Source organism: Manis javanica, chromosome 9 (genome assembly GCF_040802235.1).
Source record: "Manis javanica isolate MJ-LG chromosome 9, MJ_LKY, whole genome shotgun sequence".
NCBI lineage: Eukaryota > Metazoa > Chordata > Mammalia > Pholidota > Manidae > Manis > Manis javanica.
This window is the reverse complement of record NC_133164.1, coordinates 2690721-3844153: the sequence shown is the minus strand read 5'-3', so window position 1 is coordinate 3844153 and position 1153433 is coordinate 2690721. Positions and strand designations below refer to the sequence as shown.

The window sequence follows — 1153433 nt, the reverse complement described above, 5'->3', positions numbered from 1 at the left end:
CCTCTCTGCTTTCTGGTCGCATCCTTGGCTGGCCCTGACTTTCTGTGCTACAGTTCCCATCCAGCCACACTTTTGGCAATACCACCTCATCCCTTTATCCCTCCAGCCCAACAATAGCTGCTGCTTGTTGCTCAACAGGCTGGCTCATCTCGCCCCACACCTACGTCACTAGTTTCCTGCGCTGAGGGACTTCGCGTGGACCGTTTCACTCTCAGGACCCCAACAGGCTGTGTGCATACACCACCTATCAGTACCCCAAGCGGCCTAAGACAGGACCACTGAATCAGAGCAGAGAACGCAGGGAACACCACCAGGGAGGAAGAGCGGGAGAGTGATGGGTCTTGTGATCCGTTGTTACGCGTTAGTGGATGATGATAATGAAAATGGGAATCTGAAAAACTATGTAGAGCTTCTTAAACTAAAAGATGTATGATAAGGGTGGGTTAATGACATTCTGAAAATCAGTAATTTTAGACTCTCTTAGAGAAAAGACGAGATGGGGAAATTCCAAGCATTCTTGATTCCATCTTGGAGTAGAGAGGAGATGGCAGGTAAATGCATGGGAGGACACGCAGAAGTTACTGAGCATTGGTATGTTCTTATAAAACTGGAAGAGGCTTTGGGAAGCACCCTGGAACCTCCAACTTCATAGGAAAAAGAAAGAAAGTGATCAGATACGTGAAAATAAAGAAGACCGAAGAAGAGAAAATAGCATAAGATAATTATTAAGTATAAGTTCAACTTAAAAATGTAGAATACTTCAATCAAAATGTCAGTGACTTGAAGTGTTGTATCACATAGAGTGACTGTCAGATACTTTTAGAAACAAAAGCAGCTCTTTATTATTCACAAAACACCACGAAACAAGGTGACAGAAAGTCTTAAAGTAAGTGGGTGACTAGGGCACACGAAGCAAATGAAAATGAAAAGAAAGCCCCAGATCTAATGTTCACATCAATATGGAAGTCACTCAAGGCCGAACGCAGAGAGAGAATAGTGCAGAGAGACATGTGACTTAAAAATACAAAAACTTCAAAAATGTTCAGTTTTTAAAGAAAGCAAACTTTATGCACACAAAGGTGACAGCCAAGCAGAGATTTTATAGTGCTTTTGTTGCAGGCCTAACTGCTACAGCTGCTGACCAAGGAGACAGAGGGCAGAACCCGCAGCAGCGGCGCCCATAAAGGAGACTTTCTGAGCAGAGGATGAGTGTAATGCAGCAGAGTTCTCTCCGCCTCTTGTCTTGTGAACTTAAGCAGATATCGAATTTGCACCCTTACAAGGCTCCTGAGAGTCACTGCCTGGATGTGAGTACAAGCAGCATTCTGTATTCACACCTGGAGGCGGATCTTCAAGGTGTGTGTGTCCACCTGTGTTAGCGGCATCAGTCAGGGTCAGTGTAAGGCAAGAGCTGGCCTCTCCCTGCTAAGAGGAAGTTTGGGTGGTTTCTAGAGATTTGCTGTAAGTAACAGCTAACCCATGACAAAGTAGCCCAAAACACTGTTACCTGTTTGGAATTTCAAAGGTATTTTCCAGAAGATCAAACAAAAGTTGTGAAGTTTCCAGCCTAGGCTCTCAAATCACCCAAAGGAAAACATGCAAAATATGCTCATGCCCAAGTGATCCTGTCCCAAACCGTTCCTGGTGGTATTTCCCAGTGTGTCTTCTGACTTGCCAGTCAGTCCCTTCCGAGGATGATGCTCCCAGAGTTCTTCCTGATTCCTTCTCCACATCCGGAACAAGGGGGCAAAGAGCCAGAATATCAGTTGATTTAGTGGATATAAGAAGTAAAAGTGTAAGACGAATTCAAACGATTTTAAATTCTTAACTCTGAATGACTAAAAGAATGCCACAGCACAGGAACAGAAGTCAGGGCACTTGGCCTTGTGGACAATTAATATATTGCTCTTCAGTAGCCTGGTAGAAATGCTCATCCGCCTTCTGGACAAATGAGAATCATGCTCAGAGAACGGTCCAAGGAGGGCATTATGCTCAGGGAAATAAATGAGAGAAAGACAGATACATATTACTGCACTTATTTGTGGACCCTAAAAAACAAAACAAAATGAACAAAATATCAGTAGACTCATAGATACTGAGAAGTGACTGGTGGTTACCATGAGGGATGGGTGGAGGGTGGGTAAAAAACAGGTGAAGGGGATAAAGAGGCACAAAATCTCAATCATAATATAAAGTAGTCATGGGGATGAAAGTGCAGCCCAGAAAATATAGTCAATAGTTGTGTCACATTTTCTATGTTGACAAATACTATACTAGCTGGGTGAGCATTTAATAGTGTAAATAACTATTGAATCACTATGTTGTGTACTTGAAACCAGTATAATATCATATATCAGCTGTACTTAAATTTAAAAAAAAGGAAAATAGTCCAAGGTTTAGGATTTGGAAGTGGGAATAATTTGCATAAAGTTCTGGTTGGAATCTTGGGAATGTGTCATTTTGAGGAAAACTGGCAGCCCAGATTTGAGGACAACTTGGGAAGAAGTCAGGAGAGGGAACCAACTAAGCAATCAAATCCTACATGTTGAGTTTAAAGTGCACTAAAAAATACATTATAATCAGAAAGCTGCATGTTACCAAAACTCCCTGTCCTTAAACATAAAGCATCCACACATTTAGAAAAGAGTGGGGAAATACTTTCATTTGAAAAACTGAAAAGCTAAAAGCTCATAAAATACAGAGTGGATAGAATCGGTTTGTAAACATGCTCTAGATTCAAGTGAGAAATGTTGGCAAAGAAAAGAAGGCCACCCACCATGTGGTCTGTACAGGTATTATGTGAAAATAGTCTTATAAATCCACTCAAGCAAAGATCATTTTCTTCAAATTTCTAAGAATACATTATTTCTTTATCCCATTTCTTACTCCACATTCCTTCCTTCAGTCTCTCTGTCTCTCACACACACACACACATAAACACACACACGAGTATGAGCATAAAACACATCAAGTCCTGAATTTGTGTCTGCTTTGTTTGCTTGTTTTGATAGAAATCATCTCCCCTGAACCATAACTCCTTGAGAGGATAAATTATACCTGTTTCTTTTATCATGGTATCCCTATGTCTAGAGTAGTGCCTTGGACATCAAGGGTATATATGCACATACATATACTTGCATACATGCGTATAAAACATGTACATGTATATATAGCACATATACACCTATATGCATTTAATGTTCAGTAATACTGTGTCACTTATGCTTGAAAACATCAGATCACTAGTCCATCAAATTTTGAGCAAGTAAGCTGTGAAAATAAAGTGAAGAGCATTTTAGCATCAGTTGTGCAGGCATCGTGGTGCTGGACCACTGCGCATCATCTCCTCCGAGTGCACTGAGCATCATTGACTGGGAAGATAAACCTGTAAGAACCATGAAATTGTTCTGACGTCAAAGGGGAAGCCTGAAATGAGACCCTAACTCTTCCCCTTCTAGTTGTAGTGATTTCATATCTCTGGACTTAAGGTTTTTTGTATTATTTATTTAACTAAAAATGGGGATAAGAACCCAAAGATTACTTCTGAATCTAAATTATGTTTCTGTTGTTGAAAAGATGCATGGTAATTGAAACGGAGCTTTGCACAAAGTCATGATTGATAAACTGTTGGCTGAAGTAGATGCCAGAGTGGGACGCAGGATATTGAGCCCCATCCAGTGTTACAAACTCGAGATCCTCCTCAGGAAAATCCAGAGCGAAAGTTGGAGGTTTTGCTTGAAATCCTCACAAAGATCATTCACTTCAGTAGGTTTTCTAATCATTTACAAACACCTGATAAATACCTCAAACTAACCTACTGTGTAGCCCTAATGACAGGCAGATATCCATCTTACCTGGAATTCCTTGTGGCACGATCCAAAATATAATTTTTTTTAATCCCCTGCACTTAGTGAAGTAAAAGTGAAGCTTTCAATACTGCTCAATTATTTCTTTAAGTGAAATACATGGAATACAGAATTTATAGGGAATAGTTGTCAATACGTCATTAACCTTTATCATGATGGAATCAAAGATCTAGTCTTAAATATACTTTGAGAATTGGAAACTTCCAAGCACCTGCACTAATTAGGACTGGGTACCATAGTCCCTTCTGGGGTCTGGACCGCCCAGCATCCCTCAAGGAGCAGCAGCTCCTCTCTCTGTGCATGCAGTGAAGGGGAGCTCTGATCTCAGGAACCTGGGGTGCAGACATCGCCTGCGCCAAGGTGACCGGGTCCTCTCACTCGGGAATTAGGATCTTGCGGGAGGACATCCATAAGGGGTAAAGGCCCTCACGGACTTCTTATTCATTCTTTTTAAAATGCATGTATTCTGTTCCATCGTGCATTGTAATCACATGGGGAGCCCTCCTAAAATGAGAGAGAAAGAGGAGTCAGTGCTGAAATTCTGATGTAATTGTTCTGGGGTGGAGCACTGACGTTAGTTTTCATTTTATTTTATTTATTTTTATTTTTACATAACACCTAATTATCTTCTCTTACCCTATAGGAAACTATTCTGTTTAATGTATTCTTGAAACAATGTGTGTTTTTATTTGGTGTGCACGCATTTTAAATTCCCTTAATATTATTGTGCTAAACATGTTAGATTATTTCTTTTTTCACTAATCAAATGTTTATCAGATCCTTTCATATTGATGTATATGTTATATATACATATATGTGTATGTTACATACATGTGTGTATATATATTTAGACAACATTGACTCTAACTGCTGCTTCTAACTTCTACCCAAAATCCCTTGGTGTGTGTCTATCCAATCTAACTTTCCTTTCTCCAAGGGATGGGCAGCCAACTTGAAACCACTCACTGTAATGCAAATAATGCTGTGATGAATACTCTTGAACATGTTCCCTCAGGGGCCTAGGGGAGAATTTATTTGGGGTATAACAGCTAAGAACAGAATTCATGTGCTATACGTAATTTGGTTAAATGACAGACCACTCTTCCCAGTGCTGTTACGGGCCACGTTGCCAGTAGCAAGGCGTGAAGTTTTGTAGATGCTTGCATCCACCCTCACCCTTGGCAACAGGTCATTTGAAATATTACTTGATTGAATGACTAACTTGCCATATGATCTTGGAAAGGGGTCTACCCACCTGGGTCCACATTTTGCCTGAACAAGGGGATGAGAGTAAATGATATCTAAGCATGCTCCCAGTTCTGTGTCCAATTTTTGAAAAATTTCTGCCAGTGCTTAACACTTGTGAAGAATATAACAGTATATTCTCAGACTTTTATAATATACAGTTTCCTTGTAAATAAAAATTTCCTGATGTTTTGGTCATACAGTAACTTAAGTCTGTAACATCTGTTATAAATTCCTTACTCTTAACAGCCCAGTGCCCCTATAAAATCAAAATAAATTATAAAATAAATGAAGAAAAGCTAGAAAAATAAATTTATTTCAAACCAGTAGTATCTATTCAACCAAATTATTTTGTTGCAATTAAATTATAAGCAGTGGCTTTAGTAATAAAGAATATGTATTTAATAATAAAGAAGATTTTGTCCTAAGTCCACTTCTATTCTGATATTTTCTGCCATGGTGACTTAAATATATTAACATAGAAAAAGCCCATGTACCTTGGTATGTTCTCTAAAATACTATCAATTTTAAGACTTGAACTACTTGAGCTAATCAGACTTCTCAGTTTAATGAAACTCTGCTATAAAAACTTCTCAAATGCTGATTTTAATTAGGGTTCATTTGGTCTCCATGAATATAAAGTCTGCATAGCTATATCACCTAATTCCACATTTCAAGAGCATATATTGTAATCGCTGCCAGCGTTAGGAGCAGCAAAATTTTCCTTGACAGTGAACAATTCCAAATTGACAATCTTCCTCTCTGCTCACAACATGAAGGTGGTAAGTCTATGACTGCAGGGGTCATTTTAAACTTACCAGCCTCTGCCAGTGAGAGAGATGTCACGGCCCAATTCTCAAAGATCATTGCGAAACTCTCCTGCAGTGTGCGCGGGTGGGTATGCGTGCTCTTCACCTGGAGTGAACTTAAATACGAAGGTGATTATTGTAGCAAAAATAGTGTTTACTCAAGAATATACTTCCATTGACTGTTCAATTAAAGGTAAAGTCAAAACATTTAATGTGAAAATAGAGAAAGCCTGAAGGCCTCTAAAAATGTTTCTTGGGCTAGTAGAGGATTTGGGGTCAGTTTGAGGTACATATATGGATTCTGAGCATGACGGCTTATAAAAATAGTAATACCCTTTCAGAAGTGAACAATCAGAATGCATTTTTTTTAATTGAGAAATTTTAAACTAGGAAACTAAGGAAGAAGCAAACTACTTTATCAAGGTTCTAAACAGGCCCTATTATCTCTTGTTATGCACTGATTGTCCTACAGAGAATATAACCTGCAGAAGAAATAGCTAAATATTCAACTAGTGCTTTCTAAAATTGACGTAGATGAGAAATGGCAAAAATATGTAGAAACATGAGATACTCCCTCAGATTCTTGTTTTACTTACCTTATTTATCTGCTCAGCTGCTGTGAAGCAGGCAGGAGAAAAGGACCTCTCAGTTGCACCTTTCCTGGGTGTGTGCAATGTGATGCTGATGAGCGCAACACTTCCAAAGTGAGCAGAACACAGAGACAGAAACCCCAGGGCATGGAAGGGGCTCTAATTGGGTAACCTGCTCCCCTGGGAAGAGAAGAGATCTGCCCAGTGCACTAACAAATAGGAAGGCAAAGTGTTTTTTAGAGCTATGCTGGTATTTTGGAAAAGATCAATGTTCGTCAGTATGACACTTGTCATTACAATTTAAAAGGAAAATTGTAGGTGTATCATCCTTTCAATTACAAGTAGGTAAAAATGTTAATGGACAAATGAGCATGGTTCACCTAGCAGGCCATCCCTACCAGGGCAGTCTCCTCTTCTCTATGTGACAGCTACAAAGATCCATTTGATACCCGGGAGCTTTGAGATCAGTTCACTGTACTTTGTGGAGAAAAAAAGTAAGTAACCTTTTAAGAACACTGAATCCCCAATAGTTTAAATTTAGAGTTAGTTAATGATTGTTTTTTTAACACACTGACATCCATAATTGTACCTGGAATCAAATCAGATCGCTGATTATTGCAGCAGGAAGGAACCTTAGCCATGAGCTGTCCTTTCCTCCAGTCTCCACTCAGAGCTAAGCCTGCCACCCGGAGGAGAGCTTCCTTGCCAGGGGCTTGGGAGTCTTTCTCGGTGAAATATGGGTCAGGGGGTTAGTTTCATGGCCAGGGATAAAGTTACTAACTTCCCTAAGTCTTTTTCTTCTTACCCATAAAATCTGAATGAGAGCATCTATCATATGTGAGGTGGCCAGATAGAAACATAGTTCCCTGTGTATGACAAGTGCACAGTGCATGGCAGCTGTATTCAGTAAGGCTTGAAGTCACATGATTAATTACTACTCAGTCATGGTATATGCCATAGAAACCATCTATCAGCTGGCTGCTACCCTATATAACGTTACCATCAAAAACTATCACAGAGAGTGGGATTGACACGATACCTGTGTTCTTGACTTGGCTTTAATGTCCACTAAATGTGTGACTTGGGGCGTATTACTGTAACTTCTCTCCATCTCTGTTTCTCATAATTAAAACATAGGATGAGCCTGTACACCCTTGACATGCCTTTTAGAGATTAACTTTTATCTTCATCGACACTTGTCTGAGCTCCTTGTCTGTGAATGCTGGGTGTGCGAGGCAGGTGCAGACATCACTCCGGAGCTGACACAGTGCTAGAATGGTGACTGAATTGTGCCCTCGCCATTCCTTACACATTTTCTGTTGCAGAACCAATCAATTAAAAAGGATCGTTGAATGATAGTTTTGATGAGGTAAGCTGACGGGTCATGCGAGAGACCCAAATTTGAATGGCAAGCATGTGCATAAGAAGAAAATTAACTTCATTCAACCCTAAATATAGTTTACAGCAAATATCAGGTGCTAAGCTCATGCTGAGTATATGAATAGAAGAAAATGAGATTGAACAATTTTTACACTTAGTTTTCATTGCACTTCTTCTTTAGAAAAATATCTAAATTCCCTTTTCCTTTTAATTTAGTCATCCATTGTTAACTTGCAGTACAAATATATTCTCCACTATTAGAAGTACTACATTTTGGTGATCACCATTTGCACATAAGTATTTCCATTCAGTTATTCAACAAATGCTTATCAATTTATTACATGCAAAGTCATGCGCTAAGCACTTCAGACAGAAGGATCTTCTGCTCTCTGAGGGATTAAAGACTACCTAAAGGCACAGATATTTGAACAAATGCACTTGTGTAAAGGGACTATCAGTTTGATCCTTTGAATCTCCTTGTCTTTACTAGCTGCGAGACTTTGACAAAATACTTAATATCTATTTCCTTCAATTTCCTTATTAAGATTAAGGTCACAATGCTGTCTCCCTCACGGGGTCATATAAAGGACTCATTGAGTAATCCATCCATGTGCAGTGCCTGGCAAAAAGTAAATTGCAATAAATTTTACCTATGGATTAGGAGTCAATGTTTACAAGTAAACATAGGAATACAAATAAACAATATAAGAACTGTAAATGCAGGTATAAATGAATATGAGTAAATAGTCAAATAAATTTATTATGATTGCTCACAGCAGAGGAAGTTTAATGAAGGATGTTCTATAAGTGTTGGGGCTTGTAAGCTGAGGAAGCTTTTATATGCGGGAAATTCATGAGGAAGGGGATTCTCGGCTGGAAAAAGGGCAAGAATGACAAACAGGAATCTCAGTAAATTAGCCACAGCCTGGGCCATTGAACATGGACAGAAGACAGGATGAAACATCAAATGTACTGTGGTATTAGACTGAGAAATAGAAAAACATCTACATTTCATATTTGTACTTATTATGTTTATATTTATCCTGCAACTCAAGTATTAGCTTCTGAGAAATAAAGGTTTTTAGGTTTCTGTTAATGTGAGTTAAAACTGGCACATTCTTCAGTAATCTCTTATAATGCAAAGTGTTTGAGAAAACAAGAGTGATAGAGGTTGATCTCCATGGAGATCAACACCTGAAGTCATTAAACAGGTGATAAAATGTGCCACTCGCTGTGAGACAGACAGTACCAGTGTCACTGATGAGGGCTGGGAGACAGGGAAGGAGCAAGCACCACCACAGCTACCTTCATGGCAAGGCCACACACTCGCATAGCATTTGGCTCGAGTCATCACTACTTTTGATAGTGAAAGTGACAATACCATTCGAATCTCTCACAATATTGGGTGTTAAGATTTTATGTGTAATTCCATCAGGCCCATATTCAGAAACAGCTCAGAAATAGAAGCAATTTGTCCAAGATCCCACAGCTCGTAAGTGATGGAGATGGGAGTCCAGTTTTGATGTTTCTCCAGGACACAATGCCTGAGTGTGTGCACATGTGTGAAGCCATGATTAAGAAGGAGTTAATACAACAAGCAAAGCTCTGGGGTCAGTAACCCTCAGTGGTAAGGCACCAGCAGCCTCAATTCTTATGCCAGGAAATGAGGCAGGGGTTGTACTGATTCCCACTTCTTCCTCCATCCCACGCCCCCTCAACTTCAATTCCTTGTCGAAAACTGATTTTATTTTAGCTCAATGGTAGCCTGTAATACTTCCTGCAATAGCATTAGAAACACTTGAATTCTCTAAGTTTCTTCAAAATGTAACTCTGAAACAGAAAAAAAATTGCAGTGATGACCTAGAAAATCAGTTTATAATGCATCCAGCTTGATAAATAAATTTTATCAGCTTTATTGAGCTATCATTGACCTACAAGGAAAATGACTCATTTTCAATATACAATATGATGAATTTTCCAAAAGAATCATTTAACCACCACCATGACACTGAACATCTTCATCACCTCCAAAAGCTCCTTCGTGCCTCTTTGCAGCCAATCCTGGCCCTGAGCACTATTCTTTCTGCCACTACAGTTTTGTCTTTTCTGTATTGACATGTAAGTGGAATCATCAATCAATGACACTTGAATGTTGCTTAAATTTAGGATAGCCTTACTATCACCAACAAGCCATTCACCTAGATTATATCATTTTATGTGCACATTTTCAGTGTCCTATGTGAAATATAACCTGGCTTCAAAAAATAATTTTCCTTCATCTCTGCAAGTTTGAGAGATTAAGGAAAGCTAAGCACGACCAGAGCACATTGTTGGTTTTGGCAGAGTCTCATTTAAGCCTTAAAAGATCCTACAAACATCCATTATACATGTTAATACAAAGGAAACCAAAGGTTTACTTGGACATATAATGAAAACATTTTGCTCTTGTTGAAGAAATCACAGGAAAGAAAATTGCTTCATAAGTATTTATAAGACAGTCCCATTTCTCTTACATGCTGGTATGTTCTCAGTTCTTATTTAACATTTGTTTCTCTGTTTCACCAAGTATTTATTAATATTTGCTATGTTCCATCTGTGATTCTTTGTTCTTATTCATAATTGAACCAACATCTATTTTATTTTAATTTTTTTATTTTGATATCATTAATATACAATTACGTGAGCAACTGTGTAGTTAGTAGATTCCCCCATTATAAAATCTCCACCACATACCCCATTACAGTCACTGTCCATCAGCATAGTAAGATGCTACAGAATCACTACTTGTCTTCTCTGTGCTATACTGCCTGCCCCGTGCCCCCTCCACTTTATGTGTGCTAATCGTAATGCCCCTTATTCCCCTTATCCCTCCCTTCCCACCCATCCTCCCCAGTCCCTTTCCTTTTGGTAACTGTTAGTCCATTCTTGGGTTCTCTGAGTCTGCTGCTGTTTTGTTCCTTCAGTTTTTTCTTTGTTCTTATACTCCACAGATGAGTGAAATCATTTGGTACTTGTCTTTCTCTGTCTGGCTTCTTTCACTGAGCATAATACCCTCTGGCTCTATCCATGTTTTTGCAAATGGTAGGATTTGTTTTCTTCTTATGGCTGAATAATACTCCATTGTGTATATGTACCACATCTTCTTTATCCATTCATCTACTGATGTACACTTAGGTTGCTTCCATTTCTTGACTATTGTAAATAGTGCTGTGATAAATTTAGGGGTGCATATGTCTTTTTCAGACTGGGAAACTGCATTCTTAGGGTAAATTCCTAGGAGTGGAATTCGTGGGTCAAATAGTATTTGTATTTTTAGTTTTTTGAGGAACCTCCATATTGCTTTCCACAATGGATGAACTAATTTACATTCCCACTAGCAGTGTAGGAGGGTTCTCCTTTCTCCACATCCTCACCAACATTTGTTGTTGTTTGTCTTTTGGATGTTGGCCATCCTAACTGGTGTGAGGTGATATCTCATTGTGGTTTGAATTTGCATTTCGCTGATGATTAGTGATGTGGAGCATCTTTTCATGTGCCTGTTGGCCATCTGAACTTCTTCTTTGGAGAAGTGTCTGTTCAGATCCTCTGCCCATTTTTTAATTGAATTATTTGCTTTTTGTTTGTTGATGTGCATGAGTTCTTTGTATATTTTGGATGCCAACCCCTTATCAGATTTGTCATTTATGAATATATTCTCCCATACTGTAGGATGCCTTTTTGGTCTACTGATGGTGTCCTTTGCTGTACAGAAGCTTTTTAGTTTGATATAGTCCTACTTGTTCATTTTTGCTTTTGTTTTCCTTGTCCATGGAGATATGTTCATGAAGAAGTTGTTCATGTTTATATTCAAGAGACTTTTGCCTATGTTTTTTCCTAAGAGTTTTATGGTTTCTTCACTTACATTCAGGTCTTTGATCCACTTCGAGTTTACTTTTGTGTATGGAGTTTAGACAGTAATCCAGTTTCATTCTCTTACATGTAGCTGTCCAGTTTTGCCATCACCAGCTGTTAAAGAGGCTGTCATTTCCCCATTGTATATCCATGGCTCCTTTATTGTATATTAATTGACCATATATGCTTGGGTTAATATCTGGACTTTCAATTCTGTTCCACTGGTCTATGTGTCTATTCTTGTGCCAGTACCAAATTGTCTTAATTACTGTGGCTTTGTAATAGAGCTTGAAGTTGGGAAGTGAGATCCCCCTGCTTTATTCTTCCTTCTCAAGATTGCTTTGGCTATTCAGGGTCTTTTGTGGCTCCATGTGAATTTTAGAACTATTTGTTCTAGTTCATTGAAGAATGTTGTTGGTATTTTAATAGGGATTGCATTGAATCTGTAGACTGCTTTAGACAGAATGGCCATTTTGACAATATTAATTCTTTCTACCCAAGAGCATGGATGAATTTCCATTTATTAGTGTCCTCTTTAATTTCTCTTAAGAGTGTCTTGTAGTTTTCAGGGTATAGGTCTTTCACTTCCTTGGTTAGGTTTATTCCTAGGTATTTTATTCTTTTTGATGCAACTGTGAATGAAATTGTTTTCATGATTTTTCTTTGTGCTAGTTCATCATTAGTGTATAGGAATGCAACATATTTCTGTGTATTAAGTTTGTATCCTGCAACTTTGCTGAATTCAGATATTAGTTCTAGAAGTTTTGGAATGGAGTCTTTAGGGTTTTTTATGTACAATATCATGTCATCTGCAAACAGTGACAGTTTGACTTCTTCCTTACCAATCTGGATTCCTTGTATTTCTTTGTTTTGTCTGATTGCCATGGCTAGGACCCCCAGTACTATGTTGAATAAAAGCTGAGAGAGTGGGCATCCTTGTCTTGTTCCTCATCTTGGGAGAAAAGCTTTCAGCTTCTCACTACTAAGTATGATGTTGGCTGTGGGTTTGTCATATATGGCCTTTATTATGTTGAGGCATTTGCACTCTATAACAATTTTGTTGAGAGTTTTTATCGTGAATTGCTGTTGAATTTTGTTGAATGCTTTTTAGTATCTATGGAGATGATCATGTGGTTTTTGTCCTTCTTTTTGTTGATGTGATGGATGATGTTGATGGATTTTTGAATGTTGTACCATCCTTGCATCCCTGGGGTGAATCTCACTTGGTTATGGTGTATGATCCTCTTGATGTATTTCTGAATTTGGTTTGCTAATATTTTGTTGAGTATTTTTGCATCTCTGTTCATCAGGGATATTGGTCTGTAGTTTTCTTTTTTATGGTGTCTTTGCCTGGTTTTGGTATTAGAAAAATGCTGGCTTCATGAATAGTGAGTTCTATTTTTTGGAAAACTTTAACGAGGATGGATATTATGTCTTCTCTAAATGTCTGATAAAATTCAGCAGTGAGTCAATCTGATCCAGGGATTTTTTTCATGGGTAGTTTTTTGATTACCAATTTAATTTCATTTCTGGTAATTGGTCTGTTTAGATTTTCTGATTATTCCTGGGTCAGTCTTGGAAGGTTGTATTTTTCTAGAAAGTTGTCCATTTCTCCTAGGTTTTCCAGTTTGTTAGCACATAGATTTTCATAGTATTCTAATAATTCTTTGTATTTCTGTGGCTTCTGTTGTGATTTTTCCTTTCTCATTTCTGATTCTGTTTATGTGTGTAGATTCTCTTGTTTTCTTAATAAGTCTGGCTAGGGGTTTAACTATTTTGTTGATTTTCTCAAAGAACCAGCTCTTGATTTTATTAATTATTTCTATTGTTTTATTCTTCTCAATTTTCTTTATTTCTTCTCTGATCTTTATTGTGTCCCTTCTGCTGACTTTGGGCCTCATTTGTTCTTCTTTTTCCAGTTTCAGTAGTTATGAATTTAGAAAATTCATTTGGGATTGTTCTACCTTCTTTAAATAGGCCTGGATTGTTATATAATTTTCTCTTAGAACTGCCTTTGCTGAGTCTCCCAAAAGTTGGGGCATTGTGCTGTTGTTTTCATTTGTCTTCATATACTGCTTGATCTCTGTTTTAATTTGGTCATTGATCCATTCATTATTTAGGAGCATGTTGTGAAGCCTCCATGTGTTTGTGAGCCTTTTTGTTTTCTTTGTACAATTTATTCCTACTTTTATACCTTTGTGATCTGAGAAGTCGGTTGGTACAATTTCAATCTTTTCAAATTTACTGAGGATCTTTTTGTGGCCTAGTAAGTGGTTTATTCTGGGAAATTTTCCATGTGCACTTAAGAAGAATATGTATCCTGCTGCTTTTGGGTGGAATGTTCTATAGATATCTATCAGGTCCATGTATTCTACTGTGTTGTTCAGTGCCTCTGTGTCCTTACTTATTTTCTGTCTGGTGGATCTGTCCTTTGCAGTGAGTGGTGTGTTGAAGAGTCCTAAAATGAATGCATTGCATTCTATTTCCTCCTTTAATTCTGTCAGTATTTGTTTCACATATATAGGTGCTCTTGTGTTGGGTGCATAGATATTTATAATGGCTATATCTTCTTGTTGAACTGACCCCTTTATCATTATGTAATGTCCTTCTTTGTGTCTTGTAACTTCCTTTGTTTTGAAGTCTCTTTTGTCTGATACAAGTACTTCAACACCTGCTTTTTTCTCCCTACTGTTTGCATGAAATATCTTTTTTCATCCCTTCACTTTTAGTCTGTGAATGTCTTTGGGCTTGAGGTGAGTCTCTTGTAAGTGACATATAGATGGGTCTTGTTTTTTTATCCATTCCATTAGTCTGTGTCTTTTGATTGATGCATTCAGTCCATTTTACATTTAGGGTGATTATGGATAGATAAGTACTTATTGCCATTGCATGCTTTGGATTCTTGATTACCAAAGGTTCAAAGGCAGCTTCTTTACTCTCTAACCATCTAACTTAACTCACTTACTATGCTATTATAAACACAGTCTGATGATTCTTTATTTCTCTCCCTTCTTTTTCTTCCTCCCCCACTCTTAATATGTTAGGTGTTTTATTCTGTATGCTTTGTGTTTCCCTTGACTGATTTTGTGGATAGCTGATTTTATTTTGCATTTAATTAGTATTTGGTGGATCTACTTTCTTTGCTGTGGTTTTATTTTCTCTGGTGACAGCTATTTAGCCTTAGGCATACTTCCATCTAGAGCAGTACCTTTGAAATACATTGTAGAGATGGTTTGTGGGAGGTAATTTCCCTCAACTTTTGCTTATCTGGGAATTGTTTAATCCCTCCTTCAAATTTAAATGATAATCTTGCTGAATACAGTATTCTTGGTTCCAGGCCATTCTGTGTCATTGCACTGAATATATCATGCCATTCCCTTCTGGCTTGTAAGGTTTCTGCTGAGAAGTCTGATGATAACCTGATGACTTTTCCTTTGTAGGTGATCTTTTTTCTCTGTCTGGCTACTTTTAATATTCTGTCCTTGTTTTTTATCTTTGCCATTTTAATTATTATTTATCTTGGTGTTGTTCTCCTTGAGTCCCTTATATTTGGAGATCTGTGCACTTCCATGGTCTGAGAGACTATTTCCTTCCCCAGATTGAGGAAGTTTTCTGCAATTATTTCTTCAAAGACACTTTATATCCCTTTTTCTCTCTCTTCTTCTACTGGTACCCCTATAATGTGAATATTGTTCCATTTGGATTGGTCACAAAGTTCTCTTAATATTCTTTCACTCCTAGAGATCCTTTTATCTCTCTCTGCCTCAACTTCTCTGTATTCCCATTCTCATTCTCTGATTTCTATTCCATTAACAGTCTCTTCCACCTCATCCAGTCTTCTCTTATTTGTTTGTTGCATTTCTGTTATCTCCCTCCTGAATTCATCTCTTAGCTCTTGAATATTTCTCTGTAGCTCCATCAGCATGCTTATGACTCTTATTTTGAATTCTTTTTCAGGAAGATTTGTGATTTCAGTCTCACCAAGTCCTCTCTCTGGTGTTTGAGGGATTTTGGAGTGAGCAAGGGTCTTCTGCCTTTTCATGGCAATGGGAGTGGTTGCCAGTGAGTGGTACATGTGTCACCTGGAAGAAAAACGTCCCTTCCTGCTTGTCGGTTATCTTGCCTGTGTCTGCTGTCTGTGCCTGTTAACCGCACACAGAGAGCAGCCTTTGGATTAATCTCCTAAGCTGCTGTGGGCAGGGCAGTTCTCAGGATGGCCTAGGGCACTGGCAGGGATCACAGGCAAGTAGTGTGTATTCTGCCACAAGCACAAAGCCCCTTCATGCCTCCTGGACTCTGTGCCAGTCTCCTCTGTCTGTGCCAGTCAACCATGCACAGGGAGCAGCCTCTTGGTTAATCCCGTAAACTGTCGGGGGCCCTGTGGCCCGCAGGATGGCCTAGGACACTGGCAGAGGTTGCAGGCAAGTGGCGCATGTTCTGCCATGAGAACAGAGCCGCTTTGTACCTTCTGTACTCTGCTCCTGTCTCCACTGTCTGTGCTGGTCAACCATGTGCAGGGAGCAGCCTCTGGATCTGGACCGCTTAGCTGCTCAGAGGGAGAAGCCTCTGTGTTAAGCTGTGTGGTTGCTGTAGGCGGGTCTTCTCCCCAGCTGTTCTGCAGCAACAATGGGTCAGCTGGCTTGCTTGCAGTGCTGGCGGGGAGGAAGGAACGGCAGGCTGCTTTTCGTCATGAAGGGCCTCGGAGCTGCTCTGCCAACCAAGAGCTTAGGGTGCCTGAAGTTCCTTAAAGTTCCCAGCCTGCTGAGCTGAGTATGCCAGGATGATTTTGTCCACCTGTTAATCCCTTGCCCCTTTAAGACTTTCAAAGTGCCTGCTTTTCTTTTGTCCCAGGGCAGCTGGCTGTGGGAACCTGTTCGCAGTCTTAATCTTGGATTTTGCTTTTCTGCTCCTCTAATATCCTGAGCACCATGCACTGTGTGTCTGTCTCCCGGGGCAGATTCCTAGGGCTGGTTGTCTAGCAGTCCTGTGCTTCCACTCCCTCCCCACTCTGACTCTTTTCCTCCCGCCGGTGAGCTGGTGTGTAGGGGAGTGTTCAGGTCCCACCAGGTCACAGCTTTGTATTTTACCCTTTTCCATGTTGGGTTCTCGCAGATGTAGCCTGGCTAGTGTACTGTATCTTCTGGTCACTCTTTTAGAAACAGTTGTTTTTGCTGTATTTTCAAAATATATATGGTTTTGGGAGGAGATTATTGCTACCCTACTCACACCGCCGTCTTTTCCTCCTCCTCTCCCAACATCTGTTTTATGACATTCTGCCACAGGCTGTGACCCTAGACTTTAGGACAGTCCTGCTGGCAGAGAACAGAGGGACAGGGTCATCTGAGAAAGGGACAAGGGTAAACAGATTCAAGTTATGGGGGGTTTGCTCTGTGCCTGAACCCATTCCCCCCCCAATTGAGGATGACCCAGTATCTCTCTGCTCCCTGCCACCCAAGACCTGGGTTTCTGAGCCCACACTTAGGTTACCCGCCTCTCAGACCCAGGAAAAGGAGGCAGAAGGGTTTAAATCACAACCTTGGGATCTATCAGTCCAATCAGCAAACAACTAAGCCAGTAACATAAAACCAGTCCCCTGTGGCTCTGAGGGCAAGGTGTCTTCCGTGCTCAGGACCTTGAGTTCCTCACCTTCTGTGTGAGCTCTTAGTTTATTTATGTACCAGCTAGCCACTGGGAAGTCAAAATAACCCATCATTCCTACCCTCCTGGGCTCAGGGGAGGAGACACCTAAGTTACTAAGCCTAGTGTTACATCATAAGGACTGTAATAGACACACTACACAGGTATACATGTGTGAATCAGCAGGGGGGGGGGGGGGCACCTCATGTTCTCCAGGCAGATCACAGAATGATCCAGACAAAAAGTGACATTTGGACTAAGGCTAGAGGAAAGATGTTACAGGCAGAAGGGACAACTCACATGAGAACAGAAATACGAAAGTGTATCGGGTGTTTGGGGAGACTAATGAGTAATTCACGTCACTGTCATGATGTTACTGAAACATGAAGAAGTCAAATGTTTGCTGTATTTGCAAGCTAACAGAAATGGCAAGGTTAAAAATGACTCAATCCAAGCATCTGGAAAAAGAAATTCTTACTCTCTTTAATACTATTATTAATCCCTTAATAATCTTAAATTCTATAATTTACACTGACTTTCATTTCATGACACCAGAGGCTAAGTTAATCAGCACATCTCAGGGGGCTGCCAATCCAGTGCCTTCTTCTTCCTGTCAGCTTTTGTCCTGCTGAGGCCCTTGCTCATGTGCCCTTCTCTGAATGTTCCCTCCAGTGTCATTTTTGTGAGCTTTCTCATCCTGCACCCCAGTTTGCTGCTGACATCATTTCCTCTGCTTTTATTCTCTAACGAGGCCATGGCCTGTTCCATCTACCTAATGTTAGCATCCAGAGGAAGGCAGCATTCTGATAAATGACCACTCATGATTAGGTGAAACATTTCCTTTTTATTTTTTCCTATCTTTTTACCAAGTAATGGTAAAAAGCTGAACTATGCCCCTCTGCCTATAGCTCAGACCAGAAGATAAGTCCATGTGTGTCTCAATCTTAGTTTCAAGGAGAAGTTCTTGTTTAAAATAATCCAAAAGGAGGTCTAAGAAAAACAATTATACCACCTTAACTGATAAAGGAGTCAAGCAAGGTTCTTATGGACATAGCATCACCACCAGGAATGATGATTTGTGGACTGTTATTAGCAGCTGTGTGCTGTGGCGATCACGTGGATGTAACAAGGCTTTTGGATTTGAGGAAGTTACAACTAAGGTCAGAAACAGGACACTGAAACATGAACCCTAATCATGAAGTATGTAAACAGTAGATGTCAATAGCATGTGATTAGTTGCTTAATGAATTGTAAGGATTAAAAAATTGCAGTCGTTTGTAAAAAGAAAAGTCCCTTGAGGCTGACATGAAATGTACTAATTGCTATGCCCTTCCCTAAAACCCAGATTCTCAAATGCACAGCTTGCCTGTGATTGAAGTCATTGTCATTTTAGTTTGCCAGCTAATACGATGTCTTTTCTCCAACCATGATTGGGTAGGAGACAGGGAAACACCAACTGGGACCATCCCTTAAGTCTGGCTATGTGTTAATAGTAACCCAGACATCATTTTAAATTCAAGCTAAATTGACTTAAAACCATCTCAAATCCCTAAAGAATTCTACCTGCCATCCCACTGGAGTTAGATGAGGGTGGTCAGTTAGGAGAGGGTAACTTACAGCTTTACAAAGAAACCTTCACCTCAATCCTGTGCCACAGACATAGGAACTGGCCTCTCCTTCTGTCCTGTGTGGAGTTTAATCTGTGTGTCCTGGACAGTTGCTATCCCACAAGGACAAGTCTTGTTTGGAAAATCTATTTCTTCTCCAAGGTCCTGTATCCTGTGGCCATCCTTGGTGGCATAAACCAGGAATGGCAGTGTGATGTGCTGTATTCTGTAACAATGCTGGTGACTTGCGGCAGTATCTGGTGGGCTTCACCTGATCAAAAGTTAGTGTGTAGTGGGTAAGTGACCAATATTTGGAGGTCATGCCACATCAAAGCCTAGTTAAATTCAGTGAATGTGGGTAAGGAGATCCTCAGCTTTCCAGACTCATCTTCCAGCTTTTGGCTGTCCTTCTTTATCAAGCATATAGGGTCCTGCATTAGACATGCTAAGACATGCTACATGCAGCTTGCTCACATGGCCTTGATCCCCCGAAGTCTCCTGAACTTTCAGTGCCCACACAGACTCCTTCAAGATGCAGATATGGCCTCACTTGGTCAGTGATATCTTCCTGAACCAATGTTGAGTGCCATTTCATATCTCCTGAGCAGGTCACCAACTGGAGAAAAACTATGCAATATTAAAATGATCTGTTGGTGCATTTTTCTCCTCCATTATGTTATAAACTCTCCATCTTGTGTCAGATTTTTGCAGTATGTGATTGTAAAATCTCAGGGAGTATTCATTGGGCTGCTATGTATATGAATACATTAGAAACCCAAAGATTGTAACATTTTGTCTTTTGCTTCTAACTTGTGTCCCCAAAGCACCTTGCATAGTTCCAGTGGAAAATGGGTGCTTAATGTATTAGTAGATCTGACTTGAATAATGAGCTGTGTTATAATAGGGTTGGATTATATTAATAATTAAAGCTTTAGTCAAATCCTGTGATAAGGAATAAGGCTTAATTCACCCTAGAAAGGGCACAGAGCCCTTGATAATGACAAGATTAAAGGCCTATTAATATTTCAGGAAAAGTGTGATCATTAACAGTTGTCTATTATGCCCCCTATTTTTAATGCTATGTCACTTTAGGACTTAATCTGTTAGCCATAGGAAATCCAGTTTTCCACTTTTTGGATGCTTATTGCATACAGATAAGAGCAAATTTGGAGCTTTAGAAATACCGTTCCCTTCTCTAAAAGAGTATAATCATATGGAGAAGGGACAAGGATAAACCAGAGCCCCTGTAAGCAAATAAAATTTGTGTGGACTTGAGGGAGGAAACCTTCATTAAGGAATGACACTTAAAGTACATTTAGCAGAAGTAGTCAAGTAGGGAAAAAACTGTCTCTTAAAAAGAAATACCTAAAAAATGATGAAATGATGAATGAGACTACTAAAATGACAGAGGTTAGAAACAGGTTCTAACTAAGTCACCAAAGCAGATGACCTAGTGGCCAACCCATGTCTTTCTTGGGGTGGCTTTTTCACAACAGGTGCTCTCTGCCCTCCTAAGTGAATTAAATGTAATTCATAAAACTGAACATTCATTTGCAGAGAATCCACTGTGAGCATAGACTTTTATCAAGTGTAGAGTGATAATTAGATGACTAACCAGGCACAGGATTGTTCTTACTACCGGTATCTTTCACTCTATAATTTCTACCCACTTTGCTCTTCAAGGATGCATATTTTCTGAAACCTGCAGGTTGGCAGACCCCACACCCCAAAACACACTTCAATTAGGTTTCACATAAGCTTGTGGAGGGATATACTTACTGCTCAAAAGAAAATATACTATTAAGCATTTAATTTATTAAAATCTCAAATCAGTTTCATATCCCATTTACAAAGGCATTTATTAAATTGCAAGGCCAAAAATGTGTGGTGTTTTGGTTAGCCTTCTTCCAGCCTTGGTCCTCAAAAATGATTTTACGTTTTACTCCATGCATGCAGTGGAATCTTTATTTAATGCATAGCATTCTCGGACAGCCTGCATACATTCGTTATATACTTTGTATAGTAATTTGTCGCTCAGGAAAGCAAACATTCTCAAACATCTACAACACTTCATCAAGGTGGATTCCATGTGGACACTTGCACATATTGTGGTGAGCTGGTCTGAAATATTACCATAAGTGAGGGAAAGGAGTAGAGCCCAGCGTGCTGGCCAAAATTGCTCATTTAGTGAAAGATGTTATCATTATCGCTCAAAGACTTCTCTGTGTGTGGTAGAGCTGGGTACCATCTTCTCAGACAAACTCCCTTACATAACTTCAGTAATAACCCCACAGTAGGTCCCCATATGGTTAAAAGAATCAGCATTAAATGAGCCAAATTAGCCAGGCCAACACAGAACACCTTGTAGGAGATACATGGAGAAGGCATATGTGTGAATGAATTGGAACATTACCATAAAAACAATTCAGAGTGCATAGCGAATGAAATAATAACATTAAAATATGGAAGTATTTAAACTGTACACTATTTTAGATGCATTCTTACTAATTTAGTGTCACTCCAAAATTTCAATAAAGCAGGTACTCTGAAAACAACTACCCGATGGTGCTCTGTTGACCAGTTTTCACATACAACCCCAGTCTTCCTGTACACAGTGTATTATCAAAGCATTAGACTAATTCAAAAGGATTGTTCCTTGCTTTCCTGATAACTAATGAAGCTTTATTGTTCAGATAGGATGGTTGCAAAAGAGGGGAGTCATTAAGAGAACACAATTTGGAATCAAGTCTCAGGTGGGAGGCCACCCTCCGCACTGAACCCTGGAATATGTGTTCACATTCTCTAAGCCTCTTATTCCTCATCTGTTAAATGGGCCTAATAATAGTATTTATAGGGTTGTTGGAAAGACTAGATGAAATTACACATGTAAAAGTTCTCAGAACAGAAATGGCTATTGTTACTACGCAACATTTCTTAAATTGAACTTTAAGTAAAAAGCAATTGTATTATTAGTTTTATACCTTGATGAGGCTCTGAGCACTGTAGTCTCCTTTCAAGAGGAAAATAATTAAAAAAGAAAGAATGTAATGTTACATTATCTGTAATCAAATGAAATTGAAAGGGCACCGATCACTGTACCCTCACCACGGTGTCCTGGCTGTTCCCTTCCAGCGGGTGGTGGCTCTGCTCTCCACTTGCCCAACCAGAAATGTCTAGCTGTTAGCTTCCTTCTTCCTCACCACTGAACTAAAGCATCTCCCTTTTTCTGCATGTGCAATGAAATTTCTGATCCTACTAACTAAAGTCCTCTTCTTTACACAGAAGGTCTTGGGAGAGATACACTCTCCCCACGTGGGCCATGTGACATTCATGCCATTTTGCTCTTCCTTGAGGATGACCAGCAGGGATGGAGGTGGGAGCTGAAGAGCCCTTTGCAGAGCGGGGATGAAACCAACATTGAGTGAAGAGAGGGAAGAGTCAGGATGAGGTTGGCCCTGCCACGTCACTTCAGTTGTCACAGAAAGGCTCTCCTGATGCCAGACCGATAGCTAGAAACCCAGTAACAGCTTGAATTGGACTTTAAATAACTTGTAACACAAACTGTCCAAGTATGGAGTAAGTGGCAGAATTGCCAGAATTCCATTAGTCCATTTACATACAAGTAGGTGTTTACAACAACAGAGTCCCTGGTCAACCCGGGGCAAGGAGTGGAGAGAAAACAATTTTTTCTTCCCTTCTGCTCCTGGTACCTAATTGGTCTGGCACTCGCCAGTCCCCAAGGACCCTCCGATGGAGTGTTCCTGCTGGAGGGGGAGGGCAAAGGTGAGAGCGTGTGTGGGGGCCAGAGGAGATGGGTGGTTGGGAGCCTGGCTAGTGACTGTAAGAAATTAAAGCCTTTTTTCCAACCTGCCCTATTCCTTAACTTCACTGGATTCATGGGGGAGGTGGAGGGACTTGCCCCAGGCTGGGAATGCCCTTCCTCCCCAAAGCTACACCGAGTGATGGATATTTAAGTGAATATTTTCTCAAGGTGGTATTTTGGATTTCAAGGAGTATTTTTGAGTCATCCACAGACAGCCCCCCCCAAATATGAAAATCCACAATTATATAACAGGAAGTAATTCCTTGTCTTACAAATAATTCATAATAGGATTCTACTAAGTATAATCCACCCTAGAGCACTTATGATGGAAATTGACTTACAAACAATTTATATTCTACTAATGTGAAAGTAATAGTCTTCATCTCTTGGGGTTTCACAGTTTGCAAAGCTGTTTTATGTGTATTTTCTCATTCAGTTCAGGAAACCAAAAGAAGCTTACGATGACCGAGAACCCAGGTGTATGCTTTTAGAAGGAGTTGATGCCTGTCTGAATGCATCTGACATTGATATTGATTCACTTCTCAGTCCTCCATAATCATCCAAGTGCCATAGCATCAGAATCACTGTACCCTACCATTTACATCTCATCTCACCTCTCACAAAGCAAGCTCCATTTTCTGTTTGATGGCCATTGGTAACATAACCCCATTGCCAAATGGGACACTCTTAGGCTCATTGAGAAGCAGTGAGTTTGAAATTGCTCGCATTTACTAAATATAGTATCTGGAAAAGTTACTTAAACACTTTGAGCTCCAATGTATCATGTTGAAGTGGGAATAATAAACGCCCACATCACAGAGTTTTGACCATGAAGCAAAATAATTCCATTTTATGTTCTTCCACTCTTTGTGTCTTACCCTCTTCAATTCTTCTTTCATAAAAATATGCAAGCTTTCAGACTTTTTAAATCTGTACATTTGATCATTTCATTCCCATGCTTAAAATCTTTCAGCGATTACAGAAATGGAGCCTGACCCACACGTCAAGACTTTCAAGATTGTCCACGATGCAGCCCTGGACTTCTCACCCACTGTCACCTCACTTGCTCTTTACTGACATTGCTCCAGGATGCAGACCCAGCTTTAAATGGCCTGAATATTCCCTCAGCATGCCTGCACTTGAGTCAGGCTTCCAACTGCTCTAGGCCCTGACCTCTCTTTTCTTACAGCATTTACTTTAGAAAACTTATCAGTTCTTTCTCTGCCTCTTTGCGCTGTATGCAGATCTTTTGCAAGCCCTTTAAGCCTCTTGCAAGTTTTACATCCCAGGAATGTCTTTCTCAGGGGCCTGGGAGCCAGTTCTTTGAGTGTAAATGTCCAGGGGGATAGTGCCTCCACCTCACAGTTTCCGCTATGCCGAAGGAGCCGAACTTTGGTGGGCGATTTGCCGAAAGTTGGAAAACTTATCTCCTGTCACAAGGATACAAGAAAGTTTACTTATTCTTTGGATGCAGACAATCAGCTAACACAGAAGGCCTGTGTCCTCCTCCTCTACCAGTGCTTACCCCACTCCACCCACTTTGTTCCAGTTCACTCCTATTGCAGTGGCTTTGAGTGGAGTCTTCCTTACCTGTCTGCCTTTGTCTGATGCAGGGTTTGCTCTGACGGTCCCCAAATGCAGCCTATGGTATGTTCACGCCTTCCTTAGCCCAGGTTGTCTCGGCTTCGGATGCCTCTCCCTCTCTTACCTCTGGTTCTGTGTGCAAGCTTATGTCGCACAGTTTACCATGTGGTTCATTGTGCTTGTCTCAACCCCACTCCTCACTTGGACTAGGAGCTTCTTGAAGACAGAAACTGTTTTATTCAAATGTTTCTTCTTCTAAATTAGCATACTATTAGATGCTCAGCAATCCTTCAACAAATGTGTGGCATCTGTGAAGAAGAATAAGCAAGCTTTCATCTCATCAAACAGACTTTTAGCTTCTTATTTTATTGAACCTGAATGAGTAAGTGGGAGCCAAAAAGGAAATCGGAGGTCAGAAGGAAAAGACCCTTAAATAATCCAGGAAAAAAATGCTAATATCATTGATCAGCAAAGATGATAAGAAAACTAAAACCATACGCTCTTTCCTCCCAGGAAATAAACTACCCTGTGCAATGATGTGGTGGAAAAAAACAAAGACAGTTACTTCTGAACCTTCAGAAGTGTGTTTTCCTTTAAATAAAATGGAAATATCTCTTTGATGTTTCGTATAAGTTAAGACTGCAAGGCTTTTCCTAAGCATATTTTAAACATTAATAAAGCAGATGTTGAGACAAAGTAATTGCAAAAACAAAGCTAAAGGAAAAAAAGAATAAAGAAGAATACTGAACATACTGGATATTTATAAGTTTCTAAGCAATACGGCCATGAAGTGGGTATACGGACACAGGAAATAGGTCAGGAACCTGACAGCTCAACCCAGATTCAAACCTAGATGACACTTGGATGCCTGAGCTTAATAGATTCCGATGAAGAAATATGTTCACTTATGGATGGATTTAGAAACTGTAATCCATTGCTAGTTGCTAGACACCATATATTGCAATGAGCTTTATGGAAAATAATCACTGATTTTGCCTCCATGCTGCCCAAGATTTTGGGAAGAGGATTGTGTTAAACTCTTCCCCTCTTAGTTTTCTGACCTCAGCCTGAGGAACAGAGATGCTCAAAGAAAACCGAAAGCAGAGTATACATACATTAAGCCCAAGTTGCCAGCACTTCACTTTCAGTGCCCTAAAGTCTCTCAAAACTGAATAAATTTGGGTGGACTTTATTGTTTACACAAACCACTTGTAATTTTTAGCAAAAGGGTTTTCAGATCAGCCAGAACGTAATTTTTTCCCTCCAATTGAATGTAAATACATAGAATATTAACAAAGAAAGTCGTATTTCCTAAGAGAAGTGCAACTGTACTTGTATAGACTTCACCCCAGTTTGAGAATGATGAAATCCTCAGAAGAAATCACTGTGTTCCTGTAGGGTGCTCCGGCATGTCAAATTGCTTGGTGCCTTGATGTTAAATTACTGAGAGGTCCCATCGGTCACTGTTTGATTATGCACATTGAGCCAGCAAGGGAATTGGCAATTGAAAAATATTTTCTGAGCATAATAAAAGACACTCATTAGCAGCTTTAATAAGAAAACCCAGAAGAAGCTCGAGAAGAAAGCAGTTAAATTAACTTCGATTTTATTATTTTTTTCAATGGCAGACAGGAGAGCAGCTTAGATGGAAAATAAATTAATTTTATACTATTTTAGAGACTTCACATGGATATAGCCATGACCTTTAGAAGGTACATTCGTTCTATCTATTTTGGAAGGAGAGTAGCTAAGAAGTTATAAGCTAAAAGATAAATGGAACTACATCCAGTCACTTAATAATATTGACTTGAGGCATGTGCTTGTGAGTCTAAGATCATGTAACTAACCTCCTCCATGCTACCCGAGGGATTATTCTTCCTTTTCTAAGTAAAGAGTCAGTTTTCTTTTTTGTAAGTTATCCCCTAGTACTATACTTCTGGATAAATCTATTGAACTTTTTTCATGGCTCTCTTTCAGACTGTGTCTTAAAATAATGTTATCTTTGGCAAGGACCTTGTGCATCCCAGTCTATTGTGCGAAGCATCTGTGAAATTAAAGAGCAAATGTTTTGTGTTTATGTACTACTCTTCTCTGGAATTTGACACTATGCAATGTTCTTAAAATGCTGTCTTCCAAGTCTGAATGTATATATTTAAATGCTTACTCATCAAATCCAAATGTCTGTCCCCAGTCTGCTCAACCTCCTATACGACCACATTTTCTTCTCTTGCTCCTGTTTCTTTTTCCAGGTTGGGTCTGTAGTTGCTGTCTAAGACTGGAGTCATTGTCCATCTTTCAGAAAGACTTTAATTACATATGGGACCTTTTCGTCATATCTTATGTCTCTTATGCAGTTTCCTATATTTTAGATGATTTTTCTCTAGATATTTCTATGGCAGATGTTCCCTGCAGCTGAATATAATCTGCAAATAAAGCCATCTATTCCAGCTGCTGTATTTCTCAAATGAAGATTTTCCTTTAACTCTTCTTAATACACTCAAATTCTCTGGTGAAATTCTCCATGCTGTCATCAATTTCCTTGACCCTGTTAAACAATCACAGTTATTGTAAGGACTATGTCTAAGAAGTCTGGTATCTGGATCACTGTAGTTGTGCTTGTATTGTTTATTTTTTCTTTTCTGTTTCTTGACATACCTGGAAATTACTGATTAAACGTTAGCTATTTAGTATAAATAATTGCTGAGTATGTGTGTGAACACCTAACTTTTGAGCAGCAGTTGGAATAGAGAAAGATTCCTAGCCTGATCTGGATTTGAGTTCGGCAACATGCCCATCTATGTCTCCCACTGGGGAGGATTTTTTTTTTTCTCTTTAGTTTAGGCTGCCAGAGTAGACCTCCTGGTTTTGAGGTGGGTTTTGGGTTCTAGACTTTAAAAGTCATGGTCAATTTCTGGTTTACACTTCTCTTGGGATGCAGTCTGTCTGGAATTTTGGTGTGTAATTGAAGAGTCTAGAATGTTTTCCAGGGTGCCTGGTCCTTGGCAGGCCTAAATTCAAGTTTATTTCTTGAGTCTGGTGAGATTTATAAAAGCCCTGCTCTCTTCATAGCGCCTGAGGAATTGGCCTCCCAAATCCTAGCTGGTTTGGTAGGCTGACTCTGTTTAGTCTCCCAGTGATATGACGTGGCCAAAAGCTGGCTCAGCCACTGCTCTCTGCTCAGATTTCTCCTTGGCTTCCCAGGCCCTCATCCAGCTTATTTTAAACAGCAGCAAAGGCACAGGGAGATGCAGATGAGATGTCAGGCTCACCTCTGCCCTCGTCTCTTCCCCCAGGGCTCTTAGGCCCTCAGGCTGCCCTGGCTGCTGTCTGTTATCTCTGGACAGATTTTGGTGGGGGATAGAGGGGCAGGAGAGAAGGGCTGTTTCACGGGTTGCTTTTCTAATTGTGGAGGATCTAGAAAGTTTTATTTGCTGGAATCTAGTCCATCAGAGCTAGAAACACAAAGTCTCTGCTAGAATATTTTAAAGCAAATCTTATTACTGTATCATTTTGCCTGTAAATTCTTCAATATGTATTACTAGCCGATATATGTTTCCTTAATTTAACACAAGTCTGTTATCATAGAAATAACAATAATTACTTTACATACTCTAATATCAAGGCTATGTTCACATCTTCACAAATGCCTAAAGAAAGGCTCCTGAATTTGGATGCAAATGAGGTCCAAACACTGCATTTTTTTCATGCCTCCTTTAATCTTTAACAAACTCCCCACATTTTGTCGTTTCCAATTATAATTTAAAAGTAGTTATTTCTCACATAGAATTTCCCATATTCTTGATTTTGCTGATTGCCTTCCTGTCATTTAACTTGTTCCTCTCATCCCTGTGTATCCTATAGATTGGAAGTCAGAGATACAGGTTTGGTTATATTCAAGGTTTTGACAAAAATACTTCAGAGTGTTCACATAAGGTTTTGTCATCCTCCTCTTAGTGATAGTTTATATTGTTCAGTAGGCCCAGATGTTGTCAGCACAGAGTAGTTTTAAGTGAAAAAAGGTATTGTCAAGGACATACACTATATGGTCAATTTTGTAGCTCATAAATAAATAAGGTGGCTACCTTTCGGTGATGTCATCGACAGCTTCTATTTTCTTCATTTGGCTTAGTGTATTTTATTTTTTGTCATAATTGCATTTTCATTCAGTTTTGAAGAACATGTACATTCATCTTAGAATATTCATGTGCTGTTAGAGAAACAGTACCTGCCCTTAAAGGACTGTCCCCGGGCAGAGGAAAAAGTAAGATGACATTTAGCAAGGTCAGGTAAGAAATATCCACAGTTCTTCTCACCCTGACATAATAAAGCAGCGGTTCTTGGAGGGGTGGTCCTACCTTGGCAGGTGCTATGGGCTGCGTGTTTGCGCTGAGATCCTAACCCCTGCGTGATGCTGTCAAGAGGTGACATTAGTCAAGAGCTGGTCCCCCTGAGTCCTGCTCAGCTTCTGCCAGGCTCCTCCTGCCCCAGCTTCCTGCCCCCACCCCAGACAGAGGCTGTGCTGCGCATGCACCAGTCTCCCCCTCCAGGGGGTGCTTTCTTTTTCTTCCAGCTTGTGAGTGAAAGGGTGTGGCTCCTGATTTCAATGAGGGTCTGCAGAGCATTCTTGAGGGTGTTTTTGTTTTGTAAACTGTGACTTACACCAACTGGCTATTCTCTTCATGGTCATATTTTTCTAGCTGTTTTTCTCTCCCCCAAATTGGAAAAAGAATCTCTGCTGGATTTCCACTTGGCCAGCTTCCCTGCTTGCCCAAGGCTGCTAAGAAACCTGGGTAAGTGGTGTTGGGTCCCTCCGAGATCAACAAGGTGCCACATGAGCTGGACTTGGAGTGGCTCCACCCTCCCAACCAGTCACTGAATTCCTACTGGGCGCCAAGTGCTGTATGAGGGATTCGCAGATAAGTTGAGATATGCTCAAAGTTAAATAAAACGTGGCCTAACCCCTTCAGGGAATGTGCAGTCTAGCCGGAGAAATGACTGTCACCGGGGTCAGCAAGGCCAGGAGGGGGCTTCGTGTTGCACACACAGCTTTTACAGCACTGGCTACGATCTGTTCCGGACCCTCTGCCTCCCCAGGCCCGTACTTCCCCCCTGCCTCCTGCCTCTTCCGCGGTCAGTACTGACATCGTCCAATAGCTGTGATGGAAAAGGGGCCCCAGAGGGAGGCGCTCCCTCCAGGTTTTAGAAAACGAGATAAACAAGTATCAGAAGGACCAGAGGCAGAGAGAAAGGAAACCAGCAAGGGCTCTAGGTGAGGGGAAGCATTTAGGGAGAGAAGGCATTAGTCGGTGTGCAAGTCAACAGTTCAATCTGCTTATTCTCCCTGATGTTCGCACAAAGAAGGAGGTATGGACGCAAATATTTATAAGCTCTCTCCTGTCCCCAGTTGTGGAGCCGCATGATCCAGCCACAGCCTTGACTGAGCTGGGTGAAGAAATCACCTTGGAATTAGGTGGAGGCGGTGAAGTGTGGGACGCTGTGAGGACGGATGCCTTTAATAATGCCCCTGATTCAGCACCTTCTCCACGGCCCGCACACCGTGAAACTTCTGTGCCCATATGAACTCTTATTTCTCCTGCCCCATGGTAATGCCTCCCCTTGCCTGCATCGCCAGGCTTCTCCTATGTGTGCCCTTTAACTTCAGGACTTCTTGACATTCCTTTTTCTCTCCTTGAATGACTTCTAGTTTTATTCATTTATTCCTTTATTTTTTACTGGATAACACCTGAATGACCTCATAATGTCTCTCTGTAACATTTGTCTTTACTATTCAGTTTTCTTTTCTGAAAAGTCACTGTGTTTTTCCTAATACGTTTCATTTTAATCCCAGGATGAGGTGGTCAACAGACTGGCCATGGGGGCCACGCAGCCTGGTTGAAGGTCCCGCCTCCTCCGCTTCGTAGATTGCGGAAACCTGAGCAAAGTCCTTGCTTTGATCTGGTCAATTGTAAAACAAGCAGAATAATAATACCAACAGAGAGGCTGTTGTATTAGGTAGAGGATACTTAGTAAGTGCTTAGAACAGTGGGAAGAATGTCTTAGCCCTCTATAAATCTTAGGTATTTTTAATTATTATTGACCTTAGTATCATATGTTATCGCTGCACTGAGAAGGCATTTCATGAAATGGCTTTTCACATATAAATAGATACATATTTTCACATATAAACAGAGTTACTTTCATTTATGGGGGTGGGGAACTCAAGTCACCTTAAGAATGAGAATAGCTTGTCGATGCTTAGATTTTTGAGGCTGTTCCTGCTTTTGCGGTGTTCCATGCTGCCACCTGCTGGAACTCTCTGGAGCTGTTCCCGACTTTTGAGGTGATGGAACTTGCCAAGATGCTCGGTAACGATTTCACATACACACAAAAGAAAGAAAGTAAAACACAGTCAAAGCATGCTTTCAACTAATATTCATCTGAGCAATTGCTCTCCCTGGGTGGCTCTATGAATAACTGTGATCTTAAAATGCTCTGAAAGGCCATGTAGTTTGTGAAAGACCATGCAATGTGATTATGAACGTCATATTTATGGTAATGACTATAAAGTCTCCCTTAGTTATAAAATCCACGCTTCAGGGAATATTGTAATGAAAAGCAGAATGTGAGATACATGTGATATTTAGAGGATTGTATTTTTTAAATTAAAAGGAATTTAAATCATTGATCCATATAACAGTTTTCCTCTTTTATTTAGAAATACTTTTAGTATAAAATAAAAAACACGATTAAACAAATAGGAGACACTGAGAAAAAAATTAATAATCTCTGTTCACAATGCTAAAAAGTATATATAAAATATGTCCTTAAAATCCTTCCATTAGTTCCCGCCAGTTATGACACTTGTGATTCACAGAGACTAGGGTTCTGTGATGGGAGCCATATTTTTATTACATACTATGGCTAAGCTTTTAGGCACAGCAAGAGATAAATCCATAAGGAAACCCAGAAAATAGTGTGGCAGAATTTCATAAGTAAAGCTTAGAAAATGTATGATTTAAAATGACTTAACCCCAAGCAGAATCTGAGCATGTATGACATCTTTCATGAGTATTTAAAGACAATGAAGCACCTGTCTCCCAGGTGGCAAATCCCAAGCAGTGAGTCAGCACAAAACCCATAATAACCGCTAGGTCATTGCCCGAGTCTCTGCCTAGAAGGGGCATGGGTCGATACCGATAGCACCAGGCTAGGAAATGTGACAACCCCCTTCAAGCTTTCCTGTAAAAGAAGTTTGTGCATCTGGACACACGTCTGCCCCACTCAGGACCCTGACCTGTAGCCTGTGATGTTGTGCCACAGCGTGGTTTACATGCTGGGTGTTGAGGACCCGGCTGAAAGTCCCCCGAAAGCTGTGAAGCTCTGCCCGGGAAAGTCCCCATATCTTTCTCACCACACACACGCACTCACACACACGCACAACTGCCAGACCCCTGAGTCTCCTTCTTGGGTCTCCTAATGGTAAGGAATCCATAATAATGTCATATGTATGGAACATCCCAAAACTAAAATCCAAGGACTAAATTTAGTCTAATGTGTCACCGTGGGAGTGGGGCTTCGGAAGGGTTGATTTCATGGGTCAGCATGACTGGACCACGGGTCACATGTGATTCTGGGTGCGTCTGTGGAGGTGGGTGCTTCTGGATGAGATTAACATTTGAATCAGTGGACAGTAGATTGCCCTCCCTAATGCAGGTGAGCCTCATCCAACCCGTGGGAGGTCTGACTCAAACCAAGATGGGAAGAGGGGCTGTTGCTCTGCCTGCCTGTCTTTGAGGCGAGGCATTGGCCTTCAGCTGCCTTTGGACTCAGCCTTGGGCAGAGCTTCCATCATCAGCTCACCTGGGCCTACGACTGGCTCACTGCAGAACTTAGGACTTCTCAGACCCCATACTTGCATATATAATCTTTACAATAAAGCTCGTGTGTGTGTGTGTGTGTGTGTGTGTGTGTGTGTGTGTGTGTAATATATATATATTCTGGAGAACCCCAGCTAATCCAATCCAAGTGTGTTAAGGGGAGAGTCCACCATTTCCTGAAGCTGGGAAGCTGGAGGAATGACACCACTTTGACGGCTGTGCGTCACTGTGCCCCATTTCTTGGCTCTCCAGACGCCAGTCTGCAGTGCAGGCACTCACACTGGAGCACCTTTCCTTCTACCATTGATTTGTCCTTCTGTCAGACACTGTATCCTTGAGCTTACTTCACTTTTTCATACATAGTTTCAGAAACACTACTAAAACACCAAATAATGTTTTTTTTTCTAACTTGTTCATACTGATGTCCAATGTTCTTGGCAACTATGGTGTCGTACAGTTTCCAGGTTTACAATTCCTAAATAACTAATGCTTTTCATGACTTTATTGGAACAGGATTCGATGGCAAGAAGGTTGTCATTTCCTCGTGATCTTCCTCTGCATCCATCAGCCTCCCATTCCCCAGACGTAGGGCCACAGAATGTCAAGTGGACAGTCTTCTGTCTTTTCCCATCATGGCTACAAATCCAAACAGAACCATAAGCTCATGCATTGTATCTTTTCTGCCTCAGAAAACACAGTCTGTGAGATGACACCACTTTAAAATTCAAATTAATGAAGAATATTGTGAGATTCCCAAATGCCTCTGTGCTAACACGCTTGACATTGTCTTGTTCTGAGTGCAAGCTGTTAAAATTTTGATTATAAATAACGAGTTTCTACTTGTTAACAAACTCTTGCTATGAGTGTTAATAATGTCACTTTTCCAAGATAGAAGAGAGCAGGAAGCAAACTACGGATGGTTTTCTAGATCCTTCCTCAGTTAAGGGATGTTATGGAGGCGTCATACGGTCTACTTCAGGAAGAAAGGAAACAAATATTTAGTCTGTGCAAAAAGGTGGAAAAAATGTGATGAAAAACAAAACAGAACAAAAGCTTATTCTTTTAAGCTGCTGACAACTTATTCCCTAAATCCAGGAAGAACACTACTGAATAAGGGTCACATTTCACATTCTTCAGCCCCTTACTACTGACCAGGTGCATTTCTAAGCCCTTTCCTAGTCTTCTTTCTTCTCCCTCCCAGCAGCTCTCTGAGGCTGGAATCCTAATATTCCCATTCTATGGATGAGGAAGTTGAGTCAGAGAGAGGCTAAGCATGTCCCCCAAATTGACCAGTAGGACTTCCACCCCAGGTGTTCTGAGTCCAGGACCCCATATTTGAGTTACTTCTTTGTATTTCTTTTAGAAAACTCTTCCCTCATCCCCAAGACTGGATTGGATGTCTCCCCAAGGCTTCCCTTTCATCTTGGATCCATCCAGAGCCCTTTGACATCATGGCCTGATTTTGACTTTTTATTGAACAAAACGATGAACTCTTTGAGGTGAGCACAGTGTCCTCTTGTTGTATCACCTCTGCCTTTCCTATTATAGGCCTTTACTTTATATTTGCTGAATTATTGAAAGACAAACATAAGTCAATGAATATTAAAACAGGAAGTCAACAGAAGAAAATTCACTGTGGACCAAGAGGTGGCAACAGTGGAAAGGTGGGTGCCCAGGGACTGCTTTTGGGTGGGGTGCGCAGTTGAGCTATGAGCGTTGCTGCAGGAAGCCACCTTATTGTTTTAATAAATTTAGTTACTTTTCTCTAGATGCTGTGTACATGTGCTGTACCCTTTTCAAGCACCAGAAATCAGAACTGTTTTAATTATTCCAATTGCAATAATATTTTTGTTGGATATATTTTCCCACTAGCTTGACTTGTAAAATAATCATTTTCAAAAAGTCATAAAAGGAAAAACTCATATAAAAGAACTTTATGTATGTAACTCATCCTATTGAGCTTTAATTTAAATACATGTATGATACCTGCCCAGTTTGAAAGTATACTTTCCTATTCTTGAACATTTGTGGTGTCCAGAAATTCTGCCTATAACAACCCGACACTGGAGGCAAATAAAGTTATCTAAAACTAGGAAGAGGAAAAGGAACGTGAACAGTTTTCCCTTTAGGATTAAGCCCACGCCAAACATTCTAGAAGAAGGGACTCTCTGCCGTGAAAGTGAGAAAAAAAGCCGCTTCCGTATTTACTGGCACACACCCACGTGCCTTCTCATACGACTGTTCGGACTGGTGCTACCCAGCGTTTGCAGTGCATGCGAGTCACCAGGGCTTGTCACCATGCAGCCGCTGATGGCTTGGGCCAGTGATCCTGCATGTCTAACACGCTCCTCAAATCAGGCTCTTGGTGCTGGACCATGGATCACAATTTCAGCAGCAAGGATCTAGAAGGCAATTCTTCCCAGGGCTTTAAGGACAAGAATAACCTGAGACAGTATGCATTAATAGGTGCCTGGTGGCCTCTGGTTGGTACTTAAGGCCCAATGAGCATTTTTTAATTACATTCTGACTTAATATACCTAGTGGAGTTATTATGTTGATTATTTTTTTAAACCATCATTACTTGAAACTAATGTTATATCTTGTCCTAAATTAAAACAAAATATAATATTCTAGTTACCGATTATTGCATAACAAACTCTCTCAAAACTTAGTGGCTTCGCACAACTATTATTTCATTCCGTCTCACAGTGTTTGGGCCAGGGATTCATAAAGGTATTGCCTGAGGTCGCTCATGGTACTCAGCGGGTGGCTCGCCTGGCCTTGAGGATCCCAGGTCTCTGCCTTTATGCATTTGGTGTCACTGAGCGGTGACTGAAAAGCCAAGCTCATCCTGGCACATTTCCCGTCCCTCAGATTCAGGGCTTCTCTACATGATTTTTTCAGCCAGGCTTGGACATCCTGTGATCGTTCAGATTTCAAGATCAAGGCTGCAGCTGCCGGCCCTTGTACAAGCTAAGCGTGGCACCAGCATGGCATCATCCCTGCCATATTCCATCAGTCAAGACCATCGCGGGCCAGCCCAGTGTCCAAGGAAGGAGAAAGAGGGCCTTCCTCTTGACAGAAAGAGTGTCAGGGATGTGCTGTTACCCTGAACCCCCTCCCCCCCCCCACGTAGCTCACCTCAGACAGCAGGGGCCTGTCATGGAACAGCACATGTCTGTGTTTGTGGGAGGGTCAGGAGGCACTGTATTCTCATATTCTTCCTCTGTACAATGGGTCATACATCCAGATTGAATTTTTTGCTTCTCTGTTTCATTGGACTCTTGTATTCATAAGATGGAACATATTTAGGTTTGCAAATATGCTTATTAGTATTAAGAAAGATATACAACCTGTCTAGGCCTCAGTTTTCTTATTATTAAGAGCAAGAAATTACCTGATGGCTAAGCCTCCTTAGAACTCCATGATGCTAAAATATTAATCTGTTTTGTCATCAAATGTGTAATACACCTACAGCTTTTTTTTAACATTTAATGTCTCAAAAGTATATGATTCCATACAAAAAAGTATAAATATAATTTTATATATATATATATATATAATTACCTATTTATATTCTTAACTCTTTGCCTCATCTTTATTTCCAGCAAGTTCTTCAAGAGCTTCTGCATAATTTAACTACTGCTTATTTAAAGATTTACTACTTTAATTATAGACATCCTCTCTCTTTGAAAATCCTTTAGAAGTTTAGGGAAATCTTACAGCTCATTCAAGCCTATATAATTTATTTATATAGCATAATTTTAACGCTTAACTAAAACATTCCTCTGCTCATATTATTATTGACTATTTTAGATCCTTTGGCCTCTTTATATTTCCTATAAAACATTATTTTGCAGATATATAATTTCCAAAAAGTTAGAACATAAAAAATACCACAGCCTCTATTATCTCTAGCCCACTGTAAAGATGGGAGATTGTGAACCTTTGGACGGGCATTCCGACCTAGAATGGAGAAGAAAAAGAAGGTTTGCATTACGATAAAAAGATCATGGATTCTAGATGTTTCTTGAAAACTGCAGGTACATATTGACTTTTCAAAGGAAAATTTGTAAAAAAAAAGATGTTTGTAACTCAGGCCTCAAAAAGAACAGGGTTGGGATCAGGAGAAAATTGCACCTTCAGGTGAGAAGAAAATGCAAAACCCCAGAGGAGAGAGCAGGGGGGTGGGAAGGGGAGGACGCGGCGCCTCAGGCCCCGGGGAAAGCGCATGAACAGCAGGGCCTTGCGGCGCCAGCCTGCTCGTCTGCGAGGAGCGCCGGCCATCGCTTCTCAGATGAAACGGACACGTGCCTACGCACCCTTAAGTATACATGGTTTTAGCCCCGAATTTGAAAAGTACCTGTTACGGGCTGAACTGTGTCTCTCCAAAATTCATGTGCTCAAGCCCTAACCCCCAAGACCTCAGAACTGAAACAGAGCCTTTAGAAAGGTAATTCAGTTAAACGAGGCCCTTAGGGTGGGCCCTCATCCAACTGGACTGGAGTCCTTACAGGAACAGGCAGAGCCCCCAGGGATGTGCGCACACAGGACAGACGCAGCGGGAAGGTGGCCGCCTGCAAGCTGAGGGGGGCTCCTCAGAGGGAAACCCACCCTGCTGCCACCTTGTTGGTGGGCCGCTGGCTGCAGGAACAGCGGGAGGATGCACTTCTGCTGTCCGAGCCACCCGCCCGTGGTACTTCTATGGAGGCCCTAGAAAACTACCATGGCTCTTTTGTGTAATGCAAAGATCATGAGTCTCAAATCTCCATTTCACCACGTTCTCTAAAGCATATTTTTTTAAAGAAACAAGCTAAACTTTAGGATAGTTTTACAGAAAAGGCGAAAAGATAGTACAGAGAGTCCCCATAAACTCTGCACAGTTTCCCCTATTACTAACGTATGAGTATGGCACATTTGTCATGAGTAGTGACCCCATACTGACTGACTAAGCCCATACCTCATCGGTATTTCCTTAGTTGAACTTCATATGGAATTTCTGTTCCAGGGCCCCACCCAGGACACCGCACTGTATTCAGTCCATCCTGTGTCCTTAGGCTCCTTTGGCTGGACAGCTTCTTAGACTTTCCTTGTTTTTGGTGACTTTGACAGCTTTGAGGGCTACTGGTCAGATGCTTTGTAAAACGCCCCTCTGCTGGGATTTGGCTTGCTTTTTTCAGGGTTAGACCTAGGTTATGGGTTTTGGGGAGAAAGACCACACAAGTAAAGTACCATTCTCAACACATCATGTCAGGAGTACCTGCCATCAGCGTGGTGTGTCCTTGATGACCTTGACCTTGGGCACCTGGGTGGGGCAGTGTCTGCCAGATTTCTTCACCATAACATCACTCTTTGTCCCCGTTCACATAGTAAAGCAAGCTTTCTGCATCCCTGAACCTCAGTTTCTTTCTGTGTAAAATATGGAAAAACTAACTCAAATTGTTCTGGGGGCAGTTCTACGAAGTGTTTTTCTTCTCCTGCTGGAGCCGGGCTGCACCTACTGTCCTCTGCCTGCGCCCTGAGCAGGGCAGGGAGAACCGCACACTCGCTTATCTCCCCCAGTTCCAAAGCCACCGTGTGTCTTGGAAAGTTCTTTCCTCCAGTCCCTTCCACAGGGGTCTCCAGCCTCCAGTTTCAGAGCCCATCTCCACAGTAGTTCTCCTCATTGCTTTAGAAAATGAGTCATAATACCAACAACTTAACACAGTCTTCAATGACACAAGAATCTGCCATACTCTCCCCAGTAAATCTCATGGCTGCTTCTGTTTCAAGACTGGAAAATAAGAGGTAACAAGGAATTCTTTTATCACACTTGTTTTCCCATTTCACTTGCATAGTGTAGCCTGCCTGGCACATAGGGGGCTCCCTAGGGCAGACGGGTCCCTCGTTTCCTTTTTCGGATGCACCTGTCTGAGCCAGCTTTCTGTTGATGAACACAGGGGAGGAGATGCTTTCAAAGAAATCAAGAGGGTCGAGGATAAACCTGGAATGGAGGTGTTTTATTTAGGAGAGGTCTCTCATGAGCTGGGCTCTGTGCGTGGGATGGAGGGTGCCTTCCTCCTCTAGGTCAGTGGGAGGGAGCGCTTGGGACCTTCTCGGGTGGTTGCCAAGGACACTCACAGCCCTCAGGGCCGATGCGGCCTGTGAGACTCCCAGGAATATACAGACCTTTTCAAAGGCCCTGGTGGGCATTTCCTGCCCTTGCTGTTACTTTTCAGACTTTCGGTTAACTTGTAGCTTGTCCCAGCGTTACTCAAGCTCAGGCAGGTGCCCTAGTGAACCGTTGCCCCTGACTGTCTCCCATCAGTGTCCCCAGGGAAAAGCTGCTTGCCTGGGCCATCTCTGAGTCCAGTAAAATTAAAACTGGTCTTACAATGGGTTTTCCAGGGGGATTGCCAGATAGGCCAAATGATGACAGTTCACCAGGAATGGGGCTTCCAAGACCTGCAACCCTGCACGGACCCCCCAGTGGCTGCGGGATGCTGGTTTTCACTGTCACTGGGTTTTTAAGGCTCCTGTGGAATTAGGGAGACGGGAATGGGAACAGAGCAAGTTTTGCCACCTTGGAGCTCACCAGTATTACCAAATCCGGCTGTTTTTCTTGAATAATCATCCCCTGGATTTTTGTAAGCCTTTAGTTACTTACCAGAGTACTAAACGTGAGTTAATTTTGAGAACTTTGCCAGTTGCTATTTTTAAGGAGAGGATCTCTGAAGCCTTGTAAGTAGCCTGCCTCTCCCAGTGATATCACCTGATCGCAGATCTAATTTTGCATTTTTATTTTTATTAAATTTTCTTATAGAAGAGCCAGGAAATTGTATACGCTTTAGGCCCTCACAAAAATGTATCTGACCCTGGTGCCAAGTAATTATTTTAAGTCCTCTCCAGGCACTAACTTGTTAATCTTCACCACAGTCCCTTGAGGTAGGTCCTGTATGATGACAGTTTTACTAGAAGTGCACCTAAGCTCCGAGCTGCTAAGTTACTAGCCCAGAGTCATACCACCAGCAGCATTAGGCTCAGAGTCCAAGTCGGCACCTGCTACTCTCACACAACTGAAAGCTGGTAGCAGGTGCTTCCTGCCGAAACCAGGGCCCCCCAAGGTCACCCCAGATGCATACAAACCATCTCATTCCTGTAATTCATTTTTGGATATTTTTTCAAGTTAACTTCCCTTTCCTGATCTTTGTTAGCCCAGTTATTTTTTTTCTTTGAAATTAGACTCCATTGTCCCTACATGGAGTTTCTTTCTTTCTCCTACTAAATATCTACTAATTATTCATCAGCAAGCTTGTAGAATAATATTAACTTACTATCTCTTTGGCATGTTACTGTCTGGTTTCTATTGAAACACTGTGCAGATAAAAACACAAGTTTAAACATGAAATAGTCCATAATATACAATCAATTAACCCATAGATGTTCATAATACATACCTATAAATTGAAGTGGGAAAAAAATTCCCCAAAAACATAGGTAAAATTTTGGATTTTCATGAAAGAACCATTGAGACTACTATTAGTATAGCTAAAACAGAGTAATGAAATATTAAGTTATTTGGTTTATTCTAAAAACACAGCAGGAAAGATTGTAGGAGAGTGTGGGGCCAGAGGAGCAGGAATGGGCCGCGTAGAGCGGGACGGACGCTTCTGGGCGGAGAGGAGGGTGAGCATGAGCAAGGGTATAGACAGTAATCATGCATGCATCTTCCTTGTCTTTCCAGAAATGATTTCTGGTGGACATGGGCCAGTGGGAAGCCCATGATTAGAATAAAAGTTTCATGTTGAGAGACAGAAGCACACTTCGGGTGTTGAAGGGGAAGCCGGCAGTGGTGAATAGTGGTGGAGATGACTGGAGAGGGGAGGGCTCCCTTCCACGGCCAGGAAATGGCCTGCTGTGGTTTCGCAGTCCCAAGCTGGTTGTTTTTTCCAGCTGCCCTCTTTCTTCTGGTTTCTGTTTGATGTCTTTAATAGGCACGACCTGTGAGCCAGACAGTGCATGTACACAGAAATGCTGAACTTTGCCTGTCAGTAAGCTCATCCTAAAGATTCCCGGGAGAGGCTTTAGGCCAAGAAGCCATGACCCAGGTACCATGCAAGGAAACAAACAGGTCGCTGTATAGTCTATATGGTTCCTTCATTAACACGAAAGACACCTGGTGGAGTCGAACTTCTAATCTTGCTTTATTCTGATATATTGTACTACAAAATCAGTTCTTTGTTTAAAGAAAGTGTCTGTTAGGCTCATTCTCACCCTCTTCTATCCAGGAGTCTGCACTCAGCCATCATTTCCGCACTCAGTCTTGCAGCTGGCCGGAGTCAAGTGCAGGTCTCCAGTCGCTAGGCCATCCATGAATTAGAACGAGATTGGATCTAGCAGCTTCCCACTGGAAAAACACTTAACTCCTGTTTGTCCATCAGCAGAAACTTGTGAAATAAATGGAAGAATGATTCAAAAGAAATAGTTAACTAAAAAATTAATTTAGCCCAGAGAAAAAAATGAACATAATGAACATAACTTGTGAATTCCACTAGAAGAAAGTCAGATTTCTTATTTTAGAGTTCAATTTCAGTGTTGTTCATATAAATTTCATTTTACTGGACCTTTTTCTGTCCATACAAAATACTGAAAAACTCAGAAACTAACACAAAGCAAAGAAGGCACTCCTAATTACCATAATTACATTAACTGATGTTCATATATTTTGATGTATGATCTATAAGGTTATGTTTTTTCTATGCATTTGAAATATGTTTTTAAAAATTGCATACTGCATATATAATTTTGCATACCTCATTAAATCTTCTTTCTCAATAATAAATGGCTGTCTATATATCATTACATGAAGTGCCCTATTTTACTTAACCATTCAGATTGTTCCCAATTGCTTTCTATCGCAAATGCATTGTGGTGAGTATCCTTGTACATAAGACTTTGCATATATGTGGAATTTCATTTTACAGATTGGTGCCACCCAAGAACTAGAGCATGAAAAATGTAACTCTTCACTCTCACTATGTTGAAATGCATGAATATGATTAGAATCATGCATATCATCTCCACCTCTCCCATCAGGTGTTTGATGGTAACTGACAATTAGCAACCGCTCCTGCAGTGATCTCGTTTACACTAATTAACAAAATCAAATAAGGTTGAAATTTATTGTCCTGTTCAATGAATCATGAGTCTGGCAACTGCTACTATGAAGGCAGGCGTTTGTGCCTGGCTGTTAACAGATTGTCTGAGAAAGTACTGTGATGATTTTCTTCTAATGAAGAAATGCATGAATGGATTTCTTACTCTTAGGAGACGATATTATAAGAAATATATCACCAAATTTCTCTGCTGAATAAAGTTTAAATTGATTTTACCCTGTAGTTTTTTTTTACACAAGGGGAAACTCCTTCAATTAATAAATTTACTTTAAAGGAAAACCAGGATTCTCTGGAGAACAGCCCTTTTTAGATCCACTGGCGGAGGAAACAGCATCTTCTCCAAGCATTCGCTATGGTGACGTCGGTCAGAGAAGGAATGATGCTGAGAGTAAAATAAATCCACTTGGCAATGACTGCTCTCTTCAATTTTCCACCTCATCATTTAAAATCTGGAGTATCCATTTTGGGCAAGCCAGGTCTTCTTACCGTTTTATCTACATTTACAATAAGAGGACCAATATCCAAGTGTGTTCACTGTCAGGGCAAAAATGACCAGGAAATCAAGCACTGGGGCTCCCTTGGGGTGAGACAAGGCCCTTAGCGTCATCACCCACTCCTGCAAAACAAACACAAGGCATAGTTTGAATTTAGCTATAATTACAAAATACAATTTGTCTCTCATGCCAAACATAAATGCCAGGTAAATTTAATCATTATAAAAATATGCCAAGAAAATAGTCAAGGCTTCTTAATCTAGGCTGTTTCAATTAAATGATGTCCCTTAACTCCCACAAAGTGTCTATGTGATTGAAGTGGTGCTGTTCCTTTGCATTTTTTTCAACAAATAAAAGCACGTTTATTATTAAATATTTTATTTCTATATTTGGTATGTTTGGTACTGAATAACCAAATATATCATTTTTCAATACCACAGTCAAAATGAAAATAATGTTTGTTTTCCTTTCAGAAAGACATCACTGCACATCGCATGGCAAGGCGATACCATTTCACACATCCCTGAGCAGTGACGTGGCAGATGCACTGGAAATGCCAAGGACTGTGGTGATTATATTACTAGAGTGAACAGGTGTTTCAGTAACCAGGCCCTTCCTTGTTTTCTACGTAATACATAAACAGTACAAAATTTGGAAGATTCAAATGAGTGCCAAGAAAAAAGACGATCTCCTACCATGTCCCCTTGCACCCTCTGTCTCCTTCTCTGGAGGGGAAGCTCAGACAATTCCTGCGGAGTCTTGAAGAGATGCAGCAGCACGTACAGGTACCCCCACTTTCTGAGAATTTGTGTTATGCTGCTTTGCTTTCACTGGAGACCTATGTGAGTTCTTTTTTTTGGCAACAGAAGGAAATCTCAAGAAGATTTTCACTTTTAGGGAAAAAGGTGAAAAGCACAAAGAGCGTTCAGCATTGGTTTTGAAGTGCTCCATGACAGGGGCAGCCCGCTCCCCAAGGGAGAGCCCCCCAAGCTCCTTCCCCAAACCACACTCAGCCTCTCAGCCCCAAGTCACCGGAGCCCTGGACTCTGGGAGCATTTGAGCTTTATCTCCACTTATTCTGAGCATCGCTTAGTAAGACGTGTCCTGAAGAATCAGAAAAGCCTAAGAGAGGTGATTTTGGGGGTCTAGGAACACTTAACGACTGTTCCATGTAATTGAATGGTGATTGCTCTCTCCCTTTACACCGCTTGAGCTTGGGGAAGGTTTCATAGGAGCGCACTCCTTCCAGAGAGCGGGGGAACCTGTTTAGGCATAAATAATACATATCTCCTTTTAAAAAACACATGAATGGTTAAAGAATCTCCGCAGCGCCCTTCAGCTGTGTGTGCGTAATGTATCCCAAAGACACTCAGGACTGCCTTGTTCTTTAGTTTCAGGTTATCATGGGCTGATATACCACCTTTTCCTTAATCAAACTTATGCTAATTTATTTCTTCCCCTTCACTGTAGTGTAACTTTACAGTGACTGTCCTTAAATATATTTTTTTGTGTATACATGACAATATCTGTAAGATAAACCCCTGGAAACTGAATAACTTTCCCAGAGTATAAATGTATTTTAAATTTTGATAGCTTTCGGCACCTGCCCCCACAGAAAATCAATGTATACATGATATAAATATAAATATTTGCATCAAAAAAGCATGAGAATATCTATTTTCTCACATTCTATCAACACAAATAATTATCAAAGTTTTGCTTTGCAAATTTGGCAGTCAAAAGAAAAATACTACTTTAGTTTTTGTTATGGATGAGAAGGATCTTATAAGGATCTTTTTATAAATTCAATAGCTGTTTGTTTTCTTTGACCTATCATCATCTTTTTACATTTTTTAACTTTTTTTTAAACAGTTGTAATTGTTATTTGATACGAGTTGATAGGTTTCCTTACAGGAGCTCTTCATATAATAAAGAAAAAAGTCATTTTTCTTCTACTTCATTACAAATATTTTCCTATCATTTCATCTGCTTGGACTCATTTATGGTAGCCACTGCAGAATATTTTTCTAAATTTTGTAAATTAAATTTAGCAGTATCTTCTCTGGCTTTTATTTTTGTTTTATTTTTTATTTTAATACCCTATATACCCTTTTCCTTTAAATTTGTGGCATTTGTGTGACTTTGTTTTCTTTTAAATATCTGATTTATCTGATGTATCTTTGGTTTAAGCAGTGAGAAATAGTTCCAAATTGACTGATTATTTTCTAGATGACTACACAGTTGCCTTCAAACTGTTTATTAGGTAAACCATGTTTTCCCCCATTGACGTGAAGTATCTCCTTTATTATACGCTGAAGTTCACACACGCATTTCATCAGAATGTGGCAAAGCCCAGCCCCACAGCTTAGGTTTATGCCTCAACCAGGATAGCCAACCCAGATTTATCCCTGGATGTCAACAACAAATATTTCATTCAAGCTGCTGCTGAGTTAAAGGTGACATTTTATATAAATCTAGAGGTTAGACTCTTTGCCCTAACAGGAAACTGTCCCATAAGGTAAGATCAAGAGCTATATTGAAATGTAAAGATATTTAATGCTGTCAAGATATTAAATTATGTTTATGGGACATGATTTACACTTCAAACCTAGAGAAAAAAGCAGATTGCGTTACATCCAGTATCTTGGTTTTTTTAGGTTTTTGCAAATCATTTTACTGCCTTCATTTTATCAGACAGACTCCAAATTACACAGTGGCTCATGGGCCAGAGAAAATCAGCTTATAGATATAAATAATAGAATTGTTCCTATGAATTAGTTTTGTTTCTTCATAGTCATTAGAATTGTTGTATGGATTCTTGCTACCACCCTCCCTTGCTATATCTAGTGCTATGAAATTGGAAGAAATTTACTCCAATTTAGCAAACATATCCCAGAAGAAAACCTATAGCTTTTTTTGTCTTAATGAGCCAATTTATATACAGTAATATCCCAGCTATCTAAACTTGACTTAGGTCTCTGATCCCTCTCTCTCTCATTATAAACATTCTGATTCATCAAAGGTAATCCAGTATACCTCAGGTCTTTGAGGCTTGGCTGTGCTATGGAACAAGTAGGGTAACAGCTCCAGTTTTTCAGAATGGTAATTAATAATAAATAGCGTTTACATAGGACTTTACATCTAGAGAGGACTTTGCAAACACTAATTAACCCACATACTAACCCTTTTAAAGGAAGTAGCATTTTGTTCTATGAATGAAAAGCTGACTTGCAATAAAGCTAAGATATGCATGGTCTAAAGATATTAGTCACAAGTAGTATAAAGTTCTCTTACTACATTTTAGATGATTCTAGAACAAGTTTTTCCAACCTCAGCACTACTGATATTTGGTCTGGATAATTATTGCTGTGGGGAGCTCTCTGCTCATTGTGGGATATTTGATAGTCCTTGGCCTCTACCACAAGATGCCAGTCACTCTACCTCAGTTTTGACAACCAGAAAGTCTCCATATGTTGCCAAAACCTAAGGGGACAAAAAGCATCCCCATCTGTGAACTATCATGCAGAAAAACGGGGTAAAAAATTTGATAATGCCTGCTACCAGGTGTTCCCTACCAATGCACCTCTTTTCTCCAGCTCATCCTGTCATTACTGTGTGATTATCACAGAACCTCTTCATCTATTATTTTTCTTTATCACACTCTATACAGAAATGATGACTGATACAATGTTCTCAGCAGTGTTCTAATAAACAACCACATGTGTGGGCACATGCACACACACGTGCACACACACACACAGTCTTCAAAACAACCTCAAAAACTCGGTAGCATGATTCCCCTACCTAATACAAGCAGGAACATGGAACAGTTGAGTAACTTGCCCAGGTGGAGAAGTCTGGCTTCAACCTCCGGCACTTTGGTTCCCGGGCCTGTATTCTCAGTCCCAGAGCTGTACTTACAAGAATGTTTTTTCCATCGGAGATTCTAAGCAGCAGACACTGTTGATTTCATATGTGTCAGTATAAAATCTCTAAAAGCCAGCAGTGATACTCTGGGTAAGGAAAGAAGAAAGTCTCAAGAAAGAGAGCAGAGAGGCTACACAGCTGTGCTCCAGATGTGCTCCGGAGACATCCGGTAACACAGACACATCGACACATATGCAAGTCACACGTGGTTAGCATATCCTCACAGATCGGACCAAAAAGATAGGATCAGGTAATAGATTACGAGGAAGAAAATTATAGGGAACACACAATTTCTAAATTCCTGGGTGGTAGAAAGGATTTTCACCATGACTAGGGAACTAGAGCACAGTCTGTGATAAATATGGCATATAAACTGTGACTTTAAAGATGAATAGGATTGGAAATTTGAGGATTGTCACAGCAGGTGCTTGGAGAGGGCATTTGAGAAGAAACAAGATACTCATGGAAGTAGAAAGAGGCCAGTGTGGTAAGACAGTTTGCCTGGAATTGGCTTAACAAAGACAAATAAGACTGAAAAATTAGCTTGAAGTCAGGTTCTAAATGTATTCCAATCAGTCTGGACCTTTTCCTTGTCAGCCTTTACAGAGCGAATGAAGAACGTGAAGGAGGAACTATTTCTTTGGTGCCTCTTATGCTCTAAACACTGCTGAGCCTGTACGTGCATCACCTTATTTAATTACTAAAGGGTTTCAGAAAGATGAGAGCATGATGAAATGTGTATTAGTTTTCGATCGCTGAGCTTTCAACAGGAGGCTTAACTGGGCAGCTGCTTGCCTGCTCGCAGGCTGTTGGCAGCATTCAGTTTCTTACAGGTTAGGATCCATGACAGCTTCTGTGAATGTCAGCAAGGAGAGGGAGAGAGAGAGGCGGAGTGAGGGCACAGGGCAAGCTGCTAGTAAGATGGAGACTTAGACACGGGTATGTGATCATGGAATGCCATCCATCACCTTTGCCATATACGACTGATAAGGAGCAAATCACAGCACTGCCCACAATCAAATGGAGGCAGTTCTACAAAGACGTGAATTCCAGGAGGAAGGGACCATGGAACCACCTTACAATCCGCCCACCACAGTCCATCCTCTGACCCCCAATGATTCACCTCCTTCCTGGATGCAAAAGGCATCAGCCCCTCCCATGTTTCCCAAGAGTCTCATGCCATTAGGGTATCAGCAAGTACAAAACTCATCATCTAAATTAGGTCAGGTGCAGATGAGGTGCCTGGTGTAAACTGTTACATACAGCTCTCCGTCTATGGACTGGCAAATCTGAAGACACAAATTATCTGCTCCCAACACACCCAATAAGCAATGGATATTATCTCTTAACATGAGATAAGAGCTGACACATGAGATAAGACACCCCCCTTCAGCAGGGGGGAATGGATGGGAGAAATGTCCACAACAGCAGTTATGAAGGCCAAACAAGCATATACTGGGAGTTCCTGCATTCATTTTCAAGGCTTGGGAATAATTCTTCGTGGCCCTTGGCTCAGCTCTCTGGACTCGCGGGGCTACCCTCTGAGTCATCTTTCTGTTACATGAAAGAAGGTGGATATTTGAGCAGTCTTCTGAGACTGCTTCCTGCCAGTGAAAATGTGTTGGTTTTCTTTAGTTCTCTTCATTTCATGCTCATTCCTTTCAGTCCAAGCTGGCAGGGCTTCTGCTGAGATAATCCCCCAAGAACCTTGAATCTCCTGAGGATTTCAGTGGCGTTCACTCTTCTCAGCAAAAAGTCACACAACAGATCTCTGCAATTGAGCCCTTTTCTAGCCTCCTGCCCGGATGGCTCAGAGACAAACGGTGTTCCTCACCTTTCCACACGCCCTATTGTTTCTTTAAGACGCTCTCTTGAAACCACCCTTTATGAAGTTGAATAATCTGATCTTTAGGTATTTTTGAGATTAGAGCAAAAGTTTGCATAAGCAAACCTTTGGCTTTTCTGTGTATGGCAACTTTGAATTTCTTAATTTCAGCAGCTTTTGCTACCTGGAGAGACTGAGACTTTTCAAAATTATCAAACTGGTTTCTTAAACAGACAAAAATAGATTTTGTTTAGGTCCTTTTGCACTTTAAGCAGCAAAAAGCCAGGTGCATCACCAGGAGCTCCCTTGGGAATCTTAGCTACACGGCTGAGTTCATCACCTACAAACTCTTTTTTTCACATAATCCCAGAAAACAATCTCACCAAACTTCTGCCACTCCGTGACAGCAGTACCCTCCCTCGATTTCCAAGAGCGTGTTCGTCTCTTCCTGCTGATCCTTCGCCCGCAGTGCCCCTGACATCCGGGTTTCTACCAACAGTCAGCTTGGTGAATCAGACCATCTCTGTCGTGTCCCTCAGATTTAATCCGGATGCTGCCCACTACCCATCCTCAAAGCCACTTTTTAGGCACTCATTAAGTGGCACCTCACTTCTGCAACCAAATCAGTATTCATCTTCTATCGCCACTTTCCCATTTGGAGAGTAAACCACGGAGCCACCCACCTTCTGTGGCTGCTTCAGGCTTTCAGTTCCCCAGGGGATTCATAGACACTTCTTCAAAGCCAGCACGGTGGGTGCTTCGGGGGCTCAGTCTCCAGACATTGAGTCTGGTCTGAACACCTGAGCATAATTAAAGTCCCACCCTATTGCCAGTGTCATCATTCCCCAAATCACTGTGCCAGCTCAGCTTCTCGTCGTGAAAACAAAAGGCGCGCTCGTAGATGAACTCCAGGTGAGCAGGAAATGGCTCTGGCAGGTACCAGGATGTCTGTGTTGGAAAGGACCTGAGAGGTCATCACACTTCTGTTCTGAATGGCCCAGGAGCAAGAGGCTCTGTGGCCTCGAAAAGGGTCAGATATGGGACTAGGATGCAGATTCTACGGCCGAGTCAACAGGTCCCACTGTACCATGTGACGCCGTTTTTCTCTCTTCAGGTTTTCCACCCCTACTCAATTTTCCTTCTCTTTGCTTTCATTTCTTACTTTCTCAACCAACCACCTGTTGCTTGTGCCCTTTCTCTTTCTGACACTCAAATCTCCTGTGTCCCTGTTGAACTCCTTGGGTGTCGAAGAGTTTAACTGGTTCTTCCACACAGCTCCCTTGAGCATCATTAGCCTTGTCGCTGTGGAACACTGGACTCGGAGAACAGGCGGGAGTTACAGCAGTATTCCAGGCTATGAGAACCTGAGTCAGGCCAGTGGGAACAGCAGTCACACAGGTGGAGATGAAAGTAAGGATACACTCCTCATCAAATGACAGCCACTAACACTTACGGGCCTCCCATGTGGCAAGCTCTATTCCAAGTCCTTTGCTGAATCTTCTACGGATCGTCCTCCATTTTGCAAATGAAAAGAATGGGAGACCTTGCCCACTTACAGCGGGAATTCAAACCTGGCAGACCTGCCCCTGGATCTTGTTCTCAAATACCACGGTGCAAGCAGGATCTTCAGGGATGCCCTGGGTCACCGGAAGTCTATGCGTCTCCTAGTAGGCATTTGTGGTACTTCTCCACAAAGCTGGATGAGCAGGTGAATCACGCAGGCAGGAGACTATAGCATGGAAAAGACTGAGCGTGGAACATCATTTCGGACATAGAATGCTCTTTTAAAAGTAATTTAAAAAGGAACAAAAGAAGGAAAACCTGTGAGGAAGATGGTAGAAGGGGACGTGTGGGTGACAATCATCTCCAACACCCCTTTCTCCGTTGCTCGCCATGTCTGGCAGAAGTTGGGTACTTGACATGGTTAAAACCTATCAGTGGCCTCTTCCGTTAGCTCAGGTTTGCTGTGCTGAAGGATTTTGCTTTCCTTTTGTATCTAATTCCTTATTTAGTTACCTCATTTCTGAGTTTTCCTAACTCTGACATCTATTGTTCTTCATACCGTGTATCATTTTCTTAATGTCTTTTGTCTTTTCTTAAACTAAAGGTTACAATTCTTGTCTGTTTTTCAGACATTTCTACCTTTCATGCTTTGGCTCTCTGTGGTGATGCCATTCCAATTTTTCTCTGTTATATCACATCATATTTGTACATTTAGCCCAAATACTTCTGGGTTCCTCATTTTTAGGTGAGATCAACATCCCTGAACATTTAGAAGAAAATGTGGTTAATGGTGACTTTTTCATTATTTCCAATCTCCCATGTATTACGTCTCCAAATATGGTGGCTTGTTTGCTGAAAGTCTTGGTTCCACTTCCCTCCCCACCTTTATTGGGACCTCTGTGTCCTTTGTCTCATGTGCCTTTGTTGCTCACTTTTTATTCCACCTCCTGTAGTTTATCTCCTGTCCCGGAAAGGATTGGGGGTGGCTCAGTTTCGAGGATTCACAGGGTCTAGACTGCGTCTTGCCTGCAGGTGTGGCTGCTCTCGGGCCGGACAGCATCAGCGCCTATTTTGTCTGACTCACTGTGCTTGTCAATAAGTACCTGCTGACTCTTTCCATTTCCTTGGTCCCTCGGAGGCCCATGCTGCCCCTCCGCTATGTCCACACACATATCAATGCCGTGCAAGGATTGCAGCTCCCCTGCTCCCCTCACCTCCTGCATGTTTGGATTCAGAGGAAACCCTGGTCCTGGTGTGAATGTGATCTGTTGGGTTGGGGCTCACCACCTCAGTTCTGTCTGGTTTTCACTTGGGAATGTGTAGAGATTCAAAACCTGTGCTCCCAATGCCACCAACATCTCAAAAGTCCAAAAGCTACTGGCTTTTTTGAAGCATCATCACATTTCAGAAGCCTCCTGTTTTCTTTTCAATTCATTTTACATCTTCAAGGAAAAATGCTGTTGCGTTTCACATAGTGTTTTAGTGCTGCCTTTATTTAAAGAGTTATTACAGAAACTAATATATTCTAAGATATTGGGTCATCATCACATAAATGAAAATTGAACACCACTTGGAAATATCTTATTGCCCTTCTTGCAATACGTAATTAAGAAAATGTTTTTGGGGTATTTTGTCACTGTAACTATATACTCAATAGTTGTTTTGAATACTTATTTAAGTAATTTTATTACAATTTACATAGAGTAATCCATAAATGATAACATCAAGAGTTTTGACATATAATATCTGAGTGACCAGCACCTCAATCAAAATAAATATTTCTGTCAGTCCAGGAAGTTCCCTTTGCTCCTTTCCAGCCAGTCCCCTTCTCCAGGGGAAACTCTCTTCTGATCTCTATCATCTTAGATTAGTTTTGTCTGTTCCAGACTTTTGTGTAAATGGAATCATGTAATGTGTACTCACTGGCATCTGGCATCTTTCTCTGGACGATGGGGAATCAGGATGTATAACTGTGTGCACCAGTTGCTATACTTTGTGATTTTTGATGAGTAGAGTTCCATAGTATGAATATACCAGAATTTATTCATTCATTCTCCTGTTGACAGACTTAGGGGTTTTTTCTAGTTTGGCTATTACAGATTTTTGAACATCCTCCTATAAATCATTTTGTAAGCATAGCTTGTCCTTTCCTGTGGGCATATATCTCAGGGTGGATTTACTGAGTCATAGGGTAGGCATAGAACTTCATTTAAAAATTACTTATTTTTCAGAGTGGCAGCATTTTATGCTCCTACTAATAATGTGTGAAAGTTTTGGTTGTTCCAAATTCCGTGCCGATTTTGTTAGGTGTTAGTATCAAAGTTATGAAATCTTAAGAAATGATTTAGGAAGATTTTCATGTTCTTTATGCGCTCCAAAACGTTTCAAGTATCAAAGTAATTATCTGCTTCTTTACAGCTAATCCCCCATGACATGTCACTCAGGAATCACCAGGGTTTTATTTGGTAAACCTGGCTTATTAGGTGGATGTTCCCTTCTTCTTCAGTGTTCCAAGTACCTCTTTTCAGAAAATGATTATCTTTTCTTCTTGACGGAAGCTGTGTAAGTGTCTGTGCTTCCTTAATAGAATCTGCAACAAACTCTTAACATTTGCAGGCTGTTAAAGAGAGAGGTCAAAACCTGTATGAGAAAATTATACACATACTTTCATTATTTTACTTTTTATAAGAAAATTATACACATACTTTTATTTTTATTTTTTATTGAAGTACAGCTGACTTAACAGTGTATAAATTTCAGGTGTACAACATAGAGATTCAACATTTATAAGCATCATGCAGTGCTCACCATGCTAAGCATAGGTACCGTCTGTCACCATACAGGTCATTTCCAGTCTTACTCTGTTCCCTGTGCTGTGCCTTTCACTCCTGTGACTTACTTATTTTTAAACTGGAAGTTGGTACCTTTGGATCTCCTCACCTATTTCACCCATCTCCCCACTCCTGTCCCCCTGGCAACCACCAGTTTGTCCTCTGTACTTATATATGTGATTTTAAAACTGAAAAGCCAGGAAATTAGGAGTTTAGACAATTATTTAAAAGTGGTGTGTGAAAAAAACCCAGCAAGAGAATAGAGGGTTGTTTAAATGCTGACGGAGAAAGCGTCTAGAGGGAGAAGCAGGTGGCCAGGGAGAGAATCACTGACCACCCTCCCGTCCTCTCATCACTCACCTATCCGCTGAAGGAGGAAGGGCCCTTTGCCCATCCTGTTTGCCCAGGAACTGGAACAGTGTCTACTGCTTAGAAAACACTCATATTTGTGAACAAAGAAGAAAAGGCCAGGGGTGCGAGGGACTGAACGCCTGTGTCCCCCAGACCCCATATGGCAAAGCCCTACCCCTCAGTGTTGTGATACTCGGGGCGGGGTCTTCGGGAGGCCGGAGGGTTAGGTGAGTTAGTGAGGACGGAGCCCCCAGGCTGCAGCGGTACCTCCTGAGATGAAGACCCCAGAACCCCATGGCTCCGCCACAGCACGAAGGAGGCTGTCTGCAGACCCAGTGGAGGCCCACGCCAGGACCTGGCCTCGCTGACACCCTGATCTTGGACTTGCAGCTTCTAGAACTGTGAAAAATAAATGTTTGCTGTTTAAGCCACCCAGTCAATAGTTTTTGTATCAGCTTGAACTAAAGCAGGCGAATCAAGAAATTAGCCTTTGACAGGAGTTTTTGAAGTTTAAAGTTTTAAAACATCTTCAGATTCTTCAATACTTTCCTTGAGCACTAGATACAACCCATATATTCTGTAGTGTAACATTTAAGATCCTTCAAAATCTGTCCTATTTACTTATATCCCTCCTTCACATGTAAATCTGGTATTTTACAAATATCCTGCCATACTTTGATACTCCAAATGCCCTTACTCATAAATCTCCCCTCTGCCAGGAAAAGCGCTCGACAGTGCTAGGCCCGAAGAAATCTACTTAGCTTTCCAGAGCCTACTCTTTTTTAACCTCCGTTGGATTAATTAAGCTCTGCTGGAGGGCCCTGCCTTATGCTAGGTGTTAATTCTGTTCTCAAACATTCTGGGTAAGATCTGTGCTGTTTGTATCGCAAAGTTTAGAAACCAAGGTTCAAAGATGTTGTGATTTGCTCAAAATAGCACAGATAACTGGGGGAAGAACCGGAACTGAGCCCAGGCTGACCAGATTCAAGAGCTTGTATTCTTTTGCTACAGCACGTGGCTTTCCTGGGAATCCGGCATTCCTTTAACAAGGAGAGCACTTACCTTTTGTATCCCAGTTTTTTTTTTATCTTTCAGTCCTCTGTGAGTTCTTTGAGGGCAGAGACTGTCTTACCCATCTTCTTACCCAAATTAGCTAGCAGAGAGTTAAGAACTCACAATTCGTGTTTAAAGTGAATGGTAGCAGTTTACAGAATAGTTGTAGTGCTGCGAGAATTCCCTATTAGATAGACATTTAAAGCTATGTTCCACCTATTTCCCCAAAAGAGAGAATTCCAAGGGTCCAAAGCAGCCTTGTTAACTCCCATGCCAGGCAAAGCACAAATATGAAGCCACCTGACTCTCAGAGACAGTACTGTCACCCTGAAGAAGTGAGTAAAATCTTTCAAGACAGTTGTAAGTCATCATGGATGCAGAAAAGGTGAGGAATTCTTGAACAGTAAATATTTTGTCCTGCTTTCTAGCAAGAAACCATGGCCTTGGAAAAGAGCAAGTATGTCATTCATTCTGATTCAGAGGATTTATTCCATATTTATTGAGTGACCGATTACCACCGTGAACAAAATATACCATCAAATTTAAATAGAATGCCTGGATATAATAAAGCAGAGTAAAGGGACAGCAGGTGTTGGTGATCGGTGGGGGGGCCTGAATGGGGTTCAGAGGGGAAGTAAAGTAGGCCAGTGTGACAAGGTGGTAAGCAGGAGGGTGGTGGGGAACGAAGTCAGAGCTAACAGAAGCTGAGCCTCTGGCCCATGGTCAGTGGGCCGTGGTGACAACGCACAAGCTGAGTGAACGCTGAGGGGCTGAGGGAGGCTGCAGTGTTGACCAGGGGAGGAACATGATCTGACTTACATTTTCACAAGTGAAAACTGCATTCTGGAGAACAGAGAGTAGCAGAGCAAGGGTACCAGGAAGGCCAGCAGGGAGGCAACTGGGGTCCAGAGAGAGTACTGGGGGCAGAGATGTGGTTATTGTCACATTCCGAATGTGTCTAGGAACCTGAGCAAACAAGATTGCTACATAGTGGAGGCATGAGAACAGATGGAATCAGGGAGAACTCCACGGGTTTTGCATGAGCAGCTGGGTGAACATTCGCACAGAGCAAGCAGGGGACACTGCAGAAGAGCATCGAGTGTGTAGTGTGCAAGAACCTGGAATTCTATGCACAGTATTTGTAGGTGAAAACAATATGATCTATGGCTACTTCAGACAATCCAGAGGTCTGTAAATATAAAAAAAGATGGATCACTAACAATCATGGAGGCTGGATGATGCGCTCATGCAGGTCTATTATACATTCCCTTTTCCATTTAAACTTTTTTCTTCTAACACAAAAGTTGTAAATTAGTAGTAACAGACACATTAAGTATGAGCAGCTCATTAGATTTCATGTGGAGACATTATGCAGTTAGATATACAAACTAAAGTTCAGCTAAGAAACCAGGGCTAAAAATATGAGGGAGTTACCAGCAGGTAAAGCCACGGGACAGGATGAGAATAGCCAAAAAGTAGATAAAGACAGCATAGGTCCAGGAGGAAGGAACTGACCTCTCCAACATTTAGAGATAGAAAAGTATCTAGAAAGGCATTCTGCACTAAGTATCATGTCACTGAAAAATACGTAAGTTTGAATCAGGAGTTTCATTTGTAAAAATGTATAAAAACAAATAGGACTAGTAAAAGATTTATTACAATGGTTAGTAGGAAAAGAAGGGGGACAGTGGAATGAACTAATATAAAAGTTGAAATGTTATGGACTAGCCAGACATGTTACAGTACATTCAATGGAATATTGCACAGCAACTAAAAATGATGTATATTTTAGTGACCTATATTCTTACCTTATATTGAGAAAAGCTGAGCAAATAAAGCATTAGTTTGTTTTATACTTGTTATACTGTAAGTATGTATTTTACACTTTCCTTACCATCAATAGCCTAAAATAGAGAATGTTATTAACTTAGGTGGTAAAATTCTGTACTTTTTTTCTCCTACACTTACCAGTATTTGTTTTGTAATTTTTCTCAATAAATATTATAAAACCATACAAGTTTAAAAATTTTAGTAAAGTTTTCAGTAATATAGAATACAAAGGACCTTAAATAAGAACCTGATTTAAATAAAAAATTATATATTGATACTATAACATCTGAATTATGAACTACTTTAAAATAAATATGTCATAGAAAATTATTTTAAAAGTATTTATTTTATTTAAATTAAGATGCATAACAAAATTACATATATTTGTTCAACTGGACAAAATTTCAAATGACTTACAATTTACACAGTTTCTCAGGGACCAAATTCCAAGAATTTCAATGTCATGAAAACATTTTTTCAAATTCTACAGGTTGTATTCCAAAATTTGGTATATAAATCCAGATATAATATATATTATACACTTTATATACAATTTTAAGTAACCTAAGGATAAAAATTATTGTAAATAATCAAAGCAATTTACTTCTCTGTAATAAAAGTCACAACATACACGCCATCTGACACTTACTTAATGGACTATACCTAAGAAAATCACTCGATAATACTCCTACTGGTATACAGATTTACTTAAGAGTACTTTCTTTAAAGCATGGTCTATTTTAGAAAAACAAATGTGGGCCAAGCATTTTTAAAATTGCAAGGTTTTTCTTAATCAAACTGATCTAACTTAAGTTTTCAGAGCATTAAGTCTCGATTTCCCCTAGTTTAGCTAATGACATCATAACAAGGTTTTACTTATGAGCTTGACCTTAAATTTAATAATTAATTTGTTTATATTTCACACTTATAAGAGAAATTTTAGGCTTCAATTTAAAAGTATGTTTTTAAAGTCCAACTGTAACATTTTTTTTTTCTTGCAATGCTTTTTTATTGGGTAAAAAGTATTAACATTTTGATATGGTGTCAGAAAATCCTGTGGTCAATACTTTTGATGACTCTTGGAGCTTCTAAATGTATTTTATTACTATTGGAATAAAAATTCCAGAGTTATTTAAGGATGTCATATAAATATCTCTTCTTTAAGCTGTACTTTATCTCAATTACAAAAATCATGAAATATACAATGCTAAAAGAATTTTTTCTTTCTTGGCCTTGGGCCATTCAGTGTCTTTTCTATCTCAAAAGTTAAAATTTTTGTTGTCCTGTATGTAAAAACACTGCTTAAGCATACATTTTAAGAGAGAAAAATAAAACGTAGTTTTTTGTCATTACCATCTGTTGCAGTGAGTCAGCCTGATCAGAGGTGTTCCTCAGTAGAACAGGTGGCTTTAAACCAAATACTGACTTTCCTCCTGTAACTCACACTTATCTACTGAATCAGTTACCCAACCTTCTCGCAGGATTTTAAATTTTCTCCTCAGAGCTTTTCGAAAAGCTTTAATATCTGCAACACGAGTATGATCCTCTCCAAGGATTACATGAGACACTCCCTCAGCCAGACAAGAAACTACTTTTGCTCCACGAAATCGAAGCTCTAAAGCTGTAATAGCTAAGCTTGTTCCCTCAATTCTGGTACTCAAGTCATTAATAACAGTATACAAGTCCAAGTACACGGTGTGGTGTCGAAACATACTGAGAGGAGAATGGTCCCAAGAGTATCGATGTTCTAGGTCAGCAATCACAGAAGCCATTTCTTCAGGAGGCTGTTCACCAACATTTTTAATTCCTGAGAACACTTCCTTCAGCTGGCTCAAATCTGTATCGACAAAGTAACTGTCACCATAGCAGTCATATTTACTGGCAAAATGTTCTTTTGTTGATGGGCACATATGAATCATAAAGCGAGGCTGCCACGGGACACAGCTTTTGGTCCTAAAACACTCTAACAGCCACACAGGCTTGACAACATCATGTTCATTTAAAGAAATTATGTTCTTCACTCTGATGTTCTGAGACCCTGCAATCACACAGTAGGTGTCTGGGCCTGGGTTCTGCACTATGTAACCACCAAATTCTGCGATTCTGCTCTCCAGATCAGGCTTCGGATGGCTGTCCGTTCCACTCATGACGCAGAACTCCACATCTTCGAATATGTTAGACACTTTGTTTAAGTTAGACAGGTTAGGAGCTTTTAAGTGGTCGATAATTCCAATAGCTTTCTTAATCTTTGGGGCAGCTCTCCGCTTCTTTTCTTGGGGTTCATCGTCATCACCTACGCAAAGGTGTTTAGACGCCAGCTTCCCAGACGCTCTCCCGTGAAGCCGCTCCAACTCGTCTAGAGTCATGCACGCGTGCCACTCTTTGTCCTCCCTGATCTTTTCAATTCGTGGAAAACGCAATGTGCAGCCAGCTTTATACATTTCACTGGGGACAATCTCTGTTGCCTTAATCTGAACAATGACAGAATTACAAGGCTCAATGTACACTTCTGGCTTCTCTGTTCCACATAAAATGCTACTTGGTGGAGCTTTTTTATGAAAAGGCTTCCAATGGTTGGCTAACTTCAAACCCAGATCATACAGTTCTTTCATGGTGTAACCCGAGCCAACACGACAGAGGGTATGGAACACTGATGGCCTTTCACCAGAAGGGGGTTTCTCTGCAACGGCACACAGAAAATGAGACAACATCCCCCCTCTTAAACCTTTGCCCCAATAGCCCCCAACAATTAAGATGTCCAGTTCATCCATCAGTCCATCTACGTACTCGGGCTTAATTTTGAGCCATCCTTCACCTCTTTTGTCTGGCTTGTAAATGGACAGAGGGTATTTGATCATGATTCCCTCTTCTCTTTTATCTATTGCTTCATTCAAAGCATCAACTACTTCCTTCTTAGTATGAGCTTGTGTTTTCTGCACTATTTCTATTCTACCCGGTATTGGTGTAAAAATATTACTAAGAATTTCATACCTCTTTCTCAGGGTCTCCCGTCCTAGCTTTTTATTATTAACCATCAATACATCAAAAACACAGTAACAAGTCTGCAGATCAGAATCTTCTACCATTCTTTTAATATCAAACTTATTTCCCTTTTGCATAAAAGTTTGTGTATTAGGGTTGTAGGCCATCATCTCACCGTCAAGGATACAGATTTGTATATCTGTTTTGAATGCACTATGAATGAATGGTGTAAGAGAACCATTCTTTGGAGAATCACCAAACTGATCGGTATAGTTAAATCCATTTCGGGAGAAGTACTGGTATTCATCCCCATGTCTGTGCATTTGCATTCGCTCGCCATCTAGCTTGGTTTCAATGTAGAAACTCTGGTGTTTCATGTCCTTCTCAATTCGCTCAATATTTGCAATAGCAGCCAGCATAGGTTTAAAAGCAGAGAATAAAGTGATAGAAATATCAGTGAGTCCTACCGAAGGATCGTGCAGTTGCCTACAGACTTTTTCCAGATCTGTGGTGACATTGTATAACTCAACAGCGTCGTTATGAAAAACAGAAAATACAGTTTGCTCGCTAAAACCAAGTTTTAAGTCCTTTACAATCATCCGTATAAGCCACTTTTGTTCAAGTGCTGAACTCTGAGTTATAAGTTCAAGAAGACTCTTCTTTGTTAGGTCCTTTCTTTTGGCAGAATTACTGCTGGCAATGGAGTCTAAGATGTTATTTACTTGCTGTATGCTTAAATGTCCTTTCTGAATACACCTTGGCTTCAGCACAAAGTAGGCAGTCACTGCAAAGTCTCCAGCATCTCCCCGAGTTCCAGTAGGTTTCCGGTAATTTAAAAGTGCGTCTTTTCCTTCTTTTGGCAAATTAAGCAATTCAGTATAAAGCTTCGCAAGCATAGTTTCCTTAATTCCATAGGCCATTCTCTCTCTTTCTAGCTGAGGAAGAATAAGTCTCATTGCTGGATAAAAAGAGTCTGTGACATCTTTTTGGTTCTTATGAAGAGCATTATGAAATTGTCTCCAAGAATCTAAAAATTCCCTGAAGTGTCTTATTTTTTCTGTACGTACTTTACTTTTCTGTATGCGTTCTAAAGTTGAACATAAATGTGCAAAAGGAACAAGAGATGCAACAGTTTGTGAAGCTTGTGAGGCAGCCATAGAAGCGATGGTGAATTCTCTGGTTTAACTAATAAAACAAAAAGAGAGTAACTTTAAGTAAAAGATAAAACTCAACTAGATACTTAATATAAAGACCTTACAGAGAATACCTGGTTTCTAATAAATGTTTATTAATGTTTACTAAATGAAAATAGATCAATGCTATAAATGATGTTTTTTCAACCTCTACATTTAATGAAAATTGCCTATTTTACTTCAATCTACTTAGTATTTATTATCAAAAAGCATTACTAGTCTCATTCACTATATGTACAATACTGAAATTGATCATTTCCGTTATCTTTCTCCCTAAAATTCCAACTTCTATTGAATCAATTATTCTATTCCTTATCGACTTTGTGCATAATAAAGAGGACTACTGCTAATAAATAATAACAGAAAAACAAATGAGGCTCAATTTACTTCATTTCTGGGCTTCTGAAAAATTGTATTCCTCCTCTTTTTCTGTCAGAGACCACCAGATACAAAACTTCTTAAAACAGATGTTTGTTAACAAATGCTTGTTACTGAATTGAAATTTGTTTTTGTAGACATACATACATAGGACCCTTCACAGAAAAACAGGTATGCTCTTCTTCCAGCAAAGCCTACATCTGTGTTTACCCTTCCGTCCCTCCCTGCTAGCTATGAAATCACTCCGGCGTTCAAAACCCAACTCAAATACCCTCCCCCGAAACTCTGACTTCACCGACCTCTTTTAACTCTATTTTATCATAGTTCCTTCTAGTTTTATAATTTCAAATTCAATAGCAAAATTTTTTGTTCATATTCCCAGCCATTCATGACTATGTATGAGCCAGGCACCAAGCTACAGGCCAACACAGTATGCTTCTGTCCTAACAGAGCAGACACTGTGTAAAGAAAAAGGGATAATGGGAACTAACTGTAAGATGCTAAGTGCTTCAACAAAAATAAAACAAAAAAGTAAAATGTCAAGAGACAGGGCTTTTCACTGAACTATCTTCTAAAGCCAGAAAGAGAATAAGCACCTTGCTGGGCCAAAGTCTAGACTATTTCCTCAAGTGGGCACCATAAGTAGGAAATTCTTTAAGGTTTTATATATTCACACCGTGTTCTATTTGAATCTGTAGGATATCAGAGCTATTTTAATATGCCTTAAACTTTGTACATTAAAATAACTTTTCCAGGAAAGACTTCAAGTAAAAACGTGTGCCCCAGAAACATCAAGCAGCATTCACATGTGGTGTCAGCTCCTGGGACACCCCCGTGCAGCAGGGGTGGGAGGGGGGCAGAGCGGCTGCAGGGGGGCTGGGGCGATCCACTGCAGTGCAGAGACTATGAAATGCTCCACCCCAGCAAACAACAATCAATCACATACACTGTCAGCACAAGGCTGTACTATTCATATCCAGGACAAGAAAGCAAACAGCTAATTTACTAAACTGTCCGTCTCTGGAGGTTGGAAACTGTGTTGCAATTTATGCCAACTGCGCCTGGCACACAGTAGTTTCGTTTCTGAATTACTGTGCCTAGAGTTGAGTTCCTTGAAAAGGACATTAGGGAAGGACAGGGGCTGGACACCCACACATATACATGCACCCCAATACACCTGGTGGGATTCAGTTTGGTTTAAACGAGCTATGACTGCACTAGGAAAGTTTCACAACAACCATTTTGGTGGCCTTTAAGGAAAAACGCTGCACGTCTCAAATTCTTGACAAAGGAAACCCAATTCTACCGAGTTAGTTAGACGAAGAGATAAACCCATGGGAGACTTCGTTCTGAGACTTTTATCTTTTAATGCAGTAACTGCTTCCTCTTGTTGTCTTGTTTGCATAACTGTACCACCTGCACATGTGTGTCCCCTGTTCTACCTCTCAAAACATGCTCCCTCAAGCTGGCGCATTAGGGCAATGTAATGTTACATTGACAATTTACATACAATATATATATATAAACTGAAGAATGTTATGAAGTATTTCTTTGAATGTTCAAGATTAGTATACAGTTTATGCTCTATCTGTAGATTCTATGTGGTCTTAAAGTCAACTTCCCTCAAGTCCCAAGCAAAGAATTTCCATCAAATTCTTATATATGGAAATCTAGGTAATAGTGGGGATACACATGTATCCTAAAACTGCTATAGTGTTAAGAAGGACTCCAAAATTAGTATAAAACAGGTAGGCATAAATTAGGAAATGTTAGGATTTCCACTGCTTTTTACATCTTCTCTAAATACATTTTCTGTATTCTGAGGTTTTTAGCTTATGTTTGTGATTTGTAAAAAAAAACCCCAAAGTTTGTGCTTAGGGCTCAGGGCTCTGGATTCCAATCAATCTGAGTTTAACTGTGCAGTGTGTGATTGGGGGACAATGATAGAATTTCTTTAACATTCTGCTTAAGTGAAAAATGGGGTTGGTTACTACAGAAATTAAGATGACATCAGATAATTTATATAAGGTTCTTAACACAGTAGTACCTGGCGTTTAGTCATTCCTTTTTAGTACTAAATAGTGTTTGTTGATCCAAGCAACATTTAAAATATAAATATTACAATATATTAAGCAAACAAGAGGAGAGGGGCACACTTCATTCACTTTGTGACAACCACCGAAGCTTTCATGAAAATGAGAACGAGCGATTAGCACACAGCCATGGCTCATCGACCACTCGGCTGCGCCTACGCGGTCCCGCCGGGACACAGCGCCCCCCGGCAAGGCTGTGCTCGGGGAATAGGGTGGTTCAAGGCTCTCAGAGAGAAAGTGGCCGGTGCAATCGAAGGTTCTCCCGTGCAACCCCGGACCAGACGGTGTGTCTCCCTGAGAGGCAATCGGTTCACACCGTCTACGTCCCACGGCCCTTGGGGACAGCTGGGGAGGGCCTCGCAGAAACGAGCGAGTGGTAAGAAAAAGCCAGAGGTCAATGAGAGACAAGGCGTAAGAAGAGACATAAGGCGATTCCGCTAAAACTACGGCCGCTTCGTGCGCCTCCCCCCGACCGCGGCCGCAGGCTGCCCGGACGGCGCCCACTCCCCCGTCCGCACCGCGGCCCCAGGCGGGATCTGCACGCACGCGATCCGAGCAGCCGAGGCGTCCCCGGGGGCCAGCGCCGCCAACGCGAGCGCCCCGCCCGGCCCCCGGGGAGGGCCCAGACCGAGCGCCCGAGCCAGAGACCCGCTCCCCGCGCCGCCCGGCCGCCGGGGGGCCGTGCGCCTCACCTGCGAACTGAAGGGCTTTCTGTCCGAAAATAAAACTGAACTTCTAAGGTCATAAGCGTTTGCTGGACTGGGAAGACGCTGGGGCCCGGCCCGTGCTGCGGCCACGCCTGCCCAGCTCCGCCTGCCCACGCTTCACACCGGCTCGCGACGGACTCCCGGGAGCGCCCGGCCCGCCGCGGCGCAGCACTCCCCGCACAGCCGGCGCGTCTCCCAAGCCGGAAGCGCGAGGCCGAGAAGCCGGTTCCGCCAGCTGCTCCTGGCGCAGGCCCAGTTGCTCCTGCGAGCGCCGGGGGCCGTGACGCAATGGGGATGAGCGGTGCAGGCGCACCTATTATCAGGCCCTGAGGCCCACACAGGGGCGGTCTGCGCAGGCGCGGTGACGCTCGGTTGGCCGCTGAGAGGAGAACCCAGTAGCGAGACTGCCCGGGACCCGAGGGAACCTCGGTAATGCGACTGCAAGCACGGCTTCCGTAAGCCTCCCAAAGGGGCCGGTGCCCTTTGCAAGCGGTGCCTGACCCGTGACCCGTGAGATCAAAAATGAAGCTTTTATCAAGAGCCTGGCTTTCATTGATGAGCGAGGCCCAGGAACACTGTGCACTGGCTCCTTACTTGGACCGTGAGCCTAAGTCCTCTCTTACTGACCTGCTCATTAGCAAGTGACTGCCTTACAGAGTTCTGTTTCCTGTGTGTCAAACAGTGGGATCCTTTCTCATCTCGCTGGTTAGTTGCGGAAGTGAACAAGGTTGAGGAGTGCATTTTCTCTCCCCAAACTTCTGCTGTTTCATTTAATGGAAAAATAGGCTTTTGCAAGTCTCTAAAGCTGCCCTTTCCTATTTGTTTTTCATGATGGTGCACCTTTGATGTGAGTTCTTGTCTTGTAATACAGAAGTAATACATAATCCATAGTAATGCCTAATAAATAATTCATCATACAGACATAAACAGGTTCATGCCCAGAAATCAACTATGCATTCTTTTAGTATCTGTTCAAGGATTCAAAATAAAGTTATTGGCAAACCTTTACTGAGCACCTACTATGATACAGTAATTGTGCTAGGTATGCAGGATTGAGGTATGAAAACAAATCCAGACCTTATGTCGCAAGAGCTGTTGATTTCTACTAATATTTTTTTATGGTTTGTCTTTTTTCCACATTGGGGAATTGAGAAATTATCCATAAGGATGGAAAAACAACTTTTAGAATTATTTCCTCTTATTACATTGTTGCTTTAAGATGAAAGAGGTTTTGCTGCAACAGATGCTGAGAAAACATTTTATAGCTGTTAAGTGCCCTTGGGAGTTGTCTCGTACAAAAACCTCATTTTACAAAACTGACACTTAATTTGCAGTGCTAGCTAAGGGTAGAGCTAGATGGTTCCTTTTAGCCGAACAACATTCAATTTCCTTCTATGTCTAATTCACCTAAATTATCTGAACATTTTTCTGAAATCAATTATGGATTTGTGAAGTCACAAGACACTTTTGTGACTTGGGTAATTTCTTTATCCACTATTGAACTTAATTATCAATTTCCTTTGGAGGAACACCCAACAGTGTTGTTAGAAGACCCCTATAATTGCCCATCTTATGAGTGGGCACTTGTCTGCACGTTTGTATCTTGTTCCACATATACTGAGCTCCTACAATGCAAGCCATTGCACTGTGTATTAGTGATGTAAGAGGAATCATGAATTACGAAACCTGACAAACCAAGTTGATTCAAATCCTAGTCTCCAATGTTATTTTAGCTTTTCTAATGCTTGGTTCAAAGAGAATCAGGGGTGTTTCATTAATTCTCTCATAGAGTTGCTATGACTATTACTTATTTATGTAAGTAGTCTACCTTAGTGCCTGGCACATTTTAGGGATCAAAAATGAAGCTTTTATCAAGAGCCTGGCTTTGACTTCAAGCTCTTGATCTGTTTGCAGGATACATTTGTTTTTGAATTTATGAAATATCCTCTGTATAAGTAAAGCAGGGATTAGAAAATGACCAAGAGAGGGGAGACAGGCATCTGTGAATAAACCCTGCAGTACAACTTGGTGCCCAGGGGTACTGGCGGAAGCTAATGAAGCTCCAGCTTTAGGAACCCATTTGTGTGGCCACTTCCAAGGCCCTAGGAAGGGCCCTAGCAATGTCCCCATGGTTTGTGCTTTTGTAAAATTTGCAAAAATAATACAATTTTGCTTTCATTTTCTTTAAAATGGCCCTCTAAATTTTTCAAGATCGTCTCACAAAACCCGCACCTGACGGTCCACCTGATCAAGGTAGGAAGAGCGGGGCTGGGAAAAGAGTTAAACACGTAAGGACGCGCTCTAAGCGCGTACTGGAACTCACTCCCGTACCCCTACCAGCCCTACCAGGCGGACACACGTTCTTCGGTAGGGACTGCTTCCCCTAGAGCCATCTGGGGTGATCCGAGCTCTCACCCGGGAGGTCTCCGGGTACCGCGTGGGCAGACAGGCCCTGAGTAGCACCCCGGAACACGCCGGCGCAGCGGCCGGACGCTGAGGGTTTTTGTCCGTCCGCGCCACCGTCGCGGGGACGACCCTGGCCGCGGTGTCTGCGCATGCCTGAGAGGGCGGGCCGGTTCCCACGTCGGGGAGGAAGGCGGAGAGCCGGGGTGGGCGCCGGCGGGGGCATTTGCCGGCGACACCGAGCGTGGGCCGGAAGTGGGGGAGCGGAGCGCTGCGCCGCAGGAGCTGCGGGCCAGACCGTGGCGAAGGCGGCGGCCCCTCGGCTGGAGGGTGAGGATGAGGAGCGACGGGAGCGGCGCGGGAAGACGCTGCTGCGCGGCGCCGGGTTCCGAGTTCGCGGCCGACTGCGCAGCCTGCGAGCAGCTCTGAGTAAGCGCGGGGCGGGCCGCGGAGGGCGGCCGGGGGGCCTCGCAGGCGGCCGGGACCCTGTCCTTGCAGCGCGGGACCCGTTTCGGAGCCTCCGGGCGGGGACAGCCCCGGAGAAGCGCCTGTTGTGGACCCAGGCGCGCTGCTGGGACCGGGACCGGGACCGGCCGCGGTGCCCCAGTGACGTGCCCGAACCCTGCCGGGACTCAGCCCCCGCCGCCCGCAGGGGAGGGAAGCATCCAGCCGCTCGGTCCCGGGGCCCGGTAGCCCTGGTCCGGCCACGCCGCCCACAGGTTTACACCTGCGAGCGCCACGGCGGCAAGTTTGCGGTGTTTGAGGAGCAGCACGAGCACCCCATGCAATTGGAGTCAGCTTTGTGTAGGTTTTTGTTAACGTTTATTTTCTGCCAAATGCCTTGCTAGTGTCGTTACCTAGGGTGTCATAACCCAAAGTAAGTCTTAACGTCAAAAGCCCTTCTACCTGAGAGGGTCTGGGCTTTAAGTTTTGATGTTTGATTTTCATTGATCCTCTCCTGGTTTTTTTTTTTTTGGCGTGGATTTATGTGTGTGTGTATGGTGCGATTAATCACATATCTTTTACTAAAAGGTTAAGTTTTATTCTAATAAATAAATAAGCGTTAGGTCGTGGTTGTCTTACCTGAGGCATAGACTGCTCGATTCGGTCGCTGTTAATAGAGACTGTGTGCCAGGCACGCTGTCTGCTGAAAACACGGAGTTGAATAAGATGAAGTCACCGTCATCAAGCAACTCAGTCTTCGTAAAGTAGATGAATTACAGGACAGGAGTAAGTGCCCCCCCACCCCCACACACGTTTGCACAGAATAGGGAATGGTTGGCAGTGGCGAGCGGAGGTCCAGGGAAGGCTTCCTGCAGGGGCTGCTACCTGCCTGCGTTCTGACGGAAAGACCCGGCGCTGCCCTAATTAGTTCCCGTGCGTGAGTGCGCAGGTGTTCTCCAGCGAGTCTCCTCCTTTGTTTAATCCAAGCCTAGCAGGACTTCTGGTTGTACTTACTTTCACTTACTTTGCTCTGGGAGGTAATAAAATACCTCGTTTCGTCTTTTAGAAGTAGCTGCATTTATTAACTGCATTTATTAACTGCATATTAAGCTGCATTTATTAACAGTATGGGCTGTATTTGACCTCGGCAGTTTCTCAATACGTTGCGTCTCTCGTTACATATGAGGAAGCATGCATTAGTGAGGCCGCGTTGGAAAAGCCCCTAGCTGCTAAGAGACCGAGCCCGCCGCTCCCCCGCCACTGCACCTCACCGCCTCTCCCTGATAGTGAATTTGGAATGAAGAAAGTAAGGCAGCGTGGGAGTGTCTGTACAGGCAGGTCTTGGTACGTCGCCTGCCTTCTCAGGCGCACTTTAAGCCCCTTGCCTCGTGAAGGAGAAGATTTACTAACCAAGTTGTCCTGGATTAACAATATAATTTAGTGGTGGGTCCAGGAAACTGTCCAACCTAACATTTTTCTGTGATCTCTGCTCTAGTCGCTTATCTCAGGGGAATCAATTTCTATTCCTCTGTTCATTAATTTAGAACTCAGTTATTACTCAGAGACTCTACAATCTTTCTAATTCTTGTTTAGTCACCTCAGGAATGCCTGAGGCCCTTATATGCCCTTTTTAGAATAGGTCTGAAAGACTAGCAGTTCTAATAACTAAGAGTTTTTCCCCCTCAAATGATAGCCTCTTTAATAAATGACTGCATTTTATGTTATTGTTTCATGTATGTGTTAACTCCTATGGGCAGTACATTCAGCTGGGATTGCAATGGTATAGAATTTTCAGGTTATGGGCTATGCATTTATGAACTAGCTTGAGAATCACTTCTGTAACATCAATTTTATAAGAAAATAAATTCGAAGTTTCATCTATCTGGTTTATAGTAAACTGTTTAGAATGTTACCCTGTTCTAAGCTGGAAACTGCCTGAATTTTATTATCAATCTTAATTGTAATACACTATTTGCATATTTAGTTTTGTGGATCCTTTTTTTTAAACCATTTTCTTTATTACAGATATTTTTAATCTCAGAACAAACTGTGATTGGCTTCCATAGTGACAGTAATCTGTCATCTTTGTTCCGTCAGAGTTGTCTGTTTGCCAGGTCTTCCACGCTCCGAGCGAAGGGAAAAGCACAAAAATGGTGCTGTGTTGCTGCCTAGTGTAATGTTTGAGATATGCGCAGGCAGATTTAAATTCCAATTTAAGATGCTCTTTGAGCTATTAAATTACTATCCAGCATCTCGATAGGCAGTTATCATTCATTTGTCCCATAGGACTATTAATATACACTTTTTCATCATTGATGACATGTGGGTAACCATCAGGGAAATAGATAATTCATTCTGTGGTGCCTCCAACACACTGAGAGCGGCTATTTGTGTTTCCGTTTCAGCTTTGCAGCTGGCATGGTTCCTTAACTTTACAGTGCTTAGCAGGAAAGGAGATAGATTGATGCAGGAGGGCTGAATCTGAGTTTTATAGTTTTTGGAATGTGATTGGAAGCTGTAAATTCCACCAGAGTCTGAGCAACGGGATACTCATTCTTCCCCTATGATGTAGATGTTAGCAATGACACAGGAGTTTGCTTTCCGCTTTCTATAGTCTTTACTTGAACCTACACATTGTTCCGTCACCTGTAGGTATGTTTTTTAACGTATAAGCGGTTTTTATTTTTAAACAAGCTGTTGGAAAATTATGCATTTGAGAGGGGGTTAAGGCCCTTAAAAGTAATAGTATACTTACAACTTAGGAATTTTAGAATTGTATTTATAATTGCTTTAGTCATATTGTTTTTGGGGGATTCATATTTAATTCAGGTATAGGTAAACCTCTTCTGTAGTTTTCAAAGAACTTTTACTGTTGGCTGAATCAGTAAATCAGTACACTGTGCAATACAGTATAAATTTTTGCAATTGAAAAATAACTAGAAAAATTAGCATTTGCTTTTCATTGTCAGTCCTAACCTTCATTAAAATATAATTTCATCTGTGATTGAAAGACGAATGTATTTATCTGCTTTACTCCTAGTTATTCAGACAATTAAAATGTATCCATTTCCATAGTCTGAGTTTTAATTCTTGATATATTTGTTATTCTTTGTTTTCAATATTTGGACAAAATATTGCTGGATAGAGAATGTATCTGGATAGATTATCAACCTCAGAGGGAGAGTAATACTCTTTGGTAAGGAGAAGCATGAGGATGGTTGTTATCATAGACTTGGAATTAATCTTTAATCTGTTTTTCATCATTTACATTACTTTTTATTGGAGAGATTACCCTGAGTTCCATTAGCAAAGTTAAGAAACGAAACAAAGCACAAACCCTTCAGAGTTCATGGAAACTCATGTTAGTTCCTTGTATATTTATTTCCTGGCTTTTCTTTCTCCCCTCCCATAACTACACATTCCTAAAACACACACTGTTCTGTGTAAAGCTGTTTAGCCAGACTTATTTTCTTCAGTTTAACTGTGTGTTCTTTAAAAATATGTTACTTTGACAATAGTGGTCTGGGAAGGAGACTGAAAATGTATGATGAATAAAATATTTTACAAACCACAACTGCAAAATGAAATCACTACATCTGTGCATATCTGAGAATTCTAGAGACCCACTTTTAATTCTGGGTGCATACTTACCTCTCTCACTAACTTCAGTTACTGTTAAAAGTCACATAACTTTCTGCTATACTAGTTAGTAAAGACAATGCTTTTTATTACGTAATACCTGCTCTATCTTTAATTTTTATGTGTGACCTTAAGGATTATTCATGTCACCACTTGCTTTTACAAATGTAGAAACTTAGATCCAAAGTAAAAAAGTGATACCCATTCATAATGTGATTTAGATGTGGACTTGGCTTGTGATGGAGAATGTGTGAAGCAGCAATCACTGAGTAAAAGCCTCACTCGGGGCCACGCAGAGCCCTAGGCCAGGCTGAAAGGTCATCTCTCCAAAGCTTGTCATCTGTCTTATATTTATGACCTTTGGGGACCTGAAGAATATTAGGTGTTTTTATTAAAGATGCTTCTCTTCGGTGTCTAGCAAACATTAGTAACCAGTATATATTATAATGTTTAAAAGATTTAAATTAATGTATTAGATCACTCTTAATTTGAAGGATACAAGTCTCGGGGTGGCGGGAAGGCAATATGGTTATATAGTTAGGTGGTACAGAACAGTGGTTCTCAAACTTTTTGGTCGTAGAACCCCTTTACATTTTTAAAAATTATTGAGGATGCCAAAGAATTTTTGTAAATATGGACTACATTTAGAGATATTTATTGTGTCATAAAGTTGGGAGTTTGTAAAATATATAACTGTAATTTAAAAAATGACAGTAAAAAATCCAGTACATATTAACATCCTAATATTTTTATGCAAAACAGCTGTCTTTTCAAAAAAATTAGGAAGCATTATGACATTGTATTACACTTTTGTAAATGTCGTTAATGTCTGTGTACTAGAAGGCAGGCTGGTTATCATGTTTCTGCATCCATTCTCAGGGTAGGTTGTTTTAGGTGACATGTGAAGAAAATCAGACCCATACAGATCTGTTTTTGTAAAGGGAACAGTATTCTCGATAGGTGGTCACTTCTTAAAAGTCTGTTACATTGTAGAACCTGAAACCTGTGTCAACGATCTTTTTGTCTCTGTCACATTAAAATCCTTTGGTTTACCTTGTAATGAATTTTTTACTCATGTTTGGTTTTGCGATACCACTCTTTGGTCATTTGGAAAAGACTAGTGTGCTCTCTTGGGCAGAATCTTTCAAATCTTAACACATTTAATAGGTCATCAGAAATCACAGTTGTCAATGTCATCACCAGGATGCCATCAGCGATCTTTGAGTTGAGGAAAGCCATCCGCAACTTCATCCATTTTCCAGAAAATGTCTGCCAAATGCCTAAGTCTGAATAAGCATAGTTGGGCAATTGTCTTTTTGAGTAAAAGTGATGCCATCTAAAAAAACACCTAATTCAGCTCAAAATTCAAGCATATTTCAGTTCACATGACTTTGTGTGTCCTCCCCACTTTCTCACACATCTGTCACACAGAATGCTAAAAAGATGTGAATTCATGGGTTGAAATATAACTAAATGAATAATTGTTACTGCTTCTTCAGTGGCGTTGCTAAGTAGAGCTGACCCTTCCCCTCCCCCTTCCCTCAAGTGAATGGTGGCAACGAACACAGTGGCTCCTGAATGGCGGTGTCACTGCCTTGATTCTTGCTAAGTCAACAGCAGAGTTTACTCATCATTGGTTTTGCACCATTATTGCAAGTGTCAGAAACAGTGAAAGGCAAAGAGCAGCTAGTGTCATTATAGTATTGATCTTGACCCCTTGAAAGGATCTCGGAGGCCCTCAGGAGTCTGCAGCCAGATTTGGAGACCCACTGGCATAGAGAGATCTCAGGTTTAATAGAGACCCTAAAGTTCGCCCAGTTCAACTGCTCTAATTTTCTTTACAGTAGCCTTGCCAAGTATCTATTTAGATTACACTTGAATACTTCCAGTTCCTGTGAATAATTGTGCTAAGTTAATAAAAGTAAGTGGCATAGACAGCTGTTTGATGGAAAGTAAGAGAAATTCTTAACCCTGGAATTATACTTTGTCCTGTTTTTGAAAAGTATGCATAAATTCCCACTTAGTTACTGGAAGTAATCAAGTGTGATGTAATCCAGAGATTACTAAAATTATGTTGTGTAGAGTACATGTTAAGGTTTTTTTTTCTTTTGTTATATTTAAGGACAATTGTGATCTTTATTTGGTCTTTATTTCCTCTATAATTAATGAGCTTATGTTAGAAATATACGGTTACTTGTGTCCATATCTGTTTCCTAAGTAGATCATGAGCTACTTAAGAACAAGGACTAGATTTATAACTTTTGAACAGTCTGTAGTGCCTAAGCACCATGATTCATGTAGCCGGGGTCAGCACATACTTGGGGCCTTGTCGTTAACCTTCAAGAGTATGCTGAGATGCATCGGGTCTGAAGAGGCTGGGAAAGCAGCCATGGGGTCGCTTCAGGGTCCCCTCTGGTGTGAGAGCTCCCTGGGGGTTCATATGTGTGGTCTGAGGCCTCGTGTCTTCGAGGGTGCCCACAACTTTGGTACTGATCTCTATTTGTTTAAGCATCAGCTTATAAAATAGTTATTTAAATGTTTTTCCTTAGAAATGGAACCATTTGCAATCCTCCAAGCACATACGTAAGGGAGCACATGGGATATTACTGGAGGTCAAATGAGTGTGCCCATTACTCTCTCAGCTGACTTATCACCAGGCGAACATTGTCACCAGTGTGGTGGTTCTGACAGTGTCACAGCTTTAAATTGTTTTTATTTTTACTCTTAAATTGATTATTGTGTACTACCTCACCCTGGGCTGATATTTCAAGACAGAGCATATGTAGCATTAAACCTGAACCAAATAATGAGGACCATAAAGTCCTCAAGTCCATAACCAGATCTATAAATTGGATTCATATGATGAAGTGCTTATATAGTATATCAAAATGTTGCTAATACTTCAAAACTGTTCTTTTAAAAGGAAAACAGTTGTAATTATATTTACTTTGTCTATAAATTATAGTAAAGTTAGTCATGCTTTTAATAATTTTTTGATAAGTGCTAATTAATATCGGTATGACACCTCTAATCACTTCATCTAAATAAAAAACAAAAATTATTTTTAAGGGTGACTTTTTTCATTCAAATACAAGACCTGTACATATTATAATAATGTACCTATTTTTGATACCATAACACATAATTATATTTTAGTTTGCATGCCATTATATATTGAGCCGCAGAAGCAAATCTGTGTTCTTAAACAATATGTTGATACCTTGTGCGTGTTTGTTTACTATTAACATAAAGCATGTCAAACATCAGGTGAGGAGGAGGAGGATGTGCTTAGTTTTGGATGAGTTTGAGATGTCAGTGAAGCATCAGGTACTTGAAGAACAGATACACTAGGATCGTAGATGTAACTCTTACAGAAGTTTGGTCATTGGATCATAAGAATGAAAGAAGAAAGTGGAGAGACTTTGGAAAATACCTACATTTAGGGATTGGTCGGAGAGAGAAGCCCGAATTGGAGTGTACTGGAACCTGAGAAGGGTCAGTGCATGGGGCCACTTAAGGGTGTGGTGTTGCACTGAGGACTGAGAAAAGTCCATTGGACTTATGAGCAAGTGACGTTTGCTTTTTATGAGCCATCATTATGAGAGATACACATCAGATTCTCAGATAATAGGTAGTTAAGGAGTTACTGAGGGTGGTTAAAGCTACAGATAAGACAGGTTTTAGAGATATTGACATGTGAGAGCCAGTGTGATAACATGGCAAAGGCAGAATTGAGAAATGGGAGTAAGTCAGGTATTTAACATGTAGGCAGGCATAAGGTTAAAAACGTAACAATGTAGAAGAAATCTGGAAGATGAGAGAACATTGGTCGGCTAAGTTTTTATGCTCTGCAGGTCTGATGTTCTTTCCCTACAAACCACCTTTCAAATTAGTATAATCTTAGGTTTAACTTGGAATATATTAAATTTCTCTTGTTTGTTTATGATACTAAAGTGTCAGTAAATGCATTTCAACCTGCAAAAGAACCTGGCAAATAAGCTATCCCTTTTGGCTACGCATTTCATGAATGTTTTGCCCCCTGGGAACATACTATAAGGGGTAAATAATTGCGTTCCTTATTCTGCACGACCAGCAGCAGTGGCCTGGACTTCAGCTGGACATTTGCACTTAAAAGACCTAATAGACCATACCTGTCTCCAGCGTTTCTTTGCTTTGTTGAAAGATACAGGCTAGAAAACCCATCCTGTCCACATCAGGTGTATTGTTGCTAAGTGACAGCTCAGGCTAGTGGAAAGAAGACACATGAGTGGGAGCAGGTGCCTCCCTGACTTAGCTGCTTCCTGCTGTACAGAAAACAGTATCTTTTAGAACAGCACATGGGCATAGAGGCCAGGACTAACAGAGGACATGCCAGTTTCATATCCCACTTAGAAGCCGCTCTTCAGACTCCCCACACGGCCTGTGTGGCTCTGTTCACTGTTTGCTCAGTCCAGATTTAGTGCACCAATAGGGGTCAAATTTACCACACAAAATGTTGCTTAGAAACATAGCTAATATCTCACTTTTATGAGGTTTCCAAGGAAACAGTGCTAGGGGGTTAACCAGAGGTCTTTTTTTTTCATGAAGGAGAAAAGGGCTTGTTAACCCTTTACTTTCACTAATGTATTGACGAAATAAATGGAAAGCATGTGTATTGCTGGCTGCGGGGTCTGTGTGGGGAACCGTGTCAGAGGCAGTACTTGTTTTCTTTGACTGTCATAACATCTAGGTCGGTGTGAAGTTGTACATCTCAGCACATGTCTTTAGTGATCATATGTTGCTGATAGTTTCAGCAAATTTAGTAAATACAAAATCTTTCCTGTGTTAAGTTTGCTTGTTTCAATTCCTCTAAGAGGATAGAGGAGGGTATTATAGAGACTAGGGAGCAGAAACAACTGGCAAATTGTTAGGTAAAAATGAGACAGTCTGTGAGTGGACTGTGAGTTCTTTCTAAACACTAATAAACCATAGTGTTAAAGACATGCACACTCCAGAGTAGTTTTTATTAACCTGTACTTAAAATTGACTTCCATTTGCTATTCCTCAAAATAAATTGACTTTTATTCTGACTTCTACAATTTAATAACCCATTGTAAGATTACACTTACACAAAGTCAGCTAGTTGAGGTGACTTTTCAAGAAATGTTTTGTCTCAAACTGCAAGCTTAACCCCTATTATTCCTAATGTGGAATATTAGGAAATAATGGACTCAAATATGCCCTTTTTCCTGATGTTAAGTCTTAAACATGCCAAGTGCTCAGCTTAGTTATGTTTTCTTAAAGTCTGATAATTTAGGTATATTGCTGGATTCTTCATTTAAAAACATTTTAGTCTTGAGTATTTGGAAAATGGCATCAAATGCCCAGTAGGGGTATAGTAGTGAAAAGGAGAAACACAAGTTTCTGGCCTTATAGATTTAAATCGAATATTGTATGTTGAAACTTGAAATTAAAGAGGCTACTTTAAGAAAAAAAATTTTTTAAAGTTTGAATAATTGAAAATTTTAACTCTATGGGTTTAATCTATGCAGATATGTGTGTATATACATATGGTTTGAATTTCTAAGTATGCCTTGTCTATGTATTAGGAGCTTTATATTTTGGCTGGTATTGTAATAGTTTTTTATAAGAACTCTGTGTGACTTGGAACCCAAGTCAGTTCACTCTCATTATCCAGGTTAGAAGGAGTGCTGTGCCATGCCCTTAAAATTTCTAGGTTTTTTTCTGGTCTTACATATGCTTGCTAAATTCTGAGGTTGGTATTAATTTGAGCAGAACATGGTTAGGAATGTAGTAGTACAGCCAGAATACTGGTCACCAAAGCAGATAAAGTTAATAAATCTATATAACATTTAGAAATGCTTCTTTTATTAATTTCATTTGATAATGCTGAACATCCTTGTATATAGGCATTTTAAAAATTCTCATTCTACTGAAAAGGAAATTCAGACTGGAAATAAGTGATAAACCCAGGGATATTTAGCAAATGTATGGTAGAGCAGACTTGAAAGGTGGTGGAATTGTAGTGTGTTTTTTCCTACTATATCGCCAACTGGTGTTCAGTTATTCATCACTCATACCTCTGTCATAAATGATTGGCTTGATGTTAAAAGAGAGCAGTAACATTTTTCACTAAGGAAATGTCTTGACTGATATCTTATCTTCCAAATCGCGCAGTTCTGTAATATATTTGTATTTTATAGTGTGAACCTTGTAAACCTAATCATTACACAAAAATTATTTTGATTTGTTGTATGCAGTTAATGCCAGTGTGTTTTCCAATTTCCCCAGTGCAATTTCTGGGTACAAATGAATCATTCAGATACCATTTTTACCTAAGAAAGTTAAGTTAAATATTAAGTGACCAGGTATGTTGGTGAGACTTGTGCACCACAATGAAGGAATGTAGCGCAACCCCGTGTCACGTAAGCTGTTGGTAAATAGTGGCCAGAGAGTTATATGTAAGAGCCACTGATGATTGACCTTGGACACATTTTTCCCTGTGCAGTGTTAATCGGCGTGTTTGGCCGCTGCCATGCAGGCTCTTCCTAACTGATTCTAACCAAGGCTGGCAACTGGGTCCTGAGGTATTGCTTCTGTAGTTTCTAAGCCTGTATTTTTGCTGCCGTAAATTTGCCCAACCCAATTTGCCGGTTGTTTCTGCTCCCTAGTCTCTATAATACCTCCCTCTATCCTCTTACAGGAATTGAAGACAAGCAAACTTAACATAGGAAGGATTTTGTATTTACTGAATTTGCCAAAACTATGAGCAACATACAGTTACTAAAGCCGTGTGCTGTGGGATGTACTCCACAGAGACCCAGTGTTAGGATAGTCAACTAAAACAAACCTCCGCATTCCTGCTGTCCTTTAGCTTAGTGTGAAGCTCATGTAGTACAACTTGCTACGACTAGGTGGCAGTGTTGATTTCAGAGAAATTTCAGAAAAATGCTGTGTTCTTGGTTTATGTTCAAAGTTATTTGAGCAAGAATTCATATTTGAAAGTTTATGTTTAGTGAAATAGAAAAATGTATGAGGTGAACTAAAGGTGAAAAATCAAATCAAATCATCTCACTTGTCTTTGTAGCCAATCTTACTCAACTTGGTTTTATGATTTTTTTGTGTTTAAATCTCATTCGATTGCCTAAAATGCCACATTTATTAGCTCAAGGCATATGATAATATTCTTTAAATCAGTCATTAGCAATTATTTATTAAATTTAAGAATAATTTCTTTATGGTAGTTTTGCTAGTGAGTAAAAGAATATTTTTTAAAACTTGGTAAATATATAAGTGGATGTCACTACTACATACAAAAATTGTAACATATCTCACCTCTTTTGCCTTTTTAAGATAACATGCATAAATTTATTTGATAACACAGTTGACTTTTGATAGCTTTTTAGTATTTACATCAGTTATATTTTCAGCAACCTTTAAAAATTTTTTTCTCCAGTGAATCAGTTTCTTCATTTATCACTGGTTCTCAAATAGAAATAGAATTTCTTTGTCTTTGTTTCATACTTATCCCAAAGTGTTTATGGCCTTATCAATAAATTATAGCTATCTTTGTGACTGACTAGTATAAAATTGTAATAAAGACTGTATGAAAGACTTTGCATTATTTCATGATACTTACAAACTGAAATTTCTTTTTAATTAGATGTGAAAGACAAATTTTTAAACTTTTTCTCAAAAAAAATACAGTATTAGAAACTAGTGGTTAGTTTAAATTACTTTTTAAGTTCAGTTGCAGAAAACTTCAGGTAGAGGGGAAAATACTTTATTTTTCTCCTAGTTTGTTTAATTTCAATTTTCCTGTAAAAAAATTAAATTGACAATAAATTATATTGGATTGGTCATGGTTGGTTAGAATCTATTAACTGCCTCTTCCCTAAAATTTGCCCTCAACCTACCTAGCTCAGTAAAGCTATAGACACAAAGTCAATATACAAAAATCTGTTGCATTTCTATATACTAATAATGAACTATCAGAAAGAGAAGTTTTAAAAACAATCCCATTTACAATTCTACCAAGAAAAAAACAAACCTAGGAATAAATTTAACCGAGGAGGTGGAAGACCTGTACACTGAAAATTATAAGACATTAACAGAAGAAATTGAAAAAGACAAATAAATGGAAAGATACTCAGTGCTCATGGATTGGAAAAATTAATATTGTTAAAATGGCCATACTACCCAAAGCAGTCTCTAAATTCAGTACAATCCCTATCAAAATTTCAATGGCATTTTGCACAGAAATAGAACAAATAATTCTAAAATGTGTATGGAGCCACAAAAGGTGCCAAGTAGCCAGCGCAGTTTTGAGAAAGGAAGAGAAGGCTGGAGGCATCACATGCTCTGACCTCAGACTGTATGACAAAGGTCTGGTAAGCAAGACAGGCTGGAGGTGGCATTAAAACAGACACATAGATCAATGGACAGAATAGAGGGCCCAGAAATAAACCCATGCATGTATGCTCAGTTCACTTATGACAGAGGACCAAAGGTATACAGTGGGGAAAAGACAGTTTCTTCAATAAATTGTGTTAGGAAAACTGGACTGCCACATGCAAAAGAATTAAACTGGACCACTGTCCTATACCATACACAAACACTAAATCAAAATGGAATTAAAGACCTGAATGTAAGACTTAAAACCATAGATCTCCTAGGAGAAAACATAGGTGGTACGCTGCTTGACATTAGTTATGGTAATGCTTTTTTAGATCTGATACCAAAAGCAACGGCAAAAAAAGCAAAAATAAACAAGTGGGAAGACATCAAACTAAAAAGCTGCACAGCAGAGGAAACCATCAACAAAATAAAAGGCAGTCTGCTGAATGTAAGAAAATACTGCAAATCATGTATCTGCTAAGCGAGTAATATACAAATTATATGAAGAACTCATGTGACCCAAAAGCAAAAAGCAAGTGATTCAATTAAAAAATGGGCAGAAGGTCTGATTAAACATTGTTCCAAAGAAGACATATAACTGGCCAACAGGTCCATGGAAAGATGCTCCACATGACTAATCAGAGAAATGCATGTCACATTTGCAGTGAGATACCACCTCATACCTGTTAGAAGGGTAGTATCAAAAAGACAAAAAGTATCAGTTGGCAAGGATGTGGAGAAAAGAGAACCCTCATGCACTGTTGGCGGGAATATAAATTGGTGCCACTACTGAAAAGCAATATGGAAGTTCCTCAGTTAAAAATAGAACTACCATACGGTCTAGTAATTGCACTTCTGGGTATTTATCGAAAGAGAATGAAAACTCAAGAGTTGTATGCACTCCCATGTTGACTGCAGTATTATTTACAATAGCTGAGACACGGAAACAACCTAAGTGTCCTTTGATGGATGAGTGGGTTGAGAAAATGTGATACATAAATATGGTGCAATATTAACCTATAAAGAAGGAAATCTTGCCATTTCAACATGGATGTATCTTGAGGGTGAAGTGAAATAAGTCAGACAGAAAAAGACAAATAGTGTACAATCTCACTTATATGTGGACTCTAAAAAGAAAAGCAATCCCAGGCTCACAGCTACAGAAAACAGATTGCTGGTTGGCAGAGGCCGGGCTGCAGGGTGGTGGGTGAAATGAGTGAAGGGGGTCAAAAGATACAAACTTGCAGTTATAAAATAACTAAGTCCTCAAGATGTACTGGGACAGCATGTTGACTGTAGTTAATCCTACTGTATCATGTATTTGAAAGTTGCTAAGAGTAGATCTTCAAATTCTTGTTAAAAGAAAAAATAAATTTTGTAACGCTCTACAGTGATGGATGTTAACTAGGTTTGTTGTAGTGATCATTTTGCAATATATACAAATACCGAATCACTATGTTGTACACCTGAAACTAATGTAATATGTCAACCATACCTCATTAAAAAAACTGCTCTCAACCTACCTCACACACCGGTGGGTGGGCCAAGAGCTTCAGAGTCATGCTGACTGGTCTCTGAGCTCTTTGACCTGCAGAGTGGGGACCACAGCGGACTCACTTATGCCCCACACGTCCGTTCCCTTATACAAGAAATTGGGAACATGGCATCGGCTTATTTTTCTTTTAATGTCAAGAAGAATACATGGCTGAAAGTACCTGGCAGTAAATAAGCACTTTTGATGAACACTTGTGTTTCATAAATACAGCCGGTGGAAGAAAGGGGATGACTGAGGACAGAAAAGGCAAGGGGCATTAGAGCAGCTGGTTTTGTGGATAGATTGATGGACACTTCCAAGGATTCACCCAGTACCACGATTTATTGTATCATGGATCTAAGTTTTAAAGTAATCGATGTGTGTGGAATCACTGATTATTTTTCTCCCCCCCTCTCTCTCTTTAGGACACTCACAGAGAGCTACGATGGAAAAGTCCTGGATGCTGTGGAACTTTGTTGAAAGATGGCTGATAGCCTTGGCTTCGTGGTCTTGGGCTCTCTGCCGTATCTCTCTTTTACCTTTAATAGTGACTTTTCATCTCTATGGAGGCATTGTCTTACTTTTATTAATATTCATATCAATAGCAGGTATTCTATATAAATTCCAGGATGTATTGCTGTATTTTCCAGAACAGCCGTCTTCCTCACGCCTTTATGTCCCTATGCCCACTGGTATTCCGCATGAAAACATTTTCATCAGAACCAAAGATGGAGTGCGTCTAAATCTTATTTTGATAAGATACACTGGAGATAATTCACCCTATTCCCCAACTATAATTTATTTTCATGGGAATGCAGGCAACATAGGTCACAGGTTACCAAATGCATTGCTTATGTTGGTCAACCTCAAAGTTAATCTTTTGCTCGTTGATTATCGAGGATACGGAAAGAGTGAAGGAGAAGCGAGTGAGGAAGGACTTTACCTGGATTCCGAAGCCGTGCTAGACTACATGATGACGAGACCTGACCTGGACAAAACTAAAATTTTTCTTTTTGGTCGCTCCTTGGGAGGAGCAGTGGCTATTCATCTGGCTTCTGAAAATTCACATAGGATTTCAGCCATTATGGTGGAGAACACATTTTTAAGCATACCGCACATGGCCAGCACTTTATTTTCATTCTTTCCAATGCGTTACCTTCCTTTATGGTGCTACAAAAATAAATTTTTGTCCTACAGAAAAATCTCTCAGTGCAGAATGCCTTCTCTCTTCGTCTCTGGACTCTCTGACCAGTTAATCCCACCAGTAATGATGAAGCGACTTTACGAACTCTCCCCGTCTCGGACTAGGAGATTAGCCATTTTTCCTGATGGAACTCACAATGACACATGGCAGTGCCAGGGTTACTTCACTGCCCTCGAGCAATTCATCAAAGAAGTAATAAAGAGTCATTCTCCTGAAGAAATGGCAAAAACTTCGTCCAATGTAACAATCATATAATGTTTTTCTTGTTTGATTAATTCACTGTATTTTAATTTGGGCAGAATGATAAAGAATGTTCCTTTCTAGAAGTGTGTTCTGTCTGTGCTTGTCTGAAGAGTGACATTAAACTTTGAAAGGACTTCAGTGCTCCTTTAGGATAATCCAAATATTTTTTTTACATTTGAAGAACTGTAATTGTTGGGATTGTTTCACACATTTTTGTCAAACCTTTCAGTGTGGTTATGTATCCATTGTCTAGTTTAATATGCCAGTATAATAGTGTATTCAAAAGTTTCTTGTTGCTAAAATGGTATAATCTATGTGACACTTAGATTAATGGCTGGGTGTGGAAGTAGGCGGGAATGAGAAACCTTTGGGTATAACTCCTTTAGTAAATATCAGGACAATCATGATAGCCAACTTTCTGTAACTACATTTTTCACCATAAAGTTGAAATGCATGATGGTATTTTATTCTTTGAATTATGCAATGCAATGTTTTTATTGTAAATAGCACTTGCCATATACCAATGTATATGGTAACCTGGGTTACATCTATTTTTATGTAAACTCTATTTTGTTTTTGGCAAGAAGTGAAATTGAGGCCTGTGTGCAGGTTGCCATTGAATTTTGCTCTAGTGAATGCTGAGATCCAGCTTTTTCTTACAAATAAATGGGACCCCACTTTCCAATATAAATGTACCATGTTTTGTTGGGTACAGTCTGGATCATGGCATGTAAAAATAGAAATTTAGAATTTTACTGCAGCTTTGACGTGCATATTTGAACTTTTTAACATTTGTAATTTTGGTGGCAAGAGAATTTTAGCTTCTGTCAGTTTTGTAAGTCTACAGCTGAACCACTAGTAGCAGTCATAATGACGACTAAACCTTGTTTAAGAATTAACTTAGGAAGTCTTACCATTACATGATTGTACATACTGTTTTACAAAAGTTCCCACTTCAGATTTTTAAGTCCCAGTATCCAGGTATATTTAAACCACGAGAGCCAAGATAATCATATATCGGACTTTCTGAAAATAAAAGTTAAGCAAAAAAAAAACCCACTATGTCCTTTGGTTTAATGTTGCAATTAGTATGAAATAGAACTCCTGCATCAAAAGACAGCTTTAAAAAGTGTTATTTCTTTATGTTCCACATGTAGGAATGTGGGAATGAAGGAACTCTATAAAGCTTTTATCACAGAAATTATTGCCGCATTAAACAAGTAAATGGTTCTAAGTGGGCAGTAGTATTTAGACATATAGAAGAGAAAGAAAATTTTACTTATAAAAAGAGCCCCTTAAAACTTGCAGGATTTACTTTTTAAAAAATGTAAGCTATGAGGCATAATTGTGCAAAGTTGTTTCAAGCAGTCCTCGAAAATTAGGGGTGATTGGCTCTGTACATTGTATGTCAACTTTAACATATGATATTTTGAATATTTTAGATATATTTATTGACTTTGTGCAAGCAGCTAGAGTAGAAAAATAATGGGTCAGTAATCTTGACCCTAATTTAAAACTCTTCCCATGGACATAGGGCTAGAAATACTTTTGCCAAATAACATTCTTATTCACTGTATGTCAGTGTTTAGAAAAAATATATAGCAAGTATGATTTCTAAAACATGATAATGTTTTTCTATAAATTATTGTAAAAAAAAAGTCATGCTTTTTAAAAAAAAGTTGGTAATGCATTTCATGGAAGGTGTATTTTGTATGTATAAATTCACCACAATTAATGGCTATTTTTCATCTCGTCAATCATTGCTATGTAGAATGACTCTCCTAAATAGTAATGTATTAAAAAGAAAAAATACAACAGAATATAGTATATTTAGACATGAGCTTACATGCCTAAAGCTTAGACTTGTATCATTCTTTAACATTTACAAAGTACCTTCTTAAGTTTCCATGTAATCATTTAGTCCGCTACATTATGGCGGAACTTACCAGCTTCAGTTGTGAACATTGTGCTGATGAAGTATAAAAGCTTTTTCTTCGTCAGTGTTTTGTTTTATGCTGCTTTTTTTTGAATACTCTCAGTTTATAGACAATCTTTTCTTTTAAGCCATGACTTCCAAAGTTGTAGAGTGCTTGTTCCCATCCCTGTCTTTGTTTTCTTGAGGTGAAAGAACCTTCGTCTCTGCAGCTAAAGGAAGAGCTGTGTCTAGGGTTTAGTACGTCTTTTCTCTCCTCGCTTCCGTATTTGAGACCATTTCCTTAGATGAGCGGGGGCAGAAAACAAACTTATCAGGGGCCCATGATGCCCTTGTTATTTTTCAAAACATTTAATTTTGTGGCCAAAGCAATTGGTCTTAATAAAACATGAATTATTCATAAGTCATTCCTTGATTTTGGACTCATCTAAGTGGAAATAGAAGTGTGTCTGTCTTGTGCATTAATGTCTGGCTCATTTATGCAAGAGCAGTTATAGGAGTTTGAATGAATTTTAATTTATTTTAAATTTGGAAGTCCTAGAATGATTTTAAATATGGCCAGATACAGTTCATTTAGGTGAAAATCTGTATTTTAAAAGGGTTTTTTTTGGGGGGGAAATGGCAAAAAGGATATTGCAAAATATTGGAGGAAATAATTTGTAACAGAAGAATACTAAATGGATAGAAGCAGCTGGGGAGGAACTGTAGCGTAGTTCTTAAATGTAGATCAAGAAAACAACGAATGTGATTGGTGCAAAGGAAGCTAACAGTACAAAACCACCTTTGGATGAAGGCATTTCTAACAAGTAACTGGAGCACCTGACATTGCAACTGCCCTATGGGTTCGCAAACACTTTGACTATAAAATTTATATTTTGTTAAAATGGTATTCTGAATTTTGTCACAGGGCAACTTAAATTTCTTTTTTCATCACGAGCTGTAGACGCTTAATTACCCAAGTTCTAGTTTCAGAAATGTGCCACTGGATTAATTCCATCATAATACATCTTGTTGAGAATCCATGCCACCAGATGCTTTCATACTCATTTCTTAACCTTTGTAAGATTTGGTTGGAGGTGGCAATAGGTTTGTTTGTTGGAATTAAAGGCCATATTCAATTTTATAAAAGTTATCTTGCAGGCTCAGCTTAAGTGTAATTTTTATTGAGTCCCTTCTTTGAGGTTAGGAGTAAATGAGGTACACTTTTTTTTTTTTAAAGAGTGTCACAGAAATCACTTTAAATTAGTCCAGGATTGAGATATACTGAAATCCTCCCCTGACCTCTTTCCTCTCCATTTCTTCTATTATATTTGAACACAATTATGGAGGAAAAAACTGTGAAAGAAAGTCATAATGCTTTTGGATTCTCCACTTAAATTTGTGTATTTTCATATCACTCAGGTAAGGTTTGAAGTGACAGAGCACAGACATCTATTTTTTAAATCAATATGGTAGAGAGTGAAACTTTTGTTTATATTGCTATATATACACATCATTTTAGCTAGCCCAAACTAATATGTTCATTTGTATGGCAAAAACAAATTCATTCATCCTAATAATAACATTTTTGCCAAGCAGTGCAAATATACCTCCATTTACATTTTGTATCTTAAAAATGTAGTTTAAAAACAAGACTGTATAAGACACTTTTTTACAAAAAGTGCCATACATACATCTGTAACAGGGATGAGTGTGTGTTGTTTAATGTAATTTGTAACAATTTCTGTCAGTACAGCATATACTGAAAAGTTTTCAACATATTCAAGTACCTTCATGATGACCCAGTTTCATAATGTAAATCATATTTTTGTTATTTCCCATATTTTGTTTGACGCAGTAATAAAATTTTATAAAACTCAAATTTGAATGTTACCGTACCATTATGTGCTAACCATGGCAAGCAGACATTTACATTTGTTTCTTTACAATAAATTTCTTTTAAAATATGCTTTCTATTTGTGTACTGACATGCAATAAATTGATACACTAAAAATTTGGTTAATGGCAAGATAGTCTGTACTCATTTTTTAAAATTTTTATTAGTTTTCTATTAGCCTAAGTTACATGGTAGGACATTAATGTTTCCTTTAAGGTTAAATAAAATTCCTGAATACATACTGAAATTAATGAATTTTTACTACAGTAATGGTGTGGATAAAAAGTAGAAGTTAGGTTTATATTTTCTACATATGAACCAGTGGTGAATGAACAGGTTCCAGTGAATAGCTAAATGAATCCAGGAGCAAATGAATTTTAACCGTTCATAGTTATGTTGCCTTCAGACTGCATGAAGCACCTTTTCACAAAGTTCTGCATTAGTGTCGTTTTTTTGGGTCCCGTTAGTACTGAGTTGATGGTTTGAGATGACTGCAAAAGGCTGATACTCAGCCCTTACGGGTTTGTAGCTTGCTTTCCCGAACAAGCTTGCACGCTTGAATAGCGTCAGAGCCGGCTGGATGATAGGAGGTGTAGGACGGACCTTAAATGTCCCTGTTCGCATGGAGATGAGTCCACTTACTGTCATCCAGCTTCCCATGGGGTAGACTCAGTGGGAAGCAGGGTTTCTCATGTACTTCCCTGGGAGATTGCTGACCTGAATCTCAAGGGGAAGCAGGTTTTAGATCATTATTTCTTGTTTACCGAAGGTAATTTTTTTCACATTCCTATTTCACTGTTCAGCTCTTGCTTTGCATTCTGTTTACATCCTAAGATCATGAACAGTTGGATCTGGTTAAGGAAAATAACTCCTATCTTAATGAAAAGTGAGGGATAAGATATTTTCTGAATACACAAGTGTAATGCCAAGTATAAAATGTGTTGTCACTGAACCCCACAACGTTTGAGTAATTTGCAGTCCCATTTTATAATCAACAGGCTTGGATGGGGCTTAGCAATATACTCAGAATAACCCAAAATGGAGCCAGGATTTGAATTCAGTTGTAACTCTAGGGCAACTGCACATTGCTTTATTAATCAATGAAGCCATTTGCAAATTTTTATTCATTGTAATAGATTTAAGACATTGAAATGGAATTGAAAATGGACCAGTTCTTTGGGAACACTCAAGAATTGGCTACAAATGGAAACATAGGAATATTTTACAATAAACTACATTTTTTTCAAAATAGTTGAAATGTGTGTTCTGTTGGAAAATCTTACAGCCTGTAAGGTGGTAAGTTGTTATAGATAACCTTTTATAGATAACCAAAGCTCAAAAGATCTGGGAGTTGTCTTCCTCATAAAGTGAAACATAACTTTTTTAACTGATTCTGATGTTTCTTTTTCCAGTAAGATATATTTCCCTAACATTTTCACTACTGCCATATCGGTCTGTGAAATTACTTTATAACATCTAACATTTATATCAAACACTTGTTACATATCAACTCCTTTTTAATAATTTACTCATGGTAACTGAGGAGTCTGTGAGCTGGTTTCTGACTTCACTGATGTCACTCCTGGATCTGTGTCCTGTTCGAACTTCCAGAAAAGCTCCATGCCTTTCCCTTCCCAAGGGCCTTTAGTGCCCGCATTCTCATCAGATCAAAATCTGCCTTCTTGGTCCACAGGGTCCTTCCCAAAATAAACGTGACCGTGTCCTAAAAGATGGCTACTTTTTCTCTCATGAATCAGTCATTCCTCTTCTCTGCCTTGACTTACGTCCGGTGCTTTAACCTCAAGACCAAATGTCTTCAGCTTGCTGGGTTCCTGAGCTCATGACCCAAATTCATGGAAACTCTAGAAATAGTTTCTGCCCTTTCTCAAAACGTGTTACACTCACTACATTTTGTATTTTGATACTTGACTATCGTCAGGTCCGTTCTTTATTACACAGTCCTCCTTCCCTTTTTTATGTCTTGCTCCTGTGATAGTCCAGGTGGGGTGGGTGCCACGTGATCCTCGTCTATCTGACATGGCACCAAGCAAGCCCAGTGTCATGCACCTTCAGGTGCTGAGTGTATTTTCTGTGTGAATGTGCTCATTGATTATAAAGTTAGTTCCGACTTTTCCTTTAGGAGGGAAAAAGATGCACAGAGGCAATTACTGTATAACATTTAATATTTCTTGAAAGTTTAGATCAAGATGAGCAACAAACCTGTACGGGGAGTTAAACACAGGCGCACACACCAAACCAGTGAATGATTAAAGTAGGAACATGAGATGTTCACCAGGTGATTAAATCACTGTTCAGGGTGGGGGAAAAGGCAATGCTTATGCAGGACACATGCAACCTGTGGGGTCTACTTACCAGAGCAGAGAGAGATAAATGTGAAAATACACCTTTTAAAAAGACAAGCAATGAGCACAGAGGGTAGGTATGGAACAGATCAGGTGAGGTCAAGAGCAATAACTCATAGGACTGCTGTGGATAAGACAAGGGCCAGGAGGTGAGGAGGGCGTATCAGTGGGAAGGCCCTAGAACCCCTTGCCGTGGGACATCTACTCTGGGTGACAGTGATTCTGTCCAGGTTTGATTTCTTCCCTTGTGTTTTTCCTATGTACCTGTGGTTCCCTTTTAAAATACTTGCCATTATCCTTATTATCATTTTTTTAAGCCAATGCAATGTCTCAGGCACTTAAATTAATGTGACTATTGGAATTTGTCATGGCCTATATTCCCAGGACATATTGCTTGAGGTGTGAGTTAAAGTCTCCTCTATAGAGATCATGGAAGCACCTAAGACAGGACAGAAGACTGGATTAGGGCAGAGATCAAGGAGAAGCTCAAATTCTCTGGGGACAGCTGTTAAACAATTGTAATTCTCACTTAAAAGAGGACTTGGAGATTCTTAAGAACTGATGTAATATTGTTAAAGTCCCTACCAATCTATTACCATATTTCATCATTATCTGTTATGTGGGTATTTTGCATTTTAGTCATTAGCATCTTGAATTACAGACACACAGACACCAACTGTATAGTTTTACCCACTCGACTATGAACTTAGTGGAGGTGGACACACAGCTGGAATTCAATAAGAATTCTATGAGTGAAAAATATCCCTGGTATATGGCAGGTGCTCCACCATGTGATGATACCTTTGGAAAATGCATGTCAGTACCTCTGCATTCCAGAAACATCTGGAGGAGCAGAAAACCCTAAAACGTTCAGTTGTCCTTATTTGCATCACCGTATCACCCCAAAAGCTTGTGAAGGCTGCACCCTGTACTTCAAAGTTAATCTAGATATTGAAGTTAAGATGATTAAAAAACTCATAGCCCAGTATAAGTGATGTTTTTATGATGAAGCAATAAAAAAGGTTAGTTTAAGTGATATATTTTGTTTACTAGAATACTAGGTAGTTGGGGCAGGTGGTCAGTAATGTTTTTTTTAACCATTAAAAGAAAGAATAGAAGCTGCGTGGGGGTGGAGATACATAAACATTTTTATATGCTCTTTGAAGAATTGTAGGCTTTAGCACTCTGCCTGTGGGTCCTCATGCATAGAACTGTCCTGTGAAGATTAGCTTTTCTAAATGTGACTTCATTTGGTATTTGCATATTGTATACCTTAATTATTTGTTTTCTATTTTCTAAGTGGTAGCTAATCTAAAAGACAAACCATTTGTGTTCTCCTAGTATAATTTATTTCCCTTATTAGAATAATTGTTTCCTAGAGCCTAAAATTTAAGATTTTCCTTATTAGAATAATTGTTTCCTAGAGCCTGAAATTTAAGAAAATATATGTTAATGAGTAGTTTGTTGCCCTTTAATTCTTATTTATATGAGTAAAATTCAGAGAAGAGAGGAGAGGCTGAGGGCAAATGTAGCCGAGGAAGAGTACAGACCAAGGTCATCTCCGCAGAGCGCGCTCCGCTGCTGAGCTAGGGGAGAAGGGACGCGTGGCGTGGTGGCGGAACGTGAGAGAAGCACCTGCCTGTACCAGGAGGTGGCGCAGAAAGTAGCCTTCTTTTTTGACTTTCCTTTAGATTAAACAGTTTTGTGGCATTTTGTTGAATTTTCCCTCCTACTTGAACCTCTTACTTCTTCCTCTGGAGATGTTCCTAGTCTCTGAAGCCTGCCCCCCTTCCCTTTTCTTTTTTCTCGATCCACCCCTTTATTGTGTGTGTTTTTAACAATCACAAACTTAGAGGAAAGCTGGAGGTACAGTGAAAGAACTTTCAGAGATGCATTTCAAAGTAACGTCCCAAGCGAACCCACCGGCATCCCTGAATATTTCCGTGTGTATTTGCTAAACACATTCTCCTACATTCATACCCATAATGGGAACACAGCCATTAAAATGAAGAACTCAACACAGATACACTACTACATTTATTTCTCAGATCCTACTCACAGTTTTCCAAATATCCCAATAACATGATTTATAGCAGAAGGATCTCCTTATGAGTATAGGTGAAAAAATCCTTAATAAAATACTATCACACTGAATCCAGCAACCTGTAAAAGGACTATGTACTGTGACCAGGTGGCCTCCATCACAGGAATGTGAGGTTCATTTAAAATCTGAAGGTCAGTTAATGCAGCACATTCTATATATTAGTGTGCTTGGGCTGGCCTAAAAGTGCCGCAGACTGGTAGCACTTCAAATTAGCAATTTAAGTAGCAATTTAATTTCACTCTGTTCTGGAGGCTAGGAGTCCATGGTCAAGAAGCCTGCGAGTTTGGTTTCCCAGGAGAGTCTCTCGTGGACTTGTGCACGGCCGCCGTCATGATGTGTCCTCGCCTAGCCCTTCCTCTGTGAATGGCTGGGGACAGAGCTCTTCCACTTCTGTGAGGACGCCAGTTCTGTCAAGGCAGGGCACCCACCACCTTTGAGACCTTAATCTTTTCCCCTTAAAAGCCTTATCTCCTAGAACAGTCACATTTGGGCTTTAACCTGTGAATCTCTGGAAGACACAATTCAGTCCATAACACCATATAAATAGAAGAAAGCATTTGACAATATTCAACATACCTTCTTGATGAAAAACACCCAACAAATTTGGACTAGAAGGAAACTTAACCTCAAAATGAGCATTTGCAAAATGCTCACAGTTAACATCATACTCAATGTGAAAGACTGGAAGGCCTCCCCCTCGGATCAGGGACCAGGCAAGCCTGCTCTTGCGCTCCGTCTACTCCATGTTGTACTGGACGTTCTGTGTAGGGTGATTAGGCAAGAACAGGAAAAGCACCCAGATCACAAAGGAAGAGGTGGAACTGTCTGTTTACAAATGACGTGATCCTGTAAATAGAAAATCCGAAGGAATCCACTAAAAAATAGCAGAACTCATCAACAGGTTCAGCAGAGTTGCAGGATTCAAGATCAATATACAAAAGTCAATTTTACATGTATACATTATCAGTAGACAATCCGAATGAGATAGCAAGTGCTGTGGGTTGGACTGAGTACCCCCCAAAGACGTGTTGCGTCCTATCCCCTGGCACCGTTAATGTGACCTTATTTGGAAATAGGGTCATTGCCAGTCAGATTGAGATGTGCATTCAGGTGGCATAAGGTGGGCCCTTAATATAACGTGACTGGTGCTCTGAGAAAAGGCACAGGGGCAGACACACAGAGACAGCACCACATGCAGACACACACCCAGAGGGAAGATGGTCGCGGGACAGCAGGAGGCAGAGGCCGGAGCTTGGCAGCTGCAAACCATGGGACACCAAGGTTTGCTCCCGGCCGTCAGTGAGGAGAGTGCCGGCTGCTGATCCTCAGACTGCAGACATCCCTCATTCAGACCCAAAGCGGAAACAACCCAGATGTCCATGAAGTGATGATTGAATAAATAAAATGATACATCCATGCAATGTGACTTTATTCAACAATGAAAAGAAATGAAATACTGATAGATACTACAATGTGGATGAACATTGAGAACACCATGCAAAGTAAAAGAAGCCCATGGTATACAGAAGACTCTATAGTATACGATTCCATTCATTTACAGTGTCCAAAATGGGCAACTCTACTGAGAAAGAATGTAGACTAGCAATTGCCAAGATTTATGAGCACTGGGGAGAGATGGCACATGGCTGCTAATGGCTACAGGGCTTCTTCTTAGGTGGGCATGGGGGGGTGATGAAAATGTTCTAGAATAGATTGTTGTGATCAGTCTGTATCAGAGCTATGTGAACATACTGAAAATCAATGAATTGTACCTTTAAATGAGTAAATAGTGTTACATGTAAAGTATACCTTGACAAAGCTGTTCAAATGGGTTTAGGAATATTCTAAGTAAAATATCTTGGATTCAAGTAATAATAGTGGTTCTGGAGGGGAGTGTTTGGATTCAAGGTATCCTTGGGATGTAGCTGATGGGGAGGAGTGTGGGGCGCATTGAGTTCATGCTTTTCTGTCTCGACCCTTACTACCCTTACACTGAGAGGAACACAGTAAGGTTTTGGGAGAAAGGCGAGGAGTTCAAATTAAGTTCATAATGAGTTTGAAGAGCCTGTCAAACAAAGGAGTGGTTATTTCCCTTCTTTTCAGCTGCCCAGCACCTGCCCTGTGCTTTGGCCATTTCCTGAGTCAGAGCCAGTCTCTGACTATGAGCTGCTCCTCTCACTGCTAAGATGCACGTCCTGTCCGTGACGCAGACCAGGTCACCCCCACACACTCCAGCCCTCAGGTGGAGGCTGGTGGCGCGGAAGAGGAAGGCATTTACTGTCCACTCTAAATGCTGGCTGCAGAGTGACAGCAGCTGCAGCCAGATTTAGATCGCGGAGCCTGCACCACCTGAGGAGCCAGCAGAGGGTTCCCAGACATGTGATGCAGTGGGGGTGCAAGCTGAGGTATCTGTGCCCCATGGTAACAGCAGTCATATTTTTATTGACCCTGTTGTGCATCGTGATTGGAAAAGGCTTTATATAATGTATGTAGACTCTATGCAGGATTCTCTAATTCTTTCCAAAGATTCTGGGCCTTACCCCAAATCCTTTCAGCAAAAGCCTTTTCAGTGTCTTAGCTAGAGATGGCTTATGGTTTGTGCCTAAGAAAGGCTTGAATGATAAAATATCCAATAGGAGATGCTCAATAGAGCGTGAGGTTTTGGGAAAGAGGTCTGGGCTAAAGACAGACATCTGAGTGGCCATCAGTGATCCCACTCGAACGGATGGATGGTGCACAGCAATGTGAATGTGCTTAATGCACTGAGCTTCATGTTAAAAAACATAAAATGGTAAACTTTGTGTTATGTATATGTTACCAAAGTAAAAAAAAATAAAGAATGTTTTGGATAAAAGTCTAAAAGGAAAGGAGAACCTAGTGCCTAGCCTGGGGCACTGGAATGCATAAAGGACAGGAGAATGAGGGAAGGTGCCTCTGGGGGAGAAAGGGGGCGAGAGGGTTTGCTCACCTGTCTGCAGAGAACCCAAACTTAATAGTTTAGAGCGAGGTGTGTAGTCTTGTTCAAAATTTGAACTAATGAGCTTACTTAGGGAGCTCCTGAGGTGGTCGGATGCTAATTGCTTGTGTAAATACACGGGTTGTAAAGTTGGGTATATAGTGTCATGGTGAAAAGATTAGCAAATCAGCGTCCCAGCCAAGAACAGCTCCTTTTATGACAGTGCAGAGTCCACGGAAGTGAAAGGGGGAGAGGAGACACAGCGCAGGACTCGACTCTGCCCGAAAAGAGGCAAGGCACGGTTTTCTGAAACATTTTGCTGAATCTTAATTTATAACCATGTTTCTGATGTGGTCTTTCAGTCAATTGATTGTTTCTCTGTCAAGTAATATTTGTTCATGAGTCTGGGTGATTTTCAACAACCCTATTGCCCTTGGATCAGCACACCTTTACTCCTTAATGTCATCTCCCCTAGGACAGCAAAAAGAATGGTGGCAAAGTTAATTCTCATGTTCCTTTCTCCTTAGCTGGACACTTAAAGGGGCAGAAATGAATATATTCATGACAAAGATGGAGAGTAAGAAAGAGGGAGGCGATGAAATTTACTTTCAGACTCTCTGTTACTTTGTAATTTTTTATTTGGAATTATAACCACTCATTGACCAAGAGCAGAAGATTAAGGCTGTTTATTACACAGTTTTGCTTTCTCTGCCATTGTAGCAGCTGAGGGAGAGGAAGAAAGAGAGGGGAGAGAAACAGAGAGAAACTTCACTATTTCTGGTCTTTCATTCTGTTCCGTCCCTGTCTCTGTCTCTATTGCAGTACCACTGTCCTTGTTATTGAAGCTTTATAGAAAGTTTTGAAACCATTTAGTGCAAATCCTCAACATTTATTCTTTTTCAAGATTGACGATTCTAAATCATATGCATTTCCATACAAATACTAAAATCAACATGTTATTTTCTAAAAACAAAAAGCCCACAAATTGATGAACCTTATCAATTTGAGTCAATAGTATATTAAAACTATTTGTCGTGAGGCTTCAAGTTCTCTCAGCATTCTTTTTAAACTTGCAGTTTATCTTCAAATGATATTAAACCTCTTCACCTAAAATTTAGGAAGTCTTAAATGGTTTTCCTCTTGTGCGCTGTTTTTGTCATTTGTTTTGCTTCTACATATGTCACAAAGTGCGTGATTGTGTTTTTTTGTCATCAGTTTTCTTTTTCTATCGGGGTAAAAATCATGTGATATGAAATTCACCACCAGAGTCCCTTTGGGCGGGCAGGTCGGTAGTGATAGGTGCACGCACCTCGTGGTGCAAGGCCTCCAAACCTTTTTCTTCTTTCCAAACTGAGACTGAACCCTTTGATCAAGTCCCCTGCGCCGGCCCCAGACAAGCACATCTGCTTTCTGTCTCCATGAACTTGACCACGTGCCTCAAATAAGTGGCGTCCTGCAGTATTTGTCTTTCTCTGAGCAGTTCATTTCACTTAACATAGTGCCTCCCGGCTCGCGCATGTTGCAGCGCAAGCTGGGCTTGCCTTCCGTTTGGAGGCTGAACGAGTTCGGTGTACTTGGGACAGGTGTCCACAGCGGGCACTCTGGCCTTGGTACTAATCTTAGTGCTTGTTGCCATTGTTCACCATTGACTCTGACGTTAGCAGTGGGCTTCTATATGAGGCTTTTATTATGTGGAGGTAATTTCCTTTTGTTCCTAGTTTGTTGAGTGTTTCTATCATGCAAGAGTGTTGTATTTTGTGAAATGCGAACAGAAGCGGACCCTAACGCGACCACTTGCTCGGGGAAGCCATGGGTGAAGCCTCTCTGGCGCGCCCTACGGACACCGGGTCTCATCTCTCTGCTCTGTCTCAGCGGATCGGCTCCACCTGGTTCCACCCATACTGCTGCCATCAGACATGCCCTCCCCTGCATTGCTCAGTTACTGAGCTACCCCCTGGGGCAGCCTGTCCAGAAAGGGAGGTGGGCAAGGGGGAGGAGGGTACGATGAGCATCTTCAGTGCAAGAACACTTCTTCCAGAGCATCTGAGTTCTGTGGAGCTTTGTGAGTGATTGTATTTTAAAACCGTAAGAGTTTTTAGTAATATTTATGTAGAATAAGGACGGTTCATGCAGGAGACAGCTGGAGTAACAATTTGATCTGTGTCAGTCTGTGAACAGGCATTGTTTTGCCTTTCAAGGGTAACGGGAACAAAGTCTAAAAAGATCCAGCATTGGCAAGGGTGCAGGGAAATGTTGCTGGCAGGATTGTGAGTTGTTACAACATTTTGGAGGCCAAATCTCATATGCCCATTAAACCTCAAGATTTGTTTTATCACTTATAACCCAGCGTTTTCACTTTGGGGAGTCCATCCTAAATATATAATTAGATGAGGGCGTGTGTAAAGTTATATTTGAATCTAGCACTTTCAGTAGCAGCCATAATAAACAAGTAAATAAGCAAAAAACCTGGAAAGCAGCTTGAAATTCCATCAGTGGGAAATAATTTATAAATAGAATAAGTTATAGAAGGAGTTAAATCTATATTTTTTGATCTGGAAAAATACCCATGATATATTTGGTTGATGAAAATCTGTGGCATTGTGATGTGAACAGTATTAATCCATTAGAAAGCAAATATTTGATACATATATATACCTATGTGGGTATTTGCGTGTGTGTGTGTGTGTGTGTGTGTGTGTGTGTGATTGTGTGTACCAACCCTCTGCCTGGTGACAGCCAAACAGTCCTCTTGAGCTTGACAAATATTTTTTCTCAGTAAAGATTCAAAACCAAACACTCATACCCCCCCCACACACAGGTGTTGGTATAGAATCATTAGATATGATACACATAGTACATACATTAAACTTGATATTAGTTACTTTTCAAGGGAAGAGACTGTAGGGAGGAGATGGAAGGAAGAGGTCACTGTTGGCGCAGACCTCAAAACTGAATGAACCTAAAAGTGTAAGTGAGATAATTTTAATGGAAAGGAGCTTTGGACAAAAATGTGGATTTTGTTGTATTTAACATTGAAAAGATAAAGCACGGGAGGGATTTTGTCTGTGATTACTTTGATAATTTTCACCTTCCCTAGCTTACAGAAGAAATGTTTTCTAGTGATAATGGTATTAGGAGTTGGGGTGTTGTGGATCAGTTTGTAAATTCACCTGAAATAAAGAGAAGGTATTTTAAATATTTCAACTGTAAACTGTCATTCAAACAGTCATTATATATACACATACATATATACATATCTATAAAATATTCCACAAATCCATTTATCTGGCTCTCTATCCCCACCGACCTCCTGGAGAAATGGTAGCTTGCTATTCACAATGTTCTCCACCAGGCATTTGTCACTTAATATGTTTAGGGGTATTTAAAAAATGTAAGAGAAGTACTTTCGTATTTGTTGAGATTTTAAGTATCTAAAGTTAACTGGAACACACAAAAGCTTACAAAGCTTACACTGAACTTCAAATTTCAAGACCCTTTAACAGATCTGCGAAGTTTATTTGCTAGATCATCAGTGGTAGCAAATATCTGCTTATATTTTGGATCTATATTCTCTGTCACAGCCAGAAATCTGAGCCCCACGCCCTCCACCTGGCAACCAGATGAGACATGGTGATGACAGCAAGTGTCAGACTGAATTCCTCCAAGTGCACGAACTAGTTAGTGCAGACACGGGCACCTTGGGTAGAGGGGAGAAGTGCCTTTTTCTGCCTAACTATGCAGCCAGTACGTGTGTTAGTGGGTAACTCCATTGTCATAAATAATGTTTGGGAGACAGGATCACTATGCTTTGTGGATCAGCAATGCAGACAGCAGGATTTCCCTTGAAATGGAAAGATACAAGGTCAGCAGGTGCCATACTTACAGGGCGCCATGGGTGGCTGGGCTCGCCAGCATCCTATCCTTGTAAAACCAAAGGCAGGGGTCCTATTGTATGACTCCCCACCAACATACACCTTGAAGTCCACTGATTTTGCCAATTAAAGATTATTTCTGACAATATGCTTCTTACAAAACCTAAGATGTAATACAGGCAAAGTAACACTATACAGTAATTAACTAACCTTAATTAATTAATTCCAGTCAATTTGCATGCATCAAATTTTGCCATGCTGAAGTATAACATATACTTTTCCTTGGGATGGTTCACGAGCCATGTGATATAGAGGATTTGATACAATTGGAGGACTGCCTCTGGCTTTGAACATATTACGGTAACTGCTAAAATGCTTGCTACTTAAGCCTGTACTGGGTCCTTCTAATCCTGTTTGTTCTAAGGCAGCATTATTCCCTGCATTCTAGGCTTAGCCATAAGTTAATTTTTCGTGGTTTCTAAGGACACCATTTGTCTCTAGTACCCACACAGATACCCTGATTGGATGTCCAACCAAGTGTGGCAGATACAGTTTCTGCTACTTGGCGGAAGCCACCCCCTTGTCTTTCTGGTCTGTATTCTGAGTGACTTTATGTTGGAACTGACAGACACCCAGTGTGATTTTAAAATTTAGAATCAATCAGCATGTGTAATGAACATAGACTCTGATGGATAGGGATAGAAAGAAACTGACCTGCCTTCTGGAAGAAGGGGCAGACGCAAGAGAAAATGTCTAAAGCTGACACAGTTGTTTGGCTGGACCGAATTCACACCAAAAACTCAATTACAAATACAGTGCTATAAATAAGAAACAATGGCTAAATCAAAATGCTACTTTCTACACCAACTTTGTATCATCATGTTACTGTTTAGAAAAAGGATTGTTCTGTACGTGGACAGAAGGCTGAAGTGCCACCCTGAGCACTTACTTTCCATAGGGCTTGTCAGTAATGGAAGGTGACCGGCCTTTAGTTGCATTTTGGGGGGGCTGTAAAATTGCCATGAGTGCAGAGATGTTGAAACAATAGTGAATTGGATAACCAGTCACTTCTCACTTAGGTTCAGAATTTGCTTATGCTTTTTTCCATATTTGCTTCACCTGTCAATCTGTTATCTCCATCACATACCTATTCTTTTCTGTTGAGCTGTTAACTTCAAAATAAATGATGATACTTTACCCATAATATGTCCTCATGCATCACCTAAGAGTAAGGGTGTTCTCCTATGTAGGCACTATATCAATATTATATCTATGATAATTAATGATAATGTAGCCAATGTATATTCAACTCTTCTCAATTTCTCCACAAATGTCTTTGAAGCTATTTTTTTTTTAACCAGGATCTTCTGGTTTGTACATTGCATTAAGGTTTTATGTTTTATATTTCAGAACAAGCTATGACACATTAAGCATATGCAAAATCTACATTAAAAGTTAGAATGGTTCTTGGGACAAGACTAACAATCCAGAAGAAAAACATCTCAGGGAGGGAGGGGAGCAGTCAGGAATGGGGCCTAGGCCGTGGAGGTCAGGCTGGCGCTGAGCCCCCCCCGCCCCCAACCAGGGAGACGGTACCTGGAGTTTGTGGGGTCGGAGCACCCTTGGAGAGGGTTTATGGCTAGCACCCCCAGCTAGATCCCCGGCCAGCTGAGCAAGCTCGTGCTGCTCATTTCACCTCATCCGTGTGTTTGTACATGAATCAGCATATCTGAGACAGTTTCTCATCGATGAACAAGAACTGTCTATGTTTTATCTCACATGGCTAATAAGTTATCAACTGTGTCACTTTAAAAACTCATTTAGAAACTATGTATATGGGTCTCTGACCCTGGTTCCCGACACATGGGGGCACACATGCTCCTCATGGGGGCAGGTCACCAACGGACCAAGCCATGATTAGAAGCTTGGAATTTTCAGCTCCACCTCCCATTCTCAGAGAGGGCAGAGGGTTGGAAATGCAGTTAGTGGTCGATCATGCCTAATGAAGCTTTCATAAACATCCCAAAAGTATGGGGTTTGGAGAGCTTCCGGATTGATGAGTGACTGGAGGTGCTGGGAGAGTGGCCTTCCTGGAGACGGGATAAGATCTCCTCTGCCTTCCCACACCTCCCTCTCTAGGCGTCTCTTCCATCGGGATGTCCGTCTGTACCCTGTACCATAGCCTGTGATAACAAATTGGCAAATGGGAAGTCAACGTTTTTCCTGAGTCTGTGAGCTGCTCTGGCAAATTGTCTGAACCCTACGAGGGGAGTGTGGAGACCTGATTTGTAGCCATTTTATCAGAAGTACAGGTGACAACCTGAGCTTGTGACTGGCATCTGAAGTGGCTGGTAGAGGTAGTCTTGTGGGACTGAGCCCTTAACCTGTGGGATCTGACCCTGTATATCTGGAGATAGTGTCAGAATTGGTTTAAACTACAGAACACCTGGCTAGTTCACGGAATTGCTGACTGGAGGAAACCCCCCACATCTGCTGTCAGAATAGTTGTGAGTGTGGTAATGGTGTGAGGGCAATAGACATATACACGAGGAAGACTAGACTTTGTTTACAAGCATGTTGGAGAACATTTGCTGATCAGTGAACAAGAGCTGTATACCTGTAGCTTCATTTCACATTGTAAATATGTTAGCATTTGTGTTATTTTCTTAAAGTGATTTTTTTAAAGAGCTTTACAAAATGTCTGTAGTTGTTCACTCATCGGGGAAATGAATATAAAACCCACAGGGAGTGTTGGTGCATTTATGCAGAAACTGGAACCCTTGAGCACTGTCAGTGGAATTGTGAAATTTTGTAGCCACTGTGGATAACAGAGTGGAGGCTACTCAAAAAATTAAACATAAAACTGCCATAGGATTCAGCAGCTCCACTGCTGCCTATATATCCAAAAAATTGAAAGCAGGATGTGAAACGTTCATTTCACATGAATTTTGCACTGCATCATGACTGCTTCTGCTGCGTGTGGAAATCCAACAATGTTTGGGTTGTGTTTAATTTTTAAACTATTAGAAGCTCATTATTCAGTTTAAGATATGTAAACAGCTGTAGCTGTGAGATAACAGATTATGTTTTTGGTTAAAATTCTGGAAATCACCTTCTCTTTGTACTAGTGGTAGAACAAAGAGGCTTGTATTTAAGAGAAATAGACAAAAACATGGCAAATTCTTTTTAAGTGCAGTAAATTCAGACATAATGAACAGTAAGTATCATTCACTAATTCTTCCTAATATGTTAGACATGTTTTATGAATCTCCACAATTCCCTAATACAGCTTTTACACATTTTCATTCTGTTTCTGTTGAACAATCAGACTTGGTAATAGAACAATTTGAGAAGAGGGGCGCCTTTGGCTCTGTATTTTGAGTAGCAGGAAAACACAAGAGCAATCACTGTTTCCTAAAGAAAGACTACAGAGAATGCAATTTAATTTTATCTGAGACTATATATACCGATATTTATCTCCTTTTATCACTGTTTTCTACCCCATGAATAAATTCTCAGCAATAATATTACTGCGTTAAAGTGGGAATGTGTTTTCAGTATTTCTTGGTATTGCCAGATTGGTTTCCAAAACAACTTAATTATTTTGCATTTTCAAAAGAGCATCCTTTGTTCACATCCTGTCAATACACCATTGACAATTAATCATCAATGTTTGTTATCTTGATTAATTTTCATTTCCTGAAATGAAATATTTTGATTTATTCTACTCCATTTCTCATTTCTTCAGAAGAGCATTTGATTCATCTGAATATCCTTGTATGTTGCTGATAGCCGTGTTTTCAATGCTGTAATTTCATTAACAAGTACGGCGTTTGCTGTTTTAGCACAAGTTGTCTTCTTTCCCATCACTTTCTAGGTAGTTGCTGACTTCAGCTTCATGCACCTCTTTGGTTTGAACTTGATCTGTGAATGTATTTTTACATTTTCAAGTAAACAACTCTCTGATCAGCTTTTTGTAATGATTTGTAATCAGCAAATATGACATTTCAGTTGTCTATTGCTAAATAAGGAACCACCCTAATTTAGTGGCTTGTAACAGTGGTGATTTATTGTTTTTGTGACTCCGTGGGTTTTCCCGGAGGTTTTTCTCTTGGACCCACATCAGCTCACTCCTGGGGCTGCGGGTCCTTTGGCAGCCCCGCTGGGCTGGAGGGTCCAGACAGCCGCCCTCACGCATCTGGCAGTAGATGCTGGCTTGGCCGACACTGATGTCTTCCTGTGTCTTCCTGTCCCCAGGGGGCCAGGCTGACTGCCTTACACGGTGGTCTGGGACTGCGACTGGAGGACATCTGCCACATTCTGCTGGTCAAGGCCACTCTCAGAGTCGGCTCCGAGTCAGGGGGCGAGGCAGCGGGGAGCCTTTGAGCGATGGGCTACAAAGCTGCACTGCAGGGCCCTTCGCCAGGGGCTCATCCTCACACTGTCCTTCACGGAAGCCTGTAAAAAAACCTTTGCCTTTCTGCATTGTTAATGTTGATTAAATATTTTAAGTGTTCCCTGTGCATTTGAAAAAAAATTCTCTTTTTCTTAGACACGGGTCATTATCTTCCGCTCTTTTTTGAATATCTTTGCACTACATAATATAAGGGTAAATAGTATAGCATCAGTATTCACAAGGCTGGAACCGAAGCAGCAACCATGGGTCATACACATAAAAACATGTGTCGTAGGAGATTTGAATCCAGCTCCATTAGTTTGCAAAAGGTCATAGAAACAAAAAAAAATGAGGATATTGCAGACTATAATATTAAAGGTACTTCTGTTATATTCACAGAAATGACAATGTTGTTTATCTACCAAGAAAATTAAATGTTATAATTAGAAGGAAGATGCAATAAACTAGAAATTAATAAGAAAAATGGGGGAAAAATGCCTGGAAATAAAAAAATAGAAAATATCTCTAAAAGGAATTTGGAGTCACAGTGCAAATCAAAACCCAACTGTCAGGTTTTCTTGAAAATATTAATAATAAAAATACTGCATATCAAGTACAATTGAACTTGACTAAGAGATGCCCATTGGGAATTTAATAGCCTGTATGTTTATATCAAATGAGAAAGAAATGAATAATAAGCATTCGGCTGGAGAAGCTGCAGTAGAGAATAACCACAAAAACAAGTGGAATGAAGCAAATCACCAAGATTGTAAGTGATATGACTTCTGGTTACTTAGACAACAGTAACGAAACAAGTACGTTTACCTATGTTTTCATGAAATAAAAGGAGAAGTCACAAATAGATTATTTTTAAAAAGACAACCACAGATAGATAAAGAGAAGTAGAGAACCAAGTATGAAACTATTTTGCATAAATCTATCAAACACTATTTGAAATTGTTTGAAATGGATGATCTTACATGATCCAATGATAGGCTCCTCCACGCAACAGGACTTTTCACCCTTCCTTTCCTTTTTTCCTGTGTATGCACAGCATGAGGGGGTGAAAGGGGACTGTCCTTCGTGGGATAATTGCGTCCCTACCTTATTACTCCATTTTTCTTGAACACAAGAGAAATGTCCTATATGTCTACTTCCATTCCCTCTTACAGCATATATGTGTTTGCAATACCCTTTTGTTACATTTTGAGTGTCTGTATAGTTCTAGAAATGCCCCGTTTCTCACTTCTGTTACTGCAGGTTCATACTTTCTTTTTTTCTTTAGTTCGTGTTCCCCAAAATTATTCTTTTTTATTTGTTGTTTTCAAATAACCAAATTTCTTTGTCCTCTCTATGCAGATGTGTGTGTGGTTGCTTGCTATCTATTTTATTAATTCTCTTCTTTTTATATTTCTTTCATATTTAAGCTTAATTTGCTTTTACTTCTTTAATTGCATGGGGCTTTGTGAACTGGGTGCCAAGCTCATGGTTTTCCATTCTTCTTTTCTGAAATATGCAATCGAAGCTGCCGTTGTCCTCACAGCAATAGGTTTAAGTGCGTCTTGCAAGGTTTGATATGCTCTGTTTTCTACAAATCCCACAGATGTTGCTGTGTTCAGGAATCCCCTCGGGCTTGTGTGGGTCTGTTACTCTCAGAGCTTCCACTTCATGACCACTTAGTAAACACTGTGAAACTGCAGTTTCAGATCTTTCATGGCTGAAGAAAGGGTTTTTCATCCTACAGGTTTTAACTCATTGTCACTTTCAGCTACCCGCTTCCTTACGCAGCAGGTCTGTGGTGGGCTCCAAGGTTCTGTTTCCCCCCGAAGCTGGAGGCCAGAAAGTCAGAGCCCAGAAGTGACCTTCCTTGTGCTTTCACCTGTGAAACTGTGTAATTGGAAAATCATGGGAATGTTTTTTAGTTCCGTTATTTTAAAAATGTTTAATTTTTAGATTTCAGGTCGTCTGTGTCACCACTGTTGTGTGTTGTGCAGGGGGATGTCTGCATTCCCTCTCGCTCTGTGACCGCGTGGAAAGACCTTCCGTGACCTCTCCGGGGCATCGCAGCAGCTGGCGCACTTTCCTCCCAGCCGGTGGGAAGTCAGGTCATCCTTCACCGGCTGTGCTGGCCGGTCCCAGCAGGGACAGCTGCAGTCTGGAGGGGTGGGGCGGGGGGCAGGCTTTCCTCTCCTCTGGCTTCTTATGTGCTGCCAGCTCCAGGATCGGAGGTTCTCTGTGCACTTTGGGGGATGGAGGAAACCTGGCGCACTCGTGTGGGGCTAGGGGCAACCAGACTTTTGCCCCCAACTCATCACCAGACCTCTGGTCTCAGATCAATCCTGTCTCAGATACAATGCTGCAAATTCTTACTTTGGGGGAGAAACTGCCCATCAATTGTCTCTGTCTAGGACCCGTCAGACCCCGAGTTCTTCCTGGTATCCAGCTGCCACTAGGCTCCCCTGCAGTTTAGTTCAGAAAAGAGGGATCTTTTCTGAGAGGTGGACTCATGTTGCATTTATCTCAGAATGCCCGGGGCTTTCCTTGGATTTTCTTTCATTCAAGGAGATCCCTTCCTGACACAGAAACCCACAATTCTGTTTCCAGATTTTCCCTTCTGAGAGAGGTGGCTGAATGTATTCTGGTTCCACATAGAAAAGACAGGCCCATTACCTGCATCTCCATGTAGTGGCACTTTTAAAGTTGTTTTCTTACATTTCCTAACATTACTAAATAACTGAAGTTACCAGAGTACAGCTCCATGTAGAACTGGAAATAAGACGATTAATAAGTGAGTAAGTTTTTCTCTAGCTATGGATGCTGACCTTTTCTTTTCTCTTACTGTTTTTTAAATACAGACACTTGGAAAAGTTCTGAAAGAACATTCAGACCTGTTCTGTACACAGTCCCTTGATTGTAGGAGTGTACATATCCTCAAGCTGGCACGATTAGTTAGGGTGTTGTGGGGAGAACGGAGGCTCCTATGGCCAGGACCCTCACCTGACCCTAAACTACGTGATGATGTCACTGGCCTGCTGCTGGGCTACTGCTCCCACCCTCTAGGCAATGAGCTGTTGTTGACTGAGTCACTATATGAAGAGCTCTGCCCAGGGCTCTGGGTGGAGGCAGAGATGGAGGTGGGTTACAGACCCACGCAGGCTGCTGGGTGCAGACGTGATGCCACTGCTTCACCTTCCACCACGAGAACCGGGTATAAACCCTTTCACCCCAAGAATGTTCCAGTGTCATTTCTCAGTCTCATTGAATCCATAGTGAACTTGCCTGGGGCTGAAATGATCAGACAACACAAATGTCTTTAGGGACATATTAACATGTAATTGTTTCTCAAATTGGCTTAAAGAACAAGGAAAAAGCATTAATATAAGAAGTCTCCAAGCAAGGAACAGGAGGGGTTGATCAGTTCAGCAGCACAGTGATGCATGACAGTCCCAGGTCTCTCCCACGATCCCCTCCTGCCCTCAGCCCATCAGCCTGGGCATCTCAGCACTCGCTGTCCTACTGGCCCAGTGCCAGGCTGTCACGTGAAGACGGAGCAAGAGTATCTTGTGTTTCCCTTTCAAAATGATAGATTCTCCCTCATGACCCCCCCAAGAGAGCACGCCTCACCTCTGTAGGAACCCCTCCGCCCAGCCCACGCTCCGCGGCCACTGCATGCCAGCAGTTAGGATTTAAGCCTGCAACTGGTCAGCAGCCTACAAAGATGGCTATCGAAACAAAATCCGTTTTTAGATTTCGGGCGCGAGAGAGTCTGGTAAGATGGTGAAGTGAAATTATGCACACGGACATGCCTGCCGTCAGAGCCCGCTCCGCTGACCCCCGCCGCTTTACTTCTCACATCTATTAAGCAAACCTTCAAGTAAATCATTAGAAATGTTTGCAAGCTCTGCTTGATTAATTTTTAAAGGCAGAGAGTATTTCATAAGTAACATTTGCTGCATCGGTAGGTAGAATTGCCCTATCACCTCTCCCAACAGTGGGGATGTGGTCGAATCTGAGCAGGTATAATGTGAGTGTCCCTGTATGTCAGTGTGTATTCTGTGTGTCTATGTGTGTCAAACAGAAAAATTCATCCATGTGGATGGAATAGGTAGACGATCACATTGACTGACACATATCCACCTTCCTGTTCATTAAAATATTATTCTTGTAAGCATTACAGGTAAAGAATAATGAAATAAATTGCACTTTGAAAATAGTATTGAAACAGAAATTTCTTAAAAAACACATACATAAACACTGTTATTCAAGAGCATTACAACCAAAAGCTGCCACACAGCAAATTGAGGATTCACAAATGAAACTGAATTCTCACAAAGTGACAAACACTGTTTCCCCAACAGTGACAAAAAGTAAGCCCCAGTGAGCGCATACACAGCCCTCGTCTTGACGCAGCGACTGGGGAATGAAGATCAGCAGCGCCTGCAGCAATCACGAAACCACAGTGTCTTCTGTATGTGAAACTACCAGACTTGTTTATTTATCTTTTGTGTAGGAAACATCAGAGTTGTCTATTTTTAAAAGCACTTTGTTACCTCACAGTTAAGTCACAGATTAGCACTGAGCCTTCGAAATCAAGTTTCTCTGTGACAGCAATGATAGCAGCTGCCTGCCAATGTATTTCCATCAGAAAAGCAACATGATTTTTCCTGACACGTGGTAATTATTTGTATCCACTACTTTCCATATTCTGAGGACTTTAGGGAGTCACTCTCCCCTAGACCTATTTTTAGGTACATCTGAATATCTACAAGAGAGGTTTTCTCCATGCTTGAGTGACCCAAATCCATATGACACTTTTTTTCTCAAAGAAACGGACACCGGAGAGGTTTCCCACCCAAACATGCTAATTCTTCATAGTACTATTAAGGCAGAAGTTTATAATTAAGCTTTCTGAAAATTTTTGCGGTGGTTGATACTAAGTAGTCAAATCGAGCATCAAAGCAGTCAGAGAATCAATGTTTGCTTTATTCTGTGGTTCAAACTGGATGAAGTCCTTACTTAAATTTTTTTCAACTTTAACCCTCACCTGTTCCGACCTGCCCACTCCTGAGTAGGAGAGACAAGGAACATTATCTTACTTTGCTCATTGCATGTGGTGTAGCTCTACTGCAGGAGAGTGTTTTACCCTGCAGTGGAGATAAAGAAGTGGGTAAGAGGCAGCTGCATACAGACAGGGCGCACTCTGTGGCTTAGCTTTCCTCCCTGCATAAACTTGTGGTGAGGTGTGTTATTCAGTGAATACGGACGAACTATTTGCTTAGCAGACTTTCAGTTAAATTGTGTCAAACCATTTCCTCATCAGGAAACAGGTCCCCGATTTATGGAGTAATAACTTCCTTTTGTTCTCTAATAAGAAATCCGAGAGCATATGAAAAGGCACTTCGTCTGTACCTGTCTTCAGGGAAGTGCAGTCATGCGACTGCTGTGGAGGGCACGCAGGTCACCGTGACTGCTTGCCTCATGTCTGGGCAGGGGGAGCTGTCCTGCTGCCTTTCGGGAGAAGCGCTAGCCCCCTGTTTCCTCAGGGTTGCTCCCTGCGTGACCCCAGATGGGGTACTTGTTTTAAAGTGCATGTAGCTGGTCAGTGGCTCTCTTATAAGACGGCTGGGCATGAAGGTCTCTGCTCAGTACAGCAACTAAGGAAGTGGTAATTCCTGAAAGCAGTCAAATTATTCCCTCTCTCTTCAGAATCTTTGCAGCAGAATACGGAGAGGAGTGGCCCCGCAGACGCAGGAGAACGCAGACCTGCAGAAAGGAGCAGAGGCTGCGAGAGTCCTGAGTGAGGGAAGAGGGATTGGTTTCCAGCACCTCCTTGAATGCTTATGTTTCTCTGGTGTTTAGGTAACAGTAACACACACACACACACACCTGAGTAAGTTTCAGTTACTGTCAGAAAGCTTTAATACAGTCCTCAAGTTAATTCTTTATCTTTATTGGAACATTATCTAGTCATCTCCCTGACTGGCCTGGAAACAAGGACTGTGTGCAAACACTTGTATTAGCTGACGTCTGACACACACAAGCTGCACATTCACTTACAGAAGAAGACTTCCCCTGAGAGCTTAGAGAACCGCTAACCTGGGGGACCAAAGTAATCACTGAAAAATCTTTTAACATGTTTAAATGTTTTAAAAGTCAGTTAGACAGTTCTTGGAATTGCAGACACCTTGGAAAAAAATAACCCCAGTAGGTAAAAACAAGTCTGAGGACATCACACTTTGTGAGACAACGAGGAAACAGGAACTGAGGACAGTGACTCTGCGACACCTGGGAAAGGTGTTTGCTGGGAAAAGCCTTGCTCATGTTACCTGGACACGTGCACAGAGATGTCTATCGTGGCACTGTTTATAATGATGAAAAATATTCAATAGAACGAATTAACAAAATATATTTCATGTGATGAATGAATGTAAATAATGAAAGAAAAATGGAAGCACCTTGAATGTAGTTTGTTCCACATTCCTGTATGCCTCACTGGGTTCTCAGGGACAGTTGTCACCCCATGTAAAAGATGAGGAAAGTGAATCACAGCGAGGTCATGTATTTGGCCCAAGGAGAGTAAGGGGTGGAGCCAGGACCCACACCTGGCTCTGGAGCCCTACCTTTGCTTACATTGTTTCTGTAACTCCTTTCTGAAGACGGCCCAGAAGTGGGTGAGATCAAGCTGATGCTATGCAGCCTTAGTGCCCAGGGGAATCGTGCCTAGCCAGCTCTTGGTGAGTACTCAGTAATCTTTGCTGACATACGAGCTCTTTCCACGAGGTGCTGGGGCAGAGCAGCCCAAAGCCAGAGCACGTCCAGGAGGCAGCGTCACAACAAGGCAGGGCTGGGGCCGCACGAGGCCAGAACTCGGCGTCTCAGACTGCCCTCGCTCTGAGTTGAGTCCGGTTGTTCTGAACACACATTAGACTGGGGCAGATCAGCCTCATGTGCCTCAGTAGATAAGCTGCTTTAGGCAGCTAATGGGGGGACAGGCATTTAGAGCTGGAGTTCAGGCCCATTCCCCTCCAAACAGTGCAGGGCTGAGTGGGGGCTGGAAGCCATCAGAGTGGGGACAGTAGAGGTGGGGCCACTCCTCAGGACCCCAAGTCCTGAGGGTGACTGAGTCCCTGGCAGCGAGTCCCAGAGGACAAAGATTACGCAGGTTTCCCTACCAAATGCATTCCCTGCAAATAAAAAGCCCACCTCCATATGGAACCCAAATAGGTCCCCACATTGGGTTGCACCCTGTTGATCACATTGCCGAGATCCCACCAGAGAAGTTCCCAGCAGATTTCCGTGCTCCCCTGGGACACTTCATCTTATTTCCTGCTTAAGGGCTGTTCATAAATCACTCTCCAGCTGAGTACGTTCAGTGCTAAAGCACTTAGCTTATCTGACCTTCGCAGTCACTACTGTTCTTGCACCAGCAGGAACGCCCCTGTTCTTGCCCCTTCCCGGGGCAGCCACGTGGCCCCACGCCGGCCAGACGCGCGGGGAGAGCTGCTCCAGCCCAGCGCAGCCCGGACCCCGCCAGGGTGCTGGTCCCGACCCGGTCCCGGAGGCTCAGCAGATTAGGGCACCCGTCTGAGCAGGAGTGTTTGGAGATGCCATTAAAATTCTTACAAAAACTGAAAGTGAAATGAGGAAGGCCGGTTGAGCAATCGAGGAGAAGGGCGAATGCCAGGAAGACCTGCTGTGCAGTAGGGCCGCCATGCGGGAGGGACGCGCAGGAGCCCTCTCCTGAGGGCGACGGCCGCGCCGGGCCCTGTGGCCCATGTGGGTCGCCCCCGGGCACAGACAACAGGAAATGACCCAGTCCCTGTGGTCACTCACTGTGCAGGCCCGGACCTTCGAAGCTCCCGGAGGGAAATGGATGGCTGCGCAGGCCGGGAGCAGGCACGCCTGCCCTCTCGCCTCCAGGCAGGAGAAGAAATGAAACTGGAGCGCGTGTCCATCCTCCCGCGCAAGGAAGGGCCCCCGGTGCGGCTCCCCCAGCCCGGGAAGCTGCTGGCCGTGCCCCTGCTGCTGGCCCTGCTGTCCTGCGGCCTCACGGCGCTGTCCTTCTACCGCGTGGCCGCCCTGCAAGCTGAGCTGGGCAGCCTCCGGGCCGAGCTGCGTGAGCGCCGCGAGGAGCCGCGGCCATTGCGCGCGGCCTCCGCGGCCCCCAACGGGAGCTGGCGCGGCTGCAGCCCCGGGCGCACCGCTCGGCCGCAGGGGCCTCTGCAGCGGCGTGCGCCCTTCTCCTCGCAGGGCGTCTCTGCACCTCCAGCCCCCGGAGGCGGCCACCCCAGGCGAAGCCTCAGGAGCAAGCGTGCCACCCCGGGTCCGGAAGGGACAGGTAGGTCTCGGGAGCAGGTGTGGAGAGCACGCGGCCGGGGGCCCGAGCTGACATAACCTAGGGACTGTGACACACGTGGCTAGAGGGCAAAGCCGAGCACTGGCAGGATCAATAGCCTGCAGATGCGTTTGCCCTTCGAGGAGCAGAGACCTGGAGCCATGCCTTCAGCGGAGAGGAGGGAAAGGGGCATATACAGTTCCTCAAGTAGCTCATTCCTGTGTCAGACGCACTGTCCGTACCCCCAGAAAACAGCACCACATGCTACTGCAGAATTGGATAGAATTGGATTTTACTCCCTGAGTCAGAGGAGGTCAGCTAACGATGGCCATTTCCAGATGGTGCATTGCAGGCTTGATGCCAACTGAATGTCCGGTGTGGGGGGTGGGGGGGGCTCTTTGTCTCTGCTTTTAAATATAAGTGGGAGCAGGTGTGCATATGGGCTTTATTTTGTTTCTTGTTTTAAAAAGAGTTTATCTTACACACACACTGGTGTTAAAGCCTTTCTTCCAGGTATGCTCTCTTGGGAGAGCCACACATTCATCACCTTCTTGTAATAGTTCTTTAGTGATTTCTGTCTTTCTGCGTGTTCCACTTGTTCCACAGTTTTACAGATTCCTCAAACCTCAGATTTGGTGGGGCTTCCCAAAATGCTCAATTCCTCTTCCTGCACTTCAAAATTGAAAAGAGCATTTGCATTGCACTTATTAATATTACAATTTTGCAAATCCTTGATATTATTTCCCTGTTCTATTGAAAGCATGTTATTTATGCACCTGGACTATGCCAGGCAGGCATGTACTAGGCGAGGTATTGTCCCACCTACTGTTTCCTTTATCTTCACTGTGACAGGGAGGTAAACAGAACAGCCATAATTACTTACAAATATTTGCATTTCTGCAGGAAGTGTGGGACATACAGACTAGGTGTTTCTCTGTCAGACACATGCACACATACTACATACTCTGTAAAACTAGTTTTTACTAAATGCCTTACTCATAGAAATTTTATAAAACCATTATTTCTGTGTATCTGGTTATCATATATTTGAGCCAGTCATCAGAAAAAAAATACATTTAAACATTTTTAAATGAGGAAACACTCAAATTTTTACTATACTTTAACACACCAGTTATTTTCAAATTGAAAAAATAGAACTTACATACTCTGGTATTTTCTTGTGTCCACTTATCATTATAAAACAAGCATTTTCCCTGTTTCCAAATAATTCCTACCCATCTATATTAGTTTATTTGTTATCATACAAGTATTTAACATGATCACTTCCAATTTGTTTTTACTATTGTGAACATGCCAACATCTGTGTTCAGATCTCATTTGTTTCTGGGAATTATATGTTCAATATAAGTTCCATAGATGGACTATCTGAGCTAAAGACGATGAGCACCTCTATCACCCCTGCCCCCTATTGCCATGTTGTTTTCAAAATGAGTTATAAACATATGCAATCAGAAATGCCAGTGCAAATTCTTCACATTCTTAATAGCAGTTTGCTTTTAAAATTTATTTTGGCTAATTTAATATTTGTTAAACAGTATCTCAAGTTTAATTTGTTGCTTGCTTACAAATAAGAATTTCTGCATATTTGATAACTTCTAATTTTAACTTCTGCTAATTTTTAGTAACTTCCTTCATTTATACTATTTTTTTATAATTTTGAATAAATTCTGTATTAGACATATAATTGTTCATCCAAACTGTGATGTAAATATTTTCACAGTATCTTGTTACTTTAACTTGCACAGAGATTTTGATCTGCATATTTTAATGTGATAAACATTTCCTTTTGATTTTCTCTAATATATCAAAGTCAAAAATATATTTATTCATCATCTCTTAAATAGTCTCTGCTACTTTGACTTTTTTATGATCTAGTGTTTTAATTCGGTATTTAACTCATTAATCCTTCTGGTGTTTATTTTGGTAGATCATGTTATGCTTACTTTAACTTATCCTTTCTTCTTGTATTTTTTCCTTCAAAACTGCTGCTAAATAGCTCAACCAAATTTATTAGGTGATTCTTTTTAACTTGTTTGCATTGGATGTTTACTGTTTTATATTAAGTTCCTTATATATGCTTGAATCTATTTTGAGACACTTTTTTTCATTGATTTATTTTTCTATTCATCTGTATTAACATAAACATTTTAATTAACTTTGTAATAAAATGAGTTCAGTGTCTAGTAGGGTCAGTTTTATTCAACCTCTGCTAGTACCCTCCTGCATCTAAATATAGTTTTACAAGTAAATCTTAACTTTACTGTCCCATAGAGGGTAGAGGCTCATTGCAGCAGATTTAACTGAATGAGTCCCACTTCCCCGAACTATCTTCTAGTAATATTTTACAATTTCCTCCCATGTGCAAACTTTTACATATTTGTGTTTTTATGGCATCCAAAAATTGTATACATATGAAGCAAATTCCCCAAATCATTTGCAATTTTAGAAAGTTTGGAGAATAACAGAAAATTCTAACAAAGTGAATCAAAATTTACCGTTTCCACAGCCCAGAGGTAATCACTATTGTCAATACATGGTTTGTCTCAGATTTTTATAAATCTGGATATAGAGTATTATGTATATATCCAGATTTTTATGTATATATATATATATATATAGTACATAGTTCATATGTAATTCTGTATGTCTCACTCTATATATATGCTCATAACATTCACAGAGCCCATATGGGAGGTTTGAAGATAAAAACCATAGTTAGTGAAATTGTCTCCATTGTTGTTTTAGACACTATCCTTTTGTGCAGGAAAAATTGATCTTGTTTAGCACTAGTTCAAAACTAATGTATACATATCCAAGGAACATGCCTGCAACTCCATGATTTTTTTTTTCCTGTTTTGTCGGCCCTGTTTTTGGAGTTGAGAAAATTCTATGTATTTTAAATCTATGCATCTTTCTTTTTTTTTTGTTTCCATTCTAGTCATTCTGATTTTAAGTAAAACTCAAGAGCCTTAGATTTTCCCTTTTCCTTTCAAAGTGTGTATGTTCTTCATTATTAATGTTCTGTATATATACATGTTTTAGAACAATTGACTTTCTGCTGGAATTTTGAAAAGTGTAACTCTGAAGAAGAAAAGGAATTTTAACACTGTTAAATTTATGTATTCAAGAATGCTTAATATCTCTCTGTTGACTATCAAATTTTAAATTTCCCAATTACACATAATTTTCCTGATATAATTTTCACTATTCTTTCACAGTTAATTAAAAAGTTTTGTTGCTATTTTCAAATAGCTTGTTTTGAAATAGCATTTTCGAATAGCTTGTTAAACTGTAAGAAAATGTCATTTTCAATAAATGATACAACATTTGATATCATGCTTGTTTTTAAGACACACAGACATACCTAGTGGACTTATACTTAACAGAATTTAATATTATTTTAGATTTTTGTCTAGAATATACTCTGCTTTCTAAATACACTCCTCAGTATCAGTGTGCCGTCATTTTATCTCTGTCAGAAGGTTCGTAGCTAAATATTGCTGAATTATGCAGTGGGGCAGAATGTCACCCATTCTTATTTTTCTATGAACTCACCCAAATTTCACCAGGCACTTCAGTTTTGTTGTGTGTGTATTTAACCTGTAAATAAATTCCAGCATGTGGGCTGCAAAGCCCGCCCTCCAGCACACAGCAAGCCCCCGACCGCATCAGTGTTGGGTACCTATGTCACCCAGGAAGGCTGTTGTCTTTTCATTCGCATATGTCCTGTCTAGTTGTACAGAGACTTTTGTGGTCTGGGTCTTAACTTCTTTTGTACATTTACAAGGATATGTGCACACAGTAGGTATTCCTTTCATTGTTCTGGATCAATTTTGGGCTCAGGGGAAGCAAGATAGAATGATTTGGCATCACTTGCGACGGGGGTTCCCACATTTCTTCACTGACTTGTCAGGTCTTGATCAGAAGCCGTCTTATGAAATGATTTGATATTTAACACAACTGATTAACCAAAGACTGACCCTGAGCACCGGGCTAGAGTCATGGGGAGCTTGGGAGGCCCTTGCCTAGAACCCTCTTTGTTCACCAGGCAGAGGCACAATTTGGGCTTGTGAGTCATAAAGAAACTCCCATATTCAGGGATCTCTTAACTACGATTTCATGGATGTCTGGTTCTACTTAATGTTCCTCGTTCTAATTGGAGTATGATTTACATAAGGAAAAGGGCACATATCTTAAGGACACAGCTTGGTGAGTATTCACAGGCTGAGTGGCTGTAGTGAAGGGGCAGATGTCACCACCATCCGCGTGCCTGCTGGGCACCCCTTCCAGTCCCCCCAGGGGTGGACGCTGCTTTTACATATTTTAAAATTTGGCACTTTGGGTCCATTTTTGTTTTTCTTAATAAGGCTGTGCTTCACATAAGAGTCTCATTAAGTTTCATATGTTTCATAAGATAATTTCTGATTATAATATAACAAACAGAAATGTGGGGAAATCCAGGATCAAAGCATTGCCAAATGGCTCATATTAGCAAAAAATTCACTGTTAAGACCCTAAGTGTTTTTGGGGAAATTTCCAATGGAAAAGAAAACCTGAAAACTAAAATCATATAGCTTTGAAAATATCACACAAAAAATTTCTTCACAGATGGAATCGTGATGACCCATGTTTTGAACCCTCATGTAATTGTAAGTCTGTTCATTTAAAGAACCTAAACATAAGCATCTTCAGAATCCATCAAGAAAACTAATTATTTCAAATGGATTCCTACTGAAATAAAAGTTTATTAATAAAATCAGATGACCTTTGTACTGTCTCTTACTGTCTCTCTTGTTATTTAGTAGAAGTTTAAAAGTTTTCAGAAATCCATATATCTTAGGTTATTGAACGACAGAATTATTTTTTTATTAATAATATTTATTGTACTTGTCTCAATTATAATAGTAAAATAGTGATGAGAATATGAACAATTCAAAGAAATGTAAAAACAAGAGGGTAAAAGAATTACCCATATTTTGCCTTCTAAACATTGTTACAGTTTCACCAATCTAAGTTGTTTTTCTCCATTTTTACATACACTTTTTGGTTTGGAATTAAGAAAGGCTGCAAAGATAACGCAGAGTCACCATCTGCCCCTCATCCAGTTTCCTCTAGTGTTAATGTCTTACATTACCTGGCTGACTTTGTCATAAGTAAGAGCCCATCGTTAGGACTTAACTTATAACTGAGCTCCAGACTAGATCTGAATTCCAGCAGTTCTTCCACTAATGCTCCTCCTGTGATCCAGGGACCATCCAGGACACCACATTGCATTTAACATTTTCTAAACCCCAGAGCTTTGACTGTAATGCACATAAATTAACACCTAATGTTGTAACTTAAGTATTTCCCTGGGATAAACATATTTTAGTTGTTAAAAGTAAAAACATCAGTACTATTTTTGAGTCGTCTTCCTTGAAATCCATAGTCCATCTTCTTTGCAAGGAAAGGTGGGGTGTCTGAGGGGTCTGCAACATCCAGTCTTTGTTTCGCAGATATTTCTGGCTCAGTTGTATCTTGCAAGGCTGTTAAATGAGTGTTGAAAGCATGCAGTGTAGAATCCAACCACTCAGTTTGTACCAAAATTAGGCTGACGAGCCTCTTACCCAGTAAGGGTGTGTTCCTTCCTAGAACAGAAACAGCTGGCCGCTGTCATGGTGATCTTTGACCAGAATCTTCCCTGAGTGTTATTTTTCTTTCCATGGCTTCAATAGTGAGAGACTTTTTTTTACAGTGTTGCAAGAGCTGGCTTCTGTTCAATTTCCAAAAAAAATATCTAAAATGAAAATAGTGACCTCACAACTAAATCTTTGAACCCTGTTCTTGTCAAGTTTAAAGTTTCGGGAAACAGAAGACCCAGAAAACAAGTCAAGCAATGCAGACAACAGCGATCTGCATCCTCCACCGCCTCCACCGCCTGCGCGTTTCCGAGCACTGTTTTAGTCGTTGGGTGTTCATCAGAGAACAAAACAGATAAAAGTTTCCTACCCATAAGTTTCATTACAGTGAGGTACAAACACACAGAACATAATCAATAAACATAATTAACGAGAAAATCATAACACTAGAAAATGGCAAGTATGTTGAAAAAGTGAAATATTTAAGGCAGGGTTTAGAGAATCAGCAGTGTGTGACGGTGGAGAAGGGGAAGAGGATGTGTTCCTATTTTAATTGCGGATGCCAGGCCAAGTCTATCTTCTCCTTGAAGGTACAATAATTCTTAGCATTTTCAACTTTAAAAAGAAGTTGCAGATATGGGTAGATACCGAAAAACTAAATTCATAATGTTGAGGGATGTGTTGTTCTCATTAGTAATCCCATAGGAATGGATAAAATTAGTTTCATTGTTTAATTATTACTTTTATAGGTCAAGTTCTACCTAAAAGAACTTTGTTGGGTTGAGATTCTTTTAAAGGGTATTCCCATTTCCAGAGAGTTAAAGAAACAGGTTTTCCTCAAAATAGAGGAAACACCCAGTCTGCAAAGTGCTGAGAAAGGCCTACAGATTATGCAGAAAAGAGGAAAGAAGCGAAGTTGTGGGTGTGTTCCATGTGCAAGCTCTGTGTTAGGCCCTGTGGGTCCGTGGTACCATTTTTCCTCTCACTGACCCTGTGAGGTTGGCATTATTGTCTTCATTTTACAATAATTCAATTTCAACGCAATTCCCATAATTCAGTACAATTTCAATAATTCAATAGTTCAATACATCTCCTCTTCCCATCAAGCTAAATATTTAGTGGGGGAAAGTAAAGAAAATTGATGTAAATTTTTTAATAATCTAAAATAACGCTAAAATAAACAAACTGTTCAGCTCTCACAAATCATGTGTAAATTATGACTTCCACCAATTCTCATCGTATGAAGTAGATATTGTTATTCCCATTATACAGATAAGAAAAAATATTTCAAAATTCAGTGTCAATCTCATGATTACACAGCTAATTGGTTTGAGAACTAAGGTTTGAATTCATTATCTAGTGACTATAAATTCTGAGTTCTTTTTCATTATGCAAGCTGTATGTACTTACTGGTTAAGTGAGACACCAGATTTGAGAAAAATTAGTGGGTTCTAGAGAAGAGTAGAGTATTGTTAATATCAGTACCAACAAGAGCGTCTTCTTGTTATGGAATCATAGAATGGTAGTGGTAGAGATCAGACAGAGATTTTCTAGACCATGTGGAGAAGAGCCGCGCTGGGGTTTGAAGACTGAATCAATTTGGGTAAGAGGAAAGGGTCTCCCAAGTTATGGGAAGAGTAATAAAATAGTTAAAAAAAAATATTTTAGTGGCAGAAGAGGCACATCTCATGCCAACACCTTGACCTTATTATCCCTTTACTCACTGCATATTCGGATTTTTGCAAGTGTTTATTGACTGAAGTGTTTTTACAGGTTCCACCTTTCTTTTCCTCCTCTTTCTCCTACGTCTAGACTGTTTGTGGTAGACGAGAAGCTGGAAAGAACAACTTGGATAGCTTCTGATTCCAGCGGTGAAGCCCCACTTCAGGTCATCCTTTTTCACTTGTATCTGCTGCTCTGGAGCTGCTTCTGGGAATAGAGAGTAAGAAGTTTTAGGGAAATAGGACACAGCCATTTAACTTTTTAAGATATTACAGTATGCTACAGTGCAATGGTTGAAGATTTTAAAACTTAGCATTGAGGATTGTTACGGAAAATGTTTTCCTTATACCCATGGGCCCAAAGCTTTACTGTTATAGGGTCCAGATAACAAGGCAACAGGATTTTTTAAACAACATTAATCTCATTTGTGTTCGCATGTATCATAAAGTTGGACATGAGGATGATGTTTTTAAAAATTATTTGAAGAAGTTGGATGTTGCGATGACGTCTATTTTCTTTTCAAAATTGTTGCGCAGATTTATTTTTCAGTCAGCTAAAAACCATGCACTGTGCATATTTGTAAATGGTGGTGCTCACTACTGAGTGACTCAGTCTAGGGAGAGAGATGGTTCCAGAAACAATCAGTATGTGAGGTGTGATGTTATTTTAATAGGTGTATACAAAGTTTAGTAGGATCAACTATTTAGCTAAAAGAATCAGGGAAAGAGTTCATATTTGACCTGAGCCCTGAAGGAAGAATGGGGTTTCAGCAGATGAGAAGGTGATTCACAGTTAGGGAACCATAGATGACCCCATCATGGAAGCGTGGAGATGGCCTCCTGTTCTCAGGTGTGTTTAAGTAGAGGTCATGTGGCTGTGAAGCTAAGTTGGTGTTTGTGTGCAAGGGAAACCCACTCAAGGTATTACACACTTTAGGAGGACGAGGCAGAATTTTCATTTAGGAAGGTTATTCTGAAGGAAATGCAAATGACAGACAAGCAGAACAGAGAAGAGTCACAACTTAGTAGGCTGACGTGATTGTCAGGAACGGTGAGGGTAATGATCTGAGCCTAGGCTACCGTGCTCCCCATCTTTGTGTGTTCTCCTCTCTCTCTCTCTCTCTTTCTCTCTCTCTCTCTCTCTCTCTCTCTCTCTCTCTCTCTCTTCCTCTCCCTCTCCCTCTCCCTCTCTCCCTCTCTCTCTCCCTCTCCCTCTCCCTCTCCCTCTCCCTCTCCCTCTCTCTCTCTCTTTCTCTCTCTCTCTCTCTCTCCTCTTCCCTCAGCCATCCTTGTTCTGTTCTGCCAACATCAGCCTTTGTGTGGACTTAGGTCTGTTCATTTTGCCTGGAGTGTTCCTATCCCCTTCTTGCTTCTGATCTCTGTCTAAATGTCACCATTCAGAGAAGCCTTCCCGGTCGATCAGACATCTGTGTCTCTCTTACAGTTGCCGCTTTTGTTCTGTTTTTGGGAGATTGGTTCCCTCTTTTTTGCCATCCCTTGCACAGCACATGACATAAACTCAGTGCTCAGTTAAATTGTTGAATGAGATGAATGAGAGATGGAATCTAAATTAAGCAAAAGTTAAGAATTCAAACCAATAGTATTTGATTATTAGTTGGATTTCAAAATTGAGTAGGAAGGGATCAGCCATGTTTATAATATTTCTAGCTTGGGCAACTTGGAGGATAGTTACACACCCACTAAGAGAGAAAAATAGACAAGAAATAAGAGGCACGTGTCATGCGAGGAAGGTAAATGGCCTTGGGGTGTGTAGAATCTGCGATAGCAGCATGCAGATGAAAATGCCCCACGGGAGGCTGAAGATGTAACGATGAATTGTGTAATTTGTTGGTAGCTTTCTCCAGAGAAGCAGATGTATTTCTATTTTTGGTTTTATGTTCCTCAACTTCAGGCATGTTTTCGTATTGTGTTATGAAGCTAATATTCTTCACTGGTGAGTTACTGATAGCCAGTGCCTTCTGAGTATACATATTAATAAAAAGAAAATGTTCTAAAATAATGCAAAGAAGTTGTGGCAGAAGGAAAAAACATATCCTGTAGAAATGATGACTCAACTATAAAATGAGCAATTTAAAATATTTAATGATGAAACATTACATAAGAATGGGGTTTTTGTTTTTTGTTTTTATTCCTATGAGGCTATGCAAAGGGCTAGCACTTCACATCTACAGTATTTCAGGCGTGAAAGATAAAACATTATGAGTGGCACATGACAATATCCAATTACTGCTTAAGACTCTTTCTCCGCACATACACACACTACACAGAAAATCTTCAATTAAAATATTTTTCTTAACTCCTATTGGCTATTTCTATTTCTCTTTTATTTTGTCAACTCCTTTCTAAACCTCCCAAAAAACCAACACCCCTTTCTCACTTCCCCAGGGCATTTTAGTGCTACCACTTTTCCAAATGCCCCAGATTTGAAAACTTACTTTTACTATTAGATTTTAATTCTCCTATAAACACATCTACTTATTAGTCACAACCTTTTAAATTCTCCCTCACAGTTTACCTTGGGTGCTCCATTTACACGATTGTGTCTGAGCCCACACCACCCTCAGAATATATTCATTACCAGTCAACAGCTGTGCCCCTACCTTCCGGCTCCCCTCAGACACATTACACGTGGACACACGCGTGTTCCTCTTGGGCACAGCGTATGTCAGGCAGGCTCCTCCCAACATTAGGAATCCCTAGGTTTTTGGGGGGTTTTTTTCTAGTAGATCAAATACATATTTCTCAATCTAGCTCTCTAGAAATTCTTTTAATACTCTCTCGGCTCCTATAGCTTTTTTAAGTACTCACCCAAAGCAAACAGCTTATTACTCACCAAATCCAACATTATAATCCAGTTTTCCTAAATTCCAGTGGAAATGTTTATCCCCAAACCGTGCTGTCTTCAATTTCTTCATAACTCTATGCCCAGCATAGTTCAGTACTTAGGCCTTTATGGGATTTCTCCTAATTAGCCTGTTCCTGCCACTGATTATTCAAAACTAGTTCAAGAAAAAATTCCACTCCTATATTTCTCATGGCTTCCACATACTGGATGATAGGGTATACAGGGATGAAAGACGGATTCCCTTCAAACACGCCACATTCTTGAAAAATGTGTGTACAGGAAATAAGAGAAGAAGAAAGAGATAAAGGAAAAATGCAGGAAGGTCATCTCACCTGCCTGAGGAGCCCAGAAGAAGCTTCTTGACTGAGATGAATGTGGAACGCAGCAAGCTCGTGGGTGTGGGCCACGCGGGCAGGGCAGCTGGCACAGGAGGCTCTGTGAGGAGTGGTTTTCATGGAGCTGTGCATCATCTGTCAAAGTTGCATTATTAGTGGCAGTTTACATGAGATTTTGCTTTGTTGAAATAATGTATAATATACAGATCCAGTGTGAAGAAGCTAAGTACCAACACAGAAAACAATGTAACTGATGTTAACAACCCCATAAGCTTTCAAATCCCTTTTCCTAAGTAAATAGTATTTGAATATCACACTTAAAAAGGTGGCTTTCAGACTCAAAACATTTTCTGAATGGAAAATACTTAAACGCTACTCCAATTGTAAAGTTGGTTGGATTTCATTATATCAACTATTGAGCGATAGCAAAATATTTTTGGTTGGATTTCATTATATCAACTATTGAGTGATAGCAAAATATTTTTGTTCCAAAAGTTCTTGTTTTAGGAATTCTCTTTTGAACTATTTTTTGTCATCAATATAATACTATGTCTTGAAATAAACTTTTCATAGTTTATTCAAAATCAAATTTATAACTCTCCGTAGTCTATTTTCTTGGAAAAGTTAGAATCCTGCCATAATGTGCTGGAATAGCCCATTGTTTTCCAACATGTAGGTTGTGGCCAAGTTTGAGTTGGGTGGTAGAGATTAAAATTCAGCTGTTTTTCTACCTGTCAGGTAGTGTCCAGGCATTGCTCACTAGGGAAACCTCTGTCTGTCTAAACCGCGAGTGTAAGTCTTCAGTTTTGGGGTGGTAGGTGGGGAAGGGTTAACTGAACTGGAGAGGAATGTGTTCCACCATTTCTTTGTTCTCTATGGGCTTTATTTGGTCTTCTTGCTGTCGCAGTTCTCCCATTAGATTCCTCCTTTGTTTGATTCAGTGCTATTGAGAACAATAATGCCAGCACTCCTACTACTAGTAGCCAAGATCCATTTTGCAATTATTATGTTCCAGGTAGAGGACTAAATGTTTCATGTGCATTATCCCTTTTAGCCTTCACACTGTGCCTGTACATGTAACGGCCAAGGAAAGATGAAAAAGTGACTTAGACTTTTGTCAACGTCCTCTTCTTTTTCTGAGGAGGAAAGATCAGAGCTTCAAATGCTGATTGACTCTTACAGCCCCCTCAGAATATGGTGCCTTAGAGGTTTGTTAGAAAAGCATGTTTAAAATTGGGTTCATGCGGCTGCTCTTGATGTCGAGTTCCTCACAAGTTAGGAGAAGGATGCTCTGTCCCCATTTCTTTCAAGCCTGCCTTACAACTCCTCTGCCTGTTACGATGCCTTCCCAGGTTGTGCGCGACAGAGGTCTGCAGTGGGGTCTGCAGAGGGATATGGTAACTGAGCCCCATTTTCCCTGCTGCACACACAGGCCCGCCCCTGATTTACAGATCAATGACAGAGCACAGAGGAGGCCCAAACATCTGCTCCTGTCTGATCAGAGTAACATACAAATGTGTTAGAAAAGTGTCACTGCTTGAAAGGACAAGCAGTTTTTAGCTTTGTTTCCACCTTTAAATGTCAGGGAAAGTTTCCCTAACAGATCACCTGTGTGATCCCGCCCTTGTACAATATTTGTTTAAGGCCCCACGTTGGCAGACTCAGAGCACCTGCCAATCATTACACCTGTTATTCCACGTTGGAAACTGTCAAAAATTTCAAATCAATCAACTGAAGCAAGAATTCTCCACAGTGTCAGGCTCTTAAAATGTGTATTTTGAGGAGCAGGTTTTTAGCTATTACTTCAACTCTGAATAAAACACTTGCTAGATAATAAAAAGCCTAAACTGATGTTTTCTTAATTTAAAGCAGGCTCACAGGTGTATGCTGCATATTTTCATAGATATTTACAGGAAAGGATGTGAACTCCACAGTCCAAGCAGGTTTATTGCTGACCCTGAGAGGGACCCCTCTGTCCTGGCCAGCAGAACAAAGGAAAAGGGGCCCCTAACAGGTCGAGAGGCTTTTTATGGCCAGGGCTTTGGCGGGCTCTTTGAGGGGAGGGGAGGGCTCAGGGGAAAGGTGGGCTGGTGGCCTGTGACATGTCCGCTGGAGAATGCTTGTGGCCTAAGTAAGATGACACCCAAGTCTCTGAGACGGCAGGTAGGCTTATTCAAAAGGCGGTCCTCAGGTCCCGATTCTATCATTTACCGCCTTGCTTCCTTTCCCTGCAGAGCGTGCCTTTATCAGGCATTTGTCTTTATTTAACAGAATATTCATTCTCTTGAATATTCTTTGTAATAGTCTGCATGTAATATGTCATGTGAATTAACTGATGCTTCCCAGAAGCTTTGCTGAATGTAGTCTCAGGGAAATCTTCCATTTTACTTTTAAAAGATGTTCTGTCTCTGTTTTTCTTTCTGGTCCAAAAAATTTTACCAGAAGCCTGACTGGCTCCAGAGTGAGACAGACCTGGTTTAAATTCTGACCCAGTCACTTTCCACTTCAGGACCTAAACAACTTCTTTACACTTTCCAAGAATTAATTTCCAGTTCATAATTTGTAGGGTTTTTATGAGGTTGCCTGGATTTATATCAGCTCAATAAATATTAGCAATTATTTTTATTTTCGGTAATGGTAGTAGGGGTAATTGCAATACAAGGGAGTCATTATTTAATGTTAGATTTTTTTTTAAAACAAACAATTATTTTAGAATCGTCCAGTAGCTTAACTGGCTCATGTATTGACGTACTTGGACCCTAAATGGCGATGGTCAGGCTTGCTTTCCCTACAGGCATAACATTTTAGGGCACGTCAGGTCACACAATAAAGAAGGTATCTTTGCTGCATTTCAACGACATGGAGTGTTTCTAAAACATGAATTCCAAGTCTGGATTATATTTCAACTACAATTTATGTTAAAAATCTGTGGGCACATTTCATAAAGTAATTTTAAGAGCCGTCTGCCAGCTGTGTGGAGAGTGTGACCGACCGGAGTTAAGGGAGGATTGGCTCGTCGCTCTGCATTCTCAGCCCTCCTAGTTCCCGTCCTACTTCAATTCACGTAACTAAAAGGATGTATTTTTGCTTTTCAGTCACTCAAGACTGCTTGCAACTGATTGCAGACAGTGACACGCCTACTATACGAAAAGGTAATAAAGCAGCCCCCCTAGTTTTCAGACTTTGGAACTCAGACTCAAGTCCAGAGTGCTTTCAAACTTATCTCAAGTCAGCTCTCTGCCCCAAAACCTCTTAGAATCAGATGTAAAATAATACATTGAACTTTATTCAGAACTGTTGGGGAATAAATACATAGGCTAATGAAATGATCTAACAAACAGAATTACCTTAGAGGTCCTAATACTTAGAAGTTTTAAATAATCAGACTATGATAAAACAAAACAATACTAAACCAAATTCAACTTTTTTTAGAAATCATTTTGACTTCTGTAATGACTCAAAATCATCTTCACAAATAATTCTATTAGATTAGATTGTAGAGATCATAATAGGATGAAGATAAAACACCATATTATAAATGTTTTCTGTGAAATTATCAATATGTATAAAAGAGGAACAAATAAATATGATGTTTTATGATAAATCTCCAATGTGAAATTATTGCTTTATATCTTACATGTAATGGTTAAGCACATACAATACTCCAGTGACCATGTGGGCCTAAGACTTGGCAGTGAGTAGAATATGTATGGCTCCCCAGTTCCACAGAATTTACCATCTGATGAGGGGGAAACGGAAAGAAAAGGCAAATGAACAAGTAAAATGTAAAATGGTAAGATCAAATTATGTGGAGAAAAATAAAGCAGGCCGGGAACAAGGGAATGTTTGGGCTGTGACCCCCAAAAGGGAGTTCAGAGCTGTCAGAGGGCTAAGCTGGGGCCAGGAATGGGGAAATGAGAATGAAGGCAGCAACGTATTTGGACCGGCCTCTGCGCTGATTCCGGGAGAGCTGTCTTGCGTCTGTATTTTTCTATGTGGCTTTAATTATCGTAAAAGTAACATAAATACTAAACTCTTTGAAAATTCTGTTATTATTTATTGCTCTACATTTTCTAAAGTCATAAGTTTGCAACTTTTCATACGCAGCAGACTGTTTCCTGAGAACTAAAATCAAACCAGAAGACCCTAAGGACCAAAGATAAAATTTTAAAAATGTAACTCAGAAAACATTTGACCCAAAACAAAAATGCAGTAAGTCACACAAGGAGATGCAGCGGCTGCTCCGCTGTGAGTGTGAATTTGCACAGAGCGCTATGATCCCCCAGGCATGGGGGCTGCCCTCCACTGACCCCAGTGCTTACCTGGGCCCTTTACCCTCTGGACCCGTGGGTGGGCCCTGTGGTGCCCACAAGCCTAGAATGGTATGTGAGTGGTAGTGCGCATGGACATATTAGCAGACATCCTGCTTTACTGTGTCCGGTACATTCTGGCATGCTGTGTTTCCATCTTCATTTGTCTCCATAGTTTTTTAATTACCTTTTAATTTTTTTTTTGACTCACCGACTGCTCAGGAATCTGCTGTTTGATTTCCACATTTTTGTCAATCTTCCAAATTTCTTACTGTACCCACTTCTAGTTTTATACCACTGTACTTGGAAAAAGGTACTTGATATGATTTCAGTCTTCTCACATTGTTAAGACTTATTTTGTGCCCCAACATTTCATCGATCCTGGAGAATTTTCCCTGTGCACTTAATGAGAATGCATATTCTGCTACCGTAGGATGGAATATCCTGGGCATGTCTGTCACGTCCGTTTGGTCTGTAGTGGTGTTCAAGTATGCTTTCCCCCCCTGATTTCCTTTTGGATTATCTATCTATTGTTTAGAGTGGGTTTTGAATTCTCCCACCGTATTGTCATATTGTCTGTTTCTTACTTTGGATCTGTTAATAGTTGCCTTGTATTGGGGATCCAGTGCTGAGTGCATACATGTTCATATGTTATATCCTGTTTTTGATTCAATCCACTTATCATCATATAATGACCTTCCTTGTCCCTTGGGACAGTTTTTGACTGAAACTCTATTTTGTCTGATATAAGAATATAGCCACTTCTTTTCTCTTTTGTTTACCACTTGCATGGAATATTGGTTTCCAGCCCTTCACTTTCAGCCTATGTATGTCCTGAAAGGTACAGGTAGTCTCCTGTGTGCAGCATATGGTTGGATTTTTTTTTTCTTTAATCCACCCAACCACTCTGTGTATTTTGATTGGGGAATGTAATCCATTTACATTTAAAGCAAACATTGATGTGAGGACTTATTATTTCCTTTTGGTTCATAGTTTTCTGTTTTGTAGTTCCTTTCTTCCTTTCTTCCTCTCTTGATATTTTCCTTGATTATTTTTGGTAGTGGTCTGTTTTGATTCCTTTCTCTTGACTGTTTGTGTGGTATGTTTGATTCTTATCTCTTTATATTTTGTGTACTTACTACAGGTTATTTATTTATGTTTACCGTGAAGCTTATGTAAAACAACTTAATTAGAATAGTCTGTGTTATGCTAACGACTTCACTTTGCTTTTATACCAAAATTACTTACTTTTCCCTCCTCCACACTTTGTTACTTAAGTAATGATTTACCTCTTTTTGTATTGTATATGTATTAACGAATTATTGTAGCTATAGTTATTTTTAATACTTTTGTTCTTTAATGTTTATACTAGAGTTGAGAATAATTTACAGCTCATCATAGCCATTTCTTTCAGGTCATTCACTGGAGAATTTTTCTTCCCTTGATCGTGTTGTGTTTTTCTGATCCCTCATGTTCCTTACAGATTTGCTTTGTTGTCTCTGTACTTGAAGCAGCAGCCTCCTCTCCCAGTCTTCAGGGACTGATTTTGACTGGGTGGCATTTTCACTGGTCAATAGTGCTCAACATTAGCCACTCTGAGGCCGGGGTCGAAGGCCTCTTTGCTTTCTTCCTTCCCTGCTAGAGGAAAACCATCATTTCTCTACATTTTGTCAGTTATAAAAAATAATGCTTGCTCTAATGGGATACTCTCCTGTTTCCTTTGTTTCTACCTATGTCAGGGGGCCAATATGTAGTTGGCAGTTGTTCAGCACTCAGTATGAGGCAAGACAGAAACAAGCCCCATAGAAGGCGCTCTGAGAGGCCCCGAGGCCAAGTACACACTCCAATCCCACCATCCTTCCATGGGACAATCACGGGCTACGCAGTCTTCTCCGTGCCGGGCTAAGCTCGTGTGGGGAGGGACTGATAAAAGCATATTGAAACTGCTCTTCTTGCTCATATAAATGTTGTGCTTCTCTAGGGTGCTTCTATTTCTTAGCTGTATTCTGAATTTCTCTTCAAGGTATTTAGGTGCAAATATTATTTTCCAATCAGTGTTTCTGTGGAGGGATGATGTGTAGCGCTTCCTACGTCACCATCTTGCTGTCATAATCCTTCATTGGAACCTGAAGTATGCCGCCTCTTTGTCGTTTTCCTACATGGTTTGAAGCAGAAATCAGCAGTTGATATTTTGAGCATCCTTTGTACTTGAGGAATTGCTGCTTTCAAGATTCTCTTTTTTGTCTTTCATCAACTTAATTGTAGTGCATCTTGGTATAGATCCCTTTGAGTTGATCCTCTTGGGATTTGTGCAGCTTCATGGATGTATAGATACATTCTTTCTTCAAAGTTGGGAAGAGTTTGGCCATTTGAAGCCATTTCTTCATATATTCTTCCTACGCCTTTTTCCTTCTCCACCGGGATTCCCATAATGCATACATCAGTTTGATGGAAGATGTCCTACGAGTGCCTTATGCTCTGTTCACTTCCTTTCATTCCTTTTTTCTTTCTGGTTCTCAGACTGTATAATTCCAGGTACCTTCAAGTGGTCTCACTTTCAACTTTGCTGATTCTGTCTTCTGCCTTTTCAGTTTGCTGTGTCACCTCACCAGAGAAGTTTTTATTTCAGCTCTTTTGCTTCTTAGCTCTACCAGTTCTGTTTAGTTCTTTTTTAAAAAAATAATTTTTTTCTCTTTACTGATAGTGCTTATGTGTTCATACACAATTCTTCTGTTTTGTTTTGTGCATGGTTCTGATCACTCATATTTAAAAGATGTAAATCTTTGTCTAGTAAGTCCAGTGTCTGGGCTTCCTCAGGAATGGTTTCTGCCAGTTTCTTGTTTTTCCATCCTGTGAATGGTCCATAATTTTCTGTTTTTATGCTTTGTATTTTTGTTTGGTATTTTCTTTGGGCAATTTGCTATGATGTAGTAACTCTGAAATCACATTTTCTCCCATCACCAGGTTTTGCTGTTGTTTATTGTGTGGACTGTGATTGTCTATTTATTTATTGAATTTTCTGAAATACTTTTGCAAATATTGTATGCCTTATTCTGTATGGTCATTGAAGTCTTTTTCTGTTATCTCTGTAGTCAATCTGGTAGAGATTTATTTATTCTAACCCTAATTCTGGCATTTACTTAAATATCAGGAACCAAAAAGAAAAGAAAACAAAAAACAGGTAAACACACAATACCCCATCATTTTTTAGCTGATTGGCTCTGAGCTGGAGCAATCCTTCAACATTTAGTCAGACTGCCTACAACTATGCCTTAGACTTCCCCTCTTGTGTTTTAGAAATACCACTTGTGGCTACCAGGCTAAAAAAAGTATAAAACTGGAGGCAAGGAAACCAGCCAGGGTGTTCCCCTTCAGTTGTTTAATCCAGAACATCAGCTAGCACTTTTAGCTTAGGGTTCTTTCAAGTCTTTTCTGAGCATGCATCCAGCTTGGGCATGAACACTGCATTAATGGTTCCTGTGTGTGTGTGGTAGCACTTCAAAGCCTGTATCGCTTTAAGTGTCTTCCTCATCAGCCTCCTCCTTCTCAGGCTTTTTGTTAGTCCGCTTTCTATACCATCTGCTAGCTCTCGTGCCAGGGGGCTACAAGTTGTGTATATCTTTAAAATGTTTGATTAACACCAGGCTGGGTTGCTGCTCTCATCTGAAGAGAACCTCCAGACCGATCAGAATGCATAGCCACCATGTTTTGAGAACCAGGTAAGTATTGTGCTCACTGGCACCAGCAAGGTGACACCTGAGCTAAGGTCACCATTGCCACGGCTGCTCCCAGCCCAGAGAATGGGGACTGGTAAGTGAGTGAGTCAAAAGAATACAATACGTTCCTACTGAGACCTAACAGCCTTTTTTCCCTTAAGCACTCTTTTGGTTGCTGTATGCTTTTACTAAATTTCATACATACAGAAATGTTGATTCTCTACATTTTGGTGGCTTAACTGATGCTTCAGTCTTATTCTTTGAGCTCTCTAGTCACTCTGACAACCGTAACTATATATTTAGACAATATCTAGTGATTGTCTACTCTGGACAATGATAAAAACTAATAAAGTTCTTCTTTGTTCTCTCCTTCCTTCCTGTCCTCCCTATTTTGGGGGTACTATATATTTCTTAATGTGTATCTTGGTACTGTTAAAATGTTTATATTTTCATTACTTGATCTGCTGACTTTATCCATTGAGCCTCAGCTGTTACAAATAATTGATACATTTACTCTAAGTATTTTTCCTCCTCTACTTGTCTATATTTGTTAATTTTGTAATTTCTACATTGTCATGGCATAAAACTGTTTTGTTCTTTTCTGTCAAACTGTTCTCTTTATTTGATTTTGTTTTGGTTTTACAGATAAATACATTTAATTGCCATTATGAGCCTTTTTGCTCTGATTTCCTTTTTGCTGAATTTCATCCTATACTAGTTTACTCAAAACAGGTTCATAAGAACAATGCTAAGTTTTTGCATTGATCAAGCTGTTTCTTTGGAGTTTTTATATTTTAAGGACAGATGGCTGGGTATGAAATTCTCAGTTTATTCTTTCTTTCTTTGAGTATCTTGTAGGAATTTCTCCAACATCTTTTGACATCATCTGTACTTCCATATGACTTACAGGAGGTAAAAAGGGAAATATGTAATTTCCATAATCATGTTGATAGTGGAGGTCTCTTATTTATTTCTGCTTTCCAAGATAATTATTTCATATAATCCATGAGATTTACTTATAACCTCACAACAGAATTTGATGCTCAATGACTCCCTTCCTCTTGAGATACATGCTTTCCTTGGTTCCTTTCTCTAACCATTTCCTACCTTTTTGGCCACTGCTTTTTAAAGTGCTTTGCAAATTACCCTTAGTATTGATGTTCTTCATGTCTCTGACATAGTCCCATTCTCTTTTCATTGCTCTTTTTTCTTTGACATTTTAAAATGCTCCTAAATTGTCACTTAACAGCTACATGCTGATGGATTAAAGGCAGGTCTTCAGACCAAATCACATTCTTGACCTCCAACTCTATATTTACCTCTGTCCACTTAACATCTCTTCCTGAGCATCTTGGTGGTATTTCAGCCTGAACTCGAGAACGCTCCATGTCTGTTCATCCTCCAGTAAGTGCGATGACTCTGTCTGTGGTTGTTTCATCCAGAATGCTGGGTGTCATTCCTGACTGCTCCCTCTAACTCAGTACATTAGTTTAAAAGAATCTATCAACTAGTCCTCATAACTATAATTTGAATTAACCTATTTTTCTCCATTCCCATCTCACCACCGCAGTCCAAACCACCATCATCTCTCACCTTGGCTGTTCTCCTTGCCTCCAGTTGTGTACTTTTTTTTAGCGTGGTAGCCACAAAGTAGTATTTCTAAAACACAGATATAATCATTTCTCTCCACTGCTCATGGCCCTGCAGGCACCTGCCATTGCCCTTCAGAGAGCTCAGCTCCCGTGGCCCTGCCCGGCTGGCTTCTGTTTCGAGTTAATTTTCCTCACCTACCTCATCTACAGAGCCAAGCATATCAGTATTGTGGATTTCTACGCCAAACTATATTTGTTTTATACAAAAAATCCCACTGTTTCTTTAATTTATTTACTCAATCTGTGAAACATTATTATCAATATCTTCATCCTTAAAACTATTTCCAGTAGCTTTAAAATAGTGAAAGAGAAAATCAAAAGAAGTAACTGAGTACCATAGCTATGATTGATAGCTGCTCTCTGTAGCATTTATTTTCAGATGCTAAGGAAGGTAACACTGGGAGCATAAAAATTTGGGCAGAAATTCCCTATTCATAAAATAGAATAAAAAATACTAATGAAATATATCTGTTTATTTGTTAAAACTTTATCAACCTGAAATTTATCTATAACTCATATATGTCAGAACAGGAGAGATCTACTCTTTTAAGAGCAGAGATTTTCAGGAACACATGTAAATTATCTTCACATATTAATACTGGCATTATTTTCATTTAATTTCACATATTCAATGACATATTAATTTTGTTCAGTTTTCAAAAACATTTAAACACATCATGTATTTAAAGTTGGGTGGAGCTGGGAAGTTCCAGCTTATATCCCAAGACACATTTGTATTATAGTAGTTGACTAACAAAAATAAGCTTTGACACTTCCAAGTTCTCACATATCTACTGTAAAGCCTGATGCATGCTAGCTTAGAAAAGCATTCTACAGAAAAGGCATTTCATGAATATTTTCTTGTTAGCATTTATCTGTAGTCTAACTAGCATGTTAAAAATCTAAGTATGTTTTAAGAAGTAGAAACATGTTTCAGTATTTATACTGAAGTTTGTAATTACTATAGTTTTTGAATTTATTGCTTAGGCTGCTTTCTTAAGGATTTATAATTCATTCAGCAGCACATATTTATTGAGTGCATACTATGTGGTAGGCCCTGTTATTGGCATTTGGGTTTAATGTAGTATAATCTTGGCCTTATGGAGTATAATCTGTATGTATATTTATGTGATTGTGTGTGCAGTGGGGGAGAAATACAGACATTATATAAGAACTAGTAAGTATGTATTCTCTATATATAAGTTAATAAGAATCCCTGAAAAGTGTGATAAAATGCCCAAAGAAAATATCAAGAGAAAAATAAGAATATAAACCTAATAACTACTTATTTTTCTTTCTATTCTGACAATATAGCAGTGGAATTCAGTGAGAACTGGTGCATTAATTTATAGATAAAAGTATAGTGTAAAGAAATAGGAAACCAATTTAAGATATTGCAAAAATGATTTTTTTTTCAGTAAATAAATATCTCTAGCCAGACTGAAAACAAGTAGTTTTAGAAATATGTGTTTCACTTCAATTCAAAAGGACACTACATCTGTGATGGAGGGTGTATCTCCAGAAGGAAGGAGGTTCCCCACCTGGGGCAAGTTCCCAATAAATCTGATAAATCCGAAGGAGGACACTGGGAAGGGCATTTTGGGAGGAAGGATTTTTATTTCTCAAAGCTCACTCGGGTTTGCTGGGCAGATCCAGCAAGTCTGTCCCCTCCGGACGTTGCATGAGCTCTCCTTCCCCACCTGCCCCTCCCAGGGAAACTCCATGGGCAGGTCCCTAGTGACGGGCAAACACCAGACCAATTGATACCAGGAACAGAGGGGAGAAGAGAATGGCCGCTTTCTCTCCACCCCTTGCTCCAGACGGACCAGAGACCCTACAGTGGTAAACATCCATTGGTATGTACATGGACTAAGGCCAGATAGGAAATTCTAAATATTCTGGGTGAAAACTTGCATTTACCTGACACAGAGTATTTCATTTCCCAAAGCTTTAGTAAACAGGTGTAATATGCTTTTAAAAAATAATCAAATCCTTGAGAGTAATTGATAGTACACTCCATTTTGAATTATTTACAGTTGACTATGTTTGCAATGGAAATTAGCTCCTACAGTAAATACTTGCTGCACATTTGCTGTAGGCCAGTCATCATTTAGGTCCTGGGGAAATAGCAAGGACCAAACATAGGCAGTCCCTGATCTCAGAGAAATTGGAATCCAAGATGTGTATCATTGTGAAGGAAAAAAAATAGCCCTTTGGTTGGACAATCAAGTAAGTATCACTACAACCAGGAAAGCCATCGTCTTCAGAGTCATCAGGGTATGTTTTACAATAATAACAACCATGCTATTATATCCTCCTTGTATTTTCATCACTCTACATTTAAAAATGGGTATTTGGGCACATGAATGCATTAAACAAAATTTAAAACTACATCATTATTAATCTCTTCACTGAACTGATGTATACACGCAGGCGCTGATGAGTTGGCCTCTGCTGCTTGTTAACTGAGGTCTTTTCTTCGTGAACTGTCATCATTCAGCGCAACACCACGGCTGGCTTTCATTTAAGGAAAAGGATTCTTAGAGACCTTGTTTGGGATCTACAAATGGGGGGTCAGGCTGCCCTATCTGGGGGGATTCACTCCGTATGGAAACAGGACCATTTAGTGGGTAACCAGAGCCAGGGTTGAGGAATCTGTTATCTCTCCTCGTCCTCCTGTCTCGCTTCCCCCTTTGCCATGGTCTTGGAAACGTGGGGGGCTGCCTTCTGGAATTCTTCCATTTTAACTTGAATTCACAGTGTTTGAACAAGTCCAGTTCTTAATGCCTCAGAAATATTCAGAACACATGTGGCTCTTGTTTTATATTCTTCCCTCATGAGTCCTCTTTAGGAAAAGTTCAAATATGATGAGGGCACTGTGTGAATTGGGCGCAGGCACTTAGCAGTTGCATGCATGAATAGGAAACCTTCAGTCACCGTATAAAGCCCCAGGGAGACTTTCCTTTAAACTCAAATCTAGGACAAATTTTTCCTTACTTGAGTTTCTACCATGTTGTCTGTGGGCTCTGAATTTTATTCTTGACTTGTTTTCCCCTTTTGTTGTGACTAAGGTGAAGCTTGGGGACACACATGGTCCAACAATAGCAATTATTTAGGAACATTTTTTGTGTGATTTTAGACAGTTTCATTTAATCCTTCCCTCTTTATATTACCATTTCTCTAGTCTTCTTTTCACTTATTTTATCTATATCCCCTACATTTCCTAATCTAGCCTTAAGGTTCACCCTTTACTCCAATATTTACATAAGCTAAGGGTAAGAGATCTGGTGGATTTACAGGGGAATTCTAGGGGTGTTTACACTCCCAATGGTGCTGATGGCCAAGGGCACAGCCCCAGGCCTGCTCACTCCCCACAGTTGGCTTCCCTGTGTCCCCTCCTCCACCTCTGGGCCCAGTGGGTTCCCTGTCACTCCCCAAGTGAGCTTTGAGGGGTAGTGAGGGAGTCTCAGTGTATGGAACAGACACTACTTCCACCTGAATATTCCAGAACATCCTCACAAAGTGCCGTGACCTTGTTCGGATCATGTTGCTCTGACCTTTCTAGCTCCTAAGCCCTGTTGCGTTGCTGCCCTGGGGGGGCGGCTTGCTTCCTCCTGACACCCTTGGCTAAATTCTCTACATACTGACTCCCTCCTCTCTGAGAACTGAAGAAAATGGGAAAATCTTTATTATTGTGTTATTCAGAGACATTTCATCCTTTCTTTGCCTCAAACTCTCCCATCTAGACCAGTTTTTACTGTGAAAATTTCTGAAATACAGAAGAATAAAAAAACAACAACAGATATTTGGTATGAAGTATTTGCTCTCAAGTTCCTGTATCTGATAGTCACCTGGGTGAATATGTAAAGTGAGGGCTGACACACCAAAGGAGAACTTTCTTCTTTTCCTCTTTTTTTTAAAGATGAAATTCTCCTCTAAGTTTCAGACTTAGCTCAATAACTACGAGGAGGTGAAAAACTGCTCTTCTGTTTCTTTCCTTATGAATCATTCTCGCCATGTAGGAGCGTACACATTTGTCCCGTGGCTGCTCAGCTTTAAAAGAGGAAGAGCCCTAGAAGAAAAAGAAAATAAAATATTGGTCAAAGAAACCGGTTACTTCTTCATATATGGTCAGGTAGGTTCAGTGCGAATTCTGCTGTCACTGTCTACGCCTCCCATTTTGTGCACACTTCTGACAAAGTTCTGTGTTTGTTTCTCAGGTTTTATACACCGATAACACCTTTGCCATGGGGCACCTGATACAGCGTAAGAAAGTCCATGTCTTTGGGGACGAGCTGAGTCTGGTGACTTTGTTCCGATGTATTCAAAACATGCCTGAAACATTACCCAATAATTCCTGTTATTCAGCTGGTAAATAACTTTATATAAATACAAAGACAATTTCTCAATATGCTGTGTGGTTTGTATTATCTTGATGATAAGCTAGTCCATTTTAATTGAATCGGATAAAATGATTACCAAAGACTTGTTGTTTTATGTACATTTAGAAAGGGCAGTAAGTTCATAACAATGCACACGGAGAACAATTTTACGCTGTATTTTTGTCAACCTGAAATAACAATACAATATTAATAGAATAGAAGAATAATTGCCATGTGCCCGGCACCCTTGTTGGCCCTTGACCTGTGCGCTTTCATGTAAACCTCCGCGTTAAAGGGAGGTGGAATCTGAGACAGTGAGGAAACGCACCTGTCCGAGGTTGCACAGACCCTAAATTCCAGGACTTGGTTGGACCAGCCAGTCTGACCCCAGAGTGTGAGGCACCAAAGGTCTTTCAGAGAAGCTACGGAAGGAACGCACTTGGCTGGCACGAAACTCAGACCAAGTTGTACAGTGGCTTCTCCTGCTTTCCTAAAGGTGACATTTGCCACCCAGGAACACAGGTGACTTTGGGATTGAAATGTAGGAGCAAGTCTACCTCCCAACTCGGGGGCAGTTAACATGTGGGAAGAAAAGGGGAAGACGGGCTTTGTTCATTTCAGGTCTCTTGGGGTTGGGGCTTTTATCGCTACCGAGACCTTCATTCAGTGTTGGGGATGATTTCAGATCCAGAATTGCTGGTATTAGGAAAAAAAGGTATTTGTCTTAAATACATTTATTCCTCTTGGGTAATTTGGACTAATCTGTTCAGAACCCTGAGGAATGGCTTCAGCTCCAGACAGGCGAATGACAGTGTGGACTGAGGGGTTGTGAATTGACGGTGCAGTTGAAGTACTGTGTTTCATTTACTAACAAATGCACCATAAATCAGCTAAAAGGAAGGGAAAGAATTCACAATAATGGAGACGAATGTCATTCCGAATCTGCAGCCACAAATAGCTTTAACAGGGGATGAGGAAGTTTGCTAAATCAGAACTCCCTTATTTACATGAAGAAATGTTTCTCTGAGCCCTGTGGTGAGCAGTGTTTTGATGTTACAGAATATTTACAAACGGTGAGGCTACTCCAATCTGTTATTTATTTAAATTTATTAGCATTTAACAGTCTTACAACAAACTCTTTCTGAAATTTTTTAATCATCTGATCTAACGTTGACCTTCTGGCCAGATTTCCTAGGTGCTCTATTTTTAAGAAAAATTAATGTGACTCTTAAAGATATTTCTTAATACTGACAGTTTAGTTTTATATAGGAGAGCAGTTCTCTAGAAAATTTCAGGTTTGCAATTTTAATCTGCTGGAGAGTGAATTCGTTTCAAACCATTAAAAATGATAATTAGTGTATAAAGGCTCTTTCACAACAACCTGAAAACAATTAAATTGGTCCATTTGGGGAGCCTAGCGTAATACCAAGGCGCCTCTTTCATACACCAAACTCAGTGTTATCCATCATTTCAATAACAAACGGGAAGTGTTTCCTGTAGTAAAATTGGAGCTGATTGCTATAATCTGGAAGCACTGAAACAGCTAAAAACTCGGTGGTGGAATTTTAAATAAAACCTACTAAAAAAGTAGTCGGTTCACACTGACTTTATTTGGAGAGTTAATATTACTTAATTCTCTGTGATCTGCAGCCTCTCCCATAATGTTAGATTATCTTCAATCTCTGCTATAACTGATCTATTCCAATCTTCTCTTAACTATTTAATATAGTCATCAAGTGCTTTGCTAACCCTAGAAAATGTGCACCTACCCTGAACTACGTCTTAAGCTCTATTCTTTTGTTATTTGTTTTTGTCCATTACAAAAAACAAGATCTTTGGAGACAGAATCTCTTGTCATTCTGATCACTGCCCCACAAATGCCTAAAAGGTGTCTGGTGCATTGTAAGTGTGCAGTAAACAAACGTGGACTGGCTGTGGTCAGGGGAAGTCCGGGTGCTTGGGCTTCGTAACAGAATAGATGCTGACACACACGTGTTTGTGTAAATACATTTTCACTGTGTGCTCATGAAACATCTGCCACTGCTTTTTAAATTGTTAGTTCAAAGTATTTGACAATTCAGATACTATTTTGTTCGTTTATTTGTTTCGTCTCGTCCCCTGGCTTATCCTCTTTCTTTTCCTTCACAGTTTTCTTTTTAAATGGGGTCAGGAATTATTTGATCTACCGCGTGCAACTCTTGAAGTGTGTTTTGTATTCCTGAATCATGGAACACATCATTGTAAATTAGGCACATGCAGATTTATTGGTCAGTTTTGAGAAGCTAATCATTTTGTTGGTTTTGATTATAGAGTCGAATATGGTCATTTAAGGAAGCATAAAATATTAAGGGCTATAAATATTATTCTAAATGACTCCTAATCCCACCGTCTGCATTCTAGAGAAAAATTGTGTTAAAGATGTGTTTTGTTAATAGATGGAATTTTTTTACTTTCTAATAATTTACACATTTTTACATGCACATTTAAAAGTATATTTACTATGCATAGTATGTGTATGCTTTTTTGTATCTTTATGTTATAAACAAACTCCTTTGTCAAGAAAATAAAGCAAAATTTCTTTTAACCATATAATATTCTAACACAGGGTGTCCTATAATTTACTTCATTTTTTTTTTAAGTCAGGCATTTGGGCCTGTTTAGATTCTTCATTTTATAAACAGTAGATGATAAATATATTTGTATCTGTTGTAATTCCTTGCTCATTTAGCTTTTTTTGTTTTTAGGTTAGCAGAATAGTTAACTGTTTCAGAAGTCCACTAGTGTAATTTGAAGTGTGAATGCCTATGTCAACTAAGTAGCTTTAACATTCCTTTTTTTTTTCTTTCCCATCTAAAAACCACTTAATGTTCCCGTAAATCATTCTTTTCCAGGCATCGCAAAGCTGGAAGAAGGAGATGAACTCCAGCTTGCAATACCACGCGAGGATGCTAAAATATCACGGGATGGAGACGGCACATTTTTTGGTGCATTGAAACTTCTGTGACCTACGTCCACCTTGTTTGTGGCTATTTTCCTCCCTTTCGCTGTACCTCTTGAGGAGAAAACACTTAACTGGAAATAACAAAAGGAGAAAAAAGAAGTAGTTAACGTAGCCTTTTCTGTGAGGCATTTGTTTTGGTTTGATGGAACTAGACCCAAACAGGAAATTTAACAGACAAACCACAGCCAAAGGGTGTCATGTGAATTATGAGAAATAGAGCCCATTTAAGGAAAAATGGAATTAGACTTTTCACTATAATGCCATGTTGAACAACTTAGTCATAGCTTCTGGTCTTGGAGGAAGCAGAGGATTCAATGGCGCAGTAACATTTCTTCAAAAATGGCTTTCCATTGTTTATCATGGAACAAGTGCCCACATCTGTAGGATATGAAGACTCTTGGGAAATCTCAGGATTCATCCTTTATTTTTATATTAAATATGCCCCTCTTCTATTTTTCAGTTAGCATTTTGGAAAGTGGGGGAAAAAAAAGAAATCATGCATTTGATACATGAAAAAAGTAATTAACAGGTTTTAAATATATTAAACAATTGGACTCAAAAGACATAGGTACTATTTAAATCTTTTTGGTTATTTTAGGTTTGTGGTTTTTATCTCTAATATTACAGATTACCTGATGGAACACCCCCATTTTTCACAGGAGGGAAATAGTTCTCTCATGTGTCTATGCTTATGTGTATCTTTTATGGCTAATTTTAGTTACTTCAGAAGCTTTTAATGTAGGCTAATTCAATTTATAATCCACATAAGCATTAATTGAAAAAAAATAATTATAATTATTCCTCTGTAAAAATAAAATCTCCAGTAGAGTCAATGAATACTTTTATAATAATGTAATATAATTCCCTGTATTTCCTACCCTTGTGTTTTAAACTGCTGCTATTGTAGTAAACATATATTCCAGCCTTTATAAAATACTCGTTATTACCTTTACAGAAGTGGAAGTTTAATTAATGTTCTTGTTATCCTGAAGTATATTATATGCCATGTGCTTGTTATAAAGGTTCTGATATGCCAGAAGACATCATCCTAATTTTCATTTTATAAAGAATCATATTTGAGAATGCCATAATACTTATCTTTTATAACACCAGTTTCCCTTGTTTTGCTTGTCTTTTTATGAATGTCATAACTTTAAAGAGTTTACTTCATTAGTTTAAATTGTAGATAGAAGATGAGCCCCTGCTCTACACTAATTTTCCCCACTCCACATTAAGATATTTTTAAAGATATAGTGAACAAAGAAAATGATTTGTATTTTGTGTCTGAAATTAAGCTTTAAACATACGATTTCTGTAATTTTGGCTCTTTGGTTAAAGTAAAATATATTTTGCAATTTATTTTGTTTTATAATATTATAAATAGAGATGTGACAGGTGAAATAGGAGTTACCTTATGAGAAGGAGGTTAGTAATTTTCTTAGTATTGCTGCTAATTTCATTGCCACATAAAAACTTTCTGTGCTCACATCAGAGCAGCTTCTCCCAGGGTGGGTGAGATGTGGGACCCACAGCTGGCAGGGGCAGCTGGCCACGCCAAAGCCTGCAGACCCCGCCGAGCCACGGCCAGACCGTCTCGAGGTGAATGCATTTCTCTTGTAAGCGCCGTCTGAGGTTGTCTTTGATTTCCTTCTCTCGCCATCGCCACTGACATTATCCAAATTGACTGAGTCTTTTCTTATTTAAAAAATAAAAAAATAATGGAATGAAACTATGCTTAAGATCACTTTAAAAATAAAGATAATAAATGAAATTATAGAAGTGTATTAACAATAAAGTACGAGTGTAGATTTGTTGCTCATTTACATTTATTTTATAGTCTTATGCTAGAGTGGGCCTTACCGGGACTTAGTGATATAGTTAGAATGTCTGATACTTTCTGTTCACACTTAATTTTGCGCATGTGAAGAGGCAATAGGTGTCTGTTTCGTTTTGTTTTATCTTGTTTTTTTTAGGTTCTGTTTCAGTCATAGACTATTTAAAGCTAATCACAAAGATGGGAACAACGGCTGAGCTGCAGTGAGTCACTGTGTGAGGAAGAAACGTTTGATGCGGCGTTCTGATATTGAACTTTGAATTTAGATCGATCACCTAGGGGCTGATTAATTGCCTTTAAAGACCAAACAAATGACATCGGTGGTACAGAACGTGTTCTTCTTTGTTTAATCAGTTTAAACGCAGCCTGGGAGTAAACCCCCAGAGAGGACACGTGCTCACGTGTTGACATCCGTGTCCCCTGCAGGGAACCGGGACGTGGTCTGGGATCTTCCGAGACCCATCTGAGCACATTCCCTGGGGGAAATCTGGCACTTTTTAACCGCAGTATCTGAGTGCAGAATCACCAGAAGGTTATGTCCAGCCACTTGCAGGGTCTGGGAAGCTAAAGTAACTTCCATTTACGAAATTTAAGACTAGCTGGTGTTGCAGCTACTGCCGAGCGTTAGCTGGGAATGCGCACGTCCGCCTCCAGAAAGGTGGATCGCCTGCCCGTGCGCGTGCGCGTGCGGCCTAAGGGACCCTGAGTTTCCCAGCACTGCACCTGACGGTGAAAAAAATGGAAATTGTCACGTAACGAAGTCTAAAGAAACAAGAGGAAAAGATGAAAAACACCCCCCACAGTATCCCCACCCCAAGAAGTCAAGAAGAGATAGAGAGGAAGGAAGCAGGTAGGGACGGGCGGATGGATGGCGCATTTCCAGTATTTAGAGAAGGGCAGCATGCTAGAGGCTAAAATTAGTGGATAGAACTGCCAGATACTTTGTTTTTTAAACACCTTTATTAAGGTACAAATTACACAGAATAAACTTAATCCCTTTAAGATGTAAAATTCAATGATTTTAAAGATAAATTTGAAGCGTTGCCCAGAAAGTTTCAGAATTTAATTGAGGGCATTCGGACCTTGAAATTATATTCCCAGGAAAAAAGGGGAGGGGCTTTGAGAAGGATTTTAAAAAGGAAGAAAAAAACGTTTTTGAGTAAAGCATCTGACGAATCCTTTATATCTTAGACTAGGTTTACATTCACACACAAACACACACAGGCAGCCCAGAGAGTTCCGTGCAGCCCACGCCCACCTGCTGTCGGCACCGGGCGTCGCCAACAGGGTCCCCGCCTCCGCCCTCTCCTCCGGGCACCGCCCCTCCCCCGGGTCCCGCCCTCGCGCCTTACGCACTGAGCTGCCGCGTCTCCTTTATCTCCTTCCGCTCAGACCTCTAGTCCCCACGGCCCTGCACCCGGCAGGGTGTCTGCGGGGGTTTGCCTGACACTTTTCTCACGGTCAGAATGACGTTATGATGCCATTTGGTGAGGAACACCACAGAGCCCTCCGCACCACATCGAGTCAGAGACCACGGGCCAGGTAATGCTTGCCAAGTCCCAATAGATCACTTTTAAATTCATGTGTTTCTCTAGTCATGAAACTATTTAACTGTACATGATACATTGATTTAGAGAGAAACCCACGAAACGTCGTTTTGGTCAAGGCAGCCCCGTCCAGAGTTTGGCTTGTTGAGATGTTGTACTCGTATATCACCACTAGGGGGAGGCACTAGAACAGCTAAAGTGAATGGACAGCTTTATTCTTAAATGCGATTAAATGAATAGAGAAATATTAAAAAAATGATAAAACCAGGAACTGTAAGAACGTTAAAACACCAACCAGACTTTCAGTGTTTTCTCAAACCATATTCGACTCCTGATGAAAGTTTGTAATGTAACAATTCCTACTCTGTTTACATATAATGGAAATTGATTCCTGTTGAGTTGTGTAGGAATGGCCTGCAAACCTGGGATCTTTGGTATGTTTATGAGCCTCCAAAAGCTATAGGATAGTCTGATACCTAAACACAGTACATATCATCTACTTCTGTTTAATTTTTAAACTATTTCTGTATGTCACTGCACTAAACCAATTTGCATGAGTTATCTAATTTCAATTAAAAAATTGATAGACTGTATTTTAGAGCAGTGTTAGGTTTATAGATAAACTAAACAGAAAGTATAGCAGCTCCCATGTACCCCATCGCCACCGCTAGTTCCCCCTATTATGAACATATTACCGTGGTAAATTTACTACAGTTAATGAACTGATACTGATACATGGTTATTAACCAAGGTCCTCAGTTTATATTAGGGGTCACTCTTAGGGTTGTATAGTCTATAGGTTTTGACATATCACGTATCCACCATTACGTAGTCTCACACAGAATACTTTTGGTGCACTAAAAATCCTCTGTGCCCTCCCTCTCTACCCCAAAGCCCTGGCAAACATTGATCTTTTCACAATCTGCATAGTTTTGCCTTTTCCAGGATAGATGGGGTGTAGAGTCAGAACACACAATATGGAGCTCTTTCAGGTTACCTTCTTTCACCTTCCATATGATTTAAGGCTCCTCCATGTGTTCTTGTAGTTTGCTGGCTTGTTTCATTTTATTGCTGAATAATATTCTACCGTATAGGTGATCTACCGTTTACCTATTCACTTATGGAAGGACATCAGTGTTCCTTCCAATTTTGGCAATTATGAATAAAGCTGCTGTAAATATTTGTGTGGATTTTTATGTGGACATACATTTTCAACCCCCGTGGGTAAATACCCAGGAGTGTAGTTTCGAGAATATGTTGTATGAGTATGCTTAGCTTTGTAAGAAACCATCAAACTGTCTTCTGAAATGGCTGCACCATTTTGTGTTCCCACCAGCAGTGAATGAGAGTTCCTGTTGTTCTGTATTCTCATCAGCATTTGGTGTTGTCAGTGTTTTAGATTTTAGCCATTTAATAGCTGAGAAGAGTTATCTCATTGCTGTTTTAATTTGCAATTCCCTGAAAACATGGTATGTTGACCATCAATTCACACTTAGTTGCCATCTGTATACTTTCTTTGATGAGGTGTCTGTTCAGATCTTTTGCCCACTTTTTAATTGGAATATTTGTTTTCTTATTGTTGAGTCCTAAGAATTCTTTGTATATTTTTGATACAAGTCCTTTATCAGACATGTGTTTTGCAGAGATTTTCTTCCAGTCTGATTTATCTTTTTATTTCCTTAAATCGAATTTAATTTTGCAACCACTCTGCCATGCAGATGCTATTATTAGCTCTATTTTATAGATGAGGAAATGGGGTCACAGAGAAGGTACGCGTCTCATTCTAGAGCACAGTGGGTCTGGAATGTGTGCCCTGAGGAGTTCGGCCTGTTGAGCTGACCGCTTCTTCATGCTTGGGTCCAGTGCTCACTAGCTGGGCACCACTGGCCATTTGTGCTTAACTGAGGTCACTAATCATGATGAGACCTCAATATCGGTCCATTTACTATTTAAGTTACTCTAGATCCTAATACTAGACATGCAGTGAGCTAGCAATGGTGTTAAAAATAAATGTTTAAATACTGTAAAATCAGATCTAGCCTCAAAAGGTTGCATTCAGACCAACAGTGGGATTTTTGAGGACAGAGAATAATGGAATAGTTTCTCGAAAGATCAAATACATACATCTTCACTATAACTTAGACAAAGGGATTTTAGCCTTTGTGGAAATGAATGTGGAACATTGGAGTAAAGGATGGGGTCAGCTCTCCTTAGTTTTAATCACTTTGGCCTGCAGAGGTTCCAGAGAGCTGTAATAGTCACTGTAATATAATATGGATGTTCACTTGTAATACCCAATATTATAATAGTGTTGGATGACATATGATATTCAAAGACAGAGGGAAAGGCGGACGAGAAGCACTGTGAGTACATCATCAACTGCACCAAGTTTTCTAAAAACAAACAAACGAGGAGAGAAGACTTGGGAAGGGATGCAGGCGGGTGGAGGAGACAGGACAGTTACCTTCAGTTCTTTGACGTGCTGTCTTTAAGGACCAACACTGGTTTTTGTCCTGCACACCTAGGCTCAGTCTGAGGCAAGTTCTTTCCGCACAGGGAAGGTTTTGCAGGAAGTGCGGGGCCCCTGGCCATCGGTCCCAGTGTTCTGGTGCAATGGGCACTTTCACGCTCACATGTGGCCCAGCCCAGCTCTGACTCTCAGCATCCGTGCTGGCTGGGGACGGGGAGGCCGAAGGGGAGGCAGGCCCCCTGGGTGCCCAAAGAGGAGAGGCAGCCCCGGGTAGGGGAGCCACCTTCCAGGGGCTGAGCCACTGGTGGGAGCTGAAGGACTCAGGTCAGGCACGTTATCTCAAGCACCAAGGTGACAGAAGAGAATCTGGTTTTTCTAGCACTGATGATGGGAGGGAGGGTATGGAAGGAAGGGAGGTGTGGGCAGAGCTGCAGGGACACGCCCAGGGGCAAGCGCCAGCACAAGAGCTCAATTTAATTTGTAGAAGAGCTGGTGTGCTGAGAGAGGGAGCGGGGCAGTGGTGACCCCGGAGCGTGGCTGGGCCCAGCGGGAGACAGACGGGTGGGTGGCTTCAGGTAGCCCTCTACCTGAGGCAGCCTGGAACAATCTAAAGACAGGGGATGCAGCAGAGATGCAAGCAGAGAGAAGAAAACGGAACTTGATGCCCCGGGGACCGGATTTTCTTTGCTGGGAGATGAGGTTGCTGACTGCAGGGGGCTGGCTGGGTTCAGAGCTCCAGGCTCCTGCCCCTGGGCCCCTTGTCTTAAAACCTGTGCCCAGATCTACAGCCCAGCGGCCAGACTGCTTTGTGCCAGAGGGGCTCGCCTCTGCTCCCCTCTGACTTTCCTCCCTTTCTCACCCACAGGCAAGGGAGGGACCCCGATTCCTTTGCTTTTCTGTCAGCTCCTTGCTGCCAACAAATCAGTGTGAAAACTCAGCCCAGCAACATTCTTTGTCAGAGCGTTTAGTGGTTCCATCTTCAGACAGTGTAACAAAGGCAAATCCCTTCGGGTAAAGGTTTCGGTGACTGTGTCCTGCACTGCCCAGAGCCCGCTGCAGAGAGGGTGGGAAGGAGGCCGGTACTCCCCCCAGACTCCGCCCATGGCTCCTCACTCTGTCCCTGGGGACACCCAGCTGCTCACAGCCTCATTGTCTTCCCTTTGAATGGCCACAAAACATTTTTAATTTAAACACTTGCAGGTCCTACTGAAGTTCTTGATGAGCTCACTCAAGCTTAGAGGATCCTAACCTTCACCTTGTTTCCCCAGCCGCACTGCTGTAATTCATAGTAGAGTATGCCTCGAAGTCCCTCTTTCTTTTAATTTCTAATTAGCTTTTGATTTAATAATGAAATAAGTTGCATAGAGCCTGAGCTTAGAGGCAGCCTCATTGAATTTCACTTACTTTTGTTTGAACTGGACTAGCCACGCACCACTAGGAGTGAACGGGTTTCTCTGTATTGTGAATTGTATTAATAATATGCTATAAAATATGAGAATTTTAGTGATGGCATTACTAATGTCTAGAAACATAATTTTAATGATTCTGTTATCCACATTCACCTTGGAGTTACAAAGCATCAGGTTTCTTTCAAATGAATGCATCAGATCAAAACAATGTGCCAGTCCAAAGCGTGTTTGATATTTCAAGGACCATATATATTTTGCTTTTAAATAAGAAACCCATTTTCTGCATCTTCACTCACACACTCTTATTTGAGCTTACAAGCTATGAATTAATCATTGTATATGTATCTAAAGCGGCAGGTGAGGTGGAATCACTTCTATTTTGCTTTAAGTAGAATCTGGATACCTGTATGTCCATCTGTGTAGTAATTCACTTCCTTTCCGTGAAGATTTTGCATCTTTCTTCTTTTGGAGTTTGTTAAGCCATCTTCTGAAATGAAACAGAACTTCATTTTTACGTATTTGATGTGTCCTATTATATTACCTTGAAAAGCCGCGTAGTGTCGTGGCGGGAGCTTGGGGCCTGGAGTCTGACGGAACGGGCTTGAGTTCCGGTGGTGTTCGGTCATATAGTCATATAACCAATTCTCTGTCCTGTTAGGTACTTCAGTAAGTAGTTTGCATGAAAGGCTTGCTCATGTGCAAAATCAACAACGTTCAAAGTTAAGATATGCCAAAATTTTTTGAAGCTATTGGTCGCAGGATCAACCGGAGGATCAGCCATCACCATTTCAGAAGGTTAAGGTGCTCTCTCCAGGTTTTTATACGTGATCATGTAAGACTTGAGATGCCTAAAACTATTTTTAACAACCATGTGGTGTGAACCCCTCTCCTTTCTCCAATGAAATATTATTTGTAATATCTCTTATGCTAATTATTAATCCTCCAGCATAGATACAGGTGGTGTCACTGGGAGGGTTTGCCCAAGCCCTCCGGGGCCGGGCCTTCTGGCTAGGGTCTTTCAGTTGCCCACGCAGGGTTTATTCCTGCTGTTTCCATGGTGGACTCACTCCTCCACTACGAATCAAAGGCGACTTGAGCACACACACGGGCATCTCCCGTCTATACTGAAGGGTACCAAGGAAATAACAGACCACGTAACAGCATTATCAACTGAAATTATGTGAGAAGAGCTATTTTAAAGCACTTCAGATTTTGTGGCACGCTGGCAGCTTGGTTCCAGAGCAGCTGAGGAAGAAGAGGCAAGCCGGCCACAGGAGACGCGGGGCGGAGGCACAACCCAGAGCAGGCTGCCCGGGGAGGGGCCGCCCCGGCGGACCGGCAGGTGGCGAGGGTGATGCTGTGGAAGAGCAGGTGTGGGAGGGGGAGGACAGCCCTAGTCCCGGAGAGGCTGGATTCTGCCTGTTACAAATAAGGGAAGAGACACCCCCATTCCCCTTTCTTAGAGCATTTTCTTTAGAGAACTTGTCATTTCTTTCTCTGTCTTTTCCAAAGGTATGTAAATCCTTTCAAAAGCTAAACATCCCAATTTCCTAGCCCTGGACAGTCTTTCTCAAGGACCTGGGAGCCATCTCTAGGTGTAACATCAAGGTGAAAGCCAAGTAACTAACACGATGGTCAGTCACCCTGTGCTTCCTGGATTTAAGATGAACTTTGTGGGGCACATGGTGTGGCGGTGCAGTCTTGTTACTTGAGTCTAGTTACTGTTTATCCTGTGAGCGTGTGTGGAGCGGGTTGCCGTTCTTCCTGTCTGCAATCTCTTAGTGGATCACTGCGCCCCATTCCGGTGCATTGAATGCTTATTCAGTAATAAAACAGTTTGCTTTCTCTGCTGACTTTGTGGAGATGACTTCTGAGTTGGAAGAAGATTTGTTCTAAACTATATTCCCCACTGCAGGCGAAACTTTGGGGGGGATTCTTCATGATTTCTTTGTTCTCGGTTCTATAGTATGCGATGACAAGATGTGCTCTTCAAACGTTTTCTCTTTGTTTATAGGAATATAATTTCTTAGTGGGTGAATGTACTGACCCTCTCATCTGCGGTCAAATACAGTAACTTAGTTGCCCCTTCCAGTAACTGCCAACATCTCTGACTGCTCCGGTTGCCCCTCCTGGCTCAGCCCTGAGGCCTTTCAGTCCGCCTTATGTGCCCAGAGGTCATGTGATCAATAGTGTTTAGCCAAGTGTAAACTAAGCCCCAAGATAATTTAGTCACTATGTAGTATTAAAGATAATAATTCACACTCACATATTCTTTGAATAGCAATACTTTTGATGCATTGCTGGAGTTTTGCAACTCTTCTTTGAATATTTTCATCAAATTTTTGGCTTTTTAATATTTTCAATTAAAAAAAAGTGTTTCTAATCGATTTAGCTCTGTTTTTAATAGATTGAAGTAGAAGAATAAAATTGTTCCTCTCTCCAAAGAACATATCCCAGTATCAGTGACCCAGAGTAATCATTATAAAGACTTCACAGTTCTCCGTGTGGGCACGTGGACTTCTCCACATTTTGCTACTGTAAAAACAGCAAAGCAGTAATAAAGGAAATCAGGAAGGGGTGACAGGGAAATCCCTCCCTCCGCATTCTTAATAGCCCCTAGATATTTGAAGAAATCACTTTAAGAAGTATTGTACTTAAAGGACAAACACATTATTGAACGACTATTCATTTTCAGTTAGGCTTTTATGCTGAACATCTTGCTTTCAGTTCCATCAGTCAGCCACATTGCTCAGGCTAAATTGCTTTCAGCCTAATCATATGCCATTTCTTAACAGGGCTTTGTGTAGCTACTACCAATTAATTGGAGTGATCTTGGAGGACTCTTTTTCATTAGAGAGATTGTCTTTAGGGAGAAATCAATCACTGGAGCTTGGAGTTTGTAAGAAAAAAGTCAGGATTGAAAGACAATTTCCAAATTGCAAGTCATTCCCAATATCCTGTTGCCTGTTAAAAAGTGCAAGCCTTCAGCAACGCCTAAACAATGGGCCACTTAATACAAACGCTTGTATACTAAAAGGTTACAGACCGGAACCCTAACTTCTGCATTAGAGAATTCTGTTAAGGATACCTGCTTCTGAGAAGAGGAAAGGAGCACCATAAAAAGGAAGTGATGATTTATTTAAGGTAATTGTGAGCTATCATGGTCTTTGAAGATCATTTCTCATTTAAATATTTGAAGAAAGACTTTTCTTCATTAAGCATCAGTCTTAAATTTCACTGGTAATATCCTTATATCTTAAAAAATTAAAATACTCTCCCAGGTGGCTTAGTTTATAGCAGGGAACAGTTGTAGGCATGAGAAAACTTGGCTTCAATCCCATCGTGATCCTGTTGGAACACAGAAGAGTGCTTTCTGTCTCCATAGTGACCACCACTAGGTGGGGTCCAGCCACAGTGGTGCTTCTCCTTTGCTCCAGTGGCTAAGAATAGGAAGCTTTTCTTCTCAGAACTGTAAAAACTGTAAACTCAGATGCTCACACAAGCTACAAACTGTCTTCTGAAAATGAGAAATCCGTTGTTTAACCGCCAGTGAGTCTGGCCTCATGTCTCAGTGGTTCTCTTTTCGGATGGCCCCATGAACCATCCCGACTCCATCCCCTCCCTGCTGTCTCTGCACCTTCTAGTTCCTTCTGGGAAACAGCAGGAAATGCCTACGATGCTGAGCAGTGATGGCCGAGCAGCAGGTGACCCGTGAGTGCTGGCAATTTTGGAATCCCGACCAGGAGGACATGTAATTATGATACCCCGATGTTTTATCTAAGCACCAAAGAAGGGAGACCTGAGCCTTAAGATCCCTAAAGCAAAGGTGGGTTTTGCTCTGTTGTCCTTGCTGCCAAGGAAAGAAAGGGAAAAGTGGAAGCCCATTGGAAGGGACTCATGTTTTTGGTTGATGCTGAGGAAGCAGAAGCAGATGCATTGCCTTGCTTCTGAGATCCTGAGAATTTCAGGTGTCAGCAGAAATACTGTGAACCTTGGAATAAACCAAAAATAACAGATAACACTTCCAGGTTCTGGTACCCAAAATGATAAATACTGGCCTGACTGCTAGGCTTGGTCTCACCTCTCTCATGTCATTTTTGTTGAATTTTTGTGCTTTCCATTATGTAGTTCTGCTGAGGGCAGGATATCTGTGGGTCTATTTGCTCTTCTAGGAGATGTAGACAGTGTGCAAAGTGGCTGCATTTAGGTGGCGGCCAGTACCTCAGTTCCCCACCGATATTTCCTTTTAATATCTGTTTTTTTTTTGCTCTCAAAAAAGCCATAAAAAGGAAAAATAGCTTTGGCATGTCCAAAATGCCTACTTTGATTTGCCATGTCCTTTTTGTACAAGAATGAATAAGGCCTCTAATAGAGAAATCACAATGTACCCGACATGTTCAAAAAAACAATTATTATAAAGAGCATTACTTATGCACAGTCATTTCTCTCAATATTAATATGTGAATTTAAAGACATTTGCAATTAAAATTCCAACAGGATTTATCCAATTTGGAACTGGATGAAATGATCTTAAAATTCATGTGAAAATACAAATCTTTGGGAATAGCCAAGAAAACTCTTTTTTAAAACCTATTTGTCAGGTGTCAGCAAATACTCTAAAGCCAGTGGGATCAACTCAATATGGTGTTGGCCTAGGGTTAGATAAAAAGATTAGCTTAACCAAGTAGTAAACCAAATAATTTTAATGAAATAGTATCTAGAAATACAGCCCAATAGACATGAAATAAAATATTAGATGGGATATTAGTCCAGTGGGAAAGGGTGGCTGATTTAACAAAGATGCTGGTACAGTTGCTCATCCACATGGATTAAATGATTTGAGACTGCAGTGCCAGCTGCCTGTGCATTTGTGTGCATGTGGCTGGGAGGGAGTGACAGCTGGGAGGCAGTAGGTGAGGTGGCTTTTGGACTGTGGGAGTCTTTATGCATCACGTGAGGAGTCAAATTCAACCTTGTAGGAAAAGTAGGAATTCGTGTATTTTCTGTCAAACAGAAGAAAGACAAGCGTATGTATATTTTAGGACAAAACTGGCAGCAATGTGAAGGGTTTTGGTTTCAGGGGAGAAAATTAGAATGCGGAAGGTCGCTAGGACATGAGGCTTTGGGGACATGAGGCAAGAAGGAGAAATGCAGGGTTTCGAGGCTCGGCTGTAGAACCCTGAAAGCTGGGGAGGCAGACCCCTGGGTCACGCCCAGCCTGCATGACCACTGGCCCAGAGAGCCATTCCCTTCCCCGCCATATGCATTTCAGATACATTCTGGTTTCAAGTTCTTTTCTCTCCTGCTCAGAATTTGTGTTCAGCCACCAACAGTTTTTCTAAAATCCCAGTCCTGCTCTTCTTCAGTTCCTGGAACCAGTTTTCATGTCCCCGACCCCCTGTCCTTCGCTGTGAAGGAGGTCAGACGGCCAGGAGAGAACCTGCTCAAGGGACACAGAAGGTCTTGTGGTTCAAAACGCAACCCTGGGTGTTCTCAAGCCAAGGGGATGCTCAGCATCAAAATACTGCTTTCTGTCAACAAGTGGTGGCACCAACTGGTGGGGCTATGCTTCTAGTGCCACTCGTACTCAGCTGCTGTCTGAGCAGCAGGTGGAGCCCGGCTGGGATGCAGGAGCCCGACAGCTGTCTGATGAGGATGGCGGAGGTGTAGAGCTTTTAAACACACAGCCAAGGTTAGACTTGAAGACCAGTCAAACTGCATAATGCAAAAGATCTTTGTGAAAACACAGAACATACACAAATCTGAAACCAAGGATGAAAAAAGTGACTCCTTGTTGTCATGTCATGTAAGGATTTCTGTTTTAAGTTTTGCAAACTGTACAGTGACTGTAGCCTTGGAAGATGGCAGACACTGCCTTTTCTTTCTTTCAGGATTTCTATTATTATTATTATTATTGTATAAATTATTTTTATATTGCTTTATTCCGTAAATGCCAGGTATTCTAATAAGCTTAATTTTCATTCTGTTCTTCATTCTCAGATCCTTTTATTCTTAGATCAACACTTATTTTATCAGCAAGATTAATGTTTCCAAGTCACACATCTAGGAAGGGAAGAATTTGTCATTTAACTCAAGTGTATGCAACTCCCAAGCTCTTCCCACATTATATTTCTTCCAAATTAGGTCAAAGCAACTCGTTTCAATAGAGAAAAGTCAGAGTTGTTTTGATAATGCATTTGTCTTTAGGGCAAATTGCTTTTGTGCCTGTAATCTTCGTTTAATTGGTTAAATCAGCAGATCATTTTCATGTGAGCATCAGAGGGTGAGACTCTCAGCATTTTTCCTTGAGCCCTTACTGACCAGGTTCAGAATCTGCTAGTCATTAGATTATTACTGAGGAGAAGCTACTTACATTTGCTAAACCTCAGTTTACTCATCTATAAAATGGGTTCTTCTAGATGTTCCATAATAAGTGCAAATTGATATCTAGAGAAAAACATCCACTAAATGAGGAACAATTTCCTTCCTGCCTGTCACACTTCCTGCTCAGATGTATGTGCTCTTAGACCTGTGACAGTTTGTACTTCACAGTTTACACAGCGCTCCTGGGGTGAGGATGGCATTTTGCCCCCAAAATATATATATAACAGTGCGATTTTAGTACTATGGTAAGCAAAGAAGAAAATTAGTAACTTTAAGATCTTAGAACACTCTCAAATTTCAGCAAATTGGCACCTGTTTCTTTTCAAAGAACTGTGAAAGTCTAAGTTTTGACTGGTTGTGAATAAAGTGAAGGTTCCTGTGGCCAGGATTCTCACCTGGCCCTGGTTGGCTAGCTCACTGCACACCTGTGGGCAATACGTTGTTATTGACTCTGGAGTGGTGGCAGCGCCGAGGACAGAGGCCCAGAGAAAGGCTGTGTGGGCAGAGAGGCTCAGAGGCAGAGACCAGCTTGCTGCGTGCAGACTCACTCTGAGTGAAAAGGATTTTAGTGATTGACCGGCCACCATGGGAATAAATTTGGGTATAACTCTTTCACCCCAAGAGCGTTCTACTGTCAATTCTTTGGTCACACTGACTCCATAGTGAACTTTCCCGGCGCTGACACCCACTGGCCAGACACCGGTTCTCGCAGACAAAGTTAGACAATGTAAGAAGTGTGTGGAAGGGAAGGAACGTGCCAAGACCTGGTTAGAAGGTAAGACAAAATGTTTTAAAATGAAAACATACGAAAATTGGTAAGGTACTGGTGTAGAGAAAATGAAGGCTCCTACAGCCAGGATCCCCTGGCCCTGGGCCGCCCGCTCAGGGCACACCTGGGGGCACTGTTGCCGCTGACCCTATATACAGAGCTCTGCGCCGAGGTCTGGGCCGCAGGCTGCAGGAGAGCAGAGGCGGGAGTGGGGGCTGGGCCGAGGACGGGGACTGAGACGCCTGGGCGCGGAGGGGCCCTGAGGCAGAGCCCGGCCTGCTGCAGGCTGACTCGCTCCCAGTGGACGGGATTCTAGTGACGGGCCTGCCTCCGTGGGGATAAAGTTGGCATAACCCTTACACCCCAGGAACGTTCCACTCATTTTCCCTCCCCACTGAATCAAGAGGGAACTTCCCTGGGGCTGAAATCCATTGACAAGACAAACGTTGAAGAAATAATGAGAAGTAAGCCATTTTGATGGAAATCTTTGAATATCGATAGGGGTTTGTCTTGCCAATGAGTTTCAGCTCAGGGCAAGTTCGCTATGGATTCAGTGTGACCAAAGGAATCGACAGCAAAGCGTTCTTGGGGTGACAGGGGTTATTACCCGCTTGTTCTCTGTGGTCAGGTCCAGCACTAGCGTCTCTACCCCCTGCCCAGAACACCGGGCCGAGCTCTCTATATAGCACAATAATAGCTTATTGCCCACGGGTGTGGAAGCGGCAGCCCAGCAACAGGCCCGTTACATCACCAGGTGGTTTGAGCTCAGTGAGGATCCCGCCGTGGGAGCCCCAGCTTCCCCGCAGGTCAGTGTGGTCATTGTAGTCTATGAGGTCTTTGGGGTAACGGTCATCTTTGAATCGCTTTGGTCTGATGTAAACCCTTGAGCCGGTCTGGGCAGGCGAGGCCGGAGGGGGAGCGGGCGGCCTCCGGCCCCGGGTGCGGAGGCCAGGTGCCCTCCCCGCGGGTAGGCGGCTGCCTCCGGCCTCGGGCCCTGGGAGCGGCGGCGTGCGGGGCGCCTGTCCGCCCGGCCAGGCGGCGCGATGCCCCTCTGGTGCCCGCGCAGTTCTGGGGGACGCGGTGCGCCGCCCTCGGGGCACCCTTTCTCCTCCTGCCCTGGGAGACGGGCTTCCTCCTTTAAAGAGGCAAAGCCTCGCAGCGGGCATCCTCCGCTGCCGTGGGAGCGGGGAGGGCGCTGGGCCCCGGCGACTCAGAGGCCGAGTGCGGAGCTCAGAGTCTCCGTCCAGGGCGCCCCTGGACGGTCCTCCGGGAGCCCTGACGCAGAGTCCGTCCGCCCCGGGGGCGCGGGCCTCCCCTGCTGACTCGTGTCCGAAGTGGTGAACGCAGATGCTCAGACTACCCAACATCAAAGAAGACATTGTGGGAAGGCCTGCACGCAGTTTGAACTGGATGGGCAGGAAATCGGGTCATAAAAATGTCCTGTCGTTGAGTCCGGGTAATGGAAGAACCACTGAGCTGACGCCTGAACAGAAAGACGGACAGGAAGGTGAATCCCACTTCCTCTTCTCCGATACAATACCGGCAGGGCGACTGACCGAACAGTTCTGGGAGGAAAGATTTTAAGCGAAACTGACAGATACTCAGGTAAGGGCTGCCAGCTTTGCGCTACTGCATTCACCTCGGGGTCACATCGGTTTTTATTTAAGATACTAAATGAAAAGTCGGGATGAAAAAGTTTATTGTAAAACCTTTGTGTGTCTCATTCCATCTACAATCATTTGTGAGTTACATACATGCAAGATACACGTCAGACTCAGTATTCAAAATGGAAAACACATGGGCCCTTTTCCGAAATACTCGCTCACTCTTTGGGGTGCTGGGTCTGGCTCCACAGAATGGAACTTGGTAGGCGTTTGTTGAATTTTTATCTGGAGCCTCACTTGTGAGGACACCTGCTGTGTGACTTGATGAGCCTGCCCTCTGCACGTGCACACGCGCGCGCGCGCACACACACACACACACACATACTTGTATTAGATCTTACTCTCCTGCTGCAGGTCACGTAGAAGGGACAATTCATCCAAGGAGGGTCTGGTGACCTCCAGTGCCAGCAGCCAAGTGCTCAGTTAGTGGTTAGCACGGCTCCGGGGCCACGGGCTGTGAGATGCTCGCAGGGAGGTCACCACACTCTCTTCGGCCATCTGAGGGACGGTTACGGCTTAGGGCTCCTGGCAGTGAGGGACTCCAGTGTCCCTCTTTACTATAAGGATGCTGTGTTAGTCAGAAGAGCCATTGCTGTGCCTTCTATGTCCAGTCCCGCCTGAGGGAAGGTGGTGTTTTTGCTTCTCTGACCAACTAGTTTTTAAGAAACTCTGTCTGAGGAGAAAGTGATTCTGCAGCCCCTGGAGACAGACCCACGCGATGCTTTCCTGCAGGCAGATTGTCGTTTTTGCCCTGGTAAGAATGGGTAACATCTTAACACGTGTGTAACAAATGACTGTAAACCCAGCAGGCCCACAGAAACTCTACGTCATCGTGCATTACTGAAGCTTTGTGTCCATTAAACAGCGACACCTCGCTTCTCCCCTCCCCAGATCCTGGGAGCCGCCATTCCACTTGCCACTTACCAGAGGCGTCTAAAATAATCAGTCATGGACGCTCCAAATATTTTTGAAATGTAACATATGTGACATGAAAAGCAGTATATAGACTATAACTCCACAAGGAGTTAAGTGATCACATGTTTAGATTCAAATGTAAGTCAGCTTTGTTTCTTTGCTCATGTATTTGACTGAATGCACTCTTGGTTCGCTGCTTTGATGTTGCACATAGGAAACCACAGTCCCAGGCTTTGCTCAGATGAGCTCTTGGAGACTTACCCTTAATGCCACGTACGGGATTGTGAAATGGATTGTAGTTGGCCGCCTGTCATGTGTCAGCCCTTCTTTAGTTTGGGGAGATGTTTTAAAAAATGAGATAAAAAATCTCTGCTTGGGAAGCTTATATTCCAAATGGGGAGACAGACAAAAAGCAAGCTGAATAAAGAAAGCACACAGTATATATAATATATAAGCTTAGGAGAAAACCTAGAAGAGGGAGTGGTGTGGGCGTGGAGGATAGGGGTGAGATAGACATTTTAGATCCACACGCACAGAAAGCCCTGCAGAGAGTGACTTCTGAGTCCAAACTAATGACGGGAGGGAGCTGGTCATGTGGCTAATGGGAGGGGCACAGAGAGGGAGCAGCAGGTGGACAGGGGCTGGCGGAGGGCGTGTGGCCTGCGTGGGAAGCGGACACCTGGCGTGGAGAGGACAGTCAGATGGGCAGTGGACACCCGCTGGCGGAGGGCCCTGCAGGGATGCAGGGGACTGCCTCTTCCTCTGAGATGGGAATCTCCTGTGGAGTCACGCGCAGAGGAGTGACAAGATGTGATTCGCATTTCAGCAGGCTTCTACTGATGGGCTGTGTGGAGAAAATACTAGAGAGGAGCTTTGGCCGAGGCAGGCATAAAGGTAGAAAGTTAGAGCTGTAATTAAACCAAGGGTTAATGATGTCCTTGACCAGATGGGGGGCCAGAGAATGACAAACACAGACAACATGACTTACTGCAGAAGGGAGGGAGGGTGTGAGAGAGGCGAGGATTCGAGAATGAAGGTTTGTAGGAGGGAAGGGCCATTGCCCGAGGTTGTGAAGAGTTGTGGGATGACTTTGGAAATACAGAAAAATACTTTCAGACCGAAGCTTGGGTTACTGGTCTGATTCTAAATGGAGGGACCAGTAAACAGTGGACATACAGTTTCTGGAGTGTGGGGAAAGTCTGAACTGTAGGTATAAATTTGGGCCCCATCAAAAAACAGATAGTATTTGAAGCTATGAAATTAGATGATAACAACTAGAGTAAGATATTTTTAAAGCCTCCTCAGAACACACACAGGGACGGCAGCAGGGCTTGGCCGCCCTGGAATGTTCCCAGCAGGCCTGTGGTGGGTCCTGGAATGTCTGAGGAATCCCGGGCTGCCTTGGGAACAGCTTCTACTCAAGCCTCCCAGTGGGTCACCTGGCTTGCTTACGGGCTGACCTGGGTCTGAATATTACATACCTATCTGCTGTGCCTGGACGGGATGGGTTGAGGTGGCAGAGGTGAAAGATTCAGTCATTAGTGATCCTGCTGATGCAAATCTTCCGTCACAAATGCAAATAAATATGTTCATCCATAAATTTTTCCCCACAAAATTGAGCATTTTATTTTGTTCTTAATTGTTTTGTCATTACAACTAGATTACCGACTAGACAGTAAAGTGTTTGTTTTTTACAGAGAAGGGATCTTTTTGGCACAATTTGTAAGAATGTTAGACACCTAGTGAGCAATAAATGCTTTCTTGTTAAGAGGTAGTAACTTTACACTCATATTTTTTTTCTTTCACCAGAATTGACCATGGTCCTGATTTTAGACTCCTACTGAGATCCGAGTGGAGATGAGCCTCCCACAGGAACATGCACCAGCACGGTTCTCAGAAGTTCATCTTGGTGATCACCCACAGAACCTCCCAGAAAGGTACACTTTCCCATTATAGCAGGGTTTACTTACTTGCAGAAAACAAAAATTAGAAAAAGAAAGAAGAAGCCCAATTCCCTTCCGAGAATCTTCACAATGACATTATCTTTTAACTGTATTTTGACTGCTGCCTCCTATATTTAGAGAGAGAAATGCCAAAAATTCCATCTGGGACAGCGGCGCTGTAGATTCCAGAAGCTAGAGCTGTTCTGGGGCAAAACTGCTTGATCATGTCATCCAAGCCATGGTTACTGATATTGCCTTTGGCCATGGAATTAGGCCTTTTATGCAGCATGAAATACTTGTAAAAACCCTTGTACTATGATACTGTAATACAATGAAATAGATAAATGGTGTGTCTGAGTGGTGCACAGATTGAAGAACCAACAGGTAAAGCCTCAACATATGTAGTATGATTGCATGAACTATTAGTGAGGGGTACATCACCAGAAAGATGGGACACAAATCTTAAATGGATTTATAAATTGCATTTTCAAGAGGGTAAAATATAAATGGCATCCCAAGTGCTGACCATCCTAATTCAACCTGACTGAGCTGGACTGGCCCTCCCTGGGTGCTTTCAAATGACATTCAGTGGGCACCTGTGGTGGCCCAAGCATTTTTACCAGGTACTTAAACATCTAAGATCTCATTTAACCCTTGCAACAATCTTTGGAAGGTGCAATATCTTCCACTTTTACAGGTGTGGGGACCTATATTCACACAAGACAAAGTACTGGCCCCAAACAACCCATTAGGTCTTACAGATTCACAATATAAAAGTAAGAGTTACAATTTAAAAATGCAACTACAAGGAGCACAGGAAAAAGAGGTGAAGGCAATTCACATGGCGTGGTCTGCGAATCCAGCCACCCCGTGGGTTGACTCGTGGTCTGCGAATCCAGCCACCCCATGGGTTGACTCGTGGTCTGCGAATCCAGCCACACCGGGGGTTGACTCGTGGTGTATGAATCCAGCCACCCTGTGGGTTGACTCGTGGTGTGTGAATCCAGCCACCCTGTGGGTTGACTCGTGGTCTGTGAATCCAGCCACCCCGTGGGTTGACTCCCCAGCTCGCCCTCCCAACAGCAGGTCAGAGACGCCACCTGCACACGGAAGAGAGAGCATGTGAAAATGAAGAGGTTGTGATTTTAGAATCACAAGTGGCATTTTTACCTCTAAATGGAGGTGATAGTGACATCCTGCGTAGCACATTTAGGCAACTGTTTTTACAACTACAGATGTGTCTACTTAGAAGGCACATCAACAACAGCCCAAAGCAGGAATAACAATACTTTGTAGGGGGTCCAGATATTTGCTCTGGATTACTTTCTGCTAACAGTGTTTTGCTGAAATGTAACGTGTTGTGCTGAGGCAGAGGAGACACCGAACACCACGTGGGCAGGGACTGTCCCCGAGAGCGCCTGCCCCTCTTCTGTGCTGTGCCCGACCTTAATGGCCTTGGAGTTAATGATGACCAATGTGAGGAACATAAAAACAGAAACCACAGCAATGGCACTTAAAGTGAAAAATAAAGCTCACTCTTCATGGAGAAGAGATGGTGGACTTACGATTAAGGCTGGAGACACTGCCTCCCTCGCTGGCATTCTTCACATCTAGGGCCAGGTGTGCCATGGTGGCACATGGTGACCTTGAGCCCTACTAATGGACCCTTAGCCTTTGCGGTGGACCTTCAGCTACATAACCCAGAGCCTTCAGGGCCAGGTTCCCACCTTGCTAAAAAGAAGATAACGTGGTTTGTCCGGCAAACCTTTCCTCAAGGATACTGTGAACGTCAGAGGAGGGCATAGGCATGTGTGGCCCGACTCTGGTCTCTGAGGGTTGGTAGCATAAGAAGGGGTCCTTCCCACCGGCTGCACATTACCATTTCCAGAGGGGGATTTTACCTTTTCCAAAACCAGGGCCACACCACAGACCAATTCAGCCAGACACTTTGGGTGGTACCCGGCGTCAATGCATTCATACTTTTTAAAAGCAGCCTTGGAGATTCTCCTGTGCCACCTAGGGATTGGGGGGTGTTCAAAAGTACCCCTAATGCACAACGTGCTGCCTTCTACCTGACGCCTCCACAGTCCCTGGGAGCGGAGTGTTCACCCTGGAAGCCCACGGTTAAGACGTGTCATTACTCACACTCGAAACACAGCCCCGCTAATAGGTCGTCACGGATTAGAAAAAACATAGTCCAGTCTACAGCTTGGGACCTACAGTAATGAGCACAAAGGGGAAAAGCATGATGGTTTGGAGACAGACGCATGTTTGTACATTTTCTTTCCCAAGAACCAGTTCAATATGCAAATTATCTAAATAAATTAATGTTTCTGACTTACAGTAGACATAGCCATTTATTTAATTTGTATGCACATCCCAAAATTCTGTTTTTTAATTTTAATTTTTAATGGAGCTATAATTGACATCTATTACTTTTAGATATATAATGTAATGATTGAATACTTGTATATATTGTGAAATGTACATCAAAATAAGTCTAGTTAACATCATTGCATATGGAAGGTATTTTAAAAGGTTACCCCAAATTTGGGGATTGGAGATAGTCATGACATAAATGTAGAATTTTGAAGCAGATGTGAACTTGCTAATTATAATTTTACTCTTATTAAGTACATAAATAATTCTTTAGATGCATAGGGCAGGCTGTCTCCATGGCATTAGAAGTTTAAATGTTTTATTTCCTGAAAAAAAAAATGTATTCACTCAGTCCTTGAGGGGTCCCATCACCCAAGAGGGTTTTAAAAATATATTTGAAAGAAACCAATTCATTTTGTGGAGTCAGCCAGAAGTTACCTACTCATCGATGGAGCAATTAACAGCCTGCAGTCCCATTTTACAAGACGGGAGTCTCAACAATGCTATTTCACAGTTAATCTGAACCACTAGGAAAGCAATTTCAGCGAAGACTGCTTTTAGCCCTGCCATGGTTCATCAATTACGGCAGCAGTATTCATGGAAAATGCACACACAGCATAAATGTGACCAGAGGGTTGTCAATTTTAGGGTATAAATCTGGCTAGGGGTCTATCATTAATCTCTGAATTTTATTTTTGGGAAGAGTGAACCACACAGTCATCAAAGTAACCAGTTTCGAGTGCCTAAGACTTAGAACTGTTGACACGCATCCCGTAAGAAAGGCTGCCCAGGCTTACGAGCAATAACAAATCCATCTTAAATCCTTTACCTTCTCGTCATCCACACACCCGAAAATCCTTCTTTGCCCTGAACTAATGAGACAGCATATACTCAAAAATCATTTAAATAATCCAGATTCCCGTAATTGAGGAGGACTCTCTAAGTCTTGAGCTTTGTTACGTGTCATCGTGACGCTGAGTGGTCAGGCCCTGTCTTTGACAGCACTGATCTGATGACCCTTGTGGGACAGCAGGGAAAGGGGTGCCTTGGAAATCCTAGCTGGTCTGTGTTCCAGAGGCGCTCGAGGGATGGAGGATATTGGGATGTTCTAGTGGGAGGAAGAGTATAGAGGATTCTAGATTTCTGTTCTGAAAATATACACAGAGCTAATGTCATTTTTGTTCAGTAAAAAAGCGGACAGCCACGTTCTCAGGCAGAAAATCAGGCTGGAGAAATCTGAGACAGAGGGACGTGGATCCCAGGCGGGAGCAAAGCCAGCGACGACGCGCACGGCAGGTGGGAGGACAGCTGGGAACACATGCGGGGCAAGCGCTGAATGGGGGGGCAGGGCGCCAGTCGCGGGCTGCACATCTTGCACCTGCCAAGCCAAGGGCAGCGTGACCACACCAGATGCTGAGCGCCACGGGGAGGGGCCGGGCAGCGACGGAGGGCAGGTGGGACTGCTCCTGATGGGCTGTGGCAGACGAGCCAGCTGTCATTTGGATTGCCACGTGGCCTCTGGCACTTAGCACAGCAAGGCATCAGAATGATTTTGTTCTATTTGCTTTACTTCTGTATCCCCAATACTAAAATGTTTACATAGAATGGACGGATGTGTACACATCAGTGGATGTTTCAGGCTCTAGGCTGACACAGCACTGCAATCCCACAGAGGAACTCAGCAAATGTTGGAGGCCCAGCATCCCTGTATTGAGTTTCACAGCTTGGGTTTGAATCCCTGCACTGCCGCTTGCCATGTGGGACAATGACGTATGCTTTCTGTGCCTCCATTACTGCATGTGGACGATGGGGGTTGGGCCAAAATGCCATCAGAGGATTGTTGTGAGGAGTGGATGCACTTATTCCAAAGAAAAATGCTAAACCAGAAACTAGAGCAGCTATTAATTTTGCAAAAGCCTTTAAACCAAGTACACCAAGTGTATATCATTACAAAACCACTGATTCATTAAGGTGTCTCCACCCCAGCCACTCTGTGAATTATCACAGGGGCAGATGTATGGCTTTCAGAGGAAATGGCAATAAATGGATTGAATTCATCCCATTGAAAACTTGAAGAGCTTTGTGCATATATATGTATTTGTGAGAATGTCAAACAGGGTACACTTTTGTTTAGGAAAGCAAATAGCACAGGACACTTAAAAAGAAATTGTCTCCTGACCCATTGTTTCTCCCTCTCAGGCTTATTCCCAAAGCAATACATATTTTCTTAACTTAAAAACATACATGTACAGGAAGAGGCACAAATTCTCAGTGTACAGGGTGGATCTGTAGCCGTGAACACACCCTAGTAACAGCCCCCTAGATCAGACCATGTCTGGTGCAGTGGCCACAAGCCTTTGAGCTTTTCCAAAGCACCTACTTACAAAGCTGCTAATTGGTTCCATTATTGGGCAACAGTTCCGTACATTTGGAACAGCTTGAGTATGTAAATCAACTTTTCTATGTGTAAAATTTACAAAATCTAAGTATAGATCAAGAATGTCCATTAAAAAATTAGCATCTCAGTGGAGGAAGGCAATGGTAGTGAAGATACTGTTTCTATGTATCTATTTCTTCACCAGTATCAAATTTTCTTGACTACAGTGTCCGTTTAGTAAGTTAAAATTGAATCCTGTGAGTCTTTCAAGTTTATCCTTCTTTCTTCCAAATAGCTTTGACTGTTCAGTCCTCTTGCCTTTCTGGATACATTTCAGAATCAGCTCGTCTATACAACGTTCTGACTCCAGGACACAGGTGTCCGTTCTCTCTTTGATCTGCAGTAACTTTTCCTCAACACCAACTCTCGTTATCCTGAGACTCTAATTGGAGACTCAGCATCAGTTATATCTTATACTGAAAGTATCTAATATTTTTCTGGAAAGGTCTCAGTGACTCATCCAGCAAGTGCTGTCTGAGAAGGGAGACATTCTCCGAAACTCACTCTGACCCCGAGGTGTCTGAGCGCAGCCCTTCATCTTCACGTGGGCTTTGTCGCCTCAAAGTTTTGGAAAAAGGGTGGGCTCAAACTATCGGTGTAAATCAATCTTAAATTGACTGTGGATCTCAGTTACCCCAGCTAGGAATGTCTATGTTTTAGTAATTGTTAAAGAATAATTGCTTAATCAATTCATTAACTGGGAAAGATCAGTATGGAGGTGTTTTTATTATTTTTTTTTTAAAGCACCTGTTATAGACACACATTAAGTGTAGCAAATGGACATTTTGACCACAAATTCCATGCTTGTGGGTGCAGGAGACAGTGGATCAATATCCAATTGAATCTTTAAAGAACTGAGATTTGTTGTACAAGTTTAGTTTCAATTTTGGGATTTATGCTTTCATGGGAATTGGCCGTTATGGTTCTTCCAGTGAGTGAAGCCCTGCCTTGTTTCAGTTTTAGTTCCTACTCCACATCCTCACAGCACGTGCATTAAGGAAAAAAGTAGCAATTTGATCACTAGAGTCGGTACATACATCCTATGCACACAGTCCCCCCTCTAAAATTGGCTTGGGGACAGTTTGACCTCCATTTTCAGGTAAGCTGGCTGTTGCCCTGTGAGCTCAGCTCCAGGCGTTTCTGAGAAGCTCCACCTTCTGGAACATGCACGTGGATTATCCAGGTGTCCTGGTCTGCAAGCTTGGACACCCTGCCATGTTTGCTTCAGAAGAAGAAAAGCCAGCACAGGAGCCATGTAGGCAATCCACGCCTTTCCTCTGAAACCACTGCGCTCTGGAGGCCGCACCTCCCTGGCGGAGCAGCCGAGGCTAAGAACAAAAGTGCCCTTTCATCTTGCTCGACGGGATTGTTCCCACGGTAATTACTTCCATGAGAGGACAGTTTTGCTTCCTGGGAATGATGGTGGCTCAATAATATGAGTCAGTTGGATATAAAATGCATACAATTTTATTTCTCTATATCACAGCCTCTAAAATTTTCTCCCTCCAAACCTGTACTTTCTCATTTGTGAGGTGTATTCAGATGGTATCCCAAGTAAGTTATAGCCTTATAGACTGGAGAACTAGTTTACATTTTAAGAATCTGAGAGATCTGACATAGCTCCATTCAGATTTATAGTCTGGTTAGATCTGATTTTCTTCACCCTGGCAGAGCTGACGTTTAGGATTGGAGGGCCGTGTTGAGGGGGCTGTTCTGAGCACCTAGGACGTTCAGCAGTGTCCGCGCCTCACATTCCAGATGCCAGTGGCCCTGCTTCTCCCTCCCTGGCAGTGATGACCATCAGGAGTGTCCCCAAACACAGCTGCCCTTGAGGGCTGGGGAGCAGAATCATCCCCAAGTGAGGCTGAGTCGGATAACAGCAACAGAGTTGTAACCCAAGCTTTTGCAGAGTTTGTGACTTCAGTTTGTAAGCAAAGTTTATTAACCTAAAGACAAAAAAAAATCACATTTCAGAATATCATGTTAAAACCAGCACACTGAAGGTGAGCTACAAAATGCATTGGCGTTTGTATTAAATGACGTGTTGAAATATCCCAGTGCATATAATTCCCCAAATGCTCCAGCCTCTCTTTACAAGCCTGGATGACATAATGCTCACATATTGCCCATAAGTGTCAAATTTATTTATTTCTGTGACTTATGCTTGCTTTAAAATATTTCCTTTCCTGCACAGACACGCTTATTTTTCCAGCTGCTGGATATTTCTATGTTATGCTGAACTCAGTGGACTATTACAGAGCAGCTATTTGTGGACTCATGTGAAAATGTTCGAGTTATTTTATTTTAGAATCACACATTTTCATATTAACTGTCATTTTATACAATTCACTTATAAAATGATTCTATTCTTCCAGGTATTTTGAACTCATTCACATCTTTACACTCATGGGAGCTTTTTAGTAATTGTGGTGTGCTATTTTTTCCGTTTTACTTCGTTTTCCTACAAGAAACTGGTAACCACTCATCTAGTTCTATCTCCTTGCAGCTCTGTGGTGTTAGGTGAAGTCAGACTGATTTTTGTGAGATTTAAAGGGGAAAATAGAACCATTCACTTGAGATAGTAAAAGATAACCTTCTATTCTCATTAGTGCTACTCAAGATGCAAAGATGTGATCAAGACGCAACGGTATGATTTGTTTCATGTAACTTTTTGTTAGAAAGTCAAGCATTTAAACAATGCCATATAAATTATTTATCTTAATGACTTTCACTCTCAGGAAAACCTCAGGTAATTCAGCAGTCATGAGAAATGTTTCAAAATGAGAAATAATTTCAAAAAGTGTTCACCACTGAAGTGCAATTTAATATTTAAAAATATAAAATTTTAGTAGGTTCTTTTAACAGTTGCTTATTGAAATGGTTTGGGAGAACTGGCATTGAAACATTTATCATCCCAAAATTTCAGCTAAAGATGGTCACTTCTTTCTTTGAAATTCATTGTTAACAGAATCGTAAATAACCTGCTGACAGCCCTCACTAGCTTTGGTCACTAGAAGCATAATTCATCTTTCTCCTGTCTTGGCGAAGGTGACTTTCACCACTGTATTGAGACACTGACCTGCCCATCACTGCTGGCAATTGGACTTATTAATACCTCCAGATTTCTTAAAAATAAAACAACACAATCACATGCTTAAAAGCACTAATTCATTCCTTCTTTTGGTTACCAAGCTTCCACAGAGGCTGTTAGTGCTCAGGAAGGATGACATTCTGCAGAGTCTGCTGAACTTTGAAGCCAGTGGCCCAGAGGCGGCACCAAACCACAGGAAGGTCATGACGAGAATGGTTTGGGTGAAGCGGCACAGGCCCGTGGACACCGCTTACACTTGGAAATAGGAGGGATCAGAGATTTTCAGAGGCTTTGTGTATTTGGGACCATCTTTCAAATCCTACAATTTTTGGTGGAATGTCTCAGGGAATCGGCAGACTTAAACAAAATGAGACTTGCCCCCAGGACCGACAGTGCGCGCGTTTACGTCACACTGGTTCTCACTGTACCAGTAAAAGCGCCCACACACAGACCCTTCTCTTACTTGCCTTTCTGCTCCTGCTGGCCGTGTAGGTAGAACTGTTTCCCGCCCTTGCGTTGCTCTCTCATACACACTCACAGGGACATTCAGAGACGTCCTGGGAACAGGTGGCCTTTCTTGGCAGGCTGTTTGTGGCTGAGCACTGCTTCCTGCACACTTACTGGGCTACCAGCCAGTTGTTCCAGTCCACACTGTGTCCCGGGACTTACCTGGTGAAATGCTCTGCTGAGAATTTACATTTCAGTTATGTTTGGCACCACACAGGCGATGAGATGTGTTAGTGGACATGGTCAGTCATCCCTCTCCCACCCCTGGCACATGCAGACATTGCCAATCAATCACCCTACTAGTGAGGGGGGATCAGAGCCCCTTCTCAAACAGCCCCCAGGACAGCCAATCCATCGCTGATTTATCAAGTTGGGACTAGAGTGGAGACTTCTGCGTCATCCTTATTCTAATTCTCTCTCTGCCACTGCCAAGTGGTGTGACCTTAAGCTAAAGACGTCTCTTGGTCTTGACTTTTACATCTATAAAATAAAAGGGGGCTTGTTTTTCAATTCTGTCATTTGCCTGACTAGAAGGAGGAAGGTGAAATATAAAAAATGAAGGTTTGTTCCAATTCATAATTTTATCATGAAAAATATATTGGATTGCCTGTGAGAATTTGAATATTTCACTTGCTTATTATGACTTACATGTGAGAATATTACAGTAATCCAATATATTATAGCTCTTGAAAATATGTATAAAAATTCTGTTTTTAATGCAAACCCAGATTATTACCTAGAAATTATTTCCTCGCGGTGGTCAGGAGTTCTGCAGTTTAGGGGTAACAATAAAACGATGTCTTTTATTAAAGAGCCCAATTTTTCCAGCATTCCTTTCTAAACATTTTCAAGTCTTAGCAATCAACTCCAGCTTCCAATTACACTGTTTAGCATTCAGTATTCACATGAGAGCAACTTGACCAAAATTCATATAACATATGGAGCTGCAGCTGTTACAGAAAAATGAGCCACGTAAGGCTCTGACGTTTACCTCCTAAATCCAGGTATAGTGACTAAAGTGTGAAATTAAGGGTTGCAATCATTTTCCAGTTGTGCAGTACTGAGGGAGCTACTGCTACTAGTGATCTGACTATGTAATAGGCACTCTATTTAGAGATGGCTGGACTTTTGCAGGCATGAGGTCATGGTGCTCAGACTACCACCTCTTGTGGCAGCTGTCTTGGTGTAGGCACTTGTGTGACCTTGGAAAGTGAGCCAACATCTTTGTGCCTTGCTTCCACATGTGCAAAAAGGAGATTGCACCTATCACAGTATCCTTGTGTGGTTGACTTAAAACACTGTCAACCAGCAATGGTCCGACAAATGTTAACTATTATTATTAACAAAGAAAAGCGCTCCTGGTGGCTAGGTGTCCCCCACTGTGGACTGTTTCCCTGGCCCACAGCTATGGCACCATAGAAATGACTTTCATGGTTCTATGTGTCCCAGAGGTCGCCTATTCAGTTTTGGCATATGCATCGGTGGTATGGCGCTGTGCACACTTGTGGACTCATTTGTGGCTCATGAAGCAACTGCAGGGGTGGGAGTTTATGCCCATTGGATGGTATGATGCCCCTAGCTGGCCCAGATCCATCGAGAAGGCTGTGCAAGGCCCAGCAGAGGTGGCGTGCTGATGATTACGAGCCAAGGGATTCTGTCTTCCCAACATCTGCTCCTGCTGATTGCCTGGTTCTGTCAGGTGAGCCTGCCTCCCTTTCCCACCAATCAGGACTCTGCAAAATGCACCTACTCGATCTTTCCCCTGTATAACTGGAGCCCCTTCCTCAATTCAATTCACTCTCACTAGGGACAGTTTGTGAAGGTTCTGATAATATCTGGTCTCTGGGACACATCTTTAGCTGCCGTAGTTGTCATCAGGTCCCCAGGGCTTGCCCCCATTTCTGCATCTTCATGAAAAGGCAGGGGTCCTGGTTCATAAGCAGGGAACCAATCCTCAGCCACTCTCATGAACTGCACCCCAGACCAGAGCAGTTAAATCCAGAACCTTAGGCAATGAACTAGTGTGTTGGCAAATTGTGTCAGTAAGTTTTCCAAGTAAAGCAAAAAAATAAAGTCTAAAAATGTATAATTACTAAGCAGACACCTCATACTGCTTTTATGGAAACCTAATAAAATAGTTGAAGTGTTTTCTTAGAAATCAGGTTATTTCATTTTGATCTAATGCCAATTCTATGCATTTAAAAAACCAGTCTCCTGCACTGAAGGATTCCTGCTTAAATGAATTTATGTGCATTTATCTGCAGAGGTGGGATTCTTCCAACTTCTCTAGGTGTTGAAGCAGCCAAGGCTGAAAACCAGCCTTACTTGGTGTTTAGAACCTTGTTCCTCTAAGTGTGGTCCCAGCAGCCCTCAGCATGGGAGTTTGTGAAAAATGCACTCCGGCCACCCCAAGCCTACTGAGTCAGAATCTGAGTAGTTAGCAAGATTCCTTGATGATCTGTCTACAGATCAGGTCTGAGAAGCTCTTCTTCACAAACGGGCCTGTGATTTAGTAGTTCTCAGTCTGTCCTCACATCCAATCACCTAGACAACATTTGAAAGTCCATGTTTCTGTCCTTAGCCGTAGCCCATGGGGTCTCGTGGGCTTGGAGTGAGGTTCTGGCACACAGACTTCAAAATGCTCCTCTCAACATTGAGAACCACAGGCCACATCACTGCACTTTACATCATTACCGACTGTACCTTGTTATTGGCAAGACTGAATTCAGAAATCCAGTGGGTTCAGAAAGAAACTTTGACAACACAGAGACATCTTTCCCCTTCAATTTTAATCAAGTGCTTACCTCCAAGTCTTTCTGTTCTCTCTACTTAAAATTTTAAAAGACAACTGAACTAGTGTCTCACTCAATAAATTTATGCTAAATACTAATTAATGAGTTTTGACATCAGCCACAGTAAGCATTGTTATTAAAATACATAATATAGGTTTTTTTCCTAAGTAATGGGAGTGGTGGGTGCAGTGTGCAGCTCTCAAATAAATGTTTCGCTTGGCTGAAGTAAAAACAAATTCACTTAAGATTCTGTGTAGTTCAGTACAACAGATGAAGAGAAATTGCACCAGGCAGCGTAAACCAGGCCAGGAAGACGTTACTCCGGGCCCCGCAGTAGGGCGGGGGTGTTGAGCTGGTCGGCGGCGACAAAAGCTGGGGGGGTTTTCAGTAATGGGTGAGCTCTGGAAGGGGGCTGCAGGCCTTTCCAGGGAGGTCAGTCAAGGAGATGAGGCTGTCCGTGTTTGCTGATTGTCACTGATTGGAGATTGGGCTCCCGCCCCGTCCCGTAGACACTGCGCAGCCTCTTCTTTCCGGAAGCCTGGCTGGGAGGGAGCAAGGCGACCATTCTCCTCCACAGGCTCCTTCTAAGGGCGCTGACGATATTCTCCGATATATCCGATCGTCGTTATCAATCATTCTACTCCACCTGCAGGCGATGACACTCACCTGCTCCTGCCCCCTTGAGCTCTGTTCTGGGGATCTCACGTCTTCCAGGACAGCAACTTGGAAGTCTTCTGCATCCCTTTCTTCCCGTGCCTCTAGCATCCAGTCAGTTGTCCAGTCTTGTGACTTTTCATTACAAATGCCTTGCAAATCCATCCCCCCTTTCCACCTGCACTGGCACGACCCTCATTTTCTCTGTCCTCGGCCATGGCTGAGCGCCCCAGATGCTCCTTGACATATTCTGTGTCTCCTATCGATCCATCTCCACAACCCCACAGAATAATTCCCCAAATACAAAGATAGAATTGCAGGGTGTAACACTGGGGGACCTGGGTGCAGGGTGCAGGGTCTCTGGGCTTTCTCTGTGTTGTTTCTCACAACTGAACAGGAACACACAACCATCTCAAAGTCGAGTGGAAGTGCACAGCACCTCCTCTTATGCGACTCCAAAATATTTTCCAGAGCTTGCAAATCCCCTCAAGGATTGGCCTCACCACTTCTCGTCCAGCCTCACTTCCTACCACATTCTGTCAGCGTCCTTCTTTTCTCATCCAGCTGTATTAAACTGCTCAGAGATTCCAGAATCTTCCACATTCGTCTTGGTAGACAATGTTCCTTTGCCTTGGGGGTCCATTGCAATCTGTCAGTTTGGGAAGTTCCTTTTTATCCCTTCAATCTCTGCGGATCCTGAGCTTTGTGGAGCCTTTCTAGATGGTTCCAAACTGACCTAAAAGCTTCATATTTAAAACTATGCAGAAATTTGCATAGACAACATAAGCAAATACTATACTTTAAAGTAAGGGGTCTTTTCCCATACATTCCTACCTACTAGACTGTAGGTCCCCTGTGAACAGAAACTATACACACTTATCTCTATTTCTAGTAAGTGAGAGAAAACAAAGCTTAATAAATATTTGTTATACAAATGTGTGAATGTTCTTGTTTTGATTGACAGATTCAATGTAAGATACACTGATGTCCCCAAATGTCACTGAAATATTTATTATGATGATTCTTCTTCTCTACTCTGAAAATTATGTGTAAGTTTATGAAGATAAACAATATCTCATGCTTAATGAAACATTACAACTTAAAAAAATTGCAGATTAAAAAATTAGACAAAATACATTCAGAACGTAGTTGGTATTCTAAACTCTTATGTCATAGAAATCAGTAAGTAGCTGATTAGACCATTTCCACAGATTGTTTGTGTGAAAACATAAAACTGTATCTTCCTTAGTTCCCATTTTTATATTTAACTTGAAGGTTTTCTTATTGAGTAATGAGATATAAACCAACATATATGTAAACCACACAGGAATTGGTGACAAGAATATTGAGAATTAAGTGCAAAAATAAATTCTACCTCAAGAGTACCTATGCAACTTACTTTAAACAGTATTTAAAGTATTTAAAAGTATCAAGGTATTCAAGTATTTAAACCATTCACTGTGTATGAAAAAGGGTGTGGCTTGTGAACGTGACTATGGGGCTTGTGACACAGGTTGATTGTGCTGTCTATTACCAGAGTGCGGTGGCCAAAGCCACTGGTCACCAACTAGTGGCTCTTGATGGAATCTGGCTTCTATGATGTCCCACAATAGGGCAGGACTGTTAATTGGATATCATCCTGAAAGGTAAGCCAGCACCTTGCCTTGGAAACAGCACATACCAAGTATGCCCCAAGTGCATTTGTCCCTCTTGTTACTATGGGGCCTGAATTTACACCACCTGTGTGCTTTTAATTTTTTTACTTTTGTGGGAGTATAAATTGAGCTAACTTTCTGGGAGCTGACTTGGCAAAAGCAATCAAAATTAAAAGTGTATGTATATTTTGAGCCAGGAATTCCACTTCTACATTTATCTACTCATCCAGGTATACTCAAAAGAAATAACTATATGCCCATCAATAAGGGTAAGAAACTCTAAGTTAAAGAACAATCATTTTATACAATAATAAATAATGGGCAGCTAATAAATAAAACAATGATCTGGTAAACTTTCATGAAATACAGCCAGTGAGTGTTAACTAAAGGCGGTGTGAGAGCATTGAGAAGGAGTACATATTGCCATGCAAATACACCAACTAGAAGATACACACAGTTGTGAAGAACGTTCACCTCTTAAAAAGACTAGATGTCTAGCTGTCATTTTGTAACATGAGTGCAATTATTATTTTATCTGTTTAAAAAGTTTTATTTGATTTTTCTGCGTGAATGTTTGTGAATTCAGATTAATCAAGATCAGTATTGAAAATCCTGCGCTTCGCGTCCCTCATCCCGTTTCCTGTTATGTGAGGCAGTGGGCGGACAGAAACACTGAGTATTAAATCTATTTAAGAAGTGATACTGGGGGAAACATGTCTGTAGCTGCACAAAGTGGAAGTTAGGAGTAGAATAGTTTGTGCAGGGAGAATGTCAGGCACAAGATCCACAAAACTTGAACTTGTTATAAAGTAGCTGGTAAAACTCAGAGTCCACAGACTCGGCAGGTGTATATGTCAGCACATGTTCTTTCCCCAAGGCCAAGTGCTGGCTTACCTTTCAGGATGCTTGGTTTTGAAATATTGAAAATTGAGAACTTTATGTCTTTACCTGCAGCTTACCCATGCATTTAAGAAAATGTCTGAAAGTATTATCCAGCATCTTTTCCTGTATTTACAGTGAGAATGTTGTTTAGCTTTCCTGGTTGGCCATCTGGTCATATCTGGAAGCCTTGCTTTTTCATTTTGTTTCGGGTGTCACTTTCTGTACACAAGTTGTACGTTTTTATGCAGTCAAATTTGTCATATTTTAATTTGACAGTGAAGGTTACAACTGGTGGCCTTTTTATTGGCCAGTGTGATATTTTATAAGATTAGAATTAGACAGGAGTTAGGGGCCCTTGTCTTTATCATCTTTGGATTTATGTCATTGTTGCATTTACCTAAAATTACAGAATAATGTGCATGGCTCAACCTCAGAAAACAACTAAACACCCGTGTGTGTGTGCACGAGCACCTAACTTTCTAGTTGGAGTGAGACTTAAGGAACTGTAAATACAATGTACAGGCTTTTCCGACAGGCAGAGAGAAACACTTTGCCTTTGCTTACATCCCAGTGGGAGGGATTTACAAAGAACTGCAAACCCTAGCTACTTGCTGGAAAAGAGGAAAATGAGAAAATTACTGGAAGTACCAAGACAATGTACTATGTCAACAACTTAGCTTGGCCACAGAAAGAAAGCAGATTTAAGCAAGTGAAATTTGAACCACAGTGAAAACGGTAATGGCAAGAGAGCAACAGAGAAAACTAAGACTTATCTAACTGTCAATCAAATTTTGAGTAAAACCATGGCCTCAAGTTAAAAGATGAAGGCAAACAAGCTTTTGACGCCAAGAAAACAGACCTTGAGAATTTAATACCTGCGATTCAGCAGCATTCCTTCTCTATACACCAAGGTGCCCAGCCTGTGAGGCTGGCCTGCGGGTCTGGCAGGGCAGCAGGCAGGGGACACGGCACCAAGGAGGAGCTGGGGGAGGCCGCGCTCTGCGTGGTGGACCCTGCCTGCAATTGTTCCTGTCCCAGCAGAGATGCCCCGGCTCCTGGGGGGAGCCACTAAGCAACTGCGGTAAACAGACAGCTCCCCTTGGTTCAAGTTAATTTTCAAGAAGAGTGATCATGTTTATTCTCATATTTTCCCCACATTGTAAAATGTCAACTGGAATATTTTACATTTCACCACCCTGATTAAAAAATCTAAGTAAACAAATAAATCCAATTCATAAATGGATGATTGCAGAGAGGGAAATGTCTCCCGGAGTTCTGCTGTGAGGCGAACCAGAAAACGAAGAGGCAGGCAGATGGAGGTGGGAACGGGAGAAATAGAGGTTGTGTGTGTGTGTGTGTGTGTGTGTGTGTGTGTCTTTTTGCTTCACTAAGAGAATTAAAAGCACATGTGTAAGCAAGCACGACACCATAAAAGGAGAAAACGGATGATGCTGGAAAGGCCAGAGTGACCGGTGCGAAGCCTCTGCAGGTGGACAGGAAACAGTAGCTGAGACATGCGTGGCGGAGCGCAGGAGACCTGAGCCGGGACCGCGGTCGGGGGACCTCGGCTGGGATCAGGGCCAGTCCATCTTCAGGAGCAAGAGCGCACGGGGGTATATGCTGGGTGTGACGGATGGGTGACGTGGGCTTGAGGAAACCAGTTCCATGCGAAATGGGAAGCCAGAGCGTCAGATGCAAGAAAGAAGAGTGGGAGACCCCCAGCAGCTCTGCAGGTGCCATTACCCCCATTCCTGGGGGGGTCCTTGACCCCTAAATCCCCTCTTTCCCCTTTGTCCTTCACCCTTCCTCCCCTTGACTCCTCTTTTATGTAATGACACCATGAAGTTCGTCCTGCCTTAAACAACAGCAAAAACAATTCTCCAGATTGTAAGCACTCCAGCTACTGCTGAACTCTAAGCTAACAATTTGAATATTAGGGGAAATGATGATTATCTAGGAAAAATGAAACATCTAACGTTGTCCTCAGAAAATATTTAAAATCTGAAAAAGAAATTTCTGAAGAAAAATTTTAAGAAAATAGGCAAACAGCTTCCCCTTAGAGATAACTTAATAAATTATAGACTATTAATATATCAAAGGTTAATTAAGCAACATCTCGATTAAAGTCTAATTGATAAAATTCTACATCATTCCTGATAAAATGACTGCTGTAAGGTAAATCAGTTTATGATGCCTTTCTCTATAAATTAATCCAGCAAAGCTCTTGCTTTTAGATATTCTACAAACTCCTTCTGTTAGCATATACACACCCAACATTAATGACCAGCCCTTGCCTGCCTTTCTGTTCCTGTGTACATTTTATTATGCTTCAAGCATGCTGAGTAATTTGTATTTTTCTGACCATAACATTTTCTCTCCATTACACTGTCAGTGACTTCTTCTCTCTTGAAAGTCTTCACTTTCTGGTCTCCTTGCTAAATGCTAACTCATTCATGACTCCGGCCTGGCGCCAACAGGCTTACGGACTTAAATCCATCCTCATAATGCTTTGTGTACACCTCTGCTGGAAATTTTATGCTATCTTTAGGGGTAATCATCACCATTCACTAGATTGAGCTCCTTAAAACCAATGATTTCGTTTTCATTACCCTCGTATGCCCAGAGCAGAGTGCAATCCATGGAGCTTGAAAGATACGTACGTGTGGGGACAGAGTAAATCAGTCTTGGCCCTTGATGTCCCCACTCCTGCAGTGAGCGTTTTTCTAGGTATGCAGTGCTTCATCTGACACTGAGCAGCAAAACATCCATATACGTCGGTCTTGGGTAATTTATTTGTCTCTTAGAGACAGTACATTAATATCATAATAATTTTTAGAAACCCTGATTAAAATTCCATTGTAGCGTGCCCCTGGAATGACATTCTATGGTTGATAGAATCGCACACATAGGCCAAGCCGCTAGCTCGGGCCACCAGGCTCCCCTTGCCCACCAGAAGGTCCGCGTGCGGGGTGCAAAGGGGAAGCGAGGAGGAGCGGGCGGCTTGGGCAGAAGTGAGGACTCATTTGTTTCTGTTGGTTATTTTTATTTCTTTATATTTGATGGAGGCATTGCTTTTATTTTCTCTCTGTAGACATCAGTAAGTTCCAGGTTGAAGAGGGACCTTCCCCGACGGCGTGACCATCTCCCGATGAAGTGCTCTGGAAAAGTTCATTCCTCCCCCGTGGTGAGTGAAGATTTATGCCGCATTTCTTTTCATCAACAACATATTAAACCCTATTGCACATCCTGTGCCCACGAGTCCATCCTCAGGTAAACAGAATAAGCCCAACATTTTGTAGTAACTATTCTATTCTACTTAAGCATGGCCCAGTTCTTCCCTGTGCCCTTGAATGCCTTTGATGATTCTGGCCAGTGGATGGTGCGCTCATCCGCAGCCATTGCTTCAGGCCTGGCTGGGCACAGAGCCGAGAGCGGGCATCTGGTGGGACCCGGGGCCCGCAGGAACCCCTCCCGCCGCCCGGCAACCGCACCCCCGGAATCCCTGCAGAGTGCATCTGATCCGCTTCTCAACATTGCCCAACCAGGCTGATCTCTGAATCTTTTTGCCCCCAAGGAACATGAACTTGACATTTCCTGCGGCTCCTTTTAGGAAGTGCTGCCCCCGAGCCACCAACACTCCCCGACTTTCTGAGGATAAACGCTTTGTCCTGTTTTGAGAAACTGACTCATGTTTAGCCTTAATAAGTGCATAGTAGGAAATGACCACTGTGTCTCTGTTGAATTTTTTTTTTTGTTTAATTCAGAGAAATCTGTAAGCAGGACAAAAGTAAAACCATATTAAAATGAAGAGTATTCAAATATTGATTAACAACAGCATTTGGTATTAATGCACAAATAAGTAATCAATTCTTGATGAAAGAGGGAAATTGTATATGGTCAGATTTTTACTAAGAGGCTGTACTTGTGCATTTTAAGAATGTAGCTAAAATTAGTTTCCTCTCCATGTGGAATTTGAATACATTATAAAAATAAAAGAGTAATTGTCTTTTCACACAATAAATTGAATTTACATTTCTTATCTTTTCCTTTTAAATTTTTCCATCAGAGGTCAAAATGGATGCTAAATTCTGAATTCAGGTTTACAAAAAAACTAAATAGCTATAGCCAGTAGAGATTAGATAAACTCCCCATTTTTTCCTGCAGCTTATAAAAGAGTGCCAACTAAAATATATTTCACATAAGACAGCAAATACAGCTAACCGAGAAAAAGCTTTATCAGTCTCTGTATAAAAAGGAACTGATTATTTTGCACTAGCTAGACTTTGATGTGTGAATGTTTTATATACACTTTAAAATCTTTGTTTAAATTCAAGTGAACAGGAAACCAGAAATATCTTATCTAGTCGTAGGAACATGCTAATGTTTAAAGTGTTTCTTTTTTATCTTTTTTCAAAATGATTTTCTAATTAGTATTTCAAATGCCTGGCTTGTTTAGGGTCTCAAATATGGAATGTAACAATTATAGTACAATGCATTTTAAACAATTTATAATGAAGATATTTATTGATAACAGTCACAACAGGCTTATTGACTCTTGAATCTTACCTTCTTGGTCTCTGAGGACCACCGAGGTACTCACGCTGGGCTAGGTCTTGGCCACCTGTGCCCACCAACCTGCTGGACTTGCCAGTCACTGATCAGATTTTACCCGGTATTTGCCACACCTTTTCATAAATGGATTCAAAGAATAGTCTATAAGCACACAGAAATCTTTCTACAGAACGTTTTAAAGAAGAGATCTTTAAATCTAAGTGATGATTCAACAGAAGTTTATTGATTTGAGACATTCTGAAAAATAAGTGAGTGGCATCATTTGCTTGAAAAGTCTTTTCAGTGCATAAAAATTGCTTCCAGTATGTATGCACAATAAGAAAGTGAGATTTATACCAGAATTATCTGCCCAAATTATGTGACATTATAATGCTCACCATGGTGGTAAATCATGCAAAACAGCATAATAAAAAGAGGGTTCCGTGGAGATCCATATGTTGGTTTGAACTGTATTGATTTATTATTGCTAAGACTGAGGAAAGTCGTTGGCGAGCTGGGGCAGAGGCCCCACCCGAGTGGCCTTGCTTCCCTGGCAGTGGGTCCTGCACAAGCAGTGAGCGAAGCCTGGGGACCCCTGTCACTTCCAGGCTCAGGGCCCTCTTCCAAGACAATATAAGATTTCTGAGGGAAGATTCTGTCTGTCTTGTTCACCCGGCATCCTCTGTGCCTGCACAAGTGTTGGGAACATATTTGGAGCTCAAAATAATTAACAATATCAATTTTGGACAAGTTCAATTTTTTAAAAAGATTAAAATTATTTTTATGTTCTGTTATTTAAATGCATAAGATCGTTTGACAGAGAACTGCTGTGCACATTTCTGATGCTAGAACTGTGGACCAAAACTCTCCTTTCTTTCCGTGAGCTCTTTTTCATTGTCCGCCCAATGTCTCTCTGTGTGGTTTAAAGATCGCTGGGGCCCCGGTGAAAAACCCATTGCCTGCTGGCCCCCATTTTTCTTGAGTTTGGTATGTTACTGAAGATTATGTTGTTTTGAGATATTTTCAACCTATTCTTTTTAAAAGAACCTTTTTTTAAAGCCAGTTTTATTTGTGTCCATGGAAAATCATAGTAAATAAAAACATTTTTGGCCATTGTATCTTGCAACTTTTAGAACTATTAAATAAAATAATTTTCTATTCACTTAAAAAAATACATGGGGAGTCCTTTTAAAGGTAATTCTGGTTGCAGAAATGTATTATACCTGTACCTAGTTTCCTGGGATTTAATTCTGGTTACATTCAAATGGCCATCTTGTTTTTGGATATATGTGTGTATTAATCCCAATAATGCTAACTTTTAATATTTCCTAATTCAGGGTTAGTATAATCAAATAAATACATGTGGTTGGTAGATGCAAATTTGTATGAAGGACTTAGCTGCAAGGGATGCTACAAAATATGGTTTTAGCCTTCTAACCTTTCTGAATAGAAGCTTGGAATGGTGCTCCAGAGAGCCAGTCCTGGCTTCAGACACGTTTGCCAAGCGTTGATTCGGAAGAGGACTGCCTGCACCTCCAGCCATCACCTCTGCGCCCAAGGCAAGAGGAACCGGTAAGGCCCAGCCAAGCCCTGTCTGTCTGTTAGTCATAGAAATGAAGTATTTCCTAATATCACTCACCTCTTCCAGAAGCATGCTGTTCATGCCTCTTCGTTCAGGAAGGCCACGTCTAGCCACACGGATGGCAGAGGAAGCATTCCGGGGTGTCTGCCACCTGAGCTGAAGTGTCATGCAGGGTAAAAATAATGAAGGACACTTGCAGATATTCATGTTCTGAGGGACTGTGCACTCTTGAAAGAAAAGAGCTTGATAACGAAATCAAGTAGGGTAACAAAATTCATCCACGAGATGAAAGAAGTTGTGGGAGTTAAAGGATTAATGGTGAGCTCTGATCCATGTCAGTCCTGAATTAAAGGGACGGAGCAGGAAATAAATGGTATAAATAATATAACACCACATCAACCCAACCTGGAATTGGAAAGGGGAGAGAAGAAGTTTGTGTTCCAATATCCTTTCATTGTGAGGAATCGAAAGAAATTACCTAAATCTGGTAACTTAGTAGAAGTTCAGGAGCACAAAGAATTTCTTTAGAAAAACAAGTTTTATGGACATCATCAATTACGTTGGTGACAGAGGAAAGGTGAAGGGAACAGAGGGGGAAGGCTAATTTCTGATGCCTGGATTCCCTCTTTGGGAAATTAGAGGACAGTGGGGCAGACGTCGCAGAGTTTTTCACCGCCGCTCACCGGCATCCCCTGCCCGATGTTTTTGGAAAGTATCATTACAATTTTCAAAAGAATTTCAAAACAAAAATACCCCGGACTCTAATCCTTCTGAACGCGCAGAAGGAAGATACATTCACACACTAAATTAAAAGCAGAGACCATGGAGCAGAAGAGAAAAAAACTAGAATCATTCTAAAGGAAATGGAAAAGAAAATGTAAGAACGGTGGCAAAACAGACATCAAACTTTCCTGTCAGATCAATAAATGTAAAAGAGATAAGAATAATTAAAAGAAAATCTTTTTCAATAAAAAAGTAGAACCCCCGTCTGTGCACACGAAGCACAGCATTCTAGAATCTGCTGACAAAGGCACGTTGCTGATAAAGGAGAGGAAAGAACCAGTGAATATACACAGAAAGGACTCAGGGATCATGGTTCAGTTTAAATTCAAGGCAAAAACATTGAAAGACAAGAAAAGCTACTTGTGATAGTTACCGTTGAATACAGGACAAAGGTCTAATGCCGCCTTGAATCCCATGCCACCAGCAACCTGCGTGTCGCCCTTTGACTTCTAAGCAATGTCTCTTCTGAGGGCTGTGCCGCGGACTCTGACACATGGGTGGTTTTATTTTGATGGCTGCAGAGGGCGAGGGAGACGGAAGACAGGAGAGAGAGCAGGGCCACCCCAGGCCGGGATTCTAGTCCCCTGAATCGAGGCGACCGCAGAGGGTCTACACGTGTTCTGGGAGAGAAAACAAGAAATAAACCTGCACACCAAAGGGGGCAGGAAGGAGAGTCCCCCTGCCTGACACCAATGCTCAGTGACCGCATGATTTGTCTTCCAAACCGACACCTTTGAGGGGAAGGGACAACATTTATGATGACACTAGAACAACAGCCGGGGTATGTAGTCTCTCTGGGTGGGAGGGAAAGGAAGTCCTCTGGGGATTTGTAACCACAACCCCGTTCTTCAGCCAGGTGAGTTCACACGACCTGCAGGTCTGTACCAAACCCGGGCAAGTGGCTGCAGGAAAGCAGTCTCAGGACGGCGGTGCCCCCGGGGCCTGGCATGACAAACAGCATCCTCTTCGGGGAGTGCAGCCATAGGACAGGTCCCAGAAGATTTTCACAGTTAAAATGGAATATAAGCTTGGGGGCAAATAGAAAACACACAGAAAATAAAATACAAGGAGACTTATCCAAAAGACTAAACTAGTTCCACAAAAAACAAACAACAGAGGTAAGTATAAAAGCTTTAATTAATAACCAATCCAGAAATCCCATAACTACAAATTTAAAAATCAGTCATTTGTACAGAGCCATGAACAATTTGCTTAATCAGAAGAAAAGAGACAAAACAAAATAACAATAAGGAGATTCAAAAGAAATAGGGACAGTTAGATGTGATCACACTGCCTCGGGACACAGTCACGTTGGAACTCAGTTTGACGGTTTCTTACAAAACTAATCAGACTCTTAACATACCATCCAGCAATCACGCTCTTTGGTATTTACCCAAAGCAGCTGAAAAGTTGTGTCCACAAAAAAAAAAACAAGCCCCATACAAAAGGTTATAAAGGCTTTATTCGTAATTACCCAAACTTGGAAGCAACCAAGATGTGCTTCAGCAGGTAGGTGATGGGCAAGTGAACTGTGAAACTGTGATCTATCAGATGGCGGCATAGTATTCAGCACTAAAAAGAAATTAGCTATCTCGTGTAAATACACGGTGGAACCTTAAAAGCATGTCACTAAGTGAATGAAGCCAGTCTGAAAAGATGACACGTGGGATGGTTCCAACTGTATGACCATCTGGGGACGGCAGGACTGTGGGGATGGTGAAAGGTCAGTGGTCGCCAGAGGCTGCATGGGAGGGGAGGATGAACAAGGGGAGCACAGGATTTGTGGGGCAGTGAAACTATGTTGACACTATAACGGTGGATGTGTGTCATTAAGTGGGGGACGCTGTGCAGATCTGGGGGCCCGGGGTACATGGGAAATGTCTGCCCCTTCCATTCAATTTTGATGTGAATCTAAAAGTGCTCTAAAAAATGAAGTCTACTTAAAAAATTTCTATGACCACAAAGCAAGAAATTGCTCAAAACAAACACACAAACACACGCCGCTGAGATGTATGTAAAGCACACAGCCTGGCGGGGTTCTGCAGGCTGAGTCTAGGATGGGACCATTTACTGAAGGACAAACAACAGAGAACACAAAGATCCTACCGAGAACCGGACCGAGACAGCTGACGGATGTGGGTGCATGTGGGAGCTCAGATTGAATTGATGGATCAAGGCTAAATCTTCTGAATTTGTTACGTGTATTGTGGTTGCATAAGAGAAGAAAAGACTATCCTAATCTGAGGAAACGCACTTGGAAATATTAAAGGATCAAAGTGCATGATGTATCCATTCTATCCTCAAGGAACTCTGGAAAAAAAAAGTACAAATCGTGGCAATTGTTAAAAAATTGACGGATCTGGCTAAAGTACAAACCTATTTCAAAATAGAGCCAAGATAAAAATTAGAAAAAATATTCCCTTGTCTTCATTTCCTGTGTCATGAGCAGCAGAGAACAGAGTTTTCCCTGGTGGAATGGAGCTCAAAGCTCACAGTTCGCTGTGTCAGTGTCTGAGTTCCACCGACGTAACACGTGTGCTCGTGCACAGAGGTGAGGCCTCGGGGGAGGGTGGGGGCTGCAGGCAGGCGCCTGGCGTCTTCACGCTTCGTCTAACAACCCTGGTGCTGTTCTGCTGACGGACACAGCCCATCTTTCGTTCTTGCCCTGCAACTGAAATGGAACAGAAAGCCTTTAGTTTTTAGATGAAGCCAAGTAAATAAAATAATATAGAGCCTAGTGTACAGGGCATGTATGTTTGTTGCTATTTCTGTTATATTTCTGGGTTTACTCACACTAAATGCATGTCTAACCTGGTTAGATTTCACCTTAACCTGCTGGAAGTACCTGAGCTGGTGTTTACCTGATGGCACCCAGCCAAGGTGGAGTAGAACAATAAAAAATAACTGAAATGGTTTCTCTAAGGCCCCAGAGGCCAACCGTTTAGCTGTAGTAGATGCGTCACAGTCCAGCATTTCTTGGGGTCAGTAGCTCCCAGGGACTGGCTGATGCCTGCAGGGTTCTTCCTGAGGCCTGAACGGTCTGCTCAGCGCATCTAGGGGAGCGGTCTGTCTACACCCTTGGGGATTTCATGATCTCGATGCTTCTGAGGACGACACAGTTCTTAGCTGGGTAATCCTTCACCTGAGTTGGTATGATGCTCACTCATGATTTGACTCAGGTCGGGGGTCTTTGGCTCAAGAACCGCATAAGTGACACTCTCATTCCACGTCACATGGTACGTGATGATCTGTCCACACCGATGTTTCCCTTGATCGTAGATTGCAGTGGTGTCTTCTAGGATTCCCCACGCTAAGCTGTTCTTTGCTCCTTTATCATCAGTACATTTTCATGAGGATAGTGTTTGAAAATAAGCAAGACGTTCACTTTGTTGGTCCCTGTCCCTGCATACTGCCAGTCTCCTGTCCTCCCCTACGTGAATGCCCTCCTCCACCTGCTTGGGCTTCATCCCCCAGGGAGGCTGCCCCTCTGACGAGGTCTTCCCACCGCTGAGGCTCTGACACCCCTGGGCAGATGTCTCGCTGCCCTGTGTGTCCCACCACCATGCTCCGGCCCCGGGCCCCCTCTCTGGGCCCCCACGGCCGCCCCTTCTCCCCTGGTCTTGCTTCAGCCCGCACAGTGGCCTTGGGCTCGGCGTTCAGCACAGAAGGATAGGGAGGAGAAAGAAGAAGGCCTATTAAGCAGCTCTAAGTAGCAGAAGAAAAAAGAAACACAGGGCTTTCAATTCTGATTTGCTTGCCCTTCAAACGACTCCCTAGTATTTCTTCCCTTGAACCTAAAGGGTCTCAGTTGGTTTAATCTAGTGAAGCGTGAAATAGCCATATGCCTTAATGGGTTTTATGGCTGATTTCAGGAACATAGGACATAGGTTTTTCTTAAAGAGGTGTTCAGATTGAAGAGGCTCAGTCAAACATTAGTTACTTATTTCCAATTATTCTGTAATGAGTAATGCTTCCATGAATATAAGACGAATCTGATAATTTCCCTAGGATAAACTTCTAGAATTGAGATAAATTGCTGGTTCAGAGAATGAATATTTTTAAAGATATATATGTATATAGTCATTCTTTAAATATTATTTAGATATTATTTAACACTGCAAACTGTTCTATCACACAAATGTAATGCATTTAAAAATTAGCAATGTCTCCTGGGAAAACTGAAGGGCAGTTAATAAGATGTGTGGCAGGCCTAACAACACCACATTTCACATGTCACATGTGTTTCCTACCTCTGGATGAAATCTTGAGAGGCAGAGGTGAAAAAAATTTTGATCACTATGAAATAACCCTTAGAACAACAGAACTGGTTACTGCCTAAACCAGAAATACCCCCAAATCTTGTCCCAGCTCAACCTGCAGCTTTGGAGGAGATGCCACCCCATGGTTCCCTCCATGAGGAGCCCCCTAAGCCAGAAGTTATGGTGCTGTTTTTTAAGATATATAAGTTTCAAAATACCATTTTACTAATGTAAATGACAGAAATACAAGCATTATGTATATAGGAACATAAAACAGACCCTCAACCAGCAAACCCACAGCACAGGAGGGGAAATGAGGTTCAGAGGAGGCTGAGCACCCCTTGATGTGCGAATGAACCAGGTAAAAGGCCTGATACTGAAACGTACAGTCACACTTCTACCATCACCCAAACTGAAAAGCAGCCTCATTCAAAGGGGAACAGCTATGATACTTTTAAAAAAAATAAAAAGCAGGGCCTGTCACTTAAATCTTGTGTACTCGGACTCTCTGATTAAGTGGCTCGCAACACCTCTTTGGAAGACAGAGCCTGCTTCTGGAGCCATATTCCCATCTCAGCCGTATTCACCCATCCCCTCCTCAACCGCGGCGCTGTGTAGCTTCCCCAGACGAGGAATGTCCACATTTGACTTATCAGGAAAACTCATATGTTTCTATTTTGTTTTAATTTAAAATAGAACTAATGTGTGTAAGATGTAAGAATGCAATCAGAGGAAGCAAGTGGTAAATAACAGTGCCAACGGATCTGGTAAGAATGTAGAAAAGCTGAGAAGTAAGCATCGTGGAAAAAAACTAATAAGCACTTATCTCAAGCAGGCTATTTTGTGATTGGAAATGGGATATCACTCAACTTGAACTTCTGCCATTGGTAGAGAAGACTGGAATCTTTTGACATAAAATTAGATTGGCCTGGGTCTAAATTGTCACTGAATCAATCGCCTGTGACTGGACTCGGTTCTCATCCCCAGATGGAAGCTTCGACTGGACCCACTGATCTGTCAGCAGAGGGATGGCTGATCCTGTTTGACTTCAAGTTTCTCCATATTGCTTGGAAATGCTAGCTGCTCTATATTTTTGCCACGTTTCTGCACTTTTTTTTTGTAAATATAACTATGTTTTATTGTAGATGTAGTTATTAATTTCTGACTCTTTGGCATTCGATTCATGATGGTGGTAGAATCCACAGCACTAGGAAAAGGTATCTTTCAGCACAGACCAGCTCCTGGCTGGAATTTCTATTATCAACGAATGAGATTAAGCCCACATTGAACTTGTATTTAGATAACCTTGTCACTTTCCATTACCTAATTCTAAACACTAATGAATAAGTAAAAGTCCCCATTGTCCTGCATGACTATGCGAATGTCAGGAAAATAAACAATGTCTACACCAACTATGGCCATTATCACATTGCCTTCACCAGTAAATGGCTTCTATTTAAACAAGATTGATAAACTCTCCTCAGATTTTCCATGGAATCCAAAATTATCACCCATGCTTCTCTTTTGCCATATAGGTAGGTTCAGCTCCTCTTATTGATTTAGACTTTGCAAATTTGATATTTCCATTCTCACAGATGAAACTGCATTTCTCTTAACTCCACAGCACAGATGCCTGTGCAGAGTACAGCAGACTCCAGAAGCCAGGACGGCATGTCACAGACGTGCAGGCTGCGAGACAGAGGCTAATGGTCATACTGTAGTCACACCATTAAGCAGAATCACACCAGCCAGTCATGGCAGTCTCCGGTAAGCTCTGTGGGCATGTCTAGAAAAATCACCTTCCAACAGCCTATATAACAGATCATAATCATCTCTGAATATTGAGAATGGCCAGATCATATCCAAAAAATATTTTAAAATAATGCAGTAGGTTTTTTTTTTTTTAACATGCTCGATCAAGAGTCAGCAAACTAAAGCCTACAAACTAAATCCCAATTTTTGGTGCAGTCTATAAGCCACGAGTGGTTGGTGCATTTTTAAATGGTTGGAAAATATCCAAAGAAGAGGAATATTTCATGATACATGAAACTTCTACAAAATTCATGTCTAATGTCCATAGCTCAGGTTTCATGGGTACGCAGCACTGCTCATTTGCTTTCGTATTGTCGACGGCTGTGTTCAGGCTACAAACGCAGAGGGCTCCTACCGTAGCTGAATCAGCCTAGATAACACAGCAAACTCTCTGAGACTGTCCCCATCAAGGCTTTGCCAAAAGGCATGTGTGATCACCATTGTTTGTGTCTTTGTGACGACTTGAGTTACAGGCCGTGCCCCCTGGGCGGCTAACTAATTACAGGAGTTCCTTTGTATTCTGACAGCTTAGAAAGTATCACCAGGTGTTGCCACCTGCATGACCCACATATTCCCTCAGAGGGAAGGATATGGTCAGGGGAGGGTTAATAGTGGCTGCTTTCATCAGACACTGACTTAAACCTTTTTCTTATGACCAATCATCTTATTGTAATCAGATGAATAGTACATAAGGTCAAATCCATATTTGCCTCTTCGTTTTAGAGAATAGTTTCTTCTGACTCACTCATCTTCCTCAGAGCTGCAGACATGCGCATGTATCTCTAGGGGGTTTGCAGGGCACACAGGTACTGTGAGCCTGCCAGCACCCCCCTGTGCGGGGGTGCATTGCCAGCTCACCTAAAGCCACGTGCCTGTGAAAAGGGAGAGGAGCTGGGCAGAGAGAGGCACGTATCTGGGCTATGATGCACGGTCACGCTGTGGTTTATACTGAGAGATGTTTGGTCTTCAACCCCGTTTCTGGCACAGAGCTCCTAAAACTCCAGGCATTTCCTAGGCCAAGAGAGTGGTAAAGGTGTCCTTTTGTTACATTAATGAGGTAACTAAGGTGGGGCTGGTTGCCAGGGAAACCAACCAGAATAGAGGGTTGGAACTTTCAGTCCCACCCCCTGATTTTGGGGATGGCTGAGGGATTGGGACGTATCCCCTGGAATATGAATCCCTCACCAGTGGCCAATGATTGAATCAGCCATGCCTGTGTAATGATGCCTCCATAGCAACCCCACAGGACAGGGTACAGGGAATGTCCAGGTTGGTGAACCTGCGGAGATTCCGGGACAGTGGCTCTTTTGGAGAGGACATGGGGACTCTATCCTTTCTCCATCCCTTGCCCTCTGCATCTCGCAGTCTGGCAGTTCCTGAGTTATATATAGCCTTTCATACTAAATTGGTGATCTAGTAAGTAAAATGTTAGTCTCTGAGTTCTGTGAGCCACTCCAGCAAATTATTGGAACCCAAGGAAGGGGTTGTGGGAACCTCAGTTGATAGCTTGGTCAGGAAACAGCCTGGCCTGTGATTGGCAGCTGAAGTCGAGGGCAGTCTTGCGGGACCAAGCCCTTAACCTGTGGATATGATGCAGGCTCCAGGTAGACAGTGTCAGAATTGAGCTGAATCAAAGAACGTGGGACTGATGTTGCCGAGATTGCTGGGTGGGGTGGGGGAGACCCCCGGCCCGGCCACACACAAACATTAGTATTTGATGATAAGAGCTGCCTTTAATACATTCCAGTCCCTGGGAAACAGCTTCCGGGGGCTCCACGCTTGAGGTGCGGGTGCCAAGAGCTCAACATATAAGAATTTACGGGGACGATTCACAGTTGCGTGTCAGTTCTTTATCCTTCTGTTGATGACCAATTTTTCACTGCTCCTATTTTGATGGATTTCATATCTATTTACAATTTTATAAACTGCAGATGAGAAACAAAACAATAACAAATTATCCCAGGGATCACACCCCAACACACTTCTTACCAGCCCAGGGCAGGAGGAGCTGGGTGGGGCCCGCACAGCCTCTGTGCGCCTTTCCTGGGCGGGCGGTCAAGGCCCTCCCAGCCTCAGTCATTAGATCTCATCCCCACTTTTTTTTTGGAACCCTGCGTGTTTTCTCCTCCACCCTCTGCGATCACATGACCCAGCTTCCCCCACTTCGGCCCAGCAGCCATGGTGACGCCTGTAGGGCAGGGAGTATGTTCCTTCCAGCCATCAGTTCCTAGTTAAACGTCCCCTTTCCTCCAGCTTGTCCTCCTAAAGCCTCATGTACAGGCTCTTCTGCCACAAGCCACTCTCCTTTGGACACGTTGCAGCCTGGCGCGTTCGGTGGGGAGTAGCTCGGAACAGAAATCCCTCATATACTTTAGCGATACCATTGACCATTTGCCTAACTGCATATCTGCCTTCTCAGCACCTGAATTTTTGGTAAGATGTTAAAAATGAACACAAAGCCTGATCACACGGGTGCCTTTTTGGCATGAAGTTCCTCTGCTAAACTCTGTTAATTGACTGAGGATTCGTGATGTCCCCACCCACAGTCTGCGCTCACATCCGCTGCGCCGCGCCGATGTCTAACCAGCATTAATGAGTAGGGGTCAGCACTCATCACTGAATGCATGTAGTCGATGCATTATGTACAGACTTTGAACTCATTTTTTCACTATTGCACAAAAACATGGTGCAAAATACCAACCAGTGTAAGAACAAAATTATTTTCCAGCTACCTTGTCATGTGTCGCACATATCATATAAGTAAGACAATAGATTAAGGAACAGAATTAGTGCATGATTACTGAGTGTGGAAGAAGCAAACACTGACAAATTCAGTGCAAGTATGATGTGCTGATTTCGAGACGAGTCACTGTTGAAGGCCTCCAGGGATTAACTCTACTGAATTTACTATGCCGGTTTGTTTTTGGCTGGGAAAATGAGGACAAACAGCAACTGCTCTGTTATTTCTGAATGGATTCCAATTTGGAGAGTGTTTTAAGCACAAAGAAAGGAACCTAGTATTTAAAAGGGAACAAGATAAGTTAAAAATACACATGGGAAATAACAAGGTAATTTTAGCCTGGATGATTCAAGTGAATGGATCTAGGCACCAGCAGTCCACATCACAGCCAGTCAGCAGGGGAGATACTTAGAAAGCTGCGAGCGACAGTGCTAGACATGACCCACTGGACTGCAAAGTAGACAGGAGCTTGCGGCTGGGGAGGAGGCGCATGCAGTGTGACCTCCGCCCCGGCCAAGGAGGCGTCACGCTCTGAGGTGCATGTCATCCTCCCTCTGCCGGGGCAGCCGGAGGACACTAAGCAGACACAATGAACTCTGTGCCGTTCGGCGTGCCTCAGTGACAGAGATGTGCGATGAAATTTGAGGGATACAAGGATGTGAATATCAAAGGAAGAGAAAAATTCACTCAGAAAACACTTCAAAGGAACAGGGGCCATGTGAACACTCTGGCCCCATACATGGTAGAAAAGAAGTGAAAATATTTTTCAGAGTATGATTTTCCAAGAACACAGTAGTATTCTGTGAATCATTTCATTGCATGCAAACGGTGGATTCAGACTCAGAGCAGAAGTGATTTGCATTCCCACCTGTAGATGTGACGATTCCACCTGGAAATATTGGGAAGATATAAACAGGAAGGAGGGAAATGGGTTGATTCTGTGGATAGGCAGAGTCAGGGTTTGAAATTCAGAAATAGCATTATATAGGGAATGCTTGTGTTTCAAGTTAAGTGGTTTCAGTATCCTGCCTTATTTCAAATACATGGCAGCTTATTCCCATTTCCTCTGATACCACAAGGCGTGGGGTGTAATATCACTAGACAGATGGCCTCAATGGCCCCCGATGCCAATACTGGGAATTCCCTGCCCAACTGTAACGATAATGTCCTTCCGGATTTTAATAACACCTGCCACCCAGCGGACTCATGACCCTCCTTGAGCTTCATTACCTACATCTCCATTACATTGCTGGTCTGTTTTGTTATTCTCTGCAAAGGGAAGAATCATTTTAGGGGTGTGCAAATTGACTAATACTATAATTCAAATTAGTTAATTAAAAAAAATCTTGTATAACAATTGGGCTCACAATTCCCTACACATTGCTGCAGTGTATCTAATTACCATATTAATTTTTACTGAACCACACCTTGACAATTAATGTATTTAAGGAGGGTGAACTCTAAATGGACTTTACCCTTCACACATAAGCAAAAAGTGATGTCTTCCTGTGTATTCACAGTGGACGTGAAATGTTCCTCATGAGCTCTTTGTTCACGTACAGGGGAATTGATAAGGTCTATGAATGTACTCTCTCACTATTTCCCAGAAACCTGGTTCTCTCCATGGAAGGTCATCTTCTTGGAACCGAGTGCCCAGCGAATGGGGCTCCCTGGGATCCTCACCTGGTGGTATTTAATGGGATAGCAGAGCCATGGATTCATGGCACAAAAACATGACCACAGAGGATTCAGAGGGCAGTTCCACCTCCACACCCCCTCATGCCCTTGGGCAACTGCGCTTTTCCTTTGCCCAGACCTTCTACTGCCTGTATCACCCTTCCTCCAAAAACCCCGGGGCTTCATCCTTCTCACGTTCAGCATAGCCCATGATTGGATAGTGAGTATATTATTAATGTTTATATTTGTTTTGAACAGAACAAACACGTATCCATATTCCACTGAGATGACTAATGTTAGGTTCTCACAGCCTTAAATAGTACTGTGTGTGTGTATTACCTTTATCTAAAAGGTATATAACCAACTGGTCACATCCATTTCATTGAAAGGGTAAAAAGTGACCTTGAGTCTTTGGTTTTGTCTCTTTTACACATGCGACTTGGTGAGCTGAGGGTTGGTTGGGTGGCATTGCTGGCAGTCAGTAGATTTGTTTCCTTAATGGTTCCCCGTAACACAGCAAGACAATAAAAAGCAGTAGAAAGGGCAGCTAACACGTGCATGTCGTTCCCCATACCAGGCATAGTGACGGACACCTTGCCCCTATTAGGGGAACCCCAGGAAGTGGGGCCTGTGAGCGAGAGCCGGGTCTTTCTGAGTGCGTGGCCCTGGGCACCGTGTGGGTCTCACAGCCGGGAGCGAGCCTGCTCGTCCCCCGCTAGGAGTGGAAGGAGGCACCCTGCATTCGGTGATTCCACGAAGGCAAGCTTGGCCTCAGCCGCTCCCCACTTCGGTCGGCTGAGAAGAAAGGCTTTTGTGTTTCCCGAATCAAAAATATTTGACTAGTTTATACATTAAGATAAAATCTGGTCACATGGTGTGTTTCTATCGTGTATCCTATGCAACCCGGGAGCTGCCACACTTGACTCTTGCCCTGTGGGCGCACACATACACACGCACACACTTTCCTTGATACATTTTGCTAAATGAACCGGATGCTTCTTCCTTATGCAGATTTGTAACTTTCTAAGGATGACGGGGCTCATGAATTGCCCACGCTGGTAGATCGTTTATAGGAACTAACCAACCATTGGTTCACAGGCTTCCAACAGTTGATCTTTTTCAGAATCATTAGTGTCAGAGAACTCATGGTTTGATCATCATATTTAGTTCTAAATTTTCACAAATTAAGACACTTCAGATGTATTCTCTCCTCATTTTGTGTATCTTGAGAAATGCAATTTATAACTTTTCTCATGAAAAGTATTTTGCTTTTTTATATTGGTTAGTAGTGTTTGTGCTTGACACCCAGTTCATAGCTCTCATCCAGCCAGGAAGCTGAAAGTGACAATTGCTCCAGATTCTTCATTTCTGCTTCATTTCACAGAATCACAAATTCTCCATCTGTCTCCTTGAAACAGTATTTCAGGACACCTCCTACCGGTATCACCATAGCATTTATTACCAGGAATGAAAGTGGGGTACTAGAAATAATGAACATCACTTGCATTATTTTGCACTTAAATTTCCTTAATATCTTAATTTGTCTGCCAAATGTATTTAAATAATGCTTTATATCTTATCCTGCTAAAGTAAAAAAACATATGGAGTATTTTTAAATATTTTCTTCATCTGCTAATAGATTACTGAAAGCAAATTGTTCCCCATGTAGTCTTTTATTCCCCATACCTGAGTGAATCTGCTCATACAAATTTTTTTACACTTGATATTTTACTTAAAGAATTATTAAAGCAGCTGATTTTAGTTGATAAACTTCAGTTGAATGCAAATGCTCAACTTAGAATTAAATCCACAAAAGAAGTTATTTGAACAACAAACAGAACTCCCAAGTTATTTTAACCTTGAGTTATTTTTACACTTAAAAGGAATAGGTGTAAACTCATTTCACTGTGATAATATGACAAGCCATTTTCAATGTAATGGTGACAAACGCTAATATGTTTAAAAAGCAATAGCAAGTCCTTATTGGCTGTGGCGGTCAGCCTCTAAGCTGACCCTGTTGGGCACAGAATGCCCTCCTCTCTCTCTCTCCCTGTTTCTGTCTGTCTGTCTGTCCCTCTCTCTTCCTCTCTGTCTCCTCCTCCTGTCTCAGGCCATGCAACCCGGGGGAAGCCAGCTGCCATGTTGTGAGTACCCTCTGGCAGCCATGGTGGGACTTGCACAGCAAGAAACAGAGATCTCTGGCCAAAGCTGGTGAGGAACCAAGCCCCAGGAATGAGCTGAGCAGAAGATCCTCCAGCCTAGGTGAGACTTGAGAGGACTGTCCTGTCAGCTGCGACCTCACAAGAGACCCTGAGTTAAAACCACCTGCTTTGGCTGCTGCTGGGCACATGACGCTCAGAAACTATGTGGGATAATTAAGCTGCAAAGAAGCTGGAGTAATTGTTACACAGCTGTGGATAACCAGTATATGCCCAATATTATTGTGAACAGAAAATAAAAAGAATAGAATCATATCCAGATAAAACTATCACAAGGAACGGCTTTCTTTTATGCTCTTTATTTAGGGTTGTGCATTTTTATTATTAAGTAACAGTTAAAGCAAGAATAAACATTAATTATCTTTAATAACATTAAGGATATTTGATGTAGATAATCATATCTATGATTTAGACAGAATTTTCTTCATTATTCCAGAACTCATCTGCAAGTCTTTTAATCTGTCTTACCTGTTTAACTTTATTTCCTACCACTTCTCAGTAGAGTTTAGGGTCTAGCCAGACTTCATCCTGTCTCCCAAGATAATAAGTCTTCAGTAGCATGTCCTCACTTCTTCATCCCACCATATAAAACCCTAACTTGTCTTTAAAATACCGTTGAAACTCCACCCTGCTCGCCTTATGGAGAGCTCCCTTCTTGGACTAGATTACTCAAGTTGGCAATAGTTGCAAATCTCACTAGTTTATATGCCTTTCATTTAGTATGTGTCCATTCTGATTTCTCCTTAAGGAGATGAATTCATAAAATGCAAGGATTCCAAGAGCACTGAATGTACGTGATTCATATAATTAAATTCTGGTGGATCAAAATGATGACCACACAGTAAACACATACCTGGGGGGCTTCGTGGTTTACTAGCAACTTTCATAAATATCATCTCCTGGAGCCTCACAAACCATTCAGCTAAGACACTGTTAGAGGCTAAATTGTGTCCCGCTCAAAATTTGGATGTTGAACCCTAATGTGCAGGACCTCAGAATGGGACTGACCTTGGGAGAAGGCCTTCAAGGAGGTGATTAAGGCATGATGAGGTCATGCGGGGGCCCCCATCCAATCCGGTGCTCTTGTAAGAAGCGGAGACCGGACATGGACACACACACAGGGACACCTCTGTGAGGCCAAGGGGGAGAGCGGCCATCTGCTGGCCAAGGAGAGAGTCCTCCGGTGGGCACCCTGATCTCACACTCTCGTCCTCCAGAACTGTGAGAAAACACATCTGTCATTTAAGCCACCTGGTCTGCGGTGCTTTCTTACAGCCCCACAGAAGCCCAGCAAACAGACATTTCCACAGAGATGGGCTCAGGCCCCTGACGGAGGAGCGGGCTGACACTGAGTCCAGAGCCTCCGACTCCCGACAGCCCTCGGGCCACTTGAGCACTTCTGCCTTTATTTTACAGTCTTGACTTAATGTTAAAAGGGTCCACCATATATGTCCTTTCAAGAGAGTAGGTCAGGTCAGTTAGAGCCAAGCACTGTTCACAGTGAAATAAATTAAGATTTAAAGACAAGTAGATTCTCTAGGGCTGTGGTAATCTTTGAGGACAGTCGAGGTGAAAAATATCCACCGTGTGTGTGTTTTCATGTGGGAAAAGCATATTTAACATCACTGACCTATCTTCCACTCGGCTCCTTACTGCTGATTATTCTAATGCAGATTAATGAAAAGCAATCTATTTGGAACATTAAGAGAAGACAGCAAGTTTCTATGAGGTTCAGTGGCAAGATGGCTGGTGTTTGTGTGGGGAGGAGGATGAAATGAGATTGGAAAATCTATCGAACTGGATGATGAATACATGGGATTCATCTTACTATTGCGTACTTTTTTATGTGTGACATTTTCTCTAAATGTTAAAATACGGGAAAAAACTCTCCAGAAATTGGCCCTCAAGTTTCTGACTTTAATATTTGGTTAGCTGAATTACCAATTTCCTGACAGACACAAATACGAAGGGATGATACAGCGCCTGCTTGTTTACTGATCAAGAAGGGAGACTTGTGGCTTTTATCTCTTGCCTGGACCTGCTGGGCAGACTATTTCATGGCCTTTTTCTTCAGTGACAAACTGTTTTTCCTGGAAGAACCGAGTCCTTCTCAGAGACTTACCTTCTTCAATGTAGACCCGGACTGTGAAGTAGATTGAGCTGACTGGAAGCGAGACCGGGCCAACGAGAAAATAAATCACCTGCAAACGGAGTTAAGGACTAGGGTGGCTGACTGGGCCAGAGCACAGGACTCCAGGCAGAGGATTTGGGGGGCCTGGGCACCAGCATCTGGGCAGGGATGACTGTCTTTGCCCCTGCCCCTGGGGACAGTCGTTTCTGCAAACACGACAGTAATGGATGGGAAACCCGTCCGTGGATGACAAAGGCCAAGCCTGGAGACCAGGGAACAAATTCAGCTTCTCAGAAGGGAAGTAGGCTGAGGTGGGAAGCAGGACAGAACCACGGCACATGTCTGGGTGCCGAGGCTCGCCAGCCTGGTCCCTTTCCCGCCTCAGCCTGCCCTGTGCCTTCCAGACCTGATGCTCGTCCTGCCTGTGGCCACAATCCCACCCTGAACATACTGCGGTGTTAGCTGCCCACCGCCTCTCCGCCATGCTGCTCTCGGTACATCCTTCTCGATCCCGCTCCAGCGGGTTTGCTGGCATCACCAGTACCGCTGGGAGTGCTGCTTACCCTGAGAGCAGGACTAGTGAAAGTGGGACAAAAGGAAAGCAGGGCTGAGGTCAGCCAGCTAGAGACAATAATTGAATAGATGCCCCAATAAAAGGGCGGCTACAGAGGGACCCAGATTTAGGGACAGAAGCAGAGACACATATAGAGGGTCACAGGGCCACGCAGCCAGGGGCTTATGGTTAGACAGGAGAACAGCCTCAGGACCTGTTCTTGAGGCGGGACCAACCCCTGGCATTCACTTTCAAGGCACTCCTTAGTTGCTGCACCCAGTAAGGAAGGGCTTCCTCTGTTTAAAAGGCCAGGAATGAGGCAGACAGCTCTGCTCTACTTGACCACCTCGCATCGAAGGAGAAGGACGTCACTATTCTTCCAGCTTGGGAGCAGACATTTCTCTTTCTATTGCCAGCTTGCAAAGAAAGCTTCTCTCTCATTCATTTATAATTTCATGTGTTTCTCAAAAATATGTTAAACAGCTAGTGTGTGCCAGGCACTGAGGCTACAGCAGTGAGCTAGAGTCTATGTCTTCAAGGAGTTTCCCATCTAGTGAGATGCACAAGGAAATAAACAATTTCTGTGCAAAATAATTGGCTGAGAAATTTCACTGAACTTGAGATAAGGTGGTAAGAGGAAATACCTGTGCTAAGGTATTCCAAGTTATCGCTGTGCTCTGTGCCGTACCCTGAGTAATAAGCAGCTGAAAGTACTTAGCATGCGCTGAGGTCACGAGTTTAGCCTGGTCTCAGCTGGGCGTTTCTCCTTACCTGAGCTTGCCCTGCTCCCATCTGGAGGGAAGTGGCTGCGGCTGACCAGGGCGGCCCCAGCTGGATGGACATTTTTCCGCTCCACGTGTCTCTTGTCCTGCAGTGGGATGGCCTGGGCACGTGCTCATGGTGGTGGCAGGAGAAGAGAGCAAGGTCCAACCACTGAGCCTTTCATACCTCTGCTCGCATCGCCTTGCTAAACACCACGAGCCAACCAAGCCACGTGGCCGAGCAGGGTGCGAGAGGAGGCCATCCTAGAGCTGCAGGCACAGGCCCTGGAGCCATGTGGCTGCCACTGCCCTGGGGGCGGCAGATCTGCCGCCGTCTTGGTCTCGCATCAGCTCCTGGAATGGAGAAAGGTGTTCAGTTAAGAGGCCAATGAACAGGGTATTTGAAAGCACCCCAAGGAAGCAGATGCAGATCTAGGCAGCAGGGCGGCCGTACTTTACGGCTCAGGACAGCCTAGGATGTGTCACTTAAGCCGCAGTATCACCCGGGAGTTCCGATTCCCTCCTGACTGTGCTGACTGGCCCTTTGCCACACAGCCCTCCCCAGCGCTGGGCTTGGCTCCACGTCAGATCAGAGGAGCAAAGGGTCCCATGGTGCAGGTAGACTGGGTGGTGGGCAGAAAGGGCGGCTCACGGTCCCGAGGGTGCGTCCCGTCGCGTGCTCAGCGTGTGGTGTCTTCAGATCACGCAGGGGCCGTGCTGAGAATTATACAAATGACAACCCCTCCTCTGGTACTAAGAGACACTGCCACGGCAATACCAAACTAAACGGGTGTCCTGGAACGCAGGCAGCCCCGAATTGTCTGCAGACCCCATGATTAGCACCAAGGAGGCAGAAAACGAGAGGGCCTTGGCAAGGAGCCGTCAGAGGAGCAGACGGCCCTTTGCTCCTTAGAGAGACGCTCATCAGATCAGCGCCCTGCAGAGGGGGCGCAGGTCACTGCCCGAGGCCCCCCCAGTCGAAACCTCATCCCTGAGGGGAGGGCGGCATTTCAGAAGGTTACAGCCACTGGTCAGTGTACTCAGACATGTAAGCAGCTTACATATTTTCAGTCCTTGAAATAAATTTGGTTTATTTCAGACACTACTTGTCACATACATATAAAACAATTATACTTGTGTATTATATATATGAAACAGTAGTTGAAACATTTTTGTGTAATAGATATGTATATTTAACACATATACATATATATATACACACAAAAATATATTTTATATATATATGAAAATTCAAATTAACTCTTCAAAATATCTTTTAATATTTAGATAAAACAAACTAAACAGAACTATCCAAACATAGTTCTCTTTTTTATTTTTTTTAACAGGTAAGTGCATCAGGGAAAACTCCATTGCCAATATATAACTTCCATAAATATGTAGTGTCGTGGTTAAGATCACATTATTTCTTATCAGTTGTGAGCACTTTGGCAAGTCCCTGTATCTCTCTAATCTACGGAACGGTGATATCCAGTATGCTTATACACAAGGCTGCTGTGGGAATTGAGTTAACGCATGGAAAATGCCTGACATAGTTCCCGAAACACTGCACTGGAAAGTGCTATTGTAATCGAGAATCTGCCATTAACTTGGTGATTCTGAGACTGAGATTCCCAAAACTTAATTTAAGTAACGTTCATTAAGTGCCTGGGATTCTATGAGACTCTGGAAGGATGTAAAAAGGAAAGCAACACTCGCCCTTCCCCTTAGGAATTCACGGGCGGGGAGGTCGCGCTTACACACAGGAAAACCATGTAATGTAAGGAAATGATGTAAAAAGACACGGGCCTGCAGCCAGGAAGAAGTGTGATCACTGACGGCTAGAGAGATGAGGGGGCAGAGGCCGTGAGACATGGGGCTCCTTGCAGGGAAAGGAGGGACTTTGGGTAGTAGAGGGGGACAAAGAATTCCAGGCAAAGGAATAACTTGAGAGAATTTAGGGAAGTTGGGAAAATAAAAGTGCTTTTTATCTCTGTAACCTCACCAAAGTTGGAGAAATGAGCTCTATGACTTTATTATAATTTATATCATAGAGTTCACACATGGCGTATGTGAAATCACAGATGTGATTCACATGTAATTATACTTTGATGATGTGATTATTTACAGCCAACATGCTCCTATGACTGTGTATTGTCCTCCGTAACAGTGAGCACTCACTGTGGCGAACGAATGCAAGCACCATTCATACATTAATTCAGGGAGTATTCATGTTGCACTGCTAGGTGCCAGGCCGTGCAGGAGGGCCCGCAACACGAGGTGGTAAGGTGCACAGTTTGTTCTCAGGAAGTGTGCAGTGGCTGGAGGGAGAGACCGGTCAACAGGCCATCGGGAGACAGTGTGATGGTCCTGGGCCAGCAGGGGACCCTGCTCTCTGGCTGGGAGAGCTCCTAGGAGGGCAAGGAGTGCAGACGCAGGACAGGTAGCGAGGAGGAAGGAAGGGTTTCTGGAAGGAAGAAGTGGCGCATCAGCCCGTCCTGCAGGATACAGGTGAGGAACGGGCAGTCTTTCACAGCAGAGGTGGAATGTGCACAAGCGTGGAAAAGCGCAAACTGGAGGTAATACAAGTTGGGGGCTGCCTACTGCCACGCAGGAATAGAGGCTGGTAAGATTTAAGCTGAAGAGATGAGCAAGGGACACATGATTAAAGGCCTTACATGTTGTGCTAAGGAGTCAGAATTTCATCCTGAAGGAACAAGAAATGAAGAAAGGGTTTTCTGATAAGGCAGAATCAAATTTGCAATTAAAAAGACCACTTTGGCCACAGTGTGGAACTGGCTGGCAGGATGGGTTCTTAAGGAGGGGATAACGGGGGCCTCAGACAAGGGGAGATGATGGCCCGGCCTGGAAGGCAGGCTGCCCAGAGGATGAACACGTGGAGGACTCGGTAGCAACCAGATCTGGCTGGGGGAGTACCTATGGATGTCTCAAGTTTTTAGCCTGTTGCTTGTATTTGTCAGGGGATTTAACCAACGCTTCTGCAACAAATAAGTGTAATAATGCAGTGGCTTAACAGGGTACAATCTTATTTTATTTAGCACTCATTTAGCACACAGCTAATGCCCGCAAGGCAGCTCTGCCTCAAGCAGCGTCTCATCCTATAGCATGTCTGGAAGAATTCTTCACTGGGGCCGCGTGAGAGGTGTGTGAGATGACGGGCAAATCCTTAGGACTATTCTCGCAAGGAGCCTCAGACATTGACACCCAGGGTACGCCACGAGCTCAGTCACATGACCATCCCGTCCCCCAACCCCCAGGTGCAGACGGGCTGGGGACCATGGCTTTCCTTTGTATCAAGTTGGAAAACAAAACAATTTAACAGTTAACAATTTAACATGTCCTAACTTCTGAGACAGGAACCACAGGAGGAGGAGACAAATTTGGGGAAAAAAACAATGTTCGATTTTGAACTTGGTGCGATGGAATGACCCACAGGACATGCCAGGTCTAAGGTGGGAACATGAAAAACTAATTCTAGCGTCAGAAGCTCACATGATGATTCTACAGAGATGTTACCCGCGTAGGACTCAGCAGCTCACGTTTGGTAGAGAAAGCAGGTGGACACGCAGGGAGGCACCCAAGGGCAAAACCCTGGAGAAGAATGTACTTCTAAGGGCAGCGCAGACAAATAGGAGCTCACGAAAGAGAGGAAGAAAGAGTCTCCAGAGACAGTAACAACCCAGGAGCAGAAGCCTGGATTAAATGATTAAAGGAGTGGCAGAATTTACTTTTATTGCTGCAGAGAAGTCAAGAAATTAAAACCAAAAAGTCCGTTGGCTATGGCCACATCCGCATCCCCAAGAGCAGTGTCCGTCCAGTGTTGGGGGAAGTTGCTGGATCTCAGGAGCTGGGAGTGTGGAAGGTGGAGAGGTAGGTAGAACTAGCGAGACTGGATGAATCCTTCTGACTTATCTGCTGGGATGCAGGAGCGGTTTATATTTTGCAGTTTCCAGTTTCTTTTCTGCCTTTTTTTTTTTTTTTAAAGAAGGGAGAGAGCTGAGTAATTTTAAACATGATGAAAAAAATGTAGAGAGAAAGATGTTGAAAAGAAGGTCAGGATGGGATAATGGATGGACTGAGGACTTTGAAGACCCCAAAATGAGCATGATCCTGAAGGTGAAAGGCTAGCTTAGGTGGGAAAGGGCCATGGTCTTCTGCACCCTGGGCTGTGCTAAGTGGCCACACAGGCGCCGAGGTGCACACGTCGGGGGGTGGCTGTGACAGAGACCGCCAGAGCCAGCTGTTGCTGCAGGGTCTGGTTGTCAGCTTTCCAATGTGTCCATAGCCATTCTGCTTGGTTTTGCACAATGTAGCATAGAATTTAATGAAGAACTAGGATTCCAACACCTCTTTTTACAAAATGCATTATAAATTTTATGTCTTTTCATTCAATAATCACTCTTCTGATTTATCCTAAAGAGATGATTGCAGATATACAAACATCTTTTTATAAGAAGGATGTCAATCCCAGTTCTATTTACAAAATTTGGAAGCAGCAAAAATACCAAGCAATGGACAACCCATAAATAGAATTCGTGCCTCATATCGAATTTACTGTGTATCACAATTCTTCCAAGTGGTAAAGATACCTCAAGACAAATGCTGGGCATAGAAGCCACAGGGCATAAATATGCAAAGAAGTAAAAAACTAACCTTTTCAAACAATAAGGCTTCTCTCTCACTTACCAACTTTACATTTCCCTGTATGGCCCCGGAGGATGACTGGTTAGCCAGAGACGGGTAAGATTCCTCAAGGGAGGAACAACCTAAGACAGGCACAGTCGCAGGGGGCCCATCAGGTAAGAAATTGGGGATCAACAGAGGTGAGGCTTAGAACCTCACCCCCACTCTTTTGAGAGAAATCTTCTGCATCCGTGGATGTTTTATTGCCCTTGTCTAGCTTGGATTAACACATAGTCTACAGGCACACACCTGATCATCTACAATTGCTCTCTTACAGCACTAAACTATGTTTTCTACCTTTATCTTGCATCTACCTACCACTTCAGCATTTTATTAAAAATAATAATAATAAAGAGAGAAATGTGGTATCCACATATAAATCAAGTATAAAAATCAAACGAATATTCATATTTGAACTGACTGTTTATAGTTCATAATGCATGATCAAAACCAAAAGTTTCTGTGATGACTGCCCTTGCACTGTTCACCATGTAACTTAGTCACTATGTAAGAATTTGTTCACCATGTAAGAACTTGTTCGTTATGCTTCAAAAGATTGGAGACTGACGAAAATTTGGCTTGGGGTGGATTAATGATTGTGCATTGAGCATTGACCCACCTATACAGAATTTTATTGTTGTTAACAACCATTTGATCAAAAAAAATAGGAGAGATGCTCTCAAAAAAAAAAAAAAGTACATACTTCCAATTGTAAAATAAATAAGTAACCGGGATGTAATGTATAGCATAAGGAATATAGTCAAAATATTGTAACAACTTGGTATGGCTGGTACCTAGAATTATCATGTATATAAATGTTCAATCACTGTGTTGTACACCTGAAACTGAATGTAATACTGTGTGTCAACTACCCTTCAATAAAAAATAATTATCTAAAAAAATATATATCAAGCAATGGTACATTGATTAAATACAAGTTTTGGTACATTCATGCAATGGAATATTCTGCTGCTAAGTTTTTTTTACCTAAAAATATTTACTGAGCCATCAGAAGTTATCTTCTTGGAGAATATTTAAAGGTACAGGAAAATTTTCAAGATATATTTAAAAGTGAAAAAAGAAATTACATCCTGTAAGAGCAATATGTCTCCAATTTTGTAAGAGAACCATTTATAAAGCACATGCCAAAATATTTATAATAATTATTTATGGTTTTAGGGATATAGATAAATTATATTTCTAATCTTCTCAAATTCTCCACATCATTCATTGTTTTATAATAATTGAAAAAATAATAAACATTCTTTTCATAATTAATACCTGAGAAATAAATAGACCAAGGTTAGAAGCAGCGTGGAGCTATTTTTTGCCAGAGCATAAAATCTTTATATCTTCTGGATCTCCTGAAGTGATCAAATCTTTCATTTTCAGAATTATCCCTCTGCGTGCACATCTAATTAACTGGTGGGATATACCAAGTAAATAGACTGTAACTGATGTATATAAACTAAATAGCAGATATCTGGGCTCATGTTTCATTAGAGAGAAAGCAGATGCACATAATTTCAAACAGGAGGGAAAAAGCCGTTGCCTCCCGCTGCGGGCGGGGCATGTCTACAGCGCTCACAGGCTTATTCAGGGGCCCGAATGATTGACAGGCAAGGCTGAACTATGGGCCTAAGGTAGTTGCAAGAAGGTCTTCATCAGGTAAAGAACTGTGAAGCCCGTTTCAAGTTAACCGTCTTGAGTTTTTCAAAGCTCAGTCTTAAAAAATTGATTTTTATTGACCTCAAAGAAAAGAAGACTCCTTAATACTGAATCGAAGCTGTTCTTGTGAATACTACGTGCAGCACACGTACGAGAAGACGCAGGAAGTCAGTGCTGCTTAGGACATGACTGGGTGGGTGTGGTTTCTTTTAGATCTCTGGTGATGAACCATTCTGTAGAAAAAGTTAAAAAAACAGTGTGTGTGTGTGTGGTGACGTTACAGTGTGGTTTGATCCCGTTTTGGAGACTATTGGCAAACTATCGGTGTTTAAGCGGACCACGTAAATGACATTTATTTTTCTGATTGAGAAATAATCTCCATCCCAAATGCCGTCTTTTTTCTTTCCCAGTCCTTGACAAAACTTTTTTTCTTTTCCTTTCCCTTTCTTTCTTATTTCTCTCCCCAACTAAGATGTTCATTCCAAGAGGGGATCTTGTCTACTTCTTATAAGCACTTATGTATGCACTACATATATATTTAATGAAAGAGGAAATGAATGATTATTTTATGAAGTCAGCGATATGTAAAATCTGTTCAGGTAACCACATGCATAATCGGATTATTTTAATCCTTTCACTGGAAAAGTAATTTCAATAACCAGAAACTGGTTTTGAAGTACATTATTTGGACTGTATAAACTTTATTTTATTGTTGCCACAAAAACACTCAATCTAAGGCAAAAGACCTTGCGTTTATCTGCGAGTGGAATTCTAAATGGAGTCCTCGGGGAGAATTGTTTATGATCTAAAAACGAATCGCTTCTCTTAGACTGCTGAAAGTGCTACTGCTTTTTATAATATAATTCAGGAGTGATAATGGTGAAGACAGATGTGCAATTGGATCATTCTTACTTCGAAACATAACGTCTGCTCTAAACTCCTCTAAGAGTCATTTTTTTCTTTTTATGAAACAAATACTAAAGCGTGATGGTGAAACTGTTGCTTGTAGATAAGGCTAAATGCACTTTCAAACTATCTCATTCAGAAGGCTGAGCGATGAGTCCACAGAAGTATGGCATCGTGAGATGTTTTCCGTCAATGACTCTAGGGTTTATAAAAAACATTCCTGCTGCGTCTCTCAACGTCAAGTAATTACCGGGAGTCAGTTGGGGTACTATGTAAGGTCGTGGACTTGGAGTCTGACTACTCCAGTTTGAAGGTGTGTGGCTCAGCGAGTTACTCCCATGTCGACCCTAGAGCAACACGAGGATGAGCCACGGCGGCTGCCGGTGTGAAGATCAGAGGTGGGGCCCGTTTGTCGGCAGGTAGAGCCCTGTCAGTACATGGCGGCGGGGTTGCCGTTACGATTGTTGTCATTACTATTATTTGATTCTGTTGGATTCTGACCAGCTCTGATCTGAGCTACTTTTCTTGCCCTTCACTTTCAGGGTTTCCCATCTCATTTCTGGTTTCCCTTCTCTGGCCTCAGGAAGTCCCCCTCCTGCACCTGCTCACTCTACCCCCGACCAGTAGGGACTTGCTACTGAGCCAAGACTCAAAGCGAGGGAACTAAGTGGTCCTTTTCACCCAATGTGTTACTTCAAATAGGAAGAGCTAAGCAAAGTGCGACCATCCCAGGGAATGAAAACGTTTCCAGTAGTGGGTAAAGAGCAATGGAATTCAGCTTGAATTCAGGAAGGTTAAGACCATTTTGGAGAGTCCAGGAATCCTGCAGTAATCACGATTCTAGTTTACAGATGTACCTGGTACCGTGCATACTCTGGGGACTTTACACGAATTAATTCAGTTTCTCTCTTAACAAACTTAGAAGGCAGTTGCTATTGTTACACCCATTTCCAAGATGAGCACAGTGAAGCAGACTGTTTAAGTACTTGTACACGGACTCTGATTTTGAGTAGCAGCAGCGGGGAGCCGGGGAGCACGCCTACGACGAGCACCCCAGCACCCCGCAGCTCCGGGCACGCACTGACGCACACTGCCGTTCTACGTGTGAACCAGGATATTCACTGCTTGAACTGTCTCGGGGTGGGTGCCTGTCATTTACTGGACTCTTGCGTTACCTTACTTTTCTCCTGAAAGCATGTTGGAAATGTCAGGCTGTGCTTGCCTCCACCCCACAGTTTATTCTGGATGAACTGTGTCTGCCCCTTCGGTATATATCTCGAAAGCTTCATGAGTCATCGTGTAATTTTTTACTTCTCAATGTTTGAATTCATAGTGCTCTGAAATATTTCTCAGAGTGTCATGCCTACGGCGGGCATATCCAGACCCTTTGCTCTGAGGAGGGCAGGTCTGAAGACACAGCGAGGACAGAAATGCAGATGTAACCAGGTTGTATGCACATGGCAGGGAATGTAGGGTTAGGGCCGGGCCAGCTGCCTTCTCTCCCAGGAACCTCAGCGACAGCAGTTTGAAGGGGAGCAATGCCTGCAAGTCCCAGATTGTCCTGGACCCCAGGTTATGAAGCACTGTGGGGATTCCCCACTCCTGGTGGACTCCAGGCCCTACGTTGCCTCAGGTAAGAATCTGTGAGGAAGGATGGGGCCAAAGAAAGCTCACACCCAACACCCCGTATTCTGATCTCCAGGAACCTTTGCTCTGTGCATTAGCCAGTTTGGTCACAGTACAGAAAGGAACCATATAGCCAAGTGGACCCGCTCCGGATGTCAGTCCTTAACATGAAACCCGACTTTGTGGTGTGGTTACTTCTGCTTATTTCTGCTCGGTTTTCAGTGTAGCTAAGTGTTCTGAAACCAAAAATAGAAGACAGGTCTTTAATGTACCATATTGATGAGCTCTTTAAAATACCATTCTGCAGCATTCATTTTCATCTTCCTGTAAAACAAATTGCAAATTCCCCAAATGACTTCTGTATAGAAATGTAGAATGATGGGCTCTATCATTGTGAAATTCGAATCAGAGTTGAATCAAATCAAATGGGATCACCAAAGCTTTTAGCATTTTAATTAACTTAATTAAAATGAAATGCTCAGTAAGACTGAGTGGGCTATGGGTGCATGTGTCAGAGAAGAACCCCAGCTACTCCAGCAAGTTCACCATTATTTTAGAGAAGTCATTACATTTTGATTTGAAAAAATGGATACATTCAAACACATAATTGCCTGAATTCTTTCATGAAACTTACTTTTTGTGACTGAAATCGAAAGGCCACAGCCCCTCCTCATTCCTGACAAAAATCTCTGAATCGGTTAGTTGCAAGCTAAGTAAGTTTCTAAAGGAAAAAATTCACTGCAGGGTCCTCTCTGTAATCCAGCAACACCCACCAGCATGGCAGTCCATCCAAGATGGCTCAGAAATGGAAGCATTCATTTCTGGTTTTCTAGGGTCCATTTTCTTCACTGAACTACTAGCTGTGCAGGGTGCAGGGGCTGGGCACAGAGACTCTGCATCCCTCAGCTTTTGAGCAGTGACCCAGCCCAAGGCAGAGAGTTGGAGCATGAGGGGGGGCTCTGCTCTGCAGACCTGCCCGTCTTGATGCCACTGCTGGGTGTTGCCAGACACTATTATCTGTACTGATGGCATTAGCGACTTTCTGGTTCCCTTACTGAGGACCCAGTGTGTGGCCTGGACCCTGCAAAACTTGGCTTCAATGTGCTGCAAACATCACTGAGCTGGAAATTCATACTAGAACTAGAATTTGGAGGGATGTTTTGCACAAAATCATATGAGAGTCTAATAAATGCCTTGCTAAAATCAAGCCACACCATATGGTTTGAGTCTGCACTATCGGTGTAACAGCATTATTAGGAATGGAAATAACATTCCGTTGGGCAAACCTCAGCTTTAGAGAACTAGAGACAATCGCAGTGTAACAAAGCATCGTAGCAGAAAAGGCCAAGTATAATCAACAATAACAAGTAATTTCTAAGTGACTAGAAGGGAAAAAAATGCTGATTTTACAGTGAACAGTGGAGTCATGGCCTCGTAGAACTTTCGCTTTGGCATTTGGATTAAAAACCCTGTGAATCTGTTGGAAATATGGGTTCCAAGAAATAAAGAATGAAAAAAAATCCTACAAAAAACTAGGCTCTGAAAATGAGTGTTAACACTTTTGTAAATCTGCCAAGATTCTCAATACAACTGCCAAAGTTTTGATGTTCAGAAAAACACTGCGGAATCGCCAACATGCATGCTGCCTAAGTGACTATTCACCGAATGAATGCTGGAGCTTACATGGGACGGCTTTCCCTGGCTGACTAATATATCAAGCATGGTACTTGTTTTGTGCTCTGGAAAACTTGCTCTATTACCATAGTAACCTCTGCATGTTGGCGGAAGCTGATGTCATTCAAGGTATTATTCATTCCTAGTGAATTGATACTCAGGGGGCTAATCGTCTCAGGGAAATTAAAAGAACTAAGGATACTTACTGGTCAAACATTACTTAACCCTTTTACCTCACACAGTCCTCACATGCCCCTCAAAGTGTGAACTGCTACCTGCACACCCAGGACGAGCACAGAGTGGGGGGCGCTGTTACAGCACAAGCCCCTCTGCTCAGCGGGCTCGGAGCGCTGCATCAGCCTGTTCAGGCTGCCGTCACAAATACCACACACTGGGTGGCTTTAGCAACAGAAATCTATTTTTGCACAGTCCTGGATGCTAGAATCCAAGGTCAAGGCCCCGGGCATTTTGGTTTCTGGTGAGGGCCCTCTTCTTGTCTTGCAGAAGACTGCCTGCTGGCCGTGTCCTTTCATGGAGGAAAGAGAGAGTTTTGGTGTCTCTTCATCTTCTTTCAAAGACGTCAGTCCTGTTGGATTGCATTCCAGCTCTTGTGACCTCATTTATCCTTACTGACCTCCCTCAATGTCCTGTCTCCAAATAAGGTTGCGCTGGGGGTTGGGGCTTGAACATGTGAATTGTAGATGTTGGGGGACGGGGCGCAAATCTGCCTGTAACAGCCTACCTCTTTTACGTTCAAGGACAAAAACCTAGAGTACATTTCTTGGTGCATGGTTTTATTATTTCATTTGAACAGGAAGGTGCGACCAGGTTCATGTATCATAAAGGCCAAGATAATCTTGTATCTGAACCTGAACACAGGTTGGTATCATAGTAAAATACATTTCTGTAACTGTATGTTGTAACTGTGTGTGTACATAAGCTTATATTAGAAATATTAAATATTCATTGGAATTTAGGTTTAAGTGCAAAAGGAAAGAATAGCTACATTATGTATCTCTTGTCCCTTAATATAAATTGAGGCAGTCTTTTCCATGAGTTTCAACTTTAGTCTGACATTTGGATTTGTCTTCATGTTGGACACATGTACTGTGGTATTCATGGGACTGCAAGGACGTGGAAGCTGACTGGCACTCCATGGAGGCTGCCCAGACCCTGTCTCCACTGTAGTACAGGTCATGAAGACTTGACTTGTGTACACTGTGGGGACAGTGTGGAGCAATCGGCCACACAGGCAGTGGTGACTCCCAGCTTCACCGAGTCATTCAGTAGATGTTCATGCCTTTGGGAAGTGGGTGATAACTTTCTAGAAAGCTGAGAGTCAGGGTACCAAGGGGGTGGCGTTCATGTGGGATAAATCTGGAGAAGAGCAGAAGACATGGAGAGTTTTGGAGACATGCAGGGGGTCCCCACTAACTGTTCTCAAGAGCTCTGACAGTCACGGGGCATTTACTGCTGAGGGAGGGAGTTGCCAGGTGGAGGGAAGGGCTAACCCAAAGAGTTGGAGGAACACTACCTGAGGCCCACGCAGGGCTGGGAGGAGTGCCTGTTCCTATAAGCCAGACTAGAAAACCTTCACCTAACGAATCTTAAAAGTAAGACCTAAAAAGACCAAATTGATTCTAAGTAACAAAACCACATATCAGAGAAAATACCAAGAATATTTATAGGAATACAGCAACACCCAACAGCAGAAGGTAAAATTCACAACATCTGGTATTCCATCAAAAATCATTAAGCTTGCAAAGAAGCAGGAAAATTCTATCCACAGTGAGGAGAAAAATGAATCCATTGAAACCAGAACTGACATGGATATCAAAATTAGAAAGCACAGTCACTGAACAGTTACTACAACTGCATTCTGTGTATTCCAGAGTTGAGGGAAGACGAAATGTGTTAAGCAGAGACATGGACAGTCTAAAAATACCCAACTGGAACCCTGAAATTAAACTACAATGTCTGGCATGAAAATACACTGGGTGGCTTTAATAACAGACTATAACTACAGAAGAAAACATGATTGAATTTGTAGACACAGTAATGGAAACTATTCAAAACCAAAAACACAGATAGAGAAAAAAAAGCAGCCGTACACACCAAAAACATCAGTGGATTTTAGGATGTCTTCACATGGCCTAATACTCTAGTTATTAGGATCTCCATGAGACCTCTCCTCTCGTGAAATCTATTCAGTATTGTACTGCAGGTGCTAGCCAGTGCAATAAGGCAAGAAAGAGAAATATAAGGCATCTCGGTCGGAAAAGACATAAAACTGTTAATTTATAGGTGGCAGGATAGTGTATGTAGAGACTCCTTTGGGAATACACGATGAAGGCTTAAATATTATGTACCATTCACTGTACATCAATTACACTTCAGTAGAACTGTTAAACTTGTAATTTTAGGGGATATTTTTACCTCCAATAAGGCTTAGATTTTGAGCTTTACTCTTGTTCCTTCAAAAACCTGATTTTGTAAAAAGAATGGGTCTTTCCAATATCCCTCGGGGACAGAGTGGTGGGCCTAGTGTTAGAGTAAATACTTCTAAAGTTTTAGGCAAGGAGGGCAGGAGCCCTTAATTTTTAAGGAGAGGAGTTGCTTCATGACCATGGAGTAAGTGACTGGGAATGTCCGTGGGCTGCCAAGTCATCTGTTTAATCAAAATATAATTGATGGGCAGTAATGAGCACTGGTCCCAGGAGATTCGGGGAAGAACCAGAGGCCATGTTTCCACTTCTATGGAGCTTACTTCCTATTTCATGGGACAGACATCCAGCAGGTCAATAGGAAACAGGCTAGGCGAGGATTCCCACCGTAAAAGGAAGCAGGGAAGAGGAGGAGGATGGAGCATGGTGGCTGGTGAGGGGGCCTTTGCAAAGAGACCCCAGGAAAGCTGCAGAGGAGCCCCACAACTGTGGGGGAGGGGCAGCATAAGGACTTGGGCCATTTAGGACTTTGAAATGGATGGGAAGCCTTGAAAGGGTTCGAGCAAAGGAGAGCCAAGGCCCAAGGAGGGTCTTACCTACCACGTGGGAGTGGACTGTCATCAGTGCGAAGGCGGCAGGAATTCCAGATCAAGGCTGGTCCGCGGCCTGCGTCACGGGCCTGCTGGCTCAGACCGGGGCTCAGCCCTGGAAGTGAGGAAGCGTGAGTAGCCTCTGCCCGCAGCCAGCGGAGTTTGCTCATGGGCGCAGGTGTGCAGAGCAGAAGGCTCCGGGTGGGCCAGCAGGTGCTCCGTCCAGGCAGAGTCGCCCTGTGCTTTGGTGGATAGGAGCCCAGGAGGGGGAGGCGGCCTCCAACCAGTCGGTGAGGAGCAGGTTTCAACACTCACACGTCGCTGAACCAAGGTAGGCTTGTATGTATAATGGTGTTTTCATTCTTATGGGGAAAATACTGGTCCGCTTTGTTTACCCTCCTACCAGATTACCCAAGCGGCCCTTCCTTTACGGTGCTAGGAAACAGGCAACCCTGAGTGCGGCCAAGTCTTGAGGAATTCCCACTTTACAAGTTAGCCTTTAGTCTTTAAATTGGCGTTCACAGGGAAAATGTTCCAAAAGGAACATGGGTCAAACACGAAGGTGTATTCATTTTGTAAATTAAATCCTCTAACTTTGGAGGTCAATGGCCATGAAGGAATTAGTTTTAAAGGGAAAATGGGAATACTGTTTACATGCCTGAGATACCTAAATCTTAGTTTTCCCGCCTGCCCTATACCGCTCCTTTACTCCCTCCAGGGAAGAGCTCTAAGTCATCTGAACAGGACCCCTGTTTCAGGCAGTGCTTCTCGGGAGCCCGACCTAGGGCGCAGGCACGCAGGCAGCCTTCACGGGCTTGGACACCCGACTGCCTCAGAAAGAAAGCATTGCTTCTTCATGTACAAAACACAGGTGAACAAAGCAGATAAAAATCACTTTACCCCCATCACTCACAGAGAGCCACCATTAACATTTTAAATCTATTCCTTCTTTTCCATGTATAACAATGTGTACGTGATTTAATTACAACACTAGCCATACTATTCGGTACTTGTTTATTCACCAAACGATAAAGCCTAAACACCCTTCTCTGCCATTACACTTTCTCCTAAAGCTTCATTTATAAGGGCTGCATAGAATGCTATTATTTGGGCAATCGAAATAGCAATTGAGGTCACCCTACTTTCTAAGCTGTAGTCAAGATTGTAGATAAGATTGGCTCAAAATCCCCATATAATAGGGAACGGAAAGTCCAATGCCCACACCAGGATTTCTGTAAATTACTAGGGGAATTATTTTCTCACTGTCAGTCCTGACTCCACGTTCAGGCTTCCATTCAATTATTTCTCCCTTAGAATCGTCTCACTGTCTCACATAAGATCTCCTGGTCTGTACCGCATGGATGCAGATCTGAATTTCAGATATTCTCCATAATGAAAATACCACAGAAGGCATTCGTGTGTGTGAGTGACTGAGGTGTGGGGAGGTGGAGCGGGTCACCTTCTGCAGTGCCAACAGTCTAACCACTCACACTGGACACCGTGTTCCTTAAGACAGCTCTTGATTGAGGAATTCTCTTAAAGGCTCCAGCTCCATACTTTATTTCTCAGAAACTGACATAATATGTGTTTGTTGTTTAAAGCTAAACTTTGGAGTAATTTGTTACACAGCAATAGATAACTGAACAGTGGTCATCGTAAGAAATCCTTATTCAACATTACATAAAACTCACCTATAATTTATCCTCATTCTGTTATGATTTCATTTGAACAGTTAAATGTTTCACTCATTTGGAATGTGTTTTGCCCTAGAGAGATTACACTTAAAGACAAACATTTTCTTCTTTTCTGTAAAATTAGGATTAGGATAACATAGCTTTATCTCCACTGCAGAAGTTTTTATCAATCAAGTAAGAAATAATGTGTGAAAGCACTTTACAGTGTAATCTTCAACATCTTTTACTGTGGTTAGTATAATGAAAGTAGAGCCTTTTACATAAACGTTTTAACCTACTGTATATTGTATTGATCATGCCTTTTTATTTTCTGTGTTTTTGATGCTTCAGTATTTTGGGGTGTTTTGGGGAAGACCACCTCTCCCAGGATTTGCCAATTCCTGGCTATAGTGAAGGACTGGGGGCTGCTGGGAAATGCGCCTTTCATATGCAGACCAACCACTCCAGCGCCCACACCCCAACTCCCTACCTTATGGGGCTTGCCACAGGATTCTCCTGCCCTCGCCACCCCTGGCCAAGCCCCAGGCAGCTAGGGGCAGGCATACCCCAGAGTCCACTGGAATTATTCACACTAGCCAATCCTTACGTTGCTTGCCCTGCGCCATGCATTCCTCCTGCAGAAGCCACAATAAAGTCTACTTCCTGTGTTTCTCCCTCACTCCCCTGCCTTCCCACCGGCCCTGGTGCTTCCACATGGGGTCCTGTGGTATGGCAAGGGATGGCCCTACTTCCTAGGTTCTGGAGTATGACGATTCATCTTTTCAGTGAGTCATCTCCTGATCTATTGGTCACATAATACCTGAATAATAATAACACACATTTAGAACATGCATATGTGTGTAACTGTATGTATTTACGTTTATATAGTTGCTGTATTACATATATGTGCATGTATATGAAAATGCATGTATATATGTATATACATGTGCTCACACATGGATATGCAGTCACATATACACAATACATATATAAAATGCATCTGGTTGTTCTCGCTTTTAATGAAAGTACTCTTAAGGACTTTTTTTTTTTAGATAATTATTTTTTATTGAAGGGTAGTTGACATACAGTATTACATTAGTTTCAGGTGTACAACACAGTGATTGAACATTTATATACATGATAATTCTAGGTACCAGCTATTACCATACCAAGTTGTCACAATATTTTGACTATATTCCTTATGCTATACATTACATCCTGGTTACTTACTTATTTTACAATTGGAAGTGTGTACTTTATTTTATTTATTTATTATTTATTTATTTGTTTGTTTGTTTATTTATTTATTTATTTTTTGTGAGGGCATCTCTCCTATTTTTTTTGATCAAATGGTTGTTAACAACAATAAAATTCTGTATAGGGGACTCAATGCTCAGTGTATAATCATTAATCCACCGCCAGCCTAATTCTCGTCGGTCTCCAATCTTCGGAACTCTCAAGGACTTTCGGACAAGGCTGTTGCTATTCTTCCTTCGTATCTTCAGTGCCTGTTATGCTAAAGATTGGATGAATAGGAGAAAAAAGACAGCTTTGTAGCAGGCGGTACTCCCTTCTAAAGCTTCTTCGGTGATGACAGACCTACCTGTAAGCCTTATTTCTCTGATTACACCACTTATGGGTGTCACGAGGTACTCACCCGAGTCGAAGTGTGGGTGTCCAGGAGCCCCACCCCTCTGGACTGGGAGAGCGCCCCGCTCTCGTCGAATCGCCTCAGTGTTCTCTCTGGAGTCACTTGTGTTTCTCTTAGGGACAGCAGCCCGTCGCACCTTTCCAGCTCCCCGCGACATGATTATCGCAAGCATCATCACCGCCGTTCAGAATTTACCGACGTGCAGTGCGGGGATGGGACCCTGAGGGGCGCCTTTCGGCTGCCATCAATCAGCCAATGGAACACATTTCCCTGACGGGGAAGAAGGCAATTTCTAAGAAAATCACATAGGTGGTAAAACTTCAAAAAGAGATTACAGAACAAAAACAGTCAAAACCCTGAGATACTGTATTTTTCCCACAAGAAGAAAAAAGCCCCTAAGGATGTATTTCCCACTGCTTTGCTGATGGCATAGGAAGCTCCCCTCCTACATGGCTTTAATAGAGGAAAAGAAGACGAAATTAAGTTAGATAAGAGTAAGGCAGCACTGAGATTGTCATTAAATGGCAGTGAGGGAAGAAATGGAGTTGAATAAAAGTCAAATGAAGAGTGACAGAAGAGATGTGGGGCGGGCAGTGAGCAGCTGCCCAGCCATAAACTGAGAAGTGGGTTCTGAGCAGGTTGCATGGATTCAGCACAATTCTGACCCCCTTTCGGGGTTCTGGAGGGCAGCACGATCCAGATCACAGCCACTGCTGAGTGGCACTTCTGTAGGTCTGCCTTGAAAGGGGATGGAGGCACTGAGGTCTTCCCACCACGCTGCCAACTCCTGCATTCGCTGACACACAGTGTCCTGGAATAACAGCGCATGGGAAATTGTCACAGCACTTTCTCTGGGTGGTAGTGACATGCTGGAAAGAGCTTTGGAATCAGAAAGCCGGACCTTGGTGTGACTTTAGAATAGCCTCTCTAGCCATGGCTTCCAGCACTCACTGACCCCCTGGAAAGATTCACTTTTATTGGTAAAATGAGATTCAATAATAGCAATTGAATTGTTGCCCATTAAACAAGGTTGCTGTGGAATTCTCCAAGGAGATACTTTACAGTAAAATCTGTAAAAGGAAAAGAACTACACATGCAGCTAACAGGAGAGCTGCAGAGACCCAAGTGGCCTGACAGAAACTGGGGCGATGTCAGTCAGGCCCCGCCCCACCCTCCAGATCAGAGACGCAAGTCTGACAAGATTCCTAGGTGACTCACGTGCACATTAAAGATCGAGAAACAGCCTTTTAAGTCACCTTGGTAGATAGGACACACTCAACTTACTTATCTGTACTCGAGAATTTCCTGGATAAAGCTTATGTGCTCATGAAATTCTTCTCAATTTGAGATATACTGACCTTGATTAAAATTCAAAAGAAAAACTTTTCAATGTAAACTAAAAATGTAAAGGGAGATTTTAGACTAAAAGTATAACTTTATGCCTCAAATTCAGGAGAGAGAAAAGAAAAGATAACCCAGTTTGTAAACACGGGATCTGAATGTGAATCCTTCCTTTACCTAACTAAGGCATTAGCTGGCTCTGTGACCTCACACATAAAATGCGAGGGATGATAATCATGTTTTTCAGGAATGGGAAGATTAAAAGGTGATTTGTAAGCTACCTAATAATGCACGAATGGTAATTGTTTTTTCTGTTGTTTCTGCCTTGAAATGCTTGACATTCGCTACACTTGTGCATTTTAACAGGTGAAATTAGCTCCAATCATTCCTGAAACACTGCCTCTTAGACCACCTGGTTAGGAGAGTCTCTAAGTAAAATGTCCCATGGAAGGTATTTTTCCTAGACTAACGTAACAAGGAAAGAAAGTGTACCTTCTCTACCGCAAATAGTACGCACTTATCTTGTGAAAAATGCAAATGTTGAAATAGACTATATTTACATTCACTTTTACTGCTTTGCTTGAAACAGCCAGGATGTCCAATTTTAGTGGTCATTCAAGCTCACAATATTGTTAATCAATTATTCATTTTAGATGCCATTCCTTATGATTTTATAATACACAGTGTATGTATACTATGTGCCAATTCTGTCATTTTATGGTTTTGCTTCTCTTTGGTTTTGCCTTTATTTTAAATACTCATCTCTTTTCTCTTCATTATATTTGTGTGTACAAGAGACCTTATGTCCTCCTGGAAAGTGGAGAAGAATAAATAAAATAAATAGATATCTCAGAATACTGTTCATCGGCAAGTTATGTTTGAGATAAGTGTACTTTAAATATATATTTAACATATACACACATTATATATACACATTACACAGATTTTAAAATGCAATTTTATAATGGAGTCAAATAGAATCTTGGGTTAAGTAATAATCACACATCACAATTGGTATTGTTAAAAAGACAAGATATAATTGTTGAAAATTCAAGGTGAGCATTGTGTTTTCAAAAGTCAATGATATTTTTGCTATTCTTAGCAATTTTCTAATTAAATAGGAATAACATGAAAATCTAATGGCTTTAACAAACCCTTTGTCTCCAGAGATTTATTTGAAATGGGGCCTCATTTTCTCTGGCAAAACATATTGCCAAAAAGTACAAAGAAATTTCAAAAATACCCAGAGGTGATGGCGTTTATACAATTGATTTGAAACAAAGCAAAATGATTGATTATAGAGATTTCAACATCAAAACAAATGGTGTCCCTGTTGCAAACTGGCATTCACATTTAAGTTTTAAGCACAGTTAAGAGAGGCCTGACCTTGGTTGAGAATTAAGCTGGCCTCTGGCGCATCGGCCCTCAGGCAGGAGATGCTTTTCTGAGTCGCGTGGATGTGAAGTGCTTTCATGAGGAATATCTGTCCTAGTTTCTTGATCATGAAGGAACGGGAAGATTAGGGAATCAGAAAAACTGGCTTTGGGACTTTCCACTCTAGGTTCAGCTTCCATCTATCCTTCAGTGGTGTCATTTCTGTTCCACCTTCCCTTAAGGTTATCTCATGACTTTCTAACGAATGGCAAAAAGTTGTATCATCATTTACATTCACATTAAAAATGAGTTCCCTGTCGTATGTCAGCTCCAACTCAAACATTTTTGTTTAAATATTTTCTTTTTTAATTTTGGAAGAAAAGGATTTGTTGCTAAGAATACAGCTAATATGAAAGGATTTTTTTTAACTGGAAGAGGATGATATTCTTAAGACTGTACCATACGTAGAGCCAGCCAGACACTGAATCTGCTTGCTTACTTTCATGTCTCCCCAAGAAGGAGGAACCAGGATCCATCAAGTGAGCTGAGCCAGTCCTGCTGGTTTCCTCTTCTTTTCCCTCTGATGTTGCTTCCCTAAAATGCCTCTCCCATGCCACTCCAACAAGCCCCTGAGATGTTTCACTTCAGAACCAGTTTTCTGGGGGGACCTCTGCTCCACCAGGTGCCTCTGCTTCCCATTCGGGCCGCATAGCAAGTGTGCTCCCATCCCCGGCATACTGTTCCTGCCATCTCGACTTCCATGGTCTCTAGGGTACCTGACATGACTGGAGAGCGAATTAAGTGCCTGTCTGGAATGGGTTGGGGGGATCTGGAAGGGGATTGGATAGGCTGTCACGGGTGAGCTTCTAAGATCATCTAAGACTCCAAGATCATAGAGGAGAAGAGTAAGTACCTAAAGCCTTTGCTTTTATATTCTAGAAAGATTTTAATAAGATGGTAACAGTATTAAACAATGTATCTTACTGAACTCAGTTATACATGTTGGAAGATCTTTTTGTTTATGAAGTGACTCATATCTTAGTCTTAGACCCTTTGAGGTAACTGAAATAGCTCCAATGTAAACTCTGTTCTTCGTAATATCACTAAATATTCTTTTTGTAAGAGAATTGAGCAGAAATGCATGTTACCTTCTTTATCTCTGGGGTTTCAGGACCACGGCCACTGCCCTATAACTGACTGCCTGAAACCAGGAGTGAGAGGGCAAAAATAATGGGTAGTTGTAAATTAAAGGTTAAATGTATTTAAAACAAAAGAAAAACAATTATGCTCTAGAAAGTAAGATTATTTTAAAATTAAAATGTCTCCAGACCATTCTTATGTTTATAAAACTGTAAACATTTTCATGAACAACTCACAGATTTACTATAGATTTTACACCACATATGTGATCTCAACAACCATTACACAATGTCTGAAGTTTTCTAAAGCCTTATCTATTGTCAATAAGCTGTTCAGGTACAAATGACATTAGTGTCACCATAGTAGCCAGTGTTGGTTTACAACCTCAGGAGTTCCTTCTGGTGAAATCTGAATCTGGACCCTCACACAAGGAGGGCAAGGAGAGCCAGGAGAAAGAGGCAGGTCACTCTAGACTGGCAGGTGGCAGGTGTAATAAAAAGGGAGTTTACATATGAGGCTGTCTTGGTCAACTGCAAGATGAGATCTCTGCTCCCACTGGCCACATCTTAAGGATTTATATAGAGACCTTACCTGGGCTCAGTCCTGTGTCCCATCCACACGTCTACACGTTCTCAACAATGCATGGCTCTCTTAAGGCTGTGTCCTTGCAAACGTCTCCCACTGTGGGAATGATGGGCACGACCCACCTTCCAAAGACGGAGAGGGGCTCAGAGACTCCAGCTACCTGGGGACAGCTTGTGGGTCAGGGGGCGGTCATGTCTTCTTGATGAGTTCCTCCCCCAGCAGAATCACACTGTAAATATGAAGACAAGTGGTTTAAAGTAAAAACAACAAATGATACCATACTAACACAGATCAAAAGAATGCTGAAGTGGCTATATCTATATCAAAAATAGCAAATTTCATCCCAAGGAATACTGCTAGGGATAAAGATCCTTTCCAAGTGATAAAGGGATCAATTTATCAGGAATACAGAACATTCCTGAACATTATGCACTGATGCACTGTAAACAGGAGTTCTAAATACATGAAGTAAAACCTGACAAACCAGTAGGGAGAAATACATAAAGTCACAATTATAGGTGCAGATTTCAACACGCCTCCCTCAATAATCGTTAGAATGATGTCTTGGTTCAAGTTGCTGGGACACATTACCAGAGGCTTACCAACAGTCCCCAGGCCCCTCAGGGCTGGAAGTCGGGGGCAGGGTGCCTGCAAGGCCAGCACCTAATCTGGGAGGCCACAGGCTGTCTCATTACCTGTCACTTGGCAGAAAGCAGAGAGCAAGTAAGCAAGCCCACCGTCTCCTGACAGGGATGCCCATCCCTTTGGTGAGGGCTCTGTCCCTGTGACCTCATTGCCTCCCCAAGCCCCCTCCTCATAATTACCATGGCTTTGGGGCTTAGCATTCCAACATGTGAAATTTCCATAGCAAATAGAAAAACTAGATTTTCATACAAATTGTAAAGCAGGAATTATAACTGTGCAGTGATTTTTTTTTAATGATGCTGTGTTTCCCAATAATACCTATGAAATCTTCATTTGCTCACACATGCCAATACTTCTAGGGACATGATCTAAACCTAGATCTTTTGTTTTATGGGGAATGAACATCTCTTTTCCCCCAAACTGATAAGAATTAGCAAATGACTTTATCTCCATGTTAAAATTTCCAGTTTGTTAGAAAAAGATGTGTAAAAGGCACAGTAGAGTGTAATACAATACAAAAATCCACTACACACTTGTTGTGTATGAAGCCAATCATTTGTTCTGAAAAGTGACAAAAATGTTAATTCTGGATTTAAAAATAGCTGTGTTCTTTGGAGTTTCTGTTTGAGGCGATTTTCTTTTCCTAGCATGTACCTTATGGGGTTGGCAAAGTTGAGTGATGCCTGCTTCTCTGTTAGCAGAAGACCTCCTATTTCAGAATCCACTCTCTCCATGCACATACTAATGGCAAAGCAGCATTTATATCCCACTTGAAAGAGAAAAATTACCTTTGGGAACTGAATCCATATTGACATTTTTAATAATATATTGCCTATATGCTTGGATAGCAACATCATTTTTTAAAACCTTGTCAAAGTCAGTCGTGTATTTGAAGCCACTGTGATCAGCCCGATGTACAATGTGATGGGAATAGCTAGGATACAAATGTGATATTCTCTATGATTAATGGGGTTGTCTTTCCATTTCTTCTTTTAGTTTCTTCTTAGAACTATAAGCTGAATAATGTAGAAACTAAGAAATATGATAGATATAACGATATATCAAATATAAAACCTGCATTTTGGGAAATATAAACACTTGAGTGGAACAAAACTGACCTCTCCTGCAGAATCCACATTATTATTTGAATGGGCATCATTTGTTGGATGTCTGTGGTGTTTTAAGAGCTGGTTACTAGAGCTAACTTTCGTTAAGGTAAATTTGTGTAGGGCTCTTCTCCTACACAAATCTTACAATAGTGAGAGAGATGGAATGATTTCATATGTTACACAACACAATAAACATACAAACGTAATGTTCCTCACAACACATTCCTATTTCTTGGAGCCAGTGTATATTAACAAGTGCCAATTAGTAAATGCCAAGAAAAGGTGCTGAAATATTCCCTTTACTTTAAATTCATGGTCATTGTTACTAGTCTACATTATTCTTAGTGCTTCTGGTGAATTGCTATGGTAATTTCAGTGATTGTGTAAATTATTCTTACAGGAACTAAATCTGACTCGGGACTACACTCTTGCTGCATCATGTGTGAAAAGCATTTCCATATATCCTCATAGTGATTATTAGAAAAAAATTAATTCATTTAATTGCTCCTATCTTAAAATTCACAGAATATATCTCAAATCACAGAAAAATAGGACATTTAAATGAAAATTAAAACTATCGCAGAATCCTTACTCAATTCAATCCTGAACACGCAGTGGCATAATGTCATCTAAGTATGAAATTTACATTCCACGTGCAGAATTCTTAGTCTCCATTTTTTAATATACTCATGTATCACATGGTTTATTCGGATATATCCAATAATTTGACCCAAAACTAATCAGAATAAATGATTATTGAGTATGCATTATGGACAAGGCTCTCTGCTATTGCATATTATTATGTGTGTATATAACACAACCGCAGAATGTGGCGAAGTGGGGACTGTGGAACAGGTTTACAGAGACAACCAAGAACAAACATTGGTAGTGGGTGTGGGGCCTTCCATTTATTTTGTCATGAACAGGGCCCCGGAGAGCAGCACCCCGGCGGCCGTGCCGAGGTGCGGGCACGCGGCGGGCCCCAGCGGGACTTCGGAGGCTCGCGACGCCACAGGGCGAGGGGCTGCGACGGCCTCTGCGTCCCTAACAAGGACCCGCATCTCACCCGGGGACGACGGCCACCGTCCGCGCAGTGGGCCTTGTTCCGGCCGGACCGCTCGGGGGTGCCCGCTCCGGCCTCCGCCTCCCCCGGCTCTCTCGCTCCTGGCGGGAAGTGCGGACGGGAAAGTTCGCCGAGGGAGCCCCGCGCTCAGCTGCGCGCGGGGCGCGAGGCCGGGGGACCCCGAGGCGAGGGCCCGGCGGGCGGACGGCGCGGGAACGCGCGGGCTCCGCGCGAGCAGGTGCGCGGGAGGGAGAGCGGGCCCGAGGGCCGCCCCCGCGGGGAAGACGGCTGCGCGCACGGCAGGAGGTGGGCCCGAGGCCGCGGGCCGGGGGAAGCGCGCGGGGCGGCAGCCGCGGGCCGGGCGGGGCCGGCACGCTGCGGGCGGGGCGGGGCGGGGGCGGGCCCAGCGAGCCGGGGGCGGGGCGCGGCGAATCGGGGGCGGGCCCAGCGAGCCGGTCACCGCGGGGCGACCCGCGTCTGCAGCCCCGCCGGCCGGGCAGCGCGCACAGCCCTCCCCGGGGCGCACCACAGGTCGGGGCGCAGGGACCCCAGCGCCTCCGCAGCTCCTCCCGGGCGCGCCCGGAGCCGAGTCCCGACTGTGCCACCTGCGGCGCCCGGGGACCGCGGACCCTTCTCCGGCAGGTAGGGCGACGGCGGAGCGCCGAGCGCGGTCCCCAGCGCGGGGCACTTGGCCGAGCAGCCGCGCCTCGGGTCTGCAGGTCGGAGGGGCGCAGATGCCCCCTTGCCCCGCGGCGCTGGCCACTCGGTGGGCGTGCGGGAGGCTCCCCCCTGCGTCGCCGCGCCCCCAGCCCGCGTCCCGGCGGGGAGAAGAGGCTGGCGGTCCCCTCCCCTGGAAGGGACGCGGGGAGGTGTGTGCGCGCAGGCGGAGAGCAGAGCCTCTGGGCTCGGGACCCGCCGCGAAGCACGCGGACGCCTCTCGTTGCCACGGGAGATGGGAGGGGTGGCTGTCACCAGCACGGCCGCTCTGGGGGCGGGGGTGGGGTGGGGTTCGTCCTCTTTCCCTTTTTCTTTGGCAATGAAAAAGAACGACTACTTCATAGGACAAAGATGTGGGGCTGAAGGAGGGCGCCCCGGCTGGTGCCTCTCCCACTGATTCCGCTGACCCATAACCGCGACCCCCGCCGGACAGTGTCAGCTCCATTGTTTCGGAGGCTTCGCGACTGCAGGGTGGGCCAGGTCGGCGGCGCGGTACCCACCGGGCTCCCCCTGCAAGGCTCTTGCTCCGCAGCCCCCGCCCCATCTTCCTCGGCTGCGTAAAACTCACTGGGGGAGGCGGGGGGTGCAAGGGCTTGAGTTTAATTGGTGCCTCGTGGGCCCCCAAAGGTAATGGAGGTGATTCTCAAGTTTTGTCAGCACCTGTCACTTACTGAAAAGTTGTAGCTTCTCACTGGTGGCTCGGGGCTTTGGGGGAATTAGCCAGTACGTTAAAATTGTGTATTAATCGTATGCCACCTGGAAGAACTGTCTAGCCATTAGATAGCGAGGAGTTGACTTTTGCGTAGCTGGGCCAAGTGAAACTTAGCTGTTCTTAACTGGCCAGCGGAGGCAACACGCCGAGAGGCAGGCGTGGAAGGCGGTCTCTCCTCCCAACAGGCTCGGGTGATAAGCCGCTCCGCCTTGAGGAGGCTATCTTTGAAGATTTCATGAAATGTTTGGAATCTGTTTTCAGGGAACGTTAAAATTCTCACACGTTTGCCACCAGTTGTTGGTGCTGTTGATGAAGCGCCTGCAGTCTGTCCATGCATCTTCTAGTGACTTTCACTTAGAATCAAGAGTCAGAGCCAGGGATCTGGAGCTCCTCCCTGAGCTCTTGAAATCAGAGCCACAGGACCGCCCCACCTGGGCCCTTAAGCTTCCTCTTGATGGGATCGCTGCATAGCTGCCAGAATACATGAAATTTTCCTCTTTGTATTTGGAAAGGCTTTGAAGGTAACTTGTCATTCTTGGGTTAAGGGTCCCCCAAAACATGTCTATTTCTCTGCGTGATGTTGTTTAGTGTATTAAAATTATACAAGCATATGTGACATGTATTTTAACATCTATGGTCCCTTGTCACATGTGATCAATCTTTAAGCACATGAGGTTTATATTTGATGGACTTTTTGGAAATATGGCCCTACTTTGGAAATAGTATTAATATGCTCCAGGGATACATTACTTGCTATAAAAATGACCCTGAGTGTGGTGATATTTATTTACTAAAGGAAAAATAAGTTTAATCAATAAAATTTCATCCAGAGGGCATCATAATGTCATGGTTGAGTTTATCTGTGTTCTTTGAGAACTGAGGGAGTGAGATTTGCTCAGCACACACTAAATGAGCTGAAGTGTTGTGTTTTGCACGTGCAGTTAATACTTCAAAGATTATTTTCCCTCTTGTTTGAGAATGATTGAATGTACAACTCCAGTATCACTGTGGCAGGCCACAATGTGATCTGTGGCTGAGTTAGTACTCCTGCAGGTAAAGGGTGTCCACTGAATATGAGCCCTCTGCAGAACATGAATGCCCTGGGTGAGATTAAATAAAAGTAGAAAAATTTCCTCCTCCTTAAGAAACCAGAAAATCTGTTGAGCAAAACCAGAATACATATAATGCATATATGGTCCTAATATATATCTGTATATCTATATGTTTGCATATAACTTGGAGATCATTAAATGTGTTAAAACATCTGCATTAAGTGAGAAAAGATACTGCATTGGAACGGGGATATTTGAAATTTATCTTTCAACCTAAGCCTGCTGTTAGCTTAACCTCCAACGTGTATCTGCCCTTTGGGGATCTTATCACCGGAGCAAATCTGGGCCCGACAGCACATGTTCAGAGAATGAGAAAATGGGTGGAGAGGAGCTCGTAAAACGATCCGCTCAAACTCCCAGTCCTACAAATGAAGAGCGGGAGGCCCAGCTGATTTAGGTAATTTTTTCCGCAATCACAGAGCCAGATCTGGCAAGGATACGTGTTCCCTCCAGACCGAGTGGCAGGTGCTCAGCAAGGGAGGGAGTTTGATTAATTCCCCCTGAGAGGAAGGGCACAGGGAGAGCTTTTGTGGATGGTAAGTATCCCCATCAGTGATCTCTCTGCATCCCTTCCCCCCGTGTGGTTCTCCTTCTGCCGGCCCTTCTTCTGGCCAGTCCTTTGTTCTAGATTCTTCTCTGTGCTAGGATTAACACATTCTGTAAGAGTCCAGAGAACAGAGGGTGAGCATGTCAAGAGAACAGGAAACTTCTCAATGAAAATCGCTTACTTAGTTTGAAAGTGCATACAATTTACCTATATATGTGAAAAAAAATCCAGGCCATAAAAAGAGATGATGTTTCTCCTCAAGTGGGTGAGGTGATGAAGTAAAGCGTCTTCACCCTGAGAAAGGGGGCGCTCGCCGGGACGACACCTGACCTTTCCTACCTTGCCTTTCCATGATCTCCTCTCGTCTGATCCTTACAGCTGCCCCTGGGGGGGTGCAGGCGGGCATGGCCATTCATTCCCCAGTGCCCGCACACATGCGTGGTCCTTCCCCTACAGAGGGGTGGTGACCACCTTGTATGTTTACTTCCTCAGGTCTGTCTGCATCTTCCTGTACCCCAGCCATCCGCCCGGGACGTGGCCCTCAGTAAGCACTCAGGCTATGCTTTTAGAATATATGGAACTAATGAGTTAGTTTAAATCAATCGTTTATACTCACTGGCCTCTAAGCGTGGACTTTTTTGGGGAAATACACTAATGATTTTTAGTTGATATAAAGTGGTAAAGTTTTGAGCAGGCATTCAAATACAAAGTAACTTGACTTAGGAAGGGAAGACCCCACACACGGTCTTTCAGTAATTTACATGTGTTCGCCACCTACCTAGAAGCACTTCTCTTTGCTGCCTTATATAGGCATCTGCAGAGGTTTTCTTACTTGGCTATTCTTATGTTTGATTGTAGTAACTAGGAAAATTCGACAACAAACCAGGCTGTTCTAAAGTTTAGATTCACCTTATTTAACTGCAACTAAAATAGACACAGAAAAAATGTTGCTGTTTTTGAATAAATTGTAAACTTTAAGTGGCAGGATCATATCAACTGATTTATTTTACCTCCCATGCAGGATTACAATGCTTCATGTATAATTGTGTCAGAACTGTTTCTTAAATGACCAGTTTTATAATTTCCGCAGTGTGTTTATTTCTGTGGGTATGCAAGAAGCGGAGGTGGGGCTGTCTACATCCCCCTGCTGTGTCCGGGCTCGTTGCTCAGCCCAGGGTCATCCAGCTTCCGCTCATTATTTCATGCTGCAGAAGTTGGCTGCTCTCCTGTCCCCCTCCTGAGTGGCATTTGTCAGCTGACGTCTGGCCTTGTATGTCCCCTCCGCTGGTTTGGCTTCATTTGTCCATCTCCTCAAATTCTTCCGAGCTCTCCTGTTGCGCCAAGCTTCTACCCCACTGTCTGCACGCATGAGCTCAGCTCCACACGTGCGCCCACTCCTGACTGCTTTTGTACGTTTAGGTCTGAATCTGCCGGCAGGCACCCCCAACCTGGGTGTTCCATACCCTGTCCGGCTTCATGTATCCACGCTGGAGTTCCTGATCTCGGTTCGTCTCTCTGGTGGGTCCCTGTTATTCCTGTTTCTTGTTCCTACTCCAGGGTGGGAGCCCCACGGTGGGAGCCCCACGGTGGGAGCCCTAGGGTGGCCCTGTCCATCCACTGGCCCTTTTTCTTCCACGCCACTCTTTTCTATAAGCCATTTAGTCTTTACAATTTATCTTACAAGCATTGCTGAGATCAGTCTTCTCTTCCCGACCTTGGTGACGCCCGTTTGGTCATGCCTTCCTCATTGCCTGCCAGGGCCGCGGGATCAGTTCCCAGTTCACCTTCCTGCTCTGGCTGCCCCCTCAGAGCCGGTCTCACGGTTGCCAGAGGGATTTATCATAAACGCAGACTGGGCCACGAGACCTCCTGCTGAACGGGCCTCTGCGATTTCCTGTCGTCCGCGGCGTGCGCTCCCTGCACCGCCCCATGGCCCTTCCCTGCCCAGCCTGCCAGCCATCCAGCCTCCTCTGACCCCGTGCTCACGTTGCTACCCGGGACAGCCGAGTTGCTTCTGGTTGTCCATGCAGAACGTGGCCTGGCTCACGGTGTGGGCTGTGTGCGTTCCCCCTGCGCTGGGAATGTTATGCTTCTCCCTTTGTGCAGCTGGAGTCACATCTGGACCTTCTCCAGACACCCCCAGCGGCCCCTCTTGCGATTGCTCCTTAGGTGGGCACCTCGTGGGCTCACCCCCGCTGGCACCTGCTCCGTCTGCCTAGTGTCCGCCGGGCTGTGCCGACTGCTCCCTCGTTCACGTCTGCGTAAGTGTCTAGGCTTGGTGGGTGACGCAAGCGTAGCAAAGGCAAAAGGCGAGCTGCCCAGAGGCCCGTGGGTGCCCTTGGGCCCCCGGCCCCAGCTCCCTGTGCTCGGACCCCGTGGGGCCCCCGCCCCGCCTTTTGGAGGCTCTCTGTCCCCTCCCAGCTCGCCAGGTCCTGCCCTCTGGCCCCTGCCGGCCCTCTTATCTCCTCCCTGCCACGAACATCACCCGCTCGCTTTACAGATAAGGACAATCAAACCGGAGAGACGGAGTAATTTATTCAAAGCTACACTGCCAGCTTCGGGTAGATCAGCAGTTGGCAGGAAGGTCTGAGGATTAATCCTGGGTTCTTATCACTAAGCAAAGATCCAGGTTCTTTCTTTAAAAGAAAAAAAATTTTTTTTTGTTTCTTTAACTGGTGCCATATAGAAACCATCTCTAGCCGGTGGTAACAAACTATGGCCTGGAGGCCAGATGCGGCCCCGGGCCTGTTTACGGGCAGCCTACAGGCTGGACAGGTTGTTTACACGCTTTTAGGGCCCCAAAAACAAAAAGAAGAATGTGTGGCCGTTGAGACTGTGGCCTATCTTGCCCTTTATAGAAAATGTGGGCTGAGCCTGATCCAGAGAAACAGTGGCCCCCCAAGTTCACGTTCAGCTGACTTCGGTGCATGCCTGTAATATCAGAAACAGTGGACATGTAAAAAATAAGGTGAGGATTTACTGACTTTTAAGAGGAAGAAAATGAAGGCATAACCCATACTTCATTCACAGGGTTGATGTCTTGTTATCATTTCTTAAGGTTTTGTTGTTTTCCACTTATCCCCACATAATTACTAGGATAGACATTATCACCATTAAGTAGTATCAGTAAAATAAGTCAGTTGTGTCCTCATAAAAATCACTGTGTTAAAAAATATGATTGAAGGTGTGGATTGAAGGTGAGTTTGATGTTCAGAGTCTCATAAACTGAATTGAATAATACACAGGAATCGGCCTTTGGGTATTCTCTTTTTCTGTAACTAAAAGGTTGAATGCATTCTTTTCCCTTTTTTAAAATTTTGGTATCATTAATATAAAATCACATGAGCAACATTGTGGTTACTAGGTTCCCACATTATCAAGTCCCCACCACATACCCCATATCAGGTCACTGTCCATTCTTTATCATTTTTATTACTGGAATTAGTGTTTTAAAAATAAACTTGGGAGGTTAAAGCCTGTAGCATGTGGCACTGTATGCCTTTAATGAACACATTTGAAATAGTAAGTAATTCCTTAAAGAATGATAAAATCTTACTCAGCCTTACTCATTTTCTTTCTAATATAGATTCTTGGTTATAAGCTGTTCAGTAATATGTGGTTTGGAGTCCCTGGGTAGAAATCATTTCATGAGCTCCCAAATCTTCTTTTAAAAAGTCTATTAATATGCCTTTTATCTTTATGGTTTGGAACAGCGAGTCATTAACTTTACATTTATTTCAGTGATTTAAAACTAAATGCAAGAACAAGACAAAAGAACTTTGGATAAGAAATAAAGAAGTTCAGTTAAACAGAATACTGAGAAGATATTTTACATAGCTTTTAGCTTGCTATTTTCATTTTATAGTGTGTAGGAAGACATAAATAGCAGGTTTCTGGAGTGAACCTGAAAATATTATTTCTCAGGAAGGGGTATGCTGAAGTTATAAATACATGAGAATTCAAATAAGGATGATAAATAGAGTTTTCCTAAAATAGATAATAAAAGATACATTGAGGCAGGAAATTGCAATATAGTATAAATATGTACTACAGCTTAAACGTGCACTACAGCATAAATGTGAAAACAGCACAAATGTGCAACATTGTGTAAATGTGCACTACAACATAGATGTGCAATACAGTAGAAATGGTCAATGAGATGGTGAACTTGAGGTGGAGAAGCACAGATTGGATTTCCAAGTCCGCTGCTTACTTCTCTGTGATCATGAATACGTGAAAAAACCTTTCTAGGGCTCATCTGTAAATTGAAGTAAACAAGGTGCCTCCTTGTAGTGTTAAATGTGAAATTAGATGCGATAAAAATCTTTCTGTATCTGCTTAGTTCAGGGCTGCTCCCTGAGCAGGAGCTCTGTAAACCTCAGGTGGTGTTTTCCTGCCTTCAGGAAGACTTCAGTGTGTTCAGACTTACGCAAGTTTCAATCCGCAAAAGTCTGGGTTACATAAAGTTTGAGTCCCTTCTAAAAGCTTATTATTGTAAAATCAAAATAATGAGAGGAAGTGCTATCGTGGACTCGATTCTAATTAATAAGTAAGAACTTAGTGACATATATGTGATAAAATATTAGAAAAAATGATCCTGCTATCTTAGTTTGTATTATTTTGAAATAGTCTGGTGCATTGTTGTTCATAGGAGATGGATTTTGAAATGTTAGGAGGAAAGTTAGCCCAACGGACAGAAATTGTAAAATCAGATGTGGCATAAATGGAAAGGAAGACTCTAAAAAGCAAAATAATGGCTTTGTGGTCACAAATTATGATTATGATGGAACAAAAGAGCAGTTCACATAGAAATGTCATGTCACTCCCCAGGGTCCACCTGCAGGATGACATTTAGCTAGGAGGTGTGCACAAGGCAGAGGGGAGAGCAAGTGTCCCAGCAATGTGAACCTCTAAGAGGAATGCCATGACTAAATGTCAAGGGCAAGCTGGTCGTCGGCCTCTGCCTGGGACTGATGGTGTCAAAAGAAAAGATAAATGCAGATCTGTTCGTCATAATTTTGGTCCCCAGCCTCTTCATTGAAGAGGATGAACTTTAAAAGGAAATCAATTAGAATTTTGAATCAAAGCCCAAGAAAGGTGAGGAAATTAGAACAAAAATTCATGGAACTCTTTTAGGTGAACTCAGGTTAGGCCTAAATTAACCCCAGGCCAGGATACTGAATGAACTGGCAGTGTGATTTTGGGAGTATTCTTGGTAATCTTGCGATATGATAGTGAATCATAGAAATGCCAGAGAGCTGGGGTGGGTCAGAGGTCCTGAACTTCAGAAAACATCCTAGAAGCTATGAAATGGGAGGTAGCTTCCCATAAAAGAATAGTAAATTACACATATTATGTATATACACAATTACAGGCAATTTTAAATCTTTAGAAAAGCAAGAGGACCCAGGTAGTTCATATAAGTAAATTTTGCAAACTAACCTGATTACCTAGTTGAATAAAGCCAGTTAAAATTAATGCTACATTTTGCTTATTTATAAAATCAGATGAATTAATTTCTATGGTTCTTATGTTCTAAGAATTTATGGTAGAATTTAGTGTGATTAAAAAACATTTTTTGGCTTTACTTGGTGTCAGTATGTTATTTTTTTATTGTGGTAGAAACACACAACATAATATTTACCATCTTAACCATTTGTAAGTATAGTGCAGTAGTGTTAATTGTTGGGCAACAGATCTTTGGAACTTTTCCATGTTGCAAAATTGAAACTCTAGTGCACTGAATTACGGCTTCCCATTTCCCTCTTTCTCCCCTGCCCACAGTCCCTGGAAACCATGTTCTACTTTCTCTCTGGGAGCTTGACTACTTTAGATACCTCATATTAATGGAGTCAGGCAGTATCAGTCTTGATTGTGACGGCTTATTTCCTGTAGTGTAAGGTCTTCATGGTTCATCCATGCTGTAGACATGTAGACACATCCATGTGTCAGAATTTTCTTCCTTTTTAATGAATTATGTGCCATTGTAGGTATAGACCACATTTTGTTTATTCATCCATCCATCAATGGGCATTTAGGTTCCTCCCACTTTTTGGCAATTGTGCATAGTGCTGCAGTGAATGGGTGTGCAGATACCTCTTGAGATCCTTTCAACATTTTATTGACGTATATCTAGAAGTGGGCTTACTGAATCATGTAATTCTAGTTTTAATATTTTTCTAGCTTTATTGAGATACAACTGACAAAAGTTGTGTAAGTTTAAAGTGTAAAATGTAGTGATTTTAGGTATGTGTATATTGCAAAATGAGCACCACAATAATGCTAGTGAACGCATCATCACCTCACATAGTTACTATTTTTTGTGTGTTTGGTGGGAACTTTAAAGTCTACTCTCAGCAACTTTCAAATATATGATATAGTATTTATATTGTAGTCACATTCTGTGCAGTACATTCTCAGAACTTATTCACCTTATCACCCATTTCCCCCCCTCCCCGCCTCCCACCGTGGCAACCACCGATCTGTTCTCTCTTTCCATGAGGTTTTTTTTTTTTCAGATTCTACATATAAGTGAGGTCATACAATATTTGTCTGACTTATTTCATTGAGTGTAATGCCCTTAAAGTGTACATATATTTATAGTAGTTATATATTCCTGGTAATTTAGCCCTTTGTCATTATATAATGCCCTTTATCTCTTTTGACAATATTTGACTTAAAATCTGTTTTATCTGATATAAGTTTGGCTACTATTGTTCTCTTTTGCTTATATTTGGGTGGAACACCTTCCCTTATGTTTTCACTTTCAGCCTATGTGTGTCCTTATACCTCATGTGAGCCTCTTGTGGACAGTGCACAGTTGTATATTTTTTAAATCAGTTCAGCTAGTTGATGTCTTTCGTTTGGAGAGTTTAATGCATTTATATGTAAAGTAATTACTGATAGGGAAGGACTCACTGTTAATATTTTGCCAATTGTTTTCTTTATGTCTTAGAGTTACTTTATTCTTTTTCTTTTTTCTACCTTTTTGTGTTATTGGTCTTTTGTAATGATATACTTAGGATCCTTTCTTGTTTTCTTTTCCACACCTTTTATAGGAATTTTCTTTGTTTTCCGTGGGAATTATCTGAAACACCTTATAGTTCCAACAGTCTGTTTCAGGCTGATAATAAATCCACACACATGCATGATCTTTACTCCTCTGCATCTCTTCCCACCCCCACTTCATGTTCTTGATATCACAGTTTTATTTTTTATACTGTGTATCCACTAATATAATTTTATAGTTATTTTTTATGCTTTTGTCTTCTGAACTCTATACTACAATTAAAAGTCTTTCATGTATCACCAACACAGTATTACAAGATTCTCTGATCGAGGATATATATATATATATCTTTACCAGAAAGCTTTATATTTCATATGCCTTCATTTTTATCAGCATTTTTCATTTCAATTTGAAGGACCCCCTTTAGCATTTCTCATAAGGCACTTTTAGTGATAATGAAATCCCTCGGCTTTTGTTTTTCTGGGATAGTCTATTTCTCCTTCATATTTGTAAGATGCCTTTGTTGGATATAATGTTCTTGGTTGGCAATTTTTTTTTACATTAGTACTTTGAATGTATCATCCTACTCCCTTCAGACCTGTAAGCTTTCTGCTGACAAATCTGACATAACATTTAGCTAGGAGGTGTGTATGTGACGAGTCACTTTTCTCTTGCGGCTTTCAAGATTCTCTTTGTCTTTAATTTTTGACAGTTACGTGTTTCAGTGCAGGCCTTTTGGGTTCCTCCAGATTGGAATCCATTGAGTTTCTTGAATTCAGGTGTCCATTTCCTTTCATAGTTATGGAAAATTTTTAGCCATTTTTTCAAATATGCTCTGTCTCTTTGTTTTGATTCCTCTTGGGACTCCCAAAATGAGTATATTGATCCCATAATAATGTCTCATATGTTCCTTAGCTTTATTCAATTTTCTTCGTTATTTTTTCTTTCTGTTCCTTTGATGCAGTAATTTCAGCCTGTCTTTGAATTTGTTGATCCTTTCTTCTGGTTTATCAAGTCTGCTGCTGAACCTCTGTAGTGAATTTTTCAATTCAGTTATTATATTCTTCATTTCCAGAATTTGTTTCTAATTTTTAGTTTCTCTCTTTTTGCTGATATTCTCATTGTTTTATTCGCCATTTTTCTGGTTTGATTAAGTCGTCTCTTTCTCATTAATCTAATTGAGATTGTTTAATGTGGGTATTTGGAATTTTCTGTTGGATATTTCATTCCATTTCTTTAAAATCAGTTTCTGGGGCTTATTTTGTTCCTTTGATTGTGTCATGTTTCTCTGTTCCTTCGTATGCTTTGTACTTGTTTTTGCTGAGACATGGGCATTCGAAAAAAGCATCCGTCTCTCCCAGTCTTTGCGGCCCGGCCTTGTCCAGGGAGAATCCTTCACAAGTCAGCCCAGCTGGAGCCTCTGGGGCCTTTCCAGCCTTGGTGGGGATCCATCCCTTCTGCGGGATTTCCCAGCGAGAGACGGTTGTTTCCTCTTCAGGAGCTTGTAGGCCTGTGCCCCCTGGTGTCTGTGTGTGGAACTGCAGGTTCTCAGGTCCTGCCGCAGGCTGCTGAGCTCTGCGCTGTTCTCAGCGGCCCCGGGGGCCCAGGGCTGCCCGTTCTGTCGGTGCTCCCCGTCAGGACAGACAAAAATCAGCCCCTCGGACAGCCCCCAGAAGCTGGAGCGGCATTCATGTTTCTCTTTTCTTTTTTCCTCCTAAGGGAGAAGGTTTGAGTTGGGAATTTCCTCCCAGTCATAATGAGCTGTGCCAACTTGGGGGCAGGGCAACCATGGGCAGAGTGCGAAGGTTTTCTTACCCATTTCAGCGCAGCTGTTCTTGGCACTGTGCTTGTCTGGGTCACTGTAACTGCATAACCTGTTTCTGGAGCTCACACAAAGGCATTTCAGTCCACATATTTTTGTTAGGTCAAGTGTCTGTGTAGAAGGACAAGGGCTGATCTTCTTATCCCACCATCTTGCTGATGTCACTCCGTAGACTGAAGTCTAGTTTCATTTTAAGAGGGCATTCTGCAGACTTCCTTGGATTTGACAGAGGGCATCACTGCCTTGGTCTTCTATGACCTGTGGACAGGAGAACCTGGGTGAGGTGAGAGAGGATGAGCTGAGCCAGGTTGCCTTTAGAATAAAACATTTAAATGACTAGTATCAGTCTTAGACAATGAAGGATCAACGTTAATGAGACACAGTTGAAAGAACAGGTATGAAGATCTGGTAATTGTAGGAAGACATACAAGTAGAGGATTGATCAAGGTCAGTCATTAAGGAAGGACTCTGAAACGGAATCCCACATACACATCAAGACCAGTAGACGCAGGTGCCACCTGGAGAGCATTTCGTGAGTAGAAGTCTGTGATTGTTTCTGAAACATTGCAGGGTACCTGTAAAACAAAAGAAAAACATGGAAATAATTCATATTTCCACCACTTTACGGAAATGTGTTCTTTACACCTTGGCATATACCCCTCTGCAAAATTGTCTGTATGTGTGGGTGTGTGTATGTATGTGCGCATGTGAGTATATATGAATCACCATTCATTTCACTGTTTACCTCACTATGTAATATGTACATGGTTTGGGTAAAATTGACCCAAATCAAAATCTGGACATAGATGATGATTGGTTTAGGCTTATTAGCGTGACAGTATTCTGCTTGCTTTGGTGATTTTTCAAGGTTAAGAATGTGCTCCAATTGAGTGTGTCTCGGGACTTTTCTTCCACTATGGAAGTCCCTCCCTCCCTCCCTCCCTCTCTCCCTCCCTCCCTCTCTCCCTCCCTCCCTCTTCACATTGTCCTACAGCACCCATGCTGCTTTCATGACAGAAACTAGCCTATGAATAAAGCTACTAGTCTTATTGAAGAGACTGCCTTTTTTCCATTGTATATTCTTGCTTCCTTTCTCATATACTAACTGACCATATAGGCATAGGTCTGTTTCTGGGCTCTCCATTTTATTCCATTAATCTGTGTCCACTTCCATGCCAGTACCATGCTATTTTGATTACTATAGCTTTGTAGTATAGTTTGAAATCAAGGTGTGTGATACGTACAGCTTTGTTCATCTTTCAAGATTGCTTTGGCTGTGTGGGGTCTTTTGTGGTTCCATACGCATATTAGGATTCTTTGAAGACCTTGATAGGTTGATTTGAGTCCAAAAATAATGAGGGATTTATTAGGAAGATATGAAGCCTCCTTGGTGGATTCAAAATATCAATGGCATAAGTTCAGAATGTCAGACATGTCTTGACAACAGAATTTTTGGAATAAATATAGGAGTGTTGGTTGACTAATATTCAACATCATAAGTCCTGTGTCACCATCATACATGCAGATATGCCACTTAAATGGAAACATAGTGTCTAATATCCTAAGTAAATGAGTTCACATTTAGAGTAGTGTACTCATTGTGTGGAGTCATATATAATTAAGGGTTTGACAAACTGGAGTATACATAGAGGAAATACGCTAGAATGGTTAAAACCTAGAAAGAGCAATATGAAAAATTTATCCTATAAAGGTGTATCCTGAGAAAGGAAATGTTTTACTTTTCACATAGAAAAACTATTATACCTATTTTGTTGTTTCTGTATAGTTGACCATGGACCAATGGGTGGGGTGGGAGAAGATTGTATTAAGGCTGGCTTTCTCCCATTGCCATTGGTGTGGTACAAACTGTTTCTGGCCGCTGACCTGGAGCCATCTGCTACGCAAGATTGAGCAATTTTGGGCTCTTCTTATCCCACCATCTTGCTGATGTCACTCCGTAGACTGAAGTCTAGTTTCATTTTAAGAAGGCATTCTGCAGACTTCCTTGGATTTGACAGAGGGCATCACTGCCTTGGTCTTCTATGACCTGTGGACAGGAGAACCTGGGTGAGGTGAGAGAGGATGAACTGAGCCAGGTTGCCTTTAGAATAAAACATTTAAATGACTAGTATCAGTCTTAGACAATGAAGGATCAACGTTAATGAGACACAGTTGAAAGAACAGGTATGAAGATCTGTAAATGAAGATACTTCATTTACATCATAATTTATTATGAATTCAGGTTGTAATTCCAAAAAGGAAAGGATAATCTTAAAAATAAGGAGCTCACCATCAAAGAAGTGTCAAACAGAGATGGGAAGAGCATCTCTCTGAGGCCAAGATGCCCTGAGTTCAGAGGATCGCTTTTTAGTGATCTCAGTGCAGCTCCCTTGCAAGAGAGGCAGGAAAACTTCACAGTTCCAAACAGGAAAGTCCTGATAACCTTAAATATCCCACTCAAAGATTTCTCTACTTCTTGAACAAAGAAAGGTATTTCTTGTCCTAAATTACAGCCTGTAGTCACTATGCATAATGTGACTTACATAATTGCACGTATTTTCCATATGAATAATTGCTACTTGAAAAGGGATAAAGTCAAAACAAGGGAAAAAAATAATCCCTGAGGATATATATGTAAAAAAAAATGCAAAATCACATTTCACAGTGAATAACCCTTTATGGGGTCTTTAGTGTTCTAGCTTATTTAGTTCGGAACAATCTTGATTTATGGAAGTAGGTATTACAGTGGAGGAGGTTCTTATTTAGAAAAACTGTGTCAGCATTCCAGATGTTTTAGAAATTCAATTGTTATTTTACTTTCTAAAATGATTTAATAGAATAAAAACTCTATTCAGGCCAAAGGATGAGCATACATTTAGTAATGTGATTGCAAATTAATACACTTAAAAGAAGAAACACTATCCCTAAGAAGCTTGGAATAGATGCTGTTTTAAAGTGTTAAGTAAAATAGAAAAGAGAAATCCTGTTGCTTAGGTATTTTCACATTCTCAAGAGAGCAATAGCACAGTAAGTTTCTTAACTCTACACCAAGATCATCTTGCCAGAGGCAAGAAGTCCAGATTTCACACAGGTGAGCCCAAAATTGCTCAATCTTGCGTAGCAGATGGCTCCAGGTCAGCGGCCAGAAGCAGTTTGTACCACACCAATGGCAATGGGAGAAAGCCAGCCCTCTCCTTGGTGTGCGACCTGCTTCGTGACGGTGAAACAGGCTGGTGACTTTTTCTGTACACGGACATCTTTCCTCCTCCCTCACCCTCTTCCTTCCTTCTTTCTCTTTTTCTTTTAAGTTATGAATTTAACTGTACTTAGTTGTTCTCTTGTGTGTGTAAAAGTACTGCATATATAAGCAAATTGGATACTTAAATGGATATCATACACAAATTAGAACAGTGTAAATAAAAGTAAGATTTACTGACCCAAACAAGCAGTATGCAAAATACCACATATGTGAGTGTTCGTACGTAAGTGTATGTCAGGGGAAAAAATCCAGCTCTTAACCTGAGTTCAGATGTTGTGGGTTTACAAAAGCTGTCTCAGAAACAGAGGCCATGTGTACAACAGTGGGAGATCATCTGTGGGTCTCAGAGGAGATGTACTGAAGGGCGGGCCTCTTGCCCCCTCTTCCCCTGAAAAGCAGCTGAAGTTACAGGCATTACATTAATAAACTAAAGATTGAAGTCTTCACAAGTTAAGCACTTGTACTTTTTAATACCATATGTGTTTTATTAAAGAATTTGATTTAATAAGCCACCTATAGGAAGCCAGTCTTTTGTCCTTGAGACTGTTTGGGATTATCAGATTACAAAGTAGCAATTTAATAGAATTCTAAGTATATTGTCACTGAGGAAATAAGAAAGGTGAGGATAACATATCACTCAGATTCCTGTAACCCACTCATCTGCCCTGGCTTTACACGTCTCTTTGTTGCCCTCTCTCCCAGCCTCTATGTGACCTTTGACGAGGTGTTTAATTTCACCGTGTCCTAAATTACAAAGCACGTACCATAAGATCTGTCTGGTCTTCATTTTTAATGAGAATCAAATGAAATGATGCATGTGAAAGTCCATTTCAAGTTATAATATGCACGCTGTGCACATCTATAGCTATATATATATTACTATTATGTAGCTGGATAAGTAAAAATAAGCAATTACAATCACAATGAAACAAATAATTTTACCTGAAAAAAATCTGATTTGTGTATGTGAATAGAGATATAATCAGAGTATATCTGCTATTTGGATATTTGAATTTTCTATGTTGTATCTGCATTGCAAATTTCATTTCTTACATATGTTTTAAAACTTTGCAAATAAAGTTTTAAAAACTCCCTTATTCACTTGGGAGAGTGAATGACTTTGATACTTGGAATTAGTGAAGTATGATGCAGTGACCAAAATTGGTGATTGTCATGGAGAAAATTGGCTAGCAAAAAAAAAATCTATTGACAATGTGATTAAATTATAATTTACATTGAAATTCTCCCATCTCAGATGCATTCAGGTGAATCGACTTTTAATATATCCAATGTCAGGTGGCAAGTGGGGTGAACAATTAAAACTTTAAAAATGGATTCCAGCATATTTCAATTATGTACAAAGACAGGTTCCGATGCAGAGATCTGAGAGGAGGGAGGCACTCTCTCTGGTCCCTTCTGTCTCCAGCAGAACTGGCTGTAATCAGAACATACTAAGTGTCGGCACACCGCTCACTGCCCTCACCTCTGTGCAGCCGCCCGGTACACAGCTCCGTTCAGACTGATAACCGTCCTCTTTGTGGCTGATAATCTGCCTGTGAGCTGAGATGTGTGATTTTTAGTAGTTTTGCTTGTAAATGTAATTATAGTTAATGATCTGTGTTATCAATACAGTGGTTTTTCATTCCTGTGGGTAGTCAACTGAATCGGAATGTGGAAAAAATAATGTGGGCATTACACATCTCAGAGAATGTTCCTATTATTGTGTATGTTTTATAGTTTGTTGTAGATTTACATTAAGCACGATTTCATCATTATTAATCTCAAACAAGGTAACTAGGATGTGATTTATGTAAATGTTCCTTTGCAATCTTCCCAACCTTTCTCCTCAATAGAATATAACCAGCCTTGTGTATATAGGTTGCTAAGCAGTTATTGAGTATTTTCCAAAGGTAAAAGGAAAATTGAAGTCAGAAGGGGGAGAAGAGAGTGAACCCAAGCACGGAGACCAATGAGTTAGTAGAAAGAACAGTGTCTGCGGTGCTCCCAGGGGGCCGGATGGGGCCAGGGCTTGGGAGAGGCTCAAAGTCTTCCCTATTCAGGGAGTTGTAACTTGTATGAATTATGTGATCCGGGTAATGTGCTGAAAGCAAGCCTCTGGCAAGTGTATTCGTATTTGTTTACTGAATGAATGAACAAATGAATATATAAATAAATTACCTTTACTATCTGCTGCTACTACTTATGGATTTAAAATTGTATTTCTGGAGAGTCTAGTTCTTGAAATCCGTAACTTGTAAGAATAGATCAGTATCTAATTTTTCATGAATATGTCAGTTTGCTGGCCTGAGAAGCAGCACAGACTGGGGGGCTTCCACAAGACAAACTTACGTCCTGGAGCTGGAAGTTCACAGTTAAGGCGTCGCAGGGTTGGTTTGTCCTCAAGGTGGTACATGCCGCCCCGCGTCACCCCATAGCTCGCGAATCCATTTCAGAGCGGAGCACGATTGCCTCAGGATACCTTGCTTAATAAACACACTAGGAAGTCACCAAAGCGACAGCTGAATTATTCGGATCTGCCGACTTAGATAGTCATCAGATATGAGGCATTTTTCATTTATAATGGAAATAATTAAATCAATGAAATACTGAATACCATTTAACGAATCTTGTTAAGGTTGTGCTCTGCGCATAGGTCTTGGGCCTCAGGGGGATGTCATCCCATTCCATGATTTTGTTCGTGCGGCGGGAGGTGTGTTGTCCCGGTTCCGCAGTAGCATGTGTGTGTTGCGGGTTCCGTCAGCAGAGGCGGCTTTGTCGGGAAATGGGCTCTGGCCTCCCGGCCTCCCGGGCCGGCCTGGCCACCAGGTGGCTGCTGTGTAACTTTAGGCACACCCTCATCCCTCTGGTTCTGATTCTTTAGACGCATCATTAGAGAAATGAAAGTGGTGAAATCATTCGCGTCTAATACCTAGTCCAGGATTTCTGTCTGGGCACTCCTGACATCCCGGACCAGCTCTTTCTCTGATCAGGCGTCCTGTGCTGTGGGATGGTTAGCAGCGTCCCTGGCCTCTGGGTGCTAGAAGCACCCCCTCCCACCCACCGACCCCCAAGTTTTGACAACTGAAGATGTTTCCAGACATTGCCAGAATGCTTAGGGAGCAAAATCTCCCCCAGTTGAAAACCACTGATCTAGATATTAGCTCCCACTCCATATCTTATTTTTCATGTCAGTGAGGTGCCAATACTTAGCACTGGTGCTTACTCAATGAATCACCACGTGATTGCTTGGCATGCCAGTTAGGCTTATTATCTTATTAAAGGGGCTTTAACAAAAATCCAGGAACTGAATCCCATACACTTAGGATTCCTTCAATGAGTAGATTGCACACAACTTTACATGATGTAGAATAATTACTTTTCACTCATTTTTCACATTTTCTGTGTGTGTTGCTGAGCAACTGATGCCAATTTTTTTCTTCTTTTAAGTCTGGCAGCAGATTCTGCTCTGATTGTTTTGGGGACGATGGGGGAGCAGGAATGACACCAACTGTGAATGCAGAATTAATTACAGATGGTTTCCCTGAAAAATGACACACATGGATTACCAACCTCTAATGATTTTGGCAGTTGTTCCTGCTCTTTTAAGATTACCAGTAACTGGACAGATACTTTATTCTTTTTCTTGGAAGCATATGTTGCAATTTTTGGGGATTTGGACACTAGAAGTTTTGTTACAGATACCACAGCTGATCAAGATTTTAGACTCTAAGAGCTCCTGCCTCAGAAATCCATTATAAAATTTATTTCACTAACTTTTAGATAATACTTAAATTTATGTTAAATACAAATGTGTAAATAATTTCAAAAAATCTTGGCTTAGAACTAAAGCATGCAATCTTGAAAGTAAAAACTTTCAGATAGGTGAAGACTGATCTTTCTGTTTATATTGAATTTGAAAAAGAGTGATCTCAACAACAATTAAGTGATCCTTTAAATGTGTTATGTTCATGGCAATGATTCTGGGGGAGACATTTCCACTCCCCAAACCTTGATAACTTGATGGCTTATTTGCATTGTAATAGAGACTTTCAAAAAATTCAGATAGGCAAAACAAATAGGATTATTGCTGAACTAGTTTTTCTAGATTACTAAATCTTGTAAGCAAAATAATTTTAATTTAAATTATATAATTGAAAGGAAAGATCTTAGTCTCAAAAACACAATCTACATACCGTTTCTAATCTCTCACTTCCATTTACTAAATGTGAATTTAGGTCAAAGTGTTTCAATGACCAGTCCACTGGATATTCTGTTTTACATCTTCCTTTTCTAATTACTGGATTCTACTGTTTATTTTACTCTCTACGATATCTCTTCCTTTCCTGAACAAGCACAATAGTGCCAGAATTTAAAGTACAAACTTAGTGTCAGAAGGCCTGGATTCAAATCTCTGTTCTGTAATAGGCTGATCTTGGAAAAAGCCATTACAAAATGTCATCTCATTATCTCACTGACAATTAAGGTCATGTTGTTAAATTTGGATGAAGTTACAAAATACTGTGAGACCACAGATGGTGAGTTCATTTTCATGAGGTTGGTGGATAAAATCAACCTCCTGTGACAAAATGGCTCATAACTTTAGGTGAACAATGTGCCTTCAAAGACAAATTTCTGACAAATGTAGCTTCATACAAGAGGTGATCATAAATAGAGTCTTTGGAACTTTTAAATTATTTAAATATTTTTCAATATTTTTGAAAGTATCTTTCAATATTTTTAGGAAAAATTTTTTCCCCACTACAAACAGTCTCTCTAGAAATTTAAGTTTATGATGACAAATTACAGATTATGTGTTGATTCAGCTTGAGTTTGAGGATAACTAGTAAGTGAATTTTGACTAAGTTTTTCTTATTTTTTAAAAAGATATTAGATAAATGTGTGCTATAATTCATTCCAATTCCGTACATTAATAGTCTCTCAATTCTTGTCATATGTCCTTATTTAATAATTAAGGCTATAGCCTCTGGCTTCACTTACAGTTTGGAATAAAGGCTGAATCAGAAAATACAGGGTTTATGACTTTTCACTTCCATACACATTCAATAAAGAAATCGTATAGCACAGATTCCTGTAGGTGCTCAGAACTGTTTGGCAATTTGAATTATACTGTATGGGAGTCACTCTGTGAAGAGTGTCATTCTAGCATCTCTGCGGTAATAGTATATACCAATAAAACAAGTCTTTGAACGTGAGAGAGTAGTTTCACAGCATAGTCACTTCTTTTGTAAGGATTATAATAAGGGGATCTTTGATCAGTAATGCTTCTGTTTGTCTTGTCTACCTTATTTTTTTTTAGATGTTCATATTTTAGGTTGATTTTTCCAATGTCTCTGTGTTAACCAGTAACAAACATGAGATTTCTTTAAAGCTGAGGGTGCTGTTTTCCTACTTAGCCAGGGACCTTGCAAAGACTCTCCTTGTTTAGGACGCCCTCGTATTCCCTGTGGCTCTGGCGTAAACCCCTCACGGCATGACAGCCTACTTCCTGGAATGGGATCTCTTAAGTTTAACACATGGGAAGCTGGTAACCGTGGGATACCTGAGCGTCTACTGAGACACGAGGGAGTGAGATTCCAGTAAACAAGACAAGTAGAGAAGAAATGGCCAGCATATAAGGGTGTGAAACCTTAGGCAGTGAGGGGACTGATTCACCGTGGTGCCAAGTCTGCTTGTGTATTTACCATGTCTGACAACTTTCTGCTTATATGTTTTTATTTTATGTGGAAGCACGTGAATGAGATGCAGGGTGAGAGCCCATGAGACAGACCCTACAAATAGCCAGTTGCCTATTTATTAAGATCTGAGGATAGAATCTGGGACAAGAAACATTAGGTCTAGTGCCAAGAATAAGACAAGAAACTAACATAGTGAGGATACATGGATTTGTCCTGCTTGAATAAATACTGCATTATTTAAAGTGCAAATTCTTGTATTAGCTAGGAAATATTAGTTTCCTAAATTATCTTCTGTGGCTGGGAGGAGGAGAGACTGAGCAAGGGAACTGGGTAACAAAGAGATTGATTTATTAGATAGTATAGAGTCTGTCCTTTTTCTTTTCCTTTTCCTTTTCTTTTCTTTTTGATTTGATTTGATTTCCTTTTCCTTTCGCCTCCCTCCCTCCCTCCTTCCTTCCATCCATCCCTCTCTCTCTATCTCAGCTTTTGACTTTCTTCTAAGAAGATGTGGGATGAAAAGAAATGACAATATTCTAACCAAAGGAAGAGAAGGAAGATAAAAAGGGAAGAAGACAAAGTAAGGGTTTAAACCAGTCTAGGGTGCCAGGTCAAGAGAGAAGGTCAATAGCAAAGTCCAAGAACTCTCTCAGACCAAAAAGCAGGCCCAAAGCAGCAGAGAATGCCCGTGAACACCGGCCGCACCGGGAGCGCTGTGGTGGAACAGACGAAACCTTGGTCTCAGGAAGCCTCTCATCCCAGGCGCACACTGACCAGCTGTGCAAGGATGTACGTAACTACTCCGATTCTGTTTCCTTAATTTAAAAAACAAGGGGTTGGAGTTACTCCACACAAATGATTGTTTCTTTGCCCCCAAGGAGGCCACCACATTTTTAAAAATCTCACATTTCTTTCTACCTTTCCCTGATCGTTCAAACATGACTTAAATAATATTTCCTCCAGAAAGCCTTTCTTACTAATTCATCCCAATTTGAAATATATCTCCCGACTTCCAAAACCTCCGTCACCAATGACGCCTACAGTTTCACTGTTAAGTAATTATGTATTGCATTATATTTATTTCACGGTTCCCATGAACATTTTATTATATATTTTCTTCTGGTCTTTGAGTCCTATTCCCCCACCTGGACTGGGAGGGTTGTGGACTATTTGGGGCCCGGGGAGCTCTGCACTCCTGCGTCATTCCAGCGCCTGCCGTGGTCCTGGAAGAGCATGCATTCTTCATTAAATGCTTCTCCGTTGGTAAACTGTCACCTGAAAAATCTTATATATTCCCACATTATACCTACTTTTATAACTTAATAGAGTGCTCTCTTTGGGGAGCGAGCTCACAGATACTCCAGTGTGGAAGAAAAATTACCTCTATATTTAGGATATGTTTCCTCTATTAACCCCGCCCCCCAACCCCAGGGTCAGCCCTTGCCCTACCAGAGCTAGCAGTGTACTGCTGGGCGTGGGGGGAACCTGTTGGGTGACATCAGATGGATCCTCGGGAGCATCAGGACAGACTACAGACCCCAGTTTAGTCATCTTGAAGGCACTTTTCCCTCGAACCCGACAGATTATTTGTGGAGTTGCATTGCTGACTTGGCAGAGTAAGTTACAGCTGATTCTGAAAAAAAAATATGGCCCCATCTTGGACTAATGTTTACTGAATGAATGCTGATTTGATTACCACCAGGGGGTCTCATTTATCACTCTGTGGGAATACCAGACACTTTTATGGTGATCCCTGGTTCAGCAGGACCAGTCTGCTGTGGATTTTAGCTGAAGCGAGCGGCCTCGTGCCCACTCACGGTGCGGCCTGGGCTCCTGCAGGTCCCCTCCGCCACAGCACGGCCAGAGGGCAGTGACATTACTGAAGAGGATTCCTTTGCTTTCTCTCTCACCAGGATTTTCTGAATCCCCGTCTGCCTCCCACCACGTCTCTGCTGTCCCCACAGGAAGCCTCCCAGCTGATCACAGGGGCCCGTGTTTCCAAGTTCTTGTTGCTCCCAAAGTGAGCTTGGTCCTGGTGCAGTTCTGCACTTCCTGCTGCAAATGATTAGCTGATTTTAGTGCTCGGACTTTTTCTTTTCACATGAAGTTTAAACAGCTTTCCTCCACTCGTCCCCCACACCCCCAGACACACACTTTTTTGTACAGCTGTGGAAGCATATTTTATTTATGTTCATTCATCGAGGCTGGATATTCCTGAAAGTGTGAGAAGTCAAACTAACCACTATAATCATCGGGCAATAATTGAAGTACTGCTTGTTCTGACTTTAAGGGGCTGTTTTTGTGCATGTCAGTCCTGGCTTTATATCTCATGTATCTGCACCTTGTGTGTGTGTCTAATGAAGGTGGTTAATGCCTCACCAACACTAGTGGGACGTTCAGTAGACAGTCTTCAAACAAAAATACTATTCTAGTGGTATCTTTTAGGGCTGTAATCAGAAGCTCTTTATCTCCCTTAGGCTACTGTGTGTGCCTACTGTTACTAAAAATAGATGCTTTCATCTTGACTATTCTATAGCTTTTGGAGAAGGAGATCTATATTGTTGATATAATGCTCATCATCTCCAGAAATCCGGTGCCCGAGGGTTCCCACCCACTTGATTGCTCTTAGGGAGCTTTGGTATCTGGTGGTGATTTGTAATGGCAACAAGATGCAGCAAGAAAAGTGGGCCATGCTCTGCCATGTAGCGGACACCCAGTGCTGTCCTGAATGTTCACCTTCTGTGTAAGAACCACGGCCGCTTTGCCAGTTCCAGTCAGGACTGTGACGGTGGGAGGCGGCGGGAGACGGTGGAGAGGATTGTCTCTCTCCTGAGGGCTCACGAACCGCAGCCAGTGAGTCCCGAGGTGTAACATCACGTGGCAGTGCCTAACTTTCCATCATTTCTTAGCAAAGAAGGGACAGGAAGTGTGGGAAAAGAACCCTTGAGTTTTCTTCATTCATATTACTGAAGTATAAGCTTCAATAAAATGGGAAAAATATCCAAAATGACAGTGGCCTAAATAATAAAGTTATTTAGCTTTCTCTCTAATCTGTTAGCGTGTGCACCCTGGGGCTGGCATGGCGGCCTCACAATGGTCATGGACCAGGACCTTGTCTGGGGGCTTCCCACAGCCCCAGGTGGGAGCTGCAGCTCCAGGGATCTTTCCTGCACTCCAGCTGCCAAGGGGAAGGAGAGGAGAAGGAAGGTGCCACTTTCTTTCCAGGGACCTTCTGGAAAGTGCATTCATTGTTTTCTGTTACATTCTAATAGGTTGAATTTAATTTGTGGCTCCATCTAGCTGTTAAAGATGCTGGGACAGTCCTCGTTCTAAGTGGCCATATGCTGAGCCAGTGGGAATTGTTTCACTTCACCAGAGTTTAATTTGTCAAGGTTAGAGCCGTGCCTCATTCTTCTGTACAAGCTGCTCCTAACAGAACACTCAGCACCTTCCACAGTTTCCCTTAATACTGGATTAATCATTTGATTTGCTTCGATACCCTTCATCCAGAACATCTGCAATAGGAATCTTTTTAGAAAAGTGTCAAGCTGGGTACAAGAAAGCTTCACTTTCGTGGAACTCAACGTGTTTGCTTTGTGTGTGTGTGTGTGTATGTGTGTGTGTGTGTGTGTGCGTGTGCTTTTGTTGAGTATGAGAACCTGATAGGTTTGGCAGTGTACAAGACCTAAACGGCACCAGAATATGCAGTGTTGGTCAGGTGAGAGTGCTTATTCATTAACTGCCTCACCAGCTACTTCAGTTCTGCCACAACTGGGTCATTCTGAGCAGAGAGAAACACTTTCCGTGTAAACACAGCCCCTTAGGGATTAGCGATCACAAGATTACAACTTGTTGTAGCTCATGCTGGACTTTCAGAGCTGGAGGAGTCTGTGAAATTCTTGAAGCTAAGGAAGAAAAGAAATTTGAAAATAGCGTTCCAAGAGGCAGCAAACATCTTAGAATGTAAAGTGCATTGAGTTCTTTGGTTTCTTGAAGCTGCATCCCATGACCTGGGAAGTCGGGGGAGGGTGTGAACCTCGACAGTAGCCACAACAGACAGCCTCCTGGGGCAAGGCACACAGTGGCTCTGGAACTTGATTTTCTCACCCATGTGTGGGAAAATAAGTGTATTATCCAGAGACTCATAATAATGCCAATTTGGGGTTCAAATCAGGTAATTTAGCTACCTGGCAATAATTTTGGAAGAGGACCTGAAGGGAAATCTAAAACTTACAATATGAACTAGACTTTCTGATTTTCACTTTTTCTTTTAACAACAATTGAGTGTCTTAGTGAATAATTATAAAACCTTAAGGAAGTAAGAGTTTTCCAGACTGAAACCTTTCATTTTGCGGATAAGGAAACTGAGAGGGTGTGAGTGGCACAGGATCCCAAATAAGTTCTCCCCAAATCCATCATCACAAGTAGTGCTGACAGCCCTGAACCAAAGCCTGAGATTTGGGATTTAAATTTCACGCCCTTTCTTTCAAATAGCTCCGAAGAGCATTATATGTGGGAGATAATTTAGTCCATGAAAGCGGATAGATTAATATAGAAGGTGTCATAGAGAAAAGGACCAAGATAAGATCAGCAGAAATAACAATATTTAACAAGTGGAGAGAATTTAAAAAAAACTATTAAGGGAGATGAGAAGTAGTCAAAAATTTAAAAGGAGAACCAGGAAAATAGAGTGTGGGGGGGGAAAAAGCCATGGGAAGAGTGACAGATCATCCTGGGTAGAAGCGAGTGGGATCCTCTACCCAGCAATCAGCTAGCTGGTGGTTGTGCTTCCCTTGGTGGCAGGCGTGGGTGGGAAGGGGCGGTCAAAGCTCCCAACACCGTGGGTAGGAGCGCGCGTGTTGGGCAATGAAGTGGGGACAGCAGCGGGGGACTCCTGGTGGAAGCTCTGCTGAATGGGAGGGAGTGTCAGGAGCCAGAGGAGAGACAGGGTAACATTTTCTGGGCAGTCTAAGAACTGGAGCAGCCCTGTTAGTATCGGTGCCCACTGGTGGCCTTGCCCCGCTCCGGCTCCTGTCTTGAGGGCCAGGTGCCCCCTTTGATTTAGTCCTTTGTCCCTGGTGCTTAGCACAGTGGCTAGAACACTCAAAACGTATTTGTGGAACGAATAAAAGAGCCTCCCGTGGCTCTCAGAATAAAGCTGCTCTCTGTGCTATCCTGGTACCAGTCCCAACCTTGGAGCTGCTCCCAGGTGTCTGTAGGAGGCCTCCGTCTAAATTCCTAAAAGAATGGACATAAGTGTGACACTTCCATTTATTTTTTTTTAGTTTTCTCAGCTGGAAAGGCCACACCACGGAGTCACATCTCAGTGCTCCCGCCCACATCCTGTGCCAGCTGATCTCCACCCTGGTGCTTCTCAGCCAGGTTGCATCATCTGTGGCTTTTTTGTGTCACAATTAGATGAAAAGCTGTGCTAGGCTCAGATGTCAGTTATCAGAAAAGTTGTTTTCCAGTGTTTCATGTTCTGTACTTAAGAAAAATGGATTTGGTCAGTATTTGCCAAAGACTCTAAGAAAATATCCTTTTGATTGTTAATAATTTACACCATGCACAGACAAATAATGGTGAATATCTCCTTTGCAGAAGAGCACACTGTTGTAGGGGTCTAAGAGGTCCTCACCAGGGCACACTGCCAGGCAGAGCAGGCCTGCATTTCACTGGTATCGGTCAAGTGAATGTGCACGGGTCCCTCCCCTTTGGTTTTCAGTTCTTAGAGAGCTGGCATTTTGTCCTGGGAGCAAGTGAATGATGAATGACCAAAAACATATATTACACATCATGGTTTATCCAGGCAGTCAGGACAAGGGGCTGTGGATTGATGTATTTGACCTGTGGGTCAAATAGCTTATGATCTGTCAAAGAGTGAATGAAATGCTGTGGCCGAGAAGGAATATCCTGGTGGGCATGTGCAGGTGTTTCTTACATCGAAAAGTGGTTTTATTAATGGCGTGCTTATGAAGAAAGTTGTAGTCAAGGATTATGTTACCATATTCAATTAACGGGTCAGTCACTGAAGATCCATGAAGTTCAGATCGAGAAGTGAGTGAGAATCAATTTTTGGATTTGCTCTGTCTACAGCTAAGAAGAGAATGGTTGCAGACCTCAGAAAGCTCAGTCAAAGGAGTAGATCAACATTTCATTTTGTCCTTTGCCACTGGTAATCCAGTGGGAGGAAGTACATGCACGGCCTCCTTGCAGGCCTGCACCTGCCTGAATTTCATGGGGGTGCAGAGCTGGGAAGAGTTTTAGAGCATTTGTGTTACTGCAAGATGAAAGGCACCTGCCAGATGATGCAACCAGTGTTTATCACTAAAATTCGGGTGAGCAGCTCTGTAACTGGAGAAATACACACCATAAACAGAACTTCTTAAGGAGAAGATTCAAAATTTTAGGGACAACAATCAGGCTATTTTCTGTAATTACACGACTAGCTTCATCTTTTTTGTGATCCAACGTTTGAATTAGAGTCTCTGTAAAAACTAGACAGAATGAAGGACACAGGTGGGGAAAGAGTGGACATCATATTCATATATACATAGCCATGCAGTGGTCAACATAAAGGTAGGAATATCAAGGGGTATGCGACATGAATTCTAAACGCTTCATGGATTTTTACCTTGTGCTAAAACCAGTATTTTGTAGAAAAATTTAATCACAGTACTGCTTATGCAAAATGAGGATATTGGAGAAAATTTTTTTTGTCCTTTTGGAAAAAGCTTTTATTTTGTTAATGATGGCCCTGAGGGTATCATCAAAAAGTGGGCCTGAGTGAGCAGAATCCCCTGAGGGCCCCTGGCATAAGGTATAGCTGACATTATTCAGAACTTGTGTACTTCTCAGCTGTTAGGTTCAAAGGCTCAGTTCTGGTGAAGGTTGGAAAATTGGAGATTGTTTTGCCGCTCACAGGAAAGAGACCTTCAACAATTTCTGTGTTGCAAGATACAGAAGGTGGTTTAGTTGGACTGCGAGTGCAAAGCTCTGTGTTCTTCCAGAGGGTTATAGTGTCATTAAGCAAGAAAGAGAAGGTTCTGTCTCATTCACAAAGCTAGAGCAAAATTTTAATTTTCCATGTGTTAAAAATTATAAAGCTTAATTGCATTATTCAAAATGTATATGAATTGTGGAAATTTGAAGATCAGGAAAAATTTTAGGTGACATACATGCCGAGATTGAGTGGATGTTGTTTTCATTTGACACGGCCGGACACTTCCCTTTCTAAGAACACCACACTGTTTCCAGAGGAGAGCTGGCATTACTGAATGCTTGCCACGCAAAGTTTCCAGTGCCCTAGGATAACCCCTTACTGCTGGCTCTTTGCTACAATATTATTCAAATCAAAATTGGGAAACTGAAGTGAAAATTTACAAATGTCCTACAAGTGACTTTAAAAACTTGTGTTATGTATATCTGTTCATACATCTTTAGGTGATTTGTGTAAAGACTAAAATGAATATAGTTATATACACAGTATTGTACAAGGAATGTGTCTTTTGATGCACTGTAATATGCAGTGACATTTGAATTAAGTACTAGGCTATTTCATTCCACACTTTTTATTTTGTTTTAACGGTCATAGATTCAACATTTTCTTTCATTTTCCTTTTGGACATTTTACCATGAAAAAATTTCTAACATACTTCCAAAGAGAGAGAATAGTAGAGTAGGCCTTCAGATATTCTAGATTTAACAATATTTATTTCATAAAGAGTTATTGGGGATTTTGGTTCTGTGACTTTCTTCAGTGTCTCAAATTCTATAGTATTTCTTAAGATGGGTTGACTATGCACATTTATCCTTGGGAAAAGTCTTCATTTTGAAAACTTTTCTACACCTTCACAGGAAGTCGTAAACAGCAGAGTTTACATAAATGTTACTATTTTGAGTAGGTACTGGACACTCCTTAATAACAGTAAAAAGAAAACTGATTATTCCTATAATTTTTAATAATATTCTTGAGAAACAGATTTCTGTAATTGGCATAAAGGTGTGACCTGGGGAAAACAGGATGAAACCCATCTGTGTTTTGTGCTATTAATTTAAAGTAAGCCATTAATAATCACATTAAGATTATATTGGTATGTAGCTGATGTGACACTTTCTTCTCATCAGTGTCAACCTGAAGACAGATGTGAACTAACAAAACATTGTCTGTAGTCCACAGAAATCAGGTAATTGGTTTCATCCTAAACTGTCATGCTTGTTTTAATAAAAAGCATTTTTCATTATCAAAAATCACAAGCCTCTTTTAATTGAAAGTATCAAATGAATACTTGGGAAGGATAAGAAAATTTATTATCAAGTAAATACAATAAGTAATGATTCCTTAGGAAGATCTGTTTGAAGAAAGAAAAATTTTCAAGTGTTTAATTAAAGTTTAATTACAATAATCTTTGTTTATTGTGATTGTAAGATACACAATAATACCCAGTTATTTCAGCATATTTTAAGGTTGATATGCCTTTATGAATTAAGATCTTATTTTAGCAAAATAGAATCCCAGAGTCTCTTATTTGACCAAAGTAAGTGTAGCAGGCAAATTGGTCGCCTTCAGTTCATGCTTTTTATCAGATACTTTGTTAAAAGAGAAGGCCTTTCTTAGTTGTTTCATTTTTACCCTGTATTATACAATGTTGGATTTTAATGGTTTTAAACATGTGGGTAATATTCCAATTCACGATTGACTTCATCACAGAAAGAATGTGGAGACGGTCTTCACCCCACCGGTCTTCCCTTGATTGGGGGGCAAGTCTGTGCTTCCCACTCAGGTCGAGCCTCAGCTGTCCAGTGAGAGTGACTGCAGAAGGAGCCGTGGGCGTGGGCCGGGGCTAGTTCACCCCGCGGGGCAGCGCATGGCGGGACGGGGACCTGGACACGCTGAGTCGGAATTGAGTTTGGGCTCTGGTTTGTACTTGAACAACCTTCTTACCTCTGTGAAACGGAGATCGTCCATCTCAGTTTCAGAAAGGACCAAATGGGAAGATGTGTGGATGGCGTCTGCCATGAAATAGTTCTCTATATGCCCTTGAAGCTGGTGGTGAAGGTCGCCCGGGCACTGAGGTTGCCTTCCCCGGCCATGATGGCCCACTTTTCCCACTTCTCCATGTGAGCGGAGGCCCTGGCGGTTCCCGGCTACCCAGGCCTGCCTGTGTTTCTGACTGTTTGAAAGTGGGGAGCACAGACAAAAGGGAGGCCAGGCCTCCCCAGACGTGCCTACAGTGGTGGCCGCCGGATGACAGAGTTCTAGAGGCAGAAAGCCTCAGGGCTGCGTCCCCTGTCCTGGTTCCCTGCCCACCTTGCATTCTGGCCTTTTGTTATAAAAAAAAAACTGAAACTGCCTGCTGGGGGCTCTTGTGAAAATAGGCTTTTTCAGGGCAGTTTCAGTGTTGAAACAGTATCAAGGGACCACGAAGATGTGTCTAAGAAGCCGAAAGCGTGCGATGTGGCGGTGAAACGTCTAGAGAACAGGTTCTCTCGGAGGCCTCCCCCACCCCCGCCACACGCAGCTCTAAGTGTAGCTCAGCATAAAGCTTGGCTGGCGCGTCACCAGCGCTCCATGTTTATCTCCCTCATTTGCTCTCTGAATGTTTAGCAGAGAAGATACCCACCCCAGGGGTATCTGACTGGTACCTGAGTCCCAAGGAGCCCAAGAGCCCAGGATCCCCGTCCCTCCCATCACAGCACTGCCTACCTCTTCGTACCTCCTTTTTGTTTCTCAGCATAATCAAAACCATAGAACTTCCTATTTGCAGGGCACTTTTCAGAACTGATTTTCATAGCACCCAACAGAGAGCATCCCGTGAGGCTGGCAAGGGGTGACCGTTATCCCTCCTGCAGGATAAAGGCAGAGAACAGACAGCGGGGCTGGCTGAGGACCCCTTAGTGAGCCCTACCCCGGCGCAGCGCAAAGCCCAGGACCGTGGAACACTGAGCCCACCCCCGTCTGCAAGCAGTGGCATGCATGGTGTTTGACTGGTGGCTCTTTCTGGGGAGAGGGAACCCCCCTAGCAGCGTTTCCTAGTTTCTGAAGCCTGCATGCTCCCCCCGGGGCTGGTTTCAAGCTACTGATTTGATGTCACGGGGCAGAGCGCCGAGAAGAGCTGCGGGCTGCTGACTCCGGAGAGCCGGGGAAGGCGGCTGCCGCCCACCACGCTCCGCACCCAGTAAGCCGGCCTTTTGGGATATTCAGCTCGTCGTTGACAGATCTTTATTAGGTCATTTCCAGGAGCAGCACGGTGTCCACAGGTAACAGGGAAGTAGGATATATGGTATCTGTCATCCGAGCACTTACAATACAACTGGTGGATACGTGCACGCGCGGTGCTCCGCGGAGTGGTGGGCACTGGGCGACCACCCATCGCCACTCGCTGTGAGTGGCTCAGATCACGTGAGGCTGGGGGAGCAGGGTTTTGGACAGAATTTAAATAAATGGAAACCTCCAGTGTGCAGGCAGAGTCGTGAGGGGTGTTCCCAGCCTCCTTTCTGATTCGGCCCCTACTGCTGGCCTCGCCACCGCCCCTTCTAGGTCAGGTGCCACGGTTACACTTCCTCAGACGAGTGGCTTTAGGGGAGGGCGCTGAGTCGTCGGAAGGCCTTCAATGAAGAGCTGACTCGCTGCCTTCCAACAGAAGGTGTTGGGCCAGTCCTGGAAGGTCCCCACTTGTCCGAGCCCACGCTTTCTCCACATATGAATTGTGTTTTAATTCACAAGCTTGTTTTGAGGGAAAATGATGTAATCAAGTGATAAAAATCAGTTTTTCAATGCACTGGGCTGTAATGCTGCTGCGGCCCATGGTGGTGTTGATGTGGGTGTGGGTGACGATGAGGGTGGCGATGGGGGTGGCAGTGTGGGTGGTGATTATGTTGAAGGCGAGGTGGCAATGGTGTTGATAAAGGCAGCAGTGATGATGATGGGGCCTTAATAAACACTGCTACTTCAACTACTCAGCTCAACCTTTTGGGTACAAAAGTAGCAAATTTCGTTACTGTCAGTAGTTGTCTAGCCCCCATCAGTGAAGTGACACGGGTGGGTTGGCACAGCACATGTGTTCCTTGAGCTGTTTGCAGCCCTGCTGCCCCTTCCAGGGGTGGAGCTCTGATGGCATCAGGCCAACTGCAGTATAATTTCACACAGTTTGGAGATTTGCCCCCTTACTGTACCTGTCTCTCTCTTCCTGGCTGTACTTGGTGTGTTGTAATACTTGTAAAAGGTGAGAAAGAAAGAAAAGGAAAAGTCAGAGAGGAGAATCTATTCTATACAGGAAAATGCAGTTTTGCAGGGAGAAAAGATATCTATAATTTATATATAGCCTGATCCCTCCACCCCTACTGTGGTTCCATGCCTGGCACAGGAAATACCAGGTGAACAGAACCCGGGAGGGAGACCGAGGCGAGGGAGGATGCATTTCCATCTGCAGACAGTTATGCCCTTGGAGAGCTGCATGTGCAATTCTCACAAGGAAGAACCTTGTTTATACTTTCATTTATACTGTAATTATGCTTTATTTTCATCCTGTGTCAAAATCTCATTTAAAAATGTAACTACTATTTTGAAACTTTACCTTTTTTCATTTAAAAAACTTCAAAAAGACTAATTGTATCCTCGTTGCTTCCACAAGTGATACCAGGTTCTGGTGGAGATGCATCACTGTGATGTCAGTGCGTCTGTGTGCAGGTGCACGTGCTCACATGCGAACACTGTCCACAGCAATTCATTTCACTCCGGAGAAAGGGGTGAGGGGGACCATCCGTCAGGACACCGTCACCCTCTGACAGTGCATCTCCAGGCTGAGTAGCCCCCATAGAAATCAGGGCTTCAGACTGTGGGCTCTTACGAAGATTAAGTGATAAGGTTTGATGATTACTTATTGGTTCCAATTTATTTGCTGTCAACTGGTTTTTGTTTGGCCCGATTTTACATTCTCCTCACACAGGTTTCTAGCCTTACTGGTGAAGGCGGAGTGCAGTTGGAGACACTAATATTGCCAGTTGTCATTTTGGATTTGTGCTTCTGGGGTCATATTAACTAGGATTTCTGTAGCTGTTTACAAGAACAAGAACACTACACATTCAAATTGTGAATTTTAGCTCATCGACTTACATTAAAACTGTTCAGTGTACGGAAAAACATTTCTCTCGGCCTAGAAGACCTCAGCTTGAATGATTTCTTTCTATTTTGAGGCACTCTCTATATAACATAATATGATGAACTGTATTTTATATGAATTTTTAATATAATAATGTTATGTTATATGATTTATAGTGTATACATAAGCTTATATTTTTTATGCTTTTTAAAATGCTATTTTAATGCTTGGGGGGATTTATGACACTAAGCATCCCAGAACATGCTGTGTGCTACCGTCTGGTCAAGTTTACTGTCACGTCCCTTAGAAGCATGTTATAGTTTTCCCATTTAGATTTTGGAAGTTTATTGTTTTGTATAAGTCCATTTGTACCTTTGTGAAACACTTTCTTCTATAATATTGAAGCATAGTACATTTCTTTGTTTAGTGTCTGTTTCTCTGCACACATGCACAAAAATATGTTCTGAGGGGAGAATTTGTTTTGTTTAATGTTGAATCCCTGGTTCTTTTAATAGCTACATACTAAGTACTGAAAATAAACTAATTGAATAAATAAAAGTAGATATGGGTAAGCTTCTTCTGTCTCCCTAACCTTTCCCCTCTAAGCAATTTCTACTTTTAGATGAGGTCTTCGGTTCTTTCATGGTTGGCCTTTACCTATATTTAAGTAAAGTTGATCATAATTAACATTGAGAAGATAAAATCTAGAGCAGAAATTACAAACCGGCAGCTCCTGCCAAAGGTGGCAGATATCTTCGTTTCCTCCCTGAACAAGATTGACTAAACTTCTTGCTTAGTTCGGTAGTGCCCACGTGGGCCGCCTGGTGTTACCTGGCCTCCTGGGGCTGCTGGCAGGGCAGGAGGCCCCGCCTCTGTGGCCTGTGGGTGACACTGGTGGTGGGCACAGCAGGGCACTCCTGGCTCATCACAGCCATGGGCTCTGTGCTCCTGTGACCCTGCACCTGCAGTTTTGACCCATTGTTCATCCCTCCGGACCTTAGAAAGCATTTGTGTGTTCTGTCTGAATCCAGTGAGTTTGTTGTTTAAACAAAATGAAGAAAATCTGGCACAGTTTGAGAGCCCTCTGGGATCTGACAACTCTCTAGAATATCTGATTTAATTCTCACATCAACACAGTGAGTAGGCTTCTTCCCTCTGTTTCAGGTAAAGCAAAACACGGCAGAACAAACCCTGATCCACTTTCAGGGAGGATTTCCGTGATGCCCCTTGATGTTCAGGCATAGCTGTAGTTTAATCATTTACCTGAGGGCAGCGATTTCATTACTTAAGATGTGAGTAGGTCTCTTAGCTTCTGAAAATCTTGTGAATTAATTCTTAAATATCATTTGTTCATTCAAAAACACTTAGTTTGGTGCCCCTTTTTATTCTCAGTACCCAATACAGCTCTCTGTCATCCCGCGTTCAGTGAGGAGCTGTTGGCGCTAAGTCTGTGACAAGAGAGGCGGGTACGTGGCGCATCTTAATTCTGAGAAGGCAATTATGATAAATACGTGAATCACATGATTGGTTCTTCGTCTGCAATATGAACTTTTAAACAAGAGGTGTCGACGCAGGTGCAGCAGCAGCCTAGGTGGGAAGGCCCAGTTTGCATTTAACCTCAAACATATGAGGCTGGCAAATTTTTCATGAAACCAGAGTCTTGCCAAGCTGTCCAGGAAAGGGGTGTGGGGCACAAATGGATTGAACATTGTGGGAATGAAACTGTGGCTGCGGGAGTGGAGGTCCAGCCAGGCTCATGTGGGACACTTTCCCAGCGGGGGTGGGTGGGGAGCGCTCATGAAATAACTTTTAATCAGTGGCCAGGGTCTCTAACTCCCCATCACCGGCTCTGTCCTCACTGTAATGGACGTTAGGCTGACGTACATAGTGCAGAATGCCGTGAACGGGCCATACTGGAGTCAGTGTCACGTCTGGTATGTTCACTGTGTGGCAAAGATGTGTTTTCATGCATCTCTGTACTTTAGCCTGCTGTCCAGCTTCTGTGTCCAGCCGTCCCTTGCACCTACAAGTCAGCAACAGCTCCATGACTGGTTGTGCTGAATCTGGTTTCAAATCCATCCACCACTTTGACGTCATAGTAAGCTACTTGGCACTCGACGCATTCCCTGCTTACGACCTTCAACGACTCTCCACCCCTGAAAGTTAAATCCTGACTTCTTCCCTGTGCAATGAAAAGACACAGTATTCTGCCACTGCCAGCCGCACTCTGCTCCCCTCCCCACACTCCCTGTGTCATTGGAGATGTACGGCTCTAATTCCCCACAGACAGCCCAGCCTTCAGCTCCTCTTTGGCCCTACGCTTTGTGTAGGTGGTCATTGCTCATCCACTGAGAATCGGTTTGTTCACCCCATTATCCAGAAAGACCTGACCACCTGTCACCTCACTTTCCAATGTGAAGTATGTGCTTCGCTCTCATGAGTTAAAAAAAAAATCATGTATATGTAAGTGTTTATATATATATATAATTACAGTCGTATCTTCCAAGTGGATGGCAATGTTCTTGAGGGTAGGAATTTGAATGGTGTCTTACTGATTGCAAGACTCCCATGGATAGCAGCAGAATAATGCTCCCCGAAAGATGCCCATGTCCCGACCCCAGAACCTGGGGGTGTTATGTTGCCTGGCCAAAGGGGCTTTGCACATGTGATTTGATGAGGGGTCTGACGTGGGAAGGTGATCTTGGATTATCTGGATGGTCCCAGTATAATCCAAAGGTCCTTGCAAGAGGAAGGCAGGAGTGTCAGTGTGACGGGAAGATTAGAAGATGCTCCACGCTGGTGAGGAGGGGCCGGAAATCAAGACGCAGGTGGCTTTGGAAGGTGCAAATGGAGAGGGAACAGATTTTCCTCCGGGTTCCCCAAAACAAACATGGTACTATGATACTTAGATTTTTTTCCCCATTGAAACCCATTTTAGACTTCTGAACGCCACAACTATAAAGTAACAAATTAATGTTGGTTGAAGTTTCAGTTTGTGATAATTTGTTATAGTAGCAGTGGGAAACCTATACACAATACATACAGGAACAAGTTAGTAAATATTTGGCGTGTCAGTGAATGGATGAAGGAATGGAGCACATAAAGGGAGTGGTGGATTTTATATCAAATGCATGAGAGGAAGTCAGTTGTTCGGGATAGAAAGGAAGCCACGTTGGCGGGTGGGAGCCAGGAAAGGGGAGTGCTCAAGCCGGCCAGTGTCCGAGACTGAAAACTTGCAGAATATTGAATTAATGGAAGTCATATAAAGACTTCAAAAAGAAAAAAGAAAACCCAACACCATTCCCACTACACTATAAGACATTGGATAGGAATTAAAGGTTTAAAAAAAATCTTAGGATGTGGAGCCAAAGGCGCGCTCAGTCGCGGCCAGTGGGCGTGTAGGTCGTGCAGCCGCTTGGGAAGAGAGTTCCGTGGTTTCCTGCAACACTGAACATACTCTTACCATATGATCCAGCTGTCTTGCTTCTTGCTGTTTGCCCAGGGGAGGTAAAAAGTTATGTCTACACCATAACCTGCACATGGATGTTTATAGCAGCTTTATTTGTAATTGCCGAAACGTGGGAGCAACCAAGATGTCCTTCAGAAGGTGCGGGGAGCAGTAAACGTGGTCCAGCCAGACAGGGAAACATTACTCAGCTCCACAGAGAAGTGAGCTGTCAGCCATGAAAAGACATGGAGGATTCAATGCATATTAGTAAGTATAAGAAGCCATTCTGAAAAGGCCACCTACTGTGTGACTCCAGCTGCATACATTCTGGAAAAGGCAGAGGAAGGGGGTAGTAAAAAAGATCGGTGGTTGCTAAGGGCTGGCGGGGAGGAGGGATGGATGGGCAGATCCTGGAGGGTCTTTAAGGCAGTGAAAACACTGCGTGATGCTGTAATAGGGACACATCACATATTTGTCCCAACCCGTAGAATGGACAACATCAAGAGTGAACCACGTTGGAAACCGTGGACTTTTGGTGGTCATGGTGTGTCAGTGGAGGCTTGCGACTGTGAGAAATGTGCCACTCTGGTGAGAGATATCAGTAACGGGCAACCTATGCATTGTGGGGCCTGGGGGTACACGGGAAATCTCTATGCTTTGCCCTCCATTTTACTGTGGACCTAAAACTACTCTGAGAAAATAAATTCTTAATTTAAAAAAATCTTTAAAAATCTGACTTAAAGTAGAAGCTAATTTCCGTAATCACGCACAGTGGAAGGAGCAACCATGAGCCCGGATTTCCTGCCTGGCCTGGGTTGCTTACGCTCCGGCCCTCCCTGGGCGCGACCCTCAGGACTGTCTTCAGTGGGACACTGAGTCCGTCTCTGTGTCATGTTCCTGATGGCTCTGGTTGGCTGGCGGCACAGCACCTCCCTGTCTTTGTGTCCCATGGCCTGGACTGCTGATGGGCAGGGAGAAGAGGAGAGACAGCAGTCCTCGGGACAGTTACTACTGGTGACACCCTTCCTGTCCCTCTGCTGTGTGATGGCCCCGCCCTGGTGCTTCTTAGTGGCGTTGACCTTTTGGCAGCTGTGCACAGGGTTCTTGGAGAGAGCAGAAGTCTTCAGTTGGCTGGTAGGCCAGTCCCCTGTCCCCTCGAGCTTTTAACTCAAATGTCACTCGTGGGAAATGCACAGAGCATGTATGCTAAGGGGGTGTCAGAAAATTATCCCCCAGGTGATGCTTAGGATGCTTTCCTAAGACTTAGCACTTGGATCTGAATATGGAGTCTTTTGTTCTTTGAAGACAGGATAAAAATAGTTTTCCTCTCACCTGCTAGGATACAAACACAATTTAAAATAGAAAAGCAAGCTGGCCCTGTTCGGTCCGCTGTTTGCATTCTGTCGTGACTTTTAACTAAGGCAGATAATATTGAATTATTTATGGTCCTTTGAGATTTATTTAAGTTAGAATGTCTGTGGATCTGTAATCAAAATAAACTAAATTGAAAGAGGAAAGTAATGATCATCATTTGTCTTTATTATATTATATTTACCAGAGCTATCCCTCCCTTCTAAGTTTGCTTTTTCAATTAAAAAACATTTATTGAATCACTCCTAATGCTTTGAAAATGAATTACTCTGCCTTTCGGGAGAAAAGCATTGCATTATTTTTCTCTTTTCTTCTTTGCCAGCAATGCTAACTTGCTCTTTGAGAATGCATCTTAAAGAGAAATACTACTTCCGCAGGCCTAATGCATGATTAAAAATGCACCAAGCATTTTATGCCTTCAATAAACAAGAACGTCAGGAAGTCCGTGCTGTGTGGCACCTGGTGTCAGGACGGTGCTTTTCGTGACCCTTTGGCTTCCAGAGTACCAAAGTGACATTGTGCCCTTGGGGAGAGCAGTTGCCCCTTGCTTTCCTCCACACACTAATTTTTATCCACACTTTTCTTAAATATTGGGGTCTAAAAAGTCCCCCTGTTCCACCCTCATCTGTTTGCACTCTTCACATCCCCTGCGATTTCATCTGTTCCCTTGGCTTCATCTTGCAACCGTCCCTGATAACTTCCTTGTCTACACTTTCAGCCCCCGTCTTTCTCTCGCTTCAGTCTCATCTGCCCACCCAGCTGCCCAGTGGGCCTCCGCCTGTGGCTAGCTCCCTGGGTCTGAGGCAGAGCTCACTGCCTACCCGTGTGCCCCCGAATCACTCCCACTTCTTCATCCCGTGTGGGAAGGACCGGCCCCGTCCAGCTACAGCCCTGGGTTCTCATTCTCAGTTCTCCCACATGCCTTCTCTTGAATCTGTTTCCTTCTCATCCATGCTACAGGTAAGGCCCTCACTGAACCTTCTTTTTTCCAATTGGAGTTGTGCCGCCCATCTTGACTGTCCCTGTACCTCTAGTCCGGGTCCCCTCCAGTTCATTCTTCATGGCCATTCCAGAGTCACCGCACACATCACCATGTTTTTGATCTGTGAACTCTTCCCATGGTTTTGCATTGTCTGGTGGGTAAATGCTTCACCCTAAGCTGCACAGGAAGGGCCTTTTAGGATTTGATCTCTGTTTTTCTCAACTTACCTCTCATCACTCCACAACTAACAGCTAATATTCTAAGCACACGGAGTTCCTGTGGTTTCCTCCTGGTAACTGTTTGGGGGATGGTGCTGATGCAAGGGTAGCTTCCGATGCACTCCCAGCCGGGCTATCCCAGAGACTGCAGGACAGACACTACCTTAAAATGCCTAAATCGCTGTGTTTACTAAAGCTCAAACACAGCAAGAGCAAGGGGGAGAGATGAGCAAGTTAATGTGCACAGGGTGGAGTGCAGCCAGATTGCAGGAGCCCCAGGACACTGCTGCTGACGTGCAGCGAGGCCCCAGCTTGAGGTCTAAGCCACAGGCCAGGGACAGAAGGTGTCCTGGGCCAATACCACCTGCTTCCTGTGTTGGGGAGCAGAGTCACCTGGTCACGGCCGTTGAGCAGACGTGGGCTTCCTGCTGGGTTGAGCACATACAGGGCCTGAATGAGAGCTTATTGGGTGTCATCCGTGGGCCAGATCTGGGTGATAGAGCTGTCTGCCCAACAGTGGCAAGATGATGGTTCAGTTCTGCCATCGTCACTGTCTTTACGCACTGCACTTGGGGTTGAGACATTCCATGTGTATTTATTCCGTCTCCCCCGGGCATGTCTTACAGGTCCCACCCTCCTCTGGGGCCCACCCCTGCTGCAGTCTGCCTCTCAGCCCTGGCCGGCCCTCACCCCCATCCTGTGCACTCTGCCTTTGCGTCTTATGCTCCCAGCTTAGCTACAGTTGACATCGGACACTTTTTGTAAGTTCATCTGACCGGTTTGTGTCTCTTGTTCCTAGTGCAGAATTAAATGATCTCCAACACCTTCTCCAGTGAATACCCTCCCGTGCCCACACACGGCACAGCTGTGCCCCCAGCATGCACCCTGGCCTCGCCTGCCTTCTGTCTGCCTTCCAGCTTTCACTTGCCCCTTCAGGGCCAAGTTCCTGCTTTTCCTCCATGGATGCACTGTGAGCTTACCAGGGATTAGAAGCCGTAGAGAGAGTGCTTCGTCTGTCTACCTCTGCCATGGCCTTTCATCACAGTTTTCTGTAACTGCATGCTCACTGCTCCTTCTCTCACATCGCCTGGGAACTTCTTGGGGAGAAATCGTGTCTTTTACCTGCTGGTGTTCTGAGTCACCCCAGGCTGAGTGACCCCACAGTGGGAAGATGAGGCTCCGCTGTTGGTAACAAACAGTATTTCTGTAGATTTGCTCCCTGCTGTATCCAAGTTGCAAATATTCTGCTCCCGCTTTGAGAGAGCGCCCTCCCCTCTGTGCAAGAAGCCCTGAGAGGGGCCTTTGCCCGGCTGGTTTTCCCTCTCTCCACCGTGAGTCTGCTGCTGGTCACTCTCATGCCTCAAGAAGGGAGAGGAAGTGGCTTTGAAAGCATGTCCTTCAGTGGAAGACCATCTGCCAGGTGTGGGTTCTGAAGGAAGTGTTGTCATCCTTATGTACTCAAGTCCCAAAGCCACCTGCTCTTCCAAGTCACTGTGGCACTGGTTTCCCTTGATGTGCCGTATGAGGCTCCATGGGGATCTCTGCATTTTGGGGCAAATATACTCTCTTTATTTTATACCCTGTTGTTGTGTCCAAGTCAATACTATCTTGACTTGCCAACAAATTACAAAAATTGTACAGTCTGATAATATTTTTCCTTCCTAAAAATTTTCTAGTCTGACTTCTGTGATATTGCCCAATGATGTGACTTGGACCAAATTTTTTGTATTTTTTTTGTCTTTTTTCCCTAGGTCTTTTGCTTTTATTCAACTAAAGGCAGAAATCTGAGGTCACTGCTCATCCCCCAAACTTTTCTCTAAATGCCTGTCCCAGAGAGCTCCTCCGTTCCTGGGTCTTGGGTTGCTGCCTTGTGGTGTTGGCTTCCGATTCTAAATGACCTAATACATGGTCTTATTACTGCCGGGTGCAGAGGATGATGCTCTCCAGATTGCACTAGCTTTTCAAATCTACCTCTATCATCTTTTATCCAAAACTGAGGTGTGTTCACTCATCCTTTGCTGACAGTCTCTCATAAGCATGGAAGACATCTGGATATGATCTAACATGGGCAAATTTCTCAGACCACACAGAAATCTATTTTATGAGTTTATTTTTAGTTTATTTTCCAGCACTGAATATCTAGCAGGTATTTAATAAGTAGTTGTGAATTCATTGGCTCTTCTCAAAAGGGACTGTTCAGCATTTGGACCTGTGTGTATACTTTACACTGTTATTCATGACTTCATCCAGTTCAACAACTTTCTGCCATCTGCTCACCATGAACTGTAACTGTGCAAGAGGTTGAGGAGAGTCATGGTCACGCTGATAAGCAGAACCCAGATGGCATCTGCCTGTGTACAGACAGAATGGGGAAGGTCCCTAAGGGGGAAGTGGCGTTCAGATTTGTTTTTATCATCATGCACATTAAGCATTACATTTAATACTGCACCAAATACATTTATACCACACACATACATACACGCACACTTATAAGTGAAACATAAATGTAAGTTGTAACTGAAACAAAAGTTTCATAAAGCAATACTTGTTACTATATGAGAGACGCTTATATCTTCAAGTCTAGAAATAGTGCCAGTTGCTACCCAGTAAATTGGTTGCAAAACCATAGTTGGAACAAAACTGCTATGGTTTACCTGAAGTTGTGGACCATTGCCATCGATTTCCATCCTCAAAGTGGGAACTGGTGTGTTTATTCTAAAGCCTTAGAAGAAAAGGAAAGTTTTCAATTGCATAAATAGAACAGATGAAAATAGGTAAATAAATTATTCAAAAGAAACGGTTAAAGTGCTTACTCAGCACTTATAAAGGCAAAGGGATTATGCAAATAACCTTAGTACACATGCATTTTGTCTTTAATTTTATTGTTACATATTGATAAAAAGCATTTATATACCTATACATATATAAATAGGCAGGCAGATGGATAGGTAGATTGTGGATACACATACATACACACATATGTTATCACAAGTGGGCTGCATGTTAGATTGAATCTAGCAGCTAACGCATAGTATCTGCTGAGAATATGAAGGTAATCTTTATTAAAATCCCATTTTTAATTTTCTTAAAGGATTCCAAATATTAGGAGCTTTGCAGCAAAATGGAAAAAAAAAAACAGAAAAGAAAACTTTGTGATTTCAGTTTTCCCACAGGGAGCTGAGATCATTCTCACAGCAGAGACTTGATGTGGGGTTTCTATGTCTGGGTGGGTCTCCTGTTCCATGCAAGGTCACTGGGCCATGTTTGCCTGTTGTGCCCTGAGGTCAGATTGGCGCGGTGATTCCTGCGGGGATGTGCCTTCGGGTCTGTCTCCTGCTGCCCTGCGTCTCTGATGCAGGGAGGGCTCAGCGTGCACAGAGGCATCCTTGTCCTGGTTCCTTAGCTCCGCTTGTGATCAAAGGACAGAGCTGCTGGCTGCATCCCGAGGGAGGGGTCCTCGCCGGGGTCTTCTCACAGAAGGCTTACAGCTGTGGAGAGCAGGGCATGGTGGGGGTGGGGGGCTCTGCAAGGTGTTCGCAGGTGAAATCTGGGTGAAACGTGTCCCCAGGCTGTCCAGGGAAATGAAGCTGGGAAATGCAGCAGGGCTGCTGCCTCCACTCCGTGGTCCCTTGGGGGTCCCGCGGCATCTCCTGCCGCAGCTCCCAGGGGCCTGGGCGGTGGCCCTGGGGCAGTGCCGTGCAGGAGCCCAGGCCACCGGCGCCTCACGTGTTCGCACACTTGTGGGCGCAGAGCACACCTGTGGCTGCTTGCCACACAGAGGAAGGTCGCCGTGGGCGGAGGGTGGGCTGAGGGGTCATTTCATTTCTCATCACTTTGTATACACGTTCCCTCAATAGCACTGTTTGGCTTTGAATTGTGTCCCCAAGAGCTATGTTGATGTCCTAACCCCAGAACCTCTGAATGTGACCTTATATGGAAAACAGGGTCTTTGAAAGTGCGCTTAGTTAGGATGGGTCCTTAGAGCCACTCCAGTCAGCGTGTCCCGTGTCCTGATAAAAGAGACCCAGATGCAGAGGGCAGACGTGGGATGACAGACGCGGAGACCGGGAGGGATTTGGGGCAGCCTCCAGCTAAAAGGACAGCGGGGAACAGATTTTCCCCGCAAGCCCGGCCGTCGGGTCTGGACTTCTGGTCTCCAGAACCTGAGAGAATGGTGTTCTGCTGTTCTACACCCTCCAGTTTGTGCGCCTTTGTTCCGGCAGCCCTGGGAAACTGATGGGACACCTGTCACTGCACCAGGAAGGTTCTGTGCAATAAACAAAGGTGCCATGTTGCCAGGTTTTCTATTAGCATTCAAAGCTTTAATTTTAGAGAACTGCCTTTTATCTGAAAGTAGAATATTGTGATAAGATATCCAACCTGACAGTAGTTATGCGACCATTGCTCAGGTAAACTACAGGCCTTCGGATGCCCTTCCCCATGGGTAATAGAAGTTAGCTCATGTTCTCGTCACTGGGATTTTAAGAAAATTTATACATGCACCAAAACGTCCTCTCTGGCAGAAAGAATTAACCTTAGATTTGCTTTTCAACTTGTTGGATTATTAACTGGAATTAAAATTCAGTGTTGAAACATCAGGTTAAGAATGAGTAGAAAAGACCCACCTCTGAAGGCTCAGTGTTCCTGTTTGCATGAGGCAGTTCACCATATACTAGGGCCTGAACAGCAGCGCTCGGCTAGCGCGTTCCCTTGTTGCCGAGTTGCTATGGTGACATCAAACCAGTGAATGGACCACCTCCCAGAGACAGGGAGGTGTTGAGTGTGAAATTGATTCAGTTGTGTGCAGGAATACGCTCAAGCCAAATTTGTCTGGTAGGAAACTCCTTTTATAATTACATAGACATGATAAATATGGTACTAAATATTGACTTTGGATATTCTGATAAAACAGTATTTGAATATTAAGTATAGTATGTGAATTTTATGCTTTTTATGTATGCTTTGCACTTATATCAGGTAACACACATTTCGTTTCCATTCATTTAATTTGTATTTCTAAAGCAGAATTTTACATTTGAAATGAATATTTTAAGTTACATATCTTTAACATTAAACTGCTTTTATACATTTTTTTTAGGTTAACATGTTTAAGAAATAAAAGTGAAAGTTGTATGTGTATGTTTTTGTTTTTAGATAGCATTTGTAAACTGCTATTTTGCATTGAATAGTACAAATTTTTATATGTAGTACAGATCAGTCAAAAATTAAGTTTTAATACTTAAGGAACCTATGGTCAGGCTCTATAAAAGATCATTTATTCATATAACATATTATTCATTTGTGTCCAGAACTCATTTTTAGCTCACAGTTATTATGCAGTGTTACTCAGGGTATGAAGTATGTCTTGAATTTGGTCATTCTAATCCTTTATGATAAGAGCTTTGTTTCAAGTAATCTGGTAAAATATATGTGATTTGCTTCCTTTCTTTTCTTATTTAGGATACGTATACTAGGCTTTGTCTATCCCAGAAGGTTTCTGAAAACACTATAGAACAGAGAAGGGTCTGTCTGTGGTGTGGTAGTTACCTGAAATGTCTCTCTCTAAGATTAAATTCACTTCACCCTAACAAAATATATTTACCAGACATGATCAGTTTGAAATTAGAACATAGCTAATCTCAGGGGACCCACACATCCTAAGAGCTGTCTACTTTCCCATTAGTTCAGCTTATAGAACAGAAGAGCATGACTTGTTTACATAACAGAAACCAATATTTGCTCTCTTTTATTCTCTTGGCATGCACTTCCAAGGGCGATGTTGGCCAGTCCCTGGCAGAACCCTTGCTGACAATGCATTTCTCCTTGGTCACAAAAATGGAACCTTCTCCACTGAGGCAATGCTGCTGGAATAGTTTTATGACTTTCTAATAGTTACATGTAGATCCATTGATTTTTCTAAGGAAAAGCTACAAAGGTTATTAACTAAAACTAACATTAGGCACTGGCAAATGTGTTCCCTTTTGTTCCATGACCTGAAACTGTGATCCTGCACTGATACTTATTTGGAGGCACCAGCATGTTAATATGTGCTGTAGATCAAATTGTAGTTTGTGCTGAGTTACACTGTATCCATTCCTGTGCAAATGCTATTGCCTGTTGCTATGTATAAACCCACTGAGAGCTGTGAACACCCATACTTAGGGAACAATGTGTATTCAAAATACTAAATAAGAGAAGCCACTCAAGCAAGTAAATCAAAGAAATCCTCTGGTACAAAGCCACTTTTGGAATATGGCATGTTTTCTGGCATGCAGGTGGTAAGTCTATTCAAGGAGACAAGGAAAATGCTTTTAAATAACAGCCTCATTCCATCAGTGTGTTTATAGCTTTTCTGAATTCGGAGTCTGTAATTAACTGGAGGTAGTTTCCTTGCCCAAGTAAGCTTTTCCACAGAAGGCACCCAGCTGTCAGAGATCACAAGAAAAAGTAGCAAGAGTAGAAAAAGAGATTATTCATTTTAAAATCACTGCCATAATGCATATTGACACATCATTTGATGCAGATTTTAGGGATGCAAGGCTTTATTAGTGATGAGCTCCATTTCTAGGAAAACTGCTGTGCAAACTGCTTAGGGTACTTCCATTGAAAAATGGCTTTACAGATAACTGTGACACAGTGCTGGCAACTTAGATGGACCAGTGTTGGTCCATGAGTATTTTGTTACTGCTCTGTAATAACTACAGACATTGACAGGTTGTTCTTAGAAATATTTAGAACAATGTGGCATTGCTGTGACACCCAGACGCCTGACCAGGGACTCACTTCATTGGTATGGACAGATAAGGTGTTATTGAACCTGTGTGGTGTGTTGCATGTGGTGTGAGCTGCATACTTTAGCAGGACCACACATTTTTTTAATGCTTTACTGAGGAATGATTGACAAGTAGAAAGCTGTAAATATTTGATTATACAACTCAGTGAGGTTGGGGTAACTGTATACCTGTGAGACAATTACCAAATCAAGGCCATAGGTATATCCATCTCCTCCCAGTGTTTCCTCCTGCCCCCCTTATTATTGTCATTACTTCTGTGTGTACATGGTACAAACACCTAACATAAGAGCTACTGTCTTGGCAGCTGCTAAGTGTGTAGCACAGCGCTGTTAGCTGGAGGCACTATGCCGACAGATCTCTAGAACTTGCTCACCTTACAAACTAAAACTTTGTGCCCTTTGAACTTCACCTCCTTATTCCCGCTTCCCCTCCAACCCTGGTAACCGCTATTCCACTCACTGCTTCTGTGAATTCTACCATCTTGAATTCCACATATAAGTGATATCACATAGCCTTTATCTTTCTGCCTGGCTTATTTCATTTAGCATAATATTATCCAGATCCATCCATGTTGTTGCAAATGGCAGGGTTTCCATCTCTTTAAAGGCTGAATGATATTCCGTCATATTTGCCTCATCCATTCATCTATCTGTGGACATGTCAGTTATTTCCATGCCTTCACTGTTGTGAATAATTCAGCAGTAATCAGTTGGGGTGCAAGTATGTCTTCAAGATTTCAACTGCAGGACCACATATTTACCCATAATTATTATTTTTTTTAAAAAGGTCCTTCACACAGATAATTTATGATGAATTGGTGTTGGGGTACAGGACAAGGACTTGTTTTTTCCAAAAGATCCAGGGTCATAATTTAATAGATAGGATTGGTAGCATATTTAATCCAGAATATTTTTTATCTAGAAGAGAAAATAATTCTGATTCTGATCATGATCAACAAGAGCAATTACACACAAAGAAACTGTCACTTACTGGATACTAAGTATATTTTGGCACCATGCAGGGTTTTTCGCCTGCGTTATGTTACTGAATTCTTAAAATACCCCTTGAAGTAGGTGATATTGTCATTTTAGAGATGAGAAAATAAAAACGTAGAGTGGTTTTGTTGGCTGCATGAACCTTCACACCAATGGTATATATGGGATTTGAGCATTGTTTTCTGAATCTTAGGCTCCCCTCATTATGCTTAATCTGGCAGGCCTCTAATTTGAGATGAAATACGTAGATGGAGACAGGGAGGGAGGCATTTTGAAGTTGAAGCAAAATGTCACCTTTAGGTATGAGGGTTGGAGACCATCGATGTGTTTCAGGATGGTGATCAGAGCCCTTTGACGAGGGTAGAAGACGGGTTAATGAGGAATACCAGAAAATAACACAGAAAAAGCTGGAAATGTAGTCAGTAGGGGGAGGCTTCTCAATGTCAGAAGATTGAATTTACCCTTATGGGCAATAAAGACATGTTATTTTCGAGCCAAAAAGTTCCACCAAGAAAGGGATTTATTTTAGGAATTCATTTTTGATGTGAGTTGGAGTGAGGAGAGACACAGACAGGAGAAGAAGCAAGGGGGATATGAGACAGCCCTGAGGTAGTGAGGTAAAGAATCAGGATGGTGGAAGTGGGAGTTCCCAAAAGTACTGACGAAACTTGGTGAGTGGTTGTGAGGGGAGAGGAAAAAGGAGATGCCGGCTCCAGAGCTGGGAGCTGGGCCCCCCCGAGAAGGGATTCCTTGACCGATCAGGGGAGGTGATCAAGGACAGCTGTTTTATCAGCCAAGGTGACAAATTTGATTTGGTGCCTGCACTGGGATATGGCAAAAACTCCAAGTAAAAATGGCCCATAGGCATTTGAAAGCATGAAAACAAAATCTTGTCATGGAAAAGGATAAAAAGTTATCATATGATTATCTGGAAACCACTAAGAGAACCACAAGGAGGATGGATGCTCATGGCCTTTACAAGCTTCATGTAATGAAATGAAGAACCCTTGGCGAATGACACAGGTGTCTGAGTGTATGTCACGGACCATATGAAAACATGAACAGGCATGGCTAAGTTGACTTTTGTTTTAACATCTCTATGAAGATATAATTCACAAATCATAAAATTCACTCCTTCAACGTGTACAACTCAACAATTTTTAGTATATTTGGTTTTGCAGCCATCACCACAGTGAATTTCAGAAAATTTTTATCACCCTCCCCCTCTCCCAGTTCCCTTACCCATCAGCAGTCAGTCCCTATTTCAACCCACTAGCTTTAGGCAACCACTAGTACCTTCTTCTTTCTAGATTTCTTGCCTGTACTGGACATTTCCTATTAATAGAATCATACTGTGTGTGGCCTTTTAACTTAGTATAAATGTTACGATGTTTTCAAGGTCCATCTTAGTAGAATTGTTGCAAGTATCAGAACTTCCTTCCTTTTAAACACTGAGTAATATTCCATGGCACAGACATACCACATGTGACTTTTCCATTTGTCAGTTGATAGGCATTTGTGCTGTTTCCCCTTTTTGGCTCATTATGAATAACATCGCCATGGGCAGTCATGCACAAGTTTGTCGAGAATGCAGATTGTCATTGACTTGTAGGGATATACCTAGAAGTGAAATTGCTGGATCATACGGTTACTCTAATTTTAACATTTGAGTTGCTGCCAAATTGTTTTCCAAAATGACAGCAGCTTCTGGTAATTTTAACAGCAATGTGTAAGGGTTCCAATCTTCATATTCTCACCAACACCTATTATTACCTGAATTTTGATTATAGCCATCCTAGTGGGTATAAAGTAATATTTTATTGTGGTTGTAATTTGTACTTCCCTAATGACTGATTATGTTGGGCTTTTTTTCATGTGATTATTGGTCATTTATACATCTTTTTTGAGAAATGTCTATTCAAATTATTTGCCCATTATTTGCTTGGGTTGTCTTTTTATTGTTGAATTGTAAAGGTTCTTTATGTATTCTGGATACAAGTCCCTTAAAAAATATGTTTTGCCATTATTTTTCTCTCATTACATAGGCTGTCTTTTAACTTTATTGCTAGTATCAAGTGTATAACAAAAGTTTTAAAATTTTCTCTAGTCCCAATTATCTCCTTTTTTCTTTTTTTGCCGCTTGTACTTTTGGTGTAACACCTAAAAATAATTTCCTAATTGAAGGTCACCAAGATTTACCCCTACATTTTCTTCTAAGAGTTTTATAGTTTTTCTCTTACAGTTAGGTCTAAGGTCCACTTTCAGATAGTTTTTATGTGTGTAGGAAGGGGACTTTATTCTTTTGAATGTGGATACCAAGTTGTCTTGGCATCATTTGTTGAAAAACTGTTCTTTCCCTTATTTGCACTTTTATCAAAATTCAACTGGCCATAAATATAAGGGTTTATTTATGGACTCAATTCTATTCCATTGATCAATATGTCTACACTTTCTCCAGGACCACCTTGTCTTGATTGCTGAAGCTGCTCAGTAACTGGAAATTGGCAACTGTGAGCCTTCAACAGTTTTGTTCCTTTTACGATTGTTTTGGCTCGTCTGGGTACCTTGCCTTTCATATAAACTTCATGATAAGCTTTCCAATTTCTTCACAAAAACAGCTAGAATTTCAATAGGAATTGTGTTGAATTTGCTGATCATTCTGGGGGATATCACCATCTTAGCTATATTATGGCTTCTGATCCATGAATATGGGATGTCTTTCCATTTATTTCAATCTTTAATTCCTTTCAACAATGTTCTGCAGGTTTCAGGGTACAAATTTTTCACTTTTGTTAAATTTATTTCCAGGTATTTTCACCATTTTTGCTGCTATTGTACATAGATTTTTTTCTTAATTTCATTTGGATTTGTTCATTATTAGTGTATAGAAATACAATTGATTTTTGTATGCTGATCTTATATATCCTGCAAAGTTGCTGAACTCAGTTATTCAAACAGATTATTTTGTGTGGATACCTTAGGATTTTCTATATACAAGATCATGTCTTTTGTTAAGAGAGATTGTTTTACCTCTTCCTTTCCAGTTAGGGTATCTTTTATTTCCTTCTGTAGTCTTACTGTCCAGGCTAGACCCTCCATTACAATGTTGAGTGGAAGTGATGACAGCAGACATCCTCGTCTTATTCTGATGTTGGAGGGAAAACTTTCAGGTTTTCACCATGAAGTATGATATTGGTTATTTGTAGATGCCCTTTATCGGGTTGAGGAAGTTCCCTTCTCTTCCTGGTTTGTTGAATGTTTTCACAAGGAATGCCCCTGGAGTTCGTTGAATGCTTTTCTGTGTCTATGGAAAGGATCATGTGGATTTGTGTCCTTTGTACTATTAAGATGTTGTGTTGCATGGATTGCTTTTCATCTGTTAAACCGACTTTGCATTCCTGGCATAAATCCTACTTCATTATGGTGTACAATCCTTTTTATATGTTTCTGTTTCTGGATTTAATTTGCTTATATTGTATTGAGTGTTTTCGGTTTTGTTCTATTTTTTTTTTTGCATCTATATTGTGTGGTTTTCTCTCTCAGTGAGCTAGAGAAGGCTTTAGTTGCAAGAGCCAAGTATCCCTGTAGCATCAATATTCCACTGAGCATGCAGGCTCCTTGCGGGAAGTCAAGAACTGAGCTTCAAAGTAAACCTCACCTCCCACTGAGAAGTTAAGCATGCTCAGCAAGGAGTGTTCCCTCTGCCACTAGATGAAAATTCTGGCAGGCCTGACAACTTTCTGCTAACTATGGTAGAAAGACCCATAACATTTAAATTCTCAATGAAGTTTCAATTCAGTAACTTAAAATTTCCAGTTCCAGAGAATCATCAAAATGTCTAAGCAGATTTAAAGTTAAAATCTTCTCCCTTCCCACAGTTGGGGCCCTAGTAAGAATAGAATTGCTGAGAGAGAGAGATGGAGAGAGAGAGAGAGAGAGAGAGAGAGAGAGAGAGAGAGAGAGAGAGAGACACACACACACACACGCACACACACACAGAGGCTTTAAGAGACAACAAGATCTTTCTTCTCTCAACTCTTTCGTCTTCCCCAGTTGTTTAACTATACTGTGTAATCACAACAGGTGCTATGTCTATGACTAGCAGGGTTTAATTTAAGAATTAAAATCCCAAAAAATGCTGTGTGTAACTGCCATTTGAAAAGTGAAAACTAGATAATGAAAAACTTGTTTCTTTAACTTTCTAATTACAACCCATTTCACGGCTTAAACCTATATAGGAATTATTATGCAAAGTGAAATGTCCAGGTAGCTGTCAGTACCTGGTGTCCACTTGAGGACTTGAGACTGGAAATGCGCACTTAGAAAAGGCTTGTTATCACTAAGGCACATGGCCTGTGCCATCTCTCTGTTGTGTTGGTTCTGTGTGTTTATAAAGCACCTCTTTTTGAAGCGCTCATAACGTCCCACCAGGGCTCATAAATGTTCATCTGCATTTCAGCTTCTCCACGGAGGAGTCTGGTTGGAATGAGACCCCTGGCATCCTGATGTCCGCACAGGTTTTCCTGGTCGGCTTCAGGATATGGGTACCACCGGTTTGCATATGCATCGCTGTGAGCACTGTGAGCTTTTCTGGGATGTTTTCATGTCCAGCTTCTTTGCTGCTGCTTGGTCCCCTGGCGCGATCACAGCTGTGAGTCTGTGTTGGGTGTGTATGTCTAGCTTACAGGTATGTTTTGTTACGGAAACTTCAGAACATTGTAAGTATGGTTCCTGAGAAATCATATCTTCAAAGTCTTATTGCATTTAGGATTTATGGCAAATTCAAAAGGGGTTCACGATATTATATTTTTCTTAGAGTTCTGAAGATGCCTTGTAATCAAAGTTTTATTTTCCACAGGGTCTACCTTAATATGAATTACTGGTGTATAGTTGATATGCAACAAATAGTAAATAAAGCCAGGACCTAAAAAGGCTTCTCTAACAAGCAGTCTAATGTGTCAACTTTTGCTGTCCAACTCAGTTCTTAAATTAAAAGTAGTGATAACAAAAATTAATAAGACTGGAAAAGAAAGAGCAGATATATACAGCCTGGTTCCCATGTACCCGGTGACAGGATGTCCCCAGGATGGAAACAGTGCCAACAGCGAGGCTGTTACAGGCGGGGGTGTCCTGGGGCTCGCACAGCTCACACCCGTTGGGCACGGCTGCCCCGCGTGGTTCTGTCTGGGCCCTGGTGGCTGTCCTGTCTGCAGCAACAGGGTGTGGGCCCTGCCCCCTGCCCCCCTTTGGGAGGCAGAGTGAGGCGCACCTAGCAGGGTCACCATAAAGCTGGGGAGACAGCACTGACTCAGAGTTGCTGTAAGGTCACAGCGCCGGGCCTGGGGAGGCGGCTGGGGTTCCTCCGGGCTCCTCCCGGTCCTGCCTGTGCGCAGCCCAGACCCAGGCCCTCCGCGCGGGCCCTGCCTTCCTCTGGCCTCCCTCCCCGACCTGTGCTTCTCTCTCTCCCTCTATTTCTCCATCTCGCTCACTCCTTGCTAGAGAAATGCAGTCACAAGGACTGTTCTTTATTAAACATGAGGTCGGAGTCTAGAATCTGTAGGTGTAAAGTCCGTTTAAGGGTAGCTTTCTAAGGGCTGTCATGAAAGGTGACATTTATGAGGCTCTTGAGGTCTGGTAGGATTTATGTCCCCTGTGAGGGTCCTGGGGAAGGGGAGACAAAGGTCCCATCGAATTGATGGAGAAGGTGAGAGGGGTTGTCAATCGTGGTGTTGCTGGCACTTAGCAGAGTTGGAAAGAGGGTCTGTGGGGACCCTGGAGGAAAGCAGGAGCTGGTCCGGAGCCTGTGGCTCCCAGCGCGGGGGCGCGGGCTTCCTGCTCCTGCGCGGGGCTGGCGCGCTCGTCCTGGAAGACGCCAGGCGGTAAGTGCTTCCCACGGAGGGCCGCCCTGTCTCTCTCAGCGGGCTGCTCACCCCCCGGGTCCTGCTGGCGCAGAGGCAGCCCTGGACCACAGGACGGTGTGGCATGACTCACAAGGGCCACGTGCACACGGGGGCCTCTCCCCCGCGGCTGTGGGCCACAGCTTGCACCAGTTCACTGAGAATGTTGCCCCTCATCCGTTTTTGGTAAAGTAATTGTATTGGGGAAGTGACATTCCCATTCATTTATGTACAGCCTGGGCTGCCTTTGTGATTTTGTGTCAGTCTGTGTAGACCACAAAACCCAGCATATTTACTCTCTGCCCTTTGCCAGAAGAAGTTTGCCAACCGTTGCTCTGGAGTTTGGGTGTTTGGAGCTGAGACATCAGCAGTCTGAGTTTTAAAGTCTAGAGCTTTTAGGGAGAATGTCCAGCAGGAAACAGTGCCGTTGGGAGCTTTGCAGCCGAAATAACAGAGATTGAGAACGTGGGCTGTGTGATTTCTGATTAGAGATATAAAGAAGAGTCAAGGTTTTGTTTTATGGGGATGAGAGGAAAACTGGAACTTTTCAAAAACAGATTTGAGAGACATACGTGTTCACTTCTATTTGCCTGAATACAATTTTGCCTTTACCGAAATCACTGAAGTCATTTATGTGGTACGTGTCAAAAATGATAAGACCTATCTGTCTATTCAGAACCAATTTAAATCACTTTCCAATTGTACTCTTAGTTGAATTTATATTCCTAATCCCAAAAGAAATCATGTTTCTGCTATAATACAGGTACTTCTGTTGAGAGGATAAATAGTATTACCAGGATGTACTCAAAATGAAGGTATAAATACTTGAGTTTTCTGCAGATGTGGGCTACACAATTTCATGTGGGTGGATGTCCTAGGAAGCAAATATTAATCTCCTTTTAAAAATTACATGGTTGACTTTGAGCTAGAAATGTTGGCCATGGCTCTTCTTTGCAGGCGCGTGTGGTAATACGACATTCCGTTTTACCACGGCCCCTCCAACAGGCTAACACCAGCACGGCCGCAGCCTCCGTGCAGAGCCCGCCAGCACCCTCTCCCACCTTCTGCCCCAATTCCCGGGGTCCCGGCTGCATCTTGCAGCTGCTACCTCTGCTTGACACCTTCATATTTCCTTGTCATCTTTCCGTCCTTGCACATCTGATTCTTGATTCTTTATATCCAATTCCCTTGATACACCAGCTGGTGTGCCTCCTGGCAGGTGCTGACTGGCGCACCCACCCTCTCCTGTCCCCTGCATTGACACTGTAGGGCTGGGGGGTACTTGATGGTGAACTTTTTACCCTTGTTATGCTGCACGGGGCTCCAGAGGGGAAAGGTCAGGCTCTTTTACCAGGGGCCAGATTTTGTAGACCTGGGGAGTCAGTGTAGGATCATATCTGAAGAGATGGGCTCATGTGTAAAGAGAGTCATGCCCAGGAAGGTCGTCAAATCCAAGACTTGAGTCAGATACTGCCGGAGACTGGAATGACCTCAGAAAGCCCTGTGCTGCTGTGTGCCAGGGGCTGCAACACCCAGGAGATCGAGGACTGCTTTTCTCAGATACTAAGAAACATTCGGGACTGTGCTGGGGCTGGTCTTCCCCAGTGACTCGTGTCTGGGAGGCAGGAAGTACGGAGTCATATACCCAGAACAGTGAGCGGTGGGCTTGGGGGTCCGGAGGAAGCACAGGCTTGGAGAGATGAAGGGGAGACCTGGCAGGATCCTCCTAGGCTGCCGGGCATCTCGTGCGGCCCTGAGGGCCCAGTGGTGGCCCACACCCCATGTGGCTCCTGATCCGTGGTCATGCTTGTGTGTCCTGACTGATGTGGGGGTAGCCCGGGCCTTCTGACTGGGCCTCTTGGAATCTTTCCGTCAATCGCCATTGCCTTTGAGACAAACGCAGTAGCTAAGATTAGAAGCCTTTAGACACTGAGTATCCGAAAGGATAATCGTGAAGCACAGTCAGCTGGAGCCTGGGAAAGAAGCCTGTCTGTGGGCACAGAGATGCAGGGCTGATGCTGCTCAAGGAATTCCTATAAATGCTAAAGGCATGGTTTTGGGTATAACTAAAAGAAGGGATCGCCATACAGGAATTAAGAGGCATGGCCATTGTTTGGGCATTTTAATTAATGGTTATAACTGGTGACTTCCTAACAGATATTTCAAACCAATTACAATGACTGCTATCCATAAATAACAAAGCACTTGGAGTTACCAGGGTTTATGATCAACTGGTTTGAGATTCATAGTAACTTATAGATACAGAGATTATATGAAGTTGACTAATTTGACATTTTTCTGAGTGAAAAATCATATAATTAAGATACATAATAAGCCAGTGTTTGATCCTTAAAAGTGTAGATAATAAAAAGGCATCAAATAGCTTGTCCTCGCTGATAAACAAAATTATAAATTGGTGAATTTCCACAATAATGTTTTAAGTTAGTTTCCTGAAATTTCTTCTGATAACTCAAGCCCATATCTGTTTGTTTATGTGAATGTCTTTCTTTTCTAGACTGTAGTCTTTCAAGGGACAAGGTCAACATTTTTATATCTCTCTAGCTGTAGTTCTTAGCATGGTTTCAGTTGTTAAGTTTTTGAGTTAAATGAGTGAACTTGAGCACACAGTTTTCTGTAGAAACTGAAAGTGGCTTGGTTTTTTTAGAGGCCAGCCTGTAAACACCTATGAAAACAAACTGTTACAGAGTTATGTTAACAGTAGTGCTCTAACAACAGCAATAATGTTACTAATGTGCAAAAGATAATAGTTTTTTGAGCACATTTATCCCCATTGCCACCAACCCTCTGGGACTTGGGACTTGGCTGGAAGTGGATGGCGTGACCAAGGGGTCACTTACAACACTGCAGGTCTCCAAATTCTGGCTCAGTGCAAGGTTGTCAGTCATGCTGATGGAAATTTCCTAAAGTGAACAATGTGACTAACAAAAGGCATTGGGTTATCTGAAATGAATATACAGTACTAATTTATCTTAGATATTTATTTTGAAATGTCTAATTATGCAGTAATGAATAAGAATTGTTCTTCTCTGTCCTGACTTTTGCTATCCAAATAAATTTGCATAAAATTTTTGAGATTGGGTTTTTGGAGGAAATTATCCCTGGATACTCAACTATTAAAACCTTAGGAACTGAATAAACCTACAAAAACATGAATAGTGACTAGCAATAACTATTTCATATTGTGTATTCTTGACTTTTTTATTTTAGCCCAACAGTGTAAAGGAGTTATGGATAATTACAAGACAGGGCAGTAGATATGGGGAAAGGATGAGGAAAAAAACTTTCTAGAAAATATTCTACACACATATAATTATTTTGAAATGAAAACAATGAGTTCTAAGTTGAAGTAGAGCTGAAACATAGGGGTGCAGTAATTTGAGTGCAGAATCTTCCTAGGTTTTAGCAATTCTCCCTCAAACATTTAAAGTTGCCTTTCCTCCCATTAACTAGACAATATTTTTTAAAGCAACTTTTGTGTTTATGAAGTATTAGGCTTCATTTTCATTGCCTAAAAAAAAAGGTGAGAATTCTCTTTTTGCATTGAACTCGTCTATTTAGTTAAATTACGTCACTGTGACAAGCACAACTGGCATGTGCACCTTTAGGGCTAATGGTCATGCTCTGTCGGTAAGCTCCCATTTCTGCCGCTGGGAATGGACTTCTCCAGGCCTACTGGAGACCAGCCAAAGGGCAGTGCGCGCCCAGGGTGTCGCTACACAGGGAATGCAGGGCTCCAGTGAAGGGACAGCAGCTCAAAACTTCTAGAGTAGCCACTTGTTTTGCACTATTTATCAATCCAGGAAGTACTGTATAAATGTATTTAACATTTAGACTGTACAGCCTGTGAATACTGAGAACAATAAATGTATATGAATTGCTTTGTAAGATGTTAATACACATCTCTCTTTATAAAATAGAATTTTAAATTCTTTTTTGCTACATGGCTGAGGATGAGAGTAGTATTTTAATTAGCTTTATGTTGGAGGAATGTGTAATGCCATGTGGATGCATACAATTAGTACAATAAAATACAATCATTTTAGGGCATCATTTTTTTCGAGTGCCCATTTTAGATGAGTGAAAAGATACATAAGAACTTGTTATGATTTCCTAAAATCATAGAGCAAAAAAGACAAAGTGTATATGGCATCTAATATAAATTTCTCAATGTAAATCACATCCTAGTAGTGTGAATATCATTAGAGATTCTAGCTTGAAACTTCCTCTGTCAGAATCCTAAATCAGACAGATCATATATACACATAATATGCAAGCTCAATTGAGAAGAATATTCAAACTCTATTACTATCAAATTCTTGTTCAAAGATGTTTTCCAGTAATTGAGGTGTCTTTTTTTCTACCTATAAACCTGCCTGCTTCTTCTAGCCTAGTTGATACGTGTCATCTGCATTTCTTATTAGCATGGTCATCCTGGGATTAACGCGCTCCCTGGGCGGCTGTGGGCCACGTCATTCAGTAGGTGGAGTACGTCAGCGGCATGAGGATTAAGTGAAGCTGGTGGGATTCCCCAGCATCCCCACTGAGTTTATTGAACCAGTGCATGTTCACTGTCTCTGTTTGAGAGACTCTGGATTATTTAAAATCATTTCTGTGTATCATTAAAGCCATGTTAGGGTAAGGCAAGGACCCAAAATCTTTCATGATTTAAAACTGTTTTTCGTGTAAATGAGTTCCGATTCCCCTGTAGTTTTTTTCATGGCGTTTTGAGACCTTCTCTTCATGGTTTGTGACTATCTCAGATTCTGAGAGTAAAAATGTATTAAATTCAGTGATAAAACACCGCTGAGTCATTTAGTCCTTACTTTAGACCTGTGTCTGCCCCTGCCTTCACTGTGTCCAGTTCTACATTTAGTGATCAGTTTACTACAGACACGAAGTAGGAGTTGAAATAGACAAACTGCTTAACCTTGGGGATCTTCAAGGGGAGGATGTTCCAATGGGGGAAGGCAGGTGACCCACCCCTGCTCAGCCCCCAGCACACCCTGAGCCAGCCAGGGGAACAAAAGGGATACTTATACAGAACATTTCAACTCCTGGTGTCGTGCTAGACAACGCTGCCTTGGGGGCAGACAGCAGGGGCATTACCAACCACTGTTGTACTCCACCTTGGAGGTGGCTTCCATGTCGTGGGAAGACTGCTCTGGACCTTGAGGAATGAATGGGGAGTGGTCAAGTGAAGGATGTGAGCGTGTGGGGAGGATGGCATTAGGGGCTCAGATGAAACACTGACTGATCCATTAGAACTGTGCAAGTTCCTAGGCAATTTTGTTTTAAAATCTTGCCCTAAATTGCCATTTAGAAATGAACCTTACACGTGAATGTAAAAAAAAAACAGAGAGATGAAGAGCCTTTGGGGAGGGAGACCCTTGCCCTGAGGAAGACAGCTTGCCCTGAGCGAGATCACAGTACGTGGAGTCATGACCTAAAAGTTTATGAGCAGTTTTGGCAGATGAGAAGCGATGAAAATACTGCCCTCTCTGCTGACCTGCAGGATTACAGGGTCAGCCAGCCTACATGGGATCATGCATGGGAATTCCTTTAAGAAATACTAAATTGCAATATTGTTATAATACTCAGCTTTAAGGGTGACATTCAATGTTACAGGTCAAGTTCATGAGCAAGTATTAGGATAATAAAACATTCAGTATTTTAAGATTTGTAAAAGGACATGGCATGCATTTTGGCTGTTGCATTCCAGACAAAATGACAGGAGCAATGGTGTCTGTCTTGTTTTCATAGATGCTTTTACAAGGCCTTATGTAGGATTCTTCCTTTATACACATTTATTTTCTTCACATTTTCAGTCAAAGAAGATACTCAGGATGTATAAGAACTACTTTTTGGAGCATATCTGTAAATCATCCTGCGGATGGAAAAAAGACCCATACATCAAGTTGACGGGGTTGATGGCATTATTTGCTTGAAATTCCTGTATTCAGATACAAAGGGTTCTCACAGAGAGGTTACTTAGACAGAAAACGCTTCGCTGATACATGGTCATATTATTCTTTTGGGCGGCTAAAATTTAAAATGTTAGTACATTATAGATTTGAACCTCGTATTTCAGGGTGAGCCCCACAAGCATCAAGGACTTGAAATATCATAATCCAGGGCATATCATTATATCTGAATAGTTAGGAAGGAGATACATCTTAGTCTCTTGCTTTTTCACAGACTAGCTTTGGAACTATTTTAAATGAAAGCATAGCATGTATCATTGCCCTTATATGGGTGAATATGGGAGGGGATATAATGACATGAAAATGGATTTGTGAACAAAGTCTTGGAATGATGAATGAAAGTACTTTACTCATTTTTGGATTTTGTATTCCTCTGTAATTTTTTTCTCAATTACCAAGCTGATTCGGGCACAATGTAGAAAATTTAGAAAACAATGATAAGAAAAGTGAAGGAATTAAAATCATCATCAATATTGTCAGGTAGAAAACTGTAGCTGGTAGCTTTTTTGAGCCTGTCTATCCAGTTTTATCTTCCAAAAAATATATTATTTTACATATAAGATGTATTATGCATTATATAAAAATGGAATCATGCCTTTTAATAACTTTTTCACATCATTTATTGTACTATTGTTTGATTTAATTGAAAATACTTTAAAATTCCATTGAGAAGTCATTATCAAGAGAGTATAAGTTACGGATCCAAACCAAGGAGTTCATCTTTGAGATTCATTCTCTATTAAAATCATTTCAAATTAATTTTAATACATTATAATTGGTTAAAGGCTTTCACATTGTGATATCTGATCAGATATTATTTGAAATCAGGTGTATGTTTATTAGAGCAGCTTTAGACAAAAATCTGTGACTTACAGCTGTAACAATCGTTACTATTACTTAAGACTTAAATTTAATATTTTTAAGGAGTAATAAGAAATTGAATTTTGGTCTTGGAGTTTGTCAGCTGAGGTATAATTGGTCAATATATTTAAAGAAAAGTCCAAGTTTGAATGGTTTTCCCTCTTTAGGCCCACAAAAATTCGTTATATAGTTATGAGCAAGAACTTACGGTCTCCTGTAGTTTATGTTTGAGCTGGGGGTAACAGTGAATCATTAGGGCGATATTCTAAGGGTTATCATTAATTAGATTTATTTGAGCTTAGTTTACATTTAGACAAAAATCTGATTATTTTCACAAAATTGTTATAAACTGAAGAATTAAGCTATAATTTAACTGCTATTTGTTACAGTGCTTAGTCTTGACAAGTTATTTTAAACTGCACAAGAATGATTCTGGCATGGAGTAAGCACTCATTAGCACTGAATATTTTAAATTCTATTACATTTAAGAAATGTAATATGTAATATACTTACATATGTGATATATATGTAGAACACACATGCACATACACCCTAGACATAGTAAGATATAGTGAGAGGAGATTATTTAGGAAATATACAATTTTATAGTAAAGGAATAAAGAATAATACATAGATTTGAACTAAGTTAAATTTAACAATAAAGAAGTTCATAAATGATTGACATGTTTAAAATGTTACAACAAAAGTGAAAAAATAACCTTTTTTTCTTATGAAGTCTCTTATATAGATGTTTTTAAAAGTATTTTTAGAAAGCTTTTTCATCTTTATAACATTTTAAAATAAAAAAATGATTCAAAAATGAGCTGGGTACTATTAAAGCTACATTTGGCAAGCTGAGGCTCAGAGAGGTTAGGTAATTTATCCAAAGAAACAGAGCAGGTGGAGATTTAGATTTGTGCATTCTGTCTCTCAGCTCCCTCCTTAGGAAAGACTATAAAATAGTAAATGTTCTCTTTCAACAGAATACCTACACAATCAATCTACTTTTAAAAAATAACAATTGTTTAAGTCATGAATTAAGGACTTGCTGAAGGTTCTGTTATCAGGGTCACAGATGATATTTCACCACCTTAAACTAGTAAACAGTGCTACATTAGAAAGGTCATGTGTGTTTCAACATTTTATACATGTTGAATTGAACAGCAAGTTTTAGCAACATATTTAGATGCCATATTCTATAGTTTAGGAAAAAGGATTCTAATTAAAATTTAAAAGTTGTCCTTCATGAGAGAGCATAAAATGAAGTAAGTATTTGCAAGTTTTTGGTACCACCTAGAATGATGGTTCATATGTGATTTTTGTCCACTGTGCAACACCATACATATATAACTAATCTTTCTTATTATAATTCTCCTTGACTTTCCAGCACTTAATTCTATTCATAAATCATCAGGCTATTGTAAGCATACAATCAAATGGTTTTCTAAAAACAGCGTAAAGCCATAACAAACCTGTAAGCAGAGACTAACATCTGGGCCACAAGTCAGCCTTCTCACACAAAGACATCTGAACATAGCCCAGACCTGAAGCATGCAATTTTTTTCCCTAAAATAACAATTTAAATAAACATAAGTATACTGCAGAAAATCTGGAAAACAGAAAAATTTTTTAAAGAAGGAAATATATTTTTGAAATCACCTGTGATGCCATCACGAATAACAACCTTTAAGTGCTTTTTCAGAGCTCATGTATGATACACACATGTTAAGTTTACCCGGCAGGGATTGTTGGGGATGCTATCCCGTTTGCACTCTGCTTCTCACAGGACTTCATGCGATCCACTCGACTTTCTATGTCTTGATAGGCACACTACCTGTGTGTCGTGATCATCACGGTGCCTGTTTGAAAGGAGCTTTTCCTAGTTTGTACTGCGACAAATGTGACTATTCGCAGGCTGTACCGATCACAGAGACCATGCACACGGGCATCACTGCTTGCTAAGTGCTAAGCAGAGTTAGTACATGGCAAGTGGCAGGCATCAGATCTGGTTTGTTCTGCCGCATTTTGGTAGCAGAAGCAGACTTATATTCAGTTATGAGTAAGTTATAAAAAGAATACAAACCGAGAGAGAAATCATGGAGAAAAACCTCCCCCCAAAAAAGAATGATAGTAGACTGCCTCCCTTCTGAACCAAGAACAACTCACTCCGAAACCCAGGAAGTTCTTTATAACGCGGACAAGGCTCAAGGAGACACTGTGTCATGATGGCATTTCTATGGCAGTTGTGAATTTTATTTGGAAATCATTCACTTCACTTCTTCAGTCACAAGGATTGTCCTTTTTTAGGCCTCAATGGTTGGGGGGCGGGCACCGTGTGGTGAATTTGGGCAAAAAGGATGAGAGAGAACATGCTGGGTGTCCTTTTGGGGGCACACCACTCACCTGTGTGCGGCCCTGGACACTTTTCTTCCTTTTCCAGAGTGGCTGGCGTGGCTGAAGCCCACACAGAATGGGGAGGCCTGCCCACCCCTGATGGGCATGTCAAAGGGAAGGCAGAAAACTGCTTGTGTTCAGCCATTGAGATTTGGGATGGATTTCACCATGACATAATTTAGCCTGTTTCTACTCATAAAATGATATAATATTTATGGATTTGTGCATGACAGTTTGGAGTAGATACAAGCTAAATGTGCACCCTTTCATAACTGATCACGGAACAGACATGAGCACGCTTTTTCAAGGGCTGAGGCAGTTAACACTGGGGAAGGGGAGGCGAGGCTGGTTAAACCTCAGTGACTGCTTTCTCTGGTTGGGGCAGCTCTCGATTTTGCTGCTGTCCTTGCATAATTATTAGAAGTAACTTCTTTCCCTCTCAAGGGTCCTGTTTTGAATGATGAATTATGTCTATAAAAACCACACAGTGACTTCATTCTCCTTATCTTTTCCTATAGAAAGTGTGAGAATTGTTTATTATTATCAACCTGATTAATATGTATTAGTGTTCCGTATTAGTGTTTCACTCCTCACATTTGATCGTGCTGTGTCTCTCATTTTACTAGCCGCTGGTGTTGGTGTTTTCATTAATACACTACTCATTTTCCTTTGAATTGTGGTATATCCATATTTCTTTAGCTCCTTACTTTTCACCATCTTGTAATAAACAGTGAAATTTATTATTTCATGAAATTGTTGTCACTGTGTAGCCAGTAATGACTGTAACCACACAGCAAATACCTGCATAGGATTATCTTCAATCCAGAAAAGAAAATGACACCTAACATTACTTATTTTAGCTTTCTCAGAGTATTTTCCAGATCTCCAGGCTGACTATATATATTGGATACCTCATTTCTCCATTTCTCTATTTTTACCCAGAAATTGCATCTATCTATTTTTAAAATTTAGAAGTCATTCCAAGTGTTTTCTGAAATCATGGCTCTGGAAAATTGGGGAAAGTTTGGGAAGAACAGTTCAAATACCATCCTGTATTATAGTCCCTTTGGGGCATAATTGGAGAGAGAATACTGTGGGCAAGATCTGAACAGGGTGCTGAGGTCTCATGACCTTATTCAGATCTACTCGCCCGAACACCTTGAGTTTCATTCTCTCATGTGCATTTTCTTCCTTAACCCTTAACCTTATTTTAAATACCTGAAATGACTAGATTTAGGAGTAACTATTCTATAATCCATAGGATGCCCATTTTAAAGAAACTATCAAATCCCTACAATCATTTTGATGAGAAGCTTCTGGATTCTTGAAGGGCATCACCAAAAAGCCTCTGTTCTCTAAACAGCCTATTTTTAGCAAAGGCTAAATTACCAGTATAGTTTTTCTCCAATCATGCTAAGAGAAAAGCCTAAGCACTTCATTTAAAAATATTACACATTTTCACAAGAAGCCGTGAAGTCTGAGTCTTAGGCGGTGGTTCTGTTCCCTTGCATGCACTAGCATTACCTAGGTTTTTAAGGGATAGTAATGCCGTGTTTCATCCCTACAGGGTCCGATTTACTTAGTTGGAGCCCCACGTGGTATTCTGCGAGTAATCAGTGTGGAGAAACACAATTGTAGTGGATCCCAAACTTTGGTGTGCACACATTTTGGGTTGAATTGTTCCCCCAAAGATATGTTGAATATATAATGCCTGGTCCCTGTGAATGGGGGTCCCTTTGGAAATAGGGTTTTTGTTAGATGTAATTGGTTAAGATGAGGTCATGCTGGAATAGGGTCATGCTGTACCCGACCCCATGTGATCCCTATTCCTTAGGAGGGGAGTTTGGATATGGAGACACAGAGGAAAACACCACGTGACGACACAGAGACAGAGCAGACTCAGCAGGGGGAAGGCCAGCACGTGGAGGTGGGGGTGGAGGCTGGGGTGATGCATCCTCCACCAGGGGACCCCAAGGCTTTCCTGCCAGGCAGAAACCAGAAGAGGCACCCCAGCATGCTCCCCCCGAGGCTTCAGCAGCAGCAGGGCCCTGCCAACACCTCGATTTCAGATTTCTGGCCTCCTGCACCCTGAGGATGCGTTTCTGTGGCTGTAAGCCACCCAGCTCTGCTACATTCTACAGCCCTGGGAAACAGTGCGATGTGGCCATGTATTGAGTTGTTAAAGACAAAGAGGTCCAGTTCCTACGATATAAGTACTTAGGCCGAGTCCCTGGGTGTGGTTCATGGGCCGCTGACGGCTGCGTCATTCTCTAGCCCTTCCAGGGGGCTTGTTGGAAACACAGTGGCAGGGCCGGTCCGGGTCTTCTGGATCCAGTGGGCACCTGTACCCGACCCCGCGTGATCGCTGTGCACTTTGCCCTTTGAGAAGCCTTGCCTCCCGGGAATAAGGAGGTGCCCAAAGCAGGAGCTTGGTTATTTTCAAAGCAAAGCCAAGAAAATAGTTTTAAAGATACGTAAAAGCTTCAGTCTTCCATGAAATTTGGTTAATTCTTAAGAAGAGAAGTTTTTTCCTGAACGTAAAAGAAGATCTAGTAATCAAAAACATAGTTGAAATCAAGGTCAACAGAAAATATTGATTTTTGTTTTTTTTAAAGAAAACAAAACTCCATCTTTCAGGCTCATACATGGTTAATGCCCCATCCTTTCGTTCGGCACGCCAGGCTCTTTTCTGCCTTCTTTCTTAGCTTCCAGTCAGTGGCCTTTTGTAATGATTGGAAGGAAACATTACAACAAAAACCAATTTCATGACTTATTTTTCCCGGCAATATAGGACAATGTGCTTTAGAAAAAAAAGTGTTTGGATTTGGGTTTTAATGTTGAGCCTTCGTTTGTGTCTTAACTGCTTTCGCTTTCTTCTTCCTTGTCTTTTTTACTGTGTAATGACCTACTTTGAAGTTTCAAATAAAAAGAAGTTAAATAGGCTTTTATTTGGCTCTTGATTCTGTCTTTTTCTAGCAAATTTGGAAAAGGTCCTGACTTTGAGTATAACGTGGCTGAGTGTAGGGAAGAAAAGAAAGAGCTTCCCTCTTTTTACTGGTGCAGTTACAAGAACTTTTCCAGCTCTACGGGAAAGCAATGAACCTGCCAATATTTGTACTCTACAAATGGAAGCATTTGAGTGAAAAAATAAGAAATAAAATAAGGTCAGTCACTTTTTGAGACATAACAACTATATTTAAGGGAACACATCATACATGCACATGTGTAATTAGCTACCATAAAGGATGAAAAATAATTTTTGCTCTACTCTTCTGAGTTTTTAGCTGGTACCCCTGTAATAAAAGAAAGATTAATAAGAGAAAAACAAAGAGAAGTTTATTAACATGCATACCTTTTGTATAACCAGGAGGTACCCAGGGAAAAATGAGTAACTCAAAGGGGTGGCTTAGAATTCTGGATTAAATGCCATCTTAATAGGGAAAGGGGCCAGAGGATGTAGGACTCTCAGGAGAAGTAAATGGTTTTTAGGAAAGATAAATGGGCCCTCAGAAGAACAGATGGGAGGTGTGATAGCTTGTGACACAGTTTGTCTGAGTGTAGGGTCAATTTCCAGCCCCCTCCACTGTGCTAAAACTCGGTCTTCCCTGGTTGATGAACCTTCTAGGGAGGGGATTTATGACAACTGAGTTCTTTTTTGGAGGATCTCTCTTTAAACAGATAAGAGAGATCAGAGACAGTCTCTCCTTGCATTTGCTCTTTTATAAATGCCTATGGCTCAAAAGAACTTAGCAAAGTGGCATATTTTGGGGTGGCATATTCTGCTGCCCTTTACTTCATAGAGTTCCTTCTATCTTGAATGTTTTGATACCAGTGTGTGCTATTCTCAATAGGATTTGATAGTGAAAAGCTGCTTTTTTATAAAGAAACAAAGTATGCTGCTATAGAAACAAAAGACCTTTTTATAACTATGTATTCCTTTGATACATCATTGTATCCTTTTCCAAAAAAAAAAAAAAAGAACAACTATATTTCCTTCAAAATGAAATACCCCTCTTGCCACAGAGTTCTGCTCAGACTGAACTAGGGAGAGGACACCTCTGTTGTTCTAGTGGACGTGGATGGAATACGCATCTTTCACCTTGTAAGGAAATTCACACTTACAGTATCATTTCAGTGTTATCTAAGAGGCTGTTGTTTTCTGTGTTGAAATGTATGGATAGATGAAGGGTGGTTTAGGAGGGGCGGATATAATGCTTTAGAAGTGGACCCCCGAGTCCTCATATTAGGGGACAGCTTGTTGGCAGTTATGTTGTGTGAGCACAACATGAAGGGGGGGCTCATAAACTTAAATACTCGGAACTCTTCTAGAGGAGTTTAAGATCAAAGCAGAAAACTCAATGCCAGGATGACTTAGGCTGTGTGAAGGGCACGGAGGGGACTCCGGGAAGGTTAATCCAACAAGACCTAGAGTCCTGGTAGAGGATTTGGGAATGAATCACCTGGGCATGGGCTGCAGGGACAGAGCCACAGGGCATGAGCTGCAGGGACAGAGCCACAGGGCATGAGCTGCCTGGACAGAGCCACTAGGCGTGAGCTTCAGGGACAGAGCCACTGGGTATGAGCTGCAGGGACAGAGCCACAGGGCGTGAGCTGCAGGGACAGAGCCACAGGGCATGAGCTGCAGGGACAGAGCCACTGGGCGTCAGCTGCCTGGACAGAGCCACTAGGCGTGAGCTGCAGGGACAGAGCCACAGGGCGTGAGCTGCAGGGACAGAGCCACTGGGCGTGAGCTGCTAAGGAGAGTGAGGTTTCCTTGGTCTCTAGGTATTTCCACAGTGTGGAGTGCAGGCTGTGGTTTGCATAGTGTGGTGTTTTCAGCCTGTGACACTGGGAGGTTGTTACCTGGCACTCTGGACAGGTGCGCGAGGAGGGTGTAGCCCCAGCCCAAACCCCCCCTTCTTCAGAGCCTTCTGTGGATCTGCTAACCCACCCCCTCAAGCTCAGGGGCACCTCTCCCCCTCCAACGCTTGTGAGGACTGCGCACTTAGAATTTTACTTCAGGGAGATGTTTGCTGGGCTGCCCCGGGGCTCCCATGTAATGAACAGCAAGGCGGCCTCCTGGGCCATAGAAGGACCTCACTGCCTCTTGTCCCTGAGAAGAACGAGGTGCCCCTGCTATCAGGAGATGATGGGCTCGCCCAGCTAGGCCATGGTGTTCTCCTGCCGAATGGAAACAATGTCACCAAACAACATCCAACACTCTTGTCTATGATGGATCAAGACAAAAAAAAAAAAAAGGGATCCAAGAACATGAACATTATTCAAGTCACAGCAACTGCTGGACACACCCCATGCCGGTCAGTGTGAGCGCCGCTGGGGGGGTAGCCCTCCCGGCAGTGGGCGAGGGCCTGGAGGCGCTCAGCCTCGGGGGCTTCCGGGAGGGGGAGGGGCTCATGTTCTTTCCGCACCTTCGGGCCTGCCTCCCCCTCTGACTAATGAAGCCGCTTCTTGAGTCCCGGCTGGATTCTTGTACCTTTGCCAGCCGCGCTCTCCCTAGCCAGGGGCTCAGCAGCCTGCTTGCTGTCTTCCAACAAGTACTTGGGAATCTGAACACAGGAGGATGGGCTCTGGGTTGCCTGTCCTGGAATTACCCGTCACCTGTCCCCTGATGGGACATTTGAGCACCAAACACTTCCAGACAACTCCGGAATTCCACGTGCAGCCACCCCGTTGCGTGCAGTTGGCACAATCACCACCAGCAGACTGGTGCCCGGGGGCTCTGCCAGCCCCGTGTTGCTGAGCCAGCGAGAGGTCTGATGCCCGTGATCCCCCGTCTGTGTCCCTTGTGAGCTGGGACACACGCGGGCATAGGCGACGAGGTTGAACTAGTGAATGAGCCCTCTTTTAAAATCAGACGTTCTGTGTTGTTAAGGCTCACGGAAGTGGAATATTTTCTTGGCTCTTTACGGTCAGTTAAGGATTGATTTTGCTGAAAGGTAGGCCATGGTGATTTCTGGATTATATATACATTAAAAAAAAATTATTCCTTTCCAGATTTTGAACTCTTTTAAATTTATTCAGTCTGTATATTTCATGGGTATTTTGACTGCCTGAATAATTCTGAAATGTAAGTGTCAGAATTGTGACTTTTCTGGAGAATTTCTCCTTCCTGTACAATTCCTGTCTCCTTTTTAATTTACTTGAATGGTGTCCCACGTAGACAGTCACCTGTTTTGGTGACCAGACACAAAAGCCTGGACTGTCAGGTTGGAAAAATCATAGTTCATGTTGCCTTGATCAGTTTTGCCCCTGTGTTTCATAGGAGTATCAGATTTGTTTAATTGACTCCACGAACTGAATGAGTTAAGGGAATTAGGTCAAATCGCCCCACCCCGACATGCCTGGAAAAAAGTCTGGATCTGCTATATGTTATAAGGGGCCTGACTCAGAGCTTTCTCTTGAGATTTTTGGGTTTTAGTTTAATTTTAAAGTTCTCACCAAAGCAGTTGTATTACACAGCAATTAAGTGCTTCAGACACCAGTAGATTGGGGGTGGTGGAACTCGGGTGGAAGGCTGTTCCGTGTACGTCTCACCCAAGTCGCTGCTCCCCCACTGAACTCTCTGCCAGCCCGTCTCCCCAGCGCTGTCAAAGCCCGTGTCCACCTGCCGGGAAGTGTCTGGACACAAAATGAGGACTTGGCCTTAAGCAGCCTCTGATCCCTCCCTAAATAAAGCTGCTGATTGTCACACCTCCTCTGCCTGCCTCCTCCCCTCCAGGTCAGTGTGGCAGGTCTTGCTGGTAAACCTTTATTTATTGTATTGATTTTGCTATTCATCACAATGGCTACTTTCAGTGTTTCTAGAGATAAAAAGCAGTGCATAAGTCACAGTTCTTTATAAATTTCTTTATAAATTCAAGTCTTTTTTTCTCCTTACCTTGAACAGACTTCAGACTTTCCTACTTGTTAATTAAAGATCTGTAGGAGAGTCACAAAAGAACAGGGGTGAATTTGGGGCTGCCTTTAGGTCACCCTGAGCTGCTTTGTTTTCTAGAATGACTTTAAAAAAAAGTCTTGGGCTTTGATTTACAGGAATGGCCCCCTCAGCTGCCTGGGGGGCCGGCGGGAGGGGAGAGGGACGTCTCAGACGCTGAGTATGGACCCCCCCCTGCATGCGGGGACTCGGGAACCGCAGAGAAGAGATTTCTAAAGGTTGTATTTCCTTCTGGTGGAAGCCTCTCCTCGCCCTGTGGAAGTGGGTCAGCCCTGGTTCACTGTTCCTTTCAGCAAAGAGAGGAAGCCCAGGCAGGATTAACCCTGCCTCTTTCACAGGCTAATGTTAATTCACTCATTTTAACTTCAGGATGTGTATATTTCACTGTCAAACTTTTTTCTTTGTTCTGTTTTTTGTTTGTTTCTGCTTGTGCCTTCCGATAGATTCAGCTCAGTTTAATACATGTGTTCTCTTTACAATCTTAGCTGTAATTAAAAGTAAAAAAGAAAATAAACATCTAAATTCTGAAAGTCTTCCTGAAGCAATCATACATTCAAAAAAGAAACAGTGGCTAAGTTCTGAAGGACAAGAGAACAGAAAGAAGGTGATTTTCTCTGTTTATATAAGCTGTGTGGCAAATTCTTACATGTAACCTAAGATTGAAGCTCGTAGTGGAAAATAGTCCTTTTCTTCTCCAAGAGCACATAGGCGTATCCTTTAAATGCCTCTAAAATGTGTATAGTACAATTTAATAGGGCACACATTTTTCTTTGTTATCACAAATCATGGTGCAGTTTTTGTAGGTCATCGTTTCTAGAATGTCTGACTTTTTCGACCTTGACAGTGACTTTAAAAAATGTAACAGCCGCCCCTTATTAATGCTTCTATATGCCGGCACTGTTAGCCCCGTAAATGCATTATCTCATTGTACACTTGCAACAGACTCATGAGTCGGGCGCTGTAGTTTTCTCCCAGAACAATATGCTTCCACCCTAGTGGTGCACACGATCGATTCAGGGACGGTGGGCTTAGACAGAGCAGGGTGAGGGCCTCCGGAGAAAGACCCCTACCAAAACTCCATGCTCAACGATCAAGCAGAGTCAGTCACATTAATTCTCTAAAGTGAAATATCAGACTAGGAATATCAGCATTCTTCAGCGAGTTCACTTGAAACCGAAGAGCCAGGAGTAACTCGGCCTGGGATGTTTGACTATCTCCCAGATAAGAAAACACCTCGGCGTAGTCCATGTCTTCGTGTGTCAATTGAATCGGGTATTGCAAGATTTACTTTAGCCTCTGAGAGGCCCGGCTTATTTCCTTTAGCTTTACCCAGATGCTGCTCTTCGTCCTCCAGCCCTACTCGAATAATTTACAACCTAGGCAAGTAACAATGGCAAGCAAGCCCAGTCATAAACAACACAGTAAAAACAGGAAGGACTCCATCTTAAAGATAAGATTGCATTTAAAACCCAAAAAGTCAAAAAGTTAAGTTTCTTAACATAACAGAGAATAACTCAGCCCACCTTGGGAGCAGGACAGGCAGTCTTGATTGATAAGCTCCCAGACCAAGAAGCTGCTATTCTGAGAAAGAATCCAAGTGGTAAATTTCTTGTGTTAGGTTAATAACTTTGCAAAAATAACCCAGAAGACTGATAAAAAAACTTAGTGCGTTTTCAAAGATAAGCATTTGGGGACCATTTAGTGGGTCTGCATCCCTAGCCCTTTGTCTCTTAACCACCTATAAAACCCCTAGACAACACACAACTATGGGCCCTGTTGTCCCCTCCTGGCATGAGCCAGGAGCTCTGCCCTCTCACTTTGTCTCTAAACAAAAGTGTCTCCCTGGTTCTCCAACCTTGAGTGTTTGCTAAGTTCATTCTTCGACTCCACAGACAAGAACTGGGCATCATCATCATCAAAATATGCCAAGGGACGCTGCAGGTGCCTGGTAAAGCCTGTAGGCTCCTGCCCCGCGGCACACTTGTTTTGCCTCCCAAGAGGCAACTGTGTATATTCCTGCTTTTACTCTAAAGAGGTGCCTCCAGGTTCCTAACAATATTTGAGCACCACTATTACTGAAGACATTGTCCATCAACAGCAAGCTCTGATGGGCAAGGATGGCTCATCCTCTGCTCCCGTCTGGCCCCCAGCCCTCCTTCCACCTGCACAGCCGAGTGCACACATGCTGGTAATTTTAGTTTCTTTTCTGGGCAGTCACCTCTGTAGCCTCAAAAACAGTATTTAAACCTGCATATGCTGTCCAGTTGACCATACACGCTATTCCGTTGCTCCCCATTTTATCAGTGCAGTTGCTGACTTTCTCATCTTTCCTGTGCTGTCATTCACTCCACTTTCCAGTCTCTTATCAGCCCCACCATGAGCATGATCAGCTTGAAGCATATGAAACTGTTGTGGGACCCTGCCTCCATTTTGTGTCTGCCATCTTGAATAGCTGTGTCCCCTGCATGACCCCTGCCTCCATTTTGTTTCCTCCATTTTGAGTTTCTATGTGCCTCCATTTTGTGTCTGCCATCTTGAATAGCTGTGTCCCCTACATGACCCCTGCCTCCATTTTGTGTCCGCCATCTTGAATAACTATGTCCTGCCATTTTGTTTTGTGTCCCCCATTTTGAGTTTCCCACTCAAGCCACGCCCATTCCTGCAGAAACCTTGCCCAGCAACCCTCCTCAGCCAATCAGCTAAGGTCACAATGAACCACCCCCTTGGAAAGCCCCTACCTGTTTTTTGCTACAGTGTAAAAGTGAAGAGGAAACTTTGTTCCGGGTCTCAGACCGAGTCCTGTGTCCTGACGGGCTGCTGGGACCCTAGTTCAAACGAGCGGTAAAGACCTCTTGTTCTTACATCTCACGACTGAGGCTGGTGACTGCGGCTCCGCACGGGGGACTCAGGGAAACGGGGCACAACACTGTCATTGTGCGATTGCCTTTAACCTGAAAAAAACAGCAATTTCATATGGTTGTGCTCAAGGCGGGTAAGATTCCATTGCTCTTCATAACCGCTGTGCAGTCTTCCGTATCTATGGATGGTCTTAAAATGGAAAACCAAGTCATATTGTTTATACTGTTACAACTATATAAGTACGTTTAGAAATAGGGATGTACAGTAAAAAGGCTCAGTGCCTTCTTATTCACTAGCACTTAGTGTGAACTTTCGAGTGGATTCTCCTTTTGAACAGCCTGTTTCCTTAACCCAAGATCAGCGGCTCCGCCTCTGACAGTAACCGGGCTTTATCTGGTGCTGTGTTTAGTACAGACAAGGCAGGTCCGGCATTCTGGGGAAAGCTGCATTCGTGAGCTAGGAGAGAGAGGGCGCAGCGATCGATATCAGAGTTACTTCCATGTATGTATTCTGCAAATAATTCCTGAGAACCTACCATGTGCCCGCTAGTGTGTGACAGGGCAAAGGATAAATCAGACACAGACCTGATTTTGAGGAGGTGATACTCTAGTGTTAGGATTCCGTGGCTCTCTACCAAATAAACACTGGAGTGACTGTGTGTGTGTGTGTGTGTGTGTGTGTGTGTGTGTGTGTGTGTGTGAGCATGTGTGCATTAAACCTAGCCTAGGATCTGTCCAGATTCACTGAGATTTTAGGGCATGTTTAGGTTCTCCCTGAGTTGTGACTTCTTTTTACTTAATACTGATAAAGAACAGATGATTTATTTCACTCTAATACTAGTTTTCTCATCTCTAACACAGGGATAGTAAAATTCTCATTTGTGTCAGTTGGTCTGGAAAGATTCTGTTTCCATAATTATTTTATTAAATTCCATGTTTATATAAAAAGCCCAAAGCAAATTGTCTTTCCATGGTTGAAAAAAATATTACTGAAGGCTGCTATTAAAGTGATATTTTGAGGCTTTTTACATTTTACTTCTTTATTAACTGTTCCTGTTTTAGGCGAAAGTATGCTTTCTTTTTTTTGCTGGATCTGCTATTTCATTTAAAAATTGTTTTTAAGGTGAAATAGACAGGAGTGGACAAGTATGTGTTGATTTCTTGTGTGATCTGATGAGATACATACATCTCCATTCACACTATTTTTGCTCACAGGACCCTGAAACCACATTGCTGGGCTGACTTGTATTCTGCCGGAAAAACCAAGTCAGTGTCTGTGCACAACTGGAACACAGAACCAGGTTGCTGTGGTTACCTGCTGCCCGTGTAGGCACTTCCTTTTCACAAACTCCCTGGGAAACCAGCAAGGGCTGTGTCCCCTCAGACCGTTAACCCAAGTGCCAGGCAGAGGTCACAGTCCGCTCACATCTGAGACAGAGAGATGTCACATATGTATGTATGTGTAGCATATGTAGCGTATGACAGGATGTCCCTGTTTTTTAAGGCTCTTTGGTGTCTTGTGTGTAGTTCTGCAAGTTCTCTGGAGTTGCTACAAATGGCCTAAGTGTCTTTTGCTCTCTGCACCTCCCTGACTTCTAGTATGCTGGGTCCCATTAGTGGTCAGAGTTAGGTGGTCCCCAGTCCCTTGGGAAGTCCTGTGAAAAGCCACTGTATTGGATGCGTGCTTTCCTTTGGTCTCCCCATGGAGGAGCATCTGACCTGTGGTCGGTGCTCAATAAATACGCTTGGAATTGGTGAACTGAATTCCAAACTGAACTGAAACCCTACTCAATGACCTAAAAAATCACCTGCCTTCCTTAACATTTCTGTGAATTCGTGGGGAGCTAAAATGTTTATGGTTCCTTTTGGATTGAGACTGGGCCTTAAAATTGCTCAAAGTTTTCTGATCGTCTCACACAACTGCCCGTGCCTTTCCAGTTTTGAATTGGGAGAATTCAGCAATGAAATGAGGGTCTCTTCGTGCTTTTTCATACCCTGGCTCACGATGGAAGGAAACGCCAACATGAAGAAACCCTGTGTGGTTATAGCAGACTTCATCCGGTGGGCAGGGAATCATGTCCCTTCTACGTGCAGTGGCCATTTGTGGTCTTCTTCTCGCTGTACCCCCGCAACTTACTTTTATGAACAAAATCAGCACTTCTCCAGTTACTCCCATTTACCTGAACTCTTGACTTTTCAAGATCATTTTCTAGTACTCTGATTCTAATGCAAAATATTTGACAGCATTGTCCTGAGAGTGTGAGGTGGGAGGCTGAACAGGAGTTGCTCAGGAGTTTCCCATGGGGTCTGACAGCCTGGATTTGTATTTTGGCTCTGATGTATCCCCATCTTTGACTTTGGTTTATTTGCTGAGCTTTTCTAAGCATCAGCCTCCTTCTGTGAAATGTGAGTAGTTGTAACATCTCACCTGCTCCGTGGAGTTGTGAGCATAGCACATGAAAGGGGCACAGAACCGTGTCTTGTAGCTGGTACCCAGTCACTACCGCTCTTTGGCTGCCACCATATTATTAATACTACTACCGTAGCCCTTATATTCTCAGAAGACCTTTGCTGGTTGAAGTTCCATCAATCATCTTTAGAAATTTTTGCTACTATAAAATGTACTGCATTTAAAAATAGTTCACTAGGAGAGAAACAGGTAGCAGAGCCGGAAAACGACATGTGGAAATCACACATCAGACTCTGTCATGCTGCAGCATTTGACTTTCTGTTTAAAATTCTAGTACTTTGAAGTGAAAACACTTTGAAACTTGGCAACCATTGTATCAACTGCAGTGCTGCTTTTTTTTTCTTCTGATGTTACAATGGCTTTGGGGCATTTGGAGCACGTGGGGCATTTGGAGCACGTAGCGCATGGCGGGCCTCTGAAGGTGAAGCCGTTCCTGCCTTAATGCCGCCTGTCTAGTCATTTCACTGTGGTTTTTATAAATAAATCAGCTTTCTCAACGTTATATATATTTTCCAGCAGGCCTAATTAAAACAGACATTTTTAGTACTGGGAAACTATCTGTGACATGTTTTTCATCACTCAAATTTTTTTTTTTTAGAAAAAAAACACAAGGAGAAAAAAAATGCAATATGAATTCTTTTTACTTGAATTCTTAGAACACTTTGAATTTAAGTGTGTAGGGTGTTTTGACCCATATAAAAACCTTTCCAGAAAAGACAACTTTTGTGACAGGAAGGTCAAAGCTAACTGTGCATGTGTGCTCCTTTCAACACGCCTTTCTGTTTGGGGACGTGTGCCCTGTGGAGGGCGGCAGCTGGAGCAGAGCTTTTGAAACGAGTATTTGATGGACTTTGGACTGTGTCGGGAAAGAGCAGAAAACGAGAAAGCATCATAACCCCAAGTTAGAGAATGTGTGGCTATTTATTGTAGCTACACTCCATCCTGAGAGTAAATTATTTGAACTTTCCGTAGATTCCATCCAATGGACTTTTTTTATTTATTAATGAGAAGGGACATTATTTATTGTCATGTAAATAGGAAACAGAGGGGAAATTATTAATTCCTCACTATTTAGAGAACTGTAAATCATATGTTCTTCTGAAACACAGTTTGGGGATTCATTTATTCATTAGTAATGATAATATAGTAATTTTTGTCAAGTTTCGAGGTGATTCTCAGCTCTTATGTATAGTGCATATTTGGAAATTGTGAACCAGAGAAATTACGAGACAATCCCAAGGACCCACGGGCTGCGAGCTCTTTCTCCTGATCCCAGGTGTGGCCCCGTGTCCTGGCCCAGCCCCGAGACTGTCCTTTCTATGTCTTAATAATAACCATTCAGAATAACTCAGGTAGGAACCAGGTTAACACTGCTAAGTGCTTGGTTACTTGGCCCTTAGGCCGTTTTGAGAAAGTCTGACCTCTGACCGGTCTTCACTCTGTACACCTAATTCATCAGTGACTTTCTGTTGCTTTGCACCTTTTGAATCTTTCCAGTCCACTTATACTTTCATTATCTCTCATTGCACTGGTGCCCTTTTGGGAGTCATTTTGTATATAATTCCAATTTTGAAACAGTGTTTAGGTTTTAAGATCTTGATGGGAGTTTTGATGTGTTTTGACAATTTAATTCCCCCCCATCAAGGGTATTTTTCAAAAACCAAAATAATCATCAAACATTGAACACTTAAAATAAGCTGAACTGTTAAAATGTCGCCAAACATGGAAAAAAATTGTATGTTGTATGTTAATTTAGCTTTTGAGAAATCATTGTCTCCACTTTGCAATATTAAATGAAGGCCCCTTTATAAATGGATGGTTTGGTTGGTTCTGCAATATTGTGGAGAATATGGAGGAATATTTTTTGCAAAAAATAATTCAGTATTTTTAGAACTTTCATTTTTCAACTACTACCAATGAAACCTGTTTTCCATCTCTGCTCTTGGCACCTCTCTTGTGGACTGAACAAATTTCTTCTGAATTTACAGGCAAATAGGTAGACAAAATGTAACACAGATTGGGAAAAGCATGCCTCCACTTGAGGGAGTCTTGTTAGAGAAAGAACTTGGAAGAATTCTCCAGTTTTCTAATTGTATTTTCTTCTGTATTTCACACAGCACGGAAAGCCCTGATTAACTAGAGCTTGGTTTGAAAGTGTAAAGAAAACGGCCTACAGAAAGCATCTATACATGATAACTAGACTCTAAAATAACTTAGTAAGGATTTCTCTTTATTTTAAAAGGCATATTCAAAAAGGTTATTGTGAAGGGTCATGAAACACATCACCTAAAAACTAGGGACAGTCAGGCTTGATGGGGGCCATGTCTGCTGGGAAGGAGGAGATAGGGGGTTGGCCAGTTTTAGTGATCACAGAAATTCCTGGACATACTTCTGTCATCCTAAGAGGCTGTAATCGATCTGTCAAGCATTAAGGACCTCTTTTCCTAATAGAGGTCATGCATGTGCTCCGAATTGCTGATTGGCTCTGAGATTTACTGTATTTTATCTCTAAATTGAAGAGTAACAAACATTTATGGACTTAATCTAAAATATTATTCTTTCATGTGATATATAGCTTTTGGGGTTGTTTGTGATTTCAGGTGTGTGTGATTTCAGATGTTGAGTCTTGAATTTAAAATATTTGAGTTATTGACAGGAACTTCTGTTGATGTTTGAATTGGTCAGTGTCTTAAAATTTAAATTTTTTGCTTTTAAATCATGCTGTTATCTTCTTTGGATTTATTTAATGCTCTCCAACTCTAAGTTCATTTTAATGGCTTATTTTTCACAGCCCTGGCTATATTTAGCTATCCTGTGGCTAAGATCACCCCAGACTAGAGGAACAAAAGGAGTTAATCAGGCACATATAACATGTGTTCTTGTATTGCTTTCTGGTCTTTAAGCCTTAACAGAAATCTTTCTTTTCTCCTTAATCCTGGTGCTCCTTGAATAGTACAGCAAACGTAACAATGACCGCATTGAGTCCCTGCCCTTACTGTGGCCTTTTAGGGGTACAGGGATGTCTTGGTGGAAAGGACCCTGTACCAAGGGGCTAACTCTGAGACTCCCCATGGGGAGGCTGGGGAGGGGTTAAAGTACTAACTGGGACACCCAGAGGGAGAAGGCAGTAATCCGGCTGAGGAAATGGAGAAACTTTTCGAGATGGGTGGGTTGGCGTGCAGATGGGTGGGAGGGCTCAGAAGGGCCCACCAGGACAGTGCACTTCTGGAACCTGCGACCTGTGTGTAAACATTTCTATGTGTCTAGCAGCTGTCGGTGGCTGTTCTGAGGGTAGGACTGACCCAAGTCTGGTAGGAGTGACAACGTTCCGGTCATAAGCAAAGCCCTGGTGTCCTCTGTCTGAGTCCTGTGTCACAGTCACACGTTGAGTACCTGCCCTTACTGTGTGTGGCCTTTTAGGGGTGCAGGGATCTCGTTTCCTGCAGGACGATCATTGACACAGTGCAAGGACTCCTGTGGAAGAATTATACTTTGGAGCTGAGTGTAGCCACGAGTGCCAAGAACCTGTGTTCCTAAGGATCCTATCTTAGTACCATACCTAAGACTGCTTCCTCTTGTTTGTCTAACAGGAATACTCGTCAGTGTGAAGAAAAACAATCCCTTGGAATGTTCTAGTGCCCTACAGTACCCTGACGCCCCACGATGCTCCAGTACCTCACAAAGGTGTAATGTCTCGTAATGCTCTGATGTCTCTGATAGACAACTGGGCCCAGACTCCTACATAACTCCCGTCCCAGGTTGGGGTGGAAAGCAGGAGCCCTCCTGCCCTCCCCCTCCCCCATGGAACGTCCCGGGACTTACCTCCGTGTGCCACACGCCCTGCGGCCCTCCTCGTCCCCAGTGCCCGTGCTCCTGCCCAGCCTGACCCCAGCTCTTCTCACCCGGCCGCTGGCTCTTCCCTTCGCCTCCCCATCTTCCCTGACCCGCGAGCTCTGTCCTCAGCGCACTGTCAGGTCCACACGGGCCTGTTTGCAGGAGGCAGTGTGGGCCCCGTTGGCCCCCTGGTCTCTCCCAGAGCAGTGGGTACCAGGCGGGTTTGCAGAGCCCGGCAGGAAGGATCGCGGCCGCGCTCTGGTCACGGAGAGTGGCCTGCGGCAGCGCCGGACCACATCTGGGTGCACTGAGATACAGCTGGTGCCCTTCCCAGGGAGCATTGGCAGTCCCTCCATGGCGGCCCCCCCCCCCCGCCTGCCCCTCTGCAGCCACAGTGGGGTTTTTCAGCTCATCTCCCCCCAAACCACACTGTCTCTGCTTTTTTTTTCTTTCTTTCATATTATTCTATTCCTCACCTGCATAGTCTTATTCACCAATTCTGTCAATGGGCATTCAAGTCTGCATATAACTTGAATAAATCTTTGAACCCATTTGCCCACGGATGCAGGGGTCGACATTTACCAGATTACATCCTGGAGCTGGCAAGCCACGCGAGAAATGTAATCAGGGTAAGAAATTTCTGAGCTTCACTGGCAGAAGGACACGGAAAGGGACCAAGCGTGTGGCCCGGTGACACCCCTCACAGCCTTCTCCTGACCTCCCAGGTCGCAGGCGCGGCCCCCCCACCCCACCTGGCAGACGGTGCTCCCGCCCCAGCAGCCCGGGCTGTGCCTGCCTCCCGCACCCGCAGGCCTTGCCCGTTCAGGCCCACTGCCTCCCAGGCCCTCCTCTGCACCGCAGGCTGGAATTCCCATCAGGAAAGTGCGGGGACCGCTCAGAAGCACCCTTCCTCCTTCCTGCGTGTCTCCCGCGGGGTGTACGGCGCAGACAGCTGAGGCGGCGGGCCCTTCCCCGGGGGAGGTTCTGGGAGTGGAAGCCCAGACAGAGGGGCTGCAGAGCCAGGAGGGGTGACCGGGCACGCTATGGGGCCCCCGCGCGCACGGGTGCTCAGTGCCGTCGGGGTGTGGGACCACGGGCCCCGCAGAGCAGGGCGCCTCGTGTGCGGGCCACCGGCCCGTCCCTGGGTGCGGGGCTGGGGCCACAGCAGGTGCTCAGTGCTGTCAGCTGGATGGGCGAGGAAGGGACGGTTCTGGAGTCTCTGAGCCGCTGGGTCCATGTAGTACCAAGGGGGGACGCTAGGGGGCGACCAGGGCGGGAGTAACGGCGTAGAAAGGAGGTCGTGGCCCGCTCTCTGCCAGGAGGGGGTGTTTGCTTCTCACTCCTTGTCTTCAATTTAAAAGATGCGGCATGAAACCCGAACTGACTCTGATACAGATGCTTTCCCTGTTTTCGGTACCGGCCACGATGGCCCCTACCATCTGTAGGAAAAATGTAGGAATGCTAATAGACATCCTAAGAAGATAAAGACTTTTGAGTGGAATTATGGAATTGCATGACGTCATGAGACAGATGGGCTGGAATCAACACCACTGTTAGTAATCTGAAACAATAAAGAATAGAAACAGGAAGGAATGCAGGGGAGGAAAATCTTGTTCTTGAAAGAAAATTGCACAGCATGCCAGAAAGCTGTGTGTGGTAAATGAAAGGACTTACTTTACACCCTCCCAAATAAAGTCATTAATGTAAGTGATCAAATATATGGGAGAAGTAGGAAGTGGCTTAGTATGCGCAGAATAAAGTTGATGTGACCCTCTGAGACAGACTGTCTGCCTGAAACCGGTTTTTAGCACTTCCTCTCTGACCTTGAGCAATAACCTCTCTGGACATGGTTTCTTCATCTGTAAAATGGAGGCAACAATGGTATGGATTTCACAGGGATTCGGGGGAGATGAAAGGAGGAGATGCACCTGACAGGTGTAACACTGGGACCAGCGCCCCTGTGGTAGGAGGGTAATGCACATGCTACCCCGTGAGTGGTATGAGGTAGAGGCCATGCATTAATGTCCCAGATGGACTAACATTTACCTGCTTCTGCCATTTCCTCTCTTTTAATGATTATGCTCTGCTAGAGTTTTTATTTTTTTTTCTTGGACTCTTCCTGAAAATGTTTGGGACTGTGGGTGTTTAGGGTGACAGTTCTCTTTCGCGACTTCGGCTATTGCATGGCATGTTGGCGCATTTGCGGAAGAGGCAGGTGAGGTCCAGCAGAGACTGAGCAGCGGTGCTCGAGGAGCATTGCACGGGCGTGTGGCAAGATGCAGAGGGAAGTGCCGACGTGTAAGCACTTACGTTTCAGCCGCAGTCCTATCGCCCTTCACAGTAAATCCTCCTTTTCCTGTTTGCACCACTCTTGGCTTCCATATTGTTGGGTCTGGCAGAGGCTCTGATAAGCAAATGGCCGAGTGCTGTCCCACAGGGGACAGGTGACCTTGAGGCAAGAGGGAGAAAAGCTGAGAGGACTGAGCAGACCGAATTGGAAGACAGTTACAAAAAAAGGAGCGTTTGCCTTTTCTTCCTCCTGAAATGTATTAAGAGTATTTTGTTTTCCTCCAGAGAAGTAAGGGTCTGCTGGAAGTTCATTTCCAGATGCTTCAATAAAAAATTAAGTTGACTCATTTTAATAAAAAAGGTGATAGGAAAGCTCTCTATGGCACAAAAGCCATAATGTCTTGAGTGATGAATTCTTATATGAACTTTAAAAATTAAAGATACCCATTAGATATCACATACATCATTTGGAAAATAATGTCATATCTTTTGTGAAATTCGAAAGATGTGTCATCGCGGTGGTGTCGAAGGCCATATATTTCACTATCCATAAATAAGAATAAGTCAGCCTACAACATAAAGAGACACTGGCATCTTCCAGACTTCTGGTTTCAAAGACCAGGTGGTGGGCTTTGTCTGTGGTTTTCGCCTACATTAAATCACAGAAAAGAGACACACACGCAAGACCTTTAAAAGCACCTATTGAATGAATCAAATTAATCATTTAAAAAATTCCAAGTTGGAAGTCACACTGAAACAAATGAGAAAGGAATTAATTTGGAACTACTAGAAACATGACATGTAGGCAGTATTGGATTCGGTTCAATTTAAAATGAGAACAATTTTTATGTTTTACCATCTGCCTCACCCAGAGCCTTGTGAAATTTGAATACTATAATCTTTAGAGATTCCCATATGAGGACAGCTTTTTTTAAGGCCATTTAAAGAACACAAAACAAGAATAAATAACATTGGTGTTTGTCCAGGAATTGAGTTATTACTGAAAAGATAAATCACATGTGTGATTTAGGGACTCCAATATTCCTTTCAAAAGTCCATCCTTTACAGAACCTCACAGAAGTCCAGCAACGAATCTTCTGTCTCATGTAAGAGATGAGCAAGTGGAGCCCCAGACGAGCAGGCAAGCAGAACTGGTGCTGAGCCTGCAACTCTAACCTGCTGGCTTTAGGCATAACATTTATTAAACAAAATAGGAAATAGGCAAATGAAACAGAAATCTCTGCCTACCAACTGTCATGTGCCAGTTATATGCTACTTAAGGTGAGCTAAGTGGAAAGCAGATATGTGCTGAAAGAGTATATGTTTTGCTTTTTACGTATATACATGCATGGTGTGTGTCTTTGTGGAGCTCTTAATCAATCATAAAGTTTAGTTATGGATAAGATATGAACATTGTAATATCTTAATTGCCCACTGAGTAGGTTCTTCTGAAGCTCCCCTTGGATACAGACTGTCACTGTATAGGTGGCATGTCGTGTACACTGCCTGTTCAATGATGAATGAATGTCTAAGGGAAGACGGAATCTTCAAGAATTACAAAGAGAACAGGTGTGGTGCTGATGCAGACCAGGAAGAGCTCATATGCTTGAGTCAAGGATTGACTGAGGACAATCATTACAATAAAATATAAGGCTCCCGGGAGGTGGCATGTTCAGGCAGTAGAGAGCAATGCGATGGCTCTAGTTGCTACCCAACTGATCTTGACAGATGAATACCTTCACTTTTAAGAATTCCAATTTGCTACTTACTGATTGCACGCTTAACGGCCAAGGCTGTCCCTCAGCTAAGATGTCAAATATGACATGCTTCTTGAGCACAGGAGTTCACAGAATACAATTAGGGAAATGACAAAATGGGATGCCAGGCGCTAGATGCTACTAGTATGGTCTCCATACGGCACGTGGGGAGCTCGGGGGAAGGCGCCCTCGCAGGTGCGGGGCAGGGATCTTGGCGGGGTGAGCAGAACAGGCGGAGCCCGAGCCAGAGGACTCTGCCTCCAGGTGCCTTCTCACCTCCTCTCTGCGACTGTGGGAAAAGTACCGCGGGTCATCAGAGGTGATCCCTGTTTCGTGTTCTTGCTCCTCTGCCAATTGACCCTGACTCTCCTGCTGAAGGAGAGACCAAGAGAGCTTAGTTCTGATCTAAACTAGGTCTTGAAATGAAAGGAGGATGCAACCTGTGGGGAAGTAGCAGCGTGAGGAGACGGACTCTGCAGTGAAAAACGGCACTGCGCGCTCGAAGGTCCCGTGGTGGGTAGTGGAGCTGAGATGGGAAGAACAAGAGCTAAGCTGACTGGCACTGTCACACTCACGGCTTGGGAAGGGGGATTGACTTTGGGCATGCTTAAAGGTCAGGAAAGCCATGTGGGCACATTGTCTGATATGGCTAGACTAGAGTACAGTTAAATCTGATGAAAATGTGAAAATACCAGCTTCTAGCTTTTTCTAAATATAGTAGGATTTGAATGTCTGGGGAAATCTACATAATCTTTCTGGATTTAACATTCTGCCTGTAAAAACATTGGAAATATGTAAATGAATGATTGCATCCAAATGTGCCCTCATTTCTGGAGATGCTTGAGATGTCTCATATTCATCTAAACTGCTTCCCTCTGTTTAGTTCTTGATATCCAGTTAGTTAACATGCCTGCGGATTATGCTTGCGTGAGTTAGTTTTACTGTATAACAAGCCGCTTTCAAAACTTATGAGAGAAAAAGGAGGACCAATTCCAAATCATTCTACGCAGCCAGCATTTCCCCCATAGTAAAACCAGACCAAGACATGCTGAGAAAATTATACACAAATGCCTCTTATGAATACAGGAAGAAAAGGATTCAAGAAAATGCTAGCCAACCAAATCCAGAGACATGTAAAAGGAATTGTGCACCATGACCAAGAGATGTTTATCCCAGGAATTCAAGGTTGGCTTAACATGAAAATCAGTCAATGTAACACATCATATTAATGGAATAGAGGACAAAGACAAGGAAAAATAAGAAATTTAGAGCTTAAAATGCACTAAAGGACTGTAAGGATTGTTTATATGATCTAATATAAGTGGACCAAACTTAACTATGATGGGAAGCAGTTCTGCTTCCTTCCATCTTCTCAGCGTATATTGTTTTCCTCATGTTTGTGTATGTGAGATATCTCCATTTCTAGGTTTTGGGTCAAGGGCATTTTTTTCTCTCTGATTGACACACTGTCCCTGGTGATCTTATTTATATCCATGGCTTTCATATCTGTGTTACTGTGATTATTAGAAATAATTTTTTTCCTTAGTCTCCATTTCGGGTGCGGAGCTCCTAAAACCCTCGTAATTTGCTAAGTGATGAGACCCATAGTTATGTTAATTAAGTGACTTTTAGAAAGCCTCTAACAATGGGGGTTGATTGCCAGGGAGCCCACCATGGGATCAGAGGGCTGGGACTTCCAGGCTTAGCCTCTGACCTCCCGGGAGGGGAGAGGGACTGGAGGTCGAATTGGTTACCAGTGGCCAATGTTTAATCATTTATGCCTATGTGACAAGGTTTCCATAAAAACGCAAAGGGTCAGGGCTCAGAGAACTTCTGAGTTGCTGAGTGCATGGAGGTTTGGGGAGAATGGCACACCTGAGGGAGCACGGAGGCTGCTTGCCCTGTCCCTGTCCCTTGCCCCACACATCTCTTCCCCTCTGGCTGTTCCCAAGTTATCCTTTTATAATAAACCAGTATCTAGTAAGGGATATGTTTCTGCTCTGTGAGCCTGAGGAAGGGGTCTTGGAACCTCCACTTTATAGCCAGTTGTCAGAGCACAGGTAACAGCCTGGGCTTGCTTCTGGCATTCGAAGTTGGTGGGAAGGGGGAGCCGTCTCATGGGACAAGCCCTCAACCTGTGGGATCTGACCCACGCTCCAAGTACTTAGTGTCAGAATTGATTGAATTGAGTTGAATGGTAGGCCACCCAGCTGGGGTCTGGAGAACTGCTTGGTGTTGTGTGGGAAGCTTTCCTCTGTCCCCTGACCCCTGCACACACATTGGAGTGGGTCCAAGACACCAAAGAATGCCTGTCAAATGGTGATTTCAGATAAAAACCTATTGCCAATCCTCAGGTGTCCCAGGCAGGCCTGATGGTCTTGTCTGCTGCTGTCACTCAAACCACTGTCCTTGAGCACCCCAATTTCTTAAAACCTACCTCCTCAATCAACTTGAGGCTGCCTAATTTTCTCCTTTTCACTTTATTAACTAACTATGAATTCAAAAAATCCAAGGAAGTGATTTAGTTTACCCTGTTTGGAAATTTACACTAATTTATATTATATTGCCTAATGCACTCTTTTACGCATGGAATCTTATTAGTAAATACAAAATGTATCCATGTTACTGTGTGGCTCCATTTCATTACTTTTTGTTGAATAGAATATGTATGTTTGTTGAGTGTTCCAGAATTTGTCTGTCCCCCTGGGGGATAACTGATTTGTTCCCATTTGAGGTGACTGCACACAGTCCTCGGGCATCATGTTTGTGCCCACATCCTGGCGTTCTTAGGCACACACCTCTTCAGGTTGGAGGGTCTGCAAATCTTCAGCTTTCATGGATAATCCCAAGTGAGTGGTGTGCCTCTGGGGCCTTCCGCTCCTTCCCTCTGTGGCACTCATCAGTCCTGCTTCCCCACGTCCCCTCATTTAAACGGAAGCTCCACACTGTCAGGAGCTTTATCTGTGCTGTGGTTGGGCCTCAAGACCTGGCACCTGCCCATGTTATAGACCCCATAAAACCAGGTGTTAAGGGATACATGAAATAAGATGAGAATGGACACCAGAATCCATGTCCACACCAAACTGTGTTGTCCCCAGTACCAGTACCAGCCCTGTGCACAGCAGAAGCCCCATAAATATGTGTTGAATTAACAAATGATGGTTTTATGGGGATTGAGGCACAGAACATTTTGAACACCTCCTATATGAATGTTTTTATTCTGTTGTGGACATTTCCTTACTTACTGCTTTTCCCCAAAACCAAAACTAGTTCTCCCCTCTCCACCCTCCCCTCCTCCCCTGCCCATATCCTGCTGCCCCCTGGCCCCACTGATGACCTCACCAAACCCACAAGTTGCTAGAGACTGGGAGCCAGTCTTTTCCCCATTCTCCTCCACACTGCATCTCCCCGCGTGCCCAGCCAGCTCAGCCACCGCCTCCTGAGAGCCTATGAGGTCTGCTCTGCTCCTGTCATTGGGACTGTTTCAAGTCCTCACTGTCTGTGGCTTAGGCCATCAGAAGAACCTTTGTTCACTTCCCTGCTGCCCATCTTGTTGCCCTCAGATCTGTCCTTCCCAGAGTCTCATGATTTAGCTCCTTTGTCTAAAATCTGCTAACCACTCTCCATCAGCGTCTGGACAGGTCTTACTATTTAGGTTGGGGCCCCCTTTGAACAGCTCTGGACAGCCTCCCAAGGGTCTGCGGGGGTTGGCAGGAGTCCAGGAACCTGACTGAGGTGATGAGGCTCTTTATACCATTCTCAGTGTCCTTTTGATTTGCCCCTGCTCGTGTCTACACAGCCAGCTCTTGGCACCTTTTCTCTGCAACGTAATGTTCCAGAATACCAACGGGCCCACAGCAGCCCAATGCCTGATGGCGCCTCCTCCTGGGAACAGGCTCTGCTCACCCCTTCCTGAGCACCCCTCCCTGGCTGACACTCACCTCTGTGCTTCGATGATGTCCTGCATGTAGTTTACCTTTGCCTTGACTGTATCATGTATAATTGCCTGATATGTATCATGGGTATTTACTCTGATAGAAAATCACTCTAGGGGTAGTGACTACTTGTTAATATGTGTGCATCTATATAATACATGCAGCCTGTCAGTCAGTGGTTGTTGATTGAGTAAATGGAGAATGAGGTGCCTTAGTTTATATCCCCTTGGATGTCTCTCTTTTGCTGTACCTCTTGCAGCTCTGATAGGGGCTCTCACTTTTTGCCATACTTTATAAAAGATATGATTTGGATACAGTGAAATTCACAAGCCTTACAACTCAATAAATCTTTATATATTTTATATCTCTATACATTTATATTTGTGTAACCACCACCCAGATTAAAATATGGAACATTTTCATCATTTTGCAAGGTTCCCTCATGCTCCTTTCCTGCCATTGGTCTGCTTTTTAAAACTTGCATCATCATAGATTAGTTTTACCTGCTCTTGAACTTCATGTAAATGAAGTCATATATTTGACACCCTCAAAATACCCCTATCAGGTTAGGGTGAGACTTTTATTTCTGTGATATTTCTTCACACACATCATACTCTGTCCTACCTTAAACCACTTAATTAACACCTCCATATTGGGGGCTAGAGATGTGTATGAACATCGTCTGTCCTCTGGAAATAATCTCATAATATTAACAGCTTACATAGATGATTACTGGCAGCTATAATATGTTAAATTGAAGAAATGTCTATCAAAGTTTCTACAGCTAAGCTACTTCATAAGAATCTTGAATTCCACCCCTTTCTCCCCCTCACATCCCTCTATAAAAATGTGTCCCTCTTCCTTCTCGTAAGCCCTGCTTCCTATCTGTAAAGCTTTCTCAGCACCTCCCTTCTCTTTACCTTGATGGTGGACTGACTCTGCCCGTTGCCCTGTCTGCTGTGGGGATACTCAAGCATCTAAGAGTAAACGGCATGATGTTAGTGTCCTGTGAGCACTTTGAAGGGGACCCCATGTAGGACATAAGCAAGACGGAACAGGATGCAGCAGAAGGCATCACAGCGATCCGTCAGTGCAGTTCACTGGAGCAGGGACCAGGGGGTGGGGGACAGAGCGGGGAGACAGCTCCCCACTTTCCATCCTGGGCGGCTCCTTCCCCTCCTTCCTACCCTCTCCACCATTTCCTCTCTCTGCAATGCACATCTTCCTTCCCTTCCTCCTCTCTGTGTGGACACAATATGTAGGGCTGACTTAAAGAATGTTCCAGACAGAAGGGGAAGTATGTGCTAAGGGTTGAGGGGCCCTGGCATGCCTGAGAACCTACAAAAACCTACAAAAAAGGCTTCACCAGCAAGCAGGGGTGGGATGCAGGTGACTAAGGACCGGGTGGCTGCTGGTCTGAGGTCCTGGTTGAGTCAGCTACAGGCTTTTGTGACTGTGTGAACTTGGACATCTTGCCTACTGTTCATGCTTCAGTTTCCTCAACCTGTTAAAAAAAGACAATAATGCCACCTGCACAGGTCTGCTATGAGGATTAAATGAGAGGATACCTACAAATCAGTTACGATAGTGCCTGGCACTTAATAAGCACTTTTTAATTGTTTGCTATGGAAAATCAAGTCTTAAGAAAACCTAGAAGTCACTTCCTAGATCTGTTCACTTAGAAGTTTATTCATAATTTACTTATTCTTTACAGTGAATCTGAATACTGATTCTGGAAGTGCTAAAGGGAATGACAGTACTTGAATTTGTATTTTGACTACCTGAGATTTTGCTACACTGAAGAAGTGACGGAAAATACTACAGAGGACTAGTTCAAGGGGCTTTTCCTGGAAGCCCAGACTTATTATTCTCATACCATTTCTGTGGGTGGAACTTCTGGGGTTCGTACTTCATGAGATGAGAGGTCTCCAGGACTGGTGAAGTGAGATATATGAAAGAAAATAGCACATCAAGTCAGACCGAGTCTCCCCTTACAGGGTCGCTGGGGAAAGGGCTGTGGGGAAGCTCTAAAGAGGGGCTCATAAAGAAGAAAGCAGACGTGCAAGGAGGAGGTTCTGCCGTTGTGGGGGAATGAACCATCTCCGGCTCCCACTTGCCATGGCCCCTGAGTGGCCCCTGCCCCGGCGTGGATTACCCCCAGAGCTTCCCAGTGGTATGGTCCTCCTCCTCCAGTGGCTTCCTGCAGTCAGACTTACGTGCATCAGTTGCAAATCTAATCATCTCCCTCGCTGGCTTTCAAATCCCCCATCTCTTCATGATGCAGAGGAAGGAACAGGAACCCTGGCCCCCAACCTGGCCCCTGGTGACTTCCCTGGGCTCAGCTCTCACCGGGCCATTCTGTGTTCTCCTTCTGCCACTCCAACCTCTTCTGTCTGGGCATGTCATGAGCATCGTCCCTGACACCCTGTCTGCCCATCTCCTTTACCCGATTTCTTTCCACTGATACTCAGGTGTCATTTCTTTGGAAACACACTCCAAACCCTCCAGTTTGGGTTGGCTGTCCCATCACCCTGTGCTTTCAAATTACTGCGCATAGTCTTTCCTCAGCTCCTACTTCCTGCTCCATAATGTCTGTAAGCTCCACAGGGCAGGGTCTAGGTCAGATATACAACTGTCCTTTGCACAATGCACAACAAATATTTCCAGTTGATGGACTCCTATGAAGTCAAGTTACGTGTTTACTGCCTGGCCAATAGTCAACCCGGGGTAAATATTTACTGTGAATGTGTTTTACTAGCCATTGTTACCTGCAGGACTGTACCAAAGGGTGGTGTTGCATTGAGGGAAAATCACATAATAAATACTTTCACAAATGGAATGATAGCATTAGGACAGTGAAGCATCGAGGGTGCCCAAATTGTGAATACAAGGGTTGGAAACTCACTCACTGAGTGCCTTGTCTGTAGCTAAGATTGCTGTCCTATAGGTATTACTGTGTTCATTCTTCAGCTGAGGACTTTGAACCTCCAACAGGTAGTCTGACCTGTAAGGAGTGGCTGAGACAGGATTCATAGCCAAGCCTGTTCACTCATGTGGACGTAAGGAAGGGTCACAGAATCTGAAAACACTAAGTTTCGATAGGCTTTGGCACATCTTCCCATCTGCCTGTACAGATATAGAGACAGAAAGAGGGATGTAAACACATCTCCAGAGAGGACAGGAGAAAGACTCGGGCTTCATCACCCTGAAATATAGCAAATGAGTTCCGAGAGATCGTTCTCGAGTCCCCCAGAGCTATTCACCATCCCTGGCTTCGGCAGCACGTTTTACGCAATCATCCTTAAGCCAAGGCTTCCCTTCCACTCTCTCTCCTCTTCTTCTCTCTCAAGTATAGTGGTTGTTTTCACAAGCCTTCAGTAATCCAGCATTTACTAAAATATCCCCCCAGACAGTATGCGCTGTGTCCCAGAGGATGCTCTACAGCAATTCTAATTGTCTGCTTCATTTGGGAGCCCCGAAGGTTCACTGATATTTTGGGCTTTATAGGAAATAAGCATAAATAGAAGGTGTACACCTTAAATGATGAGTTATCCGTCCAGAAGAGACTTCTCACATGATATAATTTAAGAACAATGCAAAGTACAGTATTACCAGGTGCCAGATTGACTGGAGCGTGGAAAAGTGAGTAGAAGGTTCAGTCAAGGCCAGGACTAATTTTGGCCAAAATAAATCAAGCAGAGTTTGCAGGTTAAATGGGCTTGATGTGAATTTCAAAGGATGCATAGAAATTAAGTAAGTAACTCAGTGTGTATGCAGATAAGTGCAGAGGTGGTTAAATCGTCAATGCGGACATGATTCAACTGATTCAATATTTTTTAAAAGAATGCATGTCCATTAGGAAAACATGAAGGAGAAGCTCCAAATTTAATTGACTTAGAGCTCCTTTCATCCTTTCCAGGAAAATAGAGATGATATTTTAGGTCATCAAAATACTTCAGTATTGTCTTCTAGGTGACAGTTGCATGTAGATCTGCCGACCATTTGAGCCATGCCTGTCACCTTCCGGCTTACTAGGCCATCACTAATTTCTGTAGTCCCCCTCATCAGTGAGAGTTCATTTCCTTGCCTCTCCTACTGGTTACAGAAAGCTGAGACTCCCCCAGACCAGGCAGAGAATACTTAATTAGCCACTTGCATACATGCACGTATTACATACATCCACACAAATGTAGGCACGATTATACAGACACTAACCCTATCCATTTCTCATTTGTAGTTAAGATATGTGCAGTCTTATTTCAGGTCAAAATTTCAGTTAGGTGAAACAATATCTGAAAATGGGTGAGTCATTCTAGGTAGTTGTAACATATGCTGGAGAGATTTCAAGGTGGCTGTTAGCATTCAAGTGAATACATCAGCAAATATTTTACAAATTTCCTTTCCTAGATACCTAATTTCATTGATACTCATTAGAATTCAAAGCATTTCACTTGATTAGGAAGAAGAAAATCACAAAGGGAATGTGGGTAACCAGATGCCCTTTATGGAAAAGTTAAGCATTCTCTATAGCTTGTGTGTGTGTGTGGGTGCACATATGTCCCTATCAATGCACATAGATGACTGTGCTGTTACATTACTCTATTTGCATTACATTAAGAGCAATTTTCAGTCTTTTGTGGAGCAATTTTAAAATTGCATTCTATTTTTACTTTACATTGCTGCTGTAGGAAAATATTAGTGAGAATGCCAGTGGGTGTTCTCCAGCCCTTATTTTACCTATTCACACGTGGCACTATAGCAATGCACAGCTGATTGGTGCCCACACTGCTGCTGATGCAGAGGGGGCAGCCCACATTACCCTCTACTTTGTTTCCGGCCATCCAGTTGTTTGGTGTAAAGTCCCTCCTCTGTTCACCCGTAATTGCCTACATCTAAGTTAAATGGCTGCTTGTTCTGGTAGGAGGCTGGTGAGGCTGTTTGAAGGTGAGGAGTCCTGAATCTGATGGCCTGTGGTTTAACAGACTGGGGGAAATCCGGATCGGCTCCTGCAGTCTGCAGACTGTGGAAGGGTACGTGATCAGAGAGGGAGGGATCTCACCGTCAGGCAAGGCTTGCTTGATGCAGGTCCTGAGGCGCCTGGAATGACCAGTGAGACTGAGTGTCTAGCCAGAACTGAGGTTATTTATGCCTTTTCTTCTTGAACTCAGGTCTTTCCTGCTCTACAGCCTCCAGAAAAGGACCATTTATGCTTTAGGGCCCTAAATTATTAAACCAGAGTATTGTTCTCAGCAGAGAAGATCTTGACTCCACCCATCCAGAAACATTCAGTATTTGTGACAGGTGATACTATAAACAATTCCCAGCCATTCTGTGGGGCTCACCTGTGGATCAAGGCCCCTAAACCTGTGTGTGATTTACTTCATGGAAGTCTAATATTTATAAACTGCAATCTATTCCCAGAACAAATGCCTATGTCATGGACTTTGATTGCATTACAGACAATTTGTATGTGTGAGTATTCGTTTCATTTGGGACTTGTATAGTAACCTACTATGTATATGCATGCTATTTGACCTAGTGGTGTTTGTAAACTAGAGTTTAATTTTATCACTTAATCAAGTGTGAAAAAAATATTGGACTATTAGATTTAGGAATTATCTATGAAAAGACTGGCACAATAGATCTCCCAAATAGGGTGTACATGGAGTTGTGCCCCACCTGTGAGCTTTTATTAGAAAAACTATTTTGAAGCTGTGTATCAGACATATCCCATTTTTAAAGCTCTTTAATAGTAAGCCAGTGTGCAATTTTTAAATGTGTCTGTCACTAGAAATCATTCCAGTTTCATATTTCTTTTTCTTTGGCTGGGAAATAATTCAGCCTTATTTGAAAAAATCTGGTGTATAATGATGCTAACATTTAAAAGGAAAAAAATCACATGTTTTTTTATCAGAAATAGAGGGAATAATGAGCAGCTGTTTGATATATAAGAGAGAAAAAGGAATTTATTATTTCAAATTGCTTTTGAAATACTGTGTATGACATTCCCTGAGAACAATTATTCATTGTATAAATTCTGGAACATAATGAAAGTACTTGTGCTTTTTTAGTGTGTTAAATTCTATAGCATTGAAAAACAACAACTTTCAAATGCATTTGAAATTACAAACAATATAGTTAACCCAGCTAGGTCTTTTCTTGCTATTATCATCACCAACTCTGATATATATTTAAAATATCAGATTCAGAGAACCCCAAAATGATCAATGTGATGTCCTAACACTGAGTTGAGTATTCTAGGGATGGGCAGAAATCAAGATATTTTAACCAATTTTAAATTGCCATTATTTTTCTACTTTATGAATGGAGTAAAGTTAATGGAGCCAAATTCATTTTCCCTCTGCATTAGTGTCTGCAGTAGAAACTAATTTTTGTAATGAGACACATGAAGATGTATATCTCGGTAGTTCAGTGTAGTTCTACCAGGGTTTTGAGCCCAAGTATGTGGTTTCCAGAGGGAAGAAGATGAGACCCTCTTCATCTGGGGGAATTGCATGCAGAAGCCACTCACGCATATGAAACAGATTTTGAGTATTTGAGTAAAGCTAAGAATAAACTTCCCTGGGTAGCCTTCTTAACTAAAGTGGACCATGTGTTGTTCTCCAGGTTGCTTCCAAAGTCCATGTTCTGGTCTTGCAATGTCTAGTTGCACTATTGTGCTGGCCTGAGAGTTAATGTTTCACTAGACTACACACACTTTGAAGGCAGGCATAGAGTCATCCTTCCTGATGTATCTCAAGTAGCAAAAAATGATGACTTTCCAAATATTTATGGGCTAAGTGAATAAATGCATAGTGAACACATTTGGTCATGAGTCCCCTGGAGCACTTCTCCTCCGGGACTTTGGCCAGAATTCTTACAAGGCTGAGAGTTTGAGTTATTTAATAACAGATCTCTAGGGCTCAAATCAGCCATATTTTCTTTGCCAAGCACACACCCTGCTTCTCTGAGTCTCATACATTATTATTATTTTTCCTTGTAAAGGGTAAATGGTGTTATACAACTCAGTTGTCTCTAGATGTTTGTGGAGTATGTATTATGTGGAACATGCAATCTGTAGAAAACTAAGAAATTCCTGTATTTAAGGAAGGTGTATATGTAGACAACATATGTTTGTGTTAAGAGGACAGGGATACTTCAGTGGGTAGCACCTGGCCCAGAGAAACCCTGGTCAGCATTCACACCCACTCACAATTACTGCCTGGGTGTGTGAAGACTTGTCTTGAGGTCAGAGGAGACAGAGCCTTACCCTCTTTTGGATATTTGGATAACAGACATAAGTAGTTGTCTCATACAGTTTTGTTTGGGAACATTTCAAAGCACACAAAGAAACCCTAAATAATAGACCACATACCCCTTTATTTTTAGGCATATTTTTATTTCTGAAAAGCACTTTTAATGGTGATTCGCATAACAGTGAGTCTCAGTAATTAATTGTAGAATGAATAAATGAGGAATATGCATTACTAATAATGGCTGAAAGTCCTCATTCTAATTCTTCAGGAAAGAAGTTAAAGCATCTATTGTAGGCACTTCATATATAGCTAATTGTAGTTTCCTTGTTCATGCTAATGGCAACTTTTTATTGAACCACCACAATATAAACCAGAATTTGCATATGTAGTTTTCTAACTTTCAGAATAAAGGTCAGAAATTGTACCTCCCATGTGTAGATGAGGAAACTGGGTCTCTGGGAGGTTAAATTACTTGTCCAGGTTGACACTCTGGTAAGACTTGAACTCAGGCCGTTCTGTTTCAAATCTTGAACTTGTTCTTCTGCATCATACAACTAAAATAGTCACAGTGACATAGGTTGGTTCATTATCTTCGTGTTTATTAAAGGCCCTCCTCTTGGAGTTTTGCTTAGTAATAGAATCCAAGACCTCGGCTTCTGCTACAGAAGGGTGCACACGTTCATACTTGTCTTTCCAATGCCCTCAAAATCGGACACAGCAATTCCAGTCTGTGTCCCCTTGTTTGTAGAGAAGATCATTCAAAACAAGTATCACTTCACAAAAAAAATTAATTGGCATTTGTACATGACTGAAATATGACCTTTTTCTTTGGCTCACATTGTTATTGCATTATAATTATGATATTTATTTTTATTGCAATAAGCTGACATTTCTGATTCCCATTCAGTCACTTACTTGACCGGGTTATACAGTGAAATTCCCTGCCGTCTGCAGAGGGAGCAGAATCCTACATTTGTAACACAAGGCAGAAGCTTTTTTGTGGCTAATTTAAGTTTTACATTCTGCAGAGAAAAGCGAAAAGGTGTGTTGTGAAATATAATGTAAGTTCTTCATTAACTAGAGGCAGATCAAAAGACCTCTTGATTCCAAAAGGCGGTTATTTTGAGATGGTGCTATCCATTGCCTATTCACACCCAGCAACTGGTGGCAACTAAAAATAGTCAGTTCTGCTCCCAGCTAGGAATCTGGTCACATTTGGCTCATGGACAATGTGCACAAATAAGATTGAGGATCCCTCGTTCAGTTGCATCCCTCCAGCCCACTCATCAGCTAGTTTGCTGTATTTGAAAGCTGCTGAAAAGCCATTAACAGGCAGGACCGGTGGCGCCGCACTGCAGCACACCTCCGCGGGCAGAACGTGGCTGCTCCAGAGCACCAATTAGGGTGGACCACCCCGGGACTGTGGCACCAGGAGCCCTGTCAATCAGTGGCGCTACAATAGCACGTGCAGCCGTGGTGGCTCCGGCTCCCCGAGAGGCTTAACTCCAGCTGCTGAATGAGAATGAGTTTGAAGCTTTTTGCACGATCATGGAACAGAGCCTCGGTTCAGGGATGCGTCCTGAGGTAAACCCTTACCTGAGTAAGGGCTCTAAATAATGCATTTCCTGGGGACGCACTGGTAGTCGAAGAGAATGCTGGAAGCCGTAGCAAGATTTCTGTCTGAGATGGAAGGATGTCTCACTATCATTTTATCAAGTGCTGTAAGTAAGCCTGACAGTTTGTTCATACGGTTGTCTTCTTGTAATATCATTTTATGCAGATGCCAAAATTAAGGCAGGTCTTCTGGCCTGCCACAGTCAGATGAGTGACATAGAATGGTGACTTTGAAAGGTGTTTTCCACCCAAAATGTATTTCCTCTTAATTTCAGGTTTTGAAATATTTCCAGTATGATCCAAATGCTAATATAAATAAATCTTTTAAACTTTAGCTTTTTAAGAAAAAGATAATGGACACATAGCAATTAAAAGAAAAAGCAATCCATAAAAAGGAATTTTATAAGGCTATTTCTGGGTGTCGGCATTAAAGGGTTTGCCTAAAAACTTAGTTCATTCATATGTGGCTGGGGCCATTTATCTGTAATTTTACCCTCAAGTTTTACTGTCTATGCCTACATCCAATGTTCAACTTATGAGCTTGATCTTTAGAATTATCTTGACTGCACTCTTTCTGTCCTTTTTGCCTGATTCACCTTGCAGTGCTCCATGGCTTGAGAGGCATCTCTATCAAATGCTCCACGCTGATGGTAGCATGGTGGAAAATAGTTTGTCACTGGCTTTTCTGATGGACCCATCAAGGGTTTTCTTCCATGCTTGAATTCTGAACAGGCTTTTCTGAGCTAGATAAAAGCTGCATCTGAACCTTTTCTGGGTGTAATAATGAAGAATGAGACATATTTATAGCAAACCTGGCTTGTTACATGCACATTTCTTCTCCTGTGGCACTTCTGAAAACTTCTGTACATTTATGCCATCATCTTAAAGTGGCAGATGACATTTGTAGAGAATGGTTTCTTTTTTGGAGGAGGGTTTTGTTGGCAAAGGACATTACAGTGTTATATTAAAGGACATCGTTAAGGGAACACACGTTGTGAATGACTCTTGAGTTTTGCTTCAAAGGAGACAGAACAAAATAATGGTAACTGAAAAGGAGAAAATTTTGCCTTTCTCTTGTCTTTTGTGGGCAATGTATATAGGAATTAAAGCTCCGTGATTACTGAAAATAAAAATGTGTTATTCTTCAGCATACCCAGAGGCATATTTTTGGCTTGCAGGACCATTTTAACTCCAAAAAGAATTCCCAGATGAGCTTTTAAGCTTGGACATTAGCTCTTTAATTCATACAAATTGGGGATGTATAGCATGTTTTGCAGGTATGAGGATAGTCTTTTGTTCTGATCCCTGAAATCTTGGGGTTATTATCTTGGTGAAATGCACACAGGGCAGCACTCTTGGCTGGTCTCTGCATTGCCCCTCAGGTTTGACTGCACTGGCAGAATGCCATTATTTCTCCTTTCTGTGCCTCTGCAGAGGAAATTCCTGAAGCCGTCTGCACCATTTCTAAAGGAGCCCGGTGCTCATTAGGCAGCGTGAACACACCTGGTGGAGGGCAGCCATGAAGTGCAGGCCAAAGCAGAGGGGACAGAGTGACATGCACTTGAGCGGCCGAGGGAGCAGTTGGTCGCCAGATATAACACGACGCTGCTCCTTCCTGCCTTACAGTGCTTTGTTTCAGCTGAATTATTTGAGTTCACAGTTTCAGAAAAATAAAAGCAATAATGAGGTATGGTCATTGCAAGTATTTGCAATAGCTCTTGCAATCCAGATGAGTTCTAAAATGAATGAACACTGAGATGTCCCAAACAACTGGAGAAAAGATTCCTGAAGAATTTGTCAAGGTGATTGTCAATTACCACCTGCGTACCAAAGATGTGGCTATATTCTAAGCTCTGTGCTGGGTAACATCTGTAAATTGGGAAGGAAGCACGAATAGTGTCAGGTGCTGACCTCTTTAGTGGAAGGGGACCATGTGCTAAAGGAGCTCAGAAATTACGTTTCCTGTGTGCCACTAGTCAAGGGCCATTTCCTAGCCTTGCGCTGGGTCTTGAAGGATGGATGGATCATAGAAGGAAAAGTGAGGGCCTTTACAGGACCAGAAGGGCTCATTGAACAGGGTCATGATCCGCAGCGGAATCACCCTTCCTCATACTTAGGATGTGCCCAAAGTGTGCTCCCTTGTCCCTGGGGTTGGGGTGACCTACTGGCAACCTTAACTGGCTCATGTTCTTTACACACCTCTCCTTCCTCACGTGCTGTTTCTCCACATGCCTGGTTTCTGCCCCCCACCCCACCCCCTCCCACGTCCACCTCCAAGCTGGGCAGCAGTGCAGCAAGTGGTCCGACCCTGGGGGCATGGGCACGGGCTTCTGAGAAGGTGCAGCGGACTCACATGTGATCCTAGGAGGGAGCCTATGGCGAGATGTTGGGAGACCAATAAGGAATGCTTACAAGGAATTTGGGATTGTTTAGGGAATATTCATTATTTAATGTTACAGCATATATATACTAAAGGTCTAAACTCAAATTCCAACAGCATTTAACTCTGGCTTGTGAAATAATCACTTATAATTATATTATCATATATGATATATTAGTCAGTCATTATTTATATGACAAATATATATATTTATTGTGACTAAATAATATTTACATAATTACACTTATAGGATTATTATTTGCTTTTATATACTATTCTTTATTTTCAAGATTGTCTACCCTGAGCATGTTTTATCAGAAAAATAAAACTTTAAGACAAACAAAAACTTTAAGAGAGAATATTCAGAGGACGAAATGGCTTAGACCCACATCCCCACCCACGTTGCTTTGACTCCACGGGAACTGGCCTGTGCATGTTCCGTATATGTTATATAGAAATGGTAAAGACGAGAGAATACACATTTTTCGTGGAAGCCGGCTGTAGCAGGAAGGTTTAGGAAGGCCAGCGCAGAAAGCGCGCTTCCTGCACAGTGTGGCCGAGGGCTTCCTTCCTGGGCCTGCAGTGAGGCTCCCCCTGGGAGTCCTGCCCCGAGGGTGCTGGTGAGCTTGGCCGGATGCCTCAGTGGAGCGCAGGCAGCTGGGGAGGCGGCCTTGGGGAGCAGCGGGCTCCGGGCAGCGCTGCCAGGTGGGGCCAGGGCAGCAGCTGGCCTGTGCTTGGGGCGCCCCCTTCTCCCGCCCGGCTCCGCCTCCCTGAATCCAGGTGTTCTCCAGGTGTGGGGCAGGGCTGCACTGTGTGCAGGAAGAGGAAAGTTGAGGTTATTTAAATGAATACATTTTCAAGATTGTCTACCCTGGGCATGTTTAACGCTAATGTATTTGTGGGACCCCTGGAAGGTTAGCTTGACCCCTGCCTCCATTTTGTGTCCGCCATCTTGAATAACTATGTCCCGCCATTTTGTTTTACGTCCCCCATTTTGAGTTTCCTGCCCAAGCCACGCCCATTCCCACGGGAACCTTGCCCAGCAACCCTCCTCAGCCAATCAGCTAAGGTCACAATGAACCACCCCCTTGGAAAGCCCCTACCTGTTTTTTGCTACAGTGTAAAAGTGAAGAGGAAACTTTGTTCGGGGTCTCAGACCGAGTCCTGTGTCCTGACGGGCTGCTGGGACCCTAGTTCAAACGAGCGGTAAAGACCTCTTGTTCTTACATCTGGCGACTGAGGCTGGTGACTGCGGCTCCGCACGGGGGACTCAGGGAAACGGGCGCAACAGCATTCGCAGCAGCTGAGGATGCATCGTGCCAGGAAAGCTGCTACCTCGCACGTGAGGCAAAGTCCACAGTGCCAACCAGGGTCACCTTATTTCTTTTCTGGGCACTCATTTGCAGAAAGGCTGCTCGCACCCAGATGCCTGCCCTGGTCTCTCCCCACTTGTGCCAGCTGCTCACTTGTTCAGAATGTCCCGGGCAGCAGGACCACGGCCCGTGAGACCCCCGCGCCCGGCCGCCCTGTGACCCAGCTGGAACCGTGGCCGACACCGAGGCCCCCCCCCCCCCCCCCCCCGCCTCGCCCTCACCGCCCTCTGCTGCACACGGGGCATGAACGTCCACGCCCAGACGGCACCCAGCTCCCCGACATGCCTGTCCCTCCAGAGCGCCTGGGTGATCACTGAAGCAGGATGTCAGAGCGAAGCAGACGGGTTTTGTTTTATTTCAGACAACGCTCTCCCTCCCCCTTACCATGTTTTCCCAGTAGGCATCACTGCCCCTCCCTAGACACCCCTTCAATGTCCCACCCTGAGAAAACGGAAGCCACCAGAGGCAGCCCTGCATACACCCGCTGTTGAACCTGCAGAGGCGGTTCCAGCGTAAGGATCCCTCCCTGCCCGTCTCTGCTCTGTACCTGTGCCGGGAGCCTCCTCGCCTCCAGGCCGGCGTGCTCCAGGGACCCCCCTTGCCCTCCTCGGTGCCCCTTCTCCCCTGCCCCGGCTCCATCAGCGGAACGTGCAGTCCCATATGCCCATCTTTATATAAGGATCTCAGCCCCCCCCCCCCACTGCCTTCCACGCCCGCCCCTGGAGAGCACTGCCTAGACGTGTGACCTCTGACCCTCCTCTCCTCTTTACTCCTCAAATCGCTCCATTCACCACTCCGTAAAATCTGCTTTAGTGAAACACTTTTTGTGTCAGAAATCCAACAGACACTAGTCCTTCCTCATGGAAGTTAATTTCTCACTTGACTTCTACTTTTTCTAATTCCTGGGATTTTTCTCCTTTTCACCGGCAACTTTTCCTCTGCCACATGGCTGCCTTTCTCTCCTTCTCAGAACTTGGCTCTGACACTTTGTAAAATCTCTGGTTGACTTCATCCATTCCTGTAGTTTGAAACATCATCTTTATTTTCCCAAATGTGTACCTGTAACTTAGATGTCCCCATTTCTCCCTTAACAACACGAACATCCTTTCTGGCCAGTAAAAATATATCTACATATTCTTTTTTTGATTGCTAAGTAATATTTCATAACATTTATTAAGCCATTTATTTATAAGTTCTTCCATTTTATAGGCATTCAATGTTATATTTTAGGGTTTTGGCTTATGTTACTGGAGTATTGATTCACAAAAGCAGTATTGCTGAATCAAAAGGCATCTGTAGTTTTAAGTATTGTGGAAACTGTCAGAATTCTTTTCGGTAAGTTGCAGCACGTCAGCTCCCCATGACCAGCAGCGAACTCACAGCCCTGCACCTCGGCCAGTGTGAACTCGGCCTCTCTTCAATGTTGTCAACTCCTTGGTTGAAATATGGTTTCTCACAAGGTTCTACCTTTATTTTAGTAATAATTAAGGATTTTCCCCATTTTTATTGGCCTTATTCATATCTTCTCTCATTTTCATATTGAATTATTTATCCTGTTTCTTATCAGTTTTAGGTACTCTTTTATATTAGGAAATAGTCATATTCCTCTAGATATGTGCTGAAGATAGTTTCCCATTTCTTTTATCTTTGCTTTGAGTCTCTCTCTTTCTGTACATATCTGTATCTACCTGTCTGTCTGTCTGTATCTATCACTTACCTTTTATATCTTTCCTTCCTGTGTCATCAGGTATGAAGTGAAGAAAAAGTTGAGTATGTATAAAGTGATAAAATTATTATAGCATATGTCTGTTGCTCACCATTTGACTGTGTTTTTCATACATTCTGCTTTTATACAAAGTCTTAGGGATGTTGTTCACGGCCACTGGTGTCCTAGTGGTCCCTGCAATGGTGCGTCTCTGTGTACCGCTACAGTGTTGACCTGGCATGATTAAAGGCTTGCCATTATATCTGGAGGGTTCCACACCCATGTGCTCACCCATGTTGACATCTATTCTTCTAGTGTGATTCCCTCTTTCTGTAGGTTGCTTGGTGAATGAAAGGGGACTCTTTATGCTTTCAATGGTTCGCTCATACTTAGTGCAGCTTTAGGGACATATACGTGCCACGGTAACTGAGTTGGATGAATTAAGTTGATTTTATTTTCCTTCTGTCTCCTTCATTCATTCATTTGTATATTTATTCATTAATTCAAGAAATATTATGGAGCTCCTTCTCTTTCTAAGTACTGGTCTAAGGGCTGAAGATACAAGGATAATCAAACCAGCTAACGTCCCCCCTGTCTTGATGTTCCCATGCCAGTGGTGAGACAGAGTAAGCAAGTGAACAGATGTAGATAAAATTACTGGTAGCAGCAACTTATGTGAAGAAAATAAAGGAGTTTGAAGATCTAATGAGTGACCAGGGTCGCAGAACAGAGAAAGGGTTATTTTAAATAGGTTTTTAAGGGACAACTTTAAAACAGAGAATTTTAAATAGGTTGTTAAGGGACAACCTCCCTTGCAAAGTGACCTCTGAGTGATTGGAGGAAGTGAGAGCCAGGATGTGAGTGTGGGAAGAAAGCCAAGCAGTGTGAACAGCAGGTGCAAAGGTCCGGAGGCAGAGGTAGGCATGTTTCACATCATTAATTCAGAGAATCTAGGCTCTAAGGAGTTAGTTTTTTAAAAATTTATTAATAGTCCCCAAACTCAAAAGTAAATGCTAATTTTATGAAAATTTCCTTTTTTACTCAAGCTAATACTCTATATAGCTCTCACTTACCTTTACTTCCAACCTTCTTTAGAAGTTATTTATGTATGACCTTCAAACACCTTGCTCCCCAAATGCTGCATTTTTAGCTCCCATTCTATTACTGCATTGAAACATCAAACTCTCCTTTTTGTTCCCTGTCTATCTCAGAATGGGGGGGTTTGACTCAGCAACCATCCCTAACTTCTTAACCTTTTGTTTTCCTGAAAAACCTGTTCTGCTCTGCCAGGTTCCTCCCCTAGTCCTGCCACATACACGGCTGTATTCAAATGATCCCATCATTCACTCACACCACACATTATGGTACCCACTCAGTTTATAGGTAGAGATAGATTTCTGCAGGAAATTCACAATCTAGAGGGGATATTGGAAAATGAATAAACACAATGCATTTCTGTGAATCAGGGTTATGAGAATGAATACAGAGAAGGGCACCCAGGTCTGCCACGGGGAAGGTGTGTGAGGAGCTGTGCTGACCTTCCCGGCAGGGGCGAGGAAGCCTTGAGGGGTGAGGAGGCATTCGCTGCGCATTGGCGGTGAGGAGGGCAGGAGAGAAGCCCTGTATAGAGCACACCCAGAGCGCATGGTGAATGCCAAGGGCAAACAAAAGGATTTCCATGTGGTGGAGAAAGAGAACAATGTGCAATATCTGGGCAAGTGTGATGAGTTTTTATATTACTAATCGTGTGAAGGATTCACTGAGTGATTTTAGTGCTTGAGGGATATGGCAGAATTTGTGTTTTAGAACTTACATTCTGGTAGCAACGCAGAAGGCAGATTAAATGAGAGATTGCAAGGGGACCAGACAAGGAAATGTGCCTGGTGACAGCTTAAGTCAGGCTGGTGGCAATAGGGACGATGAGGCACAGTCTGATTTGCGAGGTCTTCATGAGATCGAGCTCACAGACCTTACTATCTGATTAGTGAGGAGTTCTGCACTGTGGCCTTTCCTTTTCTTCATGCACGCCCTATTTAAGTTATTTCATCTCCAACGTCTTTGGGGATGGATTCCAGGAAAATACCTCTGGCTGTGTTTTAGAATCTCTGGGTGCACACGTCAAAATCCAAGGAGACCATCGTATTCCATCAGCTCTTCAAACCTGGAATGTCCAAAGTGAGCCTGTGCTCTTCCTTCTGAAACCTGAAAGTCCGGATCACGTGGACCCTGTGCAACCATGTACAGTAACAGCGCCATGGGCAGCCACGGATGGTCACACAGTGCTCCGGGCAGCCATGGACAGTAATGAACTCTGTGTATGTTTAGACTTCTCCTGAGGGTAATTGGAACCCTTTAAAACCCTTTCATCTTAAGAATGGTCGGCAGTGACTTGTGTTGGCAAGATCAAAGATGGGGAACAAGCCGAGGGCAGCAGTGGGGGAGTGTGGAGGCCAGCTGGGCGGCTCTTGTGACAGTCCACACCCGGGGGAGAGGACCCACTGGTGAGTGGCCTGAGAATGGAGGAAAGTGGACGAAGTGGAAAGAGACTTGAGCACTGGGAACCATAGGCCTTCGGGCCAATTGAAGAGTTGCAGAGGATGAAAAAAAGGGAATGTTCGAGGGTGGCACTTAGACTTTTGCTTGAGCAACCATGCGTGTGGCACCCCCACTGAGTTGCAGATGTGAGGCAGGGGAGGAGGGACAGCGGGACCTGCTGGTCCGTGATGAGTGAGGAGCTGCCCGCGTGTGGTGGTGCGTACAGGTCTGACGCTCAGGTGAGAGGTGCCTGTTTGAGAGAGGCCTGGGTCGGTCGTGAGCATGTTGTTTTTATCTAAGCCATGGTACAGGGGGAATAGTCAGCAAGGAAATAGGCTCATGGGAGAAACTTTGGAAAAGCTGATAGAGGCAGAGGCATTCCCAAAGGAATGATGAGGCCTCCAGATAAGAACCCAGACAACACGGTGTCGAGAGGCAGGGTGCTAACCAGCCTGGCAGGAGGTGACAAGCTCAGGGCACATGCCGGAGGAGGGGCCTCTGTGACAGCAGACGGGGGTTCTGTGGTGGTGTGGACATGGGCAGGGTCAGCGGAGAAGCAGGAACCGAGCTCTGGCTGCAGGGACTGCAGCCCTCAGGGGACGGGGATGGAGGACACAGCACGTACAGGCTCTGCTTCTGGCAGGAAAAGGAGCTGTCGGGCAATTGATGGACAGAGATGTGGTTCTCAAAACAAGTTTGTAGTTTAAGAGAGGAAATACTTGAGTAATTTCTAATTCACTGTATCTACTTCCTCATCTTTGAAAACTCAAACCCATTTATGCCACCACACTTGCCATCATTAAAGGCTATGTGTTGAGACTGATTTTTTTCTTCCTTCCTTGAGCATGGCCCAGTTACCTGAGAAATTAGTGATGACAACGATAACGGTAATGCCAGTGGAGATTTAGAAAAGCCTTGATACAGGAAACTTTGTTTTTTACCAATTGTCATAAATAAATTCATGCTAGGATAGTACCTACAACATTATGTTTAAGAGTGACTGTTACATGCAAATGATCTTTTTGTGCAATATTTGAAAACAACTGTTCAACCATAGTTGAGTCATGTTTCCTTTCTAAGGAGCATGCACCATACAGCTAGAGTCCATTCAAATGATTCTTAAACTGTTGGGCTCTGAATTGACTTATATCTTCAGAAAACTATCTTGAGGTCACTGTGGGTAGGTCAGTAAATATCTCAGCTCCACACAAAGTTGTAGTTAAAAGAGCTAATTGGGAGATGCTCTGCACTCTAAAGCCAGGTGGTAAAACTCACAAGCGAGAGCATGACGTTGCCTGAGTCAGCGTGCATCCTGAGTACTGCTACCCCCCTGGCTCCCCACATTTTGTTTAAAAGGGTCTTTTGCTTATAGGAACTGGTCAAGAGAAGGGTAACTAAAAGGCAAAAAGCTGAAGCATATCCTGAATAAGGAAGATAAAAGAGACTTGAATTATTTATTATCTAGAAATGAGGAGTGACGAAGAAACAGATTCAAATTAATGAGTGGTCTTGTGGAAATCAATCGACTGCTCTTCATTCAGGCCTTTAGTAGAAGAGGAAGATACTCATCAAAGTGGGTTAAAAGGAAATACAAGATTGATGAAGGATATGCCTCATGGAGCCTCATATTTTAAGCATATAAACGTCAATTCCTTGGCATATCCTGGAGGGGAGAAAACCATTTGGAGGCTGAATTGTTTTCCAAATTTCCAGTTTGTTATTCGTTACTCTTAACGACTGCATATAGGTTCAGCTTTGGGGGCGAGTCTAACGCTCTCCACAGGGCACCACATGTTGCTCCACCTCCTCTGTTCTTGTGAGATCCTAGGCAAGTCTTCCAATTTTTCAGATTGCTGCCTTTATTTTTTTCTCAATTTGAAGTCGAGAAATTTTTTCTCATGTTTGAATTTCAAAATTTTACTTGTTGTCAACTTTCAGGTCAAATGCCAAGAAATGGTGCTCGACTTTGTCCAAGTATGACATTCTCCTCACACGAGTTAGCTTAGCACTCCGTCCATTCTTCTCCTTTCGAGCTAGATACACTTCGGTGATGGTCTGCTTTACCGTAGCTCACAAACAACATGAGTGCAGAGCAGTGGGTGAGCAATAACCTTGCAGCCATCAATACTAAACTTTGCCTGTAGCAGGTTCTTAAGAATATGTTTGGAAGTGTGAATGGATGAGTGAGTGCGCTCTTGCATCCTTGCTGTGCTGTGTGGATGCTCCTGTGAGCACAGTTCAGGGTGCTTCCTTTCTTCACAAGGTGTGTGGTTTAGGGGAGCAGAGAAGAGAAGAATACTGAAGGTCCCTTTAATCACGAGAATGTAATTTTACAGCGGGTAAACTGCCTCACATGGATTTGTCACGCACGTTCACATGGAAAAATTCGAATGCCAGAATTGGGTTCATTGAGCCTAAAGGCATAAAGAGAGCTGAACTGTCTGCTCTGGGACTGTGCCTTCCGGTCCTGGGCCTCAGCCCCCAGAGGATGGTCAGTGGGCCGGTACAGGCAGTGCGGGAAGCACAGGGGGCCGGCCGTCACCGCACCTTGCTGCTTTCTTACATGTAGGAATTCTCAGCCGGTGGTTGTATCACTGTGACCGGAGACTTTGACCCCCACCTTTACAGGTCTCAGTTCAGAGCTGCGGGCCCAGAAGGCATTCACGGAGACCTGATTACTGGGGAGTTTTGTTCTACATCTTATGCATGGCACATATGGGATACATGTGAAGCTTTCTGAAATTTGGAAATGTATTCTTTTGAGATAAATAATATATAATAAATATTCAATATAATAAAACAGTTTAAATCCTTGGTCTACTTGTGAAAATAAGCTTTATGTTATGTTGAAAAGAAAAGGAGACAGTGGGCTTGTGGGCCACATGCTGTAGCAGGAAGAAAGGGAAGCTCGTGCCAGTGAGAGGTGTCCCTTGGTTGCTTGACAGAAAAGCAACTCAAAATGGTTTAAGCACAAAAGGGAGTCTATTGGCTTTCATATGTAGAAGCTGGTCCTGTACCCAGGAAGTCTGAAGTCATCTGCCTTCAGGTTCCACGGGATCTGGGATCTGGGGATTGAGGTGGTACTATGTTCTCTGTCTCTCTCTGTTTCTCCTCTCTAGGCCTCTGTCTGTCTCAGGAGATCTGAACCCTTACAGCACGTCTGCATCCTAGTGGGCTGATACGAAAACAATAATACAGTGTCTTCTTTTTTAATCTCCCACTGCCCATCTTTCAGTCTCATGGCAGGATCCTGGGTTGCCCCCACTAGGATCATCCCCCCACCCTGGGACCAGAGCCTCAATGTGCAGGCCCTCAGGGCTCAGCTAGGTCCCGCCTCCCATCCCACAGACAGTTGGCTGGGCAACCTGTGCAGTGATCCCGCTACACTGGGGGAGAGGAGAGGTGCTTCCCAGAGTGCGGTGCTCCCTCCCCGAGGAAATAGGGGGCCATCCTCAGTACTTACTGACAGTTGCAGATTCCAGACCGTGGAGTGGCAGAGAAACAGGAATGTAGATGGAAGGCATGGAAAAGGCTGGTTTGTTTCTTTGGGGCACCAATTAATAGCAATCCTCGATGGGCAAGGTGGAGCCATTGATGGGCTTGTAGATCTCAACTAATTTTATTTGTTATACCATTAGTCTGGGTTAGTATTGAGACAAATGTATTTTTGAAAAGTCTGCCAGCAGAGTAGGGCGGTGACGGACTGAAGCCAAGGGTGCTTACGTAATAATTAAGATTTGACATAGGAGGGTCCTTATGGTGGATATAAGGATGCTTATCTTTGAATTGTACTCTTTGTTCTGACATTGGGTTTTAAATTGACCTTGAAGATTTTTTTCATCTGTATGTGTCTTAAAAATCAATGCAAAGAACAATGGAAATCATTTAAAACCACAAGTTGTAATCTAGAAAGTTTCTTAACCTACAAAGGATAATAGAAATTTTAGCATCTGATTTTTCCCTTTCAAAAGAAAGAGGGTGGGGAGAAACAGACTCTATAGAGCCAAAATTAAATACTAAATGTGAAACTCAGTTTTGTCTCAGACCATTTCAGAACCCAAAATATTTTGTATCAAAATACTATCAAATGCAAGATATTTTATATCAAAGTAACATTTTAAATAAAACATTTCACAAGACTCAGGAAAATGATGAAATTTAAAAAAAATTATTTACGGCCACGAAATTAGAGTGGCATAGACACACACACTCCAACTTTTGAATTAAAAAAAAGAAGAAATTTAAGGACAGCTATTATTATAAAGCCTGTGTTCAGTGGTCTTGTGCTTGAAATACGCAGTGTTCATTTTACCGGGTTTCTTCAGGACTCAGGTGCTGCGTGACTGGCTGGTGGGGTCCCGGAGCCTATCAGGGCTTCTGTTTCCTTAGGAGGGAACCGGTGTGTTCAGACTGGCAGGTGTCCCATTTTTGAGACAGTCTGAACGCCAGAGAAGCTCCCTATCACCTGGTCTGCCAGGAATAGTGTGAGCTGAGTTTTCTTCCAACCAGACCTGAAGATGTTGACTAAGGCTGACATGTGTGGCGGAGGATTCGGAGCAGATTATTTCAAGTTTGAGGGTCCACAGTGCGTATTGAGGGTACAGAGCCTGTCTATTGCATTGAGTATGAACCAGATAGAGCTTTCCTCTTGAACTACCCAGGAATCCAGGCTTGACTGAGGCTGTTGAATCGCATAGCATTGCCCTCTGGGAAGGGACAGTGGAGCAATTACAGGTCCGAATATGAGGAACACCCAGTAGTGGGAGCAGCATATTTAGAAAGGCAGGGGTGTTCCAGAAGGGACAGGATTTGATTTCAGCAATACAGCGTGCCATCCCCAGTATCTGAAAACAGCCGTTGGTAGGCAGTGCTAATCTTAAAGGGTCGGGACTTCCCCAGGGAAGTTCTCACTGGGAGAGCCTCCGGAAATGTAATAGCTAGTTGCCACCCAGAGGAGGGGCCCCAAATCCCCAATCCTGCAGATCCTGATTGGAGTTGGGCTGTCTCTGAACGGAGCCTGGTCATTCAGTGCTCTGGTATCACGGTGAATCCTTGTTCTGGGCATTAGCACATGGGCATGGTTTGAGAAACACCTGTGACACTGGGCAGAGCATTCATGGCATCGTCCTTTCCATCGGCCACAACTTCCGTTAAACATGTACGTCCAATTGGATAATGAACCTCAGGGCAGCAATCTTCAGTTTTATTGTTACCCTGAAACAAATCCTATAAAGAATTATGACTGTAATCTCTATCTGCTGAAAAGCTATTTATCATAATCAAATCACTTGTTATTAAGCAATATATAATTTGTGCAAAAGTTCAGGTGGTTGTATAAAAATAAACTTACTGTAGAGTATGTGGTAATTTTTATGGCATGGATGTTTGCTTTATTTCCACTTTAAAAAGAAAACATTTGTCACATTCTCACATTAACAAATCATGCCCTAATCACTGAATAGAAACCCAGAAATGGTTGCTTGATACATGAATTAAAAAATTTAAAGACAGTACAAGAGTAAGATGAAAAATATTGTTGATATTCTTGAGCATAAATTATATTAAGTTTATTTCTCCATCTTCCAGACAAGTGTTTCCCTGCAGAATTACATGACGCAGGCATTGTGGGCCTAAATTCTGAGATATCTTCCACAAATGCAATTTCTTGGTACTGTTTTTTTGCTGTGTAAAGAGGGATGCAGCCTGACGACAAAGATGTTAAAATCTAGCATTTTTTAAAGACTTCAGTGTTTAGGTAGAGTTGTTTTTTGCTTTTTGTTTTTATACGGCTCTGGGGGAGTATGTTGAAATTGATTATATACTCTTGTCTTTGACAGTCCTCTTTGTTCCTTTGTTTCATTGTCTTGTAAGTGCAGTGAAAAAAATAACTCGGGAAGCATGTTCTGACGATTGATTCTGAGAAGAAAACTTCTGCTGGGGAGTTGGTGGGTGTGTGGAGATAAATTGTGTGCACGTGTGTGTGTGTGTGTGTGTGTGTGTGTGTGTACACAAAACCTTTGTGTAAGCATGTGAATTTTCTTCCCAGACAGCTGCCTTCTAGTCTTTCAGGGTGCATAGCAAAAATTTCTATGAAGTGATGTAAGCAGGAAGTTTGCAATTATATTTTTCATGAAATGCTGAAACTGTGTAGTTATGTTTTAAAAAACCCAGTGATGCAGGCCCTTGTGTCTTATTCACTTTTTCCCTCATTATTTTTTATCGTGGGTAAAACTTAAACAATAAAATCTACTAGCTTAACCATTTTGAAGTATACAGTCAGTAGTGCGATGCATACTCATATTGCTGTGGCGCAGATCTCCAGAACTTGTCACCTTTAAAATGCTATAGTTTAATCTCACTGGACAGCTCTCTTTCTCCCTTTCTCCAGTCCCTGGAAACCACCATTCTGATTTGTTTCTATGGATTCGGCTGCTCTACATACGTCATGTAAGGGGAATCAGACAGCGTCTGTCTCTCTGTGACTGGCTTATTTCACTTAGTGTGTCCGCAGGTTCACCTCTTTATGGCATGTGACAGGGATCCCTTCCTTTTTAAGTCTGAGCAACATTCTACTGTGTGCAGATACCACATGCTGTTTATCCACTTACTCATCGGTGACATTTAGGTTGTGTCCACCTCCTGGTCCTTGTGAAATAGGCTGCTGTGAACGTAAGTGTGCAAATATCTCTTCTGAGATCCTGCTTGCAATGCTCTCAGACACATGGCTAGAAGTGGGATTGCTGGGTCCTCTAGCAGTTCTGTTTTAATGTCTTCAGGAAACATCCTGTTTTCCATAGCAGCTGTACCATTCACAATCCCACCCGCAGTGTAAAAGGGTCCCAATTTTTCCACATCCTCGCCCACACTTACCATTTCCTGGGTGAGTTGTTTGTTTGTTTGGTAAGAGCCACTCTAATTGGTGTGAATCGATGGCTTATTGTGGTTTTGATGTGTGTTTCTCTGATGGTTAGTGATTTTGAGCATCTTGTACATACTTATTGAGCATTTGTATATTGTCTTTGGAGACATATCTATTTAAGTCCTTCGCTCATTTTAAAATTTGATTATTAAATTTTTTATTGTTGAGTTGCAAGAGTTCTTTTTGTATTCCCAATATGAACCCCTAATCAGATTTTTGATTTACAAGTATTTTCCCCCATTCTCTAGGCTGCCGTTTTACTCTGTTGACTGTGTTCTCTGATGCACAAGGTTTCAAGCTCAGTTTGTGTATTTCTGCCTCTGTTGCTTGGGCTTTTGGTGTCACATCTAAGAAATCATTGCCAAGTCCAATGTCATGAAACTGCTGTTTTCTTCTCTGAGTTTCATGGTCTTGAGTCTTATGTATAAACCTTTAATCCATTTTTAGTTAATTTTTACGTGAAGTGGAAGTTTTATGGTTCTAGGTCTTATGTACAAATGTTTAATCAGTTTTTAGTTCATTTTTATATAAAGTGGAAGTCTTATGGTTTTAAGTCTTATGTATAAACTTCTAATCAATTTCTGGTTGGTTTTTATATGAAGCAACTTCATTCTTTTTGCCCAGGTGTCTTATTTTTTCCTGCTGTTATTATTTTCAATTTTTGAAAACCTGTATCATTAGGTATGTTTAATCTGTATAAATTCTGCATGTATGAAAAAATTTCTTCCCTACATTTTTTCAAACCATGAAACTTGATAGAAAATTAGACACATGTCATCTTGTATGTCTTAGACTGTATCTCCTAGAAACAGTCTGAGGGAACAATTTCTAGGGTCTCTATTCTGTCCCTCTGATTTAGCCTCTCTTCTACCAAGGCCAGTAGGACATACTGCGGAGCACAGGTGGCGAAACAGGTTTCTTTCCTCCAAAAGTGAGGGAAGGGATCGTTGACAAACTTGGGTTTTGCCACTCCTAATTTTCTGGATTAAAAATAAAGTGTAAAGCTAGATTTGTTTACATTTATTTTTACCTGTTACATACTTCAAAAGGTTTCTATCTTGGTTGTGGGATAGATACATCTTAAATTGAACTATTTTCAATTTCTTTTAAATAGGTATGTGGCAGCATTTATCAACTTTGTCCATCAAAGGAGTGTGAAATGATATCTTAAAAAATTTTCCCATGCATCAGTGAGGTTGCCCATCTGTTGTTAGGTTTGAAAATGTAGCTTTCTTCTTCTGTGTGTATATTGACCTGTGCTGAGCAAAATTCCGAACTCTCAGTTCTAGTAGCTGAGTCATACAGTGTGTTGGTTTTTCTGTGTGGATAACAGTGTTAATAATGATAATTATTTTTTCCTCCTCTTAGCCTTTTTATGGCCCTTATTTCTTTTCCTTTGTTTTTCTGTGCTGACTAACATCTTCATTTTGAGGTCTAAATAATAATAGAGGACCTTCCTTTTATAAATTTCACACAGAATTTAAAGCAGTGACATACATCCATAGATGTTCTACAGTTAGCCATTCTTTTGTTCCATTGACAAACAGCAAACCCCTGAGTTCCTTTGCTGTGATAATGTGCACATAGGCTTTTTGTTTATATTTATCCCTGAGATTGATTGTAACTCCCTTTACTGTGATGTCCTCATTTGGTGTTGGTGTCTAGTTTGTGCTGGTCTCAGAAAATGAGTTGAGATAATTTCTATCTTTTACTCCAGAAGAATTGAGGGAAAATGCAGGTCATCCATTCCTTGGAGGCTTGTAAAATTGTTTGGACCATATTTTTGTTTGTTTAGTTTTTTATGATGAGATTTTTCACAATTAAATAATGATTATATTCAGGTTTTCTATTTTTTGAGTCACATTTGGTAAGAAATATTTTTCTAGACATTGTCCATTTCTCACATCTTTCTTTGTTTTTGCTCTTTCCTTATTTCACTTCTATTCATTTGTACCTTAATTTTATTATTTTCTTCTTCCTTTTTTGTTGGGGTTCCCATACTTTTTCTTTCTACCTATAAATCAGAGGCTTTGCTCATAGATCTAAGTCTTCCGTCTTTTCTAATATTTGCATTTAAAGATACAAACTTTGTTCTATAAACTGTTTTAGTTTCACACAGAAATAAATGGTAATGTAGACTTTCTTTCATCAGTTCTAAAAAAGTACTGTTTCTATTGTTTTCTTCCTTAAACTTTATTTAGAATGAGTGTTTTAAGTTTTAAGTTTCTGAACATTTTGGGAGGTGTGGCTCCACTTCCGTGGTTGATGTCTGATTCCTAATTGTGGTACAGAAGGCCTGTGTAATTTCAGTTCTTCAGCATTTGCTGAAATTTGCTTTGCTTTGTGGTCTAAGACATTCTCAATTTCATAAATCATCTATGAATTCTTGAAAAAAAAGGTATCTGTTCCCTGAAAATTGCATGTGAGTTTCTGTAAAGGTCCTTTAGATCAGTTTATCTATGCTTTCACCAAAATTTTTTTTGCCAGTTTAATCTAGCAGTCCTGGAGAGAGATGCACATAAAATCTCCCACAATGAGTATTCCATGGCCGGATGAAGACTTTGATTCTAATTGACATGAAGCATTTTTGGTAGTTGTACAGCAGAATAATTTCAAGAGTTCATTTTCCTAGTTCCCTTTTCCCTTACTTGTATCCTTTATCTGGTTTGCTTTGATATAAAGTCCTGAAGTGATGGCACAATGTGGAGGGCCCTCCAAAATCAAAGCACAGGTTGCTATTTTTTTGCCAGGTGTTAACATATTTATTTCTGAATATGAATCTTTCCATTTTCCTTTATGTATTTTGTTCACTGGCTCTCAATTTTTGTCATATGAAGATACACATTTGCCAATCAGGGTCTTCCAGCCGTGGTAGGTGTGTATAAATATTTAACTAGGATTGCAGGGTAGCCATATATATAGGAATCTCCTCCCACCCCACAAAGAAACCCCAGAAAAATAAAAAACAGGCAACATTGTAGTTCAAGAAATCCAATACATTGTCAACTTGGCTACACTGTGACAGGCCAGATTATTTTGTAAGGCAGAGCAATTAGGTAAGTCATTGTGCATTGTGCATTTCTGGGAGCAGAACTAATATGCACTTATCTATTATATGTTGAGTGCTGGGTCTGGTCTTAGTATCACAAACAATATCCCTGCCAGCAGCCTAATAGTCCATTAAACAATTTCATTCAACAACCACAAAAATAGTGAAAATGTACTATTCCAGATGCTGACAATAAGCAGTGGATGAAACACCCAAAGTGCCTGCCTTTAAGGGGTTTACAGATAAATAAGAAAATATAAAGCATAAATATTTCAGTAAATAGCATGAATATAAGGATGCATATAATTCATATTTTTAGTATAATAATTGGTACTGTAGAAGTATGATTCAAGGGATAAACATGAGTGAGTGAAAGGAAGCCAGGAATTGGGGTGGGAAGTATTGTCATGGACATCTGCAAATATGGACACAGTGCTCCCTGAAAGTGTCATGGAGAAGGGGGTTCTGAGTGAAGACCTGGAGGAGGGGAAGGTGGAAGAGCAGGTGCCAAGACCCCATGTCTGGAGCATGCGGAGCCAGAAGACAATAAGAGGGGCCGAGGCTGGGCCTCTCCTCTCCGCATGATGCTTCCCCCTTTTTTAGTTCTCATTCCGTATCCCATGGAGGCAATAATGAAGACATACAGTCCCTCATGATATCTTCCTAAGGATAATAATACTTTGTACCAGACATCCTTTGCAAGCTATCTCCTATTTTTTGAATATCCCAACAAGCTGGACATATTAGCTCCTTTTTATGTATTAAAAAAAACATCTTAGATGTGTTAAATACTTCACCCCAGGTCATAAATAGAAAATATAACATCTAAGATTGGAACTCAATTTTAATCCTTTAGTTTTTCTACTACTAAATATTTCCTTCTATAAATTAATGACTGATGATTAAGAAATTTAAAGCAGATAGGCCCTTAAGTCTAGTGACTAAAATTATAACTTGGTTAAATCAGTTGAACATCTGGGCCAAGACCGTTAGGTATCGACAGCGATTTTTCTCCCCATAAGTGGGTAATTCTTGAAGCTTCCTGCTTCAGTCCCACCTTGGAGGTCTTGCTAGGATAGCCCGTCCTGGAGGATTTCCTTAGATGTTTCTGTGCATAGAAAGCCTGATGCTCCTGGGGTGGGTGTCTACAGAGGTGCTGGGAAGCTGGCCTGCACCGACTCTGGGTGGTATCTCTTCCCATCTCTCTGGTTAGTGGTGTGACATTGGTCAGTTAAAATTGACCAGGCTGAGAGTTATCTGCACCAGGAAAACAGGCAGACATGATAAATCAAAGATTCTGTTCCTACCCCTCCAGAGCTGATTGTTAAAAGCTCAGCAGCACCCCGTTTGGCAGATAGCAATGGTGTAGCCTTCATTCAAAATTCCACAGAACTCTGAATGTTCCTGCGATTACCATTTATGGCTATGGAAAACAAACAGCTTCTCAGCAAAATCACCCTACAGTTAGGGCTGCGTTAATTTTTGTAAGAGCTCAAACCCTAACTATCAGTGTCTAAGCACAAGAGAAGTTTATTTCTTGCTCAGGATAGAAGGTAAGATAGGGGCTGACTGGTGGAAGGCGCTCCTCCCGGCCACAGTGGACACCAGGGCCCCCTTACGCAGTGTCTGTCTTTGGTATGTGGCTTCTGCAGTCACCATGTGCATTGGCACCAAGCTGGCAGAGGGACGGGACAGGGCAAAACACGTGTGGGCATTTTTTTATGAGTCAGGCCTGGGAAGCTCAAAAATGGCATTGGCTCATGCAAACCAGCCCTTGCCTGGCTCAGACTCATGCTGCCTCTTGCAGCCGAGGCCACGTGCCTGCCTGGGCTTTGACCTGTCTGGAGTATGACCTGACCTATCGTGGTTACAAGTCTTGGTGCCCCTGTGATAAAGTGTGCTGAGTTTTGAGTAGCCTGCCTCAGAGCTGTGTTTCCCATAGCTGGTATTTTTAGTGTGCTGTCTTACAGATTGATCGCAGCACATGCACATGACATAGCTGATCCACCCGTAATTGGACAGAAGGAAGTCACAGTGCCAAGATATTTTCAGAATACAAAATAAATCAAAGCTTATACCATTTAAAGTTAAAGCATGGTGAATTATTTAACAAGAAAATGTGTTAAAAATCAATATTTTATACATGTATGGGTTTGGAATTCAACAGCGTTGGCTTCTGATTTTCCAGACCTGAGGGGAATTAATTTGTGAACAGCCCTCCGTGCTCCTTCGGACCACCTGGGAGGGGGCTCAGTGACTCAGGAGTTGTCACCGTACATACCTGCTTAAAAGTTAATTGAAAATTTCACCATGAGGCCTTTCCCTAAGAGCTAAAAACTAGAAGACTGTTGTGTTTATTAAATCATCTCCCACCTCCACTATGCACTAATCAGCAGTGACCGTGCGATGTCCTTGGCCTTCCAGAACCACCTTCTCAGTGGTTCTGATGATTCTCAGAGACCTACTGACAAACGCGGGACGTCAGGGAAGTCAAAGTGTCCTGAACATCAAGGTCAATAAATCCAATCTGGTGCAGTTTTCTGAACAGATTTGAAAGCAGATTCTGAAGATTTGAAAGCAGAAGATACCTCCTGTCCATTATTAATGAGATTCAGTGACGATCTGTCTGTGCCAGTGGTCATGGCTTTTATCCCACAAACTTCAGAGCAATTTGTCATGATTTCAGACCACTGTTTTCTCTTTGTATTTAGGTTGTTGTAAAGGGAACATTTTATGTGTAGTTAGATACATCTAACATCATTCTTACAAATATTTATAAATGTTTACACAAACATATGATTCTAAAATGTCCAATCCCAATAAACAACCAAAACAAGATTCCCCAATACTGCTTCTCCCCCTTAGCCCCGTATACATTAAATATCTGGCTGTGGAGAATCAATGTCTTCTATTTTGTTATTTTTCCCTTAGGCTTTATGGACCATTTGTAACTCTGTCATATAATTAACTCTCTGGTCTTGAGCAAGTAACAGCCTCTGTCAACTTAGTTTACTTGCAAAATAGGGATGATCATGCCTGGTGATTGTGAGAATAACACTTTGCAGAGCATCAAGTGAAACAGAAATGGAGAGAGCATTGTCATAACTGGCTGTCCCTTCTAAGGACTTGGGTACCTTTCCAAACATGAAGTAGCTGTACTCTTACTGAGTATCCTTCCAGATATGGCATCTGATGAACCACATTTTTGGGCATGCATCAGCATCATTACTTTTACTTGCTTGAGACTTACATCATAAATATCTTAAGAACATATGAACACTTACCTGAACCTGCATTTATAAACTAGATTCTAGGATTTTTAGTGCACTACCATTAAATTTTCTGCCGATAGTACAATTTTAACCTAGGGGAAAATATACAATTTTGTACAGTTCCAGTACAGGTGTTTTGGGTAGAGTTTATATAGGAAATTGCTTCTTGAAAGGAAGTGAATATTTTCAGTTTCAGGACAGAGAACTCAGCTTGATAACTACTATATTAATAAGGCAAAGACGGCAATAGCAATAATTCTATCCATAGTTTTGAATTGCCAAGAGAAAAGTCTCAGTTCCATTGCTTAAGCGTTATACTCAACCATCACTAGGTGTCTTAGAAATGAATGCGCTAGGAAAGTGTTTAGCAGTAAATTGATGAAAAGTGATCACTGTGTCACATAAACAATTGATGGCCTGCATAGCTTCTAGTACCTTAGATTAGGAGGCTCATCAGAACACACAAAACCCATGTTATGAGGGTGCGCTGAAAGACGTGGGATAGCTTTCTGCCAAAATTTAACATGTAAAGCTTGTCATTAATCAATTAGATGAAGGAGCTTAATGCAGTGGTAAAACTTTTAGGCCTTTGGTGCAGATTAGAAGAAATAAGAAAGGATGGAGCGTTAGTGATTATATTGAGTAAAACCACACGTGGGCATCTAATTCTTTCATTTGTTTTATAACCATGCAATGTTGGGTAAGACATTGATCCTCTCTGCTTTTCTCCTAACTTGTAAATCAGGCTTTGCATGTGTTTGTCAAGAACAAGAGGAATGCGTGCGTTTCCCGCTCGTGTGATGGGTAACAGGAAATCTAGGAGGCCCTGTGGCGCCCTCGGTTGTAGTAACAGGTCTAGTGACTTTCCGTTGTGTCTCTTTCAGGCTGCTTTCAGCTATGTAACGTTTTTCGATCCCATGAAATGGAAATTGACCAGTGCTTGCTGGAGTCCCTTCCCCTTGGCCAACGGCAGCGGCTGGTGAAACGCATGCGCTGTGAGCAGATCAAAGCTTACTATGAAAGGGAGAAGGCTTTTCAGAGGCAGGAAGGATTCCTGAAAAAGCTGAGGCATGGGAAGACTCAGAAAGTTCGTTTTAACCTGGCCGACATGATGCAGGATGCAATTATCCACCACGATGACAAAGAAGGTACGGGATACAAAGTTTTCTGATGCGGTTTTACATGTGTTTTGTGTGTTTGTTGTTTTTTGGGTGGGTAGATGGGATCTCAGGGATACAATCTCTGTAAAATATTTGGGGCTCTTTTTAAACTAAAATATCCACAAAAACAATGCTCTTTCAAATGAAAATAGTTAAAAGTACCCAGTCTCCTTGTGAAGATGAAAAAAATGCAAAATTCTGATTAATTTTTTTTTAATGAAAAGCAAGTGATTTCCTTGCAAATTGTTCACTCAGATTGTTACCAAAACATGTTTTCCCAATGAAACTGTTTCCTTTGATGATGAGATTGTGTTGCAAAATCCACTGTTACCTCATTCATGCATACATATATTAGTAAACTGGGTTCCCTCAAAGTTCTCAGGTTTATCAACTGGTTTATCTCTTAACGTTGACTGGCCGTTAGTATCAGATTTTACTGCAGGTACTCAACTCAAATATCAGTTGTCTTTGTAAGACCATTAAGTTTTTTATCTTTCATATATTCTTCTATGTGAATTTTTCTGTTTTTGTTTTTACTGTCTCACTTTCCAAAGTTCTAATGAGAGAGAACTTTTGTAGCTGTAGGTATAAATGTAAAAGACTTCAAAGAAGCAAATTAAGTTAATTTACCTTGATTGGCTCTAAAATTGGTGGTTGAATTAATCTAAACAGGCAAGCAAAGAGTATAGACCAACAATCCATTAACCACATTTCAAAATTGAAATCTCTGCCAACCAAGTTTGGTAACTCATTTAGTGGCAAACCTGTCCCTGAGCCATTTATATTTTTTAACCCATTCATTCTGGAAAAATAATAAATTTAGTAACATACATGGTCCCAAAGTTTTCAGATATGGATTGTGGATCTTTGTATCTAAGAAAAATGACAGTATATTAAATATAATAATAGCTATAATAGAAGAGTGAAGCAGTTCCTTTCGTGGTTTTGCGTGGGCATGTTCATCAGGCTAGAACACTCCGAGAAGTTCTGAGATTCTTTTTTCTTCTTAAAATGCAATGACAATAGCAGAGCATCTCCAAGCTGGAAAGAACCTAAGAGGTCATCTGATCCAGTCCTCTTACTTTACACAGGAAGGAACTGAGAAGCAGCCCCCTGTGCGTTCCTGGGGGGCTGTCCCAGAGCGCCCTCACCTCCTATGTCCTTCCCCCTTCTTAGTTGCTGCTCTTCATTTAATGGATACCATTTCTGCGGAGCCATGAGCCATCGAGGGTAGGGATGCTGTCAGGTTTACCTCCTCCCGTCCATCCCAGTACCTTCCCCACGATGTTGAGTGAAAAAGTGAAGTGTTTTGGCCAAGTTCAGTGGGCAGTAGTTGTCAGAGCAAATTAAATTAGAATGTAGGCATATTTAAACCCTATTTTGATTTAAAAGCAAGGAAACAATAACAAAATATTTGCAAAGTTAAAATCTCTTGGATAAAATATCAAAATATCTATAGGACAAAGTAATGCCCAAGTTAGGGCTAAAAGGAAATTAAGAATAATAAAATAATAAAGCCAGAGACCAATAGCTAATATATATAGCTATTATTATATTATATATATTAGCAGTGGGAATAGGAACAGAAGAACAAACCCAGCAGTCATATTCCATGGGAAAAGTGCCTTCACTCAGCAGATATTTATTGAGTGTTTATTATGGGCCAGACAGCTGTGAATGAGGCAGACAGAATCTCCACCTCTGTGATGCCCACTGTGTTGTGTGGGTGACTGCAAACAGTAAGGTAAAGTTAAATATCAACTTTACATCACAACTAGTGTGATGGTGATGAGGGAAGCTGAGGAAGGCCCCCTGAAGGAAGTGGGGGCCGGCAGACAGACACCCTGGGAGCAGTCTCGCGGGTGAGTACCAAGCCCAAGGGGTGGTGGGAGCAGCTGATTAAGGGGGTGGCGGAACAAAGGAGAGGCCAGATCCTGTGTGGCCTGGAGGGCACTGAGGACTCTGGCTTCTGTGCTCAGTGAGCTTGAAGCCAGTTGAGGGTTTTGAGCAGAAGAGAGACCTGGCATCACTTCTGAGTCACAGAAGCAGCCCGGTTGGCACCTTCCGACTGAATGTGGGACCACAAGGCAGGAGCAGGGAGACGGCAGAGGCTGTGTGGGTGAGCTCTGTGAGAGATGATGGTGGCCTGGACCGGAGTGGATCACGGGTGTGGGGAGGATGTATTTGTAGATAGGGCTGCCAGGAACTGCTGATGAACTGATGATGGGGAGTGTACTTTCCTACTGCCGTGGTAACGTGTCACTACAAGTCTGCGCATTGCAGAGCCCAAGGTCAAGGTGCTGTTAGGTCAGGTTCTTGGTGAGAACGCCCTTCCTGCCTGTGGACAGCCACCTTCCGTGTCCTCACGTGGCGAAGAGAGTGAGCGCTGGCGGCTCTTCCTTGTCTAAGGGCACTAATCCCAGCCCGGGGGCCCCACTCTCCTGGCCTCATCTAAGCTAATCACCTCCCAAAGGCCCCACCTGATACTTCACGCTGAGGGGAAGGGCTCAGTATGAATTTCTGTTGGGGGAGGTGGCATTCAGTCCATAGCAGATGACATTTAATCTATACCTGGAGGTGACCCAAGTGCAAAATAATGGTTTTGTCTACTACTTTTTTGTGTCTCTAATCTCCTTGGAAACACCCATGTGGATATCAATGTACCTCACAGTTTCAAAGGAAGAATATTAATTTCTTGCAAATTTAAGAAATGAAGTTGTATTGACAAGAGAAGTAATCTCTTCAGAGATTACTATGTAGCCTCTCTACCATAGGTTTTACTTCTAGACAAGTGTCCAGGAAAAGTTTTCATTTAGTCTCTTTAATTATATTTTCATTTATCTTCAGCTGCTCAAATAGTCAAATGTATGATTATATAAGTGAGAAAGTAAGAAATATTGCCAAGAGAACAAACCTTTTGCATTTAAATTATGATTTAACACTTTATAGATTGCATAGTTGTGTAAATAATTTTATTTCCTTTCTTATTTCTAAGTACTTTCTTTGGCTTATTGAGTATAAAAAAATCAAACAGTTTTTCAAAGAACAACACATCATTCATACTAAGGTTTATATTATGTCTCTGAGAAGCAATTCAGGATTTTTCATTTTAACTTTAAATGTTGCATTTTGTAAGTATAAATTTAGCATCTTTGACACCTTATTGTTCTCTTCTGAGAGTTGGTGATAACTTAATGTGTAATGTGTCATTTGAATATACTGCATCAATCTAAAATATGTTCAACAATTCTTTATATCTAAAAAGAAAAATTTATTCTAAGTTTCATTTTAAGGCTTTCAATTTGATGCTCTTTGTGTTATACTAAGAGAGAGTGAACACGTGAGAAAGAGAGTAGGAGAGTTGAAGGGAGAGATAATTGTCTATTTGTAGATAAAATTTAAATGGGATTGCAATTCCTCACAACCAGAAAGCTACAAAATATGGCGGTTGGTAAGTGAACTTGAGCTCACCCCCAGAGAAATGGAAACCATGTCTCTCCTGCATTTAAGATGATGGTCAGATCCACTGAGCACTTTACCCAACTGAAGTTCCCTCACGTGCATGCATTAGGAACACACTTGGTGTTATGTATGTTGAGTACTTCATTAGGATGAATATTTCTAGAACTCAAAATTAGGAGTATGTTCTTGTCATCGCCCCCCGAAGAGTTGTATTCAGCCAGTGTGGATGTCTCATGCATTAGACAGTTGGGGTTGTAAGGCCAATATAGAGCATCAAACCATCTTTGAGGAAGAAATAAGAGAAAAGACCATCCCCAGGATGATGCTGTACTGTCGTTGGCATCGTCCATGTCGTAGGATGGTACCAAGCCCGGGCTGGGTGAGGGAGGTGACAGCTTTGGCAGAGCCACTTCCATCTTGCCAACTTTTCCATGATATGGGAACAGACCCTGTAGGCTGAGCCCTGAATGAATCTGTTCCTCTGACCTGGCAGAGGAGCAAGAGGGTGTGGGAGGTTCTGTAGCTCGACAAGATGACTTCTGGGGCAGACACAGGGGCAAAGCGACCATTTCTTGAGTTTAGAGAATAGGGTGGGCTTTTCAGCTCCGAGCATATATCCCCATCAGAAATCTGGAAAGCAAAATACTCATGTCCATGCTGAATTCAGCAACCCCGGACATTTTTGAATTTCACAAAGCTCTGCTCACCAGTCTACGATTCTTTCAATGAATCGGTAGTAACTTCTAGGTAATTACAGGGGCACATTTCAAAGCCAGTTGTAGAACCATAAAGAGTTGAAAATCAAGTGCATTTGAATTCTGAGGATTCTGTATGAATTTAATGAGTGGCTTAATATTTCACCAACACCAAATTCACATACCTGGTAAGTATTCATTATTGTAACTGCCTGCTGTGTAGTCATAACTTTACCAGGTATTGTGAGAGTTTTTGAAAAAAAAAATAGAGAAAAATTGTGCTTCATAGGCATTTATAATATCAATGGAAAGATATGCTGTCCTTAAAAAAAAACAATTAGAAATTGATCCTTTTAAGAGGAATTGCAGCAGGCACTCATTGGGGTGAGGTAGGCATGAGATGAATATGGAACTCTGCCCTGGGAAACTTGTAGAGCTCTGTGGGAAAGAAAGGGGGTACTGGGACATCAAGAACAGTGAGCGCAGGACCAGCGGCAGAGAAAAGCAGGTTTCTGACAGGGGAGCGTCATGGCAGAGACATGGCTGGGCGTTAGTGTCAGTGGTTGTGATCACAGTTGGGGCAACAGGTTCAGTCCCTCCCTAATACTTAGGATCTACATGTCCCTGGTCCTTCTCTGTACCCTACTTCCTGTCCTGCAAACAATGGTAAGAGGCAGAGGTGAGCTTCTCTCCTAAGTGGCTGCGAGGATTAGTTAACACATGCAAAGAACTTTAATGACCTCTGTTACTATCACTGCATGCATAGTAAATGTTCGCCTCTATTCTGATTCAAAAGGAATTAAGAGAGGACACTGGAGCAGTGAAGAGTGGCGGCAAATGACCTGGGCTGGCATGTGATGTAAAGACAGTGCCAATGGGTTTAATATATAGGAATAAAAGCATAGCTTTAGGAGTGTTTGGGGCGATCATAATATAAATTATGAAATGGAGAGAAGACAGAGAATAGATGTGTAAGCTCAGGGCATTGATAGAAACATAAGATAATGAGAAACAGAAATTGGATAGTACCTTTGGAAATGGCTTGAAAGGGAAGAAATTCTTGTTATTAAGCTGACTGAGCATTTTTTTTTCATTCTTTTCTGCTAGGACAATGGGTGTTTATGTATATTTACATAGGTGTATATATATATATACATATATATGTACACCCACAGACATGCATACACCATATACACATGCATGTGTTTTCATATGTATATACACACATGCATGCACATTGCATATATATTTTTGATATATTATACATATACTTTATATATATATATATATGCAAATATATAAAATATGTGACAGTCATTCCTCTAGACAATTAGTATGCATTGTTTCATTTATTTCTCAAAATAATCCTCTAAGATACTGTACTGGCTTAAATAACACCCCTCCCCACCCCCCAATTCTTGTCCACCTGGAACCTGTACATATGAGCTTACCAGGTGCAATCAAGCTGAGCTGATGTTATGCCATGTTAGGGAGGGGCTTATTCCGGTGACTGGTGCCCTTGTAAAAAGGAGGGGATTTAGATGACACACGCAGGGAAGACGGCCAGGGAGCATGAAGACAGAGCTTAGACCTCAGAGATCACAGCAGCTCCAGGGGCCAGGGGTGAGGCCTGGCCCAGCTTTGCCCACAGGGGGCATGGCCCTGCTGACACCTCCATGTCAGATTTCCTGCCTCCACGGTGTGAGAATAAATTCCTGTTGTTTTGTGCCTCTCAGTTTGCGGGACTCTTTTACTGCAGCCCTGGGAAACGATACAGATACATACAAATACAGCCCCACTTTCCCAAGCAGAATCCTAGGGTTCAAGGGAGTTAAACGAATTGCTCAAGGTCACAGCACTCTCTGGGACAGAGGGAACTCAGAACCACACTGGTCTGAACTTGAGTCCCACCTGCTAGCGGCTGCCCTCCACGGCCCCAACTTCCATCCCTACCGGCTCTGAGCTAGTCAGCTGTTCCTGTGCGCAGATGAGGGGAACGTCGGCTCCTCTCCCACCTCGTACACCCTGGGGCTGTGAAGTGTTGGAGCCAGACGCTCCAGCCCGACTGTAACTGTCGTAGAGAGGAGGCCGTTCCCGGAGCAGCATGAGAAGCCTGGGCCGACCTTGGTGGAGAGCTGGCCATGCGCAACAGAAAAGCTCCCCGTCACCCAGTGTCCTTCCCTACATCTGACCCCCTGTTCTTGTTGGTAGGACTTGTGACACTGTCTCCCTCTGCTACACATGTTGTCATTGAGCAGATGTTTCTGAGGACATCTAATCAGCACATGGCCACATTCCAGGAGGCAGATGGCTCTCCAGCCAAAGCAGAGGCACGCGGCGGTGAGGGGACCGTGGGCCGGGACCCTCGCCGCAGGGCGCCCTTCTGCCTCCATGCGCCCTGCAGGCCTGCCAGCTCCTCTCACTGTGTCCTGGCCCCTCCGTCCCTCCAGGCCCCTCAGACCACAGCTCCCTTCCCGCCAGCCCCACTGAAATGCCCTCCCTCACCCTTCTGCGGCCCTGTGGTGGGAAGACCCAGCCTCCTGAGAAAGGGACGGTCGGATCGCTGGAAGACACTGGGAAAGCATCTAGCTCCAGATGCGAGTTTGGGGCCGCTTTATCGGAGCTTCTAAGCATTAAGAAGAGAATCAGTTTCTCCTCTCAGCTGGCTGAAGCCGCCTTCCCTCTGCAGTGACTAGGGGGAAAAAGGGTCATTTTTCACATTTGTTCTGTGGTTCAGCTCACCCCTTGCCTCAGGCCAACTGCTTCCCACTGAGCCCAGGTGGTGTGTATGGGAGGAATGAGTTGATAGACATGAATCTGGACTCTGGTGGGTTCGTGGTCTGCGATTCCAGGGACAGGAAGCAGCCTTTCTACTGCTGTCTGTGGGGTCCTTATTCAGGCTTTGCCCTCGGCCTAGAACATTCTTCTTCCTTTCCCTTCCAGGTGAACCTGTCCTCTCCCTGGTGGAACTTTCTCTGACCTTCTCAGGCAAAACCAGTCCCTTCCTCCACTGTGCTGCTTTTGCTCGTTCCTTGCGGTCAGAGCCACAGGCTTCATGTTGACTCTCCCACTGGGAAGGGCGCCATGCAGGACAAGGGTCCTTACTCTTCATCACTCACTCCATTATTTGGTAAACATTGTTGAGCCCCTGTTATCTTCCATGTGCTGTGCTAGGTGTGGAAATATACAGAAAGGGAAGAAGGTTTTCTAGGCAAAAGGAAAAGATGGAGCAAAGGCATAATAAGAAATGAATTTCCTGCCTTAATAAATTTCATAAGACCTCTTCTGATTCCTAGCCCAGAGATTGTGTATTAGTCAGTGTTTTTGAGAGAAATAGTTGCAGGAGGACACACCCAGACACACACATGCACAGGCAGGGAGATGGATGCTCAGGTAGGGCTTCTGGGTTGCAGTCTTGAAGCAGAATTCATTTTTCTTCCCAGGAAACTCATTCTTTGCTTATAAGGTCTTCAGCTGATCGGACGAGGCCCACCCACACTGCAGAGGGCAATCTGCTTTCCTCAAAGCCAACTGATAGGAAATTTAACTTTTTTAACCTTCACAGCAACATACAGACTGATGTTTGACCAAACAACTGGGCACCACAGCCTAGTCATGTTAGCATCTGAGACTAACCATACAGGCTTTCACAGATTCCTAAAAAGAGTTAGATTTGTTGACTGTTTACCAGGGTCCAGGCACTGTTCCAAGAGCTTTAAATGCCCAAACTTCTTTAATCCTCATTATAGCCCAATGATCTCAGAACAGGCCTAAAAAGAGGCTTAGATTCATTCAGCAGCTTGTCATGGTTTACACAACTGGTGGTGGGTGACTGGGATGAAAACCTGGGCATGTAGCTCCAGAGCCTCTTGACAAATAAAAACAAATTTGGATTTGAGTAAGGAGACTTTATTTGAAGACTGTTGTGATAAGGGCAGTGCCCTGGCCTCAGGACCTGCTGGCATCTCCAAATCAAACAGAAAGGGGCTTTTCTTTCTGGGGCGGGGAGTAAGCAGGGCTAACAAGAACTTGTGGGGAGGCGGCCCTGCAGGTGTGGGGAGTAGATGGTGTGACTGGGTGGGTTAACAGGACAGCTTATTTTTGGAAAGAGCCATTAAGGGACAATGTTTGGCACCTCGGTGCTTGCTTAACCGTGAGGGTGATCTGGAGTCCAGAGACCTGGGGGAGGCGAGAAGGCTGAGCAGAGCTTGGCCAGGTGAGCGGGTGAGTCATGGCAGAGTGAGCACTGGGCCGCAGAGGCGCTCTTAAACCCTAACCCACCTGGAGTCAGCGCAGGGGTGTGGAATCAATGGCAGGTGATGAAGGGCAAAGTAGTTTTCCTGGTGGTGCTGTGCGGCACTGTACGTGAGGGGTCAGGACCTTTTCTTACGGTCGAAGCCGGTGTCCATCTGTCCCTAAGCCCTCCTCGAGGCATCTCATTCTGCTTCCTCTAGTTTTCACACGCAGATTCTCATGGATGGTGGCATGAGAGCATGGATATTCACACATGTCACTTGTTCCGTCACTCAAAATTAGGGGCTCACTCTTCCAAGTGCCGCTTAGAGGGCCTGGGATGGTGGTACGGAGAGCGTCGAGCTGGGCTGTACAGCCTGGCAGGAGCCTGCCACAGCCATCTAGGCCATCTGTGTTTAAGGTCTGCAGAAGAAGGTGGATGGGCTGCAGGGCAGCGAGAGTCGAAGGGGCCTGAGGAATGGCATCTCTAGGCTCTTCTGAATTGGGAAACTTAGCTGAAGCTAAAGTCGGCCAAGCACCCGAGTCCTGGAAGAGGGCCGTGTTCCTGAACCACAGGTACTTGGCTACGCCTGGGCTGGGGGAGGCTCGTGCTGCAGAGCCCCTGCTGCTGTGCAGAGAGCTTGGAGCTGGGCTCTGGAGGGGGGTGCAGGGCAGGGCACCCCATGTGCAGGTGCTGATGAGCACTCTAGAGATCTGGATCCCCACTTTCCCAGTGTGGGCACTGCTGCCCCTTTTCTCCCCTTGGGCTGTGACTTAAGGGCCTTTTCTAGTTTTCCAAAGGAATAGTGATGTGGTAGCAAGAGAATAAAGGTCAAAACTAATCTTTTAGGTGTCTTTCCTTATTTTTCAAATCAGTTTTCTTATATGAATATAAGAAAAAAAAAGTGTGGGAGGAAGACACTGGGTTAAAAAGCACATTAAATTTTTTTTCAACCAGGTAATTTTTCCTATTTTGGAGCAGGCAGAAAGAAGAGGAAGGCGGGGAGTGGGTTCTGGGTGCGCCTATGTGTCAGGTTCTTGCTCTGATGATGTCATTTCTCAGAGCTGCCCTCCCTACTAAGGTGAATGTCAGATGAGAATTAATGGCAGAACATGGGACCTGTAATTTCTCAGTCTGTGCACTCTCAGGTTTTGACTAACCTGAAACTGAAAAAAAAAGGCAAGTATTTTGGTTCACTGAATTCATGTGAGCGCTGAGGTCTCTGATCCATCAAATTTTAGTGTTGCGGCTGCTGGTATAAACCAAGAGTTTCTTGATTCATCGGCTCAGAACAGGCAATGAAAAAAGAAAAAAAAATGACTTGTACTTTTCACAGGAAAAAGGCACAATCTGTCAGCAGCCCAGACGGCCGCTTAGGACAGGAGCGTGGCAGCCAGATAATGCGTAGGTTCTGTTCCCTTGGACAGGATGCCGTGGCGACTCCAGAGTAAACTGTTTTCTAGGGGAAATGCAGATTTGCCGTTTACAAGATCAGAGAAGCTATTTAGCGGGTGCAAGAATGGACAGAACAGAATACATGATCAGGGCTTTAGTTCTGAGCAGGGGTTCCCCGATGCTGTTGTGTAAAGCAGTCAATTGGCATCAAGGTTCCGGGTCGCCTGCCAGACCTGCACCCTCCGGCCATCTCAGGATGGTCACTCTGCCTGTTGTCTCCACCTTATCCACAGGGCCATTCCCATGGGAGAGAAATGCTGTGATATTTGCCAGAGTGAAAAGGAAACCAAACCAGCACCCCTCGCATCACTGTTCCCTTTATGACCCAGACTCCTTGGAAGCCGTCTACACTCAGTCTCCTGTTTCTCTCCTCTGCTGTGTTCTTGAAAACACCCCTATCAGCCAGCTCCTGGCAGTTCTGCCTGCCACCTGCTCTGATCAGTGACCTCCTTGCTCAGTTTGGGGACTATTCTTAGTGGCCTGTCAACCAGAGGCAGTGTGTGACAGTCTCCATCATGTCTTTCTTCCCCACTGACCAGTTGCCCTTGGCTCCTGGACGCGTCCTCTCCCCGTGGTTCTCCGGCCCCTCCTGGCCCCTCCTCTGAGCCTTCTTCACAGGCTGCTCCTCACGGGCCGAGCTGTGAGCACCACAGTGTCCCGGCACCTTAGGGCTCTTCTCTGCCTGCCCTCTCCTGTTATGCCCTGGGTCTGATGCCAGGAGAGGCATCAGATGCCCCTATAGTGTGTCTGGTGGCCTCATGGACACTCGGCTTTCCCTGACAGGACCGGCTTCTCCCCCGTCCCCAGCTCAGCGAGTGCGTCATCCTGCCAGGGCTCCACGTCAGATACCTTGGCATCTTTCCTGACTCCCACCACTGTCTGATCCAGGGACAGCCCCGAAGAATTTCAGGATCCATCTGCCTCTGCCGGCTGAAGGGCTGCTCTCCTCCGGGCTGCTCCGTCTCCTGCAGGATTGGTGCGCTGGCCTCCTACGGTATTTCCCTGCTTCTAACCGTGCCCGTACAACCTGTGCTCCAGCAGCCAGAATAATCCTTGTAACGCTTTCTTCATTCTTAGTGCCCCTCTCTTCTTACCCATCAGAGTCAGGCCAGGGGCAAGAAGATCCTAGGACATCTGCCCTGGTCCTGCCCCACTCCAGCCAACCTTCTGATCTCCTGTTCCTCATTTCCCTCCACATACTCAGGTCTTTCCTCAAAGGCCAGGGCTCCTGCCTCAGGGCCTTTGCACCTTTCCATCCAGGTTCTGCAGGATCTTGCATTCTGCCTTCAGCTCAGATGTTACCCAACCAGAGAGGCTTTCTCTGACTCCTCCATGAACCAGCCTCTCCCCGACCCTCACGCGTCTCCACTCACCCTGCATTTTCATTGTCTTTCTCACCATGCAACAAATTCCTGAATTGCTTGTGTGTGTCTGTCTTCTCCCTGTGGAGTGCAGGTCTGCATGAGTAAAAGCTTTCTTGGCTTCGCTCACTGCTGTTCCCTCAGGCTCAATGCTGTGCCTTGCATAAAGTGGGCAATCAACAAACATTGGCGTGGTGACTCAGTGAATGGTGTGTCCTCCTAAACATCTGTGAACATACCAGTACTCCCACCCCCACTGCCCTTACCTAGTTGGGTCCACCATCCTCTCTAGTCTCCTTAGTTCACTTGCCCCTAAACCCATCACCTTACCTTCAGTTTTGTCCTCCCTCCAGCCCATTCTTTACACACTCAACTTTAAATCTTCCCGAAACACGAGTACAGTTTCCCTCTCCTCTGCTCAAAGATCGTATAATATTGCTCTTAGTTCCCAAACTCCTCTCTCAGTGACTGTCCCCTGGACACTGTTGATCTTCCCTTGGCAGGACGACCTTCCTGCATCCATCCCACACCAAGCCTGTGTCCACAGTACCTGCCGTTCTACGGGGCTCATTCAGTGCCTCCGAGATCTTGTGCTCTCCCCTACCTAGAACTTCCTACACTCCAGCCCCACACTCAGCCCTTGCTGTCTGGTCAGTTCCCAGTCACCCTGGGGTCTCAGCCTATTTCTAAGCTCCAAGCCTCAGAGAAGTAGCCGTGCCACCCTCCTTGGCTGCCATGACACCTTGCATTGTCCCCATCACACCATGTGTCAGAGTGTGTATGATGTTGGTCACCTACTTCTCTGCATCCAGAACTTAGGTCCATGAGAGCAGGGCTGAGCTCTCCTTTCTCAGCACTGGATCCCAGAACTGAATACAGTGTAGCTGCTGGGTTGTTGCATATTATATTTTGCATATTCATTTTGAAAATTAGCATAAACACCTCCAGTCAGCTGTAAAGGGCTTCTCCAAAGTAAAGAAGCCAGCACTGTTTTCACCTTCCCGAGTATTAACTTGTCGCTTTCTTAGTGTGGTCTAGCGTTTACCCAAACATCAAGTCAATATATGGTATCTGGATTAACCTCTCCAAAACCAGAATGCAGGCCTTGTATAAAGTTTGGCACATCTTTTGTTTTATTGTTCAAGGAGAGAGGGAACAAAATTACTGCTATAAGCACAAAAAATGCTATTTTTTTTTACACCTTGAAGCACTTCCTCGCATGGCTCCCGCGTTTTTAGTAATTAGGTATGAATGGGATGTTCTCACTCTAATGATGTAGGAGGAGGAGCATGTTGGAAGGAACAAGTCGAACACGCCCACGACACGCCTCCCGCCATGTGGACCTCCAGCAGGTTCACCGTCCAGATGGTGACCCGGCTGACTGAGTGGGGGAAGTTCATGGGGCTCCCAGACCTTCTGTGTGAACAGTAGTGTTGGAGCTTCTGTTATGCATTTGTGTAGTTATTTCTTATAATTTGTTACCCATAACAGCAGTGATTTAGTTAAAACCTCAGTGGTCATCGCCAAATTCTTTTGGGAAGAGTATGTGTCAGTGTGGTGTTTGATTCAGAAATGCCAGGATTCTTTCTCACAGCCCTTGACCTCTTTCATTTCAGACCAGATTTTCAGGTTTGATTCTCTCAGACCTGGTCACCATTCTGATTCTTCCTTTTGCACTTTAAATAAAAGGCAGGCTGCCTAAAGCACTGCTCATGCCCCTGCCTCGCGTGCCTGCATCCACTCCCTGTCCTCACAGGGACGTCAGTGCCCCACATGCTCGCTTGGCAAGTGTGGTGATTTTTCCCAGGAACTCCAGTGTAAACCTAATACTTAACTTTTGATATTTTCTGTCTAACCTGAACATAGGCCCTTAAGACTTGCTTTCCAGACTCCACTGGGGAGTTTTAGTCAGAGGGTATGTATTGCTCTGTCGCCTCGTGGAGTGTTTAGAGCTTCTGCATTGCTTGCCCCTTGTCTGTTGCCCCCTCCTCGCCCATTCATTCACTACAAATATGTTTTCCATGCACATAGGTGCCCAGGAGAGTGTAGTGTGCTAGGGAGGTGACAGTGAGCAGCAGCTGAGGTCCTTGACTGATGGAGCCTTCGGTGCAGAATGAGGATCCACCCCTGGTCTTGTCTGTCTGACCTCCCTCGGTTCTCTCCTCTTCTTTCATGGAGCATGTGAGTGTGGGCTCTCTGTTCATGCTCAGCTGGCAGATGGAAGGCTGTTGCGCTCTGATGGGCACTAGAGGTGTGCTTTGTGTCCTCATAGATTTCCAAAGCCACCCAGCTGCTTATGTCTCTAAGTTCTGAATGGAAGAGTAGAGACGTATTTAGGCACTGCCTGCATGGCCCTCCACGGCTGTACCCCTCCAGCCCTTCTGTTTCCCATTTTGTGCACACAGATGGTGCTGTCCCCAGAGTGGGCCTGGGAGCACTACAGCATCTTCATCTGGGAGCCTGGTGGAAAGGCGGATCGGCAGGCCCATCCCAGGCCTGCTGGAGCAGAAGCTGGGGTGGGGCAGGCCCTGGGCTTTCACGAGCCCTCCGGCTCACGCCAATGCCTGCAGAAATTTAGATTATAGAGTTCTCAGCGGGGCATGTTGTCACACGTGCCCCTGGGACCCACTGTGACTCTGTCTCTAAGCATTGCATGATCCCTGGGACAGTGACAAACATAATTGTCTCAAATGCCCCCGTGACCCCATGGAGGACATGATGAATCCATCCTAACAGTGTGGCCACGTCCTGAATATAGTGGCTGGTTTCCTGCCCCTCTCTGTCCTCAACTCCTCTTCTTATTCTCGTCTCCATCAGAATGTCTGTAATCTTTTCATCATTTCATGCCTCAGTTAAATAATATCTTCTTCAGGAATCTTCCATGATTTCCTTAGCTGAATGAATAATACTTCTCCGCCCATCTACAGGCATTTTACCCACGGATCTAGAAGTCACCTCTTTACATCTGCCTGCTAAGATGATCGTTGGTCTCGGTGTCCTGTCTTCCCTGCCCCACATGGGTCGGGCCTTCAGATGCTGGCTGTCCCAGGCAGAGTCGCGGGCCTGTGATGGGCGCACGGTAGAAACTCCTTTCCCTCCCTTCTTGCCTTGTGGTGGTTCCTGGGCCCAAAAACCGCAGAGCTCTGCTGGTTGTTTTAGTGATGTGTGGACATTCGAAAACAGTAAAAAAGGAGAAACCCACATATTACAATCCATGGCCAGACTCTCAGGGAAGCATTTGTAAGCACTAAATCTGTGTCTGATAAATGAGCTGCTTCATGCAGAATTGGTGCGCAGTACGGGAAGCTGTAATTCCAGCTCGCTACGGCTGCGTGATCCTGGAAGCCATTTCTGATGCCCTGGGGCAACATAGATTTGATAATTGCTTCTCTTTCCCTCTCAGTTGAAAATGTTCTATAACCAAACAAGATTGCCTTCTGGTTCTAATAAAATGAAGATCACAAATACAACTTTATGTCCAATTTGAATCTTGGAAATACACGGCTTGAGGTTAACCCAAGAGGCCAGGGCCTCGCTGTTCACACCCTCTGTCTTTCCTCCTCAAGTGGGACAGCCGACTGGGGGTAACGGGCTCCGTGCCTCAGGAATCAGGAGGAGTGAGGATAGACTGCCTCCTTCACAGACACAGGCTGTGCGGCCTGCATGACAGCAGGTGCAGCCGGCAGAGGGGGGCTTTCTTTGTTCCCCCTTGTGGGAGTGTCCTAAGCAGGAAAGGTGGTGCATGAAAATATATTTTAGCAAAGATGGTAAGTTTTGGAATCAGCAACTTGTGAATTATGAATCTTATGCTGGGTGTTTCACTTGATAGCATCATGCAAGTCAGCTTAACGTCCCTGAGTTTCAAATTCTTTACCAGTTAAATGGAGGTAATACTGGTTTGGAAGCTTATGAAGACTGGGCATCAGGTAGGCACTTGTTAAATGGTAGTTTTCCTATTACTCAGCTGCCAAAGGGTCACTGTAAGTGTGTTTTGCCATGATATTTATTACTACTCATAGTGAGGAAAATATGAAAATGCCATAAAACATACTCACAATTTTAATATTTGAGGCTGTAAGTTTTAAGAATATATTTTGTTTGTATGACATTTAAAGTCAAATTGAATTTTATTTTCATAGTTTATATGGGTTTCAAAACTGCTAAGCCTAAGTCAGAGTTGGTGATTTGATTTTAAAAATTTTATGGACACCACAAAGAACCTTCAAATATACATTGTGGATAATTATAAAATTAGTTTTATTATACACATAATACATATTTTGTATATATATTTTCCCTGAGATGTCACAGGTATTTAAACAAATAATAGCTAACAAAACTAATAATTTTAAGTAGCTCAAAATTTTATCATGAGATTGTATTAGAATAGTTGAAATGAATGACTCATAAAGATCTCTAAGTGAATAATAGACAGTTTTATCTTTGCAATGATTGTGTTTGATAAAAATTCAATAAACTTTCATTGTCAAAATGTATCTATGTTAAGCCCAAATAACCTATTTTCTTGCCTATTCTGTTTTTATTAACTATGATTTCTTATAAAGTGAATGACTGTACAAGCATAGCATCTCTGAATGTGAAAAATAAAGACATAATAGCAAAGAGGTTAAAGCAGAAAAGCTCCTCCGACACTCAAAGGGCCTGAGTAACACCAATGCAGCCGATGAATTTCTAGTTACTTCATTTCTTGCAGAAAAGAGCCCAGGGACTGGGGAACATTGAGACAGTATGATGCACAGTCTTCAAATGAGATTCTGTGTCTGACAACTTGCAGTGGAGACCAACATTGTCACCGGTATTTGCACAGCACATAAAGAATTAAGGACGTGCCCAGGTGCTTTCACAAGTCAGAGTATCGGCCAGCTCTCAGCACCTCTCCTCTGCATCTCCAAATACTGGGCAACACCTCATTTTCCAGCGGAATAAGTTCAGTGCCTTCCATAAAATGCAGTTAAATTCTGTTAACATAAAGGTCAGACTCAGCAACACCTAAGATCAATACAATGCACAACAAAACAAAAATAACACTTGTGTGAGCGTTTGAGTACTTCAGACCTTAGCGGGATAGTTGGGCGAAACAGGGTCATCCTCCATCTCCCTCTCATCTTTCCCTTCTTTCTGCTCTTTTGCACAATGATTAAAATAAAAATCTGTGCTATTTTATTTTGCAAATAATTCACATCTTTTTTTTTTCTCTACTGCCAAACTCACCCCCTGCCGAGCAACTGGAGGGGTTGCACGTGGATGCCTGACTCGTGTTAGGCAGAGTGCCTTGTCCACACATCAGCCTCCATTTGGTGGAGAATCCTTCTTCCAGAATGTGTAATAATTTCACTGACTCTTTTCATTAATTTCATTGTTTTTGGCTGTAACGTAATGAACATCACTGAAGAGTTGAAATAATCTAGAAGCCACAACCATATTGTCATACTTTTGATGTTTGGGCGATACTTATCCTGGGTTGCGCTGGCCAGGCTGGAGTTTTCACTGACCTGGACTCTTCCTAGTGAGTGCAATTACCTTCTCCCTGGTGTTCCCAGCTTGAGCGTTTCCTTCTTCCAATCTGTCATGCCCACCAAGACGTGAGCACTATTCCTATAAGGTCCTTGTTGCTGTGTTGTTTCCATTCTCAAAAATCTGCCTGCGTTTTTCCAGCAGGGTGAAGACCTGTTTCCACGTTGCTCAGTTTCAAGGATTTTACACCTTGATCTGGCTGCATTTTTCATCATCTCCACTTCCGCTGCAGGGCAGCCTCTGATCTAGCTCTCCTCTCAATGGTTCTTCAGTGCACCTTGCATTTCCCTGCCTGCACAGCTTCCTTCATGGCTTTTGTTTCACGTAAAAGGCTTTCTTCTATTCTCTCAGCCTCTGCTGTGTTCCCCTCTAAGGAATAGTTCTCAAAACACCTTTCAAAAAAAATTTCCTTACTATCTTCTTTTCCCTCTTTCCCCAGTCAAAAATAATTGTTTCACAGATACTCAAAAATTGTGAAATTAATTTTTCCCTGATCCATATACTTGTTTTTATGAGTTGGTTTAGACTAGCTTTATTAGTTTTGTATTTCTCTGTAATAAATGACTATAAACTTTGTGCCTTAAAACTTAAGTCCATTAATGCTCAGTTTCTGAGGATGAGGAACCTGGCCATGGTTTAGCTGAGTGTTCTGCTGAAAGGTCTCAAAAGGTTGTAACCAAGGTGTGGGTGGGCTCTGGAGGCTTACCCGGAGGAAGCCTTCTTCTAAGATGACTAGATTGGCAGAATCTATTTCTTTGTGAGTCAGGACTAAGGGCCTGGTTTCTTCCTGCCCATTTCAGTTCCTAGAAACCAGTCTCAGCTCCTTGTCACATGGGCACCCAGCACAGCCAGTTACAAGGACAGGTGGGAATAGTCTTTAGAGTGAGTCCGCTGGCAACTCTGAGTCACAGAGTTGAGGCCCCACCATTTGCCATATTCTGTTGGTTAGAAGTCGCCCACACTCAAGGGGCGGGTGTTATAAAAGAACATAAACGCCAGAAGGTGAGAATTATGGGGGAATCCTAGAGTATGCCCACGCCTGTACTGCCATCTCCTCCAGCATTGGAGCCTGGTAATAAATACCTGTGTTTATATTTCTCCTTTGTTTTCTCTCTCAATTTCTGTAACACACATGCACACACAGGTATGCACATTGACTGCTGTTGATCATTTGAATTCCACATCTCTACAGAGATTAATTTTAAAAAGTATTTAAATAATCTAAACATTCTGTTTAATATAAAGTTCCTTAAATGTATTTTATATTAAATAGCCATAACTGCAAAACAGTTTTAAAAGGATCTTTCAGAACTAAGTGAATTAACTCTGATACACAGCATTTAAACTCTTTTTATAAAACGTCACTGTGTCAACTTTGAAAGAAAGTTCTGGTGCCTGTATATATATATCACCCCCATGTGCAAAATCCTGCTCTTCACTGCATACATTTTCTCTTATTTTTAGTAGTGATATGTAATTTGAAAAATTAAAATTAGATAATTAACTCAGTTCATCACAAAAGATATACAAATATGCACCATTATCCATGCTATGGGTTATATTCTTATTTCTCAAGGATATTTCAATGAACCGCTTTTTCAGTGTTGATCCTAAATTACCTTTTAACCTTCTTAGATCTGTATTATAAAACCAAAGGAAAAAAGGTTTACTGAAAATAGCAACTAGAAGATACTTTTTGTGTGATCAAGGTAAATTAAAACAAAAACTCCTTTGGGAGGAAAAAGAAAATTAAAAAAAAATTTTTAAATAATAGACAAGTTAGGTAAGATTAGACTATTGCTTATGTATGCCAAGGATCCCCTTAACACTGAACCAGTTAGTGTACCTGTATTGTAGAAGAAAAATCACCTTTTTTCTACATAAATGTTTTCCTACATTTATTCTATAAACTTTGTTCTATAAAGTTATACCAATTTCTTCATTTAAATTACTTGCTTGATTAAACTGATTGCTCTGATAATCAAGTGTGATTGTAATCAGTGAAATTAAAATAATCACATTAGCACAAAGTACTGATTCCTCTCTCTTTCTCACACATACACACTCACGCTCGCACAGACTCAGGCTGTGAAGCACCACATGCATTTGGGCTTTTGTGCATGGAGACTTGATTCGCACTACGTTCTGCATTTCTGTCTGTGCCTTCTCTGGCGGGATGTGCTGACGCAACATTCATCACCCTGCTTCTCTGCCACGGAACCTGGAAGTTCTGTCACTTAGCTCAACTTCTGTTCCATTTTACTTTCCCTCTGTCTCTCTCTATCATTGCTCCCCTATTGCCATCTTATTTATTTAATTCTGCAGAAATAGCACTTGTCTGTTTTCTTTCAAACTCTTTAATCCCTTCATCTTCTGGCTAGCCGCCTGTCTTCATCGTCAGCTGTGCTCTGGACTGTAGCTTCCAGTGTCTTGTTTCAAAGTTGCTAAGACTTTTTGACACAATAAATATTAAGAAAAAAAAACATTATCTTTTTCTTAGTTTTGGGGGCTTAAATGTCTTTTATTACACAGATAGAAACCCTAGACACATTCTCAGAAGGGTGTGACAGCTGGGGGCAAAGAGGTGTTTCCGTTCAGGCGTGCTCCTCTTCACACATCTTTGCCAGGATCAGAGTTGCAGCCCTGCTACACTGTAATGTCACTCAGCATTTTTATTTGTCCTGGGTCATCACTCCCTCCTGTTTACAAAATTATGGTTCTTACTGTAAGTGTAGGATTTCCTTAGTTTTAAAGTGTAAGATATTAACAAATTATTATTTATACAGGCTCTTCAGCTTGCTGTTTCAGGTGTCCAAACTAGAGTCAACCTTTAACGTTTACACTATCTAGACTTGCAAAATATTGACATAGTTCCATTTTCTGCTTATTTTCAGGTAATTTTTGAGCAGAATGGATGCTTAGATCACCTAAATAAGTGTGAGGCTCGGGAAAGAGCTTGATTCTCCCTCTTTGATTGTTTTTCAAAAGGATATATTTTGTATGTGGACTGACATTTTTTTCCTATTAGATTGTATTTTGAGTAACAGAAGGAAAATCAGAAAACCAGTGAGTAGTACAGGAAAGGAGAGGAGAGGAAGAGGGGGACTAGCCACTTGGTCACCAAGGCTTTTGCTTGCTGTTGGTTGGTTTTTATAAGGCTTTACTTCATCTTGAGCACAAAGTGATGGAGGGTTTACTTACTCAGTAATCCTGTCACTCGGCTAGTCATTCCAATTTCTAGCTAAGCCAAAGGTGGTGGTGGTGGTTTTGGTTGAAGAGGGGTGACTTTTGCAGCCCACACTGATCGTCGGTTCTATATTTGATGGCTATAAGTAGGCTAGAAGAGAAAATGCTATTACCAGTGTCGACATTTCTGAACGTTCAGGAGAGCAAACTGCATGGGATGGAGCCTCGGTTTAGTGGTTGACTAGGTGACAGCACAGGAAGTGCCCCTTTAAGGACAGAAACAAATGTATTTTTAGCATTTCTAAGGTTGATTAAAGGACAGTGCTTCCAATAACATCTCAAAATATCCCTGAAACCTCACTCATTTTATCCTTGCCTCTTACTTTTTTTTACTCTCTCTTTACATTTAATAATTGATTTTTGAACAAAGAATACCATGAATCGAATGTAAATGCTCACTATGGAATCATGCTACATCAGACGTGGGCGCAGGAAAAGATTCCTCTCTAGTACCTATCCTTTAAGGAATGATTTCTATCCTGCATTCCTTTCATTTACTTGTTTTTTCGTGAAAGAGAAATGTCCTCCACTTCAGAGACTAACTGAGGTATTTGGTGTTCATCAATGTGACTTAGTTGTTCCATGTAATATTGGATTTTAGAAAGATGTTTAAGACAAACACTGAAAACTGATTAAAGTATTCAACATGCAAGAACATTAAATATTGTTGATTTTGCATTTGTGGAGCAGTCCTTTCATGTGAAAACATAGCACTAATGCATAGATTTTTCTGGCAGCTTCTATGGTCATGAGCATCCTGGGAAGGGGCATGCTCACTCGATTTTGTTGAATGCTGAAGTCTCTGGCAAGCATTGAAATTGGAATTGATAATTTCCTAAGGGGCAGCATTAATCTCTGTTCCTTAATGTGTCAGAAGGTACACATTTTTCTACATGAGCTTCTCTGGGGACAACAGTTATAAATGCTTAATGAGGCATATGTCTGAGTATAAAGAAAGGAAAGTGTAGTGATTAATAAGACTCAGAAAGAAAGGTAGTGGTTGAAATAGGAACTTGGGAAATAGGGTCAAGTAATAGCTCGGAGCACGTGGCACTTTGAAGCTGAGTAGAGAGCCGTGATAACTGCTGTCCATGGTGCTGACAGGATTTGAACTGGCTTCACTGAGTCATTCATTGTATGTGTCCAGAGAGTAAACCTAGCAATTCAGAACTGTTCTCACTAGTCATTCATAGGCCTAAATAGACATAATTTTAGCACATTGGAGAAAAATTTCCAAATGAATATACAGATAAGAAGATTTAATTATTCCCAATGTTGTTCCCTTCCTACCTCAGAATTATTGAAAAACACAAACAGGATTTATACAAGTAAAAGTATTTGACATAAGATTTTCAGTAAACAAAGTTCTATAAAATATGATTGTAATAAAGTTAATACAGTTTTAGAAGGTTATCAAGTCCAAACACATAACAATGGGGGAAGGGGAGGAATCACTTTTTATTGGGATAAAATACATCTAAAATTAAACTTAACCATTTAACTGCTTTAAAGTGTACAGTTCGGTGTCATTTGGCACATTCACAACGTTGTGGATCTGTCACCACTGTCTAGTTCCAGGACAGTGTCATCATCCCGAGTGGAAATCCCATCCTCATTAGGGCCTCCTCCACGTCACTCCAGCCCCAGCCCCTGACGACCACCCATCTGCTTCCCATCTCCGCTGAGATCCCCCTATACTTCATATTTCACATATATGTGAAACCACACAATATACAGCCTGTTGGCTCTGGCTTCCTTCACTCAGCATAATGTTTTTTAATATTCATTCATGTACTTCATTCCTTTTTATAAATCGTATAAATATAATATTGCATGGATATAACACACTTTGTTTATCCACAAGTCAATTTATAGATGTTTGGGTTGTTCCTACCTTTTTGCTGTTGTGAATAGTACTGCTACAAACATTCATGAATGAGAATTTGAGCACCTGTTTTCAGTTCTTTTGGGTGTACACCTGGGAGAGGATTACTAGCTCCTATGGGAATCCATGGTGAACATTTTGAAGAATGGTTAAACTTTTCCACAGTCACAGAACCATTTTACATATTTCCACGTATAGTGATTCAGGGTTCCAATTTTTCCACATCCTTGCCAAGAATGATCTTTTTTTTTATTTTTAAAATGTACTGTAGTTATCTTTATGAGTGTGCAGTGGTACCTATTGTGGTTTTGATTTGATCTGTCTGTCTTTAATGATTTATGATGTTCAGCATCTTTTATGTGCTTGGTGACCCTTTGTTTATCTTTAGAGAATTGTCTGTTCAAGTCCTCTGCCCATTTTTGTCTTTTTGTTTGTCAGTTGTAAGAGTTCTTTATACATTTTGAATACTAGACTTTTATCAGATATATGCTTTGCAAAATTTCCTCCCATTATGTGGGTGGTCTTTTTGTTCTCCTGATGTACATTTGATGCACGTTAAGTCTTTAATTTTGATGAAGTCCAACTTACTTATTTTTTTCTTTTGTTGCTTGTGTTTTTGGTGTCACACCTAAGGAACCATTGCGCCATCCAAGGTCATGAAGGTTTCGCCCTGTATTTCCTTCTAAGAGTTTTATAGTTATAAATACTACATTTAGGTCTTTGCTCTACTTTGGACTGATTTTTCTATATGTTGTGAAGTAATTGTCCAACTTTATTCTTTTGCATATGGATATCCAGCTGTCCCAGTAGCCATGGATGCTTGTTGAAAAGATCATGCCCCCTGTTCTGAAATTGATGATCTGTGACTCTTGTTGAAGATCTGTTGAGCATAGATTTGGGGTTCTGAATACTCAGTTTCATTTCATTGGTCCATATGTCTATCCTATGCCAGTATCACACTGTTCTGATTATTATAGCTTTGTAATAACTTTTGAAATCAGAATATGTGAGTCATCAACTTTTTCTTTTCTTTTTTTTCTTCTTCCATTTTCTTTCTCTTGCAAGATCATTTTGGTTATTCAGCATAACTGTAATTCCATATGAATTTTAGGAGCAGCTTCTACATGTCTGCAAAAAAAAAAAAGGATAGGGGTATTGGGGTTTTGATAGGGATGTATTATGGCTTTTTTGATAAGAAAAATGTCCTGGGAGCAGTTTGCTGTCTCCTGTCTCCTTTCCCCAATTGGATAGGTGGTGGTGTTCTCACTGATAATCAGTGATAGTAAGTCAGTGTACCAAAGAACAGCTATTGTTTTGTAACCAGCATTTTGGATTATTAATATTCATTATTTTAACAGTAATATGTAGCAAATTTTTCATCAAAATCTTTTAGTGTGAAATAAAATACAATAAAATCAGCAATAAATGTGCAATTATGATTTATCAAAAAGCAAACACCATGTAATCGCCACTGAGGAAACAAAATAGACCATTGCCTGCCACCCAGGAATGCAAGGTTGACTTAACAGTTAAAAAGTACTGTGATTTCCTACATTAGCCAAACAAAGCAGAAACAGCCATATACAATAAATACAGAACTTATAAAACCAGTAAGAATAACTACTAAAACTAAAAAATATTGGGCAAATGGCTGGGATTGGTACCACAGAAGATAATATCCCAGTGGCCAAAATGTTCTCAACATTATAACTCATCAGGGAACTGCAAATTAAAATGATAAAGTGATATCTCTTCTACCCATAATAGCCAGTGTCAAGTGTCAGTGAGAATGTGGAGCAACTGGAACATTAATATATTGCTGGCAGGGGCATGAAGTGGTACAACCATTTCTGAAAACTGTTTGGAGGCTCTAATATATTTAAATGTTTGCTATCTCTGTGTCCTAGCAGTTTCACCTCTAGGTATGTGCCTTATAAAAGTGGTTACATAATTTTACCAAAAGACTTGTACAAGAATATTGACAGCAGCTTTCATAATAGACAATAATTGGAAATAATTTGGTGTGGACATTTTATTATTTAATCTACTTGTCTGTTCTTGGACCAATGTTCAAGAGTTTTAATGATGGTAACTTTGTAATAAATCCAATATCTTCCCTTGTAATACTTTGCTCTGTTTTTAGCTCAATGAAGATTTCAAGCATTTAAAGAAAAGTGTGCCCAGCCTGTCTGGTTGTCTTTAGTGAGTCAGTTGATCCAAATCATCTAGTCCATCAGAGCTGACTTTGCATGTATGAAATTTCAGTTTTAAAATTAGTTTAAAAAAATGAATATGTGTGATGCATTTGGGTCACAATTCACAAAATATCCTGCACTCAATGATATGTTTGTCAGTTTACCTGGTAAGAAGGATTTGAGGGGAAATATAAAAATAAAAAACAGACAACATCTATACCACTTCAACCAGTCAATGAGTGTTCTACCGATTACCTGCACATGTCTCCTGTCCTAGTTTATTGTTAGGTAGTGGTCAGTGGCACAAATGCTTAGATATTTCTTTCCCCTTTGCCTATTTTTAGCTTTTTATTTAAGCAAGTCACATTTTAATAACTGAGGAATATTTATATCATTCTGTTTTTTTTATATTCCTAAGATGTAAACAGAATTTTAGATTAGTAGTGATGTCAGTTGAGTACCTCATTTTATTTATTTGTAAAATGAGTCATATTTCAAAACTAAGGTTACTTCCAAAATTTGGCATATAAATACATTTTAAACTTATATAACATAAATTGACAGTGGATTATATACATACAGAGAAAATAAAAGTGAGGCATGTGTTTAGACTGCGTGCATTCTGGATTTGCTATTCTTACACCGAGGTCTGAGGAAATATAATGCAGGTAGTTTATGTTGTTATAAAACTGTCACTTTGGGTGTGTTCTGGAATGTTAAAAGAGTTAATGATTTGGGGCTGGTTCAGATAGAGAGGCCACTTCTGATTCTTGCCAGGTATATGTACCACAATAATGTATGTTAGAAATGCTGTAGAATAGGTGAGTTTGATAACAGCCTTTTAAAAAATATTTTTTCAGTTATATGTCAGTGAGGGCCTTGAAGGAGAAAAGGGAGGAAATGGTTTATAAGCAATGTTTTAAGAGATAAATGGCCAATAACTTTCCAAAATGGATTCAGGATCTTCAGCCACTGATTTGAGGGCTACAGATCCCTCTGCTATGTAGTAATTTCTTGTTTGTCTTCCCCACCCACCTAAATTGTAAACTCTGTAAAGGCAGGGCTTTTTCTGTTTTTCTCTCTGCCAGACTTCCAGCTCCTAAAGAGTGCTGAGTGCCTGAAAGGCCTCCACTGGGTGCTTGTTATATTAGTTACAGCTGCACAGCTGGGTTGGAATCGGGAGTTTGAATCAGCCTGGCAGTGGGAAGACTGGACCTCAGGCTCATAACCTCCCATCAGATCTGAGCTGGGTAGGACAGCAGAAATCATAAACTTACTGTAAAGTAATATGAAATTAGTCTCAACTGCCCAGGGCCAGGTGTGGCTAGGACTGGCCTGAGCCCACTCCATCCCGCAGTGCAGCTAGCTGAGTGGTAATGGTTCTTTTTGCTTCGTCTGGAGGCCCGTGGTTCCCTGGAACCGTCGTGCAGCCCTGCGCTCTGCTCTCGTGTCCTTTCCCAGGAGAAGGTTCAGCAGCATCTTTGAGTGTCCCATTGACGTATGTGAGCCTGATCCAAACCAGGAGTGACCACTTAAGCTGTGACTGCACTACTCACCTGAATATAGATTCCAGTCTGACCCTCACTGTGAGCTCCCGAACCTACTGTACCCCCTTATGATCATGGCCAGCCTGGGGCAGAAACAAGCAGGACAGCCCTTCGGATGCTGACTTCCACTGACCCCACCCTTCCTGGTATCAGGGTCACTGAGGTGCCTTTAACTTAGAAATGTAGATGAGTGGACACCTGCTTGCCTGACTGAAGTTAAGAACCTGGGCCCTTATGTTTTCTTAAGTTCTACTGACCATTTAAAGTACAGTGAGGGTTGGGAATCATTGCCCAGACTTGGGCTCTGTCCTGACCTGAGGCCACCGTCCATGAAGACCTTGATTCTCTCCTCTCAGTTGGTCCCACTAAGCCAAGGTTCAGTCAGGCAGGTTTGGTAGATATGCATTTATTGAGAGTAAGTTGTGAGTTCTGAGGGATACTGTGGCACACAGCAGTGGGGGCCAAATTCTCAAATGCAAATTAATAGAAAGGGATCTGCTATGAATTCTTAATTTTGCCATTTACTAATTCTGTTGTTCCAAGTCAGGTGTGAGCAGGTACTTTTCTGAGACTGTAAGATCCTCGCAGATTTTCTCAAAATGAATTTAGGTGGCCAGGTGAACCAGGGTCTCCCGGTTTAGATCCCACTTCAAACTACTGAGCCAGAGTATCTGGAGGTGGGGCTGGGTGTGATTCTAAAGTGGGGAGAAATAGCCGCTGAAGGGGGAAAACTGGTTGGTGGAGGAGATGAAATTTAACTTTAACAATGGCTTGTGGCCCTTCCTAGGGCCACGTACAGACATGCAGATGTCAACAGTATTACACTTCTGTGGTGGAGGTTCATGGGGAGGGAGCAGTAATGAAACAGCAGTTGAGAATCACTAAACTAGGAAATCTTTTTTTAAAAAAATCCTCAAGTCATTCTTAGCCATCCTAAAATTTGAGTCCTACTTAGTACAGGAAATGTGTAGGTTAAATTTCTGTGGTGTTCATAGCACCGTTTCTATATTCCCGCCTTCTGCTTCCGTCCTTACCGACTGAGCGGTGAGATAAGATAAACCTTTTAAAATCTTTCTCAGAGGGCAGTCCGTTGTGGAGAGTCTCACATCTCCATCTTTAGGCGTCTTCATGTTGATGTTTCCATTACTTTCTCAGGGAAAGAAGACACTGGCTTGCTTTTTTGTTGTTGTTATTCATTGTTGCTTTTTATTTAGAAATAACTCAAACTTACAGAAAAGTTGAACAAATAATACAAAGAACTCACATGGACTTTTTTGACATAGCACTTGCTGTTCCCTCTCTCCAGAAAATGCCTTTGCAGGGCTTCAACTAGGACAATATTTAGAACCCACAGTTACATATCTTACACTTTTCCTTTCCTCTGTTGATCTGAAATGTAAAGTCTTTGTGAGCACGGACCCACTGCCATCATGAGAATTGCCAGAGGGGAGTGAGAGATTGTCAGGCAACCGCACGTGCACAGCAGCTCGGATGGTCAGCACCACACTTACTGTCACCACGTTGCCATCAAGTTACTGTCGTCAAGGTGCTGTATCATCAACACGGAGAAAGCACAGTAATAGCTAGAGACTTAAGATTAACGTTAACTGCCAGGTGGAGTGCTGGGCTTGGTTGCTGGGTGGGTGTATTGCTGGTGACCATGGAGACATCTGCGGGGACAGCTGCATTCTACGGAAGCTCCTTAGCAATGTTTCATGATGTATTTTCATCCGATTCTTACCCCAGTAGCTGAAGATTTAGAAACCGAATGTTTCTTTTTAAATATCAAATCATGCCCCCTACACAGACATCTTGCTGGAGTTCTGCGGCAGCTTGATAGTGAAGCCAAGGATACACAGTACGTGCTGAATCAGTTCCAAGTGGTGACACTATAAAAGGAAACCCAAGCCTCATGATTCTGTGTGGTCCCCAGATGGCTGTTTTTCCCTGAGCTGTTTCCCTGCAGATTTTACTGTCACAGGAAGATTCAGAGTCCTGGTGCCATTTCACTTGACTGGCAGTTTGAATCATGTTAGTACAAGGTTGCTATGGACCCATACCTTTTTGAAGAAAGTATTTTAACCTAAAATTGGGCAGTTTCCCAGAAATTAGTAATTATGAGGGAATTAAAATGGATCTTGATTCCTGTTGTCCCTGAGTTGAAGGGTTGACTCCAACTCTTTGGTGGCCTGAGAGGTAAAGGGTCCCTTCGATCTTTGTGACCGAGAACACAGTCCTTGGGGTCACCCTGCCTGCCCTTGAGTTCTAGATCCACCTGCTACCCTTGCGGCTTGGGGGCATCACGTGATCTGTCAGTGCCTCCGTTACCTTGTTAGTAGCACAGTGACACAGATACCGTCTGTATCCTAGACTTGAGAGGTTCAGAGTGATTCTTACACTAACATGCTCAGAGCATTATCAGACCCTAAGTGCTTAGAAAAATGCTTAGTATGTGTCAGTCTGATAAAGATGTGTCCCCTTCTTTTTCAAAATTCTTTGTTACAAATTATTATGCAAGTGATATTTTCTTCATTCTATCTTTATATCTAGGTACTTCACAATGTCCAGTTTTATCACTTAGCAGAGGCATAGAATTTAGCTCACTCCACAGTTTGTGTACTTAAAGAACATGTTGTTTATTTTGTCAATCACTGATTATCTTATTCTTGAGCCCCCACCTGTGGTACCTGGGGAGAAAGCCAATCAATATCCAGTCTGTGGTTCTCATTTAGTTCTATCTGATAATGCAAGCAGCCCTTTCAGAAAACAGCCCTCCTATCTAGAAGAGCAGTGCTTAAGTGGTCTGCATAGGTTGCTTTGTGGCCAGAAGGAAGAAGGGTTGGGGCTCATTCATCTGTGTCACTGGCAGGGAGGAAGTGCTAGCCTCTGGGGTGGAATGTCCTCATCCCTGGACATCCTTAGACAGGGCACCTCACCCACCTCGGGGCTGCTCCCTTGACATACTGGACCTTACTCACCCTTCCAGTTCTTGAGAGTCAGTTGTTAAAAATTCCAGGAATTGCAAATTGTTTGTGAAGCAGTTAAACAAAACCTGTAGTAAAAATTAAAGTATATACATTTACAATTAAGCATGTTGTAATGAAAACACATGTAATATTCAAAACTTATTCCTTCCTAATTAAGTCGGTGCATTCTTCTCTCATTTATGCTCATGAAGCTATTTACATCTCTTGGGTCTGTGTGGTGGCAATGCCACATGATCATGCGCTACGTCACATCCTTTCTAAACTCTGGGGTTAGGGACATACATTGGTAGCCTGATCAACCATGAACTTTGACAGCTGCTACAAATTGGGGCTTGATTTATTGTCTTACTGATTGTCTAGAATTAAAGTGATAGAAAAAGTATTGATGCAGGTTGTACCTCAAAATGCATTGTATAAGCAACCACTCTTATGAACAGCACCAAAAAATGTGATTAAATATGATTACGTTATTCAAAAACTATTACCTTATTTGGCAAAGATATCTTTCAGACCGCTGACAAATGAGTGATATTCTGATATACTTCATTGTTGCACATTAATCTCACTCAGGAGTCAGCAAAGTTTTTCTGTAAAGGGCCAGATAGTAAATATTTTAAACTTTAGGGGGAGTCACATAAAATCTGTCTTGTATATTCTTCCTGGATTTTTAAAATGTTTTATTGTGTTTTTCCTTACACAGGCTTTCAAAATATTTTTTAAAAAATCATTCTTTATTCAAAGGCTGTACAAAAACAGGCCAGGGCTGGATTTGGCCTGCCAGGCATAGTTTGCTGACCCATGGCTCTTACTCATTAATGTCAGTGAAACAATGAGTGAACCAAAATATCAAGGTCATGTTTACTCATTGTAGCCACAGATTGACTGTGGATATAAGAGTTCAGCAAAAGTCATCAAAAGTCATTCTGTGAGAATCACGTGGGTATATAGAATTTATGATGAGTATTGTATATTTAATTATTTGTAAACTGTGGGCTGCATAGGTTTTTTATCAATAAAATATGTAGTGAATTTATAAATAAATATCCACCCATCTGGGCATCCATCCACCTTTTCGTCTGTCCACCTGTCCATCTGTCCATCCATCCATCCATCCATCTAGACATCTTGGTATCTAGATCTACGTCTCCCTCCCATCCATCCTTGAGCATTCACCCGCCCACCCTGCTTCCCGGGTCAGCACCCATCCATGCTCTGCATGGCGTCTGCTGGTCTCCCTGGGCTTGGTGGCTCAGCCCACCATGGCTGTCAGGGCCACCATGGACCCCTTCCTGCACCATGTGGCTCCGATTCCCAGTACATCCCAGGCTGGTTAGTCGATTCTGTAACAGCAGCAAAGCCATGCACCCTCCTGCAGAGACCAGAGACCCCACTCCTACTGGAGCAGGATGTCAGCAGAGAGTGGGAGCAAGAGGCCCCTCTGGCCTTTGTGCTGGGCTCCCTGCTGGTTTAGTCTGCCCAGGCGGTTGGAGGAAGTATGCTGTGGGCTGGGTGGCTTAAGGAGCAAGATTGATTTCTCATGGTTCTGGAGGCTGAGAAGTCTGAGACCTAGGCACCTGCAGACGTGGTCCCCGGGAGGGGCTTCTCCTGTGTCTTCACGTGCAGGAGTGTGCACTCCGGCCTCTTCATCCCCGTGCAAGGGCACTCATGCCATCAGGGCCCACCCTCCTCACCTCCCACATTGCCACCTTATCATCCCTCAAAGGCCCCAACTCCTTAGACCTTCCACTGGGAGTTAGGATTCAACATGAATTTGGGAATGACAGGAACATTCCGTCTCAACACTTCCCTAATGAGTCTTTTCCTCCTTTGCTTAAAACCCTGTGGTGTCCAAATCCTTAGTGTGGTGCCCAGTGTCCTCCACGACCCACTCCTCCCAGCCACGCACAGTCCCCACCGCAGTCCCCCCGCTTTTCCTTCTTCCACTGCCTCCTGCCTGGGCCCCCTCACTCACTTCCCTGCCCGGTAATGGCACGTTCGCCCCCCAAGGGGATCTGCCGAGTCTGTGCTGAAACTCAGCGCTGAACAGGCAGAAGGTCGTGAGAAAATTCAGAATAAACCTTAAGCTGTGGATTCATGATATATCATTAAGGCGTTTTTTGACATCTGGTAATCACGCTAATAGAAATCCCTCAATGGTCTTTTCTGGGTGCCAGGAGGCATGATAAGCATGTTTCGTGTGTTGTGTCTTAATTTTCAAGATGCCCCCAAGACACGAGTCTGATGGTCGGTTGCTTCCCCGTGGGGCCGGGCCTCGGAGCCACACTCTCTAACTCCGAGGCCGCGGTTCCACGGACTGATGTTGTGTGTGATTCACCGCTCGCGCACACGGGGGATTCGGGGCACACACCTGATGGCATTTTCCTGCTGCTTTAACTCCTGCAATCTGCCTCACACTGTTGTGTGATGACATCGTGCAAGGGCTTTGCTGTAAAGATTATAAAGTGTTGTGTCAACATTAGTGAATTCAGATGAATAATTATGTTAGGTGAAAAAGAAATGTTAGGGTAAAAGTGTTATTTATCTACTGAGGAAACCATTGGGAGACATATTTGATGAACTTCTGTTGTCTTGAACGGACTTCTCCAAATCAAGGGTGGAAAGTATGAGGGAGAAAGAAGGGCTTTCATGTTCACATGTTTGTGTAGAGAGACGGAGGGAGGGGGAGCGAAAGACCCTCTACACCCCATGCAGCAGGCGGCTCTTAGAAGTATGGTGAAGGAGAGAAAGGCAAGGGCCTCACCTTCTAGAATTCTCTCCTGATGGCTGAGGGGCAAGATCCCCAAGGAAGTGAACTATACTCGGATGATGTGAGGCTACAGGTGATCATGTAGGTGTCATCTTTGTGAAGTTTTGGGTAATAATTACTGACATTAAGAGAATTTGTGTTACGGAAGGAATTAAAATCTTAATTGAAGAAAGAGCCTCATCAGAGGAAAGCCATTTGGGAGATGAGTAGGTGTGGACATGCTTCTTCAGGAACTGTCCCAGGGAGGGGGTGGGAGAGAGCAGGGCAAGGCCCCAGGAGTCAGGCTGAGTATCCCTCCTGACTGGACAGAGGAGGGCTGTGTCTGACTTCTCTGGTGACAGGGGTTTGGACAAAGGGCATTCTGACCTTAGGAAAGGCCGTGTGGACGGCACATTTGGCTCTCACCATGTCACCTCTGGGTTGGAGGGGTGATCCGTCTGCCTTTCACGCTCACCTCATCCATCACCACAGATGGCTGTCCTGGAGAGGAAACTGCCCGAGTGACCGTGCCTGTCCATCCCCTCGACACCCTCTGTGATATGCAGTTAGACTTGGGGAAGATGGTAACAGACCAGATATGGGACACATAAAGGCCTTGGGTACCATAGAAAAGAAGGTGAATTCAGGTAACATTACACATGACAGAGAAACCTCTGGGAAGACAGTGGGAATGTAGCCATTTTGTACAGGTCTGTGCTATAATGGAGAAAAAGAGTAACTGGTACTTTAATTATAGTTTTTGTGGAAAATGCATTAATGTTTTTTTCTTAAGACTGATACTGCTATTACCAGTGGGAAGTGCTGTGGGTGAGCCCTGCTGTAAAGGCAGGTCTCGGAGCTCACTGCAAGTAGCAGAGAATGTGACACGATCCATCCTAACGTCTGTGCCACCCAGATACTAATGAAGTCACCTCTGCTGTTCAAATGGAAGCATAGGTCACCTTTCCACTGTGCATTTATTCTGATGATTGGCATACGTTTTGATCTATTTGGCTTTACTAATTTAGATATAAATAGCTTTGTCCCATGGTGCTTTGTGTGAATCATGGAAGCCAAGCCAAGGGGTAATTGCACGAAGGGAATTTTAATGTGCAAAGTGTAAACTTTCATTGTATTAAGCCAATGTGTCCTAACAGGTTTAAAAAATAAAAATCAAGTGAACTAATGCATACGTGAGCCTAGTGAAGTGACTTCTTTTCATTTTCTTTGTCCTACAAAAGATGTATGAACTAGACACTTTGAAACAGTGAACTGTGAAATGTGTTCCTCTTTCTGAATAACTTGCATGGCTGACAAACGGAGGATGAAGCTTCCTGTTTGAATGTGAAGAGAAATCATAAAAGCACGGCATCAGTTCCCATGGCAGTTAGCATGTCCTCTGGCTTTCATGGCTGTTTGCATTTTAGATGTTAATGAAATGCTACAGCTGTGGTTCAGGGTGTGGCAGGAAGACAGGCTCTAACCCGACTCTCTTATTCTTTCAGCACTCCGGCTCCTGACTGAGGGTGCAGATCCACACGCTCCGGTGTCCTCGGGAGGCTCCTTGCTCCACCTGGTAAGAGCTGTGACGACCAGAGCAGACCTGTGGTGACACCAGGTGGAGAATCAATTAGGGCCTCAAAACTCAGGAGCAAAGGGCACATCTGACAGATGATGATCAGGGAAGTGACGGGTCTCAAATTCACAAGCTTGGATAATGAGCTGTGATATTTATGAATTACCCCATTAAAGTTTGTAAATAATCTTTAACAAATGCAGTTACAATCTCTGCCCTAAAGAAGATGCTTTTGAAAATGAAGCATAATAATATTGTATTCATTATACAGCATTAAACGACCATCCTTTCTCTTCCTTCTACAAGTTTTTGCTCTAATGAATGATTACCATTCTCAGCTTGTGGCTGGGCTCATATAAATGTGAATAAAACTCACCTACATTCTTTCGGAAACAAAGCAGGGAATGATTAAGTGGATCAATAAATAAATAACTCATAAACAAGGAAACATTATGTTAGGTTCCCATGTAATGTTTACTGCTTCAGTTGGGGCAAAATTAAGTAAAAGGATTCACTTAGTCGTCTGTAAGAGTAATTGAAAGATTAGAATTTAATTTTGAAAAATACACAAATTAACATAACAGAAAACCCTAATTGAGACTGGTCTATCAAGGTAGAAGAAAAGCTGTGTTCCTTCAAGTCACAGCCGCTGTGTTAAAGGAGGTCAAATGTCAATCAGCCGGAAGCTCCTGAACACACCACCATTCCTCAGCTTTGACTGCACGTTGGAGTCGCCCAGGAGCCCCGTCCCCAGCCCCGTCCCTGGAGGGTCTTAATTTTCTGGGATGTAGCGAGTCAGTGCCCCCCACTAGGTGGCTCTAATTTACAGCCAAGATTGACAACCCCTGCAAGAACGACTTGTGCCTACAAAGGCTTAAGACATCTGGGGTGCAGCTAATCTTACTATGCACTCAACAGAACAGAAAAACAGTTCAGAATATTGAGGGGAGATAGAAGAATATAAGTTCTTTTTCTCCAGCATTGACTGAGATAGAAAGATATTTCTAGATTACCTTTACCTTCTCTGGAGTGTTTGGTTATGAACCGTGTCTGTTTGATACTCACATCATTATGTGGCTTACGTGGTATTTTCAAGGAGCCATGCCTCATTAGCTCCTCGTTAGATCCATGGTTGATGGACCCTAGACTGGGACACTCTGCTGGCACTTCCCACAGGTGGGGCTTCTTCCCTGGCCGGCGTCAGTGGGCTCCTTACCAGAAGTCCAGCGACCAGCGTGTTCCCAGAGAGACAGGCTGGCCGCTGCCTTCTCCTCCTATGGGTGTCTGCCCCCCCTCGGGTCCCCATCAGAAGATGACTGGGAGAGAACCGGATCTCATGCCGGCTGCTCGCTGTCTCAGCTTCCCCCTCGTATGTAGCTCCAGATATACGTGCTCCTTTCATTCGAGGTGGTGTTTACGCTCACTGAGGCGCGGTTCTCCCCTCCATAAAGTGGGTATGTATTACCTGAGCTCAGGTACTCAAAGTATTAGTGTGATGAATCATGTACCCAAGTATGTGATGGTCCAGTAGCTATGAAAATGACTTTTAAGCTGTAAAGTCACTTTGATATATATTGATCAGTATGTGCAGTACATTGTATTATTTATAGTGTGCTTTCATATAAATTAACTTTTTCTTTTTGATATTCACCAAAAGTATCAAAAAGCTCTTTGTGGTTGGGATTATGCCTGTGTTACTATAATTAGCGACTGGAAGCTGGAAGGAGTATTAATTTGGCCAGGTCCATGTAGCAGTAGATGGTGCTGAAGTTGAACCCTGGCCTCTGGGGTGTCACCACTTACGTTCCTCAGTGGTGCTGACAAGGTGCTTGTTTGAGTTGCCAGAGAACACGTAGTCGTTCCACTTACACTGGTGGGAGATCGACCTTTCCTGTGCACAGATCTTATCAGTTCACTGCTGTGTTACCAGGAATATGGTATTTGTGTGTGTGTGTGTGTGTGTGTGTGTGTGTATGTGTGTGTGTGTGTGTGCGTGTGTGTGTGTGTCTGTGTCTGTGTGTGTGCATGTGTGTGTGTGTGTGTGTGTGTGTGCGTGTGTGTGTGTCTGTGTCTGTGTGTGCATGTGTGTGTGTGTGTGTGCGCGTGTGTGTGTGTGCGCGTGTGTGTGTGTCTGTGTCTGTGTGTGTGCATGTGTGTGTGTGTGTGTGTGTGTGTGCGCGTGTGTGTGTGTCTGTGTCTGTGTGTGTGCATGTGTGTGTGTGTGTGTGCGTGTGCATTGGACAGAGAGATGGAGATGCCTCTTCAGATACACTGCGTCCAACTTCTGCAACCACATACACTCGTACCCTCAGTACTTCCCGTTAGCAGGTCAGCAGTTCCTTTCTTGACCTTTGCAGTGTGTCCCGAACGCCACATCTCTCTCTCCCTGGGCCACTGCCACCCTCTCCTAAACCACCCTCTCTCTGCCCAATCACCAGCTTCCTCCCTCACACTCACCTACCCAGGCCCAGCCTCGCCTACCCTGCAGTCAGTTCCCCATGCAGCAGCCAGATCAATGTTGCTTCTCTGTCAAAAGGCCCCAGAAACTTCCTTTCCCGCTCAGAGAAAAAGCCCCAAGTCCCACCCATGGCCTCATCGTGATCTGCCCCAGCCTGGCCCCCACCCCTGTGGCCTGGCTTCCTCTCCCCCGCCTGTTCCCGCTGCTCTGTTGGGGGGCCCAGAGGTTCAGACCGTTTTGACCGCTTGAAACATTGCTCCACGGAGAACCATGTGGCTCACTCCCTCTCTTGTTTGGGTTTGTGCTCAAAAGCCATCTGGCGAGGCAGCCTCCCTGGCTTGCCCTAAGAACACAGCACGCGTCACAGTCCACACACACCTCACCTTTTATCTGGCGGTTGTGTCATTCTTTACGGCACAGTTGCCACCAAGCTGATCATAAGCTCGTGCGCTTATGTTCCCTCCCTGTGGTAGGCTGCCGGCTCTGTGAGAGCCAGGACTTGGGGGTATATTCGTCAGCTGTTACCTCCGCAAAGCCCAAGGGAGTGCCTAGCACTTAATAGATGCTCAGCAGGTTTGTTAAGTAGGTAAGTTAATGTGTTAGCTACCTGATTAATTAAAACCTGACACTGATAGATATTAGGGATGCAAACATGCAAGACACGTTCTGTTCCCACACGGAGTTTAGGGTTTGAGGGGCATGGGAAAATAGACCACTGATTAAAGCAGACCCAGAAGAGGGATATGCAGATGCCAGCAAATGAGAATACGGGGCAGCTCCCTCCTCGGGGAGCAGTTCCAGGGCCCTCTCTGACCCTCTGGGTCAGACCTAATTGCCCTTTTATCCAAGATCGCCCAGCACGTGATCCTTGCTTCCATTATAGATCGTGTCATGATGGAGTGTAATGAATGGATTATGTGCCTTTTCTCTTGGTTAGACTGCATTTTTCAAGTAGCTTAGATACTTTCATGTTTTTAGCATGTGTCATATAGTAAATACTTAATACATCATGGATGAATGAATGGATGGACTGTAAGGCTATAAGGACAACTGTGGCTAAGGAGAAGTTATTTTAGGCCCAGTTAACAGTGCAAAGACTCAGAAATGGTAGAGTCGTAAGGACAAAGAAGTGAGAAGGCGGAAGTGATAAGGCGGATGGGGCCCCATCGGGCACCCCTCAGTCCAGAGTACATGCGCTACCATCGACCGTAGGTTGGAAGGGAGCCCTGCAGCTGGACTGCATGTAATCAAACCGGCTGAAGGCATGCGGGTCAGAGCTGAGCCTCCTTTTCCTGGGCTTGCTCAGTAAATAAAAACAAATGAGAAATTGCAGGTTGCCAAAGAGACAAAATTACAGGGTTTCCAAATGCCTTGGGTACTGAAAAAGGCAATTTCACTATCTGAAACGTCAAGTGAGAGATGCTCTGCTGTGCGCCCCACCTTTCGGGCGCCCCACGCTACAAGGCCTAGTGCTTTATGAGCCTGAAGCTCTAATTATGTGTTCTTGGATCGATGTCTTTGAGAGAAAGGCCGCCTCCGTGGGGCATCAGAATAAGCTATAGAAATTGCTGAGATTTCCCAGAGTTTTGTTTATTTGACTCAATTATTGTTCATTGAGTTCCTGCCTCTAAAGTGCAGATTTTTGTAGGACATTTCAGAAAAGCCACAGAACCTTTATGTTGGAGATGAATGATCCCCACTGTATCACAAGGAGATTTTTGAGAAATAGGTTTTAAAATTTTTCGTCGTAGAGAGAAATAATGACAAGTAACAATATCTGCACCCCAGGAATTTAGTCTCGTAAGGGAGATATAGGTGAACACCCACATTTACTTACTTGGAAGAAATTGTGATGTTTTGGAGTTGAAAATGGAATGACAGGCTTCACTAAAATGCGGCCCAAGTTTTATGTTACTGCCTTTAATAAATGAGCTCCTGCAAGGGCTGGCACACAATGGAGGCTGAACACACATGCTTTTTGTTCTGTCCTACGGCGGCAGATCCTAGTGAAGCTTAACTGAGATGCATCAGAAATAGGAGATAACCTTTTCTTCTGCCTAGTGAGTTTTGGTTTTAATATAAAGACAGGCGTTTAACCGAAAGTTTCTGTGAGGACTGCCCTTGCACTGTTCACCATGTAAGAACTTGCTCACCATGTAAGAACTTGTTCATTATGCTTCAGAAGATTGGAGACTGTTGAGAATTAGACTTGGGGTGGATTAATGATTGTGCATTGACCCCCCTATACAGAATTTTATTGTTGTTAACAACCATTTGTTCAATAAATATGAGAGATGCCCTCTCAAAAAAAAAAAAAAAAAAGACAGGTGTTTAAGCAGTGGAATTCCGAGTAGCTGTGAAAATATTGAACTACAACAGATATGCACACACGTCCAAGCAGCACAGTGCTATCAGCTGGTTGGAGAATAGCATGCACAGTAGTCGGGGAGGAGGAGGGTGAGACGGGGGGGAGGGGAGAGAGGGAAGGAGGAGAGGTGAGGGAGGACCAGAGAAGCTTCATATGTTTAAAATCGAGGGGAAAATACTCAGTTTTGAAAAGAAGCAGAATACTGAGACTGTAGAGGAAATGTCTAAAGAAACCCTTATTTTAAAAATGGTTTAGGTGTTGAAGAACAAAAATGGCTTATAAGGGGAAGGTGTCCAGACTCGGCCCTGCCCCCCAGTGGACCATCTGGACACTGACCACGTGCCTCCACCCTGCACTTGGTGCTTTCCCAGAAAAGAAAAGAAAAGAAGAGGAGAGGAGAGGAGAGGAGAGGAGAGGAGAGGAGAGGAGAGGCGAGGGGAGGGGAGAGGAGAGAGAAGAGAAGAGAGGGGAGGAGAGGAGAGGAGAGGAGAGGGAGGGGAGGGGAGGGGAGGGGAGGGGAGGGGAGGGGAGGGGAGGGGAGGGGAGGGGAGGGGAGGGGAGGGGAGAAGAGAAAGAAAAGGCAGCAAGGGTGCTGTCTGCCGAGCACAGAGCTGTGATGGAAGACGGGCTGCCCTCTCCAGGCGCTGTTCCTGGGGACTTCCCGGGTGGGGAGCGGGGCATCCCTGGGGGATAGTGCGGCTGGGAGCAGAGGTGACGAGGGGCGGACGGGGCAAAGGCGAGGCTGACCAGGTTGCTGGACTGACCTGCTGTCTGAGGACGAGGCTGGAAAATAGTTTTATATGGTCAGCAAACAGTGATGCCTTTAAATTTTTCCAAGGATGTCATTAAGATTTGAATTCCTGACCGGATTTGCCTTTCAAAATCCAGCTTCTCTTTGGCCTTGGGGATCTTGGCATCCCTAACCGGAAAGTCCAGGGCCAGGATTTAGATCAGGGCAGCGCCCCGCCGAATCCTGGAGGAAAGTCATGACCTTGTGCTGCCCTGTGGGTGTATTTTCATGTTGACTTTTCACGTGCATGACTTAAGGGTAAAAAGTCAACAGAACAGTGAGTTGTGACATTTCTTGGAATGCCACCAGAAACAGAAGGGAGTGAATTTTCTATTTTTAAACATACCACAATGGGACTGGCCTATCCAACAGCAAATTATAAAAAATTTCCTAGTGAGATTTTTGTATTGTTTTGTTTTATATCTCTGAAACAATGGGACCCAATTTATAAAGCATTAGAACCCCTTCATAACAGGATCCTAGTTTGGGGTGCTCCTCTGATATGGTCCCATAGCTCACAGACACCCCGTTCCCAGCTGTCTTCTGACTGCGCTGCCCCCTCGAGTGTAGGCTATTGGTTAGGGACCACATGTAGTTACCGCCCCCCTTTGGCACAGCACAGGGTGCATGACCTCAGGGAATACTTACAGAGCCGATTATGACTGTCTCACCCTCCCCATCAGTCCTTTAAAACTCAGCTCCTAGGCTCCCTTGCGGGTGTGCCCAGCCTGCAGGCTGCTAGGGACCCTCCACTGTGACACCATGGGGCTTTCTGTACAGCCTCAGTCTCCTTCAGCTGTACTGTCTGTTTCTCAAGGATAGTTACTATGTCATCAATTTTGCCAAGCACATTGCCAAGCACAGTGCCTGGACTGTTGTGTTGCCTAATAAAATCTTGGCAGTTCACAGTGAGGCCAGCCAGTGTTGCAGCTGAGCAGCAGAGTTTACAGTCAGTTAAAAGCATAACAGTTTTGTTAGGATTTAAACATTTCTGGAAATGCACCAAAGGTACCATTGAATTTCTTCAGTAATGGCCTGTTTCATAATTAGAGTCTGGTTCGATTGGCTAGAAGCTCTGTGTGTTTGGAATGAAGGTAAAATAGTAAGTATAATTCAACTCAGAGTATCTGGGCAGTTTATCTAAGAGAAGGTAAGCTGGAGTCTAAATATTTACTGTAGAGAAGAAACAGATCCTCTTTAATTTAGGATGGAGTTATGCCCTGATAATCCCAGGATGAACTGAAATTACTGTAAATCAAAAAATGCATTTAACCCACCTAACCTACTGAAGATCATAATGGAGCCTGGCCTGCCTTAAACGTGCCTAGGACAGTTCGAGGACAGTCGGGCACAGCCATCTAACGCACAGCCTGTTTTATACTGAAGTGTTGACTACCTCGTATAATTTACTGAATACTGTATTGAAAGTGAGAGCCAGAGTAGTTGTCTGGGGACAGAATGGTTGTGACTGTATCGGTGGTTGACCTCATGACCTTGTGGCTGCCCCGGGGGCTGCGGCTCACTGCCCCGCATTTTGAGAGAGGACCATACTGAAGAGCGCTAGCTCAGGACCAGATCCAAATTCAAAGGTCCAAGTACAGTTTCTGGTGAGTGTGTACTGCTTTTGTGTACAATGTGCACCACTGTAAAGTCAAAGAGTGTAAGTCATACCATTGTGTCGGGGACTGTCTGCACATGAAAAGCAAAAATGATGACAAGCATGTTCAAGGTGGCACCATCCTGAATATGATCCGTTGGTCTGGTACAGTAGCAGAGAATTGGGTGTGATTTTTCACACATCTAAGAGCTGGCTGAAAGCGATGGCCAGTGGTACTGATGGTCAATTCTCAGGACCACATGGAAGTTCCAGAGAGATGTCAAACATCTTCAAAATTCCCACAAATTAAAATTCACTTTGCCACTGATATAAATCTCTCTGTCTCTATCTTGCTCTTTGTCTCTGGTTATAGAAATGAGTTTTGAACCACCAAGAATCCACCAACATAAAGCAAGACAGTGGACGATGACTAGTCCAAGTTGTGTAAATCGTCGCCTCCCCCTCCCCCACAAGTACCCTAGAGGTCAGAGGCAGGTCTTTTGTTTGATAGCAGAGGCGTGCTTGACGCATGATACCCACTCAGTAAATGGTGTCTGCATCTCCCTGGGTGCTGCCCTAGGAACTCTGCTAGTCTCCTCGGTCCCAATCGCTTTGAAATCAGCATCGAGAGTGAAGAGGGAAGTGTGCACTGAAAATATAGAGACATCGAGAAAACTAATATTACAGTAGCTCCGACCTTTGTTTAAAAAGAAAAAAACTTGGCAAAAGATAACTTTCATGTGTGAACCAGGGAATTCAGTGTGTGAATTCAGTGTTTGTACTGAGCTTTTGATTTTCTGAGCAATAGATTGGAGGGTTGTTCAGGACATGCTTGTTAGCCAATCAGAAGAGTTAAAACACCTGACATATTCCCTATGACTAGATGTAGGGAAAAGATGGTGCATTTTAAGTTTAAAATTGTCTTTGTTCGTTATTTGGGTTCTATGGTTTTGAGGGCCTTTTTGGCTGAATCAATAATACACACTGTGTTGGGTTTGTACATTCAGAAGTGGTAGCTTTGATTAGAAACAATAAAAAATGAGTGAAAAAATACATTTCCAGAGAAGCTGTGAACTGCTGGCTAAAGTATAGAAAGTGGTAGTTGTCACCTAATGTTAGGCACCTCTGTGGGCAGCCTTTTAGGAAGGAGCTGTTCATCACGTTGCTCTCTAAGCATGTTTTCAGAGGGAGAATGGGATATTTTAATCATAGATTGGAATATTATAATTTACTATTTCAGAGTGGAGCTGTTCTTGGTGCTGGCTTGCTGGGGGGATGGGTAGCTGAAGTAAAAGGGGAGCGTAGGTCACAGGGGTTCTGAAAGGCATTTCAAGCTTTTGTACAGGGGAGCCCAGTGCTGGTAATGCCTTGTCTGCTGGTGGTGCTCAGATCATCACACAGTGCGACCGTGGTCCCTGAGCTCTGATGAAAGAGGAGAGGGACCCAGCCAGGAGGAGAGGATTGCATGTAAGGGTAGAGTGAGCCTTAGAAAGAAGCACATTAAGGTGAATGTGTAATGATCCTGAAAGAATCGATAAGCCCAGAAAATGGCCGAGGTCTCTGGGGGCCCCGTAGGAGGACAGTCCTCCCTGTCCTGGAGAAGACAGAGGAGAGACGGTGTCTGCACAGAGACAGACTGCCATTTAGGTTCTGGGGACATTTCCAGACGAGGGGAGTTTGTTTGGAATGGACTGGGTTCCAGAGGGTCAGTGGAAGGAAGAGGATCAGGTGGGCTTAAGGGACCTGCAGGCAGGTTGATTAAGACGGTCAGTGGTTCAAGGCAGGCTTCGTGTGTATGTGGGCCACCCAGTCACTTAGGGCCTGTGCGGAGGTGGCCCACGCTGAGCTTCAAGCTCACTGTCACTGCCTCGAAATTTTTATTAGTGTTTGAATAAGTGACCTCACACTTTTCATTTTGCACTTGGACTCACACGTGCGCGCGCACACATACACACGCCGATCCTGCTTGGAACTTGGAGAGGTCAAGGTGACTGAGCGGCTGGGAGAGGCAGCTCCAGGCTCCAGGTGGAAATAATTCCTGGTGTCAGAATTCTGTTGATGGTGACAGAGAGGTGGCTCAGCCATTTTCTTGGTACTATAAAGTGCCACCAGAAACTGGTTGAAGTGATGAGGAACAATCTGAATTGAGAGTGGGATTTGCTAGCTAGAAGAAAATTGTTTGTAGGGAGCTTTGGGTTTGCTATTTAACAATAATATTAAAAGAACATTGTAACAGGAATGTTCAGCCATCATAATCTTTACAGGCAAGTGCAATCGGAAGGTATTTATTGCTGTCAAATTATTACAATCCTCTGAAATGTGAATCTAACAATTGCATTGCTTCAGAGGGGCTGATATCACATTCAATACTGTATCTTATCAACTTTTTGGCAAAAGACACTGAGAAGCCAAACGTATCTTTGAATTGTGAATGTGGATTCCGAGGTGCAGGTCGAGGGTATCTTGAGGTGCAGGAGGAGGCGGTGCCATCACTGTTGATTATGCAGCCAGTTATAGAAAAGAGAGAGCAGGAAAGAAGCTACCTGCACATGAATTTCCTAAAGGAAGTTGGATCCAGGCCCCAGATTCCCAAGAGGATTCGTGGAGCTTTCATGCTCTTGGTCTCACCTGGTTGGCCACTGTGCTGGAACCTGCAGCTCCTGAGGATGGGGTGACAGTTTGCGGCCTCAGGGACTAGTGGGGGTGACTTTTTGTTATTGTTACAATTAATAGAAAGTCAAATGTGCAGAGATCGTAGTTCAAAACTGCAACTCATCCCTCAAACCTCAGCTTTGCCCTGGCCCCCCATGCTCCCATGCACCTCAATACTGATGCCTGTTCATATCCTCCCCCATGTGGAACTTACACCATGATTTTTGCATTGTCCTTATTGTACGTTCTTGACACTACCAGGTAATGGAAAAAGATAAGAATAGTCTTCAATGCTACATTATGATTGTGAACCACAATTTGTACATCTTTTTTCTTGGTCAAACACCAGTTCAGATCTTTTGCCTAATATTTGAAATCAGGCTGTCTTCTAATTACTACTTTTAATGATCACTAAATAATAGAAAAACATAAATTTACCCATGTAGTCCCCATTCCCATTACCCATGTAGCCACTCATCTGTTCAGTCATCAGTCTGTGTGAAGCTCGCCCAGAGCTCACTGATGCTCTGTTCATTTATGTACAGTCATTTTTTCTCCTGTTTCATTTTATATAATTTATGTTACTGTCTTCAAGTTCATGAATCTTCTGCTATATCTAGCCTGTTAAGCCCATTCAGTAGAGTGTTTTTCTTCTCAGCCATTGTAGTTCTCATGTCTAGGAGTTAAATGTGAGTCTTTTCAGTTACCTCCTGTGCCTTTTTAGTTCCCCCCGAGCTTTGTGAACATATGGAAATACAGTAACAATTTTAACACCCAGATTTGCTCATCCTAATTGGTGTATTACTTCTGAGCTGGTTCCCATTGATCACTTTTTCCCCTTATTGTGGGCCCTATTTTCCTCTTTTTCTGTATGTCTGGTGATTTTTTCTTAGATGCTAGACATGGTAAATTTTGCCTTGATTGACCCTGCCTTGTTTTCTTCCCAGCTGAAGTCATATTTTGTCTGTGTGGTTTTTTTTTTTTTTTAGGTGATTCAGGCAGGAATATAAATCTGGTCCCTGTTATTTCATGAATAGGTAGATGAATTAATATGACAGTTCTTCGAGGGGCTAGTTTTGATGGTACTTCTTTTTGGGAGGGAAATTTGTTTTGTGCATCCAAATCATATAAAAAGCATATATCTTTCAACCCAGAAATTTTACTGATTCAACCCAGAAATTTTACCTATTAATAGTCTTTTTTTTTTTTTTTTTACTTATTTTACTAATATGCATTTGACGTTAGTGTAGCCTATCAATGTAACTTGTAAAAGACATACAAGGATTGGATAATTTCTAAGGCCCAGTGCACAGTGAAGATGTGGGACTTCTCAAAATTATTAAAAATACAAGATGACAACAGCCTAGCACTGAACCAAGTGCAGATAGGACCCATTGAGGCTCAGGGCCCAGATTGTACACCTCTGGAGGCAGCCCTGACTTACATATAATAATATTTTTATAAAGTTTAACTATAAGTAATAATTAAAAAATAGAAAAAAGTAAGTTCCTGGAGAGTTTGATTTAGTGGAGTATGGAATATCTATAAAACATGGTATTATGAAATCATTAAAACTTAGGTTAGAAGATTCCTTAATTACAACAGTTACCTGTTACATGTTGTGGAAAGTCTCATTGTCTCAGGAAACTAGGGCAGAGACTGCCTAAGAGAATGGTTGCGAACGAATTTGGAAAGACTGTGCAGAGCCTTGCCTGTCTTGGATGCAGTGAAATGGTGAACCTCTATTCTTCTGTCAGTGATAAACTATGCTTGGTTTGAAGCAGAAAGATCAGGATCAAATCTATATTTTAGAATGATAATTCTGGTCAATGGTCCAAAGTTTTCTAATAGTCCTGTCTACAAATAAGGAGGGCCCAAGCAGTGAAATCTTTTTCCTTTGAAATATCTGCCCTTATTTTCTTATTTTTCTTTCCACTGTCTATGGACTCAGTTTCCCCTTACGTCTTTCATGTGACCCTCTACTTGTAAGTTAGTTGGGGAACATGGATCCATTCTTCTCCAGTTTAGCTCTGCCTCTCAACTTCCAAAAGTGGTATTGAAGTTTTCTATCCATGGAATTTGGAATAAATCGTGTCACGGTCTGTTATGACATTATATTTCCTTTTTTTCCCATTCTTTCAGTGTGCTCGGTATGATAACGCCTTCATTGCAGAGATCTTGATCGACAGAGGCGTCAATGTTGACCAGCAGGATGAAGACCTCTGGACGCCAATGCACGTCGCCTGTGCGTGCGACAACCCCGACATCGTCCTGCTGCTTGTGTTAGTAAGTAGCGCGATTGCTGTTGCCATTTGAAGATTTGATGACACGTAAAAGGTGTATGTTTAGTTAATATTTCATAATAGGTAATACTTTGAGAAAAATGTGTGTTATCACTCATTTGCCTGGAATTATAAGATAAAGATTAAAATTGTGGTCATATAGGCCATAAAACAAATTGTGTAGATGCCACACTCCACTCCTCTTACCTTTTTCTTAGAAATTATGACCTGATACTTTGCATATCTGTCCTAACTGAAATGGCTTGATAATTGTTGTGTTTCTTCCAGTTTGCTCTCCTAATTTTTAGCCAACTAAACATGCAATAATGAAGAGATAAGGCTGATAGTGAATCTTCTGCTTTTGTGTACATCTAGGAAAAGAATTGTCTATAGCATTTGTTCATGAAAACAAAAGCCTTAAGTATAAAAATCACTGGATTTATTTGTTGCAGTTGCTTTTGGTTATCGATTACACCTTGACATTGATCCTCACACTCCAATTATTTTGAAATTGGACTTGTGTGTGTGTTTATCTCTAACAAAGATTTGAAAAAGTTATAAAGGATTTTTAGAAAATACACTGGAATATAAGAATAAGAAACGATGAATTGCTTTTTCCCCTTTATTAAAAATCATCTAATTCCTTTCTGATTTCCTATTATGTGCCTGGCTTTTCACATCCATTATTTCACATAAAACCTCAAGATTTTACACACAAGCATATTGGAGCTCGAAGATAGGAAGCAACTTGCCATAGGCCAAAAAAGAAACTATAGATTTGAAGTCAAGATCATTGTCCAAAGTCTATTCTTTTCCACTACGCCTTGCTGCCTGCCTTAGTTTCCCATACCTGCCAGGACAAACCACCACACACTTGATGGCTGAACACGAAACCAGTTTATTCCCTCACAGTCCTGAACGCCAGAAGTCTGAGATCAGTGTCAGGTGGGCCGTGTTCCCTGTGTGGCCCTAAGGAAGAGTCCTCCCTTGCTCTGCCCTGGCTCCGCGGACCCCCTTCGGTCCCTGGTGCTTCTCACTTATGTTTCTTGGTCAGCACATTCTTCCCAGAGTCACTGTGTCTAAATATCCCTCTCTTCTTTAGTAAGCACACTGGTTATTGGATTTAGGGCCCACTTCAATGCAGTATAAGCTCATCTTACCTTGACCTGCAAAGACCTTACTTCCATTAAGGTCGTTCACAGGTATTAGGGGTTAGGACTTGAATACAGCTTTTCGGGGGACACCATTAAACCACTACACTGCCCTTGTCCCCCTTTTTAAAATCATAAGTGAAATCATTTTAGGATGTAAAACTATGATTTGATACTTCCTAAGTCTTGTAAGAGGTTTAATTTGGTCTAGTTTTCTCTAACTTGTCCCTCAAGAACATGCACACTCATTTGTTTTCGCAGTAGAAATATATGTCCGTGGAAATGCATTTGTTTCAAATCCTGAAAGAAGGCAGTTATGTTAAATTAATAAAGGAAAGACAAAGCAAATAAAATTTATTTAGCTTGAAATAGAAACATCTGGAGGACTAGTCCTCTACAGGGAAAGACATAAAAAGTACTTAACTCATTTATAAGAACAAATCTTCATTTTGTTGAAATTGAGCCTAAGAAGAACCAAAATGAGAACTGGGTGTAAGAGCTATGGGCTTTGCTTGGTAGTAGAGGAAAATGCCAAACACATCACAGAAGAAGAAAACCAAATGGCCTTTTGAGTGATACTGTAAAGCCATTTAGCTTTGACCTCCATAGAGTTTTCAGAACGCACAGAACAGAAGGATGGATGATGGAAGAAAGGGCTCGGTCCATCGCAGTTGGCGGATAGGGTTTTTGATAGTTCAGCACACAGCCACCTTGGGCAAAGTTGCTATTCTAAGTAAATGAGGAATGAGATTCAGAGCTTTCGGGTTTTTCTAACTTCTGATTTTGAAAATTTTTTCTGATTATTCAATAACTTTTCCAAGGCCCATCTCCGTTTATTTTCTCTAATTAGTTTTCATTGATTACACCAAGCCTTTGCCAAAATAGGCTGTTTCCTGTATGCAAAATGGCCATATTTATTTTCAGGAACCAATATTCATGTGGCTGTGCTTGAAAATTTTAAATCCTTCTTCCGCTTTCTCAGTGCAAATTGACAAAGACTTCACCTTGAGGTCAGTCAGGGTTTGTCAACTCCCAGTTCCACCCGCAGCTAGGGTTTCCTTCCTTCATTCTAGAATGCCTCAGTTTCTTATTTTTGATGGAACAGGCCAAGAAAATCTATCTTCTTATGGAGTCTGCACTGAGTCTGTGACTAGGCATCTCATACTATGCTTACAAGTGAATATTGCAGGCACATCAAAGCAAAAAGCTCAGTACCGTGCCCATTAATACAGTGATTTCAAGGTGCAGTAGCTGTGACTCCATGCAGATGACCCCTCTTCAGCACGGAGAGACCGTGAGCATAACTAGCATAAAACATCATAAATACTACTGGTGGACCAGAGGTAGCAACCACTTAGACTCTCCAAGAAGAAGAATGAGGCATATTTATAAGCAGAACTAAGATTAAGGTAGCCCACAGAATGAGTACCCTAGGCATTAATTTATACAAAATAGACTATAATTATAGAAATGAAGTAGATACCTAGTGGCAAATTACTTAGGTCTTCCCTGTAACTCTATATAACTGAGTTAATATATATGAGCTTTGTTCCTGTTGAGGTTAAACAGTCTCTTTCAGGGGAAATCAATAAACACTTGTACCAATCCCATCCACCAAAGTAAGTGCTTAGGAAAAGAATAGCAGTTGGTGGAAGTACCAAGCTGTTGTCCTGACTTGGCGCACACGCATGTCCTGGTCAGACTCAGTGATAGCTCCGTTATGATGCGAATTCTCTGCATTTCTTTTTTTGTGCTTTTATGTTAGCGGCCTGTTTTTAGGTACTTTCCCCCACTTGCTGCTGGAATTCAAAAGAATAGTACCTGTGTCTCTGGATCTTTCACCTCATTAGGTATATTGTGATCATTTAAAGAATAATTTACTTTTCCCTTTGTGCTCACATGATACAATTTTTGTAACTCCTATTTGTTCCCATGACAATAACTCAATCATATTAATGGCCACTTGCCTTCATAACAAACATCTCTTCTGCTTGGAATAGTTTGGTTTATACTCAATAATTCTTTATCTAGCTTGCATCAGTGGTGTTCACTAGGGAGCATCACATTAGGCATTCACTTACAATTAGCTTCCAGCACATCATAGAAGTGGCTAGCTGGTACATGCATTGCTGGTTCTTAAATTAGTGCCAGCACTTTATAGACACTCAGTGTGTACTTGCTGAATACAAAAATCAGCAAATGTGTGGAAAATGACAGGCTCATTCTTAGAAGTCAGTTTGAATTTAATATTGCCATTATTAACTCATATCTAATAAAAACTGTCTTATAATTGCATTTATCTTTTTTTTTTTTTTTTTACATTTTCTACAGTTCTTCATTATACTCAGTCTATACTTTATTTAGAAGAAGTACTTGAATCAGCACACAGAGGGTCTTAGTGTCTGGTAATATTGCCTTTCTTCCCCAGGCAGAATTGAGAAATATAAACTGGTTTCATTTCATGTATGATCACAGAGGTAAATCTGTAATTTTCAAACTATAAACATGTCTTTGGTTCTGCGGTGCCTTCTTTCTCACATCACAGAGTAATCCGACCTCATATACAAAGTGATATGTCTGCTAGTTAATGTTATTCAGTGACCTTTATTTACTAATCAACATCTTCATTCATTTAACTAGTATTATTTGATTAGTATTTATTGATTACCAGCTGTTTTTAATATAATTCCTACTCTCCAAGGAAATTGCAGTTCATTCATTCAGCACATATTTGTTGATAGCTACTATGTCCTAGGTGGGCCACAGTGAACAAAAGGACATTTTACATTGTAGAGTGTGGTAGCAGTGAACAAAAGCAAGCGATGCAAAGGTGTTGCTCAGACATTTGATCAGTGTGTTAAGCGAATCTAACTAGCCTAATGTTATAGCCAGACCAGCTGTCCACCCACAGAAATAATTCACTTTTAGGCAAGTGTTGATGAGTACATTGTCATAAAAATCTTAATTACTATGGAAATGTGCTGATAACCTCAAAAGACATTTATTGTACTTCCAGAATTAAATGCTGTTATACTTAGTTTAGTGCTGCATGGCTAATATTGTTTCTATTTTCCAAAGTTATTGATGAGTACAAGAGACTGTGTCCATTCATTCATTCAGTGCATGTTTGGGGGCTGGCTGTTCTGGAGAAAAGGGTCAGCAGTGAACCAAATTAGCAAAAGCCCCTGACTCTTGGAGCTGACGTTCTACTGAGGAACCGCAGGGAAAAGCAAATACATGAATAACATACATATCAACTGAAGAGCATTATTGTCAGGGACGAGAGGGAGGGGCTAGGCAGGACTACGGGTGGCCTCATGGAGAAGCTGACATTTGAGCTGAGAGCCACATGGAAATGTGGGCACAACATGAGCAGGGCAGAGGGGATAGTGAGTGCCAACTCTGGCAGCGTGCTTTGTCTGAGGAACAGCAAGGAGACCCGGGCAGCTCACATGGAGAGGGTAGGGGCTGGGCAGGACGTAAGCCAGGGAGGCTGTGGAGCTGCTCCAGCCCGTTGCAAGGGTGGGGGATCTGCTTTTACCCCCAGGTGAATAAGGGATCCTTGGAGGGTATTGAGCAGAGAAGGACATGATCTGACCCACAGGTAAGAAGCTCACTCAGGCTGTTCTGTTGAGAACAGACAAGAGGAAAGGAAGTGTGGGGTGCTTAGAATCTGCTGCCTTACCCAGGTGAGACGTGGTGGAGGTGGGGAGAAAACGCTGCCGTCTGGAAGGTTCGAAGGCCGAGTTGCCAGTATTTGGTGTAGGATTGGATTTAGGACTTGAGAGAAAGAGCAGGACTCACAGATGGCTTCCAGTTTTTGGCCTGAGAATGGGAGGGTTGGAATTTGTGTTTGGTGAGATGGGGAAGAAGGTTAGAATAGTGTGAGGGACATGGAATTGGGTTAAAATGAATGAAAAATATATTTGAATCGTATTTTTCAAATTGCTTTAGAAAATCATTATCTACAAAAATAATTCCATTGATTTGAGAGATAACTATGTATTATGGGTTTTTGTTAAGCAGAGATGTGTGTGTGTGTGTGTGTGTGTGTGTGTGTGTGTGTGGTGTGTGTGGCCATCATATACTGAACAATATTAGAACATTGTTATTTTAATTGAATTGCACATGTTTTATGTTTATGGACTAGGTTTAGCTACTGTGAATTAAAGGAAGATCCTGGGACAGCTCTGAATTTAAAGGAAGAGGCTACAGAAAGACCACAGGGAAGGAGATGAAGCATGTGGCAGAGTCCTTGGAGAGGTGGCAGTTAGGATTTTGTGAAATATGGGCTTCTCATGTGACTTCTTCCCAAAGTATGCAGTGTGGAAAGGGAAAAAAAGAGTAACTTTTTAGTGGAGAAACTTGATAAACATGACCTCAGCCAGGTGATCAAGGTTAAGGTCAGCAGTGATAAACCATGCTGACAGCCTGCACCGCTGACACGATGCCATGCGAATGGCCTTCCGCTGCTGTGCTCTTCTGAACACAACCCCGTGTAGTCACAGGAGAGGAATCACACAAACCCCAACATTCTACAAAGTAGCTGACCTGCGCTTACCTTTGTCTACAGAATGTCCCATTCCTAAAGCAGGACAGTAATATATAGTATTGATGGTATAGATAGATCAGAAATCTCTGCCATCTATGATTGATTTCATGAGAAAGCTAAAGTATGATTGTTTCAACATTGAACTTATTGCTTCTTACACATGCTACACCATCAAACCACACGCAGGTACTTAATACAGGGGAGGTAAGTGCCTTCATTAACGCACTGATGTCCCTGCTAATGGGTCAGTACTTTGACAGCCTGACTTGTGGTTAGAGTTGTCATTTCAACTCCAACTCAATAAGTGAGTAGTCTGAGTGCAGACTACTCACTTATTTTGGGGGATCCCATAAATATCAAACCAGAACAGTGCATATTTGTGCTTGGTGCTTTGAGTAGTATCTTTGTCTTATGATTCTTGATACCCTTATTTCTTGTTCAATATTATCTCTATTATAACAGCCAGATTTGGATATTATAATATTAATAGAAATGTGATGTTAGGTAATTTATATGTTAGCTATTTATGACTTTCAATTAAGATATTATGAGATATATACTTTATTTTTTATAATTTAATTGAGAAAGCTCATGTCAGGGCTCGCCTAATGAAAATCACTCTCTGACAGGTTTTGTAGGCAATGTTCTCTTAATGAAAAAAAAGAGTAACATCTAAGTCTACTGAAGATTTTCTACTTTAAGAGATGCATAACTTGTAGATATTTTAACAGAATTTCAGAATTCCGTGTTAAAGGGTGAATATTGCTTTTATGTAGAGGTGGAGTGACTGTTTCTTAAAATACACCCACTATTTCCCTGTTTTTATTATGGTTGCCATGTTTTTGATATTTTGTCTGGTGGGCACACAGTGCTGTGTACCAGTTAAATCATTGGCAAGTGAAGACTCAGGAGACATGCAGGGATTTCTGGGAACTGAGAAGGAGAATGAGGAGAGTCAAGTGACAGAAACAGTGGGGCAAGGTGTGGTAAAACTAGACACACGTGAGTTAAATCCAGTATGACTACCCGCGGGTATGACTACCCTCGGGTATGACTACCCGCGGGTATGACTACCCTCGGCCCTGGAAAGATGACTTACTCGGGCGCGATCTCGCAGACCAAAGTGCTCCTCCTCCTTTTGTGAGAATTGAAGACTTTCAGTAAATGCTTTGGGTTAACACTTTAAAGACTCTCAGTCAGGGGGAAATGAATAAAGAATATATCTAGTAAAATATAAGGCCATTTTTTTTTTACCTCAGCAAGTAAAAAAAAAAAAAAGCCAAGCCAAAATGATGCCCTAGAAAATCCAGTCACCATTAAGGACTTTCGGTCAGGTAGGAAGTACAAATGGAATAAACCTGTAAGTTTAATTTCTAAATGTAACAGAGGCAAGTGAGGCATTTGATGGCAGTGTCCATGTGACTCTAGGTTGACAGCTGAAATACGCCACAGGGCAGACAGGCTGCAAGGGCAGGCACACCGTCAGGCGCACAGCTCTCTCCCGGGTCTGTTAGCAAAGGTCACACCTTAGTGTGGGTTTTCCGCGCTGGACTGGTTCTCAGATTTGCCAACGCGTCTGGATTTAGAATTGCTTCATTAGTTCTGACACTTAGCTGTCCTGCTGACCTCATCCATGGGGACACAGTTTTCACCTGCCCTGTTGAATGAGGTGACACCTGACCCTAATGATGGGACTGCCCACATTTACACAGCCAGTGAAGCTTCGTGCCGTAAGTCCCCGGGGTTTGTGTCCTTCCGGAGTCACGTCTGTCCCTGTCTGTTCCATGTCTCTGTCACCGCTGTTCCTCATGCTGGCTGGTGCCAGTGGGGATTATTTTGTGAACTGGGCACCTGGGAGGTAACTTCTTTGTCTTACACTTTCTATGCCACTTCCTCATGTGAGAACTGCAGTTATTAGAGTGCTAAAGGAGACCTTACAAACATGGAAAAGAATTATGGGATTTCAGAGTTTGGCAGGCATCTTGTCCCGTGATCTCATCTGGAGAGTCATTTGAACCACCCGGGTCTGAGAGCGGCCAGGGTCTGGGCGTGCAGAGCTCCCCAGCAGAGCACCATGATGAACCCATTCAGTAGCAGACTAACTTTTAGACTATTGAACCTTTTTCCCATGGTTTTTTATAGTCATTAGTCTCTGAATTAATGTAAATTCAATTATGTTTTAGAACAAGGAACTGTTGCTCAATAAGTTGTAAGCCATGAATCTTTTTTCATACTCAGGATAAAGTGGAAACAGTATTTTAAAAAAATATCTCTGATTAACTTACGATGTGAATTCATTCATTCATTCAACATGTCCTTTACTGAGGGTCTGCCATGTGTAGGCACTATGCCTGCTCCTGAGAATATACCATCAGCCAGAAAAACAGCGACTCTGCTGTCCATTTTGATACTCTTGTGTAGTGGAAAAGGTAAAACAATGAACAGAAACATGAGTTCATTTCTTAGTGTATAATCACTAATATATTTACATAAATAGTTTTATGCATGCTGGGCATCAGATTGTAGCTTCCAGAGAAGGCTGTCATGGGGGTGCAAACACAAGGGTGCCCTGGTCTGTGAGGGGCTGGCCGCCCTGCAGCAAGCCTGAAGGGGCGCATGGCAGGAGGTGCTCCCTCTGGGGACTTGACATAATCCTGGGATGTGACTGTAGGTTTGAGGTGGTGGCGATGGGAATGAAGAAAATATTGATGCTTTATTTGGAAGGTGAAATCAATAGTATTGTTGACTTTTTTTATGTAGAAGTTAAAGAAGGGGCTGGAGTTTAAAAACGATGCCAAGCTTTCTGATTTTGGGAAATTGGAAGGGATGGTACAATTGACCAAGAAAGCCAACACCAGTGGAGAATCTTTTTATGTGGGAGGGCCATGCATGTTCTTTTTGATCATATTAAGGTCAGGACCCATGGAAGACATCCACCTAGGAAGTCTAGGAAACCTCCAGTCTTGGAACTCACAGGAGGGAAACATTTGCACGCCTACGGTAACACAAGCCCTTGGGTAACTTAGACCAACCCATGAAAATGTGAAGTATGAAAAAAGAAAGAACATTTAAAAGAGGGTCCAAAGTAAACCAATTAAAAGACTGTTAGAGAAACAGGAGGCTGCAAAGAAGCCCAAGGAAGAGAAACCAGATTTAGAAGGCAAACCAGAAGCCTGTACTGCCATCAAAGTCAGGGGAGCAAATGCCTGGACAGTTTCCTGTGGTAACAGGAGAACTATCATTAATTGGAGAAGCGAGTCATTCAAATATGGAAAAGGCAGCTCCCAGAAGGTTGTACACTGCATCCCTAGCTCAAATATTAGGACATACTAAAATTTGTGTGTATTTTCCCTTCATCTGTATATAAATATTACAGTGTGGGACATTAATACTGTAAGAAAATATTCTAGACTAAAGAAAGAAAAAGCAAGGTGCTGGTACCATAAGCCACTAGACACAAATCACACATGAAGGCCTTAGCAAAAGGTTTTAAGGGATAGAAAGTATCAATTCAGTTTGTTGGTAAGCATACGGAGAAAAGGCTGTACTTTCTCAGGGTACATAGGGTGTGTTCAGACTAGCAAAATATGCTTGTTAAAAGCAGAGTAAATAGGCTCTGGTAGTGGATAATAATTAAATGAATGAATAATGAAGTGGGAGGCTGCTGTTTCTTTTCAAGCAACATTTAGTCAATAAATACTAACTAAGTACCTATGTGTGGGTCACACAAAACCATAACATAAGGGGAAATGAGTGGCTCTGTAGGGAGTGTGATATAAGGATCTTGCACAGTGTCTTGAATTAGGTTAATTTACCCTAACCATACAGGGTCTTTACTAGCGTGGGGCCCATGATTTCTGCCTCAGTTTTTTATCAGAAACAGTTATTCAGTAGGCTTGCTTACGAAATTGTATCTTTTAATTGGATTGTTGACCTTTAATTTTATCCTGGCCATTCATTGATTCAAATGCTACTCAAGTTAGCTCATCAGATAATCGTTAATTGGTCTAAAGTTTTACTCCTTACCTTTGACCTTAGTAGATTTGAAGCTTGCCACGGACCCAAGAGACTAGTCATGTGTTTTCAACCTGTTTCATAGTTTTGTCCATTTTGTTTATTCTGAAAAATATTTTTCTCAGTATAAATATCACACGTTTATTGTAGACAACACCCACAAATGGACAGAAGAAAATAAAAGATCACTAATAACTCCGTCACATAATCACTGAATATGTTTTGATCTATTAATCTCCCCCCCTTCCCTCTTCCCCATGTGTGTAAATTCGTACAGGATTTATCTGATGCCATACATACATCGTGGCAGCCTGTCTTTTCATACACGTTGTCTATACTTCGCCAGGCCTTACTTACACTTTCCTTCTACAACATGGTTTTTATGATAGTAGTTGCATCATATAAATGTCCTTAATGAAGTATTCTCCTATTTTAGATATTTTATACAAGTTTCACTTCTTTTTCTATTTTTATGATAGTGTTGTTATAATTGTTTCATGATTATGGTAATAAAATGGCATACATATTTTTATGAGTGCCATTCCTTTTATCCATTTAGATTTTTATCTGTCACAGACACCCGTATTTTACAAAGCCAGATAGGTTCACAAGGTTTGTTGGAAGCCTTATAAACCTCAGCCATTCCCTTTACCCTTCCTTTGGATTTTTTTCCCAGACACACCCAGTCTCCTCTCTTTCAGACGGCCCCCCTGCCTTCTGTATTCCTTCATGTTGAAGAACTGTGTTTGTGTTGCTCCTCCTTGACTTACGTCTTCACTCTGGAAGATTCTGGAAGATGGGAGGTGGCTCTTTGTTCACAAGGTCCAGCCCCATAGACCCACATGCGACCATGGGCCCGTCCACTCCTCACCATTGGGTCAAACTTCTGTCACACTGACATGAAGAGATTTCTGTAGTAGGACAAAGTCACACCCTAGTCACGTGGAATTTTATGATTACCTTTTCTTTCTTGCACATTTCGTTTTCCTGACATGGTTTGTTACTTACCATTGCAGTGGTGGTACACATAAATATTTTTGTGCTCCCCAAGTAATAATTATTTACTGGTCTCAGGATGTTTATAGGGGGAGCTGTAAAAATGTGTTCCTATATAATTTCAACTGTTGTAAAATTGTAAATGGTTGTAATACAGGTTTTAAATTTTTTATTGCCATAAAAATTCATAAACATTAAAATCTCAAAGCACATCTTAATAATAATGATTTAATAAATAGTTCTGTAATGAATAAATGGATTCCCCAACAGTATTGCTTCCTACATCATATGCTAAACATCTAGAACCAAAGGAAAGTTAAGTGCTTGAAATCTTCTCTGTGTAAACAGTGGAAACCTACGGGAGAGTCTATGTCTGAGATCAGAGATGATTCCTCTGCTCCATTTCCCTAAGTTTGCATGATCCTGGGCCGGTAGAAGCTCGGCAGTCCTGTGGTTGGTCTGACTCAAGTACAAGAGGGGTGGCCTAAGATGATGGGTTCTTAGCCCTGTTCACTGGTGCTCATCAGGGGTTCTTCAGTGTTACAGGCTTCTGCTGGGGCACCCCCTACCTGACACCCTTCTCCCTTACTGCCACAGGGCTTTCAACTGTTAAGTCTCAGTTGAACTTTGGGGAAAGAGGTCACAATTCAATGGTTTGAGGTAGCGAGTTTGAAGAATTTCTTCACCCATTCCTTTTGCTGAAGTGAGTTTTGAAATGAGAGGTTGCTTTCTGAATGTACCTTGTAAAATTGCATCCCTGCCAATTGTCCAATTAACAGTAGTAAAGAGTGTGAAATGGTACAGGGTAGAGAGTGCCAATGCCTCACAAGGACACAGACAACTGTTATTCTCACTGCATTTGGCTGCCCTTGGAAGTCATTATCTTCAACGACTTTAGGTTTCATATTTGGGAACTTCTATGGGTTTGCCTGTCTTTTTATAAAAACACTTTGCGTCTTTGTTCTCATTCATCTGAAAGCATAGCAGTTCTCTGGAGTTTGTCCTTGAAGATACAGGACAGAGTTCTGAAAAACTCTTCTTTTAAATTCTCCTATAATTGCTTGTAAGTGGCAGAGAAAGCTTGGTAGTGCTTTCCTGGGTCACTGGCTAGAAGACAGACTTTCAAAAACCTAAGTATAAAGTTACCTGGAAATAAGTGAAGTTGACACATTTGTATTTTTCAGTCTTTCTCAGAGCTACCTGCAAGTTTCCACTCTTTCATAAATGTGTTCTGTTACATCTGAGTTATTTTAAGAAACAGATTTTTCAGAGGGTTCCTTTATACATGGCAGGGCATGTTGCATTTTTAGTAACAGTAACAATAGAAGGCATTCTGTTACTTGTTCGGCTTTGCTACAAATATTGCACTTGAAACTTTTGACACTGCTGGGCCTGCATATTCTGGGAATGACATTTTATAAGTATTTCTTGCCTTTGAAATTATCTCATTTTCTCACTGCTGCTTTGTTGAATATATTGTATGGTAACAGTGAGGTGAGGATGGGAAGTAAACAGACCAAATCTATCGTATTTCAAGGGGCTCTGGTGAATTTCCCTCCCCTTTTCTCTTCCCAGCTATGTCATTCTGCACCATGCTTTTCAGGACTTGAATTCTTAAACCAAGCCAACACCTGTGCTTGCAGAGAAGGATGGGTGATTTAATATAGCTCCTGGCTGTCTTTGCAAATCATGTTTAATAAGATATTCTTTCTCTTTCCAGTGGCTATTATTAGTAAGGCTACAATGTACTGAGTGCCTTCTGTATGTCAAGCTCTGGGCTAGGGCCTGCACAGGCTTACACAGAAGATAACTGCCATATATACATTAAATGTTCACAGTGGCTCCACTTTGCAAACCGAAGGGCCCACTCACATGACCAGTGAGCAGGAACTTCCCACTCAGAGAGTGGCTTCCCTGGTACCAAGCCTTATCTCATGCTCAGCAAGCTCCCCTTCCCCCTCTCCCTCGTTGCCTGCCACCTCTGACTCGAGCACCCTCTTGTCCTTTGGGTCTGCATTTTGCAACTGAGTTCTAATATTCCATTTAACATTTTCTAGTAGTTTCACCAAACTTTCTATCTTGATGAATGCAAGATAGTGGAAATACATAATTAAATTTTTATAGACTTCATCTATATAAGAAATTCCATTTAGACTTTTTGTTGTTCTCTAATATGTGTTTCTTTCTTTTGAATGTCATTTCTTATAGAATATCAACTTTTATTGCTTAATTAATATGAATAGTTCAACAGTGAATAGTATTGCTTTTTCCAAACACAGGGTATTTTTGGTCAAATGAATTTGGAAAACTTGGGGACAATCTTTAACTGGTGTCTTCAGTGTAGGGCTTCTCAGAGATTTGAATAAGCTAATGTACCCCAAAAGTTTAAAGGTATGGATACAGTATAAAATATTTCCCAATATATTTTTTAAGCAAATTTAAAAAAGATAATTTATGTAATGTAGTTGATGATTATATTTGAGGAAAACAATGAAAACCAAGCTAAGTCGTACTAACCATTTATGGTTTATCACGCTTAGCACTTAACAATCCAAATAGATTGGTTTTTAGAATCTTTGCTCTCTCCTCCAAAGACAGCTATAAGTTACATGTACTTCGGAATATTAACAAAAAATGCAATTTTTAAATAGCTAAAGCAGTTGAAAAAATTTAGACAAGGAATACAAATGGCCACAAACATGTTAAGAAATAGCTTTTCCTAGAATTAAAACTGTTAATTTAAAAAAAGTTTTAATTTTGCAATATATGTATCAGATCATCACATTGTATGCCCTAAACTTATATAGTACTGTATGTCAATATATGTTTCTATAATACTGGGGAAAAGAAGAAATTCAAATAATGGAGCTCAAATATTAAATAAGACTTGCAGAGTCTGTATTCATTTGTATTTGACTGTCTATATTTTATTTTATTCCAAGAGTCAGCAAACTGTGTTCCATGGCCAAATCTAGCCCACTGGCTGTATTTTTACAGATGGTATGCTAAAATTTTACATTTTAAAATGATTGAAAATATCAAAAGAAGTGCAATATTTTGTGACATGTAAAAATGATGTGAAATTCAAATTTAGTGTTCATAATTAAAGTTTTATAAAAACTTATAACAAAACAAATTTCTAATATTTCAAATTGTCAGTGATAAAATATATATGTAAATATGTTCAATTTCACAGTATTGATCATTCATTCATTTATTCACTTACAGTTATTTCCTACACATATATAGCACAGGAGACACTGTATTAGATTCTAGAGATAGAGCAATACTGAAATATTTTCTCTAATGCAATTTAAACTGTAGTGCGGTATAGTGTCAATAAGTAAATGTGTGTGTAAGACATTGGGTCATGATCTTCACTGTGAAAAAATCAGAAGAGAGAAAGGGAACATAAAGTGCTGAAGTTTGGAGTTTGGGGACTTTTTAGGTAAGCAATTCTTGGAACAAGGCTTAACTAAAGGAACAGCCATTTCAGGATGCCCAAGGGGCTTATCCCAGGCGGTTGGACCAGCAGGTAAGGAGTCAGTGGGAGCTGGGTGCGGTGAGGGACAGCTGCAGGAGCTTCCACGTGGGAGGAGAGTGAGCTAGAGGCTGGTGGCAGTGGTGAGGTGGGGAAGGAGTGGGGTCCAGATGACCTGAGTCCTAGGGAGTCTTGGGGAGGAGTTGGGGTGATCTCTGGTGCCACAGAACAATCCCAAGTATCCGTAACAGCTCGCAAATGCTAACAGGATGCTCGCTGACCTGAGACGATGGCTTGCGTGTGTGCTCTGCTTTCATGTGAAATAACCTTCACTTCATCCTGCTTGCACATGAATACAAAATTGTCTTCTAGGAAAAAGACAGACACCCTCTAACATTGAAAAGCACAGCCACCCTCTCACAGAAAGTTTCTGTTTTTTTCTTATCATCTTAGATGCCAGTATGTTTATATTCAAACGGCCGTGGTATTGCAGGACTTTGTAACTAGTCTGTTCTCACTGAAGAGTCACCCAAACTCTCAGCTTCCTGACAGTCCAGGGGCACAGTTCCAGGGTGCCTCGATGAGTCTCCTCTGAACCAGTTATTACTAGAATGGATTAATGCTGAGTTCTACCTTGATCACTCCCTCAGCAACTCTCATTTAAGAGATTTAAGCAAAAAATGAGTAAGAGAGAGAATGAGGGTGAGAATGAACTGGTGGATTGGGGTGAAGGGTAGAGTACTAGGTTCCTGCAAAGAATTATAAGCTGGGTGGCTTAGAGCAACAGAAATGTGTTCTCGCTCAGTTCTGGAGGCCAGAAGGCCAAGATGGCAGTAGGGGCTGGGCTCCGCCCCCTCCAGGGGCTCTCAGAGGATCCCTCCTGTCTCTGCAGGCTACTGGTGGCCCTGGGTGCTCCTGGCTTATGGCAGAGTCCCCCAGTCTTTGCCTCCGTCCTCACAGGGTGTCCCCGCTCTGTGTCGTGTGTCCCCAAATGTCCCTCTTCTTGTAAGGATACCGGTCAGATTGGTTACTGTAGCATGACCTCATGGAAACTGAGCTAATGTCATCTGCAGTAATCCCATTTCCAAACAAGGTCACATACACATGTACTAGACTTACTAGGACTTAAGTATTTCTCTTTGGTGGGGGGTACAATCAACCTATAACACTGACAAGTATATTCATTGACATTAAACTATGACATGAGACAAAGCAATAAAATATGTATTTACAGGAACTGTGCACTCATTCGTTCATAGGCCATCTGATGTGCAATGAGTAGGGCTCCTGTTTGGGGGGACTGATGAACTTGAGTTCCGTTTCCAATACTCCAGGAACACCATTTAGGACCAGCTGGAGGAGGGGTGGCCTTCCAGTTTGAATGAAGAGAGAGGAAGTGCCCTCTGGGCTCCCAGTCCTCAACTGCAGGAAGTATGTGAGGAGCTTGATTTTGCATGTGTAGCATTGCCTGCTTGCATTTTCCCAGTGAAATCCAGTTCATGATGGGATTGATCGATTTCCCTGATGCCAAACTGAAGGACCAGCCTCATGGTCTGTATTGTACCAGGATAATGTTATTGAGTTGTTCCAAATAATGCAAGGTTTTCTTATTATGGAATTTCTTCTTTCAGTGAGACAATGCACAGTAACTACTGTCAGTGTAAGAAACTTGATATCTCTGGTGATTAGATGTAGGAATGTAAAACTAGGAAGATATTTCTCACACAAACACACATACACACATGCACACCCTTAAGGCTTAGGGAATCATGGCACCAAAGATGAATTAGTTGTTTTGAATCATGAGAATGTATGTGTGTCGTCCATCTAGTCTTATTTTCAAAAACCCTTTACACACCTAGCTCCGAATCCATATGTGTTTATAAAGTACAGCCTTCTGTTATTTTAAAGTGTTAAGATTTAGAAAATGTGTTGTGATCGTGATCGTTAAAGCCAGTGTTCCCATATAGTAAGTGCAGGCTTGGGTGTGGTTTGTCCTACATTTGACAATCTAGTCTAAAGCCCTTCTTCTCACCCCTGAAACAAAGCAATGCACAGTTAAGTGCACACACCAACACTCAAGAAAAATTAAAGCTATGTTCACTGTCATCATCCTCATTCTGTACTGAAAGTACTGAGCCGTGCACCCAAGAAAACCATATAATTAATGTGTGCACCAGTCAGGAGCATTTTCCTTTGGCTCTTACATGAAAAATCATATGGTGGACTCTTGCCCCAGTGGAATGGGATTTGAAATGTAAAAAGAGCACTTAAAAAAGAGATAATAAGAATATCGTGTCTTAGAGGAGAAAAAAATTATGTTTCAGAATACATAGTTTTTCAAATTCCCATGTTAATGATAGATAATGTTGAGGGTGAATTTTATTAGATTATTGGATTATTTGTTAGCTCTCATTTTGCAAAACTGAGAAAATTCATTTTTTATTCCTGAGTGGTTCAAATCATTAAAAAAATAAGTACTAACACACTACCTTATAAATGCTGCTAATAGTGGCCCATGGCCACTTCCCTTTAGGGATGCTGGAACTTAGACCATCCTGACGGTATTAAGACGGGTCCCCGGCATTCTGAGAAAGAGTCCGAAGTCAGCAGCTCCTTAGTCGCAGGGGATCCGTTAACAGCTAAAATTGCACATCAATACTTGAGTTAGTCAGACTAAATCAGACTAAGAATAGCCAGCCGCAAATCTTATCAATGGTTGTTTTTTAAAAAAAGAGATGTACATTTTCAGAATTCTAATCCAAGAAATACAGCCTCTCAGCAACGATGTTCTTACCACGTGTGGCTCAGCCTGTCTAGGGGCATCTACCAAGACCAGACAGGCAGGGCGGCGGGCGACCAGCACCAGCTCCACTGTGGGCGGTGCATTCTCGCCCACGTCCAGCAGCTAAAGAAAGATGGAGGGAAGGAGAGAGGACAGAGAGAGAGAAGGGCAAGGGGGAGAAAGAGATGGGGAGACAGGGCCACAAATGTCATCCATCTGGGGAGTGAAGGCAGGAAGCACAGTATGCCTCTAGTGATTTAGTAATTTTCAAGGGAAAATTTCAATTTTGTCACTTTCAGGGGAAGTGACCTTGAAAATAAAGGTCAGAAAAGTTGGTTAAAAAGAATTATGAAAATTATGATTATTTGCCTCAATTTTTAATAATTAAGTCCATTTTTTTTTGACTCACATTTTTCAATCTGTTTCAGACCTAATACGGGCCAGACACTGTAGCAGGAAGTGGGAACATACAGAGGAATGAGATGTGGTCTGTGATTAGGGACGTTACCAGCCTGAGAGAAAGACTGACTTCCACATCGGGAATCCTCCCTGGAAATTCAGCAGCATAGACCAGGGAGGGATTCATGGGCTGAAAATTCAGTGAATGAGCCCAGCTAAAGTATTCAGCACCATGCTTCAGTTTTAGGCTTTCTCTGGAAGAGCCTCATTACTTCTTTCCAAGTGCCCACCTCCCCTGGCATCAGGTTGCTCTCCTGATTATTTGTATCACGATTGAGAATACGTGACTCCTAATTATACTCATTGTCACCATGTGCCCAGATGTTTGGCATAGATAAGACTCTATCAGAAAAATGTGTTCACTGGGAAAAAAATAACTTATTTCCACCTTATTAGTATTGGATTGGTAATGACACCCTGGAGATCTGTCTCATAATTGATTCTTTAACAACTGATACTTGGGTATGTACTCAAAACCTTGTTCTCTCCTGATTGAGATTAAAGGGAAGGAATCATTAGCAAAGTCTACTTAAGAATATTGCTTCAGGTAATTTCTTTTCACATTCTGAATAATTAAAACAAAATTCAGTGTACCAAGAAGATAACTTGAAATCTTTAGGACCTTAAAATTATACAGTTTACTTGGGTAAATGAAAATCTAGAGTATATAACTTTCTATGTTTAAATAAAGGAGTATCTTTGTATGGTTAGAGAAAGTGTAATAGGAGTAAAGTGAGGTAAGCAACACAGCTTATCCACAAGGCAAATTTTAAAACAGTATTTTACCAGTTTGACTTAATTTATTATTTTGTTTTTACAATCCATTTAGAGCAGTCCTTTGGAAACCTATGGATACTTGCTAGGGTACAGGAAAGCTGTTTGTGTGATATGTGTACATACAGAATAACAGAAGGAAGAACCCCACATTTTAATATATAAAATTATGAATGTGATGTACCTTTTATGTAACATTCTGAATTTGGATATTGTGTGAGCTGCATTAACAGTGCAACACAAAATCCCTTTCAGTAAGTGGAACAAAGAAAGCTTTCCCATGTCTGGCCTGAGTTTAATGACTTGTCTTTGGGAAGTATGTAGGAAGACTTGCACAATGGGCACATGTTCAAGTCATGTCCTTGAAGAAAAGATGCAAACCAGGCCTGATAAATTCATGGAGTTTATTAAGAATGTGAACAATGGTGATTTACGCGATCAAGTCTTGAAGAAGGAAAGCACATCTATCACTGGATCTAAGCCGAGATGGGCAATAGGGAAACATGCATGCTTTGGAGCTTTGGACCTAACAGGTGTATACCAGCCATACTCCATTCATTCACATCTACAGATTATGCTCTTTCTTCCAAAACAGTTTCTGGATATAGAAAAACCAACCAGAAGCCATTAGCTCCAGCTTTTATTAAAACATCACAATGTGAGATCAGCTCTTAGATGAGTTTCTCTGGAGAACAAGGGGCTTAGAGATGTTATAGGACAATTTGGTGCAATCCACCAAGGTTCACGGAAGCATCTGCCTTCCCTTTAGACTCTTTGAAGGCATGGAGAGCTCCTGTTGTGTTTGGAAGGAGACAGGCTGCTGTAGGGGCAGCCCACACAGAGGCTGTGTGGTTCAGAAGCTTGGATGAATATTCTGGGTTTAGCGAGCGGGATGCGAAGAAGTAGTTGGGGCTGCGATTTTGCAAAGGTCAGTTGAACGCTTTCAGAGCACTGGCGTTTCTCACAAAGTATTTAATGTATTTGTCTTAAAAATTTATTTCAGTTTCTGACTTGATTCTGCAGGGTTGCGTTCTAATACAAACTTTCCTGCCTCTTTCCCAACTAAGAAGTGAGAGTTTTGATCTGCTTTCTATGTTAACAATATACATAATGTTATATTCGTTCTTTTTCACTCACAGGCTGGAGCCAATGTCCTTCTCCAGGATGTTAATGGAAATATCCCATTGGATTTTGCCGTAGAGGGGACGGAATCGAGCTCTATCCTACTGACCTATCTGGAAGAAAATGGTAGGCTGGCACTTTGCAAAACTGTAGAAAGATAGATGAAGAGATAGCCGTGATAGTTATAATTGTGTATTTATTGCACATGAATTATAGGCACACTTGGATGATTTCAGGTTGATGTAGTTTCCCTAGATTATGTAAAATGAGGTATTTCTCATACAGCATTTCATTGTTCCAGCCATGCTGCATGGTTGGTCGGTTTAGTTGATGCAGTTTTGCTGGCCAGTGGAGACGGAGAGGCTGAAGTGAAGGAACATTTTAACAAGCATCTGAAGTCCGTAATTAGTCAGACTGGGCTTGTAATTATAATCTGTTCTCCGCTGGGAGGGGAAGGGAAGTGAACCGGCACAACTGGATTTTGAGTTAATGAGAGCAAGGTCATCTGAAGTGTATTCTGTTAGAGCAGATGGTCCTTGTAAGAATTACATGAGAGGAAGTGAGGGCTTAGGTCAAGGGCATATGCACAGCTTCTCAGCATCCATTTTTGGTGACACTTGGGAACACAAATGTTGTCAGGAGAAAGCACCACGACCATGGTAGTAGCCTGAGAAGACAAGGCTGAGCCACCAAATGAAATCACTGGCAAAGAAAATTTGATTGCACAGAGCCAGCAAGCAATTTCATGAGTAAGTTCACACTGGCAAAGCCGGAGGGGTTTGAAACCCTGAGCTTGAAGGGCCTACTTCTTTAGCAGGCTCTTTTCCTGCGGTTTAGATATAAGTAACAACAAAGAAATCCCAATCCCTTCGACATGATCTTTGGTCAGAGAAAAAGTTTAAAATTTTAAGAGCTGCACAGCGCCTTTGACGGGATCCTTCTCACCTCTAAGAAAAGCACTCACATCTGCCTCTTTGTTCTCTGAGCTCTCTGCCTCCCCCACCTTGCTTATATCAAAGGGTTTATTCTGAGGATGGCTTAGAATAATAATAATTAGTACTTAGCAGCCACGATTTCTTAAAACATTAGTCTCATTAATCCTTGAAGTAAGGTAAGTGCCATTATCTGCATTAGGGACATGGTGAGCTGAGCTCTGCGACTGAAGGTCACCCTGTACGGTCTCCCTCTCCGGGACCCTCTCCTACCCGAGGGGTCACGTGCTCTCTGCCCACCTTCTCCCCTGTGACTTGTTGGAGTTGGATGCCATTCCTCCTGAAGGAAATAAGCTCAAAGTTACTATCATTCCACTGTGGGGAGGTTTATTAGGCAGAAACATTGACTTGGAGGGCACAATTCTGCATTTGCATAAGGAACTTGGTTGTATTCTATTTAGCTGGGTCATTTCTATGGGACGGTTTCCTGCTGTTTGTTATTGTTCTGAATCGCTAATAACCAGAACAATACATATTTCTCTTTGAAAGCTCACATTAAATACCTTTATTTGCAAAAGAATTAACTTACAAACCTTCCCAGCTCATCTGAGGATTTTGTTTGACAAGAAATTGTATCATTTGCAAAAGCACTATTCTGTAGTATCCTGTGTAAACAGACGTAAGCGTAGTCCATTAAGAGGCTGATTTTTAAAATGGTTCAGGAAAAAAAGAGAGGAAGGCACAAACTCTGAATGCCCAGGGGAACATCGGTCACAGTGATGGCTGCCACAGTCAGTTTGTGAAATGATGTTACATGAATAACAGATTCAGTTGAATCCCTCTTCCATTTTTAATTCTGCTTTCGGTTCATCACTGCTGTTGCGCTGGCCGCTGCTTCCCACCCACCTGTCCCTCCCTCACCTCATCCACACCCTGGTCCTGTTCTGCCAGCATCCCTCCTCCTCCTTATCCGTCTCGGCGGCTGTAGTTCCAGTCACTACTGTCTAATTTGATTTATTCTCTGCCCTCCTTGTTGGTGCACTTTTACTTAGAGTTATCTGCTGTGACAGCATGAGCTGATGTCCATGGAAATTCTAATATTCCGAGATGAGATTTTCATTACTACTCGGCACTGGGTGTTTCGGCCCTGCATTCTCCTGAGCGGGAGGTAGCAGTCTTTGACTTTTCACTCTGCATCATATGATTTCAAGTCAGGGTACTTATCATGCTGTCACATCAGCATGCATGTGGCAGGGGGCAGGCGAGGCTGCGAGCAAGTTGATTGCATGGAAAATCACTGGTCACGAGTTCTAATCGCACTGTCACCACCAATATGCACTGTACACGCTGGTCCAGCAATTAACCTCAGCTCACTGCCTCGGCTTCCAGGGCTGGAAAATGAGGCGACCGCTGGGATCTGATCAAGCATTTGATGTATATTAGATGTCCCGTGCAAGGCACGCTGACCGGCATGCAAGGAAAGCCATTGATTACAAACTGAGCCACAAGGAGAGGACGCACTGCTTGGAGGCTTCAGGGGGTGTTGGTCTGAAACAGATGCTCACCGTGGGGAAGTCCCTGAAAAATACATCAGAACTTTCATTCTGCTCTATATATACTGCCTACTGCCCTTTCTCCTTCTTTTCAAATCCTTCATTTTAGGAAAAACAGCTCACATTTATTCTCTTGAGTTTCTGGCTGCCTCCCCTCAGCCCCCTGCCACTCAGCTCCCCACCCTGCTATCCACCGTAAGTGTCCCTGCGAAGGCGGCCGTTCCCCTCCATGGGTCTCTATCCAGTGACCCACGCTCTTCTGCTCTCCTGTTACCTCATCTCCCTGTGACATCAGATGACCTTGATCGTGTTCTTCTATGAAAGCTCTGTCACCTGCAATGATCTTCCCATTTTTCTCTATTTTGTGAGCTCCTACTTAGTTGTCTTTGGAAAATCCACTTGTACGTGCAAGTTGCCAAAATGTTGGAGGTTCCCAGAGCGTCTGCTCTTATCAGGCCGCATACCATTCCTGGCTTCTCTCACCCTATTCCTCGTGTTGTTACCAACTGCCTGTTCCCAAGAATATTCCTGCAGCTTAGATATCTTTCAAGGCATTCACCTTGTATGTGCCATTTTATTAGGTGTCTTGATTTGGCCATCAGACAGTTTGAAATAACGCCTGTAATGTGGAAGTCACTGTTACTCTGTCTGTATTCCATGTCACCACTACAACTAGGAACCCAAGTGTGAACATCACTTTTCTTCTCCTAAATCCCTCATGTTCAATTGTCACTTAACTTCACAGACTCTACTGTCTCGACATTCCTCTCACGGGTCCCCATCCCTCTCACCAACCATGCCTTTACTGCCTAACTTAAAGCTCTGGTTTTTCTGTTTTGGAGCAGCCTCAGAAACTGGTCTCGTCTCCATGCTTAGCCCTCCCTTTTCATTCTTCAGAGACTAATCTGCCCACAAAGGACCTGGTGTATTTCTTCTGCTTAATAAAGTTCATTCAAAATGCCTTCCCTGCACCAGCGTCTTCAGCCACCCACTGCTAGGGTGACAGTGCCCCTCAGCTTGCCAGGGACAGTCCTGCATCATGCCTTGCCAGGACTGGGGAAGGGTCCTATCTCCCTTTTGGTTTGAACATGTTTATTTCTCTTTGCTGGGTTGTGTTTTTGTCAGGAAAGAGTATGCAAATAAAATTTAATTTCTTTTAGAAAAAGGAGGTTTGGCCCACTACCCATTATGAAATAGACTTCTCATTGGCGATAGCTGTCTTGCTAGGCTCTTTTCCAGGAGCAGCTTAAGAAATTTGTTTGACAAAGAAGCGAGAGAATTTTCATTCTATTGTATTATCAAAAATGGATGATCTTTTTTCTTGAGCAAATCAGAAAAATCTAAAAATCACATTTTATGAGGTGTTGTATTTGATTCAAAATTGAATTTTGAAATAACAAGACAGTGTCATAATATTCCCCTCTAATATTTTTATAACAGTGACCAGAAATAGATTGTTTTCCCCAAATACGTTGTACCATAAATGAGTCTGAAATGAGTGACATCTAATCTTTGTTTTACTTTGTGTCTTTCATCTTTGGGCCCTTGTCTTTTTTGTGTCTCAATTTTAATGACATGTTTTCATAGCTCTCTAACAGATCCAGACCACTTCAGTCACCACTGCACTATTATAAAACACAGTGACAGAACCCTGGAGAAGTGGGGTAACCATCGAGTTGTTCTGCTCCTTCAACATGCAAAACAACACTGACATGTGAGAAATATTATTTTCCTAAATTAACTCACATGTCAAATTCCATCATCCTAAAAATAAGAATCAAGTGACAGTTTTAGTTGGTTCTTAACAAACCTCAGATGCTCTGGTTAGGGGACTCTGTCAGTTCTCCTGCAATGGCCTAGGGTGACTTAGAAGCTGACGTCCGGTTAATGATGTTCCTCCTTCCTGTCTCTGCTCAGGTGGCTTCGCTTTGAACAGAGTATTGAAACAAGCTGCATTATGCAAATGCTGAAGTTTGCTTCATTTGGTTCCTCCCTGCCTCCTTACTGCAAAGAATACCCCTACGTGAATGGCATGCGGTCCCTAGACCAGAAGGCCGCATGACAAAGACAGCCCGCTTTTACCGAGTGCTTACTACACGCTAAATAGTGTTTTTTGTTTGTGTGTTTTGTCTCATAAATAGTGAAACAGAACTATCAGCCCCCTTTTGCAGAGGGAGAGACTGAGGCAGAGGATAAGTGACCTGCCCAATAGTAAGTGCAGACACAGCCCTAAAACCCAGGCAGGCTGACTGCTCCGGCCCTGTGCTGCGCTGTCCGTCCAGCTCCAAGAGGGCGCTCCGCACTGAGGCTGACACACGTGCTAGAAGGGGAAACGGCCCCAGATTTGCCACACGCTGACACGGACTCTGCCGTGTGGACAGACCTTATATACAGTACCTAGCTTCGCTCCTTCGGGATATGTATTATTCTCTGAGTGACTGATGATACAGAGGTCCAGTGGGTTAAATAACTCTCGCAAAGGCACCTGGGAAGGTCAGCCACAGACCAGGCAGGGCCTGGAGCATCACGTGTTTGTGCTCCGGGCCACTGTGCCGTGCCCTCTCTCTGTGCCTGGGGCGCCAACTCAGAGCAGAGGTAGAAAGTGCTCAGAAGAGTGGCAAACACTTTCAGAGAGGAAGCTTGTCGCCATCATCATCACCTTCACCACTGTTATATTACTGTCACTTGGAATGAGGTTAGTCTTTGCCCACAGTAAACACCTATTATATTCAGAAACCGATGCTAGGAACTGAGGATGCTCAAATGCAGAGATACAAGCTCCCACCGAGGATACACTCTCATCCAAGCTCAGGTACAAATAAATCAGAATAGCGGCATAAACAGAGGTGAGCAGGTAGAGCCCTTTATGCATAAACCATGCATATCAGTCAAGTCAGCTATCAGTTCTTCACTCAGTTTTCGCTTATTTCTCTTTATTCATGTGAACAGTCCTCAGATGATCAATTTGAGCATCCTTTTAGATCCGCAGGGAAGTTGCGAAGCTGTGCAGAGAGCTCCCATTCTCCCTTCACCCCGCCACCCCTAGGGTTAGTAATCCACACAGCTGTGGCATCTCTGTCCAGACTAGGATGCTAACACTGGTACTGTGCTGTGAACTAGACTACAGACATTCTTCAGAGTTTCCATGTTTTTCTGCAAAAGTCTGTTTTTTTTTGTTCCAGGATATAAGGTGCTTTTAAGAGCAGTTATTTTGGCCAGAAAAATCACAGAGAACAAAAACTATATTTCCAGAACTCTTTTTAATTCAATTTGAGTACTTTAAAATATTCTGGGTGATGGTTATTGGTGATTTATGCTTAAACAGGTATCCATCGAGAGTCTAAGGTGCCATATGTATAAGGCACCGTATCTCATCTTTGGGATATAACAGGAAAATCATTCAAGACTATAGTCTAGCTAGAAATAGAGTGCATGCCGAGAGAAACGAGGAGATGCTTTGCTGAGGATCTGAAGTGAAAGAGTGGCTTCAAAGAGGAACACATTTAAAGAACTTGAGAAGAAACTGAGTTTTGCCTCCACGCAGCTGAGCTATATTCTATTTGAAAGGCTCTTTCTCCCCTAGGAGTGGATCTGATCTCACTGCGCCAGATGAAGCTTCAGAGGCCAATGAGTATGTTAACAGACGTCAAACACTTCTTATCATGCGGAGGAAATGTTAATGAGAAAAATGATGAGGGAGTGACTCTGGTAAGTTAATATGCTTGACTCAGAAATATCATATTAACTGAGAATTTCAGTTGATTTCCAAAACATACAATTGGATACAATTAACTTTTAAATAATGTCTTCTCTCTGATCATAAAAGTAATACATATTCATCATAAAAATTTTGGAAAACATAAGTATGTGAAGAGGGAAATGCAAATCATTATGCCACTACCCAGAGAAAACCGGTATTTATATGCTGATATAGTTCCTTCAAGCTTTCTTTCTATGTGTATTTTTCTTATAAATGTAGAATAATTTTTATGCATTACTCTGTCAATGTGGTTTTTCAGATGGAACTTAAAAGAGACTCTTCATTTTACTTTTAAGCAAAATGAGTTATGGGTTACTCTGGTGAATGGATTTATAAATTCAAGCCAGGTTCTATCATTACTTTATTTTTATTGCTGTCAAGCATAGTTGCAATCAATTAAAAGTTGTATAATTAAATTTGGATTAATTCTGATATAAGCATAATGTCTAATCATCAAAAGAAGAACCATGCGGTTTACTGGGATTGGGCATTCTGGGGTAATAGTTATGGAGGAAATAAATGTATTAAAGGTCAGGAAAAAAGAAAGAAAGAGAGAAAGCAAATCAGGGCAGCTAAAGGCATGTGAAGCTTAGAGCCTGGGTGTGGACCATGGCAGTTCCCTGAGCAAGGTGGGAACACTCTAGGGGGTTCTCCAGACAGGCAGCTGCAATCCAAAGTCAGCTCTCAAAGGATCCCTCACTCTGATGGTGGAAGGGCTGGGGTGAAGCTGAGGGCAGTTCAGAGGCTTTTCCGGTAATGCAGGAAGCAGTAGTGTGGCTCAGAGGCCAAGCTGGTAGGTGGTGGAAGTGGTTAATTCCAGTCTACACTTCAGGCATTTCCGGGTGGAAGTGGTGTGAGAGAGAGAAGGGACTCTAGAGTGATTCTGAGTGTTCGTAGCTTGAACGACTGGAGGGACAGGGAGGGCTGGCATCAAATGAGATGGGGAAGGCCGAAGATGACACAGCCTTAGAGCTGGGAAGACTAGGATTGGTTTTGGAAATGCCAAGTTAGAAGATGCGTCTTAGCCATTGTGGTAGAGACGCTGAGTCCGCGGTTGGGTATTGGAGTCCGGAATTGAGGAGATGTCCAGGCTGGAGAGAAACCATTCGTGAAACATTAGCATATACGTGATACTGAAAGGCTTGACCCTGGAGGAAATCATGAATTTGGCCCAAGAGGATTTGGGACTGAGCCATGGAGCTTAGGAAGAAGGGGAGTATCCAGAAATTAGGTGGGAAGGAGGAACTCCCAGCAGAAGGAAAGCTATGGGGCTGAGATGCCCTGGGAGCCACGTGAACAGTGTGTGGAGGAGCGTGATCGAGCGTCAGATGCCACTGAGAGGCCCAGTAAAGGGAGACGGGGAATGGGCCGTGGGGCCATGGGGACCCTGCTGCCGCGGGGACCTTGGTCCTCTCCTCTGCAGGCTCAGTGGAGTCATAGGGTCAAAATCCAGCCTGGAGTGGGCTATTCATGCGTAGTTCATTTGATGCATGTAACGCATGAATGCCTAACACATTGGAGACCCAGCAGAGCCTTTGTTTCTTTGGTTGGCAAAGAATATTACAACTTTATATTTTTAAAAAACTGCTAAATAAATCTATATAGTGCATACTTGGCTCACTGCTGAATAAAAGGACCTACGTACTTCAGTAGTGAGCTGTCGAAAGGATCAATACCGAGTGATAGATTGCTGTCATTTTCAACCATCTTCAGCTTTGACATCCCTTCTGACTTTTTAATTGAACAGGGAGCATAAATGCTGCAAATACTTGTTCTGCAAATAACTGATCTTGTGAGGATCAACTCTGAGCAGGGAAAGTAATAATGAAAGGAAGGTGAGGAAGTCGTCCCTTTGAGGGTCTCGGCGCTTAGGAAGTGGCAGCCTAGTTTGGTCCTTTCATCGAGCCGGTTGGTCTGTCACCCCTGAGTCTTCCTGTGAGGTGCACAGACACTGTGCATTCCTGCCTGTTGTGGGTAATGAGGATAAGAAGGCACTTTCTGTATCCTGAGTTGGAATGTCGATTTTGGTTCAAAATCAGGCATAACTTCCCACACTGTTAAACTGTTGTGCAAGAGAGATGAAATTACCAACAAGAGGCTCGATGTGAATAAACCCTGGTAAGATAGTTTTCATGCTCACTTTTCTACCTTTCTTAGAACATGCAATACAATAACCAAACATAACGTAGGTCTTCTAAGAAGACCTCTTCGTCTGCATTAACATTCTGCTTAAAAGAAAACAAAAGCCTTAGAAAAGGTACAGTTCCAAAAAAGCCGTGTCACAGTGCCTGTGAAAACAGTGCCCGGCTTCGGGAGCCCAAGCGCTCTTTGAGGACACCACTGTGATGCTCAGCGTGGACCTTCACTGTTTTATTACGGAGTTTGATGTGTCACACCTGGCCTTAAGGCATATTCATTCAGTTTTTAAAAAAGGAATTATTCATAAGATGCAAATATCAGGAAGTTTTATTTTCACCCCCCTGTGTGATTTCAGGAGAGCCGGCTCACTCCTTTCTGGAGGGTGACTAGGCAGTGCCATCAGTTCTCTGGCCATTTTTAGAGAATAAACCTTTTGTGATTATATCACAAAACATTGTCTAGATTAAAGATTAGAATGTGCAGATCCATATTATAAGGAAAACTTCCAACCTGCATAAAGTCAGGGTTCATTGATCCTTGTATGCCTTGCTGCCCTTTAACTGTCTGGTGTAGCCTTTGAACTTGTCAGCATAATGTTTCAATGTACTGAAAAACGGTGCAAGGACTGACAAAGAAAGCCAGTTACATTGAAATATAGTAATATTAAAAATGAAATATGTGAGATATAATACATGTGCTTCTTTATTAATACACTAAGTAATAGATCTAATAATTACCATGAGTTTAGAGTGGCATTGAATATGGGTGGTATTTTGAGGTGTCTGTTATGAGAGTGAGGTTATATGAAAACATGACAAGTGTGCAGCTTATGTTCATAATTGAAGAATTTGCTAAGTTTCTGTTTAGCAGTTTGGGGTTAGAAAAAAATAACACTAACTATTTTCCCACCCAAGTTTGCAAATCCCCTGAATTTCAGGGCCCCGGGCGTGAAGGACCCTGACGGCTGCTGTCCTGACCCTGGCTGCAGGGCGGTGCTGCGCTGGATCAGGAAGCCCGTAGGGGGAAGTGCGCATGCTCGGCTCTTTCCCCTCCCGCCTCTCTCCTCTCTGCCATTTCTAGAGTCAAAGGCGAGGCAGGGAGGAGAAGTGGAGGGGCAAGAGGAGAACCTGTGGGCAGGAGGCTCTGACCTGACCTGCCTTGGACGGTGCCAGCTCTGTCGGCAAGACTCCTTCTCTGGTGCAGACGTGGGGTTTCTTCAGATGCCACCCCATCACTGGGCTGCTCCGCCCTGCACCCGATCTGGGCATGCATTTCTTCCAAGTGGCCCTGTACACCTACCTGCCTCGCCCTCGGGTGTCAGGGACACCCAGCCGCCCTCTGCCGGGCTGCGCTGGCTCCTCTAGGCGCCCCTGGAAACAGAGCCGGAGGAGAGCGCAGCTTGACCCTGGGGGGACCTCCTGTGTTTCTCCCCCCTGCAGACTCCTGAGTGCAGGCAGGGCCCGCGCGTCCGTGACTCCCCTCCTCTGCGCCCAGCAGAAGGCCGGCCCATCTCTCACCCTTTATGTTTTCTAGGAGGAATCAAACCCAGGCAACGCATCTTCCCCACCAGACTGAGGTCGCGACTTCACTGGGCGGTGCCTGCAGCCAGCCCCCCTGGCCCTGAGTTAAGGGGGGATCTCGGGCCCCACCCTCCCCACAGGCATCCCTGGGGAGTGGGCCTCCTCACATGCTGGCGGGTCTTACAAAAACTGTCCAACACTTGCAGTCTTATTTTATCTCCTGTCTCGACCTGTTACGAGCTCAGTCATGAGGTGGAGGTCAGAAGCCACTAAGCAGGTTCTGGACAACTATCTTCACATTTGCGTGTATGGTCTCACTTTGAGATATGATATATATCATCTTCATAGTCAGAACTGAGCTGGGAAGGGCCCTCTGTTCACATCCCGGCACAAATGCTGATGGGAGATCTGAAATTACTGGTTTAAAATCAGGGCTAATCTGCAGAAGTATTTGAGTGGCTGTTCTTCCAGACTGATTTTCTTTCACTCCTAATGTAATTTTCATCAAAGTATGGCATTAGCCTCAGCAAGATCTTCCAGTTTTAGAGTAGCAGGGGTCACAGACCTTAAATAAGACCAAATTCAGTGGGAATAAATGTTAAACTTTATACATGGATTTTTAAGAATATTAGATGCACAAATACAAGAGTGAGTAGTAACTTCACAACAATTAACCCCCGTTTTCCATGTTACCCAGTGGAAAAGACTTAAGCCAGGGTGACGAGGGTCCTTCCAATATAAAGCAAAGAGGAGAAACACGAAGGGAGTTCTGATGTCATGGCGACAGCGAACCAGACCTAGTGCGTTCATGCATCAAACAATGAGCCAAGTTAAGGGGCAGACAATAAACCAAGAGTAGTATTTACAGCAGGTATTGCAAGGTGCTCCTGTCTTCAAAATATGCAGAGTTCATAGAAATTAATAAAAAGATGACCATCGTTCAATACAAAATCAAACAAATACTAATGAGAGTCAGTTCACAAAAGGAAGACTACAGTTAGTCTGTAAGTATAAGAAAAGAGGTTCATTGATTGGAATTTAATCAATGCCAATTATTTGCAGTCATTTTGGAAATTGATGAAAGGTAAGGGTCTGTGAAAGTGAGCACCCCCACACTGCTGGGGGGCGGGTGTAAATTGGTACAGACATTCTGGAACCCAGTCTAGCAACATGCATATATAACTTGAGAAACGTTCATTGTTTTAGAATCAGAAATCCATTTCTGAGAATGTATCAGAAGGGAATAATCAGCAAGGCACATATAGTGATTGTCAACAAAAAGATTTTTTATCTTAGGAAAAATATGGCAAATACATAAATGCTCAGTGCTGAGGAATCGGTGGGGTCACTTAGGGTGCTCCGTGTGGTGGTGTACGTGTGCTGTGCTTCCGGTATGAGCTTTTAGAAGACCAGTGCCAGGGAGAAGAGGTCAGACAGACCTCATCCCGGGCTCTGCTGCTCCCTGGATGTCACTTTTGCTGGTTTCTTAAATTGTCTGAGTTAGAGCTTTCTCCTCCTTTAAATCAGATAATAACGTCCACATTGTAGGGGAAGCAGGTACCACAGGGCCATGCGAATAAATCACTGGCCCTGCTGTATGTTAGTGCACAGTGAGCTTTCAGAGTCAGCCATTACGTTATAACCTGGAAAATAGTCAACGCATTTTGGTAAAATAAGTTTTAAATTAGAAGGTACGTGATGATCCTAATTTTATAGAATGAGTGGCTATGTATGCATTATTAAATAGAAATAAATTGCCAGAATTCTAAAGCAGTTTTCAGAAAATTGCAATTGTCAGTCTATTCTTTATTTTTTTTTTATTTTGTGACTTTTAAAACTGCAGAATAAATAAATACAAATTAACTTATATTAGGAAAACATCTTTGGATCGTATTTGAATAGGCCCTTGAGAGGGACCCAGAACATGTCACTGCTAACGTGAGGCGGGGCTACCTTGGGGTGCGTCCCTGGGTGAGCACCCTGTGTTGGTTAAACCCTGTTCAGAGCGACTGATGCAGCTGAGAACTCACGCTTAAAGTAGGATCATTGATCATTCTTTTTATTTTTATAACTATTGTTGGGACACTATTTTCCAATATTAGAACTATTATTTACTTGGAAAACTTAATTTAACACCTCTCACTTTAGAAAAAGATCAGTTGTCTATATTTTCTAGCAATTAAAGCTGACATTCAATGAAATAAACTGCCCCCCAAAGTGTGAGGTAGGGTGGTTTGCAGTGGGCACAATGTTTGACTTTGACTTGATGTGGTAAAAATAGGATCCCCGTGTATGGTAATGAAATGAGGTGGCATCCTCACGACCCTGTCCTCAGCCTTCACCCAGGCGTGCGGCACTGCCTGTGGGGAAGCAGGCGGGCTGGAGAGGAGTCTGCTAGAGTGGCCTGCGGGCTGCTAGCCAAGCCTGGAAGCACCAGGACCTCGTGATGGTTTCGTAAAGTCTATGAGGAGGCTCTAAGCCATCCTTGGCAAACACGGCGGCACTCACGTGGTGGTGTGCCAAGGGAAAGCTGAAGCAAGTGTGCAAATTGTACACACGTCCCAGAAGCGAAGATAAGTATGTGGGAGGGTGGTTTACAGGAAGGAGAAAACTTCCGTACTTTAGGGTACTGTGAGGTTTGTCAGGAGCATTCTTACCGTGGTGTTCTTCTCGTGGCCCGGCCAGCTGAGATGTCCGCTCTGCTTGCCATTTCTAACTGTCAGTACGCGAGTGCAGAACGCGGCTTCCGACCGCAGTGGCCATGCCTCCCTGGGCCGCTTACCGAGATCATCTAATCCATGCTGATAACTACATGCAGGCTGAACAGATTAGAAGACCTGGGTAACTTTCATGTGCAGTGTTCGTGCAGCCACTCTGATGTTTGTACTGAACTGTAACTAGACGGGCGATTTCCATCTTGTTATAATTTCCCACCAGAATCGTGCTTCCAGTTGCTACAGTTAGTGCTGCACTGAAGTGACAGCCGTTTCTCCTAAGACCCCCTAGAATAGCAGCCCAGGAGTATTTTAAGGCACTGTGGTGATGAACATTTTCATATTTTGGCATCTGATTATCTTCCAGCCATAGTCAGGACAAGGTAGGAGTAGAAAATTCATTTCAGAAAATAGACATCTTTTATTTATTACTCTCAGTCTAACTGTAATGATGAGAACTGAACCCTATGGAGTCTAATGACTCGATCATGGATTCAGAAGTTGATGCCAGCAGAATCAAGGTAAAGGCTCTAAGCTCCTGATATTTTATGACGATGATTTTTTTTAAAAATTCTATTTTCTTTTGTGATGAAGTGGAAGAACTCAGAGTTAGGGGTTTTTGCTTTGTTTTGAGATTACCTGGGATTAAACTTGCCCGCCCCTGTAGACGTTGCCAGTCACTCACACTTTGGGTAGCTTTTCTATTAAGTGATCCATGACTGATTCTTTGTAGTCTTTGTTGTAAGCAATGCATGAGATGGTGGCCGAGCAGGTGGTTCAGTTCCAAATGGTGGAACCCAATTTTTGCTGCAGGGAGAACAAATCTACTCACAAAGGGGTTGATCCTGTGAACTTGACATTGTTAATATCAGGTGCTAATCAGCTAATGGACCATTCTTGATGCAGCTTTATATGTAAAGTGAAAGTCTTCTGATAATGTTAGTGCATGTAAACTGCCAGTCAGGAACTGATTATTCAAATACTGTAGAATAAATTTAGAAGCAGGTGAAAGATTTGTTCTCTAGAGACACAAGTATATAACATTGTATTTATCAAAAATACCTGTGAATATATTGTACTGGGACTATTTGCTAGCATATTGAGATGAATTCTGTATGTAACAAAATATGGGGAGATTGATGTGAAACAATCTCTTAATGTTTACAGCCTAAGTTAGATAAGTCTGTTTGTTATTCTGGTATAGTTGAAAGTACAAGAAATAAACATGTAAGTATACACTGTAGATTGAAGAGCTTAAGTCCAGAGGTAGAAAGGCAAATGTTTTTGACGAATTTTATTTTTGATTTAACTGTAGTTTTGTCTTTGTAATAAAAACAGAGAACTATAAAGTCCATGCTACAAAGCCAAGAAGTCGTTGTTTTTACTACTTTTATGTTATTTTTACTTTTTCCTTTCCTTATAGTTCCTTCTTCTTAATTATATGTTCATAAAATCAATCATGTAGTTGCTTAATAACCTAATTTAAGTGGGGTGTGATGATAGTTTATTTACATATAAAGCCTACTGCCATAGAAACAGGAATTACCCTGTTGGAAAAATTTGAAAATTTCTCCAAACCCTGATCTCATCATTGTAGTTCCTAAGTCTTTATTTCTAAACTTCAGGTTGCATTAAGAAACTAAACTGGGAGAATGTTAACATGATAGTTACATAATCATTTCAAAACCTGTCAGGGTGAATTCATCCTTTTGTGTATTCTTATCCTTTTACGGGAATCACAATGATCACATTTTCTGCATGATTTAGATCTTTGAATCTCCCTCCTGTAAGACCAAGTACAGTGCTGGGAATTTTAGAGTTAGTCAGCACATGTTTGACTTCTGGGCAAGAAATGGCAGTTTTGAAATACCATAGTTTGTATTTAAAAGTGTCCAGATCTTAGTACAAAGGGGCACCAGAGAGGGAAACAGGAATTACAAGAAAAAGTGCACCTTGTCAGAGTCAGAGGGAAAATAATAATTAACCCATAAGAATGATGATATCCACTTATGCCAAATAAAATTACATATCTATTCTTTTTTTAAGGTATTTTAAAACCAGTGTTTTATTAAGTGACCACTTTAAGTCACTGAATAAGGTGTGCCGATATTACTGCTTTTTTAAAAGTTAAATAATGAGCTCCCTCTTCACTGCAGCTGCATATGGCGTGTGCAGGTGGCTACAAGGAGGTGGTATCTCTTCTCCTGGAACACGGCGGGGACCTCAACATAGCAGATAACCAGTGCTGGACCCCACTGCATTTGGCGGCAAAGTATGGCCAGGTAAAGTGATTTCCGGAATTATTTTTAAAAAATCAATTTATGATCAATGCATCATTTCATATTTAATTTTCTTTGTCTTTCAAATCAAAGTCATTATGAAATTTGACTTTTAATGGCATCTTCCTTAAGAAATGTTTTTGTAAAGAAAACCTTTACTTTTAAAGGGATACATAAAAACACATTCCTTGGGATTCTACGTAGTGTAGTCAAAATCATTAGAGAAATAATTAAAAGTTGTAAACAGTCTTCATAAAATGGACTTACTACTATTTTCTGGGTGTTATACTGTTCTTATAATAGCTTATCATTTCACAAGTCAGTAATCATTCTGTTTTCTACAATTAGTAAATGTAAAGCAGAATGATATTTTATGTTTTATTTTTCTCTATAAGTTATATTTCATTTAATGAATGAAGAATGGAGAACAGAGTTCATTCTCTGAACTGCTTTTTCATTATAGCTGATACATCTTGATTCCCAGTTGCACAAATCAACTTCTTACTAGGTGCCGTTGTATCGTGCAGAAGACACAAGCTCTGACTTTTAAATGACTTCTATGGGTGGATGTGACAGCAATGTGCATGATAACGTGCTAATGTTATAGTCTATTTACAAAAATATAGATAATTTGTGTTAGAGAGTCTTAGTGATAGTAGGAAAAATAAATATATGAAGATTTAAGCTAACCTTGTTGATTTCCACAAATTATTTTGGGGTAACAATCACATCTATTAAATTCATAGTGAGTTCAATCTCTTCAATATTAACTGGTATGAAAAATATTGATCATAAAATTTGAATAGTGCAGTTGTTGGAAGAATTGCAAACATTTGCATTTCAGGCATTTTAAAAAAAGCGCATTGTTTAGGGGCAGTCTTTCAATCTAACAGGGACATTATTTGCTTTGACACCATTTCCTGCAGAAAATGATTCCCTCATTCAGTAAATATTTTTAACAGGCAGGCTATTAAGTACAACAAATTGTGCTTTTAGCACAGAGGTGTGTGCAAGCAAATGGTGGGTTAAAGGTAGAAGGCTGCAGGTAGCCAAAGTCACTGGCCCCACGGTCCAGGAACCCCCAGTCCTATTAGATCACAGGAGTCTTGGGGGATCAATACCTCAGTACACCATCCATACATCAGTACCTCATCTCTAACACAGCAGCATACTGGGATACACTGGGTGAGAAGCTTTGTCCTTGGTAAAAAATAGAAAAGCGAATTACTGTTTCCTAGAAGACAGCCTTTTGGTTTGTGCTGAGGAAGTGGTGATCAGTGAGTTATCGATAATGTGCCCATTATACTCGGGAACCCTGTGGTAGGAGCTGAATCTGGAAGTGAGCCATAGCTTGGTAAAGGTAGCAGAGTGCTACTCCAGCCTGCATTAGTTAAGGCTTTTATATTTTGCCCAATTCTCTACTTTTCCTTACTGGGCTTTTAGATTTTGGATCAGGTACCATTTCAAAGAGTAACAAATTGGTTTCCTTTAAGTAATTCCATAAGATAATGAACTCTGGGGGACTAGGATTAGATTGAACGGTTTCTTTAAATAAGGATATATGTTGGACTAATTTGTAACTATTTCTGTTATTAGACATTTAAATGGTTTTCACCAGAATCCAGCATGTGGCTTCTGTTTTCTTTGGGTGCAGGTCAAATGAAGTACTTGGCTTGAGTTGATACATTTTACCTGTTAATTATATTTTTCAGTTCTATGATTTCCATTTAATTTGTTCTTACAACTTCCATGTCTTTGGTGAGATTTTCATTTGTTTCAAGAGTATTTGTGATTGCTTATTGAAGCATTTTTATGATGCTGCCTGAAAGTCATTGTCGGGCAATTCTAGCGATTTGTCTTGCTGTTGGTGTCACTTAATCATCTTTTCTCATGCAAGCTCTAATTTCCTGATCTTGGTCTGATGGATGATTTTTAATTGTATCTTGGACATTTGGGCTATTGTGTTAGGAGAAACTAGGTCCTATATAAATCTGTTAGCAGGCAGTCACCTAGCTTCAGTTTAGCACACAGGCCCTGGTCTCCAATGACAGTCTAATTTGCAGGCCTTCTGAGGTGTTATTTTGGTCTGCTTGGTTTATTAGTGCCTCTGGGGTTTCTACTGGTTCCTTCTGGTGCCCCCAGAGGGGTGGGAGGGGTTTCTCTAGGCCAGGCTGCTGCACATCTCTGGATGGAGTAGGGATGACTCCACAGGGACAAAAAGACTTTCAGGGCTGGGGGCCTGTGGGGTACACGCCCCCTTATGGGTGCCCCTCCCAGTCACCCTCATCCCTGGTGGGGGAGAGGAGAGCCTCCGTCTGGACCCAAGTGTTCGTGGGTCATGATGCTGGACTCGTGATGCTATCAGGGGGACAGAGTTTGAATGCGGGAGGGATGGGTCTCTTGCTTTACTGGGTTGGGTGGGAAACACCTCGTCTGGGAGGCCTTCCAGCATCAGGTGAGGGGACGTAGGTTGCCTGTCTCAGCCATTCCTCCCTCTCGGGGTGTGGGGAGCCAGGTCACTTCTTCCACTCCTCAGAGTTTGTGGCTGGCTTGTTCTCTCCAGGACTTATTGTAACTAGTGTGCAGGGCCAGGAAGAAACCATTCTAAGCTGGGGTGTTTAAAGCAGCTGCTTCTCTTTAAAACAAACAAACACCTCATTTCTGAAAGCCTTGATAAAGAGGGATGAAAGGAAGTTAACCTCTGACTATTTTCCCACAAAACCCACCTGCAGGGCAGTGTAGAAATGAATATGCCTTTCTAGAGTGTTTCCGTTACAGCGTATCTGTTTCTGCCTTGGGCCCTGCATGCTGAGTGTGCCTAAATGGGACCAACTGTCCCGGACTCATATTTGGAAGGAACATCTCAATGTTTTTGTTGTACTTCCTGGAACCAGCACTGACACCATCAGAAGTTTTATCCCTTAGGCAATCAGATAAAGCTACTAATCCTTTTTCCAGAAATGCACAAAGTACTCCTACAGTTTCAGAGGTCAAGGGTTCTCTATGAAAATAGACCTTTCAGGGGCCTGTAGGAAACACTGCTTTGCAGAAAAGGAAACTTCTCCCCCAGAGACTACATTGTTAAAGTGTCTGCAATTGAGATTTATTATGTGATAAGAGTTAAAAGTCAGGATCAAGTCAGATAAAATTTGTGTCATGGAAGGAGACATGTTTTATAGAACCATGACAAAAGATTACTAAATATATTAAACTAATAAAACAGATCGGTTCTGTTGCAAAAAAGATTTGCAGTTGGTTATAGTAATGAGAGTAGATTTTTTTAAAAAACATTTATTTACAGTTACATTTAACAATAAAAGAATGATTTAATGATTAATATGTACGCCAGGCACCATAGCTGCCACAACACAGTAACCTAGGGAGCGTCAGCCCAGGCTAGTTGCCACTTCCTGCGCCGTGTTGCCTGGAGACTCTCACACGAGCCCTAACACAGAGGAATCGTTGACTCTAAGGTGGTGACAGTTAGTGGATGTCAATACTTGCAGCCCATTACCTGCCACATTTGAAAAATTTCTCAGACTTAGGGTTTTCTAACTCTGTTATCAGCCTAGAGAAACATAGGCATAAACTTACACGGGAAATACAATTCAGAAGCTGCATTTGCTTTGCGAGATGCAGAGTAATTAAGATTGATGTTTTTATTACTTCTCCAGTGTCCCAGCTACATTCCCAGCACTCATCATTTATTACCCATAAGTGAATGGAGAAACACTTTCCAGTTGCTCCATTTTTTTTTTCAAAACCAGTTGCAAAATATCTGAGTCCCCATCTCTTAAAAAATGATATTTCTGTTTTCTAGGTTCCCTTTTCTTTCTTCTATTTCCCAGACACTCCCCACCGACAAACACCTGTATTTCAATCTGCCCACGAAACTGATTAAGCCAGCTTTGTCCTGGAGCTCCTGGGCTCCTCCCTGGCACTGAGCACCCGCTCTCTCCCTGCCCAGCCGTGCGGACCTAGCAGACCGTGCTGACTGTTCTGCCATGGAGTCTGGCCCCAGGGACTTCAGTGAGAGCCATCAACCTGTGTTCAAGGCGGGATTAGCTCAGAAGATTGTTGAGAATGATGAATGACAATGGGCGTGTGTCCTGACTAATTGATCCAGTTGCTAGATTTGCACAGATAGATATCCCACTCAGAGTTTTCCAGGAGTAGCCATTCATGGTGTGCAAATGAGACAGAGTTTAAAAATAATCTCACCTTTATCCTCTGCTTCTCTAGAAAACGACTAGCCCATCAGCTCCGTATTTTGTAAAGCCTTGTACTCTTCAGTACCAAGGATAAAGTCTGAAGATCAAAGGCCTCTTCTCTATTTTGCTTCACTAAACCTACTCGAAGGTGTCTCCAGCGGAATGTAAGCTCCAAAGAGCAGGGACTTTATTTGCATTGCCCACTGGGCTATCCCAGCACCTAGCAGGAGGGACTGAATGGTCAAATCAATCAGCCAGGCTCTAGAAGCAAAACTTTGACATTCAGAAGTAGAGCAAGGCTTTTCTGTTAGAATATATGACACCAAAACCAAAATAGTCTCCCTTGATTCAGACAAAAACAAACAACTAAGAGATTTATGTCAATAGGAGATTTTGAGTGAATTGTATCTCGATTATTTCATAAGAAAATACCGTACAATAGCTAGAATTATTTCAAACAATTGTTCACCCATAAAATACTACTTAATACTCTTTCTGGAAAATACATTTTAGAATTAAATATCAATTTATGTACACCGGAGACTTGCAACCCTCTAAGAAATTTACTGTAAATAAATGCATTTCAGTTCAGAAAAAAAGCTTTAGAAATGCTAACATTTAAGAGAGACTAATGGGATTTTTAGACATTCATAGTAATTTCACTTTCTTATAAATATCTTATAAATACATTTATGGAGAAGGCAGTTCATAATTTGTAATAGTATATATTATTGTCATTTACAGTGGGATGGCACATATATTTTAAACCCTCCCTTTATAAGAATATTTTTTTCCAGTGAGAAAAAGGAGATGCCTTTTTTTTTATCTAGAACTGGGAATGGAATAAGTTACGAGCATGTCTTTTGGTTTTACAAGTTTTCCATAAGTTGTACAGGGAGTAAAATTTGATTTTAGGCTTATGCTGACTTCAAGTGTCTATAACGGGATTGGTGATCCCACAACAGACGATAAAACAGTCAAATGCCAACATCTACACATCCTTCCCTTCCAAAGTCGCATGCATCACACAGCCCTCCTATCTTGAGGTTCAAAGGAGCCTTTATATTCTGAAAAGCATTTTTACCCAGGTACATAACGATTGAGATATATTCAGAGTTTTGCGGATTTTTTGAATTTCTGATATTTCTTCTTTGGAAAAAAAACATAACACTCTGGTTTTCCTCCTTCCCCTCCGAGCATACAGTGTGGGTGAATTCAGGGCTCTCTCCTAGGTTCCCTGCCTTCTCGATGTTTGCCCGTCATGAGGGAATCTCCACACCTGTACATTCAACTACTCTACGTGCCCACAGCTCCCAAAGCTTTCTCTCATTTCTCTCCCAAGTTCCAGGACCAGGAGGGCCACTGCCCAGTGGGTCACTCTATCCAGCTGTCCTCAAACCCACCTCGAGTACAAAGGCAATTGTCACCGTCCCCTTCCTCAATCCATTGCTCCCCCATGTTTCAATTTTGCTCCCTGTAAAACTGGGCATTATGTTCTTTCCCACCTCCAAATGAAATGGTCTCTTCATTTGTCCATATGACCCTCTTGTCTGAGAACTGAGTGCAGGTACGGTATGCATTTCCTGAGCAGCACGGGGCCCGGCCCAGAGCACTCCCTCACTCACCGCTTGCTGGGGTCCTAGTTTAGCAGATGCTTGTCTTTCTCAGTGCATTGCTGAACAAACAATGAACAGCAGATGAGTGGCCCAGAGCCAGGGGAGAAGTCCGCATGGAGCTATGGGGACATACGTGGTACATGCAAGGTGTTGGGGTAGGGCTGGGATAGAGATTGGTGACAGACAGTCACTCAGACAAGTCGCGCACAATGGAAAGGAGTTCAACTAAGGGCAGAATACTTTGAGCAGCACCATTTGTCCTCGTAGAAAAAGTTCATCAGAAGAGGCTGAGGAGGAATGGGTATAGGGGGACAAGGCTGCTGTGTGGACGTGAGGAGGGCTTCCAGAAGGGAGCTCAGAACAATTGTGTGGAGTGCTGGGGGGCTCAAGAGCAGGCATTTCGAGGCATGAAGGCAGAACTATTTCTTTAATGAAAAATCGCAGTTGAATCACAAATACAGTTAATACTGATGATTTATTAGACCTTTTTAATATTTTAAATGTGAAATCCTTCAGATAATTCTGAGTTAGAGACGTTTACTCATTACAACCTAGAGTATGTTCCTATGAGTATGGAATATACACATTCTGAATTCCTAGGACCTTTAACACAATTTCTCGTAATTAAGATAAGTTATTAAAATAAGTGAAACAATCTTTTTAGCTTTGGAATTAGGACTTCTACTATCTCCAAACACTCATTGCTATTTTTTAACATTGTAAACAATTAACTTAAGTTACCATCAAGGAATTAATTTTGCTGAATTTACCCAAACTGAAAAACAACTATTCAAAAGAATGAGAGAAGTATATCCAGGAACCTGAATTAATTTAAATTGCAGCTTAAACATATTTTCTGTTAGCCATTTGGGTCTCCTTTTACCCACACATACACATTGCATGTGCATGTATGTAAACACACACACACACACACACACACACACACACACATCAGTGCCCTTAGCCACTGAGAGCTTTGGTGATTATCAAGCTATCCTGACAGTGGAGATGACTCCTTCATTAGTCACACACTCCTCCTATTTGCATGTGAATTAATTTACCTAAATACCCTTTGTGAGGTGAACACAAACGTCCCAGAGTGGCTGAAACCGGCATTGCCCCCCTCAGTAGTTCTGCACTGCCCGGCCTCGCTGCTTCCTAATGGGAGGCACAGGGGAAATAGTGGCCTTAGAAAAAGAAAGGAATTCCCCAAACAAGAGAAGCTGCCTCCTTCCACACAGGGATGCTTATTTTTATGGGCCTGAAATAAAGTGAATTGCTTTCATTGCTGCAGATGGTCACATAGGAAACATTTTGCTTCTATTACTCAGGTGCCTTCTGCAGCTGTGGAGGTAGTTTGTGGGGAGATCCCGCAGGTCTCTCTGGGAGTTCTGTAAGCAGCAGACTGAGTTAGATGTGCAGCATGACTGTCGAGCCCCCGATAGTCTGACATTCTTGCAAAAATATAAAAGCTTTTAGGTTTACTGTTGGTCTCCCAAATTTGTGAAAAACAAAGACAATCTTACCCAATTCTTGGCTTTCCTTTTTTCCTTTTTTCTTTCTGCTTTTCTCCTTCTCTTCCATCTTCCTTTTCTCCCTCTTTCCCTCCCTCCCTTCCTTCCCTATGGTTTAAATGCAAGCAAATCTCTCAGTCTTTAATATAAAACAACGCTTCTTTGTACCTCTTTTAATGTCCTGGGAAACTGCTCTCTATAGATGATTTCTTTCAGATTTCAAGGGAATTTCTTTCTTTACTAAACTGAATATATTGGAAATAAAAATAAACTTCTAAATAAAAGCACTCTGATGTAACATGATTTAAGTGGTATTGGTATAAGTTGAGTTCTGCAAAACCAAACACTGGTTTTAAATGAGCTTGTGGGAAAGTTAGCAATGGGGCAGACTATTTAAAATCTAATTCATTTTTATATAATGAGAATTCTAACAGTAGCAGTAATTGATGGGCAGGCAGATACCTTGTGACACCTGGACGCAAAGACCTGCAGGGAGGAGAATCCACAGCACATGTTACAGAAGCAAAACACCCGCAGATTGGAAAAGCCAGTCCTGTTCTAATCAATATAATAAACCAAGAAATGGAAAGGAGGAGGGGCAACAAGAATCCCAAAGGCATCTCCAGAGAATTAAAAAGTTATAATCATTAAGTGGATTTATCAAGGCCGTTTGCAGTAGCATTAAAAACATCAAATATATATTGGAATATGTTTCACAAAAAATGTGCAAGATTTCTACTGAAAATCTTAAAAAAAGATATAGTGAGAAATTAAAGAAGACCTAAATGAATGGAGAGTTAAGCCACATTCATGTGTTGAAACAGTGAATATGAAGCTATCTGTGGAAGACAGAATCATGGCCCCCAAAGATGCCCACACCCTAGTCCCCAGCACCTGTCAGTATGTTTTTGACGAAGCAAAAGAACTTTGCAGTTGTGATTAGTTAAGGATCCTTAGATGGGAAGAGTTTCCTGGATTACCCAAGTGGGCCCAGCTTAATCACATGGGTCCTTAAAAGCAGAGAACAATTCCTGGCTGAAGGTAGTGGGAGATGTGACCATGGAAAATGGTCAGGGAGATAACAGTTTTGCTGGCTGGAAGACAAAGGAGGGGATCACAGGCTAAGGAATGTGGTGGCCTCTAGAAGCTGGAGGAGTCAAGGAACAGACTCACCCCTAGTACTAGAAAGGAGTATAATGCTGCCAGCACCCTGATTTAACCCAGTGAGAACCCTGTCAGACATCCAACCTACAGAATTGTAAGATAATACTTTTTTTATTGCTTAAACCACTAAGTCTGTGTTAATTTTTTAAGGTAGCCATATACAACAAGTACAGCATCTATTTAAAGCAACCCCAATCAAATCCTAATTCGTCACACACCCCTCCTATTTGCATGTGAAGTAATTTTCCTAAATACCTTTGGTGAGGTTAAAACAAAACTTCCTATAGAAATGAAAAATTCATTCTAAAATTTATACAGAAATGCAAAGGACCTGTATGGAAAAACTTATCTTGAAGAAGAGAAAGAAAATTAGAGACTTTTTTCAAGACATACTATAAGTCTTTCACTTATAAAATTTCAATACTGGCCATAAAGCTATACTAATCAAGGTCGTTAGGGAAGGCTGGAAGGATTTAGACAAATAGATCAGGGATCATAAAATAAAGTACAAAATTGTCAGGGACATGTATAGTCACCTGGTTCTCTATTAAGGTGCCAACGCAATTCAGTAAGAAAAAGAAAAAGTATTTTCAACAGATGCTGCTGAAAGAACAAAGGATGCATGAGCAAAAGTGACGTTGAGCCTTTGTGTGCCTTTTGCAAAAACTCACTTGAGATGAACCAAAAATATACAAGTTAAATCATAAAGCTTTAGCAGAAAATATAGTATAATATTGTCATGATCATTGAGTGGGCAGAGTTATTTGAACATAAAAAGTGCTAACTATGAGAGAAGAAAATACAGATGTACTTTAACAAATGTAAAATAAATAAAACATTGTTCATCAAAAAGCATTTAAAAAAGTATGAATAGGCGAGCCATAGAATGGGAAGAAGTAATGTAATACATATGTCTAACACATGTATCTAGAACACATGAAGAACACTTCCAGATCCATTGTAAAAAGATAAACATTCTAGTAATAACTTGGATAGACTTCATAGAAGAAAATACAAGAATGGCTGTTAAAGACAGAAAAAGGCATTCAATACCATTAGTCATCAGGGAAACAGAAATTAAACTATACTGAGATGTTACTTTGCTTTCAGTGTAATAGCTAATTTTTTTTTAAATGACAAAATTAAGTTTTGGAGAGGATGGGAATTTAGCAATATGTAAATGTCTGATAATAAAACTTTTAAATAGAATGTGGAGCAACAGGAGCTCTTCTTGGGAATGGGAGTATACATGGGAGCTCTTTAAGAGAAAATTTTGCAGCTATCTAATCACTTAGATGCTGTCCAAAATTTTATTCTAGCAGTTTCAGTACCAAGTGCATACATTCTGAAGAAACCTTTGCATGTGTGCACCAAGACACATAAACTAGAATTTTTACAGCAACACTATTTGTAAAAAAAATAAATAAATGACTGCAAATGAGAGAAGAAGATAGATAAATTGTGAGAGATTTGTATAACGCAATTACATGCAGTCAAGAGAATGAATGAATCTTGGTGAAAACCATCACCTCTGATGATTCACAAAAATGCAACGTTTAGCCATGAAAGCAAGACACAGGAGAAGGTATACACTAGGGCTTCATTTCTATAAATGTCACAAACAGATCAAACTAAGCAATATGTTTTTGGGGGATTCTTCTGTGTGTAAGGGCTGAGCATATCAGAAGCAGTAATGGTTAGCCCCAAATTCCTGGTAGTGGTCAACTCTGGGAAATAGGGAGAGGGGTAATTTTGGAAAGGAACCAGAAAGATTCCATGAGTGACATATTTTTTGCAAGTTGGATTCATTGGAATTTATTCCACCACTGCTCTTTCAATGGTACACATACATTATACATTCTCTGGATGCGTGGTATGTTTTATAATAAAAATTTTAAAACATTAATCTCTAATTAAGTCATTTCACTCTTATAATTTGGGATTAAGGTTTCCTAATTTTCCAGTGTCACTTTAGGTTCCTATAGCCCTTGGTGCTGTCATGTTGGGACAGCAGCCATCGGTGAGACTCTTGTGAATTGCTAAATTAAAGTGAAACACACTATAACATGTAGTTCCTCCCCTAAGATGCCCTGAAGTAAACCTGAGAGGTGTTAAGTGACCCTTTTCAAATCCTCAGTGATTCATTCCTTATTTGATAAGTAATTGGGCTGATTGCCTTAAATGCTGGCACAGTTTACGTGTCATTTTTTAGAAAGGCACTGACCACAGAGGCCCTGAGCACCCGGGGACCCCTGTGTGTTACTAACTGTCAATCCTCAGCACCAGCATTGCGTTTCCCATTTCAATTCTCATTATTAAATGTTTCAGACAAACCTGGTGAAGCTTCTTTTGATGCATCAGGCAAACCCAAACCTTCTGGACTGCAATGAGGAGAAGCCCTCAGGTAGGTTACAAGCGCCCGGCTTTGGGCCGTGATGGTCCTGGTCTAGTTACACGAGGTTCGTCCCCTTCAGCGCTGCTGCGGAACAAACACAGCCCAGGAGGAGCGCAGCGGGTGGTGAACGCTCTTTGCACGTTGGTCTCCACTTCCCTGGATTGATTCCTTCAGCCACTTACTTTAAAACACATTTTTGCTGTTATTTAACTGGTTTCTCATCATACCATATACATAATTGTTTATTAGGTTTTTTTTAAACAGAAATAATATATCTTTCTGTACAGTTATTTATACTGTGAGAAATAGACTAACATTGGCAGGGGAATTTAAAACTGAAAACTTTATTTAATAAATTACTTATTTTTAATAAACATTTTAATACAAATTTCTAGAGCTCTTTTTGCCACTGTTGTTTAATATATTCATAAATTTATTTATTTCTACTTACTATAATATAGAAAAATTTGACTTATTTTTTTCATTTTTTTAATTGAAATATTGTTGATATACAATCCTATATTGGTTTCAAGTATACAGCACAGTGGTTCAAAAGTTACCCGTATTATTAAATCCTCCCTCCAACTAATGCAGTTACTATCTGTCAACATAGGAAAATATTCATATATTTATTTTAAAAATGTATGCCATGTTCATTTTCTAGCTTGTAAAATTTGACAATGACATTACCACTCAGAAGTCATGTTTGGTATATTAAAAATAGAAATTCTAAAAAACAAAGAGAAAAGTGTAGCATAAGTAACAAAATAATATGTTTTGAAGGTAGCAATTCACCTGAATAACTTAATTCTAATTATTATTCTTGCTGCTATCCCTCTAAAACCTAAAAGCACTTTATGCCTAAGATTTCTTATTTAATGTACTTCCAGGAGTGTGATCACCTGATGTGATTACCTGATAAGCCTCCAGTTTAAGACAAATGAGGGATTCGCTCTATTTCTTATTTTATCAGAATTAAGAATCACTGTCGAATGTTTATTCATCTTTGTTAAAATAAACTTAATATATAACAAATAGAACTGTAAGCTTAACAGTATCAAACTTTAGAATCAGGCTAGTATTTGTGATAGTGTAGTGATTTTAAGGTTAACTACAGAAGCATGTCTAATGGTAAATATTAAAGGAGCAAATAGAAATTTGTATATATATTTAAGCATATTAAGTCACATCCTCTGTTACCTCAAGTTCTAGCAGACCACATTTTTTCAAGTTCATATCCCTGGCCTCTTTCCCAGAGAATGGAATATGTGATTGGCCCTTTATTGCACAGACTCCCATCTGTCACACTTCCACCTTTTAGGTCTAGTGTTAATTGTGCCAAAACAGACCTCGTAGGCAGTTGGCATCCCTAGAGCCCCAGGGAATGACTATACATCTGGACTAGACTCAGCGCGCGTCATGTCAGACCTAGTGGACCCCAACTCTCTTAGGCGATGTAGCTTATGTTTGTTGTGCCACATCTACCATCGGTGTAATCGCTTTTCTGTGCTATCTTGGTCCTGAAAGAGAGAATGGTGGGACCATATGAGACTCAATAAATGTTTGTGGACTGAATGAAAATACTTCTCACACACAAAGGACAGAGAGCCATAATACAGTGAGAGTGAGAGGTTTCCAGTGAATGCAGGGCATGCCAATATCTAATCCAAAGCAAGAAAAATGGACTTGGTAAAACAAGAATGCTGAGAACAGTAAACTACACACCCGTATCAATAACTGAGCAAGTGGAAACCATCATCACTACTATATTATATTCTTGCTATTTTGTGTTTCTTGTATTTGTAATGGTCACATTAAAAAACAAACTGGGGAATAAAAGCAGTTAGGGATATAGCTGTTAGGTGGGACAGAAATAATCTCCAAGGGTAAGGAAGCTGAGCTCTTTCCTGCGCGTTATGTGGACACGATTTAACCCAAAGCAAATGATGATAAAATCCTAGCAAGAGTATCTTCTGTGCTTGCTGCTGTGCCCCATCCATCCCATAAAACACATAACTCAGTGTGTAGACATAGGGCGTCGCGTCATGCGGTTTAGTCATGAAGGATGAGAAGGAGCAGTTTCCTCCATTAGGTTCCTGCTTGTTATTAAAGGGAATTTTCCTTCAGGATTTATCAATTTTCAGTTTCAATTGTTAGTATAAATTTGATTAACGCATGTCTATATTATTACCCAAACGTGTTTGGAAGTCACTGTTAGGATGTAATTTATAATGAAATGGAATTATTTGCATTTCAGATTGAAAAAAACACATCACAGAGAGAGACTAAATCTACTGTTTCAATCACAACTGAACAGTTCCTTGTGCATCTGCCCATTCAACAGAATGCTCATCGAGGGCCTACTGCACGTTTTATGAGAACCCAGGATTTGGGAAAATGAAACTGTTTTTATCATTTTGATTCATATTCCCCAAGATGAAGAAAGACTCACTGAAAACGAATGACATTAGGTTCTTTCAAGCCTAGCTTCTCAGTGATACATTTTACACACCACCACTCAGTGAATGTTATTTTTACAGCTTTTCATTTCATTTGTAATTAAATATGCCATTGATGTAAATGAAGATATTCTTTTAAAATGGCAGTACTGCAATTTTATTCCTACCATAAACATCTAGTGTTTTTTTGTTTTGATCCATGCATTGATACATTTTAGCATTTTAGGCATATAGAATTATTAAAGTAAATAGCTTTATGTTACCCCCCGCAGCCACACTTTTCTCTGATTTTCTTACTGTTCCTTGTAGGTATCGCTGCATCTGAGTTCATTGAGGAGATGCTGCTAAAAGCTGAACTTGAGTGGGAAGGAAAAGTGAAAGAACGTTTGTCTGTTCCGACCTTAGCCCAGGAAGACCCCTACGAGGACATCCTCTGTGACCCCCCGGCCCTCTCCAGCAAGCTGTGAGTGCCTGTGTTCTGACCGCCGCAGTCGCAGACCCTGCTCATGGAGAGCAGCTAGCCATTCTCCTTTGCCATCCTCACTAGACACCATTTCAGTCGCTTGTAAGACTTTCTCAAAAGTTAGAAAATCGAGCATCAACATATTTGCCAAAAAATACTTGTAACAGTGAATTTACCATAATTTTATGAAAACCCTCCAATTCTTTTAACCATTACTGTTTTCATTATTAGATCAGTTTGTCACCATGAGGCCAAAGATACTATTTGAAATGCACTCCACTTTTTTAGCTAAATTGATTTGTCATATTTCCAGCGACTATCATGGTAGTTAAATTACTAAAGTAGGAAATACAAATATTCACTTTTTTCTCTGTAAAGTATAAAACAAATGATTTCTTGTCACTCCTCAATACCAACACATACAACCACAAGGATGAACCTTGAAAACATTATGCTAAGTGAAAAAAGCTAGTTGCAGAAGGGCACATGCGATATAATCCATTGATACAAAATGCCCAGAATTGGCAAATCTGTAGAAAGAGAGTATATTAGTGGTTGGCAGGAGGGGACGGAGGGATGGGGAGTAGTCTGACTAATGGATATGGGGTTTCTTTTGGCGTGATGGAAATATTCTGGAAGGAGATGTGATTTCTCATACAATTTTGTAAACATGCTAAAAAAAAAGCACTGAATTATACACTTTAAAAGTGTGAATGCTGTGCTATGTGAAGAAAAAAATATTTTGGGTTGAAAACCAAGTCTGCAATAGACAGGCAGTGGGGCCTTGAGGCGGTTACTTCCTTCTATGGACCTGTTTCCTCCTGGCGATGGAGATCGGGTGTGATGTCGGAGAATCTGAGAGGGGCAAGAATACACCATCTGGGTTCTGGACAGTCTGAAAATCAGTCGATGGTAAAGATGGAGGCCACACGCACCTCAGAGGACAGGAATCAAAGACCAGTCAGCCATAATTTTGTTTTTTTTAAACCCTGAGAAAGGTGGCAAGTAGACTCAGCAAGTTTAAGGATAACAACTAAGTACATTTGCAAATTTTCTTTTTCATTCGTGATTTTGATGCATTCTATCTGGTTTCCATTGTCCTTAGAGTATTATAAATAAATATGGACCAGGAGCAAACAGACATGATGAAATAACAACTATGTGGTTATGTTTTAATGCAGGAACATTTTCTTTGTATAATCTCCTCTTTGAGGCCTTGTTTTACTATGAGAAGAAAAAATATGGACACCTGAAAACTCTTCCGTAAACAAACTCACAAACATGAGGATTGAAACTTTCTCTAAAGCTGAGAATGGGTGTAATGTTGAGAAAAAAATAATGCTTGTTGATTTTATGTATATGATAGCACAGTGGTGATTGATCTGGATCACAAATTTCCTGAAATGTGTTGGGACATTTTCAACCTGCTGTTCTTTTTGTAGAGAACATAGATGAAGTGAATCAGAGAATTGATGTGATTAACATGAAATGTAAATCCGTTTCTTTTTAGAAGTCCCTTAAGCATCATTTACAAAGTGGCCTTTCTTTATAAGCTGGTTGTTGGACAGGCAGTGGTTTGGACCCAGTGTTTGGGGAGGGCTGGGGTCTTCCCACTCTCCCCTCAGCATTGATGCGATTTTTCTGGAAACTGGTCCTTTCAATCTGTTCCCTTCATGAAAATGAACAAATGCTCTGGTTCTGGGAAAAACAAGTTTCACCCGTTTAAACCAAATGCACGCTTAAAGAGTTTGGTAATGTACATTTCAAATACAAAACCTGGTCTTCAGCTCTTCCTAGAAGTCCCTCAGCTTTAGGGAGATGAAGGGAAATTAAAGCATAACTGAAAACAAACAAAATCCACAGCCTAGGAAGAAGGGAGAGAGCAAGTGGGCACTGAAGCCTTAGCCCGTCTTGCTCTGCTCCATTCGGGGGCAGGCACTCCCATGAAGCTTACTGCTACTTTAATTTCATTATTTTGCCCAGGAAAGAACAGTACATATTCATTGGTTTGATAAGCAAAGAATTAGGAAGAACTTAAAAGGCTTTCTTTTCTTAATCTGTATAATCTGTTGTTTTTCACCAGTGAATTTTTCCTTCCCCACCTCTTGTCCTTCGCCATCATTCTGAAGACTTACCTCTGTCACTTCATCTGAGTTCTGGCTGCTCATATTTCTGTTTCAAGCCTAGATTCTATTCCCCTGCATTATAAAATTGACTTGTTTCTTTTCTCTTTTGCCAGAAGAATATATTTTGCTAAAATTTTAAGAAATAATCAAGTGGCTTACTCTTTCTAGTATCTCAGGATAGAAGTCAAATTTCCTTTCCACTGCCAGCTCACATTTACTGTTCTGTGAGCATTTTGTGCTGCTGAGGCAGTTTGCTGGGATAAAAACATGATTTCCTCTGTGCCCCACTGTTAGTAGCAGCTACCTATCCCTGGTTAAAGATTCAATCAGCAATAAATGTCTTTAGGATTGAGTTAGCCCATGTTTTCTATAGTGAACATTATTAAGTCACCTGACATTTAAGTTCTCGTCTCAAAGTGAGCAGGTTAGATTTAACTCCAACAGTCCTTACAACTCTGATATTCTCTGTTCTCTCTGTGTAAAGCCTTAAGTCTCCTCTCTTGGCTTTAAATCTGCAAAGCTGTTGTCCTGCCGAGCTGCTGCTCCCTGCGCCATCCTTTCTTTCCGAGCCTGCCTCCTCCCTGCGCCGTCTTTCCCGTCCTGAGATTATCTCGATGCCTTGAGTGTGGTTATAGCTGCTAATGAAACAGCTGCTGCTGAATATGCCCTTTCCTGTCTGAATATGGACTCGCCTTCCCAGGGTGTTGAATCATTCAGAAGTTTTGATGCATATGCTAACTTTTGTTTCTATTGTATTTCATGGCGTTCTGAGTTGGAAGCCCCAAAAAGCCTAAGCGGATAGAGTAGCTCACTAAACAATGGTGGTCCCTCATTTATTAATAATAACAACAGTGACAGTTGTGTGGTTACCAGGCGTCAGGATTTATGCAAAGTGGTTTGCTTGGATAATTTCACTTAATCCTCAGAACCTCACCCGGAAGTACTTTTTATCACCATCATCCCTGTCACAGACTAAGAGTTTAAATAACTGGACTCATGTCACAAACATATACACAATCTTACACTGTTTCAATGAGGAGTTTGTGTTTATTGGTAATTCTTGAACTTCTAACTTGGCTTTAAAGAGGAAATTGATAACCTGAGTTTCCGTGTTATGCTTGATCAACTTTAGGTGTGGGAAATGTCAGTTTAGGATAAGCACTTAGTGTGACAACCTAAGAGGACAGTCTGTAATCAGGAAGAAAACTTCCTTCCACAGGATGAGGAGCGTGAAGGTCCCTTGCAGTTCGATCTTCTTCAGATCCGCTCTCAGCTCGAGCTGCAAGTCGGAATGAACAACAACAAAGGGCTGCTATTCCCACCTGTCAGGTCATCCGGCCAAACCTTGACCTTGCTCACTCCATGCGGCTGACCTCACTCGCTGAGTGGCGTGGGAGGTCACCCAGGCTCAGAGGCTGGCTCTGCGCTTGCTGGCCCCGTGGCTGGGGTAATGTGGTGCCACGCTGCGTACTTGTCCTCCAGTGTGAGATGTGGGTGTTGTGCGTTAGAGGATTTGTTCGGGGAGGGGAGACTGTAACCCCTTGGAGTCCCCGAGTGCGGTGGGATTGTCTGTGTTATCTGAGGGCCCTTGGCTCACCCTCAAGGTCCTGCTAACATGGGGACTCGAGGTGGGGACGGTCCTGCAAGGAACACCAGCGATGTCATTACGGGACTGAGCTTTGAGCCAGCCTGACCTCTAGGCGGGGAGGAAGACTGGAGGGGAGCTTGATGTGTGGCCAGTGACTGGAATGGCGCCCGTGTGACAGAACTTCCCTGACAACAGTAAGGCCCCGCGGAGCTTCCCGGGTGGTGGACGGATGGACGCACTGGAAGGTGACACGCCCAATTCTGTGGGGAGAGGCGCAGAAGGACCCTCGAAGCCTCGCCTGCATGTCTGTGGGGGTGGCCATCGTGTGCAGGCCCTCTAGGGGAGCCCTAAGAGCACGCACAGTGCTTTTTCCTGAGTTCTGCGTGTCCGTCTGGTAACTCTCAAGCCTGGGAACCCTCAGTCTGTAGCTGTTGCTCAGAAGTGTGTGGCGTGGAGACGCCCAAGCTCCAGGATAGTGTCTAAAGTGGGGGCAGCCTTGCTGGGGCAGTGCCCTTCGGCTGTGGGGTCTGTGCCCACCAGGTGGTCAGCGTCCCAGTGGCGTGTGGTACACCACAGATGCTGGTGACAATGGGGAGCCATGCCATGGGGTTGCTCCTGACGACTAGTGAGTTACTATTTCTAAGACTTTCGGAGCAGCTTCTGGCTGTCTACATAATCGGAGAGATACTACGTAAGTGGAGGAGAAATGACAAAAAGAAAAATATCATGTTCTTCATTCATCTGGGAACTGTCAGGAAAACCATCTAAAGAATAAAGGCCTTCAAGCTATGAGCTGAGATAATAGAATCAGTCCTTCAATTTGGAGCTTTCAAACTAATTCTTCCCGTATGGAGAACATCTTACTTCCTAAGCAGCTGGAAAGAAAATCAAGTCTCAGAGGAGACCAGCTTGGTTGGGTGAATCCTTTGATTAGGTTGCTTGGTGCTGGGTCCCTAGGGCCTCTGAGTCCACCAGCCCTTGGGGTGGACAGAGTGTGATGCTGGGCATGTTTCTGGGAAAAGTCTGGGAGGGGGCAGAACTGAGTGGGTCTGAGGGCCACAAGACAAGGGGCGGGACATGGTGGGACATCTTGGGGTGGCTTCAGCTAAGTGCCCACTGATGAGGATAAATGCCCTGTGGAGATTTTTAAGGGGCACAATGTGAGTTATCCAATATGTCCCTGACCTCAGTAAAACCTGAGACTCACAGTAGGCTTAGGGTAGATGTTGTGGAAAGTCTTAAAGGTGCCACCTATAATGAAATAGGCTCACCATGCATTCATCCAAAGCAAGCTATCTGTGGCTACACAAGGTATTCTTCTATAGAAAGTTGCTCAATAGAAAAGAAATATGATTTGCATGTCAAAACAATTTCAATAATCATTTCCATTGATTTTCCTTTAAACTCCATGTCTTAGGAGGAGTAGACATGAATATACACATTTTGTTTATGGAGAAACAGAAGCCCAGAGGTGTGACAGCTAGTCAGCGGCAGCTGCGGTTGGAGCCTAAATCTTTGAATCATTCCTTTATGCTCGTCCCCTTAACAGGCCAGAGGCTCAGGAAGATGGTCCGGGTATCTCCCCAGCACCTCCCTGCTTCGGGATATGCAAAATCTTGCCACGTGGATCTAAAAAGTATTTTTACAAATGACTCATGCTCAAACACTACTGAGGACATTCATCATAGAAACGTCTCCTTGTAATTTAGACCAGGACACTTGGATAAGCAATACAGAAAAGTGCATTTTCACTCTAAGACCCTCAAGTACAATTGTGCTACAGCCATTAATTCTCTTGTTCCTGCTGGTTGAACACCACATCTTTGGTTAGTCGTGTGAGACAGTTATTCTTTCATTATTGTTTTTTTACTGAAGTATCGTTGATGTACAATCTTACACTAGTTTCAAATATACCACACAGTGGTTCACCAGTTACCCATATTATTAAATCCTCACCCCCACTAGTGTGGTTACTGTCTATTGACATACAAAAGATGTTACAGAATCATTGGCCATATTCTCCATGCTGCACTACCATCCCTGTGACCACTTTATATTATGATTGAGAATTTTTGTGCCCTTTATCCCTCTTACCATCCTCATCCCCGCAAACTCCTCCCCCATGTGACTACCAGTCACTTCTCAGTGTCTACGAGACTACTGTTATTTTGTTCATTTTGTTTTGCTTTTCTTTATATTCCACAAATAAGTGAAATCAAATGGCATTTGTGTTTCTCTACCTGGCTTATTTCACTGAGCATAATGCCCTCTTGATTCATCCATGGTGCTGCAAATGGCAGCATTTCTTTTTTTATGGCTGAATAATAGTCCATCATGTATATGTACCCCATTTCCTTTATCCATTCATCTGTTGAGGAACACTTTGGTTGCTTCCATATCTTGGCTATTGTATATAATGTGTCAGTAAACACAGATATGCATGTATCTTTTCAAATCAGGAATTTTGTTTTCTCTGGGTAAATTCCTAGTGTAGAATTACTGCGTTGCATGGTATTTCTATTTTTCGTTTTTTGAGGAGCCTTCATACTGCTTTTCACAGTAGCTGCACCAATTGACATTCCCACCAACAGTGTAGGAGGGCTCCCATTTCTCCACATCTTTGCCAACACTTGTTATTTCTCGTCTTTTGAATAGTGGCCATTCTAACTTGTGTGAGGTGATATCTTACTGTGGTTTTGATTTGCAATTTCCTGATGATTAGCGATGTGGAGCATCTTTTCATGTGCCTGTTGGCCATCTGAATTTCTTCTTTCGAGAGATGTCTCTTCAGGTCCTCTGCCCATTTTTATTCAGTTATTTGCCTTTCTGGTGTTGAGGCATATTCGTTCTTTATATATTTTGGACATTAACCCCTTATCAGATAAATCATTTATGAATACATTCTCCTATACTGTAGGTTGCCTTTTTGTTTTACTGATGATGTCCTTTGCTGTACAGAAGCTTTTTAGTTTGATGTAGTCCCATTGTTCATTTTTTATTTTGATTCCCTTCCCCGAGGAGGTGTGCTCAGAAAAAAAATTGTTCATGCTTATGTTCAAGAGATTTTTGCCAGTGTCTTCTAAGAATTTTATGGTTTAATGTCTTACATTCAGGTCTTTGATCCATTTTGAGTTTACTTTTGTATATGGAGCTAGACAGTAATCTAGTTTCATTCTTTTGCATGTAACTGGTAAGACAGTTGTTCTCATAAATTTACTACTGACTTCAAATGACCTGAACATTTTCGAAATCAGCACAGCTTCAGTGACCATTTTGCAATAAAATAGCGTCTCTGGAGATAAAGCCAAACCAGACTCCAGCCCTAGACTCCTCAGGGTCACTCGGAGTTTCGTGTTGCAAAGCCTTGATAAAGCTGCCGGTCAGTTCCCTGAGAAGTGATATGTAGGAAGGAATTCCATAGTCCAGTAGGGGACACAGAGAAATGTCACAGAATATAGGGACTGCGTGAGACATCGAGAATTGATTGATATGATTTCCAGTTTTAAACCCTTTCTTCTACCTGTCAAATACTGCAGGATAGCAAGCTGGCCTTCCAAAGGTGGCTGAGAGCTAGACTCGCTGAGGTGAAGGTAGAGGGAGGGGGTAGGTGTTTCCATTTTTTATTCATTTTGTTTCTGTATTTGAAACAGCACCAGACAAGGGAACTTACTACCTCTTCTTCCACACATGCACCATTTTTCTCCCTTCTCATCTTCGCTGTGGGGTGTGTGTGTGTGTGTGTGTGTGTGTGTGTGCACAGGTGTGTATGTTCTGGTGCTTGCTCTGGTAACTTAAGTTTTACCAAATTCTGTCGAATTTATTTACTAAAAATGTCTGAAAAATGTAGTCAGTTATTAATCTCCTTGGTTTAAAGGATGATGATAGTGTTGTTTCATATAAATATCATTCATGAAATATCTATTCAGCAAAATAAATATATGCTAGAGAGTCACTTCTGACGAAATAACACAACGTTCAGAAACTCCCTTTGTATATGCAGACAGCTGCTGGATTCAACATATTTTAATTTGAAGATTTTAAAAACTTTCTTTGCAGATATCTGCTGAGAACTACTAAGATCAATATGAGATGTGTTAAAGCAATATAATTTCCAGTCCCACCACAAGTGAAACATTGACATTTTTATTTGCTTTTTATACAGAAGTAATATTTTACCAAAGTGGTTTTTAAATTCTTAACTGTTTTTTATCACAAAAACTAAAGTCATTTTGGTAGGCTTTAAGATAGCCATTAATTCAAAACTCTCTAAGAACTGTTACATTCAAAATTAATCTTTGGGTCATTAACTTATTTTACAGATGCAGAAAAACCCATATTCCCTACAGTAAATAATTTATAAAGCTGTGCCCCTGGGATCAAAATTGAGAGCTAACTATTCAGTCCATGACTTTGACCAGCAAAATAACTGAGTCACATAGGCCATTTTTTCACATTTGTTTTTGTTCAGTTTTTTTTCTTTGTTTGCCGAATACATCTCAATAGTCCATTTCACTTGTTCTCTATAGCGCTGTGACATTGCTTTCATTATAAAGGACAATAAATGTCATCTTTGTTAGGTTTATTTTGTTCCTTTCCTATTTCCATTTTGAGGAAAATTCCCATTTCCTATAGACACATTTGCTCTGTGTGAAATGCCTTTTATGTTTATAGAAACAAGTAAGTCTTGAATAAATCAGTGGAGTTCAGAAATTAATTGCCTGCTGGTGGTATAGCCCTGTCTAATTTTTTCCACAGTCAGATTAAAGCTGTCTCTACTGCATTAATCTCAACTGTCCTTGCATGGTAGCTATTGCATTTCATGCTTAGGGAGTCTGCCTTACCAAAAAAAGCCTTCTTCTGTTTTTTTTTTCCTGTTTCTCATTGATGAATTTCTATCCCTAGTAATTTCTTTGTAATTAGCAATGTAATATTTTCCTATTGAAGAAAATTTAGAATGTGCAGGAAACAGAATCATGAGAAAACTCACTCATTACTACCATCAGAAAATTGCACCAGAGAAATTAAAGATGCAAGGAAGACTTTATTCGAGGCTCTTAGAATAGTGGAGATAAATTGAACTCAGTTCTGTGAAAAAAATTCCAGAGAGCTCTTAAAGGCTGGGGTGAGCCTGCAGAAGGTTCTAGAAGGTACTAGCGGGAGGGTTGTCAGCCACCATTCCCTAAGTGGGGCCAGTGGAAGCTAGCTAGGCTCCTCCCCTCTCTGTGGGGGCCTTTCTCATTCTTGATTATGATGACATTTCAGCACGATGGTCCCCACATCCTGGAGAAGGACATTTCTGAGTTGTAGAAAATGAACATCTCAAAGGGGCAGAGTGAAAATTTTCTATGGAAAGTTCTCTCAAGTCAGTGCTCTAAGAAAAGAGGCAGGTCAGCAGACTGGACCTGCGGAGAAGCTACCTAACTTTTAGTTGAAAAGAGGGGAATGTTAGCCCTCCTTCATCATTATCTATCTTTTTGGTGAAATGACTGTCAGCTTGGCATAGTTTATCTTACCCTTCATGGGTTTCTTCTTTATTAAATTGAGTTCTTACTTTCTCTATGTAATTATATCTTATCTTTTTAAAAATTAGTCATAAAGATTTTGCCATAATTGATAAACATTTAATGAGCATTAAAATAAATACCAATGATTTCTTTAAATGTATTCCTTTTTCTGGAAAAGTAGCATTTTAATACATTTATATTCCATAAATAGATAACCAGTGAATATTTAAATATATAGAAGTTAACTCATGTGAATGCTGTGATTAATCATAATGATTATGGATAAAATGTGCTTCATTGTAAAAGTAAAATAGAAACCTAAAGAAAGTTTTTCAGACATTTAAAACATGAATACATGCTGTCAGCCTAGGTACATGTTTTGCATTTTCTTGCAGAAAATATGTGTGTGACTAATATGTTGCCATTTGATCCAATTTTATTAGTCATTTTTCTTTTATTACATGAACAGGAGAGTATTTGTAAGTAGCTATTTGCAGTTGTTAGTATTAGATGCTGGATTATATAACCTATCATATTATTGAGTGTGACCTTAATTCTTAAAGATGTAGGTGAAAAAGTATATGAAGAGAGTATTTATTAGCATCCAAGAACTCCAGGCTTGACGGACACCTAGGTCTTACCTAGTCTAACTCTTGCACTTGTCAAAGGTAAAGCTACGGCCCCGAGCATTTGAAGGCCTCAGAAGGTCATGTAGCGGCCAACCTGAGGTAACAGGGACTTGGAGTGTGGACGTGGGCTCCTGGCCAGTCTCTTTCCACCTGTAGATCTCACGAAGCCTGCGATTAATACTCGGAGTAGATTCGAGATAGGGAGTATTTTAGTAAATTCAGTGTCTCATCCTTTTAGAAAATCCTTTATAATTGGTGATTTTATGTATTTCGTAAACTTGTCTTCCTTTTGCCACCTGACCAATCACATCACTGCTTTATTAATCACTTTGTACTCAAAATATTTGGCACATGCAGAATTTGTCTTTAATTTTTTTTTTAAACTTTCTGACAAAGCAGAAAAGAGATGATTGACATGCAGGGGCAGACACATAAGGAAATATTTGATAGGTGTGTGAGCGGGTGATCACGTGTGGTCAGTGACACGTGGTCGGGAGCACAAGCTCTGGAGCTCTGGTCCCGGCCCCACGACCACCTCACTGCGCGGCCAGAGCGAGCTCTTCTCCAGCCCGTCCCTAGCTTACTCATCTATAAATTAGGCCTGAAAGCAGTGCGTACCTTATAATGCTGTAAAGCATAACAAAGCATTAGTATGTGTAGAGTTTAGAACAAAGATTGCTGTGCATTAAATTCCATATAGTTATTAAAATGTTTTTCAGGTGGGTCACTCAAATTATAGAAAATAAAAGGAAACCACAACCACCTGCAAGTATTTGAAAGTTCTCCCATTACAGAAGCATAGGGCACGCACCCTTGGGTGCTCCAGGAAGGGTGAATGCAAGTTAAAGCAGGCGGGCATTGCTTCAAAGTTGTTCACGTAAGAAATAGGCCTCTTTGAAAGTTATTAATACCTTATCACTTGACAGTGTCAAGCAGATCTGGATCTGAGATTCTATAAGCATTCTAATCATTCCCTCTTTGTAGTGAATTTTTAAAATTGGTGACCATTCTGTTGCAAGAACCTGTGTGCCATGGTCCCTGAGCGCCCTCCTCATGCTTGCACAGTTTGTCAGGCTACAGGGCATCTGCAGTTGGCCACACACGCCGCGAGCCCACTCGGGAGCCCACCACACTCCCTCCCGATGGAGGGGCTCCGCCTCCCCGCTGCTCCGCACGTGTTTGCTACTTGCTCCGAAAGTTCTCCATTTTTGGCCGACTTCCTGCAACACAGCACACTGCCTGAGCAGGCATCCATTGGGGTCCACCTGTGTTGCCCCCTCCTCCCCGTGATGGGACGGGGGCATGGAGAGCTATGCAGACATGAAGCCCTTGGTGCCGTTGCCTCTGTTCTGGTCCAGGAATCTCCCGTCTTCACACCTGCCCCTGAAGTGCAAGTCAGCCTATTAGCCTGTGAGCAAATCCCAGAGACTTCACAGATAAGGACACATCCAGTAACACAGCTAATTTTATTGCCCACGGATCAGTGTAGTCATACTAAGCCCTTACGGGCATTGTGCGGGAATCAGCCCCTTAGTACAGGCTGGTTTCACAGAATGGTGCTGTGTGTTGCCCAAGGTGGCCGGGCCAGGCATCATTTCCCTTAGGCCTGGCCCACTGCAACCCATTTTCTGTTATTTCTATTATTCACAGTTTCCTGCCCTTTATAGTTCAGTTGGAAGTCAGGGCAGAGATGGGCTGCAAAACAGTGAGACATTTTTGTTATGGAAAGAAGTCCTTCAAATTCTTCTCTTCCTCCCCTGTCAAAGTTAATCTGCAAAATGGTTTTATATTTAAATAATCAGAAACTGGAGATTGAAATAAAATGCATCTGTGATGGCATGAAAACATGCAATACATCATAATAACCTAACAAATTCTTTACAAGATTTTAATGCTGAAAACTACAAAGTACTAAGAGAAATTAATGAAGATCAAAATAAATGGAGAAATACACTGTGCTTATGGATGACAAAATTCAACATTCTTACTATGTAAATTCTGCCAAATTGATTTATCAATTGGAAACAGCGCTAGTCAAAATTCCCAACAGGCATGTTTATAAAAATAGCCAAATAGATCTAAAATTTATATGAAAATGATATTGACATCAAATAGCCAAAACAAAACAAATTTGGATGATTCCTAGTACTTGATTTCAAGTCTTACCGTGAAGGTGCGTTAATCAAGGCAATGCAATCGTGATGAAGAATAGACTTTTCTATCAGTGGAACTCAGTGGAGAGTCCCAAAACAGCCGCACACACACAGTCAATTGATTTTTAACAAAGGTAGCCAGATAATTGGATGGGGAAAGATGTTCTTTTCAAAAATGATGTTGGAACTTTCAGACAGCCGTAAGAAAAAATGATGAGCTTCGACTCGCAGATGGCTTCATATACAAAATGCCCCTCACCGTGGGTCGTAGACCTAGATGTAAAGTCCAAGACTGTAAACTTCTAGAATAAAACCAACAAGAAAACCTTTCGACTTTGGGTTAAGAAAACAATTCTTAGGTAAGACGGAAAGAGTACAAACCATAAGAGAAAAAAAAATGTCTTTGAAACAGACTGTTAAGAAAATGAAAAACAAGACAGACTGGGAGCAAATATTTGCTGCGTGTGATAAAGTTCTGGGAAAGGACTTGCATCTGGACTCTCCAGACTCAAAATACGACGACAAAGAACAGAACACAAAAGTCACACTTTCTTTACCAGGGAAGAGATTTGTATGTCAAATAAGCACATGGGAATGCAAATTAAAGCCACAGTGACAAGCCATGGACACACCTACTAGGATGGGTTAGAAAAAACAAAGTCAAATACAAGCAAAAATGAAGAGCAAGTGGGAACGTGACACTGTGCCAGTGGGAGCGCCGGGCAGGACAGCCGCCTCAGACACGGCGCGGGGCCTCTCCCGGTCAGTGGTACTTAGCCAGGTAAGATGGACGCCTGTGTCCACACAGGCGCCTGTGCAGGAATGTGTATAGATGCTCCATTCACGATTGGCAAAACCTGGGTGAACCCAGCTGTTTGGTGGATGGATAGTAGTGCGCCCTACGATAGAGCGCTACTCAGCCATAAATAAACTAATGGGTAGATGCGGCAGCTCGAGTGAATCTCAGAAACATGTTAAGTAAATGAAGTCGGACACCATAGGCTGCATGCTCTGTGATCACTTTCAGGTGGCATTTTAGCAAAGGCCAACCTGCAGTAAAGGAAATAGTTATCAATGGTTGCAAGGGGCAGGATGCCAGGGGAGATAACTGACTCTGAAGGGCAGGTGCGGAGAGACGCTTGGGAGAGATAACCATCTGCATATTGCTTGCTATGTCATAACCAATACACACACATACATGTATAGACTTAACTAACTGTACATGAGTATTTGACAAAAATCACTTGACAAAATATTCAGGAGTGATTTTACTCTATGTAAATAATACCTCAAGAAACCTGGATTGTTTTTAAAAGCAAAAAAGTGCATTAATCTTTAATTAGAACCACAACTACTATTGTAGAATACAGGAAATAATTATGTTTATATATATATATTGCACCTAATTAAATATGTTTGTATTTCCGCTTTGTATGGCAACATTAGGGAAATGCATTTTTAGGTCTTATAATAAAGTGTTGCAATGCAAATACAACTTTTAGATGGTGTTTATTTTTTATGAACATTACAAAATAATGGCTTTCTTTTGGCTATGGTGACTGTAGAAGAACAAAAGAAAAGAAATAGCTTCTATTTTATTTTTCCTAGTTTGAGCTGTGAGGAAGTAATGAAAGTTCCTGTTTGTAGTCCTTAAACACAGCATTCCTCTCTAATTCTACTGTTCTTATGGACCACAATTCTGTATTTTAAATCCTATATGATTAATATTTTAATTTTGATTTTGCCTTCACTTGTTTGCAATTCATTTTCACATTTGCAAATCTTAGTTTTCAGTCCTGCATTTCAACTTTATCTTTTAAATTGCTTGATTCGCCTATGACAGTCATATATGCATTCATAAACATATTCTTCTTAAGTTGAAATGAGCATATTTTTATTTTAAGGATGGAATTGACTGAAATGCGAAGTGAATAGAAAAGTTTACAGATTTCCTAGTGATTTTTTTCCCTGCAGTGTTGAGAAACTTATCTAAGCAAAACAACTTTCTATAATCCAGCTGTCCTTTGGTGATAATGCATGATTGATATGGCAATGTTAGAAAAAGTCTAACTGCAGTATTGATTATTTCCTGTAGCAGTTCCCTGGCGTTGCCAATTGCCAAGCAAGACAGTTTGTTGGAAAAAGACATTATGTTCAAAGATGCCCCAAAAGGTCTGTGCAAGCGACAATCTAAGGACAGCACCCCTGAAAATGCCACCATGAATGGCCCCACCAAACCCGAGCAGGTAATTCCCACCTTACTGAATATTTGCTAGTATTGTGTCCTATTATGTCATGCTTTAAAATCAACTTTTCAAAAAGAAACAACCACTAATTTCCATTCATAGAAAAATGAATGAATGCAAAGGTGAATATTTTGTTTAAAACCCCCATATGTAAATGATTATGGTACTATACTGGCCATTAACAAATATAACTGCTATTATGTTTTATAGGAATTTGAACTTTACAGTCTTGATTTATATATCAGGAATGTAAGCCCAGCCAAAATGTTACTTCCTGAATATTTCCAGTTGCATCATTAGTCATCATTTTGATTATTATGTAGACTGTGTTTTTTGTTTCCTTCAAATATCCAAACATTTTACGTAACAAAAAGAAAGAAAGATCCCTCACAAAGAGTCATTTATACCTAAAAAGTAGCTTAGTGGTGTATCCTGTGGGATACATGCATGCACCAGGGCCCAATTTATGGGAGATCACTTTAATGAGTTTGGGGTTATAGAAATGAAGGTATTTTCTATTATTGTTCCCATAGAAATAAATGATTTTTATGTTTGTGTTTTATAAATGGCATAGTAATTTTATAAATGTGAGAGTAATCCATGAAAATGTTTTATTTCATTCTGATTTTGAATATTTTCAAGATATTTTAGCTACATTTTCTAAAGACTCTTTTCCAAATTTAAGGTTAATTTCACTAATTTTTGTTATTTTAAAATAATGGATAATTTTTGTAATTTTGAAACACTTTTAAATTTTAGTAGATATATTTGTCAGTTTAGGCTGCCGTCACAAAATACCGCAAACCGGGGGATTAAACCACAGACATTTATCTCTCCCAGTTCTGGAGACCGGAAGTCTAAGATCAGGGTGCCGGCAGCTAGGTTTCTGATGCAGGCCCCCTTGCTGGCTTCCTGCATCCTCCCAGGAGAGAGGGAGAGACAGAGCGAGCCAGCGAGCAGACTGGGGTCTCTTACAAGGACACTGAGCCCATGGGATCAGAGCTCCAATCTCACAGCATCGGTTCACCTTTATTGCCCCCCAGAGTCCCTGTCTCCAGAGGGTCACTTAGCAGTTTGAGCCTCAACTTAGGAGTTTTGGCGAACACAGTTCAGTCTGTATAGGAATAGGCAAATTGAATGTTAGGTAAAATTTAAGGCAAAGTTTTTTCTTAACCATCGTAAGCATCCCATGAACTTCCCGTAACCTTAAATACAGATAACCAAGTGAAAGAGGCCAAGCTGAAAAGACCACCTATGGTTTGATTCCACTCTCTGGTGCTCTGGAAAAGGCAAAACTAGGGAGTGCAAAGAGATCAGTTATTGCCAGGAGTTATGAGGGAGAAAGACTAGTCGGAGCAGAGGCTTTTTTTCAATCCCAGTGTAGTTGGTATAAACATTACATTGGTTTCCAGTGTACAAAATGGTGATTTGACAGTTACCCACGTTATGTGCTCACCCCGACCACTGTAGTTACTATCTGTCAACACAGAGAAAATGTTACAGAATTACTGTGTTCCCCATGCTGTACCTTCATCCCCTGGAGCACAGATGTCTTTAGGGCAGTGGTGAAAGAATTCTGTGTGATATTATAACGGTGTGGATGTTTGGAAGTATACATGCACCCAATACTATAAAATGTACAACACCAAGAATGAACTATAACGTAAACTATGGGCTCTGAGTGATAAAGATATGTCAGTAGAGGTTCATCAATTGTAAAAAATGTCCATCTGGTGGGGGATGTTGGTAATGGGGGTACACATGTGTGGGGCCAGGGGTCTATGGGAAAGCTCCATAACTCCTCTCATTTGTGAATCTTAAACTTCTCTGAAAAATAAAATCTTGAAAAAAGCGATAGGAAACTCACATCATAATGTCAAGTCTGATCTTTGTAGAATGACTTTTCTAATTTTAATGTAAACTCTTTATAATTATATCCTTGGTATTAAATGTGGTTGTAATCATGTCCTGTTTATTGGGCAGTAAAGAGGACATGGCTATTATTCAGGCTATGCCCTTATCTATATAATGCTCCCCTGCACTGTCTGCTGTGTGCATCATGCCCCCACAGGTCCGTGACTGTGGTACACGGGTGCTTCTGTTCAGAGGAAGAACGCCATTAACCACCACGTTTCATAGGAGGGCTTTAGAAAAGGCTTGTCAAAGCAGTCATGTTCTGATGAACATTTTAAAGAGAAATACATAATGTAGAAAATTTTTAAAGAATTGGAACAAAACCCACAACATCTCTCCTTCCAGAATTATAAAATGTGGACCTTATCAAATGGCAACTATGTAAATGGCTATTCAGGGCTTGATTTAAACTTATTTTTTGGTTCTAATAATCACCAAAATTACCATTTACTTTTATAATATTTGGGAATGTAGAATTTTTCTTAAGTTGCTTAAAGATGTCGTGAACTCTGTCTGTTTTGTGTTTTCTATGTCTCTCCTTCTAGAGAGAGGAAAGACAGGGAGGTGTTCATAAAAACCTGGTCAGTGCCAGTAAGGATGTCAATATTTTTACATACCTATGCCATCTCTGTTTTGCCTGTTATCATTATTGGGCAGACATTGGAAGTTACATTACTCAGCCTGCAACTTTAATATAAAAATATCTAGAGACACAGTTTTCTTTTTCTTTCTTCTTGTTATCAGCTGCCACAGTGCTTTTGAAATAAGAATGCGTCCCTTTGATAACATTACTTAGGCTGGATTCTCAAAGCTGCTTCCCTGATCACTTTGGGATCCTGATATGATGCATGTGAGGAACTCTTCCCCTGATGCGCTCTAACACTCGATTTGTCGCATTTCATCACCGTGTTTACTGTCAGCCTAGTTTTGTCTCTCGCCCTGAGGCAGCCGTGCCCCGTGGGTGGCCATCCTCAGCGACCCCAGTGAGATGTCTGCGGTGGCTCCTTCAGACTTGTTGGGTACATGTGGGATTTCCGTTACTGCCCCTTATGCTTTTTCTAAGTAGGCATGTGGAAATTTACATTGAGCTCATTAGAGGTGTAGTCATGAAAGATTTTATTACCTTAGCATAAACTGTTTCTTCTGAAGAAGAAAAATCTTCCTCTTAATTTTTCTTCTTTTTATGACTTGTACTAAAGGCCCTAAAGTCAGAGAGGCTGGTGTGTGGAGCCCTGGAAGTAGCAGGAGGCCCCAGGGTCAGGGGCTGCTCTTCCTCACCTGCATGCCAGAGGGTGACTGATCTCCTCAGAGGGGACTTCTGAGGCCACCCGACCAAGTGCACTCTGCCTCTGTTCAGAGTCCCCTGTTACTTCCTCCATGGGCCTCTTTATACTCGTAGTCCCTTGTCGGTGTCCTTACTTCTCCCTGGTGACAGTAAATGCTCTGAGGTGAAAGGTCTCGTTTCCTGATTTGTGCTAAGCCCCTAGCACAACGCCCAGCGGAGAGTAGATGAACAAGAAAAAAAAGGCGAATTATCAAACGTATTTTCAGATGTATGAACCATCTGCTAGAATTATCTTCCAGAACCAGTACTAGTACCTGATGGTTATTATCCCAGTTTCCACTTCTGACCTGTCAGCTGGGTGACCCCAGGGCACTTATCTGGCCTCTCTGAGCCCCAAGTTCTGCACCTGCTAATTACAGATATTGGGCTATATCAGTATGAATGCCGAATTTTTACCTCATTATGTCATAGCAGATGACCCAAGAAATACATGAATGAGAACTCCAATTTCTAAATCAGATGAGGGCTAAGTATCTTTGCTGAGACCAGCAAAGATGGGCCCAGTGCCCTCTTCAGTTCCCCTGCATTCTCCAAAGCCAGCCCTGAGGGACTGGCAGAAAGTTCACCACCTGTGTCCACATTCCTTTGTGGATGTTACACTAACCACACAGCAGCGCCTCCCATCGCTGCATATCTATCCCGAAGCAGGCACTGTGCCAAGCCCTCCACACAAATGTAATCCCACAACCGCCTATGAGGGTCCTACGCTATTTATCATATTGTGTAAGACAACTGAAAGTGCCTTACTGATGTTGAAAAAGAAAAATATTCAAATTTCACAGCTAGGAAGATATACCACTGAGATTTCAACACCATTCACCCAGGTGAATCCAGAAATAATCGATGTCTTAGGATCAGATGAGTTTAGAATGGAGTGGGGAGGCTGAACTCGGTGTGAGATCTAAAGCCAGATCGGCAGGACCGATGACAAAGGCACAATGAAAAACTGCCTGGGACACTGGTTGCTTCGCTGTCAGCCTTTGGGACTCTGGGTCTCTTCAAAGTAGAACTAAGTGTATAATGTTTAATAAAACTGATACCACACAGTCCCCAAATCGATTTTGACAACCCAGAAAATATTAGGAGAACTGGGACATCGTGACTTCTATTTATCAGCAACAAGTACCAGTTTTTTGGAAGCGCTCTGAAGTGTATAAGTCAATATTTCTGACACTCTCAAAGCTTTAAACTGAGCCCCTACCTAATTAAAATTCATTTTAATAAGATCATGTATATGCTCTATAGGTTTCGAGAAATATTTTGAGAAATGTTTCTTTGAAATACTACACAGCAGAGGAAATAAACTCGAGGTGCTGGCGGGCACACCTGCGCATGTCCTGTGGGGGGGAGAGAGGCTTGCTTCTGCTATTTCTGAGGCCTGGAATATTTTACAAATTAATTTTTAATAAATCAAAATGTTCTGTTGGAATATTGAGTTTCCTATTACACAAAAGGTGGTATTTCCAGTGCCAGAAAGCCCACTGCCATGATCCCTTCCCATTGGAAGACGTAACAAGCCACTCTCTGGACCGTCTGAGAGTCCCAGTAAAGGATTCAAGTTTCCATCGTTAAGACATCAGGATTAGAAACCGTCTGGATAAACAATGACCTGAATTTGTAAACTCATGAGAAAGACTGCATTTTGTGAAATAGCCATTCTCATAAGAGGAATAGTCCTACATTTAGATTTTTTTAAAAATGTAATATTTTTCACTCCACATTTATCAAATAAATAATAATATTTACATTCAAATTATTTAGCAGTGGTACATACAATATGATATATAATACAAATGCAAATATGACTTACAAGTACAAACACAAACAAATAATACTAATAAACTTGCTGTTTTAAAAAAAATCTCCGTGGGCACCAGTGAATGTGGGCACTGAGAAGAATATTCTCCCTCTTTAGCCCTTCCGTGTTTGACTTAAGCAAGCTGGAGCTGTCACAGTATATCAAGTGTCTACTTTTTCGTTGCATATCTTGTATATATAAAGTTAAGCACTGCCCATTTCCACTTGTAAATGATAGATTTTCCATCTCATTAAAGAACCCAATTACATTTTTTAAAAAAATTTGTAACCTTGCCCAGTTTTTAAACTGGCACTCTATATTAAATGGAAAAGGGAAGCATTTTCTCTTTATGACAGAATTATCGTAACCTCATGGCTACTTTAATCTTAAGAGCAATGTAGAGCAGAATAAAAATCACAAGCCACAATTCTAGAATCTGCTTTTACAATCTGGCCTCCTCCTACACGCATGCAGAAGCTAAATTCAGGCCCGGCTCCCTTACCATGCCAACAGCGGTCGTGGAAGTTTGCTTTAGCTTTGGAAACACTGAAATGAGCTGTCCCGTTCTTCTCCTACCGAGGATCCTGCTGCCTAAATCGTAACTAGGGGCCAGGGAGGCTCAATGTGATGAAATGATTTTGACAGACTAATAGTTTTGAGGGGTGTCAGGTAACATTTGGGTGTGTGTGTACATGTGTGTTGGATTTTTTTGTTCCTTTTAAGTGTGAACCGTATCATCTTTTAATAACAGTTTCAAACTCATGTGGTCTTTAAATTTTTGGCACGTAATTGCAAATGGAACACTCAACTGTGGAGGAAGTCGTTCTGAAGGCAATTAGAATTGATCTTACTTGTTTTTTGCTCAGGTCAAGCTAATGCCTCCCGCTCCCAACGATGACCTGGCCACGCTCAGCGAGCTGAACGACCGCAGCCTGCTTTATGAGATTCAGAAGCGCTTTGCGAACCATCAGATATACGTAGGTGCCCTCCAAATTGCCTTCTGCTCTGCGTTTGTCTCGCTGCAAAGGCTGATTGTTGTTTCTGGTCTTGCTGATAGCTTAAGGTGGGCTGCTCAGAGTTCAGGGTAACCCCCATTCCCTTACAAGGTGAGTTCTGCAGAAATCCAGATTCCAGAGTGCCGCTAGAGTTGGTCCCCTGAGAGCAGACAGCTTTCCTGTTGTCATGTTCGCTGGGGAAGATTTGCTGGAACCAGCAGGATCTGCAGATCACTTATAAAATGTGTTCGTTTCATGTACTCTACCTTAGTCTGCTAGGTATGGAGAAGGAAGCTAAAGAGACGTTTATCACGCCTGGCGACTGCCTCTATTTGCGTGAAAGAGAAACTATTGTTCCTCTAAATTATCAGGAAATGTCTTGGTCTGTAAAGTAAATAATTTATGCACAGATCTCAGACAACAGAACACAAATAAATGACTCAGATGAAAAACAGCATGCAGAATTGATTCGCTGTGGTTCTATCCTGGTTATATGTGTTATTTTTTCCAATATGCATAGCAGTTTAAACACCATGAAATCTCAGTCTCTCTTTCTCACTCTTTTGCTGATTTTGTTACTTTCAACTCAGAGCAATTCAATCAGAATGTCTGTAGAGAAATTTGATTATGCCCATGTCTGCTATCCCTTTTTGAAAACACCCTTTTTTCCCTAGCCTATTGAGAAATTGATTAAGTAATTTTCATGTAAATGGGAAGTCTGAGATTTCCCTACAAGTAATGAATTGTCAGGTGCTGATTAGCCTATGAAAATTCAATGCAGCATCTTTAATGCTTGGATAAATTGCCTGCAACTGTAAATACACTTAAAATTAAATACTTCTATCAAAATTAATGGAATTGAGTCATCAGCATGAAGTGGCGAAGCTGATTACTTTGGTCTCTGTTAATGTCCTGTTACTGGTGTGTTATTCTTATTCCATTTTCTTGCCTTTCTCAGTTTTGTATTGATTCTTCTTCTTTTTAGCTTTCTAAGTATATTAGAAAACCACTGCTGAATTGTTTTGAATTTCTTTATTTCCTTCATGCTTTGCAAGGGGCTTTGTCTCCCAAATGTACATTTAATCTGCCTCTCGCCGTCTTGGCGGCCACGGTCCTCCTCAAAGCCGGCAGCCCTTCTCCAACGGCCTCCCACCTGTCTGGAAGAAATTTCCTTCACTTTCAATCCGCTCTCACAAAGGACTAGACTAATTTTAGTAAAGAATAAATGCAATCTCAAGAGTCCTGGTCAAACTTCTCTCTGACTTACTGATCACATGGGATGACAGCCACGATCCTTATTCGGGGTCCAGCCCCCCAGCTCTATTGTCGCGGACACTTACCCACTAACCACTGTGCTGCTTCCTGCATCAGAGACTTCCGTGGACTGTTTCTTCCCCTGAAGTTCCCTTCCTACCCCATGAAATACTTAGCTTTACAAACTCCCACCCAAAAGTTCTTCGGTCTTCAAGCAAACCTTCCCGACCCTCCAGCTCCAGCCACCGTGGGCGAGGCTCCTTTAGAGCCCCCACAGCCGGGGATGATGGCCTCACTGGCGATTTGATTCAGGTCCGGCTCCCGCGCTGGACTCTGAGCTCAGTGACTCAAGTGAAGGCTGGCTTTGCTCCCTGTGAGCTGCGCCACACGCTTCCTTATCGTGAAAGGCAAATACTTCCTGTCTGTCCGACTCCGGGCACTCACTCCTCACAAGGTGGGCCGTGTTCATAGATGCTCTCCACTGTCCTGGGTTCTCTATCTGCATAACCAGAATGAGCATTCACTGCTTTGCTAACGTTCACATAAGACGTAAATTTGCTACCGCATGAGACGTAACTTTCCTCGTCTCGATACCTGAAATATTGAAAAGCTAAAGCATCTAAGATCGGTCCAGTGTTGTGACCAGTGCTCTACGGTGCGGCATGTTCCGTCTGTTCATTCCCCTTTAATGAACAGACAAGCAATTTAAATGTTACTGATTGAATAATAACAGGTGGTTCTCAAAGTGTATCCTGTGGACCATTGGCTATGTGAATTTATTACCAGTCTACAATGAGAGTAAGCATTTGGAAGTTCTTATAGCAATTTGATGGCTTAGTTTCCATCTGTCTGTTATATCTAGTAAAAATCAAGACTTGCATTTTGTTATGTCCTTGTCTTTTTCAATTTCATGTTTCCAGGAATTTATTTTCATTGTTTTATGAAAGTATCAGTCTGTGATGAATTGGAGAAAAAAGTGTTCCTTCTCCACAGATAGAGAAGCACCATTTAGGAGATGTGTCAAGATGAAAATATTCAAACCTGATCACCTGATGGCAGTGCCCACTCTCCCAACATGCCCCGCCCTTGCCTCGCCCATCCCTTCACGGGAACCCCTTTCCTCCGGTTCTCAGACCAGAGAGCGTGGTATTGATCCTTGTTTTCCTTGCATATCCCACATTTGATTTTCCTGCAAATCTCATTAGTTCTATCTTCAAAATCTACGCAGAAGACAGCTTCCACTCCTGCCACCCGGCCCAGGGCCATCAGAGCCAAGATAAAGTATCTCAGCTGAATTAATTGTTTCACCCTGATTTTCATCTCTTTTTGCAATAGTTTGATTTGTTATGTAAGATGATCTTCCAGAATGATCTGCAAGTTACTCTTTTGACTAAGTATGTAGCATTCCCCTTGGATATCACATTGGGAAGTACCCTTACAGTCTGTAGCAATGGGAGGTTCCCAAGCCATCAGACAGAAAATGAGTAGCAGGTAATGAAACATTTGCCTGGTAGGAAATGCACAGAATAGAGGCATCACATTCACTGAATAGTTATTGTCCACAGCAACAGGAAGAAAAGAATCTTCAGTCAACTCTCTTCATGGATGGCCAATTCGCACGGGGCGGTATTCTCCTTACAAACACACTAGAGGACTTGAGACTCAAGGGAAAAACCTAGAAAATAAATGCAGGGGATCTGGAACATCTGGTTAGCTGAGTGCAAAGCCTTTCTCATCGCAGCCACTTAATGACTTGCTCTTCCCCTCAAGGTGACCCGGTTGGTTGTGGCCCAGCCTCTTTTTACGAGCCCTTCAGGAGGCTGAAGTCGCCAAGCTGGTGTCGGAAGCTAAAGTCTCCTCACTTTGACGATATTGGAAATAATGCAGATGGACACATTTCTCCAAATTAATACAGCCCGTCTTACCCAGAGCCCCCTGCACCGTGCAGTGCTGGGCCGTACCTGCCACGCTTCCATGCCGTTCCGCCTACTCTCGTGACTCTTGGGAGACCGAACATTTATAATCTATTGGAAAACGAAAAACCAAAAGCAACCTCCCAAAACCGAAAGGAATATATTAGAAAGATGACACAATGGAAATCTCTTGGTATCTACAATTCAAAAATTTCTTTCTTTGCATCTACAATGTTTCATTTCATCAAAATGATCTCTTCAGAATTGCTGTGTCTTCCTGACTTATCATTTTTATTACTGTGCACTGTGCCCTTTTATCACTGGTACTGCTGCTTATCTTAAAGTATATTTTCTGAGAATTGAGTAATGCATTTTGCTATTTTTGTTGTTTGCAGGAATATCTTGCTTTATCCCTTTACTTTCACATGTTCTTAGTCTTTGTATTTAAATTATTTTAATCCAGTCCATAATCTTTGTCTTTTAATTAGAGTATTTAGTAGCCTTACATTTGATGTAGTTACTGATATATTGGGGCTTAAGTCATTTTGTTCCTTGATTTCCATTTGTTCCATCTGCTCTTTGTGCCTTTGTATCTTATTACTTGCCCTTTTATAATTAAAAAAGTATTTTTGTGTGCTTTCTGGGGTTTCTCAACTTTTCAGTCATACATTTTTATTATTACCCTGTAACGACATGGAAATCATTATCCTGTACATTTACTTCCTCCAGCAAATGTGGCCGTGTGTTCTGATTTTATATGTTCTATCAATATCGTTCTCATAAAACCCTGTTAAGGAAAGAGATACTTAGAGTCCAGTCATTTCACTTGTAATGTGTTCAGTGGAAATGAGCCTGTTAGTTTTATTTGAATTTAACCTTTCTATTCCTCTGTTCACAAACTGCTAAAACAATTCACAAAATGTTAATATATGGCTCTTACATATTCTGTGTACATTTTGCACAATGACTTTAAAGTTACATAATTTTTAATTTTAAGGGTGCTAATTTATATGGTTCACAAATTATTTATATCCTTTCTTTCAACAGACTTTCATTGGGGACATCGTCTTGCTTGTTAACCCGTTCAAGGAGCTTCCAATCTATTCCACCACGGTGAGTATGAAATTAAATTATCATTTAATAACAGAGTAACACTCACCAGACATACCTGTTTGTATCAAATAACTGATTAAGAAGGAAACCCACAACAATAAGGAAGATCAAACATTTCTGAAAATTCTAAATTGAATGTCTGTGTAATAGTAACTTTATTTTGTTCTGACAAAACATTGAAAAAGAATATTACATTATTTCAAGATTCCTGTGCATAATTACATTCTGTAATCCTTAAATGATTGTAGTCGCTAGACAGTCTTCTAAAGTTAAATAATATATTACTCTATTTTCCATGGTTTAGGGTCCTTAGTTGAACATCATGACCCCTTTTATAGAAGAATTTTATGATGTTAAAACAATGGGAACAGGAAGGGTCATACTGCATTTTATGCATTTCTCCAAATGACTTCCCACTTTTAAGATATGATTGAAAAATTAAAAGAGGATTGCTTTTGGGAAATTGCAGACAGCTGAAAATGCAGTGTGATTTCTGTGTAGGAATGGATCAAAAATACTATTGTGGGAGCACTGTGTTTTGTGTAGCCACAAGGCTGGTCCTGGTGTGAAGCAGCCTCTCACAGGGAGCAGGAACATGACAGACAGGGGGAGAGGTGCTGACAGACGCCCCTGAAGCAGGGACATGCTGGAGGTGTTGTTGGAGAGGGGAGAGAGATTGCTCCCTTTAAGCTCCTGAGGCATCAACTAAGAATTCTCACAGAAATGCCTCATGACAGCGAGAGTGCCCCTCACTAGACCCCTCTCCATGGTTCTACACAAAAGTCAATTCTACTGGTGCTTTAACATCGCATGGGAACGTGCCCACTCTCCTCACTGTGCCCACCCAGTCCAAGCCCACCCTGAGCCCTGGGCAATCCAAGAGTCTGTGCGAGCCACACACACTCAGGCCAGGCAGCAGCCCCTACGGTCACCTCAGGCGTCCGGTCAGTGGACGGACGTTAACCTGACATGGGCTGCTGCAGAGCTTTGTGGGAAGGTTCAGTGCTGTATCTGGCGCTTTGCTGTTGAATCATAACTAATTTTTTGGGTAAAGATGTTTATTGAAGTATAAATATTGTGAAGTGTTTATAAATATATATATTTATAATATAAATATAAAAATTAAATGTTTTGCTCCACCATCTTACGCAGTTAGGACCCTCTTGAAACCATAGTGCAGATAATGAAATAGTGCGCTGGTGGGACCACAGATGCCCCCTCAGTGTCCCGTCTCGGTCAGCAGGCCCTCCACAAATGCTGCCACTATTCTGACTGTTATCGCCTGGGACATGCATGAAATTTATAAAAATGGAATCTTACAAAATATCCTTCCCCTGTACCTGGCCCCTTCCTCTCAGTATTATGGGTGAGAGACTCCTCTAGGATTTTTGTGTAGCAATACATTAAGTACAGTAGGATTTTCTTTTTTATTTCTGTATAAAATTCCACTTTATGGATATACAGACATTCATTTAACTGTTAAATCCCATGGAAATTCAATGTGTTTGGGCAAGGATATTACTGCTGTGAACATTCTAGCATGTCTTGGATAACATGTACTTACTTTGTTGAATATATACCTAAGGATAGAATTGGTACATCGAAGGGTGTATGTGTTCTGTTTTTGTAAATACCGACAATTTTCCTAGCCGTTGCACTAATTTACATTCTGAACAATAGAATATAGAAATTCCAGTTACTCTTCTTCTTTGTCCAACTTTCATTTGTTTTATGTGGCTATTTATCATTCTACTGGGTCTATAGTACCCAGAATTTCATTATTTTAATTTGTGTTTCTCTGATAACCGATGATACTGACCACCTTTTCCATATAACTCTCATACAACTGGTAACCTCTTTCTGAAGTGTCTACTCAAGGCTTTCATCCGATTTTTAAATTAAAAATTTTTTAATTGGTTTGTTTATATTTTTCTTATTGATGTAAGGAGTTAAGATATTGTGGTTGACATCCTTTTCCACTGTCAATGTGAATTGAAAATATCCTGTGAGAGGTAGGATCCAGGTTTTTCTTTCTGTCTATCCAATGAACACAGCACTATTTCTTGAAATACCATCCTTTCCCACTACATTGCACTGATTCCTTTGCATAAAAGATAACCAATATGAATGGGTCTGTTCCTGGCATTTCCATTCAGCTCCACTGATCTGTTATAATAAATGTGTTTTGTAGTCTAAGTCCTCCACCTTTGCTCTTAAAAATTCCCCTAGGAATATTCTTGGCCCTTTGTATTTCCTTTATAGTTTAGATCAATTTATCAATTTCCTTGAAAAAAAAAATCTCCTGGGATTTTGAAATTTGACTGCATTAAATCAGCAGTTCAACTTGGTAAAAGAAAACTTTTTTGTAGTAGCCTAAATACACTCACTTATTTGGGTCTTAAAAACTTCTTTCAATGAATAATTCTTTGTACTTTTTTTTTTAGATTTTTAATATCAAAATTATGTTGGAACCATAAAAGTAATTGGAAATGTTTAAGTTTTGAGTTTACTCTTTGGGCAAATAGATTGTTGTATTTTTATTTCTTTCTGTGTCAGTTTTTAATATATTTGTTTTTTTAAGAATTCTGTTCATTGTATTTAATCTTCAAAAAATTTTGGCATGCAGTTGTTTGTAATACTGTTTTTTAAATATTTGTTGAATTTTGAATGATTTATCTGTTGCATATGTTGGTAGTTTATGCTTTCTCTGACTTAAAAATCAATTTACTAGGAATTTATTAATTATATTCATCTTTTCAAAGAAAAAAATTTGACTTTCAAATTTTTCTATTGTAATTCTCTATATAATTGATTTCAGCTTTTTATTTTTACTGTTTCTCTCTTTCTACATTCTTTGAGTTTAATTTGGTAGTTGTTTAAGTTGTATAAGCTCCATTGGCAATTTTCCACCTTTCTTTTATAAATAAGATTTTGGGGCTTTCTATTCTGTTTTAGACAGTTTTACAGATGTCTAACTCTTTGCTATTTTACAAGTTCATTATTTTTCAGTTTAAGAGAGAGACAGAATACCTGCTATTTAAAGTTAACTATTAATATATTGTTCCTGGCTTATATTTACAGTGTCACATTTGATTGCTAGAGTCAATAAGAATGTTGTGGTGGGACAAAAGCCAGTTTAAATAATTGAATACAAATATGTACATGTATAACTGCTATTTAAATGCTTATATAAACCTAGAGATCAAATCCTAAGGATTAGAGAAAATTTTGCCTCATTTATAGTGGGCATTTCTCATCATATATATTGAGTCTCATAATGGAACAAAACTTCTTATTTTGTGGTTGGTGTGTTTTTAGGGTGTCAACAGTATGGCAGTTTTATGGCTTCAAATAATATGTTGTATTTGCAGTTCTGTCAGAAATACATGCTAGTAGAGGAATGGAGAGAAACATTGAGATGTATTTCTTTCTTAATTTAGGAATAAGATTTAATGCATTGAGATTTTTTCCAGAACAGTTCATTAAAAGTTAAAATGGTGAATGTGACATATAAATTGTATGTATTACCCCCAATATTCATAATTTCCAATTGACTCTGGCATAGAATGTAAGAGGAAAACAAATATATTCAGGTAGAATATGCACTAATGTAAAGCTTACAATAAAACTCCCCACTTTTTAGAGATCACCATGTGATTTTACAGTGGTGCTTTTGGAATTCATATCCATCATATAGAATCAGATAGTTTGTACTCCCTGGCATATAAGCAATGACCCATAAAGTTATTGATATTGAGGAGATACAAGCACTTAACTGTTGGTTGAATTTGTGGGCATCCTCTGTAGCAATAAGAATACCTTGTAATTTTAAATCAGGTGTTCATGTACCAAATCAAGTCCACATTTATCTCCTTGTCCTATGGATACAAGAGAAACTTCCATTTCTTTTATATGTCTATTAATTATAATTATTTGCATGTTTATTATTTTAAGTGATACATTTTGTTCACACAGTTTGGTTTCTTCCTGTGTGGATCGATTGAATAAAAGAAATAGCTAAAGCATTGATATGATCATATCTATGAAGATTACATAGACCAGTAGAATGATTTCTATGTTGCACATTGAAAAAAAAAATCCACATGTACTGTCTGTGTCTTGCTTTTGTTAACATTAACTGTGTTATATTAAGCCTTTGCATAATATTCATTCCTTATTTCTGGTAGGTCATTAATCACAGATGTGAAACACTCTCTGTGGCAAACTTCATTCTAGACTAATATGTATATGTACACGTGACAGCCAACAGCCCTCGCCTCCAATGGCTGACTGCCACGTGCTGGTCTGATGCTAACTGTCCCTGGGGGAGGGCAACTTGGTGGGCCAGGAGGCAGGCAGCTCTAGATGCAGCATAACCAGTGGGGAAAAGGGTTGATTATTGTACTGCCTACTGATGGAAGGCACTTAACAGGGCAGCAGTAGGGGAGAAGGCGAGGTAAGAAGAGTTGCTCCATCTTTCTCAATGGGCTTTACAAAAACAGCAACCTTACAATCAGAGCAAGAGTAATTTACCAAACCAACAAACATTTATTGAGTCCATTAAACATAATACATTGTGTTAGATCATTAGGGATACTAAGCAAGAGTCTCCTTGACCTTGAAGAGTGCATAGACATTCTGGAGACAATGCATAAATAATGAAGAGAAGCAAGCAGACTTGCCCTGTAGCCGAGGACAGGGGCAGAGCTGTATTGCGGGTGTGCAGGATTAGGGGACAAGTCAGGAGGTTCGAGGGGAGGGAGCGGTGTCAGGTTAAGAAAGGCGCAGCATGGGGAGTGAACGTGATTGGCTGGGGCAAAGCGAAAGAGCGGTTCATTCTGGGGAGCGTGGCTATTTGGAAGATGGTTGAGAGTCACACTTTGGAGATGAAAAAATGTAAGATTGTTTAGAGGAAAGCACAGACCAATTTGATAAGAACAAGATATAGAAAAAGTTGAATAATTGAAAATCTGGTTTAGGCCTTACTTATAAAGCTGAGGTAGTGAGTTTGACTTTTAGTTTTAGAAAATAAAAATCACTGGAAAAGAAAAAAAGAACTTGATACAGAAGTACTTATGAGCCTGTTACCATGGGTTTGAGAAACAGAGGCATTTAGTCAACAAGACTAGTTAGCAGATCCTGAAATAATCCCAGAGCAAGGGTATCAGGGCCTGACCTGGGACCAGTGGTAGGAAGAAAGACATGGAGTTAGTCTGTGAAAGACACTGGCAGCTATGCACAGAGCAATTTATTTGAGGCACAAATAAGAAGAGGTCAGTTGGTGACACAGGCTTTGCTCCTGTTAGTCTGGGAGAGTCTTGCGTTCTCATCACCAGGCATGGTGGCGTTCAGCTGTGGCTGCGGTGATGGCGTGGGGCTTGTCAGCCATTGGGGAGCAGGGCTGGGACGGAAGACCTGACGCTGGGTAGGGTTTATTACACGGCAGGTGTGCTGCACAGGGCTTTCTGGGTGGTGTCGCATTTAATCGTGAAAGGCAGCCCAATTGGTATAAGAATGATTATTTCCACTTTAGAGGTGAAAAAACTGAGATGTAAGGAGATTTAAGTTTTTTCTAAGTTCTCTGTGAGTAGTAGAGACAGAATTTAAACCCAGGTCATGGAACCCTGGGGCAAATGCATGACAGGTTACTCAGCAGCACAAATGTGGAGCCCAGAGGCTAAAACGCTTTTTAAATTATATGTGATCCTTTGTAAAAACAAATCTATTTTTTTCCCAGAACAGTTCACCTATATGTAGTTATGAAGATAATGAGTAAGTCATCGAATCAGGCAACTAGAGGGACATAGTCATGCTCTAGTGAGAAGCCATCAGCCTTGGACAAGTCAGGCTGTTGCCCTCACGGAGGTTCCACAGGTCACTGGACCCTGGAGCTGGGGGCCTGTGACTGGGCACCTCAAAAGCTATGGAACTGCAGGGGAGCTTCAGAAATCAGAACACAGCAGGATTCTGTACCTCCTGGCAGATTATAGAGAGTGTCATGCACAGTAGAAGAGAGGAGGCCCCTGATGTGTGAACAAAGAGCTTATTCATCAGAACCACAGAGTCCAGGGAAGAGAGAGATGACCACGGGGTGCGGGGGGAGGGGTCCTGATGTCATCTCCTCCATGGGAGAAAGTAGAGCGCTTGAAATTCCCACTGACCAGAATCCTTGACCCCAAATGATGCAGAATAGGAGAGGATAAGGTGCAGAGGAGAGAGTGGGCCTGTGGGAAGGAGGTGGCTGGCCCTGAGGATACTGGCTGGACCAAATGAGAACATAACAGTAATATTACTAACGAAGATGATCACGGTGACCACAGCCAGTGTGAATGTTACAAGGCTTGTCTGTCATTGAGCAAGCCAGACTGCATAGGTGACAATCTTCAAGGTTCAGTAGAAATAACTAAATAGGAAATACATAATCATTTCATATTTGCATTGCTTATAAACCATAGAATCAGCATCAAGCTAAGTATTACCAGATCATAGCAATGTAATATTCTATAACATAGACTCTACCACCACCTGAAAAGGGGATTTATGAGAGAAGGGAGCTGAGAAATAGTATTAGTTTGATCATTATGTAGAGACATGGAGACGCTCAGGATCCATGGGCACATCTGATCTCTGCTGCTCGGCCTGCAGGGGGGATGTAACTCCGAACGGGCGTAAAGACACAGAGCGGGAGCCCTCTGCCCTGGGTGTCCTCTGCCCCGGGTGTCCTCTGCCTCACTTTGCTCTAAGGAAGCCCTCAGCAGGATTTTGCAGACGGAGTTGAAGTATTTTGTCGAAACTTGATTAGGTCCATGTTGGACTTGAGCAGAAGTGAAATTGTGTTAGCTCAAGATTTCAGAAAGAATAGAAATTTGTTCTGCAAGTAAAAAAAGCTGGGCTAAAATTCTTTAGTTGGCATATGACTTACAATGTATCTATCACTCTCATTAGTTACTTTAATATGCATTTTAATTATGGGCTAATTAGAAATACAAAAAAGTATAATAAGTATTTGCTCACCACCCGTATTTGTTTCTTGTCTCTTTCAAAGCTATTTGAAATTGAAAAAGCCATACTTTCACATACACTCCTGAGACTGGGATACAGCTTCAAAGATAAGAAAACATGGTGTCCTAGCTTAAATGTGACGCTTATTTTCTGGGAAGTACAGAAAGAAAAAGGTGTGTTTCATTGCGGGGTGTCTTGGGTCGGTCAGGTGGTGTGGTGTGCCGCCAGCAGGAGGTGCTGCTTCAGCCTGTCGCTTTTCATAAGCAGTGCTGACCGGTGTCCTGAGGGCGCTCTGCCGGCATCCAGGCTTTTGTATGCTGGCCGTGTGTGTGCACATATGGTTACCTGCAGTCCCTGTGGTCCAGATGCGCATGATCCTCCTGACACATGGTCACAAGGTCACTAGCACACGTGACCATGCCTACGTCGTCCACCTCACTCCATCTCATCACACAGGTATTTTGTCATTTCACGTTAACCCAAGGAGGGTGAGGTGCAGAGCAGTAAGATATTTTGAGAGAGAGAAGGAGAGACCACATTCACATAACTTTATTACAGTATATTGTTGTAATTTTTGTTTTATTATTAGTTGTTAATCTCTTACTGCACCTAGTTTTATAAATTAAACTTTATCATAGGTATGTATAAATAGGAGAAAAATAATATACATAGGGTTTGGAACTATCTGGTTTAAAGCATCTATTGGGGGTCTTGGGACAGATGTTTTTCAGATGAGGGTACACTGCTGTATATATGCAATAAAAATAAATATACCATTATTTTCTATAATAAGTCACTAAGAAGACATGTTAACTATATTGTTATAAAAAATCTTCATTAACCATTATGCTTTCAAAATTTTCCATGTTTAAAGGTTCAGGTTTAGTTAACTTATTCTAAATGCCCTATAGTATATTATCATAGTGAAACACAATCAGATTTATTCATTAATCCCTATACAGACTTTAAAATTATTGCTGCATTTTCTGTTCTACAAAGAGTGTCAAGAACTGTGTTGCATGGAGTTTTTTTGCTAATGTTTGGTAGTTTCTCAGAGGGCTTCCTAGTCAAACCTACCTCCTTATGTTTAGAAGGTATTTGCCAAATTGTTCTTCTAATTAGTTAGAGCAAAAACACTTGGTGTTGCAATGTGTTTTTCTAGCCCTGGCAAATACTGCAGTATGAGACCAGCTCTACCACTAAATAGCTATGTGGCCGTGGACCAGTCACTAACTTCTATCAGTTTCCTTATCTATAAAAAGGAAGATCTTTCTCAGACACTAATCAGAGGTTGCTAAGACAATTGCATGAGTGAATATAAGGTGCTGAGAAAGCAGCAGGCACTTGGCACGTTCAAGCCGTCATCATTAAACTGGTGCAGACCAAGCCCCGGTGTTCCATGGGTACCACGGCACCTGCTGTTTGAAGGAGCACGTTCCTGCTTCCCAGAGTTCCTGCACCTTTTCTCATATGGATTTGTCATTCATTTCCATTTATATTCTTTGCCCAATTTTCTATTTTATTCCAGTTTTTCTCCCTGATTTGTGAGAGGCATTTAGGAAATACTGACAATTTATTGACTGTATGCCCAGCTTATTCTCCTGTCTTTGCTCGACCTTTATTATTATATATACCTACCGGTTGGTGGTAGAGCAGAAGTTGTTACATGTTGTGAGACTGAGCCATCATTCCCATTAAAATTTGTGTTTGTGAGCCCTGTGTCCTTATTCCAAAATCATGAGATTATGGTTCTGTATACTTGTTTAAGTAGATTAAATCTTGCCATTTAAATTTGGGGCTTAAATTCATCTGGAATTAATTCATTTTTACATATGGCATAGAGAGAGGGCAATGTATGCTTCCTTTACAATTTTATGGCCACTATCCTTTGCTACTGAGAAGTGATGTAGCCCCCATCAGACACCAAGTCCCACCCATGTGGGTTGGAGTGGAGTTCTTAGTCCATCCTGTCATCTCTGTTTTTGGTCTCTCCACCAGAGCCACATTTAATGACTGTGGCTGTCTGAAGGTTTCTTGAGATGTATGGAAGATTGCAGAAAAACAGTACAAACAGTGTTTTTCCACAACCATTTTCAAACGATTTGCTGGCATGTTGCATCAACCTTAAATACACGTGCTGTGTATTTCCTATAAACAAAGACAGTCACCAATGTGACCTCGACACACTCATCAAAAGCAGGACATTGTAGCTGATGCCCTGCTCCATCTCATCATGAGGCCTCGTTCCCCACTGTCCCTGTAATGCCTGGAGAGCCACGGAGCCAGCCACTGTCATGGGGGCCACGCAGCCACCAGCTGCTGTCACAGGGGCCATGCAGCCACCAGGCTCCCTGTGTTCATCCTGCAGCGGGTCCTCCACCTTCTTCTGAACTTCCAACCTCGACACTTTGAAGCTGTAGGCTGGTAGTTTTATAAAATAAAGATTAAGAAATTAAATTTGTCTAGTATTTCTTCATGACTCAGAAATCTTCCTGTCACTTAGATTTTATTGGAATGTGTGACAGAATTCACTGGAAACTCAAAAGGACTAAAACTACTGGTACCGAATCACCATGGCGATCATCGTAAATCACTCTCTGAAATTAAGTTAATGTAATTTTTGTTTTCCTGAGAAATTTGTAAATCCATATGCATTTCAGTGGCAGCTGCCTTCTATCCAAATTAAAAAATCTTTTCTATCTTATGTTCCTGAAACTAAATGTCACAGAGAGAAACTGTATTTGATGTAAATTGCCAGAAATTGTATTTGATGAAAGTGGGTTTCAGCTTATTTCGTGGGCATCTGTTGTGCTGAATTTCTATGATTTGCTCTTTTTTGGGACAGCAGGATAATGCAAAGCCTGTCGCCCGAGGAACCAAGGCCCCGTGTGTGTCCAGTTGACCACCGTGAACACTTGGGAGGTGCAGAGAGGGGTGTGATTTTGCAAATGTTTGTATTACAGCTGAGATTCAAATCTGGAGATCCATTTGGTTTTGTATGTTGGAAATAAGCGAGCGCACGATGGGGAGGGTGCTGAGCGGAGCCCATTTCACAGAGACAGTGGTGCTGTGCCCTCTGCAGGTCTCGCAGCTGTACCTGCGCAGCTCCGGGCAGCCCCGCAGCTCTCTGCCCCCTCACATCTTCTCCTGCGCCGAGCGAGCCTTCCACCAGCTCTTCCAGCAGCAGCGGCCCCAGTGCTTCGTGCTCAGGTGAGCCCGGCCCTCGCCACCCAGGCTCCGGTTTTGCTGGGTGCTTGCCAGGAAAACTGTCCTCGGTTCTCATGTTTATGTTGACTGGTCTTCTCGGCAGCTTGCAGCTCAGGATGCCTTTGCAATAAGTTCATTTGACGCCTTGCAGAGAGAAACATCTTTGTTATTAGAAATAGCCCTGAGAGTGGCGGAATCAATACCCCAAACCTAACCTGGAACTCTATCCGTTTGGAAGATTTGCAGCTTAGAACCAGACTGTTCTCGCTTTCAGACCTTAGAATACATGGGGAAAGAGAGGCCCCGATATTGGCGAACCTGTAAATACAGTTCTCCAAAATGTGGTGCTGCCCAAAATACAAAATGCAAACAATTTCCTTGGGAATGTGGATTTTCCCACCCGCTTCTAGGTATTTAGCTTTCCTCATTATTCCAAAATTATATACCCCAGAGGTTTTTTTTCATTGAAACCTAATAGTGACATTAGCTCAGATGGTTTACACTGAAGCAAAAATTCTTCACACTGATTTAAAAAAAAATACCACAAGAAAAAGAGGTGAAATGTGATTATGTATTGATAAAGGATTAAAGAAATGTTTAGGTCTCAAATGTGATCTGCATTGAGAATTATGTTTTATGTTAGGAGAAGTTTCTACAGGAGGGGACTTTGATAAATACCTGGGGCTTTGCTTTAAGCTATCACCTGTAGTGTTTGTTGAAAACAGAATGTGTAAATAAAACATTGCACAGCTCACCAAAGTGAAACAGAAGAGGGTAAAGATGGAAACCTGGCTAGAATCCCAAAGACATTTAAATAAGCACTTATTTATGTACTTCTGCATTATGGATTTCATGAAAAATTCCACAGAGGGTCAGACTGATGAGTTGCAAACTTTAGTGTTCTGGTTTTCCAAACAGCATGCAAGTTTCCTTTTGCACACAAGCGTGCCCAAGATAAGAGGCACTGGGAGGGGAGGTGTCTCCACCCGTGTTTGAATTCAGCAACTATTTTTATCTTCTTTATTTATTGGGCTTTCAGGTCTTACTTTTACAAAAAGGAAAACATTTTTTAATTGTGGGGAGTGTATAATAGTTTGACAGTAGTAACTAATATTTATTGAAAGCTTGCTAAAGTTTTCAAGACCCTCCACTAGGGGTTTTCCATGTATTATCTTATTTGTTACTCTAGTGACTTGATAAAACAGGCATTATTTGTATTATTAGCACCCTGTTGTTTCTCAGGTGACTGAGTATTAGAAGCATTAGCTAATTCGTCCAGGGTCTCATGGTTAGTAAATGGTGAACCTGGGATATGAGCCCCATGGTGTGAATCAGTAAGTGGTGATTCATTAATCCAGGGCCGGGTAGATGTTGTATGTGTGGTGTGAGCCCCATAGTCTGGCTTCCGAGCCTGAGCAGTGCTTGATCACTCTCACAGCCAGATGCCAGGGCACAGCTAGCCTGCAGCCATCTGAGGGTGAAGAGGCTTTCACCAGCCCACCCACGTCTCCCCTAAAATTATGGTCACAAATCTGTGCATTGACCTAAATTGTTACTGAGTGCACTTAATTCTTATGACAGACATTGGTCCTTAACAAAGTTCTGAGGTGCCACTGAATTCCTATCCTTTGGGAATCTGCCCATTTCAGAGGTCACCATGTCTAGCAGGTTCTTTCAGTAAAGATGCCTGTTTATCTTTGGTCCAGTGATTTCTCCATATACTTGTTCATGGAATCGTCTTTCCAGTAGGGCTTGTGAAGATTCTGCAGAACTAGTTTTCCTGGAACACTTATAAAGGCTAATAATGCCATGGATCAACCACTTAGTCTGAAAAAAAGAGGTTCTCATTCAAGTTTCAGAATAGATAAAACAAACTTGTGATCACAACGGCTTATTATTTATTCTCTTCTGCTTTCAGGGTTGGTGTTTTAATGTAGCTTCTTTATGTTCTCATTGTGTTGGCTAAAAAAAAAGGCTTTCTCCATTGATATTAATGCTTTAAAATTAGTAAATTTAGCATTCAACTAAATACATTGCTAAGATCATTTATTTAGTGTCTGCCATGTCCCATAACAAGCATTTACAAAGAATAATTTAAAATTTGGAGATCAGAACTCCAATACTCTTGGAATAGAAGTACTGTAATTTAGGACTAGACCAGAAAATTTCATACTTTATTTTCAAATTTTAATTGTATTACTAATTTTGTTGTAACACACCCCACTAACACACCAGGCTGCACTTGGAGGAACAGCTTTTAATAATTTGCAGATCTTTGCCCTGGGCTATTACTGAGAGTTGGGAGTCCACCATAATCTGTCTCACCTTGAATTACCTGAAGGCTTGACAGACGGTTTTAATTAACTGGCTGAGCATGTGTGACAGATGTCCATGATCCTAACAGTAAGGTGAGCGAACCTAAATAAATGTTACATACTAGCCATACAAATCACTTTGAAATAAACAGTATAGGCTCTGCCTCTGTCGTGTGCAGCCTTAGTCAACAAGGCTGTTCACATAAGCTTCCAAATTCTGAAGGATCCATGATTGGCACCACCAAAAATCCTGGGTCAGTTTCTGGTTTCATTATGGACTTGGACTTTCAGATCAAGGAATGTTTCCTGAATGGTGAACTAGGAGTTTCAGTTTTTACCTGATATCCTGTGGAGCCAAGCCTCTTACTCCATGTTTTCTTTTCTGTTACTTCCTTGTATTTTATCCAAAGTTTAAATAAAATGTGGCCATTCTGAGATTGTATGAGATGCTTAAAATGCATGTGATTTTTAGCAAGCTAAGAGAGTTGATCATTTCTCTGTCCCTGCTTGTAGCAATAGAGGGAACACAAAGGTGGGCAGGAGAGAGGGACGCATGGCCACCAGGTCACCCCATTTACTCACATGCCTCTGCTTCTGCAGTCGGCAGAGAGAGACTGTCCACCTCCTTGGCCACTCTAGACTTGCCACCTGTTTCACGTTGTTCAAAAGATGCTCAGAGAATACTGCTGAATATTCAGTGCTGGATAAATGCTGCCTTCATTGTCCAGAAGTCAGCCCAGCCCACCTTACCCAGAAGTCCTCTCAGTCTCCTCTAGGAGGTGTTCCTGGTCCTTTACGTGGGGTCAGTCCCTCACTGAGCCTGCTGCATTATAACCATGCCTGTGTGTGGTTCGTGGTTACTTGAGAGCATCCCAGCAGAGGGCGCAGGGAGCTGTGTCCTGCCCACAAAGCCTGATACGGGCTCTGGCTCATGGTGCGCCTCACTTAGCTTCCTAGGAAAGATTGGGCATTATTTTAAAAGGGCAAATGGCATTTTCAAGATTCAGTGAGTGGATGCAAGCAAAATCTCCATAAAAGCAAGATTCATGAAATATCAAATTATTTTGCTTGGTAATGGAATGTTTGCAACAGCAAGTATAATTGTGGAAGTCACATCTCCATCACAGAAGGCCTAGATTGTTTCTTTTCTATAATTAGAAGGTTAAAAGAAAAGGTCTTTGAACCTGGGGAAAAAAACTCTTTATTTAGGGCAGGTCGTTGTCACCTGCTCTACTGGGACTTCGAGGGTGGTTGTTTGAGAAGTGGTTCAGTGTTATGGTCAGCAGAGCTGTTGGGAATGGAAACATTTGGTAACCACTGGAGACTTGAATAAAAAGAAGTAGATTCTGGCTTCTTGTCTGGCAAATGCCCTTTCATCAAATTCATTAGAACAAATGTTCAAAGGACAAATCTGAGAAAGTGCTAGTAAACAGACTTTATATGTATTTTCAATATTTTGGCTGTCTGATGAATAACAACCATTTATAGGTATTCCATCTGGATGCCATAGAAACATTTTATATCAGACCACTTTGGCACTGTGATCATTGTATGGGGATCTTATTAACCCTGTATCGTCAAGCATGAGGAAGAGAGGGCAGCTGTTACTTGTAGGAATTAGGTAAGTTTTGAAGTATGCCTGGAAAATATCAAAAGTATTGTCATTATAAATAACAGTTTATAGTGCTGGTTCCTCCATTAAAGGAAAATGAAAACATGGAATGTTGAATCTGACAGCAAATTCAGGGGAAAAACAGGCCATTTTCGGGTCTGCTGAGTGCCATGCACTTTACTCACCTACTCACGTCTGACCATCTTACCACCGTTGTTTCGGTAGCTGCATGCTTGACGTGCACGGTGAAGTAAAGAGAAGGAAAGCTCAGAGAGATGTACTGACTTTTCCAAGGAAGATGTGATGTCCTTCCTGGAAGGCTCAGAAGGATTTGACAAGGCCAGGCCATGCAGCTTGAGGGCTCATGCATGTCACCCTAGCGGGCCACCACCTGGGTCCCCCTCACACACTTTCACTTACAAAGCTGAGGACGAGGGGAGAGTGGCCTTCCTGCTGCCTGACCTCTCTGCTATAGGCCACCTATGCCGCGTGGTTCTACTTGGTTGGATAATGGGTGGAGGCAGTCCCATCACCTGTGGTCCTGCATCCAGTTCATCTGTGGTCCCAGCATCCAAAATACCACAGGACTCGTGACATAGTGTGTGTACCAAATATTTTGGATGAATGAATCCCATGGCAGAGTTAAATGGTACCATTAGCTCATTAGAAGCTGTTATAGCATTCCCTCACCATCTTTGTGTCTAGGAATTTTCTCTGGTTATTACGTTTTTATGACATTTCCAAAATAATAAATTAATGTTTTCTCTTTCGTTTAGTGGAGAAAGAGGATCTGGAAAGTCCGAAGCCAGCAAACAAATAATGCAACACCTAACCTGTAGGTCTGGCTCCAGCAGGCCTGTATTTGATTCCAAATTTAAACATGTAAGTTTCCTGTTGGTGTTGGAGAATATGTTGAACCAAGAAAAATGTAGTTTACAATTAAAGAGGGACATTGTAATAGACCATATGTTTGACCGTAAGTGGGTCAAAATTTGTGGAAATACAGAAAAAAAAGCTAGAGGCCTGTTCAAGCAAAGGCTAATTTTCTTGTATGTGTTTTAAGATATTTTGGATGAACTCTTTTTTTGCAGTTGTTCAGAACAGTTGGATTGAAAACATGTAACACAGTTAGAGATTGTTGTTCACAAAGACAGTCCCACTTTGGTGTGTAGATACATTGAGGGGTTTGGTCTGATAAGCAGCTTTTGGGGGGGATTAATGGGTGCTGATCATAAAGCTTCAATGTATATAAAGGAACTGATGACATTAAACTTAATGACATTAATGGGCAGGTAATAAACCTTCAACCCCAAAATTGATTTTTTTTGACATATAACATTGTATTCATTTTATGCATATAGCATAATGATTTAATATATGCATATATATGTATATGTGTGTATATAATAATTTAACCTATACTAGTTATATAAATATTACAAAATGATCACAAGATTAATGCCCATGATTACACATAGTTACAAAGTATTTTTGTCCCCTGATGGTAGGATTTGCTCTCTTAGCAACTTTCAAACATACAATACAGCATTATTAACAGTAGTCGCCATGCAGCACATGACACCTGCAAGGCTGATTTACCTTATACCTGGAAGTCTGTACCTTTTGACTTCCTTCACCCAATTTGAAACTTATTTTAAATTACATTCAATAACACTTGCTCTTATTGGATGACACCTTATCGTAATGCTTTATCTGTCTAAAATACTGCCAGGACTCAAGGAGGAACCAAAAGGGCCTATTAACAGCTAAAATAAAGGTCAGAAATTTCACACAATAAAACTTAGAAGTTTCACTGAAGGAGACACCTGCAGGTGCTTGTCTGTAGACAGATTCTCTTATTTTTACCCAGTGGTAGCAAGTTTGTGAACAAGTTTTGCCCAGGATGCAACAGATTGGAGGATGAACTTAAGGTCTAATAGAAGACTCTTGCAATCCTGCACACATGCAAGACGGAACTGCTAGCAGAGCGAACAGAGGCAATTTATAACCAATGTAGAAAATGATCAGAACAGAAAGGTGCTGCTCTGGAAGTCCCTACCTACAGAGCTGACCCTCCACATGTCAGCATTTATAAAGGAAATCACTTGAGAATAATAGAAGTGCATGATAACTGTTCTAAACTTCAGACAAAATGAGACCCTTTTATAGGAGCCCAGTTACTTTAGGGAACTCGGGTTCCACACTCTGCCCTGGCTTGAGCTCACTGGCCCATTCAGATGCCTTTACTCTCCATCCTAATTGCATCCTCGTCCCCTTCCTAAGACACAGCCCCGCCTGTCTAGCAGCCTTCCTGGACCTCCCCAGGACCCCAGAGACACATCCAGAGTCTGATTTATGGAGCTTTCTCCTCCCAGGGTACTCATCACAGTCAGTGGCACAGCCATGTCCTCATTCCCACAGCCAGAAACCTGAACTTTTTTGTGACCGCAGCCTCTTTCAGCCTCTCAGACAGTCACAGTATCACGTCAATCCCAGCCCGTTAGGATGGCTCCAGTTTTCTTCAGGCCCAGGGGCATGACGTGGCCATATGGGGCTGTGTGAGTGGCCAACATGCACGTAGGATCTTATGCTGGCAAGTTCTGGCTGGGCCTAAAGCAAGCCACTTCGCCCTGGATCTTACTGTAGTGTGAGGAAAAGCAGCCATTAGAGGTTATTCTGAACAGCAGTTACCAAAGAACAAATAGTAAAGAATGTACTGACGTAAAGGAAGGACAGTTTGGGATGAGCTTCAGCAGAAGAGAGTGTGAGGCTGAGGAGTAGAGAACATTTTCCTTGTGGTTACATCAATGGCATGAAGAAAGATTTATAAATTAAAGATTGTTATTTGGCGTGGTGGGAGCCAAAGAACCAACTGAAGGGGTTCAGGAGGATGCTGGCCATTTATAAATCCTATGGTGATGTGGTGAGCAGTGCTGTCCAAGAAGGGGTGCGGAGTGCACGAGAAAGGGGGAGCTCAGCACTGAGCTCAATAGATGAGTTTTATGTGGCTGATCCACATATTTCTAAGGGTGCACGGCTGTAATATTTCTAAATCATATCCTTCAAATGATCCATCTTAGAAGTCTGCAGAAGTTCATATCCCGCCTTTGCCACGGGCTTCAGCAAGCACTTCACAAAGGGACAGATGGGTTTGTATCCTGTCACCACAGATACTGCTGTGGTTCCCCTGAACAATCATAGAACAGCAAGGTCAGTTCGGAAGGCCGTTGTTTCTAATCCCTTGTATTTGAATTTATACTGTAGAAGCGGGGGATTTTCCGTGGCGGTAGGCTTATTGGAACACCGAGTCATCTTCTGGGAAAAAAAAACTGCCTGGGACTTTTCACTGATTCTGGCCCCAATGAGTTTCAACTTTAAGAGACATTCAATTCCATTCAAATTCTTAAATAAATATTTATTGAGCAACTGCTTTCATAGAACACAGCAATGGGGTCAGTTTGAGTAAGTCATTCTTTTTATTGAGGAGACCACAGGTTTTTCCTTTTGGAAAATACAGTAGGCTAACTATTGCGGTGATGATGGCACATAACTTGTAGTGGCATAGCTATTAAAATTTTATAGAAAAAATACCATACAATGTAAATAGAAACACGTCATGCCAATAATACTTGAATCAGTAAGTACTGAGAAAATATACACTTACTTCCCTTTACCTATATTTTTATTTAAAGTTTTATTACTGTGCCACATTCTCATTATGTTGCTTCAAAATTAAAGTAAACAGTGAAACAGTACCCATTTGGCATTTTCTTCTGTATTTCTCTTAACACATTTGTTTAGTGCCACCTATTGGTCAAGTGTATAAAGATAAAAAAAGTATTTCAGTCTAACCAATATTTTAAACTTGAATTATGGACTAGCCGTGCACAATGAAAGAATGCCATGTGAGTTTTTATATTTTGTTCAGTAGTGTTTGTGCTATGTTAGCAGTGTGCCATATATGCCTTCACGGTTATTCTAGTAGTGGTAGCCCTGTGGTGCAGTGACTAGAAACAACGATTCTGCAGCGAGATTGCCGGCGCTCAGATCCCAGTTCCACTATTTATAAGCTCTGAGCCTTGGGAAAATGACTTAATCTCTCAATTTCCTTTTCTATAAAATGGATATCCTAGTTATGAGGATTCAAGAACCTAGATATATATACATACACACAGATGCATACATATACATGTATGTGTGTGTGTATATATATATATAATTTTATATTATGCCTATATTATATATTATATATTATATATTATATATTATATATTATATATTATATATTATATATTATATATTATATGCATAGATCTTTAGAATAGTGCCTGGCACATAATCAGCACAATAAAAGTGTTTTCTATTATTATTAACAAAAATAAAATTAATCTTTTTATTCGTTGAATGCTTACCATATGCCAGGCACCAAGCAGAGAGCTTTATCCCCCTGACATTGATGACCACAGATGGAGTTACTCCTGTGTTAGAATAAAGGAAAATGGAAAATGAGATTTGGGGAATTCATGAACTTGCTCAGTGTAATATAATCTGTGTTTAGCAGGAATGTGGGAGCAACTACTTCTCCAAAGCCCTTGTCCTGAGCCATTACCCTTCCGGTCTGGACACATGTTACTGATCATCTTTCATGTCCCTTTTCTATGATAAAAAGGATCCGTTTAATTTCAGATACATCAGCAAAATAACTAGAAGCCAAACTATCTTTAAAAAATCAATTCTAATCCTTTAAATGAATTTTTGAACATTTAGTGTAATATTATACATGTTTAAAATGTGTGTGCTTACATTTAAGTTTCACTGTGTGTTCATTTGATATTAATTATTGGAAAGGAGTAAAAAAAATAGAACCTTCAAAAAAACTAGTTCAAATTATTTTTCAGAAGACATTTCTGTCATCACTAGTACCAACTCAGGATCCTTAAAATTAGATTATTATAGAAAGATCTAAATTTAGAATTTCTGTAAAGATTCAGTATGTTTCACCCAAAAGTTCAAACTTTGAAAACAGGTGTTTTACTATGTTTCACTATTACCACAACTTTTGGCACTTTTGATTCATGATTAGAATCAAAGTGTTGCTTTATAATCTTTCAAAAAATGAAATACTTCCAGGTGAATTGGATGCCTTACTTGAGCAGTGGCCAGAAAGTTAAAAAGTAGCAGCAACGTTTTTTCCTTTAATTTAGAGTAAAATTCTTAAAAAATACTATCACCAGAAACGACAAAGACCAACCCAGGGTTATCAATGAGGTTATTGTACTCCCACTTGTGGCTGATTCAGGAACTGCTTATAACATCCTTATTGGAAAAAAAATAGAAAAATACCTTTGAACTGTCCAGATTTTCAGACTTTTTGGGGTTATCACCATTATCAGAGGCACAGTCAATTGTTAGAAGAAATTTTGTTTGTTTTATAATAAATGTTTAAGGATTAAGGTGTCAAAGGAAATCTTAGATGCCAGGATTAATCTGAAGAGCTTCATTAACAGGATTGTAAAGTCCTGAACTCCCCACCTCTGACAGGACACGTGGCACTAAGAAACACGGCTTCATCTAGAATTCTTATTCTGTTTCCACAGAACAGAGTTGGCGTGGGGCATAAACAGGTTGCAGCCAGGGTTCTGTAGGGCTCATGACTGAGCAGTATGTGTGTAAAGTAAATATGGGTTCAAAAGAAAGTTACAGGCAAATGCTTAAGTTAATTTATTATTTTTAAAATAAATTCTGACTTTTGCTCTATTAACGACAATGATTCCTTCCTTCCAACTCCAAAAAAGCGTTTCTACTTTTCTATTCAAGTTAAAGGCTCAAATAACATGTGTTGAGTTGTGCAGATGTGTGTGTGTGTGAAGAGATAGCGAAGTTCAGCCAGGCACTCTGGTTATCATTATCCTGTTAACATTAGCTGTAGTTGGACACAGAGGATGCTAGGAGTTTGCAGGTTAAGAAAGAGTGACATTCAAACTCCAGGGTGGCATTGTATGACAACAGATGACTTCTTAAATAATGAAATATGCCTGCATCTTTGCTATTTTTCTCCACTTTTATTTTAAAAAATAAGTAGCTCAGTAGACATATCCCTTTTGCTACAGGTCATGTGCATCTTAGAAGCCTTCGGCCATGCAAAGACAGCTCTTAATGATATGTCCAGTTGCTTCATAAAGTATTTTGAACTACAATTCTGCGAGAGGAAAAAATACTTAACTGGAGGTAAGTGTAAAGTCACCGAAGAGAAATGTCACAAGCGACCAGGAGAGGGCAGAAAAATACCAAGTATGATGGCAACAGTGGTGTGTGTGTGTGTGTGTCACAACCGACCAGGAGAGGGCAGAAAAACACCAAGTATGACGGCAACAGTGGTGTGTGTGTGTGTGTGTGTGTGTGTGTGTGTGTGTGTGTGTGTCTTACAAGTGACCAGGAGAGGGCAGAAAAAGTGTGTGTGTGTGTGTGTCACAAGCGACCAGGAGAGGGCAGAAAAAGTGTGTGTGTGTGTGTGTGTGTGTGTCACAAGCGACCAGGAGAGGGCAGAAAAAGTGTGTGTGTGTGTGTGTGTGTGTGTGTGTGTGTGTGTGTGTGTGTGTGTCACAAGCGACCAGGAGAGGGCAGAAAAAGTGTGTGTGTGTGTGTGTGTGTCTCACAAGTGACCAGGAGAGGGCAGAAAAAGTGTGTGTGTGTGTGTGTGTGTGTGTGTGTGTGTGTGTGTGTGTGTGTCACAAGCGACCAGGAGAGGGCAGAAAAACACCAAGTATGACAGCAACAGTGGTGTGTGTGTGTGTGTGTGTGTGTCACAAGCGACCAGGAGAGGGCAGAAAAACACCAAGTATGACAGCAACAGTGGTGTGTGTGTGTGTGTGTGTGTGTGTGTGTGTGTGTGTGTGTGTGTACAGACATGTACATTAAATGTACATACTTGAGAAGTCAGGTTGTGCGTTCTGAAATGATTGTGAACCGAAAAATACCCTGTAATGCGTGGTGAACATTTTCAATATGGTTACTGTATAAACTATATGTAATACGGAACCAAACCAAAAATAGGTGAAATGAACCCTACTTGAAGATAGAAACAACTCAACTACTCAAGTAAAATAGACTATAACTTAAGTATATAGTTCCTTCATACAACACACATTGAAATCTGTTGTAAGTAAAACCGAATCTGTATTTTTAAAATGACTGAATTGAAACAAATCAGAACATCAAAATAATCACCCAGTGAACCCAAACAAAAGTTTCTTATTTGATTTAAATATCTAATGTGTACTTTATCAAAACCCCTTATTTAAAATTCAACTAATTTAGAATTCACCTAGGATTTTACATCTTTCTAATCAAAACAGATTATCCATGCAAATTAATAATATGAATACAATTACAGGTAGAATACCTAATCTACTTGAAGGAGCTAAATATTTTAAAATGTTGCCAGCATGCAAACAATTCTAATTGTAATGATTTTTAAAAGGGATCGATTTTATTTAGCTCTTATCTTAAAGATAAGGTACCTTATCTCTCCTTTAGGATTTGTTTCTACTAGTTTTGACCATAATTTAGAAAGAAATCTGTATTTTGCAGTAAGTATATGTCCAAATCCCATTATTACTAAGTGAAAGTTGGTTATAGATACAAACACACACACACACACACACACACACACACACACACACACACACACACACACACACACACACACACACACACGTAAAAGGAGCCAGAAAAGATAATTTTGGAAGTTGAAGTTAGAGACTTAGATTCTGCAACAGGAGAGTTTTTTCTTTAAATCCGTGGCAAAGAGCTGTATTTGAAGATCTGCCATTTTATGACGACCTCAGAGGAGAAATGTCCTGAGCCTCAGACTCTGGTGTTCAGGGCGTGGCTTTATAACAAACACCGCAGGGAGAATGTCCTCCAGGGGAAGAGTATAGCCTGGCCTCTTCAAGTAGGAGCACAGTTTCCTCCTGAGCTTTCAGGAACCAGTGAAGCCAGGAGCACAGAATGTTGCAAAAGCTGCATGTTCCTGCATCTCATTGCTCCAGTGTGTGACCCTGAGATAAATCGTATCGGAGGGTTTGGGAGCTTGTTAGACATGCAGACTTTGGGCCCCACTGCAGACCTGCTGACTGGAACTCTGTACTGATGATTCCCAGCGATTCCCGTGAACACTGAGGTTTAGAGGCACTGTTCCAGCCCAGCCCAGCTAAAGCTCGCCGCCCGTGTTTATGCAGCATCAGCTCAGACGGAAGTAGCTGGTCTGGGATATAACTTGCATGACTACATTTTCTAGAATCAATATTTCCTTTACAAAGACAATGATACAATAACTGGCTTCCAAAGGTCTTATACATTGCTCATTTTTTTACTTTTCTTCTCTGGATGGAATTTAACATGTCCTCTTCAGGACTGTTCACTTGAAATGGAACATAATTATATGCATATATTACAAAGAACTAGAAAACGATGCAGTGCACACTTGGTTATCGAGCTTCTGTTAATCAGCCACCTCGGTCCCATGAAGTTTCAGCAAAATCAAACCCACAAATACCTCTTGCGTGGCCTCTGCGGGTGGCACGCTGTGACACTGTGATAATGGATATTCTTAGGACAAACCCGAGGCACTTCAAGGGCCTGAAATGCCCTCTGCGTCATTAAGGAGCCCTGAGCATAAACTCTGCATGCTTTCAGCATTGTGCATCGCTGAATTAATTCTCCTCTTGGGAAAGCAGCAACCCCAGCTTCCTTGTAGGTGGGCACTGACACCTTTCTCCACTTTCCATATTGTGTTTCTGCTCATTCCTGTTCTCTTGATAATTAGCAGTCCTAATTCAGCCAAATCGACTATATTTTAGTTTTCTGCTGTGTTCTTAAAAAAATCTGGCAAAATGGTTTTGTGGTGGTTTTTAGGTTTTTTGAAGTTTAAGAGTAAAGCAAAAACTACTAAACGAGCGAGCAAACAAGGGCAGTGCCAGCGGGCAGGCAGCGGTGGGAGTGCGGTGCCCGGAGGAGGGCTGAGTGCGCAGGGCCGCCCTCTGCGGCTGCCTGTCCAGGGAGGGGGCGTTGAGGAAACTGACACATCTGTCCTGAGAAGGAAAAGCCTCCAGGGAAGTGTGACGGGTGTCGCTCACTATCCGTGACCACGTGGGAGGGTCCCGAGCACCCAGACTCAGTACCTGTACCGCAGGGAGCTGGTAGGCGTTTCCGAGGTGGGATGCCATCCCCTAACCCCGAGAACGTCCCACCTTACTTCTCAGTTTGCCACGTGCTTTCGCACCCCAGCGCCGGGGGTGTTCACACAGGGTGACCCAGCAGACTGCGGTCCGTGTGGAGGCAGCAGCGCCCCAGGTCTACGTTATTCTACAGAGGCTGCTGTGCCCCGCATCCCCTAAGTCCAGACGTGGACTTATATCTTATACCCTAAGTCTAGCAGAGGACGTGGCAGCATTTATCACCTCCTGGAGCCTGGCAGCGTGGAATAAACAGTCGGTATGAGGATGCAGAGCAGCGCGTTAGTACCCAGGGGCCGCTGTCACAGAGCCCCGGGCCCTGGGTGGCTTCAAACAGCAGAAGCTTATTCTGTCTCAGTTCTGGGGCCAGAGTCCGGAACGAGGGTGCAGGGAGGGCCATGCTCCCTCCGGTGTCTCCAGGGGAGGATTCCTCGTCCGGTGCTGCCGGCTGTTGCCAGCCCGTGGTGACCCCCCAACCCTGGGCTTGGACGTGCATCGCTCCCGTCCCGGCCTCCCTTGTCGTGGGGGCTCCCCTTGCATCCGCTTTTCTTCTTATAAAGGCACCAGTCATGTTGGGTCGGTATGCACCCTGCTCCACTTAATTTCATCTTTAAAAAAATTGGTCTATGTTTTATTGGATACTTTCATGTTTATTCTGCTCTGTTGGGTGTTGGTCACAAACTAATTGGATTGGGCCCTGCCTTGCGGGATAGTCAAGGAGCTAGGGACTTGTCTGTCTGTCTGACTTCCCCACCAGAGTGTGAATCTGTGTGCATTGCTGCATCCCCAGGGCCTGGCATGATGTCTCGCAGGGTCAGCGCTGAGTAAATTCTGAGTGAATAAATAAGTAAAGGGCCGATTGAGCATCTAGAAGTAACTTTAGGGTAAGTAGATGGAGCTCTGAAGGACAGCAGGTTGAACACTCTGGGGCCCCCAGGTCTTTGCTAGATGACAAGGAGCCCATGAGGTGGGTGTCTGCACACTGGCCTCCGGCTCCAGAAGGTGGGTCTGAGGCCCAGTGCTAAGTGCTGTTTGCACGACCTTGATCAAGCCAAGAGACTCTCAAGTTTTATTTGTAAAATGTAAAATGCAGGACAGGGGGCAGGTGGGGACAGTGCCATCCTATGAAGCAGCGACCCTGCTGTGTGACCTCATCTTAACTGCCTTCAAACAGAGTCACGTTTACAGGTCGTCGGCGTCGGGACCGAGGCATATCATTTGGGGGGACAGAATTCAGCCCACAACCGAGAATAAATGGAGGTCCACTGTGTTCATCTTCACTTTTCAAAATTATTTTCAGTTTAAGGATGGTCATCATTACCTTCAAAATCAGGCATTGAACATGTGGAGAAGCTGTGAGTCCATGTCATTCTTTTGAATAATTTCATTTGTTACTTAGACTCCTTTTCAGAAGGAAAAATGAAAGAGGTGTTAATTTTAACTACTTTATACAACTTTTAAAAAGAGATGAGACATTCCAATCAGTCCCCCCTGTAAAAGCCTTCTGAATTTTATGTGTTTACTAAAATAAATTGGAGTAAGGTTATTACTCCTCAAACTAGGTGAGGTAAATGTAGGTTACAAGCTGACTTTGTGGTAGTAAAGATTTCCTTAAATTATGAACATTTATAAAACAGTAATGATTCTACTGGACAGAGAGTATTATCTTTGTAATTTTAAGGTTAATAAATCCTATATGTTTCCTTTACTGATACTATTGCTCACACTTGTATAGTTTAATGCCAACTCCCTATTTAGGAATATTACCACAAATTATAACACAGAAAGCATGAAGCTTGGTTTTAGGAAACACTAGCTATAGAGAAGTGAGGAGTGTTTCTCATCTTGAAGAAAATGTAATTAACAAATAACATTCCAGTCTGACCTTCAGCCTTGTATTTGTCCCCCCTGCAATGCAATCATTCTGGGCTCCCCAGTGTCCATGCCAGCACCCTCAGGACTGAGTGACTTACAGACATCTTCTGTAACTACATAGATAAGTATATAGGAGGTTGATGTATAAATATTAGGAAAACTTTGCCAATGGTCATACAGGACATTTCATTTGAGACTTGAGGTAATTTTCAGGTGTCATTGTCAGACTTCCTAATGATTTCTGTTTTTTCCTCTAGTAAGAGTACAGTGAGGTTTACATGGCATGCGTACAGGTGCCCTTAGGGAATTCATGGCAGAAAGTGGGATGGATGCCACGTTCCCAGTCCTTTTTCATATGTTCAAGATCATCTGTAGTCTCTTAAGGGTCTTTTACAATATAAGGTCATTCGCTTTAGAGGATATGCTGCTTTTTAATATACTACACAAAATGGTCTTACAGAATATACACAGATCAAGTAGAATAATATAATCTAGTCAGTCTTTTCACCACCTCATCATTTTATTATTTATAAACCTTCAAAAATATGTGAAACAAACCTCAGTCAGCTCTCGATCATTCTGAATAGCTCCCAAGTCACTGCTTCTTGTCGAAGGCACAGCAGCACACAGAGCTTTGCTCACGCAGGGCCGCTCGGCAGTGGGAGAGGGGCTTCCAGGCTGAGCCGCGGCGTGGCCGTGGGGCCGGGTGGCGTCACCCTCCTTTCAGTGTTACATAGGAGGCCAGAGCTCATGCTCTCCTGTGTTCCTCTCAGCAGTTTCACTCAGGGGGAGAGAAACTGCTTTTGGAGTTAGCCATTTCTCAGCCTTAAACAGAAGCTGTAAATGGTTGAGGAAACCCAGCTGCCTCCCGCCCTGAGAAGGGGTGGGGCAGTGCTGGGGAGGTGGCTGGGAGGCTGGGCCCTCAGTGCACGGCCCGCTCTGCGCTCGCTCAGACGGCCCGAGGCCCTCAGTGCATCGCGCTCTGGGCAGATGGCTCAGGTTGCTGGGTGGCTCCTGGGTGCTTAGCAGAGCAGAGTGTGTGGTTCATAGTCCCAGACTTCATCTGGCAAGTAGATGTGCAAAACTGAAACATTCCATTTATCCAAATCTAACTAGAAACCAGAGAATTTCTCAGGTAATAATATTATCTCTTCTGGGATTTTTACTACTGAAGAGAATGCTGTCCACTCAGCACTGGGTGAACATTCTAGAAGTTCACCATGTCCCAGAAAACACATGGTTTTAATGTTCTTTCTAACTGCTTAACTGTGGAATTATACACTCTTAGTAATGACGGAATACCTTGGAGTTTTGAAGAGCATTAGACTGTCCAGCGTGAGGAGTGTTAGTTAAAGCTTCAGACTTGAGAGTCTTCTGTCCCAAAGTTTTTGGAGATGAAAGTCTCCTTCTTCCCATTTTGGTGGTAATTACAACCACTCTGCCTGTCTGTTCAGTAATTTATACGCCAGCGTAAACAAATATTACTATTTGCATGTTGTAGTGTGTTCGAGATCTCCCAGGACTCAGCCTCTGTGGGCTCGGGGGAGAAGCCTGGGGCCCATGGGCCCCTCCCATGCCCTCATCTGGCCGCTGCCCGGACTCCAAGCAACCCCTCCCCATCCAGGGCCGCCACCCTGCTGGGCTCTGGGCTGACCGCTAGAGCCATGGCTCGCCCACCATGTGGCCTCATCTGTGTCTGTGTGCAGAGGGCCCCGGGCTCTGGATTCCGGGGTGCTCAAAGCCCCACAGTGACCTTCTGGGACCCACATTCTCTGAATGTGACCTCGTCTGGGACGTCTCCCCCCTAAGGACTCCCACCCACTTCGCAGTCTTCGGAAAGGCTCTGTCTTTCATGGCCTCATCTAACTGTGTGCATTGGTGAGAGGATGATGCGCTCTGGGAGCTCGACAGAAATCAATGCCGGCCATCTGCGGCCGGCCGCCTCCCCCTGGGCTGTGCCCGCTCAGCCCACGCAGCCCTCCGTCCCTCCTGCAGCCTGCAGGCCCGGCTCCGGGCCTTTCTGAGTGACGTCTGGCCACAGCCGCCTGTCTTCCCTGGTCCTCGGCGTCCCCTTGCTCAGCACATGCCCCACATGCTCCAACCATGCTGACTGTTGACGGTCCCTGGCCGCGGAGGCCAGCCTGCTGGCTCATCTTTGCCGAAGCTCTGCCTCTCCCGCTGGGGCCGGGACGCCATTGCACCAGTTTCATTTCACCTGTTCAGAGAAACCCCTCGTTCTTCCCCAAACCCCTCTCCCTAATGTGCCCGGATCCCAGCCTCGTGGGCTCTAGATCACGTCTCCTTCCCGATTTCTTTCATGGCACTTGTCAGGACTGAAACGTCCTTTTCATTGTTTGGTTGCTTGTTGTCTGTGTCCCCTATAATGTATGCCTGTGGAGGGCAGAGGTCGTGTCTGCCCTGGCTTACAGTAGGTGCTCATTAATGTGCCTGTTGGAGGACTGAATCTGAGGCCCAGAAGCGGTAAGTGACAGTGAAGTGAAGCACTCACGATTCAGCTCAGGGAGGACGCTGCATAAAGCCAGCAGGAGCCGTGGTGCCCCGCGAAGAACGCGCATCACCGAGGGTGTGAAACAGATCAGGACAGGACAGTCACCAACATTTAACTCTGAATCTCTCCCCCTTAAATCAGAGCCAGTTTCTCTTCATAATTACCGTCTGTGTATGCCAAGAATAGAACTGTGCCATAGTGCCTGCCCTGTCTCCTGGGGACAGACAAAGCAGAAATATGCTGCAGGGTCTGCAAGGCGGGGCTCCCAGAGTCCACACGTGGTCAGTGAAGGATATTTAGCTCCTTGTCTGTTCTGTGTCCTGAAGACACCCGCCTCTGTTGAAGTGGACGTTGAGATTCCTACTTAATCCGGAATGCCTCCCAGTGAAAACGCCAAGACTCTGTCGTCTACTGGGAGAGCGAACTCAGAGCTAAAACAAATGAGGTGGAAAGTATATCAGGGCCTTTGCTCATGTTTTTTCAAATCCTGATTAAAAAGCGGTCTTCATCTTCATTGTCATTATCATCAATTATCCTTAGTGCAGTGTCTCGAATGGACATTCCTCAGAAGTTTCAGAGCGCTTTAAGTGATGTCACCTCCTCTGAGGAGCAGCCTCTTCTGGTGCAAACAGCTTGGTCCTGGAAAGCTGCCGGCGCAGCGTCTGGTCTGCCAGGTGCTCTAAAGTCAGCTTCCTTCTTGTGAAGTCCACAGGAAGCCTGGGGCCTTCGCGTCTCTTCACCCCCAGATTGCTCGGGACTCCTTGTTGAGTCACTTTTCACTTATTCCCTCCCCACCAATAGCATTAAATGACTGTGAATAATGGAGTCAAAGAAATGCATAGGTGTGAAAGAGACTATTTGGCTGTGTTAATCAAGCAACCGTATACTTTTGGTGATGCTAATTGAAGGCGTGAAGGGCGCTTCCTGGCTGGAGGTCCTGGTCAAGTGTTTCTGACTAGATACATGGGACAGGGAAAAAAATGGGTTGGGGAAGTTTCTGGAAGTCAGTGGGAAGGGCACTGAGCAGGCATTTGTCTTTCTTGGAAGAGATTTATTCCATCTTCTTCATTCATATAGAACAAAAATTGACATAGCTCCATAAAATGCTTTTATGGCATATTATGTCATATTATCTGCAAACGTATATATTTGCAGTACCGACTTTTTGAGAAACATTCATAGGTAGATTTCTGGGAAGATGGAGAACCACAAGTATATTTCTAGTCAAGAATATTTTTAACATAAAAAATCTTTTGATATTTACAAGTCTTGAGTCAAGAAATGAGTACTTTCCTTCTGTGTGTGTGGAGATGTACATGAATGAGTCAAAAACCTTTCACTTGAGTTCCTGTCATTGTCCTTCCAGTATGACAGTTTCATTCCAAACACCACAAGACGGCCTGCATTTTCTCCATTTGGGAGCATACTTCAGTTTCCCAGAAATTTGAATTCTTGGTTGTTTTGTGTTTTTTTCTATCTAAAAGCTCCTTTGCGATAGTTTTTTCAAAATCCTGCTGACACGACAAGACGGCCTGCATTTTCTCCACTTGGGAGCATACTTCAGTTTCCCAGAAATTTGAATTCTTGGTTGTTTTGTGTTTTCTTCTATCTAAAAGCTCCTTCGCGATAGTTTTTTCAAAATCCTGCTGATCCACAGCAATTTTATTCACTGCTGGAGATGAGCTAACTAGGATGATTACTAATTATACTGTTTTTGAATTTAGATGGAAGGCATTGGAGTCACTCTGTGATGTGGAATTTGATTAGTTTTGAATGTTGCTCTAAATTAAGCTTGTATGTTGTCTGGGACAAACGGGCGTAAAGTCACCCCTTCTCCAAACACAGAAGCATTATGGTCAGAAGGTCACCATGCAGCCCTGCCCTCTCTCCTGATGTTTCTTTAGTCGATAACTAGAAAATAATGGAAGCAAACCATGGCAGTTAATTTTCTCTGTGTATAGATTTAAAAATATTCTCTTGAACAGTGTTGATATTATTAATATTAAATGGAAAATGTTTTCAGCAAATGAATTGCTTATGAAAGAAACAAAAGGAAAGAAAATTTAACAATTATGATTTCTCATTGAAATTACCACCTGATTAAATACTTGTGGAGAAATGGAAGAGAAAGTATTCCACCCCATTCTAATTTTAACATCACCTTGGGACACTAAGTAAAGGGATATTTTGCAAGAGCCTGTCTTTATACCTTTGCAAGAACTGTTCTAAAAGTTGTCTAAAAAACAGCTTTTCTTAATAAGGAGTACTAATTTTGAGATTTTCTTTTGGGCACTGAGAATCATTCTGACCGGCTAAATTGACCACCTACCAAAATTTATAAGAAGCCAAGCACTGCATTAGTCACTTAATTTGCTCAAGCGGATCTGCCGTTTAAAACCAAAATTGGGAGGCCTCACATTTTTGCTTTTAGAAGCTGGACTCTAGAATAATTATTACCAGACTCATTGAATGAGATTTTTTTAATAGTTCAAATGTAGGGAATAATCAGTACCATTTGCCTTCCTAAAAACTGCTTACCTTTTGATCCAAAATATTACTGACCATAGATTCTTATGTCAAAGTGGAAAACTACAGTAGTTCATGGTTGCATTTGAAATTCAAATGTGTAATTGTTCACTGGCCTTTCATAATCATAAGAACAAACCTAAATTCAAATAAAAAGAATGTTCCAGAAGCTATAGATTTTTTCATGCCAAACATATAGCCATAAATTTGGGTTAATGGTAGCTTATGGGTTATCAGTCTATCTCTAAAGCAAAATCAGAGTTGTGATTCCCATATTACATCCTTTTGTCATTATTTAGCTTCTGTGAAATAAATTTCAGCAGCATTTATTTATGATGTGAGTTATTTGCTTTGTTTTTGTAATGTTTGGAGGCAGAGGACTAAAGTAATAGATACTAGGTATCAGCCCTTCTTCTGTACCCAGGAGGTCACAATAAACTGTAGCTGGACACTGTTCACACTGGGCATGCATTATTTTACAGACACACCACTGACTTCACTCCTTTCCTGAGAGGTACATGTCACTTTTGAAGTATCTGTTTCATTATCTACTACTGAGCTATAAACCTTGATGTAGCTCTTTCTTATAACTTCAGTGTAGGTCTTGACACTTCCCTAACATACATTTTGCATATTAAATTGTATCTGCATAAATTAATATCTGCCTTTGCTGCAGTGGGTTTTTCCCAGTGTTTCCAGCAGAGAGAGGCTCTGGTCTATATCCCTAGTCCTTAGTGGTACGGCCATTTACACTTCTGATCTGGTTGATAGTAATACTTGATAGCATCTATGGCAGAAAGCTTTATCATCAATATCTATGGATATAAACTATAGCAATATGGCTTAGACTTTCAAATTGGAAGACATTAATAAAGAAGATTCTAAAACTTCTTTTGGTGCCTTCATTATAGGTAAAGGCATGTCTTTTTGCACTTATTATTTGTGTACAAACATTCTGCGTTGGGTCAAGACAAAGGTAAGAATGTCCCCTTCTCACCTTCCTCTTAGGGTCATCCTGGGAATCCTAGCTAATACAAGAAGACAAGAAGGAAATAAAAGGTCTACAGGTTGGGGAGGACAAAATAAAACTGTCTTGGTTCACAGATAACATGACTTATCTCTGCAGAAAATCTGAAAGAATCAACAAAAAAGTCTCTGGAACTTATAACAAGGTTGCAGGATACAGTTACTATACAAAAATCAATTGCTTTCCTATGTATCAGTAATGAACAACACGAATTGGAGATTGAAAACTCAGTTTCATTTCTGCTACCAACAAAAAATGAAATGCAGTTGACCCTTGAACAGCACAGGTTTGAACCACTTATATACAGATGTAAATATGTTGAAAAATTCCTGTAGATTTGTGACAATTTGAAAAAACATTTTTCTCTAGCTTACTTTATTATAAGAATATGGTATATAATACATATGACATACAAAATATGTGTTAATTGACTTTCTGCTATTGGTAAGGCTTCTTCTGGTCAACAGGTTATTAGTAGTGAAGTTTTTAAAGAGTCAAAAGTTGTACATGGATTTTTGACTGTGCAGGAGGTCGGTGCTCCTAACCCCCATGTTATTATTCAAGGGTTAACTGCACCTAAGTATTTATACCTGAGTATAAATCTAACAAAATATGTACAAAATCTGTATGTGGAAAATTACAGAATTCTAATGAAAAAAATCAGAGATCTAAATGAATGGAGAGATACTCAATGTTCATGGATAGGATGACTCAATATTGATCGGATGTCTGTTCTTCCCAACTTGATCTAGAGTCCAACACAATCCTGATAAAAAAATCACAAGATACAAGTTTGTGGATATTGAGGTCATGTTTATGTGGAGAGTTAAAGGATCCAGAATAGCAAACACAATACTGAAGAAAGAACAAAGTTGGAAGACTGGCACTACCCACCTTCAAGACCCTATATAAAGCTACAGTAATCAAAACAGTGTGGTATTGGTGACAGAATAGACAAATAGAGCAATGAAACCAAATAGAAAGCCCGTAAATAGACCCACATAAATATAGTCAACTGATTTTTGACAAAAGAGCAGAGATAGTTCAGTGGAGGATAGTCTTTTTAACAAATAATGCTGGAAGAACAGGATATCCACATGTAAAAAAACCCAAAAAACAAAAAAGACTTAAAAATTGATTATAAATCTAAATATAAAAACAAAACTATAAAACTTTTAATAGATAATATAGGAGAAATTCTAGGTGACCTTGGGTTTGGCAATGATTTTTTGGATACAACACTATAAACTCAATTCATGAAATAAATCATTGATAATCTGGACTTCATTAAAATTTTAAAAATGTCTGTTCTCTGAAAGACACTGTTAAGAGAATAAAATGGGCCACAAATAGAAAATGTTTGCAAAAGGCATATGTAATGAGGGACTATTATCTAAAATATACAAAGAACTCTTAATACTCAACAATAGGAAAACAACCCCATTAAAAAAATGAACAAAATATCTGAAAAACATACCTCACCAAAGAAGATATAAAATTGGAAAATAAGCATATGTCATCTGTGAAATGCAAATTAGAACAGCAGTGAGATACCACGGCATACCCTTTAGAATGTCTAAAATCCAAAAATCTGACAATATCAAATGTTGGTGAGGATGTGGAGCAACAAGAACTCTGATTCACTCATTGCTTATGGGAATGCAGCATGGCACAGCCCCTTTGAAAGACAGTCTGGCAGTTTCTTACAGAGCTAATCATAGTCTTACCATACGATCCAGGAAACACACTCTTTGGTGTTTACCCAACTGAGTCAAAAACTTATGTCCACATATAATGTGGATACAAATGTTTACATCAGCTTTATTTATAATTGCAAAACCTGAAGGCAACCAAGTTGTCCTGTATAGGTGAATGGATAAACTCTAGCACCTTCATATATGAAATATCATCCACTGATTTAAAAAAAAAGAGTCAAGCCATGACAAGACAGAGAACTTTAAATATAGATTGTTAAGTGAAAGAACCTAATCTGAATGGGTTACATACTGTATGAGTCCACCTACGTGACATTCTGGAAAAGGCGAAACAATAGCAACAGTAGGTACAGCGGTGGTTGCCAGGGGCTGGGAGAGGGAGGGATGACTAGTGAATGGAGCACAGGGGATTTTTAGGGCAGTTTGACCATTCTGTATGAGTTTACCCTGGTGGATATGTGATATTATGAATTTTTCAAAGCCCATAGAATGCACAACACAGAGTGAACACCAGTGCAAACCGATAGACTTTAGTTACTAATCATGAATCAATTTTAACAAATGTACTGCACTAATGCAAGATGTTAATAATAAGGCCAACATGTTGGGGAAGGAGAGAGGGCACATTGGACCTCTCAGTCCTCTGCTTAACTTTTCTGGAAACCGAAAACTGCTCTAAAAAATAAAGAGTAGTAACAGTTTTTAAAAAGGTCAGTGTTTGAGAAGCAGCTGCACTATTTTCTCTTGCAATTAATTAGTATGTGTAACTTTATGGAAATGAGACTAATAATGCCATTTAACAGAATCATTTTTCTTTTCTTAACTAGCCAGAATTTATACATACATGCTAGAGAAATCCAGAATTGTGTCACAACTTCCTGGCCAGAGCAATTTCCTCATTTTCTACTTGTTGATGGACGGTTTATCTGATGAAGAAAAACGTGGACTTCACCTTAATAATTTACGTGCACACCGGTAAGTGGCTGTGTATTTTCTATCCAGTAGCTCTGCCTTCCAATCGTGATTGCCTTTTAGCAGTCTTCATTATCTTCTTATTTTTCTGAAAAGTAATGGTGACTGAAAGAGAATATTTGCATAATGTCAAGTTGGAACCATCTGGGTGACAGGCGTCTAACTGTTAAAGGTAGAGGTGAAGTCGTGTGTGTGGTGTGTGCTAGCTTATGTTTCTGTTTTCCTAGTTTTCACATCAGGATTTAAAAAAACTAATGTGTATATAGACATTTATATTCCTCTGGGTGTTTGGGATATAACATTAGTTATGCATTGCTAGTCTTTGGAAGTCTTTGAAATAATGGGAAATATTATTTGGGCAATTATTCGTTAGTGACAGATGAAGTTATGTAACAAATTAAGTGAACAGTGGGGCTGATTCTGCGTTGAAGTGTGGCTGCGCTGGTCGTGGCATGGCGGGGCGGCCAGGGGCACAGGCAAAGCGAGATGGGGAATGTCTGCATTTCCGCCGAGTGCCTGGCTCCGTGCGCCTCCTCACGAGGCCTGACCGAGATTAGGGTCAGGATGGGAAGGGAACAGTAGGGAGAGAAAAGCCCCATTCGGAAGAGTAGGTGCGAGAGGCGAGTGACAGGGAGCTGGACGTGGGACCCAAACTCACTAGGACGTTGGTGGCAGAGCACGAGGGTCCTGGGCTCTGAGGCAGGGTTGCTCAGATATCTGGGATCACCTGGTTTATAGTTCATCACGTTTGTTGTTGGATTTAAGAGGAATGGTGTGAGTCTTCATGATGTTATGAGACCCTTGTGTGGAAAATCAGGGATTGTGGGGAGGAGTGTGGTGGGGACACCAGTGGGCGGCGGAGCTGGAGGCAGGGCAGCCGTGGGCCTGGGGTGTGGGGACACTGGTGTGAGGTGCCATGATGAGAGTTTTCCAGGGGGGACGTGCTCCAAGTGGGGCTGACCTCTGGGGACTAGTCAGAGCAGAGACAGGCCCCCTCTGCTGTCACCATGGCTGTGTGGTGTGACGCACGGTGGGGCCAGGAGGGCGGTGAACTGGCCATGTCCTAATTTCCCCTGATACTGGTAGCCACTCTCGTCCAATTCCTGTGAAAATATTACATCCAGGAGCATCGATATACTTCATCATGCTGAGTAGGACAAAAGTTGTCAAGAAGTTAAGAAGGCCTTATTAAAATTGTGTTTTATTTAAAGTGGAGGACTATTTGGGAGCTTATAGTCCTTCGAACAACAGAATTTCAAAAGAACAATGAAACTAATATTGAAGCATGAAAACATTAATGGTCACCTGGGGAAAAGTGATGGATGGAAGGAAGGAAGACAGAAAGGACAGATGGAAGGTGGAAGGAATTCTGAGCTCCTCAGGCACTAGAGATGTTTTTATCACATCCTCTGATTTCATAAAAGAGGAAGTCAAACCCAGAGGTGTAAGGAGACTTGTTCCGAAGTGAATACATTACACAGCAGCAGTATTGAAAATACCCATTACCTGCAATTCACTTTTTTTTCCCCCTATGTTGAACATCTCTAATGGGACCTGCCTTGGGAGGAAAAGCATCAGATGGGAAGCCATGGGTGTGCTCCGGGATAGCTGTGTGGAAGAAAAGTCTTGTGGATTTCTGGGTTTCTAATCGTTCTTATGATCAACAGCTCAAAGCTTGCAGCACAGAACTGGGTTAGGGGGTGTGTCTGTGTGTGTGTGCCTGTGCGTGCATGCATGGGCACTTGGCATTGTGGACAGAGGGCTGCTGAACAATACAAGGCAATGCTCTCATCTACCATTCAAAGAAACAATTTGACTTGTTGGTCTGAGGTTTGAACCAGTCTCTTGAAGTGTGTGAGTGTGGGAGAAAACAAACATCTCTTTATTGAGCTCCACAGTTCTAATATTCACCTCTCTTTGCAAAAGATTTTGGAATCATTGAGGGTATTTAGAAAGTCAAACAGGCAGGGGTTGCTTTCTGAGAGGCTCCAACAGGAAAGAACTCAGAAAAATCATGAATAATTCAATTCCCTTGAACAAAGAAGTTATTTTATTAAAATGCATTATAAATATCTAATGGGTGCAAAACAACATTCCTCAACAAAAACATACACCAGTCCAGATTCATAAAACTATCAATTGGCACATTTGTACAAAGAGAATTCCACAAACAAGATATTCTTTAATAATAAAACAAGCTGTCTTGCAAGTTATAATATATCATCTGTTACAGCATGTTTGTCATTTGTGTTCTGTGGGTTTTCTTAGTTATGATTTTGGTGGATCTCATTTTTGAGGGCTGGTAAGCTTGAGGACTTCATGTTTGTGTGATAATTTGAATTTGGGTTAGCGTCTGATCTTTGTCAATGATGTATATGAAGTACCATAATTCTGGAAATTCTTCGGCTTGTTTATAGTCACTAGTATTAATCTGAACTTGCCAGCTCTCAAACCCTCAAACCTGTCACAAATTGATGATCCTTCTGTTTCCTCCTTAAAATCAGTACTGGTAAAGGAGATGGAGATCTCTCTCTCTCTCTCTCTCTCTCTCTCTATATATATATATATATATATATATATATATATATGTATATATATATATATCTGACACTCATGAAAGGCTGCTTGTGGGGAAATTTTGATGAATTATGTTGAGTCTGAAAGCACACACTGCAAAAACTTGCAAACCCCTCTTCCTTCAAATGCATGTTTTCTCTTCTTTAGCAATAGCAGCTCATTGCCTACATGAAACATAAAATAAACATCTAACAGCAGCTGAAGTCTTATTCATATATATATATGTTCTTACGTGATTAGAACTCCAAAGAGAAGAAAGCATTGTTGTAAGAAACGCTTTTGTAATTAAAGCTATAAAAAGTGTTTTTTTTTCCAATTTTGACTGTTTTGGTACTAAAAGTTTGTTCAGAGTCTCACATGAAAATGTATAGAGATTTATTTCAGTGTTAAATGCACCTAAAAGTACTTTCCTGTTTGTGAAATTGGAACAAAAGCTAGAACAAGCAGATAGCACCCTGCTTAACCTGAGAATATTAAGAGTACAGATATATTCATCAGTTCCCATAGTTTAACTACATGGAAACAATGTCTGTAACACTTTGCATACGAATATTCCTGTACAGATTGTTAAAACAACAAAAGCAACAAGAAAAATTGTCTAGCTCTCTAACATTTTGAGCAGTGGCAATAAGGTTACATTTATTGAGATCCCCCGCTAGATGGTGCACTTTCCACAAAGTCAGGAGGAAAGAAAATCGCTCATTACTAAATGCTTCTTTTTGTTTACAGTTTTTCTATGCTTTACTTTTTCTTTTCCCTGGACGTTTCTCTTTCAGATTCTATTCCAATTTTTTTTGTACATGATATTAACATTATATCTAGGGAATAAATATAGTTTATGTTCCTGGGAATTGAGCTTTCATGAAAGTTAGAAATAGTCATTCATTACTCATTTTCAACCTCCTTTAACCAGCCTTTTATGGGTTTAGTCCAGAGCAACTGGACTCCAAAATCCTAAGAAGTTATTCCTAATCTCCTTCATATTGATTAATGATGGAAATGATTGTGGTGCTGCATAATAACATTTTCAGTAAAGGTCAGATTTTGAATTATAAACTGAGAGCAACAGCCGTTTGCCTCAGAGCGTGTGACCTGTTTCTAACCTTGTGTGTTAGTGTTCCTTTGAAACTCTGACTCACTGAGCACTTGAACTTGTGAGAGCTGCCTGGGAGCACGCCTGTCATGGTAGATGCTGCAGCAATTAGCCCTCAGGGAAAGTGTGTTTTATTGCGAAGGGGTTATTATGCACATTTAACTTAATCTGAGAAAGTCTCACAGAATTTCTATAAAGGTAAGTCTGAACTTAAATATTACTTGATGATTCTTTAGGATTTTGTGATATAACAAGATGTACATGACCACACATTTTAGACCAGCAAAGCTTGAAGGTGCTCTCGAGACAAAGGTGCAAATAGGAGGTATTATCATCTATTTCTCATTGACTATAATTAGTAACCTAAGGGATAATTACAATTGTAACATGTGGATCTTATAGAACTCTTTCCATAGGCCAGACCCTGTCCTGTGCTCATCTCCTCTGCCTTGTTGAATCCTCGCCTGTAACTAAGTGGACGGTGGGGGACCGCATCAGCACAGGAGAGACCAGGACAGAAGACAAGTCAGCGGGAGTGCAGGCTTGGGTCCAGGTCGTGCTACCCTCAACCCTGACCCTGTATTGTCTCCACATGCAGCAGCGTTGCCTATGGGACAGCAGCCACTGCTTTTGCATGCATGTGTCAAGGAGAGTTTTAAGGAAAATGGACAGGAAAGCACAAAGTTGTCTGTGGGTGTGTTTTTATTTAAGACTGCTTAAGCAAAACTAAGTTAGGACCTTCTAGAGTTAGTCACCTCTACCATAAAAAGCAATCTTGGGACATTTCCTTATCCAATAGCATAATAAAAACTTTGAATTACAAGAGCTTGCATGACCTTAACTGGCAGTTATAATATTGAAAATATAGACAGGGTTGGATCACCTCTGCAGAGGGGCAGGTGCAGTTCAGTCGTGGAACGCCAATGGGACGGGGTCAGGTCCACGGCTTTCTTACCGCCTTGTATTCCTGAAGGATGCGCACCGCACAGGGGAGGGGGCAGAACGCGGCGGCCAGGCCCCAGGCTCCACCTCGTTAGGTGGTCTTCGACCCCACAGGAGAGTTACGGGGATCCCAAACTGTTTCTATAATGCATCTGAAGCACAGATAGTGACTTACTCAAGGACCAGGTTCCAAACCCCCGGGTCACGGCTTCCACCCTTCCGTTCCGCAGAGCTCTGGTCACCAGTGTCAGACAGACATGCAGCACCGACTCGCGCAGGGCGGACGGCAGAGGGAGGCGGACTGCAGGGGTCACGTGACTGGAGGGGTCGGAAGGCGTGCTCGCGGCGGTGGGACCGGACCCTGCACGTGTGCGGGGGCCGCAGTCTCTGTCTCACACACACCTCCCGTTTCCAGCACGGAGCAGAAGGGGACACAGCTCTCAGCACCCCCATTTGAGGAGCTTGGAGAAGCAAAGGCTCCTCTTCTGCCTCTCATTGGCCACCGTGGTGGCCGAGCTTAGGTCTCGGGCCCACCCTGGTCCCTGCGTCAGGGGGAGGAGGTGCGATATTTGGCCCAGGAGTAGAGGGTGAGGACAGCAGAGCAGGGCCTGCAGCAAAGCCATGCAGAGCCCGCGTCCTCTCCTTTGTTCAGCCAGAGCCCCAGCCGCCCAGAGGGAGTGGCGGCTCCAGTCAGCACACAGGCGTCGGGAAGGCTGGGCAGCCGATGCGGCTTTCCGCTGCTCAGTGACCTCAGCCCAACTTACCAGGGTAATTTTCCAACTGGCCGGGTCCAGCAGCCACCCGCATACAGGACCATTGATCATGTGAAAGCATTTCTGGAGGCCTGCAAATGAAGATTGTAACACATTTCCAGAGCATTTCTGTTTTATATGTGTTACCCTAACACATATTTTGGGGAGTTAAATGTTAAAATAACACTATGATCCACCCAATCCACAATATTATTAAATAGCTAACTGCTGTCCGACTATTCCTCCAAAATTCAGATTTCTACTTTACCTTTAAGTGGCTGGCAGGTATCCCGTGGTGACATCCATTGCTTTTGTTGTCGTAGGTGTATGGCTGCTATTGTGGTACTTCTGAAACTAATAGCCATCACTGAGCACTTCCCGCAGTTTTCTCTGCGTGCCTGTGATCACTGCGGCGGGCTGGAACGGATCTCCCCAGCTGCAGACGGGCTAACGAGAGCTCTGGTGACTTGGGGAGCTAGCCTGGAGCCGAGGTGATTTCTGAGCTCCAGTCTGCTCAGTTCTCAGCTCCTTACATAAATAGTTTTGAAATGATTCTACATAATGAGTGAATTTTATCCGAGATAAGTTTTACTGCCTGTTCTACAGGAAGAAAGCCATTTGCTAAAAATCACTTCCTAACTCTTCGTTCTTCAAATTTTTGACAAGAGTAGCACTGGCATTCTGAGGGTGCATTCACACACACGTGCATGCACATACAGATGAGAAAGTAGTTGAAGCCTGCAGTAAGTGTTTCTCTGGCCTACAAATGAGTGCCAGGCACTGTGCCTGTTCTTACTTGTATTGTATCATTCAATTCTTTTGGTAACTCTGTGATAGATATTACTACTGTCCCTGTTTTATGGATACGGATGTAGGCCTAGAGGATAAATGACTTGTCCAAGGCCATATCACAAGGAAACCAGGGCCCAGTGATGTCTGGAGGTCTGTCTCCAGTACCCAGATACTCGCAGGTGGCTGCTGCACCGTCTGTCCACTGGAGACAAGGGGTGGCCAGCCCTGTGCTTTAAAAGTGAACACTCTGTTCTGACATATAAATGTTAAGGGCACTGTCTGCACAATTTGGGAAAAACAGATGAGAATATATGTTTACTTAGCATATGCAGACCGTCATGATCTTTTCAGAGTCTTGTTTCTGGCCTCTGAAATTCCAGTTCGATTGTTGGCTGTTTCTCCCAGGATCCAGGGCAAAAGGCAGGCACCACATTCCGGGATGTGCTCACCTCCCTGCTCTTGAAATGTTGACTTGTTCTTGGGGAGCCTGGGGGGTTGCTGTCTCAGCAGCGCCAGTGGGAGGGGAGTCGGGCGTCAGTCAAGTGAAAACCGAGTTTCCTGATGAATGAAGTACATCAGCTCACTTGACGCTCTGTGGCTGAGCACCAGGCCTATGAGAACGGAAGCCCACCCCTGCACTAGGGGGTTAAATGTCTCCCCTTCCCAGGCAGTGAATTCAATGTCAGGACATGTTCTCAGGTTACTCTGAGTGAATAGTTGTGAATTTAAAGCATTTCAGTGTAGATCATCGATTGGTGAGTCAGTCCCCAAATCCAAAATATTCTTAGAACCAAAAGTTTCTTTAGGACTCATGTGCTGGCGAAAAAACAAAATAAATTAGAACAACCTGCACTCATTTGAAGCAAAATCTAAACCTGAATTGATATGAATATATTGTGTAGTCTTTATATATCTTACTTTTGAAAATATCCATATTGTTTTTCTCAGAATTAACGTGTTTGATTAAAGGGTACTGCCCAGTCTTACTGGGGATATAAACACTACATGAACTTTAAAAAGAAAATTCTAAAAAACAGTGTATTTGTACCCAAAAGTTTAGGATAAGGGGTTGTGGCTTGTGTCATGTAGTTTGTGAAGGTCCATTGACTGTGTTTCTCACTGAGGTAAGGACCCCCTCCCCAGGGCCACAGGCCAGCACCTGCCTCTGTGTCTGAAGGCAGGATCCCCCCATTCTTGGGACCTTCCTTTCCTTCCACTGTCCCTGTCTCTTCTCTGGGTAAGAGTACTTCTCTCTTATAAGGAAAAAGTACTTTATGGCATCTTGAATTATGAAGAACTGTATTGAGATGCCAAACAGGAAGGTATTTAGGGGACCGTCACTTCACCCGCCAGTGGGGGTGATGTCGTCTGTAACTGGGAGCCCGGAGAGAGGGCTGCAGCCCAGCCTGGTCAAATGCCTGGTCACCCACTGCCATTTTAGAGGGATTCGGTAGCAGTTTCGTGCGTGTGTGTGCATACGTGTGTGTGTGAACTCGGTAGCAGTTCCGTGCGTGTGTTTGTGTTTGTAGTGTGTGTGAGTGAGAATTTGTCTCCCTTTTTCCAAACCTGCCATGTGGCTGCGGCAAACAGCCTCCACACCTGGGGTGAGCTTACTTCCGCCCGTTCATGTGTGTACAGGGAGTGTAGTCGAGGCCTTTCTCTCCCACAGCCCTACAGGCAGCCTCTCTGCCCCTGCACCTGCCAGGCTGCACGCCCTGGCCGCCAGGCCCTCCCTGGTCAGGAGTGAAATACCATCTCTCTGGGACAGGCCTGCACCCACGGCGCCTTGGGCGCTGGCAAGCTGTCCCGGTGCAGTGGTCCCCCTGCGTGGGCGGCGAGCGCGCCCGGGGGTCCTGGCCTTGCCCGTCGAGGTCCCTGCTCTGCTACTCCCACAGGCGCTCTCCCGCAGGTCCCTCCGTGTCCCCTGTGGCTCACGGGAGCTGCGGACGGACCCGGCGCAGCGGGAGATGAGATCTGTTCTCTGTCCTATGGATGGAACCGCGTGGCCGAGACTGTATCACGAAGAGCTGTTAGCAAAGTCACGCCCCTGTGGCCTATAAAGGCCATCCTTACACTTGCGCACACTCAGGGGCATGGTGCCCTCTGTACTGTACGGGGTGGCTGCCTTCCTCTTCCCTGAATGGTCAACGATAAATACCGCTGCTAAACGCCGGCCCCCTATTGGCTGAGAGCGCATGTTTGCATCAGACCCCCTACCCACCGGCGGGGTCGTCCCGGCGCACCGGGCGCCCTCTGGGTGCTTGCCCTTGCTCTCCGGTGAGGCGCTCTCTGGGGACCGTGTGGGCTGCCAGGCCACGGCGCCCGCTCTCGGCTTCCCCTGCATGCAGGGCTCCTTCCCCTGGACCGGTGAGAGGAGCTGAAGGGATGCTGCGACGCGAGGGCGGGGGCCGGCCTTCAAGCTCAGGCCCCGGAGCGCGGGTCTCTGGGCGGGCTTCCCCTGGGCACGTTTCTGCGTCTGCGCAGCTCCGCCCGGGGCCTCCCCAGCTCCTGCGGTGCACGGAGTGTGCGCTTGGGTTCTCAAGTCACTGTGATGCACTACTTACTCCAGTTACTGAAATCGAATCGCAACTTCTGACGAAGGTCAGCACAGCTCTTCTGAAGGCGTGAGGAGCTGAAGGCGGAAAGGAGGGTGGCTGCGCTGGGATGCTGGGAAAGGGAGGGCTGCGCACATCACCACGGTCGCCGCCTCCCCGCAGCCCTCGGGCAGAGCGTGTCGCCTTGAGACAAACTGCAACAAATGCAGAACTTGAGCTTCTGGAAAGCTTCCTGTTCCCTTTTCCCCTGGGGCAAAGGATCAGTTTGGATTGTTTTTCTGTGCTGGCTAGAGTACAAAGAAATAGGGATTTCCTTTAAGTCTAAACGCCCATGCTTATTTAATCACAAAGATGATACCTCGTAAGATTTGTGAATCCATGACTTGTTCCAATCATCTGTCTCCTCAAGTGGACCCTGTTAGAGTCAAGGAAGACATGCCTTGTGCATATCCAGGGTGGGCTTTCAAACTGTGAGACGGTGTGGGTGTTTCTGTGGAGTCCCCGGGTACGGGTGCATGCTTCTGTGTGTGCTCGCAGGTCTGAATTACGGTCCATGCGTGGTAGGAAGGAACATGCAGAAGCCATGCTGTTCATTCTTGAAAATCCACTGCCAAATGTGAACGCAGGTGAGAAATAGAATTGCAATCATAGTTTGTTTTTGCAATCATTTGTTTGTGCTGAGAACCTGACGTACACCATCCACAGCCAAGCCGGATGGAAGGCAAGGTTGTCAGAGTCACTCCAAGTCACGAGCTGGGGGTCTAGTGGCCACGCTTTGGTCCAGGCCCCTCTTACCATACATTTCTGCCTTTCAAACCCTGATTTCCAAATATAGAAATATTTGAAAACGAGCCACAGAAGGACTGTAGCCCCAGAGAAATGTCCTCTCCCACAGAAGGGCACAAATTTAGTTAGCTCATCTCAGGTGCTGTACCAGGCTGCCTGCTGGGAGTCTGCTGCTGAGGAGGCAAAGCAGAGGAATAGGGTAGGAATGGGGGTGGGTTGGGGTGCGGATGGGTTAGGATGAGGATGGGTGGGAGTGGGGGTGGGTTATGCTAACAGTCTAAGTCTCTGAATTCAGTGGAATTTTGGGGGAGGAGAGGGCTGCTGGAAATGGTGCAGGAGTCAAGCCCAGAGGGCTCCAGCTGACGTAGGTTTCTGAGAGCCTGGGGTCGCATTCCCAGCGTGACACTGCATGGACAGGTAGGATGGAGAAGGAAGGGAACTGGCCCCCTGGCTGGCGTTGGCTGACCCATCTGCCAGCCCCCCTCCACCACCCTGCCTGGATCCTGACCTCACACTTCCACATCCCCAGACATGCCAGGTCCCTACCATCAGCCCCGTGTCACACACTTTCCTCCACCATCTGCCCAGCACCTCCTGTCGTGCACATTGGAATTCTCAGAATTCAGGCCACGCACGTTGGGTTCCAGTGGTTCACGGGTCTGTGGGACTCTGCCTCGCCAGCTGTTGTGTTAACCTGGGCATCCCACATGGGCAGAGGCTGCCTACTTCCCGTGGCACCCAAGCCATGTCTTCCCTTTTCCTGAGAAGCCCAGCCCCTCCAGACCCACTGCTGCCCGGCCCAGAGTGCCCTGGAGTGTCCTTGATGCCTTTTTCCTTTTTTTTTCTTTTTAATTAAAGTATCATTGATATACAATCTTATGAAGGTTTCACATGAACACCATTGTGGTTTCAACATACATCCATATCAAGTCCCCCCCACCATTGCAGTGACTGTCCATCACTGTAGTAAGATACTATGAGTCATTACTGTCTTCTCTGTGCTATACTGCCTTCCCTGTGCCCTCCCTATATTGTGATTGCTAATTATAGTGCCCCTTAATCCCCTTCTCTCGCACTCTCCACCCACCCTTCCCAACTCCTTCCCTTTGGTAACTGCTAGTGCCTTCTTGCAGTCTGTGCAAGTCTGTGCGTCTGCTGCTGCTTTGTTCCTTCAGTTTTGCTTCGTTCTTATACTCCACAAATGAGGGAAATCATTTGGTATTTGTCTTTCTCTGCCTGGCTTATTTCACTGGGCATAATACCCTCCAGCTCCATCCATGTTGTTGCAAAGGTAGGATTTGTTTTCTTCTTATGGCTGAATAATATTCCATTGTGTATATGTACCACATCTTTATCCATTCATCTACTGATGGACACTTAGATTGCTTCCATATCTTGGCTATTGTAAATGTTGCTGTGATAAACATAGGGGTGCATATGACTTTTTGAATCAGGGATCTTGTTTTCTTCAGGTAAATTCGTAGGAGTGGAATTCCTAGATCAAATGGAATTTCTATTTTAGTTTTTTTGAGGCACCTCCATATTGCTTTCCACAATGGTTGAAATTCCCACCAACAGTGCAGGAGGGTTCCCCTTTCTCCGCATCCCCACCAGCATTTGTTGTTTCTTGTCTTTTGGATGGTGGCCATCCTAACTGGTGTGAGGTGATATCTCATTGTGGTTTTAATTTGCATTTCCCTGATGATTAGTGATGTGGAGCATCTTTTTATGTGCCTGTTGGCTATTCAAATTTCTTCTTTGGTGAAGTGTCTGTTCAGATCCTCCACCCAATTTTTAATTGGGTTATTTGTTGTTTGGATGTTGAGGCATGTGAAATCTTTATATATTTTGGTATTAACCCCTTATTGGATATGTCATTTATGGATACTGTAGGTTGCCTTTTTGTTGTGCTGATGGTGTTCTTTGCTGTACAGAAGCTTTTTAGTTTGATGTAGTCCCATTTGTTCATTTTTTACATTGTTTCCCTTGTCCGAGGTGATGTGTTCAGGAAAAAGTTGCTCATGTCTTATATTCAGATTTTTGTCTCTGTTTTCTTCTATGAGTTTTATGGTTTCATGACTTACATTCAGGTCTTTGATCCATTTCGAGTTTACTTATGTGTATGGAGGTAGATAATGATCCAGTTTCATTCTCTTACATGTAGTTGTCCAGTTTTTCCAACACCAGTTGTTGAAGAGGCTGTCATTTCCCCATTGTATATCCATGGTTCCTTTATCATATATTAATTGACCATATGTGATTTGGTTTATATCTGGGCTCTCAATTCTGTTCCATTGATCTATGGGTCTGTTCTTGTGCCAGCACCAAATTTTTTTGATTATTGTGGCTTTGTAGTAGAGCTTTAAGTTAGGAAGCATGATCCCCCCTGCTTTAATCTTCCTTCACAGGATTGCTTTGGCTGTTCAAGGTCTTTTGTGGTTCCATATAAATTTTAGAACTGTTTGTTCTAGTTCATTGAAGAATGCTATTGGTATTTTGATAGGGATTGCATGAATCTGTAGATTGCTTTAGGCAGGATGGTCATTTTGACAATATTATTTCTTCCTATCTATGAGCATGGGATTTCCATTTACTGGTGTCTTTTTAAATTTCCTCACAAGTGTCTTGTAGTTTCAGGGTATAAGTCTTTTCCTTGATGCCTTTTTTCTCACAACAACAGGCACCTCTCTGGCTGGGTCTCCTCTCTCTCTCCACGGCTGCCACCAGGCGAGCCACCTGTGCGTCTTTCTTGGATTGCATCACACATCCTCACAGGGTCCCCTTGTGCCCATTGAGTAGCCAGTCCTGAATGCAACACTGAGAGCAGTTCCTTGGAGCAGTCTTCTGCGGACCCTGCAGCTTTTCCTTATTTCCCTGGGGGTAGAGCCCAGCAACTGCCTCCATGGCTCTGTGTGGTCTGGTCCCTGCCTGGGCTGGCATCCCTCTGCCCCTGTGGCTCCACCCCCAGCTGTGGCAACTTCCACAGTGTCTGGAGCACCTGGGCCCATGCCCACCCTGGGTTTGCCCCAGCTGTGCCCTTTTCCTGGATGCTCGTGCTCCAGAGTCCCCCCTGGCTAACTTTCTTACCTTGTCAAGACTCTGCTGTGTCTCCCCTTCCCAGTGACCCCTACTGAACTGCCACCTGAGCCCCATACCCTCCCAGGCCCTCTTAGCATGCTGTGCATGCTTCCTTCCGTAGCACTCAGCCCTTAGCGTGCTCTAAAGGAAGGTACCTGTTAGGAGACCTATGTCCCTGCCTGTCCCCATGGGAGTCGGAGCTCCATGCGGGCAGGGGCATTTGCAGTGTGGACTCTATGCCAGGGTCAGTTTAGCTGAAGCCATGGAAACTATCTTATTCTTATCTCCCCAAGCATCGCCTATGCTTAAGATAAAAAACATTTCCAGAATGATGGCATGACTTTCCTTGTTTGGGTTATTATGGTAACCTGGGGCTTTCAGCACCACCCAGAGAGTGTTTACTTTCAGACTTCATTAGTTTTATCTGTCCTGACACAGACAGCTCTTTGGTTACCGAACTCTCTTAGCTACATGAAACTCCTTCACAGAATTTTGGAGGAAGCAAATGGCTTCCACCATCAACTTAGGGTTTAGGACCATAAAGTCAAAAGATATGTTAAAATACACCTATTCTGGGCTCCACCAGTCTGCCCAGCTGGACACCGCAGAGAAGGTGTGTGACATGTCATGAGAAGTTATAGCTGGTAAGTTGAATCAGGTGCTGGGAGCCGGTGGGGTTGTCTCCTCCACACGTGGCTGCTTCCAGTCCCAGCAATCTGAACGGAGCCCCAGGCACCGCAGAGCCCAGCCCACACTTTTCTGAGTCACAGGAAAGGTCATTAATTGTGCTTCCACCCCCTGTTCCACAAATACCTTCCTCTTAGCAAAATGCACACTTCTGAGTGGTTATCACTAAGAAAGAGCTTCAAAGAGCCACACTCACCGCCTCGCGGTCTGAAGGGTCCAGGATGCATGAACTTCAGTAGAAGATATTCTCATTATTCAAGGCAGCTGTACCTTACTGGAATCACTTCGCATCTGCTGCAGGGGGGAGGCATTCCCAGAGTTCCCTTGCTCTGCTTGTAGGAGCCGCATCCTCCCTGCACCTTAGAGCTCTGCATTGGCAAGCCAGGGCATCTCGTCTCTCAAGAGGAGTCAGTGGGCATCATATTGGTGCGTGAGCAGCCTGTCTCCTGCCACGTGGCACGGCATGCTAGCACACTCTTGGGTTCACACCTTCTGCTGGTAGGTTTTGTTCAGCTCCTCAAGTCTATTTTAGTCTGTTTGTCACACTTTGAGGTATTCAGCTTAATGTTTTCATGTTAATTCATATTAGCAAATAGATGGTTTCTGAATGTTGCTCTGAAAGTGATATCCCTTTTCTTGACTATTTCTTGGTGTCTAAGAAAACTCATTTTGACCCTAGGAGGGGTCCAGGCTGGTGTTTCCAGGAAGGGTGTTTGGGTTCCCTAGAGCTCCCACCACTGTATTGTTCAAAATTCAGGAAACAGTGTCCTTTCAAAGAGTTAGCTGAGCATCAGCCAGCACCCCAGAGCTCAGAGAAGTCCAACAAATGGTAAATGGGGTGCCTTTAACTCTGCAATGGGGCATTCTCACCAGTACCAGCTTTTTTGTGGCATCTTTTAAGATGTTTGACTTACCTTTGAAGCCATGAAGTTCCTGTGGTGTATTTGTCTTCAGGAATGACAGCTGTGGAAAGGGGCGAGTGTAGCAGAGATGAACCAGGGCTGAGGTAATACAATGACCCTGAACCTTGCTGGGACCAAGGTAGGGTGTACATGAGATGACTTAAAATGGGAGTAATAAAAATGGTAGTTCAGTGCTAATTGAGTTTTGATAGCTTTGGGTCATCACTTCCTTCTCTCCCCATCAGATCTTGCTTCCGACAAGTCTTTCCTGTAGATGGCGTCTCCACTCCCCAAGCCCTGAAGTGTTCCTCTTTGCTTCCCTCCCGTCTCTGTGCCGGCTGTGCCCCCCACATGCACAGCAGAGCCGGCTGCCGCCCCCCACCGTGTTCCTGCTGCAGTCCTGGGCGTGGCCGTTGTCACTACTTACCTGAAATTCTTCCAGCCCTCTTTTTGGGCTTCGTAGCACTGACTGGCCCCGCTGAAATCCACACCCTGCTCCACAGGACAGGAACCCTTTCCGAGTCAAAGTCAGATCCCGTCACTGCCGGCCTTGAACGTGCCGGTGTTTTCTCCAGGCGAGCAGGACCGACTTCAGTCTCGTGGCCCCGCCCACAGGGCCCCCAGTCCAGCCTCTCCCCTTCCCTGGGCCGCTGCAGCCACCTTACCCTGAAGCCCGCTGCTCAGCACCACCTGCTCAGCGTCTCACACCCCCACCCTCCTCTTTATCAGTCAGGTCTCATCTCGGCCCGTGCAGGTTCACAGAGCGCTTGCGAGGGTTCCCTGAGGGTCCCAACGGCTTACTGAGCAGAGAAGGGAGGAGCCCAGGCTTTCAGCCACCTGCAGGCTGCTGGCCACCAATCCTGAGACAGCCAGGTCTGCCCCGCCTTTATCGCTGATTGGAAGGTGCGTATTACCCACTGTGGTCCAGGCACAGCACTCTTTTCTGAGAATGCAGATTTCAGAGGTGGTCACTGCTCTAAAGCTGCTCGAAGTGTTTAATGTCTTCAGTAATTGGCAGGTAGCCCTCCAAGTTACAATGTGAGAAATGTCCCGAACATCTGAATTAGGCATCCCCGGAGCCCTTGAGGATGCACTGTGCCCCAGCTGTGGGGCAGATGAGAGCAGGGCTGCACGCAGAGAGATGAAGGCGGTGTGACAATCAAGGGCCAAATCCTGGGGAATAGAGAGATACCAACATCATGGCTGAGTCTAGCCGTCCACAGGGGCAGGAGGGCATTTGCCGAACAGGTATCTGGGGACCAAGAGTCATACGGAAGAGAAGTGGGAGTGTTGTTTCAAATGCAGTATCTGGAGAGAAGTAGGGGCATTGTCATGGTCAACTCACCCGCGCCAGGCTGGCTCCAGACAGGCTCTTGCCTTACCTAGAGAATGTGTCCTTCATGAGTCTAGTGTATCGTGTCCAGCTCGTAATCCGCACACCTTGCGACTTGCTGGTGCTAAATAATGGGAGGGTAGGACATAGTGCCCAAATAAGGCATTTTGGATTATAGTGCCATTTAGGTTAAAGCCACTGTGTTGGGGGCTAAGCACATCAAGATGTAAAATAGCCTGTGGCTGCATTTCCAGAGTCCTGGTGTAGAAATGGCCCATAAATAGGTGAGAGCTCAGTGAGAAATCCACCTGCGATCCTCAGTCAGGAGGCTCACCTTGGACAGCATGATGCCCTTGAGACGGGAGGGACGTTCATCAGATACAGAGAATGTCCCAGATGAAGACATAACACGACAAAGGGGAACTTAGAGAACATGAGTGTGTGATGCCCAAATACCCACGACCTTCCTAATGAGGAGGGAGGAAATAATGAATTATATTCACACTTTAACATCTTTTCTTCCTTATGCCTTCCTCCACACCATAGCAAGAGAGAACTTTCTAGATTAGGGTTAACACACCCCTTGTGGAGTGTTAAACCTGCTGATGCCTCCCACTTCCCAGAGAGTCTGAAACGACTGGCCTAGGGGGGTGACCTGGGCAGGGGGTGCCCCCCGGGAGTCGGATGTGCTGTCCCAGGTGAACCAGCTGCTCAGGTTTCCAGGTGCCAACCTTCCAGAGATTTCCTGTGGAACCTGGGTAAAATTCCAGCTCATTGAATTGACTCCCCAGTAAGACCTTCTGACTGGGAAATGTATTTATATTTCATAAGCGTTTTGGAAGTTTGCAAAGTTTCCTTGAGGTCAGGCAGGGCATATATGCTGTGTGGAAGGAGCGCAAAGGACATAAATTCCCTGGGGTCATGACAGGCAAGAGCTGAGCCCAGCAGAGGCTCCAGCTGACCCGTGTCCCCACAGCAGCCCCTCGCGGTGGGCCTTTGCTACCAGCTGCCGTCTCCACCCATGAGGACATTAGCAAAAGGCGGAGACCTGAGCTCTGGAGTGTACGTGGCCAAGACGCCAAGCAGACCAGAGGCTGAGCGTGTTCTCAGTGCTGCCACGTATTTTCTGCACAGTGGATAGGAATTGCTCAGAGAGGGCTCCATCCAAAATGTCTCTGGGAGATTCTAGAACTTTCTGTCTTCCCAAGTCTGTCCTTCAGAAGTCCCTGCTGTGCTCCTCCAGCCCATCTCTGCTCTGCTGTGTTCAGCAGGGACTCTTCCAGGGAGGCATTGTGCTTGCCTCTGGACTAACCTCCTCCTCAGAGGGGAGGGGCGCCAAGGATAGAGGGTGGGAGCAGCTGGGAAAAGGGGAAACTATGGTGAATTCCTGAGGCTGGCAGGGAAAGAGGTGAGCAGAGCAGGGCACCTGCCTGGAGGTGGGGGAGGCGCTGAGGCTGTAGGGCAGAAAGGCCCATGCAAATGCCAGGTGCTTCATCCTGTGTCACACCAGTAAATGCAATGACAGAGCCGTTAACAGCAAGTTGTTTATCATATAACCGTATCATATCTGCAATACTACATGCTACCTGTCACTTTCCATATAAATTTATATACCATTACATATGTAATTTCATGTAATATTGATATTAAGTCACTAATGTACCTAGTTCTGTGTGTTCCAAATATGAGCAGCAATGTGGCACTCATCTAGAAATATGAAAGTTCTTCATTTGCATAAGTCATGTTGAGTGGATGTTAACATATTGGAAAAGACCGACTTATGTTACCTATATAAAACAAAACATATGAGTAATTGGAAAGAAGAATGGAGTAGTTTGTTAGGTAGGAGGAGTGCATGTGGACATACGTGTGGATTTAAAGCTGACGTGAGGAAGTACAGGAGTGGCAGTGCTGTCAAATAAAGACTCGGAAAATGAATGGGCCAAAAGCTGTATTTGCTTTTGAGCTTAAACTGCCTAAAAGTAAAATAATGAGCAAATATGTAATGGGCAAGCAAGTGATAGCTTTGCATATAGATACTATAGTTCATATACTTACAGAAAATTTACTGTATCTTATGCTATAGAAAGTATAATAATTTCCCAAATTCAGGAATTGCACACGGTATTTCAGTGTAGTTTTGAGTTACAAAACAAATGTATACAAAAATAGAAAATCACATATATCCAGCCATGGCCACTGAAATAAAATGATCAAAAGGAAATAGTTATTTTAAGGATGGTGCCAAAGTGTAAAATGTCTGTAAATGAGAAAGGACCTAATGAAGACATCCACAAATAAAAGGAGTCCTGGGAGTAGAGGTTTCCGGCGCAGGGCTCCGGTCGTGAGTGCACACACGTACACACACCACTTCTCTTCTAGCTGAGCTTCTGTTTTACCCGGTCATATGCTGGGATTCCCTCAGAGGCGGATTCAAGATTTTCATGATGGGAAAGATGCTAAAACCACTGTTCCGTGGCATTCTAGTCTGCATGACATTTTCTTCCTTATTTGTGTTCCCTCCTGTCTGAGCTCATCTCCCACCTATTCCCACCACACCTCCAGACCTCATGCGCTTGATCAAACTTGTCCAGGGAATGACTGGAAAATGTTTCCATTTGAAAAACATGCCTTGAGTGCCACTGTCCTTCAAAGCTCTCCCAGGCGCTGCCTCTGTCCTCCACAGACACAGGGAGCCCCACCGTCTTCCAAAGCCCAGGGCACTGTGCGCATGTCTGTCCTGAGGTGGTCACCACTGGTTGTGTGTTGTTGATTGGCATTGCTGTCTTTACCCAGAAAGCAGGTATCATAAGATCTGAGACCACGACTTTAATGCCCTTTGATCCTGGCACCATCGCTAGCCCACAGGACATGTGCAGCAAGGTGGGTGAGCAGGTGAACACTGCTGTGCCTGTGTGTATGTGCCCATGCCTGTGGTGGATCCCTAGTTTTACCAGCAATGACTCTACACTCCATTTGGGACTTTGATTTACAAATCAGCAGATACATTTACTTTACCAAGTTTGAAAAAATTATTGGCCATTATTCCTATGAATATGCCCTGTCCTCATTTTTCTCTTTTCTCCTGGAACTCCTTTTTTAGATGCATGCTCTCCTTTCTCTCTCTTTCCTCTCCAATTGCTCTTTTCCCATTTTCCATCTCCTGATATCTCTCTGCTTCATTCCAGATAATTTCTGCAGTGCTTTCTTAGAGTTTATGGAGCCATGTCTGAGCAATAATTAATGCGATGCTTAACACGAACATTGCATCTTAATTTCAGTGGCTGATTTTCATCTCTAAGAGTTCTGCTTTGTTCCTTTTCAAATCTGCTTTTTCTTACATACTGTTTCTTGTTCTTTTCTCATATTATATTTCCAGTTCTTGTGGTTGTTCTAAGCAGGATTGTTATACTGTCTGTAACCAGTTGTATTATCTGAAGTTCTCCAGCTTCTATCAGTGCTGTCTATTATGTCTGCTGACAGTTGCTCAGGGAGGATTATTTTCTCCCCAGGTTTGTCCTTCAGGGTGTGACTTGGTGTCCTTTGGTGCTGGGAATACCCTGTGTGGCTTGAGTCAAAGGTTAGACATTAATCTCCTCTGCTTCGGTGAACTGCTCCAGGAGTGTTCCAAGCCTGAGACCAGTTTTATTAGATTCTTTAGTTAAAATATCCTATAGGTGTGTGTAGCCTAAATTTAAACCGCTGACACCCAGAGAGGGCTGGCTGTGGTTGTAATATCTGTGGGTGGAGACATCTGCTCCCCCAGGATCCTCTCAGGTAGGTCTCCTTACTGCCCCTCTGTACCTGTGGGCAGGTATGTCATGACACCCCTCCCACCGAGGGTAGAACTTTTGGTTGTGGGGCTGCAGGTAATTTCCAAGTACAGCTACGTGCTTTCTCTCCCCACATGCACCGGAGCCCCGGGATCAATAGAAAGGCCGACGTCTCCATAAACCCTGAGATTCGGGTCACAGTCTGCTCTGGTGGCCTGGGCACTGTCCATCACTCCCTGAGGTGTCAGCTGTCCCTTGGAAAGGCATGTTTTCAGTTCATCTGGCCCACATGGTCCCAGGCGTGCCCTAAGCAAGTGTTCTTACTGTTTTACTTCCTTTGAAGAAATGAAGAGCCTCCGTTTCTCTTCACTATAAACCTAGAGGGAAAGTGGTCTTAGGCTATTTAAAGGTACATAAGCCATCTATATGTGCAGACCAGATGTGGGTGAGGTCTGTGACTGTAGGCATCCTTACATTCGCCCAGGGAGTGCATATTACTGAATCTGATTATAGCTAAGTATTTTGACAAATCCTACACACTTCTATATTTATTTTGGGAATATTGTTAGAGACAGCCAATCTAGAGCTTTAGCTTTTAGATAAATTTAACACTTTTATCTGAAATTAGGTATTCAAAACAACAGTATCAACCAAAAACACTGTGTGGCTTATACATGCTTTACGTCATGCTGTTATTGGCTACTGGTTAGGTCATGTGTGATGTACTGTGTGTGTGTGACATCCAGGCACAGAACAGTTTGTGCTTGGCATGCTGCAATGTCTCACCAGTTTAAATATTTCATGGTAAACAGAACATCATGCGGTGACTGATTTTGTTTCTCAATTGTCTGCTACATCAAATAGATTAGCTTGGTAAAACAATCCACATGTTGGACCTGAATCCCACACCAGGAAATTGGTATCAGCTACCTGCTGATAATCTGTGCAAAATAAATTAATGACAAAAAGAGACCCTAACACTCTGAACAGCAGAAGACACTTACAAGGGACTGGGGAGTTATGGTGACAAGATTCTGATAATTATGTTGAGTAGTCTTCACAGCAAAATCCCTAAAGAATAAAATAAAAAAGTCAGGTATTTTGGCCTATGCTGCACAGAAGACCACATCTCCCTACTTCTCACAAGAAGGATTACTTGTAATATGTTCTGCTGAACTTGGGCCACCTCCCTGTTGTGTTTCTGCGTTGGGAACTAAAGGCATCAGCGCACCGCTTTGGGGAGACCAGGCTCTGGACAAGGCTGCTCTTGGGGTCTGATGAGCGGTTCTGGCAGGGCCGGAAGGTGTGAACCCATTTCAGGGAAGAAGAGGCCAGGAAGGGGAGGTCCCCTGGAGCCACTGCAGGATGTGGGGCCTGGGGTGCACTGACTTCCACCCCCTGCCCTCCCCTCGAGTCCCTGCCCCCTGCGTCTCCCTCTCTGAAGGGAGAGGTGGATGGACTGACCTTGAAAAGAATGTGAGCCACGAAAATGCATGAAGGAGCCAGAAAATGCCATTCACATCCATCTGTCCTTCTGCTTTTTTAAAAATGTCCCACAAACCTTGATTTGATTGTAAGAAATGTCCTTTCTTTTTGGTATTGGTAAGAAAAGCTCACTGCAGCAGTGGAAGTTCAAATTCACTCAGAACTGACCTGCATGTCTGCTCTGGGTCCACAAACACGTTCTCCTCTTCATCTCAAGGAAGATTAATTTTGTTTAATTAACTTTGCATTTTCTTTAATATCTAGAAGTCCATTTAATTATGCACACATACAACAATCTATTTTTTGGATTCACAGACATCAACCATGTTTTGAGTTTGTAACATACTCAATTCTGCACTTCTAAAGGGTGTTAGAGAGGCCAGCAGGTCTATATTTCATAGATAATACTTTGTTTTACCTCTTCTTTGATTAGAGATTGGTTTTTTTAATCCTTCATTTCTGCTTCAAATAATAACTCTACTACTTGATTATTTTTTCTCTGTCTTGCACAATATAATTGTTAGTACAAGCACATTTCCCTATCTGTATTACTTCTAAATTCACCTCCTTTAGACAAGGGATTTTTCTAATGCTTGAAGAATCCCTATGATTACAAAGCCTCTTAGGCAATATGCTGACGAGAGTAAGTGCATTTACAGAATTTTAACATTTTACTCCATTAGTAATTGAAGTGCACTTTTAGAGTTTCTGACCAAGCCAACAGTTGATTGAAACATAGACCAGCATTTCAGTATTTGAAAAAACCAAAACATTCATCTTTTTAAACATCAGTTTGCTTTCTCAGCCTTAGTAATTAAATAATCATTGCTATTACATATATTGACATTCTATGTAATACATAATATGATGCATCATTTTATTACTGTAATTTTGTCTTAGCACTTTCGTCTCCCCTGCTGACTGTGTGATGTCTCTGAGTGAACACTGTGCCTTCTTCACTTCTGAATCCCACATAATCACAATTCTTGGCACATGTAGAAACTCAGTATTTTCATTTATTTGAGTAAAGTCTTACTTTCTTAAATTAGCAGTTTATAATAACAAAACATGGGATGCTCTCTCTCACCAGCATACAACCTGTTCAAATCTGTCTTTGTAAAGCTTCCCTGATTTACTCAAGCAACTGAGATTTGCTGCACCATCGTACCTCTAGTAGAGCAATTTCCATGGTCTAAATATTTGTTAAAAATTTTCCCTGCTAGTGAATGAGTAATAAGAAAGTGGGAACCCTCTCTTTATTCAAGCCTATGGCCCATGTAGGGAAGCATGATTGGTATTAAACATTTAGAGATACAGTAAATAAATTAACAAATGAAAGAAATTTGGAGTATTTGCTGTGATGATAGGACACCCTTCCAATGAAAGGAATGAATGTTCTGGCTGCAAAGAGGAAAAACATAAAAACATTTTTATGGGTACAGCGTGTCCAAACATATATACTGATTTGTAGCATCCTCCACTAGGCAAATTAAATTATGGTGGATAAAACGTTTCCTTTAAATTTCTGCTTTAACGACAAGAATATTATTTACTAGGAGCACATCATAACATAATATGCTGCTGAAATGCAAAATCACTAAGTACCATGTCATTAAACCCTACAGCAATTTCCTAGTCTAGATCATTATAGAGATGTAGTATAGTTGTTTAAATGTAATAGTATCAACATGTTAAATGTCCTACAATATCTGACATTTTAAAGTGGATCTTGTTTTCTCTTTGGCTAAAATGTGTGATTGATTCCAATGAGTGGGGGTTTTCAATTTCAATAGGAAGAGGCTTCCTATGGGAAAATGGAGATTAGTGGGGAGGCAGAGGACGTGTGGGGTAGTTGGCGCTAACGAATCAGCCTCTTACGGTACTAAAGCCCGAGCAGTAATAACGGGGTCCAAGCCCCGGTGCGCCCTAAGGTCAGGTGGTTTCTGCGCTCTGCCTCCTCAGATCTCTCCCCCCTGCTACCGCGCATGGGGCTCCTGCTTCCAGTATGTGCCACATACATAGTGCTTGGGGCAGAAACATCATTCTGGGAAAGGAGATGGAAAAAAAAAAAAGAAAGACAAGCCCATCTTATTCTTAAATGAAAACTCCCTAAGATCATCACCTGTTGAAGCCGGAAAGAAGAAAACAGGGCCTGAGGGTGCTCACGTGTCTGATGACGACGACTGTGGTCTTGAACTGAATTAGTTCATTTGTGTGATTTAATCCTGGTCCCCGCCCCCTCGCAGCTTTAGGTTTTAGATTCCCTAATAAATCAGAAGTAAGTATCTACTGATTTTAATCTTCCCAATTTTAGAAGCTTTTATTTTCATAAAAAAGTTGAGATTCAGGGTAAATTCTTCAAAGCATTCGATACCTTCAGTATAATACCGATGTTATTAGAGGCAGCAGACTGGTCCGAAAGAAGCCGCAGAGGAGTTTCTAGAATATCTAAGGAATTCACAGTACCAAAAATTCATCAACGTTATTTCTAAGGAAATACATGGTTTTGTGTATTTGAATATTGAAGATAAATTTGGCAGTGAAATTGCATCTAAGTTTCATCATATTCTCTTTATAATTTTATTTCATTAACATTTTTAATATGTGGAATGGGTTTGGAATACTATGAAGTTATTTCTGTAACAAATAATATCGCAATAATAGTAGTAGGAGGAGTAAAGGGAGGCCCCCTTGCTGCTAGGTCATATATTGTCTCATTCTCAGTGTCTGAGAGAAAAATTAAAACAATGGTAATAATTCCTCTGCGTTGACAAATACAGTAAGCCCAGAATCATTACACCCCTTGGTTTTGGAGATTCCAGAATCTGCGGGAAAACCGGACTTAACCAGTTTTTATTGATTCAGTGCCTCTCTAGGCATCCTGATGCCTCTCTATCATTCTGGGGTAACTTACTCAGATTTCTCATTTAACCTCTCAATGTTGAAAGTCACATCTGGAGCCAAAGCATCCTGACTTTAATAGCAGTTTTCCAGATTTTTGGCCTTCAGTTCATTTTTAAAAGTATAACAAAATTTAGGCAACATGCTTTGCTGCTGATGGTCTTTTATTTGAAAGGGTTTTGACGCCAAATCACAGGGCAACATGGTCAGGGACACTTATTCAGAGTATCAGCCGACTATTTGAACTATATGATATATATATATATATATATATATATCATATATAGTGTTTTGTTATTATTAATATGTAGCTTAAATTTAGCACAAAGGTAGAAATATTGGAATAGAGCAAAGAAACTTGGACGTAAACAGAGTAGGAGTTTACTTTGAGTACTAATAACATCCAAATATTTTTCTTTCAGCTTATTTTGCTCTATTTTTAAAAATTCTCTATTGTAATATTATGTGAGAATTTTATTTTTATACAACCCATGTTTTATGGAAACTATGTAACATATTTTGTAATCACAATGACAGGTCCAACAGACATATTTACTAGAGAATATTCAAAGTTAGGAGTGAAAAGAGGGGCACCGTACAGGAAGTCTGAAACAGAAACTACCATCCCTTCTCTCTTGGTCTTATTAGGGTTCATTATGAGCAAAGGAGCATTTTTGAATGTGCTGACAATCATTTTTATTTGGCTTTTAAATGAGAATTGACATTTAGCAAAAAGAAAAATAGGGTGCTTAGTTTAATTCATGAATTTATCCTGTATAACCGGTTGTGAGACCCCATTTGTAACATCGTCTTTTTGCACACTTCTCCTTGGGCAGGACGCCTTCCCTAGGCACAGTCTACATGTGTAAGAAGGTGTTGTGGTTGAGATTTTCCTGAATGTTATTTTAAAGGTCTCTCAATAATTCTATAGTATATTTTAATTTTAATCATGTTAAGTTCTTTATAAAAATCCCAGCCTGCTAAAATGAGGGTGCTGATGTTTCCTACTCGAATTTTACTTGAAAATCTTGCAGAAATCTATTAGCATAATTTTTGGGTGCTGTAATGATCCCAGGGCCTTCAACTTTTGCACATGTGTCTCTGTGCGTGCATGTAGACATGTGATTTTTTTGGTGCATGTTAAGTTTGCTGTTTGTCTAATTCTCTTATCAGGAATTGCCATCACATTAATGCAGTGAGCTATTTATATTCCTTTTAAAACTCTATCTCCTCACTCCCACAACTCCTGGAAGCGCACGAGGCAGGTTCATTACCTCTGGTCATTTATTTGCATGTTTGTTTCTTACACTAAACTTTCTTCACTAGAACATTTCCCAGATAAGTTCTTCATTATAGTTCTCGTGGGTTTCATTTGTTTTGGTTTTATTTTGGCATAAGAATGATTGACTTTATGACGCTCATATTTCACTTACTTTTGCCAGTCTTTGGCTAAAGGAAGGGTGGCGCTCATGTTCAACCAGCTACAGGTGGGGGGACCCAGGAACCTCTCAGTAAAAATGGAACCGGCCCGGTGTAAATGGAAACTTTGTGTTTGGGTAGTCTAGGAAAACATGTAAGATAGTGCATTATTTAGGTGAAATTTTTATAGGTAGAGAGCTGACATGGCGGCAGTAGATTTGGGGAGACCCATCTGGTGGCAGGCTCGTGCGCACGCTCATTCTCTTGGATCCAGGATTGGAACTGCTGGCTGTGCTCCATGTGGCTGGGGCCCAAAGGCCAGCCTTGGCTTTAAGGTGGGGTATGTGCCCAGGCACCTGATAAAGCACCACTGCAGAGGGAAGGCAGAGTTTGGGGGAGCTCATAGGAGGGACGTCCAGCCTACAAGGCTTCCCAGATAAAGTGGCCTGTGAAGAGCAATGTGATTCCCTCAGAATGTTGGGGGCTTGGGTGTGTGGGGGTTCAGTTCCTGGTGGAGAGAGCAGGGTGAGTGAGGCACAGAAGTGGACCCGATGGTGCCTGTTTGAGAGGCCAAAGGAAGTTCCATGGGACAGGAGCCCGGAGAGCACGGGAAGCATGGCTTAGTCAGTAGTCAGGACCAGGAGCTGCAGGGATGTGCTGAGTCCGATGCCGTGGCCCCGGCGGGCCACGCTGGGGGGTTTGTGCTTTAAGAGCGATGATGAGAAGCCAGTTAAGGGCTTGATTTGGGAAGTAAACTAATTCTAAAAAGAGAGCTCTGATTGCACTGTGGAAACTAAATTGTAGGGGAGCAGGATTGGACCCAGAGAGGCAGTGGCTCCTGCAGCTTTGGGGGATCTGCGTGGGGAAGGGGCGTGCTGCTGTTCCTGGGAGCCAGGTGAGTAAGCTGGCCCCTGGCCCCCGAGGCCCCGGGGAGCACGAGGTAGGTGCACTTCTACACTCCGAGGGGGTCCAGATCAACCCAGTTAGGTAGTGTTCCGCACAGCAGAGGAGGGGAGAGGAGGGCGGGCGTTGTGAAAATCTCGTCAGCGAAACGGAAGGAGAGGAGAGCGAGAAAGGGCAGAGAATGGAAATAATGCATCTGAGAGGAAAGTGAAATGCCCTTTTAGGGTTGAAGGGGTCGTGTGATGTATCTGCGGGGTGTGGCAGTCAGCACTGCGTTTTTCTGTTTGCATGGCACAAGCATCTGGGGCAAGCTCTCGGGTGCGTCCCGGAGGGAGGCAGGGAGCTGTGTCCTCAGCAGGGACTGTTAGCTGACGGTCATGTGTCTGCACCATATATTCTGTGCTATTTACATGCCACAGGAGTTCTCGTGGTGGCTTCCTCAGTCACTGCAGGGTGATGCTCAGTTTACCCTTTATCCTAGTGTTACCGACATGACTTCACACAACGCGTTCTCATGCCTGTGTCCCCGGGGAAGGACTGAGCACCTGTCAGCCTTGGCTGCAGCCTGTTTCTGTACACGGACGTACTGCCCGTGTGGGTGCGGCCGCCGAGCCAGCCTGGGATGACTTGGCGTGGCTGCCTGTGGCTCCTCCTGCCCCAGCTGATGCAGGCCTCGGCTTGTTAGGTCCAGAAAGGCCAGACCAAGCCACACGTTCTGAGCATAAACTCCTCTGTCGCCCACTCTTTTTCAGTCATTTCAGTATTGAGGGTCCCCTGTGAGTGTCTCCATGTGGGAGATGCCCCTCCTCTGGCCGACGGGGCCCGTACGGCACAGGCTCAGGCCTGGACACAGCTTGGAGGTCAGCCCCCAACGCGGGCATGTGTGACCACTCATTTCAGGTGTCTCCACCTCCAGCTCTCCCGATCAGGCGTGCTCAAGAAACAATTTAGTTCACCATAAGCATTCACTGTTTGAAAAATGGTAAGCATTTAGAATTTGTCTCGCCAGATGTTTTGAAGAAATACTCTGATCAGAAAAATATGGACAAACTATTCTGGGAATGTCACAGGACCCAGGCTTTCTGAATGCATAATTGATTACATGGATTCTGTTCTCTTCCTGAAGACCACTGGCAGGGTTTCCTCCTTCCAAACAGAACAGTTTGTGGCTAATCTATTAATATTTTCATTGGCGGAGATTAATGTATCTGAACCTGTGGTTAACAAAAGCCCTCGTCCTATTCCAGTGGGGGGACTTAAAATTCGTTAGTACTTTCCAGATAGTTTAAAAACAATAAAGAAAAGAATTGCCTTTTTAGGAGCACGGTTGGGGGTGGGTAGCCCAGGAGCAGCAGTTTACCATTTCCCCAGTAAACTGGTGAACAGCCTGTGTTTATTGATGCAGACAGTTGGATTTTTGCCTTATCTGGTTTCTGTTTACATCTTAAACGTCCCAAGTAGACGGCCCCTTTGAGAAGACACTGTCCTTTTGTGATCTAGGTGGCAGGTAAACACACTGAGCGAAGCATCCTTTTTGTAGTCTGTGAGCTGCTGACATGGTGAATGGGCCGTGCACGTGCTTTTAAGTAGTAATATATTTTATTTATTCTCGGGCACACGTGTAGGCACACAAGAGCCATATTCCTTCCTGTCTGCTGGGTGATGATGACTGGTGAGCTCAGGCAGAACAGCTGCTTTTCTGTTTGTTAATTTTTTATTGAGATATAATTGATATATAGTGTTGTATAAGTTAAGGTGTGTAATGTGTCGGTTTGGTATCTATCAATCTGTCTATCTAGATGGATACCCCCATCCTATCCTATGGTTATCATTTTTTTGTGTGGTGAGAACAATGAACATCTAGTCTCCTAGTGGCTAGGAGTTCATAACAGAGTACCGTAGACAACAATCGCTGCGCCCTGCATCACATCTGTAGGACTCAGGCACCCATTAAAAGCTGCACTTTTGCAGTTTCAGTGTGCCTGGCACCACTGTGAGACAGGAGAAGCACGTGCAGGGGACGAAAGCCCTTGAAATTCTATGGCGGAGATTTTTGCAAAAGACACTGTTTGTATTTGATATTCAGATTGTTACCACTACCCTGAATTCCCAGTCCTCGTGTCAGAGTGATGCCAGTTTCTTATGAAACCAAACATATAATCACCATGTGGCCCAGCTATTACGTTCCTCAGCATTTCTCCCCGAGAAGCAAAGACCTAGCGTGCACCCAACAGTCTGTCTGTAGATGTTCATGGAGACTGTATTCATAATACAATAGAAACAATCTGGGGGTCCCTCAAAGGGATGAATAGTTCAGCACACGGTGGTACATCCATACTGAGCAAAGAAATGGAGCAAATTATCAATACACATAACAGCCTGGATGAATTTCCAGAGAATAATGCTCTTATTTTTTGAGAGTCATACTTTTGTAGCACTTTTTTTTCTGATATTACATAATAGTCATTGGCTCTCAGAAACCTGCAGAATATAGAAAAGGAGAAAAAAGAAAGAGGAAACAAAATGTACCATAAACCCACGACATAGATAAAGCCTTGTACTCTTATGAGTGCATCCTTCCAAGCTGTCCTCTCTCCTTACTCTCTTAGCATTTTGTTCTCACAGGATGTATAAAACTAATTCATGGGGGGATAGAAAAATACCCAGGTTTCATGATTTAAACTTATCCAAGGGAAAGTAAAATGGTGACTCCACCACAGAGGTGATGGAGCGTGAAACGGTGTCTGAGTGATGGGTGCCGTGAGGACAAAGACCGGGCTTTGGTCAATTCTGTCTCCAGAGCCTTTCCTTTGCCTAATGCATCCCTGCATTTGACTTGGTGAATGGAGACATTATTAAGTGACACTTTTCACATCAATTCGGACTTTTGTGTGGTACTTTTCACTTTAAGAGCCTAGAAAGTTATTTTTCCTAGAACTTTCCTCAAGGGGAAGTGACCATGCTTGAGCAATTGGTTAAAATTTGGGAAAAAGGAATGAGTGGCAACAGTGGTGGGGACAGAGCTTTGCTGAGAAGCAGTATTAGCAGGTCTCCTTTTAGTTACTAGCATGACCAATATTGAAGGTCAAGAATCTTCACTTATTTAAACATATACCTTTATATAGTTGATAATAGGATTATCAGAATTTCTGCAAATTGAACTACCTGATGTCAACAGTGTCTTTATCCTTTCTGTTGTCACTGGTGAAATCTAAGAGCATTCATCAAAGCTGACTTTGTGTAGAAGCCGATCAGTGTGTCTTCAGAAGAACATGGTGAGCTGATTGGAATACAGCTTTCCAGCCACGTAGCTGAATTGTCTATGTTTTGTCTAGTCGGCCTACAGAATCAACTTGCTTGTACCTGCACAGCCAGCGGAGCCATGCAATCACTGATCCACATTTAAGCCCAGGATAAAAATAACGTGTGCTTTCACTCTGTTCACACATCTTCCTCATTTAATTTCACTTTTCTCCTTCATCATTAAATGGAGGATCCATCATATGATTTTCCTCGAGATTATAATGAAATACAGTTTTAACTTTGCATCATCTGACTTACTTCAATGCAAATCACTTGCTTTCTGATACAACTATAAACAAAATTATCCACAGTCCTATCAAGAGCTAGATATGTTGTTAAGATTCCAGAATTTTAATATGTACTAATAATTCATAAAGTAGAAGATTGCTTGGGCACCTGCACCTGTGTGTCAAGCCTATTTATGTATGTGTGCGTATGTACTTCATGCCTAGATATGAAGCATAAAGAGGTGAGTCCTGTCACTTTGAAATTTATTGGTGTAAAATGATACAATATTTTACCAAAATAAGGTAGCTTAGAGCATAAATAGCAATAGAAGTCATCTAATACAGCCAACCTTCTCATCCTCGGATCTCTTTCTTGACAAGCCTGTTGAACTGGCTGTGTAGCCTCAGCTTACCTACTAATGATGGGGAACTTGCTACCTAAAAGGCAGTGCATGACTATACAGAAAGTGTATTTATTAGAAAATATTTCCATTTGCTGCATTGAAACCTAGCCTGTTTATTTATTAGAAAGTTTATTAGATGAGTAATTTATTTATTATTATTGAAAGTTTATTCATTATTATTATTTTGAAGGTTTGAAATCTGACACTTTGCAGAGGTGAGCCTTTTGACAGGAAGTTTATTTATTAGAAAATATTTCCTTATGCTGCATTGAAACTTACCTCCTAGGTTCTTAAAGCATTTCTGGATTTTTGTGAAAACCCTAGTATATAGCAAATCTCAATAAATAGTATTATTTTCAGTTTTTTGAGGAACCTCCATACTGTTTTCCGCAGTGGTTGCACCAATTTGCATTCCCCCAGCAGTGCAGGCGGGCTCATCTTTTCCACATCCTCTCCCACACTTGCTGTTTCTTGTCTTTTGGATGGTGGCCATTCCGACTGGTGTGAGGTGATGTCTCATTGTGGTTTTGATTTGCATTTCCCTGATGATTAGTGATGGGGAGCATCTTCTCATGTGCCTATTGGCCATTTGTATGTCTTATATCAACTATACTTCAAAAAAAAAGCTATGCTATAAGCTAATAGAATTATATGGACTGAGTGAATGAGGCAGTTAATGATTTCCAGTGTGTGTTCCTCTGAGCTAATCCAGAAAGGTGTCTGAAGGATTCTGACACCAAATATACTTGGAAAATGCTATACACGGTATCCCATATAATGGGATATTATAAAGGGCTCTGATTAGTTTGCTAATAAATAAAGTTGTTTAAATTTCTATGGATAAGGTGAAGGCTCCTGTGGCCAGGATTCTCACCTGGCCCTGGTCGGCTAGCTCACTACACACGGGTGGGCAATATGTTGTTATTGACTCTATATAAAGAGCTCCACCCAGTGCTCTGAGCAACACAGTGGCACGGCTGCAGGGCTGCAGCAGAGCAGAGGCTGGAGTGGTGGCAGCACCGAGGACAGAGACGGAGACGGCTGTGCGGGCAGAGGGCCCCAGAGGCAGAGACGGCCTTGCCGCACACAGACTCGCTCTGAGTGGACGGGAGTCTAGTGACTGACCTGCCACCATGGGGATAAAGTTGGGTATAACCCTTTCACCCCATGAACATTCCTCTGTCATTTCTCTGGTCTCATTGAATCCACAGTGAACTTGCCTGGGGCTGAAACCCATTGGCAAGACACCCTCCAAAAAATAATATTTACAACGATACAACTCCTATTACTACTGATGTTAGTGTCTCTGGATTCACCATTGATACAACCTAGTTTTGCATATTGCCTTCTGTTCAGTTAATGTTTGCAACAACTAAATCCTTAGGATTTTACTCATTCATGCTAACCCTATGTTACTAGTCTGCAGTGAATTTTGGGTTAAGATGTGCACTTGAGTCTCTTTGATTTCAAGTGGGATTTAGACTCAAAAGCTTTTCTCTGCCTCCCTGTCCAGTTTCCCCCGCAGGCTCCACCATCACTGGCTCCCATTAGAATGTCAAAGATGCTTCCTGGGCATCCCAGTGGGGGCCTCCACACAGTGACAGAGCCCCCCACCCGAGGGGAAGGGTGCACCCGAGGGTTATACTAACCGTGACTATCCACTTCATCCCATGGTGCAAGTGTAGGGTTGGGTCAGAAAAGAGTACATTAAGAGTCAAATACCCTATGAAATCTTAGAATGTCATGAGACTTTGCATTCCACTTAAAACATATGCGTGTTTAGTAATAATCGCACTTTTTAATTCTCCACGCACACATTTTCAAGCAAGGTGTTAACTCCAGGAAGAAGCCCTGTTGTGCTGCTCAGGGCCCTCCTCCCCACCCCCTTGAGTGACCCCACTGGTGACCGAGCTTGAGAAGCCCTGGGGGGTCAGGATGGAGTGCAGGCTGGCTGGCCAGTTACTGGCTTGGAGACCTTAAGGAAGCTGCAATGCTCTTGTATCTTCACTGGGTAGGCGCACTAGTAGCTCCTCTTTTCATGATCGGTGTGAAGAGTGACTGAGGCACTGCTTCTAAAGCATCCCTGCAAGGACTTGGCAGGTGACACTAGTTGCCCCGCCCTTCCCTTTGAGTAGAATTAGGCCAACTATATTATTCCATCTACAGTTTTTAATGATGCACAGCCCACACGTCCCAGGCTTCTGCTCCATGGTATGAACAACCTGTAGAGCATTCCCTGGACTTATCAGTCTTTCAAAAACAAAATGGCAAAGATTCTTGATTCAAGAATGACAGTATCTAATGTTTCTGACTCTGGACATTGGGATATCTATATTTTGCCAAACATCACTGTTCCAAGTTATGTATACATTAAAAAGGAGATGATTAAAAATAACAGGTTGTTGAGTTAGAAGTATATTATTTTGAGAGACATCAGATAAAAGACATTGAATATTGAATTTTAAGACCTGGACCCTGGGAATTCGTGGGACCATCAATTAATAGGAGACAAAATTGAGAACTTTCAGTCAGATGAAACACTTGAACAGATTTGTCGAGAGTGGTTTTCAACCACTATGTTGAGATTAGTGGGAAAACATCAGTGAAGTATAGCTAGCCTACAGGGAAATCTATGACCTATAACCTGCACACACTTTTACCTATTTTCATGTGCTAACAACATCTAGATATCCCACAGTAATATTTCACATGTGATTGTCAACCTTTAAGTGATTCACATTGGGGAAAAATAGTCAAAAAGTGAGAACTGTGATCTTTTCCTTTTATCTATTTATTACTTTTCTCTGTATGAGACTAATAGGAAATCATATTTTATAGTTAAAATATTCTCCATTGTTGATAGCATTTGTTATCATTTCTGAAAATGTTCCTTCCTTCATTTGGCTTAGTTATTTATTGGATTAAAAACTTCACTAATGAAAGAACCCTTTGACTGCAAGCTCCCCACATAGGCAAGAATGTTCTTCCCAAGAAAAACTCATATTGTACATGTGTGCACTGCAGTCTGAGTGCAGAGAGCATACTGCACACACTTTCTTACTTGATTCTCATAAAACCACCAAGAACTGGAAATAGAGACTTTTTAACTCAATTTTTCATCTATTTTTAGTCCATTTTACAGGTAACAAATAAGGTCTTAAATGTTCTCAAAAAGAGTCAAATAAGACTCAACTCTGAGTCTCCAGATTCCTGGTTGTCATATTTACTGTTCATGTTTCAAACGTTTCTCTGTCCTTGTGTGTGGCTTTATCATTAAATGATGTCAAAGGGCAAATGAGTACTTTGCTCCAAAGTGAGTACTAATCTCCAATAATAACTTCTAATTCTTTTTTGATATGGCCTTCCCATTTTAAGATACAGATTTGCTGATGACTAAGAGCTTTATTTCTAGTAAAATCACCTTAGACGCTATTGAATAATGGGAGAACGTTTTAATATGTAGAGAAGACATTGAGTCTAATTTTTTGATCATCTTCATGCCAACAAGTTCTCTGGCTGGGAAGAAAATATGACCAATCTTAAAGCACAAGATGCCCTCTACATTGCCTTATTTTGATTGGACCACTACATTCTTGACAGCCTCGTTGGCAACTGCCAGGACTAAGTGAGTGCCGCCTCTTCCTCGCAGAGTTGGCTGACATGGAAATGCAGTGTTTGCACTGCCTCAGGGAGCAGGTCATGGACGTCCCAAGTCGTCTACCGTGGAGATGCATGGGGTAGAGGGTGGGCAGGTGGCCGTAGGTGGGGCTTATCAGTTACTTTTAAAGAATGTTTCAACAAACAGTAGTTTTTTGTTTTGACTCTGTCATGTTAACAGAAGCTAATTGTTCTTTGCAAGACGTGAAGGGGCTTCTCGCAGTGTAAGGCTCACCTCTGTAATATCAGCAAATGCATGGAAAAGGGGAGACATCGGGAAGATGGGGGGCGGGAACTGCAGTTAGAGCCACAGGAATTAGGGGCGGTTACAATTTCCTGTTGTTAAGACTTCTTAGTCGCTGATATTTTGTAAGTTTTAGGCAGAATGACTCTGGCCGTCATAAGCCAGACCCTCCCCAGAACTACTGCCCCCACCCTCTCCCTTTGAATCCTCTGCCCAATCCCCGCTCACCCATCGTGACTCAGGAGGAAGGCCCTCTGGAGGAGCCCACCCGCGAGCTGGCCTGAGCCCCTCCGGGGCCGCTGCGGTTCCCGCTGACCTGCCCACGGGGCCATCTCCAGAGCGTTGTCTTGGATTCTTACGACTTTCCTCAAGCCCGCTTCACCCACTCATCTGAGCTCAGCCTCTTCCTCTCCTGCAGAAACTGAAGCCTCAAAGCACGGTCCTCGCCTCCCCGTGGCCCCCACCTTACCTGCAGGGCAAGAAAGCCCCATCCCATCTGCGGAGGGAGGCCCCCTCCATTGTCCTCTGGGTCCCAGACCCTCTTCCTTCCCCAGCCACTTTCCCCCAAGCCCTGCGTCTGGGTGTCAGGTGCTCTGTCCCGGCAGGTGTGCATCCTGAAGCCTCCCCACCCCAGAGACGACCCCAGGAAGTCCCCACAGACCCTCTTCCGCACCACCTGTCACACCGCCACCCGTTTCCTCGCTGTGTGGTCTCCTTCCTGTCGCCATCAATCTTACAAATGCGTTATCCTTTGGTTTCGATGACTCGGATGTCTTTTCACTCCCTTCCTGAGCCTTCAGGTCTTTCTCCATCCCTGCAGTGTCCAAGGCTCCCTTCGGGTGGATCATGCGCTCCCAGCCTGGTCACCGCCTGCTGGCCACCCTGGGTCTCACGTGCTTGTCTTTTCTGAAGTCCAGGTCCTTATAGCCAGTTATTTCTTGGAACTCCACTAGAACTTTAACAAGTTAAGTCATTGTGACTATATAAAATATAAGACTTTCTCAAAAAATATACTCCCCCTCCTGAGGCACTCAGGTTGACTGAGCCCGCCATCCCACCTGTTCCCCAGATAGGATCTTGAAACGCTGCATTGACGCCTCTCTTCTCTCCGTCTGTATCCAGCCTGTTCTCCCCTGGAGTCCCACCTCTGGACACCAAGCCCATGTCTCCCAGCATCCTTAGCTTCCTCATCTCTTTCCAGATAATCTTTCTCTGGGCTGCCAAAATTATCTTACTGAAACACCAGTTGGAGCCTGCTGTTTGTGTCAGGACCTCCAGAACGGCCCATCACTTCCAAGACGTAACTGACACGTTTCTGCAAGAGACACACACACAACTGTGGCCGCATGTCCAGCCTCCTCAGTCTCCGCTTAGGCTCCAGTCTTGCTGACATTCCGAGCCCCCCTCAACCCCGTACGCCGTGTGCACTCCGTCCTGGGTGCCTTGGTACCTACCTGTTGCTCATCATTCCAGGAACACCTGTAAGTCCTGGACGTGCTCAGCAAATTCTTATTCAGGTGTGACCTCTGGGGGCAGAAGCCTCTTCGTGCTCACAGGCTTTCCTCACCGTCGGCCCTGGGCTCATCTCCTTCCCAGCACGTAAAATGCCCTGTGGCCGTCGCTGTCAAAGGGCCACCTCCAGACCGCGTTGTTGCTGAAGCTTCTCTTGTCTCTGACCTGGGGCCCAGATGCAGTATTTTTGTTGTTGTTGAACATCCAGGGATAAGCCCTTTATTATCTTTATAGCCTCAGCTACTAGTATTGTGTATTTGGTTGGTGAATCCTACCTGTTTGCTGAATGAAAGGAATAAATCAAAAAATTAATCAACCACTTCAATGAAAACATACTGACAAGAAAAAATAGTAAATTACCCTAAGTTAAAAATATTTAATACAAATATTAATTAAATAAAGCATATGATAGGGCTGCCCCAAATTTCCACATGAGGTACACAGAACACTTCTGGCCGTCTCTTTTCAGCAGGAAGGGAACAGCGAAGGTGAGAACCAGGTAGAACAGTGTAAATATGTTCCAGTACAACAAGAACTTTTTTTTTTTACTTCCTGAAACATCATGTGATATTATGTACCAAAGCCTCGTAAACACTCGGGCACACAATGTCCAGGTGATTTCCATTATTCTGGAGACCACATGTGGCTGAAGAGGCTTTTCACGTTGGAGTTTGACTGCAAGCCAAGTCACAATGGTATGTGCTTTTTATCCCAACAGGTATTTGAGCCACACCCTTCCAGAAGATATGTCACCCACAGAGTGTTCTCTGAACAGGGAGAAATTCACTGTTTTGAGACAAGCCCTGAATGTAGTCGGCTTCAGTAACTTGGTGAGTCATGTCATAAATATTTCACTGAGAAAACCAGCCTTCTACTAATTATAAATGTTATTCACTCAAAAACATTGACTGATTCTCTATTATATTCCGGGTATTGTTGCAAACACTCATGACTCAGCAGAGACCAACCCCGGTCTCTGTGTTCTAATGGGGGAGGCAGACATGCACAGACGGTGTGCTCAGGGGTACAGGTACTAGGAGACAGACAGAGTGACAGGTGCGGGGCTGTTGTCCTCAGGAGGTGGTCAGGAGACCTTTTCCCAAATGATCGAACAGACCAAAGAACTTTACACTGACTGCCTCTGGAGAGAAGGGGCAGATCTAAAGGAACTGTTTTCTGCTTAGAGTCACTTTGGAAAGTGATCTGATAACTTTATTAAAATATATTCCTGAACAACATAAAAAAGTTTTTTCTATTCTTAAAATTGACCAAGTACCCAAGTCTTATGAAGCAGTAAAGTACAATTTAAAATGTTTAAACCACTGCCATAAATAGAAATGTCTGTGATCTTAGAAATGCTGTGGACTGTGCTGCATAGTGTCGTAGCCACTAGGCTGGTGTGGCCATTGGGCAGGGGAAACGTGACTGGTAGAAACTGAGAAAATGGGTTTTTAATTTTTATCAGTTTTAATTTAAATTTAAGTGGTTATGTGTGGTTAGTATATCCATCACTTCATTTGAGCCTGTGGGTGACAGGGAGGGTCACAATTTAGTTACTGAACTGAGCGGCACAGCACAGGTCTTGCGAGAAGAGGTGTGAGATGATCTAAGCCCTGAGACCGCTCAGAACCTGCACGAATCTCTCCTTCCCTTATGCATGATCTGTTTCTCCTCATTACGGCTGGTGTCCTGAATCACAGCCTGTTGCTCATTGGCAGTTCACAGAGGATCAGCTGGGTACATTGGCATGTCCGTAGTTCAGGGACCCAGACTGAGTCACAGGTTTAAATATGTTCTTTTTCTTAAGGCAATAAGTTGATCGATTTGGGGCTTTGATTCTTTCTCTTGCCCACGTAGATGTGGCTCAGGGGTCAGCAGGTTAGTAGGAAGGGGTACGGGGGTAGCAAAAAGGGATGGGTAAGGAGATGGGACTCACCCCGGTGAATTAGCTCCAGCACTTGGCTTCCCTCCACCGTTGGCCTGTTCATGGTCTGGAGTTCTCAGGACATGTGTGATCATATGGCATCTTGGGGGTCTTTTTGCTCCAATTATCCAGTCTCTGCATTTCTGCCTTTTATTAATTCCCACCCATTCACAAGGATTTTTGTCCTTGCATTGCTGTGGTTGTACTTCTGTCTGATTTTGTCCCCCTTTTTCTGTGCCAGAAATTTCTGCTTCCTTATAGGAAACTGGGATATAGAAGTGGCTAAGGAACCATTCTACCAAAGCACCAGCTGCTTGGAAACGGGGCTTTAAAAACCCATGATTGATCCTCAGAGGCAGGGCAACAAAATACACCTTGTGCCTTAGGTGCCTTGTAGAGAAGCTAACCATTTTAATAAAAGAAGTGTGGTTTAACAGAGGCGTGAAGGTCATTCCTTCCTTTGAGCCTGTGGGTGACAGAGATGGTCACAATTTAGTCCTTTTAGGAAGGACAGATCATGTGCAGTGAGGTTGGAGGGAAGGCATTTCTGGGCTGGTGGGGCGCTTGAATCAAGATGTGTAAGTGACGTGGTCCTGGGAGGTCTGTTCATAAAGGTGCCTCCGCCCCCACCCTCCAGCACCCTGGTAGCCTGCCAGCAAGATGGTGGGGGTGCTGCTCACAGCACAGACCCAGCGGGGCCCCCTCCCTCTGCTCACGGGCCAGCTCGTTGGTGCCTCTGTCACAGTGTCCACCACCTTGTGCCTTGGGTTATGGCTGCTTCGCACAGCTCTTTCCCACCACCGAAGGGTAAGATCCTGAGGACAGAGCAGAGTGCTCCCTTCTGTGCATCTGGAAGCACCGAACTCACAGAGCCCTGGACAATACAGTGAGCACCTACTGCATGCATCAAAAAGGGGGGAACTGCCACAACACCTGTAAGAGGCAAAATGTCATTCAAACAAACATAAGTGAATACAGTTGGAAGCACTGATTGGTGATTTGGGGGTTACCAGAAGCATTTGTAAGTCATGCCACATCATAGATGATGCACCTGCAAGTGACTTAGAGCCCAGCCCTGTCAAGGGTCTCATTTTAAAGATGATGCATTTATACCTTACGATGAAAACAAGAAGTGTTAGAGGAAATTCTTGGGGTCCCAGGGACTATATCATTTCAACTATACATTTATAAAGGAAATAAGAGTTGTTTTTAGTAAAACTTCCACAAGGCAGAGGGAGCTCTTTGTTTCCATGATTGGGAAAATGAGGTGAGAATGTACAAGGTCATGTCATTTGCCCTACATGGAGCTTAACCGATTTTACTCCTGACGTCATCACACCAAAGATATGTTCTTCTGGAGAAGGATATTTTTTAATGTACAGCTTTTCCTTAACTTTTCATTCTTGCCCAAAGTGATTGTCCAAAACCAAACTGAAGGTCTAATTCCTTTTTTTCTGCAGACTTCCAGATTTTCACCCTCCTTCAGCAACCATTCTCTTACCTCCTTCTACCTTCTGCTCAAAGACAGCTCTTGCCAACAGCCTTTTTAAAAATTTCCTTAATATACCTTAAAAACACAATTAGCATTTTGTTTACCTAGATGTAGTTGTTTGTATTATGTCTTCTGTAATTTTCCAGCAGAAGTGGAAAATTCTGTAATCATCTCAGTTTGATGATGAGAGAGATGATGAGCAGGTGGGCACCCGAACGCCCACCCTGGAACAAAGTGGCCACAGAGGCTGTGAAGTCAGAGCAGCCTCCATTCACGACTCCGGGTCAGTCCCAGAGGGCCTGTGACACTCAGCCAGTCAGACCGTCATTGCGCTGTGATGCATTTCTCACTGTGATACTTACCTGGAAACCCTCAGTGTATATCAGAGCCCCACCTCTTCCTCTTTTGTTTAAGGAGCAGAAACATTGATTTAGAGGAAGTGTGTTTTGAATCGTAAGATTTTGATTTTGAACCAGAGATGGTAGTTCTCTGGCTGCGTATTTGGTATCTGAAAAATCACAGCCCCACCCAGGGCCACATCCACTTTGTTAACCTACTTTTAGGTTTTTAAAGGACGTGTCTTTTCACCTTCTAAGCAATCCTGTTCATTTTCCCTGTTTATGAAATGTGTAGGAAGTGGAGAATCTGTTTGTGATTTTAGCAGCAATACTGCACCTTGGCGACGTCCAGTTCGCTGCTCTGAAAGAGGCCGACTCAGCCTTTGTTTCTGACCTCCAGCTTCTGGAACAAGGTCAGTGAACAGATCTAACGTGAACCCCACGGGTTGCAGTTTTGCCAATGTGCCAGTAGATGGAGACACAGTACAGAAAAGCCAGGTGGAAGAAAGCCCTTTTTCCCTGAGCAGAATTATTCAGTGAGAACAGCAAAAAAAAAAAAAGAACTGTCTCCACTTTGTTCTTCTTTCCTATAAATGGTTGTGGGAATGAATAACAAGATGTACATCTGTGTTCTCATGGTGCCCACCACATGAACAGTGTCGATTCTTTGGCACATACTTGGGTTTATTTATGTTGTTGTTCTAAGTATTCTCCACTCCACCCCTGCCACCCAGTTTATTTCAGGGGCACCTGATTAGCTAAACATTTTAAACTGAATGTAATTACTTCCCTTCAAAGATCTTGCCAAAAATCTCTCTCCCCTTTGAAGTTGCCTTGTTAGTCACTTCCAGATTTTTTCAAAATACCTTAAAACCACAGATTGTTGATGAACAGCATATTTTCCCCTCATCTCAAAGTAATTTAACCAGGGACTGGGGAAAAAAAGCCATTTAGGGCCATCTGTGAGGTCAAAGAGGGAAGAAATGTGTTGTGACTAAAAGCGCAACCCGGTGAACTCATTGACATTCTGATTACTATAAGCTGTTTCTTAGTGGACTTTGACGATTAAGGGAAAGTTTAGGTCTTTTCAACGTATTCATTTTCTAATGGGTCAATAGAAAATTTATAAATTATAGCCATAAGATACAATGTTCTCCCTGTCAAAAAATATATACTAACTTTATGTTTTCCGAATATTAGTGGCTGGATTGTTACAGGTATCAACCGATGAATTGGTGTCTGCTTTAACAACTGATGTCCAATATTTTAAAGGTAAGCTTCACTGTTTCTGACTTTCACCTCTGTGCTGTTTCTAGTCTTCTCTGAAATATGCAATGTTAGTGCAACCTTGTCTCTCCCTACTTAGTGAAACTGTTTCTGTGGATTGAATGCCAAATGAGAGAAGCATTATTAACTCATTTGGTCACTTGATATGATTCTGTGCTGTAAACTCTTTACATTCTTGAGAGACCATTTTGATTAACTGGTCACCTTTTCTGGCTAATCAGTTGTTTTCGACAAATCACATCAGCAATCCAAGCGGACTGGTTCCAGTAAACCACCAGATGATGTGTGTAGAGGGTGCCATGCTGACCTCTTTAATAAAGAGCTTTCCCTCCACCTCATCAGTCATAATAATAGCTGCCATTTATGGGACACTTATGAGCTGATAGGAATTGTGCCAAATGCTGTAAATGTCGGAATTTTTTAATCCTCACAAATTGCTATAAAGTGGGAAAAATTATGTGTATTTTAACAGACGAGAAAACTAAGATTCCAAGGTGTTAAAGATGTTCAATAACTCTGAACATCAAGTCACTGGTAAATGGCATGTTTGGAATTAGTCTCTAATGCTGTCTGGCTCCCAAGATGAATCTCCATGCCACCCGCATCCCTACTTGATGGGCAAAGACAGTAGTTCTCCTGCTTGGCTTCAGTCATTCATTAGAAACCATTGCCTCACCAACCTTCCTCTTCGTTGGAATTTTGAGGACTCACCATCCATCTGATCTTGTTTCTCCAAATCACCACTCTTCTCACCTGCTGCTCCTGTTGGACCTACTTGCAGGGATTTAGTATGTGGCTTATCATTTCTGCCTCATCTCTAGGGTTCTCTTCCATGTTCTCAAACTTTACAAATCACCCATTATCCACTCAGTTGCCCAGAAGACATTCTTGACGCCTCATCGTCCTCCGTTGAGTCGATCAGACACACGCCCTTTACCTCTTTCGGGGTCTCTCTTCCCACTGCCTCTCTTCATTTCCATTGCCGCCGCCTTAATTCATCACTCCTTCCCGAGGTTTGGGCAGGAGGACCCTTGCTAATCCCCTGTCAGGCCTTCTTTCATTCTGTGTTCCTTCCGCTCTGCCTCAGGAATGATCTCTCTGAAGTCCGGTCATGATCTGCACCCATGGGTAATGGTCTTTCTGGGGTCTTTCCCTCCTTTCCAGAGACAGTCTCCTCCCATGAGCTGGTCTAGGAGGCCCTTTATTATTTGGGCCGACCTGACTTATATGCTGTATCCTCACTCATTTTCCCACCATGCCCTTGCATCCAACCGTATTCAGCTTCTTGAAGCTCTCCAAATGCATTATGATCCCTTATCTTGTTAAAGAAGAAATCAAACTCTCCATGAATATCTAGAATTTAGTACATGCAGGTCTTCCTGCTTATGCTGCCCTCATCTCCTTACTTGCCACGCTGGTGTCCCCTCGGGATCTCTGTCATGTTGATCTAGAGACCTCAGTTCTCTGGTGACATAAATGGAACAGCGTGTGTTGTTGATCTCAGGGACCTTGAACTTGTAAGGCCCTGTCTCTTTATATTACCTGCTTTTTTTCTTATATCGCAGACTGTTTCAGAAGTAGCTCTCCCCCCTTGTCAGTGCCTCCCCTGATTGGCGACTCACTCAACCCGAGTCCACGGCGTCCCCTCATCACCTCACTCCCTGCTCGGCAGAGTGGCAGTGGTGATTCAGGTTGGTCATGGCGCCCCTTCCTTCTGGACTTCTACCAGAAATGCAGCCATAGGCTCAACTAACCTTTTTTTCCCTTAGTTTCTTCTCTGTTCTCTTCTAAAATATGTATCATTCAAGATTTCAATCACCATCTTTTGAGAATGATGTAAAAATACCTTATGGCTCAATCTTGTTCTCAGACTTCAGATTCACATTTTGGTTAGCTGGACCATTTCTTTGAAAATATTTAAAATATGACAAATTTTCCAGATGGCCAAGTTTCCGAATGCCTTGGGGAGGTTTCGAAATCCAAACCAGTGTTATCAGCAAACGTGTTAAAAGGGTCCTGCATATGGTTCCCTAATGAGAAGGAAATCGCACAGCCTGCATCTCCGTCAGAAGCTGCGGTCAATGTTTGTAGCGAATGAGATTGCAACGCAGCCATCCCTCACATTGGGGGAATCTTGTGTGTAATAACTGACAGAGACCTCATTTATTACAGTCATAATATATACTGACATCTTTTGATGTGTGAGGATGTGTGGGGCATAAATAGGATGTGCACACTTTTGTTTGCTTCTAAATGAGGGAAGCGTTGGTCTCAGGTCTCCTCCCCGTTCTACTCTTCCAGGAGATGTGATCACCCGACCGCATACCGTGGAGATGGCAGAGTTTTACCGGGATCTCTTGGCCAAGTCGCTGTACAGTCGTTTGTTTAGCTTTCTGGTGAATATCATGAATCGTTGCCTCCACGGGCAGGATGAGCACAGCAGGTAGGATTCATGGACACTGGTCCTAGTTATTTCCGCTGTAGCCACCATTTAAAAAGCTTCACCTTTTAATGACGCTTCAAAATCCAGTGTGACACACATACGTCACACCATCATTAAAGCATATCATTTTAACAAAGTGATTTTACTTAAAGGGTTTTACTGACTATTTTTTAGAGACTTAAGTCCCCACCCACATACATTGAAGAAATGAGCAAATCATCTCTCATGCATAGAGACGCAAATGCCTTCTCTGTGCACTGACAGTACCCATGGCCTCGTGACACCAGGAAGTATTTAAAAATATTAAGTCTATGAAGTAGGCAATCCAAGAATATCTAAAGCGACTTAAGTCTGTTGAGAAGCCCATGTCTCTCTTAGAACCGGTTTGATGATGTGTTTTGGGTTGGCAATTCTCTGTTTTCTTGATTTATTCGTGGGTTATTTGGTGAAGGGTCTCCATGATCATTTTGACTCAGCCCTAATCATCTTTAAGCAGTAGATTTTCAGGAATGTTTGATGATCTAAAAACTCCTTATCGCCATGGCATCTTGTCAGTGGAAAACTTTGTTAATATTCTCGTCACTAATAATGACTTTGAGCAGGCCGCTGGAAGCAAAATTGTATCCAGAAATCTTCACTCATTTTTTAGTCTTTGAATAAACCTTTGAGAATTTCCTTGTTGTCCATATTGTTGCTTCTTCACCAAATTCCTGAGAATCGCTGCCTTTACAGTTCTCAGAAAGCATTAGAACTGATATGTAGAAATATGGGAGTTTTTAAATAAATAGAGACATCTCAGAAGATTTCAAGGACAAGGGATACTAAAATCCTCATTAACACATACACATATGAAATCCCACAGCACACTGATTGGCTTATGCAATATATAGTCTGGGGTTTGAGGGTAGGTGTAGTAATTTCTATATTTTAGCAGATGGACCTTAGTATTTGGTATGGTGAGGGTTCTTGGCTTTGTTATTGTTTCTAACCATCAGTTAATTTGTGATTTTCCTTTAAATATGAAGATTAGTCACAGAATGATACTAGTAGGGTAAACCTACCAACTTAAACTTGTATAGAATTATTGGCATCTCTACTGAAGCTGACATTGAAAAAATTAATATATAAATCCAGTTGCATTTAGAAACTTTTAGAAAATTTCCATTTGACATTTAAATCTTACAGAGCCTTAAATCTATACACTTGGAAAAACTTATACATAGTCTAGATTGTTGACTACACACATGTACACACACACACAGAAAAAAACACAAGCATAAGTCTTGGAAAACATATTATTTCCTTTTCAGTGGGACTGTTCCAATGGTGTCAATATGTAAATTTATGATGTTAGTCTTATATTTTAAAATTATTTACTAAGCAAATGAATGAGAATAGGGATTACTGGGAATTTAGAAATGAATTAATGTGCTATCAGTTGAACTTCTAAGGAACAGTATTCTCATCTGAGTCTGAACTCCTACATCATTTCCTCTCATTTTTCCCATGGGACATGCGAACCTGAATTTAAATCCTGAAATAATGCAAAGAAAGGTTATATTTGCAGTATTTCTAACTCATTGAAATTCATGGAAGCTTAAGGATTTGCAAATATACAGACCCATTTCCTAAGTCACAGTGAGGCCTCAAATTTGGATAAACTTAGGACAGGCTTTTTTTGTTTATGGTTCCCCAAATTTTAAAAAACTTTGTAACCATGTCAAAAATATTATATAAAAATATATATCCCTATCGTTAAGTCGGTGAACACCCTTTATGTTGATGGGAAATATTTTTCACACTGTATTTTTAGTACAACTTGCAAGAGAGAATAAATTTAAATAAGATGAACTCTAACAAGTTCTAAAGGGAAAACAAGTAAAATCAAGCAGGTGAAATGTTTGTTCTTGGAATACTGGATCTGTTTCCTGAACTACAGCAAAATAGGTACAATGTTAATAATATTATACACTTTAAAAGATTCTACTTTCCCTACCTAGATTCCAAAAGGGTTGCTTGTAAATGAAAATCCTGGGGCTAATGCTGGAGAAGGTGACGATCAGTTAATTAAGATGAACAAAAACGTCCTCAGTGTTTGTGTGGCCAAAATCAAGTCAGTAAGATTCATCTCCCAGCCTCCTTAGTGCCACAGTCTGGTTTCTGCGCAGGCTGCCTGCCCTAGATCCTGCGGCTGGGGACAACGGCCAGGGAAGCTTTTATTCAAGAAATTTTCCATTTGACATTTAAATCTTACAGTGCTTTAATTTATATAATTGGAAAAACTTATACATAGTCTAGATGTTTGACTATGCACACACACACAGAAAAACATACAAGCATAAGCTTTGAAAAACATATTATTTCCCTTTCAGTGGTAAGGGAATTATTTCCTTTTTAGTGGTCGAGGCACTTCAGAAATTGAAACACACTGAAATGGTGTTTATTAGCTTAGTTAAAATGAATTGGCCTGAGGAAAAAAGAAATAATGATAAAAATAACAATATCAGTAATAGTTATTATATATTATGTAATTGTATTAATTATTAATTTAAATAAACAACTAAGTATATAATTACATTGATAATTACTCATATATTAATAATTACACACACACACATATATATATATCTTGATGTATATCAAGAGTTGCAAACTTCCAGTTATAAAATAAATTAAGTCAGAGTTGAAAAGGACAGCAAAGGGAATATAATCAATACTATTTAATAACTTTGTACGGTGACAGACGGTAAGTACACCTATCACAGTGAGCATTTTGTAATGTATATAAATATCAAATCACAGTCCCCCTCTAATGCTCTTCCTTTTGAGGATTCCTATAAAAATCAGAATTTGTGTTGTAACCATTTCTGTGGCATTTCTCATGGTTAACTATAATTTTCTGACTTCTCAAGTAAAGGATGTTGTACGTCCTCTAACTTGGGATGATAATGTCGTTATGAAGCTCCTTACTAGGGTCTTCAGGAAGGCAAGCCCGGTCCTGCCCTTGCTGACCTCATCCTGACCTCCTGGCAGGCTGACAGGTGGCGGCGCTGGGCAGTGCCCCTGGTGTGCTCCTCAGGCCCTTGGCCGCCGCTGCCTTCCTGTTCCTCCAGCATCCACCTGTTTGCTCCCGGCTTTCCCCATCTTCGGGGTGATAGCACGCGCTTCCATGTCTGATTCCTGGTCAGTTGAAAAATGAGAGTGGAGGGAGGCCTGTGGGAGCCCGATGCCCAGGTTGTGGGTGACAGAGCGGACCTGCGGGATGCAGCGTGACAGGGAGCCCAGCTGCTTCCAGCGGCCGCACCCACAGGCAGACAGCTTGCTGCTGGTCCCAGTGGGCGCACTGCCCGGCAGGGGAGGAGCAGGGCCCACCCGCAGGGTGAGGGCCAGACGGAGTCGGAGGGGAGCTCTGAGCTGCCTTGCTGGGTCTCCTCCTGCGCCCCCCAGGGAAAGAAGTCCCCTTGCGGAGGCCGGGAGGGTTCCAGCCGGTGGAGCTTGTCCTGTGGAAGGCAGCCCCGGGGCCCTGGATCAGACCTCCACTTAACAAGATGTGAGTGCCGAGTTCATGAGCCCGGAAGACCAAAGGCAGTCTGACACAGGGAAGGCCGAGCTTCGGGGGCCCTTTCTCAGGGACTCGGGTCTCCCCCTTAATGTTCTCAGGAGGCTGGACTGGGACCCTTCTGTCCTGAGAGGCGACCCCCAGGGGCGGCCCCCAGGAGTGGCCCCCCGTCGTATGGGTGCCTTGGCGTGTATTATCGCTTGCTCTCAGTTCACGTTGAATTGATGACACTTAATTCAAATATGATTTTCAAATAATTTCGAAAGAAAAACTGATAGAATGGTGAAGTCTGATCCGACTTTTCTACTATTATTCATCCACAACTTCTCTCTGAATTGTCAGCTGACACCCAGTGACCGGCAGAGGCATAAGCACATTCTGTTTAAGCCATATGGAGATCCATATATAGATTCTATAACTTCCTGTGCAGAAAATTGGCAAGCACGAAGGACGCCCGAGACACGGGCTTTCTATTCTGTCCCTTACTGGCCAGCTTCCCCTCAGGGAGTCCGCAGGTGTGTGTCCGTCCCTTCCCAGGACCCAGCTCTCTCCCCGAGGACATCTTCACTAAGGCACAGCATTACTGGCAGTCAGACCCACCTGGGGGGCGTCTCATTCTTCTCAGGAATCTGTTGGAGGATTTAGGGTCCCTTCTCCTCGAGAGTGAGCATATTTGATCAGGAAAGAGCCGTATCCTGCGGCTTCAGGAGTTCCCTGCCTCTGCAGTGAGCTCCATCACCTGTCCGTCCTGCTATAACGCACACAATGTAAAAGCTCTGCAGGATCGTCCAGCCCATCCTGTGTGTCACAGCACCTTCCTGTAGCTCTACGTGGGTTCCCTCCCAGGGTCTAACCCGGTGCCACAGAGCATTGCTAAGAACAAACTCGGTGACGTAAGAGGATTCCGAATGATTTTCCCTAATACCTCTCTCCTTCCCATGGCCCGTGTGGCCTCATTACCACAGAAATCCTCTACCACGCAGTGGGTGACATGGGTGGGCTGTTTCTAATGTCGCATTCCAAATGGAAACTTGCTCTTAAGTATTTGTGGAATTAAATTACAAACCTTTTGAAAAAGATACTGAGGGAGACACATTAAATCCATCTTTGATATTAAAAGGGAACATTATGGACAATAAATACTATGTTGGCCACAAGAGAAGTGCTTGTTTTATCGTGTCAACGTTATAAGTAGAACTGTTTACAACTTTTCAAATGTATAGTTGTATGATGACATTTTGGTGTAATAACTGTATGAAACATGTGTGATTTGTGGTGTAATGTAAATGCATGCCCTTATGCCTCACCTCCCTTTAAGATGTATTCAGTGAGGGTAGTATTTTTCTGATCCTCAGAGAAAACATGTACGTCCCAAGGCTTTTCTGTTCACTTTTACATAAATCATGTTTCTGTGATCCTCTAAGTGCCCAAATTCCCAGTATCTGAGCAGAAATTAAGTGGGCTTCGGTACCCCAGCTTGCTGGCTCTGCCTTCACAGCCCATGAGAAACGGGGGCAGGAACATGGAAGCGAGGGATGGCTTGGCTTCCTGATGGTCCGAAGCTTCCCTGGCAAGGAAGGTCGTTACCCCTGACCCTCTCCCTTGGCTACCACAAGATTCCCGCAGCTGGAGCTCCGCCTTCTCCCCCCTTCCTGGTGGCTCACCAGGGCTCATGCCCAGGGCAGTGCAGTAGACAGAGCTCACGCACAGGTGGGCTTCCCCACACCTTCCCAGGTGGGCCTCGTGGGCCAGGTTTCTCCAGGCTGAGGGTGGAGGAGAGATGGGCTTGCAGGAATCTCAGCCGGCTCCCTGGTTACCTGCGGACAGGTGAGATGTCCTGCACCAAGGTGTCAGCAGGGCGCCTGACTTGCAGGATGGTCGTACAGCAAAGCAGTGGTGGTTGTGGCTGGAGGAAGGCTTCCTAGTTTATGTTGTTACTCTGTGAGAAGGGAGACTTGTGAAGCCCTAGATATAGCCCAGTCTCTTCCATTTAATTTTGATTCCATGATCTTGTTGGCCTTGGAAAGTAGCAAGTGGAGAAGCAATGGGAATGTCGCCATCCCATCTGCTGCCCCGCAGGACGGGTGGATTCGCTTGCTCAGTTCTGCTTTGCAGTAAGCAACAAAGATGGACTTGCACAGGTCAGTTGCCACACACTCTCTCCCTGTTTCCCCTCCTCCTATGACACACCTATGGCACATTTGCAGAAGGCCTGATGGGTCCAGAGTGCAGTGTGTGCTCTGTGATTATTTCAAAAATAGAGTTCATGTGGGTTAGAAACCATGATGTTTCCTGATCAGTAAGGGTTCCTTAAAGAAAACGTCACATGGAAGCATACCCGTTCCTAGCTGTGAATGGGTGAGTGAGCGGATCTGGCTCCGGGGTGGGTGACGCTTGGGTTGAGCGGGGAGCAGGTGCTCTGTGCAGATGTGACCCTCCAGGCACCTGGGGACAGGTGGCACTATGAGGTCAGACTGGGAGGAGGCTCCAGGCTTTAAATATGAAAGTGATCCTGTTTGCCGCCGGGAGGCAGGGGGTTGCCTTCCCAGGAACTGTCTGAAGTTTTTGTCCTTTGATCCATTGATGGAGATTGATTATGAAGAGAGAAAAAGCAGTTGGAAAAAATCTATCACTTGTGAAATTTCTCAAACTATTCAATCTCCCCTCTCCCACCAAGCATAGCTGGAATGTGAGTTTAAATAACAGAAGGAAGTATTAGATATACCAGTGAGAAAGCTGTACTGTTTTAGAGAAAAGTTGAAGTTATTTTCTTTAGCTCTCATTAAAATTCGCATATCAGTTCAATGACTGAATTTCTGAAATCATCAGTAGGATATTTTCTGCATCTTACCGTGTTCCTATTTAGATAAAAAGCAAAATGATTTTGTATGTCAGTATGGAATGTCCTAGATGCCCAGAAAGACTCCCATCAGCACAGTTACCTAATAGCCCACGTGTCCGTAGCAGACCGGCCGAGTAGATCGCTTTACAGGATGGCAGTGGTAACAGTAGGAAGCAGCCACCTGGTGTCTCACCACTGATGACTCACTCTCTGAGATGAGAAAAAAAAGAGTAAATTTAAGGTCCTATCAGTGTATCAAATAAGTACATTTCTCTCCAGCATCTGACACTTAAAAGAATGTTAGCATCTAAATAAATGTAGAGAACCTGCCCTGGTAAGATTGTCACAAGAAATTTAATGCTCCTCTTCAGAAAAAATCACACTCCTTCATTAGGTGAGACTTGCAATTCTTTCTTAATTAGAGAGAACAAATATTTCATGTAGGGAAAAAATAATTATAGCCTTGAAGAGTTCTTCAGGCTGGCTTAAAAAAGAAACCTGTGTCAGCACTTTAGATCATCTGTATTTGGTCTGAAGATGGTTTTATTGGCTGGGAGAGAAGGCTGATCTTTACTGGACGCTCTGAAATGAAGGTAGAGTGGCTATAGGGCTCACCTTTTCACTTGAGAATTTTTGCCCATGTAGGTTGGATTTCCAAGAGTTTGAAATAGAATAATTTCTCTGTTTGTAGTGAAATGATAGGCAAGTTTGTTATGATTTTCATGCATCTTTCTCACTTATGCAATTAGGTAGTGCTTAGTGTACTGAGGAAATGTTATAGTGTTTTTTTTTAGGTTACAGTCCAATTTGAGAATGGCATAAATGCACACACACACACACTCTCAGAGTTTCCCACATTATTTCTGCAGACTTCACCTGCTCCCCCAAAAATGCATGTACCCAGGCTGTAATAATTTCTTAATGTGTTGATTAAACAAATTAATACATTCTGAATTAATACCTTCAGTGTGGTTCATAGGCTTCTGGCAATTCTTGAGGGTTTTTAAGTCAAAGTATTTCTTGTATCAATTTTGTGGTTGAGGTGGTTTTTACAATTAACAGATTTTGAAAAATTAAAACAAAGTTTAGGTAAAATCTGTGATTTTTAAAAATATACACTGAGATGCCTCCTAAGGGATGAATAACATAATTTTTAGAATACTAACATGACTGTAAGCATGTTAATCTGTTTTGTAAGATTGTTTTTTAGTAGATTAAATTTTCAACTATAACTGAAATCTTGTCAACGATCTCGTCCATTAGGACAGAAAGTCAGGAATTTAGTTTACAAGGCTCCAGGGAACCTGAAGCTGGAGCTGACGAGAGCATCTTTCTGCTGCACTGCGGACAAGCCATTGAAAATATCTTTGGGTAGCAGTTTGTATCTACACTATTTGCACAGATCACCTATAAATACTTTTACCTAGCATCTTAAGACAGTTTTCAAATTCCATCTATAGGTTTTTTGCTTTCTATGAAGGTGCATTTGCCATTACTTCTGTACCATCTCCAGATGGTCAGAAAATATTTTATCGAAAAGAGCAACATAATTTTTCAGAATGTCTGCACCTTTCCCCAAGTGTGGAATGGAATTTACACATTTATTGCCTAACTCCAGATTTAAGTGTTCTCTGCTCTTGGGGACTACCCACATCGTTGACTAGATGACCATTAGTGATTCTCAACAGTGTTGGGTGGGGCAACCTCGGTGTCCATTGCAAAGAAGAGTATTAAAATGAAATGTTTTTGCCAAACTGCACACATCTCCTCTGTAACATTCAAGAAATCACAGTGTGAGAGAGTTTGCAGTGCCCCTCAGGCATTTCAAGGCTGAAATAAGTTAAGAAACAACCTTGCAGGAAACTAAGTGATAGAAAAACAGAGTAAGCAGAAAATGTCTAGAAATTATATGTTTTTCCATTTCTATTTTCATAATAAGATTGGAAGTTAACTTCCCTAAGGAAATATTTGACCATGTGATATACTTAACATCCGTCGAAAATCCTAAGTAAAGTTTTATTTTCTCTCTCTGTGTCATTTGATATGTATTTTATGAATTGCTGTTAAAAGTTCAAAAAATGTCATAGAGATTATCTGTCCTCATTTACCAAACATGAAACTGGGAACACACGGAAAGTCGCTTCTGCAGCAGAGAATGAACATGTATATGAATCAGATTAAAAACCAAATGTTTACTTCACATTAGCTTCAGTTTTCTCCCTGAGCACTTTATGGAATTGGTTTATAAAGATTTAAGCCCTTTGATGGACATTATAAATCAGAAAGATATCTGTAAGAAAGATAATCTAAATATTTAGACCATTAATTCCTAAGTAATTAACAGTAAACTGATATAAAGTACGTAATTCTTAAGAAATGAATTTACGCTATTAATTCCCTACTGCCTTCCAGGAATCCTGAAACACTTACTGTGCATTTGTGGAATAAGGAAAATAGACATATCCCATTTTTTCTTTTTCCATGTAATGTATGATATCAATCTTTCTTCAGTAATGTTTTTTTCTGGGAGGGTGTGGAATTTAATATTCAAGAGAGTACAAAGGAGCAAGTCACTCACCTGCTATCTGGAATTAGCACTATTAACATTTGCCACTTTTCTTTCAGATTTTTATTAGCATAACAGAAATAGACAATGGCAGCTAAAAGGTCAGTTCTTTGTTTGTGGACATGGGTGCTCACCTCCACCCCCAGACACAGCAATATCAGTAACTGTAAATTTTCCACAATTTGTGTTTTTAATTTGTCTAGATATTAGTTTTTCATAAAAATATGTAACATTGTGAGTCATTAAGACTGGAAGAAATGCAGTGCTGCCTTATGTTGTGCTGACATTTTAAACCACATAGTCTTTGAGATTCTAGATTTAACTATACTGATACACAGAGCTAATCCCTTCTTTTTAACTGCTGAATTGATTCCCTTGGGTAAAAAAACCACAATATCCCCCATCTATTTCCCTTTCCAGGAACACCTAAGTCTCTTTCCATTTTTTTCTCATTTATAAACAGTGTTGCATCTTTGTACTGTCTCCTGAGATAAATGTTCAGAATTTTCTCTGGGGTAGATATTCAGTGGCAGAATTGTGGGCAGAGCGTTAGCTTGCATTTCCCTGACTCGGAGGGAGGTTGAACATGAGGGTGCAGGGTCTGCCCCACCCCACCCCGAGACGTACCAGAAGCCCCTTCAGTGGCTTGGTGCTCTGACCTCAGGGCCTTGACATAGACATTCTCTTCCTATGCCAAAGTCATCTTACATTTTTTTCCTAAAAACTTTAGATTTTCAATACATTAGGAATGTTCTTTTGTTATATGAAGAATTGACATAATTTTATATTTTTAGTTAGATATTCAATTATTTCTACCCACTTATTAAAAAGGCTTCTCTACCCCCTCCTGATTTTTAATCTATTTGACTAAAACTGTATCAATAATATATTGTTTTAATAAGTAAGTTCTTATAATATGTTTTTATTTTCTTATTTGGTTTGGCTATCCCTGGATCCCCATTTTTGCAGATGAATTTTATAATCACTTTGACTTGGTCCATAAAAAAATTATTTTGGGATTCTGACTAGAAATACATTTATAGATTAAGATGGGCAGATTTGGCCTTTTTAGGCTATTCATTCAAATCTTCTGCAAGTATTATCTGTATTTCTACTTATTTCCACCTTAGTATTTCTACTGCATTTTTATATGCCTGCTCTGTTATTCATGTACTTTTATTCCTTAAATATGTTTTTATTTTTTTCTATCAATCTTGCACAATTTTGATTTGATTTTTTTCTATCTATTTTGTACTTTTTGTTGCTATGATGAGTGCTGTTTTTTTCATTATATTTTAATTTCCTTATTGGGACATGCAGTCTTGAGTTTCATATGTTGAACTTATATCTAGAAACCCTGCTAACTTTCCTTATTCTAATAATTTTCCTGTGGAATGTCTTACTATTTTCTAATGTAAATGATCATAATTATCTTTTCCTCTTCTTTGTCTGTATTTTTTTTAATTGAAGTATAGTTGACATGCAATATTATATTAGTTTCAGGTGTGCAACATTGTGATTCAATACCTATGTACAATATAAAATGTTTACCAGGATAAATGGAGTTACAATGTGTCACCATACGAAGTTGTTACACTGTTGTTGACTTTATCCCCTGTACTTTGCTGAACTTTACATTCCCGTGACTTGTTTATTATATTTAATTTAATCACTTGTTTATTTGTGCCTCTATATCCCCTTCACCCATCTCATCCATGTTTCTTATTTCTTCTTCTTATTTTATTGCATTGGCTAGCACTGCCAGATAACGTAGAAATTTTGTGGTGATAGTGGTTATTCTTTTCTTGTTTCCAAAGTAATGTAATACCTCTACATATTTGCCATTAAGTAATCTGTTTACTTAGAGTTCCAGTAGGTAATCTTTACTAAGTGTTTTCAATCATGGATGGATGCTATGTTTTATATAACGTTTTGCCTTTACCTATTAAGATTGTCTTTGCAATTCTCTCCTTTTCTTTATTCATGTGGCAAACTTTCTTTATTCATGTGGTGTATATATTTTGGTATTGAATAATTCTTCATTTAAAAACTCTTTTTGTTCATGATGTACTAGGTTCAATTTTCTTGTCTTTATTCAGGATGTTGGCATTTATTTTCATTAGAAAAACGAGACTATCTTTTTTTCTTCTTATCCAACCTTTTGCTATCAAGTTTACGTTAAGGAGAAAATTGTGTAGCTTTCTCTGTTTCTTTCCTCTCTAAAGCTGTGCTGAATGAAGGTGGCATATGCCTTAAAATGTCTGGTGAAAGTCTCCCTAAAATCTTTCAGGAAGTGGAGGCAAGACTGACTTTTGAATACTAATTATTTTGAAGGTTATAGGTCTCCTCAGATTTTTTTCTCTTTTGAGTCGCTTATATTTTCTAGAAAAAGTATCCATTTTAAGATTTTGAATGTATTAACCCACCAAATCATAATCCTCCAATCTCTTTTGCAGCTGTATCCTGACAAATTTGATATTCCTGGTTTGGGTTACTTATGCCTTTAGCACCAATATCATTGATAAGTTTTACTTGAATCTTGCCCATAAGAATTATTTATTTTGAAAAATCAATTTCTTTTGTTGTTTTTTATGTTAGATGGTTTTATTAATTTCTGAAATTTTATTGTATCCCTATTTTAACCTTATTTGTATTCTGCTCTCTTGTATTTTTTCTGATTTATTGAGTGGAATGTTTCATGTTTCCTAATGATTTTATTGACCCTGAGTATATAGCACATCTCCTAAGAATTCCTGAGTACATTCCAGATGTTTTATATGTAGCACTTCCTTCGTTGTTTAGTTCTAAATATTTTGTCTTTATCTTGTTTCAGAGATAAAATAAGCAGTTTGCCAGAAAAATAAATTTGACACCCCTTGCTTTTCTCTCCCTTATCCAGACTGAGTTTTTCCCCATTAAGCAATGAACTTTATTTGATATTTATGAATATATGAGTGACTTCTATTTCTGCATAGACTTATTTAAATCATGGTTCTTATTGCCATGACAACCAAAACTACACAATTTAGCAAAATATCTGAGAAAAATACTGCTTTCTTAATAATTCTTCTGCTCCATTTCCTTACCAAAACACCCATATTTATAATGATTTCCTAAAGAGCTAAGACTCTTTTCTCTGTAATGGTACATTGGTTTTTCATTGTTTTGTTAGATCCATTTTTTTTCCAAGTAGAAGGACCTAGAGGAATGAAAAACACTGGAGTTTCACCAAAGCATCATGTATATTATACTACTAAAAAATAACTTCAAACTGTCACAAAATAATGATGAAAGATTTACCACCCTTATTATAAAAATAATCATACGGGTTCAGTAATGGTTAAATTTAAATATTAATCATGATAATGTGATGAATTGTTTCAAGAATAGTGCAATAAATAACTTTATACTTTTCTCTTAAGTACATGTCTTCACGAGATGGAAGAAAAAAGAAATTGGTTAGATCTATAAGAATATGACAGTTTTAGTATCAAACAGTAGTTTTTCCTTTTTGATAGCGACTATCATATGATTTGCAAATATTACCTGAGAGCCAAATAGATTCAACAAAATGTGCAAGAAATCCAGTGATTTATAAGGGTAATAAAAACCTTCTAGCAGCCTACCTCTCTAGCTCTTTCTTGAGCCAGGAGTGCAGAGGTTAACGCTTGTGTGTTTTATACCGGGGTGCAATTCACTGCATCACTAGCCACACCCTCTCGTTTGGTTTCTGACTAGGGAAATGCATCAGGCCTCTCTTCAGCCCCCTGATAACCTGTCCCGCTGAAGGAAGTTCACCAAATCTGTATTTATTATGCTCCTCGGTGGCTGTCATTTGAGCCTAGTGGCAATTCTGCCAGAATAAATAATGCTGCAATACCGTTCAGAAATGAGAGCAGAATGTCCCATTCTGGCTCTTGGTGACCCTGCCTCTCCCTGAAGAAAACTCCAGGAAGGCAGGAACAGTACCACAATTTACATATTCTTTGCCTTTTTCTAACATGATTTTCTTAAGTGAGGAGGATATGTTTTTCAGCATGTTTAGTTTTTGTCAGCTCCGTGTTTTTAACTTTCCTTTCTTCATATACTGTCTTATTAAAAATACATTTCCATGCCTGGCTTCTTTGTGTGTGCAGATGTGATAAGAGGTGAAGGTGCAATTATTGTGGCTGGCATCTACTGAATACTGGGGCTCACCGTAAATGACGGGCTTTGGGCTGGGAATTATTGCAGTTGAAATTGGCATTAGCCATGAGGTAGGTATTATTGTCTCCCTTTTTCAGATAGAGAAACTGGGATTCAGAGAGGTTCAGTAAATGGCCCAAGCCACACAGCCAGGAAGTGATGGACTTAGGTAGGACTCCTAGACTGGCAGATTTTAAACCTGGATTTTTCCAAAAATGCCTCCCATGTTGAAGACTTCCAGAAGAGTGATTAAATAAAAGCATACTTTTAAAACTAACTTTTTAAAATTTATGTTTCAAAATATAGTGATTTCTTTATCACCAGTGGAATTATTTAAAGTTTAAAGTATCTATACACAGGCACATCCCTGAGGGCAAGGCTGTTCTCTGCTCCTTTGTATCTGAGGCTCCTGCCTTCTGCACAGGGCTTTGCAAAACTAAGTGTTCCGTGCATATTCACTGAAAAGGTGAATGAACTAATACACAGATTAGTTAGAAGCCACTGTTGAAAGAAAAGGTGTTGTAGATTGCAAAAATGGTCCCAACTGTTTATCTTCTCTGCATCCATACCCTAACAATATGACTCCAACACTTGTCTTATCAAGATGTTATCTGTTTCTCCCTATTAATTTGAGCTGCCCCTGTGACTGCTCTAGCCAAGAGAAAAACAGCAAAAATGGTGATGTGCTAATTCCAAGCCCTTGCACAAATCTCTTTCCTCAGATCCTTATCATTGCCTGTGGGTAAGCCTGGGCTTGCCTGGGGAAGGTGAGAGACACTTTATTAGCTAGCGAAGAGCCAGCCGACTCCAAGGCACTGGGGTGCAATCCTTCCAGAGCTGCCAACCCCCAGCCAGCCCACCTGACTGGACAAATGGACTCACAAACCCTGAAAAATACTTACTTTTTTCAGCCACTGAATTTTGGGATGACTGGTTGTCCAGCAACATCTACTTGCTAAAAGTCACTATCAAATTAATTTCACTTTCATAGCTCCTTCTGTGAACCAGAAATTGTATGATTTGAGTCACATTTGAAGGTGATTGTCGCAAACACAGCTCTCCATTTCACCGGGGATTTGAGAGATGCTGAGGCGACACCCCCTTCCCAGTGACTTCAATGCTCCACTTCATCTTCTTCTGGGCAGTAATATCCCAAACCTTTGGATAATGCAGACTATGTTTTTCAAAACTTCCTGCAAACTCGTGAAGATATCCGGAAGGGCTCTTTAAAACCCTAAGTAGCCAGAACCTCATAAGAAGGAGGATTTGGGTTCAAAGAGAATAACTATGAAGGGAGAAAAGGAACTCTATTAAGAAAAGTATGCTAATTTTGCAATTATGTGTGGACCAAATTCACACGTTGTGCACTTTAAACTTTCACAGTGTGGCATGTCAGTATCTCAGTCAAACTGAGAAAAAGGGTAAAACATGGTAAGTAAAAAGTGGAGCAACACTTTTTACTTTAGTCCATAGTGAGTGGGTTGCAACGATTTCATGTTTTGTGAATGTGCAAGGATGTCTAAGTGCATAGTAGTTCATTTATGAATACAATAATTTTACCTTTTACCCAGGTTTAAACACTTTTTTAAGTAACAGAAAGCAAGAGATCTGGATTCCTATTCTGAGCCTGACACTTGCCATTTAAGTATCGCTAGCAAAACACTTACGTCTTGTGAATCTTAGTTTTGTTAGTCCCTCAAGTTGTGACAATCACATTTCTTTTGCCTACAATTGGAAGCTTGGCCTGTGTATCTCTCTGGCTAGTTTTTGGTTTCAAGATCTTATAAATCTATGATTCCTAGTCAGGGTAGTTAGAAAGTGTCAGTCACACTCAAATGTTTGGTGGCTCTTAAAATATATTTTATTAGATAAATTAAATCATCAGGAGTTTACAGGACATAGGACACAATTTATGATTAGTATGGCTAATGTCAAAATGATTAATGTCACATGCTCTTTGGTTTTTGTTTTGCTAATTTAAAAAAAAAGCTTATCCCCTGATACACTCCTCCAGACTGCCAGTTATGTTGGATTTTTTATTAAAAATATATGTATCTCAAAGCCAAAGACTAACCCACAATAGTAAAGGTAAACTGTAATTACCTAAACTGACTGGAAATATAACATAAATATCCTATGCAGAGTAATATCAATATCACTTTTCTAGGAACAGACACCAAATGTACTGCCTGTTTGCCCTCCATTCTCTCCCCCATCCTCTTTCTTCCTTGCCGATCCTCTTCTCCCTCTGAGCCTTAGATCAGAATCACAGAAGAAATAGGGCAATTCGCCCAAGGATAGTGTTTTGCAGGGGATGTTCTGTGGAATATTAGTCCAAGAAGTTCATAAAACAAATTTTAAAATTCAAATTTCCTGTGGTCAGGAAAGAGTCGTGCATTCTCTTGGAGAGACCAAAGCAGAATCGCTGAGAAGCTTTGAACTAAAGGAAAGAACATCCAGATTTAGGTGCCCTCTGAGCTGAGGACACCTTTCAGAGACTCTTCAGTGGCCTGCGTAAGAGCTGCAGGGGCCCCCGGGCGCCAAGCTACCCACCTTAGTAGGCTGATGACCTCCCTGGGGGCTCAGTGCCCAAGGAGTCCACTGTTAATGAAAACTGAGGCTGGCGCCCCCAGATTATGGCCCCCCAACCTGTCTGAAAGCCCCGCTCAGGGTTGGAACCCCGTCTTGCACTCCTAGTTGTTGACAGGCAGAAGGGCAAGGAGAGGCTTCTCTACTCCCACCTCTTTGCCTGATGAGTGCCTGGGACAAGTCCATCCCTCCTCCGGGTACTGACACGCTTCAGCCGTGAGGAGCCCCCTCTGGGTTCTCTCGGGCTCAGCTCCCCAGACAGGTGGCTGGACGCAAGAACTCACTTCTCTTTCTTTTTGTTGGGGGGACTAAAGTCACTGGTCTGAAGGCATTCCCAAGAAATGCAGCTCAGCTTTGAAAGAGCAGTAGGTAGTCGCCCATTGAGTCAGCACGCAGGGGAGGAGGAGGGCCATACATCTCAAACAGGGAAACAGTGACGGGCTGAATACCGCTGTGATTACAGTCAGCTGCTCCAGGAATGGATTTCCGTCTCTTCCTTAACCTCTGAGCCACTCACCTATCATGTTTGTGATTGTCTTCTCTACTGATGTCTTTATATTAATAAATGGGGCTCGAGCCTCTTGGAATAGCCAAGGTCAACCGTAAGAAGGGTCATATTCCAACATCACGTTAGACTCAGCAGTACTAAATGGAACATTCATTGGAGCGGCTCTCATTTAACAAGTATTCATCTGATAATCTCATTGTCCCCATGCATAGTCATCATCCTCGGGAGCAACAAATTTTTTTTTTTAGTCTTTTATTGAGGTATGACAGAGTGGAAGTGCACATATTCTGTATACAGTTCAGCGGATTTTAACTATACGGCATGACTAAACTACCACACGGATTGAGATGTAGGGTCTCTCCGGCCCCCTAGAAGGCTTCCTTCAGGGCCCTTTTTAAAGTCTGGCTTCTTGTGCAAACCGTCCTGTATGCGAGGTGCATCTGCTACGTGGAGTGCAGCAGTAATTCACTCCCACGCCGTTCCTGAGTGCCGTCCCTTTGTAGGAACACGTGTGGACCTACCTCCAGTTAGATAGCTGTTCTGCTGTTACGGGTGCTGAGTGTCTCTAGGTTTTGACTGTATAAACAAAGAAGCCATGGCTACTCTTGTGCATGGATTTCAGTGTGTTCCTGCACTCATCCTCCGGGACACATGCCCGGCAGTGGGATTTCTGGGTCATTCAGTCCCCGGGTGTTCAGCTTGAGGAGATGAAGCCAATCCATGTTCCAGATTCCAGATGTAAGCTGCCGCCAGGAATGGATGACGGTCCCCGTGGCTGCACATTCCACACATGCAGTTTTGTATCTGCCTCTTTTCTCTGGGATAATTATTTGTCCATATTTCTATCTAGTCTTCATAACCATCACTTTTAATAAGCACAAAATACTTGGTGGATTAGGGGTATCCCGGTGTACTTAAATAGTCTGCTGTCATTCAGAAGTGAGGATTGTTTTAGACTGGGACTGTAGAAGTTCATATAAACTGAATATTATTTATGGCTTTTAAAAAGTAAATTATATCATTGGTTGACTCTTGTTTCTAAAGATGCTTTTGGTAACACACATACACACACATACACACATATTATACATGTATACCTCACTGATACAAAGGTGGCTTATGATGAAGAAGGTCATGCTTATAAAACTGAGAAGGGTTTAGGTGATCTTTTATCACCTGTATTCCTCTCATGCCCAGGGAGAGGTCCCTGCCTGGTTTCTCTGTAGGTGAGAATTAGACTGAGTGTAAAGGTGGTGTGCCACGCAGGGCACGGCGATTTCCTAAACTGACTAAGTTTTTAGGTAGCTCTCTGTTTAATCTCCCCGCCTAAGGATGACTGAGGACAAAACTTGACTTGTGCACACCACCGGACCTCATGCCCAAATGAAATGAGTCCATCTGTGCCCCAAGGTAGCGACATCCTCTTTAACCCGGACACAGAGGCATGATCACATGCAGACAAATGCCTTGCCATTTAATATTTGGTCTGATATAAAAGGTATTGTATTTTACTAATAAGTAAATGCCAGTTTGGCAGTTTTGTTAACCAACAGGAAAACCCTTCAGAGAATTGTAAGGCAGAATTTGAACTGAAACAGAACATCTCATTATTATGTTAATTTTGTCTACAGGGTTGAATCCCAGCTGATCAGATGACCCCTGCCTGCTCCTCCTTGCTAGAAATTGGATGTTGAGTTAAATGCCTGTGTAATAGGAGTCAGGATATCAATAAGGGAAATGCGAGTAATGCTGACAGCTACACAGTGTAGGTGTTTCGCTGGCTACAAATTCTTGTAACCCTCCTGCCAAGGTTGCTATTGCAATAACAGACACATATTTCATTCCATCTAAATGATGAAATAGATTTTTGGAAAAAAATGAACACGTTTTGTAAAAGTAATCTTTAAAATGCATTAAGCCTGCATTTAACTTTTTTCCTGATAATAATTTTTCCTTCCTTCTCATCTTTTTGTTTCTTAATAGAACTTTTATTTTGTACCAAATATACTTTGGAATCTTTTATCTATGAAACGTGGAAAAAAAACTGATTTAAAAGGAGAGCTCTTTCACCCAAATTTATTTTGCTCTAAATTGCTAATTAAGAGATTGCTTTCCCCAGTCTAAGCTGGAGTCTTTTATCATGTTTTGCTCACCTCGTGTGCCTGGGTAACGTCAGCACCCTTCCTTTGCCCGTTGGCACAAAGTCTCCGTCCTTAAGAGACGCAGAAGGACGAATGCAGTGACGCGGTATCACCGAGAGCTCTGGCCCTTTTTCTGACTTCCATGAACACTGTGTGCTGTGACTGTAGGGCCTCCGTGCCGGCACCAGCTGGGAAGCAGGGAGGTCAGCTAGGGAGCCCGAGAGGGAGGTCCTCAGGGAAGCTGTGGGGGCATCTGCGCTTGGGACCAGCTGGCTGCCTTCGGGATGCACCCTGGCTCTTTCTCTTCACTCGTCACTCCCGGGGTCCCTGCTGCATCCCGGTTCCTGGAAAGCCAGGCAGCTTCCTCTGCCCACTCTACTGAGCCCCACTGCCCGCTCTCTGCCATCAGGGTGGTCATCGTTCCTTCCTCCACCGACTCAGAAAACACCCACCATGTATTCAGTCATACATCTTCTAAATAAAGGTTAATAATAAAGAGTATTATAATGCCCAACATAGAACATTGAAAAAATTGCAAAATCGCCTCTAGGTCTACCATTCAAGACATGTCCTGTTAACATGTGTTTTACTTTTTCTGCACCATGGATTTATTTTTTAACGTGGTTGAAATAATATTGTAAGTTACCATGAGTACAAAAATGTGTAATTTTTTTCCAGCTTTAATTTTTAGGTTATTGCTGCTTAAGGACAGTTCCCAACTTTTCATACTGTCTTTATAAACATTAATTTAGTATTTGCTGGTCATAAAAATAACAGTGCTTCAATGTAGAAACCTTAGAAAACTCAGAACAATAAAAAGAAGTCAACAAAATCATCTCTATTTTCTCTCAGGCTGACTTGACTTCTTTTGAGGTCTTCTGAATATATAATTGGGGCCATTCTTTATATAAAACTTAAATATTGCTTTCGACTAACTTGACAGTTTCACTAAACTAATCCATCATAGGATGCATGCTATTTAACTAATTATGTCTTTAGTGTGGAGTATTTGTTATTTATTCTTGTTATTCTACTACAATTAAGATGAAAATGAGCACCCTTATTCATAAGTCTTTAATTGAATTTCTGACAATCATTTTAGTATAGGTTCCTGTATATGAACGTACTGGTTGACATGATAGAAACATTCCAAAGCTTTATACCACATAACTAATTGTTATTAAGAAGGTTGTACCAATTTAAACTCCCAAGAATAGTGCATAGGAACATCTGTGTCATCCTAATTTTCAAAATTTTACTTCTTTTACAATTTTAATGAGATTGCCATTTTTACTATGGTTTTAGCCATTTACATTTTTTCTATCAGCTGTCCTCTTCATTTTTATGGCAAATTTAAACAACCTTTTTTAAATCAACTTGCAGACACAGTGTATACCAGCTATTATCCTAAAACTTTATATCCCTTCTAATTGTAACAACAATTAAGGTGGACAACGATTACTTGTTATTTTATTTCTGCAGATGATGAAACTTCAGCTCAGAAAATTTAACTTGCCCACAGTTATCCAGCTTAGAAGCATTTGAACCAGGATCCCTACCCAAAACTCAACTACTCCAAAGCCTGACAAGCCTCATCACTAAGCTCCTACAAGAGAAACGATAAAAGTTATTACATGGACAACATACACTTATGTGCATGTGCGCGCACACACACACACACACACACACACACACACGCACACCCAAAACAGCGCAATGGACCATCTTAAACCTCAGCACCACTGTTACCGCTGCGGGGATGTGATTCCCGGTGTCTCTGTGCAAATTGTAAGGAGAGCAGGATGGAAACAGCACAGACAGACGGAAGAGTTTTTAAATGTTGCATTAACTTTAATTAAAACTTTTTGTTCTATTACAGGGCTAAATAGATTGAAAAAGTCTATGAAAACAAATGAGACAACACATTTTAAAATACTACTTAGCTGCAGAATTTACTCTTATTTATAGTATTCATCCTGCAACATAATTTTTTAGTGTTTGTATAATCATACTTTTAAACTTTTTTTATTTTTCCCAGAACTGAAAGCAGAAAAACTAATCACATTTTGTTTTCTTGTACATTTTTATAGTTTTTTTTCCTAACATTTAGCTCTCTAATCTGTGAAGAGTTTTTTCGGGCACATCGGAGAGGTACAAAGCTAACTTACTTTTCTTATAAAAAACTACATCAGTTACCTAGGACGTATGTCGAATGAGCCTTCCTTTCCCTCCCTGCCTTATTCTTTGCCATGTGAAGTTTACATTAAGGGCTTTTCACGTGCTCTCCCACCTCCTGATGAAGCTCGTATTTGTACCATCTACAAGCAATCTTAGCGGCAGGCTGCCATATAATCTTAACTGTACCTTTTTCAAAGAAAGAAAAAGTCACGTAAGTGACATATTACAGACCCTAAAGTATCATGATTACCTGCTGATCGTGTAAACAAAATACAGGTACCAAAAGAGAGTTGATTACCAGTGAGGTCCTGCAGTTTGGGCCACAAATACAGAGCAGATATGTGCATCACAGGGGCAGTGAGCTCAGGCAGTGCGGCCCATCACGGTGGCGGAGTGCCACGCCCGGGGCAGGAATGACGGTAGCAGTTGTCCCAGTGGGACGGGGATGGGGAAGGGACGGGCTTCGGGTCCTACTGGTGACCAGCAATCCAGAATCACCTGGGGACTTCCTCTGCAAGCTGTCCCTTGCCGCCCCCACCCCGACAGGGCCACTGCCACCCACCAGGGGTTCTGTTCCCTCTCCTCTCTCACCGTGAGGGTCCCCACATCTGTGATCTGACTGTCCAAGACTAACAAACTCCACCATTTAAAGTTTACATCAAGAAAAGAAGTGAAAGTACTTAGATTGATTTCTTCCAATTTCTTGTCCAAGTTTTATGTTCATTCTTTATTTGTAAGAATTCCTTTAGGAAGATCTTAAACGATTTTTGAAGGGGCTCAACTTGATATGTCAAAGAACGTGTATGTTGCCATAATGTAGGGGGGGCACGGGGAAGGCAGTGCAGCCCAGAGAAGACAAGCAGTGACTCTGCAGCACCTTACTACACTGATGGACAGTGACTGCAGTGGGGTATGCGGGGGGGACTTGATAATGGGATGAATGTAGGAACCGTAATGTTGCTCAGGTGAAACCTTCCGAAGATTGTATATCAAGGATACCTTAGTAATAATAAAAGAAGAACATGTATGTTGTGATTTATTTTGTGTTGTGTTATGTGTGATGAAGAAATTGCTTGTGTACCCTACCAAGATACAACTGTGAGCTGGTGAGGGACACTTGGCAGTAGGCATACATTCTTCAGGGAAAGCAAGTCCAGTCCAAGGAGAGAGACACACGGACTGTTTCAGAAAGGCCAATATTAAACCACCCGTTCACTGTTACATTTTCAACTTAGAAATCAACGTGTTTTTGTTAAGGTATATGTATTTGAATCATAGCAGTAAAGAATACTTTCTTCTTCTAATTTTTAGACTTTTGTTTGTTTGTTTTTGTTTTTTACCAGACTGTAAGCTGTTCACATGATTTTAGTTTGCAGTGAGAGTAGCATGCTAAGTGGCTAGATCTCTCTGAAGTAGCAGTGGGCACAGGGTCCTATGAGAGCTTGAAGTGTGCCAGGCCACTGATTCATGGTTTTATTTCAGTCCACAGACTTTGGATATTGCAATACTGGACATCTTTGGTTTTGAAGAATTTCAAAAGAATGAATTTGAACAAGTAAGTACAGGTGTATTTTTTTGAAATTTTATAAACATTAATGTTTTTCCCAACTAATAAGTTAGCTCTTTTTAATTTAATAAAGACTATTTGCATGATTACTTGCAAATGCAGAATTAAAATAAGCACTTTGCCATCCTGCTTTAAAATTAATGTTCCTAGTTTGTTGATGTAGTCATCATCTTTATGTAGTCTTGTAAACAACTGGCATAATCATTTTTTTTTTAACAGAGGCATTTGATTTATAAGACAATGCTAGGTGAAGGCCTGAGTTATGCTTATGGAAATGCTCTTTCAACTTGGTCAGAGAGATGGAGGGCATCTCTATTTGAAATCAGGGTAAAGGTCTTCAGAAACCTTGGCCAAAAATCAGGATGGAAGTACTCTATTATGCTAAAGGGTGTTGTTTGTAGACTTATCTGCATGTGACATTCATACCTATGACTACTGGAAACTCATAAAAATATATCAAAGAGGCGCTGATTATTTTTAATCCATTTACAATTTAGGTCACTTTGAAAAGCACTAAATTCTTTAAGTATCTTACCGGTACTGTATGAATAGCTTAATCAAGTTAAGTACATCTGAGCTTGAAGTGTTAAAGAAGAGAGTAGAAATAGAACTTGCCTTTGCAAGCAGAGAAGGAAAAAATAAATCCATAAAAAGAAAACTCTACTGTATTATATTACTGTGAGAATTACAGCACTGCCATGTTTCAGGAGAACTTCTAATAGTTGTGTAACTTGTTCAGCTTTATTTTCTTAAGGCACATAATGTGGTGGTCAGTGACACCAGAGAAGGAGCTACCCAGCACGAGGCTGAACCCCAGTTCTGTAACTTACTAGATAGCAGAGCTCTCGGCCAAGACAAAGAACCTACGGCCAGCCTGGGGCTCCTCCCCTGTAAGACCAGGGTATTAATAGACTTGGAGTTGTGAGGTCCCATGGCATTATGATTAGAGAAGGTCTGGTGTCATTTTCTAGCTCCTGTACATATTTAAGAGACAGTGGGTGGTGACTGTTGCCATGTAAATGGAAACACTTGAAAACCTTTAAATAATTGGCCTTTGGTATTTTCCTAAAAAAGCGGGGCAGTGTCCTGTAAGTAGACCCTAAATGAGGCTGACTCACTGATCCGGGGTGAGTCATCATGAGTCATGTTCTTTACTAAACTTTTCAAAAAGTCTGGTATGAAATACGCCCACAGAGGCCATAGATCTCTTCTCCTTTCATGGGTATCCATGGGTTAATGGAAAAAGAAAAAAAAGGACTTTATTTTTTTTTAATTGGTTGCTCACTGTAAGAAAATTAGTGAACATGAGGAAGAGGGCAGTCAAAGCAGCGACCGGTAGAAGGCACAGCAGTGTGACAGGCCTGCAGGCTGCCTCTTACGATGTATTTCTCACCGCAAGTGTTTGAGTGCCGTCTGGCAGCGGTATTGACTCCTGATATGTTGGCCTTATAAAACATACAGGCTTTGATGTCTACAATGAGACTCACATGACACGCGTAGTGACATGCAGAAATCACTGGGGAATGGTGTCCCGTCAAGGTCTGTACTAGGGACTGTGCTAAAATTCTTTTTTTCCTTATCTACCAATTACTTGTATTTCCTTTTATCACTGGTGTCACTATTTTGGGAGACTGTTAAGAAGCCAAAAAAGTTTTTAAATATATTAATCATTAAAAACAGCAAAGAGGAGTTTAAAGAATATGTTTGAACCACATAAACAAACAAAAAGGTATTACATAAGAAAAAATAATGTAACAATTCATCTAAGTATCTAACATATGAGCATACTCTCATTTCTAAAACAAAAAATTAAAAGGTAATATTGGTACTATATATGTATATTTGACACATATGCATTAAAAGATTCTATAATATAAAACATTTAAAATGTAGAGAGTATTTTTTTAAGATTTGGAAAATAACGGTTAACATAGGTGTACCCAAAATTCTTATAAAAACTTGCTTGCAGAAGATAAAATTCATCTGAGTACTTACTCATTTCTCAGATACACTAATGCTATGAAATTGTTAATCACTGGATATTACCTCTCACTTTTTCACTGTTGGCAAACTTACAACACTGATTAATAAAGAATTATGAATTACACAATTAATTATTATTATTTTTCAATGTCTCTGCCAAAATTCCATTTAGAATTCATCTATTTAATATGAATACTTTATGTATTTTAGAAAGCCTGAGATTTTTCTATCATAGGAATGGCATTATTTTTTCAAATCTAAAAATGAGTCTCTATTAAATACCAAAAACTACTTTTAGATGCTTCTGGGTAAAATATCAAGACCCATTCTTAGATTTAAATTTTGAAAAACATACAATTTTTAAAAATATACCTTTTTCTGAGCAGGTTTGCTTGCTCTTGTGCACAACAGTGACTAGGAGTCATTTAGGAGAATAAAGTTATTTTCTGTGTGATGAATATCTCATTTTGCAATAGATTTAGCAAATTCATGAATTGGCATGTGGATTTTGTAAAGGCCATTAGGCTGATACATTCTGGACTCTTGAGTTGCTAAGAGAATATGAACATCCTTATTTTTTATTCCATGGCAAACTTTCAACAGAATGTTTAAAAATCAATATTTTATTCAGAGTGAAACCATCAAACCCAGAAGAATATTATGCCTTTATAAGTATTTATTTTATTCTACTATGAGCTTTTTGGCCCATCTATCAGCTGTTGTTTAGAATATCAACTTCTGCAGGTTTGCAATTGTATCTGGGGTATCATTTTGTGTATAACAGAAGCTCAACAAATGTGTTTTCAATTGGAGTTATGAGAAAAAAGTCATGAGAAAAATCTTCATAGTGGATTTTCTTTCTCAGGATAAATATATGTATTTCTTGACAATTGTCCTTCCCCAAGAAGCTTGACAAACGTTTGGAAAAGGAACAGTTTGATGAGATATTAAGAAGCACTTCAAAACATCAGCATCTCCTACCTTGTTTATCCCCAAGTATCTCTAAAAGATGAGAGGGACACTTGTGATTCTTTAGTGAGAATTTTGTTTAGCTAATAGGAAATGCTAACCTGTTTTTTTTTGACTTTCAACAAATCATTTCTATGTAGATCTGTATGTTATAATAAAGATCCTATGTAGAGTAAAAAATATAATGTAATATATGTAACTCAGCAGTAGTTTGATGCTTCAGTGGAGAGGAGCATACTAAATAATTTGAATTTCAAAGTATAATTGAGGAAATTGGATATACCACCCTGATTAATTAAATAACTCTATTATTAACAGCTCACTCTGTTATGTAATACCTAAATTTCACAAACTCTCATTACCTTTCTTCAGTAAGGTTCATCTCTAGGTCTATAAAAATATCTTGCAATGCATCTAAGAGAAAGAAAGCCTGTCCAGCCAACATTCCAACATTACCCACTCAGTGAATCCAAGTTCATAGCACTCGATTAGCAGAAAGCTAATAAACAAGACAAAAGGTACCACTTACAACGTTGTAGTACCAGTGATGTTAGAAAAGAAAAAGCAATCCAAGCCATTAAAAAGTATCAGTCTCTACATGATAACATAATTAGAAACCAAAATGAGTGAAAGAAAATGTTTCTACAAACAATGAGAGAACTTGATAAAGTAGCAAGTTGTAAAGTCAAGCTGGTAAAACTAGCAACGTTAATGTGTTTGAATTTGCTTGTCAGAAGACTTAATGAAAAAGAAGACCACATTTACTTTGTCAAAAAAATAAGTAATTAGTCTAAGTGAGAGAATGTGTAAATTGCTCCTGAAAGTCGCATAATTACACTTAAATGGGAAGATGTGCTGTGTTGCTAGACATACAGACTGTGAGTATACGAAGATGCCCATCCCCCTTAAGTTAACTTATACATATAACCTGATACAGTCCCGCTGCAACTAAATGAAGAAAGAATGGCAGAGTTAGTGCAACTCAGTTTTCACACTCTGAATAAGTAATGAATCCAGGCAGTGGGTATCAGTGAGTGCTGACGTCACACACAGAGACATAACACGCTCAAGGCACCTATCAAGTGTTCTTGCCAAGGAAGGAGAGAGAGTGGGGGAAGGGAAGAGAGGGGGACGGCCTGACTTCAGGGGCGTTTCCTGAGCTCACTGCTGATTGGCGGGAGCCTGGGACAGAGGGCCACAAAATCACAGTGAGGATGCGCTCTGCAGAGTCCAGGGTGTGAGAAATTCTACAGGATAGGTGACCTGAGTCCTTCTGTAAAAAGAGGGTGTCCTGTAGATTAAAGGAGACCAAGAAATAAATAAACCAGTTAGATATATGGATGTTCTGTGGATCCTCACTTGTAACTAGGCTTTAAAAAATTGCGAGTTAAGTAATGTGATGTGAAATTTGAGTATTTGGTCAAATTAAGAAATGATTGTTCATGGAAGTTACGTGTGATAAAGGTACTGTAGATGGATATTTTTAAGTCCTGATGCCTTAGGGAATTATACTGAGACATTTGCCAATTAAATGACACCGTGTCTGAGAATTGGTTCAACTGAGGCTAGTTTTGAAGGTAACAGGGAGATGCAGAAGGCAGACCTGGCCATGAGTTATCATTGATGATAATCACTGAACTTGGTCAATGGCCACTGGGGGTTCCTTACATTATTCTTTACACTATTAAATATACTATTTTAAGTAAATGAGAAAAATTTGAGATTACATAAATATTTTAATAGATGCTAGAATATTTCCTCACCCAACAAATGCTGCTGCAAAGCGCTGCATGCTGCAGATCTTCACCAAAGGCACAAAGAACGGAGTAGTGGAAACTAATGATTTAACATCCAATAATTTCCCCAAATTTCCCACTAGGCACGTAACATGCGGTGATATATAAAGAAACCCTTGAAGCTATGGAGCCCCGTGAATTGCACACCAACAATCTCCTATAAGAATATAGGGGACGTATTTGCTCAGAGAAAAAGCTTCTGCTGCAGAAAATAAAATTGTGAGCAGTCTTCACACTAGGGTTCATCTAAGCTGATTTCAGGAGGGTTTCAAGGATTTGAAATGTTTCCCTGCTTACTAACTATTTTCTAAAAAGTCAGATTTACTGGAAAGTCCAGATGAACAATACCTCAGTCTCGCTTGGGCTAAGTAAGCATTCAGAGTTTGGAAGCCAGATAACATCAACTTCTGAAGTTTCATGAAATGAGATTATATAGTTCAGCAGCTTTAACTCTAAAAAAAATGCCATGAATCTGTTTCTGTGAAATTACTATCCTGGTGTGATACAAAGATTAGTCAGATAGTATATGAACCACCATCAGCTGCACCCACAGCAGGTACTCTTCACGTGGATCACCCTGTTTTCCAGGTGGGACCCCTGGAGGGCTGCAGTCTCTGCTCTGCAAGAGCCCTTAGTGCCCAGCAGGACCCTTTCCTGGCTCCTGTGCGTCAGGGGGATCTGTGGCTTATCTTTTTGTATGTGAACCAAGTTCCAGACCCTGTACTGGGCACTAAGAAATACCCAGACATACGGTGCAAACATAGGGAAGGCGCAGTTCGAACGGGCATCAGGGTAGAAGGACTGGGAGGCGCGAGGAGGAAGCCACGGTGTGTCCCACGTGTGGCAGGACCCATGTGATTTTTTAATCACAGTGTGTGTTCTGATAGTTATTAGGCATCCATACTGATCTATTTACCACTCAATGAATTAATTAATGGACACAATGAATTATTTTATTGTTTTATGTAGTTTCACATTTAGATTTCAAGATCATGCATACACTAGCACCTAACTCGATCTTAAACCACTTTCTGCTCTATGAGATTGAATTTTCTGAAACCACTGCAGGACCTCACCAAGATGCTGATAACACAGAAGAACTTGAATGAGGAAATTTGTATCTGCTACACAGCAGAATCCTGGCATAGTGCTATTTTCTATAGAAAAATAAACAGTAATTAAATAATGAGACATTATTTTAATGTACTTATAATAATATTAGATCCTGTGTTTAAAAACAGTATGGCCAGAGGTCATCTTCAGGGACAACCTGAAAGTTTTTGAATACTTGTTTTGAGGAGACAAAAAGAAAATGAGGCAGGAAAAGCAATTTTGAGCATGTAGACTGTGCATTCAATGACATGTTTTCCTGAAGACGTTTTGACTTAAATAATATCGATATTTTAGGGGTGATGAAAGCAAAGCTCAGGAAACTTAAGTAGGTCACTGAAAGATACACAGAGCCAGGGTGCAATCCAGGACTGAAGACTGTGTTATTTCCAGGTCCAAAGATTTTGAAAATCAGGCTTAAGATTTTAGATTACTAGACATTTTCTAAAATTCAACTGCTGCCCATTCATGAGTATATTTGTTTGTATTTCTCTTAGGATACAACATTATTTGTCCTATTAAATGTAGAAACCACAACCTTTTAATACATTTTATGTGTCATTATTTTTTCCACAGTGACATTTTTTACCAAATCCGTTAATAGGAATAAATAAGCCAGAAAACAGAGGTATATCTCCTTCATGACAGAGTACGCGGGTGATTAAAAGGAAATGTTGCAAAACATAATAAGGAGAATGAGTGGGTTTGAAAATAAACATCAGGTCACTTTAGGGAAGGGTTCTGTAAATGACCCGGAGAAAGCTCGAATTTGCAATAGCAGCTGCTCAGATATGAAGCTTGAATGTACTAAGTAGGTGTATGGTTTCATTTACTTTTCTGCCAATAATCAATAATGGCTACTTGTCCTTTATGATCTCTGACGCCTACAGCAGCCCTCTCAGAAACCTAAGGGATATCCCCGAGCCTCTGTGGGGCCGAGTAGGAATGCAGATGCCCATCTGCAGGTCCCAAACCCCACTCTCTTTGTGGGGGGGGCCTTTCCTTTTATCACTGCTGCCTTGAGGAGTCAGTTCCTTATTCAGTACCTCTAAGCTTTGCATTAATTCTGGGTAAAGACAATTATTTCAGTAGAACTTATATACTGATCACTATTTTTAGACCTATGCTATCAAGTTAATATGGAAAGAGGAGGTGTGTTGATTAAGCTGAGGTTTGCTGCTTTAAAAACAAAACCCCAAAACTTGTTTTCCTTGAAAAGTAATAAACAATATGGTATAGTGCCCGAAGCTATAAAATAAGAGCATTTGGCCCAGAAGATAAATTTCTACCTCCTGGCATGGCTTCCATGTAAATCGAAGGACATATTTTATGGCCAAGGTATCACAAAAAATATCTACAAATATTTGTGCCTTTCATTTGTATTTTCAATCCTGATGTTAGCAGAGTGTATAGAATAGGGCAATAAAGTTAGCTGATAGGTTTATTGTTGGCTGACCCCTTCGGTCAATCCCTTAAATCCCAAAGTAGTGATTTTTCACATTAAAAGAGAAGATAGGCATGAATCAAACCCATTAAAATAATGGATTTATTTTATAAGTCTTGGTGTCTCATAGTAACAGAATCAGTAAAAGACGCGTTACTGAAAGTGTTTATATCTGTGTAAAGACAATGTGTTTGCATCTGTGAAGTAGCTGCTATCCACATTTGCTCAAAAACTGCTACGTAGAGTTTGATTTTAAAATCTCAAAAGGAAACCCGAGGAGGAAAGGATGTTTGGTTTGTTTAAGAAACAGGGGAGTCGAACAGGGCAAAAGCATGCGGAACAAACAGAAGCGGAAGCCACGGGCCTGGCGCAGACCCGGTGCTCAGCAGCCTCTGCTCCCGCGGCTCCGGAGGGAAGCCTGGCAAGGGAGGCCCCGCACATGGGCCAGCAAGCACCACAGGCCCCCAGTTTATCCCAACACCGAGTGCTGGCTGAGGCGGGTCCTGTGACTGTCAGGGCGAGCTAGGTGGCTCCAGGAGAAGGCAAATGTGGCCTTTCCCAAATGAACAGAGGGAAGAAAGGCCTCAACAATTATAGGGAATTCAAGGAAAGCAGATACATTATGGAATTTTAAAGCCAGAGCAAATCAGAAAGATACCATCCCTTCGCCAGCCCTCCACACCTGCTGATAGATAGGTAATGTATTGAAACAAAATCAGGAATAATTGATTTTGGGGGGAAAAACATATAGCAATCTGGTCAGATCCAAGGCATTCTTCAAAAAGGTAAGTTAGAGATTCACAGTACATGTGACACAATGAAGTCCCTGAGAAGTCCTGCAGAGAGGCCCATTGACGTAGCTGAACTCACTGATTCTCCAATGCGTTTCTGTTTTAGTGGTTTCTGGACAATAGCAATTGACATCTCATCAATCAGCAGACATCTGCTGAACCTGTTTGAGAAACTCTGCATATCTGAGATCTAGCACCACCCCTACTCTCATATGTATTATGTCACGTATATGATGTATATACACAGACATACCCGTTGATGAGTAAATCCGTTAATGGGTTAGGTGTGCTCTGTTCCTTCATCTATCTCAGTGTTTAACCATGTCTACATATTAGAATCACCTGGAAGCTTTTCAACTATAGCAAGGGGCCCAGACCCCACTCTGGTGTAATTGGTTTGGGGTCAGGCCCAGACATCAGCCTTTATATACACTGGTAAATTCTAGTGTGCAGTTAGATTGCGAATCATTGTCTAATGCCTGGGGCTCTGCCTTCCACTGGCATCAGCTTTAATTAATCTCCTGCTTTAATTCTGTGATGTATATGTCATGCTCTATTATATTTTGACTCAGATATATTTCACTGAGTAATAAAAATAAAAGGAAGAACAGTTGGTGGAAATTTACTCAAGAAATTAAGTTTGTCATTAATACAAATGATAGGCCATCTGGATAAGCAATAATGTTCTGTTACTAACGAGTGTTTTCAAGGGGATGCATAACTTTCATTATTAAACCAGTTAGCAATGGCACTTAGTGTACAAAGCATGTATTTTAATCAGAGAAGGGTGCATGCTAATTAAGCAGTACTGAATAATTGTTCATTCACATCTATGCATAACTCACCTTCACCCACATTCAAGTCTACTCAGAGGAATATCTGGAAATTTAATAGAACCTAATCCCAATTCTTGTGGATAGTGTTAAAAAGTAAAAATAATGATAGTTTTGCTTTGAAGACAATGATATTTTCAATCATTGATGCAGATTTATGCTTCTAGATACAGCAATTAATTTACTTACAAAACATTTTCCATTGTATCTTTCTTTAATTGTGTCTAACACCCCCCCCCTCCCCACAAATGCATAGACAATACAGACAGTTCAGTGAAAATAACTAAGGAATAAGCAGGTCTGGCCAAGATTTTACCATTTGGTTGGTGGGATACATTTGAGCAATTTCCAACAAGGTATCTGACATGGGGTGACATGTCCATGTCAGTGCCCTCAGCTACAACTCCTGGCAGTTTTGAAGTCCATGCCACAGCATTTCTCTTATATTTAACTTTGGCTCAAACAGTGAATACTTTGAACACGAGAATAGGGAAAGGCAAACTATTTTGGTGAAAATTTTAATGTACACTTCAAAATGAGTTTGAAAAACATTGTATTCCCAGTTACATAGGCTCCCAGGGACGCCCTTAGCCATACCATTGCTCTCGTCTGTTAAAAATACAAATAATCAGTTTTAGAAAACACCATTAGAATAAAAGCTACAAGTCAAAACTCATGCCACAGGCTGCTCAGTTTTACACATAAGCTGAAATTTTCCCTATGGAATTTTAATAAATTACTTCCATTTTTCCTCCAGAAGACACAGAACATGATGTACAATAAAAGGTTCAGATAAATCTTAATGATAACCCATGTCACAAATTACCATCCGATGCTGCAGCTTAAACTTGGTAAAGCTCAGTAGACAAGCTGTGCTTTATGAATCATTTTCACCAGGAGAGTAACAAATTGAGTTGCTATGTCCAGAAGCACAAGTCAGATCTTTTTCCTGTTGGCCAACGGTCGGCAGATTGCCTTAGACCTTCCTGGAAAATAAAACAGAAGAAAAAGAAAACCGGTTCTCACATTCCTTCCAGCTCCTTTTAATTTACTGTGTCTTTGTCCACAATCACACTTAGAATCCCCATTCTGACTAAAACGGTGGATCAATTCAGTGAAGCCAATATTCAGTTCAATAAAATATTGTAAACAAAAACAATGAAAATATGTATCTTGTATTATGAAATGCCCGAGTCGGTCAAAACACTTCAGCTTGCTATTATAGATACAGAGATGAGCATCTCTAAGACAGCCACGAGCGAGAGCGCTTAGCCAGAGCATCATCACAGTTTGTAACTATGGAGTTGCAGCCTGTCTGACTGCAGAGGCCTAAGAGAATTATATTACGCATGTCTGAGTCATCCACATCTAGGTATTTTCCATGAGAGAATCTCAAAATGAGAGGAGGGTGTCAGATAATTTGGATATCTCTGGGACAATAGAGAATCAGCCATGAATTTTTTTTTTAATGGAAGACTGTAAAATTTAATTAACTTGAAATGTTTAGTCTCATTTAGAAATTTGATGTAAAAATGATTCATACAATATATGTCAATTATTAATTTGGAACTAGTGATAAGGTAAAATGGAAGACACTTGTGTTTACTTTCTCTTTCTTTGATACATTTTTTATTGAAATAGTTGATTATAATATTACATTGGTTTCAAGTGTACACTATAGTGATTTGACAGTTACCTACATTATTAAGTGCTCACCCCAACTAGTGTAGTTTCTATCAACACAGAAAGATGTTACAGAAATACTGACTATATTCTCTATGCTGCAATTTCATCCCTGTGATTAATTTGTTATGATTAAGATTTTGTACCTTTTTATCCTCTTTACCTATTTCACCCACCCACCCACCCACCCCTCATGAGAACCACCAGTCACTTCTCAGTATCTAAGAGTCTGTTGCTGTTTTGCTTTTAGATACCACATGTAAGTGAAATCATATGGTACATTTTGTTCTCTGTCTGGCTTATGTCACTGAGCATAATACCCACTGGTTCCGTCCATGTTGTCACAAATGGCAGGATTTCCTTCTTTTTCATGGCTGAATAATATTCCACTGTATATATGGACCACATCTTCTATATCCATCATCTATTGATGGACATTTTGATTGCTTTTGATGTTTTTATTTTAGAATCCAGTATCCTACTTTTATTGTTTCACACAGTAATAGGCATCCTTTACTTTTCATGGCTTCAATATTTATTTCTTGAGCAATCTCTTTCTGAGAAATATGTTACATTTAAGCACACTTTCCATAACTACTTTTAAATTAAAAACTGATGAGATATAGGATCTATTTGTTTTCTTAAATGAGTCAACATATTTTAAAAAGTTTGAAAATTCATGATTGTGTATATTGTAAGATCAAAGAGAAACTTTTCCAATGGTCCCATTCCATAAAAGAGTCACTTATTTTCTGTACATTTACTAGGAATATTTTACCCCAAATTTTAACAATCTTTGTATCATTTATCAACTTTTAGTAATGAAATTACTCCAGTATTAAAGGAGTATACCACATGATTAGGTTGGAGGAGGGGATACTTCAAAATATTATTTTTTAAGCAAAGTGAAATAGTTTTTAAAATTTTCATTTTCTTCTCTAACAACAATTCTCAGAAATCTGTGTTTTTCATGTATGACTAAAATGAAGCAATAAGCAACATATTCCTTTCACAGTGGGGATACTGCTGTAGACAGATGCTACACAGTTTAATAGAAAATGGTTTATCTTTCCAGAATCATTCCTAGAAATTTATACACTGTAGTATAAGGTAAACACAGATCTTCATCATCTGGTATCACTTAGTTTTGATGGAACCATACAAGGGGATGAATGTGTTAGACTGTATGTATCAGTTACAAGGAAGGGGGTAAGTTTCCTATGATATTTAAATACTGAATTCCATCCCTCCTTCTGCCAGCTGCAGAACGTATTGGTCTGTATCTATATTCAAATTGTTTTTACCTTCACAGCCAAGCATGTAAAGTTAACTGTCCTACATGATACGTTCTCAACTGAAGTGACTACAGTTTCGATATTTTTATATTCAGAGAATTGAATAACAAAAGTGGAAGTTTATCCAAGAAATATTTAGTTTCACTATAAAGAACTTCTAACTTGTCTGTATCTCATGAAACCTAGTTGACACAGAGCAGAGAGGGTAAGTCATAGTCAGCCACTGGCCAAGTCAGAGAGAAGGAAGAAAACCCAAGAAATTCCAGAGATCGTGGACGGAGAGGCAGGAGGCAGAAGATGATTCACAGGGATTCCTGGATTAAACACATTCTCTCAAGTTCTTTAGGTTTTAAAGTGATTTCCAAGACAGGTTAGTGTGGCATGGCATTTATTTAACTTAGGTCTCATTTTGTAATAGAATGCAATAAGGAAGCTTATTCACTCTATAGACATTCATTTATCACCAAATTTACACAAACCACTTTTTACTGTGAGTTCAGAGATGTAAGAAAATATACTGGAAACCAGGGCAGTAGCTCTGGAGCATTATTTTCTGACCTGGAGAGAAGAGTTATTTTTGTTATTCTTTGGGTGTCAATATATGGTACTTAGATCTTATTTTTAATATAGTTATTTAAATATTTTATTTGGTGTACTTTACCAATTCTTCTTCCCCTGTTACATTAATAATGAAGCTTTGGTCCACATTCACTGCAATCACTGGCCTAGATCAGGTGCTCAGCATCTCTGCATTTTCAGTTCTCTGACCCCTGCTCCTGTGAAGGTACCCTCAGGCCTGCAGTCCTGTGATTCTGCAGTCACCCCCTCTCTGAGGACATTTGAGCTGTCTACACCTGCTCACAGATGTCTGGCCCTGGCCAGAGGGAAAGATAGGACTTCACAGCAAACCATGCCTGTCTCAGGGCAAATGCACTCTGTGTTCTGACTGGTGCCCTGTACCCTGATGTGTTTGTTTCATCCCTGAAAAAAACCACCCTCTGAAACTTCTTTGTGTCCTTAGAATCCTGATTACTCCCATCCTCCTAAATAGCTGGATCTGTTAGAAAATGGCCCTTTGCTTCTCTGTGCATGTGATTCTTAGTTTATCAGTAGCCACACCCGATGGGCAGGCGCTGGTGGCGTGTGGAGAATTGAAGCGTTGCCCATGTTGGCCATTCGAGATGGTGGCTTGGCTCCCTGATGGGGAGCTGGGCTGCACGGTCTGCCCCTGTGTGCCCCGGAGTGAAGCCATGAGCTCCCAGCAGAGGGACAGGAGTTGCCACTCCTCAGGAGGTGTTGGCATCATGATACCTGACTTGTAGAAGAATCTGGGTGGAACTCATCCAATCTTGTGTGATTTAAAAAGGCTTCAGCATTTTCTTTATCTAACTTCGGCACATCTCACATGAAACATTATCCTTGATGCTGTTCCCTTTGCAAATAGGGTTATGATTTTTGCTAGTTGTTATGTTTTATATAAATCAATTGTCTTTGTCTTCAGTGACCTACTGAAGTCTAAGTATTTCTAGGTGATTTGGGGGTGTTACTTAGTCACATAATGGTTAGGGTACAGGTGTATCCGTGAGGCTGAATGAGCTCCTGGGGCAATAGGCAGAGACCCAGAGGACTTGGGGCCTGGGGCTGAGTCCGGACCACTCCAGTCAGAATCAGGGAGGGACGCAGCGGAGCACCAGTGGTGTCGGAGGCCAGGAAGGGACAATGTCCTAGAAGACAGCAGAGGAGCTTCACAGGGAAGCAGAGGGGTCGGCTGCCAAGTGTCGTGGGAGGTCAAGGGACATGGACACAGAAGATGGACATGGTATTCAGACACGCACACAGCGCCAGAGACTTCCACAGAGCATTCTGGTGGAGCGCTTCGTACTGTGGGCGATACAGTCTTGTGGGCAATTTGTATTGGCATGGTTTCAACAGTGGGAGGAGAGGAATTTGAGGTAACTTTTTGAGGATTCTTTGCTATAAAAGAAAGCAGAAAAGTAGGAGAATAGCCTAGAGGGGAAGTATGGCTTCATTTTGGTTAGATTTGAGTTATTTTAAGATAATTTTTGAGATTCAGAAACTAAAACTTTAAGATTGAGAAATAACACCTTTGCTTCCTGGTGGGAGTATCCAGTGGAGAGAGAAAAATTGACAGTTGGAGGCATTTATCAGAAAAAGTATTTTCTGATATATAGTTCCTGCAATAAAATGCTTAAACTAGTTATTCTTTCAAAACAAAACCCTATATTTTCTTGCCCTTCATGGATTTACCAGGGAAATGAGGAGGCCAGGAGTGTTTCTCCTTTCTCTGGTATTACATGGCACACCCAGCTTTATCTTGCTTGTTAACTAGAGTCAAATGTAATTTCCCTTTGGAAATTTTTTTTTAATATTCAAATACATTTTAGACCCTAAATTTGTAAGTTCATGTTGTAATTAGATTTCTCATTGTCTAAATTTAGATAAGTAGACCACACAACATCCGCAGTATCAAGTGAAACTCTTTGACTTCTCAGGCAGTACTGCAATGCTTCAATCTCAAGACACTAATTGGTGTTGAACTTTTTGAGCCAGTATTTCACCAGTATAAAACTGTCATGTAACGAGTGAATCTGCGTGGCCATATTATCTTATGAATTGTTTTCTTTTTCCCATAATAGCTTTGTGTCAACATGACCAATGAGAAGATGCACCACTATATCAATGAAGTGCTTTTTCTGCAGGAGCAAACAGAATGTGTACAAGAGGGAGTTACCATGGAAACAGCTTATTCTCCTGGTAACCAGACTGGAGTTTTGGATTTTTTTTTCCAGGTACTCATATAACATAATTAGATATTTTACAGGATGTGTGCATTTAAATACACTGGAGACAATGAATTTGCTTTCAAGGGGCCTAATTTTATAGGTATCTTTATATATGAGATTCTTCAATGTATTTATAATCTTTCAAAGTCAACTGAGAAACACAAGTTACCTTTTTCTGAAGGGCTGTATGGAGGATTACCAATTCTACTAATGGATAAGAAAGAAATCATTTTGTTATAAAAATATTCAGCATTGGTTATGTTGCTAAAACTCTACTTTTGGCATAGTTACAAATGTCCAATGCACAAAATTAATATTTTATAAAATAATATTAAGACTCACAAGATCATAAATTCAACAGAATCCCTTTAATTTATATTCAAAGTTTCTAAGTTTAAATATGGAAAAAATCTGCAGAATATATATATTCATCCACACACGTATACATAATGTATATGTAATCTTAGGACATTGGCAGATATTTATACTTATCTTTATTATTTCTACCTTACAATGCAAGAATCTTGCCTCAATATTTGTATCATATAAAACAAAAGTCTATCATATAAACAGCAATTCCTGCCTAATGGTATAGGGAGACATTACAGAGATTTACCAGCAGTATCTCTAAAACACTTGCACAATATTTAACTCATATCCAGTTATTGGAGAGCACAGGATATAATTTTCTACCTCTTACTTACATAAAAGTAGACTTATACATGACTTTATTTAATGCATTTTCCTAATATGTAAAATATTCTCATTCCTGCTACCAACTTGTCAACATTCTTTTTTAAATTACAATAGAAGTCCTCTTCCTCCAGAAAGTCCTCCCTCATCGTGACACATGTAGTATATAATTGTCTATTTAAGGTTAAAAAAGTCTTCAAACTGACAGCAGTGTCCCCTAAGTGTATATGGGAGCCTCAGACACCCGCCACCGCCCTCCTCGCTTGCGGCTCTACCCTTGAATGCTGAACCATGACGATCAGCAGAAGGGAGTTCTTTCTTTTTGGGAATCATCCTTGAAATTTCATCTTTGGGATGATTATTTCCATAGGAGGAACTCTCATCAGTATGAGTTGGAAATGAGACATTTCTGCTGCTACTTCTCCTTGAGACATATACAAATGAAAGGACTTACTACATACAGGGTAAAACTTGCATTTTTACATGTAAATGTGTAGGTTTGTATATCAGGCCAGCATACAAAACACAAAACATGTTCATTGTTTTCTTTCTAGCACCCATAATCTTTCACTGCTTACAAACATTTGTAATTTTTGCATAGACCATATTTGTATTTCAGTGCACAGGTATTTGTCTTTTATCCATGAAGGGAGGGGTCAGCTCACACCAAGTGCCTGGCACATTTTGCTGCACGCTCAGTCTTTGATGCTTTTTGTAGTCAAGGTGAAACTGCATATAATTACCTTTCACATACAGTAGAACAATTCAGTCTCTCCTTGGCCTTCACTTCTGGAAGTAGAGAAGGCCATTAATCCTTTTTGATATGTCCCCATGTTCTATTTTCTTCTTCAGACATTTCAGCAAGTGTTCAAAGTCTGTAAGTTTGATTATCACCATTTTTTCATGGCTTTATATCAAATATCCAAAAGACATAGGCATAGGAATTAAAAAATTTTCTTCCAGCTTCCTTATCAAAAAAAAAAAATCAAAACATTCTTGTATTGGTAACAAAAGTCTCCCAAGGCATTACTGGCCTACGGGTTTGCCGAGGTGGGTGAACTTGCTTTGCCAGCATTCCCAGGTCCTTCCCTGTGCCGTTCTCCACCGCAGAGTTCTTTTCCTTCCTATGAGGCTCTCTGGCTGCTCATTCTAGAGATGGAATGAGCTGCCAAATGTCTACAAACGGGCCCTTCTGGAGTGTGAGCCCCCTGGGCACAGGGCCTCCCCAGGGCTGCACTTTCAACCTTTCTAACCTGTGGGTGGCACTGGAAGGGTGCCAGCTGCCTCAGCCCTCAGACAGCTGTATGCCCTCTGTGGACCTTCTTGGCTATGCACAGAAGACCCCCAAAGGCGCAAAACAGTGACGGTATTTCAGACCCAAAGAAGTGACTTTCTCTTGGTCAAGCAGGGGGCATTATAAAAGGCCTGTGGTGGTATGTTTGGGGACCCCAGGCCAAAATACAGACTGAAATTGCTAGTGGGTCAATGTGGGTCTCTTCCTTTTGGAGAAGAATTATTTGTATGTTACACTTCAGGAAGCACATTGAGCTGATGGGAAGAAGTCAGACACAGGACAGAATATGTGCCACCTCATTTTAAAAGGTAGATTTGACATGTTCACAGGAAAACTTTCTGAGGGAAGAGAAGATAAACAGCACAGAAGTGGGTGAAATGTCACTCGACCGATGTGTGATGTGGGCAGACCAGTGCTCTGTTACGAGGGAAGGAGATGTCTGAGATCGAAAGTTCTTTCAAGCAGCATTTTCCTTTGTGGGAGATGAATTTTCAATGGTTGCTTTCATATGACTTTAGCTTCCTTGGCAACTAGACTTGTAATTTGAATTGTACAAGTTATAGCTTCAAACTTAATTTTTTTCTAGGCTTACATATTGGGACATCATGGAGTCACTTCTAGTTCCGGCTAAGTGGAATTTTGCCACAAGTTTTATAACTTAACATCACTGTAGGTTTTGTTTTTCCATAAGTTACTTGTCCCTCAATAAGTATGAAGTGTTTGGTATGGGTTTATAGGTCAGGGAAAATCACAACTCTCCTTAGCCAGAAATTTTTTCTCAGAGACGTGAATAAACTTTTTAATAACTCCAATGTCATTAGGACATTAAAACACACTCTTTCACTTATTTATTTATTCCTCTATTCAATAAATACTAGTAAGGGCCTAAGTTACATCACTTTTGCTAAGTGGTGGGAATACAACAGTGAGCACAAATAGATGTGCATTGGAAGTGAAGTCCAGTTTTCGGAGTGCTTATGTTAGCATAATGAAAATGTAAATGACCGTGCATAAATAACAACAAAAATATGAAATGATAATAGAAAGAAAAAACTCCATCTTCTTAACTTCCAGAAGCCATCTGGATTTCTCTCTCTATTGGATGAAGAAAGTCAAATGATTTGGTCAGTGGAACCAAATCTTCCCCAAAAGCTACAAAGTCTCCTAGAATCCTCAAACACAAATGCAGTGTATTCACCCGTGAAGGATGGCAACGGGAACGTCGCCCCCAGAGATCAAGGCACAGCATTCACTATTATGCACTTCGCGGGAAGGGTAAGTTCAAAGAACTATATGATTTATCATATGTGTTCATGACCCAAAGGTCTTATGGGCAAGCTCCAAAGTTTTTGATAACTTAGCGTTTATTATTTTGATGAATGAATATTGGGTGAATAACCCACCACATTTTACTTTTCTCAGCTGTTTTAACCTGATAAGGACTCCACGTCCTCAGAGTGCAGGGGTGAAGCATGCAATATGATGCTGCTCACATGCCCAGAACTATAATCTCATATGAGCAAAAGGCCCCCCGGGTTAATACAAAGAGGTCTGCTCTGAGCTTTCGGATCTTTTCAGAATCCAAATCTTGGGCATCTGACTTTACTTACCCTCAATATAGTTTTTAGTATTAAATTATTTTTCTTAAGGTATGTCAACCTAGGAAAAGAAAGCTACTCTCAGCTCTCTCTTGAGTCCCCAACGAGCTTTGTAAACATGCTTCTTTCTCAAAACCTTTAAGGACCACCTCTCCTCTGTCTAAACAATTCCACACTCCATAGGCCAAGCCAGTTTCAGGCTTCTCCGAGCTGTTACTGGTAGTTTTTTCCCATGACTTTGCTGTTACAGTACCCCGTACACAGTACCTCGTACAAAACCTCCATTCTGGTCATTTTCTCCAACCCACTCACTGTTTCCTGCAGTCCACTTCTTTACCTAGGAGTTCATGGAAGCTCTCCTAAGTTGGTATTCCTGACCCACCTTATAATCTGTTGTTTTGTGTCTTGGAGGTGTACTAGATGTTCAATAAATGCCAATTGCAACTGAGTGGGACCAAGCTTCAGGATAATATTTTGTTTGCTAATTATTTTATATTTGCTTTTAAAAATTATTCTGCAAGAACTTGATAAATTTTCATTTTCAATTGTTTTAAGAAAATTTAGGAAAAGACAATGACTAGTGTGCATGGATATAATTATTCACTGAGTTCTGATAGCAATAAAGCAAAGCAGAGGAAGCGAATTGATTAGTTGCCAGAGGGCCAAAACCCCATGGAATCATGAATTTTCCTGTAAAAGCACCTTTATATTTTAAGCAGGATTTTCCATAATTGGAGTCAATTTTGTGGTTTTATAAAAATCTTTCATTTCAGTGAGATGTACTAATGAGTCTTAGCCCAAGGACTCCCTAAGGACCCATTCACATGTTACAGTATAGATTATATGTAATTTGTGGCAGTATGTCAAGCCATATGCCATTCTCATCAATGTAGCTACATACACTTAGATTCTGAGCTACTGCATTTTTAAGAAAAACATCATATTCTGCATTTTATAAATCAAAAGATGTAGCAAAGAGCTCATTGGTTTAAAATCAGCATGCAGGGTCTATTTTGGACAGTAGGAATGAACATTCCTGAATAGCTCTTTGATGATGACATCGATCATCATCCCAAGGGAAAGCTGGGTGACTTTGGACTCCTGGGTTGTTTGTACCCTCTCCTCTGGCCTGGAGGGACTGGAGTCTCTCTCAGATCACCACATGCTCCCCGTGACTGGTTTGTCTGGCTTTGTTGGTGAAAACTGACATCTCATAGGATGAATGGTCATCCCTGCTGGCCATGATACTGACATTCAGGTCCCACCAGGATGGACCTGCCCAGCTCACGTTCTGCCCTGATTATGAGACCTGCCGTGCTCCTAAATCTTGTTTGGAGCAGAGGCCCTTAGGTCCTTTTAAAAATGTTTAAGCAATGTTATTTGAATTAGAGCCGAAGGTCTTCCCTAAATACATTTGAATTTTTCATTACTCATAGGAGGCTGATGTATTTCCAATCTCCATTACAGAAATATTTAAAGTAAATGGGAAGAGTCTGTGCATGAAATATTAACAGGGTCTCATTAGTGAGTGTGAATCTGAATTAAAGAAGGCTGCGTTGTTGTTATTTGTTTTAGCAAATTTTAACTTTTAGATGGGATTGGCTGTTTTAGGAATTGCTCTTAAAGTTCTGGTGATTTAAATGATGGATATGCATTAAATCCAGAAGTGTGTCAAATTTTATTGGCTTTTAAAATTAAGAATCTCAAAGGAAAGAAGAATTACGATTTGGCAAAAGACACTGGCTCTTAGGAAAGTTGAATTTCCATTAAGGTGATTCTGAACTAACTGTGATAGGAAATATTATTTTGAAGTCCCTAAATTTTAATATGAGTAAAGGGAATAGGTTAGGAGATAGTAAAGCAATAATATAGGTCAAAATTAACAGCTATAAAATATATGATACATATTTATCCTTTGTTGTCTGCTCATAAAGTCTTTGTCTGAAAATTGTATATTGTGGTGGTTTAATTTAACATGAAGTGATTCTCTTTGGATCTCAGATAAGCATCCCATTGCATGGCTGGCCTGGATGGTTTATGCAAATCAAGTTGGCGATATTACTCTGGCCTAAGGTGCTGGTCCGCATGTCAGCCCCTTCCCTCTCCAAGCTCCTCTACTGCAGTGGGCTCAGCAGTGGCCTCCAAAAAAGATACAGCCACAGGCTCTTCCCTAGAATCAGCGAAGGGGATCTTATTGGCTAAAGGGTCTCTGCTTACGCAATTAGGTTCAGCATCTTGAGATGAGATCCTCCTGTATTATCTGTTGATGATGACCACTGACCTGAAAAGAGTGGGACCGAGAGATTTGAGAGAGAAGAGGAGGCCTTGTGGCCCAGGAGGCAGAGACAGCAAAGAGGCAGCCCCAGGCCAAGGAGCTCTTGGGGCCCTGCAAGTGGGAAGAGGCGGGAAGGAGCGTTCCCTACGGCTCCGGCAGCACAGGGATGCCAGATTCCCTAGTACTGGCCTCCTGAGCTGTGAGAGGATACGGTTCTGTTGCTTAGAGCCACCCAGTTCGGGGTTGTTAGAGCAGCCCTCAGGCATGAATACACGTGTACACTGGTTCAGCATTACAGGTTAGAAGTAAGTACTTTTAACTCATAACATTATAGAAGTTCTTAATGCACTTAATTCATTGGAAGGTGATCTCTGTATTTCTCCATCTCGGTTTTTGCTCCTGTGTTTTTTCACTGGGAGGGCCTCTTTCCTCTTTCTTTCCAAATCCTGTCCATCTTCTCAAGGGTGGAGTTCTTAGCCTCATCCAGATTCCACCGATCTCCCCCTTCCCTAATCAGTAATGGTGCCTGATGCTTGTGTAGCATCTTCCAATTTACAAAGCACTTCTGAGACATTTTCACCTAAAATTAACCCACGTATAAATGTTACTAGGTAAGTTTTCCAGTTAAGTAAGCCTTGGTGAAGTTTAGGGATTCACCCAAGATTCTTCAGCCATGAAGGAGTGTCTTGGGGCTGCTATAACAAAGCCCCATGCACTGGGCCGCTTAGAACAGCAGAACTTTATTCTCTCACTGTTCTGGAGGCCAGGATACAAAATCAAGCGTCAGCTTTCCTAAAGCAGAGTCAGAGAAGTCTCTCCTGAGCCACTTTCCTAGCTTCTGGTGGTCAGTAGTCAGCGATTGACATTCCTTGGCTTGTAGATACACTGCCTGTATCTCTACCCCTCTCTTCCTGTGGCCTCGTGGCCTCTCCCTCATGTCCGTGTGTCCCCTCCTCATGTTCCTTTAAGGGCATCAGTCATTGGATTCAGGGCCCGCCCTATCCAGTATGACCTCGCCTTAACTAATTGCATCTGAGATCTTACTTCCAAATAACGTCACACTCTATGGTTCTGGGTGGACATGGTTTCTGGAGGTGTGCTGTTCAGCTCGCTGCAGGCTGGCAGGTCACCGTACCAGATGTCTTTTCTCTAAGTCCCGTGTGTGCTTTTTTCTCCACCATGGTGTCTAGGGTGATTATTTAGTGTAAGTAATCTACAGTGATTAGTGTCTCAAGTCACAGGATCTGTGAGGTATAGGAAAGTCCTGGCCCACACTGGGGGTCCACTGTTATGACTTTGAGAAGGACAGTAGCCCTCAGTGGACACACCCATGCAGTTTGTAATTAAGGGGAATATAATTATGAACCTCATAAACTTGTTTTGAAGGTTAAGTGATAGCCAAGCAATAAATGCAAGAACGATTATTTTGAGATGTTGTGTCAAATATGTGAGTCATATTTCCACAACAATAGCTGAAGGTCTTTTGATGCAGGAATACCACTGTATTTAGCAAAATTTTGACCTTATCAGTCACAGATACAAAGACCAGAAAATATTTCAGAGACTATCTAATCAACTGGTTATCTTTTCAGACAAGAATATTCAGGGTCCAATTGACTTGCTCAAATGGAGTTGGTGGTAAAATGTCCTTAATTAGTTACAAATACACATTTGTTAATTCTTATAAATGTGCTCACATTGTATAAAGTAATGTTTTGTAGATCATGCTAGAATATTTATTTTTATTTATCATAATGTTATTCACATCACATCAGCTGGTAGGGAACACGTAACCTCCAAAGTTATAGAGTGATATTTTCTTCACTTGAAAGATTTCAGTGAAACATTAAGTACAGAAAATTGAGATTTTTCTCCATCTACAGAAACTAATATTAAAAGAGAAAACATTTAGGTAGATGTTTTAATTTATGTTAATGTGACATTCCATTTTTCACCAAATAGGTTATTTTTGTGATGAATAGCTCTACCTTGATTAAAGAGAATTTTTGTAAGAAGTTATGTTTTTTACCACGTAGGTTTATGACTGATATTTTAATCGAGCATACAGGTGTGTGAAATTTTACTGCCAGATTTACAGAGATCCTTTCAATATTATTTCCCTTAAGAAAAATTAAAGCATTCTCTGCAATTCATGTACTACATATTCTGAGGTGTAATTTTGCGACAGAATGAGAATGTGTAGCCCCTTTATACAATGTGCTTGTCGACGTGTGTTTTTGCAAGTGGATTTTGATTTGTTTCACCAGGATTCCTCTTCTACCACCCTAAACCACCCCTCCAGGGAAGACTGCTGTCCCAGAGCTTGGACTTGACCCTATTATCCATGTCTCTTATCTCCACAGGCCTTTACAGGCACCGTATTACTAAAACATGGCTATGGAAGTGATGTGGGAAAAGAATGTTACTGATTTGTGGACAGTCTATCAAATACTTTTCTTCCTTCTCTTTGCAAAGGATCTGCCCCATTGTTGAATTAACTAAGCTTGCGATTTGTTGGGTTAGATTTACAGTTATTCAGATCTCCAATCTTACCTCCTTGATACTGCAGGAGATTCTAGGTGACACGCGGTTGAAAGCCCACCTCTTCGCCCTTAGCCGTTATGTAGCCATAATGTAGGCAGGGGACGTCTCGGCCTGTTCAGTTTCCCAGCCCCACATGGGTCAGGAACACCTTATAGCCTGTCAACTGGCCTTCACCCCAGAGATTTGTGGGAGACACCGTGTGCCCAAGAAGACTCTGAGAGTGAACCTTTAAATCAGAAGTAAGAGGAGATGGACTGATCCATAGGAGGGCTTCAATTTATTTCTCTCTCTTTTCTCCAGGCAGAATCCCCAGACATAACAATGAAATCTGTCTGGTCTATGGCACACTGACACCATTAAAGTTGCTTGACAGCAATATTTTGACACATGCAGAAAAAGCTTAATTTACATCTGTATTTGTTCACTTCCTGGGCATACTGTTAGAAAAACAAAAATTAACTCTGTCAGGTTCCTTGCCCTATGTTGCTTGAATCAATTTCACCTTTGGTATAAATTTGTTGTAGGAGACTTGATAAATGTTCCCTTCCCCAGGGTTTTATTAGGAAGAGAAAATACAGGATGTCATTTAGGAAATTTTACTTTTCTTCAATGATTTAATGGATTCTGTTAACTTCATGGGCAGATAACCTTATAAATAATGAACTTTAGGTTTCTTAGAATATTGATATCTTATTGTCAGTTAATTGGCTTTTTTTTTCTTAAAAAGAACCAATCAGGCGTATTCATAAATTTTAGTTATGGCATTTGCAAGGTAGTGTCTAGATACAGAGTCTAGATATCTAGCTAAGGACTCTTACCAGTAATGCTGCGTGCTGCTAATAACTTTCTTTGTTCATCAGTATTTATCGACTTAAAGTGAATGAGAATGAAAGCAAGCAAAACTATTATATAGAATCACTTAATAGAAAAGTAAAAAATAGAAGCCACTGCTTGTAAATATTGATGCTACAGAGACATCAATTTACCACTACACGTGGAATTAAGACTCTCTTCAGCAAACCTCAGGTAGAAAGCTGAAACCAGGCATGAAAAATTATCAGACACATTTATATGTTCCTAAAAGTGATCTTTCATTTCTTGTACTAAAATCTGTTCTTTGCATACATTCTGATGTGATCTGTTGTAATCAAGAGTCTATCTCAGAAGTTTTGCATTTTTATCACCTGTTAATCTCCATCACCTCTTTTCTAGGGATTATGTTCCGCATTGGGTACATAACACGGTGGAGAAAGGGATTCTGAATTGGACTGATAAGTGAATTTGCTTCCACTCTGCAAATACCGATGTTTCCTGGGACAGTAATCTCTGTTTCCCCCTAGGAGTTATGTCCACTCTTGATTCAGTTTCATGAATGGGACGGCCCCCGGATCCGCAGTCCAGCTCCTTCTCTGTGGGCTGTCTACCTGCCTGCATGTCTCCTGTGTAATAGCTCTGCGTGGGCGGCACTTCCTACCCAACGGCTCCAGAGGCAAACTAAGAGAAATTCTTAGCACTTTCCACACATTTCCTCTCAACTCACTTCAAAAAAGTAAATGAATAGATAAAATTGATTTTCCTATTTGTCCCACTTTTCAACTCATGGGAAAATCAGAAACCCAATCAATTACCAAATAATCCCTTTTCCGCCCGTCCCCGGGTTCGGGTGGCCACCGCCCTGCGGGCCGGCCTCCGGGGCTCCTGACACCGGCTGACGGATGAGCGCCCACCCTCATTGAAGGGCCTGCGCGCTTTCACTTCCAGGGGCAGCAGCTGCCTCTGCTGCGTTTATCTTGTTCTCTGGTGACACTGTACAAGGTTAGATGTGATCGTTCTTATTCAGCTTGTTAATAATAGACCTACACTGGCACTCTGATAGCTGGTCTCTGTATCACTTGCTCATAAACCATTTAAACATCTCTACCTCCAAGCGTATCTCCTGGGCGGAAGACTTTGCCTTCTCTTTTGAAAACCAGACCTTCCAGATCATTGTCACACTATTGTTCTTCATGTGCTTGGTAGCCGAACAGACAAAACTTGGGGAGCGTCACCAGGATTCAGGTTTGGTCTGGGCTCACACTGCTTTTTAAAATGTAGTCAGTAGGGACAGTCCTTTCCTCATAGTCAGATGAAACCCAGGCAGCCCCAAACACCTTCCTGCGCACCCCGCCACCCCCCCACCCACAGCAGAAAGTCCTCTTCTGCTTTCACTGGTACTCACAGACTCAATTCAGTAACGAAGAATCTCTAGTCCTACGTTATGATCAGAACTACAACTGTAACCGAGAGTCAGGGCCCCTCATGCCTCGGCCACAGAGGAGGCCTTGTCTGGAGGCCTGCGGCGTCCTGTTTTCTTTCTGTAATTGTGCCGATCGTCTTGTGTCGCCATAGGGCGGCACGCACACCACGCCTTTCAGCGTCTGTGGCTGCCTCCCACTCGGCGGCTTTCACGCGTCCCTGAGACGCTCCCCCAGGAAACTGATGCCCTTCGCATGACCTGGGGGTGCTGGTTCCTGCGGCTCCTGCTCCCCCCCGTGGCCTCGGTTTCTGATGTTCATCCGCTCTGGGCTCCATCATTCCAGCACCCAACACGTGCGCGTAGCTGGGGCATAACACAGCTCTGGTTTGTGGGCCACATGAGGAATCTCACCAAGTCCTTTGTGGCCATCAGAGGAAGCCTCCTGTGTCTGTGCTCCCCGCTCTCCACTCTGAAGCGCTGACACAGACCAGCTCATCCCCTGCAGCAGGGGCCCTGCCATATCTGCCTCTATGCTTCTTAGAGGGGTCAGATGCCAGGTCACAGTGTCTCCCTAACTAGTGGGACAGTATCAAGATGTAAGGGGGTCCCACGGGGCCTCCTCTCTCTCGGCTTAGAAGACAGAGAAAGGAACCATGTAAAAGTACTTATGGGCATATATGTGAGCAACATGCAGAGGTCCCCACTGCACACCCCAGCTGGGGGGAGAGCAATAGGTCCAGAGATCCTGAGATGTAGACAGAGATGCCACGTACAGTAGATATGTAAACACATGTGCACACACACACGTCCACACATATAAATGAAATGCCAATACTGCCAGAAACTCATGTAAGTTATAAATTATCCATGCTGTAATCTGGGATATCCTGAAATGACTAAATTGTCACGGAGGGGGGCTTCAATAGAAGAATTTAACTTTTAGCATTTCAACTACGTGGAAATGTAGATTTCCATACAGGAATATACCGATCGTGTGAAAACCTAATTAGCAAATTGGTCACTCCTTAAACATTGTCTTACCGGGTGCAGGGCGCACGCTGTGGAGGGCCAGCTCATGCGGACATAGGGCTTTACGTGTGCACGTGGGCATTCTCTCAGGTGAGCGTCAGAGCGAAGGGGACAGGAGGCACGGGTAGTCTAAGCAGTGAATCTCTAAGTGATACCATGAGAGGCTCTCCTACGAACAGGACACCGTGGTCTGGCCACACAGTCCTCCCAGAATGAGCGGCTCATCTCCCTTTGTCTGCCTCCCTCTGCCAGCCTCCACTCCCTGCCTCAGGAACAGACAAAGCATACGGTTGGGAATGGTGGAGGTTGGCCAGGATCCACAGTGGAAGAGAAACTGCACCAAATGTTCAGAGAAGAAAGGAGTACAGGGAACAGGTTCCCAGGAAAGTTTAAGGAACACGCAGGGCACCTTGAGGTGAGCCAGAGACCCAGATGTGCTCCTAGTGGAGTAGCTGAGGCTGGGGAAGGTCCCGCTGGGCCTGGGGGCTGAGGGCAGCTGGCAGAAGCAGGACTGGGACAGCCTCCCCGAGGGAACTGGGCCATGAAAAGTGGGTGTCAGCTGGGACTGGAGCCAGGGAGGGAGCGTTGCATCCGCCGGGGAGGAAGAGCATTTCTGAGGTTCTAGCCTCCAGACTTCTGCCAGTGCCTTCCCTGCAGCCCGGCTGGAGGGCTGCGTCAGGGCACCGCGGGCAGGCAAGGGCAGAGATGCCTCAGAGGGCAAATGGGACAAACGGGAAGGGCACCATGCTCCCAGTGTGTGGCAGAGTCCCAGCCTTTGGTGAAGTGTGTTCATGGGCAAAATAGATTTGATAGATGTTAGGTAGGTTAAGTATTGACCATCTCTGGGAAAAGGAATTAGAAGTAATATCTGTTTTATTATTTTTATTATCTTCCAAATTTTATAAATGCACACACATTATATTCTATAAAGCATTTGTGAAATATAAAAGATTATAAAAAGATGAGTCTTAGCTATTTTCCTTGACTTTTTCCCAAATGCAGTCTTTTAACACTGATAATCTCCTCAATCAGATGAAGATTCTATTTATCAACCTTTGCTATTATCCACATTAAAGGCAGTTTGGAAATCTAATCAGATGATAGCCATTCATGCCCATTTGCTGTGTCCATATATAGTTTGTTCCCATCCCTTAAAATAATCTTTTTTTATTGACTGGATGTGCTAATAAAATCATTCAGCTTTAGGGTGAACTGGCCCCAGGTCAGCGCTAAGCTGAATAAATAAGAAATCGAGGTTCAAAGAGGCTTCTGCCTCACACTCCCAGCTCCTCATCGGAGTCTAGGTCCCCTAAGTGATTTTTAGGGCAATAGGTAGAAACTAGAATGAGGCGCCCTCTTCATAACCCTTGGTCCAGGGCTCTTTGTGCTTCTGCATCCTTTTATTCATTTTATTTTCCCCAAACTCCCAGCACTGTATATCACTTACGCCGAGTACCACGATAATCAGGGTCCTTTAAAATATACTGGGTTCTATCGCTATAATCTTAGATGAAAGTATGTGAAAATTATTTCTTATAGCTTTTTACACAATGCCAGCTCTCCTAAGGAAAAGAATTAGCCTTGATGTAATTCTAGTGTAGGCTCATTTTCAACATAGCAGCAATCTGAAAGTATGCCCGAAACTGCTCTAATAGCTGTTCTGTGTCCAAAAGGTGCAGGAAACACTGACCCACTGTGAGCCCTGTCCCTGAGCTCCTTGTGCCCTGCCAGAACCACACAGGACAGAGTCCACAGGACATCCTGGGGCACCAGCACTGGGAGCTGTGATTTTCATGCCTCATTGTGCACCAGCACCCACAGGGAGCAGGTTTAAAATGCAGGTTCCTCGGCTCCAGGCCTGTAAACGGTGACTGAAGAGGTCTGGGTGAGGTTTAAAGTACAGGTGTGATTATTAAGCACCAGAGAATGTTCTACAGGCAGTCTGTGAGGCACATGTCCAGAAATGCTGACGGTATTAGGCACAGAGCAGGTGCTCCGTTTAGCCCTCCGCTCTGCAACTTTGCACTGCTTCCTACTGTGTGCCAGGCCCCCCAGAGAGGGGCTGAGACCGCAGACAGGAAGGGCCCCCTCAGCCCCTGGCAGGCCTCACTCGCCTCCTCATCAGCGACATGCCTAAGCCAGCGGCTCCTGCCTTCAATTCCAGGAATTAACCAGCGGTGGCGGGTAGAGCTGTCTGCCTGGTGCACTCACCTTTGGGCCTCCATTTCCCTGGTGATGAGCTGGGCATGATCCTGACGGCCTTCAGTCGGGAAGATCACGCATGTGGCTTGGCACTTTCTAACTTTTTTGTGGGCCCAGAAAATGAGTTGTCTGGATGAATTGTGATTTGCAGCCATGGTGAAAATGCTTTACTCCCTTTTGCACAGAGCAGAGCTAACATCATGTATCGCTCCCTAGTTGATACTGCACCCCACCTTCGTCTTCCACAGTGCAACACTTGGCTGTGTATTGCTAACTGCTGAAACATAAGCAAAATGTTAAATTTCCTTTGGAGTCATTTTATTGAACAGAATCATTCCAAAGGAAATCGCTGAATACATGACAGTTTCCTTAAAGATTTGTATGGAGCTGTATGCACATAAATTTCTCTATTACATGCATGAGGGGTGCTGTCACTTATTAGCATGAATCCTATCTTCCAGTCCTTAAGAGGAAATAAAAAGTCTGAGCTCCAGTTCTGTAAAGGTAGGAGAAAATGAAAGCTTTTCACCCGACCTCTGTCTTCTGTGGCTTTCATATTTTTCTCCTTCAGCCCCAGATAAGAAACGAGCGAGAAAAGGAGGGTAGGGCTGTGAGCAGAACAGCTCTCCCGAGTGGCCTCAGAAGGGCTCTAACCCCCTGCTGTCCCTGCAGTTCCAGTATGTCCCTCCTGAGTGGCACTGCTGAGGGGACAGACCTTTGTCTCCTCCCTGGCATGGCAGACTCACAAGGCTCCTGGGGACTTCTAGGGTAGATGAGTTTCTCCTTGGTGTTCTGCCTTCTTAGAAATTTATCTGTTCGTTTAACGCGGCTTTGAGGCTCACCTCCGTCCGAATTGCCTGGGAACCCCTTGGTGGTTCCTTGATGCCCTAAGTCACATCATGTCTGCAGTTTCCTTTCTCTGCAGAGTTCTTGCCTCCTCTGCCTCCTGGAGGCCATTGCTCTGGGTGACGGCCAGATGCTGGGGTGGATGTGGCTCCCCAGCTTAATGAGCTCACCCTCCAGGGAGACGTGCTTTATTCAGAAGCAGTTCCTTCATATCATCATAAGTGAATTATGACTGAGGAAAGTGTAGGTGGAGGATGAGGCTCCTTTTGGCTGGGCAGCAGGGATGCCTGCTCTCACCACTGCAGCTGAACATCGTGCTGGTGGTTCCAGCGAGCGCCATAAAAGGCAGACCTACCGGAAAGAAAGACCCAAACCTGCCCCTGTTTGCATGGGACATGATGGTCCATTTGTAAAATTATTATTGAGGACATTATCATGGGTAAAAGACCAAATCTGGAATCAGGTTATATTTTATCTTTAAAGTGAAAAAAAGAAAAACATACCTCGCGTATGTGTGGGCATATCTGTGAGTTTTGTGTGTATGTCTATGAAAGTTGTGTGTGTGCATTTCTCAGCTCTGTGCACTGGAACTCCTAGAGAGACGGACTAGCCCAATAGTCACGTGCTGGTGTGCAGCTCTGGGTCCAGATGGTAGGCTCTGATTTCAGTTTTCCCCAAAAATATGCAAAAGGCTCCTTGAAGAAACACTTGATTCCAGATATGGGACAAGAAGAAAAAAAGAAACATTATTTGTAACTGTGTTAACACTCTACTAATGCCAATTTTATATAACACCTTCTCAGTTATTTGCGTTGTTGTATTAATTTTGATAAAATAACTAAGCTATTTCAGATGGAATCTAATGCTTGAGCTGTCAACTCAAATCCTGTCAATATTGTGGTCATCCATCTCTTATAAGGGGGTCAGAAGCTCCCAGATTTGTAGCGTCCTTGCAGAACATCAGTTAACACATGAAGGGAGACTTAGAGAGTTAAAGTAGCTGCTCACTATCACATCAGTAACTAAAATTCCATCCTTAGAGGTTCATTAATTTTATACAAAATTAAACTTTTGCTGAGTTCTGTTTCCCACAAGCATCAAACTGCCCCTACTGAGTGCCTGCCCTTGTATATGTGGGCTAATTATGTTTTCCTAAATAACTGAGCCAGTCAGAGCCTCCAGCTGGGGAGTTTTAAACTGTTGTTTTAGTGGAGACTTGTAGTTTTTTCCCTAAATATCCAAGTATTATCAGGTGTCATTCATGAGGACTTCCCAAAGTACATGATCTCTGGATAATGAAAGACTCAACAGCATAATCTTAAAATAAACAGAAAATAAGGAAGTGCAGGGGTGTGTGTGTGTGTGTGCATGTGAGTGCGCTCATGCCCACGTTTAATTCAGTCATCAGATTTCCGTGAAAAGAATAGGGGGCACTGCAGACTGGGCCATCGGAGGAGGACCCCACTCTGTAGGATAGCGCTGGGACAGTAAGTGACTTGCTGACACCCACGTGGATCCTTAGAAGTACGGGCTCTGGCTTGCCTCCTGGGGTCTCCTTCATATGGGAAGGCATAGGGAAACCAAACCTTCTGATCAAGGTTTCTCAGCTGCGGCACTACGGACATTCGGGCCTTGTAGTTCTCCTCCGTGGAGCTGCCCTCTGCACTGCACGATGCTCAGTGGCATTCCTGTGCACTCACCTCCTCAGGTGTGACACACACAAGGGTCTCCAGGCACCGTGAGCATCCTCTGGGGTCACCATCAGCCCTGGTTGATGACCACTGCCTTAGACTCTATAAAATAGTTCATATTCAGCAATGTGTAATATGTAACATATTTTATAGCTCACATTTTAATATTGGTAAGCCACGTTCTAGCAAGCCATATAATTAGGTGATGATTGAGGAATGTCTGAGAATTGTTTAGTGTTTCTGGCTTTGCCTCCTAGCTCCCCCAGTCTTCTGATCCAAATTCATAATGGAAAATCTGGGGATTTAGAGGATGTCTTGGGGCCTCTGCATCATTTCGGCCCTTGGAGCAGCGAAGAGTTAAAACTCAGTGAAGCGTTTTTGTAAGGGTGACAGACGCACGGACTCAAATTTGAAAGCCCTTTAGGAAGTGAGGCCACTGGAACCATGTGGCCTTTTTCTGGATTCCTCTCGCTAGCCACACAGCCTCTTTCAAACAGATTCTTTGTGTAGCCCCCTTGTGCTGCCAATGAGAAGTCCCCTCTGGACTGTCTAGTTAAATTTCCCAAAGGAGTAGGGTGATTCTCACCTTTACTGGTCTAATGCCCCTCTTGGGTGATGCAGCATGAGGAGGCACCCCTGGTCAGCTCCTTCCCCTGGCCCAGACCTGGTCCACCCAGGGCAGAGGACAGCCTATGACACGCAGCCACAGTGCTGTCCCCAGAATGTTTCCACACGCAGCAGAGGCGATCACAAGCTGACAGTGCTAAATTTTATGGCTGATCCCATTTCTCAGGGCCATGTTGGGAGTTCACACTTAGCTGGGACAGCGGGGACAATGAGCCAGGTTTCTCTGCAGACATCAAGTCTCCCAGGCCAGATGGGAGCACCAGTGAAACCAGACAATAAAGCCATTTAGATGCATTTGTAAGTCAGCTGGGGTGAAGCAGTTGCTCTTCGAATAATCCAGGATTAATCATTTCACATTTTCTTCATTTTTAAAGTCTTCAGATTAACTGCTTAAAGGATCCAAAAAGATCCTCTCTCCACAGAAACCATTGAACGTCTCCAACAGAGCACACCTGCTTCCCAAGGTGTCAAGGAGTCACTCTACCTGGTTCAGTGGGCTCTCTGAGCAGATCACGGTCCGTAAAACTAAAGGGGGGGCTCCATGAATGTGAGTCATCCCAGTGTCCCTTAAACTCACCATCAGAGGAGCTTGGCAAAGAGGACAGGAAAGGTGCCCCTTGCTCCGTGTGCAGAGTGGGAGCGCGCAGATGACCACTTTGAACTTGCATGTAATGTGAACTCTGTGACCTGAAGACGCTGGTCTAATGAATAATGTAAGACTTCCGTGGAGTCAAGTATTTCTTTGAAAGAAATTATTTTTGTGGTCATGCTTAATCATTAGTAATTATGCTATTTTCTGTCATTATAGGTAATGTATGAAACTGCTGGTGCTACTGAAAAAAATAAAGACTCCCTTTCACAGAATCTTCTATTTGTAATGAAAAGTAAGTTTATCCCCCTATAGTTGAAATGCCACACATTCCTTATTTCTCTGTCTCTGAACGTTTTCTTATAAAATATGCCACCAGCTAAAGGATAATGAAAATGTCTTTTGCAACCCAGAATAATAAGGAATGGATCTTGCAACACTATACATTGGTTACAATTTAATTTGGAGTCTACTAGAAACCATAATTTAACTAAGCTTTTAGCAGATAGAAATATAAAACACCTTTACCACTCTAGTGATATGAATATAAAAGGGTTCTTTTGTGAAGAGTAATGAAGATGAATAAAGCTTCCAAAGTTATTTAGGCCTCAGCAGGGTGAATTTCATCACTTAAGATTACTGTGGAGCACACCTACGGGTGGTATTTTATTCTTATATGCTTTCAGTTACAAGGATCCATGCTTGCAAAGTAGAGGGAACATAAATTTACATATATACACATACATGCATATATGTATATATCAGTATAAATTTACAGGCTCCTTATCTTAGTGAATCTTAGTACTTTGTATACACACATTTATAATTTTATACTATATATAAAACTATATACTAATATACAGTGTAATTATAGATATATATATGTCTTTATATATTTCTCTAGTAATTATTTTTTTGGTGGCATTCTTCAGTGACTCTCATTTTCCTAGTAACCTTTTCAGTGGATTAGAATGTATCATCCTTTGTGCTCTAAGTTGTTCTAAATGAGAATGAGCCGTTTATCTTTCCTGGGAGGAAAGGCACGGGACAGCCTTTCATGGACTAGCTGGCTGCCTTGGAGCTGGAAATAAGACATCGCATCGTTTCTGGTCTGAGGAGCGTGTGGGCCTTGAATCAAGCAGCAGTTGCCGTGTATTGTTTCTCATGGGGAATCACTCTGCTTGCCTGTCAGGACTCATGGTTAGCGAGTCTTCTTAAGGGCTGAGACTAATGATAAAATCATGGGCTTGGAATAATATCACGTAAAAACAAGGAATTGGAATAAATAATCCTATTGATGATCATTGGAAGTATCTTCCTTCGAGTTGTCAGTTATTTGAATTTTAATTTGCAATGTACTTCCATTGAAGCCATATATGTTACGACGATCAAATATATAACATGTTTTTGAAGCTGGTGCAATGCCTTATTCTTTACTCTTGTATTTCATGGTGATAGAATATATATTTAGAATGAGCATATGATGGCTGCTGATACTGAGATTCTACTAATTTCCAGAGAGTCCCTACATTTTAAAGTCATTCTTTTGTGTAGACTTGCTAACAAGTTCCAAGACAGACAAGTGACTCTTGTTTTATTCTAAATATTTAGGCAATCAGTACACCTGAGCAAGAGGACAGAATTTTCAATGTCTCTTTATATGTTTATTCAGGAGGGCCAGAGAATAAATAACCTTAGGCTTTATGAGCCATCAGGTCTGTTGTAACCTCTCAGTCCTGCTGTTGACAAAGAGAAAGCAGCTGTAGACAACACAAACAGGTGTGGCTGTGTCCCACTAAAACTTTATTTACAAAAACAGGTAAACAGGCAGTGGGTGAGGTTCGGCTCGTAAACCATAGCTGCCCCCCCTTCTACCATACAAGCAGAAGCTGCATGGTTGTGATGATATTCTGTGAATCTGTGGAATGTTTTGATGCTGTAAATAGTTACTAAAAGTAAGTACACTTTGTAGATAATAATAATATTCTATTTTCAGGTACCTTGCTAAGTACCTTGCTTACAGTATCTAATTCAGTCCTCGTGTCATCAGAAAGCTCCTGGATGAGGAAGGTGGCAGGGTCCACTGAGGGACACTCACACAGCTGTGTCTGAGACACCCGACTTAGGGGGACAGGTAGCTTGGAGGCGTAGGTCATGCAGACATGCAGCAAACGCTCTCAGCTATGCCTGAGGTTCAAAATAAAATCTACTTGACTCAAAAAGAGGCAAGAAGAGTCCATATCCAGACTATCAAGTCTGCTTAGAGGAACAGAAAATTTCAGATTGACCCAATAATGGTGATAACTATTCAATCTTGGCATTTCTGCTTATGAGCTGTGCACACCTAAGTTAGCTTCTCCCATTTTTCTGGCAGAAAGACATTCCATGCAAAGTTTACCACAAGGGATGCTTCCCATTTCCATGTAGGGTGACACGAAGAGAACAGCCTGCAAGAAGCGACTCCTTGCAACAGGGAAAGAAGGCTAAGGCTTTCTCTCACCAGGGGGTCCTCTATCAGGTTCTCAGAGGCAGAAGTCAGCAGAAAATCTCTTTTACGTCAAGGAAGCAGCTCTCACCTCCCACCTGCTCAGCTGCGGTCAGGGTCCGATGCTAGTGGCCCAGTGCCTGAGGGTGGCCTCTGGGGTCAGGATGACACCCATCCAGCAGATGTTTTTCTCTCCCCACTCCCTCCCCCCCTCTCCCCTCTTCCTTTCCTCTGTGTGTGTGTGTGTGTGTGTGTGTATATACCTTTGTGTGTGTGCATGTGCACGTATGTTTTCTGAACCATTTAAGAATAAGTCCCATGCATCTTTATGCTTAAAAACTGTGGTAAAGATCCAAAGAAAATGACGTTACCTTACCTGACATCAGTAAATTATCAGAATATTTAACACTGATATACTAGCAACGTCTGATCCAAAGTTCCTGTGAAATTTTACCACTTACCCCGCTGATGTTTTCCATGGCGGTTTTACCCAGGTGCCAGGGTCATTTGCTACACTTACTTGCTATTTCTCTTTAGTTCTTTAATCTGGCACATTTCCTCTTCTGTTCTTTTTCTTTCATGACATTGATATATTAAAAAACTAAAAGCCAGCGATTTTCAGGACGTCCCTCAATCTGGGCTTATCTGACGTCTGCTGACCTGGGCATCGGGGCCCACGGCCGCAGCCAGAACCCCACCGAGGTGAGGGAAGGCCCTCCCCGCTCCTGCTCAGAGACACGGGAAACCCCGAGGAGACCGCGACCTTGGTCACTTTGTTACGCGGCCTCCTCCCAGGTTCCCTCATTGGAAGTCGTTTTTTCTTTGTGGTGATAAGTAATTGTAAGGAAGTACTTGGAGACAATGTAAACGTTCTGTCCCCAGCAAACTTCACCTGTCAGTTTGCATATTTGAGTGATTCTGGTCTAAGTCAAGGATTTCTGTCATAGTTTCAGAATTGTGAGTTTTACCCTGTTTCTCTATCAACAGTGACACTCTGCCATCAGAGCTCCCCTTTCCCATTAATTAATTATCAGTATGAACTTGTGGATCAGTATTTTAGTCAGTGGATCATAACGCATGACTGTTATTATTTCTATACTAAAATCACCCCTGACATGGCCAGTGAGCCCCTCAGGCTAGCTTGCACGTCCTTTGGACAGATTCCCGTGGCCCCTCTCAGCACTTCCTTATATCTCGAAATGTCCCAGGCCATCTGCCTTGCCTCCCAGCTGGAACTGGCCGCGTGTCCATGCAGCGCTGGCTCGTTTGGCAGGAGACTGACACGAGGGGACACTGAGGCCTGGGGGCTTGGAGAGTTCATGTCCACCAGGATGCAGATTGCTCTTGGGCTCTTGTGGAACTGGGAAATTTAAGATACGGATATAGGTGACATATAGATATGTAGCTATCTTTTTAAAATCATGAATTTATCTCTGATTTCAGTCCAACACCAAAGGACTCCCTTTTGTCTTTCTGCATTCCAAAATTGTATCTCCCTCTTCTGATCCTTCTCCCCAGATCCATGACTTTTTCTGAATGTAGTGACGTTTCTTTCTATGCATCGCTAATAAACACAGCAGCTTGGGTGAGCAAAATAATCTGGGTATAGAAAAGATAGAATGTCAACTGCTTTGCTACTAAATATCGCCAACTGTCTGATCCTAAATGATGTATGCACATTACTTCGCATTTTAATCTTACAGGAATCCAAAGTAGCACTGGCCTGGACATTTTATAGAAAGAAAACTAAGGCTTAAAAACTGTCCACACGCAGATACAGGTGCCTGCTAGCTCCTTGACCACCAGATGACACTTTTCACCATGTTTTGCAAATTTGTAACCAAAAATCTGTTCATCCATGCTCCAATTTCTATCTGAGGTGTCAAGGAATATGGGCCCAGAATTGTTAGAATTTGTATAACCTAACATCTAAAATATGCCAGCTAGCTTTCTTATCTCTGTAGCTTAACCAGATCAGAAAAAGAGGCACTTCTTTCTCTTAACCACTGATACACTTGTGTGAGGCAGGGTCTCACACAGTGGTATTGACGGACCACTCTCAGACAGGTGTGACCCTGGGGAAGTGTCCCTCTAGTTACTGTCCTGGGATGGGGACTTGCTGACAGAAACCGGAAGTCCACATGACTTCAGTGCACCAAAGCCCCCTAGTTCTGAGCAGGGAAGACTCAGTTCTGGCCAGTAGGAGGTTAGCGGCTGCCCCTCAACAAAAGAGCGAAGGGCCAAGGCTCAGGTGGAGGACAGAGGACCTGGGCAGGTTCCTGGCCGAGGGCAGGGGCTTGTCAGAGTTCATCGGGTGATGTGATCGTATGATAGCGCGGAAGGTGCAATAGACCAGAAGGGAAATGTCGATCCTCGGTCATGTGTCCCACTTAGACTGTCTTTGTGGTTAAAGCACTTGGATGAGGACTAAGTTTAATGCTCAGGTAAATAACGATTTTAATGCCACTTACACTATTCATGTATTTACTTCCCAGCTAGTGAAAATGTCGTGATCAATCATTTGTTCCAGTCGAAACTGTCACAGACGGGCTCCCTGGTATCTCCCTATCGTTCTTCTAAATTCAGAGGACATAAACCTGCCCTGCTCAGTAAGAAAATGACAGCTTCTTCAATAATTGGAGAAAACAGGAATTATCTAGAACTTAGTAAGGTAGGAGTTTTTGTCATTCTTGCCTGGGGAAGTGTTCCTGTGTAGTTACTGTCCTTAGTAGTAGGTTGTTTGAAGTTTTGCTTAGCACATCTGCTTCTTTTAAAAAAAATACAAGCATAATTCTGGATACAAATGGAAATAAATTAATATTTTAATTAAAAAATCTAACAAAAAGCATGACTACCTGGAAGATAACCAGAGAGAGGGAATTCTAGGAAAGTACAGGAAAATGAAAATTCAATAGCAAATACAGTATTAGAAATTTTATTGGTTGTCTGTGCAATATCCTGTTCACGTCTCATCTCTGTGCCTGTCTTTCTGATGAATGAGAGGCAACTTCAGGGACAGTGGCTTCGAGGGAATGAACTTAGGCACCTCACCCTGTCGGCATTAATCACTTCACGGACATCAGCTCTCTAAACAATAAACTGTAGTTTCTCTTACAGACGTGGTATATTTTTCAGGTACTAGCATGTTTTCCCTGTGTGTCTGGTACATTTTCACTTATTTTACTATTAGACTAATTTTTTAGTCTACTAAATACACACTATTAGACTAGTGTGTATTTGTCCCACACAAGTGTGGTTGTACTTACAACCTAAAGGTTCTGAATATATGTAAACCAAAATAAAACATTCAGTAAAGAGTTGTCTCAGACTGATAGAAAACAGGTATGAAATGTTTGAAGTTTAAGAACTCAGTTCCTGATTTGCAGCCCATTTGTTTTGCTTGCCCGTACTAAAACCATAAAAGATGAAAAAAATGGTTGGGAAGGTGCCCCGGACAATCAATCTTGGAAATGCACTTGTTTTGCACTTAAGCTTACCAATAAAAATAAAAGCATAATTAAATTTTATTGTAGTCTATTTTAGAAGAGTGGCAGAATTGTGTATAACCTATTAGAAGTGTGTGTGTGTGTGTGTGTGTGTGTGTGTGTGTGTGTGTGTGTGTGTGTAGCCAGGAGCCCCTGAAATTAGGGACCCTTTGATGTAGTTGGTCCAGCCCTGTGTGATCACAGGAATTCAATCTCCCTACTTACAAAATGGCATCTTTTACATAAAAAAGACCAAGGTTACCCTTCCTCGGGAAGATCTTTACCCCTGAGGGTTTGGCTGAACCTCTGGCCCCTCTTCTCAGTCATCCTGGAAATCAAGAGGAAAAAATCACCACACACGTCTACACTGTAATTTTTAACCTTAATTATTAAACATTACCAGGCATAGATGCCATTAGTCTTTTCCCTAAAGGACTGCAAAAGGGAAATAATTCACAGTAGTTCCTCCGTGCAGAAAGGAAAAGTGAGTGTTCAATTTCAAGGGCTACGGGTTTATTTATTGTGACCATTCTTGAGTGTCCCATCCCTCTCTCCCCTTCACACTGCCCTTGTCCCTGCAGACCCGCCCCTCTGCCCAGCAGGGTAGGACTCTGCCCACTATTTAACTGAGCATCCTGTTCGGCTTGTGTGTGTTGCAAACAGGTTGATCTTGGACCGATGGCTTCATTTTGCATTCCTCTGTCAGTTACAATTGATCATTTCAGCTTGACAGTTCATCTTAATGGAAGGAAATGAGCTACTGCCATGATAGCAGTACACCATATTAACAAGAATGTTTTATCAGAACTTTTGCTCCTATCAAGACCTTTTTATTGCAAGATAGATGATTTTGGATCAATAGATACATTGGCCTAAATCTGTATGATTTTGTGAGATGGGAAAATGCATTAGTGGCTGAGGTTCCTTTCAACCCCTGATGGAATTTAATTAATTACCTTTTGCCCTTTATTTCTTCACCCACTGGCTTCATTTACGCTGACTTCTTTTATCTCCATTATCATTTAATCTTTCCTGCATATGAATTCTTTTTCTTTTATGAGCTGTGTATAATTACTTATCGAAGAAAACACAGTCCTTGGTCTTTTTTCAGGCAGGGAATTTACTAACCTCTTTCACTAGGTAAAAGGAAAATGAAGAAAAAGGAGGGAAAGAAAAAAGTAGGAAAGAAACTGACTGTAGTTAACCTTCAGGGGACAAACCTATGACTGTTACAATATTGAATCTTTGTAACATAAAATAGTATTCTTTTGTCTCAGAGTAAACTACATTTCACGATACATGTGGATAATCAGTCATATAAGTAGGATACCAGGGTGAGTTTATTGTGTCACCAAGCAAATCAGGATCCATGTTTATTCTAAAGCTAAAATAGGTGCTGGATGGTGACAGCCTTGTGCTTGTCGTTGCCCGTTTCCCCAGCGTAGAATGTCATCACAGAAGATCATTTGGCAGATTTATAGTCTGTTTCAAATCTATATCTGCCTGTGAGTGAATTGACATGGATGGGAGGGATTTTTTTTATTCTAAATGGAATTCAGTCGGATACACATGCTCACCCTGTCTTTCTTGCTGTATTCATCACAGTTGTTCAGAAAGAAGGGAACTTCTGCATTTCTCCAAAGACTGGAACGGGGAGGTCCCGTCACCATTGCCTCACAACTCAGGGTTAGTGAAGTTTTCAGATTTCAAAAATTTACATTTTGTTTTTATCAACCACAGAGGGTTTGCATCGGATTTGTTTTCACATTTTTGACCACTTCAGAAAATAATTAAGTGCTGTGCACAAAACACACACCTCACACACACACACACGGACACACAATTCATAATAAATAAGAGTGATGGGCTAAAGAAAAAGCATTTTATTGCAAAACTACTTTGCCTTTTCAGTCAGTGTCTTCTTTGGGGAATCACTTGTGTTTTACTTTTTTCCTTAGAAATCTCTGGCGGATATCCTTGGAAAACTTCAGAAGTGCAATCCCCACTTTATTCGTTGCATCAAGCCCAATAAATCAAAGCTGCCAGATACTTTTGATAATTCTTACGTGTCTGCTCAGCTGCAATATATTGGGGTCCTGGAGATGGTGAAGCTCATCCGATACGGGTACCCTGTTCGCCTTTCCTTCTCGGATTTCCTGTCAAGGTAAATTCTGCTCTTGAAACATCGCATCCATTGTTCAGCAGACAGCATCCTGCCTGAGCAGGGCAGGGAGCTCCTGTGTTGTGTTTTTTCTTTTTTTTTTTTTCTGGCATTGCTGTTTTTGTTTACATTCTTCTATCTTGAGTGAAGAAAATACTCTGATTAACAATGAAATGCCCTGACAAAGTTTATGTATAAAGTCACTGACCTTTGGTAACTTGGAGCCACGTGGAGGTTCTCTTAAGTCTTTGGATTCCCTTCTATTTAAAGATTTATAAAACCATTACATATAGTGTTTACATGAAAGTTAGTTTTTTAAAGAAGAACAGATATATATGAATATTCTCTCCTTTGTATTTATGAACAAAATATTTTTTAGATCAGCGTTGGCAATTTATATTCAGGGGCTAAATCCAGCCCACCACCTATTTTCATAAACAAAGTTTTATTGGAACACAGCCACTGGAGAAAATAATGAGAATATCTGTTTTTAGGCAATCAAAAATAAAGGCTGGTCAGTAAAAGGAGAACCAGAAACAATTTGATAATCCTTTACTTAAAAAGATGAAATTTGAAAATAATATTGATATAAAATAATACTAATACTGTAATAACAGAACCTACCATTTATGGTTAAAAGCTAGCTGTACAACTATAGAATGAAAAATCTGTTTGACAAACCATTCATTTAAGAAAAGAGATTTTAAGACTTTTGGCAAGAAGTTCAGGTGGAGCCACTAGTGTGAAGAAACTGCTAAACTAAAATAAAAAACAAACCAAAAACTTAAATCACTGTTGAAGATACTTAGTTCAGAACAATGACCATAATATTTAAACTATGACTAAAATGCTCTGTTCGATTTTTATAAGCTCTGTTTTTATAGAAGAAGGAAGTAGCATTTGTTCGTTGTGTCTTTTGGTTAATTTCACAGATATAAGGAAGAAAATAGAAATCATATGGGTTCACTTGAGCCATCTATTTTTTAAAAACTGATAACAAATCTTTAGAAGAGAAGATAAAATCAACCACATGTCATAAAAAATCATTTGGTGCATGAATATGATTAACCTGTGGAATATATATTTCAGAGACAAGATATTTGTGTTTAAAAACTCAAAAGATGTCAATGAATCATGCAGTAGACTCATCGCCTCCTATTTACAGGCAAGAACTGCCGGGTATTACCCGGGGACGCGTCAAGTCTGGATATGCGACTCGGTCTCGCTTTGTTGGACAGGCTGGTGGGGCCACATTCACTGCCTAGTGTCCGTTCAGGGGTGTTGGGTAAGGGGGGCTGTGGGTCTGCGCCTTCCTATTCCTTACATGCAAATCCATTCCTTGTCCTCAGAAATCCTTGGTCTATTAGGAAGAATACATTTCCCACACCTTACAGTTTGTATATCAATAGTCAGCCCTCCCACTTGCTTAAAACCTGCCCATATACAGCTTCCCAGATGTACCCTAGACCTTATGAATGACAACAGGATGTGGGATTGAAACCCCCCGGTCTGTCTTATGGTGAGGGGTAAGGTGATGTCATCCACTAGTAGCTCATGGTCCCAGAGGGACACAGGACTTGGTAAAATATCAGTTTGGTCAGAAGTAGTAACTCCCTTCCCGAGCGTTGCTGAAAACAACAGTTTTCTAATGGTATCGCCATCAGAATCTCTGTGCACTTGCTACATAGATTCATGGCAGCACCCCAGAACTTCAGAATCAGTAGGTCCAGGTGAGACCTGAGAATTAGCGTTCCTAATGAGCTCCGGGCCCGGCTGATGTTCTGGTGCGCGGACAGCCCTTTGAGAACTGCCGGCTTTGCAGTATCTATCCACCTGGGGACAATGCATTTTCTTGCTTTGCTTTCATTTTCCCAGCCAAGAACTGAGAGGAGGTGAATATAAAATCTCAGGCATTTACTGATTTGCTGAATTAAAATCTGTAAATTAGCCTAGATTCCCAAGAGATTTGCATACACTTGAAGTTTGAGAAGCACTGTTGATGAGTTCTTACGCTGGAGATGAGTAGGTTTAATCTCATGGTATGAATAAATTTTTTTAATACATTTTCTTCTGTTTCTTTATTTTGCTAGTGTGTCCTAGACTCATGTAATCAAAGGAGCTTTGCAATAAAAGCTCCCTAGATGCTCCTCTAGTCTAATCTCTGGTAGCTGCATGAATCTTCCTGGCCATTACTCCAACAAGCCATTACTTGAATTGCCCTATTCCCTGAGAAGAGGGTAAAGTGGTTCTCTGTGTATGTGCGCGCAGTATTATATATCATGATGATTAGAAAATTCTTTTTAACCTTTGTTTTTTATGTTTTTTCTAACTCTAGTTTGACATACATATTCTATGAAGACTTATTGCTGTTAAAATAGTATGTGCAATGAAGATCTTTTAAAATTAAGTACAATTTTTCATATATATGATCTCCTGTTTTACTGTGACTTCTAGGCTGGGGTCATCTTCTGTTCAGTCATGATGCCTGTGCATTATAGGTGTTTAATCCATGGTTTCAGAACGAACCTTAAGGAATGTTTCTTCATAACAGACACCACAGCCAATACTTTGTTTGAAAGAGTAGTGGGGGTGGGAAATGATACTTTTTGGTAGATCTTTGCATTTACTTCACCAAGCTCCTTACTTACCAGGAGATATGATTTCTGCTTATCACTCTTATTTGCAATGGCATATAGATAGAAATGGAATTATTCACCTATTTCAATGGAAATTTGTCACCATTGCTCTTAAATGAAGGATGACAGTCTGGACTGGTATCACAGTAACACCAACCCATAGAGAGATCACAAGTTCTATAGAACTTGAACAAAACATAATCCATATAAAGCCACATCAAGTAATAAGATAATTCAGTATTTATTCAGAAAGCTCATTAGAAGTTCTAAATTCCCCACAGGCAATCAGGCATCATTATATAAACAAAGCCTAGAGGTGCTATTTAATAGAAACTTTTGGTTGCCAAAATATCATCTAACAGAATGTATTGTTCCCATGTGACATATTTATTTTCTATTTTTATCACCTTATCTTAACTGTTAAAGAATAAAAGGCCATCAAAACAAATTACCTTCGTTTGGTATACAAATAGGAATAAGGTTACCACAGAATACTGAACAAAGAGAAACGATGCCCAGTTTTGAAGGAAGCACCTACTAATTAGATCAGCATTTATTGTTTCTAAAATCCAACACGACAGTAAATGTGGGTAATGGACATTTCTGTGGACCATGACGATGTTGGGACTCTGTGTGGTTTTAACAGCTGCCATCATTCTGAGTCTTCCTAACTGACCTGAGAGAATCACATGAGTCGGGAGTATCCTATTCTGATGAAATGTAGAGATATGCCTGTTGAATTCTTCCCCAGTAGTGTCAATAGCCCCCTGGTGGGATGGTAAAGATGGAACGTCCTGTGCCCCATGGTAAGGGACTCGACAAGTCTGGATATATGGGGAAAAGGAAGGAAACAGCAGAACTAAATCATTATGTGCAAATCACGATATGTAATTGGACTACCTGTTGCTCTGGAATGAACAGGATCCCCAAACTCATTTACTGGGGCCAGTTGATGGGACTGTGTTTGGAAATGGGTCCCATGAGGAGATAACTAAGGTTGAATGAGGTCACGAGAGTGGGGCCCTAAGCCAGTAGGATTAGAGTCCCGACAAGAAGAGTCACCAGGGAGCATGTTCTCTCCGCTGTGGGGGGAACACAGTGGGAAAATAGCTTCCTGCCAGGAAGAGGCCTTAGCAGAAAGTTGGTCCGCACCTTAATCTTGGATTTCCCAGCCTCCAGAACTGTGAAAAAACAAACTTCCATTGCTGAAGCCGCCAGTCTGGTTATGTTATTAGGTAGCCAGAGCTGGCCGCGGCACCCGCCCTCATAGGTATGCGTTTCTCTGGTGTTACAGGTGGTGAAGCTGGGCAGTCACGTGGGGAAGTTCTGGTACTTTGTGCTAATGGAAGGGAACAGTTCACATGCACATACTGTGTTTCAGAAATGCTGTGGCTTTGTTCACGTAATTGTAAAATACTCAGTGGCATTTACTTGATATTCCCTTTTCACTCAGCCATTCTCTCCTTTGGAAAACCTTTCATAAAATCCCACATTGGTTTGTGTCTCCTCTCTAACCTTCAGAAAGGTCCTGTGTCATACACTTATTGAGCCCTCCCTGAAATATCCATTTATGTGCCAGGCTTAACCACTAGACCAGTGGTTAGCAAACTATAGCCTGCGGGCCAGGTCTAACCCATTCCCCACTTTCATATGGCCTGAGGGCTAAAAAATGTGTTTTACCTTTTAAGTTGTTACATTTCAAGTGGTTATATACATACCTCCATAGTAGTCTCAGTTTTGCTTCTTCCTGGCGTACAATGCCCAAAATATTTACTCTCTGGCCCTGGACAGAAAGGATTTGCTGCCCTGGCATTAGACCAGAGTCTCCCTGGCTGAAGGACAGGTGTCAGGGCCTGGACTCCTGCAGAGGGCCAATCACCCATGCTTCTATATCCGAACTATGAAACAGCTAAGATCTAATATACTTGTCCACCTTGATAACTTTCTCTAATTTTGGTCTGATTCTTCAGTTTGTGAGATTTTTCTAATAATATTGTAGAAAGCGACTCTCACCAGCATGTTCTGTAGAACACAAAATCCTGTTAGTGGTGTGTAACAGCAGAGGTGTATTTTTCTCTCCCATTAATTTGGCTGTGGCTTAGAAGTAGCACACCTGAGCTCAAACCAGCTCTGAGCTGGGTCTCTTCTTCATGATGGAAGCCATGTTTAAAGAATAGCCCAGATTGAGGACATATCCTCTCTGTGTTCTAAGGGGGAAGAGAAATGGCTGGAGGCTGTTAAAACTTAGGCAGAGATGTGGCACTTGCAGTCCCTTAGAGTCCACTGATTAAAGGCGGTCTCTTGGCCAAGGCCAACATCAATAGGCGGGAGAAATGTCCTACTCTTAGGAGTTACTGCAGAACACATAGCAAAGAGTGAGAATGTGTGGTATACACATTTTGGCTGTTATCTGTTGCTGTGTATCAGAGCACCCCAAAAATCGGTGGCATAAACAGCGATTTATTGTTTCCCCCAATACAGTTGGTTAACTGGGCTCAGTGGGGCAATTCTCACTTGGGGTCTTTTCAAAATTTGCAGCCACAGAGCAAAAGAGGCTGCGGTTGGCTGGGCTGAACGCACAGCATGACCTCTTCACTCATGCGCGTAGGGCCTCCACGTCCCGCCAGGGACCTCTGTCCCCAGCACAATCATCTGGACCTCTTCCCTGGAGGCTCGTGGTCCCAAGGGGCCAGAAAGGACACCTGCGGTCCCCTCAGCAGCTGGGCCCGGGGCTGGCAGAGAATCGCTGCCCCCATGTTCATCCATCAGAGCAGTGGCAGACAGCCCAGACCTTTTCACTTGGAGGAAAGCAATTGACAGTGGCCAAATTTGGGACAAAGTACCACATGCTCTTCGAAGGAGAGCGTGCAATGGAGCCATACAGAACCTTCTGCAGCCAGCCCCGTATGTAGGAACTGCTACTGTTTCATTGCTCCCCAGGGAGTCTGGGGGAGTTTGATATGTTGAATAATATGTCATGGGTTTTCTTCCCCATTTTTTTCCAGAATTGAGGGAAAGAGTAACATGAGGCAATGCTGAGGAAATGGCTTTGAGGACTCCTTACAGAGATGGGATGATACTTGGTACCGTGTGTGGTACCATGCCATGGTTTCCCAAAGCTCCCTTTAATGCCCACAGGCATTATAATTAAGATAGCTTTTCAGTGGTAATCCAGGAGTATCGGTGGTAATGTGCCAGATTTTCGTCATCTGTATTTCTAGTCTTCCCAGGCAGCTGACCTTTTAAAGTTTCATCCTCTTCCAGATTTAGGAGGGCAACCTTTAAGAATCGAACTCTGGACCTGGTGGCAAGCTTCTAGGGTCACGCCCATCATTCATCTATGGCCCTATTTATGGTTGGCTGGGGAGAGTGGGGCATCATCACTGCAGGGAAAGGTGGACCCTCTAATGAGGCGACCTTATTTGGAAAAGACAGACAGACTTGTCCAGTGGAAGCACCATGGGATTGGTATTATGCTTGACGTGGGGAGGGAGCCTGATTTGTGTTTTGAGGTTGTTACTGGGTGAGAAATAGTCCTGTTGAGAAATAGTCTGAGCCACTTAGCTTGCTTAAATGACCCAGTTGTTGCTGAAAGGTCAAGCTGGAAGACACAGAGCTGTGGTATTAAACTGGGAGTGGGGAAGGGGATGAAGAAGGCACACTTCAAATTACAGGATGTAATTAATGGGCAGCAGCTGCCCAGCAGAGCAGAATCACCAGTTACAGAACTGGGTTAGAATCTTCTATAATCTTTCCTTGTTACATGGAAGTTACTGTCAACACATGTTTAAAGAAGTGTGGATTAATAAATTCAGGAGTCATGAAATACTCTAAAAGCTTTCATTGTCAAACGATACATTTTCTTCAGGGAATTTCTGCCAAGTCTCAGTATTTTCTTTCTGCTAAAACCATTCTGTGGGGTTGGCTGATTATCTGATTATTATTTTAATGAAATTTGGGATGAAAGGGGACCTGTTACTTTTTCAGTGAACTATAAACTAGAAAAGTCAAGTTTAAGTAACAGGTTCTAGAAGTCATTTCAATTTGAACATAATTAAGTATATCTTTGTTGGGAATTTGTTATACTGCTCAATGGATTATTAATCCTAAATTGCCCCATAATCTACTCTAGCATCTGCAGACTTTTTCTATAAAGGGCCAGATAGTGACTGTTGTAGCCTGCAGGTCAAAGGTCACTGATACAGCTCCCCACCTCTGCCTTGCTCGGACAGCAGCCCCAGGCAGCATGTGATGAAGGGGTGGGGCAGTGCCCCAACGAGCTGCACCAACATGCACAGAAGGCTGGTGGCTTTGACCCAAGGGCTGCTAATCCTTTATCAAGTCCCACTCCCCCACTTTCTGACAGAGGTGGGGAAAAATTTTTCCCTAGAAACAGGAAGAGCTAATAAAGGGTGATGCTGATGTTTGCTTTTGTTCTTTCATGGCCTGGTTTTAGACCCTCCTTTCTACTCTACTAGGCTGTGTGATCTCCCACGACAGCACCCATTCACACGTTCATTCATCATTCATTTCCTCACCATGTACTCATTCTTATCTTATCCAAGCATTTGACTGGATCAGAGTGGGGGTGACTGTCAGCGGCCAGGTCACAGCCTCAGTGCCGGCTGGCATTGCACACCCAGCATGGGGCACACACTAAACCTGCAGTGTGTCCTCATTATTCCATTCCTCCTGGAAACCTTGGCAGGTACTACTCGCATTATGCGGATATGAGTTTTATGCAATTGATCATCAGCAGTGCTTTGACTTACATTCACCCTGAGTCATGCTGATCAGCAGTGAGGAAGCCGGGGGCTCCAGGCGGAGCTCCTCAGCAGTGTCGTCTGCCTCGGTCCTCAAGGCACCCCCACGAGTCCTGTTAAGACAGCACCCTGGTTCATAGTTGAGGAATCTGAGGTGCCGGCCCACCGTCTTGCGCCTCAGCCCTGATGGCATTTTAACCTCCACGATGTAAGATCTGTATCGATCCTGGTCTTGTTCCCAGGTAGTTTTCGTTCTGCTTCTCCTCCAGAACATGCTGTTTCTTTATGCTTGTGTGTCATTGGCACCCACAGGCAACAGCCCAGGGGTGGCGGACCAGCACGGTGACATCCACGGGGGAAAGAAATCCCTGGGATTTCTAAAACTCAGCACTGGGCCCTTCACTCAATTACCTTTCCTCTGTTTCCTGAAAAACTATCTGCCTAGTTTTGCTGTTGGGCGGATTGCAGTTATTCAGTCCCTCCCAGCAGCCTTGAGATTCATGCCACGGTGACGGTCCCGCTGGGGGACAGGATTCGGAGGGGCCGGGCATGACCTCTGAAAAATGAGCTCAGAGAAGAAGGAAAGGGATCCTTGAAAGTGGAGAAGTGCACGTTTGCATTTAAAATAATGTGAAAATAAAAGTAAAAGACTTTCCTGACTTTCTAACAACCTTGGAAATAAAACCCAAACTGAGGAGCCTCACGGGTTAAATGAACATATAATTCTGCCTGAGTCAGCATTCAGCATGAAAAAGAGATCAGGGCGCTGAAAGATATTCCAGGGAAATAGACAAGAAGCCATGTTCCCCATGAGCTCAAAATTTGGGCAGTTATTTTGTGTTTTTCATATAATTTTGGGAACCCATTAAAAAATTCAGTCCCAGAAGTTTGAGCCTTATTAGTTATCATTTTATTTACCTGGCTCTTCTCACGCCCCTCCTGTGTTTTATCTTAGTATTTTTAATTATATGTTATGTCAGGCAAAAACATAGTCACAGGATGATGTTGCTTTTAGGGCCAAACTAGTTTTAAATAATTACTATACGTTGCTAGTTTCATTACTTATAAATTATTCTGTACATAGACCAGGAATGTTATTTAATGTGACCGTTTGTATGTGATCGTTTTCATTCATTATATTTAAATGATCTTAATAATTCCAAGGTCTACAGAGACCTTGAGGCCATCACTGGAATCTCTGAAGGGATCTAATCAATACCATCTTCATTAAGCAATTTTTCATCCAAGTGAGGGGGCAAAATGATGAAATGTTGATTTTCTTGCACAGAAAGTCTAGGTGAAGGACATTGCTTGCAGAGTTAGAGACCAAAGTGGTAATGGGGCCCCAGAATTAGGCAGACGCACCCCACAGCTGCAGGTATGGACTCAGGTGGGCCTTCCCAGGAGGAGGCTGTTCCCCTAGGTTTGGAGCTTGGAGAAGCCGAGGGAATCAAGGGTTTCTTTGCCAGGGTTTGCTTGCAAGTAGCTCGGCGTGCTCTGTGTTTTTTCTCACCAAAGTTACTGATTTGAATAGTCAGCCACTCAGACAGAAGTTCCCTGGGCTCACCCTAGACGATGTTTTGTGTTCTGGACCATCAGAGGCAACCTGTGAGCCTGTGAGTAATGGGTGTGGCTCTGCCCCCAAGGGACATCTGTGTCTTCCCGAACATTGTTTTCCCGTCTTCAAGAACACTCACTGCTTCTGTGGGTTCCCTTCCGGGACCACTGATAGGCACAGATTTTGCACCCATAGATTCTGAGATGGGCTGACAATGTATTATTTTACTTGATTTCAGGGCCACTCTGTATATGGGGCTTTAAATGCACTGTTTCCCATCCCAAACCCTGTCCTGGCACATTGTCCGAGTGAATCTGTCAGGGATTCTGCAACCAGAACAAATGAAAATATTAAGATTAAGAAAAAAAAATAACTCAAATAATAAAATCCCAGTAGCCTAGCTATTCACCCAATTTGACTATAAATCTTCTTCATTATAAAGTTCCCAGTGAGAAATGAAAGCTCAAAGATTAATACATCTGGGAAATTAAAATCCAAAGGCATTCACTTCCAAAGGAATTGAAATCCCAAATCTGATTATCTTGCCTTTCCCAGTTAAATGTCCAAAATTCCATATGCATAAGTTAAATCAGTATTTCTAAACCATTTTTGCCATTGCCTTGCCTGGCTCAGACTTAGCTCGAGGTTCCAGGCGTGTCGGCTGAGCTGGGGGCTGTTAGCCTAACAGGGTGAGCAGTCAGTCACTGTGTTAGTCTGTCTGGGCTGCTGTATCAAGGCACCGCAGACTGGGTGGCTTAGATGACAGACGTTTGTTTCCTCACCATTCTGGAAACTGCAAGGCCAGGGTCAAAATGCCATCGGGGCTGGTGTCTGAGAAGGCTCTCCCTTGGCGTTGCAGACGGCTGCCTTCCTACTGGGTGCTTCTGTAGCCTTTCCTGGGTGTGTGCACAGAAAGAGGGTGAGGGAAAGGAGAAGGGGAGACAGGGACAGAGACGGAGTGTTCTCTGCTGTCTCTACTTACAGGGGCACTTGTCCTTTCGCATTAAGGCCTCACCCTGACACCCTCATTGAACCTCAGTTGTATCCTAATGGCCCCATCTCCAAATACAGTCACATTGGGGTGTAGAGCCTTAAAATATGAATTTTTGTTGGGGACACAAACATTCAGTGCATAATTGTCACCTGAATGGATCTGACGAATTCAGACCTTGTCTGTGATGTTTAACACCATCATCTTTGCATTGAGAATCCAGTGAGTACACAGCAGACTTAGGTTAATTGGGCACTAACTTCACACATGAAGTTTCAAAATGTACCCCTAGTCTGTAGAGCAGAATTATTCTAGAGTCCAATATTTTAGTGACGGGGAGCACTATAAATAATTTTGACAGGAACACAGTATCGACTGGGACCACTGGGACACTGGTCACTGTACATTCACCCTGCGCTTAGCTTGCAAGTTGCGTCACGTTTCAGCACCAAGAATCTTTCATCGCTGATGTTCCTGTAACTTTAGACTCTGTTAAAGAAAACCTCCTACTGTATGCATGCATACATGGCCAACAAATATTTGTCAAATGAACTAACACATGATCGAGTAATGTTTTAGTTTTCTGTATAGTTTTATAGTTGATCTCGAAATTTTGTGTCCAAGATGTAGTATTCATTGACATCTTATACAAGAGGCATTTGTGGACTAAAAACGTTGTCATTATCTAACCAGCATAAAAAGTTTGCTTTAATCAGGCCTAAATATTTCAATTTTAGGGCAGCCATATAGACTGCAGTATGAGATAATATCCCCCATGTTGCCTTTGGCATAGTTGAATAAAATTCCCACTCCCCAACAAACATTGTAAGTCATTTTCTATAATTTCTAGTAAATGTGGTACCTGCATAATAATGCATGGATTAGTACTGCTATATTAATTTCAAAAATGGTTTCATTTGATGTTTCTTTCTTTGGTCTTTGAATGCTTTGTTAACTAAAAGCATTCTTTATGATATTGCAAGGGTGGAGGGTCAGTTTATGCAGCAGACTATTTTAGGAATAAAAACATCACAGTTAACACTCTATTGATGATCCATGTTGAGGGGAGCAGCTATTTTTAACTAAAAGTAATTACAATTAGAGCTGACCCACTTTATAGCATCTCCAGAGCCCACTCACTTGTATTTTCTACTATAGTAAGACCCTACTACCTATTTGAAAACTTACTTTCTGTAGCGACTTAATAAGTAAATATTTATATTACATGAAATAAAGATTTCTTCACTTAGCAGAATTCAATTTGGAATAAGAGTAATTTGTTGTATTGTTAGGAAATCCATACTTTTCTTAAAATCCATGCATTTAAAATTATGGTGAAGACAACATACATTTAAACCTCAAACTAATATTTTTACAAACCTGTCTTCATTTATGACAAAAAATATCCCAACATATTTCTCTGCAGGATCTGAGCAATCTTCACAGCTGTCAAAAATGGGATAACTTATATTAGAAAGGAGCTTTCAGTATATTCAAAACAATGACATTTTCAGAAAAAAGGATCATACAGTTACAGAAAATTATCAGTGCACATACAGAGGGACTCAAGAGGAAATAATAGGAATAATTTGAGCCATCTCAGCACCTGACAGATGATAACAGATAGGGGCAATGTGACTCTTCAGCTCCGATCACCATGACACTAAAAATCAGAGTCCATTTAAGAACTGGAACAGCCATACAAGACCTAGAACTAGACATTCATTAAAATTATGTCCTCTCTAAAGCTAAGAAATGGAAGTCATCATTTATACATTAGATTTAGAAAGGCAGTGATTACTTAACAAGGCAGTAAAGCAAGGAAATCGCGTCTGTGTTAATTTTACATTGGAGATAACCTGTACATCCTGTCAAGATTGACTTTTGTAGAATTATCAGGAGGAGACCTTTTAAAAGGAGTCATTCCTAGGCTACTGATCCTGTCCCAGTGTGAATGGGGTATTTGGAGTGGGAATAGATACAGGGTAATATATTTTCTATGTCCAGTAAACCCCAGTGTCAAGACCAACATTGATGCAGTATCATCTTCTATACTTGAATCAAAGAGTTCAATGCTGTTTAATTAGATATTTTATGTATTGACTGGTAATTCTTGATGGTTTGTAATGCTTTGAGCATTACACCAAGTGCAGCACGCCCGTTCTGATAACTGATATCCACCCACCTGCCCAGCACCCTTATTCAGGGCGATCGGTTGAATGTCTCGTCCCGCACCAGCTGCCGTGCTCTAGCTGTGTCTTGTTGCACAGGACCCCTGGCCTCACCTTTCAGGTTGGATCCCCTCAGTGAACACCCTTCGGGAGCATGTTCACTGAGGATGGTTAATTTCCAACTGCCATGCTAGACTCCACATGAGAAATGCAGTGTCGAAGGCATCTTTTCCCATCCTAGATCTTTATTACTGGAATGGAAAAGATTTGGAATAAAGGAGAGTTTGCTCTTCAACTCCAACATACTATCTCCTCACAGTCTTACCCAGCAGCCTCGGGGGTGCATACCAGTCTCCTGTTTTACACTGTGTCCTTAGCACCAAACACAGGGCCTGGTACAAAATTGGTGCCTATATATTTAGCAAAACATTTCAAGTTATGCCTGTGCGTTTTCCAGGGAATGCTCTCCCTCCGTATGCCTCTGCCAATATTTATAAAAGCTGTGTCATTAAACACACACACACTCACACACACACACACACACACACACACACACACACACACACAAACACAAACACAAACACACATACACCAATCATTCTTCAGACCAGAATCTTGAAATCAGTGCCTGTCAATCATGGCATCCCAGTAGACTAACTGGATTTTTTTTTTTTAATTATAGATGGCTGAGGTGGGGTCTGGGAAATAGGTAAGGTTGCCAGACTCAGGATGCCCAGTAAATTTAAATTTACGATAAACAACAAATGTTGAAGATTGACAAAAACAGTTACCTTTTAAGGACGTCATGACATGTCGTGGATCACAGCTTTAAACATTCCTCTCTCTTCTCTTTGTTCCTTCTCACCCTTACTGTTACCTTCCCTTTCTTCCCTCGCAAATATTTGTGGATCACTTACTTTACAGAAGAAAATCTTAACCATGCTACCTAATTGAGTGCTTTTGCAATTTTGTAGACTACAGTATGCAAATCTATTATTTTTATATGTTTCTGCTTTCTATTTGTTTTACATCAATGACTGCTAAATGTTGAGTAAGAGCATTGGATATAAGAACAGAACACTTTATGTCATCCTATGGAGTCTAAATTTAGTTATCTGTCCTCAAATTACTCAAAATACGATGAAAAATATTAAATTATTTCATTTAGTGTACATTTTAATCTCTGCCCCACTATTCAGAGGTAAAGGGTATATGCTTAAGCATGGAGAAAATATAGATCCATATTTTCATATACTTTGAACCAACATACAACTGCAGGTATATATAGAAATGTGGCCATTTAGGATGTGAATCGACCATTTGGAAGCTAACTGATGAAGCTGTCTTATGACCAAATTTCACTGAAAAAGCTACAAACACATTGAATAAACAGCAGATGTTGTTTTTTTCTACCCTTCTACCCTATTGAGAATAATCCTTACCCATTAAATATATTTATAACATCAAAAATGCAACCCATCAAATACAAATGACTAATATTGAATAGTTTTGCTGTTGACTAGACCCTGTCAAAACATGTATTATCTTCTACCAGTTACGTGAGCTGCAAGAGGGTCCCATCGAAATCTCAAGCTCATTTTGTCTGATTTCATTTTCCTTCTTTTTCCTCCTAAGAGGAGATAGTTCTCTGGTGTCTATTTAACATGCAAACTAAGCATTAGAAGGAGCGAGAAAATGTGGTTTCTATTGAAGGCACCTAGAACAGATTTTTTGTTAAATTTCTCTGAATTCTTTTTTATGAATATGAATTTTATTTATTTCTAAATTTTTAACAGTTTTAATAAACTATAATTGACATACGGTACACAACGCCTGTAATTTTGTCATAAACATACATCCTGGACACCATGCCGCCAATGAGGGTGGCGGTGCATCCGCTGCCCCGAGGATTCCTCAGACTCTTCTGTCACCTCGGCCTCTTACCCGCCTCTGCTTCTTCAGCTCAAACAAGCACCGTGCACTTTCATTTAAATTAGTTTCATTTCCTACAATATTTTACAACTGGAATCATAAATTATATACTCTATTTTTTTGTCTGGCATCTTTCATTCTGCATAATAATTTTGACAATCAGCTATATGGTGTGTGTGTCAGTAGTTTGCTGGGAAGTGTTCCTTTGGTGTTTACTCTGCTGTTGATATTTAAGTTATTCCGCGTACTGGGTTATGACAAGTAGAGCCACCGTGAGCATCTGTGTACAAGTCTTTGTGTGGACACATTTTCATTTTGGGAGTGGAATTGCAGGTAAAAATATAGGAGTGGGATGACAGGGGCATATGGATATTGATGTTTAACTTTAAAAAAAAAACGCCAAACTGTTTTCCAGAATGGTCGTATCGTGTCATGTTCCCACCAGCAGGAGATGAGGGCTCCCCCTCTTCAACACCGGGTTTGGTCGGTCATTTTGTCTGTGACATCACAATGGTGGCGACAGTGTCTCACTGTGATTTTCCTTCGCGTGTCCCTTGGACTAAGGACACTGGGTACCTTTCCACAGCCTTATTTGCTACCCAGATGCATTCTTTGGTGAATTTTCTGCTCAGATGTCTTGCCTAGTGTTTTCACTGGGTTGATTGTCCTTAGACTTCTTTGTAGATTCTGAAGACACATAGATATTAAATATTTAATTGGTAGACATTTTATCAAAGATTGGGTCTTGTCTTCAAAATTGTGGAAAAGATTGTATAGAACTGGTCTGTTTCTTCTTCAAATATTTGGCAGAATTTGTTGGTGGCACCACTTGTGTATGAAGATTTATTTGGAGGGATTTTAAATATGAATTCAATTTTTCTTTAATAGTTTTACGGATATTCATGTTACCTGTTTCATCTTGTTTGGAGTTTATGAATTTGTGTTTTCTGAGGAATTGCTCTAGTCCATCCGATTTGACAAAGTTATACCTGTAGGGTCTGTGACAATATCCTTTCTTTCATTCCTGATACGGATAGTTATGTCTTCTGTCCTTTGTTTTGCCTTCACCAGTTTTGCTAGAGTTCTGTCAGTTTTGTTTATTCAAAGAACCAGCTTTTGATTTTGCTTATCTCTTGTTTTCTGCTCAAACCATTTCATTAATTTCAGCTCTTATCTTTAGTATTTCGTTCCATCTGCTCACTTTAGGCCTATTTATTTTCTTTTGCCAGTCTTAAGCTGGAGGTTTATATTAGCAATATGAAACCTTTCTTCCTTTCTAATATAAGCATTTAATATAAATTTGTTTCTACTTGTTTAAACCCTACCTTTGAGCTGATGGTAAGTTTGCGATTTTTTCGGGTGTCCCCCAGCCTGGAACCTAGGCAGCTCTGAACCCAGGAGTGGGCCCCGGTGCAGACAGGAACAGCTGTGCCGGAAGCCCCCCCCTTCAGGACTGAGGGGCAGGGCATGGACCTCGTAAGACTCCAAGCACATGAAAACACTCTGTTTCTTATTTCCTCCACTCTCCTGCCCGATCCTAAGCAGGCCTGTGGCCGAAGGCCCACGGGCACCTAATACTCTGAGCGAGGGGGTGTCCCAGGAAGGGATGAAGCCCTGTTGATGTTCTCTTTCCTGTTAGCCCACAGCTTGGCCCCAGATGCTGATGCAGTCACAGGGCTGCACAGGGAAGTGGGGTGAATAAAACCCCAGAACTCAGGTTGGGAGACAGGAAAGGGGAGGCCCAGTACACACAAAAGGGCCAGTGAGCCCTGGCAGAGAGGAGATCTGGAAAATGACACAATAAAGCTCTTTCTTAGCCCATAGCTCACCTCCAAGCTATGCACATGTGGATCATAGACCAATTCACCTTCAATTGTTCTCAGTTCAATTTATTTTTATAGACTATTTTTAGCACTTTTAGGTTCACAGCAACACTGATTGGAAGATAAAGAGTTTCCATATCTCATGGTGAGCACACATGTGGAGCCTCCCCCACTTATCCACGTCCCTCAGCACAGTGGGACACCCGTCACAACCAGTGAGCCCACATTGGCATGCCATGATCACCCAACGTCTGTGATTTGCATTAGGGTCACTTTTGGTATTAGGCATTTTCACCTTCAATTTTGGCATATATTTTGGGTAAGATATTATAGATTGACATATTTTTCTTCTAGTACTTTAGATATATTACTCTGCTGTCTTGCATTCTTCCCAAGGTAAAATTGGCTGTCATTCATGACTTTGTTATTCTGTACATGATTTGGCTTTTTATCTTATGTGTTTTTAGGATTTTCTCTTTTTACTGGTTCTGAATGATTTGAATATGATACATCTTGCTATAGTTTTTTTGTGTTTCTTGTGCTTAAAGTTCATCAGGCTTCTTGGACCACTGAATTTCTTAGATCTATGAGTTTATAGCTTCCATCAAATTTGGAAAAATTTTGCCCATAATTTCATAACATTTTTTTCTATCCTCCCCTCTATGTCCTCTCATTTAGAAACCACAATTATGTGTATAATAAATAAAAAGTTGTCCCACAGATCACTAATGTTCGTGTTTTTTCAGTCTTTTTTCTTTGTGTTTTATTTTGGATAGTTTCTATTGTTATGTCTTCAAGTTTACTAATCTTTTCTTCTGCAGTTTCCAATCTATACATAATCCAATCCCATGTATCATTTGCTTCAGTTATTGAGGTTTTCTTCTCTAGGCATTCAATTTGGGACTTTAAAAAATCCTGCATGTCTTTAACATATTTTATCTTTCTTTGAGTATCTTTTAGTCTACTAATTCCATTATATGCCATTTTCTGGGTCAGTGTTGATTGTATAATCTTTCTCTTTATTATAGATCATATTATTCTGCTTCTTTTATGCCTGATAATTTTTTGTTGGACACCAGACATTATGAACTTCACTTTATCAGGTGGTACATATGTTCATATTTCTATAAACATTCTTGAATTTGGTCTAGAACACAATTAAGTCACTTGGAAGCAGTTTGTTGGTTTGAGGTTTTGCTTTCACACTTTGTTAGGTGGAAACAGACCAGTATGCAGTCTAGGGCTGATTATTTTGTACTACTGGTGCAAAATAATTGAGTTATCCAATGCCCTGTGAAATATGGAACTGTTTCATTCTAGCTGCTGGAAACAGCCCTATCCTTCCTATCTTTTCCCTAGGGATGGTTCCCTCTCCTTTGTTTGGGGGGTTCCTTTCTGGAATGTAGCTAGTTGCTCACATGCATGGGCTGATCAGTATTCTGCTGCAGATTTAAAGGGCGCTATGAAGATCTCTGGAATCTTCTATTGGTGCATCTCTCTCTCCGACTGTCTGCTCTGTGAAATCAGTTGCCTTGCCGTTCCCATCTCCCAGTGCCATCCACTCAACTTAGGGAGATCCGCAGCCTCACCTGGAATCCCCTTCAGGCCACAGCCTGGAATATTCCCCTAGGATGTAAATTTGGGCAGTCTTAAGACTTAAATTGTTTGTTTCCTGTCTACCAGAGATCACTGACCTTCATTATCTGCTGTCCAATGCCCTGAGAATCATTGCTTCACATGTTATCCAATCCTAAATTGTTTGAGGACCAAAGGGAAAACCAGTCACTATTACTTCATCATAACTGAAATCTCTGAATTTCCTTTTTCTATTGGTTTACCACTTGATGGATACTTTATCTGTTGAATTGTTCCTGGTCTATCTCTTAAACACCCATAGTCTGTTCTTACAACAGAGAGAACTTTCTGAAATGAATTATTTGAATGCTTGTATTTTTTAAAGGTGATTTTGATAGTTGGGTAATGGTACATTTTTCTCCTTTGATTATTCAGATTATGTATACCAATTTTTCCTAAACAGACTTGTATCTGCACATAAAAATTAGCATAGAGCAGCTGGTATTTTATAAAATGATGATGCTAGACAAGAGTTTGGGATAGGAAGTGGAGGCGAGTACTATATTTGTTTGAATGTGCATGGGATTTTAATTAAGCTAAAATTACGCACATTAGAAATTGTCCAGGAAACTGATGACTTTCATTCTTATTCTTAGAGAATTCATGGATTGAAAGCTTCTATGACCTAAGTGATCAGAAATGCATATTTATGTTCAGGGTTCTGAACAGACTTAAGAACATTTTGCCCTTTACCCCATGCCAAAAAAGAAAAATATGCTTTGGCTTAAGAAGAGAGTGCCACCTGTTTTGCCCACAGTAGGAAATCTCCCATTCTCTCATTGATGATCTACTGATGCTTTAACCCAAGAAAACCCCAAGACATTAAAAAATTTTGAGGTATTTCAAAAATTAATAAGTAATGGGAAGAGGAGGGTATGCATTTAAAAAGTAGCTTTCACTTACATTTCTCATATTATCTCAGGAATCTTTACAATAACCATTACCTGCAAATATTGCTACAACTATTTATCAGACATTTACACGTCTAAAGGCTCAACGAGTTAAGATTTAAGCAAATTTCTCTGGCCTTTAATATGTATTACTGTCATTTCCATTTCAGATAGTCAGGGAAATAAATTGTATATAAAATATATAAATTAGCAATAATTGATCTATTTCTTTGAAACAAAAATTCTGATTAAGACAGGCCTAGAAAGGTATAAGCTATATAGACAGAGTCCTGTACATTTTCTTCTCAGAATTCTCACGTTATTTATTCATTGAAGTACTTAAAATTAAGGAAAGCAACAGTCATAAATAAAATCTAACAATGTAAAATATTAAGATGCTCCTGTACTTTATTTCCCTTGAAAGGTTATTTTAATTTTTGCCCTAAATCTCATGCAAGTGTAAAAACTTGAAAGTGCAAAGATGTCACTATAAATGCCGCTCACTAGAATTAGTGCTGAGTCCCACAGACTACCTGAGGCTGTACTAGGTGTTGAGGATACAAAGATGAACAAGATTTGCCCGAGTCTAAGTTACTTCCGGTTAAGTTGCGGGGATAGACTCATAAGATAGTGCTGTGTGGCATCCCACATGGAAGCCTGTTAGCTCCCCAGATGGAAGTGCTCATAGAGAATTCCTAGAGGAACTCTGAGCAGTGAGACATAAGCTTGTGGAGGGAGATGATGCAGGAAATCCAGGCTGAGAATGAGACCTAGGGATGGGGGTGCGTAAGGTTAAATCAAATCAAGGGGGGGTGAGAAGAATTGTTAAGTGTGCAGGAAAGACATGCTTATCACGGTAGCACAGGGTGAACAGGTGAGCAAGGAAAACGAGAGCAGAGAGGGAGGCAAGTATTTTAGGGTACAAACCTGGAATTTATCCTAGGGCTAATAGGCCCTAAACATTTAGGACAGTAAAACAATATGATGTTACTTTCCCTTAACCTAGGTCAGGGGTCAGCAAACCATGGCCCATGGGCCAAATGCAGTGAGCAGCTTGTTTAGCAAATGAAGTCTCCTCGGCACACAGCACACCCGTGTCTTGCACGTTGTCTGGGGCTAGGTCCGAGCTGTAAAGGCAGAGAGGGAGTAGTGGAGACACCGACCCTACATCCCGCAAAGCCAACGACATTTACTATCTGGATCTTCACAGAAAAAGGGTGCTGACCCCTGACGTAGATCTATCTAGCAGTTTCTCAACTTGACACTTGACATTTGGGGCAGATAATTCCTTGGTGCGGTGGGCCGACCTGTGCATTGAGGAGTACTTAGCAGCATGCCTGGGCTGTACCACTAGATTCCAGGAGCACCTCCCACCCGGATATGACAATCAAAAATGTCTCCAGACCTTGCCAGATAGTCCCTGTGAGGGCAAAACCACCTCCCGATAGGAATTACTGTGAACGGCTAAGTGGACTTTCATTTTAACTGAACATGACCATAGCTAAGGTTAAAACAGTGGTAATTTGAGTGGGCTGAAATGACAGATATGAAAAACAGATCATTTGAATGTGAAAATATAATCACATAGTGATTATAAACCCAGGTTTCAGATAGATGAAGACTGAAGATGAATTCTAGAGGCCTGGCCTGGGCCACAGTGTGGGCAGTATGGGTGATGGTGCCCTTAACTGAGATGGGTGATGGGTAAGGAAGGAGAAGCAGGCATCAAAGGGGAGGGAATGAGGTCAGCTTTAGACATAGTGGGTCCCGGAACCTATGATACTGTAAGGTAGGGAAAGCTAAAAAGTGAATGGATATGAGAAAATTCTGGCAGAAGGCGTATATATTTGGATGTCACTGGATTATAGCAAGCATCACTGCTGCAAATCAGAGCAGTGTCAGAAAAGCCCCGCGAGTATGAAGTGTACAGACGCTCTGACCAAGAGTGTCTGTAGCAGAGAAAACCGGGTTAAAGAGAGCAAATTGTCCACTGAGTCTCTAAGTTAGGGCGTGACTCCTGGAGGGTACTGGGTAGAAGAAAAATTTTGTTGAATGATACTCAAGAACTTTTTGAAAGATAATGAGAAGAGGAAAAGCAAGAAGAGAAAAGATGGAGGTTCGAGAGCTCCATGACCTCCAAGGGGGTGTCAGGAGAGTCACCCCCTAACGCTGGTCAGAAGCATTTCCAAGAATAGTGTAAGTGATCAAGACACTTGGCTTAAATGTTTTATAAGGGCAGCTCCTCATGAACCTCTCGAGTGCACAGATATCACACCAGATGGGTGGTGATTACGACAGCATGAGAGGGTGTCCAAGGGCACCAGCCTCACTCCAAATGTTTGCATCAATCTATAAAAGACATGGAATGTCTCGGGAATAAACTTGTGAAGCCATAGCTTGCATCTCTATGTCTTTCCAAAATAAAGTTCCGTGGCCACATGCAGGCTAGGTCTTTCTACAGCCGCACATCTATTATGCGTTACATATAAACACTGGTTTAAAGTTGATCCATTTTGTCATTTTCACTGAAGTTGATCCACTCAGCAGTCTATTTTAGATGGTTTAAATGGTTTTCACATAAATTGACCACAGGCTTCTTTGTGAATATCATCTAATGTGAATATCATCTAATGTGAAAGTGTCGAAGAAACATTTGAAAAAAAATGAGTACTTAAAAAACTGTTTAAACAGTAAATAAGAAGCAAAGGGAGCTATCAGGTAACAACTGGCAGGCCTCAGCAGTCTGAGGAAGAAAAGATGGCATTGCCAGTTCCTCCTAATGCCACGCTCTCCTGCTTGGGACTGATGGTACGAGCACAGTGACACCTCTTCACTACTGGGGAGGGTCAGGGGACTGTGGACGTGCCTCCCAGCTCAGAGACAGTGGCCAGGCTCAGTTAGACAAGGGCCAAACCCCTTAATATTAGTTAGAAATAAAAACAAGAAACGACTGCCTGTGTAATAGCTGAATTTTTTCCTTGATGGCTAAAAAATAAGCTACATGATAGATAATCACTAGTTTTTTATATATTTGTGTAAAGGGATGGTCACCAGCAAGGCAATATCCCTGAGCTATTATTAAAATAATGTTAACTATTAAATAATATTATTTAAGTATATTCATTCGATAAATGTGCTTATTTATATATAAATATTACATATTTGATTCTATTAGTGTATAGTGTTTAAATGATCGTCAGCATTTCGTTTTCTCCCACCTCTTCCTTTTTGCTTTCTTCTCCTCCCACCTTTATCTACTCACTCAGCAGTAGCTTACTGAATGTTTTCAACATGCCAGATACTGTGGAATACTTTAGGGATGAAAATATAGAATGTGTAGAATATTCTCTGTCTCAGAAGCCAGGGAAAACAGAAAATGACAATGTGGAGGGATGGTGTAGGTGGGGACACAGGCGGAAGCCAGGCCAGGCAGTGCAGTTCTCCCAGGAAGGGATTCGTAGGATATCCTGGAGCAGGTGACACTGAGCTGAGGCTTGACGACCACTTGGAGTCACACGGAAAAGAAATCGCAGAACAGGCGCCCACACAAGCCTGTGCAGAAGCACCGCAATGAAAAGGAAGGGCGAGTTAAGTAAGTTTCAGCATCCGGAAGTGCATGATCCAAGAGGCTGGGAGGTGCTGACTAGGAAAAGACCAGCAAGGGCTGCTTCAGAGACCCCGGAGTCTGCAAAAACTAGGACCACGTGCTGAGGATGAGGGGTCCTGAAGGATGTTGAGCAAAATGCTATGAAAAGTTGACTAGACTGGGCAAGGCAGGTGTTGATAGGAGACTGTTGATTACTGTAATCGAGAAAGTAGTAGTTGAGGCTTTATTTGAGAACTTAATTGAGATGAAAAATGTACATAAACTTTAGAGATGTTCAGGATGTAAAATGATCGAGACTTGTTGATGAACCAGTCATGGCAGCCTCCCAGGTCTCCAGAAGGGGAAGTGGATGGACAGGAGCTCCCGTGGGGCAGGGTCCAGGGCACGGGGACATGGAGGAGGGAGGTGGAGGGGGGCTGGAGAGGTCCAAAGGTGCTGCCCGGGAGATAATTCAACATAATGGTGTCATTCAGGAAAGTGGTTATTGTGTTTTACATATATTTAAAATCATTGGTTTGCAATGAGAGTTATTATAGTCTTGAGTGTGTTTGAGATTGCTCAGGAAAGACATTCTGGGAGAGCCAAGAAGCAGGTGTGGAATTTAGTAGGATGGCAGAGTGACTGTTATTAAGGAGACTGAGAAGTGGTGAGAGAGAGAGAAGGAAACACAAAGCCCAAGAAGGCAACCAGAGAGTAGACTCTTTCAAGGAGGAGAAGTCAATGGTGTCATGTGCTACTGAAAGATCAAGTTGTAGGAAAACAGGAAAGTGTGGCAGGAGGAAAAAGCCCTGAACTATAGTTCCTGAATGTGACCTATACAGCATTAGCTATCTTCACATACGACACTTTGATATAGTGCTGTGCATGAAAACAGAAACTGAATTGCAGAGGCTGGAGTGTATGTTGGCGTGAAGAGGAACTCGCTTGATCATTGCTAGAATGTTAATTCCTCCCTGGCTGTTTCTCTATAACCACACCCTCGTTGTAGTTGAGAATAATTTTCAAAAAGATGAAATCATGACTGTCATGTAAACATACTATGAATACATATCAAAGATTTTATTCAGCTCCCTATACAAAGAGGAAACTACTAAGATGTTAAAACTACTTCAAATGAACACAGATTTATATTCTCTACTGATGAAATTTATTTCTATGGCCAAGACAAACATTACTATCATTGCTTCAGACAGGAATTAACTGTATTGTTATCAGTTTCTTACAGTTTATGTTCTATTCCTACAGAGCTATAAAAGAGCTTTTAGTCAGAAGAAACCAAATATCACACGATATAGAATGAGGTCATTCCCAAGGGCCCACTGCTGGACAATATCCAGCATTCTGTTGAGAGGACACCCAATGGCAAGCCAATGTCTTATTCATTGCTTCCAGGACTAAGTGAAGTGTTGTACTTGTGTTAATCTTAATGGATATTTATCAAATAAAGTCATGTAAGAGGACCAGACCATTCCAGTGTGTGCTATGTCAAAGATCCATGGTATGTTAATAGAGAAGAGAAAGAACAACATTTTGCATATTATCAATTCCTGTGGAGTTCTAGCTGATGCTCATTTTAATCATACCTTAATTTGAATTTTAACTTTCGTGAGAGATAGTAGTACATATCAGTGAATGATAATATATTTAAATTTCCAAGATATCACAAATGACGTGCACCATTTGTCATTTGGACCTGCCAAGCTAATGTTTTTCAAAGAGTGACGATAAATAAGATGTAATGTGACAATTAGGTATACATGTTATTTTCCCTCAAAATAAAGTGTACTGGATTCAAATTCTTAATGTTAGTTATCCTTCACTATTACTTAAGCATCTCTGTGATACTGTTCAAAAATAACATCTGTATTTAAAGTGTCTCATTGAAGAAAAATAGAAATTCCATTCTTCATTCTTAAATTTATCATTTTGATCATATGTTCTTAAAAATGTATGCTTCTTGCATTTCTTGGCTCAAGATGACATAATTGAGTCAACTGGCATCATAATTTACTACCACTAATTTGTGATAACTTACCATATGAATGTTGGCAGAGCCAGGATGGCGGCATGAGTAGAGCAGTGGAAATCTCCTCCCCAAAACACATAGATCTATGAAAATATAACAAAGAAAACTCTTCCTAAAATAGAGACCAGAGGACACAGGACAACATCCAGACCACATCCACACCTGCAAGAACCCACCACCTTGCGAAGGGGATAAGATACAAGCCCCGGCCCGGCGGGACCCGAGCACCCCTCCCCCCAGCTCCCGGCGGGTGGAAAGAAACTGGAGTGGTTTTTTTTTTTGGCGAGTGCTTTTTGGAAGCCTTAAAGGGACAGGGACCCCGGTGCTAGGGAGGCAGGGCGGCGGGACCGGTGAGCGGGTGCCTGGGACTGGCACCTGAGGACAAAGAGTATCGCGCGTTTTTCCCTGTGGGACCGGTGGGCAGGTGCCTGAGACCTGCGCCTGAGGAAGGAGGAAATCGCGCATTTTTCCCCCTTTTTTTTTTCTCTTTTTGACGAGTGCTTTTTGGAAGCCTTAAAGGGACAGGGACCCTGGTGCTAGGGAGGCAGAGCAGCAGGACTGGTGAGCGGGTGCCTGGGACCGGCGCCTGAGGACAAAGAATATCGCATGTTTTTCCTGCGGGACCAGTGGCGGGTGCCTGAGACCGGCGCCTGAGGTCGGAGGAAATCGCGCATTTTTCCCCTTTTTTTCCTCTTTTTGGCGAGTGCTTTTTGGAAGCCTTAAAGGGACAGGGACTCCGGTGCTAGGGAGGCAGGGCAGCAGGACCAGTGAGTGGGTGCCTGGGACCGGCACCTGAGGACAAAAAAAAATCACGTGTTTTTTCCTTTTTTTTTTTTTTGCTGTTTCCTCTCTCATTGTTGCTGTTGTTGTTTTGGTTTGGAGAGTGCTTTTTGGAAGTCTTAAAGGGGCAGGACAGGACACTTAGACCAGAGGCAGGGAATCTGGGGATCTCTGGGCACTCTAACCCCCTGGGCAGCAGGGAGCACAGAGGCCCCTTACGGAGATAAATAGCCTCCCGGCCGCTCCCCCTCCAATGGGACTCCACCACTTTGGAGGAGCACCCCAGCCAGGCCACGCCCACAGCAACAGCGGAGATAAACTCCATGCAAATGGGCAGGTAGCAGAAGCCCTGTCTGCGCACAGCTGACAAGCATACACCACTAGAGGTAGCTATTCTCCCAGGAGAGGAAGGCCACAAATCAACAAGAAGGGAAGCTCTTCCAGCGGTCACTCGTACCAGCTCTGCAAACTATCTCTATCACCATGAAAAGATAAAACTACAGGCAGACAAAGATCACAGAGACAACACCTGAGAAGGAGACAGACCTAACCAGTCCTCCTGAAAAAGAATTCAAAATAAAAATCATGAACATGCTGACAGAGATGCAGAGAAAAATGCAAGAGCAATGGGATGAGATGCAGAGAAAAATGCAAGAGCAGTGGGATGAAGTCCGGAGGGAGATCACAGATGTCAGGAAGGAGATCACAGAAGTGAAACAATCCCTGGAAGGATTTATAAGCAGAATGGATAAGACGCAAGAGGCCATTGAAGGAATAGAAGCCAGAGAACAGGAACGTATAGAAGCTGACATAGAGAGAGATAAAAGGATCTCCAGGAATGAAACAACACTAAGAGAACTATGTGACCAAGCCAAAAGGAATAATATTCGTATTATAGGGGTACCAGAAGAAGAAGAAAGAGGAAAAGGGATAGAAAGTCTCTTTGAAGAAATAATTGCTGAAAACTTCCCCAAACTGGGGGAGGAAATAATCGAACAGACCATGGAATTACACAGAACCCCCAACAGAAAGGATCCAAGGAGGACAACACCAAGACACATAGTAATTAAAATGGCAAGGATCAAGGACAAGGAAAGAGTTTTAAAGGCAGCTAGAGAGAAAAAGGTCACCTGTAAAGGAAAACCCATCGGGCTAACATCAGACTTCTCAACAGAAACCCTACAGGCCAGAAGAGAATGGCATGATATACTTAATGCAATGAAACAGAAGGGCCTTGAAGCAAGGATACTGTATCCAGCACGACTATCATTTAAATATGATGGCGGAATTAAACAATTCCCAGACAAACAAAAGCTGAGGGAATTTGCTTCCCACAAACCACCTCTACAGGGCATCCTACAGGGACTGCTCTAGATGGGAGCACCCCTAAAAAGAGCACAGAACAAAACACACAACATATGAAGAATGGAGGAGGAGGAATAAGAAGGGAGAGAAGAAAAGAATCTCCAGACAGTGTATATAACAGCTCAATAAGTGAGCTAAGTTAGGCAGTAAGATACTAAAGAAGCTAACCTTGAACCTTTGGTAACCATGAATCTAAAGCCTGCAATGGCAATAAGTACATATCTCTCAATAGTCACCCTTAATGTAAATGGACTTAATGCACCAATCAAAAGACACAGAGTAATAGAATGGATAAAAAAGCAAGACCCATCTGTATGCTGCTTACAAGAAACTCACCTTAAATCCAAAGACAAGCATAGGATAAAAGTCAAGGGATGGAAAAACATATTTCAGGCAAACAACAGTGAGAAGAAAGCAGGGGTTGCAGTACTAATATCAGACAAAATAGACTTCAACACAAAGAAAGTAACAAGAGATAAAGAAGGCCACTACATAATGATAAAGGGCTCAGTCCAACAAGAGGATATAACCATTCTAAATATATATGTACCCAATACAGGAGCACCAGCATATGTGAAGCAAATACTAACAGAACTAAAGAGGGAAATAGACTGCAATGCATTCATTTTAGGAGACTTCAACACACCACTCACCCCAAAGGATAGATCCACCGGGCAGAAAATAAGTAAGGACACAGAGGCACTGAACAACACACTAGAACAGATGGACCTAATAGACATCTATAGAACTCTACATCCAAAAGCAACAGGATATACATTTTTCTCAAGTGCAAATGGAATATTCTCCAGAATAGACCACATACTAGCTCACAAAAAGAGCCTCAGTAAATTCCAAAATATTGAAATTCTACCAACCAATTTTTCAGACCACAAAGGTATAAAAGTAGAAATAAATTCTACAAAGAAAACAAAAAGGCTCACAAACACATGGAGGCTTAACAACATGCTACTAAATAATCAATGGATCAATGAACAAATCAAAATAGAGATCAAGGAATATATAGAAACAAATGACAACAACAACACTAAGCCCCAACTTCTGTGACGCAGCGAAAGCAGTCTTAAGAGGAAAGTATATAGCAATCCAGGCACACTTGAAGAAGGAAGAACAATCCCAAATGAATAGTCTAACATCACAATTATTGAAACTGGAAAAAGAAGAACAAATGAGGCCTAAAGTCAGCAGAAGGAGGGACATAATAAAGATCAGAGAAGAAATAAACAAAATTGAGAAGAATAAAACAATAGCAAAAATCAATGAAACCAAGAGCTGGTTCTTTGAGAAAATAAACAAAATAGATAAGCCTCTAGCCAAACTTATTAAGAGAAAAAGAGAATCAACACAAATCAACATAATCAAAAATGAGAATGGAAAAATCACGACAGACTCCACAGAAATACAAAGAATTATTAAAGACTACTATGAAAACCTATATGCCAACCATATGAATGTCCATTTTGTCTTTTAAGTGTCAGTTGACTATATTTTTCTAAATTAATACTTTTCATATAATATTTATCTATAATAAAATATTATTCAGCCTTAAAAAATGAAGGAAATTGTGCCATTTGTGACAACATAGATGAACCCAGAAGACCTTGTGCTAAGGGAAATAAGTGAGATGCAGAAAGACAAGTACTATGTGGGCTCACTTAACGAGGCATCTCCAACAGTCAGGCTCATAGAAGTGGAGAGTGGAAGGGTGGTTGTCAGGGGCTGAGGGAGGAGAAAATGAGGAGGTGAAGGTCAAGGGCACAGTTTCAGTTCTGCAGGATGAATGAGTCCTGGTGCTCTGCTGTACGGCATCGTGCCTGTAGCCAACAATACTGTATTGCATGCTTAACAGTTTGTTTTGTTACATGACCTTATCACTAATAAAGAAGTAAATAAAAACAAAGAGGAACCTTGTGGAGGTGATGGGTATGTTCATGGCATTGATTATGGTGATGGTTTCACAGATTTACCTTGATTTCCAAACTTGTCCAGTTGAATACCCTAAATATGTACAGCTTTTTGTCAATCATACCTCAGTGAAGTGTTTTTTTCAAAAATAATACTTTCCAATATTAACACACATGATTAGGTTCAGATACTGAGCTCTAGGTCTTTATTCAACCCTGTCACACACCATCAGACTTAGATATTCAAAAGAAAGCTTCTTTACTGCTGGAATAGTGTGATCCAGTTTCAGGGCACAACTGTTCCTTAGGAGACCACAGTAACCTCTTTCTTTTTTATGACTTGCTAAGCAATTGTAACGACAATGATGTTCTGAACAGCAGACTCACATGGCCATAAGTAACCCAGTTCAATATCTGAAATACACATAAACTTGTTGAAACAATAAAGTAACTGGCATTTGCCACCAATTTCCATAGAATCTTTTACTTATTTCCAAGGAAAAGAATCACCTTCTCTCTTTAGCAGGGAGGGAAAACACTGGAAAAACAACTATCCTGACAAATACATCGACCTACCTTGGTTTCCTGTTCCTGCTGAAAAGATAGGCGGTCAGACTGACCCTGGTGAATATTTGGTGAAGGAACAAATTGCTTTAGAGTGGGATAATTTTACTTAAACCACATGGCGTAAAAAGGTCTCTCATTTAGGCTTAAACAACCAACGAGCATCTGTTCTTTTCAGTTTACATGCACAAGCTGTTCTTGTACCTGATAAATACAGTCTGTGGCTTAGCCAGTAAACTACGGAGCAGGCAGGGGGAAGGGCGGGCGTGGAGCGGTGTGGACGGACGCTTTGATGGTGTTTGGCGTCCTCCCGGCATGCTCACGGGATCAGGAATCAGCATGATAGTTTCCTTAGTCTGCAACCGTTATTTCTGCTCCATCCCATCATCAGCCCACCAAGAGGGTACGGTTTTAAATGTCCCTTAGGGTAGCTGGCTCTGGAGGGCCATGCATGCATAGATGGGGTTCCTATGTAGAAAAATATCCGAGGTCTGAATTGGAAGCAAACACAAACCTGGCTAAGACAAATGGTACGTGCTACAAAGGCTGCTCAGGAAATGGAACGCAGTGTATATTCCGGCTGGGACATTTCTAATTTAGTGTTTCACTGTCATCCATTCATTGAATGAATAGAATGTTGGTACATCATACAATTAAAATGAAATGGTGGAACCGGCTCTAAGTAAGAGAACTGGAGAGCCCTGGCATGGAAATTCTTAGCAGATGCTCTGAATTCATTTCCTATCTGCATAGTGGTGTTAGCTAACCCCAGGAGCGGAAGTCTACTTCAGCGTTCTTTGTTATTATTCAAGTCCTATGTTGCCTGGGATGAGAGCCCCTGGCTGAATCACATGAACTGAATGAATGAACACCTTAAGATTAGGGCCACATCTCTGGGTGGTCTGCTTTGACAGGGGCTCAGAGATGAGATACTTTTGAGGATGTGGCTTTGGGGGATGTGGACAAACATGGGCTGTGGTCATTCGTAGCCCCCACCTTCTCTGGCTGTTCATACATTTATGTAGTTGTAACACAAGCAGCTATAGCAGAATAAAACACCACACCTTCAGCGGAGCTGGAGTGAACTCACCCTGGGAATTGGGGGACAAGGGTAAAGGGACCCCACCAAGGTTTCCAGCTAGTTCAGTAACTTCTCCAGAATTCCGGAATTCCCCCACATACCCCCTTTTCTTCCTCTGGGTCTCTACCAGCAGTGGTGTAAAGTCAGACACTGAGTTTGAATTTTGGACCCTGTGTTTTAGAGTCTTAACAGATAAATGCCTAAATAACATGGCTGTGATAATGTCAAAATAATAATGTAATAATGTTAATAAAAATAATAGTAACAGAAGCAGCAGCTACCATCACAGTGAGAAGGAGAGGGAGAGAGAGAAGGGAACAGACCAGGTGGGCAGGAAATAACCTTGATTAGAAGACTTGAAATTTAAGGGAATCACATGGTTCTTCCCATTTCTGGCTCTTCCCATTTCTATCTTTTTAATATTCCTCATTTATATGTTATTTCCTGTGATGGTTACCTTAGCTTTTCTATCTCAAAAGCAAAAGAATCAAGTGTCTGGTTTTATCTCTTCTGCCTTATAAACTTAGTAGACACCAGATTAGACGCCGCAGCCTGGATTAAGGTTCCGGCTTTTGTGTAAACTAACTCTGAAGTTTCTGACTCGGAATTTCTCTGTGCGGCCCTGGGTTGGCTGTGAGGAATCAGCGCGGCGGTGGAGCGACCTGTCCTCACACTGGCGCGGATGGCACGTCTTAAATCTCCCTTGGGGTTTCTCCTGCCGGTGTCTCTCCCTCCCCCCTTTCTTCCTCTGTGCTCCATCTGCAGCCCTAGAGAGCTGCACATGGGTGTCGCAGGCATTAGGAATGCCCCTGGCCTGCCAGTCGCCCAGCCCCCAACAGCGTGGGGGTGTCACGGGGCAGCTCTCCTGTCACTGCCCGCCCTCCTCCCCCCGAGGACTCCACTCCTGGGGCTTTTGAACCAGGAAGCACATGGGGACGTGCAGTGCTACAGGGCGCTGGGTGGTGTGTCCGCCTGTCTACAGATGACGCAGGCAGCCTCTCTGCCGTGGTTTAGAAAGAGAAGGGAGCTCAGCCTGACCATGAGCAGCGGGCCTGCAAGGGTCAGCGCAGCAATGTCAGGACTCCGTTTGCCCTCACAGACGCCTGCCGAGGGCCTGTGGCCACTGAGAAATTTAACGTTGGTCCCAGCAGATGTAAAAATAAACTCAAGACCAAACTCAAGACCAAACCCAGCCCTGAACAATCCCAGGGCCCAAAGGCCACTGCAAAATACAGCTAATGTGCTTTCACAACCTTTCGTTTAAAATAACACAGTTCTCCTGTTTAGTTAAAGAGCACTTCACGAATCCTCCCTCTCTGTGTCCCATTTCTCCTCCTTATCCTCCCCCACCCTCCACATTGAAATAGATTTTATTTCACTCTCAAGCCCACTTGTGCTCCTTTTTCTTCCCTTCTCAGTATTTTCATGATGTATGTCAGTCCCGTTGCTAGGCAGCTGTTACGCTCAACCCACCACTCAGCATTCTGAATGCTGGAAATCAGCCCCAAATAGCTAGAAAATCACCCTTCCGCACCTGTGCTGTGTTTACCGTGGGAGCGTGACTATGAGGGTAAAGTGAACAATCCAGGCAAGTTGGTAGAACAAGAGAAATGTGTCCCTGTATAACTGCTATCAGGCACGTCCATTGGGGCACATGTGCCAGGTGGGCAAGCCACCAAAGCCCTGTGGGAAAACACTGAGGAAATGGTCATTAAAGAACCTGCATCCGTATCCCATCAGAGCTAAATGTTAATGAACAAAATAATTGGAGAGAAATGGCAATACACAGAAATAATCATGAAAATGAGCATACAAATTTATGTCAGGCAGCCCAGAGCCCAGCACTTGGGCCTCTCTGCCGCCTGCCAGCGCCACAGTGTCACAGCAGTGTGTGCCCGCCCCAGTCTCTGGCATTGCCCTCAATGCCCCAGTCACCCATCTGGCGGCTCTTCCTCAGTGCAGACACGCAGCGTCCAGGCGGCCGCCGCATTTCCAGCTCTGCTTCCCTGGGCCCTGGATGGCGCAGCCACAGTCCTGCCCTCTGGTCCCCCATCCCCGGCCCTCCACTCGCTGCCTCCCTCCTCTTCTCTTCCTGTGGACCCTCCGGGCCATTCCCCAGGGGTGAGGTCCACGGCTCTCCCAGACATTACTGGGTACTTCCCAGCTCAGTAATGAACATGGGTCCACCAGGAAGCTTCATGGGGTCTTGAAATAAGAAAACCCCATTTTTTTCTGAGATGAAGTCATGCTATTTGAGCTCATGCAGTGAAATGAGAATGTTGCTTTATAAATTCCTTTGTAAAGAGATTTATGCATTTCTTGGCAGACTGTCCTGCTCGTAATAGGTGCTCAATAAGTATATGTTGAGTAGAATTAAATTTTAAGAGGCTTTGGGACTGAAACTTTCACAACAGAATTTTTTTTGAGAATGAAGAGATGAAGGAAATATTCAGCAATTTCAGAGAAACTGTGTCTGAGGTTTTTTTTCAAAGCATTAACTTGATTTACATACCTTTTCTTTTTCTAAGGAACTGATTCTACTGTTTCATGTAGGCTTCCTGAAGTTATAATTAAGAGTGACTCTGTGTTTAACCTGACTTCTCTGCTCATGCATAACCTCTTTTTATCTATGAAGGCCATGAAAAATAGGATGCCAAAGTTCTTAGAACCAGAAGGAACAACCACTCTTGAAAAGAGAACTGTTTATTTACCTACTTTTCTTAGGTTCTACTTTACATTTGCCAATTTTCGTTAGCTCTTCTCTGTAGCTTCAGCTTCGATCTGTCCCTTTTACAGTGTAGAGACCCCAAAATGAATACAGCCTCTGGTGTGCTCTTGCACTTACGGTTTTGTTAAGGTGTCATTATGTCTGTTAATCACGTTCATGTCCTCGTACTCCAGAGACCGGGAGGGTACGGAGAAGAGCGCTCCTTCTTGAATCCTTGATGTAGAGAAAGTACTTAGTGAATCATGTGCCTGTGAAAGAATTTTTCAGGAATAGATTGAATTCGCCATGATATATATTGGCAATTTAGGACAGAGACTGGCAAGAAGAGGGGGAAGTTGAAAGTCGGCAAGACATATTCCCAAGAGAAGTGAAGCAGACACAGCATGCAGCAGCCGCAGCTGTAGGTGTGCAGCAGGCAAGAACACCCGGTGTCCTCAGTGGTCCCTACAGTCCCATCAGTCCAGGCAGAGGTCGTGACAGGGAGAGTGGACACAGCTGAGTAATTGGCAACTGGCAGGCACTGAATCTGGGTCACGGGTGTGGGCTGACATCTGGCCGTTCCCACGTCGGGAGCCCCAGATGGATTCCTCCGCCGGCTCCCGGGCCACCCCGGCCGTTGCCCTCTGCTTATGCAGCTGCTGCAGGTAGATGCCTGTCCTCGCAGGGCACCCCCTTGTGAACAGCAGCCTCGTCCTCTGGTCTCTTGGGTCAGAAACCCTGGGGCCATCCTCTCTTCCCTTCATGGCCCGGTCAATCCAGCAGGAGGTCCTCTTGGATTCGCTTCCTGATGGGGACAGAGTCCTGCCAGTGCCTCCCACCCACTGCCTCCATCCTGGGCTGTGGGAAGAGCTCCAGGGTCATTTTGACATCGGTGGGTATGACTTGTCTGCTCACCCCTCAGGCTGCAGGACTCCCAAAGCCAAAGGAGCGAGTGTCACCTGAGTGACCCTCACCCTCACCCTGGCGTGGGTGCCTCTGTGAACCCACCTCCTCGCCACCCCTCTCACTGCTCGGCTCCAGCCACACCCAGCGCCTTGGCATTGGAGCAGGAAGCACCAGCGCACTCGGGGCTCTGGGCCGCGGTCCCCCCAGCCTAGATTCCTGCTCCCCGGAGAGCGCCACCGTGCCCTTCTTCTCCGGCAGGCATTTGCTCACAGTGAAGCCCTTCCTGCTCTGTTTTCCCCGTGTCTCTCATAAGAGCTGACATCTGTCCTCATTTACATTTCTATTCTCTCTGTCTCCTTCCTAGAGTGTAAGGATTTCCGTCTGTTTTGTTCCCAAGTGCATTCTAGGTAGATATTTTGTACACAGTCAATATTGCTGCCGGTATTGGTTGACCGAATGAGCCTGCATGAATGAGCCACCGGACCCTGATTCTGGACTTGAAACTAGGTCCCAAGCATTCCTTGCATCCCAGACCAGGATGAGACAAGAGCCACTTCAGAGGAGTCACCACTAACTCCTTCGGCCCCGTGTTTATCTTGCACGCACGGCAGGTGTCAGGCTGAATTCAGCATCTTCGGTGGACGGGGGACACTCAGCTTGGACAACAGAGGCTGGGAGGGCGTGGAGAAGGACTGTGGGGCAGTCCCATGTCTGATCACACCTCTGCTCGGGACCCGCGTCCCCCTCCGACTCGTTATTACCATGTGGTCCCAGACTGGGGTTTTTGTAGGACCACGACCTGGTGCAGCAATAGATCAGCAGCTCCTCCTGTAGATGGCGCTCGCGTTCCTAAATGCAAGGTGCTTTAATTACACTAAAATAGCGTGCCTCACCCTGAGATGACGTTTTTGTCTTTTTGGTTGAAATGTCAGAATTATACCATTTTAGGTGTCAAAAGAACAATACAAAATGAGAAAAAAAAACCCACCGAATGTAAGATCTTTGTTCTGACTTGTTAATATTGTATTCAGATACTTGAATTATGTCAATTCAGTTCCCGGTGATAATGAACAAAGTTCCCGAGTGAGGCAATTATAAGAGAATAAAAGGGTAATTCGAGTGATTTCATTTCATTGTGTAACTCCGGCTAAACGGCAGGAGCACGCTGACTTCAGCGAGGGTGTGAATGAGTCTCTTCCATTAGGAGTTCTCTTTCACCCCTGAGGAGGCCCAGGCTCCCAAAGGCCAGAGAACCCGGAATTCTTCCCTCTACATGACTGGGGTGCTGAGGATTGCTGCTGAGTTCGCCTCTTGAGTCTTTCATGCACAGTCACTTCCTTTCCATTCTAGAAGCGCCTGGGGCCGGGGGCTGCGTGCTCCTGGCTGGACGGTGGCAGTGGTGATGGAGAGATTAGTTCTGGAGCCTGACTGCCCTGGGCTCAAACTCTAGCTCAACAGTATAACCCTCTGTTCGGTGCCCTAACCGAGCGCCAAATGGGAGGCTTCAAGGACAGATTCACTCTCTCAAAGCTCTGGAAGCTCAGAATCTCAAATCCAGGTGCCAACAGGGCTGTGTAACCCTGAGACTGGTGGTGGTGGCGGCAGCCTTTGCGGTTCCGCGGCTGGTAATGGCACCACCTAACCCCGCCCCTGTCATCTCATGGCACTCTCCCTGTGTGCCCCTGTCCTCACATGGCATTCTCCTCTCGAAGAAGGGCACCACTCAGATTGGATTGGAGACCACCTAATGTCCTCTTCTTAACTGCATGACATCCGCCAAGACCCTAGGGGGCACAATTCAATATCATTTGTTGGGCAGGTGATGTAATCTCTGTGACCGTCAGCTTCCTCACCCCGCAGGGTCGCCGTGCAGGCCTCCTGCATCGTGAGGAGCACACAAAACAGTCAGGGAAGAGCCCTGGCTCTCACCCAGTGCTCGGGAAAGGCCACTCCCACCCCCTCTGCAGCCCAATTTCTTGTTCTCCTGTTATTTATTTGTCTCTGTTTCATACAAAGGCAGCCCAGCACACACCATGCAATAGACAGTGATGCCCCCCAGTTTGTGTCACGTCCTGAGAGACACACAGTAGTGGGAGAGGGAGTGCTCCTTGCCGAGTGGCAGGCCAAGGGCCTCGGAGCAGATGCTCTGCGAAGGCAGAGGCTCAGGCTGTGTTTAGAGCCCCATCCAGTTTCCTTCCCATTGGAAAGCGTGCAGTTATGTCACTTGTCACCTCTGAGCCACTCCCACATCATAGAACACCATCTCCATTTGCTCGCTGATGCACGGCGTCACCCACCAGCATCTCTTGGAGACTCCCATACCATTCAGGCGGTCCACCCCCTGCCCTTTGCACACTAGACCTCAGTTCCCAGCCCTCCACACACACATCCCCCATTATACCCATTTGCTCTGCTCTGTTCCATCCTGGAAATACCCTCTTGTCCTTTGTTGCAACCTCAGAATAACCAATTAAAAAATAAATAAAATGATAGCAACATTAGGGCCTGGTTGTAGGAAGTCACATTCTTGCCTCTTGCTAAAACAGCAGTAACATCACTGAATACTTCTGTCGCCCCCAGATCATTCTGTGTGGTCAAAATGATGAGCAAGACTTTTCATGCCCTTGCATCTGGCACCACTGCTTCATGTTTGGCCTCTGTTATTTGCTATTTTTACACCCCCTGTACCTGAATTTGATGCCCGAGCAAAAATCTATGTACCAGAAGGAAGGTTGTTTTTGATGTTATGTGTTTATTTTGTCTGGCTCACAGCTGCCAAGGTCATGATAGTTCTCTATCCAGGACACACGATATGGTGAATTTCCAGTGATAATGCTGATAATTTAAGAGATGAAATAAGTGTCTGATGCTGAAACAGTCAAGGGGTTGTATTTTCTGTGTCTACATCACACTGAGACCCCACAGGTAACCAGCGCCGACTCACAGGCCGGACAGCCCATTGTTCCGCAGCACTCGCAGGACAGAGAGGTGCGTGTGAGCCCAGGTGGCTGTCAGCGCACATGTTCGTCCCGGTGCCGGCTCAGCAGGAAGGTGGTCAGCCAGTCCAGCTGTGCAGGCGATGAGTTTCCTTCCCTAGTGGCCCAAGGAAACAACTCATTTTAGAAGATGCCAAAATTTGCTGCAGCAAACTTTAGGTGAAAAGCTAAGCTATTTTATAGAAAGTAACATGAAACTTTGGTGATGCAGCTTTCGCCATCAAGTTCCCAGAGCAGCCCAGCCTGGGACTCCCGAGCTCGCTGTGCAGATGAAGCTGGACAGAACATCGCTTCTTCTGTCTTCTGCCCCTCCCTCCCCCCTCCTCCTCCAAGTGCAAGACTTTGCACTCACATATCACATTAAATACCAGACCTGCAAAGGGAAATTTTACATAGATTTTTTTTAAGTGTCTATGTGATTAATTTGGAAAGGCAATAAAAAATCCATCGAAACATTATATGGCCATGAATTCTGGCTAAGGAATACAAGTCACTCAGAGGAACTTTCCAAAAACAGTAAAATGTTCTTCTAGAAGGTTTAAAATACTCAATATCAAACACATGGAGGGGGGAGGAGCTACTCCTCACTTTAATAAAACTTGGGGATGTTTTGATGTTTCTTTCTTACAGATTTTAACTACATCTAGATTCACTTTCAAATGGTATTAAAGAATACTTAAATTCCCTAAAAGGTGTATTTTTTAAGGGCATTCTAAAAATTTAAATGAAAAGCAATAGATTGACTTTCTTTCTCCTTAAATACTGTTTTGAGAAATGGTTGGCATCACTCCCAGATAGTGTTAAACATACATGAAAGGATTGAAAACTACGTATGATGCATTTAAAAAATCATTTTCCATGTAAAAAGTAAAGGTTATTTCACAGTTGTACAATGTCATTGCACAGCAGATGGAGATTTGGGGACTCAAGATAAAGCAAGAATGGGGGAAATTTAAGGACCAGTCGAACAAAGGCAGCGCTGTTGAGTGGAATGTGGCCATCTGCTCAGTGCCGTCGGTCATGGCTTTTCCGTTCCTCTGCTTCTCACAGGTACAGGCCCCTGGCCGGAGGCCTCCCGGGCGAGAAGAGGCTGTGCGCTGCGGCGCGGTGCCGGCTTGTCCTGCAGCAGAGTAAACTGCAAGGCTGGCAGGTTAGTGACCTCCGCGCTGCCCACATCCCATTTTAGGGGTTAAATCGTGAGCTGAGTCATTGTGGGGATCCACCACAGTCTCAGTGGCAAAACCGATTTCTTTGATGTGTCAGGCGAGGTGAGACACTAAGTGTGTTCCCTGGAAACACGTCAGTCTTTTCTTTCTGATTTACTGGTTTTCGCAGCAGGTGGCCAACACAAGGCAAGCAGCACCTTTCACGGTGCTGACGGGAAGCTCATGAAGCTGCCCTCCATCTGCCCACCTCTCAGATTCAGCTTTGACGAAGTGTCTGAAAGGTGGCGGAGGCCAGGGGAGCCCAAAGCTGGGGACCAAGCACTGGTGTCCTGGCTCCCGGCTGGGCTGGTACCTTCCAGTGTCCCCTGGAGCTGGGCTTCCCAGGCTGGTCTCACCTTGGTTGGGCCCCTGATTCTGTGTCTCTTTGCCCTGCTTTCTCACTGTCTACGCACTGAAAGTGTTACTGTCCTTTCTGCCTCGCTTAATGACAAAAGCTTCATAACTGGAAATGTTTAAATATGTCCTGTGATCCTCTGGACTGGCCAAATGCAGGGCCCCCCTGGGGAGAGAGCTGGGTTCCCAGGAGGAGGAAAGGACAAGAGGCAGATGACACAGGGCATGCTCCCAGACCCAGGAGAGCACAGCCATAGTTCTGTCTATACCTTAGTCAACATCGGATGCCATCATGACAAGCATTGGCAAAGGAGATTTGAAACTTTCAAGAATTGAGAAGTAAGATTGGGGCAATAATGGGGAAGGGAATAGATCCCAGGGCAGCAGGAATCACGGGATGTTTGTGGCCACAGAGCAACGGGAGGTGCCCGAGGTGGAGTGTGGCACCTGACGGCTTTGGCAAAATGGGCACTGCTGGAAAGCAGACACCAATCTCATTTGAAAAAGGCTAGAGCACCCACAGGTGAAAATGTGTCATGACCGAAGAGACCAAGAAGGGGGCTCTTCTTCGGCCGTGCCCCGAGCAGATGGCTGTGGATGGCTGCCTGCGTCTGACCGGGGCCCCTCCGGGTGAGGCGGTGGAGAGCCCCGGGTTAACACGCTCCCCCGTCTGCGACGGAGAGCCAGGAACCTGGAGTTTTAGCGCTGATGAGTAAGGATTGAATTGTCTGTGCCACCCAATCTTTCTTATTATCTTTCTTCCCATTTCTTTCTTTTTGTTTAAACTAATAATGGAGTTGAACTTTAAATAACAGTGTGAAGGAGGAAGCCCACAGTCTGTAGCAGTCATGGATGCACATCCGTGCCAAAACCTGGGTTAAAAAGGAGGAGGAAGGAGGAATTACTCACACAGAATGACGTCAGCGAAGCACTGGAGAGACAGTGACATAAGATGTGGGGCTCACATAGAGAATTATTACACAAGCTTGTGTGGTAACTGAAGTCATTTCCACTGAATCATTGCTGGAATTATTTAAAGTATTTGGTTAGTAGTGGTTCACGAATATGTAACCCTAGGAGTTTCTTCTTGTATTTTTTCCTTTAAAGAATATTCACAGGTAAGAATATATATTTTTAAAATTAATGTTGAGATAAAAGCGTGAGTTGTAGAAAAAGGGTGAGGGAAATCGGGAATGGTTTTTCCACTAGAAAGTGACTGGCAGTAGCCACAAGACCTGACAACCATCGGTCCTCTGATACGCTTGCGTGGAGCATGAGGTCCAGCACGGGAGGAGACGGGGACAAGTCGGGGCGCTGGCCGCCAGCGTCCCCTCCCCACTCGGCGGACGCTAGGATCTAGAATTGCAGCTGCGGGTGGAAGGAAATGGAAACACACCCTAGGACTTTCAAAAAGTGCATCAGAGTTTAAAAATGGGAAAGGACTCCCATTTCATTGTGCCGGCCTGTTTCCCCGACTCCCCAAAGGAGACCAGAGCGATGGGACACAACAAGAGCTGCAGTCCCTGAGCACATTGTCTCCGGGGCCCCACGTTGGAAAGTCCGCTTCCTTCCGCCTCCCTGAGATGCACCCTCCCATGTGCCTTACACTGTCAGACAGGTCATCGACTTCGTGAGTAAATCCAGTTTCTATTTCACTTTTATGCTAAAGAGTGAAAGATTTTAAAACAATGATTAATCCTGATCTGGAAGTCTGACTCCCCAGTTTTAAAAGCAAAGCCTTTGTCTGGAATGTGTTAATAGCTGCAGGAAGAGTTGCTGTCCCTCTCTTCTAGGTGGTTGACTCAGGACAAAGGCTAAATAGGAGCCGTGTGAAGGGACAGTAAAGTCCTAATGGATGGTTATTGTATCTGTGGCATGATCCCCAAATTACGAGAGTTGCAATATATGTTGCTATTAAGCACTAAGTGTTCATGGTCATCCTTTGGCTCTGAATGGTTAACATGAGCTAATAGTTATTCTTTTCCACATTTTAAATAACAATACTAGATGACAGAAGGGATCAGAGTTACCTTTTGCTGCGTGAACCTGCAGAGAGGGTCAGCTAGAAATTCAGTTATCTTAACTAAAAACATGATCTTTTACGGTCGCTCTGATGGGTCTTGGAGATATTGTGAGACTTCATGGCTTTTTTGCATGACTCAGACCCTGTGCCAGAAAAATGTGGCATCATCAGAACAGGATTCTAAGGCCTTGGTTCCGGCACCTGTGTGCACGGTGGCAGTTTCGCATATGGGGGTGGTCCCCGTGGGTCCCACTGCCTCAATGAGGGTAGAGACACCTTACCTTCAGGGCCGTTGCTGTTTTTTTCTTTACATAGTTGAAGGTTTGGAGTCAGTATGTGAGGCACTGGAATTTTTAATATTTTATAGGTAATGATTCCTCTCATCTACAGAATGTGTTACAGCTATTCAGAGGTTTGGCTTTATTTGATCTAAACCTAATAACCACTCTATGCAGAAAAAGGAAAGCAGACAAAGTGAATGCCAATGACCTCATTGTAAAATATGAAGGAACAGTCTCAGAGATCAGCATACTGATCAGAATATTAGGTACAGTTAATATTTAGTTTCAGGGGAAAGGCCACGTGCTGAGACTAGCATCTAGGTTTCACTATGCTGTGTTCTTTCCACTGCATTTAACTCGATCTGTATCTTTTAAAGTAACCATCTAAAGTCCTTTCATTCAGATCACAGAACTTGAAAGGCAGAGATGATGTATCACAGTGTGAGCTTTGATCAAAGGCACTTAAGTATTCTTTTATTAGTCTGAGCAGATCACTCCATGTAGTGTCTTTTTTATGTTTATAATTCACCTGGTGGATGACAGAGAACATGGTGGATGCTTCCCATTCTGGGCCGATTCTGATCAGAACCTTTCCTAGCCAACTGCCAGCCAAATGACCCTCAAGTAGCACGGCTCTCTAGGACTCTGCTTCCTGACTGCATCTCGGAAAGAAAGGGAGAGAAAGAAGAGAAAGACAAGATGGAGAAAGAATGGGAATCCAGTGAGGATTCTCACACGTGTTCGACCCTGTACAAGCATTCTGCAACAACTCGAGCCCTGAGGGCTGAACCTGAGAAGCCACTCAGGCCCGCCGGGGGAAACGACAGGACTGGGGATATTCGTGGGGGATCGTGGCTGAGGTGCGAGCAGGGTAGTGCTCGATTCCAAGTCACTGCAAAGGCGGTTTGAAAACAGTCTTCTTAAGCTGCTTGGTAAATCCGTCCACCCTGTTTGCAGTTAGCCAGGCTCTGCTCCCCACCTTACTTAAGAATCCCAGCCCCCACCTCCCTCTGCGGCACTCAACCCCCTTCTCGGCCTTACCAGTGTTGCTCAGACGAGGCACCTTCTGTGGATCGTCTCTGCTTCACTAGCATTTTGGCTCTGTCAGAAGGGATGTGTGTCTGTCAAGTTTCCTGCTGTATCTCCAGCATAGGAAATAGAGGAAGATGCACAATAGCCACTCCAGGCATATATGCTGGGCCAATAAACAGTTCTTTGTTAACAAGAAACTACCAAACCATGCCCTACATTTATTTATTCATGCATTTAAAAATGTTTAAATCTGAAATAGTTCACAACAAAAACCTAAAGTGGTAATAGCTCAGGAATTGGGATGATAGCCAAATGACATTTTAGCTTATATCTATGTCTAGAAAATAAATGTGTTCATGCATTACTTCTATATTAACAAATGATTTTTTAAATTTATAGCTGCTACATAAATACGATTGATAGAGTATGATAGAGGCTCAAATTATTGTTTTGAGCATTTATGAAAACTGTGAACCCCACTGACTGTGTTTTCTCCAAAGCACTTTTGCTTTTGTATAATAATCAATGGATTGTGTATTTTACAGCACTACCCTTACTTCTTAAAGTAATCTTCAAGCTTCTTTCACATGATTCGGACTGGTAACCATGAGTTTAGGCAGCTCACTCATGTTACTATTCCCTTAACATATGAGCATCGCCGCTTTAACATAAGGTGGTTTTACTTTGGAGAAAAATGAAGAAAGAGCAGGATGTATGTGCTGGTGGCTGGAAAGGACCCCCACAGGTGGTGGTCTCTTGTCCATGTTTACATGAAATGATGCATTCAAGAAATATAGTGGACTGGCCAGAAGCTTTGTCTTTACTCCAAGGCAGAATTCACTTAAGTTATGGATTTGAGTTCTACATCAGCCTGAGGGCTGAAACCTAAAAGCATCTGTGGGTGACGGTGGCTGGTTTTGAGGCGACTATATGACTGACTTCCAGTATTTTTTCTTTATGAAACGAAGGGTCTGAGGATTACCTCATTTTTGGAAAAAAAGTCTAGATAGTCTAGATTAAGTCATAATTTGAAAACAGTTCAATTAAGCCTGGTTATCAGTGGCTTCTAATAAGTTCTCGTTGCGCTTTAGAATTATTCATGTGTTTCATCTATCTCCATACACACGTTTTTAGTTCAGGCCTTCTTCACGGTGCCTTTGGTGAGAACCTCTCCAGAGCGACGGACATGTGATCAGACCCTTTCTGCTGGATTTCCTGAAGCCACAGGGAACTGCCCGGCAGGCCCTTGGGTCCGTGCGGCACAGGCTTGCTTTGCTGTGTCATTTCTGTAAAGTGAAAACTTCTGAAACTCATTCTAAGTGGAAAAATAAGTGGTATAATCTGATTTTCACACATTTTCTATGAATCAACTGGTTATAGGATGATTTTTTCTGTGTAGTTATTTGAATGCTATATCCACTTGAAAGCCGTCTGGAACGATGGCACATGGAGAGCAAAGCTGCGAGCATCAGTTCGCACGGGCAGCCCCAGGGGTACCACCCCAGAACCCGGCCTCACTGACACAGGAGGAGGCAGGATGGAGTGGCTGGCCCGCTGGAGAAGCTCCCCAGAGACGAGCTCATTGTCACGTCAAACAGATTTCCCAGGCTTTGGAGGGCCAGCTTGTTGACAGGCGAACAGGTATCCTTTGCACAGGTGCACAAAATCCCTGTTACTGGGCACTGTGGAAGGAGAAACTGGGATTATAATCTGAGAGAGGTTTTACATAGCCTCTAACGTTTTAAGAATGAGGAGTCAGACAGAGGAAGACTTCCAGCGCTATGACTTACCCAGGCTATGCGGACGCGGAGTGGGGAACGAAATCAGAACTTTGACTTCATCTCACCTCCCCACGTGAGATCAGAGTTACTTGTATGTGTGAGAGAGAGAGAGAGAGGAGCAGAGAGGGAGAGACTGAGCTTCTGAAAGAAAAACAGCCCTTACAAAAGACAAAACAAAGTTGAAAGAAACATACTTCCGCTATTCGTGTTTATTCACCACCAAAAAAAAAAGCCTTGCAATAATTATTTTCTTTATATTGAAAACGTAATTTTCAAGGAATGGTCTAGATTTTATTGTATGTCCTTGTAAAATATATGGTCTTTGAAGGAGTCACTCTTACAGTGCTGAGAATTGCAAGATTAACATTTTACCATAACATTAAATAAAGTCAATTGGATGAAAGATTTATTATTTCATTAATGTAGAATAGTACAGTAGAGAAAAGATAATAAAAGAGCAAGAAACTGTTAAAGTTTTAAGCACCCTCCACTTTTTTTTTTACCTCTTCTAAGGCAAAGCATTGTATCAAGGCCCTTGGCTCTTATTAGTACAATAAATTAATGGTTTATAACCTTTGTTTTATTACTCAAGGAGGACTTCATAAATCAACTGTAAGAACAAGCTAGAAAATAGCCTATAAAATTACTCTTTCTCTCCTATTCTTTCTCTTTCTCTGGAATTATTAATGTTGAAAATAATAAACATTAGGGACCTAAGAGTATCTGTCAGCACCATATGTGTTACTATGGGAACTTACCATACATACACACACACAACACTTAATTCCTTTTTTCTCTTGTAGTAAACACAAGCACATACATGCACATGAGCATATTTTTGTTATAAAAGTATTGTTCATTCCTGACAAGAAACTTGAAAAGTAGAAAACATTAAAAGAAGAAAATACAGATCACCCATAACTGAACTATCCAGGCATAAATACTCCAAATGTTTGGGGCATATTCATTCATTCAGTTTTTTAAAATAGTATTATAGTTGTTTGATTCTTTGTCAGTGTGTCTCTCTTCCTTTTCGGTGTGAACTTCAGTGAGGACACACATAGTGTCTCTTTTTATCTCAATGCATTTTCATACGTGTGTGTGTATGTGTGTTTCACTCCTTCAGCCCCTGCGGGGCCTGGCACACAGCAGACGCGGAATCAGTATTTATCACATGAATGAATGGATGGTCCTCCTCATCAAATTCTCTCTTTGGAAAGCAAGGTGAACTCCATGAAGCCTTCCTGACATGAGTGACAATTCCTCCTTTTTCAACCTCGCAACACGAAAGGCTTTCTATAACATCCAGCACTTGATAATCGCTGCGTAACACCTGTCCGTGCCTATTCCTGATCCCGCTTTGTTCTCTTAGAAATCAGTCTGACTTCCTCCAACTCCAGGTTTATTGATTGAGTCAACAAGCTTTTACTGAGCACCTTTTAAGTCCCTGCATTGACACCAGGCAGTTGTGATGCAATATGAAGGGAGAATGACATGTCCCTCTAACACAGGGCTTACAGGCAGCTGGGGAAACAGCCAACAGTAAACTAGTAAGTAATTGCAGGTTGGCATCGAGGCTGGGAGGAGCCGGCGTGGACACTAGCTCGGGCAGGAGGAGCGTCATGAAGGCAGCCCCAGGAGGAGCACAGCGAGGCTGGAGTCTGAAGAATATGGGGAGCAGTCAAGTGGAGGGGCAGGAAGCGCTGTCAGCGGCAGAGCAGCTTGGGCCAGACCTGGAGAGTCCCCACTCCGAGACCCGCAGAGCAGCAGCCCGAGAGCCGGTGGGGGCCGAGTGGCCGGGCACCGGGGGCAGGAGAAGGGGAGATAGTGGCGCAGGAAGCAGTGTTCCTTGGCCTTTACTGTGTCACTATCGCCCACTAGGAAGAAAAATTGAGAGAACTGCTAGGCAATTTAGTGCTGCGGAGAAGGTTCCCAAACCTCAGATAACAGCAGTTCGTGGCCCTTCAAAGATCAGTCCTCCTGGACAATATCTAACAACAACCTGACAACTGCTAGAACACAGTGGTGCTGACTTGACCTAGCCGATTCCATCTCTGAGTGCCAATAACTGTCCCCAGTTCCGGGTTTATTTAGTCCTTAGCAAGCCTTTGTTAAGCATTGATTATATGCCTCAAAGCTCGTAATAGCTAAGGGGTTTCTGGCTGATTAGGAATAAATTTCACCTGCTGGGAGCAGCAAGGGGCGGTCTAGAGCCAGGGGGACCCGGTGTGAGTCAAAGTTGAATACAAATGATGTATTTTAAGTTCAGTGTGACGCCTTTAAAGAAGGTGGTGACATGATCCGAATTATGCTTTAACCAGGAAAAAAGTGTGTTGTTAGCAAATAGTTCTGGAAAGCTACTTAGCAAACTAGTGGAGTGGTCCAGGGAAGGCGGGGCAGAGTCGGTCGGGGGCAGAGGGCAGCTGAGGCGGTCAGGGCCCCGGGCACCTCGCAGCGACCGTCCAGAAACAGGCCTCTGAGAAGAGCGCCAGCTCTTTTAAAACCCGTATCAGTTTAGGTCAGGGATATTCAAGCTCTTACTAACACGTGCAAGTTTGCTGCACAAAATATAGGTGGAGCTCTAAAAGATGGAGGGACTTGGCCCTTAGGAGTTGAAAGCAGAAGAGAGTTCACAAAAATAAATGCAGGTGAGTCTCAAAGTAGACATGAACACACCATAGAATAAATATTGGGAAAACCAGGAGACGTAACTAAGTATTTTTTAACATCTAAAAATTTTTTAACATCTAAATATACTCCAAAAAATACAATATAAGATCGAGGCCCTGAGTATTCGTATTTTTAGAAGTAAAGCAAATGTGGAAATACATGCATGGCCGTACCCGGGCAGATGCTGAGGGCAGAGGGCGTGTGCATCCACACCCCACCCCTCCCCGTGCATGTGGTGGGCTCGGATTACACTTATGCTGCTGTTAATCATTTATCGTGTACACATCCCAGGGGCAGGGAATTATTATTGACATTATCTAGGCCCTTTCCTTTAAAGGAGAGGCTAAAGGTGCTCCTTAAATGAACATTAACTTAACCCCTGCACTTTCCTCTGTGATTTTGAAGCTAATCAGTCCTGCTGGGGTTTGCGTTGGTTTGTGTTTTCCAGCTTGTCACTTTAGGAGGAAGAGATTTCTTTTTTAGAATGAAATGCTCTTGACCATATCAATATGCTTTCCACAATGAAATAATATATAGGATCAGATAGTAATCCACTAGGAAGCTCAAAATAGTCATTTGTATTCATCTCTGCTTGCGATACAGGTCATACCGTTCTATGTGAGAGTAATTCATTTTTCTTAACCTGTAATTATATGTAATTTGAGCCAAGCCACTTTCTTCAAATACCAGAAGATACGTTCTCTATTAGATGTGTATGGCTGTAATTATCTTTTCTGTGTTGAAGTTAAACTTCAAGAATAGTCTATTTATAACAAAGAGAACTTGTATTTAGTATAAATGTATCCTGGATATTTAAAAGTACATGTGGAGTGAGGCTGAACATCAGAAAAGATCTATTTAGTAATTTATCAAAGCTACCATGAAAATAAAAATACTGAAATGTTAATAATAAAATATGCACATCTAATATAATGGCCATTCTTAGACAGTGAATCCAAGAAGTAAATGGGGAAATATGTGACTTCACCCTGGAGAAGATGAGTTTTAGTTAAATGGTTGTTTTACTGATCTTCTTGAAAGCGTAGATTGTATTCTGTTAATCCCTGTGGTCCTGGAACCTGGAACAGTGCCCAGAATCAGGAAGTCCCTTGGCAAATGTTTGGTTTGTGGATGGATGGATGGATGGATGCTTGGATGGGTGGATGGATGAATAAAAGAAGAATGAATAAATGATTAGGACAGACACATGCTAGGATAGATGGACAGCTAAATGTGAGACAAAGAAAATCAAGAAAGATGCAAGATAAAATGTACCTGAGAGCTATGTGAAATGACGCAGGGCCAGGAATGAGTGAAGGACTGTTCTCAGCATGCATGTGGAAATGTAGGGGCTTGGGGGACTGTGTCTGTCGGGAAGAGATTGCCTGGTAGATACAAGAAGCGCTCTGCATGGGAAAATGAGAAAGAACAGTGTGTTAAAGGAGCACAGTGACATTCTCGGATCAGCAGGAAGGAAAACAAGTCTGGTGGGAGAGTGAGGTAGATATCAAAACCCATAAAAGAAAGAGCGTAGTGTTCGTCTCTTCATCAATAAAGCTATTTAAAGACCTGGGAACAGACTTACAGTGGTTGGGGTCCTTTAAGAAATACTAGGGTATTTTTTAGGATGCTAATATTAAAGTGAAAGAAGATGAATACTTTTAATGCTGCTTTAATATTATATATCTTGTCTTTAAAGGGGAAGTATTTATTAGAATAATGTTAATGGTTTTAGATCAAGGAAGATTACAATTTTTAAAGATTTTTTTTTTACTAGTAATAATGAAAATAAAGCATTTTAGGAGCAAAAAAAGAGCATTCACAATGAATATCCTTATTAAAATATAATCTATGGTAATTATCAATGAAAACATTCTAATACTTGTAGACGCAGATACAAAGGGATAGTATCTAACCTAACACTGGCAGCCACAGCACTGTCGCTCAATAAGAACTCAATGCATGAGATGCTGTAGGCCCTTGACTGTACCTACAGAAGCCTCACGGTGGTCTTCTGATCTTGACAGTATGTGACAAGTTAAAATAACAGTAAATGGCATCTCTTTTAGAGGAGTAAAAAGTGTTATCTCTTCAGGGATTAATAAAGATAGGTGAAGGTGGACTTTGAATGATGCCAAACTCAAAAGTATGCTTCTTAGTTTATAGGCACTTTGGGATCATTGAAGGTTTCTAGAAGATTAATAAGTTGTTGGGGGGAGCAATGTGCAAGGTGAGTCAAAGAGCAGGTAAAGAATTAGAGGGCAAGATAAATTCTAGATTTTGGTTTGCAATGATCTTGTACCAGAAGTAGGGTGGCACCAGAACTCTTAAACTTAACATCTTTGTTTCTTAAACTGCATTAGATGCATTTTTATAAAATGAATGAATTCAAACAATTTAAATAGATTTAACTTTTTAAGTTTGGTTATTTAAAATGAATTAATTTTTAAATATCTGCGTTCATGTTATAGCTAGTGTCCATTAAAATCACTTTCTTCGAAATTTTGCTTTCCCCATTTTATTATTCCATTTACTTTCATTTCTCTCACCTTAATAGTTGTAACTTGTGAACTTTATATTTTTCTGATGTTACTGTAGTCCTCAAACATCGCATATCAAGTTGAATATTCAGATAGGTCTACAAATAATGACAAAACCTGGGGTGTTATAGAGACACATAGAAGGTACAATTGTGACATAGATATGCTGTTATAGTGTACTGGTTATTGTAAGTACCCACCAGACTGAGAGTTCACTGAGTCATCTGCGATTGGAAGGTAAATAGCAGTTTACCCAGTAAATGAAGAAAAAAGAAATCATAGTATGTGTTAAGCTAGGAGAGAAGAACACGTACCCACTTGGAACAGCAAGTAATATAGTGCAGTTTGGGAAGACACAGACCTGAATGCATTGAGAAAGAATCATACTATAGAAAGTCTAACAAATCTTTCAAAAGCGTTTCAACATCATCCTGCAAATCATGGCCTGTTATTACATAATTTCAAGCACAAAAGTTACATAGTGAAATCGATGTTGGGAAGATCACTCTGGAGATGGTTTTGCCTGTGGTCTTACAGTGAGCGGTGGTCGAATTGGGTCCATCCCTAAAATGGTGAGGCCAGTGATGTACCCCTCCTTCAGGAATGCTGGGGTTGCCATGGAAACCAGGAGTGTCACCTGGTCCTGCTCACAGGCAGATGACCTCTGTCGGCAAGCCTGGCCACCCTCCTCTTTGCACCTCTGTGCCTGGAGGCAGCAGTCAGTGACAGGGGTCTGGGAGCAGCTTCTCGGGTCCGCTGGCTCGCCCACTTTCTCTGTAGTACAGTCTCCAGGCTACCTACACCCCATCGTGTCACTGCTCCAGCAGGTTCTGTGCTCCTATGACTTCCACCCCCAAATCCCGAAAACCTGCAGCAGTAATTGAGGCTCTCGATGTCATCAATGACAATTTTGTTTCATCTTTTAAAACCTGTCATTTCACAAAAAAAACCAACGGTTTTCTAATAAAAACAGTGATGACTATAATTCACAGATGGTTTGCTTTTACAGGAGTCAGAATGACATGAACATTTTAATCTCCTATCAGAACCCTCTGCACCCAGGGGGCACAGCTAGACGGCTCAGTAGAGAACGTCTTGCCTGCACCTTTCCTCTGGCTGGGAGACACATCTTTTCATAAGAGGATGCCACCAAAACCAAGAATGTGGGTGATCTGAACATTCGGTTTCACTTGAATGCATCCTAATTTGTTGGATTTGACATAGCTCCCTAAGGCACCGATTGCAGAGAAACTTTACAGGCATTTATTCCATAGAAAAACCTTCAAATGGCCAGTGCTTTTCTCCTTGTCAGTGTCATTAATACACAATGTAAAGCCCTGAAAATTTAGAAGGCATGTGATCTCGTCTGGGTTTTCTGGAGAAAGGTCCCTCAACTTATGCCCCACTCTTCCTTAGCATCACGATGGCGGAGGACTTGAAGACTGAAATGCATTATTCAGAATAGTTTCTGGGGAAGAACTCCAAAATACTACTCAACAGTTAATTTCATTCTTCAAGGCTCAAGAAGAAACATTTACAACAAATACGACATCTCTAAAAGACCAGCAGAGTCAAATGTCAAAATTTTCAATGAGCATCTCCAAATATTGCTGACCCACAGATGACATATGTGGTAAACAAACAAACAAACAAACAAACCAAAATGAAGGAATGAATCGGTCCATTGGATAACCGCAAAGTGCATCCAGGTGGCTGAGGGAAGCACTTCTTTAAATCACCTGAATGGGAGGCAGCATTCCCATGGCCTTTACGTCCAAGTGGGGTTCTTGTGTACATTCTGACCTTCATCCCCTCCTCCTCCCAGAAGCCCACCCCACTTACAGAGCCCTTCAGGAAGAGCGTTCTTTGGCATAACTACACCAAGAACTCAGCAGGTGCTTTGGGAGCTGGCCTGGCCTCAGCCCCAGCAATCACAGGGGTCTGCCTGTCTGGCACCCCAGCATCCTGCACACGGGCCCTACCCCTCACGCTCCCACCCTGCTCCTGCCTTGTCGTTACTGAATCCACGGCTCCCAGCGAGACCTCCTCGGTTGCATTCTACTGTCCCACCTCACCAACTATGTCCCAAAGCTGGGCCCAACAATCCATTCTCCAGACAGTGTTAATAAGGAACTTTCTAAATTTCAAAACTTATTTTTATAAAATTTAGATTGGATTCTCTTTAGATGTTCCAGTGTATGCATATTGTTCCGAGGAGCGTGCCCAGGTTTTTCCTGGGATACTCTTCACGATGCGGAAGAGGCAGCCTCTTTCCTCATTGCAGAGCCCAAGACAGTTTGTCATTGTCTCATTTTCTGCTCCTTGTCTTTTACATGCTGGGGTTTCTGTCCCACATTCAACTTTTACCACCATCCCTAGACACCTGGGAAAATACCTACTCATCCTTCAAGACTGAATGGCTCAGGAAACTTGTCAGTGAATCCCACCTGACCCCTTCAGGATCGCTCCCCAGGCATGACTCCGTCGCCGCACTGAGCATGAATTCTCTCTGGATTTGCTCGCTGCTGCTCTCCCCCAGTGAACTATGAGCGACTTGAAGAGAGGGGCCGCCTTTGCATGCCCAAGATGTAGCACAATTCTCAGGATAAACCTACTTTGGTTTCTTGAGTGGCAGGTGGAAATGTCACTCTAAGAGATCTTGGTCACCTAGTCCAACTCCCTTCCTGCCTAGAGTCTCCATTTAATTAAGGGATGGAACTAGGGTCCAGTTCTCCTGTTTCCATCCTGTAGGTCTTTTCCCATGTTGTGGTCCTCCTAAACCTGAGTTCCTCCAATGGTCATTACTGGTTCTACCCATTGTGCAGTATTGCTGGCTGTCACTCTTGGAGTTTCAGTTTGGAACCCAGGTTTGCATGAATTTTGCCTTTGGGATTTCATTCCCTCAGTAAGTTCCGTGCCACAGTCAGTGATGAGCAGAAAGATGACACACTCCCTCCTTCCATGCCTGCCTCACAGATTTGTTCTGCACGTTCACAGACAGGCCCAACTGTTCTTCCTGTTGGCTGCCAAGGGAAGTCGGCAGTTGAGAAGAAAAAAAAGGACTATGAATTATGGAAAATAACTAGGAAGGGAGAATGGCAATACAGTGGGAGAAAAAGTGTCAACTGTGTGGCCACTCACCCAGGTGACTGTCTCAAATTTCAGCCAACTAAAAGAAAATGCAATGAAGAGAACATCTAGTCAGCCAGAGGCGTCTGCAGCAGGACAGCTGAGAGGCTTCCCATGGATCTGACTAGCCCAACTGCCGTCATGCGAGATTCAAGCCCCATTCTCTTGCAAAACTGTGTGTTTCAGCAAGACAGCAAATCATGGCTAAGCCAAGAGTTGAGTGGGAAGATGGGGAGGAACGAATGCATTGGAGTGAGCTGTTTCCATGTGAAAAGGCTCATAAACCACCGTTAGCCAAACACTCTGAAGATGAGACAAGTCTGACCTATAAACCTTTCCAGGACCTAATGGTGTGTACATGTGTGCAAGCTTCGGGTGTCACTTTGATGTGTGACTTCCACTGTGGGGTGTTACCACTTAATGTCTCCAGCTCATGCTTGGGGACACACGTGTTAGTCTTCTCATCTGAATGGCGTTTGTCGCAGGTGCTAAGCGTATGATCATGAAGCACCGTGAGGTTTTCCTGAGCCGTTAGATCTAACAGAGCATCACCCCGAGCTTGCACAGCATTTCATGTTGGTATTTACCAGGCTCTTCTGCAATTATTTATGTCTGCTTCCTCTCAGGGACTGTGAGCATTTTCACTGTGAAGGGTGTTCCTCACACCTACCACCATTCTGGGAATTCTTTGGAAATAAGTACAGCACACAGGAAAATTACTTTTAAAACTCACATGTGTGGCTTATTGTTATGTGTTTCTTAGAATTTTCTTAGGCAACTCTCGTCATCAGTAGTTTCACATCTGGACTATCTTGCATGCCACAAGAGCTCCTCCTAGAAACTGATTTGGTCACATGCTGAAATTTCTTTTAAGAAATTCTAGAGAAGAATGCTCATTGTTTAGCTGCCTTCCATGCAAGCATCCAGAGGTTATTGCTTTTAGATGACCTTATTGGGACTACTTCTGTGCTGCAGTTCTATAATTCACTTGTATAAACATTCAATTTATAATAAGATACAGTATAGTGAAAAAAAATGAAACAGGTTTGGGTGTCAGCTTTTTGGGGTTTGTGTGTGTGTGTGTGTGTGTGTGTGTTAGTTCGATTTCCTTTTTTGTGGACTCAACCTTCCTGCTTTGAGTCAAGGAAAGATAAGAGTCTAGCTGGGCAGTATGAGAGTCCATTGATGGGGATGGTTTTATTCCAATAGACAGTCAGGACCCATGTTTCTCTCTTGCACTTCAAGCCCTGCAGTGTGTAAGCATCTGCAAACGTTAGTGGCCGTATGTACACACGGCAAACATTTTCATTAGAACAAAACATCTAGGATTTCTGATTAAATGCAATACTGTCAAAACAGTAAGGAAGATGCACTGGAATTAACTTTCATTAGCCTTCTAATCCTCTAGTTTCTTCTTATCCTCTTCTGGAAAAATCTCTTGCCTGATTATTTTCCCATCATCATTTGTCATCTTCATGTTGCTAAATGTTTCCCTGCTGCTTGCATTGTAGATGGGGGTCGGAAAGGTGCTTCTAAAATACTGGCATGCGGACCGGCTCGATGATGCGTGCCTACAGCTGCAGAGGAAAGTCGTAACCTGCCAAAAAGGTAACACTTCCACATGAACATTTCTGAACTTTTTTGTGTTGTGAAGTAAGAACTCTGAGTGCACCGCAAGTCTGAGCATCGTGCCTCCATCCGCGCCTCCTCTGTGCACAGGAAATGGTCTGGGGGAGTTCGGGAAGTGCTGTAGCTTGGCGTTCTCCTCACCCGTGTCCACGTCTCACCCGTCTCTAGTGAGCAGGTGCAGACACTGCCCGGGCTTTCTCTGGCATTCATTCCGTCCGAAATTTTATCAAACTCCCCCTAAATCACAATCTGGAAGGGGAGTATGCATACCTTATAATTTATGCATCTACCACGTTGCAAGTATTCATGCTTGTCAATCTTCTGGAAAAGCATAGGAGAAGTAGGGAATATCCTTGAATTCTTAGCAGCCTCCCCACCTGCCATCGTGGCACGTGGGGGCAGCGATAGAGCCAGAGTCCCGCGCCATTTCAGCGGTGCCATTATTAGGCTAAAGTTGAGAGGATTGGAACAGCCAAGAAGCCAAACCACAATTATGTAATTGTACATATGCCTTAGAAAAATTCTTGACTTTATTCTTCCTTTGTGAAGTGATGATAATAGTTGGACTGTGTCTTTGATAGCAGATAGTACCTATTTCATTTTAGCTTTGGGAGAGATTCCATTTCGAATTTTTTTGCTGTAAAAACCCAAGTGACTATCAAAAATGGGTACAATTTAAAAATCGTAACTATGCCTCACATAAAACATATACCCTGAATAGTTCTTTAATTTTTAATGTGCTTAATCATTTAATTACATTGTACATATCATAAAATAGTTAAAGGAAGGTAGAAGAGGGAAGAAGCAGTGTATCTGCTCCCTTTTGGTGGAAGCTGAATGGTGCGCTCGGCTCTCTGAGGCACTCAGAACTGTTAGAAAAAAGTGCCCCTCACTGGATGAGAAAACAGCTTTATTCTGTTCAAGCCTCTGTCATCTGAGCCCCTGTGGGACGTCTCCAATATGTCCCGTCATTTTCTGCGATCTGAGCGCCTGCACCATCAGCGTCCCCAGGGAGCCAGGGAGAAATGCAGCCTCCGGCCCCACGGCTGACCTCCCGATCAGAATCTGCTCCTGCAGCCTCAGCTGGACCTGAGGCAGAGAGGGTCCCATGTGCGAGCCCAGTGCCCTCGCCCCGGGCTCCAGAGCCAGCTGAGAATCCCATTTAATATTATGTTATACAAGTTCCCCTGGGAATTTTCCTTAAATATAATTAGGAGAATGTGTACCCTGTCTTCCATCAGACGTTCTCACTAGAAATTTCTCTTCTATTTAGTTACAAAGCTAAAGTTACTGTGCCCTGCTGACCTGAGACAGAAAAAAATGAAGAAAACCTTAGTTCTCTTTGCCTCTAAAGATAAAAACTGAGCCTAAGAATAATGGTATCAGATAAAAACCATTATTTCATATTGCATAAATGAACTAATGGGCACAAAAGCATTTTAAAAATTATTGGCTCTTTGATGCAAAGCGTTAATCATTGATTTTTATTTTTACATCTCTTGCAACAGTTCCTTCCATACTTTTTGCTAGTATGAAATTTACTCAAAATTTATGTGGTTGGGAGTCATTCCTAGTTTTTCAAGAGGTCTTGTTTTTCCTTTGTAAATGTTGTGGGGGAAGAAAGCGGTAACTCTTAGTCTTATATTTAATCATTTTGATTTCATTTATTTCTAACAGACATTTCTCTCATCGTTTTTTCCTGATGAAAACTATTAAAACCTGAGTGAATGTGCTAGGTGTCGTGAAAACAGTCTTTTGAAATTGTCAGAAGCATCAATATCTATTTGTGGCAAATTTGTGTTATTAGTTGTCTCGTCCATGTTTAGCAACTGGTATAGCATTTTCAAAGAATTTTAAAAGGCTCCCAGTGTGAAGTGAGAGGAGAAGAGTCCTCAGGATGAGGGACAGCAGATCCCTGGTGAATGGGGACTGAGTGGACGCCTCTGCCGCAGTGGGAGGTCAGAAGCCTGGCGCATCCACATTAACCTTCCCTTTACTCCAAGAGAGTATATATGAATATACCCTCACCTTCACCCTCCCAAAAGTCAGTGTCTCAATTTTTTTAAATTAAGGTATTATTGATATACACTCTTATGGAGGTTTCACATGAAAAAACAACATGATTACTACATTCACCCATATTATCATGTCCCCCCCATACCCCATTGTATTCACTCCCCATCAGTGCAGTAAGATGCCACAGGGTCACTATTTGCCTTCTCTGTGCTACACTGTTTTCCCCATGTCCCCCCCACACCATGTGTGCCAATCATAATGCCTCTCAGTCCCCTTCTCCCTCTCTCCTACCCGCCCTCCCCCACCCCTCCCCTTTGGTAACCACTAGTCCCTTCTTGGAGTCTGTGAGTCTGCTGCTGTTTTGTTCCTTCAATTTTGCTTCATTGTTATGCTCCACAAATGAGGGAAATCATTTTGGTCCTTGTCTTTCTCTGTCTGGCTTATTTCAATGAGCATAATACCCTGGAGCTCCATCCATGTTGTAGCAAATGGTAGGATTTGTTTCTTTCTTATGGCTGAATAGTATTCCGTTGTATATATGTACCACATCTTCTTTATCCATTCATCTACTGATGGACACTCAGGTTGCTTCCATATCTTGGCTACTGTAAATAGTGCTGTGATAGACATAGGGGTGCATCTGTCTTTTTGAATCTGAGAAGTTGTTTTCTTTGGGTAAATTCCTAGGAGTGGAATTCCTGGGTCAAATGGTTTTTCTATTTTTAGTGTTTTGAGAAACCTTCATATTGCTTTCCACAATGTTTGAACTAGCTTACATTCCCACCAGCAGTGTAGGAGGGTTCCCCTTTCTCTGCATCCTCATCAGCATTTGTTGTTTTTAGTCTTTTTGATACTAGCCATCCTAACCAGTGTGAGGTGATATCTCATTGTGGTTTTTATTTGCATTTCCCTGATAATTAGTGATATGGAGCATCTTTTCATGTGCCTGTTGGCCATCTGAATTTCTTCTTTGGAGAAGTGTCTGTTCATATCCTCCACCCATTTTTTAATCAGGTTATTTTTTTTTTTTTGGGTGTTGAGGCGTGTGAGTTCTTTATATATTTTGGATGTTAACCCCTTGTCGGATATGTCATTTACAAATATATTCTCCTATACCGTAAGATGCCTTTTTGTTCTGCTGATGGTGTCCTTTGCTGTATAGAAGCTTTTTAGTTTTATGTAGGCCCCTGTGTTCATTTTTGCTTTTGTTTCCCTTGCTCAAGGAGATGCATTCGGACAAAAATTGCTCATGTTTATATTCAGGAGATGTTTGCCAATGTTGTCTTCTAAGAGTTTTATGGTTTCATGACTTACATTCAAGTCTTTGATCAATTTTGAGTTTACTTTTGTGTGTGGGGTTAGACAATAATCCAGTTTCATTCTCTTGCATGTAGCTGTCCAGTTTTGCCAACACCAGCTGTTGAAGAGGCTGTCATTTCCCCATTGTATGTCCATGGCTCCTTTATCATTTATTAATTGACCATATATGCTTGGGTTTCTATCTGGGCTCTCTAGTCTGTCCCATTGGTCTATGGGTCTGTTCTTGTGCCAGTACCAAATTGTCTTGATTACTGTGGCTTTGTAGTAGAGCTTGAAGTCAGGGAGCGTAATCCTCTGTCTCAATTTCTTTAATGCAACAGGAACGAGAAAGCAAACAGGCCAGTTTTGAGATCTGCTTCTCTTCGTGTGCCTGTCCCACAGTTAAGGCTTCTGCATTTTATATTCCTGGAAGTCTGGATGTACCTTTTACTGTTTAGTATTTTTTCCCTTGAGGTTAGTTCAGCATAACTGTTTTACAGTTAACTTAATACAACTGCATTCCAAAGTAACTGAACATATAGTACTGCCATCTGAAAGCCAGCCTTAAGCATTTAGACATCTGCAGATCATCTGCCTCCAAAGCCATAATTGTGGAAATCTGTGTTTCGCTTTCCACCTTCTAATCAAGCAAAGGCATCAAAGTGACATCACAGATAACCCACACATTTATTCTCCTCTAGCCACAGATTATCTTAAAGCACTTAATGTTTTACAAGCCTCCCCCATCCCTCCCCACCCTGACTACAGACAGGAATAAAATATCTTTGCTACAGTTTTCCCTAAAATTATGGATGCTCTGATAATCTAAACAACTCCTTCTAACCTTAAAAACTTAGCATCCTAGAGGCCAAAGGGCCCCCGTGGGACTCCTCCACCTGCACTTCAACAGCATCCAGGAGGAGGGGCTGTTTTGCTCTCTGGAACATTCTCAGAGACTGGAAGCCGGCTTCCTTTCTCACAAGAGGGCCTGGTCCATTCAAGCCCTGTGCTCGTTATCATTAGAAAGCGCTTCCTCACATTATTGCATCATGCTTCTCTGTGACTCCCTGTTGGCGATAAGCTCTCTGCAGAGCTAAGATTGCATCTCTATGGTCAGACATAAGGGAATGCTTTGGGCCTCATAAGCACAGAGGTTTGAATACTGGCTTTGCATTGTGTTTGGAGGAATTTTCTTAGCTTCTGTAAGCTTCTGTTTCTTTGGGTACAAAATGGAGATAATAGTATATTACATTGAGTTTGGGTACTACATGGCAGAATGCCTAATGCATGAAAATGCATTTAAATGGGGGGCATTATTATTTTTATTCTCAAGTCATACATTTCAGCAATTTCAGAGTATGTTTGCTCACTTGTTTCCTCTAATTCTTACACATTCTTCTAGCCCCGCACCCCCAAAGAGCCAACAGGCTGCCCTATGTGTCTATACAGTCTCTTCCCAGAGTCTTAAATGCAGTGTTAGTTTTTCCAGAAGTTAAATCACAGTCCTATTAACAGTATGCGCATGATGTTTTCAAAGACTATATCCGCAAGCCTCAGACGTTTGTTATAATCTGATATAATGAAAGGCGATCAGTATATCCCTGAACAGTCCATTTGGAGGCACAGCCCAGAAATCTCTGGGGTTTGGGCTTTGCTCTTTTCTAGCAATCTCAGTCCAGTCCATCAATATCCAGCCTGTGCTGCCAAAAGAAATGTGGAAACGTTACTATAAATAGTACCCATGTGACCCCATTCAGGTTAGGATTTTTGCCTTCTGTGTTACCATTCCAGAATTTAGATATCCTTTTTAATAGGGAAGTAGAGTGTTTTAGTAAGCTCTCCTTCTGGGTTCAGTTGTCATGTGACTTGTGTTTGTGGGCCTCTGTGTTTTCACTTGGCTGCTTGCGCCTCCTCATGACTGTGTTCTTCCACGGAAGTTATCAGAGGGTTTCTAGCACGCCAGCACCTGCTTCAGAAAAGAGACATCAGACAGCAAGAGGCCACCTCCGCCAGCAGCTTTCTGCAGATGACAGAGGACATGGGGCTGAGGACCTACGACGCGCTGGTCGTCCAGAACGCTTTGGACATTGCCCGTGAAAACAACTGGCCCCGGAGCAAAGTGGACACGACTTCCCATAAAGAGAAGCTGGAGGCCAGAGACAAGCCAGAGGAGGGGACCAGGAGGTAAAGGCAGGTCGCATGCAGCATTAGTTACCTTCCTAAGTGACCCTGTGGAGTCAGGAACCATCTACCAGCCCTTATGGTGAAGTTCAAATGTGACAGCGGTTCTGGGAACAGGCATGCATGCAAAAGGTGCTTTCTTTTCATGAAATAGATGCTGTATGCATGAGTTTAGTCATATGAAACAATTATTGTCTTGCCTCTAATGCTTGCATCATTTACCATCTCAAGGACAAAGTTTTAAGGCATCTAATGTTTCTGTCTTAGCCAAAATATATAGCTGGATTTTGACATCTTTATTCAGGTATCATGTATAGAACGCTGACTCATAGAAACTTCTGGAAATCTGATCAGAAAAAAATGAGAAGTCACTCTGACAACATAAAAGTAGTGCGATCAATAAATGGTTGTATGTATTATATTTCCCTTAGTAAACTGTCCGAGTTTCTTTGGCAATAAGGAAACTCTGGGAAAAGTTTTTTATTTTAAGTTCACTTTGGATGCTGACCTTGACATAGAAATGTGGAGACAACCCAATCCTTCTCCATTTTATCACTTGGGCATCTCTCTGAAGGGTGAGGACACCCATGACTCACAGTGCCTCTCCCTGGGAGGGCAGGGACCCTGGTCCTTCAAATCCTCATTCTCTGTCAGGGAGATGCCTGTTTTTCCTTAAGACACTAGTAATATTTAGTTGTTTCTCACTGAAAATGACTCCCCCTTTGCCTTGTCTGCCTATGTCAAATGATTTTTTATTAAAGTGGAAATGGCAATGTGCATCTCGCTAATTAGCTTCAAATATCTCAGTGATTAAATCCTGAAAAAAATTCCCTTTGTACGGAAACTGTAATTAAACATTACAGGGAAAACAAATTATCCACTGAGTGCCATGCTTTCATCTTCAACTAGTTCATTTTCTACATGGGTGTCTGGCTCTGGCTCGTGGTAGACCCCAGCCCTGCGGCGCTCTGCCACGCAAAGATATAATTACAAAAACTAATGCTCAGAGACTCCTGGTAAGATGAATGCATTGGCATCTCACTGCTACATGATTACATTGATATGTGAAGCCAGAAGGAACTTTTTTAAACCAGATAACTATTAATTTTATATGACTTCCAGAATAATATTTATCATTTTCTCTGCTGGAACTAAACAGCCACCCCAATTTCTCAATTTGATTATGTATTTCACTTGCCTGATTTAAAATTAAGTGAAGACGTGTTTGTCTGTTTACTTATTGAACACCAGCAGTTCACTTGGCATTGAGCAACCAGATGGAATAGCAGAAGAAAAATAATAATCCTGCACAGAATTAAATAATCACTCATGGAATTTAAATGGCAAGGGCGGGAGTGGGGGAAGGGAAAAGGAGGGGGAGAGAGGGTACATCTGTGCGTTTTGAGTACACATATGAGAGTATATTCTCTTGCAAGGGGAGATGGTGATGAACTTGCAGCCTTTGATGCACCAGTAACTGCCTATTAAGATGGATTTCCCAGAAATTATCATTCAGATTGAAATTCTGGTTTTTTCATTTGCTTAATAATCAGAGTGTGAAAAATTCATTCAGTGCAAGTCTGATTCAAAATGCGGCACTCCCAAAGCAGCCTGGTGTTTGGGACTTTTAGCAAGGCCTGGTGATGACGGCGCAGCGTGCTGGTGCATCCTAAGGCAGGGAGGGAAGGATGGACAGGCGGCTCTGCGTGCTGCCCAGCGTCCTGCAGTCGGATGGGGAAGGCTGTCCTCCACAAGCTGGCGCCGTGCTGCAGGCGCACTGTTACCATCTGAATAATGCACCGGGGCCTCTCTCGGGGGTGCTGTTTGTGTTTTGTTTCTCCCAAGAGCTGAAGACCAGGGTGGACCCAGGCATTTCCACGGCAGCTCGGTCCCTGTCCCTATGGCGGTGGATGGCCTGGTCCAGGCCTTGGCTGGCCCATCCACCCGGTCTCCTCTGCACTCTGTGTTCAGCCTGGACCACAGCAGCGGCCTCCCGTCACCACGGAAACAGCCTCCGCCCAAGCCAAAGAGGGACCCCACCACGCGGCTGAGCGCCTCCTATGAGGCCGTGAGCGCCTGCCTGTGGGCCGCAGCCAGGGAGTCAGCGAATGAAGGTCAGCGCAGAGGAGGACAGGCCCGAGGCCCTGACTTCCGGTCTTTGGGTGTCTGATGTATTTTTAATAGACATAAATCCAATTGTTGGCTTGCCAGCAGCTCTTTAATCATTAAATATGAATAATATTTATTCAAATCTTTAAGCCTCTTAGACAAAAAGCTACTTACCTACCATCTTTTTAACCCCCCATCCCACTTCAAGGTTCATGAGGGGCCTTGGACCACAGCAATTCAGAAAGCTGGTCACCGGTCCATGTAAATTGTCACTAATTAAAAGGCTAAGAAGATTCATCAGGCTTCCCTGTTATCACAATCTAATTAAAAATTAAGCCTGCTTTATCATGCAGTCAGTGAAAGGTTCCAACAGAGGAGACCATGACATGGCAAAATTCAGTCCGTGAATCTTCCGGAAAGTGCTAACAAACAATTTTGCCCTGGTGACCAAGAAATACTGAGACACAAACGGGAAAACTGCAGTTTATTCTCCATCAAACTTCTTAGATGAGTCCAGGTAACTAGTGTTGCTTGGTTCTTGTTTTTTTTTAGAATTGTGAGCAACAGGGGAAGTACTTTGCAGAACATTTACTGATTTCACAGATTTTATTTATTCACCTGCTGAAAGTGAGGCCCTCTTCTTGGCCCAGAGGGATACCCAATAAATAAAACAAACAAAATTATCTTCCCTCATGGGGTTGACATTCCAGCATGAGAAGACAGATGGTAAATACATACACAAGAAAAGACATAAAACATTATAGAAGATTGTTGCTGCAAAGAGAAATAAATTGTGGTGCAGCGTGGGGGGTTGGAATTCTTCCTGTTCCAATACGCCAAAAAATCTTCCTTCTCATTTCCACACACCCTTTTGAGATCTGTGCCAGGAATCCTATACAGAGGTCCAAAAGTAACAATTGTGGGAATGGTGTTTGCTCTCCTTTTGTGGGTAGTGTATTTATGATCTGTTTGGACCATCGGCCTTTTCTGGTTGGTGGAGAGGAGCTGTTTCCACTGGACATCCTTCTCCGACTTCCCGTCTCTGTGCACATTTCTCACCTGAAGACACCCCTCCTCCCCCAGATGATTTCTCTGATGTCATCTTCCCCTTTTGCTGTTTTCTTTCTTCTGTGATGCCAAGACACACACTTGCACACACTTGGACTCCTTTTTTTTTTTTTTGGTCAGTTAAAATTCTCTTAAAGATCTATTCTTTCCTAAAGTGATGGATAAAAAGCCTTTTTGAGGATAGAGAGAGTCGGCTCCTGGCTCAAGCCTTCCGGCCTGTGCTCCTTCCTCTGTCTCCATGGTGTCAATAGTCTTTTGGCTTTGCTGTGCTCTTGTATTTTGGCTCATTTATTTACCTAAGGAACTGTGATTCATCCTGTGTGCAAGTAGCATTTTCTAGTGAAACCTGGCTACAGTGAGACATGACAATGCCGTTAATGTGCGCTGTTTAAAATACATGGGTACCTTCATTAGGTGTGCAAGACTTGGTCGGTAGGATTGAAGTTCTTGAAACTAAGTTCAGCTCACACGTGCCGACGTGCTTGCAGGCATCCCCCTCACTGATCACACCCCGGGGCACTCACAGCTGGGAGGCTTGGAAAAGGGCCAGTCCATAATAGTGTTCCTTTTGTACCATCTGCAGTTTTTATTCTTTCTTAGAAGATTCCTAATCTGATGACTTTGTAATATGATGACCATACCTCCTACAGCTGGAGATGAATCCCTGCATTCTGGAATGTGCTCTGCCTGCATCTGTAAGAATACGCATGGTAACCTGCCTGATCCGGGGGAGCAGGGGTGCTCTTCCGTTTTGCAGCATTAGGAGTCAGGGGCCAGGGGAGGGGCTCTGTCACTTAGCCAGTGGTGTCTTGGGTTCCTAAGGCATAATCACACTGGTGGCTACAGCCTCAGATGATAAGCCAGCTGTCGGCAGCAGTCCTGGGCCTGTTTATGCCACCGTGACAGTGGCTGAAGGTGTCCAAAGCAGGAGCCACTAGCCTCCTGTGGCTATTTCAATTTGAGGTAATTAAAATTAAATGACATTTAAAATGCAGCTCCCTGGTCATTAGTCACATTCCAATTACTCAGCAGCAGCATGAGTGGAATTTCCCAACATCACAGAAAGTTCTGTCAGACGGCACTGCCTCTGAATCGCTTCATGTGTTCACCACAGGGGCAATGTTGAGCTTTTTGCACCTGATAATATGTCACAACGTTATCCTTCTTCTGCAAAACAAAGGAAGAAAATCAGGTCACTATTTAAAATGCTCTATGAACCTTAGTTTCCTAAGAACAATTGAGGTCCGTTTATTATCTGAGCCATTCCTCTTGGCCTATGAAAAAATTGAGTTCAAGTTCCTTCTTTCACCCATAAGGCTGCTAACCTATCCAGAAGGCTACAGAGTGACAGGAGACCTGCTTGGAGAGGGAGGGTCAGGGGTCTTGGAGAAAGCAGAGTTAGGTCCCTGGCAGTTGGTGTTCTCGCGCCCAGTCCTGTCCTTACAAACACATGCCTTTTCCTGTCAATTTTCATCCAATAAACTCAGTTGTAGGGAAGAGAGGCACGTGGAGAATTCATTTTTTTTTTCACTATCCTTGTGTCTGAAAAGCATGAAACGATTTTATGAGTCAGTAAATTTTAACACTTGTTTGCAAACTATTACCAAGTTAGAGCCAACTTTTCAAAAATACCATTTTTTGTTTTAAAATTTGGGGTTGCTCTTTGCAAACAGTGACCAGAAAAAGAACGGGGCTCAGATTCCCTTTCTCTCTGCTAGGGAGCCCCTCACTCAGGAGCCCTCTGGAGGCTGGTTCTCCAAACCACGTGTGCCTGTTCCCTCCAAACACGTTTGGCAAGGACACGTTTCCTTGTGAAGGGTCAGCCTCTGTCATAAAGTGACATGACTTCTGCCCTCTCCCTCCCTTGAGGCTGCAGCAGCCCATTCCTTAGAAACAACATCATGAGGGACTTACAGTCTTTTTAAATTGCTGTACAACTGTATTCTCAGCAAAACAGCTTATATGTATAGATGCCAGGATGGTTCAGACCTTTGGTTTATTTTAGAAATAACATTGCACTTCTTTCTGTACTGTCTTGTTTATGTCTTTATTCTAAAGCAGCCCTTGGCACATAGTAGGCACTCTACAGCTACTAAACAAATAAGTACATGTTACAGAAGCATATTTCTTTGTGCTGCTTTCATGAAAGCAGATTTAGATTCCTATCAATAAGTCAAAACAAGTAGTTTGGCCAGACTTAACATGTACTCTTGAGATTTGTGAGACTTGGTTTGTTAGCGTGTTTTATAGCCCCTCTATGATTGTTTGTTTCTTTTACCTGAAATTCCTTCCACGAACGCCATCCTGAGAACACAAGACTGGATACAGTAGGAGAATATGATTGTGTGTCTCACAATTCCAGGACATTCGACAATTTCAGGACATTTGTCCATTCAACACATATAACTGTGTCCCATGAGCCCCAAGGGTCACAAAGACCAGCGGGGGAGATAAAGGGGCAAACAAATTAGAAGTAAGCCGAGTAATAGCAAAGAGAGCAGACGATGTGGAAACCAGAGAGGGGTCAGGAAGGACCTTTAAGTGACATTATTGGGGTGCAGTCCAGTGGGTAAAGATGGGGTGAGAGCAGAGGTAATAGGCCCCTCCCACTAAAACAAACAACCGATGGTCTTCTTGGTCTACAACAGCACCGTTCAGTAGAAGCCTTTTTATCCCTATTTGCAGCGGGCTGTAAATCGATGCCACGTTCACTCATGTATATGGTCTGCCAGCCAGCTCACCGGCACGTATTTAGCACCCCTTTTCTGTCCTAGGTCCTGTGCTAGGCGAAAGTGTGCTCTGAATCTAGGCAACATCACCCGGGTAGAACGAGCGTACCTGCGTGCGCACATGCACAGACACAAATACTTTCTTGATGAACGAGCTTCTGGGTTCTTTTTTTCCCATGAATATATAGGGAACTTGGTCTCAGTGAGAATGTGGCCAAATAACTTGGGTCCCGGTGAAAATGGTGACTTAAAAGTCATCTGACTAGCTGACTAGCTTTAGAAAAAAATTCAAAGAGAAGGTATCATTACAAGAAGAGTTTTCTCTCCTAACAGAGCCTGCACATGACACAAGTCCCTCCGTGCTGCCTTGTGGTTTGAATGTGGGGGACAACACAGGACTCAGCCTCAAGGTGTCCCCTGGCCATGAGGTGCTCTCAGGACCCCGTCTCACTGACATTTTCAAATAGTTGCAAGTATTTTCCCCATAAATCATGGGACTAAAATAAAATTAAGAAAATTCCTAATGTATGTTCATTTTTAATAGGCTTTAAATCCATATTTGCAGATGAACTATTAGCAAGTGCTTGTGTGGGCACGCACACACACACACACACACACACGCACGCACGCACGCACCACACCACGGCTTTCTAATTTTAGTGTACGAGGAATAAAGTTTTCAGTCCCCGTTCCCCCGCCACGGTCTCTACTGAGTAGCTGAGGGCGATGACAGAATGGCACTACCTACGTTCTCCACAAACACCCCAGGCGATCGGACGCTGCGGCACCCCAGGCTGCACACCTAGGAGCCCTGTGCCGTCACTCACGGTCGAGCTCCAGCCGTGTGGGCATCAGCCGGTGACGCTGAGAGCTGGCACTGAGTGGGCGCTGTGATGCGCCAGGCTCCCATCTGTAGAGCTGCCCCAAGGAGCAGGGCCATCATCATGGCGCTACAGATGAGGACACTGAGCAGAAGTGTGGCCCGTCCCCTTCAAACGGCCAAGCTTGGGACCCAGACTCCAGAGGCCAGGCTCTTGACTGCCTCCTGATAAGCTGAGCTGCTTTCACTTATAATACTTTAATATAAAACCTTTTCTCTGTGTCTGAAGCACATCTGGAGAGAACATCATTTCAGTGGTCTACTGTTGCTTAACAACTCATCCAAAACTTAATGATTTAAATAAAATGTGATTGTTTTATGATTATCTCTCAGATTCTGGGTGTCAACTGGCTGCTCAGGCTGGTTCTCACTCGGGGTCCTTCATGAAGCCGCAGGTGGTGGCTGGAATCATTGAAAGCTGGTCACTCACAGGTCTGGAGCCTCAGATGTCCGAAGATTGGGGCTGCTTGGGCATCTGGGTCTTGTGGCTGTCCAGCCACATGGTGTGCACAGTATGGCAGCTTCAGGGCGGCTGGGCTTTTGTATGGAGAGCTGACGCATCAGAGGCACATGTTCCAGGAAGGACAGTCCTGGGTAGACACGTGCCAGCCCTGAAGTCACGCACTATCGCTTCTACCACATCCCATCCAGCAGGCAGTCCCAAGAGCGCATCCAGGTTTAGGAAGGAGAAAGAGTTCCCATGTCATGACAGAGCTGGAAACACTGCCGTGGCCAACTTTTGCAAACTACCATCTAAGTCCACCCTCCAGACAAAACAATTCACCTCCCTCCCACATACAAGCTAAGTCCCCTCCTCCCGCAAACTGCCCAAGCCCCCTATCACACTGAGGGGCCAGCTCCAGTTCTCATTGGCTCAGTCGGTCCAGGTGAACCTCCTTAGCTAGCCAGCTCCCTCAGGATTCTCCTTTCTATCTGAGACAAGTTATATATTCACACACCCGACACACCCTGTGGGGACAGGCACAGAACACCCCCATTTGCAAAGGCGGAGGTCATTGGCGGAGCAGTTCTGGCATATGTTGCTGGTGTCTTAATTAGGGTGTAGTCCTGGTGCCTGGAAATGGCTTTCTATGGCTCTGAGGACCACACCTGGAATCTTGGCTCAGCTTTGAATTGCGATTCCTAATCCTCACCAAAGCTCTTCATTCTGTACTGGCCCTTGCAGTGCAAGCTGATACAATTCCTTTAAAAGCTTTGTGAGTTTCTTGTGAGTCAATTATAATACCCTCCAGTGTTCAAAATGGTGCCACATTCACATAACCCTTAGAGGCCACCCTTCTCTGATCTGAGCTCGCTGCAGGACTTCTGTGTAGCGGTCCTCCTGGTGTTCTTAGAAATCCTGAGGTTTTGTTTCTTTGAAAGGGTTCTGGAAGTACTAACTTCAAATCTCTATGAGGTCTTAATAAAAGGGTTCAAAGTCATGATCTTAGCTTTAGATTATGTATGTTTTCCTGGAAAGGCCCTAGATTTCATCTCTGGCTGGAAGTCATTTCTTAACTTCAGAATTTTTTGCCATCTGTACATCCTGGTAATAAGAAATTCAGTAAGTTATTTTCAAGCCCAGGAAGTCCTGGCTTCTTTATATGTAATAGTTGTTTCTTGAGCTCATCTCTTTACTCTTGTGTGTTACTATAAGCAATGGAAGAATCTAGGAGGAAGCTTTTACACTCTGCCTAGAAATCTCTTTAGCTGGGAGATATGGTTTCTTATGTGTATTTTCCATTTTCAATGTTACACAGGTGACAGTGTTGAAAGGGCCACATTTCCTGCAGCTTCTAACGTGTTCATCACTTAACTGGAGGCTCACCAAGAGCTTTCTTGAAGATCGCTATGCTTCTGCTAACAGTCTCTTCAAGAGGCTCCCGTGTCCTGAAGACACTCCCACTTGTAAAGTTCCTTACAGTGGCACCCCACAAGTACCGGTATCTGTGTTAGCCACTTATTTCTATGAAACAAACTTCTCCAAAATTTAGTGGCTTAAAATAGCAATGATGATTTTATCATGATCTCCGTCATAATTTTAGTGGTTGGCAGGACTCAGCTAAGCCATTGCCCCGAGGGCTCTCCCACCGCGCCAGTCGGACAGCAGCTGGGGCTGGAATCACCTGAAGGCTCCGTTCACTGCACTATCAGTGTCTGGGCTGGGGAAACCCAGGTGCTTGAAGGCTGGGGCAGATGGGCACCTCTCACCTCCTGTGGCCTTGCCACACGTCCTCACGGCATGGCTGCTTCAGGGAAAACAGGCTTCTCACCCAGGGATCAGGGTCCCCAAGTTGTGTCCCAAGAGGGCAGGAACCAGGCAGAAGTTGCACTGTGCACGATCAGGGGCACTTACAGGGGCCCCCTCAGTTTCAAGGTTCTGGAAGAGCACGTGCGACTGGAAATATTGTTGAAACCAGTTTTGGAAAATACGATCTGCTGCAAATCCTTTAAATTATTCAAATCTTCAGAACTATTCTGTAATACTAATGTTAAAAACTTGTTTAGTTCATTAACTTTCTCGGAGAAGCTCATGGGCTGCTGTGTTTTAGCACATTAAAAGCCTTTGGAATAATGCTTGTTAATTATAGAAGTGTGCACTTTGGGTATTTTCTGCTCATAGAAGTTGGCTGGTTTGGGGAACCCTGTATCAGCGTACAGTGTCCAGTTTGTAACCCTGTAATGACTTACAAAGATGTCCATTGAGTTAGAAAATTAACTTTGTTCTTTTCCATTCTCATTTAGATGTCTCCCATTTGTTTCATGTTTATAATGTGCCAGAATCTGAGCTAAGTACTTTACATACAATATCTATTTTATTCCTGAGATAATTACTAATATCATCTTTGGATGCATGACTGCACTGAAGCCTAGAGAGATCTGCCCATGACCACTGCTTTTCAATTTCAGTTGGTACCAGTGTGCCCCCCAATCATCACACAATTCTGTGACCCCTAACTGTGACCTCGTTTCTCCTCCGTGGCATACATGGTGTCCTAACGTGCTATAGAATTTACTCACTTGTTTTACTTACCTTTTTTTTTTTAATTGTCTGACACCTCCCACTAGGGCAGAGGAAGTTAGGGACCATTTTCTCTATACTCACTAATGTGTCTCCATAAATATTGGTTGGATACAGTACTAAATGAATGAGTGCACAAAGAAGTGATCCTGCTGGAATTTGAACCCAGGTCCATCTGACACCAGAGTCTTTAATTTTAACATTATACTTCACTGTCTCCCCAAAACTGGGGACAGAGACAGCTGTCATACATGCAGTCATAATAAGAGAAAACCTGGCTGCCTTAAACAATGCAGAAACTCAACAATTAGAAATGCTTATATCAATAATTGCTACAGATCACTAAAATAGCACATGAATAAAGTGGTTTAACATTTTTGAGAAGTTTTGTTATTTCAGTGAAACTTGATGCATTTTTTTCTAAAATGAACATCTCAATTTCCATTTCCAGAAAAATTATGTTTAATAAGAACATAATGACAATTTATAATAAAAATATATTAGCAAAAGAATTTTTTTTGGAATTTTATTCTTTAATGGAACATTTTATAAATGTTTTTGAGTCATATTTAGGTAGTTTTTCTCTCTCTTTCAAAATTCACTCTTACTAATATTACACTTGCTTTTCTATGAATTTCTCCTTTTGTGAACTGGAGAAGTTTCTGCTTTTCAAGTTCTTAGCAAAGTGTTCCTCTTGATTTCCCTGTTAAATGTCTTTCTGTTAAGGATTCAGATATATCGATTCATTAGAAACCCACCCTTGGCATCAGTTAAAGTGCCTCTGAGAACAAGCCCTCTGCACACCTAGGTGTTTTTTCACTGGTGTCCATTCTGTTCATCGTATACCATCTAATGGAACCCGTGCCTTTCCTCCCAGGAGCATTATGACCCTCACTGGCCCCCCACTCCTGTTCTCTCATCCTAGTCAGGGGCAGGTCAGCTAATACTCACACTTCACACGGGTGTCAGGCCCTCGGGTACAACTGTAGGTAGGTTCTGGCCGCTGACTTGGCATGAGGTCCCCAGGGCACCGCAGGGCCTGTAGTCCTTGCAGGGTGGCCACCAGCCCAGGACCACCTTCCTGGCACCTGACTCTGTCTGGGTCTGAGCAGAGGGGCAGGCCAGGATGCTGGGGGTGGCCGGTCGCAATGCTGGGGATGGCGGGCCAGGATGCTGGGGGTGGCGGGTCACTAACTCTGCTCTGCTCCTCTGCCCCCCAGCTCTGGCGCGGCCCCGGCCGCACAGCGACGACTACAGCACCATGAAGAAGATCCCGCCCCGCAAGCCCAAGCGCAGCCCACACACCAGGCTCAGCGGCTCCTCCGAGGAGATCGCGGGCGCGCGCTGCAAGGGCGGCCCGGGGGGCGCGGGGGTCCCGGGGGTCCCAGCGGCTCCCGCCCCCGAGCCCGAGCCCGTGTACATCGAGATGGTGGGCCGCGCCGGCAGCCCCGAGCAGGCTGAGGCCGTGTACGAGGAGATGAAGTACCTCGTGCCCCCCGAGGCGCGCGCCTCACCCCCGCCGCGCAGGGACCCCGGGCCCCCCGACGACCACGCCACTGCCAGCGGCCAGGCGCCCGGGCCCCGCCAGGACGCGTGTGACATCCCGGCGCCCTTCCCCAACCTGCTGCCCCACCGGCCCCCGCTGCTCGTATTCCCGCCCGCCCCCGCCACCTGCTCCCCGGCCTCCGACGAGTCACCCTTGACGCCCCTGGAGGTGAAAAAGCTGCCAGTCCTGGAGACCAACCTCAAGTACCCCGTGCAGGCCGACGGCTCGAGCCCCCTGTCGCCCCAGTACTGCCGGAGCCCGCGAGCGGACGGGGACAGGCCTGCGTCCCCCGGCCCGCACCCCCTGAGCGGGCCGCCCCAGGGCTCCCCGCCGCCCGCGGCCCCCGCGCACTTCGCCTTCCCTCCCGAGCCCACCGTCACCGAGCCGCCCCGGGCGCCGCCTGCGCCCAGCTGCGCCCCCGCGCGCACCCTGAGCCCCCGCGGCCCCGGGAGGGCGGCCCGCGCCGACCCCCGGAGGCCCCCCGCCAGCGCCTGCGCCCCCGCGCCCTACAGCCCGCCGGGCAGCAGGCCCCTGGGCAGCCCCCTGGACGAGCTCGCCAGCCTCTTCAGCTCGGGCAGGAGCGTGCTGCGCAGGTCCGCGGCCGGGAGGAGGATCCGGGAGCCCGAAGGTGAGCAGACACGCGGCCCCTCGTGCTCGTGGGCGCGGGGTCCGGCTCGGGGGCCGCGTGTGCACTGCACTCACGCGCAAACTAACGATGCTCAGGGGGCCTGTGGCGGCCGTGCAGAGCAGAGACCAACTTACAAACACCTATGCGGCCAGGGTGGCCCAGCAGGTAGGAATTAATATTTCCGTTATGCAGATAAAGGCTCATGTTATAAAAGTATATAGCACGAAAACTGGATTTAGTAAGTTCGTAGGACGTAAGGATTAGAAAGAGCAATTAATTTGAGCTACGGCTTTCTTTTTCCTAATAAGACTTCCTTATAGCATGGAATGGTATTTTTGTGATATTACATTGCCCATGGCCCTTCGATTTACTGCTGGCCATTTACTCAAGTGTCCTTCTGTCTAATCTATCTTACTTCCTCTCCTGGGATGATTACCTGTTACTGCCTCACACTTACTACTGCTCACCTTCACACTGTTTTGAATGAAGGAGTTTTCAATGTTCATATTCCACCCAAGGAAAGTGCTTACCCAGTTCCACTGTATCTGCGTCTCAGCCTACATCACAGGTTGCGGGCGGCAGTCCACTCAGGTGAGCTCAGGGCCGCGCTGTTCCAGCCAGTAGCCGTTGTCTGTGTAAAGAAGTATTTATTCAGCATCCCAATAAAAGCAGAAGCAGCTAGCAAAAAAGTCCTGGGTAAGAATCTTGCCACTCTCTTGAAGTAGCTGACCACACACGAGCCCACTTAGATGAGGTTGCCTTTATTCCAAAGGTGTCATTTTGGCATCAACCCTCTTATCGCAAAGAATATAGTCATCATCCAAAAAAGTATTTTAAGACTTTTGTACAAAACCAAAATATTTCCCATTGTTCTGCATTTGAGGGAAGAATACCATTAATATAAAGTACCTTCTCTTTAAGGAAATTGTAGCAGGTCCCTTTCATCATGATGCCATGAGCCCCCCACCCCAGCCCCCCAAACCCCACCGCAACCATCAACATCCTCACTTTACAGGCAGAGACGGGAAAGTTCAAGGTGAGGAGTCACCGTGGTCCCAGTGGTGGGGTTGAAAATACAATGTTTGCTTGTGATGTAACATTTTGTGTACATGTTGACCTGCTCTTTCTCCAAAAGAAAATATATGAACACGTTAGCTTTCATCATTTGTTTAGGCAAATTACATTAGGTACAAAAAGTTAGAAAATCTAGAAAGCAATCTTTATAGTGAAAAGTAGGTCAAGGCCAAGAACACTTAGCGAATGAATGAAGAACCTGTTCAGTGTTCTTCAGACAAATAAGCTGATTGTTTAGCTAACAAATTCTTTATTATAAGCCATTAATAAATGAAATTGTCCTTATAAGTAGAAAAATGCTTGATTTTTACAAGTCATATGTTTCATTCCAGGAACAAAATGGAATCTAAGAGAAAAGCATCAAATGAATAAATTAATATTTGCTTTTAGAACTAAAAGTTTATTAAACTTTCATAAACCTCATTTTACTATAGATGGGAATTAGGTGAATTTTTCTTGGCTATTTTCAAGTAGGTGAAGTTAATGAACCTCATCGCCCGGAATCCTTCAGTCTGGGTCTCAGTGAGAATCACAGTGAGCCTCCAGGCACGGTGCACAAATTTGCATATTATCTTTTCCTACGGTGGCCTTCACCGGTATTTGAGAACACATGTCAAACCCTCAAGTACAACATTTTTAGCTCAACTCTGAAATCATAAAACATCTATTTTTCTACTGTGGGCTTTTACAAAACACTTTTTAATTTGAAAAGATTGGTTTGAGCCACTTATGACTTACTTATAAAAACGTGAATTGGCAGCTTCCACCGCAGTACGGTAGCTTCAGGAAAGACTGCTAACATATGTGAGGGCATGTCATCCCCTCACCCTGGATTACAGGAGTTCCAGCTGTGCATCTGAGCACGTGTCACTTGAAGGCCCATGATGTGGGAAGTGAGTTGACAAGCTTGCGCGACAGGGTCTTGTGGACTTTTACAGGTCACACGTAGAATGTGAAAGGAGCTAAAGATGAGATGTGGAAGAAAAAAGTCTTCATGCTGAAGCTAATCACTGAAGCTGCTTATGTGATTATTCAGGTTTACACAGTTTGATCCCGAAGTCAGTAATCCATTTTCTTCTGAATGAATTGCATGGCTGCTATTAATGGTTTGCTGTAGTCTTGGGACTTCTTCCCTTTAAGGTTTTTAAGTCTTCTACTTTACCCTCTTGTACGTACAAATATTCTTATTTTCACCTGAAATAATTTTCTTGCCAAATAATCCAGTGGGTGGCTGATTCACCCTCAAGGCACCTAACTAAATTAATTACAGCTCATTTCTTGTACAGTTGCGATGGGGGAAATGATTCAACAAATTTTGCAGACGGGTTCAAAATTTTCCCCTCAATTCTTTGGAAAGTGACCTCAAAGAGATTAAGCTGCTTGTTATTACCCTGTGATAGGTATTTCCAGTTAAAAATCTCAGGCACAACAGTTGCATATAGGAAATGAGGTCCTTTGATGTGGAATTCTATTCCATAGACTTAGATGTAGGATTTTATGAATACTGTGTTCCTTAAAACAGTTCCTTTTCCATAGACTCTTAGATATGTGAGTTGGGGCATACAAAAGCACACAGATGCTAAAGTCCAGGATTCACATATAGGCAGAATGTGATGGGGCAGATGATGGATGTGCCTGCAGCCTGGGAGGAATAATAGTAACGGCAAGTAACTAGCGTTTACTGTGCTCCAGGCATTGTTTTAAGAACCTGCTTAATTCTCACAAGACTACAAACTGTCTGCTACTATTATCCCCATTTCACAGATGGGAAAAGTAAGGCACAGAGTTAATCACTTTGCTCAGTCATCCTGCTTTGAGGGAGGCAGCTTGACGTGAACGTAGGAATTCTGTCCCCAGAGGCTGTTTATTCTCTTAGCTGCCTACACAGTGGTTCCCAGGACAGCAGGAAAAAACAAGCCAAACAGAGGATAAGATTTTAAAAATTCCTGTTTGCTTAGCTGAGGTGCAACAAGTGAGTCATACAGTTTGGATGGAGAAAACTATTCCATAAGCTCAAAAATGCCAAACATGTACTTTACAGCTCACGGGTGAATGTATACAATTTGGGAGTACTTCATGGGGTCCACCTGGCCTTTAAAGTCAAGAATTACTAGATGTTTAGTTGTCTGTGCCTTTCTAGATACAATTATCCCATTCATTCACAAAAGGTTTCTCAACTGGTATTATGATATGACTAATGTTATTATGCTAATTATTTCTAGTTGCTTAGTTTAAAAGATTGTGAGCTCTAATGCAAATGAAGGGGGAGTTCCATTGGCCTGTTTAGGCCACTAGGGTGCCCCATCGCTCCAGATGGCATGACAGTCTGGTTGAGTTTATCCCGGACATGAAATGAGCGTTCTCCTCAACTCATCGAGAAAGGTCAGGATGACAGGACATTGACAGAAGTGCAGTACACCTTGGAAATCTGGAGAAGAAAGTGGAGGAGACCCAAGCTCAACTAAGAGAAAGTCAGATTGGCAGAATAGTCTCACAGAATAATTGTTGCATTACTTCTGGATACTGTACATCCTTATTCGATAAGATATAAATAGATAAAAATGATGTCAAAGCAACAACAAAAGGTAAAGTATTTCCTTGCATACAGCAGGTGCTTATTAAATATCTATTTGATGAAAATTCTACCTAAAAATGATAACAATTTGACATATAAATAGATTTGATAGGTCTAGCCCTTGTGACAGTTTTACTCACACTTAAGCCAAGTGGAAAGTACTGTTAATTTCAAATACTTAATTTTATTGCATAACCCTCCAAATAAGACTATTTTGAGTTTTTAAGTTAAATTAATGAATTTTCACAATGTGATCTTTTTGTTCTGTAGGAACATTTGTTTAAAGCAGAATGATTTTTGAAGTTGGCCTTATGGACAATTTCATACATATAAAAAATGGAAAGAATATATTAATGAATTCTGTCAGTGGCCCATCTCTTCATCTATACTCATGCCACTGCCCTCCTTCACCACTGGATTATTTCAAAGTACCTTCCCAATGTCAAATCATATTTATTAGTAATATTTATGAGTATTTTATTATAGAAGTCCTTTAGAAAAAATAAAGGGTTTATCCTTAAGTCACTCCAATTAGTACAGACCAGTCAGTCCTTGGCTGCCTTCACCTGCAGGAGACTGCTGCTCATGAAAGAAGCTTGCTTTCAGAAACCAGGGCATCAGCTTTCATGAGATAACCAAAATCATTCTCGGGGTTAGCTTCTTACCAAAACAATATGGGTCTGCAAGACCTTCCATGCAGGCTTTGGTAATAGCCCTGAGGTGGGCATCTATCTGGTGCAGACAACCCCTGCTACCACAAAAAAAGGTGAAGATGTGTAAATATCACATGCAAAGAGAACTAAGAATGAGAGGCAGGTGTCGCAAAAGACATTCAATTGCATCTTCAATCAACATTTTATCCGGTTTAGAGGCTTGTATGCTAAATTAAGTACAGTGACTTATACGTTGCTTAATAACAGGAAGAATGCTTTTAAAATCACTGAAATATTATAAGTACCTGCAGAAATCCACAACTCGCTCAAGGACAGTGTTTGTAAATTGTCCTTCTATGCTCCTGTGTTAGAAACAGAAATTTTAACACTGTCTTCATTTAATCTCTGATGCATCCTAATGAGAGCGCAGCTTAAGAAACCGGTTGGCCTTGTGCAAATCTGGACATCCTGTCATGGGATGCAGAGCCTGACACCCTGTCTGCATCTTGCTCACATTCAGGCTCTTGTAACACTTGATCCTGGGCACAACTGCTGATCTGTCCCTCCCCACCCGCTTCCTCTCCCTGGTGGCTTGTCTGTGGGGGGTGGGGGTGGGGGGCTGGCCAGAGGCATCCTGAACATTATGAAGGGTGTGAACAGAAAAGCCCGGTGCTTCCCGACTGCTGCTGTCTGCATTCCTGGCTCACAGAAAGTCTCCCTCCTCTCACAGCAAGGTAGTTCTCTGCATTCTGGAACCATTTTGAATCAACAGTAAAGATTTCCCTCATTTTCCAAATGAGTAAGTCCTTTGGAAAGACAAGCTTAACACCCCAGAGAAACAAGTTCTCCATTTATCACCACGTGCATATTAGGCCAGGCGAGCTGTGTGAAGCTGCTTTCTGTGCATTGCCAGTGAGCCCAGGCTCTGACAGGAGGAGAATAGATCTCTGTGAGAAAAGGGCTTTTTCATTAAGTTCGGGCCTCTGCAGTAGCAGGGAATATGTTTGTCTGGAACTTACATCTATGCATTGCAGTGTTTTGATTTCCCCAAATGTCCAGTAGAAATAATATTTGGTTCATCTCCAATTAGAAATAAACTTTTGATGTGAGTAAGTTGATCAATGGCCAAACTTAACATATGTTCAGAGCACAAAGCTCTTTGTCCTCTGTATGAATTAGACATTTTTTTAAATGCCTAGTATTTGTTGTGAATGCTTGTACATTCTTCTCACAATTGGTAGCACCTTCTCTCTAGAAATGCCCAAGAACTCACACAGGGAATTTGTGCAACCAGGTGCCTGCAAACCGGGCTTGCATTAACATGTAGAGCTAATTCCCTTGTAGTCCTCCAGTGAGCATTTCCTTAATATAAGCACAGGTCTTGCTACTGGGAATCCCCAAAATAAAGGGAGAAATCTGGAGTTGCCCCCTCCAGTCTCACAGTGTCAGAGGCAGAAGGGTCCCCCATCTTCAGTGAGTGAAATTCTAGTGAAGAGGGACTCTCACCGGGGCCACAGACCATTAGTGTGTGTGTAAGTAAACCCCAGCTGGCCCATGAGCCCCGGGCTGCACGCGCACCTCGTTTGGGGAGAGGCTTCATAGACTTCATCGGCTTCTCGCAGAATGTCAGTGGTCTGCAAAAGCACAGAAGTGCCGCTACAGATGTGCATGCGAGAGGCTTGGTGGCCTCAGTGCAGGGCAGCCGGAGAGAGTCTGGGGGAGCCTGACAAGGGGCTGGCAGCGGGCAGGAGGACGGATGGCACGGGGAGGGGCTGGAGTTCTCCAAATGCACGAGCAGAACAGGTGGGCAGCCGGAAGAACCGGGGTGTGGTGGGACACCCAAGCCCCACACTCAGCCTTAGTGGCTAGGATCCCTCTGCAGAGGGTGCACAGGACCAGGGAAGGGAGGTAAACCAGAGTGACAGGAGCAGTTCTAGGTATGTGCGTGCACCCTCCTAGAATGCGAGGGACTCAGAAATGCTATGGAACTTTCTGCTGATAATATTAATAGCTAATATTGATGTTGGTCAATTTATGGATTTTTGTTGAAATATATTTGACATACAGCATATTAGTTTCAGGTGTGGGACCGAGCGATTCAACAGTTTTATACATTATTAAATGTTCACCATGGTAAGTCTACTTACCATCTGTCACCGTACAGCTATGGCAATATTATTGGGTCTAATTCCCTATGCGGTGCTTTATGTCCATCCTGTGGTTTGTTTTTGTTATAACTGGAATTTTGTACCCATCCCTTTAATCTGTTTCACATAACAATAGTTAATATCTTTAAGAGGCCCTTCGCTGTTGGCCAAGACGCCGACATCTCTTTTCTCCCCTTATCAGTGCCCCTCTGTGAGGCAAGCTAAGCAGGTGTTTGCACCCCATTTACTAATGAGCAGTCTGAGACTTTGAGGGATTAAGTGATTTTCCTGTAATCACATAAACTAATCAAACACATCTCCTTTCTCCGAAACCCTGGGTTCTTCCTATCATGCCATTCTTAGTCTCCAAAAACACTTAAAATTTAAACATGATACAGAGTCTCTGTCTGAGAAAGTAAGTCCTTTCTGAAGCAAAACATACACTAGCTCCAGGAAAAGATATGGGAGGAGAGCGTGCTTTTCTTCTCAGGGATTCCCAGCAGCCACCATGATCGGGGCGGGAGAAAGACACACACCAGAAATGCCCTCGACGTCTGTCTCAACAGCAGGAAACAAGCGGAAAACAGCAACTCCTTATTTCCTGAATTATATAAATACAGAAACACGAGATAACAGCAAAGTTAGAGACATGACTGAAGAAGAGCTAGCGAGGGGCCCACGCTCAGAGCCCCTCAGGGAATGTTTGCTGGGAAGACATGAAGCTCACCGTGCCCCGGACGAGGGCACTGCCACCGGGGCCACACACCGCTTTGTTCTTCAAACCCGAGCAGCAATGCCAAGTGGAGACTGGGACAATTAAGTATGTAGATTAACCCAATCAAAAGTTACCCTCGGAATAGTGTGAATTATCCTGGGAAATTACCTTAACATCCTGGCTGTGGATCTCTAGCCAGCGGCATGCCAGTCATGGCAGAGATATATATCTTGCATGAATAGTCCATCATTTTTGAGATGAGCCAGATGCGAGGGAAGCCACTGCGCCTGCGATGCTCTGTGATGCGCTGTCGGGGGCAGGAGGATCTATTGTACCTGGAATTCTGGAAAAAACAAAAAAAGGCCGTCTTTTCAGAAGTGGATTATCTTTCATAACCGGTAAATATTTTTCATGCTACCAAGCCTTTAGAGCAGGCAGCCATTGTGCACAGTGGGTGTCTGTGCCGGGTTTGGGCTAAACTCCCATGGGGGCTCCAAAGAGAAACCCAGTGCTTCATCTTCTAAGCCACTCAGCCCTCCTTAAGCAAGTTAATAAAGACCTTCCTGTCTATCTGCATCTCATTACTGCCACATAATACAATATCCTGGGGTTTTCCTCCTTTTGTGAAGAAATGCTTAGCGACATGGTGTGTGGAATGTTTTCCTAAAAATGGGCTGGATTAGTGCCACGTTCTCACTCTCCTTAAGAGTATTGGAAGACAAAAACCTATTTCTTAATTACCTACCAGTGTTTAGGTCCTTTATGTGACTTGGCTTGTTTTTATGATTAATCCCCAGATTAGCCTAGAACATTTCACACTGCCTGAGAACTACCCGTATTCAGTGTCGCTGTGCCCGGCGTCCCGCTCCTCAAGCCAACAGCGGTCCCCTCACGACCCCTGTGTGCCCACTACTTCTTTCTCTTTTCCTGGTTTCTCCCTAAAATCTGCAGACTTCATATTTAGGTACCATACATTTGCAATTACTGCCCAACTGCATTCTGGTGATCCATGTTAATTGTAATAAGACAGTGAACAATGATCTTGCTTATTTTGCTCCCCGACACCAGGTCCTAAAACATGCAGGGCCCACACAGTGGCAGGCATGAGCTTGGCTGGAAATGAGACAGACCTGCAGTGCCCACTCCCTGTACCCTGACACATGAGGATTCATGCATTTCTTTCCCAGAGTCCCTGAGAAACATACAGAAGAGCTGCTTCACACCCCAAACTGGGCTTATCATCAAACCTAAGGATCCAAAGGAAAATTTCCTTGGAGAGAAAGGGCACAATGGGCACATCAGGGTATTCCCTGGGCAGAAATGCGTATTTGAGATTTTGGTTTTATTATTCTTTCATGTGGAAAGATAGGTGACCCAGAAAGATGAAATCATGGGAGAGAGAACTTGGGCAGAGCAGGGAGTGAGAACTACCGGGGTACAGGCATGTGCACGCCAAGGCTCCAGCCACTAAATAATTTCCTCGAGTTACATCCATCTGTTGGGGTGAGAGTTGCTTGATCCCAGTTCTCAGGTGGGATTACCAGTCGGATGGAGGGACCGACAGGAGCACAGGTGACTAATGGAACTTCGGGAAACCCCCGTAACACTCCTTCCAGCATGCACACCCTTTCTCAGGGGGACAGCCAGTGCCCCGCCGGATCCTGTAGGGCAAAACAGTACATACTCATTTATTTTTATTTTCATGAGAATTGTATTGACTGTATTTTGTCTCTTGGTATTTAGCCATGGTTTTATATATAGCCTGTAATAGGATTTTTTTAATAGAGGAATTAATTTTTAATAGATGGGATTTTTAATAGATCAATGACTATGAATAACTACTTCATCCTCAAGGAAAACAGTCTTCATTGCTCCATTTTAGGGACGTTAGCTTACATTCCAGTGATAACACGCTGCCTCTGGCCGTCCCCCATCTCCACTTCATGAACCTCAGCACGACTACAGGGTTAGTTGAATCACTTATGTGTCAGACGAGACAGTAAAACTCTAATTGTCAACATTAATTTCACTGGTGTAGTTGCAGCTATGCGGGGGGTCTCCTCTGTTCACTTACTGAGGCTTGAAATCACGTCTAATTTACAGAGGCTGGGAGAGTGACACAGGACGGAGGCAGTATGCTTATGCATGGTGATGAGCGCTCATAAAAATGTCTTTTTAATCTGATGATTATTAGAAAGCCCAGCGAGGTGGTCCAGCTGCTAACCAGAGAGCATTTCTGTTGCTGAGGGGATTAATTCCATCTTAGCAACTCTTTGTAATAATTTTAGGAAAAATGTTCCATTTCTCAGATAATAAAGTCATTCTATGATGATTTTTTAAAGGACTTACAGAATCGGACGTTGACATTGGGCAACATTATTAAAGGAGCAATAATGTTTTGTATTGCTCTTTGCTGTTTGCCTCAACTTTTCCAGGAGGTTTGGAAAAATCATTAAATAAGAAGGGCAAATTTCATTCATTTATTCAAGAAAGCCATTGAGGTTCTGTTTTGTGCTGGGCATTGTATTAAACTGTATGATTTTAAAAATAATATTATGTGAGGTCTGCTCAGAAGCAGCTCACAACCAGGGTAACAGGAGAAATCTAACATATCCTGACAGTGAGAAATATGTTTTGTGTGAACAAGCTATTTGCGTTTAACAGAACACTACTGACCCTTAACACCTGTGAAACACTGCATTTTTATCTCATTCATCCTACTTTCTTTCATTTTTAAATGCTTATCTATCATGACCCACTAAATTGATTTCTCAACCCATAAATACGCCCTTTGAAACACTGGCCTAGAAGGTGGGATTTAAATGGAGGGGGGAGAGGAGATGAGATAAAGCCACCAGGAGAGCCCCGGGGTGTGGGGGGGTGAGGGAGGGAAGGACGCCTCCCTCGTGCTGGAGGCAGTGCTAGGCCATCCTGTGCTGTTATTAGTGGGGATTTGTGCAAGGACATAATGACAGATCAAGCCATGTTTTGAAATAACTACAGAAGGGGATATGTGGAAAGGATAGATGTTTTTCCTTGACCTTTTCATATTCATTTACAAGTAAACATATAAACTTGAAAAATGATTAATGAGAAATGCTCAGTTGTGGACCATATGAAAAGGGAATGTCCCCCCAACTGGCCATTGGTGGTTTGCCCCTGCGGAGCCGCATGCATGAGAATCCACTGGGACGCGGGGTCAGCCTTACCCTGCAGGGTCCCAGTTGTCATCCTGAGTGACCGACATGGGCTCCGTGATATGTCACTGCAATAGCTCAAAGGAAATGCAGTCACATGTATAAGATCTGGGGAAACAAGGAAACCGATCCCCCTGTATCAAGGACACAGTCACAGAAGCAAACAAAGAAGCCGTCCGTGTAGCTTGTCAAGAATTTTGACAAGAACTGAAAAGTGCGTAAGTGTTTCAATTCATTATTTAAGGCCTCGGAGCAGCATGCTAGTAGCCGGCCAACGTGGGTAGGTAGGGTGTCGTTCAGGAGACGTGTAGGGTGCCTCCGTGCTGTCGTTGACATGCTGACAAATCACTGTACCAGTTGGAAATGACTGCTGTCCTGAGCCCTCCAGGTTCCCACACACCCCACCCCTCAGGTGTCCTGGCCCCCCCCTCAGTTAATGGTATGTTAAGGTACATGGCTCAGGCTTATCGTGGCACCTGGGGTGTATGGGACGTGGCCTGGGCCCTTTGGTTGTTAAATATTGGAGGTGACTAAATTTTATAGTTAGTTTTGAACAAGGATTTTGAAAAGGCTCGATATATATCACTGCTATTTTCTTTAAACTTGGGCTGATTTTACTGGTTCCCTCTGACCATTAGTGTTGAGGATTAGAGTTTTACTGTCTTGTATGACACTAAACCTCTAGTCCTGCAGAGGTGCATGAGGTACAGACGGGGGACGGCCAGAAGCAGCGTGTTATCACTGGAACACAAGCTAACGTCCCTAAAATGGAGCAATGCAGGTAACATTTTTCTTAAGGATGAAGTAGTTTTTATTCTTAAAGTAATTTATCAAAAATCCAATCTATTAAAAATTATTTAATTTATCCATTAAAAAATTCTATTACACTATATAGAAAACAGTGGTTAAATACCAAGAGACAAAATAGAGCCAAAACAATTCTCATGGAAATAAAAATAAATGAATAAGCACTCTTTTGCTCCATCGGATCTGGTGGGGCATTTGCCGTTTACCCAAGACAGGGGGTGTGATTGAAGAAGCATGGTGAGGACTTCCTGTGCTCTTTCTTCGGATGACAGGCATCGCTAACTCACCATCTGCGGGACGCCATGCAGGTGTCGCAAATACTGAAGGTTTCCGGTAAAAGAGCAAAGAGTTTCTTCTCCACCTTTGCTCTCTGGAGAAAGTGAGGAAGAACCATTTACCTACACGAGACATGCTGCCAGCTTGCAGGCACCGCGTCCCGGGACTCCTGGATTTACATTACCGCCTGGCACTTAGGAAGTGTAAAAATAACGGCATATAAATAACTGCATGACCTATGAAATTACACATGAGGACTGGGTCTCCGAGCCAGGTCAGCTTGCTGTTCAGGTGTCGCATACTCAGCTAATTATAGGAAAGGCAAGCTCCCATGTACGTGGAAAGGAAAGGAACTGACATGGTTTTTTTTCCCCATTATGGCAGGGACGCCATAGATGGGCACAAAAGGACCCAGTTAGTTAAATTTAAAAGGAAATTGGCACAGCATAATTTTCTGTGCATTTTTGGGTTCTGAAAGCCTTATTTATACTGACAGTCATTTTTTGGCTTTACTGTCAATACATTCTTCCCCTGCTCAGCACATATGTTGTTGAAGATGTCACTGTTTCCTGCTTCAGTCGGTGTTTTCTAGCAAAAACCCTCTCCTTAGGCTTGGCAGGGGAGCAAGTGGCGGCGCTGAGAGCCGGGGACAAGGAAGCGTTCCCATCCTGCCCTACTTACCCCGCAGGGTGAGTGTCTGTGGCACTTTCTGCCACAGAAGAATGCTTAAAACACAAGTTCAAGAGGAATTTTGATCTGTTCCAGGGTGGCAATTCCATAAGGGTTACTCAAGGTAGGAAGGAATGCGGGGGCCAGCTCTCTCCTTCTACGGGCAGTAACACGTCAGGCACTTGTTTCCTCAGCTGTCCCACCCTTTCCAATCACCACAGTGTCATATTTTTCTGTTTCCTAAGCAATCCACTCTTATGGAAGCACAGGCATGTTGAGGGATGGGGCTGTGTCTCAGCAGTTGCACGGGAACCATTTCTAGTCCCACGCCCATTCCTGCTGAGCGCTGAAGCCCTCCACTGAGGCACCTCTTCAGCTATCAGCAAAGGGGTGATAACATCCGATCGACATGGCTTGGGCTCTGTTGGCCTTGTGCTGTTGAAAAGCAACTCGGCCGGCGCCCTCCACCTTGATGCTACCCCACTCTACCACATCTTGTATCTTGTTGCACAGCCCTCCAAGGGCGATGTCTTCTTATTTGAGCCTGGGATCAGCCTCTCCGTCTCCATGAATACTCACACTCGACGTGTGTCTTCCACTGAGGTAATGCGCAAAGTGTTTGGTTTACACTATCACGTGTAAGAAAAAGTTTCATTCACTTCCTAGGAGCTTGTTACAGCAGAATGCTGGGCCTCTGGGAGTGATCTCTAAGTCCTGATTTGTATTTCTTCGTCATGTGCAATAATATAAAATCAGAGATCAAAAGGCATTTTCCTTAAACACACTAGGTTTGCCATAACACAAACCGGATGCTGATTTCGGCTTTGAACAGTCCCCGTGCACATTTGGTCGCACACCGTCTCTGTGTCCCCGTAAGCACAGCCCCACTGTAACCTCCCAATCTTAGGAGCGAGGACTTGAGAAGTAGCAGGACCATGCCAGCCGCCTCTCAGCATTTGTGCTTTTCCTTGCTGCCAAATGGGAAAAAACAAGCACATCCCCTTTGTGCAACAGCCTTTCTCAAGAGGAATTTTCCTATAGAGCTGCAGTGAGCTATAGCCGGCATGAGTAATGAGTTTAAAATGTACTTTCACATTTTTCCTGCCTTGCGTGGAACACTCCATATTAAATCAGTCAAACAGCTAGTTTGTTTTTCTCCTGCATTACTGAGGCTGGGATCCTACCTCACAGGTTTCCAAAATACACTCTAAAATTATCTCAAGTTAAGGTAACTAAGAGAGAAATGATGTTTTTAAGCATCCTTCTTAAAGAGACACCCCACTGCTCATTCCTTCCCCAGTGTCCTCGGCCTCTCCGTGGTGTCTGGGGCCAGCAGCCCCTCTGCCCCCTCCCCTCCCCGCGGGCAATTCCCCCTGCCCACCACCTCCCATCCTGCCTGGTTGAACGCACTTCCACACTGCCTGCCTGCCTCGGAAACACACTTTTCCTGGAAGAAGTCCTCCTTACTGAGAGGTTCTTAAGTCTGTCCTAGACAGATTTTCTCTACAGTCTATTAAATGCTCCCGTTCAAATAATGGCCACTCCGTTTAACCCTTTGATGGGCGGCTGTCGCTTCAAAGGCGTGCACAGCCCCGCCCTCACCCGCCTCCTCACCGGGCCGGCTCCCGCCCACTCCCCGCCCCCAGCCCCGCCGGCCCTTTGCCTGGGAAGCCTGGCTGCCCCCGTGCTGCCCCATCTGGATTCTCGGCCCTTTCCTGTTTGTAATCTCCCCTCAAAGCTCCTCCACCTGTCCACTTCCCTAGATCACTGACATGTTAGAAATAGTCTTCATGTCACACGCTCACTCCAACTACTTGCTGGAACCCGAAGGTCCAAGTCTCCCCTCCCCAGGCAGAGCGCGGGCAGGGCCAGCCCCGCGTTCTCTCCCTCCCTCCGCCCTCCGTCTCTGTCTCTCTCAAGCTCAGTCCCAGCTCTGGCGTCTTCACCCTCGCTGCTCCCTTTGCTCTCCTCCTTCCACATTCTGTCCATGCTCCAAAGTCTAGTGCCTTCTCCTGCCCACACCCCACACCCAGAGGCTCACCTGGCTGCCGCAGCACCCTCCGGCCTCACTGCCCCGCGTGGGACCCTGGGATCCTGCCCGGCTTGCCTCTCTGCCCCTCGTCTGCTGCCCCCTTACCATCTGCACTGAGGGCGCCCAGAAGGCAGCCACCTTTGGAGCTGAGTCACCACCCAGAAACCCCAGAAGAGGCACCATTAGAATGTGCCCTGCAGGTGCCACCCACGCAGGTTGGCCTTTTGTGTGTCAAAGGCTTTAACACACAAAGACAGCAAACATGAACTCAGTTGATAGGATAAGAATCCCACAGCAGCTATTCGAGATGATTCATCCGTAAGTTCCCAAGGATAGTTGTGCTGTCCTCCGTCCCTTTCCTCTGGCTGTTACCAGTTGGTACCATAAATCCCTGGCCTTTAGTGTATCTTAGAGCCCTTGAGGGTCATGTCTTTTATATCAGTATTTCTAAAAGCTCTCTGGCTGAATCTGAGCATAAAGTTTAGACCCTGTAGGATAAATATGTGTTGAATGAGTGCAGACGGCTCCGGTTTGGAGGAGGAGGGAGGGTGGCTCGTGGCTTCCCGTTCAGCTCTCACGAGTCCCCCAGATTGGCTACCGATTCAGTGGCATTTCACTGTCCAGGGACGGACCGACCACTGTGCTCTTTGCAGTGTTTCTTCCAGCTGTGGATTCGGAGCGAGCACTTCTCTGTCACCTCCCCTTCTCGTCAGGTTCATCCTAAGGCTCGAACATGTCCAAAGGAGCTCCCCTCGCCCTGCCTGAAGGGTCTTCACGTGCTCCTTCCCCAAGAGCAGCCGCTCCCAGCCTCCCTCTCGCCCTGCCTCTGGCCTCACAGGAGCTCACTCAGACCGTTCCTGTGGTGTGAACGTGCGAAATCCGTAGTCTTGTGAATAGTGAGCAGTTATGCTCTCCCCACTTGGACCCTGGCCTGAGGATCTGTGTGCAGGAACAGCCACCATCAACCAGAGGCCACACTCCCTGGCAGCCCTCAGTGATTTCTACTGTTCTTCTCCCAGTGCGTGTGAATCCCGGGGATGAGGATGTATGTGATCAGATTGATTGCTGTTAGACCCCCTATGCCTGGGACTGGCTCAGTATTTTCCAGAAATTGAATCTTATACAGTTGGGAGCAGGGTAGGGGAAGGGTTCTCTTTAAGACAAATAAAAATTGTAAAGTGAACATTTATTTAAAATGACGTATCAAAGCAAGATAGGCACTTGCAAAAGCTGTGAGGTATACAGGGGGCATATGTACGCGCGTTGGCCGATGCCCTCGCAGGCCTCGGAAGTGGCCTTTGTGGGCAGGGGTTGGGACCTGCTCTAGCAGACCTCTCGTCAACCCATCGCTGCCTACCTCCAGCCACCAAGATTCCAGAACCCACACTTACCAGGTTGATTATAATTTCCTGACATTAGACATTGCAATGCCACGTAAAGTAAGATTTTAAAAATTAAATATGCATGGGCCTTGCATATGGATAGGACAATAATGAAATATTTATCAATGATAATTGGTAGGACCATAGTAAAAATATGAACCCTCACACAATAGGTCAGGAATAGATCTCAGATCTCTCTCAGTACCTCTTTTGCGAGTTAACACTCATGCAGGAAGCAAACAGCTCTGGTCCTTTGAATAAGTAGAACATTTTCATTTCTCACAATGTAAAATTTTCTATACCTTATACTTTTAAATAAGTAGAGATTAGAATTCAAAGGCATATTATTAACAGCAGGAACCCTTTCATATAGGGGATGTCTATAATATCCCCTATGAATGGGGAGAGATTATTACTGTGACATGCAGTTTCTCCATAATCATCCACACGAATTCTCAGTAAACGTAACTATTTTAGTTACAAAACATGTAGTACCTTTTAGGAATCAAAATTTCTACAGCAATGTTGTTGTAATAATTCATTTATTATTAATTCTGTTATACTTTCTTTCAATAAATAGTCACTGAGCACCTTCTGTGTGCAGGCTCTATTCTAGGCACCGACATTGCATTTGTGCTCGGGGTGCCAACCTTCCACAGGGAGGGGGCAGGAAACAGATCATTGAGACGTAATGTATCCTTTAGTGAGAAGGACCATGTAGGAACAACACAGGCGGGGAGTAAGCACAGAAATTGACCTGGGGTGGGTAGAGGGGTGCTGTTTTCTAGAAGGTGGTCTGGAAGGCCTTTCTGCTCAGGGTAGGTTTGAGCAGAGCCCTGAAGGAAATGCAGAGCCCCCGTGCTGTCTCTGGGAGGAAGAGGTGATGGGCTGAGGCAGGCAGGGGCAGCCTATGGCAAGGGGGCATTTGGGAATGAGGTCCAAGACGAGCAGGGATTCAGGTCAGAGAGAGCCCCTCAGCTCAGGAAGCCTTTTGATCTTAATCTGAATGAAATAAACCAGTGGAGAGGTGTAAGTGGGGAAATGGCAGGATCTGACTTGGGCTTCCAAAGAGGGTTTCCCACCCCAGTACTACTGACAGTCTGGGTGGATGACGCTTGTCGTGGGGGCTCTCCAGGCATTGCAGACGTTTTGCATCATCCCTGACATCTACTCACCCACCCTCCTCCGGTATGACAACCAAACACGCCTCCAGACATTGCCAAATGTCCCCTGGTGGGCCACGTCACCTTCTATTGAAAACCACAGTTTTCAAAGGATCACACCCACCCAGCATGGTATTTCAGTTATTTAAAAAATAACACAGCACAGCTGAATTTTTTTTAATCCATATTTAGAGATTTGCTAAACTCTCACTAGATTAAAATTCACTTTACACTTGCCTGCATTGCATACCTGTATTCAATAATCATATCCTAATATAACAGCCAGGACTTTATCTTGGAGTCAGATCTCAGTGTGATTCATTTCTCCCAGACCTGTATGAACAGCCCCAGGCAGGGGTCACGGAGAAATCCTGTTTACAGGCTGAAAGCAAACACCACGGGTATTCATGGAGCCCCCAACCAAAGGACACCACTGAGCTACACAAGCCACAGATTTCATAAGATGCAGATACAGAAATGCCTCAGACACAACGTAAGTCACTGTGCAGGGTTTTACAGGGCTCGCTTCTCTACCTGGTGGCTTAGGATCAGAGACAGGTTCAAGTATTCTCCTTTGGTGTGTGATGTTGCTTCACCCCCCAAATCCTGATGGCTACTGTTTGGGGCCATGAACTGACTCAGTGGCTTTGTTTGTCCTGTATCACACTCCTTTTTAAATTCTCCGCAAAGCTGTACCTTGCATCTGCACTTCTGTAATTAAGACTTCTTCAGACTCAGCACCAGTGTCCTCTTGATTTGTCCTCCTTGTTACTGCTTTGCACCTAAGCAGGAGCTGGGTTAGGGGCACGCTTTCTGCAGAGCATGTTTCGACTAAATACAGAGCATTTAGAACCCTGTCCTAAACCGAGACGTCACAGCAAAATCAAACTGAGAGCTTCTGATTTGCCCTTCATTGTGCCTGAACCTAGATATTAACAAGCTGGGGCACAGACTTGTTTGGATTTTCCTCGGAGTAAGGGTGTTTGTTATGAGCAGAGGCTGATGCAGAAGTTAGCAAGCTGAGAATCCCCAGTTGGTGTAAATGAATGAGGATAACCCCCAAGCGGAATGTCTGTATCGATGTTACAGCTTTATTTCAGTTGGTGAGGGTACAGTTCTCAACCTGTGGTTCCCCGTTCATTACCAGAGAGACAAGGGTGATAGAAAATACAGCCACAGTAAGGAAGCTGCCTTATCCTTTACATCAGCAAGTGATGGGAGGAGGGAGGGCCAGCCCCAGAGAAGGGCCAAGCAGAGGGTGCCTGTGGGAGGGCAGCGGAGCCCCGCGGGCCTCAGTCTGAATCTCGCTGCAGCACCGTCTGATGGCGTAAGTGTGCACGTGCATTAACATCCTCAGGCCTCAATGACCTCATCTCGAAAATAGGAGCAGTAGTGACAACTCTTCAGAACTGTTGGGAAAATGAGTTACATCATGTGTCACACTCAGCAGGGGACTGGCACAAAAGAAACACGCAGGGGATAGTAATTTTTGTAAGAGCAATGTGAACAATTATCGTTAGGTTGGCCATTAAGTCTTACGTCTTATGTTAAGGATTTACTCCCTAATTCCAATCCAGAGCCCTCCTTGAGTGGACATATGCTTTTAAGATTAAAATGTAAAGAAAATTTTAGTAGATACATGAGGATCTTATCATGTATGACGATACGCTGAAAAACATTTCTTGGCTACAATTTACCCTTCTGACTAGAACTAGGCAACTGTTTCTTTAACTTTATTAGCAAAACTGGAGGGTTTTATTATGATTTAAATATATCTATTGTTTATGAGATAGAAATGAGTCCGGAGGGAAGGTAGTGTCGAATACTCGGACCAAGAGTCTGCACAGGGTCTCAGAGGACTGAGTCTTGTACCACCGGCTGTGGGCTGTCCCCACTTCCCCCAGGGGGCCTGCTCCCTGCCCAGCTGTCTTCCCCAGCCTCCCATTGTACTGAAAACAAAACCTCATCTCCTTCTCTGCTTGTTTATCCCCTTGCTTGTCTGCTGACAGACTGGGAGGTCAGCTGCGGGCTGCCTGTTTGCCGAGCACATTATTGTCCCTCCAGCACCTGGACAGAGTACCTACTCAATAAACAACTGAATTAAAACATGGAAAAAAATAGCTTCAGGAGAAATAAAGATAGCTGAGTGTCTGTGTCTTGAGACAGCCTTGCAAACCTGTTCTCCTAACTTTAAGAAAATATTTTTTAAAAGGCAAAATAGTGTCGCTCAAACTGCCTGTTCTTTCAGTACCAGCCTGTTTGGTAACTGCTCCTTGTCAAGAACGAAGTGAAACACTCCTGGCCTCGCCTTCATCAGCTGGCTTGGCTGCAGCCTTTCCGCTTGCTTCTAAGGGCTGGGTGTCGGGAGCTACCTGCTCACGGAGTTGTTGAAACGTGAACGCTTCTGCCTGGTTCTCAAAGCCCTGCTCGCTTTGCCTTGATTCTATTTATCCAGCGTCTTCCTCTCTGAACCTTAGCAAACCTTCCCGTCTGGGCAGACAGCCTCCTCTCTGCTGCACACGCTTTGCTCAAAAGGGAGAGGTCACTGCAGGTGATCTGAGCAAGCTCCCTGCCGTGGAGAACACCTGGCTGCTGGGGCAGAGGGGAGGCCTTCTCCAGCCCCTGGAACCTGAGTCAGGGTGGAGCGTCTGGACACAGGCCCACAGCCTGTAGTGCTGTTTGAGTGTGAGTCTCAGGGGCAAGGACACAGAATGTGAGGGAGGAGGAGCTGGAGAGGATGGGGTCGGGACCAGCCTGGAGAGACAAGCCCTCCCTTCCTCTGTCCTCCGACCCTCCCTTGGGACCATGGGGCAAACTGCTCAGCCTATGTACGGAATAATAAAGCCCATTCCGCTTATTACCCTATTAAACAATTTGTTAGCCTACCTTTAAGACAGCCAGAATCCACTGCGCACCACCAGAGTGGAAGCAGCACGCATGACCTTGATGTTGAACAAAATCCTCCAGGACGTGCAGGTCTTTTGAGGTCCCTGGGAAGCAAGAGCCAATCCCAGGTACACCTGGCCAGGCTGAGCGAAGGGACCTGACACAGGTAGAGGGCCACACCTGACCCCATGAGTGCAGCCGTGCTTGATTGGCACACGCTGGCCACCTGCAGACCCTGCATGAGGATGAGGCAGTAATCATGGGAAAATCCACCTCCGTTAGACATTGTTTCAAACCCTAGCATTTGTTATACTTTATTATTACTACATAGTTTCAAAAAAAGCCTTTATTTGTCCCTTCAGCCTAATTTGGACAATAGCTTTGGTATTCATATATCTCAGAGTGCTCAGTATGGGACATGCAGTAAAAATTTAGGTAATTTTGTTACTGTATAGAATGCGGAAGTAGGGTTTTGAAGTTTAGTATTCCTAAATGGATAATAACAAATTTTGTAATAATGTTTAAAGTATATTTTTTTCAAAGCTAAAAGATTGCCTCAGCTCTGCTTAATTTAATAATTCAGGAAACTTCTGAAACACGAAAATAATGCCATGCTGATCTTAGAAAATAACCTACTGAAGACAGGCAGTGTTACAATGACAAGTTATTAGACTGTGGACATAAAAAATTCTTTACAGATATGCTTTAAAATAACAAATTGTGAAGTTCATTATCCCCAGTTAGTATGCCCCATATGCTCAACAGTGTTGTAGCAAAATCTGGTTGAAGTTTTGCATATCATAGACTTGGTTAAAATGATTATTAATTTACTTGTCTAATGTAATTAGTGTTTAATTTAGTAAGTTTTCTTATTTCCTTCTGCTATTGTATTCAACTTATTCCTTGTATTTTATCTGAAAAGCATAATGTTTTCTAAAATTTACTTTAGGTTTTGAAACTAACATGAACCTGACTAGCCAAGAGGACCTCAGTACATCAGAGATTACGTCAGAGACTCAAGATAGAAATGCAAACAACCACGGGTTTCAATTATCTAATTCACTCTCTGGTGCTATCACCGCCGAAAATGGAAATCCCATCTCAAATGGTAAGTACTTTTTAAATTTAGAATAGACAAAAGTTTTAAGTTGTAGCTACTTTCTAGGAAGAATGGATTTGAAACATAAAATTGAAGTAGGCTTACAAATTGGAAAATAGAATATAAACTGTGAAACTTCCCTGTAAGGTACATTGTCAGCATATTATTGGTTAAGGTAAAGAATTAAAATTATATTTGGCATTAATTGGCTTTATAACTGACTAATGAGGGACCTTTATGGAGTATTTGGTGCAAGGGAACCAGTATAAAGTGAGACTTTTATACTGAGGAGGAGGACATTGATGCTCTAACAACATCTTTGATTTAAAAAATCTTTTTCTTCTCATACCTTAAAGCTGTGAAGGAAAATAACATTGAAGGCATGATAAATGCCAAACAGACTTTAAGTATTGAATCTGACTTTATCAATGAGTGTATCATTTAGAAATTGGCCTGACTGCGTGCATCCACAGATTGTCTAATGCTGGTTCAACAACTTATTTCTCTCACGTGGTAAAAGAAGCCCAGGGCTTCTCGTAATGGCTGGTGGGAAGGTTCAGACCAACCTCTCCCTGAGAACATCCAGAAGAGCTGGATGAACCTTTTTTGGTGTTTAGTCTCATTAAAGCCACTGGAAAACTATTAGGACAATGAAATCCCAGAAGGGAGAGGACAGGTGGGTGTGGAGGCACTGGAGGCCAAGCAAGGAAGCCTGTTCCTGGGCTCTTCTTTCAGGAGTGCTCAGGGTACTCACCTGGAGTACCTGGTCCACGGAAGGCAGCTGAGAAGCGGGCTGGGCTCTGACTGCCCTCTAGGGATGTGGGGACAGGCTGGGACTAGGGGTTGTGAAGGCCACCAGGTGGGGCCTGAAAGCGTCCATCCCCAGGGCCAGATGAGCCCGAACCAGCAGTCGCAGTTCAGCTGAGAAGCATGTCGACCCCTGAAGCTAGACTGGGGTCCTCCAGGATTGACAGCCCTCAGGGACTGGGGCAGGGGAAAGAATGTGTGTATACTTATCCCAAAGGACACTTACAGCATCCTGTGGCCCCAAGTATTCTGACAAACCATTTTTCAAATACAAAATTCAACACATAGTCAGAAAGAGCCAAGCACATGAGGACACAAAATAAGAATGAAAAATCACAAGCAGAAATAGCAGGTCAATCTCAGTATGTCTGTGGGGCTCAAAAGACTGGCATCCGGCCGCACATCCTGTAGCCTAGAAGGCCTACGATGCCCAAGGAGTGAGCGTGTCAGCAGGAACCGGGAACCATCAAAACATGTCAGATGGAAATTCTGTAATTGAAGAATAGCCATAAAATTAAATACAATAGAGGATGAGTTTAAAGTTAGACACAGTCATTTAGAGAAGAAAAAAGAAAAAACCTAGGGAAGCGGAAGATAAATCAGACAACATCCTGAATGAAATAGAAAGAAGCCAAAGAGGGGAATGGGAATTGAGGAAGATGATTGAGGATCATTGTTGCGTTCTGGGGGGCAAGGGGACGGCCCCGGGCAGGAGGAAAGATGCAGTGAGAAATGCTGAAGGGTTTTCAACACGGAGGAAAAGGCACGAAGCAGCCCATTTCAGTTGGCAGCAAGCTCAATACCCCTTCCCTGTGACCCGGCCGTCCCCTCCTGGGCATTTACCAAGGAGAGGTGAAAGCAGTGTCCTTACAGACACTGTAAGCAGATGTTTGCTGTGCCTTCATTCCTGATCGCCTGAGACTGGGCATCAGTCAAGTGCCCCTCACCTGGCGGCTGGCTTGTTAGTTGTCTATTCCTGCCTAAAAATTACCCCTCGGAACTTAGAGGCTCAGTTCAGCAAATGGCTCTTCTGCTTCTGCGGGTCAGGATCTGGTTGTGCCGAGCTGACTGCCTTTGGTTTGAAGACCCCTAGTGGGGCAGCGATCAGCTGTCAGCCAACACCACAGCCATCGCGAGGCTGGATCAAGAGTGGCCCAGTTTCAAGATCATGCAAGGGGCTTCTCTGGAAGGGCGGCCTCACAGTAGGGCAGCCGGCCCCCCTCAGAGCAGGTGGTCCCAGAGACAGCAAGAAGGAGCCTTTGTATGACATTTCTGGAGAGGCAAACCACGGACAGAGCGCGGAGGGGCAGGGGCCCGAGGCTGGGGTGGTGGCGGGGCCGACTGCTGTCATCTGCATAGGGCAGCTGCCACGACAGAATACCAGACAGCCTCATCAGCGGTGGCAACATGCTGCTCACAGTTCTGGAGCTTGGAGCCCCGGGCAGGAGGCCAGCGTGGTCATTTCCAGCGACGGCCACTTCCAGGTTGCAGGCTGCCAGTGTCCCTCTGTGTCCTCACATAGGGGATGAGTGGGCTCTCTGGGGTCTCTTCGGTAAGGGCACTGACCCTAGCCATGAGGCTCTGTCCCCAAGACCTGATGTCCTCCCACAGGCCCCACCTCCTAATACCACCTAATACCTTGGGGGCTAGGATTCCACCGCGTGAACCTTATGGGGACACAGACATTCTGACCATGGCAGACAGCAAAGGGACTTGTGACGCTATTGGCACATAGAAACGCATGGGGCCCGGTACATGCACAGATGTGCACATCTAATAAGGGTCAGTCTTTCTGCCTGCAAATGTTTTAAGAAATTTTGTAAAACAAAAACAAATAGCCTGAGTAGAATAAATAAAAAGAAAACTACTCCTCAGCATATCATATGAAACACTGGTAACCAGGAGTGAATCTTAAAAGCAGCCAGATGCAGCAAAAAGACAAATTACCTTCAAAGCAGGAACAGCTGAAGTCCACAGACAATGAAATACCGTATTTGACATGCTCAAGTAGCTGCCAGTTGAGAATGTTATACACAATAATAAAAGAAGAGAACTCCTGCAGAATGAAAGGGAGTTGGGGATATTTTTAGGAAAACAAAAACAAAAACTGGAAGAATTAAACACAGGCAGACCCAGAATGCTGAGATAAAAGGAGGAGACGAACAATAAAAAAGTAAATGAAGAAATAGTATTTATTATTGCACACCAATAAATCAAATTAGCAGGTTATAATTTCAAAGGTAACCACTGAAAGAAGAGTAGCGGGGCATGTAATTTCCAAACTGATAGTGAGAGTAAATAGAATAATTAAAAAGTCACTCTACCCAAAAGATGGCAAAAATGCGGTAAAACAAATAGGAAAGGTCGTAGTGGGCATAAAAGCATATATGGAAATAACTAAACTGAATTCCAGTAATCTTTAAAAGACTCTTATTTAGTGTAAGTTCACACTAAAGATAAATTAAAACAATATTTCAAAGCCTAAGGTTTCTGAAAATCATGTAAAATAAGTGGATGCTGAAAATTTAAATGTGAAAAGAGAGAAAAGGAAAAGACACAGCATGCAAATATTAACAACACCAGTTCTCATCTGAGGTTAAAATTTTATCTCTAAGTAATCAATAGATTCAAGAAGAAATTACACACAAAAAGCTTCTTAACTAATGACAGCAAAACTGGAAGATGTATGTGAGATATTGCTAAGGTCTTAGCCAATGGAAATTTATAGTTTTACACATTAGTGCTGCAAAAGAAGAAAAGCTGAAAATCAGTTTAAATAATGTCAAAAGTTGGAAACAGAACAAAAAACTAAACACCAGGAAAACAGAAGAAAAAAATGTAACAGAAATAAGAACAGAAGTTACTGAAATGGAAGAAAAGCAACGAAGCCAGAAGTTGGTACTTGAGACAATGTATCTTTGAAACATTAATAAAGTAGATAATTCTCTTGCAAGGGCAACAGAGACATAATGAAAATGGACACAGAAAGTCAATTCTAGGGATGAGAAAGGGGACCCACCACAGATCTTGCAGAAATTTAGGAATTGTAATGAGTATGTTATTAACACTTTTATGCCAAAGTAAATTTGTGAATTAAAAGAACAGACATATTTCTCAAAAAATATTACAACTAAACAAAATGGAGAAAAGACATAGGAAATCTCAATAGTAATATAAATATTAAAGTAACTGAATTTGTAATTGAATATTTCCCTCCAAGGAAAGCTCTAGCCCTAAATGACATTTCTGGTAAGTTGTTTCAAAATTCTAAAGATGAAATAATGCCAATGTTACACAAACTCTTCCAGAGAACAGGAATAAAGAAAGAAAGTGGAGAAAAAAGGAAAACTCGCCCAGCTTGCGTAAAGAGCCACTTAATTTATGACAAAATTGGCATTGTAGGGCCCTGGGAATGGTAATCAATGGCTATCCATGTGAGGAAAATATGAAATGAACCCTATCTCATGTGATACACACAAGAAGCTCCTGGCAGATTACAGATCCAAATATCACATGTAAAATAATAAAAATTTTAGAAGAATATACAGGGGAATTTTTTTCACCTCAAAAGTGGGAAAAGAAAGAATGATTTCTTAAACAGGACACAAAGAGTACTAACCATAAAGGGAAAAAATATATATTTTTCAACACATTTAAGGTCATATTCAGTTTACTTAAAAAGAATAACAGAAAAGGCTACTGAATGAAACATGGACAGGGAAATAAATTCTCAAACATTTTTAATGGAGTCCAGCTTTATCAGTAATTGAATAAATGCAAACAAAACCACAGTGCAAGCTGCTTTGCCCCCCCTGGAATCACAGAGCTGGCCGAAAGGAAGACAAGCCCTGGGAAGGGACCACCACAGAGTTGGGGCAGTGGTTTGTTTCACGGGAGGAGGAAGAGCCCATAGTGGGTTGGAGAGAGAATTTGGGGGGCTTCTGGGTAGCTGATGATGTTCTGTTTCTTGACTTGGGTGGTAGCTACAATTCCATAATTTAAAAAAACAATCGGGAGAGACAGACTGAGGGAGATTTCAGAATTGGATGTTGAATATCCTGGACTATAGAACCAGATGCCTTCAAAGATTTAGGCTTTGCCATCCTATCCCTGGCTTCCCTCAAGGCCCAAGTGAGGTTGAGGATGTAGTTTCTTAGCTCCGTGTATTGCTCCCCCAGAGATGCTCGTTGCTGATTCACCAAACAGGAAGGGGAGAATGGGCGGAGGATTAACACTGGCTGGGGTTGATCCTAATCACAGGTCACACTTTATTTGGGAGGAGCCTGCAGGTGAGTACCCGGGTGGGCAGGGTTTGTCCAAACTCAGCATGGACGTCTAGAATAAAGTAGAAATCTCTCGGTGCTCAGAAAAAGAGATTAAGATCAATGGCAAAGAAAACCCAAACGTTCCTATGAATCGTACCCTCCCATATTAAGCCAGGAATACCTATAATGATTTGAAGTATTTGGTCCACAAGAAGGAGGTGTTTTAATGCAACAAAGGGAAATTGACACTGGTAAGATATGGCAGGATTCTATACCAGCATTAAAGACTTCTAGGAAAAAGAACTGTAGTTACCAAAAATTATTACCACAAAGAATAAAGAAAAGTTCAGCAAAGAAACACACAGTTTCCCCAGATCCTAAAGTATTGGCCTTTCTAAACAGTTTAACTTTAGCAGCTTATTTAAATAATAAGTTACTATTTTTATGATACTTATAATTTTATACAGATTATAAAATTATATGTTTTATGTGACAATTTGGAAAATGCAGGAAAGAACAGAAGAATAAAAGCTACCATCAATTCTATTACCTAGAACTACTTTTTATCTAATATTCCACTATATAAAGTTCCTTTTTTTCATACATATATATGTGTATGTTTATATATTTAGTCTTGTTTTTATAAAGTTTGAGTTATACTATACAGGTGGTTTTAATAATCTGCTTTCTTCCCCTGGAATGGCATGTAGAATGTCTCTAATCAACCAGTTAGATCTGCATTGTTTATAGCTGGCCATTAATTATGCTGATGTATAGTGGGCCATATACCAGATTACTATGATTTACAGTAACCAAGCCCTATGTGTTCAATATTAAAATTATCTCCCAATTTTCCATCCTTAAAATAGCACCAAGTGTTTACAATTTGATTAAAATAGGCATTTTGTAAAACTTTCCACGTTAATGTGTAATGTTCAGATGTATATGTGTGTGTTTAGATAGAAATATAGAGATACAGTCTTACCTTTTAAAATGATTACTTTCTGAAATCTCTGGTAATAACCCTTTGCATGGAGGTAACGATAACAAAAAGCATTGTATACCCTTACATTGATATTCAGTATTCCTAAAATAAGAAAAATGGGATTTGAGTAATAGCAATAGTTAACAAGCATGTGATAGAAAAATATTTCACAAAGGTTGCATGTATTTCATAAGAAGGTAAAGAATTCCTTTTTTTAATTGTAATTTTGGAGTAAAGATAACCACTAAAAAAGGGAACTTAAAATATTTTAAATAATGAAAACTGAACACACAAATTTTTAAGAAACATGACCATATACCCATTCACTTTTTCTAAAATTTCACTCCATGCCATTCATCCTAGCTCACCTTGATGGTGCTTATCCTCCCATAAAGAAAGGAAATAGAAATTTCCCTTTACCAAAATATCTCATTTGTGTTTTGAGTCAAAAGCCAAAAGCTATGGCTTGGGAAATGGCCCAAGAAAACATAGTCCAAAAAAACTGTGAGTCTTACTCTAAAAATCAAAATAAGATGAAAAACTAACAGAAGAAACAAACAAAATCCCCAAATGGAAATTTGGGGGGAATATGTTACCTGAAATTAATAATATAAAATTAAATATTTAGGAATATTAGGCTTTTAAACTTCAGCATGTAACAAATAGTCTAAATTCAAACCCTGGAACACAGGTTCATACATTGTCTCTTAAATGCTTGTAGGCATCGTATTTTAAAATAAAGCTAGTTCTTTGTTGTCATTAACTGAAGATCACTTGAAAATCTCAAGTTATGTACACAAAAGGAAATTTATTTCACCTGGGATTTCAATCTTGCAAAGCAACTTGGCATGTTTATGTTGGTCTACTTTTGTGAACACCATGAATTTTGGTACCTTCCTGTGGTTATTAAAATAGGCAGCACCGGGACCTGGATACTCAGGAAGTACCTACTGATTGGAATAATGTTGCTCATTACTAGCAACCAGTAAGCCTTGTGCAGGGGCAGAGTCACAAGTTTTTTCCTAGTCAGTATGATGGAAATTGAACAAATATGACACATGTACAGCACATGACACATACATGGTCATTAAAACTCTTAAAGTGGTTATTAGTACTGGCTCATAATTCACAACAGTCGATGTGCTTTCTAAATACAGGCCAAAAAATGTTTAAAATAGCTTGAAGTTCTAATTGAATCAGAAACAGTGTTATTTTCTAGGAAACAATTTCTCTTGAATGCCAGTGTCTATCTGCACGCTACCTCTGCTCCCCAGAAATAATTATCTGTTTGCTCATTTGCTGAAATACCGTTACGTGCGGGTAATTATAGCGATCACTTGCTTTAATTGATGTGAACACAGACTTAGATCGTTTTTGGTACACTTAATTATTCTCTGGACTTGTAGTTATTTATCATTAGATTAGAGAACAGATTTCAGTGCTAGAATGTTTTAGTTATATCAAACAAAATATTGTGAATAAAGATGTTTATTTTGTAAGAAATGAAGACATATAAATTCCAGTTAGGCCATTTTATATTCAGTATGATTTTCTTCCTTGCTACTCAATGAATATATTTTATTGCTGGACATCAGGAGAAATGGCAATTAAGAAATACAGTTATTACCTTGGATTTTACATGAATCATTCTGTGAATGCTGTCTATTTGCATTATGCTTATCCTCAGTGCACAGTAAGGGTTATCTGTGGTGATAAAGGGGTTTCCACAGGGAAGGACTGGGTGAGACCACTTGCAGGACCAGAAGCTTAGCGCCCTTTGCACAGACCCCAGCACCCTTGCAGCCCCATTGCAACTGCTGAAAACATCTACAAATGGCTTTTGTCTGCCATGCTCAAGGCAGACCCAGACTGCTAGCAAACAAACTTGTGGTTGGAGCCCATGAAATATATCCAAATATACGTTTTACAACATCACTTCATTTAGAGGAACCGTGTAGATCCCTTAGAACTCATGCTGTTGTCCTCATTCAAAGGCTAACTACCAGAGGAAGCAAGCCTTCACTTGACAATCTGAATATTGTGCAATCACCTATTTTGAGCAGAAGGTAGCTTTGCAGAGAAACTGCAGGCTCCTTGGGCATTTAGAAAGCCCCACCCTACTCTTCTTTCTAGTTAAAAATATTTTGAAGTCATATTACATAATTTCTAATTTGGACTTCATTTATTAAACCTCCTCCACTGGAGATGAGAAATCAGGGTTGAAACACAGATTCTGCTGTTGTCTCACAGCGTTGGGTTGTCCCTGTTTGCCTGGTTCAGGCCCCAGCTTGAATGCTTACTGACTCCGGGACCGTGAGCAAATCACTTAACCTCTTTGGCTGTCAGTTTTCTCGTCTTAAAAATGGGGGTAATCAAAGGACCTGCCTTGGGGGGCTGTTCTGAGGGTTTAGTACAATGATGCCAGCACAGATTAGTGATCAGTAAGCATTACCTGTGCATAGATGCACAGATGCCATAATGGTTTAGATGTATTAGAGCTAGAAGATCCTGAGGATTTATCCAATTAAAAAATTATATGCATAAGGTAGATGAGGTATAAGTGAATTAATTCTTCCAAGACCTTACAGACTATAGTGCTAGAAACAATGGCTAATAGCTTATTTACAAACAGACTCAAACACACACTTGTATGTAGTCAAACCTGCATATCATTTCGATAGACCACATTTTGATTCAATGGGATGACAGATACTATAATTTGGAGTCTCTGGGATAAGTGGAGGTTGAGTTCAAGGGAAAGATCCATTCAGATCCCTTGGTTGGAGGATTAAAATGATATAAAGGCCAGAATGGCAGGAGGAAGCCTAGTGACAGACAGGTGCACATCAGTCAATCAGAGCATTTATTAAGCACCTGTTGCATGCAGACATCATACAATGCATGGGGAATGATAGGAAATCTCAGCAACTACAGGTGTGCTCTTTGAGTGAGCAGAGAAAGTTCACGGAACATTGACAATACATATCAGGACAGATCACCAGTAGAGCAGCCGGTGACAAGTGTCCAGCCCATCTCCTATCAGTGGGCATTCTGCTGCCTCCACATAGTGAGGGAATTCCTATGGGCTGGAATGCTTAAGGACATCACTGATGGGATTTTCAAAACATAGGATTCAGATAAGAAGGGAACACCTTTCAGTGAAGAAAATTTGCCACACAGTATCTTTGTGGTAGGGCTGAGCATGGGCTGCTCTGATGGAAAAGGTAAATCGCCAAGGATACCTTGGCGATATTATGGGTTGCATTCCCAGTCCACCTCAGTAAAGCAAGTAAAATGAACTTTTTGGCTTCCCAGTGCATATAAAGTTTTGTTTACACTTTACTGCAGTCTGTTAAGTGTGTAATAGCATTATGTCTAAAAAAAATACCTTCTTTAATTAAAAAATACTTTATTGCTAAAAAATGCTACCAAGCATCTGAGCTTCCAACACATTGCAGTCATTGATCACAGATACAGCTCACCATAACAAATATGAAATAATGAAAAAGTTTGAAATATTGCAGCAATTACCAAAATGTGACACACAGACAGGAAGGGAGCAAATGCTCTTGGGAAAATGGCACCGGCAGACTGACTTGATGCAGTGTTGCCACAAACCCTCAATTTGTTAAAAAAAAAAAAATGCAATATTTGTGAAGCACAAAAAAATGAGCATGCCTGTAAATAAGAGGGGAAAGAAAGAGTTAAGTGTGTGCAGTGCACTGAATGCCAGTTTAAAGAGCCTCTTTGAAAGTGGTCCTTGTCTGGAGGGGCTTCTCTGCTATTGTGGAGAAATTTATTGCATCATTTGGGGTGAACGATGGGACTGAAACTTTGGTTGCGAGTACCAAATTTCACATTCCTCTGCTTGAACCTTTGCAGGCTCTGTGCACCCACTAGGGTGTATTGCTATTAGAGGCCAGAGAAAGTGGGTGAGGATGACTCTAAGAACTTGAGGTTCACAATAGGAGAGTAGTGCCCGCAGGAATGGAGAAAAGACGCTCTAAGAGGAGGTTAATGTTGTGGGTTGGATTTGAGGTTCAAGAGCTAAGAAGTATTTCTGGCTGTGGACAGTAGTTGCATAAATCATGGTTACCATTGTGGAGTTTAGGCGAGGCTTCCAGGATAGAAGGAAAGAAAAGGCAGAATTTTCAAAGAAGCTGGAGAAGGAAAGATCATTTATAGTATCAGAGGAAAATGTGTAAAGAAAAATGAGGGGAAAAAAACTGGCCCCAAAACGCGGTAGAGTACCAAACTTTGAGAAATATACCTTGGGAAGAGCAGACATGGAGATAGAAAACAGAAGGTTAAAGGTAACAGATGTTCAGTTTCATGAGAATGAGGAGAGGAATGGATTTAAAATCCAGGGAGTACTTGGGAAGCGACTCCGAACCCCACTGCTGTTGACTGAACAAATCTGGGTCCCTGCTGGATGGCAGGGGGTTGACTAGCAGATTCCAGCGGGTAAGTACGTGACGTCCAGGGCCACACCACCCTGGACAGGCTGCCCCGTTCTTGTCCTCTTCGAAGACTGAATAAACCCACTGGGCTTCGCTTGCAGACTTCATGACTGTCATTTTTCAAAAGCACCTTATGAATCTCAAGAACACCAGGGCCTGGGACCACCCCGTACTGAATGGGGAGTATTCCTCCTGGGGCCCTAGAGGCTTAATTCACAAAGCTCTGAGCATCACCCAGGGGGCAGGGAGGGGGAGCCTAGAGCTGCCTCCCTCTTCCTGGGCCTCCGTCAGGCTGGTGACTTCTGACTCCCCTCTGCGAGCTCCGGTGAGGACGGCACACGCTCTGGAGTGTCACTGTGTGTCATGAGGTTCAGATCCATGTGCAGGAAGCCTTCCCACAGTCCTAGGGATACTTTCTATGAGCAGAAAAGTGGGTCTCTGGAGGGTAGAACCGGTGGAGTTTCAGCAGACCTTAGCCCTTGCTATACTTGGTCAGATCCGGCTTCTAAAAATAAAGGTTTCATGTCGAACGGCCATGCTCAGCATTCTGAAGCACACTGTTGCTGCCCTAGAAAGCATATGATGAGGCAGGGACCTCACTGAGTGAGCTGAGAATTACCCCCTCAGCGTCCGGTCAGGTCAGAGGCTGTGGCTGTCAGGACACTAGACCAAGTTCATAACTGTATGAGCAATGACTGGGTGACGGAAACCTCCTTTCCAGTGGAAGTCAACACGTAAAGTGCCCCAGATTAACCTTAAATAGCCCCCCCTACCCATCAGGAATCTTCAACCCTGTAGGATCGCCTCATGGAATTCTCTGTCCCAAGATTTGGGGGCTTTCTGGGGCGTTTGCATAGTAAGTATTCCCTTAGGTGCATAAGAGACACATGCTGAAAAATTTCAGGTGAAATAACATTCCTAGAATTTTTTTTTTTTAAGACAATGAGAAGTAGATGGAAACAAGATCAAAATAATGAAAATCCCAATGCTTGGTGATGGTATATAAAGTCTCACTACATAGTCTCTAGTTTTTTGTTTTTTTTAATGTGTGTATGACATTTCCTTGGGAAAAAATTTTGAAATATTTCCAATCTTGATAAATAAAATGGGGTAAGTTGTGTGTATTTATGTGTATTTCTCTGAATACTTAATTCGCATTTATGTGTATTTCTCTGAATACTTAATGAAAAGGAACATGTTTATTATTTAGTGGTCATTTAGATTCTAATTTCTTATATATATCTTTGCCCATATTTTAAAATCAGAGAGTAGGTACCTTATTTTGATTTGTAGGACGTTTTAAGAACAATAGTTTTTTATTTAGTGTATTTAATTGTTCTATTTTGTTCTTTTTACATTTGCATTTTATTTTTATGATGTTCTTAGAAAGCATTTATTTTTAATGTTTGAGTAGAGACAATAATACATTTTTTTTCCCCCTCATGGTTTGTCTTCTGCTGTCATTGTTTTAGATTCACTGCCTTTAAAAAACACTGCTTCTGGTATGACAACAAAATAGAAAGTTTTTGGTCAAAAATAGAACCCTGCCTTCAAACCGTGTACCCCGAGCGCTCCGGCTGCCCCTTACTCCTATAGTTCTGACCCTCTGCTCTTTGCCCCACGGAGTCCACGCCCCCTTCTGGTGCCATCCTGGGGTGGGTCCCTCACCTCCTCTTCTAGGAGAGGGGCCCCTGCCTGCATTTTCTCCAATGTCTCCTCACTCTCTGTCTGTACCTGGCTCTCTGTCCCCATATAATCACCTCCTCCAAACTGATGCCATCTGTCCCTTCCCTGGAGGGCCTGTGCAGGTTATGGGGTCACTGGTTTCCCTAGTCAACAGGTAAGAATGCCTTTGAACTCACAGCTTAGGTAAAATGGTTTCACACCTGCCTCAGAAATCTGCAGTGCCACCCACAGCCTACAAAATACTGTCAGATTTCTGTGAAATATTCTGTAAAGGCCTCTAACTTGTGGCCTGCTTTACCCTTCAGCACATCCTCTGGGGTCCCTCCTCTGGCCAAACCCCCCACAGGCCCTCTTGGCACACCCTCCCTGGGCCGCGCCCTCTTACACACCGCACCCCCAGTGCCAAGCCCTCTCACAGGCCCGTGCGGACCAACCTCCTATGTCATCGCAGCCTCTCATTTATCCTCTCAGCCAGGCAGGCCCTTCCCAACCTTCCTCACTCCCCAGGACCCTTCCCATTCTGGAAGGCCACATCCTTTGGCATCTCACCGTCAGATTTCTGATGATCCCTTCAATCTGAACTGACCCCCGCTTTCTCCAACACCCTGCTCGGTGTCCCTGTACCACGTAACCCTCAAGTCATTGTGCTGTCGGTTCTGGTTCGGGGTCTTTCCTGTGAAATTGTGAGCCTCTCAAGAGTGGGACTTTTCTTTATTCTTTACTGGATTTCCCAGTGCGTTGTTTGTGGGTGGCCATAGATACTTCTTAAGTTTATTTAATTGACACATAATAATATGCTGTTGACTTGGCTCCGAGTCTGTGTCCTCATTAAGCCAAGCTTCTGTGTTGATTTCAGACAAACTTTTACTTTATAATTTAGTTCAAAAAATGGATCCCCATGGTATTCCGCCTCTGCGGGTTCCTGGCCCAGTGATGTCTAGAAGAGGACTCTTGTCTTGTTTGTGACTCTGTTCTCCCCGCCCCACCCCTGGGGCACTCCTTCAGGGGCACCCCAGACTCTTCACTGAGCCCTGCTGCCTGGACACACATTTTACTGCCAACCATCTGCTTAGCCAGTTGCCTGGAATCCCACCTTGTGCCTGAACTTACACATCCGCCTGCCCTTCCACCTGCACAGACTCCGGGTCACTGTGACCCTAACTGCCAGGTGGGCACTTCTGCACACCTGCTACCCCGTCCATCACAGTATTCCCTTAGCCGACCTTAGACATTGCTGTTGCTTATGGCTGGGGACCACCTCCCCATGACCATGTGGGTGCTGGCCCCAGTCCACCCCGTCTCTGTGAGGTCAACCTTTCTGTCCCAGGCTTTTGTATATGGTCCAGGAAGACTGATCGAGAGACCTTGATACGTGCTGACAGGGTTTTGTGAACTTCTCTGAGGGACCGAGTCTCTCCTGTGAGTGAAAATGCGCGGTGCTCTTCTAGTGATTTTTTAATTTAGGAATCATCTGTATGTTGAATCAATTATACCATATTGGGTAATTATGATTTCAGGTAAGAGTAGCAATCTCTTCAGAATTTAAAGTTCTCTGGATTGGAACTCATTTAGCTGGGTGTTTCTTTTCCAACTATTCATTTTTATTAATAAGTCACTGTGGTGATATGATCTCTCCCACACAGTGGTTCACATCCAGAAATGATTTTGCCTCCCAGGGGATATTTGGCAATGTCTGGTTTTGGTTGTCACAGCGGGGAGGTGCTCCTGGCATCTCAGGTGGGGACCAGGGAAGCTACAGATGCCCCCCAGTGGAGAAGTACACAGCCCAGGACATCAGCTGTGCTGAGGTGGAGAAACCCTGCATCTATCATGAGAGAGACTCCGTAAAATCCCTCGGGACCTCATAGATACCTCTGTATTATTTAGGTGGGGTATGTAAATGTTCCCCAACCCACCACTCATCCTGTGTAGTTGCTGATGAATCACTCTGTTGTGGATGCGCAGCTACCCTGGCCTTTTCCTCACAGAATCCCACCCGGTCCCTGCCCACCCTTTGTGTGGGAAATGAACCACAGTCAGTAGAGGTCATCTGACACATGGGCTAATTATATCTTTTCTGTCTTCTAATCTCTTCTTCCCTGCCTCCCTGCTGCCCCACCTCTAAATACAACCTACCCGTGTGGCAGCCTGGGAGCCTGCTGCTCTCTGTGTCCGCATGTGTCTCTTTCCCCTGCCGAGGCTTCATCAAACTGTCTCCAGCCTCTGGCTTCCCTTCTCCTCCTTTGCTCGCTTCTGGGCCACGGGGACATGTTCCTTCATCAGCACTTCATCTTTTTTGCCAGCGTATCTCCTCCTCTGTTAAATGGAGCTGAAGCAACTTTGAATTCCTGTGATTCCTTGAGACACTTATTAGCCAATGAGTGTTTACTGCCCATCATTTCAAGCCATGAAATACAACAAGCTTAGCTTGTTACAGTCAGTACACAATGTGTTTTATTTGGGGAAAGGACACGGCTCACTGCTCCTCTGTGTTGACCCCGTAGGTTCGCCTGAAGACGATGGGTTCGGCAGGCTGTCCGTGAGTGGCACAGCGACCTCGTCATTTCAGAGACAGAGAGAGAGTCACACCACTCAGGTAATCACTCCTAGATATTCACGTTTGCCCTGGTTACCGAAGTTAAATTATGACAAGAAATTCATCAAGATGGGACCGAGAACGTCTGTTCTTGACTGGAGACTGGGGTGGCTCCTAAGTTTCTTCAGCTCAACATTCTTCTGTCTCCCCCACCTCAGCAGACCCCAATTTTCTGCTGGTTAAAAAACAGAAGTGTTTAAAACAAGTAAAAAACTAATACATGGTTTTAAATGGGATTTTGTAGACATAGTTTATGTTGTGGTATTTCAAAATCACTGTCAGGTGAAGATGATATTAAATCCACTGAATGATGTTAATATGTTTTCCACATTTGACTTCAGCTGAAATAGGAGGACTTACATGACAACATGGAAATAAAATGCTTGAAGGACCTGTGGTTTTATTACAGGTCATTATGTCTGTTACTACCTCCAAATTCCATGGCGTCCAAACTCCTCGGGACTAGACCCTATGATCAGAGCACTGTAAAGTCAGAATGGGATTACAGTTGACAAAATCTGTGTCTCGATGTGCTTCAGTGATTTCAGGATTATGCTTAATGTGTTTGGCCTTAAAAAGTTCACCAAAATAAAGATAGTCACTACAAAAAAAAAAAAAAAAAGAAATGAGTATTTTTAGGAAGAAAGGGACTCATATACTTTAGTGTTCTTTTTATGTCAAATTTTAAAATACTCCTTTCAAAAATTATCTTCAAAAAGATAAAACTTTGCATTTTAAAATACTGTTTTCAGAAATTATCTTCAAACAGACAGGACTGCATTCAAGGTGGTACAAACCAAGGGCATATCAAAGTCTTTACTGTCTTACCCACCTTCAAAACATCTTACATATAAAAAATGACTGCTTTAGCAACAGGATTCTTATTTTGTAGGAAGTTATATTACAACTTTTGTTGTGTCAAATACCTATGTAAAAATCTTTTAGAAATGCATTCGGGTATCCAGATGTTTCTATGAAATCAGCTCTCCAGCTAATGATCAGCTTTCATCGGAATATTTGGCATTATGAAGGCCCAGCCATATTATCAGCTGAGGTTTTTCTAAACAACACTGATGAGGTAGGGAGAAAAATCAATAGTTTTAATTTTAAAAACAAATTGTACAGTAGGCAATCTGCTGAAGTCACTTTCACTGATATATAGGCACTGGAATAGAAAGAAAATGCTCATGTTTGCAGTAATAGATTGTCCTGATCTCCCCTCTGTTCCTTAGAGATGCATTTACTTTACCTTATAAGCATTACAGATGCTTTATCTAAGATATTCACAAGGGAACCTACTTGCAATGAATGATTCTTATAGGATTGACTCCTGTGCCTTGGATCGCACTGCTGGGTCATCTGACATTCCTTCCAGAGCTCCCACTACAATGGGGTTCATGGAGAAAAGGGTTCATTTTAAAAGAAGGTGAATGAAATAGATGACTCCCTAACTTTTCCTCGAATCTTTCATGGAGTCAGCTACCAAGCAGAGAGGGGAAAGGTCATCAGGAATAACCTTCCAGTCCCAGTTTTCAATGGGAGCTTGTTTTCAAATGCAAACATTCGCAGCTACCAGTTATCTCACTGTGCATTTTTTGAAAGGAAATGGAAAACAAGAGTCATTTGCTTCCATGCAAAGCGTGAGCGTCCTCATGGACACATTCCTCACTGCTGAGACGCTGTAAGAACTACATGAAATGATGCATTTAATGGCCACATGTCTTTCAGCATAAATGCCTCTTGTGTGACATTTATAGAAGAAATAAGGACACATAGAGGCATATTGCATTTCAGATTTTCTACTAATGCAATCAAATAGGAATTCTATAAACTCAGCCCTAAACTGATTGGGCATATAGCAGTAAAATTAAACATTGACTAAAAAATTGAATCCCTCTTTGAGGATGTCTCTATTTTAATTAGCATCATCAGTGATTTTAATGAAATCCCATTAAGGAAGAAAAAAATGTATGATATTTATTATAGATAAATATAACTGGAAATAGACTTAGTAATCTGCCAAAGAACATTAAAGGTAAAATTCAGAGTCCACAGTTTGAATGGATGTCAAGATCGTATATGAAAGGAAAGGAGCGACACATAGCAGCAATTCACCGGAGAGTTCCGCTTTATTAGGGAAAGGTGCTGGGTTATATAGGAAGGGGCATGAATTGATTGAGGTGTCACTTCTATGGGGCTGGTGGCTGTTGGCTAGGTGCTGGGATTGGGAGGGGGGCGAGAGGTGATTGGGCTTCAGGTGGCGCCGGCGGGAACCGAGGACCCCGAAGAGAAGCCGGGAGTTTGCCATCTTACTGGTGGGGGCCCTTCATTCCCCCCTTTCTCCTCTATGGGGTTGTGGACGTTGCTTTCTCTCTGGCTGCTTCTTGCTGAACAGGGGCGTAGAAGGGAGTGAGGGTTTGAGGATTGGGAGGAAAGGGTTGATAGGACTCCCCACAGTAAGGATGAGTAGATGTGGACTTCTTCAGGTTTGGAAATCAATGAAGGTTCTTTGTAACTATAGGTCGAGGACCTGTTGATTCTAATGGTGCCAAGAGGATATGGGTGTCAGGAGCCAGGTGTCTGCGGCCATTGTTTCCAGGAACAGTTTCCAGTGGAGAGAGGGGTCCATCTCAGCGTGTGGTGAGGAGGTCACGTGAGGGTGAGGGATCTTCAGGGGCCAGAAGCTGGTAGTTCCTGAGTAAAAACTGGTTGAAAACTTGATTAGAGATTTTTCCGACTTGGGATTTGATGAACTTTATTATACAGGGTGAGAAGAGACAGGCGAGAAGAATGATTATTATGGGGCCTGTGATGGGCCAGAGCCAGGTGAGGAGGGGGTTTGTTAGTATTGACGAGAATGGGTTGGAATTGGAAGCAGAGTGGAGGCTGGAGGCAAGGTCGGTGAGTTTGGTGATGTCAGTTTCTACAATGCTGGATTCGTTGATGTAATAGCAGCACTCTTCCTGGAGGAAGACGCAGGTGCCGCCCTTCTCGGCTATACGCAGATCTAGGGCCCGCCAGTTTTGAAGGGTGACTTTAGCTAGCGAAGTGACCTGTCTTTGGAGAGAGGCTAGGGAATCGACAGTGGATGTCAGGGATCCCTCAAGTTTGGCATTGAGATCTCTAACTGCCCATAGAGAGTGACCCAAGGTTTCTCCCAAAAACCCTGCTCCAATGGCTGAGGTGATCTAAGAGATACCGACCATGATGGGAAGGAAAGCAGCCCTTTTTGTGCGCGAGGGCAAGGGAGGTTGAAGCTCAAGGAATTCTGCCATGCTGTTAAGTGTAAGCTGTGGGATTAGGGTGACGAGAATGCAGGGTGTATCGGAGTTGAGAGGCAGTGAGTTGAAAAGACCGCTATTACACTAAAAGAAGTGTCCCGGTTGCGTGAAAGTCTTAGAGCCGGAGGTAGGGGTGTAGATAGAGAGGCAGTGAAGTGCGCTGGAGGGGGGTGGAGTTGGGCCTACACAGTGGTGGATGGTGAGCTTATCTGCGTATTCTGGTTCCCATAGGGGTATGTCTGCCAGGGGGCAGAGGGGTTGTCCTTCTGCATGGAAGGAGTAGTTGGAAATATTAAGGGGCACGGCGGCTAGCAGCGGGCGCTGTAGTGATGCGCACAAGAAACAATTGGCGGTGTTGAGGGTGTGGTTGAGAAAGATGGTGGTGTCCTGAATGAGCTGTAACCAAGAGTAGGAGAAATGGGAAGAGGGGCGGGGATAAGAAGATGAAGAGGCGCCGTCAAGAGTTTGGATAATGACTTTTTCGGGATGTCTGATATCTGATGCAACTTGAGAGATCTGGGAGTGAGAGGGAACATACTTTTGAGAGATATGAAGGGTACCGTGGGGGGTCGAGGACCCCCCTTAGTAAACTGAGGCTGTGACTCCGGTGGCCCATTGAGAGTCCCAGGGATCTGGGATTGATAAGGAGAATGAGCCGTTGGGATATTTCATGAAACGGTTGGAGGAGTAATACTGTGGGTACTGGGAGTTACCTATGTAGTGAGTGGCGCAAGACCAGCAGGGACATCTCCTGTAGGTGTCTGGCCATCGCCTGCAATAGGCTTGTTTTTGGTCATAGAGGAAGCAGAGGTAGGGAGAATAAGGGTAGCTCCTAGTGAACACCGGTGGAGGGAGGAAAGTGGAGGTACAAAGGCTCAGAGCAGCTTTTCAGAGGGCAGTCTGGTGTGGCAATGAGGGCAGTAACTTTTGTTTGATGCTGTGTGTAAGTCTGTCTGACTTTGAATCGCCATACAAAGGAGGCTGGGGTGGCGGGGAAGACAATAGGAATGAGGAAAAAAAGCGAGAGCAGTAAAGGAGGAAAAAGTCATGATTCGGGTATGGATGGCAAAGGGGGTGAACGGGATTTTGGAGGAAAGAGGACAGTAAGGTCAGGAGTCTGGAGGGAGGGAGAGTCTGTAAACTTTTGTAGGTTAAGAGATCTTTTAGGTGATGTGGGGACAGAATGGTAAGGGGCGCCCTGAATGTCAGTTTATGAGCTGCCTTCTGCAAGAGCTGCCCAGAGGCTAATGCCCGTAGGCAGGGGGCCCATCCCCGAACTGTGGGGTCTAATTGCTTGGAGAGATAAGCTACTGGGGCAAAGGATGGGCCATAATATTGGCCTAGGACTCCTAGAGCTTGACTGGACCTCTCATGGATGTATAATGAGAAGGGCTTCGACAAATCAGGGAGATGGAGAGCTGGGGCTTCCACAAGGGCTCGACGGAGCTTAATGAAGGAGTGTCGGGGTGAGGAGGGTAATGGTTCTTTAGGGGGGCTCTTGCTGAGGTCGTATAGGGGTCTTGCCAACAGGGAGCAGGGAGAAGTTAGGGATCTACGCTCTAAAATATCTAGCCAGGCTTAGAAAGGGCCTAGAAAGGAAAGGATTTCTGTCTTGGTTTTGGGAATGGGCAGGTCAGAGAGGAACCATTTTCTGTCTAAGGTAATGGACTTTCTTTGTTGAGATAGAAGGAATCTGAGGTAAGTGACAGGAGGGGAAGAGATTTGAGCTTTGACGGGGGATACTCAGTAACTTCTGGAAGCTAGAAGGTTAAGTAGGGAGGCAGTGTCAAGTTGAGACTGTTCCCACGAGAGACTGCAGAGTAGAAGATTGTCCATGTATTATAATAAGGTGGACTTGGAGTGATCATGATGAAACTGTTTGAGGTCCTGAGCTAGGACCTGTCTAAAAATATGGGGACTATCTCGGAAGCCTTGTGGCAAAACTGTCCAAGTGAGTTGTTCAGAATGTCTTGTGTATGGGTCCGTCCAGGTGAAGATGAAAAAATCTTGGGAGCAGGGGTCTAGAGGGATAGAAAAATGAGTCCTTGAGATCTAGGACTGAGAAGTGGGATGCTGAGGCTGTATGGATTTGGAACTAAGGGATGGATAGGGACAACAGCTATGTTGATGAGGCGAAGGTCTTGGAAAAGGAAGAAAGATCCATTGGTTTTTTTAACAGCTAATATGGGGGTATTAAATGGGGAGTGAGTGGGTCTGAGGTAATTTTTGTTTAAGAGATCTTGAATGATGGGTTGGAGGCCTATGAGGGCTGAAGTGGTTAGGGGGTATTGGGCCTGACAGATATACTGAGAGGGGTCACGTAATTTGATAGAGGCAGGGGGACATAGGGCCACGGAGGGGCTTGTAATGTCCCAAACTTTGGGATTTACAGGGTGTATAAGGGTGGAACTGGAGCTTTCATTGGGTAGAGGGGGGTCGTCGGCTATGAGGGCCATCAGAAAGGGAGTACTGGGGGCTGTGGGAGTGGATATAGTTATGGAAACGTGGAGGAGGGAAAGAATGTCTCGTCCTAATAAAGGGATAGGACACTGGGGCATAACCAGGAAGGAGGGGGAGAAAGGTATGGGATTGTCTAGGATTGTGCATAAAAGGTGGGGGGGGTTTAATGGGAAAATCTGTTTACCTCTTACCCCGACTATAGGAGTAATGGCTGGTGTGGTAGGGCCCTGGTATTCTCGCAAGACTGAGAAGGTGGCTCCTGTATCTAGGAGGAAGGAGATGGGGCGACCGTCTACTGTTAAAGTAACCCTGGGCTCCTGTTTGGTGATGGAAATGGTCGGGCGAGAAGCCCCTGGGCCCCGTCAATCTTCTTCTGCCAGCCCCACTACAGCGGGCTTAGGATGGGGGTTGTTCGTCCAGCCTCCCCTTCGGGTGGTTGGGCAATCAGACCCCCAGTGGCCCTTTTTGTGGCATCTGGGGCATGGGATGGTAGAAGATCTGGGGGAGGGGCACACCCTTGACCAATGTCCCTCTTTTCCACACTTGAAACAAGCTCTTGGTGGGGGCTTGTTTGTAGAGGGGTGCCCAGGTTGTGGTTTTATCAGCTGGGCCAACATTTGGAAATTGGCCTGATCAGCCTTTTGTTTATGGCGTTCTTTCTCCTCCTCCCGCTTATGGAAGACTTTAAGGCCACTGTTAGGATCTCAGTCTGTGGGGTAGCGGAGCCCTGTTCTAACTTTCTGAGTTTAGCTTTAATGTCGGGGTAGCTTTGAGCTAGGAAGTATGTCATAAGGACATGTCTTCCTTTAGGTGTTTCTGGGTCCAGGCTGGTATGCTGTAATAGGGCTTGAGTGAGTCTGTCTAAGACCTTGGAGGGCGTTTCATCTCTCTTTTGAATTATGTCTTGGAGCTTTTGAAAATTGACTACTTTATGAGCTGCCTTTTTCAGACCTGCTATTAAGCAGGAGGCAAAAATATCTCGAGAGCGGAGACTCATGGCGGTGTTATAATCCCAGTGTGGGTCTTGTTCGGGGACAGCAGTGGGGCCAGGGGGACAGGTGGGGTCAGTCCTGTGGGTTTCGGTAGCGTGCGTTTGGGTGAAGTCCCAAGCTCGTCTACACTCTTCAGGGAGGAGAGTATTGGCCAGGAGCATGAAAATGTCATGATGTGTGAGGCTGTAAGACTGGAGGGTCCATTGAAACTCCCTGATGTATGTTGTGGGATCAGTGGAAAAGGAACTTAGGTGTTTCTCTAGTTGGGCTAAATCTCCTAAGGAGAAAGGGACGTGAACGCGCACGATGCCTTTGGATCCTGCTACCTCCCGGAGGGGGGCGATAATTTTGGGAGGCCCTCGGGACCGAGTCTGAGGGGGACTGAAGGGTTCTGGCTCAGTCTGTGGGGGAGTGCCGCGGTCTAGCCGTGCCTAGTCAAGCAGGTCCTGAAGTGCAGAAGGGGGGCAAAGAAAATAAAGAAAGATAGAATCGGACCCACATGTCGCCAGCTAGCAGCCCAGCTGCTTACTTCTGCCGCTCTAGTTGGGCTTGAACTCATAACTCTGAGGTTAAGAGTCCCATGCTCTACTAACTGAGCTACAGCAGGGCTCTGGTTAATTGCTTATGGAATGCGTAAACAGAATGTTCTTTGTTCTCTATTCCTGCCACATCGGCAAGTGGGGGAAGGGCATATTTAGAAGCAGGGGCAGTGTTTCTACACATCTTCAAGGTCTCCCTATTTTCAGAGTGAGGAGTCTTGGCAAGATATGTTTTTGTGGACAGATAACTTCTAAGGACTGCACATGTTTTTGTGGACAGATAACTTCTAAGGACTGCACCGGTTGCTCTCTAGCTTGTGCATTCCCATGCTGCGTTCAGACATGGGGGAAGGTGCTTTCCCATTCTCTCTACAAACATGTGAGAAGACAAAGGCGGTCCCCAACAGGGGAGAAACAGGTGATGAGGGCAAAGACGGAGGAGGCCCTTGGGACCTAGTTAAAGGAGGGGCTGAAAGGCTCAGGCTTAATCTGCGGGGGACGAAGGTGGAGGAGGTGAGATGGGGGAGGAGATGGTGGGGGAGGAAGGGAGAAGGGCTATTGTAGGAGAAGAAGGGGAAGGGAGTGAACGGGAGGCTTCTGCGGGGGCGGCGGCTTGCAGGCTAGGAGAACTTGGGAGGGGGCGGGGAGAGGAGGAGGCGGAAAGCTTCGATATAGGGAATCTCCTTCCATTTTTTCAGGCGCTGGCAGTAGTTAAAAAGATCACGAGTGATGTTAGGATCAAGAGTTCCCCCTGCGGGCCATTTGTTGTTATTGTCTAGGGGGTATGTCGGCCAGTCTTGGGAGCAATATTTATGGAGAAGTTTTGATTTTATATCAGGCGTCAGGGAGAGGGTAGCCAGATGCTTAAGCAGGCATTCAAGAGGTGAACCTTCAGGGAGGGATGAGGCTCCCATGGCTAAAGGACAGAGAAGGAGACAAACAGGGGAAGACGAACGGAGATCCTCAGACTGGAAGCAGAACGCAAGGAGACAAAGGGCGTCCCCAATGATCCTTGGTGGTCTGCGGAAACTCGTATACGAGTCAGAATTTCTTAGGAAGTGTGGGTCATCACCCAGACTTCCCTAAGAAGGCAGAGTGCCGGAGTCACGAGGTACCTAGCGCTAGGCGTTTTTGGCAGACAGAACAGAAGGAGGAGGGGGCGGGGAAAGGGAGCGTTCTCATCCGCAAAGGAGTCACCTCGTTTATGGCTGTTGGAGGGGGGGCCTGAGGGTCCACTGCAGCCGTGAAGGCCTGAGGCAGGGATTTATGACTGTCGGAGGAGGGGCCTGAGGGTCCGCCGCAACCGTGAAGGCCTGAGGCGGGGAGAGTTCCCTCCTCATCCCCGAGCGTCAGGGCCTTGCCGGATGATCACGGTCAATGGCACTGTAATAGCTCAGAGAAGAGTGGCCCACCCCGGGGAAATTGTGCTTAAAAAGTTTCAGCACTGATGGAAGGGACGGTGAATGCGTTTATGACTGTCGGAGGAGGGGCCTGAGCGTCCGCCGCAGCTGTAAAGGCTTGAGGCGGGGATTTATGGCTGTCAGAGGAGGGGCCTGAGGGTCCGCCGCAGCCGTGAAGGCCTGAGGCGGGGAGAGTTCCCTCCTCATCCCCGAGTGTCAGGGCCTTGCCGGACGATCATGGTCAATGGCACTGCGATAGCTCGGGGAAGAGTGGCCCACTCCGGGGGGAAAACTTACCTAAAGGCCAGAGAGGAGTGGTGAGTGTGATGAGCCAGCGCCGGAAAAAGAGGACGAGGGCAAGCTGCTGCTGGTGTCGGGGGGAAGACGGGGCCCAGTTGGGGTGTCCCATCTCCCGGGTTTCGGCACCAATGAAAGGAAAGGAGCGACACATAGCAGCAATTCACCGGAGAGTTCCGCTTTATTAGGGAAAGGTGCTGGGTTATATAGGAAGGGGCATGAATTGATTGAGGTGTCACTTCTATGGGGCTGGTGGCTGTTGGCTAGGTGCTGGGATTGGGAGGGGGGCGAGAGGTGATTGGGCTTCAGGTGGCGCCGGCGGGAACCGAGGACCCCGAAGAGAAGCCGGAAGTTTGCCATCTTACTGGTGGGGGTCCTTCAGTATATCCTGTTTCTGAGAATGAACTTAACCAAAATGCATTAAAAGGAATGGGGGAGTCATCCAACTTTTTTGTAAAATTTAAAGAATTTTTGGTCCAAACAAAAATCTAAGTAACCATAAAGGGTTTTTATAATTTGATGTTTGAGCTGAAAATATAGGGGATTCCCCTTCCTCCCCTCCTTTGAGAGCAAGACAAATATGTGCAAGATGGGCTCCGTCCATCTGTCAGCCATGGATCATGGAGAGAGAGACACACAGTGGAAGGGACGGGAAGAAGAGGGTCGCCGTGGCGGTGACATCTGGCAGTGGAGGCTCACTCCAGTGGCAGCAGGTGTCAGCGGCTGTACGCAGGTTTACCGCCAGTCCTGCGCCCACCTGGGCTCCTGCCCGTTGCCAGACCTTCCCTTCTGACTTCACGTCTCCTTCCATCTGCCAGTAAAGCTTCTCCCTGGGGAGATGTGAGGAGTTAGTCCCCACCGCTTGCAAATAAGAACTCTGACTGTCCCACTAATCCCAAGAAATGTGTTTTTTTTTATGTAAAGCATACAAACCCTTTATTCTCATAGATACAAAGCGTTTTCTAATAAGGATGGTGCCCCAATCAATAGGGGTTGTTCACTCAAGTTACAGAATATAGAAAATGTAGTCAGTGCTCTATTCCACCATTTATTAATTCACAAAATGTAATGCCTTCACATAACAGCAGTAAAAATTAACTTCACTTGGAGTATTTGAAATTAGGAAAAGCTGAGACATTACCTGGATCTCAAGTGTATCTCTGTTCATTTATTCTGTTTAGATAGAAGGCTTGATAGGTCCATGCTGTGAGCCAAGATACAATATTATTGACATTCCGCAGCACTTAGCATGAATAAAACCAGTAATGAATGTGTGACATCATGGAATTCCACATACTGGCCCTGAAGGGGCTTTGTGTCAGACTTCCTAGTTCAAATCTGGAATTTCCTAGATTCTAGAAGCCACTTCAGATTGGTTTTGGAATTAGATATTTACCAAAATAATATGCCACTTATCTACTTGCTGTTTTATGGAAAATAACGTTTTTAAAGTTTGTGCTATTTGACATGATGCAGTCCTTTGGAAGTAATGTGGGGGTAAGAGACTCAGGTGTACACGGAATCCTAAGGGCATCTCCCCACCCAGAACGACTTGGTGTTTTCTACTGAGATTGCAATCCTCTGCTGAACTCAGGCGCCCAGGTAACCTGACACAGGAAGCCCACGGATTATAAATAGAGCAAGCACATGCACCCGCAGGAGGGGTTCCTGAAGGCAGGAGGGCAGCAGCAAGGGGTGGTTAAAATAAGCTTAGTGCCTGCCCTCGGCATACTGTTGCTAGGTGCACATCAGCTTAGGGCGCTACACTTGATGTTGAAGAATGAGATGTTTTGTTTTTTTCTTGGGAGTGTGACTTGCTGGCATTTACATTCTCATTTGAACCTTACCAGCTTCCCCTTCATGGCACTTGTATTCCTCTCCACTCTCCCTTCTCCACAGTAACATCATTTGGTTTATGATCTTTGATTTTCATTGTGGGCATTTATCACATTTCTTGCCAAACTTTTAAAAAAAATGGAAAGCATAAAGAATTATTATTAATATCTGCTACATTCAAATATTCATTGTAAGAAATCATTGATGGTCTCAAATAGTGGCAACTGACCCACAAGCTTAATAAATATCTACTCCACTTGCAACACAGCAGCCAGTGAAAGCCATAACCTGATCAATATACAATTGATCCACATCAAGAAGCAAATTGTTATGTGGCTTGTTTTACTGAGCCATCAAAGAAACCTCTTTGTTATGTCACATATCAACGAAATGAAGAGTTGCAGGGTCCTCAGTCAACCCAGTGCCTTCCTTCTGTAGTATTCACTTTGTCTCATGGACTGCTCGGAAGGTATCGTGGCATGCAGAGGAAACAGTTTGGTAGATGAAATGCAGACACATTGAGTTTAATCATTAAGGGATAATTCTAAAGCACGTAGTAGGAAATAGAAATCAGAATACCATTTCGAAAGGGAAGATATATGCATTTCATGTATAAGCTGCAAACAGAAGATCTAGTAGAGAAAGTTATTTGACACGGCTGAGGTCAGTATGTACCCACTCGTGACTTCCGTAATATGTCCAAGAAATGAAGGCAGGGAATTAATTTGATGGTTGAGCTAAATGGCAGCATTTTCAACAGAAAAGGGACATATCCTGTGTAAATATATAGAAAGTTGGAAAATAAAAAATAAAAACAAATCTGTATTATTTTCCTTCACACAATTGCAGCCTAGTTCCATCCTAAATGTATTCAAGTGAATAGTGTTTTTTCCAGTGAAGACATTGACTATTATCAATAAAGACAATTCAGTTTTAAGAAATAGTGAAAAAATGAGATATCAGAATTGTGGCAATGTGTTTAAGAAAGAGAAAGGTCTTGCGCTGTCTGTCTGCTCACCTTCCAGATGGGAAGCCACAGTAAGTCCACACTATTGCCTGGAGTGGGTGTGGGGTAACAATGCAACTAAGAAAATGTGGTTTAGTTCTAGTCAGCTAGAAATATCTATATTCATTAAATCAATTCAATTTTTAAGATTAAAGAAATGAAAAAAGAGAAGAGCTAGGTATGACTGCCATGTATTAATGTGTTACCTGTAATATATAGTAAGTACTTTAAAAAGTTTTCTGTTATCATCATAGTATCCCTTGTTTTTTTGTTTTGGTCAGTATTCTGAATATCAATTCTTATTCCAACATAGAATACACTATCTAAAATATAGAGGATTTTAGATTGAATCAGCAAGGCTCACTGCTTCCCTGGGATATTGATAAAGTATGTCACATATATGATTTTTAAAAATATTTTGTTGTGGAGCATCACAAACTTAGAAGAAACAGCACAGCGATTAGACTGTGACCCAACGTCAGTAATCTTCACATTTTGCCATATTTGCTCTGGCGCCATATTTTTAGAGAAACATGTGTTCCGGTTTCCAATCCCTGCCTGTCTCTCCCTTCCCAGTGAATCACATTCTGAACTTTGTGTATAACCTTCCTTCTGTGTCTGCACTTTACTAAGTATGGATGTGCCCATGAGTCATAAAATGCCCATAAATAATAGCCACCACTTCGCAGGCTTTTAACGTCTGCCCGCCACCCCGCAGATGGCGCCGCGGGTTGTTTGGTTTTCGTAGTGGTGGAGGTGTTTTTGTTTTCCGGTTTTGATACACGTCACTCTCATTTTGTTGTTTCATTCTGAGAATTAGCCCGAGGTCAGATGTAAAAGCCTTAAGGTCAAGCCTTCAAGGAGGCGGTGGGAAGGAAGGCTAGACCTCGCCTGTGCACACGCACATGCAGCTCCTGTTCCTGCCGCGGGCTCAGCGGGTAGCAGGTCACCCGGAGGAGGAAGGGCAGTAGGGACAGCCACCCCATCCGGAAGGGTGGGTCTCTCCCCCTGCCACCACCTCTGGCCCCCGGGAACAGCAGGGCCGCTGGCAGCCAGACTGCCGTTCCCCAGATCTGCACGCACGTGGCTGGAAGTGCCCCCCATGGTCCTGAGAACCCCGGCCCAGCATCTCCAGGAGGTGCAGGGGAACGACGCTGCCTGCGCAGTGACGGTGCGGGGGCAGGGACGTCTCTGATGACACTTAGCAGCAGGCTGTAGCCAGGGTTTAACACAGCTTCCTGCTGTCACCTCCATAAGCTCCCTTCAATAATAGCCCCCACCAGTTACTCACATTTTAGGTGTAAACATGCCTCCTCCATCTTAAACTCTTTCTAGAAAAAGCTTTACATAAACATATTCATGACATTTCTTAAAAACAACATGTTTATAATTTGCCAAAGTGGGGTGGAAAACGATCAAAAACAGGTTTCCAAGTCATCACTGTTACAAACTGCTACAGTGAAAATCACTGAATATGCCCCCAACTCATAATTATAAAAAATATCCAGAGGTTTCCCTAGAAATGGAAGTGCTGGGTTTCTGGATATTCTCATTTTCAACCACAGCTGTTGACAAATTACTCCCCAAAGTGGTCAGATTAATTTGCACACCTCTAAAATGGGATGTTGCCCATTTTCCTGGTACACACTTGGCTTAACGAGTCCTTTTACGTGGTAACTATAAAACAGAAGGACCTGTAGTGGCTTCGTTTTACATTTCCCTAGTCGCTACGGAGGGTCATGTGTCCGCAGACCCGTCAGTCCAAACACACTCTTTCCTGTCTCCTAACCGCTTTGCATGGCTTTCCTGATGGTTTGTAGGGATGCTTTACATATTCTGGCCGAAGCTCCTTTTTTGTTGCCCACATGGTGAATTCTTTGCTTATGTGCTTACAGATTTTATCTATTTCCTCTATTATTTTTGTTTCATTCATTTCTATTCTCTTGATCATTTCCTTCCTTTCACTGTCTTTGGGTTTCATTTGCTCTATTTCTGGTTTCTTGAACAGCAAGCACACATCATTGATTTGATGCCTTCCTTTTTTTTCAAATGAAAGGGTTTAATGCTATTAATTTCCATCTGTGTCTGTATGAATTACATCCTACAAATTCTGATAAGTTTTGCTTCCGTTTTCATTTAATTTGAAATGTTTTCTAATTTCCTTTTGGACTTCTTCTTTACTAAGGCTGTTTACCTTCCAAATATTTGGAGATTTTCCAGATCTCCTTCAGGTATTGGTTTCTAGTTTAATTCCATTATGGTCCAAGAATATGTTTGTATGATTTCAATTTTCTTAAATTTATTAGGATTTACTTTATACCCCAGGATATGATCTGTCTTTGTGACATTTCCATCTGTACATGAAAAGAAGGTATATTCTGCTGTGGTTGGGTGGAGTGATCTTGAAATGTCTACGCTTTCAAGTTGGTTGAAGATGTTTTTCAGTGCTTCTGTATCCTAGGTGGTTTCTGTCTACTTTATCTATTGAATGCATAGAGATGGGCACTGAAGTCTCCAACTATAAGTGTGCCTTCGACTACTTTTCCTTTCAGCGTTATCAGTTTTTGCTTTAGGAACTTGGAAACTCTGTTGTTAGGTGTTTAGACAGACCTGTAAGATCATTGCACCCTCTTGATGAAGAGCTCCGTCTATCATTGTTCAGTTTTTTTTCTATTCCTGATGGTATTCCTTTTACTGAAGTCTACTTTGTCCGAAATTGATATAGCTATATAAGATATAATATTTATATTAAGATGTAATTCACATACCATACAATCCACACTTTGAAATGTATGGATACAATTCAGTGTTTTATACTAAGTTCTTAGGGTTATGTAAGTATCACCACAATCGAATTTGAGAAATGTTTATGCTCCCCTCCCTCCCAAATATAAGCCCTCCTTATATTTTTAACATATTCATGTCTCTATATTTAACATGGGATTTTTATAGACAGCATACAGGTGAGTCTTGTTTATTTTTATCCAATTTGATAGTCTTTGCATTTCAATTACTGTGTTCAGACCATTTACATTTAATGTAATTATCATTATGATTGAATTTAGATCAGTTTTTGTTGTTTTCTTTTCTCTATATGTCACCACCATTTTTGTTCTTCTGATTTCCTGTGATGCTTTCTTTTGAATTATTTGAATATGTCTTAGTACTCCACTTTAGTGTATCTGTTGGTATTTCAGCTATATGCCTTTGTATGCATATAATTTTTGGTGTTTGATTTAGCAACTAAACTTTCAGTCAATTTGCAATCAACTATAGTGTTCTTTTTAACTTCCACTATGGACCTTTACATTATAATTGTCACGTATGTCTGTGTATATCTACACAGCTGTCATATGTATTACATCTACATACATTGAATATATTCTCTCAGGTAGTGATATAAGTTTTGCCTTCACCAGTCATTTATGTTTCAGGCTCAAATGTAGAAAAATCTCCATTTTGTTATCCCATACTTTCTATTTCTGTGGCTCTCTTTGGCTCCTGAAGCTCTGAGTCACCTTCTGGTATCACGTCCTTCAGCCTGAAGGGCTCCCTTGAGCAGGTCATTCAGAGCCGTCCAGAATTCTCTTAGTTTTCTTTACTCTGAACATGTCTTTATTCTGCATCATTCTCCAAATTTTGGTTCCCTTCCACAATTCAGTTGTTTTTATTTACTGTTCTGGGTCCTCAGATTGATGTTTGTGTATTTTGCCAAAAGTTTGAGTTATAACCACTGAGAGAAATAGGCTGCAGTGGGTTTACTTCATCTTGACCCACCTTTTATATTTGTCACAAGTAAATTTATAATTTAATATAGCAAGACTGATTAACTCTTGTCTTTATAGACTGTGCTAATATTGTTTTATTCAAGAAAATCTTTCTTATTCAGACAGCAAAAAGAAAAATCTGTCTAACCCTGTTGTCGTAAGATATCTTCATAGATATTTTAAAGTCTAGGCTTGTGTTCTACATGTAGGAGTTTGAGCTACCCTGGACTTGATTTTTGAGAGTAGTGTAAATCAGCAATGTAATTTTACACTTTTCTGTGCTGATAACAATCGTTCTCCTGACATACTACCTTGCTTCCAACTCCCTCCTGCTGCCGAGTGTGTTGTCTGAAACAGACAGTTCTCTGCATTTATCTGTAAATCTTCCAGACTTGTTTTTAATATTCCTCTCCTCCTGATGGCCGCCTCTGAGCACCCTTCCCAGCCTACTTAGTTGCCTCTATAAATTGGTTCTTGTAACTCTGGAGAACTTATCTCTCTTATATGACTTACTTTGTTGTATTTTAATTGTGTGTGTGTGTGTGTGTGTGTATGTGTGTTTGTTTGTAGACCCTGACGGACTTTTGAGCATAGTAAGAATGCACCTCAATCAGTTTTTGCATTCCAAACACAAACGACTCAATAAATTGTCAATTCAATGTAGTTGTCAACCAGTAGCAGCTTCAAATGAATTAAGAGAGACTAAAGATTTCCTAACTTTATTCAAATATTTTAGTTCAGTCTCATGTTAAAAATGCACCAATATATTTGGTAAATAGGGTCACAGGCAGTTCTATCACTGGAGGATATTAAAGTCACAGTTTATATAGTCATTAGGCTCAAAAAGACATGTTACATGAAAGTCACATACAAAGAAAATGACTCTGAATGTCTTATGTTGTCCATAAGAGTGATATAAATGGCTCTAATGTATATAACTGTATAATTATATGTATTACTTATGCATAATTTATTAAACAACTTAAAGCATATAATAATATATGTATAGTGTTTTGAATTCTAAGAAGGTGGATTGCACAAAATTGAATTTTCAGAGGTTTACTCATTCATTTATTCAACAAATATTTATTGAGTACCTACTTGGGCCAGGCACAGGTCTAGGCACTTCGGTCCACAAAACAAGCATTCTTGCCCTCATTGGAAATTAAATGCTAAGGTCTTTTATACTAAAAGAAAATAAAACATATAAAAAATAAAACAGGATAAGCAGGAGGCAACCGCAGTGTTGTGGAGGATGGTTGAGTTGAGTTGCAGTATCAAGGCAGGTGGACAACAGAAGCCACACTCAGCAAAGACAGAGCGGAGACGCCAGGGAGCTGGCCGTGCTGATGCTGGGGAAGAGCATTCCAGGTGGGGGAGCAGCAAAGGCTCTGAGGCAGGAACATGCTTGAATCGCAAGATGGTCACTGTGGCTCGAGTGACATGACTCGGTATATTGCTGGATGTGTAAAGGAAGAAAAGTTGAAATTAGCATTAATTACAAGTGTTAATTCTAGGAAAGGGAGGCTTTTACATTATTAAATCCAGCCAGAGGCTAAGTGTAAAATATTAATCATAACCATGTCGTATTGTCATTCTTCAAACCCATATACGTGGTTTGGAAACTGTTCTGCTCAGAATATAAGTAAAGGTAAATGTTAGCCTTTTCTGTAAGTGGACAATGTAGACAGACAGCTCTGTTCCTGCTCAAGGAAACACAGAATTGGAAGAGAGATACCTGAGAATATGGGTTCCCTATTTCCTGACTTAACATGTGCTCTGGACACTAATGGGGCCTGACATTTTGAAATAAAAATTCAGGCAAAAAGAACAGAAAATTTCCCATTGTGCTGAAGCATAATCAGCTAGTGTTGGTAAAGCAGTTTATTTTATGACCTTAATATACCTTAAAGACCTGATTCTTCTCTGATTTCTGTGGTTATGTTATTATTTGAAACTGTCATTTCATATTTCTGACGCTGTCAGAAGATTCTAAAGCAGATGAACTGTCATATTGGGAAGACTGTCATGAAGTCAGTGATTTAAAGAAAGCCTTGATTTTGAAGCCCACAGGGATTTAAATTAATTTTATACACTTGCAGGTGATTTTCATTACCTATTTTTGGAAAGGAGTCTTGATTGAAAAGCTTTGCTCTCGTATGTTTCCTACTTCGGCAAAATCTTGTCTCTTTTCCTTCCTAATCCTTCCTGATATCTGTTTTCCTTTTCCTGTTTGTTTGGCATTTGTACCTGCGTGACTGCCGCGACTACATCTAAAGACACTGCAGTCGTCACCAGGGTCACAGTGGCAGACACTGTGCCCACCAAATCCATTTCTTGTCTTAAGCACACAGACTACATTTCCCAGCTTCCCTGTGGTGAGGAGTAGTCATGTGACAGAGGCATAGTGAGGGAAGTGCTTCCAAACTTCACCCATACAAACCCCTCTTTGCCTGATCGGCTATGCCCTTTACTATCCAAAAGCTGAGCACGCAATGCGTGAGGCCGAGGAGGATGCTGAGCACACTCATAAGGCCATCCACTGGTCAGAAACACCCATTAGGCCTTCACGTGAGCAATGTGCTCCTTTTGTGCCAAGCTGCTGGAAACTGTGGTTTTCCTGCTGTGGCATCTTGGCTAACCTAACACCTCTTCACCATTTATTTGGCTTAATATTTTATGTGTTGCTGCTAAGCATTATTAATTATCATACTGAAGTTGAGCTTCCATTTACTTAGTAGCTTTTAGGGTAACACAAAACATGCCTGTTATATATTCTGATAACAGAGTTTTAGGAATATTGCTTGTCAGACATATTAACACAAAATAATGATCAGCGGTGCTCTCCCTGAGCCATATATAACTTATGTACATAAAACCAAAGCTTAAAACTCTTAACAACTGGTCTCTTGGAAGTTCCTCAAAATCAATTGACTTAATTTTCCTCAGGGATCAATCCAATCCCCTATAAAAGCTGGGCACCCCGAGAAATGTTTTAATACTTTTAAAACCTTTTTGGTGCATTTAATGATTATAAAGAAGTGCCACTCTGACCTCCAGTTCTTGGGTGGATTACCCTGCCTGGGACTAAATTTGGAGGGAGAAACAAGGTGGATGGCAGAGAACACACCTCCCTCAGTGCAGTAAATTATATGACCAATGGAGTTGCTCAATGACGCCCCTTTCCTAATTATAGTTGACTTCTGTTTCAATCACCTTGGACCAAGTTAATAGTTTTGTTAACAGCCATTTGCATAAAATGATTTTTCTGATTTAAATATGTTTTATACCATAACATACAGATTGTGGTTGTTTCCAGAAAAAAAAAATGTTTTGAGAAATCAATAAATTAAAAGGTACACTGTCCTACAAACGGAATCTAAGTTAAGACAGTGGGTAATTGAACAAGTTGGGAAAGATGCTCCTTGACCCTCTGCTCTCCGGAGGCTGAAGGGTGCTTGGCTCCCACGGTTTTGGCCCTTGCCTCCCTGGCTTTCACACCCCTCCTGCCTTCCCTCCTTTCTGATGACTCACAACTCTTTTGCTAGCTCAAAGCCAGCTCTCTGGTCTGTACCACATCCAGGGGTGCTCTTATCTCTCTTGTGTTTTTGTAATGGTAAATGCAGGAATTAACAGAAGAAAGAACACCATTCCTTATACTACTCAACCCAAATGTCCTTTCTTCTCTTGTGACTATTCATCCTTTTAATCCAGAACAAAGCCCACATTTGATATGAATTTCTTGGCCAAACTGCCTTGACATGAGTCACATGTCCTCTGTATTCCAATAACTGTGATTAAGCATATGATTTATTAGTCACCAATGCTGTTGCTTCATCACATTTTTGCCTTCGTGTCCTGTTGAAGCATCTTTATTCATCTAACTCTTCAGCTTTTATGTCTTGTTGCTCAGTTGGAACGGAAGCCCCTTCAGGGAGCAAGTCATATTTTGTGATTCTTTCTACATCTTATAAAACCAATCATAGTAGCATCCATTTCATAATCATGTTAAGCACACATGTGAATTGATAAACGGACAAGGAAAACTTCTTGGAAGGCAAAGTAACTGATGAGTACCTAAGAAGGTTGACGGAACTCCATGTACATGAATATGCAATCTGACTCTACGACTTGCGCTAGCAAAGTGAGCTTGGGCTTTAAAAAGATGAGCTTCAACATTGATGAAATGAGGCTAATAATACTTAACCTGCTTATTTCACATGGTTTTAAGAATCTACTAAGATAATAACATGGAAATGCCTAAAGAATAGAACATAATATCATGAAGATGATGTTAGAAATGGGCCTTGGAAACCTCAGAGGATTCTCTATTTGGGCATAGAATCTGGGACTGCTGTAGAGAAGCTCAGTAGAATTGCAGAGTGCGTTTGGTCACATCTCATTGGACTGGCAGGTAGAGGCCACGTAAGAATGGGTCATGATGAATCCAGAATAATTAGTGCGGCCAGAAAATACAGGAATTTTCTATAATGTGCTCAGGTATGTGGATGTGATTGTTTTGGCCCGGGCAAGGTGGCGGCATTGAACATGTTTGAAAGGCAAACTACATGAGCACATCTGTTCTTGAGGAGATAAAATCTGGTAGATTAACTGTCTTCAGTAATACCTCCTGGTGTTTACAGGTGAGTCATGTAATTCCAATAAAAATGTTTTAAAAAATTGTAATACTCTTACTTCCTATGTTTCTAATATAATAGATCTATGGTTTCCTGTATCTTCCCTGGGTTTGAACCCCATTACTGTAATGTCATACTCTAAATATATGCTAAATATATGTTATCAATTTTTGCTACGATCTACTAGACACATGTACTGATACTCCCATTGTTTTTTAGTGAACTGAGGTCAGAGACCTGAGCTCATGCAAAATCCACGTCCTAAAGTGACACAAACTAGTTATATCACGTAATGTGCAGTATACTCCTAAATTCTCTCTCACAGTTTTCCAAAAATGCAAGTAAGTGTCCATTTCAAAGACATTGAAATGGACAATATAATACTACTTTTTGTTGTGTTGATCATATTGCAATATAATATTACAGAGGAAACAAAATAGCAGAAATGAACTTGATTGGACTGCTTTATAAATGACTACTTCTGAATTAGGAAGGATCAACTCTTTTCTGCCTAAACCAAAAATGGTGTTTTTGCTTTCAGATCATTTTCTTGATTTTTTTCAGAAATATGGAAATATGCAACCCTTTAGTCAAAGACTTATTTGAATCACGTGTTATTTTGTGCCACATTTTTAGAATCTATTGAGGTAGACTTCAGTTTTACTAACTGATCTTCAAATCTCATTTTTTAATGTTTTTTTTCCCCTCTAGCATCTTGTTAGCATCAAGTGGAAATAGGATTTGCATTTGAAATACTAATATTCACTATTCAGTCAGCCAAGGCGATTCCTTCTTTTAATTTACATAAATGTCAGTAAATGCCTCTTTTCACCTTTGGGTGAATAGTCAATAGAAAAATCAATTCTGTGACAAATGAACAGCAACATGATTTTACATATGAATTATTTAACAAAGGCTATTTTTAACCCAGAAGGGGAAGACTTAAGGTAAAAATCAGCAGCAAATGATTAATCTACATGTATTAATATTATTCATAGAAATGCATATCTACAGGAAGTGAAGGAAATTTATATCTCATTTTTTAATTAATTTATCTCATAGAACTCTATTAATGATACAATAGGAAACTATTGAAAATTAATAAATAGGTATGTAAGTAATAGACCCCATTAAGCTTTTACACCATATTATGTTTCCCTCTAGGTTGTGAAAGGTTTAGTGGTTTTTGACCCCTGAAAGTCAACAAACTAATGACAAATGTCCACCTTTATACAGAGAACTTGTGTGAACTCAGTCTTTATACCCTTTATCCAAATGCTGTCTTCACATCTAACTGATATCTTCTGAATGTTAGAAGAAGACACAAAATCCTTTAGGAGTCCAGGTAGGGAAATGGAAACTAGATTCATGTCTTGAACCTCTAAATCTCAAATCAGCAAGATTTTCTCAGTAGCAGAATAAAACCATTTTTGTAACCCTCTATGGAGTTGTTGAAGTAATTGCCCGTGTCTCCAGTTGCACTACTTTCTAAGGATTACTGTTTACATGAAGGAATCTGCTTGTTAAAAACTTGCTGAAAGGAAGGTTGCTTGCTGGAGACTGAGTATTCCAGCCTGTGGGGAAATGAGTTCGGAAGGCGATCACCCATGTATCTCTTCACACGTGCTGGCATCTTGGAATGGTGTGTTCACAGGCATGCTTATTTACCGCGTGTCGATGGCTTAGCTTCTCCTTCCTGGAATCCCTCCTTAAGAGCAGAAAGGAGAACAATTAGGCTGGGGGTGTGGGGAGCTACAGGTGCAACCCAGGCCACATTTCAAGTGGTCTAAACTGACAGAAGGGTGCAAATTAATAATGCTGCCCTTCTCTTAAGCGCAGCCCACCTGGGGCTGCTGAGTAGTACTGCCTGGCTTTACAAATTCAGTAAAACAAAAGCCCACAAAAGCAAAAATTTTTAATTTACATTCATGCTGGGTATGATTTTTCTCAAAGTGAAATTGCTAATCAAGATGTGAACATGGTACTGACTCAGAAGGCATGAACTTCCGTACATTTCTACCATCTTATGCCATTGGCTAACCCAAGACTGTCCCACTTTCTTCTATACGATCTGACTGACAACCTTTGAGGCACCCTACGTTCTAATATCACCGCTTTTTCTTGGAGGACAATGCCTTATTTGCATAGTAAATTCATCTATTCTTTTCTCAGTAACCTGCAGCTATATAAATACTATTACTTGGGTCATTCTACTTGTAAATGAAATACGAAGGCAGAAAGTGGATTCTTGCTGAGCACTAGCTTAAAAAGTAGGTATGCAAATGCTCTAAAGCACGCTGATTGCATTACTTTTGAAAAGATATGAAAATAAAATTGCGAACAGTTTTAGCTTATCCAAGGAACTTGAGGGCCCCTAGAAATGCACATACAAATCCCAATTTCAGAAACATCACATTTAGCGGTTGTCCAAATTACTCACGACAATCTGTTCATACCCTTTTTATCTCATTTCTAAAATCGAAAAACCTCTGGACTTTGCATTCCCCCTGTGTAACTACCTATTGTTTTCAATCATGTGTAAATCACAGTCGTGCTATAAATCCAGTGTGTTGCTGCTCAGTATATTGAGAGCTTCTTGTTTATGAGGAATAGACTATGTTACATTTATATAGGGCCATAAACTGTGAGAAGTGCTTTCATTTAACATTATCTGATTGAATCATGGGATAGTGATATTTCAGCAATGTTTAGGGTTTTTCTCAAGTCACAGAGCTAACAAAGACAAAACCCAACAGGCCACATTTATAGGGCATTCACTGCTTTTTTAAGGCATTCTTTTAAGTAGCCCACACATGTTATTTATTGCAACCCTCACCCGTCCTTTTGGGGAGATCATTGCCATGACCCCCCTTTACATGTGAGCAGGCTGATAGGCTTGCTGGCTCCACAGCTGCCGAATGGCACAGTCGGCTTCCAGTCCAGCACTCCGACTCCAGCTTCTCCGCCATACCAGCTGTGCTCAAAGCAGAGTCGAAGTCCTCATGAGCTTGTGATTCTCTGTAAAAGACTGAAGTTCAGTGTCAGTCCTGGCACTTGTCACCATCAGGTCGTGCGGAAATGCCTTTCTCCACCTGTCCTTTCCCCCTTTTCAACTGGGAACCATCTCATCATTCAAGTCAGATCAGAAGTTACCTCTGTGAAGTCCCTCTAGACCCTCCTGCACAGAGCCTCCTTCCCCAGGTAAATGGTTAAAACAAAAATAAGAAGCAGATTTTTGAAAGACTGCTCCTTTTTGAGCCACTGCATCTCCATGCCACACAGCATGTTGAGAAGCTCTGTCCTTTGCATGCCTAGAAGTTCCTTTGCAAGCTGGGCATTTGTCGCGCGTGTGGAGCCCAGAGGCGGGGCAGTGTGGACACCCCGAGGCTCCTGGGTGTGGAGCACTTCTTATTTTTACAGTTAGAGCACTTGCTATCTTGATTCTGAAAGATATGATATTGTGTATAAATACTGTAATATAAAACATGCCAGAGAGGAAATAAATAAGTGACTAGCTATTTGGAGTGGTGACTTATTGTGGAGATAAATCTTTCCAAGCTTGGTAAACAAGCTTGAAGTTAAAAGACACCAGAACGGCATCCTGTGGCCAACAAGCAGATCAGGGAAATGAAACCTGGGGTGACGCCAACTGACTCCAAGCTCACATCTCCAGCTGTACCCCTAATCCCCAGAGTCATTTATTCTTTTTCTGAAAAGAAATACTTTTATTGTGTATCTTTTACTTGACTAACATTTAACATTCATAGCTGCATTTGTTTTCTAAAATATTAAAGTTCTTTCTGTGACAAATAAGATTCTTGTGTGTCACCATCAAATAAATTTAATAAATCTAAATAAAACAGATTAAACATCGTCAGGACTTCTGGTCCTTGTCTGGTCTGCTGTCGGCTCACAGCTCATAATTTTAAAAAGCCCTCGGACCTTCATTATGTTGAAGGTGGTGACTACATACATCCTTACACAGAATTTTAACCTTCATTTAAGAGATAACCTGTGAAAATTCTTTTTTTTAATGAAGATCAATAATGTTAATATTTTAGCATCTCATTTATGCCCTTGTGGCAGCTCTCCTTATATACCAATTAGGTTTTACCCAATACCTATTAATCTCCGTAATAGGAAATAAAGTTTCATGGGATCTCTCAATGAAAGAGTTTATTCTGAGCATTAGTTGATTATTGCAAACATCAGTCAAATTTTTTCTTATCAAGGAAGTATAGAAAGCTCTTGGTTGTTGATTGAAAGATGGCGTTCATCTATACTCACTACATTATTTAAGACATCAATATCCTCATTAAGAAAGTGCTTCCTAATGGTTTGTGTGTATAAGTTTCACCTTTTATAATGTACTTGGGAATTCAAATATTTTTAGTAAACACTGAGAAGCTTGAAAGGATAGAGAGCAATTTTTTTTTTTTCCAAACAGGGAAACCATGACTCAGGGGATTTGGGACACTTTCTGTCAAAATCCCCCCCAGAAGCCTAATTCCGATCAGCAGCCGCTGAAAGTCACTCTCAGCAGATTGGCGCCGCTTCCACGGAGCAATTCCATCTGTAAATCTGCTCTATTATGAAGGTCTTAGCAGAGGATCACACCTACTATGTAGTTTTGGTCATTATGAAAAGCTGCTGAAGTGTTCAGGATTGAGAGGAAATACAGAATGGATGCCTTTTGTGCTTGGCTTGAGCACAGAGTCAGCTGGTCTGCACCAGCATGAATATAAGTACAGCACATGCCGCCAAGCGGGCGGGAGGGCAAGGCCGCCTGCTGGCTGGGGATCTGGATGCTGTTGGTCTAGTTTAACTGTTTACTCTTTTTTAAGGAACTGGCCTCCATTTTTGTATTTGTTTTGTACCCTTCTTGGTTTCTTTTAGATTAAAGGAGTATTTATTATTGCATATTTTCCTTACATTAATTTCCCTTGACCTACTGCATCTTAATGGATTTTATTACCATTACCATTTTCCTAATACTGCTGGAAACTCAGAACCTCTAAACTCCACGTCGTCTCTCCTGTCTTTTGCAGTTACTGTTGGAATGCATTCTTGTTAAACTTTTAACTCAAAGTCTACAAGACAGTCCAAGTATATAGTTTATATTTACCCATGGATTTAATCGTAGTGTTCTTAATTCTCTCTTAAATTACCATATTTCCATCTAGGATCATTCTCCTTCACCTTAAAAAAAAAACGCAAGATTTCTGAGCACCAGTTTCCTCATTTTTATTTGTCCAAAGACATTTATATTTCACTTTCATTTTTGAGGAATGCATTTATTGAGCATGGAGTTTTAGGTTGAATTACTTTCTTTCAGTACTTTAACCTGTGATTTGCTGTTTTCTGGCTTTCAATGTTTTGTTTGGTTTGGAAGTCAGCTTTCAGTCTCATTGCTGTTCCTTTGAAGGTCATGTGTCTTTTTCCTCTGGATTTTAAAGCCATCCTTCTTTGTCTTTGTCTTTTGGCATTGTTAGTGTGATCTGCGTTGGGTTTTCTTTTTGCTGTTGCTGGTATTTTTCTTTGGTGTGGTTTGCTAAGCTTCTTAAGAGATGTAATGTATGAAATGATGCCATTTGCAAGTTTATCTCTTTGCATATTGCTTTGCCACATCTTCCTAATTCTCCCACGTCTGGTATTCTTTTTGTGTTTCTGTCCTGCCTTTTCCTCTATTTCTCCACTTTTTACTCTATTCTCTTAAGCATCTAACCATAGGTGCTTTGAAGTCTTTTTCTGCCAACTGTAAATCTGGATCACCTGTGAATCTGTTTTATCTTTTGATTTAGGGTAAATTTCCTTGTCTCTTCAATGCATTGTACTTTCTGGTTGCATGGTAAGCATTGTGTGTAAATAAACTCTAGAGGCTATAGGTAGTATTTTCTACCTAAGGGGATCCCACCATCCTCTGTGTGGGGAACCAGAAACAAGGAACGATCACATCAATCCAATCGCGAGTCAAGCTGGGTGGGAGAATGAGTCTACTTGTGGTGCTCCTCTAACCGTCAGGCAGCCACCGACAAAACTCACCAGAGGTTCTTTAGCTGAAAGGCTGCAGTAGCTCCAGCTCCCGCCTTGCAGGGCTCCTGGCCCCCTCTCTGGTTGTGTGTGCCACTCACTGTCAAATCTACACATCCTGAAGGTAAGACCACTCAGGAGCTGGAGGCCATCCTCTCCCATGTCAAGTGTTTGCTTCTGAAGCACCTCTGTCACTCTGCTTTTTATAAGCTTTTTGCCTGAGGTACCACTTGTTCATACAGTTGAAAACTCAGCCAATGTCTCTTGGGGAAAATGGCCGTGCATCTGAGGATCCTCGAGTTTTCAATTTATGTTCATAGTTCCATGTGGCTGCAACATATTATATATTTTTTTCTTTCTTCTAGAAAGAGCTCTAGTCCTACAGATGAAACTCAGAATTGACAAATGTCCTCAAAAGAAAAAAACACAAAACAAAAAGCAGCTGTAATTCATTTTCTATTCAGAAAGATTCTCCCTATCCAGAAATTTAGTTTCTCTAGTTGTCAGTTTCGCCAGAGCTGTCTGACAGTTAAATATATGGTTTTCGTGACATATCCCTTTTTCACTTTTACAAAGGGAACAGCAGCCCACGTGTCCTGCACGTGCAGGCCTGGAAATCCCTTCTTTTGTTTCCCTTCAGATCAAAGTGAAGCTGTGTGACTTGAGAAAGGCAAGTATCTCAAGGAAGTTTTGGGAATGTAAGCGGCCGAGATGGAAGATTCTCCCATCAAGTAGATATTCCCTCATAAGAATAAATCCAGTGAGAGTATTTTTTCAGAGGTTGCTACTTTATGCTGAATGTGTACCAAAAACCATATATACAGAGCATATATCCACAGCATAAATGGGACCAAAGCCACAGGTAATCATCACAGCATACTCTGGTTGAGAAAACATAGGAACAAAAATGCTTTAGTAGAGAAAACATACAGATTCCACTCAAATCCCGTGCAAAACAGAAGGAAAGACGAAGATGGTATAATGACCCCAGTCTTTGGCATATATCAGCTGCTGGACAACAGTTGTTAAGGAAATGGTAAGAATTGTAACGTAAGGGTTAAGAAGACAGATTCCTCTAAGTGACTTTGGGCAAATCACTTAACTTCTCTGGGCCTCCATTTGCTCATCTGAAAAATGATAGCACTGTTTTGTAGAGATCATAGGAGGATTCCAAGAGTTAATGTTTGTAAGGTGCTTAGGAAGGTACCTGGCTTAGATTTGGTACTCTAAAGTGTTTATCGGTAAATGATATTTCTGCACACCACCCATCCCACTTCCTTGGTGCCCTCCCCTGGCACCAGAGGCACTCTGGCTTCCACAGGAATCTCCCAGCACAAGGATGCCTCATTTCCAGGTCACTCTGCTGCCTTCCTGGAGACTAGAGAAAAGTTTCCTTTTAAGCGGAGGGCATACTGCATTGGCAGCTCACTATTGATGCCTGTGCCGGGGGGTCGCTCCAAGGGCTGGACGATCACAGTCCTGCCTGTTTCCAACCCTAGTTCTTTTCTGGTTGTCCGTAAATTAAACTTTAGGGATCTCGTAACCAGCTCCAGAAATCCAGTTATGCTCTCTGGATGGGGGCCTGACGTCCAGCTCCTGTGTTATAAAACCACACCTTGACATTCTGCCTGTCTCCTGCATCTGAGACCTTAAAATCGTCCTTGGGTAAAAGTAGGCTTGGGCGTCCAGGGGATGGTGTTGGCTGAAGGACTGTCCTGGAACTCTGACCACTGTTTTCAAGTGACTGCATCACATGAGCCGACCGCTGTGTCCTGCTTTGTGTTATTCTGTCTTGATGGAGAGGATGGGTGTAGCACTGAGAAAGGTAGTAGGTCCTGTGGAGGTGTCTTATTTCCTCTGAATTGTCCTCAATATTCCCACTGTGGTGTCTGGAGTCTCATGTTTAACATCAGTATACTCACTTCAGAAGTGACAGAAAAATTGATTTTGGCAGCGTCCAGCTGTTGCACATTACTGGCAGCTGGCACAGGGGGGTGGCCACAGCAGGGTAGCCTCAATGTCCAAAGTGCCCCCACTGCCATCAGGGCACAAGTGCCGTCTCCAGGGCATCCCTCCCCAGGCCCTGAGGAGGCGGGAGGAAGGAGTCCATATAGGTGAACATTGGGATGCTCCCTGCAAAGGCCCTGAGGTTCCCGGCTCTGCCGCTCAAGGTCAGTGAGCCAGAGAGCACGGAGCTGCTAGCTGAGATCATTGCTTTGATTTCCGCCACAAAACCACCTGAGCTGACTCCTGCGGGGCTGCAGGAGCTCCCAGACAGCTCCCCTGCCTCCCCTGAGCTAGTTCCATGTTTCGGTGCCTGTCCCTTGCCCCACGGAGCTATCGGAACCAGTTTCTGTACTCAAGGGGTCCTCTGTCAGCACTGCCTCTGCGTGGGCTTCCTTGAGTGGGGGCCCAGCCCTCTCAGGTTATGGCACTGTCGTCGGGAGCAGGGAGGGTCCTGTTACCTTAGAAGATGCTAGCTGGTAACTAGGCATAGATGGAGGACTGGACCCCAGCATTGGGTGAAGCTGGAGAAACCCCAAATACCAATTGCTGGCAGAATTACAATCGTGGTAAATTAAATTAAGTAAAAGGATGAGACTGTACATGGCAATCGAGGACATGTACGTTTGACTTCCTTGGGTCCCCTGGGTGATACGTGGGGCCCCGTGCCGCGCCCGGTCGCCCGCCCGTTGATGCGGGTGTCACCGCCCGGCCGCCCCGCTGGCCACGCGCGCCCTTGGCCGGACCCCCGCTGGGTGTCAGGCTGGTGAGCGGCCCCGCCTCCCCTCTGTCCTCGCGCAGGTAATCCACCAGCTGCGGCTCTCGGAGAACGAAAGCGCGGCCCTGCAGGAGCTGCTGGACTGGAGGCGGAAGCTCTGCGAGGACGCAGGCGACTGGCGGCAGGTGCTGCAGCGCGCAGAGCCTCGGCCGCCGCCCCCGCCGCCCTGCCGGAAGCCGGCGCTGCTGAAGAAGCCCGAGGGCGCCTCCTGCGCCCGGCTGCCCCCGGAGCTGTGGGACGGCACCATGTGACGGGCCCCTGCAGGCCCACGACTGACTGCCTCGTGGCTCAGGCGCAGTGCCAGGCGGCCCGATGCGCAACGGTGCTCGCTGCCCGCATGCACGCAGAAAAGTACAGGACGCCGGGTGCCAGCCACGAGCATCCCTGCGTGGGCACGTGTGTGCTTTCCTACCCATCCTGTGGGGATGCACTGATTTTCAGGCTCTGGGTTTTGAGGGCCATGCCGCCCCTGGGTAGCACGAGAGAGGCTGGGGTGAGCCCGGAGGCCAGCGGGGACCAGGGCAGGGGAGGAGGGCGGCCGTGCGCGCTGGACGGTGGTTTTTAAATCATCCACGTGCTGGCTGGGTGCCAGTCGTTCTCCTATAAGACGCTCTACAGGACTTGTGTTTATTTCTTGGTAGGTGTTAGTGTTTCACTGGAATCACAAACCTGGTAATTATTTACATGTCGATCACTGTATTTTATAACTTCACGCAATTGGTGGTGCTCCCTCTCCTCAAAATACAGATTGTAAAAAATAATTTCTAGAATTTTTTTTCTCCACACATTTTTTTTAGCCGAAAGTACCTGAAAGCCTTGACATTGTTGTTTTAGCTTTGCCACTGTCCAACCCGGCAAATGCCCAGAGTGGGTTCCATGTCTCCTGTTTCCCCTACTGACCTGGGAACACCCCAGCCCTTCCTATGCCCCGCACTTCTGGATGCGTGGATTCTGAGCTCTTCAGTTAAATCTCATCCCCTGACCTCACGATAGGTCACAGGAGATCGTGCAGTACTCAGTTAAACATAGACAGCTCAGATTCACAGCTGGGGGTGTGAAGGGTCATCTCCATGTAAAGGTCCATGCAGTTCAAATAAGCACACTGAGACTCGGGTTGGGCAGTGCTGCTTCGCCACAAGAGCTCCCGTGCATGGCTCGCCTGCTGTATACTCACCTCCCGTAACGCAACCGCTTTGTTTATCCGTGTGCTTCTGCTGGCTGTTGGCAACTTGTGAGCAGTGGTGTCAGACCATCAGGCCTTGCTACGTGGCACTTTTTATTCATACCAGCCTTTGAGAAGTCGCTGTACCAATAAACGGGCACAACGATGTTCGCTGTGGTCTCTCTCATTGTTTTCCATTCCCAGATCAGGTCTGTAGAGGCAGTGGAGGGGGTCTCATCCAGCCAGCCTGCCTCTCACAGCATTCTGCAGGCTGCAAGTGGTTTGTTTTAAAATAAAAGTTTTATGATTATTCAGGTATAATTGTCATGTCGGCATATGCCAATTTTAGGAGTGATATGTTATTATTCAGGAGTAACCATAGGCCAACAGATCAGGAGACAGCTGCCATTGGAAAAGCAGCTTGTCACCCTCACAGGGAGGCCCCTGGAGAGGCACCTGACCAGCCAGGAGGCAGGAAGGGCAAGTGAACTACTGGGCTGCAGCCTTTTCTGTGGTTTCCAGAGGAAAGAGCCATAGGGCAGGGTGTTCAGGCACGGAACTGACAAGTTTGAGTAATGTCAGCGGGTGGTGGGGTGCAAGAGCTGCCCTTGGTTCTCTGGTGCCTGGCCCTGGGCAGGGAGGGGGTGGCAGCCTGGGGTGGAAGGGTCCAACAGAGGGAGAGGTGGGGCGTGGGCTCTGGATTGGTCAGCTCTCTCTAGGACTGGACCTAGGAGGGGCCTCCGTCCAGGGTAGCCGAGGCCCAGAAGCCACAGCACCACCATACAGAAAATTTAAAGACACAGTTAATACATGGTTAACTGGCAACAGTACTCATGCCCTCCGACAACCACAGAGGCATTCTGACTGGCCTGAAGCTTGCCCACGCCCAGGCCCCAGGCCCAGCCTCTTCTCCCATCTCCTTGATGTCTGACTCCCTAACCTCAGCCGCTGACAAACAGAGGAAGCAGCCGCCGTCCTTGACATGCATGGCTTCCCTGGCCAAGCCTTCCACATTGTGGAACCTTCACAATCTTGGTTGAATTAAATTAAAAATTTGAACCCAACTTCCTCCCTGACTGCGCCCCCAGCACTGCCCCTGCTCACACCCAGAGTACATTTACTGAGACCAGAGTGAAAAGTGGTTCCGCCTTGTGAGAACTTGGTTCACATGTGCCCTGGGCACTTGCCGCGACTGTTCTGCTTTGCACGTGTTATTCCTGACGGGCTACGCCTCCTTGGGAATTATCATCATCCATGTCCTGGTCCTGACGCTGAAGCCCAGAGCTTGAACAGGCTGTCGGAGCGTAAGCCCTCATGTTTGGGCTCTGAAGTGGGTGCCATTTTAACTTGATATACAGACATTTTCTACTTCTTATGTTGAAGTAAATCTTTAAGAACTTCAACCTAAGTGACCTTTCTGGGACTACGTGAACCTATGACAGAGACTGTTCTGGGGAGGCTTACATGAAGCAAGCAGTCCCAGCGTGTGTGGGTCCATATGGCACCAGCCTCCATCCTGCTCACAGGGTCCCAGTCCAGGGCCTGTGCAGCGTAAGCTGACGCTGACAATCACCGGCCAGACGTACCATGAGCATCGTGAATAGCGAATGTTCCATCTGCCTAGCCATCCCTGCATCTTACCTAGTGTTGATTGACCTCCTGGAGTCAGAAGCCAACCTCCTTCAAGAATTTCTCAACAGAAGTAAACAAGTCAGGAAGCCAGGCCTTCTGTGTTCGGCTGTTGGTTTTCTCCGCAGAGGGCAGTTCAGGTGTGAGTCGATCAGAACTTGAGAACCATCTGTTGGTACCTGCCTGTCCTACTCACATGATGGGAAAATCAGCGGCAACGCAAAGCACCAGCAGCTGTGCAGTAATAACAGTGTCAGAAGTCACAATAATGTGCGATGAAGCCGGAGTCTGGGGGTGTGTTGAAGGTCTGCTCAGAACACTTCTGTACTGATGACATTGTTGAGAAAATAAGCAGAGGTACGTTCTGGATAACAAGGCACTGAATGCTATTCCACATAAGCAAGGTTCCAACAAGTAGGTGTATTTGCAGTACATTTAAGGGTGGTATTTTAATTGCTCTCAGACCATGAAGTATGAATTGTGATATATTATAAGGCCAGAGACCTTGTGTTTAGCAAAATAACTGGTATGAATTATTACCCTATGTTCAAACACTGCCCAATCTTACTGCTTTTTTTAAAAAGTGCTTTATGAGAGGTCTTTACAAACCATCGAAATGTTTATAGTGGGTTAAGATGATTTAATATGTATTTCCTAGGGTGGAAAAATATGTATTATTATTCTTAAATAGTGGTACCTAATTTAGCAGAATTATGCCTACATAAATCTACCCAATAAAAGCGACAACCACTTAAAATGTTAGATTTATAAATGAACCTCATATATGAACATGGCACAACTCAGACAAAAAAGTATATTATGGATTCCATAGTCTAGAAGATGGATAAATTTCTGTCAAAATTCTATTGCTTTCTATTTCTAGTCAGACATCCAATGCAATTCATATCTCAATAAAAGGCATGAAGTTATTATATAGTAACATTCTACAATGGGACACGTTTCACCCCCTGGCTGTTTGTCTGCATTGCTAATTTTCCCCCAGTTTTTAAATGTGTATCTTCAGTTAGAAGTTAACAGGATTTATTTTTATTTTTATTCTCATCAGGAAATTTCCAACAGAACACACTCTTAAATTGGCTGGGGAAAAAAGAGCACAAACTGTGCTCCAAGTAAAAGTTTAGTGCAATTTCATTACATTTTTCCAATTGTTTTTAGTTGCACTTAAAAATCCACATAATGAAGATGAAAACAGTTACATTGCTACTTATCTTGCAATGGTAAATTCTCTATGACGCTCATGGTTTCCCAAATTAGTAGACTGCTTTCAAAAAACTAAAAATACATTCTCTGCTTCCCTTCTACTTCCTTTACATCTTATTCATAAGCAATGACTTTATCAAACGAATTCTGCTACAATGTTCTACCCATGTGAGTTACAAAGATACGCAGATAGCAAAGCGTTGCTGCATGCTGAGTTACGGACTGCAAAAGACTGCCTTTGTGGTTCTTTCGCTTTACCTAAGTACACTTTGCCTAAGCAGACCCCTGGTTTGCTCCGTTATTGTGACTTCAGTGAGTTTCTCTAAAATCCAGGATGCTTTGAAAACCTTTGCAGATGGCTTTTTCAAACGATGTCTCATTAGTTGCCTATAATATATCTCCATTCCCCTTCTAATTTCTCAGATCACTTTTCAGATTTAAAAAAAAATCTCTTTATACCTAAAATAGTATTTTTGTATGTCTTGACCTCAGGACAATACAGCCTGGATTGTATGTACTTTACCAGATGATTACAATAGCAGACAAAAATCTCGTAAGAAAACATTAAAGGTGAATAAATCCATGCATTCATTTAAATTGTCTCATAATAGCAATGCATCGATGTGTCTTTTCTTTCCTTTGAATTAGTCACGGGCAGATATCCCAGAAAATCTGCTAGCTTGTCTTCTCCTGTAGCACCAGGGAACATGTACTACTTCAAAAGAAGGCTGGTGAGCTTGCCCTTTTGGCATTTTCCTGGTGTCACCACTTTGTTTCTAAAGTCTAAAGGAAATGAAAGGGAATGAAACTATTGGTAAGTTCCAAGGGGAATATCAAAGCTCTAAAGAAACATGGAACCAAATTCAATATGAGGTTTGGTCTTTTAAGATTTCAGCAAACAAAGGGGCTGGAGGTCCATTATCTCAAACAATCGGTTGAAAAGTGTATAAATTCTGTCACACTCTGAAGAGAGGTTTTCTTACCAAACCTCTCTTTTGGGGATCTATCAAACTGCATTCAGTCCAACTGCGTCTTGTGTGATAACGAGTAGAGCAGGTCCACCCGACAGAGTCCCTATTAGGGTTCATCGGCCTTACTGTTGAATAAAATCATCAATCATAATATTACAAAAATAGCTTTTGGACACTTTTCTCTATAAATAGGTTGCACATACATGTGCAATGCAGAGGAAGTAGTTCTTCAGAAAATTTTGCAGTGGCTGAACTGCTGTCATCCCCTCGGGCTTGGAAGCTGTTACGGAAGGATAACACTGCCTATTTCACAAGCAAGGAAACCGCTGCAGGAGGGAGAAGACCCAGGAAATCCGCAGAGTGACGGCGGAGGCTGGAGGCCGCCGAGCGGGGAAGCAGGGAGCCCGAGGTGACGTCGCCCCGTTACTGCCGGCCAGGGCACTGCCTTTCAGCCCCACATGAAAACGCAAAGCAAGGCGAAGAGCTCCGTGCTCAGAGCCTTCAAGAGCCAGGAGTTTGCACACAGTGACTCAAAGAAAAAACCTCTTAAAGGTGCAAGTCACTACATCTCCCAGTGTTATTCCCAACAGTTGGCAACGGGCCCTGGCGAGCATTATCTTATTTGGCTCGGATCTTTAACCCTACCTGTGTTTATTCCCCAAGCAGGCTGTTTAAACAAAGCACCACAAACTCTAGTAGCTTAACACAATAAAATTGTACTTCTTAGTTTTCTCCCTTCCCGTCACAGTCCTACGCCTGTGGACCCCAAGCAGTTCTCCAGAGACCAGGGGTCCTTCCGTCTCACAGCCGCATCCCCTCCCGTCCTTGGACTGCTCCGCGTGAGCCAGGGGATGGGGCCTGGAGCGCAGGCCGGTGCGGGGGCAGCGCGGCCTGCCTGGAGGGGCCCTCGTCACGTGTGTTCACGGTCCGTGGGCCAGAATCAGTTGTGTGATGACCCAACTGTAAGACGAGCCCGGAGATGGCCCTGCTCTGCGGCCCGAGGGAACGGAAGGTCACCTGGTGAGCGATTAGCCCGTGCGTCGTATCACCTGACATGGGATGCCTTAGCGTAACTGCTAAAATCTATTTAGTGTTTCCTTCTGCCTTCTGGTACTTAGGGCCCCTGGCCTTCCGCCACCCGGGAGATGCAGGGCCTTTGCATGTGCAGCTGTCCTCCCCGTCTTTCCCAGCACCCCACCGTAAGTCCGCCCTGGCCAGTCCTGGAGGCTCTTGGACTGAGGGTGAGAGATGGACAGCTCTCACCTGGGGAGCTCCAGGCCGGAGTCCGCCGGCGGGCTCAGGCTGCTGCTCTCTTGTGGGAGATGCAGAGAGAGCGTCCCTCCCAGATTCCCTGTGGGTCTCCTCTCCCACCAAGCCCTGGATGGGTGCACTTTCGCTCCAGGGCTGCTGGTCACCCTGCCCGAGCCCGCGGGCTTCGGCGGCAATACCTCTCACCCCTGAGTCCCTGGAATCTCAACAGGAGATGCCCTGGGACGGTGCTGTCAGCCCTCAGTGTGCGGTCCCAGCAGACAGACATCACCCGGGTACCCCTCCTGCCAACCTGCTGGATTCGAGTCTGCACTTTGACAAGACCTGCAGGTGATTGATGTGCATGCGAGGGCCAGACAGGCTGCTCCCTGCAGGTGGCCCACATTTGGTTGCTGGGGGACCCTGCAGGTAGCCAGGGGACTCTAGCGCTGCAGATTGTTGTGTGGTGTGGCGCCCCCCCACCCTGAGCCCCATGTCACTCGGTGTCCCAGCACTGCACACAGATGGTTCTCAGGGCTCCTGCGGGTCCTTGAAAGCCTGTGTCCCAAAGTCAGTGCTGAAACCAGCAGGCGCGCCAGCCCCTGGGTGCGTTCCAGAAGGCTCCCGCAGCGAGGTGTCCCAGTCAACGTCATTCTGGGGTTTTAGTGTCAAACAGGCAGAGAGTCACAGTCTAGTACCTTGTAACAGATATATCCCTTAAGTCTGTGAACTATGAAATTTCCTTAAAGGTTTCTCAAGTCCCCACTCCCTCAGGACACTGGGGAAGGCCTGCTGAGGGGGCTGCAGGGCGTGCCCCTTAAGGATTTCCCCATTTCATCCTCCTGAAGCCGAAGAACTAATGACACACATTTCCAACCGTCTCCTCCCCTCACTTGGCAGAATGATGTCCCCAAAAGGGTTCCTCCAGGTAAGCCTGCTCCCTGAGAGTTACAGTCTGCATTGCCCAGGGACCCCCTAACACTTGCCCCCTCTGCTCCCTTAGGGAGCACCCCATTCTTATCTCCAAACATCTTTGTAGGCAAAAGTGTCCTTTAAATAGTTATTTATTTATTTGTTTATTGGGTTCCACTAATTTATTTATTCATTTTTTTTAATAAATTGGAATAAAGTTGATACACAATATTATATTTGTTTCCGATGTATGACACAGTGACTCAATAATTACATGCATTGCTAGATGCCTGCCACAGTAAGCGTAGCTACCCCATTACCAGGCCAAGATACGTGCACACCTATGTTCACTGAAGCATTATTTATAATAGCAAATATATGGAAGCAACCCAAATGTCCACCAAACTTCTAAATATCCATGTATGTCCCCTTGAAGTCTGACCTTCAGAGAAGGTCAATAATGAGAAAACACATGTTTATGTTTTGCAAAAGCATTTCTAGCAACCATCACTTTCTGCCTCCCTGTGGTTCCCTCTTCCCTCTTCTTGGGAGCTGTGATCCTCTTCACGGGTTATAATTCTTGCAGATATAACTCGTGTGTCACTAGTTTCTGGTTTTCAGCACAAGTCTCAGCATTTAAATGGCATTTGCTTTATGTTCTTTTCAAGTCACACGGATATTTTCATTTGTAACTGTCTCTGGTTCCAAATTTCCATCTCAAATTTGTCGACAGGTTTTTCCAGGACACCTAACACCGAGCTGGCCCGAGCTTCCATCTCTCAAGAATAAAGCTTCCCATGGCTCCTGCCAGGCCATGACGACAGGTGATGTGAAGTGAAAACGGTTTTGCTCACAGTGAATTTGATCGCCATGTAGTCTAAGCTTTCAGCATCGTCTCTAAATAAGAAAACATAATGGGACGTTTTACGGAGATGTGCACCCTGGGAAATCAGTCCATGCGACACACGCTCCACAGTGTAGAACCCCCTGTCTGGGTGTCAGACCAGTGCTTCCTCCTTGGAGAAGTTCTCATTTCGGACGGTTTTCCATTTTACCTGTATCTATGGCTCCTTCACATCTTTACAAGAGTACAGGTCACATATCCAAGAACTTCTGCTCCCTCAACACCATGGAGTGGATAATTCATTTGGCAGGACTGACAGTGGTGTCTGTGGGGGGTCACGTCCCACCCTCTGCCGCAGGGCTGGTGCAGACCTGCCCGGAGCTGTCCGGTGAGGGAGCCTCGTCCCCTCACTCCTGGAGTCAGCAAGGGAGGAGGGTGCCAAGGAGGCCGTGGGAAGGGAGGGCAGCCATGCTCCCATCCTGGGTCCGTAGTGAGCGTGAAAAGGAGACGGAGTGCATGCACCCTACCTGCATTTTCCAGCTGGGAAATAGAACTCCTATTTAGGTTCCAGATTCACAGAGAATTCTGTTGAAATTTTCTCAGCCTCTTCACAGAGAAACCTAAATCAAGTTCAGTTATTCAAAAGTAAACAGACATTTCCAAAGCTCCCCCTCTGCACACTGGGCATTTAGTACATGGTCTGTTCAAGCAGATGCCACTCCTGCTCCCGGGAGGACTGCAGTGCGGTGCGGAGGCAAGGAGTCAGACAAGGAATTCCGCACACACCCGCTTAAGAAGCGATGCTGTCCAGGCCCATGAAGCCAAAGTGCAGGGAATCACAGAACCGAAAGGAAAACCCACTGCTCTTAAGGAAGGAATGGGAGGATTTCCCCAAATCATATTTATACTGAGGCATAAATGGGCAGGCACAGGATGGCAGGAGTGTATCACGCAGCTGGGTGGAACGGTGAAAGTTGCAGAAATGGGAAAGCAGCTCGGGTGACCTGCGCTCCTCCAGACGGCCCTTCCTTCCCAGGTGCCCAGAGCCTCTGCGCACACCTGCACTGGGCGGTCAGCTGGTATCATGATTCCTGTCACCCCCCTAAACTGTAGGACTTGGAGATCTTGCTGTTTCTCAGACTCTCGAGTAGCCGTCAGCACGGGGAGTGCAGCCGCTCCTGGTCACACATGAGTGAATGAAACTGTGCATAAATGTGTGAGAGCGCGTGGAAGAGAGTAGGGCAGTACTAGTGAGAACCCTCCACTCCCTTCCTAAGTCCCTAAAAATAATATGGAAAACGTTTTTAATGCTCTCAAATTGTCTTTCCATGGAGCAGAAATTGTGGGAAATGCCTGAAACGTAGAGCAGAATGATCACGGGATTGCAGCCTGCAGGGTGTGCAGGAGGGCACTGGGACCCCAGGGGACTGCAGGGCCACAGCCCCAGGGCCTCCTGGAAGGGGCTGCCGGGGGCTCCGGGAGAGGCAGTCAGGCCCGACATCCCAAAGAATCTCCTTTTCCACCAGCGGCCACATAGAATTCACAGACACGTGCGTGTACAGACTCGTTCAGACAGAAGGAAGAGAGAAGGGGCTCTCGGTCCACTCAGACTAGCCGTGAAGAAACGTCCCCTGCTGGTCCATGCAGGCCTCCCAGCCCCACGCGGATCACCGCAAGGGGGAGCCGCACCTGCACCTCTCACCGGCGTAAGAAAGTATGTGGGACCCCCAGCGGCCTCAGCGGAGAAGGCAGAGCCCCGTCAAGGGGCGCAGGGTGCTGGGGAACAGAAAGACGGAAACGTCAACAAGAAAAGGGGATCATGCCCAAGGAAGCTGGCATTCAAGCGGAACCAGGCTGACACAGGATGCAGCAGGTACTTCCAAGGACGGCTTTCCAGCGTGGCAGGTGGGGAGGTGGCTCTGGAGCTCCTTGATTCCACGGGCATCTTCGTGATTTTGTCAAATTCCACAGCTCCCTGGGTAACCTTGACCTGGAGTATAGAAGTCTTCCATGAACAGTCTAGAGACGATTCTCCAGCCCACCCGAAGATTCTGTGAGCCACTGAACATCCTGTGAGAAATGTGAGGGAGACCAGCGAGAGTTGGCTTCTAGCTGTGTTCTTCCCTGAGCATCCGTCCGTCTAGTGATGGGTGTCAGGGGGTGCTGCAGACCCCAGGCCCCCAGGGAAATAATAAGAGTCTGAAACGTGTTCTCTGACCTGCTGAGATTCGAAGGCAGCAAGCCTCTGCCCAAGGTGAGGGAGCCGCTGTGCCCCAGAGCTGTGGGAAGTGAGGTCCCCAGTGAGGCCCAGCACCCAGTCTGGCGAGCTGCACGGCCGCTGTTGTAGACCAGCGTGGCAGAAATGAGGACTGTGATGGTTACGGCCCGTTTGGTTGTTTTCACAGATGTTAGAGATCACAAAGGGAGAAACTGAAGCACGGGGATTTTCATCCTCAGCTCACGGCATGATCAGGAGACCAGGAATGTCTGTCTTCAAGAATTCTTACCCAGTGAGGCAGATGTGACAAAAAACCAGCATCTGGTAATAAGCCTACAATTTGCAGACTCTCAAGACTCTGAAGATTAAGGCTTGGTTGCAAAAATATGAGACTCAGTGAATCTGAACAGGGATTAATGGGAGAAATTAACTACTCTGAAAACCCAAAGAGTTCCCCAAGCCCTGGACCTCCCCTGTGTGTCCTCAGGAGACTGTGGCTGCCTCCCCTAAAGAGCACTGAAGGCACCCCTCACCCAGGGAGCATCTCTGCACCCAGGGGCCCCCTAGCCTTGGCAGTGTGTGAAGATCACCGGCATCTTTCAAACATCCCAATGCCCAAACTACACCTCAGAATCTCTGAAGGTGGAATTTGTATCAGAATTTGCATAGCCCCCAGATAATTACAAGGTGCTGCTAGGATTGCAGCCACTGTGAGGAGGAGACCCCACTGACCTTCCAGCCGCCTGTGCTTCCTTCCTTCCGCCTCCCCTGGCAGCCTTCTCTGGCCACCCTAGCCATTACCAGTCCCTCCACACTCCCCACTCACCTCTCATGGGTACCTTTTCTCCATCATCTATCACCATTTGACATATGTTTTATTGTGCTTTTCTTTATTTGTGTCTCCGTCCTGGAAAAAAGAGGACAGGGGTTATGGAATCGTCCTAGTGGACAGGCAAGTCTTGCCCACTTTCCTGGGAGGTGAGGTAGTATAATAAGCCTACAATTTTCAGACTCACATGACTCTTAAGATTAAGGCTTGGTTGCAAAAATATGAGACTCAATGAATCTGAACAGGGATTAATGGGAGAAATTAACTACTCTGAAAACCCAAAGATTCCCCAACCCTTGAACCTCCTCATGGTTCTTTGTGGAAGAATTATGAGACTGGACTTCTAGAGTTGAGTCACTAGTTACCCAAATAACTCACTTTGTAGGGTGGTATACAAATCCAGCCACCTATGAGTCAGCCTCATTTCTCAGGCACCCCAAGGACTTGCTCAGAAGGCTCCTGAGCAAGCAGCCATGGTGGCAGAGATGGAGCTGAAGCACGGGCCTGATATACGGATCTCTCAACAAAAAGTCTTGCCTGGTTACTGGCACTTATCATGCTTCATCATAACCAAGTAAAAACTTGGCATCTCTGCCTTCATGTTGTATCTGTTTCCTCTTCTGTCTTAATCTTTGGGTCAAAAAGCTTCTGTTCAGTCCCTCAACCCTGCATGTAGGCTTGTTAATCCTCAGAAGGAAAGTTGCTCTTGACTTAAGATTGATGCAACCAGACCCTCAATCAAACCTTGCTTCCCCCAAGGAGATAAAGAAATATGTACAGACATGATAACCGATTGTCAAGGACTTCTAGGAGCATCGTGGCCAGACTCGTGTCAGCACAGTAGTGGCGTCAAGTAGCCCAGGACAAGGAGTGTCACAGCCCTCCCCAGGCTCTTGTGACGTCCAGATGTCTAAGGCAAACCAACTCCTGACTACAACCCTCCCTTGCTCCCTCTTCCCTAATATAAAAGAAGCTTGAGGTCAACCGTGAGTTAAGATGGTTCTTTAGGACATGAGTCTGCCATCTCCTTGGTCTGCTGGTTTTCTTAACAAAGTCACTTTCCTTGCCTCAACATCTTGTCTCTCAACTTACAGTCATGTAGTGGCACAAGCATGGCATAGGTCACAAATTTGGTGAGCCAAAGAACATCTGGCATCAGAGGTCATGTCCTGCTACAGGCATTTTCAGTCATGTAAAATAGATGATAGATTTTAACCACTCTACATGTTCGGGATTCTAAAGCTCTCAAAAGCCAAGGATTTTGGTGCTGTACTAGAAAAGAATCTTGGCTACTTGAGGGGTTGGCTGAGAGAAACAGGAAAATGGAAGATGTCATGAAAAAATCAAGTCTTAAACATCAGTTCAGAAATATCTAATTGGCTCAGAACAAGGACTGAATTTACTATCCATATATCTTGCTTTACTATGAATACATCTGTGTGTGTAACTAAGTAGGGAAGCTAGATAGAGGGACATGGATAGATAGATAGATGATATAGATAGATAGATAGATAGATGATAGATAGATAGATAGATAGATAGATAGATAGATAGATAGATAGATAATAAATGATGATAGATAGATGATAGAAGATAGATGATAGATTAGATAGATATAGATAGATAGATAGATAGATAGATAGATAGATAGATAGATAGATAATAAATGATGATAGATAGATGATAGAAGATAGAGAGATGATAGATTAGATAGATATGGATAGATATAGATAGATAGATAGATAGATAGATAGATAGATAGATAGATAGATAGATAGATAGATAGATATAGATGAATAGATATAGGAATATAAGTAGGTAGATAGATGATGAGAATTGGCATTTCCAATTTGGAGCTTTTAATTTTTCATATTTCCCATCTCTTTTCCCTTACTCTTTAATGTAAAATTTTAAAATTGAGTCCATAGTTGAGATGTACTGGATCATGTTCTGACGGAACTAGAAAAGGAGCACAGATTCCTGAGAGGCGGGCACAGCCTCATGAGAGGTCGGGTCTGCTCCCCGCAAGGAGAGCTGGTCACCTGAAGCCACAGCCTGCCGATCTCACTGCTGCTGTTTCAAGGGTGAGAGTGGAAAAGAGAGCAACTTCCATCGGATTTGCAAACATTCACAAGTTTTCTAAAGAATTATAAAAAAATGCACCTGTAAAAAGAAAAATGAGAAAGATGCCACAAACTGGTAAGATGTGATTTCAAAGATCCCCCATTTAATGAAAAAAAAAAGCAAACTGTAGAAAAATATACGTACTATGTTAAATTTTATGTCAGGAAAAAAGAGTAAGATAAATTCAGACGTAATAAAATATTATGGGAGATTGGTAGGAATAGATGAGCAGAAGGATAGAATGAGGAATGATAACTAGAAGACTTTTTGACTTTTTATGTAATTTTGATGCATCTAAGGGTTTTACATTTTAAAAAGTAAAATTTAATCAAAATAATAAAAAGTAAATCCTAAAATTAAATACATGCAGATAAAAATGACTGAAGATGCATATCAAAAAATAATCTAATTATGTATAATAATGCATTCAGGCACTTTTTGGACAAGCATTTCACTGTACATCTTTGGGAGAATATAGTAGTCTAAAGACACAAAGAACTTTAAACATATGTTGAGCTTTACTTAGTAACTCTGTGGATAACATGGTATGTGTTAATTAATTAAAATAATATGTGTTAATAAATTGAAATAATGCTGAACCATATGCTGTCATGGCAGGATTAATCCAAGGAGGTTACATGTTCATGTTGTTGGAAGGAGGACGGAAATACGGAAAGACGACAGGTGAGGAAAGATTCTGTAGTTTCAGATTTGATTTGAAGTTTTCAGAATAAAACATTAGAAACAATTCCCAGTTCTATCCACTGAAAAAGCCTAGAAATAATCCACCCTATAGCAATGCAAACACCTAGCACACAGGTCTTAGTTTCTACGTGGTAATTTCACCTCTGGGCCAGAGATGATCTGCAAGGAGCCTGGAACATCCTGTGAGACCAGAAAGCAAGGAAAAACCATGTCAACACGGAACAGGGCTCCCACTGACCACAGCTGGGGCACTTATAGCAAACTTTTGAGAGAGACACTACACGAAATTAGACAGTTTACCTTTCAAAAAAATAGAGGAAAAAATTTAAACCTGAGAAAGGAAACTAACCAAACTAAACAACAAAGAGGTGGAGCATCAAACAGCAACAATAGCCAGAGAGCACAGTGTACGAAAAGCATGGGCTAAGAATAGCAGAATGTTCCAGACACATATAAAATCACACTAAATGTGAATAGGTTATATTCATTTAGAAAACTATGGTGAAATTCAAAATATAAAAAGAAGAAAGTAAAGAAGGAAAGGGAGAAGAAATGGAATCCAGTCAGCTGAGCTGGTATCAGATAAATTGTGTTTCCACATGTAAGTGTTCGAATGTGAAAAATTCTCTCAACTGTTGTGATCCTCCATATGTGTAAAATAAAAGAGGGGTGATGTTTATACCTACTGCGCCCAGTTACAGTAAATGAAAGGCTACATGTGCAAGTGGCTTGTGAACCCTGCAAACACTAGTTATCATTTTACTAGAGTTACTGCTTTGTAAACTATCTGTAGCTCCTTAAGTAGCAAAAGAATACTTAGCTTTACTTTTCTTAGGTGATTGCAGACAGCCCTGAGGTAAAGAAAGGAAAAGAGTCAAGTTGTGTCCCAGTTGTTCTATATTATTATGAGAAAGATAAAACTGGGCCGGTCACCACATGCAGCACAGAGGAGTCTGACGTCCTTCCATCCCCAAAGGGCATTGCACTGGAACTCCAGGGATCCACGTTCTAGTCCCACTTCCGTAGGCAGCTTGCCCTTTTTTGAAGGGTGTGTATGTGTGCTGGGGACAGGGAAGTGACAGGATGTATAGCAAATTCCTATATAACTCTAAAATGTTATGGTTCTCATCATTATAAGATAATTGCAAAAATCGGATAGAATAGCCAAAAGATTGTTTTATAGCAACCAAAAATGATGGTAGACCCCAAAGGAGAAGGTATGTCTCTAGTCAGAGAAAATGAAATTCATTTGAGGTAACAGTCGGTTTCAAGAATACATACATTAAAAAGTTTACAAATCTAACAACCATAGAAAAATGACTTCAAGGATTAACTGTGCTAGAAACATGAGCACATTGTCTTCAATGTGCTGCTGGCCCTCATCCCCAAGATATGCCATTTATTTTTGAATGATGAAAATTAAAATGATTTGGAGTTGGATATGAAGCCCTCCCTTCCTGATGTGACAGCGTGAGGCAGTATGAGGCCTTGCCTCAGGCAAGCCCGAGGAAAAAGACAGAGAGACACAGGAATTCAGGGTGCCAGGGCTTAGCAAACTCAGAATAGGATCTTTTTAGAACTGCAAGTAAGGTTTAAAAGATGACATAATAGGAAAGCACATCTAACCTGCTGGCCACGTGGAGATCCTAGGAGGAAATGGGAAGGCTCCGACATGCACGCTAGGCTCAGGAGGGCCACTCTTGTGACGGCGCCCAACGCCTCGGATCTGAACCTGTGGGACGACTGCAAAGTGCCATGTGAAGAATCAGTGTGCCAGACGACTGCACAACGTCTGGAAGGGATGGAAAAGGGCCCAAGCTGCAGTCGCATCCCACTTTTTTGATACAGAGAGTATTACTAAAATGAAAACTGAACTAGACAGAATCGTTCCCTCTGATTAGCCTCAGGGGGATAAAAAACAGAGTAAATGAGTTCCTAAGTCATAATTCCAAAGAGAATACCTTAGTTCCTTGATACAGCTGACCCACTGATATTTTGAGCATGCACTAAGTAGTAAGCTCACAGTGGCCCCAGGGTTTACAAAAACAACAAAATCCAGAGCTCCAGATCTTGAGTGTATAACAATCTGGCTGGTCCAGTGAAAGAACAGCAGCAATCGTGTTTCAAGTGTCAGGATCTAGCCATGATTTCAAAACATGGAGGAGAGAAGGGTTCTTCCTCGATTTGCCACATGCATTCAAAACTTGGAAGAAGCAGAACAAATGAAGACTGATGAGGAAGCTTAATATAAATATCTTTGTAGAATGCCTGCAAAAATTCTTAAATTTTGTATGCTAGCTGCAGAAGGTAATGCCCCTTTGAATGAACAGCTGAAGAAATGTAGTGACAGCTGAGGAAGGGGTGAATTGCTTGACCCCGTCTCTGTCTTTAATGTTACCTTTGCTAGTTCCTGTTCGCCCTTTGCCCAGGGTGCTGTGTCGCGGTGACCAGAGCTGGCTTGGAGAGGCTGAGAGTTTGGGGACCAAGGTGTTCTCTTTTTGACCAGATGCAAACCTGAGGCCAGCTTAGGATGGGACAGGCATTTCAACCCAATGCTTCAGAGTAGAGAGGTACAGATTTATTCCCTTCAGGGGATCAAACCAGCCCCAGGGGAACCAAGTCACTTTATGTCCCTGTGCATACAGTGCAGGGTGACGAAAAGGCGTGCACCTTAATTTAAATCAGTCATGGGTCACCACCAGACTGTTTCCATGAGGTCATTTCTTGTTCATCATCCACAAAGATGTTTGCCCACAGCAGTGGTAAAAAAGCACAAAGGACAGAAAGCCCTCAAAAGGAGAAAATAAAACCCAGCCATGCCAAGCCACATAGTTTCCATGTCACAATCCCACAGCCTCACATTCCGTTCTTGTCGATGAGGAAACAATATAATGTGCAGCCCTGTCACCATGGCTATTAATAACTTGGATGGCTTCCAGACCCACACTGTACAGGGAGTATTCTGCCGTTGGTAATCACATCAATGGTTCAATGTTTTCTTTCTGAGCCTCTGTGTCCCCCGCCTGCCACGTGTGAAGGTTCTAATTTTCCAGTCGCACCTAAGCCCTGATTAGTGATGATAAGACAGTAAGTGGGACTGAGTTTTTTTTAAGAGACTTAGAAAACCACACAGAACTCTGAGTTCCAAAACATTCTATTAGCACTTTACAGTCTTATTTTAGAAAACCAATGGGAAAAATGTAGAACGGAGTGGGCTGGGAAGAGTTTTCATCAAACTACAGTTGTAATTCTATGTAGGAGATTTGTATTTAAACCCCCAAACGGCAAGCATGATTTAGAAAGCCTTGGCTTCGCTGTTTACAGCAAACCTCAATTAAATACAAACAAGTAAATGGAACAAAAAAAAGAAAAGAAGAAAAGACCCCCTTCCAGAATGTTCTGGGGTCCTTACCCAGAAGAATGACCTCGGAGGACAAAGCAAGAGATCTGTGCAGCCGGACATCTGCCTCTGGCCCCTTCCTTCCTATTTTCTTCAATCCCTGGTCCATCAGTAAGATTTGCCTACTCTGGTCTGTCTTTTGAGTTTCAGCTTTTCAGGAAACAGACGCCACCCCAGCTTATCTGACGCCCAGCCCCTATCACTGCAGGCGTTATTAGCTGGTACAGGAGAAGGGGACTCTTTCTGCAGTGCGAGTCCCTGGGCTTTTTCCTCCAGTGTCCTGGGTCTGCGTTTTCCTCAGGGCCTGAGATTCTAGGAGGCTGGGAGGGGCAGCGTGAGGGGGGCAGGCGACCCCACACTAACTCTTTCCCCTGCTCCCTTCTGTTTTCGCTTCTGTAAAAGGTATAAGCAGCCACCATGTAAAACAACGTCAGAAAAGCAAAAAGAATTCACCGGTCAGGAGCAATGAGAAAATCGGTTACAGCCTCAAAGCAGTTACGACAAAGCGAACACGGAGTAGAGTGCTGGCGGTGAACGGGAACTCGTCTGGTTCCGAGGGCCCAACTCTGAGCTGAGGGGAAACGTGCAAAGTCTCCGAGAGACCCAAGGGTGCTGGGGAGATTGACTAGGTGACTCTACTGCCAGTAAGCAGGTGGCGTCCGGTGAAAAGCCTGCGGACGGGTCAGGCTAAGGGGGGCACCCGCCCTGTCTCCGGGAAAGCCGATCCTGCGGGAAGCAGTTCTCGTAGGTGAGGCCTGGTTTCACCCGTGTGCCCTCGCCAGGCTGCAGCCTCTACTCGGTCGGCTCCTCCTCCTTTCCTTCTTTGTCGGGTCCAGAGAAGGGCCGAGCGGGTGTCATCCGCCAGCTTTTCCCCTCTGCCTCTTGTTCTTTTCCTCTTCCATCTTTGCTCTTATTTGCTCTTTCGGATCAGCTTAAGCAGCAACTTCTCTGGGAAGTTTTCCCACATGTGCCCTCCTCACCCACTTCTGGACCAAGGGCAACACCCCCAAAATATACACCCACTGTCTCACTTAGCTGTTAGGGCGCAGTCTTTCCATCGGTGTAGAAGTCCAGGTCTATAGGAGCAGGGTGCTGCGGGGATGGTTGCTGATACGTTATGATGGAGAGGATGTGTTTTAAATGAGTACAAATTTATTAATACATCATTTGGTACCTAACAGGACTTCTGTTTCTGTCCAAGATGGAGTGACAAGATCTGGATTTACCTACAACAACCAAAAATGGGCAAAATTAATGAAGCAATGGTTTTCAGGACACAGATACCAGGCAGTGGAGGACAGTTGTCCCTGAGAGATTGGGAACAATGACAGAAGCTCTGAAGCTGCCTGTCCTGCTGCCCTGAGAGAGTTCCTGAGCCACAGCCAAGGACCAGGGGGCCGAGGTGGATCTGGGCAGATTCTCTGAGCGGAGCACCCCAGGATGAGAGGCGACAGTGCTGGCACTCACAAAGACCCAGGAATAATGCCTGTGCCCATCAGCTACACTAGAGACCTCTTGCTCCTCAGGGCTTTGGGTCGAGCACATAGAAAACTCTTGCCTAAGGACAAGGGACTAATTTGGCTGAATGAAGACTACTGCAATCCTGTCTAACAAATCATAAAGGGAGGGCTCAGTGTTTCCTAGGTAATTCAACTTTTTCCCAGGACTAAGCTAAAGGACATACCTATGAGTGCACAAATTTGTAGTACATAGCAAGGTAAAATTCACCATATCTGGCATGCATCAAAAATTACCAGGGAAGAAAATACAATCCATAAAGAGGAGAAAAATCAGTTGACTAAAACTGACTCAGAAATGACACAGATGTAAACATCACCAGACAACAAGGACATTCATTTAGTTATTATGCCTGTATTATATGTATCAAAAAGTTATGTAGATGTAAGTAAAATATAAACAAGAATCAAATATAAATTTTAAAGAAGGAAACTATGATGTGTGGAATGAAAAATACACTGAATGGAATAAATGGCAGATTAGACATTTAGAAGAAAGGTTAGTGAATTTTAAAACCTTGAGATAAAAACCTTCAAAAATGAAACACAGAAAAGATATATATACACACACACACACACACACACACATATGAAAACATCCCTGAACTGTCAGAAAACTTCAAGCAGTCTAAGATATTTGTAATCAGACTCACTGAAGAAGTGGAGAAAGAAGAAAAAAATTGAAGATGTAGTAGCTGACAATTCTTCAAATCTGGTGAAAATAGGAAATCCACAGATATGAGAAACTCAAAATACTCAAAGGACAGGAAATATGATGAAAACACAGTATTGTACAAAAACAGTGTCTTTAATTTTTTTTCAAAAGTGTAATAGCAACTGGAGAAAAAAAGATAGATTACTGACGCAGTCTAGTCGCGCCTAGTCGAGCAGGTCCTGAAGTGCAGAAGGGGGGCGAAGAAAAGAAAGAAAGACAGAAAGAACTGGGAGGGCTGACGCTCCCATGAGTCGCCAACAAAACTTTAATGAAGGTCCAGGGTTTATATAATGCAGTGGGGTTACATGATTCCAGGACACAGCTTTATCCAATAGACAATCAAGCACAGTGTTGACGTCAGCGGTAGCCGGGCAAAGGTAGGCTCAGCAGGGTTCCAGTTAGTTGCTCATGGAATGCGTAAACAGAATGTTCTTTGTTCTCCATTCCCGCCACATCGGCAAGTGGGGGAAGGGCATAGCCGGAAGCAGGGGTGGTGTTTCCACACATCTTCAAGGTCTCCCTATTTTCAGAGTGAGGAGTCTTGGCTCATCTTCGAGGACAAGATATGTTTCTGTGGACAGATAACTTCCAAGGACTGCACAGGTTGTTCTCAAGCTTGTGCTTTCCCATGCTGCGTTCAGACACGGGGGAAGGTGCTTTCCCATTCTGCCTACAAACATGTGAGAAGACAAAGGCGGTCCCCAACAGATTACCCAGAGGGGAACGAAGGTAAGGATGATAGAGTACTTACCAGAAACAGTGCAAGTGACAAAACAGCTGGGCAAGGTCTTCAAAGCACTGAGAGAAAAAAAAACTGCCAATCTAGAATTCAATCAGTAACAAAACATCTTTCAGAACTGAAGCCAAAATGAAGATTTTTTTTCAGTCATATAGAAGCTGAAAGAATTTGTCACTAGTAGCCCCTTTCAACAAGAAATGTTGAGGGAGGCTGTCAAGCAGAAGGAAAATGACACCAGATTGACATGTGGCTCTACATAAGGAAACAAAGAGTGCCAGAAATGACAACTACATGGGTAAATATAGAATATATTTTTATTATTTTAAAAATATCCTTACAAGAAAAGTGAATATTTAAACAAAAGTATTAGCAATATATGGTGGAGTTACAATATTTGTGTAAGTATAATATATGACAATAATGGCACAAATGTTGGGAGGGGAAAAATGGAAGTATACCATTGTGAGATTCTTATACTATGTGTAAAGAGGCATAATATCACAGACATTTTAGTATGATGAGGTTAAATGTGTACTACACACCCTAAAAAAGCCACTAAAATAACAAATTGGATATAAATGTTGTAGCTGATAAGCCAATGTAAGAGATGAAGTGGAATCATAAAAAATGCTCAATTCAAAAGAAATCAGAGAGAAAGGAAAAATGGACAAAAAGAGACAGAAAACAAAGAGCAGGATTGTTAGCTTAAATCTAACCATGTCAATAATCATACTAAATGTAAATGCAGTAAATACCTTCATTAAAAGATAGATTGTCAGATTAGATAAAATCAGACCCAATTCTATGCTGCATTAACAAATCCAGTTTAAATAGAGACACAAAAAAATGTGGTAGCCACAGTATGCTAAAACTAATAAAAATAAAACTAGGGAAATTGCATTAGTATCAGACAAAGTAGATTTCAAAACCAAAAAATACCACAGTTAAAGTCATTTCATTAAGGCCCACTTCATTAGAGCACATAATAATACTAAAGGTTTATGCACAACAAAAGAGATTATACATACACAAGAGGTGCAAATCGCATATTGATAAAGGAGGTGCATCCAAAATGTATAAGAAACTCTTAAACTCCGTAATCAAAAACCAAATAACTTATTTTAAAAATGGGGAAAGAAAGATTTAGACACTTTAACAAAGACAATATATGGATGGCAAATAAACTCAAACCCTCAACATGATTAGCCATTTGGAAAAGGTAAATTAAAGCTGCTAAATGATGCTACTAATACTTTAATGGCTAAAATTACTAAGATTGATAATATCAAGTATTAATGGAAATGTGGAGAACTGAATTTTCCTATGCTGCTGTTGGGGGTGTAAAATAGTAAAACCACTTTGGAAAATAATTTGGAAGTTTCTGAAAAATGGGAACATGCATTTATCATATGCTCCAACCACTTCAGTTCCCTATATTTTCCCAAGAAATATGAAAGCAGATGTCCATACAGACACCTGTACAGGAATGTTCATGGAAGCTGTATTTGTAGCAGGCCCAGATTGGACAGGTAAATGGATAAACAAATGCCACTATATCCATACAACGGAGTAGTACTCAACATAAAAGGGAATGAAGCACTGATAAACACTACCCATGAATGATTCTCAGAGTAATTATGCTGAAGGAAGACACACACAGAGTACAAAATGTAGCATCCTATTTATATACATTAGAAAGTGCCCACTAATGTACGGTGACACAAAGCAATCAGTGGTTGCCTGAGGATGGGGGCAGCAGAATCACAGTGGAATGTGAGGAGACCTCAGGGACCGATGGGTGTGCTTATTATTTTGATTGTTTTGATAGTTTCACAAGCATATACAAATGTCAAAAATAATCAGATTGTACACTTGTAAATATATGCAACGTATTACATGTCAACTACACTTAAGTAAGGCTGTTTTAAAAAGAAAGGAGAAGCATTAATTTTAAGGCTATCAAAGATGTCCTTCCTGGTGGAGCGGTGGAGAGCTCAGCTCCAGCAGTGTCATAGCGAATATTCGTCCTTACACGTCTGTCATCTCACTAGTGCTCCTTGGAGAAGTGACTGTCACGTGACAATTGCTCAATTAATTATTCTAACTGACTCACTGACCAAATCAACCAATGCTTAGTCTCTGGCTGATATGCAAGGTCATGAGACAGCACCAGCCAGCCAGTGAATGTAGCCTTGTTCCACACCTGGAGATTCAATGAGTCAACGTTTGATTGAGGAAGCAGAGTCACTGGGGTGCAATAAACCCCTAAATGTAACAAAGGGTTGGGTTTAGGTATTCAACCTCAGGCAACTGGGGGAGCTGGGGAAACGTTCAATGGGAAACCATCTCCCCAAGTTTTGGGGCTGCCGCGTGAAGTCAGCAGAGTAGACAGTCGGGACCGAAGATGGGACCAGCTGGAACCAGCCAGGGTGAGAGGACACCCCTGGGTGTGCAAGGATCTTCCATGCCTTACCACCTCTGAGCCTCCACTGTTAAGAATGTGGGTGTCCTTCAGGAGAAACTGACCGCTTTGGCATGCCGAAGAAAGGAAGGAGATAAAGGGCATCGTGATCACACATACACTTTGGTGTCACTTGCAAAGTTTTAAAATAATGCTTTTCATCAATTACAGTTTCTGTCTCATTACTGCCCAACACAGGTCTCTTACTCCACTACTTTCTCATCACTCTTTTTTCTCAACTCCATCAAAACTTAACTCTAGTACTCCTTGAGCATGTAAGGGTCCAGGAAAAGTGTAATAGGATTTTGCAGATTTTTACCTTACTATGTGGTGATACAGTTGTGTGATGTCAGAACTGTCTTTTTGTTTCAGGTGTTTATTGAGAAGGTGAAAGCTCAGTAGACACTTTTTGTCTGAAGGATTGTCTGACAGCTCTGAAAAGTCTAGTGGGTTTACAGAGCAACCTCTTTTCCTACTGATATTTGAGCAGCTGCCAGATTTAGTATGACTTTCCTACCTGTGGAGCTAATGGGATTTACTCAAAGGAATAGAGGGAGTTTTCTAGATCAATATTGCTAAGTGTTCATTACCAAGAATCCTCTGACCACCATCGGCAAGTCTGAATCATTCATTGAGGAAACTAATTGGTTTCTTCCAAGTTCCTTGAATTAATACTGGCATTATATTCCAAGTGAAACTCTCACCTTAATAGCTCATAAGGGCATTTTATGAGGTTATTATAAGACATTGAATAAGTATAACACATTAGAGGTCATTTAAATGAGCGGGAGGTCACATGAAAAGCCTGTCAGTCAGAACGACCAGGTCATGGGGGATTTACTTCTAGGACAACAGGTTTTAAAAAACCCATATTGAAAATATAATGGAAATCCAGTTGGAAAGAATCACATCATTTTAAAAAAATTCAGCCTGTATCTCTACAATATATGAAAGCTTATTTAAAAGAAAGCATGAAATCATTATCACATCTAAAAATGAGTAACCCTCATTTTTAATATCATCAAATAGCCAGTAGTGTATACATTCATCTAATTGTCTCATAAATGCCACATATTTTTTAGTGTTTAAAAAATCAGAGTCCAAATAAAGTCCCCAATTGCAATAGCTGATGTGTCACTTAAGTATTTTATGGCATATTGGTTCCCCTCCCATCTTAGGTTTTCCTTGTAAACTGTATTTTCAAGAAACCAGGTCATATGCCTTCACATGTTCCCAGTCAGGAGCATGACCTGTTTATTAAATGGGAAACCCGGAGAAGAATCAATGTGGGTGCCCTCTGTTGAGTTTCTAGAGCCAGTTCTATGTGAATTCAGAAACAGTAAAATAATAGGATTTTTTTTTATTGTCAATGAACGGATATTTCTCGCAACATTCTTGCCACCTTGATGGACAATATCAATTCTTTTGTTTTCCTTTGGTTTTGTGGCCCATGAAGAAAATAGATCTGTCTGTTTTCTCTTTAGAGTTATTGCCAAGGAGTGTCATGCTAAATTTGAATAAGGAATTGTGGCAAACATACTGTTGTGGTTTCACCAAGTTGCATTTCATTTTCCCTCTCTTGGCACACACAAAAAAAACTGCATTAACCAGTCTCCGTACAGTGAGAGGCCATGTGACCAGATCCCAGCCCAGGGGATGTGGGCATAGCACACTTTGAAGCCTGACTACAAGAATCATCTCCATTTCCCTGTGTTCTTACCCACACGTGCAACACAGCAGAATCCTGAGTCCCTCGTACACACCTGAAGACATCTGCCTGAACCCACATCAGCCTGGGACGTAACTGAGACACAAAACTTTGTGTCACACCAACTGAGACTTTATCTGTTGCCATAATGTTGTCTAGCCTCATCTATCTTATCCAACACTAGAATGTGGGGACTGAAATGTAAGTTCAGTAGATGGTTTGCAGTCTGGCTTAGAATATCACAAAACCGTATTTGAGTAAGACTCCCCACTTACAGATTTTGAAATTGAATAGTACATGATGCCACAGGATTATATATATTTCTGAGAAAACATTAAAAAAATTTCAGTCATACTTACTTTAAAATCTCCATATTTATTTGAAATCAATATGTTAGAAAGGAATAAAATGGGTCTTGGAAATGGGGTCACCACTCGTTTGGTTGATATCAAATCAGCATAGAAAAAAATTTAAATATTTGATTTGAATGCAATTATTTTTAATTATTGAGGGGCATTTTCAGCCAAATAATGTACTACATTGAAATAACTAAAACCAACTTTTTATTATACAAGTTCTTCCAAAAATTAGAAAGAACTCATATAACCTGTTTTGATGGAGTTTGAGAGGCAGTAATAGCAAGACTCACGTGGCCCAGGGCCATCTGTCATCTCTGAGCGGATTCTTGGGGAATTTGGAGTGCTGAGGACACCCCTTAAAAATCAATTCTTATGCTTACCAGGATCTGTCCCCATAGGCCACACTACATTTAACTAAAACCTGTTTCCATTCTATGTTGTCGTTCGTGAAGTGGACAAGCAATAGAGACTGAGAAGAACATGCATTTTAGCCAAACAATACCTTTAGAATCAGAGAAGGTGAGCAGTGGAAGATCATAAAGATGACATCACCTAATTCCTTTATTATACAGATGAGGAAACTATGCCACAAAAACACCTAAGAGGTGTGTACAATGACAGAACACAGGCAGCTCTGGACACGGAGAGTTCTCACCCCAATTTTCTAACTCATGGTTCTGAACCCTTTTTGTCTCCTGTTAAATGGAAAGTCATTGAAATAACATTTTGCATATGCTAAATAAAATGATTATTACAAACCTTATTTAAATATTCATGGGACTTAGAATAAGCATTCCTGTCACTAACAGACATGGGAAACCATCTTATTAAAAATGCAGAATAACCCGATGAGACAAATGCATGTTAAGTAAGGTACTGGATACCCTAAAAGGGAAGTGGATACCAATGAATTAAAATGTAAGCAATCCAAGGCCTGACACTGGAGTTACCCAGACTTTCCTGTCTGTTCCCACACAGGTAAATGATTAAATTATTAAAATAGAGAATGGGTTTTAAAGAGTTCACTCAGATCTCATCTCTACTGCTTTCCACCTTTCTGACTTTGGATAAACTACTTAAATGATATGAACTCAGTTTCCTCAGTTAAGAGATGGGATGATGATGCCCCCATGCAGAATTCTTGGGGCTGCTACCAAGTCCTCACCTGCAAGGGCACTGGGGCCAGTCGAGTTCTTGCTGTGCTGCTGGATGAGAAGTTCCCAGGGGGTCATGCTGCTCAAGGTCTTGGAGAATTTCATTTTAAGATCTAGGAACTCTATGTAATTTCATCTCCAGTTTCAACTTTAAATTTTGAGCATCCTGTCAAACAAACCCATAATCATCTGTTTATCAAACCACTAAGGTAAATATTTTTTCTAGTGAAATCAACACTGCATATTTTCTAGAAATGTAAGTAGACAAAACCCTATCCTGCTTTCATTGGAACTTAATTGCCACAACTACTCCAAGACTCCATTTGGGGCTTAATTGCTTCAAGGTACCAGGAAACATATAGAAGTGTATCTGTTTAGGCTTTTTGCAGAAGGAAATACAGCCTGTCACCAAGTGCATCTATTGGTGTGGAGTGTGGTTATACACTAGGGAAACAAGACATTTAAAGACATCACTTAAAATTGTGTGGCATGAGTGTCCCCCTAGTATGAAGAAATGTGAGACAAATATAACACAGAATTCAAAAACCAGTAGAAACCACCACTTTCATTGTGGTGAGACATCTGTGCTGGATAAGCACACAGGCAAAAGAATTTGGAGATGATGCTATAAACTTATTCTTTGCTGATCTTTGATCATTTAATCCTTACTTTCATTTTCTAGTGACAAGCATATATATATTTTTACATGGAAGTAAAAATATGAAGTCACAAAACACTATTTCATCCCCATTAAAATAAACACTGTGTGCACAGGGCAAAAATACATAACACTTTACAGCATTTTAAAGTGCTAATGCCTATAAATATGATATTCATTTCTCCTTTGAAAATAATACAAGTTTAATTTTGTTATGCAGAATTTAGGTAAGCAATCATATGTGCTACTCAGAAGAATATAGAAAATAGTGTGTTAGAATCACACATATAACAGAAGCAGTAGTTAAAAATATTACTATTAGATTACTTTAAAATAAGTTTTGCCTAAATATTTTGAAATTGTGAATGGCAAGATAGATCTGGACAGAAAACTGCTTCAATGAAAATTTAGTTTTCTCAGGGTGTTTTTTGTTTGTTTCTGTTTTTGTTTCCATTTTTGTTGCTGCATGTGTGTGTGTGTGTGTGTGTGTGTGTGTGTCGAAGGTGGGGAGGAGGGATACGTGTTTCCTTAGGACCCCTGAGTCTGACCGATATTTGAGTACACCCAGGAAAACTGAGAAAAATCAAAATGTGTCCCACCATTTGACTTGACAGGTCAGCCTCTAAAACAAAACTATGGAATTACATCAAAGAGCACTTTAGAGATTCCTGTGTTAAGAGAAGAAAATGTGTGTCCATTCCTATGTACCATGGCAGGCCGTGAATGGTGTAAGGAAGCTATTACCACCACGACAGAGGCATGTCATTCCAGGCACCAGACTCCCTGAAAAGAAAGTGAATGCCAGAATTCAAAATGCAAGCCACCCGAAGCCTGGCGCTGGAGTCACCAGACTGTCCTGCCTGCTTCCACGCAGATGAGAATCCTGCTGTCTAGTGACTCTGAACGTCCACATGGCACGTCACCCCATGGCAGGGCATGTGAGCACAAATAGTTCACATTGCTCAGAGGGAAGAAATCAGAAGCACGTCGTGCAATCTGACTCTTTGGAATGTCAGTGTGACGCATGACTCACCTGACAGGCTTTGCCTTCGTCCATTTAAAGACATCACTCAAAGAAACTGTGCACACATCACTGCCCAAAAAGGAGACTTTTCTCTTTCAAAATGAAAAGTACTCCTCAGGCAGTTTCTCAGCAGCAGGTGTCATGACATCAGTGATAATCTACCATGTGTTCAGCCCCCTTGGGTTGTGAAGGATACACTCTAGGAAACTGCAGATCTGGAAAGGATGTGGTACAGAGAATCAGACATCACTGATTCTAGATTGCGACCAACTGCTTCCCATAGGTGACCTTGAGCAAGTACCTTAATCTTGCCAAGCTGTCATTTCTTTCTTTGTTAAGGAGTTCCTGAATTTCTATCACCAGAGAGTTTGTGAAAAACCAAAGGACATTATGTACATAACAGCATTATTTTTTAAAGCCTAATGTATATAGACATTATAATAATTGTTATAATATTTTTACTATTGTAAAAGCTGAAGCCCCTGAAAAACAAGCTTTTCATTGAAGACATAGGAGTGCATGAAACTGTCCAAGGGAACTGGTAATGTCAGTCAGAAAGACGCAAAAGAAATAAAGGCCATGCGGAAGACTAACACAAAGGAGTGAGTCCTACCCAAGAGCCCGCTGAGGAGTGTAAGAGGCGTGGAAGAAGGAATGGCTAATGAGGCACGTGTGGTGGTACAGAGGGGCATTCACAGGGATCGTGCAGCACACCGGCAAGTAGGAAGATCACGACTAAACTGACATCTCTACACTTGATAATAATACTAGATAGGAAGGCCCAGCTCGGGTTGGCTGATTTTTCTCCTGGCTGTGGGCCACACGTCCTGCTTCTCTGCGTGTCTAGCAATTTTAACAGGAAGTCTTGACATCATCCATACTGTTTAGTGTCTGAATTACTGCCTTCCTTTCTAGAACCCTGGGCTTTGTTCTGGAAGGGTATATACATTTATTTGAGCATTGGCTCGAGCCTTAAAATTACCTGTCAGGGTGTTTTTATGTTTTCTTGGAGTGGGTTTAGGGTAATTTTCTTTGGGGTCAGCCTAGCCTTTCTCTTAAGGCATGGCCTTTCCAGAGCCTCTAACATTGCCTGGACTTCAACAAGATCTTTCCGCGGAGGCGAGGTGGAACTCAGACATCTCCCAGCTCTGCATGAACGTCAGTAGTTTTTCAGTTTGGAGTTCCCTGACAGTTATTTTTTGTTAATAGATGATCTTGATCCTACTACTAGTCCAGACTATGTGAGACGAAGCCTTAAGGAAAACAAAGTCGATTCCAGAGCTCTTTTTCCACACAGCTTCTTGCTTTCCAGGACTTTTTCCTACAAATTCTAAATGTGCATTTCCTGTGACATTGCCTTTGAAGCAGCATCTGGGCCCCCCTGCACTCTGATCCCTATCCCTTCATCTCAGTGAGGTCCATGCTCTGCTTGGACCCCCCTCCTGGGCCCTGATCCAGAAGAATCATCCCAACAGAGAGCCAAGACATCAGGGATCATCTCGCTAGTGTCTTTCTGGTCGTGGGTTAAGTTCTCATGCAGTCTGTTGTCTGATATCTGCAAAATGTATATTTTGTACTGTTTTCCTAGCTGTTTGTGGCTAGAAGGCTAGTCCAGTACCAATTACTACATTTTGACCTGTTTCCAAGGTCCATGAGGGATCTTAGGAAAAGCATTTTCAGTAACAGAAGAGGAAGCCGAAATGAACTTTTAGTGTATCTGTGCGTACACGGAGGGAATAAATGAGGCAGCACATATAAGTGGGTCTTTAACAAAGGAGAAGTGTAAATGGACTCCTGGCTTGAAAAGATATCTTAATCCTACTTATTACCATTTGGTTATTTGTAACAAGTTAGACAGCTTCTCTTAGAGTTAATGTCTGTAAATACTAGAATGGGTCTTGGCTCATGACTGCTAATACAGTCTTCTGAGTACAGAGCACTGGAAGATTCAAGGTCAAAAATACTTACCGTAATTGTAATAAAAGTCTTGTGTATTTTCTCTTTAATGACCTTCTCCCTACTCAGATTAACTCTGTGTATGTAGGAACGATGTCCACTTCGCTACACTCTTGTATCTCCACCAATTGTTCCAGTGCCCATGACACTGGCCCTTAACTGGGCTCAAAGCCCCTTGCCGGGTGAGTGAGTGAGCTGACGAGACCTGCGGAGCTGAGCCTGTCACCTGAGGCCCCGACCCCACCTCCGGGTGGATAGAGTCATGGCGGCGTTCAACCTCAGGACGTCCAGTCCACGCCCACCGGACAGCTGGAGAACTGGCTGGCGTGGGGAGAACTCACGGTTCTCACCACCAAAGTGTTCATTGTGCCCAGAAGGTAAGAAAAAAAACTCAGGAGTATTTTTCTCCACAATAACTCTTGAAAATACGACCTGTGGAGAGGCAGGAAGACTGCATAGAAGGGCCACACATGAGAGCTGCTCTTCCTTCCGTACACCTTGTTTTGTGTACTTGACGCAGTAGCCACATGAAAATGGGATGTAATCTTGAGCAAAATTAATGTTAGCAAGGCCACTCTTAAAAATCAAGAGTGAAATGTAAACAAAAAACCTACCTACTTATGAAGTTGATGGTATATCCACACAGAGAGGAAAAATCCCAAGTAACTTTAAAGAATATTAATTGGTTTTACCTCCCTAGGGGGTTAGACATGAAAACAGCACTGGAGAAAAATACTGCGGTCTTTTCAGTGATCACGTTGTTAGTAATAATATTGAGATGGCCATTCTGAGACTATGCTAATATGTTGTGTGTGTCAAACTAATCATGAGATAAATCAATGTCATTAGAACTAGAATTTTCAACTTGGAAGAAAGATGTGGGAGTAGGGTTGATGTAAGAATCTGTAGTCCAGAGTTTAATTTTAAATTAGCAATAAATATGAATTCACAGTGCATTTCACCTGTGTGTGTGCATGTGTGTGTGTGTGTGTGTGTGTGCCTGTTTGCATGTGTGTTTTTAGCTCTTTCTTCTGAAGAAGTCTGGAAACAGTGGCTAACCCAGTAACATTAGCACCCCTAGCACCCAGACTATTGTCTCTAAATACTATTTCCCAAAGGAACCAGGATTCCTGGAGGAGATGACTGCTTCCATCTTGAGGAAGAAAATGTTCTAGGTAAGCCTGAAATATCCGGTCATTCCAGAAAGCAAGAAGCTAGCAAAGACCACTGCACTCATGACCGAAGACTTCAGAAACCACCTTCAAGAGACTTCCACTAATGACGACAAGTAAACAAGGACTATAAAAATCTCAACACAAATAACCCAGTTCCTTTGACAAATAAAATGCAAGGAAAAAAGTGGCTGTATTAAGAGACTTTACTAGGTCAGCCAACTGCCGTGGGTGGACTTTTACAGAAATCCTGAACCAGACAAATGGTAAGACAGGAAAAGAGAATCAGGAAAATTTAGCATTGACTGGATTTTTAATAATAGGAATTACTGTTAATTTTTGAGTGTGATAAAGTATTAAGATTCCATTTTGAAAGAGTCCTTATCTTTCAGAGCTGCTTATTTATGGAAGAAATGATATGCTGTATAGGGTTTTCTTCAAAATAATCAGGGAGAATGGGTGAAAGGTAGGATTATAGATGAAATAAGACTATCCTCAGGTTAATTTTTGAAGCTGGATGAATAGTAGATGAAATTATTATATTAACCTCTCTCTCTCTCTCTCTCTCTCTCTCTCTCTCTCTCTCTCTCTCTCTCTCCTTCTTAGAGTTTTGATGTTTCCAAACTAAATTTTTAAAGTAATGTCTTCAAAAGTGTCTCACTGTTGGTATTAGTCTAAACAAAAGAAGTTTTGAGATCTGTAGAAATATAATAGATCTCTTGATAGCAGAAAGATACTCAAAAGTTAGCGTTCTCTGAGTTCCAGAAGGAGGGAAGGAAAGGAGAGAGGTCCCGGAGGGAGGAAAAACCAGTCAATATGCAGACCTTCCCAGTGTTTGAATAGAGTTTAAAAAAGTCATAAAAACAAAAAGCCTAGATCACGCAAAACTGCTACAAGGTAAGGTCAATTTTAAGGCATTTTTACTTATATTGTAGATAAGATGCCTTTAGAGGTATATCCAAGAAATCGTTTGTGGAAGGAAGTATAGCCACTGAAGAATTTTCCATAAGCTCTTTGCTGTTGGCAGCTACAGCTAGAAACTGGCAGGCCCGCCTCCCCACGGGGCCGCGGTCTCGGGGTGGGCAGCTCCTGTCTGAGTGCCTTCAGGTGGGAGTGGCTCCTGTGTGCCTGTCAACAGTGGTGACTTCGGCCAGCACACCACGGGATGAGTTCACATCAGAAACACTCAGGATGGGCATATTTGTCTTCACATTTCCCAGTGTCAGGCAGTACTATCGTCTAACAAAGTGCCTCAATACTGTCGTATTCTAACAAACTCAAGACACCCTCTGATGGCAGCTGGGGGTCCTGGGTGGTCTCCCCCCCCCCCCCCCCACTGTAGCACTCCCAGAACACTGGTACCTGGCACGGTCTCGTAGCGGTGTTGCTTAGTCTGTAAACTTGCCAAACAGTATCACCTCCGGGCTTCACTTTCCTAGTATGTAAAATAACAGGTTGGCCGTGAATTTGCAATCTCTGTGAGTCTCTTTATTGAAATTATCACTGACTTTCTTCCCACTCTTTTTCTTTTCTTGTCTTGTTTTTCTTTTAAATTTGGAGAAAACACACTTCTCTGTAAAATTTAAACCTTGGGGCTTGTTTTTGAGTTTGACATATTAAACAAAGTAACAGTTTTCAACCGGTCAATCACATCCTCTAGCTCCCATGGGACTGTGGGTTGGGCGCATGAGAAAGTCTGTCAGCTTTGTGGGGATGTCTTCCAGGTAGGTAAGCCACCTGTTCTGAAGATAGCCATTGAAGAAAGACTATTTTCTTGCGGCATAAATACAGGCCTGAAGACTAAGTGCGAGCTATCAAACACATACCTCCTAAATGCAATTCCAAACGAGTGACACGCCACCATCGTTCATATTAATGTCTATTAGTGCAATGATATTGTTTGAAATAATCGACCAATTCATCAAAAGGAACAGCAGACTTTGGAGGGGGTAAGAGGGTGCTTTTTCAGTCCTAATGAAAGAAATAACATTTCTGTTTACCATTTTTCAGCTTTAAATAGTCAATGAATGTTGGTTATGATTCGCAAATTTTGAGATGCAGTTCACTTGTTAGGATATACAATTTTTTTGTTGTTGTTGTTGATCACCTCTAATTGTAAATTTGTTTTCCATTTAATTCATTTCTACTGTATATTTTCTTTTTCTTTACACTTAATTCCTTGTTTTTACAACGTCTTGAGATGGATGCTCAGCTCATTAATTTAAATCTTTGTTAAACTGTGGTAAATCACATATGACATAAAGTGTACCATCTTAACCATTTTTAACCATACAGTTGAGGAATGCTAAATACATGCACGTTATTGCACTACCATCACCACCATAGGATATACAATTTTTATGATTTTTGGAAGGGGTTTTTCTTCCATAAGCATGCAGCTTTGATAATTATCAGGAGAGCTATTCATTATGTCTCAGAAGTTAAATTCGTGATGAATGGAATGCCTCTTATTGGTTGCAATTTTCTCAATGTAAAGAATACCCATTATATTGATAATCAATTCAAATACACTAATAATAATTGTAAAGCTTTCTGGTGCTGTAGGCTGACAGTAAACCTGAAAGTGTACAACAGTATGATCACTATATTGAAATTGTTTTCATTCTTGAAGCTGACACAACAAAAACCAGAAATATCTTAGTGTTTCCAGCGACCCTCTGCACATAGTGCTGACTGATGAGTGCTGACAGGATCAGATACAGCCACCTGCCGTCGTCTCTGCAGGCACTCTGCCCTCTGCCACCCAGAAGCCCAGCTGGAATCTGGAATCCAAGGAATGCACCTGCGTCATCAGAGAGCTCTCCCTTTACCAAAGGGTCCACCCTGGGATTCCATTCTAGTGACTTTACAGGAGGCGTCTAATTACTCATTAGTTAGTTCCCATAATCTGCTGAAGAACTTGCTTACTTGTTAACAGAGAGGGTGCAGAGTTGAGCCTTCGGAGTCTGTCAACTGAACATCAAAAATAAGGTAAACATGTCTGAAGTGATCACGGTGTTCATGGTGTTCCCAAACATTTGAGCTGGAGGGAATCAAGAGCTCATCAAGCCCTTCTGATTTTCCAAAAGAGCATGCAGGAAAGGTCACCCCAAAGTCCCTCTGGGAAATATGCCTGCCTATGACTCCCCTCGAAGCTCCCAGCACCAGCTTGTCTTTAGTTGGTGCTGAATGAATGCTTGCTGAATTGAATGGACATTCCATTCATCACAAATTTAACTTCTGAGATATAATGAATGAGACATAATTGAATTGGATTTACATCCTTTTCCATCAGATTCCTAGTTCTCAAAATCAGAGACCTGTTTGATCTCAGAATCCTTCAGCCGTGCACTGTGATGAAGATGTTTCCCAGAGTGCTGTGGGAAAGGGTGTCCCCGGCCATAGCAGAGCCATTAAACCCACTGAAGGACTGTCAACCAAGGAAACCAATGCATGTGCAGGTAACCTTGTCCGTGACTGTCGCAGCACCCGGAGAGCTCAGAGCTCCGCAGCTGCGCTTCCCAGGTGAGAAAACGCCAGGGGGCTGGCGTGCGCTCCATGACCCTGCAGGGTACACTTGAGCGGGGTGTGCCCAGTGCTTCCTGTGAATGACTCTGCTTTCATGAAGCCGGATTTGTGCATGGGGTCTAATAGCCATTCAGTTAGGTATATTCCAAAACAAAACATATTTTAGTACTTTTCCAGACTGTGCAATTTAAAAATCCTCATTGCTGCCAGGCGGCATATGTCGAATAGCAGTTTACTATGTGGCAATAAGACCCCACTGCATTTCCTAATTTTCTAGGAAAAGGATGGAAGAATGTTGCCTAGGGAACAGTAAAAGAGGAGAAGGAAATTAGGACTTAGGAGTTCTGTTCTGGTTGAGATGCTAATTCTCCTGTGACCTCAGTGAGTCCTATAAATTGTTACTTATCTGCAAAGTGAAGATAATGGACTGGCCCTCCCCCCACAGGAGAGTGTGGACATTAATTAGGCAGCTCATTTGAGATTCATGGCTCTGCGATCCCACAGGACCAGAGATGGGAGAACAAAGGAGGGTCTCGCACTTCCTTTTACCAACCAGACCTGGGACCACACGATAGACACTCCCAGGAATCCATTTGGAAGCACACCCGTGTTTGTTAATTAACTGGTATTAGGAAGTCGTCACGGCTACCAGGGGCAAAGGGGGAGATGGGACTTGCTGCGCCAATCGAGGGCTCCTTTGTTCTGAGGGAGGATTGGGCCTGGAGTCATCATACCTAACTTGATGGTGCTTCTGGGTCTTTCCAATCTCTCCTAGGAACCCAGAACAGGGGGTGTAGAGCAGGAACACATTTCTGTTCAATGAAAAAGGAAATCTTCTAATTCTCACTGTCAGAAACAAAACTCTTCTTGAAAACACACATGGGCAGAGAACCAGTTAACAAGTGCCGCTCCAATGACTCGGGAAGAGCTCCGTCCGGGCTCAGATGGGGCCCCGCGTGGGCCTCCCGTGCGCTCACGCACCCACCCTCACCATGAGGAGTCTAGCAAGGAAGCAGAGCACCCCTCAGGGAGGATCCCGGGGGATTCCTCAGCCTCCCCAGAAGGAGCCCCGGGAAGTCCACGGGGCAGAACGACACGGACCTCCCGGAATTCCCAGCCCCTGCTCGGCTTGGCAGGAGGCACCCGGATGAACCCAGACCAGACGGGGAAGTGATGGACGGACAGCGATCACCGAGGGGGGCGCCTTCTGCAGTGGATTCTGAGGACCCACCCGGGGGCAGCTGGGCACCAAGCCTCCTTCAGCACCAGGGCTGCTTCTCCGTGACTTGGACTCCTCATGAAGGCTCCCACATGTGTAAAGGTTGCGTTAAACAAATGTCTGCTTGTCTTCTGTCCATCTGTCTTTGCCAGTTTAATTTTCAGACCCTAAGAGGCCCGAGGGAAACAGTTTCTTCTACACCCACCACCCGTCGCATGAAATAGGGTTTGTATGAGTCACTGCCTCTCTAATCTCATGGGCTCCACATTTTTCTCAAAATTGGAAGCTCAGGGCCCCCCAGACAGCATCCTTCTAGTTGGCACCGTGAGCGCAGGCTGCCTGCCTCCACCTGCCCCGCTGGACCTCCTGGAACTCTTGGATCACACTGCATAGCCGTCGGTTAACAGTTGCCTATCTTCCTAGCCACAGGCACAGCTTACAATGGTCTGTAGCTTGTCTGTCTTGCAAATAAGCTGTGTCCCCATCATCTGGAACCGATCATAGAGCACAGCGACACCACCACGGCCACAAACATTTCCATGGTGCCCACCACAGCCCCCAAATGGACAAGTGCTTTGCAAATGCTAACTAATTTGATCCTCACAGTCATCTGCTGACATTATTGCCCCACCGACAGATGAGGGAACTGACTGAGTCACAGCAGGGGAAAGCATTTGCCTGCATACACAGGCTAGTGTGTGACGGTGTTGAGATTCACACACGTGATGTCTGGGTCCAGAGTCCTGCTTTTAGCTGACAGATGCTATGTCATAGGTGCTTGATAATTGCTTGTTGAATGAATGATTCAGTGAATGAAAGCTGTTTCCATCAATGGTAGGTTCCTGATGGAGTGGAAACACACAACACACTCAACCCCGTGCCCCTTAGACCCACGCAGGTAAGGGACCTGTGATCAGATGCAGTGCCCTCGACTGACCAATTCCACAGGCCCTGGTTCTTTTGTACTCGGAGGACGCTGCCACCACTGAGAAAACTCTTCAATCTCCATTCTGTAAATCAAGGAAAATTTGAGAAAAGCAAAAATATTGCCCATGAATAAGGATTTTTCACCTCAAGAGGGGCTCAGGCATGAGACTTAGAGAAACAAAACAGGACCTGTCCAGCCTTAGGGTCAAAGCGGCCTGGGTGCCAGTGCCCAGAACTCCCTGAGCGCCCCTGCAAAAGCTGCGAGTCATGTGTATGCCAACATTTTCATCTGTAAACGTGTGATAACAGTACCTCTTCCTTAATGTTGCTGTACCTCAAACACACTGCGTGTCCACAGACGTTAATCGTAATCACCAACCGTCATGGAGGGCTCTCTGCTGCTCTGATCAGAAGATAGTGAAAGGTCTGAACGTGAGTCAAGTCGTTGGACTAAATAATGTCTCAGGACCTTTTAACCCCAAGATTGTATGATTATTTTTACCTATACCACCATCATATAGTAATTCCACAACCATTTGCCAAGTGTCTAGGATGAAAAGGATGACTTATAATGACAGATCTCAGTTGAATTTCCTCTTTGGTTTTTATTTGGATGGCAGGAAAACACCATGGGTGTTCCCAGGAGAGAGGGAAGGCTCTGTCCATTGTACAGGACAGAAGTAAGACAGAGGGACATTCAGAAACACAGGGACAACTGGTGCAGTGAAGGGCAATCTGAGACAGGAAAGGCCTCCCCACGGTGTAACAGTGACGGCTCAGCCACGACCGTTCAGAAGGGAGACAGACCTGATGTTCCAAAGGATGCGCTTTGCAGAATATGTAATGAAAACCTTTCAGAGCTTCCTTCTTTCCCGGGGATGAGAGTGAGTGGCATAGGATGGGCATAGGATAAGGTGGTTCACCCAGCCAGGGCTGCACCCCAGAAAGGAAACCCCAAGATGGAAGAAAGCTGGATTTAGAGAACTCCCCAACCACAGGCGGCACAAACTAGCCCTCCTCGGAAGGTTGCCTGAAAAAACTATAGGACAGCCACTTAAATTTGAATTTCAGATACCTAAATAATTTTTCCAGTATAAGTATGTCCCAAGTATTGCATGTATAGACTTATACTAAAAGCATATTTCTTGTGTATCTGAAATTCAAATTAAACTAAACAGCCTGTGTCTGTATTTGCTAAATCTGGTTTGCCCACCGTCCGTAAAGTGAAAGCAAGAAACGGTGGATCGCAGGATGGTAGGTATATTAGGTAGGATTATCCAGGGACACAGGAGCAACAAGATGCCTGTATGCTGATTTATTATTATTAATCTTGAGAGACTGAGAGATTGAGAGATTGTGGAAGCTGGCATATCCAAAATCTGCGGAGTGAGTTGGGAGGCTGGAGACCCAGGGAATCGCTGATTTTACAATTAGAGTCTAAAAGCTGTCTGCTGGCAGAATTCCCTCCTCCTCCATAGACATCAGTCTTTTCTCCATGAAGACCGTCAGCTGATTAGATGAGGCCCACCAACAGTATGCTTTATTCAAAGTCTACAGGTTTAAACGGGAATCTCATCGAAGAAAACACCTTCACAGAAACATCTGAAACAACGTTTGACCAAAGATCTGTTCACTGTGGTCTAGCTAAGCTGACACATAAAATTAACTATCACATCAGGAAAGGCAGCTGGCTGGGGCATGGCGCTTGAAAATCTGGTGACTTTGAAACAACTAACAACACACTGCTGGGACTCTTATCCCAGATGTGTTGAATACCAACATATATTCTACAACAATAAGAAGTGTTCTGGGCATATGCTTTGCTAACAAAGAAATCGTTTTTTAAAGAACTGGTCACCTAGACATGTGTTTTGTTTTGCTTTTTTTGTTCCTTCTTTTTTTTTTTTCTTAGCAACATTGATCCTGGGATGAAAGGAAGCGAAGGTTACTATTTGTTTTATCTCCTGCTCACAACACAACAGCTGTTGGGGAAAGAGTTTGAAACCACTGAGCTTTCTGAAGCCAGTTGGAATTTGAAGTCCAGCAGATCACAGCAGACAAAACAAGTCGTCGTAGCCAGCTTCGCCCGCTTGGCCGCAGAGGAACTTGGCCGGCCTCCGGCTGCAGGGCCCGAGTTAGCGGGATGGCTCCCGGCCCCTGAGGCTCCTGTTGGGAGGCGGGGCCGTGCGGAGTGCTACCCAGCTCCATGTGGACTTTCACGGACGGTTCTGCTACAGAGATCACTTGTTGAAAGCATCCACATTATTATTATTATTCTGAAGGTTTGAAATCTGAGGACACTCTCTATGCGGAGGAGAGGCTTCCTACAGATCCTCCGTCACCCCTGGATGGAGAATGGGGTGGAGGGAGCCCCGCGTTCAGTCCTCCTGCAGGCGACCCCCGTCCTCCGCCTACACGCGCTGGGCGCCCTGCCCCTGGGGGACCCCCTAGGAATCTGCCTGCCGTGAACCAAATCCATGCTGGCAGTCAGGATCAGAAACTCAGGCAGAAGGCCCTTTGCCCCCCAACTCTCCTCTGTGAGAACTTAGGGGCGTGAGCAGCAGGCAGAGAACTGCCACGCCCCAGGGATGGTTTCACTCACCGTCTTTGTAGACTGAGCAATCGGTTTTCCCTACAGCTTCCAGAGGGAGGCCCCGGGGCCACGTTTCCCTGAGTCACTCAAGGGAGATGAGATACTTGAGCTCTAATCCCACGTAGCGCTAAGAAAACACACCATGTGATGTGAGCGCTTCTTCCCAAACAACCCGCTTGAAATTTCCCCAGTCAGATCTTGTTTCTTGTCTTATTTAATCAGAAAGAATTCACACAATGACTGTCCCACTCTATCCCCCACTCACAGGCCCTGTAAGAATAACAGTGAGCCTGGGAGGATGCGCTTTATTCTTACCTATCCATTAGCCAGTATTCTCATATGCCAGAGGCAGCTTAAGACATGTGCAGACATTAACGCATTCACTCCTTGCAACCGCCCTGTGAGGCAGACACTACAGATGGCATCTGGCTTCAGAGCTCATTATGATTTACATGTGAAACCCCTTTTTTTTGATATTTCTAAATAATAATGAACATACAAAAAATCCTATGAAACTTTTAAGAAGCATTTCCACAAGACTCACCTTATTTCTCATTCATTGCTGCCTGTGAGAGGTGCTTTTCTTCCCATCACCGCCATCTGCATTGGAAGGGTGAGGACGTCAACCGGGTGGGGTTGGGGAATTAGCCTGGCCTCACCGGGGTTTGCAGGTCCGCTGTTTGCCGGGGACCAGGGACTCTGTCTGCCTGGGTTCTGGTGTCCCGCCTGCAGTCATCTACGGCAGTCAGACGCCAGTTCCCCGCTGCGCATCAAAGTCCTCCCACGTGTGACCAAGCCAGGAAGTTCTTTATCTTCACAAACCCTGCCTCCAGGTCTCCCTGTGGGTCGGTGATGACCACCCGTCTTCAGGTCTCCCACTTTCAGGACCTAAGGAGCATCTTTAATAGTCTTTCTCCTTCCTCCTCTCACATCCAACAGGTGCTCCGTGTGTCCTCTGAGATGCATGTGTCCATTGGGTGACACAAGCTCTGACTCATGGTTCCATAGTGTGCGATAAGGTCGGGTGAGGGGAGGCTGGGTGTGGGGGTGCTGGGGTGCTGGGGGGCACAAGGAAAGTGAAGGTTTCATCGTCTGGAACATAGATCATCATAAGTTAAAGTAGGAAATGATAGGGACACAGAGAGGTTACTTAAACCAGCTCCCCACCGACCAGGTGAGTCATGTCTGGGAAGACCTCCAAGGTACCCAGACAAGAAGGCAGGCAGCTGGGCCTGCTGGCCGGGCACCTGCATGGACAGGGCCAGGGCTGGCGCTCCGAAGTGGGAAGGGCGTTAGAGAGTGGCTGACTTACAGGGAAGCATATATGGGATCTGAAGAAACTAGGCATAAGGTTAAAATCTCCCAAATGTCCAGGCTTCTCTCCTGGGTCTGGCCCCCTGCAGCCCTCCCACGGCCCCCAGCCATGCGCCCAGGCTCCCGGCTCGCCCTTTGCCCCGTGCCGCAGGGCTGCACGCTCGCACCCACGGGGCTGCCTCTCCCGCCCACAGATGGGCAGTGCTGCGGGGTAAAGCTGCCGGCCCCGCCCCGCCTCCCTGCCTCCTCACCGCACGTGGGCTTTTACCAGTTCTCCGTGTGTTCAACCTCTTCCTTGCCCCTGGACCCTTTGCATTTACGTTTAACCATTCCCAAGTCTTCCTCATTTAAGAAAAACCAAACAAACAGCTCCTGTCAACCCTCCGTTGGCCCCCTGAGCCCTGACCCCCTGACCCTGGCCCCCACTATTCCCCTTTGGCCATCTGCCCCATGAAGGGGGTGATCTCTGTGGACCCACTTTCTGTCCCCCATAGGGCTGCATTGCACCACTGCAAAGGAACTAAGGGAGGGGCAAGACTGAGGGCAGCACAAAACCAGAACCGTACTGGCCTGAGCGAATGCTCGTCTGCCGTGGAATTGTATTTGTGTGTTAAGAAGCGGGGCTGCCACGGTGGCTGCATGATGCCCTGAGGGGCCGGGCAGCTCCACCTTGCCACGATGCCATCCTAAGAGTGTTGCTCCCATCCTCATGCTCACCTGACACTTCCAAGAATGCTGTCCGCTGTCAGCCACACGGGTGGCCTCTAGGAACAAGGTAGGGGCAAGTCACAGAGACGAGCAAAAGCCAAGCGTGGCCACTAAAAACCTTGGAAAACTCTGCCCCCAGGAAGACAGTCCCCAAGGAGACAGTCCCAGGGAGACAGTCCACCGCTGACCACCCGGTGCTGTGGTGTAAGGGGACACTAAGCCCACCCAAGCAAAGGTGGGCTCTGTTAGGCAGGATGCAGAGGATGCACATCACCCAGGTGTACTCACTGCAGCTACAGGATCCTCTGCTCTCAAAACCTAGTGAGCGTCCAGCCATCTCACTCGGCCTCTGAGCAGCCCAGGGAGCTGCTGACCCCCTCACAGCAGTGTTTCCTGGTGGCCCCGGCACACCACTCCTCTGGGATTTCTCCTGCCTCCTGCTGCACCCCCTCTGTCTCCTGTGTGCCCGCCCTCGTCTCCCTGGCCATGCCACCCGTTTCCCAGTGTCCCTCTCACCTGAGGGAGCAGCTGCTGGCAGTTCTGCCAGCTGTGGGGTTCATGCAACAGCATTCCCAGCTCCAGTAGCTGTGTCCCAAAGGAAGAAAGTTCAGAGCTGGCCCATCACCGACAGCATTCCTGGGGGTGCAGAGGCACCTGGGCAGAGCTGTCTTCCCTTGTCCCCACATGCCTTCAGGGTTCCAGGGGATCTGTGACTGCCTGGTGAGCGAACATTGCCGAAACCCTTCAGCTGACATATTAAGATCTTTGTCTGCATCCTTCTGAGATAATCTTCCCTCCCCGCTCGGGGACACCCACTCCCATCTGAGCATGAGGCCTTATCATCACATCGCTGGGGGCGCAGTAATAAGGCCGCTCTGCTCACATGGCCCAATCCCCAAAGTCCTTCTCCACCACTTAGCGGAGGTGACCCTTCTCGTCACATGCAAGGTGACGATGTCATCCCAGAGGTCCCAAGCCCCTCGTTCATCAGGATCTGACTGACGCCCTCACCTTGCTCTGCTGCCCCTGATTTTCTCTCCAGGGTCATTTCCCAGAACCCCCAGGGCATCTCCTCCTCTTGAAATCAATTTTTTTGATCCACAGCATTTTATATTGTTAATAGGCAGCAATTTTTTTTGATAGTACATGAAACCACGGTGTATCTTGCGATTGATGAGCTCCCAGGTTTGACTGACTACATTACGTGGAAGAGCCTTCACTCCCCAACCGTGCGGAGGGGCGGCACCCACACCGTAGGGTGTTTGCGATGATTCCAGGAAGATGATCACATGAAGCGCTGTAAACAGTGGCACCTGGCTCGCAGTCCTTGCCGATAAACCTTAGCCACCCAGGGCACGCAGTGACCTCCTTTATGGATGGCACGAGGGCTGCATGGGCCGCTCCCCTCTCTCCCAGTTCTTAGCCTGAAGCCTGGCCTGCCCTGGGCTTACTGGGTGTCTGTTTAGTGTGGAATATATGAGGAAAAAATTAACACAGTGCCTTCATGCCTACGTGCATGACTTATTTTATTTGCGATCTTTTCAACACAAGACCCTTCTGTGTGTACACCAGTTCCCTCCAACACAGGCTTTCCCTCTGGTAGACCTAGAAAAACCCCCACCGTCGAAAATTCCATCTATTTGATCAGCAAATATTTAGTTTAACATATGAAATTTATAAAGTTCAAAACAAATTTAAAAATACTTCCAAGAGTACTCTTTGAAATATAAAATGTATGCAATTCCACCCCTGCACCCCCTAATTCCACCCGACAGGGGAACATCTTTCCAGACTCTTTCTCAGTGCAAATAGTAGGAGCGGAAAAGAACTAGCGACTGTTCGAGAAGCTGCCAGAAAGGAAGCAAGCCATTTCACACACAGAAACAGGACCATGCCCACCTGGCCGCCAGCAAAAGGGCCCTCGGCACCCCAGCCCTCCATCCTGATCCCCCATCAGCTCCCTTTGTGAACCGGATCACCCCACAGCCCTGCCCCTGCTCACGTGCACTGGAGAGGCATCCCTCCCATCCAGTACATATTTCTTTCTGGGAGTCTTTTCTCAGTAATGATGAACACTGTGGAAATTTGGGGCATAGAGTGGACTTCTTTAGGTGGTGGCAGCTCTGGATGAGGCTGATTGTGAAAACAAGCTTGTTCTTGGATGTTTCCCCAGATACTGGAGCAGGACCAAAGGGTCTGGGGAGCGCTCAGGGCTCCTGCTTGCCCTTCATTTAAATACTCTCTTCTCCCACCTGCCTGGGACCAACATCCCTTGCTCTTCTCGTGGGCCCTGCTTGTCAACTTCCCTGATGGCCGTCTGGCCACAGGAATCAGAATGCAAAATGAGCAACTTTTGACCCAGCAATGCCACTGGCAAAAATTAATCCAGAGAAGTAAGAGGGCAAATGCACAAACATATCTGTGAGAATGCTCACAGCATTGCTTTTAAATAAGAGATATCAGAAACCCAATCAGGTCATTATTAAATACAGTATTGTAGATATGTACAATACATGTCCATTAAGAATGATGAAACAGATCTGTATTTATCAGCATGGAAAAAATTTAAAAGGCAGATTTAAAACAACTGAAACATTATGTTTTGAAAATTATATACACAAACTCACAAATGTGGAGAAAATTCTGCAAACAAATATCAAAATGTTAACAATGATTTTTCCTAAGAGATTACTAGGGAATTTTTCCTTCTTTATAATTTAAAGCATTATCTTTTTCTTGTCTTTTTTTACAATAGTCATGTCATGGCTTATATAAAGAAGTAAGTTTTTTTAATCTTAGAAAACTTCGCATCTGACCTCACCGTGCCCTCCCTGTCCTTAAGTTGTGTCTTGGGTTTTATGTGGCCAGGAGAGGTCGTGTGGCCCTGGGTTCCCATGCAGTGGCTCACCACAGTCATTCCCCAGCCTGCTCATTGTACTGTTTGGTGTTGATTTGTCCTAATTGAGGACAACTGTGTCATCATTCAAAAGGGAAGGAGGGGAGAGGGAGGGAATAGACAGTGGGCCAGCAGGGAGGGGACCCTTCTTCTGGTAAGATGGAGCTCTCTGTCTTTTCAATTATTTGCATCCCAACTGTTGAGTTATGCCACCAACAGTGCATGTGTGAGTTCACAAGGAAGCATATCATGACGTAGTCTGTATGAAAACACTGAGAAACACACTGCGGTTGACAAATGCTGGAAGCTGCTGCTGTTGTCCCGTGATCAGCCACGACAGACGGATGGTCCCCTCCACCTGTGCAGCTTAAGGCCTGGGTCATTCTGAGCACAACCTAGGGCCTCATGCGCATTTCAGCACAGCGCGGCCGTGTGTGTTTCTCTTTCTTGTTTAAATAGGAGGGGGTGATTAATTTCTGGTGGACTTTTTTATACTGTTTGCAAAACATATTCTGGATCAGTTTCTGGATTTGTGTGGTTTCTGGGTTTCTGAGGTCATCACTCAAAGAAAAGCAATCTGAGTAGAAAAGCTTGTGGGGCCTCAACTGTAAGATTTGTTCTTAGATTCTGCCTGTTTCCATCTCATGCCACTGACCGGCCACCGAGGGCCCCGTGTCCCAACGAAAAGCTGTTCAGCTGAAAGAGGAGAACCCACCGGCCCACTGTATTCCTCTGTGTCCTAATGAGAGCTCCACCCTGAGAGGGAGGCTAGGATTCTAATAAAAGCCAGTGGGCCTCATATCTCGAGCTATTTCCAACCCTGCCTCTTGTGCACATTTGGCTGTTTGTTTATTTTTCTTAGAAAGACAGACTTGTTCTTCTGCCAAGGAATCTCTAACATCCTGACACTGACATCTGCACAGAATAGAATGCTGCGGGGGTCAGATGGAAGCACTCCCCTCGGGAAGGGGAGAAGGATAGTGGTGTTTCTGTTCGAAGCCACAGAATGTGTAAGAGAAAGTGCCAGCCGCACCGCAGCAATAGGCCACTGTGACAGCCATGCTTCAGCTTCAGCGGGATCTGAGGCCGTCGGAGCAAAGGTGAAGGGGCCACACAGGACTTTCCGCTCCTGCGTAATCAGCACCTGCCACGCAGAGCACAGCGCTGTTCTACTGGTGCTCAATATTCTGTTTGTGCATCACCACACCAAGAACACTTTAAAATCGCGTTTTTTCCTGTGCTGTTTGTGTCTTCATCAGACCGGAATCTCTACGAAAAAGAGACTGCGTCTAATATGCTCACCAATATACACTCAGTGTGTGCCGCCTAGCAGATACTAACCCAGTGGTCGGAGGAAGGGCAGGAAGGAGAAAGGGAGGCGGTGGGACCGCATTGTGCACTTAGGCAGTTGTGTTCCACGCCTGTCATCCTGGGTCGGTTGCTGTTTGAGTGACGATGTCATTCCACGCGGCACCTCGCAGGTGTCTGGCCCAAGGTAAAGTCATCGATACATGTCTGCTGATGGAGTATGCTCTTCAGTGCTTATTGGATTAACTGTAGATTAAAATTGATATTATAGTAAAAAATGCTAGTGTACACATGCTCATACATAAGTACTATAAATGAATTGGTTTTACAAAAAAGTTTTCAAATCCATTCTGATAGCTAATTATTTTTGTGACTCACTCTTCTCCACTCCAGACACATTTCCAAGGCGTAACAGGTGGCTGAGTGCACACGGGGGTCATCAGGTTTAGCAGGAGGCAGGTCGCCTCTGCGCTCCACACGCTGTGGGCAAGTCCAGGGTGGGAACATTTGCAGGGCTAGTTCCAAGGCTCTGGGAAAGCTGATTCTGCTGCTCAGCTGTCTGGTGACCCTCGATTAGCTCGCTACCGGAGGATGGAGGGGCCTGTCACACAACCCCTGCCTGGGTGCCGAACGTGTATCGAGACGCCCTGGAAGAGGGAAGGCTAGAAACCGTCTGAGACTGCACCTTCTCAAAGCCAGGTTTCACTACTCAGTTCCGTCTCTCTAGGCTGCATATGATTTAAAACTATGGGTTTGAATCCAATCTTGTCCCTTAGGTGGGTGACTTGAGTGAGCCATGGATCCTTCTTAGTTTTCTAATCTGTAAGATGGGATAAATAATATCTGCCTCCAGGGTAATTATTGCAGTGATGCGATAGAATTCTTGACATTATTTTGTAAAGCAGAAATCACTCTGCAAATGTATTGCTACAGGGTAAATAACTGACAGTCATTAAGTACTTACTGCGTCTAAGCGTCCTGCTAAGCACTTCCACGTCACCTGCATGTAAATCACAGAGTCCCGGGTGGAGGCTGTTGGTGGCAGTGGTACCGTGAAAGGCAGTCTGCAGGCCATCAAGGAGGCGGTTTGACTCAGGCTGCAGCAATGGAAGGATGCTTAGTGATCAAGAGTGTATCTTTTAAGGGAAGGGAACGGGGCTTCATAGAATCAGGTTGCCAGTAGCAAGTGGGCAAGGGGCTGGTCTACTGGCCTGTGGGAGTCAGGGGGACGGTGGGGAGAGGTCCTATCTGGTCACTGAGCAAGGCTGAAGGTGTCTTATCTTGGAACAAGTGAGAACAGGGTGGTCTTTTGTGATGAGTGGTTTTCTGGACCACAAAAGACAGGGGGTATTTCTAACCATGGCTGTTTATGGGGAACGCAGGGCTGAGGTAGAACTCAGCATTGCCACAGGGTAGAAGTGAGCTCAAGCGTGCACACATGCTAAGCAGTGATAGCAGAAGAGGCAGTAATAGTAACAATAATTGCAGCAATAAGCGCAAACCTGCCTGGTGGTTCACCAAGTGTCTAGTCACACACGCACTCTATCCTTCACATGCACTCTGTGCACAGCAATCCTACAGGAAAATTCTATTGCCTTTCTCTGTTTATGGAGCAGAATGCCTGTCATGCCCACACATAAGTGACAGCAAATGACCCACTCGGGGTCGAGCTGACACTGTGTGGAAGTGGTGGCTTTGCTCTGGGCTCTGGCTTCTTGTCCGGGCGCCACCCACTGCAGTATCTCAGTGTTCCCAGTCCAGGACATTTTGTCCACGAAACATCCCAGCTGGTGATGACAGTCAGACGTGTGTTGCTGATGTTTCCTTTCCTCCCTGTTCTGTCTTTTACAAGAAATACAAGCATCTCACAAGATTCCTAAGTTTTGTAACATCTCTGGTAGGGGATAAAAAATTAGATATTGGTGATTTTTAAGATGAATAGAATGGTGATATTACCTCAAAAACTGGCTTGGAAAAGAGATTAGAATTAGAAAAAGATTAGGTAGATTATGTGAAGAAAGCATGTGCCTTTTTAAATGACAGAGTGTTAAAGAATGGTTGGAGGAAAGCAAGCAAGCATTGCCGGTCCGGCCCGTGCCCCCAGTCCCATCTGGGGGAGGCGTGTGGCCCTACACCCAAAGAGACACCATCTATATCGCAAGTCATCTAGTGAAACCTTGTCCAAGTACGTGCTCACCATGCAAATCTAAGACTATCCAGAGGAAATCCGACCTTCCTCTGCGATTGTGACTGGTGGCTGGTTAACTGAAAAATAAAAAGATTAATGCAGAGAATTATGCAAGTGAATCAGGCATACCTGAAGTGTGATTTTTGAATTTATTAAAACATATACCTATACAGTCATTCCTGCTGATGTTTTTGCTAATGGTTCCACTATTTGGACTTGCCACGGAATTCCTTGCTCTAACACATGCAGGTAACAAATACCGGATGGTCTGTCAGCTCCTGTTTTTTTCTTGATGTCAGAGCAAGAAGTTACTAACCCCTGTGAAGCAGTTTCATCGAGATAACTTAGCTCTGGAGTTTTCTCCTTCGTACTTACAACTGCCTCATCTATACGAATTTAGAAAAGTGATCTAAAAAAAAAAAAATGTTTACTTTTATCAAAACCTTCCAAATAATTTAATTTCATTTTTCATGGAAACTTCTGTTTGCACTTCTGTTTCATGGTATTTAATCTCACAATAGTGAATTAAATTACACAATTACAGTGAAAGTATAGCTGACATACAAAAGTGCGAGCAGAAAGACACGTGAATCTTTGTAAACATGCCCATGGCAGCAAGCAGCAGAGGAACTCGGCATAGGAGCTGGTGGGTAGACAAGCAAACAGGGTGGACGGCGGCTGGACACCAGGCAGTGACCTGACCAGGAGAGAGGCGGGTCCCGAGGGCGGGGCTGCGGGGCAGTTTCTGCTGTTGTTTGGATTCCCCTCTAGCTGCAGCTCCAGGGAGGCCTGAGAGGCAGCCGTGCCAGGCATGGTTTCCAATAGGACCAATCTTCTCCTGCTCAGATAGGACAGTGGCTTCTGGCTACATATCAGACCCTCTTTGCTGGGTCTGTTTTCATTTATTAATTCATTTAGCCATTTCATTACTCATCTATAAAATAGGTAATTACCTCACAAAGTGCCCAGATCCAAAAAGTTAATAATTTTCATTCCACCCTTGTCTCCCAACCAATACGTTCTCCCTGACAAGAAAGCCACAATTGTTCATTATTTTGAGTTTTTGTGTGCTGCCAAATTCAATTTCCAGGGCACCCTGGAAAACTGAGCCTGAGTGCCAGGACTGGAATGAATCCACGAAGGCAAACAACACCCCACTGTGGGACCACGTGAGTGGCATTGCCCCCATTTAAGGACACCCCAAACTGATGCCATGTCCTCTGTAGCTCCCATTCTTATTCATTGTGTCCTGTGTGGGTGGAATAAGTAGAAAGTAATGCATTGAAGGTTAGATCAAACTGTTTGTGTGAGACTATCAGACTATATTTAGCATTTTGTTGTAAAACCGACTATCACTCGTCAGCTTTATGATTGAAAGGAGCTTGTTAAGATCATATTCTGTCCCTGAAGCTACTCCCAGGCCAGCGTTGCCCATGAAGGGACCAGAAAATGCCATCCAAAATGGGGTGCTTCCTTGACTTATGGATTATTTTGCACTAAAGGCAGACACAGGAAAAGCTCGTTACCTCCTGCGAATTGCCTAAAAATAAAGAATGAATTTCCCCTTTTGTAAAGGAAGTTCCCATTGGTAGTGCTGTGCATAGACCGGGAAAATACCTACTCTGGGAAACCCGTCTGACCGCCTGAGAGGCTCTCTGTCTGCTGCACGAGCCCATCCTTTACCTGCACGCCCTTCTCCCCCCTTCCCAGAGCCTCTCTCCGGCTCCTAGAAGCTGGCAGCCCCTCTTCCCATTTGGCCTGAGGTGTGGATGGCCCCAGTCACGTGTCTGCCTCTTTGCGTGGCCTTTCTCTGTAATGCGTGTGCCTATGTACTCCTCTCAGCTGTTTTCCTTTAGTCATCGTTTTCATCAGTGCGATCGTTGGCACCCGGCCACGGAACACGGAGGGGAGAGGGGGAAGACTTTCTGCCCTGTAACCCTCAGGTCACAGCTGTGGTGAAGTTCCTGCCCTCCTCCCTAGATTTTACGTTGGATAAACCTGACACTAAGCCGTGAACCCTCTCCTTGGCCCTGGGATGAGGGGAGTGTTTCAGGGATGCCAGGACAGAAGTGCAGTGGGTCCAAAAATACTGCAAGATCCCCCGGGCAGCAGTACCACCACTAGATTCAAACTAATGGGGCTCTGCCCCGAACCTGCACCTTGAAGTACCTCATGTATCACACATGCACCCCTCATGTACCACGCCCCCCATGTATCACAAACACACACACACATCCCTCGTGTATCACCTACACACCCCTTATATATCACACACACACAGAGAAGATACATACAGAGTCACCTAAGAGCACATGGGTACCTCGCCCACTCAGAGCCACCATTCTGCACATGTGCACACTTCCCATTACCTGCAGTGCTGTCCTCATGACTGAGGCCCATTAGACCCAAAGCAACACGCATCCACATCTCTCTCCCTAAGGTCCTTAAATGGGTCCAGCTGCAGAGAAGATTCGGGGTGAGCTGCTGCTGTGTGAGGCAGGACCTGCTCAGGTGGGCAGGAAGATCTCCATGAGAAAAGACGGCTAACACGCCCCCTCTGGCCCCTCTGAGCGCAAGGATGCAACATCCCTGCTGGCCTCGGCTCTCCTGCTCTCTCCCCATCTGTTTTGTGGGTCTGAAAGTCCTCAAAAGCCAGCTCAGCACCTACGATGGGTGCTGAGGAATAGTTTGCAATATTAAAAAATTCAAATTACTACTCAATTGCTGTGTTTTGCATTTGTGTTTTATTACTTATCTAAATATTTCTGTCAGTAAGGGAACATCCGAAACTCACAGTACAAATTATCTCATCTTTGACAACTTGCTGATGTTTTCTCCTTAAAACCAAAGGTTTGCAGGTGGTGTTCATTTTGTCATTATGTAGGTGCATGTGTGAGGCACGTGGAAATAGCGCACTTTTTACTCCATGCAACTTGGTGCGTAACTGACAACGTGGAGGCACAGGAGACCCCAGGGCTCTCGTTCTGGAACAAAAGGCCTGTATGCAGGGCACTCACGTTCATGAACACCTTCCCCACCTCTCTGCTCACAGTTTTGGCACCAGAAGCCCTCAACTTGCTCTTATCGTTGACAAAGCAGTAGATAATGACTTTATTACGCCCGTGATTATTTCTCTGGTCTGGAGGGAAGATCCCTAAAACTTAAGCAGCCTTCAGAGAATTAAAGCAGAGGCCATAATCAGATGGCCATTGGGCCAGTTGCAACTGGGAAATGTAGGACGTGGGGTTCTTTACTTGTGGAGGGAAAAGCAAGAAGTTACTGATATTAACAATGGGATTTTCACAGGAATTCTCCAAAATTAGATCTGAACTCAGGGCCATCGTGCCCTCCAGGCAACAAACGGCAGGAACTGCGTGCATTCCAGCGGTCTCTGTCGGAGCCTGGGCCTGCCACCTGTCGGGATGCCCTGGCCCCCTGGCCCCGGGGGACGGAGGCAGCTGCCCTCCTCCGTCACCCACCTTCCCTGTTCATCACGGGCGGGGCCCACTGTCACCTCGCGTCTTCTTGTGTCACCTGCCTGACCAAGCGCATTCGTGCCGGGGTCCTTGCAGCTGGAGTTCCTGGTTGTTTATGACCCACGGGTGCAGGTAACTGCGCAGGCGCTCAGAGGTGTGGACCGTCCCCAGCAGAGCTCATCAAGCTGAAACAAAGACAGGCTAACAACTGATTTAGGTTTGAAACATGAACTTACTTCCCATCAGTTCAGGGTGAACTGTAACAACATGAATAAAATAATGTGGGGAGACAATGAAAAAACGGAGCGCCTGCCCTGAAGTATTGCTGTGAGACCCAGTGGGTAGAGCTCGGCATCAAAGCAACCTGGAAACAGGCTCCTGGGTTCTCTTCTGGACCCAGTGTGAACTTCTGGGGTTTTTTTTTTTTTCCATTTTCCAATTAACCTTAGAGTCATCCTTGGATTCTGTATTTCTAAAACCTGAATATCACTTACTCTCTCACTGGCAAAATGCATCCCTGCTATTGTATGCATGTGTCTGGGATCTGGAGTGAGCTGAAATCCCGTCTATGAGCTTGCATCTGGGAAATGAATCAGAGCCCCTATTAGACATGATTACCCTTATTAGGGGATGTGACTTTCAGCCTGGCCTCTGGGGTATTTATCACTAACAAGATTGCAAGGGAATTGTGCAGGAGAATAAAAGATCCTTATTCTAGTAATCTGAACAAAGAAATAATGCGAAAGACTTCACTGACATTTTGATGACAAAGAGGAAGAGAAATTCAACCTAAAGTTGCCATACAAGATTATTGCATGTGACTTGGCAAAGCATATGATCAGCTTTACGTTAAATAAGCAATGGAACCTCACCGATTGCTAGTAGTTGGCAGGGGTCAGCAAACTTCGGACTGTGCGTCAAACCCAGCCACTGCCTGTGTTTGCAAATACATTTTTGTTGCAATTCAGCTCTAGTCACTCACTCACCTGTCTAGTCTGTCTTTGCACAGCCATGGCAGGGCTGAGCAGCCATGACAGAGCCCTTGCAAAGTTCAAAGACTTAAAGATTTGACATCTGGCCCTTGACAGGAAAATCTCATCAATTCCTGCTCAAAAGAGTCTTCAGTTTCAAACGATTGAAATAACCAATTCTGAGGTGGTGTGTCTGTAGTCCGGAACACGTGTGAACGTCAGAGGTAGGAGGACCTTATTTAAAACCTGATTCACGTATTCCTTCAAGAAATATCAGTGGACCGTGCACAGTGGTCCAGGTTTGGCACTCTTCCAGGTGAGGAGGATGACAGAGTGGACAGGGCAGGGCCCTGCCCCCCCTGAGGACCTTACCTTCTACAGGGCCTGTCAATTACAAGTGGAAACTAGGGCAGCATTGTTTTCCTGAGGGTCAGTTTACTTAGTAGTAGTGATGGCCTCTGAGTACATGATTTGTAGAGTTACTACTACAAGGATTACAAGAGAAATATATGCAGTCACTTAACACAGTGCTTGGCACAAAGAAATAGCTCAATAAATATTAAGTACTATGACCTTACTCTCAATAAGTATATGAAAGATAACTTTTATCAACTCAGCATCAAAATATAATTTATTTTAGGGCCATGCTACCATATGCCCACCAACAGTGTGTCATTGGTGGGTCTCAGGAAGGGAAGGAGGTGAGGTGGATTTGTGGCCAGCCCAGGATCTCCACGGTTGTCCTTAAAACATCTGGACATCATGGCCAAGGGTCCAACATAGAAGTTGAGGGAAACAATTAAGATCTGATGCTTATCAGACAGACCCTGGTTTACCCATGTTTGGATGATGGACTTGATTTAATAATTCTAATTTTATAAAAGGTGAATAACCTGTCTATAAGAAAGGTGACCAGTGAATCACCCAGACCAGTACTGTCAATGTAGTGGCCACTAGCCATGTGAGGCTATTTAAATCACACTACATTAAGCAGAGTTCCTGGGTGCCACTGATCACTGGAAGGTGCATTTGTGATCTGAGCCTCGTATTCGAAGATGACTATGCCAGAGGTGCTAGAATCAGAAAGTACCATACACGCTGCTACTCTGCAGTGAGCTGTGGCCAGCAGTGATACTTCCGGCCCCTGGGAGGGCCAGGTTCCAGCTGACTACTCCGTTCTGACCAAATGGACCCTCCTACAACCTATAGGAAAACCACTGCTTTCACACAGGCCACTTGGAGCCAAGATGGCCTAAGTCCCTAGGGCCCCAGGCCTCAGGAAGACACCTGCTGTGACTCTGCTCTCCTGGGAACCCCGGATCCTCTGGAGAGCCCCAGGCCTCTATCCCCACCAGGTTTCTTTTCTGCCCACATTTGGTTTCATTTGGATCTGGGCAAGGTGCATGTTGAGCCTTATCACACTGAACATAGGGTGGGTTTCAGAGCCTCTGGGAGACACTGATGGTAGAGAAACCCCCCTACCTGACAACTATGTTTCCCCATTATCAGTTTTATATTCTATATTTATAAAAATGATAGAATGATATGCTATCTTTATAAGAGGCCATCTCAATCCAGTTAAGTGCCTGCAGAAACCTGAATTACCTTCGGCTTTGGTGAACATCACATTGACACTTTTCCTTCCTGTGACTGTTCATTCCAAAACTATACACACACACACCCAAATATATATTTTGTTGCTTTGATATAGACCATTAGATCTTTATGGTCTACTGAACTGTCATTGAGCCGTATGATTGTTTAAGTGCAATTTTTTCCAGCTAAGATAAAAAGCAAGGTTAGATGTACCAGTGTGATTAATATTACAATATATAACTTTTTTATAATAAATATTTTAAAATTTCTTGAATATATCTTTTCCTTTTCCTTTGGGTCTAAGTTAAAAATTACTATCCTTAGCATCTTAATCAAAATAACATTATAGTATTAGCAAAAAAAATCATTTGACATATTCATGTAATTACATTAAAAAAGATTACTCTCCATCAGTCTTCCTGATTTCACTAAGCCATCTGCGCTTGTAAAAATAATAATAATAAACAATGAATTTCATATGCCATATGTACTTTGCTGGTCAATAGTAATTAAGCAATAATCCCAAAGCAATCGCTTGTTAACTGTGATAATTACTTAAAGGTAATTATTTTGTAATAAATGATAATCAATTATTTATAATAGTAATAACTTTCTTAATATTTTTTACCTTTAAAAATTGTTGATAGCCATGAGCTGTCTCAACAGCTGTGCTGGAAAATTAGTAATTCTGTTGTGTTCATGTCAGATTTTCCATGAATCAAAACTCTAGTTACAGTCTGTTACATTTGTAATATGTGTTTATAACATTTTTAAAAATGAGACTGCTATAAATATCTCATTCACTTTATTATTATAACTAAATGGCTTTAATAAAATTCTAGCAAAATGTAAAATGTGGAGTGATTGATATTAAAAAGCACAACATGAATATGAAAATAGCAGAACCTGATGGCCTGAGAACAGGTTGACAGTAAACCAAGTTTGATTTGAGGGAAAAAAACATAAAATGTAACTGCTTATCCACAGTTATAAACTTTTCCAAACATATCCTGCCTGATTTCAGCTTTAGACAGCGTACTGCTGCTCAACCGGGGCATTTCTTGGCTGATGAAATCATTCATATTTAAGCAATAAAATACATATGATTTCATAGTAAGGGTTTTATTTTCAAAATGGCAAAAAAAAAAAAATGCATTGGACTAAAGCCATTCTTTCTGAATTTCACGTCCAGGAACAAAGCAAGCGGTCCTGTCTCCCTGCTCCGGATTCCTCACGTGACAAGGAAATACGGGCCAAATGCGTTCAGCGGCCTCCACTGGAGCAGCTCTCAGCCGGGGAGAGTTTTGCCCTGGGAGGGCACTGGATGCGATCCGGAGACATTCAGGGCTGTCCCAGGGGGGCCGGACTGCTACCCTGCTGGGTAGAAACAGGGCAGCCCACCGGGAGAAGGAGCCATCCCAGCTGTCAGTCAAACTGAGCTTGACAAAACCAGGCTTCAGAGACCTGTTTTGTAGTTAAATAATTTACCAAAAAAAAATGCAAGAATTTCAGCTTTGAAAGACCAAACTACCAGGAATGTTATTTCCCCTCCTTTTCCCCCAGAGTAAACAGGAAGCCTCAAAGAAATAAAGCCTTTCCCCACCCCCGCAAGATCTGGTGCGAATCTGCAAAACCCAAATCCCCTCTGGCTATTTTAAGGGAAAAGGGAACATGTTTATTAAAGAAGATTAGGTAGCTCAGAAAATCACTGGGAGGGCTCCCTGTGCAATCGCCATCACAGAATGGTCTCTCTGCTTCTGGAGCCCCCAGAGCCAGCCTCTGGCCCCCGGCACACAAACTCCACCGCGGTGCAGAGACAGCAGGGACGCTCGGGGTACACCTTACGGAGGCCCCACGACATACATGGACACCACTGCGCCGAGACTGGCTGCAGGAGCGAAGGATTTACCTTCTGGCGAGAGGACTCCCACGGCGGAATCCGTGGAAATGCAGGGCGCTGTGTGGGGATGACTTGTGTGCACAAGCCACCTCCACCCCAGCCCCACCTCCAGCCGCTCACCTCCATTTGGCTGAGTCTCCCAGTTTGTCTGCTTCCTTCCATCCAAAGACCTGGGGAAAGTCTGCTTTGTGCCAGGAGATTTTCTAGAAAATACTGCAACAAGCAAAATAGCAAAATTCATGCATTTATGTTCAGATTTGGGAAGAGAAAGAGACAAAATAAATAAGTAAACTCAGTGTCTCTGGCTATCCAAACTCAGGATCTGCCCATGTACAGGTAGATACTCGGATAAAGCTCTTGTTATCCAAACTCTTGCTACTTGCTATCTGAAATTCAGGAAACAAATAAATTCAGGTAGTACATTATCTCCTGCTATCTGAGCTCAGCACCCAACTCAGGAATCGAACAGAACAGGGAAGTGAAGGGAACTTTATACAGTTTGTCAGATGACAACAAACGCCTGGAGAAAAGTGGACCAGTGACAGCCCCACAAGGGAAGGGGTGTGACTTTAGGTTGTGTGGGCAGCCTCCCTGGAAAGGAGGTAGCCAGAGATGTTCCGGGCAGGTCGAGGAGAAGAAGCGGGTGCAGAGCCTCGGAGGGGACCTGCTGCCGAGAGCGGCGGGAAACGGGCAGGGAGCCTGGGAGGCCGGCAGTCTGTGAGCCAGACAGATGCAAGCCCAGAACTCTAGGCTGAACCCAGAGGGGCTTTGCCAAACGCACAAGGACTGTGGCTTTGTAGAGAGATGGAGCCCCACTGGGGCGTCCTGAGCTGAGGGATGAGGGATGTAGGCATTGCTGTGGAGCAGAGACTGCAGGGGGCCAAGAATGGACACTAGAGCTCAGCTGGCCCAGCAGCCATCTCTGTGGGACAGGACAGTTGCCTGCACCGGGCATCACGGGAGAGATGATGAGGTCAGAGTACGGGTACGGTTTGAAGGCAGAGCCAGAGTGAGTCCTGGACAGGTTGGATGGGGAGTGTGGGAGAAAAAAGGAGAGGTCAGTGATGAGAAACTAGAAAGATGGAGTTCTGAGATGGAAAAGACCAAAGGGGTGTGTGTGTGTGTGTGTGTGTGTGTGTGTGTGTGTGTGTGTGTGTGTGTGTGTATGAGTGCATGTGTGTGTGTGTCTGCGTGTGTGTGTGTGTGTCAGTGTGTGTGTGTGTCTGCATGTGTGTGTGTCTGTGTGTGTGTCTGTGTGTCTGTGTATGTGTGTGTGTCTGTGTGTGTGTCTGTGTCTGTGTGTGTGTCTGTGTGTCTGTTTATGTTTGTGTGTGTCTGAGTGTATGTGTGTGTGTGTCTGCTTGTGTGTGTCTGTGTGTCTGTGTATGTGTGTGTGTCTGCGTGTGTGTCTGTGTGTCTGTGTATGTGTGTGTGTATCTGTGTATGTGTGTGTGTGTCTGTGTGTGTGTCTGTGTATGTGTGTGTGTCTGTGTCTGTGTGTGTGTCTGTGTGTCTGTGTCTGTGTGTGTGTGTCTGTGTGTGTGTGTCTGCTTGTATGTGTCTGTGTGTGTGTCTGCGTGTGTGTGTGTGTGTCTGTGTGTGTGTCTGCATGTGTGTGTCTGTGTGTGTGTGTCTGTGTGTGTGTGTCTGTGTGTCTGTGTATGTGTGTGTGTCTGTGTGTGTGTCTGCATGTGTGTGTGTCTGCTTGTATGTGTCTGTGTGTGTGTCTGCGTGTGTGTGTGTGTCTGTGTGTCTGTCTGTGTGTCTGTGTGTCTGTGTGTGTGTCTGCTTGTATGTGTCTGTGTGTGTGTCTGCGTGTGTGTGTGTCTGTGTGTCTGAGCATGTGTGTGTGTGTCTGTGTGTGTGTGTGTCTGTGTGTGTGTCTGTGTGTGTGTGTCTGTGTATGTGTGTGTGTGTCTGTGTGTGTGTGTGTGTGTCTGTGTGTGTGTGTGTCTGTGTGTGTGTGTGTCTGAGCATGTGTGTGTGTGTGTGTGTGTGTGTCTGTGTCTGTCTGTGTGTCTGTGTGTCTGGGCATGTGCTGGGAGGCAGTGGCTCTGTCTGGGACATGTTAAATTTAACATGTCTCATAGTGGAAGTACTGAGTGTGGCGTGAGTCTGGGCTGAGGGGAGCTTGTTGGCCAGGCACTGGGACATCCTCAGGTGAGGGTCCTATTTAAAAGCGTGCACCTGGCTGAAATGCCCAAAGTCATTCATGAAAAGAAGAGGCGGCGACCACGGACAGGATCCTGGACACTCCAGTGTCAGGAAGGGGAGGCTGTGGGGCAGCCAGCGAAGGGGGCAGAAGGAGCAACACGGGAGGCAGGAGAAAAGCCAGAGTGTCTTTGCTCGTGGAGGGCGTGCTGTGCGACCCACACCGCTGGAAGCAGGAAGGAAAGACGGACGTGCTGTGAACAGCTGCGCGGGCACCACAGCCACCAGTGCGGTCTCCGTGCCACGGCGGGGGACAGCCCGCTAGAGGAGAGCGCGAGGCGGAGCAGGGGGCGCAGCGGGCAGCGGACGGCTGCGCGGGAAATGCAGGACGGTTTGTCCCACGGACGAGTGGGCCGAGAAAGGCAGTGCAGGTCCGTGTGGCCGCCAGAAGGACCCGGTGGAGCCGGAGAAGCGGTGATGTGGCAGGAGCTCCTGGCTCACTGCAGGGAGGCCCCAGGAAGGGGCTGATTCCCTGTTCTTAGCGGCTCGCTTCCCACCCCTGAAGAAGGCCTTCGCATCTTGAAGATCCCGGCGCCCCTCCCGGGCCCAGCCCTCTGCTCTGGCCCCACCTTCTGCGCTGGGCTTTTGCTCGCAGAAGTGGGAGCTTGGTTTCATTCCTCGCTTCTTGAACTGCATTTCTAAGCTGTGTCTACTACCAGAAGTAGTTATAAATATTAGATATCAAAAATAGAAGGAGCTTTGCCAAAAATTATTCGCAATTTGAAATACTTTTATTATAAAAGTAGTTCAAATCCAACATAATTGTTGCCTTTGTTCACAAAGGGTGTTCTCATAGTCAGCACTCATTAGACACCTCTTCTCATGAATCTGCTCATTGTGATGGTCAGGTGCTTGACTATAAAACTATTATTCTCTGATCTTTCCAGCCCATACCTTTTCTCATCCAGGGGTTTAGTTCTTCCAGAGAAGTGTGATGCTGTCATACTTTCCTGTATCCTCCACAGCTGGGCCCTCACTGAGGGACAGAAGCTCACTCTTCCGGGGGGCCCACGAGGGGCCGACAGGCTGTGGATGTACGTAATTCACGGTCACTGTTCAAGTGTGTGATGCGGCGTATCATAGCCAAATAAGGTATTGCAAAGAAAAATAAAACCTTAAAAGAATTCCGAAGTGAGGGAGTTAGGATCCTTAGTCGCCCGGTACGCATAAAACCTTGCCTTATGGGGTCAGTGTTGAAGACGGAGCTGGGCTACGGTTTTGTCAGTTGCTCTCTCTGGTAGCTTCAAACCAACCTCGATTGTGATCTGCTGTGTGCCCCATATCCTAGGACTGTGTTTACATTGCACTAAGTTGAGTGGAGTTTGGACAAATACTTGGGTAATATAATCAATAAAATAGTACTGTCAGCTCTTGGTAACGTTTTCAGAAAATTTCACTGGTTCTTAGCAGAAGAAAATGATCAGGGCTTTCCCACATTGCCTGGCACAATTTAGAAGGAAGTTTTGTAGGTGTAGACGCAACACAGCAGAAATGATCAGTTAGACAGGTGCCTTTAGTGTGCAGTGAGGTGACCTCATCGTAAAGATGCGGACGTTGCGTAGATGACGTTGATGCCCTTCGCTTCCCAGCTCTGTTGCTCTGCTCTCTGAAGAGCTAACATTTATCTTGCTGTTTTGAGTCTGGCTCAGTAGGAGATCTCACTGAAGGAACAAGCAAGCAGCACAGCTCCCCCTGATGAGGTAAATATTGTGTTGGGATAATTGTTAACTTGGGAACGAGCCCCACTGTGGGGCATGTTTAACCACTAGCCAAAATCGCACACATCTCTCTAATTAAGCAGGCCTCCCCTCCCGCAACACAGCATATTGAGAACAGAAGAAGTAGAAATGAGACCCAATCCTGTACTAGAGAAAAGCCCTGGGTCATCTTCAGGATAAAGTGTGGGAGATTCTCCTACATGAGTACCAGAAATATCCCCAGTGTTTAAAGAATATTTAATTAGTAATTACAACCATTAATTGAGGACTGAGGCTGTTCTGGGGCTGTGCTTTACAAATGCCTCACATTTGACTAGTGTCTCCCAACAGTCACAAGCATGAAGCACCTCCTCCTCCAGGCAGCCTCCCTTGATGATGCACACCTGAAGTAGGCACCCTTCCTGGCACCTTCCCTGGCACTTCTCACCGCCCTGCCCTCTGAGTGTGTCTGAGGCTGCACTTCCTCCCTGCACCACAATCATCTGTAATTGTGGCTGCTGGCCTCAAATGACAGGCTCAGAGCTACCCTCAAGTCCACCTAGAGACTTTCACCAGCGGCCCTTATACCTGACACATGCAGAGTTCACACCGCCCCCTTCCTGTGAAAACAAGACCCCAGGCTCCAAAACCTGGAATTACGGCTTTTGTTACTTACTTATCTGCCTGCGTGAATCAGTGAGGGGTGATCACCTTCCCCCACCCCAAGCCTGTCTCTTTCTAGAAAGTCCTGTGGGATTATAGGGCAGGAAGACCTCATACTCAAAAGTAAACAAAGACTGATAATATTCATCTAGCAAGTGATCGAATATACATTTTGAAATATGGAAAAACTGAAAACAGAATAAAATACATATTTGAAAAGAAGTTCACATGTACATTCCTACCAGATCTTTATTCAACTCACCTTTTTGACCTACGCGTGTCTTGAAAAACGATAGCAGAATGTCATAAAGTTGATCAAATGGTGACTGCAGCCACAACCGCTGTTCCAGATGGGGTTTCATTGTGGGAGCAAATCAGCACCCCTGAATGTGACACACGCATCTTTTTTTCTCCAGATGTGTAGGTCAGGACCACCAGAAGTTTGCTTTCAGCTGGTGGGGCCGGCCCTGCACCTGCCCTGTCATACCTCAGGGCTACGTTCGCACTCTGGGCAGCAGAACCCTTGCCCACTCCTCCATGCCCAGGATGCCATGCCAGACTTTGATAGGACTCTGAGGACTGGGGAGCAGGAAGACATCCCCGCAAATTCAGGGGCCTGTCCCTTTGTGGGATTTCCTGAGTGTGGGGGTGAAGCATTCTTCCTCAGGTAAAGAACAGGTTGCTGTATCTGGAATGCCTGGTGGGTGTCTTGAGATTTCTGAGGCAGCACATACGTCATTTGGATATGATTCCTAACCCACCTGTTAATCATCCAAAATGCAGCCAGCTTTGAGTAGGGCTCAGAAAAGGACTCCCCAGATGATAATGGGGTATGAAGATATTGGTGTCCATGTGAATGTTCAGCAAAGAGCAATGTTTAGACAGGAGGGCCTTAGTCATCAGGGGACAGGTGACGGGGGCCTTCCATGGATATCAGATCTCTCTCCCCCTCACCCACTCCCTTGCTCTATGGACTCATGGAAAAAGTGGTCATGACAGCAGCCATAGAAGTTATGCATTGCTCAGCCATATGGACCCACACTCACCAAGATTAATCTGACTTTGGTCTATGCCTACTTTGATCCTAAGTCTCCATAGTGACACCATTTTCTGAGGGATCAGCCATTTTCTGGAAATTTGATCAAGACTCTTCCTTCATGAAACAGGGGTCACTTTGTTCTCATTATCTGCAATAATTTGCCAAATACATTGTCTTTGGCTTACAAAATACACTATCCACTGTCATGGTATGCCATCAGCATTGCTTCTGATTGGGAAACTCATTTTACCACATAGTGCAGCAACTTCTCTTGTTCATGGAATTCACTTGTCCTTTCATGTGCCTCATCACCTTGAAGCACTCATAAGAGAGTTCAATGACTTGTGAGAGCTATTTATAGAGCAGGGGGTGGCCAGCAATGCAGGACTGGACCATGTTCTACAGGATGGGCCATATGCTCTCTGAGCTGATCAGCAAGACATGCTGTTTCTCTTTTAGCCAAGATTCAAGTCCAGGAAGAATTGATTCCCAATTCCCTTTTCCTCACTACGGCCCTGCCAGTAAAAATTTGCCTTCTTATCTTTGACATTTTAGATTGGGCCAATTTATAGGTCTTAGTTCAAGGGAGGGATTTCTCCACTGGGGGCCACAATGGTTCCATTAAGCAAAGGTGAGACTGCTGCTGGTGACCTGCTTCTCATACCAGTGAACCAGCTGTCAAAAAAGGGGTTACGCTACTGACCGGGGTGGCCAGTCCTGATTATTAAGGGGAAATGGGTTGCTTCTACATGGCGGGGGCAGGCAAGAGTGTGTGGGATGGCTCTTCATTCTCCCATGTCCTTCGGTGAGAGTTAATGAAAAACCACAGCCACCCAATATAGGAAGCACTGCTACTGCCCAGTCCTTATAGGGATGAGTGTTCAGTTCTCCCCAGCAGGTAAACCATGATCAGCTGAGGTTCTTGCTGAGTGCTGCACACTGGGAACCAGGCTTTAGGTCCCAGGACAGTGGGGCCCTGGGGCTCAACGGCTCCTTGGGAGTGGCTCCCACTCCGTGACTGGGACCGATGGTGCCCGTGTCCCCAGGGCGAGCCCTAAGCGTCCATCCAGGATCTGCCTGGGGACTCATGGAAGGTCTGTTTGTGATCTGAGTCTCGCATCATATGGCAGTACTGATAGTCCTAGAATCCAAAGGAACCATATATGCAACTCTTCCCTGTGTCTCCAACCTGCCAACACAGCCTGCAATTCAGGATTTGCACCTCCACGATTGTGGGAGCTAATTTTTTGGAATAAGTCTCTCCCCCCATTTCTCCCTCAGTAAATGAAATGGCTAGTTTGTTATTTTTTTGAACTTCCTTATGAATAATAACAGTTGGGATGCATCTTGAGTTAAGTAGCAAGGGAACATAGTGAGATGTACTAATTCCTTGGTGTACAGAGAACAGGTGGTGCCTGTTGGAATGTGAAGACTTTTGGCTGATTCAGTGTAGACACAACCAGTGTCTTTAGTGATCTTCACAACTGAGGAAGGCATCTGGGGGGACTAGAGAGAGGCAATCAAGATGATAAAAATGAGTATCCTGTGTACTGTTCCAGCAAAGGCTAATAAGGGAAGAATGAAATACCACAACTCTGCTGTTTGGGAGAAGCCAGTGCTCTGAAAGCAAAGTGGAATTTCAGGCGGGAAGTGAAAGGGACACATGCACGTCACGTCAGAACACCACGGCTCACCTCGAAGGAAGTGCCCAGAGCCTGCTTGTTATCACGAGACCGTGTCTGGTGGGGTGCCTCTACCCTGCAGTGCTTTCTTTGTCATCAGAAAGGAGGAGGGGTGGGCGAAGGAGCATCGCCAGGGCGTCAGGCCGTCCTTCGATGCACTAGGGCTGGCAGGACGGACTACCAAACTCTCACCCCTCTCCCTACCCAGACCTGTGTCACCGCTGGAAACAGTTGCACGTGAATTCTAGAGAGAGGCGAGGCGTTACTGGGAAGCTGTTCATAGTAGATGGTGTTTTATCCTTTGGTTAGGTTGAAACAGGAAAAAAAAACACTGAATTGGAAATGTTCTAAAAACCAAGGGACGTTGTTATGCACTTATGGGTCTCCTGATTCATCAATGTGACCGTCTGTCTGTGAGGTGGGTGGCAGGAGAGGCTACATTTGGGGTGCCCATGTGCTGCATATTCTGTCAATGGAAGGTAAAGAACTCAGCTTTCTGTACATTTGGAAACAATTATTACTTTAAATAATGGAGCAAGAAGGGTTTTTGGGTGGAAGCTGGTCTTAGGCTACACAGATAGCTGGCGTGACCTAATTTATCAGCCTGCAAATGGCAGATCCCCCGCTGGGCTTGGTGCAAGGCATGCTTGCTTCCCGCCACCCTGCTCGTGTGGAGAAGCCAGTCAGACAGAGCCCAGCCCTGAGCAGCCTGGCCCGGGGAGGGCGGCCTGCAGAACAGCCAGGGTTCTGTTTTTTTTAAAATCTTCATTTAGTCGGTATTTATTTCTACCTCACAGAAATTTAGCTGTGATGAGCAAGTCCTCTTAGAACAGAGCAAATCTGCCTCCCAAATGCCACAAGCTTCAGTTCTGTTTCTCAGATGAATTAGTGAGATGGAAGCTGATAATTAGCTAGATGTCTCCGACTGAGTGGGAGCAAGGTAAAGGGTGTCCAGGCTTCATTCTCTCCTTTGTGGGATTTGGGGTGTAGGGGAGCAGAGCCCCCACGTGGAGCCTGCTGCCCCATCTGCAAACCCCGCAGCAGGGACCCGTCTCCTTCCACTGTAAGACTGTCCCCTGGTGTGGAAGCTTTGTCTGCCTGGATTATCTCGGGACAAAATGAAAATAGACATATGCCCCTGAAAATTAGACTGGGCTCAGGAGTGTATTAAGATAATTGTACTTCAGCCAGGCTGCCCTGTCTTGCTCTCGCTGCGGCGTGGCTGAGTGGGTCATCATTTCCATTTGGGCTACAGTTTGCAAGCGCCCATTACTGATACCTAAAGTGAATTAGACAGAATGATTTCAGAGAAAATACTATGCCACTGATGGTCACTAACAAGAACAGCCACATGGGCTATTATTTTTTAGAACTGCTTGGGGTTGAGTCTAAATCATTCCAGCCTTTGGAAAGAACATTAGATTTCCAACCCCGGGACCATAGTTGGCACTTTTAAAACCTCTTGGAGAAATCAGATTGTATAGTTCATTAAGAATGCTCTGCTTATTTGTAAATTTATGGGAAAACCTCAACCTTCTTGATGAAGGCAGAAACGTAAGAATGTGTAGCTTGAATGTCAGCCGTACGTGGGCACCTTCCCACTCGGAATGGAGACAGTACAGGTTTCCACCCAACAACTGCATGTCTAAAAGGAGCCACTCTGTGTGCCTCCCGAGGCAGGCAGTCAGTCTGGCACATTCCTCTTCCCATTGCCTATAACGAACCTCTGTAAATGGTCAAGCAATTGGATTAACTTTTCTTCTCTCCACCCAGTCACATCCTCCCCCATCATTATCTCTCACTTAAATGTCCTGGTAAAGCAGAGCAGAGAGAAGTAGTGCTCAAGGTTGGACAACTAGAAGTCTCCCACAGGTGAGGCCTGCAGGTGGGGATGCTCCTTCCCCTCCCTGGACCTGGATTCCTACCTTCCCCCCGCTGTTTGCTAATTGTGCGACCTTCGACAATGTGCTTAACCTTTCTGAGACTCAGTTTCCTCATCTGTGAAGTGGGGACTCCTACTTCCTCATGCCTCACAGTGTGTTAGGAAGGTTCAGTGGCTAGTGGAAAGCTCATAATTCAGTGCTTGGCACATAGAGGAAATGATTGCATTGGTACACCTGGGTGAGCCCCATATACAATGTACATGTTTTATCCTTGATGCATTGAGATGAAAACACTTGATTCTTCCTTCCAAGCTAGGCTTCTGCAGAGAGCAAGCCGCAGTTCAGTGAAACGGCCTTTTAGAAAAAAGCCACAGGGGAGAGGATGCCAGCAGAGGTGTTCTCAGCCCGCACCAGCAAGCACAAGATGTCCTGCGTCAGGGCCATGGAATCTGACAATCCACCGAAACTCTCAACAGACCTTTAAATCAAGGTCGTTATTTTCTTAAGCTTCCCTCTGCATTTGTTACCATGTGACCCTGTGAAAGAAAAATAACCTGTCAAAACCAAGAAACAGAGCATGAGCTTTTGCTTTCTTGTTGACATTAGTTTTAAACCTAAAGAGCTCCAGTTTGTATTCAGCTTTTAGAGCAGCAAATATCAAAGGCCCAGTCAAAGAAAACAAAAGCAGAAATTCATCCTAAAGGAAGAGAGGAGAGCAGAGATATTAATAGCATGTTAGACTTTCATAGGCCTAGGCGGGGTCATGCTTGGCGTGAGCAGACATCACAGAGTCCGGAAGGACACGCCCGGCTCTGCTGCGGCGACGACCAGCCCGGGGACTCCGAGGCTCCACAGCCGCAGGCTTGATTTCTCACTCTGCATTTCCATCGCAGACCACTCAGGACTGTTCATTCAGGCCGGCCTCATCCTCACTCGGAGCCCAAGAGCAGGAAACCTGCTTGCGAAGGCAGGGAGCCGGCTGTTTTGTAACGGCGACTGACCGCTCAGCAGGACAAGGGCGAGGGCACACGCTCACAGCTCACCAGCCACGGCTGTTACAAGGCCCTGCCTCTGCAATGGGCACCGGAATGTGTGATCCTCCCAGGCGCCCAGGAGTGGGGCCCTGGGTGGATTTGGCTGACAGCATGAGTGAGGCTGTAGTATCTCTCTTGAGAACATCTATGCCAGCCTCACAGCCAGCGCTGTAAGCTGATGGGAGAATGGCAGAGACCCTGGCAGAGACACCAGAATTCTGCCAGTTTTTGGTTAAGACTTGAGCAATTTCAGGGCAGACCCCAGTGTACGGACAGGTCACAGGCGTTGTAGGAAAGATCTGCAGGTTCTACATTAGCCGATGGGTGACTCCACCTTTCTGGAGATGGTGCCAACTGAGCGACGCTGGGGAATGAAATGATGCCAGAACCTGGACTCGTTAGAGGCTGACCAGTCCTGGACAAATAACAACAAACAGTGCTTACACTGTTTACTTGAAGCATCAAATAGCCTCAGTGTGGCTCAAGCACCAAGCGATGCCACTCACCGGGCGTGTTGCAGAGCAACTCAGAATTTGAAAGCAGAGCAATGCAGCTTAAGGACTGCCTGCCAGACCCTCCAGGAAGTATACCCTCCGGAGCCTGCCTCACCTTCCTACCAGCTGGGCTGTGCCACCATCAACCAACTACAGGGGTGTAATCATCTGAATGAGGGGGGCTGTGACGGCAAGTCACTGGGTGGCAAAATTATACCACCAAGCCCTCATGTATGTTAATCAAATTGTGAAATGATTTTGTGTTGCACATTAAGATTTGCATTTTTGTGCATGCTACCCTAGTGCAGAGGCTCTCAGGCTGGTCCCCAATCAGTAGCACTGGTGCTACATAAGAACTTGGTAGAAACGTGAATTCCCAGGCCCCATCCCAGGCCTGCTGAATCAGAAGCTCCGAGGGGTGACCTGAGCAATCTGTGTGTTAACAAGCCCTGCAGATGCCACACTCAAGAGTGAGAACCACTGCCCTAGAACACATTCTTTTAGGATTAAGAGAGATTTTAAGAGTTTACATGGAGAGCTGATAAAAATATACATAGGCCTGGTTCTTGCTCTCAGAGATTCAGATTCAGCTTACCTGGAATGGGACTGCAGCAGCCTGGTTTTAAAAATACTGCACAGATGAGTTTAAGGTGCATAGAGGTTGAAAATCATCAAAACCCACCCATATTTTACCAATAAAATTAAGAGGAGGAGGCCCTGAGAAGCTGCTAGGTAACTCGTACAGAAGGATAGTGAACCGTCCATGGGGAACCTAGGCAACTGTATGTGCCCTGTATTATCTTATAAAATCAAATAATCAATGCAGACTTTCAAGATTCATAATCTGTTTTCAACCTGAATGAGTAATAAGCAAGCATTTCTGTTATTGCTTCAACCCCTAATTAATAATCACTTTGCTTTCACAATGATCCTAGATTTTTGAATATACAAAACTGTTCATCTTGCAAGATGACACACTGTTGATGTAATAATGATGCAAGCAACAGACAAACAGGTCATCGTTTTCCTGTTAAATTTAATCAGGACTCTTTCCTGTTTATGTTTTCCAGGGTAATAATGACGACATCAACATTATGTTTCAAGTACAGAGCATTTGTGATCTTTTAAAATCAAAGAGTGGTTCAGTTTCTAAACCAGATGGTTCACCCCTAAGTATAATGTTCTTAATTTTCTGAGTCAGTTTAATTTTACAAGCAGTACTGTGTAACTTTATCTTTGCTCCAGACCCTGGTGGTGGCAGGTAAATGCTGTGCGGAGCCTTGCTCACGTGTCCTGCCCGCCTCCCTGGGGTCCCAGCTGGCGGCAGCCGGACCCCTGGTGCCCTTTAGCTGCTTCCCGGGGTACGCTGCCCACTGCTGTGGGAAGGGAAGGCCCTGTTTTTCATCCACTGTGTCTGTATTTCCATCTAAACACAAAAGAATATTGCCCAGATCCCATTTCTTCTCTCTGACGTGCACAGTTTAGGGTAACAGGAGAGAGGAAGGGCTGCTGACTCAGGCCGCAGGGGGACAAAGGCCCGGAGCTCCAGCGCGCTGGCTGTTCAGGCGGCACCAGCAAACCCGGTGGCTCGGTGACGTGGGCCTTCTCCCCTCCTGCCCGAGCGGCGGAAGCCACCGCGCTGGGAGTCAGGGGTCTTCCCACCGATGTCTGCGTGCCGCTAGCCTTGCAGCCTGACCTTCCCCCGTTGTCGGGTGCTGGGAAGGCGGCAGCTTGTCCTCCAACAGGCATGGGTCGCCATAGCGACGCCACCCAAACTGTGGATGGAACCGGCACAGGAGCCCCTGCCTGCCAGGCCGGGAACAGGACTCTAAGCCGACGTGTCAGAATTCCAGGCGCCCCTGCTTCAGGGAGGCGGGCGGCTTCGGGGGGTCAAGTTTCCAGACACGGCCTAGGGGCCTCCTGTATAGACCAGCTCATCACAGAGGCCATAAAGACCACTTCTGTAGTGGCCATAATTTGTAAAAAAGGTGTCTGGCCTCAGCTTCCAAAAGCTCCGGGAAGCCCAGGCCAGAGGCAGTGGGGCCCGGCCGGGTGGGGGGAGGTGGGTCGAGCCCACCGGTGCCGGGCGGGCCGCTTCCTCGCCCGGCCAGGCAGCGTCCCTGTTCCAGGGGTGCCCCTGCCGCCGACCTGCTCCTCTCCCGCCCGCATTCACACCCGCTCCCGGACCTGCGGCTCCTGATTCTCCGGTACTTTGTTTCCTCCCTGGACTGTTACTGGTTCTGGCACTGCAGGCTTTGGGGGAGGCCCCTTCCCGTTTCTGCCATGTTTCCTAAGCACCTCTCCTGGGCACAGGGCCGAGCAGAGAGGCAGCAGGCGCCTCCCGGGGCGGCCGGCCGAGTCCTCGCTCGGCACTTGCTAGTGATTCAGGCTAATTCCTCCAGATCAGATGGAAGGGGAAAGAGCTAAAATGTGTTTCTGGTAAAAACCTCATTCAAGCATCCTTCTTTCCTTCTTAACCACTTCTCTAGAGTGTGCAATCCCAGAGGAAACAGGGCAGAAGTGCACAGAATTCAATCTCTGCAGCCTAGTCAGGAGAGCATACAGGCACGTGGTTTGGGGGTAAATGCACCATTTTGCTTTATAATGCATCTGACTTGTTTTCGGGGCCCTGTCCTGTGCATGTGTGTATGTGTGATATGGACCCACGGAGCGAGATGAGTTAGGCTGTGCCAGGGATGCATTTACAGGAAGAGCAGGTGGTTGCCTAGGGCAGTGAGAAGATTTTGTGACTCTATTATGGGAGGGTCTGTAAGCTGTGAGGGGCAGGGGGGTTTGTGGCTCTTTTTCTCCCCCTTGCCTAGGGCAGCAAATTCCCAGCACCACCCCAGGGCACATCAGGCAGGGCCTTTGCATGTATTTGCATCTCTAATGACAGCCATGGGGTTGGGGTGGAGGCAGGGGAGCACATGTTTACTACTGTGCTTCTGGTGAGTATTTAACTTTCTGTCTCTATCCCCTCGGCAGCCCCTGTGACATCTTGTGGTGGTAGAGACCATGACAGAGCCAGGCTTTTACACAGGTGACGTGAAGGTCACATCAGAGGTGTGCCAGCCCAAGCAGACCAGAGGGACTGCTGGCACTCCTGCCCACTGCCCTCATCTTCTGTGCCCCTCTTTGGAGGGTGTGTACATCGTCATAACAATACGGTGGACCTCCAGAAGCCAGTGCAGGTCTGCACCTAGTTCCGCAGCTGCTAACACCATCTGCGCCGGCTGTCACGCCAGTTCAGGTTGTCTAGTCCTGCAGGGGCCTCGGGGAGCCCCAGCACTTCTCAGAGCAACCTGACTCTCCTGTGGTGCTTGTTCCCTTTGTGATGGAAATTATTCACGTGTTTCAGTCAAACCAAAGAATCCATGAAGTGCGACTGAGCCGCAGTGCAACCTCACATGCCCTCTGAGGAGCAGGGTGACCCGGAATGGACTCCAGTCAAAGACTGGTTCTAGGCTATATGTCCTTGTTATGTAAAATTATCATTCACCAGAGGTCAGGTTCACTGTGATCACCGTGAGGGGGCCCGTGCCTGGCAAAGAAGCTGCCCAGAGGAAGCCTGGAGGCTTGGCCACTTACTGAGCTCTAATACATTTAGGAGTGACCAGGGAAGGGCATCCTAAATTAGCCAAGATCCCTGGAACAGTTGCTGGAGTCAAAGGCCACAGAGAATATCTTCTGAACGGAAGCTTCTTTGGGGAAAGTTCATAGTGAGGGTGCGTTTGTGTCTGCAAAGGGGTGTGCTGCGGCCAGCGGAGGGTGTCCCCTTCCTGGTACATGCTGTGCAGCTGCACAGAGAATGGTTCTCACATGAGCAGGCTGTGGCAGGAAGGCACTGGGAGAAGCACGCAGAGGCTGGAACAACCCGTGGAGCCATCCTCCCTGGGGTTCCTCCTTCTGGGAAAACACGCCAGGTTGCTTGGGAATTACGGTCTGACATCCTCTCAAACTGGATCCTTCCTAAGTCAGCAGAAGACTTGCAAAGCAATTTTAATGTTTTTCTGACTTGTGGGATATTTGGTTTTTTTTAATTCTATTTCCCAATTAACAAATGTGCCCTACACATACAGCCCAAGGGATCTCTTCTTCCGTCAATATGTCACATAATTTACCATTAATGGAAACTAAATATGCATACAGTAGAAGAAGGAAACTCTGCCTGGTCTAAATGAATCAGCTTCATTAATCCAGCATTAGGACTGACTCTTTCTGAGGAAACACAGTTAAGCCTAAAGGTTCAGAATAAATCTGCCAGCCAATGGTGGATAGAGACTAAGACCCAAATGATAGGAAAGATAACCAGGCCAGGACTGCAAGGCTGCCCTGAGCCCAAGGTCCAAGGTTTCAGGGGAAAATTTGGGACCATGAGTCAATTGCACAATGTTCTAGGACCACAGACAAGCCTCCATGCAGGGAAGCGGTGATGAGGGATAAACCTTGAAGACCAGAGGCAGATGCTCAACAAAATGCTGAATTTTGCTGCAATAAGAAAGTAACAAAGCCCACAACATAAATCGACAATTTCTCCTATAGCAAGACAAATGTTTTCTTTATGCCTTTGCAAATGCCTTTTGTACAGCCTGGGTTATAATCACTCTTCAAATCCTGGAGTTCTCGTGGATAGGCGAAGATCAAATTGGGACCACATCTATTTGTGTGCATGAAAATGCAAGGTCAATAGCACATGGCAAAGAGCAAAATGTCACAGTTTGGGTATTTTTACCTTCATTAAAGGTTGTTCATTCCTACATCCCTTGTCTGGCACTTTTTAGTGTCATTTCCCGAGACAATTGATAAAAGCTGGGGGATGTTAGCCAATGATATACAAAACTAGGATTTTCATTTTGACAGTATAAATGTTTATCTGTTTGGAGAGTGAATGACAATATAATAAAATCCTCCAGAAAAAAATGAATTATGATGGTGCTTGCAGCTTTAGCATACCTGTTGACTTTAGGGCTACGCAAAGTTGGCCTGGAAGATGACCCACCTCATGGACTAAAAGCCCAGATGAAGATACTGACGTGAGCCACTCCACTACTGCCACCTCCTCCTCTTTCTGTCTCTCCTTTTTCTCAAATCCAGCTGCAGCAATTCTATTCTTAGAATTCAATTCACAAAAAGTCATACTCTCGACCATGGAGTTTCTATCCTCTATACCACTTCCTGTACCACTGGAAAGAGGGATAATAAGGAAGAAAGAAACCAATTAATCCACTGTCTCATACATTCCAACTTGTACAAACCTTGGTAATTCACAAGGAATAAAGTGCTCACAAAATGATTTGTCAAGATGTCAGTAGCCTTTATTGCCAGACTGTCTTTCATGTGACTCCTCACTCGTGCTCAGCATCTCCATGGTGCCATGCTGCCTCCTCCAAACAGCTTGATTTTGAAGACGCCATACCAGTTGGCTGGGCGTGTTACATGAAAGCTCTCCTGTGAAGCTCTCATAATAAAATTGCTGAAAATGGCTCAGAGAGGTAGTTTGTTATGAGAACATAGGTCCAGAGGTGCAGGCGTCCGTTCTGACTCTAACACTAATGGGTGCGTGCTAACCTTTGCAGGACCTCCTTTATCCATTTACAGAAGGGAGGTGAGGGGAGAGGGAACCAGGTCATTCTCTTTCAAAGTGTATTCTTCGGCACACAAGTTCTGAAAGACGCTTTTGAAAAAAAGATTCTCTCATTTTTTGAGAAACTAAGAAATACTGTTTACTGTACTGTATATTGTCTGAATGATTTTCAGTGATTCTTTTCAATGGAAGGATCTGAGATATCCTCAGTTTAAAAAATGTATTTAATTTTAACTCAATTTCTTCTTACTCTCCATGGATGCTGAAAAAGCCTTTAACAAAATTCAGCACCTGTTCATGATTAAAAATACCTAAGAAAATAAAAGGTTGTTTTTTAATAAGGATACACACCAAACCACACACACACACACACACACACACACACACACACACACACACACACAGATACATAGATAGATGTAGATATAGAACCAAATCCACCAAGTTATTTAATGAGAGAAATTCTAGAGACGCCACAGGCATTTCCCCTAGGATTAGGAGTGCGGCAAGGACGGCCACTCTGTCCGCTGTTGAATATTGTATCAAAGGAAGGGTATTAGCCAATCAATTCAGTGCAAGGTACATCAGCTACAGGCATGAGAAAGGGGGAAAGGAAGCACAGCTTTCTCTATCTGCAGACGATTTGATAGTATACTTGTAAAATCCCAGAGAAACAGTGATAAAACTCAAACCATAAAAGAATTCAGTGATATGCGAGGAGATAAAATTAACACGCAAACATCAACAGCCTTCATACATGCAAACAATAATCATAGAAAATTCCATTTACAATAGCAACAAAAAATAGAATACTAGAATAAATCTAAAAGAAATATGAAAAGCTGTGTAAGGAAATTTTGCAAGTGTTGATGAAAGTGGCCAAAGTTGACTTGACCGAACGGACAGTTAGCCCTGATTTTTGGATAGGATGACTGAACATTCTGTGAAGAATCTACATAAATTATTTGGAGTTCTTCTGCATGGGAGATTTATTTACTCTCTCCTATTTATATTTAATCACTTGTTCATATCAGTAGGGACTAGTGGGTATTTAGTTTATATTTTGGTTATAATCTAATAATACTTTATATATTATGTTTCTCATTTTCCCAGCATATAAATATATTAGTAAAATAAACTTCTAGAGGTGGAATTGCCAGCTCAAATATTATGTACACTGCAAATTTTGATAAATGACCAAAACGCCCCCCTTAAATGTTCACATTTTTACTTCTCCCAGTAAAATACAAAAAAAGCTGTTTCATGACGACCTTGCTAACACAGTAAAATGTATTGAATTTTGCTAATCCGACTTTGCCAAAAATAGGGTCTCAAGATGGCTTTAGAGCCTTTGCTATTTATTAATCAGTCTGATTTACCAGGATGTGTTTGAGTGGTCCATCTCTCAGCCACTTGCCCTCAGAGCCGACTCATTCTAGGGATGCTCCCAGGACCTGCACCTTATTCCCATCTTGTGAGTGAGTGGTTGGGCCTGGCCCTCCGGGTTGCCAGTTTCTTTGAAGAAGTGGACTCGGTTGACCTTTTCTGGATCTGAGACCACAGGTGTCCACCTTCTGTCTCTTCTGGCTGACATCTACTGCTTCTGAGAGATGATCCTCCTACCCTGTCCTTCCCTCTCTCTTCTTCCCTCCCCTCTCCCCCCTTTCCTTCCTTCTTTCCTCTTTTCTTGTTGTTCATCAAAGGTGAGGTTTGCTTCTCATTTTGAAGTTATTTCATAGAGGAGGATGCCAGCTCCCCTCCACCACGGCAAAAGCAGAAATTGTATCAGCTTTGAACTGCTAGGGGATCTGCTCATTTTGAAAGATATCCGTGGGGGAGGTCTCTGACATTTTTCTCTTCAGCTTCCCACGGCACGTAGGGTATCTGCATCTTGATGCAGCCATCTGCTGTAGTAGATTCCCCACCCTGATGGGCAGATCACTCCCTAATTCGAGAAGCACATTTCCTATGCCTTCAAGTCAGTGAACTATAAAAGCATTCGACTGGACTTAATCATATCAGGACCTTTGGCTGGCTGCTAATGACTTCCTTTCAGGTTGATATCAGTACATTAATCACCACTTTTTTTTTTTACAGTTATTCACTGCTTTACATTTCATCCAATTTTACTATCAGTCAGTCCATGTCATCCTGATGTGCTCCCAGGAACACTTGAGAAAAGGACCCGTCACATGCTTTGATGAGACCCAGATGCGCCACGTCCACGAGCTGCCAGTCCAGTAAGAGCATCAGAGGGCAAATGAGGTATGACTTGTTGGCAATGAAGCCATGCTGACTCCTCCAAATCATTACTTCTTTTTCTAAAGGGCATATATATCTATTGTTTAATAATGCCTCTATGATTTTACCAGATGTCATCAAGTGGGTCTGTTTGAAGTTTCCGGCACTCACGGCTTTGGCTTGCCACTTGCTTCTTTACCGACAGCTGCAACTGGCTTGTGATGGCACGCTGAAGGCCTGCGCAGTGCGATTAAACATGTCTGGACCTGGGACTCCATCCCCGTCGAGGCGCGAGCCCTCTTACCTCCTCCTCTGCGCCCCAGGACTCCACCGCCCTTGCTGCAGGCTGCCCTCCTGTCTTCACGTGAGAGATGACCCTGCTAACAGGGAAGGAGGGTCGGGGGACAAAAGTGTCAGAGGAGCAGCTGCCTTCGAGGCTGTTCCGCCGGCAGCCGGAGTGCAGGCTCCACAGGCCTTGCCCACCTTTGTGCTGCACGTTCTCGCAAAGCTCCTCTGCTGTCAGCCCCAGGGCAAATGAGTTCTCCTCGAGCAGCGCCATTTCAGCCTCTCAAAGTGGGGGTGATACCTGATGGGGCTCCTCAAGAATGGCGAGTATACGTTTCACACACGTAGGGCAGCACTTGGCACCTGGACAGTGCAGAGTCGGAACCACCTGCCTCGTCGTTGGCCTCACTGTCCATGGCGCCTAACGAGCAGCTCACTCTGAGGTTACCTCTCCCCTCTGACAGGAACGGCCGTTGCCATATTTCCATGACAGTTCTGGATTATGTGTCTCTCCCTTTATTTTGTACCTGACTTTTAAAATCTGAAACTATTTAGAGAGAGAATTTTATTATTTCAGCCTCCCCAGCTTTCTGTCTCACCAAGTTTACCAGTGATACAACAGGACTTTCAAAAATTACTAATCTGTCTTAAATGGTTGCTTCTTTCAGAGTCTGTGACCATGATTTCCATCCAGCTCATCATTTTCTTCCTCTTCTCTGGCTTTTCCCAAGGCTGCCCTTCCTAGAATCCCCTTAAGGCGGGACGTGGCTCAGGACTAACCCCGCCAACATTTTATTTTCTCTTTCCTTTCCCTTCCTCGATGTATCCAATAAGTCTGCCAGTTTCTGCCGATCTTACTGCCTGTTTCTGCCGATCTTACTGCCTGTTTCATCTACTGACTTCACGTCCTTCTCTTCCTGTTTTGCTGCTGTTGCGCACAACTCCCTGACATTTCTCATTTTTACTAGTTCAACGTGTTTCATACTAGTTTCCCTGACACCAGATCTGCCCTCTGCAGCCAGATGGGTGTTTGTAAAACACCGATTTAATAATGACACCAGTGTGCTGAAGATCCTTAGCACATGAAACCTCTTCTAAGTCAATAATCAAGAAATGTAAACACCAGTAATAATATCAGCAAAGGTTGTGATCAGGTGTGTATCATGCTGAAGTTTGTCTCATACATCAGCATGAAAACAAACATGAGGAATCTGATGAGGCCGCTCTTCTAAATAAATAATTACTATAAACTTGCAGAAAGGGAACAAATTTGCTACCTATTAATGTTTCTTGGAGTTGCCTCAGTTTTTGAGTAATGGTCTACCTGAATATCTGTGGGTTGGATTTTTCCTTCTGACATAGCTTGAAGTCTCTAATAGAACTGTGTTGGTGTATCTTTAAGAGGAGCAGAAGTGAGACCTCAAATGGGCATTAAATACATGAGGGGGAAAAATGCTAAATAAAACCATCAGTCATTGGTATTTACTAATTCTACCTTCAAAGTTTTAAAAGTGCTTACTTTCAGTTAAACCAAATACATATGAAAAAAATTAGATAGAATGTTTGTCCAAAGAAGTTTGAATTTAAATACACAGATAAGATACTACTTGTAATACAGTGAAAGTTCTGAATAATTTAAAAGACCATAATTGATCTTTTGATTCAAACAGATATAGATAGATTAATAGAGATGAAATACTTCACTTCCAAATAACTGAATGGAAATGATGAAAAATCTACTCTATCATATTCTAACTCCCCAAGGTTTTTTATAGCACATGTTTGAAGTATAATCACTGAAATGCTTTTAATGTTCTCATTGCTGTTATAGTTCCATGGACTTGAAAAAATACGTTAGAACCTTAGAATCATTACCAACAAGATGTCCGTTCCCTGCTTGGTGTACAGGCACAGCGCTCAGTAGATCACCGGTGAACTCCTGTGGAATTAATAATTTATGTGAATGGAAGAAGTGAAGTCCCTCCTAGAATCAACATTTTCCTGGAGAACCATCCGCAAGCTGATCTTGCGCTTTGATAGCATCCCCGTTGTACGTGTCAGTTTCAGGACCCTTAAACACTAAACTTCTAATGTGAAATGAACCAGGACAAACCTGAGGGACTGAAGAAGAGAGAAGGACCCAAAAACTACATGAAAATATGAAAATATCCAAGTGTATATATAAATGTATGTGACAAAAATAAATCTCTTTCATTTACCCAAGAAACGGTGAAGGGTGCATTTCTGGGGCTGAGCCAAGTGTGTTTGCGTGTCACTCTCTCTGTCGTTTCCGATGATGTGTATCTTAATGATTTTTTCAAAGGCTTCTCCTCAGTCAGGATGACTAAGAAAACAGACACGAAATTCTTGTAACAGAAAAACGACTGAAATATCTACCTTCTTATTGGTGCAGCACAGCACGGTGGATACAGTCCCCGAGATGAGGGGGGCTTCCAGCGAGGAGGAGGGGAGGGAACTGCTGTCTGGAGGGATGAGCAGAATCTTCTACACAGACCAAGAGTCTGCGGAGGGTCTTGTAGGCACTGCGAGCGGCAGACGCCAAGGCCGGAAGCAGCCGCCGAGCACGCTGTTCTGCACCGTTTGCAGCTGATGGAGCTTCTCGTCTGGAAGTAAAATTGAAGCTGGAAGCCAGCCAAGCAAAATAAGAATGCATTCTCTTTGTGGAGAGGGTGACTTCAGTCAGGCCTCTGGGACATTTGGGCTTCCTCCCTTAAGGGGCAGGACCCTGAAAGTTAAAAAAATCACCTAAGCCAGTAAATACATATTAGTATTTACAAATACACTTTAAACTGCAAATGGGTAAATATTGCTTCCAGAACAGGGAGGGGTTGTTCAGAGAACAGCTCTGTTGGGCTATGACCTAAAGCCTGTCCCATCCCTGATACCTGACACAATGAGACACCAGATACTGTTTTCGTGTTCTCTGTGTGCCAAGGACTCTGCAAAAGCAAATGATAAGGATTGCAAACTGGTTAAAATTGCTTAAATGCTAAGCACGTAATCATGGTTTCTCCAAAGACCGTTGCAAGCAAGAGCAGCCACACAAATATTTGTAAATATTCAGTGTCTATGGGATCAAGCTCAGAGAATATGGAGCAGAATGCGCTCCTGACCAAGAGTTAGAGGACCTGGGACCCAATCTTAGCAGGAATAGATGTTCCCACATGAATGTATGATTGCCCAGTGGAGGCACATCACACCTTCTGTATGATTGAAAGGGCGTACAGATCTTGACCCCAAAGTATCAGCCCTCCACCCACAAAGTCAGCCAGAATATGAGAAAGTTTAGACCTTGGAGTCACACCTTATAAGGCACTATTTCCCAGGGTGCATGTCCCCAGCACGAGTCATGAGTAATACTCCGTGTGAAAAAGCGCTCTGTGTCTGGCTGAGTTCAGAGATTCTGCTCATCGCGCATCTTACTGTATAATAAACCATATAGTACTATATAGCACACATATTGTATCCTATATTATTGCATGTCACATAAACATGTATTGCATATTATGTATCATTTGATGCATATTACAGACATACCACTAATACTTCACAAAGAAAATTAAAAAGTATACCTCAAAAGATGATTTTAAAATATATTGCTATAATTAATAAAATCAGTAATAATAGACAATATTTTCCATTTTTAATTTATGCTCTGTTGTCTTCTAAGCTCATTGCATATTTCATCTTAAAAACAAACCTGTGAACCTCTGTGAGAACTTAGAGGGTGTACAGGGAGAAGAGCAGCCCCTGTGCAGACTGCGGGTCTGGCGTGAAGCTGTGCCCGTGCACAGACATCAGCTGCATCTCACACCCCCGTGAGCAGTGTGCCAGGCTGTGTCTGCGCCAGGCAGGGGGATGTGTGCATGAACTCTCTGCACATTAGGCTCAGTTTTCTGCTGTGGATCTGAAACTTCTCTAAAAAAAAAAATATGTCTATTAAAAAAACAACAACCTCACTTTACGTATAAGATAAATGTCACAGAAACATTCAGCATGTCTCCTGAGGCCAGACACCAGGTAAGGGGCAGAGTGAAGATTCAGATTCAAACAGGCAGCTCCAGACGCCCCACTAAAACCAGACCCGGGGAAATTGCCAGCGAAACTGGAGTAGGTAATGTTGTGAGCCTCCTCAAATAATACCGAAAGATTACATTGGATTTAGATGGAAATAGAGATTAGTGAAAATTTTTATACTTTTTTTATGAGTGTATTTTCAGAAATGTTTGACTGATTAAAAGGACTATTAAAAATCCATTCTACTGTTTGAAATTGTTGTGTCTCTATATGCAATACAAATAAATAGTGAGAAATCATTTGCCTCTCTGTGTGGAAATTTTAAATGGTTTTACACCCACTGAAACCTTTGGCCAGATGTAGGTGTATATGAAGAGCTGAAGCCATTTTGACTAGTGAAATTCAACCCCAAGGCATTAAGGTAAGTCATAGCCTTTAAAAAATAGGGCTTAAAAGCTGTAAGATAGTTCATCTATTTTAGAAAACTGTAATTGCAGATAACATTTGATCTGAAGGAGTTTAATTGCAAACAATTTTTTTTTAATCATCACTTCTCAGTTTTTCAAATGAAAATCAGAGAAAAGCATTTCCTCAGGACCAGTATTATCTAACATGGAGGCCACTGGTAACAACCTTCTGCTGAGTTCTTGAAATGTGGGTAGTAAAGGGCTGTTAAATGCAGAACAGAAAAAGAGGAAATACAAAAAAATAAGTCGTTTATGATGTTTATGTTGATTATATGTTGACAGTAATATTTGGGATCTATTGTCTTAAATAAAAAATAATTAAGCTAATTTCAAATATTTCTTTTTACTTTTTAGTCTGTGGCTGGTAGACAATTTAAAACTGCATCTATGGCTCATATTTTATTTCTCTTGGGCATCGCTTTTCAAAACGGTAACTTCTGGAAGATTTCATTAAGCCGCCAATAAAGAGTTGGAATAATTTTTTCACAAAAAGACTTGATTTTTCTGAAATACACTAGCATAGGCTTCCCTCCTCTGATAACAAGAAGCAACGACAGTAATTTGTATTAGTCCAAAGAAGAAAAAAGCAATTAGAGTTGAATTCCTTTCAATTATTTTTAATATACAATTTTAAAAACATAACACATAAACAGCTCAGCTTCTAGCTTTGGGTAGAAAAATTGATTTGCAGGAAAGATTGATCCCTCACCTACCATCATGACAAGTCCAAAAATAAATAGATTACCCGTATCAGCTCATAAGAATGCAGCACCACGGGCCCTGGGAGCAGATGTTTCCTGTGTGCCATGTTGATAGAAAAACTGACAAGGGACATTTAAAATTCATTGCTGGGAGACTCCATATGATAATGAATCTCATTAATAGTAATTAGGGTTTTTTTCTACCAAGCTACCATGCGCTATACTCTCCTTTTATAGGTCAAAAGAGCTTAAATACTGGACAGCCCCTAACAACTGACAACATATAATCTAATTTCATTTCTTAAGAATATGTCCTGAGCTTTAAGCAACTTCAAAGAAGAATGTGTTTGCTTTCTTCTGCCCCAGTGTGTAAATCTGCCTGACACAGCCAGGTTGCAGATGTTTAAGCCATGCCTGGAAATGGAAAAAACATACTTGTCACAAAATTACCAGACTTTTAATCATGATTCCAGGCAGGTGATAGGTCAAAGCAACTACTTTTCTTTCCTAATCGAAAGAGTTCTCTTGGAATTCATTATGGGAAATGATGAGCTTTGCCCTGCAAACGAGGTCTGGGAAGAATAGTGGGATGTTCATTCATTTAAGTGGGCAAGATGGACTATTTTTTTGCACCGGGTTCAGCCTGAAACACTGTAATCTAATTACTCTTTGCTTTCATTTACGTGTACAGACATTTGCTCCTCATACAAGGAAGGCTGTTTCTTTTGGCAGGGGCTGCAAAGTGGAATCCTCCTGTATTCACAGACTGGTAATAGGACTAATACGCTGGCACCGTCACAGGGGCTGAGGAGGGCAGGCTATTAGATAAGTGTTTCTGCTACATTACCCAGACAACCTGCCCTTCACCAGTGTCCCAGCCATTGTGCCACTCCAAGATTGCACAGCTATCGAATGTTAATGCCAACCTAATTATATATTTTGGCTTCCGTTTTCACAATAGGCTGTACTTTAGCAAAATTTAGTACCGTCTTATGTGTTCCTACAGCTGGATAATTACAAGGCATTTCAGGTTTCGGAGCAGGAAATTAATGATACGGAGATCAGCAGCTATTTAAAGACAGCTATTCTGCGCACTTCCAGGGGCCCACTGCTGGAGAGCGTGCTGAACTCTGAAGACAGTCCTGGGTAGGAGGGAGGGCGGTACAGTGTCGACTCAGTCTCAGAGTCCAAATAATTTTTTATACTTTGGCTCAGGGTATCATTGAAGACAATCTCTACAGAAACCCAACTTTCTGTAATACTTCCACCTAAATCCCTAAATGATCCCTAGGTGGGGGTTCGGGGAGATAATGGCAAAGCCAAAAGCTAGGAAAGCGAGAACCCCAGTTCTTCCAAGTCTCCTGATTAGGGGAACAGAATCTTAAAGCATTAAGGGTCAGAAGGAGCCTTTGAAATCACCCCCATTGAAGGGTGTTGAAATGCTTATTTCTGAAATTCAAGTACATCTAAGCAGAGGTGAACCTGTAGATCACACACAGGTGGGGCTGCCTGGGGCCCCTGGAAGCAACCACAGATCTTACGGTAGGAAAATCCCTAAGCAGTATAGGCAGCTGTTCTGACAGGGAGAACATCGGCCTTCCTAATGTAACTATTCTATTACCAGTATTATGTTCCATCAAAGTCTTAATGTATCAGCTGAAGACTGTCAACTAATGTTCATGAAAGAAAAAAAGAGCTTATTTGAGTCACAAACTGCACTCTATGCAACAGTCCTTTTCCAGGTCAGCAAATGAGACAGGCTGCTTTGCCTCGGTGCCAAGTCTTTGGAAAATAACACCTGTTTGTCTTGTAAATGCTTTAAACTTCACAGGCTGGAGTCAGGATGATTACACACTTCACATGGTAGCAGGTGAAAATATTCTAAAAGAAAGCTTACATTAAGCAAAATAAAGTTGATGTGTTAAGGAATAAAGATCCTTGAAGAGAGACCAGGAAGGCAAATCAATTATTTTTAAATGAATTCACTGTTTCATCTTCCCATCTGAAGAGGCTGCTTGGTCTCCGTCAACATTTAACCTCTGGTCTTGACGTAGGTAAGAGTAGAAACAACTGTTATCATGACCAAGTCTGCGCAAACAATGGAAGAGTGCTTTCCTCCCGACGACAGAGGCGCCCGACCCCGTTCGCTTGGGATGAAAGTGAGCCCCCAGGACACTCCTCCAGGCTGTCTCTCCTCTGCTTCCAAGGGCTTCTTTTCCTTCTTTGCCTTCTTTTTTAAGGAGTGTGTCCCGACATGTTCCTATGTGAGGGGATAGTGTGTCAGTGCGAGTGTTTGTGTTTATGTGTGAGTGTGGGGGCTGTGTGCATCCAGTTCACCAAGTGGTACAAGGGCTTTGAGGCAGAGAGGCCTGGATCCAAGCCTCCTGCCTGTCCCGTGGTGCTTGCCCTCAGTCACAGGTCAGCATCACCCCAAGGGTTTGTCAAGCTCAGTCTGCGGGGCCCGCCCCCAGAGCACCTGACCGAGGGTGTCCAGGTGCACCTGCCCACCGCATTTCTGGCTTTTCCCAGGCGATGCTAATGCACTGTTCGAGAAAAGTCAAGACTTTCTGTTATCTGTGTAGCACAGGACAATAGGCCTAGGGCCCGAGCGGGCTTAAGGAATGAAGTGTGTCCATGCCTAACATAGTAAGAACCAGAACTGTCTGTGGCAATGGCCTGGGGCCACCATAACAAATACCAAACAGAGTCACTCAAACAACAGGGATTTGTTCCCTCACAGCTCTGGAGGCTGGACGTCCATGATGAAAGCGTCCGCGGGTCACACTCATCTGCTATCTCCTGGTTCTCACCAGAAGCCTTGGGTGCTGGACTGCAGCGGACCCTGCCACCAGAGCTCTCCACGTGTCTGCTGCACCAGCGTCTCCTCTGATAAAGACCCAGCCATGGGATGTGTGCCCCACCTGAATGACCTCATCGCAACTGTGAAGACCTGTTTCCAAATAAGGCCACGTTCAGAGGGACAGACAGTTAGGATTTGAGCTTATCTTTTTGGGGCACCCAATTCAACCTCCCACGCTATTTCTGATCATGAAATCAAGGAACATGGGCTGCATTTTGTCTCTTCTCCACACTTCCCGCCTTCTTCACTCCCCTCAGAGGGTCAGGAAGGTGGAGGAGCTCCCGGCCTGAGAGCAGGGGGTGAACTGGTGCCCTTCCTGTGCCACTGGGGTCTCCCACTGGGGTTTCTCCTGCAGGAGGAACCCGCCACTGGGCATGAATGTGTCCTGAGGTTCCACACCGCCGCTCTTTCATCTGAGGTACTTCCACAGAAGGGAAGATGAATACAGCTCCAAAGGTGCCACATCGTGCAGCACGGGAAGGCGACGTCTAGAAACTCTGGATTTGATTACGAACTGACCACACTGAAAAGCAATTTTAGGTCTCCCATAGAACACATGGTGATGAAGTTGTTTCAATATGTATAAATAGTTCTACTTCAGATTTAACATACATGTAATTTTTTTAAATTGTAGGATATTTTGTTTCCTTTTACAATGCACTTCAATAATCTGTGTATCACTTGAACTTTCATAATGAAAAGATGTGTATAGACACTTTTGGCCTTTTGTAAGACGGTTGCCTAATCACACTGATTCCATTTTTAATGTCTCCTTACTCTAGGAATTATTTGTCTTTAACTTGCAGATACACCTAGTGACCTTCCAAAAGGCAAATCAGATATAATATGTAGTATTTCCCAAATTACCTGATTACAGGACCCTTTTATATACTCTGTCTTATAAAGACGGGTTCTGTAGGCCCTACGCTGTAAGACTCTGCTGCAAAATGAACAGGATCCAGGCTTTGGGGCAGTTTTATCATGCTCACTACCTACCATTACATCTAGTATCACTCTTTGATACTTTCAGTTTAAAAACAACTCAGGAACAAGTTACATCAAGCCAATAATTATACATGGAGGCTTGCTGTCTCTGACCCGGCCCTCTAGCCTCTGTGTTCGCCATCCACTAGGCCTCTTCCAGTTGAGGAAGTAGAGAAAATAAGCAACCGACAACTTTGCTCTTCATTTGTTCAAAGTTTTTTCAGAGCTCAGATTTCTGATCATGTGAGCTCAATACTAGAAAGTTCATCTAAGTTCTTTTAAATATTTCAATAGTATTGGTTTAAAATTCAATGTAAGTACTCGTCTTTTCTTGTGCTTAAAAAAAAACAATGTTTCAAAGTAATAGCCTCACAAGCATGAAATATTGCAGCCCTTGATTAAATTTTGTAGGCTCTGATTACATTAGAGCTATGAAATATGGCTCCCTCACTAGCTGGCAATGGATAGGTTGTTAATGTATCTATATTGCTGCTGTGTTAGGTATGTCCAGGTCCCTCTGTCTACTCAGAGGTAGATAAATGGGGCACAGAGCAATGACCGTAGAACACAGAGGTGCCAAGAAAACGGAGGAGAGAAATGCAGTTACTTCCATAATCCTTCTTGCACTTCTGCTTTATATAATTCCTCATCATTAGAAGAGGCCACTGCTCCTTTAATTCAGTTTTCACTAAGACCTGTCCTGTCATACACTCCAACCCCAAATACTTATCTGGCCACAAAATTCCCATATGCTTGGAGTAGAAGCTTCAGATCTTGCTTCCTACATAATTCACAGAACCCAGATACATCAGTTTTCCCCTTGCTTTGTAGATCTAATCCATTCTACTATAAGACATAACTGTAGCCACATCCAACAGGCAAAATATTACCTAAAGCACAAACTCATGGTGCTCATACCTGCATAACCAGTTGAGATGAGCAGGTTAATGTATGCCCGAGAAGTAAACATGGGAGCTAATACTCAGTTCTGCCAATCATTCAAGGCATACTGACACATAGACCTGTTCCTCCCCAGCCTCGTGACATACAGACGCACTCACAGACAGATAAACAATTCTGACGCCCTGTGATGACAGGAGAAATTGGAGTTCAGCCTTAGTCGTAAAATATCCCCCATCCTCTCCCTTGGCCTTGTCTCCTTGATCTCTGCTTCAATAGTTCACCTGGCCCTGGTCTCCAATTTCTGCCCAGACCATTAGGTCGGTACTTCACACAAAGTGGTGGGGAAGGTCCTGATGGCAGGACCACGAGGCCAGGCTGACATCTGTGCTCACCCACAGGCCCCGGACACAGGCTGTCGCAATAAGATCGACCAACCCCACGCACAGCCCGAATGGGGAAACATGTCTAGTGCTTCTGTCAAGAGACCAAAGAGAGAGATATTTGAGGCGATCCAGTAGACTGACGTAGACTGACATGGGGAGGCAGAAGAGCTTGACATAGAAAAGCAAAAATCAGAACCAGCTGCACATGAGGGTGAGCCCAGCTCCCTTGTCTTTCTCATTTTTAATCTGTGCCTTCCATTTAGTAGCGTCCATTGACAAACAGGCTCTACAGGCTGTTGATTTAGGAGGAAAAGAGGGGAGAGTCAAATCGCACGTTCTTCGGCTTTCACCCAGAGGAGAGCGCCTGCTGCCCCCGGGACTGTCCGCTGTCCCCAACCTCAGGGAGGCTCTTCACCGCCCATTCCATCCCCAAAGTCTGAAACTCAGCTTCCGTCTCTGCAACAGGCACACACGCTGCTTCCTGGGGCTCCGTCTCTCTTCTCCCCTTAACCTGAGGGCGCTGGCATGCTCCTAAAAATCTTATCGATGAAAAGATGGTTCATAGAGGTGAATTTCCCTCTGACTCATCAGTCAACAGGCTTGTCTTCTGCAAATAACACACATTTACAAGGTCCCTACATCTTTGCCCCCAAACCATTTCCCATCTGACCGGCAAGGCAACCATGTATGGAGTAAGAATGTGCTGTACTGCACATTCTGAGAAGTCCTGAGGAGAATTCAGATACATCTCCCTGCAGGTCCTGGTGTCACACAAAAAAAGCAGACACAGTAGGATGTGAGCCTGGCAGTCAGTTCCCCAGTTCCTGAAAAAAGCAACCTGGGAGAAGTCAGGTGATCTTCCAGTTGAAATGATCAACCATAAAACAGAAGAAAAAGCTGATTCTTTTAAGATAAAAGTAACTTATAAACTATAAGGTATACTACCACTGTACAGCAACATTTGGTTAGTTAGCTGAACAGTGAAGCAAAAATATATATGAAATGGTGAAAGTTAATGTGAAGTTGGCTTTGAAGGAATTAGTAGGAAAAGAGGGAATAAAGTAAGAGACGCCAGAGCTCTCAGTTACCAGCCTTCCCCGCCTTGCTTTCCAGAGCAGAGCTGGGGGCAGACCTGCAGACACAGAGCGGCGCGCGCTGCCCGCATCAGCAAACAGAAATTGATGTGCCGCCTGCACCTGATCAATCAAACAGAATTCTGCCTGAAGACAGAGAAAACTGACAGTGTCTCCAAAATGCGCCCACCCCCACCATTCATTACCCTACAAGTCACACCCAGGGGACTACAAGATTCACAGTCTGTATTAAACCATGATCAGTTTGTCATTCCTAGAAATCGCTAGGAAAACCAAAGAACAAAATTGATGAAATAAATAAATGAAATAACCCGAGTCACACAGTATTAGAAAGATACATCTTCACACATGAGTCACTAAAATTTATCACCCTTTCAGCATGTAGTATACCACATAACCATATATTATCGTGTATTTTACTGTCTTGTCTTTGCACAGTTACTATGCTTGGAATGCATAAAGCTTGTGTTTTGATGGTAAGCTGCCTCAAATCCATGTTGGAAGTAAATGGGATATCAATCAAGAATAAATGAAATATGTAAGAGTTGTTGTATTTTTGTGTGGGTGAATGAAGATGAGTTGGAGGCAGTGAACTGAGCATGAGTGTTAGAGGTGAGAAAACCAGCCACACGTTAGTGGCAAAATCCATTGCTGTTTGAAGGGGCAAATTGCCGCATCTTCAAAGATGAGGCGGAGTATAGTATATGCGTTAACTTAACAAGGGTAGTCTCTTAATTTTCATTCACTGTTTTCTTGAAGTAACAGAGTCATGATTCTCATGTTTGAGATGAGGCATCTGAGGCTTAGAGAAGTCACAAGACTCCTGTGTGAGTGCTGGGCTGCTGTAGAACAGTCCCGCGTAGGGGGCTTAAAACAATAGAAATGTATTCTCTTGCATGCCTGGAGGTTAGCAGTCCAAAGTGCTACCAGGGTCATTCTGCCACTGGAACCTGTGGGAGAATCCTTTGTGTCTCTCTTGGGATGCGAGGCGTTTCTGACTTGAGCTGCTCACTCCGGCCTCTGTCTCTATTGGCCTGGCCTCCCTCTGTGTCTGCTGTCACCAGCTGTCTTCTCTAAGGACATGGGTCCTGTTGGCTGAGGGGTTTGCCCTACTCCAGCATGATCTCATCTTAACTAATTGTACCTGAAACTAAGGTCACATTCTCAGGTACTGGGGACTTAGGACTTCAACCCCTACCATTTTGGGGGGACACGATTCAACCTCTAATACTTACCTAAAATGATCAACTAAAGTCACTGTTTAATTGACATTGAGTGTTTGACCTCTCACCTTAGTCCCTTGCTCCCTTTCTCCAGGTAAAGCAAAAAAGGTATTTGGGGATAAGGGGGAGGGAGTGGGTGGGTACATGCACATTCTTTACAGAGTGACCCTGATTCAGGCAGTGCTCTGGGAGTGGGAGAGGAGTCCAGGAAGGACAGGGACGCTGGCTTGAGGTCACACAGATGACATTGTCATGGGGAAGGAGACCCACAAATAGTCAATCCATCAAACAATAAATAGAAATATGAGTTAACAGCGGTTCATGGTAAGTACGCTGCAGTGAGAAGAGCCTCCTGCCTGGGCGCTCTGGCAGTAGCCACCTTGGGGGGGGGGGGTTGCTGCAGGTGTCACCATCAGATGGCACATCTGAGCACTCTTTTTCAGGATACTTTGCCAGCTTTACACCATCGCAGTTTACAAGTAGAAGGTCTCAAGTCCCTTTTGACAGTTGTGATAGTGACAAAATTCCCGCCACTGCTCAGCGCTGTATTGCAGTGGGCCTCTCGCAGCCAACAACGCCCACCCAGGGCTGTGCTGCCTCTGGGCTGTGGCCCAGCCCCCTGCTATCATCTACAGAGGAGGACGTGGAATCTGCTCCTGGATCCTTGCTGAATTCCCACATGGTATGTTTGTAGCGTTAACAGCTGGATTCAGCATCCCTGAACTCTGTGTGTCTTTTCCAGGCTGGGATACAGAGCCCCAGCTGGGACCTGCTCCAGCTGTAGACATGCCTGCATGGCTTCCTCTCTGACCTCTCCGGCTCCTGCTTCTCATCCAGGCCCGGCCATGCCTCCTGCTCGATTCCTAAGCCTTCTCCATCTCTCCTAACCCCGCCTCAGGGACTGCTCCCCACACACATTCAAACTCTTGCTGTCCAAAAAATTGAGTTTGTGTGCGTATGTATGTGAGACTTTCCAGAAATCATTGCTCCTTATAAGCATGACCCTCTGGGATATCAAAGCAAATTAACATCAAAGACAATGTTCACTTGAAGAACCTGGCTAAGCCTGTTGCCTTCTAGTGTCCTTCATGGTGTGGGGATTCAGTGACGTCCTGGGCCAAGACTGGCTCAGATGGGCTTCACAAGATTTTATAAAAATCAAAATTTCAAGAAATTCTGAAGTCTGTCATTTCTAATTCAACCCACTCTTTGGCACCAAAGTTCAATCACCCCATGCACACGTGCTGTTTGGGAGCGGAGGGCCTTGCAGGGAAGGGTTCACTCTGCAGTGACTTCTCTACGTGTGCAGAGACTGTGGTCAGACCACTAGCAGGTCCGTGCGGAACCTCAGCACTTTCCCCTTAGGCTAGTTCACGGTCGGAGTCTGATGGTGTCCTTAGCAGACATACCCTGGGTAAATAATCAAAAAGGAAGAAAATATTCAAAGAGAACAGGATGCAGATGTCTGGACATTCAGAACTCAACTGCCTTGAAGAAATTTCTAGCATCAGACAGGGAAGGAATCACGTAAGGGAGGGTCTGCCCATGAACTTACAGGGTGGTAGTGCCATCACCCCACCTTCGCGTCTGCTTCCCACTCAGACCTGTGAAGGAGGGGCCATGGCCTCACGGTTCCACCTCCCACTCACTGGGTAGGAGTCTGGTTTCTGTTCTGGTTAAACCACTGACCCCTCCCAAAAGCTCATCGATTAGCTGATGGCTCTACTGCCTGCCTTGGCAGTGAATGCTATTCCAACCTAGAACACTCTTTCCTTTGATTCGGGAACAATATTAGATTTCCCCTGATAGCTCATACAGCTGCTTTGCAATCTCTCTCCTGGGCTTTGCTTTGTCTGGCTTCATGGACACCAGTTCCCCTGAGGATCTCTTCTCTCCTCACCTTGTAGACCTGGGTGCGAATCTTGACAACTATATGATGAGCCAGATGATCTTTGCCAACCTACATAACCTCTTCCAGCCACCGTGCATAAATCACACCATGGACACAATTTCAGAACCGACTTCAGTGAACCACCACGGAGCTCAAAAGCACCAAGCCTGTGCCGTGCCGAGTGATTGACAGTGCACAGAGCCGGCTGGGCAGCCGCAGGGTATTGTCCCAAGTCCACGCCTTCATGGAGCAACTCCTTCCACGTAAGCCACCCGCTCTCCTACGGTCAGGACGTGAGATTATTAAGAGCCAGACAACTTGTCTTTTTCCATCTTATTCCCAAACACGAGAAAATAATACTGGAAGTGTTCAAGATGTAATCTGATGCTGATGGCAAGAAGAAAGCATAATAGTGACATGTATGTGTCAGTTTGAAGTGCACAAAGTACTTTCTTAAAGTTTATTTCTAAGAAATTGGACTTCTGGCAGAACACATCCGCTCAGTCTCAAGAGTCCGGAATGAAGTGGCGACGAAGTCCGTCCACATGGCCCTCACACCTGCCACCTGCTTGGCCTTGTGAGTGGGCAGGCTGTGAGTACCAGCACCAGGGTGGCTACCGGGAAGAGCCACTGGGGGGCCAGGGCTTCTCTGCCCTTGAACGGCAAGAGACCAAAGGTCAGCTTGCTCCGGGTAAGGTCTGAAGTGAAAGACACATGTTTGCTTCTGAATCCTTTATGCCACTGGCATGCCATAAGCCTAGGACTGTACATTCTATCGTCAAGTATGATATGTAGTTATTTTGAGCTATTAAATATTCGTTATTAAACATTTAATATTTGCCAGGTTTATTTTTTCATGCAAACTAATTGTGTACAGCCTTTTTATTGCCAAGAACTATATGCTGGTAAAGCTAATTAGCATCACAATTAGTGCCCCTTATGTAAGTGGGGTTATGAAAGATCAGGATGAATATTTAATTTTAATGCTGTTTTTAAGCTCTTCCTGATTGTACAGGAAGCTCTATTCAGGGGTCTTAGAAGCTCCTTTACAATAAACAAATGACACAGAACATGTCATTAAGTCAAAGCCAAGTAGTTTTCATCAGTACCTAGGGGCTTCATTGCGTCCTCCTCCAAACAAGACATGCTGAAGACCTGACCCCCAAACCTCAGAAAGCTCTTACCTGGAGGGAAATCAAGGTGACATGAGGTCACTAGGGTGGGCCCTAACCTAATAGGAGTGGATCCACTTAAAGGGGGAAATGCAGACCCAGATGTGCACACACGGAGGATGTCCTGCGTAGATGGCGGCAGAGAGGAGAGTGATGCACGTACAATCCCAGGACAGCCAACAACTAACTGCCTGTGAACCACCGGGAACTCAGAGAGAGAAGATGGGGACCAGGTCCCCTCACAGCCTCAGAACCAGCCCTGCCCACCCCTTGACCTCGGGCCTCTGTCTTGCAGAACTGTGACAGAATGAATTTCTGCTGTTCTAAGCTGCTTGGTCAGCACTATTTTGCCAAAGCAACCCCAGAAAAATAACGCAGCCTTGAAGAAAGCAGGGGTCAGGGGTACTGGCCATGCCTGCCCCTGAGCAGTCAAAACTCTGCATATCACTTTTGACTCCCCAAAAACTTAACTATTAATAATCTACTGTTTCCTAGAAGCCTCAGTGATAACATAGTCGATTAACACATTTTGTATGTTACATGTATTATATACCATATTCTTGGAAAAAAGTAAACCAGAGAAAAGAAAATGGTTTTTTTCCAAATTGTTTTGATGTTTTGCAAGCATCCAAAAACTTTTGTAATATATTTATTGAAAAAAATCTGCATGTGAGTGGACAGTCACAATCCAAAGTTCTGTTGTTCCTGTGTCTTCTGTACAGGACCTACTCACAGCAGACGGCCAGTGCTCTGGAACTGAGGGCCAAACACATTTTGAAACAAACTCTTTAACCCTCAGACCCCCTCTTCCCTTGTTACAAACTTCACAGAACCCCTCTGCTGACCCCTGGGTGACCCCAGGGTGCTGCTTGCTTCCAGAGTCAAGGAGAATAAATCTCCCAGGATTTGGCCTCCAAACCAGCCCTTTCCACAACCTGCTCATTTCTGTAATTACACCTTCAGCTTCTTACTTCAATTCTGAACATACTAAATAACACATTTTTAGTGTCAGGAGAACCCCAGATGGAGAGATTTATAACAACAGTGGGTCTCTGTGGCCATGTCCGAAGTGACATGAAGATCAGATGGAGAAAGAAAGTCTTGTGCAGGCGTTTGCATCCGTGTCATAACAGACCAGCAGAAACGGGAGAGACCGCCAAGCCTCCGCCATTAGTGCTTCAGGATGAGGGGCAGGCTAATTTTTTAGAGACCCCTGAAATAGTAATGTCACCAGAATGATAATGGATAGTAAATTCACCCCACACCCCATGATATACCAAAGTGCTGCAGGCTGGTGAGAAAAAGATAACATAGCAAAACACTGTGCTATTTCTGCTTTGTTCTGACTCTTCCGGTGCCCTGATTTTGAACAGCCTCAGCCTGGTGTATTATGTTTTCATCTCCATCCAGGCAGCAAGAGCTGTAAAAAGAGTAGAAAATGCTGGAATCAGTCAGCAGCAGTAGAGGTAGTGGCCAAAAATAGAAAAATCCATTCAGAGCCCGTGGGTCGCCAGTCTGAGGCCTCCCAGCGGGAACGCGCTGAGGGAGGGACCCAGGCCAGCCCCCCAACCCCAGCCCCCCATGTCGCTTACTCTGCAGGCCTGGGGATCTGATAAGGTCCTGCCGCCTTATCTGGGAGGACGGCCCGTCCCTTCCAGGCACCTGCACCAGGACAGGGGCGCCTGAAGCACGGTCAGGCCAGCCTGGAAAAGGCTGTCTGGGCTTCCTGCGCCTCTGCAGGCTCGGCAGGAGCTCTCGTGCTTCCCTGTCCAGGCAGGAGCACCCTTAGTCCCGCCCAGGCCCCTCTGCTGGAATGACTCCTCAGCCCCCAGGCCCCAGGCCTGTATGTCATCACATTGGGGAGAAACCGCGCCATCGTGGAGGAGCTGCCCAGAGGCAGCGCGCAGACACACACCAACAGTGTCCCCTGTGGCGCTGTCCAGGGTCCCCCCGAGCTGGAGGAAAACCCCGAGGCCAGCGGGGAGGGACAGCGCCCTGAGCAGGCAGGACGCAGACGGCCCCCACCGCGGGCTGGTGGGCAGCTCTTCCCGGCCCTGGGGGCTGCTGTCACAACTGCCACCGTCACCCCTGGGTCTTCACCCCACCAGGCTATAAAGGCCTACCTCCCAAAATAATGAGTGACAGCTGCCCCAGTCCGCACCCACGTTCACCCACCCGTATTTCCCTGTCCCTTCCATGTCTCAGAAAGGGCTTGCAGAAGAAAGCACCAGGCGGGGGGCACCCAGAGGTGTGGCGCACCGCTCCCCAGTCCTCACCACAGCTCCGTGAGGTCGCGGTCTTGTTCCTATGACGTCCAGCTCTGTCCCCAGCAGCCCGGGGGAGGGTGGGAGCTCACTGTCAGGGCTCCCTGCCTTCTCATCCTTTCTCCAAGGAGGTGGGCAGATGCAGTCTCCACCCCCAGCCTCCTGTTCCTTCCCATTTCATCTTCCCACCCTGCCCTCAGGTGCCCTGGGGAGACCCACACCACCAGCTTCCCAGCAGGGCTCCAGGACTCTTCCCCTGTGGCTTGTTCACAGCCCAAGACTGGTGTAGGAAAGCGGATCTTTATTGGAAATCAGGGGAAGAGAAGAAACAGAGAGGACCACCTAGGACGGCCAGCCTCTGCCGTGGGCTAACTCACTTATGCAGTCTCCACTTTTCAGAAGCCCCTTACCCAGGACAGGCTGATTTGTCTGACTCCAAAGTCTATGGACAGGGGTCAAATCCTCTTGTCTGTGGAATCCCTTTGCAAAGCAAACAAACACAGGGCTGTCCCCTCGGTGGGCAGCAGCCTGAGACCCTGTGTTCCTTCCCGGGGCAGTTACGCCATCTGCCATCTAGAAAATGCCCCTGCTGGGCAGGAGGAAATACAATCGGGCAGACCCGGCACTGCTGTGGCCTGATGTCAGCCCCCAAAGCTGGGAGCCTTTGTGCAGGGCATAACCCTGCAAATTATATGTATATATGGCAAGGGGGTACAGTATTCACTAATTCATACTCATATCTTATCTGGAAAAATATTATAGAAACAGTGTTTTATTGTATCCATTGTGTGGGGGACAATATTAAACTGTTCCGCACATAAAGCGATTTCAGCATTCCAGCCTGTTTTAATAAAAGTTTCCCATTTTTAAGCAAATATTTTTTATACTTTTAATCATCTTCTCTACATTGTATCCCTTTTTATACTTGGTATTGCATTTCAAGTATTGACCGTATTATTTCTTTATTCCACCTAGAGCTGCATATTGTCATACAGCCTCCCTAATCATCACACAGCACAGGATTCTGCAGAATTGACCCACCAGTGTGGTTTAGGTTTTCCTGTTTTCCATTTTCATCTTGCAAACCTCTCCACTGAACATATTTCTTCATCAAGCTCTTTTTTTTTTCATCTTTAAATGCATTACCTTAAGATGCGTTCCCAGAAAAGTAATTATCAGATCGAAGGGCATCTTTACTAAACTGCTACCTAAGAGGCTGTACCAACCCTACTCCCAGGAATGGATGAGGTGCTTATGTCACAGAACTCTCCGCCTGGATTGAGCATTATTGTTGTACAATTTTGCCATTTGCCAAGTGAAAAACATAGTTTTCATAGTTTGTTCTTATTTATTCATCACACTAACTTGAGTATCTTCTCAGATATTGGCTTACCTGAAGTATTTTCACTTTGCATACCATCTGTGTCTTCAGCCCACCCCCACAGGTCTGTATTGAACATTTTTTAAAAGAGAACAACTAAAGGACTCTGTAAAAAACTCCATGATTTTGCCCACAGTTGCCTCACCTGCATGGCCATCTCCCCCCAGGACTCTACCGGGCCCCAGGCTTATGGAACCACCCCTGTGGGGGCAACTGTAACTCGAAGCCAGGGCTCTTACCCCTGCTAGACAGTGATTCTGTCCCAGTCACGTTGACGCAGGGCGCTGGGATGGGGATCGATATCTAATGAGATTGTGTCCGAATGCAACCACTCCCTCAGACACCAAGGTGTCTAGACTCTCGGAGCGCAGGGGCAGGAATGGAACTCAACCCCCCAGGGGGCTGGGGACAGTGGTGCACAGGTCCCTCCTCATCCACAGACTGGTTCCCAAGCACCGTGGACACTCACCCCTCGTACCCTTCTCCTTTCCTCTGCTGTGGTGCCAGCACTGAAGGTCACTCTCTGAAGCCATCATTTCTCCAAGCATCCACCACTCCCGTGGCCTTAGTGCCATTTCCTGTGGTCCTTGCAAGGAGCTCAGTCCTGACTGTGGGCATCCCCATGAGATCAGCAGGCTTTCCCTTCTCCTGCTCAGGGTCTGCACACTGTACCTGACCCCTTCCCCAGTCATCCCACACAGGATTTCCTAGCTTCTAATGAAAACGCTGGCTAGGTTCCCTGGCTCCTGTGGTGCTCGGGCAGAGGCTGCCCTTCCCTGGCTGGGCTGCGCTACGATTAGGACTAAAGGTTCCAAGTGCGTGCGGGGCGAGTCTGCCAGGCGGAGAGAACTGTGTAACCTTTGAGCAAGGCCAGGGTGGGCCTTTACAGGGATGCGGGCCCATCCCTGCCGTGCAGAGGTGGAAGGGTGTCTAAAGTTTCCAAGTTCACTGACCCAATTTTTGGGACCCCACTGCTTTGAAATCAGAGTCCTGAGCAGAGCAGAGCACATTTACTGGAGTGGAGAACCCAGTCTCCTCTGGAGCCCTGACAACCACAAAGTTCCATCTGATAGCCGACGCTCCGCCTCTTCCGGCCCAGCTGGAGAAGACGGCACTCACTTTACACTCTGCCCTGGAGGCAGTCTCGTCAGCCTGGGCTGCTCTGATGAAGAGACACCAACCCGGCGGCGTAGGCAGCAAACCTCTGCCCTTTCTGGAGGCTGGGAGTCCACGGCCAGGTGCCGGCAGATCCAGGCGGTGGCCGGAGCCCTGCTCCCAGCTTGCAGCCAGCTGCCCTCCTCCCTGGTCCCTACAGGGCAGGAAGAGAGCTCTGGGGTCTCCTCCTCTTCTCATAAAGGCGTGAAGCCCCTCGTGGCTCCCTCCTCATAAGCTCACCTGAACTCACGCGTCTCCCGAGGGCCCACATCCTAACACCACCACCTCGGGAGGTCCGGCTTCCATGTATGGATTTGGGGCATTGGGACACAAGTGATCAGCTCATAACAGAGGCCTCTGACCTCAACACTTGTCTGAAACACTTACCCTTTCCTTCTCCTTCCCTAATGTAGGCTATCTCGATTTTGGCATGACTGACATTTGACCCCTGATCATCCTTTGTTTTGGGATGCTGTCCTGTGTGCTGGAAGGTGTTTAGCAGCGACCTTGAACTCTACACCAGGTGTCCTCCCTCAGCTGTGACAGCCAGAAAGTCTCCTACTACCAAATATCCCCAGAAAGCCAAATACGCCTTTGATGAGAACCACTGCTCTATGGCATAAAGGCCCTGAGCAAGAAACACGGGCTCCGTGGCTCTGATAATCTCTACCCCTGGGGCTCCCAGAACACGGAGGACCGCCCTCAGCCTGTGAATTCCTTCCCACCCTCCCCCGGGCCAGACGACCCGCAGCCGGGGCCCAAGCAGCGCCTGTCTGTGCTCTGTGTGCCGGGAGCCCCTGCTTCCTCCAGCTGCCTTTGGCCCGACTCTGACGGGTCAGCTTCCCAGGAAGCTGACTCCGAGACACATATTTACACACAGGAAGCGTGCTGGGCAGGGAGTAGGGATTGGCACCCACTGGGAAGTCAGGACTCCCTGCAGGCTTGTGCAGAAGTTGGATGGCCATGCAGCTGCCACAAGGCCCTGCTTTGATCTTATGGGGAGTTTGGGATCTGGGGTGGTTCTTGCTAGTTGTTGGGCACTGAGGCAAGGGGCTGAGTTTGTGCACGCCTTCACTGACCACCACCGGACACAGGTGCAGTGGACTAAATATCCGTGTTCCCCAGTTCATATGTTTAAATCCTCATGCTCAGTGTGATGGTGTTAGGAGGTGGCCTTGTGCTGGTGATTAGATCCTAAGGGTGGAGCCCTTATGAGTGGGATTAGTGCCCTTGGAAGAGGGGCCCCAGAGGCCCGCATCCTCTCTCTGCTGGGTGAGGACTTAGCACGAAGGCAGCCGTCTGCAGCCCAGAAGAAGGTCCTCAGTGCAGCCCCACCATCAGACTGCAGTCTCCAGAGGTGTGAGAAATAAATATTTGCTGTGCAAGGCTCCAGCCTGTGGTGTTTTGTTACAGCAGCCAGAAGGCTCCAAGAGGCTGCCCCGGGAGGGGCTCCCAGCTGCTCACCTGGCGCCCGGCACCTGTTCACCGAGTCCTATCAAACTGCCTCTGTTCAGATGACTGCTCAGCCGCCTTCCTCACTAGCCCGACCTCGGTGGGCAGGGGCCAGGCTCCCCTCCCTGGGCTCCCAGTCGTGGCACCATCTCCAGCCCACATCCAACTCCAGTCACATTTGTTCTGTGAGCAAGTGACGGAACCAGTTAGCACGGAGGCTATTCCAAGCAAACTAAAACAACCCCTTGCATATTTACAAAGGCTAATTATGAAAGATGAAAAACATGTTTTCTCCTTTTGTCAAGCCTCTCCTGAGCTCGGAGACACACTCAGCCCCTTTCCCTCCCAGACGCCCTCCCTCTGCGCTTCTGGAATTCGCTGCAGGGAATGAGGCCCCATGGGAAGCCCCGGCGTGGCTCTGTGCGTCTCTGCGTTGTCTTGGGACAGATTTCTCCAGTACCATATGCCAGATGCAATTGTGAATCGGACTTAAAGGTACAGCATGAACACATTACCTAATTAATTAACACTTAAAGCCTTTCTGAAGAAGAAATCACTGGGCAGATGATGTGATCTGAGAATACGTAAACGATTAAACTCCAGATTTGGAGAATTTAAAATATTTTAATGGGCATGCAATTTATGTCATGGGCATATCTGCTCACTGGAGCCTTAGCTTTAGGGACATTCCCAGCAGGTGCTGGATGTAAGCCCATTTTCCTGTTCAGGTTGGAAACCTCGAACTGCCCAAAGTCAGTCCTTAAGAATGTATTTTTTATGACTTATTAAATAAACTGTTGGCCTGTTTTCCCTCACCAAAGGCTGTCTGTACTCAGTGGCGATGCCAGGAGCAGGCGCTAAAAGCCATCTTCAGGCAGACATACCACACTCAAAACGCTCTGCACAGTTCTGCACTTCTGAATCTGTTCTCACCTAAGCAAGCTCACGTCAACGGTGTAGAAAACAAAAAGATACATATTGAGGAACATGATGGTAGTGACAGAAACATTTCCAGTTGCATTAGAAAAGTTTGTCTGTTTGATTCAGGGACCCACCTAGATCAGAGGCTAGCTGTCCTCGCTCTGTGTGCAGCTGCATTCTGGCCATAGCTGCTTGGTTCACAGTGCGACCAGGGGAGAAGTGACTCGGACTCAGCAAACTCCTCTGCTGACCCTGTCCTGGGCTGACCTCAGTGATGGCATTCAATCTCCAGCTCTTAACATGCATATAACAATGTCTGTGACTTTCCCACTTTTCAGGCATGTGGCAATAAGACCTTTTCGTACCACCTGCAGCAAGTGGCATTGGTGGGACTGTTAGAGGCTCCATAGCCTCCCGTTGCTGCTGATGCAACTTGGAATGCAGTACGGCCTGACAGTACATGTGCCTGGGGAAAGTCCAACTGCCATGGAGAAGCTTCCCCTCAACAGTGTCTGGAGGCTTGCTCACCTGTCGTGGGAAGTGAACAATTAGCCCAATTGTCCTATTAATGCAAAATGAAAAATAAATCCAATCTTTCTCTTTCTTTCAAGTTAGATCACCTGGAGTCTCAACTTTGCCAGATAACTTCTGACATTAAGAACGTCATCCATTGCCATCCTTCCCCTCCACATCAAGGGCTAATATTTAATGGTCCATCCTGAGAAAAAAGTTCATGAACATTTTGAAACCATACTCAGATGCTGCAGACGGCAGGGTGGCAGGCTTCTTCAACAGTCCATACAACTGGGGAACAGCTTCCCTGGTCTGTAAAGCCAGGGAAGGTCAGGAAGGTTACTGCTGTCATTAGCTCATTCACAGACCAGTCTACACCTACACCTAGAAGCAATATAATTAGATCAAATGACCGTAAGGTCTTAGCTGAAGTTGCTTCGCAAATACAAGAACCCCAATCATCTGCTAACCCTTTATTCACTGATTTGACCAGGAAAAGGAATAAGACCCTGGAGCCTCTGGCTGGTGCTGATGGAATAAGAGTCAGGCTGTTCTCCTTGGTTAGAAATGCCCAGCGAGATAACAATACGCCTCTGACACTGGACGCGATAGCGATATCGATCTGGTGCATCTGTCTCTCTCAGCAGCTGAAGATGACACCACATGCACCTTCCTGCCGCTAAAGCCCAAGGGGCTCACGGCCCTGCCGTTCCCATCAGCACCTGGGGAGCAGGCCTCACCTTGCCTTTCAGCGTGTGTGCCTTGGGCTCTGCCGCTCGGGGCTGTAAACAACTTGTGTACCTCCTTCCAAGGGTAATTTGCTTTTATTTCCACTGGCTTCCAGAGCATAAACAGAACACTAAAAATGAAAAAAAAAAGTAAAATTCATACAAAATAAGCAATCAGAAGTTTTTTTAAAAATGACCTGATCTCCAAGGAGAATGGCCTTTCTAAGCTTTGCTCCTCAGAGTAAATGACATGATTTGTACCTGCTTTTTCATTTCCAGTCAACATATTGTAGATGTGCAGAATACATTATAGCTAAGAGAAAAATAAAATACCATTGGCCCTGTTGACACCCATGCCCCAGCCAGAGAAATTCAGCCGTGTGAACTTAGCAAGCCCATATCTAGGCCTGGGCAGGTAAAATTCTGACAATGCCTCATTTGAATGAAGCGGAGCAACCTAGTGGTCCTTGAGGAAATCCACGTCATCACTGAGGTCCCTTCCGGCCAGAGCTTCTGAAATATTTTACAAGTGCTAAATGAGTATCTTAGGTTGAATTTAACATTTAAAGCCTTTCTGAAGAAGAATCACTGGGCAGATGATGTGATCCGAGAATACGTAAACGATTAAACTCCAGATTTGGGGGATTTAAAATATTTTAATGGGCACGCAATTTATGTCGCGGGCATATCTGTTCACTGGAGCCTTAGCTTTAGGGACATTTCCACACCTAATGCTGCACCTAAATGCTTAGGGTCAGAAATCTAATTATTTTAAGGGACATCAATTTGATTTATGCTTCTTTTCTCTATTTTATGTATTTATTTCTCTGATTTTTCATTAGGCAGTAGCACGTGTACTTCTATTTAGATGAAGCCTAGTTGGACTCATGCTGTGGTTATAGTGACAAGAGGGCTAAAGGGGAAAAGAACAATACTAACGTTGTGACACTCGCCTGTGAAGCCCGAGTTACAGAAATACAGAGCTAAGAGGGGCCCAGATATCATCTCCTCCACCAAACGCTTGCATTTTATAGACAAGGGTCATAAAACACTGTTGTGGGTTCAACTGTGCCCCCACAATGACATGCTCAAGTCCCATTTCCAGGAGATGTGACTTTATTTGGAAAGAGGGTCTTCACAGATGGAATGCAGCTAGGTGAGCTCACAGGATGGGCTCTAGTCCGGTGATTGGCGTCCTTATAAGAAGAGGGGGGAGACACAGACACGAATAACGAGACAGGGACGGGAGTGACGCTCCCTCAGGGCGTCGAGCTCTAGAGGTGGTTGGCAGTGCTGGAGGCAGAGCGAGCCTGCCCTGGGCACTCCTGGCCTCCAGAAAGGCGCCTGTGGGCCCTGCTGTGTCTCTGAGCCAGGAGCTCAAACGTTCTGCAGAAATTCAGTTGTTCCATCAGAGCGCCCAGAGGACATTACAGCACCTTAGTCTGAGTGGCCATAAAAGCAGCACCCAGATCAAGGATTTGAGTAAAAGTAGTCCAGGCAGGCTGGGCAAGATGGTCAGCTGGGCAGCAGAGTGTTGTGGGAACAGGGGAAGGATCGCATCGTCCCACTGAGGAGTCGCAAGCTGGGCCACTGGGTCCCTTTGCTTTGCCTCTCATGTGGTTCTAGCACATTCTGTTGGCTGTGATATTCCAGAAGGTGGTGATGAGCTTTATGGAGAAAATATGTTAGATAAGTTTTGTCTGAGTTACAGATCTATTGGCCATGGACCCAATGTTAATGAATTAACAATATATATTTAATAAGGTATCTAAATAGACGCACATATAAAACAAGGTATGAATTCACTAGTCTGTGAAAATGTCATTATCAGAGGCTTGCAGTGAACCTAACCCTGTATTTCCCCAGGCACAAAGGTTCAGCATTTGTTATTCTGTGCTTACGGTGTCTTTATAGAGCACAAATACTTCTAATAATGAGAATCAACTGTTCTATGATAAGACACCTGTAAAATATTTTTAGTTAAATCCCTGTGTCCAAACTCCAACTACAAATTAGCCTTTCCATAAAGACAATACTAATCAAAATAACATTACTCTATTTTAATTTTTATTTTGGATATCACAAAGAATGAGAATAATTTTTTCCTTTTTCTGCTTAATGTTCCACCTTACTTTGGTGAAGTCCTTGAAACTGGAAATAAACAAACGCATATACACAAACCATCAAACCCCTTTGTTTAAAGCACAAAGAAAAGTAGGTTAAAGTCAAGTCATATGGTGATTTATTCCAATTTAGAAAACTAGAAAAATAAAACATGACTGAAGAAGAGTTGCTCAAGTGGTTGTTTATGGAGACTATTATATAAGAAAGCTAAACTGGTAAAAGGAGGCAGGGTGATTCAGAAAGAAGTTACTGCTGAAAGTGGATGGCAGACAGGATCATGGACATTTAAGATCAAGGCCGTATTTAATCACAGATTTCGAATCACTTAGCTCTTTCAGCAGGAAGCCCCAGTTCCTCAAGTCAAAGTATTGCTGGCTGTTCTCAATTGCTGGGTTTAGCAATTCTCCAGAAAAGGCAGGAAAACCCACCGGCACATTGGCCGTCCATGGGCTCAGCCAGCCACTCGGGCTCACCGGTGGCGACTCCGGTCACAGGCTTTGTAAATTCCATCTGGTTAGAGAAATTTAGAGCAGAGAGTTTCCATGATTTCAGTCCCCAATTTGAGCAAAACCAAGTGTTATTGTTTCATAGAGTGAGTTTTCTTAATGACTTACCACAGAGAACGTTCATGTTGTTTAGAAGGTCTCAAAATGCGTTAGAGTTTTGAGATTTTTGGGATTCAGATTCTACCAGCCAGTTTTGTTTCTGTTCTCATTTTTGCCGTTGTTGTTTCCAAAATACTCATAAAAACTTCCTCTCCAGAAGGCACCACACGTTTGTGTGGGATCCCAGATTGCTTGGGTGGCTGTGGTAAGAAAGACATGTGGGTTTTAAAATATGCCACCCAACTGGAAGAACACGCCCTTTGTTAGTGTTGCCTCGGGAAGCCGACCTCCTGCGGGTCCTGGGGAAGATGAGGGGCCCTGGCTGCATGATGGCCTTTCTTCTGCACCCACATGCTCCTAACACCCTACACCCCTCTCGCTCCCTGCAGGCCCTTTACCCCTTTGAGCCAAAGTAGCCTCAGCCCAGACTTCTGTCTTTCCAGATGGGAAATGCTGAGGCACGCAGGCTGGGCACGCTGAACAATCTGGAAGCCTGCTGATGTCGCAGGTCATCCTTTAGATGTAGGACAGGATTGCAGAGCATGGAAACCTTTCACTGTTTCTGTGACAAAGCAAAATGTAAGCAACAAGAAGAACAATTGTTAGGGGAAGCTACCCAGAGAGGGGCTGACTAACCCATTAGAAAGGAGAAAACCCGAAAGAGAAAAGCAAGGCAGAGAAGTGCTAGAAAGACTCAAAGCCTGGCCTCTGGCTGAGCCAGTCACTCCACTGCTCAGCAGCAGGCAAAAATTTGACAATGTTCTAAATTAAGTGACTTAAGGGCCAGAGAATGAGGCAGGGAGACAAGAGAAGGCCACCAATCAGTAGCCACAAGCCACAGTTAACCAGAAAGCCCACGGTCCTGGGTGGCATCATTTCAACAGTCATCCAGAAGGTCTCCAGGACCACCGCATCCACTTTTGGCCTGACCGGTGTCTGACCGTCCTCCACAACCAATCCACCAGCCTTCTGTGTGGACTGACCACCCATCCCAGAACTTTCCTCCCTTTGAGTTAGCCCACATTCCTTATCTGTAGCCAATGTGAACTTAATGAAATTTCTTGCCTGGACACCCCCATAACTGTGTCCTATTTCTTGGACAAGTTGTTTCTGTTAACCGGCTTTGCTGCTGCTGAAGCAGAATCTTCCTGTCCCAGGACTTAGTCCTTACCTGGCTGCATCTGTAAAGCCTCAGTAAACCCTTTTGTTTCAGAAAATGTCTAGAGCCTTTGATTTATCATAAATGAGATGGTAACATCCCGCACGCCACCCCCCCCAAGCCAATGCCATGAGGATTTCAGGAGTTTGTGCTGTGATGCATCTAACACGGGGCCCCTTCCTTCCCTCACCCCCTTCCTTCTGTCTGTCTCTCTCTGTGTGTGTGTGTGTGTGTGTGTGTGTGTGTGTGTGTGTGTGTGTGTGAGTGTGTGTGTGAGTGTGTGTGTGTGTGTGTGTTGAGAATAACCCTGGACGTGCTGACAGGGAGGCACAAACAGGAGGTCAGTGCAGGATAAACCTCAGTTGACAGGAGACCCAAGGTGGCTAAAGCAGGTGCCCAGCCCATGAGCACCCGAAATGAATCTCAATGGCCAGAGAACTTTGGTTAGTGTGATTGCTGGGACCTCTTTGTGATCTTTGAAGAAAAGGGAATGGAAGGGAAGATTGCAGAAAACGAAAATGACTAAATAGTATTTCAGTACCCACGATGACAAAGAAGACCCCTTAAGGCAAACTATGCATTGTAAATCTAAAGTAAACCCCCAAAAAGAATCCAGAACAGGTTATGAAAATAACAATGGGGAGCACCTACAGGAAAAATAAGGTGACTCAGACACAGTCAGGGGCAGGAAGAGCAAGTCGTGATAGTTTCATTTCTTCCCTTTATGGGAGCACTCGGACGTCACGGACAGGCTTCAATGAGTGATTTCACGCCCTTCACTCAGCTACACCAGAGCATTTTGTCATGTCCTGTCGGACTAGATGAAATTTTAAACTAAAATATTTTGACAAGCATCTTATCCAGCCAATATCTACTGGCAAATACCTGCCTTGTGCTTGGCACTTGGTAGTAAGGACACAGAGATGGGGGACGTGGGCCCCACTGCGTGGTAACTGCAGTTTTGGCTAAAGAGGAGAATCAGAAACATGTCAAACAGCCAGCCCCAAAGGCCACTGATGAATGACGGAGCGTCGGCGTGGAGCAAGATGCGAGGGCTTCTTTCCATGCTTCTTCAGCACTCTTTATCAATGACTTGATGGAAGATATTTCATTGAATCTGCAAGTCCCAGAGGCATGAGAGGCGGGTAATACAATGGCTGGCCAGGTTGGAATCCAAAAATCTGCATATACTGCAGCAATGGGCTTATACAGTTTTACAAGGCCTGGGATCAGCATGGGCACCGATCAGACCGGGAGGATGTGGTGTGGTGCTGAGGTGCCGTCTAGGCCACCTGCATCCCTGTGCAGGGCAGGGTCTGAGCTCTGCCTCTCACCTGGACAGGAGCCGAGAGTGGGGAGGCACGACCCCCTGCCACTCGGGCCATGCTGTGCGGCATGTGCAGGACCGGCCGGAGAGTCTGAAGGGCATGCCGGGAACTGGAGGAGATGGTAGAGGAATGAGCGGCACAGAGGGGTAGCAGCAGCCACGCTGAGTGAGGGGCGGTGCCCGGGTGGCTGGCTGTAGAGCCAGACAGGAGCTTCAGGGGGCTCCTAGGTGTAAACTTAGACCAGTGGGGGGAAACGCCAAGCAGAGAGATCCGGCTGCAGATAAACCAGACCAAACAGGCTCAGTGACAAGAGCCCCAGGGCACACTTGGTCTCTAAGGTGGGCATGCTGCTCTCAGAACTGGTGAGTACACGACTCAGGTTAAGGTTGGAAGTTTGGATAATTAGCCAGGAAATGTTAACAGGCATCTAAGCATCAGATTTTATTGACAGTATCACTTCCTTGGAGCAGATATTTGCACGGAGCAGGTCTGAGAGTTTGCCAGCTGCTTCTCGCCAGGAGCAGCGCTCGTTGCTGGGGGCTGGTCCATTTCCACCCACCCGCCCTCCAGAGAGAGGCCCCTGATCGTCCGCAATGGACGGGACTCCAGGCGTGCTCACAGAGGCAGAAGGAAAACCGGTTTCCGGTCCCTAGTCTCAGAAAGGAGCTTTTCAAAAGATTCCTCTGCGGCCCTACAGTAGTTCTTGCCCCCCCACGTGGAGCTGATCATTCAAATCAATAGTGTCGTTTCAGCTCCTTGGAGGTTTGAAGACATGCCTGTGGGAGGTTCGAGTTACCTTCCTGATGCAACTGCACACCCAACATTCAGTCTCAACTGCTCAGGACCTTGGGTATGTCCTTCATGACCCTCTTCAGGATGAGTTACTTAAGGCTTCAAGGCTAGAAGTTGGCCGAGTTTCTGCAGTCCAGAGACCCCCCCAGGTATTAAGGTGGGCCCTGTCCATCGCTCTCTGGACCCAGCAGGTGCTGTAAATGTGCAGATTAACACACAGCCAATGGTCAAGGGCCAGCGCAGCCTGACCCTACAGTCCTGTGCATGTTCTGATTGCCATCTCCTGCTCCTTGAAAGATGCCTTCCGGCCATTTACCTGAGGCCTCACCTGCATTCGGACCTCAGCTGACCCATTCTCCTCTCCTTAGCTCATATTCTCTGGGCCAAATTTCCCCCAAATTATCTCTTTGTTTTTACTTTAATTAGAGCCGTAGGTATATTATAGGTGGTGTTATAAAAATGAAAATTCTATCAATTTGGTTTTTTTCTAGCTGTGTTGCCTTTATAATACAGTTTCTTTCTTAGATGTTTAATAAAGAATTTGTTAATGAAAGTGAAAAATGTACAGTATAATGTTAAGGAATGCAACCATTATGTGAAACTGAAAACTGTCCATAGAGGTTTTAGGGAAATCAAGTGAAAAAAGTAAGTTGTTGCAAATTGAGAATGTAACCTAGTAACAGATACACAGTATATAATAAATGCCAAGTCTTATCATCTTAACATTTTCTAGCCATAAGTATTGTTCCATCTTTGAAATTGCTATTGCTGCTATTATTTACTCTGGCCAGAGGAATTTGTACCTGAATCGTGTAAACATCTCATCTTCATTGTGTACACATTTCCCCTGGCCCTGCAAGATAGAAGAGACCTGAGCAGGAAGATAAAAATGGAAAAATATGATCCATGTAACTATGATGCTCCGTGCCCCCTTGGCCAAGACAATGAATTTTTTATAGCATCACTGTTCCTTATTATTTAAAGAAATGCTGCTATGGCATTACTTACTCTTAAAGCAATAGATGAATGGTTGTCTTTTCCAGAACATTCCAGCAAACTAATCAATAGTGACAGAAAGCTGAACAGTGGTTGCCCAGGGAGGGTGTTGAGGAGAAGCAGGTAGGAGAGGATTGCAAAGGAACTCGAGGAAATTGGGGGATGATGGACGTAAGCACCACCTTTCCTGCCATGCCGGGTTAGGCAATATGTGCCCAATCTTAGCACGTTGTACACTTTAAATATGTGCATTTTATTATGGTTAATCATACTTCAATAATGCTATTAGCAATAAATCCATATATCTTTGCTCATACAGTGAGTTGGGTTTTGATATGCTCTCTGAATATTTCACCAAACACGCAAAACATTTTACCAGATCCAGAATCCTGCCAACATTTCTCCTGTCATTTAGTTATCAGATCAAATTTTCTAAATTCATCCTCACATCCTCTCCTGTTTTCTAAGTCACGTGACCATTTTCTTGTCATCACATGTACTTGATTCATGTTTAAGTGATATGGTCTCGATTTTCCTATCTCAGATGTTTTTATAAACATCAAGTGGGATGAAATGCTCAAGAAGCGTTTTCCTTATGAAGATCGATCTAATCTCCTGCTTTTCAGGTTCCCAGCGGAGTCTGATTCGCTCTGTGTCTGACTGACTTTGCTCCTGCCTGCGGTCGGCTCAGGAGTCTCGCTTTCAAGATGGCGAGAAAGAGAAGGGAGAGGATGTTGTCAGCAACCCATTAGCAGGGAGCTCTCCTTGTGGCCCCCAAACCTGCTCTCCCTTCAAGGATGGCACTCATGAGACCACAAAGCCGAGTCAGAGGAACCCTGGATCCTGAACACGGCCTGCGCTAGTTTCCTCTGATGCAGGTGGACCTGGCAGCGCCGCCCCGTGAACAGGGCCTGGAGGCCGAGCGCTCCTGGGCACCAGGCGGCCGGGCATTGGCTCGCAGACATCCCATCCCAGGCTTCCGCGGGCCCCCGGGCATGGCAGGGGTCTCCTGACAGACCTGCGGCCGCGGGCACCGCTGGGGCACAAGAAGACGCGTTCGAGCTTCAGCACGTGGGAGGCGGACGTACGAGCACTATTGTGATCTTCCCCTCTTTCCACAGGGAATTCGAATAAAACCAAAAAGTGACTAAAGGCTCCGGTCACTGAGCTCGCCTGTTTGGGGAGATGTCCAATAATTAACTGATTTTACGTCCTTAACTTGCATTTCAACAGGGCAAAGCTAGTCAAGATATGTCTTTTGCTATGAAGATTCCCCTTTAAAAATACTATGTGTAGAAAATGTTCCAAGTCTTTGACCAGCACCTCACTTCTGGGAGTCTGTCTTAACACCACAAGCAGAAAGATGGGAGGGTTCATATCAATGATGTAACTGTTATAATTTAGTTATCATAATAATATTTGTAATACAATTACAGTAAGTAAAAATAGTTACATTATTTACATTAATGAAAAGTTAGAAACATCCAACTGTTTGAATTACATAACCCTGCTGTGGTACATCCATTTCATAAAATGGACAGGCATTAAAAATCACATTTACTAAGAATTTTTAATGAAATGGGAAAATTATGCAGTAGAATGTTAAAAAGCCACAATAAAAATTCACAAAATTCATGCAGAACTAATTAAATAAATCAGCTGATGCCTGTACAATATATACCACAGTGCCTGACATATGGTGTACAATCCATTCTTGCTATTATCTCAACTAATATACATCTGGACATTTTTTTTTTAAACCCAGGATATGGAACAAAGTCTTCAGGATAGATTTCATTGTTCAGTTGTATTCTTTATTGCCTTATGTGTTTTCTGCAGTGATTTTAATGCATCCATAATTAAATACAATTATTCACAGAAAGGAGGAAAACTGCATCTGTTTAATATCCAACTTTTTTCAAATGGCAAAAGGTTAATCTGACATTCACAAAATGAGAACTAAAGCAATTATATGGCAAGAAGCCCATAATTTGGCCTCCAGAATAACCTCTTTTTTCAGAAGTAGTTATTACTTTTATTAGGCAACTTAATTATTCTGATAATTTTTGCATTATTTAAATTTGCTGATTAATAACGGGGAGCTTAGTGGTCAGGAGTGTTTTGATGACCAAACTTCACTTATTGGGAGTATGTGTGTGGGTGTGTGGGTGTCAGAGACAGTGTGTAAGAGACTATATGTAGGTGTGTACATGTCAGAGACATAGAGAACATGTGTATGTGCATGTATTTTTGTTTCAAATAGTGTATTTTACCGTGATCTAAGATGCTTCTAAGACAAAGTGATCTGGTTTGACTGTCAACAATTACATGGAAGTGGAAAATAAAGTGATCTGCTGGAAAAGGGGACCACCCACCACGTTCGCAGGAGACCACTCGGTCTATCTGCAAACTCCCAATCGTTAGGTCTTGGCATGAAACCTACAGCTTAAGAATAGTTCTGTGGTTACCGTAGACCATTTGTGGGCTGGCTGGCTTTCCTTGCTCCTTTATGAACGTGGTGGTGAGAACATCACCATTCAAAATGCTGAATAAGGTCTTAAAATTAGGAGTAAACTATGAATTCCTTTCAAGAACATTGCTTTCAGCAGCTCCTGTGTGTTGACCTCATGAATTCTTGATTCCATTTGTCATCCAGGGTTTGGTGACATCAGAGCCATGTGCTCTTCTGAATGGACCCCTGTCCTGTCCTGGGCCTCCAGACTGGCAAGGACATTTATGCCTGAAACGAGAGGGCTGTTCAGAAATAACATTGTTGAGCAAGTTGCTTCTAAGTCTTCTCATTACCAATTCCCAGAATACATGATGGAGTTGGTTTCCTGTTTCTATATTCATTTCCTAATACTTATAAAGAACATTACATCAATTGATAAACCACCCATAATAATTAACCAGACATAGTGAAATCATTTGTTACTCAAAACTTGTTACTCAAATGTCCATTATTTCAAAGGAGAAAAACCACTAGCCTCCTACAGTTATTGCTACATGATTGCAAAAGAGCAAGTGGGTTAAAGTGTATTTTTTTCACTTCAGAAACTCTATTTACCAGAGAACATAGATTGCACCATTCCTGTTGCTCATACTGATAACTCTGTAATGTGGGCTGTTTTCACAGGCAAATGAATTTGCAAAATCAGACATACTCTTCCAGATTATGCTGCCTTAGCTACACATGTCAACAAAGTCAGAAAATAAATGAGTCTCAAAGGAGCTTTCTAGCAAGTTCTACTAACATCACTGGACTCCCTTGGGAAGAAGTATACAACTGTTGTTTATTCTTCTATCCGTTAACTAAATCAATAAATATGTATTTCGAACCTACTATGAGCCGGCTGCTGAGTGGGAGAGAAGACACAGAGACGTGTACGATACGGTCTGCAAAGCGGTGGAGGAGGGAAGTCATGTGTGCAGGTTGCTCCTGCATGAGGGAAATCCAGATGAAGCCAGGAGCCCAACCCTCTCCTGACCCTCCTTGCTACTCAGTGCCTGGACTTCAGGACATCCCCTACTTTTCTTCCTCCTTGGAGCAAACAGCACTAGCTTCCTATGTGATCTTCCTGCACCTGACCTGCTCCACTCTAATCACCTTCTCTACTGCAATAGCCTCATATTCCAAAAGCTCAGAACTGCTCATTGAAATAACTTCACAAAACTCTTAACTTCCCATTTCATCTTAGAATAAAGACCAAAATTTCCACCATGGCCTACAGTGTCACAGACAGGCGGGCCCCATCCACCTCTCCAGGCCTGGCTGAGCCTCCCGCTTCCTCATTACATCCTAGAGCGAGTCTTCGGGTCCTTGAATGTCGTGCGTTCCCTCCTGTTTCAGAGGCTCCAGGCCACTGGCCCCTGCCTGGGATACCCTCCTTGCATGCCTATATTGAATGCCACATCTTCCCTCTGATCTCAGCTCCAAGTCACCTACCTCCCAAAAAAACTCCTCTAGGTCTCTAGACCTAGACTGGATTATATCATACAGTCTTAGACCCTCCTGCATTTTTTGGTGTGAATCCATTTGTATTCAGTGTGTGACAGAAAAAGTTGAAATACTCAGAACAACAAGGCTCTACTTTCTTATTTAAAAAATGCAGAGCTGAATAGAGCCAGATAGGTCTCTGAAGATGTCAGAGATCCAGGATCCTGCTAGAATCTTAACCTAATTAAGCTCAATATTTGGCTTCCACTATATTTTCCATGATGGATAATGAAGCTCCTTGAGTCAAAAATACATTCCAAGCAGTGGAATGAAAAAAAAAAAAAAGGCAGGAAAAGAGGTATTCTCCTTTGGTTTAACACTATATCCCATAATTTGTACATGACACTTTCGTTTACAAACCACTGGCTAGGACTTTATTCACTCGCTACACCTAGCTGCAAGGGAGTCTGGAAAATGTAGTTAATCAGCATGCATGACCATTGTCCAGCTAACAGTAAGGGGATTAAGGGGCCAGGGCAGCTCCTCAGCCACCATGCCTTTTCTAGATTGTGTGCTGGACAAAGACAAAGGACAGGACAATTTGCTCAGCCCTGTTTTCCTGGGGTCCTCCTGTCATACTTCCAGCACAGTGGGCATAGTCCACTCACACTGTGAAATGCTGAATGGGTGGACGGGAGGATGGGCTTTCGGTGGGTGCCCGGAGGTAGAGCCCATCCATTCTGGACTGGCCGGGGAAAGAACGGTGTTCAGGAAGGTGTTGTCTTAAAGTTGAGACCTGAGCTGGGATGAAGGGTTTGGCCCACTTCCCATGCCACAGTAGGATGTAAATATTTATTTGAGGAAAATGATAGGAACAAGGAAGAGCCCAGAAAGGACAAGGCTCAAGAGAAGAAGGACAACAGTAAGAAAGACACAGTAAAGTGGAGAAACATGAGAAAATACTGGAAATGTGGACTTGAGCCAAGACCACAGAGCCTCAGTGAGCACACAGACCTGTGGGCCGAGCGCCATGAAGCCCAGTGACCATCAGGGACTCTGCCGGGGTAAGTGCAGCGGAGGCAGGGGGAAGGGACCGTATTTATGATGTGAAGCCATCATGACTTGCTGGAGAATTGAATGGAGGAGGTGAGAAAAGATGATGAATCAAGAATGCGTCCCAGGAACCAGCTGGAGCAACTGATAGGGAGTAGGTACCAAGCAGGGTAGATAATGGTGGGGAGAGAGTGAAGAGTTTTGTGTGGTCCTGTTGAGTTTTGAAGCCCGTTAGATTTCCAAGTGGAGACATCCAGTGGAAGCTGGCTGCTGGGCCACAGCCTGGAGGTCAGGGCCAAAGTCAAAGACAGGGGTAGAAATTTGAGAGTCATTGGTACAGACTGTGTTTAAAGTCATGGACAGACTAACACAGAAAGAAAGCGAAGTGAAAGACTCCCATCCTGACGGGGCATTTGCAGTTGGAGCAAAAGAGACTGTGACATGGGACGAGAGTGGGTGACGTGGGAGCTGGGGCAAGACTCCCCGGAGGTGAAGCGCATCCCGGGGGCTGAGCACGTCGGGGACCTGATGGACAGGAGCAGAGAGCAAGGCCACCAGTGGCCACCTGGGTGCAGCTAGAGCCCCGGTCAAGAGTCCAGGGTAGAGGGAGCTGAAGAAGGAAAGGCAGCGCTCCAGATTCTGAGAGACAAATGACGTCATGCGCAGAGCCCACGATAGTCCTCATTCGGTGCCTGCCTGCACTTTCAGTGACAGCAGGACAGCTGCTGGAAAACCAGGACTGTTCTGGGCACCATGGGAAATTAGGAACAATAGGATCAGAGCAAGGAAAGACGAGGATATAGTGAAACATCTTGAAATGGTGTCACATGAACAGCTAGTGGACCAACGTAGCAGTGGGTGGCCAGTGAAAACACACTGGAAAAAGGTGGAGTCAGAGTCTGCATGGAACCAAGGAAAGGCTGGTGTTGGGGACAGTCACAGCTCTGTAAAGAGGCCACTGCTGGATCGGGTGAGAAAACAAATAAATAAAATATCGCATGTGTCCTCACTGTGGAAAGGAGAGCAGGTTCAGAGTAATTTATTCAAACATCTCTGAACATCATCTGAGTGTGAAGGACTCACACATTTATACAAACAAGGTGGAAGGTCTCACAGCCACACCGTGGACCATTCTTTCCAGACATCAATCCTCAGTTCATATACAATATGAGGCAGCAATTTTTTGTTTTCTGATGATTCTCTTATGTCAACTCAGATATAAGATAACATACGGCTCCCAAAGATGTGGATCTCAGTCAGATGGGAGGGGAGTCGCATAAATGAGGCATCGATGATTAATGATAGGAAATCACCAAGCAAACAGAGAGGTTGTGCTTCACCTTGCACATAGCGAAGGAAGGCGGGCACGTTGCGATTCCACCCTGCCCTCAGCTCTATTGATCTTTCCACTCCATGAACACAAAAGCTGGAGAAGATGAAGGAGAGCCTTCTAAGAGGTTTTTGGAGGTCTTTGGCTTGAGCTGAATCCACTGGGGCCATTCTCTGGAGGGACCAGCGAGCACGCAATCACGCAGCTGAAGTCACGGCTGCTTTGCCTCCTTTGTGCCTTGGGAGACAGTGGTCATTTAAAGTCCTCAATACTGGGTTTTCCAGAGAAGACTGGACAGTGGGCAGCAGGGGTGTGGTGAAGGGCAGGGGACGAGTGAGGCCTCCCCAGCCCTGCGTGGCCAGTGGGCCAGGCGAGCCCACAACAGCCCCTTCCCACATTTTCCTTAAGGACATGGCAATCTTCTCCCACAGATGACATGACTCCCAATTTCACCCAAGAGCCACGCCTGGCCTTAGAAGGCCAAAGATTTGGCTGTATTTTATGTCACTAGTGGTGGGGGAGGAATACAGGCTGGGGAGGGGTTTTCTCATGCCTGCTTTAGCACAAGCTCCGGGTTATAGATCTTCAGGAAAAGTATCAAGTGCTAAGCGAGTCATGCAAAATGGAGCAGACATCATCTTTCGTTAGTGGAATTGTCTCGACAAGCATTTTATATCTGCTGGGCAGCCAAAAATGTTTAGGCTACTGTTTTCATTTCCTGAACAAAATTTCTTTAACGTTTTCCTCCAAAATGACTAAAACATGATCATACTGGGTCATATTATGTTTCTCAATATATTTATTTATATTATTTCCTAAGCGCTTTCAAAAAAATAAACATGATTCTGAAAACATGAATGGGTCATCAAAACGTAGGTAAGTCAGGGTTTCTAACCCTGATGTGTTAAGGGTTAGAAAACATGATGTTTCTCCACTGCTTCCAAAATCTCTGCACAGGAACATTCTTTGAGAAGGTCCACCTTGCTCGGCCCCACAGAGCATTCCAGCATTACTCAATGAAAAGGTAGAAAATAGCACAGCTTCACCCCAGAGAGCCCCTGCAGAGCTATAGGCTAAACACAACGGAAGCATCAAGCAGAGGCCCTGAGCAGCTACACTTTTGCCGTCAAGAACCAATGAGCCCCCTAGGCTTTCCGCACCCCCACTTCTCCTTTGTAAGGAGAGGGGCTGCCCTAGATCTTCACGGCTCTTTGCAAAACTGAAACCCACTGTTGCTCGCAGAGGCAGAGATGGAGCCAGGCTTGCTACTTATAAACTGCTGGGTGCAGATATGATGCTAACACTCAACCTACCACTATGAGAATAAAGCTTGTGCATGAGCCCCTTCATACCTGCAAGGTTCTGTTATTGTTATTCAGTCTCATCAAATCCAGAATGAACTCGCGGGGCTGAAAGCCTCAGGTGACACATACGGAAGTCCTAGCCAGAACAATCAGGCAAGAAAAAGAACTAAAAGGCATTCAAATCAAAAAGAAATGAAATTGTTATTTGCAGATGATAGGATCTTCTACTAGAAAACCCTAAAGACTCATCCAAAAACTGTTGGAACTAATCAACAAACTCAGTGAAATTGCTGGAAATAAAATCAACATACAGAAATCAGTCGTGTTTCTACACACTATAATGAAATGTTGGAGTAAGGAATGCGATGGTCCCATCTCTGTAGTCAGACGGGTACATGAGAAGCCTCAGTCTGAGCCTCGAAATATGAGAACTTCTCACTTTTCTAAGCCTTTCAGCCTTCTTCTGACATGATTTGGTTTCCTATGGAGGTCCCGGGGGAAAGAAAATGTGGTTGTCCTGACTTCCCGCCTCCTGGGCCTTGTGCAGGTACTTGCCGCTGAAATCAAGATGCAAGCCGGTCATCCAATGAGCTGACATTCTGGACACAGGATGAGTGAGCCGGTCGCCCTCGGGGAACTCGCTGCCCGGAGAAGACCCAGCAAGGCAGAGTGGCCACCTCAGGGCGGTGTGATAGTTCCTGGAATGCTGCTAATGGGGGTGAGCGGTGGGGGGTGGGCAGGCAGGGCAGGGGAGTCCGTGGGAGGGGCTCCAACCCGGCCTGAGGGTGGGGGAGTATAAAGAACCTTACTAGGGTGTGATGACTATTTTGCATGAAAACGTGCAGATGAGTCTAAATTAGGAAAGTAAATGGGGGAGGACTGGTAGCAGAGGGCAGGGCGGGAGGCAAAGTGGCTTCCAGGGAGAACACATGCACAAGTCATTTTGTGGTCAGGAAGTGGCAGATCACCTTGTGTGGTTGGCACACAGGGCATAAGGGCACAGCCTCTGGGGAGCGGAGGCTGGGCACGGCAATAACACGACGCAGTCATGCCTAGGGGCTGACGTTAAGGTTGTAAGCAAGGAAGTAAGTAGATCGTTATTTCTTTAAATGTCTCTATTATTTATTATGTGTCCACACTGCTCGGTAATGTTACACATACATACATTGTGCTCCAAGGTGGGACTTATTGGCCTCATTTTTCTGCTTAAAAACAGTCCCTGAATTTCAGGTAATTTGCCCAGAGTCACACAGCTGGTAGCCCCAGAGCTGGTGCCCTCCCCTGGGCGTCCCTGGCCCCGAGTCTCTCTATTGCAGAAGCTTGCCAACTGCTGTGCTCAGAGCAAGCCCCTGGGTCCAGCTGAGACGTAATCTGCATGCCATCAGGGCTGTTTCTGCTTGGGGAGCGAGCTCAAGGACTGCCTAACACGGGTCAACAAACGACTACATTAAGTCCTGCTGGCTCACGGCCACCCACTGCCAAAGAGTGCTGGAAAGATCCTTTCAGGTCTAAATTGATCAGTTTCTAATGATCCAGCTTTAGCTCCAGGCTCCAGCAGATGCGTAGTTTAAGCAATGCTGAGATGAAAGTACATTCGGTCAAGGCCACGGGCTGGAGGCAGCCGGGGCCACGTCTGGAGCAGAAGGTGTTTGAAGTGTGCTGAAGAGTATTTACTGGCAGGAGAGAGGAGTGCCCTGGACACACTGTGAAGGGAAGAAAGCAGGCTGAAAAAGTCATATGCTGTATATTGGAAATTATGTTTCTCACACACACAGAAAGTAGGAATACAAGGAAAACACTAGAAAGGAATATGGCAAAATATAAACTGTGCACAGAGTAAATGATTCGTAGATGAGTTTCACTGCCTTCTCTATTTTTCCCAATTTCTTGATAATGAACATGCATTGCATCTTATGTTCAGGAAGTTTTTTCTTCAAGAAGTTGTCACCATTAATAATAATAATAATAAAGTAATCACCAGAGATATATAGAAAAACACCTTTTGTGCACTTTTATTTAGTGTATACTTCAAATACAGTGTATATTCCAACTTGGCCATGGTATATATTTAATATGCAATTAAATAATGAAAGAGGCAGGATTAAATTCACATCCTATCTGACTTCAAAACCCTTGCCTTTTCATTATTCCCTGTGCACAAAGTAAAAGAAATAGACGATGATTACTTGCTGGGACATAGATAAACCTCCGTCCACCGAGACGACGAGATGCAGTCCTACGGGCTGCGCACCTTCAGTGGTGTGTTTCCAACCCTCCATCCAGATCAATAGGTGGGTAACCGATTGCATTGACTATATTCGATCTGATTTATTTTCTAATATGGCTAAAGTAACTGGATTGATTCTGTTGTAGTTCAGTTATTTCAGATGTAAAGACAGTCCCTGAGACTGAATTCTCTAGCCGGAACTGTCTCTCTGTTAAATAAATTAACACTGCATTTGTCACTAACGCCATTTGCACTTGAATGAACTTTTCAGACCTCTGTCAGGGGGAAAAGAAGATCCCATACAGAACTTGGCCTCCGGGACCCCTTTTGCAACTCATTTTGCAGAATCATTTCTCTGAAAGTGGCCCTAATGAGAAAGCATCACTTGCCTAATTGTTGTGAAAGTCGGAGCTTTATCCTGTGTTTTCTTTAGCCCTCTCTCCACAAACACATTAAGAGGCAATTGCTACTTTATGGTCTCATTGAAAGGGGAGGGAAGCTAAGGCCAGTCAGCTATGGCATGATGCACTCTCATTCCCTAAAAGCAGGCAGCAGTGTACGAGATCTTTGAGTAATCAGGCTGATGCCTGACATTAGAATGCAAACGTTTCCCTCCCGCTCTCTCTGCGATGCAGCATGTCATGTCTATCGGCTGGAAGGCATTTTTCTCTTCTCATGACGTTAATATTCCAAACAAACAAACATAGTATATCAGTCCAATCAATACAGTCTGAAACTCATGACCATCAAAGTTATGGAAATGTATTTTGTACATCTTCAGTGTTCAACTAAAAATCAATACAGATCCATTATCTAATATTTCAACTACTGAACTTTTAGAAATAAATCTCTCCAAAGGAAAAATTAAACTGTCTTACACAATTACTAATTATTGATGTTTACTTCTTATAATATTATATCTGGTGGGCAATTATTGGTAATTAAGTGCATGCTAGACCAGCCTCAAAGGAAAAGAAATGTTAAATTGTCAGATTGAGACATTTTGTATATGCGTTCAGTGCATATTATAATTTTAAGAGATACACACTGGGTCAATATTATTAGTTACTGTTTCTAAACATTGATTTAGTTTCAAAATGTATATCTATCTATCAAAGCATCACAGATAACTAATATTAAGGTAAAAAAAATAAAACACTTATTGTATTTTATATAATATATAATGTTATATATATTATTATATATACTTAAGAATTAAATACTTATTATATATTACAGAAAACTATGCCAGATTTAGAGCAAAAGAAAGAGTAACATAAAGATGCTTAGCTATTTGAAGGATGATAGCCATCAAAACATTCCCAATGAAACTGAGAGTCTGAAGAGTAAATTTGAGATCCGGTGAATGGGAGATTCTTTAGCTGAGAGTGGCTACAACTGGACATTGCTTTAAAGCACTCCCCACCCCCACCCAAGGAGATGGCCAGGTGTGTAGGTATTTTAAACATAAATGTTACAGACATGTTTTATAGGTGGAGAAATGGACTCTCAAAGCGGTTGAATGAGCTGACTGGCCACCTGGTCAGGCCGGCGTGCCCGCTGGTCCCACCTTCCATTTCCCCTGAGGCGCATTTCCCAGCCTCAGCGGGCCTTCCTGCCCGACCACTCTGTCTGAAACTGATCCGCACTTCCATGTCATTTATTATTTTAGGCCTGAAAAGTCGGCTTGATGATTTAAATATAGGACAACTGTTTGGAAAACAAAGTATTGAGAAAAATACCGCATATCCTGAACTTCACAGTAGTGAATCAGATTGGGCTTCTGAGCGGTTTGCAAATCTACTTACCCGTAGTCATAAACACTGATTGAGAGAATCCCATTCATTCACTCAACAGATACTTGTTGAGCATCTACTGTGTGCCAGGCACTTCGCAGACCTGGGAACACCATGGTGTGTAGAAAAGCGCCTGCCTTAAAGAGCTCAAAACGAGGGCAGAGCGCGGGGCTGAAGGAGATGCTGTGCCGCGTGAGAGTCGGCGCGGTTCCCGTCCCCCTGCAGCGCTCGCAGGAGGCTTTTAGGAGGAGGAACGCACATCTGCATCTGGGGTTTGAAATTAGAAGCGGGGGTTTGTCAGGTGGGTGATGGAAGCAGGGCATTCTGGGAAACAAGGGCTGCGTTTTGTGGTCAGAGACACCCAGGAAAACGGGGCTGGTTAGAAGAATAGGAAGTGTTTTTGCAGCCAGGCAGGCGGGAGGTCTAGAGTGAGGTCGTGGGGTTGCAGATCACGAAGCTTGCTGGCTGGGCTGTCAAGTCCGGATGCATCTCGGGGTAATCTGGAGTCATTGAAAGGTCTGAAGGAAAGGAATGACATGATCAGATCTGGTTTTTAAAAAAAGGAACTCTGATGGCCTTGAGGGAGACAAATTGGTGGAGAATGAGAATGAGAATGAAGTTTAGGATCCCCAATCCAGAGGCTCTGGCACCATGAGTGGGGAGAGAGCACCATGCAGACATGAGCAGGTTGGACCTGGCAGAAACCGATGGCACGACCGGGGGCAGGTGCCGAGGCTTCAGGGACAGCCTCAGGCTCGGGATGATGTTGCCCCTTGGACGGTGACTTCACTGAACAAGGACTGGGACGTAGGACAGAAGGAGGGCCGGGCGAGGCTGATAGACTCAGCCTCAAAGGCTGAGCTGTAGGGGTTTGCATGGCGCTGGGGGCAGGCTGGGCTGGCAGCTCAGCTGTGCAGGCGGCAGGAACATACACAGCAAGCAAACAGAATGGCTGTGTGCCAGGGCTCAGGGCAGAACACAAGGGGGCCAGAGGACGGGCTGCCCAACCGTGAACATGTGGGCTGCAGAGACAGTGGAGCCCGGGGCGACTTCCAGGAGGAGTGGTGGGCAGCCCAGGGGCAGCCTCGTCTCCAGCCCAGTGACGCATCACACCTCTGATTCACTTAAAATCAGCATTCTGATGATTTAAAGATTCAAAACCTGGAAAATATAAAACCTCATACATAAGACAATCTACTTTCCTCATAATCCCATCTCCAGAATAACCACATTTCACACTTTCCAACCTGTCTTTCCATTACAGGCCTCACTGAAACTAGCACTACCTTAAAAAAAACTAAAAGATTCAAGTTAAGAAAGAATTTGACTTCCAGTTTTTAGCCTTTGAATTCTCTACTTGGATATATACTGATATACACTTTAAGATTTTGAGAAAAAAATGAATGCATTCACTTTATAATGTTAAATTTAGAGAATTGATAAGCATGTCCACAGAACTACACAGTGGATTGTTTCCTAGCTCTAGAAAATTAATTTTACAGTGGATATTTCTCTATTTATGTATTTTTAAATATCCCTCTTGGATATATGAATAACAAAAATACAATTTTAAACTGTGTAGAACAAAATTCAAAGAAATCAATTTTTTAGCTTTTCTAAGTCAGGTATAACCTTTTGAATCCTTCAAAGCAGTATTTGGGGGATCAATCTCAGTACAAGAGCCTTTTCTTGTGATTTGTGTAATGTGACTGTTATTTGGGGGCCTTTCCTTTGTTCTTAGGCTTTTGTTTGTTCTCACATTTTCCCCCATTCTGGTAGCCTGTTTCTAGGCAGTTTTTTCCAGAACAATTTTAGGTTATATATCAGGCATAATAGCATTAAGTGCCGGCCCACAGGTCCAGAGTGTGCAAAATCGACCACAATAGGTTCTCCGTGGCCGTGGTGGCCTGGGCTCTGCACGCATATCCTCGGCTTCTCCTTGGATGGGCTCCTGAGGATGGGTGGGGAGGGACCAAGGTGGCATGAGTGGCAGGTGAGTCCTGCCCAGGGGAGCACAGGTTGCCGGAAGCGAGAGGGAGAGAAGGGAAGGGAAGACAGGAGGAGAGAGCATTTCCCAAAGGCTGGGGCAGTGCTCTGGGCCTGCAGCAGGGACCCGCTCACATGCCCCCTGCTCACCTGCCCCTGTCCAGGCACCCACCCTCCCACCTGCCGTGGGCTCCAGGGTCACCCAGCAGGACACAGGCACAGAGCAGCAGCACGGCCTGGCCCCGCTCCTGGTCACACCGCCTTTTGCCAACAGAATAGCTCTTTTAAACAAAGATAAGTTCTGAGGATTTTCCTATGAGATGTCTTTCAGAAAAGTCACCCACTGGTTATGTTTAAAAGTTGACCATGAAATAACAGTAGCAGAAGTATCTGCATATTTTAAAATTCTATAATGTTTGGAGTGAAGCAGCAAAGACTGTCTTCTGGACTCTGGCTAAATTCCATACCCTTATCTCAGGTCCAGTTTCTCCAGCCTGTGTCATCTCTGGACAAACGCAATCAATCTCACTAGTATGTGAGCGGAGGAAGCAATTTTTGTCGTTTAACAGGCACCAAATTGAACAAACCCCGAGACGCACCGTGACTTTGTACTTCATGTTGAAATCAGCACATAGCACAACTTGCTCGAAGCAAAGTACACTTTGCTGTGTTCCGTAGAGAAGAAAAACATCAGGGAAGGAACTAAATTGCTGTTCTCTGTGATACTCAATAAAAGATGCCTCTAAGAGCAAAGAGTCAAACCCTTAAGAATTAAATGTACCCCAAATTGACACAGCTTTTGCCTTGGGTCTGCTAATACCCCACAGCTGCTTGGAATGACACCCAGGGGCCCCTTTCTCATGAGGCATGGTTGCCCCGGAGAAGCCAGGCAATCACCATCTTTAGTACCTGCAAACTCAGGTGTAAAAATGAGAAGAAATATTTTTTTTAAGTGTGAAATTTACCAAGTCAAGATTTAAAATACACACCTTCCCTGTAACATTTACTCCTAATCATTTTAATGTTGAACATAAAATCCAAGGAAACGTTAGTGTTCCCTGCATAATGATTTGAATTTCAAGTTTGAAAAGCTGATTTTAAAGACAAATACCAAAACAGAATTTTGTTTTCCATGACAAGCAATCTTGGAGTCAAAATAATTTGACTCTTTGCAGCTGTATTGTTAAAAAGTCCATGTGGATTATTATTGCATCAGGCTTGTGACCTGAATTTGTGTCTGAGAACAGGAGTGTCACACAGAGATCACTCAGGCACACACACACACACACACACACACACGCACGCACACTCTCACACAGCAGCAGCCCTCCGCTGAGCTGGGTCCTGCTAATTATCCCACGGACGCTGGGTTGTTTTCATGTTCGGCTCCCTAACACTGGGGCACTGGTGTCTCAGCACCATGGTGCGACATGGACCGTCTGGCCTGTGGGACCTTTCTGTCTGGGACAGTACCATTCCGCCTAGACAGGGAGAGACCATGGGGTTTGCTTGTTATTCTCAAAACCAAAAACACGCTCCGATGGCTCTTCGCTGAGGCTTCCTTTTCAAACTTTTCTATTCCAAAGGTGCTTATTGCAGAAACAGCGCCTGGTAGGGTCAAGCCCTGATTCCGTGGCATTGTGTCTGTCCCTTAATTTCTTAATTTGTAGAGTAGTTTGTCCTCTCCCGGAGTGAGAGGCTGGCTGCAAGCACAGACGCTTCCAGATGCCGCAGTTATCTGAGAACGAGAGCTGTTTGCTTGCAAATGATGAAGATAATTTTCCTTGCTGGGAAGGAGAGTGAGCCAGACTGAAAGGCAGCCGGGGCTTGAAACGCTGCCCCTTTGCAGAGCTCCGTGGCTCCCATTCCCGACTGGGCCTCACCGTAAATGCCCTGGTTTCAGCCTCAAAAGTCAAAATCTTAGACGTGCACTGAGATTCCAAGAAATATTAAACATCAAATAGAAATATTATAATCCACGTGAAGCTTATTACTCTGCAGGTGTTAACCCAGCAGTTCAAAGTGACTTCTCCTATTTAATGAAGGGAATTAGTTCAATAAAAGTTTATGTGCTGCATGCTCCCCATATTGTATGTGCATTCTTTCTGTTATGTGTTATTCTACTTGCTATAATGAAATCTTCAAAGAACTCAAACGCCCTGTGGCTAACAGATTTTCCAGATCCGACACCATGGGACAAATAACTTGCAATTTTGATCGTGCATAGTGAAAGAACTTCCATTTTGTTTTTCATTGCACTTCAACAAAAATCCAGAACTTCATTTCTCAGATCTTTTAAATGATCTCTCAGGAGAAAGAAACTATAGCCTGTTAACTTTGAATTAATCATAAATTCCCATTTCAAAGAAATGACTAATTCAAAAGAGATGCTGGCATAAGAAGTCTTACTAGAGGTCACAGTGAACTAAAAATAAAACCCTACTACTTAGAACTTATTTATTTTCTTAGAAGATTGATTTTAAAGAGAAACCTTTTTTCTTTACTTAGAAAAAAGAACCAACTATATCCTCTATGTCAGCAAGGTATAAAAATTACAGACCAATGTGATCCAGCATATTCAATTCCTTATCTTCATTTGAAAAACTAATTTTAAAATTCAGGCTGGTGTTCCTAGGGGTCCTCGTGGATACATCTTAATGCCCCACCTCCTCGGCAGAGGAAATGTCCCTCCAAGTTCTTCATCTTCCCAGCTTATGCCCTTTGCATAGGTGAGTATCACCACAGGTTTGACCGAATAGTCTACATTTATGAAATTTTTGATCCCTGCCGACAACCAAAGTAAATTTGATTTTTTGACTTCTACCTAGTTTATAATAACAATAATGCAGAGAGGTACATGGTTAACCCTCCAGACCATCAGGTATGTTAGAATTAATAGGACAAATTTTAACTTTTTTGTTCAGACTCTAAACTTACACATCTTTGTTTCTATGAAATCTGAATAATAAGGAAATTAAATAGTGTAATTCTTATCCTGAAGAGTACCTTGCACTTTGAGGGCATTAAACTGTGTGTGTGTGTGTGTGTGTGTGTGTGTGTGTGTGTGTGTGAGAGAGAGAGAGAGAGAGAGAGATGGAAGGGAGGAAGGATAAAAGGAAGAGGAAAGAATATCCAGCAATTACTGACCAGGCCACTCAGGTCCTCCAAGTAGCACATTCTTGGGCAGCTATTGTGATTCCCATTCAATAAATGAAAGCTCAAGGATACGGAACAGTTTCTTGCAGAAACTGCCTTTTAATTTGGCACCTGTTATGGTGTCTCAAAGAAAATATCAATTTAACTGACAGTTTTTGCAAGAAAATGGGTATCATAATATTTTTAAATTTCCAAATGTTAGCTCATACTTGACTGTCTTAGAACGTCATTCAACTTAATCTTAAATCCTGAGGAAGTAAGGCCAAAAAATCAAGCTCAAATTATGTGCATAAAGGCAAAGAAACTTGAAAAAAGGCTCTCCAGATTTCCGGTGTTAGAGGGTATATCATCTCTTCATCGTGCCTGACACATAATATCTATAGTTGATACTAAGATTTCTTTTCTTTCTCCTGTTTTAATAATAAATTTCCCAGGAAATTGCTCTATAACTGCCACGTAAGGGAGACAGATGTTCCAAAGGAGCAATTTTATTTTATAAGATATCTTTTAACATATGCATGTGAAACCTCATAAATTGTCAGAGTACCAACATTGAATAAAAGGTAAGGTTATAACAAGATTTGCAAAACCTGATTCTGCAAAAAGCTAATATAATATAATTATGGTGCCTCTAAAGATAAAAATTTACCAAAGAAAAGAATTTTGAGCATGTAGCGAAATTATGGAAATGTGACTCTGACTCAGACTTGCCTCATTTTCCCCAAATATAACTTCACTCAGGGTTCTCTCATTCCATGTGGCTGGTCACTTTGAAAAAAAAAAGTTTTTTTTTCCTGATTATAAAAGTAAATAATATTCTTTGGGAAAAAATTAAGTATAAAAGAACAAAGTAAGAATTTCTCACAAGATCATTTCCTGGTCAGAACCAGTATTAATGTGCCATATTTATTTTTGGTTCCTTTTTTCCTATGCATGAGAAATAGGAATAGTTTGAAAAACACGTGAGTATGAACACGTTGGGTCTCCCGCATTCTCTGTATGAGATTATCTCTGGTGTCTTCCATATATACAACTGCTCTAAGGAAACTGTGGTTTTATACCACACATGCCCAGAGAAAGACTGTTTCTGACATTCAAAAGGAAATCTCCCCCCATCAGGTGGTGCTGAGAAAAACAAGGCCCTTGTTTGTTTTCACTGCAGGCTTGGAGGGGTCAGTGATTCACACTTCTCAGTTCGCCGGCATTTTCATAGTCACTCTGAATTTCGCCAGTTCCTCCATTAACATGTCAAGTGCCAGGCTTAGTGGATTAGGATGCAGGTTTTCGCCAGCCTCGCTCCAGATAAGCAGGAAAGAAACTGTAGGGAATCTGTCTTTTCTGATGGGGTGCGAGAATAGGAAACCAAAAGGTTAGAGGCTGAGGCAGAGTTCCTGTGGACATGTCCTGCCTGCCTTCCTCCACCTGCTCTGCGCCTGGAGGCTAGCCTGGACGGACAGCATCACACGCTTCCTTGCCCACTGGGTCAGCTGATGGGAAGTGGGGAGGAGAACAGGGGCAGAGGGTGAGCAGTCAGCCCCCCAGGGCGGACCCAGGCTCCAGACCCCGCCCTCAGCCTGTCGCTAAGGCGTTCCACAGTGCCAGCCCCAGAGTGACCTCCCAGCTTTGGTAGTTCCTCTAGACCAACATTGTCAAATCTCAAGTCTGAAAAACAGCGGCTCCTTTAAACGCTGCTCAGTTGTACTATTTGAGTGAGCTCTTTGTTTCCTGGAGATCTTGACCTACACAGAGCAGACACGGGGCTCCAAATTTCTCCTACAAAATTCAGACCCTCGTGAGGGGTCAATGTAATAGGGAAAGAAGAGACGTCAAATGCAGGCAGACTCCCCTCTCTGCATGAATGCCTTGGGGGAGACCTGAGTGCAGAGGGCCCACAGTCCGTTAGCCGAAGGGACTGTTCAAACCGCGCTGATCGTCTCCACAGATGCTGTGAGAGCATTTGACAAAATTCAGCATCGATTCATGATAAAAACTCTCAACAGAGTGGGTATAGAGGGAACATACCTCAACATAATAAAGGCTGCATATGACCAACCCACAGCCAACATCATACTCAGTGGCAAAAAGCTCAAAGCTTTTCCTCTAAGATCAGGAACAAGGCAAGGATGCCCACACTTACCACTTTGATTCAGCACAATACTGGAGGTCAGAGCCGTGGTAACCAGACAAGAAAAAGGAGCAAAAGGCATCCAAACTGGTAAGGAAGAGGTAAAACTGACACTATTTGCAGATAACATGATACATACACAGAAAACCCTAAGGGCTCCACCAAAAAACTTTTATAACTAACAACTGAATTCAGTAGTTTCAGAATACAAAATCAGTATGCAGAAGTCTGTTGCATTCCCATATGCTAACAACAAAGTAGCAGAAAGAGAAATCAAGGGAACAATTCAATTTATCAAAAAGAATAAAATACCTAGAAATAAACGTAACCAAGGAGGCAAAAAAAAACAAAAGACATTGATGAAAGAAATGGAAGAAGGCAAAACAGATGGAAATCTATCCCAAAGCAATTTACAGATTTGATGAAATCCCTATCAAAATACCAACAGCCATGCAATTAATACCGAAGGTCATGCAATTATAGACACAGATTATAGATGTACATCCTTTCCACTTTATTTTTGTTTTAAAATTTTTATTTTGAAAAAATTGCCGACTCTAAAAGTTGCCAAATTACTACAAAGAATTTCTGTTTATCATTCCTCCCATGATAACATCTTAGCTAATATAAAAATTAGAAACAATAACACTAGTGTGATACTGTTATCTAACCTATACATTTCTTTCAAATTTTACCAGTTGTTCTGCTACAGTCCATTTCCTCTTCCGGGATATTAGTCAAGATCACATACTGGTTGTATTTAGTTGTCATGTTTCATTAATTTCTTTTAATCTGGATATTTGCTCAGTCTGCCTTTTAAGACTACTGACCAGTTAGTTTATAAACGTGCCTCCTTTTTGATTTGCCTGATATTTCCTCATCACCAAGTTACAGTTTTGCATTCTTGAAAGAAGAGACGGTAGAGTGTTGGTGTGCCACATCCACTAACCCACCGACTCGCCCCATTACTGATGGTGTGAATTTTGATGACACAGTTCATGTGACTTCTGCATGATTTCTCCACAGATGGAAAAATCTGTCCTCAAGGTAGAATCCCAATTAATACCTGTAGAAGGAAAGATTGAAATAGAAAATCACCATTTGGTAGACATCATAGGTGGTGGTTTCCGCCCAGTTTCTCCACCAATGGGGAAAGTGGAGCATTCAGTAGCATTCCAATGAATAAATAGAGGAACAGTGATGAATATAGAAACTCCCCATTTGGTAAACATCCCGGTAAACATTGTTACAAGCAAAAATCATCACTGGGTGCTAAAAATAGGATCTGGAATGTGATGAGGAACAAGGTATTACATAATCTCGAATTACATCATCTGAAAGTGAAAATTGTTCATTACAAAGGGGGAAGACAGTAACTTTACAGGGGGAAAAAACATAGCAAACATATTTTGATAAGCACCCTCAGGGAAAAAAATAGCAATAACATGGTAGAAAAAGTTTTTTAATTTAAAAGTGAAGGTAATATGCTGGTTATCTATGCTTTTCCCTTAATAAACTGCCTGTTCATATTCTTTGCAAACTTTTTTCCTAGATGTATTATTGTCTCATCTATGGATTTATACCCTGTTTTGATGCATGAAGGACATTAATCTATTGTTTGCTGTATTTGTTGCAGTTCCTCCAGGTTGTTGTTTGCCTTTTAATATTATTTATGCTGATTTATGGAATGGTGAAGCTTTTTATGAGTTGATTGCATTGATTGCTTCCATCACACTCTCTTCCATCATTTCGTGGTCATAAAAGTCCTCACCATCTTGAGAACAGAGAAAGAACCCCCTGTGCTTCCCGTCATATGTAACAATAGATGCTGATTTGTTTTGCTTTTGTTTCTGTTTTCTCAAAGGATAATACGTTGTTTCAGAAAAAATATAACATGCAATCCTTCTGTTTTTCTTAACTTCATGATGCTGTTATTATTTACTTCTCTTGCAATATGTCAGTGTGTTTCTAATTCCTGTATTTTACCCATCGACCCATTCACCAGAACCGAAGTGATTTGTCTATCAAAAGCTTTAGATCTGGACAAAAATGCCCCTCATTATTCTCCTTTTTCAAAATTTTTTTCTTCAATTTTATATGGTTGGCTTTCCTGATAATCTTCAGAATCTCTTTGCCAACAGCCACAACCCTAGATATTTCTCATGAGAAACATATTTCTCAAGATGTTGCCAAATTTAAATATGTATAAATGTTGCTAAATTTTGGCTGAAATCTCAAAAATGGGATTATGAGTGAAATTGCAATAAACCTATAATAAAAGCTAATTTTGAGAGGAAGAAGATTTTTATTCAGTTTTCTGAGTTTTCAGCTCCTATTTAAGTCTTTTTAATGTGCCTTTGTGAAAAAAGTGGTAGTTTTTATGATATTAAAAATATTAACAGCTGTTATTAAAACATGTACATAACCTGATCATCTGATCATCTACATTTGCCCTCTTACAGCACTAAACTATGTTTTCTACCTTTATCTTGCATCTACCTACCACTTCAGCATTTTATTAAAAATAAAAATAATAATAATAATAAAGGGAGAAATGTGGGATCAACATATAAATCAAGTACAAAAATCAAACGAATATTCATATTTGACCTGATTGTTTATAGTTCATAATGTGTGATCAAAACCAAAAGTTTCTGTGATGACTGCCCTTGTACTGTTCACCATGTAAGAACTTATTCACTATGTAAGAATTCGTTCAACATGTAAGAACTTGTTCGTTATGCTTCAGAAGATTGGAGACTGACGAGAATTAGGCTTGAGATGGATTGATGATTGTACATTGAGCATTGACCCCCCTATACTGAATTTTATTGTTGTTAACAACCATTTGATCAATAAATATGAGAGATGCCCTCTCAAAAAAAATGTACATATATATATGCACATACAATATATATACTAAAAAGTAAAAGTATACCCTACTTTATCCATTAACTAATTGGATTAAACTACACCTATTTTTTAAATGTGTGTGACATGTTATGTTTAGCACAACTTCCTCTAAAATCATCTGGGTTTCCAAGTTATTTGTTGATAGCTTAGGAATTGTTTCTGTAATATTTTTGACGTACTTAGCACCACTTAAATGATGACCAGGTCTGTGTTATGATTGGACATAGGCAGCTGCATCAACATCTTCCAAAGTCAACTCTGTTGGGCTGATGGCGGTTAGACCCCTCGCAGTCTGGCTGAAGTAGAGAATTTCTATCATCCTCACCGATGTCCTTTATATCATCAACCTGCTGCGGCAGAGTCTCTCACATTCTTTTGCACAAATAGCTCTTCTGCTCAAAATGTTTTTGAGCTTCAGGTGTATAGTCTGAGCTTTGTATATACTAAATATCTCTGTTATAAAATTCCCACACATCATTTATTGGCATGTCCTATTCATTTGTTTACTTGATTTTATTAATTAGATCACTTTCAATCCAAGGGGATCTGCGGTAATAGATTGGCCTTAATAGCTGAGAACAGGTCTTTATTGTTAAGCCAAAGAAGATAACCTGCCTTCAGAGTGAGTCTTATTGAAGTCAGATTCCAAAAATGATTATTTTCTCATGTTCAGCTGTTTCCCCATTCAGTGAGTATTAAAGCGAAGGTAAACATTCTGATGTAATTTTCAAACTGCGCTGGGAGCCCTAGCGCTACCTCCTGGGGACACCACACAGCCTTCCGCCTCTCCCCATGTGAATCCCTGTATTTTCAGATACGTTGTTCAATTTTCTCTGGCGCTTACTTGGCACACAGCACAGAGAGGAGGCTTATCTCGTGTGGGCTGGCGGTGAAGTGACTTGCTTAATTTGTAGTTATCGTGGCTTTGATGTTGCCAGATTTAAATGTGTATAAATGTTGCTAAATTTTGGCTGAAACTTCAGATTTTCTCCATAGATTTATTTTGATAGCATCTGTACAAAATTTAGTCCGAATTTATGGCAAATCTTTCTCTCTAAAATATCTCTTTAAAATGTTCTCCCACATACGAGAAGTAGGGTTGGTTTTTCTGATGACATTCCTCGCAGCTCCTCAGCTACCTGAAAAAAATCACTCACTTCAGAAATACTGAATTTCACCCGAAATTATTAAAACAGTTTTATGTGACACCCTTGTCATCAGGAATGAAATCTGACGGCCTTGTTACACTTTTCCAAAAGGGACTATGCTCTTTGAAGGGATGAAAGTCCTGCTTACCACAAAGCGACGTTTGGCTTGTGTTCTGTGCTCCCGTTCATTTCATTAAAATGGATATGCGTCGAAAAGAAAAGTTGGAAATGTTTATAATTGCTAACATTTGTTGAGTGATCATTCTGCACACAGCACTATGATGCGTTTACATATTCTCATGTATATATAACTTTGAACAGTGTACATATGAAGTAGGAACTGTTACTGTCTTTATTCCACAGCTGGGGAAAATGAGACTTAGTGATATTAAAGACCCTGCCCACAGTCAGCCAGTACATAATGGAGCTGGAATCAAACCGAGGGCTCACCCAGGCTACCTGAGAGAGAGAGAGGGACAGGAGAGAGGGGAGGCAGGAAGACGGGGTGGGTGGGGGAGGGAGGGGGGCTGGGGCTCGGGGCTCCCTGCTCTCACCTTCGCCCAAGGTGTTAAGTGTTCCATTGTTGTGTTCACAGGTAATTCCTCTGTCTCCTTAAACACACACAGACAAATAGCTCTCCTGGAATAAGGGTTATTGTTCCTATGTCTTTTCAATCTCTTCTCAGGCCCTAACATGACACTCTTCTCTGTGCAGATAAATTAATGATGTTGACGAAGACCCCAGGTAAACAGGGCCAAGTACACATGTGTAGCCTCCAGGGTGTTGTATCGGAAATGAGAGCCACACCAGGGTAAAATGCTCAGGCATTTAAAACAATGTTCTGAAATTTATGAGTTGGTGCTTAAAAATAATAGCTCCAAAATGCCTCAAAATATGCATGCACCAAACAGAATCTCTCCTCTGTATTTATTGTAGAGTAATAAACCTGTGTAGAAAGAGGGTTTGATGGTGAATGGTCTTATTAAACCTAGGAGACACACAAAGAGCTACAACGTAGCATTGGGCCAAAGAACGCACCCCAGCTGTAATTCTGTCAAGGCGGGCACGCAAACACCCCCGACGGAATTAGAGACTTACATGGAATGGTAAATGGACCTTATTTTTTATAAATATAATGCCGGATTAGACTGTGGGGCTGGCCATTGTGTTATTTCTTCTCAGAAGCATAACAGAGTATACGATTCTTTAGTTTTTCTTAAGAAAAGTGGAAGTGAGGCAGTATGTATGGGGCAGGTGGGGGATGCATGCTGCTGAGTGGGATGAACATGGCAGGAAAATTCTCTTTGAGGGAAATATAAAAACAACACAAAATTGTGAGCATTAAAAAAAATTTGCTCTGACATGGCAGAGGGAGATTTTTTTCTCTGTCATTGTTCAAAGCTGAATAGCAATAAGATTGTAAACTGAAGTGCTTCATAGAAGAACGAGGCCTCCTGTATAACGAGGTTCATTATAAATGACATGCATAATTCCTATCCTGTGCTGTGTTGATGCCATCTTTTGTTGTTGAGACAGACTGCTTTAATAGGCCCAAGGAACCCTGTCACACTTAAAGCACACTTACAACTATTTGGCGGGAATGTTTTGTTTTGTTTTGTTTTTCCTTTTCCAATAGGTCAGGATGCACTTCAGACAAAAATACCCATCTGGGTGTAATGCCTCTGTGTGATAAGACATAGCTCATTCAGGATACTATTTTAAAATTCTCCAGTGATGAATGTATGTATGTAAAGATTGCCTGGTGAGTTAATTTCATCTGTTACTAAACAAAATATGCAAATAACAAAGGGAATTTGTTTGATTAGTGTGGATTTTCAAGGCTGAATATTTATGCCTGCCTGCCCACCACCACTACCACCACCACCACCACCACTGTTTAAATCTTCGAAGAAAATCAAACACAGCATAGCCTCTGCAGGGAGAATAAAGGAAACAGAACTACAGAAGATAAATAAAAATGGAGACAACCCAGGAAAGCTCTATGTGTGGCCACTTTAGCAATGGACTTCCACACTCTGGGGTTAACATGGAAAAAGATGGGGTCAGCGCACTGCAGAAGTGCTCACCACCGCCCCCCTCCCTCCCAGCCCCCAACTCATGCTTCTCCAGGCCTGGGGCTGCATTCCCAGGATCCAGTGTCTGGAATAAGACGTCCAGGAGGCTACGAGTTCTTTTACTGGTTTGTGCCGTTGTCTTCTTGACTGTCAGGTTGGCGGGGAGCAGAGCTACGATCCCGCTTCGGAAGTCACTTCAGGGAGTGCTGTCCCGGGCCAGGCAGAGCTGCCCTCACAGCATCCCACACTCTCTCACGTGTTCTCCCCAGCTCACCCCAACCTTAGCACAAGCCAGCAAATTCTCTGGTTTCCATGGTTCTTTCCGAAGCTCGGTCTTGACCGTTTTGAAATATGCTGAATTTCAGTAGAGGCACAAAGCTACGAAAGTCATGATCCAGACACTCACAGACACATCCCGTCTGCAATAATACTAGGTTTTTGCACAGAATATTTATGGGACTGTGATCACAACCAGTCACAACCAATGAGCAGGATCATAGATCCCATGCAGAAATTAACCCATTGCTTGGGCTTGAGACAGTGTGTCATCGCCCTCTGTTTACCCACAACAGGCTTTTTTATGCTCGTCAGAGAGAAGGAGTTCTTCCTGGGAGTTCTTCCTTCTGTATGAAATGTACAGTGTTGCTTTAGAGAAGTCTGCAATTTACAAGATGTCTCCTAAAAGGATTGATATCCAAGTTTGAGCAAAGACCCAGGAGAGAGCTGCCGAGTGGGGGAAGGGGTGGCTGGGTCCCAAGCACAGCACACTTATGTTGGCAGATGAGAATAACCGCAGAAATGAAAATGACTATAATTAGAATCATATAAATTAGACATGAAAGAGACCTATTAGTTCATCTCAATCATCCCTAAAGGGACCAGCAGAAGGCTGTTCCCTACAGAGCATTTGCTACACTTCATCTATATCGTTTTTAACAGGCTCATAGGAAGACGAGCTTTCATTAACTGTGTGGACAGGAGCTTTACTGTGTTTCAATAACAAGGAATCTTTGAGCTTAGCAGTTTGAGCACTGAAATTTTAATAATCAGTTAATGTTTGCAAGGCATATATGAAAGCCAGGGTGCAGTGAATGCTTCTGTTTTCAAGAACACTTGAATACTTCCCCCACACGCCCTCATTTCACAACCACGGTCCTCCGCCCTCCACACCCTGGGCCACTCACTGTTTTCAAGCATCTTGCAATCAATAGTCCCAGGAAATAATCTCTCATCTGTGAGAAGGGAGAGACCGGTGATGGATCAGAGATGACTTCCTTGAATTATTGATCCCAGGATTCTTGAAAAGAACAAAAGAGGCGGCCTGGAGGAGGAGGGTCTGGCCTCTCCTCCTGAAGATGTAGCACCGGCTGGGGGCGGAAAGACACCCAAGGGCCACGTCCAGCTGTCGGAATGCCACCTGCAGGGGGAGCACAGTCTCCGCCCTGGGGGGTGCGGAGGGTAGGGAGGGCCCTAGAGTCAGGGAAGGCGGGTGGCCCTGAACCCGGTGCAGGGACCAGTGGCCCCGGGGTCACCCTGGGGATGCCAGCGAGCAGCAGGGGACAGAGGTCGGATGGCACTGTGGGTGATAGGCACCTACTCTGCTCCCCACCTGCTGGGGGACCTTTGTTTCCCTAAAGCCACAGTTTCTTCCCTTGTAAAGTTATTTGTTTTTCCTTTCAGTGATGCTGGGTAAGCCTTTGGGGCAGGTGCCAGAGACCCAGCATCCCACACAGAGGCCCCCTGTCTGGCTGTTGTCGTGGCGAGGACCACCTCGTGCCCCGGTGCTCAGTCGTTGCCTGGCCATGGACAGTGCCCAGTGAATATTAGCTTAATATCTGCCCCTATAATAGTATCTGCCATCAAGTAGGACTGAGGACAGTGAAGGAATATGGACAGTATGAGAGCATGTTTGGGAGAATGCATATCCTCACTCGTCTATTGTTTTAGAGAATCAGGCCCCAGGAGGCATGGCTTCCCCTTGCTTTCTCGAATCCCTCCCGCGTCCCTTCCTTCCCTCGGGCCCTGGAGGCTCTAGGCACCAGGGGGTTATTCAGTTTAGCAAGTCCTTGCAGGGTGGCTCTGGCCCACCAGGCCTGTGGTGAGGTGAGGAACTGCAGGGGGGCCAGGGCCCTCTGAGGGGGGTCTGCCAGGCGAAAGGGCAGAGGACAGCAGTCTGAGGGTCCGCATCCTCGGCACCCCTCCCTCACCCCTAGGGGACTCCCGCCAGCAGCTCTGTAAATGCAGTGGGCCGGGGCTGGGGCAGGAGGTGGAGGCTCTTCTGGGAGGTGGGGCAGGGGACTGTCAGAGCAGCTGAGGTCACGTGGGATCCTGTGGGTTTTGGGGTGGGGGTTCTGACTGGGGTTATGCCCAGGGTTTGGGAGTCTCATATACCAGAGAGCACAGGCTCAGAATGACCTTTATCATGTGACCATGGTCGCCTCTTGGCAGGTGGACTAGGTACCTCCCTTCCTGCCATGATGTCATGTTTCACGGCTTCGTAGCTGTGAGCGCGCCCCTGTAGCTATGTGCACACCCCTGTAGCTGTGAATGCACCCTTGCAGCTGTGTGCGCACCCTTGTAGCTGTGTGCATGCCCCCATAGCTGTGTACACGCCCCCGTAGCTGTGAACTTGCCCCCATAGCTGTGAGCGCGTCCGTGTAGCTGTGTGTGCGCCCCCTTTGCAAGACTTCCTCATTCCTGGGGTTGCCATCCTCACTAGCCAGCTGTCTTTTTGGGTTTTCAGTCCCTAACTCTTTGCGTGTCCCCTCTCTAATTCCTTTCCTGGCTCCTCCTTCCCTTAACTTCGAATGTTTAAACCTGGCATCTCCCAAGTTCGGTGCGGCTTCCAAGCTGGGGTCCCTTCTCTCCTATGAGCTGACGCTTCTCCAGTCCCCATCATCATGCCCAGCGCACATGCGATGCTCACTCTTTGCTCAGCTTACGTTTGCTTAGTGGCCCTTCTCGGAAGCCTGAGTGTCATCCTGCACCCAGCCCTCTCCCTGTAGTTCACATCTAATCAAGTCTTAATTCTTTTAATTCAACCCCTTAAACATTGTTGTGAATACAACCATTGCTTTTCATCTCCACTGCTTCAGCTCAGCTACTCAGTCTCTCAACTAGTGCAATGACTTAGGACTTGCCCTGGCTTCTCCCCATCTAGGGTTCCTCCCCCTCAGCAGTAATGACAACTTGAGCCAGATAAACCTTGGCTGTGGGGTCTGTCCTGCCCCTTGGAGGATATTCGGCAACATCCCCAAGGTCTCCCCACTACTAATCAGCAGCCACCCCTCCCCAAGCTGTAACAAGCAAAAATGTCCGCAGAAACAGCCAAAAATCCCCTCAGAGGCAAAATCATGCCCAGTTAAGAATGACTGAGATGCTCTTCTCCAAATCCACGCATGTTCTGCTTCCCGGCTTCCTCAGGTGTTGGCTCAGGTGTCACAGCATTGGTGAGGCTGTATCTGGCCCTCCGTTTGTGATTCCACAGGCCCTGCGCGCACGCTGGACTCCCAGACGCACCTCCACCGCATCTATCTCCTTTACTTTTCTCCATTGCACTTGCCACCACCTGATTCGTTTTACCTCTTTTATTTGCTTAGTATCTGCCTCTCCTCTACCATTAAAGACAGTAAGGCCGTTTGTGTTTCCTTTTTATTTATTCATTTATTTTGGTGATTTACCCACATTATACCTTCTTAATAGTCTTTTGGGTTCGGTATGACCTGCCCATCTCCCTTTTTCTCCACCTCACCCCCAGATGCCAAAACCTTTCTAGTCATCATTCAGTCGTGAAAATGAAAGAGCCTCGTCCTGCTCACATGCTTTGCATCGCACCTGTCACCCACAGGTCATCATCTGAGACCTGTCAGGTGATCAGTCCGGCCGGCGCCCCTGTTCGGCGCTCAGCCTCAGCTGCTGCTTCTCCCTCCTCCTGTGGCCCCAGAGTGCACCACACCAGTGTCCTGGGACCTCTGCGGATTGTGCATCTTTCCCCTGCCTTGAAAGCCCTCATCCCATCTTTCCAACAGGAAACTGTTCTCCCCACCCTTCCTGTCTCACCACAAGTGTTGACCTTTTGATAAACCCCATCTCAATTCCCATGCAGTTTGATTCTCTTTTTCCTGCGTTCCCAATACATTTCCACATACCTCCATAAAAATGAAATTTGACTGTATTTTAGAGTCTGTAGATGTTTGCTTTCTCAATGTCTTCTAAGCTCCTTGAATGAGAAACCACCTATCTTTGAATTCTGGGCAGCTAGGACATCGGGCACAGAGTGGCTCTCAATAAATGCTTGTTGATATATGAGCTGACCTTACTCTGTATATTATCTCATATTTTCATTTACGTGAAAACTTTTATTGCCTGAGAGCCGTGGTTCTCAAACTGTGAGCTGAGGTGCCCCTAGGGAGCCACAGTAAACACAGGATATTTTGCACAATTCAGGGAAATATAACCATATCCCACGTTTGTTGGCATCTTATGAACTATTTGCTAAAAGCAATTCAGTTTCAACATTAGATCTCATTACCCTTCATTTGGTGATATCATGTCTTGGTTAAGCTGGATTTGTGGCTACCCCTATGATAAAAAGAAAGTTCCATATGAATATTAATGCAAACAGGAAAGGGGACTATAATTACTTTGGTCCAGTATTAGATGACTTGTACAGTGCCCAACATATACACCCATCCATGAATAAGTGACTGGATTACTTAAGAGTGAAATTAGCATTTTCTTCTTTTAATATAGTCATATCATTTTTTTCAAATGATGACTGAGTTGTTAGGATATAGATACTTCTTAAGATGTGTGAACCTAACTGCTTCATAAGCATTAAGTACAAATATGTTTAATGAATATATGCTGTTCAGTATCTCTTTTGGCCTTAGCATATAATGAAAAAATATGGAGGCATTTAGGGCACCATGAAGAGGGAAAGTTTGGGAAGCTCTTCCTTAGAGAGAGAATTACTGGTTAGAGTCCTTATTTGTAAACAGTAGAAGCTAATTCCTGCTAATTTCAGCAAAATAAATTAATTTTGGAGAGCGTATGGTGCAGTTTACAGAATCACTGGGATACCTTCAAGCCAGACTTGAGAGTGCTGCTTCCTGGAACAATTTCTAAAACTGCACTTTCTGGAAGTGGTTAGCGGAGCAATTTTAACAGTGCTTCTCCTTGCTAGAAATTTGATACTGTTACGTAGAAAAATGGGTATGAGGTTGAAAGGGAGAGAGAGGGAGGGAAGGAGAGGGAGGGAGAGAGAGAGAGAGAGAGAGAGAGAGAGAGAGAGAGAGAGAGAGAGCTACCACCCTGCCTCTCCCATCACCTGCTCCCAGGCACCTGGGACTGAATCGTGCAAGTAGAAAACAGTTTCCTGCATTTTAACTTCCAGAGATGCAGGAAGGATTAGGTACTAAAGTATAGCAGGTAAATCTCAAATTTTCCACATTCAAAGAGATGGACTTGGGGAACTGAGATTCCAAAATGGTTCGCGAGCCATCTTTGGATGCTCAGGCAGGGGACTGCTCAGAGGCAGACGTGGTCTGGGCAGCCTGAAGGCAGGGTAAGAGATCTGGGCTTGGGACACGGAGGCCCTTTCTGGCGCAGAGGCTGCCGAGGGTGCTTTTCTCTCTGCTGCACGCAGCCCTGGCCAGTGGTGACTGCGGACGATGCAGAGCTACTCCCATGCAGCCTGGCTGATGTGTAGGCGTGTCAGCGCTGAGACCAGAGAGCAGAAACGTTTGCGTACATACCCTGTAATGCAGCGGGGTCTGAGTGATGGTGACTACATTATTGAAGGTGTTTTCCAAAACCACAGTCGGTTTCATAGCGTCCTGCATCTCCTGACAGCACTCTCATCGCTGACAAGCGAAGCGTCATTTTTAATGGGGCTTTTCTCGTACCATAAAACATCCTCTCACTGAGAAATTAGGAGCAAGGGAAGAAAACCAGTCAGTTACTCCTCACAACCATTTGACACAACTAAGGTTAATTTTTGAAATTTTTTCCCCTCTAGACGTTTTTCTCTGACTTGATTTGCAGAGTCGTGATCCCGTCTTGCTCTCCTTCTCTCGTGTCCTGCTGTAATGCACCATTATATCACCGGAAGCAAGATCACTAGGAAAACTGATAAACTATTTCAGCAGTAGACTTTCTTATTTTCTTTAGAAAATGAACACCAGATTATAATAAAACTAGTATTTAAAATCATATCAACATGTTGAAATACATTCTTAGTACATTAAAATAAGCATTTTAAAGAACTTTGATGTACTACAAAAATAAATTACAAATATTTTTAAGGTGAAAGAGGAATAGAATTTGGTTTTCAATGTGTAAATAAAATAAAGGAGAGAAATGCACAATGAATGGAAGTCAACACATTCCAGTAAATGGTAAAAATGATGGGGTTCGTAACAGATAAAAAGAGGGATTTTTAAGACATAACCGTGCTCCTTCCCGAAGAGAACAGCAATGGCTGCCGAAACTGAGCGACAGCTGCCTCTCCCAGAAGGCCCTCCCATGGTTCACGCACACAAGGACCCTTCCTAATGTGCACTGAACAATAGCAAACCCAATAAGAACCACCTCTGAGTGAGCTGGGGATAAAAATGTATTTTCAGGAAAAGAAAGATGGCCACACACCAGGCTAAGTCAGGTCCTCTGGGAGGAATTGAGTTGGAGTTAATGGAAAGATACGGAGAGACACAGACAGACAGGTGAGTTAGGACTGCTAACGGGGGTTGCCTGCTACTGTTGAGAATGACAATGAGACTGTGAGTGTTGCCCGTGGTAAGTCATGGACCCCGTCTCCAGCTGTTGAGTGTGTGGTTGTGGAGTGCTGGGAGCACAGGGGAGTGAGCCAGCAGCTGCCTTGGTGCTGCTAGATGCGGCCCAGTCTGGAAGGCTCAGCCTTTGGGCAAGCGACTTAAGTTTTCCAAACCAAAGCATGTCAGGCCACGTCCAAACAAGCATCCTGGTGTGGCATGCACCACCACGCTGATCACTCGTACCAGCTTCTGCAAAGTGAACTTACACTCTCCAGCGGGGTTGCTCTCTGTGCATGTGGAGCAGCATGTTTATCCTACGGAAGACCATGTTCAGCAACATGTTCAGCTCCAGGTAGACCATCATCTCTCTGTTGGACAGGTGGCTGCAACTGGCTGACTTCCTGCTAGTGGATGTGCCAGGAGCTGCCTCGGGCATCAGCAGTGCCCAGAGCGGATAGGTGTTTCTCGCCATCCAAGCAACATTTCAGTTTCTCGTGGTGCCAACCTATTGCCTGTCTATCCATCAGCCATGAATCAGGAAGTGGCTCTCCTTCCCAGTCACCGTTTGGCTGTGGTTACAGCCATACCCACTACTTGGCTGCGCTAAAGTCACCAAGATCCGCGAGTCTCTCTCTTGAGCAGAGAGGACTCAGCTCGCCGGGAGCTCATTGTTTGGCCTTAACTAAATGTCAGATGTCTGCTGGTCATGTGACCTTAAAACAGCTCTAAGTCAGCCTGTGTCTTCTTTCCAAACAACAAAACCAGTGCTTCCTATGGTTTCTTCTCATTAGGAAATGAGAATTTAAAAACCTAAAAATTCTTGGCTAGGTTTTATACGCACTCTTTTTGACAACCTCAGTCTTGCTCAGCTAATATGATTTTTAATTTTCCTTTCATTCTGTGTCATTCTTTTCAGTATTATTGCTAAGTATTTCTCAATGCTATGTAACATATTCCTGGTGTTGGGCTCTGTGTTTGTTCGTATTGGTGAGTGAATGATAAATAACAAATGCACTGATATCTGTCTTATCTTCCAAATCAGGTGTATGCAAAAATATAAAATTTGTAATGTATGTGAATATATTTAGGAATTGCAAAGCCCATTTTTTATGCAGCTACATAAAATGCATATATATCTAAGTATGCCTGCCCATACGTATGTATATATAATATGTGCACATACGTATGTGTGCCTGGGAACATACTGAAAGCAAGAGAAAGGAGGAGAGAGAGATGATACCAGCACAAGTCCAGAAAAGACAATGACAGAAGCACCGCTATCCTGCATCTGCATTCTGGCCTTGAGACACACCCTCCCTGCCTAACTTACAGATCCCAGTGGAGGTGGGGACTGGGTCCGCGTCCGGGGGGCACAGGGAAGGGCTCCTCATGCTCACGCGGCTGTCCACCAGCATGGCTGCTGGCTCTGTATTCCACTGGCTCTTCACTTTCATGACGTCAGGAGATTAAATAAAGTAGTCAGGCAGCTCTGAGAGACGGCCCTACATCTTTAATTTCTTGAATTAGTTTTGCCCGTGAAAGGTGTAAATATAGTTAGAGATTAGGGTTTATTTGTGAGACATATACTAAATGAACTTTTTTGAGCTTTTTTGTTAGGGAAGGCACTAGTGTCTGCCTGGAGGATGCCTTTAATTTTCTGCTGCTCAGTATTTCATGTTCAGGTGTTTTGTTGGAGATGTATCCGTTCATATCTTTGGCCTTCACAGAGGAATGCTTCCAAAAGGGAGCATCTGAAAATGTCCTTGATCCGATTCTGTCAGTGCGGGACGTCTCAGCCACACCGCAGAGCTCACCCAGACATGCACAGAAAGGCGGAGAGCGTGGCGCACGCTTCCATCCATGCCTTTTATCCAAATGCAAGTATGACAGAGACTTTGACCATGACACTATCATAGCTCTCATGCCACTGGAATTTGTACCACACATATAATGTCTAATTTAAACGTAACACATAACTTAAGGATAAAATAAGGTATGTGTCCTAACATCTGTTTTTCCTTCTATAATGCATTGATTCTCCTTCCCAGACTTTATGTAGACCATCACGAGGACTTTATTCTCTAAATGGTATACTGTGCAACCCAGGCATTGAACCAGCACATCTTCTATCTGCTCACACACAGTACAGCAGCCAGACTTTAAGCAGGATGGGTTTACAGGAGATGGTCCACTCATCGGTAAGGTGATTAGGTCACAACTGCATCATTAATTTAATAAGTTTTATGTTAAGAAGTATATACATATTATAATAGATCATTTTTAAGTGAAAGACAGTATTGGCCCATTCTTTCATTGCGTTTGGTATTACTCTGAAAGCTGATTTCTATCCAGTTTTTTCACTAGCCAATCTGATACCATAGCTCAATTGAAAAAAATAAAAACTGCTTACAAAAATGTTCAGAAATATCTCTATAATTCTTTAATTGATCATCACCTTTTTTTAAAGAGTGTTACTTTAATGTCAAATTGCTGGTTATGGAAAGTCAACATTCATGGAAAGGATGGACAGCGTGGACAAGGAGGGCGAGAAGCCGATGTGCGCGCTCTCTCAGACCCCAGTTTAACTTGCCTGTAGGTCGCCTTGCTTCTCTCTGCATGTGTACCAGGAAGCCGCCGAGAGACTGTAATTAGTCTAGGTCTAACGACTAATCCGTGGCTTTAGTTCATTCATTAATTCAATAAATTCTTATGGTGCACATCTCATTTATGAGATTCATATGAGTTCTCCTAGGGTCTGGATCCCTATGAGATTTTCTCCTTTGGACCAACGCTGGCAGAGTCCTGGGAACATATTTAATTTGCTGCTGGATGAAGATGCTGATCCGAGCTGTCATTTCCCGGTCGTGAAACCTCCTTCAGGTGGGAGTGAGGGTGCCCCGGGGTGGGACCTGCCCTGACGTCAGGAGGACACACTGAGCTCAGGGGCACACAGACCGGCGTCCGGTATCAGAAGCCAGGAAACAACCAGCACAGTCACGTGGAGGGGCTGGTCGGAGCCGTGGTGGGACCAGGCTCAAACTGCAGCCCTTGAGAATAGCGCCCACACTCGAGCAAGTAGGTGGCTGTGTCTACACCCAAACACCCTGGCGTCCAGGCTGGGATGGGCTGTTAAGAACCACGAAGGGCTTGGGATTCTACCCTGTTTACAGTTCATCGAGCTCAACTGGCCAAGTTTCATGGATGTTGGCAAAAGACACAGGACTCCTGGGTCAGAGACAAAAGGCCATTTTCAGAGCAAAGTGGCACCAGCAATCGCCCACATCCCTGGGGCAGCAGGGACGGGCTCGCCCAGACGGCCTCACCGGGCGGAACCACACCCTGCCCCTGGCCCTCAGCCTGCACACTGGCCCTCAGCCAGGCCTCGCGCTGCTCTGCAAGGACACACTCCCGTCTTCCAGGCTGTTTGCTGCCCAGACATCCTCCCAGACAGACCCCAGGGTGAGCTGCCAGAACGCAGAAACAGGAGACCACGGAGACTTGTCTCCAGCGGGGGGCAGTCTCCACCTCCTCCTCCTCAGTGCAGGAGAGATTACGTTTTCAGAATATTTAGTAAATCCCTTTCCTTAGAAATAATTTTTCCTGCAGTATGCCAGCCATGACAGCATAAGAGAAGGGGGCTAATGACAACTCAGAAAGGAGGAAGGTGTGACAGAGAGGAGGTGACAGTGGGTGTAAGAGGAAGGCAGTCTCTCCCCGCCTCCTGTGTAACGTGGCTACCATGTGCTGGACTGGGCAGGTCTGCTGACGTGCTGCAGGACCCATGGGGGCTTTTTTGAGACAGGCTAGAAAGTTAAATGGGGCTTTATAGTAGCACATTGTGCAGATACCCATAAACTGTACAGCCTACTTTTTGATGTTTTCTGGAAACTTGATCTTTGCGAGGTTCTTTTTACATGTGTCAGGACAGGACTAGAGTAGCTCTCTCCTAAGTCGTGGTGTTCCTTGGGTTCTGGATATGCTGTGAGGCATCCCCTCCCTGGCTGGCACACATTTCTGTCCCCTGCACGCTGTAACGCCAGCATGTCCACAGCTCCCAGCCTCCAGGGAAGCTTTTTCCAGGCTCCCAGGAGTCCCCTGTGCAAGTACAGCTTCATACTCGAGCCAACACTAGCAGAGACTCTCAGCATTTTTCTGGAGCTCATATGGCCCAGCTTCTTTCTCTCTGATGTCCTGCTCACAAATGCTGGGTACGCAGCAGCCCTGCTTTGTTGAGGCTCCGCTTGCCTGGCCCTTGGTCCACAAAGGCCTCTAGGCAGAAAACGGGGCCAATCTGGGACTCACTTGTGTGTTTCTCTTCTCTCTAGGAACACAGTCCTACCCCTCCTGCTGTCTGGAAAGGGTTGCCTTCTCTATTTTGTGCTGTTTTGTAGTTATCTAGGTCAAGGGGGTCTATTCTGGTCCCAGTTGCTTTTTCATGGCCAAAAGTAATTGCCTTGTTTTAGTTGTAAAATTGTTCTGCTAATAACAAATTTTCAGTGGACGTGTGTGCAGCTCTCTAGATGCAGATGTTCCAAACAATTTTCCCTGGCTACATATTCAAAGTAATAACGCTGAATCAAGATCATGGTTTTTGAAATTTGTCCTCTAATAGTGTTATTCACTTTAGCTATACTAGGCTATGCTTCATCAGTAAATTTTAATAAATAGACTAATTGATTTTAGCATTTAAAGAAACACATGTATGTTGTACACTTATTTCCTCTGCAGAGTCGAGTACAACTATATTGAAATAGAAATCTTTCTTGAAGGTCTATATTCATCACCTTTGGGAGAAGTCAACACTAATGGTTTCTTAAGTATCTTTCAGAATTTTCTACAATTCTGTAAACACCTGTACATAATTTTTCCTTTCCTTTGTTTATGATACAGATGGAAATATATTCTTTGCAGTGTTGTGCATCTTTTTAAAAGTTAACATTGCTTGAATAAATTCCCATATTTGCACAGATGTATCTGTTTCATTTTTTAAAATAGCTCTACTTTCTAGATGTACCATACTTAATCCATTCTCTATCGATGGACAGTCACGGCATTTCCATTTTTAGTATTTCAAGCAATGTTACAAGGAAGAGATCCTTGTACAGGCCTTCCTGCAGATAAGCATATGCCTGTAGGGAGAGTTCCCTGGTGAGAAGGGCAGGTCAAAGTAAATGTGAATTGCACTTTGTCAGATGTTGCAAAATGCTCTCCAAAGAGATTCCACCAATTTTCATTCCTATTCATTGCAGACAAGACCGTCTGTGGGCCTACAACCTCTGTTTACTCAGAAATACAGACTTCCCAGTCTGCCAGTCTAAGAGGTTAAAGAAAATGGCATCTCATTTCTATTTGTTATTTAATTATGAATAAGCTGTTGCTTATTTCTCTTGCTTCATGTTGGTATTTGTGTAAACTGTTTGTTCATGTCCCTTGAATAGCAAACTCTAGTGGGGGGCCAAGCTGGGCCAGGTAATTACTACTAAATTTATACAATGATGTGCTTGAGTCTCATGAATCATGTGATTTACCCCGAGAAGTTATTTCTGAAGTTGTGTTCTCTGGAATTTGTGGGAGTTTTATTTTAATGAATTTTATTCTCTCAATTCTTGATTCACATCCTATCTCTTTAGAGTGTGGGGTTTCACTCATGGATCTCTGTACTGTCCTTTACTGGGGGTTAGGATTCTTCTTAACAGATCTGGTTGTAAGAAAAGCAAAACTCTTAATCATTTTTAGACTCCCAGATCTTTGCTGAAAAACCATGGTCTGTCATGACCATTTCGTTTCTTTTCACATCTGGGAGGGGTCGGGGCAGGTGCTGTCAGGGCAAAGATGTAGGCGGTCATGTCTCTTGTTAGGATGGACAATTTATGAAAGTGTCTCGGAGCAAGTGTTAGTTCTGTAGCTCTTTAGGATCTATTTCCACCCTTCTGGGATTTGAGTAAAAGCTGACCGCGGGGACTTGTTCCAGGCCCCCTCGGGACCTGCTCAGCACGGCTCTGGGGCATGGTGCAGACAGTCCTTGGACAGTGTAGACCAAGCCTCAGAAGGAGGCTGCTTCCCATTTTTCCCCCAAATTTTGGGCTTTGTGCCAAGATAATTACCCTATGCATGACATCACAAGGAGAAATCACTATTAATGGTGCGCACAGTCTCCAAGGCTGGGAAGTGAAAGGGTCGGTATAGCTGGCAACATTTCTTGGCCAAAAGAAGGTCCATGGCAGAGAGGACCAAGCTGAACTACAGAGGCAGCCGCTCGCTTAAACCGCTAAGCACTCACCTCATTAATCTGGGTGCCTGGGACGTCAGACGCTACCACCTCCTGAGAAAAGGCTTTTCTTGGTGAATTCTTGAATAGCCTCTTGGCCTCCACTGGGCTCCATAATTGTGACCTTGTAACAGTTACCATGGAAAGAATTCCTAGATTATAAATAATGACAATGTGAGTTTCCTAGTTACCAAGTGTATTTATAAAATGAATTCCAAAGGTACATGACATTTAATTCCAGCCTATTTTTAGAAACTAAAGTATAATAAAGGAACATACCTTTTTTCTTTTTTCCAGAAAGAAAGAATGGTACTATATTTTTTCAAATCTGGTTATAAAGCAGGAGATCTATATGGCCATCAGGAAAAATTAAGACTTTTTAGTAATATACTTTTCTTGGGGGTTTAAGGACAGCATTTACAACAACACAAATTTCTATGTTAAATCAAGTTACTATGACCATGTGTCAGAATTAAATTTATAAATATTATCTTCAGAAAAAAAGACTCAGTGTCCCTCAGTTATACCATCAGACACATGCATTGGGAGGCCAGATATGCCTTCTATTCTGCCAAATATTTTGACTAATGAAAATCGTTATTTTCTGTGCAGAACTCTTGAAAGCAAAGGCTTAATTACCTAGTCAGAGGAGTCATGAACCAGAATACGAGAGTGAGGATTCCTGAGGAATATATTACAGAAAAAAAGCCACAAAATGGGCTTTAAATCACTTTTTAATGTGCTAGTACAGAAATGCAAGTTCAAAAGAGATATCAAAGCAATGGAAATGCAGTAATTTTTACGTCCTGCCTAATATTTTGTCTTTTCCAAACACCATTCCAGGAGATGCTTCAAAGAAGTTGGTGCATGATGTTTTTTCGGCTTGGTTGCAGTGTGTCATTATGGGAGAATTTTCTCCTTTCTGAATCTTAACTCCAGCCTTGTCTTTTGTTTGACCCTGAAGCGTGAAGCTCAGGATCTTACTAACTGGAACCTCTGGCATTAACGCTTTCCTCTCTCCATGCATGTGGACTGTACCACAGAGTGTACGTTTGCAAGCTCTTTTGGTTCAGTTTCAGTCCTTATTTATTGAACACTGAATTCATCTTCTGTGACCGAGATAGCACACTGCTAAGTCAGTGGCTTAAAAGAACAAATTGGTTCTCAGAGCATTTCGGACGCCAGAAGTCGGACTTGGTTTCACTGGATTCAATCATGGTGTCAGAAGGGCTGTGTCCTTTCGGGAAACTCCAGAACAGACCCCGTTTCTGTGTCCCTCCAGCCTCTAGAAGCACCTGCATTCCTCCAGCCCCCTTCTACATTGTCACAGCCGGTAGTAGCAGTGGTTCCTGCACACATCACACCACTCTGGCCCCTTCCATCCCCAGCCCCCCACTTCTACATCCCTCTCCCTCTTGTCGGGACCCTGTGCTGACTCTGCACCTGCCAGGGTCATCCAGGGTCATCTCCGTCTCAAGGCCTTTCACTGGTCGCATCCACAAAGTCATTCATTGAGTTTTCAGAGCCATGGCTTCTGGCGATTGGGGCCTGGACGTCCTTGGGAAGGAGGGGAAGTGTTCTGCCTACCACAAACACTGGTGTCTTCTTCCAAAAAGTGTTTCTTGAAGTCCTGCCACTGAGCAGATGAATAACAAGATGATAGATAGATCCCAATACAGAAATAACAAATCCTGTTTTACATATTCATAACCAAAGCAAAGTAAATGATATCGAGTGTTTGTGAAACCTGGAACTATGCAGTGTTTGTTTTTTAAAAATAAAATCCTGCAACTTTCTCACCGTCTGCCCCCTAATGTTTTTTCCCACTCACTCTTTGGCTCAGGTAAAGAGAGAAAGAGGTCCCCTGTATCCCTCTGACAGCCCCTCTGCTGCTTGGTTCTGCGCCTTCTTCTCATGCCCATTGCACCTCATTTCTTGTACCTGCTGTATTTTCACGACTGCCTCTCCATCAGTGTCCATTCCTCTCGGTCCCCTGCAGCCGGCGTGGAAGCATGCCAGGTGCGCCATGGAGGACGTAGACTGATGGCTGCTGAGGCATCTGTGCTTGCAGCCCGGAGTGGAACCCTAGCACTGAAGTTTGGGGCCTGGCATTTTCCCTTCTCATTTTTCCTGTGTTATCATTGTGTTCCTTCTTTTCTCCTTCATGTACAGGAAGTCACAGTGTTGTAAAACTAAAAAGTATTAACCGAATCTAATAACCACACTAATTAGTTTAATTAATAGCAGGCAACTTATCCAAATTACAGCTCAATATCAGCTTCATAGCTAGGAATAAATTAATAGGAATTTTATAATGATGGTGGTTACAGGTCAATTTGAGTTCCAGAAATTGGCAGTCGCTGGCAATGGCATGATTTCCTTCCTTCTGAAAGTCGTCTTCTTCGAGACAGCCTCGGGGGTGTGAGATGGAATCGGGACAGACCTGGAGGCTGAGCCGTTACAAAAGAGCCATCACCAAATTCTGAGCCCTTGAGTGAAATCAGGTCAATTAATAGAATTTCTGTAGATTTTGGACTCATTGAAACAGAAGTGATGCTTACCTGTTGGAGCAAAGACAATCCACATTCTATAAATGACCAGGAGACATTTTTTGAAAATCTTTTAAGTGACTGGCTGAGTAAGACAGTTGGATTCTCACGTCTGCTTCTGCATTTAGTCTCCTATGACTTAGAAAACCACCTGTATCATGAGCTATAAAGAGAATAAAAGGCCAATGATGTCTTCACACTGTAAGGGAAGTGGCTTGTCCTCCCAGAACCCCTAAAGGACTTTGGGGCCCCCAGGGTGTTCCATCATCAGGATTTAGTGATGCCTCCCTGTATAGATGGAGTTATTTAAAGATTCTATTGAAGTGGGAAATATCAAAATCTAGCTCACTGACCTATAAAGTTGACTCTTGCTTTTGATACAGAAACCATAGCTCAAAAGCTCTCCAGGGTCAGAAAGGACCCAGGTTCTACAGCTATTTTTGCATTTCCTTTTTGGGTGCTTCTCATTCTTTGCTCTGATCCTCAGCCTGGTGTACCTCAAGGTTACAAAGTGGCTGCCATGAATCCATGATTATAATTGTTCTTTACTTTCCTCAGGGTTTTTCTTAAAAACAAGGAAATATTTCCCGAATTCCCCAGCAAATATGTTCTTTAATGTCATTGGCTGTCCATGAGTCCTTGCCTAAAACTCAACCCTGAGAAGGGAATGAGCTCCCAGGGCTGGTTTAAGTTAAGCATGAGCCACCCCAAGAACTACAGCGGGACCCACCCTGCCGTAAATTTGTGGCCACATTGAAGAGAAGACATACTTTCTTAGGAAGGAAAACTGTCCGTAACTGGGGGGAAGGTGACCCTGTTTCTGAGCTGCAAGGGACTCCAGAAGTGTGAGGCAGGATGTGGTCAAGGGGCATGCCTCCAGAAGGGTGATCTAAGTCCCTCAGGAAATGGGGAAGCTGATCCTTCCTCACACCACTTCCCTTTCAGATGATTTAAAGATCACCTCCTCATATTGGGATCACACAACGGCCAACAGAATTCAGTGCTATTTCAAGTGTTCATTACGATTCACGAGAAAAATAAAGAAAGTGCCAGGACCTTCTTCCCACATCTAATTTTCTTCAGCACCCACCAAATGTACAATTTTAGCTAGAAGCTAGAACTTTGAATAGACAAACTTTAGTGTGGGGTTATTTTATTTATTTTTCTGTTCTGCTTATTTTCAGATTTATGTTTGAATTTATGCCGACTTTTAGAAATATGCTTTTAAAAATACCTCGGTGCTTTGTTATTTTTAATTCACACTTAAAACTATGTGTTCCTGCTTTTAGGTATTTGATGCAAAAAGGCAATTTCAACTTGAAAACACAATGGAAAATAGTTCCTGAGGCTCATTAGTGTTTTATTGTGGGCATAATTCTTCTTCCCAATCTACACTGTGATTATCTATTCAGAGGAAGAATTTAACCTCCACTTAAAACATGGGAAGACCTTTTCTATCACCGTCAATGGGAAGGCTGTGAGCCAAGCAACGGCAGACTTTATGAGCACCACACAAGTGCCCGAAATCAAGACATATGAAACTGGACCCACCCCCAAATAATGAGAAAATCCTGTTTTTTATCTGAATAATCAATTAACAATAATTTTTCAATGCTCTAAGTGTGTGTAGCAGAGTGAAAGTTTCTACTGCTAAAAAAAAAAATAACTCACTGTAGGCTAAAAATGGCAACTTACATGTCAAAGTACCTTCTGAATGTTTACTTACAGTGAACCTTTACCAGGCACCACTGTGCTTCGAGTACAACCTTGGCCTTCTAAAGTCAATAGCAGTGGACATACCCTTTCTCCATTCATAGGATGCTTTGATCAATTGTCAGGAAAAGAAACCAGGTGGGCCAGCAAGGTTCTTGTATTCACGCCGAGCAGATGTGGGTTTACACGGGAATTCACGGGGACTATGAATCTTTCAGAAATTAAACAACTGTTTTGTGCTAATATTGCCTTTAACCATCAGGAAAGCATAGCGCTAGGTTCTGCACTGCATGATTCATGGAAGAGCTTCGCTGAAATCTCACATCAGTTGACATTGAATACCATGGCCCCTGTTTAGTTTTTTGGTAAGAATAAGAGCATTACTGTAATCAGGGAAGTTTAGGTGGGTCTCATTTTGATGTCTGACTTCAGCTCAGCTGTTTCTTTGGTGTCAGTCTACATGTAGGCCACGGAGAAGCAGGACTGCTGGAAGATGGCTCACGGCTGCTCCCCTTGGGACCTGCTGTCACTGTACTTCCCACAGCCTGTCCACAGAATGGCTGATCGCATCAGCCTCTTCCCGTACAACCCCCTCGGGACACAGGCCATGAGCGCCCCGTCCCAGCAGACCCCACTGGGACCTGCACGGTAGTCCAGGGCTCCGCCTGCCCCTTGCCTTTCACAGGACAGTCTGCATGCTCTCCGTGCCAGGCCCCACGCCCACCCACCCAATCTCCGCATGTCTAAGCCTGTCCTGGAGGCTGTGACTGGACAGAGCTGAATGAACTCGCTTTGCTTCCCATACATTCACCAAAAGGCACCATCCTTGAGTCGAATGTGAAGTCTATGTTGAGTTACGAAGACTAGCATATGTTCAAAATACAAATATGAGAATTTTTAAGAAGTAAAATTTTTTCCAAGTCCAATAAATGTACAAAATTAAGCTAACAAAGAATTGGCTGACAAAGTACCTTTAATGACTAGACACTGAGAATTTGTAAATGTTATACAACTCGTTTGAGAGGAAAGTGGGTCAGCTCAGTACATGGCACAGGCTGAACATAAACTCTGCTGAACCGCAGCCCATCAGGAGGACACGGAGAGTCAGCAGAGAGGGGACGTCCCCCACAGGGCCGCTGCAGGGGCTTCCCCTGGTGCTCCACAAGCTGTAGATCCTGCCTGGCAGGACCACGGCCAACACCACTCCCCAGGAGTCGGCAGGCGGGCAGTCACCCCACCACATCGTGTCGGCCGACAGGACCACCTTACATGGCAGCTGGTGAGGGGTGAGCATGCCCCAGGGCACGCAGCGGGCGCTCTCACATACCCTGTCACCCCCCAGGCTGCTGACCTGGCCGGGCAAAGGGTGGCCTTTTGCAGGCAGAGCCAAGAGGAAAGTTTAGAGGTGATGCCAGAGGGACATGATTTTCCAGTACACATCTCACATCTCACACTATAAGGTGTTGTGTCCTCAATAGGCATAATAAATGAGCCCAAGAATTAAGGTGTGGAAATTGGCATGGCCCCATTTTCTCTTACTCCCAGTGACTAGCAAAATTTTTTTCTTCTTGTCTTTGAAACTGTAGGTTTAGAAGCAGAACACTCCCATTAGGGGTCACAGAAACAGGCCCATTAAACTCTCAGCTCTGTCTGAAAAGACAGACAAGGATAATCGACCATAAGCACTGAGAGAAACCGGGGCTCCTGTTCATCACAAATGCTGGTGAGTAAAAACAATCTACTGGGCACCCAGATGATCCACTGCGACATCTCCCGACAGGCCCCTGTCCACTTGGGGCAGAGAGCGAATGATGCCGCCTGACAAAGGATGGCGATAGCCCGGGGTTCCCAAGGAGTGACGGCTGGGTCCGCCGCTAAGCTGCGTGGACCAGCAGAGATGCTGGCCGGGATTAAACGGGTCTAGGGCAAGAGGTAAGGCGGGGAGGTGGTTTGCATCAGCTGAAGCCCTATAACCAGCTATGGTGATGTGATCTGGGTTTGTCACGCTAATCTAACCTGATAGTTCCTTAAGGCAAAGCCCAGACAGAATCTTGGAGAGGCTGTTCCCAGCAGGCTGAGCGGATGAGCTGGCAGAGCAGATAAGCAAGCCAAGAGTGGGCGGCAGTGGATGGCAGGACAGGGTGCTCAGTACCCGGCTGCCAGAAGTCTTCCCAGCTGGCTTCCTCGTGGGGTCTTGGCTGGAGGGAGGCTGGGAAGGAGTAGGGTCTGCCTGCTATACACTGCAGGCCTGTTTTCAGGATTACTTAAGGAACTCAGGGATCTTGAAACTGATTTTATTAAAGCTATCCATTTGTCCCCAAACCACACAAAAGTCTTTGTTTGTTCAAGGGTATTTATACTGCAGTTTAAAGACTGCCTCTCATTATCATCTGCTCTCACCTGGACTATCACACCATCCTTCCTTTAATTGCAGTATAGACTTGCCTTCCTGTCTCCTTGACCCCAGTATTGGGCTTTTTGCAATCAGAGGAACATTTTATAAATTAAAGTCATGCCCCTTTGTGCTAATCCCCTCCAGATGGATTCCCATTGTTCTTGGGATAAAGAAGCAAGTTCCCAGCATCGCCTAGAGGTCGCCCATCATGCCGATCCTCCAGCATGCTGATCCTTCAAGGAGCAGCCCCTGGACTTGCAGCAAGCAGCCTGCCTTCTCATTTAGTGCCTTCCTCTTACTGCTTCCTTCTAGAATGTTCTTTCCTCCTTCCCTCTTTACCTGCTGTCCTCTACTCAAATTCCAGGTCTTCAGCTGGATTTTGATTTCTTGGGAAAATTTTCCAGATCCCAGAGAGGTTAAATGCTCTCTAACAATGGAGACAGGTGTCCGATTGATCTGGACAATCCAGGTTTTCTCCAGTGGTCAGGTTGCTGTCTCCTCTCTCAGTCACTGATTTAATCTGGTCCCAACCTGTAATCCACTCCAATTTTACGGTGTGCTTGCGCCTCATCAGAATTACCCTCACTATTGAACATACACATTATTTTTTACTCTTTCCTTAGAACAACTATGTGAACTATGAAGTCAATATTAGGTGTATCATGTCCATCACTGAATTCCCAGCATATGGTGGAATCATTGGCATATTGTAGATGCTCAACAACTATTTCTTAATTGAATGAGAGATTGAAAAACTAGGACAATGAAATGTTATCCAATTGCTTTCATCAGGGAAGAACCATATCGGTTTTCCTACCACCTGTTATTTATGACAATATTCCTACAGCCCAACAGTGTGGGATGCTAACCTTTAAAAAATTAACAGCGATGAAATGGTTCCAGGTCTTGTTTTAATTTGCATTTCTTTGATAACTAGGGAGATAGACATTTTCTCCTTACTACAGTTATTTATATCCCGTTGTGAATTTTCCATTCACATCCTGGGCTCCATTCTTTATTGTGGTCTTTGTAATGTTATTCTGCTGTGAACAATTTTGTTCCTTATAGGTATTGTGCATGGTTTATTTGAGGCAAACATTTTCCCTTATTATTGCTTTCTTATTTCTTTCATTTCTGTTGCTTTTCATCTTGTATGTGATTAACATTTTTAGAGTAAAAAGTCTGTCAACCATTTCTTTCATAATTTCTTTTCTTGTCTGGCATACTTTTTCCAAAATTATGGAAATAATTTTTTATTTTTCCTGGTTTTTCATAAATTGTTGGCTGATTTTTAGCTCTAAGCCAAAGCTGCTTTTGACATTTAGATACGCAGTGTAGATTTAAGTAATTCTACCTACATTCCCTGGTTACACAATAACTTTAAAAAAGTAGTTATGGAAAACCTTTAGTCCAACTCCTTCTAATTCACAACTATTGTAACACAGGCGAAGCACTGAGATGTTTCTCTGTGTGCCGACAATGTGAGAAGCCTGGGACACAGTGAGATCAGACCCTGGGAAGAGACGCCTGGGAATCTACGAGGGTGAGCACACACCCACCTTATGGATTATGGTGTGAGCATGACATTTATGGACCGCAGTGGTCCCTTTTATGTGAGGCTACATGAAGTCCTTTAAAGCGGAAGTGTTCTGTAGGACAACAAGACATGTATTTGTAGTATGGGGTTTATGTAAATGACACATGGACCCCGGGCAGCCTTTCCTTGTACCCAAGAAGGTCATCCTACTGACTGGAGCATAATGAGGGATCTCATCCTCTGCCCTGCCCAATGGCCGATTTTCCCACAGCCATTGGTAAAAAAGAGGCCCAGTCTGGTGAGGGCAGAGGGGATGCAAGTGAGAAGGGAAATCATAAACATGAAAATGGATTTTTTTTTTCCATTTGGACTTCAGATGGAAGTCAAAGGTGACAATGGTAGTCTGATACTCTTAAGTCCTGTCTTTTCATTTGTTGTTGTTTTTTAAATATTTGCTGATACCTTCATAGGTTTGCACACACACCCTAGTAAGGGCACACCTCCATTTGGAAGGAGGTGGATGGTGTCTGGGGTGCAGTCTGGGCTTACGGCCCAAGGGAACAACCCGTATTGACAGCACCTGATCCGGCAGAACCACAACAGCAGCTCAGAGACATTTACAAAACGCAAACTACTGGAGACACGGTAAAGCTACGCAGGGCCGAAGCTGGCCACAGTTTCCTCCTTGAAGGGCAGCACATCTGAGCCTTTGCAGCTAAAGTAACCTTTGCAGACCACATCAAAACTTAACCCAAGGTTGCTCTTCCTGCTAAGGGCATCGATAAATCATGTGCTGTCAAAGAGCACCTTCCTACAGCTGACTTTAGATCAGCAGTTTCCAAAAGCCTCCTAATAAACCTCATTTGTATTCTTTATTTTTCTCAGGGAACTAAGTAGATTTCAACACATTTCTTTTCATCTATTTGAAATAAAGATTAGGTCTTTCATTTATTTTATTGCTTTCATTTTTGAGAGAAAAAATGATGAATGCCCCTGTGCATTTTTTCAGCCAAGACTGGAGATGGGAATTCTCCAGCAGCCACTTGCAGCAGTATTTATAGCTCCCTCTGTAGTTATTGGATTCGGATTTGCTTTTACGGATACGAAAACTGCCATTTCCTTTTATGATGGTTGCTGCTTTCTTGGTTCAACTGACATTAGCCTTAAATGTGATGTAACTTCATTCAGATGGTGTTCAAAATGCCAAACTTGAACATGCAAATACAAGTCATAAAAAGAAAAAGAAACCAGTTTTTGTTTGCTCTTATTTTTAAGAATGAAGGAGACTCTTTTTGAGTAATTTATGCATTGTAACCTGAAGGTCAGACCCAGGCAATATTGAACCCTGCTTTTAAAGTAGGTTTCCCCATTGTCAGATGCATATCATTCATTCAACAAATCTTTATTGATTATGCCAGTCACAGTAATAAGTTTGGGTATTATAGCATCCAATAAAACAGACAGAAGTCCCTGGTGCTTTGTCTGACTATTGGACACTGGGCAGATGGGAGCTGCCACATGCATCTCTTCGGTGTTCTGCTTCCAAAGCCCGGAGTATCCTGGTATCTCTTTTATTTTCCTTCCTCCAGGCCTTTTTGGGGAGAATTTTAGTAGTGTACACATTTGAGACAGGGTGAAAAGGTATCTTAAGACCAAGTCTGTTCCCAGAAAATGTTGCAGGCATTTAAAACCCAGCTAAGGGGGAACCGCTGTGGCCAGCGATCCTGGCACCAGGTGTTTCCGTGTTTCCATAAAAGGGAGAAGATGGATGTCACTCTTGGACTCCCAAGTCATAGTTTGGACTCAGGCAAACATCCTTATTTGAAAAATCATCTTTGATCACCTGGTATCTACAAGTCAGATGCTGCCGTGTCTAGCATTTAAGTGTTTTGGAGATGAACCAGTTCATTCTCAGAAAGAACACAAGAACACCACCGTGGGGCACTGGCCAGGCCCTACTGGGCCCTCTCACGCATGTCCCAAACTTAAGTATCCCAGCACCACCCACAGTGGTCTTCTTTACCCTGAGGAGACTTGGCCCCAAATCTGCAGAGCTAGGGTCACTGTGGATTCCCACAAGGCCCTTCAGGGAATCAGGACTGGAAACAGGAGGCTTTCTCACCCTGTAGATCCAGGGGAGGCTGAGAATCCCTAATACATGGACCCAAGGGCGGGGGGGGATCACGGTCAAGACGAACATCAGACTCAGCTTGAGAAGGGACAAGATGGCAGCAGGAAATGGCAGTGGTGGTCTTGTCAGCGGTACCACCTGGCCCATGACTGACCCGGGGCACACGGAGACGGGGGCCGCGCCCTCAGCAGCAGGTCTGACAAGAACAGGGGGAGGGCAGGCAGGAAGCCCACGGAGGGACAGTCCTGCAGAAAGACCAAGCCTGGAGCCCCGTGCCTGGACGTGGGAGGCATTTCCTGAGGGGTCTCCTCGGGGTGCTTCAGTCTCCAGACATAAGAGAGCAAAAGTCTACAATCAAACCCCATTTTCTGTGGGGTGAAGATGGATATCCGGCCATCAGTTCTGGGCTGCGATGAGAAGCCTGAGTGTGCTCGGGGATGCTGCAGGGTGATGGAGTTGCTGCGGCCCGGAAAACAACAGTCACAAAATTCAAATCCAGGTCTGTGGCCATGCGATGCCCTGCATGGGGTGAGGCTGGCACGTTGGGCTTCCCTGTCAGCAAAGCAGTGGGGGCCCTTGTGCTGCCTGGGCCTTGTAGCAAGCTTCCAGCAGGGCCACAGGGACAAAGCCTGGCATCGGTGTAGGGTATGGGAGGTCTGGACCGATTTTCTAAGCTGCTCTTGTCACGGGTGACGGTGTGTCTCTGAGGTCAGACCCAGGGACAAAGGGGAAGCTCCGGAGGAAACATCAGGAGGGGAGCCACCGGACCCCAGCTCTCAAGCCCCTGAGCTTGTTTCACCTTCTCATTATTCTCATTATTTCCAAACCCCTTGCAGCAGAGACCTCTTCCACCACAGGTGAGTGGATTTTTTTAACTAAAGTGCATTGAAATACATTTTAGCAATAATAGATGGAGATACTTGCAAAAAACATAATTAGAATGTACTGTGTGATCACAGAGCAAGAGTGGAAATCACTAATGTACTGATTTAATGCGACTGTAAATAAACAGAGCAATTTAAGCAGGTAGGCTGCAGATTTCTGACCCACATTAGGAAAATTTTAACTAAAATGAAACACCCTTCAGAGCACTGTGTACCCGCAGCCAGAAAAGCACTGTCTTGGCTGAAGATTTTTGTCTTTGTCCATCTGTCTCAAAGTCAGACAAGCTGAAGCAGGCGGCTTTCTTCCTGGTCTTAACAGCCAAAGAAACACCCATAGTTGGTAAAGGAAGTAAGAGATCTTCTGGGGAGGATTTCCATTTTTGGCAGATTTACGACATTTGACAACTCCCCGGCCCACGAGCGGCTCTTCTGTCGGCCTCCACATGTAGGTTCTGACTGACCTCCAACCATAAGGGTCTTTCTTCTTAGTCAAGCATTTCACCCGCAGACGCTCAGAGGGAAGCAGCCCCGGTCACCCCACTCTGGTGCGTGTCTTCCTGGCCCCATTTCACCCGACTTCCTTCAGTTCCAGGCCAGCAGTTGAACCTCGCTGAGGAACAGAACCAGAAAAGGAGGCTGGCACTCAGAGACCAGAAAAGAAGGCTGGCACTCAGAGACAGGGACGCTGGGGGCCTGGGCGACGGCTCCTGCGAATCCAGGGCGAGGTCGTGTCAAACGCTGGCACTCGGGTCACTGGCCACGGTGAGGAGGGGATGGGAAGCGCAGGCCGAGGGAGCAGGGGGCAGCGCGTTCATGATTAAACCGTTGCTGTTTACACACGTTTTCATGGGTCAGCCTCACCTACAAGACGGGAGACCCACGTGAAGAAGAGGACCGAGTTCACTGTCACATTAAGAAGCTGAAAGAGAAAATACACCGGGGTGTCTGCTCACAAACAGCAAGACTGCTTAGCCTGTGAACACGAAATGAACTGATCTTTACTGAGCGGAGCAGGGGAGACAGGGAAGACGGTCAGTGCTGGGTGCATTTGCATCCCGGCTTCCTAAAGCCACCCTTGGCTACTCCAGCTTATTAGCATCACAGGGGGACATTTGCACGGCCGTGTCGCTGATTTGTCAGGGAACTCATTTTCTGATTTTGCCAACGTATTCACGTTCTCTTTGGGAGCACTGTGGTTGAACATTTGGTAGCCGAGTTTACACAACACACAACAGAGATTCTCTCAGATGCCTATTTGTTTACTGTTTGTTCTTTTCATTCAATCCAAAAGATGCTTATTGTGCAAAGCGCTGTGCTTCGTGGGAAGAACGGGGAGGGGGCAGCACCGTGTTCTTCCTTTACAGATCCTTGTGTCCGCGGATCGCCGCTCGGCAAACAGCCGAGGAGGTCTGGCTTGGTTTTGTCCTCTATAAACCGGAAAAGCTGTCTCTTTTTGTGGTCTGACACAGAGCTGCTGATTACAAAGTTTCCCCTTTTATTTGCATGGTTCACAGCCTTGAGCCGCAGAGGTCTTCCATTTCCTCATCTGTATGACTTGGAAAAAGAGCGCTAACTTCTCAGGGATTAACCAATTAGGAACTGCAACGGATTTGAAAATCTCTTTCATGGTGTTTCTGTGCTGTTTTTCTAGGAGTCTTATTAATGCACTGCATCATCTGTTGCAGTTTTGTAAATTACAAGCAATAGGCATCTCTCCTTTGCCACACTCACCACTATTGATCTTTACTCTTGATTTAATTTCCTGTTAACTGAATCCCTTTTCACTCTTGGGATTTTCCTTTTTATTCCAAAGAATTCTTCAGTCTAGGGAAGCCTTGCCGGGCTTGCTTCCAAAATGTATTGTTTTTGTGTTTTTGAGGTTACCTAAGTGTTTTACCATTATTCCACTACAGAGGAGGCCACATCAGAGAGCCAGAGAGAGGGAGGGGGCAAAGGAGGGTGAGACAAAGGAGGAAAACACATTTAAATGTGGCTTATGGAAGATGAGAGGCCTCGCAACAGACTGCTGGCACACACAGACCGTTCAATGTATTTGTGTATGTTGATAATAGAACAGATTGATGAATAAAAAATTCTAGTAAAATCATGAAGCCAAAAACATACCTCCCATCTGTGTCCCGGAGCACATGAGTACAAGGAAATGACTCCTAAACTGTAGTTAAGTAATGAGTTGTATGGCTGAGCTATTTTTACAGTAGCCCCTTGCTTATCTCATAATCAAATCATTCTTCATTGCATTTTAAAATTCTGAATAGATGAAAATTTCTTCATGGACATTTTCCTGTGTTTACTAATAGCACATATTTTTCTGTATTTTTATGAGTTATATAAAAACTTTACTCCTTTATGGTACCATAAAATGAGTATTTTGCCCTTTTTTGGACCAAAACGTGCTCCACTTTTATCCAAGAATTTCACGGCTCTTCCATTTAGCTCACAAATGTATTCATTCTGTACGTAGTGTGAATTGGGAATAATTCCGGAAATATCAAACCCCATCCCTGTCTTTTTATTTTTAAAGCAACCTTATTTACTTATAAAACCCTCAAAAGAGCAAAAGTGGCTCAGCAGCCCCCCACCAGCCCCTATCGCTGCGCACACTGATGAGTGCCTCCTGCAGCGCTAATCAGGTTTGCATCCAGGATGGATTGAAGTGTTGTGCTAGGGCAGTGTGTTTCCAGCCCCTGCTTCAAAAGGTGCAAGGGAGTCCCCTGTCCACCCTCCCGGGGCCAGTGGGCCACGGTGGAGGCCGGGGAGAACTCACGCACTGGAAGGCAGCCCTCTGGGCTCATGATTGAACCCTTGCCTCCCCTCACGCTTTGGTGCCCCTGCCAGACAAATCAGGGAGAAACAAGAGAGCCATTCCATGAAAACTGGCCCTACCGCAGAACATGATAGGGTTTAAAGGAAGGAAGCGGTGCTGTGATGGCGTCTGCTCCATGGAGGGGGGCCATCTCAGCAGAGACAAGAGGAATGAGAAGCTACGGAGGAGAATGTTTCCAGGTGACTAGAAAGGGAAATGTAAAGTCTTATGAAATAACACCAGCACGTCCAAATAGAAAATGATGATCCCACTGAGTGTAGTTAGGGTGAATACACACTCACTTCTGATTTCCCACTGTCCGTCAGCAGCCAGTCACACGGGGCAGTGAAGTCAGACTGTCAAAGGTCATTTGCATTTCTGTGGGGGTGGACAGTGCGTGGGACAGGGGGGTGGGCTGGTGGGTGCGGTTTGCCTGCCTCAGGCACACAGGGACCCCAGGACAGCCATCAGGGATTCTGTCTGTAGCAGACGTCCAGGCAGAAAGACCAAAGGTGCCCAGGCAGGGCTGGAAAGCCAAGAGGGAGGGATGCCCAGAGCAGGCCCAGAGTGCCAAATGCGGCGGGAGAGACTTGAGATGCTGGGAACATGTCTGGGGGCAAAGTCTGTGTTCAGCCAAACAGCAGGGAGGACAATAAATGACCCCCTGGATCAAGTCCTGGGGCCTGTCACAAGTGCCTCACAATGGGCTTCAAAAAAGAAAGAGAACAAGCTGCCTTTGAGGAGCAAAATTAAAATATTTATTTGCCATCTTGCCAAACCTTTGACAGTTTGGCGAGGAGAACACTTTGTGCAGCTTCATTGTGATGGGACTTGGGGTCATTTTCTTCCTGCTTTTTTGTGCTTCAGTTGGTTGGGCTGCTTGGGGAAGTAATTTTGCAGTTCTCACCAAATTTGGGACATTTTTGCACATTATTTTTTGAAATAGTGTTCCTGTTCATCCCCTCCTCTCTCTCAGGGACTCCAATTATACATGCATAAAGTGGCCTGAAACTGTCCCACAGGTCAGGGATGCTCTGTCATTTTTTTGTCTTTTCTTTCTGTCATTTTGGAATTTCTTTCAAGTTCTTTTCCTCTGCAATGTCTAGTATTCCACTTACCTCATCTAGTATATTTTTTTTCAGACGTTGTAGTTTTCATCACTAGAAGTCTGATTTGAGTCATTTTGATATCTTCTGAGTTACTGCCTCTAACATGCTTTATTTTTCCTGTAGTTTCTAGAACATATGGAGCACAATTATAACAACTGTTTTAACGGCCTTATCTTAATTATAATTGTATCACCTGCATCATTTTGAGATCTGCTTTGGGTCTGTTTCTGTTTGCCTGCTTCTTTTCATGCTGATAATTTTGTAACGAGTGGCAGACATTCTGTACCTTGCCTGTGATGGGCAGTCCTGCATCCCTACAACTGTCCTTGGCCTTCACTCCAGGTCACTGTCACGTCACTTGGGAACAGTCTGTTCTTCTCAGCTCTTGCTTTCAGTGAGACCAAAGTAGCCTTCCATCCAGGGCTGAGTGCACCCACTCCTCAGGCAAGCTGGCTCCCAATACCCTACTGACACCCATGAGTCAAGAATGTTTTCCTTTCTGGATGGCGGGGGAGCGTGATATTCTTGGCCTTGTGTGAACTCCAGGGACGAGGTCCCTGACCCCTTCATGTGGCTCTCTCCCCAGCTGAGGGCTGTTTCCCTTGAGCATGCAGTGACCCTCAGCTGAAGACTTGAAGGGAACCCTCTGCCGACCTGAGTGCCCGCCACTCCCTCCCCTTCTCCCCCTTCCCTTACCCTTTCCCCCTCCCCCCTGCAGCTCTCCCACCCTCGTATCTTACAGGGAGACTCTATCCACGTTGGCCTCCAGGGATTGTTGGCTTCATCTCCTCGGCTCAGGGAACCTCCAGACTCCTCCCGGGGACCTGCCTTCCTCTCTGATGGTGCCGCCTCTGTCCTGTAGAAGGCGGTGGCAGGTGCACGCCTTTTCCTGCTTGCTTCTTATCTCGGAGGATCACTGTCCTGCACTGGCTGGTCTCCAATGTCATAAAACTCTTGTTTCATATTTTTGATAGTTTCTTCTGTTGCTTCAAGTAGAAGAGAAGTACGGTCCCTGTCAGAAGAAGAAATAACCAAGATTGATTTTCTCAAGTTACAAAAGGTAAGTGCAAATAGGACATAGATGGAGCAAAGACTTGTCAAAGACTGTGTCGAGTAAGGCCAAAATTAAATAACATATAGAATGGCAGATTCTGTTTATTTGTGCTGTTCAGAGAGCAGGTCTCCATTCTTAGCACTTATAGGAATGATCTCACTTATTATTCTAAACTATCTTTTGATACTTTCAAAACTTCTATTTTATAGATGTGAAAACTAAGATGCAGAAGAATTGGGTAAACTGCCCAAAAAATTGTACTTTCCCGGACCTGGGAATTGAACCAAGTCATGTAACTTTAGAGTCTGTGCTCTTAACAACACAAAAAACTTCAAAACCTGCTCGGAATAGAATAGTAGTAAACAGGAAGGAAGGTAGAGAATAAGGACATTTATTGACTTGGTTACATATCCAGCATTATCACCATTATTAGTCACGCCCTTGTTTTTTTCTCAAAGCCAGCGTGGTCTGGAAAAACAAGGCTGTGAATCATTATGAAACCATGTATTACTGTCCTGTCACCTCCCTGCAGACACACTTCTCTCCACTGCTGTGAAGACCATCATCAAGAGACCTTCATCCTTGGGCATAAAGTGTCCTCACATTTCAGACAACAGCAAAAAGTGTCCTGTTTTCTATGTATTTTATGAGCTGTTTGTGCTCATTGCACCTGTCACAATCATTGTACTTCACTACATAGACATAGAAAGATCATATGTCCACAAATTTTATATAGTTCAGTTAGGAATACATTTTTAAATGATCAAGGTTCAGCCAAATTTTTCACTCTTTCTGAGGCCAGTGAACCTGATGTGTGGAAGTCTGACAAAAGCAAAGTGATTGCTTGCGTCAGTGGACTTTGTTTACCATTCCTTATCTTTTAAGCTTTGATTGAATTCATGCAGGCCTTAGTAGTAAATGGAAGGTAAACTTTGGTGGGATGTAGAGCAGCAAATTGCTTATGGCTTTTGTGTTAGAGAGCTCCACACCCTGCCGTAGAGCTCGGGTCATCTAGCATTTAGCCATGGCTGCAGAGCCTCCACCCGAAGCAGGTGAGCCCCTTCTCGAGCATGTGCCTTCCGCACTGCGAGCACATGCCCCTCTCCGAATCCTCCAGTCCCTCTCCTTGCTCGTATCTTCCATCACCAGAGTTGATATCCTTTCTTTAAAAGTCATTGTATGACTTTGCAACAACAACAAAAATGTATATATCAGCATATCTACTGAGGAGGAGAAATAGAACTCAGATCTTATAATTTGAGGAACAAAAGAGAGAATGATGTATTGTAGCTCCAGGTTCAAAGGTGTGGTAACACAGATTAGAAAGTGTATCAGTCAGGATAAACTAGGGTACACTGCTTGCTAACAAATATTACTCATTCTCCAGAGCTATGCCAGCATAGATTTATTTCTTGCTCATGCTCTGGGTCCATCTAGCATCAGCTTTGGGGCTGTTCAGTGTTATCTTCAATCTGGCACCCAGTAGATGGCTTTGCTCTGTGGGACATTGCCAGTCTTGACACCGAAGAAATGAGAGGTAAGAGGAGTGCTGTGCACAGCTTTTGAAGCTGCTACTCAAAGCGAGTGTATGTTACTTGCTTTCACATTATTGGTTCACACAAGTGACATGCCACTAAATAAGGCGGGTGCTGGGCTCACACAGTTCTCCAGAATCTTCTATCAGAAGGAACATTTACAGCTCCATGGCCAAGCCTGACTCCCACAGGCAGGAATTGTAAAGACCCCCAGGGAGGGAAAATGAAATTTTTGAATAAAATCTACCCCCAAAGAACAATGATAAAATCTACTCAAAAATAAAAATGAATATTTTCAATGATAATAAAATCTAAGGACTTTCCCCATTGCAGCAGACTTCATATGTGACTTTAAGTACTCAGCCTTACATACTCCCAGTGAGAGCAGAGCTGAAAGTTGCTGGGTCATGGACACAGAAGGAACGTGACATGGTGCATATGGAACTTCAGGGATGGGTGTTGGGGTAACTAAGTCACTGCTCCCCAGGGTGTGGGCTGGTGGGAAAAAGCTACAGACACAAAGACTGTACAAGCAAGAGAGCTGTGCCCTCCATTCCTGCACTGCTGATCACCTCAGTCTGAATTAGTCACACTGGCATTCACAAGGGGGTGCGGGACTCTCCCAACTTGTCCATGTGATGTAGGTGTGAAAATCCAGGCTGTAGTTGTCAGTCAGAGAGAAGGACAGCTGTGCTCTTATCAGGGGCTTGAGCAAAGCTGTTCTATAGGGTTAAGAACCTCACAGCCCTGGAGAAACAAGGTAAAATGAAGTTTAATTGTCTCATTTAAGAAACTGAGATTATTTTACTCACATAAAAATGTCTTATACACACAAAAAAATAATTGCTGAGACCATAGACAACACACAGGAGAGCTCTCTGCACTGGAGTAAGTTTTAAAAGCTGCATTTCCCTCTTCCCAACATGGTGCTGAAAATCAATTTAGCTATAGATTTAGGAACAACATGCTGCACAGAAAATTACACAGTGGAACCTACGGGAGAAGCTGATGTGGAGAATTCTGGATGGTGTGAATAATGATTTTGAAAGCAGAGCATGCGATGCAGAGGGAAGCTCTCATCGTCCTGCATGGCCTTTGCACACAACCACACTAATGCCCTGAAAACGCCTCTCCAAGGGCGGCAGGTCAGCAGGGCGGAGCCTCAGGTGGGCCACCCACCGTTCCAGGAACTGGTACTTCCTGGAGAGCTTCCCTGGAGTGGAGATGGGGCCGTGTACTGAAGGGCCCACTGGTGGTGCGGCTGAGGCGGTGTTTTATGTCGTCACAAATAGCACACGGGCACCTAATGTATGCTGGCAAAGCGCTTTGACAATATAGTGTGTGTTATACCAACGAGAGAGTATCAGGGATTCTCTCTGTCTCTAATTATACATATCTCTCTAATTACACATGTTTGCACATGTAATGCATTTCTTACTATGGTTCATGGTCGAGGAAGCCATGGGGTTGAAGTAGAAGCTCCAGGGGCCAGGACTGAGTGCGGAACATGCCCCCCTCCGGCGCCCATGCACTGATATATATGTATATACATATTCATTTACATATGCATATACATTACATATACATATACATATAATGAATTCTGAAGTGATGACTTTCACCATGGTAAAAACTATATAACCATCACATGGAGTTCGTGAGCAGAGAGCCGCACAGTAAGAGGAGGCTGTTGCAACGCCATCAAACTGTAGTCTCTTAATTACCTGAGTCCAGCAGCAATAGTTTGACCTTGACTGTGGTGAAACGAAAGGGCACCAAGGGCCCCGCCCGGCAGTTGCATTACAGGTTGGGCAGAAGAAGAGACCAGAGGAAAGGGGAACCCCAAAGCAGGGAAGCCTAGAGGATCAAGAAGAGGGTCCTCCGGCATCCGTGCCGTAACGTGAGGATGGACAGCAGGCCACACTCTGCTGTACCTGAGGCCAGCGGGCACTTTTCCCGGTGATATGCGGAGGACAGTGCACCACGTTCAGCGGCACCATCAGGACAGCCGGCCCCCGGCTGTCACCTCACTGCACGGGCGCAGGCGGGAGGCACGTTCTGCACCCAGTTCTGGGTCCTAGAGCTTCTACTCCAACCCCGTGGCTCCCTGGAGCATGACCCATAGTAAGAAATGCATTGCACGTGCAAAGGGCACGTGCACACACCCTCCCGTGCCCACACCCTGCTGCGAGGAAAGCCTCCAGTGACACTTGTGTTGCCCGGTGTGACAAATGCCCACTTCTGTTTGTATTCGACCCCATCCACACTGAATTGGCCCCGCAGCCTCCGTATTTGAGGAGCGGAGGTGAGGCGGGCAGGAGGCCAGCACAGCAGCCCTCAGGGTCCTCGGCCAAGGTCACGGATGCTGCAAAGCCCCCGGGGGGCTGGGCCTCAGGGGCGGGGGTGCTGTTGCTCGCAGGAACCGCAGGAACCGCAGGCCTGAGCAAGAGGAAGGCCAGGAAAGCTGGAGGAGCCCTGGGCGTGGGCTTCCGGCGCCATCTCTACAGCTGAGCAAGGCGACTCTGCTCGCGGTGACCTCCGCTTCCTCTCTGCATGTCCCCGCGGCCGCCTCCTCTCACGGAGCAGAGTCCCCAAGGACGGCCCCCCAGAGGAGGCCCTGCCCCGCTCTTGTCACCCGGAAGGCAGGGGCCTAGCGCCCCTGAGGGGCCGTGGAAACAGCCCAGCCAGCAGGACAGCTCCCTCCTGTCCCTGCCCTCTGCTCTCGGGAGCAGGCCACTCATTGCTCCAGTGCTGTAGGGAAAACCCAGAGAAGCCCCTGCTCCCCCAGGACCTGACACAGGCAGAGACGAGGTGAGGAGCCACCCTTAGGGCCCCTCCACCCCCTGCTCTGGACCAGGAGGCTGGCTGTGCCCTGCGCGCACCCACCCGCGTGCAGTCCCGTGTGTCCTAGGAGAAGGCGTACACGCACACACACTGGGGTTGGTGTGTGTGCTCCAGATATCCCGCGGCCGCGTCTTTGAGTTCACTGAGGCTACATCTTGCTCTATCAAAGTTCAAAAAGCTAATTTACACAGACAGGACCCAGTATCCCAGTCTATGTGCTCTGCAGGGGACACGGCAGCTGCCACCTCAGGAGCTCACCCATGCCCAGCGCACGCCCTGATGCTCACTGGCACACGTCCACTTCGGGCTGTCCACCCTCCGAGTCCCACCCTTCCCAGCTTCATGATCCTTTGGCTTCTTTTCCTTCCCCACTTCCAGCTGACCTGGCAGTGAACCAGGGTTGAATCCCGTGGCCATGTTCTCGTTAGTATTCCGTCCTGGTGCTCCCTCAGTTACTCTGCCCCCGGGAGAGAGGCTCCACTGAGAGGAACAGGGCACCTGGGAGAGGATGTTGGTAAACAACAAAGACACACCACGGCTCAGGCCCCTCACCGTGGGCAAGTGTGTGTAGAGATACGCTTTTGTTCACGCCAAATACAAAATCCTTTGTCAGGACCACTGACCACACACAGTCGTAATCAAGTCAGTCACATCCTCTCTTCTTTAAGCCAAAAGTAGGGCCCTGGAGTTTTTCACTTTCTAAATGTTTTCTTCAAGTAGATGATCCAAAGAATGCTTTAATAAAATCAAAGGGCAATTCTCAAACAGGTCAGACGTGTTTGAAAATGCCATCCCTTTCATTTATATAAGTAAAGGAATTCTAGAAAATAAAGCCCTCAACACACTACTAATTTATGTAGTTATCTGTTTGGTGGAAAAATCGTAATGCTGAGCATATACCCTCACATAACAGGTAACATGTACTGTGCAGTTACGTCACAATACGAGAGAGATACTATTAGCTCCACTTTATAAAAAGGAGGTGGAGAGACCCAGGGGCTAACTAACTTGTCCAGAAACCCACATAGTGAGGGTACAGCCAAGATAAGAACCCGCTTCCTCTGGCTGGTCTGCAAGCTTAACTACAGAAATATGTAGTCTCAGTATCTAACATCTGACTCCAAGGAGCTAAGAAAAGAGCCAGTGTTTACTCTTGGTCCATAATTATTGTCCTATAACATTGCCTTGTAAGCATAAGATAATGAATTGAACACTGTTCTATCAAAAACAACCAGATACTATCTCTCAGGAAGACAGAGTGTGAAAACACAAAGTCGATCATCTAAATCAACTCCCCAGGCTGAGAGATGAAGCTGGCTTCCCTGGAAGGCTTAGAAAAAGTTGCTTTGTTCATTAACAAATGTGGGGGAAATGATAGTATTTGACCATACTGCCTTGCTTGGAGAAAACCTCTCTCCTGGCGGAAGTACCTGTGCAAGTCCAAACCAGTTATTCCCACTGGATGTCATACAGTTCACCAGTTTGTCATCATTTCTATCAGTGGGTTTCTTGGGTGGGAAAAGAAAAACTCATTTGATTTTTCTATTTGTGGGCCAGGATAAGGGATTAAATGGGCATAAGCGGTCGGTGTTTTCCTGGGGGCCAGAGGAAAGCAATGCAGGCTCTGCCTGTTAACCCTCTGGCTTTCTTTTCTCTCACCTGGAGACTTTGATGTCAAAAATATCAATTTCCAAACAGTTCTGATAACTTAGCAACATATGCTTGAAGCGAAGCATTCAGGTTATAAGAAACAGACACATCATCTTTTTCTAGAAAAAAAAAACACTCCTATTTACTGGAACTTATAATAATACAGTTGCTTAGAAACTTTCCTTTCTCACACACACATGTAACAAAATAGCTTCAAACAAAGGGATCAAGGATTGCTAAACAAAGATATCTTTCCAATGACCAAATCCTTTGCCAAAAGTGACATATCCTTTAATATCTGTTTCCAAAGACAATCTTTTGTCTTATACACGGATACAAGCTGAACCATGCAGTGATTTTACTTTCATTGTTTGTCTTAAAAGTCCTCCAAACCACTTTGTTTTCTATTCGTAATACAAGTTTAAGCCACCTACATTTGATTCAAGGATCTTCTATAAAATTTTCCTTTTTGCCAATGCTGTTAGAAAATGTTCTGGCTGAGCTCGCGGCCATTGTATATCTTCTACTGCATTTTAAGTTGAGATCTGACTAGTTAAAAATCACTGGGACATGGAATCGTAACAGCCCGCCTCCCGTGTTCCCAGGCTCACAGGAGAGTGTCTTCAGAATCGGTTTCATTACGGCTGCAAATGGCGGCATTTACTGTCAGGTCTTTGCTGCAGGTATAAACATCTTTGAATGTTTTTCCTCTATTTTCAAGTTGGTTGGAAGACTGAGCAAGATTCTGAAAACCATTTAACAGGATGTGAAACCAGGTTTCTGAAGTTTCCCGAGCTTTAATCTCTCTCCACCGCCAGCTTTCTTTGGCATCTGTCAGGGACGGTGTTCAGGGTAGAGCCAGTACCCAGCACGTCCAAAGTGCTCTTTATGCATTTGCTGAGTAAGTACAGGGATGAATGTAAACTATATTCCATTGTCAATTCTATTTTTACTTGATAATAAAATAAACTTTTATATTTTTAAAAATTCTTCTTATCATAAAATGAAAGCTATATACAGAAAAAACCCTGAACAGGGTATAACTTAGTGAAGCATTATAAAGTGCATGCCACCTTTCAGGTACAAAATAGACCTCTGTTGGACTCCACAGAAGCCCTTCCACGGCGCCTGTCCTCCTGGTGGACCCTTCTCCACCCTGACCTCTCTGGGAATCACTTCCTTCATTTCTTTATGATTTATTCACCCAGGTGCACATGCCTACATGCTATTGTTTAGGCTTGCCTGTTTTTTAAAAATGGACTTACCTTTAGGTCTCTTTTAAAAAAGTTACATTCCCTTACTCATCTTTTTTATCTCCTTATAATTAAACCACTAAGAAAATCTGGGAAACAGTCTGGCCAGTCTCATCTCCCTCAGTCTGGATTTCGCTCACCGCATTTTCTTTGTGCGCCTCAGCCTGCTCCTCCGTCCTTTTATTTTCCTGCAGAGCAGCAGCTGAATCTAATGTCTTGATCAGACTCAGGTTTGATCCTTTTGGAAAGAGCATGACTCATGTTGTGTCATCGGAAGGCACAGAACATCTGAAAATTTATTCATTTTTGATGGTACTTTTTGTCTCTGCTCAGAGTGCAGACCTAGTCCCTCATGGGGTTGTAACATGATAGCCTAATTCTATCATTCTTTAATTAACTGGAATAGTTTTAAAGAGAAATTCTTTTTTGTCTCTTATTTGGTTATCCAATCCTACATTTTATATTTAAGAAAACAGGACAAATGCCTGATTCTTTCCATATACTTAGCCAGCTTCAAAGACAATAAATTTCTTCCTGCCAAGTCCAAAATGGAACTAGTTATTTTTTAATATTATAATGAACTCATTAGTTTAAATCTAGTTGATGGGTTTCAATTAATTGCATTTTTTCTTCCTTTTTGAAGTTCAAATTGTTCCATTGAGAGCCAGTAGGAACCTTCTGAAATTGGTTCCTAAGTCTTTCAACCTGACTCTACCAAGCTCTGACAGCTTCCGTGCTGATGCCAAGATGTTCCAGGCTCACACTGCAGATTACTACCACAGGCCTGGATCAGCTATTTCTTCCAGATACGCAGGATTTTTTAATGGGAAATAATAAAGTAAGTCCACAGTTTTGGTATTAAGAATGCTCAATGTTTCCAAATTTATGTACATACATTTGATCACAATAGTCTCTTATAATTGACATTTTTTTAATTTGTTTTCCCCTCATTAATCATTTAAAAATTAAGCTTATTTGGGTTTTAGACCTTTTTTCTCTAAGAACAGGATAGCTATGAGCATATCCATTTAAAAAATTTTTCTGAGATTCTTGTTTTCTAACAAATACTTCTATTATTTTTTTTTCTGATTCATAAATTTCTATTTTCATATTTACTAGTCTCTCCCATCTGCTGTTAAGTGGGTTTTGTTGTTCTTTTCCAATTTGTTGAATTTCATGTTTATTTCTTTGGTTTTCATTCCTTGTTTATTATTATAAATACATATTTAAGCTATTAATCATTTCTTGAGTCTTATTTTAGTTGTGTGGCATGGATTTTCATAGGTATTGTTTTCCTACCATTATTCACTGCATATTATACAATTTTAGGTTTAACTTTTATGCTTGGGTGTTAATAGTGTTCGTTTGTATATATAGTTAAGTATAGGAATAGTTATTTTGTTTTCTAGCTCTAAAATTGTGATCTAATTCCTCTTTGTGACCAGGGCCACAATCAAACTCTGTCACCCAGCAGTTCTGGAAAAAATTTAATGAGTAAATGGGTCACCTTTCCTAAGTCCACAGCTCTTTTTTCTCATTTGCTCTTCTCCCCTCCCCACCTCTTATGAGTAAACATTTAAATAATTTTTAATTCCAGACCAGTAACACTTTAAAACAGAGTGACTCCTTCCTTGAAGTGTTTGTACAAAACACAAAAAATAATGATGATTACTTACTAAATATTAATTCCTTTATAATCTTACAGACTTGCAAATTATTGTTATGAAATTTTAAATTAGCATCAGTAATTGGGCCTTAAACTTGCAATTGGCATCCTGGGAGTCAAGGCACCAAACCAGGGATTTGGGGGATGACAGAACCTGCATTCTGTTGTTTAATGACTGTGAATACAGCTAAATAATCTTTGTAAGTTTGGTGATGCACATCATGTTTGAAAACAGTGGTAAAGTAATTGATTCCAAAGACAGTTTCTTTCACTAATGTAAACTATTTGACTTGGAAACTATATCATAGCGTAATTCCTATCTACCTGCCACGGCAGAGGGAACATGCTCCTAGGATTCAATATGCATTTGTGTTATGAAATGTATAGCTTGCCTTACAGGGTCTCATAATTTAGGTCAGGTGTGAGGTACGCAGAGCCAGGTCTCAGGGCCTTCGGGAGGAGTGAAGGCCCATGTGTGGGACTCTGCTGAGTATCTATTTTCAAGTTAGGCATGCTTTTCTTCTAGAAATCCCTCGGGTAATCCTTCCTATAAAAAAGATAATTTGGATCAACCAGAATCTAGGTAGTGGGTTGGGGGTGGAATGATCAGGGGCATACACGGTGTTGGTATGGACCCTGTCATGCTGTTAACTCACTAAAATGGAACTTCATTAACATTATTATTTTAGCTAACAGTAATTGAGTTTATTCTAGCATTTTCCTTACACATTTTACTTAATTCTCACAGTACCCTGCGAGGTGGGTATTTTTATTATCCTAATTCTACATATGCGGAAATGATAACAAATAGTTATGGTGCTGAGCACGTTACACGTATTATGTCATTCAGTTCTTATCACAGCCTGAGTGGGGGAGATTTTATTTTCCACAGTTCGCAGATGAGGGGACTGAAACAGAAAGACTGCCCGCCCCGTCGCCGGCTAGTGGGTGGCAGCCTGGATTCCAGCTCCGCGGGGCCCCAGTGGTCGGGAGAGTGAGCCTGTGAGTCTCAGGGCCCCTAGTCTGACGCAGCTTCAGGTCCTTGCCCTGGGAATTTACCGGTTGTCAACAACACAATTTTAAGAATGTCGATAGTGGAGGATTCAGGGAAATACAAGGCTGTCAGTCACTCTGCCCTTGAACAGCTGCTAACAGTCCCCATGAAATGGCATGCATGTCGGACATGTACCTAAGCAAGCAATTTTTAAATCGTCGGACACATGCTGTTTAACTGGAGAATTGTCTCAACTTCAGAATGACATCTTTTTCTGAAATGTTTTCTCCCATCAGTGGTGCAAATTTCTTATTACTCTTGTCAGGGCTCCTGACAGCTGACCATCCTGGTAAACATCTCAGGACGTATGCGTAAAACCATTCTATGGGAGCAGATCTAACCCAGAATATCACATCAGTACAAAAAATACGGAGGGAGGCGTGTTGTTTTCAAGGGTGTATCTGTCAGGTTGAAACCTAGAGAATATCTGGATGAAGGTGCCAATTCTCTGACAACGACTGGCTCAGAAAATATGCTTTATTTAGGGCAAAGCAATGGGCAAGACCCACACCCAAGCCAACTCAGAGAACAGAGCGCACAGAAGCAGCGTGGACACCCCGCAGAGCAGGCTGACAGCGCTGTCACCCAGTCCCCTTTGTGTCTTAATTTGAATACATCTTTGCTGGATCACTAAGGGTAACTTTCACTGGAATTAAAGAGATAATAAATCAAGGTTCTGTTTCTCAGAGCATGTAGTTATTCAGAGACTCTGCTGCATGCTGCGGGACGCCCTGCAGAGGGCTAAAGGCTAACTCAGGTCCCAGCAGGTCCCCGGTTAGCCGTGTGGCCGCGGGCCCTCCATTTAGCTCCTCGGCATCCCGGTCTCCTCAGATGTAAAAGAAGAGATGGGACCAGCAGGCCTCCGAGGCTCTTGGTCCTGGAAGTCACGAGGCCCCTGGCATTTTACCAGGTGTTTTTCCCACTGTATGTGCAGTAGAATTAAACATTTTTTCCCCTTTTCCTTTGCACTCAAGAAGCCCTGTAACTGTTACTCACCTGGGCATATGGCTATTACTAAATTTCCCTTTTGAGACAGTGATAAATGGAGACACAGCCGAGCCATGACTGTCTCCCTTTCAAGGGTCAGGCAAGAGTAGGCACAGGCAATATTTAGAATAAATATTAAATATGGCTTAATTTTATTTCTGCACTGAGGTGACCTTGGGGGGCAGGACGGGCTCCCTTCCACCCATCTCTGGGGGAAATTGCAAGGTGCCACCTCCCCTCCTGGCGGTGTCACCAAACGACATAATGTACATGTATCATATGTGCCAAGCATCGCTTAGCAACAGAATATACTGTATTCTGCCAACTTTCCTTTCACGCTGACGACCTAGATTTCACAGAAATTGTGTCTCTAGAAGTCTTTATGGACTGGGAAGAGTGACGGAGGGACGTCTCATCACAAACGCAGACAGACCCTGACCCTGGCTGCCCTGTATGTGATTTCTGGGGATATTTCAGATGTTATTATAATGGCGTGCCATTCAAAAACAATTTATTTTTAATCACCGGTTATGAATCAGCTGCAGATTGATGTCTGCTACCTTGTAAAGTTGATAACATGAAGTGCTGTATTTGTGAATACATATTAATTTGATGTTGGCCACAGACATTAAAGCCTGCATAAAACAAGTGTATTGCCAAGGTGGCTACTGCCTCAATGATGTTTACTCACCTTGTAACAAAAATAAAGCCGCATTATCATACAGGAGAACTATTCATTGTAAGAACTTGGATTTGTCCTGTGGGGTGAAGGATAAAGTACAATATCTGATATGTTATTTTATCCTAATTTTTCTACTTGCCTTTATTTGTGCTGCATGGGGATAGGAGGCAAACACTGTGTGATAGGTTGTGACGTGGGACAGTATTGCCTATGTTTGAATGTTATAAATGCTCCTTATTTTGATGACAGGCTATTATGAAATGACTCATATATACAATTTAATTTAAAAGAGCATCTAATCGTGGCAATAACGAAGTACACAATGGTGGTGTTCCTTCTAAGGAAGTGGGCGCTCCCCATGCATTAGCCTACCTACTAACCTTACAGAAGCTATATATCATTATTGATTTTTCCTATATTTCTTCATGAAATTATTGTGTGATGATAAAAAAGAAGATGATACTGCTCTTTTTTTCATACAAGACATACCTAACTGTGGGTTCACATTAATCACTGGAGAATCGGTATAAAACTATCCACCAATTTTCTAGACCACTTCATATCTGTCATTACAATAAATGAGCAGATGTTTCTGCAGATAGGTTCCCAGACTCATTAAATATTTTTCACACTTTTGAGGCACACAGGACTCAATGATCAGACGGCTTATTTTACACCCACACCATCTGAGGCTGAAACTGGTCAACCGATGGCAGTTCAGCAGCAAGTTGAGTGGCGTATGCACTGAAACAGGCCATCACTCCGGTGTGTTCCATCTGACATGTCTTTGTTTAGGATAATCATTCACTCCCCGTATACTTAGGGAGCATCTGCCAGGCACTAACCTCAGCAGAAGCGGGAGTGGATTGACAAGCAAACTCCTGGAGCTCCCATCCCACTCGGGTGCAGGGGGCATCAGCACCCTGCCAGCAAGTGCATGAACGACTAGGCGAGGCGAATTCAGAGAGTGGCAAGCTGGGAAGAAGACACAACAACATGATGTCAGTGTCACAGCTGCCGCCCTGCAGAGTACCGCAGCTTGTACCTTGATGAGCTCTGGGAATGAGCTTCTCCAAAAGGGCCGTCCGTCCCCCCGTGTCGTCGGCGGTGGGCGTCCTGGAACAGGGGTTTGCCTTTGTGCGCTTTCCCTGGTGCCGTTGGAACTCCAACACACGAACAAGAAGGGCCCTGCTCATGCGGGATCATTTTGTGAGCACAGTAGCTTTCCCTCCTCCTTTCATTTGAAGAGGATGGAAGACCAAGTTTTCTCCCCCCTGCACCCCAGGCTGCAGACTTCAGAGCGTCCGACCTGTGCGCAAGAGATGCCCCTCGCAAGGCTGCACCGCCGGCTCAGCTTCTGCTGCTGGCCCAAGGATGTGCCGCAGAGGATGTCAGGATCAAAAAAGAATTAGGAATGACTTCCTGTGGGAATCCGTACACATCACTGGATGGGTGTGAACTCCTCCTGTGGTTTAAAAATATCAATATATGAAGGAGTCAGCAAAATCAATTAATGAATCATATTTCCTTTTCATTTATTATTTTGTAATTTTGTTGCCTTTTTCAAAAAGATTAAATCAATTGTTTTATGTGGAAATGGATCCCTCTTGGGGAAATGATCTTAAAAGAAATATATTCTTACAGACGGGAGAGTGACGTGACTCCTTCTGTCATGAGCCTGAGATTTCAGTGATGATCAATAACAAACATGAACTTTTTCATTAATAACATGTATTTAATCCTAATTTGCATTGAAAAGATTCCGGGTGTATAGGTCTCATCCTTCTCTACATAAGCCTTTGACCATAAGCCAAGGAGATACATACAAGAAAAAATGAGGTTCCAGTTTTTGCCTATCAAAATCACAAAATGAGAAAAAGTATGTGACTTAAATTATTGATGAATCCTCCTTGAACACCTACCGACAATGTAGAGACCCCCAGGGCGGGGCACACTGGCGATCAGCATCACAAAACTAGAGAAGAGTGCACGTCGTATATAGCACGTATGCTTCTAGGGAATTCTCTTATGAGAACAAACAGGGACGTGCACAAAGACTTAGGATGGTAAAAAAGCAGCGTTGTTTAGAACACTGAGAACTGGAAATAACCCCAATGTCCAAAAATGATGATGTATCCATTTGCTGCCATTAGAAGTCATGTTGTGCTTAATAACACAGAAAGTTCAGACAATTTTTAGGAGGAAATTAAACAACAAAGCAACATAATTCCTATTATTTAAAAAATAATGCTATATTTATGAATAGAAAATGAAAAAAAATACATGTACTAAATGTTTTAAAAAGTTTTATTATGGGAAATACATAATATATGCCAAGCAGACAGAATAGTATAATACAGTCAAATGCTCCCATTCACTCAGCTTTACTAATTATTAACTGGGGGCCAAGCTTGTTCCAATTACACCCCTATTCCTTCCAGGGGTAATGATTATTTCAAAGTAGTCATATCACTTCCTTTGTAAATATTTTTTATAAATGGCTAAAAGATAACCTTAAAAATAAAAAATACTAATATGACTATCATAATCTAAAAAATAGCATAATTTATTCATTTTATTAAATGTCAATGTTTAAATTTCCCCCATTATCTATCATCCATCTATCTATCCAACTATCTGTTAGTTTTCTTATGTCCAAATCCAAGATAAAACATACACAGCAATGACTGGTTATGTTTTTGAAGGCTCCTTTAACTCTTAGATTATTTTCCCTTGTTTGCTGTTTGTGTTTTTTCTTTTTCTTTTTTTGCAACTTAATTGGTGAAGAATTTTGCCAATTGCATTCCTTTGGAATTGTTTCACCTGTTTCTCTGCCACCCGTATCCGCTAGTAACTAATGTTAACTGTGGTGTGAACTAACCCATTATTTCACTGTGGGTGGTTAAATGGCCGTGTTCTCAATCTGTACTTTCTTCATTCCCAAGCTAGAAGATATTGTATAATGAAACTTCCCCTCATCGACGCTTTGATTGCTGCATTCATTTAAGAAAGGCAGGGTAAGTGCTACAGTTCTTTCCTTTTTACCAGTTTTCCAAATAGTCACTATGTTGTTTCTCTAGCACCTGCTAAACAAGCAAGAAGGCCAGTGAGATATTTTTTAACACTGTTATGAACAGATGGATTTTAAACATATTTGATGTACTGAATTTGGATGCAACAGCTCTTATTACTGACGCTCAGAGTGGCCACTGGCCAGTGGGGGCTGCCTCAGGGGGGTCCTGAGTCTTCCTACCTCGCCTCCGTGATCTCATATAGCTGCCATGCTGCGAGGGAGCCATGCCAGCCCCCTGCGCGGGGCTGCATGGAGAAGCCCCAGGCTCACCCCAGAGGTGTCACCGCCTCCAGCAGCTCCGTTTCCTGCTGCAACTCCAGACACCATCCGACCATAGCCCCGTGAGAGCCCCCAGCTCAGCGAGCCCGGCTGTGCCCTTCAGCGGATCCACAGAATTTCTGACGCACAGGAACTGAGAGGGATACTAAGATGATTATTGTTACTAAAAGTCATCTAGCTTTCTGGCAGTTTGTTATAAGCCATTATATAACCCAAACAGAATGTATCAAATATACATCTATGTTTTTATGTGTGCGTGTGAGAACATATGCATGAGTGTGTGTCTATCTATGCATATGTACGTGTAAAAGCAGCAAAGTGAAGCCGCTGTCTGCAGAAAGGCTGCCCGTGAATGGGCAGAGGGGGAACGAACGAGGCCAGGAGGGCTGCAGGGAAGCGTCTTTGTACCGTATTTTGGAGATTTAATTTTGGAACTATGGAAATGTTTTACATAATTGTATATAAGTTTACAAAGCAATACCTAAACATTACAACAAAATGGGTTAAATGATCCTAACTGCATATTGAGATGGTGGCATAATCACACAGGGAAGAGTTAGTTCAAGTGAGTTTTAAAACACAGTAATTTCACTGTGTGCTTTCTCCATAGCATATAATGTAAAAACAAAAAGAATTAAAACAAAACAAAAAATTAAGCTCTTTTCAAAATCATATTATTGTAATCATAATGCTATATTTACAATGTACAGAAAAGCAAATAAGTAAATGTTATTTTCTTTAAAAATCAAAATTCATAACATAAAAAAAAAACAAATATAAAAGTAAAAAAATACCTGTCCTATTGCTTGGAACCCTAGAAACTCATCTGCCTGGTAAAATTAAGCAATCCTGGCTCCTGAGCTGCCGTTTGGGGAATGACGGGAACACTGGCTGGACTCTGAGGATGGCAGGCAAGGGGTGCGACACCCCGAGAGTCCTGTGGCCTTGCTGGGGAGCATGTGGGGGTGACGGCATTCTGTTCTCTTACGTCTCCAGTACTTGGGAGTGACAGCCACAGACATGCATGGGAGCATGTGTGTGGGACACATGAGGGACAATGGGGACACGGAAAGCAAGCCCACAACACAGGAAGGAAGCAGAGAAGCAAGCAGGAGAGGAAAGAGGGAGGGAAGGAAGGAAAGCTAATAAACAAGAAGGAAAGATCAATAAAATTATAAATAAATTAGCCCCTTTCAATTCGGTATCTATTTCAGCCCCTTGAATGGCACCAGGGGACGCACACCCCACCTGTGTGCAGCTCTGTGCACATCTCGGAGCTTCAAAAAGGAAGAAATACATCACCCTCAAGACAGCCAGACCCATTTTTATCCTCACCCCAGACCCTTAAGCAAAGCCTAGCCCACAGCTCCTCATGCCCCCAGTCAGTCACCCGTGAGGTCACCAAGGCGTCTGAGACGCTGACCGCGGGGCTCAGGGACACTCCACTGTGTCCCCGGGGCAGCTCTGCAGCTCAGCTGTGGTGATTGGGTTATGCGCCTACATACCCTCTCTTAATTTCAGTTTCCAATGGAGCTCGACATAGCCCACTCCCTGTAAGGGAGCTCAAGGCTTACACGATTAATGATTTGCTTGCCTTAGAGTACCTTTGCTCCACGCAGTTGAGCTTCCTGCAAGCTTTATGCAGCAGGTCCCCTGTCCGCGCAGCCGGGCTCCCAGGACCGCGTTTTTAGCGGTGACCGACTCTCACGGAAATGATGCCGTCTCTTGGCACAGAATGGAGGCTCCTATTCCAGAGTCACAATGTATCGGGCACATCCACGTGCTCAGCATCGTGACAATGGATGAACTGCATCACGCAGCATGGATCTGGAATACATATATGATTAAGGAAGGATTTGTTCAGTACCCTTCACAGTGCCCAGCATTTTTAGCAGGGGGTTTTCCCTACTCTTTCTGAGACACGGGTGATTGTTTTCTAAGTTCCCGAACTGATTACCGTGGAACTGGCTGAAATCTGCCTCTACTTGGAGAAAGGAAGGGCTTACGACAAGAACAGAAGGAGGCACAGAACGTCCAGAGGTGGAAGCAAAGTGGGTTCACTCAGGGGCCTGAATTCCCGCCTGGCCCTCTGCAAAACCACCCCAATCACACCAGGGTATCGCTTGAGAACTTCATGAGTCTATTCGTGGTAATTCTTCAGAAGTCACCAAGCCTGCACTTCTATTATACCACCCTCTCCCTTTATGAAAGAGTAGCTTAGGCAATCTTGGTCCCAACCATGCCTCTCCATGGTTTATTTTTGAAACGACTCATGGACTTACTCCAACCCATTTCCTGGATTGGGGCGAGGATGGTCTTTGTTACCTTTGAGTGAATATGTGTTCTTTTCCATCATGACTCAAACACCCATTAATATTTACACTATTCTGGAACACTTTCTGAACCAAACATTTCAGCTTTCTTTAACCTTCCCTTGTTCTCATGAAATTTATCTTAAAGATTGTTTCCTTTCCAAATGAGTACCTGTAACATATCTCCAAGCATCTTGTAAGATTTGGAAAGAGAAAGTAGTATAATAATTAGCATTGCAAAAGTTCCCACTTTCGTTCTTATGTATTAAGCAAATGTTCTTGGAGGGCCCTTAAATTATAATTTGTATGTTTCATATACATACATATTCTTGGAATTTTACTCAGATTTTTCTGCATAATTTTAAATGCCTTAAAATGCTTACATTTACATTTAGCTACTCTTCTGAATATTAATACAACCAGCAAAAATAATCAAATTATGAACAACTTAAAAATAGAATTTTGAGCATACATCCCTGTTTTTTTCCCTTCCATTTTTTTCTCAGCTATCATTTGGCCTGAAGCCTCAAAGATTTAAGGAAAGGAAAAAATCTAAAAGTTTACAAGAGAGTTTGCACTGCAGTTTCTATCGCTTCCTTCCTAGCCCCTGCGGAGCACAGGCTCCATTCTGGTCCCCCCGGTTCGCTGACAGTGCCCACCGTCAGTCTCAAAGGCAGTCCTTACATGGACACCTACGTGACGGAATGACAGCCGTGTACTGGGCCTCTGCTGAAGGGCGGGTCAAGGACATGCAGCTTCTGAGGGATGTCGCTGAGCACGGCGGGACGACGTCCACAGAGGCAATGGGCTCTCCACGTTCACAGCCATTTAATCTCTGTTTGATGATGAATAATCATACAATGACCACAGTTATTCTGAACTTTCCATCCAGTATAACATACAAGGCAGGGTTTCTCAAAGCGCCACCCCCAGACAATTACATCAGCAAAGCCTGAAGAGGTATTTTGGAGTTGCACCAAAGAAGCAATGAATCAGAATTTGGGGGGATAAGAACCGGAAGACTGCATTTTAACAAATTGAATGTGACTAAATTTTAACTAGTGCGTAAGGACACCCCCATCTAAAGCTACCACGGTATAAGGACAGGGGGACTAAATTGAAACTATAGCAGTTCCAGAGGGGACCAGGAATGCCGCGGTCAAAACCTTGAGTCTAGCCGTCACCAGCGGAATGATGGTAATGCTTTTTGTTCTAAAACTAAAGTGCAAAACTGCCACATATTGCCTGCTATCCCGGAGGTTTTCTGTGGGATGGTGGTGACCAGTGGAAACCACCCATCGATACATTTTCTCCTGGCTGTCAGTTCTTTTCCCACACAGAACACAAAACAAAAAACAAAAGACCCGTGTATGAAAAGGTAAGAAGGGCACGGCCCATGACGTTGGCTGGGCACCGGGACATCAGGAGCGCGGGCTTGGAATTAGAAGGGCAGCGTTGGCCAGCCTGTCTGCGGTTGCTCGTGACCCCCTTTCCCCTGCAGCCCCACCTCTGCCTTTCCATCGCCCCATTCGTATCATGGTATGCGTGTCACCAGGGCCCCCATGAACATTGTCTCTTTAGTTCCTTGACGGGAGGGGATCCTTGCGTGGAGGACCCACCCCCACCGCGTCCCCCCAGCGCCTCACGTCCCTGGGCTCTCCACGACTCTGATTCCTGCTCGCTCTTCTATTTCTCTGCTGCTCCTTTCCAGTTTTCTGTCCAGGTTGTAAGTGTTGACGATCCCCAATCCCAAACTCTCTGCTCCCTGCGGGCATTCCCGGCTTGCAGTGGCCAGCACGCGACGCGACCCGCTCTGCCCCGCGACATCTCCGACAGGGCTCACCGCTGCGCTCCGGACCTGTCTCCCCCACAAGCTCTGCCCGCGGGGGTCTCAGAAGCCTGTCAGACTGAGCCAAGCTTACCTTCTCCTCACCTCCCCCAACGGGCCCCTCGCTGTTTCCTGCCCGTGGGCGGCTCTCCATGTCTCCTGGCCCGTCCTCATTCCGCTGTCGCCCGCATCCCACGTCTCACCGCCGAGCCCCGTGCCTTGTCCCCCTCCTAATGGCATCTGCAGCCCTCCCGCGCCTCCCACTCCATCGGGATGGGCACAGCCATCTCTTCATTCCCTCCCGACCCCTTGCTCTCTGCCCTTCCTGCGTTGCAGTCAGCAAGGGTCTTAGAGAAAGGCTGACCCGGCCGCGGTCCCTTCCAGAGCCAGTGATGCCCAAGCTCCGGCCGACTCCTCCCTGAGGTCGCTGGGCCTGGGACTGGGCCCCGCTCCTTCCCGATCTCACTCTCCTTCCCTGGACCCCAGGTCCTCAGGAAGACTCTCTCCCTCCCAGGCAGGGCACCTGCCGCCCTTCATCCTTTACGTCTCGGATCAGGTATTCGTTCCTCACGCGGCCTTTGCTGACCGCCAGGCAGCCTCACGACCTCTGCCGGAGCCCAACAGCTGCGTGCGCTTCCCTCCCACCACCGTTTGCACATCTGCATTTATGGTAGTGGGTGTTTGACTGACATCTGCTTTCTGAGACCAGAAGCTCCCGAGGACAAGGACTGAGGCTGGTTTGCTCCTCATTAGGATGGAGGTGAACCAACGCTGTTCCCGGTTCTCAGCAAAGATTCAAGGACCAGAGGACAAGGAGCCACAGCACCGAGGACCCTCATCACCCACAGCATCCTGCCCCGCCCGCTCGCCCTCCCCGCTCCCCCCACAGGGCACACTCCTGCTGCACATCTGCAGGATCTCCCAGGGTGCGGCCGGAGTCCCAGCCTGCTCACTGCCGCCACTGCACTGCCCAGGCACCTCACGTCTGCTCCTGGGTGACATGTAGCCCTGACTGTCACTTGCCATGCTCTGCTTGTTTCATTTTGATATCAGGAACGATTGTGGGAGTTTTTCTCTTCTTTTATGTTTAAGAAGAGTTTGCTGGTGTCTGCAACTGCACTTCCCTTGAAAATCTGGAAGAATCTATCTGTAAAATTGCATGAGTCTTCTTTGTGGGAAGATGCTGAAATATTCATTCAATTTCTTTAATGCTTATAAGATTGTTGAGGCTTTCTAATTCAAATGCGTAGAATGTCAGATTTCTAATGTACCCAATTTTGTATATTTCTAGGAATTTGTCCACTTAAATTTTTATAATTCTTAAAAACCTTTTACATCTATACCTAGGCTCCCCTTTAGAGCCCTATGATTGAGTCGCTGTACCCTACCAGCATTCTGAATCAATGACAGAGGCTTATTTTGCAATTTTTTTCCAAGAACTAGTTTTTGACATTATTAACCCTGTTTTATCTTTGCTATTTCATGTATTTCTGCTCTTACCTCTATCATATCTTTCTTTCTACTATTGTTTGCTTTTCCTAATTTCTTAAGTGGAAATCTTAGCTTATTAATATTTCAATAATTTTCTTTCCTAATATAACCCTCTGAATTTCCCTCAAGCCTCAGTGGAACTGCCCCCACCTCCCCATTCCCCCAATTTCAGTATGTGGTATTTTCATTATTGCATAGTTACATTTTTTACTTGTATTTTAATTTTCCTTAAATTGATATTTGACATATGAATTAGAAGTTCAAAGTCTTTCCCAATATATGCAGTTTTTAAGAGTTATCTTCTCTTTTGATTTACAACTTGATTGTATCGTGGTAAGAGAGTGTGGCCTGCTTTAATTCTTGGACATTCATTTAGGCTTATTTTCTGGCACAGTGCATGAAGTAATGATATTCTAAAATTCTTGAGCTGAGTTTTCATCATAGTCCCAGCTTGTTAATTGTGCTGTTGAAATAGTTCTAGCTGTATTAAATGTTTTCTGCCTGATCTGTCAATCTCCAATCAAGTTACATGATCATCAATTTGCTTATATCTCCTTGTAATTTCTGTCAATTTTTTTTCATTTTTATATTTTGTGGCTATTTTATTGCATTCACAATTATTCAGAATTTTTCTACCCTCCAGGGCAATTGAAACTTAAATCAAGATATAAGGACCCTCTTCATCTGTAACAGTGGGTTTTGCTTTTTAGCCTTTTCCCCTGATGTTAATGTGACTAAGTCAGATTTCTTTTGGTTGTTACTTGCCTAGAACACATTTTTCAATTAATTACCTGAGCATTTCTATGCTCTTGTGCTTTAAGCATATCAATTGCTAAGGGCATATAATTTGATTTTTTAAATCCCATCTGGACATCTCTTTTTCCTAGCAATTTTATTCCTTGTGATTACTAAATGTATTTGGATTTATTTCTGCCACCTCACTGTGTGCTTTCTATTTGACCTTCTGTTTTCTGTACCATTGTTTTCTCCTTTATTTTATAGACTGATATATAGATACATGGTTATACACTATATCCTATATACTATGTTAGACTTAACATAGTAAGTCTAAAGTTAACTCAATATCTACCTTTGTTATGAGCAAGACAAAAACCTTAGAACATTCTCTTACCATCCCCATTTGGCTTACCTGCTAAGGTGGCTGTAAGATGTCATAGCATTTATTTTACCCAATAAATCAGACATTTCTATGATGTTCCCTAAGCCAATGCTGGTTAGACTCATGCTCCCTGGTCACCTGCTTACCACCCTTTCCTCAGGGATGTTTTCATCCTCTGAAGTCGATCCTAGCAAAGTTCCTGTAGAAAGGAATCAGAGTTGTGAATTCTTTCTGTTTTTGTTTTTCCAAAGGTATTATTATTTCACTCGTGGTCTTGAGAGGTCATTTTTTTCATGTAGGAAAATCTAGACTGACATTCGTTTTTCTCATTCCTTTAAGGATACCATTTCACTTTCTCCTGGCATGTATCTTTGGCTTCAATTATTTAATCAGCTCTGAAAAATTCTCAGTTATCAACTCTGCTTTTGTCACCTCCTCATATTCTACTTCCGCAGTCATCTTATTTGTGGCTGATCCTTATAGCATGTGAAGTCTCTGAGAAGTGGAATCACTCACTTGTGGCTCCTGTCCCTTCTCCTTCGTGAAGACTTGCTTCCCCAAGCGGCGGCAGTTTGTCTGTAGAAAGCCCAGAGACCAGGGTCAAGAATCACTTTCTTCAGAGGGGATTTGCCTTAAAATATATGGGATGCCAACTGCCTGGGGCATTTTTGTATAATGCCTTCACTGAGCGTGGGGTAGCGCACGGTTATCTCCAGTGAGACCGAGCCTGTGATCCCAGATTCTCAGAGGAGACTGTTTTTCCCTCTGTAAAAGGACAGAGTTAGAAGCAGGCAGTTGGGGATTTTTTTGCCCACCGCTTCTCTGAAGCTGCAGCTCCTTCCATTGTCCTGAATTTCTATGGAAGCTTGAATTCAATTATGTCACACTGCAGGTACACCCAACATCCAGTCTCTTGTCCCCCTCAATGGCCAGTCTCAAACCCGGGCAGCCAGTATTGGCGTTTGTCCCCAAATTTCGGTACTCAGGCACACTGGCTTCTAAGCTTGCCTTCACCCAGCTCTGGTTGCATTTTATTCATATTTCTTTCTAGCCCTTGAAGAGTTGCGGTGTGTGTGTGCGCGTGCGTGGTGACAACAGGTAGTTTTGGCAATTTCTTCAGTGTCAAGACATTCTGGAAAACCTGCTCTCAACCTCCTGCTTGAGCAGATCCCCTGGCCAAAGTCGGGTTTTCTGCAAAAGAGGGGTTTTGACAATTGAGTTTCCTTAAGAACCTAGTTCCAACAGACGACTGAAGCCCAGCTTGTGCTGGCCATGTGTAAGGCACAGATTGGGTTAAGATAATTGCAAAACCTGCTTCAGTCGGGCTTTTAGCTTCTCTCTCTTTTAACCAGTGAAGAGCTTCAGGTGAATCACAGCACATTGTAGTTTCTGGTCCGTCCAAGGACCCTCTTGCTTTATTTTATTTCATTATTTTCCTCTTCTTTGTTCATCATAGACACAATCCTTTCTATACCAACGCATCAACTCAAATGTGCTTATTAAATGTCCTTGGATATAAATGTATCCTTGAACAGCACACAGTATAAATGTGCTCTTAAACCACACAAATGATCTGGTGCTACAGATCCTGTTCTGTTTCTCCACTCAGTGCTCCATGTTGCACGTTCAAGATCTCTCCACGGTGCTGAATTTTGCTTCTCACTGTGGCATAAAGTGCAACCATACGTTTTCATTAAATTTACTTCCCCGTTCACCTAGAAAGGGGCACCTGGGTCTCATCAGCTCCTCCCGCCACCCAGTGCTGCACGGATCCCCATATGGACCTGCATGTGCATCTCTGAGTCAGAGTATATGCATGCTGGCCTCTAGTAAGTGTGCCGAATGGGCCCCAGGATGAATGAGGCTGATTCCTGTCCTTACAAGGGTTGAGGGGGCCTATGTGCTATTTCATAACTACTTCAAGGAAGGTGCACCCGGCTTGGACTAAGTGGTAGCAGTGGGAGTTGTGAGAAAAAAGATTATGGATATATTCTGAAAGTAGAAAGATATCCTAGTGGAATCAACACAGGATGTGAAAGAGGAGTTAAGGAGACCCAAGGTTCCAGCAGCTGAGGTGGAAGGACCAGGAGGACCAGGTTTGGGGGTGAGATGAGGTTGGGGATGAGGGAGGAACTAGCCAAGGACATACGCAGGACACTCCAGGGAGATGGGAGGGGAATGGTGGCGTGCCCCAGCCTGGCACAAGGGGCAACCCAGCAAGCAGCAGGGGAGATGCTTCGCTGACCACATCTGGGGGGCCAAGAAAGAGAGCGGTGACACCCGGCTGCTGGAGTAGCGAGAGGGGGGCCACCCGTGACCTGGTGGGGGGAGCTGCGAGGGGCGGTGAGCATCTGTACTGGCCTGGGTTCAAGAAAAAGTGGGAGTGACGTGGCATCATTTTTGAAGAGTTTTGCTTTTAAAGAGAAGTCTATGGGGATAGAGTGATCACAGGTTTGTGGGGTTTTTTTGTTTTTAAGGTAGGGAAACTTACATTGATGTGATAATGAAATTGGTCCAGGAAAGGGGAAAACAGGGTGCAGAGGAGGGGGAAGAGATGCCTGGGACAGCATCTTGGAGACCCGTGTGCCAATGGTGAGTTTGGTCTTAGACGAGGGTGTGAACAGCTCACCTCTGGTAGCAGGTGGGAAGGCAGAGGATTTCATTATAGACTTGGATGCTGGTAGAACAGCTAAGGGAACCGCGTGCATACACTCATGTGACCCCTGTGAGGCCGAGAGTGAGGAGGGCACTGAGGAAAGAGCGGGCACAGTTACAGCAGGGTCTGCATAAGCATGTGAATGGGCCAGAGGGGAGCGGTGGGGATGCCAGGAGCACCAGCTGCCCTTGAAGTCAGTGACTTACCATGAGACCGGCATGTTTGGCTTTTCTCCATCCAAATTCGGGAGGAATTAATGCAGGCGAGGATTCGGCAGTTCTGCTTAGCCTGTGGTTTTGACCGTGAGTGTCATGAGGTAAGAGAGGGGCAGGGGCCTGACGAGCAGTCAAGGGCTCTGATCGTGGAATTCACGCTGCTAATGAGGGAAGACGGGGCCTCAGTGGACAGAGGGACCATGAAGACTTGATCCATGGAGTGTGGTTGCAGGGGCCCCCAGAACCCCCGAGAGTCAGAACCAGGAGGGGATCTGGGCAGATGGGAGGTTGGTGGTCAGATGGTGGCAGACTTGAGGTTAAGGTGGAACGGCATCTGTGGGCAAAGACGGAGCCAGTCTTTGCCCTGGGGGTGCAAAAGTCTGCAGTGATGGGAGGACAAGCCGGGTGGGGAGTGGGGGGCACATCATTGACTCGGTCCCTGGTGGGGTCAGCCTTGCCCTCAGACTCCTGACCCCCTGGCCATCCGGGTTCTCCTCTGGGGTTCTTCCTCCACACCTCTTGGGTGGACGGCACTCAGTGTACGGCCTGCCTTTTGCTTGAGGAAGCCCTTGATTATCACTTTAGTCTTTTTAATGGTTATCTGTCTACCTAATTTTCTCTTACTTCTTCCTATCATATTGACATGTTTTGATTTTCTTCCAGAAATTACCCTTTCAGTTGTGTTTAAAACGTACTGTATTATTCCTAATAGTCTTTTTATTTTAAAATCAGTTGTCTACTGCTATGTCTCCTTTATCTTCACCGTTATTTGTAAATTTTATTTTGCCAGAGCTTATCTTTCTACTAACATCTCAGAGAAGTAAGTGTTGTTATTTATGGTATCGATTGTTTTCTTGATGTTGGATGTTTTGATTTTCTTCCCTTATTACCTTGAGCTTACTCTTATTTTTTTTTCTAGCTTTTATTTGGATGTTCCTTGCTCTTGTTTTTATTTTCTCTTTTCCTAATAAATGTGGTCACAGCTATAAAATTCCTCCTGAGCCCCATATTCACGGGTTCCCATAAAATTTGACGTGGTGTGCTTGGCCTGTTAGTATCAGTATTTCCCAAGTTCATGCCTTGTTTATTTTTTGACACAGAGTCATTCAATGTATTTCTGTTTATTTCTTCATACATGTAATTTCAAAGCTCTTTTGTTGTTGGGTAACCATTTTATTGGATCATGGACAAAGAATTAGGACAGTCAGGTTAAAATGCACTGAGGTTTACTTCTACAGAGTCTCTCAATACTTTATTTTCATGTTTAAATTGCTGGAGTAGGAATAAAAAAAGTAAAGATGGAGTGTGGAATTCCAGAGCAATGGGCCGGAAGACCAGGGATGACCAGCAGAGAGCTGGGATCCTGGAAAGACATTCCCCCTTCCTTCTAATTTTCTCTCTGGGCAAATCCTCGAGGCGTCTTCTCGGCCTCGTTCCTCCACTTCCCCCCACCGTGAGGCACATCCCGTCTCCTTGAGCAAGGAAGCCAAGCGGCCAGGATGGCTCAGGACAAACACCGGGAGAGGAAGATGAAGTCTCACCTGGGAGGCAGAAGCGTCCCCGGTCACTGCACGGAAGGAGGCGGCCTAGCTGAAGGAAGGGCCGCACCTACACGCGCTGCCTCCGGGCCACCCTGGTTTCTGTGAGCTCGCGATGCTGCACGCGAACCCTAACCCCACGCACCAGCTGAGCCGAATACGGTGGAGTCGGGACTGTCTTTCCTGTGTCCCCAGGGTGACCGCAGAGCACAGCTGGGGAAGGGTGCTTTCAGGCAGGACTACCGATGCCACCTTCCTTCACTTCCAGGAAGGCGTGCTGCTTTGCATGATACATTATATCATCACAACACCTGCATACTCCACAGGCTGGCGAGAATCCCTGCTGGAGATGCAGCACCTAAAGGTGGCGAAGCCATGTGTCCGTTCCCTGCAGCAAACTGCCACAAACCTAGCGGCTTAAGCCAGCAAAGATGCATTAGCTTACCCTTGTGAGGGCTGGAGTCTGAAACGGGCATCCCTGGGCTAAGATTAAGCCCTCGTGGAGTCTCCGGGGAGAACCCGTTTCGCTGCCGTGCAGTATCTAAGGCTGCCATGGCCCCCTTGGCCAGTGGCCCCTTGTCCTTCTTCAAAGCCAGTGGCGGTCGCTCAGGCACTGTCCACGTGGCTGTGGCCCCACGGCGAATCTCCTGTCCCCATCTTTTGCTCAGCAGGACACTTGGATTGCATCGGGCCTGAATAATCCAGGATCATCTCCTCATTTTATGACCCCAAACTATTCGCATCTGCGAAACCCCTTCTGCCACATGCAGTCCCATATTCCTGGGTTCTGGGAGTCGGGACCTGGCCCGGGGGCCGAGGAGAGGGCCTTGCTCGGCCGCCTTCAGGGCTGCCGAGGATGCAGCTCGCCCACCAGCCCACTCAGAAGGTGTCGGGCCCGGTCACAGCAATCTGACCAGCAGGGCTACCGAGGGCCTGGGGCTCAGCTGGGCCAGGCAGGGGTCAGGGAGCCCGTCTTTTCAAAGCCCTAAAGTAATAGCCCACCAGCAGCAAAGCCACGCTGGGGACTCAGGGGTCCTGGTCAGTGGGGGTGGAGAGCACCAACCGCCAGGGGGGCTCCTGAGTTGCCAGCCCCCACTCCACGGGCACCACCCAGCACCAGGAAAGGCTGCAGATGGACATTCAGGGTCATTACACTGCGGGGGAGCAGAACAAGGAACCTGGAAGAAGGCATCACATCGAGCCGAGCTGCCCCTCCCGCTCCCGCCTCCTCTGCTCCGTCCTCAGCACTCAGCAGCAGTTCATCTGGCACCTCAGCTCTGGAAAACTGCTCCAGCAGGTGGGGGCGCCCAGACCCTGTGCCCCAGAGGCCTGATTCCAGCGGCCAGGCATGCATCTGCCAGATGGGGCCTAGGTGCTGGGGGTTGGGGTCCTGGGGGGCTGGGAGACTGGGGGCTGGGGTACTAGAGGGCTGGCAGTCAGGGGCTAGGGGCTGAGGAGCTTGGGGGGTGAGGGCTGAGGACTGGAGGCTTCTGAGAGAGCTGGAGACAAGGGACTATGAGGCCAAGCCCTCCGGCCCGGGGACGCTGAGCCTTCAAAGGCGTGCGCGGAGCCCAGAGCCTCCTTCCAGCTGAAGGATGTGTGATGACCGCCACTCTCCAGGGCTCCCCAGACTCCCTTTCTTAGGGGACGGTCCTCTGAGCCTCTGTTTCTTGCCAAAATCGTCCCAGATGCCCCATCCCCATGTTCCTCCTCAGTCCTACCGCTCCCCCTCCTAGTCTGGAAAGAGGCAGGAAAAATGTTGTCTTCAATTTTTTCTAGTTATAAATTTTACCTATTTGTGTAAATTGTCTTCAGGGGAAGCATAGGGCCACAGAAAGCCACTGGCTAAACAGAACGCATCGGGAGTGCCAACAAGGGAACACAGTCGATGGGCACGTCAAGAGCCCAGGTCAGATTCTTGGGACACAACCAGAAATCAAAACAAGAGGGAAGAAGAAATTTTGAACTACATTCTGGAGTAAAGCACTTAGCAATCTAAGTCATGGTGAAGTAAGAGTGTGTGTTTAAGAAATGTTGAGCACTGTTCTGAGAAGCTCTCACATATTACCTCACTTGATGCTGATCCACTATAAATAGGGCTGATTTTTTTTTACATGAAATGAAATGGGACCTGAGATGTTAAATACCTTTTCCAAGGGCATCCTTGTGAATAAGCGATTGATTTTCAGAACACAAATTAACACTTAAATGTCCTCTATCTTGGCCCCTCTTAAAAGGCAGGTGGTATTTAGAAATGGAAACTTTCTGGAAATTTGAAGCTGTAATAATATCCTTTTTTCCCTCCTCACCAACAGGAACATTTTTAAGGAATTTGAGATATTTGTGTTATTGACTTCTCCATGTTCTTTACAAATCACATCTCCAAACATATTCAAGCACTCTAAAAAAATCAGTTTGCATTTGCTGTTCAAGTCAGCTCCTCTGTGATTCAGAGCGACCTTTCCTAAGGCTCCAAGTCAGGTTTCCCTGGGCACGCTGGTTGTGTGCTGGTTCCCTAGGGCTTCTGGAACAGAGCACCGCACATTGGGTGGCTTAAAACAGCAGAAATGCATTAACTCACGGTCCTGAGGGGCCAAAGTCCCAGATCAAGCCCCTCTGGGACCCCAGGTAAACTCCTTCTTGCCTCCCCCAGCTTCTGGTGGCGGCTCCGGCATTCCTTGGATTTCAGCAGCTTCCCTCCCAGCCCTGTGTCCATCTTCAGGTGACCTTCTCCCTGTCTGCCTGTCTTCACACGGCATGTCCTCTTCCTACACGGACACCAGTCACACCGGGCTACAGCTCACCCGAAGTACCTCATCTTAGCTTGATGACCTCTGAAAAAAACCCCACTTCAAATAGTCACATTCACAGGTACTGGGGCTGGGATTTCACAGATCTTTTTGGGGGACATAAAACAACCCTAGGAAGGCTAAAATGTCCTCAAAGCACGGTGTTGCACGTACTGCACGGAGATGCATTTACTGAACACACATTTGCGTGTCTGTTTTATCCAGACCCAGGCTGGATACAGGCAATTTGGCTGGAATAAAATCGGTACCTGCCTCTTAGTGGGAGACAAACACACAATCACCCATGTTTGGGTGTAACTACGTTATTGCAAGTCACTGAGCCCCTAGTAGAGTTCAGCCGAGGGGGAGACAGTCAAAGAGGGTCTCCCCAAGTTCCAGACAGTTCAGCTGTGAGTACAGTTCACCACAACTGGGGGTGCAGGAGATGGGGAGTCGTCCTGAGTGGGAGAAATCAGAGAATGCCAAGTCCCCATGCAGGAGGACCACCAAGCACCTGTGACTAGAGGAGGGGCTGGGAGGCCAAGGGGTTAGGAAGACCACGGGGCCCAGCCCTGCCAGAACCTCCCAGACCCACAGTCCTCACACTGCTCTGCCCCTCAGTCACCTGGCCACTCAGCCGACTACAGGGACTCAGGGTCACCTCGGTTCCTCTGGCAGGCCCTCAAGGTGATTCTGTGAAACCTGTCCTGTGCACCTCATTCGTTTTAAGGAATTGGGAAGCCATGGAAGAGCCCTAAGCCAGGGCTGAAAGGAGACAGCTCTCTGGTCCTTCTGGAGCCCCCCATTGGGTGGGCAGTGTTGACCCACCTCTCCGTGCATGGCTGGGAGGACCCTTATCTGTCTCCCTCCTGAGCCCCCTGTAAAGCTGTGGTCCCATCTGGCGTTTCCTCCCCCTCCCTCCAGGCCAGAAATTCTTCAGCGGTGCGTAACTTACACTGATGGCATCAGCATGATCCCCTAATTTCTCACAGGAGGTCAGGAGCAGACACCTTGCCATGCGTCTGCAGCTGCAGGAGAGCCGGAGATCAAAGCCGCACCTCCTATGACAGCCCACAGGGCAGGCGCAAACCGAGAGCGAGGTCCCACGGCTGCACGGCGCCAGGTCCGGACACAAAGCCAGCTGTCTGGACATCCCGGCGGCCTCTCCCTCTACAGCCATAGCGCACTCCAGGTTTATGGCCCGCTGGAACAAAACTGATCTGCCTTAATTTAATAGCCCAGCCTGGTTATTTACTATCTGAAGACAATCTCTTCATGCAGGGAAAACCAGCACAGGACCTTGGCCATCCTGAGCCCATCAACCAGCCATGTGTGAGTGTGTCCCACCGCGGCACCGTGAGCTGCAATGTGGGCTGCAAATCGATCCCACTTGCACTGTGCTACCTTTCACTACGGAGTCACTATCATCTCTGTGCTCCCAAGTGTGAATCATCCCAACCAGATTCAAGCATCCGCCTTTCAGATATAAACTTTCCATCCTGCGTCCACGTGATTTCAAGTTTATTTCACGAGCTACCAGTGAGCTGGATACATTCACGAAGACCCAAATGTCTCCAAAAGACCCCTTAGGAAATGTTTTGGTGCCCCTCCAACCAACCTGCATGCTCTCTGCCTGAGTCCCCAAAACATTTCTCAGTCCTGTGGCTGGAAGGAGCATTAAAAATAAAAGAGCCTTTTGACTCCATTATGCTCTTTAGAAACATCTTCCCTCATCTTGGCCTTAAATTATCCTTACTGTGCGAAACCCCCAGGCGCCCAAGCTGTGAGGCCCAGTTAGAGGCGGTCAGACCAATGAGACAGCCGGGGTCAGAAGCGTGGCATCTGACTTTCAGGGCTGCGAACTGGCCATCACTTTGCCTGGCAGGGCGAGAGGAGAGAAGCTAATATGTGGACGTCCATTTTCCTGTTCTATTTGCATTTCTCTAATCTGTGGTTTCTCTTTTCATGCACACCTTGAATTTGCCCAGGACTGAATTCTATGTCGGCCTCATCCTGCCTTCCCTGTTTCTCCCTCCCTTCCTGCATCCTACCTACCTCCTTTCATTCCTAGGTGTATGTTTTCCACTTACCTATTTTTAGACTTAGCGGCATATGGCTGGAGTTTGCTTTTTTGTATAAATAAAATCTAAAAGGTTTTATCTTTCGGTGAGGTATTTTGCACCATTCCCGTTGAACTGTATAAAAGGAAGAACTTTCCTTTCTTATGCTCCTCTGTCTTCCTTTGCATTCCTGAATTTCCCCAGCTGATAGTCACTCTCCCCAGTCCTGCATCTTCCCTGCGCTGAGGACTCCGTCACTCCCGCAAAGGCAGAGGCCCCTGCCCGGCCTTCCACCAGCACCTCTCCTAGTCTCTCCTTGCTGCCTTCGCTTTGCGAATTCTTACTCATCATGGAGTCTCACCCGAAATGATTGTGCCCTGGGAGATCTCCTTAGCCCTCTGCTAAGTTTCTTTGCAGCAGAATGAGCTCCCTGAGGTTAGAGATGACTCCACAACCAAGTGGTCAGCATTCAAGTGGAGCCTATAAATATTTGTGGAATAGTTGAATGAATAGTTAATCAGTGATGGAGCCCAACCAAGCCACCAGAGGACGGAATATTGGAGGGAAGAGAAGCAGCTGCTGCGGCAGGAGCTTCATCTTTGCCTAGCCTGGCCTCTTCCTGTGCCTGGAATTGGCTCGTGGTCAAGCTCCACGCTGCCCTCCCAGCGGTCCCTGTGGAATGAATCCTGCAGAGCAGCGGTACCCATGCAGGAGACTGTCTCAGCTGCTGCGGGTCAGGCCCTGAGCATGTCAGGGTCTCTGGGCCCCGTGTGTTCTGGCTCTGAGTTTGGCAGTCAGGATTCCTCTCTGCCCCCAACTTCTCACCCACCAGGTGAGGAGGAATAGGCAGTGACCCTGTTCCCTCACTTCCCTGAGATGCTGGGAAAGCCACAGCTTTAATTCTTTCCTTGAATCAAGTCGCACCATCAGGAGGCTCTGTACATGGGCTGCACGGCTTCAATTTTTCACAGAACTGCACTGATGGACATTTCGAAGGACAACCCCTCCGAAACTTATTACTAAAGCTATTTAATGTGTAAATCCCCATAGTTTAACATACGTCATGTTTGAGGACTCAGGGAAAATCCCACTTGCATGTGTTAATCAGAAGATGTGCCCCATCTGCCCGGCTCTTTACCTCTTGTCTGTTTAGTCTGATCACACTGGGAATCCCTTATTTGTCTTTGCCTTGGCTGCTTGGAGGCTTGGAGCAAAATGCGCTGCCTGCCTCCCACCTCTGTGGGCCACAGGTGTGCCTTTCTGCTTCCTCACCTTATCTTGCTTTATTTTCTTCTCTTTGTCCTGATCACCTTAAGTATCGATTTTATCCATGTTGTCCTGTATCTTTGTAAACCTTTCTTTTTACGATGGATCAGTTTTTGAAGCCTGAATGCTCACTCTCCGTGCTTCTCCCTATCAGCGGTCAGTCAGGAACTGATACCACTTTCCCCTGAAGTGGTGATGGTCACATCCTCTGTCACCGTTACAGTTATAATCTGTTACTTGACGGAACTGAAGACTTCCTTGTCCCCCTTCCTTCTGCCCTCCTTCCTGGCTTGTTGCCCTCCTTCCTTGCTGGGTTATGTAATCATCTGTACATTATGAATATAAACGTACATGGTATGATATGAATTTCTCTGTCCTAATGTCAATGTTCTGCATTTTAAAGCTGCCTCCTCTCATTTCTGCGCTGCCGGATGGTCCCATCCACGTACCCAGGGATGGAGGACAGACGTAAGATCTCCCTGCTGCTCGTGGGGCAGAGGCAGGGAAGCTCTCAGCACAGGTACAGTGAGGCGCTTGCCTCCTCGTTTCTCACCGGTTCCCTGCTTCCAAACTGTTTGCTCCTCCCTCTTTCATAAAGGCAGCAAATGACCTTCTAATAGGTCATTGGTGCTTCTAGGGAACTTTTGTGTCTCTCTTGGCAGACACGATGATGCCCCAAGGTTGTTATTATCACACTCGCCTTTTCACAAGAGGAAATAGAAACTCAGATGGGACGACTGTGTGTCTGAGATATTGCTCAGGTCGTCCAAGTTCCTGCACTTGGCAAGGGGCAATCCAGTGCCTTGATCGAGGGCATCTGCAGAGGTGGCTGGAACCAGGTTCAAATTGTAGCTTCTGCATCTTTCCCATGTGACATTCTGCTTTTCTTCCTCCATTTCCATAAATGTAAAGAAAGATTATAAGTGAATCTGCTTCAGGGATGCAGTGAAGTTAAGTGAGATAATGAACTCAAAGGCTGAGGTTCAGTGTCTAAAATGCAGTAAGCTTTCAGTAGATGTTTGTTTAAAAGATAATAAAACATGGACCTTAACCTAGGACTTTAGATTCTGGGTTCAGTATCTCTTTTCATTAAACCATATTCTCAGTGTAGAGATGGTCAGGGGATAGTTGTGAACCAAGTGGAGAAGACCTCAAGGTGAGTGACAAGGTGGTAAAAACCAGGAGGCAGGTCCGCTGACCCCATGGTAGGCGGTCAGTGAGCAAGCCCAGCTCCCCTCCGCACCCTGCGCGTCCACTGCTGCGGCTTCCCAGGCGAGCCACGGCCGGGCCAGCACATTCCCCCAGACAACGCGCCTTCCTTCCCACAGGCACCACCTAAGCTGGGACAGAGGCTGAGATACACTTTGAAATAGTGGCCCTGAAACTTGGGGGTGTTACCTTGGACCACCCTGAGTTCTTTCACTGCCTTTTTGCAGCACCATAATTTGAACTTGACACAGTTTTAAAAAAGAAAGTTTAAATAAATTAGTTAAAAGCCATTTTTTTCTATCTTGCCATATCTAAAAAAATTAAAGCTTCTTTTTTTTTTTTTTTGAGAGGGCATCCCTCATATTTATTGATCAAATGGTTGTTAATAACAATAAAATTCTGTATAGGGGAGTCAATGCTCAATGCACAATCATTAATCCACCCCAAACCTAATTCTCGTCAGTCTCCAATCTTCTGAAGCATAACGAACAAGTTCTTACATGGTGAACAAGTTCTTACATAGTGAATAAGTTCTTACATGGTGAACAGTACAAGGGCATTCATCACAGAAACTTTCGGTTTTGATCACTCATTATGAACTATAAACAATCAGGTCAAATATGAATATTCCTTTGATTTTTATACTTGATTTATATGTGGATCCCACATTTCTCCCTTTATTATTATTATTATTTTTAATAAAATGCTGAAGTGGTAGGTAGATGCAAGATAAAGGTAGAAAACATAGTTTAGTGCTGTAAGAGAGCAATTGTAGATGATCATGTGTGTGCCTGTGGACTATGTGCTAATCCGAGCTAGACACGGGCAATAAAACATTCACGGATGCAGAAGATTTCTCTTAAAACAGGGGGGCGGGGGGGTGAGTTTCTAAGCCTCACCTCTGTTGATCCCCAGTTTCTCACCTGATGGCCCCCCTGCGGCTGTGCCTGTCTTAGGTTGTTCCTCCCTTGAGGAATCTTACCTGTCTCTGGCTAACCAGTCATCTTCCGGGGCCATACAGGGAAATGTAAAGTTGGTAAGTGAAAGAGATAAAGCTTCCATTTTTAAAGTCAGTGCCCAGGAAAGAAATTATGACCTACTGAAATATTATTGAAATTTGCTCCTCAAAACATATATACCTAAAAGCATGACTATACAGCAATTCAGAATGACACCCAGTGTTCTCAGGGGATCCCATCCATGCAGAAGACTCGTTTACCTTGTGTGCAAGGAGCTATGCCAGGAAACAAAGAAGTTGCAGTTTTGTCATTCATTTAACCAATCAATCTTGCAAGAACTTCTCAACTTTTGGCCAACATTCTGTATAGAAGGCTTCATGCCTAATGAACATATAGGAGCTTACCTGGGGAACCCCTAGGGTAATTCCAACACAGGAAGATAGTGGTGAAGAACCTCAAAGCAATATAGATACAAGTATTACCATAAAAGAGGTGGCCCCTGCTGTGACTGAAAGGGTGGTAGGGTTCTGACAGTAACAGCCCAGCAGAGCAAAGCCACCCAGACAGTGGTTGGAGGAAATTCCAAATAGGAGACAATCTGCAAAGAGTCATGTACTCGCCTGCACAGAGGCAAAACCTCTTATGCACTCAGATAAGACGGTCCTGGGATTTGAGACTTCGTGCCCAGGAATCTTGAGAGGCCAACAAAGGAGGCTGAAATGTATCACTGAGATTATAAATCTTTAGAGTTTGTTTTTTGAGCTGGAGAATGTCCTGATTAAAACTGTGTTTGGAAATAGTAATTTGATAGAGGTGAGAACTCTGGACATAAAAAAGGAGGAATTGTCACTGAATCTAAGTCCGTGAGGGGAAACGCAGCCGCAGAGAGCAAACAGTATCATAAAAAAACAAAATACACAAACCAAAAACCTCACTGGAAATCTGCTGTCTCTCCTGACCCTGCTCTGTCCCCATTCCGGGCAGCACGTGTCTCTGCTCCCGTTCCTTCTGTGTTGCAGCTGCAGGTCTGGGCGATGCTCTCAGAGACACAGTTCCCAGACTGTCTCCCTTCCTCCAAGAAGGTTCCATGGCCTGTGCTCCCCTTTCCCCAGGGTCACCTCAATACCTGCAGTAAAATCCCCAAAGTGGAGATGACCTGTACTTTCTTAAGTGCCAAGGACATAGCAAACGTCTTGTCCAGAGTAGGATTTTGGTGACAACAAATTTAAATGAATGAGAGACAGTGCTGAAGGGGAACTCCGTGCCTCTCTAATAACGTGTAAACCCAAGGGCTGACGAGGAGTTTCTCCTGGCGTTTTCATCTCCACTGGGAGGCTAAAGAGTGCCGATTCAGTAGGTGCCTATTGACGCTCAGATGGTAACAGAATTTCTTTAAAGATTGAAAGGAAGAGAACTTAAATATTCAGAGACAAACCACGTGTTGGGATGCCTGAGAACACACACACACAGGCACAAAGCAGGGGCTTCACCAAATGCACAGAAAGGCTGTTTCCTGGCTTCTGTGCCCGCTGACAATAAGGGGCAGGCGCGCGGCAGTCCTGGCCTGCGCACTGCCTCCCTGCTGCCCCCTCGCGGAGCCGGCCGCATGGCGAGAGCCCTCTCCCACCTTGCACACTGCCCGCTGCAGACCCCGACAAGGTGGGTAGCCCGGGGCTGGGACTGGCTCAGGCGTCCCGGAGGCCCCATGCAGAGGTGGCCCTCCACTGAGCAAGGTCACTGCTGTGTCCCCATTGTCACTCTGACACAGGAGCTCCGTGTACCAACTGAATTCCCAGCACAATACCCGCTGCTGCCCACCCCCACCCCCCAAAAAACAGAGCTCCCCTTCCCCAAATGAAACCACTAAAAACATCTTTATAATAAGGCATTTCTCTCCTGAGGGTGACAGTTTCTATGACAGCAAAACAAACCCCGAGCCCTTTCACTCCAGATAGAGAAACCCTGACTCAAGTAAGAGATTGCTTGGAGTGAATTCTGTATCAAATACGTTTTACGCCTAATTGATATAACAACGAATTTATAAAAGGATGTGCTCATCAAGAAAGACTGAGAAACCATATATAAATCAAGAGGACAATTTGATCCTTTACCCTTTTGTGGAATACTTTGAGCAAGGAGATACCCAGGGATCATTCTTCAGTGTAAAAAGCCCTATATAAAGGTAGCAGAGGACAGGCCACCAGTACAGCAATAGTGTGCACAGAGAGAGCTCCCCCCTTGTCCACATTGTGAGCAGTGACATGAGACCCCCCTGCAGGGTCTGGGGTCCTCTACACGAGCAGCCTGCATTCCTGGGAGGGCCCCTGTCCCCTGTCCTCAGCACAGACACACTTACCCTTCTTTCGGCCTTTCTATCTGCTTTTCCTTCTGTTAAATGACAGCCAAGAGCCATGTGAAACATTCACCAGGATCCCTGTAATATCCTGAAAAACCTGAAGGGAACAGGAAAAAACCAATCTGAAACACTTCAAAGGGAAGGAAATGTAATATGTTGGGGTATTCGTCATTCCTCAAATATGCATATGGACTCTGTTGGGTGAAGTATTTGCCTCTAATTCTAAAACAGACCTAGACCGACGGAACAGAGGGAACCTTCAATTCTCCATGCAGCTCAAGGGCATTTCAAGTTGTGGCAAAGCTCTAGGAAAATACCTCCTCAGGTACTTCGGCTCTCTCTGTACCTTCGGATGGTCTAGTTAACAAATATTAGCCAACAGATCACAGTATCTGCCGCTGCAGGAGAGGAGACGGCATGTCACCTGGTTCCCAGCCTCACGGAGCTCACAGGCTGGCAGGATGGAGAGGTGTGCCGTCACAGGGTCATTAAATGGCTTCTCTTGGCTTTTAAATAAAACCTGTGTTCCCCGCATGGCCCCTCTAGGATGCACATCACAGCCGCACCTGCCCCCATCACTGCACGTCAGCCACATGCGGTTGGTCTCTCGTCTCTCAGGAAAGGGTCATCTTCCTCCCTCTGCTTGCGTCACTCCAAACCACCCTTTGGATCTTCCTCAGCAACAGCTCTTGCAAAGATGGAAACAACCCGAAGCGCATGCTGATTATCCTGGCTTGCTTGCTCTCCTGCCCGTAAACACACAGCCGTGAGTGGGGGAGAGAATCTGTCATGCCCACTCTGACCCCTTGACTAGCGTCATTCCTCGCCCACACTAGGAACTTGAACTCGGTAAGTTCAATACACACTGCATTTTAAAATATGCATTTAAAATATGCATTTAAGCAATCCATAGAGTACAGTTACCTACACATCATTCTAATTCTGTGCAGAGTAAATGTTATTGTTCCTGGGGTGTGGTGATAGAGAAACTAAGGCTGAGAAAGGTCTTGTGATTTCCAGAGATCATTTCATTAATAACTGGATTCTGAGAAAGGGCTCTTTCCATAGCTCCATGAAGATGTAAACATCTTGATATAAAATATCCAGAGAGAAGAGAAAACTTAGGAGGCATTTGGGCAGGAGTTAAATGAGATCAACTCTGCTTCTGGGAGCCCACCCACAGAATATTTCTGTGTGAAATATTCAGGCTACCCCGTCACTGTCACAATTTTGTAACCCAAAAATCAAAGGGTTGATTGAATAGCCACATAAGAAATTGAACACTTAACATTGCTTCCAACTCACCCATCTATGATGTCATTCTCCATGTGTTTATTGAAATGGAATGTGTTATTCAAATTTTAATTAAAACCTGCCTTGTGCAATGGCACCATTTCTGTGTCGGGCTCCCTCCATTTCTTCTCTAAGGCTAATCTGAGGTAAGGATCAGTTTTGACTAATAAATGCTGCTCCCATCTGGGCGCTAGGGTTCTGGAGGACGGGAGAACATGCTTAGAGGAGCTAGTTCACCTGCTTATCTTCTTCATCCTTGACTGCTGTGTGCCTTCAGGCAGCCGCCCTTCCCCTGGGTCTGCCCAAAAGACAGAACTGTGGCTCCAAGCGTCTCTTCTGTCTAACTTTCTCTGTGCATCACATGCACACACACACACACACACACACACACACACACACCCTGCTCTGAGCCCACCCATGTGCTCCCCACGCCACAGCTGGACAAGACTTTATCGGATGGTCAGACTGTCTGTTGGCTCCGCTAGTGGGAAGGGTCACCCCACCTCAAGACGAGCTCACAGCCCCGCACCAGCCATTCCGACTTCCTCCTCTCTGCCGCGTGGTTTCGTGGGCCGCCTAGTAAATTGGCATTTATAGATGAGAAGATCTGCAGGGGCTCTGTGCCCGAGGGCTGCAGGGAGTCCGGTTCCAGGGAAGGCGGACGAGCCAGCAGAAAGCCTTGCCAGCCCTCCCAGCTCTGCCTGACCGCTAACCCGCACGGTGGGACCGGCCTCCGCCCCCCGCCCCCCGACGCATCCTTAGCCGCGGGAGCCGCGGGCTTGCCCAGCCTTCTGTACAGCCGGGCTGCTCTCACTCTGGCCGTAGGCGTTACTGAGCGGGGCAGCCTCAGCGCGGCTCCTTCCAGTGCAGGGAAGCCACCCACCGCTGCTGGAGACTTCTCCTTAGTACACAGGGTCACACTGACGACCTGTTACAAATTACAAATACCAGAAAGCAGCACATTCTCATTAATGTGTTTGGAGGCATCTCTGTCTGAGGGTTTCCTATCCACGGAGTTTCCCCAAAGGGTGGGTTGTGGTGTTCCCTGATGTTAGGTCTGCATTCCCCCTGCTCGAGGAGGGGGCAGCGTGTATGAGAAACACTCAGGTTTTTTTTTTAGGTCAAACATCACTAAACGATCTTCTCCGTGGGGGAAAGCAAAAGCAGGTGCTCTGCCCTCCACGGGCCAGGACATTCCTGCACGCATCACATTGTGCAATGACCTCTGTGACACGCGTCACGTTGGGTTCAGTTGGTGGGTCTCTCTCCCTCTTTCTCAGCAGCTGGGAGGCCCCTGACGTAGCAATCACGGTCGATGCATGTCCACAATCCCAACACCTGCCCAACATCAGAAATATGGAAGGAGTAGATGAAGCCATGCAGCGCCACAGCTGTCCTTCATCACAGGCAGCCACCAAAGGAGACCGTTCAGTTTAGAATCATTCATGCATCACATAACATTTCATTTCAAGGAATTTTTTTTTAATTTTGTATAACTTCTATTATTTCTCTACCGCAACATAAATTGTTGTAAGGGAAACACAATTTGTAATTTATTTATAATAGACAGATTCCGACACTGGGACCTACAAATATTTTCATGGACTTCTTTCCTTGGTCTTCTCTCAAAGCCCATGGTGTGGTGGGCTACAGCTGTGGACGTGTAGACCTGTCTCGCTAGATGTGAATTCAGCAAAGCAGGTGAGCTTTGACTTTCTGTATCTGCAGCCCCAGAAAGCATCTGGGGGATGACCAGGGGCTCCAGTATTGATAGAACAACGGTAAAACAGAAGCTTCCCCTCCTACCCCTGTGATACAAGCTCACACTTTCAGACAACCTTCAGTTTTGAAGATTTCTTCTCTTCTTCCTGCTCTTTCTGCTGCTACTGCAGGAACAAGTTTGGGGTCTTGAAAAGCCCAGCTCAAAGTGTTAGAAAGGATGGGTAGGTGCTCCTGCAGGTGACACACTCTTCCAGAGACGGGAGAGGGCCAGGAAGGGCAGAAGGAGCCAGGGGCTCTGGGAAGTCAGGAGGGCTCCTCTCCGAACAAAGAACGTGTCTACCTTGTCCGTTTTGAGCAACAGAGCTGTGCGCATCATTGCAGAGCTGTGTGGCGTGATGTGGGTCCATCCACATCAAAAAAATTATGTTGAAGATTTGTTCTCAGGTTCTTAGCAAGCAGGTTGTAATTTCATTTTTTTGACAGATTCCTTATTTATATTTGCCTTCTTGCCAAAACCCAGGAGATCTACTTTTAATTGAAAAAAATACACATTACAGACATACATGGCTTTAGAGCTCCTCACGCGGTTTTCCCTTCTTCGGGCACCCGAACAACCACTCTTACAGGGGCTCCTCACGGGAGGAGCCGCAGCTGACACTGCCCACCCGCCCTGCTCAGCCACGCTGCAGGCTGCTCAGTACAGCACGTCGTGGCCACAGGGCAAACATGGGAAATCAGAGCCCCTCCGGGGGCTTTCCTGCCCAAGCTCTCAGAGAAGATGTCCCGCTCTGTGAGCAACAGTAAGCTGATAGTGACGTAAAGATTATTAGCGATTATTAGAGTTACCATCCTGTCTGTCGCTAATCTATCCACCCGTCCAACTGCCAGGATACCAATGCGGCCGACCCTTACTTCCTACGACTCCGCTGCACGTTTTCAAACAGCCTGCTTTCTCACATGGACCCCTTCAGTCCATTTCCTATGCAGCTGGCAGAGTCCAACTCCTGAAATACAAATATGATTATTTTAGTCCTTTGCTTAAAACCCTTTGGGTGACCCACAACTGCAAAAGGTGTGCAAAATGCATCATGGGCCCGTTCGCACCTCTTCTCCTGCCGTGCACATCTCATTCCACACCTGGAGTCTTGCTGCATCCAAGCCGAGCTACCTGCGGACCCTGGAAGATGGTGTTCTTTCTGTCTGGTTGTCAGAGACAAGAATCCCCTCCACCCTCTTTCTGTCGGCTCTTCCTGCCTGTCCCGTGGTGCTCTGCGTGCCCCAGACAAGAACAGTGAGTTCAGTACAGTGTAAGTGACCATGTTCTTTTCTGTGCGTCCCACTGAGGCAGGAGTGCACAGTGTACACAGACTAACAGCTAAGCCCCTGCCCAGCGGTCCTGTAGATGCTGCCAGTGATCCTGGGTCAGAGGCACTGAACCAGCACCTGCAGCCTGAGGAGCAAAGGACACAACCCCACCTATGGATTCTGTCTGAATTCCCCATCTTGTCTCCCCTCCCTCTCCTTTTGACCCCAGAAAACACAACTCCTAATGGTGACCCCTTTGTCTGAAAAGGCAGGTCCTCCCCTTCCTGGGTGCAGGGTTGGGGGTGGAGGTGTTTCCCAATGTCATAGGATTTCAAATGCTCACTCAGGTTACAGGTAAGGAGAAAAATTAAGGGTCTATCCCTTCCTATTTTTGTCCAGCAGTTTCTGGAACCCACATAAGGCAGAATTCAACTCAGAGAGCCTTCAGCCCAAAACAGTACGAAAGCCCTTCCCACCGGATGCCGGTCTTATTAGAAACACTTCTTCATCACACAGTCAGCATTTTATTAAAAAATTAAAATTAATGCCTGCAGAATGAGGCTTTGATACAAAGCTGCATGGCTGAGACTTTTGTTTCGTTTTGCTTTAGCAACATTAATCTCTTCAATAATTAATCTTTCATTCCTTTAGCCTTACTAAATATTAAACAGGTTAAAGTTGAATATGTGAAAACTCCATGCAGCTCGAGTCTCTCTGGGAGGGCATATGGGTGAGGGGGTGAGGTGCTCCGTGTCGCTGTCTCCTGCTGGGGTTCGCTAAGGTGCGGTGGCAGCACTGCGGGCAGCTGTGGGTCAGGTACGGTCTCTGCTTGGATCTCACCTGCTGGACAGTCAGGGTGTCCCTGCCTGCATCCTCAGCCCGGAACGGCTGACAAGGTCACAAAGGGCAACAAGGAGAATGGGCGTTCCAAGATGAGCCGAGACATGTGTTTATCTGAAGCCAGGCCCACCAGCTCAGAGAAGGAGAGGCCCCAGTCCTTGCCCGCGGTCAGCCTAGCCAGGTTGACGGGCCCCCTCAGTGGCCACCACATTCCCTCCCTAATCTGGTTATCTGAGGCAACGGCAGCGCCCTTTTCCTGCCAAGAATAATCTACATGATCTCATTGGAGTTGATCTGAGCTGAGAGATGTGAATTCCTCTCCCATTTGGCCCCCAGATAACACACCTTTTAATTATTAGCACTATTGTTTCCACCAGGCTGAGAAATTAATTTTAGAACACATGCCTGGGATAGAACTTTCAGAGTGATTTCCCTCCAGGGTCTCAGCCCTGCCTCATCCATGTGACACCTTGTTAAGACTGATGAGAGTTGCTCCACAGCTGGTGTTGTCACAAAGCTCCTTTTCCTCTGAAACAGTATGTGCAAGTTGGCTGGGAGATGCAGACGGCTTTGAAGTAAGTGTCTTTGTTCTGCAGTGTCACACTGGTAGAAAGGAATGCTTTTCTGAAGCGACCTACCCAAAACCCCACCCCTGAGACAGAAAGCTTGCATCTCCTGGTCAAAAACAAACACAGGAGAACAAACTGCTGAAGGTCAAACCGTGCTGTGCTGACAATTCTGAAGCTGGCCGCCAAACGGATCTTTCCACCTATTAAAAGAGAGTAAACTCTACCATCTCTGAATTCCACTTTCTGCTTAGCGAGCATCTATAAACAAGCCCCTGATATCATCACCCAGGAAACAAGCAGAATGGACTGGGGGCTTCGGGACGGGTGCAGATGCCGGCACAGGTGAGTGAGGCTGCCTGCTGGACCTGCCGCCCTCCGTCCCCGCCTCAGCCTCCGTCAGACCCCCCAGCCTGCTCTTGTGCACAGCTTTATCCACGTTGCGACGATCCGAGAAGGTTTCCAAGGATGGCAGCGTGGCTTTTCACAAGGTAGAAAAAGCTGTAAGCAGAGACTGGCCTGGCAATACAATGAAAATGGTAATTAGGGACACAAATCCCACTTTCATGTTTTATTAATGATGTCTGTATCATATTTGTAAAATAATTTGCATAATATGTTAATTCTACAAAAGAGCGGGGAATGGGAGCTCATAATTGCATAGGAAATCAGCTGTCTTTCTGCCTCTGCCAAAGCTACATGATGCTTCAGATTTTCTTTAAAGACACTCTCATTGGGTTTAGGTTACCTTTAAAGTCAGTCAAGTTGAAAATTTTAAGTCTGCTTTTTTGGATAGAGACTCATTAGTAAATGTTCGTCATGGCGTCAGATTCGGTATGAGAGTTCTGCTTTCAAGAACTAGGAAAGATTTTAGTAGCATTCAGGGTGCATGAGAGCGACGTGCAAACCTGCTTTGAGCTCACAAAAGTGCTCGGAATCTGGTCACAGGCACTTACAGACTTCCTGATCTCCAGTCCTGTGTTCAGTAATTTCTCATTGTGGCTCTTTTTTTTAATGTGATGCGGAAATGCCATGCTATGACTCCCTTTCTCAAGCAGAGGGACTTGTCAAAATCATTCTAGAATTTCTAAGGAGGCAATAAAAACAGTGGGCCAAGGATCCAGTTTAAGAAAAAACAAGACTTATGGGCAGTGATGCGCCCCATGTGCTCGGGGAATCTTCAGGAGTGTCCGTGTCGCTGTTTATTTTAAAGGGGGCGGGTTATGTTGAAAGTTCCGTGATGTTCAGTTGATCATCACCTTTTGAAAGTTTAACAATTTATCCTTTACCTAACATGAATGAGTGGTGGTCATATAGGCACGCCCATTTGGATGTGTTTTAAATATATAATTTGCATTCTCCTTGTTCCCAATCCACCACTAGTTTGTAAATTAGCAAAGTTCATTTGTAAATTACCATGCATCTCCCAAGCCAGTATGCTAAGTGGAATAATTATGACTGAAACCTATTAAAGGAGGCTTCTAAAGAGCATTCCTCAGACCCAGAAACATCTTAGTCACTGAATCTAGGTGAATTTTTTTCTGCACTCATTGCTTTAAACTGATGAGGATCATATGAGATGTGGACATCCTTCTCTTTTTCAGCAGCAAATTCTGAAAGATGCAATTTATGGAATCAAGGCCGTGTTTAGAAGTTGCTACACATATAGTGATGACAACCGAATACAAAGATGCAAAGAAAAAGAAAAAATCATTTTTTTAGATGTATCACCTCCATCCTTCCCTATTTTAGGACTTTAGTGGCCTTGTAGTCTTAATGATTAACAGGAGGAAAGCTTGGATTCTTCAACATTGGTCCAGATAAAACACTTGTCACATAGTTGTTATGAAAGATGCTAAATTGCTGTAAGTACATGGTTCCTCCACCTTTGACATCAGGCTAATTTGAAGCTCTTTTCAGAATTTGTTATTCTAGTTATTCTGTGAGGTCACACATATACACTGGTTCATTTCACCCATTCCTTTGTTTGTTCATTGAACACCTGCCATGTGCCAAGCATATGCTCTGTGATGGACTGATGTCTTGAGAAATGTGTCTCTGAAGGGGGGGATTTATTTATTTCTGCACTTTCCCAATGTCAAGTATCTTAGGCCCAGTTATGGAGTGTGCCTTGCCTCTGACAACCTGGCTTCTTTCTATGAAAATGGAGAATGAAATGGGAGGCTCACTGGCGTGGCACCATCTCTGCATGGATGCAGGGATTATAATGGTCTAGATTCATGCTATTCTGTACATTCCAACACCTGTAAGTTTACCTGGTCGCTGAGCCAAGAAGCTACAGTATAAAACTGTGGGAGGCCTAGGAGTTCTTTCAACAACAGAATCAAATCTTTCATTGAAAGTTCAATGAATAATGGGTTCTTCAAACACCTGCCTCAACAATGCCTCTGAACCAAGCCGAAGATGCTGCCAGCAGCATCCGTTCTGGAGGGAATGGCTTGTGCTCACTCATCCAGACTCCCCCCAGCACAGGATAGAGCTGCCAGTGTGAAGGGAAGACTTAGGCCCACATGCCATGTCTCAGCATCTAAAAAAGTGTAAATCAAGCCACCTACAATGTTCTGAATGTTTGTGTCCTCCCCATATTCACATGTCGGAGTCCTAATGCTCAACATGAGAGTGTTAGAAGGTGGAGCCTTTAGGAGGTGAACAGGTCATGAGGGTGGGGCCCTCATGAGTGAGATTCGTGCCCTTATAAAAGAGACTCTACAGACTTCCTTGGCCTTTCAACCACGTGAGGAGATGGTGAGGAAAGACCCCTTACCCACCTGTGCCAGCACTCTGATCTCAGATTTCTGGGGGCCAACTGTGAGCAGCACATTTCTATTGTTTATAAGCTACCCTGTCCTTGATATTTTGTTACAACAGCCCCGAGGGACTAAGACACTAACAAACAGCTGAATAAATGCAATCTATCTCCACCTTAACAACTGTATCTTTATAGTGACAAAATGAATTAAATATGCATGGGTCTAGATATCCTGTTGATAAGCCAGACATGTTTGTATGATTAATAAAATTGTCACTTGCAAAATTAGAAAATTACTACATATTTATTTCATAAATTTTCCTTGCCTTTATTTCCAAAAAATCACTAATCATGGTGCCATAATGAAGTTTTCCACATATTTTGTGTTCTACAGACAGTAATAATAAATTCAATGATCTTTCTTGGATTATTGTAATTTTAAGATCTCTGGAAGCAATTTTTGTTATTTCAATTTGGAAATACACAACACTGCTGAAATGATAGAAGCTGAAATTATAAATAATATTCCTAAAGCAATTCATAGGTTTGAAAATATATCACTCTTTCTACATATCACATTTGAACAGTATAGTGTGGTCATATGAGATTAATCACTATTATTGTAGAAAATAAAAAATATTTTATCATTTAAGTGATTTTTTTTTATGGTTTAGATAGCAGTTCCCCCTTAAATCAGTAGCTGGATCCACAGATTATTTCTTTAGTCCTTTTACATTTTTCAAAACAGGGAAATTTGAAATGAAACTAAAAATAGAACTATGTTGTTCACGGTCAAAACAGCCTCCTTAGAAACTCATTTGAGGATTATTTGCACAGGAATTATCCTATGATAGTCCTGCAAAGTACAAGCCTTAAGTTAATAAATAGCAAAATCTTACATTGTGAATTGAATATTATAAAAATTTCAGATTTCAAAATATTCAGACCAGCTGCAATGTGCTTCTGAAAATTTAATAAAACTCTTCTTAACTACCTTCACTACAAGTAATTCACAATTTTGTGTTCAATACCCATTGAGTTCCCATGTAAAAGTTGGCATTGGGCTTCAACCTTGTAGCAGTAAGACCTACCTACATACACATGTAGGATTCCTTTGACTAATTTAATATTGCAAACTGTTCCCCCATCCATCTACAACCATTGTGAAATCTGTGCTAATTCACAAATACCTTTGGAACAAAATTGGTCTTGGAAGAGGTGCAGGGTAGTGGAAATGCTGCAAGACAAGAAATGATGCTTCATTAGGCAGCAGTCTGAGGAGAAGCATTTCACTAGCCAATTAACTTATCTTCCCTTCTACCTTGGTCTTTCTGTCACAAATCCCCTCTTCACTGAGAAGCAATGTTTATCTTCAATGTTGACAGTGGCACAACGCACACCTCTGCCCATTGAGTTGCCTTTGAGGCCAGAGTTGTAGTGCTGGATGTAAGAGGGTTGCTGCGGGTGCACCATGTCACTTCATGAAACATTTAGGGTTCTGGATCCCAATGGGGCCACACTAATCTCCAGGGTAGCTGAGCAGGAGCTGGTCACCCAGCACACGCAGGTAAGGGCTATTTTACAACTGGACAGCCATACCTTTATGTACCAGCTGAATACTCCTGTTGGCCTGGCTCCTGGAAGGTCCTCAAAATATTTGCTAAGTTGATGAATGAAAGAATGAATGAAGGCAGAATAAACAAAGAACCACAAAGGGTTCTTCCTGCCACAAAGGCTGTACCTGCCATGAAGGGAGCCTAGGAGATCAGCAGCGACGCGACAGTTTGCTGACCGTGGGTATAAGTGAGAGAAAGAGACATCGAATCTGCCCGGAAGGAGTGTTTTCCTCTGTGTACCTGACCACCAGATGTTTTCTGCATGGAGGAGAGCATCATGAGCCCACCAGGGCTCTGCCTGGCCACCCATTGCAGCATATATGCTGTCCCATTGCAATGACTGCCAACTTATAAATGTTTGATTAGCAATTTGAGGCTTTGCTTCTGAAACCTCTGTACTTCCATTGCAACCGCAAACAGAAACACCAGAACACAGCCAGAAAGTGAGGCTGTCCTCCCGGTGTCCCCACACTGTGCTGGAAACAGGAAGCCAGCCCAGAAGTGTTGACTGCCTGGCACAAGCCACTGGGCTCCAAAGGCAGCTGGGTTTCTGCACTTACACCCTTACTCTTGGCAGCCTGAGAGGTGCAGGCAGAGAACAGAATAAAAAGAGGCTCCAGAAACTACAACTGATGTACAGATTGAAAATAAACACTAATATGCGGTCATAACTGGCAGCGATTTCAGAGGAACCACGTATGTGTCTGTTTTTCATGCACTTACCTGTCCCCAGTATTAGGTCCTCAGCTCCAGAAGGAGAGGAACTAAATGCTATTCATCTTTGAGTTCCCAGAGGTTCATCCTGAACCTGGAAAGTAATGGGTGTGCAAGAAATGGCTGCTGTTGCCTGAATTTCTGCAGTCTGTGAATTGCGCATTATAAGAATTCAATGTAAATTCTCATGACACCCATGGTGTCCCGGGGCTTAAGTTATGCAACTCTTCTTTCTCTCCTTTACCAAAGAGGCAAAGTTTCAGAGACACTTTTCATGAGGTTCGCCTCTCCCAGGTCCTGGTCGATCATGTAGCACAGGTGAGGGGAACCTGGGCTGTGAATTGCTTGATAAAGCCTGTTTTACATCAGGGTCAGAAACCTGGAACTTAGAACAGGAACAATCCAGAGTTTTATTGGTAGACCAGGAATGGTCATAAGAGACAAATGGCTCTAGTTCTTCTCTAGTTTCAAAAAATATTCATCAAGTTAAAGCAAAGACATCTGGGCTGAACCTTCCCCAGCACTTCAGGGGTAAGCTCAAAAGCCTGCAGGGCAGGTTATTTCAGTGCATTTGGCAGAACTGGCCCGGAGCCATCCTGGGGGACATCCTGTGCTCCAGGGAGCATCCATCTCAGAGCCTAAGGACTTTGTGTGCAGCCTTGAATATAGTATTTGCTCAATAAATGCTCAAGGAAAGAAGAAAGGAAGGAAAAAATGAAAAAGGCAAGAAAGAGAAGGAACAGAAATAAGGGAAGGGAGGGTCCTGCCTCTCGGCCTAAATGGCAACACCAGCTCCGAGGTTCTTCCAGGCTCTAACCTCCTGGGTCAGACCTGGACTTCTGAGTGTCTGTGAGGAGCTGGGGAACACATCACACCCCAGACTCCTGCCTCTGCGAGGCGCCCCACTGTTAATGTTCCTGTTCAGCAGGTCTGAGTAGGCTCCAGAAGTCTGCTCTCCCAACAGGACTCAAGGTCATGATGAATGGAGGCGACCGGGGACAACACGAGAGAACCACTGCACTGCAGCACGAACTGCGAGCTGTCGGCGAACAGCAATCTGGCACAGACCCCAAACTGCTTCCCGAGAGAAACTGTGGCTTCGCGTTGAGCTGCCCCTGCGGCCCACGTCTGTGCCTCATGGGGCGGCCTTCCTGCTGTATTCTCTAATTTTTTAAAGGAAGAATGAACTCGACGCTTGTTTATCTGGCCGCCAAGGTTTGTGTGTCCACCCCCAGTTAGCTATTAAGATGATCAGTGCTCCGGGCGCAGGGCTGTGATGGGCACCGCCTGCCGATCAGCTGAGATCCAAGCCTGCTGTCGGGGAAGCAGCAGTGAGGAAGGTAACCTAAGGGTGCTCTAATCAAGATGTTCTAAGTGCCGTGGCTGGGCCCCATCATGACTAGATAAAATTAATGTTTAATGAAATTGTGCCTCAATATCATGTCTGATTTTTTATTAGACGTTGCCTCAAGCTATATGCAAATGAAGACTATTTGTGTATTTGTCGTGAAATTGTTGTGATAAAGTTGTCCAGGTTAGCATCTGAATCTTCCAGGAAGGATTAGAGACGAGGAAGCCATCTCCTGCCCTCAGGAACCGTGTTCACCTCACGGGGGACAGAGGCTGCGCAGAACTGTGCTTCCCCATCCCTGCGGCCGACACAATGCTCAAAGTTTGGTATTTATGCACTAGCTGCTTTATTCTGTTTTGTCTCCAGTGCACTGAGTTTTTCATGTGTTTTCGTGTTTTTTTTGTTTGTTTTTGTTTGCAAGGTGCTTTAATTCCCTTATGGAGAAAAGAAAGATATGCATTTCTTAAAATTGAAGTTATTATAATAAATGGCAAAATCATGTGTTACTATATTATCAGTGATTAATAGGACATTAGACAGGTAACATAGTCATGCATGGAAATCACAAACAACCCACATGAATGTAGGTGCTGCCTGGGCCCTGGGCTCCTCATGGAGGGACGGTCCACCCACTTGCTCCGTCCCTGTCCACCATCTTCTCTTCACTCTCCTCCGTCAGTCCTTCATCTAATGAAGGAACCTAGAAGACAACACTTCTTTTTCTTTATTTTTTTTAGGTATCGTTGATATACACTCTTATATCAATTATATCAAAGATTAAGGTATCGTTGATATACACTCTTAATGAAGGTTTCACAAGAAAAACAATGTGGTTACCACGTTCCCCCTTATTATCGCGTTCCCCCCTCCATACCCCATTGTGGTCACTGTCCATCAGTGGAGTAAGATGTGTTAGGGTCTAGGACTCCGGGGTTTCCCAGAGAACAAGACACACGGACACGGAGATGAAAATCCAAGCAAAGTCTTTATTCAGCCAGCAAGCTGGGGTCGACAGCACCTCCCCTGACACGCAGGCCGAGTCCGAGCTGCCCACCCAGAAGCAACTTTGGGTATTGATTATATAGGATCTTCACAGCCGTTACACCAAAGCCCGCGCAGTTCTACAACTAATAGGTTTAAAACACACTCTATATTGTAACCAATGGGAAACATTGTAACCTTTTTAGGGAACGCGCCAGTTGCCTGGCCGCTTCAATTGTTATCTCTTGCTTGCCCAAGCATGTCTACGTGACTTATCACGGGTTACATCCCCAGGCGTTCCCTGGCTGTTGCCCACTTCTAGTTATCTAACTTAGGGTAGGCGCATTTCTCAGAAGCCTCGGGTAATTTACACAAGAAAAGACTGGGTGGCTCTCGCTCTAGGCAGTCAGGTTAAGTGTCATTAGTTCTTTTTCCTGACTTGATGCTCTCTGCACTCCGTTACAGATGTAGAAGGCAACTTTTTCAGAAATGTCACATTTGTCCTCTTTGGAGTGCTGACCTGTCTCCCTCTAACCTCTCCCTCCTCCAGTGTGTGTATTTATCCCTTCCCTACTTTTTAACTGCCTCTCTGAGCACCCCCACCCCAACTTCAAGCTGAAGAATCTCTTCATGTTTCCAGACCCTGTTAGACTCAAAAAACCTTTCTACTGCTGTAGCGGAAGTCCTGGGTAAATATTAGACAAGTCAAGGACTTTGTGTTGCATTTGGAGAGTTAGCTGTCATCAGGGAAGGCAAACAGGCAGGAGTTAGATGACACCTGTGTACTTTGAAAAGGAAGTCCCACTTCATAATAGGTCGTCTAGATTCTCCTCTCCATCTGTAGACCTTTGACTACCCTTCTAGTCAAAAGCTAGACTGGCTTGTTTATCCCCTACGCCTGTTACTTGAAAAATCTGTTTTATGTTGCAAAGTCCCTTGTCTTCTCAGACACTGGTTACCAAGGATGTGTAAGGGGAAGAGCAGACCTGTACTAGATGTGGTCTCACACACCCCTTAATATAAGAGGCACCGTTGTTTTGTGTATCATTAGGAACGGAAGGAAAACACTGCCAATTAAACAATGAGCCAAGATTTTCTTTTCATTTCAAATTTCTGATATCTATTTATTGAGTTTTGTAACATACTGAGGTGTAATTGATATAAAATAACTTGGCATATCTTAAAAGTATACAGTTTGACATACTTGTATATCTGCAAAGCCATCATCCAATCAAAAACATGAAGTTATCCACCACCTGCAAATATTTCCTCCTCTCCTTGGGCTGCCCTTCCCTGGCTTCCTTCCTTTCAAACCCCCCACCCTTCTCCCTGGGAAAATGCTGATCTGATTTCTGTCTCCACAGATCAGCTTGCATTTGTGAGAATTTCGTTTCAGTGGAATCATGCAAGTTCCTTTTTAATCTGACTTCTCTCCTGCAGCAGTTATGTTGAGACTCATTCATGCTGTGTATCAACGATCTGCTTACCTACTGCTGAGCAGTCTTCCATTGTGTGGCTAGACTGGCTTGTTGATCCCCTTGCCTTTGATGGGTTTTGGGGTTGCTTCCACATTTTGGGTATTGTAAAGTAACCTGCTATAACATGTCTTTCCATATCTTTGTGTGAAAATATGCTTTCATTTATTTTTTTTATGACCAAAAATATGTCATAAATGTTCTGTGTGTGTATTTGCAAGCACTGTGTATTCCAATTGTCTATGAATATCAGTTAGGTTGGTAGTGCCATTCAAATCCACATCCTTACCAATTTTCTATTTTTTCTACCAATTATTGAGAGATAGGTATTGAAATCTACTGCAGAGTTCTCTGTTTCTCCATGCATCTCTGTCAGTTCTTGTTTCGTGTATTTTTAAGCTCTAATAGTTACATAAACTTTTAGGATTGTTATGTTCTCTTGAGACACTGATCCCTTTATAATCATCAAATGAGCTTTTTTTTAATCCCTGAAGTGTTTTGTTGACTGAATACAGAGGGGTTTTCACTGTCCCATCATGTCATAGGAATAATGGCTAAGGTCACACACAGTTAGGGGAACCGCTGCCTGGCCGTCAGTGCCCAGGAGGTGCACACAAGTTTCAGAGATGTCAAAATGGGAAACCTCAGCATGCGTTGTATACCTGACATCAATATAATATTGCATATTGACTATACCTCAATAAAAAATTTTTTTAATCACATGTGCTTACAGTTGATGATATTCAGATATTATACAGTGTTTGAGAAACTATTTGTAATGGAAAGCTCTGGGGAATATTCTCTGGCATGTCCTTCATTGGCCTTAGATTATGTCCATGCAGATAGTCCAAGTTCTGTCCTTGGGTGATGTGGAGAACGGGAAACACAAGCGTGGGCCTGGCCGGGTGGAGCTGAGAGGTGGTGTGCATGCCTCTCAGGAGGGACGGCGGCTCAGTCCTGGGCCCCAGCTGCCCTGCCCACAGGGGGATTCCTTCCTGTGCCAGCCTGGGGGTCTCTGGATTCATTCTGTTAAAGATTCCCTTACCCTTGTAATTCCTTCTGCCTCTGGCCGTCTCTAAGGGAGGCCCCACCGCACAGAAAGATGCACAAATAGAAATCACCATCTTTCCCTCAGTCTGCTCCTCCGGGGCTGCTCTGACTCCCAGGGGATGGAACGAGCATCAGTACGCATGTGTGTGCACCACACACACACGCACGCACGCACGCACACACCGTGTCTCACGGAAGTCAATCCAAATGCCACAGGAATCCGTGCTTCCCTTTACAGCCTTGCCCAAGCCCTCTGGTGGGTCCCATCGCTCCCGTGCAGCCCCTCCCTCCCCTCACAGCACCTGTGCTCCTTCACACTGAAATCCTCAATATGCCTCAAGAAGGTTTTCACTGATTCAGGCCTAGAATGCACTTAACTTTTACACTTACATCTAGAAAACTATTTCTCAATCTCTATGACAAACTTCACGTTGTTTCCTGGGCAGAGACTTCCCGCATCCCTGGCAAGGTTAGGTATCCCCTGCGTGAGCCCCCTCCCTGCCCGTACCTGCACTGAGGCGAGTTCACTGGCCTCACACGCTGACTGCTTATCTGGCTCCTTCTCTGAGCTGTGTCCTGAGAAGACAGACCTTGTTTTATTAACCACTCTTTCTCTGCTCTCTGTCATTGTGCCCCAACATGTCACATGATCCATGCATGCATGTGGGCCTCCTTACCCACCTGACCTCTTCCCAGAACCCCCTGTCAGCCTCCCCTGTTCCCTCAGATCCCCATGAACAGCGTAGGTGCCTGGGACATTTGTGGGTGCCTGGGACATTTGTGGGTGCCTGGGACATTTGTGGGTGTCTGGGACATGCTTACTTCTTGTTCCTTCTGCTGCTGCAGCCCTGCAGCAGCCTGTCTGTGGCTCATGCAGAGGTCTGTGGGCTGCCCTGTCCCGTCATCTGTCTGGTGTCCCGCATGCCCCAGTCTTCCTCGTGACACGTTCGTGCTTCACATGCACCCTCAACACTGCCCTTGGGTGTGTGCCTGCAATTCTCAGGTTATCTCGTTAACCCTCCATGTAATGGGAGGGGATATTTACCTACCCTTTGGAAAAGCAGTATTTCTGGGAAAAGAGCCCAGATTCCTGGCAGAGTGTAACCAGGAGGACCATTGCCCTGAAAACACAATCACACCCGTGCTGCACCTGCACAGAGTGTTCAGAGGGACTGTGCCCGAGAGCCAGCTGGTCCCGCGCAGCACGGGGCACAGGGAATGCTCACTGGGGCCCGGCCATGCCTGCCCGCTCTCTAGAACATTGTGGCACTCATCCCCTGCAGCAGAAGTAAGGATTTGCCTGTGCTCACATGGCTAGATAACCAAAAATGAGAAGCTGGTAAAATAACTTTGAAAACTCAGCGTTCATGTAGCTAGAATTATGTTTTCAGTTCCCTGACTTTTAATTATGGCCATGCTTGCAACAGGGGGGTCACACTGATCAAGGATTTTGTAAATCAGAAAAAAAGATTTCAGAGAGTCCAATTCATGCTTTTGTCTATTCACCTATTCATTCGATCTTGTCAAATACTGGTCAGTTCCTGTGTCAGAGGTGAATAGAAATGAATAGAGTTTGATTCAGGGATTCCCAAAACAATTGAAGTTGTTATGGTTTTATGTATTATCCAGAAGTGAGGAACTTTTCTTAATCTACTTATTTGAAAACTCAGGAAAGTCATCTCCAGTTTGCTTTTGAAATTCTTTGCCTAAAACTCAAGTTGGCATTTTATTTTTGCTGCAACAAGTCCTGTTGTACATTTTCAAAGTCAGCAACTTTTATGAACAAACATCTCCCAAGCAGCATGCGTATAAATACAATCCTGCTCTCTTTAGGTGTAATCCCTAGATCATGGTGTTAAAGACAAATTTTAAATAGTCTTTAGTCTGAACAAGTATGTTCACATTCTAAGTGAAATATTCATTTCATTCAGATGTCCAAAGGGGTCCCAATAGATACATTACTGTTCTGAAAATAAAGTGTTTGCATGTATTGCCTCAGAGTAAAGTATTTAGAATTTTAAATTTAATGTAGCTTGCTTTCCTATTTAATAGAGCAATACCATCGCCCAGATAATAAACACTTCAGAGGATTTCTTTCAGCTACACAATTTTCAATAACTCATACTTCCTGAAGATTTATGTTAAAAGAAATAAGTCATCACCACATTGCTTACATTAATTCCTATGAAGCCAAATTAAAAATTCATTTTGGGCCTCTGACAAACCTTTTATATTAAGGATGTTTTAGCCGTATATTAAACTCATTTATGTGAGAGCTAACAAAAGCTGTATACTTGAAGCCCTTAATCATAGACAATGCTTTCAATGTGTTGAAAAATTTATGTTATCTTTGCCTTTAAATTATTTAAAAAAGGAAAGACAAGACAGACCTGATTTGTCAGCTGGCCTAACCCCTCCTTGGAAGTTTCTAGTTAATTTCTTGTCTCCCGTTGCCCATCTGTGCCCCCAAATCCAACAGAGATGTTTTCAAAAACAGTTTCTGCTCTAACAAAACAAGAGTTTATGATTCACTTTCAGACTTTGTTCTTTCAACTAACTTGTTTGTTCAGGAAAACAGATTTCTAAGACTTGCACACACAGCAGGATCTTTGTGCCCCTGTTTTTAACTCCTGCCTTGCTCAGATGACAGGACTTTTGGCCCATAAAACATGCATTAGAGATAAGGGGAGGAAAACATGATAATCTTACGGCTTCCTTTATGCCACCATCCGTGGCATGGGACAAGTGTAGGCACATAAAATGGTCCAGTGACCATGAACGGAAGTTTCTAAAATCACCCAACCTGGGGGCAGGTGTTTCTGCCTTGTGCATCTCGCGTGCAGGACATGGCAATGTGTTCAATTTTGATAAATTTTTTTTTTTGAGAGGGCATCGCTCATATTTATTGATCAAATGGTTGTTAACAACAATAAAATTCTGTATAGGGGAGTCAATGCTCAATGCACAATCATTAATCCATCTCAAGCCTAATTCTCATCAGTCTCCAATCTTCTGAAATATAACGAACAAGTTCTTACATGGTGAACGAATTCTTACATAGTGAATAAGTTCTTACATGGTGAACAGTACAAGGGCAGTCAATTTTGATAAATTTATCAAAGCTATTGGTACGCTCCCAAACGGCGCAAAGCCTGACCCCTCATATACTAGGTCCTTTGCCCGGCTCTGTGCTGACTGCCTACTTGGAATCTGTCTTTTGCTCCATTTGGTTAAAGTTCGTGTCCATCTTCACTCCCAAACCTCCATCTGCTCGGAGCTCTGGACAGAGGTGGTATGTCTTCAAGCCCAGTTACAGAAGACACTTCCAACTCCTGCACATGCGGAGAAACAGACAACCATGGAGGGCGGGCCATGCGCACTTCCAAGCAGGGAAAGAGACGCAAGGGACCGGGCATTCGAAACACCTTTTCCTTCAGCAAGAAAAAGAAAAGGGGACGCCGCTGCCCAGCACCCCGCCGGCGCCACTGGGCACAGGGAGGCCGGGGTCGGCGGGGCCCCGAGGGTTGCCTGCGGCATCAGTGCGGGTGCAGGCGGCCCACCCGACTCTCCTCTGCACTCGGCCCCCGTGCCCTCCACGAGCTGAGATGAACAGAAAGCAAAACTGAAAAGGCCCGCAGAGGCTGGGATTCTGGTTTCTGCCACCCCCTCCTGGCAAGACAAACCTGGCAGGGCCCTTGACCTTTGACCCATGGCGTTCTCGTTGGCCACCTACAGTTGGTGGCACACGTGCTGTGTCCTTCCCAGGACTGTTGCAGAGCAAATAAGAGGCAACCAGGCCAAACTGAAGAGACTCTGGATGCTCTTCCTCTTTCCTGATGCACTTTTTCCAGATCTTTCTGCAGCCCCCCGGCCGCACCCGGCTCCCCTCCTCCAACGCCATCCCCACGGGCCGCTGCTCCCAGCCTCCATTCGTGCTTGTCTTCAGCAGTGCCTTCTCCTTTCCTTCCTCTGTGCCCGTTTCCTGTTCTCTCCTGCCCTGCTCTCTGGGTCAATGAGCTCAGAAAATGTGCATCAAAGATTATTTTACCATTTTGCCCTAACTGGCCAGAAGAGGAAGAATAGAGCCAGATTAATCTAAATTAGAAACGTTTCAGACAGACCCACAACTCTGCCTGCTAGGGAATGACAGACACGGCTATACTTAGATATCTTTGCTGATAGATGAGAAATCCTGTGCAATTTTCTGCTATGAGTCTTCAGTCTAAAAATAAGTGTATTCTGAGACACCAGATTCATTTTCTTTTAATACACAGGTCAACCACAAAAGACATCTGTGTGTGTGTATGTGTATGCGTGTGGTTAGCTGTGACTTTGTGTGTGTGTGTGTGTGTATGTGTGTGGTGTGGGTAGGTATGGGGGGTGGTGTGTGTGTGATGTGTGTGTGTGTGTGTGTGTGTGTGTGTGTGTGTGAACATCCTTTTCCATATACTGCCTCTGCCCTGTGTATTCTGATCCGGGGGACCTGGGGTGGCTTCCTAGAATGAATGCTGTTAACAGGCACCCCACAGAATTTTGATGCAGGTGGTCATTTTCAGATTAGTGAGGTTGTATTCAAATCCAGTTTCATATTAGATTCATCTGGGGGACTTTGAAAATAAGGGTGCCTGATGTCAGTCTGGGTCCAGGCATCAATCCTTGTAGAATCCTCTTGGATGGTTCTGGAATTCAGCCAGTCTAGAGCTATTGACTGCCGGCTATTGACTTTGGGCTCAGAAAGCCCAGGACTGCCGTCAGAGCTCCGGCACTCAGCTGTGTGACTGCACTAATTAGAGGGCCTCTCTGGGCCCCTGCAGCCTCTGCAAGCTGGGGACATCACTCCCCCTCAGGGCCTGGGCAGTGGGCTCTCCATCCTGGACGCACAGGACATCACCAGGGTGGTAAACCAGGCTGGGCCCCACCCCAGCTGAACCGGAACAGGTAGCGGCAGTTCTGTTCTCAGGGTTTGTATTGCTTCCAGAGCACTTCACACCGAGGACCTGTGGGCTGCAGATTAAATGAGGTAATGGATGGGTGTCCGCACCCTGCTCCTTCCAAAGGAATCTCAGCTGGCCAGCTCTGTGGCCTCACCGGTGGGGAGGGGCCCCCGTAGCATGTGGCGCGTGGTGCCTTCTCCACCCTCAGCAGCCCCACAAGGCAGACCCTGTGCTCTTGTGCCTTAGATTCTCTCCCACACTTACCAGCAAGTGTTCCTTTCCCAGGATAGATAGAAAAAGGGACAGAGCATGTCAAAGGAAGGTATGCCCTCTGGTCCCTTGGCAGCCATGCCTGTGGGTTTGGGGGCGGCCTGGAGCAGCCAGCGCTCACTGGCAGCTGCACCGCCCGCAGCAACAGGTGAGGGATCATCTGTGGGAAGCAGGCAAGCGTCCAAGTGGGACAGAATATTCAGGAGAGAAACAAATAAGGCTTTCTTGGGTCCACAACAAGAGAGGAGAAGTTGAAAACACCGTATGTGGTATCAATTAATAAAAACTTTGATTGCAACCCGTTGCCACTGTTTTAATTGACTTGGGTTTAGGAGCCGATGAGAAGCCGGGAGCATGTCCGATCCTCATGGTTTTTCAATTTGCAGTCTCTCTTCGTGGGAGAGTTACTGATCTAATGCTCTCGATTTTCCCATCTATGCAATGGGCATTTCTTTAGTATCCATCTGACCTGAGAGCTGGTGTGATATGTATGAACAACCAAAATCATGTGACTAATGAAAAATCTCTTAAGTCGTATGTGAGCTCTCAAGGTTTCACCCACTTAGGCATCTAATTAAAAAGAAGAAGAAGACAGTCTTTTGTTATATCCTCACCCCATACATAAAGACCATGCTTTCTGTGTATTTTTACAAAGCAAGAGATCCATGTAAGTTTTATGTTCACTACCCACTGTAATAATTAAGTAACAAGAAGCTATATGGAAAGTGATTCTCAGGGCGAATCAGGACACTGACAATGAAGCAGGGCCAGTAACCCTGCTTTAATGAAATGGGGGGTCTAATCCACTCACTTGGTGAAGATTTTAAATCAGACGAACAATGAAATGTGTTCCCATATCAATAAAACTCAATTCTTTACCTTCTTATTATGCAAAACAATGAGCCTGGGTCCCTGGAGAAGACAGCACCTTGCCTAATTGTGTTTTCTTCACGAGCACCTTCCAGCCCATTCCGTATGCAATTGTGAATACATAGGTCTGTTATGAAAACTCTGCTCATTATACCATTAGGTTGCATCGATGGCATTTTCAGTAGTAAAACAATTTGCACTGCAGATACATGTCTATGGGAAATTAGGGGAATGGTAGGGCTTAATGCATAAATGCGAGGAATTCATGTAAAGTAAGTGTGGTGCGCAAGCTGCACTTTTTAGTAATCCTTCTAAATCTGTATTTCATCCAGAAAGCTTTTATTTCAAACCAATCTAAAAAGTCAATAATCATTAAATATGCAGAGACATTTGTGTGCTTCCTGCTTTGTATTTCATTCCAAACGAGGCTCTCGGTGTTCTGTCTGCGTGTGCGTCGGCTTTCATCTGCGGAGGACAGGGGAGCGTGGAGACAGATTCCACCAGCACACGGACAGCAGCCCTCCCTGCCCTCTCGGAGAGGTTGCACAGCACAGAGAGCAAGCCCTGCTATCCCTTCCTTGGGCCCTTGAAGAACGAGAGGACGAGAGGAGGAGCAAGCTTATTGCTGCCCGTTGTCCGGTGGCAGGACTTGCCAGGCTGCCCCTTGCTGCGCTTTCCAGGCGGGCCTTTCCCTCCCGCCTGATGCCCTGCATGCTGGCTCAGCAGGCACACTGGGTCTCCCCATTGCTCGATCTTGAACTGATTTTAGTTTGTCTGCTTTGCCCCTTGACATGTGACAAACGGACAGTGCCCAGGGGTTTTTCCTATGCTCCTTTCCTTGAGCTCCTGCCTGCTCCTGTGGATTCAGAGGCCCGGCTTTCCCTTGGCAAGGTGACCCTCTTTAAGGGCACGTCCTGAAGGAGAGGTAGTGGACCTCCTCTGGCCAGGACACGCAGGGCACAGAAAATGATTGCTTGGTATTTGGCCTCGGGAGCCACTCATTCATCACACAAAGTCTTTATCTCCGTGCATATCCTGGAACAATACTCTTAAATAAATACTCTCTGAGGCATTTTACTCCATGGCTATTTACTTTGCATTTCCATGATCTCAATGGAACACAGAAAGGGAGGAGATAGAAGCCTTGGCAAACAATAAATTGCCACCATCTACGCACAAGAGGACAACTGTGAGGGATATTGTTTTGTTTTAAAAGCGAGACACGTCACTGACCTGACACAGTGCATCTGTGTGCAGACCAGAATCACTTAGGAAATTCCTCTTGACAGAGCCGGATAACCCTCTGCCTCAGAGAACAGAGCCCGTGTGGCTTTGGAGGGAGACACCCTGGTTCCAACCTCCAGCCCTGCCCCCTCAGCCTCGGGGTCTTGGGCAAGCCCTTGAGATGTTGGGTCTCAGTTGCCTTCTACAGTCAAGGTACGGATAGGTCGCCCTCCTTCTCCATAGAGTTGTTCTGTGTTCAGAATGAGACAGCCTGCCCTGACTGCGCAGGGGTCTGGACATCCAAGGAAATAAAGGCAAAGACGTGAATTAGCAGCCTGCTTTAAAATGATGACCCTAACACTATTGGCCAAGATTACTGGCATCACCGTCATATTATTATTAGTTTAGATTTTTTTAAAAACCTGATGCAGTCAAAAATCATTTGAAGAAGTCACTAAGCCCACAAATAAAAACGAACATCAAAATTTACTTTAAACGCACCTGCATTTGTCAATGAAACCTTTCCTGCCCGATTTAACCACCTCTTCCTCCTCCTTAACCTTTTCAATCAACTATGATCACAAAGATCCACCCTCAACAAACACACACAGGCTCCCGTGAAAACCTACCAGAGGGAAACACAAAGAGGAAGCGCTTGTAGGACGCCTCAGGTTCTCTGCGTTTGTCAGACTGACCGCATTCCTGCTCTCAGAAGGCATGTGCTGATCCTATAACAACAGCCAAAGGTAGGCTTCCCCCCAGAAGGCTACCGGACATTTTCCTGGGACCTTCGGGTGGGGGGTGGGGATCTATTTTTTATTTCATTTAAGGACAGTGGGGAAGATCCAGGTATTTAGATGTAGATTCTGAATCTATCTGTAATGGCCCATGACCGGGGCAGGTTAGAGAAAGTCACACGTGTTCAGTCACAGCTGCGCTCGTGATCCGAGAGAGTGTGGACACAGCCTGGCTGCCCTCCAGGCACTGGCTCTTATCCACGGCTCCTCACTCACCCTGGTGTACATTGTACAGAGTAGAATGTTTTTTCAAAACAAACACAGGAGCTGGACTGAAACAGCTCCACCCTGCTTGGCCAATGGCCCAGTGATTCCCTGGTAGACCATGCTTCCAACCCAACTGTCCTTTTGTTCAAAACGTTCTTGGAACTCATCTTTCACAAATTCTCTTCCGAGGGTACGGCATGCTTTGGAATATCCTGAGGGAATGAGATCATCAAACTGTGGGAAGGCTATGAGTTTTGGAAACAATAAATATTTTGATGCCAGTTTAATACATGTGACCAGCACTGAAGCTAAATATAGTGTTAAAGGAAATATAAGTAAAGGGATTTTCCTTGGAAATGACTGGAAAATGTCTCTGAATAGAGCTGCATTTTAGTGGCAGCAGCATTCTCAGAGGACTTTGGCGCCTTCCTAACGGGCCAGCGGTGTAGCTCCATTGCCCTGCAGTCGCCATGCACCTTATTTAATGACCATGGTGATCCTTTTTACAATAGTTTGCAATGAACTCACACCTCCCTGTCCCTCACCAACTTCATGATTTATGTAGAATCTGTAACAGGGTTGCAGAAGAAAGAAGAGAACAGATTCATAACCAAGTAGAGCAGACTGTTCACACAGACCTAGTGGGGAAGTCCTAAGGCTGCCAAGACCTTAATGAAGAAGGAATGGGGCCCAGAAACAGCCCTTCTCTTTCTGCGGAGTACCCCAGTTCTACACATTTGGACCACCGCTGGGTAAGGCACCCTGTGGAGAAGCATCGCTGGAACACATCTGTTATGATGAGCAGAAAGCAGTATGTGTGCCATGAAGTCATCGGGGGGAATCACGTCAATGAGTCATGCTCACAATTAATTTAAGTAACAACTGATTTTATGGTTGAGAATGATATTAAGATCTTTGTTTTAAGTCTGACTGATGGCTGTTAAACTGAGGCTTCTTACAGAATTCCATTTTATTATCATTGAGAGCATTGATTTGAAATATTGGAGGGGCCTGATGCCATTATTCAAAATGCATAGATCTAGTCTAGATCCTCCCATCAAAGACAGACCCTTCGTGGACAAGTAACATACGTACACGTAGAAACAGACTCCATAAAAGTACTGAGCTAATCCCAGACCATAAAACAGAAAGCACACCCCCCTTACATGGAAGCAATTTGGTGGGACATCTCAAGAAGCACAGATAAAGGCCCAAGATGGATTTTAAGCTGTGTGGAAGTGACGGAGAAGTTACTAGTCAAATCTGGCTAGTGGCCGATGGAAGCTTAAGGGGAAGTAACATTTAGAAACTATTAAAATGATGGAAAGAAAGAACCTAGCCAGTATCATTTCTGTACAAAAGAATTAATTTAAATTAGTACAATCATGCAGGCAACTTCAGAGCAGCTGCAGGGATGAGAAAGGAAATTGTTGAAGTGGGGAGCATTTTATCTGAAGAAAAAGGTTTGAGTTTTTGGTAATGGTTCCAACTTTAAAATAGTAAAGCTATAGAATTCTATAACATTCAAGATATAGGCAAAGAGGAGAGATTCTATTATGTATGTGACATAAGCCATTCCCCACCTGAAGGAAAGGTGAGCTAGGAGTTTCATGTTAAAAGCCTACTTAAATTGATAGCTCTCGCAGAATACACTGGGATTTGGAGGTAAAGATAGAATCTTCCCTAAGGTTTGAAAAACAAGCTCTTATTCACATTTTCTATTTTCCCATTGATATGAAAATTGTGTCAGAAAAGTAGAAGTCCCGGGGGTACATTGCTTTTCAACTGCCATCTTTCCCTGCCCTTCTTATTTTGTGGTTGCTCTGTGTGCATTTATGTGGGGGGGGGCTTGTGTGCACGATGAGCATGTGCACATGTGTGCATGCACACGTGCATTCATGTTCCTCCATAAAGTTCTTTCTTACATGCAGGCCTATGATCGTCAGCGACCAGAGAGTTGAAGCATTCACCTTCCAGTGCTGCACCCAGCCTTCTTTTGGAGCATCAGTGATTTATCTTGTGAAACTGGGCAGACACTTAAGATCACATATGAATTATCTTCCCCTCTGATATTTACTCCCAGAAAGGAAAAACAGTATAAAGAAAAATTTCAACAACACTTGGCTCAATGAGATCTTAGCCTAAGGCTGTTTCAGAGAGAAATCTGTGTATCCAGGGTGTAGAGCGCCCCATGTGTGTCCGTTTATTTGGAAAGCCAAATCATATTTGATGTACTTGCAGTTATTTCATGTGCAAAAGACCGTAGAAGCCTCCTGTAAACTTGCTTGTTTATATCATGTACTTCATTAATCTCACACATGATTACTCACAGCGCACACTCCAGACTGCCAGCGGTTATCATCCACTTCCTAATGTACCCAATATATTCCAAGATAGACATGAAGAGGAGCTGTGACCCTCTTTTTCAACTATTAAAATATCTCCAAAGGAGCTAGGAATTTGGGTCGGGAAGTCTGATGGCTCTCTGTATGTGTCATTTGACCGGGCCTTGGGATCCCAGACATTTGTCCAAACATGATTCTGGGTGTGTCTGGGGGTGTTTGAGGATAAGATTATCATGGCAATCAGCGACTGAGTGGAGAGGATGGCACCCCTTGTTTCTATCCTTCCTTCTCTCAAAGGAACAGAAGCGTTAGGTAGGGGCTTCAGGAATGTTATGTCAAAGGAAGGTTATTTTCTTCAGATTCTTTTCTGTCCCAACCTCAATGATAAATCAAAGGGATGCACACACAGACCATCAGTACATACATCCTAGCATCCGTCTAGTGTAGAAGCATCTTCCTCTGGTTGTTCCCGAGCAACACTGCGACAGGTTTTCCCCTTCACAGCCCATGTGTAGGATGGACCATCGGTCCCTCTGCGGTGGGCACTTCTTCCTGCAAATCCTCCTCCTTGGTGAGAACATCCTTTCTGATCATCCCCACTGGGCACCCTGGCAAGGATCCTCCTAACCCCCAAGGAATTTCCAGATCTTCTGAGTTAACAAAGTGTATCTTCAATATCAACACCTTCTTATGTATAAAAGTATGTTCCTGTTTAAGGATAGAGTAAGGGGAGAAAGCACAGAGGGAAAACGCAATGAACAAAACAACTTGACAGACAACACGCAGAGATGGAGACAGTGCTTGGGGTCAACTGGTACATCGTAAATCAAATACTCTATTACTATAAAGAGATGGTGTGGACTAATATGAGCATCGTGAACACTCTGTGGCTTCTCTTTTTTATGCTCCTACGTCTACATCGTAACAGCCAATTTGGATTTCAGTGCATTCAACTTACTTGCCCAACAAGAATATCAGCTATTAATAGGCCAGACCTCATGCTGTAACTAAACTGACTGGGGGGAAAGAGTCAATTTGCTGCCCAATTTGTGAGAATCAGACAACCCCAAATCTGCAAATAATGGCCCAAAGGACATTCACTACGCACCTTCAGTACCTCGGGCTGTCAAGTGCCTCACCTGATGGGCACGGTCTCAACTGTGCCCGTGAGTTAATCAACGTCTGTTGTGTCGTCCGTCAGCACTGGCGTAAGCTGGTGCATGAGCCTGAATGTGTGATGCCTACCGACTTCTCACCAGCATAGCACCTTTGTCATTGATATGAAAAATATAAATAAAAAGGTGTGGTGCTTCTGGCATTGGTTTATTGATTTTGGACGATCCTGGCTTCTTTCAGAGGCCATTTCCTGGGCAATCACGTCTGGACACTGTAATTTGCCACTCACCCATCACCACCGTTTGCATTGTTATCATGACCTATTTGGGATCAAAGAAAAGGTCTTTCCGTTTCTGTAGTGAATTCCCTTCAACAACAAGAGATGCACAGCTGCACTCGTCTTTCCACCTGGCTGGCATCAGTGGTGGCAAGCGTCCAGGCTGTCAGTGGTGCAGGTGCAGTTTTCCCACAGATGAGCCAGACGCAGGGAGCCACATGCCGCCTCCTGGTCCTCACCCAGGCCTGTCTTCAGAGGTGACCAGGGGTGTGTTCTTCCCACATACATAGTGATGGCGATTTTTCCAGAAGCATGAAAGATCATTTTGGTTTTGTGTTATTGATCACATGGGAAAAGTGATGGGAAGGTGTGGATTCTTGGGAAGTGAATGAAGAACATGAAGGTATTGTAGCAAAACGCATGCCAGCGTGCAATTTGTTCATCAGCAAGGAGACTAAGATTGGGAGGTGCGACTCACCTGACACCTCTGAATCTGAACACGTAGTGACAATACACCACAGTGAGTTGCTTAGAAGAGACACAAGCAGAAGAAGGCAGGAGACAAGTCTAATTTTTGAAACATGAGGGGGTTTGTTGTGGACTTTTTATTTTATTTTTTTAAGAGGTCGAGGATAAAGCCAACATGTAAGGCGGTCTCCCCTGGGCTGGAAACCGCCTGCACACGTCACCAGTTTCTACAGGGAGAATGTGGGCATAACTTATGGACATGTTGAATGTCCAAATGTTTCTGGAACTGTCCTGTAGAGCTGACTTTTTTAATGTACAGATTCTGACCAGGGATTTGTACCAAATGTTACCCCAAGCCCCACATCAGAACAGACCGCACACATGTAAATAACAAGAAACAAACACAAATGTTCATGTTAGACTCTCCCACAAACCACGACCACTTAGTCTGATGTTCGGGTGTCACTTTGTTCTTATTATCCTGAATTCAGCTCAACCATCTGAATTTTCCTGTAAGCTCCGTCACAGTCGCGTCTCCTTCAGGCCCACTTCTCACCTGCTGATTTGCTTGGCAACAAAATTCAGGCCCACATGGGGGTGATCCTGACAGGGAATCTTGGAAGTGCATTCCATGTCAAGACAGAAAAAGTCTCCTTCCTTTCTCTTTACCATCAAGAGTAATTTAAATATATTAGCAATTTTTTCAGTAGTGTGTTTTATTTTCTTGAAAGCTGATCTTCACATTATAGGACATTAAAATGGCTATAGAATCCACATATGGATAAAGCATCTCACCTTAAGACTGGAAAAACATCACACCACCACCTCCACCACCTTGGAACAAGTGAGAAACTGAATATTCAAGTGCCTTGGATTGAGAACTCCAGTGATATAAATGTTCAGATGCAAAGAGGGTCTCTGTCCCCCAAAACTCTTGTCAAAATGCCCCAAGGTGTGAGAAAGCTGGTCAAGTTCCCTGGCCGTCTAAGGCAGTCACTGAAGGAATCTTGGTGATTTCTTCCGCACCAGCTCTTTCCTGCTCTTTCAGAAGATGGATGAACAAACCATAGTTTCCTCTTGGATTAAAATAAATCTTCTCCACACAAGTTGGAAGTCACTGGACAGGATGCTGGCTCTTTCTCAACTCGTTTCCTTTTCCATTAAACAAAGATTAGATTTTATCTGCTGGCTGGGGTGATGGTGGTGATCATGCCAGTTACTGTCTGTGAGGGGGCTGACCAGGCTGGCACGCTCCTCCCGGCCCCTGGGTCACTCCTCGTGGGGGCACAGCCAGCCAGCCGGAGGGTAGCATCATGTTCTGATTCTTATCTGTTCTGCAGCACACATTTTCTTTGCTTTTCTCTGTTTGTACTTCTCTCTGTAATCACTCTTGTATTCTTCCTAGACTTTTAAAATTTTAAAGTAGTCTTTTAAGACAGAAGTAAGACATGAATGCAGAAAGAGAACAAATCTTAAGTGCCCAAGAATTTTGAGGAGCACATCCCCTCATCCAGGACCTAGGTCAACGAGTAGGGCATAACCAGCACCCAGACACCTACTCACCCCAGAGGTCACCGCTCCTCTGATTTATCTCAATATAGATGAATTTTGTTTAGATTATATGGCATATACTTCTTGATTTTAGCCTTTTGCACTCCACAGGATACTTGCAAGTCTCGCTTACTTGCTAATTTTACTGCTGCATAGCAGGGGTCAGCAAACAGTGTCTGTTAAGAGCCAGAAGGTAAATATTCTTGCTTTCAGGGAAATAGGGGTCTTTGACCCCTCAGTTCTGGCATTGTAGCACAAAAAGCAGATGCAGACAATACCTACATAAACACATGATTCGGGATGTGTTTTAATAAAGCTTTATTGGTGGATGCTGAAATTCAAGCGCTATGTCATTTCATGTCATATGGAATGTTATTTTAATTTTTTTTAAATATTTTACATTAAAAATGTAAAAAATGTTCCATTTGCAAGCTGTAAGAAACAGCCAGTAGTTCATTTACGCATTCCGCACTTCATGAATGTTTTTCTTTCCATTTTTGATCCAGAGCAAAAGAGACTTCACTTAAAGGTGATAAATATGAAAACAGTGACAATGATAATCCTGCATCTAAAAGAAATTGAAAGCCATTAATTGGGGCAGATTGGATATTTGGGGAAAAGACACTTTTTTGTCAACATCCAGTATCTTTAAACATACATAAAAATCCACAAAATTGCCTATCATTTTATTTTCTTATAATGAAATATGTTTTATCTTAAGCATGAGTATTTCCTCCTCACCCCCCAAAATAGAAAGGGAAGTAGTCTAATTCATTTTTTATATATAGGTCTTACATAGCATTGCTTTCTTTCCTGTGACCATTCATCTGCCTGGATTTTCAAACTGCTTAACGGAACTTAAGTCTTAGGTAGAAAGATTTGGAATCCTATTGTAACCTCCAGTTTGAATAGTGTCTCTATGGGAAAAGTAGTTTGAAGTTCAGCTTTCAGCCTACCAATGAACACCTAAAACAGTTAATTTGAAAACTGGAAATATAAAGATTAATTTATTTAACTTTTTTTTTTTTTTACAATTAACTCCTATTGAAAATCAACAACTGATAAGGAGATAAGATGGGAGATTTGGAGGGAAGGAAGAATGCATTCATTCATTCATTCATGTGTATATCCAGCAAAAATGCGGAGTAAGCTGTATGAGAACACCGGGCATTAAAAGACGTGCAGCTAACGCGGACAGAGGCTGCTCAGTTCAGGAAATACGGCGAAGTCTCCTGAAACAAGATGATGCAGCATCTGATTACGTAGCATATGATTAGGTGACAAATGAGTCTAAGAGACCGCCTCTCCTACAAGAAGTCAGAGCTGAGAGACATCATTATGGGATGGAGTAGGCCAAGACAGGTTCATGGGAAAGGTGAGAATATGAGCTCACTTACATGTGGGATCTAAAAAAGTCAAACTCAGAATAGAGAGCAGAAGGTGGTTGCCAGGGTCTATGGCGTGGAGTGGGGGATGGGTAAGCAAAGGTCAAACGGCACAAAATTTCAGTTATGCAAGTTAAATACGTTCCAGAGATCTACTCTACAGCAGGCATTTCCAGCTAACAGTGCTGTATTGTGTACTTACACTTTGCTGAAAGGGTAGATCTCATGTTAAGTATTCTTCACACACGTACAGACTAATAATAAAGGGGAGGCAATGGTTATGTCTATGGCCTTGATAGCTGAGATGTTTTCATGGGTGTATACTTGCCCTTAAACCCATCGAGTTGTATGCATGAAATATGTACAGCTTTTTACATGTCAATCATACTTCAATAGGATGGTTTTAAAAAGAAAATAAAATACCATTAGTGGGCTTATAGAGAGAGTGAGAGAAGGAAAGGAGATTTGAGTTGAGAGTTTGGTAGACCTTGAAGATAGGAGAGTAAAGAATTATTAAAAGCCTTATTTGAGGAATGATTAACCCAAAAGCCATGCTAAAGGTGAGCTGGGAAGAAAAACCAAAGGCGAATTAGTCAGTCTGAAAGCCAAGAACATCAATACAGATGTGAAATGATAAAATTACAACAGCTTTTATAAAAATGGAAACACGCAGATGTGAGCTCTTCGGCAGTTAGCAGAAAGGACGTATCAAATACTCAGCCCCACATTTTTAACTGTGAATGAGTTGGGAAATGTTGCTGCCACTGCTGGAAATAAGGAAATCTGGGCAAGGAGCTTATTTGAGTGGAAAAGGGAGTTTGGTTTTCACTGTCAAACTTAATCATGTATCTGCAATGGTTCCATACCGGATAACAACTTTGCTTTTCCAAAGACAATTTTATAGCCTAAGGCAGGGGGAGACGAGCTATGGCCCACAGGCAATTCTTGCTCGCCAAATACTTTTATAAATAAAGCTTTATTGGAGCACGGCTTGCCACTTCCTTTGCATACTGTTTCTGGCGGCTTTGTACTATAGCATCGGATCTGGGTGGTTGTGAGAGAGGCCGTGTGACCAGCGAGCCTCAGAAGGAACGAGCACAAGGTGGGCTGCTGGCTGATGGGGAGGAAGAAGCGGGTGCCCAGGGGGCAGAGACGGAAAGCAAAGATTTGCCAAAGTCACACACGGAAGCATGGCATCAACAAAGGCAGTCAAACGCCTCTGAGGAAGGGCAGTAGGAGCCCACGGGATGAGGCTTGAAAGGCCGTTGCAATGCAAGGAGGAAGGCATGCAGTTCACTGACTGGTGTCACACAGATAGAGAACCGAAGGGCTGGGGTGGTTTTTTTTTTTTTTTGCCATTCCTGTACATAATTTTAAAAGACGTATATATAACCAAACAGAAATAGAGGGGACATGGACCTCTGAAAATAACGTCATGAAGCAAGGGCTACAAAGAGCTGGAAATACAAAATGCTAACAACAAAAAGGACACGTTCGCCATATTCAGAATAAAAATGAGAAACAGGAAGAGAGCAGGGCATGCAGAGGGGGTGCGGCTCTGGAGCTGGCCAGCCTGGAGAGCCGTGCAACCTGGGCGTGCCCTGGCTTGGGGTGCTTTCCACTTGTAAAATGCTGACAAGTGCACCCCCCTCAGAGGATTGGTGGGAATGAAATGTCTGGAACAGTACTTGGCCTACAACGGTTCATTACATATCGCTCCTCTCACCATTATTGATTAAAATAATATAAAGCACGGTTTGGGAGCATTTAAGAAGGGGAAACATTTTTTTTTAAAGTAAATGACAAAATAGTATGAAAGCAGGATACATAGATATATACAATTTTTTTCCCTAGCTTTAGTGACGTGTAGTTTACAATTGAAAAATTATGTTTATTTAACATTTACAACTTGATGATCTGGTACACATATACACTAACATACCCATCAAAATGGCAAATTTTACATAGTCTCTGGCAGGTAAAAATAACCTGAAACATGATAGGCAGAGAACACTCACCTCCTATGAGGAATAGTTGAAAATAAGACTGCTCAGCATAGAGAAAAGTAGACACAGAGGACTCTCCGAGGTCACCTGGGGTTTGCAGGCTCTCACTGACCCCAGCTAGAGTCATGGATGGAAGTCACGGGGGGCAACTCTGAGATCAGTCGGGCCGGGACCCCACGATGCTGAGCCTTCTGACGGTGGACGTCACCCGGCGCACTCTGCTGGGTCCCTGGCCTGTGTGCGCCCACATTACCTCCTGTAACACCTACATCACAGGTTCCTTCCAGTGAAAGTTCCAGGGAAGCGGAGAACTTCTCAAAGGAATGTTTCACAGAGAATTTCAGCATAAAATGGAAACAAAATCACAGAATCTGTGTTTGCTCTGAGAGAGGCCACGTGACCAGCGAGCCTTGAACGGAACGAGCACAAGGTGGGGTCTAGGCTCTGGTCTCTGACCCAGACCAGGCGGGCAGAAGGGACCCCAGTACGGGAGACCAGTGGCAGCACAGGACTGTGCCCCCAGGACCACCACCCAGGGCTCTTCCCTATGGGAGGGACCGGGACAGAAAGTGGAGGAAAACATGCATTCTCAGGGAGACTTCATGTGCAGGATCCTCAGACCTGTATTCGGGAGAGGAGGAGAAGGGAGAAAATACAGGTTCTAGAATTTTTTTAGTTACTTTGACACAAAAAAAGAAAGCACGTCCTTAGAGGACATGTGGGTCTATATTTTCTGCCTTCCTTCACTTTCTGTTCCATGCGTCAACCACGTGTCTTACCCTTCATGCCAAAAGGTCTGGAATTCATGTATTCTGATGTTTCTGTTGCTTGGTTTTTATTTTTATTGTGCATAAAACATGACTTGTGGACCACAATGCCGGGGAAGAGAGAGATGCGGTGAGAGGAGAGGCCCCTCCCAGTGAAGGCCAGGAAGCCACCGTCCAAGCCATCCGTGGGTGTGGGGCCAGAGCAGTGTCCCCGCCAGGGTCCATTTCCTTCCATTTTCATCCTCATTTCCCTAAGTCGCTGAGGCCTGCCTAGCTTCTTGCTTCCCCACGGTTTCTCCATTGCAACCACTTCCTCGTGTGCACAAAAGGTGGGCCTCATTCCCCAGTCTGCACCAGGAAAGGTGCTGGTCGCCCTGAGGAAGGAAATGATTTCCTCATGTACCTTGCAAAGCGAGTCTCAATATAATTCCTGAATTAGACTTCTGAAGTGTTCTGAGTGACACAGAATTATTGGGAAATACTTGTGCACTCTTCCTAGGAAGCCACTTGGGCTGGCCCCGTGCACTCGGCTGTATCCGTTCCAGCACGTTTTGTGAAGAAAACAGAAGTTCGTCTCTTTTTTTATAGCCGCGCTTTTATTCTTCGGCTACTCTGATGATGTAACAAAGTGTTTTGTTTTATTTTTGCAAAATGGGTTTACCGGCCTTTTCCTGTCCCATTGTCACCACTAATGGCTCCCTCATTCCCACGAGAAGGGGTAGCATAGGAGAAGATGAATGATGTCCCCGTACAGCAGCTCCTGGGAATGAATGTACATGAGATTATCTACTGAACAGGGAATAGAATGAAAGAGATATGTAAGAATGTTAAGGGTACATTTTAGTTATGGACCCATTTAATGTTACCAACTTAACATTGGGGGAGTATAGACATAGCCATCCTAGCTTCACACAAGATGTTAATATAAACCCTTCAAAAATAGTAAAGCCCCCAAAGATCACCTCACTGTCTTATGACTGGCATTTAACTTTGAGAGATGTGACTTTCTTCTGTACTTCCTGTGTTTTTTGCAAACCTGTTTATCAAATGTATAGAACACTTTTGTTTATGACAGCTTATGATTAATCATTCACCAAGGACACGGGGCCCTTTGTACCTATTATTGTCAAGCATTTGTTTGGACTGTATTTGACCCTTTGTACCCAAGTGGACGGGGTTGGAACCTTTTGAAAACAATCTACCTGAGCGTATGGCCTTGACTGAAATCCCACGGATCTCCTGTTGTACCATCCTGCTGCAAACGAGACCAAAATTACAATTTCAGTTACAAAATCAGATTTAGTGACCCCCTAGATAATATGTGCATCCTGGCTTACTTGTAAGCATTCTGAAGTGAAATTGTAAACACTCTCTCAAGCAAAGGATGACCATCTTGTGACCAAAGGGCATGACGTGAAGTGTGCCTTTTGGCAAAAGCCTAGAGCGAGCTGGCACCGTATCTGTGCTCATCTCTGCTTTGTGTGTGACGATCAAAGTCCTTCAAGTGTGCTTCAAGAGAGTCTGTCCACATGTCCCATCTCTCAGGGGCCAGAGGATCCCGACTTCCCAAGCAGCAGCACGCTTCCAAAGGAAGTGCAGACATGTTACAGCGCTGGCTCAATCATTCACCCGTAGACACATCTTAGATGAGGAACTGCCTGAGTTTTCACCTCCCCTCCTTCGCTCATGCAGGTGTGGAAGCACCTTGCAGAAGTCCATCAGGGCGGTCCATGAATTCCAGGAATTTATAACCACACACCGGGCATGAGCACGCCCGCACTGAACTCCAGAACAAAGCTGTAAATGTGTGTGCCACATGTCGGGTACAGATACTGAGGGCCGAGTGCTCAGGGAAGGGTGTGTACTTGTAGACTTTTATTCAGAGACGTTTGACAGAATAAATAGAACACTGGCTAAGAAGATTTTAATGGGACGAAAAGGCCAGGAAGAAGAGACAGGTGGTAAAGTCAGAGGGTCAGGAACTAATACAGAGACTTTGTCCCGAGCAGGGGCATTGAGAGTAGGGTTAGTTGGTGGTGTGCCCGGGCGGAAGGGACAGAGGCCCCTCATCTTACTCTGAGTCACTGTGGATGGGAAGCAGGCACTGTGTTGCCCAGCTAAATAAAACTGTTTAGGCTCTAGAAATAAAAGACTCGGTAGACTGCTAATACTTTTCTATGGGTAAAACACTGTGGTATTGATGAATATTGTCATATTTTCATGCCATTTTCTTTAGCCCCAGAATCTCCCCAAAAGAGATCAGATGCACTTACTCTCACCTTATCTCAGAATGTATAAATCCATGTAAAGAAATCAGTAAGGAATTATCAAAATGTTTAAAAATCAACTGTTTGACCTCCTTTTCTGCTATCTCTGCCCTGCTAGGTGACAAGCTCTATGGTCAGTGTGGGTGGAGTCACTGCTGGCTATTTTACAGAAGTCCAGTGATGACTTTCATATTCTTTAAATCAATAAATTATCAGATATAGTAACTATAAACTATGCCAATTGGGTAGCATGAGGGAAAACTGCTAATACTTGCCTGCTGAGGAGTATTTTTAAAAATGGCAAGTGACCCAAGGTGTCAAAGGAATCTTAACAAAGATTGGGACAGCATTGAAGAATAATATCCCCCTTGATTCCCTCCACCCCCTGCAAACAACATATGTTCCTAAATTGTTTTCCTAATGGGGAAATTTTAAAGTACACATTTCATAGGGAATATTGGTTTTCCTGGGCTAGTTTTTTTTCCTATTGGGCGAAACCAATAGTTAAAGATTAATAGAAAGCCTTGTGCTGTCTCAGTATTCCTTTAATTCCTATAAAAGTATTTATAAACACATGATGTAATTGAGAACTAGGTTTCTCTATAAAATATTTACTTTTCAGGAAGCGTTGCTGTCATTTGGTTTGGAAGCTACACTAGCATGCTGTCATGTCATCATGTTTAAAGTTGTCAACGTCATTGATCGTGTAGTTAAGAAACCAGAGAAGCCTCTGGGACATGCTCTGCACATAAACCAGACCCCAGGTATTTTAAGATCATTTCATTTCTTGAAAATCCTTCAAAATTCCGAAGCTTCTAGGGGAGGCCAAGAAGGAAGCTCACTTTGGAAGTGCAGGGCTGGGGGGCCCCACTTGTACATACCCCACGTTTATCACTCGGGTATTCACTACCTCTCTGTGAAGCATTGCACAAGGGCCTGCTGCGCTCCAAGGTGGCTATTTTTAAATGTTGTGACCTCAGAGGTAAACGGATATCTATTTTATTGATGGCTGAAGGTGCCCCCTTCAGAAGAGGACAACAATACAATGACAACCATTCCATCCCTCCACCAACTAACACATGCTCCACAACATGAAAAACATAAAGACAAGTAAGAAACCCTCCCTTGGAGTATCTGTGCTCTGGCCTCACCTCCTGCCCAGTCCGCCAGCACATAACTCTGTAAGCTTCTGTATTTATCATCACCCGGAATGTGTTTGAGTGAGACCATCTGTGAAAGCATTTCAAAAACATATCTATTATCATTCTGATTCATTTTATGGGCAATTCCCTTCAGATACTTGAAAACATGAGATTCCAACACGTGAAAAAATAACATCTTATTGCTTTGCTGTCATTATCCTCAAAACCTGTTTTATTTCATCTTCCCACTGTAACACACCTCAAAACAACTAGTTAAATCTTGGTTATTTATAAGAATTTACAGTCACATAGGCTTGGACTGTCTAAACCAGCTCAGAAAGACTTTTCTGTAACAGCTTTATTGGAATGTAATTCAGAAACCATAAAAATCACTCTTTTAACCGCTTCTCGGCCTTTTGGCTAAGATCAAGTGTAGTATCTGTTCTTATCAGTTTAATATCTGATGCGTCCTCTATTCGAGGACAATATATTAAATGGATTTTTGGGGCAGGGAGATGGAATAGGAGCTTGCTCCGTCCACTCCACGCATCGACCTGGTATTGCAGTACTTCCGGGAACGGTGCACCAAAAAAAAAAAAAAAAAAAAAAAAATCACTCTTTTAAAGCGTTCGAGCCAGTGATTTTTTTAATATACTTACAGGGTTGTGAGGTCATAGCCTCTATGCAATCATCATCACCCCAAAATAAAAGACACCCACAAGTACTCCCCATTTCCCTCCACCACCACCCCCAAGTCCCTGGGAACCACAAATCTGCTTTCGGTGTCTATGGGTTTGCCTGTTCTGGACGCTTCATGTGAGTGGAACCACACAATGTGTGGGCTGTGTTACCACTTCTTTTACTCAGTATAATGTTTTCAAGGTTCATCCAGCCATAACATGTGTCAGAACTTTATCCTTTTCATAAAATATCGAATGTTCTGTGCAGATATACCACATTTTGTTTATCCATCCATCTGTTGATCAACATTCGGGTTATTTCCAATTTGGCCATTACAAAAAAATGCCAATAAGAACATCTGCGTGCAAGTTTTCCTGTTGACGTAAGCTTTCAATTCTCTTGGGTGTATACCTCGAGGTGCAATTGCTTCATCATGTGGTAACTATGTTTAACAGTTGGAGGAACTGCCAAAGTGTTTTCCCAAGTGACCACACTGCTTCACACTGCCACGAGCAATGGACAGGAGATCCACTTTCCCCACATTCTCACCAACACTTGTTTCCGAAAGATACTTGTACTTGCACGTGAATAATGTGTCTTAATTTCTCAGAACTTATTTCAAAGAATATGATGAAACACACAGTAACAATCTTATTTAGGGGATGAAAAATGGTATCCTTTCTTCTTGCTGACACCTTTTCAAGTCCCTGTGCCGCCCTGCACGCAGGCTTCCAGGGGTCTGGGAGGGGCCCCTTGCAGACTATACTGTCCGGGTGACACCTCCGTCCCCTCTTACCGTGTCCCTCACGGTGCGGGAAGGAGCACCGCTCCAGGGCTTCATGCGGCTCTCCCGAACGCAGGCAGAGGGCATCGTGAGCAAGCTGCCAGCAGTCCAGGGCTGGTGTTCTTTGGGGCTGCAAGGCTGAGGAGGGCACAATTGTCTCCCATTCCATGGAGATTGCTTATACATTCTAATTCCAACATTTGACTTTTCTTATGATTACTATGTATCTTTTATGAAGTGTGGGCCGAGTCATCCAATAAAGGTTCTGCAGTGCACATGACCCAATATTTCCCTTTGGCACATTCCTTAGGCAAAATTAAGATGCACAGCATGCTGCAAGGTGACAGCCAGGAATAACCAACTCAAGGAGTTTTCAGAAATTCATGTTTTGAAAAACATGTCCAATGTATGCACCTTTTAAAAGTTAGGACAGATTGCTATGCTTGAAATTCTATTAAAATGCTATCGTGTGAAAATGTATAGTGTGCTTTAGGGAAAGAGCTCAGCCTTACCCTTTACGGAGCTGGCATAATTAAAGGACTGTGGCATGCGCATGATTTTAGCTACGAGGGTGCATGTGAAAGTGAATCAGATCCCACAAGATCAAGTGAAGGGTCTCAGGTAAGTCACGTGGGGATGTACACGTCACATGCTGCGATTTCACACACGCACACGCACATACACACACACAAGGTGTGCACACTATTGGACAACACCATCCACACAGTCCTAACTACAAACACACTGCTGTCATGAAGTGCTTTATAAGCCCCATCAAAAATGTTTCTTAATAATTTAAAGCAGCTGCTTAAATCACTAGAGTATACAGTTCTCAAAAATATTCATTTCTCCTTATTGTAACTTTGCCTGGGATAGTGGGTCAATCAGGAGCTGTTGTTGATGGATATTCTCATAACAGAACAGCAATAAACAGGAGGAGGTCCCAGTCTCTCTCCAGAGACTTCTAGCTCCTTCTATGCTTACCTGAAGGATACTGTCTCCATCCCTGCCTCCTGCGCTGACCAAGGCCTTTCCATGAGGCACACCAAGCCCCACAGCTCTTCTCCCTGCTGCTGAGGGGTCTGTGCCTTACTTAGATCGTTGCTCTGCTGGGTGAGGAAGGATCATGGCTAAAACCACTGTGTTGCCCAAGCAGAGTTAGAATTTGGGAATCTCTAGACATGACTCAACCTGTCCAGGCCACCTTTTAGAAAAAGGCACCCCCTGTGTGCAACTCTCTGAAGGCTGTGGCAGAGTCGCAGGCCCCACTCCCCATTTAGGGGGGCCCAGCACAGAGCCTCCACCACCTTCCCCACTCGTCTGCCAGCAGGTCCATCTCTCTCCAGAAGGCGCACTCTGGGCAAGACCTTGACCATCTCTGTGCCTCCAGGGTCTGCTGTGAGGTAGGTATTAGCCAAACGTGTCCCTGTTAGTCACCATCATCTTCTAAATCCCTTGCAAAGGGAAGAATTCTGTTAGCTCCCTCTGGGCTGCGCCTTCGGATTTGTCAGTGCAGGGGAGGCAAACCTTCCTCTCTATCCTCTTAGGGGCTCCAGCTGGGCCTGAGAATTAAGTTGATGTAAGACAGATTAACAGCAGAAAAGCATGGAGCTTTTTGCACAGACATGGGAGCCCCATGAAGGGGCACAGTCCACATGCCTGCATACACGGCCGCACCAAGGCCGGAATCGTGGGAAGTAACTAAAGAGTAAGGACAGTAAGAGCTATTGTAAAGATTCCCCTCCACCTCTGCTCCCGTCTCTGGTGATAAGGATGCCTTTCCTCCTGACCCGGGGGGTGGGGAACCTTCCAGAGGGGGTTTATCTCGTCCTTTCAGGAAGAGAGCAGGAACAGCACATCCTTCTTGCACCTGCTGTTTATCAAGGGCCGTCACTCCAAATAACCCCAATGCCAAAGTGGCCTATTTTCAGGTGACACGTTCTGCCACCTTCACTCACGTACGCAGGTGATTATAGCCTTTCCTAAGGCTGCTTTAGGGACATCAGTGAGTATTGTCTGTGCGTGTGTGTGTGTGTGTATGTCTTAGAACAGTGCCTACCGTTTATTTCATAACCACTGCGTAAGTATTAGCTGTTGGTTGTAGCCTAAGGAAATGATTTCTGGAGGTAAATGATGCTTCCACCAAATTTTAGTCCAATCTGGTTCCTTGACACTATTTTTATAAGTGTGAAAATTCAAATGCATTTAAACCTCGTACGCACACTCAAGTGACTTTAAGCTGAACGTCAAGCTTATAAAAATAAAGTATTAATTTAGTTAGTAATCAAAGTCCAAACAAATCCCTAATCATGGAGTCTCTAATTATTCTTTTGTTCGCACAACTACAGACATTAGCGGACTAGAGAGAGGTGGGCGTGCGCTGGGAGGCTCGGCATGTGACCTGTGTGTGCGCGATTACATCGTCTGCTCTCCGAGTCTGTCACGGGCTGTCTACACTACAAGCTTCTTGACCGTTTGCCTCATTCAGTTCTGAGGTGCTCACCCTGGAGGCCCTCGATAAACATGAATTGAATGAATGATTGAAAATAAAACCACATCTCTTTTTACCTCAATCCAAGACTTTGCTAAATTTTAACTTTTTGGCTCATGTAATTACTAGCCATTTACAAAGAAAACAATACGATCACTGGCGTCACTTGCCACCTTAAATTCTAACTTAATTTTTGTTTCAATCACAAACATTATAAGTGTGATGTTATTTATACATTCAACTCCCAATCAAACCTAGTGAACCGTCTGAACATATACCTGAAGTTCTCTTTTCAAGAATCTCCAGTTACTGCTGCTCAGTTCACCTAGTTGTATTTAAATTACGCGTTCCTCACTCTGTCTACATCAGCTGCCTGGTGCATGTGAATGTAGCAGGGAATGCTCCATGCTGGGCACCAAAAATCAAGTTCAGGCATGGTCCAGAGGCCACTGTGTGCACTTTTCATTCTCCAACTACCAGCATTTAATGTCAAACTCTGTACAAAGATTTCAGTCTCACTTTGTGGCAGAGGGAGTTGGTGCAGAGCCAGGCGGCCTGTCTGGCCGCCCTGCTGCCTCCGGGGTGGACAGCCACCCACCCCAACTCAAGGGCCATTTTCTCCTAAGTAGAGACTAGGAACTCTCTCCGTTTTCCCATTTGGCTTGTTGTGCTGATTTTGTGAGCCCAGACAGAGAGTTCTATTTACATAAGAACAAATTCATGTAGAGTCTTATCAGAAAAAACAGATTCAAAACTTCCAAAATCAATACACCGTAGAGTACTCTAGCCAGTTTTACATTAGATAAGACTAATCAAATTTGGCATCATAAGAACCTTTACTATATGGGAAGATCTCCAAATGAACACCTTTTGCTCATTTCCTTTCCACTTTGAAGACAACTAGGTAAATAAAGGCAGTGGGTTGCTGAATTCCACAAATGGGAAGGGGAAGATTTTCTTTTGCAGACCAAGGGAGAGAAGTGATTTTTTATTTGCATAATTTGAAAACAACTTGAAAATGGACATGTTTTTAATGCTCTTACCAGCCCCTCGCCCAAAATAAACTATTCTGAGGGAAAAACAAGAATCTGTGGAATATGCAGGTGCGAGTTGATGCCGAGGGAGGGAAAGAAGGCAGCTGTCTGGGGTGGGGACCGGGGATCCTGGCCCCAGTGGCGTGTCAGTGGGCTGTCTAGCCCTAGGAGAAGGAGATGATAGTCTCTTTAACAGTGCAAAAATGGGCCCTCTGGTTGTTTATGACATGTTGGTCTATTGTTCAGATGTGGACAGGCAACCATCAAGCCCAGTTTGGGGACCATCTAACCTCATGTTAGAATTAAAGGGCTGTCTCCATCACTAATGGTGGAATAATAGTACCACCTCCAAGATTTTGAACAACTATCAAAATGGAGTTCTTTGATTCCCTTTGTCATTGCACCTGAGATCTTGGTGAGACCAGTATTTGACTCAGACAAACTAAACTCACAGGAACCTGATGAACCACGCCTAGTTAGTTCAGCGTGTCATTCCTGTCACTTAGGACTACGTATGGGGTGTCCTCAGTGCTGGGATGAAATTCCATTGTAAGCCCTGCACCAGGCCAACACCTCCGTGAGCAGGTGAACCCAGGTCAGGGGCTCCTGCCTCGGCCCTCCTCCTGCATCCGGGCCAGCCGGCTGCACAGCGCCTGCTTCCTGGTCCATGTGGGCAACGCCTGTGCGCTTGTGTGCACGTCGGGATGAGGGCTTGGAGGACCCCAGAGAGGTGGAGGCTCCTCATGCCTCTCTACCAAAGGGCTTGTTTTCATAGCTAAGAGGCGACTTATTTCCAGCCCTCTCTGGGGGAAGTCGATGCTCTTCCCCACCAGTCGGCTGAGGATAAGCCACCAACTCATGGCCAGTCTTTCCCCATCACTCATGATGCCGTGTGCAAATCTGCCAGCTCGCAAACCCATGTGACATCCCAGCAGCAGCACGAGTGGCTTCCACGGCCCTCCAGGGACCGCGCGGAGGGGAAGATGCTTTAGCCTCCCGACCACGGTTGGGGCCAGGCCAGCTCTGCCTGGCTCTGTCCCTCTCGCTGCAGGTTAGCGCCCTGCTGCGGGCTCCCTGGGACGATGTTTGATGCGCTGTCTGCTTCTGGTTGGTGATTCCTGTTTAAAACGGGCCCCAAGCATCCCCCCCACAGTGCCGTCTGCTGCTGAGCACAGGGAGGCTGCAAAACGCCCGGAAGAGAAAACACGTCTTAGCGAGTTTCCTTCAGCCGTGAGTCATGGAGCTGATGGCCTGCGTTCGTGTAACAACAACATCTGTCAATAAGACGTCTTTAAACAGAAACACTCATAAGACAAGGTTATGGTCGACTGACAAAAGTGTGGGGACCAGGACCTAAGCCTGTACGCCCCCCAGGAGTGAAGTTCCTTCCTGTCTCCCCGAGTTCAGTGACAGAACGTAACTGCTGAGAGTAATGAGAAGCCACTGGTCACAGGGCGTGGGGTCGTTGTTTCTGGTCAGGCCAGGCAGGAGCAAGGAGACGTGGCCCGCAGAGGGTGCTGAGGACTGACGCCCATGGCGGTGGAGAGGAGAAGCTGGGGAGGCCCGCGGAGACGTGGAGGGACGCGGAAATCCCCGGGCGCTCAGCTCTGGGCCTGCAGCAGCTCCGAGAGACTCCCCGCACCCCCCGCCCCTGCGCAGCCCCGTGGACCCCGGGCCAGTGTGCGCACCGTTCTCTGCCTCGCATGCACGTCTCTTGGGCTGAACTACATGATGTTACCAGTAAACACCATACGAAGATCTCATATTGAGTCATAGAAGAATGTAAATATCTATCAAATCCTAACAGCTCTCTCATTCTTAGCAAATAATGGAAGAGAAATTTAGAAATACGATTTTTGATCCGATCAAAGACCAATAGCCGAACAGCCTATGCTACTGTTCTCTGGAACTTCTGGTTACCCTGTACTTATGGAAAAACTTCTACTTGTCTTTAAAAAATGTATAGAAATCATTTGTATGAGAAATACAAATGTGTTCAGCTTTGTGAAGCTGTTTATAGTTCTTCAATGTCCAGGATGATTTGTACCACATGCTATAGATCAAAGCAAAGCAGAAGGGCTCCAGAAAACCTAACATGCTTCCTCATTAATAAACCTGCCACAGTAAAGGAAGTAATCATTCCTGCAGTTTCTAGAATGCCCACTCCCTGCCAACTGCAGGGATGTTCATAAACATCATCAACAATGCACTTGACAATCGTGCAAGGTAGTTCTCACGACCACCATTTTCCACAGAGGAAAAGTGTGGATTCACACAGAGTAAGAGTAGCCTAAAATCTCTTAGAGGCAAAACAGGGACTGAACTCACATCTGTTTGTTTCAAAGTCGCACCGTTTTCACTTTACTGAGTTAATGCACGGAAAAGCGGAGTCGAGGAAATGCATGGAGAAGAGTTTCCACAAACCGGAGAACAGGAAACTAGGCAGTGTTTCACACCCTCCGTGAGGACCTCACCATCTAGTACAGTCTGCGACGCCCTGACGTCCGGTTCTCAGTGGCATCAGTCTACTGCCAATGACACCATCGCTTCACCCTAAGAGCGCGAGAGCCCAGCTCAAGCCGGAGGAGGCCTCCGAGGCTTGCCTAGCCCAGTGGTCAGAAAGGCGTCTGTCCTCAGCCCACAGCCCTCCTCCCAGAAGGTGGCTTTCATCTCCAAAAGGCTTTTGCTCATGGGTGGAAAAGGGTGAACCTGGAACATCCAGTTTCACAATCTTTCCCTAAGAGTTGGCTGAAGTGAAGTGGGTAGGAGCGAGTCTCCCTTGTTTTGGAGAACAAATATGTCACACTTTACACACACTGAAAAGCACATGGCTTAAATTACATGCAAAGTATAGCCTATGGAGTACATACAGCTGGAAATATTTGACCACCACCACCACCCCCAGTAAATGTAGCATATTTGGTCCAGAACACTTCTATTATAAATACACAAAGTGTTCGTGTAACCCGTCGGTTGCCCTTATGGTACCAAGAAAACCCAACAAATGGCAAAGCTTTTTCTACAGCCCCTCTGGTGCCCATGTGTGGAACAGCTACGCATGGCGTCCCTTCCGCACGGTGCTCGTGGCGCTTCTCTGTCTGCACGTATATTTGGTGACTAATGTGTAATGAGATAAATTAAACATCGTTCTGCAAGAAAAAAAGCAAATGAGATTAAATACATATGTGTCAACTCCAGTTATAAACCTACTCTATGATTTTCCCCAATGTTTACTTGCAACTACAGACAGTCACTGAAGGTAAAACCAGTGGGACCGAGGGGCCTTCCTCGCTTCTGCTTGCCAGCGGGCACCGGGTCCTGAATGAGCCCTCCCCTCCTTTCAGAATTGAGGAGACCTATTCCTTTGCAGAGTGTGAGCCCAGCAGCAAGCTGTGCGTCCTTCCCTCCCTCCAATTTCATTGTCTGAGAAGGTGAAGCCGCCTTGCCAGTGGCTGGAGACGACATTCCCCAGTCCCCCAGTGTCATAGGAGTCTCTTCAGAGTCCCCAGATGGCCCCCTGTCCCTCTCTTTGACTTTCAACAAAATGCAATGTCATAAAACAATTGTGCCAACAGTTTTCCAGAATTGCTCTGACAACTTTGATCTTTACCTTATAAATTTGATATGCCTAAACCTTATTTACTAGTACAGCTCAACCCTCTATTCCTAACCACTCACAGCAATTTCTACTGCCCTCAGACAGGAAAGAGCTTGTTCATATCAAAGGCACTCCGAGTTCCTACTGTGAAGACAGCAACTGCCATGTGCACACCTGGCTTCCCACTTCCCACCCAAGCCAGAAAGGATTTTGGCAACTCCTGTTCCCCATCTCTCTCCTCTTATTTTCCTTTCTTGGCCCCTAATAGCGACTGCAGGGTTCGAGCAAGGGCAGCCAAGCTGGCCACAGGGCACCATCCCCTTCATATCACCGTGTGGTCCTCTCTACAATGTACTGAAGGCTGCACATATTCCGTGCACACTGAGACACTTTGGCTCAGTGATTGTGTTAATTACAATATTTGGATGTGTTCCCAAATTGTGCAAAATGAAGAAAGTGTAAAAACTTGCGGCTGCAAATTGAATAAGTATGTTGAGAAAGCCACACTTACAAGGCTTCGGTTTTGTGTAGCAGGTAGAGTGTGGCGCTCATTTATGGCTTCACTAACTTGGAAGGTCTTGTGAGACCTCAAAGAAAATGATGGGCAGCATGGGCTCTGTCAAAAACAGATCTTCACTTCCAGAGAAAATTATGGCTGGATTGTTGCACTTCAATTCATGCATTTCTTTGTTTTAACTTCTTTATTTGTGAAATACAGTGCCATCTTCCTACATAATGGCAGTATAAAATTACCAGTGAAACATGGTAAATTTGAATTATCTATGTACATTTTGAATCTCCAGTAAATAATGGGGGAAAGAGAGGTGAAAATCTGAAAGCATCCACAGGATAATGGAACAGGAAGCCATAATTACCAAGTGTTTGTGAGGAACAGATCATCCCATAGACAACTTGATTGCTTTTTTGATGGAATTACAAGATTTACAGATGAAAGCAACATTGTTGATGTAATACGTCTAGAATGATGATGATAATACATTTAATACAGCTTTGCACAAAATCCCTGTTGCAAATACATGTGTGTAAGTTGGCCCTGTCACTAGAGCAGAGAGGGAAGGTGAGGCTTCCAGAGTGAGTTGGATCACACAGCACACCTCCTTGGCCCATACATTAAGCCTTGATTTACAACAACAGAAGAAATGACCTTTGATTCTGGCTAAAAAGTCTCTTTAAACACCAACAGTCAAAAGATTGTCATGCATGTCGATCTTGTTGAATACCTGGAATTTCAGAAATTGTGCAAAAAAAAACAAGAGAACTATAGGTCACCAACCAGTTTCTTGAGCAAAAACTAAAAGTTGTGTAAAGGTCTGATGATATAAATAAGGGTAGTGTGTGGTCTCTGAGGTGTCTGAACTAGGACAATGACTCAGGTTGAAATGTTATGCATGCTCGGAAGGACCCGAGGATTTCAGAGTGAGAGGGATGCGAGACAGAAGTCTTAGTGTGAGTCAGTTACCAACAGGTCCATGTGCAGTGGGCGTGTGTGAAGGTGGAGGGGGTCTTCAATGATCCCTCATCCCCTGCTCCACTTTATAACATGTTCATGCAGGTGAATCTAAACACAAACAGAAACTAAACAAAAACTGGATATATGCTAAGAAATAAAAATCAGAAAGCACAGGACTTTCCCCTGAGCAACACTGGGTGCTACAGAGAATGGAGTGACACTTTTAAAATTCTCAGAGAAAATCTTCAATTTAGAATCCTACAGTCAAAATACCATGTGCGAGGGGAAAATGGCAACATTTTGAGACATCCAAGGGCCTGGGGTAGAACTCAGTGCAAAGGAGGAAAAAGGATGCATGCGTGTCTCCGGTGAGGAGGGTCCTGTGAGAAAGGAAATGCAATCAGAGCGCACTACCTGACTCTGCAGACAGGTGCAAACATTCAAAAGCAAACAGGGCTCCTGCCTTATCCAGACCTGTGACAGGAGGCCAGCATGAGGATGTGATAGACAGGAGACGGGCAGCTTATGGGAGCTCATTCATTAGGCCAGCAGGGAGGTGATCCTGCCTAAAATTAACAAATGATGAATCAAGATTACAAACCTATGGAGAGGAGAAAAAAGACACACCAGAGACAGCATGTGCAGTGCTGGCAGGGGCTGGCCCTAGGGAGTGGACCGAGGAATGGGGAGGGTGGGCTGGGAGCTGCTCGGTCTTGTCATACATCTTTATTACCACCTGATTGTATCTAAACATGCATGTGTTATTGGGGTAAAAATAAACATTTAAAACAGACATCAAAGCGTAGCTATGAAAGAAAAAAAAAAAAAAACAGAGAGAGTTGGAGAGAGAGACATGCCGAAGGAGTGGGGGAGGAGGCAGAGGAGGCGAATGCCAAGAGGCCGGGCCCGGGCGGCTCTGGCGCTGCCCCTTGCTGGCGCGGCCCCTGCACCCATGCCTATGCCTTTCAGCGGGAAATGCCGGCCAGCCAGCGGAGGGGTTTCAGCAGTGTGGACCTAGCCGCGTGCATCAGGCTGCCAGAGGGACAAGTCCATACCCGGATGTGAGATTTGAGAGGCAAAGACACTGAAACCAATGACAGGTAGCATCTGGGGCCGGTCATCCCATCATCCCTGAGGCCCACCTGCCCCCCCACCGGCTCTGGGCAGGTCAACTGCATTAGGCCATAAACTGCCACTTGACTACATTTGGTCCAGTTGAGTTTCTGTCACCTGCAACAAAGAAATCCTAGGACAGCACCTTTCATATAAATAGGGAAGTTCAGGGGCAAACCATTAGCTCATTTTAGAGACACAATAATGAGATTTTCTTGGACACATTTAGGTGAAGATGCCCACAAAATAAAGAAATCGTACAACAAGCCTTTGCTAAGAGAAAGAAGAATCAGTGACATGAACAGGGGAAGTACATAATGGGCTGGGGGCTAACACGTTGCACTGAAATAAACGTGTGCAGGACTCTCTCAGAGACCTGCTCATAGGCGGGTATTAGGGACAGTGGTCAGATTTACAAAAAAAAAGAGAAGACACCAGGTTAAATCAAATTTCCCTACAAACAGTGAATGATTTTTAGTATGAATACATCCCATATGATATGTGGGACAAACTACACACTAAAAAAATGTCATTGTTTATCTGAATTCTGTGTTTTTTCTATCAATCTTGTTTGTCCTGGATCTTAGGAAGTTCAATTTGTAGTTGAATTTCTGAAGCTTCTAGATATCACTACTTTCTGCCTGTTTTTAAAAGCAATTTCCTTTCTAAAATATTGAGGAGACACCAGATGAATGTAAGTGATACATAGGTTGTAAACAGCAGTGATGAGACAGATCCCCTTTGGCCCATCATCCGGCGTGTAAGAGAAAGACCACACAACTGACTCCCGTCTGCACCCCCACATCCACTCCAGGCCCCTCCCACAGAGGCCCATGGCACCTGCCTCATCTCCAGAGCAGTCCCTTGCACTTTTCTTTAAATTGTGCTATTTGTCACTTACATGCAATTACACAGAGAAAACCTGGGTCACCATCACCCAGAATAAGAGTGTGATCGTTGTCAGCCCCAAAGTGCTCCCCAGAATCGTCCCCATTGTCAGCTCCCACTTCTTGCAGAAAACCACTACTTAGAAATTTTATGAATGTCATTTTCTTGCTCTTTTTCATAGTCATCATCTTCCTAAATATTTCTAAGCAGTGTAATTTAAATTACATAAATGGAATCACTTATCCAAAGCAGATACTCTGTGCTAGTGCAGAGGGATCGCCATAACAGAAAACCACAGCCTGGGCGGTTTAACGACAGATTTTCTGTCTCAGGTTCCAGGGGCTGGAAGTCCAGGCCTAGGGTGTTGGCAGGGGTGCTGTGCCCGGAGGCTGCACTTGGCAGCCTTCCAGTTGGCTGCTCACGTGGCCTCCTCTCTGTTCACATAACCCTGGGTGTCTTTTCGTCTTTCTGCGAGGACACCGTCACATTGGATTAGGGCCCACCCTGACGACCTCACTCTCCCTTCATCACCTCTTTAAAGGCCCCGACTCCAGTGACAGTCACACTGTGGGCAGCCCTTCAATACATGGGTTTGGTGGGCATGATTCAATCCACAAACTATGTGAGGCTTTCCTCACTTCAGCATTAAATGTGTGGAGTTCATCCATTTTGTTGGAAATAGTTATAGTTTGTTCATTTTTGATGTTGTATAGAATTTTAAATAAATGAGATCTCCCATCTCGAAATAAGCTTACTATATCCATTGATAGTTGGTGGACAACTGAGTTATCTCCAAATTTTGCTTTTATGAAATACTGCTGCTTTGTCTATTTTTTTCGTGTATATCCTCATGCACAAATGCAACCATTTGTCTAGTTATATATTTGGAAGTGAAACTATTGAGTCAAAAAATATGGATATCTTCAAATATGCTAGCTAATGCCAATGTGTTTTCCAAAGAAGGCTTAAGTAATATTTCCAGGGACGTTGCATGGGTGAACCCTTAGCCCCTCATCCACATTAACAGCATTGTCTCTGACTTTTTTTTCTAACTTGGTCAGTGAATAATGGTATCTCATGTTGGTTTTGATTTGCATTTCTCTGATTAATTTAAGGTCAAGCTGATTCTAATACATTTGTTTACCATTGGAATTGAGTGTGTGTGAAATCTCTTTTCATATTTTTGTGTTTTTGTCTATTGTGTCACCTTTTTTTTTTCTTATTAATTTATGTGTTCTGAGTACTAGTCTTTTGGCGATTAGCTAAATTGCAAATATCTTCTTACAGAGTATAACTCATCTGTTCACTTTCTTAATAGTATCTTTTGATGAATAGTTTATAATATTAATATTGTCAAATTTATTTATGCTCTCTGTGCTTAAAAATCCTCCCTCACTATGGGTTCATAAGAACTTCTGCTATCTTATCTTCTAAAAATTTTATAATTTTTCCCTTTAGGCCTCTAAAGACTTGGAAATGAGGTTTGAGTTTTGGGACTCAATGAGGATTGGGGCTTATGTTTCCTTTTATCCCTTTACTTTTCCTTTCACCCAAAGGAGCGCTCAGCTGTCCCAGAACCAAGCTGAGCCTTTCTTGAGTTTATTGGTAATATCATCAACGTCATGTCCAATGACCAGACAGGAAGGTGTGTTGGTTAAGTCTCCAGTCTTTTTCATTGGCTTAGACAGTATATTTCTATCCCAAAGCTAATACCACAGTTTTTGAAAAGGACTTCTCACCTTCTTTTCTTTGAACGTGTTTTCCTTATTTTCAGTCTTTGTGCTTCGAGTCACATTGTATATGAAAGCTGTGAAACTGCTCCAAAAAAAGGGAAAGAGAAATAGTGATGGTATTTTGATTATGAATTTGCTAAATATATACATCAATGATGAGAGAATTAAAATATTTTAATTATGAGTCCTTCAATAAAATAAATGTTTAGATCTTTCCATTTATATAGGTTTTCTTTTACATTTCCTGGTAAAATTTCATTAGTTTCTACATTGATTATACATGCACAAATTTTGTGTAAATGTACTTTATGTTTCAGTCTCTTTTAAATGGCATGTTTTCATTGCATTTTCTAATTTGTTGTTCTGACCTACAGACATACAATTCTATCAACTTAACTAATTCTTTTATTAATTCTAATATCTGTAGAGTCTTGAATATTCTATTTACATAATCATAAAAAACAGGAAATGGATAATTATGACTTTCATTTACTCCTTTCCAATTCTTGTCTTTTGTTTTTCTGGCCTCGCTACACTGTGTAAAACCCCAAATGCACTATTGAGTAAAAGTAGTGACACATCTTTGCCTAGTTCTCAATCTTACAAGGTTTTCGTTGTGTAACTAAGTATTACATATGTGAAAGCTATATTTTGATGCCTCTCATGAGATAACAGAAGATCTATTTTATTTCCAGTTGGCTAAGAGATGCTTTTAAAAAACACATGAGTGTATAAATGGATGTTAACATTTTATCATATATTTTTTCTACATCTATTGAAATAATCACATGTCTCTCCCTAATGTGCAAAGTAAATTATATTAATCTGTAATGTAAATTATATTAATTAAGTTTTATCAATTCTTGTACTCTTGAAATAAACCTAACTTTATTGTAATGTATTATCTTATTTAAGATACTGTTGGATATGATTGACTAAAATGTTTTTATTTTTTAATCTATGTGAATGAGATTGGCGTGTAGTTTTTCTTGATGACCCTATTCTTAATCATCTTTTGCCAATCTCAAGCTTCATTAGCCTCAGAAGTAGATTTACCACCATGCAAATGACGTGTGAGACTCAGGAACTCTAACTTGCACAGAGCTCCATCAAAAAATACCAAGAACATATATACACAATCCTATACATAATATACATAATTATATATTCATAATTTTATATTATCTTCTCATAAAAAATCTCCAAAACTATATTTGCTTGAGGTTTCAGAAAGCCTGGATTGTTCCCCTGGCTACCCTCATAAAATAGATAGGAGAGTCTATCTTTACCGCCTGCCTTCTGCAAACGTTTGTGTAAGATTGGAAGTATTTGTTATTTGAGTGTTCGATAGAACATTCTGGTATAGCCATTTAGGCTACAGTTTTCTATTTGGGAAGATTTTCTTTACTACTGCTTCCACCTCTTTGTTATAGGACTGTTCAAGTTTTTTTTTTCCTCTATAGTCAGTTCAAGTAAGTTATATATTTTTGAGAATTTTTTTCTTTGTAAAATAAATGTTTAAATTTATTATGATACTCTCTTATTTTTTTAATCTACTTAATGTGTGTAGCAATTAGAGTTTATCCCTCTGTTTCAGTCCTGACATTTGTCTCTTTCTTCCCCCTTTAATTACTTTCACCAGGGTTTTGTCAATTCTATAACCATTATATGTTACATGTTAATATTTTATTAATTTATTTTCTTTCTTTGTAATGTTGTCTTATTTCACTGAAACCATTTGGTAGTCTTTATGTAACTCCTGAGATTCTGCAAGTTCTTTAATGTTCACCATCTTTCTTACATACTTAAGGTCATATATTTACCACAGAAGTGTTGGTTTATATGCATCCCACAGGTTTTTCTACATACTGTTGTCATTATCATAGCTCTAGGTCCTGTATTTTCTATTAGCCACCAAGATATTTTCTTTTACCCATGAGTTCTTTGATAATGTATTTCACAACTTCCAAACATGCCTGAATTTGTAGTTATCTTCTGGTTGCTGGTTTCTAGCTTATTTGCGTTATGTTCAGAGAATGTACCCCACATGATTCCAGTCTTCGGAAATGTATTAGAATTGGCTTAATGGCCTGCACTGGGCCAGTTTCATCGATGTTTTGTATACATGCCCCACTTAACAGATGCAGCGTTCTACACATGCCTGTGGCGTCTGTTTTTTACATTATGCTGTCCAACACTTCTGTGTCATTTTATTTATGTTTGTCTGCTTGGTATATCACAGTTACTGAGAGATGTATGTAAAAACTCACCCACTGTGATTACCTGTTTCTCATGTCAATTTTTGATTTATAGATTTTGGTACATACAAATCATTAGGCCCCTACGTATTCGTGTGGATTCTATTTTTCCTTTTGCTGGGGTCGGGGACTGGTGTATTAAACCTCCTATCACTATAATGCAACCTGTATGTCTCTTAGCACTTTTTCTTTTAAAATTTTTTACCTCATATTTATATTTCTACATCATCTTTGGTTATAGTACACAAAATATCTTTTTCTATCCTTTAACATTAAATCTTTTGGAATCTTATCTGTTATCTGTTAGATTTATTTTTTTCCTTCAGTCTGAAATCATCCTGGTATAACTGGGGCACTTAGTCTCTTTCTAATAAATGGAATTGCTGATAGGTTTTGATTTGTATTTATTATTTAATTTCACATTTCCTACTTGTTCCAATTTTGTGTATTTCATCTTTCTCCTTTTAAAAAATGTACTATTTTTTCATTCCATTTTTTCCCTTTATTTGCCTGGAATTACACACACTCTATTCCTTTAAAGATACTCTAGAAATTACACCGGCTGTCATTCATTTATTCAAGTCTAAAGTTCACCAAAACATTTACCGTTTGAGATTATATGACTTTAAAGCAGTTAAAATGTGTTACATTTGACTGTGCAACTTATTTCTATGGGCTTAACCCCATAGGAGACCATAATTATTATTTTACCTGTATGCAATATTCATTTAGATTAAACTACACTTTTATCACTTTCTGCTCTTTATGCTTTCTTTAATCTCAGATCTTCCATCTGGGATATCTTTCTTTCTTCTTAAAGTAGAGCTTTTAAAATTTCTTTAAATTAGAGTATCCTGGAATCAAAATCTTTCAGCATTTGTTTTTCTGAAAATAAATTTATTTTGTCTTTGTTATTAAGGTATTTGATTGGATCAGAACTATAAGCTGGCTGGATTTCTTTTCCCCCAGAACATTGAAGATATTCCATTGCCTTCCTCCTAATATTGTTACTGTTGCTATATTCTGTATGTTGTTCCTCTACGTACAGAACCTGAGCCTGGAATCACGGTCATGCGGTTTTCACACCGCCCTTCTCACAAGGCTCTTAGTTCTGCCAGGCCCCAGCCTCCTGCGAGGCAAACGATTCCAAACGCCGACTTCTCGGGGCCTCTTCTCTCCTCCCAGGTCCTGCGTTTACACCTGGTGCGGTGAGCCGTCCTGTGGGCCTGCCCGCCTGCTCACTGCCGCAGCTTTTCAGTTCTCACTTTCGTGCCGGAGCCTTCCAGGTTTCCTTTCTTTCGTGGGAGCTTAGCTAAATTTTCATTCCTCTTCTATTTTTACTTAGCTTTCTAAGGTAGTTGTAATAACAGTGTTCTGTGTTAATTTTGCCAAACACATTGCTGGAACCAGAAGTCCTCAAGCCAGCAATGTTTGTCTAACTTGTATTAAAATTTTTCCTGAGTCTGGCAAAATAGGAAAAGCTTCCAGTTAATTTAGCAACACTTACGTAAGCCTGATGTATTTTTTTTTTAATTATACTCATGAAAAAAGAGATACTACTAACCAATTATTCTTATGAATAGAGATTTTTTTTAATTCAAAAATTTAATCCAGGAGCATTATTTCATGAATAATACATCATGATCGAGTAAAATTTATTCCAAGAACACAAGAATAGTTTATTAGGGAACATATCAATACTATTCAACCCATTTCAAAGAATAATGCCTGAAAACAACTCTAATAATTGTAATTTTAAAAATCAGGATACTAACAGTCTTTGGAGACTAATTCCATTTTTATGCAAAAAAAAAAACGTAAGTATCTCTGTACAGTCAAGATAAAGACCAAGATAAATAATTCCTGAAATGCTTATAGTGCTTCTTTCTAGTAGTAAGATCACAATGACTCCTGTTTTCTCCATTCTATTTTCCTGTGTTTTCCAGATTCTCTTCAATAAAATAGGTATTACTTATCAGAAAACACTGAGATAGTAATGAAGTTTCACAGTCTGTTGTTAGCGAATCAAACACCTCACTCCGGCAGGCAGGGGGCCTCATGGTTATATCTCACTTCCAAGAGATTCCCTCTGACAATTTTCAAAAAAGGCCTTTAAAAACAAGAATATCACATTCAGATGTCATGTTCTTTCTCAAAGCCATTTTACTGCTCAAAATTTTTAGCAGCCTTCTTATTTCCATCCTTCACAATATCTATTAGATCAAGTACTTTCATTTAAATACCGGTTTGGGTCAGTCCCCTGGAATACGACATTCCTACCTAATGCGCCGCACCGTTCTGTATGCTTCTGCTCAATCTCGATAGCCTTGAAATCTCCCTACGCAAATCGGTATTGAGTTCGATAATAATTTGTAATTTTTCCTCATTACTCTTTGCACATGAATCCAACACCAGGGCGTGCATATCAAAAGCAACACTCTTTCATTGCTTCCATGTTTTTTATGTTCTTTGTTTATTTTATATCTCAGTTACTAGCACATTCCATAATTCAATATCCCAAATCGATGAAACAGGCGCTAGCCTGGCCTCCTTGCATGTCAGTGAGGAAACGGCATTCTTGAGGAAAAAGTACAAAAAACTCCAACATGTTTTTTGGCTCTTGACTACAGCAAGACAAACTGCAAAACTAAAATTTAAGAGAGAAATGTACCGCAAAACTGTGTGTGCCTTCAGTAAAGTTAACAGATGCTACCAAGTGTTAAATATTCAGTTTCTTTCCCTCCCTTCCTTCCTTTCTTCTTTTCTAAGAAAGGTCTAATTATCTGTATTTTGCAAGTTGAATAACGAGGTAGAAAAGGTCAGTGGCTGGCCTGCAATTTACCATGACTATGTTCACATAAGATGCTGTCTCAAGACAGAACCATCAACCCCAAAGGCACTGGGTGACCGGGACCATCAGTGAGAAAAGTGCTCAAAAGTCCGTGTGATTGCAGAGAAGGGTGAATCATTGTTCCCGAAGGAGCTCCATCTCCTGGAAGTTAACTTATCATTAAATTAGTTATATGCATCCTAAACAAAATGGAAACATACAGGCTTAGAACGCTACAGGAGGAAAATGTGTGACTAGCCTACCTCACATGAAGCCAGTATTATGCTCTGTCTCTTGTGTCTAGTCCTTGTTGAGGCCCTGATAACATCATGTACCAGTCCCTCCCTACACAGTGTCTGCAGTCAGGAAGTGTGGACATGTGGATTTGTTCTTCCAATTATCTTCTCCAGGCCCTGGGATGATCATTTAATTCTCTGCATCAGAATTTATCCGTATTCGCAATGGAGACACAGTATCTACGTTAATGGCTTCACACAGTTGGCTGTGATAATGGCTTACATGAAAGCTCTTTAAATCACCAACACAGCGTTGCCGGATTCAGTAGATTAGAAATAGTGCTGAGATGACAGTAGTTGTGGGAAGATGCAATGTCCGTAAGCTTAACGAAGCACCGCTTTGTCTCCTGCCAGGAGAGAGGCGGCTGGCGGGCAGGACAGACTGTGAGGCCAAGGGCAACAGCCGACCTCTGCTCCCAGCTAGGACAAGGAGCTTGTAGGAGGACAACTTCCCTGAGAATAACCACGAAAGCTGAATGGGGCACCGGAAAGAGCTGTGTGAGAGCATTCAGCAGCACCCAAGGCAGCCAGAGCCCGAAGGTCTGAGTCCAGAAAGGAAGGACACTGAGGGATGCTCAGTTCCACCCGCTGCTCACCCTGGTGGGCCATGCGGCCTGCTGGCTCCACCAGGGCCTAAGCCACACACAGAGGGCCACAGCTCCAAGTGTCCCGGGCCTCGGAGGGCCCTAAGGGCGTACACACGTGTGGGCGCCTGGATGCCCCAGGGCAGCCCATGTCGGGTCAGACAAGCCCCCAGGGCAGCAAGCGAGAAATACAGCATGCAGGGGATGAACAGTGTCACCCCAGTTTCATGCCCATCTGGAACCTCAGGACTTGACCTTATGTGGAAAAAGTGTCTTTGCAGATTGAAGTAGGTAAGTTACGACAAGGTCATAAGGAGTAGGCCAGGCCCTAAGCCCAGGTGGCTGTGCAGAGGAGGAGGACACGGGGCCACCCAGAGGGACGACGGCATGAAGATGCAGGTGGGCACAGGCGCCTCTGCCAGCCAGGACCAGCAACCTGTCCAGGGGGAGGCAGGAAGGGCTCGGTCCTCCTGCACCCCTTCAGAGGCCTGGCTGAGACCCTGATCGAAGACTGCCAGCCCCTAGAACTGTGAGACAGTGAAGTTCTGCCTGGGAGAAGCTTGGACCACATTAGAATCTCAGGGTGTCTTGTCTTCATCCATCTCCACTTCCATAATGTTCCCCGGCCACCATCACCTCTGCCTTTCTGTCCCTTGCATAGTATAAACATCTTTTCTTTAGCAAGTTGTCTTCCAGTGAGTGGAACAGTAATTGAGCTCCTGACTCTTCCTTGATTAGAGGAGAGGAATTAAATCTATTATGCCTGCCACATGTCTTTTGTGATACGAAATTATATTTGATGGTTAGTGATTTCATTTGGAGCAGCGAAAGTGATCCTCTCCTGTGCATCTGACTTGTCACTAGATTTGCACATATTATTGATCTAGACATTGGCCCTGACCTCTACTAGGGCTCCTTCACCATAATGGCTTGTTTAGATTTATAAATTGGTTATTTCGATAGCTTAGTTGTACTAATGAACTTTTCACAGCAAATGAAAATGGGCTTGCAATAATCTCATTATTAAGCCCACAACTGGTAGACTGAAGTGGGTGCAGCCTGCAATATCCAATAATATATGGTGATTGAGAGGCTATGTGTTTGATTTCTAATTTACAGTAATTTTATAGTCTACTCTTTGCAGAGTTTACATTATTCCTGGCAGATAAGCAGAAGGCAGTAATTTACAGAGGGAGGAATTCGTTTCTAACCTTTTCAGTCTGAAATGTTCGCTGCTGGTATTATCTGACCTGGGACGGCGATGGGTTCCCACTGGGGCCAAGTCTGCAGCTTTGCTTCTGTTTAGGCCCCGTCCAAGTCAATTATGGGAGGAAGTTACATGTATTGCCAATTTTCATTCTTTGTTTTTCCTTCATCTTTCTCCAAGTGTGCCTACTGACCTTGTCTTTGTTTATTATTCATTGGCCTCAGTCTTTTGAATCTCAGAGAGAGGGACATGCCTTAGGTGAATTTTTCTCAGCAAAATAAAATATCTATTGTCAAGTTCAATGTGTATGACATTGTCTCTTGTGAAAAATGTCTATGGATTACATTTTCATCTATTTTCCTGTTCATTTATTGGTATTCTTTGAAAAAGTCTGCTTGTCTTTAACTCTGATAATTATTTAAATGTTGTAGTTCATTCACATAAGCTATTATTTAATCACTTTGTCTAAAACAACAACAAAATATTTTATTCTACAAAGATTCTTGAGTATATACCATGCCCAGTGCTTGCTACTGAATGCTTGAGGGAACAAAGATTTAAAAATATAACCCCTGTCCTTGAGGAACTCACAGTCTAGTGAGATAACAAGCATATAAGGAAATAATTCAAATCTATTATGTATTAAATAGAAGTAGGTTTCACTGCAAATAACATTGGCTTAATAAAGTAGAAAATCTTCACCTTTCCAGGACTAATATGGTGGCTTTGCCACCAAAGAAAGATCCAAGGAACTCACCCACTTTTAGTTTACTGCTCCAAAATCTCGGGTTTATCCCTTATCCTCGCATTCCAAAAGAGTTGCTAGAGCTCCACTAATCGTAAGTGCATTCCAGGCAGCAGGATGGAGGAAGGACTACAAAGAAATAATAAAGCACACACACAAGTTATCTTTTAATTAAGTTTCTAGAAGCTGCTGGTCAGTACCTCTGCTTACATCTCATTGGCCAGAACTTGGTCATATGACCATACTTGCAAAATGTAAACTTCATAATCAGCAACCACTAGCCTGGATAAAATTAAGGATTCTATTTATATTGAAGCCAAAAAAAAGACAATGAAAAACCATCGTTTGGTTGAACTATATGAAACAGCTGTTACTTGGCTGTTTCTGATCTCCAAAAAAGCCAGTTTCTCTCGTTCACTGTAAGAGGGTTCTCTGCCCTACAGTCTAACACAGGATCATGTGTGCAGGGAAGATTAGCACATAAACAGTAACCCTGGAAGATCTGGAGGAGGCTGCAGAGAGGATATGATGTTCAAGTTGATTTCAAAGGGTGAGTTCTACAAGCCAGCCAGGGGCAGACAATGGCACATGCCAGGTATGGGGACAGATTTCCTGCATCGTAGACTTGCTGTCTGAGCACCAGAGAGCATTTGGACTGCTTGGGGTTTGGGGCACACGGTGAGGCAGTGACTGGAAGGTTTATGGGACCCCCCTGGAAGTGTGTGGATGCTGCACCATCGGGTTGTGGCTTAGCCCTGTTGTCAACAGGGATGTGATGGTTAGATTTGTTCTTTAGAAAGATGACACTTAATGGAATGATAAGCGATATCCTCACCTACAACTTCCAGAGAGTCTTTTAAATCACTGTGCATGACAGGTGTGCATGCGCAGGCAGGTTACAGTTGCTGGTTTTATGTGAGGCCTATTTTCTACCCCAATCTACCAAAGAACAAGTGACACTGAGAGGGATGGCCACTGTCCCCTTCTTTCACTCAAGTGTGGAATCCAGCCCTGCCAAGGCGGTCATCTGCCCGAGGAAGACCAGGGTCAGCAAGGGGTTCTGGGCTGGAGGAAGCGTCCAGCGACCCTCCTCAAGGAAGCCCTTACGCGGGAAGGAAACCGCCAGAAAGCCGAGCTCTGCCCGGCCTGAGGAGGGCAGTTTCTCTGCATGAGGGCCTCACACCGTTCCAGCTGTGCCGCGCCTTGAGCCCACAGCTTGACCGGAACCTCTTCGGCCGCTTGTTGTCACAACGCCACATTTAAATTCTTACGTACCCGACCACCTTCCAATGCTTTGTTTGATTTGCATGTTGCATTGGCCCATCTTTCCTCACAGGACTGGGAGTCCCATGAAAGTGGGGTGTCAGCTGCCTTGTTGTGATGCTTCCCGCCACACTGCTGGCCCCCGAGGGGTGTGCTCTGGACTGCGGGCTCTGCTAACTGGGTCCCGTGTCCTCACCACCCAGCTCACCTAGGAGGTAGGGTCCAGGTCTGTGCAGACACGCTGCTCAGCGCCCTAACTCGCCTCTAACTCTCTCCACTTGACTTGTTAGCCCTGAAATCGCTCTACGCTAAAGTGAGAGTCTCTCTCCTAGCCCCCCGCCCCTGGGGCCCGTCCGCCCCTCCCTCCACTTTTCCCTTTCTCCCCACCACCTGTCTTCTCTCCTACTTCCCCAACCTGGATTCTCTTGCCGCTCTCCTCCCAGCAGCCTGACCTCCTCGCCTGCTTCCACACACCCAATCTGTCTAGAAAACGAAAGGGGACATGGCGCCAAGCCGCCACCTTCCCTGACCCTGTGCAGGAGAGACTGGACGATGCTGGGGCGCATCACGCACGCGGAGGCTGGGATCCGTGGCCGCGGCTCAGCTGCACACACTGGTCCGCCAGCTTCCCACTCAGCACCACTGCCCCACATTGGGCCAGCTGGCATCATCTCCTGCAGCTGCTCCCTGCCTGGTCTCTTCCTCTCCCCTCCAGTTTCCCAGACGGCCATGACCTTGGTGAAATACAAGCACGACTTGCTTGAAACTCTTCAGGGGCTCCCCGATGTGAATGAACTCCGACGCCCACAGTCTGGCCTACAGGCTCTCCCTGGTCAGTGCCGGCCTTTTCCACCCGGGGGTCTCACGGTGGTCTTGTCCCTCTCTGTGTGCTTTAAGCAATCATGGTATTTTTAGCACTTTCTCGAGATGGAGCTTCACATGGTTTCAGATCTGAGACCTGGCATGTGCCACACTCCCTCTGCTCTCTCTCTGCCAATTCCCCACCACTTTGCCCAGCTAACTGCTTCTTGCCCCTGGATCTCCACTTAGGAATCCCCCTAGGAGGGCTTTCTCTGGCCCCTGTGCCTAACTGAGGGAGCTCAGCAATGATGCTCCTGTTGCCCCGTGTTCTCCTGGCTCCCTGTGCCACTTCTGCCACTGGGTATTAGGTCTCTGATCTCTCTGCTGCCCTCTAAGCTTCCAAGTTCCCAGTCTGGGCTCCTCTCTGCTCTGTCCACAGGGCTGTACGTGGCAGCAGCGCCCAGGTGGAAGTGAGCCGATGGGGCAGGAGATTCTGTTGTGGGTTGGCACAAACCCAAGGCCCCATTAACTGCAATGAGCCTCACGAATCCCTCGGCAGTGTTGCCCTCCATGCCCGCTGCCTCTGCCTGGGCACAGGGATGCGGTTCCTCCTTGTGAGAAGTGGGAAGAGGAGGAAATAGCAAGGAGGGCCTTAGGCATGCAGAGGCTCTGGCGGACTCTTCACCATGTTTCTTTGCGACTTACGGTATCTGGCGACCACAATGCACACGGATTCCGTCGGCAATGAGCGCTCACTCCTGGGGGTCTGACGGCAGCAGCCAGGAAAGGCAGTACACATAAAACATTAGGCCACCAGCGTCCCCATGGGCTTGACCCAGAAGTCTCACACAGACATGGAACTTGAAGGCCTTCTGTACCTTCATGTCCAAGACCAGAGGGAATGAATCCTGCAGAACGTTGTTGCTGATGCCTTGGAATTGCCACCATTTCCCCTGACTGCCCGAGGTGTACCTGATCTAATTGCTGAAGAAGACCTTAACCAACCAAGACTCAGCTTGTTAGGAAAGGAGAGCAAATAAGCTAATGCTGTTATTTTGTACCTGCAACGTGCTGCCAACAGGTTTCTCCTTTAACTTGATTACTGGGTTCCTGGCACCGGAGCTGAGGAACAAGAAAACAGCATAGGCTCTCTTGTCTGATGGCAGCCAGCTGTCAGGCACAGTGTGAGGGCTTTCCGTTCACCTGGAGGTGACGAACCAGAAGCCGCAGGTCTTCAGCTCCAAGAATCCTCCGAGAGTCCATAGCAGGTGGGAGCATGGGAATGGAGAACGTGGAAGGGGGATGTGCCTGAGTCGGCGGACAAGGGCTGGAAAGCAAGAGGTAAATGGGAAGACGTCTGAAGGGATGTGGCCAAGAGGCTGAGGAGACATGAGCTGTGAAGACAAAGCAAGAGGAAATCCACCACGGTGGGTGCACGGAGACGGCAAGAGAAACCAGATGAACCGGTCCACACAGGCTTTAGTGGCTTATTCAAGAAAGAGGGCACGTTTCAGGGAGACCAACAGAAGCCTGTTCCATGAGTGAACAAACGTGAGTTTCCTAGCAGTGTGTCCCTGACCCAGGGAGCACCTGCACCGATGTTGGCATTCTACGGCCTCATTCGATTTGCTGAGGAAAAAGAAGGATATGGATTTACTATACAATGCTTTCTCCTCAATTGTTCTTTTTTTTAAATTTGTGCCTTTAAATGAACATTTAGGTTGTGGTTGTATCTACAGTGAACATCTGAACTAACCTGTAGACCGAGGCAAGTGCTCCCTGGGCTCTCTTCACAGTCAATGCCCATCAAGTCCGCCTTGCAGAGATCTGCCTCAATCTGAGAAATGACCCAGATGACAGGTCAGCCAGGCTGCAGACCAATTTCATGCCACGGGACAGGCTCTTGATGTTGTTTGTAGTGGCAATTAAAGCTGGCATGAACCATATTTAGCATTTCATCATCTTGAATAGCTAAATGCCACTTATTTCAATATAGCTGCAAGAGAATATAAGCATATGCCTTTAGAGTAAATAGGAAAAAAGCCCTGGTCCAGTAAATTTATTATTTTCAATGCTCTCAGTCTCTCTGGTTAAGGATTAGCTCAAGTCTGTTACTCGTATGTAGAAAACTCCACAAATGCTTTTAAAGAGAAGGCCATCTCCTACTTATTAATATTTAATAGCATTGGAAAAGAGCAGGTGATTTTGTTCTCCTTGAAGGAATTACATATTTAGAGTGTTGTAAATATCCATGGGTTTTAAGCTGTTTGCTTCTGTGTAAATAAATGCCTCAGTCACTGTTTATTCCCGAGGTTATGAACCGCGCGTGCAGTTCCCGGGTGACTCTGAGCTCCCAGGATGGCGCCTTTCCAAGTCTGTTTCTCCGCCCTTGGATGGCAGCTGCTTTTCCTTGCTGTGCCCACCGGCTACCTCACTGCCTTCTGTCATCTGCTTGCCTGGCAGAAAAGCCTGGCCTCACCCAGGAGACGCCAAAGTGACTGCTAGAGTGCCCTTGCTCACTGCCCGGCCTGCATGAGATGGGAGAAGGGTGCCCCTCAGAATTCACATGAGGAAGGCCTGTCCTCCACGGGCGATTCGGAAATGGGGCCTCAGAGGTAATCAAGAACAAATGAGGTCAGAAGTAGGAGGCTCTCATCCATCAGCACCCGTGTCCCCACGAGAGGAGAAAGCGACATCAGGGGTGTGTGAGCGCGGTGGAAAGGCCGCCCGAGGACCAGCGAGAACGTGGCTGTCGGCAAGCCGGGGAGAGGGCCCTGACCGTGCTGGCCCCACGATCTCAGGCTTCCACGCTGCAGGACTCTGCGGACCTTGGTGTCTGTGGCCGAAGCCCCGCAGGCTGGTGTGCTGCTGCGACAGCCCGAGCTGACCAACGCTGCCTGTCACTCCTCGGCCAGCCTGACACCGCTGCGCTCCTCTTCCGTCATGTCCCCGTGTGGCTGCTCAGCACCTTCCTGGAACCATTACATCGGAGACCCAACGAGTGCAGCATTGAATCTCACCAATACATGCAAATAACGTTTACCATCTTAAAGTGTACAATTCAGTGGCACTAAATGCATCGATATTGCACAACACGCACCACCATCCACCTCCAGGACTTTCTCATCAGCCTAAACAGAAAACTCTGTCCCCACTAAATAATTACTCACCATTTTCCGGTCCTCAAGCCCCTCGCCACTGTTCAGCCTTCTCTCGCTGCGAATCTGTCTGCTCTAGGTCTCATACAAATGGATTCTCCAGCATCTGCCTTTCTGTGTCTGGCTTACCTCATTCAGCATCGTATCTTTAAAGTCACCCCTGTTGTAATGTGTAATAGAATTTCCTTCTTGGAAAAGCTGAATAATATCCCACTGTATGTTTTTCATTCACACTTTTCAGCAAATCATTTCTGTTGGCTGACTCCCTTCTCCTACATAGACATCTGCTTTACTATGTTATTTTATTTCTTGTTCATGAAAATCCATTATCACGCATCCCAGAGGTTCTCAGCTCCCGGGTGATTTTTGCACAGCCCGCCGTCCTTCCCCACAGAGGCCTTTTGGCAATGTCTGCAGGTTTTCTTGCTGCCATGGGGGGTGCCCCTGGTGGGTAGAGACCCGAATGCTGCTGGGCACCCTACAATGCCCAGGAAGTCCCTCGACAGAGAGAGATCCCTCTCAGAGGGTCATAACACCAAGGTTGAAAAACCCTGGCAGCAGGGTATTTAGAATGGGATTGCTTAGAGCCTCAGTCTACCGGATTCTTTGCTGTGTGACCCCACAGCCCTTCCGAATACTCCACGCCAGCCAGGAATCTGCCTCCTCCCTCTGAGCTAGCTCACTTCCTGCTTCTGGCCTCCCAGCCCACAGCAGGGCTGTGCACCTGTGCCTCCCTGGCCACCTCCTCTCATTCCCTGGACCCCTGCTGATAATCCTGAATTGCAAACTTTTCCTGATTAGACTGAACAGTCAGCTACTTCAGATTTTACTGAGGTGCACTTCCTTCTCCCTGAGCATTCAGGCATGTAACTCCAGCCGGGTCTACCTTCCGGTCCTCTTCCTGTCTCCATCCATCCCAGCTGTGGGGCTTCCCACCTCATTTTCACGAAGTTGCTCAAACTCGCTGCAAACGTATGTTCTCTGATTTAAGTGGTCTTTCCTGCTGCGCCGCATGAGTCCCTCAATGTTTTGTACCTGGTTTCTGTTCCCCTAACTCACAATCTATAATGGCCCTCCCACCCTCCCTACCCTGCAGATAAATTCCCCTCTAATTTATTTACCAAACGGGTCAAGAGGCATGGGACCCTCACCCCACCTTCTCCCTTTCTAAATACATCCTTTGTCTCTTGTCTTCCAGTCTCTGTAACGAATGGGCTCCTTTCCCTTCTCCTACAGATCTCCTCATTCTCTCTGTCAAACTTCTCACCATTACTAAATAATCACACCTAAATCTAGGTGCAAACTGCTGGAGTTATTTATAATCACTGACTTCCGGACTAGCTCAGTCTAGCTTCTGTCTGCACCACTAGAGAGAAATCGCACCCATGAGCACCCGTGAGCTCCTCACTCCCAAATGGTGTGTTTATTCTGTATTCACAATGACAAACTGGCAGCGGACTTGGCTGAAGTACTCATTTGTAAATTTTGAGCTATTTGTTTGGCGGCTGTGACGCTGCATTACCTTGGTTCAGCGGTGACCCCTTCGGCTCTTACTCCCTTACTGGCTTCCCTTCCTCTTCGTTCCCTCAACTTCTTAAATGTTAACATTTTCAGAAGTTAGTTCCTCTGTCTCACACCAATTTGTTCCTGTATTTTCTTCACTAGCAAAATCATCCACTAGGAATGTCTCTTACCCTAAGACACTGAGAAAAGTTTCGTTTGTTCTCTCTTATGAAATCGAATGCAGCGCACGCCACCCTTTGCTTCCTCATCTCTGTTAATGATGCTCTCGCCCTCTCTGCCTCCCTGCTGGAAGCTCTAGAGCCCTCCCTGACTCCCCTCCTTCTGATCCTTAGTGCCAAGAAGTCACCAACCCTTGCCCATTCTTGTTTCTCCATATATCTCATATCTATCACTTTCTTTTTAATTCCAGTACCACCTCTGTAGGGCAGATCTTCCACCTTCTGGTGGATTTAAACCATCTTAACTGGTTTGCTTGCTACCATTTTTCTCCTGATATACTTTACACAGTAGTAAATTTAATATCTTGAGTGTATCACTTTATGTATTATAATCCTTGCCCTTTTCCAGTTAGTTGTGAGATGAATTGTGTGGGAGGAGGTGAACCAAGATTCCAGGCAGAGATGACTCTTCATTAGGTGTAAGCATCTAGCTATGGAAGCATAATTGAGATTTGACTTTTCTAGCAATAGACACTCAAAAATGTGAGTCTGGGGGGTTGAATGACAGCCAGAAGATGGTCTGAAGGTGGGTCAAGGATGTGTGGCATATGCACGCCATTCATACAAAGCCCAGAAATGCCCACAACAGTTAGCAGGGACCAGCATCGTATGCCTGAAACCAACAGGTTCGAGCAGGTGGGCAGTGAGCTGTGGGGAGGTGCTGCGCAGGCCTGGAAGGTGACCTACAGACAGGTACGGATTTTCGGGCAGAAAGCCTGAACTCTTGAGGAGCTGAGCTACGAAGGGGGTCGCCTGGAAACGGGAGGATAATACACTTTAGGGATATGTTTCCTGACCTCAGAGCAGGAACCCAAGCGGAACCAGTTGGTGAGCGAATGAACTGCTGCCTGGGACTCCCTCCATACCCTGCCTCAGACCAGGCTGGTCATCATAGGGCAGCTCCCTTATTCGGCAAGAAGTGGGAAACCAGAACCCATCAGAAATCTTCAGCGTCTGTCCAATTACCAAACCCCCTAGTATTTCAGAAGGAACCCCCGGGAGTCTAGATGCATTCATCTTCTCAATCTGGGATTCCTTTCCCTTCACAGATGCCCGGCTTTAGTCCTAAACCCTCAAATACTTTTCCATAACCCTTACTCTCTCTGATCTATCCCAACCCCGTCTGCCAATAAAATCAATTCTACACCCCTTCCCCAAGGAAGCCTTTCTTGATCAAAAACTACCCATTGTATCTCCCTCATCTGGACTCCCATGGCAGCCATTGTCTAAATAATTTATTCCTCAGTTAATCAGGTATGTATGACATTAAGGTAATCATCTGCCTGCTGTTTTGAGCTCAGCTTTAACTTCCCAAGTGATTACTCTGCATCGCCCATTAGAACAGAAGGTCCTTGAGACTACAAAGCAGATCTGTTTTGCGATTGCATCTCTCACAGCTCTTAAAATTGTTGACCTAAGAAATAACTGCTAAATACTTGTTTTAATTGTCACCATCTCCTTTAAAATACCAAAGCTCAAGAACAAAGAAATTTTTGCTGTCTTCATGTTTTAGCCATACATTTTGTGAGTTCCTCTCATTTACATTCCTCTTCCAGTGAAAACACTTGCCATAGTAACAGACTCGCCTGGTGATGCTCAATCTTTAGCAATAAGCAGGGATGCAGATTTTTTGGCGGGAGCTAAAATGCATACACTGACAATTAAACAGCCAATATGTTGGGGAAGTATACCACATGATCATTTTTCTTTTGTTTTCCCTCTGAGTCTTTATTTAAAGGTCTTTTCCAAAAGATAAATATTGCCACTCATTTACTGTGTGTCTTAAGTTGCTCAAGGTTTTAAGGCTTTGCTTTCCATGTTTGTTTTGTTCTTACGCACGTCCAAGAGCTCTGAACGACTGAATGTACTAGGTCTGGCAAGAATACCCTACAGCTTGATGAAAATCTTTTTCTTCTGTCAAGAAGAGAGAAGGCCAGGGTGTGATGAGGATATATAGACAGAAGACAGATGAAGGCCACATTGTTTCCTTAATAAACTGCTGCGTGGGAGTTCTTCAAGTACCCCTTCCTTGCCTCTGCTCCCCAAACTCTCAGGGGGCTTGGCCGCTGCTGGCAGCGTGCTTGTCTAAGTAAGCACCGGCTGAGGAGCTCCTCGACGGAGACGAGGAAGGCCGTCTGATCTCTCTTACTGCGTAGACCTTCATGTCCTTAACCACATGGGCCCCTGCGGCCCCGCCAGCCTGACCCTCGCCCACAGCGGGCCACCGTGGGCTGTGAAGGCACCGAGGAAGCACATCTCATCAACGCCATCTAGCTTTCACCAGCACCAGCAGATAAGAGGATCCCTGTAGCTCTGATTATCCCCCCAAAAAGTGTGACTTCCAAGTCTAAGCTTCCCAGGGGCGCCTAATTACAGGAGGCAGCCCAGGTCCCTTTTGGCTTTTCAAAGTAAGCTGAGCACCTTGTTGGTGGAGAAAAACAAGAACATACCGACAGATTAATTTCTTTTCATGTACCGATTTCCATCATAAGCCAACAAGCGTGTGCTCTTCAGAAGCAGAAGAGACACAGGGTCCCAGGCGGCCATATTCCATTTGCGTATTGCGAGGGTTCACGTCACATCCCGGACACACAGTCTGACTGAGGTTGGCAAGAGGGCTGGGGTCCCATGTTTTCCTTTCGTATCATTATTTTCCACATCGACAACCACCTACTTTTTCTTACTGCTTTATATTGTTGCATTGATTAGCATGTTCTTCCTTTTTCCACCAATCATCTCCTTTTAATTAGTTTCACTACATTAACAAACTCAGGTTTTGCGCTCCGGGGACATCATTTGACCTAGTGAATGACTCCGGGGGAAACAAGGCTACGTGAGGTCACACTAAATAAAGATGTTGTTGCTGCATCCATGCTGCCACGCTGCCCCCACCCCGACCAGGTGTCTCTAAGCCAGGGGCCTTCATACTGAGCAGATGGTCAGTGAGATGAATTCCAGTTGGGTAACAGGTTCCCATAAATACCAAAACAATATTTTTACTTACTTGTTTTGAACCAATGGTTTTGATTCTGTAATGGCCACCAAGCTAAACATTTCTGAACGCTGTTTCTACGTGAGCTTATCACTTCAAGTCTCTATAAATGAGTCTGGATCAGCCCTTTAAGGTCAGAAAGTGAGAAGATCCCTAATTTTATGGCATTTCCAGGCCTTTTGCCCCACATGGACAGCAACTGCCTCCGGAGGACAGTCACCCTGTCAAGACCTGCACACTGCATCACGCCAGGACGGGAACTGGTGCCTGACACCCTGCACAGTGCCTTAGCACTCAGTCTCTTTATTTAAAAAAGGAAGATTTCACAAAGACCTTAAAAATAATTGTAAAATGTAGCATGTTTTGTTTGACTTAATTTTATGTGACCAATAAATTTCTGGAAAAAAAATCAATGTAATAGGAACTATACATTTTCCCTGTTGCCTCTACACAGAATATTGATGGTGACGTGAGAGTGGAGATATATTTATAGGCATTGCAGGGTTCTGGAAGGGTCCTCTGGGTGATAATATCCTGCACTGAAATCCCGGCTTGACAGGGAAGGTTGCCAGGTGTTGGACTGCCCGGCGACACAGTGGGGTACCAGCAGGAAATGGCGAGCCCGTCTCTGATGCTGCGTCAGGCTATAAGCCATGACTGATTTTGAACAAGACCACAGCGGTTTACCTGTACGTCTGAAGGCCAGGAGTGCAGAGGTGTCCCAGAGGCAGGCTGACATCTCTGGAAAGCAGGTGCTGGGGTGCAGCAAGTGGGACTCTTTAAATACCCCCCCAAACAAGCCTAAGGTAAATTTGCTAAAAGTTCCTAGAGACAGAGAACTGTAAGAAACCAAATTACATTGAATTAACTATGTTGTGTCACAAAGGCACAGTGAGGAAAGGAATAAATCTGCTTGGAAAGAGACCCAGAAATCAGAAACTGTTGTGATATGGAAGGCTTTTTTGCCCACCAAGGATCAATTTTCACCTTCTGGGGACAATTCATCCTGGTGAGAACACAGACTCTGCAAAATGGATAGTTTCCCCATCCATTTCTACAAGGTGCATAGAGATTGACTGTAGCTTTTGAAATTCTTTTTCCTATTTCCAAGGAGCAATTCTGAAGAATGGGCTTCCTGCTCTTTGAAACTTATGAGATTAGCATGCATTTCTGTGCATGTAAAGATGTCAGCCTCTTCCCATGGCACTGGAGGCTGTGAAGTGGGATGCTGGTGACCACATGTCACCTTTCACAGTGGTGGGGGCTGAGTAGGGAGGTGACAGGACAGGAAATGTGCAGCTGAGTGGGCACCAAGTGACCGGACTGCCGGGCTTTTTATATCATAAGGAGGAAAGGCAATGCACCAAAACAGACTGATAAAGAATATTCAAATATCTTAGGTGTTATGAATAGTAAATAAAATACATATTGATGTTTAATGTAAACAAAAGACCTACATGTCTGAACACCCCTTGGTGTGTGGCCTTCTGCAGAAGGCTGGGAGGCACAGGGCGCTTCTGCCGCTCTCAGTCGACCTGGAGCCCTGGCCTCAGAAGTCTGCGTTTGGTACATGCACCGGAGAGCGACCGCGGCCAGGCCAGCAGATGGCCTGACTGCAGGCATATGTCCAGTAACAGAAACACGTGCAGCCTCTGAGCATTAATCAGAACAGGCGCCTCCCTCAGGGTGCAGACGTGGCTCCTGGAGTTCATCTCCCTGAGAGAAGTGAGAATGCACCATCTCAGCCCGACGGGTGCCGGCTTTGCAGTAGACATCAGAGCAAGGCAGCCTCCGCCCCGCCCGGCAGCTCTGCCTGGTCAAGCTGAAGGCACGGCTCACGTCTGCATGTCCCCCGGACACTCTTCCCAGAAGATGACCTGCGGGCGGGACGTCCCAGCTCTTGGCATCTGTGTTGCCCCCGCAGGGTCAGGCTCACAGGCTGTGTGGGGTCCCCTCTGCTCCCGCAGATGTGCTCCAGCCTGGAAACCGAGGCTCGTGGGCATGCAGCAGCCGGATACCACCAAGGCAGGCACGTCACACCGAGTTCTCAATTCCAGCTGCTTTGGCATCTCCAGCCCTTCCTGTCATGCAGTGCAAACTGGCCCAGTAGGCGGATGTGCCCCCACTCGGGGTCCACTCATTCGGATGTACTTACACTCTGCTGAGCTGGTTCTGATGAAGATGAAGCATCTCAACGCACAAGTCTTCGTGAGATTGGGCTTTCCTCCATCCAGCGACAGGGGCAAACGCAGCCTGCAGGGCAGCCCCATCCTGGTGCTGGGTCAGAAGAAGGACAAGGGAGCCTCAGGCGGGGGCTGGAGTCAACTCACTGCGTCCAGCACGGATGTGTCTTCCTCTCTCCGGTGCTGTGTACACTTCCAACAAGTGGTTGCTGATGACACGGATGAATGAGACGGCCCAAGGCACCCTGGCCTCATCCTACTGAATTCAGGCCTGACAGTTTCTACTTCTTCATAAGAAGTAGGAGCATCGGCTAAGAAGAGTCAGGGCCAGGAGTTAAGATATGTGCTCTTCCTAGATTCCCAGAGCATCCCGTGCGGGGAGTACGGCCACATTTATACCCCGTGCACGTGAAACAAGTGCAGCACTAGGGTTCGATCCCTTCCTGCACTCAGCAGTGCACCCCAGAGAGGACACGCAGGGGCGCGCCAGACAGGCAAGGCCGAGCAGGCGACTCCCGGTCTGCAGTGGGGCCGGGACGGGGTGGGGAGGCGGCAGGCCGGAGAGGGCCCTGACTCAACCCCAGGGGTGGGCACCCATTGTCTTCAGCTGGGAGTCTGGGACCAAGTTCTGAGATATCAGGGGAAGTCCCTTTAGGCATCCACTAGATGAATATCAAACTCAGGTGACTTAGGAAATGTTTTAGATATACTTCATTATCGACACGTATTAAATATACATCCACAAATTCCATTTTCCCAAATTTCACTCTTTACAGCAGGAGTCGGCCACCTCGCTCGAAAGGCCCACTCAGTAAACGTTTCCAGTTTTGCAGGCCACACAGCCTCTCTCCCAACTATTCACTTTGTTTCTGTAGCACAAAAGCCACCACAGACAATGCACAAACAAATGGTCATGGCCATGGTCCTGTGAGACTTTATTCATGAATGTAGGTGGCTGACCTCATCGGGCCCACAGGCCACAGATGGCTGACTCTTGGTTTATAGCATTGAAACAAAAGTGTCATGGGAAACAGAGTGTTCACCCACGAAATACGACTTAGAAGAACGTACACAGGGTACGATATACGCTTTTCAAACTGTAAGTTCTAAAGCAGGATTTTCAAGCACAGGTTCTCATTCTGAGGTCCTGAGGGTCTTTGAATCCGCTAGAAATTGTAAGCCAAATTTTGTGTGACTGTGTTTTCCTAGGAATCCAATGCATAACTGCCAGAATATTCCCAAAGTGTGAGAAAAAAGTCTAAAAACCATTGGCTTAAAAGTAAATATCAATCTCAAAATAGATAATTTCTGATTTCCTTTCTAATCATGATGGTACCCCTCACTCTATCAAACTCTAATCTGGACAATTGGGTGTTAAGCCACTAGTAATGACATGTTCTTGTCTACTTGATTTTTCCAATCACATTCTTGGACCCAGAGGAAGTTCACAGACGAGGCAGGGCGAGGGGAGAGCAAGCGCTCTTTAGTCCCAAAGCAAAGTTGTCAGTTCCTTCTTCTGTAATGTCAATGCTTGTCATCTCTTCTTAGCTCTGCCCATAAAACCACAATTCCCTTGGGGTCTCACGGAAGATTGGGGTGGGGGGCATTCCTGGGAGGATCAGTTCCTTTTAGATGGATGAAACAGGAAATAAAAGGCCACTCATAGGTAGGGGGATGTTCTTAGAAATTCCTTTTTACTACCGGTTGTTTTTTTTTTACTGAACATGCCAAAAAACACATCTAATTCCAGGAAATGTGTTCTCCTCAGCTATGTAAAGGAGCACCTAGGCCCCAAAGTGCGGCTTCTGCAGGTGATGAGTGGGGCACTAAAAACTTGTAGAAAATTTTTTAAAAAACACAAAATCAGCACTACGCACATGGTTACCCTATCAGGAAAAATGAAACAAAGCCAAGCATTACATGAATGCCAACGGGGCTCAGAGTAGAGAGAAGACTCAGGAATAAGTCCATAAGATAGGTAAGAATTTTCCAGGGGTGTTATGTGCATATATACCCATACATATTTTGATGTGTCATGAAATAAAAAGAGATAAGGTTGAGGTTCTGTATCTCAGAATCTTAAATATTGAAAAGATTAACAAACCCAAAATAGCTGACACAATATGATGAAAAAAGTTGGAGGACTGATACCAGCCAACTTCAAGTCTCCCTGTAAGGCTATGTAATCAAGAGAGCGTGATGTTGGGGAAAGAACAGAAAAAATAAATGAATGGTAGAGAATAGATATGCCAGAAACAGATCCACACAAATATAACGCCATGATCTTTGACAAAGCAGCAAAGGCAGATATACTTCTTCATAAGAAGTAGGAGCATCGGCTAAGAAGAGTCAGGGCTTGTCTTCTTATCCTCTTGAGAGTGTCTTGCAGAGCAGAAATTCTTAATGAAGTCCAGTTTATCCATCATGTCTTCCATGGATCATGCTTTCGGTGTTGTATCTGGAAAGTCATCGCAAAATCCCAAACGCTCTAGATCTGCTCCTATGTTATCTTCTAGGAGTTACAGCCTTTACTACAAATGGCACTGGAAATTTGCACCCACATACAAAAGAAAGAATCTAGACACAGACCTTATACCTTTCACAAAACTAGCCCAAAAAAGGTCGTAGAACTAAACATAAAATGTGAAACTATACTTTCTAGATACAACACCAAAAGCATGATCCACAAAAAAATATAACGAAAAAGCTGTACTTCACTAAGAGCTTCTGTTCTGCAAAAGACACTGTCAAGAGGATGAGAAGATGAGCCACAAAAATTGTGAGAAAATATTTGTAAATGACACACCCGAAAAACGACTCTTCTCCAAAAATACACAAAGAACTCTTAAAACTAAACAATCATAACATCAACAACCCAACTTTACCAATGGACAAAAGATATGAACATGGCAAATAAGCATGTGAAAAGACACTCAGCAACATACATCGTCAAAGAATTGTGAACTAAACAGCAACAGATACCACTGCACACCTGTTCGAATGGCCGCAATCCAGTGATGCCACCGCGAATACTGGAGAGGATGTGGAGCCACAGGGGCTCTGCTTCATTGCTGGTGGGGATGCAGAAGGGAGCAGTCATTTTGGAAAACAGTTTATCAGTTTCTTACAAAGCCAAACATTACTCTTACAGTTGTACCCCTTGGTATTTACCCAAATGAGTTGAAAACATGTCCACACAAAAACCTGTGCACAGATGTTTATAGCGGCTTTAGTTGTAATTGCCCAAACTTCAAACAACCAAGTGTCTTTCAGCAGGTGAATGGATAAATAAGCTACAGCACATCCAGAGAGTAGAATATTATTCAACTCTATAAAGAAGTGCTCTATTAAGGTACTAAAAGACTTGGAGGAAGCGTTAATGCATATTACTGAACAAAAGAAGCCAATGTGAAAAAGCTATACACTGTATGATTCCAATTATTTGACAATCTGGAGCGAGGCAAGACTATGCAGACAGTAACAAGACCAGAGTGGCCAGAGATTGTGCAGTGGGGAGAGATGAGCAGGTCAAGCACAGAAGATTTTTAGGGCAGTGAAGCTGTAATGATGCTATGTACACCTGTCATTATACTTTCGTCCAAACTCATAGAATGTGCACCACCACGAGTGAGAGCCACGTAAAGTATGGACTTTGGGTGACTGGCGTATGTCAGTGCAGGTCCAGCAGCTGTAACCAGGAGGATGCTGATGGGCTGATGGTGAGTGTATTAGCCGAGGTTCTCCAGGAAAACAAGACCAACAGAGACCAATAGAAAGTCTGCATGTACATATGTGTGTGTATGTGTGTATATATATATATATAGAGAGAGAGAGAGAGAGAGAGATTTATTATAAGGTATTGGTTTATGTCATCATGGAAGCTGGCAAACCCAAGTACTGCAGCCAACACACTAGAGGCCCTGGAGGGCAAATGGCATAAGTTCTAGTCCAAAGACCAGCAGCCTCAAGGCCCAGGAAAAGCCAATGGCCCAGTTCAAAAGCAGGCAGGCAGAAAGAATTCTTTCTTACTTGGGAGAGTATTCAAGCTTTCAGCTGACGGGATGAGACCCGCTCACGCTATGGCGGGCAATCTGCTTTGCTCTACATACCGATTTAATTGTTAATCTCATCCAAAATCACCCCCACAGAAATACCAGAATAATATTTGACCAGATATCTGGGCACCCCGTGGCTCAGTCAAGCTGGCACATAAAATTTGCCATCATATCAGAGGGAGAAGACTTTGCATTGTTGGTGGAGAAGCAGGATATATGGGAATGCTCTACCTTCTGCTCAATTTTTCTGTTAACCTGAACCTATATAAAAAATGAAATCCATATTTAAAGAAAATATTAATAACTCAGGATGAACAACACAATTCTCAAAGAAGTAACCTCTGAATGTAACTACATCAAAGGCGAAGGAATCTTACCAAAATAAATTTCAGTTAAGTAGAATTGATTATACAGATCTACCAGACAGTCTGTTCAAAAGATCCCCCCTATAGTAGGTATTAACTCACTCACACCCTTATAGCATAGTAATAATCATAAACTGGCAATTTAAATTTCTATGATGATTATTCTATTAGTATTATGAATGAGGATTTCTGGGTATAGATAAGAGCAGATGTAAAAATCTTCAGTCAAGAGAATTCTGCCCCCACCAGTCTAGACAACAGACAAGAGGGCCTATTCAGATCTTCAGCAAAGAGTCCACTCCCACTCTCTCCAGGCCATACAAAGACCCTAAATGCTTTGATAATAATGAGAAGGTGTATCTTAGGACACCAGGTTTGTTGTTGAATTACAGCTCAATAAAATCAGAGGTTGGTAAACTACCACCTAAGGCCTACCCCATGTTTTTGCAAATAAAGTTTTATTGAAACAAGGCTGTGCCCCCCCCCCCATGCATTTACTTACTGTCTAGGGCTCCTTTTGTACTGTAATAGCTGCTGCAGCAGAGAGTAAATGGACATAAAGCCTACATATTTACTACCTGCCCTTCATAGAGTAATCTTGCCAGTTCCTGATAAAGCTCATCAATTGTTATTTTCTAAGCGGGAATATTTGCTCTTTTAATTTTATGAGGCAAAAAAATCCAACCTGTTCTAAATGTGCTATCCTGAACTGGATGCTGAAACAGAAGAGGAACATTACTTGAAAACCTGGTGAAATCTGAATAGCCTGCAGTTAAGCTAAAAGTAATACTGTAATGTTAATTTTAGGGTCTTCATGAATACAGCATGATTGCATAAGATATTAACATTAGGGGATCTTTCTATACTATCTATCCATGCAAACTTTCTGAAACTTAAAATTATCCCATGGTAAGAAAAAGTTTCAAGAAAGAAATTCTTAGCAGACAGTTATTTGAAACAAGCCTTCAGAATGTGAAATGTCCATCTCCAATCATAGTAGCGATGTGGCCGTGGGAGTCATTCATTCAGTTATTCAAGAAACACTTAAGAACTTGCAACAGAAACCAAAAAAAAAAAAACCTCTTTTACATAAATATGGATAAACATCAGTTTGCATCCCAATTTTGGTAATTTTAACCAAGACGAATGTCAGAAACTGTAAAAACATTCTGACACAGATGAACAGATGATATAAAAGGTAAATAATAAAGAATGGAAGATGCCAAGCACATTGTAAGCAGACAAATGGACATCTGTCCGTGCAGGTAACGACAAATTCAGAGGCTAAACATTAATAATGTCTTTCATTTTTAACATTCCCAGAGGAAGGTTAAGAAAAAAAGAATTATGAAATGAATACTTCCTTAAAGTGTTTGTGAGAAGTTAGAAAACATCTTTGAACATCTGCTCTTTGCACGGTTCTGTTTCCTCTTGGACGCCTTCCAGGTCCAAGCACCCTGAAGGCATTAACCTAGAGTAAATCCTGGTCACCCAGCTCAGGGACCAGTCTGGGTTTATGCTGCTTTGTGACAGCAGGTCAGAGAGAAATTGTTTATACCCCTGACAGAAAGTTCAGGCTACATTCACATGGTGTTCTGGGTGACTGGAAGCCAGACACTTCAAAAAGCAAAAGTGGGAAAGAAAACACGCCAAGGAACTGAGCTGACGGGGGCTCCCGCTGGCCCTGATGCTGTCAGCCAAACGCCAAGGGGAAATGAATGAAATGGCAAGCAGCGCTCGCATGCAGAGATTCTGTGAATGTTGGGGTTTATTTTTCATTTTATCAACTGTGCAAAGAAGGCAGGTCCCTCTGCCCTTTGTCCCTCATGCATGTCCACACTCCAGTCGGGCACCTCTCGCCAACAGCCGGGTCTGCTGCCCACGGTAAAGGAGGCACGAGTCACAGCGGCCAGCTGTGTGGAGAGCCCCTCACCGGGCCCTGTCCCTCAGAGACTCAGGCTGCGGACCTCACACACCACAAGTGACCCCACACAGCTGCCCTCTCCTTTCTCAGCTTCATCACCTGCAACTTGAAGGTATTAGAATAATGATACAGAACATCCCTTCAACTCTGAGATTGATGATGCTGTGGTGAGACTCCTGGCCAGATGCTCCCCGGACCCACTGGGAATTTCTCCTCTGCTGGACAGGTGGCAGAGGGGAGAGTTCAAGCCCCTGCTCAGATCTTTCAGGCAAGATAATTCTGATGCTCAAAACCACGTTACAAGTCCTGATACTCATGGGGGAGCTTCGGAAGCCAGCCTTTGGGAACCAGCCTTGTAACGGCCACTGAGACCCCACACGGCAGCTGTGGCGCCTCCGAGGAGGAGGCTGGAGTTCAGAGGGAAACGGCTATTGTTTGGATTGTATTTCCTGTCATAAAGCTGGAGTCATGATTTTCTCTCCCAAGCCGGAAACGAAGTGTTTCCTTATTGCCAAAGCCTGAGATAGGACATTAAAAACCCCAGCACCAAAAGCTATTCAGCAGCACATGGCGCCCCCAGCAAACACTGACAGAACCCCCATACGTCAGACCCACGCTAAAAGCTTTACACGAATTTTTTAAGTTAGCTCGCACATCAGCTCTGTGAAGAGCAGTGCTGCCGTCCCAACCTCACCCAGGAGGAGGCTGAGGCCCAAGGTCACCAAAGGTCACATGACTAAGACAGACCTCAAACTCAAGGGGCTGGACACCAAGGTCCCCATTCTTGACCACCGCCACCCCACCTGGAACCCACAGATATGGGACTTGAATACGCAAAATTGTGTCAGAAAGGGGCCTGCCCAGCTACATGACAGCTGTTCTGCCCTTCTCAGAAATGAAATTTAGACTAGGATGTATCTCAAGTTTATTTGCCCCCATCCCAGCAGGGGGAGGCAGGGACCCCTCAATTGTATCCATCAGCCAACTGGCCCCCAGCAGCCAACCCTATGCACAGGTTGTTTCTTCAGACAACTTGACTGCATGAACAACTGGCTATTTGAAAACTAGGGTTTAAAAATGTCACATAATTTCTCTGTTACAGAAAAATTCACATGAGATCTGGTATGGACCAACATGGTTCCACTTCATATAAGAAAAAGTACCATTTTCTCCATTAAATTACAGTTTCATGCATCTGCTCTTTTTGTGGTTCTTATTTAATCTGTCTTTGTGGGTCTTTGATGGTAATACTCTAGGTACTTTATAAAAGTGCTTTTTCTGTTCAGGAATGTATTTTGCCTCGTATGACCACACTGTGATTTTTTAATTAGTACCTTAAGAATCTAATAACATGAGCTGTACTGTCATTTCACCAAATGTGAACATCTACTCAAATTATACTTTTGTATTTTTTTACTAATGTAGATGGTTACTTTGCCATGTACAACAGCTTATTATTAACAAGTGTCCTTGTTTTCAAAGTTCAGATATTTGTATGTTCTTGTTTTTGAAAATTACTGTAGTTTTGATTAATACATTTTAAAGTTTTATGCTTTGCCTTGAGCTAGTTGACACAAGTCTTACATTATCAAAAGTCAGACTCTTCTTATATTTGAAATTTCCTAATGTGCAAGCTTATCTTTAATGATAAGACATAAAATTGACAATATTTAATTGTTTTCACCTACAAAAATAATTCCACAGTTTTACCTAATATATCTGGTTGGACAAAAAGCAGAAAACTTTGTAAATATTATCCTGAAGGTAATGAATAAAAGAACAGTATGTATTGGAGTTACATTTTATATATGTACATAAATAAATTTTTCTACACACATCTGCATATGTATGTAGTGATGCACATGCTATCTCAGCCTGCCTATGACATTCTTAGCATGAGGCATGAAAACCACAATTCTGTTGCTTATCAAAACTGGCAGGAATTCTTTCAGTCTAAAGAAGTGATCTGGTGACAGCAATGTTGTAATAAGTCTGTAGTGAGTTCAGTTAAGACACAGGGTTCCTGTTCATCTAAATCTAACTTTTGCAATGAAGAAGATAATGAAAGCAGAAATCTAAGAAGAAAGTTTGTGAGAACAAATGCAAAGAAGAAACCATATATAGTCTGCAAATGTTGAGGAAGAATAAAAATGTGCCTTTTTAAAAGTGTGCTAACCAAATGTTAGAAGGGATCCTGGAACTGTGTGTGCATGCGTGCACACGCATGTGCTCATTCCTGTTTGTGAGTGTAGATGGATGTGAATGTATGCACATGTGTAGGTGAGCGTGTGCCATATATGCCCATGTGTGAGGGTGTGTGTGTGTGTGTGTTTCTATAATTCACAGATGAGCCAGAAAGTGCCCATTGACTCCAACTGAACTGGCTTGAACTTGGACACACTGGAATTGTATCAAAGGAATCCCCAGAGATTTGTGGAGAGGAAATGAACCGAAACCTCTGTTTCCAGTTAGGGTGGAATTAACTCTATAATTGAGTCTGGCAGAGAGACTCTGCAAGCTAGGAATTTTGATAGATGGTGTTTTGTGAGCTAAACCAGGCTAGAGTTTCAACATAAATGACACGCTTGTTTCCAATTTCAGGGGAAGAGTTAAATTCTAAACCAAGGATGTCTTCATTTCCCTTTTTTTCCCCTCTCTTCCTCTTGAATTTAGAAATAACATCAGTAGAATAACACTAAGGGATCTGTCAGTGGATTCTCCCAAAGCAGCAATAGACAGCAGGAGAAAACTGTATATTATGAGCAGAAGGGGTGCGGACGCGTCCCAGAGAGACTGCAGAAGCTTAAATCAGCTTAATGTGAGGCATCGCAACCCTCATCCACACGGCCTCCTGGCAACCTGTTGATGGATCCCCTCCCGAATTCCTCCCTGGAGGCAAGGTGGGGAACCCTTGGGTCCCAGCTCTCTCTGTCTGTCTGGACAGAGCATAATGATAGAAGGTGTCCTGGCCAGTCAGCTGACCCTCTTGGGAGAGGCACTCTGGGATCTCAGGCTCATTTACAGGAACTCCACTCAGGAAACCACACACCTACTGACGGAGAAGTTCAAGGCCACGTGCTCGGTTAAAACTGAGTCTAGGTTTGAATTTTGGCTGCCCCTAGGTTAGAGCTGGCTAAATTTGAGCCCTCCCCAGACCTTCTTCATTTATAAAAGGGAGATAAAGATGGCATCTTTTGTGAGGAAGACATAAGAAATTGAATGAGAACGCTTAGGGCAGGCTCTCGTACTTTCCCATATTAACACGGGGCTTTGTTTGGACCATGCATTCCATCTAAACCTCTGAGAGGGAAGCAGAGGCCCGGAAGTTTTATTAGCTTCTGGCCTTGCAAGTTCCTTACAGGGAGAGAATTAACTCCATGGGAGAGGGCACAGCATCCTCCATGGGAGAGGGCAGGAGGGCACTGTGGAAGCTACCACAGAAACCCAGAGTTCACTGCCCTTCTCCAAAATCCCAAAGAGAAAGATGACACTCACAACTTGTCATCCGCAGTATCTTTTATAGTGTGGGAGAGCCTCTCTGGAGAGACTTCTGCTAATCCAGACAGGAGCAAGAAGTCGGGCCAGTGGTGATGCTGAAGGTGGTACTGGTCCCTTGGCCAACAGGTCCTGACCTTGCTGGCTTCGGTCTGGAAAGCCAGCCCCACCTACAAGCTACAAGGAGGCGAAACACACAACCTGAGCATGTTCCCTGCAGGTTGGGCTGCTGGTCACCTTACCAGCCCCCTGGCATGCCGCAGGGTCACTGGGTCACATTCTCCCTCCCCAGTGTGGTGCCTACTTGATACTTTCTTTTTCTGTTTCTGTCTCTGCTTCCTGCTATCCCATCTTTGCAAGAAATGCATACAAGAGAACATGGCTATCCATTTGCACTAGTGACAACCAGAACGAGCAAGCACGCATTTGTCCCCGAATGTGTCAGAAGATGGCCGTGGGTCAACCACCCAAGAGCCAAACGAGCCTCAGGACTGTGGCCCATGCCTGAGGCTGTCAAGCCGTCAGAATCCAAACTTGGCATTTTTGCATGAGCCTGGCTCTCAGATATGCCATGTGAAGCTTTGGTTTGTATTTGTAAAAGAAACAAGCCTTATGGAACATTTATATTAAAGACCAAATTATTTCATTTGACAGAGGAAAGAGTCTCTGGAAATTCATAGGAAAGTAGACAGAACTTGGGGCATTTTTCTTTATTCTCTCTTATCTTAAACCCTGCTTCAAAGAATGTAAACAAAAGCTCTTCCTTTTCTAAGTATGTGCATCTGTCTTAGTTGGCGACATTAATACGCTCCACACATAATGGTATATATTTGCTTACTGGGATACACTGGATTAAAACTGTCCATCTTTCTGGATGGGCTCTTGCAATCTACAAATTCAGAAATCCTCAAAGCGCATCTTCCCGGAGCAAACCCTTTCTCTCTCTAGCGGTGCTGTCGTGGAAGGGAATGCGCCGCTCTGGGACCGGTGCCTGGACACTTCAGCTATAATTTTAGAGTATCATCTTAAAACAAATATATATATATATATTTATATAATCTCCAAACTCACTCCAGCTTCAGTTTGATTTTGGTAATTCCTTGCCAACAGTAGGAAAAGACCTGCACACGGATTTGGTATTTGCCCCTGGTGAATGCCCGTGCAGATAAACACATCGGCTCTCGATGACTGGCTCACGGATTTCTCGGCACTGCTTGAAAGCAACAGCAGTCACAGCGGAGGCTTCATGCTCTTGTCTGAACATATGACTCTCCAAAACATACTTAGCATTTGACCTCCTAGATAAGGGCGTATTAAAAAGAGTCAAATTCCAGAGACAATGGAGGGAAATCTAATAAATAAACATAAGGCTGTTTTCAAGCAATCAGTCATATTAGAGATCAAATAACTTTTCTTGTTCCAAAATAGGCACTGCAGTTTTAAGCCTACTGACCGTAGCTGTAGTTTGCATACCGAAAGGAGCAATTGCCCTGGAATCTACCCAATTTCAGTATGAAACCAAATTATTTGATACAAATGTGAAATCTGTAGCAATGCTATGTGTATCCCATGGTTTCTACGTGTGCATAACCTGGAGAGTTTTATACTGCTGGACCTGCAAGCAGATCTAAACTATAATATTTTTTTAACTTTTATACATATAATTATATATACATATATATAGTCACCAACTGTGTCAGCATATATATATATATATATATATATATATATATATATATATAGCTCAAATATAGTCAAGAATTTACCTAATTTAAAAGGTGGATCTTACAGAGCCAATTAAAATAGTCTTATGTATTCATAGTGAATTACTTAAATATAGGAGGGTATATTCCACAATTGAATATTGCTGAGTCACCAAAATAGTGTTGGACATATTTATTTAATAATGGAAAAGATGTTCCTCAAATAGTGTTATGTGGCAAGAAGAAAATTAGAGCACAAGATAGTATGCAAGTAGAACTTTTTGTAAAAATAAGTAAAATGTATAGAAAAAAATCCAGATTAATAATCCCTAGCATTTTAAACTGTGATCATCTCTGGACAGGGGAGTGATGGGGTTTCCTTCTTTTCAGTTATCTGTATCTTGCACTTGATCTACGTGGATTATAAGTGGCTTTTTTCATAAGAAACATGGTCCCAAGTCCCACAGCACGCAGCAGCAGGCCTGCAGGGTGGAGACTGGGCAAAGGGCAGCTTGCTCTGCAGACAGCAGCTCGAAATTTCCCAGTGAGCCTCTATAAACAGGTGCAAGTTGCAGAAGTTAAGAAGTTAAAAACAGGAAAAACTTCCTCTTCTGAAAAGCTTTCTTAGGAAAAATGTGCCAACATAAGAGGATCCCGTCCTCCAAGTGACACTCCAGGCCAGACCTGGGCTGTCCCAAAGCCCCGTCAGTTACAACTGGGGCTTCTGGCCTCCCTGGCCAGCGAGCCTTCCAGGCAGGTTAATTCAGCCCTTCCCTCCTTCTATTCTCCTTCTGTCTTTTCAGTGTCCAGAAAGAGAGAGAGCGATTCCTTCTAAAACCTGCCAGGGCCACATCAGGATTATTTGTACAAATGATGCATTCTTTGGAGAAAAGTTACTTAAAAAAAAAAATCAGCTTATTTAGGAAAAACACTTCTTGGCACAAATGGCCAGCACAGTAGTCGTGGTTTTACTCTGGCCAGGGGCCCCGCCTTGGCTCAGGTTGGCGCAGCAGCAAGGAGGCAGGCTTGGTAACACTTACCCTGGCTACCTGAGGGCCCCTTCCTGAAGGAGTGACCCCGCCAGAGACCAAGCTGGCCGACCAGACCCGGAGGCCCCCAGTGGAAACACTTGGTATGATCGCCTGTTGGGATCTTTCGTGTCCAAACCCCCGCCTCCTGCCGGTCTGAGCCCAGGTCCCGTTCAAAGGGGTCCATCTCTGAGAGGCAGCTGGGTCCGAAGCCCCTCACCACCTACTCCTCCACTTGTGAACAGGATGGGCGACCAAGGTTGAACGGTGAAGAACTAAACTAAGTGATATCCCGTCCCTATTTTCCATAAGTTCTCATCAAGTTCAGGGAGACAGATATACAAATAAATAATCACCACAGGGCTGCGCTTCCCAGACTTGGGTTTCACAGATCAGGGGACTAAAATGGGGTGAGGGGTGGCTGATAAAGAAAGAAAATGAAAAATAAAAGGCAGATTTAGAGTTGTCAGTTAAGGTCAGTTTTCAAAATAAGACAGTCCCCTATACCCTCACCTGCCAAATACTGACATCATTTCACTTAAAAAAAAAAAAGAACTTTTTAATGGGAAAAAAAACAGGAAGGACATAATCTCAGAATAAAGAACAGTCCTTGCCAAGCGAAGACAGTTCGAAAAGCTGTTCTGATCCATCAGTCATTGTATTTTCCTATCAATCTAAGGGTCTGTGGCGCTCACCATTTTTCGTTTTGCACTGGATGGGGGAGCACTTCCTGGTGGGCCAACAGGGACCTTCCCACTGGTGTTTGGAGCCAGGGCAGGACAAGGTGTGGCAGAATGGAGGTCCCCATGTTTGAGTGGGACACGTGCTGGGTCCAACAGTACCCCCAAATCCACATCCACCCAGAACCTCAGAATGTGGCCTTCCTGGGAAAACATCAGAATGTGCTGATATACTTGCAGAGGACCTCATACTGGCTGCGGGTGGGTCCCCACCACGTGCAGTGCCTGTGCCCTTGGAAGAAGAGGAAGGAGAGACACGGAGATGATGCCTTGTGGGGGGCAGAGCCCCGCGGGAGGCCTCTAAGGGCCAAGGGACATGAAGAATTGGTTCTGTGTCCAGAGGAGACCCCTGGGCCCCTTAACTTACCCCTGGGCCCCCTGGTCAGGTTTTTGTGAGGCCAGTTGTTTTTAGAGAATAGAAGGAAAAGGTTTTAATAAAACTTCTGAAAGTTGGAGAAACAATAAGATCGCCTCAATGACTCTTCTTTAGAAGGTTCCTGATTTTTATACATTGTTAGACATTATCCATTTCTTTTAAGTGTTATTTCTTTTTAAAATAAATGTACATATTCTCACAGCTTAGGGTGCATGAAGGAAAGTCAACAAATCTTACTGCACAGTTACTCTTGTGAGGCCCTGGATGAGGCCCTGGCCCTTAATTTCCTTATTTGTAAAATGGGGATGATAAAAATAATAGTAAAACCTCACTCACAGGCTTATTGCCATGATTGAATAAATTATGTACATGTAACACTGTGCCTGGAATGCACTTACTAAATGTTAGTATCATTCTTTTTTATTTCTACTAGATGGGTCATTTGGAAAGGACTGAGCACCTGTGGTGGAAAATCAATTGGAGAAATGTATGATCCGTTCTGCCCAAGAATACTAGTGTGCGGTCGTGAAATGCAATGTAATTCGGATTCACTGTGGGGCTCTTGTGTTATCATATGTGCCTGCTAGGAGTTTAGCAAAATTCCTCTGAGGACACAAGTTTTCCTTCAAATCATTTTCTTACAACTTTTCCTCGACCTCATTAGCAAGTAATACCAGAGTATGTTACGGTAATCTCTGTTAAACTGAGAATACCCTTAATTGTGGCTGGTTTATCCATGTGGAAAATCCTTATTTCATTCGATAGTTGATCAAAGTTCATTTAGGCCATTTTCAGTTGTATTTTTGTTGTTCATATCCCAGGAAATTTTCTGTTTTGGAGTCATCATTTTTATTTTTTTACTGATTGGTAAAAGAGCTACATAAACTAAGGCCTTTAATCATTTATAAGTGTTGTATGCAAAAATTAACTCTGCCTATATTTGCCTTTCAATTTTGTTCCTGCTCTTGGTGTCTAAGGGTCTGTGGCGCTCACCATTTTTTGTTTTGCACTGGATCGGGGAGCACTTCCTGGTGGGCCAACAGGGACCTTCCCACTGGTATTTGGAACCAGAGCAGGACAAGGTGTGGCAGAATGGAGGTCCCCGTGTTTGAGTAGGACATGTGCTGGTTCCAACAGTACCCCCAAATCCACATCCACCCAGAACCTCGGAATGTTGCCTTACTGGGAAAACATTCCAGGATTTCATTTTTATATAATCTAATCTATGACAACTCCTTCTGTAGTTTTTTCAACTGATTTATATTTAGAAAACATCTTTCTGAGGTTAATTATATTTCTACCTATATTTTAATTTAGAGTTATGTTTTTTTCTTTTTTCCACTCAACTCTGTCTAGATTTTTCTCATTTTAAGTAAGACTAAGTTGTTTTGTTTATGGTTTTGTTATATTTTTCAAATATTAGCTGATGTCCTGGCATTATTTATTATACAAAAATGTCATTTTCTGCTTCATTTGAAAATGTTAACTGTGTCACGTAACAAACTCTTTCTGTGCAGGCAGTCCTGGACAGGCCCCTAAAGCTGCAGTTGGCATCTACAGACCAGTAATAAACTCTTTCTGTGCAGGCAGTCCTCCTGGACAGGCCCCTAAAGCTGCAGTTGGCATCTACAGACCAGGGGGGGAAAGTGTGACCTGGGAAGCCTCTTCCCACGGTTGCTTTCCATCCCCGGCCACCCGCCGCCCCTTCGCTCATAGACACTGGGCTCCGGACTCCTTTGGCTGCTCACTGGCATTTCCTTCGTAAACATTAACCCCAGCGGCGGCTTCCTGAACAAGTGACTGCATACTGAAGTGCCCAGCAAGTGCAAGACAGGGGCCAGAGCAGGCATTCCCAGCACAGGGGACTGGGCCACGGGGACAGCTTGTTTCTGAAGCCACAGGAAGAACCTTGACAGCCCTGCCCTAGGCCCTGACCATGCTCAGTATCAGCAGGCAGCTGCCTTCCCCTGCCCAGGCACATTTCCGGGATGCACCCAGAGGGTCTACGGGGGCCGTGAGAAAGAAGCCAGGGAACGCCACACAAACCCTGCAGCCAGAGTACCTCCGATTGCGGATACTTACAGGGAGGCTCTGAGCTCTGTCACCGCCACTGTGCTACCAACGCTGGACAGCAATTGCTCGTGATGCTCCCACGCTGCATCCTGACACCACCAGAGGTGCTGCCGATCCAAGAATATGCAGAGCTGAGTGACAAGGGGACTCACCCCGACGGAGCCTCACCCCTATAATCCCTAGGGCATAATCTGCCGAATTTTTGTTAACACTGTTCTAGAAATCAGCTGGAACTATTAAAATAAGTTTTCCAGGTCCTCCTCTCCTCTTGCTACTCTTTCCTTCCTGAACAGCTCATCCCTAAAGCCCCTCCACGGGTCAGGGCGAGGTGGGCGCCCATGCTGGGTGGAAGGAGCAGGACAGGCAGGGGTGGCCTCTGGCGAGGCTCATTGGGGCCAAGCGGGCACAGAGGCATCAGGGCTGTGGTACAGCACGACATCGGAGCCCAGGGTGATGGGGCCTGGGAGGCTGAGCGGGGGGAGGGGAATGTCCACGCCGGGGTAACCCTGAGCGGAGGGGGCAGGCTCCCAGCACGGCGAGGAGGGGGACTGGAGGGGGTGGCAGCCAGAGTCCGCGTGGGAGGGTGCTGGCGTGGTGCCAGGAGAGCCTACAGGCCGGGGACTGTCCAGACAGGGGTGTCAGCACACTGACAGGGCGGTGGGGAAGCACATGGGGATGCAGTCTGGGGGAGGCCAAGCAGAATCCGCAGGGTTCAGCACAGGAGGCAGGCGGCAGAGGTGACAGAGGCTCAGCACTGGGGATGGGATCGAACACAGGGCAAGGCTTCTGGACCTGGAATCAGCGGGCATCAGTTTCTCCAACATGAGCAGAGGTGATCAGAGATAAACAGGGACGGCAGTGTGTGTGGACAGGCTGCCCAGCGCTGTCCCCTGATGGTAGCCCTCGCGGCACTGACCATGGCCGCTACACCCCACGGTCCCCTCAGAGGACCAGTGCCCCATGGAGAATCAGCTGACAGGAATCTGAAGCCCGTCGTTCCAGGAGAGGCGCCTCAAAGAATGACAGGCAGGACCTAGGTGCACCGGAAGGGGTGTCAGCTCCTCCACATCTGGGGGCCTGGTGATGATAACAGGTCGTAACCCACTGAGCACAGTGGGAACCGGGAGGCCATGGATCAATACAGAAATGAACAAATTAAATGTTGGGTGGGGAGCAGGATATTTTCCTCCTTCGAGGAAGTTCCCCACGAAGTCGGCATCAATCCCCAGCCCAGCGCACACCCATCGGGCAGTCAGCAGACGTCACCAGCGATGACCCAGGTGGCTCCTGGTGCTCCTGCTGCGCGCGGGACCTGACCCCAGCTGTGACAAAGAGTCAGACAGACCCAGACTCCCCCAGAAGCCTTGCCTGTGATCATCACAATGCCGAGGTCACGGAAGTCAGTGAAAGACTAAGGAATGTTCTAGCCGACAATGTGACGGCTAAGTGCGACGCATGGGTCCAGAGAGGGTCCTTTGGCTTAGATGGGCACGTCAGGGCTGCAGTCTGAGCCTGGGTGCCATGAGGCACCGCTGCTGATTCTGGTTTTGTCAGCTCTGCTGTGGGAGGGTGACTGGACAGGGAGAACATGCATGTGTTCGGAAAACACGCACAGAATATTCAGGGGCTGTGGGACATCGTGCAGGCAACATGCTCTCAAAAGACAGGAAAAAAATATTTGTGTGGTACTTGCAACTCTTTTGTAAGTAGTTGGCAATTGTTTAAAACCTTTCAGACTTTCTCTAGGAGATACCTTCATGCATCAAGGGAGGATGAAAACTTCTTATAAAAAATAAATCTCTGGAGGCCCTCCCAGCCTCTCCACCTGCCTAGGGCCCTCCTCTCAGCTCCCCCTGGCATGGCCCTGAAGTGTGTCCCAGGCGCACGCGTGGCCTGTGAGGACACAGGCGTGCCCCAGGAGGCCGGAGCAGGGCATGGTGATGAACACCTTAGTGGGCCTGCGTCCTCAGTCAAGGACGGTGAGACCAACAGAGGGTACCCAACTCCTGGCCCTCGGGGACCAGAAAGGTTGACTGGCTCCCCCTCTCCTGGAACGGGTCAAGAAATATTTTGTCTGGACACCCCGAATATCTGTCCTTGGGATCTAGTCAAAGGCACACCCAGTGAAGGGGGTCATAGGATCTTCGGGCAGGAAAAACACTAAAAATAACCAGGACTGCCATCTGTGCTCCGCCCCCTCCCTCCTCACTGCGCACGTGACCTACGCAACCATCCCGTGGAGTGAGCACAGTTAGGGCCTCTTGGGAGCTGGGCACCAGAGGCCCAGAGAGTCGGACAGTGTGGCATGAGGTGACGGACGTTAACCAGATTGACTGAGGGCTTATTTCTTGGTGGATAAAAATATAGAACCACTATGTCATACACCTGTACCTAATAGCATTGCATGTCAATTATATGTGAACAAAGAAAGTAAAACAAACAAATAACTACTCTGCTGAAGGTCACTCATCAGTGCAGCCCACAGCAGTCCCTGCAAGGGACGGTCACGGTCCCCAGATGAGGAAAGGCTTGGGGGCTCGCTGGCAGCCACACGGTGGCGAGCCGTGAGTTGGGCCTCTGGCTTTCTCTCTGAGCCCTGCGCCCCGACCCCTGGCCTTGCTGGGAGGACCCGCCTTCACCGACACCACCCCAGTGGAGCTCCGCAGGGCAGGCCAGTGAGCACAGGTCCCAGGAACAGCTAGAGGCGGGGCGCCTGTCCCCGGGCTCAGCCTCCGTGGCTGCCCGGCTTCTGGGCAATGCCTCTGCTCTCCCTGGCAGCAGACAGCCTCCCTTCCTTGTTCCCACCTCTGCATTGTCCTTTCCAGTGTTAGGCCCACTCCGGAATCACACCTTGCCTTGCAACTTGAAGCTGGCACCCAGTGCGCACAGGACAGCCTTGTTCTGATGGTCAGATTGTGAGCAAGGTCAATGCCTGGGGCCAGATACGGAGCCCTGGACGGCCTTGGCACTGGGGATGCACCCCTGGATACTGAGGGGAGACAGGCGGTGCAGAGCTCCACGGCAGCCCATCCCTGGGACGAGCCCAGTCCCCCTGCCGGTGATGAGGACGTCCAGCCTGAGCCCTGAGCAGGTGAGCCCAGGGGGCGCGTGGTTGGAAGGCACTGTCCGAATCACACAGTGCTCCTATGGCTATTAAAATAATGATAATACTGGCTAGTTATCATTATAAAGGCTTTCAGAAACATTTGTGGTATCAGCCAATCTACAGCAGGCATTTTTATTACTTTCATTCATAATCCCTTATCCTCCCAAACTTCGCACTGTCATCGACAGAGGCCACAGGTTGTTCACGGCATCTGAGATAAGTAATGGCTGAGGGGGTCCCCTTCAGCCGCGGTCCCAGCTAGCCCCCGGGGCCCCGGCCTGATGTGTCCAGACGGGGACCTCCTCTCCAGGGCTAGGAGCTGTGCAGGTGAGAGTCTTCTGCCCCAGCGGGGATTATTTATGCCCCCCTTGCTTCTGGCCAGGGAGACATTTCCAGGCCTCTCCCTGTGCATTAGCGGTGTCATCACAGCTCTGAAACAGCACTGAATAAACTCAGGAAGTGGACTCTGTCCGCAAGGCACAGATCGATGCAGACATGGAGTCATCAGATCAGTGTGGAGAGGAGTCCAGAAGTCGCCCCGTGCCTGTCACAGGTCAAGTGCCTGTGGCTTCCCTAAAGGACCGGCTCTGAGTGTTCCCAGCTCAGCTGTCAGCAGCCCCGACAGGCAGTCACAGGTCACCCTGCCTCTGGCAGCATCCCCTGGTCTCCAGTCCTGGCCGACCTGCTGCAGGGTTCCTGAGTAAACGCCCTGGGTTTGACCTCAGCCTAAACCTCTCTCTGTCTCTCTTTCTCCTACATAATGCAGTCGACTTTAAAATGACAACACAATATTTTCATCAGTTCATTACAAAACTCTCTCTTCTGTGATAATCTTTTTGAAATCAAGGAGCAAATGTGTATTTTTCTTATCAAAGACACCAGTGCCCTGCCACTGCCTGGTGGGTCTGGTCCTAAAATCCGCTATAGCCGTGTCTATCCAGCGTGTGTGACATACACATCTTCCCCTGGGGTCTGAAGCTGAGATCGTCGTGAGAGGCGTTGCACAGAGAATCGCTTTTTATTTTCTGTTCTTAAGTGGGCAGCGTCCAGAAGCAGGACGTCAGGAGGGGGCAGGTCTGGGAGCTCGCAGGCCTTAGCTCCTGCGGGCTCAGCATTGTTCCACGGGAACCACGGGAGAGCTCTTCCGCCACACGTCCATTTGGCTCTATTTAGGAACTAAGTACAGGAAGGTAGTTATTGTACAAGATTAGTTTCCTGTAGGCCATAAATTGGCAATAGCAGAAAAACACAGGATGAATTTATTAGCGCCAAGGTCAGCTGAGAGGAGACGGAGCTGCGGAAGGGCCACTTCCTCCCTGTCGCCCACTGCCTGGGCCTCAGGGGGCTGGAAAACCCTGCAGCCTTCCTTATTTCTGAATAGTTTTAAGCAAATTCAAAAGGCTGCACGTTGTAAGTGCCTGGAGGTCAGAGCTGCCTCGAGTATGCTAGGAATGTCTGCTGGGACTAAAGTTTCTGAAACCTGATTAGAAACCCCTACAATCTATGGTTTTGGGAGGCTGTTTTTCCGTGTGTGTGCACGTGTGTGTGTGTGTGTGTGTGCACGCGCGCGCGCACAAGCACAAGCACACACCCCTGCTTTGTGTTTTTTGCCTTATTTGGTGTTGACTGCCTAGGTATTTTCTTTGAAGCTATAACTTTACATGTGGGAATAAAAGAGCAGCTTCTAACAGAGAAAAAAAGAAAAGCCAAACATGTAATAGCTTCTGCCCAGAGGTGTGATGATGTGATGAACATCCCCGCGCATATTTGCTTTAAAAGAAGCAGGAACAAGCCATGCTTTTCTTTTAAGTGAAAGCTTCTTTGCGAACACACAGCTCCCGTGGCCTGGAAGGCGGGATACAGGCCTCAGGAAGACATTTGCAGGTCCCAGCGAGAACCTGTTCCCCGAGACTTTGCCACACTGGAAACATAACCCTCCTTTTTTTCTTTTGATATTTTTTCAAACCGCTTAAAGCTGTCAGGTAAAACTAGGCCCCACTGTTATGAGACGAAGTATTTGGATCCTGTTTTCTAGTGCTTTGGCATGAGAGGTTTACTTCAAATTCTGATAAGACCCGAGATCTGCCATGAGTTAGGGGACACTCCCTTCTCCATTCCTCAGAGGCCCCAGGCGCCCCCACCCCGTCGCTGCTGAACCTACATGCTCCCCCTACACGCTCCTTCATGTTGCACAGCGGAGGGGTTGAGGAACGAGTAGTGTGGGGGTCCGGCCTACGGCCGAGGCTGAGCCCCACTCTAGCTGGACAACGCCCTAAAGATGGCGCCTGCTTCCTGCTCACCACCCTTTCCCCTCTTCCCTGTTGGGGATTGGCCCAGCAGACTTCTGTACCCGTGCACAGCTCGTGCTGCCCGCTTAGAGTGGCGCGTGACACCTATCCGCTTAAAGGTCATGCATGATACTGTCCCGGATTGGTTGGGTGACTGAATATAAGGGAGCCCGCCGGGAGGGAGAGGAGCTTCCCGACAACTGCTGTAACCACCGTGAGAGATTGGACAATAAAGCCTAGAGAAGAATCAAGACCTTGGGCGTGTTGCTTCAGTCCCTGAAGGGTCGCGACAAGTAGACCTATGAAATCGTATACAATAAGGGCCACTGAGCTCCATCCCTTCCTCGCCAAGGAGAACTTTCTGGAAATGTACCTTCCTATTTCTTAGGGAGCTTCAGCAAGAAGGTGTGGTGATCAACGGGCCCTTGCACAGAAAGTCCCCAAACTTTTACTGCTGAGCACGTGTATCCTCCCTGGGGTCATTGCCCGTGTTCCCAAGGGCAGCACGGCCGTGGCTGGGAGCCACGGGGCTGTCCCAGAGGGCTGTGCACTGCCTGCAGGGTCAGAGCAGGCAGGGGGTGGCCCAGAGCCACACACCCAGTACAGAGTTTCAGACAGGCCTCTGCCCACGCTGGGCTGTTGTTCCTGACCATCCAGGGACTCCAGGGCATCTCTAAGGTGCCCACTTGTCCAAGCTGCCTTTATTAAAAACTGAGAAAATTCCTTCCTAAGGACCTATCTCAAACAGATGTTCTAGATGAATCCAATGACCTCCTTCCCCAGAGCCCAGGTGAAGGGCTGCAGAGTGGGAGAGCCACCCTCAGTTCAGTGCCCAACTGCTCAGCCCCGATGGGGCACTGGGGGCTGCAATGCTCCTACACCCTATGAGTTGCTGGTGGCTTGGGTAATAGCCCCTTGGCTGAACTTCCCACCTTCCTCCACTCTCCAGAGGAGACAAGGGTCTGGGGTGGGTGTGAGCCCCAACTCTGTCTGGCTGGCATCAGCTGGAGTCTAGGGCTCAGGCCAGACTCAACCTCTTGGGACCTTCCCAGAGCCACCTATCAGAAAACAAGTCCAGAAACTGACAGGAAACTTCACATCCACTTCGTGGCAGAGACAGCTTCACAGGGCTGTCCGAGGCCCCTCACGGAGGGGCAGCCCCCTCACCGGCTCAGCGGACGGCCCGCACACAGCCCAGCTTCCTGGTCCCGGAACAAGGACAACTGTTCATTCCCATGCAGGTGTTGGCCAGGCTGGTGAGCTTCATCTAACAAGTACTTCGACCTAGGTAATCACCGTGGGCCCAGCTCTATGTTCCCTGCTCCACAGGAGACCACTGAAAACTGAAAATGCCAGTTGTCCCACAGAGCACCTGGGATCCTTTGTTCCCTCGTCCTCAGAGATATGCTTGCATGCCAATTATGTTCCTGCAGAAGAAAAGGAAGACAGAAAGAAAAGCAAGCATAGCTCTGAGAAGGAGCGGTGCCCCATTCAGAGCCGGCAGCCCTCACGACGGTCGTCAGAACCCACAGCAGGCTCTCCCGGAGCAGGGGCCCCCAATGGGCACCGCGGGAGGGCTGGAAAGCCAGGCAGCACACAGACGCACGCTGAGGGCTGCGTTCCCTGCCCCTGCTCCGGCCGCATCCCTCCTCAGTAAGCCCTGGGCGATGGCGCCCACATCTGCCTGGCACGTCCTCCAGCTGGCGGTGACGTGACCTCTGGCAGGAACACGGCTGCGGCTTTGGTGAGACCGGCTCTTCCTACCCAGCACCACCCCAGCCCTTGCCCCACACAGCCCACCACCAGCCCTGCCCTCTGCGAGGCCGCACAGCTCAGCCCTGCCACGTCCCTCATCATGTCGAGGTGAGAGCCCCTCACCCCTGCACTGGGTAGTAAAGGCCTGGAGCCCACCGGGCACTCAGCCTCAGAACAGCACGTGACCGGGGACCCCGAGGCCTGGGTACGGCAGAGGAGGAAGCAGGATCCTCAGGAGCACACACATGCTTTTCCCACCCGGGATTTTGGAAAACCCCGTTTCCCAGCACAGGCAGCGCATCTCCGGGAAAACCTGAAAGTAACCGCTACCGAACCAGCAGTAGGCTCGGCAAGGATGTCAAAGCTGCTTCCAAGCTAACAGAATGGATGGAGCCCAGGCACCGTGAGAGTGGCATTACTGCGTAAGGGAAGAGGTCACCAGAGGAACACAGGAGCGGTGGCATGTGACACTGCAGCATTACTGAGTGGGGCTGAGAACGTTAACAGCTGGCACATCACCTTGGTTGGGTACAACGATCTCCTTATGACAAAAATGAAGGAACACAGTGGGGCACCTGATCACAAAGAAAGGGGTGAAGTACTGACCTTCTGCTACACGGATAAATCGTGAAACACGATGCTGAGTGAAAGTAGCCAGACACAAGATGCCACCGAGCACATGATTCCATGTGCTTGAGACGTCAGGAAGCCCAGGTTCACACACACGGGAGGTACAACAGTAGCTCCCAGGGCTGCAGGTGGAGTGGAACTCAAGTGGCTGCAAAGCATTACAATGCTGCTTTGGGGTGATGCAAATATTCTAGAATTGGATAGTGGCGATAGTCACACAGCTTTGTGGATATACTAAAAAAGCAATGGACTTGTGTACTTCAAGGCAGTAGATATTATGATTTCTGAATCATATTTCAAAAGAAGAAATAAAAAAATAGTAAAATAAACTAAAATAAATAGGGGCAATGGCAGAAGAAAACAAATGACTTTCCTTATCCACTACACCTTTGTACAGGGCTTAATATTACACTACTTTTATGCAATAATCTCTTTTGAGGCAAAGGTCACTGGGCTCTGGACACGTACCCAGTGTTAGAACACAGCCTTCTAGAGGATCTGGTTTCTGCAGTGTCCTGGTTAACTCACAGGTCCCTTTAGAGTTTGAGTTTTAATGAACCTACAGTGGAACTAAAAGGCATCTAGAAGGAACTGCCAACTTGGCCAAGACCTTAGCTGTTTGAATAACTTTGGCCTGGGAACCATGCACGTGTGCCTGTTGCATTACACATCCCCAAGTCAATGAATTGTGTTTTCAGTTAACTAGTGTCAGGGGATTTTCATTTTGCTATCTATAGGAAGGCTTCCTGGCCAACTTGAGCTGTGTTTGTAGGCGAGCTTATTTCCCAACCAAGGTACGCTAACTTTGTGTTCCATTATGCACATTTCCTGTGCCCTGATGGCAACAGAGCCCCCGGCTCAGATCCCCAGTTACCACATCAGTAAATGTTGAGTAAGAAATTATATTAACTGCTTAGACACCAAGGACAGACATACAGGGGAAATGGCATGGTGTCCCTGTAACCACGTATCTTGAAGACGTAAACAGGACCCAAAGGAAGTAAGGACATGAATAGACTCGGAGACTTCAGGCATGTCAGGGGTCCGCCCTTTCTCATGGACCCCACTCCACAGCATCACGTGACACAGCTCCCAGGGCACCACTGGAACTCACCTAGTTCCCAGTTCCTGCACTGTTGCCCTGCCTGCTCTCACCCTTATGATCCAGGCATATGCCTTGTTGCTCTCTGACCTCCCGCCCCTCCTCTGACCTCAGAATGTGCTCGGACTGTGCCTCCTAGAGAGGCTCAGCCTCAACACTCTGGCACCCCAGAGGGAGCAAGCCAGGGGATCCCTCCCACATCCTGTTGACTGTAGTCATGGAAACACCCACATGAGGGGGCTGGGAGGAGTCGCCTGAGGTCCACCAGCTGGACAGCTGGTGGTCGGTGGGTCTTTATCTCAGGGGTCTCTGACAGGTCATCCCTCCTTCCCCTAGATTCTAGGACCTGGAAAACAAGCCTGCCACACAGTAGAATTGCAACACGCATGTGCTAAATAGGAGGGCAGCTAACAGTCTTTTACAGCTTACGTTTGAGACTGACATAATGTTACGTTGTCTCCAGAGCCCCTGGCACTGTCATTTTGATCCAAGGCTTCCACCACGGCAGGGTGCCTGTAGCTGCGAGGTGGGGGACCTGGCCTTGAATTCTGGCTGCCACTGACGGCCTGTCGCCTTGCCTCAGCAGGGCCACCACCTCTGGAAAGCCACAGCTCACAGGCTCCACAGCAGGGATCAGACAGAGGAAGACATCAGACAGCAGAGACCGAAACACACAGGGGTTCCCGGATGGAGTGTGCACCGAAGTGCAGATGGAAGGAGGGCAGGGTGAGCCCTTCCCCCGGGGCAGGCCCTGTGCACCTCCTGTGCGCCCCGGACATCAGCTGCTCCTGCATCTGCTGCCCCACTGGAGCAGGTGCTCCTCCCAATAAGGGCTCAGGCTTTCTCACCACGGTGTCTGGTGCACAGTAGGCACGCAATGAACATGCACTCAAGTGAGCTGACTTTCTAATGTCATTTGAAGGAGAGTACTGTCTGAGTCAGAGCTTCAGTATCCACGGTCTCATGTTAAAAGTGACATTTTATTTGGTAAACATTTTCAAGATAGTCTTCCAGGGCCAAAGTGGAGTCACTCTTCCTCGCCATTCCCATCAAAAAAATAGCGTTAAGAAAAATTACAGCATATATAATCTGGCTATAATTCTATACCTGGGACTCTCAAAATCTCCAGATTATTTCTAGAACGCTTATGCTATCATGGTAAAGACTATTAACAATCCAATTCCATGGACCCTTATTATAAGATTAGAAGTAAAGACAGGAATGCTTTATGACATCAAAAAAAAAATAACTCAAAGTATACTAGATAAACAGATTTTGTTCACAGTGGGAATAATAACTCCAAATACTCTTTTTAAATTATAATCAAAATTTGTAAGCTTCACTTTTTTTACTTGCAATGATTTTGTTCCTGTTGCTAAATCCCATGGCGGAATGGTAGCCAGATGCGTTATGCAGCCAAGCAGGGTGAGCAGCTCTACCAGCTGACGAGGAGGCCGCTGCTCTCGCCCCGTCTAGGTGACGAAGCCGGCGCCCCGAGCGGGAGAGTCTCAGGACTGGAACTGAACTCAGGGGTTCTGGCTCTAGCCCTCGCCACAGATTAGCCGTCGCCCCACAAGCCCAGAACAGCGGCCAGGGAAGGAAGCTCAAGGGAAGGTGGCTTTTCTTAAACATTTAAGTGTATCGAGCCTTTAATGCAGTAAACGGAGGGCATCTAACACCACAACCTACCCCTCATGACTGTGATGGGCACCAGCGTGGGCTCCCAACGCAGCACCGCTCTGCCTCCCAACCAGGCAGGCTCTGCCGAGCCCTGGGCCCTCCTGCCTCAGCGTCCCCGGGCTGTGGGGACGATGGCATGCCCACCGGGGCACCGTGGGGGGTCAGTGAGCTGCCCTTGGATGCTAAGGAGCTCCTAGCACGTGACGAAGGTAGTAAAGGTGTTTGTCAGTCAGCAATAAATCCCCGTGGCAGTTTTGGGCAGGAAGAAGGACGGATACGGGAAAAGCAGCCGGCTGAGGAAAGGCGGGTCGCATAGGCTGACCCGACTAGGGCAGGTGGCCTCCAGAGGGCGGCAGGAGGGGGGGCTTGAGGTGGAGGTCTTGGCGGGGGAGCACCATGACCCAAGACGCGTTCAGGAAATGGGACCCGGCGGCGGCGGCGGCCCCGAGACACGAACCCTGGCGTGGAAGCACCTGTGGAATCCACAGGGCCGAGGCAGGAGCACCGAGGGGGCTGGGGGGTGACGGTGAGGCTGGGAGGCTGCGGGGGTGGGAGGCTCCCAGGGAGGCTCACGCAAGGCTGCCCCGCGAGGGTGCCAGGCAAGGGGGCTGATTTGGAAAGGAGACTGAGCTGCGCGCTCCCGGTGGTCCCTGCGGGGGGGGGGGGGAGGGGGGCCAAGCGCCTCCTTGGAGAGGAAGCCCCGCCGCGGGAAGTGAGGGTGGAGTCGGCGGCTGGAGGGTAAGCTGAGGCCTGGGACTTAGCCTGGAAAGGAAGGCGGAAGCCTCGCAAATGGGCGCGGGGGGGTCTGCGAGCACGGCATGGTGGGGCAGGAGGACAAGCACCTCCAGGGCTCGGGTGCGCAGGGCAGGGCAGTGAGAGCGGAGGGAGGCCTGGGAGCCTGGGGGTCCCTCCAGAAGGGGAGCTGCCCCTACCCAGATGCTGCAGGGCTGGACGGGGACTCCCAAGGCTGTGCAAGGCCATCACGTGGGGCGGCAGTGTGGTGCCAGCAACACTCAAGAGCAGCTCAGCAGCATGAGGAGTGTGGCATGTGGAGCTAAGAAATGGGCACAGGTGCGTGGCCCCCAGCACAGTCCTCAAAGAGGGTCCCCTTGCCAGCAGCATCCGCAAGGACAGGCACCCTGTGAGAAATGCAGAGGCTCAGGCCCCCACAGATCTGATAAGTGTGCATCTCAGGGCTAGGTGCCTCACGTGCAGTATGTGTGCATGTGTGTGCATGTGGTGCACATGTGTGTGGGAAAGAGATGGTGGGGAGGGTTCTGTTTGAAAAAAAGCTTTGAGAAAACATATAACAAAAGCTGCCATAATTCAGTAATGATTGAACAGGATTTATAGTCTATTGGTCATGAGACTATCTATGGATATTTGTAAAATAACACACGTGTGTGCTGTACAGAGCAGAACAAGTAAAATTGGGGAAATCCAAACACCATTGTTGACTTGTGTCAATGCCAGCATCCTGCCTGAGATGCCACACTACAGTTTTACAAAGTGCCACCATCAGAAGAATCTAGGTGAAAAGCCCGTGGGGTGTCTCCCTGTTATTTCTTATAATTACCGATGAACCTACAATTATCTGAATAAAAATTTCAATGAAAAGTAGTGATCTTGAGTCACATCTTTACATATTTCTTTGTTTTGAAAAATCAGTGTTTTATACTTTTAACTACAGAGCTGTGGTGGCTTGAAATGCAATTAATACAAATGGTATTTCCCAACACATCAATTAGTCACCAGAAAGATAAGAAATGGTTGGAAGGAGAGTTAAAGAGAAAGTTGGTGAAATTAACAACACCACATCCCAATGAATGAGAAAAATGACTCAAAAAGGAAAAATCCACCAAGATATATATATTAGATAAATGTTAGCTGCTTGGGTCCTTGCTTGAATGTTTAGATTCAAAGCCCTTTACTGTGGAACTTATAAATCTCCTCCTTGTAATAAAAATGCTACTGCATTATTCAATTAATTTCTTCATTATTTCTAGAACAGTTACAATGTATAGCTAGAGAAAAAATGCAGTTAAATAATGTTCAAAACGCACACAAGCCTTATTTATAAATTACATTCCAAATAGAACCCTTTTCTGTTACACCTGTGAACAACTGAAATGTTAAGTGCAAACGTGCCTCACCTCCCTGAATGCTCAGACATCCTGTCAGGCTCACCCTGACCACCTCAGTTAAAGCTGCAGGCTCCGGGCCCCGGGGCCATTCCCCGCCTCCTCACAGGGCTCTACTTCCGTCTCAGGCACTATCCATACCCTAACACACTCTGCTGTGTCTAGTCCATGATCTCCTTCCCCTTCCAGAAAATAAGCAGTATGAGGGCAGGAATTTTGGGGTACAGGAGGTGTACACTGTCCTACCTGGAACATAGCACGTGATAAATATTTGTTTATTGAATGAATGAATTTTAAGCATTCAATGGTCTGATTTTCACTTGAAACTTACAGGTAGCCCTTGAAAGGAAAGAGAAAGACAGCATTGTGTACAGCATATTCTTGCTGTTGGCATAGAAGGGCAACCTCCCATCCCTGTGGCAGTGCCATTGGGCACCCACTGTGGGCAGAAACTGTGAGAAATGCACACAGGAACCAGGACATGAGCAAGACATGGCCGTGGCTTTGGTAGTTCACAGTCCAGACGGTGCAAGCCACATCCAGGAACGATGACCCCACCAGCTAGAAGACCGTCAGTGCCTCGGCAGAGTCAGGGGCTAATGGTAAAGGCACAAAGCCATAGTTGCAGGGTCCACACAGCAGTTTCGCTCGATGCACTTGAAGAGTAGGCATGACCGTGCACCTAGATCACAGGGTGTAGCTAGAGAAAAAGTACAGACTTGAAACAGAGAAGTGCTGCGATGATGTGCAGTTGACATACAAACAGCCACGCAGAAGGTGAAACTCCGGGGAGCACGTGCCAGTGTCAGAGGCAGTGGTGCTGGAGTCATGGCCAGGTAGAGGGAAAGCTGCCAGGGCCCCTACTCCAAGACAAACTGTGTCCTGGTGCTGCACAAGCTCTGCCTACCCTGGCTGGACCTCCAGCCACGGACAGACACTCAGACAGTGGTCCACGTTCTGAGGAGCCTGAACGCCCCTTAGATGTCCCACTCGGGGATGGAAAAGCGTTCACCGAAGATGTGTTAGCTATGACTAATTGCATTTGAGTCGCACTGCAGCTCACAGCTTTAATTCATTTCCCTATGCATTTCAAGGCCTGGATCAACTTACAAAGTAGAATCTACTTGGCTTTCCAGACCATAACCACTCAGAGCAGTACCATGACTTCTGGACACTTTGATCAAGAAGAGTCTTACCAGCCTCCCCCTCTAATCCCAGCACAGCACGTGTGCTCACGTGTCTTTCCAACAATGGATATGGGTTTGGGTTGATCGATCCAAAATCTCCAGTTGTCTGTCTCTCACGATGAGCCACAGGACGTCCATGCCATGAGAGGGCATCTCAGGGTCAGGCCGCATTCTAGAGCAGTGAGCAGCTTGTTACAGTGTCCGCTACGGGAGCCGAGCAGGGATGCCAGCCACACCGCCAGCTTCTCCCTCTGGCTGCAAGGGATGCAAACACTTGAAGGAGTTTTTATTTGAAGATGGGACGTGCAACCAATAAAATCTACATATCAATTTGTATTCCAGAGTACCGACTTACTGTGTCATCCTTTGTCAACTTTTTAAACTTTGGTGACACGTTCACTTTCCTTTTTATAAATAGTCATGGCTGATCACTCCATATATGACAAAGGCATAGAAACTTGCAAAAACTGGAGCTAAAAAATCAAAGAAACACCTTGAATTTGGAAAGAATTTCGAAGTGGTTTCTTTAAAATAAACCCCTCTATAACATGTATTTGTTTGTTTTGGCTTTTTCTTGGAGGGGGAAAGGTTTTTCTGTAATCTTATGTCAAATCTTTATCATCATCCACTGAAATGAACACTTAAACGAGGTAACGCAGAATAGTTATCTCATTCGCCCTTCACAGAAATGCAGGACTGATGGCTCAGTCATCTTATTTTCCAGGTGGTGAAAATGAAACCCGTAGTCGTCAAAGCGTGAGTGATCTCAACACGCAGACAAAACTCAGATTGTGTGATTTTAAATCCTATGCTTTTTCCAAAACACTACATTTCTTCACACCGAACCACTCCTAGTGTATGTGCACGTGCACACACACACACACACACACACACACACACACACACACACACAGCCTGGAAAATTCTGAATACAAACTAGCTTATTTTGGCTATTCTTTATTTTTCTTCCAAAAGTTACTTTTTTTCCCCCAAATAGTTATTTTAAGCAAAGGGCACTTCAGGATTAAAATGGTACGTTTTCAACTGTGCCCAACCAGACACTTCAGATTTCCTACTAGATCACCTGTGAAAACACAGAAAGGAAGGGAACACAGCACCGGACGCAGGACTCCCCGTCGGTCCGCCGCAGAACCCGGAAGACATGCCAGCTAAGGGTAAAGACCATGCAAGCAGGTCGGGAGACAGCCCACAGCTGGGCCAAGCCAAGGCTGGAAGCCGGAGCCCCCGCAGCCTGGGAAAGGGGTCCCCACTCCCGCACCTCCACCTCTGCCGCACCATGCTCCCTGCTTCACAGGAAAACGGGTCCTCTGTCCTCTGTCCCTTTTAGCACACAGCTGTTTTTTGAGGAAGCTGGAGTGATAAATAATATAGAATCAACTGATTGTAAAGTAAAACTTGTTCTAAAACCGAGGAGAGCACAACAGATGTCTCCCACTTCCCACCCCGTGAGCACGTCATCTCTCCAACCTCAGCGCCGTGTGCCCTGTGGTCTCCTCTCCAGCCCCACCGTCACCACCCATGGCCAGCCTTCCTTACCCCTCTCCTGGGTCACTGGAAAGGTCTCCCTGCTTTGAGCTGCCTCCTCCCAATAAGGTCCCCACTGCCATCCACGGGGTCTTTGAAAAGCCAACTGGAACATGCCCTCAATGGTTCCCGCCGTCATAGCTGCAAAGCCCCAGGTCACCTCGGTAACCTCCCTCCCTCCGGTGCACACTTGCCCCACAGGTCCCCTGCCGGGATCTCCCTGAACACATCCAGGTGTGCCCGACGCTCACCACCAAACTTTCTTCTGTGTCTAGGCCCAGCCTCTTCCCACCCCTCTCTCCACCTGCACCCGACCCGTTCCTCTATCCTGAGACACAGCTCAAGGGAAACATCCCCCCAGGTCCCTGCTGGCCCAGCACACCCTGAAGACATCGCTGGGCCCTACCACGTGCACAGGTGTGTAGGGCCTGGTGCTCCTCCCGCCTCCCCAGCAACCCCTTGGGAGCTCCCGCCGTTCATTCGCACGCCGCGAGAGGCTCACCGGCGTGGAGCTGCGAAGGCACAGATTCTGGAACTGTGGGGCGCACAAGCAAGTGGGCGCACGAGGCAGCATCCCATCTGGGAACGGTGGGCATGCAGTGCTATAGCCATTTCTTTTCTACCCACAGGATCTACCTTACGTTTTGACATACGTCCATGACCTATAGATTCACGATGGGCGTGCGTGGCAGCAGCGTGCTGTGCTGGCAGTGAAGGGCCCAGTGCGGAACGTGTTTGGAGCAGGGGTGATCGATGGCAGAAGAGGAGAGGAGGGCAAATGGGTGGCGGGAAAGTGCAGCATGGAAGGTGTAGAGGAGGCCTGTTCTTGTCTTGTTTTAGTGCGGAAAAGACTGGGGAGGCCGGAGGCGGGGAAGATGGCAGATTACTTGATGCAGGAAAAGGCAGTTTGAGTGTTGCCTGGGAGAGTTACAGCAAGACTTTGTCAGCTCGGGCAGCCATGGCAAAGCACCGCAGGCTGGGTGGCTGGTCCACAAGAAGTCACCCCTCACACTCAGGAGGCTGCAGGCCCAAAGTCAGGGAACGGTGTGTTGGGCTCCAGTGAGGCGGCCCTCCCGGCTGGCACAAGCTGCCTTCTCTCTGTCCTCATGTGGAGGAAGGAGCCCCAGTATCTCAGCCTCTCCTTACAAACACAGTGATCCCATTCTGGGGCTCTACCCTCATGACCTCATCTGACTCCAGTGACCTCCAAAAGGCGCCACCTCCTAACACCATCACGTGGGGGGCAGGCTCCACCATACGGATTTGGGGGCACATGAACATTCAGCTCCTAACAGGAGTAACTTCTCCTTTGTTATAAGCTTACAGGAGATGTGGGAGCAGGTACATGCAGGCTGTGGGGCATGCTTGCCAAGCTGACAGTTTGTTCTGGTGATCTGTGTTCCTAGAAAGTCCGAGTCAAGGTCAGCGGCTCAGCGTGGTGGGCAGGGAAGGCATAGAGTGGGGCTGCAGGTAAATCTTTAAAGTTTAGAAAGACCCCTGAGAAGATGAGACAGGTAGCTTTCTGAGGCTGAGCCCCTGCCCCCGCCCCCACAGTGGCCCCAGGGCCAGCCCTTGGTCACCATCCACCACACCCCATCCGCGGACATGGTGAGTGGTTTCCAGGGACCAGCCCTGTAGCCCTGGTGCAGTGGGAAGGCCAGAAAGGGGGACAGACAGAGGGACATGCCACTGAGAAGCAGCTTATGGCCCACCAGGTGCAGGGGTGTGGGAGCAGCCCAGTCAGGGCCACGGCTCCAGAGAGAGGCCCAGGCCTGGTGTCTGCCCTGCATTGTAGGGCATGGGCAGCACCGACAGGGATGCAGGAGAGTTTTGCTTTATAAAGGAAGGAATATCTGTTAGGCCCATGAACTTGTAAGATAATTTGACCCCATTCCTACAACACTTAAGCCTGACCCAGCAGTTTTCGGCTCTCTGATTTGTTTTTATCATGCGTCGAAAATATTTCCTACTGTGCCCTACTAGCGCGGCCTTCTCTCACATTTCCAACAACCAGGATAATCCAGGACAGACCTGTCATTGCCCTAAACTCTGAGCCCTCGTGAGATGTAAGGGACCCCAGAGCAAGCAAGGATTGAGCCAGTTTAAGTCCGATCTCAGACTATTGTCTGGGAAAGAGGGACATGCGGTCGGAGAGGGAACCGACACATTTTTTTAAAAGGGACACATGAGAAATGACTTTTCCATGGCTTTCCTCACATTAAGTTTCACTTAATCAAAATAAGTGTTGGGTGGCCATCTGTGGCCCAGAGGATGAAAAGCCTCGCGCGTTGTCTTTGTCGGCCTCTGCTCCTGCCGCCCGCAGAAACCCAAGCGTGAGGCTGAGAAATTGCTCCCGTGTGAAAAGCAACTTGGCCCGTGGTCAAGTCCGACTTTGCAATCCGAGCAGGAAGGGGAGGGCGTGTTTTCAGCACACTGGGGAAAAGGTGGTGTTTGCTGCCAGGCTCTGGAAACATTAATTTCTGCAGCTGAAGAGCTCAACTGGCAGCAGATGACGCAGAGCCCCTGCAACGGCCCAAGGGGAGGGTGAGACAACGGTCTGAAGAAACAGGAGATTAAGGTCTGCTGCCCACAACACTGTGCCGATAGGCAAAAATGAAGGGCAAGGTTGGGCAAATGGACAGGGCAAGGTGGCCCTGAGATCCTCCTGGGGTAGGGCCCTCGCAGGGAGCAGCCCCTGAGTGGGATGGGCTTGCCGAGCGCCCCCAAGGGACACCGGGCAGGGACAGAAGCAGACGGGGAGGCTGGGAAGACTACACAATCCGTATCCCAATAGACGAAGGATCTATGCTCCTGAAATTTGCCATTTGCTGAATAACAGCAACCAGCTCATCGCAGATCTCTTAGAGCAACTGAGCCTTTTGAGGACAAGTATAAAAGATTCTGGGCCAAAGGCTCTGGGACAAATCTGGACATTCGTATTTAAAGGGTAATGTCGTGGCTGACATTTCTAGGAGGTGACAGAATGGCCGCGTCAACCGGAGCGCTGAACAGATCTTTAAGGCACTTGGATGAACTCAGAAAAATAAAAGAACAAAATTAAGTAAAACCAGCTCCTCATTTTCAATAACACATTTGGGGTATAAATTGCTTAGGAAAAATGCCTCAGTTCATGTTTTTGACTCTCTAATGGAGCCGTTATGTCTAAACAAACGTTCTTAAAATTAGAGTAAAACATCAGAAAGTTATGAAAACTGAAAAATAATAAAATATTGATGTTTAATTCTATTTTCAAAGTGAGGCTTTTTTCTTTTTAGTGCTTAACAACATGGCAACACTGAAAGCATGTACTACAAAGTCACCACTCTGAGCATAAAAATCCAGCTGTCGAACCGCGTCGCTTTGCCATTTCCAGGGTGTTCTGCTAAGGGACTGGTGCTCAGTCACTCTCTTTCTTACCAGGTTAAGTGTCTTCTGGCAGAGAAGCAGTAGAACGTGCCAAAGATTTAAGAAAAAGCTACTGGGAGACTTTTTAAATTAAGAAAACATCATCCTTTTTCCCAGTCTTGTGTGTGCAGTGGGACAGTCCTCAGATGTTTTAATGGCAGAATCCTTGGTTCAGCCTGTGAGAACCCATGCTTTCCACAGGAGATTTGAAGAACCATTGTCTTAAGACGTCTCTCACTACCTAGATTCTGTCTGAGAATATATCAGAAGGCATTCTTTCAGAATATGTGTTTTCTGTCTTCAAGATAGAGGCCACCCATACTTTTCATGTGGCTCTGATCTCATTATCTATTTGTATCTGTTCCCTGTACATGTTGTGTGACACTATACATCCCTTTTGAAAGAAATCAAAATAAATTATTTTTCATATATTTCTTATATATCAAGGAATTTAGAACTTAAAAGATCTGTTTACATTTATTGAATCTTCCATTCATCCAGCAAATAATTAATAGGAGCTCATGCTCTGTGTCTGAGATACCACCTCAGGGCTGGAATAAAGCAGTAAATAAAATGTATCAAGTACTTGTTCGCATGGTACCGACATGCTGGAGGTCACGAGCTGGGGACAATTAAATGGTACTCACAGCAAGACCATGATAATAAACAAGCAGGGTTTAAGCAATGGAGAGAAAGTTTTACTTAGGATGGTCAGGGAAGGCCCCGAAGAGAAGGTGACATTTAAACAGGGAACTGAAAGAGAAATCCAGGTCAAGGCATGCAGCTGTCTGGGACATGAGCATTCCAGGAAGGGACCAGCAGGTGCCCAGCTCTGAGCAGGACTTGCCCTTTAATCCTCCTAGAAGCCTGTCTTCATACAGCCTCTGTGGCTACACACATGTAAACAGCCTCTGAATGTCTTCCTTTCTGGGAAGAACACAAAGGCAAAGTCCATGGGATTGAACTTGTCTGTCTTTTCAGAATTCCCAATTGCTTCCAGCCCACTGCTGCCCCCTCAGCCCCTGATCTGAGCTCTTTGCCCGGTACCTTCGTTTGCCTTCAGTGCATTGGGGCAACAAGAGACACCCTGAGATTCTCTAAGCTAACATGGCCTCCTTGAGAAGGTGCCTGGTACCTGCCACAGCTCAGCTCCATATTTTCCTGATGATTGTCAGAGAGCCTCCTCACTGCACCCAGATTTCTTTGAAATCCACAGCCAGGGAAATGTAGGCACCAATGGGGAAAGGGTCCTGCTCCGCAGGCGCTTGGCTGGTGAACTGCAGGGGCCACGGGGTTCTGTGAAGGAAGCCTGCCTCCATGGTACTGGCACAAAATGCCCCATAACTTCCAGTGCAACCAGCACCAGGAGAACCCCAGTGCTGCAGCAGGCCGTTTGCCACAAGACTCAGGCCAGGCCCCTAGCCCGCCGGCCCCACTGCACCGCGGCCCAGAGCCTAGACCACGCTTCATCTCCCTCTGAGAACTCTCGCCCTGCCCCACGGAAGGCCCCACCCTCCATCCTCCTTCTGTTAGATGTGCAAGTTAGGGTGCAGGGCTGGCACGCTCAGCATAGGGCACAAACCCCACAGCGAAGGGGATGACCTCGTCCGCCCATACAATAGCTCCGTGGCCACTCTGAAAAGTCACCTTTGCACAGAAATGCAGAGCTTACCACCACAGTGCCCTGTGTGGCTGAGGGGGTGCCCAGCTCTCCAGGAGGACAGCTGATGGAGGCCCAGCTGCGCCTTCCCTGCCCCAGCCACCCCAGCAGCAGCGGGCTCTATATCACTGCCAGCCCCTGGCAGCCCGGGCCTCGCGTGAGCTGTCCGCCAAGAATGTAGCCCTGCGGGGGCAAATACTCCTCCACCTCAAAACCAAAAGCGAGTCTGATGCAGGAAGGACACTGGCTGGAAATTGGGCTGCTTCACCCAGTTCCGCAGCTCAGGCTCCCGGCAGTGCAGGCCCCGCATCTCGGCCCCCCAGGGAACCGCCAGGCCACAGCCTCAGGTGCCTAACATTGTTGCTTTACAAAACAGCCACTTAAAATATTTCAGGAGGGCTGCTAAGACGTAGGACGGGCTCTCTAGAACCCTATGTGTAACTTCTGTCAAACACGTCCAGAGCAAATGTGGCAAAATGCTAATAATATACAGCCAGCTGGCTGGCGACGACACCCGTGTTCATTACGTTTGTCTATCTTTCCACATGGATATATCCTAATTAGAAAGAAAAAATGCGTATTTAATAATGAACATATAACAAACAATACTTGAAATTTAATAAAGAAACCCATTAATAAAAACACCACTGGATGCTTTCAGCATCACTACTTGTGGGGATAACTATGTCCATCTGCATGTCTTTCATTTACAGCATTTGCAATTAATGGTTAGACTTCTCCCCCCTCTTCCCAGAGGTCCTCAACAGGCAGACAGCAGACCACTTCCCACATGGCCTCTATTTGTTGTTAATTGATGATATTATATGAGAATGTAATTAAAACTTCTATAATGCTACGCCATTCTGCTGCCCTGCTTAGGATGACACATTTCTTCGCCAGCTGTGCGGACAGCCGGCTGCCACCCACAGAAGCAGGCCACCATCAGGGCAGCCAAGGACAGCTCGGAGGCCTAACCTGGCCCTAGCTGGTGAGGCCCTGACCTGGCTTAGACGTGGGCAGGAGCTGCGGGCCCAGTGTCCAGACCCAGGGCTTCCTGCTTTCCGCTATTTTTAGTTTGAACTTGCCCCAAACAGATCCCCCTAAGGAGACAGCATTAAGCTGCACACAGGCAGCAGGGGGCCTTGTGCGGCATCCAGTCTCGTGCTGTGTGCACATCACACTGGCCTCACACTGACTTGGAGTCTGGGAGCTGTGCAGGGTATTTCTGAACACTGACTTTTCCCTGCCTTTAGGCCTGACCACCTGCAGCCACTGACCACTGTCGGAATGCCCGGTGCTGGCTTCTCATAAGTTGTCGGCGTGATGAGATCATCTGATGTTTATGGAGCCCTGACCCTCAGCCAGGTGGGATGAAGCAGCCCGCCCGACCTTGCCCAGGTGTACCCCCCATGAAAAACCAGGAGGAGAGGCACTGTGCTGTGGGAAGGAAGCCTTCAGGGTCAAGGAAGTCTCGTCTGGCTGCCTGGCCACCAGCCATATTACATCCCTCAAGTCCTCGAGGCCCCGAGCTGCACAGGTGGGAAGGGGCCAGGGGATGGTGGGAGTCCAGGGGACAGTGAAGGGCCAGGGGACGGTGGAAGGCCAAGGGAAAGATGAGCTCCAAACCAACCTTTTCAGGTGGTGAGGAAGGAAGAGCTGGATGTCAGTCACCCCTACCTCAGTTCCCAGGCCAGTCGGGCCCGCGGGGGGTCCCAACCTGCAGGTGCTGGGCCTGAGCCCCACAGCACAAGGAAGGTGGTGTGAGCTGCCAATCATAAACAGCACATGTCCAAACAGCATCCACTCACAACGCCAGTATTTCACTTGGAGATACAGGCATTTCTTAAAGACAAGTCACCTAATTGGAATTTGCCACTTTTTTTTTTTAAAACACAACATTATTCCCAAATTCCAGCTGGAACTCCTTTAAAGAACTTAAGGAGCCCTTGGGAGACAATCTAAATGCAGTCTTTCTAGATTTTCACAAATGCCACACTTCCATACAATTTAACAGAAAAAAATCAGTGACTTAACTATGTTCTTTCCAAGCCTTAGGTTCATGGGAACAACTTGCTTGTCCTGCCGATGGTTCTTTGTGATCAGGCACGGCAGCCGAGCACACACACGTATATGTTCAAGTGCACAACAAACCTCACCAAAACCTGTACGTCATGAGTGACGGGCCTTGTTATTTTCCATGCTAATTTAATGTAGTCAAATCAGATCTATTTTTAAAATGCAGGTCATGACCCACTTCATTAATTTGATGCCCTGCAAATAGTTGGGACCCTGAAGCTTGAAAAATGCTGGTTTAGAAGCTCTCTGAGTAGCACAGGGGGGAGGTGTGGGGGAAGCAAGGGGGGCTCTTCCTCCCGCCCCTGCCCCTTCTTCCTCCCCACCTCCCCACCAAGTCCCCATATCTCAGGGGTGGAGAGCACATGCGTGAGGATCAGAGCCCCTGAAATCAGTGACATCAACTGTGAGCTCTAAGTCGCAGCTTTCCCTGTTCTGTATAAGTATGAAAATTCTCAAATTTTCCATCAAGAGAGAAAACACATGGAGAACACGAGTGCCGCCTCCTCTGCGCGCTCAGCGCTTCCTCAGCTCTCTCCGTTATTTTTCCCTCTAAGTCGGAGGTTGGCAAACTGCAGCCCATGGGCCAAATCAGGCCTTCACCCGTTGTTGCAAAGGCACATGGGGACACAGCCACACTCATGCCTTCCGGCTCCAGCGGCAAAGGTTAGCAGTTAGGATCCTGAGGTCTGACACACAACGTCTGAGTTGTTTCCCACCTGGCTCTCTGCAGGGAAAGGTGGCCCACCCGCTCTGGGCCCCGGCGGGCATCTGGGGACCAGCGCTCTGCTGAGAGCTCGGAGGTCACCAATTAGGTGACTTGTCTTTAAGAAATGCCTGTATCTCCAAGTGAAATACTGGCGTTGTGAGTGGATGCTGTTTGGACACGTGCTGTTTATGATTGGCAGCTCACACCACCTTCCTTGTGCCCTTGGGCTCAGGCCCAGCACCTGCGGGTTGGGACCCCCCGCGGGCCCAACTGGCCTGGGAACTGAGGTAGGGGTGACTGACTTCCAGCTCTTCCTTCCTCACCACCTGAAAAGGTTGGTTTGGAGCTCATCTTTCCCTTGGCCTTCCACCGTCCTCTGGCAATGTGGCGTGTTCACACACCATTTGCTGAGGTAACAAGAAGGTGGTGTCCCTTCCCCTGCCATTTATGAGTTAGAACAAATAAATGATGAAATCATACCAAGCAGCACCACGTCTCAGTGGTTCAAGATGGGCCCTTTCCCCTGCGTCTTGGCTGGATTTGTTGATTTCTTTGACATCACACAGGAGAGTCTCTAGACACGGCTGGGATCGTGACCTCTGTTGTCGCCCTCTATTTAATGTTCAAAGTGCATGGAACATTCATGACCCACTTCATACCAAATTTATGTTTATATTACAATTGTGTACCACCAGGTAAAATTCATGGTACAGGGAGAAAAGTGGTGTTTCTCCCAGAGCTTCAGGAACCCCGGAACAAAAGGTCATTATTTCCCTCAATGGTGTTCTGCCTCCATGTGAAAAGCAATGGTCTGAAGGCAAAAGGAACATTTCCTGGAATTCCAAACAACGTCACAAGCCTGCCGGGAGGAGCCTTGGGTCAGTGGCTGCCCAGACGGGCCTGGGGGTGCCTGCCAGGGGTGCCAGCCACCAGTGCCCTCCATACAGAATTTAAACACAAACAAGATCAAATAAAATCAGTCTCTTTTTATTACCATCGTAAACTAATCATGCAAACACAGCGATAGAACGGCCTTCCACACACATAAAAGCGCGTGTCGATCCAGGTTCTAAGCCATGCTGCTCCCTCAGCTGAGCTCTGTGCATGTGTGTATGGAACTGTATCCCCCAGAAACTGACCTTCAGCTGCAAAGCCCTGTCCCTGTGAACATGACTTCATTTGGGAGAGTCTTTGCACATGGGAGCAAGTTAAGATGAGGTCATACTGAGGCAGGGCGAGCTCTTAATCCCTTAAGATAGGTGTCCTTATGGAACAGACACGCTGGGGACCAGGCCCGAGAAGGTGGGGGCAGAGGCCAGATCCACAGCCACGCAGCCGAACAGCCCCAGGGTGGCCAGCCCCCCGCAGAGCTCGGCCAGAGGCCTGGACCAGGGGCTCCCTGGTGGCCCCCAGGAGAAGCCAACCCTACCGACGTCTTGCTTTCAGACTGCCAGCCTCCTCCACTATGAGAGAGGAAATTCTGCTGTGAGCCACCCCACATGTGGTCCCTCGCCACCGCAGAGCCCTAGGAAACCAGTACAGAGATGCACACTTCAAGTAACTCATTTGTATTTTTTAATCACTTAATGAACATCACCTTCTACATGAAGCTTTATCCTGCGAGCTGCAGGTGACCCCATGGGCCACAATGGGCCTTGAGCAGGAGGCCTCAGCCGCCTGCCTGCACATGGGGGATGGAGCCTGGAAGGCCAAGCCTGCTCCGCCTTCTCAGCCCCCCACCCCCCTTCTGTGGGGTGCCTGTTCTTGCGTTTGCTTAAACCCAGGAGTCTAGGTAAGATCACACGCAGTACAGCGAGCGTAAGGACAAAGAAACGCAACGGGTCTGAAGGGACCGTTTCAGCTTTTGTTTACAGTTCCAGTCTAAAACAGGAAAGAGGCCAAGCTGGAGATGGAATATTTTTGTTTGATAAATGCAAAGTTTAGTTCATAAAACATTTTACTGAATTTGGGAATTCTTTCAAATGCTATTTATTTGTTTTAAAGCCAAAGAACAAATCAAGAAAATCATTATGATTACTGATTATGACATGATCATCACTAAAAATGATTTCATTATATGGAGGAAGGTGTGTGAGAAATCACCTGCCTGGCATGCCCGGTGTCCTAGGTGAGCCCCTGGGGGAGCGGCCAGTTCGCACCCCATTTATCACACCCACGGATGACTCGGACTCTCTGATTTATGTGCTGGTGCTCAGCCAGCTTTCGGAGACACAGAGATCACAAAACTAAACACACATCCTCTCTTTCTTGAAGCAGCTTGTTATTGATGCGGGTCACTGACTTGTCTAGCAACACTAATGAGGACACACAGCCATGGTTCCCAGACCTGGTTCTTCATCTGCTACAGACTGAAGGTTTGTGTCCCCCAAAATTCACCCCCAGTGTGATGCTCTAGGAGACGGGCCTGTGGGGAGGTGTTTAGGTGGGGAGGAAGAGCCCCCCTGAATGGGATTAGTGCCCTTATGAAAGAGACCCCGAGACCTCCCTCCCCCTCCCACTAGGCGAGGCCACACAGAGAAGATGGTGTCTGTGAGCCTGGGCGCCAGATGGGCCAGACCTTGATCCTGACTGCAGCCTCCGGAACCACGAGAAGTCCGTGTAATGTTTGTCAGCCACCCAGTCTGCGGTATTCCGTCACAGCAGCTGGGAGAGACCAGGACAGCATCAGAAGCAACTATCGATCTTTAAAGAACATACGGGCATCCACTCAGGAAAGTGGTTTATAGGTCTTACAAAGTCAAATGTGACCCTTCTCCTGAGACCCAACAGTGCTTCTCCTGGGCATTCATGCTAGAGAAATAAAACTGTGTGTTCACACAAGACCCTGTATGAACGTTTACAGCAGCTCTACCAAGTGGAAATAATCCAGTGTGCCCGCACAGGTGAATGAACACACAGTGGTACCTGTTTGCACTGGAATACAATTCAGCAGTCGAAAGAGACAAACTCCATACACACGAGGACTTAGAAGAATCTTGAAGGCTTTGTGGTGAAATAATGAAGCCAAACAGAAGGCTCCACACTGTGTGATAACATGTGCATGACATTACTGAAAACACAAACTTACAGTGCTAAACAGCAGGTGCCAGGGGCTGGAGACGGCAGAGGGGTAACTAACTACACGGGGCAGCCCCAGGGAGGTTTGGGGGCCTTGCAGCCGTTCTGTAGCCTGTGGCAGTGGTCACCAGACTCCATGCATATTCAGAAATCAATAAGCTTGCACGCCAAAAGAACAAATGTCAACTGAAAGGTCTAAGCAGTGGAGAAGAGAGACCAGAAGTTGGTGAAGCCAGGGCAGTTCAGAGCAGCAAAGAGGTTTTAAATGAATTTTGAATGCAATGGGGAAGCTGAAGATTTGCAATCATGAGAGAAACATGACTAGATTTGGGTTTTAGTAGGTTCATTCTGTTGACAGCATGGAAGATGGATTGGAGAGAGTTACACTGGAAAGAGAGAAATCAATTAGTATTCTACTGCAGGAGAGATCAATTAGGCACAAGGCATAATGAATTTGGCTCTGGACATACTGAGCTAAAGACATTTATGGACCCCAAAGCACAGATGTCTATAGGGTCTTGAATATATGATTCCGAGGCTCCAGCTAATAGGAACAATCTGATGGTTGAATTCATGCATGTAGATGCTGTTGCCTTTGATGAACTGTGTCTCGGGTCAGGGGGAAAGCAAGCAGTTTGGGAAGGCACCTAGGGGGCTTGCAATGTCTAATAAGAGTGGAGAGAAAAAGGAAACTGAGCATGTATGGCCGAAGAGGATTAAAAATAAAAATAAAACAGGAGGAAGGAACACACCATAAACTATGGAAGAAAGAAGAGAGGTGTCACTGATGTCCCACCTGAACCCCCGGTGCACCTGGGTCTGTGCTCATTTTTTGCATGATTATTCATAAAACCACGAGGTCCTGGGTCTTGGCCACCAAAGGAGATCCACACCGTCACCCAGCGCATGGCTGCAGAAAGGGAGACCCAGGGGCACTGGCGCGCCTGGGGCACATCACACAGCCGCTTCACAGCGGGCCCGACCCTGGGAACCCAGCAGCGCATGGTTGGGAGGAAGTCGCTGGACTCTTCAGCAGGTCTCTTCCGTAGAATACATACTTTTTGTCTTGGGGGCTTTGGGGTTGTTTTGTGTGGTGGGATGCTGTGGACCTTTCTCTGGTGGAAACTGAGCCCCCTTCAGAGGAGATCTGTCATCTGTGGTTCTGCTTTGCCTTGTCGTTCTTACATTGGAAAAGGGTGATTTTCCTGTTCCCTGGGATGCCTCCTGAATATACTGTGATATTGGCTAACTTTGAACCTAAAAAATCTTACTTTAAAAACACAGACACTACAGAAGTTACGTATTTTCACAATTTAGGATTCAAGCCAAGCTCAGTAACTGACAGAATAAAATGAGGGACAGAGAGATTCCATATAGTTCAAAACCCACTGATCAGGTTCAAATCAAATTTAAGAATTGGGCCGCCCAGCCTGATTAGGATCTGGAGAGAGTTCAACGTGGCCCACTGAGCAGATAACACTATTTCTTCTATTTCCCAGGTTTCCACTTTTCAAAACAGGATATATATACCTGAATGAAAACATAAATATGAAAAAGAAAAAAGTAGGAACAGCAGTGACAGAAATACTGAAAACTTCCCAAGGGAATCTTGGGAAAGCTTCCAGCCCGAAGTCAAGAAGAGAGTACACCACAAGTCAGCTGTCAGATAGTGGGGTCCTGCCCCCAGGCCCACAGACGGTGGGGCCCTGCCCCCAGGCCCACAGACAGTAGGACCCTGCCCACAGACAGTGGAGCCCTGCCTCCAGCCCGCAGACGGTGGGATCCTGCCCCCAGGTCCACAGACAGAAGAACCTTGCCCCCAGGCCCACAGATGGTGGGGCCCTGCCTGCAGGCCCACAGACAGTAGGACCCTGCCCCCAGGCCCACAGACAGTGGGGCACTGCTCCCAGGCCCACAGCAGGGTTTATAAGTGACAGTCGGAGGAAACTTTCCTCCCACAGAAAGCCCCAACACTGCTTTTGGGTTTTTCCTATAGAAAACAAATTTCCCAGAGAGGCTTTTGAGCTAGAAAAGGGGCAGATCAAGGCTGACGTGACCGCAGACCTTCATGTGAGCCTGAGGAAGAAAAGATGTCGGGGCAGCAGGAAGGGAGGTCAGTGGGGCTGTGACCCCAAGCACTCACCAAGGGGATCAGGATGCCAGGCCCCTGGGGAGATCCCACCCCTCAGGGGAAGCCCAGCCCTCATGGACAGCTAACAGCCCTGCAGGGACAAAAACCGCCATCCAGGCAGTGCGCCACCAACTTTAGGTCCCCCTACATCCCTTTCCACGACAGCGCATCTTTGAGAAGCAAAATTTTCAGCAGCTGCTATGATAAAAAGTAGGCACCCCTAGAAAATCAAAGTGCAACAGAAAATGTGGACAGAGGCATCCAATCTGATCCCCAGGTTTGAGATACAGGAGCCAGAACAAATTAATAGGGGTTATTTAAGCATAAGGGAAAAATAGCATTTCGTCTTTTAATGTGTATGTCCTAGTTTTTCAAACAAGTACTAAGTTGTTAGGATATAAATACTTAATAAGTTGCTTGGCCTTAACTACTTACAGAGGGGAGTGTTAGGGAGCTCTTTTGCTTTTGACGTGCTGTGAAAAACCACGGGGTCAAAGGAGCCGTGGACCCAGAAAGTGGGGAAATCTCTGTGCAGTGTTATCAGCTCCCAGGGACAGCCTCCCGGACTTGGCACATGGCCCGGGAGGGGCGTGGAGAAGGAGGTCCCCAGGATGTGGCTGGTTCCTCCTGCTGCTGAAGCCTCACCCACTTATGTGGGGCCAGTCATGAGCCATTCAAGCAAGAGTCCGCTCAGGAAACAGATGTGCACACGGCAGGGGAAACTAGTCACCGCCCACGGAAGGCAGCCGGGCCTTCATTCATAAAAGTGGGCCAGACCAAGGGGCCACCCGAGACCAGGGAAGTAGCAGCTTGGAAGGCGAGATAATGGTGACCAAACAGAACAGCTCACCTGAGAGGAACAGAAGCAATAAAAATCCAATACAATCCCGAGAGATTAGAGAGGAAATTGCACCCATAAATTAGAATTGGCTGCAATTAGAAGAAAGCAGAGAGGAGAAGGAGAAGAAAAATAGCACTCACAGAGAAGGAGGAGGTCCTGTGGTTAAAATATGATGGACAAAATGCAAATGCAGTGGGATGGCCAAGCTGGTTATCTGCACAAGGGCCTCTGCCACTGTGGACACCAGACAGCCAGCAGGCAGAGTCAAAGAAATCTCCCAGATCTAAAGCAAAAATAAACAGACAGATGAATCAATGAAAACCTAGAAGTCAGAAAGATATATTTAAGTAGGTCAAACTGTCTAGTAGAGATTTCTTGAGGCGGTAAAGAGCAGAAATGTTGGTGAGAAAGAAATAATGAGAGAACTAATTGAAGCATCTTTTCAGAACCGACGTTTCTTATATAATGGCCCACCTAGGACAGAACAGCATGAATAAGGAATACATCCCTGCCCAGATACAACCTGATCAAATAGAAGAATACCAAAAATAAAAGGAAAATTCTAAAAGCTCCCCTAACAACAACAAAAAAAAAAAAAAAGAAGAGGACCATTTGACAGAGGAACCAGTGGCAGCTCTAGGAAGCTAAGAAAACTCACAAAGAATTTTAAAAGAATCTAGAAGACTTTGACCTCAGACCACTTTTCTTCAGTTGGAAGGTGAGACATGGGATTACATTTCCTTTGCTACAGGTTCAGTTACAGACCTTGTTTTGAAAAGAATAAAACTCATCATTGTAATACCATGTGCTCACCTAGGGAGACAGCCACGACATGACCAAAACCAGTTGCAGGACTAACGGGTCATCTTATCTCATCGAAGCTAACTGAACACGTGTGCACGTATAGTTGGACAGAAAGAGACGATAGATAGGTAGGTAAATAAATAGATGGGTAGACGGATGGATGGATAGATAGATGATAGATAGATAGATGATAGATATAGATAATGATAGATAGATAGATAGATAGATAGATAGATAGATAGATAGATAGATATAGATGATGATAGATGATAGATGGATAGATGATAGATATAGATGATAGTAGATAGATAGATAGATATAGATGATGATAGATAGATGACTGATTGATAGATGATAGATGATGATGATAGATAGATAGATACATAGATACATAGAGATAGATAGATAGATAGATAGATAGATAGATAGATAGATAGATATAGATGATGATAGATGATAGATGGATAGATGATAGATATAGATGATAGTAGATAGATAGATAGATATAGATGATGATAGATAGATGACTGATTGATAGATGATAGATGATGATGATAGATAGATAGATACATAGATACATAGAGATAGATAGATAGATAGATAGATAGATAGATAGATAGAGATAGATAGATAAATAGATAGATAGATAGATAGATAGATAGATAGATAGATATAGATGATGATGATAGATGATAGATGGATAGATGATAGATATAGATGATAGTAGATAGATAGATAGATATAGATGATGATAGATAGATAGATGACTGATTGATAGATGATAGATGATGACAGATAGATAGATACATAGTAGAGATAGATAGATAGATAGATAGATAGATAGATAGATAGATAGATAGATAGATATAGATAGATAGATAGATAGATAGATAGATAGATAGATAGATAGACAGATAGATAGATAGATAGATAGATAGATGATAGATAGATAGATAGATAGATAGATAGACAGACAGACAGACAGATAGATAGATAGATAGATAGATGATAGATAGATAGATAGATAGATAGATAGATAGATAGATAGATAGATGACAGATAGATAGAGAGAGAGATGGCAGATAGATAAACATTTGAAAGGATGCAGAGGAGAGACAGGTGTAAATGGGGAGAGGAGATGAGGCCATCAGCTTTTTCTCTTCACTGGTTGTTACTCTCTCTTTTTTTTAGGAGTACAGATTACTTTTGACATTTTAAAAAAAATGGAGGTGAAAAAAAAATCTTACCTTCACTAGAATGAAAGCAGCAGGAGGTAAGTAGTAGATAATTAATCAATATGTGCTAAACAAATGATGAACACACTTTTTTTCTTCCAACAGAAATTAGTGGACTGTTCCTGGTGTCTTCTATCGCATTGATTGATTCAAGTAGTCTGTCTCTTAAGTTACAGTTAGTAAATATATTTTCCTAGAAATTAATTCATTTCCCCTGGATTTCAAAACATTACCACATGGCTATGCATACTATCATTTTCCTTTTCAAATCTCCTGTCCGTATTTTTTTTGTTTGCCTAACAAACACAGGTAGGTTTTCTTTTCTTTTAAACTTTTAAAAATCCCACTCTGAGTCCATGACAAGTGTTCGCTCACCGGGAGGATGCGGAGCCCGGCAGGAGGCAGTGGGGCCGGCTTCCCGGGGCCCCGGGGCTGGCAGGCCCTGCCTCCCTGCGGCCGCCCGCCCCCGGCCTTCTCCTGCCTCGGGCCCACGAGCGGCCTCTCATTCCCCCGGCCTTGCCAAAGACCTGCGAGGGTTAAGATTTCATTTCCGAGAGGCACGTTTGAGTTACTGTAGTCTTTCCACCGCTGCTCGGGTTTCGCTGGTTAGTTTCCACGGCATCTCTATTCCCGTGTTGCTCTCACATCCACGGAGGTTTGTTAGGCTCGTGGCTGCTGTTTTGCTTCAGAAGTGGAGGGAGCCCCGGCGCAGAGCCCCTCAGGATCTGATCCCCATCGATTTGCCCTGTGACCCTTAGCGGATTCACCAATCGTCCCGGACAGAAGAGGGCAGGACTGTGAGCCAGGCCGGCCAGGAGTCTGGCCCACGGGCTCCCTGCCCTGACCCTGTTCTTCCACGGGGCACCACTCAGAGGTGGGCAATCCAGCCCTCCCAGACCCGCACAGAATCAGAGCAAGCAAACGGGGGGCTGCTACCCACACAGACTGCTCTCCTTTGCCCCCCACCCCCACCCCCTGGGACTTCCCAGCACATTGGCCCCAGTTGTCCCTGTGTCTGGATGCAATTGAGAAAAATGTCCTCACACAAGTGGAAAATTCTAGGTAATTCTGGGAGAGCAGAGCATGAGACAGGACCCCCGATCTTCCCTTTCCTGGCCTTCTGCCTCGGAGATGCCCCACGGGGGCAGGGGAGGCAGGGGGTTTCCCTCAGCCCCGAAGGACTCAGGATGGCCTGGTGTCTATCAGTGGGAAAATCAGGGCAGGGCAGGAAACTTGATTTTCTCCTTTTTGCCCTTTTCTTAGAACTGTGAGCCCAGAGACAGATGGTGGCATGTGATCTACTTTCCCACATTCGCACGTGTGCGTTTCTGGTTGCCAGAGAATCCAAATGCACTGAAGCCTCCCAGAGACGGGACCCCGCGTCAGTGGGGCAGGTCCGCAGCCTCCCGGAGGCTCAGGGGTCCTGAGTCTGCAGGGAAAGGGTGTCAGCCCCTCCCCAGGAGGGCCCAGCCCTGCAGGCAGACCAGGATCTCCCTAAAGGACGAGTCAGTATCCATGTGAGTTACAGGCTTTTTTCAGAAATTTAACCAGAGCACCAGCAGAAGAAATCATGCTAAAAAATAAGTGATCGTCAGCGATATTGTTACCTTTGTTTTAAACAAAACAACACACACACTTTTTACATATAAATGTTTATTTCAAAACATCTGATCCCAACGAAGCTTTTCACATTAAGTGATTTTTAGCAAATCAAGTCATCAGTGGGATATTAGTTATGGAGTGAAGTTCTCCACAGGCACCCTGTGTTGCTGGTGATACTTTAATCATCTGTCTCTGGAACAGGAGGAGCAGAAAACCAAGTCACGTGCTGAATTTTAAAGGTTATTAAATAAGAAAATGGATTTTAAACTTCAGAAGATACCTGAGCATTGGCAACGTGCATTCAGTGCCTGTGAAAAACCACAATATAGCAGGTGGGTCTACAGAACGATTGTTGAAAGCAGAGGTGGAAGTGTCGGACCAAAGCCCACGATCACCCCTCTGGTGCCCCTTCCTGCTGTCAGGGGCCCCCGAGGCCCTCAGGAGAAGCCTTTGTCTTCTTTCAGCTTCTGACATCATCTGATGCAACATGATGCAAAGTGATCCACATCTTGTCACAGGAGACATGTAAAGCAAGCAAGGGGTGAGGGCACAGCGGGCCTGGAGCCCCCAGAGGCTGGGAGCGGAGCGGAGCAGTGGCAGAGTGAGGCAGACAAGCTCTTCGGGGAGTTCCTGGAAACACATCGTGGCTCCCAAGAAAAATCAGCAGCCAGTAATCAAAGAAAAGAGTGGAAATTATTGCAGGCAGGGGGCCGGGATTCAAATCTTTGGATAAAAAGGCAGTGCTCTTTCAGGACGTCTGTGCAAATACTCCACGCAGCCTGGGGAAAGGTGTTGCAGCAAAGCATTCCCAGAAGCAGTATCTGCTGGGAGGGGGACACACAGGAGGGTCCAGTGCTGTTGGGGCCCCGTTGCAGACTTGGGACCCTGTGGCCGGATGAGTGTCTCCTCCCTGTCACTCTCCAAGGACTAGGCCAGCCTGGTGAAAGCCCAGCAAGCAAGCACCGGCCAAGGCCGTGGGCGCCGCCGTGTGAAGAGGAGGCAGGGACTTGGCTGTGTTCTGGGGTGCCAGGGCCTCCTCTGTGTGGGGGTTGGGGGCACCCAACTGACCTTCTCTCCAGAGCTTTGTAAAAATGCTGCTCTCGCAGCCTGTGCATGGTCCTCCTGCAGCCGCGGGGCCCCGGTGGGGAGAGTGGTTCTCCGGATCTTCCATAAGCTGGCAGCATCCACGCCCTGCCTCACACAGCGTGCGCTCGGGAAATGTGTATGAGCGCATGAATGAGAATGAGTTATTAAAATGGTTAATTTTATCTATGCATAAATGAACAAACTGAATAAAGACCTAAATACAGACAAGCAAGAGATTGCATGAAGCTGGCTCCTAGTAGCTAGCTTGTTACCAGTCTCTTGTGTAGTTGAAAAATAAAGCACATACTGGGACCATGTGCCAGGCAGGGATGTAAGAGCTTCACAGATGCTGAAGCATATCAACCTTTGCACAGTCCCACTGCACAGATGAGGCAGCTGCCGCCCCAAAGCTCGGGCGACTGGCCTGAGAACAAAGCAACGAAGGGCAGGGGGGATCTGAGTTCAGGGAGTTGGGGACCAGCCACCATCTTAACCCCAGTTATGCAGGCAGAGTCTCAAATTTTAGATCCCTCTCTTTTCTTGCTTTTCACTTCACCTCATTCAGATTACGCATATTCCAGGTGGGCTTCAAGCTTCCAGGTTAGGTGGCTAACAGATTAACCCAAATACACCAGATTGTAGCCCGTTTCCATCTACCGATTCAGCACTACAAGGTTGGGTGTTAAACCCCAATTTCCTCATCACTAAATGCAAGAGATTGGAAACCGCCTTCCTCAATGATCATTTTAAGGCTCCAACCAAACAGGAACCATGAGAGTGGTTCAAATATCTTTCAGGGTAATCCAAGGATTGCCCATCATTTGGAGTTTCCACGGTTTTATTTTAATTAGAGTTGGCAAAAGAAAATAAACTTTTGAGAGGTTTTTCTCCCATGAGATTGTGGAAACATCACAAAACGAATTTTATACCCCTGCTAAGGACATCCGAGTGTTTCTAGACATCTAACTATTTGAAATTGTGTGTAATTAGCAATTACCATAGAATGCCTTCATCATGATTTATGGGGATGGGGTCTCTAGCAAATCAGTCATTTTTGAAAATTATTAGTTCTTGAGAAAACCTGAAAATGCAACTGTTTCATCAGTTGAAAATAGAAACCCATTAACTGAACCTCTTCTATGTAAATCACCCCTTGGGTGCCCTGAAGGAGCGAAAGCTTTGCATTATGCCTGTCCACACACTCAAGACAAAAATAACCCAGTGAGGCAGGCAAAGAGATGGACAGATGACCCATTTCAGCCCCACCCATCACACACTGAACGTGTACCTGGGCCAAGCACGGTATTTGTTAGCATTTGGGTTTCAAAGATGAGTGGGGCAACCTTCCTGAGCACCACAGACTCACGCCTGCCCACAGCCTCCCGGCGGGACAGAGACCAGGGGGAGGAGACCCCACTGAGCCCAGCGTCCTCGGGAGGGGGGACGTCTGAGGACACCGTTCAGTCCTGAATGGGAAGCCGTGTGGCCGCACGTGCATATGAAGGGAGGGTGTGGTGGGAACCAGCGTACAGAGGAGGTGGGAGCCATGCCACCATGAGGCCCTTAGAGAGCAGGGGACTTGAGGCGCGCAGCCAGAAGCAGGGAGTGCCCGGGAAGCAGAGGGACACCTTGGGGATCCAACTGCCAGTGACACTGATAATAGAAGTCATTGTAACCCGAGAGAATGATTTTAGCAGGGCTGAGGTAGAAATGTTGTTAAGCAGCTTTGGTTCATATTAGACCCAAGGCTGTAGCCTGTGAGTTATGAGGAATAGTGAATGTGTTGGAAAAGATTAACATAAAATAACTAAGTGAAAACAGCTACCAGGGCAGAGTGGCCTTAGAGAATCCCACCACTACTCACAGCCCCTCTAGACCGGAGCCTCTTCACGTCTAGGACACCCCTGTGCACCCCACAGGGCCTGGTGGAAAGTAATTGCTCAATACAGCTTTAATTAGAAAATCAAAGCAACAGGCACGTGTAGCCCAGAGCAATTGATTTAGTGACTCGCCTAAGGTCACCCTGCAGTGACCAGACCCAAAGTTCTCTGTTCATCCATGACCACAGCCCATTCTTGCCTAATTCTTTGTTAAACATAGACTAGATGTTTTATCCACACAAAGATAGCTATCGAGCTATATGAACTTCCGAAAGTTGACTGTATTTTTCTGTTCACACACAAGAGATCTGATATCTTGTAGATACACTCTCATTAAGTTTAAAATTAAAATACAGGCCTAAAATTTTCTGGAGCCATACTTATGACACTAATATTACAAGTATCCACAAGCTAAATTAGATATTAAAATACCTTTAAGAGGAAGAACTAATAAAGCCCTAATCCACAAATCTCTCTCATGCACACACAGACCAACTGTTCACCAGGACTATTAAATTAATTCATTAATTCTCCATTCTTCCAAACACTTCATTTCTCTGCTCTGCCTGGGTGGATGGATATACATGGAGCAAAACTGGTCAGGAATTTATAACTGTGGAAACTAGGTGATAAATGTATGGCTACTCTTTATACCCTGCTCTCTACTTCTATCAATTTAAAAAAGCTGCTTATTAAAAAATGTTTTTTAAATGAGGATGAAAAAATATATCCATTAACAAATAAATTTGTCATCCAAAATTGGCTCATTGAATAACATTCGGAAGAAAACAATGACCGCTGAAGACTGCATGAACAGGACCCCTTCGGAAGGGCTTCCCAGCAGCTGGCTGCAGGTGCCTGGGGGCAGGGAGTGTGGGTGACCGCCTCCATAAGCAGCGAGGGGATCACCCGGAAGGCGGGAGGCTGTCTGCTGAACAGAGAGCGGCCTCATTGTTCCAGGGAGAAGGCCACTTTTTTAAACCCAAAACTTAAAAACAGTGTTATTATTCAGAAAAGAAATTGAAGGGATATCTAGAGATGTTAAGTATCTGAAAATTCAGTTATTGGGAAGCCATCATCAAATTTTCCAAGGCAAGACTGCTGATTTTATTTTTGCTCATATGCCGAAGTGGGTATTTGCACATGGGCACAGATCACCGCCACCAGTTAAGCAGGAACAGGCGGCCAAGGAAGGAGCCACGAATGCCTTCACTCCAGATGGGCCATGAAGTTGGCCATCTGTGGTCTGTGTCTGAGCGTTTTCAGTACACAGGCACACGTGAATATTACACATATGCATGGGCAGAGCCACTTTAGGAGGCGTGTTCCCACATCACGGCTCTCGTGCTTGGCCAATCCAAATACAAAGTATACAGTTTAACTCAAAGGACTTGAAGACACCTAAAACTGAGCCTATCTCCCTAGATCATGTGTCTTCATTTTGTCACTTGCTGTTTTTGTGGTAGAAAAATAGAGAAAGAGTGAAAGATGGCAAGAGAAACCTTCATAACCTAATGTTTTTTTTTTGTTTTTGTTTTTGTTTTATTTTTTTATTTTTTTTTGAGAGGGCATCTCTCATAGTTATTGATCAAATGGTTGTTAACAACAATAAAATTCTGTATAGGGGGGTCAATGCTCAATGCACAATCATTAATCCACCCCCAGCCTAATTCTCATCAGTCTCCAATCTTCTGAAGCATAACGAACAACTTCTTACATGGTGAACAAATTCTTACATAGTGAATAAGTTCTTACATGGTGAACAGTGCAAGGGCAGTCATCGCAGAAACTTTCGGTTTTGATCACGCATTATGAACTATAAACAATCAGGTCAAATATGAATATTCATGTGATTTTTATACTTGATTTATATGTGAATCCCACATTTCTCCCTTTACTATTATTATTATTTTTTTTTAAATAAAATGCTGAAGTGGTAGGTAGATGCAAGATTAAGGTAGAAAACATAGTTTAGTGCTGTAAGAGGGCAAATGTAGATGATCATGTGTGTGCCTGTAGACTATGTGCTAATCCAAGCTAGACAAGGGCAATAAAACATCCACGGATGCAGAAGATTTCTCTCAAAAGAGGGGGGGTGAGGTTCTAAGCCTCACCTCTGTTGATCCCCAATTTATCACCTGATGGCCCCCCTGAGACTGTGCCTGTCTTAGGTTGTTCCTCCCTTGAGGAATCTTACCCGTCTCTGGCTAACCAGTCATCTTCCGGGGCCATACAGGGAAATGTTAAGTTGGTAAGTGAGAGAGAAGCTATATTGTTTGAAAAGGTTAGCTTTTTACTTCTTTGCAGATTTATGCCCTGTGGCTTCTATGCCCAGCATTTGTCTTGAGGTATCTTTACCACTTGGAGGAATTATGATACTTGGTCAATTCGATATGAGGCACGAATTCTATTTAAGGGTTGTAATTAGGAAAAAAGAATAAAAGCTATAGAGGTAGCAGACAGAAGAAAACATGGGAAGATTGATTATTTCTTTGACATATCTTCTTGTAGAGTAACTTAAGCATGTATAGGTTTTAAACTACTAATTAAATTGCGCACACACATTAACATAATAGGAATACAGTTACATAACCAAAGCAGATCTATAATTACCAGCCATCTCCTGTGAAGCCAAGAAAACCAGTTAGGCACCCTAGGCATTTGTGAAAATTTGTCTATGATATAATGGATATTGTCCAACTGTACTTGAACAGTCTGAGAGAAATCAGACAAATTAAAACAACCCATTCCTGGGAACTGTTCACATCCCATATGTTCTTTTAACAGTAGATAGTTTGTAGTTGTAAGATTTTGGAGCACTACAACTTGCACTTCTCCTAATTCTTGGTTGAGTTCCAACAGTATAGATCCAGTCAAATTTGTTGTTTTACTGTATGCACAGGCCAGCTTAGATATCTCCTTCTTCATTCCAATGGCAAGTCCAGGAACCGGTGGGATGAATGCAGCTACAACTGCAGCATCACCTGGATCTTTGTTGAGGTTTTTTGATGATCATCTTCTGGCATGAGTCTTCCAGAGAGTGCTGATGTTGGAAGTTCTTCTTCATATCGTACCTTAGTTCATTTTCTGGGTAGCCAAATTAGGCTTTGATCCTCTGTATAAACACAACCAGACCCTTTTCCCACACTTTGATATGCCCTTTATACCATTGTGTAGAACTCATTGGAGGTCACCACACAGGAACTGCTTTTTTTTTTTAAGAGAAAGGAATATTATCAGAAAAGTGTACCTCCATAGCTGATCATCTGACACCCTTTAAGTGATCAAAATTAAGGTTATTTAAAGCATGCATTAATCGTTGATTTACAGTTAGTTTTATCCTATCAGGGAGTAATCCCCCTTCTCTTTCATTCTTTTTTTTTTATTTAATCTACACTTACATGAAGAATATTATGTTTACTAAGCTCTCCCCTATACCAGGTCCCCCCTATAAACTCCTTTACAGTCACTGTCCATCAGCATAGCAAAATGTTGTAGAATCACTACATAACCTAATGTTTTATACACACATTCCTCATTGTATATGCAATATCTAGGGCTGGCAGACCAGAGAAAGAGCTTCAGAAACCTTTGCTCTTGAACATAGAAATCACTGTTTTTGTGACTCTCATTATATGAGAGTAAATCAAAAATATTGGCACTACCTAGGAATATATTAAAGTACATAATTATATATAATATACATATTGTTCCAACAGACATAGGCAGAAAGCAACCGTCTTGAGTGAATGCTGGCACACTGCATGCTTCCTATTTAAATGCATTCAAATACCTGAGAAACTAGGGAATCAAATTTGTACTTGCCTCTTAAACTCAAAACCTAAAATACATCACAAGTGTATGGAAGCAGGTACATGGTGCTGAAAGTATGAATTCGTTCTTTCACACACTGTTAGGATGTTCTTGAGAACTGACTAGTTTTAATGTTTCTGTTCTGGATGAAATCAACTGCACAACTATACCCTGTAGTTAGGACACAAGTGAGTAACCTGCATTTCAGGCTGAGATGACCGCAGTCAGTGCCGGAGGGGGAGGAAGTGGCGCTCAGGGTCAGCGGATCTCAGGACTGGGGGGAACCAGGGGCCAGAGGAGTTCTGGTCAAACACAGGCTTCAGTGGCCTGGAACGAAACTTAAAGTAAGTTAAAAAATAACAACACCCTCCTCTCCTACTCCTTCAATTAAAGTATTTTCCATCTCAGGGGCCTCTTTTGAAACGCAATACTCCTGGGAGTGGGCACACCTCACGTTATCAGCTAACACTGGCAGAGAGATTGGCAGCCAGCCAGCAGGGAGCAGGACGTTGAGGTGAAGCGCCTGAGGGTCGGGGAGGCTCAGCCTGGGGGAAAAGGGCAGCTAGTCAGCACAGCTGGAGCTCCTGGGCCGGCACACTAACTCTCCTACCCACCCAAGAGCATCTTGGCCTTCTGTGGAGACTTCCAACCTCTGGACGCTGTCGCTGGGCCAGAAAGAAAAAGGGTTGCTCGTGACACTGCACAGTCTCCCAGATTATCTTGGAAGCCGTGTGAATCAGCTTGGTGGAGAGGCAAACAAAATATACTCCAAAAACAGTTGAAATGATTGAATTTTTACTTCAAACCATTTAGAACTTCCCTGAGGGCGTTTTTGCTCTTGAGATCAGACTTTCAAAAAGTTATGAATATATTTGAAGTTGGCAAAGGATGTGGTCCACAGAACAGTGAATGCTGATCAATCTACACCCTGAAGGTGTAGCAGCTTCTTCTCGTGGGCAGCTAAGATCTCCTCCAAACCCTGTATTGCCAAAGGAGCAGAAGAGTAAGCCTCTCTTGGATTGCAGGGATCATTTTCTCTTTAGAGAGCTACGAAGTTGTTCGTTTCTTGCAATGAGGACTTGTAAGATCCGCTGAGTACCTTTTAAAAGTGCAATTCCATTTTAGTAGCTCTGGCCGCTGTGCTGTACATTATATCCCCATATTTCAGGAATCTGTTCTTAGTTTTTCTTACTGCTCTGGAAATGGTATGTGTGCATTCCATCAAATATCTCCTTATCTTGATCAATTTAGTGCAGAAGCCTGTCACAGTGCTTTCTTGGAACCAAATCCCAGAGAAAAAATAGTTGGTGGGGTTTTTTTTCCTTCTTGTTTCCTATAGACTTCCTGGAGTCGGTAGAGCTGAACAGGCGCTTCAAAGTTTGATTCGCCCTCTTTGGGTCTGTGACTGTATGGATACACTCATGGCCTTAAATGGTACCAAAACCTGCTGAGTGTGGGCTTTGAAAGGACCTATTTTGTTCATACCCATGCTGCTCCAGTTTGCGGTACTGGGGAGCCACCCTGCACTGGTAGGTGACACCAGAGAACCTCCTTACTCCATGCCCACTCATCTTCATCTGCTGCCATGAAGCTGTTCACTATCACTCACAACAAATGCCACACAGAGATGCATTTAGCTCAAATCCCTTACTTTCAACCTCAAGGGACCATATCGTGAACAACGAAAGGATCGAACTATTAGTGTTCTGAAATCATTACTGGGATTAAAGTGATCGTTAAGAGAAAACGTGTTTCTTCGTTAAAGATTTAATTTGACAGACATGGTTGAGGTCCTTCTGTGTGCCAGGAGCTAGGTACAAAATGACAAACTGGTTCTGATTATGAAATAACTGGTAACGTTGGAATTCTGTTGAAGAACATTGAATGAATGAGCAGGAGACCCGGCCTGCAATCTCCATGTGGCCATTTACTGGCCTTGGACAAGCCCCTGTGCCTCTTATTTACAAAGGCCACAGTCAGCCCCAAAGGGATGTATTTGGAAGGTGTATTATCAACATGGGCTCATCAAAATGGATGATACATAATGGGTAACATCTGATTTCCAAAGCTACACCCCATTCTTCCCCACATCCATGTCTACATCCACCAAGAGACCTTCAGTCACCTCAGGGAAGGGTGGGGCAGAAGGGAGCCCTGGAGATCTGCCACATGCGTGTTTCCTGGGCCAAGCCCCAACCCACGGGACAGGAAGCCCGGCTGGTTCCGCAGTGACATCTGGCCATGTGCCATCAACAGCGACCTCTTTGTAAAAGGCACGCAGCGCCTTGCCCCAGGCTCACTTTTCTTCAGGACCCCAACCGTCTGTTGCCGTAAATGACAACTGCATTTGCTCTTCGTTCCAAGGGAATGGCTTCCTAGTGCGGTTTCCTTCCTCATCCTGGCAGAGGTCTCTGCTCGGTAGAGACTGGGAATATGAGAACCCCTACTTAATTTAATGTCCCCTGAACAATATAGTGATTTGGAAAAAATCATTATTGCTTTGACAGCAATGCTGACATGTGAGGCAGAGGAGCAGTTCAGACTGGGTACACCTCGGGCAGGTCCAGCCAATCGGAAGGACCTCGTGAGGCCGGCCTGCGGAGGGCAGTCCCCGCGCTGGCTCAGGGCCTGGCTCTGGAATACAAGTGGTGGGGAACCCACTCCAGCCTGCTGGCTACGCTGTCTTGGGCAAGTTTCATGATCTTTAACTCTCAGAGCCATGACAGCATTAGATCACTGGGAGGTTGACATGAGATGCTGCATTAAAAGCTCATGTTAAAGGCAGACAGTACACAGCATATACACACACACACACATATATATTATTTTTAGCTATTCTGCTTTTATTACATTGCCATGGTTGCTGAAACCAAGCACCACAGACCTTGGGGCTTAAACAGCAAAAAGGGGCTCTCTCTCTCACAGTTCCAGAGGCCTGGAGGCCAAAATCAAGGTGTGGCCAGGGTTGGCTAGCTTTGTGGGCTGTGAGGAAGAATCTAGTCCAGTCCCTGGCTTGTAGACGCCATCTTGTCCCTGGGGCTTCACATTGTTCCCCCCTTGTGCATGCCTCTGTGTGTCCACATTTCCCCTTTTTATAAGGACCCCAGTCACATAAGATTAGGACCACCCTAGACCTCATTTAACTTGGATTTCCTAGATAAGACCCTCTCTAAAAAGGTCACATTCTAAGGATAGGACTTACACATGTGAATTTGTAGGGGACACAATTCAAGACATAACACCGTTGCTATAAATAATAACAAAAATTGCTCTCATTATAATAATTGCTGTGATCATTTCTGGAGCAGAGGTTGTTCATTCCTGGGAAGTATATTACTCCTTTGAAAACCGGAGCTCTTACCAGGTGCCTTGAAAGTAAGAGATGGCTCAGAGTGGTGGGGGGCCCCAGGAGGAGTGAATGAGTGGTCTAAGGGCTCACGAGCCACAGGGCTGGGGTGAGGAATGGAGCTCCCAGCATCTGGGGAATGGGATCTGGGGAATGGAACCCCATCAAGACCCTGAAGGCCATGGGAGTAGGAGGACAAAGCAAGCACATGGGCCCCGAAGGAACTAAGATCAGAAAGAAAGCTGCAGCAAAGCAGGCTGCAGGCTGACCTGCATCCCCTTCCACCTCCCTGCTCGGCAGCTCGGTGCCGGGCAAACCACCACCCTCTCTGAAGCTCAAGGTCGGCCAAAGTAACTCTTCTGCAGCTGGAAGGATGATTCAGTGGGGTGGTCTACATAAAGCACCTACCAACTCAGAACCTGCTCACCATGTGCACACACAAGTGTTAGGGATTTTCTCCTTCCCACAGTAATGTGAAGTTCCACAACTCTGGACCCGTCCGCACGGCCCCAGCAGCCTAAGGATGGTCACGTGGTACCAACCAGAGGAAGGCCATGGAGCCATCCGTGCAGGGGCAGACCAAAGCTCGCAGAGAGGGCCGTCTGCTCAGGATCCGCTGGGGTAACTGTCCTGGGAGGTGACCCCGAGGAAAGGCCCTAAACTGAATTAGGTACATTGTCACCGAGTCGACAGCTGGGGAAAGCAAAAGATAAGTGGGAGTGGAAGAGACTCAATGGATATTTACTCAGAAATTTACTTTGGCCTCTTCTGTTTGATTTGAATACAAGAGAAAGCATGTTTTATTTTAAAGGCCAAACTCATCTTACTAAGAAAGCATAATATTATTTAATACATACCTATGAGCCAACAATAATTGAAGTGCAATTCAAAAATGAGAAATAAGAATGTCCTTTTACCAAATCAATGGGACATACACACAAAATCTAATTCGAAACACACAGTCCCATGTGCCAATTGTAAATATGATTGTAAGTAGCCTGTTAGCTACTTCTACTTCCTACAGGATAAGCTTTTCTCATTTTAAAGGAGTACTTGGAAATTACTGTGAGCAACAGCAAGCCCAGGTAAACAGATGCTTCTCCAGAAAATCTGGTGGATTAACATAAAAGATTCTAGAGCAGAACTTGGAAGAAGAGAAGGTGGAGAAGCCCTGAAAAACAGTCAGTAAGATCCTCCTATCGATTTGGCAGAACCGCCTCAATGTTCCTAGTAGTACTTGATTCTCAGCTGACGGGTGAATTATGAGACTGTTTAACAGTGTGATTCTGGAGAGCTGCTAAGGAAACGCAGACACTGGGGAACTGAACACCAATCATGCTTGTTCAGGGGTCATTTTTTAAATCAAAATCTGAATATTTCAAGTGCATTTTTGGAGGACATGTGTCTTCTTGAGCGGAAAAGAAACAGCATATCCAAAAGGACTTGTCAGATGTTCAGAAAAAGCAGGACAGAAGGAAAACCAATGAAAATGGAGGTAGCACTTGGTAAAAGAAGATCGTGCATGCACCCACAGACAGCTGGCAAACCCACAGAGCCCTCAGCGGAGCTTGACTGAGGCTCAGGGCTGCGCTGCACTCAAGCGGCTTCTGCTGTCGGGAGGCTGGACTGCTTCTCCTTTACGGGGACTGGTTGCAGTGCAAGAATTTTCTTACCTGAAAGGGAAAATTGATCAGTGGTTCCCCAATATCAATTTTTGGGGAAAGAATTAGGTTTCAGATTTTCAGAGGTTAACGATTTTCAGAAACATCCGCAGTAAATGACCCAAGTCAAGTCAACCTCACTTGTCTTGCAAAATAAGCTAAATTAAGCTTTGCTTATATGACTAAACTGGTTTTGTCTGCTCAGAGAATTTTCAAGTCTGGTCTCCATTTGTGTTTGGCTTTAAATATATTATATAATATGTGAATATATAATAAGTATATATGTAATATATATATATAAATACCACACATATAGCTTGTATCACATATATATACTACAAATGTATATATGCACAAATAATAATTATTTTTACCAAATGTACTTCTTAATACTGTGATACCACCGTCACATAGTCCCCACTTAATGGAGATATATTATCACAGTGTCAGTCATCAGGGCTAAAGATGATGCTTATATTTACATTAAAGTTTAGTTTCACACTTAGAATTCCTACCTGGTCTCATGGTCTCATGCACACTCGAGCTAGCACTTCGTGTGATATTTATAAGAAAAGTTGTTGGACTCCAAGCAAGAATTTGCTTTTAGGGTGAACAGGTGAATTGGCAATGCCTGTGTTAACAAACGGTCATTAACCCCTTGACACATTCTGTTTAAGGACTTTGATAAGGGACCAGTACAGGGATTTTGAAGGGCCCAGTGACCTCACCAGGGACACCCAGCTGCCATTGCAGCCCTCGTCCATCACGCCATGCTGACCCTCTTTAGAAGAGCTGAGAACTTGTTAGGACACAGAACGGCTCCCCCAAGGGTCAGACTGAGAAGCCAAACAGCAGCAACGGCCCATCCCTTCACCATCCTCAGAGGTCAGCCTCAGAGAGTGTCTGAAAGGAATAGCAGCCCAAGGGAGGGTCAGGCTCTCTGCAGCCTGGCAGCAGCACAGTTTGGGAGCAATTTTACAGACAGCCTGTCCACCGTCAGCTAACTGGCCAAAGGATCGAATTTTACTACTCGTTGGAGATCGTCTCTGATCTTGTTCCAAATACCTGAATAAACTTTTAGATCCAGAGTGCACTCACCGGGACACATTTCCACAATCCGCCTGGCGCTGGGGCTGGAGCGGAAACAGCCAGACGTGAAATACAGTGCCTGCCTTTCCATGCAGACAGTGTGACAGGGATGGTACACAGACAGAACAGAGCTAACCCCAAGCATTCGGGTTTTGTGATTTCATTTTTCAAATATGAATCCTGCATGGAGCCAACCTTTGTCCCCCAAGTTAGCAGCTAAAGAGAAAGAGGAAAGCCAAATGAGGCACCATCAGCACAACTCGGTGGACTTCAGAGACACGGAAACAAGAAGCGGAGGAGGTTGCAAAGGATGTGGGTGGCAGGGGGCTCCATGGAGAGCAGGGGTCTCAGCAGGGCTTTGAAGAGCAGCGGGGTCCATGTAGGCAATGTGAGAAGGGCCTGCTTCGATCTGTAAACCAATCTTTCCCGTCTTCTCAGTAGTATTTGTCAGCGTCACTTACCATTAAAATTCTGTGCAAAGGAAAAACATGAAAAGCAGTTCGGTGATTAAAGACAGTGATTTCAGTGGGAGAGGTTTTCATAGTCTCCTCTTTGTCTGCGCAGAGCCAGCCCCTGGTGACATCTGCCACTCGTTGCCTTTGCTCTGTTTAAAGAATAAGCCACTGTTTGATTTGGTTTCTCCTTTTCCATATGTAAACGCTGGTCTCTTGATTCCCTATTCCAGGAAGGAAAAATGAAAGAGCAAGCTCTTTAAATATCACGGCAATGGTTACTCACAGGCACACGCAGAGTCAATATTTTACACAACAGTCGGTGAGGAAAATGCGTAAGAATTGCCCGGCTGGCAGCCTGCATTCAGCTGGTGTGCCACAGCAGAGCCCATCGCTTTGTGTCTGGCTTCAGCCTTGTTCCGTTTTCCTGGCTGCTTCGCACCTGAGTGCGTGTTTATTTCGAAAGCTCGTTCACCTAGTCCACAGTTCAAAGGGACCGTTTTGCTTACTTGAAGGGTCATTGTAATGATCCATGAAGACAGCCAAGGAAGATGAGTTAGAATTGTAAGTGAGTAAAACGAACAGGAAAACCTTGGAACATAAACCACAAAATACAAAAAAATAAATAATTAATTAAAAACAGCATTCCTCAGTTAAAGAAAAACAAATGGAAAAGCCAAAACACAAAACAAAGCACCTTTAGAGCAAGCCACACTGTAAGAGTTTTACTATATACTAAAATTAATAAACACAGCTGCAGTAAATACCCTATCTATTTATTTAATTCACATTGTGCACAGACAGCATATTCCAGTCGCCTGCTTGACTTAAGTAATCCTAGGTAAGTGAGAAGTAGAGATTTCTGTAAATCTAATTTTCTACACAGAACGTACTGGAGTCTCTAACTGAACTTTGAAGTCACTCTGATGGGCACCTCGGTGGACAGGAGGTGAAGTGGACTTGCTGAAGCAATTGTAAATGAATCACTTCCCCTCACTCCTATAGGTCAGCCTACTTCCAGTGAACAAACAACTAGATAATAGCTCCATAGTATATTTTTCATTTAGAAAAAAGCCATTCTTGTAGCAAGGATGAGGAAAACTGTTTCCAAAAAATAAGTTTTTAGATATGATTATGTTTGACAAAAGCATTGCTTGGCTGGTAACAGCTATATTCAGATAAGAGGGGTTGCTCTTACTTGGTTTTACCGTATTAAAATACTTGATTTACATGAGATTTTTATAACTATAATACGGTTTTACAGACATTTGGCTACAGAAATACTCATGTTTACAATTTCTATGCTCCCGTCTATCTGCATTTATGGGGGCCACAAGTAGAAAGCAGAGCCTTTTGAGAGCCAGAAAGCATTTGAATGAACTCCCCCACTTGAGACTTTCAAACCTGAGCCCTTTCTGAGTCTGATTTCCTCAAATGTGAAAACGGGGCAGTATGACTGGCCTACAGCAAAGGTCCTGTAGCTGCACAGTCCATGTCCCCGGAAGGACTGAGTGCACTGCCTGGCTCGAGAGGCGTGTGGTTGGTGCTAATGAAGCTTCTCCCCTTTGGAAACCCCGTAACGTCCCAACGGCGAACACAAGCCCTGGCAGACACTCGGCCCCTGTGTGACCCACTGACACCCTCGCTGTCTCTCATTCAGCTCACCCCTGAAAGTCAGGACTAGAGAGACCCTGTCCGCCCCTCTGGACTGACTGCAGAGTCAGGAGGCGAATACAAATGCGGTGGGCGGAGGACGGCGGTGCGCTGCCAACCTGGCCCTTCCTGCTGTTTACATGCTCGGATGAAAGCGGGCCCTGTTCACTGACACGGCATCAGCTCCCGGGACTCACACCAAACAGAACCTCAACTATAAACCAGAATAAACTGCACTAAATTACTGAACCCCAAATGGAGCCAAGTCCAAAGCTTTTATTTTTGAAACTACAAACAAGCCCACAGTTTCAAAAACACCAAGAAAATAGTATCAACAAAACATTACTACAGGAAAGAGGACTGAAATCATTTTCAGTGTGAAAATGCTATGGGTTCACTCTTACTTTCTAAAATTGCTGTATTTGTTAGTAAGACAATAAGCTAGATTATCTGATTAACTCTACATTGAGCAGTGTTTTATTTACCCTAAGACCTCTCTGTCAAATGGAGATAGGATCACTGTTATCAATTTAGGTATTTCTGTGGCATTTCTTCGTGTGGCATATAAAATCTATGTCTCTATGCGAGAACAACATTGATTTTTTTCCACAGCAGGATTTTTTTCAATTCTAAGAAGAGCTGAGGGCTGCAGAAAGGAGCAAATGGCCACAGGGAGGAGTCTGCCAGGTTGATAAGATAGTTTAAAAGAAAAATCACCTTGTTGCACATCCTGAATAATGTCAAACCAGGTCACGAATGCTGATTGGCCCATACCAAAATGTTTAATGTATTGAATTTTCCAGAGCTCATGATAGCCGCCTCACCAAAGACCTGGGCTCACCACCTTCCCTCCGTGCCTCGTTCATAATTCCCAGCCTGGCACCAGTGCGAACAGCCCCTCCATGCGATGGTGACCTCAAAGTGGTCTTTATAATCGCGACGCATCTGATCTGACCACAGCTCAGAGAAATGTAATTCTTATAAAAGGCAGAATTCTGGGTAGCAGTGACCTTGAGAAACAGTTCAAGTGCTTAGTCAACCCCTGTACCTAAAAACTCCTAAATGATTTTATAAATTCTTCAAAAACTAAGTCAGGTGTTCATCAGAGAAAAGAGATTCTTCTTACCAAAGAAAGAAGCAGGACAACAGAAGGGACTGTCTCCCCTCCACACTGGGGGGAACCTCCACCATGCACAGCAAACCTGCAGATTAATGAAGAGAGTAAAATATATCACATCTTCCTGCCTACAGGTGAAATATTTTATTCATACAAGAGCTGTGTGAGCCTTGATTTATATGGACTTCCATTAATAGGCAAAATTCAATAAGTTTTCCCCTTGTCACCTCCAGGCTTCCTTAAATTCGACAGCCAGTCAAATGGTGATGGGCCTTCTGCCCCCTCAGATAATACTTCCAAAAATGAAAAAGGGAAGAGGCGGGGGGGGGAGGAGAAACGAGGGAGTTAGAAAGCAGGCCCAGGTGTCGCAGTACCAGGATGCTCCCGCCTTCCTCTCCCAGGGGCGCCTCCTAAAACCTAAGCAGATGTGACCACCATTTGGCTGAACCCGTTCAGGGCAAGGGTGCATCCTGCCCTTCACAGCCACAGAGATGCAGTGCAGGGCTTACAGTTCTCAGATGGGTAACGTGCTGTCTCATTGCCAGGTCACATACCCAAAACCTCATTATTTATTTTCTCCACAAATTATGTTTCCCAATGAGCCCCCCAGTTTTAAGATGCCTTAACAGGCCCCGAGTAGCAATCCAGCCGCATACTTCCCACTGGCAAGCCAAGCGCACTAGGGCCAGGGCGCTCACTCGTGCTCAGAGCTTAGGACGAGCCAGACCACAGGGCGCCCCCAGAACTTGGATTATTTCTAACTTCTCTAAGCCATTAAAATGTAAGCCAAATATATAGCATAAATATGTCTGCAAGAAAGCAAGTGCTCCACTGTTTCCTGCTATATCATCACAGGGCAATGGGACGACTGGGGGAGCAGAGCCCAGGGTGCCCATCTTCAGGCTGCTCCAGGCTACACTCGCGCCATCCGGGGCTGGTCCCTCTGCCCCCCATGCATGGCTCAGGGCTGGCGAGAGCAGAGGTGGGTGAGAGCAGGGCGAGGCGGAAGGGGCGACCTGCCCCAGCTACATCTAAAGCGAATCTGGTGCTCAGGTCAGGGACAGCCCAGACGGGGGTTACCGGAGGAGGTCTCTGCCCTGACAAAGGCACCCCCTGAGAGCAGCGAACTGGGGTGATGGCCCCAGGCCCAGAGCAATGCTTGAGAAAATCACCCATGGCAACATTTAGGCCACAAGTCTTCAGTGACCCCAGAAATCTCTCTGAATATTGGAGGGGCAGGGAATTTATGTGTAATCCAATCTGCAACATGAGCAGTGTGCTGTCCCCAGTTCTGCAGGAGAGAAATGCAACCCTGTCCCTGGTGCTCCCATCGGGGCTGGCCTCAGCTGGGCGGCCTTCACCCAGGCACTCAGCTCGCAGAGCCTCGGTTTCCTGGCCTGTGAAGCTGAATTCCTGCCTCGTAGCTTTGTGCGGACTCCCCGCCAGCACATATTAAATGCTCAGTGTACCCTTCTCCAGGCTGCAGGGACGGGTGGGAGCCCACACCTGAGAAGCAGAGGACAGGCAGGAGTTGGCTCACCCCTCCTCCCAAACAACTGAGTACCCTACCTACCCCGAGGGAGCCCCACGGGTGCTGCTCTATCAGGGGCCTGGAGGAGAGGCCTGCAAGAGCCCAGGAGGGAGGCCTGAGAAAACCCCAAGGCGCAGAGAACTTTAGCAGGAAGGCACAGCGAGCCCCGCACAAAGCAGGCCTTGGCAGGGGAGGAGCCCCTGGGCCCCCAACGTACGACCGAGGGGACACAGACACCCCACGGCTGAGTTTCTTAACCATGTGCCTTGTTTTCCCGTGGGGAATCAGGCTGCCCAGGAACGGCAGGAGAGAGCACATTCACTGGGCACTGAGCAGGAGAGGGTGGGGACAGGTAACAGGCCAGGTCTCCTCAATCCAGCCCCTCCCCGCCTCCTGCCAGGCATCTAATGACCCACCTTTACAGCAGAGGGAGGAGTCTGGCACTAAGCGGTTTTCCCTGCATGTCTAGCTATCTTTCACTCCACACGTCTTATGGGGCAGGCAATGTGTCAGCTGTGTTAAGAAGGTGGTATTTCCAATTCTCACAATGATCCTGAAATGCAGGCATCATTGCACCAATTATGTGGAGAGATCAGATGTGGATGGAAGACACAGTACCTTGCCCAGCTCACTGCATCTCCATACATGTAACACTTTACCCTACATTCCTTCCTTTAAATAGGACCCTAAATGTGGAGGGGAAAGGGAGCTGTCACCGAAGAAGCTGTCACATGACAGCCCACTCGTGACCGGGCTGGAGAAGCAGGCAGCCCGCCAGTGCCCAAGGGACCACTTGGAGCCCCAGTCCTTTTCTGAGAAAGCCACGGATGTTGGGGAAATCTCTTCCTGAAATCACAACTCTGAAGAGGATGTAGGCCTGGGACTGCCAGGAGCCTGCTGTGCCAGGGGGCTACACGAGGGCTGTGACTCGGAGAGGTGAGGAGAAGGGCCCTGGCAAGGCCGTGCGTGCTCCTGGATCCCAGAGCGGGGCTGCAGAGCAGAGCACCAGCTTCACCAGAGACAGGCTGGAAATGCAAACCCTTGGCCACCCTGGACTCACCGAACTAGAAACCCTAACGGGGAGCTCAGCTGTATCTCCTCACAAGCCCCCCAGGAAGTCTGGTTCTTGCTCCATTTGAAACCTGCTGCTCTAGATCAATCCATGGACTTTCCAGTTTCATGAGCCGATAAATTATTTTATTTCTCTAGACTTTTGATTATAAGAGAAACAAAACCAAGATAGCTTTGAGCTTAGCTTAAAGCCTTTTTGTAAATTGCAAGCAAATGTAATTATTTTATAATGATAAGCTTGTCAATACAGAAGCTCTTTTGAGGTTGTTCTTAGTTTTGTGTTTGTTTACATGTGAAGGAAGACATGCCCTGGATGCTTGCAAGAAGGGGGCAATTTGAAGCCACACACAGAAGGAAGTACTGGGTGACACTGTGAGTGGTACCCACGGGCTGTGCCACCGGACAGACGGAGTCACAGCGCTTGTCATTAAAACAGGAGAGTTACCCAGAATGCAGCTAGCAAACGGGGCTGGGCAACAGAGAGGTGAGCGGGACGGAGGTGTAGATTCTGCCACTGGTTGACGCCATACCAGAAATAGCATGGAACTCTCGCAAAGAGAAAATGGCAGCAAATGAAATATTTGAAGGAAGATTGGAAAGATTGGAAATGTAATGTGTTCTCACAGGTGCTATGTAGGTTAAAAAAGAATGGCCCACAGGGACCTCGTGGGAGAGCAGAGTGAGAAGAACGGGGCGGAGGGGGGAGCTGCAGGGTGGCAAGGGCAGAGCCGGGGACGAGGGGAAGGTTGGGGGGACCCAGGGCCAGCGTCCTTGGAAAAGTGAGAAAGTTCACGGGTGCAGGTGTATGTGCGGGAGAGAGAGACAGAGGAGTCCCATGGCTCACTACCTCCCGACTCCTGGGCTCCTCGCCCGTCCCAGCCTGCATGCGGCACTGGGTCTCTGGCGAGTGCACACTCATCAACACTTTGCACACCGGGCAGTGTGGCGCGCACTGGACAGCAGCCAGTCCTCAGGGTGATGGCACGGTGGCGATCGGGCTATGGCTCCCACCCTGTATGACCTCCATCAACCCCTCAAGCCTCCCCAAACAGATATTTAATGTAAGTTAGAACATAGAACTGCATGAAATTCAGCTTCTGAGCAAGTGCCCTGCCCGGATCACCACCTTCTTACAGGTCACAGTCCTCTGAAGCCAGGGGCTGCCTCTGCCCTTGGAGACTTAGAGATGAGGGCACAAGAGACAGAAATGGTGATTGCAGAAGCTCAAGGTCAAGTGAAGGAGACATGCAGCCACATGTGACCACTCTGAGTGTGCAGAGGAGTCAGGGAGGAGAACCCAAGGTGCTCCACATGCCAACCTGGGAGGCACATGATTCCAGTGGAGAATGGAGAATGTTCCAGAGGGAGTGACAGCAGCCTGAGTATTCGAGGACAAACGTGAGCTATCCAGTCAGAGAGCCTGTGGGGTGACTGGGAGAACAGGAGGGCAGAATGAGTGAGTTCAGAAAACCCAGGGCATTTGGCACACGTGGAGCAAGAGATGAACCCCAGGGCAGTGGGCTGCCGACCACTTTCTTCCCAAGGCCACACAGAGCCCTGGGGCACGCAGACACGGCCTGCCCAGCCGGAGGGAAGCGAGCATGCCAGGAGCTGGGGGCTACAGCGACAGCCCAGGCAAGACATGGGAGGTGAGCGGTGGCCCAAGTGGAGGCAGCGGCAGAGGAAATGGAACAGAGGGACAGATCTGGCTGTGCTTGAAGGCGTTATGTGAAAAACCCTGAAAATATGTGCAATTTTGCATAGATGTGCAAATACACTTTTCTTCCTGGGGAGAGTTTTCATTCTTAAAGAAGTCCGCAACCCAAGAATGTGTCCTTATCCTATCTGGGAGACCCTTGGGTGTCTAACGGGTGGGCTGCAGGGCTTCAATAGACAATGACGAGGGGTAGGAGGGCACAGCGCCACCCTGGCTCCTGGCTCCAGCTCCACATGGCTTCTGGAGAAGGACCCATCTGCAGGCGTGCTTCCTTGAGTCATCCGAGACTTCGAAAAGGCGGGCATCGAGCAGGCGTGAGCAGGACGCACATGCACGCAAGCTTTGCGAGTCCCCAGGCAGCTCACATGCCCTTTAATTGGGCTAATGGGCCCAGCACTGACAATAGACATTTCAGTTCCATGTAGGGAAGGCTTGTCAACTCTGCTTCGTCACCTCCCCTGGCAACATCCAGGTCTCACCCAGGGAGAAGGCGACAGACTCTGCCCAGGTCAGGGTCGGAGGCCTCCGCCCAGGAAATGAGCTCGAGCCTCACCCCTGGCAAGTGCAGAGCAATTTCCTGAGCAGCAAGACCGCCCGCTTCACACATTCCAGAGGCAGCCGCAGCAGGAACAAAGGCTGCAGGAAGAAAGAGGGAGGAAGTCTCAGCTCTCCCCATCACCGCTGTTTTCAGGCTGCTCCCAAAAAACCGCCCACCAGCCCCTGGGAGCCCCTCGGTGGCCCCACAGAGCACAGGGTGCATTGCAAATTGCAGACAGAAGCCTGCCAGTCAAAGGCAATGTTTTTAAGCACAGCAAGAGGAATACCACGATGGGGGGCAGATAATAGGGCTTTTGAGCACCTTAGAAGCTGCTCACACACAAAAGCACCTCTGTGCCCTTAAGCAGGGACTCCTGGAAGTATCCTGGGGTTTCACAGCCTGAACGCTGCCGGTTGTGATGTGGTTTGGAAATTAACCTTGCTTTTCTTCCCACTGCTGTTTTACATATTAATTAAAGTGTTTTCCTCGGATTCAGGAATGCCTGCAGGCTGGCGTGGTTCTGCCGGGCCACCTCACTCCCTGCCACCCGCCCAGTCCCACGTGGGCAGAGTTCAAGGATTACGACCCCCCACTGCCTAGACCCCTCCTCCCTGCACCGGCGTCCCTTCGCGGGGCGCACCCCGTAGGTAACAGGGCCTTACCAGTCACCCCCTTCCCAGGTGGTGCAGAGCCACCTGAGGGGAGCTGGGTGAAGGAGAACAAGGAGACGCCCCTATTTTCTCCAGTCCAGTCAGCTTGCTCGTGAGCCTGTCTTGTCGCTTTTCTGTTTCCTTCTTTCTTTTTCTAGCAGCTCTTGGCTACCATGTGCAGAATGCTCACATTCTATGAATAAGTAGACTTGCCTTAATTCCCATTTTTGGGGGCAATGATGGTAGCCTAGAGTTTGAAGTCCTCAAAAGATCTGGCCACTGAGGGTATGAGACGGCTCAACAGAGTCCACATTGCAACATCCTGTCCCATATTGTCAGACTCTGTCCTGATTTTCAGCTTGGAACAGCATTTTTAAACAGTGAAGATGCAGAATGGTGTTTAAGATACGTAAAAATGCCAAGGTTGGTTCTCTAGCTAGGTGCATATGGTTAATACATCTGAGATCCAAAATAATAAAATTAAGTCACAGCTACTTCCTTAGGCTTTGGACATTTCAACTCAATACATCCTTTTCTATTTTGAATTATAATTTGGGCTGTATCCATGAGCTTCTTGGGATTATGTTAAACATGTTTCTTTGTGATTTTAGGAAACCCTTTGTCCCCTATAAAAGCAATTGTATGTTGATTTAAACTACAAAATGCAAAATGTAGGCCCAGTAAATGTAGCCGGTAATTTGTAATGAAGGCAATTGAGTTTATATATCAAATGACAGATTATCCCAAAATTTATATAACAGATTTTTTACAAGATGGAAGCAGATACCAGTATAAATAAGTAAATCCAGTTGATTTATTGAAAATAAAAGAAAGCTGTGCTGTTTTCCTACTTAGCATTTATTTATAAAATTCAAAAGGGGTTAGTGAAAGTAGGGGTTCAGTGTAACGACTTTAGCAGTGCCATGGAAAGGTGACCTCCATGCCATGTATCAGCTGTACCATCAGGTATTCCGACACTGTTGATTTATTCCTTGGAAATATGTCTACAGTATATCCCTCCTGAATAGTGTGTGTGTGCCAGTTAGGATGGCAGAAATCCCAAATTAAACAAGTTTAATTAATAAGGAAATCTAGTGGCTCTGTGGCTAAGTCCAGAGGCAGGGCCTGCTTCATGGCCAGAGGAGAGGCTGCGGCCACTGCTGGAGTCCAGCTCAGGGCCGGTTCGCCTGCTGGCTCACGGGCAGCAGCAGATCCATCCCCAGGCCCACACCTCCTGGTCCTGGGTGGATGGCTCGGGGCCCACTGAGGGAGTGGCTCCAGAAGACTTCTCAGGGGCAGGAAGCCCTCCCGCCCACGCAGGGAGCATCCTGTCAGCCCTCGGAGAGTCTGAACCACCCAGCCCCCTCCAGGCGGAGTGGCCGGAGCCCTCTGCCTGGGAGCCAACTTTCCCTCAGAAGCTCCTATCTAATCTCTGGCAGAGGAACAGACTCTGTGAAGGCGCAAGTCCCCATTGCAGGAATGACTCCCGAGAAGGGAAACGACCGCCTGTCAGGACGTCATCGTGGGATTTCTGCACTGAGAAGGGCCTCAGCTCCGTCTGAGGCCTCTGCCAACTCCAAGACTCTATATTGTCATATCTGATTGGAAAGACATGCCCCCCTCTGTCACGACAGGGCTGGAAAAGGATATAGCGAGAGCCCACTCCACGCAGGGCCCTCTCCTGGGTCTGGAGAGCCAGGTTTGAGCCAGCAGACCTCAGGGTGCCAGATCACGTGCCTCCCGGCGGGGCAGACACACAATTCACAAGCGAAACTAAGCGAAGCACAGTGCGAGGGAGACGGGGAGGCGCGTTAAGGAGAAGCAGAACAGGAAAGGGACGTGTGAGGTCGAGGCAGCAGCTGCAGTTTCACTCTCAATAGGCAGCTAAGCAGGTACTGGCCCAGCAGGGAGCCGTCTACACCCCAAGGCGGCCTGCAGCAAGGCCGTGGGGTCGAGCCCCTCCTGGGGGTCAGTGGGACGAGGAAGGGAAGATGCAAGGAGCGGGAGCTGGCCAGTGAGTCAGCACGGGCACAGGGGGCTGGGGACCAAGGAGCAGGGCACCAGGGTGGGGGCGGGGAGGGGCAGCGCCGAGTTGCAGTGGGGTGGCGAGGTGGGCCACGGGACCCCCCAGGCTGAAGCCAGAGAAGGACAAAAGCCAAAGTAGGAAGATTCCCAGGGAGCGAGGCTGAGACCCATCTGACCTGTTCTCTTACAGGATCTCAGTGCTTCCTAAAACAGAAGCGAGCGAGCCCCGGGCAGGGACAAGGTCTGGTGGGGGGGCTTCAACAGAAGTGCCTGGAGGAGGCAGCTTGGGAGTTACTGATGCCCTGAGAGCAGGAAGATCACCACCTCTTCTGTCCTGGGCAGCTGGACGATGCGGTCCCCACGAAACTGGCTGGGAAGGTAGCAGAACGGGCGGGGGAGGGGAGGAGGCTCCCTGTGTGATGCGTGAAGTGTCCAGTGCTCACTGGCCTCCTAGTGGCTGCTTCCATCAGGCCACAGGGCGTACGGATCTGTGGCCAGGAAGTGGAGAGCCGTCGGCATACAGACGGCGGTTGCCTGTCCCAGCCACGGGGTGGGATGGCGTGACCTCGGGTGCTGTAGATCACGTGAAGGGGCCTGAGGCCCGGGGCTCACCGAGTAGGGTTGGGAGGTGTGGTCAGTAAAGGAACAAGTGAAACAAACTATAGGACCAACAGGCACAGGGAAAGAGAAACACCAAGGACATACTCTTCTGGAAGCCAAGCTCAGGCGGGTCCCAAGGACAGAACGGTCAGGGGTGCCAGAGGCAGCTGTAGGTCAGACCTATGTGACTGAAGCATCCGCAGGGAGAGAGAGGGAGGGGGATGGAGGGGGGGGGGGGGAGGGGGGGAGGGGAATAGATGGAGGAGGAGGTGGGGAGGGACAGAGGGGGATGGATGGAGGCGGAGGTAGGTGATGAACAGAGGGAGAGGGGATGGATGGAGGGAAAGATGGGGAGGGGAGGGAGAGAGGGGAGGTGGGGGATGGGTGGGGGGAGGTGGGGAGGGAGGGGAGGGTGGATGGAAGGGAAGGTGGCGGAGGGGAGGGAGGCAAAAGACGACATCAAAGTGTGAACTCTAACAGACCTTTTGCTCACTTGCTTATATGTGTGCCTTTATGATGTCAAATCAGGGTTTCAAACCTTAGCGTATAAGAATGTAAAGCATTCAACTTACCAGAGTAAAAAAATCTTCCCACCTGCTGCTGCTGGATAAGAAGTGTGGAGTCCTGGGGCCACGCCCTTTCCAGTAAGCCCCCTTGGCCTCAGGGAAGGCACAACAGCCTCTGCTGCCCCAACTCAAACTGTTATTTTATTCCTTGTAATGTCTCCACATTAAAAAAAAAGGTGAATGTGCGTATTATGGGGCTTAACATAATTTTCAGTGAAGGAGGGAATTCAGGTAGAGGGTTTCTCAAAATGCCAATTATCAGTGCGTTAGAACCTCTAAAGGAACATCTAGGATTCTTCTTATGAATAAGTTGATTAAACCCAAGAGGCCAGAAATGGTGATACACACCTAGGATATATGTGCCTGAGTCACACATGACCGCATCTTTCAAGAATAGATCGTCCAAAGCAGAGTATGGCTGCATTACCCAACCTGGCTGTAAAAGTCACTTATCAAAACCCATAGTTCCCTAAGAACCACCTTTTCTTACCAACCCACAAATCCGCAAACAAACTATTTTGTCCCAAACATTCACATTCTTTGAGAGATCCAGCGGTATTGGTGCAAACACTTTAATCAGTAAGAGACCAGCACCTACCAGATTTGAGCTCCCCTAAAGCTCTCTGCTCCTTAGCAACCATGCAGCAACCTCTCCTGCCTCCCTTTCCGGTGTATTTTCACATTTCTGAAAGGATTATCCCAGAGTTATAAAACCATACTTACCGCCATACTCATAATCATAACTTAGTGCTTTGAGTCAACTTTCAAAATATTTACATCCATGAGAATCAAGGCTCATGGGAGGCAGGACAGCCACTGGTTCCCAACTTTAAAGAACATACATTTTAGTAAAAGTATAAAACAGGTACTCCAATTCAGAGGCAAATATGGCCACCCCAAAAAGTCCTGTGGGTAAAAAAAAAAAAAATCACAAAAAACTGGCATGTGTTTGAGGGGATCGGGGTGGTCTTCACAGAGGAGGTCACAGTGGAGAAAGAGCTTCAAGGGTGGGCAAGCTTTCAGAGGCAGAGCTGGGGCACATGTGTGAAGCCATGGGGGTCTGCGCGCAGGGAGAATGTAGCTCAGGGGATGTGCGCCTGAGCATCAGAGGCAGGGCTGCAGTCAAAGCCTGAGTTGTAGGGGCTGGAACACAAGGGAGAGCTTGGACTTCATCCGGTAATAAGGGGGATGTGTCAAGATCTGGGCGCAGAGCAGTGATGTAACCTGAGCTGGACGTCGGGACTGTTAACCTGGCAATGCTGTGCGGGCGCCCTGAACACGAGGTGAGCCGTCTGGGCAAGCCCAGGCGTGATAAGCGGTGTGTTACCCATGGTAACGGCCAGGAAGGGAGGGATTCAGGTGACACCCTGAAGACAGACCTTGACTGGATGTGGTGGGTGGGTGGGGCAGGGGTCGGAAATAAGCCACCCACTCTGAGTTTCGGCCTCACTGTGTCAGAGAAAATGGTCAGGAGGTGGAACTCGTTTTCAGGGAAGACAAGGATCCCTTTTGGGGCATGCTGAACTTGAGATGCTGATAGAAAAAAACAAACGAAGGCATCCTGCAGGCAACCGCAGATGCAGGATGTTACGCGCTGGGGTTTGAGCGGCCGCTGCAGGAAGCTGGAGGCGGGAGCCCAGGAAGCCGGCACCGAGGAGGGAGAGGCTGGGAAGGGCCCTGGTGCGAACTCAGGGCTGATGCGGCTGGAGAGCAGAGGAAGCGAGAGGCGCCGAGGAAGGGGCTGCCCGGCAGCCGGGCACCAGGCGGGACGGGGCGTGGCCAGGTTTGACCCGCTGTGGTCCTGCCACCTTGAGAAGTGGGGCTGCGCTCTCCGCCGGCCCCGCTCGTGCTTTAGATAAGTTGAGCGGGGCAGTGGGGTGCCAGGTGTTCGGGGCAAGGTCAGGCCCCTGGGAAACGGGCCTGCGACTTCGGTCCGTGGGGGCCGTGCCTGCTGCCCGGGATCGGCCGGGAGGTGCCGCTGCGGCAGCGAGGGGGTCGCCCGCACGGCGTTCCGGCCATTCCGCAGGCGGAGGGCGCAGCCGGCCTGCCGAGAGGAGGGACGGGGAGCCCCACGCTGTGCGCGCCCCTCTCTCCACCGGGAGAGTCTCTCCGCCCTCCTCCCGAGTTGCAGCCAACAATTTATGTCCTTAAAGCTTGGCTCTTCGAAGCGGGCCTGGTGGCGCCGGCCCCTCGGGTCCCCGGGCCCTTTGTTCGTCACTCGTTGTTCCCTTCCGAGCCGCGCGCACGGGGCCGACTGAGCGACCCCGGCGGGGGCGGTGCTCGGCCCGGACCAGGCTCCCGGGAAGCGCCCGGCGGGGCCGAGCCGTGGGCGGGGCTCCGAGGGCGGGAGGGGGGCGGGGCCGCCCCGGCCCGGGGGCAGCCGCGCGGGGACGCTGGGGTCCCGGGGGAGGCCGGGCTGCGGCGGGGGCTCAGGCCAGGGGAGGCCGGGCAGTGCGCGTTGCAGGCTTTGATGAAAGCGTCGGGAACAGCATCAGGGAGGCCTTACGTGAGACGAGAAGGGGCAGATGTGCCTCGGGACGTCGCCCGCATTCAGGCAGGTGTACTCAGCGGGGCCGGAGGTGACGCCCAGCAGTCCGCTCCTGGCGGACCGCCGGACCCTGCGCGGGCTTGCACACCCGCCCCGGGATACACGCGCGGAGAGAGGGGCGCGGAAGCCTGGAGGGGGTGGGCGGGGAAGGGAGAGGAAGCGAGCGACGGCGTACCCGAGCGGCACGAGGGCAGGGGAGTGCCTGCTGCCACAAGATGCTGTCACGTGACGGTGCGCACCGGGTCCCTGGCCTTAGCTCCAGAGGCGCTGCTCTGAGTGTCTGGGCCGTTGGGTGACTGCTCACCCAGGCTGGGCCCCCTTCGGAACAGCCGGCCTGACTGGTGCCCGCCCCGTGCAGGCTTCCGTCCCCGCAGATGGGCCCAGGGTTCCAGGAGGGGGCAGAGGCTCCAGGACTTCCTGAGGGCGAGGTCCCCGTCACCTCCTCCCCAGCCCACCTGCAGCCTGGCCAGACTGAGGCGTGGGGAGGCAGACTCCCCTGCCAGGGACAGGAGCCACAGGGCCATGTCGCAGCGGCTGGTACAGGGCAGGGCCTCAGGGCACCCGGCCCCCCTCTTACGGTCCGTCTTCCTCAGGAAGCCTGAGGAGGAGCGGGGGATGGGAGCCGGGGGGCCTGAAGAGCGGTGTGGCCGGGCTGGGGACCCTGCAGTTCGAATCTGGGATCACTTTCAGCTTTGGACAAACCCTAACGAGTGGGTCTTGGGCTTGCTCGTCCATGTGGCGATCTGTCACGCAAAACGTCGTTCAGTGGATTAGTAAAGGATCCTCAGCATTTATTAGGATTTATTTTAATATTTGCCAGTTATTATAAAGTCACCGTATTTTAGAAAGGGCCTGTGTCTGGTACAAGGCGGGTGGTTAGGTATTTGCCAAGTGTGTCTAAGTCAGTCTCCTATGAGATAATTCACGTGTAAGGAAAGTGAGGCCCAGAGAGGTTAAGCGATTTGCTCAGGGTCACACAGGAGAATTTTTTCCCCATCCTACTTCCTTTTCAGTCTTTGTTAATGAGTTTTTTAATAAATGACAGAGAAGAGAAAATTATTGGAGACACAGTGTTAAGTCACACAAGGATTGTTGTTTACTCTTCCATCCCCCCAAAAGCAGTGCAAGTGTGCTGTGTTCAGGACAGGCCACAGGTCATCCTGTAATATAAGGGGCCGGTTCCCTGATACCTCGGAAATCGAACCCAAGAATGCTGTTCCCTTACTTCGTCGTCCTTATTTATTTCAGTCAGAATTTCCCACGACCACTGATTCTGTGTTTACTCCAGACCTTCCCTTTAGGTGCCAGTATTCAAAAAAGACCAGGAAAGAGGAGCCTTGAAGTGCCTTTATTCTTAATCTGCTTGTCAGCATTTCCCTTTGCAAGAAACAAGTAGCGATGCCACCCCCAAACCGCCCAGCAGCCCTGGGCTAAGAGCAGCCCCGGGCCCAGAGGGCAGGCAGACAAGGGGAAGCAGCTCACATACGGGTTCCGCAGGGAAGAAACCGGCGGGCAAGCCAGCTGACTGCCAGCGCCTGCGGCAGCAAGTAGGGAGAGTGACAGCTCTGGGTGGGACGGGACTCCCAGGCGTCTAGTTATAAAGGAAAGCACGGGACCCCATTTACCCCATAAAGGTTCTATGTGATAGAATTCCATGTAGCCCTATAGATTATGTACATCCTATAATGGCTGTATTTATAAAACTTTCATATCCACGTGAACAATCAGATATGTTTCTAAGGTATGTAAGTATTTTTAATTCAAGTGAGTGGATAAATATTCATGAGTAATAATAGATAATCATTTTCTCCCATACTCAGTTGCTCCCATAGCCCCCAAGTGTTTGAAGTTGAATTTGCGCGGTGACATACACAGCCGCACCGGCGGTACGGTGGCCACAGACGGTGGGCCGCGGGAACGCGGGGACCCCGCTTCGGGTGCCAGAAGGCCCTGGGGAGCAATCACACTGGTTCGTGCTGCACACACATCGCTCAGGGGATGGAATGGGGACATGCAAGCGGGGAGACCTCCCAGGAGGCTGCCGTGTGCCCCAAGCAAGAAACTATGGGTCCGGAACGAGGAGGGGCGATGGAGAGAAGGGGTCAGATGGGAGTGAGACGCACTTGTCAGGCTAATACACCAGGACTTGCTAAGGGCTCATGGCGGTGGGAGGTGGAGAGAAGAGCCGAGGGCCCCCAGCTTCTGCCCCTGGCCCCGAGGGCGTGGAAGGCGGTGTTTACTGACGTGGGCGAGGCTGGCGGGTGGGGTGGCCGCGTTAAACGGGTCCTTTCTAATCATGTTGATTTCTAGGCGTGTGTTAGGCGTTCAGGCGGGATGCTCACAGACTTGGGTCGCTGGCATACAGATGGCATCTGGGGCCCTATGATTCTGCGCGTTCGCCACTCCAGAGGTTGTGCTTTGGAGGGAGACGGCAGTGAAGGGGCAGAGGAGTAGGTGCGCTGGGTGAGGAGGGATTTGGGGTCTGGGCAGGAACACGATCTACTTTTTTGGTGCGTTGAGCATAGGTGCCTGTGAGACATTATGAGATGTCCCGCCAGGAGCTGTTCATGGGACACCCACAGGAGTTAGAGTTGAGGACACCGATTCGGTAGCTGAAGTAATGAGGTGCATCGGGCATCTGGGGAGACAGGGCTGAGAAGCCATGGGGCAGCTGGGGACACTGCCTTCGGGCAGGGAGAGGAAGTTCATGAATGAGAGAAGCTGCGGCACAGAGTCTAATGGAGGGGGGGGGGAGTGGCCTCCTCCCATCCAGGACACTCTCGTCCCAAGACACTGCTAGGTGTCCTTTCTTACCAGCCATGGGAATTTGGTCCCCAAGCAGGACCAAAATAAGAAACAGGAGTCTGATTTAGTGATCACTTCTTAGGTGCCTTTAGGTAAACTTGCAGAAGGGGAGAAGAAAGTTCTCTCATGGCCACAGTCAAGCAGGGCCCCAGGGGTCAGGCGGGAGAGGAAAGATGCTCTTACCATGACTTGGCATGACTTTTCATTATTTCTCCCAGACTCCAGAAAACAGCTCTTTAATGGCCCTCTGTGACGTGTGGGTGACACAGGGGGACACGGAAAGGAAAAGGCAGTTGCTTGCTGCAGAGCCCCCTTCCCTTGTTTTGAGGTGGTTTTGCAAGTACCCTTCCCGCTGTGTGGTGTCACTGGGGGACAAGTGAATGATTCATGCCAGGGGCTGCCTGCCCTGGGGGCTCCCTAAGGGCGAGTCCCTCAGTCTCCGAGGATGACCTGCTACAGTCACCGCCACACCACACGGTGAGGGGAGGTCCCTATTCTGCTGAAGATTATCAGCCCCCCTGTGGTGCCCCCTGGGAAGGCAGTTTGGGGAAGAATGGACTGAGGTGGGGGACACTGGCTTTTCAGTTTGCACCTCTCCCAGGGCGTATTTCCCACTCACTCTTGCGCCATACGCCTCACTGCCCAAAGTGTGGTCCTCGGGCTGGCAGCAGCAGCCTCACGCCACAGCTGTCAGAGGAGCAGAGCCTCGGCCCCACCGCACACCCGCAGGGTCCCTATCTGCCTTTAAGCAAGCCCCAGGGGTCTGCGTGCACACTGAGGTTTGAGAAGCACTGTTATACATTACTAAATGGCCCTTCACTTTCTTCCAAAGGAAAACTTTCAAAGAAACTAGAGAGCCTCCTCACCTCTCAGTGACATCACTGCATCACTTCAGGGCTGCACCAAGGTGGATGGTGGGCGTCCCCTTAGCGGCTACGTGGCTTTAATGCCTGCTTGGTACAGCCCTTGACTCACTCTTCAAAGAGCACTGCATGCATGGTCACTGTTTTCCTGAGGCACAGCAAAGGTCTGAGGGGTCCCCCTCTACCTACCGCAGACGAACAGCAAGAAGAACATCAGTGCTGGCCATTAGCCCTGTGCCATGCCAGGCACGGACCAAGGCTTTGGGTTTATACCCTGGGCCCTTTGATAGAGACCTGCCATCTCCATGTGCCAGAGTCTGAGAGGAACAAATGCCATCATTTTTGCTAACTCTCGGTTTTGACTTTTATTTAGAGGGCCTCAGCTCAGCCACTTCCAAGCACTAGTCGTGAGTGGGCGCCTCACAAATGCCCTGGCCTGTCTGGGCTGCTCTAACAAAATCGCCATACATGCAGCGGCTGAAAACCAGCAGCCGTCTCTTGCTCACAAGTCTGGAGGCTGGAACTGCAAGTCAAAGCACCGCCACAGTCGGGCTCTGGGCTGCAGACAGAGCTCCCCCAGGTCCCTTTGCCAGGACCCTAACCCCGGTCGTGACCTGATCTCCTGAAGGCCCTGCCTCCTAGTACTGAAGGTTAGCGAGGAGAGACACACATGCAGTCTATAGCAACGCATCAAGATTAGGAGTTTTCTTAGAGAAACAACCCAACAGCTATCTCAATATATTTTTTGAAATTTACTTACGTGTACACTTTGGTGCAGTTCAATAATTAAAAGTCTCACCACCTTTCTACCAAATCTTGAATGCAATGGAAACATAATGAAAAGTTGTATTTTCTTTCCCAAGATAAAGCTTGGAGTCCAGTGTGATGAACCCCCGGGATGAGCGAGTTGAGGATGTTTGACACCCCGTCCCGGGGAACTTACGCTTACGCAGTCACATGGAAGCACCGCTCAAGAAGTCAGCCTGTGCAGCCTCCCAGCCACCGGCCTCTCATCTTTCCTGAGTCACCAGGTAGACAGGTCACCGTGCAGGCTCGGCTTCATTCACACTCTCCTCCTGGGCTGTTCACTGCCCCTGGGTGCAGACGTTCACTCCCAGGGTCGAGCATATTTTCAGCCACACCTGGATGCCTCCAAGGGAATCAGGAGAAAACATTGAGTGGGAGGCAAACCGCACACCTTTGGACGATTGGAATGTGTGCAGAGGAAGGGAAGGGAATTCAAGCAAGTTACCTCCTCTCACTGGGATGGAGCAGTTTCGCTTCTGAACGGAAGCTCGGGTGCTGCAAGGACGTCCCCACGCTAAAGGCTCCCTCCTGCTGTGTTCAGTGGGCCTTTGGGAGGAGGCGCCATCACTACAGTGGGGCCAGGATGTAGGGGAGCACAGGAGGCCACCCGCTGCTGCTGTCTGGCACCCTGGGCGTGAGGCCAGGGTGGGGGGCCCGTGCGATCAGCCTGGTGCAGAGGTACCACTTCAGTTCTGTGTGACCATTGCCCAAGTTAGATGCTTGCTCCCTGCAGATGGAGTTCGCAGCCCGCCCAGTGACCGGCAGGGAAGTGCTGAGGAGAGGAGCGGGTGTGCCCAGCTCTGAGGGCCAGCACCAGCCACGGAACTGGGACCACCCTGGGGGAAGGTGGCTCTGGCCACCAGTCAGCGGTGTTGGTTCCGGCAGAGCAGATGAAAGCAGAAAGCCATGACTGCATAACGTTTCCAAAAAATGGACCAGATGGGAGAAAGGGGCCGAGTTTGCTTTGAGAGCGGTCACCCAAAGCTGGGCTGCCAGCCAGGGCGGGGCACTGACATCTCCAGCAGATCCTCGAAAGCTTGGTGGATGGGCCAGGGCAGGGCTGGGCCCGGGGGCCCTCCTGTCCGCCTCCCCTAGCAGGGGGCATAGCCAAGAGGAAGAATTTGGTGCTGGGTACCAGTTCCCCAGAGACTCCGGGCCAGGGAGCAGGCAGTGCACCCGCGGGGTCGTCACCGCACAAAGCTTCCCTCCCGAGCACCCCGGGAGTCTGAGGGGTGTGGACATGCCTGCAAGGATGAGGGCTTTGCAGGGACAGCTCCCAGCGTCCAGGTGATGCCGGCACAGGGTGATGGGGCCCTGGGCTTTGCAGGGGGAGTCGGCCCGGGCACACAGTTACAAACCAGGTCTGCCACCTGCCTTCCAAAGCCACATGGGAGGGATGGTTTGGAGCCTCCTCGGGCATTGCTGGAGAGCCCGTCGTGGGTATCTGAATGGGTGTGCCCCTCTTGCCTCAGCTTGTCAGTGACTGCTCCCCTGAAGGAACAGCCCCCGTGACTTCTCTGTGCTTTGCTTTCATGTGGACAGCATGGTCATCTTGGGCAGATGGCCCTGATGACCAAAGTCACAACAAGGTGATACCAATAATTATGTTAGTGGATAAAGAGAAGGTACAGCCTGGTAATGTTTGGTCATGCTGACTCATAAAATTACCTTAAACATGGGGTGATGGACATCAGCATCAAGATCTTATAGCATGGAGCCCAACTCATTCAACTACTGATTTCATCAGAACCCTCTGTGTGCACAGCCAGCGACGAGATGGCCCTCGTGTCCTGCAGCAGAGACCAGCCTGGTCACGTGGGTCGCAGCCCATGGCCACATGCAGTGGTGCAACGCCGTGCTCGCTGGCCCCAGGCACCTCGGCCGCTGCGCACTGTCCTTCCGCAGGACGCCTCCCGCGGTTCGCCCTGATGCTGACCCTCTCCGTGTTGCCCTCTGTATTGTCTTCCCCTCAGGTTTTGTCTCTGTGAACTTGTTTATCATTAAGAAGTTCTGTGAATGCAAGGACTCAGGTTTCCTCACCACTCTATCCCCAACGCCTAGAAGAATGTCGAGGAGGTCAACAGATACACAGATATAACCAGAGGCAGAGGAAATATGCATTAAACATTTGTTGAAATATGAATAATGGAGAAAAGTTCTCAGTGAAGTGTTTCAAATACACAGGCACATACCGTGACTTGCCTTTTCGATCCCTTGAAGGCAACCATCTTCACAACTAGACCAGGATGTTTGTGCTAGGTCTTCTGAGTGGAAAGGCGGAGGGAGTTTTCTGCATAGCCTAGCAATTCCTGTCGTGAATTGGTGTTCAATAAACTTCCCCACTGCCTCCAGGCAGCTGGCTGAGGGACCAGAGCTAAGAGTATGCGAGCAGAATTGAGGCTCACATGCAATCTTAGTAACTTTCAGTTTGTGCACTTGTCCCTGAGAAAGCCGAAGTGTTCTTACAACATCAGAGTGTGCAGTTTTCATAGATGTATCTATACGTACATTTCCCACCTTGTATTGCATGGATCAAAGCAGGCACATGTTAGTCAGACACTGTAAGAGATGTATTTTTACAATAAAAACACATGATCAAGTTAATGCAAAAGAAGCAGCTGTTTCTGAAGTCAGATGTAGATGTAGGAGGCATCAAAGTTTGCTTGTGGCCACCCAATTGTCACTGTCATTGTCCTCCTTAGACTGAGAGCACTTTGGGGTGCAATACTCCCAGTTCCAAGTCTGTTTCCCTGCTTCTCTTGCAGCATTTCCACGTGTCCAAAGTGTAGCCTGCAAAACGTAAGTAGAAGGGTCACTTTTAAAGTAGCTGATAAAGCAGGAAAGGCCTCCTTTTTATAATCTTTCCCATTCATCTTTCTTGCTGGTGAAGCAAATGTGATGGCTGGAGCTGCAGAAGCCACATTGGGCCATGAAGCAAACATGAAGGCAGATGTGCAGTGAGGGTGGCAAAGCTGAACAACAGAGGGAGCCTGAGAATCACCATCCCAGCTTTGAATCACCTGCATTACATTTGGTCTAGTTTTGCCTGAAAGAATAAACCCTTATATGTTTAAACCACTGTTGTTTGGGATTTTCTGTTAAGGTAGCTAAATGCAATTCTCATGCATGCTGGTATTGGGGCAGCAGTTCAATATTGGTTAGTTATTAAAATCAGGGAATATGTTTTAATGCCTTGAGTAATGCTATGCTTCATAAAGCCAATAAACAAGGTAAATATTGAGAAATAATGCAATATATAGTATAATCACTCAAATCAACAAACGCACTTAGGCTGGCCCTATTATAGTAGTATACGAGACAAATGCATCCATTAAATATATTCAATAAATATTTGTTGGGTTCCTCCTGTGAATCACGTGTTGTGTTAGCTCTGCCAACACATGGTAGGAAAAACCCAGGACTTGGAATAAGTGCTGTGAATTCTGACTCATTGTTTATTAGCTGTGTGACCTCTAGGAAGTTGTTCAATCTTTCTGAGCTTGGTGTTCTGAACAATACTTGGTCCACAGGGGTTCGTGAACGTAAAATGAGCATGTGGGTAAACGTCTTAGCACAGTGGCTTCACAGGTGTGGTAATAGAGTTTGGTGGCACCTGTATCCTCAGCCTGATCCGTTCCATCGAGGAGCTTCCTTAGGGGAAAAACACACATACATGGTGAGACTTGGAAGATGCCGTCACAGAGGAATGAGTAGAGTTTTGGAATCCAGAAAAGTGAATAACTAACTCTGCTTAGGTAAGTTGAAAATAGGTTGCGTCACTAAAACTGTTCACCAGATATTTCTGAGTTCCCTCCTTCTGACTAACGGTAGTGAGTGCTGCTTCCCCTCCCCTTTGAAGGTGTGCCTCTGGGTCAGCTTTGGTTAATGAAAAATGAGCAGAAGTGACATGTCTCACTTCTCAGTGTAAGTTCTGAGAGGCAGTGGACAATCTGCTGTGTTTCCTACTAACTGTGCAGTGATTCTGGGAGCCCACATGGTACCTGCACCAGCCCAGCCTCTGGCCACTATTGCAAGCCAGACCCGTCCCTCCCTCAGCCCACTGACACTGGAGATATCACTGTGAGCCAGAAATAAGCTCTCAGACTCGGGGCTTGCTGTCACTGCAACGCGCCTTGCCTGTCCTGACTGGTCCAGGTAACATCTGTCTTGAAGACCAAGTACAGGCTTCCAGGTAAAGAAGGAGCTTTCAACACTGTAGGGCAAAGGGAACTTTGATAGAAAGGCAGAGTCAGGAAGGAGCTCACTTCCAGTGAGTTGCTCAGTGTAACTGTTCACAGCACCAGAGGGAGCCTGAGGTGGAGGGGCAGCGTCAGCTCCGGTTAGCGGGTGGGGCAGAGGGTACGGGGCGCCTAACGAGGCCAGTTCCCCAAACATGGTCCACACTCAGAAACAACTCATCAGAATCTCCGGATTCAATGAGTTGGGAGTCCAAAAATGAACTGGGAAACAAAATCAGAGGGAGAGGAAAAAGGGTGAACGTGGTCCCAAAGGCAATGAGTTGAAGACCAACATCGGTGAAGCACCGATGCACTAGAAACGCAGGCAACAGGCTGGACACGGTGGGAATGGGAATTAGTGACACAGGGAAAACTGCAACCGCGGTGACATTTGGAAAAGGAGAAAGCTGTAAGACATTTAGAGAGACGCTGAAGACACGGACATGAAGATGCGTCAAAGATGAAGCCCATCGAGTTAATCACGGCTCCCAAAGTACAGAAGTCAACAAATTAAAAATAAAAAGTGTTCAAAGGTATAATACAAGAACCTTGTCTTCATTTAAAGAAAGATCTGTATCTTCATATGCACGGTGTTCAAGTTCTCAGACTACTTGGAATGAAGTGCCCAACAACGGGACATGTCCCAGTCCACCTGCAGAACTTTGAGGATGAAGGCAGGACTTCTCAGCCATCTCAACAGAAAGGAAAAACACTCTGAGTAAGAAATAAGGTTCGGTAAGACATTTGATGCCAGAGGCAATAGAGAACAGTATACAGTTAGTGAGAGAAGAACGGGAAACATAGACATCCTGCCCGATCAATACGGGGGGCGCTCATCAATAAAGGTGCCGGGGAGCCTCCTCCTTTACGAGAGAACTCAGGCAACACAGCACGTAGAGAGGTTTTTCGAAAAAGGCTTTGAGTTTTCTGTTTGCTTTTAGTAACAAATCTAGATAATTAATAAATGGATTGAACAGTCAGTATGGTCAAAGGACCAGGGGCAGGAATGCACTTAAATGAAGGCTGAGTATTTTTAAATTAGGTGAATTATGATACAGAAGAAATGTAAGTCTTTTACCTTGAAGGTGCAAAAAGTAACACTGTAACAAATAAAAGAATGGAATGAGGAAAGGCGAGATGAGGATGTAAGTGGCCTCAGATTTCTAAGGAAAGTGAAGGTTTATGATGTGCAACGTTGACACAGATATTTTTTTAAATGTCTCCAGCTTCCAATATTTTGCATTAAGTTTTCTTGAGGATCCCTTAGGAAATAACTATCTTTTGGTAAATAAACATTTACTTCAAGTTCAGCAATTCTTTTCAGTTTCATTGTATGTCGCCTTCATACGCCAGCTAGGTGCAAATCACAGAATTTAGTAAGGCTTCGGCGTGGGTGAGCCCAGGTGTGGGCTGGGGGGAAGGGGCCCGGGAAGATGATGCTCCGAAAGTGGGCAGAACCAGATGGCAAAGTGATGGCCACAGAGGTGGGCAGCGCCGAGGCCCTGACCGGTTTGGCACAGTGTGTGGCCCGCACGCCGCTCTCCCATCCCTGCGAAGAAAGATGGCTTCAAAGTCCTATTTTTTTTGAGAACTCCAAGGAATGTAATCTAAAATTCTCTCAACCATCAATATTGTATTTAATAATCCTCAGTATTTTCAAATTATTCCTTGTGGAAAATGAACATACTTCCCTCACTGTCTTTTGTCCCTTTTTCTGGTGATCTATTCTTACAAGAAGGGCAGCTGATGTTGACATGTGTGTCCCTTATCATAGCCTCTAAGGTAGCCGATGCTGATAAATGACTGCAGCTTTCTTATTTTCCAACTAGAGTCCTTGCTCTTTAGGCACCTTCAAAGGTCCAATTTTCCATCCTTTGTGTCCTGATCTTTCATAAAAGCTATTTTCATAAAACAACTTCCAATGCTGCACAGAATTCAATAACAAAAACAAACATACATGAAGAACATACTGGTAGAATTATGTCTGGGTTCTAAACAATAACAATTCTGCACATATAAGTCAGCATCACTATTATGTTTTTGAAAAGGCTAAATTTCATTTCACTCTACTTGAACTTTATTAAAAACACCTTCCTCAAAATCCCTGGAAAATGGGAGTGTGCACACCAGGAATGGAGATCACGTATTTCAGGCATAATTGCATCTGAGGAGGGTTCGGATCCACACTCCCCCTGCGGCCGTGGTGGACACCGGTAGCTCCCTCCTGACCGGACACCGCCCCTCTCATGCTTGCTCCCCACATCCAGTTTTCGTTCAGTATCAATGTAGCTCGGCGCTTCATGGACACTGATGCTTCCCAGCCCAGAAGGTGAACACTTCTTAGCACAAAAACCTTTGTGTGTAAATCAACCACAACCCAATGTCCTTTCCTAGTGACTGTCAGAATGGGCACAGGACCCAGCTCCGGTCAAGGGGAAGTGAGGCAAAGCTCCTTCTAGGACCATTTGCGTCACTCCAAAGGGTTCCCAAGGAATATAGACTGTCTTTGTTGTATATTTTTATAGGAGGATATGCTGTTTGGAGCAGCTGCAAATGAGGGACCCGTGTGAGAGAGAGAGCCCAAGATGCTGAGGATGGCTGAGTAGAAAGACGAGGAGATCCTGGCCCCTGATGATGTCATTTAGCCGCCTCATGAATCCACGCCTGAACTTGTGTTGTGTGAGGCAATACAATCCTTTACTGTTCAGTGGTTCTCATAGTGTGGTCCCAGACGGGCAGAAATCAGCTCCATCTGGGGAATTGTTAGAAACTCAAATTCCTGGTCCCTCCACCACCACCATGAAAAAGGTAGTCTGGGAATCAGCCCAGGGATCTGACCCAACAAACATTCTAGGACATCCTGATAGGCCTGAATGTTTGAGAATCATGGGTCCGAGCTACTGAATTGGGTTTCCGTTCCTCGCAGGTAACTACATCCTGACTGATACATCTACTTATATTTTATGTACCTTTTCTGGTAAACTCTATTAATCAGTTTGAAGATTTTGCTTAACAAAAAGGTCTTCTGAGAGTTCAGTGCTGCAGATGGGAAGGTCTGGAGAGATGGGAGCGTGTTGTATGCTTCCCTGATAAAAGCTGGGGGTCACCCAGGGAGGCTGGTCAACAGTTGAGGTTGGTTTATTGAGGTGTCAGGCATTTTGGTAAAAAAGCTTAGAGTTCACAGGTGAAAGGATGGGATTCTGAAATAGAGAAAAAGAAACCTTAGGATGTATGGCTCAGATCAGAGAAATCCTTCCCTAAAAGAGAGCAGGATTTTTCTGTGTGCAGTGGTAAAGGCCGAGTGGCTTCATGTCTCAGGTGCAGTCAAGGAAAGAGTCGTGTTAGTCATGAAATCAGGGTGCTAAGAACTAGCAGACAGGAAAGTACCAGTGGCTGTGCTGGGTCTTCTGATGCTCTGGAGTAAAGACAGGCTAAAGAGACAAGACCAGAGACCCAGCTGGAAGAGGCAGGGATCTCACAAGTCCCTGGGGGATATTCAGTGTTTTCAAGCAGTCAGCCACATGAGACGACACAGTCATGTCACGCAGAGATCATTGCCAAAGCCAGAATCACAAACATCACACTTCACGTAGTTTTGTAATCAAAGCAAGGTGGAGAGCTGCAGTTCCGGGGCAATGACGGAGCGATGACCACCCGTGTCCTTCACCCGGGCCTTCAGACAGTTGCTACGACAAATAATGCTGGCCTCACTCACTCAGCTCAGACTTTATGCACAAATGACTGGTCTTCCCCATCAGCCCAGAAATGTGCTAACTCATCATCTGACATTATCACTGAGATATAATTGAGGACCACTGGGTCTGATCATTTCAAGAGGGACTAGCTATAATCCTCAGGTCAGTTCAGAGACACTGGCCCCTGGAATTTGATGACACCATCACAGGCCAGTCCGCATCTTCCAGGATGACTGGGACATCAGTGGGTCAGAACCAACTTCCCAAAACCAATGCAGCGGGATTTTCCCCTTGTCTTAACATCACGTACACTTCACATACGTCAGCACTTGGCTTTCTCCAAATTTTCAACTGTTTTTGACTATTTCCAGCATCTGTGGACTTTGAAACCACCTTTACTTACAATCAGCTCTTCTGGGTAAACACGTTTGCCAATTCCTGCTGGTGTGAACGGCAGCCGTCATCCGCCCCTTTCCTCACAAAGGCTGGCAGCTCTCGGGTATCAGATCCCGCAGATGGTTCCTCCTTCTCTGCCTGATCACCTCAGCACAGCCAGGCCACGCCACCACCTCAGCTCCCAAACCCCATGCAGCGCATGCCAGGCTTATGATTTAAAAATCATCACTTAAAACCATTGTAGAGATCGATCTGATTTTAAGAGATGGCACCCATGTTACTGTAATTTTAAGGTAAAGTGGAAGTATAAGAAAATTATTCCCAGTAAGGAGGTAAACTGCCCTAAATAAAAACCAATAGGCATCACTTTTATATTATTTTCTGCCTCCCCAGTTGCACCTCCTGTCTTTGGTGCCTTTCTATCTGGGTGTACTTGGTGTTTGCCTTGGTTTATCTGTATGTGTGCATCTCAGGGGGAAGCATGGCTGTGGGGAAGTTGGGGCTCCTATGGCCAGGATCCTCACTGAACTTAAACCACCTGGTGATGTAACTGGCCTGTTGCTAGGCTACCGCTTCCACACCTTTAGGCAATAAGCTATTATTGTGCTATATAAAGAGCTCGGCTCATAAACCCTTTCACCCCAAAGAACGTTCTGCTGTCAATTTCTTTGGTCACATTGAATCCATAGCGAACTTGCCCAGGGCTGAAACCCACTGGCAAGACAATTATGCAGCGCGGTGAGGCCTCGGAGCTGTGCTTCTGGGTTAGGCCTGGTTCTCCACTGCTGAGCTATGTGCCCCTGACAAGCCCTCACACCTTTCTGTGCCACATCCCCTCATCTATAAAACAGGGGTGGTGATTCCTACCACCAAAGGTTATGACCGATAAAGAAGGTCATGTTTCTACAGCATTTAGAACAGCATCCAGCATATTCTGGTTTGTAAAGTAAATCTTTTTTGCTTTTTTAACACAGTTTCTTTTCATAAATTCTGTGATTTGGGAAAGCATTTCTGGGGCTCCAGAATAAAATTTTAAAATTAAAAGGTATCAAACCATTTGTAAGAGCTTAATACTTTCTTATTTACTCAAAAACACTGGGAGTAGAGTGGCTTCATGCTGAACTCAGAATCCACCCAGAAAGAAATCTCCTCAAGGCTTTATTCATTTCATAAATAATGTATTTTATTTTATTGCATATGGCTATTAAGGAGAGCATCCATGATCAATACAGACTAAATACAATGCGCTATTCTACTTCCATTCAGTCTCGTCTCCAGCAGCATGTCGCGTTGACCCTTATATACAGCGTGGACAGTGGAAGACAGAGCGAGATAAGGTGAGTCTTTTGTCATATCACAATAGCAAGAAATATATTTAACATCATGATATCCAGAAACTATACGTACCCGAAAAGAAAACACTGTTTAATAACTGTTAAAGTTTATATAGCAAAAAATATTTTAAATTTAAGGTTAAGTCAGGCAAAATGTACAAAGACCCAATATACACTGTGAAGTTTTAGCAAACATAACATTTATACATTTTGGTTCCATTCTGTAAACTAAATTACAAATGTAAATATTGCATATGCCTTTTTTTTTTGAAATGTACAGGATAAAGGAAAATTTAGTACATTATCAACTTTTTATTTTGCTTGTTTTTTAAGTTGCAGGATGAACATGAACCATTGGTATAGTGGCGTGACTATGCAAAGCAGAGAGAAGACGTGAATGCGCGCCATACACGGTATCCAGGGGGCCCATACCCAGTCCTCCTTCACCTGGGGAGTTCCACGGCAAACCCCACCCATCGATTCCCAGTCCCAAAACTAAATCAGAACTTTAGGACATTTTATACATTTTAATAAAGTATATATATTATACACCGAAATGGTCTGCAAACTAACATCATATGGTCTATGCACTGTTGTGATGTGTGATTTTAGAAAACTAAAACTTTAAAAATGTCCAGAGGGGATCACTTTACATTCAACTTTGTCTTGCGATACAATCTTCTGTTCTAAAAGTTCAGCATGGAAGCAGGAAGACTTTTGCATTGCCATTAAATATATTTTTAAGACATTGAATTTTTTGGTCTTCCTCTAAAAAAGCCTCATTTGATTAATGCATTATTCTATAGTGATATATATATCTATATATTTATATATATTTTTCTCAAAAAAAACCTCCTCACTTCTCCAATGAATTAGTGTGACCTCTGCAGGACTGCTGGAGAGGATAAGCGTGGGGGGCGCACCCCCGGGAGGGGCGTGCTGCAGCCCTCCATCGCGGCCAAGGCAGCAGCGAGACGACAAGACATTCTGCTGGTCAGGGTCAGCGGTTTGGGGTGACAGCTGCCATCATCACCACAACACTGATATTTCCAGAACACTGAAAACATAAGACAAGAGTAGTCTTGTCAGGAATTTTTTCGACAAGTGACCTGTACTGTGAGATTGTTCTTCTCCTTCCCCAGAATGCCTCCCTCATCAGTGTCCTTCCTCCCATTTTTTGCTTTGTTGTCGTTTGGGCCAGTCTCGTGGCCGGCACGACAGCATTATAGTAAAGGTAACACGTGTTTTAAAAACCTGCTGAAGCTGTGACCACCCTTGAATCGCTAGCATGCCTACATGAATTTTTGGTTAAAGAAATGCAAGCTCAAGATTAAGGATAGCAAAGACGTTTGAGCTTGTAAATAGGATCAAAGGCTTCTGCAATTTGAAGTACCTACATAAACATCTACATGGAGATTAAACAAGTCTGTTAAAGGTAAAAAGAGATATTCACTCCCTCCCCAGACCCCTCCCCTCCACCCCCTACTACCCAATACAGTTGATGATTTTCAAAAGTAGGTTGCTTCAGTTACATATAATAATTATTTATTAATCCATCTTCAAAGTCTAATCTGGAATTTCATTTCTGTTGAGAAATGTCAGTCCCACACTGGGCTCTGTCTTGAGTAAACACGCAGGTTCCTGGATTGGAGTCCAACAAGCACTGTGAACTGGAACCAGTTTAATAAGGCTGATGACCACACGTGAGACACATTCGGCAGAGATACACGGGGGTCTGCCGGGACCCCCACCACACAAATCCGGCTTCACCCTGGAACTGAGGTAGGACTGTGGTAGTTGTGAGTGTATGCCAGCAAATACCAGATTTCACCACTTCAGTGGGCGTGGGTAGAATCTCCTAGCATGCTGAGGGATACATATGCTTTGCCAAAATCAAAGTAAGAAGAAATTAAGACACTGGCCACAATTTAAAGGCCAATGCAAACATCCAATCTTCTTGAGAATAACTTCTTCGGCGAAATGTGTTAAAAAATGAAACACGACCCCAACACAGACAGCAGGAGGATGAATGCCCCTGGGGGGCGTGGGTGGGGGCTGGTGGCCTCTCCTTGCTGGTTCCACGTCCACGCAGTCACGGATGGTTCAGAACGTGGCCGTTGCTCAGATCCAAAAAAAACTATAAGCAGCTTCAGATTTTTAAAAAAAATTCTGAGCATCTTCTTTTAAAGTTATCCTGTGATGGGCGATGCCGATGCCACGGTGATAAGGGCCAGACAGATCTTCACTCTGCAAAGAAAGGCAAGAGTCAGTGGCGACCGGCACGAGAACAATCTGTAGAGGAGAGAATGTCCCTCTGCACCCGCCTTTATCATCTGTGTCACGTCCACAGCATCACTTCGGGGAGCAACGATTTCCGAATTCCCTCTTGGGAGACAGGTCCCGCGGCGGGGAGCAGACGCCGTCCGGGGCCCCGCGAGCAGAGTGGTTGGGGTTTGCAGGGAGCCGTGAGGTCCACGGGCGGCGTGCACTGTCCATCTAGAAACACGGGGCCCGCCCGCGGCTTCCCAATCATCCCCCCGAGGGAAGTGCTAGGGCAGGGGGCGCGCCTGCGGGAGTGGTTGCGGGAGCTGGCGCGGTCCCGGGGGCCGGAGGCCGGCTGTGGGGGGTGCCTGTCCTCCTCCCGGGGCGCCCGAGAAGGGGAAAGGCCCGGCCTGAGTCACAGCCTTGGCGACCACGCAGACTCTGCCCCCGGGTTTACCCGGTAAGACATGGGGGCGCCGTGCGGCCCCTCTTCTGCCTGAAACCCCTGCCGGCTGGATGACACACCCTAACTCCTCAAGCACGGGGCTCCCGAGCCCCAGCAGGGACCCCCTGGCGGCTCCAGGCCCCCATCCCTGCCCAGCTGCGGTCAGGCCCCGGGGCTCGCGGGCACCTGGCCTTGGACCCCACCCAGCCGCAATCACTTCCTCCCTTTCAAGCCCAGGTTCGATTCCCAATGAGGTTCAAGCCTATTTTCACTTGGTATATTCCTTTGTTAAGAACTAACTTGGGAGAAACTCTGATATTTCGTAGCATATTGCCTTTTTTTTTCCCCAAGCCTGTTGGCTTTTTAACAAAAATGTTCAGTCGTTCATTTCCATCACCCCCACCCACCCAGCTACTGAATCCCAAGTGACCTCCGCTGGCCGTGCCCCGCCCTAAAGAGGCCGATTTTCATCCTTTGCAGTAGGATTTACATAACCTGCATCATGTCTGAATTCTCCTTTCAAATCATTCATAATTCTGACCCTAGTCTTTCACCACACGCCCAGGTCCTTTTGTGAATCTGATTCTTCTCTGTTCATCTAGAGTTCAGAGGACTGATTCCAGCAGGAGAGAAATTGCCAGTGTGTCTTGCAGGGGGGAGGGGGCGCCCGAAGCCCCTCCCATGGCCATCCCTGCAGGTCGGGCGGCTCCCCAGGCAAACCAGAGGCCCCGCATCCAGCGTGCAGCCAGAACAAAAGCCTGGACAGACTCGGTGCTGCCAACATCCGGGGTAAATACTGCCTCTTTTCATGACTATTTTTTAAAGTTCCCTACTTTTAAATGTGACATTTTGAGGCAGTGTTATTTTATCTTATTATTTTTAAAAAGGCTTACATCCTTTGAAAAACTCAATGGGTAAACTGTTCTACACATGGAACTTAGTGGAAAACAGGACCCAGTCTTTCCTCCTAAGGAAAGATGTGTGCCTCTGGCTACTCCATTCATTACTTTCATGATTTCCAGTTCTAACAGACTAGAGTGAGAACACGAACATTTGCATTCCCTTAAAAGCACGCATTTGCTAAAATCCACCTGGGCGTGCATCCCTCCCTAAATGGGTTTGCATCATGTCACTCAAGCCTTGATGATCAGATGACTCCCACAGCCACCCGAGTAGGTGACCAATATGCTATGGATCAATTGACAGAAAGATTTCTATTCACAGTTAATTTTTATGCTAAAAATTAGCAAAATGTGATTAAATCGTTTTTTGTTACCTCTAAACCCTTTATCTTGAAAACACCTAAGCAAGTAAGCTCTTCAATTTCTCAAACTTAAAACTTAAGCACATAGTCATCATGTAAGTGGGGGGCGGGGGTTAATGACTGCTGAAAGGTGTACTTTCCATTTCCATTGGCAAATTCATGGGGACACGACATTATCACAACGTTTTTCAGAACCCTTTATTGCCATGCAACAGCTTCTATCATTAGATTTTCCTGAGCTCTAGTCAAGTTGAACATGTTAATTTTACTTTTTTGGTATGACACAATTATCAAAACCTTAACTTCGAAGTATTAGCTTTAGGAAAGAGCTGATAAAAGGCCAGGAAATCATTCACTCATGCATTTATGCACACAACTACCTCTCAACACTTAAAAACTCTATCTGGATGCAGCGCTTCACTGGGGCACCTGGGCTGTTGGGGCATAAGAGAAAGTACCCCCAACGTGAGAGTCATAGGGCAGCCCTTCTCTGGTGGGGGTGCTCGGCCAGCACCCTGATTCTGCAGGGCTGCCAGCCTGCATTTCTGCACCCTGAGCGATGCCACATGGCATCGGCCAGTAAGGGGTGGTTCCCTGGAATGCCAATGCCAGGCGAGCAGCCCAGCCTCCACACAAGGGAGTAGGCAAGGCTGTGACCCCTCCATGTGGCCCAGGGAGAGCCTCTGAAGCCAGTGGAAAGGAGGCAGACAGCAAGGCCAGGGACACCGGCAGGAGAGAGGCCACCAGCTCAGGGCAAGCACCTGGGTGTGAGAGGCGAGCCACCAGTACCAAGTCTCCCTCCAGATGAGAACAGCTGCTTCGAACAGGACGCCCGCTACACCGAGGGACCAGGGGCCACCACATGCAGCTGCCACTGACCACTGTGGCTCAACCACCTCACCCCAGGCCTCCCTGCACAGCCAGGTCTGGGCGACAGACCGAGGTGCTAGAAGCCCCACACCAAACACACAGAACGAGCCTTTAGAAACCATCTTCACTCGGGGAAGAGAGGAAAAGGCCACAAACAACTCACCCAGGGTGGAGATGACTAGACTTGCTGAGCAGAACAACCTGCACAGAACTTACTGAACGGAAGCACTACGAATGCACGCAGGAAAAATGGACCTACATTAGAACCCCAACTATAATTTTATTTGTTACAGGAAGAAGGCCCAAGACAGGCCATTGGTGTAGGCTGAGATCTAGGACACCTGCTCCAATGCCGGTTGGTGCACGAGCCACGCAGGGTGCTGAGGAAGTGTCTGCAGGCCTTAGGGACCCCTGGGCTAATGGCAGTGACCACTGCCATCAGGCCGGTGTCTGGACCGCCCCCTCGCACCCCAGGAGGAAGGGCAGGTAGACAGCAACTGGGACCCAGGAATGTGAGCCCACTGTGGTCCTTTAATTTACTCCAAGTAAGTTAAAGGATCTTCCCCACTGAAAATTAATCTGGTTCATCCAATCAGAAAAATGTCCAGACAACTGACCTGATATCCTCACCTTTAAATATTTATGCTTCTTAAAGATGACGTTCTAGCAGAATTTTATTATCTATGTTAATTCCACTAGAAGCAAAGAACGAATTATTATTAATTTTATGATCACTCCACACTGAATATTCATTAAGATGGGAGACATTCTTTGAACTCATTAGATGCAGCAGCAAAACAGAAAAGAAATATAGCAAGAATCACATGTTACCCACAAATGCAATTACAGAACAACGGACACGGATTTTGCTCCAAGAGGTAATGCATCTAAAAATAATCTAAACTTACCGATACTCACTCTCTCTGTCATATAATTACACACTGTACTATTCTGTAGCTTAGACATTGCTTTGTAAAAAAAAAAAAAAAAAAACACCCATTCACAGAGCATCCATCTAGAGTTGATTTAAAAAAAAGCCTTCCGTTGAAAAGATTGAAGTCGTTCCATATGACGTATCATGTATGCCGGCTATTCCGGTCTTTCTCTTCCTCTGTCACATACGACAGTGATGTTCTCATGAGGGATGCACCCCATGGGCCGTTATCCTGCCTCCCTGGGGAGCAGTGATAATTCCACCCTTTCCCCTCCATTTAAAGGAGCGATCAGAAGGCAAATGAGCAACAGTGCTGTCAGTAAAAAGAAAGAAATCACTGAACAACTGTCATTAAAACAAGCGGGAAAGCGCCCTTGCCTGGGACAGAACAAATGTCAAAACACTGCCGGCTCACCCCACAGGGCAACCAGCCTCCATGATTCCACCCCACGTTTCTCTACATTTTCTTACAGAAAACACAGTGAAGTCTAGAAGTTTTTAGAAGTAAAGCAGGTACATCCGCTCTGGCAAGTAGACTCAGGCAGCGTTCTAGAACCGCATGCCAACTCACTTCTTTCTGTTCTGATTTCTCATGAGCATTCGGGTTTGGATGGGTTTGACGTCATGGTCACCGTTCAGGGTTCAGAATTCAGCATATAAACCTGGGTCATGAGGCCCTGGTTCTCTCCACAGAGTGCCTCCCGGGTTCCATCGCTGGCCAACCCCGGGTTGGCCTCTGGCGACCAGCACGGGACTGGAGTGCAAACCCATTTCGTAGCTAAAAATGACTCAACACTTCAGGCATATCTGAAGTAGAAGTGCTGCCGATAATAATATGCATGACAAAATAAAACTATACTTCGTATAATTAAAATTGATATTTCTAGTAGCAAGTACAATTAAGAAAGAAATAACCCCTCCTGTCCCCCACAACCCTTGAGCCCAATGGAGATGTTCTTGAGGCCCATTTAAACTTTTTATGTTAAACACAGAATTAGGGGAGAAAATAAACTTTTCAGTTATTTGGGGAATTCCTAGAAAAATAATCCTGATAATTCAGTATCTCCTTACTTTACTAAAAACAAAACTCCTAGAATATACTCAACAGGAAAAAAGAAGTAAGGTTGGATATGATAACAGAGAAGCCAGAGATTCTAAGAAAAACGGTTACTTGAACTTTTCCTTTAAACTGGGGGGAAAAAAATCACTCAAAAGGGAAATATGGAAGAGTTAAGCTCCCCAAGGACAAAAGGGGGTAGCTAATTCCTTTACCAACCCTACTTGTGAAAGACTAAAACCTTTCTTTGATATGAGCTCATTTTCACTAACAATTAAAATCACTTCATTCTGAATGCCAGTTATTAAAGAAATTTGCCAGCATCAAGTTGTAACTTGATGTCAATGACATAATGTGAAACAGGCTGAGACAGTCTAGTTCTCATATGAGGCTGGGCTTATTCAACAAACATATCTTTCTCTTAAACTAAGCTCAACCCTTCACATCAGACCTTGTGCGAATCACAAAGACTCGAGCAATCGACCGCCCAGCGTCGTAATACTGCACTTTCACATTTCCTCCATATACCAAAGTCTCACCACCGGATCTCCACCCACTTCACATCACATCACAATACCACAGGGTCCCTCTCTTTTCTGGCTTGTTACTAGAAAGCCTGGTGTCACCATCCATAAGCGTTCCTCCGTGGCCAAAGTTCTCCATCGTGCCAGCAGCAGCAAGGCCCCACATCCCAGGTGAAAGGTCACCAACTGTCCTTCCACACACAACACCGGACAGGCACGAGTGCCCCCCACCAGCTGCGGGGGGACCCTTCCCTAGAATGATGAAACCTCAGACCTTTCTAGGTGAGAACCACGGAGGCAGAGTCAGTGACGTGCCCAAGGCCTCACGCTGCCCAGCAAGCCAGGACAGCCCTTGCCTTCTCCCAGAACTGCCCCCACTGCCCCACCTGGCCCGTGACCATTCCCCCACCCCCCGCAACAACAACGGGGTGGGCTCGGGGACAGCTGGGAAGAAGTCTGGAACTTTCACCTGGGCCTGGAGTTTAAATTTTTATATGGCACCATTGGCTTTTATAAAACTCAATGCAGCAACACCAAATCCAGCACAGACAATGGGTTTCGGCTTCCTGCCTCCCGTCTGTCCCCTTCTAGTCGAGGTGCGGGGTCATGCCCACCCTCAGCATCTCGCACGATGCTTGCTTTGTCCTTCGTATAGCCTCGTTGCATTAAGTTTAAATAAAAATCGAAGTATGTGGTTTATGCCACTTCTCACTGGCAGTAAAGCTAAATAAAATCTTCTAAAAGAGAACAAAACTTTAGGACTGCCTGAGGCCCAAGAGAAAAGAAGACCTTTTATGCTTCACCTGAGAGTGGCATTCTAAGACAGAGGTCGGCAATGTATGGCCAAATCTGGCCCGCTGCCTGTTTCTGTTAAGAAAAGTTTTGCCGGAGCACAGCCAGCTCATTCGCCCGCACGTGGCTGCCCCACACTCCAACAGCGGAGTCGGTGGCAGTGGAAGAGCCTGTGTGCCCACAACATAAGGGAGACAATGAGGAGACAGAAGGGTGAGTCTGTCAAGGTAACACCGTGTATTTCCACCTCTGTGTTGCACCAGGAGACTGACACCCCTTTTGAATATTATCTGCAAACTTACGTATGTAAGAAATGTAATACTATCTACTAAAAACCGTGCTGTCCTGTTACGGACCCCACTGAAGATGAGGAAGCGAATCACAGGATCATTTGTGAAGCCAGCACACTTTGGGGATCAATTTCCTTTACCTACGGCTCTAATGTGAAAGTACTGAGCAAACACAATCATTTACTAAAGGTACCCTACAGTACCACATTTCCAACTTTTAACAGAGATAAAGTTATATACAGTAGCCAGGCAATCAGAAAGGGCCCAAATCTCTTCTTTCTTGGGTCATTTGAAAATGTTAATATAACCACTATGTTTCTGCCCTGCATAACAGTAAGAATATTCGTGCCAAGTGATATTATGACTTGCGTTAAAGTTGCAAATATCCTATGAGCAGTGTAGTTATTTCCTCAGATTTAACACATTATTATGCTTTTTATACTAATGTAAAAAATGTATTTTATGGACACTATAAAAATGTTTTTTATTCACATCTGAAGTTCTCAAAACTAAATATTATGTTTTTTCTATGAAACAAAGAGAATGCATAATAACAATTTATTAAAAACATATCCACCCCCAAATTTCCTGTTGTGTTATACATCATTTCAAATGAACCTTGATATCCTTCAAATACTTAAGAGTTATTGTTGGATTTGTTTGTTTTATGATTTGATTCCTTTTTGTTTTTATTATTGAAATTGAAGAAAGCATTTCTGAAAGTCTAAACTTATACCAAATGCAACTCAAATCCCCTCTACATCATCAGTGAATGGGAAACATACTTATGAGTATAGTTAAAAAGAACTTCAGGATTCTAAAATATGCTGTTTTTCACATTTAACAGTAATACAGTGATTTCGCAATGTATTAAAAATAGAGTACGGTGGAGTGTTTGTCTTTCATTACAGGAAAAAAAGAAGTTGTTAAAGAAAAGGGAAACTGTGTGATCCACAGTACCCCACCCCCAGCCAGTGAAGGGCCATCATCCTTGTAGACCCAGAGCTCCCGCTGGGCACCTACACACAGGGCCCTGGGCAGCTTCTGCTTCTGAACTGCAGGTAAACTCCCTCCCCACCTAAAACACATACATAATAACGGCTGTCAGCTTTGTCTCCTGGGGAACGTATACATCTAACTTAAAAGCCCTCATGTGAATGGGCACCCGCCTTTCAGTATAGGATCTGCCCATAATGTCGAGGCCAAGGGTTGAAGCCCACTCAGAACCAAAGAGCTTGCTCTCTGGGCCCTGGCACACGCTGGAGTACTCATGACCCACCAGCCATCTCAAAAGCATTCCTGGGAGCTTAGGAATGACTCAGGGTAAGTTGTCCCCACGCCTTAAAGCCACATGCCATTCCCATGGCTCAGCATGAGGTGGGTGTTGGCAGCCCCTGGACCCACCAGAGTCAGGGTCCTGGGGCCCAGAGGCCAGCACTTAGACTAACTGTTCTCTCTTATGAAAAAGGGGGCATGGTTCTCCTACCCTGAAGCCTCACCAGGCCATTGTCAAACTACCCCCATAAGATTTTATGTATAAAATTTACAAATAAATAATGCAAACAAATATGTGCATTTTTTCCATATACAGAGAAGCACACACTACCAGCGTGGCTTGCATCTTGTGACTCGATCCCTTTGCTTTCTTCTCACACCTTTAAATGATGTATACATGCACCCACACACTTCGTCTGGAACTACAAAGACTTCTTAACACCACTCTGGGCAGCCCTTTGCTGGAAGGAAAGCCTGGCCCCTCCCACCCAGCTCTTCGTGCCAATCTGTGTGCCGCAGTGTGGTGTCTCTGAGCACACTGGCCTTCACAGCTATTCTTCATTCAAAATCATATCTATGAATGACATCACGTACAACTGCAACTTCAAGAAGCAAATAAACAACCGATGAATGCACAGAAACAGCGGCAAAAAGCATCCGGAATAAAATGAATACACTTGTTTTAATTGGACAGAAGCAGAACAGAAGCAGAATTGTTTTTCTGGGGGTAACTCTGGGTCATTTAATGCTAATAGTTCTCAACCGCTGCACAGAAGGGGTCGGGGAGGGGCCGGAACACCCGTGTGCGGGTCGGGCGACACAAACCCGTGGGGAGCCTCGGCCCAGGTGACCACCCCCCGAGGCTTCCACACACCAGGAGCCACAATGCGATGGGCGTTCTCACGCCTCTGGGGCCAGTGAAATTTACACCCAAGCCAAGCACTACTTACTGAAATTTCAGTAATGAAAACTGTTAAGTGCTAAGTTACAACTCATCTTTACGAAGTTACGCTAATTGGACAGAGGTGAGGATGGAGATAGGGTCCTGAGTAAGGGCCCGGACAGGCTGCCCAGCCCACGGTCACTTGCTTAGAAATAAAATACGGGAAGACAGCAGCCGCGGATGGCCAGGCCTTCCCAGGCAAGCAGAGCCAGGGAAACCTCGCCCTGCTCCCTGAGGTCCGCAGACGCTCACCCCCGCCTGGACCCACATCCACACAGCACCCTGGTCAGGTGGAGCCACAGCACACGCCCACTTTGGGCCAAAATGCCAAAGTGCCTACACAGTACTCAACACCTGAGCCTCAGCATCGGGGACCTGGTGAACACCGGCACCCCCAGCCCTGGCTGAGCCTCGACCAGACCTGCTGGGAGGGACCTCCAACAGCAGCGGCCCAGGACCAGTGTGGGATTCCCAAAGGCACCTCAGGAGATTCCTGACAGCAGGCAGGGTGGAAACCCCAGCCCCCAACTCCTCCTGGTGGTCCCAGGGCCACCGACTGTTAGACTCAGAGCAGGGAAGGGCACCTGCTGCTGCCAAACTGGGGAGGGTTTCGCCCAGCTCCTATCCAGACGGCACACCAGGGACACTTCTCAGACACTCTTGGTCACCAACACGCCTCTTGCCCCTCCCCCTGCCCCCGTGAGAAGAAAGCAGAGTGAATGAACAAAATCCCCGTCCACATAAAGACACAGCTTCCCAAATGGCTGAAGGCTTGGAAAGGACCAATTCGGTATAAAAACAGCATTTCCGACATTCAATGCGGTTGGACTGGGAGCGCTGATCGGCACAGCCCCAGTTCCAGGTGCCTCGAGGCTGGGCTCAGTCCTTTAAGACTTTCAAGAATGGATTTAAGAGACATGCCTTCCTAAACACTCTTTAGTAAACAAAATGACAAAATCCAGATGGAGCAGACATACACTTCCTGTACAATAATTACATCCTTTACGTGACAGGCTCAGCACGCTCGCCCTTCCAGGAGGGCACCACACAGACAGTGGCATTGCAGCCAGGAAAACCATTTCCGCTGTTCAACAATTAGCAGTTACATAATTTTGTGACACTTAGTATATATGAATTAATATAAAATAGCTGTTATTTTCTCAATTTTTCTTAGACAGCACCAGGCCATTTTATAGTATCTACTTGCAACAGTGAACTGAACATGAATGGGACTCAAAAGTAACCTAAATAAAGAGTAACAGAAAGAAAAGGAGTCTAGTTGCTCACACTTTCAGTGCTGCATGGATATGGCAAGACCAGGAGAGGACCGAGTTATTTCCGACTCTAGGCTGGCCGCCTGCTTGAAGGGCTGGGTGGGACAGGCCTGGGGGAAAGCACAGCCCCAGCCCCACGTCCCTGTGAAGGCCCGGGCGCGGGTCCCACACCTCCTCCACATGCAGACACGGCTTCCTTATGCCCACTGCCTCCTGCCCGGATGCCTTATACACCCGGCTGTCAAGAATTCCTCATGAACCAGAGACATCAAGGCGATCCACAGTATAAACGTGTCCTCTAAAACCTACACCTGACAGCGAAACAGAAAATTTCCCATTTCCTGTCGGGAAGAAGCTGGCAGGAACCCCTAAATGGAAGGAATACCCACCGACACAGCTGAATGTTAGGATGAGCTTGCCATGCCTGTGAGAGCGTATGGGCTCCCTTAAGACATCCTATGCACACCATCATTTTTCTACACATTTCAGAAAAACCACAGGACCTTGAACCTAAATTCTAAAGGTAGAACTGAATAGTGTCGAGTTCTTAAGGTGACACGAGCTACGAGCCAGGGCACCAGCCCGTTCATTAAATGAGCATCTTCCTCACAGACAGGCTGAGGAGGGGCCCTTCCACACATGGCACACGCTCCCCATGTGTGGCACACTTTTTTCTACACATGGCACATGTGCTTTTCTCATGTTTTCACAACCTGAGCTCCCAACTCTGTCCACTAGAACTTTCCTATTAAGGTAGAAAATCTATGAAACATATGGAATGAAGAATTATCTATCATGTAAATTCCAAATCAGCTGAAAAATGAAATCCATCTTTTGTGCAGCCCAAACTTTCCTATGGGGAAGCAGAATTTGGGGTGTGCCTGGAGGGGAGCAAGGGGCAAATGGCTTCACACATCAGGGACCAGCTCCCAGACGCTCAGCACCAAGTCCAAGAAGAGGGCCTTTTTTAACACGAAGGCCGTGTCACCCGTAAGAGCAGAGCCAGACAGCCAGCGGCGCCTCCCAAAACAATGCCCCACACAGGCCGGGGAAAGGCGCAGCACGGCTGGGGCAGGTCCGTGGCTAAGCTCCACCCTCGGGTTCTGCCTTTTAAAAAATAAGGAAGATGCTGCGAACCCACCTCCAGGGAGGCTACGAGGACGACACACCATTTTGAAACGTGTTAGAAATGGCAAGGTGCTTTACAAATACGTTTGTGTCATCAAGGGTGCAGTTCCGTATCGGACCCCGTGATCATGCCGTCGGCCTTGGGCAGCCCTCCTGCGGCACCCGCGCCTCGGTTACAGCCGGGTCTTCAGCCCCGCAGCTTAGGCCTCTTCCCTTTCTATATGCTCCGTTTGAGAGACAAACTCAAGAGCAGACAGAAGGCTAAGCAAAACACGCCACTATGACAGCATCAGGTGATGCCATCAGTAAGGCTTCCAGATTCTACATGTGGTGTCTCCTCTCACGACGCTCAACAGGAACTTAAGTCCCCAGGCCACCTGGCTGGGCTCTGCACGTCAGGGTCCCCGGGTACCTCCTTCCCTTCGCTGCTGCCCTCTCCCTCCTGCCTCCTGCCGGCCACACTGCTGCCTCTGGCTCTGGAGCACGCCTGCAGTCTGCCGGGGGCCTGCCTGGTGGTGGCTCCCCCAGGAGATCTGAAGGATTCTCCCTCCACCTTCCTCCAACACTGGCTTCCGCACCACCTTCACGCTATCACCTTCCCTCTCCTTCCAAGCCTCACCTTTGGGGCATTTTTTAGCACCTACAACACTGCATGTTTTGAATACATTTCAAAATTAAATTTATTTACTAGGTTTCAAAGGTAGACTTTAAGACTCAGTGAGGTAGGTAAGGACAGAAAACTTGCCTGGAACTGACTCCCACATCAGCCTGATGGGCTGGTGACACAGAGCTGCCCCCCTTAAATGGACTGCCCTCCTCTGAGTCCAGCGGCCACCGGGGCAGAGAGCAGGGGCTCCGGCAGGGGCAGGTTCTCAGAGCAGGAGGCACTATGACAGAGAGGCTGCTGGTAGCCACGAGGCCCCTGCATAGGAGAAGGGGGCGCCCCTGGAGAGGCATGGATATCGAAAAAAAGGACGGGATACATGCTTTTAAAAAGGCCTTCAGATCCACTTGCCCGCTCTTATCAGTGTATCTTAAGAAAACACAGCCCTATTTGGAAATTATTAGGACAGTGACTCAAAAGTAAGCCGTACCCTGCAGATCAAAAAGGGAGGAAGGAACCTTGCTCAGTAGCAGGTGATGGTGAGCAGAGATAGAAAGGCGCAGGGAAGGGAGACCAATAACCCTGGGATGGGAAGCTTCTGGAGTGCTACCATCGTCAGCACAGACTGAGCACCAAGAGACGTACCAGGGTGGTTAGAGGAAAGGCTGCCAGGAGGTGAGAGCAAGCGACTTCCAGGAGGGGGTACCCAGCAAAATCAGACCCTTGGATTCTCAGAAGAAAATGGGTCCAGAACATCTGCCTTATCGGACGCACCTGCTGGGTGGGGCGAAGGGGCTGAACGTTTGCGTGGTCCATCAGAATTTCCCAGCAAGGGCCCCACAGTCCTTCAGGGACATCCGGCTCTTTGTCTTTGGCCAAGAATGCCTGGGGAGTGGCACCCACTTTAGTGGCAGGTGAGGCTGCCCGGGAGCAGCTCAGGTGGGGTGTGGTCCAACATGAAGGCCCGAACAGGCAGGGGATCCCCGTATCTCCCAGAACTCCTCCTCCTGGGCTGGTACCCATAGACCTCCCAATAAAGTGGCAGCCTTAATGGTCTTCCTGCTCTAAGAAATGGCTGAGGACTCAAGGAACTTGGGGTGTCAGCTGAGCTGCATGGGCTCCGGAGTCAAGGGGATGAATGCTCACACCCCAGTTACTCCAGGAACTTAATTAAATGCCACACACCAGGGCAATGTGGACAGTTTCCTATAGTGATCCTTCCATTTGGAACTAAGACTGGTAATCACCCAGCACTACTGAAAAGCTCACTGCAAGTAATGCCAAGAAGAAAACAGAATTAAGGTGAGGCAGTTCTACCGGAATCTTTGAGTTTTTGATGTGATACAAAAATATCTAAATGTCATTATATTTGGAAGCTACAGAAACTTTAAAAGAAAACACTCATTTAAAAAACTTGCCAAAATAAATAAAATCTGAAGAATGTGTAAAAATTCATCAATGTTTATATTTATAATAGTTTGTCAAGCTTTCATATAGAGTATTTCCACATCACTTGTATTTAAAGTTTAAAAAAACCTTTTTTTGGTGTTTACCCCAACTGGTGTATGTTAGTTTTCTGTACTGACTGTAAAATAAATGTACAACTTCGGATTTATAACATACTAAAGGCTGAAATGCAGATTTCTGCAGTTTTGCAACTAATATACTTTGCTAAATGACACCAAAATATTTTCAACTGGACTGTATGTTTATTTGAAGTCTACTTGTCAAAGGAACAAAAGTCCTTTTTAGAAGTCTCCCCAAACTTATTTGTAAATATAACTGGAAGAGCATGTAAGTAGCTTATGGATTCATTTTCTGTTTCATGTGCATATGAAGTGTTATTTCAGGTCACTTTCATGCGGGGAAAACAGTTTTTTTAAACCTACTGTCATATAAGATTAGATAGAAATGTAACAAAGCACTTCAGTGATTCAGCTTTTTAAAAAGGCATGCAGGCTGCGGTGTACGGAGCTGGCTACTGGAACGCCCCTTTCGAGGAGCCCCTGCCGGCCGCCAAGCTGCAGCATGTGAGCCCTACCCCGGGGTCCTCGGGCCTCATTTCTGATCTTCAAACAGAATCACGCTGCTCAACACACTCTAATCCACGCCTCGCTTAATCCTGCGTACTGCCTGGACTTTCTCAAGTATTATTCGGTAGTTTTTAAATTTAGTAAGCACATCCTGGCCTATTTCCCACCTCCCCAACGCCTCAGCCCCTTCGGGCTGGCCAAGGCCCAGACGCCGTGGACAAGGCCCTGTGCTGGGGTCACACACGGACGGCTGTGCGGCGGCTTCCCCGACGCACCTGCAGTTCAGGGCATCCCAACTTCAGCCCCTATTTTCGGCAGTTCCCATCCCCAGCACCAGATCCGCAGGCCCTCCAGGAAGGCAGGATTTCACAGGTGGGCTCCAACCCCCGGGGTGAGCCTCCCGGCGGCCATGGAGACCCCTGCTGAGCAGGCACGCAGACCCTCCCTTCCTGCCCGCTTTCCCACCCACTGTGGGAAGAGCCCCGCAGACGCCACGCCACGCCGGGGCCGTGCACACCGACCCGCGCTCTCCTTAACCTGGAAAGCTGTTTCACCCCTCCACGAATCGGCACGAAGGAGAGCACGTTCGTTTCCTCGCTGTTTACCTGGTACGACAGGCTCCACCCCGTGCCGGCTGTGCACCAGGCGGCGGGCACGGCCCCGAGGCTGCAGAAGCAAACAAACCCAGTGAAACCCTTGGGGACACCGGGCCACAAGCACCGACCACACGTTTTAAAAATATGCAAAATGCAAGAGTATTGATTGCTTGTGCACTTTTATATTTTTTTACATTGCCCTTCATGCCTTGGAAAGAACAGTTACGCTCACATCATTAGGAAGGTGGCACCTTCTGAAAAAACATTTCCCATCATGTAAAAATTCTGCTAAATGATTTTTTATTTCCTCAGGAAAAAAAAGATATCTTAGAAGCAAGTACACAGGAGAAAGAATCCACTTGGCCACCTAGCCACAGCTGATTAGTTACTTATTGGTCCTTAGGCAGATTTCTAAATTGGTTAGTTTTCAAATAAACTCGTCATTAAATAGGTTAATGACTCATTTCTTAGGAAACTGTTAATGGACTTACTCATAATGAGAAGTATATGATATTTCACTTATAAAGTAAATACATTTTAAAGACACTTCAAGCAGTAACTGAAAATGCCCACTGACCCATTAGGTACTAGATCAGGGGGCCAGGTTGTGCCAACTCACAAAAAGTGAGGACTAAGAGTTCCCTGGGTAATAGGGGCCTTTCAGTTTGAATTATCCCAAGAATTTTCTTTCTTTTCCGTCTTTCTTTTTTTTTTCACAAGTTAGCACATGATCTTGAATGTTTGCCAAACCATTCCTCTGCCTCATCAGTAAATACTTCCCACATGGTCACGAGCAGCTTATTTCCCCGATTTACAACATGCTTCCCCATTGAGGGGCCTCTGCAATCTCTATTTCTGTCCACCAACATACCTTTTTAGCCTATGCATGAAGCAATTCACTAAAATGTTCCAACACAAAAAAATGTTCTTCCACAAATGCTAGGCTGTTCTAGAGAGAACGGGCCATATCCTGGGAGAAGGTTATCCATCAGTACACGGAAGACCCACAGAGACACAGCATACCCTGTTCTTTCTTGATAGTATTTACAAACATCTCTACCAACTAATTAAAGTGGTGACCTTGGAAAAGACGCCTGACCTCCCTCTAAGCCTCTGTTTTCACGACCTTAAAATGAGCTACATTATACCAATGGTTCCCAGCCCTTCTCCCTCAAAACGACCTTGTATTTTTTTCTGCCTGTTACCACACTGGGTGGAAAAAGCCTGAATGTACTGGGGGGATAAGAAGAGGAATCGAATCAAGGATAATACACAGTTTTGCTGTATTGTAACAGAACAGCTGGAAGAATGAAGTCTTCCACTTCCAGGACCACCAGGGTCCAGAAAGCAGGACTGGAGGCCCCCAGAACAGGTGTAAAAACTAGTTAAAAAACATCAGGGGCTACGCTGATGGACAGTGACTGTCATGGGGTGTGTGGGGGGGACTTGGTGAAGGGGAGAGCCTAGTAAACATAATGTTCTTCATGTAATTGTAGATGAATGATAACAAAAAAAAACAAAAAACAAAAAACAAAGAACATCAGGGGCTTTTCTTTCAATGCCCAGTCTTCCTGCTAACGGCTCCCTTTTTACCCTGAATGAATTCTGCCTGGAAGAAAAAAGAGGAATTAAGTAACTATCATCCAAGTGAAATAAAAAACAAAATGTTAACTTGTAAGTCGCCTCAAATGGGCATGAAGGTAAAATCCTAATGTAACTATTGTGTATGAACTTCCAAAGCAAGAGAGTTTATAGGACTGAGACCAGGTGATGTAAACAGCACTAGCTGGGGATCAGAAGACGTGAGCAGACAGAAACACAGGGAAATGCTGGCAAGTCAGCTCCCACATGCAGCCCAGCCCCCCTATTCCTTTTGGCTTGGGCATCCCAGGCAGGAACTGGGCACCTCTCAGCTGTAGGTTCCTTAATCCAAGAATGGGGACCCAGGTGGCCTGCCCGTGTGTAGTAGGGTTTTTGGAATATTACCTGATACTGTGTGTATGATCAAGGCTTAAAACTATGAAGTAAAGAAAACCATCTTTTGGATCTGAAACAGTTCTTTTGATCCAAAGGGAAGAGGAACATGCAATTACCTTTCAATGCTGATCAGAATAATGGTTACATTTTCATCATCTCCAACTTCAATAGCATCCTTCCAAAACTGTTCACTGTTCACCAAGTTTTGGGATAGTTACACTTATAATTTGGGGGCAAATGATGGACTGACTTAAATAACTGCTTTTAAATTTGCTTAGAGAAAACACTCAGTCACATTCACAAATATTAAAGATTATGTATTAATACCATGCAAAAGCATAAATCATTCTTAACATAAACATGGATTTTAAGGTAACTACTAAAGTCACGTAAGATAATGAACTCTTATCCTAATACCTGTTTTTACACATTGAAAAAACTGAAATCTAATGCTACACTATAGTAATTCACCCAAGTATTTGTACCAATACCATATGGATAGATTAAGATAACTGACTATAATTATACATAAGGTTGTTAAGTTTTAACACGGTTAAAGAACACACTGTTACTCAGTATTTGAATTTTAATTAAGAAAAAAATCCACATCAAGTCTCACAGAGCACGACTGGATGATATATTATAGAACCACATACACACAATACTTCTTTCTGGAAAAACTGATACTCTTTGAAACCAATACTAAAAAAAACCAAACAAACAGTATTTACAAAGGGCCGTGCATGTGATCATTTACCTTCAAAGTATCTTATGCATCATGATATTTGACCAAATATTCCAGATTTCAGTAAAAGCAGAATAAGCAAGTGATATCTTATAAATCTTGTCTGTGGGCATAAATATCACGCACAGCATAAGGAAATGGGGCCAACTCTGAAAACATGTTTACCTGATCAAGTTTCACAATGTGCTGAACAAGTCTTTATGCAAATTTAATGTTTCTAGTCCAGTTGAAAAGAAATCAGAACCACTCATTTGACTTTGTCAATTACAATCATGCAGTCTTTTAAGTTTTAATCCAGCATTCATGCAATGAACCCAACTGGGCAATAATAAGAGCGCCAAGCACAGAAGTATCTTATATTATTTGCACCCAGGGGACAGAATGGTAGTATTAGTAAACAACACATACTCCAACTCTCTGGTCACACTTTCTTTCGTGCCTTTTATTTTAGTGCACAGTTAATGTAAGTCTCTGTAGCTATCTAGGAAGAAATCGAATAATCAGTAGCAATTATCAACCTCAGCATTTCCTCTGCCATGAGTATATGACTTCACCAGTTCTCCTGAGAAAAAATCTACCACTGAACTCTGTCTACAATAATCTACCTTGAATAATTCAAAATAACCACTGCAATCCTGAAGAACACATTCCCACAAATAAAATAAGCGCATAAAGAATGTCCCCCTTTAAATTTGCACAGCCCAGTTTTCATAAACCCCCACTACCTGATAAATAACAGGTATATAACTGATAATTTGGGAGGTTCAGAAAACCTTGTTTCCATTTGTTTATTAAAACGCCTCGTCCACCTTGTATAGAAATACACATTCTGTTCCTGTCTGCATTAGAGTCGGTAGAGTTCACCTCACAGTGGCCCCAGGCAAGAACTGGCTCCAGGGGGCGGGGCACAGGGCTTCACTTCCCCGAGTTTTCCCCACTCTACTTGGCAATGCAGATAAAGGAATAAGGTTACATTTTCCCTTCAGTTTCTAAGGTGAAACGGGAACACTTGATTCTATGCTACCCCAAAAAACAAAACAGAAAAACCTCTCCACTTGCCAAATCTGATACGGAAAGTTAACTAGCTCTTGGAACTAGGCTTCTACAGAAAACGCATTAGTGGGAATCTTAACAGAAACCCTATTATACCTCTGCTGTTAGGAAAACTTGAAGTTTTCCTCTCCAGAAGAAGAAAGACTCATTTTAATACTTAGAGTTCTAAAGGAAATAAAACATTACCTATTAAAATTCCTTTCTGGGGGAGTGGGCCTGTGGAAGAACAACACAGTCAAACTCTGGGGTGCTCCCTATCCAGTCTGACGGCCACACAGACCGAAACCGTGAGAGTGCCCACCCTAATTTCATCAGCCCCGGAGAGCAAAACCCCAGGCCGAACAATGGGCGGTTCAACAACTTCAAGTTTAAGTGTTCTGGTTTTCCTTTAATGCATCTGCTTTAAGAGACAAAACTCAATTTTTTTTAATGTATATTCCAATCACACGTTTTCCTCGTGACATATCTAGATAAACAAATCAAAGACTTAAAAAAAAGTAATCAAAAGTATGGTCTTAATACAGTGTCAACATTAGGATCTATGTTCCTGAATTGCTATTTTACTGTGTAATTTAGAACACTACTTTCCTTACAATTGATAACTATCTATGAAAAAAAATCTCAGGTTAAAGAAGGGAAAAAATGGTTCTTAAGAGATTAAAGGGCAACTAGTGATCAGCAGGAAAGGCACACATTTCTTAAGAAAATAGTGGCCCCATTTTCACACTATGAGTTTTATTTTGTTTTACCCCACCCTGCTTTATTTTGTTTTAAATCTAAGAACCTCTGCTTATAAAAGTGTCTTTTCTGAATATACTCATGGTTTCAAGGTAGTAAGTGTCAACAGCATCACTGGGTTTCTCAGACATTCTTTGGAAGACCACCGTACGCGCTCTGCACGTTTATGACCTCCTGGAACTCCCGGTAGCCCTGTGACGCGGAGGGAGGGTTATAATTACCCCATTTTACAGGCAGAGAAAGTGAGAAAGGGATTAAATGTCTTCCCTCTAGTCACACAATGACTCATTAAGATCAGCAACTAGAAACCCTGTTTCCTGATTCCTGGTTTAGTGTTCCATATACTATGCTTCCTTCTACGAAGTACTATTTTTGTAAAGGTTTCTCTTTCAATAAAGGAAATAGCACAAATCATGTGACTTTCATTCACGAAAGCCTGTGTGTTCTCATTAGCACCTTGGTTGTTCCTGGGAATAGGGTGGGAGCTGTGTGCATTACCGTCTTATTAGGACAAGAGGTCGTCAAGGAAAGCCGGCAAGGCACACAGCAGGGGAAACAAAGGGCATGTGCTCTGCCCCGCGCTCTCACTGGGGTTCGAAAAACATTCAAGCGCTCTGCTTTAAGACTTCAACAAACAGTACTTTCAAACAGAAACCGTGATTGTGTGCTTCCTTTGGAAACATTTCTCTTATCCCACAGTGCTTCTACCAAAGGATATGAATAAATAGCCCTTTTATCAGACACAATTTAAATACAGATGCTTTCAGTGTTAATTCTTAATCTGCCTTACACATTCATAAAAACCGATCTCAAAACAATCCCACCACAGAGAAACACTAAGCACATTTTATGATATACACCAATGTATAAACAGGATACAAAAATGTATAAAGCTAATTTTAAAGAGAAGTTTTAAAGCATAGTATATTCTGCAATATAGTCCCCATTTCCAAACAACAGCACTAACAGATTAGTGAGGTTTTTCCACATACACAGGAACAAAACACACGTTAATCTTCCCCTGCTCCCAAATAAGATGCACAGTTACATTTTTATTTGCTCAGAACTATATATATATATATATAGTATCCACACTGAACACATGTATGTACAATACCTGAGGTATACTAACTTTCTAACAGTCTCCAGCATGGGATCCTGCCCCATGCCCAATTCTAGTGTAAACAGCTATCAAACATCACGGGAACATTAAGTCTTTGTTACCACTTATGCAAATACCAACCAAACACTACCTAAGTGACCCCAAATTATTCCACTTCAGCATAACTAATGAAGTCTTTCCATGAGGAACCGGAGGAGCCTCAGGTGGAGACACATGCCTTACAAGAGCCAGGGCAGGCACTCGCCGACCCAGGAAGTTATTTTTCTATTCCATCTTCAAAGAAATGCTTTGCAAGTTCTCCTTCTATAAATTATTTTCTCAAAGGACCCATCTTCTGTGACCTTTCTTATTGCTGAGCACCACAAACAAATTCTACATGCATGCGCAAGTTATAAGTGCAAGTGGATGACCCTTCTGAGTAAAATGTTCCCTTCTGGCTTCACAGACCACAGCTGAGGGTCCACACTGATTAAGATGACATCCTCCTCTCTCTTATTTTAACGTTCCCTGTGTTCAAATGTGTTTGTTTACTAGAAATCCATTGAGCATGTAGTCCTTTTTTAAAAATGTAATTTGGGCACAACAGATCAATTGCAGGTATCTATTTTCCTTAAAAATAGCCTTTTTCTTCTTAAAAAGGTATTTACCCTCATGCCCACAGAGACTTTGGAAAACAGCAACCAAAAGTGATTGTTCATCTTTGTTCAGCCAGCCACCATGGAACATACATGCTGCTGTTTTGATTTCAGAATCCTGAATCCTATAGGTCGAAAGGAATTATATCCTGGTGGGAAATCTTAAAACAAGTTAAATTGGGTCTCTAACTAAGTCTATGTCTGGAAGTTTAAAATTTTCCCTAGTCTGAAAAGGGCATTATATCACACATGAATCATGTTTATGAATGTATCTGCTACTTTATCAGGAAGGCCTTGAATCCTTTCGGGACTGCAGACCAAACTCCAGTTCACTCCCCCTGTTACAAAGAACCCACTCCTGGGGCCTCCTCAATCCAGTCCTGGTTTTTGCCTTCCTACTCCGTTAAAGGCAGTAAAAGGTGTTATGTTCTCAGGCTGTTTTTCTGATTGGAATCAGATTTCAGCAAAATGCACTTTCATGTTCACTATGGCACATACCCATTTGGGCATATCAAGTAAGTTATTCTGTGTACATATTTTTTGTCCCACTCAATTCCAATTATGCTGGTGCATTTAGAGGGAGGGTATCTTGGACAGCCACTAACCCCTCAACATCCCGACATACTAGCAAGTTTTCAGGTACCTATACTGCCTAACTTAACTCCAAGCAAAGTGACCTTCAGCTGAGAGTCATCACTTAGGGGACACATTGTGACAAGTCCCAAATGATTTCTCTGTGACTCTTTTCATCTTGTATGGTTCTGATTAAAAAGCAACTAGCTTTTCCTCTACTGTATTAAGCTAACAAGGTATTTACTCTATAACTAAAATTTTCAAACCCACAGACTAACAGTCCCACGTGTATTATAAAACGCATGCTGGATTTACTTGGCACTGGACTGGTCTGTTTACTTTAAGAAGAGAACGCTTGTAGATCCCCAGGCTATCTTGATCATCACACTGGAACCCTGGCAGACAGGGGACCTTAGGCCAGCTATCACCACTCTGTAGTTGCTTGGGTCCCCACGGCGCCTCCACCTTACTAGCAACCCCGCACAGAAAGAGCTATAAAATCAGAAACTGTCTTGAATTAACACCCTCCTTATGCACGCTCCCCATCATTCGGAGTCTAAGACAGTCAGAATGGGCTGCCAGCTGCAAGGCAATGGCAGCTCTCCCGGCTCACGGCTGTGTGATGAGAACACGAAGAAAGCAGCACCTCCCTACCCAATTATTCTTGAAAAGACCTGTGTTGCCGTCCTCCACTCTTCTCTAAAGCACTGATTCTGAATCCTGGCTGCACATCAACAGCTCCTGGGCAGCTCTGAGAGTTGCTGGTGCCAGGGCTCTGCCCACTGGCTGCTTAACTTGAATGTGTCTGGGGTGAAGCCCAATAGGTGATTTCCCCAACCTCCTCAGGTTAGTCTAACCTGGGGCAGGGTTCTCAGAGGATGGTCCCCAACCAGCATCATCAACGTGACCTGGGGCCTTCTCAGAAATGCACATTCTGAGCCACACTCCAGACCTACAGCCTCAGAATCTCTGGGGCTTTATATCGCCCAGCCATCCAGGTCCCAACAAACTGCAGTTGACTCCTAGGTATGCTCACAGCTGAGGGCCACTGCTTGTAAGCTGTGGTTACGCAGTGTCACCATTTCAGCCCCTTCAGAGAAAATAATGTCCTGAATGGCAAAGCTCCAGCAGCTTTTGTGTCAAGTTGTAATGGTTAACTGTTCCTCGTAGCTGCCACCAAAATGGATGCTCACTCCCTAGGTGACTTTCAGGCCTGTTTTCATGAACTTTGAGGCTCAGCAACAATCAGCTAGGGCCCAGCTCCAGGAAAACAAAGAGAAGCTTGGGGCTGCTGCCTGGAAACTGTCAAAGCGTCAGATCCCTCCTAGCACCACCTTCCCACCTCTCAGATCAAGGAGGCCGAGACGGGGCTGCTGCCTGTGTGCGGTGGCTGACCTGCAGGCCGGCCTCTGTGTGAACAGAGGGGAAGTAAGGGCTATAGGGAAGAAGAATTGGGGTTGGGCTAAAAAGCAAATCAAAGTCCCAGAGTCGGAAGCCTCACACACCAGCCAAGGACACCGTCCGTGCCTGCTCCTGCTCAGGTCTCTAGGGAAAGAGGTGCCAAGAGAGCCAAAGGAAACAAAAGCAGCAGCCTGGACCGATATTTGGGCGCTTGGATGGCCAGACCAAGGAAAGAAGGTGGCTGCACCCAGGGCCCCTCACCCTCTCCCGCTCTCCCTCCCCCTGCCGTGAGGTGTTGGGGCCTCACCTTTCACAATCGTGGCCTCCTTCAGATGGTGGGACAAGAAGTCAATGCTGGCATAGGTGCTGGCTGAGGGCAGGGCGCCAGGGCCCGGCCCCCCACACACCCCGCCGCTGCTGCCCCCCACGGCGCTGATGAGACCCCCAAGGCTACGGGTCCGGCCCCAGGCGCTCTTGTCTCCTGCTGGCGGGTGCGGATGAGCTGGCGGAGGCGTTGACAGACCCGGCTCGTCCCTCACGTCGATAGCAATGTAGTTGAGGCCGTTCTGGAAGCCTGCGGAGGTCTCCCTGCGCATTGGAGAGCTGCTGCCCCCAGGGCAGCCCACCAAGCCCCCAGGCTGGCCCTGAATCCACGGTCGCGCCTGCTGGGGAGGCGGCGGCTGCAGCTGGCGAGGGGACGTGGGGGGCTCGTCACCCCCACCCAGGGCGCCGCTGCCAACCCCTTCGCTGCTTTTCCTGAGAGAGACGTTTTCCACCGAGGCCGAGTTGTGGCGCTTCGGGTTGTGGGCGAAGGACGGGGACACGGGGGTCACAGCAGTGGTTGAGGAGAAGGTCTCAGAGCTGTGGCGGCGGCGGCCCCCTTGTGGGTCTGCACGGATGACCTTGGCCCCCCGGTGCGGGTCTGGGGGCTGGCTCGCCTGCAGGAAGGCCTCGACCCCAGACACCTGGTCCATGAGACTCAGCCTCTTCACGCCGGACGTGGGGCTGGTCACACGGGCACTTTCCGGCTTCTGGGGGGCCGCGATGGGTTGTGGTGGGGTGGCGGCCACGCCAAAGGCCATCTCGGTGTAGTCACCATTGTCCCCGGGCTCCGAGGACGAAGAAGAGGCAGCGCTGGGGCCCTGGGAAGCGGAGGCGGGGAGCAGGCGGTACAGTTCCCCTGGGGGGGGCGGCGGGGGCGGCTGTGGCTGCAGTGCAGCGGTGGGCGCGGCGGGGCGCGGGGGCAGCGGCGGGTACGGGGAGGAGGCCTCAGGAGACAGGAGGGCATCCAAGGAGCCCACGGGGTCTGCACCCTGGATGCTGGGCTTGGGGGACTTGGGGGAGCTGAAGTCGAGGTTCATGTAGTCAGAGAGCGGGGAGCGCTGCCTGCTGTCGCTGCTCGTTCCCGGGGTGCCCGAGCCCAGGGACGAGGCCGGGCTGCTGGCAGACAGCAGCGACGAGGACGAGGCCGCCGAAGCCAGCAGCGGAGGGGCAGGCGGCGACAGGTGCGCCCCCGCCTCGCCGAAGTCAATGTTGATGTACTCGCCGGGGCTCTTGGGCTCCGGCGGCAGAGGGTACTCGTGCATGCTGGGCAGGGTCTGCAGCCCCTCCAGGGACAGGCGCGTGGGCCGCATCGCCCGGCAGCGCTGGTTCAGGAAGGCCTCCGGGCGGACGCTGCCGCTGGGCCTCCCGGGCGAAGGCACTACTGGGTGGGGGGCCTGGGGGTGCCCACCCCCACCAGCCCCGCCCACTAAGGCGCTGGCCGCCTGCGAGGTCCCCGGGCTGGTCGGCGGCTCCAGCCTCTCCTCTTCCAGGATGCGCCCCACGGGGGAGCTCATGAGCACATACTGGTCCGTGTCCCCATTGCAGGTGTAGGGAGCCTTGTAGGAACGGGGCAAGGAGCTGTAACAGTAGCCGGGGACGCCCCTGAGCATCTCTCCCCCACCGTGCAGGGCGGCTGAGAAGAAGTCGGGTGGGGTTCCCGAGGTGCCTGCGTCGCTGGGGGACATGTTGAGGTAGTCCCCGTTGGGAAGCAGCTTGCTGTCAGTGTTCTCCACCGACAGCTTGGAACCACACCACATGCGCATGTACCCGCTGTCCTCCGGGGAGCTCTCGGCCGGGGAGCTGGCCTTGAAGCTGCCCCCGCTCACCGGAAAGGCCCTGCCAGCTGCAGAGGCGGGCGCGGGCACTGCAGCTGCCGTGGGGGGCAAGGCCGTCGCAGCAGCGCGTGGCTGCAGGATCTGTTTCGGGGCCGACACGCTGGTGGGGCTCATTGGCATGTAGTCGTCACCCCTGCAGCTGACACTGCCTCCACCCAGGAGGGCCGCGCCAGGGCTCATGGGCATGTAGCCATCGTCTGTGCCCAGGTTACTGCTGGAGCTCCTGCGGGACCCGATCTCGATGTCGCCGTAGTCCTCGGGGTAAGGGTGGTAGGCCACTTTGGGGGAGGAGGCGGGGCAGGACGGGCAAAGGCGGCCCGAGCTGCCGGAGAAGGTGGCCCTCATCAGGGTGTACTCATCCAGGGACGCGGAGGAGGGCTGGGGCGCTGGCCGCTGCCGGGCAGGTGTGGTCAGCGAGTAAGTCCTCTTCCTCAGCCCTCTGTCCAAGTCCTGGGCCCCCTCCCCTGAGACTCTGCGGTAGGGGCGGCCACAGTGGCTCAGGGGCCTGTCCATAGTCATGTACCCGTACAGCTCGCCCCCGCCGCCGTCCCTGGCAGGGGGAGTCTCGGCAATGGACTCGGGCGTGTTGCTTCTGTGGCTGCAGAAGGCCCTCAGGTCCCCAGGGCTGGAGCCGTACTCGTCCAGGGACATGAACCCGGGGTCGCTGGGGGAGCCCGAGGCCGAGGCGCTACCGCTGGAGGGCCGCTGGCTCATGGGATGATGCAGCGGATGCTGCAGGTGCGGGTGCGGGCCCGGAGGCGGCGGGTAGGAGCCCGAGCCATGCCCACTGCTGGACGACAGGCTGCTGGGGCTGGTGGCGGCCGGCGGCGAGTGCGCCACGGGCATGGACATGGAGCGACTGTGTTGCAGGGCGCCCCCTGCCGGCGCCAGCGGCACCTTGCTCCCGCGGCCGCCGCAGCCACCGCTCAGTGTGTGCGAGCGGCTCAGGGGCGCGCGCACCGGCCCCGGGCTCAGGGGGCTCCCGGCCACCGACACCGGCCTGCCGCCCGCCGCCCCGGCTCCCGCCGCCGCGCCGCCATCGCCCTCGCTGGCCGTGCGCACCCGGCACGAACTGCACTTGGCGGCCGGCGGGGTAGCGGCCAGGCTGTCCGTGCGTGAGCGGCGCACCAGGCCCGTTTGGCTGGGGGGCAAGTTGACCAGGTGGTGGTGGCGGCGCGCGCCCGGGACGCTGATGGGGTGCGTGGCAGACGACCCGGACGACTGGCTCTTGCTGCGCGGCCGGAACTCGAAGAGCTCCTTGAGAGCCTTCATGGCCTCCAGGATGGTCTCGTGTATATTCTGAGCCACCACCGAGTCGTCGGCCTGCATCCACAGCTCGCCGGGGCCCGTAACGGCTGAGCGGCCCACCTCGATGAAGAAGAAGCTGTCCGAGTGGCCGCAGCGGCGGATATTCATGAGCTGCAGCGTCACCGACGGCTGCTCACAGTTGAGCTTCACGAAACCGATGGTGCGCGCCGACAGGCACAGCCGGTACACGCCCGTCAGGTTCTTGCTCTGGCCCAGGCCCTTGGGCTTCAGGTTCACCTGCCACACCTCGCGGTAGGCAGCCGTGGCGGGCGCCACCAGCCCGTAGCTGTCATCGGCCGCGGCGGCGCCTGCCGAGCCGCTCAGGGCGCCGGGCAGGGAGGCGCTGCAGGACGCGGCGGTGGCGGCGGCGGGGGGCGCGTCGCCGGCAGCCGCGCGGCCCTCGCTGACCAGGTCGGTGAGCGCGCGGTACCAGCCCTCCTGCTCCTGCTCGTTCTCGGCCGCCACGGCGAAGTACTCGTCCTTGGTGTAGAGGGCGATCAGGTACTTGTGCTTGGCGTCGGCGCGCTTGTTGATGTTCAGGCAGCAGTCGAGCGCGATGACCCGCTTTGGGGCGCCCGCCTTGCTCCGCCACTTCTTCTCGCTCTCGTAGTACTCGAGCCGCGGCGGCTGCAGCGCCGGCCCCCCGCCCGCCGCCTCGTCTCCGCCCGCGCCGGGCCCGCGCAGCACGAAGAAGCGCTTGTGGCCGTGCTTCTGCTTGCGCAGGTAGCCGCACTTGCGCACGCTCTGGTTATTGTTGTTGTTATTGAGGTTGGGGCCGTCGCCGCCCGCCGGCGCGGGGAGCGCATGCCGCGGCGGGCTCGCCATCGCGGGAGCTTCAGGCCGCAGCCCCGGCCCGGCTCGGCTCGGAGAGGCTGGGGAGCGAGGGCGCGGGCGGGGCTCCCTCTCCCCGCGCTCGCCCGCCGGAGCCCGCGTCCCTCGGGCCCGGAGCCGGGAAGGTTCGGAGGCCGGGGAGCGGGGCGCCCGGCAGCGCGCGGTGGCGCAGCGCCCTCCGCGGCCCGAGAGGATGCCCGGCCGCCCGCGGCCTCTGCCTCCCGGGCTCCCGGGCGGCGCCTGGGGACTTGCTGGCTGGGCCGAGAGTCGGGGTCTCCGAGCCGCGGGGCCGAGCCTAAGGCGCGCGCGGCCGCACTGGTCCTGCCCCCGCGCCGCGTTGCGGGGCGCCGGGCTGCGCCCAGGCACTCGGGGTCCGCGCCGCTGCCGGGGCTCCTGCTGCCAACGGCGACCCGGGCTCGCCGCGGTCCCCGCCGCACAGTGAGTAACACATCGCGCACCGAGTGACTGAACTAAGAAGAGCAAAACAACATGTGACTCGGCGTTACGCAGGCACACACGGCGCGGCCGCCCCGCCCCGCCGCCCGCATTGGCGCCGCGCCCCCCGACGGACGCTGCGCGCGGCCAATGGGCGCGGGCCGCAGGCGGGGCAGGCCGCGCGCCCCCGCCCCGCCCCCCTTTCTCCCCGGGCCGCGTTTCCCGCCGTCCCCTCCCCCTCCGCCGAGGCCGCAGACGGGGCGGGGTGGGGGGCCGGCCCGAGCCTCATTAATCAGAGGCTCGTTGGGGATGCTGGCGGAGGAGATGCCACCCAGGGCGGGAAAAGGGGCGCGCAGGAGGGGCGGGGGCAGGCCGCCGCGCGGAGGGCCCTACCCTCCCGCCGTGGACTCAATTAATTGGACTCAAGCTTCCGCCGGGGAGGGGGTCGGGCGTGGGGTGGGGACACTGCCGGGGGCTGGGGCCCGCGGAGATGAAGCGCGGAGACCGCCTGCCGGGGTTGGGCGCAGAGGAAGGGGCCCTAGCCCCGCACTCGGGCGCCGCATCGCCCCGCTGCCGCCCCACTCGCGGGGGGCGAGAAGTGGCAGTGAACTTGGCTGCCCTTTCTCACCCCCTCCCGCCGACGCGCACACTTCAGCGAGCGGATCGGCGCCCAAACTCGGAGTGGGCGCGCGCCCGCCCTCGGCGGCGGGCTTGCGCCTGGGTGGTGCCCGGTGCCCGGCCCGCAGCTTGTTTATGAGCATCACATTAGTCACCGGTGTGCTCGGGATCGATAGCAGCTTGCTGCCCTTCGCCGGAGGAGAGCGGGGTGCGGCAGGGGCGCAGGCGCGACACCCCCAACCCCGGGCAGCGCTGGCCGCGGTTGGCTCCCGCGGTCCCACCCGCTCGGGGGCGCCCTGCTCCCGCCCCCGGGTCGTGGGCTCTTCCGGGGCGTCATCGGCGCCATTCACTTGTCAGGTTCTCGGGAAGTTGAAATCGTGTTTGGGATGTAATAGGAGAAAGAGAAGGAGGACGAGCAGGCGTAGAAAAATGCAGTTTCCATAGTGCCGGGAAGGGGGCGGGCTCCAGCGAGAAAACGGCCCCGGGAGCCGCGTCCCCGCGGCGGGGAGCCCACCTCCCACCAGCCCCTCTGCAGCGCGCTCCGCAGCGCGGGAGGTGGGCGGCCCCCGACCTGCGCGCCCTGCCCTGGCAGCGGCCGCCGCGGTGAAGATGCCCTTGAAGAAGCGCTCGAATTTTTACAGCAACGTGGCTTTTGGACTTTACAAGTCCATTACAAATAAGGACCCATACAGTCGCATCCCCCAAATGTCAAAAGGGTAAATGAAGAGGGTGGGAAGCTTCTGAGTTCAGATGGGAGCAGGATCTGTGTCTTGCAGAAACTAAGAAGGCTAACAAAAGCCCTTGTCTTTTTTTTCTGAATTTGTGTCTTCATGAAATAATTTGAAAATAATGCTGGTTATTTTTTATTAAGGAACTTAGCCTTTGAATTTCCTCTATAGTATATAAAAAGGAAAGGGTGACATATATTTAACATGTGCGTAAGAATGTGCCTTAAGAATTCTAATTAATATTAGGTGCCAAGAGAGCCCTCCTTACACGAGGATCATGGCCTATTTTGTCTTTTCTTTTTTGTCATGTATACAGTTATGATTATTGGTGAGTAACATAAATTTGGAAAGACTAATCAGTGAGGCAACTATAATGAAATTTGCCTCAAGAGGTATATTTAAAGTCGACCCTCCATTTCAAACCATGCTGTGAAAAATAATACTTCCAGAAATGTTTTAAGTGTATGTGTGTGTATGTGCATGGGTGTGTAGGTTTGTATGTGTGTGATGGTGTGTGCTTGGGGGCACCACCTTTATGGACATTGTACTTTGGTTTCCTATTCTTTTTAGATCTTGTTGCCCTTTCTATGTTAACAAATGTTGCCTCGCAGTATGTTTGCTCAGAAAGGAGAGATGAAGGGATTCTTGGAGCTTGAGGAAAAATGTGGCCCACTTTTGGCTTGGTGGTGATTTCCATCTCCCTTTACGAGGAATGGAAACGGGTCAGCCTTGTGCTCTGTAACCCTGACCAGCAGGCAGTGACCATGGGGCAGCCTCTTTTCAGCATCATGGGATGATCATGAGAAAGTATATTTTGCAATTGTTTCATTCTTTTCTTTTTTGGCTTTTCCTATAAAATTAGATCTTCATATAGTCACTTCAGTATTTACTTGCTGTGCCCATCAGATGTTAGCAAGTGTCACCCATGGCATGCCTGTCCTTTCCCTTCGGGCTATTTCAGTGTCAAATGCCAGCACTCAAGTTAAGGTGTCAGAGCTCTCAGTTGGCAGTTGGCACCTTCCGCATGTGCTGCCTGCCTCAGTCACCAAGTTAGGGGCACAAGGGGGGAAGTGTGAGAGCCGTCACCTATGGGAGTGGTTTTCTCGTACCACAAAGATCACAAATTCCCTACAGCAAAACTGCAAACTAATTGCCATTCTCGAGACCTAAAACTCCTAAATGCAAGTGTGGGAGATACACTTTCCATTCTCATTAGGAAGTCAGTACAGGACCCTGAAATTAGAGGGACCCCAGTCATCTTCCTCACCAAAGAGTGTGTGGGCTTTCTCCCTTTCTATTGCTAAATAAGCTATTTATTTATTAAAAGCTTGTTCGACACCTTGTGATTTTCCCAACTGTTCTCCCATACTTCTTCAGCAAAAGTCAGCTAATAACATCTGCCAACCTGCTCTCTGCACAGGGCCGGCTACTGCTCACATGGCCTCTTGCCAGCAAGCAGCCTAGAGATCTTCCCTTGGAAGTTCTCTTTCCTTTCACAGATAACAAAATGGTCCTGTCTTTCAGCAAGGGGTGTTTTTATTCGATTGTTTTGCTTTGAGTTTTTAACATGGAATCATACACAATCATTCTTACAGTAGTAAGGTATTTATAATAGTAAGTAAATACAAGTATTTAATAGCAGTTATTTAAGTTTATATTTATTGAATATAAATCGTTAATATATAATATTTAATCATTATTTAATAGTGAATCATTAGTTAATTAATAATTATTAATTTAGAAATAATTTAATACTTAAAGATATTTAATAATAAATACAATAGGAAGCATCCTTAATTCTCTTTCCTGTTTTATGTAACAAAGGCATATATAAGATAAAAGTAAGTAGATAATAGGTAATACTGCAGTTTTCATGGGTTTTTTCTTTTTAATTCTTAACCCTGTAGCTGTTTGACAGTATTTTCTATCTAGAGGGCCTCTGAAAACTGTCTGTACGGATGGTTATGTGGAGTACTATGTGGCCAGTTAGAATAGCTTTAATTCAAAACCTACTTGTCAGAGACCTATTTAGTATTTAAAAGAGTGGCAACATTTCATCATATTTCACTTTATTAAATGATGACTTTGAGTAGCTCTTTTAATAAATTTCCCTTTCTCTGATGAATGAACCATGCAAAAACAGACTTTTCCCCATCTAAGATTCATAAGGGGCCTTCCTGCACTTTAGCTGCTAGTTGTTTTTTCTTTTTTTTCACAAATGTATTTGCTAATATGTTTCAACTGAAATTTCACAAGAATTTTGTAACATGGTAATTCTGTGCAACAGAATGATTTACTTGAGAAAATGTAACTGCTGTTTGGCTCCTTTACTATCTGTGAATGGCATTCCAAATGTCTAAAGATTCAAGATTTGTTAATAGATTGTATCAGTTTCTTGGAAATTGTAAAGGCTTTCAACTTTATTTATTTTGCTCATTAAAAATACTGATATATTTTCAATAGGCTCTTAAGTATTCAGGGAAGAGGAATTTTCTAAAATAAATGACTATTTCATGTGCATATATACAGTGGAACAAACTGCTATAACTTTTAAAATAATAATTCTGAAAGGTGTATGAAAGGAATTAATACTGCTTAGAAAATTCCTCATTTGTGTAGTAGGCACAAGTTCAGCTAACTCAATATTCAAAACATTTTCTTTTTAAATATAATTATGTCAACAAAATTTAAACATATAAACAACCAATTACAAAGTGATTGTAATCAGTAATTGCAATCAGTAACTTAAAATTCTTATGAATTCACCTTTGGACTTTGTTGTTTGAATTTTGAGAATGAATTTCTAGATTAAAAAATTTTCTCAAGAGACATCGCATGGTTGAAATAAAAATTTCATATTAGGCTCTATAACATTTTTGAATCATAAAAACAAACAAAGGGCTCCTCCTTAGAACATCCCTCTTCCTTGGAACGCTTGGCCCTGTAATACAATACGTGCACGTCGTGCGTGACTAACTCGATGCGGTGTGTAGAGCTCGCTAGTAATATTCTAGCTGCTTGGTTAAAACTTTTTGTTGCTGCTGTTTTCTGTCAGTGCAAAACAAAACTGTGTCCTCAATCTGTAGATCATGAGCAGATGTCATTTTTAAAAAGTCTCTAAAATGACACAGCTTTATTTTCTAGGAGAGGGAGGCGGACTAGCAGTTAGGAGGGCTGGGAGCATCGCTGACCAGAGACAAATATCAGGAAGGGGAAAGATCAGCTGGTGCGCACGCACCCCACCTTCTGCCATAGGGGCAAGCAAGCTTCTGCCCTGTTTCTGTAAGCTGCTCAGGAGGTAAAGATGACGCCAGCACTCTGCTTTTCGCTAGAAGCTGTATTGTTTTGTGGAACTGGATTGTAGTCAGAAACCTTCCACTTTCCTGCAGTTCATATGCAGTTTCTAGGCTTGCCTTTGAGTGTTTTCTAGAGTTGTTTTGAAATCCAACCTAAAGGTAACAGAGGAAATGTGACCGGCTTTTGTGAATGCTGCCACCAACTGGCAATGTTTCTTCCTGAGGCAGAACTGGGCTGTCTTTTAAGGGTGTCACAGCCACCGTAGTGGCTGTTTTTGTAGAAAACTGGTTACAACCTAACATATATATGCGTTGTACAAATCTTTAAAGAACTTGATAGAGTCAATTTGAGATAAAAGTTGTTGGTTACAACCTAACATACATTTGCATTGCACAAATCTTTAAAGAATTTGATAGAAACAATTTGAGATAAAACAAAGAAATATTGATAATGAATAAGTAAGAGTGGGATCCGGTGACAAATGACAAATGGATACATTTAGCTTAAGACATTTTTTTTTAATGGTTGAGTAAGTATCAAGCTAACATGTTCACATTCTCTAATATATTTTATGTATCATTTGCATATTTACTTACCAAGAACAGCTATTGTATAAAAAATGTATGCCAATGTCCATTTAATATTTTAGAAAACTATCTAGCCAACAAAATCAAAACAAACAAGAATCCAGACTCAGGATTATTGTAGAATGTTCACTAGAGCAAACATATGAGTTACAATTAAGATTTGTGTGTCTTGCAAGGAAATTTTTTTATCATCGCCGTTAAATTGACCCGTCGGTCTCAAATTTGTTAGGAATAAGCCACTGTCATCTTCAGAGACATTGAAATGCAAAATTTGAAAAAGTATGGATGGGAAAAATTAATAGGATTTGTAAAGCTATAAAAAATTTTTTAAAAACAATAAATAACAAATGGCACTTAATAAGTGTCAAATATGGCTAACTTTTTTATTAAAATAATTTGAACTTATGTACTCATGACTTTTTTATTGACTCTGAAGGTGTAAGATACATCTTCCCTCTTAATTGGTTTAGGTCAGTCTTCAGGCAATACTAGTGATAGAGATACTCAAGTTAGTGATGGTATTTAGAGCTAAGTTATCTAACTAGAGCTAAGGGCTCAGAAGACTTGTTACCAGACATGTTCTTCAAGTACTTTTATTTGTGGATGAAAAAAAAAGCTGATATATAAAATAACAGTGCCTAGTGAGAGTAGTTTATCACTGTGTTCATATAAGTTATGGCATTTGATTCTTACCATTCTGTGGGATGAACAAGAAATGTGTCCCCTTCCATCATGCCAGTATTATAAATATATGATTCTATAACAACTGAGAATAGAAGCCAGATCTTTTAATTCCCCTCCTGGTCAGTCCTTACTAACCTGTCCTATGAACCCGTATGAAATGTTCAAGAAGAATGGTCAGCTATTTGCCTGTGCACTGCCCTTCTTGCCTTATTTAGAACACTTATGATACAAATGATATTAACTAAACTAAATTAATTTGAGGAAACAGGGATTAGTGAGGTCCACAAGAAAATAAATAAAGCAACCTGTGAAAGTAAAGCTCATGCCATTTATTGTTATTTCCTGCTGACTGTTGAGTGTTAAATGGAGATTTCAGTTCAGATAAACACATTCTAAGAATTACTACTGGAAGTGTAAACAGCAGCCTGCACTTTCTGTTTGCTAGTTCTTTATTAAGATGTCAGCCTACTGTCTTGCTGAGAAAAAAATTGGAATTATATATTGAAACTTTCTCAAGGTTGCATTTTATATGGCAAGAATGTCTTTTTAGGTAGTAAATAGCAAGAATTAAAGACTTATTTGTCACTGCTACTGAAAAACACACCAAAAGTGACATATATTTTGAGACTTAATAATTTTCTGTTTTTATTTTGGTACATTTGTACCTGATTTTAAAACTGCTACACACTACAAGTGATGACAATTTCAAAATTACTCATATCCTTTACAGTATAGATTAAGAAGGAAATAAATATGCAGGCAGTCATTCTGTCTTGTTTAGAGTCATATTTTTTATAGTATAATAGAAAAGTAGGATTAGTCTTTGTTATGCAGGTGAATTTATATCTCCCTCAAAGTACAAAAATTAGCAAACATTTAATTACTAAATATGTGTTAAGCCTCAAATTATATTTTAGGAATTATCTAGAACTTAGCTCTGTGTCCCTTTAGCTTTCTAGCTATACAATAAGGCACTATTTTCCTTATATGATTTATGTTTGAGAAATTTCTTTCTTGTACCTTTTGTTACAATATTGTCTCATAATTTGGAAACAAAAAGTGTATGTTATAACCATCTTCTGGCATCTCTCTTAATTTCATTAATGCTTTATTTCAATTCATAATGTTGCTATTTTAACTTCTTCTTACTAATAATATGTGGTAGAGAAATGTTTTTAATCTTTGAGCCTAGAAAGTCACCAAAGTATCTCATCACATCAGATTACATATTCAGGAAAACTGCAGGACAAGTGATATGAACATAAAATAAGAAAACAAGAACTGAATTTTGTCTTGGTTAAATAGAACAATCTTCTGATTAAAGTTTTATCTGCCCTTAATGGGCACAAATGAGAGCAAGTAGTGAAAGGTAAATTGAGGCAACTTTGAAACTAATCTCGTTTTAAAAGTCTTTTTATTTTTTTGATGTTAACATTGAAATTCGTTTCCTCACGATCCTGAGAGTGGTTTCCAGGACCGCAGCTCAGCAGGGCCTCTGCCACCCCCACTGTGGGGGGCGCAGGACAGTGTGCCCCACCGGAGGCAGTGGTCCTTCATTCCCATTCCACGTCAGTCAGAGCAACTCCACTTGTGATGGTACTGAAGTCCCTGTCATTCATTTCAAAATATTCCTTAGATATAGTTAAATTTCTTACATATATTCCTAGCTGCTGCTTGGTCTCATTGCTGTTTTCCAGTGCTTTTTTTTCCTTCAAGTTATTAAACAAGGTCACTTTTCTCTCTTCTAAATGCTGTTTGCTAATTTCATAAGGAGGGAAACCCTATTCTGTTTTCCCAGGTTTGTTTCTGGACGGTGTTGCTAGTCATGATTGGATTACAACTTCAAACATAATAATGCATAATTAAAACACTTTAGTGATAATAACCAAGTGCCCATCTTATAAATAAGCCACATCCATTTGAAAGAAGTTAAGGATGCCTAAGCCCCAGTGCAGGCTTTCCAAGTTATTAACGGGATGCGTCTCAGAGACTAAAACCAGTAATGTCTCTAAATTTCTTTTCATGGAAATTTGTCTTAATCAGCCAAGCATTAGTAATTCTACTCAGTCTATTTTTAGGTTAAGTTTTTTAAATCCAGTGTTTTGGACTAGAAATCTAGGGGCTATACACTTACTATAGACTGATACTGAATCGATGATTCCCAGTTATATTATCTGCTGATAAATTCATTTAATCCAATGAAATATCCAATTCTAGCAAATTTATCAATATGTTTCAAGCATCTACTTTGTGCTAGACACTGTGTGTGGTGACGAGGGCACCCAAATGCCAATCTACATGGCCATCCAGCTGTACCTGCTTCTCTGGGTCTCTCTAGCACCCACACCTTTCACTGGGTAGGTGAAATATGCAAATCCCTGGCCTCCCTTTAGAGTTAAGGGATAAGGTTGTGGCTTCCTACAATACCAACAGGTGGCTTGTTTTGTTCCTGTTACAAAAGTTACAGTAGACTTCCTAAGCCCAGCACATCAGCTGTGGAAACCCGTGGCAGGGGTAACCTCCATGGGCCTCCCCGTGCCACCCCCGTGCTGCCTGGGGGCAAGAGGGGCAGAGGCAGGTCATGCTGTTTCAAGTCTCTGACCCAACAGGCTCCCATCCTCAGCAAGCATGCACGTCATGCTGCAGGCTAACAGATTAGCTTGTAAGGAAAGTAAGGTGAAATCTGAGACCCCTACAGTCCCTCAGGAAGCTTGATGTCTAGCAGGAGAGAGGGAAACCTATGTGCAAATAGCCAAATCAAGGGCCAGTCGTGTTAAGTACAGAAATAGATCCAATTACATAGGGGAAATTAGTGAACTATAAAGTTGGCATTTTACTTCATGGGGGAGAAGATAGATTATTCAATAAATGAGGTTGGCATACCTGGAAACTATATCTGAAGACACACATTAAATTTGGATCCCTGCCTCCCTAAAATGTCAGTTGAATCAAAGATTTAAATAGTAAAACATGAAACCATGAATCTTAGGAGAAAATGAAAGAAATACTGATAAATTTGATTTTCTGAAATAGAATTCTCCGGGGAAAACACCATAAAAACAAAGTCAAAGAGCAGAAAGCAAACTGGGACAAAATCACAGCCAATATCCCAGATGACGTGCTAATTATGTATTTATTTAATACCTTAAGGGCTCTTGTAAGAAAATAATAAAGAGACCAAAAACATAATATAAAAATGGGTGAAGGATCTGAACAGGAACGTCACAATAATGAAACAAATATAAGAACATCTTAAGCCTATGAAAGCTTGCTTAACCTTTCCCATAATAAGATAAATACAAGTTAAGACCACAGACTGGTACAATCATTCACCTATCAGATTGGCACAGGTCAAGAAGTTTGATAATATAGCATGTTCGCCAAAATGTCAAGCAAAGTTCCTACCTAGGCAGCTGGAGGCACAACCTGAAGCCTCATCTATGCAGGGCAATATGACTATCAGAATGACAACTGCCCTCATTCCTTCACCCATAATTTAACTTCTAGGAATTACTTGTGCAGACATGAGATGATTGATTCTCTGCATTATTGATTGGAATAGAAACTTACACACATATGTGAAGTAATACATGTGGAAGTATCTTCATTACAGCCTTGTGTGGAGCATCAAAAATTTGGAAGCAAGTTGAATGCCAATAAATTGGGACTGGTCAGGTTATATCTATATATATAGATATTAGTTTGCAAGAAAATATATCTGTGGTGTTCCTAGACATGACTTGATTACACCTTCAAACATAATAATGCATAATTACAACAACAACCAAAGTGCCCATTTTAGAAATAAGGCACATCCATTTAAAAACTTGCAGGAGGTAAGAACTATAAAAATACATAAACAAACGCTACGTAACTCCCCGTGAACGTGTCAGCTCTAGGTAGGCTGCCCCATAATCATGGTGGAGGCCACCCTACAAGATGGGAATATCAATCGGAGAAGAGTGTGTAGAGTGCTACCATTTTTATGGAAAGGAAATGTGTGTGTACGTGCACAGACGTCAGGAAGCACACTCACAAAGCAGGGAACAGCGCAGACCTGGCTCGCGGGGGACAGGCAGTGATGGGGGGGACAGGACTCACATTCCAAGTTCCTTTTTGGATCTTCTGTGTTTTATATATTCCAAAAGATGTTCCTATTTCAAAAGGAAGAAGAGAAGGAGAGTAGAAGAGAAAGGTAGAGGACATGAAGAAAAGAGGTCAAGACGAGTACGTACACACGGACTCCTGACGTTCCAACATTAAGGTGCAGCGACCCCCGGGGTGCGGCGGCCTCCCCCATAAATCAAGGCGGCTTTGTGCGGGTGAGCACTCGCTTTAAGTCACCTGGGTGCCCCTGGAAAGAAGGCATTGGGGTCGGGCATTAAAAGCGTCAGAGGGAAAGCTGTGATTTGATTGCCTAAGAGGCTCTTCACCCCCAACCACACAATCGTGTCATACAAACACGCATTTCCGCTCCGCTGGATGCCCCCACTCACGCAGTCTCACGGCGCAGGTGCAGTTCGTGGGACCAGAGGGAGGGGTCTCACATAGGTGCTGTTAGAGTAATAGCTGCTTATTGTGGAAAACTTTTAGACTACAGAAAGCTAATAGAAGAAAATAAAAATGAGTTATAATTGTATCACCTAGAGGCAACCATTGTTAGCGCTTTAAGGACTTTCTTGGCCATCTTTTTATAAGCATATGTTATTGTGCAAAATAGAAACCATACTGGCTATGCAGATACTAATCTACTTTAAAAGTTTTTCAATGTCATCAGTTTCTTAGAACATGACTTTTTACGGCTACATGCCATTCCTCCAAGCAATTGCACCATGATTCATTTAACCACTGTATTAACACTTGCCCAATTTTGTTGCTGCTAATTTCTCACTATTAAAAATTAAACTTCACTGACGAAACACTATTATATGGTGTTCTTTCGGTAAGCAGGTCGCCATATATTCAGTTATTCAAGCTAGAAACCTACCTGGCATCCTTGCTATTGCACTCACACTCCTTTCCCTACTTGCTGCAGAGCCCGTCAGCTTTCCATCCAAATATCTCACAAATCTATTCACTTCTTTCCACCATCACACATTGCTGTGTCAATACCTGGCTTTTAATATTTTTGAGTTCCTTATTGGCCACGTAATACACTAGGTACTTACTATCTTCTTTATTTACCACACTTACTCCAAGGGGCAGATACTGTCTCCTCTTTCAACTTTTCTCTCACATTTTTTATGGGATTTTGTTTTGTTTCCATCTTAAGAATTTTTTTACATTATGTAACATAGTGCATGCATGCAAAAGAATATTTAGCATATATGCCAATTACAAATAATAATTTCAAATCAGTAAACTAAGCTCCAAACATTATCAATATTTTGAAGTCTGTTGATTAACCTTACCACAATCCTAAATTTTATTATTCTTTGATTGCCTTTATGATTTTACCACATGTGTCTATGAACCTAAATAGCATGTTACTGTATTTTCCTTGTGTTTAAAATGTATACAAACATGATCATACTGTTTGTATTCTTCTGCAATTTGCTTATACCCAACATATTTTTATTCAGATATAATCCACATAGCGCAAAAATGTACAAGTCAGTGATTTTAGCACATTCACAAAGTTGTGAAATCATCCTCACTATCCAAGTCCGGAAGATTTTCATCACTCCAGAAAGAAACCTGGTACCCTAACAGTGGTTGCGCCCCACTCTCTCTAACCGTCGCCAGCTGCCAATCTATTTCCTGTCAGTATTCAGCACTACATTTCTGAGAGTCATTGATTATGTGAATACACAGCTGTAGTTTGTTTCCACTGGAGTCAATATGTCACAATTTTTCACTTCTGCCTGTGGAAATATAAGTTGTTTGTAACTTCTTTATTTTTGTTTCGATATTACTTTTTTTAAGTGTGCTTATCAAATAATCTTTCACAATTAAAGTACTGTTTAACAGTTACTTATACCTACATATATATACTTACACACACTATTTTGGACACAGAAACAGAATTACTGCTCTTAATTCTAGCCATCTTCAATTTTAATGCATATTTATTTTCCAAGGTGAGTGTACAAATTAAAAAGTCCATCAGCAGGGTACCAATGACTCTTAATTTTCCTGTGTGTGTGGGTGTAAAATAGCACCTCTCCCCTTTCATTTTTATTTCCCCACAGCACCTAATGCACTGGAGCATCTTTTTATAACTTTGTGGGTTATTTACAGTTCCTCTTCTGTAAAGGGAATATCAAGCTTTCGCTCGCTTTACCAATGGGTTGTTGGTCTTTTCTCACTGATTTGGAGGAGTGTTTATATATATATCTATATTCCAAGTACTGATCCTTTATAAAAAATGTGTTCTCCAGATTTATTATTGCCTCCTCATTTTCTTTATGCTGTCTTTTTGAATAAGCAGCAATTCTAAATTGTAATGGAATCAAATTTATCAAACTTCCTTTGTGCTTTTTGTTTTGTTTTAAAAACTTTTCCCTACCCCTAAAGTAATAGGCTTTTGTCCCTATATTTCCTTCCTCCCCTCCTTTCTCCTCCCTCCCTCCCTCCTTCCTTTATCTTTTTCTTTTTCTTCTTGGCACCAATTCACCTTCATTAGTTCACCTGTTTGGTGTAGGGTGTGTGATAGGGCTTCCCTTTTTCACACAATTTGATTTTTGGCTTTTCCCCACTGGCCTGAATGAGCACCTTTCGGATAAACAAATCTCCACATTTTTATACAGGGGAATTTCTGGGCTCTCTCTCCTTTTCTACTGTGCCCTTTTTCCTCTGCCAATACCATACTACTGTATTTTATTAACTCACTTCACTGTCTGCTAAAATTACTAATTACTAATTACTGTATAATATTAACTCACCTGTCCGCTCAAACATTTCCTTCACCTTCCTCACCAGGGGACTTTGCATATTCATAAGCCTATTCTTTATGTGTTTTAGAATCAGCTCGACAAATTTAATGAAACCTCAGGTTGAAATTTAGATGAATTTGGGGAGATTGGGCTTCTTTAAAACGTTAAGTCTATGAAAATGGCACATCTCTCAGTCTATTGAGATTTAAATTTTTCTTTTAATAAAGTTAAGTTTTTATTCTTTAATTTTCCCTATAGAGAGAGTTCAACCATATTTTGTTAGATGTATTCCTAGTGCCTTGTATATTTTATTGCTATTCAGAATAGCACCTGCACAAAAAAAAAAGTTACATTTTCTCTCGAGTATAGAAATCAAATTGTTTTAATCAATTACCTTAAAGCCAGCAATTTTTTCGAACTCTATTATTAATTTAAATAATTTAAAGATGTTCGGAGGGAGTTTCTTTATAGATAGTATACAAGTAATGGGGTTTTTGTGCCTTCCTTTCAAATCCTTATTTGATTACTTTTCTCATCTTACTGAACTGCCTAGAGCCCCCACACCTGCCCTAAGGGCATCCTTATGATTTCTGAAAGGGGACATTTTAAATTCTACCACTTGGCACAGTGTTTGCTCTAAGAATTTGGTTGTTTCAGTTTTTCCAGTTGAAAGAAATCCTCCAGTATTCCAATTAGCTGAAAGGGATGTGAACCTTCATCAAATATTTTTCAGCACCGACTGAGGTAGTCAGGATTTCTAGTTTAACTTACTAGTAGGGCAAACTACATTGATCGATTCTCAAATTTTAAACTAAATTTGCATGTCTGGAATAATCTAACCCGGTCATTCTTTTACTTCAGGACCCCCTACAAGCAGACTGTGACAGAGGTGTCCGCGTTTGGCAATTCTAACATTTGATTTGGTGTCTGTGTGCGTCTGTTTGTTGTCAATGTGCCTGTGTGTTTAAGTGACCTTCTCTCTCCTCGAAGGGCACTTCTTCTTCGTGTCATCCTCTCACTGAGCATGGCTCTTGGAGTCTCTGGCTAGAGGAGAAGGTCCAGCCAGACTCTCCCTTCCCACAAGTCTTAGGTGTGTTCTTCTGCCTCTTTGTGGATTTTAAAACCAAAGCACCAAATCTCAGAACACTGGCAGGTGCCTCTGTGAGCTGCTGTTTATGGCGCTGGCTCACCAATAGATTCTTGCCCATTTTCTTTTGTCCCTTGGGGATTTCTCTTACTTTCTTGCAAGCTCATTATGAACTTAAAGAGATGTGGATTTTTATTTTATAACTTATAAGTATTCTATAGTAGAAATTTTTCAGGATATCAAATCTGTAAGTTTGCCGGAAAGGGAAAACCAGAGGCTTTCAAATTATTAAATTCAATCTGGAAGTCTTTCAATGGTTTATTTCTTTGTTTTCTACTTAGAACTTATAACTATTTTTATACATATTCTTTAAACACCATATGATGTGAACATCATTATCACCCCAAAAGATAACATACTAAAAAAATATATAGGAACAAAGTTACTTATCGTTTTAAAGATCCTGAACTCTAAAACAAGGATTTCTTTCCTCAATAAGTTATATGTGAATGGAAAATTATTTGCAACATAATTTATATTTTGTAATATGAGAAGACAAAGGGAAAGCAGAAACATTCCTTCCCTTGCTCACAGGTTTCAGTAATGCAACACCCTGGAATGAGCTGATGAAGAACCTAGTTCTGAGCACCAACATTTACCAGTTCATTCTGCTTGGTGGGGGCTACCACATAGAGTCACATGCAACTTCAGGGCCACTGTACATTTTTTTCAATGATAAATAATCTTTTGATGAAATGTTACACATTCATTTCACTTCTATATTCCTGAGCAACAGATTCCTAAATGTAGAAATATCAGCACAAAAGAACTGAATGTTGTCACGTTTTGTATGTCTGCATATGGCTGAATTGCTTCTCAGAGCTGTCCCAATAGCTAAGGAAAATGCCTCTCTTTACATTCTCTCCCGCTCTCAGTGTTAACCTTGTCAAATACTTATACCTTGTGATATGTGGAAAATGATGTCCCCATGCTTTAATTTGCTCTTCTGTGGCTACTAGTGAGGTTGAAATGATTTCATGTTTATTAACTACACTTATTTTATTTTTTATGAATCCATTTATAAAAATCCATCCTTAGAATTTTGCTAACTCTTCTTGGTTTCGTGGTGCTTTTCTCACCAATTTATGTGAACATTAGTCATAGTAATGTTATTAACCCTTTGTGACGTATGTATCATAAATATTTTCCTGAGTTATTATGTGAGTTGTAATCGTGTTAATTATGTGACCTGATCTGCAGGTGGTAGTTGCTATGTGTGCAAATGTTTTCTCTATTTTCTATTGTGGTATATTTAATAAACTTTTATTTCTAGAAATTCTTTCCTGTCCAGACATAAGTACTGCTTATATTTTCTTATCATTTATTTGCTGCTCTTATTTTTGGTAAATGGTGTGGATGAAAATAAAAATTGACACTTGTCCATATAATAGTACTAGTTCCCAAGACCACATACTTAATGATCTATCTTTTCCCTGTTGATTTCTGGGGTTTCTCCTTTTTTCTATTGTAAATAATACTTTTATGAACTCTGTTATATATAAAGTTGTCATTATTTAAATTCTTCTATAGGCATGGGTAAATACTCAACATAAGTGGGTATGTATTTTCACTAAAAGCCACGTGCAAGAATGTTCCAGGTAGTTCTTTAAATAGTAGCACAGATTAGAAACAAACTAAATACCCATCAAGGCTGTAATGGGTAGTAAGTTAGGTGATATTCACACCATGGAACCCTGGGTGGTGATGACAGAGAAAGAGCCCTGCTCTAGGTGACAGCAGGAATGAACCTCCCAGACAAAAGGTGGAGCACCTACTGAAGGAACCCACGTGTGCAGAACTACAAACAGGCAAGACTGATCTTTGATAACAGAGGTGTCTGAGCTGGGAAGGGACATCAGGGCTAGTTCTGTGGGCTTTTGATAGATCTGGATGGTGTCTGCACAGAGGTATATAAAATCAAAAATTCATCAAGCCATACACTTAAAGTTTTTATACTTTATGCTTCAACAAAGAAAATGAAAATCATTCCCACACAGAATTATTTATAATTTATAATTTTTTTTTTTTGCCGAATGTCAGATATCGAGGTAAACCTTTAAAATGAGATGTTTTGACAAGGCCCTCTTTGTGGCCAAACCTTTCTAGTTAAAGGAGGATATAATTTCAGAAGAGACCCGAGACTGAGACTAGAGCCCTGGGGTTTACACTCAATCTTTGATGCTGTTTGTCCTTGAGCAATTAACCTCTTAGATGCCATGTCCACAGGGGGTAGAATGGTGCAAGAGAGATGTTAATGCCAACTGCCTGTGGGGCATTATACTGAAATCCTATACTTGTTAGCTCACTTAATGCCCATGCGACAGAAATAAAGATGGTCGTGCTAGAGAGTATGACCCAGGGACTTTCAGACTTTTTGGCCACAAGTCCAGGTGGACCCTTTCTCTCATGACGAGTACCTACAGACACCCCCCCCGGAGCGGACCCCAACCCTGCGCGCAGCCCCAGTGCCGCCCCAGCCCCCGGGGCAGGCCAGCCCACCGTCTCTGGGGGGGCACACTCTGAAGTGGGGACTGACAGGTCCTCGGGGGCACATGCTCCCAGCCGCAGGGACCCCTGGCCCGGTCAGGAAGGCGTCCACCGCAGGGTGGGGACGGTGGCGGGGGCAGAGGGGCAAGTAGGACTCCCAGAACGTCCAGAGGCCACAAAAGGACAAGGGGGTCTCCAAGGCCCTGCGTTCACTGCGTCAGGCCTGTGAGGGGTCTGGGGACCAGGTGATGAGGAGACGCAGACAGCAGGGCAAGGGGGGCACGTGCACACGGCCTGCAGGACGTGGGGGCCCCCACCCCTGAGGGCGGCCGGCTTTGCCCAGAGGGGCGCTCCCGTCTGGCCCCCGAAATATAAAAGGCCCTACCTGCGAAGCCGCCCAGGGGTGAAGTGCAGCCCGAAGCCGCGTCGGGTGACCCGCAGGCGGGGTCTTCCCTGCAGGACGGCCGGCGCGCTCTGGGTGGTTCTTACGGCCGCGGGCAGTTTCCCATTCTCTGATTACCCACGCAGGTGGACAGGATGGTGTGGCTTCCAGGAAAACGGAAGCACGTGGTGAGGCAGGCACACAATGGGGGCCCGGCAGATGTGGGGCGTGGGCAGAGAGGAAGCGTCCCGGCAGGCGGCAGACAGCTCGGTCCCGCGGAGCCCCGGCAGCGCCCCCTCCATGACTGGCCCCAGCAGGGCTGCAGGACAGCTGTGCTCCCCCTGACTCCCCTGAGGGCTCTCGGGGTCCTCACCGCCCAACTCAGCGTTCAATTCTCCATCTGCATTAGGGATGTTTGGCTCACCCGGGTTCTAGTGCAGTGGTTAGGAGCCCAGGCTCTGCAGGAGGCCTGCCTGGGCTTAAATCCCACACCACCTGGTCGGCTGTGTGAGCCCAGGCAAGTTACTAGCACTGTCTGTGTGTCCAAGTTCCACGTTTCGAAGATGGAGGTTGTCTTGCCTGAGGGTTTCAGCCCCAGGCAAGTTCACTATGGATTCTGTGCGACTGAGAAATGACGATGGAACATTCTTGGGGTAAAAGGGTTTATTACCAGGCTTGTTCTCCTGGCAATAGGTCGAGCACTAGAATCACGTCTGCACCCAGCAATAAAGTCCCTAATCCTTGTTTGCCTCCACCTCCGTGCGGGGCACTGCGTGGAGCTCATTATATAGGGACTCAGTCACAGTAGCTCACTGCCGACAGGTGTGGAGCAGTAGCCCAGCAGCAGGCCAGTAACACCATCAAGTAGTTTCGGGTCCGGTGGGGATTCTGGCCATAGGAACCTCTGTTTTCCCCACAGAGGTAAAGGCAATTTATGCCTCACAGGCAGGCTCAGTTGCATTCTGGACACATGAGGATCACATAAGCTAATCTTTGAAGTGTAAACCCATGGCTCGTGTAGGCATAGAAGTATACACGATCACTACTTTTGGGGGTAACCATTCAGAGAAGCTCAGGGGCTATAAATTCAGATAAACTAGAGTTAGAATCCTGGCTTCAGCCCATATGCTTATGGTTGTGACAAACAATACAAGAATATTTACTCTGCAGTCCTTTACTGGCAGTTTGGGCCCTTGGAAGCCATGCAGAGCCCCTCACGAAGGGCTGGCAACCCTGTGCCCTGGGCCAGTGGACAACCTGGGAGCTGGGGCACAGGTGTCAGATCCTGGGGAGCCACAGGCAATCCCGGTGCCTTGGCTGTTTCGTACTAAGTTGAGATGTGTTGAAAAGAACACGTGGACATTTTAATCTTTCATACCCCATTCCTAGGGCCCTGTGCCCACCTTGGAGGGTCATTCCAAAGCCTGGTGGCTAGACTCACCTGGCGCCCTCCAGGATGCAATATGTTGCTAAGTGCAGTGCAGGACCGCGGCGGCAGAGCGCCTGACGGCTCTCCGTGGGGCTTCCAGGGACCCCAGCGGGGGGGCAGGGCAGGTGGAGGCCAGGACCTGCCCACCCTCACTGGGTGACAGCCAGCAGTGACACCCACCAATATGGTGACAGACACGGGCTCCTCATTATAGGAGTTCAGGCATCCTGAGGTGGCTGATTGACTGTTCCCCAAAGGGAGCCTGCAGCAACTCATTATCCAAAATGCCAGCGAGCCACGAACATCAGCTCACTTCTGGTTCTGACCTGCTCTTCCTTGATCCCGGTGTGTATTTGGTGGTCTGAAGAAGCAGCAAATAGAATCATTTGCTTTTGTTCTTTGGATGGAAGCATTTAAACAAATGCCAGGATTGTCAGGAGAGACGGGAGGGCATGAGGCCTGCCCTGCTGATGTTGCCTGGCTGATGGGCCCAGAGTCAGCACCTGGGGGCCTGGGGGGACCGGAAAAGCAAGGCCCTGCATTCGAGCACTCTCTGAGGATGTGCACTCTGTGAATTAGAAAAGGGTGCGCCGAGTTAAAACAGGAAACCTGCAGTTATAAAATCTTGAGTTGTGAAATGTGTGTTATCAATATTCGAAGGAGAATACTCTGTTTCATGATGGGTAGGAAAGGCTTCATGGAGAAATAAAATTTGAGCTACACCCCCTTGAAAAACACCTCCTGTTTTTGGAAAGGTGCATGTAATGGGCCACCAGGGTGTCTGAGCCCGGCTCTCCGAGCAGCAGGGCCGGCAGCCAATGCCTCTGCGTTGGCAGCAACAGCCACGTGAGTAAGACCAAGCTCTACTCCTGTCTCTGCCATATCTCAGCTGTGTGACCTTGCATAATTTTATTAATCTATCTGGGATGAAAGATGTTTTTAAATTTTAAATCTTAGATCTTAAATCTCTCTGGATTCAAAGATGTTTTCCTGATCTTTAAATATGTGTGGTAATATCTACCTCACAAGTTTGTTTTAAAAATTGGATCCTTTATGCGAAAAGACAGGCAGAGAAGTTGGCACTTGATGAGCACTTACTAAATAGTAGCTATAGTATTTCATTTATTCATTCAACAAACACCCATGGAACAGCCACTGGGCACAGGTGCAGGGTCCAGGCCAGACGATGCCTCAGGGAGCAAGAACAGGTGTGGCCTCTGGCTTGGCAACGTGTTCAGACTCGTTGGGGATCCTCGAGAAGTTGGTGTGAAAATGCACAACAGTGTGGCTTTTCTGTATCAGAGGATACAGCTCTCTGCAGAGTTACGGACAAGCACCCAGGAGGACCCTCACCTCCCGGGGGACTCGGGGCATTGAGTGCTTCCCTCAGATGGAGGAAGTTCTGTCCCTGCTGTGGTCACAGGGCAAATTCGAGGAGCCAAGACAAACAGCGAGGGAAGTGAGGCAGAAGGCACAGCCGGCCCCGAGCCTGGCCCTGCAGAGCACGGTACGCGGGATGGGGCGCAGAGGACCCATGTGACGCGGGCAGCCTTGGGAGGAGGGGAGCACAGTACCTTGGAGTGGAGAGAGTCTGGATTTTGTCACAAGATCAGTCACTCACCTTGATGAGGTTGGGATGACTTGTTTCTCAATTTTCAGTTTCCTCAGCTATGACTCGTGGTGTGTGTGCGTGCGTGCACGCATGCATAGGTATGTTAGAACAGGCCAGACTAGGCTATGTAACGCCTACCGAATAACACAAGCTCCAGTTTCCTAGTAGTGTCCTTGTGGGTTGGCGTGGGCTTGTGGGACAAGTGAGTGGTGGCTCTGCCCCCGGGGACCTGCAGCCCCCTGTCCCAGCAGCCACAATGGGAAGGACCTGCACCCATACTTATGCAGCGGCTTCCCACGCCCCTTCCACGCACGCACGCTAGCTGGGACTTGTCACATGGCCTGCCTATCAGGGGGGCTGAAGTGCAGCCTCCTGAGAGCCCAGGGAAAGTTGGGCAGGACCAGGACGCCTCCGCCCTCCACAGTTCTAACAGCAGGTCCCTCCGAGGCTGCGGGCTCAGCAGACCCAGGAAGTCCGCCGCTGGGAGCTGGCTCAGGGGCTGCAGCTCTGTTCGGCTCACTGAGCATTTATTAAACTTCTCCCTCATGTAGGGACTCTGGCTACTGAGGCCCTGAGAGAAATGAGATGTGGCCAGTCACCTCAAGGACACAACCTTGAGGAGGGGAAGTAGGAGGCATTGCCTGGATCGCTCTGAATCCTCCTCACACGTCCTAATTCCCATTTTGTAGGTGATGAAATGAGGTACAGAGAGGTCACTTAACCCCAAGTCACTTGGCTAATAAACAGCAGAGTGACGATTCAGGCAGGGGTGGGGGTCCGCAGTCCACACTCTGGACACCTCCTGCAGCCGGGTGATGACGACTGGGAGAGCTGGCATTGACTTACAGGGGAGTTCAGCCGATGAGGCGTATTGCCAAGAACCTGCTTTGCCACATGACCATCATTAGCTAAGCAAAAAGCACCCTATTGTGACAACTGTGCACAGCACCTCGTGCTGTTGGTGGGCGGGAGGGGCAGTGACGCAGGCCACCTGGCTTCCCCTGAGCAGTCTTATAATGCAACTGAACGGGAAGCAGGGGCCATAGTAATGACCCATTTCCAGAGCTTCTTTCATGCCCCAGGATCTCAGGTGAGCACCCTTCCTGGTGCAGAAGCCCCTAGTGAGGAAGGACACAGCGAGACAGAAGGCAAGGAGGGGAGGCTGCCAGCCCGAGGCCACTGTGAGCCCCCAGGTTCATGGAGGAGCTAAGTTTGGTTCAAGTAGTTAGTGCTCCAAGTTTCAGAGACTGTCCTGTATGCTCTTCAGCCAGCAGAGCAGCACCCAGAACCCCCGAGGGACTCCAAGACCCAGCCTGCCTCTCAGAACCTCCAATCTGCAAAGTTCTTCATTGTCTGGATGCTTCCTCAGCCCTTGGTGACAGGTGCTCGGGAAGTCTGATTGCAAGCGTGGGCTTGAATGAGCCCTGATCATGTCACTGAGCTGCCCTGGTGCTGAGCACTGGACTCGGTGCCTGCCAGCATGACTGCGCGGAGGGTTCCTGGAAGTACCCGCTGCAGATTTATTTGAAAAGTTGGCCCAAGTGAAGATCTTGTTAGGTTATTGTTCTTTGTAAGTCTTTGGAGCAGTTGTCATACATGTTTTTCCTCGGGCCATGTGGTGGGATGGGAAGAGCCACCACGGGATCCCGGTGTGGCCCAGAGGAGCCCTGGCCATGAGGGGAGGCGTCAGCAGGTGCAAGGCTGGGCTGGACTTTGAAAGAGGAGAGAACCAACTCCTTGGCACAAGAAGACATCAGCTCATGGAAAAAAGGGAGTCCATCCACCTTACGCTGGTGTCCATCCTCCCATTCTTCTCCCTTTCATGGGGATGTGGGAGGCTCAGGACCACCTGGCTCGGCCCCCTGAGGACTTTCCGATCCCCTCTGGAGCCCGGTGTACTGAGTCCCCGAGATCCAGACGATGGGACGTGATTGGACACCTCCAAGATGTGCCCTTCGGGGCGTGGGCATGTGCTCTCTGCTATTGCACCTTATGGAACCACTTTGGACCCAAAGGACGAAAGGCTTGTGTTGAGGATGGCAGAGCTGCCATACTGATCCTCCCCGGCTTCCTCTGATGGACTTCGAGCCCCCTGAGGTTCCCCCATCCCGGGCTCTGGCCGCAGTGACAGCTGACGGTCAGCGAGGCCTCAGGCCAGTGCCTTAGCCCAAACGCATGCATCTCCCCTTGCTCCTGGGGCTTTTCTGCTCCTGAAGACACCAGGAAATGTCTCCCCAGTGCTCGCACCCGGGCTGCTTCAAAACCCGGCTGAGAGAGCGCACCACACCGCCACTTCACACCACGGAGCATGACAGTGGTGGGGCACCCAGGCCTCCCTCATCCCACAGCCCAGGCTGTGGGACCCGAGGTGGGCTGACCTGTGAGGTGTGCCCTTAAAGGAGAGGAGAGATGCAGAGACGGACACACGCAGAGGGAAGGCAGCGTGCAGGCCTAGGAGAAACCACTCGGCCATGGAGGCAGTGCAGTGTCTGTAAGCCAGGGAGCACCCCAGTCCTCCAGCGACACCGGGAGCCGGGCCGGGAGCTGGGGGCGGGCCCCACCAGAGCCTGCAGAGAGCGTGGCCCTGCCAATGCCTTGATTTCAAGCTTCTGGTCTCCAGAACCGAGAGAATGAATTTCGGTTGCCTTGAACCCTCAGTTTACGGCGCTTTGCTGTGGAAGCCCTAGGAAAATGTCACAGTTAGTCTGAAAAGTTCTGCAATACCAGATAGTTAAGGATCAACAAAAGGCCATTAGACTTATTTCAGAAGAACGAAGGAGCCAGCTTGATGAATTCTCCACAAGCCAAAAAGGTCCACTGTGAGTTTGAATAAGGGTAAAAAGGGCAAAGATTGACATATGTTGCATAGACTTCAACCTCTGTGATTATAATTACATTTTTAAAAACTGAGTTGGTCTCTTTTTGAAGAGGATCAGTAGTAAGTCCATTATCTTGAAACCTCAGGAAATAAAAGAAAGAATCAAATTATTTTCATAATTACCCTACATCCATTGTATATATGTAACTGAAGATTAGATGAGGAGAAAGGTCTTCTTATAGATTTATTTCAGCTAATAAGTAAAATCAAAATGGTAGAGTTATAAAGTAAGTATTTCCCAATCTCCACTGAATCTGTGGACTGACACATGGAGCACCGGTGGCTGTTACTGTCACAGAGGCAGGAACCCAGACCTGGGGTGTTTCCTGATGACGCTGCACGGTGCCCCCTGCGGTCTGGCCAGATCTGACCCACTGCTGATCAAACCTCTACACCCAGCGGCATGCGGAGGACATGGGGTAACTGCCGCATGCAGTGGGCGAGGTCCAGTCCGCGGGGAACACCGCGGACAGATGAGCCATGCTCTTCATCAGGTGGACTATAAGAAAAAGAAAGGGATGGTGGGGGAATGTCTGGATTTAAGAACAGATCAAGTGTAAGTACAGCAATGAAAAGCGCAAGGAAGTGATGAGTATAAAAGTCAGGATAGTGTTGACTTGACAGGGGTGGAGGCCTGTGGCTGGGATCAGCAGCGCCCAGGGCTTCTCAGATGGGGCCGGAGTTCAGTCGATTGACCTGGTTGCTGTGACAAATGCTCGGGATTCATAACAACTTACTGGGCTCTGCGGTTGTCCCATGAACTGCAGTGTCTGATCCGTGGGCTTGTCCCAAAGGAGCTCCAGTTTTCTTCTCATCATTTTCAAGCCCTTTCTTTCAGAGTATTTTTTGCCTCTCTGGCCGTTCGATAGAGTTTACCTCTCTGTGTTATAGATGTCTTTACAGAGACAGACCCAAATCTTTCCGTGTAGGTGGGGAAAATGGTCCACTGGTAGTAGTGAAAACTGGTCATGAATTTTCACATGGAAAACTACTGGCCTAAGGACATCAGGACACCGGGCTTCCGTCAGCTTCTATCTTGTCTGCGTGTACATTCATCAAGCCTTTGTTGCCAAGCAGTGAGGAAGAGAATATTCGAGAACTCTGTATAGGCAGAGGGGGATTCCTGGGGGGTGCCATGTGGATGGTAGGGAATCACACCACAGCAGTAACGAAGGCAGCATCATAGGGCCCTTCAGGGGAGAAGCGAGTTTCTATAAACAGCCGACCCCAAGGCCTTGGAAATGAATGAGAAATTGGAGGTGTGTACGTCCGGATTCCTTTGCTGGCAACTGATGCCACTTAAGCTGAAATCATTGTAATGAAATACTACATCGAACTTCTCTAGTGCCTCGGAGATCCAGGATGATGGGGCAGGACTGCCCTTCTTGCCAATGGGGAAACCGCACAGCTTGCAAAACATCCTTTCTGAGCTCCTGTGCCCATTACTCACCGCCAGCCAATGTACAAGAAGAGGAGAAATTCAAGGAGCCTGCTTACTGCGCTGGCCTTCCTGGAAGGAAGCTGTTGGTGTCCTTTGGGTTTTGTGGCGTTTGTGCCTGCAAGCCAGCTGATGGATGATTCACATCCATAGGAGTCTTCAGGCACCAGGGACGTGCTTTCGAGAAGAGGACACAGCCTGTAAAATCTCACAAGATTCGCACTGGATCAGAAGTGCATGTCCACAGGCTCCTAAGGACACTGAAAGCCGTGGCCTGGAATTGGTGGCCATGTTTTAACAGCAAATGACTTACCTTGAGAAGCTGGAAGGCAGAAAGGCTGCTGCAGCTCCAGTGATGGGCCAAAAGGCAGGCAGCAGTGGGAGGCACCTGCTCTTCCCAGACTTGGGGGACGGGCCAGGGCACCGAGCTTCCCCACAGTCCAGATGGATGCCAGCAAAGGTCGCTCAGCAGAGCCCTGCTCAGAGGCTCCCAAGAGGGCTTCAGGGACAGGACATGCCAGGGAAGCATCTGTGGCTGAGGGCGGGGCTCCTGAGTCCAGAATGTAGAAACACCCAGCGTCTAGACGTTTGCAGGCAGAAGGAATAAACAGCCAGATTATGAAATCCGTTCAAGCAGGACTGCCTCCCTTCTCTCCCGGAGGAGCCTGAGGAGAGGGGAAAGCGGGGCGGCGGGAGAGCCGGGACCACTGCGGGTCTCCCTGCATCCCGGAGATCTCAGGCAGTCCCGAGCTAGGGAGCAGAGATGCTTGGACAGGAAGAGAGGAAGGTTTCGATTTAGCCTGGAGTGGGGTTTTTAACGTCTGAGAATGCGAGTGTCCCAACCACCAAGAGTGGCCAGGGAAGCTACGGGCCTGTTTAAGGTGTCTTCAGGAGGCAGAGGAGGGAGACGATGTGGAGGGGTTTGAAGTCAGTGGCGCCCACTAGTGGCACCAGCTTCATCAGACAAGAAGGCTTACTGACCCACAGTCCTGAGCTCGGGGCCGAATGGCTGAATGCACATCGGGGTCTGGAGCTTGCATGGTGCAGCATGTCTGCTTTCTCACTCCTTACTGACTCATCCTCCTTGAATTACTTCTGTTTCATTTTTTTTTGTCTCTGTTGTTTCCTGCTGCAAACACACTCTCCCCATGTTGTGGCAAGATGGATGTTGGCAGCCTCCCTCCAAACCTTTACAGCTGGAGATCGGGAGGCAGAAAGAGTCTCTTTCTCCCAATGTCCTCACTTCAGTTGTCTCAGGACTCCGACTGGTCCTGCTTGGGACTTGTCTCTATCCCCAGAGCCCATCCCCGCAGCAGGTAAATGAGATGCCAGGATTGCCAGACGTGGCCCATTCTGTGGCCGAGTTGGTGGCCCCCCAAGTAAACCCACCAGCCAGAGTCACATGGGATGACTGGGATGACGAGGGAACCTCTTCCAGGGCACAGGAAGTGTGCGGCCCAAAAAATAACCGTATGCACTGTTAGGACACCTGGCCAATGACCCGGAGCATCCGACCCGAGCCGGGGAAGTGCATCTTGCGGGGAGCAGGCCACAGAGGCCCCTGACTCAGCTTGGGAAGACACAGAAGGGCTGCCCAGTTCCGCGGCCGCTTTGCTGCCTCCTCCTGGAGCAGAAATGAGGTCCCCTCTCCTCCTTGTCTTTGTCCCTTGGTGTCTAGAGCTGAGGGATACTGAGTGGAGGGAAAGAAAGTACTGTTACATTAACATTTTCAAAATAAGCAGGTTGCTCAGAGAGCGCTGTCCTGAAGTCCAGGAACCCCTGTCCATGCTGGGAATGTCAGCCCTTTCCGAAGTGGCTTATTGAAAACAAATTCATTCATTCGATATGGCCAACAGTGTGGATTTTCCCACAGATGACTAATATTTTTCTTTCGGTGTGTGACAACCAAGAGAATGCAAGGGAACACATTGTCCGTAAATCCACACCTAGCATCTGGCATACATGTCAATGCAAATGCCTGCACGGGAAGACGGCTCCTTCCACCCGGTCCGACCTCCTCCCAGCAACCATCTGGTGACTGCGCCTGTTTACGTTACTAAAGACGCAAAAAAAAGGGAGTTCTTTTTTTTTTATGGTATAATTTAGTAGGAGAAACAGGTTAAAATAGAACATAGATACAATGATACGGTTACTTTTTATTCTATTATTTGATTCTTAAAATGTTCTGTAAAGCAAACTGATGTAAACAGCCATTAAGAGACCCATTAACAGACACAGGAAAAGAACTGCCTTTCAGAGGCGTTTGCATCCCGTGTGGCAACGGGAGCGATGGGCCTGCGGGTTAAGTGAGCGTAGATGCGGCACAGCAACCAGCGGCCGGAACTCGGCTTCTGCTTCTACAACTGAATAGCTGCGTAATTGTGGGCAGTGTGCTTCCCCTGAGGATTTCCTCATCGAAAAACATGTGGGTGTCTGGCTAGATGCTTGCTAAGGCCCTTTCTGTTCTAAAAAAGTCTATTCCTCTGCAATGTTCAGACCCAGAGCCCTAATTTTGTAAGCAGTACAGCTTTGGGGGCCATATTATTTCAATAAGCAGACCCACTGGGCAGAAATTACATGTGAGGCACTGTGCCGAGAACTGGAAAGTGCAAACTGACTCTCATGGCCCCCAGAGCCACCGCGTCTCCCACGGGTGCTGATGTCTCCCTTCACTCAGGCCGGGCTCCCTCTGCACCCGCTCCAGTTCCAAGCTCCAGACCTCGCAGAGGGGCTCCCATGCCAGCACCCTCTGCTCCCCTCCGCCCCTGACCTGGGGCCGCGCTGGCTGGCTCCCTGGAAGCCACGGCGAGGCAGCCACTGACAGTGGCACGGTGAGGACACACACCCTGCCGTCCGGCCTCAGCTCCAGGCCCTTCCCCCGCCCCTCCTCCCTCTCGGTGGATGCAGAAGCTCGCAGGGCGGCTGGGACAATGCACCACAAACTGGGGGTGAAGGCAAAAGGCAGGGACTCTCTCCCAGGCTGGAGGGCGAGGTCTGAAGGGAGGCACGGGCACGCCGCTCCCTCTGCGCGCTCAGGGGAGGCTCTGCTGCCAGAGCCCCTGCCGGCCTCCCAGCCTGGCGGCTCTGCCTGCGTCTTCCAGCTCCCTGCCTGCCTGTCCCTGTCCTCTGCCGAGGGCGCCTGTCCCACCGGCTCAAGACCCACCCGAATGACTTCCTCCTAACCTGAAGACATCTGTGAAGCTCCTATTTCCGAAGAAGGCACAGTCACAGGCACTGGGGCCTTGAGCATCTTCCTGGGAGATTCAGTTCAGGCCGGCAGGCCTGTGCCTCTCTGTTCTTCTGCACAGCACGCTTTCTCCTGAATGACCTCCCGCCTCCCCGTCTCACCCAGGGCAAACAAGCTGCGGCTTTCCCGTGGCACCCATGCCCCTCTCTGCCTTCTCTCCCAACTCCCTGCCCCTCACAGGCCCCAATACTTCAGCAAACACAGAGTCTTGGTGTCCCCTGCCCCTGGCCTCAGCCACTGACCCTGGGCGTCCCCATGTGTCTGTCCACTTCAGGGCTTTGCTCACAGGTCACCACAATCTAGCCTCTTGACTCTCCTCTGCTTTATTCTCATGACACAGGCAATTCTGAAACTCACAGGACGTGTTTGTTATTTCTACTGTTTGCAGTGCACTTCCCGCTGGTAGAATATAAGCTCCACCCCTGCTGTGCTTGCCACAACACTAATTGGAACCTAGTAGGTCTTCAATAACTGCTTAATTTATCAGTGCACACAGCAACCCCTTCCAAACATCTTTTAGAATCTTCCAAACTTTTTGGAGGATATGCCCCCTCGAAAAAATGTACTTGTTTCTATTTTAGTTCAAAGTCATATACAACAAGCCACAAAATTAGGTAGAACAACTAAATACTTCAGTAAAAATAAACATAATAATATAAAATCAATGTTGTGAGGCCAAGTTGGCATAAAATTATTTTGGTGAAAAGTAGAAGTGATAGATTTTATTAATAAAATGTATAGGTAAAAATGTGGATCTATTCTCCCTGATTCAAAAAGACATATGCACCCCTATGTTTATTGCTGCACTATTTGCAATAGTCAAGATACGGAAGCAACCTAAGTGTCCATCAGTAGATGAATGGATAAAGAAGATGTGGTACATATACACAGTGGAATATTATTGAGCCATAGAATAAAACAAATCCTACCATTTGCCACAACATGAATGGAGCTGAGGGTATTATGCTCAGTGAAATAAGCCAGGCGGAGAAAGACAAGTACCGAATGATTTCACTCATTTGTGGAGTATAACAATGAAGCAAAACTGAAGGAACAAAACAGCAGAAGACTCACAGACTCCAAGAAGGGACTAGCAGTTACCAAAGGGGAGGGGTGGGAGGGTTGTTGGGGAGGGAGGGAGAAGGGGATTAAGAGACATTATAATTTGCAATCACAATACAGGTAGGTCACAAGAGCAGTACAGCATGGAGAAGACAAACAGTGACTCTATGGCATCTCACTATGCTGATGGTGGGTGACTGCAATGGGGTGGGGGGGGGACTTGATAATGTGGGTGAATGTTGAAACCACACTGTTGTTTATGTGAACCCCTTATAAGATTGTATATCAATGATACTTTAATTTTTAAGAAGTGGCTCTATTCAAAATTTAAAAGATAAAAGCAAATAGATATTAAAACTTCTAATAAAAGCTTAAGTACATATTACCCTTATTTTTGTCATAAGAAACAACATATCAGGTTGGGGGTTTATTGTTGCAATTTCAATTGGTAAAGTCAGTACAGTGTATTATTCTCTCGGTACTTACTAAGTATGCATCAAATATTCATGCATCTCAAGACATTTTCTGGAAGCATTCCTTTATTTTCAATCTAACTATCACTGAGGCAATATACCTGTTTATTAAAAACACTCTTGAGGACATTTCTGCAGCTCGTTAAATGATATGAACTGTCAGTCAATACTTGGTCGAATTTCAACCAGGAAATAGGAAAATGGAGAAAAGAGAACACTTGGCATCTGCAAATTATATCATCTAAGGTATTTCCAGAATAAGCAGATTCCTGTAGGGAAAATTTGTCTCTTGTGGACTATTTGAAGCAAATACTCAATTTAATCAATAAAGGCTGTGGTTAAAAAATAATTAGGAGTAACAATTTCTTTTAAGCAATATTCCATATGCAAATAACCTTTGTAATAGGATTTATATAAATACATTAAAACACCCCAATTTGAAATGATTAAACATTACTCACAGCAATGATAATGTGTGCATGAATGTACTTTTCAGTCTAGAAAACCACATTAATGCATACGTATAGAGTGTGCAATGTCAGAAAGGCATTGATTCATCAGACAAAATGTCAACCTAAAATAACAGTGAGCTCAAATATATGTGTTTGATTCACTTGTATTTTGGTTGTGGGGTTCCCAGTGCTTGAATCTTCTAGTTAAAACCGTCTTCTTGAATCACAGATGGGATAGACAAGGAAAACCTGCTTTAGGAGTTGATCGGCATGGAGGGAACAGAGCTCTATTTATGACACAAATTTAAGTTGTGTTGTATGTAAGTTGGTTTCTGTTTGGTATAAGTTTAAAAACAGTGTCTTATATCTTTCCAATGTTTACAGTAGAAAATAAGGCTCTTCTATTAGAGCAGACACTGAAAATTATGTCAGAGGTGCTGAATTATGTAACAGTGAGTTTCCTCACAGAAAAGTTGGTGGACAACATGGCTATACTGGAAATCCACGTAGGACATTTCTTATTTGTTAGGGAATGTGGAAAGACTCAATCATTGTTTCCCTTGTAAAGCTCCTTAAATTGAGGCATTTACACCACCCGATAAATACTGTAGTAGTGTCCCTGAAAAGAACTTTCAGGTCGTCATTTTGTTTATTCATCTGGAGCCAGCATCTCCGAAAATACATTGCCTTCTACATTTCTTATCTAGGGCATTCTGTAAGTCACATGGAATCAAAGTAGAAACACATTATTAGCCAATGACAGGTTCTACACAGTTCATAAATTATTCACTTACGTCGTGCATATATCCAGAATCTATCATCGCATCTAGCTGAGTAAATAAATGCTTGTGGGATAAATAAGACATTTTCATCGGATGTTGTGGTGATCACTGAGGAAGAATTTACTCGGAGTGAAGCACTGCAACAGAATGGTGAAGCTCAGAATAGTCATTTCAGGAAATACCCAACATGTGGTTTGGGAATGTAGGAGTCTAGAGTAATTTGCAAGCATTCAGTATGTGTACATCTTTCCAGCTCTGTGACCTTGAGTGAGTTAATTAATCTCTCAAGGCCTCAGTTCCTTCATCTGGAAAATAAGTATACTAATCATGTACACTTATAATGTCAAGTGCATAATTAGCACAATGCTTACTATCTAAGTGCTTGATAAGCCATAGCTCTTATAATTTTATAGACTGAAGAAATTCCATTTCTCACATATATATGCTAGTAATTTCAGAATTCTGAGACATTATTATGATTACTGCATTACACATTCACTTAATAAAAGTCCTGATAATATACATACATATACACACACACATATATACACATATATTTATATAGATCTAAATCAGTGGAGAATAAAGGTAAATCTATTGTTGCATGGTGATCTACATAGTTTTTGATGTTATAAAAATGGCCTCATATGCATAAAGCTTGAAAAATCACAATTCTACATAACATTTTAGGATCACAGGCTGGAACCTATAGTCCAGAGAGCTAAATGCTAAACTCAAGGCCACAGAGTCCATCAGAGGAATATTGAACATCCAGGTTACAGAATCCCTCTTTCGCCACATCTCGATACTGGACCTCTGCAAAGAGAAAAGCTGGTGGGGATCAACCCAGCGCCTTGAGCGTGGGGAGCCCACCTGCAGTCAGGGTTTCACCCATTTTCATGTCAAAACTTGAAACAATGATGTTGGTCATATTTCCTTGTTATGAGTTTATCAAAGGATTAATGTGACGGTAATGCTTTTTCAAGTCTAAAAATTAATTGTTAAGTTGATATTATAGTAATATTATAATCACTGGGTCCATATATGGATCAAATGAGATTTGCCAGAATAGCAATGCAGTCTTATAAACTGATTTTGTTTGGCTATAAGGTAGTATTATTGTTTTACCCTGTTTTAAACATTTAAGATGTTTATGTTTCACATCATTACTACATTTCTTAAGTAAAATTTCCCCCTGACTTCATTAATTGCGGCCTGAGCTTCTGAGGTGGGGGATGCAGTACAATCGTGGCTGAGACAAATGAAATTTAAGCACACTTGTCAACAAACATTTTCATTATTGCCAGCATTCAATTGCTATAACACTCCTAAAAAGCTCATAAATTACTTAAAACTGTGTGTTCTGCACTTTCCCCAAGAAATCTCCATGGAAAGCAATGTAAATGGTGTGTAGCTCTTGATGAATTACGTCGATCTCCTCCTAATGTAAGGTTGGGTTTCTCATTATTAAATGGTCATGTGCCAAGACAGTCGGTGGTGTAATGGTCAATTAAATTTCAAATGGGCTTCAGAGGCCAGGATTAGTTATTTCCCTCTACTTTCAACTTTATAATAATAATTTACTCGAATCTCTGAGAAAAATTTAAATGTGCTTCATTTGCAGTTGAGGTTTGAAGATTGTAAAATGTTGTTTTCCAAAATGTTGTAATGCTTGAACCCTTCTCATAGCAGATCTGGCCATCAGTAGAGTGATGGTTCAATTAGAAATAAGAGGCCACGCTGACGTATCAAAGATGCAGTGTCTTCCTTCACTGCGCTACTGAGGACGTGTTCATCCTGCTTCGGTGTTTCAGGTTTACGTTTGTGTTTCTAAGAGTGAAAAGCTCCTCGTATACATTTTGTGTCACAGGCTTACATCTGATAATGAACGTGACTGCTATCAACAAACAGTCTTCAAAGGAGTAATTAATACTTAGGAATACTTGAAAATTTCTTGTTGGGTTTTCCCATTGTCCCGTGATATTGCTCATTTTACATAGGACTTCAATGCTAGTGGACAAAAAGTACCTAGATTTCCTGCACCTCCAAACTGCGGGGAAGGAGCGCCAGACTCCTGCCAGCAGCCCCACAGTGAGGCAGGGAGCACCCTCTGAGAGCTCTGTTATTACAACAGGGATGTGTATGACACACTGAAAAGTACCTAGAAAGCCATGGGTTTTAAAAGTTTGAATACTGTGAGTTTCTCCTCTAGGGTAATCTATGCCAAAAGAAAAAAAAACTTCCATCTCCAGAGGTCTGTCTCACACAGACTTGGATGTGAACTGATTGCGAAACAACCAAAGATGCGTTAAAATCATGGGCATCCTGGTCATACGGTGACGTGCATGGAGAGCCTGGATCTGGGACCCAGAGGAAGGGGACAAGGCCCGGGGCCCCTCAGCTTCTTTGGCCCCCGTGCTGTCCCAAGCCCAGGTCTCCCGGAGATCAGTTAACTATGCCAGCCCACCAGGGCTGTGGAAGTGGGGTACGCAGAGAAAGGTGGGGAGAAGGCGCCAGTCCCAACTAGGAAGAGATTCCAGGGGGATTCTTTTGTTTGTTTGTTTTTTTAACTTCTTTTAGGACATAATAATAGAGTAGCAAGAAGTTGCAAAAATCACACAGAGGTCTCTAAGGCCCTCAGGCCAGTTTCCCTAGGTGGCTCCTTGTTACATAACTACATGGCAGTATCCAAACCAGGCGACCGACATTGCTGTAATGTGTGAGCAGCTCCGCGCCATCTCATCAGCCCTGTAGATGTCTGCACAGGACCAGTCCGTCCCCAGGAAAGTCTCCCTCCCTCAGTCACACGGAGGCTGCCGCAGGGACCAACGGTATGGAAATGAGAGGCTCAGAAAGCGCTCATCTCCATGGGCACAATAGTAACTAATATCACCACCGTAGCACCCTGCTTCTGACAACCCGTGCTCCCATGCCTCCATGTGTCCCTCCTACCTGCCCTATAACGCTGTGAAAGGAAGAGGCTTTTCTTTGATTCAACATAGACAGACACTGTTAGCCTGCGATAAACTGGTGGGAAAAGCGTTGCCATGGCCACAGCACCAAGGTCATAAGATTCCAAGGTAAGACCAGGAGAGGCAGGCATGGCGCTGGGGAGCGGGGAGGAGATGGGTCTTGATGGGGGGTGTTGTGTGGGGCTCTCAGGCCCTGAAAGGTATGAGTGCTGAAGTAAAAAACATGAGTAAAAAACTATTATTCATATAGTTGCCTGAATATGACCAAATGACTTATTATCCAGTGTCACTGAATGAAGTTTTCCTCTTGTGAGAATAACTTGTCTAAATATAAAGGTGAATCTTTTAACATCTGGTGTATGAACTTAACTGCTTAATGGAAAGTTCTCTAAACTGAATGGAGATCTCTCAGCTTCTTGAACAGTATACCCATACTTGGCTGACCGTTTCTCATTGAAACTGTGCTGGAAAGGGCGTTTCCCCAATGTGGTTTTAAAAGGAATTAGGTTCTGAGCGGGATCGCCACACAGCAAATAGCACTTTAGCAATCTCCTTGTTCCTCAGGGTTGCTATTTTGATCTAGAACCATCTAGAACTATCTAAAATGTGTCCCTCTGGGCTCCACCCCACACCCTTGTGCTCCCTAGAGCAGCTCCACCTTTGTTCTTACTCTTTATTTGGTAATAGTAGAGATGGGCCCAAGATTTTGTTTGAGAACAGGACCTGCTGGAAGAAATATTTTCAAAACCAGTGGATCAAATGATCTCTTTATGATTGTGTGTATCCACTTTTCCATAAGGCATGGTTCACTACCAGCACATTGGGGTTTCCTAGGCTTTTAAAGATATTCTCAGTGGCCGTCTCAGCTGCTCATCATCCTCCCAACAATCCCACATGCTGCTCTGGGGTCCTGCTGGGGCAGCCCCACCTCCTCACCGCTGCTTACAGGCTTTACTCCGACCAGCATTCCCTGGGGGTGCAGGAACCTCCCCCCTCTCTCAGGGAAGGTAGAGCTCTAGGGACCCAGATGTAGCTGTGGCCCAAATCAGCTGAGGGAGAATATTGAATAGCTGGAATGAATGGTGAGGAGGCTTCCAGGATTTGCATTTATAAGAAATCCCCCACATGAGCCTGCAGCAGAATGAGGACGTGCCATTGCTGAGCAGGGGACAGAGCAGAGCTGTCTGTACACTGAATTAACGAATTCGCGGGTGACACATGCCCTCTCAGTAGCCCCCTCTTTCTCCAGGACAGAGCCGGTACCCTGTCGCCACCTGTGCCTCTTGACTCACTGTTCTGTTCACATCATCATCCGTTTCTTTCTTTCTTCTTTTTAAAATCTCAAAATGCAACCGCTTGTGTCTCCTCCCGCAGCGTGATTCCCTTTGTTGGTTGATGTGACGGAAACGAACCATACGGCTCACCACTTAAAGAATATCTTTTAACTAGACTCTTTGAGCAATTTACTCTAAAACCCATTCTTGTTTCCCATGTCATCAAAAGCACAGCATAGTCCTGAGGGCAAAACATGGAAACATGGTTTAGTCCAAATCATTCTGGATATAATATTTTTAACAACACCTCAGGTATATGTAATACTAAAAATTATATCTCTGATGTCATAATGAGATCAAAAATCCAGATGTCTTTATATTTCCTGTGAAAACTGTGATATTTCAGATTCTAAATAACATCATCACCCATGGACTAAATCAGTGGAGAAACACTAAAGGCAGGAAAACCCGTGATGGGAGCGTCCCAAGGAAGTACCTGCCCAGTAGCTTTATTCTCACTGGGAAAGCCTTTACTTCTGACATGATGTTTTCACTAAAAGTAAAATCATGGTGCAACCAGTCAGAGAAACAAAGCGTCCATTTGTGCTTCCACTGGTCCTCAGTAAGAGCAGCTAAGGGGCAACACCGCAGGATTCTCAAAAATGATCACCTTTTTTGGATCATAAATTTTTATTTGATGGCTGCCTATGGATTAATCACTACCTGTAAGGGTAGAATTGCAAACGTGCCTCCTTTCATTAGTGTTGCAAGACCTCAGACTTTTTACCAAAATTCCTTTCACCCACTTTCCAAGCTGATGACAAGCTGACACGAACGCCATCCTGCCTGCCACGAAGCCACGCGGTGGAGACCCCCACGCCCCAGTGGGCAGCAGGAAGCCTCTAGTTTTCTGTGAATTGAGGGGCCTCCTAGACCCCCCCACCCCCTACTCTCTGGATAAGGGAAAGAAGGGCTTACACTTTCCAAAATGCCAGATATTTTTTTTTAAGATTTTTTTCCCTTGTTACAAAGAAATTTCTGTGCATCAGAGAAATTTGGATTCTGGATTCTGTGCATCCTAATCCAGAAAAACATGAACAAAAATATGAAAATCATTCATAAGCCTACCAGCCCAAGATAACCACTAATTTTTTCACATCTGGGATCATAATACTAGAGATTCTAACACACTTAGAGCCAGAGAAGGCTGGCTTTATGAGCTCCATTAGGTGTTCATCTCCAGCATCATCCGCGAGGCCTGTGGCAGACATGCCCATTTTGGGCAGGGAATACACAAAAATAAGAAACATTTCATTGAAACCATGAAGAATCAAAATGAAAATGAGTACATTTGTCTTGGACGGATTAGCTATATTGTGGATCACTTAACCTGCTTGACCAGACTTTGATACAACATTCACTTTTTGGGGCGAACAACAGCCAAAAATCTCCATTACTCTTACGTTTCACATAATATCTGCTACATAACTTCAGTGGTGTATAGGCTGATATGTAAATTAATCTTGAAAAGGCAGCCTCTTTTTAAAATTAAAAGAACCAATATCAATAAAACAAAGACACAGGAAGTGTTTTTTAAAATATAATTATGGAAGACAGGAGACATTTAAGAGAAAAAACAGGAAGAATGTTTAGAAACGATTAGCCTACGAGTGGAGACAATGAAGCCACCGTTATGTGTCGGGTCCGCTTCCTGTGCTGTAGGAATCAGGAGCTTAACCAAGGGGCAGAGAGCGCATGTGGGGCCCCTGCTGGCTGTCAGCGTGGACAGCCTGCTCATGACCCCCGGGCTCCTCTTCAACTCAAATCCCTCTGGATTGTGAACACTTAGAGGGTGGCAGGCCAGTGCTGGTGCTGAAGACACAGGAGGCAGGTCTTGACTTCTGCCCTCCAGGCTCAGATGCAGCAGGACAGCATATCATAGGCACCTGGTGGCATCGCCACCCAGTGCGAAGGTTGCTGGGGACACAGAGGAGATGGCACCCGGGGTGTCTTGCAGGTACCGGTGTTCTCCCAAAGCAGGTTCCGAACTGACTCCCAGGATGAGGAGCTGGCCAAGCAGGAGAACGGCCATCTTTTGGAAAGTCGGCGGCAGTGGGCACTGAGTGATGGCATGTGGGGTGCATGCCCAGCCGCGTCTGAGTTCCAGGGAAGGACAGAAGACAAGCACGAATCCTGGACTTGTCCTCAGGACTGCCAAGCTGCTTTCCCGGGCTCAGACGCCCCTTGCCCAGCTTCCTTCTGCAGCATGCTCACGGGCACTGTCTGGGAAGGACTCCTGGATCCCGAAGGGCAGGGGTCAGCGGACGCTTGGGGCCAAGCTGGGCTGCACACACACCTGCTTGCGAATCTGGTCTAAACCTTCTCTCTGGCAATTATTTAAGATTCCCTTGAAACAGTTGCATGTTATTTTATTTCACCTCCCATTCTACCCTGGGAAAAGCCCCTGCTCACTTTGGGTGGCAATGTTTGTGCCACAGCCACTTTACAGCTGCAACTTCAGAAGTGCAGCTGGCCAGGGTCCCTGTGGCTCGGAGTCGTTCGGAGTTGGAGACACAGGACGGGGCCCTCAGTATGGCCACCTATTTCTCCCTACGCTGTGGGATTTCTCTCTGAGTGTTACTAGGACCAATACAGACAAAATCCTCTAGGCAGCAAGGTCCCATGGGGTTTATAGCCAAAATAAGACAGTGACATGAAGGCTGGTGCACACAGAGCAAAACAGAGCTTCCCTCTTCAAAATTACAAAACAAATGAAAAAGTTTAGAATTGTAAAACTTTTATGCTAATATCTCACGTTGTCATATTAGTGGTATTTTTGCCTTGGAGCAACTGTTTAGCTTGATCCCCTTTAGGAGTTTTTGGCTTGAAGATGTCCGCAAGCGTCCCACCCACCCCGTCACGTCGGTGACGGGCAGTTTCCCCAGCTCACCTCCACTAGGGCTGCACAGCAGAGCTGCTCACGTGTTCCAGGCATGCAATGCGCGTACCTTCAGTTAAGAAACTAGAAACTAATAAAACAAACAGAAAGCAGCAACCAGTGCTCAAGAAGTGAATCAAGATGAAATGAAGGTGCCTGAGCCCGTGGACGTTGCTCCGATCTCAGCTGGATAGCTGGGAGCCCACATGGGGGGGGCCGGCCGCACCTGTATCTTCTTGCTGGGGTAGTGCTGGCGACTAACCTTGAGTCACTCTTCCAGGAATGTGGAGAATGTCACATGCCACACAAAGTGCCCACACCTGTGCTCTTTGCCCAGGTAAAGCAGGAACAGCTGGGGCCTTGTGAATACATCGTGATTTGTGCACTTAGCTTAGGGCCCTTGTAATGGTACTATGCACTCACCGAGGCGATAGCTCCGAGGCCCTCTCCAGTCTTCTTGCCTAGCTTATGAGAAATAGCTCTGCAGCACAGGGAGAAGACCCCACCCATCCTAACCCCAGGGCCTCGGGGTCCTGAGCCTTCGCATGTATGGGGGCTTCCAGAGGTTCCCTCCTGCCCTGACCCTGTATGAAGAGATAAGTGCGATGCTACTGTGACTCATGGGCTTCCTCTGCAATGTAAAGGGCTCTGTCCTAAGGGGCTCTGGAAATGCCCCCTTGAAGAATAACCCACAAACAGCCCTGTGGAGGGGGAAGTGCCCCTAGAGGGCAAGGCCGAGCCCTGGCCTGCTGTGCACGGCACCCACTCTCTGCCAGGTGCAGCTGGGGTGTCTGATCCCAGCTCCTCACCCTGTGAGTCAGTTCAGACACCCACTTTGAGAGAACACCCGTCGCTGCAAGCTGAGGACACAGCTACCTGGTACCTCGGGGCTGCAGGGGGAGTGCCGTGGGGCCAGCAGTGAGCACCGCCTGGAGCCACAGAGAGTTCTCTGTTCCCTTCCCCGGCGTCTGGCCGGCTTCTCCTGATCCTTCGGGTCTGGTCCTAAACAGCCCTTCATGCCAAACCCCTTTCTCTGCTCAGCACTTACCACATTACTGGACTCATCTTCTTACTAAGTCTCTCAGGGTGGGTCTTAAGGCCCCCACTGTGTCCATCCCCTGCCCGGGACAGGGCTTGGCACACAGAACAGGGCCAGCACTGCAGGTGTGTGAAGAGGTGTTCACGTCACTAGTTGTCAGGCACACACAAATGCAAACCACAATGAGGTGTCACCTCGTGCCTGTTACAATGGCCAACACCTGAAAGACAAGAGATGACACGTGCTGGCCAGGACACGGAGCCGCTGTGCCGTCAGTGGGACTGCTCACTCACGCAGCCACTATGGAAGACAGCATGGAGGATCCTCGAAAACTTAAAAATAGAACTACCATAGATCCAGCAATCCCACTTCTGGGAATATATACAAAGGAAATGCAAATTCTAACTTGGAAAGACACCCCACCCCAATGTTCATTGCAGCATTATTTACAGCGCCGAGACATGGAAACAGCCTGTACGCATTGACGGATAAGAAAGCCGTGCCACATGTATACCATGGAATATTATTCAGCCATTAAAAACAAAACGAGGAAATTCCACCATTTGCAACAACATGAGTAGCCTTGAACGCATAGTTCTCAGCAGAGACCCTAGTGAAGGAGGGACTTAAGGCTTCCACAGTGGGCTGGACCTTGGCTTCCAGGCAGACATGGTGCCAGGGGAGGAACCACAGGCACAGCTCACTTCCCCGCCCTCCAGGGTCCAGGGACAGGGTCCTCAGATCAGTGAGGCAGGGAGAACGGGGGGGCAGGGGCAGTCCCCAGAGAGCACGGCATGGAGAGCCTAAGGGGCCCCAGCAGCCAATGGCTGTTTTCAGTCTTTAAAATGAAATTAGCAGACTGTTTTTGGTTCAGTTCTAGGTTTACAGAAAATGCAGCAGAAAATACAGGGTTCCCATGCATCCTCCATCCCGTCGTGATACGCTGGTGACAACTGAAAAGCCTGTTTTGATGCTTTATTATTAACTAAAGTCCATAGTTTACATTAGGGTTCATGCTTGGCACTGCAGGTTCTATGGGTCTGACAAGTGTGTAATGGCACGTGGCCACCATCAGGCATTGGACGGGATAGTCTCACTGCCCTAAAGATCCGCTGGGCTCACTTGGAGCCCCCCTGCCCCACCCCTGGTTGCGATGACCTCCTCCCATCTGCTCTTCTGCCGGAGTCGGATCGCAGAGCGCACAGCCCTCAGATTGGCTTCCATCACTCAGCACTGTGCTTTCACTTTCCTCTGTGTCTTTTTGTGGATTAAAAGTTTGTTCCTGTTTATCGCTGAATAATATTCCATTGCCTCAATGTACCACAGTGTGTTTGTTGATCTGTCTTGTCTTTTTAAGTGGGGAAAATAGCAATTTTGGAGGAAGGTAAAAAGAAAATGCTTTCTTCATCCAGTAATTTTTTTCTTTCTTTTGGTTGACTTCTCTCCTGCCTTGAACCAAAACAGCAAAATGCTCTACATGCAATGAAACGGGAAGTCTGGGAGCAGTGGGGTCACCGAAGTGTAAGCCTGTTGGTTCCCGCTGTGATCAGGGGCCTGCCCCAAGAGTACCTATAAATCCTCCGTAGCTTCATCTGCTAAAAATAGCGTGGTAAGCTGGGCCCCGCTGCTCTGTCACAGGCACGGTTCGGTGCATCACATCTGACTGCTGTATTTCCCTTTGCAAAAATGCTCCATTAGAATTGTTCTATTCACTAAGCCATCTTTCCAGAAACACCGGACCCAATGCTGGACAGACATACCTTAAACACTGAGGCATCCGGTGTTTTACCTGGAGAAGGTAAACCATTCAGATGCTGCTGAGTAGCATCGGGCTGTCCCATCTACCCAGCTGGCACTTAGCCTGTTTCTCTCTCATGGAAGGATTTTTTTTTTTAAATATCCAGTACTTTGTTCTGTTGTAAAAGATGCCAGGCCTTTTGTAAAAGCCATTTGAATGAAACTCATTCAGTGTTACTCAGAGAACTCAAAGAAGAAAAAATGGGTCTCGAAACGTGCAAATAATAGCAGAGTGGGTGCCCTGTGCTTGGGAAGCAACTCAGCCTCCC

The 1153433-nt window shown here is 43.9% G+C and overlaps 4 protein-coding genes, 7 long non-coding RNA genes and 1 other non-coding gene across 40 annotated transcripts; 4 read left to right on the top strand and 8 right to left on the bottom strand.

Annotated features, from left to right (window-relative positions):
- Positions 1-56568: 56568 nt before the first annotated feature.
- LIG4 (DNA ligase 4) lies at positions 56569-63565 on the bottom strand. The gene is made up of 2 exons (XM_017664648.3): positions 62617-63565; positions 56569-59445 (listed from the first exon to the last, which is right to left on the bottom strand). Exon 2 carries the CDS (start codon positions 59415-59417, stop codon positions 56688-56690), a length of 2730 nt encoding a protein of 909 aa, XP_017520137.3. The 5' UTR covers positions 59418-59445; positions 62617-63565; the 3' UTR covers positions 56569-56687.
- Positions 63566-63747: 182 nt separating this feature from the next.
- Positions 63748-137766, top strand: ABHD13 (abhydrolase domain containing 13). Of its 9 annotated transcripts, XM_073212371.1 has the most exons (8): positions 65326-65463; positions 105702-105854; positions 106652-106729; positions 107836-108333; positions 121987-122043; positions 132592-132704; positions 132790-132940; positions 135843-137766. In XM_073212371.1, the coding sequence occupies exons 4-8, from the start codon at positions 107865-107867 to the stop codon at positions 135953-135955; spliced, it is 903 nt and encodes a 300-aa protein (XP_073068472.1). In that variant the 5' UTR covers positions 65326-65463; positions 105702-105854; positions 106652-106729; positions 107836-107864; the 3' UTR covers positions 135956-137766. The 9 variants fall into 9 exon arrangements, 8 of the variants coding, with proteins under 8 accessions (XP_073068475.1, XP_073068476.1, XP_017520136.3 ...); XM_073212372.1 differs by lacking the exon at positions 105702-105854; XM_073212370.1 differs by lacking the exon at positions 105702-105854 and having other exon boundaries at positions 107426-108333.
- A 1335-nt stretch (positions 137767-139101) lies between these two features.
- Positions 139102-189182, top strand: LOC108399721 (uncharacterized). 4 transcript variants are annotated; one of them, XR_012120976.1, is made up of 5 exons: positions 139102-139328; positions 154754-154881; positions 172376-172468; positions 182084-182226; positions 188799-189182. It is a non-coding gene; the product is annotated as an uncharacterized lncRNA (long non-coding RNA). The 4 variants fall into 4 exon arrangements; XR_012120975.1 differs by having other exon boundaries at positions 139132-139328; positions 188716-189182; XR_001853719.3 differs by lacking the exons at positions 182084-182226; positions 188799-189182 and adding an exon at positions 175286-175575 and having other exon boundaries at positions 139135-139328.
- Positions 189183-216988: 27806 nt separating this feature from the next.
- On the top strand, positions 216989-730538 carry MYO16 (myosin XVI). 6 transcript variants are annotated; one of them, XM_037024949.2, is made up of 35 exons: positions 216989-217184; positions 333562-333825; positions 366691-366761; positions 378769-378912; positions 398260-398368; positions 404311-404435; positions 413017-413142; positions 423973-424048; positions 426808-426961; positions 441057-441207; positions 447131-447241; positions 451474-451539; positions 461624-461751; positions 466452-466557; positions 471786-471903; positions 485391-485538; positions 521579-521690; positions 524910-525027; positions 525815-525886; positions 528203-528344; positions 550395-550467; positions 565041-565193; positions 568249-568449; positions 583031-583106; positions 587792-587967; positions 590387-590467; positions 590740-590945; positions 628346-628445; positions 643822-643918; positions 649192-649438; positions 651281-651549; positions 660464-661417; positions 681943-682101; positions 696800-696891; positions 725942-730538. In XM_037024949.2, the coding sequence occupies exons 2-35, from the start codon at positions 333600-333602 to the stop codon at positions 726167-726169; spliced, it is 5415 nt and encodes a 1804-aa protein (XP_036880844.2). In that variant the 5' UTR covers positions 216989-217184; positions 333562-333599; the 3' UTR covers positions 726170-730538. The 6 variants fall into 6 exon arrangements, with proteins under 6 accessions (XP_036880844.2, XP_073068466.1, XP_073068467.1 ...); XM_073212365.1 differs by lacking the exon at positions 216989-217184 and adding an exon at positions 310066-311551 and having other exon boundaries at positions 441060-441207; XM_037024948.2 differs by lacking the exon at positions 216989-217184 and adding an exon at positions 310067-311551.
- Positions 255146-260503, bottom strand: LOC140843484 (uncharacterized). Its single transcript, XR_012121311.1, has 3 exons — positions 260159-260503; positions 258188-258255; positions 255146-257912 (listed from the first exon to the last, which is right to left on the bottom strand). It is a non-coding gene; the product is annotated as an uncharacterized lncRNA (long non-coding RNA).
- On the bottom strand, positions 651567-675725 carry LOC108384409 (uncharacterized). Of its 3 annotated transcripts, none has more exons than XR_012120972.1 (4): positions 675572-675725; positions 668750-668924; positions 661948-664919; positions 651567-653779 (listed from the first exon to the last, which is right to left on the bottom strand). It is a non-coding gene; the product is annotated as an uncharacterized lncRNA (long non-coding RNA). The 3 variants fall into 3 exon arrangements; XR_012120974.1 differs by lacking the exon at positions 675572-675725 and adding an exon at positions 672873-673207; XR_012120973.1 differs by having other exon boundaries at positions 651568-653779; positions 661948-663453.
- A 12379-nt stretch (positions 730539-742917) lies between the features above and the next one.
- LOC140843483 (uncharacterized) lies at positions 742918-746271 on the bottom strand. Of its 2 annotated transcripts, XR_012121309.1 has the most exons (3): positions 745563-746271; positions 745352-745410; positions 742918-744407 (listed from the first exon to the last, which is right to left on the bottom strand). It is a non-coding gene; the product is annotated as an uncharacterized lncRNA (long non-coding RNA). The 2 variants fall into 2 exon arrangements; XR_012121310.1 differs by lacking the exon at positions 745352-745410.
- Positions 746272-768446: 22175 nt separating this feature from the next.
- LOC140843482 (uncharacterized) lies at positions 768447-772808 on the bottom strand. Of its 2 annotated transcripts, none has more exons than XR_012121308.1 (3): positions 772640-772808; positions 772102-772234; positions 768447-771383 (listed from the first exon to the last, which is right to left on the bottom strand). It is a non-coding gene; the product is annotated as an uncharacterized lncRNA (long non-coding RNA). The 2 variants fall into 2 exon arrangements; XR_012121307.1 differs by having other exon boundaries at positions 772644-772808.
- Positions 772809-793011: 20203 nt separating this feature from the next.
- On the bottom strand, positions 793012-802771 carry LOC140843340 (uncharacterized). Its single transcript, XR_012120971.1, has 3 exons — positions 802479-802771; positions 797258-802020; positions 793012-797154 (listed from the first exon to the last, which is right to left on the bottom strand). It is a non-coding gene; the product is annotated as an uncharacterized lncRNA (long non-coding RNA).
- A 136366-nt stretch (positions 802772-939137) lies between these two features.
- Positions 939138-946352, bottom strand: LOC108390024 (uncharacterized). Of its 2 annotated transcripts, XR_005063122.2 has the most exons (4): positions 945935-946352; positions 943206-945597; positions 941691-943011; positions 939138-941339 (listed from the first exon to the last, which is right to left on the bottom strand). It is a non-coding gene; the product is annotated as an uncharacterized lncRNA (long non-coding RNA). The 2 variants fall into 2 exon arrangements; XR_005063121.2 differs by lacking the exon at positions 941691-943011 and having other exon boundaries at positions 939145-941339; positions 945935-946258.
- A 13681-nt stretch (positions 946353-960033) lies between these two features.
- LOC140843571 (U2 spliceosomal RNA) lies at positions 960034-960224 on the top strand. Its single transcript, XR_012121421.1, has one exon. It is a non-coding gene; the product is annotated as a U2 spliceosomal RNA (small nuclear RNA).
- Positions 960225-1073856: 113632 nt separating this feature from the next.
- Positions 1073857-1113006, bottom strand: IRS2 (insulin receptor substrate 2). 8 transcript variants are annotated; one of them, XR_012120969.1, is made up of 3 exons: positions 1108541-1113006; positions 1099930-1100058; positions 1083521-1085944 (listed from the first exon to the last, which is right to left on the bottom strand). XR_012120969.1 is itself a non-coding variant. In XM_037024968.2 (3 exons), exons 1-3 carry the CDS (start codon positions 1112523-1112525, stop codon positions 1085887-1085889), a joined length of 4104 nt encoding a protein of 1367 aa, XP_036880863.2. In that variant the 5' UTR covers positions 1112526-1113006; the 3' UTR covers positions 1083521-1085886. The 8 variants fall into 8 exon arrangements, 5 of the variants coding, with proteins under 5 accessions (XP_073068464.1, XP_036880863.2, XP_036880865.2 ...); XM_037024968.2 differs by having other exon boundaries at positions 1099998-1100058; XR_005063128.2 differs by lacking the exons at positions 1083521-1085944; positions 1099930-1100058 and adding exons at positions 1100272-1101597; positions 1102082-1102192.
- Positions 1113007-1153433: the final 40427 nt, after the last annotated feature.

Bases quoted from the DNA above. Each gene is read 5' to 3' on its own strand.
- LIG4 (XM_017664648.3), bottom strand. From the start codon at position 59,417: ATGGCTGCCTCACAAGCTTCACAAACTGTTGCATCTCTTGTTCCTTTT.
- ABHD13 (XM_017664647.3), top strand. From the start codon at position 79,494: ATGGAAAAGTCCTGGATGCTGTGGAACTTTGTTGAAAGATGGCTGATA.
- MYO16 (XM_037024948.2), top strand. From the start codon at position 311,524: ATGTCTCACTATCATTTTATCAAGTGCT. The intron at 485,539-521,578 runs GTAAGTGGCTGT...TTATCCCAACAG, and splicing joins AATAATTTACGTGCACACCG to GTATTTGAGCCACACCCTTC. The intron at 583,107-587,791 runs GTAAGTTTATCC...TTTACTTCCCAG, and splicing joins TCTTCTATTTGTAATGAAAA to CTAGTGAAAATGTCGTGATC.
- IRS2 (XM_037024968.2), bottom strand. From the start codon at position 1,112,525: ATGGCGAGCCCGCCGCGGCATGCGCTCCCCGCGCCGGCGGGCGGCGAC. The intron at 1,100,059-1,108,540 runs GTGAGGCCCCAA...TTGCTTCTGCAG, and splicing joins GGAGGCCACGATTGTGAAAG to CCTCGGGGCCGTGCCCGCCG. The intron at 1,085,945-1,099,997 runs GTAAACAGCGAG...CTTTCTTTGCAG, and splicing joins GGTGGAGCCTGTCGTACCAG to AGTGAAGATCTGTCTGGCCC.